At 42.1% G+C, this 1153433-nt stretch overlaps 5 protein-coding genes and 1 long non-coding RNA gene across 12 annotated transcripts; 3 read left to right on the top strand and 3 right to left on the bottom strand.

The window, feature by feature from the left end:
• Positions 1-71375: 71375 nt before the first annotated feature.
• On the bottom strand, positions 71376-895817 carry LOC123354280 (potassium voltage-gated channel subfamily KQT member 1-like). Its single transcript, XM_044996134.1, has 22 exons — positions 895564-895817; positions 894722-894859; positions 892048-892231; positions 858179-858247; positions 850278-850367; positions 846920-847512; positions 794311-794401; positions 772377-772503; positions 752064-752142; positions 747732-747828; positions 741080-741220; positions 734308-734418; positions 732366-732461; positions 731376-731504; positions 728144-728306; positions 682059-682173; positions 566171-566221; positions 374283-374358; positions 370573-370667; positions 369217-369257; positions 360138-360199; positions 71376-72494 (listed from the first exon to the last, which is right to left on the bottom strand). The coding sequence occupies exons 6-22, from the start codon at positions 847321-847323 to the stop codon at positions 72339-72341; spliced, it is 2034 nt and encodes a 677-aa protein (XP_044852069.1). The 5' UTR covers positions 847324-847512; positions 850278-850367; positions 858179-858247; positions 892048-892231; positions 894722-894859; positions 895564-895817; the 3' UTR covers positions 71376-72338.
• Positions 323626-338509, top strand: LOC123354294. Its single transcript, XR_006574722.1, has 3 exons — positions 323626-323774; positions 337515-337684; positions 338305-338509. It is a non-coding gene; the product is annotated as an uncharacterized LOC123354294 (long non-coding RNA).
• Positions 853615-916130, top strand: MRPS35 (mitochondrial ribosomal protein S35). Of its 2 annotated transcripts, XM_044996156.1 has the most exons (9): positions 861014-861203; positions 863522-863574; positions 865981-866148; positions 867545-867605; positions 869560-869699; positions 880617-880726; positions 892417-892486; positions 911365-911431; positions 915687-915811. In XM_044996156.1, exons 1-8 carry the CDS (start codon positions 861053-861055, stop codon positions 911392-911394), a joined length of 783 nt encoding a protein of 260 aa, XP_044852091.1. In that variant the 5' UTR covers positions 861014-861052; the 3' UTR covers positions 911395-911431; positions 915687-915811. The 2 variants fall into 2 exon arrangements, with proteins under 2 accessions (XP_044852081.1, XP_044852091.1); XM_044996146.1 differs by lacking the exons at positions 861014-861203; positions 911365-911431 and adding an exon at positions 853615-853633 and having other exon boundaries at positions 915687-916130.
• Positions 916131-929239: 13109 nt separating this feature from the next.
• MANSC4 (MANSC domain containing 4) lies at positions 929240-948124 on the bottom strand. 3 transcript variants are annotated; one of them, XM_044996237.1, is made up of 5 exons: positions 947879-948124; positions 940285-940340; positions 937188-937853; positions 931658-931792; positions 929240-931323 (listed from the first exon to the last, which is right to left on the bottom strand). In XM_044996237.1, the coding sequence occupies exons 3-5, from the start codon at positions 937414-937416 to the stop codon at positions 930644-930646; spliced, it is 1044 nt and encodes a 347-aa protein (XP_044852172.1). In that variant the 5' UTR covers positions 937417-937853; positions 940285-940340; positions 947879-948124; the 3' UTR covers positions 929240-930643. The 3 variants fall into 3 exon arrangements, with proteins under 3 accessions (XP_044852172.1, XP_044852191.1, XP_044852182.1); XM_044996256.1 differs by lacking the exon at positions 947879-948124 and adding an exon at positions 940844-941217; XM_044996247.1 differs by lacking the exon at positions 947879-948124 and having other exon boundaries at positions 940285-940474.
• A 63-nt stretch (positions 948125-948187) lies between these two features.
• KLHL42 (kelch like family member 42) lies at positions 948188-967431 on the top strand. Its single transcript, XM_044996223.1, has 3 exons — positions 948188-949153; positions 961096-961289; positions 962565-967431. Exons 1-3 carry the CDS (start codon positions 948291-948293, stop codon positions 963014-963016), a joined length of 1509 nt encoding a protein of 502 aa, XP_044852158.1. The 5' UTR covers positions 948188-948290; the 3' UTR covers positions 963017-967431.
• Positions 967432-1043500: 76069 nt separating this feature from the next.
• Positions 1043501-1057780, bottom strand: PTHLH (parathyroid hormone like hormone). 4 transcript variants are annotated; one of them, XM_045014911.1, is made up of 4 exons: positions 1057757-1057780; positions 1054843-1054965; positions 1048322-1048744; positions 1043501-1043930 (listed from the first exon to the last, which is right to left on the bottom strand). In XM_045014911.1, exons 2-4 carry the CDS (start codon positions 1054941-1054943, stop codon positions 1043921-1043923), a joined length of 534 nt encoding a protein of 177 aa, XP_044870846.1. In that variant the 5' UTR covers positions 1054944-1054965; positions 1057757-1057780; the 3' UTR covers positions 1043501-1043920. The 4 variants fall into 4 exon arrangements, with proteins under 4 accessions (XP_044870846.1, XP_044870835.1, XP_044870864.1 ...); XM_045014900.1 differs by lacking the exon at positions 1057757-1057780 and adding an exon at positions 1055448-1057461; XM_045014929.1 differs by lacking the exon at positions 1043501-1043930 and having other exon boundaries at positions 1048318-1048744.
• Between the last annotated feature and the right edge of the window lie 95653 nt (positions 1057781-1153433).

Here is a 1153433-nt window from a genome sequence, read left to right on the forward strand (position 1 = left end):
TGAGACTCAGGAATCCTGGTCCAATTCTAGGTTCTGGAGGGGAATGTGCTCTAGTGTTTATAAACCATGCTACCCTGTCCTCTTCCCTTCCCCCCTTTGCACCTTTCTCCCCCTAAACAGGCTTTCAGCCCCCTCCTCTCTCTTCCTGTCCACCCACCACCAGCTCCTGTTCCCCAACTGTTTCTCACCTTCTGGCTCATGAAACCCCATTCCCTTCTTCCCTTCTGTATCCTTGTCAGACAGTTTCCTCCTTCTCCTCCATGCTGCAGTGGGACTGTTTCACGCACAGGAGAGACAGTCTCCCCGCTCTCCGTTCCTGCGCCTGGCACTACAGTCCTGCAGTAGCCAGAGGAACAAGTGTAGAGAAAGTCCCTGCAGTCCTGTGATGGGATGGCACATCCATAGGCTGTATATAGAATATCTATCTTTCTGTTAATCTGTATATAGAACCTGTGAGGAGATGGAGCATGCCAGCTGTGACGAGTCTTTACTGAGTCTTTTTCAGAGGCTTATAAGTGGGCTATATTTGTGCGAATTTTCACAAGGACAGCAACAGGCACATCTCTATAGCAGGGAGATCCCTTCCTCATCCAAATTCAAGTCCCTGCTCCAAAACATGAAGGCACTAGAAATAGTTTTTCAATGAAATGGTTGTAGCAATTTTTAAAATATGGGCAAAATAACATATTTTCTCCTAATCTTGTTCTTGGAAATAGCTGAACCATTTTAGATGAAACTTAAAAAAATCAACTGGAGGCAGACATTTCAGTGTAGAAACACTTCAGCTCAAACAGTTTAAGTTTGGTAAAGTTATAAGCAACTGAAAACAAAGTTTGATGGTGGGAGGTGTCAGCAGCCTTAAGTACAGGCTTTGCTACCAGCTCTACCTATAATTTCAGCGAATAGGTATGAGTGTGGGTATCTGAAACTGCTACTTGTTTTCTTTACCTTCATGCTTCCTATATTTTCTTTCAGTGGCTTGCTGACTGAGAGAAAATGTACCTCTTGGGCAGGGCCTCGGCCACTGTATCACTCTTTCACTTGCAGGAAATATTATACAACATAATTAGACCTGGTGCAAACGGGTTCAATTCTGCCGAAGTCAATTGTATTTCAATTACTTACACCCATGATCTGAATTTGGGCCTACAAATCTGGGAGGTGCCTGACCCTCTAAGAGAGAAGGAGGAGGGCTCATGGAGGAGCTGCAGAGACAGCTAGGCTTGGGGAATAATTAGAATCCATTTCATATAGGCAAGCAGCCCACTGTGGTTGGGTTTTGTATAGATTCCCCAGGTGAGAAAGTGTATATTAATGAAGTCAGAACCAGTATCAGGCATGGAGAGGGAGTCTCATTCATTAACTAGCATTGGAACAGTCAAAGCATAGGTACATTCTAAACTGGAGTGATTTGACAAGAACAGCCAAAAGTTGTCCCTCTAACAGGGACAGTTTGCATAAGGGCCTCACCTGGGTGACTTAAATTGAGTTGGTCAAAATTTTTCCATCCAAATTATTTTTGACAGAAAATTAGGTTTCTAAGTTAAATTATTTGAAAACTTGTCTGCTGGCTGTAGAAAATTTTAATATTTTAACTGAAAAACAGAATGCCCGAGATCCCTCATGACAACACCAAGAGGGGAGAAAGCAGTGCATGTGGGAGATGTACTCTGGCCACCAAGTCTGGACCACAGATAAAAATGGGAACAAAATATTTTGGTTTATAATATTTCACCAAAAAAATCTAAAATTTTCTGTAGAAAATTTAGACAAATATGAAAAAAATGCTTTGTCTTGAAATTTTCCACAGGTACCTCAACTCCCATTTTCCAATTATCTCTAGGCATGAAAATGAGCTGATTGCAGCCCCATGCATCACAGAGTAGAACCAGAGTGTTATGTCCTAGGGGCAGCCGGTGTAGGAAGCAATCACTTGAGGCCAGAGAGCAGACAGCTAACCAAAACCTCCATTTTATTTACAGAAACAGAGAGCTCACTCAGCCGGTTGAAACCGGCTGAGCTATCCCTTAATAGTCTAACTCAGTTGCCATAGTAACAAAACCCATGACAACCAAATACACAACATATTCCTCCCCCCCTAATAAGAACATCCCCTAAATAAAACACACAATAAACTAGAGAAGGAGGGTAGACTGCCTCCATTCCCGGCTAAACCCTGGGGATTATTTTGCCCCATAACCGTGGGTTCGCCCTAACTAAAGATCCAGCCGATGAGGAGGCCTTCTGTCTCTAGGTGGATTACGGCGAACTTCTGGTGTTGTTGCACCCGAAAGTACTAGGGGCTCAGGGTCCGCAGCACGAATAGGAGAGGAGGTGGTATCAGCTCGTGCTGGGCAAAGGGGTATCTCAGCTGCCAGCAGTAATGGAGGAGAACAGTCAGGAACAGGTGACTCATGATTCGGTGTCTCACCAGGAGGGGTGAAGTCAGACCCCTCAACTGCAGATGGGTCCTGAAGACTGGCATGACCTGGCAACAGCTGATCTACATGTCGCCACCAGGTAAGATTCTCTGCAGTCCGGACTGTATAGGAAACAGGTCCTGTTTGAGTGATGACTGTGGCCGGGACCCATTTAGCTCTGGAAGTATAATTCCGAGCCAAAACTGGCTGCCCTGGGCTAAAGGTTCGGTCTTTTGCTCTGGGTGCCCGTCTGATTACTTGATATTGCTGCTGATGTTGCACAGTTTGTCTGGGTTCAGAAGGTTTTAGCAGACCAAAGCAAGTGCGCAGCTGTCGTCCCATCATTAGAAAGGCTGGGGAAGCCTGGGTCGTAGCATGAGGTGTGTTTCTATAGGAAAGTAAGAAGGTATCCAGACGCTTTTGAATGGAGTGTTGTCCCTTTGCTGATTTCAAAGCATTTTTCATTGTCTGCACAAATCTTTCAGCTAATCCGTTGGTGGACGGATGATATGGTGCTGACGTGATGTGGTGTATCCCATTTGCCTTCATAAAATTTTGAAACTCCTGAGAGACGAACTGCGGTCCGTTGTCGCTCACAAGTTGTTCTGGCAGACCAAAACGACTAAAGAGTCCTCGTAGTTTTTGGATAGTACTCTCTGCAGTAGTGGACTGCATTATAGAGACTTCTGGCCATTTAGAATGGGCATCTACTGCCACCAAGAACATGCTTCCTTCAAGGGGGCCAGCAAAGTCAACGTGAATACGTTGCCACGGGTTTTCAGGCCAGTCCCATGGGTGTAGGGGTGCCCACTGGGGTGCATTTCTTACACTCTGACATGACATACAAGCTTTTGCCTTCTCTTCAATAGCACTGTCCAATCTAGGCCACCAAAAATAGCTTCGTGCAATTTCCTTCATGCGCACTATTCCACAGTGACCGGAATGTAGCTGTTCTAACATCTGTGATCTCACGGGTGGTGGAATAATGACACGCCTCCCCCACAACAAACAACCAGATTGGACCGATAACTCCGTCCGCCTGGACATGTAGGGAACAAGGTCGGGTGAGACCGGAGAGGTTTGTCGAGATTTTCCATGCATCACCAGGTCCATAACTTGGGATAATACTGGGTCAACGCGGGTTGCCTTCTTTATCTGAGTAGCAGTGATGGGTGTATTCTCTACCTGTTCAAAGTAGAAGATTTCCTTTTGGGCACTATCTTGATGTTTGACCGGTAAAGGCAACCTTGAGAGGCCATCTGCATTGCCGTGCAGAGTGGATTTCCGATATTTGATTTCATATGTGTGTGCAGAAAGTATCAATGCCCAACGTTGCATACGACTAGCAGCTAATGGGGGAATGCCTGTGTAGGGTCCAAAAATTGATGTCAGAGGTCGATGGTCTGTAAGAAGAGTAAACTTTCGCCCAAACAGGTACTGATGAAACTTCCGAATTCCAAAAACAATTCCTAATGCCTCACGTTCGATTTGGGCGTAGTTAGTTTCTGCTTTGCTTAGAGTGCGTGAAGCAAAAGCAATAGGTCTTTCTTCTCCCGAAGGCATAATGTGTGACACGACCGCTCCCACTCCATAAGGGGAAGCATTGCAGGCCAATTGCAGGGGTAAGGATGGATGAAAGTGCGTTAGAACTTCAGAATTTAACAATGCATCCTTAGCTTTGTTAAAAGCGGGTATTGCTCTGCACACAACACTGGGTTGACAGTGACTTTAAAATCACCGCAAATCCGGAGAGAGCCATCTTTCTTCACTATTGGAACGATAGGAGTGGCCCATGAGCTATGGGTAACTGGTATTAGGACTCCATTGGTGACCAGGCGCTCCAGGTCTGCTTCAACTTTTGGCCTGATGGCATATGGCACAGTTCGGGCTTTCAGATATTTTGGTGGACTGCCAGGTTTAATGTTCAATGTCACAGTGATTCCCTTCATACTTCCCAAATCATCTCCAAAAACAGCAGCATGTTTCCTTAGTATAGGGGTTAGACTGGTTTCTTCTTTAGTCATCCGGTGCACTTCTGCCCAGTTCAGCTGAATCTTCCCAAGCCAAGACCTACCCATTAAGGCTGGGTAGTCACCTCTCACCACAAACAGTGGCAATTTAGCCGCCTGTCCATTGAGCTCCACCTTAACATCAATAGTGCCCAACATGGGCACAGCTTCACCTGTATACGTCTTCAGAACAGTTTTTGTTGCCTTAAGCGGAAGATGTTGTAGCTTTTCCTTATACACAGTCTCAGGAACCAGCGAGACAGCTGCACCGGTGTCTAGTTCCATGCGTATAGGTTTGCCCTCCAATAAGGGGGTTACCCAGTATTCATGTGAGCCCGCTGCCAAAGACAAAACATGCAGTGGCACTTCCTCTTGTGAGGAGGTGTCACCTTGATCATCCTGGGTCTGCTCTAGGGTATGCAAGGTTCCTCTTTTTGTCGGCCAGACCACAGGCCTCTTTTTCTTTTGTTTACAGGCATACTCAATGTGTCCCTTTTTGCCACAGTGTCGACACACCAGGTCCTTACACCAGCATTCTGATGCCTGGTGACCCAGCTTACCACAGCGGTAACATTCTTGACTCTGCACCGTTTTGTGGGTCAGTTCTTGTGACACTTTTTGGACCCTAGGGGATGCACCGATGTATTGTGCCTCCCTTGTAGCCAGTTCCATGGAGACAGCAATATCAACAGCCTTCTGTAATGTAAGCTGAGCCTCTGTCAGTAGGCGCTTCCGTATAGCTTCACTGCAGAGGCCACACACTAACCTGTCACGCAGGGCATCATTTAACATCTCTTTAAATTCACAGTGTTCTGCTAGCTTTTTTAAAATGGCTACAAATTGTACAACTGTTTCATCTTCCTTTTGGTCTCTTTTGTGGAACCTATATCTTTCAACAATTACCAGTGGTTTTGGGGAGAAATGAGACCCCAGGATTTCCACAATGTCACTGTAAGATTTAGTCTCAGGCTTAACAGGGTGTAGTAAGCTGCGTAGCAGAGAGTAGGTTTTAGCCCCTACAACAGTTAAGAATATTGGCACCTTCTTCGCTTCTGTAATGTCATTTGCAATACCAAAAAGCTCAAAACGCTCAGTATACACATGCCACTGCTCTGTATTCTCATCAAAGGTTGAAACCGGCTGAGCTATCCCTTAATAGTCTAACTCAGTTGCCATAGTAACAAAACCCATGACAACCAAATACACAACACAGAGGTCTCAGCATGCAATTCTCTATACTGAGGCAAGCAGCATGTTAGCACGGTATGATGGAATTTTTATTTTCCTTTGTACGTTAGGTCTTGTAGCCACTGAGGTCTCACTGCTGCTGAATACTTTCTACTAGCTTTGTCTCCACACAATACCAATTTTTTTATGAGCTTGGAGGGACAATTTTCAAGTGGTCTGTACATGTTACAGTAGGTACATCTTCCCTCTTCTCTATCATTTGTTGCAGGACATCTTCCTGGAGGAGTTGGGGCACATTTTCTTATCTATAATTTTTGCAAGTTAAAGTTTAAAAAATAAGCATCCTGGCATGGGGATGTGGCATACTTTGCCCTAAATCTCAGCAGGCCCACTGTAGTCCTGCTATTAAAAAACAGGCCTATGCCAAGGCCTGTCATAAGGAGCTGCAACTGCTCACAGCCTCAAATGTTACTGTATGTTCTCATCTCACTGAGCAGAGGTGGAAAGGTGTAGTTGTGCAACCCAGTTGCAAACAGCTACAGCTTGGTAATCCATCTCTGATGCAGGCTATGACTTGTCTCCTTATATTTACTGATCTGATACCTGTCTGTTTCAGGTGCTGCTAATGAAACAATTTATTTCAGGTGGCTTTGGGTTTTGAAATGAATGCTTTTAACAGGTTTTTACAGCTGCAGCCTTTTCCTGAATTTTATTCTTTTGCCTTCCCTGAAAGGTCTTTAATTTCTCCACAGGAACTAGCTTTTGTGGGGAGCAGGCAATGTTGTGAGTTTGATTGCCTGTCACTACTATGACTAGATTTTTTTTTTCTTTCAAAGGGGTGATGTGTTTCAAAAATCATTTTCTGTCTATCTTAAGTATTTATGCGTCTCACGTTACTGTAGTATCTCAGTAGCTCACAACATTGCTGTGAGCCAGGGTAGCATCTCTATTTCACAGATAGGAAAATGAGGCACAAAGATTAGGGGTATATCTTCACTGCACAGTAATTTAGGTAATTGGCCTCCAGGTTAGCCTAGCCTGCGTGCAGGCATCCCCATGGCACAGCCATACCCGGAATATTGTGTCCTCACTCTTTCTGCACTCATCCATGTGGCAGAGGTCATGGCCCATGGGTTGTGGTGCTGAGATGCTGTAGGATTCTTTCCCAGTCAATTTATATCAATTGCGGGAGAACGTGCCTGTGCTTTGGAGCGAATTGTAGGAAAGGCATTGGAGGACTATCAGCACTTGAGTGATTTTTTGCCTGTGTCATCTCTGGAGGGCGGGTTCCAGCCCAAATTCAAAAAGAGCCCAGATTCTAACCTGTACCCCCAGTCATGTAAAATAACTCAGGCTTAAAGCATCTTCAAATTAAGGTCAGAGGTTTTTGTGTGTGAATGGTACGGGGGTTGGGCTAAAACCTGCTCAGGAGCCTGGGTTAACTGTGCAGTGGAGACATGACTTGTCCAAGCAAGATCTCAAAGGAATTCTGTGGCAGAGCAGAGAATTTAATTTGGGTATCCAGAGTCCCAGGCCCTAACCACCATCCTTTTTTGACAATCATCCTTTACTGTAAATATGAATGATCCTTTACTCTTTTTCTGTAAATAGGAATGATCACTCTGGAATAGACGAATAATCCATGTAGTCTGGTATCACGTGTCTGACAGTGGCCTATGTCAGTTGCGCCAGACAAAGCCTCATCATATACTTTCTTGTGTAATATTGAATCATGGGGAAAATTACTTCCTGACCCCATATGGTAATCTGCCATTATCTCTTCATAGGGTGTGTCTGTGAAGGAGGTAGACTAAATTTTCTTATCTATATAATTTTTGTAAATTAAAGTTTAAAAGATTAATTTCCTGGAGTAGAGTAGGGGCATATGAGAAATGACAGGCTTTGCCATTTTATTTGAACAAGTGTAAATGCAAATACTATTCTCATACATATAAATGTTGACTACTTTTTGGAGACTATGTTATTTACCTTAATAGTATCCAGCAGCAGTGAGTTCTGGAGGTTAATTTTTGTTAAAGTATTTCTTTGGACCTGTTTTAAATTTGTTGCATTGTAAGTTTCATTGAATGCCCTCTTGCTTATGATGGGAGAGGGTAAATAAAAGCACTCAACCAATCTGTATTTTGTATAAATTCTGTTGTTGTGTCTCCTCTTGCTCTTTCCTTTTCCATTAATTAACTCTGGTCTTTTATAACTCTTTGTATGAAAACTGTTCTCTGCTTCTATTATTTCGCATAACTTTCTTTTTCCCCTCCAGACCTTTTTTATTTCAGTTATGTCTCATCTGAGATAAGATGATCCAGATGGAATATTGTAATCCAGAGAAGGAGATAGTGTACCATCCTTTAATGAACGACATACTATGATTTTTTTCCCATACGATTATCTATGCCCTCCTCATTACCGTCTAACATCTTACTCGGTTTCTTCCCATTGATTATAATTACATTTTTAAAAAAGCCCTATATTAAAACAACATTATTAAGGTTGCAAAGTCAAGCACTCAAAAGTTAGAAAATGCCAGAATTATAGTTGCCTGTGCCACCTTAATTTGGCAACCTTGTGTGCATGGATTACAATCTGGTCTTTAATTACATGATTACATACTATTTTTTCCACAGGATCACCACCTCATTCAGTGCACAGGCTGCTGGTGCTCACTTAAGGAGCAGCTATTCAATATATTATTTTCTCCTCATTGTTCATTGTGTGGCCTTAGGCCTTATTTTCTGCACACTATTCAAACCCTGCTCTGAAGACAGAATTATTAATTTTCTCATGGGCTTTTCTATGGTGCTCATCACTGAAGGTATCTGAGTGCTTCATAAACACTAATCAATTTGTCTTCACAACACCCCTGTGAAAGGAGGAGGTGGTATTATCCCTATTTTACAGATGGGCAACTGAAGCACAGAGAGATGAAGGTCAAGCGTGTTCTCTAATTTTGGGTGCCCAATTTGAGATACCTAGGGCACCTACCTGCCTCCCCCCAATCCCACATTCCTCACCCCTATGAATTTGAGTCATGATGCTTCCTCCTCCTCTTCCTCCAAACTGACTAGTCACAGTAAGGGAAGCACTGAGAGCACAGGAGAGACTGTCTTCCTGCTCGCAGTTCCTGTGCCTGGTGTCACAGCAGTCCACATCACCCTGAAGGAGCAGTTGCTGGGAAAGTCCTACTCAGGCTCTGCCACTCTGGGATGAAGCAGACTCAGTTGCTTTGTGGAGATGGCACATATATTGTCCAATTGTCCCATAGGAGCTGTGTGGAGATATAGCATGCTCAGCACACCTGGAATCTTCAGAGAGTTTAGGGGCCAAACTCTACAAGTCTCTACTGAGCATGTGCAAAGTGAGATTTTTTCAGAAGCCTATAACTTGGCAAGATTTGGGTAGATTTTTATGGGCATGACAAAGAGACAAGATCCTAATAATTGGATGACATCCCTGCCAAATTTCAAATCCTTGCTCCACGTAGGAGTGCGTGGCTATTCCTCCCTATCAATCTTGGAGGGAGGCCACACCCCGTTGCTGTCCCACTCCTAGAAAGGCAATCTGAAAAGGGGAAAGATTAGCTGTCTCTGTAGTCTGGGCCGTCAGAATTGGACTGAACAGTGATCAGTCGCTGGGGCTCAAGCCCTCAGGCAGGCTGGAGCCCCAAACAATCTAGGGTTCTGGCCCTCAGGCAGGGTAGGGCATCAAAGAGTCTAGGGGCTGTGGCCCTCATCCAGGGCAGAGCAACAAATGGTCGGGTATCCTGGCTCTGGCAGACAGCTGACAAGCGCAAGCCTCTTGGCCTACAGCAGGAAGGCTGTCACCCCAGGGGTGAGGTTGGCAGTGAGGGGTAGGGGGACCTGGACCCACCCTACTTCACCAGGTCCCAGCCCAGGGCCCTAACAGTGGCAGATGGTTCTGCCACTGGGTCAGCGGGGAATCCAGCCGCAACATGCTGACCTAGATTCAGGTAGCAATACCGCTGGACAATAGTCAGCTGTCTCTGGGCTACTTCCTTCCCTTCCCTCAGGAAGTACCTGGATCTTGGGGTCATCTTTTGTCTCCTCAGGGTTCACCGCCAGTGGCAGTCCCAGGAGCTCCTCAGTGCCTGGGGTATTTGGTGAGTCCTCAGCACAGCAGGGGTCCTCTTTGGATTCCTGCTCCAGCAGTGGGTGGGGAGCATCTGTCTCCCTTGGCGGCTCCAGCCCAACTGCACTGCAGGACCTGCCTTTTGTACTTCTTGTCCAACCCCTCCACTTCCGGCGTGGTGGGCATGGCCTTCCTGGCTCTGCCCAGCACAGGATGGGTGGTGGTTCCTCCCTGCCAATCTCAGAGGGAGGCCATGCCCACTCACTACACTCCAAAGCATGGAACTGCTAGAGCATTACAATGAAACAACTGTATAAAAAAAATGTTACCATGGGAAAAAACAAATGCATTTTTTTGGAAATGGTAAGAACCATTTTTGTTTAAATTAAATTTTGTTTTTCTCATTTCAGCCAGTTCTGGGTGCTACATTTCAAGAAGGATGTCTACAAATTGGAGAATGTCCAGAGAAGAGCAACAAAAATGATTAAATGTCTAGAAAATATGACCTGTGAAAAAAGACTGAAAAAATGGGTTTGTTTAGTCTGGAGAAGAGAAGACTGAGGGAGGGGATGATAATTTTCAACTACTTAAAAGGTTGTTACAAGGAGGGAGAAAAATTGTTCTTAACCTTTGAGGATAGGACAAGAAGCAATGGCCTTAAATTGCAGCAATGGCGGTTTAGGTTGGACATTAGGAAAAACTTCCTAATTGTCAGGGTAGTTAAGCACAGGAATAAGTTTCCTAGGGAGATGGTGGAATCTCCATCATGGGAGATTTTTAAGAGCAGGTTAGACAAACACCTGTCAGGAATGGTCTAGATAACTTAGTCCTTCCTTGAGTGCAGGGGACTAGACTAGAAGACCTCTCGAGTTTCCTTCTATGACTATGTAACTACACCCATGTCAACCGTCTCTCAGCAGAAAGACTGAGTGATCATATAAAATGTACTATGCTAATTATGATGGAGTAATTTTTGCAATGAGATACAAATTCTTTGTCTACACTAGAGGTTTGCATTGGTGCATTGGTGCATCTATATGAATAGCTGATTAATTGCTGAAATCCAGGCAAATTCCTAATAGAGACAAGGCCTTTCATGGTTTTCCTTTTAGCATGCTAAGATTTCCTAATCATTGTTTCAAACAAGCTTTGGGAAGCCTGCTGAGAAAAAGGATGATATTTGAATCTCTGCAGGCACCACGGGCTTAACTTTAGCAGGAATATAATGTGACAAATGATGCCCCTCAAATGAGACCCTTCTCAGTTGTTTCACTCAGGTTAACAATGGGGGAAAGCTGAGAAAGGGGAAGAAATGACAGACCGAATCTTAAAGTAAACTAAAGCATTTCATTGGATAGATTGTTACAGCTAACGATCCATTGTTGATTGTTTGTTGAAAAGCCTTGTTTGTTGAAAAGCCTTGTGCTTTGAATAGCACAAGCCATTGGGTCAGTCACTGGGGAGTGTGAGTCATGTTCCTCCTGACTATGAAAATCATGGTTTCATGGACTTTGTATTGTGCTCACTGCTGAGTCACACTACATAGGGTTTCTGGCCCTTGTCTATGACTTTGGAAGGAAGTAGCATGACAAGGGAAGTAAGCAGGTTCCTTTCTCTGGTGGCTTTTTTCCTCTTTAAAAGCTACTTCTGAAGTGGAGTTTGCTTCTGAAGTGTCCATCCGCTGTTCTAAAGGTAAGATTTGTTTCAATCCAGAGAATCCGACATACTGGAATTCTATGGTAGAACTGTAGAAAAACTATTCTATATTTGTGTGTCTTGCTTACGTATAAGTATCTTGCCTAGGTTTACACTGTGTAATGGAAGGCATTTTTAGTATTGGGTGACGTAGATAGCTAAAAGCATTAACACAGTGGCTTTCATCTCTGTCATCAGTTCAGATCTGACCTCGGCTGGTAGTGACCAAAGCTGAGCAAAAAATGTGTTTAAATATGATCATGCATTAAGCTCTGTACTATTTACTCTTTGACCTAATTTCTGCTACTGGGAAGGAATAACTGATTAAAATGAAAGGAATAGAATAAAAAAGGCTGTGGTATTGCAATAAAAAATGGAATGCTTCAGTATTTTAAAATAATATTTTATTAGATTAATATAATTAATACTTATATTAAAGATAAAGCTGATGTTTTGGCACACAAGCATCTTCCTCAGAGCCAAGAAATTCTATTGCTTTAAGGAGGAAAAACCTCATTTATACAGAAGGTTTCCAGGGCATGAATAGGAAATGAGCTACCATAAAGCCATTATTGCCAACTGATATCAGTCACTAATCGCATGCAAATAATCTTTCTCAACACAGCAATGACAAAATAAGAAACAAATTAGAAGATATGGAGTTTTTATCAGACCACAAAGAGCCTGTGAATAAAAGTACATCATCCGTTTCATCAAGGTTGATTGGATAATCCGTGCGAAGGGGAAAATACTACTTGGGGAGTTATAACTGAGGGACAAAATTAACCAAAGGGGAAGAGGCGCTAAACAGTGAAAAAAGAGTGTTGCTCACATATCTATGCAGTGTTTCTTTTTATGCACCAGTGCCAGCAAATGGAAAGGGTTCCCAAGTCACAGAAGATAGCAGACAACAACATGGCTAAATTAAACAATGACTTTGAAGGAAGAGTTGATGCTGTTCTTGGGGAAGAGGGAGGAATTCTCTTTAAGAAATACAAACTGCACAGTCTTCACCTTCACTAGTTAAATGTACCCTTGGCAGGGCTATTGCCATCTTGTTCCTTTTATATTAACAAATATATTAATCTTTTCCTCAACTCAAATTACCATCTTCGTTGGATCCAGCTGGAGACCAATTCTCTGCTAATGGAACTTCATTCTCTTCAGCACTGCTATGTCTGCTATGTCAGCAGAGGGTTTGGCCTATTGTTTTAAATAAAAAATTCCAGATAGCCTCTCATTTGTTCATCTTCTCTATGAACCTGAAAGTATGTTCAGTAATCATACATTATAGTACATTATCAGAATTATTTTAATTTAGAAAATATCTAGCAACATGCGAGACAGTATCAGATATGTGTTCAGTAATTCATCTGCTGATTGCAGATTTATGGTCAGTAATTCATCATTTCAAAGGCCTAGGGACGCTCTCAGATATGACAATCCTCAAGGACATTAGAGCATATAATTTACATAATCAGGATCATATATACATCTCGCACAAATGGAGATTTCTCTACCAATTAAGGATGATTAAAGTAAGTAGCTTTAATCATATTGTTCCAATCATCATTACACGATTGACAGGGAAAATTCCTAGTAGTCGGATTAGGGAAAATAGTTAGGTTTTTATATCAACAATAAAATGAGAATGTAGCAGAAGCTCATAAATTCTTATTTCTCTTACAAGAAGTTTCTAGCAATTACTTAAAAGTACTTGGCTATACTTGTAGTTTAACCTTAATAAACTCAATAACTGTAATAATCTTTTAGAAAAATGGGACTATATAGTTTCCATAACTGGGGTTCCTAAGCACTATATTAATAAACAATTATTGTTATTAATAATTATTAAAAGGTATTACAGCATTCTTAATTTAGTCTTAATTCATAATAAATTCACTCTAAATCCAGCACACTTTTCTCTAATAACCATTTTCTCATAACCCCTGCGTATAAACCCTTCACCACCTACCTCCTCCATCTTTGCTATGTATTCTGTCTGATTAGAACATGCTTCAGGATTGAGGCTAGAATGATTATCTGTATGAAGTGAGTGACATCAGTTGGTGCAGTAGCTTGTTTCCTGCTCACACCCTGAAGTTTTTGTGTGAATGAGGGATTTCCTTCTCAAGGTAATGGATGTTTTTGGCTGTGAGGAAGATTATTTTGTATAGTATTTTTTCTATTGATCTAAAGATAATATTTACCATGGGCCAGATTGTGCAACCAAATACTTACTCACATGGATAGTCCCATTGAAGTTAATGGGAACACTTGAGCAAATGTAAGTAATGAGTAACCTAGCCCTGTGTGTTTTAAAGCAATATTTGACATACTCTGCTTGTACAGGAGTTCCACTGCCTTCTCTTTTATACTCTGGTGATTTAGGCTAAGCAGCAATTGGTTGTTTGGAGATGTTTGTCTGTCACCCATATTTATGCTATATTTTTCTACACATTTTTTATTGTGCATTAGATTATATTTCACTTTTAGGAGTAACTGAGACAGCAATACTTTTATTACTCTTTAACTGGTATGCATCTCTCTACATATATAGACCACAATAAATAATGTATTATTATGACAGTCTGTATCCCCATGCTCACTCTTTTTACAAAACTATAATGGATTTTATATAAAGTATGCCTTGTGAAGTATCATTTGAAAACTCATAATTTGCTGATCATTATTGTCATAGTAAAATATGTGTGGCAACATTGTATGCAAAGTTATAAGATTTTATTGTATAACATTAATGAGACACTCCAAGTTTAGAAAAGCAGACACAAATGAGACATTTACATCTTGGCACAGAAGTAGCTGGAAGTTCCCATCTCTCTAAACTTTTTGTCTCCTGAACCCCAGCTGGAGATGATTCTCAAAGAAGAGGAAAAGGATAAAAATGAGGAACAGAGTCCCCAAATGATCTCTCCCTTCATCTCTACTTATGGTATCAACAACACCTGAAGGACAAGGAAATTAACACTGAACCGGGGGAGAGATCCTGGGTGAAAGGTATCCAGCCAGTAAGACTGCTAGACCGTGTGATGAGAAAGACCTTTTGCTTTGAATTCACTTAGTTTGTTAAGTTAGGTATTAGTTTGTGTTTTACCTTTTATTTCTTTATATCCAATTCTGATTTTTATGCCTCATTACTTGTAATCACTTCAAAGCTATCTTTCTGTAGTTAATAAACTTGTTTTATTGTTTTATCTAAACCATTGTGTTTGGATTGAAGTGTTTAGGAAACTTCATTTTTTATAACAAGATTTGTGCATATCATTTCTATTAATGAGATAATGGAGGTTATATGAGCTTGTGTTGTCCAGGAGAGGGCTGGGCAGTACAAGACACACCTTTTTTGGGAAAAGTCTGGGACTGGGAGTCCACTGGTGTTACCCTGCAATGTAATTCATGAGTGGCTGGCTATAGTAGTCATACAATATAGCTGGGAGTGATTTACATGCTGAAGGCTGTGTGTAAACAGACCGGGAGTGGTTGCTTTCACAGCTATGCAGTGTAAGAGGCACCCCAGGTTGGTGAACTGAGGGAACACAGCTGTCCATCAGTCCAGATTGTACCTTGGGGAATGTCACAATTCTATTTATAATTATTTATATTATATTACATAAGATAAGTTAAAATAACATTAAGGTAGCAAAATCAAACAACCTTAATTCTGGAATTCCATAACTTTTGAGTGCTTGACATTGCAAACTTAATGTTATTTTAATGTTTTTTAAGGATAATTTCCTAATTAAAATAAACGAACAACAAAGTAACAGGTAACAGAGGCTGTTATTATCCTCTGGGTGGATGACAGGTTACTAGAAGGAGATGAGGTATGCACACTTTGTCAGTGGGTTTCATAGCTAATTGCCCACCACACATGAATGTTCAGACTGAGGATTGCTGGGCTCAGTTCCAGGTTCCAGAGGAGAGTGCGCTCAAATGCTTATAGATCATTCTGCCTTTGCTTTGCTCCCATCTCTCCTGCTATTCCGACCAACACCCTGGCTCCAATGTCCCCCTGCTCTCCAGCTCCTACAACCTCCCCTCTTCCTGTCCTTTGCCGTTTCTCATCCTGCTGCATTCAAATCAGGTGGCTTCCTCCTTGTCTGCCTCACTGCCTGCTCAGTGCAACCAGAATCTTCAGAGAATTTAGCTCCCATTGTCTAGAAAGGCTCTACTGAGCATATGCAAACTGAGATTTTTCAGAAGCCAAATTTGAGAAAATTTTCACATAGACGTCAAAAAGCACATCCCGGATATGAGTCCTGTCAGCAAAATTTTAAGTCCTTGCTCCAAAGCATGGAGGTGCTAGAGTTTCTCAACAAAACAATTGTAAGAATTTTTTAATATGGGAAAAGCATATTTTTCCCTTATCTCCTTCTGAGAAATAGCTGAACTGCTTTTGCTTAAACTTAAAAAAAAAACAACAACCCAAAACACACGAAGAAGAAAAGAAAAAGTCTCGCAGATACCGGCATGGAAAACTTCAGCCCAAATGGTTAAAATTTGGCAAAGTTATAAGCACAGGAAACATGGTCTTGTAATTTTAAGTTTCTGGTGACCTTAACTATAGGTGTTACTACCAGCTCCACCTATTTTACGTGTGTATGCGTGCAAGGTGTATAATTTACAATCAATATATGTATTTAAAAAGTGTGTATATAAATTGCATGTTACATACTTATACTTACGTATAAACCTAATATGCAACTCTCCACACCTGTACTGTGCAAAATCAAGCTCTTTGTCTGACCTTGGATCAATGATATAAATCCTATTGGATAGTTTAGACATGTGCTTCCTTAATATTCTATTCTTCCTTTTCCTTATAGTATCTTCCAATATTTTTTGTAAATTGCTGCCACTGGAGAAAATCAATACAGTCTAGCACATTTGTCTCTGTTTTTAATTGTGTTTAGCTACAGAAGGTAAAATGAAAAGCCTTGGAAGGACTTTCTATAACACAACTGAGGAAGCAGCTGTTTACCATGAAAACAGTCCATACATTTTAGTTTCCTGAGCTGGGAAATAGCTCCAGTTGCCACTGGTATATTTCTTTGTACTTTACTCCTCGCCTGGGACATGACTTGTACTGACAGCCCATGGCGCACAAGGAGAGGGGTGGGGGTGGGAATGGGAGGTAGAATCATATGGCTGTGACTCCCTGACATCTAATTTACAAAACCTAAGACATTAGTAGTGTGCCTGTTGTCCAGTAGCTGCTGCAAACCCTATGCAAATAAATTCACACTGCATCATGATGTCCCTGAAATAAAAAGAGCTAGGAACCACCCAGAGACCCAAAATGCTGTGGGTTACTTGATCTGTAAAGCATATGAAGCCAGTGGCTATGACACGGGGATGGGAAGAGTTTTGCCATTTATAAAAGAAGAGCTAAACCAGTGATTCATTATCTTCACAGGCGCATAAATTGACTCAGACTGCTTTTTAAAAATGTACACATTCAATCTCCAAATCAATGGACCTGTATTCAGCAAATGCCCCAAAGATAACCTAACCTACAGCCAGTGCATGAATTGAACAAGCACTTTCATCGAGGGACCAAGACAGCGAGATTCTGCAGGAGCTTCTGCATTCAGAAGACAGTCATTCTGAGAAATCAGCGTTGCAAACATTTCCTCCTCTTTGCACAAGCAGAAACATAACAACACAGGAAGAGTTACTCAGGTTTCCTAATTTATGTTCACTGGCTTCCTCATCTGGGCATTGGAGCTGGCAGGCTCCCACTCTGCCCTCTGTCCTTTAGCTCAGTGCCCTGAGTGGGCAGTGGCTTTATGTACATAATGCAGTGTTAAACCAAATCACTGCCCATCCATGTACAGAATATTGAAGGATGTGGCTTTTTGTCAGCTGATGGCCAGAGGAATGTGCACCTTCGAATGCTGTTGCCCATAAGTAATAGAAGAGCAGACATCTCTCTCTCTCAGCTATTTGTATGGCTTCCATTACTGTAGTATCTGAGCACCTCACTAGTATTGATGTATTTATCCTCACAACACCCCTGTGAGGTAGGGCAGAATGCTGGTTTTACAGATGGGGAAGTGAGGTGTGGAGAAATTGAGTGACTTGCCCAAGATCACAAAGGACATATGTAGTAGAGCAGGGATTTTCAGCCCAGTCTTCTGAACCCCAGGCTGGTGCCTTAATGACTAGTCCAGCCTATCTCATGCCCTAGGAGTGACTTCCCTCTCCAATGCTCCTGTTTGTGCGTGACAGAACAGCAGACCTAACCACCCACACTGATTCCCCTGGTCACAGATAAATGATTGCTGTAATCTAGTTTAACGCACCCAACGCTATGGTATCTGTGCAACAAGACGAAGAATTCAACCCTTGCTGAATCATGGCCATTGACCACTAGGATGGTTACCCCTCACCAGACCATGTGCACCCAGGCTATTACTTTATTAAAGCCAACCTTTTTTTCTTAAAGGGCTTGAAGGTCCCTTTGTGTATTTGAATTATGAGAAACACGGGGACAGGAGGAGGAGAGCAGCATAGTAAAAACCTGTTGGATGAAAAACCTCTGAAACATCTGAGCAGACAGTAGAGCAGTATAGCTGTCCATTCCGAGCCACCCTGTTTAAACCAGTATGGGTAAGGATTCAGGTGCATTGGCATAGGGTTTTCCAACACCAGAAGGGCAGAGGGTGCAGTTCAGGACTGAGGTGAAGTGACAGGGCTTATTGAGACAAGCTAGAACAGAACTGTTGGTGCTATTCCTGGCTCAAGCCAGCACACTCATTCCCTCACTTTCCGGATAATTAAATGTATTATCAGCACTGGGGTAATGCCTAGGTGCCCTGGCCCTATTGAGCTAGACACTGTGCATATATATATTGCAAAAGACAAGACTGCAGTTAGTGTACATCTGCATAGTGTTGCTGATTTAGGATATGCCTCCATTGCAAACAGGAGGTGTGACAGCAGGACGTGCAGACATACCCGAGCTAGCTATGATCTAGCAAGCTCAAATAGCACTAGCAGTTAAATGGCAGCAACATGGGTGGCAGCACAGGCTGTACCAACCCACCTGGGGCCAGCCTGAGCTGTCGGGGTATCACTGCTGTTGTTAATTGAGCTAGTTAGCTCAAAGCTAGCTCAGGTATGTCTACACATGCTGCAGTCACATCTCCGATCACAGTGTAGACATAACCGTAAGTGGAGCTATAGCCATTTACACCAGCTCATGACCTGGCCATAGGTGCTGGAACTAGGGGTGCTGCAGCACCCTGTGACTTGAAGTGGTTTCCATCATATACAGGGTTACAGTTTGGTTCAATGGCTCTCAGCACCCCCACTATACAAATTGTTCCAGCACCCCTGGACCTGGCCCATTAAAGCATCTTTTCTCTCTCTAGTGTACACTGGCAATATCTTTTTAATGACGGCTCACATGAGCTACAAGGAGATACATTATAAGGTCTGTAAACACCTGTTAGTACCACAGTCAACATGATACATTATTTCAGCTTCCTATTCACCGCTTTCTTATCACTGAAATAATTCTCCCAAAAGTGAAGTTTCACTATGAATGTACATTTACCGAGACGGAGCTTGTACATTTTGTTCTAGTGTTACCTAGCATGCGGGCAGCTCAGCACACTTCAAAGCCATCCTTTCCCCTGGTAAATAACCTAGGGTAATTTAGCTGCTTTGCCCAGAAGACCTCCCAGCAGCAATGGGGTTGAAGGGGTAGGAAATGAGTAGCTGTATGGGTCAGTAACGGGCCCAAAGGAAGCTCACTCTGGGATCCTGTGCCTGAGGCGTGGGTATTCAGAGTGAGGTGGTGTGCGGTGTCGGGGGAGGCATGGCTATTTGGGAAGTAACACCTTAGCAGGACCAGGAGAGTGTCTGTAGAGGGGAGAGTGTTTGGAGAACAAATTAATGGCATGAATTCTAACTTTACAATCTACCTTGAATGGCGAGGGTGGGGCGGGAGGTGGATGGGCTGGGAGGGATGCAGAGCTGCACTGGGCAGGGAACAGACGGTGATTCAGAGTCACACTTCCTCCTTTGCTCGCCCCTAACTCTGAGGGTGTGTAGATGGAAGGGGAACAAGCTACTTCACCCGTTTGCAAGAGATGATTACTCCACCCGCCCCTCTCCCCATGGACGCAGCCAGCTACTCTGGTGAGTGGGGAGCTGTGGAGCTCTGGCTCCTCCCACTCCTTGCTCCTTTGCCCCCTAGTTCACAGGGCAGGAGTAGCTATTTTCCCTTCCAGACTCACTCTCTGAACTGTCCTGAGTCAGTGGAGCAGTGAAGAGGCTTTACCTGTCTGTGTGGCCATGTGAGGGGGGTAGTGACATTCCAGGCCTGCGAGCCCGTTGCTGGAGCATGGGTCACAAGAGGGAAGGTTGTTCAGGAAAGTGGCTGGTCAAGAAAAGCCCTGTGCTTTAGGAATCTCTCCCAGATCATGGGGAGAAGAGGAGGGCGGGTTTGTTCCCAGTGGAGTTGGTTAGCTCCTATCACTAATGCAGCCAGAAGGGGCTGCTAGCATATGGGACCCTTCTTGTGGGCTGATGTCATGGCAGGATGTTTTCACTGCAATGCAAGTACTTGCAGACTGTTTGCGTCAGATTCAGGTTCACCCAGCTTTGTGGCTAGAACTGAAACCAGGACATCTTTACTTTTGCTCCTGGCTACGAACGCTCTTGCTCTCTCCCAAGCACACACCCTTAATCCTGAGGCATGGTTAGGTATTACCACCTGAATAATCAGATTTAAGAGAATTCTTGTATATTTCTAGCGTTATGTGTACTACTGTTATGACAGGCATGCACAAGGTGCTGTTCCCTGCGGCATCTGAGTCCACTTTATGAGGTTTAAATTTCTTAACAAATAACAGATCTCAAAAAAGGCACCAACACAACACTCTGTGACCCTCCTTGCCGCTCCTGCTCACGATCCTCAGGCGCTTTTCATGCATGGCATTTAAGTGTGATCTAAATCTGAAAACATAGGACCTAATCAACATACCTGATGCGGTCAGACCCCACAGTATCATATTTTGAAGCGTGTTAGAGACACTGTGCTATGCCCTGAAAAAAATTAATGTGCCTTTAAAAATATTCAGCCTTCAGGGAAATATGTTCTCCTATCTCCAGAAATGCCAGTGGTCACACTACTGCCAAATAGTTGTAGCTCCATGTTTGTTGTATCTGGAGGACAATGGCATCTGGGATCAATCCTTGGTTACACTGGAGCAGGGCAGAGATGAGAGTAAAGGTGACAACTTTCTGTCTCCTGAAGTCCTGGGGCAGGCCAGGAACTGAGCCAACCCCCAGCGCAAGTGAAAGCGGCAGAGCTCAGAGCAACATTTGGGTGACAAGATGGGGGGAGTCCGCACTCTTAATCTGATGCATTTATTTGCTTTTAAGGCTTTGGATGGGTAGATAGGTTTTACCCTGGATTAAATTTAAATGGCTTTGAAAGAGGCTTCTGCTTGTTGGGATTAATTGATACTAGAGAGAAAATGAAAATAGGAACTTTTTAAAAAAAATACAAGCACCAAATTCTAACTTCCTGGACGTTGTCATATATATCAGTCCAAATGGTTGAAAATAACGGCAGCTGCTTCTGGGAAATGTGACATGCAGTTTTGAACAGGAAATTTACTGCCTTGTTTGACTGGAGTTTCTTTTTTATTACCTGCTTGCAGAGTTAGGGCATAAACATTGAAGTCATCCTGATGTTACCTCTATGTGAATTTGTGGGGTCTTAGTTCAGATAATGGACAATATGGCCTCCAGGTGGTGCTGAGCAGCCCCATAACTCAAAAGCCTGAGCGATGAGCTGATTAAATATTACGGGGTTTAAAATAATTTGAAAAAAAATCTATTTCCTTTGCTCTTCCTGCCTACCAGCTGTAGATCCCACCCCAACCTCATTTTGAAATATGATTAAGTATGTTTAGAATTATAATACTCCCCTGTGTCTCCCCCTCCACCCACCTATTTTGCAGATGCTGGTTCCAACCCCCATCTCTCTCCTCTTTTCCCAGTGCTTCCCAATGACAGCCCTCCTTGGAACCAATCTGAAATCCAGAACAGGATGAGACCAGTTTTCAGGGATAGCTCTGATTCCAGATTCTACAGGGATCAACTATCTCTCTGTTTGACAGCTCCTTGAACCAATCCAGGGGAAAAGAAGCAATGCATGAAGTGTGGCAATCTACTAATAGTATAATAATGTCTTGGATTTTTATAGTGCCTTTCACCCTGAAGTTTCTCAATTTGCTTTACACATGCTCATGTAAGCTGAATCACTTTATCTGCCATTTAAATGCAGCTCTCTCTGGGGTAAAATATAGCAGTGATTTAACATTGCACTGCTACACTACAGACCAGTGTGGCAAAGATGAATAATGTTTGTATTCAGCTGAACCTGCAAGGGGGAATTTAGGTTGGCAGAATGTAATTACTCATATTGGAATCTGGCCAGAATGCCAGAGGCTAACACCTGTACTCTTGTGAAATATGCCATGGGATAATAATAAGCAGAAAATGAAGGGAGAGCCCATGTTCTTCATAATAAAGCAATGAGCTAGGCATTGTGCGAGATCTGCAGTATTAGGCTGAATATTCCAACTCCCCCTAATTTTGAATGGGGGTGGGTCATGCTTCATATATGATAATAATACAAACCAATTTTCTAGCCCACCAGAAAGAGGCAGTGGACAATTCTATTTTGTCAGAGTTGAGGAGTGGGTGTGGAAGTCGTTAATTTAGAATGAAATAACTTTGGTTGCCTGGGTTTTGGTTTCAGATATAATCAGAGACAGGCCAAAACTGGAACCGTAGTTCTGTACCAGTTTAAATGTCATGGGGGCCGGGGGGTTAGGAAGTGACTCTGTGGTTCTGAATTCACCCCTAAGGTTTTGGTTCCAGGGCAAAGCCAAATCTATAAAGGGCCCAGTTTTGATTTTGGATTGGAGGTAGCTGAGAGCTCATGAGATGTTGTTGCAAAGTGGTGGAAATCTTGTGAGAACAGCTGACCTCATGACTATTCTGGGGTGAAATCACATGAGAACAGCTTGTGGGATTTCATTGTTGTTTTATCTAACCCCTAGCTCTAAACCATAGCCTAGCTCAGAATACTGTATTCTTGGCCCATATATGCGTTTAATGTTAATTTTAAAACCCTTTATGGAATAGACTATAAACTGCTTTAGGCAAATGCCTTCTCTTTGATCTGTGTTTGTATAGTGCCTAACACAATTGGGACTTGGTCCACTTATCACCATATAAATAATAAATCATCATAAATTACTCATTTGAAGTTCAGGCCCAGTTGGGCATCTTTTTGATTTGGGGATCAGCTGTGCCTTGCAGTCTTCCCTCCTGAAGCTGGAGCATGAAGCCGTGTTAAAGAATTTCTCCATGAGTAAAACCAGTAAGAAAAAAATCCCATTCTTGTGGGTCTAAAAGCAAAACAGTGTTTTGAGTTGACCTCAGATGTGTTGTGAGAATGAATGGCTGACAGTTTTTACAGACCAGGAAGTGTTACATTGTAAGGAGGATATGGGGATGATGTGAAAAACAGCAACATTTCTTGGCAAAGGCAACACATTTTTCATGCCACGCAAATTCATGAAAATTCAGGGGGTTATCCAGAGAGAATTCTATAGTCATTTTCACTGCAAGGAACTGTGTTTGTCCAAACAAACAAATATATCAGTCTTCACTCACAAATACCCTCAAAGGAAATATTGGTAGTTTCTCCCAGCACTAGAGACACTGTCTAAGTCTGCCAGAGGGAACTGTAGAATGTGGATCATTGGAGATATGCAAACTGGTCTGAATAAAATAAGAAATCCCTATGAACCTTCACCCCAAATATCAAACAAAGGGCTACATTTAGCCCTACCCTATACCCCACTGCCAAAGAGGGGCAAAGACACTACCTATGGGCAGCTGGGGAGTCTCTTGGCATGGAGACATATTGGGCCCTAGGCAGCTCTTACAAGCTGGTGTAAATTACAGTAGCCCTAAAGACTGGTCTAATTTTCACTGAGGGCCAAACCAACTCCTGGGGGAGTTGCAAAAATGGCTTAAAACCACCCTTTGCTCTTAACCCAGATGCCCCATAGCAGAACTCTGGGGTGCACCCAAATATCTGGGAAAAACTGTTCCACAAGTTTTGTTCATTCTGTCCTGCCATTATTTTCCATTTCTGAGTTCCTCTGACCTCCCAGGATGGGGTTGGAACTAAAGGCAGACGTGATTAAAAGACTTCAAGACACTTTTCACCTATGGGACTTGGGCAGCAGCCTTCCCACATTTTGCAAACACATCCTTGCTGTCCCAGCCTGGAGCTATTCATTTTACAGAATCCTCTACTTATGGGAGTTACTTAGGTTTCATACTTTTTGAGCAATCCTATATCCTTACATGGCGTCTCTTTTATGTTGAAACACCCAACATGTGACACAAACTATTACTGTTTAATGATATACAAACTGACCATCCACCACAGAAATGCAGCCACCTCTGGAGGAAAAGGGGAAGGGAAGCAGGTGCCACTTCGTACTCATTGACCTAAAAAGCTCTCAGCAGTGGCAGCTGGGACTGTCAAAATTTCTAGGAAGTAGCTTTCAGTTTCCTGGATTGCCTGTTCTCGGCTACTTATGGTACATCTCAGAAATGCACCTCACTCTCTGTTATATGTAAATCTGTAGTAATACATCCTAGATTCCTGTAAGGCAATATCCCCCATTCGATTAATAGAAACCTCGGGTTCCTCTTTTTTGCTTCCTCTATTGACCACAACTCACGTCATGAGTAAAGTCCCGTCTGCGATGGCTGCTTTCAGCTTGGGTGCATATGGTGTGCAGCATGTGTATGCAGCAAACCACTTCATAGATTTTTTTTTTCCAGTGGAAACTATTAAAAGCTGAAAGTTTTTTCTAATAAAATTCACACAGCTGCTGCTGCTGCTGCTGCAAATGAAATCGCAGCACCACAATAGGGTTCTCCAGAGTGGACAGCCTATGCTCAGTGTGCTGAATCAAAGAATTTCCAAGACAAGAAGCTACAGCAAATAACTTTAGCATGTGTCTCTGACTGTTTGCCTGTAAACAAACTGGCATTTAAGGTTGTTCTCTGGTATTAAAATGCCTTAATTTCCCCTTCTACTTCCTCAACATCACCCCAGCCCTCTAGCGATGCAGGGAGCATAGAGACTGAAGCCAGCTTACCCTGATCCCTCTCTGCCCCAGACAGCTGCTCTTCTGCAGATTGGATTCAGATGCCACTGCTTCCCTTAAGGTGGGAAAATACAGGTCATATGAGGCTTAGGTTTGGCCTATTAAGGTTTGGCCATTTTTTCCTGGGGACCATAGACTGTCAGGTGCATGTATAGCAATATGATAATGCTGTGTCACAATGACAATACTGAGACCTTGGTGTGATTCTGTTGCTATGGAGCCTGATAATGCAAAACAGGAGCCCCTCCCCCCTTTATGTTGTTTAAAATGTAACTATTAAAAACATAAACTAATAACTCTTCTTGCAAAGTGGCCTACAGGCCATGGGATGGGTCCAATAGGGAATGTTCCAGGACTCTTGGGAGGAGTGGTTGGCCACGCTAATGTGAATATACCTTATATTGTAAAGGGCCCAATTGTGTGACCCCCCCCACTGGCTGAACATTCTCTGACTCCTAGGGCTGCAAACCATCCTGAAATATAATTGTTGAAGATAGGACCATGTCCATTTCCAAAGCAGGCTGACACTGCTGGAGTTTCCTTTCACCTCAATATAGGCCAGAGTTTATTTGTGGCTCCTTGGAGGGAAAGTCTTTTAGCATCAGCATCAGCACAACCTTCCCCACTCTACTACACCAATGTGCGTAAGCCAATATACGTGAAGGGCCCCCTCACGGCTCAAAACTCTAGGTCCCGTCAGTTCTTGGTTCCTCTGTTGAGCATGTCAATTTATGCCAAGTATAGTAGCAGCTTTGTTTATACCACCACTTGTCCTGCTTTCAAAGGGCCGAGGCAGAGTCCTCCATGGAGGAGTCAATGAGGAGATGCTGGTTGTAGGATTAACAAATATTAGCAAGTCAAGGTAAACCCTAGGCTTTGCATATTCTTTACCGCAACCTGCTAACATGTGTGAAAGCTACAAGCTGCCTTGTGTTCACTAGCGTTTTTACCTGGTGTTGGCTAACTCAAGTTAAGACCACACCCTTTTTCCTAGTGAAGATGCAGCCTTTGAATAGACTAAAACCATCAGGCCACTGAGTCATGCAAAACCATTTCAAACCTCAGCCCTTTTTGTTCCTACTTTAATAGTAGTGCATGTGGGTTGTGTGTGTCATGTTGTTTAATTTATTGTATTTTTAGGGGAGTTTTCATTCCCACCCCTGGGATTTGTGGTACTTGAGGATGGTTGTTTTGTAATGCATGGCTTTGTACTAGTGTGTAGAGGCCCTCAGCTGGGGTGCCAATCAGCTAAAACAATTATTATGTTAAAATGTATTTTTAACTTTTATGCATGACACCTCTTTTTAGAGCACAGAATGACTAATGGCACATACTGTTGCCATTATGATGGGGGCAGGCAGTATTTAAAGCATGTTTCTCAGCCTGGATATTCCTCTTAAACAATAGTAATAATCTGGAAAAAATTAAAAACAAATAAATCCCCTCGGTGATGCATCATGAATATTTAAAAGCTGATCCCTGCCAGTGTCACTCTGATGGTTAGAAACGACTCCCTCAACGAGACCCTATTACAAGTGCTAAGGCTACTGCTTCTGAATCCCTGACACAGCATGGCTTGGGGAAGCCAGTGAGGCACACTTTATAATCCTTATCCACGGAAGGATTCAGGCCCCAGCCCTGTAAATGACTGCATGCTGCACAAAGGCCCACCGACGCCACACTTGTTGGATTGGGGTCTTATTCGGTATCTGGCCTTTAAGTTGTTTTGTTTGTTTGGGGGAAGGGGACCTTAGTGAAAGAAAGTTGTCACTGACTTCAAAGGGGTTACTTGCCAGAGTGAGGACTACTTGTGCACATAAGGATTACAATTACAGCAGCTGGGAAGGGTGAGATGCTCCATTTCTTGGTCTCAAGTAAGATGCGCACTAAAGGCTCATCAAGTGAGACAGTGATAATATAATGATGGGTACGGAGGCTCAGAGGGAAGCAAAGTTTTTAGGGCTGTCAAGAAATTAAAAAAATTAATTGTGATTAATCGTGCGATTAATCACACTATTAAAAACAACAATCGAATAACATGTATTTAAATATTTTAGATGTTTCCTACATTTTCAAATATATTGATTTCAGTTACAACACAGGATATAGTGTACAGTGCTCACTTTATATTTATTTTTATTACAAATATTTGTAGTGTAAAAACAAAATAGTATTTTTCAATTCACCTAAAACAAGTACTGTAGTGCAATCTCTTTATCATGAAAGATGAACTTACAAAAGTCCCATATAAACGCCTGTTCTCACTTTATGGTGACATTGTAAATAAGAAGTGGGCCAACATTATCTCCTGTAAATGTAAACAAACTTGTTTGTCTTAACGATTGGCTGAACAAGAAGTAGGACTGAGTGGACTTGTAGGCTCTAAAGTTTTACAATGTTTTGTTTTTGAGCGCAGTTATGTAACAAAAAAATCTATATTTGTAAGTTGCACTTTCATGATAAAGAGATTGCACTACAGTACTTGTATAAGAGGTGAATTGAAAAATACTATTTATTTTGTCTATCATTTTTATAGTGTAAATATTTGTAATAAAAATAATAATATCAAATGAGAACTGTACACTTTGTATTCTGTGTTATAACTGAAATAAATATATTTGAAAATGTAGAAAAACATCCAAAATATTTAATAAATTTCAATTGGTATTCTATTGCTTAACAGTCAGATTAAAACTGCAAATAATCACAATTAATTTTTAAAATTGAGATTACTTTTTTTGAGTTAATCATGTGAGTTAACTGTGATTAATCGACAGCCCTAGAAGTTTTTTAAAAAACAACCAGGAAAGGGCACAGAGAAAAACCGAGAGTTTCCTCCACACTCTCACTTTAGCTTTGAATGAGCACATTCATTTCACATAATGTGCCTTACAATATTGCAGAAAAAATATGCCCATCTGTGTTTTGTTCACAGCACACATACAGAAAACTTAGATAAAAACATAAATACTATTGCTGGAGGGTTGCAATGTAACACTACTTTATTTCGCAGAATTCACAATGATAACACACAAGAACTCAAACACAGAGAGAAACAAAGCAGGCTGCTCCCTAAAACAGAGGGGTACAACTGACTGCACCTCACTTGAGGCTGGCTGACTGCAGATTGACTGCTGCTGGCATAGGTGATGACTTTCCCTCTGCCTGGTGGATGCTTGACCTCCCCATCCCACCCATGCCCCACCTCTGCACCGCCCTCACCCCATGCCCATTTCACCTTTTCCCCAAAGTCCCTGCCCCACCCCACCTTTTCCCACCTCATCCCCACCCCCTTCCCATCCCCATCCCCATCCCCATTCCACCCCATTCCCCCAAGTCCCCTCCTCTGCCTCGCCTTTTCTCCGCCTCTTTCCCCAAGCATGACACATCCCCGCTCCTCCCCCTTCCCCCTGAAAAGTCTTAAGTGCTGCCAAACAGCTGTTAGGTGGAGGAAGGGTGGGAAGCGCTGGGAGGGAGTGGGGAGGAGCAGGGATGCAGCGCACTTGGGGGAGGAGAAGGAGGTGAGGAGGGGGGAGATTGGTTGCCAGTGGGTCGGAGCACCCGCTAATTTTTCCCTGTGGGTGCTCCAGCACCGGAGCACCCATGGAGTCGACAACTATGGTTGCTGGGCCCCAAGCACCTGCATGCAGACCAGAACAAACCTTTGAGCATTTAAAGTGACAGCTTACAATTTCAATACATTTTCAATACACCACATTCTGTAAACTGTCAGAGCCGACAACCCAGCCCACTAATCACAATTGCCAACTTTCACGTGGTAAATAAGCACCCCGACTTTCACAATAAGCCAAAAATCAAGCTAATCCCATTGCAAAAGAAGGCCAAAACAAACCAATCCCTAAAAACCCCAACACTCTATGTGACTAGATCCCCCTTGGTGTGCAGTCTGGGACTGTGGTGGGTCCCCTGTGCACCCCTTTGCCCCTGCATGCCCCTTTCCCCCTGCTTGCCTCCCCCCTTGCCCCTGCTTGCTGGGGGCCAATAAAAAAAAAGAAGCAACAAGCTACAGGCCAAACCAGCAATAAGCAACAAGCCAAAAACTAGCCAACAAGCAACTCACAAGCCAATTAAGCCAAAACCAAGCCCGATTTCTGCATTTTTTTCATGGGTTTGGCATGTCTGCCACTAATCCTCAAGATGTGCTCTGATTTCTCCATCCATCTGCTGAGCACTCAGCAGCACCCCAATACAACTTCCACCTGCCAGTATTTCTGCTACCCCAAGGAGTATCTTGACCCACTTTCCAACTGCTCGTCATTCCTGCTACCCCTCCTGCCAGCAGCTGAATCTGCCCAGCTATCCTCTGCTCTGCTGTAAAATCCTCCCATGACACCTTCACTGTTCCTCCACTATAATTATTTGTAGTACAGTAGGACCCAATTGCTGCAATCTGAACCTGGGGCCTGACTGTGCTGGGTGCTTTACAGACTCTGAGTGAGAAACCTCTTCTGCCCCAAAGAGCTCCCAGTCTCCCACTCCTGCACAAATGATTCTAGCTGCCAGCTGCCAAGGCCTCTCTCCAATGACAGCGTCCCATCCCATTCCCCATCAGTTAGCGCTCTGAGGATTTGAACAGGAAAAGGGGGGACCCATTGTGAAATCTGTTTCAGACCATCAGCTGTAAGTGCTATTACTGCTCCAGCTGCTAGCCTTCCCTGCCCCAAGCCTTCATCTTTTATTCCTTCTTCCTGGCATGAGTTTAGGTGGGCATATACAGTACCGTATTCCATGACTTACGAGGTTTAATTTCCTGTGGGCAACATTTCTCACGGCTTACAGGCAGGTGCTTTTTCCCCCTTCTCCTTTCATCAGGCGTTTCTTTAACACACCACTTCTGGAACGCTTCCTTGTATCTAACTACTTCTGGAAATATAGTGATCATGGGCCCCATTCTGATCTCATAGCAGTTTTATACTGATACATCTTCCTCATCTTCAGTGGAGTTAATTGTGATTTACCCCGAGTGACTGAGAACAGAATCAGACGCAGATCTGCTGTGTTTTCCATGCACAGTTCTTACTGTGCAGAACAATTTCTCCTTGTCTACACTTGCAGTTAAACCATATTCAACACCAGCGCATTGTAGAGATGGTGTTTAAGGTGCAATAAACAGAAAACATAGCTACATACATCACAATAGTGTGTTTAACAACCTATCTGCTTTGGGAGGGTATAGACAGACCAGTGCAGGGGCAACAAACTGGTCAGTGAATCCTCCCAAACTGCTAGCCTTGCTTCACTATGCAATTAACTATAATATGTGCCTCTCTTTCTCTCTCTCTCTCACACACACACACACTCATCCACCCACCCACCTATCTCTCTGGTACAGTTGCACTCCCCTAGTACCCTAAGGGAAGGCTTGGGGAGAGAAAGAACCAAGACTGTATTTTGGACCCATAGTTTCTGTGCCTGGATAGAGGCCTAAGTGCGAGAGATTTGACACAAATCAGAAGAGAAAGTTGCATGTAAAAATATTGATTTTGCTTTTTCACAATCTCTGTTTTCACTTCCATGCTTCATTTCTTCCATGTTTTTGTTATATCCTTGGGGGCAGCCGGTTTAGGAAGAAATCACTTGAGGCCAGACAGCAGACAGCTAACAAAACTACCATTTTATTTACAGACACAGAGCTCACCCAACCGGCCGAAACTGGCTGGGCTATCCCCTAATAATCTAACTCAGTTGCCATAGGAACAAAAACCATGACAACCAAATACACAACATATTACTCCCCCCCAATAAGAACATCCCCTAAATAAAACACACACTAGACTAGAGAAGGAGGGTGGACTGCCTCCATTCCGGCTAAACCCTGGGGATTATTTTGCCCCATAACCGTGGGTTCGCCCTAGCTAAAGATCCAGCCGATGAGGAGGCCTTCTGTCTCTAGGTGGATTACAGTGAACTTCTGGTGTTGTTGCACCCGAAAGTACCATGGGCTCAGGGTCCGCAGCACGAACAGCTGAGGAGGTGGTATCAGCTCGTGCTGGGCAAAGGGGTATCTCAGCCGCCGGCAGTAATGGAGGAGAACAGTCAGGAACAGGTGATTCGTGATTCGGTGTCTCACCAGAAGAGGTGAAGTCGGACCACTCAACTGCAGATGTGTCCTGAGGACTGGCATGACCTGGCAACAGCTGATCTACATGTCGCCGCCAGGTAAGATTCTCTGCAGTCCGGACTGTGTAGGAAACAGGTCCTGTTTGAGTGATGATTGTGGCAGGGACCCCTTTAGCTCTGGAAGTATAATTCCGAGCCAAAACTGGCTGTCCCGGGCTAAAGGTTCGGTCTTTTGCTCTGGGTGCCCGTCTGATGACTTGATATTGCTGCTGATGTTGCACAATTTGTCGGGGTTCAGAAGGTTTCAGCAGATCAAAGCAAGTGCGCAGCTGTCGTCCCATCATTAGAAAGGCTGGGGAAGCCTGGGTCGTAGCATGAGGTGTGTTTCTGTAGGAAAGTAAGAAGGTATCCAGACACTTTTGAATGGAGTGTTGTCCCCTTGCTGATTTCAAAGCGTGTTTCATTGTCTGCACAAATCTTTCAACTAATCCGTTGGTGGATGGATGATATGGTGCTGACGTGATGTGGTGTATCCCATTTGCCTTCATAAAATGTTGAGACTCCTGAGAGACGAACTGCGGTCCGTTGTCGCTCACAAGTTGTTCTGGCAGACCAAAACGACTAAAGAGTCCTCATAGTTTTTGGATAGTACTCTCTGCAGTAGTGGACTGCATTATTGAGACTTCTGGCCATTTAGAATGGGCATCTACTGCCACCAAGAACATGCTTCCTTCAAGGGGGCCAGCGAAGTCAACGTGAATACGTTGCCACGGGTTTTCAGGCCAGTCCCATGGGTGTAGGGGTGCCCACTGGGGTGCATTCCTCACACCCTGACATGACATACAAGTTTTTGCCTTCTCTTCAATAGCACTGTCCAATCCAGGCCACCAAAAATAGCTTCGTGCAATTTCCTTCATGCGCACTATTCCACAGTGACCGGAATGTAGCTGTTCTAACATCTGTGATCTCAGTGGTGGTGGAATAATGACACGTCTCCCCCACAACAAACAACCAGATTGGACCGATAACTCCGTCCTCCTGGACATGTAGGTAACAAGGTCGGGTGAGACCGGAGAGGTTTGTCGAGATTTTCCATGCATCACCAGGTCCATAACTTGGGAAAATACTGGGTCAACGTGAGTTGCCTTCTTTATCTGAGTAGCAGTGATGGGTGTGTTCTCTACCTGTTCAAAGTAGAAGATTTCCTTTTGGACACTATCTTGATGTTTGACCGGCAAAGGCAACCTTGAGAGGCCATCTGCACTGCCGTGCAGAGTGGATTTCCGATATTTGATTTCATATGTGTGTGCTGAAAGTAACAATGCCCAACATTGCATACGACTAGCAGCTAATGGGGGAATGCCTGTGTAGGGTCCAAAAATTGACGTCAGAGGTCGATGGTCTGTGAGAAGAGTAAACTTTTGCCCAAACAGGTACTGATGAAACTTCCGAATTCCAAAAACAATTCCTAATGCCTCACATTCGATTTGGGCGTAGTTAGTTTCTGCTTTGCTTAGAGTGCGTGAAGCAAAAGCAATAGGTCCTCTTCTCCTGAAGGCATAATGTGTGACACGACTGCTCCCACTCCATAAGGGGAGCCATCGCAGGCCAATTGTAGGGGTAAGGATGGATCAAAGTACGTTAGAACTTCAGAATTTAGCAATGCATCCTTAGCTTTGTTAAATGCAACATCACAGGTTTCAGTCCACTTCCAGGCCTTGTTCTGCCCAAGGAGCTCATGAAGTGGTTTTAGCAGTGTGGCTAACTGTGAAATGAACTTTCCATAATAGTTCAGTAGTCCTAGAAACGAGCGCAGCTGGCTTACATTTCGAGGTGGGGGAGCCTCCACAATAGCTTTAACTTTTGCAGGGGCCTTATGAAGACCTGCAGAATCAATGATGTGTCCCAAATATTCAACAGAGGGCTTGAAGAATTCACACTTGTCTTTGCGAACTCGTAGGCCATACTCTTCCAGTCTTTGTAGGGTAGCCTCTAAATTCTTTAAGTGATCCTCTTCATTTCTTCCAGTGACCAGGATATCATCCAGATAGCACTGAACTCCTGACAAGCCACACAAGATCTGGTCCATAGCCCTCTGGAACAGGGCGGGAGCAGACGTTATTCCGAAGGGTAGGCGACAGTATCGATAAAGCCCCTTATGAGTCACAATAGTCAACAGCTCTTGGGACTTTTCATCGACGTGCATCTGTAAATATGCTTGACTCAGATCAATCTTACTGAACTTTTGTCCCCCAGCCAAGCCTGGGAAGAGGTCATTGATGTGGGGAAGTGGGTATTGCTCTGCACACAACACTGGGTTGACAGTGATTTTAAAATCACCGCAGATCCGGAGAGAGCCATCTTTCTTCACTATTGGAACGATAGGAGTGGCCCATGAGCTATGGGTAACTGGTATTAGGACTCCATTGGTGACCAGGCGCTCCAGGTCCGCTTCAACTTTCGGCCTGATGGCATATGGCACAGTTCGGGCTTTCAGATATTTTGGTGGACTGTCAGGTTTAATGTTCAATGTCACAGTGATTCCCTTCATACTTCCCAAATCATCTCCAAAAACAGCAGCATGTTTCCTTAATATAGGGGTTACACTGGTTTCTTCTTTAGTCATCCGGTGCATTTCTGCCCAGTTCAGTTGAATCTTCCCAAGCCAAGACCTACTCATTAAGGCTGGGTAGTTACCTCTCACCACAAACAGTGGCAATTTAGCAGCCTGTCCATTGAGCTCCACCTTAACATCAATAGTGCCCAACATGGGCACAGCTTCTCCCGTATACGTCTTCAGAACAGTTTTTGTTGCCTTAAGCGGAAGATGCTGTAGTTTTTCTTTATACACAGTCTCGGAGACCAGCGAGACGGCTGCACTGGTGTCTAGTTCCATGCGTATAGGTTTGCCATCCAACAACGGGGTTACCCAGTATTCATGTGAGCCCACTGCCAAAGACAAAACATGCAGTGGCACTTCCTCTTGCAATGAGGTGTCACTTTGATCATTCTGGGTCTGCTCTAGGGTATGCAGGGTTCCTCTTTTTGTCGGCCAGACCACAGGCCTCTTTTTCTTTTGTTTACAGGTGCACTCAATGTGTCCCTTTTTGCCACAGTGTCGACACACCAGGTCCTTACACCAGCATTCTGATCCTGGTGACCCGGCTTACCACAGCGGTAACATTTTTGACTCTGCACAGTTTTGTGGGTCGGTTCTTGTGACACTTTTTGCACCCTAGGGGATGCACCAATGTATTGCGCCTCCCTTGTAGCCAGTTCTGTGGAGACAGCAATATCAACAGCCTTCTGTAATGTAAGCTGAGCCTCTGTCAGTAGGCGCTTTCGTATAGCTTCACTGTACAGGCCACACACTAACCTGTCATGCAGGGCATCATTTAACATCTCCTTAAATTCACAGTGTTCTGCTAGCTTTTTTAAAATTGCTACAAATTGTACAACTGTTTCATCTTCCTTTTGGTCTCTTTTGTGGAACCTATATCTTTCAGCAATTACCAGTGGTTTTGGGGAATAATGGGACCCCAGGATTTCCACAATGTCACTGTAAGATTTAGTCTCAGGCTTAACAGGGTGTAGTAAGCTGCGTAGCAGGGAGTAGGTTTTAGCCCCTACAACACTTAAGAATATTGGCACCTTTTTCGCTTCTGTAATGTCATTTGCAATAACAAAAAGCTCAAAACGCTCAGTATACACATGCCACTGCTCTATATTCTCATCAAAAGGTTCCAGTGGCCTGGTCAGAGTAGCCATGATTTTTAGTTTCACTTACACAGTCAGTGCAAACAAGCAGGTTTTTTGTTTGTTTGTTCTTTACCTTGACTTCTACTTCCTTCTGTTACTGGAGCAGCACCGGAATCCCATCCATCGTCGCCACTTGTTATATCCTTGGGGGCACTGGTTTAGGAAGTATCAGAGGGGTAGCCGTGTTAGTCTGGTTCTGTAGAACCAGTTTAGGAAGAAATCACTTGAGGCCAGACAGCAGACAGCTAACAAAACTACCATTTTATTTACAGACACAGAGCTCACCTAACCGGCCGAAACTGGCTGGGCTATCCCCTAATAATCTAACTCAGTTGCCATAGGAACAAAAACCATGACAACCAAATACACAACAGTTTTCGTTTCTTTTAATTGGTTTTGACAGCAGATTCCCCAAAGAGGCTAAGCCTTGAGATTCCAGAGGGGTCAGTAGCAAGAAGCTGTGTGTAATGTAATGAGTCATGGGGCTACTTTTACCAAAGGGGCAATGAATGAGCAGATGTAGTTCAGGGATTGAAATCGTCCTCCTCACCCAACAGAATTCTTCCATCCCGGAGCCCAGCAGATCCTCCATTTCCATTGTACTCCCACTCACAAGCTCCCCAGGACCTTTCTGTAGAGACTGTTCTCTAGGCTAAGGAAGAGGCAACCAAGTGGCTCAGTGCAGCATTCTGCAAGTTCACAAGAGTTAGCAGATCTCATTGTCTAGCAGCTGGAGATTATACTGAAAAGAAGGGGTGTTTTTTAGTTATCCTTTGTTTATTTACCATCCAGGATCCCCTCTTATGCTTCCCTTTACTTCCCTCAAAGGCCACGTGATGCAGTGACCCTCCTAGTGGGCCAAGACAGTTCAGATATGGCTCTGTACTGGACTCCATCCGCACTGCTCCAGTTGGCTGGAGGCTATCATTTGACTAGGGGCTATAGAGTATCACATGAAAACAGCATCTCGTCACAAGACTGATGTTGCAGCACTGATATCTCCATGCAGAGAGGAAAGGCCCCTAAAGTCCACAGCTAGCTGCAGAAAGGAAGGAACTGTGTTGGTTGGGTTCCTGCAGGCCTCTTGTTGAAGGAGGCACTTTCATGGCCCCATGGATACTGCTTTCTAGATGGTTCCTGAAGCTCATTGCTCCCAGAACACAAATACCATAGGGATGAATATGCAGCGCAATACTCTGGAAGAAGAACTAAACAACAGACATATCTGGGAATATGCAGAGGCCATTGTGAGCTTTGTTTTTCACCCAGCCTTGCCTTCACTGAGCTCTATTCTGCCCTTCTTAATCTGCTGTGCTGCCTGGGGCCTCTCAGAACCTCCACACCAACTGCTTTGCAGGCCTTCTGCTCTGCCTCTCATTCTGCACTCTCCCTATGCTGCCTCCTCCACTCACAGTCTGACTGCTGCTTTTCGGTACCCTCAGCCAAGCCCTCTTTGAATTACAATTTGCCAGGTGGCTGCACATTTCTGGGTCAGTTTTGTGAGATGTGCAGGCATGCTGTGAACGTAAAGAGGATTTGGCTAAAATACACGGAATGCCAAAAGCACTGGATTCAGGAAACCAGTAAGGGAAAAGCATACCCAACTCCAGTGCTGACAAATATGTGCACAGATCCTTTAATTTGTGACTTGTGAGTTTCACAAAATGGAACACAGCAGTTTTGCACCTTGCTGGGTGCTCACTGGCAGAGACATCTTTGCTGAAGACGCTAGTTGCATGAGAATTGAACGGCAGTGTCTGCAAACCTGTTTACACTCAGCCATCAGCTTCACTTTAGTATTTAGTAACTCCACAAAGGCTAGGAGTTTAAAAAATGGGAGCCTAAAGTTGGACTCCTAAATCCATATGCAGGGATCTAAATAACTGGCCTGGTTTTCAAAAATGCTGAGCTCCCATTGGCTTCACCTTATTTGCATGCAGAACCAACTGAAACCTGTGGGCTGGAGTCATTGACTTCAAAGGAGATATACTGGCTAGCACCAGCTGAAGATCAGATCCTTCTCTCTTCAGACACCCATTCTCTGTTCACCCCCTGCTGCATTTTCATCTGGCCTATTTGTGAGCCTGGCCAACGGGGTGCCAGGAGCTTGAAATTGGCCACTGCCTATGGCAGTGGACCATACCCAGCCTAGGGCTTACATTTTTGTGTGTCACTGTGTAGATTCCATGCACATTTGCACTACAGAGCACTGAACAAGGAGCCTGGAGACTGAAATACCATCTCTGACTTAGATGTGGTCCCTTCTCATGAAGGGTTGGGGCGCACTGACCGAGCATTATAAGTCTGCCTTGCTCCTGCCGGGGTTATACCTATTCCGTGGCAAACAGAGAATTTCTGGTGCTGTGCTTTGAATGACTTTCACCAGCTCAAAACTCAAGGAAAAAAGCAAATAATCGAGGACGTGGTTGCTTCAACACAGATTGTTTTTAAAACTGGATTCAACTGGCTTTAATATAAAATGAAATAAAATGCCTACGTATCACTTCAAGAATAACCCTGTTGTCAGCAGAACGGAGCTGGGAGTAGCAAAGCAGCGTCCGTGTGTGGCGTAACAAGCTGCCTACAGGCTATAAAGGTAACAGCTTGCACAGCTTAGCTTATATAAATTGAACTGCAAATGCCAGCAAACGGCAGCCATCTAAGAGAGTCTAATAGGTTTGAAGTGTCTCAGAATAAAGCTACTTTTATGATTTATACACTTGCCAGACAACCATCAAATCCTTTGCTGAAACTGGAGCTTCACTGGTAGCGCCATAGGGGCTGGCCAGCTAGCAAAGAATTCTTGGCATCGGAACAGCTGTCCCAGAGTGGTACAGAAGGCCTTGCCAATGTGAGGTGGAGCTATCAATAGAATGTCTATCAGTGCAGGGAACAAATGGGACCCTGGTTTTAGCTTCCTCCATCTAACTAACCCCAGTGTATGTGATACACTGATAACACCCCAATGGACAACTGTAATAATATTTACGTGGAAGGTGTGGCGGCCATGATATGACCCTGCTGCTTTTCACTGAGCTGTCGATAATTCACTGCAGAGAGCCAAACGGCCAGAGCAAAATGAGGAAGGACTCAAACGATTACGTTACTGGAAAGTCTGATACCCTGAGACAAATCCTGTTGTCCCTGGTGCAGTCACAAAGGAAAAAAGGAACTAGAGTGGAACATTGATTTGCCCATCTATAGCATGAGGGGAATCTGATTTACTACAGGCAAAATCTAAATATAGAGGCTTTAAGGTGTCTGCAGCCACTGGCTGGTAGGGAAAAGTGAGACACAGAGAGAGTAGGTGATTTGCCTGGATTGCATTATGGTGTAGGGAATTAAGCGTAGTTCTGGGAGTCAGGAGAAATCTATGGCACTACTCACATGTGTAACAGTTTCCAGGATCAGACTTTTAGATTTGTTCTGCCACTGACTTGTTGTGTGTCCTTAGAAAACCACATTACCTTTCTGAGCCTCAGTTTCCCCATCTGTAACATGAAGACAATGGTATTTAGCCACGTGATAGCTAAGCAATGTTAGCAATATGCTAGATAAGTATAAGGCATTGATAAGAGCCGTTATACGCAGAGACAGGTTTAGAACTCAGGAGTTGCTAATTCCTAGCCCTGTACTTAATTCCCATGAAAATGTGATTTCCTCCCATTTTATCAGAGTTCATGAGTGTGAATTTTTGCTTGAACAATGGCTTTTTGCTTGACTCATTGCAAAAAAGATTCAGACTCCTGAAATTTTTGCTTTTTTGTTGTTGCCAATTTCGCCCAACTATATAGAAGTTCTGTGAAATGTCACCAATGCATGATTTAGTGAAACCAAGTCATATTTCAGCACTTTGCAGGGGGTGGGGCAGGGATAATAAATTAAAACACTCTGCCAGACGTTCAAAGATTGCTTGCTAGTACTAACCTCAATTTTCATTGCTGCTTTTTTGTCAGTAGGCACCTGCTTGTTTCTTCTGATTTCCTAAGCCTCAGCACTAGAGATTAATTTTCACATTTCTTTGTGTGTGTGTTGTCCACTTGAACTCTTCAGACTCAAGTCTGGTGGCCATTAAAAGAAGACGCTATGGACAGAAAGCAGAGAGGCAAACACACAGATTCCAGCAGAGACACTAGCACGTGGAATACCCTCCAGGACAGAAATATATAGCTATCATCAGAGGAAAGCCTCGGGGCAGTAGTACGCAGACATCACTGAGGACACACATCCATGCATATTAGAAGAAGGGGACCTCTGGAGTACAACAACACAGCAAGAAACAGTGAAACTCTTTTATTCTAGCTAATGAAAAGCATGAAACAAAGCTTGTGCAGTTGTGGAAAGGATTTATTCCTGGAAAATATTTCCATGAACCCCAAGTGATTTGCTTTCCACTTTTAACTTCCTTGAATTCTCCAAGTATTAGTGGCCAAATCCTGGTCCTAAGGCAGCTGTTGCTATAGCTGAGAGGAGAATTTGGCCCTTTATATTAGGGCCTGATCCTGAAAATGCACATGTAACTTGACGCATGAGTAGTCCCATTGACGTTTGCCTGTGTGTGTTTGCAGGATTAGGCCCTTAGTAAAATCTTTGGGGTAAGGCATGTGTGTTACCTGATGAAGCTGATTCTCAGTCACCTTTTGCTCCCTTCGTGCCTCCCTTGCATACATGGATCTGGGGGAGCCAATTCCTACACCTCTGTCCTTGCTGCACACAGGGGAGGCTGGAAAAGAAGAGGGGCTGTAGCACAAAGCACGCTGGTGATTCCCTGCTGGCAGATCATCCCTTGGGACCCTTGCCAGCTGGTGCATGTTAGAGCAGCCCCAAGCTGCTCCCACCTGTGCTAGGGTCTGGCAGAGTATCAGGGTGCCGTAACCAGCTCCCTGATAGCATCTGCGTCTCTGCTGAACCCATGAATCCATTGCTTGATTTGCAGAGCAGCTTGAAAGTTTACAGGGTTATTTAAATGACTAATAACAATCTGGCCATTGGCCTCAGGGAGGCTAGATTGAATGACTAATACATCTTTTCCATCCCTAATGTCTGTGATGCCCATATAAATCTATGAGCCATTTAAACTGTTCAAATGATTTTTTATGGAGGAGTGAGATGTCAAAAATACTATTCGGGGAACTTAAGAAAAAAACTTGAGGCTATCAGCCTATTGTGCTGCATGCCTCCTGATCTCTGTTATTTGACAGAGACAGTTTTTCTCATAAAGAAAACATCCAGGGCCTTCTCCAAACCTACTGAAGTCAATGAGCTTTGGATCAGGCTTCTAATGCATTGGCTTTCCAGTTACAGGCAGGGAGAGGCAGAACAATCCATCGTATTCAAGAGGAACTCATTCTGCCCCAGTGGGAGCGCTGGGGTTTGCCCTGCTCACTCTGCTTGTTCGCACACTGCCCTCTCGTCCTCTCCCTGGCTATTCAAGGTTGCTTGCAAAACACACCCTGGCCATCTCTTCCATTTAAACAGAATGCAGCAGTATTTGGATGCCAGGGAAAATAAATCAAAATGTTGCTCTCAAGCCACAAAGAGTTCAATTCTTTCACGGAGATGATACGAAACCTATTGAATTGCAGGAGATGGTTATCGGCTCTTACTTGGGGAGGAAAAGGTTGGGAGTGAGCGGAACAGAAATCATTGCTCAGGAAGCTTTTGCTTGTGAAAGTCATCAGTCTCGTTTCAGCTCCATAAAAGGTTGATCTGGGAGCAAAGGGACGAGATCTAAAATTCTTAGCATTTTCTAACTAACAATTCTAATTCTCCTCCTACTCCGCACCACAGCCTGTTCACCAGTGGTCAGTAATGCTTTACAGTGCTGCTTCAGTGTGAATTGGACATGCTCTGAGTAAACGGCAGGAGCAAGGAGGCAGAGGACAGAGTGAAAAGGAGCAGCCTGCTTCTTTTCAGGAAAAGCAGTGAAGAAAGTAACAGCAGAGGAGCTAAGGGAGGGGAAGAATTTTATTTATTGGGGTCCCAAACTATTTAGCCGGTTGGTTGGTTTTATTTGGGAGATGAGAAGTGTGTGTGTGTGTGTGTGTTGGGAGGAGAAATGGGGGCCAGTAATTAATTCTGGGGAGAGAGGAGGTATCTAATTGCCAACTTCAGCCCAACTACTTATTTTCGGTATCAGCTGCTACTGTCTGATGTCAAACAAGAGGCACGTCATAGACATAACTGGGGAGCACGTGTACATAATGCCTGTTATTCTGGTGTGTCTTCTGGGGATGACTCAGACCATTAAAAAAAAATCTAACTGTAACAAAAAAGCTATAGTGCTGGGTATTGGAAGAGTTGAAAGGAAGCACGATTTGCCTGGTTGAGATGGCTTCCTTACCAAGTAATGGAGGTTTGGAGTGGGGGTGGGGAGTTACTTTTTCCCCATGTAAAGCACCTGCACCTTGAATATTCAGTAACAAAATACTTTTTCTTCTAGAGATTCAAGTTTTATATATGGCATTTGAATTGCCAGCCAAAAATAACATTCATTAGGTAGCTCAGTAGTACACCCTGATTACAAAGAGTTCATAGATCTGCTGAAGAGAACTAGATAAGAAACAGCTAATCCCAGCTGCAATGCCCATGGTATGGCTCCTAATCTTGTGAACCTGGCAGCAGGCTCTGCAGGTCTCCCCCAGTTTGCTCGTTACTTAAAAAAAAAAGAGAGAATTTCCAAATTAAACTACTTGCAGAAGATATTCCCTTTATAAAAAAAGTTCCTTTCATAATAAACATAGTCCTGGGACTCTAACTGTAGCTAGCACCTTCATGGAGTAATTCTGATATCCTTGTGGCAGCGGCTGGGGTAAGGGAAAGGAAGGTTCATGCTCCCACAGGTGGCCTTGGCAACACTCCTGGAACTGAAGGATATTTTTCAGAAACAACTACGAAGGAAAGGAAATACCTTTATAAAGATTGCAATGAGGAGGAAGAGTCCAAGAGCAAGAGATGCTGACTTGGCTCAATTCCAAGGGTTCACTATCAGAAAAGCATGTATGCAGGGTCCAAAAATACAGCAGGCCTTAACTCACAGCATGTCTCCAACCAGAGTGGAGTGGCCTAGGAAAGTCAGGGATGGAGGACGAGGTCGTCCAGCTCCAGAACTGATGGTGGAACACAAAAGTTTCACAGATTCAGTCAGATGAGCCACCAAAAGTTTGGATAATTGTCCAAGGATAGATTCTGCAAGTAGTACCTTGGGCCCCACCCATGTGTGCACTACAACGTTTTGCTGATATAGGTTATGTCAGCATACAGCCACTGCAGTTAGTATACCACTTGTATGTGTGAATACTTGGACCCTTGCATTGGCAGTGTGTGTACTCCCCAGGAGTGCTTGTGCTGATGCACAGTGCAGGGCATCATGGGTAGGTGAGCAACCCACCACCATTCACTGCACTGTCTTTTTGGTAGTTTTGGCAATGCGTGGTGGGGCGGAGATGAATTGTTCAGGGGTGACTGGGAGCCAGGGGTCAACTTCCCATAAGGCAATGTTCTCCATCCCATAATATAATCTCTAGCCCATATTTTTCATGCCTATTTTCAATTTCCCACAAACCCACATGGGACTTGTTGCTGTCTGCTATCTCTGACAGAAGCATGTAGACTGCACAGTTTTACATTAGCGTCATGGGCATTTCAAGCACAGGACGCACGATCCTCTGGTATTTGTCGAGCCATAAGCACAACCGTGGGACACATGACGATTTCTTGGAGGATAGATTGCTGTAGGATATAGCATGAACCTATTCGTGGCTGTTGGTGGTGTTGATGGAGCAGCTGCAGAAAGTGGAGCACTGCTTCTTGGCCCAAAAAAATCAGCACTGGCTGGTGGGATCGCATTATAATGCAGGTTTGGGGTGGGGAAGCAGTGGCTGCAGAACTTTTGGCTGCACAAGACCACACTGCTGGATCTGTGTGCCGAGCTAGCCCCAGCCATCCAACACGGGGACACCAAACTGAGAGCTGCCTTGGCAGAGAAGAAGCAAGTGGTGATCACACTGTGGAAACTTGCAACACCAGATTGCTACCAGTCAGTGGAGTGTCATTTTGAAGTGGGAAAATCCACTGTGGTGGCCATAGTCATACAAGCATGCAAGGTCATTAATTGTCTCTTGCTACGGTGACTCTAGGCAATGCACAGGACATAGTGGATGGCTTTGCAGCTGTGCGGTTCCCAAACTGCGGTGGAGCAATAGACAGCAAGCACATCCCGATTTTGGCCACAGAACACCTTGCCACAGAATACATCTACAGAAAGGGTTACTTTTCCATGGTTATGCAAGAGCTGGTGGTTCACCAGGGACACTTCACTGATGTCAGTGTTGGCTGGTCAGGGAAAGTGCATGTTACTTGCATCTTTATGAACACAAGACTGTTTAGAAATCTACAAGCAGGGAACATCTTTCCTGACCAGCAGCTTACCATTAGTGATCTTGAAATGCCAGTTGTGATCTTGGCACATGAAGCCGTACACCAGCCACCTCGACAGCATCAAGGAAAGCTTCAGCTACAGGCTCAGCAGGTGCAGAATGACAATTGAATGTGTGTTTGGTAGCTTGAAAGGGCGCGGGTGCTGTTTACTCACCAGATTGGAGCTCAGCATGAAAAATATCCCAATGGCTATAGCTGCCTGTTGTGTCCTGCCTAATACTTGTGAAGCAAAGGAGGAAAACTTGCCACAGGGGTAGGGAAGGAGGTGGAGTGGCTGTCTACGAGTGTGAACAGCCAGACACAAGGCCCATCAGCCGAGCTCAATGAGGAGCTATGCGGCTTCGGGAGGCTTTGAAAGAGCACTTTAACAGCGAGCCACAGTAATATGCTGTGATCTACTGTGCTGAACTTGGTGCTGCTGTTTGGGGGCTTGTCAGGAACTGTGTGCTGCTTGCTGCACATCTGTGCATACATCACTGCCAGTGCAGCTAATAACATTGTGGTGCTTACTGTATTTTTGTGACAACTACACTGTTTGGCACTGAGCCAGCGGGTTGAGCATGTACAAGACTACTATTTTCACTGCCAGCAGGCACTGTACATCAGGTGTAAACTAATAAAGATGAATCACTTTCAGAATAAAAGAGTTTTATTCAGTCATGAAAACAGCTGCAAGCAAACAATATGAAGCACTTAATAGCAAATACATTTTTTAACTTCAAAAAAATAATTAGGCGCCCTAATAAATAAACAAGGGAAAGGAACATTGATGTCCATTGTAGCTACACATACATCAGCCATGGCTCTCACAGATCAGTATATGTGAAGCTGTGGTTGTCTATGCTTTCCCCTGGTGTGGAGGGGTAGAGGTAGGTATGCTGGCCCTGAGGCCATGTGGAATGCTAGGGTGGGTGGGGTGTAGGGACGTGCTATGCTGCAGTTCTCCACTGACTTCAATGGGAGTCATGCCCCTTATTGTTGAACCTGGAGGTCCACAAGACTCGTTTGCTGATGGAGAAGCTCCATTATGTCCTGGTGCATCTCCCTCTCCTGTTCCTGTGTCTTTCTCCTGGTAGCTCTTTCCTTTTCCATACGGTCTGCAGTATTCACTTGCAGCTTTCTGTTCAAGGTCTGATGCAGCACTGGCTTGCAGGCCCTTGCAGAACATGTCTTTCTGAGGCCTCTTTTTTCTCCTCCTTATCAGGGTCCATTATTCCACTGGTGTGGAGGGGGGACCCCTCAAGTCTGCAACGGTCCCAGCTACAGATAAAACACCCAGAGGTACCATTTTCCATATAGTATGTACAGAAAGCAAATTTTAAGATTGAGAAATTCTCCCCTTCCCTTGTTCCCCTAACATGTTAAGCAAGACATGCTTATTGGTTCTTCTGCTTTAGAGTTCTTGTTCATGGTGCCACTAAAAGCACCAGTCATGGTATTACCTACCCGTGGTCTGGGAAACGAAGAGAGTATTGCTTGGTTGCATGAGACCATGATTACAGATAACGGCACTGAATACTGGCAATATTTGCCACGAGTGATAGTGGTTTTAGCTGATATCTCACTCCTGAGGGTAACAAAGGCAGAGAGAGCACAGCTGCTGCTGATGTCCTGAAGTTGCCTGAGTCCGTATATGGCTAGTCCGTTTAAGGCAATGGTGTCTGCCAAAGTTATCACCGAATGGAGTGGGCAAGTGATGTATTACGGAGGAAGAAGAAAAGCTGCCCTCCCTAGAAGCCTCTGGGAGTGTATTGCAGAGCACCTCCATGGAAGTTTCCTTGAGATCTCTCAGGAGGCTTCAAGGGACATCCCTGTGTACACACAAACTGCTTGCAACACCCCCTCTGCCTAACTCTAGAGAGGAATAAAAAGCAGACAGAACTCTACCTCTCTTTGTTGTACGAGTACGAGTAAATTAATGAAAATTCAGTAGCTGTGTCCTGCTAAGTTGGGAGCACCATTGCTGTAATGGGAAATTTATTTACACACTCACCCTAGTTTCCTTCCTCTGCCTGGGGCTCACCCGTGCTCAACTGCAGGGACTGGCTGGACTAGAGTGGAGTCAAAAACAAGTCCTGGATGATGGCACAGCTAGACTCGTCATCCCATTGTCTGTCTCCTTGTCCTCATCCACTGCTTCCTCCTCCCTATTCATGGCAGGGACTTGGGCTCCTTGGAGGTATCCATCGTAGTGTTTGGGATCATGATGAGTAAAATATGTCAATACGCCAAATATGGCACGCAGTTCTTTGTAAAAGTGGTAGGTCTGCGGCTCAGCTCCTGATGGATTGTTGGGCTCCCTGGCCTTCTGATATGCCTGCCGTCAGGGGTGGCAGGTTTGTAGAAATTTTGGTGGTGCCCAGAACCCGCCCCCCCCCAACTCCGCCTCCCCAAACTCCCCTCCCCCCACCTGCCTAAGGCTCTGGGAAGGAGTTTGGGTGGGGGAGGGGGTCTCTCTGGGATGGAGTTTGAGTGCTGGGTGCAGGCTCTGGGCTGGGGCGGGGGTGGAGGTGCAGGAGGGGGTGAGGGGTGCAGGCTCTGGAAGGGAGTGCAGAGGGCTGAGGTGCAGGGTCTGGGAGGGAGTTTGGGGATAGGATGGGGTGCAGGAGTGAGGGCTGTGGGGTGGGGCTGGGGATGAGGGGGTTCATGATGCAAAAGGGGGTTCAGGGCTGAGGCAGAGGATTAGGGTGTGGGGGGATGAGGGGTTTGGGGTGTTGGAGAGGCTCAGGGCTGGGGCAGAGGGTTGGAGTGTGGGGGGGTGAAGGCTATGGCTGGGGGTGTGGGCTCTGAGGTGGGGCAGGGCTGGGCATGAGGAGTTTGGGGTGTAGGCAGCCTGCCCTGGGTCTGGGTCCAGAGAGGATGACTCCCCCCAGTCCTCTCCCTGCCAGCAGCAGCGAGCTCTGAGGAAGCCTCCCTCACCACTGTCACTGCATGTGCTCCTAGGGCCCCCCTCAGGTCCAGGAAGCCCCCTCGCCTCCCCTGTGGTGGGTGCTGGGGGGTGGGGGGGGGCTTCCATCACATGTGCGCCTCCTCCCCTGCTGCTGCCCCTCACTGTAGCGTCACTGGGGGTGAGGGACGGGGCTGCCCCTTGCCCAGCATGGGGCAGGAGCAGTGACTGCAGGCAGGGGGACCCCCTGTACTGGTGGAGGGTCCCGCTGGAAAAGGGAAGGGTCTGAGGCGGAAGGGCAGGGTAAGGCAGCCTGCCCTGCCACTAGTGGTAGGGGGCACTAGGACCCTGCGGCAGCAGTTGATGCTGGGAGCCGGCAGAGCAGAGTCAGCATGAGCTGCAGGCTCTGGGCCCAGGGGAGGTGAGCAGGAGCAGCAAGTGGGGGCTGGGGGACACTCAAGGGAGGCGCTTGGGGGCAGCAGGCGGGGCCAGAGGAGAGACCCAGCCCCAGACATTGGTGGAGCCGGGCCCCCGGGCCCTGAATATTGCTAAAGCCCGGGCACCACGGGCCCATACAACTCACCACCCCTGCATGACGCAGCTCCTTAGCTTTCATGTGGCACTGCTGCTGGTCCCGGTTGTACCCCTTCTCCTGCAATGCCCAAGCAATTGGCTTGTAGATGTCGATGTTTCTATGGCAGGTTCATAGTTGTGCCTGCACAGCCTCTTCTCCCCAGAGACCCAGAGCGCCGATATCTCCTGTCTTCTCCAGGCATGTGTAGCCAGTGTGGTCAGCTGGGCGGTTGCATACAACAGTGGAGCGCTCCTAGGTGTGCTTGCTCAGCCGGATAACCAGCAAAAAGCATTTCAAAAATTCCCAGGGGTTTCTAAAGGCAGCGCTTTTGATGTGACGCCTGGGCAGCGGCGTTAACAATTGTGACCAGAGCATCAGCATCAGGCATTGTGGGACAGGAGCTGGAGGACTGGTAGAGTTGACATAAGTAACACAATGTCTACACTCGTGGTGCATCAACCTATGTACATCGACCATAGCTCAATGCTGCTGGGGGAGCTGATGTTACTATGTCAGTATAACATAGCACTTACATCGGTGGGAGAAAACTTTCAGGGGAGACCCATTGTGACAACAACTGAAAATTCAGCAACATCTGAAGATTTATCAGTGGTCATCCTTCCCCCTTTCTCTAGTTCTTTGCTTTGAGTTATTTGCTTAAGATTTGTTTTCCCTCTGCCTTATAAGTTTGCCATGCACAGCAAAACCTGCTATTTTCTTCCCTGTGGTATCTGGCAGCCAAACAAAGGAATACAAAGAAGAAAAGGATGATCATTGTTTTTTTCCTGATGATTTAATACACAAGCACTCCTTTTTATTGCTACTGCTGTTGCAGTGTTTAAGCATCTCCCTCTCTCTGACGTGCCACGAACTACTCCAGTGGAGAGAAAACAAGGTCCACATAAATGGTGATCTCAACAATTATTGCTAGGGTCCATCTGTATCTATCAAGACCCCCTTCACAGATTATTTTGGTACAGACACTGGAGTTGTGGCACTCATCATGGGCCACAATGATTTTGTACTGAGTCTCCTGAGGTTCAGCTCTGTAATATACCACCTTAGTTTGAGTTAAATGTGTTGGAGCCTCTATGTTCAAGGTGCTTTTTGTCTTTTATGTTGGGTACTGTAAATTAAAATTGTGTTGCATTTTGTGATGTCTCATTTATTCATCTTTTTCAAATTTAAGCTGACAAGACCAGGACTGCATTGTTTCTTCTGTACAGCACCAATCCCTTTTTTTGCTGGGATATAGATAATAATAGTGAATTCACTTAAATCAAGTAATTTAATCTCTCTGCAGCTCAGTTTTCCCAGCTGTAAACCATAAATTTCATGATGTGAAATGACTTGGTTATCGAGTCCAGTTCCAAGTGGGCATACGCCCATATCACACACAAAACAACCAAGTGGCCAAGTTGAAGGGCCATTATGGAAAAAGGCATGGATGACTCTGGTTCAGAAAGAATTGGAAAAAAAAACCCCAAATTTCTTTGTTTTCTGTAAAAACAGTGATGAAGTTTAAAGGGACCTTCCTCTCCTCAAGAGATGGCAAAATAGGACTGAAAAAAGATTCATAGTGATTTATTTTATATGGTGGGAAAAAAATTCTTAGTAGACCCCATCCTCTTGAAAAATTGAGGCTTAAAACAGCAGAAAATAAGGAGCTTAGTTACAATGTACGCAGCACTTCAAGAAAGAGTCCTATATGATTAACAATTGGTTTGGGAGCATGGTTAATATTTGGTTCAGAAGCTTAGTAACATCTTTGGCCTATAGTTTGAGCTGCATGCTTTCTGGTTTCATCCACCAGAATAGCCTCTCTCTTGATATTTTGTTTTTTCCTCTCCATTACTGGTCTAGAACAGGAAGCACACAGGCACACAAAATGTGGAAACAAACAAGCGAACAGAGTTAGATGAACTCTGCGAACCTCTACACAGGCTTGGATGGGGGAGGGGGAGTTTTTGGCAGAGCACAGGGTGTGTGAATAGCCTCAGCTCTTTCTCTGAATCTCTGAAGCAGCACGCCTTGAATTATTTCCCCTACTTGCTTGTGTGAGTAAAACTGAGAATCCCTTGCCTTCATATTACCGCACAGCAGTATGAATGAGAATAACATGCAGAATGAAAGAAAAGCCAGGAAGGGGAATATAAACAGCTGACTCATTACTGCAAAAGAGATTGGGGTGGGGTGGAGGGACGGGGGAAGCGGGTTGTTGTACAATTTCAAAAGAAACTACAGATATGGAGGTGGAAATTTACAAAGGCAGCCATCCCTCTCCCTCTGCACTGGGAGGGATAAAGCGGCTCCCAGCGAGCAAACTAAGGGTACCAGTCAGTCCTCAGCCAGGGACAGTGGCAGCATTCAGTGGGCTCCAGCTGCCAAGAAATATGTGGAAATTACAAGTTGTAAGTCAGCTAAATAAACAAGAAGGAAAATGGCTGAGTCAGAGAAAGTGGAGTATTCAGGTCCAGTGCATTATTAATTGAAAAACTGCTTAGCACAGTTGGAAATTCTTTGGGCAGGGGTTAAAAAAATATGAATGAGAAAGAACCTTTTGAAGTACTAATTAGTACTGGTGTGGTGATGATATCTGGGTCTATTCATGCCAATACTATCCTATCCTATCTACTTGTTATGCTGTGTGTTTAGCTTGTTTGTAGGGCTGCTGTGATTTTCAGTTTGATGCGCAGGCATTTCTTTTCTAACCATGTACACAAATCAACATGAGAAACTGCAGATTTACCAGCAGCAAGTGCAGGTTAATGCAGAAATAAGGGGCTTGATGTTCCAACGGCCCTTGGTTAGCTCACCAAGGAATTATCTCCTGGGCAACAGTTTATGCAGGTCCAATTTCTGAAAGCAATAGCTGCCAATTCTTTCCCAGATTCCTTCAGCAGCAAAAATAATACTGCAGCACGGAAGGTGAAACTAAATGTAAGAACAAAGATTATTTTAAAAAAACCTATTAAATCACAAGACAGTGTATTCTGAAGATAATACAATATTGAGATGGAAAAGAGCCTGTTAAGATCATCCAGGTCATCTTCCTGCCAGTTCAGAACACATAAAGGACAGGTAAGATATTAAACTGAGAGTACACTTGATCTTAGCCAAACAGCTACAGTCATTATACCTGTGACTTAAGTACTAAAAGCCATTGTGGATTAAGCATGACGGGGCAGAGTACATTTGTATTAGTATGCAAAGAAGAATGCCATCTCCTGGATTTTTGTGTAGGGTTGTGGTTTGGTTTTTTGCCAAAGGGTTCAGAAACAACTTCCAAATGTTCATGTCTTGGACAACAATTGCCTACTTGAACACATTTTTTTCACATTATTATAAGTCCCAGATGCATGCAATGGATACCTTTTACTTCCATTTGGAGGCAATAACGCAGCTGTCTGCAACCAAAATAGACATTATCGAGACACACCCTATTATAAGGTGAATTCCATTTATTTTCATATGCTGAGCGAGCATATCTCAGATTGGGATGTCTGCCTTTTATATTTTTCTTAATCTCAGTCTTCTGAGTTTTCACTGTATCCATCAAACCCCTCTCTCCAGGAACAAATGTACTCTGGGATTTTATTCAAATGACTGGGACAGATTTTCACATGCGTATGCACAAAATTGCATGTGTGCCTTTGTGTGCTCCAAATTTGTGTGTAACTCCAATGCATACAAAGCAAACCCCAATTTGCCCATCCCAAAACCATCTTTGAGCAGGGCTTGTGTGCACACAAGCTGAGCACATGCAGAAGTGCATGTGCCGTTTAGCACACGCCATTTTGGAAATTTGGCACAAAATTTGTCTTTATTCGTTGCCCTCATAACTTTTTCCGTAGTTGCTTTACCCATGACCTGCTAACTCCTCTAGTCTGCTTATTTTTAGCATGGGTCTCCTAGGATTTTTTAAATCTGTTTGATGGGGTGATAAATGTAGCTCTTTCAGGTCCATTGTTCACCCTTTAATACTTTGGAAAACCTCAAATGGCTCACCACAAACTGTGCTCTTTTCCAAGAAGAATAAGTACAACTTCACTATAGGCTTTCCTCATAACTTGAATTTTAGTTTTAGAACTGCTGTCTTCTTTGTTGCCCAATGTTGCACCCTCTGACAATGTCTTTCTCACAATGTCTTTCTCACATCAGGGTGACCATTACTGAGCACAGTAATCCAGATTGGGTCTAACAAGTGCCTTACACTGTAACAATATCATCTCTTTTTGCTTTGTTTTGTATCCTCCTGCCTAGGTGCTTGTCATATTAGAGAATCTTTACAAAGATCAGGTAACAATAGTACACACAACAAACTGATACACAGAGACAAGGCACCCATATATTTGGATCTCATACAGAAATAGACAACTTTTTAAGAATATTGGAAAAACAAGCACACAGGAAGTATCCATACATTATAACAGCAAAAACCACCTTTCAAGCCACCAGTTCACTGAACAATCCATCCTCTTACAGATGCTGTGCTGTGGAGATCTTGCTGTTTGCTTTCCTTTTGAGGTGCAGCTGCAGTAGCAAGGCATACGTGATTTTAATATGGCGCAATAATCTGTCAATTCTAAGGACTATGGAGTGACCCCATAAAAGATAACTGCCACAATGATAAACACGCTGTGAGATAAAAATCCGTTATTCTCTTACAAATGAAATAAAGATGTAATTGGACATGTCATGCTATGGGGCTAAGAGCAACATTACCATAAATAATCATCCAAAATACATTATGTAGTAGCTGCATGAAGACAAAGGAAATGAAAACTTGTGTTTAAACATGCCAAACGTGTTTAGAATACTTGCGACACATGTTGATTGCTATTCTGTATTCAGGGTTATTTAAAGTACGACAATACACTGAGCACAAACTGTAAAACCCTGCAGAGTGGGAGCTTAGAGATGAGCCAATAACTTCTATATAAGGAGTGTACAACTGGAACTACCAAATGAATCCCTTGGGAGGTTCTTGAGAAACCAGATACCTGATTCTGAACCATTGAAGTCAGTGGGAACATTGTCATTAACTTCAGTTGGCACAGGATTGGGACCTAAGTGAACAGGAGATGTCTGGCTACTAATATAACTGTTTGGTAAACTTGCCTGGCATTTTTAGTTTCTAACAACACCTCCAAACTAGAGCTTTGTGAATACATTGCAAAAACTTCCACTAATATTTGCTGGAATAAAAACTGAATTAGCTTCAAGCTGTGTTTGTGACTCCTACCTGACTTTTTAGTGTATTTTTCACTCATATTTGTTCATTCTGACTTTCAACTGCCTGTTCTTCACTTTAGGCACTTTAAAGTGAATGAGCTGACTGGCAGGAATGTTCATGGAAACAATGAATTTTAAGTAAATAATAGAGAACAGTCATGATAAGTGAAATTTGACCTTGTAAATATCGGTATCTGCATTGGAAACCTGATTCGTAGAGTGACACATCCAATCAGGAAACAGAAATGATATCCTGTGACCCAGCTATCCAATCAAAACTATCCAACACTGCATGAATTTGACTGTGAAACATTCTGAACAAACTGCTCACAAACAACCCAGAGACTTGGAATCAGTCCCAAAAATTATTCAGAGAATGACTTCAAATAATTGATACACTGGAGAAAATCATAACTTTTTTTGTGACCTGTTAGCTAGCAGGAGCACAGGCTAAATTAAATTATTAAATTTAAATTAAATAAATTATTCACTCATCTCTACCCAAAACTAAGACATTTGTGATTGTTTTCATTTTTGCTTTATGAATATTTTACTATAGCTTCTGTTCCCATTTGAAATCAATGGCAAAACTCCCATTGTCTTCAGTAGTAGAGGACTACACCAATAATGAAGGCCATTTCTATGAGCATTGTATTGCCCTAACAGTCCCTCAGCTTTTCTCAATGTACTGAGATGTACTGATCTCTTTGAGGGCTGGCCTTTATTTAATAAATTGCTTTATTCCAGAATAATTGCTTTATTCACAACGTGGAGTGTATTAAAAGTGAATTTGATTCCATAATACAGTGTCTACATGGAAAGCTATTCCAGAATAGTTAAAGCAGACTACTGTAGTTTATTTTGCAATACCTATGCTGGTCAATTTTTCTGTATAGACAAAGGCAGAAAGATGACCAAGAGTCCTTCTTCCACACCTCCAGTAGGAAAAATGAAAAGAATTGCTGAGGTATTTTTTTAGTACAATGGAAAAAATCCTGCTGTCATAATCATCATTAAAACACAGAAAAGTTGTCAGTTTCCTCATAAAGCGGCAATAAAATTTGCATGAGGGACTAATTTGTGCCTGTTTCTCCAGTCTTCCTTTACCCTCATCTTAGGGCTAGCACATCTGACATCAGCAGTGGGTTATATATATGGAAATCACAAAGTCTTGGTATCTGCTCTGATTAATGGTACTTATGTGCTAATTTATTTTTACTGCATGACATCTATGGCACATAAACTTAGGCCACTTTAAAAAAAAAACAACAGCTGCCTGAAGTTAGTCTCCCAAGTCCATATTTAGGCCTCAAAATCCATGACTTGATTTTCAAAAGTGTTTTGGCTGGAATTTTCAAAGCACACTAAATGAGCTAGATGGCCAACTCCCAAGCCCCTTTAAAAATCCCACAGCCTTTGTCTTCAATAGGAGCTGTTGGGTGCTTGGAGGATTTCTGAATGAAGCTACTTATTAGATCCCTCGGTGTGGATGTAAGGGTATAATTTTCCAAAGCATATAAGGGTTAGATTCAGAAAAAGACTTGACCACTGCAATGTTGCCCCCTTTCTCCTCTCCCCCCGAGCCATTTTGTGGGGAGGTAGATGTGCTCAGAGCATGCCTACAGGATTGGGTCCTGCCGGCATGATAGGTAGGGTAACTTCTAGTTTTAGAATCCCACTGGGGCTCAGGTGTCCAGGTGCCTGCCTGAGGTAGCAGTCCACATACCCAGTGGCAGAAAAACTTAGGCACGTAGGGGACTTTTACAGGAAAAAATTAGGCACTTAGGGAATTTAGGTGCCTCCACGGTAAGGTGAGCCCAAATGTCTACACAGCAATTTTTAGCCCTGTAGCCCAAGCTGCACAAGCCTGAGTCAGCTGACCTGGCCCTGCCATTGCTGTGTTGAGGCTCTTTTATTCCAGAGTAGATGTACCCTTAGGCGCTTTTGAAAATATTGCCCGTAGGAGCAGAATTTTAGGCACTTACTTTTGAAAATCTTGGCCCAATAAACAATATAAAAAAATTAAATAAACCACAGAACAAAGATTAGCAGTGTATTGTGTGCGTGAACCTTGCCACAATGATTTACATAGTTGTGCATTATCTTGCATTGTTCATTGGTTGTCTCACAACGCGCCCACCACAAATCTTAATTTAGATACAACGCTCAGTGGTTTAAGCATTAGCCTGCTAACACTGGGGTTGTGAGTTCAACCCTTAAGGGGGCAATCTGGGGCAAAGATCTGTCTGGGGATTGGTCCTGGTTTGAGCAGGGGGTTGGACTAGATAACCTCTTGTGATTCCCTTCCAACCATGACATTATATGAACTGGCCAGTCACCTAGCATGTTTACACCATATCTAGCTGGCCCCTTTTACAGAAGAAAATCTGGTACAAGTTAAAACAATAGTTTCTTGGTCTGCCTGTCCACGACACAGAATAAATTAATTAAAAAATTCCTTGCCCAATTCCTAGTACATGAAATGTTCACAGCAGATATCCCAATACTGGAGCAGATGCACTGAGCTATAAATAGTGTCTAATAACAGAGATACTCTAACACACATGAGTAGTAATTAAAGTCACTATTGTAGAGGAACCTGACCCTAACCTTTCATTATAGCCAGCCATTTCTTTTTTCCTTGCATGTTTTTAAGAGTTAAAAGGCCCCGGAGATTCAAAGGAAATTTCACACAAACCCAGACTTTTTTTTTTTTTTTAAACTGGTCTGTGGTTTTCAGATAGCTAGTGAGTAATAAACAAACATTCTAGCATGGCAATGATTAGTAGAATACTAGAGGTCATTCTATGTACATCATGTAAAAACAATAGGCAATGACTAACATCACCAGAGCTATGAAACTGAGTAACAAAAGTATACGCAACTGAACCACAAGGCCAGTCTCAGAGCCTAAACTGTAGTTCCTCCTATAGGTTTGGAGAGTGGATGGTTACATAGCCTGACTTTTTAATAAACAAAATGAAAGCTTTAGGGCTGCACTTCAGTGCCAAGAAAAAAACGCCAACACAAACACATCACGTTGTGTCACATCAGCAGATTGAGATGATATTGAAAATACGGAGGCGAAAGCATTAGCTAGAGGCTCAAAACGCCAGCCATTCACACATGTTAACTAATAATAATGCTTATTTGTATAGAGAGCTTTTCATCGTTAGATCTCAAAGCACTTCAGAATCTTTAATGTATGTATTGTAGAGCCAAATAGCCCAGTGAATTTACTTGACACTGTCTGCTGGTTACTTTTGGCTGTCGGCAGTGCTCCACCCCTACTCCCAATGCACCCACCACAGTGATGAAAACCCGTTATGTTGCCTTGGCAATGACTGTTGAAGGATCACCCCCAAAAGTGGAGGAGAAGAAACCATGTACTCCTCAACACTGGGAGGATTGCAGCCACCACTCCCAGGAAGGAAATGTAGAGTAGTGGTGGTTGGTGACTCACTTCTGAGGGGGACAGAGGCACCCATCTGTCAGCCTGAGAGGTATGCTGCCTGCCAAGGGTCTGTATCTGAGATGTTATGAAGGGACTGTTAAAGATCATCCAACCCTCTGACAACTACCCCAGGTTACTTGTCCATGTTGGCACTAATGATACTGTGAAATATGTCCCTAAGCAGATCAGGAGTGACTACAGGGCTCTGGGAGTAAGGGTGAAGGAGTTGGGAGCGCAGGTGGTGTTCTCTTCAATCCTTCCAGACAAGGGTAGGGCCCAGGCAGAGACAGATGCATCCTGGAGGTGAATGCCTGGCTGCAAGGATGGTGTCACCAGGAAAGCTTCAGCTTTCTTGACCATGGGATGCTGTTCCAAGAAGAAGGACTGCTAAGCAGAGATGGGGTCCACCTATTAAGGAAGGAGAAGAGCATATTTGGATACAGACCGGCTAATTTAGTAAACCTTAAGCTAGGTTCAGTGGGGGCAGGTGACAAAATCCCACAGGTAAATCAAAAACATGGAGACCTGGGAGAAGGGTCAGAATCTGGGGGTGCCTGGGCTGTTATAGCAGGGATAAGGGAGAGACAAGAAAGAACATAGGAGGGAAATAAAATCAGTATCGTAGATGTCTGTATAATAATGCGAGAAATATGGGAATAAGCAGAAAGAACCAGAAATGCTAGTTAATAAACACAGCTATGACATAGTTGGTGTCACAGAGACTTGGTAGGATAATATACGACTTGAATATTGGTATAGAAGGATACAGCTTGCTCAGAAAGGACAGGCAGGGAAAAAGGGAGATGTTGCCTCATATATTAAAATGTATGCACATGTACTGAGGTTGAGCTGGAAATAGGAGACAGACTTTTTGAAAGTTTCTGGGTAAGGATACAAGGGGTAAAAAACAAGGGTGATGTTATGGTAGGGATCTCCTGCAGACCACCTAACCAGGAAGAATAGGTGGATGAGACTTTTTTTAAACAATTAACAAAATCATCCAACGCACTTGGTGGTGATGGGGCACTTCAGCTACTCAGTCATCTGTTGGGAAAACAACACAACAGGGCACAGATTACCCAACAAGCTCCTGGAATGTATTGGCGACAGTTTTTTTATTTCAGAAGGTGGAGAAAGCGACCAGGAAAGAGGCTGTTCTAGATTTGATTTTGACACTAGGGAGGAACTGGTTGAGAATGTGAAAGTGGAAGGCAGCTTGGGTGAAAGTGATCATGAAATGATAGAGTTCATGATTCTAAGGAATGGCAGGAGGGAAAACACCAAAATAAAGACAATGGATTTGAAGAAGGCAGACTTTAGCAAACTCAGGGAGTTGGTAGGTAAGATCCCATGGGAAGCAAGTCTAAGGGGAAAAACAGTTCAAGAGAGTTGGCAGTTTTTCAGAGACATTTTTAAGGGCACAAGAGCAAACTATCCCACCGTGTAGGAAAAATAGGAAGTATGGAAAGAGACCACCCTGGCTTAACCGGGGGATCTTCAATGAATGAAACTCAAAAGAGAGTCCTACAGAAAGTGGAAACTAGATCAAATTACAAAGGATGAATATAAACAAATAACACAAGTATGTAAGGACAAAATTAGAAAGGTCAAGGCACAAAACGAGATTAAACTAGCTAGAGACATAAAGGGTAACAAGAAAACATTCTACAAATACATTAGAAGCAAGAGGAAGAGCAAGGACAGGGTAAAGCTCAATGGGGGGCGGGGGGAACAATAACAGAAAATGTGGAAATGGCAGAAGTGCTAAATTACCTTTTTTGTTTCAGTTTTCATCAAAAAGGTTAGTAGCAATTGGACATCTAACATAGTGAACGCCAATGAAAATGAGGTAGGATTAGAGGCTAAAATAGGGAAAGAATTTAGACAAGTTAGATGTCTTCAAGTCACCAGGGCCAGATGAAATACATCCCAGCATACTCAAGGAGCTGACTGTGGAGATATCTGAGCCATTAGCGATTATCATAAAAAAGTCATGGAAGACGGGAGCGATACCACAGGACTGGAAAAGAGCAAATATAGTGCCAATCTATAAAAAGGGAAATAAGGACAACCCAGGGAACTACAGACCAGTCATCTTAACTTTGGTACCAGAAAGATAATTGAGCAAATAATTATATGAGTAATCAATTTGCAACACCCTAGAAGATAATAAGTAACAGTCAGCATGGATTTGTCAGGAACAAATAATGTCAAACCAACCTAATAGTTTTCCTTGACAGGGTAAAAAACCTTCTGGATTGGGGGAAGCAGTAGATATGGTATATCTTGACTTCAGTAAGGCTTTTGATACTGTCTTGCATGACCTTCTCAGAAATAAGCTAGGGAAATACAACCTAGATGGAGCTTCTATAAGGTGGGTGTATAATTGATTGGAAAACCGTCCCTCAGTGGTTCACATTCAAGCTAGAAGGGCATATCGAGTGGGGTCCTGCAGGGATCAGTGCTGGGTCTGGTTCTGTTCAATATCTTTATCAATGATTTAGATAATGGCATAGAGAGTACACTTATAAAGTTTGTGGACAATACTAAGTTGGGAGGGGTTGCAAGTGCTCTGGAGGATAGCATTAAAATTCAAAATGATCTGGACAAACTGGAGAAATGGTCTGAAGTAAATAGAATGAAATTCAATAAGGACAAATGCAAAGTACTCCACTTAGGACGGAACAATCAGTTGCACACATACAAAATGGGAAATGACTGCCTAGGAAGGAGTACTCTGAAAGAGGGTCTGAGGGGGAGGTCATAGTGGATCACAAGCTAAACATGTGTTGCAAAAAAAACCAAACATCATTCTGAGATGTTAGCAGGAATGTTGTAAGCAAGACACAAGAAGTAATTCTTCCTCTCAATTCCACACTGATTAGGCCTCAACTGGCATACTGTGTCCAGTTCTGGGTGCCACATTTCAGGAAAGATGTGGCCAAATCAGACAAAGTCCAGCGAAGAGCAACAAAAATGATTGAAGGTCTAGAAAACATGACATATATGGGAAGATTGAAAAAACTGGATTTGTTTAGTCTGGAGGAGAGAAGATTGAGGCGGGGACATGATAACAGTTTACAAATACATAAAAGGTTGTTGCAAGGAGGAGGGAGAAAAATTGTTCTTGTTAACCCCTGAGGATAGGACAAGAAGCAATGGGCTTAAATTGCCACAAAGGAAGTTTAGGTTGGACATTAGGGAAAACTTCCCAACTCTCAGGGTGGTTAAGCACTGGAATAAATTGCCTACAGAGATGGTGGAATCTCCATCATTGGAGATTTTTAAGAGCAGCTTAGACAAACACCTGTCAGGGATGGTCTAGATAATACTTAGTTCTGCCATGAGTGCAGGGGACTGGAGTAGAAGACCTCCAGACCTATGATTCTATAACTATCATCCTCTGACTTTCATTAGCCAGCCTTAGTGACATGTACTAAGGACCTGATCCAGCTCCCACTGATGTAAATGGAAAAAAGTCCCACTGATTTTAATGGGAGTTGGATCAGGCCCCAAATGCATGTAAAGAAAAAGAGCTGAGATGTGTTTTTTAGCGCTTTTGTTAAATGGAGTCTCTGAAAGATACTGAGAAGGAACAGTTTAGCAGAGGGCAAAAAGCTGTCATACAGGGAGAAACAACCTTGCAAGCACCTAATGAATATTGAGGGACACGAGGGATTGCTGTGTGCTGTCAGCTGCTGCTCTCCTCTGTTTATTGACTAGTCCCCACCTGTTCACATGCCTCGTTGCAAGTGTGAGGTTTCAGTGAACATTGTCCTGAGGGATGGGGGGGAGGGGGGATGCCGGGAGGGCTGGCCGACACATCCAGGATGAAATGTCCAGGTGCCAGGAGCAGAAACAAAACAAGACACACGCATACACAAAGAAAATCAATAAAAAGTGTAATGCAGCTTTATTTGATTAAATCCCACTCTTGACTTCACTGGCCAGCTCCATCCTGTGGTGACCTCTGACCTCCTTCATTTTGTTGACTGGCACAGCTGTTAGTAAATCACCTGCTGGAGCGGCTCTCTGGAGCTTTAAAGGTCAGCTGTCAGCAACTGCTGGAAAAAGATAAAGAAGAAAAACAGAACCTAAAGTTTGAAAAAAGGCAGTTTGAGCTCTGTGCATCCAACTTTCCCATTCAGCCAACTGTTTACCTTTCCTAGCACCTGTTTTTTTTAGTCTCAAGGTTTGAGCCATCACGTTCCTCCTCAGTTGTGGTATTATTATATTTTCCAAAATCTTCCAATGACTTTCACACATTCTTCTTTCCTACATCATAACAATTACCTTTGTTTCACTGACACAGGACGGGCCAGATTGCATCCTTGAGGTCCACATGGAGAGCCATGCAGAATGGATGCTTGAGTGCCTCTGGTTCACTGTTCCCTTCTCCCTTCCCCAAGACCTTGCACAGGGATCTACATGCAGTCAGAGTTCCGAGCTGGGCAGGGGATGGAGTTCAGGTGCGATCGATGGAGAGGAACACATCTTGCCCCCCAGTCCAGGCTTAAAATGTAATACAGCTTCAGACTACATTAGCTTCTCCACTGAGCTGCAGGAGTCAACACAACTAGAGGGGAGCTCCTATTAGCATGGCTCCAATGGATCCACACTGCCCTGAAGCAGCGATGAGGCTAGGGGTTCCTGCTGGGTGTCCAGAGCTGCTGCAGATGTTTTTGGGTCTCCTCCTTCTTGGTCCCCGGGATCTAGCAGGTGTAGAGGCATCCTTTTACCCCAGGGCACAGATGGCCTTCAGAAAAGTGAATGAGGTAGTTTCTGCAAGGGATTCCTCACTGAGATTTTTGCACAAGTCCCCTTGCTTGTGGCTTTTCACACCAGAGGGAATAAGCTGGTTCTATAGCCACCTGTCCATCCAATCTACCTACCACTTTAGCTTTAGAGCTGTGCAAAATATTCATATGAAATCCAAGTTTTCAGGGCCCACCTGAAACGTGGGCCAGAGTGAGTGCTTTGGGGGAATCGTGGCATATTTGGCATGATTTATGGGTTTACAAGTGTCAAACTTGGCTGATTTGCCAGATTTTGTTATGAAGCTGGGCAAGATGTGCAGGTTCTCATTTTCCTTTGAGTCCATTCAAACGTTAAACTCAAAGGGAAGCTCATGGGTGTGTGAACCCATCTGAAGTAAAGAGAGAATGTTTGCCCAAAGCTATGCAAACCTCAACTACAGAGCTACTCCCTTTATCCCCTCTCACCCTCATCTCTCCGCCTATTTTAGGGCACATGTAGTTTCCATAAAATTAATAAAACCATGGGACACCCTAGTATTTACTTATAACTGGTCATTGTAAAATTCTGGGTCCCATTCAGAGCTGATGTAAGCAACCATTGAAGTCAATGGAGTTGATCTGACTTTGACCCACAATGGCTGTGTACCAAAGGAAGGTAAAAGAACAAGCCAAATTCATCCCTGATGTAATTCCACTGAAGCCATTAGAATTACACCTGAGATTAATTTAACCCAGGTACCTAGTGTCTTGGATGGGGTTGTACTTGGAGTGGCTGGTTCTTCCCACCATTCCTGCTGCCACAGCTATGCTTCTATTTTTAGTGTGCTCACTCAATCAGAGCTAGCACAGATACGTCTTTCCCCGCTGGAAATTACATGTCCACTTCAAAGTGAAGACATGTGACCATAGTTCCTTCAACAAACTAACCTCTGAACCCTTCAACGAAAATTTAATTGTGCACCAAGGACCAGTGGGCTGTTTATCTAAGTAGACTTCCACTCTTCCCTTGACAGTGATTCTCCTTAAATGCTTTTCTTGGATACAGAGGTGGGATTACTGAGTGGGACAGGCTGTAAAGTCTATGGGCCAGCTCTTGGTGCCTGATACAGCCCCTTTGTAATTCTCTGAAAGGAGCTGTAAAGCTGGCCTAACTGGGCAGTTGTTGAGGATTATGTCAGTGTGGGGAAATACTTTAGTAATGCAGCCCCCAGTGTAGAGAGCCTGTCGGGACAGTGGCTAGTAGCTTAGCTAGAGGTCAGAGTTGGAGTGGCTTATGCAATAGATCCTTGAGGGCTGCTATCAGCTGGTGTAATTTAGAGCAGCTCTGAGGCTGCTCTAAGTTGTGGGTGGGGCAAATGACCCCAGCAGTCCCCGCCCCTCCGGGTTTGAGAGAGTACAAAAGTATCATGCAGTTCACAGCTTGGTTAGACCTCAGAATTAGGGGCAAAATGGTCTGTGTCACAGCTGCTATAACCAGCCCTCCTTGACCACGCAGACCAGATCCCAAACAAAGCAAGAAAGTGAAAATAGTCTTTATTGTACCTGCCATCATTGGCAGAGAATGAACAGTACTGCTGCCTGTAATTCATATCAGTGTTTGGTAGACTCACGTTCATTCAGAAATATTTTGTTGTGTAGAGTTTCAAAGAACTCCCCACCTCTCACCCCCCCACGATATGAGATAGATTGAAAATACAAAATAGAACCAGGCAGGGCAATGGAGAGGCGGGATCAATGTTTCACTTAGAAATAATAAGTGAAGGGCAGATTTTTAAAAAATAATTTTCTCTAAAGTTAAGGAAATGGTTCAGACAAATGTCTAGCATACATCATTTAAAAAAAACACGATTGTTTTGTTAAATAAAAAGAAATTCTTGTGAGTCTGTTTAAAGAGGCTATATACAGCATTTACATTAATCACAGAGTTCAAAATCCTCTTTTTTTTTTAACGCTTACATCGAGTCCCTCCCTTCCCAGCCTTATTCTCCCCAAGAGGAGATCAAATAACATCAAGACGATGAGTTAACATTCAGTTCACAAGCCCCACAGGTCAAATCCAAACCCCGAGATGCACTAGTGTAGAGCCATAATCTAAGCAGAGACATTGTACTTTTGCAGAGTCACCCGGGAGCCACTGTAAACCATAATAAGGACTAATGAATCATAATGAGTATTTTGGCAAAAAAGCTCATTTCAGAGAAGATGTTCTTTGCAATTTTGCTCTTTTATGTCTGAGAGACACTGTTTAATGTCTGACAGAGAGCGAGTGAACACCCCCAGCACCAATAACACAAACACAGCCCAGAGCTCGATTGTCTCAGGAGGTTAAAAGCTTGCTCTGTTCAGTGGGAAACAGGGAACAGTGAATTATGGCAAACCATCAAGAGCAGGATGCTGCAAGCAGATCACATTTCCTGGGAGACCATCTAATGTGGTCCATGTCTTTTCATTTACTCAGTGGCTTAGGCTGGGATTTTCAAAGGAGATGACAGCTTTGTCAATGGGAGCTGGATGCTAACTCCCTTTGGCTTTATCTTGACTAGGGAAAGTAATCGAGTTGAGGCTGGGGTTCATTAACATTTGCTAGCTAATCCTGACATCCTTAGTGTAGATGCAGGGTAACACATGGTGGTTTGAATTAGCTGGTTGAGTTTTGTCTAAGCTAGAACATGTGATTTAATGATTTATATATATCACAGCTTTCCACAAAACTCAGCTGCAGTCTTTTACGCAAATCTGAAAAGCACAATTCCCTTCAGGCAGATGAGATGCTATCCGCCAAATACAAAATATTCTCTTAGATATTATAATTTAGGAAGCCTATGAACTACTGGTTAGAAGCATGCAGATGGCTCCTGTCCTGCTATTCTAGTGGTAGGGCTCTGGTTTTCTGTGCAATATACATGGGTGTGATTTTTATATGTTCTGCCTCTTACTTGCTATACCAGTTGGGAGTGGCAATTATTACCAAAGCAGAGCACTCAGCCCTGGGGGTAGTTAGGAAGAGCAGAAAGCACCATGATTCAAAAAAAAATAGGAATGGTGTTGTCTGATACTGAAAGGAATCCTGTTCATTCTTCCTTAGTGTGATAGACCCAGGCCAGTTGGGTACAGCAGAATAGCAGAAGGCAGATATACTGGCCACTGGATTAACAGTTTTCTGTTCCCTGACTGACCAGAGCAGGGGCTGCTCCAGGCTAATGAGAACACCTGACTCTAATTAACCTGCAAAGAGACAGGTGAGGCCATTAAGCTAATGTGACCACCTGACTCTAATTACTATAAAAAAAAGTCTCACTCCAGTCAGGCAGAGGAGAGCCAGGGGAGAGGAAGTGTGGCTGAAGGACTGGTTAATGAAGACACCCTCAAACCATCGGTAAGGGAGCCCTAAGGCAAGGGTGAAGAAGGGAGAAGCAGGAGAGCTGTGGGGAAGTGGCCCAGGGAAATGTAGCAACTCTGGCAGTGAAAGGTTGGCTGCCAACAGCTGCTACCATTAGGGTCCCTGGGCCGGAACCTGGAGTAGAGGGTGGGCCCGGGTTCCCCGCAACCCACCACTACAGGAACATCTCCTGGGAAAGGAAGTCAGGCCTCTGTCAGGACAGGAGGCTAAACTGTTCTGAAATAAGCCCCAGGGACAACAGAGACTGTGGGAGTTTTCTCACCAACCTCCTTGCTGGCCTATGATGAAAAGGGCTCAGTAAACTGTAACCCTGGCCCTAGAGAGAGAAGGGCTACGTGGAGGGTCACAGTGAGCCACTGAGGCTAGCATAAACCGCCTAGAAGCACAGGACCCATGGGGGCAAGGTCAGAGCTCTGCCACATTAGCAAGAAGGCTGGAGGCTGTGACTCATGAAATGAAAGAGTTAAAGCTGGGGAAGACAGGAACTCCATACAGGATGCAGAGCATCCTCTGATGAAAAATGAAGAGCATAGGTGTGTGGAAAATCTACAGTGATAGCAAAATCAAATGGTTTATCTTAAGAACACCCGCTGTGGATGGCAATTCTTTGTCCAGTATGAATTAGCTAACTTGCTATTCCTTTGTACTTGTCAAGGAATGGCTAGAGTGTTTTGACTAGACAGATGATCTCTGACCTATGATCCATCTCATTTATTCCAGAGGGCACAGTAGCATCCTCTTTAAGAATGAGAAGCCTTGAAAATGAGAATGGGAAGAACTCACATTTCACCCATGATGTAGTTTTATCATATGCGGAACTTTAATTCCATTCAGCTCACTGAAAATATAGGAGTTAAACATGTTCGTATACATTTCCAGATAAAATCTGCTCATGAAAATACGACTGACTGTGTATTATGGAAATAGGAACGCAATCCCCCAAGGCTTCTGAACATCTTGCATCATCATAACCTGACAACAGATTGAAAAGTGCCCTAGATTCCCACCTTTCATCCCTTTGTCCTGCAGGTTGCCATGCATGAATGAAAGGAAAGTAGAAAATCTTCTTTTGATTGGTGTAGACTTTTGTAATGTAGGAGTACAACATGAAGCTTCATGTTGCAATTTGAGAGGTGAAGATTCTTGTTACCTTTTTGGTAAGAAACACAATATTGCTTGATTTCTTGTATTCTGATATTCTTTTGACACAGCAGTTTAACAATTTCATTAAATCTATTCCTGGTGTATTCTATGAAACTGTGATCTCAAGGGATCTTAGCTGGTTAGTTCTCATACTGCCAGCTGGACACTGTAGAGGACACTGAATGTGCTATGCCATTTCCATGATGGAAGAGTTGTCTTGAGTCAAATCTGGCATGTTATATGTTGGAATGCCTGTGACTGGTGTCTCTTGATGCCATCCAGCCCTTGTGTTTTAGGTCTTCTGAGGGGTCTTTTCCATCCTGCTTTCACTGGGTCAAAGTCACAGATGATTTCCACAGGGAAGTTGGCAGGCATTCAAAGCAAATGACTATACCACCTTAGAGAGCATTGGGCAATGGTTCAGGAGATTGGGACCTCTTTAGTCAGAAAATGGATCTCCTCATTTGACTTGAATTCATACCACTGGATGTTTTCACTCATTTGGAGATGTTTCATCTTAATGATGTCCAACGTTTTTTTCTATCTTAGCCATGAGAGGCCATATTTCAGCCCCATAGGTCACAATACTGACCACCGAAGTATTATGTATCCTCAGCTTCATTGCTCTACTTATCAGGGTGTTCTTCATTGCAAAATCTAATCCTTTGTTCAGGACTGACAAGACAAGATGAGGCTTTATCAGGTCTGGGTGCAGAATGCAAGGAGTTTAAGTGAATCACATTCACCACGGGTGTATCATTCCTCTGAAGTCAGAGGAGTTACAATGGGGATGAACTTAGCCAAATGCATCCTTTTGGCTACAATAGGTTTTGTAATGTGAGTGCTGAACTCCCTGTATGGAGATGTTAATATGAACAACATGAGATCAGTGCTTAAGGATTGCAACATCCCTGTTCCCCAGATGGCTGGATGAAGAACACTTTCCTATGAAAGTGTTGACAGGAGGAATCCTGGCCAGGCAGAATTCCTCCTAGGAACCACAGCCATGCCTTCATACACTTCATCTTAAAGGCATATTATTGGTGTCATTAAAGAACTTGAAGATTTGGTCAAGACCTCAGCTCATGATCTTTCAACTAGGGTATCAAACAACTCATCAAGACTTACCAACAGCTGTTAGGGGAGATTCTTGGCTTCCTCATGATCTCTCTCTGTCTTGTTCCTTGGAGGCTCCACGGATTAGTATTGATCTCAGGCAGCTTAAAGAGTCAGAACTGAAAGAAGATGACTGGTGAGCCATATAGAGTCTGATCTTCTTCTGTGCAAGCATTCATGCAGGTGCACACAAGTAGTAAGTGATGTTACTTGTTCTGTCATAGACATTGCAAGGAACCAGCCAGCTGTTTTGGGTAATGTGTAGGCTGATCAAACCAGGCTGCCTTCTCCTGTACCTTCAGTGGTTCACCTAACACACGTGCGACATTCTTCACTGACAGGCTAGATCAGCTTATGGCTGGTTCGTTGGGGCCTTGTGACAGCAAGAGTTCTCCATAGACTTCTGAGTTTCCTGAGGCTCATCACCCATGCTTCTTATGCTTTTTTTCATTTTGGTTTGTTTAAAATGATGTAGCTGTGATGCCATAAATGACTGGTTTGTTGATATCTTGCTTAGTAAAAGGAATGGGGAGTGACCATCCTAAAGCAGGGAGGGTTGGTTCAGACCTCAGGAAAGCATACCTTGATGCTAGAATGTTTGATGTTCTAGGTTGCTCAATGAATAGATGAGACCGCTTGGCAAGATCATTTCCTAGACACAAGATAGAATCAATATACTGATGATATGCCACCATATAACTTTTCCCCATGGTCTCTGCATGTTCATTCTCTGCTTCGAGGAGTTCTCGGGTAATATTGCCAACTAGAAGCACTGAAGCTGCCTTTTCCTCAACCCTCAGCTCAATTTTTCTGCTGGATAGAGGCTGTCCTCCTCCAGGTCTCCAGCTGGCTAAACATTACCTTTCCACATGAGTTGCTAAAGTGTTTTTTGCAGTGGTGCAAATTGCACAAGCGATGCTACCTGACCTGGTGTCTTCGAGACTCAGTCAGTTCAGTGCATTCTGCAGCAGTCCAAATGGCAGGGTTTCTCTGTTACTTGTAGCTTATTCAGAATGCAGCAATAAGCACATTTGCTTACTAGTTTAAACATTCTTGAGCACATTATACCCACCCTGCATCCTCCACAGTGGCTGCTGCCAAAGCGGTGGAATGAGTGATGGCTGGTTTTTAACTCCCTTAGTGGCGAACATGCTGGCTACACTTATGACTTCCTCTTTGAGACTTCTCCTGATGAGAGGTGTCTGGGGCCACATCTCCTCCTCCTTTTAGGTATCCTACCACTGCACCTTATATTAGTAAGTGATTGTGCTTTTGCTGTGCTGGGTTTAGGTTGTGGAACATATTACACAGCGAAAACAGTTTCAAAACATTTTGCTTTTAAAAAAAGACACACACACACATCTTTAATGATAATACAATAAAGCTCATTACTATGATATACTGGAACATCATTAAGGAGTTGGATAAGAGTGGAGAGTATGCTTATAAAAATTGCATATGATACCAGGCTGGGAGCGGTTTCAAGCACTTTGGAGGACAGGATTAGAATTCAAAAGGACCATGATCAATTGGAGAATTGGTCTGTAATCAACAAGATGCAATTCAATAAAGAGCAAAGTACTACACTTAGGAAGGAAAAATCAAATGCACAGATACAAAATGGGAAAAACTGACTAGGCAGTAGTACTGCTGAACAGAAGCTGGGACTTATGGTGGACCACAAGTTGAATGAGTCAACAATGTGATTCAATTGCAAAAAAGACTCATCACTCTGGGGTGTACTAACAGGATTGTCATATGTAAGACACAGGAGATAATTGTCCTACTTTTTGGAGTGTCACACTTTAAGAAAGATGTAGACAAGTTGGAGTCCAGAGGAGAGCCACAAATATGATAGAAGTTTTAGACAATCTGCTTTTGAGAAAAGGAGTCTGAGTGGGGAACCTGATAACAGTCTTCACATATGAGAAGGGCTGTTACCAAGAGGACAGTGATCAGTTGTTCTCCACGCCCACTGAGGGAAGGACAAGAAGTAATGGGTTTAATCTGCAGCAAGGGGGATTTAGGATAGCTAGAAAGGTAGTTAAGTACTGGAATAGGTTACCAAAAGGGGTGAGGGAATACCCATCATCAGAGGTTTTTAAGAACAGGTTGGACAAACACCTGTCAGGGATAGTTTAGGTATACTGGGTCCTACATCTGTGCTGGGGAATGGGCTAGATGACCTCCCAAGGTCCCTATAATTCTGTGTGTTCAATTTCTTTTCATCCAATTTTTTTTTCAAATTATCACTCTTGGCCTCACGTTGATGGCTCTTTTCTTTCTCCCTCCCTTCCATCCCTCCTTTTTTACCCCCTGCATATTGGACCAATTACATTTATTTTAAGTTTCATAGGGTAAAAATGTTGTTATAATGGGCATATTTTAGTAAAGAGCTTTCTTGTGTTGTACTTTGCCCTGACCCCCTTTGCAGGTGTCACATTAATAAGTAAAATAGGGTTGTTATTAATTACTAGTAATGGAAACGATAAGGGATGCCAATGACAAACATTTGGTATTTCCCAGGAAGGAAATTTCATCTTGCCTGCCTTTAGATTTGCTGGAGTGGGTGGGTTCAAAAGCAAAATCCATGAGCCCCTCTAGTGATGTCTGCTCTCTTTTCCTTTCTGACTACTGGGGGAAATAGAGTGTGAAAGAGACAGTCTCCTTGTTGGTGGCACAACAGAGCACATTTTGGAAAGTAAAGATCACGTCCAAGTGAATTAGGTTGAAAGCACTAAGGGCTATTACTGATATATCTCTGAAACTCACAATTCTGCCTGATGGCCAGCGGCAGCTCAGCACTACTCTGACAGTGATTAATTCCCATTTTCCCGTGTTGCATGCTGTATTTGGTAATGCTCAGTAATTCTCCACAGTAATCAGCCCAAACGGAATGGTGGCTCATCAGCTGATTTAATTAAAAGCACATTTCTTTTTTCATTGCCTCTCACATGTCATTAGTGCTGTGTGTTAGAAGCATCTCCAGTCTACAGACTGGAATCAGCCTGAGAGTGCTCTTTCCAAGCCTGAATTCCCAGACACATAAATGTGGAAAAGAGTTTCAAAGGGATAGGTGATTAGTGGCTGATTTGACTGCATTAAAATGGTCATTTGTTTATTGATGGCCTAATCTTGCAAGGCACAGAATGCCTCCTGGGAAGTGCTGAGCATCCTCAATGCCCATGGACATCAGTGGGAGTGGAAGGTGCTTAGCACCTGATAGGGATTGATCCTAACTCTGCAGATCTTTGGCCTCAGCAACCTCCATTCATTCAGACCTTTGATTGTGCCAGTGAACTTCGTGGTCCCAGCTACATGTTGATACCCAAGGCTGTATTTTACCTCCGTAGCAGTTTACATGGTCAAAGTACTGTAGACTCTTGATCCTCCACACCTCCTGAGACACCTCATACAGTGAGCTAGGTAAGCGTGTTTGTAAGTGCTTCAGAGCAGGCACGGTATCTTCTGTCTGTTCTGTTAAGTGTCCACCACACTTTAGGGGCCTGCCAAACAAATAATAAATAAAGCGAATCCCCTTTTTCACAGACAAATCTCACAGGTGAAGGCCCAGATCCTCACTGAAAACAACTGTTGTTAGGTGCCTCAATTCCTGTGAAGACCTGGGCCTAAACATCTAGCTCAAGATCACAGAGTGAATCAGTAGCAGAGTCAGTGGGATGCTTTGGGGTTCAACCCAGATCAGTAAGGCGGTGTGTCACCGCCGGCCCTGTAACCCTGGATGCCTCTGCGCTGTGGAGCTGAGACCAGCCGCGTGCTCACAGCACAATAGTCTCACCCCAGCTGGGTTACTCCTTACAGGGTGACACCAACCGCGCTTCCAGCCCCAAGTTTCCCCTGTAGTGTCCAGTCCCTCCCACCGAAACACTCACAAAGCCTTTTGTGTTTGCTGCTCCTTTAAAAAGACAGCCAACAGCCCAGCTTATTAGCTTGGCTGAGGATTTCACTTTTCAGTCTGAAAGACCGCACTGGGAGGGCTATGTAATAAAACAAGCGTATGTTTATTAACATAGAACAGCTATTGCGGTGATACCGAGGAAGGTCCCAAGTGATAGAAGGAGTTGGGATAGAAATGGTTTCAAACAAACCAAAGTAACAAACAAACAAACAATGCTTCTAAGACTAAAACCTAACTTAACAAACTAGAGTCTTTTGTTCAAAGTAATTTTCTCACCACAGTTGTTTTTCCAGCATGGCTGGCCAGTTCTTAGTCAGAATCCCAACACAGAGCTCAAAGTGCTTTGTTTCTTTGGGTCTGCCTCCATTGCAATAAAACATCTTTGGCTGGCCCAGACCAGCTGACTTGGGCTCATGGGGGCTCAGTTCTGTGGGGTATAAAATTGCAGTGCAGATATTTGCGCTCAGGCTGGAGCCCAGGCTCCGAGAGCCTGTGAGAGGGGAGGGTCCCAAACAGGAGTGGTGGAAGTGCCCTAAAGGTGGGGGGGCCACAGGCAGCTAAACTGTGGCCCCATCCCCTGTGCCGCACCATCCCCCCCCCGAGGTCTAACCCCCACACTGCCCCTTCTCCACACGTCCCCGCCCTCACACTGCCCCTTCTCCACACGTCCCCGCCCTCACGCTGCCCATTCTCCACATGCCCCTGCCTTCACGCTGCCCTTTCTCCTAGGCCCCACTCCTGCCCCGCCTCTCCGCCCCAAGACCTGTCCCCTATTCATGCCTCTTCGCCCCTCCCCCTGTCACTCACACTTACGGCCAGTAAAAAGTGGAAGGGAATAGCCTTCCCAGGTTTAAAAGTGGTGGGGCTCTGGCCCCCCTGTTCCAGGGCTCCTGGTTCCAGAGCCTGGGCTCCAGCCAGAACATTTAAAATGCAATTTTATAGCCCCACAGAACCAAGCCCCATGAACCTGAATCAGCCGACTCGTGTCAGCCATGGGTTTTCTATTGCAGTGTAGACATACCCTTTGACTTTTCAGGTGAAGGATGCCAAGACGGCTCTCTCTCGCTCTGCTTATATCTTCCAAAGGTCAATGACCTTGTTTCAGGAGGCAGGAAGGTGTCCTGGAGCTGCAGCTTCCATCCCTCGTTAAGTGACCATCACCCACACTTGTTTGCCCGATGGCTTTGTCTACCTGGCATATAAATGTAATTTCCTTGTCTCTCCTTGCTCAAGTTACACTGGAGACGCATTCAAGCAGGTGGAACCACATTCCTTTGCCTGCCTGTCAAACGCACTTGAAGAACATATTTCCAGCACACATTTATACGTTTTCATACATCACCTGTACGTATACCACACAATCATGTTGACCATCGTGTTGCCAGTTTGCATCTGATATCTTACATGACACCCTTTAGCTACAGATGACAAAAATGAGTTGGGGTACCCTGAGCTGGTCAGGCCAGCTGAAACACACTGCTACATACTGGGGAGCCTGGGCCCTCCGGATGCTCCTACGGATACAGTCAGGATTAGAGCTCAGGAGTTCCTAGCTCCTACTGCCATGCATAGCCCGGTAGACCATCCTACCCCTCACTGCAAGTTGATACAGGGTTCAAAGAACTCGGTTTGGTTTTGGCTTCTTCTGAATAAGGTTGACTGTACTTACCATGAAACTTCAAGGCAAATATAAAAAAGGACTTAGTAAATAGCAATATACCTTTTTATTTACGGTTATTATTTACATATTCAGCAATATTATTGCTTGGCTGATGTGCAAGAGAAGATACATTTTCTTACACGAGTAATTGTACACATCCTTAGCATTTCACAGAAACAGTACTTCAGCCAGCATCTGCACTCAATTTACAATCAAATTACATGAAAATGCAGCATTTTTATATACAGCAATTTATTTCAATAAAGACTAGCTTTCAGCTACAGTGTGTGTGCATTTGTTTTTTCAAAACATTGTCATTCAAAATCACGCCGGCAGCACTGCGGCTGTACAGGGTTAGTTCAGTCATTAAAACTGGGCTTTGCATGTTTTTATGCATCTTGTTGTTATGCAGGTTTCATTTATTAAAAATAAGGCAACTGGAGTCAATAATCGTCACTGAATGAAAGTAAAACAGTGAGAACATTGTGGATAACAGTCATCAGTGCAGCTGATAGCTATTAAAATGTTCTTGTGCTGTTACCCAAAGCAGATTTTATCTCTCGTTTCTGTCTGTTGCAACGTGCATCTCATCTCATTGGCAAACGCTTTGCTTTAATTAGCTGAGGTCTTGCTTCAGTCTTTCGCATGTTGACCAGCCTCTGTACACTTTCATATTTTTGATCAGTAGCCTGTTGTTTTTACTTTGTCATTCACACTAGCAGATAAATCTGCCCCTTTCATGATCTTCACTGCTTGGTTGAAGTCTTTACTTCAAAACATGCTGTTTAATTTTCCTGTTCACTGATTTCCATTTGTTTCATGTTCAAATGATGGCCCCCTCCCCTGCTTGAGCATGCTGCATGCATTAAACTAGCACGAACAGAAGAGTGAATGCCAAAAAGGCAATCCTCTTTCGTTTCACCTATGAATGAGAGTTGTCCTACCTCGTTATGGGATTCTCACTTTAACAGTGTGTGTGTGTGTGTGTGTGTGTGTGTGTGTACACAGTCCACCTAAATACTACGGCACTATCAGCATCCCACAAGCTGACATGGATTCTCCCATAATTGCCAAGATACTGGGTGCAAAAGTTTGTGGGTTTGTACACATCGGGGCTTTTTTTAATTTAACAGACTGCCGCAGAATATTTAACTTCAACCAATGACGAATGCAGAAGTTCCAGACACCAGTAATAAAAGTACCGTAACTATACTTGAGAGAAGGAGTAGGTGACCACGTGGTATCCTGCTGCTTTTACATTTTCCGGTTCATAGGAGGGGAATCCAAGGATGACCGAAAACGTCTACCAGTTGGGGTGGCTGGGGTTGATGTCTGCGCTTGTGGCTGAGTGCCAAATTGAGTTTGGAGACTGCTCAGGATGTCATCAAGCTTTTGGTCCATCTGCGTGACCTGTTAGGAAATCACAAAGCGGATGGTCTATCAGATGGTCACACACCCTCTGCCTGTTCACTCTTATGACTACGTACATGTATTTTAAAAGAGAATGGCGGTGCTGCTGCAAAGGGGCAGCCTGATAATATTGGAAATAGAAATATTGTGTACAGCACTGGCATCTTCACAAACACATGTAAACCAAATACAAAAGAACAAGAGGCTTCTACAAGTCCTCAAACCACCGTGTTGTGCACAGTTCTGTGCTTAGGCTAATGTGAAGATCAAACCTTACGCCGGGGTGGCCAACCTGAGCCTGAGAAGGAGCCAGAATTTACCAGTGTACATTGCCAAAGAGCCACCGTAATACGTTAGCAGCTCCCCATTGGCTCCCCACCTCCTGCTCCCAGCACTTCCTGCTCACTGATCAGCACCTCCTCCTCCCTCCCCGCACCTCCCGATCAGCTGTTTTGTGGTGTGCAGGAGGCTCCGGGGAGGGGAGGGGGAGAAGTGAGGGCACTGCAGGCTCAGGGGAGGGTGTGGGAAGGGATGGAGTGGGGGCAGGTCTTGCGGCAGAGCCAGGGGTTGAGCAGTGAGCACCCCCCAGCACACTGGAAAGTTGGCACCTGTAGCTCCAGCCCCAGAGTCGGTGCCTATACAAGGAGCCGCATATTAACTTCTGAAGAGCCGCATGTGGGTCCAGAGCCACAGGTTGGCCACTCCTGCCTTACGCTGTAATAAAGTCACTGGGAAAGCCACAGAAATAGCAGATTAGTGGTCCTAGAAAGCAGGCCCAGCAAAGGCTGGCTGAGTCATCCCCTCTGACTCTCTGCATTTTGCAGCATTCCCAGAAGTGCCTTATCTAACCTATCTTAGATCATCTGTAGGGAGGGTGCCTCCTTTGAAGTTCTGCGTTGACAATCTATTTCACTGCTCAAATTAGCTTAATTCCTCCCTCTGCCCCCAGGTCTATTTTACACTTTTGCCTTCCTCAGATTTAGGCCATTATTCCCTATTTTACTATCTTGGGCCACTGAATGATCCTCTTCCTGCATTTATGATAGACAACTCTGTGATATGTATTATGATTGGCGATTTAGCTAGTACTATGTACATTTATGTACATCATTCGAAGGCTGGTCTATAAAGAATATCGGAGCTCTAGTTTGCTGGTAAATTATGGATCTATGGTATAAGGATTAACTTTCTATTAGAAGCTTGATTTTGATTGCTCCTTTCACTTCATTAAATCACTGGCTTTCCAGATGAATTTTCTCATGCATGTTCTCTAGCCAGAGAAGAACCTTTTACTTTTTCCGTTGACGGCTGGGTTCTATCCAACAAGGTGCCCTGGAGATGAAAGTTTGAAAAAACAAGAGGGTTATTTTGCTTTTGGAAGAGTCTTCTCATGTGTATGAAATGTCATTTCAAACATGATTTGGGCCAAGATTTTCAAAAATGAGTCATAGTTTTGGGTGCCCAACTGAAGGCTCCTTGAAGGGGCCCGGTTTACAGAGGGTGGATGCGCACTTTCTGAAAATTAGGCCCCTTCAAGGTGTGTCAAGCTGGGCACTAAAGAAAATGGAGGCACCCCAAAATCACTAATCATGTTGAAAAATCTTGGCCTCAGCCCAGAAACCCTACACTGGTATTATTCAGCAAAGAGTCATGTGGCACCTTCTAGACTAACAGACGTATTGGAGCATGAGCTTTCGTGGGTGAATACCCACTTCGTAGGATGCATGAAGAAGTGGGTATTCATCCACAAAAGCTCATGCTCCAATACGTCTGTTAGTTTATAAGGTGCCACAGGACTCTTTGCTGCTTTTACAGATCCAGACTAACATGGCTACCCCTCTGATACCTGGTATTATTCAGTTGTTGCTGAGGGACTGGTCCACACTACAAAATGTTGCCACCTTCAGCATCTTGTGAGCGAATCATGATTAAACCCACAGGATTCCATCACGATTATCTGACACGATGCTGAACATGAATTGTTCTGGGCTCCTGTGACTGGAAAGTCCTGGTCAGTATCACGTCAGCTGCCTTGATCGTTCACAACAGGGCTCGAATGCAGTATATCACCATGGCTGCCGGTATCTTTACATATAGACAACCTTCCACTTGATAGGAAAGGCAGTGGTGGAGATCTGCCCCGCAAAAGAGAGACAGACACACCTACAGTCTTCTTGCTGAAACCCCTGCCCTTTAATTCATCGATTCTCTCAACAGTGCAACCAGGAGAAACTGGCTGTGCTCCTGCCAGTCCCTAAGCAGTGGTGCTTCCTGTCAGCCCTGGGGGAGATAGAATGGGACCGAATCTCTCTTTTAGCAGCAGAAGCTGCATTCCTTCCTTCACCATGCTTAACCCCTAGAGGGGCAATTAGGTAGGAGCAGAATTTCATTTCCACACATTTCCCTGCCTGAAGGCGTGAACAGGGTGGTATCTCCCACTTTCTACCACAGGAGGGTTCAAAAGGGGGAAAACAAAAATCACAGGGCTCCAGGACAATTTGTTATTAACTTATTACCTGTATATGGTACAGAAACAGCACTGTCCACTGCTACCCAGAAAAAAATTATTACTTAATCAACACTCTGTATACCAACCAGACACCTACTGTATCTAAGATCTCCATTCCGCTACACATTCCTATATGGATCTGAAGGCTGCACCCTTCAGAAACAGTCCCGATGTGTGCCTATAATCCAGCCACTCTGCATAAATTGATGAGTGAAGTAAGAGTACCATCATTAGCAAAAGACACTGAGGCATATGGGTAGAATACATTACCTCTGCTTGCGTAATCAAATGTTGCTAAAGCTTCTAAAGTTCCTATAATACTTATAATAGACCCATCTCCCCATAAAGTGGGTTGGATTGAGGGTAGAAGGTCAGAGTTAAGGTGATTATGGAACTTTAACTCCACATGGTTAACTTTCAAACTTTTATTTTTCAGCAGCTATTATGTTCTAGTAATGCTAGCTTAAAATAACTGATTTACAACCTTAGTGAAGTTAACTCTAACAGTTGCCATAGATCTTTTATAGCTGGCTATATAACATTGTCACAACAACCAGGGATGCAGGTACGGCATGAACCTTTTGCTTTGGATTCTAAACTGCTAAAGACAGTCTGGGGTTGGAATTGGTTTGAGTGGATGTGAGTTTTCAGAGACTCGTGTTTCAGGGGTTAGAGGGTTTAGAAACCTTACTAATGATCTAGAGGTTACTCAGGGACATAACCCTTAGACCTGAGTCTGTTATGAAAAAAAGCGGGGGAGGGGTGGTATTTGGTGGTGGTGTCTCTAGTTTTTATTAAAATCTCTAAAAGAAAATCCACCCAATTCCCTTGTTGGTGGCTGACAGGTCTTTATTGGAAGCCAATAAAACCTTGACTCATCTTATCTCAAATTTTTATCTGGCAATTATAGAGTACTGTGAATACAGTGGGGTGGACTTTCTCCCGTGTCTGAGCACCGCTTGGGGCAGGAAGGGGAATGGAATGTCGCATTGCTTGTTACAGCTCCCTGATTCTCTGGGCCAGCCTGTGCCTAGGGTGAGTTAGAGCAGCCTCAGTGTTGCTCTAACTTATACTATCAGCATGTGGTCCTTAAAGGACCAAACACTAACTGAAGATTGTCATGAGAGAGTTCCATCCACCTCCTGGCCCAACATGCCCCCGATACCATCTGTGGCACTCTGACCGTTTACTTGTCTTGTAACTCAAAAATCATCCTGAAAGAGGTTGATGCTGTTACAGCAGCTCTCTCTCGAATTTGGTCAATGGTAGAAACAGACCTGTTCTCATTTCTTAACCCTTTGGAGCAATACATCAATGAAGTGACATGGGGGTGAATTTGGTCCATGCTGTCTGAAGCTCTGTACACTTCTTATGGTTGGGGTAAGAGAATCCTGACTTTCCTCTCCTCTGTGCCCTCTTTTTCCTCCTCTTCTTTCTGGCCTTCTCCACTCCCATCTTCATCATAGCTGTTTACCGAGTGGTGGGACTGTGGGTCAGAGGTGAGCGGATGACAGGGGCTGACAATTGAGTTAAGTCACTTACTGAACAGCTCATTATTGAGGTATTATGATGTCACAGTGGTGGGTGTGTATGGATACATTGTAGCCAGGGGATAAAAATAGCAGTGTGTGTAGATGTACCAGTGCTAGCTGTACTCTGGCTTGCTCCTAAAAATAGAAGATGTGGGCTTCACACGTCTCAAACTGGGGGCCGTGACCCCTCAGGGGGTCACAAGGTTATTACATGGGGGGTTGCGAGCTGTCAGCCGCCACCCCCAAACCCCACTTTGCCTCCAGCATGTATAATAGTGTTAAATATAAAAAAATGTGTTTTTAATTTATAAGGGGGGGTCACACTCAGAGGCGTGCTGCGTGAAAGGGGTCACCAATAAAATTTTTTGAGAACCACTGGTCTGCACGAACTATAAACCAAAACCCCAGCTGCAGTATAGATGTACCCCATGTGTGTAGAGTGTTCCATACACAGAGAAAAATGTATGGAGACAGAAAATCTGCATGTTCTGTTAAGCATGTATTTGGCTGGAAATCTGGAAAACACTAGAGTTGAAAGGGTTAAGCAGCCTGGAATTAATTTAAAACCACAGCCTTGATTTTCTTGCTCCCCAGTTCTTGAAAAGCCTGTTTGGCTGACGCCAGTAGTGACTCAACAGAATCTTTCTTAAGCAGAAATAATGTACAGAGCAGAAGTTAAACCAGAGTTACTGCACACAAAGAAGATGGGGTAGAAGAGCTTTAAGCAGGGAAGTACGACTGGATGGATAAAGGACATTTTAAGGCCTTACGTAGTGAGATTTTGTCAATTTTGCTCTAAAGTATATGCTTGGATCTTATATACATTATGCCAACATGTTTTATAATAATTCAAAAATACCGTGCTTCTCAATGTACCAGTTCAGAGAAAGCGTGTAACTGATAATAGTTTTGTTACAGGATTTATGGATTTTCTCCAGCAGAAAGAAGCGCCGAAGTTTTTGTTTAAAAAGAAAAAAACATAATCCACCATATAAAAAGAATTGCATGTCACTTTACCAACAGAGACAACATTTTGCACTTCCATAGTGTCTTCTATACAAGCAGGGGCGGCTCTAGGATTTGGGGTGCCTCAAGCACGGCGGCACACCGCGGGGGGCGCTGTGGTGGTCGCGGGTCCCGCGGCTCCGGTGGACCTCCCGCAGATGTGCCTGCGGAGGGTCCGCTGCTCCCGCGGCTCCGGTGGACCTCCCGCAGGCATGCCTGCGGATGCTCCACCGGAGCCGCGGGACCAGCGGATCCTCCGCAGGCATGCCTGCGGGAGGTCCACCGGAGCCGCCTGCTGCCCTCCCATGGGATGCTGCCCCAAGCGCGCGCTTGGTGCGCTGGGGTCGGCCCTGTATACAAGGGCCTGAAAAAGCTTCCTAGTCATTAATAAATTGAGACTCACATCATTCCTGTGCATGTTAGATACACACTGTATTTTAATGCCCATTTTACAGATGGGAACTCAGGCACAGAGAGTTTAAGTGACTTGGCCAAACTCAGAGAGGAAATCTGTGGCAGGGCTCTCCTGATTCTCAATCCTGTGCTTTAAGCACACGTCCTCCAGACCCCTGATTTATGACCCCAGTTCAGCTACATACATAAGCATGTGCCAACTAAGCATAGGCATAATCCCACTGAAGTCAGTGGACCCACTCATTTAAAGAGAGATGCATGCTTCAATACTTTGCTGGATCAGGGCCTAGAAACTTTTTAAAATTGATTCAAAATGTTGGGCTAGCCAACCTCGCTGAATAGGCTCAACTCAGGGCCTGTCTAAGGTATGTGGGATTACTCTGAAGAGTCAAGGCTGCCACATGAGTAAAACTTTCAGAATCAGGCCCTAATTTTCCCAAGACACTCAGGCATAATGTAGCTAACCCTGCTAAATCTCCTAACAACTGCCACTTTCCCTCAGCCTGGCTGCAAACAGGACAAGTTGTCAGTTTGGAATAACATATCCAGGCAAATGCAAGGGCAAAGGGTTAAATTTGGGAACACATTTCTCAGCTGAGTAAAGTGAGAAGCCAGCAGGCCTTACCACAGAATTTTCAGAGACGTGATGTGATATGCTCCTCGTAGGCTCCTTGGAGACAGGTGAGTTTGGCAGCTGTCCACTGGCAAATGGCAACAAAACTTCTGCTCCTCCACATTACAAAAGAGCTTCAGAGACAATCTACAAACTTTAATGCTTTTAAATACCCTCAACTGCCCTTTAGAAAGGAGGCTGGCAATGCAGTTTGAAAGATGAAGTTGCTGTTATTGGGGCTTTAGGGTGAGTTGTCGAGATTTATATTTGTGTTAGCATTCCTTCTGAGAAGGAACTATGATTCTATAATGGCATGTGGTAGGGTTAAAAAAAAAAAGGCTTGAAACCAGCTCCAGTGAGTCATAGCAGGGGGCAAAGGGGAATCGGGTCACATTAGCCATTGGGCCTCAGCAAGTCAGAGTTCTTAACCTTGAGCACAGTGTTTGCATTCTGTATCTGACTGTTTGTCATCTGTGGTTGCTTATAAGTCTGCCTTTGTGAAAACCAGGGCCTTTGGCCCCTTTTTAAATACTTCATTTTAGCCCAGTGAGTTCACACTGATTATCTGTAAAGGATTTCTGCAGTGTGAAAACGGGGGCCCTAAGAATGGCAGCAATGTGGAAGACTGAATTGTGCTGTCAAATTTACCACAGGCTGGATACATTCCTAATAATTATAAGTGAGCTTAATTTTTTCTCCATCTGTCTGCCTCTCCTCACACACACACACACACAAAGCAAACTATACAATAAACAAAAGGGGAAAAAAGTGAATTGAAGTAGCCACATAATCAAAAAGTTCACTCAGTTTAAAACAAAAATGTTCCCCTTCATGGGTGTGTCTGCCTTTTAAATATTATTTCTGGAGGTTTGGAAGGCAGAAATCAAGTATGTGAACAACTCACTGACTTGCACTGCTTCCAGATGAGGAGTATAAGGGGAAGATATGCTGCTGGAACACTAAATTATGAACCCACAAACATGCTTATGTTCTGCTAAGTGGATGTTGGCTTGTATTAATTTTTTTTAAAAAGTTTTCACCTTCTGAAAGTTCCTTTTTCCTTGGGCACATAACAGTCCAGACTTCCACAATTCCAGTGACACTGATCAAAATAGCTGAGCTGAATAGCAGAGTCTTTATGAAAATATCCAGAATGTTAATGCCATAGTGCAGAACACAACACTGGGATGGGGGATAGAAGACGGGCTTTTAAAGGACCTTGTTCCAAAACTTCACAGTGTGCTTGGTTTATAGCTCAGCTGGATACTTTTTCATCTCCTCTTTGCCTAATAATTAGAAATGGGCAAACTAGTAGTTGCACCAATGGATCTGATAACTCTAACTCTCTTTTCTTTGCTTGTTCATTACCCGACTCATTTTTACCTATTTATTTGCTATCAGTAGAAGACTTTATGCAAACATCTATCAGTCTAGTAGTGCTGCTGAAACTCTTCATTTTAACTGTGGCCTTGTCTCCATTGGCAAGTTTCTGTGCAGTAAAGGGGCTTTCTATGCTGTAACTCCTGAGGTGTACACACTGCTGAGCCACTCAGTGTGCAGAAACTGTGCAGCTTTCTGCGCTGGGGGTACAGTGCGGTGGTGCCAGTGTAGACACCCTGGTTGATTATAGCACTGCAGTTGGCCTCTGGGAGGTGTCCCACAATGCCTGTTCTCACCTCTCTGGTCATCGGTTTGAACTCTACTGCCCTGCCCTCAGGTGATCAACCGTCAGCCCCACCCCGTACATTCCTTGGGAATTTTGAAAGTCCTCTTCCTGTTTGCTCGCTGACACATGCAGTGGTCTCAGCGCATCTTTCCAGGTGACAATGCCTGCTCCATGCACCAGGCGATCCCCCGCTTGCAGCAATGCCGAGCTGCCGGACCTCATCAGCATTTGGGGAGAGGAGGCTGTCCAGTCCCAGCTGTGCTCCGGCCATAGGAATTATGATACCTACGAACAAATTTCATGATGCATGAGAGAAAGGGGTGATGACTGGGACACATTGCAGTGCAGGGTCAAAGTGAAGGAGCTGCAGAACGCCTACCACAAGGCGCGGGAGGCAAATCACTGCTCTGGTGCTGCGCCCGCGAGCTGCCGGTTCTACAAAGAGCTACAAAGACACAATACTCGGTGGCGATCCCACCTCCAGTGTGAAGGCCACTGTGGATATTTCGGTGGCTTGCATGCCAGTTGAGAGTGGACTAAGCCAGGAGGAGGAAATCTTGGACAAGGATGTGGAGTGGGGGGTGGACCCAGAGGCAGAGGAGGACTTGGAGGTCAGAGATGCATGCAGCCAGGAGCCCTTCTCTACCCTGGAGGAGGCTAGCCAGTCACAGCGGTTGGATCTTGGTGAAGTGCAAACAGGAGAGGAGGCCCCTGGTAAGTGGATTTGATTTTGGGAATCACTGAAGTGAGTTTTGGGAGCAGGACGGTTGCAGAAAGCAGGCTTGTGTCTGTATGATGTGTGTACTGCCACATGCCTAGTCTGAGCAGTGGCACAGGCTGTTGATTGACTCCCTCATTTCACGGGAATCTGCCTCAGAGATCTCTAGGAAACTCTCATGGAGATACTGGGCAATCTGCTGCCGCAGGTTCTTTGGCAGAGCTGCTTTGTTTCGTGCCCTATTAAGGGTAACTTTCCCACTCCACTCTGCTCTTACTTGGGGGAAGCGGGACTATTGCTGCACACAGGAGAGCCGCATAAGGGCCAGGGTAGAAGCTGCAGTTTTGGAGAAGACCCTCCCTTGATTCCCTGCTCACCCTCAGCAGCAAGATATCTTCCATAATGGACACAGCCTGTGGAAAATGTGGGACAGTAATGACTATAAGCCCCCCCTACAGTGCTAGCTCTCCCCAAGAACACATGCCCAGTATACAGTACAGTCCTGGAATACTGATTTCCCCTGCCCTTGCAGTTACTCCCCATTTTGGGGGTCTTGTGGCTCATGTGTGCTTGTCTGCAGGGGCGGCTCCAGGCCCCAGCACGCCAAGCGCGTGCTTGGGGCGGCAAGCCGCAGGGGGCGCTCTGCCAGAGCTGCGGGGGCGGCAGGCAGGGTGCCTTCGGCGGCTTGTCTGCAGGAGGTCCGCTGGTCCCGCGGCTTCGGTGGACCTCCCGCAGGTGTGCCTGCAGAGGGTCCGCTGGTCCGGCGGCTTCTGGACCTCCCGCAGGCAAGCCGCCGAACGCAGCCTGCCTGCCATGCTTGGGGCGGCGAAATGCCTAGAGCCGCCCCTGCTTGTCTGGGATCAGCCAGTTAGTGATAGGTATGTGAATAGTGGATGTGTTTTAAATCACTGGATCAGTGGTCTCTGTGTTGCAAACAATACTACTTCTGTAAAATGTTGCATTTTTGCTTCACAGATATGACCTTGGGAGCTCAACCTCCCTCTTTATTATCACTGGCTGAATGGCTGTGCAGAATTAGAAGTGGCCACGGAAAACTAAGGAGGACTTTCTGTGTGATGTTATGATGCACTCTGCCACTGAGAAACAGAAATCGAAGGAGTGGCAGGACAGCGAGAAGAGGGACCGAAAGGAGAACAATGCATGCCAGAACGAAGCCACAGAGCGGCTCTTAAACATTATGGAGCGCCAAGTGGACACGCTCCAGGTGCTACTAGTACTACAAACCGAGCAGTTCCATGCCCTGCAGCTGCAGTCGCAAAACTCTTTCCCATGCACCCCCCAGACACCGCCAACACACTCTTATCAACCTCCTGGCTCCAGTCTGTACCCATTGCATTCCACTCCTGCCCTGTCACAGTCCAGCCCTGCGGATTCCCAGTACCCACTGCACTCAACACCCGTCCCTCTGCAGTTTAGCCCTGCTGAAGAACAGTATCCACTGCACTGTACTCCAAAGGACAAGGTTGCATAGGATATCTGGACATACACAAATCTTTAATCCTCCCGGGACCCCACCTCCTCCTGGGACCCTCCCTTCCCCCATCCACCACAGTGCTGAGGTGTTTTTTTATTTGTCTCTCTCCTCTGGTGGTTGTTTTTTAATAAAAGAATTGTTTTGGCTTGAAAGCAATCTTTATTCCATTAACTGAAAGCAAACAGAGCCCTGGAAAGCAACAGACAATTTTCTTAAACCTTCACAGTGCATCGTCTGCACCAATCACAATCACATTACAAGCACTGCACTCCCGAGCATAGCAACAAATATTAGTGGCTTTCAGATTCAATATGGTGCCTCAAGGTATCCCTGATCCTTATGGCCCCATGCTGCACCCCTCTAATAGCCCTGGTCTCTGGCTGTTCAAATTCAGCCCTCAGGCAATGAGCCTCAGCAGTCCAGCCCTGAGGGTATGGCTACACTTACAAATCTGCAGCGCTGGTAGTTGCAGCGCTGGTCGTCTAGCTGTGCAGGGCCAGCGCTGGTGTGTGGCCACACTCACAGCTACCAGCGCTGGTGTGTGGCCACATTTGCAGCATTTGCAGCACTGTTGGGAGTGATGCATTATGGGCAGCTATCCCAGCATTCAAGTGGCAGCAACGGTGCTTTTCAAAAGAGGGGGGTGGGGTGGGGCGTAGTGTGACAGGGAGCGGGGGGAGAGAGAGAGAGTGGATTTTTGGAGCCAACACTGTGTGTTTAGCTTCCTGACTTGAAAAATCAGAACATGTTCCCGATTCCTTACCCTTAACTCTTAACTGCAAACAGCCTGCAGCCAACATGACTCCCTTTCTCCCCTCTGCCCCTGCTGTTTCTGTCAAGCAAACACTCACTCCCTGCCTGCCTCATTATCTCATTTGATTGTTCACAGATTGATCACAGCAAACAGGAGCTGTGTTTGTAGATAAGCAGCTCCGGGATCAACGGAGCTACGGAGCTCGGAGTTCACAACAAAACAAAGAGAGTCTGCATAACAAAACAAAGAGAGTAATTTATAAAAGCATTCTGGGATACATCCTTATACCCTGGAGGCCAATCACAGCGCTGGTGTGTGGCCACACTTGATGACCAGCGCTGCAGCACCAGTGCTGGAATCCTTATTCCCCATGCTGAGTGAGGTGTACGGCCAGCGCTGCAGCCAGGGAGTTGCAGTGCTGGAAGTGCCCTGCAGGTGTGGCCACTTACAAGCAGCTGGTGGAGGCTTTCCAGCGCTGCAACTCGCCAGTGTAGCCATACCCTGAGTGAAGTTTTCATCCCTCCCTTCACAAATATTATGGAGTGTACAGCATGTGACTCCAAACATAAGAATATTATCATCAGCCAGGTCCAGCCTCCCATACAGGCAGTGCCAGGGGGCCTTTAAACGGCCAAAAGCACACTCAACAGTCATTCTGCACTTGCTTAGCTGGTTGTTGAACTGCTCCTTGCTGCTGTCAAGGTTCCCCGTGTATGGCTTCATAAGCCACGGCATTAAGGGATAGGCAGGGTCTCCCAGGATCACAGTGGGCATTTCGACTTCCCCTACAGTGATCTGGTCTGGGAAGAAAGTCCCTGCTTGCAGCTACCCAAACAGGCCAGTGTTCCGAAAGATGTTTGTGTCATGCACCTTTCCGGACCAGCCTGCGTTAATGTCCATGAAACACCCACAGTGATCCACAAGCGCCTGGAGAACCATAGAGCGAGATCCCTTCCGATTAATGTATTCAGTGGCTAGGTGGTCTGGTGCCAGAATTAGAATATGTTTCCCATCTATCACCTCTCTGCAGTTAGGGAAGCCCATTTGTGCAAAGCCATCCACAATGTCACACATGTTGCCCAGACTCATGGTCTTTTGGAGTAGGATGCGATTAATGGCCCTGCACACTTCCATCAACATGAGTCCAACGGTCAACTTTCCCACTCCGAACTGGTTAGCTACCAATCAGTAGCAGTCTGGAGTAACCAGCTTCCACAGTGCAATTGCCACACGCTTCTCCAATGACAGGGCAGCTCTCATTCTTGTGTCTTTGTGCCGCAGGGCTGGGGCGAGCTCATCACACAATCCCATGAATGTGGCTTTCCTCATCCGAAAGTTCTGCAATCACTGCTCATCATCCCAGACACGCATGATGATGTGATCCCACCACTCAGTGCTTGTTTCCTGAGCCCAAAAGCGGCATTCCACTGTGGTCAGCACCTCTGTGAATGCCATAACCAATCTTGTGTCATAGCTACTACACGTGGCGAGATCAATGTCGAACTCCTCTTACCTTTGTAGTTTAAGGAATAACTCCACTGCCACTTGTGACGTGTTAGTGAGAGTGAGCAACATATTGGTCAACAGTGCGGGATCCATTCCTGCAGATCGAAGAGGCAGAGCATGCAGTACACAAACCACTGAAAGATGGTGCCAAATGTGGACGGAAGCACAGGAGTTGCTGGAATGCAAAGCAATGCATCACAGGGTACTGGTACAGGACCCAGGATGCCCCGTGACCCCGTCCATCTTCCCAGAACTCTTAGCGGTAGAAGAGGAAAAGATGCTCTATGGGATAGCCGCCCAGAGTGCACCGCTCTGAATACCGCCGCAAGTGTGAACATGCTATTGTGCAGGCAGCTGACAGTGTGAACACACAAAAGTGGTTTCCCTTCAGCACTCTCTGAGTGGCAGTGTAACTGCCGGCGATGTAACTCTGCCAGTGTAGACATACCCTGTGTCTCAGTAGTCACCGCTCATTATTTGTGGAAGATAACTGGTCATCTAAGGCCTTGTCTATTTGAGAAAATGTGTATCCATTTTAACTAAATTAGTTAAGAAACTAATTTAGTTCAGTTGGTGAAACCCCCTTGTATGTACACTTGATTTAGCGCAAGACAATTCCTTAATGATTTAGTTGAACTGGTACAATTTTCTCAAGTAGACAAGCTCTAAGTCACATGGTACTGTTTCCTGTGCCAAACAGTTCAATGGTTTGATAAGGTACAGCAAAGCCAATATTTAGATTTACGGGCACTTCTACCAGCTCTTCTATGCCTACAACTACATCAGATTATTCAAACACAATGTTGCCTGTCGGATAGTTTGAAACCTTGTACATTTTTTAAGAGTGAAAAAAATTGTGCGCGCTTAGTGCTGCCCAAAGACTGACAGCTCTGAAGACTAACGTCCTTTATCCATAAAATGGATCGAGTGCAGGCAACCTCACTGCAACTTTCCGCTCCTTACCTATCCAATTAGTCTCAACCATGAACTAGAAGACCCACCTCTGGGATGAAATATTATGGCCATTTAACTCTTGTGCTCTTTGCTGAGACTGCCAACAAGTATGAATTATGGTGAGCGCTTTTATGATATTGATACCTGTCTACTATCAACTGGATCACCACTTAAGAGAGGCCACCAGAGGCTTATTTTTTTAGGACCTGGTCCTGCAGGGAACTGAGCACCCTGGGTCCAAACCAGAAAAGCAGTCAAACATGTGCTAGCTCAAAGCAGATGAATAGTTGCACTGACTTCACGTTACGCATGTGATTAAATGTTTTGCTGGACTGGGATCAGGATACTAAGAACCTGGAAGACTGTACTTTCAGAATAAGCTTTCTCTGTTTCCTAAAATATACATACCACACACGCACACACTTTTATTTATATACACTACTATTTTATATTCCAATTTAGTGGTAGAAAGTCTTATATCCTCTTTTACATTCCTGGCATTGTAGTTGGAATCAAACCTGATGTCCTTCATTATATGGGTTTGGTGGTATTACTGTTGGATAAATGGCTGCTTCTGTTTTAATACAACATAGTTTTACAAAAGGTAGATCATGCCAGACTAACATGATCTTTTTCTTTGAGAAGATCTCCAATTCAGCAATTTAAAAAATTGGTTAAGATGGGGATTAATATGAGAATTGAAAGGTGGATAAGGAGGTGGTTAAAGGGGAGACTACAATGGGTCATGCTGAAAGGTGAATTGACAGGCTGGAGAGAGAGAGAGGCTACTAGTGGAGTTCCTCAGGGACTGGTTTTGTGACCAGCGTTATTTAACATCTTCATTCATAACCTTGGCACAAAAAGTGGAAGTGTGGGAGGTATTGCCAATATGGAGGAGTACCTCCATACGTACATATATACAATATCATAGAGAAGATCTGGAAGACCTTGAAAACTGGAGTAATAGAAATGGGATGAAATTGAGTAGTGCAAAGTCATGCACTGAGGGACTAACAACAAGAATTTTCACTGTAAGCTGGGGGCTTCCCAGTTGAAAGCGACAGAGGAGAAGAAAGACCTGAGTGTATTGGTTGACCATGAGAAGATTATGAGACGCCAAAGTGATGCATAGAATCATAGAATGTCATGGTTGGAAGGGACCTCAGGAGGTCCTCTAGTCCAACCCCCTGCTCAAAGCAGGACCAATCCCCAACTAAATCATCCCAGCCAGGGCTTTGTCCTGCAGCCATGAAAAAAACTAATGCAATCCTAGGATGCATCAGGTAAGGTATTTCTAGTAGAGAGAAGGAAGTGTAATTGCCATCATACAAGGCACTGGTGAAACCTCATTTGGAATAATGTGTGTAGTTCTGGTCTCCTATGTTTAAGAAAGATGAATTCAAACTGGAACAGAGAAGGGCTACTAGGATGCTCAGAGGAATGGAGAACCAACCTTACAAGAGAAGACTCAAGGAGCTTGGCTTGTTTAATGTAACCAAACGAAGGCTGAGGGGAGATATGATTGCGTGCTATAAACAAATCACAGGGACAAACACCAGGGAGGAAGAGGAGTTATTTAAGTTAAACGTGAATGCTGACACAAGAACAAATGGATATAGCTACCCATTAACGAGAGTAGGCTTGAAATGAGATGAAGATTTCTAATCATCAGAGAAGTGAAGTTCTGGAACAGCCTTCCAAAGGGAGCAGTTGGGGGAAAAAAACTGACTTGTTTTAAGACTTGAGCTTAATAAATTTATGGAGAAGATGGTATGATAAGATTGCCTACAATGGCATATAGCCCATCTGTGATTGCCAATAGCAAGTACCTCCAATGGTCAGAGATAGGGCACTAGATGGGGAGGACTAAGTTATTATAGAGAATTCTTTCTCAGGTGTCTGGCTGCTGGGTCCTGTGCAGGGTCCATCTGATTGCCATATTTGGGGTCAGGAAGGAATTTTGCCCCAGTTCAGATTGGCAGAGACCCTGGGGTTTTTCACCTTCCCCAGCAGCATGGGGTTTGGGTCACTTGAGTAAATGGTGGGTTCCCTGTAACCTAAAGTATTTAAATCATGAGTTGAGGACTTCAGTAATTCAGCCACAGGTTATGGGTCTATTACAGGAGTGGGTGGGTCAGGTTCTGTGGCCTGTGATGTGCAAGAAGTCAGACTAGATGATCACAATGGTCCCTCCTGACCTTTACAGTCTGAGTCTAAAAAGACTTTGTTTAACTTGATCCCATTATCAGGAGGATTTTGCAAATGGATATGGACTGACTTGTAATTTGAGACTTAATCACTGCTCATCACAGACGCCAGCTTCCTCCTTTCCTTGGGGGTGCGCAACCCTGCTCTGTCCCAGATCCCGCCCCCACTCCGCCCCTTCCCTCAAGGCCCCATCCCTACCCTGCCTCTTCCCATCCAGTTTCTCCCCGTCCCCGCAGTGCCTTCTGCAAGCCGCGGAACAGCTGATTGCAGTGGGCGGGAGGCACTGGGAGGGAAGAGAAGGTGTTGATCGGTGGGGCTGCCAGCGGGTGGGAGGCACTGGGGGAGGGCGAGGAGCTGGCTGCCAGTGGCTGCTAAACACCCACTAATTTTTTTGGAGCACTCACAGAGTTGGAGCCTATGCTATTCATCCCTTGCAGAAGATGAGGTTGCCAGATTGGGTAATTGAGGTATCTAGTGAAATATCTAGTGATGCCACCTTCATAGAGATTTCACTGTGTGAATATTTTGACAGATCTGCAAAACAGGGAACTACAACTCCCGTCAGACCCCTGCCCACTGTGCATCCCCTTCCTCCTGGGATTATATTTCCCATCAGCCCACTCCCTATTGCACTCCCCCATGCCATTTAAGAGGAAAGCTACTGACTGGAAAGTGGCAGGACTCTGTTTAGGGGTGGGAGCTGCATGGCAGCAGGCAGCTGCAGAGAAGCCCCAGGACCTGTATGCCGAGTTGCATGAGGAACAGGTTGTGGGTGCCAGACATCACAGCTGGGAGCCACAGTGACTGGGCAGGGAACCAGGACAATAGCAGCCCCAAAGAGAGATGCTATCTGAGCCTGGCCTGGAAATGCACAGATGCTTATTAGCTTGACCAGAGACTAGATTGGAGAGGGCACTGAGCCTGAAGAGTCCTGACTCTTGATTGGACTGTTCCAGGGACCCAAACAGGAACCGCTATTGCTCACTTTGAATTGTAACTGTTTAAGCCGCTGTACCTAGGGCTTTGCAATCTTTCCTCTTTTCTGCTAGCCCTTGGCCATGTGTCTGAGTGGTTATTGGAACCCACTAGGGTTACAAGGCCTAGCTGCCGAAGCACCTATGGTACTGCCCTCTGAGACGGGGTACACCCGGCATGCTAGAGGTTTGGGGGTACAGAGTAACCCCAATAATTACACGACTACACAGATAATCAGTGGCCAACTCTGCAAGCCATTGTGCATCGGCACAATTCCTCATCCCACTCCCTTAAGAGTAAAATATGGAGGATCAGTTCCTGCTCTCAGTGAAGATAATGGGAGTTTTACCACTGATTTCAATGATCAAGTTCTAAAAAAGGAAAAAAAGACAAACAGAGCTAATTTCAGTGAAATTTGTTGTTCTGACAGATACAGCCCCCAGAAACATTAAAATAAATATATAATCCATCTGAATATCTTGTTTGACTTAGTCCCCCTACCTCTTACCAGATATCTCTTGTTTATTTTCATTTCATTAAACTTATCTATATAATTCCTCCATTTTCCAGTCCTCCCTTCCTTTATCCCAAACATACCCACCCATTCTTAGGTCAGGTGTTATGGCCTTTAGTGGCCTAGAATATATTAACCTTTATTTTAAGTATAGTTTCATTTGTTTTGGTTTCCATCTCCCTTTCCTGTTGAAATGAAAACACAAATGTCTATTCCTCTGCAGTTTGTTCCTGGGGTGTTTCCTGTTGCTACTCTTTCAGTGAGCTCTATAGTCTTAAATTCCCTACACCACAGTCATAATGGTTAACCTTCATGCTAAGTCTGCTTGTAATTGCAGCTTCTGCTGTAATACACTGTCCACACTTCATCACCAGGCTGCTCTCAAGACTCACAGCTGTCTGCTTATTTCTAAGTTAGGCTTGGTCGACACACAGATTTTGTATCAGCACAAGTATATTGGTTAAGGGTGTGATTTTTTTTTAACCAGAACAGTTCTAGTGGGATGATCCCTAGTGTGGATTCAGTTGTACCCATGTAAAAGTGTCTTATACCAGTAGAACTTATTCCCCTTCCCATATGGGAACAGCTATACTGGCACCTTTCTAACTGCGTCCATGCAAGGGGGGATTGTGCAGCTTTAACTATACTGAAAAAATTTAAAGTGATACAACTTTTTGTGTGTAGACAAGGTATTATAGAGGATCCCTTGAAACTGCTTTTTCCCCCCACCTCCACCCCTCCGACAGGTACATTGGCAAATGTTTAACTATTTCTCTAATGATGGAAATATGGGTTGGGTTTTTTTGCTGTAAGGTTTTTCATTCTTTTCTCTTTCAGGTCCTGCTCAGATTCTCCTTGTAATCTTGCCGTCTGTATTTGCGACATCACAGTGCAACCACACCCTGTATGATGCACTGCCATTTCTTAGCTAGTCACACGGTTGTGGCTATAAGTTCTGCTGCAAAAGCAGGGTGAAAAAAATCAAAGTTGGCCCAGACTAAAGGGCACATATGCAGTTTTTATGAGTCACACCTTTATTTCACAACATATGCTTCATTATAAGCTGCCAATTTTTTTTCAGCCCCAAACAACATTAGACAGAGAGATGCACTGGAAAAAATACTAAGCACTTTTAATTGTGCCAAGGAAGAACTGACTAAGAAGGTTAGACAGTCTCTCTAGTTAGCTGGATGCGATGGTCTTTTTATTTGTTCGCAGCACAATCCTTGGTGTAAGTAGCGTGGTATCACACCCTCCATTATCTGAATTTTTTTGCTTTTACTTCCTCTTCTTAAAGCTGAGTTAAATCTCTACTACCATAAATTATATCTATCCATTTATTGGTCTGGCTAGGCATTTCTAGTGTCTGTGAGAATAACATTATTTATGGCACACTCAATGCTTTCATTAACTATTGCATAGTGCTTATGTAGCCTGGGAAAAAAATGCCTTACAAACATGACATGTGAACAGATAGGCAGCACCTATTGCATCACTCAATGCAAGCTCCGTGGTCAATAATTCTTTCATTATCAAGCATCTTATTGCCAGCAAATTGCTTGACCTGTCCTACATGACTGGCATGGTAGGACAGGGGTTAGCTCAGCTCATCCCTGCAGGATATTCAGTTTGCCACAGATCTTGCATCAGGGAGGGTAATTCTAGAGAGGGAGAAGCCACTCTATATCCTTCTCAACTCAAATGCAGCAAAAGCTCACCCAGCGTTAAGACATTTGAGTGTCTCTGGTGAAACTGAGTCCAGTGACAAGACTAACTTGCCCATCCTAGTAAACAATAAACCTCTAGGCACCAAAGGTTTCCTAGAGCAGTTGTTAGATGGTGTGTCTAATAGGGCAATGACATTTTCAGGACTCATTATTATTATTCTTGCAACTCATATCTAAGAATAAGCTCTACCATTCATTCACACACAGAAATAAACAGAAAAAAACCCATTGCAGATGATCAGTCTATTTTTCCTATAGGGAGAGTCTGTTATTTATAACACCACTAGGGCAATGCTCAGACATTATAGTTGGGGGAGGGGCTAGATTAACAGAGATGTAAGTACTACTGAGGAAAGATGGGCCAGTGATTGGGGGCTGGCTTTGGACTCTGTAAACCCAGGTTCTATTCCCAACTGTGGTATAAACTTTCCCTCTAACATTCTACAAGCCACTTAGGCTCAGATCCACACAGATATTTAGGCTTCCAACTTCCACTGAAATATGTTTGGGGGTCTGGGCCTTAGTCTCTCTGTGCTTCAGTCCTTCATCTGGAAAATGGGAATAACAGTATTTCCCTACTTCGCAGGGCTGTTGCCAGGATAAATACATTAAACATTGCAAGGTGCTCAGATACTCTGGTAATGCGGGGGCATAGAAATTCTTAAGATAGTCTAATAAATATTGGTAGATAGTCTAATGAATTTCAGTTGACTGCTAATAAATCAATTTTAGTGGCTAATTATGAATTATTATTTTTATGAGGAAAACTATGGAGAGGAGTGCTGCATTTTGTCTTTCTCCTCGTATCAATTTTTATCTTGCTTTCTTTTAGTTCCGCAGCTACTTTTCACCCAAACACTGATCGTACTTATGCTTAGGAGTGCTGGAACAATTTTTATAACAGGGGTGCTGAGAGCCATTGGACAAAACGGTAATCTCTGTATATAATGGAAACCACTTCAAGCCAGGGGGTATGGCAGCACCCCCCATACCCGTCGTTCCAGCACCTATACTTATGCTCTGGGACAGCTGGGAAGTGGTAACATTAGCTTTTGAGGTGAAGGATAAGTAGAGCTGGATGTTACCTGTGCAATGTTGGCATTAGAGACCAACAGTTAGGTAATCAACCTGTACAACTGGCTTCAAATTTTGTTCCAAAACCTGAACAAAAATTGGATCTTTACTGCTTTTGAATGTTATTACAAACTAGAAATTTAGAGAAGGTCATTCAAAGGATTTGTTAGGGCTTGTGAATCATACAAATCTAGGGTGAAATTGTTTCACACTGAGTTATATGAAACCCGCAGTTTCTTGCGCTTTAGGCAAGACAAAGATCATGTGAAACTGAGCAGGTTTGACTGAGTTAGTTAGAGGATAGAAGCAGTGGGTCCACAGAGATTAGAGCCAGCTAAAATGTTGAGTGAAACCCCTGTACGTAAGGACCCTAAGGACACACAACACAATGAACCATTCCTCAAGCAGCAACTAGGAGAACTCCCTGACCAGGAAGTTCCTATGTTTATTAACAAGTGTAGTATGGCTCCAATGGCCAGCAGAAATTGAATTAACCTGTAATGGGGAAGAAAAAGTGAGATGCTCCATTTTGGGAAGAGTATGGGAGACGAAGATAGGACCAGCGACTATTTTGTGACCTAAAGCACCCACAATACTTACCTACTTGTATTTTTCTTGCTGTTCTTTCGCCCTCTTGATATTGGCACTTTTAGGAACGCCATGGCATGGCGGTGCTGGTATGTTGGTTGGTGATGGGGTCGTGATAACGCCAGGGAACAGATTAAACCAGGAAGCAAATGAATGCATGTCTAGTGACTGAAATGGGGCCCAGGGAGGCAACAAACCTGAGCTCTATTTTCAGATACACTGGAGGGTGTACGTCTACACTGCCACTGGGGGAGCGCGTCTCCCAGCCTGGGTAGACAGACGCATGCTAGCTCTGCTTGAACTAGCATGCTAAAAATAGCAGCGTGGCCATGGCAGAATGGGCAGCGACATGGGCTAGCTGGACAAGTACAAGCCCACCCGACACCCTGGATCTGCACTCATGTGGCTAGCCTGTGTTGCTGCCCAGGCTGCAGTGTCCACACTGCAATTTATAGTGCCCTAACTCGAACAGACCTAGCATGTGTGTGCCTACCCATGTGGGGGGGCATGCTCCCAGCTGCTATGTACACATACTCTGGGTGACTTCGGACAAGTCCTTTAACCTGTGGAAGGGCAGGTCCAGGCACAAACTTGCACTGAAATAACTCAATCAGTTGTAATACACACCTTTTGTTATTTCAGGCACGCTATGCATAGATACACCTCTACCCCGATATAACGCTGTCCTCGGGAGCCAAGAAATCTTACCGCGTTATAGGTGAAACCGCATTATATCGAACTTGCTTTGATCCGCCGGAGTGCGCAGCCCCGCCCCCCCGGAGCGCTGCTTTACCGCGTTATATCCGAATTCGTGTTATATCAGGTCGCGTTATATTGGGATAGAGGTGTACTTATTTCAGCATAAAAGTGTCCTATTTCAATGTAACTTAAACATGTAAAAAGATTGTTAGATGGTGAATAGCTAAACTTATCTAGAGCACTTGTAAATCTAAATGAGAGTATCCATGCACAGACTTGCACTGAAACAACAAAAAGTGTGAACGAAAACTGATGTAATTATTTCAGTGCAAGTCTCCATGTAGAGAAGCCTCGAGTCTCCCAGCTCACCCATTTGCCAAATGGATATAACAACACTTATCCTAGCCTCAAACGCGTATTATGAGGCTTAATTCAAAATTGCAAGGCAATTTGAGATCCCTGGATAACAGAAGTGCAATATGTTGTTGTTATTAATAATATTTTTCCCACCCCTCAGGTATTTTAATTGCTTGGATTACAGAACGCCACTGTTTGCTTATTAAAACAGAAGTAAAATATTATCAGTTACACCACCCTAGGGTAGGGCTGCCTTTAGAGATTCAGATCTGCTTTGCTGCACCTGTTTGTTTTTTGCCAAAGCCTCACTTATCACGAAAGTGACTTTCTTCTATTCCAGCAGAAGGCTCATTTATACCAGGTCTGCAGCCAACGTCTTTTAAAGTAAGTATGTTGGTTGGTGATGGGGTCGTGATAACGCCAGGGAACAGATTAAACCAGGAAGCAAATGAATGCATGTCTAGTGACTGAAATGGGGCTCAGGGTGGAATTCCAGTCTGTATGATTTTATCTTGTAAACACCATTATCCTCAGTCATTACATAACATTAAATATGTCCATATATCAATGCAAAGTAAGGCCTTGATCCTACAAGACCCTATGTCTCCCAGGTCCAATCGAGCAAAACATTTAAGGCCATGCTTAATTTTAAGCATCTCCGGAGTCCCACTGACATCAAGTACATTACTGGACTGGGGCCAAAGGGCTCAGCACTTGCAGCAATGATCCCTGAAAGGGCCAGCATCCTCACCCAGCTACTTGGTAAATGTTTGAAAAAGGCATGAGAGACACTTACGCCAAAGACTTGATCATTCATTGCTCGGAGGTAAAGAATACATCAAAAAGTAGAAATTTGGGGTTTAATATGTCAGGGAGTGAGCAGGGAGAGGACTGGACATGTACTTTCCCCATGTCAAGCTGAAAAATTGTGTGTATAGCATATTATATATTTATATGCATGTGTGTGTGTGTGTGTGTGTGCATAAATATATTACTCTCTCTCTCGTTCTCTCTCTCTCTTAAACTACTTTATGCAAAATGCAAGTTTAAAGTAGGAGATACAGTAAGGTAGATTTTTCCAAATCCAGACGCTAAATTGTGGACATTTTACTTTCTGTTCTGGCTTGGAAATAGACGAGAATTTCCAAAACCAGCATGGCTACAACCCCAGGGGAGAGGCTAATAAAGCATCAATTTAAGTACAGAAAGGGAGGAGTCCTGTTTGAACTCTGCTGAGCCAGATGGATTACCTGCAAAAGCTATGAAGATGCTTGCGGCAGAGGCACTGCCCTGTACCTGTAGCTGACAGACAATGGGAAACAGGGTGGAGGATGCAGGGCCCTAATTGCCAGATAGCTTTCTTTCTGGTGAGACACATGTCAAGCCAACAAAACCCTGGCTGAGCATACCATTGCACTGTTCAATAAAAATGTTTGCTATAGTTACTATCCTTCTTGCAGGTCTTTAGAATTACATATCCTGGTGCTCATGAGGGAGTGACTGTGGGGGGAAGTATAATACAGGTCTTGCTTTGAGAGTAGACAATATTTTGTGTCACTTTCTTTTTTGTTGTTCTTCCATATGATTTTATTGCAGAGAAAATGCACACCAATAAGAAAAAAGTGCATGTACTAACATGAATGTCAAGGTGCAAAGATATGGGAAGGACCTGCTGAGATTTCACAATGCTGTCCTTTGGGGAGCTGCTGCAAGTTTCGTTAAAGCCTTGGTTTATCAGCCTTTCTGAGGTTCTGAGGCAGAGCTCAGATCCACAGAGGTCCTCCCTAGATGTTTCTGCAGTAAGGGGAAGATAGAAAATACTGTAATTCAGGCCCAGGTGTTTCCCCAATTGAAAATTCATTAATAAAATAATGTGCTTCTCTAGGCTTTTTCACCTAAAATCCCTCAGACTTAGCCTCCCTGCCGTGACCTTTGAATTGGGACACTATCTTAAAGTAATCTAGAACATGCAAAGTATGTTCGAAGACGAATTCACAAAAAGTAACACTTGGGCTATTTGTTGTGAAAGAAAATATCCACCTGTTTACAGTAGGAATCATCTATTATATTAAGCTTTGTATATCGATGTTTGTCAGAATGAAAAAAATCTTTGTATCTTTTATCTAACAAATACATTTTACAAAAATGATGGGCAAAATTTTGAGTGTTCAGTATTTCAAATCCCAGAAACATCTCATATGCTTGTGTGTCTGCACCAAGTAGTAAATGCATAATGAAAATATTACAAAAATAACAATGCCTATGAATTCATGTCCTGGAAGTTATGACCTATAGCTTAGTTTTAGTCAACACTGTGCTCACTTCCTCCATGCATTCAAACAAGGGATGTCAAACAGCCCAATAATCTGTGTGAAAGAGTCCTCTGAGACGTTTTCTCACTATAGCAACATTTCTCATTTCAGCAACATTCCTGCTGAGAAGGCGGCTTGGGGTATTTCCATTTTCATGCGATCACATGCGTCGCACTCATCAGTAAATAGGAATACAGCTCTCGTGTCGTCTAACTTCTGTATATGGAAGCAGGCTCAGGAGGTAGTTCATTGGGTTTACTAGGAAATTCACTTGAAGCATTTGAGATATCATCTTTTCAGTACACCTCCCAGACATAACCACCAATGATGAAAGTAAGGCCTCCTTTTCAGCTTGAATTCACTAGAACTAATCATTTTTAAGTGCCATCAACAACAACAAAACAGTGGTCTGAACTGCAGCTGCACTGATATTTTTTTTTCAGCCTTGCGTTTAAGGAAGGCACCAAAAAGTGCCTTAATATAACAATAGTTGTGCATCAGCACTTTAGTATTAAAAGAACCATGGGTCAAATCCCACCCCCTCACTGCAAATGTGAAGAAGGACCTGACTGCAGCAGAACTACTTTGGCTCTGCTTTGCAGGGGTTGTGGGGATTCCACTCCAAGGTTTGCAATTCCTGCATGCTGCACAGCAAAGCTCTGTGAGGCCCTCCATTTGCCCCAGGAAGATGATGGGTGTGAGACAGGGCCAGGGCCAAGGGCTCCATGCGTACACTGACGAGCATGTGGTTTTGTAGCTGTAGGGGCTACTGCAGCCCTGAGGAGCCATGGAACAGATCCACTGCCACTCTGAGGCATGGAGCAGAGGCTTCTATCTCCTACTGCACATGAGCTATAGATAGGGAAGAGCATAAAGCAGAGATGGACTGTCTCCAAGAGACAGATTGTGCTCTCATGCTAGGCCTTGTCTACACTAAGAAAAAACTCTAGACTCCCCTCTTAGATTTGCCCTGACCAGCTAAAATTACACCTGCCTTGTTTACACGAAGATTTTAATGTATGTTAGTTAATACATGTTATTTAACACATGTTCAAAACATACCTTTTCCCTTAGAGTGGCCGTGGTCTTAAATGTCTACGCAGTGCAGGAGTGAGGAAGGCACAAGAAGCCTGCCCTCACGTGCACAGCCCTTATGACGGCCCAACACAATGGCAAATAATGTGCTTGGGAAATGCAGGGACTGCCAGCTCCATACTCCCCAGGCATCATGCAGTACTCCAAAGGAGATAGGGCAGAGGTACAGTAGCAAGGAGTACAGTAGCAAGCAAGGAGGTTTTCTGCCTCCTTGAAGCACAATGGTCCCCATTGCTTCCCATGGGGTGGGCAGCTCCTCAGCCAGACAAGTGCAGGGCCATCCTTAGTTGTTTGTGTTACAGTAGTTACAATTACTAGAGGCCCCAGCTGCGATGGAGGCACTGCACAAACACAGTGACATGCAGCCCCTGCCTCAAAGAATGTACATTCTAAACAGACAGGACAGGCACAGGTTGGGGGAAAGGAAGGATTATTATCCCCATTTTACAGATGGAGAAACTGAGGCATTGATTACCGATTTGATCTTGCAAGGTGATGAGCAACCTGGCCCAGATCCAGCGAAGAACTTATGCGCGCGCGCGCACACACACACACACACACACACACACACACGGGGTTCTGTTTGATTGGTTGATTTAACATTTTAAAAACATCTCTCTAGGATAAAGGCCAGACTTTCAGAAATCAGATTGGTGGACACAGCTTATTCTGACATAACAAGAGTTCAGTAACAATGGTTACAACAGAATGATCCACAGGCAATTAAGGCAGCCACATGAACACATGTTCTAAGTGCAGTGCCATATACCAAGGACTTCCTCTTGCTGTGCTTACTCAACCCGATAGCCCTTAGCAGGCTTGGGCAAGTGAGGCAATGAATTACTCGAGTGAAGTCAGTGGTACTTCTATGAGTGAAGCAAGCTGGATTTGATCTCAAGTCACTGGAGTAACCTTAAGAGTATCCTAATTACTCCCTTCTGACTGAATAATTGGGCACTCTAGATAAATGAAGTGATTTAAATATAATTTTAAAAGGCACATAGCACTGAGTGGACAGCTGAGGAAGATGAAGCCTTCTCGTTAGCCACTTTGTAATGAAACTCCAAATGTGGCTCAAATTTCATCTGTCCTGCCCCGCTTCCATCAAATTTGCAGAGGTTAAAGAATTTATCAGCAAACTTAGGCTGAGTTTTGAGTGAGTCTTGGTATATTTATAATTTCCAGTGGGAGCCATTAAAAAAACTCAGTGGTTTTGCATGGTTTCAACGCCAAACCAGACAACACTTAGTAGTTTGGGATGAGTTTTGCTTTGAGTTTTTGCATACAAATCCAAAACACAGTGCAGACTCAGAGGGGAGGAACCCATGCAAACCAAAACTGCTGAGTTTTGCACAGCTGTAATTGTAATCCCTCCACAGTTCTGTTATGATTTATTATTGTTTGTACTGCGGTAGCAGTCAAGGGCTCCAATCAGCATCGGGGCTTCCCTAGCACAGTGAAGACAGGATCCCTGGCCAGAAGAGCTTACAACCTAAACAGACAAGACAGATAAACAATGGAGGAAGGGAATACAACATACAGGCAAAGTTATTAGGGTATTGGTTAGCAAGACAACTGTCATTAGTTTCACAGGCACCCCCTCTTGTCTATTTAGATTGTTCACTCTTTGGGGCAGGGATCACATTTTCCTAAATGTAGACTGAGGGGAGGCTAGCCCCGCAACCCTGCCCCTACCTCCCATCCACCGGCACCCCAAGCTGCTTCACCCCGTGCCCCATGGCTGGAGGAGCCACCAGTCAGTCCCAGCACTGGGTCGCCCACTGGCCCCAGCTGGCTGCTAGCTTCTGGCCAGAGCTGAGCTCCTGCCTGCTTGGCGAAGCATGGGCAGGGACAGGGCTTGGCTTAGGGGAGGCTTAGCCTCCCTGGCCTATTATACTCACCGCCTATGGTGAGAGGAAGAGTTCATGGAAGCAAGGATGGGACAGGGGACACTGAGCGGGGTGGAGAGAAGGGGAGATAGGGAGAAGACAGCCTGGAGTGGAACTCGGAAGGCAGGAGAGCAAGGTGGGCAGTGGAGAGTCACTAAGACAGCAAGGCAGGAGGAGGTTGGAGCAAAGTCGAGAGATCAAACTGAACCTCCACCTGCTCGCCCCCTCCCACAATCTCTACATAATCATCTTCTAGGAAAAGACTTTCTTGTGATACATCCAATACTTCCTGGCTTGAGTCAAGTCAGAAATCCAGTAGGATGAGAGAGGCTGACCTTGGAGAAGTGACTTAACCTCCCCGTGCTACAGCTTCCCTTTACGTTGAGTAGGGATAAAAATACATCCCTACATGGCTTAATTCATGAAAGATGGAAAGTGCTTTGAGATACTTGTGAAAGAGGAGTCTGCCAAGTTGAGGCCTGAAGCCAGGAACTGTAGAGGTGCACATAGTTACAAAAAGGTAGGCCATGATATTTTTTTTAAAATCCAATCCTAAAGTTAGGCTTCTAAATTCAGATTTAGGCACTTAAATAAGAGCCTGATTTAAAATCAGACCATTTATTTCAATGTCTAAATATGGATTTAGGAGTGTAGCTGTGAGCTCCTATTTAGAAAAATGTGGCCACTAGTTAACTGAAACATTTCAGATCTCAAAAGAGGTCTGCGGTCTTTGTTTTATCATGTCCTGTATACAGTGCCACTGTGATTTGGGTGAAAGTTTGGGTCAGTTATTTTATCCAAGATCACCCTTCTGCAGCTGTTAAACTAAACAGTCCTCCTGGGTATTACTCACAATGTGAAGATACATATCTTGAAACCAAAATCCATTTCCTCACTGTATCTTTTCCTGCACTGTGGAAACATATGAGTTTGTTGTTCTAGGATTCAGCATTGCCAACTTTCAGGATTTTAATCACAGTCTTGTGATGTTTATTTCTCTTTAAGCCCGAGCTCCTGGAGTAAAGTGATTACATGACAATCTCCGCTTTCACTTCAGTTTCTAACCCTCCTGGCTGCAGAGGAAATCTTGAAATTGGGACCAGAAGGTCCCCTAAAAGCTCAAAACTCAGATGGCAAATGAAAAAGAACCCCACATTTATTATTTTCTTAAAATCCCATGATTTTAAGCCTACTTAATGATTTTGGGGGTCATAACTTGTGATTTTTGATGTTTGGGATTGGCAGTACTGAGGGTTAGTCATGCTGGTGACTGCATGCTGATTTGTTATTGTAGAGCAGCTCATGAGTACTGGGCTGTTGCCACTTTTTTCTTCTAAAGCAACCCTACCAAGGCATTTGTTTATGAAAATAATCCTACATAAGGAATTACACAGACTTGGCAAATAGAGACACTGGGTCAATTTCTAGTCCTCCCAAATCTGACAGACTCTCGTTGGCTTTCACAAAAGAAGGAAAACAGAGCTATTAAAGCGTTGTAGCTGCCAACTATCTAGTAAGTGTATAGCATAATGTAAAGCAAATGTAAATATAATATGATGAAATGTATATTTTTTAAAAGCAGTTAGCTGGGCCTTGTATACAATAGGAAGTTTCATTCCTGCAGGTAGTTAAAATATATTAAATCCCAACACGTCACAGCCTCAAATAGATATTTTCAATAAGAAACTAACCAATGCATCTGCCTTTAACATGGGAAAAGCTCATTTTGCCTGTTGATTTATTAAGGTTGCACTTTTCAACACTCCATTTCCTATTTCCCCATGCCCACAAGCCCCCACGGGAAAGAAAAAAATATGCAGTGAATGTATTTAATTATTACCAGTGTAACTAAAGGGCCACTAAGGAAAGGAGCAGAGCAGGAAAAGTGATGTGAGGAGCATAACAAAAAATAACCCAGAGGAGAAACTGGGGAATTTGCACAAATGGGGGAGAGACTATAAAAGGTGGTAGGTTAAAACTAGAAGAGTCTTGTGTACCATTCACAAAAGCATCCAAGTGACTTAAGAGCGCGCTGCTCTGCCACTGCAGCAACGGGGAGTCAATGAGCCACATCAATGCATCCCCGGCATGGAAATGTGAATGGGCAGGTGGACCCTGTTCATTCTCCCTCCGTGCAATCATGAGGGAAGGGGAAAAGGTACATTGCCGATGTGTGATTCCACTCACAGCGACCTTGCACCGATTGGCTCTGTTGTTGGTTTTGTACAGGTGAGTCACAGCACTGTACATCACCACACTTCCCCTGCAAAGCAAGGGGAGAGCCACACAAGGCTTCCTTGCTCCCCCAGCCCCAGGTATCAGAAACACACTTTACAGATGCGTGGACTGGGCCTGTAACCCAGCACCGTCTTTGAATGACTCTTCTGTTGAAAATTCTCTCCATTATCCTGACATAGGTTGTGCAGTGCTTATTATGCCCCAAGAACATGAATGGCATGGACGCACTGAAACCCAAACGGTTCCATAGGCAGTGCCATCTTGCCTTCAGTCAGCCAAAAGCACATTCTACCACCATCCTGCGACTGCTCAGTATGTAATTAAACCTTCTTCCAGGTCCTCTCCCATCAGAATAGGGCTTCATGAGATAGAGGATAGGTGGGGTCCCCTAAAATAATAGTGGGCACAGATATGCCATTGATACCCATATTATTGAGAGAGGAATACAGCCCCTCCTTGTCCAAACGGATTAAGACCAGATCTCCTGAGCACCCAGGCACCATGCACAATGCCAGCAAATCTCATATTGGTGTTCATGAATCTCCCTCTGTAGTTGACCAAGGCCTGCAGTATCCCTTCTGGTTGGCATATCCATTGGTACCTTTTGGGTGCCACTGACAGTCCTGATAGCACACTTCAGGAACCTCATTCTCTCAAAGCCAGCAATTATTCAGGGACATTAGCCATCTTCACCACCTCTAGGCAAACCACAGAAATAATTCCCTCACAATCCTCCACCACCACAGCACCAACAGGATTTGCCAACATCACACTGGTCAGCCATCAACCTGTAGCAGTCTGGGGTAGCCAGCTTCCAGATGGCAACAGTGACCCACTTCTGGACTTGTAGGGGCTTTCTAATCGGCATGTCCTGGTGCAAGCACCTCAAAACTTCCATGAAGGTGGCCTTCCCCAGGCAGAAGTTCTGGAGCCACTGCTGGTCATCCCAGGTCTGCATGATGATGTGATCACACCACCACTCTGTGGTCCTGCTCCAGAACTGCTGGTGGGCAAGGTGGGATTCCACAGCTATTAAATCCTGCCTCAGCTGTGTCCACTCCAGAATCATCTGCACAGAGCCTGCGTGATCTTAGTAGAGCATGCCACTGCTTTCTAAGGGCAACAAGCCACTGCCAAAATGCCATCCACCAAGTCTCATACCCGGCATTCACCTCCTGTTGCCAAAATGAGAGTTGCATTAAATGTCAAAAGCCTGACCCTGGTCATGGTCCTGAGCTGGATCCAAGCCCTGCTACCAACAGCAATGGAAGCTATGGACAGAAGTGTGGGGACTGCTGAGCTGGAAGTGCTTTAGTTTACTGAGTTGGCAGTCTAAGAACACGTCTACACAGGGGCCTGGAAAGCTCAGACAAGTTCTCCCACAATACACTGCAAAACAATGTTTAGAGTGGTTCAGTTTAGTGCAGCACTAAGAACCATGGGATATGCCCTCAGAAATCCTAGTGCTTAACCAGGGTTAGTAAAGAGCCAATGTGGATGTGGCTACATAGGTATGACCTAAGTGTCACTTAACATCACACCTGGGCTTGGCTAACCCAGCTTCCCAGACCAGGTGCCTAAACACAAGTAAATTCTGCAGTACAGACATACTCTAAGTGACTTAGGCGCTTCTGAACATTTCACTCTGTCTATCCTGTTATGTTTGTTCACTGCCATTGTGTTCTTTCCTTGATTTTCAAAGAAAACTGGTCTTTTCTGAGCAAATAATGTCCCTATATTCCTCTTGACACCCCTGACTCTAATGCCTAAGCTGTGCTCTACTCATTTGCTAAGCAAAGCTGCTTGTAAGTCATAGGGTCAATTTGTTTTCCTCACCAATGGCAAGGGTTGGGTTTGGTAGGTTAAGTTCAGTAGCCGTTGAGAAGTCTTGGCATCATATCGTTTCTGCCATCCTGCAAAGCAGAAGTAACCATGGACTAATCAAAACATAATGAAAAAACAACAACTTCCTTTTGCAAATTCATCATGGTATTCATTCATTTGCATTTCTGGCCCCTACAAGTAAAAGGAACTCATGCCAGATGTGAGCAGCCATTTAAAGATGTTGGCAGTTAAGGTTCCCATCATCTGAAATCGATTCCACTCACTCAAAGACATGTGGAAAATAAAGTTGTGATGGGAACTCCTTTGGTACGAAAAGCAATGTGGGGCAGAATCTGGGAGATTTCTTTTCTTTTGCAGGTGCTGCCGACTAATGAAATATGAGGTTGCCGGATGGATTTGGGGTGAATTGCCCTCTGGTTCACTTGCAGCTAAGTCGAATTATTCCAGCAAACTTGATCTCATTAATAATGTTGCTGATTCATCTAATGGTTTTAGAGAACATCTGTTTTCCTTTCAAGTAGTTAGATTGTCAGATCTAAAGATAGGATTTGATGTCTGTTGCAATCAGACGACTTGCTTTCAATTCCTGTTCATTTTTGTTTTGAATGGATATTGTGGACTTCATGAAAAAATTTCTAGTGGGAAAATACTCTGAAGTCATGACTCAGATTCTTTTAAACGTCTACAATCAAAAACAAGTCACTTCCCTGAAACAATCATTCATGAGATAATTCTTTAACCATTTGCTACTAACAATGGCCATTGTGAATCAACTGCCTGGCCTCACAGTGGCAACAGCAGAAAAGGGCAGTGTTTTCTGGCAGATCCTGCAAGCTCCTTCAATGCAGGAAGTAATAGATTAAAAAGAAATTTTATTTTAGTCCCGACGGGGCAGATTCCAAAAGTCAAAGCACCAGACCTATTTTTCTCGAAGCCCTCCAGAGAAAGTTCTTGAGATCCCAACACAATAACAAAGAGGTCAGCTAAAAAAGAAAAACTGTCTGTTCCTGGCAACACATCAAAACATTTCCCACAAGTTTATAGTTGTCTGTGTTCAACTGATCATCAAAGAAAAGAGCATGGGAGAGGTTTTTTTTCTTCTTAGTGGCAAGAGGTGTTATTAACTCTGAGAACATTGGTATTTTCCAGCGTGCCAGCCAACATTAATGTTTAGGACACATAAGGCACTCATTTCTTAGAGCATGGACTGTTTAATTTGTGTACAAACAAGTATTTGAGGGTGCAAAACATTCAGTCACATGCACAGCGCAGGCAGGTGATTGTGCATACAGAAGCACCCATTCTGCACACACTCTGCATAGTTTGCACACAAAAATGTCTCTGGGTTTGCCCCAATGTGCATATGTTGTGTGCAAAACACAGGTACCTATTTTTAATGATGCATTTCTCTATCCAGTAAATTACCCTCATCATAGCTGTATCTGAGTCCCTCACAATCACCAATGGATTTCATTCTCACAATAACCCTGTGGGTAGAGAAATATTATCCCTATTTTACAGAGGGGGAATTGAGGGAGAGAGATTGAGTGACTTGCCTAATGTCACACAGTTAGTTTGTGGCTGAGCTGAGAACTGAACCTGAAATCTCATTATTACAGTAAAACCGAAATCTTGTTATTACAGTAAAAGCTGACACTTTACCTACCGGAAAGCTCTAGAAACCAGCATTTCTGATATATCCCAATACAAATCTTAAATAGGGTTGCCAGGTGTCTGGTTTTTGACCAGAGCACCCAGTCGAAAAGGAACCCTAGTGGCTGGGCCATTAAAAGTCCAGTTGGTGTGGGACTGGCAAGCTCCCTACCTGGCTCTGCATGGCTCCCTGGAAGCAGCAACATGTCCCTGCTTCTCCTAGGTGGAGGAACGACCACGGCGGCTCCGTGTGCTGCCCCTACCCCACCCCAAGTGCTGGCTCTGGGGACAGCGCCTGCAGGTGGAGTCAGCGCTCAGAGCCGCCGAGCCGCGCCTCCGCCTAGGAGCAGCAGGGACATGTTGCTGCTTCTGGGGAGCCACCTGAGGAGAGAGCCGCCTGGATCCGGCACCCTGAAACCCCTCCCACGCCACAAATCCCTGCCCCAAGCCCGCTCCTGCACCCAATCTCCCTCCCTCCATTGGTAAATATAACTCTTAGGGCAGGCCCATACTCACCGCGCGGGTCGACGCGGTGAGTTCGACTTCTCGGAGTTCGAACTATCGCGTCTAATCAAGACGCGATAGTTTGAACTCCCCGCGCGCTCCGGTCGACTCCGGAACTCCACCACCGCAGAGTCGACCTTGGAGCCGCGGAGTTCGACCCCGCCACGTCTGGACGGGTAACTCAGTCAAACTAGGGTACTTCGAGTTCAGCTACGCGTAGCTGAACTTGCGTAACCTAGTTCGACCCCCCCCCCGCCGCTTAGTGTAGACCAGGCCTTAGTTAACCATAATTTTTGACTTACGAGTACCACCCCCCATTTCCCCAACATACCAGATAACAAAGCTTTTACTGCTGTATTATTATTAATTTGTACTATGGTAGTGCCTAGGACCAGAACTCCATTGTGCTAGGTGCACGGAACAAAAAGACAGGCCCCGCCACAGACAGTTTGCTGAGTCCCAATGCTTCTTCCATGAGATCATCCTCCCTACTCTCTACGGGTATGTCTATACAGCAAGAGGCAGCCCACGGCAGGAAGTCTCAGAGCCCAGGTCGACAGATTTGGGCTTGCGGGACCCAGACTATTGTGCTAAAAATATCTGTGTAGACATTGCAGCTTGGGCTGGAGCATGGGCTTTGAAACCTCTCCCGCCCTTGGGCTTCAGAGCCTAAGCTCCAGTCTGAGGCACAATGTCTACAAAGCTATTTTTAGTGCAATAGCCCTAGTCCTGTGAGCCCAAGTCTGTCGACCTGGGCTCTGAGACTTGCTGCTGCTCAGTATGTGCATGTACCCGCAGTGTCTCTGCACGACGGCAGTATCCACGGCTTTAACAATGACTAGGGCCAGGTCTGCACCAGACAAGGTTTAGCGGGATAGCTATATCAGCCAACCCTCCTAGTGCAGATGTAGCTTTTGCCTGTAGCTTATACCAGTTTGCCAAGCGTAATAAGCTACAGTGGCAAAAAAAAACAACCCTCAAACCAACAACAAAACATCCACATTGGTGTAACTGCATCAACACTAGGGCTTTTGGCAGTATAGAAATGTTGCTAAAAATCACCCCGCTAACACCCACTGCCTTACTGGCCTATACAAAGAAGTGGCAAGAAGCAGCAGCGTAATCAGGACAAAGAAGAGAAGTAAAAATGTTATATGTTGTTACCTCCTTTCTCCCTGCCCCCACCCCAGCACTGCCGGTGGGCCAATGCCAAAGAACTGATTGACAAGAAGTACCCAAAGGAGAGCTGCATAGGAGTTTCTATGAGGAAACCTCTTTTGCTCCCAGTTTTGGCTGGGGAATCAGCAGGTGGTGACAAATGTAACATCTCTACAACCCTACGAGTGGCTGCCCAGCTCCTTCACCCAGAAATGTGCGAGAGACACACACACACGGGGCTGGACTAAGAGAGCAGGATATGTGCAGCAGATTGAAATACACTAGCCCGGAAGAATAAACCACTGAAGATAAGAAACCAAAAGGAAGGCGCTCCTTGGGCTGAAATTGAAACCTCTGCAGTTTGACGGCAAACTGCACCCCTTTGTGATACCTTAGCTAAAGGGTGTGACTGTGAAGCCACTAGCCAGGTCTGGGGCAATGCAGAAAAGCACCATGCCAGCAAGGACTCCTAGCAGCATTGTCCCTGAGGCAAGCACAATGCTCTGGGAGAAAAACCATAGCTACATGCTTGGGGTATGTCCTCCCTGCAGAATTAGCCCGGACTCTCCCCTGGGTGTGCTCCTAACCCTCTCTCCTCTACTCTCAAAACCCTCTCACACAATTAATGGGTGGTGCTTTCAGTCTGGGCTACCTGCCTGGCTGAGGGTGTGGGTTAGATCCACTTTCACTCAGGCTGGTAACCTATCCACTTTGCAGGCTAAACCACTCGAGAGCTGATAGTCCTCCAGAGCCTTCCACAATTCCCCTGTGCGCCAGGAAGACAGCCACATTCTCCCACAATTCACTGGGAAAAATCATAGAGCAGCTCAGCTCAGAACCATGGGATGTGCCCTCTGAAGTCTGGGTAGCGACGCACATGGGGGAGAGCAGCAGCACCAGTGAGGACACAGTAACTTGGGTCTGGCTTTGAAGTGCAGCTGCTCACATCTGGGCTTGGCTAATTCAGGCTCTCAGACCCCGGGCGAACTCTGTTAAGACATGCCATTTGAAAGGGTATTGCATGCACTCCCCCACACCATTGACACTAGTCCTTGTCCTTCCAGAATTAAAAAAAACCCCAAGGGGCTAGTCTGCATTCCAGATATCTGGACTGATGTAGCTATGCCAGAACAAGCCCCCAGCATAGGGGCATGGCACTGGGGTAAAGCAAAGATTGCACGAGCGATACTTACCCCAGTTTGATAGCGCCTGGCCCTTGGACAGGGATACAAGAGGAAAGGGCTCCTTATGCCTTCTCCTTGCCTTGTACTTCCACATGTGGCCAGATGCTATCTGTCCCCAATACTTATTAAATAAAACAAGGATCAATACCCAGTTTTGCCAACCCCAAGCATTCAAAAATCATGAATCAGGCCCCCGAAATCACGAGATAACTTCAAAAGCTGACATTTAAGGCTCCTTTTATTAATCTTCTGGTCTGAGCCTTTAGGCACTTGGGTCACATTGTTAAGCTTTTCTTCACAACCATGAGGGCTGAAAACTTTTTTTTTTTTTTTTATAAAAGTAAGCTGAGATTCTCACCTAATCACATGGCTCCAGGAGCATGACTCTTCTGGTACAATGGAAGTCTCAACAATAATAATAACGCTTATCTGTACAGGAGACAGAATTTTCTCTGGGGAGGAGAGGGGCGGTCTGAGACTATGGAACAAACACCCCCCAAGAACTGAGGGCCATCATGAACCTCACCACTTTCAGCCAAAGTGCAGAGTGCATCTTTTTTACCTTCCCTTCTCTATTATAAATACATGGCAACAGGTAGATTTATATAACAACAAAACACGCTACCAAAACAACACGCTCCAGTGCACATGCTTCTCTCTCTGGGGAGAGGATGAGAGAACAAACAATGTGTGACAGATACCGGTTAAGTTGCTTACCACACCGCTGGACAGTGCTCAGAACTAAAGTAATGAGCACGGTTCAATGGCCAATATAGTACTGAACCTAGACTAAAAAAGAACAAAGCTGGGGCTTTAAGAAAAACAGCAAATATCATGAAACTCATGATAAAATTGTGAGAGTGGGCAACACTGAATATCTTAACTGAATTTTCAAATTTACATTTTAGAAATGATACCACAGCACCTGCAATATCTCCCCAAGTGCAAGTGGTTCTTTTGTCTCTCACAATCTGATTGCTGCTGTTTTATGGCAGCAGGAGAAAGTCCAGGCTGCTGAGACAGGAGTCACAGTTTGGTAGGCGAGCTGCATGGAGTATGGGGTCAAAGTAGGTGGAAGTGTGCCAGCAGACACAATGTGCTGCAAAGCTGGAATGCACTGACTAAGTAGTGTTCCAAAATTCTGAAAGTGGGAGAATAGCCCATCTTGAAGCGTCTGCCCAGGAAGAAGTATGACAAAGGGATATGATTTGCTGAAATGCTGGCATCCGCCATACGAAATTCAGTACACCACGATTGTTGCTGTCAGACACTGCATAGAGCTTTGTGCACAGCGTGCAGCATATTTCCAGCTCAGAGATGGAATATGTAAGGCACGTGGGTACTAAAAATGTAGACGTTCCAGACCCATTTTAGCTTTAATCCAGCCCTGAATATGATGTGTCAAATATCCCCAGTAGTAAAACTCCACTGAAATCAACAGAGTTACATCATCAGCGATGAATTTATCCCAATGGCTTTCTGTAGAACTGGCTCCGATGTACATTATTATGTCCATCAGAGGGGATTATGGCTTCAGGTGGGGAATATGCAGCTGGAGTAGTTGAACTATGCAAATACTAAGGATCTGCTTTCATATAAATGTCTCTTGTATAATAAAAACTATGAAGGAAGGGGAAAATTCTCTAAAGGTGTAGGACATATGAAACTAAGTGATTTCTAAATACAACAGGTTACAAAGCTTTCTGTAAGACAGAGATGAACGGGGACGGGGTTGAAGTAAATACTCCAACACGCTCAGACCACAGGATGGTGGCAATGCTGACCTGAACTCTTCAATTTGAATCCAGCTGTTCTGTAATGTTTGCCTAAGAATTGTGCACACAGCCTAAGTGAACATTTTCAGCGCTACAGTGGCACTGCTACACGGCTGTAGTGTAGATACCTGCTACAGCAACAGAAGGGTTTTTTTCTATTGCTGTAGTTAATCCACCCCCCGTGAGCAGCAATAATTAGGTCAACGGAATAATTTTGCCATCTATTTGGCATTGTCTACACCAGGGTGAGGCCGGCTTAACTACAGTGCTCAGAGGTGTGATTTTTCCCCCATCCTGCACAACATAGCTAGTTTGATCTAAATTTAAGTGTAGACCAAGTCTAGGAGTCTGATCTAAAGTCCACTGAAGTCTTTCAGGCCATAATTGCTCAGCACCACTGTCACTTAAAGAAAATAATCACATTATTTTTTATTCTGCTGTTGGTTTCTTTTCCTACATACCGAATTCCAGATGCTATGCAACACCATTTCACTTGTCAATTACATAGATTTATGTTTTTAGATCTTTACGTACAAGAAACCAAAAGATTTTACTGAAAACCATGTATAGATTTACCAAAAATAGTATTGTAAAACCACATATTTTTCTGAAAAACATAATTCAAAAATTGTCATGAATTTTAAAAACATTCCCATGAAACACAATTGCCATTTTTGAAGAGCTATACTACATAGACAAATAAAGAACAAAGGACAGGCAGTTGGGCAATAAATCACACCACAACATTGCAAGGTGTGCATTTATCCTTTCCAACACTTCCCAAGTGGTAGAAAACATTTGGACTTTTTTTCATCTGCCTCACAATGCCTCAGAACTGTGTGGTGTGGGCATCCAGCGTAACTGTACCCCTTGACTTTGCTCCCATTGAAGTGAATGCCAAACCTTGCACTGACTTCCGTTGCAGCAGGATCAGTGGCAGCGGGATCAGGCCATTTGCCTTGTGTTTCTGCTGATGCATTTAATGCTTGTGGCATGTATATCATTTGTTCCTTTCCACGGTTTAACAAGGCAATTGGCTGGAGTTTTAATAATTCTGTTCACCATTAAAACCACTTTCTGTTTGCATGACAAAATTTTGATTACAACTTTGGCCATGTCCACCCTATCACTGATGGTGGTAACACTTATGTCGCTCAGGGATGTGAAAAACCACACTCCTGAGCGACATTCGTTTCGCCAGCATAAGTGGCAGTTTGCACAGCCCTATGTTGGTGGGAGAGCTTCTCCCGCTGATACAGCTATGGCTGCTCATTGAGATGGTTTTATTATATCGACAGGCAGGGGCGGCTCTAGACATTTCACCGCCCCAAGCAGGGCGGCATGCTGCTGGGGACACTCTGCTGGTCGCCGGGAGGCGGCAGGCGGCTCCGGGGGTCCGCTGGTCCCGCGGCTTTGGTGGACCACCGGAGCCGTGGGAGCAGCGGACCCTCCGCAGGCATGCTTGCGGGAGGTCCACCGGAGCTGCCTGCCGCCCTCGCAGCGACCGGCAGAGCACCCCCCGTGGCATGCTGCCCCAAGCACGCGCTTGGCGTGCTGGGGCCTGGAGCCGCCCCTGTCGACAGGAGAGCCCTCTCCCTTTGGCATAGAGAGGCTACGCGAGCCATCTTACAGCTGTAAGATCACTGATATATACAAGGTCTTAATCCCTTCCCCTGTCTTACATTCCCCATAACATGGATAATGTTTAGGGTTCAAATCATATTCCATCAGGTGAATATAACTCAGGTCACTTCAGCCTCTGTTGCCATGAGAGAAAAAAATTTAAAAAAACATTTATTGGGGCAGAGCAGAGCATTCAGCATTTCATTCACTCTCTGTTTAGCTTCCCTGCTTGATGGAGTGTCATGTTCAGGTACAGTGGCCTGTTACAGCTGCAAAGAAATCACTGAAGCTTCTGCTTGTCTTAAAGAAAACTTCCATGTGGAATGAGTTAATGACACTCCACCCTCACTCTAATCCACAGAGATGTTTTCTCCTTGCTTGCAAATGTTCTGTGGTGGCATGTTTATATATACAATGTATAAACTATTTTACTATGGAACAATTTAAAAAAATCTTCAGCGACGGCACAGAAAGTGATGCAAAAGTTGCTAAAGCAGTGAACGCATGCTGGACAGGAATCTCTTTCAGTTCCTCGTTTTTCTTCAGCCTTGTTTAAAAAGAGTTTGAAGGCTGGTTTAATTCTGAAAACCAGCTCTCCAGACACCAAACAAAACAGCAGCCTGGCCTAAAATTGGCACAAAGACAGATGCATATTTTGCTCACTTCTCGGTGCCAATCTGCTGTAGCAGTGTGTCAGTCCAAGTTGGCTGTCTGAAATCCAAGTTTAGTGGCCTGAAAATATCCTAGCCCTGCTTTGTTTCATGTGGTAAACAGCTCAGTCAATGTGTTCCCTGAATGCTAAAAAAAATTAAAAACAAAAAAACACACTTGGGAATCATGGTACCCATCCTCCCATTTTACAAACTAGCAATGTTTCACTATTTTCCCGGTAGACACTCAAGGTGAAAAACCTGGCCAAACTTTTTTCTTATTCAGGCCATAATAAGTCTGATCCTGTCAAGCACTGAGCACTCCTGAAAGGCTGAGTCCTGTAGGTTAAGCCAAAAATGAATGAATCCTGGAACAATGTTTGTGGAGCCTCTGCATCAGTCTAGCATTTACAACTCTGTTAGCTAACTGGCAATCAGTTAACTTAAGATAAAACAGGACCATAAACTTTAGTCTACAAAAACCCCACTGGGAGCTGAAGGAACTTAGAAGGATTGGGTCCACTTGTTTTTAACCAGAGCTCACTAGGTTTGAAGTCTGTTTTCTTGTCTTTTTTAAAGGGTTTTTTCAGGGTAGTGCATGTCAAAGGAAGAAAAGCAAGCAGTATTAGCAAGAGTTTATCACGATTTACCATTTATGTAAACTAAATTCCCTCCTGCTATTGAAATAAAAATAAAGGGCCCACAGTATGCCTTCTGCAGACAAATAATTGGGAGTGCAGGTCAGGCACCCCGTAAGGAAAACAAACTAAATACACATAGACTCCAAATGAAGCCCAAGCCCAATCAATATAAAAATACCACGAAAACGCCAATGATGGAACACTGTTTCTCAAATAATTAAATCCAAGCAAGGACTCAGCTACCAGCTATTTCCTCTCAAAGGAAACTGAACTCTGAAAACCTGAAATCTGTTCTCCCCGGGACAGCTTTCTAGGCGAAGCGAAAGAACTCAGCTTTCCGCAGGGTACAGCTAAACCCCACCGACATACAGTAATTAACAACTTAGCAAGCTGTTTTCCCCACCTTTCCAACAGACTACACTGCTCTGAAATGGACTGGATGCTTACTGAAATCTGATGAATGAAAACAAGTACAGATTTTGAGATGAAACACATATTGAAGTCCTAATGCACATTTTGTGTGTGTGTGTGTGTGTGTGTGTATCCCTCTGTGTTAACAAGAAGTCCTCCCCCCCCACACTTCCTAGAGAAAAACTACATATTGGCAATGAAAGTAATACTCCATTAAGCTGTATATTACTAATAATGCTTAGCACTTTACATCTTTGAAGTACTGTACAATATTAGCAAACTGGATTAAAACAAAACAACTTGTGATGTAACGGGAGGTGACAGTTATGGAGGAAGAGGGGAAAATGCTTGTGCAGGAGACAAAACTTGGGTTAAAATATTTGCCGCATCAATAGTCTTATCTAAGAAAAAGAGAAAGCCAGTTGTGCAGTTGAATTCAGTTGAGAGCCTTTGTTTCCTGGTTTTGTTCCAAGTTCATATGTTCTATATTGCCAGGGATTTTTCCTTCCTTCACTCTCTGTATTTTCTCTTAAATCATGTAGGAGGAGAGAGTAGCTAGTCACCCCCCTTCCCCGCCCGACTAGCTGTGTTTTTATGAGACTGTCTCTTCTCCCCTCCGCACCACAAGGAAGGAAGGAAAGCTATGTGGACATTATAGATCAGGGCAATTTCTGTGTACCTGGCAGTTGTGTAGAAAACAATCACTGCCACAAGCGAGCCCTGAAGGGGACTGTATACACTACTCTGAGGAGTATCAGGATGGGTTCTGGCTGCATTTATCTCCCCAGCCCATTGCTTTCGGACTGCTTTCCAGAATCTCAGGTTACACATCCTAGGACCCCCTGCAGACCCCAGCGCTACAGTTAAGGGGGGAAGGGAACAAGAAGGGGAGGTTTAATTTAACTGCCTCTGGTGCCTCTTTGTATGCACAGCTGACGGGACCTGTCGATCCCCCCATTTATCACAGCTCAAACTGGAGCAGGCAGGGTTAATCCTCCCCACTGCAGGAGTGAGAACGCTCTCCCCCGCCCCCATCTTGGTCTGTGCTTCTCCCCTCCCCCACCAAGCACAGAAAACCCTCCAGGGGAATGACTTTTCCGAGCTTGGAGCACTGTGCAAGAGGCAACGGGATTTATAGGCTGGGGTGATCGGGCGCTCACTTTACACATGGTTTTCTTTTGTTAATTCGCATGTTTCTGAGCGAAGCGGCACAGGCAGTTTCGATTGTTCCAATGATGACTTGGGCAAACAAGATGATTGATTAGGCTTGTGTATCCAAGCAGAGCAGCAATCCTAATCCTTAAGGTTAGCTTCCCGACAGGCATTTTGCAGGCTGGGAGATGCATGGTACAGATTTGTAGCTGGTAACAGGAAACATATCACCATTGCACATATAAGAGGGAAATCAGAAAATGCGTAATTGTGGGCTGAAACAACTGCAGCTTTTATCTCCCAGGACCGATGATTCATGATCTATTACGCCGCAAGCAGAAACTCACGTGCTTTTCGTGCTTTTCCAGCTTTCCAGTCAAGAGAGCAGCGGGGGAAGAAAAGAGAAATGGAAGTAATTTTGCTCGCACAGTGTTGCAAGGGGCATTGGAGCGATTTAATAAACGTGCGCTGAGATTATTTTAAAGTGACTAACAATCTTTCCACGCTCACTTTCTGGGCTGGCAGGGGCTCCAGAGAGGAGTAAGCAGCCGGATCAGGCGTCAGCGGAGGTTGCTTTGGGTCACTCCCCAGCAGCTCCAGCTGATTAAGGAGCAGCCCTGATGGATTCCAAAAAGGGGACAGTTTAGGTCTCAGGCTCATAGACTATCAGGGTGAGAAGGGACCTCAGGAGGTCATCTAGTCCAACCCCCTGCTCAAAGCAGGACCAATCCCCAGACAGATTTTTGCCCCAATCCCTAAATGGCCCCCTCAAGGATTAAACTCACAACCCCGGGTTTAGCAGGCCAATGCTCAAACCACTGAGCTGTCCCTAGGTGTCTTCAGCTTATGGGGTGGTGGCTGGGTCGTGCCTCGCTGAGGTGAGTAGAGAGAAGGAAATTGTAGGGCGGCAGAACCCTTCAGGGCTTTAGGGAGGCCAGGGAGCCCTTCCCCCAGACAGAGAGAGAACCATCAAAAATTAAAACGAAGTTATAGCAGTCTGCTGTCCTCTGTGCATGTGACATGCAGCACCCCTCTATTCACAACCCAGACATTACTGGAATAATCTTGCTACAAAGTGTGTCTTGTGAGGTACCTTTGAAAATTCATAACTCACTGATCATTAGTGTTCTTGCTACGTGATGTATATTCAAAGTTCTCAATATAGGCTGGAATTATGATTAAAGTGTGTTTAAACCAGGCATGCCAGAAGGAAACAGGTCTACCCAGGTCTTGAATACAAATGAAGCAGGGTTGACCAGAGACTATGGGATTGGATTGCAATTTACATATGAGATAAACAGAACCATCAAAGCTCACAGGTGGTTGGAGGTCAGCATGTCTGGATCAGATAAAGAAAGCTATCAAGCAAACAAGTGGGGGAAGACCCTGCAGGAGAGAGAAGCTTGGTCTGGGTTTTACTTTTCAGAAGCATCCATTTCTAAGGTTTACTGGTTTATAAAGGGGTGGGGGGACCTCAAGTGATAAGCAACTGAATCAACTGATTTCATATAATATGATTGTATTATAAAAGTAAACAGAGTGAGGTCTTTTTCTGAAAGCTGATGACACACTGGTGATTGATATCATTGTAAAATGTGTGTATTAACACAGTAGGAGGAATTATGAATACTCATTGATATGTTTTAAAGTGTGTGGCCAAACAAAGGAACAATTCCTGCCCAGACCGGAGGTGCCGCCGGGGACAGCTAGTTACTTGTCTTCTATATACAGTAAGCATGGTAGAATCAAAACAATGGAACACCATTTCCATACAGGGGGAAGGGAAGAACAGCAGCGGGTTATCCTGCCTCTTGAAACAAGTTCATTGGACTTTGGAAGATATAAGCAAGGACAGAAGCCACTAGACCAGGGGCCTGAGAAGGAGCCAGAATTTACCAGTGTACATTGCCCAAGAGCCACAGTAATAAGTCAGCAGCCCCTCATCAGCTCCCTCCTGCCCCTGCTCCCAGCACCTCCTGTCCACCGGCAGCCCTGCTGATCAGTGCCTCCACACACCTCCCGATCAGCTGTTTCGTGGCATGCAGGAGGCTTTCGGGGGAGGGGGAAGGAGTGAGGGCACGGCAGGCTCACGGGAGGGGATAGGAAGGGGTGGAGTGGGGGCAGGGCTCAGGGCAGAGTCTGAGGTTGAGCAGTGAGCACCCCCCGGCACATTGGAAAGTTGGTGCCTGTAGCTCCAGCCCTGGAGTCGGTGTCTAAAGGAGGAGACGCATATTAACTTCTGAAGAGCCACATGTGGCTCCGGAGCCACAGATTGGCCACCCCTGATCTAGACGGACACAAGGGACCAGAACCCTTGCAAGCTGATGAAGAGGGGTCCTTCAACCAACGTGGGGTTGAAGGCTCTGGAACTGAATATAGGTGAGAAACCTGCTTAGGCAAAGATCTTTTTCCTAAGACGACCATGGAAGCCAGCACCTTTTACTTTTGTGGAAGGTCCTGACTGAGGGAAAGTCAGCCATGGTTGGAAAGAAGAATGACTGATGAGAAACCATCTTGAACAAAGCCTGGATCTTGCTAGATTAAGTTTTAGATTTTTAGAAGCATATTTTGTTTTGTTTTGTTTTACTTGTAACTCTCTCTATCTTCATTCCTTATACCTGAACTCAGTTAATCCTATGTATGTTTTGTTAATAAATGTATTTCATTTTTACCATAAACAAATTTGATGCTGTGTACAAAAAGATGGATGTATCTATCTTATTAAATTAATAAGCTGGGTTGTGATTTTGTGCTTTTTGAGGAACAAACAAATCTTACTATATCTCCGTGCTGTCCTTGAGCAGGGCCGCCCAGAGGATTCAGGGGGCCTGGGGTCTTCGGCGGCGGGGAGCCCCTGCCACCGAAGACCTGGCACTTTGGCAGCGGGTCCCAGGGTGGAAGGACCCCCTGCCGCCGAATTGCCAACGATGACCTGGAGCGGAAGAAGCTCCGGGGGCCTGGGCCCCATGAGAGTTTTCCGGGGCCGCCGGAGCGAGTGAAGGACCCTGCTCCAGGGGCCCCGAAAAACTCTCGTGGGGGCCCCTGTGGGGCCCGGGGCCTTGGGCAAATTGCCCCTCTTGCCCCCCCCCCCCTCTGGGCGGCCCTGTCCTAGAGAGGGCTGAACACAGTTCTGTGGTAATTCAGGACTGATACTGCATTGGGGTTACCCTGCAAGTAGTAACCAAGGCTGATGGGAGCCTGAGTGGGGCTGTCGACAGGCTGCTGGGCTCTGAGTTGCTGGAGCAGGACTGTCTAGCACACAGATATTCAGGGTGTGACCTGCATGCTGGTAGGCTGGTTGTGAGTGACCCAGCTTGGGAGCTACAGCAGCAAATCATTGTGAGGCGCACAAGGTTACAGGGCAGGTGGTGACACAGCCCCTCAGTGCTCTGGATTTGCACCCCCAAACTGTGACACCCTGGGACCATCCAGGAATGTAACTCTCACTCAAATTAACAGGCATGTGTCAAGGGGACTTTCTAATCTACAGGGAGGTCTGTTGTGAAGCTCAGAGGTATCGTTTCTCAGGGATTCCTGTAAATGTTCCTTTTGGTTTCCTTTGCCCTCGAGTTTCACTTTGAGGTTCCAACTCAAAACCTCAGAGGGTGATTCAGTCACATTCCTCAAGGCGAGGCGCTCCCACCACAAGTGGCATCTTTGCTGGCAGTCTCATCAGAGAGGGGAGACAGTGGGTGGGCATGGAGAGCCAACACCAAATGGTTGTCCTTTCAGGTGGAATTTTAAGGACACTGGTGGGATGGCACCAGTATTGCCAACCCTCCGCATTCAAAAAATCACGAGTTAGGCCCCTAAAACCATGAGATTGGCTTAAAAAATCATGAGTTTTTTTACAACAATAAGAATACATGTTGGGTTTCTTTTTACTTGCCTTCTGGTTTCTGAGCCTTTGGGATGCACTTGGTCACATTTTCAGATTTTTCTCTGCAACCATGGAGGCTAAAAACATACTTGTTATTTAAAATGAAAGCTGAGATTCTTATGTAATCACTTCCCTCCAGGAGCTGGCGCTTTAAAAAAATCCCACCAAATATAAAACATCACTTTTTGGCAACACTGCCTGGAGACTCTTCCATGAGCCCTTGAGAATCCTGTGCATAAAGGAAGGAGTGCATCCTCCAGGGCTATCTTTTACCAGCCTGGCTTTCAAAAGCTGTGTGTTCCATCTTGGTGTATTTATGTCCTGTTTGTATGGTCATTTCAGTTGTACATGGTTTATTTTGCCTGCCCCAAGCTGTGAGCAGCGAAATGTCCTTTGAACTGTGGAGTTACAGAAGAATTCTGAAAATACCAGGGATGGCGTGTGTAACCAATGAAAAAAGATCTCATTGCTGATTGAAACTCAGCAAATGCTAGTCAGGGATCTTATGAAAAGAAAGACTCAATTTGTTGAGCACATTTTAAAGGATTCAGCAGGAAAGCCATGTTTATGGGTACTGGCAGAAGCACAGGAGACAGAAAAGATCTTGGATGGACGATATGGTACCCTGGGTGGATCAAAAAGACTATTCGTCCACAGAGATTAACAGAGGATCATACAGAATGAGCTACTGAGGTTGCAAACCTCTGCTGGATTCCACCCCAAAGGCGGCTGCAATTCAGTGATGGGTGAATTGATTCTCCTACTGTTTCTGGTACTGATCCTGCAGACCAAACTTATGCCCATTTCTCATTAAAGTCAATGGAAGCTTAGCCTTATTTAGGACTGTAGGATGCACCCACAGTTTGTAAAACATTTTAAGAATCATTGAGATGAAGGTGCTTTATGAATGCATAATTTTATTATGGTTTTTGTTTTGTCTTAGAATTTTGTGATTATCTCCTGGGATAACACATAGCTGTCCAACTGTCACTCTTGCACCATATATTCATGCATATTGTTTCCTGTTTAGTAATAATGGCCTAATTTTCAAAATTAGCCGCACACAACTGTACACTTAATTTACATGAACAATTACAGTAACAAAGTGTACCCATTATATATTTGCACATGCAAATCAGTGGTGGTTTGCATTTGCAATCAACAGTAACTTTGCATGCCAGCTAGGTGCACAATTGGTTGCCACTCATTTTAAACATCAGGCCCTAATTATTATTGTGGACTTTAGAGTCTTGCATTTTTCTGAGTTACTTATGTGATTTTTTTTAACACATATCAGATGGAGTTTTTCATAGTCTCTTTTTCAGAGAAAAAAATCTGATTAAAAAGTACATTAATTTATATTTTAAAAGCAAGCAGTAACCCAGCTAGACACGTCTGAGGATTGCAACACACACAGTATGTAGGACCGCACTTTGTTATGAGACCCTTGATGTCCTTTGGCACAACAGAGGAAGATAAAGAAACAGTGGCAGCCGTTCTACTCTGACTCTTGCTTGTATAAGTTAGATCATCAATGTTATTAAGAACAGGTGTTCTTACAGCAGTGGCAAACAGTAATTTCACAGTTGCTGTGTGAGATTTATTGCACGATCTTGCAAGGTCTCATGGGAAAACCATTTAATTTCATTGAGCTGTTACAGTTTATCTTGTCCCTCTTGTTATACAATTCCAATGAGAAATTGGGTTTTCTCTGGTTTAATAATACTAAAAAAATAAACCCAACGGAAATTAAACCACAAACAACTATATTCAAAAAACAAAGGGTCTGGCTGAAACCCAAGAAAGCAAGGAAATTTAAAGATAAAGGAAACTGTCCTTATTTCACCCTCTGGTGCCTGCGGATTGCTGGGATTTCCAAACGGTGCATGTTGCTAAATGCCAAACAGCATTTGGGTGTGGCCAGCCCCTCGGAAAGGGCAGAGTCCTTACAGCAAACAATCTAGACTTTCTCTCCTACCCGTTAATGGTGAAGTCATGTGGCAGACTGGAACCACAGACTTTTTGAAATTTACAAACCCTCACAGCCATGTGTGTAGGGGCGGAGTAGAACTAAGCAGGGCCTGGACTAAACCACAAGGCCAGGGCCCTTCTTGCAGTATCTCCAATGGGGAGGAAAAGACTAAAATGCTGTGTTTTCCTTGAACTCATGAATTTATGCTCAGGTCCCTGGCCCGCTGTCTGGAAGAGGAAGCCAAGCAATGACCATTTAACTGAGAGGTGCAGATCCACAGTTCAAGTTGCTGTTCACACGCTCCGGGTGGCAGAGACTTGGAGCTTTGCTCTATGGTCCGAAATTCAGAGGTCCTTGGGCCCTGATTCTTGTGTGCTATGGATTCAGTCAAACTGCCACACCAAAGAACAAGTCAAGCAAACTTCTTACTTTTGTGGGCTGAAATCCAGCTGCTTAAAGCTCGGTGTCACTGTACTATACATAGTAGCTGTGCAATAGTAAAATGTAATTTAAAGATGATTTGGAGCTTACACATTTCTTTACAGTAAAAGTTACTAAATTAAAAAGGGCCCAGTTTTTAAATATAGGCGCCTAAATTGTGCCTCACATGTGCAAAGATGCAAAGTGCATGTGCAAGATTGATATTTTGCAGGTACAACTGATATGGTTACGTTTGCAAATTTGGTCTTTAAGATACGTCCAGAAAAAAAATCAAATGCCTAACTATAAGGGGACTAGATGGCCCATGTGTTTGGAAATGGGATCTGAATGCTTTCACCTCTAGATTACTGATTCTAATTCAGCCCAGGCTGACTGTGATTGAAAAAGACGGTTACTCACCGTAGTAACTGTTGTTCTTCGAGATGTGTTGCTCCTATCCATTCCAGTTAGGTGTGCGCGCCGCGCGTGCACGGCTTCTCCGGAACATTTTTACCCTAGCAACTCCGGTGGGCCGGCTGGCGCCCCCTGGAGTGGCGCCGCTATGGCGCCTGTTATATACTCCAGCCGGCCCGTCCGCTCCTCAGTTCCTTCTTGCCGGCTACTCCGACAGTGGGGAAGGAGGGCGGGTCTGGAATGGATAGGAGCAACACATCTCGAAGAACAACAGTTACTACGGTGAGTAACCGTCTTTTCTTCTTCGAGTGATTGCTCCTATGCATTCCAGTTAGGTGATTCCCAAGCCTTACCTAGGCGGTGGGGTCGGAGTGAGACGTGGCGGAGTGTAATACCGCAGAGCCGAAGGCTGCGTCGTCTCTTGACTGCTGCACCAACGCGTAGTGGGAGGCGAAGGTGTGGACAGAAGACCAGGTGGCCGCTCTACAGATGTCCTGGATGGGGACATGGGCCAGGAAGGCGGCCGACGAGGCTTGCGCTCTCGTGGAGTGAGCGGTGAGGCGGCATGGTGGCACGCGAGCAAGCTCGTAGCATGTTCGGATGCATTGCATAACCCAGGAGGAAATCCGTTGTGAGGAGACCGGCTCGCCCTTCATGCGGTCGGCGACTGCTACAAAGAGTTGGGGCGAGCGCCGGAAGGGCTTCGTCCGCTCGATGTAGAACGCGAGGGCCCTGCAGACGTCGAGGGTGTGAAGCTGCCGCTCCCGAGGCGAGGCATGCGGCTTCAGGAAGAAGACCGGGAGGAAGATCTCCTGGTTGAGGTGGAAGGCCGACACCACCTTAGGGAGGAAGGCCGGATGTGGTCGAAGCTGCACCTTGTCCCAGTGGAAGACGGTGTACGGTGGACCCACCGTTAGAGCACGGAGCTCAGAGACTCGTCTCGCCGATGTAATGGCGACGAGGAAGGCAGTCTTCCAGGAGAGGTAGAGCAGGGAGCACGTGGCCAAGGGCTCGAAGGGGGGACCCATCAGCTTGGCCAGCACGAGGTTCAAATCCCAGGTCGGGGCAGGACGCCGCACCGGCGGGTACAAGCGGTCGAGGCCTTTAAGGAAGCGGGAAACCATCTGGTTGGAAAAGATGGACCGACCTTCCACGGATGGACGAAAGGCGGACACTGCTGCCAGGTGAACTCTCAAGGAGGAGACCGCAAGACCTTGCTCCTTAAGGTACCAGAGGTAGTCCAGGATGGTAGGGACAGGGACCACGAACGGATTGAGGCCTCGCTGGTCACACCAGAGCACGAACCGCTTCCATTTCGCCAGATAGGTGGAGTGAGTGGAAGGCTTTCTGCTCTCCAGCAGGACTTGCTGCACGGCCGCCGAACAGTCCCTCTCTGCGTGGGTCAACCACGCAGGTACCAGGCTGTAAGATGGAGGGACTGCAGGTTCGGATGGCGGAGTCTGCCGAAGTCCTGGGTGATGAGGTCCGGCCACAACGGAAGGGGAATGGGATCTCGAACGGAGAGCTCGAGCAGCAGGGTGTACCAATGTTGCCTCGGCCAGGCCGGAGCCACCAGTATGACGGTGGCGCGATCCCTCCGAAGCTTCTGGAGCACTCGGTGTACGAGCGGGAACGGAGGGAAGGCGTAGAGGAGGTGAGTCTTCCAGGAATACAGGAAGGCGTCCGACAGGGAGCCCAGCGAGTGAGCCCGGAACGAGCAGAACAGGTGGCACTTCCTGTTCTCCTTGGACGCGAATAGGTCTACTTGGGGAAACCCCCACCTCTGGAAGACTGTGTGCACGACGTCGGGACGGAGAGACCACTCGTGGGAGAGGAACGACCTGCTGAGATGGTCGGCCAGCGTATTCTGCACTCCCGGAAGAAAGGACGCTTCCAGGTGAATGGAGTGGGTCACGCAGAAGTCCCACAGGAGCATCACTTCCTTGCAGAGGGGGGAGGAGCGGGCTCCGCCCTGCTTGTTCACGTAGAACATCGCTGTTGTATTGTCCGTGAACACTGTCACACAGCGGCCTTGCAGGTGGGAGCGGAAGGTGTGACAGGCGAAGCGGATCGCTCGTAGCTTGCGTACATTGATGTGGAGAGCGAGCTCCTGGGGCGACCAGAGGCCTTGGGTGTGAAGGTCGCCCAGGTGAGCTCCCCAACCGAGCGCCGAGGCGTCCGTGGTCAACGTGATGGACGGGCGCGGAGGGTGGAACGGGACTCCGGCACACACGACCTCCGGGTCGAGCCACCAGCGGAGGGACTCGAGGGTCGGCTTGGTGACGGTGACCACCATGTCGATGGGGTCGCGATTCGGGCGGTACACCGACGCAAGCCAAGATTGGAACGGGCGGAGGTGGAGTCGGGCGTACGCGGTAACGTACGTACACGATGCCATGTGGCCCAAGAGGCGGAGGCATGACCGCACCGTCATGGTCGGGAAGTTGCCGAGGTCCCGGATGAGGGAGACCATTGTCAGGTGCCGAGAATGCGGTAGGCAGGCGCGGCCCAACGAGGAGTCGAGAACCGCTCCAATGAACTCCACCCGCTGTGATGGAATCAAGGTGGACTTCTCGGCATTGATAAGCAGGCCGAGGCGTCGAAAGAGGGATAGTATGTCTGCCAACTGACTCATTACCCGCTGTTGGGACTGTCCGCGAATTAGCCAGTCGTCGAGATACGGGTAGACGTGTACCTGACGACGGCGGAGGGCTGCGGCTACCACCGCCATGCATTTGGTAAACACCCTCGGTGCGGTGGAGAGTCCGAATGGTAACACGGCGAACTGGTAGTGTGCGTTGTTGACCACAAACCGGAGGTAACGCCGATGAGGAGGATAGATCGCGACATGGAAGTAGGCGTCTTTTATGTCGAGGGTGGCAAACCAGTCTCCCGGATCCAGAGAGGGAATGATGGTCCCCAGGGTGACCATGCGAAACTTGGGCTTGAGCAGGTATTTGTTCAGCTCGCGAAGGTCCAGGATAGGACGCAGCCCTCCTTTCGCTTTGGGGATGAGAAAATATCGGGAATAGAATCACCTGCCCCGCCTGTCTTGAGGCACTGCCTCTATGGCACCCACGTTCAACAGAGTCTGGACCTCTTGTAAGAGGAATTGCTCGTGAGAGGGGTCCCTGAAGAGGGACAGGGAGGGTGGGTGGGAAGGTGGGGGCGAAACAAATTGAAGGCGGTATCCCGACTGGACTGTTCGAAGCACCCAGTTGTCCGTTGTTATTTGGGACCACGCCGAAAAGAAATGGGAGAGGCGGTTGCAAAACAAATGGGGAGGATCCGATGGGGAGAGTGATGGGCCGTCCTCGGGCGTCCCACCAAAAGGCCTGCTTGGACCCCTGAGGGCCCTTGGAGGAGGCCTGGCCCTGGTTCCGTCAGTTACCAGACGGATGGCGGCGATTTTGGGCCGGACGCCTGGGAGTATACGGACGGTAACGCTGTTGCGGGAAGGACCGGGACGGTTGCTGCCGGAAGGACCTGCGCTGCGGAGCCGGCGTGTGCATGCCAAGGGTGCGGATGGCGATGCACCCGTCTTTTAGGGTCTGAATACGGGAATCGGTCTTTTCCGAAAAGAGACCCTGTGCTTCAAACGGCAGGTCCTGCAGCGTGTACTGCACCTCCGGTGGCAGAGTGGAGGATTGCAGCCAGGAGATGCGCCGCATCGTCACTCCTGAGGCTATTGTTCGAGCACCCGAGTCCGCTGCGTCAAGGGCGGCCGTGATGGAAGACCGAGAAGACTTCTTCCCTTCGTCCAGCATCGCCGAGAACTCCTGGCGGGCGGTTGTCGGCAGGAGCTCTGTAAATTTCGCCAGGGATGTCATGATGTCGTAGACATACCTGGCGAGGAGGACCATTTGGTTGGCGATGCGCATCTGCAGGCCGCCCGCCGAGTAGACCTTGCGGCCTAGCAGGTCCATGCGCCGAGCGTCCTTGGATTTAGGCGTGGGGGCAGGTTGACCATGTCTTTCACAGTCATTGACAGATTGGACGACCAACGAATCCGGGGTCGGGTGAGTGTAAAGGTACTCATAGCCTGTGGGGGGGACTGAGTATTTACGTTCGACCCCTCAGGCCGTGGGAGGGATGGACGCGGGCGTTTGCCATAGTGTGGTGGCGTTCTTTTGGATCGTTTTGACAAACGGCAATGCCACGCGCACGGGAGTGTCTGCGCCAACCACATTGGTAATTGGGTCCTCATCCTCCTGGACCTCCGCGACCGGGAGATCCATGGCCGTCGCCACCCGGCGAAGTAGGTCCTGGTGGGCCTTTAGGTCAATGGCTGAAGCCCCGGCCACCGCCTCGTCCGGAGATGATGATGAGGACAAGGCCTGCACAATAACCTCCGTCGCAGGGGCTGCTGACTGTGCCTCGGTCGGGTCGGGCTGCACGGAGGACTGGCGGTCCTGTGGCACGGAGGACTCGCGTGGAGGTGACGGGGGCGGGCGGCTAACCGTCGCCTCGGGGACTTTGCGCTCGGATCCCGAGTCTTTTGGGGGAAACGGTACGCCCTGCGTTTCGTACTGGGCCCAGGGAACCCAGTAGCCCCACTGTTGAGCCCCCTGAGGTTGGGCGTGCGGGGTCGGTGGCAGTAGCCCGTTGCTGTCAGCGCCGGAAGCTACGGATGCAGGGCGGGATGGCCAAGGAGGTGCTGAGGCGGTGCCGGATTGAACCGCCGACGGCTGTGGCCTATCCTCAGATGGCACCGAGGAACGGTGTCTGTCCGCACGGTGCCGGGACGGTGGCCGGGACCATCGGTCACCGCGGTGCCGGGAGCTCGACCGGTACCGGGAGCTCGACCGGGAGCCGGATCTGCGGTGCCGGGAGCGGCTGCGGGAGTCTCGGTGCCGAGAACGGTGCCGGGACGGAGACCTCCGGCGGTGCCGACGCGACGGCGATCGGGACCTGGATCGGTGCCGGGAGTGCGACCGGTACCGGGACGACGACCGGTACCGGGACTGCGACCGGCGGCGGTATGGCGAATGGTACCGCGACGGCAAGCGGTGCCGAGATCGGGAGCGGCAGGATGGCGACCTGCGTCGGGACCGGGAGCGTGACCGGGACCGGGAGCGTCGTCCGTGCCGTCAGTCCGGGGAGGGCGGCTGGATCATCATCGCTGGCTTCCCTGCCGACGCGACAGCCCGCACCGGCGGTGCCGGGGGCCGGAGGCTCGGTGCCTCTATGAGCTGAATCAGCTCTCGCGCGGAGGAGTATGCCTCCGGCGTCGACGGAAGTCTTGGCTCAACCGCGGACGGTGCCGGGGAGCGTGGCGGTGCCGGACTCGACGGCCCTTGCGGCGCCGGAGTCAACGGCTCGGCATCTGCCTTGCGCACGGCCACCGCGGGAGTCGCGGGTGGCACAATCGTCTTGGCTGAGTCCTCAGCTCGAGACTTAGCGATTGCCTTTGCTAGCTTGCGCTTTCTAGCAGGCGGGAGCGAGCGGTGCCGGGTCTTCGGTGCCGCCGGCTGAGGCTGCGGGGCCGCGGTGCCGGAGCGGCTCGGGGCCGCCGGTGCGCTCTGCACCGATGAGGCTCTCGGTGCCGGCTCGGCTGGTGCCGTGGGCTGGAGCGACGCCTCCATAAGGAGCTGCTTAAGTCTAAAGTCCCACTCCTTACGCGTTCTCGGCTTGAAGGCGGAACAGATCGCACACTTGTCCGTCCAGTGACTTTCGCTGAGGCAACGAAGGCAGGCGTCGTGTGGGTCTCCAACCGGCATAGGCCTCTGGCAAATAGCGCAGGGCTTAAAGCCCGGTGCCTTGGGCATGAGCCCGCACCGGGGGAGGAAAGGGAGGGGAAACCCCCCTAACCTTAACTCTAAAACCTAAGTAACTAACTATAACAACTATAACAACTATCTATACTAACTATAAACGAACTATATATACAAACGAGAGTAGCGAGAGCTAGGGTAGTGGAGGACAAGAGCACTCCACAGTTCCAACTGGCCGTCACGGGCGGTAAGAAGGAACTGAGGAGCGGACGGGCCGGCTGGAGTATATAACAGGCGCCATAGAGGCGCCACTCCAGGGGGCGCCAGCCGGCCCGCCGGAGTTGCTAGGGTAAAAATGTTCCGGAGAAGCCGTGCACGCGCAGCGCGCACACCTAACTGGAATGCATAGGAGCAATCACTCGAAGAAGAAGTTATCTGATTGCAGATCAGTTTCTCATGTGGAAAGCTCACTGGTGCCCACATGACAAAAACCTACACAACTGGTACTGACAACCACTTGTTGATTTTTTTTTTGATTTTTTGGAATTACCATGAAACCAAAAAAATCTTTTTTTTGGTCCAGATCTACAATGGAATCAAATCTGTTTACACCAAGACTGAATTTGGTTCTTGGTGCAAAGAATGGACAAGGGAGCCAGCTAGTAAGTGTTTAAGAAGGGACAAACTCCAAAATAAAGAAACCAGCTTTGCATACTCGTTTGTTAAGCAAATACTTTTCTTGATAAAAGTATTTGCTAGTTTCATTATGACAGCTCTTGGCTGCACGGTCTTTGCTTCCAATCCAGGTTAAATGACCTTGCTCCACCTGGTAATATCTTGGTGGAGCAGGTTTGCCCACACAAACATTTTTTTTATCATCATAGTTTTGTCATTGGCTTCCCAAAGTATAGTGAAAAAGCTGGTCTCTGTCACCCCGCCCTTCCTTTCCAGTTCAAAATTATTATTACAGAGCGATATTTTATGATCCATCTCTTTAATAGTTGGACACTGGAGGATTTGCTGTACCCTCCTTTTGATTCTGTGCTGCCTCACAAAGGTTTTGCCTTGGTGTATACATTTACTGAGAAGTGAAATGAAAAAAAGTAGGCGGTGGCACTGAAATTGCAGATGTGCCAAACTACTGAGAAACAATGTACTATGGACCTTCCACAACTTCTGCATTCCTGATGACCCTTCTTGCAGGTGCATACCTTAGCACAATATATAATAAACATATCTGGTTGGGATGTTCATTCCCCTAACTGAAATCCCATCAAGTAAATAAGCCCCACATCCATTCTAAAAGTTTTGTAAATTCAACGTTTGTTGACTCTACTGCATCATATCAGCATCGTCTACAATACACAGATTAAAAAAATAGATTAAGGAACAGAACTACAAAATTATTAAAAAATTCCACATTTTAAAAACAGAAATCATGTCCAAATGATCAGACACACTATGTACCAAAAATATTTCACTGTTTTTTAATACTTGATACAATATGCCTCTGATGCCTGTACCCCACACTTCCATGGAGATGGACTCACTGAGCTAATGTGTCTTTTTTCCACTTCTAGCAGCTGTGATTCAAATCACTTTCTTTAATGAAACAATAAAGACCTCTTTCCTAGCCTGATGTCCCAGGGCTATAAACCTGAGTCTGCCTCAGATTCTCCTAAATCAAGTGTTGTTCCATTATTCAGGAAGGGGATTTAAACAGGAAAAATATATCAGAAAACAAACAAAAAGGTCTGGGATCGCCATAATCACTGCGTCCCTATTTTCTGTTTTCTAAAATTTTCCATTACTGAGGTCTGTAGGCCCCTGTTATCTCTGCCACACAGTTAAGAGGTACAGTACATGTGCTGTGCTGCTGGCTATGGTGGCACTACTGGGAGTAAAAAGCCATATGACCACACCCCAGCTTCCTCACAGGAGGCGTCGGTGTTACTGAGTATTTACTCAGTAACTTAGTTTTCAATATAATGATATTTCCTCTTCTGCCCCCTGGTTCACCATTTCCTCTCTGCAGTGGCCAGTGATATCCCATCTCCCCATCAGTAGCTGCTTTGATGCCCAGAGGGGAACATGAATCATTTCTGGATCATTTTGTACCTAAGACCATGACTACACTAGAGAATTTTGCCATCACATCCTCCTAGTATGCTTGTAACATAACATGTGTCCACAACCAGAATTGTCCCTAATGGTTCACACCACCATGGGGATTGGACTTTATCTGATTAACCATCATGTCACTACTGTTGCAATGGCAGAGTAGACTGTAAGTCCTGGTGCAATTAGCCCTTTCACTGAAATCCCATAATGCTCCAGCCCATCCTTCAGTCTCTGCTTTGACAGCTCAAGGCCCTGGTTCTATCACCAAAATGCAAACACATGCAAATGGATACTATGGACATTGTAGGCATGATGTACCAATGAGCTGGTGCAGCATTCCACCAGCCCTGTAAACCGTGCGTGTAGTGCTGTGTGTGGAGGTGATGCTTTGTTTGCATCTGAACCAGAATGCCTAGCATGGACACACTGCCCCATTGCAGCTGGCACTGGTTCAGTCACACCCGTGCCAGCTGCATGGTGCAATTCTCTAGTGCAGGTGCAACCTAAACATTAGGAACTTATCCAGGATCCAACAGTATGTAGAAGTAGGAGGTTTTGTGCTTTACATTCCTAGGCAGCCTGGCAAGGGGAAGCACACCGCGAGTGGTTAACGGGGGTAGCCATAGCTGATTATTCAAACAGCATCTGCTCACTAGAGCTGGCCAGGGAACTGACTTCCAGGTGTGTGAAAATTTGAGGTTTTTGAAAGTTTTTCATTCCAAATGAAGATGAACCTCCAAAAATCAACATTTTTCATGCAACTGGAAGCCTGCAGCATTTCACTTCTGAAACACGCTGGCAGTGGAACCATTCAGCGTTTCTGAAACAAAACATGGATCTCAGGTTCCCAGCTCCTTGTGACTCCCTAGTGACTCACCAGGCAAGGAGACAGAGAAGCCCTGGCTCCCAAGCTCCCTGCCAGGTGGGCTGCTGAGGAGGCAGGGAAGGGAGCAGACAGGCAGGAAACCTGTTGGTTGGGAATTCTGTCCAAAATTCATCCTTTGGAACTTTTCAATTTTGATGAATTGGCATTTTCTGATGGAAAATTTCCAAAGAGCTTGATTGCTTACACCAAATTTATTTGGCTGATAAACCATTAAGAGGTCACAAAACCTCCCTATTGCCATTAGTTTAGAGGGGAGCTGAGTAAGAGGAGACATGATAGATGTATCTAAAATAATTGAATCCTCCTGTAATATAAAAATAAGGGGACGCTCAATGAAATTACAGTAACTACTCACTTAAAGTCGTCCCGGTTAATGTTGTTTCATTGTTACGTTGCTGATCAATTAGGGAACATGCTCATTTAAAGTTGTGCAATGCTCCCTTCTAATGTCGTTTAGGAGCCACCTGCTTTGTCCACTGCGTGCAGGAAGAGCAGCCCATTGCAGCTAGCTGGTGGGGGCTTGGACCCAGGGTGGACTGGCAGCCCCCCTATCAGCTCCTCCATCAGCTCCCTGCTCCCCTAAGTTCCCCGTGCGGCAGCCACCCAGCAGGCTATCAAGGCAGTTCAGCTGTACCTCTCCCCACTGCCGTGTGCTGCTCCTGCACTCTGCCTTGGAGCTGCTCCCAGAGACTCCTGCTTGCTGTGCGAGGGGAAGGGGGACCTAATGTCAGGGTGTCCCCCTCCTCCTGCTCCTGCACCCCGCTTACCCCTTCTCCATATAGAGCAGGGAGGGGACACGGAGGGAGAGGGACAGAGAGCTTGGGGCAGCAGCTGCTGTCTAAACTTCATGAGCCACTTAAAAAGACAATGCACTTAAGAGTAGGTCAGCTTACTTAAAGGGGCAGTGTGCATCTCTCTCTCTCTCTCCCATACACAAAGTGTGTGTCTGTCTCTGCTATGCTGTCTCCCCTCCCTCGTGTTTATACTGCCTTGTGTGAGAGGCTACATTAACAATGTGTTAACCCTTGAGGGCTCAGCCGAGTGCTAGTTCATCATTTAGCAGCAAGGCATTCCCTGGGAAATGTCCCTCCTTCTTCCACCCTCTAACTTCACCACCTCAACCAAGCTTCACAATCATCATAGCTATGAACAGTATTACAATGTTTGTTTAAAACATATACTGTGTGTATATCTATATAATATATAGTTTTTTGTCTGATGAAAAAAAATCCCTGGAACCTAACCCGCTCCCCTCCATTTACATTAATTCTTATGGGGAAACTGGATTCACTTAACATCATTTTGCTTAAAGTCGCATTTTTCAGGAACATAACTACAACGTTAAGCGATGAGTTACTGTAAGTCAACTCATTTGAAATTGATAAAACATTGTATTATACAGCATGTAATTAATCTCTGGCACTCACTGCCACAATATATCATAATTGAGGAGGGTTCATAGGATAATTAGAGGTTTATGTGACTAGCAAGAGCTTCATTTGTAGTTACTTGCTAAGATAGACCTTTTATCAAGGGTGTTTTATCAAGAGTTGGGTGTGCACACAGATCATGCTGTTAAAAATGGGCTTCTCCTCCAAATATCCATTCTTAAGTGTTTCCAGTATGTTGGTGCCACTATCTGCTAGAATGTTTGCATTGTGAGCTTTCTCTAATAAAGCCTCCTTCCAAACCTAATCTATGTATGCAAGCTGGCATGTGGCCTTTCCTGAAGATGACTCAGCAGGTGCACATATGGCTGTGTGTATTCCCTCCCTACACAAACAAGCTTCAGATACCTGCTAGCTACCCAGCCAGCCAGCAGGCATCTCAGATGTATTGCCTTAGGAGAGAAGGATAAAAGGCTGAGGCCTTCACAGTTGTTTTTCTCTGTCATTAATAAAAATGTCAGCCTACCACAACTCCATAATAAATTCTGTGCTTGAGCCAGTGCTCCAGCTCTCTCCCCCTGTGGCTCTAAATCACCAGCATTATTTCTGCCCTCCTTGACACTTAGATGGTGGCTGGCTGCGTGGGCTAGAATTAGACAAGCACAGGTGGTAGCACCTGCTGCCAAGTTTGCCAGTCCGTGTTAATTCTGTGAATGCTTCCCAGTCTTTCCAGAGTCTGTTCTGTGAGACAAAAGGAAGCGACCGGTAGGACAATGGACTCCTTGTTATTGTTAACAGTATCTCTGGACTTTCTCTCCTTGGCATTCAGCAGCATGTTGGGCTGGATGCACGTGGTCCAGGCCGAGTGTTGTGCCACTTGTGCAAAGGTGAAAAGAGAGGTTCCAGGTCTTTGGGGTGGTTATTTTTTAGAAGCATATTGCAAATAGTGTGGCTTTCTCTCTGTCACCAGATCCACACATCAGATGGTGACAGGAACTTCCATGGCTTTTGCTACCGCCACTAGTCACCAGAGGCCTATGGTGTGTCAGGCGCAGCTCTTCTCCATCTTCCTTTTAGCAATTGTTTCCCCTTTTAGAGGATGAAACCACATATTTCTGTTTCAACATCTCCCCTCTATGAAGAGTCTGGAAACTAGAGCAATGAGCACCAGGAGGAGCCACCCCCTAGCTGCTACGGAAGCCAAGAGGCTGTACTGGAAGCTGTTGTGCTCCCTTTTGCCCCAACATGGGATTTTGGCCAGTGGATTCACATACTCGGAGACTCACAGGCTATGTCACACCCTTCCCTGCACCCATCCCAACCTTATTACATGTTACTCTGGAGAGAATCACCGTGGAGCACTGCTCTGCAGTGCACATAGTGGGCTGAGTTCCTTCGTGATCCCAGCACAGCCTACAGCTCTGATGTGTTTAGCTTCTACTGCACCTGTCAGTGGAGGGTTTGCAGATTGGGATTTGCTTCTTGAGTGGTGTGAAACATTTACAATAGTTTAGTGTCCCGAGGGCTGTAATACTTTGCTCTAATGCTGGTTGGTGATTTGGTGTGTAGGTGGCTGGGTCTGGTTAGGGGCCTGTGATACACAGGAAGTCAGATTAGGGGCTGTCCATAAATTACGTAACACATTAGGGCATTGGTGGGTCCTTAATTTTGAGTGTGTGTTTCAGTATTATAAAGTGTTACAAGGACATGGGTGGGGCTTCAAAATCACCACAAATGTGATATGTAATTTATGGGCAGTGCATTAGATGATCAGGTGGTCCCTTCTGGCTTTAAATTTTATAGCAGGGAGACACATATTCCATGCAAAACTCAACTAGCTCCAGGTTCCATTACAAAGTTCATATAAATTGCAAAAATCCCATAAAGAGTGGGAGTGAAACTAGAGGCAAAGTGACATGGCTAAAGGTCTCACAGAAGGTTAGTGGTAGCACTGGCATTAGAACCCAAGTATCCTGACTCCTAATTCCAGTGCCCCAGATCCCATTGCATCAGATGCACCACATCCTCTGTGCTAAATGATTTGGCAAGATGAGCCCTCCAGTTTTCATTTCCAATGCTACTTCTTCATTCTTTTAACATATAGCTCAACTGTCTCAGGCAAATTCTAGTAAGTGCTTGCTTGCTGGCATGGTTTGACAGGATGTGTGCTTTGTGTACTGGCAGTTTGATTTTAACACCAAATGAAAAGTGATTTTTTTTTAAAATGTAGTTTTTAAAAACTAAAATAAAATGTTTGAAGGGCTTGAGTTGTTTGTGTGGGAGAGGTTGACTTAAGCAGTGCGAGCAGGTGTAACTGATGTTCAAGGGAGTTGGAGGTATTCAGCACCTCTCAGGATCTGTCCCAAACTGCTAGCTGTGCCAGAGGGAAAGGATGTCTTAGAAAGATCACATCACCTACGGAGCAGCTTTGGAGGCATAGGGAACTACCCAGTTATACCTACTCTATGTACTTGTACTGTGTCCATCACCAGAGTGCCTTGACTGAATCCTCCAGGGCTAATCTCCTCTTTCTTGCTGGGATGGGTCATCTCAACATCCAGATCAGGCAGAGTACAGGGGAAGCACAGATGACAAGTGCTGCAGAGTCTGATCTAATTCCTATTGATGGCTTTTGTTTTTAACTTTTTATGAAGGCAAAGTTACAATAAAATGTTAACATACTATATCATATATTCAGGATCAGGTTAATATTCAAGGAACTTGGATAAAGATTCTGGCTTCCTGCCTGGGAAGTCCTCCTCTTCTAAGTACACTGGAAAGAGTAACCACATTTCTAAATACCTCTCCGGTTTTCAGCACTTCACTTGTGTACGTACTTGATGTGAAAGCTTTTCCATTACAAGAACAGCCCATATTTTACTGGACCACAATTCCAGAAGAGGCAAAGTTACATTTTCTCCGCAATGTGCAATACAGACTCTAGCTGCTAACAATCAAAAATGAAATTAATTTGTCATTCTGTTTAAAATGCTGGAGCATTAAGTAAGCAAGGGATCTCTAGAAAGCTGTCATTTTGTCTTTAATAATCTCTTTAATAATTACCTCCCCAAGCCACCTAATTCCTGTACAGAACCTGATGGCCTTAATCTATCCAGTTTTGAAACATTAAGTTTAACTTTTTCAAAATTCTAGCAACTCTCTTACCTTATTCACCAAGTGAGAAGAAGCCATTATCATCTAGCATACAAGCTATAAGAAGTAGGGAGTACTGAAGATGAATTTTGCTTTTAGTCCAAGGTAAGCAATGGTTTGAAGTTTTTGGAAGGGACTATCTATTCATTTACAAACTCCCAAGGGTTTTTTAAATGCTTAATATTAAGAACTCACTGTGACTCAAAGACCTTGTCAGCATGAATAATCTGGCATCATTCTTCAAAGAGTCTTCTACCTTAGATGCTTTAATTTGAACTACTTTAATTTCAATTAAACCAGTTGAGACCAATTTAATTTCAATAAAATATATCTTATTGCTTTTAGATGAGTATATATCATTTGCAATAAAACTTGCAACTACTGTGTCTCTCACAAGAACCCATTCCTCAACATGACACTTTTTTTTTATTTAGTTGGACATTTAATTATGTGATCCTAGTGAGGTCTTCTTCTTGTGGAAGTATTTTACAGTTCCCCACCATTCGATGAAAACACCTCCTGCAACTGAAGTTAAATAGCTAACATTCCTCTAACGTTAAGCGCCCCCCCTCCCGATTTGTTTGCTAATTTGAATGTCACACAGGGGAAAGATGAGGGAGATTTTCTTGCATTTGAGAGAGTTCATTTCCGTCCTTCCCTGGATCTGATGGGCACTGCTAAAGTATCTTGGCTAGATACAGTTTCTTTCTAACTTATAAAGATACTATTATACAGAGCAAAATTGTTTTGATCAAATGGCAACAAGTTAAAAAAAAAATCCTGGTGGAGCAGACTCTTGGACCTACTGCTCCTCCCTAAAGAAACAATCAACAAACTCGGTGCTGACCTCCAGCCTCCAGCTCACTAGTCAGTAGATCTTTATCGTAAGGTAGAGGACAACCTTCCCCCTTTTGAAGCCACCTTTCCTACATGCAAATGCATTAGTTCATTTGTATGTACAGTAATATGAAATGCTCAGCACACCAGTCTCTTCCCCCACAAGGCCTATATTCTCCCATCCTCCACTTCCTTGCAAATTATTCAGCTCTAATGCTGGACAATACACAAGATCATAGGAAGTGAGACATTACTTTTAGTACCTGGCTGATCATTCACCTACTGAGTTACTTCTGCTAGTGAATAAGTGCAAGGTGTTGCGTATACCATAGGCATATAAAAGGATGTTACTAAGTGGAAGGACAAGTAATCTCAGTCAATGAGGCCAGAGGAATTAAAAATGGTCTTATGCTAAAGAATGGAATACATATATTGAATAATGGAACAAATATTTACTGACGTAGAGTGCTGTCAATCTTAATGCTGCATTGACTCATTAAACATTATCTTTTCTTTAATACAGAAAAGCAACTAACCTCCCCGCCCACACACACACACACACCAGAACAGACCTGAACCCACCAAAAAACCTGTGCAGTTCAAATCACAAAACGTTTGGAAAAGTAAAAGTTGAGCTTCCAATGGCAATGTTAACTTGCTATCTGACACATCCTGTGTATTTAATGAGAAACAAAAATTAAAATGGCATTTAACAAGAAAAGCCGGAATAAAAATACTACATCATCTACATGCATTCAACCAAGTCAAGCTACCACTGCTTTTGTAACATTTACATTTCTTGACTTCTTGTGATTTTAATTCTGCAGTGTTAAAATTGGTTTAACAAAAATGCTTGCACTCAATCTCTAAGTTTTTTTCTTCAGTTCCTTTTGAAAGTGCATAATATGACACCGATGGGTCTGCTGCTATTACTCATGTGAGTATAGTAGTCCCATTCATGTTAGCGGGGCTACTCCTGCTAATGAGGACAGCCGCAGGCCCCAACTGTTACATTCTAGAGAGTTAAGATACATAGAACACTGTGCACTGATCAAAGAATGCATACCTGACAGCGTGCATTACTGTGTATGAATGAACTCTCAAGGTAATTTAGAACTGTCAATACCCAGTACACAACATTCAAATTTCATAACTTTGATAAGTTTCAACCGATTGTTTTCAGGCTTTGTCCTGATGTACTCTTCAGTGAACATTATTGACATGAAAATTGTCAAGTTCAGTCCTTTTTCTATTATCTACTGAAAAAAAAGTAGGGCATTTTAAAATTTCATTTTATTTATTTATTTATTTATTTTTGCTGCACTGAGAAAAGGTTTTGGTTTTGTTTGTTTTGAAATGTACACACTGGCATACAGCTCAGTTATGGTTGAAGGGATTTGATCAAATTGACCTGCAATAAAAATCATCTTTGGATGAACACTAAGCAAGGGAAGATTAATCTGAAATGTTTTTTTTAAAAGTTGTGATCATAGGAAAACAGGAGATAATAGTTAACATTTTGTGTATTTAACTATACAGTTGCTACCTAATGTTTTATACCTAGTCATAGCTTTCCATACGCACATTTTTATAGATATATAGATATGTGTGCACACAAAAATAATGTGTGTATATTAGTGTATATATATATATATATATATACACACACATATATACATACATATACACACACACACAAACATATATAAACATTTTGAAGAAAATTTCCCCAAGTACTTGTGTCCCACTGAAAGTCAATGGGAAGGTATATGGACTTAGGCTCCTAAATCACATAAGCCCTTTAAAAATGTGTACCCTTTGTCCATTATATTAACATATTCACTCCTGGGATCAAAAACTATCAGCTCTCCAACAGTGTACAGCAACACCAAATATTATATTTGTATTATTGTACCCTAGAACCCAAGTCATGGACAACACGGTGCTAGGAACTGTACAAATGACAGTTCAAGGCAGGAAGTAAAGAGTACAGTATCCAAATGAAAGGGCATATGTATATCATCTTGATGTCTCAAGCCAGCCGTACAGGAAAACTGCAGTTTAACTAATGTAAAAGATCTGGTGACTGCTTCTGGATGCTCACATGTTGTGTCTAGCTACTGAGCTTGGGGGAAGTAAGAGGCTAGTAATTAACATCAAATTAGTCCAGAGCGCGTTGAGATTCTTTCATTCACTCTGATCAAGCGTCATGTTGTAAAGCAAACAAAAATGAAGAATGTTGCTATTTTTAGGAATGTTTCTCATCATTTTAATATATTAAACAAACAAGCCAAGCCTGATTTTAATTATTTTTTTTTAAACTCATGGAAAATCTGCACTTACGGCACTGCATAATATCACTGTCAAAAGCCCCAACCCTTTTAATGGCTGCATGTGAATTAAAAAAAAATCTTTAGCTTAGTGACCACAGCAAATCATATTTTTACAGCTGTCAAGGTTCTCATTTAAGATATAAACCAGAATCCAAAAGGGATTTTGTGTGTGTGTTGCATGAAGATAGTCTACTTATAATAGCACTAACATTTCTTATGCTGGGGGCAGGGGAAGAAAGAATAGCTGAATGGGAGAAGAGGAAGGCCAGGGCTTGACAGCAATTTTGTGCTGTCCAGCAATGTATTAATATATCCAAAGACAATAATTTGGAGATTCACGTTTCACATCACCAGATACTGTTCTGTTTATATTTTGAGTGCAAGCAGTTAAAGGCAAAGGGCCAGATATGCTATCAAGATCTGCTTCCTTTACACTCCACTCAGGTGGTGCAAGGGAGCTGGAAATGGGCTTCAAATGGCCAGCCGAGAATTCCCCTGGTGTAGAGGAATTCCCTGCTGGCATAGATGGATCTGGATCCCGCGCCAGTTGTACATCCCCCTTCACAGCATAAGGGGCATGTCAGATGAGGGAGCATGTGGTGTAGCAGTACAATCATCCACTGACATCAGGTCTGTTAAGGACCCTATCCCAGAAATGTATCTTAAAGCAGCCTAGTGACTGCACCAAATACTTCTGGGATCAGGGCCAAGCAGAGCTCAGGCACAAAATAGAATTTGGCCCTATAGCTAGTTTGGTGGAATTTCATTATAGTTTCAGGGGGTAAAGGAAAAGAGAGAGAACTTATAACTAAATTTACTGCAAACAATGTTCTGCTGCTTTTAATGTACTTTGAAACCAAGATACACTGTCCAAAGTTCTTTGATTTTTAAGTGAGTTTAGTGCTGGTGAGAACTTCCAGTTTGGTAACACTAGAAACTGACATCTCTTGCACAGATTCTGCAAACACTTATGCTTGTGAGTAATTTTATGCACATGGGTAGGCCCACCAAGTTCAGTGGCTGTACTCATGTGTGGAAACATTTGCAGGATCAGAGCTTTGGTGCACAGAACAAGAGGAGTACTGTCTTACATCCCCACAGTGCCCCACCAACAGTGTCTTGAACTCTGCCCTGATGAGTTCTTTTAATGGCAACAACCAGAGTTTGTATTTAACAATTACATTCGTTTTGTTCGAGCACTGCCTATCACAGAAACCAGAGCCAGCTGCAGCATACTGGCTGATCTTCCCCTGGCATTCCAGCACCCTGCTTTCCAAAATGGAGAATGGCCTTTGGTCTCTGAAACCACACCCACATCCGTACACAGCTATGATACAGCTGCTTTATACGCCAATGGAGCATCTTTCTGCTATGACTAACAAAGCTGCCAGTTGTGATATCTGCCAAACAAGCATCACGGATGGTCAACATTATATTTCCCGAACAGATGTACAATTTACCCAGCAAAAAAATGCATCCAAAATTAAAAAAAAAAAAGTTTTGCATTGACTAAAAGGGCTTTTTCAATAGGATAATGCACAGAAAATAAAACTGAGTCCAATTGATTCTGGTTACAGATGGGCCCAAACCCTGAGCACCTCCAAACTTCTGGAGAGTTCAGATCCACTTCTGAATTTAGGGCCTTGGGCCCTGTAGCAGGGTGGACCCCTGCTCCGGCCCTGAAGGGGTTAAAAACAGCCCTGGGAAGGGGCCAAGGCTTGAGAAGACAGTCTTTAGGCTGGGCTGATTGAGAAAGTGGCTGCAGGTGAAGCCACGCCCCAAACTGAGCCACAGCTGGCCCCTATAAAAGGCCAGGGAAGCCAGAAACAGACAGTCTTCCTCTGCCTGAAGAGGAAGAAGGGCCTGGCTGCAGAGGCTATAGGCAAGGTACCTAGGGTGAAGCAGGGCTGGGGAAAGGCTGGGGAGCTCCAGCCTAGAAAGCCCCAAGCTGCAGCCTAGCGAAGGGCCAACTGGTACTGGGGGTTGCAGAGGGCAGCCCAGGGGTAGGCCAAGGCAGCAGGTCCAAACCCCTTTGCCAGGGATGAGTAGGCTGATACTGCAATCTGCCCTAGAGTGTGGGGCTAGACAATGACTGGCAGTAGCCAATACTGAGGCAAGGTGGGGATAGAGGGTAGGGGGTTCCCTGGGCAGGGGAAACCCAGAGAGAACGGGGTTACTGCTAGGGGGCAGCACCCCATGTAAGAGGGCACCGGGTCCAGGGAGGGACACGGAGGGGCCTGAAGACAGGTGGATCACCGGCCTGCAGAGGGTGCTCCAGCGCTGCAGAGAGCTAATTCCCGGAGTCACCAGCAGGAGGTGCCGCAGGGGTGAGTCTGACCCTGTTACAGGCCCATTTCTTGTTCTCACCACTTTAGATCCTCAGATGGATGGTTTTATTTAGAAGAGGAGCTAAAAAGCCTAAACAGACTTTTAAGACCCCAATACCTCTAATATTAGCCAATGCAATAAATGTATGGGCAGCAATAGGTGCCCAGTGAATAACCTGATCTCCGTTTTAGGGCTTCTCTTCACTGCAAAGTTAACTCAAGTTGTATCTTGAGTGCTGCCCCTAATCCAAGTCACACAAAATCCCTTGACTTGAGTCCAGTGGTGTTTTTAACTCAACTTGGCTGGTCATCAGGAGGTATACACTAAAGCTCAAGTAAGCACAACTCATCAGCTGCTCACCAGGGCCGGCTCCAGAGCCCAGCGGGGCAAGCACCCGCCTGGGGCGGCCCTTTCCCGGGGGGGCGGCAGGCTGGGCCGGCGGACCTGCCGCAGTCATGCCTGCGGGAGGTCCACCGGAGCCCCGGGAGCAGCGGACCTGCCGCAGGCATGACTGCGGAGGGGACGCTCGGCCGGCGGCTCCAGTGGACCTCCCGCAGGCATGACTGCGGCAGCTCAACCGGAGCCGCCGGACCTGCGAACCGCCCGCAGCTGCGGGAGGTCCAGCCGAGCCGCGCGACCAGTGGACCCTCTGCAGTCATGCCCGCGGGAGGTCCGCTGCTCCCGCGGCTCGGGGGCGCCTCCCGGGCATGACTGCTTGGGGCGGCCAAAAACCTAGAGCCGCCCCTGTTGCTCACCCACCCATTTTGCAGGCTAATGCCACTCAAGCATCGCTAGTCATCCAATGCCTTCCCACAGTTCCCCCCGTGGGCCCAGAAATGACAAGTTCTCCCACAATTCATTGGGAAGGAAAACATCGAGCAGCTCAGTGTACTGCAGTGCTAGGAACCACAGGAAGTGCCCCAAGAACTGTCAAGGCCACACAGTGACTATTGTAGCCGAGCGGCTACAACAACTTGAGTGTTATATTGGAATGGGGCCACTCTCACTAGGGCTAGGCTAACTCAAGTGTAGATAACTCTAGTTAACTCTGCAGTGAAGACATACTCTTAGCTGCACTAGAAGGTGGCTCTGTAGGATGTGAATTCGGTCCTTCCATCACCCTTTGAAAAATAGCACATTAAGTATCTTGAGTTACTTGTTCTGGTAAATGCACCTACCCATACAAAGGCAAAACTATTAAACCTTACTTGCTACATGAAGATTTAATGAATACACTACTTTTTAAACTGCGGATTTATTCATTTAAAGTATATTCATGCTCTGGTCCCTTGTTTCTATTTTACTACTACTTTTTTTTTTTAAGTTGCCTATTGACTTCAGGATTTGTTTTTAACTTTTTTTTATGAACAGCTGGAGCATATTAAGCATGTTTTTTTCACAGTAGTGTTTTATACCAATACTTGATAATGACACACCTGTAAACACTCTGTATAACTAGCACCGTTAGGCCCTCATGGAATGTATCTGCCACAGTCTGCATGGCAGAAATGCTGTCTAACTCCACCCCCACTGCTTAATCCAAAACTTTCTTCCACACATCTTTCCCCTTCTTAATCTCTCATGACACAATGTTGAAAGTTATTACTTAACTGCATAAAGAAAACCATCTGCCAGTTATTTACCTGCTCACATGTGGACCAAGTACCCAAACATCACTACCACCACAAGCCCGGGCAAATGCACAGCTTTGGAAAAAGCAGAAGTCTGGGTGCAGTCATTTGATTCTGCTGCTCCAGCAGGTGAGTCTGTCAAATCCGTTGCCCCTCAGTGAACAACCAAGGCTCCAAATACCATTTCTGACAATCTAGGCCCGTCTGAATAGACATAAAACCTCCTGTGAGAGCGTATACAAATGACATTTTAAGAATTGCAAAATGTATTGTCAATGTTCACATGGCCAAATATTAGCATGCAGACAGTCTACATGCTAGTCTATTAACTCTGTTTCTGATGTCATATATGTCACACAAATTCACATCAGAGTCCAAATTCAGGGGTGCCATGGGGGGGGGCGGCACTGGTTCCCACATAGGTGGAGATTGGTGGTGACTGGATATCTTGCAGAGGTAACAAATGGGGGACACACACAGACTTCTGCCTTCCATTTGGCTCTGCTCCCTCCCCAAGCCCTGCACACAGCCCCTAGCTACCTCTCCCTGCACCCTGAGCTACCCCCTGCCTGAACACAGTGCCTAGCTACCCCTGCCCTGCACCCTGAGCTACCCCCTGCCTGAACACAGTGCCTAGCTACCCCTGCCCTGCACCCTGAGCTACCCCCTGCCTGAACACAGTGCCTAGCTACCCCTGCCCTGCACCCTGAGCTACCCCCTGCCTGAACACAGTGCCTAGCTACCCCTGCCCTGCACCCTGAGCTACCCCCTGCCTGCACACACCCCCAGATCCCCTCTCCCTGCATTGAGCTACCTCCCTGCCTGCACACAGCCCCTAGCTACCCGCTCTCTGCACCCTGAGCTACCCCCTGCCTCCACACAGCCCCTAGCTACCTCGCCTGCACCCTGAGCAGTTTTCAAACTTTTTGAGCTGAGCCCTCTCTTTGAGTTATAATTTTTGGTTGTGTACCCCCCTCCCTCCACCCCTCCAATCCAGACAGACTCAGTGGCCTGCCGAGGTGGTGCTTCATCCCCAGGCCCTGCTGTGTGCCTGAGCCCCACTGGGCCCTGCCCCGCCTCCAAATATAGAAGTCAAATTATGCCTATGAAAAGAGCTAGAGTTTTCAGGTTCCTTAATTAGTCCCTGGAATAACAGTAAAATTCCCCTCCCCCGCACAATCTAAATTGGCACCCCTCCCCAAATTACCATTCAAAATGCTCCTGTCATAAGGCCACATATGTTGCAACATTTATTATTTCCCTAGTTTTCCTTCCGGGAAGGATAGCATCTTCAAAAATGCTCAGTGTCGGCCTAACTCTGCTCCTATTGAGGTCACTGGGCGTTTACTATTGACTTCAATGGGAAAAGAGCTAAGCCAACATCAAGCGCTTTGAAAATCCCACCCAAACTTTCCAAAATAGAATTCAGCCGAGGATGGGAAAAAGGGTAAGGAAAAGGTGATCACAGAATCGCAGAAGTGTAGGACACAAAGGGACTTTGAGAGGTCATCTAGCCCAGTCCCCTGCACTCCAGACACTACTACGTAATAGACAGACCATTCCTGAGAGGTGTGTCAGGTCCAGGTTTTATTGCTAGTGATTACAACTTGATGATAATATGAAAACCAGCCACATAAAACTGAGATAAATTCTATCCACAGGGTAGTGCAATCCCACAGTCAACCTGGAGGCAGAATTATGCCAACATTCTTTAAACCACCTTTATCAAATTTTAATGAAGACTAGGAATGCTACATATTCAACTCTGAAATGGTCTTTGAAAAATCTGGTCCAGGCTTTTGTCTGCTTCACCATTAACTTTTGTATATTTGGGGCATGAAGACCTTTGTAAAAGGAGAGGCAGGCATCTCTTCAGAGATGCTCTGTACAGCGTTGTGTGGCTGGCTCTGTAATGGACCTTTGACTCCAAGCTTTCTGAAACTTGTGAATTTCATGGGGCCACTCTTTGTGGGTCTTCTAAAATATCTTGCTCCCAAGGAGCCAGGGCCGGCTCCAGGCACCAGCCCAGCAAGCAGGTGCTTGGGGCAGCCAACGGTGAGGGCGGCACGTCCGGCTCTTCAGCGGCGGGTCCCTCAGTCCTTTTCAGAGCGAAGGACCAGCTGCCGAATTGCCGCAGAAGACTGAAGCAGCGGCAGTAGAGCTGCAGATCGCAATCGTGGCTATTTTTTTTTTTTTTTTTGCTGCTTGGGGCGGCAAAAACCCTGGAGCCAGCCCTGCAAGAAGCATGTGCTTTCTTAGCATCACCACTGTCATGCTCTGATGGGATTAACGCTTGCTACTATTGGCTAATTCCAGACACACATTGCTTCAACTTCCTTCCCAGTGTGAGGCTTGAAAATATTATGCATGTATTCCTTCTTGTTCTAACCAAATTGGACAACTGATAGTGACTTTAAAACAATAGCTCTCTCTCACGACATGTGGCAGTGACAGCCTTAGCCTTCCAAAAGTAATGTGCTCAAGATTTGGTAGATAATAACTAAAAAAGTACCAACCGAAGTAATAGATTGGCTGGTAGCAGTCAGCATTCACGGAGCATTAAGTTGCCTGCAGGCGTAAGTAAAGTTGTGCTTAATTGCTCACATTTTCTTTGTGAGGATGCTCCATCTCTTTAGGAATAAAAAGAGAAAAACAAAATGGATGGGATTTTCAGAAGCACTCAGTCTTGGCTTAATTTAGGGAGCCAAGTGACTTCAGATCCACCTCTCATATGAGCCAGTTGTCCATTTATATTTTCCCTCTTATAATATCACAGGGCACATTTTACCTGCAGAAATAGCAACTTGGTAGAACAGAGGGCAACTGTCAAGAGCACACATGCTGCAAATGCCATCAAATGCAACTCAGTCGTTTCAAAGACATTTTTAAAATATCATCTCTGCAGCTTGCTTAGACATTTGTTAAAAGCAAATGGCATCTGCGGAGCCTGGAAACCCAGAGCAGCCATTAGGTATGTGTAAAATATGCATCATCTGTTTAGTGCCATATCCCCTTACCGCATTGCCTCTTCTCGGAGGCCAGTCCCTTGAGATTTACAAGAAGACAGATCAGAGAGAAATAGGAGATCCATCTGCAACCTGCTGATTAGCAAGTCATCAACAGATTAACTTGTACAAAGGGATCAGGGCATGAGGCTCAGACTGGCTAAGTACATATATGGTAATGAAAGCACAAGTGACACAAACATGAGAAAAGCCAGATGATGTGACTTCTGGGGAAAGCACCTTTAAAAAAAAAAACGGGGATGGGTGGGTGGGATCCTGGAGTGATTCACTCCAGAAGATTTGGCACTGATCTGAAATCAATGGGCTCAGCCTAATCACGCTGTTTCCTTTCTCTCTGGGCACGGATCTCTGCAAGCCAGAGGAGCTAGTGGGCGTATGGTATTTGAAGTGGTCTTATTTTCTCTGGGCTAAAAATACTTTGAAAACGTTGGTTTTATTTTCCATTCCTAACAGCTGAGCCCTGGTCCTGAGGGAATGTATGTTATCCCACCGTGAAAACATCTAAACAGGTGGAAAAGGACAAGGGAGGGGGAAGAGGGCTAGACAGACAAACAATTCCTGTTTCCTTTGTAAAAAAAAAAAAAAAAAAGGAAAACACAAACAAAAACACACAAAACAAAGCGATGGCTCTGCAGGTTTTAAAACTAAAATAAAAAAAATCCAAATCTCCTTGCTTAAACTGAACAATTCTGTATCATTTTTGGAAGCAAGAGAGAAAAATAAAGCTGGAAGTATTATAAGAGCATATTTTGGACAAACTCTACTGCTGTTCCAGTCCTGGGCCCCTGCACAATTCTGACAGTGCACTTCATTCTTTATCTGTCACTTTTCTATTATGCCAGTTTGAAGCCCCTACACAGCCCTAGCAATGCACCCACCTCAGTCCTAAACTCTACATCCGGGGTCAGCAACCCAGTGGCACTCTGCTGCCGGCTGGGGTACCGGCTGCCTGCCCCCTGCCAACTGGGGTTCTGTCCACCGGCCCCGCTCAGCCCGCTGCTCCAGCCCTTGTTCATCCAGGAACAAGCCTAAGACTAGCTGTAAATAATTCTGTCCAACCAAGCCAAGTCTGGCAACTGCCATCATGTAGCCAGAAGTCCCCACAACTGCTGCGTAAAAAAACAAGCCACCAGAAAGTGGTCCATAGTCTCAAGTGGTGCTGGAGCCTGGCATAGCGCCCATGGACAACCTTTGCTCTGCACTTGCCAGCCGTGCACGTTTGCATGGACCTACAGTTTCCCATGAAGGATGCGCCCTTGTACGTCTTGGTACACCTCTACCCCGCTATAACAGGGTCGTGGGGAGCCAAAAATTCCTACCATGTTATAGCTGAAACCCCGTTATATCGGGGTAGAGGCAGCAGGGCTCTGGCGGTGATTTAAAGAGCTCTGGGCTCCAGCCGCTGCGGGGAGCCCCAGACCCTTTAAATCGCTGGTGGAGCCCCGCTGCCACAGCCCGGGGTAGGGGCGGCAGGGCTCCAGTGGTGATTTAAAGAGCCTGGGGCTCCCCGCAGCAGCCAGAACCCCGGATCCTTTAAAGCGCCGCCGGAGCCCTGCTGCTACCGCATTATACGCGAAGGCGTGTTATATCAGGTCGTGTTATAGCGGGGTAGTGGTGTACTTAAAAGACACCTGTGCCATTTGCAGATACTTTAAGGCTCCCATCAATAAGTTCTGGGGACAGTTGATCACCTTCAGTGGAACCTTTCTAAAATTGGCCTGCATCGCTCTGTGGTACAATGAAGTTTTTCTCAGCAGTTTGGAGGTTTTGTTCAATGATTTGCCAAATAAAGATACAATCGTATCTAGAATAAAGAACTGCCTGTCTCTGACAGAACAGTTGAGAGATGCATAAGCAAAATGGCAGAAAACATTAACGAAAAGCAGATGACTTCATTGAAAGACACAACAGTGTTTAGTGTTGCAGTTGATGAGAGCTTGGATATAAACAACATTCCACGTTTGGCAGTTGTTGCAAGATATTGTGCTTCCGCTGAAATCCAAGAGGAATTTTGTTGCCTAAAACCCCTCCATGGCACAACAAAGGGGGAAGGTATAGTGGAAAGTTTTGTAAACCATTTTGAAGAACGAGGAGTTGATATCAGGAAAATATGCCATGGTCAGAAAACAGAAGGGATTTGTAAAGTTACTTGAAGATCAAATTGGCCGCCCGACAGTCAAATTTCACTGTATCATCCATCAAGAAAACCTGTGTGCTAAAATTTCTAATTCAGAGCATAATAATGTGATGAATACAGTGGTGCGAATTGTGAATTTCCTTGTTGCTTCATCTGCTTTGACTCATAGACAATTTCAAGCACTGTTGGAAGAGATGGACAATGCTTATAACGACATTCCATTTCACAGCAACATTCAGTGGCTAAGTCGTGGCAAGGTTTTGGTGCACTTTGTAAACTGTTTTGATGCAATCAAGTCCTTTTTGTCGGAAAAAGCACAAAACTACCCTGAACTGGATGATGACAAATGGCTGTGTAAACTCATGTTTCTAACTGACATCACTGCTCACCTAAACAAACTCAACCTCTGTGTCCACGGTGCAGGACAAATGGTTCTGGATCTTTATTAAGCCTGGAAGGCATTTGTTGTAAAACTAGCAGTTTTTTCTCAAGATATTCGAACTTCGACTTTCCGCTACTTCCAACACATAAAAGAGCTATCGATACGTTGCACTGTCAGTGTCGATGAGATTGGAATGTACATGCAAGAACTGGAATCAGAATTTTCTGACAGATTTCAAGAATTTCAGTGCTTTCTTTGCTAATTAAACCTAAAAAGTTCAACGAAAGCGACTTGGATTTGTCTGTATTTCAGTGGATGGGTGTTGAAGATTTCGAAATGGAGCTCATTCAGTTAAAAAGCTCAGAATTGTGGGCATCAAAGTTTGGAGATCTGCGGAGCGCACTTGAAGCTACTGAGGGAGATCATGGGGCCTCTGTTCTGACCTGCTGGACATCCCTGCCAGTGAAATGTAACTGTTTGAAGAAAATTGTGTTTGCAATGCTCTCAGCATTTGGATCCACATACCTGTGTAAACAGGAATTTTCACACATGAAATCTGTCCTCTGTCCCTCTCAGAGCCAGTTAACAACTGATCACTCAGAAGCCCGTGTGCAGCTTAAAGTATCCAAATACATGCCAGACATTGGAAAACTCAGCAAGGAAAAGCAAGGGCAAGAATCACACTAAACTGATAAGATCTGCATTTTAATTTAATTTTAAATGAAGCTTCTTAAACATTTTAAAAACCCTATTTACTTTACATACAACAATAGTTTAGTTATATAGTATAGACTTACAGAGAGAGAGCTTCTAAAAACATTAAAATGTATTACTGGCACATGAAACCTTAAATGACAGTGAATAAATTAAGACTTGGCACACCACTTCTGAAAGGTTGCTGACCCCTGCACTACATCCTCCTTTGTTCCAGTTCTGGGCTTTTATAAAGCTTTGCCAAAGCATCTCAGTTCTGACCAGTACCTTTTGTTTGACTACTCCTGTGCCTCTCCAGAGACAGACTGTCAGTCATGCTGAATTGTGCCACATGTTATGTTGTTTTGCAATATGGCCAACTTTCCATTTATAATCAGGATTTTGACAAGTGAAGCTTTTTCACTTGAAATCCAGGATGGGTTTCAAACAAGCTCCCCAAGTGAAAGGCCAATGCAGTAACTATTCTGCTGCTGATCCCCAGCTTATTTTTTGGTAATGACTTTTTACAGGGAAAAAAATTCCAAAGATTTATTCTGTACAAAGTGAAGTCAATAAAGTAATTCCAAGTTTTACTCTAAAACTCTCATAGAGATGATTAGCTCAGAAATTTTAATCCAAAACAATTTTCAGAACTCAGGAATTTCCTAAGCACCACCTGAGATTTTTCTGCTGCTTACAAGGTTTTCGAAGATTGCAAATCCTGCCAAAAGATTTCTTCAAATGAAATCTGAAAAATGTAAAGGCAAGTCCAAATCAGATAAGCAGCCCAATGAATTCAAACACTTCAGGGATCAATAACCTGTGTGTGAGCGTCTCACTTAGGGAATGCAAGTTAGAGAACAATCATGAAGAATAGACCAACAACAAGAAAAGGAAGTCTGGGAACAAGACTGAAAGAATGCAGCTTCCACATCAGTGACTTATAGACTCAAACTTTAAGGCCAGGAGGGACCATCACAATCATCTAGTCTGACCTCCTGCACATTACAGGGCTACAGAACCTCACCCACCCACTCAGGCAGTAGGCCCACAACTTCTGCATTACTGAAGTCCTCAAAACTTGATTTAAAGACTTCAGGTTAAAAAGAATCCATCATTTACTCAAGTTCAAACCAACAAGTGACCCATGCCCCACTCTGCAGAGGAAGGCGAAAACCCAGAGTCTCTGTCAATCTGTCCTGGGGAAAAATTCCTTCCCAACCCCAAATATGGCAATCAGTAAGTTAGACCCTGAACATATGAACAAGACCCACCAGCCAGTTACCTTTAAAAGAATTCTCTGTAGCAACATAGAGCCCTTCCCAACTAGTGTCCCATCTCCGACCACTGGAGATATTTGCTGCTAGCAGATGTGTATGGCATTGTAGGCAACTTCATCATACCATCCCCTCCAAAAACTTATTTAGCTCAGTCTTGAAACAAATTAGGTTTTTTACCTCCACTGCTCTCCTTGGAAGGCTGTTCCAGAACTTCAGTCCTCTGATAGTTATAAACCTTTGTCTAATTTCAAGCCAAAACTTGTTGGTGGCCAGTTTATATCCATTTGTTCTTGTGCCAACATTGGCACTTAACTTAAATAACTCCTGTCCCTCCATGGTGTTTATCCCACTGATGTATTTATAGTGAGCAACCATATCTCCCCTCAGCCTTCGTTTGGTTAGGCTAAACAAGCCAGGTTTCCTAAGTCTCTTCTCATAAGGCAAGTTCTCAATTTCTCTGATTGTCCTGGAACCTTTTTCTGCACCTGTTCTAGTTTGAATTCATCTTTCTTAATCATGTGAGACTAGAATTGCAAACAGTATTCCAGATGAAGTCTCACCAGTGCCTTGTATAATGGCAATAACACATCCCTAGCTCTACTGGAAATACTTTTCCTAATGCAGCCTAGGGTTGCATTGGCCTTTTTTATGGCTGCATCACATTGGTGGCTCATAGCCATCCTATGGTTGACCAATGCACCCAGGTTTTTCTCCTTCTCTGTCACTTCCAACTCGTAAGTCCACAGTTTATAATAAAAACTCTAGTTGTTAGTCCCTAAGTGCATGATCTTGCACTTTGCACTATTAAATTTCATCCCATTTCTATTACTCCAGTTTTCATGGTCGTACAAATCTTTTTGCATGATAATCTGATCCTCCTCTGCATTGGCAATACTTCCCAATTTGTTCTCAATTTTTCTCTGTTGCTCCTGTCCTGCACTTGGCACTGGAACAGGGTGGAGGAGAGAACCACAAAGGTGGCTTGAAGGCTGGGCTAACTTACCCTCAAGTAGCAATAGCCAACTATGGGTGTCCACCTGGCATGAATACCTGGAGTGCAGCAGTGTAAGAGGAGGAGCCAGTGTACAGCCATTCTGGCAGCTCTATGGCCAGGGTACCCCCTTGTATCCAGGTATTCCCGCAGGGCTATTTCTGCTTTCCTTAAATCCTGGGAACGAGAGAATCGGCCCCAAATGCTGTGTGAGCAAAACGAAAATTCAGCTTTACTGTCTACAGTAAGTTGAGAGACTCATATGGCTCATTCAGGTTCCATTATGCAACGGTTTAAGTCAAACATTCACTGAAATGGATTCAGAGTAAAGCTGAATAAAATAATCCTAGAATAATCAATCTGCTATCACCAACTATAGAGGTGTTCCAGACTCAGGGCATGTCTACACTATACTGATGTATGACTATACTGATATAGCTTTACTGGCATAGCCCCCTCATGCAGACACAGCCTATACTGACAGAAGGCATTTTTCTGTATGTGTAGGATCACCACCTCTCCAAATTATGTTAGCGCCATCAGTGGATCCCTCCATTGGCACAGCTGCATTTACACTGGGGGTTTCGTTGGCATAGTTCTGTCAGTTAAAGGTGTGGCTTTTTCAGTGTGCGTCACGCCTTACAACTTTTCCGACCAACAAACCAACCTTAGTCTGTCACAGCTAAACTTTGAACGAATCGCAACATAGGGTTAGGATTCCTATGGGTAGACACAGGCAATGAAGGCCTAGGGGAGGCCAGTGTATAAGGATGAATCTGAAGAAGTGGTTTTTTACCCATGAAAGCTTATACCTAAATAAATCTGTTAGTCTTTAAGGTGTCACGGACTCCTCATTGTTTTAGTGAATAAGGAGTCAGAGTCAATGAAATGTAAAATGACCGAATCATAAATCACAGTGCCTATTCACTCTAACCATTTATTTTAATGTAGACTGTTAAGGTTGCAAAACCTATGGTTCAGTTTTGACTAAAAGGCTAAAACTGAGGAAGTATGATTCGGAGCCTGTTGGAAGAACACAATCTAATGCTGAGATAGCTTGCAAGGCAAGTGTACAAAAAAGCAATTAATGAGGGTGCGTCTTCATGAAAAAGGAGCCTAATTTATCATTAGCATGAGTTTTCAGTACCACTCAGGGCATAATACTGTGACCCAGGAACTTCTTTGTGCCAACTGGCAGTAGGTGCAGGGGGCATAGGATTTTACAGGAGTCCCCTGGGTCAGATATATGCACAATAATTCCCCAAAGGGTGGCATGTAAGGTCTCTACTGACAGGGGAGGCTCTACGAATTCCGCTGCCCCAAGCAGGGCGGCGCGCTGCGCTGCTCGCGCTGCCGGGCGCCGGTCCCGCACCTCCGTGGGACCTCCCGCAGACGTGCCACTGGCCCCCTGCCTACAGTGGAGCTTCCGCAGGCATGACTGCGAGAGGTCCACAGGAGCCGCGGGACCAGCACACCCGCCGCAGTCATGCCTGCGGGAGGTCCGGTCATCCCGTGGCTCCGTTGGACCTCCCGCAGGCATGACTGCGGAAGGTCCGCCGGACCCGTCTGCCGCCCTCCCATTAAAATGCCGCCCCACGTGCGCACTTGGCGCACTGGGGTCTGGAGCCGGCCCTGTCTACTGAGATCCAGTAGCCCACTGGTCATCATAATAATTGGGAAATGTACGTACAGATAGTACTTAAGAAGTTATGTATTTATAGTAGAAATTATGTTCTTAAAGCCTTGAAGTTGAAGACAGTTCACCAGGAGATGACATGCCTCAGACAGGTTCTATTCAGGCAGAGGGCAGTAGATGCTTACCTCTATGTCTGGTAAATGTGTGCCTCACAACGTAAGTGTATTTGCATACTGAGCCACCATCTAATCAAGACTGTGAAATCGACAAGGGATTTGTCAGGCATATCAGAGGAATGCAAGGAGACACATGGCATGCTTCACCTATGGGACAAATTGACAAAATGGCTTGTCTCATGATGAAGGGATCACAGGCTGCCTGGATGAAAAGTGCTGGTGAGCAATACCTGATTAGAGATGAGAATATCTTGTTAATTAAGTCTAGGTTCTAGATGCATGTTAGGATTTTATTTTATATGTTACCATTTGTTCCTAACATTTCTACTTGCTCTCACTTGAATTTTTATACTTTGTTAAATAAACTTTTTCTTGATGTCACTACAAATGTATCTACATGCTGTGTGTTAAGCAGAGCAGTGATGTGGAGTGAAACTCGTAAGCCCGAGCGTACAGTTCCTAGGGGAGCAGCGACTCTGTGAATACTGTGAGTGTCCTGTAGAACAGGGGCTGGGCATTACAGGCAGGTGCACAGAGGGGCTGGGGGTTCGAGTGTGCCTGTCACTAACCTGTAGAGAGACAGAGAAATCTGTGTAGGTTGAGAGGGGAGGGCTTGTGTTGCCTGTGGCTGGTGGAGTTGTGGAGCTGACCCCCAGCAGGCACAGACGAGGCTTCCTCATGCTAAGGGTAGGTAGTGGTGGGGTGCCTCACAACCCTAGGTACCCTTGGGGAATGTCACATATACAAAAGGCATCTGTTCATTAAAGCTTTCAGACAGAGCTGAGAATAAGGCCTGGTCTACACTAGACAAATAGGTGTTGGTATAACTACATTGCTTAAGGGTGTGAAAAATCCACACCCGAGCAACGCAGCTAAACTGGCTCAACCCTTGTGTAACTGAATTGAAATTAATGGATTTACACCAATAATTTGAATGTTACACTTTTGTAAAAAAACCAAAATATATCGCAAAATACATTTACCAGTAAACTATGAAGCACAGTATACAGAATTATACCACTGTTACCTCTATTTTTACTCAAGTGGTTAACCAAAATTTAGAGTCTAGCAGGTCCTGTTGGTTAGGAGAAGAAATTGATGATGGCATCCGATGTTTCTTTGATGCAATTCTATTTATTTACAAATAATGTACAAAATCCTGTGTCTCTGAGCACAGCAGGAATAAAACAGCAAGAGATAATTTCTTTGCTTACAGTTCCAAGCCCCTTTCCAGCCAGCACTTAGCCAAAAAGCTCTCTCTCTAGGCTTTTGTAGGGCCACATTCCAGCTGCATCTTTGGCTTTCTGCTGCTTCTTTCTCAGCTACCCTGTTATTTCTGTTGCTTCTCTCATACAGACATCACACATGTCCTCCAAACAATACCCAACCCAAACCCCTCCATATGTGCCTTGCATGGGCTTTTGTTTTGGGCAGTGAAGTTCTTGTGTATTGGGTGGAGGCTGCTATTGTTTCAGCTGTCTGGTTCCATGTAGGGGCTTAATTGTTTCTTATATTTATAAATAAAGGCAGCTGCTACACCCACTAGTTTTAATGAAGTTTAGCCCAACCATAACACTACATTACATGACAGAGCAAATCAACAAACCACATTTTGGGTTACAGTATTTTTGCTATATTTATCATGCTTGATTGCTTAGGGCCTCCATTGACTTCAATGGGTTTTTGATCAAATCCTTATTAATTCATCTTCAAATAATATTGCAAATTAGGGAGGTTGTTCAACTGTACTTTTGAAGTGACTAATCCCAGAGTAAAATATTACAGTTTACACTGTACACAAAAGACCCAGCATTGAACCCTGAGGCACCTTATATACTCTGTCACTGTTAAGGAGTCATCTTTTGCCTACCATTATCAAGCATCAGAAATGATGCTTTTTTCTGTATTGCAAGTAGGAAGAAAAACTGTGGCATCTCTGACAATGTGAGGTAGCTATTGGCAAACTATGATTTTTAATGTAATAGTCTCTCTCTCTCTCTCTTAGTCAAGGACTAAATTCTGACTGAAAACACCTAAAAGGACATTTAGAAAGATAGACGAAGGGATTATTAAATCATTCAATAATATTCCACTAATACTCATATCAAAGATGCTGTTAATATCTAATATGTAAGAAAGTTCCCTTTACCTAAGCTAGTTAAGACAGCATTGTTATTCATGGTGGATGGGTTTGGAGAGCATGAACTCACAGCAAACTGTCTGAATTTCTCCAGCAAAAGATGTTAGTAAAGAGGATTCAGTGAGGAGTCTCACCACAAAACAGCTTAGTCAACATAAAAATGGGCTGAGAATATGTGTGTTCAGATCCGAATCCAGATCAGGTTTAACACAGAAAGCACATTAGGACAGTCATTCTGGTGAAGGCTTGATGGTGAAGATTTTGGTCCCCAAAATGGTGGAAATCTCACACAATCAGTTGTTCTCACCATATTTTCCCCATCTTGAACTGAAATCTCATATATCTCTGCATATGTTGTCAGCTATGGCTCTCCCATTGGATCACTACCCTACAAAAAAGCAGAAACCTTCTAAACTCACAGTTTCCAGCTTGAATGCAGATTCTCACTGGCCACCTTGGGTAAACCACTAAGACTTCACATGCCAGCCACTGGCAACCTGTCTGAAAACACACAGGGAAGAACAACATGTGCCGCCAGCTGGATTCCATGCCAGGACCTGGATTTGAAAGCTAGCTCAAAAGCCTGCATCAGGGTAAATGGCGGGTGGTGTCATTCACAATAGGCCTAAAGAACTATCAAACCACAACTATTATTTTATAGTGCTAAAATCACTTAAAACTTCAAGGAGTAACACAAATAACAGGGCGGAGAGCCTAATCCTTGACTGAAATCCAGACACTGACTGTATTATCGTTTCAGTCCAGACATGTGTCTGACATAAGAAACAAGGACAAAATAAAATAGGAGCCATCAATGTGAGCCTGCAAAACTGAGACTTAACCCTTTCCCAACCCAACAAACTTCTGCTGAAATGAACAGTGGACATATCTTGGGAGGGAGGTTTTTTGAAAACAGCATTCATATTATCTGAGTTTGAGCCAATAGTGAAAATGGAGATGCCAAATTTATCACTGGCCAGAAGATTTGTATAAGGCCCAAAAGATATTAGTATAGAGAGGTTAGAAACAGGTCAGCAGCAGGGCTTTTAGCTTTCTCTTTTTTAAGAGCCAAATAATCCATCTCACCAAACTTAGTTTTAGGTAAATTTTCAAATTTATAATTATTGATATGAGAAATGTTGCCTGATAAAGAGAAGTTATAGGAGCTATTATTTCTGCTACTGAAATTAATTCCCGGAGGGGTTGCTTTAAATTAGGCTGGCTTCTCTAGCTGTGCTACATTTTTGCAATGAAACCCAGTTTAGAGAAACTCACTTACCTGTGTGTTTCAGACTTACATTGTAACTGGATTCCAAAGACAGCAAAAAGAAACGGCTTTGACATAATGTTCCTCTGAAACTGAGGCCTTGTCGACACTAACATTGTAAGTTGATCTAAGTTATACTAAGGTGAAGTACTGACATTGATGGGAGCATGCTCTCCCATCACCTTAGTGCATCTTCACCAGACCCACTAAATTGATGCCGCTGCATTGATGGCAGTGGCACTGATTTAGCGTGGTAGTGAAGACAAGTCCTGACACATTTAGTTTCTGGAGTTTTGTGGTGAAAGTGACAAAATCTCCGGTTTCATAAGGAAATGGACAGACCCCTAGAGCTTCTTAACCAGATCAACAAAAGGTGTTGATTTCATTCTGAGTGCAAAAAGCCTCTTAACCAAACCCACCAGACTGAGGTGAGTGGGTCTCACCAAAACTCATGCAAACTCAAACTGATGGATTTAATACAGCTTTACTGGAAACCCAGAACTGCTAAGATAATTGACATGTACGTAGGGCTTTATCTCTGGCCAGATATTTAGTGGGTGCAAATCTGTATAGTTCCACTGATGTCAATGCAGTTACATCGATCTACCACCAGCTGAGGATGTGGCCTTAAATACAGGTCAGTGCTGACCCCAGTAAAATGAGGCGAACAGCTTTGTTTTTTCTAGTTTGATTCAGAAACATGCAGGTTCCATTCAGAATGTCCTTGTACAATACAGATTGCTGCCTGTTTCACTCAAACAGCCTTATATAAAATAACATAGTATCCTACAACAACAACTGAGCAGCCATTTTGTGAAAAAGCAAAGGTTTGTTCTTTTTCCCAGTGTAAGGGGGATGTTGGCCTCTTACTGATACTTAGTGGGTTTTTTGGTTGGCCCTCTCCCAATACCAGGAGAAAGCTGAAGAGAAGGTCTCCAGGGCCAATAAGGAGAGGCCAGCTCTCCAAGTCAGCCAGATTGGCCTGCCTGCCATGTCAATCAGCACCTGTCCTCTGTGTGAGCTGGGGCTGCCAGGGCAGAGAAGGTAAAGGCAGGGAGAGCACAGCAGCCCAGAGCTGGGGAGCTTGAGCAGAGGAAACTAGCCATGATGATGGTGAGCTGGGATCAAGCTACAGTGGAGAGGCATGGGACCAGCACCACAATAGCAGAAGGTCTGCCGTGCTGCAAGTAAACTGCAGCTAAGAGAGGTGAGCGGCTGGGGAGAATGAGGTGGGAATCCTGGGCAGAGAGGGCACAGTGGAGGGAGATGCCTGACAAGAGGGCCTTGAAGGTTGGACATGGAGGGGGGTCGTGACCCTGATGGGAGGGCCGACACTGGGGAGAAGGGTCCTTCTTGCCACCTACAACCTGAGGGCATGTAGCCACTGCCAGAGCAGGTGTCTTACCTGTGATATCACCACGATGCATCCAGGTCCTGGGAAGAAGGCCTGGGATGTATAAGGAATAGGTTGTACAATTTCTTGAGTGCCACAGACTATTGTGTACAGCGTCCCTGTGCCCAGAGTGCAGGGTTCCTTCATCCTTTAACCTTTTCCATTTCCCCCTTATTTGTTTACAGTTGCTGTTTAATAAATTGCACATGATTTAAACCCAATGTAGTGATCACTGGGAGAGGGGAATGGCCAGTGAGGAGAGTGTACCCAGAGTGGGGACACACTAGCCCCTTTCTTGAGTGACTCACACTGGGATTGGTGGCAAGCCCCCCCAGGGACCCTGGGCCCAGCTTTATCGGGGTTACAAGGGCTCCACCACATAGGAAAGAGAAAGAGGAGTCTGTGTGGTCAGGCAGGCATCTGGATAAAGGAAGTTGGGCCAGGGTCAGATCCTTTTGCCAGCTGATTCCACCGGGGTAGAGTAGAAGCCAGGAAACTTCCCCATGATAGTGGGATCATTCCCCCACTTACACCAAATTAGACAAAGTAACAAAACTAAAATAGAAATGACAGTTTCCCTATCCAGGTGCAGATATAGCAGATGGTCCCTATGAAGCTAAGCTCTACATTTGTGATGCTCTTGCAATGAAGGCTATGAAGACAAGAAGTGCCTTTTGGCATTTTTATGGGACTTTTTGCCAAACCTGGAAACTCTTCTGTGTGCTGAGCCAAAAAGACTAATCACCTCTTCCCCTCATGGGAATTATTCCACATCATATTAAGATTCCAACGCTAACAATTTTCTTGTGACTCACCACTGTGTCTCTCTTTACAGGGTGAGATTTAATAAACAGTCAAACAAACCATTAAGAGAGAATGCAAGTGAAATATAGTACTATGTTCCATTAACAGCTTTAATAGTAGTGATATATTGGCTAGGTAACAGGCCAATGCGTTAAAACTACAGGCCACAGCAGACATACCCAATACCTTGTACTAGCATATATTCCTCCTCCTCCTCCCAATAAGGCAGACTATCACCTTAAATGCTACTCATGAATGCAGGTGGTGTGCTGGTAGGTGTGGATGTAAGTTGCTGATGCCATTACATTAGTAGCAGAAACTACTAATATTTTCTTTCTAATCATTGATCTAGGACCTGTACTTTGTAACCTATGCTAACACAGGGTGGCTCTTTGTCCCATTCTAGTGGCTACGCCACATACTGAGGTTTATGAGCTGCTACTGTCTCTGAGCTAACATACTTTGTCTTTTAGGTTAACCAGTAAAGGCTCACACTGTTAGATCCAGTCCTGAGTTCAACTACAAAAACCTGTTCAGTGGTGTTATGATACTTAGAAACATTTTCTGGTTATGAAGCATTTAGAAAGATCTGCCAATGTGTTTCACTGCCCTGGCAAGTCACAGTACACTGGACCTTAAAATGTAGGCATCACCTAATTTAATCGATGTTTTCAGTATTGTATGTTACTGTAGTTTCCTCTCTGCAAAGTCTGGGAGGCCATTTGAAGCCATGCTGTTGCTGACATAAGTAAGTCCTATTTCCATATTAAAGAGAAGCTACAACTACCCACTTACCCACCTACCTCACAGGAGTGTTATGAGGATTAGTTGCAGTCCATACAGAGCTTTGAATACAACTTTAGTGGGCCCTTGCCTACAACCCAAAGCACAGCTCAGCAGAGAGGTGTAATATATAGTTTGGGTGACCTTCCTCTCAGTATAAGGGGTACCAGTCTCCTTGGGGACAGGCTGGCTAGAGTAATCAGGAGAGGGTTAAACTAATAGCAAAAGGAGAGAGTAAAAAAGAGGGAAGATATGAGCACTCAGGTAGCACAAAACTGAGAGGTTGAGAACAAAATTAATCAAGAAATCTAAAGGATAAGAAGAAAATAAATTCTTGAATTGCCTACAAAATAATGCTCGGAGCGTGGCTAACAGACAAGAGGAATCGGAATTGCTCATTTATTAGCATAAATTTGATCTATTTGGTATTATTGAAACCTGATGGGATGCTTTGCACGATTGGAATGTTAAAATCAATCGTTATAACCTATTTAGGCAGGACTGAGTGGGCAAAAGGGGAGGGGAAGTACCACACTATGTCATAAATGGCATTACCTGTTTCTGAGTCACTGTTAACTTGAAAAAAAAAAAAAGATCTTGAATGCTTATTGATCAATGTCCTAACAGATAAAGCACAAGATTGGGTACTAGTTGGTGTCTGCTACAGACCATCAAATCACACCAGGAAACAGGATAAACGCCTCCTTACGCTATCTATAATGTGTAGGGAAAACAAGAAACCTGTGTGATCATGGGGGATTTCAATTTGACTGACATATGCTGGAAGTCTCACGCTACTAGTACTAAAACATCCTTGGAATTTCTAAACATTATAGATGACAATTTCCTAAAGTGTTTCAGCCAACAAGGGGGAATTCTATATTACACTTTGTCCTAACAGAAAAAGAAGAACTGATCATAGAATTAAAAGTTCATGGTAGCTTAGGTACAAGCAGGATAAAGTCCAGACTAGTAATATATACTTGGTGCTTTAATAGGACTAATTTCACAAAGCAGAAAACAATTATGAGCTAAAACAGCTGTCAGGAAGAATTTAATGAGAAACATGTGATTGATAATTGAGAATAATTTAAAAACACCTTACTAGATGTCCAAAAAGAAACAATTCCACAATTAAGGAAGAAGGCTGTGCTGGTTAAAAAAAACAACCTGTGAAAAATGAAAAAAGGCAACTGTGAAAAATGAGAAAATAATAAACAACAAATGGAAGAAAGGGGAAGTTGATAATAATGAATAATGAATCCCAGAAGTTAGGAATTGTAGAAAATTGATAAGAGAAGCCAAGTGAGACAAGGCAAAATCTATGGACAGTAGAGTTAAGGACAAGAAGACAGAATTTTTAAAATATATTAGAAATGAAAAGAATCATGACAATGGTATTAGTCTATTATGATACGGAAGTGGCAGGATTATAAATAATAATGAAGAGAAGGCAGAAGTGTTCAATAAATATTTATCTTCTGTATTTCGTGAAAAACAGATATCTCATCATATTGTTAGGATAACATTCTTTCCATTCCATTAATATCTTTGAAGGATGTTAAACAGAAGTTGTTAAAGTCAGACATTTTAAAATCAGCATGTCCAGACAACTTGCATCCTAGATCTGTCTAAGGAGATTGCTGGACCATTAATGTTGATTTTCAATACGTCTCAGAGCACTTGGGAAGTTCCAGAACACTGGAAGAAAGTTAATGTGCTGACTTTTAAAAAGGTTAAATGGGATGACCCAGGTAATTATAGGCCTGTCAGCTTAACATCGATCCCAGGCACGATAATGGAATGGCTGATATGGGACTTGATTAATCAAGAACTAAAGAAGGGTAATGTAATTAATACAAATTAACATAGATTTATGGAAAGTAGATCCTATGAAACTAACTTAATATCTTGTTTATGATGTTGTTTGATAAAGGTAATAGTGTTGACATAATATACCTAGACTTCCATAAGGCTTTTGACTTGGTACCCCATGACATTTTGATGAAAAAACTGAAATGATATAAAATTAACATAGCACATGTTAAACAGATTAAAAGCTGGCTAACTGATAGGTCTCACAATGTAACTAAAAGGGAAATCATCATCAAGCGGGTTTGTTTCCAGTGGGATCCTGCAGGGATTGGTTGTTGGCCCTAGGCTAATTAATATTTTTATCAATGACTTGGAAGAAAACTTAAAATCATTACTGATAAAGTTTGTAGACAACACAAAAATTGGGGTAATGGTAAATAACGAAGAGGACTGGTCACTGGTTCAGCATTCTGAGATCTAGATCACTTGTTAAACTGGATGCAAACAAACAAAATGTGTTTTAATACAGCTATCAGTAAATGTATACATCTCTAAACAAAGCATGTAGGCCGTACTTACAGAATGGCAGACTCTATCCTGCAAAGCAGTGACTCTGAAAAAAGATACGGGGGTCAGAGTGGATAATTAGCTGAACATGAGCTCCCAGTGTGATGATGAGGCCAAAAGAGCTACCGCGATCCTGGGATGCATAAACAGGGGCATCTCGAGTACAGGTAGAGAGGTTATTTTACCTTTGGCACTGCTGCAACCACTGCTGGAGTACCAGTTCTGGTGCCCACAATTCAAGAGGATGTTGATAAAGTGAAAAGGGTTCAGAAAAGAAGCATGAGAATGATTAAAGGATAAGAAACATGGCTTATAGTGATAGCCTCAAGGAGCTCAATCCACGTAGCTTAACAAAGGGAAGGTGAAGGCGTGATTTGATAGTCTATAAGTACTTACGGGGGGAATAAATATTTAACAACAGTCTCTTCAATCTAGCAGAGAAAGTTATAACATGATCCAATGTCTGGAAGGTGAAACTAGACAAATTCAGACTAGAAATAAGGAATAAATTTTTAATGGTGAGAGTAATTAACTATTAGAACAATTTACCAATGTTTGTGGTAGAGTCTCCATCCCTGACAATATTTATATTAAGATTGTCTGTTTTTCTAAAAGATGTGATGTAGGAATTACTTTGGGGAAAGTTCTATGGCCTGTGCTATACAGCAGGTCAGACTAGATGATCACAATGGTCCCTTCTGGCCTTAGAATCTATGAATGGTGGACTTTGTATTCTCTCTGTCCTGGGCCAACAGTGTCCCAGACCCTGCCATCTACCAAGGGCCCCAAGTTCTGCCATCTACCAAGGGCCCCAAGGGGCACATAGTGCAGTTGGAGATCAGCAGGTAAGTGGCCATGTCTCCTCCCCTGACTATGCACCCTTTGAAATCAGGAGAAAGATGAGCAGGGGGACCTCTATACCAGCTAAACTCCACCAGAAGGTCACACTATACTGGGGTGATCCTCCCATGACCAGTTAGTGATTTCAGGACCACAATCTGCTGGTGGCAGGCTGCAGAGGCTGCACCACACCCTAAACACAAAGCGCTATATAAATAGTGAGAATTATTATTACTACTAGAGCTAGTTGGAAGATGATTCCCCACCGTCCTTGTGGAAAATTTCAGAATTTCCAGCAAAAAAAATAATAAAAATCAAAATTCAAAATATTGTGATTCTGAATTGCTGCTGCAAGGCAGTTGTAGCTCAGGTTCCTCATGCCCTCACTCTTCTCTATAGGTTGGCCTCCATGGTCTCACTACATCTCACAGGATGCACCATGATCTCCTGTCTCGGTGAGGGGAAGCAGTGCATCATGGGAGATGAAGTCCAGCGGAGGAGCCCAGCCCATAATGGAGAATGGGCTCATAAGGCATAACTACAACTACTATGAAGCATTGTGGCAATATTTCAGAACCAAAATCTTTCAGGTTTTTGTCATTCAGTTTTTTGATGAAAAATCCAAATTTCTCATGGAAAGCACACACAGTCTTCATGAAAAATATAGTTTAGTTGAAAGCCCAATTTTCTGTGAAAAAACAGTTTTTGTGGAAAATTTTATCCCAGGCCTAATTACTACCCAATGAAGTTGAGAAAATGCATTTTTAAAAACAAGTTTTTAATTCTCACTTAATTTCCTTTTGACTCAAGGAAAACAGTGGAGTTACACAGTTGGGAAGGTGAAATAATACAGCAGCAAATTAGACCAATGTGTACATATAATGCATACATCAGTGGCTCCTCGAGTAACAGAATGATTATGCTGTGAGACCCCCCAGTTATTCCCAGCCTGCCAAGGCAATGACTTCTAAGAATATACAATGCCTATCCGGATGGATGGAACTAACTTTCCTCTGTTGCAGCATCACAAGGAATTTAATGGGTGTCAGTTGCAAAGACAGTCAAAGCTGCTTCCCTGTGTAAAAAAAATACAATAAAAATAAAATTGCACTCTGAGTTATGGTAAAAGTGTTTGCAGTCTGTATCCAGGTGAAAAAAAGTGACATGAATGATGCTAAACACATGAGCTGTTTTAAAAGATTAATGCGTCATTGGCTCATTATCCATCAATGCTTCATCACACTGAGTTTATGATGGGCATTAGAACTGGAGAAAAAAATGTCATGTTTACATGAAACACTGGAGGACACTCCCTCCACCCTTTGATTCCGTCAGAAAGCTGGGAGGAGGTTCGTAAACACATGAGAGAGTGTTCCACACAATGCCAGCCTTTATTCTCCTTTGAATTACTCATACTGAGCAGCATAAAGCAAAAAATAACATTTGGGGGTTATTTTGCTCTTAAGAAATAGCGCAGCAAAACACTGGTGCAAACTAGAATGCTAGCCAATGCAGCGGTTGGTTCTTTATTTTTCTTGAGTTTTTCAGTTCTGGTATCTCTTTTGGAAACTGTACAGAATGTACTTCATACTAAAGTTGTTACTTTTCTACATATGCAGGAGATGCCAAATTCCTCCCCCTGCCCTCAAAGGTATTGCTGCTGTCCCACTACAACAAGGTTTTGCAGGATATAAGGCAGTTTAGATAGAAAGCATAGGCTAAAAAGCAGCTGGCTCTTACCAAGGAACTGATCATCTGGGCCCATAGGAGCATAGAGAATCAGAGTGGGGTAGCTAGCTCTCTGAGCACTGCAGTAGAGACCCAGACAACATGGCTGACTCCATGAAGGGATCTACTCTGTGTAGACTTCCTTAGTAGACTTAGCTGCTCACCCAGCACCTAGACTGATATATGCCTTTCCTGAGATCACCATCTTCCCCCCAAATCAGGTGCAACCCACTCAGTAATCCACAAAACACCTTTCCCTTAGCTATTGTCACTCCCATTACCATCAGATGGGGGTGCGGTCAGTTCCCCTCTCAGGCTTCAGGTGGTGCAGTTGTATGTTGCTGCACTGAGCTGGTGAGGACACCATCTTTGCTAGTCTCAGAGCTATGCTTTGGAAAGCAGAGGCTAAAAAAGAATGCACCTTTGCCCCTCCCTCTCATCACTGTGATCTTTCCCATTCCATTTTTTAAAAACTTCTCATCTGTGCCACATTTTTTGGCTAGTGTTCCTTTAACTACCACATATTTATCCCCACCAGTAGAACACTTCAGATGTTCTCCCCAGGCAGCCCCTATAGCACTGACCTGGGAACAAGAGCCACACATGGACCAGAAACTAACAATTTAGCCATGCCCTCAGCCCATTTAACATTCAGGTGCCTAAATCTGCTAAGGCCACCACTACCACCCCTGAAGAAGAACTGAGGAAAAACTCTGTGCGGCTCGAAAGCTTGTCTCTTTCACCAACAGAAGTTGGTCCAATAAAATATATTACTTCACCCACCTTGTCTCTCTAATATCCTGGGACTGACACAGCAACTGGCCACATGTGATAGAAGTGGAATAGTTCTGGAATAATTTACGAATACTGTATGTTGACCTAGTTATTGGAATGTTTGATGCATAAATATGTTGGTTTAGCTTAGAGGAGGGTTGTCAGGAAGGTGCTGATGGCCTCAAACACTCACAGAAGTCAGTGAGAGTTGAATGCACTCACCACATCACAGTAGTGCTCAGCATCTTGCCCTTAGTCATGACTTCCATGAGGTGAACTTTGCTTATTTTAATTTCCCCTCTTTTAAAAATCATTTCAAACAGAGTTTTCTAAGTGAGGACTGACAGGCTCAGCTTTTGACCCAACTACATTTCTTTCTCACCTGTTCCCTGAATCATGTTTTTTCCCACCCCCCAAAAAGGACAACTGTCTTAAAATCCCAACCAGCAAACGGGTAGCAACACAAACAGGAATGCAGGAGCCTGAGCTCACTGGGCTTGTAACATGAGTATGGTCTTGACACTGCACCAGTACCAAATTCACCAAGCAAGGGATTGACCTCTGTAAGAGGGACAAGACCTTTTGGACTCACCAGAATGAGAAGAAAAATACCGGGATATGTATTTACATCTCACTCTTGCTCAGATCTACAGACAGAGTCCAGGTGGGTTTGTTTTGTCTGATAACCCAGCCATCAGTTAAGATTTTTAAATAATTGTCTCCCTCATTTTGGAGGCTGATTTAAATTTTTTAAAACTCATTCTCTAACATAGACAAAACTACAACATTTTTTAAAGAGGGCAGTGGCAACTTTTACTACTGATTGTATTATCCGTCTGAGCTTCCTAAAAGCCCATACTCAAGTCTGACATAACACAATAGATTGGAATGGCTCCAAAGGAGTTTGTTTAGTCCAGCTTATAGTTATTACCTCGTAAACAGGATGCACCTTTAAGTTATAATTTAAATATGATAAACGGGCCAAACCCCAAAGAGTTTTATTATCCCAGGATACAGTTACTACTGAGTTAACAGGAAACACCTGCAAATTATTGTTATAATTAGAGTTGGTCAAAAATGGGAAAGTGATTTTGTGAAAATTTTTGAAATGTTGAAGTTGTTTCCATTTTCAATATTCAGAATGGAAGAATTCTTGGCAACATTTTCTGTCTTTTTAAGAGAATATTGTTTGAGGGTTTTTGTTTTGAGAAATCCATGATTTCTCAGTGAAAGCCATATTTGATTATTATTTATTATAATTATTATTAAAATTAAATATTTGATAACATTTTAAAAAACAATGTCCATAAGAATTACAATAGTGATTTGAAGTGTTGTGGAAAAAAATAATGAGAAAATATGGAAAATGTTGATACTTTTACAATTTTTTTGTGAACAATTTTATTTTCTGTGACAGACCATGTTTCAGTAAAAAAAAAAAGAAAAAAAATCAACCAGCTCTACTATTATACTGAAATGTCGAGGGGCATGGATCAGCGTTCACGTCACACTTCCCATCAGTACCTGGCCTGGGCCGGGAAAGCTAATGATCCAACCAGCGGACCAAATTCGGTGATAAATCCTGGTCACCTGTGGCACATTGCATAGACGCTAAGAAGAAGACTGAAACATCTTTTCCATTTTCCTCTTAGTCTCCATAAATCTCTCCAATCTGATTGACTGCTGTATATTTCTGTTGGCTTCACTCCTCAGTCCCCATTCATATTCTTACGTCTTCCTCAACTTCTTACTCATGCCACATCCTTTGATCAGTCCCACTCCTGATATTATAAACTAATTAATTATAACAGGAATTACTCCTAGTGGTAGGAAAGAAGACTAAATCTCTGTCAGGAGGAAGGGGTATGAAGGATACATTAAAAATATACCAAGGAGCTATGGTTTGACAGCCTGGGGGAAGAGAGCTTAGAAATTGCTCAGACATGAAGTTGAGGGCAGTAGCCAATCAGGACAGAGGGTTTTTAGAGCAGCCAAGATGAGTGCAGAGGTGAAAGGTCAGAGAGCACACTTCAGTATATAAGAATGATTTTGAGGGTGCTTTCCTATTAACTCAGTAATAACTGCATTCTACACTAAAATTTCTCGGTTTTCAGTCTCGGAATTTTTTTGGCCTAGAATAGGGTTATTACCTTGTAAATAGGAAGTACCCTCAAATTATCATTTCAATATCATGAGACACATCAGACATGTTTTACAAACTGTTTGAATACTAATTTACCCTGCTGGCTATAATTTCTTTGGGTGGAAGTCATTCTCCCTTTTAAAAAATGATCTAAGCATGTATTCACATTCCTCCAAGATGCTGCTAAGATGTAATATTTCAGTTCCTTTATTTATTTATTTTTTAATTAAACTTTATACAAAAATAAAAAATGTAAACCCCACAAAAATGCTGTTTTAAACTAACATCAGTGTTCTGATTTAAACTCCTAGCACAAAATTCTCCTCTCATTTCCACCTGGGTAACCTCACTGATCCTAGGTAATGCAGGAGGACATGATATGCATTCACACAGTATTCTAACTAAATTTTGCTATAGTTTTGTACAGTCTCATTGTCATAGGCTTATGTCAGGTGTACTGACACAGGATATATATTTAAAGGGATACCATCAGGTAGTTTAGTCTAAGAATTTAGGTCTTGAAATAAACAGAACAACAAATATTTTTCCAGTTTTTTTAAATAATGTAAAAACTTTATATAAGGGTACATTTATAAATAGTTAATAAAGGGTTAATAAATCATTAATCGTTGTTTTATCAAATAAATTGTTAGATAGTCCAACAGGTTGCTTACAACCATCAAAACCACTTGCTACTGCTATGCTTATACCTAGAGCTGGTTGAAAAAATTTGAATTTAGAAATTTTTCGATGGAAAAAAGGTACACTTCTTTGTGAACATTTATACCATCTATACTGCATACTACTCACATCTACGGTGTAGTTATTCCACTGAAAATCAATAGGACATAGGCGCCTAAGAGCCTACATCACATTTGAAAATGAGACATGAGCTCCTAAGCCATTAAGGGGCTTTTGAAAATTTCACTCAACATATTTATAGACCAGCTGTAACCATAATATAAATTGCAACAAAATTAATTTAAAACCGCTTTTGGTTGGATTTAAACTTTCCCCCTCCCCTTCCAGTCTGCAATCCTAAAATGAGAACATTGTGTGAATACATAAGAGCCAGAAAGCAAAACTGACTAGACACTGCAGTAAAACAAAAATAAAATTGACTAGTCTACTCCTATCACCCAATATTGAACCTGTCAATGCCCCTGTAAATTCAAATTCTACCTGGAAATAATTGCACCCGGGTGAAACTTATCGCTCCCTCTTGTATTACATTTATCGACATTTTGGTTTCACTACAACTAAACGGTGAAGTGAGGGAAATTACATGATCACATGCTGCTTCTTTTTTCTCTGCTACTATCAGACTTTCCCATTGTATGTGGATAAGTAGGAAAGGACATGACTGAGTAATCAAAATGAGTCATTTTCTATCTTTAGTGAAATAACCCTCTGTTCGGAATTTCCCTCTGCCAAGAAGCAGGCAGCAATTGCAAGTAGGTAATTGCATTGCTAACACACGCCAAGGTTAAGATTAAGAATCAATCTGGGTACATGCAGTGTATTAACAAATTCTCCAAGCATTGACTCTACAGAATAAGATTCAGCATTTTCATCCAAGATAATATGCTCTAATTAACCTAAGCAGGGTACTTTACGTTAAATACAGGGCTTGAATAGAACTTTAGGAATGGGATAATGGAGGCTTATTAGGCTAATAAAGAACCATGTGTTCCAAGGCTGGCTCAAAAACATGATTAGACTTCCCTTAAAAGGGGCCATACTATTTCAGATTTTATCAGTTCTCAAGGGGTTATAGAAATAATGTAATAGACGTGGCAACTGATCAGTGACATAATTTCATTGGACAATAAAATGAAAATGTTCTAAATAATGTCAAGAATTTTGGTAATCAATACCATTAAAAAATATCCTCAGCAACAGGATTTCTCTGCACAGTGATTGGGCAGAAAAAAATTTAATTACAGCACGGAGTCAACCTGATAAACACAAAATGCAGAAAAATGGTTGAGAAATGTGGCTTTACTAAGATTACTTGTTTATATAATGTCCTGGGAAGATTTCTCTGATCATCTCCGGCTAGGACCCTTGAAATCGCCCAAGTTGAGTTAATGCCAGTAAACCCTATTCTAAATGTTACACAAGACCCAGGACATGCTGGAACAGGGCTTTGGTCAGATTAGTGTTGTATAGATGTCCAGGCAGAGGGGATGTTCTCAATAAGGTGCTGATCCTGCAATGAGCTCTGTGCAGGCCTAGCCTTGAACCTGTATGGTTGAGCCCTATTAACATCATTGGGGCTTTATAAGGACATAAAGGTCCACCTGCACAGAGCTCATTGAAGGATCCAGGGCTAAGTCAATAGAACTATCCACGCAAATTAACAGGAGAAAGGCCTTATAGGCTCAAACTCTTAGACCAGTGATACTCAGACCCTTGGCGGTTCAGGAGCCAAATTAGCGATCAACATTATCCAAAAGAGCCAGAGCAATGTGACTCAGAGGGGAAATATTTAATATATATAATTATTCTCACAGCAACTAAGTTGATAACTTAGTGCAAATTGATAACTTAATTGGTTAATAACACAGTAAAAGCAACCTGATTGGTTAATATTAAATCACACAGTGTTTTAATATCTCTAAGGTGCCACAAGTATTCCTGTTCTTTTTGCGGATACAGACTAACACGGCTGCTACTCTGAAACCTGTTTTAATATCATGTGCTGCAAAGAGCAGTAGGAGATCCATTAAAGAGCCATTTGCAGGTTGAGAGCCACAGTCTGAGTATCACTGCCTTAAACTGTTAGTAATTTACCATCTCACCTCTATTAGTAGTTAAGACCTTGAAACAACAGCGTTACCAATATATAAAAATAATATATGGAGATATACCTAGCTCATAGAACTGGAAGGGACCCTGAAGGGTCATTGAGTCCAGCCCTCTGCCTTTACTAGCAGGACCAAGTACTGATTTTGCCCCAGATCCCTAAGTGGTCCCCTCAAGGATTTAACTCATAACCCTGGGTTTAGCAGGCCAATGCACAAACCACTGAGCTATACTTCCCCCAATACCTATACCAATACCAATAATGTGTTGTATATCAAATCTCATTCTATTGCCTAAATTCCACATCGGTCTGCCAGCCTGACTGGATGGTAGAAAAGTTACAGTGGTAGAATCCACAGTATTCACCTTTCTATTTGATTTTCAAGTAGACAGTTCTTTTTACATACACCTGAAATTAACTATGTCAACAATCTGTATTATTACTTAATTCTCTGCTTCTTATCAGTTCAAATGATTGTCTTAACCTATTATAATGCAACAAAGAGATGAGCCAAATACCTCTGAGGCCTGATCATTAGGCAAAAATCCCACTGAAGTTGAAGGGAGTTTTAGATTGGAGGATGGTATCTTGTGTGATTAACAATCTTTTGTGATATATTATTAATTATTATTATTATTGAAAAATGTTATCAAATTTTTAACCGTAGCACTACGGTTAATAATATGGTGATTTAAAAGCACACTGCATTTGCTACTCTAATCATTTTTAGCGAAAATAAACTTTAAAAAGAAAAACAACCAGAGATTTGGGATGTATCAAGAAGGACAGTCTTAAGGCAAAATTCAGTTCACCATACTCATGTGAGTGATCCAGTTCATTCAAATGGGAGTCTTCACATGAATGAAGCTAGCAGAATTTGGTCCTTTTTTTTGTAGATCTTCTCAAACAGATGCAAAAATCTTCCCGTTTCTGTCTATAAAATCTTTTCCCAGCTTTTTTTTCTTTCGTTTTTCCCCATTTCTTCAACACCATGCAAGATTAAGCCCTTCGATAGGCGACTGCATTGGTAAGAATGTATGTTGTTGTTTCATAGCCTGCTCATCTGTTCAATGCTGATGCTTCTGTGCTGTAGGGGACTGACCCAAAGTTTGCTGAAGCCAATGGAAGGACTCCCTTGGGCTTTGGATGGGCCCCAGTTGCACTGTAGGAGTCTAGAGCAATTCTAAGCTTCTCAGGTAATACATGTGCATTAATGATATACAGAATTGACATACATTACCTACAGCATTTGATGATAATTTGTCTGTATGCCCAGTTTTTTCCACCATGGGACATTAGTTTGAACAAAGCTGCCCCTAGTCAGCTTTAACTGGACAAACACCACAGGCTAGAATCCTTATGCCAGTGTATGTATCCTGGGAGGGAATATAATCCCTAAAGAATATATGCAAGCATTTTCTTGTCACTGGAATTATGCAAATTATTTTCAACTCAATAAAAAAAAATCCCTTATATGTGGTGCCATCTTGCTTTACATAAGGCCTTTCAGAAGAAAGAAAATATTAAACGACAGAATCCATGTTTGTGGTATATTTACCAAAATACATCAAAAGGCGAGGAGACAAATAAATAAAACTTACTTTCCAATTCTTCAAAATGCCTGTTTTTTGGGGTTAATTTATATTTTTGCGAGGAAAGTTTAATTTATGAAACTTTAAAGCGTTAGTTTCGATGAATGTATTTTTAGCGTGAGTTTTGACTGAAAGTGAGCTACCCAGCTTGCTTTTGGCATTTTTCACGGCACTGTAATAACCAACTTCAGAAAATGACCAAAAAACAGAGTTAAAGCTGATCTCTCCCTTCTGAGTTTTAGATGACAAATTAAGTCTCTGTTAGTGTGATAAATAAATTGGTGGGGGTAGCTCCCTTTTATGGACACTCAGCCAGCCAGTTAGCTGTAAAATCCCTCTTGGTGTCTGTTCTCTGCTTGCTTTACCTATAAAGGGTTAACAAGCCCATAGGTAAAAGAAAAGAAGTGGGCACCTGACCGAAGGAGCCAATGGGAGAGCTAGAACTTTTTAAGATGGGGAAAAACTTCCCTTTGTCTCTGTGTTGCTGTTCTCTGTAGAAGGAGACACGGAGCAGCAATGCTATAAGCAGGAATGCTGTGTAAGGCTTGAATCAGGTATAAAAATTCATCTTCCATACCTAGAAGAAATTACTGGACAGGGCATGTTTAAATAGATGTGATTAGGTTTATTTTGGCTTGTGGACTCTTCTGTGCTAACCCCAGATGCTTTTGTTTTGCTTGTAACCTTTAAGCCAGTGGTTCTCAAACTTTTGTACTGGTGATCCCTTTCACATAGCAAGCCTCTGAGTGGGACCCCCTTATAAATTAAAAACACTTTTTTATATATTTAACACCATTATAAATGCTGGAGGCAAAGTGGGGTTTGGGGTGGAGGTTGACAGCTTGTGACCCCCCCTTGTAATAACCTCTTGACCCCCTGAGGGGTACCGACCCCCAGTTTGAGAACCCCTGCTTTAAGCCAAACCTCAAGAGAGCTATCTTGATGCTTAATTTTTGTAATTGTTTCTTTTAAGATCTAGATTCATAGATTCATAGATTCTAGGACTGGAAGGGACCTCGAGGGTTAATTGAGTCCAGTCCCCTGCCCTCATGGCAGGACCAAATACTGTCTAGACCATCCCTGATAGACATTTATCTAACCTACTCTTAAATATCTCCAGAGATGGAGATTCCACAACCTCCATAGGCAATTTATTCCAGTGTGTAACCACCCTGACAGTTAGCAAAAAGCCTAAGTTCCAAATGTATTCCCTTTCTTTTTGTTTTTAATAAATTTTACCTTTTTTAAGAACAGGATTGGATTTTTGTGTCCCTAAGAGGTTTGTGCAGATGTTGTTTAATTAGCTGGTGGCAACAGCTAATTTCCTTTGTTTTCTTTCTCAGCTCTTCTCTGGAGGGGGGTGAAAGGGCTTGAGGGTATCCCACAGGGAGGAATTCCGAAGTGCCTTCCTGGGTTCAAGGGTTTTTTTGCATTTGGGTGGTGGTAGCATTTACCAAGCTAAGGTCAGAGAAAAGCTGTAACCTTGGTAGTTTAATACAAGCCTGGAGTGGCCAGTATTAATTTTTAAAATCCTTGCGGGCCCCCACCTTCTGCACTCGAAGTGCCAGAGTGGGGATTCAGCCTTGACAATTAGTAAAGTCACAGATATTAATACTGGTAGCAAATCTCCTGTGGGCAGAGAATGAATAGTTAAAATTCCTTTCCCTGTTTTACAATTGTGAGTGAACATACCTACAAGGTGTTGATGTCCACTTGCAAGGTTACAAGCACTCCCACACCTCCTCACACTTTGCAAGAGGCACTCAACAGCTTGAAGGATTAGGGCCTCTCTACGCTCAGAAAAGTGAAAAGACAATAGTACTGGCCAGTAAGACATGGCATCTCACTCCTGATCTACAGCACAAATACTTCAGCTTTGATTAATGCGTACTAGTCCTGATCTACAGCTATATACTGCATCCACTGCTACAATTGTCCTGGAACCAAATACAGCTATACTGAAATTCAGTAACATTCCTTGTCCCTGGAGTCTCCTCTGGACAGAGAATGACAGTTATGGTAAATTTGTTGCTCATTTTATGATGTGCACAAAGACACAGATGAGATGAAGAAACTCATCTTCTGTGAGTTCAGCAAAATTTAGTTCCCTGGAACTCCAACCATCCAGTTCAAGCTTCTTGTCTTTACCCTTCCAGGCCCTGTATAACTATGCCAGTCCTTGCTTATCTGCCTTTGTCTCCTTTTGCACTGCTCCCCGCTCCCTTCTATGGCAACATGCTGCTATTTCTGAAACTTATAGCAAACTGCCCATACACGTGGAAGAGCACTTGCTAGCTGGTATGAAAGGTCACCAGCTGCTCCACATTCAAATCCCTCGTGAAGAAACATTTCTACCGTGACACTTCTGAGAAGCAAATCCACTGATTAAAACAAGGTTGCGGGTACCTGGTAATAATTTATTTATCTTGCCTCAAAATAATGTTATTAAAACGTTAGATTGCCACAGTGTTAATGGTTATCACCCTGAGTACTTCCCTTATATGTTGTGCCCCTGACCTCTACCCCTTTGGCTGTTTGCTTGCCTTATAGATAGTAAGCTCTTCAGGACAGAGACCTAGCCCCCTTATATAATTTCATCTCTGTGAGTGGAACTCCATTCTACAGAGGAAGACCAATGAACTATCCCAATGTACCCCAAGAAGCATGCCACTCCTCTCCCATCATATCCACACATACACATTCTGTGGGCTTGATTCTGACTGTTGACTTTAATGGGATTAAGCCCCAGAAAAGTTCCCGACATAAAAGACAACATAGTATGCTTCTACCAATGTTCATAGCATAAAAACAACAGGACTGGATCTGAATTGTGGCAGTTTCAGCTCAGAGAGTCCGATCTTAGTAGGTGTAAGGAGAAATGTACTCAAACTTAATCAAGACTTTTCAAGAGGCAAGATTTTACCCTTTTCCTGTCTGTAATTCTTCATCCTGACTCTTTTCAGCCTCAGCCAAGTCAAACATCCCTAAGATCCGAGACGGCTGCATTCAGCAAAGCCACACACAGCAACTTTTTAAGGATGCAACAAGCTTTCTTGCCCTCTCTGTTGTGTGTCTACATTTGGGGCCCCTTTTGTTTTTGAAATGTTTCAGCTCTACACATCTGGAATTCCGCAGTTCCCTGGAGGGAAAGGAATACGCTTACAGCAAGTATAAGAATAAATATTTACGAGAATTCATCTGTAACAACAGAACAGGAAAACTATTTAAAACAACAACAACAACAAACAACAACAGTAAAACACTGGCCAAGAAAAAGAAGTGAATAATCCCAATGGGTTGGAGAGATCTATTTTTATGCTAGAAATAACAAACAGATTTAAAACGGACTTTACTTATTATTACTTGTTGCTTGTATTACAGTAGCATCTAGGGATCACATTTAGGAACTGAGGCCCCATAGAAACTGCTTGACACTGTGTTTAAAATTGAAATATCTAGCTTTTAAAAATTAAATTTGAATACTGTTCACAAAATAACCTCATTATGGGCCCAATGTAGCTCCCATTAAAGTTAATGAAAAGGCTCCCATTGGATTTAGTAGAAGTTGGATCAAGCCCCACAAAAGCCATTTCTAGTTCTCATGATTGTGGGAAATAAACTAAAATATGTGAAACCTAAAGGCTCAAAATTCAGAAGGCAAATAAGGAACCCATATATATAATGAGTTTTAATCCAATGTCAGGATTTTTGAATGTTTGGGGTTGGGTATTAATTCAGTAAAAGGAGAGTTAGAATTAAAGTAATTGGAACAATATTCCTCCCTGTCAGGGAACCAGGTCGTAGGCGGTCAGACCTCATGGTCAGAGCAGGAGTCAGACCTAGTGGATGGAGTCTGAATACCAGAGCCCAAGGGCAAAGCAGAGTCAGAGCTGGGGATCGGAGCCAAAGTTCAGAACCAAAGTCAAAGTCTGAATTCGAGAGCCAAGAATCAAGACGGAGTCAGAATCAGGACCAAGGCTGAAGGTCAGACCTGTAGTCAGAGTCCAAATGCCAGAGTCAGGGGTTAAGAGAAAAAGTGAGGAGTCCTAGTGGCACCTTAGAGACTAACAAAAATTTATTTGGCCATAAGCTTTCATGGGCTATAATCCACTTCATCAGATACATGGAGTAAAAAAAAGTAGGCAGGTATAAATATACAGCACATGAAAAGATGGGAGTTGCCTTACCAAGTGGGGCGGGGGTCAGTGCTAACGAGGCCAATTCAGTTAGGGTGGTTGTGGCCTATTCCCAACAGTTGACAAGAAGGGGTGAGTATCAACAGAGGGAAAAATATTTTTTGTAGTGATTCAGACACTTCTAGTCTTTATTCAGGCGTAATTTGATGGTGTCAAGTTTGCAAATTAATTCTGGTTCTGCAATTTCTCGTTGAAGTATAGTTTTGAAGCTTTTTTGTTGAAGAATGGCCATTTTTAAGTCTGTTATTGAGTGGCCAGGGAGATTGAAGTGCTCTCCTACTGGTTTTTGAATGTTACAATTCTTGAAGTCTGATTTGTTTCCATTTATTCTTTTGCGTAGAGACTGTCCAGTTTGGCCAATGTACATGTCGGAGGGGCATTGCTGGCATATGATGGCATATATCAGATTGGTAGATGTGCAGTTGAACGAGCCCCTGATGGTTTGGCTGATGTGGTTAGGTCCTATGATGGTGTCCCTTGAATAGATATGCAGACAGAGTTGGCAACGGGGTTTGTTGCAGGGATTGGTTCCTGGCTTAGTGTTTCTGTTGTGTGGTGTGTAGTTGCTGGTGAGTATTTGCTTCAGGTTGGGGGGCTGTCTGTAAGCGTGGACTAGCCTGTCTCCCAAAGTCTGTGAGAATGAAGGATCGTCCTTCAGGATAGATTGTAAATCCTTGATGATGCAAAGAAAGTAACAGAACACAATTAGCCATCACCTACAGCCCCCAACAAAAACCTCCCCAGCACATCATCAAGGATTTACAAGCAGGGCTGGTTCCAAGGCAGGAGCAAAGCTGGGGCAGGACTATGACAAGGCTGGGTGCAGGTCAGAGTCTAGGCTGGAGCAGTGGAGAAGCAAAGCAGGAGAAGGGCTTGGAGCGAGGCGAGCACAGGGAGGCAGAGAATCCACAGGTGTGTGTGTTGAGCAGTCAGCAAGTTACTGCTGCTGCTGGATTTAACGAATGGCCTGTTAGCTTCCTCAGGCAGAACCTTTTTCGGTCTATCAGGTAGCCTAATTCAGGAGGCTGAGCAGCTGCAGCTTCAGGACCTTACTCCTGACACTCCCCCAGCCCAATATATTTGATTCACAGTCCCAGCCCTGTTTCCATTCAACTTTTTAAGCTCTAATCTAAACCTTTGACCGAAAATCTGTTCATATATTTTATGAATATATATGATTTTATATCCAAATGGTGTGTGTGTGTGTGTGTGTGTTCTGGAAATAAAATAATTCCTCTTATAAACAAAAGATAAAAAGACAAAAGAAAAACCAACCCAACGTTACATCAATGGTTTGAGGGTAGTGGATGGATGTTGTCAGACATTTGTTCAAGGATTTGCTAAACTTTGGAGATTAATGTGCAAAAGCAAAGCATAGAAACCTGACACCATCCCATCTGATAGTGGCCTAAGAACATAGGATACACTGAGAATAAATAAAAGCTTATTTACCCCAGTGAAGCTAATATCTTTTACTTACCATATTGACATATTAATTTCTGCCGTTCTCCTTTCCTCTCCACTTCCCAATGTTATCCACATCTCAATGAGTTTATCTGTCCTCAGTGGCTAAGATGATATATAATACTTTCTCTGTTTTAACCAGTTTTAATTACATATTTTAATTGAGCATACAGCTGATCTGATGAAGGACACGGCCATATTACAAACTGGTGAATAGTAGATCACTCTGGCTTGGTATTTGTGGTATTCACTTTCAGCGCAAGCAAACCACCCATATTACATTTATATGGACAAACTTGTCCAGCTTAATTTTTTGTAACAACATATTTTAGGCTTCCATAAAAGAAAAAAAGAAATAAGAACAATGGAAACAAATTCTAGTAGTTCATTGCCTGAAGCCAGCACACAACATTTACTGGTAAGATCATTACCTAATAAGATTCAAAATTGATATTCTTGGTATTATATAATAATTTGGGGGTAAATTTTGCCCTCCATGCTATCTATACTATGCAACCAAAGTAAGTAGGAATAGACAAGTGTAATTAAGGACAAAATTTGGCACTTGGAATTTAAAGACATTGCTGATCTTTTTTAAAATAATGGAGCAGATTCTGTCCTCAGACACAGACATGTAATGCCCACTGACTTCTATGGGAGTAGCATGAGTGATCTGCACACAGAAATTAGCTAAATGTTAACAGCAGAGAATGTTGTCCCAGAATTTTATGGGTATGGAATTCTGTTTCAGTGCAGATTGCCAGAAACATGGAGCCAAACAGACAAATTCCTGGGATAATATTCTATTCCACTGCAGATAATTGACTCAGGATTTTTTAAAATTAAATGCTTTAGCATTAATTCAATTGTGCTAATGAGGGGTAACTCCACAGAAGTCAGAGTAATACCTGTGTAAAAGTGAGATCAAAATCAAGTTCTTAATGCTGAGGCAAAGCCAAGATATTTGCTTTCAAACCGAAGCCAATAATACTATGATAATGTTCTCTGACAATTCTAGTATTCTCTGTTACACTAAATGAGTGATGGGCATTTCATCATTTGAGTTGGCAGATCCTGGTGTACTGTTTGCTGCTTCACTGTGCCATCATCAACTCTGCTGTGTTGAAAGCAGAAACCAACTTTTCCATCTGGGGTATACCGAAAGCTGAGTGAACATAAAAGCCATCATATTTCTGAATATCAGAAATATAAAAGAGCCAAACAGACAAAATACTGAGAGAACATTTGCGATAATATGAACACGACAATGGTGAACAGTGAGCTCTGGTTAACGCAGAAAAAAATAAAATAAATATAGTTTAAAATTCAACTATTCCAGGACCAAGTTCTCAAGTCTTCTCAAAATTAGCTCAGCTAAAACTAGTTTTAGGCTCATCGTTAATAATGGTAGTGGCTTAAAATAAAAGATGATTGGAAATAAATTAGAGGAAGGGTCATCATCATTGTTGTTATTTTAAACAACAGCATTCCTGGAGTTCTCAGGATTTTAACTATGTCAGACCTGAAAACCATAAATTTACTTAAATTATATAAAGTTTAAATCATCCTCAAATTATTTTTCTTAGGAGACTAAGCAGTAGCCAAAACAATCATTCTAAGGCATTGTAAATCAGTTGTACTTTGTAGACTGGTACATCAGTGAAATGGTAAGCAACAACATACTGCCTTGAAGGAACGCTTGCAGATTTCAAGGAGAGACATGCTTATGCAGGATATGAGTAACTTCCATTGTCTTCCCATTGACTATGCGTGGCTTCCCATTGACGTTACTGGTATCCTGTGGTTGGAGAAAAGGGCCCATATTTTTAGATCTGCATGTGATAGATATGATGTGGCATAGACACCACAGTTGTATATTTTTAGCAGTCCCTTTTACTGCATAGCATTCTCCATGTTCAGATGTGTCATACTGATGAAGGTTAACATTTCAAGGTTGTCCCCTGCAGCTGACAGCGGGTACCTCGCTTACCTCCTGTGTCATTCTCTAGATGGTTGCAACCCTGTGGTCTGGTTCTGGGGTATGAGGCACAGCCCCCCCATCTGTGCCTTTTAGTGAATCCACCCCCTTTGGGGGGTATAAAGCAGTCCAAACAAAAGGAAAACACTTCCCCGACCCCCTTTCTTGCGTAAAGAGGAGGGAAGCAGTTTCTGAGGCCCCACTTCTCAATGTGAGTAAAGGTCAGGGCTTAATCCTGGGGGATTTCAACCATCTTCTTCCTCAGAGAGCTTGGCAGGTAGCATTTGCTAGCTGCGGGTCAGTTAGTGCCCCAGGGCCCTGATTTTGGGAGCTCTGAGCCGTGGTTGTGCTTGCTTCTCAGTGCCATCCCACCTGCACTGAGTTCCTCCCTTTTAAGGGCCTGCCTTCCGGCCTGACAAACCTCACAAGTGCGGCGGGTTGGGGCTGATTGCGATCCTTGCCTGGCTGGTAAGGGCGGGGGGGGGGGGGGCTGCCCCACCATACCTACTCAATGGTTAATCTGTGAACTTTACTATTTACACATTTCCTCCCAACATTTTGTCTCCCCCCCTCCCCGCCCACTGTAACCAAAATAAAAACAGGAAGAACCCTTACCTACCCATCCATTTTTGGGCACAAATGTTTGTAATTTTTGTCTAGAAACAGAAAGAGTCTCACCCGAGAGTTCCTATGTCCTGCCAGCTGTAATGCTACTTTAGACTTCCTCCCATCCTTCCTCTCCTACCTCCCACATGCCCCTAAGCAGTGCTGGGACTTCCAGGCTGCCTGATGAGCAGCTGCCCCTTTGATCCTACCAGTCACAGAGGAAGCGGTGCTGACTCATAAGTCTCATCTCCTTTTTTTAATTACAGGAGCTCCCTGAGTGCAGGGAGGTTCCCAACCAGCAAAGGGTAACGGATGTATCAGCTCTGAGCCCCACACCAAGAAAGAACCCAAATGACACATGAGGTAGAGCCTGAGTGGGTTCAAGGTTGGATGCAAATATTTCACACATCTTCAGGGAAGGCTATTACCTTGCTGATGCACATGCTTAATTCTCAGCACTGCTGATGCACACTATGGGTATTGTGGGTTAAAAGAAGAGCTATACATCTACAGTACTAAAATGAACACCTCCTCACCTTATGAAATCCAAATGCCTGAAAATAGTGTGAAAGAGTGTTCATGATTTAAAACTAGCTGGCAGCTTTTTCTGGTAACATGATTTGCGTCTTACTATCACTTGCACTGGTAGAATGGTAATCATCAATATGTCTGTGTGTAGGATGCATAACATTGTAGGTAATTTTTGTGCATTGTGGTTCTCTCTCTCTCTAGTAATTTTACTGCCTAAATTCCATGCTGATTATAATTATTTCTGTTTACTATATAGACTATAGGGTTTATTCAGCCTCCTGATCCATGCACCTAACTCTTAATTAAATGTGCCTCAACGAATAACTAAAAACAATACACAGGGTTAATTTCTAGGTTCATTATGATGTATTTTTATATTAGAGTTTCATGGTCAGCTTCCCTGTGGTAAGTTTCCCTTAATCTCCCAGTAGATACCTGGCTAGGCTTGTTATATCACAACAATGAAGCTATGGTTTTCTCCTCAGTTTACTTTTTTCAGGCTGCCTTTCTTTCCCGCAGTGAACTCTAGACTTGTGTTCTCTACAGAGCATGCACACGAGCCATAAAAAAATCCATATAACATTACACAATGCTTCAGGGTTTAGAAAGATACTGTTTTCCCCCTTCACTGCCACACACACAATCCTTGCTGACAGCTGTTTGAAATATATTGTATTGTTTTTACCTACAGTGACTACAGTCCTATGAGAATCATACAGAAAAATAACAGATATTATTTTAAACATTGAAAACATAACTCTAACTGATTTTCTAGCATGCTATAGTTTGTCAGAAAGAAATATGAGTTTCCTACAGATGTATGCATCTCTCTCTCTCTCTGTATATAACTGAGCTTGCAAAATGCATTGTATTCAATGAAATTAAAGATGAAGACAACCATGGAGCATATTTTAAAAACTATCTACAGCTGTCTTGTGACCTCCTTTTTTCTGTTATGGTTTTTAGAGCATGCCCATCATCATGGTGAATCTGAGCACTTCCCAGTAGTGCATGAAGTGACATTACTATCATCTGTCACCGGTGGTTCTTTCTCTCTTTCTTCCTTACCCAAGGGGGAAGATTGCACGTGGACTTTTTAAAAAAAATGTGTGTTGTGCTGTGCATTTATGTTAGTGAAGGCAAGGTTGAAGAAGTGCGCCTTGCACTTTATATAGTTTGTAAGGAGTATTAGCACTTTATGGGTTGAAAGGAAGATATTATTTTTCACCTTATTTCCATGAGAGCAACATCCATTGTGAATAAAGGGTATATCTATACTGTAGCTGGAAGATGTAATTTCCTGCCCAAGCTGATCAAGCTAGCATGCTACTGACAGCAGTGAAGCCACAGCAATATGTGTGATGGGAGGGACTAGCCACCCAAGTATGTACCTAGTGTCTTGGACAGGATCACACTCGAGGTGGCTAGCCCCTGCCACTGCTTGTGCCATGGCAGCTACACTTTGAGCTTGCATGCTAAAAATAAATCAGAGCTAGTGCAGATATGTCACTTCAAGCTCAAAACTACACTTTCCTTCTCCAGCATAGACTTTCCAAAGAGGTAGCTTATTAAATCTCTTGATGGGGCTCCTGGAGAGTCAAGAAGCCACCTACTTCTATTGTGATACATTGGTGGTGCTCTGGATACTTGGGTGGCCACCTAGATTCTTTTAAACTTTAGCTTTCCAAATGGTGGAAAATACAATACCAATGACCTGTTGGCATTGCATTCATGGAGGATACGTCTATCAATGGCTATTAGCCAAGATGGGCAGGGATGCAACCTCATGCTCTGGGTTGCAATGGAACCTCTGACTGCCAGAAGCTGACTGGACAACAGGGAATGGATCACTTGAAAAACTGTCCTGTTCTGGTCACTCCCTCTGAAGCATTTGGCATCAGCTACTGTTGGAAGACAGGATACTGGGCTAGATGGACCATTGGTCTGACCCAATATGACCATTCTTATGTTCTTAAACTGTAGTTATTTGGCTGACAGGGCCAGAGGTGAGCAGCAATCCATCGAATGTCTCGACTAAATCAGGGGCTGCTTTAGGGTGTATAGGGAAGCCAAGTACTTGAGCCAGGGTAGTGTCCATGAAGTTATTGCTTTGCTCAGATTCAATCAGGGTCTTCTGAAGGGGAAAGTACCCGTCTGGAATCCAGAGGCTGGAGTTGTAGGTGTGAGGACAATTTTGAGGTGTTCGGCCAAGCATCAGGAATGAGTTGCTGGAAAGGGCTTTGGAGATTTTCCCCAGTGTTGCCCGGGCTTGACCCCAACCCCGCTTATGGAGACTGAGCACAGTCATTTCCTGGAGTCACATGGTTTTGGGACTTGACAGGACAGATGGGCACCATGTGGCTGGTGCCACCACAGTAAAAGCACAAGTTCTCTTGCCTTCAGCGTTCCTATTCGGAAGGGTCCAGTCAGCTCCATGTAGAGTCCACCAGTATGGGCTCAGGCAAGGGGACCTTGGCAGGGATTGTGGGTTGTGCCTGGACAAGGGGTTGAATCCTTCTCCTCTCAAGTTGCTTATCATTGAGTCTGATGTAGATTTGGATGCAAAGTTCAATAAACGGGTCAAGATCTATGGGAGGCTTGATGCAGGCAAGCTCCTCTTTTATTTCCTTGTTGAGACCAAGATGGACTGGTGTAGCTGGGAAGGCTCATTCCAAATCATGTAGTTGGGAAAGCTCATTCCACCAGGCATCAGAAGTGGGGTGCACACTTTGCAGCTGACATCAAGGCCTGGCAGAGCGTCTATAGGGCTGCCTCCCTTGTGCAAACCCAGTGGGTTCATCAAATTTATGAAAAAGTCAAATTTAGGAAGCTGACCAAACTAGCTAGTATGGGATGATACTGCTCTAGCAGAGGTGAATAGAGAGTTCAAGGCCTCCTCTGATGACCAGTTCCAACTTTGCCTGGTCTGTCTGGAAGGTTTTAATAGGTAATAATTGGAGATATACCAATCTCCTAGAACTGGAAGGGACCTTGAAAGGTCATCAAGTCCAGCCCCCTGCCTTCACTAGCAGGACTAATTTTTGCCCCAGATCCCTAAGTGGCCCCCTCAAGGATTGAGCTCACAACCCTGGGTTTAGCAGGCCAATGCTCAAACCACTGAGCTATCCCTCCCCCAATAGGGATTTTGGGCCATAGCAGGAAATAGCGCCTGCACTGGTTCATGAAACATCAAAACTTGATACAGATCCCGTTGTAGCGCTCTGGTAAAGTTATTGTGCGTTTGGGTCCAGTGGACAACATAGGAGGCAAGGTCAATAAGGATGTTCCTGCTTGCAGGTCTGAGATCTATTCCCAAAAGGTGTGGTTTTCACCCAAAGCTGGTCCATTGTGGCCTGTAAGGCTTGGGTTTCCACCTGTAGATTGGTGATCCACTCCTGGAGGCTCATAGTTCCCTGGGGAGCCTGCGACGCTATACCTGTGGGTTCCATGCCCTTTACTGGCAGAACAGGCCTATGGGGAGACTGAAGGGGTCTGAGCAAACTGTAACGACCAATCGCTGAAGCAGGCTAGAGGCAGTCCAGAGCAGTAGTCAAGTGTGTGCGGATGGTCGAGTAGCTGGGAGGCCAATGGGTATCAGAGGCAGTTTGGGGCAACGATTGAAGTTCTTGAAGGAGCGAGAAGCCAGGAGAGCCAATCCAAGGGGCAGGTCAGTGGGTTAGGGAGGCAAGGGCAGGTGAGGCAGCGAGGCAAGGCAGTCCAGGCAGCAACCTGCAGGCAATGGCCTGTTGCTCATACAGCTTCCTCTTCCTGTTGGGCATCTTTATGTAGTCTAAATATCCACTGAGAATGCTGTCTGTCCAGCCTATCAAGAGCCAGGAGTGTGGCTGCTGTGGGCAGCAGGCCTTGAGCACTAAGGCTGTTGGTCAGGAGCAACAGTTCAGCATATTATAATGACGTGGAGGGTAGCGATGCTGTCTAGGGACTCAGCAGACTGGGGTTCAATACCAGGGACCTGACATGATATAACAGAGGAGACTGGGGCCATGTCTGCACTACAGGTGCTTCAGCTATGGTGTGGTAGCTATGCCGCTATAGTGGAGATGCTTCCTACAGTAATGGGAGAGGGTTTTCCCTTGCTGTAGGAACTCCACCTCCCCAAACAACAGTAGCATTCTTCCATTGTGGATAAGGAAAAGTTATTTACTTATTCCCATAATACAAGAACTAGGGGTCACCAAATGAAATTAATAGGCAGCAGGTTTAAAACAAATAAAAGGAAGTTCTTCACGCAGCGCACAGTCAACTTGTGGAACTCCTTACCTGAGGAGGTTGTGAAGGCTAGGACTATAACAGCGTTTAAAAGAGAACTGGATAAATTCATGGTGGTTAAGTCCATTAATGGCTATTAGCCAGGATGGGTAAGGAATGGTGTCCCTAGCCTCTGTTTGTCAGAGGATGGAGATGGATGGCAGGAGAGAGATCACTTGATCATTACCTGTTAGGTTCACTCCCTCTGGGGCACCTGGCATTGGCCACTGTTGGTAGACAGATACTGGGCTAGATGGACCTTTGGTCTGACCCGGTACAGCCGTTCTTATGTTCTTATATTCATTGACCTAGCTGCATCTCCAGAAGGGGTTAGAGCGGCTTAAATATGGCACTCAGGGGTATGATTTTTTCATATCCCTGAGCACTTGTGGCTATGTTAACCTAACTTTTAATTGTAGATCAGGCCTAGAAATGAACACAGGCACTGGGGTTGCCAACTTTCTAATAGCAGAAAACCAAACACCCTTGCTGTGCCCCTGCCATGCCCCTTCTCTGAGGCCCCACCCCCCACTCACTCTGTCTCCCCTCCCTCTGTTGCTCGCTCTCCCCTACCCTCACTCTTTCACTCATTTTCACCAGGCTTGGGCAGGGGGTTGGGGTGTGGTAGGGGGTGAGGGCTCCAGCTGGGGGTTTGAGCTCTGGGTTGGGGACAGAAATTAGGGGATCAGGGTGTGGGAGGGGGCTCTGCACTGGGGCAGGCGGTTGGGGTTCAGGAAGGGGTTCGGTTTGTGGGCTCCAGGCAGTGCTTATCTCAGGCGGCTTCCGGGACATGGACGGCATATCTCTCTGGCTCCTAGGCGGAGGTGCAGCCATGGGGGCTCTGTGTGCTGTGCCCACTGGCAGGCACCACCCCTGCAGCTCCCACTGCAGTTCCTGGAGCCAATGGGAGCTGTGGAATCGGCACTTGGGGAGGGGGCAGCGTTTGGAAGCCCTGCGGCCGCTCCTGCACCTAGGAGCCAGAGGGACATGCCGGCTGCTTCCTGGGAGCTGCACAAAGCTGGGCAGGGAGCCTGCTTTAGCCCCACTGCGGTGCCATCCAGACTTTTAAAGGCCGCCAGGGGCCCTTTTCAACTGGGTGTTCTGGTCAAAAACCGGACACTTGGCAACCCTAATAGGCACAGGAGACAATTCTGTCACTTTGTGAAATTCAGAACTTAAGTGAATCTCTCTCTTTTCTCTGCTTTGATAGATGGTAACTTCCACAAAAAGAAGAAGAAGAAGAAAAAAAAAGAGTTCTGCACCGGCCAGGCATGGAAATGGAAATGTCTCTCTGTTCCTTCCAAATGCAGTGTCCAGGACAGTCTCCCTTCATGCTTCTCTTTTAGGCAGCGATACGTTGGAAAGCAGTTCACAGCTTCAACTGTTTTTTCTGAGCCCAGGACAGATTCCTGGTCTCAGCTGTGTAAATGTTTTAACTGAGATTCATGCTTGGCTATTCAGGTCATTGGTTTCCCTTCCGGCCCACACAGGCCAAAAAGCATCTCTATAAGCACAAAGTATCCAAAACTAATACAGCATTTTTCACTCGAATACACCCATCACACGTGGCTCACTCAAAGTATGGGGTACAATGCCAGGCAGTAAATTCATATATTTGCCTGATATGAACTTGCCATGATTTATAAAAGAGATGCAATATCCCTGTTGTGCGGCTTAATGTATCTGATTTGGCAGGAGCCCTTTCCATACAAGGAGCCCAAGGAAACCAAACTTGCAATTATGTCTTAGGAAAAACACAGCCTAACACACCATGTGAAGGTATTTTTATTCTTATTCCTGTGTAATTGTTAATAATAAAATTATTTTGAAATTTCACAACTGCATTTGGAAATGATTTTTAAAAAATGACAAGAATATATCGACCTCTATTTGCAATCAAACAGAGAATAAATTTTAAAAAATCTTATTTCGGTCTTATCTAGGTACATTTTTAAAACTACGTGGAGGGTTTCAGCCATATGATTTCCACCTGAAAGACCCCACAAGCTGAGGGGTTGATCGCTCTCTCTGATGTCACAGCTGGCATTTCCCTACCTTTCTTTCACTTGCACCTTTCCTTCTTGAAACCTCCTCTCCAGTTTGAGTGCTTCTGTGGCAGGTGGCAGACACAGCATGACCAGCGGTACTGAAAGACTCCGCACACCACCCCATCAATGTGCCTCACTTCTGAGTTAGTATCTTCATGTCTATTCATCTCTCTGCAGTCCACTAGTTAGTGCCATTTGCATTAGAAGCTTTTAGTGATGCTAACCTCACTAGGAACTAGACCAAAACCACCAAACTCATTTCACATAGGACAACGAAGAGCCATCAAATAGCAACAGCTTTCATTCACTATAGAGCTAGGTCAGATTTGAACTGGCAATTAAGGTTCCCTATTCAGCAAGTAATTCAAGCACATGCTTAAGTCCCCTTGAAGTCAATGTGCATGCTTCAGTGCTTTGCTCAATTGGGGCTTCAAGAGGTGACCAGGGATGGGGGCAAGTGGGGCAATTTGCCCCGGGTCCCGCAGGGGCCCTGCGAGCCCTGGCCTGGCGGCGGTCCGGGTATTTGGCTGGCATTTCGGCGGCGGGGGGCCCTTCAGTGCTGCTGAAGATGCGGAGCGACTGAAGGGCCCCCTGCCGCCCAAATGCTGCCGAAGACCCGGACCGCCGACGGGTCAGTACAAGCACTGCAGCTCCCCCGCTTTGCCCCAGGCCCCCTGAATCCTCTGTGCGGCCCTGGAGGTGACACGTATCATTACTCTCTGCCTGTGAAAACCAGCAAGTCCCTCTCCTGCCTGCTTTCTTTTTGACTTGACTGGTCTCTCCTGGGCATTGCTGAGTGCAAAGGTATGCTAGCCTTTAGCCCAAACTATAATTAATAACAGAATTAAACAAACTATTTCCAAGAAAAACAAAACAAAACAAAACAAAAATAGTTCTAGCTTTGTGGTGACATTTCAGGTCACTTGTCATTTTATCTCAACCACTTTTCTCCTCTCTTGTTATTTAGTTGGATCAAGATTTATTAATGTTGCTTTAAGACTTAAATCAATTCTACACAACATACCATGATGGAAATTGCTAGAATTTTAATAAAAACCAAACCAAAACAAAAATGATTTCCAGCAGAAGAAGGAGATATACAAACAGCCACTTGTAATGAAGACAAACATAGTGCAGCCTCTACTTGTTAAATCAAAGGGAAGTTCTGTTTTGGTTCATCTGGTTGCACTGCTGCCCACAGGCTCCTGGTGCCAGTCTCTGCTCTGGTAATATGTGGCACTAATGCTATATGATGGGGGACACCCCTAAAAAGCAAAATCTTCTCTTATATCTGGCTACCAGTTGGCAAACACAACAAAGCCATCTAAAAATATATATATGAGATTGAATTTTTTGATAGGAAATTAACAGAGAACAGGTTGACAGAGTTGGGTCATTTGTATAAACCGGTTCTTCAAAGGCCTCCTTCCCATGGGTCCATATGATGAAGATGTCATCAACATAGCACAAGTAGAAGAGGGGTGCTAGGGGATGCCCTTGAAGAATCCCACCTGGATTTCAACAATTTCCCCCCCACCATCAACCTCATCCTGGACCAGTCCACACAAGAGATCCACTTCCTGGACACTACAGTGCAAATAAGTGATGGCCACATAAACACCTACTGACTGCTATACTTACCTACATGCCTCCAGCTTCCAGCTAGGACACATCACACTATCCATTGTCTACAGCTAAGCCCTAAGATACAACCGAATTTGCTCCAATCCCTCAGACGAATACCTACAAGATCTTTATCAAGCATTCTTAAAACTACAATATCCACCTGGGAAAGTGAGGAAACAGATTGACAGAGCCAGATGGGTACCCAGAAGTCACCTACTACAGGACAGGCCCAACAAGGAAAATAACAGAACACCACTGGCCAACACGTACAGCCCTCAACTAAAACTTCTCCAGCACATTATCAACGATCTACAACCTATCCTGGAAAACGATCCGTCACTCTCTCAGACCTTGGGAGGCAGGCCAGTCCTCACTTACAGACAGCCCCCAACCTGAAGCAAATACTCACCAGCAACTACAAACCACACCACAGAAACACTAACCCAGGAACAAATCCCTTCCTTTCAGTGATCCATCAAGTTTGGTATCCCCTTCTACAGCACTGATAATTAAGAGCAGAAAGAATCCCTCCAGTCTCAACAATGTACCTTAGCCCTGGTCTACACTGGTGGGGGGGGAAGGAATCAATCTAAGTTATGCAACTTCAGCTACATGAATAACAAAGCTGAAGTTGACGTACTTAGATCGACTTACCATGGTGTCTTCACTGCAGTGAGTCGACTGCTGCCGCTCCCCCATCGACTCTGCCTGCACTTCTCGCCGAGCTGGAGTACAGGAGTCGATGGGAGAGTGCTCAGGGGTCGATTTATCACGTCTACTTTAGACACGATAAATTGACCCCCACTGGATCGATCGCTGCCCACCGTTCCGGCGGGTAGTGTAGACATACCCTAAGCCAAGGTAATCATGCTGTATATCGGGAAGGTATGCAGAACCCTTCCTGACAACCGTCATTTTATACCTCTGAAGCACAAGACTCAACTACCTTCATCTGACTCACCTATAACAAATATTTGATGGCTGAAGAACAAGGGAAGTGGCAGAAAAATCTCTTTAAATGAACGTATAACATCCTGAACAAGGCTCCAAACCAGGGGCAGGGCAGTGTAGCACTAAGACTTCAGTCTCATCTGTATTTTAAAAAATAATCAACAGGTGAAATCTATTCACTTAATGAAACATACAAGCTAAATGGCCCTCAGCCTTCAAGGGGTTTAATCTTAACTTGATGTACATAAATCCTCATGCAACAAAGCAGCTATAAAAGTTCATGCCTGACCTCTTATCCCAGGGTGAAGTGTAATATCCTCCTAATTTGAAGGATGGCAGACAGGTAGAACATATAGCAGAACGTGTCCAAAGGACAGCCAACCAACAACTTCTGTAGGGTGCACCAAGGGGCTAGAACAACCACCCTACATCCTGCCAAAGGATATCATCTAGGCCATGGGTTGCATTTAAGTAAAATGTTCTTGTTCAGTGAACAGAAGTAAAGATATGCCTGAGGGGAGGGAAGGAGGAAAGCACAGTCTGGAAAGTAATGCAGTCAATCAGCAAATAACCACAGAGAGCTTAAGAGACAGCTCCAAAAGTTGCCAACACAAATGCCTGTGAAGCGTGCCAGGGATCTAAGTGCAGCACCAGAACAATACATTACACACACTGGCGTTGGATGACGGATGCAGTCAACTAAAAAGCGAAAGGAAGAATGGTCTGACAAAAAGAAGAAAACACATCCCACCACCTTCATTAAAATGTGCTTAAAGTTTAGGCAAAATATTGTCTTGAAAAACTCTGCCATAGAAATACAGCTAGTGATAGAATTGAGAAAGAAAACAGATTGGCTTTCTCTCTGCTGAACATGTTCCTTTTATATTACTCGTTAGATAGAAACTAGTCTATTTTGTTCATGTTTTGATATAGATTGTTCTCAATCCCCTTAATTATGGATAAAGAAGTTTGTTCTCCTATCTATCCATCATCCTATATTTATATAATGCAGGGAAGGGAACGAGGAAGGGAGTGCGTGAGAGAAAAAAATCTTTATCCATAATACAGTTGTTTAAGAATAACGTCTGAATCCTTGATCCTGTAAAGACTTACAGATGTGCTTAACTTTCTCCGTGTGTGTAGTACCAATGACTTCAGTGGAACTACTCATGTGAGTAAAGTTAAGCACATTCATAACTCTTTGCAGTTATGAGATGTCAGGCAGATTCAGATTGGTCAGGTCCATGGAGGATACAGTGAATTCATGTTCCTACCACAAAATGCAGTGCAGAAATTTTGCCTTGCCTTTATACTGGCTTGTCCATCAGGAAGCTAATTTCTAAAGTAGTGTACCTTAACTTCTTTTTTTTTTGTTCTGTGCCCCACAGAATGGCAGAAAAATCATCTTTCAACCCACAGTCTTTTGGAGCCATAAAGGTAAATGGGCTTGGAGTCATGGGATGATTTTTAGCCATTTGGGGACTGGAGGCCTGGTGCTGCTGGGTGAACAGCTTTCAGGGAAGGAGGAGCTGGTGCTGTTAGGTGGATTCATTTGTGGATGCTTAGCCCTCCCCTCTCTTAGCCCTGTCCACCTGGCACTTAGCTCCTGAGGCAGTTCTGCTCCAAGAAGCTGTAAAGCCAGACAGAAGAGTCACTTACTTCTAGACTATAGTAGGAGAACACACAGAACATTCAGAATCCAGAAGAGCCTGAAGTCTATATTCTTGGCGTCTTTTTGGTCAGTTCAGAAAAAACTGGTGCCCAGACTCAAGCTATTGACAACTAGTCATTACCAAAATATTGATCCTCTGAATTTGTGAGCCTGGTAGACTGTTCATAGGTATTAGACAATGTGTCAGAAGATAAACTTCTGAACATATTGCCTTATGGCAATTCTTCTGTGATTCCATTCAAAAAATATGTGAGTGAAGATTTGTAATGTGGCTGCCTGTGATGTTTTTATGTAGTTAAAATACTGTTGTTTTTATGAGAGATTTAGTCTCATTTGTTTCACTAACTCCCTGTCCTTATGTGCCTGATGATTATTTCTGTTATCTGTCAGCATTCATTTAAGAAGGTAGTAAAAAAAACCCAAAGAACGGTAAGAACAGAGAAATGTACTTTATTAATAGAATGCTGTTGGGCTTGCTTTATAAAAAACATGTTTAAATGAAAATAACAAGAAAAAAAACACTTGACTCTCTCCGCCCCCCCCCCCCCCGTACATGCTGGAAAAAAGCTTGACTCAGTCGAACACCCGTATTGCTTTAAATAGCATTACAGAATGTTGTAATAACTCATTTTAATGTCAGTAAGACAATAAGCTACTCTGCTCAAATGACACAAGGTGTTTTCCCCGGTAACTTCATAGTACGTCTGTTCCTCAAACTTCAGCCACTGATCTAATTTTCAGGGAGGAAACAATGGCTGGATCCAAAGCTCACTGAAGTCAAATGAAAGACTTGCATTCACCAAAATGGGCATTGGACCAGGTCTCAGTAGAGAAAGCAAAGGTGGCGGAAGTTTTACCACATGGGATCTAAGCCCCTCCATCATCCGCAAAGGACCCTATATGCTTGCTGATAACTGAAAATGTCTGTATTTTCATATGTTGTTTTTTGAATATCTGTAAGGTTGTTTGGCAGGCTATTTTTGAAGATTATTTATTTACTATTAAGAAAACAATTAAAGGGAGATTTGTTTCACCATTAAAATAAAAAAAAATCTAATACACAGTGGGAATTTTTTAATTATTATTTTCTTGGTGATTAATTCACTAAAGTTAGTGTCATACAGTAAAAACTTTTATGTAGCCCTCAAATATCATTTCTATGGCCCCAGTCCTGCCAACACGTATGCATATGAATAGTCTGGAACCCCCATAGACTGGTCTGGAACTATTCACGTACATGAAGTTATTCACATGCATAAATGTTTTCAGGAATGAGCCCCTAGAATGTATGCATTCAGGGATGATGGATTTTCCTAATATATTTAGTCCCTGATTCAAAGCCCATTGAAGTCCAATTGATGTCATTCAGCTTTGAATGAGGATCTTAAAAAGCAGAACTCAGATAAGTGTTGTTCAGTTTTGATGGTCACTCATGGAACCCCATAAAGCAGTAAAGGCTGCGAAGGCTTTCTTAAGGGAATTACAGTCTCTCTCTTATTCCTCTATAAAGATCAGGACTTCACATTCTCAAATAGACACACGTTCATTTCTACTAACCTAGGGTGCTTTCCTGTTTTCATAGTGAGCAGTTTTTGAATGCCAAACCCACGCTAAGGAAAACCACCATAACTTCAGGATGGCACAAAAAGTTTATGCCAACAGAATACACATCCTGTCAAACTGAATGGGAGAAACTGCTAAGAATTACCATTGTTCAGTGGGTGTAAAATAATTTTGACCTAAAATCATGAAGAATTACAGAGCAGCACAAAAATTGTAGAGCAGTTCAGCAGGAAAATATTATTAGTTAAATTCAATGCCCCTAGCTATTAAATCACTTCACTTGCCAAAACTTTTTATTTTAATTGACTGTCATGGAGATGTGTTGAACATATACCTGGTTATGCTGGTGCCCGGCTCACACCTGAAGTGTAGATGGAAGTAAAAGGTCTTTTTTTTTTTTTGCTTATACATGTGTGAGTGAATTTATGGTAATTTTCATGAAAGTGACAGACGAATAACAACAGCAATGGCTTGATCCTGGATGTGGTGACAGGCGATATGCAACCTTCTCATACAGAGCTCTGCCAATCCTTCTCTATCCTGACTTCCAGTGCCCCGTGCAACATCAATGGTAGGCCTGCTAGCAAGGAGGCTTTGTGCTGGATGCTCACAAATGGGAACAGACTTTCCAACCCTGTTTCCTTTCTGCTCTGCATATGAACAAAGGTTTCCAGAGTTGAATGAGTGATTTGGCTTCTTGGCTATAGATGAGGATCTGGCTCAAACATAACTAAATTCTAAAAAATTAATGGAAATTCTGAATACTAACAATGCTAGAATAAAATATACGAACAAATAGTCTGCATGTGCGCGCATGCATGTGACTATATACCGATACCAAATCCAAACACGCACCTTTGTAGTTCATTCTGTCTGATGTTTATACCTGGCTCTTAAAGTTTCCTTTGAAGAACAAATATTTTGCCCTTGGAATGCACCTGACTGCACAAAATGACAAATATTTTAAAAGAGTATTTCCTGAGGGAGGAGAGCTTTGGGAATCAATAGAAGGACTCCTCCCTCCACTGCCTCCCAGGTAATTAGTTGGTAGGCCAATAGAGATTGCTGAGGACACTTGCTAGTCTGAACCGTAAGCTCTGTGGGGCAGAGACCATTTCTTCCCACATGTTTATATAACATCTAGTGCCTATCCTGAATTGGGCTGCTGAGTCTACCAGAATGCAAATAAAACTAATAAAAATGGCCATAGTTCTAGGTTAACACCCATTTCTCCTGCCAGTGCTTTCTTCCTTTAACCCTCTAGGCCTTTTCAGCTGTCCAGGACTCAATACTTTTATTACAGCCTTCCAATTTCATTTACTGAGGAGATGTGAAAAGTACAGAATCTGTGGAAATTACCTAGAAACGGTTACACTGGAGAATCTGAATTTTGCCAGCGACCTTGTGATAACTAACACACACATCACATCAGCTGTGCAAAGCTTTCCTGGTGCAGCATGAAGAAACTACAGACTGGATGGAAAATTCAAAGCTTCAGCTAGTATCTGTTCTTTGACCCCATCCGGATAATAGGAAAATGTAGTTTTCCCCAACAAAGGCAAAGAGGACAACAGAATGGATGATTCAAGGCTGGGAATGTGCTATAAGAAAAGAGTCTCTCAAGCAGGTGAGACATAAATATTACAAGTCACAGTTTTAGTACTATATTTCTATAGCTCCAAGAAAGGTAGTTTCTCTCCTCACAGCCCAGTTCAGCTGCTTGAGAGTGAGCAAGCCTACCCATAGAAGTAGGAGGAATCCAGAAAGCTTCACAGTCACATATTGGCAAGTGGGAATTACAGTACAGCAAGGCAACCCTAGGGCACCAGGAGGAAAAGACTGGGAAGTATGGGCATAGTTTGGGGAGGAGTGGGGACATTGGCCCCCTAAACTGCAAGCCTGGCGTAAGCACAGAATTTGCCCCCCCCACACACACACACGTGGCCCCATTGATCTGACTGGAGCTGCCCCCACAAATACAGAAATCAAACTACACCTGTGCTGGGAAGGAATGGATTACGGTAGTTCTGGGTTATGGTACCTACTGAGGCCCAGCCTCCATTAAAAGATATAATAATGGGTTATCTTGGGGCTATGATAGGGTGACCAGATGTCCTGATTTTATAGGGACAGTCCCGATTTTTGGGTCTTTTTCTTATATAGGCTCCTATTACCCCTCATCCCCTGTCCCGATTTTTCACACTTGCTGTCTGGTCACCCTAGGCTATGACTAGATAGCAATTAAAATCTAGCTAGAGTCAAAATATCACTTTGAAAAGGCCGCCAAGTTCCAGGAGCCTTAAAATTCATAGTCAATGAATAGGTAATTGATTGAGGGATTGGAGGAACTGTGACTTTGAGTATCAGAGGGGTAGCCGTGTTAGTCTGGTTCTGTAGAAGCATCAAAGAATCCTGTGGCACCTTATAGACTAACAGACGTTTTGCAGCATGAGCTTTCGTGGGTGAATACCCACTTCTTCAGATGCAACTCTTGCATCTGAAGAAGTGGGTATTCACCCACGAAAGCTCATGCTGCAAAACGTCTGTGACTTTGAGACTCTTTACATGGTGCTGACAGATGAAAATAAAAATATTTCTTATGTAGGTAGTGCATTACAGGTATTAATTAATTCTAAGGACAGAAGCTGGCCTTTTATCACCATTCCTTATGTTGAATAGTACTTTACTCTGTGACTAGTCCCATTTTTTTCAGTTGGGAGCAAGGTTCTACTCACCATGAGCAATTGTGGCAGAATCTAACCCTAAAATTGTGCCGTCTTCAGGGGAGAGAGCTGTGTCTTCTAAGCACAGCTAGCACTTAACAAAAAAACAACCACCCTCACATGACTCCTGTTGAGTGTTTTGCTGTTTTACAGATGGGGAAACTGAAGTGGAAGGCTTACATGAATTCCCAAAGACCATAGCAGAAAGTCATTGTCACAGCCAAGATTAAAATTTAGAAGTTCCTAGCCCCTTGTCCTGTGCTGTAGACCATGGAGGGTCACACTGGAAAGTATGGGTCTGCTTCTTAGACTCATAGACTTTAAGGTCACAAGGGACCATTATGATCATCTAGTCCGACCTCCTGCACAATGCAGGCCACAGAATCTCACCCACCCACTCCTGTAACAAACCCCTAACCTATGTTTGAGTTATTGAAGTCCTCAAATCGTGGTTTAAAGACCTCAAGGTGCAGAGAATCCTCCAGCAAGTGACCCGTGCCCCATGCTTCAGAGGAAGGTGAAAAACCTCCAGGGCCTCTGCCAATCTGCCCTGGAGGAAAATTCCTTCCCAACCCCAAATATGGCGATCAGTTAAACCCTGAGCATTCTTCTCTGACTTACAGCAGTTTTATATTGGTGTAAGTCCATTTACTTCAAGGGATCTATTCCTGATTTACCCACAGTGTCAGAGAGAAAAGAATCAGGACCCAAAGTATGAACATCAAGAACAAACCACTCTCCCATTTAATTTCAACAAAGGGATCCCAAGCCCCTACAATTGTCCACTTGGCTTGTTACAAGTCCCCCCTCCTTTAGCTTGCACAATGCTACAGAAGATTCATCATATTAGAAGGCTACAGGGGTGGTGGTAACAGGCTCTCAGAATCCTCTGAGACCTTGCAGCAAAACATTCTCACTAGAGATTGCCTATAACCACTTGGATCCTTATAAAATGCAAAATTACCAAACCATTTCTGGGTAGCTTCATGAGTCTTGCCAAAGACAGGTATGATTCAGTGAGGAAGCTGAAGGGAACTTATATTTAAGTTTTATGCAAAGCTCTGAACATTAAAGACACCCTAAGAATTTTATGTTTTAAGAAAAGGGTAACCTAAGGCTAAACTAAAAAGCAGACCAGCTTCAGAAAATGGGCCAGATGCTGAATCTCAAGCAGAGTTTAATCCAACCATGATCAACCGCCAAATCCCTGTATTGCTTGTCTGTGTCTGAAGCTTTTGATGCATGCGTAAACAAAAAGAGAATTGGTGGGTGCTGATGTTGGCACATCAGCCAGGATATTAAATAATGATGACGCACATGAGCAGCAAAGGAGCGGTTTCTCTAGAGCGACTTCACTGAACAGCTGGAGAAGGAAACCTGGAGAAGAGGAACTTTATGACTTCAAACTGTCCAGAAACAATCTTACCTCACTTTCTCCTCTCCATGCCCTTCATTGCCCCCCCCAGACACCATAACAATATTTGGAAACCAACCGTGAAACATAAATAGGAACTGGCTTTTTTTTCTGTTTGTTTTTTTGCCGCTTACTATTGCCAAGAATGATCCCTCAGATTTGGACACCTGGTTGAAAGCCATACCCAGAAAAAAAGAAGAAAAAAACCCCACCAACCCAGGCAGCAAACACCACAGAAATAATACTTTGTCTCTAGCTATAATTAACTCGGACTCCCAGAACAAATCAAAATACTTCACTATTATCCAGCTGGTCCAACAACCCAAATACAACACCCAGAGTCTGATTTCCAGCCTGTTATTTCTATCACTTCTCAAAATGTTAAATCTCTTTTGCCTTGATATTAATTTTTTAAAAACCAAAAATTGAGAAAAAAATCTTCTCAAGACTTTGAGCGAGAATGGAGGATGCAAAACTTCTGCCAAAAGGCTCTGAAAATGGCTAAAGCATTAGTGTGTGTGTGTGTGTGTGTGCTTGTGTGTGTGCCTTTAGAAGATGTCAGATAGCATTATTAAAAAATTTAGGGCAGGACTCCCCCACCCCTTCTTTTCAGCCTGAACGCCAAACCTTAATACACAACCAAAATACTGCAGTGGACAGATTTCAGCTGCAAAATTCTAATTCCTTCAGTGCACTTAATTTGCTTAGATTGTAAACTCTTTGGGACAGGGACTGTCTTTCTTTTCTGCATTTGGACAGGGCTTGGCACAATGGGGTCCTGCTCCACAACTGGGAGTCTGATGCACTAAGACAATACAAATAAATAGATACATAAATAATGTAACTGGGAAGGAAGGGAGAAATAGCTTAGTCTTTTTGAGATTATATCATAAAGCCATGATGACTATCTTTGTTGTTTATATATACACCTCTACCCCGATATAATGCGGTAATCGGGAGACAAAATTTTTGACTGCGTTATAGGTGAGACTGCGTTATATCAAACTTGCTTTGCTCCCACCCCGTTCCTGGTCCCCTGACCGCCCCCTCCAGACCCCTGGGGCCGGGCTGCTCCGCTTCCGCTGCTGCCGGTGAGTGCAGGGGGGATCCCCTTCCCCCAAGCCCCCTCCCCCGAGCGACACAGCTGGGGCTGGGGCGAGGGAAGCAGAGCGGGGTGCTCCCGGCCCCCCGCTAATCCCCCAGGCCACTCTGGGACTGTGGGGTCCCCAAAAGTGCCCTCCCACAGCTCCTGCCCCCCAGACCCTGACGGGGAAGCCCCTGACCATCCCCGAGACCCTCTGCCCCTTATCAAACCCCTCAGCCCCATGCTGGTCCAGCACCCTTAACACGCTGCTCAGAGCAGCATGTCAGAGCTTTACCGTGTTGAATGTGAACCCGCGTTATATCGGGTCGCGTTATATCGGAGTAGAGGTGTACTACTCCTTTATGAATGATAAAACAACTGAATCTGTATCACAAGACTATGCCTTCTGCTTTATATTGTATCCTGTAGTACCCTCATACATCTTGCTTACAACAAAAATTCTAAATACCAGCATTTACTCATGAGTAAATCCAGTGAAGTCAGTGGTGTTACACCCATTTAAAAACTAATATGAGAGAAGAATCAGATGCAAGAAACAGAAATGGGCTCAAATCAAAACACAGGATCTGAATACTGGAAGTTTGGAGGGGGAAGGCTCAAAACCAAAATCTGGATGTCGATTTTACAAACTGCTCCTATTTTGATGATGGGGCAAACACACCTGACCTTTGGTGTAGTCAAAATCCAGATCCAAATCTGATTGCTGTGGCTTGAGCATATCTCTGAAGTGGGTTGAGAGGAGATACAACTGTAAGCTGATAGACTCAATCTATGACCTTACTTCCCATAATTTAAGTGAATTAGTTTTTATGTCCATTAATTCTCCTCCATCTTGATTCCGAGTTTCACTCAGCACATTTGCAGCTGGCTGCTTCCCAAGACCCTCTCTCTTGACCTACTGCACTTGCAATTTCAAGGCTAGCCAGTAGGAAATGCTGCTATATGGAAACACCACTTCTCTCACTGTGAGAAAGAATATGCTTCATATACAGAACTGCTCTTCCCTAGTTAGGAGAGCATTGAAAAATCCATTCTTGACCTGGGACTTACTGGTATTTGACACAGCAGTGTCCCACAGGAACAGCAAAACTGGCTATTGTGTGCTGATTTTAACCAGTGCAAAGCATATTTATTTTATTCCACTTGGGCTTTGGCAAGGTTACTAGCAGCCTTAGAGGAAGGCTTCCTAGTTTTCAGTGTCAGCTAAGGAGGCCAAGAGCGCTAAGGCTGTCCCAGGGTTAGATGATACACCAGCCATTTATTTACTGTAGTTTCAAGCATCTGTTCCCAAATGCACATGGGATGTGTTCAAAAGGTCTCTTAGAATGACAGGCCCCACCACCTTGTCATGAAAGAGCAAGGGTATTTTTGTTTCATTCTTCATTTCCCTTGTCAGGCCCAGTGAGGATAACAAAGAGATGTACTTTCAAACGGTGGCAGATATAGAGTTAGTGGGCCACTGTGCACAGCTTCATTTTTGGGACCTTCCACCCTGGGGACCCAGCCAAGAAAAAGAACATTCTCTCTTATTCCCCCCCCCAGTTTTTCATTCTTTTTTTTCTTCATCCTCCTCCTATATTATAAGTAATAGGAAGTAAATGAAAATAAAGTGAGGTACCTTGATTGTTTTTGTAGTCAAACTTTTTTTTCACAGACCACTTGAAAATTGCTGAGGGTCTCGGTGGACCACTTAATGATCTTTCCAAATGTTGTTTGTACCATTAGCCATGCCCCCCCTCACCTTCAGGTGGGTGTTCAGCCCATGCGGGACTCTGCCCGCTTCCCCAGGCCAGCCAGCAGGGAAGCACTAGAGCCTGCAAAGCCCTGGGTACGGGGTGACGGCTGGGACTCCGGGCGCGGGGTGGCAGCAGAGCCTGCAGAGCCCCGGGCAGCCGCCAGGACCCCAGGCACCCTGAAGGCAGCGCAAGAGTGGGGCTGCCATGGGGCTGGAGAAGGAGACACCAAGATCTTCCTGGCTGAGGACAGTTTCAGGTGTCCTGGTGGCCCCGTGCTGGCCGGCTTGGAGAAGCAGGCAGAGACCCACCTGGACTGAACACCCACTTGTCCTGGAGATGAGGGGAGGCACGGCTCCATCGGCAGCCACCTGAGCACCCTACTGCCTCTGTGCACTGATCTCTGCTCGCTTCCCCTGACCGCTGGGTCCTTGCAAAGCAGGTGGTTGTGATCCCCCTTAGCCTCCCTGTCTCCCCAGGAGCCCGGGTGGTTCTGTGCTCCTAACAACATATTTTAACATAAGTGGTGTGAGGCAGCAGCCGGGATCCTGGGCACGGGGCAGCAGTGGAGCCTGCAGAGCCCTGGGTGTGGGGTGGCAGCTGGGACCCCAGGTATGGGGCGGCAGCGGAGCCCCACATAAAACATGGGGGTGCTGCCACCCCCCCACACCCATAGTTCCCATGCCTATGTTTTGGGGCCTCCTGTCACTGGTGACCCTATGCCACGGCACGGTATGTTTTGGGGTAAATCCACTCCTGCTTTCAAATCTTTGCTGCTCTCAAGAGAGGAAGCCTTTTTTGGCAGCCGTCCTTACTTTTTCAATAAACATAAGGTTTTTCTTGGGTTTAATTTATAGCCCTGAAAGTTAGTAGCTTTTCCATTCTGCAGTTAATGATGCTGAAAGCTGGAAGTTAATGGTAACATAAAACAATTAGGGCCCTATTTCTAAACTTTTATGCATTCTTTATCCTTCAAAAAACAGGGAATTCGCTCTTCCTTCTCTAAGGCTACCAAGATCCAAGTGTCATTTTCACGGGTGTGTTTTTAACTTTACACTCAAAACCCGCAGAGCCCATAGGGAAAAGCACAAGTTCCTCCACACTTATGGTGCACCTCAGGGGTACGCAGTGGGAAGTATCTGCCAGAAATGAAGCTTTGGAGGCTCGTTATGCATTTGGGTTGCAGTCCCAAAGCTGTTTAGAAAGAAAGGAGCAGGGCCGCCTACTATGGGTAACCACAACATCAGCAAAAAGGGGAAGAGATTGTCTGAGGGTATGTCTACACTACGAAATTAGGTTGATTTTATAGAAGCCAATTTTTAAAAATCAATTTTAGACAGTCGATTGCGTATGTCCAGACTAAGCGCATTAAGTCGGCGGAGTGTGTCCTCACTACCGTGGCTAGCATCAACTTACAGAGCGTTGCATTGTGGGTAGCTATCCCACAGTTCCCGCAGTCTCCGCCGCTCATTGGAATTCTGGGTTAAGCTCCCAATGCCTGATGGGACAAAAACATTGTTGCGGGTGGTTTTGGGTACATATCATCAGTCGCCCCTCCCTCCATAAAAGCAACAGCAGACAATCATTTTATGCCTTTTTTCCTGGGTTACCCATACAGACATCATGCCACAGCAAGCATGGAGCCCGCTCAGCTCACAGTCACTGCTGCTGTTGCATCAGAGAAGCTTTGAAAACCAGTTTCATGACTGGCCAGGCTTCGGTGTGACAGTTGTGTGTGTTTCTCCTTGATGCAAACCCGTCCCCTTTGTTGATTTTAGTTCCCTGTAAGCCAACCAGCCTTCCCCACCTTCGAAATAAAGTAACTATTGTTTTGAAACCATGCGTTCTTTCTTTATTAATTAAAAAAAAATGAGATAACGGACAAGGTAGCCCAGGTGGGGTTGGGGAGGAGGGAAGGACAAGGCCACATTGCTTATTGTAGCCACACTAAAAATCAAACTGTTTGAATGACAGCCTTCTGTTGATTGGGTCATCCTCTGGAGTGGAGTGGCTGGGTGCCCGGAGCCTCCCCCCTAGCGTTTTTGGGCATCTGGGTGAGGAGGCTAAGGAACATGGGAAGGAGGGTCGGCGGTTATACAGTGGATGCAGTGGGGGTCTGAGCTCTTGTTGGCTTTCCTGCAGTTCCAACAGACGCTTCATCATGTCCGTTTGCTCCCCCATTAGCTTCAGCATTGTGTCCTGCCTCCGCTCTTCACGCTTACTTAATTCTTTCCTGGCCTCTGCCACTGAATTAAGCTGTGCCCTATCAGTGAGGGGGGACTGCATGAGCTTGGAAAACATGTCATTGCGAGTGCGTTTTTTTCGCCTTCTAATCTGCGATAACCTCAGGGACAGAGATGATAGGAGGAGTGTAGAAACATTCTACGCTCTACGATTCTGGGGGGACTGCATGGTCACCTGTGCTGCTGAGTTCGCCATGCTGACCAAACAGGAAATGAAATTCAAAAGTTCGCGGGCCCTTTCATGTCTACCTGGCTAGTGCAAAGTGCTGTCCAGAGTGGTCACAACGGAGCACTCTGGGATAGCTCTCAGAGGCCAATACCATCAATTTGTGTCCGCACTACCCCAAATTCAACCCAGAAAAGTCGATTTTAGCGCTACTCCCCTTCCCGGGGAGGAGTACAGAAGTCGATTTTAAGAGCCCTTTAGGTCGATGGAACAGGATTGGGTTGTGTGGACGCATTCATTTTTAAATCAACCTAACACAGCTAAATTCGAGCTAACCCCGTCGTGTAGACCAGGCCTGACTCACACTCTCAGATCATAAATCTGATGAGCATGAGAGGGATCCTTGTTCTGTCATAGCCAGAGCTGGACAAGGAAGAGTTTTCCTATCCTGAGCAAATGTTCAATATTTCAAATTTTTTCTTGTTCTGCATCAGGACAAACCCAAGATCTTTCAATGTATTTTTGTGAAAAAACAAGAGATAGCAACCCCCCCCCCCGCATTCAATAGTTTGACGGTTAGTAGACTCACTTGGGAGGTGGAAAACCAAGATGCAAGTCCCTACTGCCTGATTCAGACCAGGGACTTAAATATGGTTCTCCCACATCTGCCCTAATCACTGGCCTACTGGCTATTTTGTGGCAGGCCTCTCATCTGCCCTAACCAATGGCCTTAGGCATTGGCTATTTTGTGGCAGATCTCTCTTGTTGGAGATATTCCACTTTGTATCACTAATTTAATATTAATTGGGTCAGAGAGACACTGACTCTATAGCTGATCTGTGACTTCCAGACTTGATTGTTACAGTTCATTTTCTCTAGGAATGAAGCCACAGGCCCCAAAGAAGATCTTGGAATGTGGAAGACCCACCTTCAAATCCCTGACTCCAAATCCATAGAACAGAGACCTGAACCTGGATCTCTCACATCTCAGATGGATGCTCCTATTGGTTTTGAGGGGCTGGAATTCTCCCTATCTCTTTGACCAGAAATTTTATCTAGGACCCAAGAAACTTTGCCCAATAAAAGTGGCGTTGAAAGCAGTACATTCCTGTGAAAAGTTCTGGTTTGGAAAAATTGATATTTTCCAATGAAAAACCATTTAGTTGGAAAATTCCAACCGGATCCAGTACCCTTCACAAACACTAACAAAGGGATCGCTGATCAGATTGACCACATTAAGGGTTATCTTCTGACTCTTAAGTCACAGTCCCCGCTGGTAGAATGCAGGGCCGCCCGGTGGGAAGGGGGGGCAAGTGGGGCAATTTGCCCCAGGCCCCCACAAGGATATAGTATTCTATAGTATTGCAACTTTTTTTTATGGAAGAGGCCCCCGAAATTGCTTTGCTCCAGGCCCCCTGAATCCTCTGGGTGGCCCTGGTGGAATGTTGAGCAGGATCTGAACCCTGGCAGCATTCCATCTGTCTCAGCCAGAATTACTCTGTGAGTGTGAGGGGAGAACGCGCACCACAGCAGCTGTGTGCACTTCACTCAGAGTCTGCTTAGATCTGCTGGGAGGTAAAGAAGTGGGGGTCAGGAAGAAATTTCCCTCAGATAGAACAACATTACATTGCACATTTTGCATATCCTCTCTCTGCTCTGGCTCTCCATTGAATATTGAGTCCAGTTCAAGGCCTCACTTCTGCTTTTCATAGTCCTCCATGCAATTGGCCTTGCCTGAGTGATTGTCTCTCTCCCAGCAGCCACGACCTCCCAAAATGGCTACGTTTCACAGGCACCCAAAAATTGTCACCCAATAAGAGGAGAGCCAGAGTGCAGGAGTCAGAACTTTCACAGGAGCTGAAACTACATGATGGAACTCATGCCTGCAAGAGGGACAGATGGAGAAGGAACCTTCATCAGCTTCAGAACCAAATGCAAAATGCACTTCTTTGAGAGTTGACTTTTCTTCAGTAAGTGACACATGCACACACAAGCAGAAACAATTAAAAAAATATCTAATCAAACTATTTCTCAGTTTGAGGAATTATTTTGACCGCTAATGGAAAATACAAAATAAAGTAACATTGTTTTAAGGGACTGTTTTTTTTCTTTTTCTGGAATTTTGTGCTAGAGTCTGAGATTGAAATATTACTTTTATGAGCATAAACCAGAATTTTTAAAAATGATTCTTCAGGGATCTTTCTGGCTTCCAAGTCAGCATTTAGTGACTTTTAAAATTACAGCAACAGTGCTATGATGAAGAATGTGATCCAAGAAAGATTATGAGCCACAGTTATATACAGCAGATGGCTTTCATGGTTAGCTCTTCCAGGTAATCTACCAGCCAGATTTAAAAAGGGTTAGGGATCAGCTAGAAAAGTTTCATTGCTACCACATGCTGGACTGGTGCAGTTCTTCTATATCATATAATGTTTAAATGTTATTTGGCATCTAATCTGATGAAGGCAAAAAAGTACAGGAAAATGCATAAAATATATCACCTGGCACTAAACATATTTCCCAAACTTTCTCTTACAGTATTATTTTGAGTACATAGTTGCATTATCAATTGTATTTAGAAGCTTTCTGCAATTTTGGTCAAAATTCAACTATATTTCTACTAGTTATGGCCCTTTTTGTGGTTTTATGATTTTTTTCAGATTGGATGCCCGATAACGTTTAAACATTGCATGATATAGAAGACGCCACCACTTCCCACATCTGCATTCACCCTGGAGATGACCACTACATATGTGCCTATCATGTGGAAGCAATGAAAATGTTTTAGTTGATGGATTACCCCTTAGTGCCCAAAATGCATCCAGGCTGGTAGAGTAGGAGTAGGTGCAGCTTCTTCTCAAGCTCCAGAAATGAAGGCATCTAATTTACAGAGGTGTGTGACAGCAAAGCCACTACATTTACCAGGATGCAAGGCTGCTCATCTGCTGTTTCACAAACCCACTAAGCAACAATGCAGTAATTTCACATCTCTGCTGTGAAAGTCGTTAAGTTACACTTGCTATAGCGGATACTTGTATAGAATCCACGGCAGATACATCAGTGTATTCAAAAGCACATATTTTACCCGACAGTTGAAGGCTGTTGGCCAGGAGTGGCTGCCTCTCAAAGGGAAACACCTGAAAAGTTTAGTATTTTTATGCCAGGTGATGAGCCTACCGTATGATCTGCACAAATCCATCAAGGACCATGACCCAGTGCTGTGTGTTCAGTTTCCAACAGTGAGTCTCTCCCTAAATCTTTTTTCTCCTTCCTTCTTTTCTCTGTTTACTTTCTATGAATTGTCTGAAGTGTTTCCAGCCTGAGTTTGCCCAGCTTCACTTCTGATTTGACTTTCCATTCTCCCCCCCACCCCCATGTTTGAACTTCACTGCACCCTAAGGAGTGAATGCAGGCAGGCTACATCTGTGGTTCTCCTCATAGAACAGCTTGGGGCTGAAGCAAAAAGACAGATTGCTCCACTTAAAAAAATAAATTGAACGTACCCAAAGAAAAGCTGATAGGATAGAACAGGGAACCTAGTGGGTGGTAAAGGACAGCTAAGACTTGGATACCTGGGGCGGAGGGTGGGCATTTGAATCAAACAAAATATATACACCTATAATGGAAGCCACATGGTTAGGATAAAGAACTGAGAGCCAATCTGCTCCTGACAAGAAAGATGGGGCTGCAGGTAAGGCACTGCACTGGACCTCAGGAGACCTGTGTTCAGACCACAGGCACTGGCTTTTTACTTTGCCCAGGAGGGCTCAACCCTGGCTCAGCCCCAGGCCCTGCCCCCACTCCACCCCTTCCCCCAAGCTCCAACCCCCGTCCTGCCTCTTCCCGTCCTGCTTCAGGCCCTGCCCCCACTCCACCCAGGCCCTACCCTGCCCCACCTCAACATTTTAGGAGGTTCGAGGAAAATGGAGTTCTCAGAAAGTCTGGAAGGTTCCACGAGATTCTGCAAAGGTCCAGAACATTCTAGGAGGTTGGTGAAAAATGAATCCACATACGGAATACCTGAAACATTTTACTTCAAACATTCTACTTTCCCTTTTGTCGCTAACAACAAAAACAGCAGTCTGAACGTAGTGCTCCCCAAGTCTGGCATCCCAGACTGTCACCCGCCCCTAAATCTGGCTTTGCATATCTGCATCTTTAGGTGCCTACATACTTTTGAAAGTCTGGTCCATAATCTCTGTGTGCCTCAGTTCCCCATCTGTATGATGGAGATAATAGCACTGCCCTAGCTCATGGGAGATGTTGTGAGGGTAAATACATTAAAGTTTGTGTGATGCTCAGCAACTGCAATGATAAGTATAAATTCCTAGATGGATAAATCAAAGATGAACCTTTAGTCTACTATATGGCTTCATGCAAGGCACTTGTCTATCTTGGGCCTTTGTCAACACAACTATTTTTGGGCGTGGTTGGGAGGGGTTGGCACACTCAGGAAATAGTTAATCAGTAGCTTTCAATAGTGGCCTTCTGCTCTTGGGTTATGTTAAGCCCTTGAAAGCATTGTGATGATGTAATGCTTCTCTCTGCACTTCGTTGTCAGCCTTTGTTGTTATTCAATATCCTACAGGGGAGTTGTGTGGCTGGAGATCCTGAACTAGCCAGTGAACTCTAGATCTCATACTCACGATGTTGAATACAGCTATCAGTAAAGAGCAGTTATTGTTCTAATCTGCTTCTTGGCTGTTAATTAGTGTTACTCGATATACAGCAAATTGTCAACACAGCATTTTAAATAAGGAGGATACGATAGAGGGAGCAGTAAACTGTACAAAGCATACTCTATCTTATAATGGACCTTAAACCAGAGATGGGTCAGAACCAAAAAAAAAAAAATGGACCTGAACTTCCATGACATTTGGGTATGACTATATCCAAATGTGAATTTTGAGGCTCAGGCAGATCTCCGCTCTCAACTTTTCCCACCATCCCCTGTCCTAGTTACTGCATTCTTGTGTTACAGCATGACTATAATTAATTAGCCTGCAAGGATACTTGCATTTTTCTTTTTCTAGCCTCCATCTGTACACAATATTTTCTACTTTCTGTCACTATGACTGTAACTATTCCTAACATTATAACAACACATTGCACTTACATGGCAGTTTTCATCCCCAGATTTTTAAAATAGAGGACATAATTGCTTTCATTGTACAGATAAGAAAACTGAGGCACTAAAATTAGAACCATGACAGTCTGGGCAATGGGATGGCTAGCTGCCCCAGATATGATCCTGTCCAAGATCCTAGGTACATACACCCATACACCTAGGTACATACACCCATTCCACAGTTGCACCACCATTGTTGCAATTCTATTTTTAGTACACTAGTTTGATCAGAGCTGGTGCCAGAAATTACACCACCATCTCCAGTGTACAGTATATCTACCCTGAGGCTCCTTTACACTGCCTGGGAGTGTGAAGGGGCCTTAATGTGAGTGTAAACATGACATTTATGCTCACTTTAAGGACCTTTGACATACAGAGTGATGTAAAAGGGCCTTGGTGTCAATAAGAATCAGGCCCTAGAGTTTAAGGACATAATGAAGTTGCATGTAATTAACATACCAAACCTCTGAATCTGAATTACTCTACTTTTGACAGAATGACAACAGATCACAAACTAGCCTCATGCAAAAGTCTCTGGAGGAATCAGTTCTACAGTTCTGTGACTTGTCTTCATTTGCTAATTGCTAGTTAAGTTCTCTTAGTGATTTCTTGTCAAATGGTAAAAACTGAAGTGCTGAAAATTCTTAGTAAATGTATGTGCTGGGACAGGGTGATTTTTATTTTTACACAGTGAGATCTTTTTTTGCTTTAACTTTGAAGATCATCTTCCTAGGGAAATGTGTCTTTCAGACATGCAAAACATTTGCTTTGAGTATGAAACTTTGTGTGCAAACAAATACTGTTTTTCTGCCTATCCAAGACCCTTATTTATTTTCATTGCATCTACTCTCGAAACTACTGTGATAGTTTTTTATCAAATGCCTCTTGCTTTTCCCTTGAGTTTTGGTTTGTTGATTATTCATTGGGTGTATTACAGAACCCTCTAAAGTTCTCAACCAAGACAGGGCTCAGTAGTGTTGTGAGCTGCATAGCCAAAGTAAAAGAAAGTCCCTGCCCTGCCCTGCCCAGCCCCCTACAATCACTCAGGCCGATTGCTGCCCCTGCTTAAAGCCTCACTGGAATCTACCACAAGTCACTGGTTCAAACCTGGCCTACAGGGGTAGTTACTGAAAGTTGCTGCCATTTTATGATGAGTTCTCAGATATGACAATGCTTAGCACGGTACAAAAGCCTGGATGGATAGACTGTCACGTGTCTCACTTGACGTGAACTCAACCAAGTGTATCCATATCACATAAAACCAATATGAAAATTGCCACTAATTGGTATTCTTATTGCAATCTGGCTTGTTCACCTAAGGGACCTTCAAATCTTCCTTTGATGGCTAAAACAAAATTAGGTTATAAATGAAAAGATAAAATTTATTATATAACATCTAAAGGAGAACAATTCTCTCTTCCCCATATACAGCAAGCGTGTGTGCACATAGGGATGCTGAGGAGTTTGAGGAAAGAGCTGATTTATGCAGTACCCTTGTGAATAGTCACAGCAAAGAGGTCATTGGGCGAGTAGTGATGTTAGTGGTGTTGTACCAGTTCTGTGAATAAACAGGGAGCCTAATCTTCAGCTCTGTCAACTTCTTATAAGCCATAAATTCTCACCAAAACACTTCTACACCAACCTATAATATAGAGAACATAATAAAGAAAAGCTTTTCTGCCTTAAGAAAGAAGTGGCCCATACTTTGTTACACATTGCAAAGGAGTTCAAGTACAATAAGAATGCGCAGCCAAGTTTTTTTGTTTAAATCCCTCTTCATTCAAAAGCATCGAATGCATAGGTACAGTCAAATAAAAAACCACTGCCCTCTTTGCAAAAGAGAGGTGCAAGCCCCAAGGTGATTTGTGCATCAACTTGTCACAGTGGGTTTGCAAGTGTGTGCCTGCCTGTTTGTTCTTGGATTTGGTAAGAAACATGTACTTTCCATGGGAGCTTCTATACTGCAGGCAAGAAACATAACTCCAAGATAAGAAGTCCTCCGCTGAGAGAAAACATCCACCAATACACCACAGGAACGTCTGTGTTTTTATAAAACACATATTCTGTGGAGAAAAAACTGTGGAGCAATAAATCATTGTAATGACCGCACCTTCTACAGTACAGTGTTTAATTTTTTCCTAATTCCATTAACATTGTTATTTTTTTATAGAAGAAAGGCCTGGCAGAATTAATTTTGTTTTAATTAGAGGGATGAAGCAATGGATTTGTAGGGCTTACAGGTCCCTCAAGCTGTGTTGTGAGGATTCATAAAACTAGTTTGAGTTTACAAAAGTTTCTTCTTATTATTTACACTGTTTTTTTTAAAGGGGAAAGAATTCAAAACAGGCTCTCTAGCTAAAGGGAGGCTTGTGCTAAGAATTGACAAAAGAGGAACTTTGGGAGTTATATAAATAACAATACATTGTTAAATTAGGCCATAGCAATTCTATGTTCAGGATATGTTTGCTTTTTCCCACAAATTTTTCCAAGGTCCCTGGTGCTCAGTGCAGAACGGAGTCCCAAATCTGGAGGCTCACTACCCTTCTTCCATTGGGTTTGCTAATGAGAAACTGAGAATGAGGCCAACTGTCTGCTACGCCATGCAAAGTAATGCACACTGGAAAAAAAATAATCCCAACCATACATACAAAATGATGGAATCTTAATTTGCTGTTACCACTCTAGAAAGTGATCTTGGAGTCATAGCAGATAGTTCTCTAAAAACATCTGTTCCATGTGCAGTAGCAGTCAAAAAAGCGAACAATGTTAGGAACCATTTTAATGGGACAGATAATAAGACAGAAAATATCATAATGCCACTATATAAATCTTTTGTATGTCCACACCTTGAATATTGCATGCAGTTCTGATTGCCCCATCTCAAAAAACGGTATGTTAGAACTGGAAGTAGTACAGAGGAGGACACTAAAAATGATTGGGGTATGGAACAGTTTCCTTTGGAAGAGAGATTAAAAAGACTAGGACTGTTCTGCTTTGAAAAAAAAAGAGACTAAGTGAAGATATGATAGAGGTCTATAAAATCATGACTGGTGTGGAGAAAATCAATAAGGAGGTGTTATTTACTCCTTCACATAACACAAGAACTTGGGGTCACCCAATGAAATCAATAGGCAGCAGCTTTAAAACAAACATAAGGAAGTACTTCTTCACACAACCTTTGGAACTCATTGCTAAGGCTGCAAGTCTGTCACGGAGGTCACGGAAGTCACCTCTCTCCCCTGAGCACCAGCGAGCACCCTGGAGTCCCCCCCCCAGCACCAGCAGGCGCCCCGGAGCCCCACCTCCAGTGCCAGCGGGTTTCCTGGAACCCCCCCAGCACCAGCGAGTGCCCCAGAACCCCCCCCTTCAGAGCAGCAGCTGCACCCCCAGAGCCCCCCAAACACCAAAGATTTAGTCAGGGGTATTTATAGTACAAGTCATGGACAGGTCATGGGACCATGAATTTTTGCTTATTGCCCATGACTCGTCCATGACTTTTACTAAAAATGCCCATGACTAAATCTTAGCCTTACTCATTGCCAAGGGATGTTGTAAAGGCAAAAGTATAACTGGGTTCAAATAAGAACTAGATAATTTCATGGAGGACAGGTCCATCAATGGCTATGAGCCAAGCTAGTCAGGAACACAACCCCATGGTCTTTGAGTCCCTAAACCTCTGACTGCTAGAAGCTAGGACTAGATGAAGAGACTGAACACTCGATAAAGTGTCGTGTTCTGTCCATTCCCTCTGAAGCATCTGGCACCATCCACTGTCAGAAGACAGGACACTGGGCTAGACAGACCATTGGTCTGACCCAGTATGGTTCTTACCATTATTTTCCTGAAAGTGATTTTCTATAATTTTTTAACTGAGATTTCAGCTTCAGAAAGATAGAGATAGACAAGATTTTGTTTGGTTGTTTAAGATCTACAGTCTGGGTAAAAATGATGGACACTCTTTGATTCTGAGCAAAGATCCCCAAAAGGGCTATAAAGTAACTTTATTAGAGATCAGCTCTTGCTTATTTAGATTCACATTTGTAAATATGTCATTAAACAGTAAGGGGCTTGCAGCGAGTGTTGTGTGTGGAAATATTAAGTGTAACAATGGCACCTGGACTAGTAAAGCAATCACCTACTCAACTGAGATGTGCTGAGAAACACCAACAGTTGCACTGCTGCAGAATCAGGAGAACAGCGTGTCTTGTTCAAGCGCTGCTCATCAGTTGCATGTTCGGAGGGCTTGCTACTTCCAAGAAAGAATCCGCTGAAGAGGATTTATCGCAGAACCACTCTCCCTCCTCCTTCTCTGTACACCATCTGCAACTGATATGCTTCTTTTACCCCCCCACATTCCTATCTCAGAAACAATAGACAGATTTGGCTGCAGCTGACTAGCTAGCTGATACAAAAATCAAACACCTGTGTACCACATATGCACAGCTGCAGCATGCCACGGCTGAGCTATCTTTTACAACCCATATATTCTCCAGTTGCTTTACATAGGGTGTGCCAGTGAGTGCATGTCAGAATGTGCAGAAAGATGGGGAAACCAGTCAGAGAAACAAAGGCCATAGAATAATTTCATGAAACGGTTTTTTTTTCATTGCTCTGCTTTTAATCATTGACCCCTGCAGGGAGTCATTGAGGGGGACATTTCTCAGTGTTGTTCAATGTGTATATATGAAACCAACTGAGGAATTGATTAAATGCAATAATTTGAGCTATCGGCTATCTATGGATGATACCATACCACACATGCTGCATCTGATCCTGATTCCATCTTTGTGTTATCGCCTTGATTCATAAAGATTGAGAATTGGATGCAAGACAGCTAGTTAAGGTTCCACCCAGGTAAAGGGGTACTGTATTATTGGACAGACCTGGAAAATACATAGAGAATCGTATTTGCTCTCTAGCAGCACTGTTTAATTGTCTGTATTGTACCTTGGTGCAAAATGCTATAATCTATTATTATGAATGAGAGGGTTTGACTTAGATGTTTAGACAAGGTATGTACTTTGGGGAGTTACTTTTGACCATGAGCAATCTATCTAGTCCAGGGGTAGGCAACCTATGGCATGGGTGCTGAAGGCGGCACGCAAGCTGATTTTCAGTGGCACTCACACTGCCCGGGTCCTGGCCACTGGTCTGGGGGGCTCTGCATTTTAATTTAATTTTAAATGAAGCTTCTTAAACATTTAAAAAGCCTTATTTACTTTACATACAACAATAGTTTAGTTATATGTTATAGACTTATAGAAAGAGACCTTCTAAAAATGTTAAAATGTATTACTGGCACGCGAAACCTTAAATTAGAGTGAATAAATGAAGATTCGGCACACTACTTCTGAAAGGTTGCCGATCCCTGATCTAGTCCATCCTTCCTACCCTTGGGAACAGAGATGTCAGCAGGAGGCAGAAGTAGCATTCTGCATATCTGAAAAACTGAGCAGCTTTGGTCCTTTCTTGTGGATGCAGGCCTGCCCATAGTGATCTGCAACTTTATGACCTCTCGGTTGGGTGACTTTAATGAAATTACATGGTTTAATGGAACCACTCACAGATTTCAGCCACTGAAGAACATGAGATCACATGAGTTCAAATACTGAGAATCACTGACACACTCTGCTAACTTGAGTGGCTGCATGTCAGTGCTGTAATTTTAGCAAAGTCCTAAATAATAGGGACCAATTCACCAGAGGAACCATCTGCTTCTCCATGTTCCTTTATGGCACCTGAAATCAGTGGGAATGGTCCAACTGCATGTTCTGAGACAGAACACAAAGTGGGCCATTGGCAGTGCCTTTTCCAGGGAGGGCATTTGCTTTTGGGAAAAACAATAGCTGGTTTAGCAGAATATGTGGGAGGATTCCAAAATATATAACGTATTTAGTGTTCCATTTATATGCTGCCTAATGAGTGTTAATTGCTTATAAAGGACATCCAATAAATTGTATATCATTTATTTTATATAACATACCTTGTTGACCAATGACAACTTATAAGTGTACAGAATATGCAAATTTTTTTATTAAAAATATGGTACAATAAAAGTTGAAAGTCTAATCTGGTACTTCATGCTATGATGCTACAAGTGATTTGAAACTACTGGAAAAACTCACTTTTTGCCTCTGTGGACCCGGCTACTGAAAACAGACCCTGATTATTTACCTCACTCATTACTCACAAAAGACGTGGTTTGTGCCTACAGTCATCACTAGAGAAAGATGCACCTGGGCCGCTAAAAGGAAACTGTGAAAAACTGTGCTTGTAGAATAAAACTTTAAAGCTAAAAATAACACATCAGCTCTTTTCAGTGTCTGGCTGAATATTGTCCCTGTTATTCTTATTATTCTAATGATTCTCCCTGTTATTTATACCACTGAGCCAAGGTTTCCAGGCATGTGAGAATGTTATTCGGAAAGCTGAAGTGAGAGATATACTTGGACCTATTTATGCTCGCTTAATAAGGCCTCTTTAAACTGCTAATATGGTGAAAGGGCTTTCATGTAATTGAGAATCAGACCCTTCCTTTAGATCCTGTAGATCCTTATGTGGTTTTACTTGTTTTGTTTTTTTTAAATATAAACTTTCATATTGAAGTTTTAGGGTGCTCCATACAGCAATTTAATTTCTGGTGTAAATTCCCTGAAATCAGTGGGGATTAAACCAAAGATGAATTTGGACCATTTCATTTTAAACTAGTTTAAATATTTTGATAGTATAAAAAGGAACACTGAAAGAGCAAATGACGTCATAACATGAATTAGAATATTTAAAATAGATTCTTTTCAAAATTTATATGCAGGAATGTTATAGATTCTACCAAGTTTCATGGATTTACATCTAATGATTCTCAATGACAGCATGTGGCACATTGGAGTCTGTGAGTTGCAGTCTGCAACCTCAATTTTATTAGTTAATTGCCTTTCTCTCAGTTAAAGATAATATTAACGTAAGCATTTTTTGCATAAAGGCAAGATATTTTCCCTTAGTAGTTACAGGACTTTAAAATAAGTCTTTTAATTGATTTTTCAAGTAAACACTCATACATCAAATGTAAACCAATGAAACAGTCACAGTCCAAACAAATGCAAACACAATTCAATTTAACATGTTGCAACAGTCAGACAAATGTGTCTAAAGCTAGAATAAGGGCCTGTTTCTGCTCCCATTTAAATCAGTACGTGTTTTGCCATTGACTTCAACGGGCAGAGGACTGGGGGCCTATTTAACACCTTAATGAAGAAATGTAACAAATTATGATAATATGTAACATCAATAAGGAAAATAGACATTTCAAACTGATCATTTATAAGGATTTAAAATATTCCTTTCAAAACTGTTGAGTTCAAGGATGTTCCAGTGCAGAGGTTTTGCTAGCATCTGCAGCCAAGCTTATAGTGGACTAGGAAATACTAGAAAATGAAACAATACATCACTGAGTAGGCTTACACAGTTTATTTACCTTGATCTAATTAACAGCCAATTAACCTTTGTAAAGGTTAGTCTGGTCACTCCCCTGCCATTTGAAGTTCACCCTAGAAATCAGCCTAGAGTAAACTACACACTTTTGTAGCCTGAATCCAGTGTTTGAGGACCGTCCAAATTAGCCTTTATAAAGGTGTTAAGTACCTGCAGTTAGGAAACACAAGCCCAGAGAGAGGGATGGAATAGATGGCCTAGAATTTTTTCCACCTGTAAGGCCTGGTCTATGCACAGCATTTGTGTTTAGAAACTGGTATAGCTAAATCAGTGACATCCCCTGGTGTGGACACAGTTATACTGGGACGAAGGTGCTTATACCAGTACAGCTTATTCCCCTACTCCCAGTATAAGCAGCTTTATATCAGTATAACTGCACAGTGTCATCGATTTAACTGTATCTGTTTCCAAACAGGTCTCGTTAAAGCAGTACAAAAACTGTGTTTAGACAAGCCTTTACTTCAGTTGTAAAGTAAATGGTAAAAACAGATATATACAGGGTTCTACCCAATTTATCTAAAATGTTTGAAGGCTATCAAGATCATTTAGCTAAATGGGGTTCTGATAATGGGGTGGGAGAGGGAAATTATCAGGGAAATGATTTGGTGAGAGCAGACTCAGGATAAGAGGACTTTAAAATAAATGGAGTCATATAAGGAAAAGATGCAATCTCTCTTCCACTCCCATTCCTAGCCCCCTTGGTACATTAACACAAAAAAATTGCAAATTTGATCCTGAAATCCTCCATCTACCTACAAGCCTCCCACAGCTGGTTTCAATATGACAGTACACCACAACTTTTCTTTCTTTTTTCCAAATCAAAAGGGAAAAATACTTGAAACAAATTTATAAAATAATGATGTCTGTTCATAATTGAAATCATTTCATGCAGTTTAAGCTATTTTTTAACTTGAATACTGCACTGATATTTTATTTTAAGACATAATTATAGGTGAAAAGGAAGAGCATACATTTAAACAGGGCACTGCTTCTTTTCTGTTCTATTTTCATAAATGCCCCCCTTTCTGTCCCCATACCGTTTAGCTTTTGCAAATGTACATTCCCTTAATATGAGAGTCTCTCTTAATGAAAAGTCGTGTAGGTTTTTTAAATTATTATTTTCATAGGGATATACAAACAGATCTAGGAAACATGATTGCACATGTGGAGATATGAAAGCATTTTTTTTAAAGGCTCTCTGGAGGAGATGGCTTATATTTGTAGATATTCATAGGCTGAGTCAAACTCACACCATATATTTCATTCACATTTTTGCTCTATAGGATGGTATAATTTCACGTGAGGTTTTTGTATTAAATTGTGTGTGAAAATGTAGTGTTAAGGAAATATTTCACGCCTCTATTATTTAGAGGACCTTTACCCGAGTCCATTAAAGTCAATAGGAGTCTTTCTATGAACTTCAGTGGACTTTGGATCAAGCCCTTTATATTCATCCTTCAAGAGACAATGGCAAGGCATTCTTATTGTCTTATAGATTAAGAAATTCACTGGCATGCTGGATGATTTTTAATAAACTTGCATAGATTCGGCAGGTATATACGGGTATCAATCTGGGGCTGTCTCTCCCAGCTGGAGAAGATACCCAGGCTGGCTCTGATCATAGCGTAGCTGTGGCAGGAGGGGCTTGCCACCCCAAACACGTGCTTACAGTCGCAGATGGGTATGTACTCAGATAGCCAGCTCCTCCCGCTGCTTGTGCCATTGTGGCTACAATCTATTTTTAATGCACACTAGCTCAGTGAGAGGTAACATGAGCATGCCTCCTGGAGCTGGCAATCACTCCTCCAGCTTGAAGTGTAGCCACACCGCATATTTAATGTGCTAGAGCTAGCGCAGGTATGTCTCAGCAGCCTGGAAATTACAGCCCCACAGCTGGAAGTGAAGACAATGTTCTCAGTTTACCTGCTCTGTGCATGTTCTAAGGCACTGTAATTTGTGGGAAGTGTTTATTTGTTTCAGAAGTATCAGAATGCTCATTGTACCATCGTGACAGCTGAACTTATAAACCCTATAAAACATTACTGATGTGCCAAGGGTTGATGGACTGAAAAAGCCTTTGCTTCAGTTTGACTTTTTATTCCTACCAATCCCCATTCACATTTCAGCAAAATTAAATACCCTTCTGTTTAGGTGCCAGCATCTGATGGGAGCAGTAAAAGAAGTTAATTGAAAGCTATTGGCTGTAATACCAAGTCAAGATAAAAAAAAAAGGTCATGGTTTCCTAAAAGTTCTGTAGCCGTGATATATGGTAATTTAAGACTATAAAACACAGAGACCTTGCATTCTATTCTTAGGGTTTTCCATTAGCGCTACTCTTTTTTCCATTAAAGTTACTCTTTTGACTTTTAGAGTAATCTGTCTGAATCATGGTTCTACATGAAGTGTTTCCCATCCCCGCAAAACACGCTGATCTTACTTCTCTATTTCTTTTACAGCAGCTAGCATGAGGGCAAATACTGACTGCAGCGTGACACTCCATATTCTTTATGGAAATATGTTTATCATATAGATATGGCATAACAGATATATTTTAGGCAAAATGGGTCTTGTAAGGTATCATTGGAAAGGTTATACGTACTGACTGTGATTATCCAATTTGTATGCATGTATCATTTCTGTATCTAAAGTTAGGAATATTGACTATGTAACAATTACAACTGTGTAATTGGCGACACCCACCAGACAACAGGCCCCATCAGCCTTGATGGGCCATTAGGAAGAAACAGTAAGACTGTAAAGATACTAATCTCTGTCCTTCTGTCCTTCCTGGGACTTAGCAGCGACACTACAGGTCAGGTGGTCCTGTCACTTGGTATTAAACACTATGCTGGAACTTATAGTAATTTTCCACTAACAGCGCAAGCCATACAATAGACCTTTGGGTCTGCACTCCAAGGGAGGTGGGCACCTGAGTGCTGGGTCATGTCCCTTAAGCTGAGTCTTCCCAGAGCTCGTCTCAGTGTCTGTGTCGTTCTGTAGTCGGGTGTGGCCCTGCCTGTGTGCGTGCTGGAGGAGGCTTAACAGCCTGGCTCAGCAAGACAAGGTAAAGGGAGCCCAGGCTGGTGGAATAGGTGGACTCAGTGGTATCCCAGTACATCAGGTGGCACCTTAAAGAGGGGGCAACCTGTCACAGACAGGCTGCTGCACCCTTGTGAAGATCCACTGAAGTTGATTGTGCACTGTCAAGTTCGGGACTGAGATCTGAGGTTCAAATCCAGCAAACACTTTGGTCAATGGGACTAAGTACAGAAGCAAGCACTAAACTCAGTAGTAAGGGTTTGCAGGATCAGCTCCTAAGGAAGCAACTGTACAAGAAACAATTTTAAATGAGGAGAGAATTGCCTTGTTTGGGAGATGGACGGGGCGGAGATTAGTTTGGTGGGTTTTGAGTGGGATGATGGAGAAGATCGGCATAAGTGGGAAAAGCTAGTGGAATCTACGTCCTTACCCAAAGCTGTAAATGTACTTGCACATCTGTGAGTATAGCAGGGGGTGACTCCTTGAAAGTCACCTGCCTTCCCACCCTCCTGGTGTGGCCCTGACTGAGAGCAGCTCACATGTGCAGAGCTGCAGGTGTAAGGCAAGCTTCTCTGCCCTGCTCTTATGGAACTCAGCTCAGCCTTGGATGCCCTCCTCCCCCCAGCAGCACATGGCCTCTGTTGGGAGGGAGAATGAGGAATGTGACTGAAGCTACCAAGGAAGAATGGCGGAGTCAGCAAAGAAAAGAATACACAAGGAAGGAAAAAGGAAAAATACACAAGAGGGGGGGGGGAAACATACAGAGAAGAAGAAACGAGAAAGGAAATGAGCAGAAAAGAGGAGGAAGGGTGGCTACTATGTTAAAACAGTGAGGTGAGTGCAGGGATGCCTATCTGCCAATCCATTCCAAGGCGTGGGAATGAGGACCAAAAATGAACCAAAACTGAATTGAGTTGTTGAGTTTTCCTTTTAAAGTGACAGTAACATGCGCAAAGTGTCTTTCAATAAAATAATGAGTTGTGCTGCTAACGCAAGAGGTTATCAAAACCAAAAGAATTTAAAAATTGAATGTACTTTTAATGATTTGCACTATTTCTTTTCTAGTTGCACTTCGCTCAGCAATGACATTGAAAGTAGGTTGGTCAGTTTCACTTCCTGCTTAAAATTAGAGATGTGTTCTGCTTCTACTGCACTAGCAGAATGCAAATTTGTTTAGATTTTCAACGTAGGAATTGCCATATTGGATGAAATTCATGGTCCAACCAATCCAGTATCCCATCTTTGACTATGGACACCACCAGCTGCTTCAGAGGAAAGTGAAAGAAACCCTACAGATGTGGGAAGAGCTGTTCCTCATCCTTTTAACTTCCTAATCCCTCCACTAGTAACAGTATTTTAAGTCTTGAAAGGAGGTTTTATATCCCTTCCAATACTCTTTTTTTGGCATTAACTATTATAACTCAGGGTATTCTTGCTATCCATATAAATATCCAGTCTTCTCTGTGAATCTTGCTAAATTCTTGATCTTGACTTCCTGTGGCAATGAGCTCTACATTCTAATTATGCATTGTGTGACAAAGTATTTCCTTTTATCAGTTTTGAATTTGCCACCTTTTGGTTTCATTGAATGTCCCCTTGCCTTTATGTTGTGAGGCAGGGAGAACAGCTCTTCCCTTAGAATATACTTTAATGAATAAAGGCTTTCCCCATCTTTCTCTCTGGCTTTTTCATGGCTTCCCCATCTTTTTTTTTAATGAAATAAAATCTAAATTTTGGATCAATGTGACAGTGGCCTTAGCCTACTTGACAGTGCCCCTTGGGCTACATGAGCTGGAACTGCCTGGGCTGCTTGACAGTATCACTTTAATTTAGTACTTTACTAACTTATCAGAATAGAGACCAGGTATTTGGCATATGATGGAACATGAATACATTTCTAATCTCTGATCTGTAATAATCTGGAGCTGCTTTTTGGCTTCCCTACGACTAAAAGTCCCAATTATATCAGTGGTGAATAAACTCATTAAATAAATAAGCACAAGGCACTATTTTAAATGAGACACAACAACATATGATTTCATACACTAGAAATAAAGAAACCCTCTCCTCATAAATGAAAGCTGCAAACACTAAAGTCCAGGTTTAGAGCTTCAAATTACTTGGAGGAGACAGTAGGCCAGATCTTCAGCTGCACAGGAGCAGTGTTCAGGGCTTGGGTGTGCATACATGGCTTTCCTGATGGCAGTGGCTGTTCCTGGTGCTGACCAGGGACCAGATTAGCCTCCAGCTAGGCTGGCTTTCCAGCTGCCTTTCACCAGCACAGCTGCACAAGGGTGCAGCCAAACCATAGCGGAGGAGCCAGCCCATAGACTTAAAAAAAATCCCACCTATAAAACAGGCACTAACTTCAATTAATCCTGCTCTTCTTTTCATTTCTCAGTTTCTATGCAAAATTGATAATAAGACTAAGGGTAACAGACAGTGATAAGCTCGTAACTCACAACAATGGGGCTTTTGCAACGAAGGGGCCAGTATAGTGAAGGCGTGCCTGAGTTACTTGTGGGCTGCCTATTGCGTTATTCAAACTGTGTACTACCAATATCCTCAGGGGCATTATACATACATTAACATCAGCATTAACATACTGTGACTAGCCTGCATTCATTAGTTGAACCAACTATGCTACAATTATACATTCTGCTATTACAACATATGCAGCCAAAACAGCATATTACGATGTATCATCAGATGTTTGTGGGTGGGGTGCTGCTTGTCGCTTCCTTAGGCCTGGTCTACACTACATGGTTAGGTCAATGTAAGCTGCCTTACGTCGACCTAGATGTGGAAGTGTCTTCACTGAAATTTGGTTCCCGCCAACGTAAGCGCCTGTCTATGCTGATTTAGTAACACCACCTCCTCGACTGGCGTAGAATCATGGTTGATGTAATTAGGTCGATGCAGTGTCAGTGGAGATACTGCGGTGCTTACATAGACTATTACTGGCTTTCAGGAGCTGTCCCACAATGCCTCACTCTAGCAATACAATTGATACAAGTGCTCCTGGTGAGGACGTGAACTGCTGACACAAGGAGCCGAGCGTGCACACACACAAGCGATTTAATAACTGCTGTGGCTGTATGCTGACGTAAGTTAGGTCAACTTAATTATGTAGCGCAGACATGGCCTTACAGAGGCAAAACACCTGTATGAAACGTGATGCATGTCTAGGTTACACAAGCAATATGTATTCTCTTTATCCTTCTAGACCATAGTGATAGGCCAAAAAGGAGAGCAGCTATGTAGAAAATACCATATCACCTAGCTGGTGCTGAAATATTAATTCCTGCTCTGACTAGCATTAAATCTTAACTATGGTTTCTCTCAAAATTGCCACGCAATTCTGTGTCCTACAAGGTAGAGGGGTTGTGTGTACAGTGCAGGAACAGGACTCTTGAAAATCTCCAGAAAGGGCCACTGCAAGATTGTAAGGGGAGGATGTAGGGTTGGTTAGAACAGCTTTCATCAGCTTGTCTTCCCACATGAAAAAAACTGCTGAAAGATCTATGGTTACAAATGAATCCCACGGCACACACAGATGTGGCTCATGTCCCAGGGCATGCTTAAGGGGTGGGACAATGAGAGAGTTTTCCAAGCCTACAATAGATACGGGTGTCCCCATGTTATTATTCATTATTGGTGTTCCTGTAGCTCCTAGGAATATGGACCAGGACCCCATTATGCTATGTGCTGTATAAACACAACAAAAATAGAGATATAATTTGCTATAATGAAGTCTTAAAGTACTTAGCACCAGATTTTAATGAGACATTAATACAAATGAGTGCCTACATGCTTTGGAAAATCCCAATAGGTGCCTAACTGCATCTTTAGACACTTAAATCCTTTAAAAATCAGGTCCTTTGATACTACCATGATGGGCACTATAGAAATGCATCTGTTGTAATAGTAAATTATTGACAATCAGTCAAATTCTTCTAATTCACTAAAGAAACTCTTCCCAGACAAAGACCTACTGTATAATGCTGCATAAAGAATCAACAGGCACCGCAGGAAATGTAATGCAATATGGACATTCGATTTACAAACAAACAGTTTATGTCTTAATTCATCTTAACTGCTTTCAAAGGCCTTGTCCAAATGATGAATAACACTTCCTAAAGCGCTCTGCTACCCAGGGCCGGATTATGACATTCTGAGGCCCTAAACTATGTCAAGTGTAAGAGGCCCCATCCCATAAAAAAATGAATTTATTATTTTCACAGAAAGGACATTGAATATATAAATACGAAAGCTTTATATTTGTATATATACAAAGGTGAAGTTGTAAAAATAGAATAATAATCTAACTAAAACATTTCGTGTAATATATCTGTTTGCATTATAAAATAGTTTCAAATTAACATTTTTATCTACGATTTCTTAATTAGTAGATATGAAAACTTTGTATCTACAGCAACACAAAAGCAGTTACAGTTACACAGGCCAGCTTACTTAATGGAAGCAGTACTGCCTGCAGTATGTCTGTTTGCACGTCACATTCATTTTAACACTGAAATATAAAACATTTTCTTTTGTGATTTTTGGAGACCAAAGTCATTGATTGTGTCCTCAAATGATAAGCTATGGAATTTGTCACTTACGATGCACAGAATGGTTAGGGCAGATGGCTTTTCTTGCAGAATTGTTGTCTGCAATTCATTCTTGATATATTTCAGTTTCAAAAATGACTTTTCTCCTGAGCAGTTTGTTACCAGTAGACTCAAACAAAGCTGCAAAATCGCTTTAAAAAAACAGTAAAAATTGTATATTATAAATATTGAGATTTATATATCTATACAACAGCAAATAATATTTTTATTAATATATATGTGCCGAAAACCTGTGTTATTTTACCAAGATCTTTCTGTGAGTTAGTGCTATTTTGTCTATGTTCTCACAGGAAAACAAGAGAGGATATATAATTTTTTTTACACCATGAATAAGGAAAACTATCCTTTTTTCATATGAATAAATGAAAAAAAAGTTTGATTAATTTTGTTAGGGAAATACAAAGTTTATCCAGACTATATATAAAATATATTTACAAATATTTATTCTGATTTAATATTTGCTATGAAACATGAATTGTTGGGATTTGTCTTTTGCTATATTATAAAAATACAATGTATTATGCCTATGATGTGATTTTTAGGTCTATATATGAATTTTTACATAGCATACTACCTATAAAAAATATTATCTTGCGCACTGCAAACCTACCAAGCAGAAAACCCCAGTCTTTTTTCTAGGCAGACATCTCTCTTTGCATTCGCTTCTCTATCCTCTGTCTCCACCAGAATCACTAATTAATCTCAAATAAACACCTTGGACACACAGTGACAATAAACTATATGCACGAAAGAGAAAGAAAGAATTTATCAGAAAAAAGACTGGTGATCTCTAGACAGGCATTGAGAAAGTGAGAAAAACTAGCCTATATTCAAGCAAATATAATGACTGTTATAGACTTTAATAGCCTATAAATCATATATGCACATAGTCTGAAATAACTTGCTCACCAAGTACTCAGAATATTTGGATATATATGTATATCTTCCTTCACTTCTCTCAAAACCCTTTATTTAGCCTTTCGTCAGCGCTCTTGATATTTACTGTGAAGGTTCCCGAAACTGACGGAGGGAAGCCAACACAAATATGTCCTCCTCAAGATCCACTCGACCCAAGTCCATAAGACGATCACCTGCAAACTCAATCATGTGAAGCATGGATAGTGGATGAAGCAGAAAGCGGCGTGCTCATTAAGATACACAACTGTATCTTAGAACACACTAACACTTAATAAAACTAAGAAAAACAGGAGCGAAGGCACTATATGACTGAGCGTGGTGGACTGTAAACAAAAGATGGTGGTCTTCTGGCTATTACCAGCCACTCTTGGACGAGTCCCATACGAGTATGAGTTTGGCAGGACTGCTACACGACACTGCCGTGTCCGAGCTCACATTTTTCCCAGTTTTATCGGCAGTGCGATTACTTATTTATTTATTTAAATGGGTTATGAAGGCATGGTTAGAATTTTACCAGTAGCAGCTGGCCAACAGAAGGCTGCCTTAGGAGACTGATCACAGACTTACTCATAGAAATACTAATTTTACAAGTGCAATTATTATTTTTTCTAAGCTCTGGCGTCCTGCCTGTCAATTATGAACAATTAGTGAAGGGTAAGGGTAGGGCAAGGGTATTTGTGTAGCCAAATGTGTATATTTTTGTGCATATTTGAACAAAAATGTCTATATTTAGAGAGAATCTTCTTTTTTCCCTTATCTCCTTTATTTATCAATCGATTTTGATAAAATTTGAAATGAAGTCAGTTTTTCCTTTTTAGAGGCTCCTCATATTGTGAGGCCTTAAGCTATAGCTTAGTTAGCTTATGTGTTAATCTGGCACTGCTGCTACCCATGTCCCTCACTGACCCACACACAGGTGGGCTCACTTCTGAAGCTCTGCCTGGAATACTTTTGGAAGATGATCATGAAATCCCCTTGTGATTTTCAATGACAGAGTTGTTCCCAGTGGGAAAAATAATACAGGGCTGATTTGTTCTTTAAGAATTTCCTCCCCTCCATTTTCACTTCATTCCAAATCTACCCATAGTTACTTAATAATAGTAATGGCCAACTTTTTCAAGCTGGGACATCCAAAACCATATTTAGGCATCTAAATAAGATGTGTTGAGCTCCCAGCTCACATGGATTTCCACGAGAGCCAGAAGTGCTCTGCTGAAAATCAGGCTCTTTATTTAGCTGCCTAACTTCAGGCACCCAGGGCTAGGTTTCCAAAGGCTGTCAGCAAAGACAATTGTGGTCAGATTTTCAAAAGAATTCAGCTCCTATTTAGGAATGTAGATTTAAAAAACCAAAAACAAACAAACAAAAAAACCCATTCAGCTCCCAGCAATTCCCATTTGTTCTGTGTGGCAGCTGCTACGTACTATGAACTTGTGAAGACCTTGCCATTTCACTTAGTTGCCTAAATGGAAGATGAGCTCTTTGGAAAAAGTGGCCACTTATTTTGGCGCTTACATTGAAACTACCGGATGCTGAGCTCTTTGGGAAATCTGGCCCTCTACCTTGAAATTTTTGACTAACAATAATAATCATACAGTACTTGGCACTTTCATAGTGCCGCTTCTCCAAGAATTTCAAAGTACGTCACAAGCATCAATTAATTAAACATTGTAACCCCCAGGTGAGAGCAACTGCATGAAATCCTGGCTCCGCTGACGTCAATGGCAAAACTCCCAGTGAATTCAATTGGATCAAGAGTTCACCCATGAGATTTATTTTACAGATGAGTAAAATGAGGTACAAAGTGTTTAAGTGACTTGTCCAAGGGCACACAAAAAGTCAGTGGCTGTGTTGTGGCCCCTAGGGTCCAATTCTGATTTCAGTAATAGCAAGGTAACTCAGGAGAAACTCCTTTCACAACATTGGAGTTACACTGATGTATAACTGGGGACATAAGATCATTGCCCCTTCTCTTGGTCTAACCACTAGGGTTGCTCTCTCCTGCCCAAGGCAAAGCAAGAATATGGAGTAATACCGCTTCAAACTGTAAACATTACACTGACTTATACACAATTAACACCAGCAGGAACTGGTTTCCCCTCCTATCCACACAAAGATACACTTCTTTTTCTTCCTAAAGCAAAGCAAGCAATATGGAGCCGTAACAGCTTCAAACTACAATCATCGTTAACATTAATGAGGAACTGGCATAACAATTAGCACGAGGCAAGAACTGGCTTATGTGGTAAAACTGTGAAATCTTCAAAGAGACAAACGTAAAAATTAGTGCCAAGATTTTCAAAAGTAGGTATCTAGTTAGGCCCCTAAATCCGCATTTAGGGCACTTGTCTGATTTCCAAAAGGGGTGAGCACGTAAACAGCTCCCATTCTCTTCAGTGTTGCTGCTGAATAACTGGTGAGATGCGATCTGCACTAGTGGAAGCTTCAGCATGGCTTTTCAAGGCTACCCCACAGGTAATGCAGCGCATTAGTGCATTAGTCAAAACTGCAAGGTAGAGAAGGGCATAGCTAGAAAGTGTGGCAAGGGCTCCAAACCTGCAGATCGACATAGACAAGGGGGGGAAGTGATGGATGCTACAACCTTAAATTTAAAAAATTGTGGGTTTTTTTTCAAACTTTCTCATGGCACATCAGTGATTTCCCTCAAACTATAATGGGTAAAAGCTACAGCCTTAACACTGATTATATAGAAAATATGGGCAAATACTCACCCACTGTATGGATTGAGCCTGTGTTAATTTACTTAACCACATGGCATGTATGACTGAAAAAATTCTCATAAATGAAATATAAGTTTGTAGGGCTGATTTTATCTCATGCTTTGCTATTCTTCATAAATAGAGATTGTTGTACCACGCCAACAAGCTCTGACAAGATGAAACAAGTGTCCATAATAGATACTTGGCTTGGGAAAATTCTGTTTTTTAAATTAAAAGCTACTTATTGTGACAGCATTAGACACAGAATTTTTGAAGCAGTGCAGGCTAGATTTTCAAGACAGCTCAGCACCAACTTAAGCCCCAAAATAAATGCTGAGCACTTTTGAAAACCTGAGCATAAGTGTCACAATGTGAACTGTTGCAGAATGGGCACTTTGGAAAATCCAGCCCTTGTTTAGGTGCCCAAAATGAGAACTGAGCTCCTCTGAAAATCTGGCCTCAATTGTGGGTTCTGAGCCCTTGGAAATCTGGTTGGCCCTGAGCAATTTTAGAAATCTAGCCCTCAGTGTGATCATTTACATGTTATTACCCAGAATGCGAATGCCCTTCCATCTGAGAGAAACATTTCATAGAGATGGTGGGATATAGAGTTCTGAGAACAAACAAAAAACATATGACCTATCTGTGGATGCACTGCAATTCTTTTCTGCTTCCTAACTGTAGCTTTCTAATGTTAGACAGCCCTGAAATGTATATGCTAACACTCAGTAAATTCACCACGCTTTCTTTGACCCATGCCATTTCTTTACCTTAAGTCATTTATTGTAATACTCGACTGAGACATGTACATATCAGCTGCAATCCAAGCTGGCAAAAGCTTCAGGTGCTACAGTATATTGTGACACGAGGGGTTGTCTCTCCACTGATGTAGCTTAGTGCAGTGTTTTTCGATACCACAGAGAGAACTTTGTTTGAGAGAGTTCTAACAGTCACACCCATAGATATAGGCATGGCAGTATAAGCCTGAGACTGAGTTAGAGGACTACTGTATAAACAATAGTAACAGTCATGCTATATGCTGCGTATAACACCTGGTACTGTAATAGGCCTATTTCCATTTTGTACATGCAAACCAAGCAGGCTGTTGTAATCTGAGAAGAAACATCTGGCTCACTTGCTTTTTTTTTTTTTTTTTTAATATGAAAAAACCTTCAAATGGCCACGGAAATGTCTAATAATTAGTTGCCTTTTAAAAATTAGCAGAGTATCACTTGGTTATGATTAAACTCATTTCAAACCTGTTCCTCAGGAAATGCCAGTATTAAATTCCAAGCAATTCTTAAGGCAAACCCACTTAGCATACAATAATAGAAAAATACATTCGTTCCAGGTGCTGACTCGGCAGAACCTGACATTCGAGTCTGTTTATCCTTTCCACCGTCTCCCTAACCCCTTTAGATTTTGTTATTCTATAAGCCTCCAGTGTTGTCCTGTCTCTTTCCCATGTGAGGGATGGTTGGGGAAGGGGGAAGCACTAATGAAAGGAGCATGGAGCAGAGCCACAAGACTAATCCAAATATGGCCTTTGTTTTTCTATTATGCAGCTGGCCCCATGTATCATAAAACAGGTTCTTCCATTACCATTGCCCCATTCAGTGGGAATGCAGAGGCACAGGCATAATTTGTACACTTTTTATTACATTTATTCATTTTTTGTTAAGAATTAACATTGTGTAAGGAGTTGTACAAAATGCAAAAGAAGATGGAGTCTTTCCCACAAAGGTCTTAGAGTCTAAATAGACAGGCAAAGCGCGCGCGCGCACACACACACACACACACACACACACACACACACACACACACACACACATATGCTGCTGCAGATTGGCCAACATTTTCAAAAGTGATTCAGTCTTTGGGTGCCCAACCTAAAAGGAGACTATTTTTTCCAGAGTGTGGGTACTTGACACTTTTTGAAACTCAGGCACATTTGAAGTGTCTCAAGCAGAACACCCCAAAGATGATGCATCCAAAATCACTGGTCACTTCTGAAAAACTCGGCCATAGAGCATTGTTTTTACTTTTAAAATTTTATTTTGAATTTCCATAATAGGTGTTGACAGCACTTTACTGACAATAGGTTTGGAGTAGAGGTTTTTTTGTTTTTTTTTTGTTTTTTTTAAAGGACAAAAACATTCAATGAAATTTTTTCCTATAAATATGAACTGTTTTTTGTTTTTTACTGATTTTGGTTTTGAGAAGGACTTTGAAGGAAGGGAGACAGGCCCTTGGGACTAGAGCTGGATAAATAACTGATTTTTTGGTTTGCTGGCAGTTCCAAAATAACAAAACAAAAAGCAATCAAAACAATTCAGTTCAACCCAAACTGACTCTAAACATTGCGAAAAATTTCAGTGAATTGAAAAAAATTCAACAACCTGTTTTGGGTCAAATGAATGGACTCAAAGTGGATTTTTACAGACAGCAGTGGCAGAGGCCTCCCTTATAACTCAGTAGTTAGAGCACTCCCCTGGGATGTGGGAAACCCAGGTCCAATTCCCCACTCTGCCTGATGTGGAGAAGAGATTTGAACTCAGGTATTCCACACTGCAGGAAATCACCCTACCCATCATGCAATGGGATATTCTAGGCCATGACACTTTGAATCATTCCTTTTGAAGCAGTTCCATTTTGTTTAAATAATTAAATAGTCACTGGCAAAGGAACTTGGGTCTTCCACATCCTAGCGGTGTGACTACAAATTACCATTATGGATGACAATGGGCCAGAGAAAGAGACTGAGATAGCCTAGTAGTTAGGGTACTGAATCTCCCCACATACAATCTCCCTTTCAATTCAAGGGCTTATAATTGTATTGGATTAGAACACCTGCTTTTGATTCGTGGTAGATTTTTATTAATAATAAATTTCACACAACTGAAGTCAAATTAGCAAATGTAATTGTACACCTCTACCCGGATAGAATGCTGTCCTCGGGAGCCAAAAATCTTACCACGTTATAGGTGAAACCATGTTATATCAAACTTGCTTTGATCTGCTGGAGTGCGCAGCGCCCCACCCTCCCACCCCCTGGAGTACTGCTTTACCGCATTATATCTGAATTTGTGTTATATCGAGTCGCATTATATCTTGAAAAAATAGTGCACTGCTATCTTCTTAGTTTCATTTAATTTACCTGAACTATGGGCCAAATCCTGCTTACTTCACACATGCAAAAAATTCTTTTTGGCTTCAGTCAGAGTTTTGTGGGGGATGGGGGAGGGGAAGGGCAGGATCTGTCTGAAACTGGACAGCAACAATACAAAGCACTTACCGTGCTTTAAACCTTCAAAGTGGTGTCCAAATATTTCATATTCACTTTCCCACATTAGAAATTTTGCTCTTGTCTATCCAGGAAGACTTTATGGTAACTGGAAACTACTGAAATTATCACAAGTGAAGGAAAGGGGAGGGATTTTTAGTCAGACTGGCACTCTTATTTTTCCACATCTTTTAAATTCCAGCACCAAATGAACATCTGGGAGAAGAGATGTCTTGGGTAAAGACTCAGCACATCTGTCACTTCAGTTAAGAGAATTCTGAGCTTACATCTCTGACACAGGCTAGTCAGTCCTCCAGCAAAACCAAAGCTCTTCAGAATTGACATCCCAGATATTTCTAAGGTTGCAAAAATATAGAAGGAGAAATAATACATAAAAGAAAACAAACAAGAACTCCCAAACCTTTCAGTCTTTTTTCCCCTATGTAATATAAAGAAGGGCACATGGACAATTTTAAAGGAATCTTTTGCAGATTACCTATAGGTGTTAAATGTTGTGAAAAAATCTTTGAGACCACTGAGCTTGGTGACTTCTTTACTCTTTTCTCCAGAGAGGAGTTCTCCTAATCCTTTTCTTAGGCTATGTCTTCACTAGAAAAGCAGCAATAGCACAGCTGCAGTGTACACCACTACAGCTACATGAGGGGTACTCCGGTCGCTGTAATTAATCCACCACCCTAAAAGGCAGTAGTGTGGTCAATGGAAGAATTCTTTCATTGACATAATGCTGTCTACTCCATGGTTAGGTCAGCTTTTATTGAGGTGTAGACATACCCTGGGAGACCCAAATACAAAATCCCTTCTTCTCATTTGGCAGAAGGGGAATTGGAGCGAGGTCTCCCACATCTCAGGTGAGTGCTCTGGCCACTGGGTTAAAAGACCATCACCTGGATTTTTCATACCCCTGAGCAACGTAACTGGCTTGGCCTAAATTTTTAGCATAGACCTGACCAGGGCTTACACACAGAGCTGTAGTTACCATAGTAATATGAATATGCATTAACAGATCCTGTGTCTGGGAGTCCTTTCAAATGCACCTATTACTTCTCAAGGTAGACAACAGAAAGATTTTCAAACCTGGGTGCCTAACTTAGGCACCTAAGTTCATATTTAGCCCCCTAAATAAACAGCTTGATTTTAAAAAAGTGTTGAGCAACCAGCAGGTCCCACTGACTTCTGAAACTCAGGCCCTCCTTATTTAAGTGCCTGAATAGGAAATTGGAAGGCTAACTTCAGGTCCCTATTTCTGAAAATGTTGGTGCCCAGTGAACCAAGTTCACTAACATGGGAGACACACCGTAATAAAAATCCCAAATAATTTTTTAAAAATACTAGCGTTGTGTTTCCCCACCTGCCATTACCAGAAAATTAATACCTGGCCCATGACAGACATCTGACTTGACTTATATTTTGGCCTATTCTTTCTGAATTAATGTAGCTACCTAAGCCTACTTTTTGCCTATCTAGAAGCCATGTGAATGGAAAATAACTGATCTGTGATGCTATATTGCCCATCCCTGATTACCTCATCAAGAATCTCCCCACCCAACCTGCATCGAGACAGGAAGCACAAATTCATGACCACATAGGGTAAAGAGGGTGCCCCAACAAAGCCACAATGCTAGCAAGGACTCTAAATTTAAGCTTGCCATAAAAGCTTTGAAAATGATGACACACACAGACAGAGAAACTACGGGGAATGAAACACCTTAATTTTCAAAAACCACAATGATCCACCCAGCACTTTTACAGCTTTGAGCTCTGAGGAATGAATTAACCACAGGCAATCTTTTTAACCTACCAAACACAAGCATTCATTCTTTCATACTTGGCAACTGCCTAAAATGGGATGTGTGTCTCAAAAAAACATAAACTGGACCCTGGACGTTTCTATTTCTGTTTTAAAAAAATATTCACAGTCAACTGAGCCATACACCTGCTTTAAATGTAAGTCCAAGATTCTCAAAAGTGGTTTCAATGCCTTTATTTTGGGGTACACAACCTGGGACACCTTAACAGATTTTCAGAAAGTCCTGAGCACCAAATCTTTGAAAATCGGTCTCTTTCAACAAGTCTCTATTTGGACACCCAAAACGGAGGCATCCAAAAACACTATTGTGAATCAAAAATCTTGGCCTAGATCAGCAATTTCAAAATTCTAGCATGTTGGTCAAGTTCCACAGAAAGGTGCTGACATTGTCCCGAACTGTGACCATAATTAAATTAAATTACTACATCATTCATTATTATTGTATATTAATTAGTCAGTTGTTGTTAATTAAGTGTTCTTAAAGCATTCATTTTAGTAATTCATCTTGGAGGATACAAAATGCAGTATTAAATAGCTTCTGAACTGTAATGTTACACAAATAGCCAAAACCAATGCCAAGTGGAAAACTGTTAAATACATCAAATTTAGATCTTTCTTGCATTGCTGAAGCTTTGACAAGTATTTCTTCTGCAGGTCTTATGTTAACTGCATGTGTGTTGGAGAACTTCATGTTTTAGTTAACGTGAAGCGTAAAGGTTTGTTGAAAATAAAACATTAAACCTGTTCCTGCTCTCACTGAAATCAGTTTAATCCTTGCCTTTGTTAGTATCAGCATTGCATTCTTTGTTTGCATCCTTCCCAAAAAGGGGAAGAAGTATATGGAAATTAATATTGGAGAGAGGAAAATCAAAGCAAACGCGAATAAAGTTTTTTGCATGGCCAAATATATTTTTCAATAACTTATAAATAATTTGTACTGTGTATTATGGCCGTGTTTATACACCCACCACTCACTGAAAATCACAGGGAGGGTGTGAAAATTGAGGCTTGAAAGAGAATGTTTTATTTTTTAGCAACACGGTATCCTTCCATCTGTCACATTGACAGCGTAACCAAGAACTCTGCATTTCCAATCCATTCCATCTGAAGATGGCAGCAATTGGTTCAAACTGTGTTAAAATACAAAGCTAAACTCCTTTCTACCTCTCCATTCATCCCATGAATGACCCTCTGGGTTTAGTTTGGGAGAAAGGAGCTGAGGGCCTGTCTATACTTGCAGGAGTGCTTCTGTAGCACGTATTGAAGATGCTACCTACTCTGACAGGAGAGTTTCTCCCATCAGCATAGGTATTCCACCTCCATAAGAGGTGGTAGCTATGTCAATGGGAGAAGCCCTCCAGTCAACCTTTGAGCGATGTAGTTATACCGACATAAGTTCCTTGTGTAGACCAAGCCTGAGCCATTTCAAGAAATTTCTGTTGCCCCCAGTAGCATTTTAGAGGTGAAGCAAAAGCATCTGCTGGTAAATGGTATTGAATACCACAGAGAGGTCCAGCAGGATGAACTGGATGCTTTTTGCTGCCATGGCTGTTTGGCCATAGAGTAACATTGAGGCATTTCTGTCCAATCCTGCAGCATCATGGAGACAGGTCAGAAATATTTGGTGACCAACAGCATCAAATGCTGCAGAGATGTCCAGGATGAGTGTGGATGTACTTCCCTTGTCAGTGGACAGGGAGAGGTCATCCACTAGAACAATCTCTGCTGCTTCAGCATCATGACCTGTCCTGAAGCCCGACAGAGAATCTAGGACACTGGCAGGTGGCCGTGGTGAGGCAGTCTAGGTATAGGAAGAGATTTCCAGTCCAGAGAAGTTCTATGGAGCCTGGCTTTTATTATTTTTCTTTAAAAAAAGGGAGATATACAAATAGATGTACAAACCCATACAAATGTTCTCACTGGAATCTTATACGCAAGTTTTCTTTTTCTAAAAACATCTTTTTATTATTCACCTTTAATTATGGGAAAGTTCTCATTTTTATGACCTCAGTAAGGATGACTATTCCAGGAGCAAAGCACTGGCTCCTCTACAGTGGTAATGGGTGGATGAGTCTTATACGTTATCCTCAAGATGCACTGTTCTTCCCATGTGCAGTTTGTGAGGGCGGGAGCCCCAGTATAGTTATTAAGAGGCTTGTCTGCTGACATAAGGGCAATAATCTGACTGGAGCCAGTCAGTCCGTGACCTTAAGTGCACCATTTCAAAACCAAGCCTTGCCCCCATTCTTACTCCACCCTCTGCAAAACAAATCACACAACTCTAGTTTCACAACTATTTAAGACTACACTACACATTTTTGTAAGAATGCTGTCATCAGCTGTGCAGATACTATTGCCCAGGATGGAATTAGAAACTCTATGGCAGCTTTAAGAGATACAAAATCTCTCTTCTGGGTTTTCTTTTAGTTTTACCTTGAGCACCTCTCATTCCTTTTTAAACTACCACAATCATAGTTTGACGGCACCTCTGAATGATTTTGCACAAAACATCTGATGTATGTGCAGTCAACTCAAACAATTAGCTCTTTTATGTCATGTCTTTTTGCAATTTCATACAATGTTTACTATTGTGTTGTATGTATTGGAATGTGTAACATACAGACACAGATACACCACAAAGAAAGAGATGTTAAAAAAGCAAGCAAACAAGCAAAAAAAACCCCAACACTGATAATTGTTTTCTTTAAAAAGATTCTAAATTACTTTCTCCCACCCCTGAATGTGTTAAAAAATATCATCTTGGAATAGATTAGACAAGATATATTTAGAATCCAACAGATAGGGCGTTTAAAAAGAAAGAGTGAGAGATAGAAAAATACCACAGAAAAGACAGCTAGAAACATACACAGAGAAAGAAAAACTCTGCCCCAAATTTGGCATATATAGTTTGAGAATTTTCACTGTTAGATTTTATGTCATGTTTTGGCTTGGGGGATGGAGGAGGGAAGGGAGCTAATTCTGGGCAGTACAGAGAGGCCATAAACCAGCTTAACTGGCCAGATAATGTTTCTTTCAAGGTGGAAGAAACCTAGATGGCACAGAGCCAGCAACAACCCTGCCCAGGGGATGCGACTGGGCACAAGGGGTTATAAAATGGAGCACTGCCTCTCTCTGTCTATTCCTGGCTGATGGAACAGACCCTTGGGGTTATTGGCAGCTGGGAGCAAATTCAAACACCACATGTGCCAGTCAGAAGCCATAGGCTGAAGAGAAGAGTTGAGTGCATAATTGATTTTTTAGTTTTGCGGCTGAAACAAAAAAATCTGGAAAAAAAAGTTATTTCATTTCAAACCAAAACTGATTTTTGGAAGGTTTCTGCCAAAACAAAAAATTGAATAAAAATGTCATTTGTATTAAGCAAAACATTAGAAAATGTCAATTAGAAATGAAATGCCAAAACACTTGCTTTGAAAATTTCAAAGAGTTGGGGTTTTTTTATACCCAAAACTATTCACCAAATTTGACCTGAATTCACAAATAGTTTCAGTGTCCTGAAAAGTACATTTTTCAGTGAATTTGCTATTTTCCAAAAAAAGTCTCCCGGCTCTACTGAGGAGTCACAAAAATGACTCAAAGCCACCTTTGCTGCTTCCACTCCCTCTGGATGCTGTGCCAAGCGGAGCTCAGCCAGACCAGAAAATCAAGGCCGTTACATCACAGTAAATTGCACAACAAATGTGAGAAGTAACATATGAAACTAAAGCAGTTTCCACCTTTATTGTTTTTGGATGGAATACAAGTGATCGAAATGCTGCCCTCTGAGGGTATACCCCTACACTGTGCCAGCTGACTCAGGCTTGTGGGGCTCGGGTTGTGGGGCTATTTAATTGCAGTGTAGACTTCCAGGTTCAAGCTGCAGCCTAACTCTGGGACCCTCCCAGGTTGCAGGACCCTAGAGCCTGGGCTCCAGCCCAAGCCCGGAAGTCTAAACTGCAATTAAACAGCCCCACAGCCCGAGCTCAGCAAGCCCAAGTCACTTGGTACGGGCCAGCCGCAGGCATCTAATTGCAGTGTAGATATACCCAGAGAGAAGATACCTATGTGCCTCTCCTGCTGCCATTGGCAGACATAGTATGTGAGTATCTCAGAGCTGAATTTGGCCCAAGAAACTTCTGCACATTTTCTCTGTTTATACATCTGATAATCAGACACATGGGGCAGCCCAAGCAATGGTGGAACAAGGAAACTGAATGCAACTTCTGTGTGGTTGGCATTACGGGACAGGAAACAGATTCTTTCCTCTGTCATTTTCTAGATTTAAAATGGGTATTTTTGTTTATAACATTTAAAAAATATTTTAAAAGAATATTCTTAATCTGGAATATTGAAAACCTTCTCTAAATACAATTTCTTTTACAGGCCCAATCTTTTAATCCTACACAGGCAAACTTTTACTAACATCAATGGGGATTTTGCCTGAGTACAAACCAAAGGACTGGCCCTGTATCCAGACTCTGCAAATAGAATCTTCCTATTTTATTCGGCAGCCAGCCTTCAGTTTATCGCAATGGAATTCCCACATGCTTCTCCCAGGTGCTGCTATTGTGGATCCATGCAAGTTCTATTACATTTTAAAGTGCCAATTAATGTAATCCTAAAAAGCCATTTGTTTTCATCTCTCTGCCATCAGGGAAAAAAGCAGCACTCTTCCTTTCAGCAGCTCATTAAATCTTATGAAAATATGTGCCTGCAAAATAGGTAAATTAACCCCAGAAATCCATTTTGACAGTGTCTACCCCTGCCAGATTCACTCTCATTTTTCCATGAAAATAGTAAGCCACTGAAATAGAGAGAGTAGTCAGGAAAAAACCTCACAATTTATTTTAAGACTTCACTAGTTTGTATAAAAGAAGCCTGATTCTCATCCCACTTACATCAGTGTCACTCCATGGACTTTACTGGACTTACTCCTGATTTACACTGATATAAAAGTGAGAGCAGAATAAGGTCCAAGATCTGCCTGATATTCTGGTAATATGTTTGTGTTTGGTCTGCATAAAATGTGACAAACGTTTCCCATGATCCCTCCCTTTCTTATATCTATCTATATAAATACTAGAAAGGTTCATCATAAAAACAACTTGTGCTTCTCTACTGTACAAAAATTGAGTAAGAATAGAAGAAATATTGGCCTCCAAAGCAGTGGTTCTGATAAAAGTTAATTAAAATTCAGATAGACTAGATCAATAGAATACATGGAATCTCCATCCTTAGAGGTTTTTAAGGCCCGGCTTGACAAAGCCCTGGCTGGGAAGATTTAGTTGGGAATTGGCCCTGCTTTGAGCGGGGGGTTGGACTAGATGACCTCCTGAGGTCTCTTCCAACCCTAATCTTCTATGATTCTATGACTGCCATTTTCCTTCCTGTATGATGCTTGCAGCCTGCATTTTCTACTATGAGTACACACATGCACAAAGAGGGTAAGGAAATGGGGATGTGTGGGCATTGTTAATATGATAAACAAAAAGAAAAGAAATGACATTGTGACTTTTCTTAAAGGGATCCCCATCCTTTGTTCAGACTTAAAGCAGAGCTAGTTTAGAGGTAGCCAACCTCATTTTAGCATTACAGATACTAACGTCAAGGCTTTTCAAAGCAACCACAACCTACCTTCCTACAAGATCTCTGCCACAAACAAAAGAACCTTTTGCTTTATTTATTTCCATTTGTGACTACACTTCATAACTAGTTATTTGTTTGGTGGCTTTTCCCCTTCTTCTCCTCCCTGTTTCCCTCATCCTCATTTTCTGCAGATAAATTTGATTGCTGCAGATTGTTGACGTTACAAATGGCATCTCCCTGAACAACAACAAAATAGGTGTCAGAAACTTTAGCCAGTTGAGCCATTGGACAGGCATTTGAAGCCAGCTCAGATTAGTTATGATCAAAATTATGCTGCTGCTATCTGATGCTTGTTCAGTGTTGTGTGCAAAGTGGATTGGTGGCCTCCATCCAGGAACCATTCCAGTTCTCTGAGGATAGCTGTCCACATCACGGAAGCCACCATCCACACTGGACCTGTTACAATGCCAACCTCTCCAATTTTATTCCTTTCACTCCATGCTTTTAAACTGAATTTTCTCCATGAATCTATAAACCAAGATGTTTCCTTTTCATTGCTCAGACATATTCTCATTGTGAATCTTAGCACTTGTATGGTAAAGAAACTCTGACTAGGAAGGTGTTACCCCATGAAAAAAAAATTCTAGTGAAGAACATATTTTTCAGAGAACATGTGTGCCCAATTTCTTTTGGCTTTCAGTGGGACTTAGGAGACTAAGTCACTTAGGTGCATCTAAAAATGTTACCCAGAACCAATAGTCAATATAGATTTTATAACAGAAAGAAAAAGAAATAGTAAATTGCCTATATTTCTACTACTTCAAATAGAAGGGAGGCTGTTTTAGTCAAAATCTAATATATCTTTTGACACAACACTAAGGAATCCTTTGCAAATTGTGTCAACACCCTGCTCAAAGAAGATGAGAGACCATAATTGAGGGAAGTCCTCTGCAAGCTCCTAGGGCAATGCTACACAGGCAGCAGAGTAAGAACTCTGGAGCTGGGTCACATACATGTCACCCTATGGGTAGGCTCCGAGATCAGTGAGAGGGAACAATTTATCCATTCTAAGAGCTGTACAGTCCCATTACTGCTTTTTCCTCTGTTCCCCCAAATATATCTAGGGTTATAGCTCAAATCGCACCATCTTTTCTTATGCAGTTCATATTTCAAGCTGTTCTATCTGCTGCATCTAATTCATAAAGATCTTGCCTTCTGGCTGCTGCTCACGGGCGTAGCATGGTGAAACTAGAGAAAGCGGCTCAGGCTTGCCATGCTGGCTAAACCTCAAGTTTAACTGCATCTGGTTGCTGAGACGCACTTCGCTTTTTAAATTGTAAATAGATATTGACTGCTCAAACAGAAGTTGCAGGGAAGTTCCAGAAGCCCAGTGACAATTTCATTTGATGAGAGACAGCAGCCAGCTGCAAAGGAGATTAGCAAGTTACCACCATTGAGAATTCACCGACCAGCTCTTTCTGGGTGAAGATTACAAAGCTTTACCGACAGTCCCAGTAACCTAAACAAACTATGATCGCTTAGCCATCCAGTTGTAGCTTTCCCAAAGCCTTCTGGAGCCAATTTACAACCAGATTCTTTTAGCTGTAACAAGCTGCAGGGAGGGATAAAAATCATTTAGGGACTGATTTCAGCCAGGAAAACTAAGCTTAGGAGCAGCTAGGTAATACATCAAGTAGGATCTCCACTCAGTTCTAATTAGGCTGAAAGAAAAAAAAAAGTAGTCCACAAATTTGTTTTATTTAAATACAATGAGATACTAGCGCTCTTGTTAGTGAGCCTCCTGTAATTTTTGCTTTCAGAATGTCTAAGTTAAGTTTATGCATTTAGGTGATGAGCCTGGTACTTCAAACGTTTTATGACTCTAACCTCAGCTAGTGATTTCTATTTTGTAAGTACAGTATTTGCACATGAATGCTGATATATATTGGTAATGTGATCCAAGGTGAAATGTCATGTTTCTAACATAAGCATAGTTCTTTTTTCTCCTAAAATGGCAGAATTGCAACTCCAGACTAAATGGTTAATTTTGATATATTTTTCCCAAGTGAAAATCTGAAATTTTTTCATGTCCAAATTACATTTTTTAAATTTATTTGAACTGACATTTTATTTTTGTAAAAAAATTCAAGGCGAGGTATTTCACAAACTTCCACTCCTTCTCACTTGTCTGTTTATTCACTTATCATGTTTTGTCCAAATCTTAGATTGGGTGCTCTCTGCTGCATGGGCTGTCGTTGTTAGTACGGTGCCTAGTCATGGCGTGCACAATTGAAATAACAGATAGAAACAAAATGGCACAAAAGGTATTAACAGTAAAGAGAATCAGTTTATAAAAAAATGAGATATAATAAAAAGCATCCATAAGGTTACTTAAAACTTGCTGGGTGTAAACTCACAAGAAAGGCAAGAGAAGACAGAAAGCCAGTACATATTATTCACAAGGGGGAAAAATTTGTTGTTCAAACAGTACAGTATTTAAATCTTGTCTCTTCCCTCCAAACAATGGGTAAAAGATTAGTCTAAGTTAAATTACTAATAATTTGCCAGTTACTATTGAACTACAATAGCTAGAAAGTAAACATAAAAGAAAAAAATCTAGAAAGCAAGGAAATATTAACGTAGAGCCAACATCACATCCTTGGCCCAGTCCTGCAATCTTCGTTTCAGCACTGGCACAAGAGATTGTCTGAAAAAATCTGATCTAGGGTGACCAGACAGCAAATGTGAAAAATCGGGATGGGGGTCGGGGGTAATAGGAGCCTATATAAGAAAAAGACCCAAAAATCGGAACTGTCCCTATAAAATCGGGACATCTGATTGCAGAGTTGGGCCCCCAGGATGCTGTTACAGTCAGAAAAGTGGGTATGTGACAGAAACCCTTATGTTTCTTTTGATGGTATGAGAGAGGGGCCCATATTAATTCTAAACTCTAAATGTAGCACCTGTTAAGCTCCTCCAATTGTAAACATAAGCTTCAGAATGTGTTCACTTTTTTTTTTTAACGCTGTTGTGCTGATAAATGAGATGGGGCATTGCAGCCCTCATCTAACCCCAATCTTTCCCTACTCTGTAATTAAATCAATTAATCATTTTAAATGGGTACATTTCTGAGACAACATCTGAAGAAAAGAAATCACCATAACCAGATTGACATTTATCTAATAAATTACCAACACTTGCAGAATTCTGGTCTGGGCTTGTCTGGGGATAGCTAGCAGGCAGATGGGCCAGTCTGTCCAAAAGTTAATGTACAGCACTAGACAATTGCATTACAATGTGAACTGCCTTTTATAAGGAATGTATGTATTTTTTTCCTCTCTGAGGGTGAGGAAGAGGGGGCTAAACCAAATTTCTTGATGACCTTGATAGAGTCCTGGAAATTCACCAGGATTTTGGGTTTGTGGATTTATTTTTTTTAACTCTTTCCCTTCTTGGTGCTTTGTGCCAGGGCTACCATCCTACAGGCTGAGAAGACTTTTCTTCTGACTGGAGGGGACTTTCTTCAGAGCCCAGCAACACTTCCCATTAATCAACAGAAGGGATGTGAAGCAAACTTTCTCCACCCCTACTGACTCAGCATACTTTTCCCTGCCAGTCCCTGCCTGACTAATAGCAGGGATCAGCCAGCTAGATCTGCCTCATGTCACTGTCATGTACAAATGTTGTAATAAATCAGACAATACAAATTGAAACCCATTAATCATAGAATCAGAGAAGATTAGGGTTGGAGGAGACCTCAGGAGGTCATCTAGTCCAACCCCCTGCTCAAAGCAGGACCAACCCCAACTAAATCATCCCAGCCAGGGCTTTGTCAAGTCTGACCTTAAAAATCTCTAAGGATGGAGATTCCAACACCTCCCTAGGTAACCCATTCCAGTGCTTCACCACCCTCCTAGTGAAATAGTTTTTCCTAATATCCAACCTAGACCTCACCCCCTGCAACTTAAAAACCATTGCTCCTTGTTCTGTCATCTACCACCACTGAGAACAGCCTAGCTCCGTCCTCTTTGGAACCTCCTTTTGGGTAGTTGATTGGTTGCCATAATCATCAAAGGAAGACATTTCCTTTCAGTCATTTCTTCTTGCCTGGAAAAACACATACAATAATCCTCTCCTATAATTCAATTGCACTAAAGCACTTAACCATTTCATACGAAAGGCACTGAAAGACTCTTTTCATACTTAGCCCACCTAAAACAAATAGCAAAGGATATAATAGTTATCATGGCCTAGGTGACAGACAGGTAAGTACTTAAATATCGTCTTGTTACAAAGTGGTCCTGAAACCACACTAATTTTGGCAGTATTTTTTCTCAATACACATCTTTGGTTCAGTGAAAAGATTGGCTTGATTTACAGTTTCACACCAGATCAGGAAACACTCAGTTCCTCTTAAATTTGAGGGAAAAACAGATAAACTTCATTGGTTTTGACCAGAGCCTGTGAAAATTTTTCCAGTGGAATAGTTTTCCCTTAGTTTCCAATAGTTGGTGGAATTAGATAGATTGCATCTAAATTTTGTATGGAAACCAGGCAGCTGGTAGGCAGGCTGAGTTCCCATCCTCCCCAGGTGCTCCTGGGCAGCTTGCTGGCTGGCTCTGTGCCTGGAATTTTTTTGAAAATTTCCATTCTGCTTCTCCCAAAATGGGATTTTTTGAAAATTTCCATTCCATTTCTAACCTTTTGTTCTGATTTGGAACATACACACAGACTGAGAAACACAAAATTGTCCATTGAACAGAAATTAGTGTGGCAGCACAGCTCTCGTTTGAGGTCAACCAAAGTTCCAAAACTCAAAGTGAAACTCAGGGTGTTGGAACCCCATACAGATTAAAGCAGAAGCAAAGGAACACTCAGCTCTGTCCCCAGTTCCACTGAACCCTGATTATCTAGGGAATGTGTGGATTTTTTGTTGGACAAGAGTGTTAGGGACACTACCTTAGTCTTTAAAGCTCAGAACTTAAATCAGGTTAAAAATGTTAAATAAATACTTAAAAAACTCTGGACCAAATTTATCCCTGTAGCTCCACTGAAGTCAACAGAGTCAAGACCCAGGGTTAGGTTGGCCCTCTATATTTACCAAAACCTGTGTCTTACACAGGTCCAGGCTTTGAGTTATGAATGAGAGACTTAAATGAAATGAATAACTGGAGCTTGTATCTGAATTCTCAGCACTGTGTGACATAGAACTGCAGCTTGCTCCAGCACTGAATAGGCTGAGGAAACCAATGACACAATTTCACCATCAATGTGGGAGTTCATGAACCTTGACAGAAATAAAATATTTTCTTTGGGTGCCAATACTGTTGACTGGGTTTCATTACTGGGGCAGTATCTCAATTTCAAACTGGAGATGCAGTTAACAGTGATGTGCATCCGACGAAGTGGGTATTCACCTACGAAAGCTCATGCTCCAATATGTCTGTTAGTCCTGTGGCACCTTATAGACTCTTTGCTGCTTTTACAGATCCAGACTAACACAGCTACCCTCTGATACAAGGTTCCCAATAGCTACTCCTGTTAACTGGAGCTATAAGCTTCCAGTTATATGAACACATCTTGATTGTCACCAGGAGGATCACAATCTGTGGCAAACTTGTCTCACCACAGATGCCAAGACTGAATGGGCCATGAAAACTGCACTACCCTCTCACCCATGGAGGCAGTCTCTGCTGACGAGGATTTAGAGACATTGATACTATAGTATAATGGGAAACTTGTATCTGCTTTCCTGAACTATACCAAAGGATTTAAAATGTTACGGTTTGCATCATGTCATAAAATTTCCCACATACACAGTGAGCATGTGAGTATAAATATATAAACAGAGCTGTGCAAATAACTGATTTTTTTGGTTCAGTAGCCAAACCAGAAAAAAAAAGAAAAAGTTGTTTCAAGTCGACCAGAAATATTTTGGCTAACTGAAAAACTGAAATAAGTTTGTATAGGATTGAAATAAAATGTTTTGTTTAGTTTTTGTGTTGAAGGAAACATTTAATTTGACCCGAAGCAAAAACATTTTTTTTAAAATGTCGTTTTGTTTTTGAGGTTATTTTACTTTAAAAAAAATTAAATGAACTAAATTTCAAAATGAAAAGTCATTTCAAATTGAAATGTTTCATTTAGAAAATGTCAGAACAAAGTATGTTTTTTCTCCCCTCCCCTCCGAAACAATTCAGCAAATTTGACACAAATTCACAAAATGTTTTGGCCAACTTGCCTCTGCATTTTTTGGTGAAAAAAATTTTGGGCAAAAATTTTTGCCTAGCTATCCATATAAAGAAGTGCATCAGACATTTGAAACCTGAAGACAAGCTTTCACACATACACAATTTTTTCAGGTTCTAAATGTCACACTTTATTGCTGGTTTCTATCACACCCATGTCTTGGCCTCAGAATATACTGCAAAAACAAAATGAAAATGCAATTAAAAATAAAAGTCCTTCAGATATTGTGTTTTTAAAGTTATTACTTTACTGTCACCTTCTGGATCTACTCCCTCCATACAAACTGCAAAAATAAAAAAGTTAGTACTCTTTCATTCGACTGAGTTAATTTAAAACTTGCTGACATTCAGCGTTTAATATCCAGAAATAGTCCTGTGCAAATCAGACCAGCAGAGAAATTGTCTACAATTGATCTTCAGGCCTTTGAAAGCATCATCAAATGTCACTTCTTACAAGAAGCACAGTAACTACAGTGAAATAAGCAATATTTTCCATTAGCTGCAGATAACTGTTGCACCCTCATCTCTCTTATAAAATTCTTCTGCAGTGAAATAAATAATGTTACTTCTGGAATATTTCATTTTAATAATAAGGTTTCACTATGGAGTAAAGCTTTTTTCTTTTCATTTCATTTCTTTCTTTCTCCTCTCTCCCCACCCCCAACGAAAGGATAAAACATCACAGCTATGATTAGTTCCTTTGCCAGCAAGCGAGCCTGACTCTTTAATGTAGCTGCTCTGCTCTTTAGCTTTGTTTTCATTATTATTTGCATTCTGCTGCAGATGACTAAGAGATAGTCAAAAGATCAAAGGTTTCCTTTGATGGTTTATATCAAGGATCCCTGCTGTATTAAAAAGGATCTCAGGTCAGGACATTCTTGTTCACATGCAGATCTGAACAAGGGGCTGAACGCAGTGATCAAACTGGATGAAGGCTGAACACATCCATCAAAGGGATGACCACACTGAACCAAACAGAAGAGGAGGTTCTACTTCCATAACCATGACATTAACTAGCGACAGATGTCTCACTGTGGCTTCTTCTTTGATGTGCCAGGACTAGGAAGAACTAGAGAACCTGGAAATGTTACACATTCTGAATTACTCTAGAACTTTAATATTATATATAAATATATATGAAAAGCAATTTCTAAAATCAAAGGATTTTATTGTTTTCATAGGATCACAGCACAGGCAAGTCTTGTGTTACCAAACCACACATCTGTGTTCATAAATAATATATAGCACTTACCATGTGCATTTCACCTTGAAAACATTTACAAACATCAATAAACTAATCAGCATGAAATAAAGTACTATCAGTCACAGCTTGGAAACGGGAAAACTGTCACAGAGTGCAAGGCCTAGTCTATGCTATGAAAGTTTGCCAGTACAGCTATACTTTTAGTTTACACATAGGCTAGGTCTACACTTTAACTTTTGCTGGCATATTAATGATGGTTAGAGGTATGATTTTTCATCATATTTTTGTACCAGCAAAAGCCCCAGTGTAGATGGCAACTTACAGCAGCAAAAGAATACTTTTGCTGGTACAGCATAAACCAGTTTCCTGAGCAAAATATGTTATACTGGAAAAAGGACTTTTATGCTGGTATAACTACATCTACACAGGGATTTTGCTGGCATAAAAATGCAAAAAAAAAATCACATCTCTCACTGACATTAATGTCCCTGCATAAGTTTTAAGTGGATACATGGTCAAAGTGTAAATTCTTAAAGGTATAGATCACTCACAACTCCCATTACTTTCCTCACCTCAAAGAATCAGGCTTTCAGTAACTTACTCAAGGCCAGTGCCAGAGCCAGGATTAGAACTCAAACCTGGATTCCCTGAACACAAGCCTGGGTTCCTAGCCCCCAGGCCTGTGCTCAAACTACACTTCTGTCTCTTAGGTCATCCTACATAGAACATTAGCTACACAAAGTGCTGTCTGCCTTTGGTCCCATATTGCAACTGGCATCCAACTAGAAACAATATCTCTGAAATGGTTCATTTGATTGTTACATTGTGTTCTCTTTTTTGTTCAAAGGGATAGCTCAGGGGATTGAGCATTGGCCTGCTAAGCCCAGTGTTATGAGTTCAGTCCTTGAAGGTCCATTTGGGGCAAAAATCTGTCTCGGGATTGGTCCTGCTTTGAGCAGGAAGCTGGACTAGATGACCTCCTGAGGTCCCTTCCAGTTCTGATCAATCTCAGTTTTGGTGGTTATATTTTTTTCAGTGGTTATATTTTTTTCAGATCAATGCAATGAGCAGGCCAGTAACTCAAAGAAAAGACAGGCACTATGATTAAAATAAAGAGGAAGGTCAAAGAAATTATTGAGGAAACAGCTTTACTTGAACAACAAAGGGAGGTGTATTTTTATGTTGTCCAAGAAATCCTAGTTATCAGCATGCCATAGAAGAGAATCTGAGCCTACCAAAGCACACAGCCTTGGAACCCCAGATATTATGCATCATTACCTATATTCACCTGTGAAATCATACCCTGGTTCTTCAATTTGGGCCTGATCTAAAGCCCGCTGAAGTAAATGCTGCTTTTCCACTAACTTCAATGGAGCTTGGATCAGCCACATAGTTCCTTGATTCAATTCCAGAAGGTTTGAAAGGCCTCCACTTAAAGTGTTGGCTCTTTTCCTTCCCCTACCTAATTTTAAACCCATCTCCATCACATAGCTCACCTAACATCATTTTGTAATATCACCATCTGGAATACATCATTGCTCTTTGGGGCTAACCTATCCTGAAATAGCATCAAGTGGCTAGCTCTAGTGACAAAATTATTCCCCCTTCCTACACCCTGGTCCCAGCTTTCCCTGTTAATTCCATTGATCAGCAATGGAATGAAACAGAACAAATGCTGTTCTGTTACATATGCAGTTTTGCAGATACAAACACCCAAACTGATCATTTTTCAGTGTGGCTAAGAAGCTGGATTTTGAAAAATATATTTAAAACCGTAAGCACTTTTTAAACAGTCACAGTGAAGTTAATGGGGCTACTTGTGTTAGTAAAAGCTCACCAATATGGGTAAAGGTTGCTCAATCTAGCCTTGAACATTTGCTATTTTTAAAGAATCACTGAAGGACAGTTTTCTGTGTACATGTTAATCACTTACTCATCTAAAATGTAAGCAAATACTCAACAAGTGAGTTGATTTCAAGTCTTTCATGTGAATTGTCTTTATTTTCCGACAACATATCATACAATGTAATGAGGTTGCATATTATGAGCCACACTCTTTGTTACATAACCGTCTACAGAGATGCACTTTCATTGATTTGGGGTGCAAGTGCTGCTCTGGCAAAATAAAGTTGCTCAGTAACAATTTGAGAGCAAACCACTCTTGTTTATGCACCAGGCTATAACCCAGATATTCAACAACTTGAAATAACTTGCAAATAGACTAGTATGTCTATCATTCTGTTTGCTGTCTAGTCACTTCCAGTTTGACTTCTCATACAGTTCTTCCTCTAACCAGCTGATAACCACCACAAGATCCACTGAATTTTGTTTCCCACCAAGACTGCATCTTTATCTATAGGAAAGACTGATGAAATACAGTGTAAGTAAAACTTTACTAGCAAGGGCCTCTGTGCTTTGCTACACCAATACCAATGTACTGTGGTCGCTTTGTATCTGCCTCACGGAGTTTGTATGAGTGACAGGCTGATAAATGGTCTTTTTAGCACTGAAACTTAAACAAGGAGTGGATTGAGTGAAATCACAACCTGGTCTGGCTCAAAATGACATATCGAGACCATTTCTCAGTGATCAGTTTCCTGATGGCTGAATTAACTGCAGTTTTATCTTGCTCTGTATTAGCTGTTTTACCTCACTTTCACCACGTTGCTTTCTTATCACTGTAAACACTGCTGAGTTACTGTAAACTGCCAAAGGGGCAGAACTTTGCTATCCAGTACATAGGTACAAAAATTTGATTTTCTACTTCAGTTGTCCATTGTATTTGAAACCATCCCAAGAGAAACAGATTTGTAAAACCGCATTTTATCTTGATCCGTGGAAAATGTTATACTTAATAATGAATTATTATTTTCATATGATTTGACATGAATTTCAGTGACAGAAGGCCACAGGGCAAATACATGTAAAAACCCCTCTGTTTAGGCTCTGGTTTTATGTGGTACCTTCAGCTGCCAGGATATAAACCCAAAAGAATTTATGGGAGACCCCCTACCCACCATTCATTTTGGAGTTGCCAAGGTCACATCCAGAAGCCTTAGAGATTTTGACATTGATAGGAGGGAGGAATGGAGTGGAAGTCTATTAACAATGCTCATTGCATCTTCTTAGTCCTTCTCCTAGGGTGAGAGGCCCCTTTAATGAAAGATTGGAGCAGCCCAGTAAATACGTGGGAGGGAGGTGTGACGTTCTCTAATTCAAATATAATCATGCAAATCATTGCTGCTACCACTGTTACATAATTGCAATGAATCTTATACAAAGTGCATGGCCAGAAAGGGTTAAGCAGCTTGCAGACTAATTGACCCAGATTCAACCTTTAGAAACATATTGGTAGATAATGTTTGTGTTTTTGTGTGTTTACATATATATGGAACGTCTGTCACTGAGTGATTATAGAGGTTGAAGTGTTCTCCTACTGGTTTTTGAATGTTATGATTCCTGATGTCAGATTTGTGTCCGTTTATTCTTTTGCGTAGAGACTGTCCGGTTTGGCCAATGTACATGGCAAAGGGGCATTACTGGCACATGATGGCATATATCACATTGGTAGATGTGCAGGTGAACCAGCCCCTGATGGTGTGGCTGATATGATTAGATCCTATGATGGTGTCACTTGAATAGATATGTGGACAGAGTTGGCAACAGGCTTTGTTGCAAGGATAGGTTCCTGGGATAGTGTTTTTGTTGTATAGTGTGCGGTTGCTGGTGAGTATTTGCTTCAGGTTGCGGGGCTGTCTGTAAGAGAGGACGGGTCTGTCTCCCAAGATCTGTGAGAGTGAGGGATCATCTTTCAGGATAGGTTGTAAATCTTTGATGATGCACTGGAGAGGTTTTAGTTGGGGGCTGAAGGTGACGGCTAGTGGCATTCTAGTTATTTTCTTTGTTGGGCCTGTCCTGTAGTAGGTGACTTCTGGGTACCCTTCTGGCTCTGTCAATTTGTTTTTTCACTTCAGCAGGAGGGTACTGTAGTTTTAAGAATGCTTGAAAAAGACCTTGTAGGTGTTTGTCTCTGTCTGAGGGATTGGAACAAATGCGGTTGCATCTTAGAGCTTGGCTGGAGACAATGGATCATGTGGTGTGTCCTGGAGGGAATCTGGAGGCATGTATGTAAGTATAGTGGTCAGTAGGTTTCCGGTATAGGGTGGTGTTTATGTGACCATCGCTTATTAGCACAGTAGTGTGCAGGAAATGGACCGCTTATGTGGACTAGTCTAGGCTGAGGTTGATGGTGGGATGGAAATTGTTGAAATCATGGTGGAATTCCTCAAGGGCTTCTTTTCCATGCGTCCAGATGATGAAGATGTCATCAATGTAGTGCAAGTGGAGTAGGGGCATTAGGGGACGAGAGCTAAGGAAGCGTTGTTCTAAGTCAGCCATAAAAATGTTGGCATACTGTGGGTCCATGCGGGTACCCATAGCAGTGCCACTGACTTGATGCTATATATTGTCCCCAAATGTGAAATAGTTGTGGGTGAGGACAAAGTCACAAAGATCAGCCACCAGGTTTGCCGTGACACTATCGGGGATACTGTTCCTGATGTCTTGTAGTCCATCTTTGTGTGGAATGTTACACAAAAGAATAAACAGACACAAATCTGACATCAGGAATCATAACATTCAAAAACCAGTAGGAGAACACTTCAACCTTTATAATCACTCAGTGACAGACGTTAAGGTGGCAATTTTGCATCAGAAAAGCTTCAAAAACAGACTCCAAGGAGAAGCTGCTGAACTTGAATTAATATGCAAACTAGATACCATTAACTTAGTTTTGAATAGAGACTGGGAATGGCTCGGTCATTATACTAATTGAATCTATTTCCCCATGTTAAAGTATCCTCACACCTGCATGTCAACTGTCCGAAATGGGCCATCTTGATTATCACTTCAAAAGTTTTTCTCCCTTGCTGATAATAGCTTCTTTTAATTAATTAGCCTCTTACAGTTGGTATGGGTACTTCCACCTTTTCATGTTCTCTGTATGTATAAATATCTTCTTACTGTATGTTCCACTCTATGCATCCAATGAAGTGGGCTGTAGCCCATGAAAGCTTATGCTCAAATAAATTTGTTAGTCTCTAAGGTGCCACAAGTACTCCTGTTCTTTTTGCTGATACAGACTAACATGGCTGCTACTCTGAAACCTGTTCACCTAAGAACTCCGACCAGTCAAAAAAGGGCCTGGAACTGTATAAAAACCACCTGGGTCCTAATCCTTTTGATCTCAGATCTACATTATGCTTCATGCAGGGGAAGCTTAAGTCATAAGGCTGAGATCTCCGGTCCTAACAGGATCCGCTGAATATGGACATTGGACTACAAACTATGGACTAATTCTGAAAGAACTCTTTGCAACTAAAAGCTCACCATCTCTACTATGAATCTGATCTCAGAACTGTATTCATGTCTGTTTGTATATAAATTTTTTAAACAATACTCTCTGTCTTTTCTTTTTTAATAAATTTTAGTTTAGTTAATAAGAATTGGCTGTAAGCATATATTTGGGAACGATCTGGAATATTCATTAACCTGGGAGGCAATGTGTCCAATCCTTGGGATTAGTAGAACTTTCTTATATGATTATTAGGATTTCCAGTACTCCTCATCGTATTTGACTTGGGTGTCTGGGTGGAGGCCTGAGGCTGGGTTGCTTTAAGGGAACTGTATTGCTGGCTTCTGGGGGACCAGTAAGGTATTATAGAAGCTGTTTTGTGCTGGTTTGGTAAATCTAAGAATTGAAACATCCACCAGCTCTGGGGAGTGTCTGCCCCATTCTTTGCAGTTCACCATAATTGAGTGACCTCTGGTGGCTCCCATGGGTTTCTGGTCACAGGGGGGCTGTCTTAAAGCAACATCAAGGACTCTCAATTTTACAGGTGAAGTCTTTTTCTACCATGGACAAATGTTCATATCTTCTGTTCCAAGGAAGATTCCAGAAGCTTAGCTAAGACTTCATCGAACCTCTTCAAAGGATTTTGTGGTCAGTAAGAGCCTAATTAAAAGCCTTCTGGATTTAAGATTAGGATGAGGTGCATGGGGTCATCCCCACGGCCAGTTAGAAACTGCAAGGATAGTTCTGATTTTCGTAAAGCCTATGATCGAAAGCCTTCATTAGAACTTTATTTTTATTAGGACAAAACTGATGCCTTTCTGTTGGGAGACAAAATGTCAGTGGTCACAGCACAGCTGAAGCTTCTCAAAACTATTCTTCCTTATAGGTACATAGGATTCACAACTGTAAGGAATGCAAATCCTTTTTATCCACTGCTTGTCTGAATAATCATAGAATTCAAGATCTGGATCCATCTTGCACTCACACTATTCCATATGTAGATGAGTGAAGGTGGTTCAAGATACATATTGTGACCTGTTTCAATTATGCATTCCAGAACATATCAATAATCCTCCTAGACTACTCTTTTAAAGCTCTGAATTCTTGAGAATCCTCCCTTTCTTAAGATCCACAAAGTTAGCTTTAAGACACTACTATTCCTGGTGGATAAAACTTGCTTTCCAACTTTAATTTATTCTACCCTGGTTTCAGTTGGGAGACCTACTAGTTGTAACCTGATAGGCCAAACATGGGGTAGGAAGACAGTTCTATGTACATGGGAAAAGATCAACTTCCTGTTGTGAAATATGCCACTGAGATATGGCAAGAATACCTAGCAAAGTACAATATGGGTCTGGTAAATTTGGCTTATAAACCACTTACAAATCATCCTGAAGTTAGTAAAAATAGCAAAGCAGTTACACGATGAGACATCAATGTCAGCAAAGGAATTATATACTAATTCTTTATATTCTAGAACCATGCTATCTAGATTGGCAGATCCCCAAATCTTATGTTTTGCAGTATCGGCAAATCTGCCATATGGTACTCACATTTTATGGGGATCAAAAAAGTAACAGTCACCACAAAATCAGAAACCTCCACTGGGGTAAGCCTGGGACAGAATGTACAACACACACACTATTTCATATTTATCAGTCATCACTGGGACCACAAAGAAGAGGATATTGTGAACTGAGCCTGCCTGCACTGCAGATCTCAATTTGGATTAGGACACTGGAAAAAGGCAAGGTCTGTTTCAACAGGTTTCCAAGGTTTAAACAAACAAAAGATTAAGAATAATATATGCAAGTCTTCAAAGAGCTTATTAACTCCCGAGACAGTAGGCCTATGAGACTACGGATGTTCCACAGATTGCACTTATTGCGAAACCTCAAGAATGGACTCTTCCTGCATATCCTCTGGCAGTGTCCAGCTCTGATGAATGGGAATTGTAAGTGGGGTTGGGGGCGGGGGAAGATTGGTGGTACTTCAGAGGTTAGGAAAGCTGTGCTCTCACTAGACACCAAGATGTGTATTGGGCAAAACATTTTGGTTCAAGTCCTGGGTATTTCCTTGCTTTGCAATTAGCAAAAAGCTGCAACACTGTTTCAAAAATCAGTTAAAGAAACCACATATCAAGAGGGCCTAGACTGGTCTCTATTTATTACTTCTGATTTTGGCAAGGACACACTCTTCGCTCAACTTCTTGGAGTTACCGTATCATCTTTATTTTCCCTTTGGTTTTAATTTTTTCCAATTCTAGCTTTTTAGGTAATATGGTGCTAGAACCACACTTCAGTTGTGGTGCAAAAGGCAGCCCCTACTATGTGAAATGTTATTTCTACTGGTGTTATTCTTATGAACAGTTCAATCAACAATCTCTGAAATACAGCTCTCTCTTTCATAGGACATAGTAACCCTTCTTCTCTAGCAGCACTATAAAACATTTTTCTAAGGTATGGAACTGAAAAATAAATTCAAATTTAAACCACAGGGGGATTATTATTATTATTATTTAAAGCACAAACTAATCATTCGAGTAAGAATTTGGCCAGAATTCTACAGATAACAATCTTACCCTTGAACAAAATTCCATGAAATATTTAGGACCTATTGATTTCAATGGAAGTTAGATCAGCCCCCGAATGACCCTAAGTAATCAGGTGTAATTTTATATCTAATCTGAAATTACTGACACACCACATGCCCCACTCGTAGTAAAGCATAACTGTAGCTGTCAGTAAGCTGAATGGCAGGGGGCAAAAAAAAGATAGTTTTATAAAACTGCCATTTAAAGGAAGTGTTTCATTCTTGGCCTGAGGTGACATCAACATGCAAAACACAAATTAAACAGATGAATGCCATCCCTACACAGGATGGAGGCATTGGCTACAGTGACCCAAGATCCTCTTACTGCCAACAGCCTGCAGAGGAGGAACAGCAGGCTCCTGAGTCTGGTAGGTGCATTCTAGTTCACCAAAGAATGTCATATAGGTCTTAAATGAAAGCCAGTGTCACAGTGATCATCAATATCATTACAAAACACATGGACAGATGTTGCACATTGAGTTATGTATATATATTGAAAATATGTTTTTAAAGTCTGTATCAAGGTACTTGTCACCAGCAAAGATGAAAAACAGGTTTTATGTCAGAGAAGAGACAATTGCCCATCTATCTGTTTACATGTAAATTGAGTATTGTCTTGTTCACATTGAGTCTCCTATAACCAGTCTGAACTGAAAGCAAATGAATAATTGTAACAATTTCAGAAAGAAACTAACAGGAGGAGAAAAACAGCAGGGGAAGAGAACCTTATTTTGAGGTGCATATCAAAGGTTTGCTTGACTGTTTTTGGACACCCAGGCATCCCTCACCTAGGAAATAAATGGACAGCAAATTTGTTTTATGAAAGTGGGATCTCAACTAGGATTGGTTAAAAACACAAGAGAGAATTTTGGGTGAGATAAGCTTCTTTAGACAAGAAAGCAACTTAGTAGTTAAAGTTTATTCTCTAGAAAGCATGTTATGATTTTGTTTTATATGTAACTATTTGTTTCCAATATCCTTACCCCACTATTATTTGATTCGCTATTCTTTGATCATAAACTTATTCTTGTTTTCATTATAAATATATCTAAGAACCGTGAAGTTAAGCAAAGTGATGGTTTAAGGCCCAACTTAAATGTATACCCCAAATTAAAAAAACACAGTAAAAGAACTAAAAAAGAGCCACCGTGGCTTAACAACCATGTAAAAATAGCAGTGAGAGATAAAAAGACATCTTTTTAAAAGTGGAAGTCAAATCCTAGTGAGAATAAAAAGGAGCATATACACTGCCAAATTAAGTGTAAAAATGTACTAAGAAAAGCCAAAAAGGAGTTTGAAGAACAGCTAGACAAAAATTCAAAAGGTAATAACAAAATGTTTTTTAAGTCCATCAAAAACAGGAAGCCTGCTAAACAACCAGTGGTCCCCCTGGACAATCGAGATACAAATTGAGCACTTAAAGACGATAAGTCATTGCGGAGAAACTAAATGGATTCTTTGCTTCAGTTTTCACTCTGAGGATGTTAGGGAGATTCCCAATCCTAAACCGTCCTTTGTAGGTGACAAATCTGAGGAATTGTCACAGATTGAAGTGTCACTAGAGGAAGTTTTGGAATTAAATGATAAACTTAACAGTAACAAGTCACCGGGACCAGATGGCATTCGCCCAAAAGTTCTGAAAGAACTCAAATGTGAAATTGAGGAACTATTAACTATGGTTTGTAACCTGTCCTTTAAATCAGTTTCCGTACCCAATGACTGGAAGATAGCTAATGTAATGCCACTATTTAAAAAGGGCTCTAGAGGTGATCCTGGCAATTACAGACCGGTAAGTTTAACATCAGTACCGGGCAAATTAGTTGAAACAATAGTAAAGAATAAAATTGTCAGACACATAGAAGAACATAAATTGTTGGGCAAAAGTCACCATGGTTTCTGTAAAGGGAAATCATGTCTTACTAATCTATTAGAGTTCTTCGAAAGGGTCAACAAACATGTGGACAAGGGAGATCCAGTGGACACAGTGTACTTAGATTTCCAGAAAGCCTTTGATCAGGTCCCTCACCAAAGGCTCTTACGTAAATTAAGTTGTCATGGGATAAGAGGGAAGATCCTTTCATGGATTGAGAACTGGTTAAAATACAGGGAACAAAGGGTAGGAATAAATGGTACATTTTCAGAATGGAGAGGGGTAACTAGTGGTGTTCCCCAAGGGTCAGTCCTAGGACCAATCCTATTCAACTTATTCATAAATGATCTGGAGAAAGGGGTAAACAGTGAAGTGCCAAGTTTGCAGATGATACTAAACTACTCAAGACAATTAAAACCAAAGTAGACTGTGAAGAACTTCAAAAAGATCTCACAAAACTAAGTTATTGGGCAACAAAATGGCAAATGAAATTTAATGTGGATAAATGTAAAGTAACGCACATTGGAAAAAATAACCCCAACTATACATACAACATGATGGAGGCTAATTTAGCTACAACTAAAGGAAAGAGATCTTGGAGTCATCTTGGATAGTTTTCTGAAGACGTCCACGCAGTGTGCAGCAGCAGTCAAAAAAGCAAACAGGATGTTAGGAATCATTCAAAAAGGGATAGAGAATAAGATGGAGAATATCCTATTGACCTTATATAAATCGATGGAACGCCCACTTCTTGAATATTGCATATAGATGTGGTCTCCTCATCTCAGAAAAGATATACTGGCATTAGAAAAGGTTCAGAGAAGGGGTTTGGAATTGGTCCCATATGAGGAGAAATTAAAGAGGCTAGGACTTTTCAACTTGGAAGAGAGGAGACTAAGGGGGGATATGACAGAGGTATGTAAAATCATGAGTGGTGTGAAGAAAGTGAATAAGGAAAAGTTATGTACTTGTTCCCATAACATAAGAACTAGGGGCCACCAAAGGAAATTAATGGGCAGCAGGTTTAAAACAAATAAAAGGAAATTCTTCTTCACACAGCGCACGGTCAACCTGTGGAACTCCTTGCCTGAGGAGGTTGTGAAGGCTAGGTCTGTAACAGGGTTTAAAAGAGAACTAGATAAATGTATGCAGGTTAAGTCCATTAATGGCTATTAGCCAGGATGGGTAAGGAATAGTGTCCCTAGCCTCTGTTTGTCAGAGGTTGGAGATGGATGGCAGGAGAGAGATCACTTGATCATTACCTGTTCAGTTTACTCCCTCTGGGGCACCTGGCATTGGCCACTGTTGGTAGACAGGATATTGGGCTGGATGGACCTTTGGTCTGACCCAGTATGGCTGTTCTTATGAATCTTACAAGCTGGCATGTAATGTTTCGTTGAGAAGAGCAGGTCTGGTAATTCTGGGAGTAATTCAGAGGACATGTGGCTGGACATTGCAGGGAATGCCCTGAGTATTCGGGGGTTGGTGTGTGTCTGTCCCTTATCTGTACAGAGAGAGCGAGGCCTGGAAGGCAGTGCTTGTGCTACCAGAGGCTGGTGGTTTCAGGGAGGTAATCCACAACAGGAGCAGACAAGACTGCTTCACGCTAAGGGCAGGAGATTATGAGGTGCCTCACAATCCTGTATTAAAACTTCTAATTAACATGACCGCGGAGGGCGGTTACTGAAGAGGCACATATCTAATAGTGCATGATAAGCTAGGGGGAAAACAACCAAAGAACTTGAATGCTGGGTGACCCACTGCTGCTTCGAGTGAGGTGGCCCCAAAATAAGGAGTCTTCTCTAATGTAAGGTCACTCAAGCATTTGCAGTACATGCAAACAGACTTTCTAAAACTTGACAGACTCTCCAAAACTTGCCATTCCCTTTAAAAACCTGTTGAGGTTAAGGAGGAAAGAGGGGAAGGGAATCCTGCAGGAGTAGCACTGAAAGTTATACATCTGGCAGAGTGGCAGTTTCAAGTATCAGAACTGTCTATTCTCACATTCATGTACCTGCTTGGGGCTTCCGTCCTAAAGCTACCTAGCCTGTGAAGTCATACCTCTCTTTCATATAAGGAAGCTGGACCCTGCAGATCACTTTGGTCTATGGATATTATATGTGAATAATTGTCTGTGGGTCGAACGTTACTTTATTTATGTTTCTCTCACATAATTAGTACTTGTCCATCCTAAAGCAAGACCTCCCACAAACCCCCCTCTATTATATCATTCTTCTAAGCAGATTTTTTTTCCATACTGCAAAGAGTACTGCTTCACTATCTTTTTACTGTAAAAGTAACGTGGCCACTTCCATGAAAGTGTCTAATAGCTGGTTTTCTGTGCTAAAGCATCTAAAACTGGCAGCACAACCCAGCCCCAAACCTTAAGTGTATAAGAAGGCCTGCTGAGAAGCATGTGAATCTGACATAAACCTGAACTAATTAAATGGAATCTGTTGGAGCTATCTGGATACTCTGAACACAGTGATTACCTCCTCTAGACAATCTTCTGTCTGCAGCAACGGCTTTAAAATATCCCCTAGGTTTCTAGTACTATACAATTTTGTTTGACCCTTTGTTAAACACTACCTCCATTAGGCAACAAGCTTTCGCTGATGCCCAGGTTGGTCTCATAAGACAAGTTTCATTTGTATTTGTATATACATCTTCCAAAGGATTTATTTGGCTGACAGTGTGGAAAATAACATAGTGTACGGGTCAACTTTTGCCTTCAGTTATGTATATGCAGTTCTTATTGACTGCAATGGATGTTGCGTGCACATAACTGAGGACAAAATTTGTTCCTATGCTTGTCATCTAAATGGGAGCTAGTTCTTCTTTTATGTCACAAAACACAATATTCTCCAAGTCAGCTACACATCTGGGATGGGGAAGGAAGAAATGTTGCAGATGTGAATTGTAGAATGATATACCAATACTCCTCCTCCTAATAAATTCATTCACTTAGCACTTCCCAAGAGATAGGCATAGTGCCTTCAAAATCCCTTTAATTTAAATTCCTGCTGCACCTGCTGCTTCTCTCAATGAAGACAAACCAATATTTAAAGCAGACCAAGACAGGATGACGAGCTAATCAATTCTGGTAACTGTCTTCAAACACCTCATTGTTTTGCGGTGATGCAACACTGGGTCTGCTTTCAGGAAGGAAACGGGAAACAAGAAGTTCATCTGAAAAGAGTTGGTGTTCTTAAGCAGCAGCCCATTTGCATGCCATATATAAATATGTGTGCATGCGCACGTGTGTGTGCTGAGCTAAATAGAGGCACACTCCTTAGCTCTACAGCCTTGCTGGAGAACTAACACTGATGTCAACACAAATAAAAATGAGGAAATCAAGGGGCTCTTCCATAATTCATTTTAAAATATTCTAGGCAATTCCCTGCATTGTTAAAGATTTAAACATGATTCAAAGGAGATTGTATGCAAAATGTATGTATTATTGATCTGCCTCTTTCTCCCTGGGAAGAGGGAGCTAACAGGCGTTTTGGATCACTTTCTCTTCCCAAGTCGTTCAAAGGCAAGGGAGGGGGAGCCCTCTCTCTGCTTTTAGCAGAGGAGAGGGAGCAGTATTCCCCAGTGCTCTCCCTCTACCTTGCATCGAGCACTTTCTTTTCTCCTTGTAGAGGAAGTACACAGTCATTAACTAAGAGGAAAAAATGAAATGGGACACACAAAAAACACCTCATCTGGATCACATGGAATTGGGCCAGTCCAGTCAGGTTTAAAACATTGTGAATTTGAGGGCTGTGAAGGTGGCAATTTACTAATAACTACAAGTTCTTAAAAGGTGTGTAAAACTATCTAATAACAACTTTGGATGCTTAGTGGTTTACCTTTTATTTATAGATAGCGTGACTTTGTTTTCCAGCCTTCTCCAGCTCATACTAGAAGACAATAGGCTTTGAGCTTGAGAAAAAGAAGACATTTTTCTTTGTGTGTTTCTGTCATAAAGAGTCAGACATTATGGGATCAAAGGACTAAAATACTGAAAATTATTTAACCCAACCCTTCCTGCATGCCTCAGGCTACTCTCTGTTTTAACTCTCATCTGAAGGTCAAGAAACTTTTGTTCATCTGACATAAATGGCATATATATGTTGGATGATGTCCTGTAAAATGACACTATAAAGACATCTGAACAGCTTCAAAAGGATAACTTGCTGTATGAACAGAATTAGAAACACCTCCAAAATAAAAGTTGTACTGCTCCTAAAATCCCCAAACAAAACATATCGCCACAAGCCCAACTAGCCTTCTTTATGTTAAATCGGCAAGATGGTCAAGAACACTATGCAGTTATCAAAATGCATTAAAAGAATGTTAAGGTTGCAAACTCCAACACTAAAAAGTTAGGAAATTCCAGAATGAAGGTTGCCTGGGCCACCTTAATTTGGTCCTCTTGCACGTATACACAGGAGCCAGTATTATTATAAGAAGGACTCAACGACTCTGTATTTATTGACCATCTTTTTCTTTTCTTACAGTACCAGTCAGGTTCCCATTCACTCACCAAGAGGACTTTTAACCCTTTGTTTAAATTACGCATTAATATGTTTTAATCCTCTGACTGACGGGTCGGGAAGGTGGCTGGCTTTTGAGGAGAGAGATGGAGAACCAGGTGGCAACTGAATTTGTCACCAAAACAATACAAAAAGGATCTCCGTAATAATAGGCTTTCTGTGGCAGGTGGAATACATGAAAAACTTCTGCAGCACTCTGAATATTTCACCACAGCTTAAGACAATAATGATATCACTTAGTTATACCTAGCCCTTATATGAGGGGTGGACAAACTTTTTGGCCTGAGAGCCACATCTGGGTGGGAAAATTGCATGCAGGGCCATGAATGTAGGGCTGGGACAGGGGATTGGGGTGTTGGAGGGGGTATGGTGTGCAGGAAGGGACTCAGGCCAACGGGTTGGGGTGCAGGAGGGATGTGGGGTATATGAGGGGGCTCAGGGCAGGGGTTTTTAAATGATGACAAAATAGTCAATACCCAAATTTCACATTTCATTCAAAAATCAACACCTCCATTAGGACAGTGCCCTGCTAAATCCATGCTGGGACACTGGTTCAGTAGTGACTCAGAAGGAAGAATGTCACCTACTGAATCACCAACACTACCTTCCTGTGGCACCTATGTGTTCTTTCGAGATCTCCCATCAGGCCCAACCTTGCTTAGACTGTGAGAGCAGATGAGAGTGCAACCCAAGGCAGGACAGTTGCACTGTTATATTATTTCACGTATATGTGTCAGATAAAAGGTACAATTGGAATGGCCTTAAAATATGTTAAGGGCTATTATAAGCAGGATGGTGATCAATTCTTCTCCATGTCCACAGAAGGTAGGACAAGAAGTAATTGGCAATCTGCAGCAAAGGATATTTATGTTAAATATTAGGAAAAAAATTTTACTATAAGATAATTAGGTACTGCAATAGGTTTCTAATCTTTGTCATTGGAGCTTTAGTTTTATAAACAGGTTAGGCAAAAACCTATCAGGGATGATCCAGGTTTACTTGGGTCCTGCCTTAGCATGGGGGAGATGGATTATATGATCTCTCAAAGTCCCTTACAGCCTTACATTTCTATGATCTATGTTACTCTCTCTCCTGGTACCACAACTTCCATTCATGACAGGCCCAGTTAATACTGATAGCAGGTGCCTCTTCAGCAGAAAAAAACTATTGTAAGTCAATATGAAAACCCCAAAGATTCCTGGTAGCCTTGCAATTTTTCCTTGGCTCTCCTGGCTTTATGTAAGAAGAATCACTGCTTTTACCCATAGACAGCACATTCACACTTTTAATTGAAAATCCCAAGTGTTCAGCTGTGGAAGCTGCAAGACATGTCTTTTTTTAAATTTCCATCTGTGTGTACCTGCGCATAAAGACATTTAGTAAGAGAACCCTTGATTCAAGGCCAAATATTATTAAACCAAAAGAGGCAAATGTGCAAAGTTCTCTTTCAGATGATACGAGGACCAAGAAAAAATAACAGTACTTCTCATAAGTGCCGTAAGGAAAAAGGTAAAGATTATAAAGTTATTTTTGTTCTTGGCTGACACTTCTATAAATTCAGGCCAAGTATGATGAGGAAAAGAATAGCTGCCTTCTCTTTTTCACATTAAGGTATTCTGCACAGAGTAGTACTTAAGAAAAATGATCAGATCATGACTATATAACCCTGGTTTGAACTCAGTGACTAGTCATGTCAAATTAGGAAGCATTAATTCAAAATATAGGGAAGTATTGAAGTACTCTATTTGGTCTCAGCTGTACAAAAATCTGTATTTCCTTTTCTTTAACCTGATCTCTTATTTTTATCTTTTCTTTGGTACAGAGGTCACAGGCCACTCTGGTGGGCCAGCCTGCTTATGGTTACTGACTTTCCATACATATAGACAAGGAAAACTAGAGAGTTTATCAATGCTAAACTGATACTGATAGTAACTGAACCAAAAAGGAAAGACATCTACTCATTATTCCTGCCTTCTCCTCCCCTGCCAGGGGTTTTCTATACCTCTCTATTCCTCTCCAGCTCTCTGTGTGGCTTCATTCCCACCTCAAGAGGGGTCCCGTACTCTCCCCTATGCCAGGGTTCTGTGTGCCCTCCGATTCTCCCCTTTTCTCCGCACCACTATCATTTTTTTTCTCTCTGAGAGATAAATCAGAAGGGTGTCAAGATTTTAAACTGAGATGGGGGTGTTATGCTGGAATGTGTTAATGGTTGCCATCCACCAATTCTTTGATCTCTAGACAATTACAGAGCTGGTCGATGGTTGCTGGATCTGCTAACCAGATGTAAAGGGGCCTGTGTTTCACTCATTTCCCCCTTCTAGTTTTCCAAATTTAACCAAAATCAATGGGATTCTGCTTACTGGTGCCTAGAACATTCCCTGAAATTTTGGAATTGATTGGATGCAGTGTTCAAAACCTATCACGTTACAGATGAAGAAATAGAGTGCTGTCAAACTGAGTAAGGCCTTGCAAGCTAGGCCAGAAATGCAGCCATGAACTGACTTAGTTGTTATACACAGTATAATTGCATCCTATTAACACTATAAAACATATATAGATCACAAACATATTCATCTATATCTTCTGGTATTTTATGACTACATAGTTAGGGATGACACACGTAATATTTTTAATTGCTTTATAACTGGCTATTGTTTTTAATTAAAAAGGTTACAAAGAAATGACACCAAATTCAGACCTGGTGCTAGTAAGTGGAACGCCACTGAAGCCAACAGAATTCTATCCACTTACACCACATATGAATTTGTCTCTTAAGTTCAGTCTTTTACTGGCCATTTGGAAATCGTTGTTAAAAGTTCTGAAATCCAGGTAAATATCTTTAACAATGGTTAATTCATTTAGCAACCCAGCACAGTTTTATATGTTCACATGTCCACATGCTGGCCAGAATGAAATGTTTCTAGAGATAACTATCTATCTTGATATTATGCATTGTATCCACACTCACAGTATAAAATTTGTGTTGTGCAAATAACTGATTTTTCACTTCACTGTCAGTTTTGAAAAAATTAAAAAATTACTTTGGGTCTCAATGAAAATTTAATTTTGGGTTAACTGAAAAAGTCAGAAAATTTTCATTTCTGACTGAATGAAACATTTCATTCAATCAAAAAAGGAAATGTTTTATTTGGGGCATTTTTAACCTTTGTCTTGTTTCTGATATTTTATTGAACCTCTCCTTATTGTGTTTTATGTTCCTTGCTAGGTGTAACTCATTTTGTGCCTTAGACTTTCAGATTTTGTCCCCACATGTTTTTCCTTTGCTTTTATTACAAAGGAAAGTGTAGGCCCACTACTTGGAAGGGAAAGAGAGCTAATAATGGATGACATCAAGAAGGCTGAGGTGTTTAATGCTTGTTTTGCTTCAGTCTTGACTCAAAAGGTTAATTGTGACCAGATGCTCAACACAATTAACATTAACAACAAGGGAGAAGGAATACAAGTCAGAATAGGGAAACTACAGGTTAAAGACTAAGTAGATAAGTTAGATGCATTCAAGTTGGCAGGGGCTGATGAAATTCCCCCTAGGATACTTGAGGAACTAGTTGATACAATCCCAGAACCACTATTTTCGAGAATTCATGGAGGATGGTGAGGTTCCAGAGAACTGGAGAAAGGCAAACATAGTATCTATCTTTTAAAAAGGGAACGAAGAGGACCAATCACCCTAACTTCAATAATTGGAAAGATTCTGGAATAAATTATTAAACAATCAAGCTTGGAGCTCCCCCTCAGCGGCACATGGTAGGCCTCCCCAAGCCTATTATACGCACCACCCATAGAGGAATACACAATTAGGCAGCAGTGCTACCAAAAAGGATCTGAGGAAGTAATACCGGATCACAAATTTAATAGTTGCAAAACAGGCTAATATCATTCTGGGGTGTATTAATAGCAGTGTCCTACATAAGATGGTGACATAGGAGGTAATTGTCCCACACTATTTGGCACTGGAGAGGCCTTAGCTAGAGTATTGTGTCCAATTTGGGATGCCACACTTAAAAATGTGGACAAACTGGAGAGAGTGCAGAGGACAGCAACAAAAATAATAAAAGGTTTAGAAAACCTGACCTAAGAGGAAAGATTAAACAAACTGGGTATGTTTATTCTTCAGAAAAGTAGACTGAGGGGAGACCTGATAATATACTAAGGATTTTAGAAAGAGGATGATGATCAATTGCTCTCCATGTCCACTGAAGGTAGCACAAGTAGTAATTGACTTAATCTGCAGCAAGGGAGATTTAGGTTAGATATTAGGAAAAACATTCTAATTATAAAAATAGTTAAGTACTTGAATAGGCTACAAAGGAAGGTTGTGGAATCCCCATCATTTGAGATTTTAAAGAAGAGATTAGCCAAACACCTGTCAGGGAAGATTTAATCCTGCCGCAGCATGGGAGGATGGATTAACTCTCAAGGTCCCTTCTAGCCCTACATTTTTATGATTCTTTGACAATGGAGGAGTAGGTGTCTCTCTCCCTTATCATAGAATCATAGAACTGGAAGGGACCTTGAGAGGTCATCTAATCCAGTCCCCTGCACTCATGGCAGGACTAAGTATTATCTAGACCATCCCTAGTGGGTGTTTGTCTAACCTGCTCTTAAAAATCTCCAGTAATAGAGATTCCACAACCTCCCCTAGGCAATTTATTCCAGTGCTTAAACATCCTGACAGTTAGGAAGTTTTTCCTAATGTCCAACCTAAACCGCCCTTGCTGCAATTTAAGCCCATTGCTGCTTCTCCTACCCTCAGAGGTTAAGAAATTTTTTTTCTTCCTCCTCCTTGTAACAACCTTTTATGTACTTGAAAACTGTTATGTCCTGTCTCAGTCTTCTCTTTTCCAGACTAAACAGTGTTTTCAATCTTCCCTCATAGGTAATGTTTCCTAGACCTTTAATCATTTCTGTTGCTCTCCTCTGTCCACATCCAATTTGTCCACATTTTTCCTGAAATGTGGCACCCAGAACTGGACAGAATATTCCAGTTGAGGTCTAATCAGCACGGAGAAGAGCAGAAAAATTACATCTCGTGTCTTGCTTACAACACTCCTGATAATACATCCCAGAATGATGTTCGCTTCTTCTGCAACCACGTTAAACTGTTTAGCTTGTGGTCCACTATGACACCCCAGATCCCTTTCCGCAGTACTCCTTCCTAGGCAGTCATTTCCCATTTTGTCTGTGTGCAAGTGATTGTTCCTTCCTAAATGGAGCACTTTGCAGTTGTCCTTATTGAATTTCATCCTATTTACTTCAGACTGTTTCTCCAATTTGTCCAGATCATTTTGAATTTTAATCCTATCCTCCAAAGTACTTGCAACCCCTCCCAACTTAGTATTGTCCGCAAACTTTATAGGTGTACTCTCTATGCCATTATCTAAATCATTGATGAGGATATTGAACGGAACTGGACCCAGAACTGACCCCTGCTGGACCCCACCCATTATGCCCTTTTAGCATGACTGTGAACCACTGATGATTACTCTCTGGGAACGGTTTCCAACCAGTTACGCATCTACCTTAGAGTAGCTCCATCTAGGTTGCATTTCCCTAGTTTGTTTATGAGAAAATCATGTGAGACAGTATCAAAAGCTTTACTAAAGTCAAGATATATCACGTCTACCACTTCCCCCCTATCCACAAGGCTTGTTACCCTGTAAAAGAAAGCTATCAGATTAGTTTGACATGATTTGTTCTTGACAAATCCATGCTGACTGTTACTTATCACCTCATTATCTTCTAGATGTTTGCAAATTGATTTGCTCCATTATCTTTCCGGGTACAGAAGTTAAGCTCACTGGTCTGTAATTCCCCAGGTTGTCATTATTTCCCTTTTTATAGATTGGCACTATATTTGCCCTTTTCCAGTCTTCTGGAATCTCTTCTGTCTTCCATGACTTTTGAAAGATAATCGCTAATGGCTCAGATATCTCCTCAGTCAGCTCCTTGAGTATGCTAGGATGCATTTCATCAGGCCCTGGTGATTTAAAGACATCTAACTTGTCTAAGTAATTTTTAACCTGTTCTTTTCCTATTTTAGCCTCTGATCCTACCTCATTTTCATTGACATTCACTATGTTAGACGTCCAATCACCCCAATCTTCTTGGTGAAACCCCAAACAAAGAGGTCATTAAGCACCTCTTCCATTTCCACATTTTCTGTTATTATTCCCCTCCACCTCTCATTGAGTAACAGGCCTACGCTATCCTTGGTCTTCCTCTTGCTTCTAGTGTATTTGTAGAATGATTTCTTGTTACCTTTTATGTCTCTAGCTAGTTTGATCTCGTTTTGTGCCTTGGCCTTTCTAATTTTGTCCCTACATACCTGTGTTATTTGTTTATATTCATCCTTTGTAATTTGACCTAGTTTCCACTTTTTGTAGGACTCTTTTTTGATTTTTAGATCATTGAAGATCTCCTGGTTAGGCCAGGATGGTCTCTTGCCATACCTCCTATCTTTCCTATGCAGTGGGATAGTTTGCTCTTGTGCCCTTAATAACGTCTCTGAAAAACTGCCAACTGTCTTCAGTTGTTTTCCCCCGTAGACTTGCTTCCCATGGGATCTTTACCTACCAACTCCCTGAGTTTGCTAAAGTCTGCCTTCTTGAAATCCATTATCTTTATTGTGCTGTTCTCCCTCCTACCATTCCTTAGAATCGTGAATTCTATCATTTCATGATCACTTTCACCCAAGCTGCCTTCCACTTTCAAATTTGCAACCAGTTGCTCCCTATTTATCAAAATCCAGTCTAGAACAGCCTCTCCCCTAGTAGCTTTCTCCACCTTCTGAAATAAAAAAAGTTGTCTCCAATACATTCCAAGAACTTGTTGGATAATCTGTGCCTTGCTGTGTTATTTTCACAACAGATGTCTGAGTAGTTGAAGTTCCCCATTGCCACCAAGTTCTGTGCTTTCGATGATTTTGTTAGTTGTTTTAAAAAAGCCTCCTCTACCTCTTCTTCCTGGTTTGGTGGTCTTTAGTAGACCCCTACCATGACATCAGCCTTGTTTTTTACCCCTTTTATACTTACCCAGAGACTTTCAACAAGTCTGTCTCCTATTTCCATCTCAACCTCAGTCCAAGTGTATACATTTTGAATATATAAGGCAACACCTCCTCCCTTTTTTCCCTTGCCTGTCCTTCCTGAGCAAGCTGTACCCTTCTATACCAATATTCCAGTCATGCATATTATCTAGGGTGACCAGATGTCCCGATTTTATAGGGACAGTCCCGATTTTTGGGTCTTTTTCTTATATAGGCTCCTATTACCCCCCACCCCCTGTCCCGATTTTTCACACTTGCTGCCTGGTCACCCTAATATTATCCCACCAAGTCTCTGTGATGCCAACTATGTCATAGTTGTGTTTATTTACTAGCATTTCAAGTTCTTCCTCCTTATTCCCCATACTTCTCATATTAGTATACAGATATATAAGATACTGATTTGATTTCCTCCTCCCCCTAGTTCTGTCTTGTCTCTCCTTTATCCCTGCAATAACAGTCCATGCTCCCCCCTAAATTCTGACCCTTCTCCCAGGTCCCCATGTTTTTTACTTACCTGTGGGCTTTGGTCACCTGCCCCCTTCGAACCTAGTTTAAAGTCCTCCTCACTAGGTTAGCCGGTCTGTATCCAAATATGCTCTTCTCCTTCCTCAATAGGTGAACCTCATCTCTTTTTATTAGTCCTTCTTCCGGGTACAGCATCACGTGGTCAAGGAAGCTGAAGCCCCCCTGGCGACACCATCTTCGCTGACAGGCATTCACCTCCAGGATGCATCTGTCTCTGCCTGGGCCCATACCCTTGACCAGAAGGATCGAAGAGAACACCACCTGCGCTCCCAACTCCCTCACCCATATTCCCAGAGCCCTGTAGTCACTTCTGATCTGCTGAGGGTCATACCTCGCAGTATCATTAGTGCCCCCATGGATGAGTAGAATGGGGTAGTACTCAGAGGACTGGATGATCCTTGACAATCCCTCTGTAACATCTCAGTTATGGGCCCCTGGCAGGCAGCATACCTCCTGGGATGCCATGTCAGGGTGACAGATAGGTGTCTCCTTCCCCCTCAGAAGAGAGTCACCAACCACCACTACCCTACGTTTCCTCCTGGGAGTGGTGGCTGCGATCCTCCCAGCCTTGGGGTTACATGACTTCTTCTCCACCTTTGGGGGTAATTCCTCATCGCTTGTTTCCAGGGCAGCATATACGTTTTCCATCACCATGGTGGATGGGTTGGGAGTAGGGGTGGAGCACTGCCTGCTGCCACAAGTAACCAGCAGCCAGTGTGCTCCCTGTGATAGTGTCATATCCTACTCCCCCGGTGGTGTGACGACAGTCCTCTGTAGCTGGATAGCATCTTCAGCCTTGGTTGTCTCCATGTGAATCCTCTCAAGTAATTCCTCATGGGAATAGATGCTCCTCAGCCTAGCCACCTCCTCCTGTAGATCTCCCACCTGTTTCCTGAGAGATTCCACCAGCAGGCACCTTTCACACTGGATGGGACCCCCAGCCTGGCTTTCTGTGAGTGGGAAATGCAGGCCACAGTCTCTGCAAGTCCACATCAGGATCTGGGTAGAGGCATTCATGGTTAGGTTGTCTGTCTGGATACAGGCATAGGTGGAGGAGACAGGAGCAGCATTGATACTGGTGAAGCAGCCCTTCCCAACCATAGTGATTATATTATGACTTCCTCTTACAAACTCCCTTTCAAACTCCCCTGTTTGTGGTCCCCTGTTCACTAGTCTATTCAATTATACATATATATATATATATCTTATATTCAATGGCATTCTTGTGGGAGACCCAGGTTCAAATATCTGCTCTGGAGCAAGACTTAAACCCAGGTGTCTGACTTGAGTTCCCTAACCACTAAGCTACAGGATATTTCACTTTCTTCATCTGAAGCTCTTCTACATTATAATAAAAAAAATAAAAATAATAATTGTATCCATTTTTAAGTATTTACTGGACCCAGTAGGCATTGGAACTCAGGTGTATCTCTCCCTTCTGGTGAGTTCTCTAACCACCAGGATATTGCAGGGTGGGTCACCCTCACTCTCAATCTCTCCTGTTTAAAAAATACTTATAGTCACTGGGCCAGCGAGAGTGAGAATGACTGTACTGCCTAGTGGTTAGGGCACATAGCTAGGAGGGGGTAGACCAAGATTCCAGTCCCTGCTCCAGTGAATATATTGTTATGAGCTGGGTTAAGCCTTGTTAGGGATTGGGTTAAACCCCAGTGAGGTTGATAGATGTGAACTCACCCTTTACAACTCACTGTAAACATAAACCCCGCCTAAGACAAAAGGTGTGTGTGAACCTGCCCCGGAGCTTTCGGGCTAAGTATTGTTTTGGGTAGATGCTTGTGAGAGAACACACTGTACACACAGATACTGAGTGCCCAGACAAGAACTGGGGGAGAGGCAGAGGAAAAGAGGCAAGAAAAGCCAAGCAGGAGCCTATAAGCACAGTATGACCTTGCAAAAAGCTAAAGAGTGCGCTTTTGGGTCTAATGTTGGCTAAATGGGCTTGGGGGGGCTGGTAAGCTAAGCAACTGCTCCTTTTTGTTCTTGGTTCCTTCTGTATTTATTGACACAGGACTTTATACATTCCTTGTAAAGAAACAAGACTGCATCAAATAAATACTTGGCTACCACTAATTTCTAATCCCAACTGAGCCCCGAACTTTGTCAAGCTGCTCAGGGCAAAAATATAATCGCTTGTATAATTATTTACACAAAACTGAAACAGGAGAGATTGCGAGACCCCCACATTCAGAATATCCCAGAGCCTGGTGATTAGCACGTTCACCTGGCAAAAGGGAGCCCTGAGTTCAACAAATTGCTTCTACATTTACATTTTTTTTCATTTAAGACCAAACTAATTTGCCCAAATCAATACTAATTTGCAAAATGTTTCTGTCATCCCAAATCTGCATCTTTCAGGGAAAAAAAAATGTTGGGCCAGAAATTTTCATCCACCTTTCTGTAAAATCTGTATGCATCTGGCCAGTAGCCTGGTCTGTATACTTTTTGGAGCTGCTATAAAGGAAATCTTGATTCAGAAATGAAACTAGGTCCTTGTTCCTTGGGCAGGCATGTTATTGAGGTAATATGCTTGTTTGGTCCCAGAATGAGGGAAGGGCTGTCCATTGCACAAGCATCTTAGGTCAGTCAACTGTAGGAGCAGCAGTGGTATCTGCCTTGGGAATGAGTCCCTCACCTGCCCTCCAGGCGGGAAGTAGTATAATGAGATCACAGCCATCTGGAGAGAATTGCACACATATAAAATGGTGTTTGTTAGAGCGCTGACTGCGTTGACTTTGGTTGAATGATATGTTGATCTAGAACCCCCTACTTACAGAGCAGAGGGTAAGACATGACTTACCATACAAACACACACACTCTCCACAGTACTCTGCACACTAAAGTTCTCTGGAGTGAATTTTTAGGAACAGAGGCCCTGATTCAGCAGGGTATTTAAGCTTGTGACCCGCTTTAAGCACAAGAGAAAGAAGTGAACATGCTTAAATAATATGCTAGTCACATGCTTAAATAACTTGCTGAGTTCAGGCCATAGTTATTACTACCTGTCAGAAGACAAAATCTTTTTTTTTCAAAGTGACACGAGAACTGACTTTTAATATAAAAGAAAAACTGATCCACCTTTCAGAACAATATACACAAAAAAAATAGCAAGTATAACACCCTCTCTCTCTGCCCTCACCACTCTCTCTACAATAAAAATGGGGAAACATGGATATGGGGAGGGAGAAAGGAATACAAGGTATAACGTTACCCTGCATTAGGACACTGTAAGATTATATAGTGGGGAATCAAGGGCAAATACAGTAAATCTGAACACTCATACAAGGATGCCTAAAGTCAAAATTAGGACTCCACATTAACTCTTATTATGGAATAGGCTTTTTGTATTCAACCTGCACCATACCTCAGTATACTATCATCATCCCTTCTTTCTTATTGCATTTTTCTATAATTAGTTGCATTTCACTATTACGTGTTATGTTTATAACAAGTAGTTCCACCCTAAAAGTAAACTCCCACCTCCACCCTTCTTTTCAGCTTTTTTTTTTATTATTATTACCACCAATGGAAATTGGAAATCATTCCGTAACTGAGAAATTACCGGAGTCATCTGTTTGAGCAGTGGAATTTTTCTCTTGAAGATATTTTACTTTCATGCTTCTGATTTTTACTGTGGAATTTATTGTGCAGCCGGCACTATATGGTACACTTAATGCATTTGATCTGCTCAGAGTGAAATCACATCCTATAAGCAGCAGAAGGCAGTGCAATTTCAATGACTGAGACTTACCATTTGAGCTGGAGAGGTAGAGACTTACTGGCTGATCCAAGAGCAGGTCTTACATGCAATCTTTCCTCCCCTTCCCCCCACCCTTTTTGTACTTTTCAATGCTTTTCTTGGCATAGCTGAACATTCCAACAAACTGACAGCTGAGCAGCACCTCACTAATGTATTACCTGATTACATTAAGTACTTTCACATGTGGCATTTTGCACATCTAGTGTTCAGCCAATGACAGTAACAAATAGGGTATTAATTAACAACACAGTGATTAAAGACTTGGAATCCCGACATCTATAATAAATGTTCCGACGATAGCGTCCTGGGTCAGGAATCTGTAAATCAGGGTGATTGCAAAATGAGCTCTGCTCTTTCTCAACTCAATTCTCATTCTTCGATTTCTAATAAGGTTAACAAGGGAAAGCTGAAGTATTTGAATCTAAACCTTACTTTTCTAAGGACCTACTGAATCGTGATCAATTTATATCATGTGTTTTGCAGCAGTAAAGGGCATTTATTAAGATGCTTACCTATTGTGTATTGTATGAAAGTCATGGTACATGGTACAACCCTGGCCATTATCATAGAATCATAGAACTGCAAGGGACCTAAAGAGGTCATCTAGTCCAGTCCCCTGCACTCATGGCAGGACTAATTATCTAGACCATTCCTGACAGGTGTTTGTCTAACCTGCTTTTAAAAATCTCCAATGATAGAGATTCCACAACCTCCCTAGGCAATTTATTTCAGTGTTTAACCACCCTGACAGTTGGAAAGTTTTTCCCAATGTCCAACCTAAACCGCCCCTGCTGCAATTTAAGTGCATTGCTTCTTCTCCTATCCTTAGAGGTTAAGAAAAATCATTTTTCTTCCTCCTCCTTGTAACAACCTTCTACATACTTGAAAACTATTATTATGCCCCCTCTCAGTCTTCTCTTTTCCAAACTAAACAAACCCAGTGTTTTCAATCTTCCCTCATAGGTCATGTTTTCTAGACCTTTAATCATTTTTGTTGCTCTTCTCTGAACTTTCTCCAATTTGTCCACATCTTTCCTGAAATGTGGCATCCAGAACTGGACACAATACTGCAGCTGAGGCCTAATCAGAGTGGAGTAGAGCAGAAGAATTACTTCTCATGTCTTGCTTACAACACTCCTGATAATACATCCCAGAATGATGTTCACTTTTTTTGCAACAGTGTTACACTGTTGACTCATATTTAGCTTGTGGTCCACTATGACACCCCAGATCCCTTTCCGCAGTACTCCTTCCTAGGCAGTCATTTTCCATTTTGTATGTGTGCAACTGACTGTTCCTTCCTAGGTGGAGTACTTTGCATTTGTCATTATTGAATTTCATCTTATTTACTTCAGACCATTTCTCCAGTTTGTCCAGATCATTTTAAATTTTAATCCTATCCTCCAAAGCACTTGCAACCCCTCCCAGCTTGGTATCATCTGTAAACTTTATAAGTGTACTCTCTATGCCATTATCTAAATCATTGATGAAGATATTGAACAGAACCGGACCCAGAACTGATCCCTGCAAGACCCCACTCGTTATGCCCTTCCAGCATGATTGCATTTATGATTATGTTTAAAATGTTTTTATTTCAATCTTCAACATCTAATTTGATTCTCCCCTTAAATTTCAACGCACTTTTTCTAACCTAGAGATTTGTTTCTCAGTTATTTAATTACTGCTTTTTTGTCCCCCATTAAAAAACCATGACAGGTCAAATGGAAGCTCCCTTTCCAAAGAGCTTCAGTTCAAAGATGAAGTTGATTGAAATGTAGTATATAACAAAAGTATTGGCATTCAGTCAAAATCTGACAAATTAGTTATGGCTTGTCTAATCCAGGTTCAACTATAAAACATAATTTAACAGATATGTTCACATAACAAAGGATATTAGATTTCTTACTGAATTCCCTCCATCTGACACTCTCATAATACACAAACATATATGGATTTCATTTTTTCATTTCCTTAGTGATAGATTATTTCAATTTATTAATGAGCACACAAAGCCTGGTAAATCCTGAAAGCCAGTAGGGCTTTATTTTTCTTTCAAATTATATTTTTTGCTGATTTTTCTAGTTTTCTTCATGTTACATACATTGCTGTGCACAGGGATCACAATAGCAAGCACACAATGAAAATGGTACATTGTCTCAAAGAAAATAGTGGAAATAGGCAAAACACCAAGACATGTAACAAGATATTTTTTAAAATCAAAGTTATTACCATCCTAGTGTTTCTCAAAGTTCCCAGGAGAAAGGGCTAAAATGCCTATAAAGGTAAAACTTGGCAGCCTTTAGTGACACTTAGTAGGGATGTATTTCTGAAAAAAAAACAACCCCAAAACAAAACAAATTTTCCAGTTCTTTTGCCATGGGAAGTCTGCATGTGCATTTGAATCGTATCCATGTAGAAACAGAAGTACCTTTCAAAGCCAAAACTTAAGCTAGACTGGATATGCGCCTGGTGCGACTACTTTCAAATTTGTGTCCTAAGCATGAGGGAGACGTGAAACTCGATCTGTGACATTAATGGGATTGGATGAGGAGGTTTAATCCTATGGAACAGGCAGAGACTGTATTCGCCCACGCTTGAACCTGCACTGTTCTTGTTAAGGTCTTGACCTTCCTCTTGTTACAGTAAAGTCCGCTAACCAGAGGCATCTTGTTTCTCTCAGTACATATTGTGTAACACTAAATACATATTAATTTCTCTGTCAAACTGAATCAGAGCCAAGCAAAATACAACTAGCAAGACAAGCGGTATTTTCCAAATTTCTGATCGTATTTTTTTCTCTGTTACTAATTTTCAAAGGAAAAAGAATCATGGGGCGAATTTATTTTTCAGTAGTACACATGGCTGAGTAGAGTTTTTCCTCCTCAGACTTGTGTCTGAGCTTAACACCCCTTATACGCCAGAACAGAAGGGCTCTGTGCAAAAAATACACACACATCTGATTACATGCCGTACTTCAACAAACTTGCTATTAAACAAAGATGAATTTGCTTGCATTGTCTCCCTTGGTTTTGTCCAGCGCATCCTCCCCACACACTCTTTTTATGTCCGTCTGTCTCTTTTCCCTCAGGCTGTCAGTGTTGCCTTCAACTTGCTTCCCCCCACCTTTTACCGCTAAATCTCTCCCTTCAGCGCTTTTGCATCATCTATCTATCCATTCTTCAACCTCCTTGTTCTCACCAGCCCTACCACTTCCTGTGCTACTGGCTCAGCTCAACTCTGGCCCTGCCTTTCCCACAGCTCTCATTCATGGAAACCACTCCCCACCACCATTCTTAAATGTTATGTTCTCTCTTTCCCTCTGGATCTCTGTCTGGCTTCCTGAAACCCCTCCTATTGCTCTACTCTCTTTCCTTTGAGCTTCCAACATCTCCTTCTTGACCTCTTCCTTCATGGAAACTTTTCTATTCTTCTCCCATCTCCAAAATTGTATCCCCGTATCCACCGCCTGCGTCATTTCATCCTTGTCTCCAGAAAGGAACATTTTCTCTCTCCAACCCACCTTTAGAGCGGCTCATCTTTTGCAGGATCTCCTCTGTCTGTTCCATGTCAGTGAGATTTTATTGCTGGTGTGTGTTTGTGTGTGTATAAAGAGATAGGGAACCCCAGTGGATTTCTCAGTGTTGTCAACTCATTATATTTGGTGTTTTACTTAAAGCCCCAGCTCCTGGAGGCACATGGCTGGATGAGAATTTCAGCTTTCATTTTTTTTAAATAGTAAGGTTTGAGCCCTCATGATTATGGAGAAAAGTTTGAAAATGTGACCCATGTGAACCCTAATGGCTCAAAAGCCAGAAAGCAAATAAAAAGAATCCCCCCTGCAGCATTGTGGTGGGAAGGAATTATGCCCTCTGATCAATGCAAAGCCATTTTCACTTACAAAAAAATTCACTTCAAAAAGTCTCATATATTAGCACACACACCTCCCCCGCTCCAGCCATAAGCTCATTTCATGATAAAAAGGATATAAGGAAAAAGCATATGCAGTGTTGATCTGAAAAAGAGCTCTATGTAAGCTTGTCTCTCACCAACAGAAGTTGGTCAAATAAAAGGTATCACCTCACCCACCTTGGCTCTCTAATAAGGAATAAATGATTTTCAAATAGTTTTGGGGTCCAAGTATCTTAGCAGTACAGTAACCTCATAGTCATTGCACTGGGAGCCTCACTGCTTCCTGCAATGGTCACAGAGCTCCTTCCTCCTTCTCCTTGAACTCCACAATGCAAACTTCCCCATACATAGAGTATAATGCATCATAGCTGGCAATCCAGGGCAGCCCTTCCATCTAAGAGGCCACTGCAACCACAGGTTTGGGATCCTCTCTGAATCAGCTTAGGAAAATGGCCCAATTTCCATCTCAGGCTAGTGGGAATTCCACACTTTGAGGAAAGAAACAGTTTTATGCCCAGCATGTGTGTGCACGCACGCATGCACATATGCATTTTAATGGTGCTTGTTTGAAACTGATCAGAAATTTGGAATATTGAAAGTAGTCCCAGGTGAGGTGGATTAGCAGATGAATTGAGAAGAGTCAGTACATGAAAAATGCACTTGACAGAGCATGGGTATCACCAGCACACATGTGGTATCTATTTTATTATAATTATAGAATTAAGGGGGGATTAAACTCATATTTGGGCTCGTGAACGGTGTCAGACTAACAGCTCTAGAAATTGAAATCCTTTATCACAAACATGTAGAGCACATGCCCTGCCAATGGGTCTCAACCCTGATCTGAAGGGATTACCTAAAAGGCTTTGCCTGCACCAGATAGTAAAAATCAGATTTTATAACTAGTCAGTGCATGGTCCCTTCTATGACAGGGATGCCAATTAATAAAAGCAGTATGGCAATTTCTGTCATTGTGGACACCTGTTCTCTACCAGCTAGATGTTAACCACCAGAGCTTCTTCACATACGCCACCCAAGAGCTGCTAGATGGCCACTTTTTTATCTTTGTAAACCTGAGATGGATTGAAAGCCGGTAGCAACCTTGGTTTTAGAGACTCTACACATTACTAATCTGTTAGGACTTTATGGCCTAGATTTTTATGAACAGGCACCTAAAGATGAGCTCCTGAATCCATATTCAATCACTTCCCTGATTTTCAGAAGTACTGAGCACTCAACAGTGTCCTCTTCATAGTTACTGCTTTGACTTTCTTCTTATTCACAATTCCACAAGTCCTAACCTTTTCAGAAACATGGGCCTTGTCTACACAAGGGAACAGATCTATTTTAGTAATTGGTTTAGCTAAACTTGTACTGAATGTGGATTAGCTGTAAATGTATAAGATGCTGTCAACAGTAGCTAACTATGGTCATAATTCCTGTTTGGAATAGGATTTAACTATGGTCAGCCGAAACAGTGTTGATTGTAATTTGTCCTTGACTATCCTTTCAGCTAACCCTTATAGACAAGACCTTGTCTCACCCACAACAGACTGATTTGTTATCTGGGAAAAAATCATTGAATTAATTCACATCAGTGCTCCTACCTCCCACTCAATGCAGAGACAGTATAGGCAAAGGAGTGGCTCCCACGAAAATGTTCCAGAGCTTTTAATATTTTCATAAACAAATACTTGCCATTCCCTACTCAAAAAGCTAGTGATAACAGAAGCCTGCAATTATCTGTGCATAAGAATAAACCATACATAAATGAGAGTGGAAGGATTCTCCCATGACTTCTCCCCAATATGGAGTTTATCTGTTTCTGATCAACATTTTACACCTCTGTTTCTGGGAGGGAAGGTGTGTGAACCTGAAGAGTTCAGAACAAAATTATGTATGTGTTAAGAGGGGTGGGGTGCGAGTGTCTGAAGAGTGGGAACATTCTGATTCTATAGCTATCAGAAATCTTTTCAATGGGAGGATGAAAGCTTGGATACATAGATCTGTTATAGGCTATTGGGCTATTTGGCAAGGTTCCTTTGTGTATGGAAATTACGAAGTATTTCCAAATTGCATCTAAAAGTTTTGTCTGTTGGAGCAAAGACAGTTCTCTTTGTGCTGTTTAAATCAACTGCTATGTTAATGTTTTGTTTATTTTTAAGATACAGTGGCCAATGTTTATGGCATAGGTTCTGGAATTAGAGGTGTGTGGGGTGCTGCTGCATCCCCTGGCTTGAAGTGGTTTCCATCAAATACAGGGTTTACAGTTTGGTTCAATGGCTCTCAGAACCCCAACTATTAAAATTGTTCCAGCACCCCTGGTTTATGGTGTTACTGTTGTAAACTCCAATACTAGATTATTATGCATTTACAGTGTACAGGGCAGGTGATAGCAAGAGATGAAGGATTAAATGGCAATGGGGAAGGGGCTGCATCCTCTAACTCAGGGGTCGGCAACCTTTGAGAATTGGTGTGTCAAGTCTTATTAATATAAGGGCTTGTGTGCCAGTAATAAATTTTACATTTACAGGGGCCAACACACAGAAACCCAGACTGGCAGTGTGGGCTGCAGACAGAACCCCAGGCCGGCAGCAGGCTGAGTGGCTCAGCCTGCTGCTGGTCTGGGGTTCCATCTGCTGGCCCCTGCCAGGAGGGGTCATGGCCGCTGGCTCTGCTCAGCCCACTGCCGGCCCGGGGTTCCGTCCATGCAGGCCGGCAGCGGGCTGAGCGGGGCCAGTAGCCGGGACCCCAGCTGGCAGCAGAATGCCACTAAAATCAGCTTGCATGCCGCCTTTGGCACGCGTGCCGCAGGTTGCCAACCCCTGCTCTAACTGTTCATTTCCAGATGGCTGGATTTTTTTTTAAAGTGTACCAGTTTGTCTGCAGTGTATAACATTGAGTTTTAGTTGTTTAGATGGACCCACCTGAAACAGACTTTCAACTAAGTCATGTTTAATAAAGATTTTTTGTTTGAGAATATATTACTGTATGTTCTTTATCCATATTCAAAACATCTCTTACATAGATGTTGTGACTGTGAAACATATAAAAATTCTTAAGGGGGATAAAAGGATGCTGCCTTTGCAGTAGTATATAATTCATCTATGATCATGTGGGATTTCTCTGTTGTTACTTAGTTGTACAACACAATGGATCAGAAATTCACAGCCACAGCCAAGATAGAACTCGGATCCTTGTGCTCCAAAAGAACAGGATACTCACTACCACTTGAGGTAAAGAAGAATCTCTGTTGTCATGCAGAAGTTTTGAGTGATCACAGCATGCAGCATAGTGACAACTATATGGTCCTAGATGACCATAAATTTGTCACAATATACAATCCCTCTGAATTTTGAGGTGAATCAGTGAGGGTTTCTGCTGGCCCAGGAAACTTGGGGCAAAACTTTGGGCCAGCAGAAGCCCCTTTCTACTACAGGAGAACTGGTGCTCAGCTGCTTAGTTGCCATGATTTTTTTTTTTTAATAAGGATAAGTATCCAGATAAACCTATGGTTTGGTAGGCCTTCATCTACATGAGGCTCTCAGCAGCAACAAGGGCTTGAAACAGTCTTTGGGTGAAATACTGGTCCCACTGAAGTCAATGGCAAACAGGGCCAGGATTTCATCCTCTGTTTAGTAAAAGCTGATATTAGCAAGGAAATTTAGGAACTCAGGAAAATCATGAAATCAGACTCTGTATATCTGTAGAGGAAAATAATAGGGTCTAAATTTATCTACTGTCCTGAAAATGAGGGACATTTAGAAAACCCTGCCAACTTCAACTCTGTAGAGCCAGTGGGCATGCAAATTTAGAGGCCCCACAAATGTGATACCCAAAGCCACATGTTTAAGATGTTTTACAACTCGCAACAAATCCAACTAAATAATTATCTCTGAAGTCAGGCTGCACCATATTAATAAATGTATAATAGTAATATCTTTAATTAAACATCTTTATTCTGTAGTAGAACTCAAGGAAGGAAAAAAAGAGAAATAACATCTGGCTTTCCAGAGGAGAGGTAATTAATGCTTGAAAGATTAACAAGCAAAAGATAAACAGAATGAACTCATTTGGAACTAGTATGAGGCTCTAAACTACAATACAGTCCCTAGACAGAGTGAAAAACAATGACATAACTATGAAGCAGTTCTTGAGAACTTCTTGAGAAGCACAATCATTTGGAATATGGACAAGATAATGCACATTGTACAAACATTCTCAATATATAACTACAAAAAGATTGTTGCCAGGTATGGTGATTTGTTTTAAGGGTTTTAAGTTTCTTCATATCAGATGAACCCCTTCAAAGACAGATATGTATAATGTTGATAGTACGATCTTACCCAATACACTGAACATCCTTGTGCCCCTGTGCTGTAAACAGAGTTATAAAAATGGCACATTCAAATGTAGTGGTTCATCTGAAGCAGCTGGCAGCCAGCACTTACACACATACCAGCGCAGAGCATAGCTCATCTATAATAACTTGCAGCCTTTTCAAGTAGAAAACTATTTACATTTTAGCACACACTACTATTTTAAACCTGAAACCCTATTTGCTAATATTAGTCTTTTCAGTAAGTAGTGGTGATATTTCGTTTACTACATTTAAAGAAGGGCATATGTAAAATGGTGATCACGGTAGCTCAGTAACCAAACAACATTAACTCACTCAAGCAGTAGTTTTGGGCAATACTGTTTCTCTACTTCAGTAATGCATTTATTCCTGGTGAAAAGTGTTCTGCTGACAGACACAGAGACCAATACCTTTACGTATGCACAGAGCAGATATAGAACAGATACAGGCAATGTTCTTCCACATGCTAATCTGTAGGCATCACCTCCAGAGGTGATGTTAGTCTCCATGGTTTGGCCCAATGGGCACTGAAGTCAATGGCAAAGGTGCTGGATCAGTCCTCATGTCACTCAATCTTTGGTCCCTTCCAGTGAGATTGCAAACAAAAATATCAGTTGTGATGCTGTTTTTTATACAATATGCGGACTCTTGTCCAAAATGAACTGGAACTGGGCAGATACTACTAAGGCTAGGTCTATACTACATCTTACGTCGGCATAAATTATGTTGCTCCAGGGTGAATAAACCACCCCCTGAGTGACATGAGGCCATATCTACACTACCACTTTTGTTGGTATAACTTATGTCAGTCAGGACTGTGAAAAAAACACCTCCCTGAGCAACATAAGTTATACAAACAGAAGTGCCAGTGTGAACAGCACTATGTTGATGTGAAGAGAGGTGCTTTTATTATGCCGATGGGAGAGTTCTCTGCCATCGGCGTAGAGTGGCAACATGAGCGATCTTACAATGGCACAGCTGCATCGGCACAACTGTGCCACTGCAAGATCTCTAGTGTAGACATGGCCTAAGTTACACCGACATGAGCGCCGGTGTGGAAAAAACTATGTCGGCGGGAGAGCTTCTCCTGCCAACACAGCTGCTGCTGCTCATGGGGGCTGGAGTAGTTACGCCAACAGGATAGCTCTCTCCAGGCAGCTTAGACAGCAGCGCAGCTGCATCAGTACAGGTCCACTACTGTAAACTCTCTAGTGTAGCTGCGGCCAGTCATTTCACAAGGGCTACCCTGGGCAGAACCTTTTTTCTGGTCTAATCTGAAAATAAAGACTGTTAATTCTTGAAGATTTGCCCATTCTATTTTCAAATAGTCCAAACAAGTACCCCTAATGCCTGCCTCAACCTCCGTTTTCTTATTACAAAATGTAATTATCTTTACGGAGATCATTAAGTTCTTGACTTAGACATGACAAGCCCAAATATCAGAGTCGTGTAACATTCAAATTGGCTCCATGGTGAATGCTAGAAATTGCTAATAAAAAAAATCAAAGCCAAGTAATAAAAAGTTATTTCATCTGAGTAACACAAAACTAAGCTTAAAACATTGAAAAGCGAGATCCGTCTCTTCTCTTTATGAAACTGTCCTACAGCTGCACCGTCAAGACAAATAAAGGAAACATAGTCATTCCCCATGCACCTACTCCAATAGGCATTTTTTTCTGCCAGGAGCAAATACAGAAATTAGTCCTTAATACCACACCAACAGTCAGTTCCAGTCATATTGCCCTCCAGGGGACATTTTTGGTGAATAATGCTTCCTCAAAAAGATTTTACTTTATTTCTTCACTCATTTGTTTAAAAACAAAACCAAAACACCCTCTGAAGTAGAGAAGGTCAGGAAATTATTATTTTTCCTATGATTTTTTTTGACAAAAATAGTATTGTTTGTTTTTCTTCTATTTTTTTTTAGATTTTCTTAAAACAAAAACAAAACAAAAACAAAAAAGAAAGAACCTGAATGTTTTAAGCGACCTAACCACTAATTTTTTCAATTTTTGGTCACCAAAAACTGAAAAAAAATTGTTTTTCATAATACACTGAAATAGTTCACATTTTTTTGTTTGAAAAGTACCATTTTGTCCAAAAAAGGCATTTCCCATTAAAAAATGTACACAAACATTTCAACTAGCTCTACTCTAAAGCTTGTTGTAAAGACTCCTCCACATAAACTTTAAATAAAACTGAATATATGATATGTGAGGTGGGAAAGCATCTTTGTGATATGATCACTACTAAGGTTGTGTGGTGTATTTGCAATTAATGGACAGTCTCAGGTCTGCTCTACACTTAAAACTTAGGTGGACATAGCTATGTTGGTTTGGGATCTCAAAAATCCACATCCCTGAGTACTGTAGCTATGCTGACTTAATCCCAGTGTAGGCTGACTGAAGAGTGATTTAATAGACCTAGCTACTGTCACTTGGGGATTGGAGTTCCTACGGAGATGGAAAAACTCCTTTTGTCACTGCTGGCTGTCTCTCTACTATGGGGTTACAGTATATACCAGAGGTAGGCAACCTATGGCACGCATGCCGAAGGAGGCACGTGAGCTGATTTTCAGTGGCACTCACACTGCCCAGGTCCTGGCCACCGGTCCGGGGGGCTCTGTATTTTAATTTAAATTTAAATGAAGCGTCTTAAACAGTTTTAAAACCTTATTTACTTTACATACAACAATAGTTTAGTTATATATTATAGACTTATAGAAAGAGACCTTCTAAAAAGGTTAAAATGTATTACTGGCACGCGAAACCATAAATTAGAGTGAATAAATGAAGACTCAGCACACCACTTCTGAAAGGTTGCCGACCCCTGGTATATACAATAGCTATGCTGCTGTAGTGCCCATAGTGGAGACATGGCTTAACATGTTTCATTGGGGCTTGAACCAAGGTATCATTAAATGGGAAGCACCTAGGTGTAGTGGACCACGAGAAATTCATAAATTTCCCACAATTTCACAAATTTGTCTGTATTAAGGGCAAGCCTAAAGTTAGAGTAAAGCAGCTTCTTGGGGAAGGATGTCTCAGGCCACCTCAAACTGTATCTACATTATGGAGACTAGATTGGCATAGCTACAGAATACAATGATGGAAGAGGTGTTTTCATCAGTGTAGAAACACCACCACCCTGAGCACCAGTAGCTATGTTGATGGAAGGATTCTTCTACTGACATAGCTCTGTCTACACTGGGGATGAGGTTGGAATAGCTATGGAAGTCATAAGTGTGGTTTTTTCACATCCCAAACCGATGAAGCTACATTGACCTCACTTTTAAGTGTAGACCAAGCCTCAGCCTCATAAGAGAGGTCCTCACATAAGAGCAGAAAGAACAATGCCTTGTGGTTAAGGCTCTGGAGATCTCTACCACACACTTCATGTTGGACAAATCACTTTCCTGTGCATCAGTTTACCATCTGAAAAACGGTGATATTAGCTCTTTCCCCTACCTCACAGGATGCTTTTAAGGGTAAATATACTAAAGTTAGCGAGATGCTATGGAGATGAGGCCATAACAAGATGGTATGAAATAATAAATAGAAGCTCTTACTAGAGCTAGCTTTAGAATGAAGAAAAATGATGCAATTTTCCCTAATACAGAATTTTAATATGCTACAGTACAGGCCTGACCCTTGCCACTCCTGTTGGAGGTCTCACAAAACTGAGCCAATGTTTCTCAGACTTGGCCTCCAGCAACTCCAATCCTGGCCCTCTCCTTTAGTCGTTATTGTTGATAATGCGTATTTTGTCAAAGCATGTGACAGTTTACTGTCCACTAGAGACCAGGGCAGGCAAGAGGGAAGGGCGAGAGGTGAAGATCTTGGGACAGTATTAGTGTGCACATGAACACTGGGGGAAGGAAAGGGGGCCTTCAGAGACTCTCAGCTTTTCAGAGTAACTCCTGGAAAGATTTTCAGGACTTGGAACCTTTTCTGATTAAAAATAGTTTCTTCCTTACTTTATCTTCTGTCAAATTTGAAGAGTTTAATGACAGATTTTAAAGAACATACTCTCAAAAGATCAGAAATTCTCAGCGTGGCAGTGACAGGGTGCTGGGCAAAGGGTTGCTGATTTAGTCCTCTGTCATGCCAGCTCCCATTTACGGGAATAAATTAGAGCTGGCTGGAGATAACCTGGCCCTAATTGGGGAAGCATAGACAGCTGTTGCCTAATTAGCCTGGGGCTGTATAAAAGTCTCAGGGGAAGGAAGCCAAGGGGGAGAGCAGAAAGAAAGGGAAAAGGCAGGGAGTGGAAGCAAGGAGGTAGCTTTTCCCTCCCTCCTGCCTGCAGACAGTGAAATGGTGAAATGGTGGTGGGAATAAGCCTGTGACTAAACTGCACTAGTGGTTGCTAACCCCAGGGTCTCAGAGTGATTTCGTGGACTTAGCAGAGGAGCCCCTGTCATGCCCTGCTACACATAGGGGCTTGTCCAGGATCCAGTGCCAAAGAAAATGTTTAGCAGCCCGGAAATGGAGGAGCCCCTAATGGGGATGACCAAGCAGCAGGAGGAGTTGGAGAAGTAGAGAATCCAGAGGTTATACAGAACCATCAACATGCTCTCTGTGGGGGCAGAGAGCCAGATGTGGAGGGGAGAGCAGAGAAGCCAGATGTTGCACGGAAGAGCCATCAGGCCGCCGTTGAGGTGGGTAGCAATACAGATGTGGAAGAAGAGGAGGCAAAGAATCCAGAACAGAGCCCATTCCTACATGGCATTTTCCTCCCTCTCAGCAACAGTGGTGCTGGAAAGCAATGAAGAAGTTGGCAAGACCCCTGACACACTCTGCCCCTCCCTGCGCCTTTGCTACAGCAGCAAGAGAACCCCTGGCCTGCTGGAGAACAGAGTTGCTGTGGGAGGTCCCGAGCAGTCTGAGGTCACAGGGGTGGCTGGGAGGGACCCGGAGCCTGCACTGGCCACCTGCTGCTTGGCCAGGAGGCCCAGCCACACAGGCATTGCCTCGTCCACAGGGCGAGGACCTGCTGGCCCCCTAGAGGGAGCAGCTGTCAAGGGCCTGGATAACTGTTACCCTGTAGAAGTGGGCAGCGATATAGATTTGGATGCGATGGTCTGGCATCTAGATGTTGTGCAGAAAAACCGTGGAACTGCTCTCCCGGAGGACAGCGATGCAGATGTGGAGGCGGCTGCGGATAATCAGAAAACCCCTAGACAACAGAGCCTGAGAAAGGAGAGGGAAGTTAGAAGTTATGGGTGAGATGTCCACTCCAGGGTCCTTGACCGGAGAGCAAGGCCTGGTGGCGGCCCTTATTAGTGGAGCCCCAGAGGACCCAGGCCCTGTTGGACGAACTTGGTGGATAGGAAGCCCTGAGTGTCCAGGAGAGGGGCCGTAACCAACCCCAAACCCCTGACAGAAAGGAAGGGGGGGAAACAGGGGAACACTCAGGGGGCTGTGAATGGTGCAAGGACCTGTGGGTTACAGTGCAGCTGTGGGGCCATCCACCCACACACAACTTTGTTTCTGTGGGTGGGGGATGAAGGAAATACACACAGAAATCCTGGGATTGCCCCGAAAGAGGGTAAAAGACTCTCCTGTAGAGCTCCCTCCGGTAGAGGAAGGAGCGGACACAGAGGGGTGAACCTGGAAGTTGGAGAAGGTGAGGAAATGTGTGTCAGGGTGCTGGGCAAAGGGTTGCTGATTCAGCCCTCTCTCACGCCAGCTCCCATTTAGGGGTATAACTGGGAGCTGGCTGGAGATAGCCTGGCCCTAATTGGGGAAGCAGAGACAGCTGTCGCCTAATTAGCTTGGGGTTCCATAAAAGTCCCCGGGGAAAGAAGCCAAGGGGAGAGGTGAAAGAAAGGGAAAGACAGGGAGTGGAAGCAAGGAGGTAGCTCTTCCCTCCCTCCCGCCTGCAGACGGTGAAGGGCCAACTGTACATGGCGAAACGGTGGTAGAAACAAGCCTGTGAATAAACTGCACCAGTGGTTGTTAATCCCAGGGTCTCAGAGTGACTTTGTGAACCTAGCAGAGGCAGGAGTCAGCCGGGGGGGGAGGGCCTGCTGCGTCGTGCTACAGTGGCATACGAGGCAGGAGCATAAAAATTCTTAGGGGAGAGTCTTACAGACACTTCGGAATTGCATGCATGCTTTGTTACAATTTTTCAAACATTACTCTAAAAATGCATCACCTTTGAATCTATTTACCATTAAAGAGAAAGCATGAAAAAAGTCAATTAATTTCACTATCCCAGAATTCATGTACTGTGTTACAAATGGAGATTTTTTTTGCTCCTAGAGTGAAATATATTGTGTTGGCCTTAGATTGTTTTATGGGTATATACATAACACATAAAAACAAATCTATTTAGTTACACCCTCAAAACAAGGTCTTTGGAAAGGTTAGTGCCTATGCCATACCTACGACTTTGATTTATAGTTATATTTTTCACAGCATGACACCCATTGTTGGTGAACTGAGATTGTGATAAAATCATGTAGGTGTAAAGTTTCACTGGCTGGATGGCAAAGAGCTGAGTGAGAGAGAGTGTAATGTGAGTTGAGAGCTTCACTCCAAATGAATGAACTTGTATTGTGGATCTGGTTACAGCAGGCACACTGCCTTAATCCATCAACAGCAAGTTCACTTACAAACCAGCCTTTGTTTTTAATCCACAAGCCTTTGGGGATTCGCTATAATCAAATGACCAATCAGAAGAACCCGCCAGAGGAAAAAAATTGTTGCAATAAAGTTTACTCTCAATCACATGCTATTCCTTAAAAAAAAAAAAAGTAATGCAGATAACACTGTAATGTGCTGTATTAAAACATTAAAAACTCCATGGCTTGAAAGTTAAGGGATACAACTGCAGATCTCTTTTACTTTCTTCTGGTGGCCCTGTCAATTCTCTTCAGAACACTTTGATTTCATACCACTTGTGCTCACGGCATGGACTCAGATTAGTGATGGAAGACAGCGACAGGGATTAGTACACTGAGTTGTTTTTGCTTTCGGACAAATAAAAGGAACCACCTGGATTTTGCAATCAAAATAGGTCAAGCTGAAATAACATATGTACTTTGGCAAATGTTGATATCTAGACTGAGTGTGTATGTATATATATACACATGCATATACATATACATACACTTGTACATATACATACACTTGTAAACATCTTAAAAATAAGGCACATTTATTGACTATCAGTAAAGGTTACTTTGCTTTGTTAGAGGAATGGGCCAGGCATCCATCACTCACAACCACCAACAATTTATGCTAAGATGACTCTTACGTCCCTAAAGAAGGGACTCAGGATATGTCGCAGTGTCCATCTGAGTATAATCTTCAGTTTTCTCCCTGAATCCTTAATTCTGGGCTATTCTTGTAACACAAAAAAGTGGGCAGAAGCAGCTGTGAAAGGAAAACTGCCAGAAATGTGGAGCACAACTTATCTGCTGCCATATGGATGAACTACATTTAAACTGGTCTGTGCACAGCCAGTGGAAGAAGGTGACAACTAGTGTGCATTGTAACCATAAAATGGAGTGACAGATTGTGATGAAGGTGCTATAAAACCAGAAGCATTGACAGCTCATGACAAGAATTAAAACAGCTGCTGAGATATCCCTGGTAAACAGCTTGCTTTTGGGTCATCCGATGCACAGTACATATCATAGTAACTGTCATCTCTCTCAAACACAGTGCCTATACTATCATAAATCAAGGCGAATGTGTCTTCTCCCTTAGGCAGTAAGGCTGCGATGAGGTTTTGTATTGAAAGACAAGCAAAGGAGAGGGAATACTGGATGAGTGTTAGGGGAGGGGAGTAGAAAGAGACTGTTATGTAACTTAGACCGTCTATTAAAGGCATACTCAAGCAAGAAGATGCCCAGTAGATGGCTATGAAGCAATGGACAATCCACCAACCAAGGGTGACTAACATTCTTGTGAACCACTGCCTAGTCTCTAAATTCCACTTTCAGGGGAAGTTCATTGATAAAGTAGTGATGGGCTGATTCCAACAGCATGTAATATCCTCAAAATTCTTGGGCTCCCAATCAGTCATGCTTTAGACTTGGGGAAGACACAGGAATAGCACTGATTATAGTGGCTGACAATCTACTGGGGGGAATGGATATAGGCCAGATCATTTGTTACTAATGCTAGTGTGATGGTATCTCAGGGTACCCACAACTGTAAGAGACCTTGTTACTCTCTGCCACCAGCACAAGGGATTCTTGCTTGTGCTTAATTGGGTGTCAGCTCCCAGACACCACCAGCCTGTGAACCACTTAAGCACCCACCTCAGGGCTCTGCCAGTCCTTACTTTGCCTTGCAGATTAACAATAGGTGCACCCCAAATCCCTTTGAAGTGTTCTCCTGAGATATCCAGCCTAACATTGACTACTTTCAGAAATATAAGGTCTGCTGTCCCTGAAGGAACAGTGCAACCACCTTGTGAGATTCAGCTCAGGACCAGCACTTGTTTCATATTACAGCACTGAGACAGATTTATAGTGAGAACAAGAATAAGTTTATCATCAAATGTTCAAGTGACAGTGAGTAAGGATATGGGGAAAAAATTGTTGGATATAAAACAAAATCACAACATGCTTCCTAGGCCTGGTCTACACTAGGACTTTAATTCGAATTTAGCAGCGTTAATTCGAACTAACCGCTCAACCGTCCACACCAGGAAGCCATTTAATTCGAACTAGAGGGCTCTTTAGTTCGAATTTGGTACTCCACCCCGACAGGTGGAGTAACGCTAAATTCGACATGGCTAGCTCGAATTAGGCTAGGTGTGGATGCAAATCGAACTTAGTAGCTCCGGGAGCTATCCCACAGTGCACCACTCTGTTGACGCTCTGGACAGCAGTCCGAGCTTCGATGCTCTGAGCCGCCACACAGGAAACGACCCGGGAAAATTTGAATTCCTTTTCCTTTCTGGACAGTTAGAATCTCATTTCGTGGTTGGACATCGGGGCGAGCTCAGCAGCACCGGCAGCAATGCAGAGCTCTCCAGCAGAGGAGTTCATGTAATCTCTGAATAGAAAGAGGGACCCGGCATAGACTGAACGGGAACTCTTGGATCTGATCGGTGTGTGGGGCGAGGAGTCTGTGCTTTCAGAGCTGCGCTCCAACAAACGGAATGCAAAGACCTACGAGAAGGTCTCCAAAGCCATGATCCAGACAGAGGATACAGCCGTCATGCAACGCATCGCCGCGTGAAAACCAAGGACCCCAGACAAGGCTACCAAAAAATCAAAGCGGCAAACGGACGCTACGGAGCCTGCCACCACTGCCCCACCAGTGACCATGGACTCTGATGATGGGACAGTGTCGACGGACAGTTCCTCGACGATGTTCACGGACGGGGAAGATGAGGAAGTGTTTGTGGAGGACGAGGCAGGCGAGAGCACTTACAACGCTGGTTTCCCCGACAGCCAGGATCTATTAATCACCGTCACGGAGATGCCCTACCAACCCTCCCCGGCCATGAACCCGGATCCTGAATCAGGGGAAGGAGCAGTCGGTAAGTGCTTTAACCATGTTAACTTTTATTCTTAATATAACAGGAATCTGAAGTGTGTGAGAAGGAGGTCTCTCTATATATGATGATAGAACAGAAATCCTCCTGGGAGATCTCCACAAAGCTCTCCTTCCGTTAATCGATAAGCATCAGCAGGAGGTTCCTGGGGAGAGCTGCCTTATTGGGTGCTCCATGATAGCACCCTTTTCCGCGCGAGGCTTTCATGCGGTATTCAGGGAGCATTGCCTCCCTGAGCACGGCTGCATCGGTCCGTGGTTCGTGATAGATTTCACGCAGCATGCGCTCTCTATCTCCTTCAGTGCCCGTCCTCACGGTGATCTCGCTAGGAGACTCATGCATCTAAGTAGTGGAATTACTGTTATGGTGCGCCTGGTCCAAAGTATTTTTAATAAATCCATGGACAGATGGCATAGCACAGACTCAGCACGCAGCTGCATGACGAGCGTAACGGAAAGCCAAAGAATCAAATGGACGTTCATGGAGGGAAGGGGGAATGAGGACGCAAGGTATCCCACAGTTCCTGCTGTCTCCGAAAATCATTTGCATTCTTGGATGAGCTCCAAATGCTTCTATGGTAAAACACCGTGTCCGCGTTGGTTCAGGGCACAGCTCTGCAATTTACGCACCCCCCGCCCTGAACCCGAGAAGTTAAAGGGAAATCAATCCTCTGTTGACTCGTTTACATGTCACCGTATCTTTACTGAATGCTGCAGATAGATACGATGCTGCAGCACTCAACACCAATATCCTTGCTCCCCACCCCCCGCCATGGGTGGCTGACGGTACAATACGATTGATACCCGTCATCATCGTCAGCCTATTGGCACATGGGGCAGTGCAAAAGGGCTGGTAACCATGCCGACTAGCATCAGTAAGGTCAATCAAGGGCGCCTGTCCCTAATTTTTCATGGCAGATGGTGCAATATGGCTGGTAACCGTCCTCATCATTGCAACAGGGGGCTGAGCTCCATCAGCCCCCACCCTTCATTGTAAATAAAAGATTCAATTGCCCCTGGACTAGCAGAGGGATGATGGGCTCCTTCATCCACACTCCTTAATGTCCTGCCTGGACTATCATTGCAGCTGGAGGCTTCCTTCCACTCATTTCTCACAAACAAGTCACTGTGTCTTATTCCTGCATTCTTTATTATTTCATCACACAAGTGGGGGGACAATGGTATGGTAGCCCAGGAAGGCTGTGGGAAGGCAGGAATGAACAGGTGGTGTTGTTGCAGGAGCACCCCCTGTGAATAGTATACAGCTCCAAATTTATGCAGGATCGGACACAGAGCAGCTGTGCTCTCTGGTTCTATGATACAGTGGTTCTCTAGTACACTTGCCCATAATCTAGGCAGGACTGATTCTATTTTTAGATACCAAAAAGGAGGGATTGACTCAGGGAGTCATTCCCAATTTTTGCTTTTGCGCCCCTGGCTGCTCGGCACCAAATGGTGCAGTGCAAAAGGACAGGTAACCATGCCCATCTTATTACCATCTTATTACCAATTTATGGTATGGTAGATGGTACAATATGGCTGGTAACCATCTCTGCTGTCATGCAAAAGCAAAAGCATGCTGCTGTGTAGCGCTGCTGGACCGCCTCTGTCAGCGGCATCTAGTACACATATGGTGACATACACAAAAGGCAAAACAGTGTCCATGGTTGCCACGCTATGGCGTATGCCAGGGCAATTCTGGGAAAACGGGCTTGAAATGATTGTCTGCCGTTGCTTTCCCGGAGGAAGTAATGACTGGCGACATTTACCCAGAATCCACCGCGAAAATGATTTGTGCCCCAGCAGGCACAGGGGTCTCAACCCAGAATTCACAGAGACAGCCTAGACTCAGTTAATTGTTCGCAAAAATGTATCTTTGCAAGGAATTCACTCCCTGTTTCCCATCTCACAGCTTCCACTGTCTCCAGACCTGCCACAGCATCCCCCTCGCAGAGGCTGGCAAAGATTAGGCGGCGAAAGAAAAAGACAAGGGACAAGATGTTCGAGGAACGTATGGGCTGCTACCTAGCAGAGGCGGACCAGCAGAGCCAGTGGAGGGAGACCGTCTCTCTGTGCCAGCGCTCACACAGCGAACGGGAGGAGAGGTGGTGTGAGGAAGACAAGCAGGCGACTGAAACGCTGCTTGGACTAGTGAGGGAGCAAACGGACACGCTCAGGCGCCTTGTGGATGTTCTGCAGGACCGCAGGAGGACAGAGACACCCTGCACTGTATCTGCAACCGCACTCCCCCGCCACAAAGTCCCATACCCCACTCACCGAAAATAATCAGGAGGAGGGGTGGCCAGGGACGTGAATACTGTCACTGCACCACAGCACAGTGCTCAAGTACCCAAAAGCTCTCATACCCTACATTTGCCGAAGTCCTTCACTTCCAGACTCACAGTAGTCCCAATCCCAGTCCCATCCCCTAACTGTCTACTTAATTAATAAAAATGCTTTGCTGTTAATTACTGTTTCCGTTATGTTTTTTCAAAGAAGACTGTGTTTGAATGGGGGGCGTGGGGAAGGGGGTGGTTAATTGCATAGGACAGTCACCTTTCCCAGGGTACAGACACGGGGGCAGGATCAGCAGCGGGTCACACACACGGTGCAGTCAGTAGGCACCCTGGTCGGTATGGGAGGTGGTTTCCAGGATCTGTGTGGGCGGGGGAGATGTGACTTTGCAGTGGGGGAGGGCGGTTACAGATCTTATACAGCGGTCCTTGTCCTGGACCGCTGAGTCACGCAGCTGAGGAATCTGTATCCGTCCTCCTCCACCACAAGGTCACATATCCGCCCACACACAGAATTACATAAAGAGGGATGGCAGGCTCCGTTGAAAGAAGCATTCCGGCACTGCAGACCGCTCTAGGAGCAGGAGCCTGTCATTCTTTGAGTTTAGAGGCGGTCTTTACATCACCGCACACCCTACCCAGCACAGTCTGCCTCCCAGTTTCAACCCTTTAACGCAAAGTCATGAATAAAGAAACCTTTCTTAAGTAACAATGGGACATGTATTTTATTTTTACACGTGTGTTGGAAGTGGGGGAAACGGGCTGAACGGGGTATGTAACCGAAGAGGAGAGTCAACAGTAACTGGGTAAAGAAACAGGGGCAGGTTCAGCTTCTCTGTAAAGAAACTGAACAGTCACAGGTCACGCTGCTCGCTGGTATTTAAAGAGTTCCTTGTCGCTGTCCCAGGCGCCTGTATAGGGCTTCATGAGCAAGTGCATTAGCGGGCAGGCTGGGTCCCCGAGGATGACTATAGGCATCTGCACATCCACAACAGTTATTTCGTGGTCCGGGAAGAAACTACCTTCCTGCAGGCGTCTGAGCAGCCCACAGTTCCTGAAAACACACGCATCATGAACCTTGCCCGGCCACCCGACGTTGATGTTTGTAAAACGTCCCCTATGGTCCCCCAGTGCTTGCAGCACCATTGAAAAGTAGCCCAATTTCTCAGCAGCTGACTGTGGAAGAGGTGGACGATAAAGTGCGAGGAGGAGAAAACGGCGATGATCGCAGCGGGCTCCATGCTTGCAGTGCTGTGGCGTCCGCGCTGTCACTGACCAGAAAAGTGCACGAACAGATTGTCCGCATGCGCTTTCAAGGAGGGAGGGAGGGAGGGCGTGATTGACGGTTCAATGATGACAGTTACCCAAAACCACCCTCGACACATTTCTCCCCCCAGCAGGCATTGGGGGCTCTACCCAGCATTCCAATGGGCAGCGGGGACTGCGGGAACTGTGGGATAGCTTCCCACAGTGCACCGCTTCCAAAGTCGACGCTGGCCCCGTGAATGTGGACTCAGAAATTCGAATTAGTGTATTTACTGTGGATACACAAATTCGACTTCATAAGGTCGAATCCACAAATTCGACTTAAGTAGATTCGAAATAGTCTTGTAGTGTAGACAAGGCCCTAGACACTAAACTTAACTACCAGGTTAACCTTCTGCCCAATGAAGTTGACCTCACCCAAAGCCTTTTGCAACTTTTCAACCAATGTTGGCTGAGATCCCGTTTTCATGAATGTAATTGCACAATTTACTGTTTTAGATCGTCTCTTACATACACATCCAAAATTTATTGTCTATACTCAGAGACAGGATAACCCCCCATGGCTTGTTTTTCTGGTGTGTTGCTTCCCTGTTGATTTAACACCTCTTCTTTAACGTCTGACTTTATATGCAAATGGATATCCAACTGTGTTAGATTACCAGGCTTAATTTACATCCCGACACACAGATCTACATTCCTTACCTCCTATCTGGAGGAAAACCTGTTTTTCAGGCTTTGAAATCATATTTGCAGTATATATACATGACTCCTCCCACAGTATGCATGCATACATTTCATAATTATATTAATAGCCAGCGCAACCCTGGCTTTCATTTAAGACATCACATGACATACTTTGGTGAAGCATAATGTGCATATTCCAATCAGGATAGACTTGACACCCTCTTGCCAGTTGGCATTGAGGGATTCTTGGTCATAGCTAGATCTCAGCATAATCATACCAGCATGGCAAGGATTCTATGCACTCCACTCATTCCTTTTATAGCATTCTAGAGGGCAGTGTTCAGAGAGACAGCGTGACCTGCCAGATAAAGCACTGGACAGGGATTCAGCATATCTGGGTTCTATTTTCGGCTCCACCACTGACCTGCTGGGTGACCTTGCAAGTCACCTCAACTCCCCATGCTTCACTTTCCCCTTCTGTAACATGGAGATAGTGATACTGACATCCTTTGTAAAGGACTTTGAGATATATGGATCCCCCTTTACCGAGCTCCTTTCTATGGCCCCTCTCCCTTCCTTTGTCTTTCCATTAAGTTAATCATCTCCTAACAAATCCCATTCAAATATTTTTTAAAAAGTAACTGACCAGCCTCTTCCCCTTCTCTCCCTGAGGATAAAACCTGTGGAACTAAAATAACAATTGCAAACTATTTTCTTGTATGTTATATCCCTTTCCCCACCCATTGTCTGTCTTGTCTGTTCAGAAGGTAAGCTCTCTGGGGCAGGGACTCTCTATTATCCACTGTTTATCCAGTGCCCGAACACAGTGGGACCCTGTTCCCAGTTAGCCCTTAGGCACTACCATAATGCAAATAAGAATAAGAAAAACACAGATTTTCTGATTTCCAGTCTCTTGCTCTAAGCAACAGTCCATGGTGTTTCCCTCCAGAACCTGCCTCTTCCCATTTTGAGATCATCCTCAAAGTGCTCCTCACTCACAGCTAGAGAGAAAGAAAGGGAGATGAGATCATCTGTAAATCTGAGTCTTCCACATGCTAGTGCACTGTGCTACCAGTCACTATCAGATCCCTTCACCCACTCTGAAATTTACATTCAGTGAACTATGAATTATGTGGTGTTAGAAATTAACTATATTCTTCTGATAAAGCAAAATAAGTATATCCTCCTTTAAAATCAAAGTACTTAATACATAATCACTTTTCTGGGAATTCCCTGAAATTAATTAATCTTTTAGTGTTCAGATACCACAGACAGGGGCGGCTCCAGGCACCAGTGCAGCAAGCGCATGCCTGGGGCGGCAAGCCATGGGGGATGGCCTGCTGGTTGCTGTGAGGGCGGCAGGCAGGCAGCTTTTGGCGGTGTTTCTGTGGGCGGTCCGCTGGTCCTTCAGCTTTGGCAGCAATTTGGCGGCAGGGACGCCAATGGCGCGGCACCAGCAGACCTCCCTCAGGCATGCCGTCAAATCCGTGTGACCAGAGGACTGCCTGCAGGGATGCCGCTGAAAGCTGCCTGCCTGCCATGCTTGGGGTGGCAAAAAACATAGAGCCGCCCCTGAACACAGATGTAAATGTGCAATGTAAGAACCTAGATTAGATATTGTAGATACACAGGTTGTCACACAGTGTTGCCAACTCTCGTGGTTTTTGAAGTTCTTCTTAAAACCCCAGCTGCTGGGATCAGATTATTACATGTGAATCTCATCTTTCATTTGGGAGAAAAAAAACGTTTCTAAGCCTCATGGTCACAGGGAAAAGCTTTAAAATGCAAACCCTAAATGTTTCAACAGCAGAAGGCAAATTAAAAAGAACTGAAAATGTAATCTCATGAAGATTTTGAAATCATCTCATTATTTTGTGCAGCCTGATTCATGATTTTGGAATACTTGGGGTTGGCATTACAGGGACAGAGATGGTAGACAATTTCAGTACTAACATGAGTGTGTTGCAACTGATTTGTCATGTACTCAGTATCTTGAAAAAGAAGGGGGAAGAATACACTGTGGAAAATGAATGTAATGGTAATGGTGGGGGAGGTAATATCTCTTATTGGACCAACTTTTGCTGGGGAACAGACAAGCTTTTCAGCTTGTAATGGTGGTAGTTCACAAGAAAGAAAAGAAAGAAAGAAAGAATCTTCAAATGCTTTAGACCCCAATCCAGTCTCACCCTGCAGGAGAACAGTACAAACTGATCCAGTAACTTGAAAGATATGCCTCAATGTATTACAGGAAGCAGAGAGGGTTACCTTATACAGTTTCAGATGTGTTACTAAGTTTCATGTACAGGTTCCTTTGATATTGGCTGCATTTATTTCTTATTTTATTATGTTCTTTGTTTATACCACACTGCATTATTTTGTACATGTTCATCCATCATCTGAACACCGATAAACGAGATCATTCCAATAAAAGAATGTTGTACTTATGGTCAAATATCACTGAGGCTAATAAAGAGATAGTGATTACCTATATCTCTGCTTGTTTATATCCAGAGAGCGAGAATCAATCTGATTCAGAACAGGTATTTTAAACATGGAAAGATGTTATCAGATAATGTTATGATTAGTGCATTATTATTGCACAAATAAAGGACCACTAAAAAAATCTTTCAAGGGTCTGCTCTGTAATGCTTACTCATACAAAAAACTGTGTGTATGGCTGGGCCTGAAAATGCTTGTATTATTCTTGTCTATATGTGGGGGACTCCCAGGAATGTTAATGGGATTTGTGCAGAATATTACAGGTAAAAGTGCCCTTAAGTGTATTTTGCATAAGAATATTGGATTTCTGGAAAATTACTTTGATGTTATTGACTCCTAACTACTGCCTTCCAATGCAGTGATCATGCTCTACAGTCTCATCACTAAAAGCTAGCACTGAGCTTTTGTAAACTACCGGATGAATGATGGAGACTTAAAACAAAAAGTCTGAGTTAAAATCTTTGGATCAGATTCATTTCTGTGATCTGGCCACTTGCCATCACTTTGGTGTCACAAAAAGGGGTCAAGAAAGCTGGTGGATCTCTCTAACCACCGACTCCACAAGTGTGGATATCTCCATGGCTGGCTCCTAGTCTATATCCTCTGCAAGCGCCATTGCAGGAGGCATATCGGGGCCAGGCCAGAGGGCTAGGTGGGCTCCAGCTATTCTTGGCGGGCATAATGGTTCCTGGGGGCCCCAATGTGAGTCAAAACTACACCAGGGCTGGGGCCGGCAGTACATAGGCCCCAGCATCAGAAATCCTCCCTTTTTCTCAGTAGTTTCCTCTAAGAACCCGGCCCTACCTCTTATTGTTATAATTTCAAAAGTTTAGTTTTCAACTGGAGGAAATGTCGGGGAGGGGAGGAAAAATAACCCCTTGTAGAGGACATTTGAAAAAATCAGCTAGTGTCATTCACAGTTGGAAGTGAAGCCACATGGGACTGATAAGGTGGTGCTACTGTATGCTCGTTTTTATTGCTACGAGTTAGTACTGCTATGAGTACTAACAAAACTGTTCTTTATGCAAGTATTACAGTAGTGAACACAGCACATTCTCTTTAGCATTAATGTAGATAGTTGTGGCTACCATGCTGTACATTCCTATGCCTGTTCTGAACTTGCTTTAAATCCACATAAGGATTGTAATTACTACTGGGTTGGTTTATGCCAGACCTTTCGCAAGCTGCAGACACTCAGCCATTTTGCCACCATTCTGCAGTGGAACACAGCAGCTATCAGAATAGCACCACCCAGCTATGCAACAATTTAGGGCAGTGGTTCTCAACTTATTTACCATTGTGGCCCACAATGTGTTATGTGGGCCACATGCATTACTACCTCTATGGCGCTGAGGATGTCACATGGGCCGCAGCTCTCTGCTGATTGGGCCTGCAGGCCACAGGTTGAGAACCACTGATTTAGGGGCATGATGTGAAAAAGAATTCCTTATCCTCTTAAAGCAAAGGGGGAAATTAGGAAGGTAGAATGTAATCACCCATACTGGAATGTGGTTCAAGCACAGAAGCAAACACGCTTATTCCTGCACAATGTGCTATAGGGTATTACATAATCACAACTCTGGGAATTCTCTGGGAAGAAGGATAAAGGAGTTTGAGGCGCAAGTGGTGTTCTCGTCTATCCTCCCTGTGGCAGGAAAAGGCCAGGGTAGAGACCGTCAAATCGTGGAAATCAACGAATGGTTACGCAGATGGTGTCGGAGAGAAGGGTTTGGATTCTTTGACCATGGGATGGTCTTCCAAGAAGAAGGTTTGCTAGGCAGAGACGGGCTCCACCTCACGAAGAGAGGGAAGAGCATCTTTGCAAGCAGGCTGGCTAACCTAGTGAGGAGGGCTTTAAACTAGGTTCACTGGGGGAAGGAGACCAAAGCCCCGAGGTAAGTGGGGAAGTGGGATATCGGGAGAAAGCACAAGTAGGTGAGTGCAAGAGGGGAGGGCTCCAGCCCCATACTGGGACACTAGGACGATCAGTGAGTTATCTTACATGCCTATGCACAAATGCAAGAAGCCTGGGTAACAAGCAGGGAGAACTAGAAGTCCTGGCACAGTCAAGGAAGTATGATGTAATTGGAATAACAGAGACTTGGTGGGATAACTCACATGATTGGAGTACTGTCATGGATGGATATAAACTGTTCAGGAAGGATAGGCAGGGCAGAAAAGGTGGGGGAGTTGCGTTGTATGTGAGAGAGCAGTATGACTGCTCAGAGCTCCAGTATGAAACTGCAGAAAAACCTGAGAGTCTCTGGATTAAATTTAGATGTATGAACAACAAGGGTGATGTCGTGGTGGGAGTCTGCTACAGACCACCAGACCAGGGGGATGAGGTGGATGAGGCTTTCTTCCAGCAACTAACAGAAGTTGCTAGATCACAGGCCCTGGTTCTCATGGGTGACTTTAATCACCCCGATATCTGCTGGGAGAGCAATACAGCAGTGCACAGACAATCCAGGAAGTTTCTGGAAAGTGTAGGGGACAATTTCCTGGTGCAAGTGCTGGAGGAACCAACTAGGGGAAAAGCTCTTCTTGACCTGCTGCTCACAAACAGGGAAGAAATAGTAGAGGAAGCAATAGTGGATGGGAACCTGGGAGGCAGTGACCATGAGATGGTCGAGTTCAGGATCCTGATACAAGGGAGAAAGGAGAGCAGTAGAACAGAGACCCTGGACTTCAGAAAAGCAGACTTCGACTCCCTCAGGGAACTGATGGGCAAGGACGCCTGGGAGAATAACATGACGGGGAAAGGAGTCGAGGAAAGCTGGCTGTATTTTAAAGAATCCTTATTGAGGTTGCAGGAACAAACCATCCTGATGTGTAGGAAGAAAAGTAAATATGGCAGGCGACCAGCTTGGCTTAACAGTGAAATCCTTGCTTGTCTTAAACACAAAAAAAACAGCTTACAAGAGGTGGAAGATTGGACAAATAACCAGGGAGGAGTATAAAAGTATTGCTCAGGCATGCAGGAGTGAAATTAGGAAGGCCAAATCACACTTGGAGTTGCAGCTAGCCGGAGATGTTAAGAGTAACAAGAAGGGTTTCTTCAGGTATGTTAGCAACAAGAAGAAAGTCAAGGAAAGTGTGGGCCCCTTGCTGAATGAGGGAGGGAACCTAGTGACAGAGGATGTGGAGAAAGCTAGTGTACTCAATGCTTTTTTTGCCTCTGTCTTCACAGACAAGGTCAGCTCCCAGACAGCTGCACTCTGCAGCACGGTATGGGGAGGAGGTGACCAGCTCTCTGTGGAGAAAGAAGTAGTTCGGGACTATTTAGAAAAGCTGGACGAGCACAAGTCCATGGGGCCGGATGCGCTGCACCCGAGGGTGCTAAAGGAGTTGGCCGATGAGATTGCAGAGCCATTGGCCATTATCTTTGAAAAATCATGGCGATCGGGGGAGGTCCCGGATGACTGGAAAAAAGCTAATGTAGTGCCCATCTTTAAAAAAGGGAAGAAGGAAGATCCAGGGAACTACAGACCAGTCAGTCTCACCTCAGTCCCTGGAAAAATCATGGAACAGGTCCTCAAGGAATCAATTCTGAACCACTTAAAGGAGGGGAAAGTGATCAGGAACAGTCAGCATGGATTCACCAAGGGCAAGTCATGCCTGACTAACCTAATTGCCTTCTATGATGAGATAACCGGCTCTGTGGATGAGGGGAAAGCAGTGGATGTGCTATTTCTGGACTTTAGCAAAGCTTTTGATACAGTCTCCCACAGTATTCTTGCCAGCAAGTTAAAGAAGTCTGGGCTGGATGAATGGACGGTAAGGTGGATAGAAAACTGGCTAGATAGTCGGGCTCAACGGGTAGTGATCAATGGTTCCATGTCTAGTTGGCAGCCGGTATCAAGTGGAGTGCCCCAAGGGTCAGTGCTGGGGCCGGTTTTATTCAATATCTTCATTAACGATCTGGAGGATGGTGTGGACTGCACCGTTAGCAAGTTTGCAGATGACACTAAACTGGGAGGAGTGGTTGATACGCTGGAGGGTAGGGATAGGATACAGAGGGACCTAGACAAATTAGAGGATTGGGCCAAAAGAAATATGATGAGGTTCAACAAGGACAAGTGCAGAGTCCTGCATTTAGGACGGAAGAATCCCATGTACTGCTGTAGACTAGGGACCAAATGGCTGGGCAGCAGTTCTGCAGAAAGGGACCTAGGGGTTACAGTGGACGAAAAGCTGAATATGAGTCAACAGTGTGCCCTTGTTGCCAAGAAGGCTAATGGCATTTTGGGTTGTATAAGTAGGGGCATTTCCAGTAGATCGAGGGATGTGATCATTCCCCTCTATTCAGCACTGGTGAGGCCTCATTTGGAGTACTGTGTCCAGTTTTGGGCCCCACACTACAAGAAGGATGTGGATAAATTGGAGAGAGTCCAGCGGAGGGCAACAAAAATGATTAGGGGGCTGGAGCACATGACTTACGAGGAGAGGCTGAGGGAACTGAGATTGTTTAGCCTGCAGAAGAGAAGAATGAGGGGGGATTTGATAGCTGCTTTCAACTACCTGAAAGGGGGTTCCAAAGAGGATGGATCTAGACTGTTCTCAGTGGTAGAAGATGACAGAACAAGGAGTAATAGTTTCAACTTGCAGAGGGGGAGGTTTAGGTTGGACATTAGGAAAAACTTTTTCACTAGTAGAGTGGTGAAGCACTGGAATGGGTTACCTAGGGAGGTGGTGGAATCTCTTTCCTTAGAGGTTTTTATGGTCAGGCTTGACAAAGCCCTTGCTGGGGTGATTTAGTTGGGAATTGGTCCCGCTTTGAGTAGGGGGTTGGACTAGATGACCTCCTGAGGTCCCTTCCAACCCTGAGATTCTATGATTCTATGATTCTAACTGATAAGATTCTGTATTTACAGCTCATCTGAAACGCAGCACACCCAACATTACAGTAACCCCATAACAGGATACTGGTTTAGTATGGACATACAGGGAATAGTGCCACCTACCTAATCAAATCTTTTTAGCACCTAGGTTCTCTCATACAGGTGATAACCCAACCAAAACTGCTTAGATAAAGATCTAATCACATCACAGCAGGCTGTACTATGATCTTCATCATATTTAAGACCTCCTACCTTTCCCTGATTTAATACCTAACAGATTGTTGCAAAAGTTGGATACAACCTGCACTATGTGAAATCTCCCCCACCCCCATTATTAAAATGTTATGATTACTGGAGATGGAACACCCTGAACTTCAGGAAAGTTTGGATCCTAATCCTATTTATGTCAATGACAGAACACACACTGAATTCAGGGGGAGCAGGATTAAATCCTCTGTGACTTTCTTTTCACAATAAACTATTTAGCTTTGTTTCACCAGCCTTGAAGTATGAATTGTGAATGCTTCGATAAATGAATTGGATTAGGCAGCTGAACTGTAACATCTTAAAGTGCCTCTTGTATCTTCTTCCAAAATGCTATTCTGTAATTTTTTACATCTGTACTCAGAACCGCCAACTTTAAGTATTCTAAGAATCATGAGTCAGGCCCCAAAATCATGGAACTTTATATATATATATATAGATAGATAGATAGATATAGATATAGATAGATATAACAAATGTTAGGTTCTTTTTAATTTACTTTCTGGTTTTTGAACCTTTAGAGCAGGGGTGTGCAAACCACAGACTGTGGGGAACCGCGGCCAATGGGAGCTTTGAGGGAGGTACCCACAGGTGAGGGCAGCGCGTGGAACCCTCTGCCTCCCCCCCTCCTCCGGGGCTGCAGGGACGTGATGCTAGCCGCTTCTGGGAGCAGCACGGGGCCAGGGCAGGCAGGCAGGGAGCCTGCCCTGCCCTGGTGCGCGCCGCTGCCACCCCGGAGCCACTCCAGGTAAGTGGCGCTGGGCTGGAGCCCACATCCCGAACCCCTCCTGCACCCCACACCCCAACCCCCTGCCTTGAGCCCCCTGCCACACCCCACACCCCTCCTGCACCCCAACCCTCTGCTGCACCCCAAACCTCTGCCACACTCCTAGCCCCTGCCCTGAGCCCCCTCCCACACTCTTCCCTGCACCCCTGCCCTGAGCCCCTTCCCACACTCTGCACCCCCTCCTGCACCCCAAGCCCCTTCCCTGAGCCCCCTCGTACATCCTGCACACCTCCTTTGCCCCAAGCCCCTGCCCTGAGTCCCTTCCAGCACACCACACCCCCTCCCACACCCCGCACTCCCTCTGGCATCCCAACCCCCTGCCCCAGCCCTACATTCATGGCCCTGCATACAATCTCTCCACCCAGATGTGGCCCTCAAGCCAAAAAGTTTGCCCACCCCTGCTATAGAGTATACTCAGGTTATGTTTTCAAGCTTTTCACAAGAACCATGAGGTGAAAACCTTTTTTTTTTTTTAAATGAAATCTGAGGTTCGCGCATATTCACATGACTTCAGGAGCTGGGGCTTTAAGACAAACATAAAATATCCCAAGACTTGTGATAAAATCACAAGGGCTGGGAACACAGCATACGCAGTGAACAAAAGCTATCTACAAGCTGTGAGAAACCTCACCACTGTAGAAGAGGGCACTTTCCTTCCTTTGCAAGTGGCAGAAATACATCACTGTCAGTATTCCGTATGTCCAGTCCTAAGATATTGAGTAGTGTTGGTATGCAGCAGGGTTAAACAGCTGTGCAGTTTCACTCTGGAGGTAGCCACTTCTCAGCAATGAGTGACGTGATCCTTATGGTATCCCTTAACTACCTCAGAGACTTAATTAGTTAATGTCTGCAAAACATCTTGAGATGGTTGGATTAAGGGTGCTATATAAATACACAATAGTAATCTATTTAATCATATGCTGTATACCAGATTCACCAGTAGGATTATTAATAGCATTAACAATAACCATAAATAGGAATTATAAAAATCACAGTTCAAAAGTCATCTGAAGTGTCTTTCGTAGGCACCTCTGGATAAAATATTTGCTGACCCATCAGTAATTTCATTGCTGTGAAGGCAGTGCTGTGTGCCGTATCATGTTATGTTTGGGTTCTTCTAACATCCAGCTGTTATTTTACTGTTACTGTTGGCTATTGCTCAGGTACTGGAGATACTGCAGGTTCAACATGCAAAGGGCAATGCAGGAATAAGAGTGGGACTGGGTTGTGTGTACATGTGAGGGAATGAGAGCAGATGTTCAGTCAGTAACAGTAAAGACAGAGACAGTCTCCTTTTTGGTCCACTTGAGGACTATGAGGGTCCTGTTTCCAGTCTCAGCTGTCATAACATGCAGAATACCCATAGCCAGAATACTCACCAGATAGGGGTCTCTGTTCATTGGTTAAATCTTTAATTATTTTGGACCCTTAATGTGATCACAAAAGTACTAATTCTTAGCATATAGAGAGAGCCTTTTGATTTGCAAAACACAATAGCTGTGTCAGGTCAGTAAATACGAATCACCCTTCATTTCCAAATGGGGAAACCAAGGCACTAAGAAATTAGTCCATACCTCTCATCAAATCTTGACTGTCAGTACTTTATACTTTGGCTTGACAAAGTTATTTTTTAAAATGAATTACTGCTGATCTCTATGTTTCAAACTTTCCCACTACGCCAGTGATTTTTTATTGGAAACCTCAGAAGGGATATTTTAGGGCCAACATGAAAAAAACCAAGAAGCAGCAAACACGCAGTGTTTGTCCCTGGTGTAACTCGGCTGACCCCAGTGCAGTAGCACCAGGAATACTTTTGGCTCTGTATCTGTACTGAGAGTGAGGCCCTTGTTTTGTTTTTGTTTCAGACCTAATTTTTCAGATTGCAAATAAATTAACAACACAAGCACTCAGTAAGTGTGTGGGTGCATGTACTCAGGTGTTCAGATATTTCAGCTTTTTGGTAGGGATTTGAATAAATAGTGATGTCAGAAATAGCCCCGTGGTAAACACAAATAAAGGCAAAAAAGTCTGGCATTTGCATTTGTGTTTTCATTTTAACTGCATTTTTATAAATTCTCCAGAGAGACATTACAGCATGAGACCTGTCTTTTCACAATATGTCTCAGTATCCAGGAACTGAAATACCAAGAGAAGACCAAATCTCACATTATTTGAGCCCTACAAATGGCTCCCATAAGGCATTAAAAAAAGACCGAGAAAATACCTAAATCCAAATTCTAGTTCTTTTTTCACCTTTTGGAATATGAAAATTTGACAGAACACAGTAGGGTCAGGTTTGAAAAAAAGAGATGATTTTAATAGTATTGAGGAATATTGTTCTGTGATTTCTGGGAATAGTTTGTATTCCTTTAAACTTATCTATACTTGGAGAGTTGGATGACTAAGATGGTTGGCAGTGGGATAAGAAGCCCTTCACTGTGATTCAAGTTGGATTTATCAGTGTGGATTCCTACACCCAGGTTAGGCTAATCTGGGATCCTAGACCCGATGCTTGGGTTAATACTGTCATGGGCTTGGCTACACTTGCAAGTTGCAGTGCTGGTAGTTTGCAGCGCTGGTCGTCCAGCTGTGCAGGGCAAGCGCTGGAGTGTGGCCACACTGACAGCTACCAGCGCTGCAGTGTGGCCACACTTGCAGCATTTGCAGCGCTGTATTGAGAGGTGCACTGTGGGCAGCTATCCCACAGAGCACCTCGTCCCATTTTTGCGCTGTGGGTTGTGGGAAGGGGATGGAAGGGTGCGGGTCATTCCGCTTCCTGTCCCAACGCTCCGTGGTGCATCGCTTCGCATCCCAGCATTCACAGTTTTTCCGGCCACGTTTGGCGCCATTGTGAGTCGCTTGCTGTTTTTTACTCTCTGTCTGTGAATCGCGATTTCTGTGGGAAATGGAGCCCGAGCTGCTGAGGTCTGTGATGATGAGTGTCGTCAGCACAACACGTTTGGCAGTTGAGCTATTCCTTTAGCTCCAAAGTGACAGTGAGGAGTCCGACGATGATATCGATGATATCGAGTCGCCTGCCGCGTGTGACACTACAGTGCTTGTGGCATTCACGGAAATGCTCAGCACCGTTGAATGCCGCTTTTGGGCTCGGGAAACAACCACTGAGTGGTGGGATCACATCGTCGTGGAAGTATGGGATGACGAGCAGTGGCTGCAGAACTTTCGTATGAGAAAAGCCACTTTCATGGGACTGTGTGCTGAGCTCGCCCCCACCCTGCGGTGTAAGGACACAAGATTGAGAGCTGCCCTGACGGTGGAAAAGCGAGTGGCTATTGCAGTCTGGAAGCTGGCAACTCCAGACAGCTACCGGTCGGTCGGGAACCAGTTTGGAGTGGGAAAGTCGACCGTTGGAATCGTGTTGATGCAAGTTTGCAGGGCAATTAATCGCATCCTGCTAAGAAGGACCGTGACTCTGGGGAACGTGCAGGACATTGTGGATGGCTTTGCACAAATGGGTTTCCCTAACTGTGGAGGGGCGATAGATGGGATGCATATTCCTATTCTGGCACCCCCCCACCTAGCATCAGAGTACGTTAATCAGAAGGGGTATTTCTCTATGGTTCTCCAGGCGCTTGTGGATCACCGTGGGCATTTCATTGACATTTACACAGGCTGGCCTGGAAAGGTGCATGATGCACACATCTTTCGGAACAGTGGCCTGTTCAGGAAGATGCAGGCAAGGACTTATTTCCCAGACAGGAAGATCACAGTAGGGGACATCGAAATGCCCATTGTGATCCTTGGAGACCCCGCTTACCCGTTACTGCCTTGCTCATGAAACCCTATATAGGGAAGCTTGACAGGAGCAAGGACCGGTTCAACTACAGGCTGAGCCGGTGCCGAATGACTGTGGAGTGTGCTTTTGGCCGTTTAAAAGCCCACTGGCGGTCCCTGTATGGGAAGCTAGACTTGGGGGAAAGCAGCATCCCCGCGGTTATATCCGCATGCTGTACCCTCCATAATATTTGTGAAGGGAAGGGTGAAACATTCAGTCAGGCATGGACCACTGAGGTTCAAGTCCTGGAGGCTGAATTTGCACAGCCAGAGAGCAGGGCTACTAGAGAGGCCCAGCACAGGGCTACAAGGATTAGGGATGCCTTGAGGGAACAATTTGAGGCTGAAAACCAACAGTAATGTTTGCTGCCTTGCATGGGAGTGAAGTGCAGTGGTTACACTGTTAGGATTCTATTATCCCTAACATGATTTCCAGTGACTGTTTCTTTACTGGGATAAGGTATCTTTCACTATCTGCAATAATAAAGACTGTTTTCAAAGGCAAGATTCATTTTATTGAAAAGAAAAATACTTCATTTCAGGAACCTAGGGCAGGGGGGTGGGTTGGTGAACTGTAAAGTCACAAGTTTGCATATGTCCTGTCTGCAGTGCTGTGCAATGGCTGCTGCACTTCAGGGTGCATATACTGCATGGTGATGGGGGTTGAGTGCAGAGGGTAAGGGTCGTAGTTCTCAGGGCTGGTTGGTGAACGTACAGGTGTTGGAGGCAGCTGGTGGTGGTAAGAACCTGGATGCTGGGGAAGGGGGTTTGGAGCTAACATTGGGGCAGAAGAGAATAAAATTTGGGACGGGGGGGGCTGTGGGGCAGCACGGGACTGCTCTGCCTGCATGGCTACGAGTGCCTGGAGAGAGTCCGCTTGGCGCGCCAGGATGCCTAGCAGCTGGTCTGTGCTTTTCCTCTTTGCCACAGCGTTTCTCCGCCAATGTCTCTGGCGGATCCTGCTTTCCCTCTGGCGGATCCTGCTTTCCCTTTCTCTCCACTCCTGCAGCTGTTTACTCTCTCGAGCAGAGTGATCAATAACTGTTTTCAGCATGTCTTCCTTGGTTTTTCGCGGCTTTTTCCTCAGATTTTGTAGTCTCTGTGCTGTGGTAGTTCTGGGCAGTCCAGCAGTCAAGGTCACTTCTTGAAGGCAAAAATGGCAACATTTAACAGGGTAGCATTGTTAATTATCTCATCCAAGCAGTAATTCCCACACACTGAAGGAGTTTTCAGTGTTCACTTTAGCATTCTTTTCCCATACCAAATAAGACCACACATAATGCAACAGGAGCCACGAAATGGTGAGTAAGGGGGACTGATTGATTCAGGGCTGTGCAGGGGTTTCTGTGCGTTGGGGACAGCAAACAGCTACAGGGGGGATCTGCACTAAACAGTCTCCCAACATTTTCCACAGGAGTTAATCCTGGAAGATCTCGCTGCTGCGGGTCACAAGGGAAGAGCGGGAAGGTCTTCTACAGCAATGCGGATTCCGCCCTGGCCCCTATGCAGCTTGCCTGTGTGCAGCAATGGTTCCTCCACCCCTTGCGGCACAGTGGCGCGGACGTGTTAGCCTGACTGGGACAAGGACCACAGTGGCTCTCCCTATAAACCTGCGCAGGCACATTGCCCACGCTCTGGCTGAAACTTTTGAGGAGATTACTGCAGCCGATTACCGCGACGTGATAGACCACATCAATGGGCTATTCCACATCTAGGCATGTATGTATGCAGCCCTAACCCCCCCTCCTCTCCTGAAACATTTCCACCCTGAAAATAAAAGCCGCTTACCGGTAACTCGCTCCTCTGTTTGTCCTTCAGCAACTGCTGGCTGCTGCGATTGGCTTCCTTCCTCCTGGCTTGAGAAGAGCTCCTGGCTGCATGCCTCCTGGGACTCTGGGGTGTCTTCCCCCATCCCAGTAGCTTCACTCACGGTTTCCACCCCCCCTGCCGCCTCCTCCTCCTCCTGCTGCTCCTGTCCCCCACCCTGCTCAGAAGTGTCCATCGTGGTCCTCGGATTGGCAGTGGGGTCACCCCCAAGTATCGCATCCATCTCCCTGTAAAAACGGCAAGTCGTGGGGGCAGCGCCGGACCGGCGGTTCCCCTCGCGGGCTTTGTAATAGGCACTCCGCAGCTCCTTTACTTTAACCCTGCATTGCAGCGCGTCCCGATCATGGCCCCTATCCAGCATGGACCTTGATACCTGCTCAAAGATATCATAATTCCTACGGCTGGAGCGCAGCTGGGACTGCACAGCTTCCTCCCCCCAAACACTAATGAGGTCCAGCAACTCGCCATTGCTCCATGCTGGGGCTCGTTTGCCACGTGGAGGCATGGTCACCTGGAAAGATTAACTGATTGCACTCCACACCTGGCTGCAGCAAACAGGAAGGGGATTTTTAAAATTCCCGGGGCACTTAAAGGGCGGGTCACCTGAGGCCAGAGCAGTAGAGTGCAAACTGATGAGCAGAGTGGCTGAACAGGAATTATGGGATATCTCCTTATTCCCTGGAGGCCAATTAAAGCGCTGGTGTGTGTCCACACCTGATGAGCAGCGCTGGATCACCAGTGCTGCATTCCTTATACCCCAACCCGAACGGGTGCACAGCCAGCGCTGCAACTTGCAAGTGTAGCCAAGCCCATGAAAACATACCTTCTGATACCACTTCCAATCCAATCCAGGTCAGTAGTGACCAAAAGTTGTTACCTTCTGATGGTAGTTTGGTGGCCCATGTGAAATGAGTTTGCTGGTCTTCCACCATTTGGTTGTAGCTCCACCGGAGTCAAAACTCTCATTCTAATTCTTTTTTCTCTATATTACAGTAGCACTATAAGTCCTAACTAGTTGTGGGTGAAATTCTGCTGAAAAATGCATTTTTGCTTGACATGAAACTATTCATGAATTCACGTTGAATAGTTTTGACTGAACTGAAAAAGTCAAAACATTTCAACGTTCAGGCATTTTGAGAAAAGCAAAGGAGAAGATTCACACAACAGCAGGATAGGGAAGAAGAGGTGGTGCCTATAAATTATTCACACTATCTGTCTAGCCCAACGACTATTCATTGTCTTCCATTGTCTGTTAGTCTATAAGGTGCCACAGGACTCTTTGCTGTCTTTCATAGTGGCAGTCCATGGTCATTCATGATGACAATGGACAATCATTAGGCCAAGGAAAGAGAGCTAGAATGACTCTACAACCTGGGCACTCACTGGGAGAGGGGGAAACCCAGTTTAAAGTCCTTGCTCTGATGACTATTTAATTAGTTATAAAAAGTGGAACAGCTCCAAGAGGAGAGGTTGAGCAAGACTCACACCAGACTCTCTCATAGTCTAGTGCAGGGGTCGGCAACCTTTCAGAAGTGGTGTGCCAGTCTTAATTTATTCACTGTAATTTAAGGTTTCATGTGAACATTTTTAGAAGGTCTTGCTCTATAAGTCTATATTATATAAGTAAACTATTGTTGTATGTAAAGTAAATAAGGTTTTTTAAATGTTTAAGAAGCTTCATTTAAAATTAAATTAAAATGCAGATCTTATCAGTTTAGGGTGATCCTTGCCCTTGCTGAGTTTTCCAATGTCTGGCATGTATTTGGATACTTTAAGCTGCACACAGGCTTCAGAGTGATCAGTTGTTAACCAGCTCCGAGAGGGACAGAGGACAGATTTCATGTGTGAAAATACCTGTTCACACAGGTATGTGGATCCAAATGCTGAAAGCATTGCAAACGCAATTTTCTTCAAACAATTAAATTTCACTGTTCCAGCAGGTCAGAACAGAGGCCCATAATCTCCCTCAGTAGCTTCAAGTGCACTCCGCAGATCCACAAACTTTGATGCTCACAATTCTGAGCTTTTTAACTGAATGAGCTGCATTTTGAAATCTTCAACACCCATCCACTGAAATACAGACAAATCCAAGTCGCTTTCTTTGAACTTTTCAGGTTTAATTAGAAAAGAAAGCACTGGGCCAAATCGCTGGAAATCTTGAAATCTGTCAGAAAATTCTGATTCCAATTCTTGCATGTACATTCCAATCTCATCGACATTGACAGTGGAACGTATCAATAGCTCTTTTATGAGTTGGAAGTAGCGGAAAGTCAAAGTTCGAATATCCCATGTGATGGAGCAAGGCCAGATGGCTACAGGAAAGTACTCAGGAACAGGTATGTTAGCCCCAGGCTAAGCAAATCCCTAGTACCATGGGAACCAAAATGGCAGTTGCTCCAGGGTAATTAAGGCACCTGGGGCCAATTAAGAACTTTCTAGAAGGCACCGAAGAGAGCTACATTGATTGGAGCACCTGCAGCCAATCAGGGCAGGCTAATCAGGGCACCTGGTATAAAAAGGGGAGCTCACTCCAGTCAAGCAGGAGGAGCCAGAGGAGAGAAGTGTGTGTGAGGAGCTGGGAGCAAGAGGCACAAGGAGCTGAGACTGAGAGGGTGTGCTGCTGGAGGACTGAGGAATTATCATACAATCAAGCATTATCAGACACCAGGAGGAAGGACCTGTGGTGAGGATAAAGAAGGTGTTTGGAGGAGGCCATGGGGAAGTAGCCCAGGGAATTGTAGCTGTCATGCAGCTGTTATAAGAGGCACTATAGACAGCTGCATTCCACAGGGCCCTGGGCTGGAACCCGGAGTAGAGGGTGGGCCGGGGTTCCCCCCAAACCTCCCAACTCCTGATCAGACACAGAAGGAGTTGATCCAGACTGTGGGTTCCACCAGAGGGGAAGATCACTGAGGTGAGAAAATCCGCCAAGAAGCGCAGGACCCACCAAGGTAGAAGAGGGACTTTGTCACACCCATGAAAAAACTGCTAGTTTTACAACAAATGCCTTCCAGGCTTCATAAAGATCCAAACCATTTGCCCTGCACCCTGGAGACAGAGGTTGAGTTAGTTTAGGTGAGTGGTGATGTCAATTAGAAACATGAGCTTACACAGCCATTTGTCATCATCCAGTTCGGGGTAGTTTTGTGCTTTTTCTGACAAAAAGGCCTTGATTGCATCAAAACAGTTTACAAAGTGCACCAAAACCTTGCCATGACTTAGCCACCGAATGTTGCTGTGAAGTGGAATGTCATTATAAGCACTGTCCATCTCTTCTAGCAGTGCTTGAAAGTGTCTGTGAGTCAAAGCAGATCGAGCAACAAGGAAATTCACAATTTGCACCACTGTATTCATCACATTCTTAAGCTCTGAATTAGAAATTTTAGCAGACAGGTTTTCTTGATGGATGATACAGTGAAATTTGACTGTTGGACGGCCAATTTGATCTTCAAGTAACTTTACAAATCCCTTCTGTTTTCCGACATGGCAGGAGCACCATCTGTTGTCACACAAAATATTTTTCTGATATCAAGTTCTCATTCTTCAAAATCATTTACAAAACTTTCCACTATACCTTCCCCCTTTGTTGTGCCATGCAGGGGTTTTAGGCAACAAAGTTCCTCTTGGATTTCATCAGAAGCACAATATCTTGCAACAACTGCCAAACGTGGAACATCGTTTATATCCACATGCCCATCAACTGCAACGCTAAATAGTGTTGTCTCTTTTAATGCAGTTGTCTGCTTTTCGGTAATGTTTTCTGCCATTTCACTTATGCATCTCTCAACTGTTCTGGCAGAGACAGGCAGTTCTTTATTCTAGATACGATTGTATCTTTATTTGGCAAATCATTGAACAAGACCTCCAAACTGCTGAGAAAAACTTCATTGTACCACAGAGTGATGCAGGCCAATTTTAGGAAATTTAGGAAACTGAACGTGATCAAATGTCCCCAGAACTTATTGACGGGAGCCTTAAAGTATCTGCAAATGGCACAGGTGTCTTTTAAGTATCAAGATGTATGATGGCGCATCTTTCACAGGAAACTGTATGTCCATGTAAATGTGCACGGCCGGCATGTGCAGAGCAAAGGTTGACCATGGGCAGGCTCTAGCACCACTTGAGACTATGGACCACTTTCTGGTGGCTTGTTTTTTTACGCAACAGCTGTGGGGACTTCTGGCTACATGATGGCGGTTGCCAGACTTAGCTTGGTTGGACAGAATTATTTACAGCTAGTCTTAGGCTTGTTCCTGGATGAACAAGAGCTGGAGCAGCAGGCTGAGTGGGGCTGGTGGACGGAACCCCAGCTGGCAGGGGGCCGGCGGCCGGTACTCCAAGCTGGCAGCAGAGTGCCACTGAAAACCAGCTCGCGTGCTGCCTTTGGCACGCGTGCCATAGGTTGCTGACCCCTGGTTGCTGCTCTTGGTTGGGGCACTCTTCTGCAATGTGGGAGACCCAAGTTCCAATCTCTTCCCCTTAGCAGGCACAGGAGGAATTGAACCTGGGTTTCCCTCCAATGCTCCCACTGAGTGCTCAAATGACTGGGCTAAATTTTATAAGGGAGGCAGCTCCCCCTCCTCCTGCCATCTTTTTTATCTTTTCCATTGCTTTTGTCAAAATGCCTGAAAGTCAAAACATAGTATGTTGGGTTGGAATGAAACGCTCTGTTTCTACTTGATTTTTTTTTTACTTCAATTCACCAAAAAAATTCAGAAAAATGTCATATTTGCTTCAACCCAAAATGAAACTTTTTTAAATGTTTTTTTCAAAACCAACCCCCCCCCCATTATTTGCCCATCCCCTGTCTTAACTCAAGATGGGGGGAGAAAAAAAGGATTCTTTCTCCTTTTCCCTAGGGGAGGGGAGAGGCTGGGAGACAAGTGTGTGAGGATTCTGCCTCAGCAGACCTCTGGGAAAGCTATTGTCAATTTCGCCAGATGAAAGTGAAATTGACAGTTGCCTTCCAGACAGGCAGGCAGGCAGGCAGACAGCAAGGAGCTTTCCCTTTGATTTTCCAAATGGAAAACTGAATTCTTTCAGCAAAACTGAATTTTTTTTTCATGGAATTTTTTTTTAAACAACATTTTTCCTCAGAAAATCATTCCAATCAACTCTAGTCCTAACTGAGATCAAGCCCCACTGTGCTAGGCACTGTATGTTGTAACAGACAGTCCCTGCCCTGAAGAGTTTTCAAATTAAATAGACAAAGCAGACAGAGACACAGAGTTAAAGTGGCTTGTCGAAGGTCAGTGGCTGAAACCCAAATTTCCTGAGTCTCCATCCACTGGCCCACACTGCCTCTCTGATTGCAAGGATCAGGTGCAGGTTCAGGTTCTCATTGCAGTTCCTAGTGGGCAGCTGTCACCATCACTGCTGGTACTAAATGGCATCCTTCTTGGTTGTCTCACCCCCAAAGCCAAGTATTGTGTTGTCCTTTCACCTATGACTAGCCATAGAGGAGAAAGGGTGAGGAAGTTTACATTCTGACACTGCTCAAGCCAAATAAAGACTCATTCTCCAGGGCTGTCAGTCCACTACCTTTACCAAGTACTAAACTTCACATGGTGAAAACAGAGATTAAAAATAAAATAAAATAAAATAAATTCTTCTATTGGTACGAGTAAGAGATTTCAGGTGTAGGGGTTTGTGTCATATATAACAAGCTACTTGACTACAGGCTGGATTTAACAATGGCTTTTTCTTATATGCAAAAAATCCCGAGTTGTGTGCACTGTAGCTGTACAGCCTGCTTCACTACTGGTCTGCTAGAACAATGTTTTAAAGCTATTTCACCTGAGTGCCTGCTGATTAGCCTGCTGAGTTTTTTAAACCAATCCATTGAATTCACTTCCGTTCTGTGTCCCCAGTGATCATTCACCTATAGAAATGCATAGACAAACAAGGCCACAGGTGCAGAAAATTGGGTCCTTCCTGCTGCTTATTACAATGTTGACCTTGGGGATTTGTCAGAAAGAAAGAAAGAAAGAAAGAAAGAAAGAAAGAAAGAAAGAAAGAAAGAAAGAAAGAAAGAAAACATGCTATGCAATAGAATTTTACTAAAATCCTGCCTTCCTTTTCTTCTTAGGCTTAAAAAAAAAGCCTTCATGCCTGGCAACAAACACAGACAGTGAACTGTGTTTTTGTTTGTTTCAGATCCCTTCTGCATCCGGGAGGGGGTTTCGGACTGATTTCTGTCCCGTATATATTTCTCCCCCACCCCACCCTCCTGCACTTTGGTTTCTGGTTACTTTTTTCAGCAAAAGAATGTGCTCTGCCTTGTGGTCACTGAACCTGCAGTCTTGCTGGTTTCAGTCCCATGTGCACAGGAAGACGTGACCACCTGCTTGCCATATCAGCACAGTGTGTTACATTTAAAACCAAATCTGGAGAGTTCTCATCTTGAAACACATGGCTCTGATCCAAAACAAAACTGCCCCGTTAGCCAGAATGCTCTGTGTAATTCTCCTATCTAAGAACAGCCCCAGCTCCCTCCAGACTGTAGCAGTGGTATTCAAAAGAGGCAGCACAGCACCTGCCAGAAGAGTTCAAAGCTTTGTTGACATTGTGAAGTGGGGCACCTCTTGAAGACTTCATCATTTCTGTCCTAACCCCCTTACTACAGATTTTATAATTTACTCTGCTTATCGGGGGGTACAGGGCAATGCTATATTTAACAGTGCTATTTTATACTTCATTGTAATTTTAACTATTATTTGTATCACAGTAGCACTCAGAGAACTCTAGACACTGTTCTAGGCACTGTTCATGCATGTAGTTAGAGACAGTCCCTGTCACAAAGAGCTTACAATCTAAATGGACAAGATTGGATGGATGAAATGATGCACTGTCCTCATTTTACAAGTAAGGAAAGGAGGAACAGGAAGTCTGTGGCACAGCAAGGAACTGATCTCAGATCTCCTAAATCCCAGCCCTTTGTCTGAATGATAAGACCATCCCTCCTAATTATAATATGATTTCTTTTTTGACTTCTATAAATATAATGTCCTGAGGATAAAGGACCAGTCACTGGCTCATAGCTCATGTACAGAAGACAGGTGATCTGCATCCCTCCCAATAAAAACGTCTCTGCAACATACCTGAGTTTCAAACCACAATTCCAGTCCTGGCTCTACAGGAGGCCCTACAAGCCACTTCAATCTTGATCTGAAATAAACACCCTGTGCTGCTCCAGTCTTGTATTTCTCTTCAGCAGAGAGAAAATCTGTGTCAAGGTTTACAGTGGTTTTTATGATGTGACCCAACATCTACTGGATGAGACTACTTTTTAAAGTGTATGACCTGAATTATGCTGCTGTTCTATCTATTTCCTTGTCTTCCACCTTAGGAAGAAGCTACTGAATAACTTTTATGGCTATTATTATTATTAGCTATTATCCACGTTGATATCACCCTTTGAGAAACTGAAGAGTTCTCTCTCTTCCCAGGTGCATTCATTCTTTATAGGAACTTTACTATATTTTGAATGGAGCAGACATGGACCATTTTCAAGTTAATAGGAAATGCAATCTCTATAACATCACGTATCACTACATACCCACAGCTCCCAATGAAGCTAAAAGGATTTGCAGATGCTCATATTTTGGGATTAGGACGCAGAAGGCCCTGCATTAAAACCTCTGGGCACCAGCATCTTGTTGTACTGAGGCTGGCACAGCCCTGGGAATAATGCTTTCTTCTCTTAGCTAACTATTGTAGAGAGTGAAAGCAAAACATTAATTTCTGTGGCACCCAAAGATGATCATTGTAAGATGTCCTAAATGGAAAGTGGCCATTTCAGTATAAAGGACATAGGCCCTGATTCAGAAAAACATTTGTACACCCACTTAACCTTAAACCAATGGAACTTAAGCTAATATTTAGCTGAATTTGGTCAGTAAATGTGTGATTCAAAACTATGACAAAAGAAAGTAAGGAAAATATTTCTGTCCCTAATATTGTTAACTATAAACACACAAGTCATCAATGAACATCCAGTGTGTGTGTGTTGTTTGGGAGAGCCTTGGGTGAGCACCGCAAGAACCTGGGCTTTAGCACGTTTACCGTTTTAATTAAATGGCTTTACCACAAGAGACACAAGTGGAGCAGTATGACTGGCTGTCATTCATGTCATACTCTAGCTGTATCAATTAATAAATGCCATGTGGATGGGCCTTCATTTTCTATTATTTCTATTTCATAGTAAGCAATAAGAAGCTCCAGGCAGGGTATTTCTGGGGCAGCTGTAGTCACTTGACCTTTGGTCTTATGCTGCACAATAGCGCCCCAGGCCTGCAATAAAGTAATTCCTTAGAAATGTACTGCTGGGCCTTATGGCTTCAGTAATTTAGACTAAAAACTCTGAGTAGTAAACACTCTTAAGGTATGTCTACACTACGGGATTATTCCAATTTTACATAAACCAGTTTTGTAAAACAGATTGTATAAAGTCGAGTGCACGCGGCCCCACTAAGCACATTCATTCGGCGGTGTGTGTCCATGGTCCGAGGCTAGCATCGATTTCTGAAGCATTGCACTGTGGGTAGCTATTCCGTAGCTATCCCATAGTTCCCGCCCCCCTTGGAATTCTGGGTTGAGATCCCAGTGCCTGATGGGGCAAAAATCATTGTCACGGGTGGTTCTGGGTAAATGTCGTCAGTCATTCCTTCCTCCGGGAAAGCAATGGCAGACAATCATTTCGCGCCCTTTTCCCCTGGATTGCCCTGGCAGACGCCATAGTATGGCAACTGTGGAGCCTGTTTTGCCTTTTGACACTGTCACCGTATGTGTACTGGATGCCGCTGACAGAGGCGATACAGCAGCGCTACACAGCAGCATTCATTAGCTTTTGCATGATAGCAGAGACGGTTATCAGTCGTTCTGTACCGTCTGCTGCCATTGTAAATTGGCAATGAGATGACGGTTATCTGTCGTTCTGTACTGTCTGCTGCTGTCATGGGTGCCCCTGGCTGAGGTCAGCCGGGGGGGCAAAGACAAAAATGGGAATGACTCCCCGAGTCAATCCCTCCTTTATGCAGGGGCGGCTCTAGGAATTTGGCCGCCCCAAGCAGGGCGGCATGCCGCAGGGGGCGTGCTGCCAGTCCCACGGCTCTGGGGGACCTCTTGCAGACGCGCCTGCGGAGGGTGCGCTGGGAGGGCGGCAGGCGGCTCCGGCGGACCTTCCGCAGTTATGCCTGTGGGAGGTCCACCAGAGCCGCGGGACCAGCGAACCCTCCGCAGTCATGCCTGCGGGAGGTCCGCTGGTCCCGCAGCTCCGGTGGACCTCCCGCAGGCATGACTGCGGAAGGTCCACCGGAGCCGCCTGCCGCCCTGCCGGCAAAATGTCGCCCCAAGCGCGCGCTTGGCGCGCTGGGGTCTGGAGCCGGCCCTGCCTTTATGGTGTCTAAAAATAGAATCAGTCCTGCCTAGAATATGGGGCTAGTGTACTAGAGAACCAGTGTATCAGAGAACCAGAGAGCACAGCTGCTCCGTGTCAGACCCCGCAGAAATGATGAGCTGCATGCCATTCATGGGGGGGGGGTGCCCCTGCAACAACCCCAACCGTTGCTTCCCTCCTTCCCCAACCTTCCTGGGCTACCATGGCAGTGTCCCCCCCATTTGTGTCATGAAGTAATAAAGAATGCAGGAATAAGAAACAGTGACTTGTTAGTGAGATAAAATGAGGGGAAGGCAGCCTCCAGCTGCTATGATAGTCCAGGCAGGACATTAAGTGGTGTGGGGGAGAGGAGCCCAGCATCCCGCTGCTATGATAGTCCAGGCAGTACAGAAGCTTTTCTTTACACATGAAAGGGAGGGGGCTGATGAAGCTCAGCCCCCAGTTGCTATGATGAGGACGGTTACCAGCCGTTCTGTACCATCTACTGGGAATGACCGGGAACCATTCCTATTTTTACCCAGGCGCCCCCGGCCAGCCTCTCCTGAGGTCAGCCAGGAGCACTCACAGGCTGATGATGAGAACGGATACCAGTCCTATTGTACTGTACTGTCTGCCACCAGGGAGAGGAGAGAGGATGCTGCTGTTTAGCTCTCCAGCACCCCGTCTACCAGCAGCATGCAGTAGACATTAGGTGACATTGAAAAAAGGCGAGAAACAATTTTTTTCCCTTTTCTTTTGGGGTGGGTGAAGGGTGTAAATTGACGACATACACCCTGAAACACCTGGGAAAATGTTTTTGACCCTTCAGGCACTTGGAGCCCAGCCAAGAATGCAAATGCTTTTCGGAGACTGCGGGGACTGTGGGATAGCTGGAGTCCTCAGTACCCCCTCCCTCCCTCCATGAGCGTCCATTTGATTCTTTGGCTTTCCGTTACACTTGTCACGCAGCACTGTGCTGAGTCCCTGCTGTGGCCTCTGGAGATTTTTTCAAATGCTTTGTCATTTCGTCTTCTGTAACGGAGCTCTGATAGAACAGATTTGTCTCCCCATACAGCGATCAGATCCACTATCTCCCGTACGGTCCAGGCTGGAGCTCTTTTTGGATTTGGGACTGCATTGCCACCTGTGCTGATCAGAGCTCCACGCTGGGCAAACAGGAAATTAAATTCAAAAGTTCGCGGGGCTTTTCCTGGCTACCTGGCCAGTGCATCCGAGTTCAGATTACTGTCCAGAGCAGTCACAATGATGCACTGTGGGATACCGCCCGGAGGCCAATACCGTCGATTTGCGGCCACACTAACCCTAATCCGATATGGTAATACCGATTTCAGCGCTACTCCTCTTGTCGGGGAGGAGTACAGAAACCGGTTTAAAGAGCCCTTTATATCGATATAAAGGGCCTCGTTGTGTGGACGGGTGCAGCGTTAAATCGATTTAACGCTGCTAAAATCGGTTTAAACGCGTAGTGTAGACTAAGCCTTAATGTACTATTAACCAAGGATAGCGAATACAGTGATGGATGCTTACCAAACAGCAGTTCCCTCAGGGTAATGTAAAGGCAATGCCACTTACCTGAAGTACACTTACATTGAACTGACCTGAAAACTAATGTGTTTAAATTCACAGGTACCAAGGAACTGCAGTCTGCTGTTAATCTTCCTGTGGACACTATTTTCAAGGTGCTGTGTCCAATCATGTTAAATGATTGACCACTTGCCTTTTCACTTCTTATAGGAGGGAAAATAGAAAAAAAACCCAACCCATATCAAAGAACAAAGCAAATGAATTATAGAGACAAATGATTCCTTTCAACTGATTCACTAATGAACGTATTCTCTTAAGCCTTCTGTTCATGAGGAAAAAGAGGTGTGTTGCTAACACATTAGCTAACACGTTTAAATAGTAGGAAAGACAATCCAAGTTATCAAGTGGTAGGCCTCCCCCACTAGGGTTTAGCACAGGGGAGGGCAAACTACGGCCTGCAGGCCGGATCTGGCCCATCAGGACTTTGAATCTGGCTCACGGGATTGCCAGCCCCATGGTGCAGGGGTGCTAAAGCAGGCTCCCTGCCTGCCCTGGCTCCACGCTGCTCCTGGAAGTGGACCCTGTGCCAATGTAGCACTGCTAGTGCAGATGCTCTAAGCTGATGGGAGAGAGCTCTCTTGTAGACTTACGGGGAGAAGCTTTCCCACCAGTATATCGCTGTCCATACCGGTGCTTAGGCTGGTGTAACTTATGTTGTTCAGGGGGTGGCTTATTCCCATTCCTGAGCGACCTAATTTATACCGACTTAAGCTGCAATGTATACATAGCATCAGTGTCATTCTGATTGCCAAGTGAAAGGGAACCTCCAATTTGCATACCTGCATGACCAGTTGGCATTCATGTTTATACTAAGGCAGTCCTTGAGCAAGTCAAAGATCTATATGAATAGAGCCAATATTTGGTGTAGCCCTTCTTTGTGTAAAATCAAAGGTCTTCATTTCTCTTTTGCACAGTCCACTCCATTTGTCCAAATATTGATGGCTTTACTTTGGTTTAAAAATCAGGTTAAAAATGGGATGGCTACAAATACACACCCAGGCACCCCTTAATCTCACCATCTCAGAATGCTCTATGCTGTAATGTTGGAAATTTGGTATTTCCCATAAATCAAAAATGTTATTAAATTGTTATTTTCTTGCATTGTTCATGCCATTCAATATGATTTTATCACATCCTCTTTTTAAAAAATCTACTTAAATAAGACCAAACATTTGATTTTCTGATGCTATTTTTAAAGTACTTTAATTTCAGAAGCAAAGAATTGCGAACAGATGTGTTTCTTTAAATCAGACTCACAGAATTAAATAGGAAAATTCATAAATTCCAAGACCAGAAGACCATTGTGATCATCGTTATGTCAGACCACCTATATAACACAGGCCACAGAACTTTCCCAAAATAATTCCTAGAGTGTAGCTTTTAGAAAAAGGTCCAATCTTGGTTTAAAAATGATCAGTGATGGAGAATCCACTATGACCGTTAGTAAATTGTTCCAGTGGTAACTACCCTCATTGTTAAAAATTAATGCCTTATTTCCAATATGAATTTGTCTAGCTTCAACTTCCAGCCATTGGATTGTGTTATACTTTTCTCTGCTAGATTGAGGAGTCGCGGCCAGCACATTTCTCGGCCTGCGCCACTTCCCACAGCCCCCATTGGCCTGGAATGGCAAACTGCGGCCAGTGGGAGCTACGATCAGCTGAACCTGTGGACATGGCAGGTAAACAAACTGTCCCAGCCCGCCAGGGGGCTTACCCTGGTGAGCCATGTGCCAAAGGTTGCCGATCCCTGGACTAAATTCTAAAAACTCTTTGCAACTACAAAACTCACCATCTCTGCTATGTATCAGAACCTCAAGAACTGAACTCATGTCTGCATGTATACTGATCTTTTAATCATACTCTCTCCCTTTTCTTTTTTAATAAATTTTAGTTTAGTTAATAAGCATTTGGCTGTGAGCATGCATTTGGGTAAGATCTGGAATATTCAGTAACCTGGGAGGTAATGTGTCCAATCCTTTGGGCTTGGTAGAACCTTTTATTTTATATGATGAGATAAGACTTTCAGAAATGTTCATCATATTTGACTTGGGTACCTGGATGGAGGTCTGAGGCTCAGTTACTTCAAGGGAACTGTGGTGTTGGCTTCTGGGCAACCAGTGAGATAATAATGAAACTGTTTTATGATGGTTTGGTATATCTAAGTATTGAAAATATCCACCAGCTTTGGGGATTATCTGCCCCATTCTATGCAATTCACTCTAGTTGAGTGACCTCAGCTGGCTCCCACTGGGACCCCGGTCACAGCAAGTTATCTGGAACTGCTGATTTTAAAGTGTCTAACTTTAGTAGCTTCTGTTTAACATCCTCTATAGATACTAGTGGAATGGAAAGAGTGTTATCACATATGAAGAGAGTATATCATCTGTTTTTCCCCAAATACAGAACAAAAATATTTATTGTGCAATTCTGCCTTTTCTGCATTATCACAGATAATTCTACCATTTTCATCCGGTAATGGACCAACACCATTGTTGGGATTCTTTTTGTTCTTAATATATTTTAAAAGCTCTTTATTGTTCTTAGCTCTGCTAGCCACAGACTTCTCCTTGTGTCCCTTGGCTTCCCTTCTAAATTCCTAATTTCTGATTTATATTGAAATATACATTGATTAGAACTACAGTGTCCACAGAGAGGAATTATAGCTAGAAAAAGAGCACCCTTAATTTATTATATGGCCCAATCTGTCCATTAGATGGCTAAAAGCCATGTTTGAAACCTCTCCACCCCATGGGTTACCCAGCACACTGTATTTAATTGGCCATTAGAATTTTTCTCTTTCCTTCTTTCTGCTTTCCTTTCCCCCCGCCCCCAGTCTCTCTGGTTTTTAATTCTATCCTTGTTTTTCTCCACTTTTCACCCTGTTAATTGTGTTTTTTCTCTCTGTCCCTTCTTCCCAGAAAGTAAATTTAAACACGATTCAAACCTTCAAATCCATGGTGTTTAAAGTGAGTTTAAAATTAAGCAAAACAAATTCATATATCCCTACTAAGAAGTCCCATCCCCCTGCTAGTAAATGAACAGAAATGTCTATTTAAGCTGTTTGTTTCTCCATCAATCTATGAAAAGTTAATGTAATCTTGTGCCATTTTTGTCATGGAATCAGCTTTATAAAAATACCATATGGTCCACTAAGGCCTGCCCTTATAACCCCAATAAATACAAATCACCCTAGAATGCATCATTCTAACCTCAAATATGCAGCTAGTGCTGTAATTTCAAAAATCCTTCAAAAACAAAACAAACGAGTTCCTTTTTAAACTGATGGCTTGGTGCTCTTGACTTCAGCTATTTGTTCTATATTTCAACAACACTAAATAAATATGCTGGAATTGCTTATCAGCTCTGACTCATCCCCTTGCCATCCTCGATCCCAGACTTTTTGAGTTAGTGACTGTCTCAGAAAGATGAATTGAATTCACTCACTTGGTTCCTTTCATTTCAGGATTGTCTTCAGTGTATCCCTGGGGAGTCTCTTTTATTTTCTAAGCTTCCTAAATCTGGCTAATCTTTTTTGATAATTCACGTCCCAGCTCTCTATTAGAGTTCTTTTAAAAATGCTCAGTTCTATCTTTTCTAGCTCTGAAACATCCTCCTAATGACACACAATATTATATATGTAATATCTTTCTTTTGTCTATTGCCAGAATAACCTCCTATAATTTCTATTTCATGTGTCCATACCTATAGATAAGACTCAAATGGTAAACATTATGCAAGGAGAATTATCCTTTCATTCCCCAATAACGTATAGCAATTCTTCTAATTATTTCATCCTTCATTGTTCCTGCATTTCTTTCCCCTAACTTTTGGATAACAAAAATCTCTTTTTCTTTGTGATTTACACCAGTATCCACTAATAAGGTCTGAGTGCTAACCATATCATGCAGGAAAGGGGAATCTATTAGAGTTGTAGATAGCTCCAGAATTTGGTTCAGACATATTGTATCATTTCATTGCTGATCAGCTGTGTCCCACTGAACTTTAATTAGCTGCTGTAGGTGGGTGGGTGGACTCTTGAATAGAGCTGCTTGACTAGCTAATTTTTCAGTTTGATTTAATATTGTTCACTCTTCAGGATAGGTGATTCAGTACAGTGAAGCTTAATTCTGGATGTCACATTAAACTCTGGTTAGAGAAACATGTTTCTCTTTCAGAGATCAGATGTAGTATCATTATAAGCCAATATTTTCAAGAATGATTTGTGAGTTTTGGTGCCTCAGTTTTTGTGTTCTTCACTTGGCATGCCTTTAAAGAAGTCTAACTTTCAGAAAGTATGGCACACCCACTCTGTGAATATAAGGTCCTTTTTAAGGTGACAATTTGGGCATCCAAAAATTGAGGCACCCAAAATCAATAATAATAAAATCTTATATTACTACCTAACTAGTCCTTGGGGGAGGAAGCAGAGAGGAGGGAGAGAAGAAAGAGAACGACTCTTTGCAGGTGGATGAACTCAGTCTTTGAGTAGGTCTTTTCTGTTTTTAACCCTGTGATCATGGTGGACTGGTTGCATTGCAAGCCAGAATACTATGCCACAAACCAAGCCTCCCTATATTAGATTCCTTCCTTCTTTCACATCTTCTGCCAATCTCCTCCACAATGCAAATCTCACGGAGGCTTCTTCACTGGTCAGGTAAATGTTACAGTTAGGCAAATATCTACCAAAATCTGGTCAAAATGTTAAATGAATTTGCTCTGGTCATGTTTGTGCCTCTTTTGTACTCATTTTCAAGGAACATTTTATGGGCACAACTTTTCACAGAAAACCAATGAATTTCAGTATTTGTGCTGGAAGTACTTACATGTCATACTATCAGGAAACAGAAATAATACCATGTTACCTATATGACAATTCCCAACTAACAAAAACCCAAAACAGAATATTCAGGATTTGAGGATCACAGAGCAAACAGTTCTAAGAAATGGTTTGTAGAATAAATCTGAGTAGTGAATATATATATATATATACAAATTGTGATTTCCATATTGATTTATATTATAAATTTATTCCATAAATATGGAAATCACAATTTCTTCACAGATAGTGAGTCAGTAAAGAAAAATCCAGGACCCCACTACAATAGCAGAAAGACACAGTATCCAGCTTCCTGAGGGTTCTCACTCTGTGAGGGAGTCCCCAAGTATGGTAGACCCACTGTAGCATTCCTGTGCCACTCCTCCTGCTGGTCTTTGGCATGTCCAGGAGAAAGACAATAGATGCATAACAGAGCAGGCCCTGAGGCCTCTGGATTGAGAGGGGGAAGAACTGGGAAGGTTGCTTAATACCAGTTTTGCCGTGACTCCTGAAGCTGCCCTGAGCACAACTCTGATGCCATGATGCAGCTCAGACTCCTGGTCTGAATGTGTTGAATAAACTGTCGATTCTGTTCACTTAGCTCTTATGAATGCTCTGTATTTTTTCCTGTGTGAATACAATTACAGGATATTTGCCACACAGTCTAAGATTCTTTCATTACCCTCAGCATCCTTCTACAGTATTAAGAAAGAAGATCAATCAACCAACACATCACTCAACTCTTATTTTATCCCAAAATATACTGTATCTATCCAGTGCCTCTTTGCATCTTCACAGGAAAATGTAAAGGCAGCTTTACTATACAGATAACATACAGTGAAATAGATTGTCAGTTACAATTTCACTTGCCATTAATTCACCATAATTCATCAAAAGAACCTGGGATAGAGGGAGCACAAATAGCAATGGGTTAAATACAGTAAGTGGATGACAGAGAGAATCTATTATAAAAAAGATGCCTACTCAGGAACTAGAAAGAAGTTGTTCCTCATGCCATCCCTATGCCTCTAGAGTCAAGCTCTAATGCCTTTTACAGGTGGCACCTTGAAACATATGCAGGAATGCTATTAAAAACAAAGTATCAGAGGGGTAGACGTGTTAGTCTGGTTCTGTAGAAGCAGCAAAGAATCCTGTGGCACCTTATAGACTAACAGACGTTTTGCAGCATGAGCTTTCGTGGGTGAATACCCACTTCTTCGGATGCAAGTCATGCTGCAAAACGTCTGTTAGTCTATAAGGTGCCACAGGATTCTTTGCTGCTTCTTATTAAAAACAAACAACCTTTTTGTGACCTGAGTGCAAACTTCTCTGATTATTGAGAATTTGAGATAAAGATGATTATGTTCCAGGAAATGTCTTGGCCAGCCACTTAAAAACAGCAGCCTCTCTGCAGCCACTGCATCCATGGGTCCAAGTAAAACAGCTGAGTGTAAACAAACCCGGGGCATAAAAAAAAAAAAGGGAACAAAAGAAACTGATCTGTACAGTGGCCAGAACAGCAATGTGCTGGCTAAGGATGTCAGTTCTGTGAGCACTTAGAGCATTATATTATCCCCTTGAGGTATAGACACAACTCCCCTTAGAACTAGTTAATAATGTATGCGTAAGTTTGTGACCTAGTAGAAATATACTTTAAATACACTGCATGCACATACACAAATATATCTCATCATAAGAAACAGAAGGGAAGGAAGCAAGCACTTTAAATTTTACTAATTAAATCTTGATAGCAAATGACTATCTAATGTTGAGCGCTCCAGATAACACTTCTAAACAGGTGTGATACGAATGTATGATGACTTTTTCATTTGTCACATGTAATTTGTATATTAAGCATTCTTCCTAACACCACACACACACACACACACACGCTGTGAAACATGACAAATTATAAATCATGCTGTGGATTCTTCTTAATGTTTATAAAGCTGTACTCTAGTCTTGAGGCAGAAATTGGAAAGATGCCTCTTTTACTTTCAGATTTTGAGTAAGAATACACCTTGGTGAAAAACTGCCATAAGTCATCTTCAAAGAAAAGTTGAAATGCAAAACTACAATGTAGAAACCCTGTCTGATACCTCTCTCACCTTATTTTTCCAGCTGGCAACATTCTCTTTATTTGTTTACTTACAATATTTTAAGCACATATTGTCAGCACTTTGGGAGAGAAACTAAATCTTCTTCTGTTTCCATAAAGCACTGTGCATGTATATGACAACATATAAATTACTGACACATATGTTGGCAGAAAATGAGTTAAAAAATACTGTACTAATAAATTAATATATATTATTACTATTATTAATAATAATAATAATAATAATAGCAACAGCAGTAGCTGACAGAACAGAAATAGCTATGAATTCTTATTGCATATCTTCTGCAAAGTCCATCAAAAGAATAAATTCAATTGACAATCTGCCAAAAAAACCCAATTATCATGGGAATATCACTGTGTTGGATTTCATTCTGACTAGTCCATTGCATTTATCAACTCTGTATAACTTTATAAATATTAGAGTTGGGCCAGTTCTGCAATATATTTTCTATAGATATTCATTAGAAATTTTAATGAATTCATTTTGGCTATGTTCATGCTACTTTTTGTGTTTTCTTTCTGCAATATCCATGCAATTCATTGTGCTGCCACGAACATCAACAATGAATGCCCAGATATTTTTTGGAAACTGAATTTTACATTTGTGTGTGCAAATATCTGGACCTGGAAGTGCCTGCACACTCCTACAATCCAGGGACAGACAATACCATTTAACCTACCTGACCAAGCATAACTAACCAATACAGCTCAGATACCCAGCACTTAAGAGAGAATTGTTCACAGTGAATCCACAGATTTTAAAGCATTCAACAAATAATAAATGCATCTCAGGAAATCACAAGCTGCTGAGGGCTATTCTGTGACCACAAATAAAAGCTAAAATCATTGGATAATTTTTTTTTTTGCTGTGAATCATCAGTTCGTCTGTAATAAATGATGACTGATAATTCTTTATTGGTGATTAAAAGGATTTGATCCCTTCTGAGAAAAATCCTTATATTGCACATTTCCAACAGAAATTTAAAAGTGCTGACCCAGCAAGCCCTCCATATGTGTAACAGCCCTTGGAATCCATGGGAACTGTGCATGCGGACAGTTTGAGGGAATGGGTGTTTATATGGCAGATCACGGCATTCATGTTGTTACATCTCAACCACCGGCATGCATGTATCAAATGTTTTTTACATGAAGAGCGTTAAAGAGCTGTCATCCTGAGATACTTGGGTTAAAACATCTTCAACATTTATACGTTCTTGGTTGTCCTTAAAGGAGATATACACTTAACAATGCAGTTATATTTCCCGTGTGCTTCCTCATTTCTCTCACTACTGTTAATTAACAGAGATTTTTATTGTTTAGTCATTAGCTGTATTGAGGTAGCACCTGGGAGCCCTGGTTAGGGACCTGTAGGGTTGCTCAGGCTGTGCTAGACGCTGTACAAACTCAGGACAAAATATAACCCCTGCCACACACAGCTCACAAGCTAAGAAAGAGATTAATGCTTGTCTTTCTCATCCTACTTGATCCCACAGTAAAGTCAAGGCTGAATTTGATGACATCACAATGGTTTACAGAGCAACAGACAGTGGAGTTGTAAAACAGGATTATGACTTCACTGCAGGATCAAGCAGAAGGGGTAAGGTAGCCCGGGGGAAGGGGGGAGTTCTAGAGCAGCGCTGACCTTTTGTTACAAAATCCCAAACCTCACTGAAGCTTTGCTATAAACCCAGAATTGGTCCAGGCTCTTCCAAAGGTCGGTGAACACGGCCCGAGTTTCAGGTAAACACCCTCCTCTGTTACTCACTGCAGGGAGGGGGTTTTTTAGAACTGGGTTAAGGACGTAGCGATCTGCAGCTGCACAGCTTATGTGTTATGTTTGAAACAACTGCTATCTTTAACAAAGAAAAAACCCTCCTGTGAATTGCGCTCTTTCTGCCTAGCCAGACCATATACTGTAACTATTTTTTTTACAACTCCCTTTTCTGCTTGTTGCACCATGCAATAAATGCCACCACTAATGAGATAATATCAGTGTGTTTGAGAGCAGACTGACCCTGCTGTTTTCAAGCAGTTTCAACTTCTCGACAGTCAGGAGCCTGCCTAATGTTCTGTGGCTGCCTCTGGTCAATGACATGGTACAAACTGCCTTATCTCCCTGTGGGAGGGAGGTCATTGCCAAAACCACGGCTACTTGACTGGGGAGGAAGGCAGTCTATAATGATACAAGCAAATAGCTTGAGCCAAGTAGAGGGCTTACAACAAATAGCCCTAAATAACTCCAGTCTGAAAGCATTTCAGTTTTCTCTGCATGTCAACAGACGGCACTGTCTGAGCTCTAAGTATGATTCAGGAGACTTTTATTAAACATTTTGCACTAAAAAGCCATCATTTGGGATTTCTGTCTGGGCACGTTCTCAAATATGCGCCTTCACTTTTTACACAGCCCTTTTAATTGAGCCATATCCTGGCAATGGAGAGCGCTGTTAAAACATATATATATATATATATATATAAAATCAGTTGTACATTATGGTTAAATTGTTTTATTTTTATTTCCAATATCACCCTTTCCTCCAGAACACTCGTAGGAAGATGCTGTGTTGTTTTACCATCTCCCCATGTCATGTCCTTCATAACTGTGCTGATTGGATGACTGGGAGCATCTTGGCACACCCTATGCGTGTGGCTCCTCCCAGATGGGAAGAAAACTGGTCTCGGTGTAGGTAACGCTGAGAGGAAGTTTCTGCCTTGGAGAGAAAGTGAAACTGTTTTCAGGGAACTGCCTCTGGTCCCTCTTTCAGTAATAAGTAGCTGGTCTGCCGTTTACTGAGCTCATGCCTGTGTCATCATTCTACAGACTCTGCCCGGCTGTGTTAACCCACTAATATGTAGACTGTGAGGTCCCTTAAAGTAGTCAGGCAGACAGACTGACATAAAAATTCTGCTTTCAGTTACACCAGGGAGATCCCTCTGTGTCGCATAGATGAAACTGAGCAGCAATGGGTCCAGGCCCAGTATAACATTAAAGAAACATAAAGAGATTCCAGTGTGAGTCGACTACCCTTGACTGTGTCCCTGCAGCAACCTATGCTAGTTAAGGAAGAATCTCAATTCATTCCCTTGAAGGTCTATCATTGTTGTGGAGAGGGTACTAAGCTCGGGCAGGGTGTAGCCTCCATACACTTTGTTCTATTTTTACCTCATTCTTTGCCAAGCATGAATTGTTGTTTTGGTTAGTGATGCTTGATCCATTCCTGAATCTGAGCAGTTAGGGGCAGATTCAGAAACAGCTCTGCACCGCTGCAACAGTGTGGAAACCCAGTACAAGCCCTGAAAAATTAAGTGTTGGGTGTGGGGCTTGGGTATGAGTGAAGATTTTATTGAGTCTCTCTCTTACTCTGCAGCCGAAGAGCAGTCACGAAAGGAAGAGAAAAATGCACAAAGCTGGAATAGTAAAATTCACGCTTTTCAGGGAAACAGCTAAACCACACAGAAACACAATCTGTGGGAGGAAGCGAGGCCCTGTGGCCCCAAGAAACATTTTCTCCTCCCTGACTCATCCCCTGTTAGAGATAGGTCAGTAGTTCACCTGTGTGCCACATAGCCAGCTGGCTCACTACATGACAGTTGTGTGGCTCAGATCCCAAGGATTCTGCCATAGGGCCTGACCTAAGAGTCTCTTACATTGGTGGGAGTTTTATCATTGATATCAATGAACTTTGGATCAGGTCCTTAATCCTCTCCTGAAGACACAAATATCTCCAGTCAACAATTGGAATACAGCACATTAAAAGTGAAATAAACTCCTTTTTATTCAAAATGTTTTCTTTTCCATGTGTCCCCCAGTGTGGAAATCTTACTAGAAGAGAGATTGTTTGATTTTTAAAGGTCTGTTTTTCACATCTTTGTCCTGGGAACAGTCTTTTTCTCTGCTTAAATTAAGTCCAAAATGCCAACCAATTTAAAGAAAATATTCCATTTTCCAGAACCCTGTTGCTTACAAAAATAAGTTCTTTTGCTTTACAGCTTCCCTATATGATAGTCGGACAGACAAACAGCAGTCTTTCTGATCTGACAGTGTACAATAATGTCAGCTGATGAAATGATCATTAGCTACCAGAAAAATCACATTTTGGTCAGAAATGTTTTCCCTTGTTTAGAAAACTAGAGCAAACCATTCTGATAAAAGCTCTTAAATCTTGTTTATGTTCAGCAAAATGACAAGTTTATTTCAAATTGAAAGTTGAGTTCATCACAAATAAACACGAAGAATTTTAAAGAATCATATAAGCAGAATCCTCACTCAAAACTGAATTAAAAACAAATTTAGTCTTAAATAAAGGTATTTATTAGCCCTTTATAGCATTCTTCTTTTAAAAAGAGAGAGACAGAACAAACTATGCATTTAATATGTGCTTCAGCAACTGTAAGAGCATAGTAAGAGCTTGTATTTTTTCTGGCACACTCCTGTGTTATAATCCCATTGCATACTTTCAAATGTATTTTTAAATTGCTCAGCTTCTATCAACAAACTCATTCAAGGCTGTGTTATTTAAAAGGTGAATGCAAAATTCACAGAGCTCACAATGTCCACTCTGACATATCTGTTACCAAGCAGCACTAATCATCCCTTTCCGACTGAAAATAAAATGTGGACTAAATGATACCAAAAAAGGAAGACAGTGACCATATTTAGCTCCAGCAAGCTGAGATGATGCCAAATAATATACTTCAAGACTCATTTCCATTAAAAAGAAACTTAACAAAAAAAAAGTGTTTACCTTGCCTGACGTTGCATGGGTAAACATTCTTGCATAAAACGTGAGATGCTGTGTTTAGACATGCATCCTGATCAGGAAATGAACTGGGTTTCAGGGGAAACAAAACCATCCTGGGCCCAATTCTGTCATTAGTGAGATGGTTAAAGTCAGTGGGAGCTGCACTCACCTCACTCAGGGCAAAACCGGACCCCATATCTTCCTCCTCCCTCACCCCCCAGTGTGGGGGTAAATCCTGCTTTATTAGTTGCAGAGATATACAAGAGATTCTAAAACCATGTGAAACCATGCAGATTATTTTAAAAGGAATAACATTATTGAAAAAAATGTTATACAAGCAGTGGTAAACCTCAGTGGTCTGGGTCTCAGACAACAGAAAATCCCTTTGAGGAGTAGTAAACATACTAAAAATAGGAGCTGTTTCTTTTTTTAAACTCAGCTTACAATAATTGCCTTTGCTCCTCTATCCTGATTTGCAGCTCCATTTTGAGGTGTCCAGCAATCTTCCACGGTATATTAATATGACCAGGGGTTAATTCTGCAGCCCACCTTGGGGTTTAACCCCCATTTACTGTCAAGAGAGCAACATCATTATCAACTGAAGTAAGATCCCCAGGGCAAAATTCTGGCCTCAGATGCATGCATGCAACTTTCAATTTAATTTAACATCTAATATCTAAGGGCAGAATTAGACTTTTACACTAGCTAAAAAAATGTTAGCCTCAGTCTGTGCGCATGTTAATATATACTTTTAAAATCCTCACTGCAGTGGGACATATATTAGTATGTTTAATAAAATGCCCTATATGTTTCAAAGGTTTGGCCTAAGTTCTTCTAATTTTCCTTACACTTTGAAGTGTCCCCCCCTCCCCATTCTGTAATTCTGACAAGAGTTTCCTTTTCATTTTGACTTAACAGGCATTCCACCACAACAAGGGATTCTGTGATCCTAATCTTCTAATTTAGTTATTGTGTATCTGTAAAGTAGACTTGTATTTCATTGCTGTATCTCCAATACTGCTACAGCTATAGTTAGTTATTTCATATCTAAAATCTGATTGTGTTCTTTAGTTTTCAGTTCATTAAAGTTCACTTTAGCTTTTCTACTGAAACAAAAGAAACGTTTCCATGGTCATAAAAGTAGTAACTGGAGGTGGGAGGGGCAGGGGAACAGCCTTTGAACATTTGGCACAGTAGTTTGTATTTTAATATTCTCCTTGTGCGTGATTTTAAAATAAAAATATATTGTTTATAGGAGCCTTCAGCTAAGAAAGTAAACAAAGTTTCTTTTAAATATAGCCCCACAAGTAATTATAATGCAGAGTAGGAAAGAAGGATGGGAACACTAACATTATGCTGTGCAATGTGTAATCATACATTTTGAGTAAACAACAGAATTACCATAAAAGCCAAGATCAGTGCCCTTATAGGTCGCTGGGTGTCAGGGTCTATCATTCAGAGTTCCCCTGCACAGTGAAAATGCACTGGAAATAATTTTGACTTCAACTCTTTCCATGCTGTGTCAGTAAAATCTGAAACCTAGAGTGGCCCTTTTATCAGAACATTTCTCTTAGCTTCAGAAAAGCTGCAGACACCAGTGTAGGAACAAGCTAGTTCCATTTGAGGGCAAAATGTTATTGTCAATGTAGCTTGGTCTTCAGCTATGGAAGATGTTTTCCTGCCTCTGTATTTCATTCAAATGTAATTCCCATGTTGTGCCAGCAGGCAAGAGCTTTTTGTTAACTAAAACAGAGCAGGCAGCAAGCGATGATAAAAATGCAAAGAGAGAGGGAAAATAAAAATGATTACAATGGGTTTTATAAAATAAATAATAATAATAAAAATGCATAGTAACTTCCACCTGAGGCTCTCAAAAATGCTTATAAATTAATTGATTCTTTATTAATTATCCACATCTCATAACACTCTGTAAGACAGATAATACTATCTCCATTTTACAGACAACCGTAAACAGAGGCCTCTAGTCGTCATGTGACTTGCCCCAAGTCAAAGTTAGGAAGAATCACCGAGGTGAAAATCCTGGCCCCTATTGAATCAATGCCAAAATGCACAATGCGAGCAGGATTTTGCCCCAGGAGCCTGATTCTGAGTATATTGCTCTTACCACTTAATACACTGCTTTTTTTTTTAACTTCCAGAGTTCCTGTTTATTTAATGTAGTTGATGCACAGACAGCAGTGGGTCTAATAGCTGTGGCGCCATCAGGGGTATTGTCTATAGCTATACCTGAACTGCAACACTCCTCCATGGCTGCAATTATGTTTTGTTGTAGATTTTGCTTTAGTGCCCAGTATAGTATTTGTCCACAATACCATATAGCTCTTGCCATCTTTAAAGTACTGTGCAGATACGAATTTATTCTCTCCATGTGAGGTAGTTACGTATTATTAGATTCATTTCTTCAGTCACAGGGAGGTATGACATATACAAATTACTGCTGCCACCAAATAGTTCCAAATTAAGAGGACAGCTTTATGTTCTGGCCAGGTCTCCATAAAAGCCCTGCTTGCAGAGGTTACCTGAGAGATAGGGCAAATCAGCTCCACACCTCTTAAATGTGCCCCACCACTTGGTAGACCGTTTCAAGTGCTCCATCCTGGCCCCTCACCCAGTGTAATAGGGGTTCCATGCAGCTTGAATCATTATGCCACTTGCTCCTGCAGGAGTTTCCCCCTCCAGAAGCCCAAAGCCTGGGTCAGCAGAAGCCAGCGCTGAATCCAGCCCATTAGCCTTTTTGTGCAGATAAGGAAGTTGAGGAATAGATGTTAAGTGACTTGCCCAAGGCCAGAGAGGCAAGCAAGCATCAGAAGTAGTTGTAGAACTCATGAGTTTTAGCTTCCAGTTTTGTGGTCTAACTACTAAAGCATGGTTCCTTCTCATACAGTCTCCTTTCTCAGAAGGGTCCACCCTGCAAAAATGGATTCAGTACCTTTGCTAGAGCAAGTTACTACACCAAAAGTACTTCTAACTTTCTCCTCATCTAACAGTTACTGAAGCACAAACATATAATAACGTGCAATGCTATAATTAACCATAAATCTCTGCTTTAACCAAAAGAGCTCTGACATAGTATACTGTGTAACTGAAAGGCTGGAACAAGAGCACAACTATCACCGAATCCACCTTTGAATAAGTTTCTGTCCGTATGATGTGCTTGCTTTTTCAGTCTAACCCACAAGTTTGCATTTGTATGGTTAGCTACGAATCATATATTATTTACCAACACCACCATTATAACGCCAGGATCTGGCAATACTCCAACTGAGAACTGAAAAGCAGACACTGTATGTTTAGTTTAAGAAACAGTACAGCTAAGCCTTAAAATACCGATCCTTGAATACTATACATTTAAATCATTCAGTTAAAGAGTTATTTCCCAAGCCTTTTGTTTTCTAGCCACAAAATTATTTGGGGTTAATGAGGAATCAGGAGTGGAATGATACCCAACAAAGGGCCTTATTCTGCAAAGTGCTAAGCACCCTTTATTCCCAGTCTCATATCTATCCAGGTACTTTTATTCACTGCAGTGTCTGAACAACCACTGAGCATTTAAAAGTAGCGATCACAATAGTATGTCTTTCATCCTCCCTGTTTTTTGTTTGCTTGTTTGTTTTTGTCTTCCAACAGCCTGTAGAGAAAATGTTGATGTTTATCGGGGGTTGCTTTGTTTGTGTTCAACTGTGTGTCAGGGAGAAGTTATTAACTGGAAGCTAAGTTGAAGAAATGGGTATTACATTTCAGATTTTAGGTGGTGACATCAGTGGCCATTCTTGTCTCTTGTGGGGGTTAATTCTATAGCCTAGCTCCATCTCCTGTGAAGGTTTGGCTCCTGCACTCAGGGACCTCTCCCAGCTGGTCAGCAACTTCATTGTTTCTGTAGAACATTGTTGTCAGGGAGGTAATGGTTGCAGAAGGAGAGGTGATCTCTTGGATAGTTAGGGCCAATCTCATGGAGAGCTCTGAATATCAGGAAGAAGCCCTGAATTGGATTCTGTATTCAGTGAGTACAGAAGTTGTTCATGTCAATCTGTGTTGCTAAACAGGCAGACTGCTACCTTTTATATCATTTGGAGTTTTTTTCAGGGGGTGCAGCTTTATTTCTATCAATGGGAGCTGAAGATGAAAAACACCTCTGAGGGCTTCCTTCCCGCTCTCTCTGCTTCCCATTCTTCAGGTCACCCCATTTTCACAATCTCCCATCCCCTTCATCCTCACTCAGACTCACTTTTCCATTGACCATTTCACTTTCCCAGTACTCTCAGCAGGCACTGGGGTTCTTGGCTGCTGGGAGAATTCAACAGGGAAAGTGGAACAGGGTCTGAGAGAACACAACCATGTGTCCTCGAGGCTGAATTCCACATGGGAAACAGGAATCTTCAGCACTAAGACTGCCTACTCCTGCCTTCACACCCCAAAACCCTCAAAAGGGAAGGAACCATCATCATCATCTTCAGTTTGGTGACCCATGTTGCCTGCTCCTATTCCTTCCTCCTCCCTTCAGCCAGCATGATTGCCTGGGGGGTGAGGAAAGGTGGAAGACCCAGTTAAGGTACAACCAGATGAACTCTTTCACGTCATTCTATTGAGGAAGTGGGGTATGTCCCCAACAGAAAATGCTATGAGAACCCATTCACAAGCAATGCTGCCTGGAACTCTCTCTGGTTGCAGCAGCCTCCAAAATGCCAGAGGAGATACTATGCAGAAACGATAATATACCTAGAGTTGAGCATGCATGTGCATGTCCCCATCTCATCTGCTCCTCCTTCTGGGGGAGGGGAAATCCTCATATGGAAGAGACCTTCCATGAATGGATCTGAAGGGCATAATCTAGCCCTTAGTTTTCTGAAGAAGAATCTTAGATTCCTACCTGGGCCGGCTCCAGGCACCAGAATTCCAAGCAGGTGCTATTGTATTATGGTCACTATTTTCAAGTGGTCCTGTTATAGTTACCTCTTGGACCAGCTCCTGCGCTCCACTCAGGATTAAATCTAGAGTTGCCTCTCCCCTTGTGGGTTCCCGTACCAGCTGCTCCATGAAGCAATCATTTAAAGTATCGAGAAATTTTATCTCTGCATTTCGTCCTGAAGTGAAATGTTCCCAGTCAATATGGGGTTAATTGAAATCCCCCACTATTATTGAGTTCTTAATTTCGATAGCCTCTCTAATTTTCCTGAGGATTTCATCATCACTATTACTGTCCTGGTCAGGTGGTCGATAATAAATCCCTAATGTTATATTCTTATTAGAGCATGAAATTTCTATCCATAGAGATTCTATGGAACGTGTGGATTCACTTAAGATTTTTACTTCATTTGATTCTACATTTTCTTCCACATATAGTGCCACGCCCGCCCCCCCCCTCCATGCACGACCTGTTCTGTCCTTCTGATATATTTTGTACCCCGGAATGATTGTGTCCCATTGATTGTCCTCAGTCCACCAGGTTTCTGTGATGCCTATTATATCAATATGTTAGGATTGGTTATTTAAATTTCAGTAAAATGATTGGTTAAGGTATAGCTAAGCAAAACTCAAGTTTTATTATATTGTCTGCAGTCAATCAGGAAGTAAGGGAGGAAATGGGAACAGGGACTGGGGATGGGGGTACTGGGATCATGTTTTGCTAAAGGGGGGAATAGGAACAGGGGATGGGAACAGGAACGGGGACACAGGCAAGGCTCTGTGGTGTCAGAGCTGGGAAGGGGGACACTAAGGAAGGAAACTGGAATCATGCTTGCTGGAAGTTCACCCCAATAAAGATTGAACTCTTTGCACCTTTGGACTTCGGGTATTGTTGCTCTCTGTTCATGCGAGAAGGACCAGGGAAGTGAGAGGGTGAAGGAATAAGTCCCCTAACAATGTTAAAAAAAAGTATTTATTTTTGTCACTTTTATATTTGTTGCATTTCACTGAATATCCCATTGGTCTTCATGATTTGTAAATAGAAACACCCATTTAACTGTTTTTTAAAAGCTAGTTTAGTCATGCTCTTGAAAATGGTATACATTTCCCATAATATACATAATCCAGTCCTGCTCCTATTGCAGTTATCAGGCCCATGTTTAGTTTGTCCTAAACCAATAAATCAGAGCATTCAGAGTTATAGCAATAAATTATTTGGCTATACATATATAAATCTTGATAAAGTATTTAAGGTCTCCCCCGGTTTCAAAATTTCTCACAGCTGAATAAATGTTAATAAAAAATAAATCAATAAGTACAGTATAAAATAAATCAGAAGTAGCCACAAAAAGCATACACACTCTGCCTTATTTATATCCATCTATATTTATACACACACACAGAGTATATATTTAGCAAAATTGTGTCTTTCCACAAGAAAGTGCTGACAGTCATCTCAAGATGGCCTATTAAAAGAGCAGAGAGAAAAAGACAGCACTGTTTTGATGAAATAGGTGAACATATGATATCTAAATTGCTTTACCTATGCTGCCCCTCACATTGAATACTGACATTATATATATTTATAGGCTGTGGATTTAGTATTACGAAAAATGTTTTTTCTCTATGTGAAGCAGTTGTTTTTTGGTCCACTTACACTAATCATAAATATCAATATTTAAAAAAAAATGGATTTGGGAGCATTTCCTTCACCTAGTTCCCATCAAAATGCAATGAGTCACAGAAGACTGTCTGATTTTCTTTAAAAAAAAATATGGGGGTTGTTTAGGGCTGCCGGAGAAAGGTGTGCATTCTCCTTTCAATTCTTGTATATAACTTCCATGAACACAAGTTCCAATGTACTCCTCGTCTACACTAGGAAAAAATCCATCAATTTTTTTTTTAGCTCCAGTAGCTCCAGTAGTTGTAGCAATGATGGAACAGGACTATTTCACATAGGCCACCACCTACCACTTTGGGCCACCGTTTGGGCCTCGATTAAGGAAAGCATGGCTATTTGAGGCTTAAGCCCATGCCTAAGTGCTGTTATGTGTAGTAGTATGGCTATTGTACACCCCTAGTAACATCCTGATCACTAATTGACTGGATTTGTACCCAGGGGGTGACCTAGAGATGAAAGACTCCAAATGGAATTGACCCAGCTGGGAGTTAAGATCAGCAGTGTCAATTGAAGATACATTTGAACTGAAGTCTCAAATCTGAAGCCCTTTAAAATTTGTTCTGCGGAAGCAGAAATTTGTGTGTTTGGATTAAAATTTCCAGATCCAAATGCATCCCTAGGTGTCTTGGGTGAGTAACAGATCCTAACCAGACCTGCTGTCTGGATATGGTTTAGGTGTGGCAAAAATTTAGTGAGAAAACTAACCACATGAGACTTACTCCGGTTTGGCTGAAACCTTATAACAGCAGCTCATGAGAATTCACTTTCATCATCTTTGATCAGAGCCTTCACTCTGGTCTGGCCCTGAATCACACTAGCCTAAACCTAATCAGATCCAGGCTCAGACACCTCCTCCTTGGATGTAAATTGGATGTAAATTGTTCTATATTATTGTTTTATTGAAACATTTTTTTTAAATAACAGCAGTGCTTTATATCTGCAGGGAGTACTATAAAATGTTTGAAAACATGTAGTTTATTAGACTGGAAATACTGACCACACACACCGTTTTACATCTACTTGTAAAGAGATTTAATGTTTTTCAGTGTAGCACTGGCTAGAAGGAGTTACATGAATGCATAAGAAAAGGCTAAACATTTATTTTGGAAACATGCCTCATTACCCACTACTGTTTGCAAACCTAAAAGTCTGTTTTCAGAGGCCATTGAAAAGGGCAAAAATTTGCCCTGGATTGAATGAATACTTGTGAAAATCTGGGGTCATGCAGATTTTCACACCATGATCAAAGCTAAAATTGGTAGTTTTGACAGCTTTAGTGAGCAACATGTAGGCTGCTTTTCACAGAGATTTGTGAATGAGATTAAAATCTCATAGAACGTGCCCGTAGTGTATAAAGAAAAGAATCCAAATTAGAATGACTCCATTGATATTAAAACACACCAGGCCTTATGCTGCTCACTGCATAGCATTGAAAATAGAAATAAGGTAAAAATCAGCAGCTGCAAGGCACCCTTCCTTCCTGCAAGTCCCTCTTTGCTAAGGAACAGAAATCTGCAGAATTTGGGGAGAAAAGAGTCAGGGAACAGCTGTGCTGTAGAGCAAACCTGCTAGACAACATGGCAGATACCTGGATGGAAGCTACCAAATGGACATTCTTTGGTGAGAAAGGGGGGCAGAGAGAAAGAGACCTGCATTTTAGCAAAGGAACGGCATGAGGTCACCTTCTTTCCCCACTCCTGTGTCTTCGTTCTCAGCTGGAAATGTTTTTCAAAAAGGGACTGGAGCTATAGAAAGGAGGGCAAAACACCCCAAGACATCCCTTTCTCTCTCCTTCTCCATCTCACCCTTTGCACCTGAGAAGACAAAGGAAGCAGCTGTTGGGTGAGGGATTCTGACCTGAAAGTTTGCTCAGTAATGCTGTTGGAAGCATGTGGTGAGAAACTCTGCCTTCAAACTAATGTAATTTGTTAAGCTAGGGACTAGAAAGCATTTTTATTTTTATTTTCTTGTAACCATTTCTGACTTTTATGTCTCATTGCTTGTACTCACTTGTAATCTCTCTCTTTGTAGTTAACGAATTTGTTTTATTGTTTTGTCTAATCCAGAGTGTTTAAGTTAAAGTGTCTAGGTAACTTCATTTAGGGTGGTAATTTGTGTGTATATTATTCCCTGAAAGGAATATATTCGAAGTGTCCAGAAGAGGGCTGGACATACATTTCTGGAGGAAAATCTGAGAGCATATTGGGGTCACCCTGCAGAAGTAACCCAGGCTGGTGAGAGCCAGAGTGTAACCCAAGTGTGGCTGGCAGGCTGCAGTTACACATAGACACTCAGAGTGTGACTTGCATGCCAGAAGGCTATTTGTGAGAGGGCCAGGTGGGAGCTACTACAGCAAGCCATTGTAAGGCAACCCAAGGTTGCAGTGGTCTGTATTGCACCCTGGTATGTCACACTAGAAAGTTCACAGAGCAACACAGAGGGACTGGTTCTCTGTATAGATCACTGGGATCCACGAGAGTCAGATCCCTAGGATCAATGCTGTATGAAGCCCACATCCATATACAGCAGCAAAATTCTCCCTGAGGGTTGAATGAAGCAAAAAACAACCTAAAGCTAATTGAAACCATTGAAGTTTTGGAGACATTTTCCCCACTGCTGTGGGTTTTTCATGACTGGGGAGAATATAGCCCCTACTTAGCTCTCTATTGATGATTTCAGCCAGGGCAGGTACCTATTTTCATCGGATATGACTCCAGATAAATTTTACTTCCATAGCACCGGCAAATACAGATCATGAAGACTGTGTTTTTTGCAAGATACTCATGCAAATCTATCTGAAATTTAATTGGTTTCTTTCATGTTAGTGAACCTTCCTTTATTGTCTTTTAATTCACACTTACTTGTACCCAGACAAAACAATGAAACTTCCTCCTTCTCAGAGGATGTCATCTCTGCTTGTCAGAAATCAAGATTAGGGTTGTAAAGGGCCCAACAGGCAGATACCACAATTTAAACAAAAAGGGACTTCAGGACAAATACATCTGGGGAGGAAATTAATAAAAGCACAACTTGGAAAATCAACCACTATTTCAAAGGATCTCAGAGAAGAGTAATAGGAAGCTAAATGCTATTCTGAAAAAAGCCACCAACTAAAGGGAAGTCAGTCCATGTGCACAGACTCCATATTTGGGGTCGGGAAGGAATTTTCCTCCAGGGTAGATTGGCAGTGGCCCTGGAGGTTTTTCGCCTTCCTCTGAAGCATGGGGCAGGGGTCGCTTGCTTAAGGAGTGGGTGGATCGGCTTATGTGGCCTGCATCTTGCAGGAGGTCAGACTAGATGATCATAATGGTCCCTTCTGATCTTGAATTCCATGATTCTATGATTCTATAAGTGGGGAAAATGAAGTGACTGTGGCCATCAAATCCTCATTAACTAGTGCTATTCTCTTCCAGCGATATAATCATGTGCACGTCTGAATTATGATCTGGCGCGGAGTATACTTGTACTGTTACAAGCTTGTAGGCATTAAATATTTGGAAACACTTTTTTTTTTACTATCATCATTTATACTGTGGTAATACCTAGAGGCTCCAAACAAAACTAGGGGTTCATTGTGCTCGGTGCTGTACAAATCCCCAGGAATACACAGTTGCCCATCTGGAAGAGTTTAAAATGTCAAGAAAACACCTGGTTAGAGAGTACAACAAACAGTAAGGAGGTCTGGGGGGAGAAAGGCCAAGGTGACAGTAATAATATTCATGTGGTTACACAGGCTAACAAGGCACACGAGTAGCTGACAGTGGGATTCTCTCAATGACCCCAATTGTCTGAAGTCTAAAATGACTAAAGACTCCCGTGTGTGGCCTGCTGAACAGAGCCTCAATGTGCCCCAACGCTCAGTCTCAGCAGCTCCAGCCACTTCCCTTGCCAGGAACCTTCTGGTCGGGAGTGGTGTCGGCTGCAGCTCTACCATGTCCTCTGCAGTGGTGGGCAGGGGAAGAGAAAGGAGACCCTCTGCTCCAGTATGAGGTTTGTAAAGGGATTGGACCCTCAGGGTACATCTACCCTGGGATAAAAGACCCGCAGCACAGCTGCGTAGATTGCTGTGTAGATATTCAGTCTCAGGCTGCAGCCTGGGTTGCTCCAGTTAAACAGCTTCAACTGCTTCCCCTACAGTAGGGATACGTCTACACTACAAGCACTACAGCAGCGCTGCTGTAGCACTGTCATGCAGCAACAGAAGGGGCTTGTCCATCGCTGGAGTAACTCCACCTCTCCGAGAGGCCATGCCTAGGTCGACGGAAGAATGGGCCTTGTTGCTGATTCCGTACAAAGAAAGTTGACAGGTGACACCTTTATTGAACTGAAAAGGCAAACATTTTTTACAAGAAACCATTGTTTCTTGGCCAGGGCATGGTGCTGGCAGTCACATACCCCCTGCAGTACTTTACTGTTTTTTTTCCTCCTTTCTTTTCAAGTAACATGAACTTTGTGTCTTTTTCTTTAGAAATCTTCATAGGAGTCTACAATTTTTCAAAAGATGCTAGAAAATCATCCCTTTCTTTTCTTAAATAAAATAAGATTGTGCTTATTGCCTTAAACCATACCAACCCCCAAAATACCAAACAAAAATAGGAAATTAGTCAAATCTAACCCGCCCTCCCCAATCAAAACCCCCTACCCCAAGCAGAATTTTGACCCCCCCCCAAAGCAGAGATGTGCCAGAGACTTCATGAAGTCTGCTAGGGACTACAATATTGCTATTGTTTTAAAGTGGAAAGTGCTCAGATACTACAGTGATGGGTGCCACTAAAACCCTAAGATAGATAGAAGACAGGCGCTTTAACAAATTCTTTAATCTATCTCCCCCTCCCCTGCCCCACTCCCATTTAAGTCCCATCATGGATTAAATCTTTGGATTTTTCTTAGATTCTATGGCAATTTCCCTATTTTTTTTCCTTTGCAGAAGACATTCATTTAAGACCCAAGATATTCAAAGCAAAATTTCATTCAAGAGGACACAGAAACATTCTTGCAAGCTTATACAAAACAAGTTACTTGAGGCAAACGAAGCACTCCAGAGAGAAGTATTTGTCCTGGCAAGAATATTTATAAATGAACCATTAATATTATGACATTGTACCAACAGCATTGCAGGTTGCCTGTTTTCCTTCCTGGATTCTGCTCGGATGAGCAAGTACACTTGGGGAGGGGATGAATTACCTGCAGGGCCAAATGACGGGGGAGGGAGGTACTCCCAACAATTTTCTTTCACTTTGGTAGGAAATAAATATGGATGTAATGAATAAATAAACCCTTCAGCTCAAAAAAAAATTGCAACCATTTTATATTCCCCATCAGCTGAGTCTCTGCCGCTTTATTGGGAGAGGCTTCAACAGTGGTGGCTGAAAAAGGGTCTTGAGGTCTTTAGACACAAGCCATGAAGGTTGCAAAGCTACCAGTGAGAAAACACAGGTCACTACTGAACATAGGCAAACATAAAGCCACTCTTCAGATTTCTTTTTCTGACTGATGTACCAAAGCAGTAGCAACAAAAACCCAGCAATTAGATACTCCAAACAGGATTGCTATTTTTAGAGTAACAAACTTCAGCAACTTTCTTTTTTTAAGAAGTAAAACATGCACACACACAACACAGCTTATTTAAATGTAAATAAGGCAGTTACTATATTTGAATGTTTCCTGCAAACTACACAGATTTAAAATTGATTTGTGGTAATCTATAAAACTGCTCTAAAAGCTGTACCTCTGTGGAGGGCTGGTATTTTTCCCCTTCACAAGGCTACATACCAGTACAGGAAAGAAATCAACTTCATTCAAAAATCTGAAGCCACATCTTCACATTTTTATTGATTACTACTAATGAGCCCGTGTTCAATGGACGTTTTGCCTGAGTACAGACTGAACCAAAAGTAAGGACTTCAGAATTAGGTCCCTGGAATATTTTAGTCCAACTGTCAGCTGAAACTGCTGCTTATAAATGAATTTGATACAAACACAGCTGAAGACCACAACTTTCTACAACTTCAACTCTGTACAAGTAGAACACAGAATCATCTTAAAATAGCTTTAAAAACCCAAAAGTTTAAAAATATAAGGGAGTAAACTATGTTTCACAGACATAAATATCTCTCAGAGACATGGTGGGAGACACTACCCCTCAATAAATCTATAGATGCCTTGGGGGACATGTACTTAACACATTAATTTATTTGAAATTACAAAGTATTTACAAGCTCATTCAAAATCCTATGCTTCATTTGATTATCCCTACATTTTGTGGTCTACTTGTACATTGCACTACACTATAATCTGTCTCATGTAATTTGTGTTACTTTGTGTGTGTGTGTGTGTGTGTGTGTGTTGTTCCAGCAGCAACTCTATAGTTATGACAAACAGGGCACTCTCTCTAAACATCTATTTTCAGGTATCTACAAATGCTATAATAGTCATCAAAGTTCTGTGTGAAATTTTTTTCAGTCCAAGGTTGTTGTTTTTTCCCATGGGGGAAGAGGTGTAAAATTCTATTAATCCATTTTTGAGATATCAAAGCATAAAAGAACAAACAAATAAGTGAAAGAAAGTTCTTTTCAAGCTTTTATTTTTTTTAAAAGGGCTCTTGGACAAGTTAGAAATATTTTCTTATAACATTTTAAATTTGGTATCTCTAAAGTCCTCAGCGAGGCATGCGTGCTGTGCTATGTTTGAAAAGAGCTGGATGAGAAATAAGCTACACACTATCTAGAGAGTACACATGAAAATACACACACACAGGTCTGTTTCTCTACTTTGTTACACCAGTTTTACTTTGGTCTAACTGCACTGAAATTAATGGAGTTACAATGGCATAAAACTGGTATTAATGGAGTACCAGAGTGAGGTTATAAATTCCACTCTGTGAAATAAACACACATGAATCTGGTACTCCACTCCATTAATACCAATACTCCACTCCAACTGAGATCAGGGTCCCATTGTGCCAGGCACTGATACGCACTGGAGTGGGCAGTGTCTCTTACTAAGAGTTAACAATCTCACTAGACAAGACCAATAAAGGGTGAGAGAGAGTTACAGAGAGTGGAAGTGACTTACCCAAGGTCACACAGTGGCTGAGCTGGGAACAGAACGCAGGTTTCCTGAGTCTCAGAGCTGTGCAGTGCTCCACCTATAGGACATGTTCCATGGAGCACTGAAGCCGTAGACCCCACATAAAATGATATCTGCGGCCCCCCATCAACAGCTACTCCGGGCTTGTCTATGTGGGGCCGATATGGAGACGCTTTCTGAAGTACATAGGGGTTATACAGATACCTCTGCACAGCTACTCCGCCAGTGGTCCTCCAGAGAGTCGTTATCTAGGCTTAAGTGGTGCAAGGACCCTAATGCTAAACTTTTCCATCATAGGTAGATTTCACTCATAGGGTCTATATAGCATTTCCATGCACAATCTCCCTCCCACATCACCCCCCACTCTGAAAAAAAGGGGGGGGGGAGAATCCCCCTCCCCAAGAAAATTAAATACAAAACAATGTCAGTGCAAATGGATGGCTGAGCTTTACAATACAAAAAAATAGGGAAAAAATATCAGAGACACTTTCTACATTGCACATAGAGGGCTAGACTCTTGCTGCTCTTAATGGGATTGGAATGAGTACGCTGTGTGGGGGAAGGTTTTCCCCTTCCTTCCCCCCATTTTGGTCCTTGGACTCCCTTGAGGTGTAAGTTGAGGTGAAAACGCACACTGTAGCAGTATTGCCAGCCCCAAGTATTCAAAAATCATTAGTCAAGCCCCCCCAAAGTAGGGATTCTTTTTATTTGCCTTCAGCCTTAGAATTATAGTACCATAGGATTAGAAAGGACCACAAGGGTGATCCAGTCGAACCCCCTGCCAAGATGCAGGAATTGTTGTGCCTAGCCAGGGGTGGCAGATTCTTCCTTAAAGTGGAAGGGCCACAAGGCTTCACCCACTCCGTAGCCCCATCCCTTCCCCTCCTCTTCCCCTGAGGCCCCACCCTGGAAGTTGGAGCCGGGTCAGAGAGCTCAGGCAGCTGTGGGGAGCTGCAGACCCTCCACGTGCCTGGGGCAGGGGACCCAACAACAGCCCCCATCTCATGTCCCCACCCCCCTGGGTCCTCTGCCCAGGGCAGGTGGAGGGTCTGTGGGTTCCCCATGTGGCTCTTACCCTGACCCGGTTCCAGCTTCTGGCCAGGGCCTCAGGGGCTGAAGAGCTGCAGCCAGGTCATGGTAAGAGTCACCTGGGCAGCTGTGGGGAGCCACGGACCCTCCATCTGCCCTGTGCAGAGGGCCAGGGACACGGGCCTGGGGCTGCTCTCGAGCCCCTCCACTCCAGGCAGCTTCTCACAGTTCCCCAGGCTCTCCGGGTTGCTTTTACCTGGGCCAGGCTCCAGCTGGGCCCATGGCAGAAAGTGGCCCCTTCACCCTGCCCCAGTTCCAGCACCCCTGGTCTAAACCATCCAAGACACATGGCTACCCAGTCTCCTTTTGAAAACCTCCAGTGAAGAAGCTTCCATAACCGCCTGAGACAGCCTTCTGAGACCATAGGCTACACTCGCTTCACTTTTTCAGTTTTCAAACTTTTCTCGGCATGGGGGCCAGAAACTAACTTTTAAAAAAAATGAAAGCTAAGATTTCTTCTGGAGCTGGGGCTTGAAGAAAGGCACCAATACCGTGAGCTGTTTGACAAAATGGCAAAAGTTTGCAGTACTGTAGCAGTGTTCCAGAGGGAGCATGCGTTGCAATATGGGGCAGGTCCACAGACACAACCCACTTCCATACCCACTGCCACCTGGAAGCTGGCTTTAGGAAAAGCACACAATGCACCCTTTCAAATGATGTATTACTCCTGAGCTCACTTCCCCAAAGCCTTAGAAGCATTCTGTCTGACTGCACAGGCAGATTGCCTCAGGCAACTGTCACTCAAGTGCTGCTCCTCTGCACCCATAATGCACTATCAAGTGGAAAAGCCACCACCAAGCTCACTATACATAGAATCATAGAAGATTAGGGTTGGAAGGGACCTCAGGAGATCATCTAGTCCAACCCCCTGCTCAAAGCAGGACCAATCCCCAAATCCCTAAATGGCCCCCTCAAGGATTGAACTCATAACCCTGGGTTTAGCAGGCCAATGCTCAAACCACCGACGGAAGAAAAAAGATCACTATGTACAGAAGCTGTTCTGCAGGGGAGCTGAGACACCTTTGCTGTTAGTAACTTCACTTTAGTTTTTCTTGTTTGCAATTTTCTTGTAGTTGTGTTGGTAGCAGGATATAAAAGGCGGGAGAGGTAATATCTGATAATGGACCAACTTCTACTGGTGAAAGATACAAGTTTTCAAGTGCCACACAGCTCTTTGTCAGGTCTGGCTTTATATTTTTAATATATAAAATCTTAAATATATATCAAGAATCTGATGTTTTTTAAATGTATCATCATCTACGGTCTAATGTCTTCCTGTGAGACTTTGTGAGACTGTGCTGCATAACTCTTATAGGTGGATGCACAGACTTTCTAACATTAAAAATGAACAAATAATCATAAATGTAGTCAGATGTATTAAAAGGTGTAATACAAGATATATTTTGTTAGTTGCTGAATCCAATTTAGTCCACTCTGCTTGCTTATTCTAGTTAAATGCACATGTCAACATATAAAAAGTTATTTCAGACTGTAGCATTTCATTTTCTGAGCCAAGCCAAATGAACACAGGAATAGCAACAGTGCACAAGCCAAGGAAAATGAACCTTTTTCCCTCCTACTGTGACATTTTTGGAGGCAGCCAATTATACATTCACAAATAAATAAATAAATAAATAAAAAGCATGAATGAGTAGTGAATTTTTTGGAGCTATAACTTAAAGTGAACTTTCCCTTTTAATACAAAATTAGTATAACCATGACATTTTTAACTGCTTTTCATGGTACAGCATTCTTGTAAGTAGACTGATTATAAGTGAACTTATATGGTGTATAAAAGGCCCACAACAATCTTTCCCCACTAGTAAAATTGCTACTTGTATGTGTGTTAGATATATAGAACTTTGTACATATATAAACAGAATGTGGTCTTTTGTGGGCTCGATAGATTACACTGGAGGCATATTAAGGGAGTAATGAATGCATCAAATTTGTTGGAGTATTTTACAGAGTCTTGATTTTCCTGTCCTATGTTATTTTGTACATTTCCTGCTCTGACATAAATGACCTCATTACAGAGAAATTCTAATAAGTATATCCAGTTTTCGTTTCTCAAAATATGAAGTTTGCTGGCTTTACTTCTGTTTTGTGACATTTGTGTGTATTTATGGCTTTATGGAAAAAAGAAGAAGAAGAAAAACCCTCTCCACACAAGGGAGTTTTCTGCTAAATGACATAATCAGAACTCCAGTCAGTCTGAGCTATGGTCAGGCTACAAAACCACCTAGTAAAATTAAGTAAACATAGGGAATATATTTTGGGATAGAAAATTACCTTCCAAATACAAGAAGTTTATTTTTACCATCCAAGCCAGGGAAGGAAATCAGACAGCAGTATACGGAATACTATATTCTGTATATGCTATGACTGTATTAGATTAGCAATGATTCCTGTCACCTTACAGTATGTCCAGGAGCGCTGCCAGCTTTTTTGCCACCCTAGGCGGTGGAAGGTCCTGCCCCTGAAATGCCGCCCCCGAGAGAGGCGGCGGAAGGTCTGGCCGCCGCGGTCGCCATCCCCCAAATGTTAGCGCTCTAGGCGACCGTCTAGGTCGCCTAATGGGTTGCGCCAGCCCCAAGTATGTCTCCCACCAGCTGCTTGATATTGCTGCATGTGAGGGGGACACAGGATTGTTAGTGCAATCCAAACTCAGATAAAACTTCAATGGGACTCCAGGAATGATCCCACATTCTATATACCTTGTGTGTCATCCTGTTACCGGGCTTGGAAATAAATGCTGCTCTCAACATCTAAACAATTATTGTTACTGATATTTTACAGTATATAACTATGTCAAAATCAACATGTGTTTACATAACAGTGCTCAGGGTCCCAGAGGGTGCTTAACAACAAATAATAAATAACAAGAACCACTACTACTACTTTGCATTTCTATAGTGTCTTCTATCTCAGGATCTGAGCACTTTATAGACATTAATGAATATACTCTCACAATACCCTGTGTCAGGTTTCAGAGTGCTTGCCATGTTAGTCTGTATCAGCAAAAACAACGAGGAGTCCTTGTGGCACCTTAGAGACTAACAAATTTATTTGGGCATAAGCTTTCGTGGGCTAGAACCCACTTCATCAGATGCATGGAGTGGAATATACAGGAGCAGGTATAAAATACATGAACAAATGTTCCACTATTGTATATTCCACTCCATGCATCTGATGAAGTGGGTTATAGCCCATGAAAAAGATTATGCCCAAATAAATTTGTTAATCTCTAAAGTGCCACAAGGACTCCTCATTGTTTTTGCTAATACCCTGTGTGGTAGGTATAATCTCCAAATTACATATGAGTAAAGAGGCACAGAGACATAAAAAGCAGACAACAGAATCCAGAACCACATGAAAAAATATACACATCATTGCATGCCTAATTCATGTACACAATTACTAAAAATGCATGTGCAAATCGGTAATTAGAGAGACAAGGCAGGAGAAGTAATTACAGAGACAAGGTAGGTGAGGTAATATCTTTTATTGAACCAACTTCTGTTGGAGAGAGACAAGCTTTCAAGCTTAAACAGAAGAGTTCTGTGCAATACTGCTTACAAATCAAGCAATGTCACGCACAAATGGACTGTTAGTCACACATTTTTAAACACAGATATCCAATTTGCACATGTAACCAAGGTAATTATGATCACAAATTAGGTATGCAATTGAGCATACCTTTTGGATAGAGTCCTGGGCTTCTGCCCGTTCAAAATTAGGTCCTTAGTGACTTGCCCAAATTCATACAGAAGGGGAGTGGCCGTGCTGGGAATAGAATCAGGATCTTCTGTATCCCATTTCTAGGCATTAACCAAAAAATGATCCTACTTTTACATTATTTTAAAAGCAATCAAAAGCAACAGACAATAAATATTTTTTTCTCTTTAATTTGAAATGCTGAGGCAGACTGGGGACTACAAAAAGAACAAGGAAGTTAGTGCTACACTCATGGTGCCTACTTAATTCGATAGGCCTCCCTTTTCAAAGACTTTAGTCTTAGTCTTGGACAGACAAAACTGGCTGCCATCTGTGGTACATATGGTGACAAGTTTTGTACAGCATCTATAGGCTGCCACCACTAGGCACCTTGACATTTAGTAATACAACAACATTAATATGCAGCTTTATGCTCAGGGATTTTAAAACAAGGTTGAGTAAGAATATGGGCTGCTGCTTCATTCTATATTGCATATAATCAGGGTGGCCTATGAGCAAGGGATTACACTGGCCCAACCTTGATAAGAAAAGTATTTAAATGTACATCTTTTTAATTAAACAAAAAGCACCAGCTTGAAAATACTCTGGTGATGATAAAATATGTTTCAGTTTAAAAAAATACTAATCCATTGACTAATCTAAAGACACTATAATGCCGAAGCTTTTTACTGGAGAGTTTTAATAAGTTATATAGAGTTATTACATATACTACATATGCAGTATCACCAATCACAAGTCAGGCCCCAAAATATCAAGAGATTTGCTTAAAAAAATCAAGCGTTTTTTTTAACAACAACATTCTGGGTTCATTTTATTTACCTTCTGTTTTTTGAGCCTTTCATGGTCAAGTTTTCTAACTTGTCTGCACAACCAGAAGGATTAGAAACTTACTCTTCATTTATAACAAACAAACAAAAAAAACCAAAAAACAAAAAGAAAGTAAGAGTCCCAAGAATTTACTTGATTCCAGGAGCTGGGTCTTTAAGTAAACAATCAAATGTTGCAAGACTTGTGGTAAAATCATGAGAGTTGGCAACACTTTTATATGTGCAGTCATTCCTTGTATGAAATGTTCAGCATCTCAAATCAATAGTTCATGACAGGGGCAACTACAGAAGAGATGTAGACAAGAATGTAGTCACCCCACACTGGATGTTGCCAGGGCTAACAGCCCTACTCTTGAAAAAGGGGACATGGGCTCTTTAATTACTACACCAGTTGAAGAACTGTGTTCTCTCTCTCTTCAGAAAGATGACACCTCACCCATCGGACCATCTGCTATCTCTGTGCCAGAGGAGCTACCAGAAAAATTATCTTCTCCTTCAGGACTTCTCTTTGGTATAGCATTACAATATCCCTCTGCAATTTATTCTGTTATTTATATGACAACATACAGGAGAGACACAGAAAAAGATCAGGTCCATGCCCATATCATTTGTATTTCAGAGTAGGACGACAGAAATTTTGCTTGATCCTTATCAAAGACCAGAGCATTGTCACCTTGTTATTCCCACTTCTACATATGTACACGCCCCTCTACCCTCACACTGTCTCACTAATCAGGCCATGAGATATAGCTTACTGGTATAGAAGAGGACATGGCATGACTTGCTATAGACCCAATCGGTGTCACTTGTTAAGTAGCCCAGAAGCATGACCAATCTGTAGAAATGATATAGTGTTCTTCCCCCTCCCCCAACACTGGAGATGTATAAAACAGACATTAAAAATGTTAAACCACTATACTTGAAGTTTTTTTCCCATATTTTGTTGCAAATACAAAAATGAGCCCAATTTTGTAGAATGTTTTTGGCAAGATACACAATTTTTTTTCCAAGCAAACCCAGGCCAATGACCAAGTTAAAATGGAAGAAAGCAGGCCCAGTTTTTGAACAGAGATAGCTATGACAATAAACAGAAGTGAACATTTGTGAATGATGGGAAATTTAGGGCATATGAAACTGCACAACTCACAATGACAACTTTTTTCACATCAAATTCCACGGCACAAAAATTGCAGGTTTCTTCTCACAGTTCTACTACCAGCACTGATAACCCCATCTACTACAAATCATGTCAGAGACCAAAAAATAATTAGATGTGTTTTTAAAAATAATGAGATTAAAAAAATACTACATTTTGGGGTTCTTTTTTTTGCTTGCTGGTTTTTGAGACTTTAGGGTTCATGATTTCAAGTATTTTTCCTGCAATGAGGGATGGAAACCTACTATTTTATGGATTCTCACATAATTATATGTCTCCTGGAGCCAGATCTTTGAGAAAAGCACAGACTCTTGTGAGAATTGTGAAAAAGTTGTGAGAATTGATACACTGTACTTTCTACCCCTAAAGAGACGAGCAGACTACTAGTCAGATTCTGACCCAGGAAGGCGCTGGGAATGAGAGATCTGACCAGATATTTATCTTTAAAAAAAGGTAGTAGAGAGCACTGCCCCTGAACCAGCCCATATTTTTCATGCGATCTTTTAGGAAACCTACCTTTTTTGCTTTATGCATTCACTTACAAAGATTTTACAACGCTATCCTCTTCGCTTCCAGTGAAACCATACCATTTTAATGTAATTTCCAATGTCTTATTTTTGTCAATACATTGTCACAAGAGGAAATGCTACAGGACTTGCAGCATTTGCAATTGTAGGTTTTGGAAATGCCAAAGCTCTAACCACTGGTTTGTTCCATTCCATAGGGTGTATTTTAATGATGGGCTACAGGTCTGTTAAGCAAACAGGAGGATGCCAGTTCAGTACTTCGTACTGTATCTTAAACACTAGCCCAACCAGTCAGCACATTTTAAGAGGGGATTACTTCATCTACATGATATAAGGCCATTGTTTGTGAAGTATGCTAGACCCATAGGACAAACAGCAGGGCACGGCAGTTTCCTATTGAACTGTCAGATTGCAGTTACCATTTTGTGGCAAGGCAGCATATTAAAACTTTACAACTTCAAATCCAGCTGCAGAGACTCTGCTCCTCAGATTCAAGAAATCAAAAACTCCAGCTATCAGTTCACAGGTAGAGCTCAGAAAGGTATTTAAAACGAAAACAAAGATTGTGAGAGAGACCATGGGGAGGAGTGAGTCTACAGAGATGCATTGGATACTTAAAAACTTTGTTTTAGTGTCTAAAATATTACATTAAAATGCTTTCACTTCTGTCTAAGGGACTTAAATGGCCCCTTTTACTGGGCTTTAGAATATTTAATGCATCTATCCTCAGCACCTCTGTCCGGGTGAGAAGTGCTATTATCCCTGTTTTACACATGGGGATCTGAGGCACAGACAGACAGGAAGGCTGTGGCAAAGCAAGGAATTTGAATCCAGGTTTCTCAAGTCTGAGGTTAGTGGCCTAACCACTGGGCCAACCTTCCTCACTTTCAGTCCTTACACCAGCATCATTAGTCTATATAAGTGCAATTTAATCTGTGGTAAAATATTAACTGAGCATGACAAAAACCAGCTGAGTATGGGTTAAATCACTCTGTGCAGGATAATACTGACCGATTATGATTTATTGGGTATCGTGGTATTGCCAAGGGGTCCAATCAAGGATCAGGGCCCTATTGTACTAGGCGCTAGGAAACAAATGAAAAGATGCATAATGTATCCTACGCTACCTCATTCCTTAGTCCTCAGGCTGCTGAATGTTTAACAGACGTGGAATAACGCAAGGAAGACTAGTACCTCCCAGGCCACAGTACCTTAAAATTGACTTCTAACAGGAAAAAAAAAACATGATTATATTATTTGCCAGTAGAAACAAAACTACATTATTGAGAATATACTGTAATGATTTACTCTCTGTGTCACCACTTTGTCCCTGTAGTGGCGCCTGCTCCTGGCCCCTCCACAAACGCAGTCAGAACCAACTGAAGTGCAGCACCTGTGTCCTTTTGTTTGTGTCTGTTCCCACCACCTATTATTTACAGGTATTTACAGAAAGCAGCACTCTGGGAGACTACTAACTTCCCAGCCAGCCGGGCTCTAGAGCCCACACTCCTCCCTTTCCTATCTCCCCCTGCTGCCTGTCTCTGAGCCAGCTTTATAGGGCAGGCTGGCTACCCAGGCCTGCAGGTGGATCCACTCTGGTAATTAGGGCACGGCCCCTCAGCCAGCCCAACTAGTACCCTTCTTCCTCTGGAACAGGGCTAACAGGGGCCTGGCTTGTGTCTCCTAGCCAGCACCCTGTTACACCCCCACTTGCATGACTCAAACTAATGTGTCTCAAACAGTATTCCAGTGGAGAATACTGGGGACAGTGCTTCTAGGTTTCTTCACAACACTTTACCTTTTTGCCTCCCTCACCCCAGACACCATAACATGAACATATAAGAACATGGAGATTAACTCTTAAACTAGGTGACCATTTCCCACCCAAGGTACTGTACACACTTAGGAGTGGACCATCACAGAACTCCTGTTCAGAGCTCTTTTCATAAGGTTAAGTAATTTTCTAACATGTACTGCACAACCATATTTCCTGTACTGTTTGTCACAATGTATCTATGCAGTTACAATTAACAATAATAAAATTCATTACACACACTCAGGGACTAATTCCAAAAACTCACACCCTAAAATGTACTTGCAAAAAATGCATGAATTCAACTGCAAGTACAAATAGCTATTAGTTTAATTAAAATGTGGATTTTGCAATTATATTTCTTCCAGCTGGTGCAACGAGAGGTCAATGCTTTACAAATCTGGCCCTCAAATAAATAAGCAAGCGCTGTCATTTTAATTACTGATTCTGAAAGGGCTCTGTGCAGAGGCCATATAATTTTGAAAGGAGTTCTATGGGTGGAGCTAGAGCTGTGCAGGAACCAGACTTTTTTGTTCAGGAAAGAGTTCTGTGATTTCAAAATATCTTCTATTCCACAACAGGGGGGTGGAATCAAAATAGCCTGCAAACCAAAATAAATAAAATAAACAAATAAATTTATTTTGGTTCAATCAAAACATTTCTCCTGGACAAAATCAAAACATTTCATTCTTATTTAGGCTTTCAAAAAGGGTTTCAAAATGGAAAATTGAAAGATGTATATTCAATTTTTGTTTCAAAATGATTTTTCGTAGCAGGTGACATGTTTCTGCTAATCATTTAACTTTTGATGAACTGGCACTTTCTAATGGAAAAACATTCTTTTCAAACTATTTCAACCAGTTTTAGGAGGAGCACTTGCAGGATGCACCCCTAAATAATTACAAATGACTTAAAATTAATGTTTTGGGAAATAATTTTGAGAGTTAAATTACTTAATAATAATACATAATAATTTGAGCTGGTCAAGAATTTGGAGAATTTTTTTTGGAAAATGCCAGTTAAAATTGAAACTGCTCCTGGGACAGGATTAGTTTCAATACATTTCCAATTTTGAATGTAAGTTTCAAAATTGTCAAAAGGGGACATTTTAAATATTTTAGAACAAAAAAGGTTCAATTTTTTGGTCTGAAACAACTTTTCATTTTGAGATGTAAGTTAATTTATAGTCAAAATGTAAAAAAAATATAAAAAATTGAAATCTAAATGAAATGTTAAAAAATTATTTAAACAAAACATTTCAATTGACCTCCTCTGAATTTTCTTTTCTCTTGGGAGATTTTTGTTTTGCAAAAATGTTCAAGATCTTGACTTTTACCCTGATTGGAAATGGGATTTTTTTTTCTCATGAGATAGGAAAATAATTTTCTGCCCATCTCTAGTAATAATAATAGTATTAAATAAAGTAGCAGCAATGGTGGTGTGGAGCTGCACTGCCCCATTCGGAAACCCTGTGTCTGAAGGTATGTCTGCACTGGACCTGGAGGTGCAATTTCCCAATCAAGTAGATACACCTGTGCTAGCCTTGATTGAGCTAGCTTGCTAAAAATAGAGTCAGAGCTTAAGGCCAGAAGGGAGCACCAGTTCAGCTAGTCTGACCTCCTGTATATCACAGGCCACCACCACCACCACCCAGCACCCATACACTAAACCCATGGCAGTGTAGCTGTAGTGGCATAGATGGTGGGAGGGGCTAGTCAACCTGAGTACATGCCTTGGGTTTCAAATAGGAGCACTGGGGTAGCCAGCCAGTCCCTCCCACTGCTCATGCTGCCATGGCTACATAGCTATTTTATGCATGCTAGCAGCAAAGTACACCTCTCCAGGTCACAGAATAGACTTACTGTGATAGGTTCGGTCACAAAGACCCCCTTGGGACTGTCACCTGACATGCTGAAGTTACCTCTGAGGCCAATTTCCCCGCCAGCTTGGGACTCCAGATCCATCTTGTTGAGCCAGACACACTAGCCTGCTGAAACACTGACCCAGGTCTGGCCCATGCCCCCAAAGCTGCAGGCTTTAATCAAAAACTGCTCAGCAGATCTATCTCCACCACTGAGAGGCCCAGTTCCCAATGGGATCCAAACCCCAAAAAGATCTGTTTTACTCTGTACAAAGCTTATACAGGGTAAACTCATAAATTGTCCGTCCTCGATAACATTGATAGAGAGATATGCACAGCTGTTTGCTCCCCCAGGTATTAATCACTTACTCTGGGTTAATTAATAAACAAAAGTGATTTTATTAAGTATAAAAAGTAGAATTTAAGTGGTTTCAAGTAATAACAAACAGAACAAAGTAAACTACCAAGAAAAATAAAGCAAAAACATGCAAGTCTAAGCCTAATACATTAAGAAACTGATTACAGATAATATATCACCCTCAGAGATGTTCCAATAAGCTTCTTTCACAGACTAGACTCCTTCCTAGTCTGGGCCCAATCCTTTCCCCTGGTACAATCCTTGTTAGTTCTAGCTCAGGTGGTAATTAGGGGTTTTCTCGTGACGGGCAGCCTCCTTTGTCCACCCTTCTTTTATAGCTTTGGCACAAGGCGGGAATCTTTTGTCTCTCTGGGTCCCCACCCCTCCCTCTAAATGGAAAAGCACCAGGCTTAAGATGGATTCCAGTCTCAGGTGATATGGTCACATGTGCTGTGAGACCCCAGCCTTCATTCTTCTAGGGCTGGCCTGCACTTACCCAGGAAGGTTTGCAAGTAAACAGACCATTTACAACCAATAATCCTAGTCAATGGGAGCCATCAAGATTCTAAACCACCATCAATGGCCCACACTTTGCATAATTACAATAGGGCCTCAGAGTTATACTTTATATTTCTAGCTTCAGATACAAGTATGATACATACATACAAATAGGATGAACACACTCAGTAGATTATAAGCTTTGTAATGATACCTTACAAGAGACGTTTTGCAAAAAGCATACTCCAGTTACATTATATTCACACTCATAAGCATATTTCCATAAAACATCATGGAGGCAGCGTCACATTTACCCTCTGCTTCTTGGAGTTTTCCAGTTGTGACAGGGAGAGAGCACTCTGCTACAGCTGTAAGCAGTGCAGCATGCTCCCCCCAAGAGCTAAGTCAGCAGAACTGTCAGACAATGGTAGGGAGCTAGCAAAAAGCGACAAAGAGTCCTGTGGCACCTTATAGACTAACAGACGTATTGGAGCATGAGCTTTCTTGGGTGAATACCCACCTCGTCGGATGCATGTCAGAATTGTGGTTCCAACTACTCCTCATGCACTTTGTGCTTGTACATAGGGTTGAAATGCTGGCTGGCTCATATGTGGGCGTCATAAGGGCAGAGTAGGGTCCTTAGTCCCTCTCTGCACTGCATGGCCACATTATGGCTAGTTATGATCTGACCCTTAGCATTTGATTAAAAGTACTTGATTGCCATCACAATCTATTCCTACAGACAGTGTGTAGAATGCTAAACTATTTTCACTACCACCGTAGCTTCATTGGTAATTTTATGTTAACGCTAAGAAATTTGAGCTTTATCTTGGTGCACAGTTGAGCACATTCAGCATAATTGGTAACATGCATCGAAGACCATGGCTGGAATGACAGGGAGTGCTACAAACCAGGATTGGGACAGAGCCAGAGCTGTTGGGGTGGTGGTGGGTGGCTAAGCCTGAATTGTAGTTTGCATTATTATATATTTAAAATCTCACTTTCAGAAGCATCAGATTTGCTCAAAAACTATATTGAAATATGAAGAAATCAGAGTTTGTAACATTTCCCAAGGCTGGTCAGTAGGACAGTAGGCTTTCCCCTAGGTTAATCAGTCCAGACCCTTCAATATGGATTAGAATTAGATATCCTAAATCAACTTTGCACAGGAAAGATTCCATTCCCTCAGGACTCCATTATTTATAAACAGCTGTAAAACCATTTAATTATTTCTATCTTTCACAACGTTTATAGTAATTTTGTGCAATTTTGTCAATGACAGTTAATATGGAACATATCTTCTTCAGGTATCTCTCACTGATTTCCACTAAATTAATGGTACATTTATCTTACTTAGGTAGGCCCAGCCTTTTCAGCTATCAGTTTGATGACCTAAGGAAGTGTATATTGCGTAAGCCCCCATTTTATGCCACAGGACATCATGAGCAAGAGTAATAGGTTTTCTGAGGGAAAAAAAGGTTTCACTGAAATAATTTCAGCCAAGATAGCAGAAAAGCAATTAGATTATACTGTCTGTCTAATCACAGCAATCTTTGAGACTGCTGTAAATGGGATCAAACTAATTATGCCTGGACATTAATCAACAGACAATACAGCCCCAGGGGAACAGATACAATGATTTGCATGCTCATTTACAGGACCCCTAAATTATTTAACATTTGATTTATGGTGCTCTAATGTTGTATTGATAAAAATTCACAAACCCTTCCCTTCACCCTCCCTTAACAAAAAAAAAAAAAAAAAAAATGGGGCCTGAGCCAAATCCCAAGGACAGACTTCCACTGACTTCACTATGCTTTGGATTAGACCCATGATTCTCAAAACTAGCAGTGAAGATTCCATTTCGGTCCAGTTTCCATGATAGAACTCAGAAAGAGCTCATGTGCTTCCCATGTTGATGTTTATTTGAGGGGGGGGGGGGAGAATCTTCATGGAGATGCAAATTACTGCGATGTAGAAAGGATACCTCACAATGATGCATAAAACAAGGCTCCATAACAGGAACCTTAAGGGAAGGATTTAAGTTTGATTAGTTCAGCTGTACACTCTAAAATATTAAGTATCTACATTCCTTCTTTTTGTTTCAAAGTACTTATCAAAGTAAACTCTTACCTTTGTCCCTACTTTCAAACATTCTGGGTCAGAAATGTTTTACAGGCAGCTTGACACTGGTCTCTCTCTAAACTTGTTTACTGGCTAAGCTAGGCCATATTCTTGTTTGTTACCCTGTTATAAATATGAATTATGTCCTCTGAAGACAATACAGAGTTATCCTGGATTTACACTAGTTTAATAAAGTGATATTTATTCCCATAAGTCCTTTGAGAGTATAACAGCAGCAAAACTTCCTCAATCCAAAAGTTTCAAACCAACAAAATTCTCTTAAAGGAACTATACAGTTAGACTTCTTGTCCTACATGGTGTTCAGCAATCTCAGAAATCAAATGAGTTAAAACACTCCGGTGCTTTAATGCTATGCACACCATTTTCAGAATTAATGTTGTAGTGGGTTGTATTTTTGCCATGCCCTACTATTGGGGATGGGCAAGCAAAGTTTATCAGTAAATGTTTCTGAAGCATGGAAATCACCTTTTTGAGTTACCAAAAATAAGGTTAGGCTGCCACAGTGATCTCTGCACTGAGAAGTCTACTAGAAAATCAGAACATTTAAATATTGCTGAGGAGCCAGTTTATCAAATCAGCATGAGTTAGAGCTCAGGTTAAAATAAAACCTGTCCCATGGGGTTTAAGTACTACAGCATATGTGGAAAACCAATTCACACACACCACCAGGATGCCTGCAATACTTTTGTAGAGTGGAGTGAAAACAGAATTCGGTTCAGCCTTAATACTGAACTTTTGGAGCATCATTCTGCGTTTGCTTACATCCTGTGCAAACCCAATTAATTGAGTGGGGTTTGATAGGGAGTGAGGGCAGAACTGGGAACCTTGTCTTCTTAGGTTTAAATTCTTGTGCCAAATTTACTGTCATTTACACCACTGTAAATCCAGAATAACTCCACTGAAGTAAACAAGAGCAAAATTTGGTGGATTTTTTAAAATTTCTTTTTCAAATTAGGCACTAGTTTAAAACAATAGTCAAATTACTTCATGCTATGAGGACAGTCAATGGATCTACTCTGGATTTACACTGGTGTAAATAAGAGTTGAATTTGGCCCACTTTAGTAGTATTCTCTTAATACACAGTCACAAAATCTCTCACACTGTCTCTTTGGACCAAAAGTGGCATATGTTGAAACTATGTATAGACAATATTACTCATTCTCCATTAGAGATCTAACAGCACAATGTGGGTATGTTGAACTGCATTAATTGTGGACACAAACACATCATCATCCGCCTAACTGTTTAAGTTATTAAGTTATGTTTCTTTGAAACACCAAAACCAAATAACTCATATTACAAATCAGTTGTCTAAAAAGTTTCATCATAAAATGTGAATCAATGTTTAAGCAACAAGGGTGCAAAAAAACCAACAACAACAACAAAAAAAACCAACCAAACCACAATCCCCAAAACAACAAACAAAAAAACCCCACCCCAACTTAACTCCACAATGGTCCTTCCCCTCCAAAATCTTAACTTGGCAAACTTATTTGGTGGGTTTATTTTTAATGTATTCTTGAACCCTCACAAACAGATTTTTTAATTAACTCGTACACTAATTTTCAGCCTCAATTTTTTTTTAAACAGCTGAATTATGCGCTTCCTCCCCATCCCACAAATTAAGGGTTTATAATGGAAATGCTGACAGACCTTTAACTATGGTGGTGCTTGCTGACGCCACCATGATAAACAATGTGATGATGACTATTTAATGACTCTTGATGTAATTATAACAGGAGTCAGATTCATTGAACATCAATCTCGCTATTGTTATCCAAAAGAAGGATGCACAGAAACCACTCTTCTCAGAGCCCATCGTTTTACTTCCAAGTTTAGAATGATTGTTTAAATTGGTAAAGAGAGAGTTTACCACCACAATCCAACCCCCTCATTTGTTTATTTTGGACCATGCTTTTGTTCTGGCTCACATTACTTAGATGAATAAAGCTCAGATGGGTTCGGCTTTACTGTCCTGCCTTCTCTGAGCATTTCTGCATTTTTTAAATGCTACCAAATGGTTGTTTTTGGCTCCTACCATTATCACATGTTGTCTGTAAGCATGGAAATAGTTATGGTAATATGGATGTAAATCATAACTGTAAATACCACATAAAGAAGACTGCCATATAATTATAAAAATACCTAATAGATTTCTTTTTCAAAGACAACACAGCTGTCCCTTTTAACCTTCCATTTGTAGATTCTTTTCTCTCCTGTTTTTATTTATAGGTTCCTGGGCAGTTTGACACAGTACATCGAGATTTTTGTTTCTAATTTTTTTGGGGAAAAAAGATATAGTACTCATTTCATCATAAAGAGGAATTAATGTACAATTTTAAAGAGAATCTAATGCCAACTCTAGAACATCATCTTGGAAATGATCTCCCTCCTAATGCATTTCAAAAGAAGCTGTCAATGGCTACATGCCGCAATTTAAAATTAAACCCTGCCATTGAACTAAAGGAAGGGTCGGCCAAATGGCACATATCATTGGCACGTATCATTGGGAAAGCAGCCCCATTCTTGTTCTTGTTCACATCTCTGTGTTATGAAAAAGCACCACAACAGGTTATTATGCTGACCACAACAAAATAAACCTTTTATAACCTACTCTGAGAAGAGCAGGTTGAAAAGTGTTCTGCGTAAACGTACACTACGCAACATGCCATGTTAATGAAGGAGTAAAGCCTTACACAGCATTAGTGTTTTTACATACTGGGGTTTTTACGTAAAAGGGTTTGTACATATTGGCTGGAAACTGCCACCATGTGTTTTATCCTTCTCCCACCAGGCTTTGAGTGTTTTAAACAAAGTTATGCAAGTGTACGTTAACTCTCCTTCACTGTAAACTCACATGCTATTCCATCCTGCACAAACCTGTTCTTATCACACTTTTATTACTGTAAGATTACTTCAGAAGCACTGACAGTGATTAAACCTGAGGTTACAGACAATGTTGTTCATGTTAAAGAAAAAGAACCCATTGTTTTTTGGAGCTTTGAAAGCTTCTTGCACTGCTGTTACTTATTCACCTTTTTGGAATCTTGGGGTCTTTGTCCGAAATTATGTCCTTACTTGGCAGGTTGAGAAGCTTAAACCAAAACAATAAGAAACCTTTAAACGAAAGAGACTAAAGTCTGTCCATACCTCGTTTCTATCTGAAACATTATAAACAGACAATTACTACGGCTCTGTGTAGAACAATGCACACCCCTCTGAATGGGTGAATTATGTGTAATCCCCTTTTGTACATAAAGGTAAAAGCAATCTACTAGAAAATGCTGGTGGGAAAGATCAGTCTGGAGCAGAAACATGTTAACTGCTTACTGAGACAAAATTTTAATTGGATAAAAAATAAAAATCCATAGCTGCATTTTTATCAATCTAAACCAATTAGCCTTTGTCCAAAAGTGTGTCATTTTATCAGATGTGTCACTGGATTGGGAGGCTGCCATGTCTGCCTCGGGTGACTGCATGTTAAAACAATTTCTCTAGGGGGATGGGGTTCATCCCAAAGGTTTCCAAGTTCCAAGGGGCAGGTCATTTTTCATTACCAGCTGGAGCCTCACGTCAGACATGCCCCTACTCCATTTATTCTGCTTAGAGACTGAAGACTGCTTTGCCCTTCCTGACTCCCAATTGTTTCAAATTTGGGTACATAGTACTTACCATAGGGAAAACCATTTAAAACAAGAATTGGTGTGATATGGGAAAACGGTTGAGGGGAAGCAGTTTGACAGCAGGATGTGGTAGTTTCTATTGTCCCATTAAAACAGGGATATCTGGGAAGCCTAACTTTGTTCCTACTATGTAAACATACATCTTTTAGCCTTGTGTGCAAAAAAGATGCAAACATATTCACTCATTTAAAAAAAAACAGCAAACAAGAAAGGTTTGTCTTTTTTTGCATACCACAGTTACATTCTTGAGATAGGACTGATGTCATGAACAACGAATGAAAGTTAAGTTGTACCGAAAAAGCAAACAATTTAGCTTTCATTGTGGGGCAGACTTCACTGCTTGCCTTTATTTTGTATTTGTAGTTTGTTCTGAGCACATAACGGAAGCTGGAAACACTGCATGCATTTTGCAGGTTCACCTAATAAATTATCTTCATACTTTTTTATTCCCTTCATTGTTCTGGAGAATATAAATATAGAGATAGAAATCAGCAGTTCCAATACAACAGGTCGAAAGTTAAAACGCTATACTAGAATCAATCAATCAGAAAAGCAGTTAGGCCTTGCCCAAACCCTAAATGAAATTGAGCTCGCAACAACAATATTTAAATCATATTTATATATGACCAATGTTAATATGGCTTTATCATGGATTTTTGAGCTACTGTAGATGTTGCTCCAAGAACCCTGCAAAATAGGTTCCAAAATAAACCCATTCAATAGATGGGCAACACATGCTTATAATGGACGTTTATAATGATAATGTAAATCCCTCATTATTTTACCGCCTTAAAACGTTTATGTTGATGCAAAGTGGATGAAAATAAAAGCTTTTGGGAAACTACTAGAATTTGATTTGCTTGCACATGTTTAAGCTACAAGAAGAAGGGTTGTAATGATGATTATTCAATATAGCATGTTATTGACCGGGAGAACTTTGCACGGTAGTCCATCTGTTACACCTCTTCTAGCCAGCTACCACTGAGAATCTCAAATTAAAATTTCTGAAGCCATTACCAATAAAGCCTTGAGCCAGGACCAGCGACAGAATCAGTAATGACACACTGATTTCTCTTCTTCATAACATGGAGGAGTCAGATGCATACATACTACTAATTTAGTAAGGCAACAGCTCTTTCAATGTTTGGAATTATTTCTCACAAAAATTGATGGAAGTATTGTCACAGATATCCTTCATATACTATGTTTCCTAATACTGTATATATTGTTTCCTTTGCCTCTGAAGTAGATTATCTCTAGGACACAACCCATTCAGGTCCAAGAAACTAAAAGTCTAGGTAAATCAGTTATCCAAGATCACAGCATTGTATATTTCCATGTTATTATGATAAAGTTCCTTCAACGTTAGGTGATTGGTGGAATTTCACCTTTGTATCATTTCGACATAATTTTTGTGAGGTACACTGTGGTTTCTTAAGAAGAGCCAAAGCTTTTTTCCCCTTCACATAATTAAAAAAAAGAAACAACTAAATGAACAACTTGAGGGAGAGATACACATAACCAATGGATATCCTTGATCACAGACAGACTTTGTCTCAAATGTTAAAATAAGCTGTAGTGGAGAATGTCTGCTATGATAAAACTGAGATATCAACTGTTGCTATTTACAAATAATGCTGATAATGGCCTCTCTAGTATCTTTAATATACTAATTCTGGTATGACAGACACCTTGTCACTATGCAGTATTTGTCTACCAGACTTATGTGACCTACCTTTAACATGAAAGTATTACTACTTGATATCAAGAATCAAGTTTGCATGGCAGTTAAATGGTTAAAAGTGCTAACAACATAAGAATGTAACTTTATCAAATCCCTTACAAAAATTAGGATATTTTTCTTTATTATGGTGCCCCATAGTTCTAAAGTAAATCATGCAAAGATATTATCTTGCAGTCCTGTAGATCAGATATCATTAGCCAGGGGGAAAAAAAAAAGCTTTCATACACTTACCTTATCCTCTAACCGGATCAGTCTGGCTCCTACAGTATAGTATCCTTTGTCTACCCCTTTTTCTAAAAGAAAAAAAATTGTGACAGTCATTAGACAAAGAATAAGCTGAAACTAAGAAGTATATTTAATTGGATTTAAAGCAAAGTAGAAGCTAGTAAAAAGTTAGGGTGATATTGATGACGTGTGCAACAAGTAATTTTTATTTCATAAACTGTATGAAAGAGGGATTGGGTACACATGTAATATGTGTGTGTACATATGTCTGTATGTACCACTTACACAATGTGTGCATATTAACTATACGGTCATGCATACTTTTATATAAGAACACATATTATATCTTCACGTTTATAAATGTGACAGGCAGTATAGTCCAGTTGATAAGACACTGACCTGGGATTTAGGAGTCCTGGGCTCTATTCCCAGCTAAGACACTGGGCAAGTCATTATACCTTTCTTTGTCCCCATTTTTCTTCCTACCCTTTTTCTGTCTTGCCTGTGTTGGCCCTAATCTTGAATTGAAGGATCGGTACTTAAAAGTGGAAACTGTTCAAAGCAGGGCCTGTCTCTTGTGTTTGTACAGTGTCTAGCACAGTGGGGCCACAATTCTTGGTTGGGACCTCTATGCACTACAGTAACAAATCAGAAATAATAATTATATTATGAGCTGCAAAAAATATTCATAATGGGTAAAAATTTCAAAAGCACCTAACACCTATCATGGATTGGCTAGGTATACAGCGGCCACTGGCACATCCCCAGAATACAAGACATCCCCTCCCCCGCCTGTGTGAGCCCATCTCCACCTGCTTCACTTCACATGAAGGCATCTCCCCTGGCTCTATCCCCATCTGCATCCCCACCCATCACCACCCTCCGGCATCCAATCGATTCCTCTTCCTTCTCCTTTTCAGCGGACAAAGGCACATCGGGTGCTAAGTTCAGGGACAGTGCTCCATGAACTAGGACTGTGTGGCTTAAAACCAGACAAATGGCCTCCCTAGCTAGGTATACTTGGTTTTACTTCAGCTCACTGGGCTGAACTAGATGGCCTCTTGTGGTCCTTTCCAGCCCTAAATTTCCATGTGTCAATGAAGTGACTTAGGAGATCTCCACCAAAAGTGGAATTTGCGGATTCGATAGGTACACAGCAGCCTATACATTAAATTGCAAGTATGTAGAATCCTAACATCCCCCAACATGTGTATTAGGACAAATATGCATGTTTTCTACATCTGTGCTTCACAATCCCTTGGGGTGTGGTTGAATAGAAGTGGGGAGATCAGAGCTCTATATCCCAAATCTTAACTTCCTACCCATCTCAAGTAGACAAGGCCCCATTTACATTTTAAACATCTTTACAGAGTAAACACTTTTTGGTAGAATTGCACATGACCATCTTCAAAGGCACAAGTCAACAGGCTATAGGAAACTTTACACAGCTTTCAGATCAGAAGAAATCCAGAGGCAGAGATGCTATGTGCATTTCTAACATTCAGGAGGGAACTCTGGGTTCACAACTTAATCAATGGGTTACACGTAGAACTGGTAGAAAATTTTGCTTCAAAACATGTTTTTGTATGGAAGAGGTTTGGGTTGAAACAGAAATTTTATGTCAACACCATATTTGGGATTTTAATTGAAAAAGTGCAATTTTTGGCAATCAAAATACTGAAATTTTTGTGGGTTTTGAGCCCATATTTTCCAGTTTTCACTTTTGAACCCCCCCACAACAATCATTTTGGGGGGTTTCTGCAAAACTCCCCCAAATCTGAAGAAAATGTTTGATCAAAATTAATAAAAAAAATGTTGAAAATTTTCCTGGGAAAAATAATTTCCTAACCAGCTCTAATTACACAATTCATCTATGTACAAGCTAGCAAAACAAAACCTAAACAAGTTAATAATATTTCTCATTTTAACTACTCCAGTACACTATGTAGGAAAGAAAACAAGAAAACAGGAATTGCTTAGACAAATGGTTGGAAGGAGGCATAGCTATTTTGTGGCATTCCTCTCAAGTGAAGTGAAAAACATGTCATGCAATGCTCAGTCACCTGTGGCATGGCTTTCACTTTTCTGACATGCATGCGCTATATCTCACAGAAGGCTGCAATCTTTTCTGTTTCTAGTTAGCCTCCATTTAGTTAGGTATTTCAGCTGTATTTTGTAAGTATTGCTCTCTAATAAACGCTGCAGTCTTTTCATAAAAGTAAACTGGGTGTATCGTCAATCTGGGAAGCCTTGTGGCAGAAGGATGGGCACTAGCTCAAATAACACTGTTCTAATGTATTTCATTTCTATCTTGTTTTTATAGTATTCTTCTACAGTCTTTTCAAAATATAGTATTTCATCCCCCCATTCCTTCTTCTGCATACTAGATTATTTGCCTTTGTAAATAGTAGGAAAAGGTTGGACAGACAACTGTAAACCTGAAACTTCCTAACTTTTGTGTTTTTTACTTTGTAACTTAAGTAACATTCTTTTAATGTAGGGTTGGTTGCTGGATGGTTTTTTGGTGTGTGTAATATAAGGTAATATATTGGCTAACCCAGATATTAACACTTTACCAATATATATGCGAAGTGCATAAACACACACAAAAAAGGGAGAGGATGTTGAGATCATTCAGAAGAGGGGAGTATAATTAAGTATAATAGGATGAAATGACATAAGGAAAATTTAAGCTAAATATCAGGAAAGACTTCCTGATGCTAGTCAATATCAGACAGTGGAGTAATCTTCCTAGGAACATGATAAATGCCTATCACTTACTCTATTTAAATTTAGACTAGGTAAAACACTTGTAGATGTACAATAGGAAGCATCCTGTACTATCAGATTAATAGAGAATATCTTTTGAGTCATCCAATTCATTTCTAGACTTTATCATTATTATATAAATTGCTGCTCCTTGATGTGTTCTTCCTCTAGGTTTGCCAGGCGTCTGGTTTTTGAATGGAATGCCCAGTTAAAAAGGGACCCTGGAGACTCCGGGCAGCATCGCTGACCTGGCCATTAAAAGTCCAGTTGGTGTGCAGAGGGGCTAAGGCAGGCTCCCTGACTGCCCTGGCTCTGCACAGCTCCCAGAAGCAGCAGCATGTCTCACTTCTAGGCGCAGGGGTAGTCACGGGGGCTCCACACACTGCCTCTGCCCCAAGCACCAGCTCCGCAGCTTCCATTGGCTGGGAACCATGGCCAATGGGAGCTGCAAGGGCAGCACCTGCAGGCAGTGCATGGAGACCTCTGGCCGCCCGTCCCTAAGCCTAGGAGCCAGACATGCCGTCCACTTCCGGGAGCCATGTGGAGCCAGGGTAGGCAGGGAGTCTGCCTTACCCCCACTGCACCGCCGACTGGGAGCCACCCGAGATAGGCAATGTCTGGCCAGAGCCCACATCCCGAACCTCCTCCCACACCGTAGCCTCCTGCCCCAGGTCAAAACTCCCTCTCACACTCTTAACTCCCTCCCAGAGCTTGCATCCCATCCCCCTGTCCCAGCCCAGAGCCCTCTCTTGAACCCCAAACATCTCATCCCGGCCCCACCCCAAAGCCCACGCCCCAGACAAAGCCCGCATCCCCTACTCCAGCCCTGAGCCCCTCCCACACTCTGAACCTCTCGGCCCCAGTCTGCACCTCATTCCCAGCCCCACCCCAGAGCCTGCACCTCCAGCCAGAGCCCTCACCTCCTCCCGCACCCCACCCCCCCGCCCCAGCCCAGTGAAAATGAGTGAGGTTAGGGGAGAGTGAGCGATGGAGGGAGGGGGGATGGAGTGAGCAGGGCCTCGGAGAAGCGCCTCAGAGAAGGAGCAGGGCAAGGGTTTTTGGTTTTGTGTGATTAGAAAGTTGGCAACCCTAAATTCATCTCCCCCCCCACACACACATACAGTGCTTGTTTAAAAAACAAAGTGAGATAACATTTCCAGAAGTGTTCGCTAATCTGGGGTACCACCCGTTTTTAGTGGACAGTTTGAGACGCCTTGGTCTTTATGTTCAGAGGTGCAGACTAGTCACAGCTCCTACTGATGAAAACCAGGAACAAGAAATCTCAAGTTGGTCACTCAAAAAATGAACAGATTAAATCATTGAAACACTTATGAAACATTTTCTGCAAGGGAATAGTGAATGTCACATCTAAAATGAGGAAGAGAAGAAGAAGAAGTGAAGTGGAAGAAAATGACTTTTTCTAGTTTACTATTTACTAAAGTACTATGCCATACCGCATCAGAACATAATGTACAAGAATGTTAAAAATATGTTTGTTTCTTTTATAAGTGAGAAAAAATACTTATGGGTAGTAACTCGGTATGTGAATTCCTGCCAAACTGCCTGAAAATGATTTGAGCTGGAAGGGATCTGTTACATTTTCACAAGGTAAGCGATAGGACTCAATGTTTAGCACATCTCAAACTATTGCTTCATAAATTATGAAGTTGTTAGAGATTTTTTTCATATCTATTTTGCAGTATTTTTCTAAAGAGAGAATTTGAGCTGGGTGACCTGTGGAGTAGCCCAGACTGCAAAATGCACCTCAAAATCACAGGAAAATATATCAAGCCCAGCACACTACTGTGGGTCACTTGGAGTGAAATGGGCTAATAGAAGACACCACACTTTTCTGTCTTCTTTAAAGCAATTAAAAGTCAATGCAGGTAGACTGCTGTACCTGTAAAGAATTGTTCATTTACATCTGGGATCTCTAAAATAATAGATAAGAAAATAATCTAGGGCTTACTGATTAGATCATTTTGGTCATAATTTAAGTAATCTTGATCCCTTCTTCAACTGAGATGAAGAACAGAAGTACATTGGATTTTGTTACATAGCTGTGTTGTATTTCTGCACCTTCTCCAAAATGTGCGGATGCCAGTATTTGGCCATGAAGTCAAAACAATGTTTATAAAATAACTATGGGACTAATTTAATATGAAATACTGTAAGTATTCTTAGTAACTATTTAAAGGGGATGAAATTTGACCGTGTGTAGAGGGCCAAGGTAAATGGTGAATAGACTCCCATCTAGGTTTGAAAATGGGACTTACGTGGTGCGTAGTCGTTTCTACAAGGGAACTAATTTCATTCAGAAGTGAAAAACACGTTCAGAGGCAAGATGGAGAACAGCCTGTATCTATATAAAATGATGTCTGCTGAGAGGACTTTTTTTTCCTCTGCTGGCAGATTTCTTTTTGATCCCACCTTCCTCATCTTTATCTGGGGGAGGAGGGGTAAAACAGTACTTAAAGAAACACTGACTCCCATATCCCATATATTAACCCATTTTTAAAAGCCAAATTGATCTGAACACATTTAAAGAACATAAGACATAAGAATGGCCATACTGGGTCAGACCAAAGGTCCATCCGGACCAGTATCCTGTCTACTGACAGTGGCCTATGCCAGGTGCCACAGAGGGAGTGAACCTAACAGGTAATGATCAAGTGATCTCTCTCCTGCCATCCATCTCCACCCTCTGACAAATAGAGGCTACGGACACCATCCCTTACCCATCCTGGCTAACAGCCATTAATGGACTTAACCTCCATGAATTTATCCAGTTCTCTTTTAAATGCTGTTATAGTCCTAGCCTCCACAACCTCCTCAGGCAAGGAGTTCCACAGGTTGACTGTGCGCTGTGTGAAGAACAACTTCCTTTTATTTGTTTTAAACCTGCTGCCCATTAATTTCATTTGGTGGCCCTTAGTTCTTATATTAGGGGCACAAGTAAATAACTTTTCTTTATTCACTTCCTCCACACCACTCATGATTTTATATACCTCTATCATATTCCCCCCTTAGTCTCCTCTTTTCCAAGCTAAGGGGGGATATGATAGAGGAATATTTATTAAGCTTCTGAAAGATTCTTCTTCCCCACTTCTAGTTACTGGCTGGAAACAGAATGACACAAAATAAGAAACTCCTGCTAAGTACACCCAAAAGCAGGAAAAAGTGCCAAAAATCTCACAAGAAAGCCTGTTTCTGGTGAGATTTCCAGTTGTGTTGCACACACACAGGCGGGTCTGATGAGGCACCAACCTTTGGATACTTATTTGAGCCCAAACACTGAATCTTTTGTGGCATTATTCTTCCCCTGTGCTCCTGAACGGCCATGGGGATTCTCTGAAGTTGCATTCAAAACCACTGAACTTCATTAGGTGCAAAAGGTCGCTTGTTCCTATTTTACATTTTATTATTTGTACCATCTCATAAGTGTTTGTTTTGTTTAGTAAATATTATTGAATCTCCAATTTCACTTTGAAAATGGGACTTAGGCACTTTTCAGAATTTGACTATTCATTATCCAGGTGACTAAGCATTATCTTTGGCTTTTTAAAATTTCCAGTCTTTAAGGAATTTTGAGTGAAAACAGCCAACAATTACTTCTAATTAACATAAACTATTTCTATCATGTATCGGTAATATCTTGTCCATGTTTATGTCATTCACTAGTGAATGCTGATCTAAAACTAGAACTATAGTATCACACCATGTTTAGTGTTGTCAGTAGTGACAACAGAAATTCAAAAGATGTCTGATCTGAAACTCATTGAGGTCCATCGAAACATTTCCATTGACTTCAATGGGCTTTAGATCAGACCTTAAGATTCTTTGAATAAAGCTGGTAATAAACCACAAAGAAGTCATTGGGAAGGCAACATTCTTTCTGTATTGTTCTTTTCAATACTTTGATTTTCCCTGCGTTTTTATTTGTCGTTTCTTTGCCAGCTACGAATGCAAAAAAATCCAGCAGACTAGAGAATACACCCAAATTGCTGATGAAGGAGTTTCTCAGCAATGTCTTTGCTTGTGAAGACTGCACTGTTTAAAAATTCCTTTTTAATGCAACACTGGACAGCTGTGCCTATGAAAATTCAGGGATCTCAGGTGTCCAGGGTGGATGGGAAAGTGTGAGCGTCTGTCACTGTCAGAAAGGGGCCAACCTACAACCATTTTGCTGAATTCACCTGAATGTTGTTGAATAAAATAGGATTGAAATCAAAACCACTCCTGGTTTTAGTTTGCAAAACTAAAGTCACCCAGTACAGAAAATGAGGTGGGTGAAATCTGGAACTATTTATCTGGACCTAGCCATCATTCTTGAACTTAGGGAGAGGGTTAGATAAAATAAGATGTAGATCAGATCATTTCTGCTCTTTGTCTTGCAAACCCATAACTGAGACAATTAGGTTTTGCAACCTTAAGAACCATGTCCAGTTTTCCCCCTCTCCAGTTGATATTTATGATGCTGCCAGCTCCCCTGTGGTGCTGTCATATCTGACTTCAAGTGGCATAACTTTGTAGAGCTGGCAGGCTATTGCGAGTGGCGTCATTCTTGGCAGCATCACCTTTGAAAGATGGTTACTTCTGAAAAAGTTGTCTCAGAGCAGCCGTTCAGCACTAAGGCTGTTCCATGAATGGATTAGCAGAGGAAGCTGTTTAAGTGATGGGGCTGCAATGTTCTTGTCTGGAACAGCAAGCATCACTTGCATAAAATATCTCCAGGAGCCCTGGTGATCCTAAGTCTGCTCTCAAATTAGGCTGGGCATCATAATCAGGTCTGAAGATGGACTTACCAGAATTTTTCTTTGTATTACTGGATGTTTGTGTAAACTAATAAATTCGCCAAAGACAAAAAACAGAATATGAATTCAAAGTGAAGGGCAAGATTTTTCATTACAAAAAATTGTAGCAGACCCTAGTTTGAATTGAAATCCTCCCACCGCTCCTCACTCTCCAGGATGGGGTTTTCAGACCATGTTACTAGCATAGGGTCTCACTGCCAAACATGAGGGCTCCTGGTAGTCCAGTGATACCTTACAGGCCCCACTCTTCCCAAAAAATTCTTTGCTTCTAATGTAGTGCCTGCTTGTGAGCTGCCTGGAATGGAGCTGATTACAGCTCCCAGACAGCCACTGGGGCAGGTTTGGCCCCAAACGGCTTTATTTCAACACTTGTTTAAATCCCTAAAGCTATTTGAGATCATCCAAATAGGCAAAATAGGTTGGAGGAGCTAGGATTTAGGGACTAAACTTTAGTAGCCTCGTCTGTGGGACCTGATGCTTAATGAAGCATGGATGGAGGGTACCCAGCTTCACAAAATCCTTGGAACGTTATCTCCCAGTTATGCTCTTTACAGTCAAATGTCTCTCTCGCTCTCTGCCTTAGATACAAAAAGTTGTCTCATAAAACATATTTCAGTCACCTCCAATGCTATGTTCAAGTAATACAAATTATAGCTCTAATCTGGTAATATTAAACCCAAAGTTAAAAAAACAAAAAACAAAAACCCTGAAGCCTCACAACATTTTCAAAAACTCAGCTTGCACAATGCACTTAAAAAAAAAAACTCATGGTGCAAACGCACATAAATGTGTGCAAGCTAGCTAATTTTTTTCCCTACAGCCCAAACAACAATTTAGCTATGAGGCAGAAGAGCATACTGCGTATTCCACTTTGCTGCAAGTTCTCTGCAGTGGTCAGACTTTAAAAGTTTCTTCCATTTTGAGACATATTCATGTTTCTTGTGTTATTTTTCATTTTAACTATAGGGTAATATGTGTAAAAATTTTCAAAAACACCTAAGTGATTTAGGGGCTTAAATCACATTTTGAAAAGCAACTAGACATTCAGAATCCTAAATACCACTGACTTTCAGTGAGACTGATGCTTCTGAGTGCCTAAAGTCACTTTGTAAAAATAGGACTTAGGTGCTTTTGAAAATGTTGATCCTAAATCCAAACCCATAGAATCTTTCTAAAAGGAAGAGACCTTTTTAAGTGTAAATGATGTATATCCAAGCCCAGCCATAAATGGTTTAGAAAGCAGTTTGGTATGGCAAATCTTATAGTAGGAGAAGTTTTCAGGCATTTTTGCCCTTGTACACATTTTTAACAGCTGTACTCAGTTTCTGTTTAATTCCAGCAGCCCTACATGAATGCCAAGTACCAATCCTTCTGCAGCTATACTGGGCCTATTAACTGCATCCAGCAATTGACTGTATGATTGGTCTACATTAGTCTACCAACAGTTATTTCTACTGAATGATGGAGCCATTCATTTTATACAAAATATATAGTCATCATACCTGGAAGAAAAAGGCCAGGCTTCCCTAAGGAGTGATCCAGTCTGAAAAGAAAACAGACAATCATTTTAGTTTGCAAGCAGCAGAATTATCAAACAACTTATTGTTTGCTGCTTGGAATAGTACACATGCATATTTTACATGCAAGAACAGTAGTTTTAAACCAACAGCAAGGCAAGTGAAAATACTGGTCTTGCATGACTGGATTTACATACAGTCAGCAGTCTCGCCCTTTATACATTGTTATTTGTTGGAATAAAGCTGCATTGTTACTGTGGTTTTCATGAACACTGATATTTTACTTATTTCTTCTGTTTTTGTTTTATAGTTAAAGCAATTTAGACCTGTATTACACTGAATCCAGTAACTACGAATATCCAGATAAAACGGCTTTCTTAATATTCATAACTGTTCCCTGAATCACACAGAGACAGGGTGTGTTTTTTTAAATCATTTTATTTTGAATAAGTGGACCCTATCCTGCTCAATAGGAATTTTGCCTCAGTGGGTGAAAGATCTGGTTCTGGTGTCCTCAGGAATTCATCAATGCACTACAAAGAAAAAAGTCAAACCTATGCTGAAAGCCAGAAGTACATTTTTAAGGCAAAATTTCACGATTGATTCAATAGTTGAGAAAGTATGTGATAGAAAAGTAGGCAAGACAGAGGAGTAATTGTGGGAGAGGAAAGGGGAAGAAGAGAAGATTCAGATAGACAGGCAAGCACGGGTGAAATAATGATTTCTCCCAACCATGGAGAGGCATAGAGAGGGGCTAGAAAGGGAAGTCATTATTGGAAGAGTTTTTCTTTTGTGAGAACTGGTCAGAAATGCTCATAACCCAGGGCTGCCCGGGGGGAGGGGCAAGTGGGGCAATTTGCCCCAGGCCCCGGGCCCCACAGGGGCCCCGCGAGCCCTGGCCCGGCGGCGGTCCAGGTCTTCGGCGGCATTTCAGCAGTGGGGGGCTCTTCAGTGCTGCCAAAGACGCGGAGCAACTGAAGGCCCCCCGCCACCGAAATGCCGCCGAAGACCCGGACTGTCCCTGGGTGAGTACAAGCATCGCAGCTCCCCCGCTTTGTCCCAGGCCCCCCGAATCCTCTGGGCAGCCCTGTCATAACCTGCACTAAATTTCACACTATTTACCTCAATTTCTTTTCTTCCCTTTTGATTCTTTGCTGAGGATGTTGACAAAAATTTTGAACTTTGTTAAGAAAAGGGTTAAAAACTGACTAAGTCAAACCTTGCAGATATCATGCTCCCAGCTTGCAATTTTTGACAATTACTGTTCATTAAGTACACTTCTCTTCTAAAGCCAGCCAGCACCGGAGAAATCAAATATTTGATTAGATAGACAGGGCATACCTTCGTTGAAGTTCTTTTATGCGAACCATCATATTAAGGTGTCCTTGAGAGTACTGTTCAATTACATCGCGTACATCATATGGTTTTCGAGCTTGCTGTGAAAGGAGTAATATGAGAGACTGTGTAATAACCCTTGTTTTACATCACTCATTTATATCAGTTGGACCATCCGTTTTGATCCTCTAGAGCTTTTGTTGTTTTGGAAAGTTATCTGTAATAACTGAAAAATATGATATTCCTGGAAATTATAGGAGTGCATATTCAGCACAGGAACATAGCTGAGCGATACCCATTACTGTCAATAAGAGTTACGCCTTTACACTATCACATGCTGAGAAAAATATCGGTGCATCATAGTCCATTTTAAGCACAGAAAGCCATGGCATATAACTGAATGAAGGTTACATGTGTGACTTTCTTCAGCTTATTACAGAACCATATAGACGTCATTCTGTTATAATCCTCAACAGTAGAGAGAAGCCAAATTCATAAAGCTTGGAGCCAGATTCAAACTCTTCCAAACTTTGGGGATGCTTAGTGACAGGGTTTTGGTCTAGATCATCGGTGAGACAGGAGCTTCCTCAAAGCTTAACTGTATTTGGATCTGGAGTTGGTTTGGGCCCATATCTACCTAACATTTCTAGATGCAAAAAGGAACAACTAAGATTAAAAACAGAAGTGAAGCTACAAAGGCAAAAAGGCTAAAACTCCAGGGTTTCTCTGACTTCTCCCTTTTCTAAGCCTGAGTCCAGCTGCTGCTGCTAACCGCCAATTGATGGCTATGGCTAGTGAGACACCGTTTTAAAAATAAGCTTGGGTAATTTGCATGAAATGCTGTGATTATAAAAGGTGCAGTATGGACAAATTAGGGGAGGAAAAAGCTGATCTGCTTTTGAAAATAGAAGCATTTTCAGAGCCATCGGCCCAGTGGGAAATATGGGGCAAGATGTCTTCCTTTTGGCTTTGGATCAAGAAAAAAAAGGTACACGGCAAATCTAGTAATTGAAAATAACTGAAAACAGCTCATTAGTCATCTTGTTGTCTGTTTCCACTCTGCCACAGCTTCAGCCAGAGCCATTAGCATGCACCATTGCACACATGCACAGAACACCTACAGTATGTGCTGGAGTCATGCTTGGAAGGCAGCCATATAGACATTTCAAATAAAAAGCATGCAACTGGAGTGGAAACAAATCCTGTAAAATGAAGAAGCAAAAACTCTTAATGACAAAATACGCTCCTCGTGCTCTTCAGTCAGTAGTTACCTGTAGCATTGCTTTCAACAGAGCTTAGAGTTTTGTTGTGTGTGTGCGTGTGTGTGTGTTTAAAGCTTTCAATTTACTGCCAGCCCCACACACACACACACACCCCGCTTTCTCAGCTACATTTGTAGTAGACGCTGACACATCACTATTTCTGGCCAGAAAAGCAGGCTATTGTCTTCCCCCAGAGAAACAGTGCCAATATCACTCTTTGGATTGACTGGCAGGGGTGCTTTGAGTGCATTTTCTTCTCTCTTCTTTTGGGCACTCTCTATTTACAGATGATGCACAGCCCAGAGCCTAAATGTACTAGGTTTTTTGTTTTTATTTTTAAATATGTGTTACCATGTGCATAATTAATTCTTCTCATTCCCAATAAAATTTCACTTCCCCTCCCTAAAACCCTCTTTATCCCTGCTACCAAATCATCAGCACTAAAGCCTTGTGTTGTAAAGTACTCTACATTGAATGCTGCCTGAGCCCAGTCTAAAGTTTGGAAAGAATCAAGATTAAAAAAAAAATCCCTCTACTTCTATTCTTTTTCTTCCATTTTCCCAATAGCCCTCCTTAGACCTGAACATCTTATGCCCTTGCCAACTTCTGGCACAGCATCCACAGACGTGCCTCGACTAAACACAATCTCTTCTCAAGTTCTGACTGAAAAATACTACAATATACAGTACAACTAGGGGAAGGATATAATGGAGACCCCCAGGAAAATTTGACAAATTTGGCAAAACTCCCTGAGCCCAAGTAATCAGGGCCAGCCTTACGGATGGGCGACGTGGTCAGGGTGGTGCAGTGGCCAAGAGGTAAGAAGTGGGGCGGGCCTGGGGTGCGAGGCTGCAGAAGGGATTTCGGGGCAATGGGCAGGGGGGAGACAGTGTAGCCCAGGGGTGATGGGGTGGATGGATGGGGAGGCAGTGGGGCCAGGGATGATGGGGGGATGAGGGGAAGGCTGGGGGAAGCAGTGTGGCTCAGGGGCAATGCGGGGCGGGCAGGGAGGCAGCAGGGGAGCCAAAATACAAGTTCACCTAGGGCACCATTTTCCCTAAGGCTGGCCCTGCAAATAATTCTCAGACTCCCTGTTACTGGACTCCTTTCCCCCTTAAGTTATCCTTGGTCCAGGTCATTTGGACTCAACATTCTAAATCCATCTCAAATTCTGTGTCTTTTGAGTATAGACATCCAAGCACATCTGAAACTCAAGTCATCTGTATCTGAATTCCCCAAATCTATCTCACACTCGGGTCTACCTTAGCCTATGTTTTGTGGCCATAAGGTCATGTGAATATTGATTTCCCAAACTCATCTAATACACAAAGACTTCTAGGCTAGGATATCTTTAGAAAAGTTACATACTCAGGTCCTTTGGTTCTGAACATTGGAATCTCATCTCACATTTCTGTCCCTTGTGATTACATATTAGGGCTTAAGTCAAACCTGCTTGAAACCTATTCTCTCCATACTCCATATTCTCTCTTTTTTATATCATCTCAAAATAGTATGAAAACTATGAACTAATGCAATGTGTGGGAAACTTGTAGCCAGATTATCGGAAATAATTAGTCTCCACATATTTTATTGAACTTCGTGGGTGCTGGAGCACTTTTGAAAATCAGGTCACTAGTTACTGCAAGAAGAATATCATAATTAAATTAACAATAAAGTGCTATTGTAATGGGAAATTAGAGAATTAGATCTGAGGCAGGTGAATGAAAAAGATTTCTCAAAGTGACACGTGATTTTGGGTGCTTCAAATTTTGGATGAATAACTTGAGAGTCCGTAAAGAAAGTGAATGTTCAGAAAAATCGATGCTCAGTACTTTCTGAAAATCAGGCCCCCTTTAAGATGTCTCAAGTTGGGCATTCAAAACCATTAGTCATTTTGGAAAAGCTTGATCATGATTTTCAAAGCAACATTGTATTATATACTACTAAAACAATTAAATCTATTTTGTTGCACTCAAACTATTCTCCAGTCTTTTTTTCAGACGTTTACTAGATGATCATCATATATAATACATATACAACTGCATTGTAGCAGGACCCTCTATGTAGTCTTTTCTGTTATTGAACACTACACATGAGCATATTGATTGTTTTATTCAAGAGGAAAAAAAGCTGATATTTTTTCAATTACTCTGGAAATTAAAGGTACAACAAAAAAAGATGAATGAAAAAGAATGATGGGGCTGATTCTAGAAATGCTGAATGCTTGAGTGTTCTGGAACACTACCCTGATGTTAACTAGGAGTTCTATACACATTGTGAAATTTGCCCTTATGTAGAAGGCAAGCATGAGGCCTAGTGTTTAAGTACATAGGCCTTTTCCCAGCCCTGTGCTCAAGGGCAAACTGTACCCACTGAGCATTTTCAAAGTCCAACCCATTGTCCCCCCCTCACTTATCTTTCTTATTTGTCCCTACTGTTAACATTGCTGCTTACCTGAAATTTTCTTCTGGCCACAAAATATTGCATTCTCCTTATGACTTTGACAGCTATTCGGTGTGCTTCAGTTAACCTGCCGAATAAAACAAACAAAAAGAAAAAGAAAAAAAGAAAAATAACAGAAGATGACTGTAAGCAATGAAATACAACGTCTTCTACAATGCAAATTTATAACACAGTACATTTAGCACACGTCTCTTTTGTTCCATTGCCTTGCCTTCTTCTATAGTTCTGGCTCTAAGTATAATAAATTGATAAGAGAGACAGTAGAAGCAGGTGTACAAAGATAAAATGTGTGGGGGATTAGACAGGATTACTGTCATTGCATATAACTGGCATCAGTTCGAAGAATGTGAAATGTTTTTAGAACCATGACCACATTCCTTATTTTGCTTTTATTGAATGGTTGCCCATGAGCTCCAGAGCATGGAAATTAAGTCCTTTGAAAAGTGCTTTGATTCTTCGGAGGAGGGGGGAGGAGAAGGCAAATAACAAACCACAAGATTTGAAACAAGCCTAACACAACACACATACATATATTACGTACTATGTGTGTGTGTACCTGTATGAACAAATACATAGACGGTCACACACACACACACACATATAATAGTTACACACACATAACAATATCATATTGCACACAATATATTTAGCAAATATCATCCTCCCAATCATTCAAAATTGGTGAGATGAGCAAAGTTATATTTATCCTCCCAAGCTAGCGACAGTGCTCAGAGGGCAATACTCTATGTTGACATCATCATTGACATCTGATGACAGCCTCGAAAAGGCCAGCCAGCATGGTGACTGGATCCGCCAAATATCCTGAAAGCAGAGCCAACTGCCTCTCCCCTACTGTCACTCATTGGGGAAAGGAGCCAGCAGGCAGCCCTGGTTTCTCCAGCTCTGAAGTGCTCCTTTACAGAGTGAAGGCCTTAAAGACGTAATGATTTCAGTGCATTACAAAAGAAATAGTGCCCATACCAAAGTAGCACTTTAAAATTGTTCTTTGATTAAATCATTCCTGTTGATTGGGCAATGTACCACAATCTGAGGAATATATTTTTTTAAACCTCATGGAAATATTTTACTGTTATTTCTATCTAAGCAAGTCACTATTTGCAGTTTGAAAATATATATTTATACACAGAGTGTCTGTATGAAATGTGTGTATATACAATATAACCCCCGCTCTCCCTCCCCCAGCACATTGTATATACATAAACACACAGAGAGAACATTGCAGAGTCAAAAAACTAAGCAAGTGAGCTGGATTCCAAAACTTCTTGTGTGTCATCAACAGAATCGTTACGTTCCAATCATTACATTTGTGTAAACCCATTAAACAAGTGCCACTGACAGCTTACTAGTAGTTTGGCCTACAGGACCTTTATTATGACAAAAGGAAAGCACTGAGCTTGGCTCACAGAGCTCCAGCTAAGATTGTATGGCTTGTGATTAAGAGGGAAATGTCTTTTTGTCTGTAAACTGAGTACATTTGATATAGAAATAGTTGACAGTTATTAAACACAATGCAATTTTTAAAAGAGTAGAACCACAGAACCCTAAATATTACCTACAGGTAAAGACAGCCTGAAACAAACATCTAGATCCGAATATCCTGAGATCTGTATGCACCTATAGGGTTCATTTAGCGCAATCCAAGGAAATGGGTTCTGCAGGGTAAAACAGCTCCAAACAGATACAGCCAATAGAAAACAGACATGAGTGAAGTCCTTGAAGTCCAACTGTCCCCATGTCGGCAAAGATCTGTTCCCTACGGTACATTCTCTAGTGCACTGTCCAGTTTTTAAATGTCCCAAGTGATCAAGTTGGCCTTTGGAGGCTATTACACAATTTAACAGACCCCACTATTAGAAAACGGTATTTATTTATGCAATAAAGAGAAACGCCAGATTATAACACAAAGACATTCAGCATGGGGTTTTCAAACGCACTCAGCATTGACCGGAGACTCTGCTCCTAATGATAAAAACTCCTATGGACTTCAGTGGGAGCAAGGAGGGGCTGAGTGCTTTTGAAAATCCCATCTGTGTTTGGAGAGCTAATTATTGTTCATATTAAATGATCCCTAGCTGTAAAACAGAAGCATAAACCTATGAAATTCTATTTTAGTGGGGAAAAACTACAGCATGAAGAGGTGCACCACCTGCAGAGCTGAGCTATGTATGTTATTTGAATTACCCCAATAAATCCACAGACACACACTGTCTCCAGAAGATACACATTTAACTGCTACACCCTAGTGGTGAGTGATATTCTTTTCTTAAAAATCATGTTACCCTTGTATGCTAGGTAACTACACCCAACATTGATTTTGAACAGAGAAACATCTGTTATGGGGTTAGATGATGCAGATGGATCTAAACTGTACTGTAAGTCACATACCTCACAGTTTTGTAAGGAAACAGGCCCGACGGTGCCAGAACCAGGGGAAGGGAAGCAAGGGACCATGCCCTCCCCCACTTTTTAACATGGGCATAGTTTGGGGGACAGGAGGTGGTGTTTCCCACCCAGACTGCAAGCCTCAAGTAAGTGCGGAGCAGCACCAGTAGGGGCTGCACCTTTGCCCACTGGCCCCTAAACTATGCCCATGTTAAAAAGCAGGGAGGCATGGTCCCATGGCCTTCCTAGTTCCGGCACCAGTGGCCCCCCTTTTCTACAAAGGTTCCAGTGCCCTGGAACAGGCTCATCTACTAAGTTAGGAATTCTCCAGCTTTGATCACTTTGAGTCACAGCTTAAAATGTTTTTTGCAGTTAGGACTAAATTGTGGCTATTAAGTACTGCATAAGGGCTGATGCAGAGCCCGGCAGGGCCGGTGCAACCATTTAGGCGACCTAGCCTGGGAGGTGGGAGAAGTGAAGCAGCCACGGTGTGCTTGGGGAAGAGGCGGGGCAGGGGTGAGCTGCTTCACTTCTCCCGCCTCCCAGGGTGCGGTGCCAATCAGCTTAGGTGCCGCAAGCCTGGGAGGCGGGAGAAGTGAAGCAGCCATGGCGTGGCTAAGCTGGGGCGGGGGGGCGGGGTGCCTCAGGGCGGAGGGTGAGGAGCTGCCGCAAGGGAGGCACCTCAGGGCGGAGGAGGGGAGCTGCCACGGGGGGAGGACCTCAGGGCGGGAGTGCGGGGGGGGGAGGGTGCAAGGTGGAAGTTTCACCTAGGGTGCGAAACATCCTTGCTCCGGCCCTGGAGGGCATCTTTTAACTGTTTCTTCTCTGTCCCCCAGTGGTGAACCTGAACTATTTCTTGTACTGTCCCCGCCCTGCACTTGCATATGCACACACACGGGCATACATACATGCATACATACACGGGCAAAGGACAATCTGGTCTTTCACTTAATATTAGATATTTAAATTACTTGGCTTTAATATAGCCTTCTGCACAAATCTGTAATGACAGACTCATTTCTGTAAACATTATGCATGTGTAAAGTACCTTTCACCCAAGGATCTCAGAGGCACTCTACAATACAAAACATTAATTAACCTCGTAACCCCTTTCTCTAAGCATTGTTATTATTATCCCTATTTAGACTGAGACACAGAGCTTAAGTCTGTTATCCAAATGTACACTGTGAGTCAGTGGCAGATCTAAGAACAGAACGTCAGAGTCCTGATTCCCAGTCCTCTGCTTTAAGCTCTAATTCAGGAAATCATTTAAGCAGGTGCTCAAGTCCCCTTGACTTGTTAAGCACATGCTTAAATATTCTCCTGAATAAGGATGCTTTCCTGTAACAAGGCTTTAAATGACTATATGACACACCTTTCATAATCGAGATTTACTTTTAATTAAAATCCTTTATATTTCTTTCTGTTATTTACTCTTGTAATTGTAGCCTTTTTCAGTCAAGGTTTTTTATTTGATATTGTGAATAGTTCTGAAAAAGCAGCTGTGGGTTACTGTCTAAGAAGAGAACTTTAAGATTTTTTATAAAGGAATTTTATATCAGGGATCACTGATGAAACTGGGTCCCAAATGTGTCATATGTAGTCAATTCATGTACTAAAAGTAATTATTTGGGCCAATCAAAACTAGATCTGTCCTGATTTTTTTCAGTACTCATTTTCAATTTTTCTATAAAAACCAATCAGTCCAGAGTAAATACCTTTATGTATATATTCCTTAGGGATGACAAGGAAGCTCTGAGCACTCCCAGAAATCATTTATCCAGCTACTTAACATTAAATGTAAAAAAGAAACAGTCAATAGCCCCATCATTAATGCAAACTTAAGCATCAACAGCAAAATTAACTTTTATACATTGTACATCCTGTAAATTTTATAATATGCAATTTGTGATAAAAATCTGAACCAGTCTAGGACCTTCATGGTTGTTACTATGCTGGACACCTTGGCCCCTCTGAGCTTCTAAGTGACAGCAGGCACAAAATCAATCCAAGACACAGGACATGAGCACTTGAGCTAAATAAGAATAAAAATCTGTGTTAACTGTCAGCATTATAGTGCCTATGAAACTGTTGAAAAGTTTTGATTCTATCCAGTGGAGGGCAATGACATACATATAGATGATACTGAGCATGCTATGAAGTTGTTTTGTAATTTGCTCAGACATTTTTATGTTCAAAACCAAGCAAAAGCAACAGTCCTCATTAAGCACTCAGGTCCAGGCTGAGTCAAGTTTTGAACTAGTTATTTTTTGCAAGAGTCTAATTCAAAAGACTGTGGTTAGAATTTTATCATCAGGCAAAAGTGTATTTTTTCCACTCTCTCAAACTCAGAAACAGCTGAAGGATTTTGTTGAAGCCTTCCCCAAAACATTTGCATTTTGGCATAGAATAACAAAGGAAAATTTCAGTCCAAGTGGTGACAGTATTGGAAAGTTATGAGCACATAAAAACAAGAGCCAATAACGGAAACTTTTTGCATCCTTAACTATAATGGGTACTACCAAGTGTCTACTGCAGTAATATAGACTTGGATCTATAAATAGAACCTGACATCATCTTAAGGTATGTCCTTGAGACAGGCCCAAAGCCTCCGGCTAATTTGCACAACAGTGTCCCTTACCTCTTTGCAAATTGGCTACTTCACAAGCCAACCAGTTTTAAGGACACTCATACCTATTGTGAGGGGGTGGGGAGGAGGGACTCATATAGATCCAAGAACCTCTCTCCCACCAGCAGGGCCGGCTCTAGACCCCAGCGCGCCAAGCAGGCGCGTGGGGCGGCCCTTTCCCTGGGGGGCGGCATTTGGCTCCGGTGGACCTGCCGCAGGCATGCCTGCGGGAGGTCCACCGGAGGCCGGGACGAGCGGACCTGCCGCAGGCATGACTGCGGCGGGTCCCCTCTTCCCGCGGCTCCAGTTGAGCTCCCGCTGCTTGGGGCAGCCTATTTTCTAGAGCCGCCCCTGCCCACCAGGCACTGCCTGTGGTGCTGCTAGCACACAGATGCGGTAGGTTGGGGAAAGAGAGAAGGGGGATAGGGGTGAAACTGAGATCTTTATTTTATGAGCAAACTGTTCTGCAAAACTTCGATGTTGAGTGGCTGTGCCTTTCGCCAACAACTAATCTGGTGGATAAGGGGCAAAGGGCCCCCGCTTTACTGGCTGACATAGTTTTCCCCTCTTTAGGATTTGAGTACATCTGTGTGGCTGCAGAGCCTGGCTGGACCGCACAGCTGTTACAGGCTCCGTGCCAGGGAGGTACCCTGGCCCCAAGTTTGGATCCTTAACATGTGGCACAGAGAGTATTATGAAAAGTTGCTACTTTTAAGTTAGAAAACTTGGACACGATAAACATTTTTAAATAAAGAAAGGAAGTAGGCCAAGTCAAAGAAGCTGAGCATTTTCAATTTAAAAATTTAAGCTGATGGGGGAAGAGGTAGATAATCAAATCCAAAACTCCTTTGGACACTATTCATGAACTTTTTGTTAATACCACTCGGTTAAAAATATAGCGTAGCCAGCTCAAGCCCCCTTTTTTCATAATTTACATCCAGTCTGATGTGCATTGAAACAGTCAAGTAATATTTGTAGGTGAAAAAGAGGGTTTACAGTAGACATGGGAAGGACCCTAAACTAGAGAAGTACTAGAGAATTATTCCATTCTAATGCTGAAGCACAATGTGAGTCTCAAAAGCACTGTTGGTTATTGCTTTCACTGTGTATGCACCTTTCAATCTGGAAGGTTTTTATCCTTAGCATTCACTTAAATGTAGAAATAAAGGAAGGGCTTTATCCAGGATGTACTGTTTTTATGGCCGCAGATAGTGAAATATGCATTCCACAGTGATTTTTCTGCAGTTTATTCAGGTGTCGTGAATTAAAGGAGTTATTTAATGTAACCTACTACTTTGATCAAGTACTGTGGAAAATAAAGGCCACTTCATCTAGGTTAATTATAGCGCTCTGACCCAATTTGCAAAACTGGTTTGAGGATACAGTACCATATTTACTCAGATTACTGCAGCGATTAATTCATTTCTTACGTATGGCTGCTTAACAGCAAATATGAAAAAACATCATGCTAGCGCTGTCTTTATACTGGGTCTTTGAATAATGCTGTAACTCCTGCCTGCAACAGAAATATGATATCTTTTCTGGAGTGTTTCACCTGTTTTTTTAAGCCAACACATAGACTAGGTAAGGGATTGCAACTGAAAAATAAAGGAGTATTTTGAACTGCTCATTCCTATATTTGCCTTTTTGTTCTCCCACCATGTTTTACAAAAAGTATCTACTTTCATTCACTGTAGCTGTGAAAGGGCTTTGAATCGCAGTCATTGCTGTAATTTTTCCTCACATATAAAATTGCCAAATACAGACGAATATTTTATTAGCTAAAACAGAAAGGAGTGGTAGTGACCCAATGAATGGAAGAGACAAGGTAGATGACCATATGTGGAAGCTGCGGGATGTACATGATCCTGGAGCAGGTACCCAAAAAGTACTTTGTTTGTATGGATTGGCTCCAGATAGAGCTGATGGAAGAGAAGATCCAAGGTTTGGAGATGCAGGTGGAAACTATCATTGAGTTTTGAAAGGGATTTAAACAGATGATGGAGGGAAAACAAGAGGTGGCAGAAAGAAAAACTCAAGACTCAAATGCAAGCTGGACTGGAGAACTGTGAGGGGAGACTGCCAGGTGAGGAAAGTGGCCAGTGGAAGCACGTGACTATGAGAACCAAGCAGAGGAAAAGACCAGCTAGCAAAGGAGAAACAGAGTTCAGGTTTTCTGAGTTGGAAAATGAAGAAGGGGTACAGCAGGCAGTAACAGAAGATGGGAGGGCAAGGGAGAAAAGAAACACAGCTAGTGCCCTCAGAAGAGGGGGAGAGTCAATGTAGATACCCAGAATGCAGAGCCCCAGGAGGATACAGGTTGACTCACAGAAGATTGCAATGGAGAACAAAAGACAAGAGGACTTGCAGACAGAAAGAACAGGAGGAAGGCCAGAGAATTGTACCAACACCAGGAAGAGGCCAGTTTATGTGACTGGTGACTCCCTACTAAGAACAGCAGACAGGCCTGTCACCAGAGCTGATCAGGAGAACAGAAGGGTGTGCTGTCTGCCAGGAGCTAAAACACAGGATATGGACCTGAGGCTGAAGAGGATCCTAATGGGAGCAGAAAAAAATACACTGATTCTTCTTCACATGAGAACAAATAATACTGCCAAATTCTTCCTGGAATGCATGAAGGGAGACTATACCAGGTTAGAGAGGTTGCTTAAAGAAACTGAGGCTCAGGTGATCATCAATGGGATTTTACCCTTCCCTAGAGAAGGAGAATGAAGGTGAGACAAGATGATGATGATCAACAGATGGCTCCGGCAGTCATGCTATAATGAGGGCTTTGGGATGTTTGACCACTGGGGAGGCATTCATGGACAGAGGACTGTTCTCATACGATGGACTCCACCTGAGTAGCAGGGAAATAGACTTCTGGGATGGAGGTTGGCACAACTCACTAAAAGAGCTGTAAACTAGGAATTTGGGGAAGACGGCTGGGAGATGCTCATGTAATCTCCATGCTTGATTCTAATATTGACTGGAAAATCAAGTAAGAAAGAATACAGCAGTGGAGAAAGGAAGCACAAGGGGTAGAAAAAAGGAAAGGTAATGCCAGTACCAATTAATCTAACAGTCAGGTAGGCAATAATGGCAGTAGAATGACTGTACCCAGTCAGGTGAGGAATCTTGGCAAAGCCAAGCAGAAACTACTAAGATGTCTCTATCTCAATGCAAGGAGCCTGAGTAATAAACTGGAGGAACTAGAACTGGTGCAGGAAGTGAAGCCAGATATTATTGAGGTAACAGAAACATGGTGGAATAAAAGTCATGACTGGAGTACAGGGATTGAAGGGTATCTGCTGTACAGGAAAGATAGAAATAAAGGAAAAGGTGTGGTGTAGCATTGTATATGAATTATGAGGTAGACTGTGAAAAAATGAAAATGGATGGAACAGATAAAATAGACTGGGTAAAAATCTCTTTGGGGAAGAAAGTTACTAGACCTTCCACTGGGATAGTGTTTGGGATATGCTACAGACTCCAGGACCTGTCGTGGATATGGATGGAAACCTCTTTAATGTTTTTAATGAAATAAATACTACTGGGAATTGTGTGATTATGGGAGACTAACTTCCCAGATGTAGATTGGAGGACAAGTGCTACCAATAATAGTAGGGCCCAGATTTTTCTAGATGTAATAGCTGACAGATTTATTTACCAAATAGTCTCCAAACCAACAAAAGGTGATGCCATTTTAGATTTGATATTGGAGAGTAGTGAGCACTGATTGTTAGGAGACAACCTGGATTCTAGTGATCATGAGCTAATTCAGTTTAAACTAAGTGGAAGGATAAACAAAAATAGATCTGCAACTAGGGTCCCTGATTTCAAAAGGGAAATCTTAAAAAAATTAAAGGGATGGAGTTAGGGAGGTGGACTGGACTGAAGAACTCAAGGATCTTAATGAGTAGGAGGCTTGGAATTATTTAAAATCAAAGTTGCAGAAACTATCTGAAGCCTAAATCCAAGAAAGGGAAAAAAAAATCAGAGAAGGGATGCAGACCAAGCACCTCAAACAGGTGATTAAAAGAAAGCAGAAAGCCTACAAGGAATGAAAGACAGGACAGATCAGCAAGGAAAGCTAGCTCTTGGAGGTCAGAAAGTGTATTGATAAAGTAAAAACTGCCAAAATCCAAGCAGAGTTGGACTTTGCAAAGGGAATGAAAACCAATAGTAATAGATTTTTTATATATAAATAATTAAATAAGAGGTGGGACTGCTAAGAAGTACTGAGGATGGGGTAGAGATTAAGGATAATCTAGGCATGGCCCAACACCTAAACAAATACTTTACCTCAGTTTTTAATAAGGCTAACGAGGAGTTTAGGACAGCGGCAGGGTGGCTAATGGGAATGAGGATATGGAAGTAGAAATTATCACATCTGAGGTGGAGGTCCAACTCAAAGAGCTTAATGGGACTAAATTGGGGCCCCCAGATCATCTTGATCCAAGAATATTAAAGGAACTGACCCTTGAAATTGCAAGATCAATAGCAAGAATTTTCAATGAATCTGTAAACTCGGGGGTGGTACCCTATGCCTGGAGAATTGATAACATACCTGTTTTTAAGAGAAGAAAAAGAAGTGATCCAGGAAACCACAAGCCTGTTAGTTTGACCTCAATTGTATGAAAGATCTCGGAACAACTTTTGAAAGAAAAAGTAGTTAAGGACTAGAGGTAAACGGTAATTGGGATAAAATACAACATGGTTTTACAAAAGACAGATTGCGCCAGACCAACTTGATTGCCTCCTTTTAGAAGATAACTGATTTTTTAGACAAAGGAAATGCAGTAGATCTAATCTACCTGGATTTCAGTAACACATTTGATACGATTCCACAGGGGAAATTATAAATTAAATTGGAGAATATGGGGATTAATATGAGAACTGAAAGGTGGATAAGGAACTAGTTAAAGGGGAGACTACAAAGGATCACACTGAAAGGTGAACTGTCAGGCTGGAGGGAGGTTACTAGTGGAGTTCCTCTGGGATTGGTCTTGGGACCAGTGTTATTTAACATTTTTATTAATGACCTTGACAGAAAAAGTGGGAGTGTGTTAATAAGATCTGCAGATGACACAAAGTTTGCAGGTATTGCCAATACCGAGGAGGACTGGAATACCTTATAAGAAGATCTGGATGACCTTGAAAACTGGAGTAATAGAAATGGGATGAAATTCAATACTTCAAAGTGTAAGTTCATGCACTTAGATCTAACAACAAGAATTTTTGCTATAAGTTGGGGATTTATCAGTTGGAAGCAACAGAAGAAGAGCAACAGAATGACTATGAGCTGCCAATGTGATATGGCTGTTAAAAAGGCTAATGCAGTCGTTGGATGCATCAGGCAAGATATTTCCATTATAAAAAGGGAAGTGTTTGTACCATTGTACAGGACACTGGTGAGACCTCATTTGGAATACTCCATGCAATTCTGGTCTCCCATGTTTAAGAAAGGTGAATTCAAACTGGAACAGGTGCAGAGATGGGCTACAAGGATGATCCAAGGAATAGAAAACCTACCTTATAAGAGGAGAATGGAGAGGGGTAAATAGTGGTGTCCCCCAGGGATCTGTACTCAGGGCCGTCCTTAGGATTTATGGTGCCCTAGGCGGGATTATTAAACTGGTGCCCCTGTGCCTGTCTTGCTCTTAGCAAGACAAACATAAGCTTACACTACTGGAAAACTTGCCACATACATGTTATTAAAACCAGTTTAACTTAATTAAGCACACTGTAATGCTGATGGACTAGCACTAAAGAAGTAGCACTATAGAAAAAATTCTGATTTGACAGAATGATGCAAATAATATATATTTTTTAATTTGTCAACATTTTATTGGAAATTTCTATGAAGAGGTATTGAAACAAGGATTTGTTTTTAATTAAAAGCAATCTTTCTGGCTTTTTTGGCTGCAAAATCAGTAATGTCATCGTATGACAAACACAAAGTGATGTCTTGTTCAATTGCAAGAATAGTGAGACTAGTCAAGTGTTCCTGACTCCTTGTAGAGCGGAGATAGTTTTTAATGAGCTTTAGTTTTGAGAAACTCTGTTCTCCTGATGCTACTGTTACAGGAATTGTCAGTAGAATATGAGTGGCAATGTACACATTAGGATATATGTCAACAAGTTTGCTGGTATGAGTAAACTGTACAATGTCCATCATCCATTTTGCATGTGGCAACACTGATGACAGTGTACTCAATTCTTCGTACAGTTCAAGTCCGTTTAAATCAAAACGATCGCCGTGCTTCAGGAAGCTCTCTAGGTCAGGGGCCCCAACGCGGTGCCCGAGGGTGCCATGGCGCTCACAGGGGCCTCTCAGTGCACCTGCATACTGGCCGGCGGATGAGCATCCGCCGAAATGGCACTGAAATTCGGCGGCATTTCGGCAGCGACGCCTCTGGATGACGCCGCTTGCTGCCAACAAGCATCATCATCCAGAGGCGTCGCTGCTGAAATGCTGCCGTAATTCAGCGGCATTTTGGCGGATGCTCGTCCACCGCCACGGTCCTTCGTCTGGCGGGTAAAGGTTGGGGACCACAGCTCTATGTTCTTGCACTTTGTCATTAGTTGCTCTTGTTTTCCTATTTCGTTGAATTTAGTCCTGCTCAGCCCACCTACCGGCTGAGTGAATGGAATCCGAGGCCGACAGCGGGTTGAGTGGCTCAGCCAGGGTATCAGCCGCCGGCCTGCTCAGCCCGCTGCCAGCCTGGGGTTCCTTGAGCCGCTCAGCCCACCGCTGCATGCCATCAAAAATCAGCTCGCGTGCCACCTTTGGCACATGTGCCGTAGGTTGCCAACCCCTGCTCTATACATTAGTAAGGAGATGACCATATTACAGTTGTTGGAGGGCTCTATTTAGCAGTAACAGGGCTATAGGAAAGTCAGTCAACATTCTTTGTTTCTCTGATGAAAATGGGCCCACTCCCTTCCCCATACCAAACTTGTCACAAATAATTGTCAACAACTTAATTTTCTGTTTTTGGCGAATATATTGATTTTTTTAAAAAAAAATATTGAAATTGAATTCAGGATTGTTAGCAAGCATTTTTGGTGAACAAATTTGTTAAATGACAATCTAAATGGCAATGCAGTACTGCTTTCATGCTTGGCTCACCCCCCAGCCTGCTAGTCCAACAGCTGCACTAAAGGAGGAGATAGGTGGAAAACTGCAGGACCCCAAAATCCACCTCTTGGGGTGCAGAGTGGCAACAGCAGCAGCAAACCCTCAGGTCCGATCACACGCCAATGGGCACCACTGCCAGCCCAACAGACCATGGTGAAGTTAGCATAGCATCTGATCTCAGGGACGGGGCACCCATGGAGCCACAGCAGCTCATCCTGCCCTGTGCAGCTCCCCCTGAATGAGATGGATCACTGCCAGCCTGGGGGAGAGACACGCTCCCCAGCTAGGGTGACCAGATCCAGATGTCCTGATTTTATAGGGCTAGTCCCGATATTTGGGGCTTTGTCTTATATAGGTACCAATTACCCCCACCTAGGGTGAACAGACAGCAAATGTGAAAAATCGGGATGGGGGTTGGGGGGAATAGGAGCCTATATAAGAAAAAGACCCAAAAATCGGGACTGTCCCTATAAAATGGGACATCTGGTCACCCTACAGGTGAGTTCCTTCCCCCACTCCTTCCCAGAGACCCCAGCAGCCAATCCCCTCCCTCAGACTGTGCTGCATTCAGCTCTGCCTAGGACCCAGCAGCCCTGCTCTTACATGCTCCACTGCTTCCCGTCTGTCTGGGCCGGGCAGAGCAGTGCCCCCAGACCTAGTGGTGCCCTAGACGGCTGCCTGTTCTGCCTATGGCTAAGGATGGCCCTGTCTGTACTGGGCCCAGTCCTATTTAACATATTCATAAACAATCTGGAAAAAGGGGTAAACAGTGAGGTGGCAAAATTTGCAGATGATACAAAACTACTCAAGATAGCTAAGTCCCAGGCATACTGTGAAGAGCTACAAAAGGATCTCACAAAACTGGGTGACTGGGCAACAAAATGGCAGATGAAATTTAATGTTGATAAATGCAAAGTAATGCACATTGGAAAACATAATCCTAACTATACATATACAATAATAGGGTCTAAATTCATAGATTCATAGATTCTAGGACTGGAAGGGACCTTGAGAGGTCATCGAGTCCAGTCCCCTGTCCTCATGGCAGGACCAAATACTGTCTAGACCATCCCGGATAGACATTTATCTAACCTACTCTTAAATATCTCCAGAGATGGAGATTACACAATCTCCCTAGGCAATTTATTCCAGTGTTTAACCACCCTGACGGTTAGGAACTTTTTCCTAATGTCCAAGCTAAACCTCCCTTGCTGCAGATTAAGCCCATTGCTTCTTGTTCTATCCTTAGAGGCTAAGGTGAACAAGTTTTCTCCCTCCACCTGATGACACCCTTTTAGATACCTGAAAACTGCTATCATGTCCCATCTAAGTCTTCTCTTTTCCAAACTAAACAAACCCAATTCTTTCAGCCTTCCTTCATAGGTCATGTTCTCAAGACCTTTAATCATTCTTGTTGCTCTTCTCTGGACCCTCTCCAATTTCTCCACATCTTTCTTGAAATGCGGTGCCCAGAACTGGACACAATACTCCAGTTGAGGCCTAACCAGCGCAGAGTAGAGCAGAAGAATGACTTCTCGTGTCTTGCTCACAATACACCTGTTAATGCATCCCAGAATCAGGTTTCTTTTTTTGCAACAGCATCACACTGTTGACTCATATTGAGCTTGTGGTCCACTATAACCCCTAGATCCCTTTCTGCCGTACTCCTTCCTAGATAGTCTCTTCCCATTTTGTATGTGTGAAACTGATTTTTCCTTCCTAAGTGGAGCACTTTGCATTTGTCTTTCTTAAACTTCATCCTGTTTACCTCAGACCATGTATTCAATTTGTGCAGATCATTTTGAATTATGAACCTGTCCTCCAAAGCAGTTGCAATCACTCCCAGTTTGGTATCATTTGCAAACTTAATAAGCGTACTTTCTATGCCAATATCTAAATTAGCTGTTACCACTCAAGAAAGAGATCTTGGAGTCATTGTGAATAGTTCTCTGAAATCATCCACTCAATGTGCAGTGGCAGTCAAAAATGTGAACAGAATGTTGGGAATCATTAAGAAGGGGTAGATAATAAGACAGAAACTATCATATTGCCTCTAAATTAATCAATGGTATGCCCACACCTTGAATACTGCGTGCAGATGTGGTTGTCCCACTCAAAAAAGATATATTGGAATTGGAAAAGGTTCAGAAAAGGGCAACAAAAATGATTAGGGGTATAGAATGGCTTCCATATAAGGAGAGATATGGGACCCTTAGCAAGTTTGCAGATGACACTAAACTGGGAGGAGTTGTTGATACGCTGGAGGGTAGGGATAGGATACAGAGGGACCTAGACAAATTAGAGGATTGGGCCAAAAGAAATATGATGAGGTTCAACAAGGACAAGTGCAGAGTCCTGCACTTAGGACGGAAGAATCCCATGGACTGCTACAGACTAGGGACCGAATGGCTGGGTAGCAGTTCTGCAGAAAAGGACCTAGGGGTTACGGTGGACGAAAAGCTGAATATGAGTGAACAGTGTGCCCTTGTTGCCAAGAAGGCTAATGGCATTTTGGGTTGTATAAGTAGGGGCATTTCCAGCAGATCGAGGGATGTGATCATCCCCCTCTACTCAGCACTGGTGAGGCCTCATTTGGAGTACTGTGTCCAGTTTTGGGCCCCACACTACAAGAAGGATGTGGATAAATTGGAGAGAGTCCAGCGGAGGGCAACAAAAATGATTAGGGGGCTGGAGCACATGACTTATGAGGAGAGGCTGAGGGAACTGGGATTGTTTAGTCTGCAGAAGAGAAGAATGAGGGGGGATTTGATAGCTGCTTTCAACTACCTGAAAGGGGGTTCCAAAGAGGATGGATCTAGACTGTTCTCAGTGGTAGAAGATGATAGAACAAGGAGTAATGGTCTCAAGTTGCAGAGGGGGAGGTTTAGGTTGGATATTAGGAAAAACTTTTTCACTAGTAGGGTGGTGAAGAACTGGAATGGGTTACCTAGGGAGGTAGTGGAATCTCCTTCCTTAGAGGTTTTTAAGGTCAGGCTTGACAAAGCCCTGGCTGGGATGATTTAGTTGGGTTTGGTCCTGCTTTGAGCAGGGGGTTGGACTAGATGACCTCCTGAGGTCCCTTCCAACCCTGAGATTCTATGATTCTATGACTTTTCAGCTTGGAAAAGAGGCAGCTAAGGAGGGATATGATAGAGGTCTATAAAATCATGAGTGGTATAGAGAAAGTAAATAAGAAATGTTATTTACTCCTTCTCATAATACAAGAACAAGGGGCCACCAAATGAAATTAATAGGTAACAGGTTTAAACCTAACACAAGGAAGTATTTTTTCATGCAATGCACTGTCAACCTCTGGAACTCCTTGCCGGGAGGCAGGGAATTAATTGTGAAGAGAGAATCTTTTGGAGGAGGAAGGATGGAGACAATGATTTATGGGAGAAATTGGGCAGAGAGTCCATTGGCAGAGGGAAACAATGATAGGGAACAGAAAGTGAGGCCTTGACTATACTTGCACATTATAGCACAATAAAGCTGCCAAAAGTGCATTACCTCACTCCCCGTCCACACTGGCAAGGCACGTAGAGTGCTCTGACTCCGCGACTGGAGTGCTCCTGGTACTCCACCTCCCTGAGAGGAATAACCTTTGTTGCGCTCTCGCTGGAGCGCTGGCGCGTCAGTGTGGACACCTAATGCGCTCTGATTGGCCTCCGGAAGTGTCCCACAATGCCTGTTCTAGCCACCCTGGTCATCACTTTTGAACTCTGCTGCCCTGTCCTCAGGTGACCAAGTGTCAGACCCACCCTTTAAATTCCCTGGGAATTTTGAAAATCCCCTTCCTGTTTGTTCAGCCAGGCGTGGAGTGCTCTCAGCACATCTTTCCAGGTGGCCATGCCTCCACGCACCAGGCTATCCCCAGCATGGAGCAATGGCGAGGTGCTGGACCTCATCAGTGTTTGACGAAAGGAAGCTGTGCAGTCCCAGCTGCGCTCCAGCCAGAGGAATTACAATACGTTTGGACACATATCAAGGGCCATGATAGACGGGGCCATGCCCGGGATGCGGTGCAGTGTCGGGTTAAAATAAAGGAGCTGAGAAATGCCTACCACAAAGCCTGCGAAGCAAACAGCTGCTCCGGTGCTGCCCCCGTGACCTGCAAATTCTACAAAGAGCTGGACGCGATACTTGGGAGAGATCCCCCCTCCACTGCAACAACCACCATGGACACTTCCCAGCCCAGCACAGCAAGGAGGAGGAGGAGGAGGAAAGCACGAGCGATGGTGCTGAGGCGGGGGGAGACACCCTAGAATCCCTAGCTGCATGCAGCCAGGAGCTGTTCTCGAGCCAGGAGGAAGGCAGTCAGTCACGGCGTCCAGTGCTTGGGGAAGGACAAACAACAGAGGAGGTTCCTGGTAAGCAGCTTTCTTCTCGGGAAGGAAGTTTTTAGGTATGGGCTCTTTGGGCAAGGAGGGGGGGACCATTGCTGCACACAGGCAAGCTGCATATGGGCCAGGGCGGAAGCCGCATTGTAGGAGAAGACCCTCCCTGGCTTCCCTGGTCACCCTCAGCAGTGATATATCTTCCAGGATGAACTCCTCTGGAGAATGTTTGGACAGTGTTCAGTGTAGGTGCCCCCTGCAGCTGCTGGCTCTCCCCAAGGCACAGAAACCCAGAGGACAGTACAGCCGTGAAACAATCAGTCCCCCTGTACCCTGTGCTTATTTACCATTTCTGGGGCTCCCGTGGGTTGTGTGTGCTTGCTTTGGGACAGGCAAAGTATGTTTTTTGTGACTGTCCTCCTTAAGTGCGGGGGAATCATTGCTCTGTCTGGTGTGTACAATGCTGCCTCTGTTAAGTGTTGCATTTTGCCTGTATAGGTGCAACCTTGAGATCTCAGCCGTCATTCTTATCACCGGCTGACAGACTGAGAAGACTCAGGAAGAAACACAGAAATACCAAAAGGGCAAGGGGGGGGGGGACCGGTTCACTCATAGGCTTGAGTATGTCTTGATTTTTGCCCCATCAGTTAAGACTGACATTGATCCTCTCTGGGGAAATTTATTATTTGATTCACTTATCCTTGGGATTTTGTCCCAGATATTTAAACAACTTGTTATAATGTATACAAAATGAAATGAATACATTATTAGTAAAAGGTGCCATAGACACAGAACTTGAGACCAATGTGCTCTATTTTTCCAAACTCCAGGTGCAATACATGTATCATCATGCCCATCAATCTGCTGACCTGACAGAATCACTCCTAGTAATAGAAAGATTGTTCCATAACCAGGCTTATTCAGTTCTTGACCTTTCTGATGAGACTAGCAGGAAGGATGACAAGCAATTGTGCCTCTTACAATAGAAGATAAGATGTTGACAACTATCCACTGTGAATTGGATTGAGGCCACGTTATTCATTTTGCTCTGGTTTATTCCTTTAAAAAAAACAAAAAAAAACCCTGTTATTGAGTTCCTATTCTGTGTACTGTAAGAGTTCATTTCCCTCTTCTCTGTATTCAACATTTATGGGAACAACACTGAGTTCTTAATATACATCAGTGATTGAGCACTATATTTACACTTCACTGATTTCTGTCATGAAAATATAATGCCTGGCAAAGACTGAGTCTCTGAAACACTAGTTTGTTTGGGTTCATTAATTTTAATTCCTACCTCGCCTGCACAGAAACTGGATCACAGTCAAGTCAGGGAACATTTCTAAGACTTAAAATTTTAATGGCTTTCAGGCAGCTCAGGCTTTATATTTCTTTTTAAAAATAAATAATTGCTCTCCATTATATACCAGTAGGGACTTAAACTGCAGTACCAAGGGAAAAGAATTTTTATGATGTGTTTTAAAATGCAAAATACTATCTATAAATTATATATATCAAGTATAAAATACAGCTAAGGCTTAGGTGATCCCCATTATTATAGAATCAGAGCAGCTCAGAAACAATAATGGATTTACAGTAGAACCTCAGAGTTATGAACACCAGAGCTATAAACTGACCCATCAACCAAATGCCTCATATGGAACCGGAAGTACACAATCAGTCAGTAGCAAAGGCAAAACAAGAAAAAGCAAATACAGAACTGTACTGTGTTAAACATAAACTACCACAAAAATAAAGGGAAAACAGCATTTTTCTTCTGTGTAGTAAAGTTTCAAAGCTTTATTAAGTCAATGTTCAGTTGCAAACTTTTGAAAGAACAATGATAATGTTTTATTCAGAGTTACGAATAACTCCATTCCCAGGGTGTCCATAATTCTGAGGTTTTACTGTATTCTTATGGCATGAATGTGAGGTAGGAAAGTATTATCCCCATTTTCTTAATGAAAAACCAAGTCAGAGAGAGCAATTGACAGTAGAATATTGGGTACCGAGTTCTTTCAGAAATCTAGCCCTAAGTGTCACAATGGGAGTTGCTACCTGCAGAGCACTTTGAAAATCTGGCCTTCATTTAGGTGCTTAAATGGAAGCATCTAAATAAGCACTGACAGAAAAAGTTTCTTGCCCCATTCAGGAGGGAGGGATAGCTCAGTGGTTTGAGCATTGGCCTGTTAAACCCAGGATTGAGAGTTCAATCCTTGAGGGGGCTGCTTAGGGATCTGGGGCAAAAATTGGTCCTGCTAGTAAAGGCAGGGGGCTGGACTCAATGACCTTTCAAGATCCCTTCCAGTTCTAGGAGATTGGTATATCTCCAATTATTACCTTCCTTTTAAAAAAAAAAGTAACATCCACCCCTCTTTGGGATCTAGAACAAAATTTGTTCAACTCAATATGTAAACATTGGAATTCATTTCCACATTTTCAATCCTTTCAGAAATTAGGATGTGTAAATAGAACCATTGCCTGGATTTAATTTTAGCCTGATTAAGGCCCTGATTCAGCAAAACACTTAACTTTAAGCACATGCTTAGGTGTTCTGCTAATCAGGGCCATTGTAGTCTATTGTGAGCTGTGATTTATACTCAGTAAAGGTAAGATCCTGCAACTGGATCTGAATGGGCACAGGGTTCCCTTAGATATCAGTTGAGTAGTTACTATAACTGTGGTTTAGTAGTTAGAGCAGAGGATACAGAGGTAGGACATCTGGGTTCTATCTCAGTTTGGCCCGTGACTTGCTGTGTGATCTTGGGCATGTCCCTTACCCTCTCTGTGCTTTAGTGATACATTTGTAAAATAGGTACAAAACATACCTCCCTCAGAAGAGTCATGAGGCTTAATTCATTAATAATTCTAAAGCACTTTGAGATCCCAGATGAAGAGCTTTAAACTGGTGAAATGGCTCAACAAGGAAAAAATAACACTGATCACCAATTCCTCAAGGATTAATGGTATATCAAGAAAGTAAGACAAATCAGCAGCCAAAAAATAAACAGAAAAACATCCGAACTTCCAATGAAATGATGGGGTCTAAATTAGCTGTTACCACTCAAAAAAGAGATCTTGGAGTCATTGTGGATAGTTCTCTGAAAACATCCACTCGATGTGCAGCAGCAGTCAAAAAAGCAAACAGAATGTTGGAAATCATTAAGAAAGGGATAGCTAATAAGACAGAAAATATCATCTTGCCTCGATATAAATCAACAGTATGCCCACATCTTGAATACTGTGTGCAGATGTGGTCGCCCCATTGCAAAAAAGGTCTACTGGAATTGGAAAAAGTTCAGAAAGGGCAACAAAAATTATTATGGGTATGGAATGGCTGCCATATGAGAAGAGATTAATGAAACGGGGACTTTTCAACTTGGAAAAGAGACCACTAAGAGGGGATATGATAGAGGTCTATAAAATCATGAGGAAGTGCTATTTACTCCTTCTTATAACACAAGAACTAGGAGTCACCAAATGAAATTAATAGGCAGCAGATTTAAAACAAGCAAAAGGAAGTATTTTTTCACACAATGCACAGTCAACCAATGGAACTCCTTGCCAGAGGATGTTGTGAAGGCCAAGACTAGACAAGGGTTAAAAAAAGAACTAGATAAGTTCACGGAGGATAGGTCCATCAATGGCTATTAGCCAGGATGGACAGAAATGGTGTCTCTAGTCTCTGTTTGCTAGAAGCTGTGTAAAAGTAATAATAATGTTGTGCTTATCTACTCTGAAAGCCTGCTTCAATATTGCTTTCTGATTATTTTGATGAACTTGAACACTACCCTTCTGAAGTCTTGTGCATTCCCTACTAAAACCTTTGAAGTCACTCTCTAATGTATTAGTAGTGTAATTTTTAAACATTTCCTGATTGATTCATGTATTTAATACCGTGATTCATTTAAATACCAAGAACTGAGAAATACTACTTTGCAAACCGATATACATAATATTTAAACAAGTGAATGTATGTTTTCCCCCTAAATGTTGGTGCCCTTTAAAACATATTGCAGACTATACTGATCATGTACATAACAATGGTCTGCCATAGAAAACCGGGAGTAAGAAGGAGACACTATCAACTTCAAGGTTTCGACACCATGTTTGGCGTAAGAGCCTGCAGAGAATACTCAGAGATAGCAGCCACTCTCTTATTTTACTAATACCGAATATATAGAATATTTGTCACTGTGATCCTGTGGTTTCCAAACTGTTGATTATTTCAGCTCCTTTACAGATATTTTAAAACTTAGTGGCTCCCCACAACCAAATACCATTTTTTTATCAACTCAGGACATTAGATGCAAGAGGGACACTATAGTTCAGATGGTTTTGCAACTTTATTCAACTACATATAGTTTGTTTAATTAGGGCTTGTCCTCACTACTGCGTTAAATCCGTGCCGTTGCAATTGATGCGGCAGCGTTGATTTAGGACGTCTGGTGAAGAAGTGATAAGCCGATGGAAGAGTGTAACTAATCCACCTCAATGAGAGGCAGAAGCTACGTCAACGGGAAAGTGTCTTCTGCCAACATAGTGTGGTGTAGACTATAAGTTACATTGGTCAGGGTGGTGGGTTTTTACACCCTTGAGTGACATAACTTACATCCACGTAAGTGGTAGTATAGACAAGGCCTTATATAATCCAATCTAATCCCTGTAATTCACACTTTAAAAACTAATTTGAAAATATGGATTTTTGGCATGTTTGGACACAACCTAAGATTCCAGTGAGAAAAATGGGTCTATTACTAGAATGGGTCTATACAAGTTTTTCAACCATTGTTCCTACCTTGACAAATCTCACATAACACAGAAGCTGAGCCATGTTGGCTAATACTTGTGGATATATCAAGCTGCAGTGCAAGATACTGGCTCTTCGTAATTTGTTCTATCAACTGGTCTTGGATACAAGACACAAAAATCCAAACATAACATAACTATCATCAGATTGTCTACTTTTCTTCCTTTTCTGCTTAACTTTATTAAAATCATCACCCTCTTCAGCCAACCGTTTGCAACATGTCGGCTTAGCAATTGGTCATAATAATCACATTATAAAGACAAGATGCATTTGTCTCCCCCTTAACCCCTTCCCCTATCAACAAGTGCTGGTGCTGCTGCCAGCGGTGGCACTGGGAGTCTCTCTTTGCCCTATCCTCCACCAGGGGGCTTTCAGCAGAGAGATTTCCTGCTCAGTAAAAAGAACGAGGTGTATTTGTGGCACCTTAGAGACTAACACATTTATTTGGGCTTAAGCTTTCATGGGCTAAAACCCACTTCATCGGAAGCAAGAGAACATGAAAAAATGAGGGTTGCCATACCAACTCTAATGAGACTAATCAATTAAGGTGGGCTATTATCAGCAGGAGAAAAAACAAAACTTTTGTAGTGATAATCAGGATGGCCCATTTCAAACAGTTGACAAGAAGGTGTGAGTAATAGTAGGGGAAAAATTAGCATGGGGAAATAGTTTATACTTTGTGTAATAACCCATCCACTCCCGGTCTTTATTCAAGCCTAATTTAATGGTGTCCAGTTTGCAAATTAATTCCAGTTCTTCAGTTGGAGTCTGTTTTTGAAGTTTTTTTTGTTGAAGAATTGCGACTTTTAGGTCTGTAAACGTGACCAGGGAGGTTGAAATGTTCTCCGACTGGTTTTTTAATGTTATAATTCTGACGTCCGATTTGTGTGAAAATCCAGAGGTGGATAAGGAGCTGGTTAAAGGGGAGACTGCAGAGGGTCGTATTGAAGGGGGAACTGTCGGGTTGGAGGGGGGTTACCAGTGGAGTTCCTCAAGGTTCGGTTTTGGGTCCAATTTTATTCAATCTATTTATCGCTGACCTGGGAACCAAGAGTAGGAGTGGGCTGATAAAGTTTGCGGATGACACCAAGTTGGGAGGTATTGCAAATTCGGAAAAGGATCGGGATATCCTCCAGGGAGATTTGGATGACCTTGTAAACTGGAGTATTAGTAACAGGATGAAATTCAATAGTGAGAAGTGTAAGGTTATGCATTTAGGGATGACTAACAAGAACTTTAGTTATAAACTGGGGACGCACCAGTTGGAAGTAACGGAGGAGGAGAAGGACCTAGGAGTCCTGGTTGATCGTAGGATGACTATGAGTAGGCAATGTGATGTGGCCGTTAAAAAAGCTAATGCGGTCTTGGGATGCATTAGGCGAGGTATTTCTAGTAGGGATAAGGAGGTGCTAGTCCCATTATATAAGGCGTTGGTAAGACCTCATTTGGAGTATTGTGTGCAGTTTTGGTCTCCCATGTTTAAGAAGGATGAATTCAAACTGGAACGGGTACAAAGAAGGGCCACTAGAATGATCCAAGGAATGGAAAGCCTGTCGTATGAAAGGAGACTTGAGGAGCTCGGTTTGTTTTCCTTAACCAAAAGAAGGATAAGAGGAGATATGATTGCACTCTTTAAATATATCAGAGGGATAAATACCAGGGAAGGAGAGGAATTATTTCAGCTCAGTGCTAATGTGGACACGAGGACAAACGGATATAAATTGTCAGTCAGGAAATTTAGGCTTGAAATTAGACGAAGGTTTCTAACCATCAGAGGAGTGCAATTCTGGAACAGCCTACCAAAGGAAACAGTGGGGGCGAAGGACCTCCATGACTTTAAGATTAAGCTAGATAAGTTTATGGAGGAGATGGTATGATAGGATAACGGGCTTAGTCAATAGGTCAATTAAGTGCCACACTGGTAATTAGTACAATGGGTCAATGATAGGATATTGTTAGCCTTTTTCCAGAGGGTATGGCTGGAGAGTCTTGCCCACATGCTCGGGATTCAGCTGACCGCCATATTTGGGGTCGGGAAGGAATTTTCCTCCAGGGTAGATTGGCAGTGGCCCTGGAGGTTTTTTGCCTTCCTCCGAAGCATGGGGCAGGGGTCGCTTGCTTAAGAAGTGGGTGGATCGGCTTATGTGGCCTGCATCTTGCAGGAGGTCAGACTAGATGATCATAATGGTCCCTTCTGATCTTGAATTCTATGATTCTATGTGTCCATTTATTCTTTTGCGTAGAGATTGTCCAGTTTGGCCAAAGTACATGGCAGAGGGGCATTGTTGGCACATGATGGCATATATGACATTGGTAGATGTGCAGGAGAACGAGCCTCTGATGGTGTGGCTGATGTGATTAGGTCCTATGATGGTGTCTCTTGAATAGATATGTGAACAGAGTTGGCAACAGATTTTGTTGCAAGGATAAGTTCCTAGGTTAGTGTTTTTGTTGTGTGGTTGCTGGTGAGTATTTGCTTCAGTTTGGAGAGCTGTCTATAAGCAGGACTAGCCTGTCTCCCAAGATCTGTGAGAGTGAGGGATCGTCCTTCAGGATAGGTTGTAGATCCTTGATGATGCATTGGAGAAGTTTTAGTTGGGGGCTGAAGGTGACGGCTAGTGGCGTTCTGTTACTTTCTTTGTTGGGCCTGTCCTGGAGTAGGTGACTTCTGGGTACTCTTCTGACTCTGTCAATCTGTTCACTTCAGCAGGTGAGTATTGTAGTTTTAAGAATGCTTCATAGAGATCTTGTAGGAGTTTGTCTCTGTCTAAGGGATTGGAACAAATGCGGTTGTATCTCAGAGCTTGGCTATAGACAATGGATCGTGTGATGTGGTCTGGATGAAAGCTGGAGGCATGTAGATAAGTATAGAGGTCAGTAGGTTTCTGGTATAGGGTGGTGTTTATGTGACCATGACTTATTAGCACTGTAGTGTCCAGAAAGTGGATCTCTTGTGTGGACTGGTCCAGGCTGAGGTTGATGGTGGGATGGAAATTGTTGAAATCATAGTGGAATTCCTCAAGGGCTTCTTTTCTATGGGTCTGTAAACAGTTCGAACTCACCCCTGCGGCACCTCCTACTGGTCGTCCTCGGGAATTAGCTCAGTCCAGTATCCAGAGCGCCCTCTGCAGGGCGGTGATCCACCTGTCACTACTGGCCCCCGTGTCCCTCCCAGGACCCTGGTGCCCCTTTAACTGGGTCTCCCCCTCCCAGGGGAACCCCCACCCCACTATCGCCACTTTGCCTCAGTATTGGCTACTGCCCAGTCTCCATCTCGCCCCTGTTCACTGGGGCAGACTGCAGTATCCACCACTCATCATAGGCAAAGGGGTTTGGACCTGCTGCCTTTGCCTACCCCTGGGTTGCCCCCTGCAACCCCCAGTACCTTTTGGCCTAAAGCTAGGCTGCAGCCTGGGGCTTTCCAGGCAGGAGTTCCCCAGCTCCTCTGCCTTCCCCCAGCCCTGCTCCACTCTAGGTACCTTGTCTACTCCCTGCAGCCAGGCCCTTCTCCCTCTACAGGCAGAGGGAGATTGCTCCTGGCTCACAGCCTTTTATAGGGGCCAGCTGCGGCCACTTCCCCAATCAGCCCAGCTTTGAGAGCAGCAGCTCTCAAGCCCTGCCAGGCCGCTTTTAAACCCCTCAGGGCAGGAGCAGGTAACCACCCTGCTACAGGGTCCAGATGATGAAGATGTCATCAATGTAGTGCAAGTAGAGTAGGGGCACTAGGGGACGAGAGCTGAGGAAGCGTTGTTCTAAGTCAGCCATACAAATGTTGACATACTGTGAGGCCATGCGGGTACCCATAGCAGTGCCACTGACTTGAAGGTACACATTGTCCCCAAATGTGAAATAGTTGTGAGTGTCAGTGCTTCCCACAGCAGAGAGTCTCTCTGGTGAAGGCTCCCTACAGGAGCATAGGACACAGAGGGGCTCCTAGTGCCAACGGTTGCAGCATCATAAAACACAGACCCACAATTAAGATGCAAGTGATTTTGAAGCCTAATTTAATAATCTGTTAATTAGGAAAATATGGGCATATTGATTAAAGTTTTCCATAAACATTCCTGGCTCCCCTGTGAACTTTTCATGGCTCCCAAAGGGAGCCATGTTCACAGTTTGAGAAAAACTGCTATAATTTATCATTTTAAAAATCCTTTCATCAAATTTTGCAGACCTCACTTGGGCAAATTCCCACTTGGGAGTTTTGCCCAAATTAGGTCTGCAGGATTTAGCCTGTTATTGCATTTATTCTCAAATTGTGCATTTTTCTTTTGTTTTTGGTGAAAGATAAGATCTACTTCAATTATATTGGTTTTGTCTTGCACACCGTTAGCACTGGCATGTGATAAGTAGAAGAAAAGGAACCATGTACCTGAAACGCATTTTTCTAAAATTATACCGGGGGGTGGGGAATATTTATTACAGCTGATTTAAATTTGACTTTCTATCCCACAGGGAGATGTAATCTGGCCAAAGAGCCCACCCCATAAGAAACCATGGGGTCATGAAACACCCAAACTCTGACTCCCATGACACATCACAGCACCTTGGCAGATGCACTTTAATGTCAAACTGACTCAAAATAAAAACAATTGGTTCAGTTTAACAACTGAGGTTTATAGAAGTAAATGATACCCATAAAATATTTTTACCTACTCACATTGGGAATTATCATGATAATAGAAATAGCTATGAATACAAAAGCCTTAAGGCCTTAGGGTTTTTTAAACTAGACTATGATCGTAACTTTTCATCTGCAATCAAATGTGCTTTTAAATAGTTATGCTCACAACTGCACTGATTTAGATGTCTAACTGCCTGATTTGCTGTAGTTAAGCATGTAATCATTTCAGCGATGTTGGAGGCCACTTTTGAAAACCTAGGTACAAAGGTATATGTAAATAATGGGGCACCATTTTATGCTGACATATTTTTACAGTCTGTTATCTGACAATGGAGTTCTTGTAACTTTCATTCTCAATGTTATTAACAAAAAAAATGATGAAAGGTGGCACACTTGGAAACAGAAGTTCTCTGCTTATCCACACAATGCGCATATACCAGTGGTGGGCAATCTGTGGCCCATCAGGGTAATCCACTGGCAGGCCGACAGACCATTTGTTTAGATTTGCACGGCCGCCAGCAGCTCCCAGTGGCTGCGGTTCGCCGTTCCTGATCGATGGGAGCTGTGGGAAAAGGCGGCCAGGCCTGCACTGCTTCCCGCAGTTCCCATTCACCAGGAATGGTGAACCGCGGCCACTGGGTGCTGCGGGTGGACATGCAAGTGTAAACAAACAGTCTGACGGCCCACCAGAGGATTACCTTGATGGGCCGCGTGCAGCCTATGGGCTGTAGGTTGCCCACCACTGGTATAGACTGTTCCCAATAATACCCAAAGTCCCCACAACAGTGACATGGTTTGGGGTTGCTTTACAAATGCAAAACTCTGACAATGTTCATAAACCCATAAGCCTGGGCCCAGTTTCAAACAAGTCTGCGCAGATGCATCTTCTTGCTTAGAAATTATGCAAAATCTGAGGTTTGGCATGGTCTTGATGCAAAACCACTTGAAACACAGCAGTTTCAAATGAGTTTACTTTGAAAATTTGAGTGTGCTCAAACCTGAAACTCAAAGCAAAGCTTGGGGCAGGAGATGTAAACTAAAGCAGGTAGAAATAACAGAAAACATTTACATATCACTCTGTTAATCAATGTTAATTAGCTTCATCTGACTCAAACAGGCCAACAAAATGGGGAATAGATGGTATCTTTTGAGCAATACCTACGTGGCCTGGATTTAAGACACTGACAGAACTGAAAGTTTCTCTCTTCCATTACCAGCCCTCTCAACCATGAAGCCCCGTATTTAAAATTTGTAAGAACCTTATCATTCTAAACTGATGTTATCCTAGCTTTAATATTTCTCTGCTTCTATCAGTCACAACATAAAGAATTTCTCAAGCTTCATACAGCAACTGTAAAGGAGGTCAAGAACATTTTCTTCAACACCAAACTATCTTTGAAGATGGGATCAGCAGAACTGATATATGTGATTAACAATCTGATGGAATCCAGCCTGCCTTTGTGTGGAAATGGAATTGATAACATAATTGATTTGATCCAGATTAGTTTTCTTCATGGAGCAGATCCAGGTCAGCAGCTGACAAATGCAAAGTTTTCTCTGGTTCAATTCAACCAGTCTTGGTCAACGAGGTTTAGAGGTGCAAGGAGAGTTTTGTGCTGTGAATTGGACCTGTATTCTTCTACAGCTGGTAAAATCTAAACAAGGAGGTGTTGGTTCATTATCTGGGGAGATGGTCACAGAATCATAGAAGATTAGGGTTGGAAGAGACCTCAGGAGGTCATCTAGTCCAACCCCCTGCTCAAAGCAGGACCAATCCCAAATAAATCATCCCAGCCAGGGCTTTCTCAAGCCGGGCCTTAAAATCTTCTAAGGATGGAGATTCCACCACCTCCCTAGGTAACCTATTCCAGTGCTTCACCACCTTCCTAGTGAAATAGTTTTTCCTAATATCCAACCTAGACCTCCTCCACTGCCACTTGAGATCATTGGTCCTTGTTCTGTCATCTGCCACCACTGAGAAAAGCCTAGCTTCATCTTTTTTGGAACCCCCCTTCAGGTAGTTGAAGGCTGCTATCAAATCCCGCCTCACTCTTCTCTTCTGCAAACTAAATAAGCCCAGTTGCGTCAGCCTTTCCTCACAAGTCATGTGCTCCAGACCCCTAATCATTTTAATTGCCCTCGGCTGGACCCTTTCCAGTTTGTCCACATCCTTTCTGTAGTGGGGGGCCCAAAAATAGACACACTACTCCAGATGTGGCCTCACCAGTGTCAAATAGAGGAGAATAATCACTTCCCTCGATTTGCTGGCAATGCTTCTACTAATGCAGCCCAATATGCTGTTAGCCTTCTTGGCAACAAGGGCACACAGTTGACTCATATCCAACTTCTTATCCACTGTAATCGCCAGGTCCTTTCCTGTAGAACTGCCGCTTAGCCAGTTGGTCCCCAGCCTGTAGCAGTGCATGGGATTCTTCCATCCTAAGTGCAGGACTCTGCACTTGTCTTTGTTGAACTTCATCCGACTTCTTTTACCTCAATCCTCCAATTTGTCTAGGTCACTCTGGACCCTATCCCTACCCTCCAGCATATCTCTCTCCCCCCAGCTTAGTGTCATCCGTAAACTTGCTGCAGGTGCAATCCATCCCATCATCCAGATTATTAATGAAGATGTTGAACAAAACAGGCTCCAGGACAGACCCTTGGGACACACTGATTGATACTGGCTGTCAACTAGACATTGAGCTGTTGATCACTACCCATTGAGCCCGATGATCTAGCCAGCTTTTTACCCACTTATCCAATCCATACTTTTTAAACTTGCTGGCAAGAATACTGTGGGAGACCGTATCAAAAGCTTTGCTAAAGTCAAGATATATCACGTTCACTGCTTTCCCCATATCCACAGAGCCAGTTTTCTCATCATAGAAGGCAATCAGGTTGGTCAGGCATGACTGACCCTTGGTGAATCCATGTTGACTGTTCCTAATCACCTTCCTCTCCTCCAAGTGCTTCAAAATGGATTCCTTAAGGACCTGCTCCATGATTTTGTTTTCCAGGGACTTAGGTGACGCTGACCAGTCTGTTTCCCTGGATTCTTCTTCTTCCGTTTTTAAAAGATGGGCTCTATATTTGCCTTTTCCAATTGTCTGGGACCTCCCCCAATCACCACGAGTTTTCAAAGATAATGGCCAATGGCTCTGCAATCACATCAGCCAACTCCCTTAGCACTCTCAGATGTATTAGGTCCTGCTCCATAGAATTGTGCATATCCAGCTTTTGTCAACAGTCTTTAACCTGTTCTTTCACCACTGAGGGCTGCTCACCTCCTCCCCATACTGTGCTGCCCAGTGCAGCAGTCTGGGAGCTGACCTTGTCTGTGAAGACCAAGGCAAAAAAAGCATTGAGTACTTCAGCTTTTTCCACATCATCTGTCACTAGGTTGCCTCCCCCATTCAGTAAGGGTCCCACACTTTACCTTACCTTCTTTTTGTTGCTAACATACCTGTAGAAACCCTTCTTGTTACCCTTCACATCCTTGCTAGCTGCAACTCCAGTTGTGCTTTGGCCTTCCTGATTAACCCCTGCATGCTCCAGCAATATTTTTATACTCCTCCCTAGTCATCTGTCCCAGTTTCCACTTCTTGTAGGCTTCCTTTTTGTGTTGAAGCTCACCGAAGATCTCTCTGTTAAGCTGCTCGCTTGCCATATTTGCTATTCTTTCTGCACATTGGGATGGTTTGTTCCTGTGCCCTCAGTAAGGCTTCTTTAAAATACAGCCAGCTCTCCTGGATTCCTTTCTCCCTCATATTAGCCTTCTAGGGGATCCTGCCCACCAGTTCCCTGAGGGAGTCAAAGTCTGCTTTTCTGAAGTCCAGGGTCTGTATTCTGCTGCTCTCCTTTCTTCCTTTTGTCAGGATCCTGAACTTGACCATCTCATGGTCACTGTTGCCCAGGTTGCCATCCACTTCTACTTCCCCTACCAATTCTTCCCTGTTTGTGAGCAGCAGGTCAAGAGGATCATGGCCCCTAGTTGGTTCCTCCAGCACTTGCACCAGGAAGTTTTCCCCAACACTCTCCAAAAACTTCCTGGATTGTTTGTGCACTGCTGTGTTGCTCTCCCAGAAGATGTCAGGGTGATTGAAGTCCCCCATGAGAACCAGGGCCTGCAATCTGGCAACTTCTGTTAGTTGCCCGAAGAAAGCCTTGTCTACCTCATCCTCCTGGTCTGGTGGTCTATAGCAGACACCCAACACAACATCGCCCTTGTTGCTCTCACCTCTAAATTTAACCCAAAGACTCTCTACAGGCTTTTCTCCAGTTTCATACTGGAGCTCTGAGCAATCATATTGATCTCTTACATACAGTGCAACTCCTCCACCTTTTCTCCCCCACCTGTCCTTCCTGAACAGTTTATAGCCATCTAAGACAATGCTCTAGTCACGTGAATTACCCCCACCAAGTCTCTGTTATTCCAGTCATATCATAGATCCTTGACTGTGCCAGGACTTCCAATTCTTCCTGTTTGTTTCCCAGGCGTCTTGCGTTCGTGTACAGGCACCTAAAATAACTAGCCGATTGCTCTACTTTCTCAGTATGAATTGGGAGTCAGTTGCCAGTATCTCTCAAACAAGAAACTGTTTAATTTGACCCACAGTAAAGTACACTGACCCCATCCTTAATTCTCACAATTGTCCATCTGCACTCCTGCACTCCTGTAGTTAATAACATTCACACACTCTTCAAAGACCTTCCCAACTTCTATATACTAGGAAGTGAGCTAAGAACAGAGTGAGGCTACATTCTGGAAATGTGCAAAGTGGCCTTTCAAAGCAGGTGTTTATATATACCTTTAAGGCAGCATTAGCATGTGACCATTTTATGGCTGGCACTACCCTCCTATACCATTCTACTGAAAAGATCATTCTTGGCAGAAGCAATAATAATATGCATAGTATGTATGTATAGGGGCTACTGACACCCAATGGAAAATGGAAATTTTTAACATTGAGGATAAATAAACATTGGAACAGATTGCTCAAGTAATGTGATAAATCCTCCATCATTTGGGGTCATTAAAATCAGGATCAGATGCCTCTCTGAAAGATAGATTCTGTTTAACCCTAAGTTGCTGGGCTAGATGTAGGAATCACTGTGCAGAATTTCATGGCCTGTATTATGTAAGAACCAAGAGGTCAGACTAGATCCCATAACAGTCCTTTCTGGCCTTAAGCTCTATTAAACCACAAAGGGTATGTCTAAACTGGAGGTGGGAAATCGAATTTCCTGCTTAAGGAGAAATACGTGCGCTACTTCTGATTAAGCGAGAATGCTAACAGTAGAAGTGTAAATGTGGCAGCGTGAGCAGTGATAGGGGCTAGCCTCAAGTAGTGCCTCATGTCTTGGATGAGATTGTACTTCAGGCAGCTAGTCCCTCTCGCCACTTGTGCCAGTGCTGCTACTTTTCTGTTTTTATTGTGCTAGAGCAATCACAGCTAGCAGGAATATTGTCTCCTTGAGCTGGAAACTGCACCCAAAGTGTATGCAAAGAAACATGAGGTGCACATCTGACTTATAGGCCTTACTCTGGAACGTCACTCCAAGGCACCTACTATGAAAGGCTTCAGAAAAAATGCAGAGATAGGATGTTGATTTCTGTCCTGTACTGTTCCGGACAGATTTTGGCCCTAGATTGCATATTTAACGTGACTATGGTATAGCACATTAAGTAACCAGATTAAAAATCCTTTCGCATTGTTGAGATATTGAGAATGAACAGTAGCAGTTTTTTTTAAAAGAGTGTTGCATTGTTTTTAAAACGCCTTAGGGCTCAGCTCAGTTTGGAACTGTCAAAGCATTCAAAATCAAATCTGAAACCACATTGTCCCACTCACATCCCGAAAGTTGGCTTTCTAATGTTAATGCTTATAAAGCTTTCCTGTAGCACTACTTTCAGGAACAAACATTTTCTGAATGAGACATAAGAGAGATTTGTACAACCTAAGACCTAATTACAATTAATGAAGGCCCCAGTCCTGAAAACACATAAGTGTGTAACTTTAGGCCCACGAATAGTCTCACTGAATTCAGCTGGGGCTACTCATGTAAAGTTACACATGCTAATAAGAGCTTGGAAGAGTGATTTTTTTTCCACACTCATCGCTGACATTATGCTGGCATTACTTTGTAGTGTAGACTAAGCCATAGTGTTTATAGGATTTGGTCTCAAGCTTGTAATTAAATGATGTATCAGGGAAAGTCCTTCAATCATTCAGCTTCAGTATGGATTGAAAAATGACTGAAGATAGGACCAATGTTGTCAACATGATGCATAAAGTTAGTCTCTCATGTCTGAGCTTTTTTTCCATGGGCCCGGTCTTGTAGTAACTCTTACTCAGGCACAACTTCCATTTTGAACAAGTAAGGATGGCAAAATTGGGCCCTCATGTGATAACAGGCAGCTATCATTAGCCAACAACATTAACAGTATCAAAATGACTTGACTAGGTTCCAGTTAATAGTCACAACTAATTGGTCTGTACTGTATAACATTCTAGTCATGAGAAAGCTGGAAAGATTGAAGATATATATATATATATATATATATATACACACACAAATCTATATATGAGTGTTTCATGTATCTATGAATCAAGATTAATTGGATTTTCTGACTAGGATACAAATTAACCACTTTTAGTAAACAATCGTATATAAATTCTATATGTGTTAATTGTGGGTATCAATATGGAAAAATACAAACTTGCTTTATACAGCCCAAATTATTTCAACAGCAGTTTAGCTACAGTTTGAATACCATGAAAAAGACTAATTTAAGGTCAAGAGTAATTTAGTTTTGACTGACTTGGCAATCCTTTGTTCTCCAGGTCATGTAAGTGTTGAGTAAATTATAAACCTGTAATTCTATCCTGAGGTTAAGGGACTTCAGGATTTATTTGATATATTGGTCTCCTGGAAAGTTCTTCCAAGGCTAATACTCTCTAAACTGTGTTTATGAGTTGACTGCATTAATAACTAATAGAGTTATATGGTATTAGCAACTGTGAGGTTAACTCTTTCAAAGAACAATATACTGAGGAACCTTATTTTTCACGGAAAGAAAAGTAGCTTGCCAAAAGGAAAAATACTTTCCATTTCTATAAGCAGCCAAGTTTCTACAGACTAAGCTAAATAAAAACAACATGAATGAACAAACATCCAGAGACCTGATTTCAGGAATAAAATCAGAACTGAACAAGAAAAACCTTGAAAAGACTGGGGTCATTGCAACAAACATGTTATTTTGATTCTGGAAAGACTAAAAGCATGATCTGACACAAAGTGCCTCATCCTGAAAATATGTATGTTATTTATGGCATTTTGATTCACACCAGGAGATGTTTGCCCTGGACAATGCATTTCTTGGGTATTCCTTGGACTGTCACAGAATTCATACCAAAAATGCTAACTTTGCTGTATGCTTTATGTTTACTCCTGCATGGCTGAAACTTCAGTAGTTGGTTCAATTACTGAATGATCAATAATCACTCTGAGGTTGACAAAATGTCAGTATCAGAATCAAACAAGAACAGCTTTTGCTGCAATGTACTAAAGAGTTTGATTTAGACACAGAGTGGGACCCAAGCTACAGAATAATACCATACTATCTTGGAAAATAACTGAACATAGGAGCAGGTCCAAAGTTAATGGGAATCTTTCCACTGACTTCAGTGGGCTTTCAATCAGGTCCATAATAAGTATTTAAAAAAAAATAAAGGCCAAAACGAAGACAATCTCCTATGAGCTCCACCCCATTGCTATTTGCTATAAAAGGCAACAGAGTGGGATGCATTTGCAGAAGAAATGGTATGCCAAGCTGCAGACTCTACTGTGTAATGCACAGTAAGCCAAATAAATGCAATCATTTTTTGATACTCTATAACCTCCATCTGCAGGTCATTTATTAACTGTCTCCTTGGTTGTATATATGTTTTTGTTTCTGTTTATCAACACCACAAAACAAAATTTCCCTTTGTTAAGATTCATTAGCTCAATTTTGAGTGAAAGATATTTTCATAAAGACATTGTAAAAACATCACCCTGGCCATTTTAAACTATAGTTACTATACCGTGAATGTACGTGGCATTGTATATTTTCTATAAAAACACTACATTTTTAACTTCCCTGGGACCGTGTATATAAATATTTGTACATGAAATTATGAGATAGGCTTTGAAATTTATGCCATACATTTCTGTTAATGTTTTAAAAATATTTTCCCAAGCAAATAAAATTGCAGTAAAATATTTTACTACAGATCAGTCAAAGGTTCTTACAACTTTATCTTCCTAAAAATAATATTCAGGCTATAAAACAGAGTTTCATTTCAGATTTATAAAAGGTAAATTTACCCAGCTTGATTTGATTAATACCAAGTAGCTGAACATTTTTTAAACACTGAGGTTTAAGGTGAAATAAAGTCAAGATGTAGGCATTTTTCTTTTCTTACATGTAAGATTTAGTTTTGTTTTGGAGTAATTTACACTGTTAGGGGTAAATTGTTTAAGCAATACATGGGGAGTTATGTGTGCTGATCCTATTGGCATTAGCAATAATGAGACCAGGGTGTGTTGCCTCACACACAAATCTTTGAATATACAAATTGTTAATAAATTTGCCTCCTCATGAAACAGTGTGAAAATTAATACTTTAGTAAGAAGTGATGTGTGGGCCAAGATATATTTTCAAATGTGCTCCTTTGGGTGTCCCTCCCCTTTAATCACCATAAGCGTTACCCAAGCAGCTCAACAGCCATCTGGCTACTCCCTATGGCTTACCACCCACAGTGGAATCCTCCTGGGTGGCTAATTTAAGAGCACTATTCAGTGCTACCATTCCTAGTTACACAAAAGTCCCTTTGACATCAGTAGTTTTGCCTAGGTAAGGAAGGAGTATGGAGTACTGAATAGCCCCCAGTCACATACACAATATAAAGGGGTTTTCCTAGACAGTGAACCTGGGGCAAACCTTCATGAAAGATTATTTTTTCCTCCCTTTACATTTCTCTGTGCCCCCACCACATGTCCTGTGATTGAATGTACCCAAATCACAGCTTTCTCCTACCCAGCTCGCAGCCAGCGGTAACTCACACCCAACTTACCAAGTCACAACCACTCAATGTATCCCACACCTCATTTCACATCCTTTTATTCCCCCTCCACAAAGCCCAGCCCCAACTTACACAAAGGTATGTTCCCCGCTCTACTTGTCCCATACATGACTCCCACTTCTCATGCCCCATACCAGCTTAGAGATGTTTCACATCACCCAATGTGCCCCTACATAAAATAGACAACGAAAGGAAGAAAGTGAGCCAGAGAGCATCCATTTTTCATGACATATCCCTCTCTTTGTGGCTCTGCTTTTAGCAAAACTGGTCACAATTGTCATCTGTACCTGTAGCCCCCGCCCTGCCCTTGGAAGGTGCAAGGTGCAGGGGCCAACGGGAGACCCAATGCTGAGACAATGGCCTGTTTTCAGTTGCTTCTAACTTTTCCATATTTTAACCATTTGCGCTGAAATTATCCATACTGGGTATCTGCCTCAGGCTGGACTTTTTGAAAAATTTCAGCCAGACTGGTTCAATCATTTCTAAGAATGAGGCTGACCTTTCCTATGAGAAGATTTAGTACCCCCGTGCTTTGGAGCAGGGAAATATGGCCAGGGAGTGGCCCTTGTGTTCGGGTGTGCTTTGTGCCATCCCCAGGGTCGGCTCCAGACCCCAGCGCGCCAAGCGCGCGCTTGGGGCGGCATTTTGCCGGCAGGGCGGCAGGGGGCTCTGGTGGACCTCCCGCAGGCATGACTGCGGAGGGTTCGCTGGTCCCGCGGCTCCGGAGGCACGTCTGCAAGAGGTCCCCCGAAGCCGCGGGACCGGCAGTGCGCCCCCTGCGGCATGCTGCCCTGCTTGGGGTGGCCAAATTCCTAGAGCCGCCCCTGGCCATCCCACTGAAAACCAACCCAAACCAGGTGTGGATTACCAATTTTCTACTCACACAAAACCGAACACCTTTAACCCGCCCCCTGCCCTGTGCCTCCTCCGAGGCCCTGTCTCTGCTCTGCCCCATCTCCAAGGCCCTGTCCCCTGCTCACTCCATCCCCCCTCCTTCCATTGCTCGCTCTCCTGACCCTTGCTCACTCGCTTATTTTCACCAGGCTGGCTCAGGGGGTTGGGGTTTGGGATGGGGATGCAGACTCCAGCTTGGGGCCAGAAATTAGAAGTTCAGGGTGCGGGAGGGAGTTCTGGGCTGAGGCAATGGGTTGGGATGTGGGAGGGGGTAAGGGCTCCGGCTGGGGGTGTGGGGTCTGGGGTGGGGCCAGTTATGAGGGCTTTGGGGCTCAAGAGGGGGCTCTGAGCTGGGGCAGAGGGTTGGGGTGCGGCTGGGGTGAGGGCTCTGGCTGGGGGAGCAGACTCTGGTGTGGGGCTGGGGATGCAGGATTTGGGGTGCAGGAGGGGGCAACAGGCAGGGGCTGAGGGGTTTGGAGTGCAGGAGGGGGCTCCGGGCTGGGGCAGGAGTGTGGGGGCTCCGGGCTGTGTGGGCTCAGTGGTGGGGCTGGGAATGAGGAGTTTGGGGTTCAGAGGGGGCCCTGGTCTGGGGCCGAGGGGTTTGGGGTGCAGGAGGGGGATCAGGGGTGTAGACTCCAGGCAGTGCTTAGCTCAAGCAGCTCCTGGAAGCAGTGGCATGTCCCCTCTTTGGCTCCTATGCGAAGACACGGCCAGGCAGCTCTGTGCACTGCCCTGTCTGCAGGCACCACTCCTGCAAATCCAATTGGCCATGGTTCCCAGCCAATGGGAGCTGCAGAGATGGGGCTTGGGGAAGGGGCAGTGTGCAAAGTCCCCTGCCTGCCCCTATGCGTAGGAGTCGGAGGGGGGACATGCCGCTGCTTCTGGGAACCGCGCAGACCTACAGCAGGCAGGAAGCCTGCCTTAGTCCTGGTGTGTCGCCTACTGGACTTTTAACGGCCTGGTCAGCAGTGCTGACCAGAGCCACCGGGGTCCCTTTTTGACCCAGCATTCCTGTCAAAAACCGGACACCTGGCTACCCTAACTGGGTGGGGTTATGGAACTTTGAAAGAATGTGGTTTGCACACGCCCAGTAAAGACTTGCTAGAATGTAATAGGTAATGACTCCAAACTCACTGAGCATGCTCCAGCCCCTCACAGCTCCTAGGTATGACCAGACTGTCCTTGTGCCATGCCCAATGGAATAACTGAGCATGCTGTAGCAGAGGGCTGCAAGGGTGACATTGAACTCTCCCTGTAATTACTGCTCTCGGCTGCTCCAGTCCAGAACCAGAACTGAAAGTGAGCCTGCCCCTTCTACGCTCTCAGTGATGTCCTCCCCACACGCTGCTGGCACCCAGGCAGCTTGGAGGAGGAATCTGCCTGACTTCAATGCAGAGGGGACAAGAGCCAGATCAGGGAGAGGGAAGGAAGTAGACTGGGACAAGGAATCTGGTGATACTGGGACTGGAAGAGACAAGGACTGGGAGCTGTGGGGAGGGGAGTGACTACGGTTAGACAAGGAGAGTGAGACTAGGAGCCAGCAGGGATGAGGGGAGGCCGGGATTTGCTGGGCAAGAAGATTTGGATTGGGGTCTGGGGAAGGTGGGAAGACTGGGAATGGGAGCCAGCGAGAGAAATGAGGTGGAACTGTGAGCCAGTCAGTGGAAAGCTGAACACTGAGATTGGACGAGGAGCTGGAGGGAAGCGGGGAATCTGCAATGGAGAACCAGTACAGGGAGCAATGCGGGCAAGCATTGGGGGAGACAGATCTTACAAGGAGCCGGTGTGCCAGGGGAGAAATTGACTGGCTGGGCAAAGAATCTGGGACAAGGAGCAAGGGTGGTGGAGATTAGGACAAAGTGTCGGGGAGGGAGTGGGGCTGGGGTGGGGAGACAGAGTGGATGAAGAGCCTGGGGAGGCAGACTGAGGCTGGGAGCTGGCAAGGGAAATAGGAGAGGAGACTGGGAGCCAGTGCAGGTGAACAATGCGGGTGGGAGGGAATGGCGACAAATCAGCTGAGGAGCCAGGAGGGGAAAACTAGGACTAGTTGCACAAACAGGCTAGGACTTGGACTGTGCAGATGATGAGAATGTGATGGGGTGAGGAAGAGACGGGGCAGAAGGGGTCAATCTTGGGAGAAGACAGGCAGAAGGTTCTAGAGCATGGTCCCCTCCAAAGCCTGGACTGAAACCCAATAATCCAGAGTCTCACCATTCCTCTGCTGTCAGCAAATATCTGTAAAACCCATGTGGCAAAGTGTGTCTCATTCTCAGGTACTGGTCCACATAATCAAATAATATTAATAATAACTGTAGTGCAGGCAAACAGGCCAGGCATAGTTGTTGCAGAAAAGAAGGCAAATCAGACCAAGTTAATGGATAATTGCCATAACAGCAGCCAGACACATTAAAAAAAAAAAGAAGAGAAAATGGTGAAGGATGAAGAACTCTGTCACAAAATGGAACAGTTATGGAAAACTAGAACAAAGATGATCCCAGTAATTATTGGAGCACTTGGAGTGATCTCCAAGAGTATGAATGAGCAGCTCAAGGACACGTTAGGAGTGGAAGACATCATCCATCAATAGGGTTGCCAAAGGATGCCCCCTTTTTTCCCCCCATCCTCTGTACAACAAAATCAGGAGTTGCTGAGTGCTGCAAAAAGCAGCAAAAATACCCCACGCGAACGTAGGTGATTGCTACTTATTAATTATTATTATTAATGTTAAGGATGATAATGGCAATAAAATAATAAATATTAGGAGGAGGGCTGAGATGGAGGTGCTAAGACAATCTACTACTCCTATTATTCTGTCAGCTCAAGTTGCAGATGTCTGTGTGGTGGATCTAAAGGTTCTAACCCTGCTGATGAGTTGGGGTGTCAATGTGATGCCACTTGATGGAATTTTAGTTTTTTCAGTTTGCTTTTTTTTATATTTAGGAAATTATACGCAAGAAGGCCAAGTTAAAAGAACATTACTAGAGTTGCAAAGTCAAGCACTGAGAGTCAGGAAATATCAGCATGAATATTGTGTCTACAACCTTAATTTGGCCATATTGTGAGTATGCATTATGACACAGTCTTTAATTACATAATCACATTTCTATTTTTTCCCCAAAGGAACACAGGCTCATTTGATGCACAGGATAAACCATGATGAATCAGGGTTGGGATGAAGGAGGTAATTGCCTGTAGGAACCCAGCCTCATTTGTTGCAAAAGTTGGAAGGTGTGTAGTGAATGAGACAGAGGATGGATTACAGAAACAGAAAGGAGGGTCTCATGGTGAAGGCAGTTGAATGCTTCCCTGGAGAATTGGATTGTATCCCTCTCTCTGCCACAGAGTTTCTGTGTGATGCTGGGCAAGTCACATAAACCAATGTTTTCATTGGTTGTCACTAACTGTGTGTTTGACTCATTTTCTGGGTGCCTGACTTTAGAATCTTGGTCTTTGCAAAAGTGCTGAGCACTCACAGCTCCAGCTAAAGTGAATGGAAGTTGTGGTAATAAAGGTAATAGGTAATAATTGGAGATATACTAATCTCCTAGAACTGGAAGGGACCTTGAAAGGTCATCAAGTCCAGCCCCCTGCCTTCACTATCAGGACCAATTTTTGCCCCAGATCCCTAACTCACAACCCTGGGTTTAGCAGGCCAATGCTCAAACCACTGAGCTATCCCTCCCCCCTATGTGCTCTGAACATAAGCTTTGTAATGCTAAGTACTTTGAAAAATCAGGACCGCACATCTCCAATTTGGCACCCAAGTCAGTAGAAATTTTTGACCTTAATCTCTGTCATCTCCTCTTCTGTAAAATGGGGAGAACAACTCCTCCCTCCAGAGCCAGCTCTAACATTTTTGCCACCCCAAGCGAAAACAAAGAGCGCCGCCCCCCCCGAGCATTGCGCCACCCAAGTCCCCGCCCCCGAGCATCGCGTCGCCCAAGTCCCCGCCCCCGAGCGTCGCGTCGCCCAAGGCCCCACCCCCCAAGTGTCACATCGCGCCGCCCAAGTCCCCGCCCCCCGAGTGTCACACCGCACAAGTCCCCGCCCCTCCCGAGCACCGCACTGCGCCGCCTAAGTCCCCGCCCCTCCCGAGCACCGCACTGCGCCGCCCAAGTCCCCATCCCTCCCGAGTACCGCACTGCGCCGCCCAAGTCCCTGCCCCCCCAGCACAGCGCTATGCCTTCCAAGCCCCGCCTCCCCCCAGCACCGCCCGGCCAAACCAAAAAAAACCAAAAACAAAGCCCGAGTGCCGCCCCATCCCAAGGTGCCGCCCCAAGCACGTGCTTGGTAGGCTGGTGTCTGGAGCCGGCCCTGCCTCCCTCATAGCGGTGTTCTGAAGATAAATTAAGTCTGTAACACACTCAGATACTATGCTGATGAGCATCCTAAGGAAATTTCCAATTCTGTCTTCAGAGCAGGGTTTGAACACTGTGCAAGCAATAAGGCCTGGGGCCACACATTGAACAATGAGGAAAAAATAAAAAACTAAATAGGTGCCCATTTAGCAAGCACTGTCCGTCTTCTGCACTGAATGAGCCAGGGGAGTCTGTGGAAAAAGTAGTATGTTTCAATTGTATTCGATTGAATTCAATTCAGTTCAGATTGTTTCAATGTATAGACACAAAGAGGACAAATTAAAGCTTGCAACGGCATTTCCTATCTTAAGAGTGCTTGATTTTGCAACCTTAATAATGTTCTTTCTTTTAATGTATTTTGGGGGGGGGGGAAGAGACTAAAGGAGTAGTGCAAATACTTAGGTAAAATTGACTGTCCATCTAAGGACAAATCTCTGTGTGTGACAAATCTCTGTTCTCTGATGTGATGCCACTGGGTATGCAGCCCGAAATCACATTAACTATTTTGCTGCTATACCTTATTGCAAGCTCACATCTAATTTGCTTTCACATCAAATCTGCCCACTCTTATATCATCTGTGGTCTTTGCCAGTATTACTGCTTTCCAAATACTTCCATCATGGAGGATTAAATACATCTTCCTTTGGAGCTCATTTATTATGCTCTTCCCTAGACTGACCCACCTGAGATCACTAATGAAATGACACATAGGCTCACCCACTGGAAAACACACCCACCACCCTCTCTGTCCTACGGATAAAGGATTATGTAATAATATGTATTTTTTCAAAGCAATCCCAGAACAACTGCACCTGAAGCATATTGCACATAGATGACTCAGAGCTTGTAGGATCAGATCCCAATAGTAAGTAGAGAGGGGTCTGCCTCCTAGTTTGGAATCCAGATCTAAATTTAAACTTTCCTAAACAGTAGGGGCCAGATCCAGAGTTCTAGTTCGAGACTGAAGACAGACATAAAAGCTAAGTGTCATGAAAAATGCAAAGAGTTATAGTTGCTGTAGAAACCTTACCCCTGAATCTCCTGACTTTTGTGCATTTGGCTTCTTGATGATAACGTTTCACTAAAGTAGTGTTTGTATTGAATATATTTTCTTTTCTCTCTCTCTCTTTTTTGAGACATTTGCATGAAAACAGAATCTTTGTCTCTGAAGATTCCATCTGCTCCTGCTGCCCATTCCCCACCTGAAGCCATAATCCTCTGTTTGTGACAGCACAAATGGCTATTGTGGATACGATTAAGGGCTTCAGGTGGGGAACGGATACCAGGGTAAGATGAACTCTTTAGAAACAAAGATCCTGTTTTCATGCAAAATTCCTTAGTAATATAGAATGAAGGAAGAAAACAGCAAATATGTGACAGAGGCTGAAGTGATTCTAAATAGCATGCTTTTCAAAGATTTCCATGAGGATATCAGCTGTTTATAAACAAGACTCCCTGTCCAATAACATCCCATAAATCAACTAGCAGGGGTGACGGCTATTATTAAGTGATGTTTCCAACACCCACTATGTGTATGTCAGACTTAATGAATTAATACATTGATATAGCACCTGTTGCAAGCCCATTCAAGAAAAACAATACAAAATATTTTTCAAAACCCTAAAGAAAAAAAACAAAACAAACAAAAACAACAACAGGCAAATGCAGTATAGATACCAGAAGAAAGAAGTGCAGAATCAGTAGCTCCTTTAAACTATCAGAGAGTTAAGGATACAATTAAGAAAGATCACAACACTGCAGAGAACCTAAATTGCTTATTTCAACCAGTCTGCATGACAGGGAAGGAGATATCTACTCTTTGCAGGTAATAAGGATGAGGCCCTGTCAAAGATAGAGGTGTTAGAAGATTTGGTGTTGAAAGCAATAGATAATGTACCAGGATTGGCCAAATGTTCATAAGGAATTTAAGAATGAAATGGCTGAGCTGCTAACAGAAATACAGAATCTCTCATTATTAGCTAATTTGCCAGAGGACTGGAGGTAACAAATGTTGTACCTAGCATTAAAAAGGTACTAGTAGTGGGAATTGCAGACCAGTGAGCCTTACTACAGTAATGGGTAAATTAGTTGAAAAAAAACATTAAATGTAGAACAACCTAGATGCATATGGTATGAAAGGAACAACCCAGCATGATCTCAGTAGAGAAAAATCAATTCCTCACCATCCTATTAGGATTCTTTTTGGGGAGAGGGGTCAACAAAATAGTTGATAAAGGAGAATTTTGTATTCATAGATTCATAGAGTCTAGGATTGGACGGGACCTCAAGAGGTCATCGAGTCCAGTCCCCTGCCCTCATGGCAGGACCAAATACTGTCTAGACCATCCCGGATAGACATTTATCTAACCTACTCTTAAATATCTCCAGAGATGGAGATTCCACAACCTCCCTAGGCAATTTATTCCAGTGTATATATGTATATGTACACACACACACACACACACACACACACACACTTTTTAACAGCTCGATAAAGTTCCTCCCAAAGAGTTACATTAGTCATAGGAAGAAAGACAAAGTTTTGTCAAGAATTAGAAGCTGGCTGAGGGAGAAGACAAAGGGGAGGAAGAAATTGACTATTTTCAGCACACAAAGTGGCTAACAGATTACTCCAGTGATACCTGCTAGGGATGGTATTATTTAGTACATTTATTAATGATCCAGAAGAGGAAAGTGAACAGTGAGGTTCTGGATGATCTAACATAATTGAGGCTTGTGAAATCTGGAGAGGATTATAAGGAACTTCAGAAGGACATAAAGTCAGGTAATATACAGCATCATGCATGGCTCTAGTTAGTGCTGTAAGTCTCACACTTTCTGGTGCATCACAATTAGAGGATTCCTCAAAAATAAGATTATTAAAGGTAAAGATAAGATTATTAAAAATAAGATTATTAAAGGTAAAGAGAAAAAATAACCTACCAACAGCATTCTAAGCAATCAAAAATAATGAATATTCATGTATAAACTCTCAATTAATGCAAGGATTTAAGGAATGCAGCAGCACTGCTGTAATACTGACTGGAAATCATGTGACTGATATTGTTAGTATAAAACTATTATGAGTATAAAAACATGGTAACAAAAGCAAAACCTCCACCTGGATGAAGCCTGGAATTTTCCATCTGATTCACAGTCTAATCACTCCTTTTACAGTTTGTAAACACAAATATACAAGAGCAGGAACTGGCTTTATTGCAAGCCACCAGCAATCTAGTGAAAGATTTGAGTAAGCACAACATTAGGGCTTATAAATTAAACATTTAAGGCAGGAATATTTATGAGGACCACAACAGTGTGGCAGTTAGCAAATAAGGCACTGAACTGGGACTCAGAAGACCTGGGTTCTATTCCCAGTTCAGCTGCTGGCCTGCTGGGTGACCTCAGGCAAATAACTTTGCTGCCCAGTGCTTCTGCTTCCCATCTGATCCTTTATCTCATCTTTTTAGACAGTAAACTCATGGGGCAAGGACTGTCTCAGACTATATGTTTATACAATGCCTAGCATAATGCATCCATGATCTTGGTTGAGATCTCTTGGTACTACGGTATTACAAATATTAATATATCCAGATTAGGCAAATAGCGCTGGGATTAGATTTATTCGTGAATACCATTGATGGGCAGTTTATGTTCATTAGAGCAGCTAATTTTAATGCATATTTAAAATAGTAATACACAAGCAACAACAAGAAAATACATGGAGACTATACACGTTTTTTATACTTGCCAACCTTTGAATCCTTTAACCAGGGACAACTTGCCTTTTAAAACCATGAAATCAGACTAGACTACAACAGATTTTTGAAGGGGCAGAACAGGAAAAAATGGTAAATATGTTTCTACAAAACATGGATGGTAGACATGTATGTATAATGACACCCACATCCCCTGCATGAGTCAACAGTGGAGTTTGAACGTTGGAACCTTCATAGACATATAATAGATCTCTACCACTTGAGTTATAGAAATAACTCTACTGGTTGGCTATTAGTGGACCAACCACTACAGGAGGATGCAGCGCACACTGCTATGGGGTTACTTCTTGACAGTGATGACCTTGGGGACCATGGTGATGGGAGAATGTGCTGACTGCTCCTGTAAAGAAGTGATTTTCCTTAGACAATTAGATGTGTGGTGCTGTCCTCCCAGCCAAAGAAAGAGGACTACACATTGACAATCATAAAATAAAAAGAGGCTATAAATTGTTGGGATTCCCAAAGTGAAAGATCGAGATCACTTCTGGCCTCATTATGAGAACCAATAGCTGGCTGATTAAATCAGATTTATGTCAGAAAGAAGAGATACATAATAGATTCATAGATTTTTAAGGCGAGAAGGAACAATTAGATCATCAAGTCTGATCTCTACATCACACGCCATATAATTTCACCCTGTTACTTCTTTATAGAGCCCATAACTTGTGTTTCACTAAACTGTACCTTCTAGTAAGGCATCTAGCTTTGCTTTCAAGAACTGTAGTGATATTTGCTGCTATACAATCATGTGCTGGCAATATTTTAAAAAGGGGTTCCCATTTAAATCTGGAATGGAATCCTGACCTATTGAAGTCAATGGGAGTTTTGCCATTGACTTCAGTAGAGACAGAATTTTACCATTTGCCTTTAGCCCGTTTCAGGAGTACATGTGATTGCAAAGAGGAGAGGAGGCAGGGGCCTGGAGAATCTATTCATTTGTTTTTTCCATTTAAAGAAAAAGTGCTCTCTCTGGAGGAGGCAATATTTTGCAAGCAAACAAATTAAGTGCTTTGCTGGAAATATTTATACTTTCTTCCTAAAAATATATGTAGTATACTGATGGCATGGCACACTGTCTGACACATGTTATTTGAAATGAGAGGGGAGAATGACCTTGTCTGGGGTTTCTTCCCTAGGGAACATTTTCAAAATACCTGATACTTGGGACAATGTAGTCCATTTCAGAGTCAAATATTTGCTCTTTAGAATTAATTTTTGGTAGAGGAGTCAAGTGCAGCACAGGCAGAAAAATCATACCAATCTTCCTTTCAAAGTGATTGTGGAATTTAACTAGGTTTTTAGGTGACAAATGTGAGGAACTGTCCCACACTGAGTGGGTCAATAGAGGAGGTTTTGGAACAAATTGATAAATTAAACAGTAATAAGTCACCAGGATAAGATGATATTCATCCAAGAGTTCTGAAGGAACTCAAATATGAAATATACCTAACTGTGGTATATAATCCATTGCTTAAATCAGCCTCTGTACCAGATAACTGAAGGATAGCTAATGTGATGCCAATTTTTAATAAAGGCACCAGAGGTAATCCTGGCAATTACAGGCTAGTAAGCCTAACTTCAGTATGAGGCAAATTGGTTGAAACTATAGTAAAGAACAGAATTATCAGACACAGATTAACACGATTTGCAGGAGAAGAGTCAACACAGCTTTGTAAAGGGAAATCGTGCCTCATCAATCTATTAGAATTCTTTGAGGAGGTAAACAAACTCGTGAACAAGGGTGATCCAGTGGATATAGTGTACTTGGACTTTCAGAAAGCCTTTGATAAGGTCCCTCACCCAAGGCTCTTAAGCAAATTAAGCAGTCACGGATAAGAGGGAAGGTTCTCTTATGGATCAGTAATTGGTTAAGAGACAGAAAACAAAGGGTAGAATGGTCAGTTTTCACAGTGGAGAGTGGTAAATAACAGGCATCCCCTAGCTATCTCTACTGGGATCAGTGCTGTTCAGCATATTCATAAATGATCTGGAAAAGGGGTAAACAGTGAGGTGACAAAGTTTGCAGATGAGACAAAATGAATCAAGATAGTTAAGTCCAAAAGTAGACTGAGAAGAGTCACAAAGGGATCTTGCAAAACTGGGTGACTGGGCAACAAAATTCTTCTTATTATTATTCACTCCCTGTGGAGCATAAGGCGCCAACCACTCTCCTCCATTCATTTTGTTCTTGAGCGAGACAGCAGAGTTCATCCCACTTCATTCCCATACCTTTCATTTCCTCTTCAATGGTCCTTCGCCACGTCCCCAATGGTCTACCTCTCCTCCTTCTTCCTTGTGGTGTCCATCATAGGGCAATACGAGGGTGTCTATCAGCATCCATTCTCAACACATGCCCCAGCCACCTCCATCTTCGTTGTTTGGCTTCATCCACTATATTGTTGATGCCCATTAATCGGCTCACTTCAACATTGGTGATACGCTGCGGCCAATGTATGTTAAGAATTCGCCTAAGACACCTTCCTTCAAAGCCCCGAAGCCGACTTTCTATCTTCTTGTTGGTCCTCCATGTTTCCGCCGCATAGAGCAACACAGAGCGGACGTTCGACCTATAGATCTCTACCTTGGTTTTCATTTGCAAGATGGTTGACCTCCAAATATTCTGAAGTCTATAGAATGCATTTGCTGCAAGACCGAAAGGGCAACAAAATAGCAGATGAAATTCAATGTTGATAAATGCAAAGTAAAGCACATTGGAAACCATAATCCTAATTATACATACAAAAAGATGAGGTCTAAATTAGCTGTTACCACGCAAGGAAGAGTCATTGTGGATAGTTTTCTGAAGTGGCAGTCAAAAAAGCTAACAGAATGTCAGGAACTGCTAAGAAAGGGATAGGTAACAAAACAGAATATATCATAAGGCCACTACATAAAGCCATGATATGCCCTGTGTGCAGTTTTGTTTGCCCCGTCTCAAAAAAGATTTATTAGAATTGGAAAAGATACAGAGAAGGGCAGCAAAAATGATTAGGGATATGGAACAGCTTCCATATGAGGAGAGATTAAAAAGACAAACAGTTCAGGTTGAAAAAGAGATGACTAAGTGAGGGGGAGGGGAGATTTGACAGAGGTTTATAAAATCATGAATGATATGGAGAAAAAATGTGTTATTTACCCCTTCGCATAAATTGGTGAAACAGGAATCACCCAATGAAATTAATAGGCAGCAGATTAAAAACAAAACTTCTTCACACAAAGCCCAGTCAACCTGTGGAAGTCATTGCCATGGGATGTTGTGAAAGTCAAAAGTATAGCTGGGTTCAAAAAAGAATTAGATAAAATTCATGGAGGATAGGTCCATCAATGGCTATTAGCCAAGATGATCAGGGATACAACCCCATGCTCTGGGTCTCCTTAAGCCTCTGACTGCCAGATGCCGGAACTGGACAACAAGGGATGGATCACTTGATAATTGCCCTGTTCTGCTCATTCCCTGTGAAGCATCTGGAATTGACCACTGTCATGAGACAGGATATTGGGCTAGAGATGGACCATTGGTCTGACCCAGTTTGGCCATTCTTGTGTTCTTATGTTCCCACGTGCATGCACCCGAATCCCTGCTCCAGCTCAGCACTACCAACCAACCCCTCTTTGTTCTGTACCGGTGTCCCTTGACCAACTAAGGCAAATCCCAAACTGTTGCTACAGTCTGAGGCTGTTACTACCTGATATTATTAAAACAGACCCCAATAGGTATTTGCCATTTAAATGTGCATGAAAACCAGGCGGAAAGAGATCTAAATGGAATTACAGGCACAACTGATTTTGCCTATAAAATCAAAGGCTGCTATTCAAAATCAGGCCCTGTTTCTATATCTAAATATAGAGGGATAGATTCTAAGTTAAGCCCAGCAAGAAGAGGGAGGATGCTAAGGAGTTCTCTGCCTGCCCCTTATCCCCCAAGTCCCAGGACTAGTTCTGCACTGATCTGGTCCCTGGTATAATTTAGAACAGATCCCAGCTACTAATGGCTTCCCTGGGGCCTTTCCAGCAGCCAAGGATTGCTGGAGGGCAAGGGCATTCTGGTCAAGTCCCCTTTTCCCCTGGAATACCCCTACAGTAGAGGCCAGGTTAGAGGTGGCACAAAGCTGGATTTATGCTATCTGATAATGCCCTTCTCCTGGAGAAACCTGCTTCACTGGATTTTTGCCTGCTTTGTGCCAGAGACTGGTGCAAAGCATATTTTACAGAGCCAGGATCTGTCCCAAAGACTATATAAAGACAGAGACAGAATTTGTTTTATTAACCACAATACTATTTCCCCTTTTAAAAAGGTTTATGGCACTTTGCAATTATGTTAAAAATCACACATTAATATTTTTTAGACAATAGAAAGGAATGTGAGTGGATGCGTGGAATGTAACATATCTCTGGTTTCTAAGACTGTTAGGTGCTTTATCTATTTACAGAGTTCTGCATAACTTCAGATTAAAATAACTACAATACAGAGGAAGTGTAATTTGGAATTCCATAGAGACTTCTACAACTGCATGAGGAAGTTTACGTCCTTTGCTAGGTTTAAGTCTAAAATCTTTCGGGGGAAAAATGAAAAAAAAAGAATTTGTTTGCTTTGTATTTTATTTCCTTATACTTAGTTATTTGTTTTATGCTGCTATTTTGTCTGTATTTATACAAGCCAGCACCACAAGCCTACATTCAATGCATGTTTTACCACTGAAAGATCCCTTAGTATAAATATTTTTTTCATAGGCTTAGTCTATTATTAATATTTGTTATTTAGGTCTGATTTTTTTTTAGATCAGATTAGAAAACAATCAAGAATAGCACACAACAAAATATAGCAGATGAACATAGACCTCTTGTTTTCTGTTGAATAACACTGAATACCTGCTTGACACTAACAGTTGAAGATGCAACGTTAAAGTCAGTCTCTGCTCCAAGAATTTGCAATCTAAGGCCCTGATCCTGCATTGAGTACCATATGGACAGTCCTCTGTGTTTCTGGACACCATGAAATCCACCCACACTAGGGTTACCAACTTTCTAATCCCACAAAACAGCATCCTAGCCTTGCCTCTTTCCCGAGGCCATGCCCTCTGCAGGCTCCAGGATGGGGCCAGAAATGAGGGCTTCAGAGTGCAGGAGGGGGCTGTCCGGGCTGGGGCAGGGGGTGAGGGCTGGGGTTGTGAGCTTTGGTGTGGGGCTAGGAATGAGGGGTTCAGGGTGCAGGAGGGAACTGTGGGTTGAGGCAGGGGGTGCGAGCTCTGGGGTGGGGCTGGGGATGAGGGGTTTGCGGTGCACCAGGGGGCTCCCAGCTGTGGGGGGCAGAGGGGTTCAGGGTGTGGGAGGGGGCTCTGGGCTAGGGCAGGAGGTTGGAGTGCAGGGGGACGAAGGCTCTGTCTGGAGGGGCAGGCTCTGGGGTGGGGCCAGGGATGAGGGATTTGGGATGCAGGAGGGGGCTCTGGGTTTGGGGGGACTCAGGGATGGAGCAGGGGGTTGGGGCAGCTCCCGGTCAGCGGTGTTGGGGAGTACGGGGGCTAAGGCAGGCTTCCTGCCTGTCCTGGCACTGCAGACCGTGCGGTGCCCCGGAAGTGGCCAGCAATAGGTCCGGCTCTGAGGCGGAGGTGTGGCAGGTGGCTCTGCATGCTGCTTTCACCTGCAGGCACCGCACCCTGCAGCTCCCATTGGCTGTGGTTCCCAGCCAATGGGAGTGCGGAGCTGGTGCTTGCGGCAGGGGAAGTGCACGGAGTCCCGTGGCCCCCCCAAACCCTCCGCCTAGTAGCTGGACCTGCTGCTGGCCACTTCCGGGGCGCAGCGCAGAGCCAAGACAGCTAGGGATTAGCCTACCTGAGCTCCGCAGCAACACTGACTGGACTTTTAACAACCCAGTCAGCACCAGCCGCCAGAGTCCCTTTTCGACCAGGTATTCTCAGGGGGGAGGGATAGCTCAGTGGTTTGAGCATTGGCCTGCTAAACCCAGGGTTGTGAGTTCAATCCTTGAGGGGGCCATTTAAGGATCTGGGGATTGGTCCTGCTTTGAGCAGAGGGTTGGACTAGATGATCTCCTAAGGACCCATCCAACCCTGATATTCTATGAAAACCAGTCACCCTAACCCCCACAGATCTAATTACAAGACTGGGGCCTAAAAGGCAGTCCTAGTAAAATCAGTATTGCATTGGGAAGCTAAGAGGTGGGAATTACCATCACTTACTTTTGATTTTGTTATTGTTATAATTATTGTTACAGACTAACAACTTGTTGGCATCCTGGATGCTCATCCAATAGAGCAGAATGCAGCACAATCATGCTATAAAAAACTCACTTCCCACTTGTACCACAATAACTGGTTTTCTGCATATAAAAGCCAGGGTTGGTGTTAGGGGGCAGCAAGCAGGGCAATTGCCTGGGGCCCCATGCCACAAAGCTACATTGCTCAGGCTTCAGCTCCAGCTCCATGTGACGGGGCTCAGGGACCTGGACTTCAGCCCCATGCAGCGGGGCTCTGGCTTTCTGCCCTGGGCCCCAGCGAGTGTAATGCTGGCCCTGCTTGGAGGCCCCCCTGAAACCTGCTCGAGGCCTCCTACAGGGCCTCAGACCTCTGGTTGAGAACTACTGCAATAAACTATAGTCATTCAACAGAGTGGAATACAATACATTTGAAAAGAAATGGGAATATCTAAATAATATTTCATATATTTTAATACTCGTAAATATAGGCCCAAACCACACAATTTGAATCCAGATGTAGATCTGAATCTTACCCATATTTGGATCTAAAGCTTTGGCTTTTGCATTACACAGCTACAAAGATTGGATCTAGAACTGACTTTCACCAAAGCGTGTGGATGTTCAGGTTTGTGGTTCTGACCCAGGCACATCTCTAAACTTTACATAAGCTAAACTTCTTAGAATTTCCTATGCTAGCTTCAATGCGTGTATATTATGGTGCATTTAAAAATGCACTAATTCTTCACACCAGTCAGGTACAAAATTTAAGCTACTACATCACTTCCATCTTATCTGGGCTGAAAGTAGGTCAGCTATACTTGCTCTCATCCATGCTTTCATGTCACCCAAACACTGAGCCATTTCACCAACACCAATTGGATGAAGTGAAATGGACAACGGCCTAGTTATTAACTGTCAAACCTCTCATTAAATCCAAACATAGGACCTAGACTAGGGCCAGTTGTGTTTGTTGAACCAGTAACAGATGCTAATATGGGACCATAATTTTGACACTAAACACTTCGAACTGCCCATATAAAAATGTGGTCATCATCAATCCCGAGAAAGGCTTTTGCAAGGAAAAAACAACCACCACTGTATGTCCTCATTAATTCCAACACAGTAAAAACAGAGAACCTAGCTGCAGCATGACTATTTTGGGGAGGCAGGGGGTAAGAAAGGTGGAACTGGAAGAGTTTAATGGAGTGAAGCTGATATTCTTTTAGCAGGTGGAGTAAGACTTTTCAAAGTAAAGCTGGCTACCTCATTCAACGCCATTCAGATCAGAAAAGAGGAAGAAATAAAGAAACCCCTCCGCTTCTGCTAAGGTGACACAAAAGCCATTTTGCTACCAAAGCCTCGCATATCTCAAATGGTCTGAAAGCTGTTCTGGAATTAGACTGAAAGGTACTGAATTTACCACTGCATATGTTGTGCTCTGCCGCATTTTTCAATCTGTATGTGAGAGAAGCGTGTTTTAATTACAGACAGAAGCGGCCGCGCAGTGCATGTTCTCTTAGCACTGACACATGTTGACTTGTACTACAGAATGCCCTCTACGAGACACTTGACTTCCTAGTGGGGAAGTGCAGCTTTCTTTCTTAACAATGGGCCAACTGGTTTTCATAATGGAGATAAATACTCCCTGCTGTGAATTGTAATAGAAAAACATGTCAAACAACCAACAATAAAAAGAAGTAGCACAGCCAAAAGACTGGTTTTTCCTGTTTTTGTGTGTAGCATAGTGGAAATGAAGCACATGAACTGCACTTGGATCCTTATAAGTCAAAATATCACCTCTTTCAAATGAGACAAAGCAAGAATGCCCTCCCCACCTATTTCTGGACCCTTTGTTTCCCTCTGAAATGCAGATATGGAAATATGACCTTTTGTTAATATTGATTTGCCAGTGGTTACTGTGGGAACTCTGAATGTGAAAGTCAGAGGTTCTATTTGTAAAATGATATTGTTAGGATGTTGTCAGCTTTTTAAAGCTATTATTGTTATTGTGAGTACTAGGATGCCTAGCTGCACAAACTAGCATTTGAGAAGCCATTTGTTTCCTTAATCCACTGATGATACTAGAGTGCTTTCTACCGTTTGTACATTCTCTTTCCTGTACTGGTGGGCTCTTTGTTCCAACCTTAACCTGGCTCCCACCCACACAGTCTCTTTGCTTAAGCCTCAATCCACCTGCCCTGCCTGTTCCCCTCCTTCCACTTCCCCCCATCCTATCCCCCTCATTTCCCACTCTTCCTTCTATGGCCCCTCCCCCTCCTTTATCTTTCCTTTTAGTTAATCCTCACTATCTCTCTCTCTCCAAGAATTAAAAATAAATAATAATAATCCTGGATCTAACATGTCTGCAAACCATCATTCAGTTCACTCTACTTATAGGGGGTTATATCCCTTCCTCTACCTGATGTGCGTCTTGTCTATTTAGACAATTGAGCCCACAAAAGCTTATGCTCAAATAAATGTGTTAGTCTCTAAGGTGCCACAAGTACTCCTGTTCTTTTTTTTTAGATTGTACTGTCTATCACGCTGTGTTTGACCAGTGCTGGTACAATAGAACACTGTTCTCAGCTGACTGCAAGTGCAACTGTAATACAAATTAATTATCACACTACAAGTAAATATTAGATGGAAAAATTACTCAAACTCATTTCTGAAACCCACATTTCATTTTGCCACTCTTGTATTAGCTTTTTGCAAACCTCGGTGTCCTTTTACATGTAGAGATTGTCAATGCCTCTTTTAGAGAGGGCAGACTGCCTATTGCTAATTAGGAAGCAAGAGCATGGCCTTGCTCAAGGAATGTTTCTTGCTAATTATTGACCAGTATCACATCTTCTCTTTTTGAGTAAGATTATGAAGACGGTTCATAATCTTACCCAGTTTTGGGTAAAGAATGGTGTCCCTAGCCTCTGTTCGGCAGAGGATGGAGATGGATGGCAGGAGAGAAATCACTTGATCATTGCCTGTTAGGTTCACTCCCTCTGGGGCACCTGGCATTGGCCACTGTCGGTAGACAGATACTGGGCTAGATGGACCTTTGGTCTGACCCGGTACGGCTGTTCTTATGTTCTTACAGTTGTGGTGAGACAACTCTCATGATATTTAGATGCTTTTTATCTTCTTGACCCCATGTCAACCTGGGTACAGACTGGGCTATGGCACAGAGACTGTACCAGTTGAATTGTCTGATGATCTCCTCCTGATAACAAATAGTGACCAAGATGGTATTATTAGATCTATCAGCTGGGTTCTATACAGCTGATCCTGAGGAGCTGATGACTCACCTGCCGGCATGGAACAGGCTGCTCTTCAGTGGCTTCATTCTTTTCTCTGAGAGATTTTAATGGGTAGTGGTGGGCAACTGATCCTGAAGAGCTCTCAAGTGTAGGGTGCCATTCTGACATGCTTCTGTTCAACATGCACATGGGTCTGTGGGGGGGACACGGCGTTCAGTGTTTTCCATATGCTAACACCCAGCTGCCTGTCTCTATCAGATCTGATTCAGATAATGCAGTTCAGTGCTAAAGCCCAGTGTCTACTCAAGACTGAGATCTGGATGAGAGTGAGATGACTGAGGCTCAGCTCAGATAAGATTGGGCGATAATGGGAGGATTGGGTGGAAGAAGACTGAGGAGATGGCAGAGGTAATATCAGTACCTTTGATTGATGGACTATGGCGCCCAATAGTTAACAGTGTCAACTTAGGAGAGATTTTAGATCCCCCAGCTGCTCTTTGGCAATCACATTATATCACTGACCTAGTCAGTTTTTTTACTGTCTGCATCTGTCTAGAAGGCTGCAACCTTTCCTTTAGGATGCAGACCTTGCCACTGCTGTCTATGCTTTTGTCACCTCAAGAGTAGACTATTGCAATGCACTCTAAATGGGATTACTCCTTAAAACCATTCAGAGACTGAAGCTGGTGCAGAATGCACCAGCTGGCTTACTGAGTGGAGCTGCTTGTAGGTGTATCCTAAATGATGCCTGTGTTTTTGGACCCTACTTGCCTAATGGCTCCTGTATGCAGTTTAACTGGCAATCATAGCGCCCCTTCTCAGCTGTGGATTTGTTACAACTGGCACATGATTGTTTGATTTTAAGCTCATGTGTCACTCCAGATATATGATAATTAGATTTGCCTAAACGTGGGGGAGCAATTTCTTGATTAGATTTTAAGTTCACCATGGTCTTCCTCTGGATACAGTGTCAGCCCTACTCAAGTGTGTGCCACAACTATCAGCCCTAAGTCTGTTACAGCTAAAGAAGATTCCTCTCTTGCCAAAATTACAGGGGCCTGTGCTTTGGGAAGAGAAAGCCTTGGGCGCTGTGTTTACAACTGACACCGTGGGTACTGTTAGATAAGAAACAAATATAGCTAATAGATTAGAGAATTTTCAGTGTTTGTTACCGTAGTAAGAATGATTACAATAACCCATGCTGTAAGTGCAATGGGAGAGGTCAAGAAAGTAGCAAGGAAGAAGAGTCAGAGTGAGAGGTCTAGAATATGTGGTTATCAGGAGGGCTGTTTCAGCCCTGTTCTGGTAACTGTTAACAAGACTATTCTTTGGAACCCAGCTAAAGTCTCTCAAGTATAAATGCATTATGGTACATTAGCTACTATGCCTATAAAGCATCTTACAGTAGTGTCATTATGAGATATATGGGACAAAGACCAGATTTGCAAAGCTGCCAAAGAAAAGCAAACAATTAATTACAAGAACAGCCTGCCCATGCGTTGATCTTCCCAGACCTGGTCTGATAATTGAAAACCAAAGAAAGGAATTAAATGTTAAGTACTCTGTAATCGAGGAATAGGTTGAAATCTCACTTCTATTTGCTGCAAAGGAAAGTCATCTACCATATGCTTTGGGACTATCAAACAATTTACTTCAAAGCATAACATTGGCCAAGGTCATCTGAGACATGGGAGATGATCTCTGATAGAGAGTGAGAGATGGATACTTGAATGGATATGCAAACGAAGGAAGGAAAATTCATAGTTTTTTCCTAATACAGCACTTGACAAATACTGGACAAAGAATCTAATAATTAATGCAGGTGCAGTTTTAAGATTTGGGGATTATTAGATCAAATGACTACGCACTTAATATTAATGATTGATTCATCTGTGTTCACAAGAATAATTTTATACCTCAATGAGGTAGTGTTAACTGCCTGTCTGTTAATATGCCTCACATCTGACCTTCAGGAAGGAAGAGGAACAGGGTAATTTCATACTTAGAACTTCACTTCATATCACAGTGGCAGAATGAATGGTTATATAGTTTGATTTCTAAAAATGAGCAGAAAGAATAGTTTTGTCTTCTCTTGTATTGAGCTGATAGTAAAGTTACTAGACTCACTAAATGCATGCGGGAGAAGGGAACTTCTTTTCCATTAGTGAAGTAGCCATAAGGGCCCCAATTCAGTAAAGTACTTAGGCATGTGCTCACCATGCTGTGCTGAATCAGGGCCCAAAATTGTGGTTACAAGACACATACAAACTGTCAGCTAACTATAGGACTAAAAATAAGTTAAATGTTATCAAGACTTTTTTTAATTAAGTGAACAAAATATTTTAAAGCATAAATATTCTCCTGCAAAGGAGTGGAAACAAACGAAAAAAAAACGAAACAAACAAACAAAGAAAACCGCTGCACTATGCTACTGCTCGAGAGAGTGAAAGAGAAACTCAGGAGAAAGAAATGTGAAACTGGCCAGGTCTCGGCAGTGAAAATCAAGCTAAAGTAAATAAAGAGTAAAAACGGTTTAAAGTAATTTAGAATTTTATAATAATTCCATATTCCACTAATCTAATTCAATAATCTATTTTGAGGACTAATGCGTTCTATAAATTATAGGCAGGGCTGATATCATCACCTGTTATTAATGTTGTGCAATACTTTGCATTATATCTGTTTTCAGTTGCTTATAACTTTGCCAAACTGAGCATTTGGGATGAAAATTTCCATGCTGGGTGCCTGCCTCAAATTGAATGTTTTTTGATTTTTTTTTTTGGACAAAACTAGAACTGTCAAGTGATTAAAAAAATTAATCACAATTAATCACATGATTAATCGCACTGTTAAACAATAATAGAATACCATTTCTTTTAAAAGCTTTGGATATTTTCTACATTTTCAAATATATTGAGTTCAATTACAACACAGAATAAAAAGTGTACAGTGTTCACTTCACATTATTATTTTTTATTTAAAATATTTGCACTGTAAAAAACAAAAGAAAGAGTATTTTTCAATTACTTAATACCAGTACTGTAGTGCAATCTCTTTATCATGAAAGTTGAATTTACAAATGTAGAATTATATACCAAAAAATAACTGCACTCAAATATAAAACAATGCAAAATGCTAGAGACTACAAGTCCACTCAGTCCTACTTCTTGTTCAGCCAATTGCTCAAACAAGTTTGTTTACATTTGCAGGAGATAATGCTGCCTGCTTCTTGTTACAATGTCACCTGAAAGTAAGAACAGGCATTTACATGGCACTGCTGTAGCCGGCATTGCAAGATATTTATGTGCCAGATGCATTAAAGATTCATATGTCCCTTCATGCTTCAACCACCATTACAGAGTACATGCGTCCATGCTGATGACAAGTTCTGCTTGATAATTATTCAAGGTGGTGCGGACCAATGCACGTTCATTTTCATTATCTGAGTCAGATGCCATTAGCACAGTGTTCCTCAAACTGGGGTCACCACTTGTGTAGGGAAAGCCCCTGGTGGGGCGGGCCGGGTCAGTTTCTTTACTTGCCCTGTCTGCAGGTCCGGCCGATCGTGGCTCCCACTGGCTGCGGTTCACTGCTCCAGGCCAATGGGAGCTGCTGGAAGTGGCGTGGGCCGAGGGACTTATTGGCCGCCGCTTCCAGCAGCCCCCATTGGCCTGCAGAGGCAAACTACAGCCAGTGGGAGCTGCGATTGGTCGGACTGCGAATGGGGCAGGTAAACAAACCGGCCTGGCCCGCCAGGGGCTTTCCCTACACAAGTGGCAACCCCAGTTTGAGAAACACTGCACTAGCAGCAGGTTGATTTTCTTTTTTGGTGGCTCAGGTTCTGTAGTTTCTGCATTGGAGTGTTGGTCTTTTAACTCTTCTGAAAGCATGTTCCACACCTCCTCCCTCTCAGATTTTGGAAGGCACTTCAGATTCTTAAACCTTGGGTTTCATGCTGTAGCTATCTTTAGAAATCTCACATTGGTACCTTATTTGTGTTTTGTCAGATCTGCAGTGAAAGTGTTCTTAAAATGAACAACATGTGCTGGGTCATCATCCGAGACTGCTATAACATGAAATATGTGGCAGAATGAGGGTAAAACAGCAGGAAACATACAATTATCCCCCAAGGAGTTCAGTCACAAATTTAATTAATGCATTTTTTTTAACGAGCATCATCAGCATGGAAGCATGTCCTCTGGAATGATGGTCGAAGCATGAAGCGGCATATGAAAGTTTAGCATATCTGGCACATAACTGCCTTTCAGTACCGGCTACAAAAGGTGTCATGTAAACGCCTGTTCCCACATTCAGGTGACATTGTAAATAACAAGTGGGCAGCATTATCTCCTGTAAATGTAAACAAACTTGTTTGTCTTAGCAACTGGCTGAACAAGAAGTAGGACTGAGTGGACTTGTAGGCTCTAAAGTTTTACATTGTTACATAACTGCACTCAAAACAAAACCAACTGAAAAAAAAACTTTACGTTTGTAAGTTGCACTTTCATGATAAAGAGATTGCACTACAGAACTTGTATAAGGTGAATTGAAAAATACTATTTCATTTGTTTATCATTTTTAAAGTGAAAATATTTGAATAAAAATAATAATATAAAGTGAGCACTGTACACTTTGTATTCTGTGTTGTAACTGAAATCAATATATTTGAAAATGTAGAAAAACATCCACAATCTTTAATAAATTTCAATTGGTATCTTATTAACAGTGCGATTAATCGTGATTAATTTTTTTGAGTTAATTGCGTGAGTTAACTGCAATTAATAGACAGCCCTAGACAAAATAGCTCAAGAAACAGGTCGGGGAAAATACATTGTTTTGCTCATGTTAAAAAATTCAGATGATCTTTTCTTTGAAAAGCTCCCACACCTCCATGCTTTTGAGCAGGAACTTGAAATTGGGCAAGGAGTTGGTCTTTGTGTCAGGGCTGTACCTTTTGTCATCCCTGTGAAAATCCTCCCAGTTTTGGAGATCACAGTTTCCAGATGCTCAGCAAAGACTTGCTAGATCTTTGAAGTTAAATTCCTTGAAGATTACATCTGCACTGGGAATGGTCCAGCCTGGGGATGAGCAGGACTTTCCCTGCACAGCACCGAGATGCTGCTAGCTGTGCTGGGCCAGGCACTGAAGCTGTCTTTCCTGTGTACTAAATGATACCTCTGCTGGACTCGGGTAATACAGAGGAGGAAGCTGCCTGATTTGAATGAGAGGAGATAAGAGGCAGACTGGTAAGGGTGATGAGTAGATTGGGTCAAGGAGCCAGGGGAGGGTGAGATGACAATGGGACTGGAGGCTAGCAGTGAGTGGAAATGAGAGTTGGGGGCAGGGTGGAGACTGGAAACCAGTGGTGGGGGGAGGCACTGAGACAGATCTGATGAAGAGCCAGGGTACAAGAGGAGAATTGGGACTGGCTGGGCCAAGAGATTGGGACAAGAAGCCTGAGGGGTACACAGACTGAATAAGGATTACAGAGAGGAAGATTGGGAATGGGAGCCAGTGGGGAGGGGGAATGTGACTGGGACGGTGGAAGGATAAACAGCCAGGAGGCAAGGAGAACGGAACAGGGATGAGAAGCCTGAGGAATACAAATTAGGATTAGCTAGCTGAGGAGAATGGGACTGCAATGAGGAGCTAGAGGTGGGGAAGAGACAGGACTGGGATAGGTTAAAATGTATGGGGCAGACAGGGTCAAGCTTTGGAGGAATGGGCAGAAAAGCCTGTTCTCACTAGAAGGCATCCTCTCCAGAGCCTGGAATGGAAACCAGAATTCCTTAGTCTCACCATTCCTCTGCTATCAGAAAGACCCATGAGACCTATTGCCAGAATATGTGCCTCATTCTTCCTCTAGTACTGGTCCACATGGAGGCTGACAACCTACAACTGCTATCAGTTACTCCATTAGCTTAAGTAGCAGAAGTCTGTGAGGTAGATCTAAAGTTTCCAATTCTGCAGATGACCCATGTGACTATCAATATGATGCCAAATGAGGAAATTTCTGTTTTTTAAGTTTGTTTTTTTTAAACACCTAGGAAATTGCTAATAAAGAGACCTATGTTAAAAGAACATTCTTAAGGTTGCCAAGTCAAACACTCAAAAGTTAGGAAATGCCAGAATTAAGGCTGCCTATGCAACCTTCATTTGTCCCCGCCTCCCTTTGCATATGCATTATGATGCAGCTTTAATTACATGATCACATACTATGTTTTTCCCCACAAGAAACCTTAATTCTAGAATTTTCTACTTTTGAGCATTTGACCTTGCAATCTTAATTCTATTCATAGTATGTTTGGTGTAATATACATAAGCAGTATGTAATACACATATTGATCATTAGATGTATTCCTTACTTATGCCATTCACATGGGAAAGGATATGCTATGTGAATAGACTTTATGTTGAAAGCAAACATTTAGGAGAATTATCATGCACTTTGACATGGAGCGTATCACGACATGAGCACTAACTTTAATCAGTTTTTCTGCTTATTATTAGCTTGGTTGAAAAATGATCTTAAAGTTTTAAAAGTAAATAAGTTAAATGGGAAACAGCACCAAAAGCCTGAGGTTTGCTGAGATTACTGAGTGACAAATGCTTTAACAGTGGTAAATGTTTCGATTCATATGTTAGATGATTTTTTTCCTCCTGAACCCCTAAGTTTGAAACAGTTTATTGGATTTTTACAGAGCACAAGAAAAAAAAAAGGAGACGAAGAGACCCCAGAGACCAATATACCATATGTAACAGCAGATAACGGGTTAAGGCCCAATCCTGCAAATGCACACATTCCTAACTTTAAGCATATGAGTCATGCCATTGGGTTCAGCGGCTTGAATTACAATACAGACTCATAGTTCTGATATGTATATGGCCGTAATCCGTTTTAGATCAAAAATCCATTAAAAGGACTCCATATATTCATGAATGTTTTCAATCTATTACTTCTTAAAGCAGATCCTTTCCAAATTGGATGTCATATGTATGGAATGCATCTAATGATCAATATTTAGTTGTGAAGCATCCTTCCTATACAATTGTTGTAAGTGGTTTATTAAAAAGCATGTGGATAAATGTCAGCAGAGATATTAAATTTTGGCAAAATGTTAGTAATGTCAGCAAAAAAGATTTTAATAAACGAAACTATGTACAGTATGTGGGCCTCTCTGTGCTGCCCATCAACTTTAAAGAAAATGATTAACCTGACAGAGCCTGGGATCTATATAAGTCTTGACAACAATGCACTGAACACTGTCTGCATTTGGGATTTAGACATCTCTGCAGAACCACAGAGAGAATGTTTACAGTAGATAGGGCAGTGACACACAGTTGCCATGTCTTTGTTTCAATGCGTATGAACTCTCTTACACTACATACTATTTCCTGTTATCTGTATATTTACATTCTACTGTTTTCAACTTAGGACTGCAATGTAAGTGCAGAATCTATCAGTATCAATGCAAAATGGACCGGGCTGTGATACAGCCCCACTTGTAGTCATGTAGGCACTGATTCAACATAGCACTTATGTATGCGAGTTACTTCCTCCCTACTCAGCAAAGCACTTATGCATGTAATAAAGCATTTTTTTTCTGAATAGACATGGAACTACTCACATGCTTAAAGTTAAGCATGTACTTAAGTTCTTTGCTGAGTCGGATGACATATTCTCTGCTTACACACTGAGGGGACCAGAAGAAGGTCAAGCATGTGGTTAACTATTTGTTGTGGCTACAAAAATACAAAATCTTAAAGAAATTAAAATAATTTTTCCAATGCCTTTTGTGGCAAGGTATAATACAGCCAGCATATTGTATCTTTAAAAGCTTGTGCGCTGCCCAGACAAAGAATAACACAACGAGGTGTGAATTCTTCAGGATTAGCACAATAAATCAACGGGGCACAGCAGGCACAAAGAGCTGATGGAAAATGTGTACATAACTATAATGTGGTCCATGGAGTGTTAATTTGCAATGATAAACATGGTTAGCTTTGTCTATCAATTAATGTTTTAAACCATTTATAGTGATCTTGCTAAATATAAAAAAGTTTTTAGTATTTACAGTTTACAACTATTTAAATATTAAATTTAGTATTTACAGTTTACAACTATTTAAATAATTCCTTTGCTAAAACAAATGCTGAAAAAGGTGTCTCCATTTTATATAATTTTTATATTTAATTGCCTGTTTTCATTACAAATTAAATTATAAAGCTATGTATAGTCATTTGTTCCATTTTCTTAAAGGCTCTGTTCCATCTTAGATTGCTCCATTCTTAGACCTCATGCTCCCCTAATACAGATCATTCCCATGGTGGGGGGGGGGTGTTAGAAATTTTGTGGCTTTCAATTTATAGAATTTCCCTGGAATCCTTCCATTATGATCCAGGTTTTGCCCTCCTATGTGATTGCCCAGGGGTTCAGATCCCTAAACTCTCAGAACTCTGGAGACCTGTTAGAAGTAAGAGCCAGGCATAGAGAGGCCCTGATTCTCAGTTAATCCACAAACATTTACACCACTCCAGTGCTCTACAGGTAGGGCAGATACATACTAAAGATGGTCCTGGGGAATATCCCAAGCACAGAAATTCTTCCAAGTTCTACATTGATCCCCCACATTCCTGTACTTAAAATAGTGAATATTGCTAGAATGTTGAACATGTCTAGAAGTAGAAGGAACTTTTTAAATCCCCTCAACGTACCAACCAAACAAACTGTTTGGCTTCTTTCGCTGATATTTTAATTAACTGTATTAACCTAGCACCTTAGGAGCCCTAGTCATGGATCAAGACCCCATTGTGCTAAGTGCAATACAAGCACAGAACGAAAAGATGGTCCCTGCTCCAGAGTTTATAATCTATTAAAAAAAAAAAAGAGGGACCAGATGGATACAGACAGACAAAGAAATGGGGGAATAGATGAAAACAATATTGATTAGTATGACAGGCAGTTGTTTCAGCAGGAGAAATCATGAAGGTGCTTGTTTGAGGGTGACAGAGGCTGGCATCGTGGGCCGATCAGAGGTTGGAGTCAACTTTTTGATTCTGAACGAGAGATGATGGGTAGGGCGGGGCTAGGTCTTGAAAGGCCTTGAAAGTGAATACAAGCAGCTTATGTTTGATGCACTAGAGAAGTGGGACCCCCTGGAGGGATGCAAAGAGAGGGGTAAAATGGTCAAAATGAAAGGCTAGGAAAATGATCTTTGCAGCAGCATTATGAGTGGATATGAGTGGAGCAATATGGCATTTGTCAAGGAAAAATAAAGAGAGGAGGTTATTGCAATAATCAAGATGTCAGATGATGAGATCCTGAACATGAGTTAGGAAGCTGTATCTCAGAGGTTGTCCACACACCAATTTAGAGAGCGGTGAGCTGGGGAGTAAACATGCAGCTCACTCTATCTTGCTGTGCGCTAACTGGCTATTAGGTCAAAGTGCACTACAGAATGCACTACAGAACTTTTAGTGCACAGTAACTGGGTTCACATGATGATTTAATGTGTGGCAGGCTAGAGCGCTGTAGATTTATACCTCAGCATGTCGTGCACTAACTGGCTTTGTGGAAAAGTCCTTAGAGTTATTATACAGAAAGAATCAGTGAGATTTAGACATAGCCTGAATTCTGAGGACCTAGAGAGAGGTCCAAGTCGAAGATGACACTCAGGTTACGGGCCTGAGTGACAGGTAGTTTGACTGTGGTGTCCAAAGCGATTGAGAAAGAAGGTAGTGGGGAGGGTTTCCATTAATCCAGTATTTTACAGAATCTATTCATGGTGGCAACATGCTAAGGATTATCATTGCTAAGAAAAAGCAATTGAATATATTCCATAAAATCTAGTTGAAAAGTATCAAGATTTAAAGACTGCTAAAAGAAAAGAAACCTTCAGGATAAAGATGAATTACAATGTAGAAGGAACATTGCTGGAAATGTCTTCCTTGCACTAACAAACTATTAAATGAACACAGGGTGAATGATATGCAATGAACAATTTATTCATTGAATATAGCTGTTTTATTTCTATATGCAAATAATTTCCAAACATCAACATTTCTAATATGTTCATGGCTCAAAATAATTTGATGACTATATTTCAGCCTATGGACTGAAGGAATCCATAGTCTGAAGTAAATCACACACACACACGCGCGAAATACAGGAAGGATGGTCTTATGGATAAAGTTTCTTGACTGGAAAGGGAGACTGGTTCAATTACTCTCTCTTCCACAGATTTCTTTTGTGACCTTGGGCAAGTCACTTAATATCTCTGTACCATGTCTGCTGATCCATCAAAATAAGTACTTTGTCCCGCTCTTTTGTTTGTCTATTTAGATTTGCTCTTTGGGAAGCAGACTGTGTGTTCCTATGTTTCTACTGTGCCTAGCACAATGGAGCTGATCTCAGTTCTGGCCCCCAGCTGCTACAATAATACAAAAAATAATAAAAGAATTATACTAGATTACTCAGAGCAAACATTTTGTGAGCGCTGCTTCAAGAATTGGATATTGACAAGTTTATATAGGATTGGCTATATAGGTCATGGTATGCTTACAGCCCAGTTGGATGAGCATAACTCTCTGGAATCAGGTTTTCTGTACAATTAAATCCTATCAATTTCCAATTTCCTTTCCTCAAATAGTTCACAGTATTCACTTGACGTTACTTGGTTCAACAAACATTCCTGCAGGTAAACAGATTTGCTAAAATACTAGTGAAAAACAAACACAAATGGTACAATGACACAGTCAATGTGAATTTAAAAAAAATAAATATTCCCAAATAATTGTTTTGGGGGCGGTGGGGTGGCGGTAATATTCATGCAGTTCTAGATCAGACTGTACAACTTCTTAAATTCCTCTTTTATAAACTCTTTCATTCTGCCCTGCAGCATCTTTTGCTAGTACTTCAATGATGAGCTCAGACAAATATTCGTAAGCTCCTCATTGGAATTCTAGGCAAAAATCTGTGTACAGGAAGCATTGAACTTGTACTTTCCAGTAATCCATGTAAGAGAAAGCTCAAACTATACCATTTTAGCACTTGTGGGTCACCTCATAAATATTGTATGTGCATTACTGTAAGAATTAGCAGAGTTTAGTAGGTTACCCAAGACTTCAGTCTATTTATTAGCTATTGCTTCAAGCCCCAAGGGAAGCTAAGTTCAGACTGCTTCTTTTGTTGTGCGTTTGTGGAGTCTAGTTTGCCATGGAGTTTAAGGGTAACCCCAACCCTCCAAAAAGCTTCCAAAAACTAGGGTTACACTTTGCTTTTCAAACCAATAGTCACATGACAGCATAAAAGCTAATCACGACACAATTTGTGGTATCACCTTTTCCCCATATTTCAAACAACGTTAGCAGATCATAGATTTAGGTTTTTTGAAAAATAATATTTTCCCATAGATGAGAGTAAAGTTATTGCTCATTAAAGTGCAGGACTAAAATCATGGACGAAAGCAAGGCAGGCTCTTCTGCGCCAACACCAATTATCTCTACCCCCCCCACAAAATCCTGGGCCTCCACACAGCTCTGCCCAAACACCTCAGTCCTGACCTGTGACAGCCTTTGCTGTTCCACTCCTGGGGCTCCTAAACAGTTTTGCCAATATCTTATTTCTGACCTACAGTGCTCCCTGCTAGTTCATTCCTCGGGCTTTCTCACTGCTTTGTCAGTGCATCACTCCGCTGCCTTACAGCACCCCCCGTTATCATTACAGTCCTGGGCCCCTGCATAGCTCTGCAAATGAACCTCAGTCCTGACCTGCAAAAACTCTTGGTATTAGTTTTAGGGCCTCTTTTGCGCACAGGCTGCCAATCACTCCAAATTATTGCATGTTGGGATTATGAGAGACTTTTTTTTTGTGTTTAAATTTAATAGACTCAAGGAAGAATTTAAAGAATACAATTTAACATGTTATGAAAACAAAGGCTTTTTTTCTGGTTCACTGCAGCAGTGGCACTGAAACGGCACTTTTCTACTGACTGGAACACAGTGCACAGACTAAATAAAAAGAAAAAAAGAAAACATATGACAATGAATCCACAAACACCATGACAGGGAAATAAGAAACAAAGAGTTCTTTTAGTGAAGAATTTCATCTCCATCCTCATTTCAAGGCCCGTGCGCCTCGGTCCTGTCTATATCTTGTACCTAATTGTGTTCTCTATGCTTCCTCCTAGATCCCACACCCCGCTTGTGCTCTGTCAATTCTGTAGGTTTTGCTGCTCATCCGGGCCCCAATCCTGCAAACACCCATACCCAGGCATACCTTTATAATATGAGTAGTCCCACTGAGTTCTAGGGAACTGCTTCACATGTGTAAAATTTCTCATGATTAGAGATGAGTGAAATTTTTCAGCTTATAGATATATTTATATCTTTGGCAAAAAAATGCAGATTTGGGTTGACTGAAACATTTCATGAATTCATGTTGGTTTCCATGAATTGTTTCAGTCAAAACAAAAAAAGGAAACTTCCAGAAATGTCTCAACAAACTGTTTTGACAATTCCAAAACAAATCGTTTCCATTTTTGAAGTGTGATAAACCTTTTATTTATAGATGCAGGAGCCATTTACTAAACCAAGGCAGAGCTCGTGCCATACCCAAATCCAAGTCCCCCAGATATACCAAAGGAATGCTCTAAGCACTGCACTATAGGCTATTCTGGGGTAGGTTTTTCTCAAACTCCCCTATTTGAAGCTATTCCACTTTGTATAAATAATTAAACTACTAATTGGAGCAAGGACTGAAACCCAGATCTCCCCCCTCTCTTGAGTGCCCTAACCACTGAGCTATAGAGTCTCTCTCTCTCTTACACAATGACTGTTCAAGTATTTTATACTAACATTTTGTCAACCTGAAATGAAATTTCCCAAATTTTTTAATTCACTGAAAATTAAAAAAAAAAAATTAGTTTGGGTTAAAATTGAACCAAACAATTTTTTCATTTTTCTGAACTGCCAGTGAACTCAAAACATCATTTATTTGCCCATCTTTATTCATGAGTGGAAGTACTTGCAGGTATAAAGGCCTTAGGCCTGGTCTACACTAGGACTTTAATTCGAATTTAGCAGCGTTAATTCGAACTAACCGCTCAACCGTCCACACCAGGAAGCCATTTAATTCGAACTAGAGGGCTCTTTAGTTCGAATTTGGTACTCCACCCCGACAGGTGGAGTAACGCTAAATTCGACATGGCTAGCTCGAATTAGGCTAGGTGTGGATGCAAATCGAACTTAGTAGCTCCGGGAGCTATCCCACAGTGCACCACTCTGTTGACGCTCTGGACAGCAGTCGGAGCTTGGATTCTCTGACCAGCCACACAGGAAATGACCCAGGAAAATTTGAATTCATTTTCCTGTCTGGGCACTTTGAATCTGACGTCCTGGCTGGACATCAGGGCGAGCTCCGCAGCACCTGCAACGATGCAGAGCTCTCCAGCAGAGGAGTCCGGCCAATCCAAGAATAGAAAGAGGTCCCCAGCATGGACTGACCGGGAAGTCATGGATCTGATTGGTGTGTGGGGCGAGGAGTCTGTGCTGTCGGAGCTGCGCTCCAGCAAGCTGAATGCAAAGACCTTCGAGAAGGTCTCCAACGCAATGATAGAGAAAGGATACAGCCGGGATGCAATGCAGTGCCGCGTGAAAATCAAGGACCTGAGACAAGGCTACCAAAAAGTCAGAGCGGCAAACGGATGCTCCGGAGCCCTGCCCCAGACATGCCGCTTCTACGAGGCACTGCATGCCATTCTAGGTGGGTCTGCCACCACTGCCCCACCAGTGACCGTGGACTCAGTGGATGGCATAGTGAACCTGGACAGTTCCTCCTCGATGTTCGCCGATGTGGAAGATGAGGAAGGGTCTGTGGACGACGGCGCAGGCGACAGCCAACACAATACCGCTTTCCCTGACAGCCAGGATCTCTTCATCACCCTCACAGAGATCCCCTACCAACCCTCCCCGGCCGTTAACCCGGACTCTGAATCAGGGGAAGGATCAGGCGGTAAGTGCTATAAACATGTAAACATTTATTTTTTATAAAACAGGTATAAAAAAATAGAAATACTATATATAAAATTTTCAATGAAAAACTATATGAAAAGTAGGTCCACACATATAGGGATTGAACAATAATCCTCCAGGGACAATTCAAGAAAGGTCTCATTTAGGTCCTCGAAAAGCCTCTGCAGGAGGTTCCTGGGGAGAGGTGCCTTGTTGGGTGCTCCGTGGAAGCACACTCTTCCGCGCCAGGACATCCTTATGTACATGGGAATCATCGCCTCCACAAGCATGTCCGCATATGGTCCTGGTCTCTGCAGGGCTTCCCTTAGCATCCGCTCTTTGTGACTCCGAGGGACCCGCATCAGGGTGATCTCGTTCATGAAATGCTGCATCTAATTAGGGCAATTAGTGTATTGTTACTGTTGTGAATGGTTGACTTTTACTTTGCATAACAATGACCCTCGCTTAACAGCCACGTGTTGTAGGCCACATAGGAAAAGCATACATTGATCTTTCCCGTGCACTGGCGGGAGTGGCTGGAAAAGGGTCAGAGTATATGATTTCCAGATTGCCTTTAGCGGGAGGGCACAGCTATCCATTAACTGATAAGCAGGATGTACTGTAAGGCTTACCAGGACTGTCTGCTAGACGGATTCAGCTGTCTCTCCCCACTTGTCCGCTCTCCTGTGCAATGCCGCAGCCAATGAGAGCGTATTCCGAAATCTCGAACTTGTCCTGAGATCTCGTGAGACTTGTTGCCCTGTATGGTCTTGTTCAGAGAAACTGACTAGACTGTGTTCACTGTTCGCAAACATGTATCTGTTCAAGGAAATCAGTTACTTTTCCCATCACACAGCTTCGGCTCTTTCCTGGACTGCCCCGGCATCTCCCTCGCAGAGGCTGGTGCAGATTAGGCGGCGAAAGAAAAAGACTAGGGACGAGATGTTCGCGGAACTGATGGCCTGCTCCAGAGCCGAGGCGGCAGAGCAGAGACAGTGGAGGGAGACCCTATGTCAACAGCATCGCACACACATTGAACGGGAGGACAGGTGGCGGCAGGAAGACCAGCAGGCGACTCAAACGCTGCTTGGGCTAATGAGGGAGCAAACGGACACGCTCCGGCGCCTTGTTGATGTTATGCAGGACCGCAGGCAGGAGGACAGAGCCCCCCTGCAGTGTATCTGCAACCGCCCTCCCCCGCCAAGAAGTCCTGCCCCCCCCCACCCAAAAGTACAAGACGGCGGGGCGGTAGGGGCCGTGAGAACTGTCACTGCACCACTGCATAGCGCTAATGTACCACACACCTCTCACGCTATAAATTTGTAGAAGTGCTTCCCTTATAGGCTCACCCAGTCCCAAATCCAAGTTTCATCCCCCCACTGTGTATTAGATTATTAAAAGCTGTTTGCTGTTATTCACTGTTTCGGTCACGTCTTTCGTGTCAGAGGATTTTTTTGTGTATGGGGGGGGGAGGGGATTTATAATTGCACGGTATAGCCTACATTACCAGGGTACAGACTTGGGGCCATGATCAACTCCAGGGCACACACACACTGCAGTCAGTAGGCACCAGGGTCACTCTGTGTGGTGTATGCTGCCCCGGGTCGTTCTGTGATGTGTATGCTTGTCCAGGGTCCTAGCGCCTGCCACCCCCTTAATGTTAAGGCACGCTGCCCTTACCATGCACTTCCACCGTAGCAACGAGCCTCTCCGCTGCCCTGAGCCCCAACAAGAGCCCTCATCCACGGACAGATACTCACCCTTCCCCCACACCCCTCACCCCTTCCTACGCCCAAACCCGCAGCCCACTGCCGTCATCCAAACCCCTATCCAAAGAAGGCACCACTCGCCCCTTCCTGCAAACCCACCCCTTCCTGCAAACCCTCCCCTTCATGCACAACCACTTGCAACCGTCCCCCACCCCAGAGACCTATGTAGGAGCAGGAGGATGTCATTCCTCTATGGAACAAGCGGTCTGTACATCAGTGCACACCGTGCCCAGCACAGTATGCGTCCATGTTTCAACACCTGAACAGAAATGCAAAGTAAAACAAAGATTTATTAATAATGAGTGTTACAATTAATTTGCTTTAAAACGTGCTTTGGAAGTGGGGGAAACTTGGAGAACGGGGTATGTAACCGCAGATCAAAATCAACACATACAGACACAGGCCCAGGGTCAGTTTCTCTTGAAAGCAAGTGGAGAGTCATAGGTTACCCTGCTCTCCGAGGAAACTTGCTTTCAAAGCCTCCCAGATACACAGCGCTTCCCGCTGGGATATTCTCTCGGCACGGGTGTGTCTGGCTGAGCGTAAACTGCAGCCAGGCGATTTGCCTCAACCTCCCATCCGGACAAAAAGGTCTCGCCCTTGCTCTCACAGAGATTGTGTAGCACACAGCAAGCAGCAATAACTACGGGGATATTCTTTTCGCTGATGTCCGAGCGAGTCAGTAAGCTCCGCCATCTCCCCTTGAGACGTCCGAAAGCACACTCCACCACCATTCTGCACTTGCTCAGCCGGTAGTTGAAGAGTTCCTTCTCACTGTCCAAGGCGCCTGTATAGGGCTTCATGAGCCAGGGCATTAGCGGGTAGGCTGGGTCCCCGAGGATCACTGTAGGCATCTGCACATCCCCAACCGTTATTTTGTGGTCCGGGAAGAAAGTTCCTGCCTGGAGGCGTCTAAACAGACCAGAGTTCCTGAACACACGCGCGTCATGAACCTTGCCCGCCCACCCGACGAAGATGTTGGTAAAACGTCCCCTATGGTCCACCAGTGCTTGCAGCACCATTGAAAAGTAGCCCTTTCGGTTAATGTACTCGCTGGCCTGGTGGGCTGGTGCCAGGATAGGGATGTGAGTCCCATCTATAGCCCCACCGCAGTTTGGGAATCCCATCGCGGCGAAGCCATCTATGACGACCTGGACGTTTCCCAGAGTCACTACCTTTGAGAGCAGTTGCTTAACGATTGCGTGGGCTACTTGAATCACAGCAACCCCCACGGTAGATTTGCCCACGCCAAAGTGGTTCGCTACTGACCGGTAGCTGTCTGGCGTTGCAAGTTTCCAGAGGGCTATGGCCACTCGCTTCTGCACACTCAGGGCTGCTCGCATCCGTGTGTCCTGGCGCTTCAGGGCAGGGGCCAGCAAGTCACAGAGTTCAAGGAAAGTGTCCTTATGCATCCTGAAGTTTCGCAGCCACTGTGATTCATCCCAGACCTGCAGCACTATGCGGTCCCACCAGTCCGTGCTTGTTTCCCGGGCCCAGAATCGCCGTTCCACACCATGAACTTGACCCATTGCCACCATGATCTCCACTGCGCGGCGTACCCTGCTTTGTGAGAGGTCTGCGCCACTCTCCTCACCGCGCTGCCGGAGCCTCCTCGCCCGATTTCTCAGCAGCTGACTGTGGAAGAGGTGGACGATAAGGTGCGAGGAGTTGACAACGGCCATAAGTGCAGCGATGATCGCAGCGGGCTCCATGCTCGCAGTGCTGTGGCGTCCGAGCTGTAACCGACCAGAGAAGGGCGCGAACAGATTTCCCGCCGGCGCTTTCAAGGAGAGAGGGCGGGAGTGACGGTTCAATAATGACAGTTACCCAAAACCACCCTCGACACATTTTTTCCCCCAGCAGGCATTGGGGGCTCTACCCAGCATTCCAATGGGCAGCGGGGAGTGCGGGAACTGTGGGATAGCTTCCCACAGTGCACCGCTTCCAAAGTCGACGCTGGCCCCGTGAATGTGGACTCAGAAATTCGAATTAGTGTATTTAGTATGGATACACAAATTCGACTTCATAAGGTCGAATCCACAAATTTGAACTAAGTTGATTCGAAATAGTCTTGTAGTGTAGACAAGGCCTTAGACTGTAAATTTTTTTGAATAGGAATCTGTAATTTTTGCCTGTAAAGCACCATGTGCAATATAAATAATAAGCTTTATATACATAATAAAGTAACAACTGAAGAAAATGGCATTCTTGTGAGAGATGGCAAACAGTAAATCAATACATTTACATTTATTTACTTGAGATCCCCATTGTGACTTTATAGTTAAGTTTGTAAAAAAGTTCTGTTATAAGGCTTATATAGATACCTATCTTCTACTCTTAATTTTTTAGCAGAAAGATATACCAGCCTGAATTTTTTTTATCAACATGTATAGCAGATTTTTGTGTGTGTGATGACTTTTCAGAAACTGTTTATATGGATCAGAATTGTTCATGTGGCAAAGAATTGTTTATATGGCAAAGATTTCTTCTAACGAGACATTGGTTTACACACACACACACACACACACACACACACACACACACACACACACACACACACACACACACACACACACACACACACACACACACACCCCTAATGATTTTTGGCCACTTATATACAAACACTGTTTTTTTGTGAAAGTCTGAAAATCCATAATTATGGGCATCCATACACAGTTCTGAAAGCTGTAATTTATTTTCTCTTTATTTCAAAATATTAAATATTTACATTGTCCAGAACTATGCCAAGATTGAATGTTGAGGTTACTATAATATACTTGTTGATCAATCTACTGCTCATCAAACAGCTGTGTTATCTAAATATTTTTATGACAAAATTTCTGACCTACAAAGCTTTAGAGGACAAAATTTTGATCTCTAAAATTTCCAGTGACAGAGAACCTAGAAGGTGTCTCAGGTATATAAGAGTTTTCACAAGGTCAAAGAGATACACAGTGTCCAAAGGTGAATTTTCACAAGATTTTGCCTTGAAACCAGACAGAAGTGAATCAGAACTGAAGCAATGACATTAAATGTGGGTCACTGAGGCTGCTCCATACCCAAACTGTGTGCTCTATAGTGGCTCAGAGTCTCCACAGGTGCCCCAGATCATCTCCCACTCTTCCCAATCTGAGCAAAACTGCAACGATTCTACTGCATCTAGGAACTCCCCACAACAGAGGGCAAGGGAAAGGATTTACCCCAAAGACTGTTTAAATGATCCATTTTAGTGTGGCTTCTATGTTTCTACTACTTGCCGGATTGGCGGGCAGTGATCGATCCATCGCATCTAGTCTAGATGCAAAAAATAGACCCTCGAGCGCTCTCCTGTCAACTCCTGTACTCCAGCTTGGCGAGAGGCGCGGGCAGAGTTGACGGGGGAGCGGCAGCAGTCGACCCCCCGCAGTGAAGACACCACGGTAATTCGATCTAAGTACGTTGACTTCAGCTACGTACTTAGCCCTCCCCGCAAGTGTAGACCAGGGCTCAGTAACATTAACGTGCACTGCATGAAATTGTCTGTCCTGCTACATATGGGGAAAAGAACTTAATTGTATTAGCAAATTATTCTCTGTTACTACAACTTCGGATGTATTTAAATTTATTTATTTATTTTAGAGGGAGGCAGTGCCAAGGGTTCTAGAATAGGGAACCATGATAGAAAAAAGTGGATTTTGGGTTGTAGGTAGAAAATGTTGGAGAACTTTTGAAGCCGACAGTACCAGGCTACTAACTGGTTTGATTTACAATTATGTGATGCACAGAACTTATTTTTCTGAGCAAAATACATGTGCGAGGTTCTTGTATTAGGCTTCGTAGGGAGCACAGAACCAAAACTGAAAGGCTATCTTTAAAAGTATTACATCTGGGGGAAAATGTGCCAATTAAAAGTAATAGAATGCTTTGCTGAATAAACCTTAAAAAAAAACAAACAGACACAGAGCCAGAAACACCAGAAATACTGAGTTGCACCATAAAAATGAAGTTGATAAAGCATGGTTAAATTTACAACAACTTTATTCAACTACTAAATCTTAAATACTAGCAATGGCAAGAAAACAAAACTGATTTCAGACTGGATCGGGAGAGGTTTTAAAATATTTACTGTACACAATCTTTCAAAAACAGGGGTTAGATTATGGCTTTTACAGCCAGAGGCATGACTGGCGGGGGGAGGAGAAAGGAGGGTAAGAGGGGAGAGCAGGAACCAAGCTGCAGCAGCAGAGCCCAGAAGGAATTCTGGCTGACTCAGCTAGAATTCCTCCTGGTGCTTCCGTGAATGCTTTAGCTGTAGCCCTATTGACCTGCCAATGGGTGCTGTGCTTCCACTCCCCCTTCCTATTCTGTCTGGCCAGCTCTGCCCCATTTGATTAGCCTGCTAGCACACTAGCAGGGAGCAGTGCCTGGGATTGCGCCAAGGCCCTATGCAGGGATGCAAGGAAGGGAGACTTCTCACCCTTTCATCCACATTTGCATTCTCCCACAAGGTCTGATCCTAATCTTTGTAAACTCAAGATAGTGAGTCAAATTTATTCCTGGTATAACTCCACTGGTTTTCATAAGGGTTCTGTTTGTTTTTTTAAAAAAACATCTCTTTTGGAACCACACCAATCCTCGCCTCTTCCATTATGTTCTTATAAACATTACACCCGAATTAGCTGAATTACTGTCCCCTTATGGCCTGCAACTGCTGAAGTCATTACGAAGGTGCTGCCTGCACTGACTATTCATGGGTCAATATTGGGATCAGGATGGAGCATTGCATGGCAGAAACTGTAGTCTCTGCCGGCTACACTTCCATGTTATTAATTATAAGGGTTGATACGTAGTCGTCCATAATTTATGCAGATTTGATGCAGCTCTCAAGATCTTGGCCAGCTGCCCAAGCAGGACTTTAATGGAGCAAAATTTGGGCATCTCACATGGGACTTCTCCTTTACAACAAAACAAACAGAACTATAAGGACTATTATCCTTGAGAGTTGCGGTTGGCACCCTTATATCTCAAAGAAGCATTGGTCATGTACCTAGCTCATCTATGTGAGTATAAAGCTAACTTTTTAAGAAATGATCAGAACCTCTTCATTCCCTGGCATGGGAAAACAGTAAAACACTAAATAGTAGTAAGTGTTCCCTTGAAGAATAAATACAACCCAATATACATCCATCATAAAGTTAAGATACCAAGGGCTTAAATCTGTGTTGCATTAACTTCCAATTCACCACAGTGAGAAAGTAAGTGAAAGAACCAGGAGGCTGGTTCTTAAACAGGCTAATGCTGTCTTATTTTCCACACAAGAATTCAGAGTAGTAGTAGAGTAAACCTTATAGAGAACCACCAACATTAAAGGAGGGTGATGGTGGTGGGGGGGGAAAATCGGTCATGCTGGGGATTGTGTGAATAAAATGAGGTATTGAATTTCTGTTTTTCACAATGAAACACTCCAGGACAAATGAGGTGCTGAAGCAGGATTTATAATTCATTGAGTAATAGGATTTTGTACTGTTTAGCAGGATTAGGCATGTTAAAGAAAGACCTATTTATTTCAGTCCGACAATGGATGAAAAATGTGCATAGTGCTCTTTGTTGTTATTTTAAGCAATTTACAGGATTACTTGGCAGTAGAGGCCCTGTGCTCCCCCTATCTGTAATGTGTCACAGTAATGGCGATATTTGTATAATTGCAGTTTTCTCCGTACAGCTTCATAATCCCAGCACATGACCTAGCAAAGGCCCAAGGCTTGCATGGGGGTGATGAGGGAGAAGAACAGAAACCAATTAAAACACTCCCTTATTAGGGGCCTGACCTTGGTAACCTCAACCCTCCAGTCTTTGGGACAGCATACTATGTGGCTTACTGTTTTGTTTCAGTGGTTTTATGCTGAAGTGCTGAGTGTGCTTTCTGCAATGATGTTGGCAATTGACATGGCAATGGGATTGAAACCCCTCTTGCGAAGTGGCAAAGAATGGCTTTCACCACCTAAGAACTCATGCCGAGACTCCTGATTATAGATATTACTTTTTTTCCTTCTTCTTTTTAAAATACTGCTCGACTTTCTTGTCTTTCACTCACGCAAACTGCCTCGGGGTTTCATCCTGAAACTGGCTGTCATGTAGCTATTTGTTTTTACTGGCAAACATGAAAATAAAACTATCAGCATATGCAAGCTGAGATCTCAGACCAAGAAGTACCCACTGAAGAAAAGCTCCCTCCCTAGCATAACATTCAGACAAATGTTTCTCTCAGATGCATTCATGCCACTGCAGCTTGTTTTAATGTGGATATGAATGTGATCGCAGAGCACAATTAGTCTTTGGGGAATTTTAAATGCAGTTTTGTTGAACTGATATACATTTTCATTCTCAGCAATGTTGTTAATTATCAGTGGGGTTTTTTTTAAAATGCATTTAGGTTTATTTTAAATAAACTCCTTCACTCTTCCTAAATCAAAAGGCCAAATTATGCCACTAGTATACTCAAGCAGTCCCTATTGAAGTCTATAGGAGCTATATAATGCATAACCAACAGCAAAATTTGGCCCACAGAACATGCCAGAAGCTGGGGATGGATCACTTAATGATTAGCTGTTCTGTTCATTCCCCCTGAAGCACCTGGCATTGGCCACTGTCCGAAGACAGGATACTGGGCTAGATGGGCCTTTGGTCTGATCCAGTATGGCCGTTCTCATGTTCTTATGCCAGAGTGGTGTACCACTTCTCTTCCCAGAACCCCAGTACTCCATTATGAGCATTCTCATCATGGTTATGGATACAGCCTTTGGACAGTTTGAAAGGTGACAGCTTTTGACCAAAAATAGATGCCTGATCTTCCATTATTTGTTTATATGACTTTGAAAACAAGTAATGCAGGAGCTGCACAGACCTCAGGTCAGCTTTCTACACATTTCTATTGTAGAGCTAACACAAGCTGCTTTGCAGGAGGAGGAAAATTGTGCTGTAAAATAAAATGACAATCTACCTCCTGAACCGTTTTGCACCTCAGAGAATTAAGGAGAGAAGATGTAGGAAAGGAGGAGGAAAAATGGTAGAAGAAAGCAGAAGTGGAAGAACATTAAAAATAAATCTTTAAACTGAATCCTTTATCTAATGGTTTCAAATTAACACATCTTCCTACTGTACCTGGCCAGTAAGATTTATTTTTTGCAGAATAAAATAGCAGCTGAGGAGTACAAAAGCTAATTTATCTCTTTCTTCCTGATACAATTCTGGGAGCAAGTAGTAGTATAGTGAAAGAGATAATGTAATTTTATTTATATATACATATATATATATATATATATATGAATGATTTGTGCAAGTATGAGATTACACTCATGTTCCACATAGGGACAGCTGAATTACCTCCAGGCTGAGAGCTTACTGAATTAAAGGCAATAACAAAATAAATCTGCAGCTTTTATAACGTTCACAGTCTGAATGCAGATATTAAACAGTTGACCATGCAAATCATTGTATGGCAGAATTAATCAAACAATAATCCCTTGGAAATTGATCAGTAGTACAGGCTGAGCCAAAACCAAGGGGGTCAGTAATTAACAAAATGGTCATTAGCAGCAAATACATACTTGAATTTGTATGTATTGCTGTTAAACTACAAAACATATGGTTACCCAGCAATAAGTAATACAAATAGGAAAAGGTCAGAAAAATATAACTACCTGGCGATTCATACCCAATCCAAAAGGTAGGACACATGCCTTTATGCCACTACTTGGATGACCCTAACAATACTTCTTTCTTAGACATCTTCTACCCAGAGATTCAAGACTTTTTTCAAATACTATGCCTCAAAGAATCCCTACAGCTTCTAAAACATTAAAAAACAATTTTTGCATCATACACATACCAAAGAGATGTATCCAAATATCAGAAACCAACTTGGGCCCTGATCCCACAAACACTTATGCACATGAGTAATTTTATGCATGCGAGCAGTCCCACTGAGTTTAGGGGGACTGCTCAGTGTTGCCAGCTCTTGTGATTTTATTGTGAGTCTCATGATATTTAGTGTTTTTCTTAAAGCCTCAGGGCTCTTGGAGTCATGCAATTCAGCTTTCGTAACAAATGCCTTGTCCTCATGACTGCAGAGAAAGGCTTGAAAATCTGACACTCAAGGGCTCAAAAAACAAAAAGCAAATTAAAAGAACTCAATATTTCCTATTTTTAATTATTATGATTGGAAAAAAATAAACCAATCTCATTATTTTTGGGAGGGGGGCATGGCAGGGAGGAAGTGGAATGCTGGCTCATGATTTTGGAATGTTTGGACTTGGCAATAATGGGCACCCAAATTTGAGCTTTTTGACCACACTATCCATATACCACCAAACAGCATATAATATCTGTAGGTAAATTGGAAGAAAGATGACCTAAGGGTTTGTTTACCTACAGGAGATATGCTCTACCCTCTTAATTCTTCTTGTACCTTTACTTCCAACCCTGTGCAATAGGCACCATTTTACATCTAACTTCCCCGTTTCCCTGCTGCCATTCTGAGGGTAGTTATTTATTTTATGTAACACATTTTAATACAATTATCTCTGTTTGCTGCCAGAGAAAAGCAGAGCTCGACAATAATTTTCACTGGCATAGAAAATACTCTAATTATAATACCAACTACATATGTTATGTTACCTTTTCTGCAGCTGGAACTGTGTGTGAAACCCATGCTGAAAAGTGGCCTCACTAAGTCAATTCTCAGTACAGATAATTGGCCAGTGTGAAGGGGATCAAATTTTAGTCAAGTATGGTTTTTTAAACCATTTCAGCCCCACCCACACTGCTTGCCCTCTGGGCTCAAAACCAGATGGAGGAACTGTGTTGGACATGTATTTTAACCCAGTTTTTAGACACTGCACCATTAGTAATGCACATGCATTCTATCACATGAAATATGCTGCAAAGCTGTTAGTAAGGGTATTATAAGGAGAACACAATGGATTTTCACACAACAGATTACCAGGGAGGGCTTTGTAAAATAGCTGTTAGTGCAAAAATGTGCGCTGCTAGCCTGACCCCGTTAATGATCCTCCCACAGGTTCATCCGCAGAAACCTTGTTATGACTTTTACTTCCTCTAGATCAGGAATCGGCAACCTTTGGCATGCGGTCTGTCAGGGAAAACCACTGGTGGGCCGGGACAGTTTGTTTACCTACAGTGTCCACAGGTTCAGCCGATCGCAGCTCCCACTGTCCGCGCAGCTCGCCGTTCCAGGCCAATGGGGGCTGCAGGAACTGGCGTGGGCAGAGGGATGTGCTGGCTGCTGCTTTCCGCAGCCCCCATTGGCCTGGAATGGTGAACCAATGTAATATATGCCATCATATGCCAGCAGTGTCCCTCTGCCATGTACATAGGCCAAACCGGACAGTCTCTACACAAAAGAATAAATGGACACAAATCAGACATCATGAATTATACCATTCAAAAACCAGTCAGAGAACACTTCAACCTCCCTGGACACTCAATTACAGACCTAAAAGTCACAATTCTTCAACAAAAAAACTTCAAAACCAGACTCCAGTGAGAAATTGCAGAACTGGAATTAATTTGCAAACTGGACACCATTAAATTAGGCTTGAATAAAGACTGGGAGTGGATGGGTCATTACACAAACTAAAAACTATTTCCCCGTGCTAATTTTTCCCCTACTGTTACTCACACCTTCTTGTCAACTGTTTGAAATGGGCCATCCTGATTATCAACACAAACATTTTTTTCCTCCTGCTGATAATAGCCCACCTTAATTGATCAGTCTCGTTAGAGTTGGTATGGCAACCCCCATTTTTTCATGTTCTCTATACATAGAATATATATATATCTTCCTACTGTATTTTCCGCTGCATGCATCTGATGAAGTGGGTTTTAGCTCACAAAAGCTTAGGCCCAAATAAATTTGTTAGTCTCTAAGCTGCCACCAGTACTCCTCGTTCATTTTCCAGCTACTTTCTGCAATCATGGGGGCTCAAAACATACTTTTAAAAAAAAAAACAAAATCTGAGATTCTCACCAAAATCATTAGTCTCCAGGAGCAAGGCTTTAAGTAAAACATCAGATATTGCATGACTCGTGAGTAAGCTCTGAATAAACTGCAATAAAGGCTTGCGTGTTGGAGCCTCCTGCATTATAATGCCTCCATATCCAATACGAAACAAGAGAAAAAATATGGCTTTAGTCCTGAGAGCTGAATCTTCACCTTCACATGGGGATCATACTATTATAATTTTACACCAAACTGCTTTTCAAAAATTAAGGGAACTAGGGATTTTATAAACAATGTATTTACTTGTAGAAGTTATATAGCCTGATCCTTCAAACTTTAATCACACGAGTAGTCCCAATTAGCTTTAACAGTCTAGTAATCTGAATAATATTTGTGAGACTAGTCCTATAATCAATAACTCATTTAGAGGGGAAGAGAGATGTTTTTTAGCTTTATCACTCAGTGTGAGCTTGCAAAGATTTTTCTGACATCTTGCTACTTTAGAGACATAAGGTGGGTGAGGTCATCTCTTTTACTCGATCAACTTCTGTTGGTTAGGGAGTGTCACAGTGCCTTTCCCAGACCTAAAGAAGAGCTCTGTGTCTCTTGAAAGCTTATCCCTTCCACCAACAGAAGTTGGTCCAATAAAAGGATTACCTTACCCACCTTGTCTCTCTCATATCCTGGGACCAGCTTGGCTACAACAACAACCCTGCCACTTTGACATTTCTAAGTATTTTTTGAAGCAAATAAACCTTGAACAATTGCTAAGCTCAGTGAAGCAGAATATCAAACGGTATTTTTTTAATGCTAACCCAATCAAGATAAAGGGGTGGGAAACATCTGAAGGATGAAGACAAATATTTCAATTAATTCTTTAGTGAGGCAAAGTGGCCTCTCCTCGAACTGTAGAGTGAGGGACCGCTACACCCCCTTGTGGGTGAAACTAAATCCACCCTGCCCCCCTCACCAGAAGTCCTGGGGCAGGCCAGGAAGTATAGAAGGAGAGCCCTGGAGCTCAGTTGGGACTGCACCACGGGAGGAAGCAGATGTCTCTTCCAGGGAGCTGAGACCTCTACAGGATTCCAGACTAGCCCCCAAGCAGAGCTGTGCTCTGCTTTCAGAGGAGACAGAAGACCCCGAGGAGCGAATGAAGTGGCTGTCGTCCTACTGTGAGGCGATGAGACAGAGCCCCTGCTCAACAGAGCACCAATGACTGGGTAGGAAGTAGCTCAGGGGGACTCAACCATGACCTTGTTGGGCTGCTGGGAAGTGAGAGAGCCTGGTTCAGTGGTTTCCCTGCTGACAACAGTGGCAGGACCACCTGCCACTGATAGTGCCCTGGTCAGGGACCTGATGAAGTAGAATGGTCCAGGGTCCCCCTACTCCCTTCCCCCATCCCCCACTGCCATCCCACACCTGGGGTGGCTGCAAACTCATTCTAGGTCAAGAGGCCTGCACCAAAGACTGTTTGTGCTCTGCCTTCCCAGAGGGCCAGAGATCCCCTATAGCAGTGCTTCTCAAACTTTATTTTTTCACGGATGACTTGAAAATTGCTGAGGGTCTTGGTGGATCACTTAATGATCTTTCCAAATATTGTTTGTACCATTAGCTAACTATTGTAAAGCGCTTTGGATAAAAGCCCTATATAAAAAAAAACCTTAAGTTGGGGCTGCGAAGGGGAGGGGAGGTCTCTCCCTCTCTCCCCCACCGCAGCAGTCCCCGAGCTGGGGCTGGGAAGAAGGGAGGTCTCTCCCTGTCAGCCTCAACCCTGGAGCTGGGGAAAGTCACCTCTTTCTCTGGCTGCCGCAGCCCTGCACTCCCCAATTCCCTCCACCCCCTCTTCTCACCCCACTGCTTATTCCCACCTACCTCCTATTCCCCCCCAAGGCCACCACCTCACCTTACATAGGCATCTTCTCCAGGGTCCAGGCACCTAATTAGTGGAGCCACACCAGCGCAGCTCCACTAATTAGGTGGGTGGCCCTTCATTCTCTCGTGTGTGGCTGCCCAGGCGTGCACCTTAGAGGGAACTATCCACGGACCACCTGAATGGAGCTCCTGGACTACAGTTTGAGAACCTCTGCCCTATAGACTGTTAATCACTATCTGCCCCAGACAGGAGGCAGTGGGCTAAAGACTGTTTGTGCCCTGCCCTGCCCAGAGAGCCAGAGCTTCCCCCAGAGACTACTGATTACTGGCTGCCTGTACTGAGGCAGAGTAGCCTCCTTACCACTCAGGAGCAAGGGACTGCTACAGTTCTGCTTAGATAATGTAACATTCATTTTTATTTGAGCCACTCATCTCCAAGGATCAGCTCTGATAGGTACAAGTTGAAAGACTTGTTCAAAATAATTGCTGAAAGAGCGTTTCGATTCCATAAATTCAAAACACTTGTCTATACAGTCAAAATGAATTCATTTCAAGCTAATCTCCACTGCAGAGAGACACTGGTTAAAAGTGCTGTACATCAGTCCTTTTTAATTCTAGGATGGAAAAATGAAGAGAAATCTAAAAAAAATAATAATAAAAGCACGGAGCATAGCTAAGAAAAAAGCAAAGTACAATTTAAACATAAAAGCATTAGTAGATAGTTGAGATTGAATAGCTGTTGTTTTCTAATTATATAAAATGTTGAGCTTTCTACCATGATTTTAAGTAACTAAAAGCATAACTTTTTATGGCTGTGACAGCAGGCAATCAAAATAATTAATCCCATAGCTAACAAAAGCAATTTAACCAATCACAAAACCATGATAAATGTGGCATGATCAAGTGAGCTGATGATGTTGCAACAAAGGGCCCAATTCTGATAGGTTCTGAGCACCTTCACCCTCATTTGGAGAGCAGCTCAGCACTCACAGGGTTGGGCTCTATACGCACGGCACTTCAGAAGAACAGGCATCTCAGCAACAGCAATATCTACTCCACGTTCCAAGATTGCTTCAGCTTGTTCCTTAAGTACCGTAGGGTGAATTTCATCAGGTCTTAGCCACTTGAATACATCTAACTTATCTAAATCTTCTTTAACTTGTTCTTTCCTTATTTTGCCTTGTGTACTGTTGTGTATTTGGTTGTCATGGGTTTTGTTACTATGGCAACTGAGTTAGACTATTAAGGGATAGCTCAGCCGGTTTCAACCGGCTGAGTGAGCTCTCTGTTTCTGTAAATAAAATGGAGGTTTTGGTTAGCTGTCTGCTCTCTGGCCTCAAGTGATTTGCTTCCTACACCGGCTGCCCCTAGGACATAACATGTACCTTTCCCTTTGATGCTAATATTATTATATATACCAGAAAACACAATCACTCCCTCAAGGAGTATACAAAGCTAACATAAAAACAACCTACTTGAATACAATTGAAATGTTCCAAGTTCCTGTTTCAACCCCCCCAAACTATTGACATAACTTTTTTCTCTATGACAGAACCTATTTGTTGTGACAGAACTGTTGGATGACAAACAACACTATTAATTATAGAAAGACAGAGAGATGTTGCCATGGTGTTTTTGCAAATATAATCTCTGCTGGGTTTGGGAGGATATCAGGAAATTCATATAAAAATAAAAATATTAAAAAGGAGGGTCTAGTTAAATATTTTCTTTCTTGTTTAATAATTTTGATTGGATTTTTTGAGAGGATAAAATTTTTTTTATGCTTTATGGCTGTTACTTATTTCTATTTGAGGGAAGGTATTACTTAAACTTGGTCTATGCTTAAAAGTTTTACCAATATAACTATGTCGATTAGGACTGTGATTTTTTTTTTTTTACTGAAAGTTATATTACAGCAAACCTTGCTATGGACACAGTTAAATCTGTATAAAGGTGCCTTTTCCAGTGTAGTTATTTTCTTTCTCTAGAGCATCTTCTTACTGTTAACTGTATCACATTCTGTGTTGGTTGGGTGTGTAAGAGAGATACTTAGCTATAGCAGTGTAGACAATCCCTTAGTGTCAAAGTGCAAAGGCTTGAGTGTTTTATTTTCTTATTTCATATGAAATTGCCTACTGGGTTTTGCTTTTGCTCAATCTACAGAGCCCTCTGGCTGTGCAAATTTGCAAGTCTTCTGCATGAAGCACATTTCCACTAATATTTAAAGTAACAGACAGATATTATATAGCAGCACAATACAAGCTACCATGAATTGGGACTATTGTTTCCTCAGATTTCAAGGTATTGAATAAAATAATCACAAGATTGACAGAAAGAATTCATAAATAGCCTTTTAATGGCCACTTTTTTGTGCAACTTTTTAATAAGCACTTTTTTTTTTGTTGGCAAAGAATATCTGCACATATGGTACATTGTGGAGGGTACCAATCCGCCCTCCTGATACTGGGTTGCTTTTCACTTTAGACATTAAGTGCTAATGTTATAGTCCTAAAATCAGTGTATAGAACTATGAATGTTAACACAGCCCTGGCTTCAACTTCCTAGCTATCTATTTTCCATTTTGCAGCCGCAGCAGAATTCATTTCAAGGGAAAGCTACCAGGAGAACAAACTTAGGATGTGAAATACTTGATTTTATTTCTTCACAGGCAACTCTGGAGCATTTTACTGTACTCGTGGTCCAATAATTTTTTTAATGTTACATTTATTAGAGAAGAAAATTAGGGTATTATTTTTTTATGTTGTTCACACACAGTTACTAGCCAAGAGAGTGCTTGCTTTCCTAAAATGCAGTAACTGATCATTCCCTGAATACCTGCTGCTGAATTGATGTTTCCATTTGAAAATACAGCAATTTATTCTTTATACAAATACAGAGGCAAATCCTTCTTCCACCACAATTGTGGCATTAGACAGTCCCAAACACAGTAGAACTGGTGCTGCTGTGATGGACTGAGGGAGACAGAGAGGAGTTAGGAGCCAGATTTCAGAAGCCTGAATAAGTGAGGTAAATTCCTTTTACAGCACAGAGTCCTGCTCCATGGAGGTACATAGTATGCTCCTTTGGCAGGATGGGGGTGGAGGGAAAGGGGGTTAGAGTGATAAGGGACCAATGGATCTGCTGCTGTGCAGATACGCCAGCTATTGCCTGCAGGATGTGGCCTTTAATGAATTATGAATGTCTACAGAGCTATCAATTCTACACCTGTACTGGTGCCTTAGTTGGTTCTGCAGTACTAGGAATTTTTCAGCATTCTGCAATGCACTTTAAATAGCACAGTTCTCTGCATAATCTTGTCTCAGTCTGTAAGCTTAGGTGCTGACAGGCGTAACAAGTTACAGTTTGCCCAGCTTGCTGATGCAGCAGGGAACTGCTTTCACACACTTAGCTGTGCTATTCTGGAGATATGGTAACGTTTAGTGTTACTCTCTGTGAATGTATGAAAATAATTTGTCCTCATCTAGTACCATTTAAAGCACTGAAGTGACATTGTCTGCAAATTTCCTTGCAGTCTCTTGGGTTTAAATCATTCCCCCACTGTCATGTATATTTACAAAATAAAACCAGATGATCTATCCCCTCCATACCTGTGTTCATATATAAAAGATGTTTTTCTGATAAATGATAAAATAAAGGGAAATATACCATTTCACCACCCAAAACAAATTAAATGTGGCTGGAGAAAATTAATGTTTGAATTAAGATTGTCTGCATTCACAAAAATTTATCCTTCCTTGTCTGGCTACATTTTTTTCCCCCAAGAAAAGTTAGTAATTATCTTCTGAGTAGTCTTGCAGTTGTCAATAGAGCATCTGAGTGCAATGCTGTTTCTGCAGTGTTTATAAGCGGCTATTTGTGATACAATGTAGCATAGCCAGGAAGCTGACCAAGCCATGGAAAAAAATCGGAATGCTCTCGCAGAGCTGTGGGGGCTGATATTATAGCATAATTACAGACGTCATAAGGCCTGATAAAATCTTTGGAATAAAGGACCTCCTAATGAGCATGATAAAATTTAAAGCAAATGTCAAATAAATAGTCTGAATGTTGCATAATTATAACAATACTCTGGCCTAACCAAACCCCAACCAAAGTGCACAGATTTCAAAAGCGATAGGATTCTGTACTTCCTTACCACCCAAGTTGCACCATTGTAACAGCAGCCATAAAGCAGATCTGTAAATAACAGTTTGTGACAGAGTTGCAGTTAATATTTCATGTGTCTCTGAGAGTCAGAATTTAGCGCTAGTAAAAGGTACTGGATTGACAGCCTTGGAGAGTGGAGTTTCTCCCATCTACCTGAAGAGGCCACATTTAGAAGGTAAAAGGATACATCAGTCTCCATGCACATTCAATCCTTCACCTCTCCGTTGAGATTCCCAGGTGGTGGTAGGTTTAGCTATAGGGAAACACTTGAAAATGAAGACCAGGACTGTGACCAAAATATTGATTCAATTAAGCTATTGAACAAGTGTAAGGTGGTAACATAGGCTACATCTGAACCAGAGGGCTTAGGGGTAAAAGGCTCTATAACTCATTAATGTCTTGGCCATACAGTCCTCTTCCACTGTTTTTATCCCAGAAGCCCCCTGATATACTCCTAATCATATGTTTAAAAACATGTGTCAAATTAACTATTACATTAAATTATTTTGGAAGCAAGAGAAATAGAAAATTATCTATCATCAATAAACTTGTGTTGGGAACTGCAGCAGCACTACCCCTATAATAGTAATGCTCCTCATCTGGAAACAGAGCCAGTGATTTTTGTAAACTCCAACAGCCTAGGAAAGTCTATTTCTGAAATCAGGGCTCCTGTTTGACAGGGCATGCTCTCTTACCTGACTACAAAGTCAGAATACATTTCCTTAGTTCCAGTCTGTGGCATGGTGGTCTAGTTCTATTCACTCACTTGGCTATAATAAAAAAGAATGTAGAAATACCAGATCGCTCAATAACGGCTAGTGGTTTTATCTTGCGTTCTCTATGCTTCTTTGTTTTTACATTTATAACTGCAACATATAAAGGAGCAAAACAGATTGAAGAAGGGTAAAACTTCAACCTACAAGTTTCCTACATTTGATCTTAGTTCACTGTAGCACACCATACAGGCAGGTTTAAAATATGTGATTGAGAGAAAGATTATAATGGTTCTATGTGTACTATCTAGCCATCAGGAAGTGCTCCATAATCAATCTCTTGAGGTATTTGCATGTGGTTTTTGAAATATTTAATGGGATGATCATTTCCCCTCCCAAAGGCTATGAAAGGAATGGGGGGAGGGGATCAGTGAATTTGATGGAGTTTAAGGTTTTTTTAAACCCTTTACCCTATTTTGGGGGATTGCAAAACTACTAATAGATTAGGAAGCTATTTCCCACTGTATTTTCAACCCACGCTCCCTTGCCCCAGGGGTGAAATGATGAAAAAAATGTTTTACCAGGTACAGAGGCGGCTATGATATATACTGTATAATAGACTTAGACTCATCCCGCCCCCCTTCACAGATCAGAAGGTCCAAGTGATTGCACTGTATGTAATATCTATACTGTATTTATTTTTATATTGCAAACTTTATCTCTCCTTCCTCTTCTACTCTTTTTTTCCTGATCCATAGATATTAAAGCATTTTACAAAAGTGACTGAACATTATCATCCAAATTTTATATGTGGGGAAACAGACACAGAGGTTACAAGACATTCCCTAATAGGTCATGTGGTGAGCCAAGGACAGGAATAAGAAGCCTAACTTTGATGCAACTTCTGTGTCATGGTAAATTTAATTTCTAGGGAGCTCTAGGCATAAATGCTACAAAACCAGAAATAGTAGCTGGTGTACTGCAAACCAACAGGATTTTGCTATCATAGCTCTTGTCTACATTATACATTTTCCTCTAAACTTTTCCACCATTGCAGCTCCACCAGTGGTGGCAGTGCCAGCGCAGACACGATGCTAGCAGTCACTGCTGTTTGTACTATAGACCTTATGACATCATGGATTAAAGTATTTTGAATTTAGATGCAAGTTCACAAAAGCAGAGTTTAAGGCAAGAAGGAACCACAACATCAACTAATCTGACCTCCTGTATGTCACAGGTCATCACCACCACTCAGACACCTGCACACTAAATGAGTTAAATGGTGCTAGTTGTAAATAGCAAGCCAACAAGTGGAGTCAGAGACTAAATATGCTACAACTGGGTAGAACTAGAGTGTAGAGAGCAGACATTCGGGCCACACAAAACAACAGCCAACAACACAATTTATAAGATTTTGAGAAATGCTTGAAGTAAGGTGCTCAGAAAAACAGTGGTGTGAGATAGGAAGAGGACTGAAACTTCAGTGCGGAGTTGTAAATACTTTTAATGAAGGAGTAGATAAGAAACCGAAGGACAAAACAACTTGGGGATGTGGTGAAAGAGGGGAGGATAGTAACAAATAAGTAATCACAGAACAACAAGAATGGAATAGCTACAGTGCAATTTGTGAGATATCTAAAAGGCATTAGAGAAACTGGGAAGTGTCATTGTCATACATTCAACATGTCATTGTATAAATCCAATGAAGCTTAGGAAGTACCATAATTTTACATTCATATAACACTTGCCATTTTGATAGAACCCCAAGTGCTTTGTAAATGACATGCAGTAAACAAAAATCACTTTGCCCACCACCAAAATGCCTACAGCTCTGGAGTGGAATATGGCGTAAAGAGAATAGGCAAGAAGAAGTGTATCTAGTGGCATTGCATAGAGAATTTAGGTAGGCTATTCAAACAGGAATTGGGTTAGGACACTCAGGCATAATTCCTCCAATTTATGAGGAGTGGCATAGACTCTGTCATTATTAAATGGGGCCAAGAACTCTGTTTACATCTTATACAATAGATGTCCCTCAAGCAGCTTAGGACCCCCAGCACTATACTGGGATATTGGTTAACTACTTCATAGATCTTCATAGAATGTCAGGGTTGGAAGGGACTTCAGGAGGTCATCTAGTTCAACCCTCTGCTCAAAGCAGGACCAATCCACAGACAGATTTTTGCCCCAGATCCCTATATGGCCCCCTCAAGGGCTGAACTCACAAGCCTGGGTCTAGCAGGCCAATGCTCAAACCACTGAGCTATCCCTCTCCCAACTTTGAAAGGTCATTGAGTCCAGCCCCCTGCCTTCACTAGCAGGACCAAGTACTGATTTTTTGCACCAGATCCCTAAGGGGCCCTTTCAAGGATTGAACTCACAACCTTGGGTTTAAACTACTGACTTAGAGGAAAGCATACCACTTACTACATCCCAATTCAGCTTCCTGAAGCACTTTTTTCCTTCTGAACCAAATATGACCAGGAGCAACCTTGTTTAAAATTATAAAAAATGATTACATTTACAGCCTGCTGAGCTGGGACACTAAATGAGGAGGGCTCTGAGTTGCTACAGAATTCTTTCCCAGGTGTCTGGCTGCTGGGTCTTGCCAGCAGGCTCAGGATCTAACTGATCACCATATTTGGATTCAGGAAGAAATTTTCCCCCAGGTCAGATTGGCAGAAATCATGAACATTTTTTTTGCCTTCCTATGCAGCGTGGGGCACAGGCCACGTGCTGGTTTAAACTAGAGCAAATGGTGGATTCTCTGTAACTTGAAGTCTCGAAATCATGATTTGAGGACTTCAGTAACTCAGCCAGAGGTTATGGGTCTATTACAGGACTGGGTGGATGAGGTTCTGTGACCTGCAATGTGCAGGAGGTTAGACTAGATGATCACAATGATCCCTTCTGTCCTTAAAATCTATGAGTCTATGGCTGGATTCTGAATGCTTTTGTTTCAATTTCCAAGCCATTCTGATCGGACGTGTTGGGGAAACAATTTCTCTCTTTATAAAGGAATGTATCAAAAATGAAGAAGTTGAAGACAATGATGGTAACCAATAGCAAACCTAAATATAATTCTGTCTCTGTATCCCACAGCGTTATGAACTAAATGATGACATGACAAGCAATCTTAGTGACGTCTTTCGGGGTTAATTTGTAATATATAATATCTGTAGTTAGTGGCTGTCTTACTTGTTATATCCTTGGGGCAGCCGGTGTAGGAAGCAATCACTTGAGGCCAGAGAGCAGACAGCTAACCAAAACCTCCATTTTATTTACAGACACAGAGAGCTCACTCAGCCGGTTGAAACCGGCTGAGCTATCCCTTAATAGTCTAACTCAGTTGCCATAGTAACAAAACCCATGACAACCAAATACACAACATTACTTAACCTAATTTTACTCAAGAGTTCTAAAGGAACTAAAATATAAAGTTGGAGAACTACTAATTGTGGTATGCAATCTATCACTCCCTCTGTACCAGATGACTGGAGGGTAGCTAAAGTAGTGCCAGTTTGTTAAACAGACTCCAGAGGCAATTCCAGGCCTGTTAGCCTAACTCCAGTATCAGGCAAATTGGGTGACACTATAGTATGAAGAACAGAATGATCAGATACACAGATAAACATGAAATGTTGGGGAAGAGAAATCATTCCTCATCAATCTATTAGAATTCTTTGAGAGGGAGAACAAGCATATGGACAAGGGTGATCCAGTCGATATAGCGTATTTCAACTTTTAGAAAGCCTATGACAAAGTTCCACATCAAAGGCTCTTAAGCAGTGGTCTCCAACCTTTTTATTCACAAGATCACTTTTTGAATTTAAGATCAACCTAGGAACTACCCCAACCCTTCCCCAAGGCCCTGCCCTGCTCGCTCCATTCCCTTTCCCTCCATCGCTCACTCTCTCCTCCTCACTCATTTTCACCGGGCAGGGGTTTGGGGTGCGGGAGGGGGTGCAGGCTCTGGGTTGGGGCTGAGGGATTTGGAGTATGGGAGGGGGCTCTGGGCTGAGTCTGGGGTGCAAGCTCTGGGAGGGACTTTGGGTGCAGGGGTCAGATGGTCACACTGCACCTAATCTCATAGAATCCACTGGACATTTCATGAGTTTTACTTTTTATTAGTGTCATTTGTAGTGTATAGATCCAAAATCCTTCAGGGATTGTCACAAATCAGTTAACATTCTACACTGTGGGGTGTGCATTGGCTGAACCTGGGGCAAGGGATTGGGGTTTAGGAGGGGGGAGGAGTGCTGGCTCTGGGAGGGAGTTTGCGTGCAGGAGGGGGTGCAGGCTCAGGGCAGGGGTTGGGGTGCAGGAGGGAGTACGAAGTGCAGGCTCTGGCCAGAAGGTGCTTACCACATGCAGCTCCCGGCTGGTGGCACAGCGGGGCTCAGGCAGGCTGCCTGCCTGCCCTGGCCCAACATCGCTCTCGAAAACGACTGGCTGCTGGCATGTCTCTGCAGCACCTGGAGGTAGGGGGCAGCAGGTCTCAGTGCGCTGCCCATACTCGCAAGCACTGCAGGGACAGTGCTGGGGGCAGCTCACGGAGCTGCCTCATTCCCCCCTCAGGGGCCACAGAGACGTGCCAGCAGCCAGCTGCTTACAGAAGTGGTGCAGGGGCGAAGGCAGGCACGCAGCCTGCATGAGCCCCACTGTGCTGCCAGGTTTTAGCTGCCAGAGATTGCGATCGACTGGCAGAGGCTCCAGGATCACCCTTAAGCAAACTAAGCAGTAATAGGATAAGAGGGAAGGTCCTCTCATGGAACAGTGGAGAAAGATAAATAACAGGGTCCGCAAAGATCTATACTGGGACCAGTGCTATTCAACATATTCATAAATCATCCTGAACAGTTAGGTGGCAATTTTTTTCACACAATACAAAATTACTGAAGTTAAATCCAAAACTGACCGCAATGAGTTACAAAGGGTTCTCATTAAACTGGGTGACTGGGCAACAAAATGTCAGATGACATTCAGTGTTGATAAATGCAAAGTAATGCACATCAGAAACCATCACGGCAACTATACATACAACATGATGGGATCTAAATTGGCTGTTTCCACTCAGGAAAGATTTGGAGTCATAGAATCATAGAACTGGAAGGGACTTCAAGAGGTCATCTAATCCAGTCCCCTGCACTCATGGCAGGACTAAGTATTATCTAGACCATCCCTGGTGGGTGTTTGTCTAACCTGCTCTTAAAAATCTCCAGTGATGGAGATTCCACAAGCTCCCTAGGCAATTTATTCCAGTGCTTAACCACCTTGAGAGTTAGGAAGTTTTTCCTAATGTCCAACCTAACTCTCCCTTGCTGCAATTTAAGACCACTGCTTCTTCTCCTATTCTCAGAGGTTAAGAAGAACAATTTTTCTCCCTCTCCTTGTAACAACTGTAACCCCCAAGGAGATGACCTAGATTCCTGGGGCTCTGTCTGCTGGCAGCCCAGGGAGAGGCACATTGTCCCTGGTAGGGAGGGGAGGCCAAGGCAGACTCAGAGTCTGACCGGCAACCAATAGGGAGTGAGATGCGCTTCCCAGGGAGTTCAGGAAAGGGGAGAGCCATTTTTGAGGCAGTTTGGAGCCAGCCAGGGCAAGGGCAGGACTGGCTGTGTGGGGAGCTGGTGAGTGCCAGGCCTGCATGCAGGGTTCTCCCTGAAACCAAGATCCCCCAGCTGGGCTTTTCCCACTCCACTGATGACTCCAAGTTTGTAGAGTTTTGCTGGGAAACTTCCCCAGCCAGGCTGAGTTAGCCCTGCAGCTCCCTAGGTGAGACCAGTCACCACATGGGCAGCTCTGCTCTGGCTGCTAGTCCAGGGCTGCTGCCTGCTGTGTGTGTGTCTGGATGCTGGGCTAGGAGACTAAGTTTGGATTTTTGTGTAAACTGCACCTTGAGCCCTGCACCCCTTTGTGGTGAGGGGAAATCCTGGGACCAGAAGCAGCCTGACTCCTGCCTGAAGAGGATCCCTGCCAGCAGAGATCAGCCCCCTGCAGTGACTGAGGAGTCCAGAGTCATCTCTGAACCTGAGGATCATTCATGGAGGTTGAGAATGCACCATCTGTTAGTTAGTCAGGGAACTTGTTTTGGGAACTCCCTACTCCCTGAACTGTGTCCTCAAGCCAGGGAGTAAAGGTTTGAGGATTTTATAACTTGCTGCGTATTAAACCTGTGGAGGGATTTACCACCTTCGCCCACTTGTGAGTCCTTTGGGCTGTACTGAACCCAGTCAGCCACACTGCTAGACCACTGCAGATTAGAATTTTGTGGTCACAGATCATTAGGGGCCCCATCAAAGTACACCTACCAATGTGATCCTAATCTTACATTTGCTACATCAGGTCACGTGACTGGGGAAAGTCACGGGTATTATCAGCCTGGGCACCGGTGACCCTAAGAATAGCGTTTTACCCTGTTATGTTATATTTGTCTCCTGTGTAATATAATTATTGTGTTGAATATATTGTATGTATTTGTGTTATTTCTTGGAAGTCTCCAACTATCTGGCACGTAAGTGGGGATTACCCCGTGGGTAGAGTTTTCCTCCCAAGCTGCCCTGGTGACCCTGCCAAAAAGGAGCAAGGGGGGTGGAGGCACCGCCAAATAAATTCATAGAAAAAAGTAAAGAAGATACACCCTGCTGAGCAGGGGGCGGGATCCAGAGGAACCCTGACCTGTCCATCAAAACCTCTAAGCAGATTGGCATTAAAGAAGGTAACCGGGTGGAGAGGGGGTGCTACACAACCTTTTATGTACTTGAAAACTGTTATGTCCCCTCTCAGTCTTCTCTTTTCCAGATTAAACAAACCCATTTTTTTTCAATCTTCTCTCATAGGTCATGTTTTCAAGACCTTTAATCATTTTTGTTGCTCTTTTCTGGACTTTCACCAATTTGTCCATGTCTTTCCTGAAATGTGGCACCCAGAACTGGACACTATACTCCAGTTGAGGCCTAAATAGGAGTAGAGCGGAAGAATTACTTTTTGTGTCTTGCTTACAACACTCCTGCTAATACATCCCAGAATAATGTTTACTTTTTTTGCAACAGAGTTACACTGTTGACTCATATTTAGTTTGTGGTCCACTTTCTAGCCTTTCATTTCCTATTTTGTATGTGTGATTGTTCCTTCCTAAGTGGAATACTTTGCATTTGTCCTTATTGAATTACATCCTATTTACTTCAGACCATTTCTCCAGTTTGTCCAGATCATTTTGAATTTTAATCCTATCCTCCAAAGTACTTGCAACCCCTCCCAACTTAGTCTTGTCAGCAAACTTTATAGGTGTACTCTCTATGCCATTATCTAAATCATTGATGAAGATATTGAACCCAGAACTGATCCCTGTAGGACTCCACTCATTATGCCCTTCCAGCATGACTGTGAACCACTGATGATTACTCTCTGGGAACGGTTTTCTAACCAGTTATGCACCCACCTTATAGTAGCTCCATCTAGCTTGCATTTCCTTAGTTTGTTTATGAGAAGGTCATGCAAGACAGTATCAAAAGCTTTACTAAAGTCAAGATATACCATGTCTACTGCTTCCCCATATCCACAAGGCTTGTTACCCTGTCAAAGAAAGCTATCAGGTTGGTTTGACACGATTTGTTTTTGATGAATCCATGCTGACTGTTACTTCTAGATGTTTGCAAACTGATTGCTTTATTATTTGCTCCATTATCTTTCCGGGTACAGACGTTAAGCTGACTGGTCTGTAATTCCCCAGGTTGTCCTTATTTCCCTTTTTGTAGATTGGAACTATATTTGCCCTTTTCCCATCTTCTGGAATCTCTCCCATCTTCATGGCTTAAGATAATCACTAATGGCTCAGATATCTCCTCAGTCAGCCCCTTGAGTATTCTAGGATGCATTTCATTGGGCCCTGGTGACTTGAAGACATCTAACTTGTCTCAGTAATTTTTAACGTATTCTGTCCCTATTTTATCCTCTGATCCTACCTCTTTTTCACTGGCATTCAGTATGTTAGACATCCAATCACCACCAACTTTCTTGGTGAAAACCGAAACAAAGAAGTCATTAAGCACCTCTACCATTTCCACATTTTCTGTTATTGTTTTCTCCCCCTCATTGAGTAACGGGCCTACCCTGGCCTTGGTCTTACTCTTCTAATGTATTTTTAGAACGTTTTCTTGTTACCCTTTATGCCTCTAGATAGTTTGATCCCGTTTTGTGCCTTGGCCTTTCTAATTTTGTCCCTACATCCCCTCATCATGGATAGCTGTCTGAAAATATCATCTCAAAGTGCAGTGGCAGTTAAAAAAGCTAACTACGTTAACCACCATTAGAAAAGGGATAGATAATACAGAAAACTTGGTATGCCCACACCTTAAATACAGCATGCAGTTCTGATCATCCCATCTCAAAAAACATATTAGAATTGGAAAAGGCACAGAGAAAGGCAACAAAAATAACTATGAGTATGGAACAACTTCCATATGAGAAGAGATTCAAAAGACTGGGACAGTTGAGTTTAGAAAAGAGACGACTAAGGAGAGATTTGATAGAGGTCTATAAAATCATGAATGGCGCGGAGAAAAAGTATTATTTACACCTCCACATAACATATAAACTAGGGGTCACCCAATGTTAAGAGGCGGCACGTTTAAAACAAACAAAAGGAAGTACTACTTCTCACAATGCACAGTTGAACCTGTGGAACTCTTTGCAATGGGATGTTGTGAAGTATAACTGGGTTCAAAAAAGAATTAGATAATATGATGGGAGGATAGGTCCATCAATCACTATTAGCCAAGATGGTCAGGGATGCAACCACATGCTCTGGTTGCCCCTTAACCTCCAATTGCCAGAAGCCAGGACTGGACAACAGGGGATGGATCACTTCATAATTGCTCTGTTTATTCCCTCTGAAGCATCTGGCACTGTCCACTGTCATCAGATCATTGGTTTGACCCAGTCTGGCCATTATTATGTTGTGATGTTCTTGCTTGTTTATGGGTCATTAACTTTGGCACTGACCTTTCAGAGTTCCCAACCATAGATCTTCCCTTGACAGTTCTATTTAATCTGGCTGCTCTGGTCTCAGGTTAGTCCAGAACTTGGAGGTCAAGACCTCACTTGGGTTTTCACAATGCATTGGTTTGTTAAATGAAAGTCTGTCCTGATTCCCATTGCATGCTTTACACAAGTGCTGAAGGGAAAAAAAAAAAACCCCGAGTCCTAGCAAAAATACACTGATATCAGAAACTAATCCAATCAAGGGGCATCCTTGGTGGCCCAATTTATTTCTGATCATATCACCTTAAAAACAAACAAACCAACAATGTTCACAGGCATTCAGAGAGGTCATAAACAAAACAAAAGCTCTCCCATGCTCTACCTACTACAGGCATAGAAATAAAAAATGGGCAGCAAAAAGTCCAATAGTGTTATCAGCTTTCTAAAAGAAGAAGTGGCTAAAGAAGCTGAGCCATCTCCATGGCCCAATGTAACATTGTATGATTAATTCCCTTGGGCCCCGGCAATGCAGTTTCATCAAATGATACAGTTTGTTTTCATGACAGATCCCTCTTATTAATCATTCCACCCTCCATTTATTAGCATGATGGATGGTCATTTGGCTGTTCTAGCCCTACTAATTTTTTTTTAATATCTTAAGAGGAGCACCAGTGGTGTTTGTAAACTAACTTTAATTATATTTAACCACTTGATAAACCTCTGTGTCAACTCAGGAAATTTAATCAACTATTAAGCTTTGAAGACAAGATATTAAACAATCATAGCAAAATTATAAGAACTCTCCTTCCACCCCATGAAATTACAATAGCACTAACAAAATCTGAAAGGATTATTTTACTTAATGAAAATATTCATGCTAAGCCTTTAGCAGTTTTCATCACATAATATTGAATTGTTCAATAAAATAATGAGATGCTTAGAAATGCTGAGTTGAAATGGAATAACACCCTGCCCAAAGGTAGGAGCCTAGCTAGGCCAAAGGAGAACAAATGATCGGGGAGCTTCCTCTTGCAGCAGATGCTATGCCCCCTTTCATTCCTGCTCAGGTTCTCACAAGGGACAGTTAGCAGGGCAAAGGAGAAGGGCCAATCAGGAGACTGCTTTCAGTAGGACTGAATGCCCAATGAGGGCCCTGAGTGGATTCCGTGAGATCTATGCAAGTTTCAGGAACCCCTGCATGCAGGAGGTCAGTTGCTTACTTTGGTCTGTGGCTCATTGAGAGAGGATTGTGGCATTGCAGAGAAAAGCAGCAATAGTAAAGGCAGACACTGCTGTCTGAGCCAACTACCAAAAGGAAAAGCAACAGTGTTCACTTAGCAAAAAATAATAAAGTAACATTTTTGCCATAAATACCAGTCCATTTATCATTAAACTGCTTTAATTATGTCCCCAGAACAACTATATTCTGTAATAGATATGAACATGCTTCCACAAATGTCGTAGAATACAATTTAAACATTTTTATAATGATGAATTATAACAAGACACAGCTGCTTTCTTTGTGAAATCAAATTAGAGGAACCTCTGTGTTCCTCTATCTGTGTGCTGGTGTAACTCCACTGGTATCAGTGGAGTCTCCTTAGTGTCTGAAGTAATGCAATGCTGAATCAGGCCAATAATTACAGTCTATGCAAAGGATAGTCTTTTCTTTTATGTGTGGGGATTTATACAACCTCTGCATCAAAATAAGAATATACATCTAGGGCATCAAATTCCACATGGTGAGGAACTACACTAAAGTAGGTGGCAAACTCACTGTGATTGCAGGTAGACCTACAAAAATCAATTTATACACCACTGAAACGCAGGTACCCGGGTCTTAGAATACAGCAACCTCTGGAGTGAAGCAAGGCAGCTATTTAACAGCACTCAGCAACATTGCACAAGTATTTAGGGCAGGAAGTGAATCCATTAGCCAATTAAGAGTGCACTGGAGGCTAAAATAAATCCATAATGTAATCACTCCGGCTGCAGTTTGGCTAGGACAGTGGGATTAACACCTCTAACTCCTGCAAAAATGTCATAGGATTTATAATGAGCAGAAGTGGTCAGGGCCTTGGTGTTATGTTAGCCAAAAGATGAGTTAAGGGCAGAATATTGAATGAGTGAAAGTTTACTCTGTCTTCCAGAAGACCAATAAACAAGGAGTTGCAATAGTTAATCCTAGATGCTATCAAAGAAATTTCAGTTCAGTTCAATCCTTTTAATTTCCAACCTTTGGAATTCAGCCAAATAGTTGTGACTTAATAGGATCTGCAAGTTAAAATTAAAATCCTGCATGCCTGTCCGTTTTAGTTCTTATCCCTCACTTCCTCTTAGAGAAAAACACTCCATTATTACTGCTGTACCCAGGGCCTGTCTTTTGTCTCTGGTCTCCTTTAACTTGTAGCAACCCCTTATTTAAAAAAAAAAAAAAAAGACTGTAGAATCCCACATCAATAGTCAAACGAGTAAGGTTCACAATACTGATGCAGCAGTATTTGGGGCAATTACTTTAAAATAATGCAGTATGTTTTTTTAGGGCTCCAATGGGCTTTGGATCAGGAAAAATAGAAGAAACTATGAGGTACATGAAGGCTCAGCTGCCATAGCATGGCCTCAGAGGTGCATGGAGCCTCAAATACTGTATGACTATAGTTTTGAATATCATGCAGAGACAAATCAAAACGCATTGCAGAGTAGCATGTGGCTCATAGATACAGGTTAGTTACTCTATGGCATAAGAGTTTGTCACTTCCAACTCAAAACAACAATGCTATGAGATCCTGACACCTGTTCCATTAAGAGATTTGAATAATAAGCAACTGCCAAGTTTTTATTTTCTCAAAAGAAAAGGAAGAGCACAGGTTACGACTTACAAAAAGTGAGGACCGATCTGAAAGGCATTTGAGGTCTTAATTTCAAGCACATGACAATGGTTAATTCTTGTCTACATTTTAGCATTGACATTCCTTTCCTCTTTCTCCCTTATCTTTTATCTTCATCTTTTCTTATCCCCACATTTATGTACAGACACGACAGAGTGCTTTAATTACCAGATAGTGCTACACATTTAGTCAATTCCTGTTGTTGTTTTTTTGTATAATAAATGTATGCTGTATTTTATGCTTCAAGCACAGCCTTGGTAGACTAGAGATCTCTAAAGTTGGAAACAAAATCAATATTTATTTTTAAAAATAAGTGTCCAATTGCCCTCAAAAGCGCCTAGAACCAAAGTTCTTTCAAGGCTTCTGGCGCAAACAACAAAGACTACAGTTGTCAACAACTGAGAATTGCTAAGGGTAGCATCTCCAAAAAGTTGCTGTTGAGACAAGGGATAATCATTAAGCATTTATCTAATAAAATAAGTAACATTTATTATTCACTACTAATTGTGCTTAGGAAAAATTTTTGGAAATCTGATGCACGTTCTTCTTTCAAACTTTACATATCTCTGCCAATAACAGAATGATAAGGAAAAATACGTTTCCATCCTTTATTACTTTTCTGCCTTACAGGAGTGCTCCTACTGTGCGCTGCACAAGACATTTCACAAGACATTTATCTCCAAGAGAAAGGAACAGAAAGAAATTCAGGCAGAGTGATTAAACCTGATGTCTCCTTTCTGCAGACACGTGCACAGGCTTAATCAATCTGACGCCAGCAGTCTCCACTTTCACATTGCCTGCTGGCTTCATGCCTGACAGATTCCACCTACTGTACATCTTTGTAGGCAGAATAAAGATGTGAGATAAAGAAAGTGAAGTGAGCCAGCAGAGCAGACTGCAATAAATTGCATGCCACCAGTATAAGCTGCATGGGGTCCTGATCCCTGGGACTATTGCTGTCTCAGCTACCCTGCTGTGCAAATAGAGTGTTTATGAAGAGTAGATGCTTATTCTTGAAAGCTAAATTTGCAAAAAGTTAGACTTACTATGAATTTTCCAATCTGTGAATGTAATGCTTTCAACATTAAAGAGACTTGATTGTTTATATGCTAAGTCATCCATCTACACATAATATATTAGTCAAATATAAAGCATACCATAGTAACATAGGCTCTTATGACAATTTACCACTTGATTTTAGACACACTCACTTAAGAGGAATTTTTTTAAAAGCCACACACATATTAGGCTGACGGCACAGTAAAGTAATGGTTGGCTGTTCACAAAAGTAATGGCTGTTCCAGCCTAGACTTTTCCCTAGAGGAGAAAAAACAAAATTAAAATTAAACAAGAAAAATAGTTTCTGTAATAATTGGCACTAGGGGCTTATGATCTCTGAACAGAATGGAAGACTGATTAAATGTTACAAACAACAGTGCCTGCTGGTCATCGCTGCTTAAGATTCTTCCCTAAGTAAAAACATCCCTTGTGGCTGGAAATGCTAGGGCAGTAGTCAGCCCATTTTAAAATAGGATTAAAAGCAGACTTGGCAAGGTCACTCACAAAGAAATCCATGAAATATTCCTCATGTCTTTCTCCTGATCATTCTCACCTCAGCCTTTTGACGGCCAAATGTGGGAGAAGGTATGAAATCAAGACTCAAAATGCCCGGGAAAATTAATAGTGCATGAAGCTGTAAATGACCTGGAGTAAGCATTTTAGCATAAACAGCATCTAGCATTTTAGCTTTATGATCACACATTTCTGGTATAAACAATTCACAACAATAATAGTGAGAGAATTCCAGACTTGTATCTAAAATAAGGAACATTCCTCCTAATAAGCAGCAGTTGAGAGGTATGTTCCCATTAATTTCAATAAGTCTCCTTGTGATCACCACATTTCCAGTCTGCTGGGAAACAAAAATATAAGCATTCACAGATCACCTGCCAAGCTATTATGGGTCAAGCTACAGTTCCAACTGTACACAAACCTCACTGGAGAAAGCCCTGATTCACCAACATTCCATGAAAAAGCCTTATAAAATCTGATACAAGAAAAGTTCCTTTCATATAGAAATGTAATAAATTGTAAATAATTTTTGAATGGTTGGAAATTGCCCTTTCAGTTCATGGGAGGAAACGGTCAAGTGAAGGAGACCTATTCTTAATGATAAAACATACGGGGAGTCCTTAATTCACAAAAAACAAGACAAAGAACAGGCTCCTGAGAATTATAGACCTTTACAAACTATATTGGTATAAAAGAGATCATTCACTCAAACGCAGGAGAAGAAAGCTGAGAACGATGGGGTATCTTGACCCCACCGTTTTAATAGTGGTCATACGGAAAGAGCCAGATGGACATCTTATCTTAACAAAAGGTTCATGTGAATCCTCTCTGTAAAGATTTCACAAAAAATTTAAAAGGATAATGTCAATGCTGGTACTGTGGATCTGAAAATTAGACATGTCATCCACACCCTTCTGCTCTGCGCTAGTGAGTCGGCAGCATATAAGATTTTTGTAAATATCGGTATTCTTCCTGTACTGAGAACAGAGAGAGCATAAACATCATAGGGAGAGTACGGCATGCAGATGTCCTTCCACTATCAAAGACAATCCAGCATCCTAAATTAGTGGCTGAAACAACAGAGCATTAGGCACTAAACCTATATGGCAATTCCTCACCACCACCTTTTTTTTTTTCAAGGGGATGATGCATTTTTCAGGATTTGGAGGAACGTGTTTTTACAATTCTTTTATTTATTTTTTAAGGCAGATTCAAATCTGAGTGATCAATATGAAGAGTCCTTTTATGGGAAAAACTGAGGGGCCACCGTAAAGCAGGAGACAGAGCATTTCATCTTCATTCTTCATCTAGCAATATTTTAAAAACCAAAGGACACTAAATGTAAAAGGTCTGAAGTAGACTACAATATACCGTAACAGTCTAAACACAGAGCACAGAGATTGAAGATGACAAAAGCCTTCCAGAAGTCTCTGGAAGAATCACTTTTGCACTGAAGAAAACTTGAAGCAAGAAAATGGAAGATTGCTCTATTATTTCTATTCCTTCACTGGCTGGGAAAAAGTAGCCCTGATTAGCCAAGGTGCAAGCCAAATTATGAAAAACAAGAAAAAGAATCTATAATTAAAGGGTGATAACCTCACCCTCCTGACAGAGCTCAAGCGAACTGGCTGTGTATAAGGATAAGAGGGAAAGAAGAATTTCCCTTCCAGCCTGGAATCAAATCAGAGCAGAACACCTATGCAGCCAGTCCGCTGCTGCTACCTCAGCCCACATGCCTAAGGAGTGAGTAACTATTACCCACTATGTTCCCCATCAGAAGTTTGTGTATAAGGACTAGTTAGGTCCTTGGCTCCCCTCTTAGCCCTCTCGAGTTCCTGTGGAATGAGTCACAGCCAGGGTCAGGAACTGTGGTGTCCCTGGACCGGCCACTTCCAGTCCCTGCACAGCTTAATCATGGTACTTTCCCTGAGTTTGGGGGCTCTGTAGTCCCTCAACAGTGAGCAGGATTTAAGTCTGGCATGTCTGAAAGCTTTTCCCAGTCTGAAAGTCCTTCTTTAAAAAAAAAATGAACAAAAGAAAGAAAGCCCTGAGCAGCAGAAACAACTACCTAAGCAAAACACAGGCTCATGGCTGAGGCATGTGATTTAATTGGGGATGTATTTAGGCCAACAGGAAATGCCACTGATAAGTTAAGGGCTAAATGGACAACGTCATCTGAGGGATTTCAAATTCTTTAATGGGCCCATAAGGCGAAAGTCCACTAATAGTCTGTGGTGTACACAGAATTAATTATGGATTTGTAGATTTGAAGGAAAGGTTAGGCAGTTATCTATAATAAACCTAAATTGGAGAGGAACAACTTGAGGTCAAAGAAGTGATTAGTCTATCACACAGGATTTCTAGCAAATCAAAAAAGCCAGATGATATTTCCTTTATCATCCACTCTGAACAGCTGAGAAGTAAAATCAAGCAGTACAATTTACCTAATCTTTTCTGCATAGGAAACACATGTTACAGAGATAACCACTCTATTACAATGTCACTGTGAGGCATAAGCTGAACATTTAGCTGGAAAACAAAGCAGGTTTCAAGAACCAGGGAACTTTTCAGAAAATTATCTTACTCTGAGCTGGAGGCTGTCTCTCTTATACACCAAACGTAAAATAACTATTGCTTTTGGGTCAGACATTTCTTCAGGTGGGTGAAGACCAAAAACAATTCTTCTCACCCATGAAAGCTGCAAATATGCTGTCTGAGAGGGTAACTCAAGTTCAAGCAGATATTTGATTCCATGAATCAAGAGATATGTGCCGGGACATGAAATTGATGAAGACTTTCTAGTGGAAGAATGGGTTAATGCCAATTTCCCTGCCTTATGTCATCATAAAAGTGACATCTCTGCCAATGAACAAATTACTGGCCCCCAAGCACTGTAACTTTATTTGTTATAAGTACATTAAATTGAATTTAAAACCCCATCCACCCTTATGTGTCCAAGAAATAACTTGATGGCACTTCCAAGGAAGTATTTTGATCAGCTGACTTAGGTTTCATGAGAGGCCTACACACAAAACGTATCAGGCCAAAGCATCAAGAAAAACTGATTTAACTTGAGTTCTTGCCCCAGAAGAAAAAAGCAAGTTCAACCTTCTTGGCCTCAAATATTTGATAATTTCCACATTCTGAAACATTATTCACTTAGAGAAGCGCACTGATAGATTTTAAATGCAAGCAAATACATGACATTAACATTAAATACTCAGAATACATCATAAAACAGATCTGTAATCACACTACTTTAATTCTGTCACTGATCTCCAAGAGGCTATCACAGTTACTGAACCTTTTCATACCTGTCATTTCTCTGGCAAGTAATCTTTTCTGATTTTCCCAAATCAGTGAGACGTGGATACTTTTTATTTATACCCAGTTTTTAACCAATTATCCACTTAGTAATTATATTAACATATTGTGATCTTTATTCACTGCTGAGCTATCCCTAGTATATATATTTTAAATCTAATGGAAAACATATAGATAGTATTGGTTGAGATGTTTTCATTTAGCCTCACTAAACTAAAGCATTAGTCCTTTGGTTCACTTCCACAATTCCAGCACATACACATTGAAATTATGCATCCCACCAGGGCTCCAGTACAGTAGAGTAAGCAAAACTTTCTGTCAGCAATAAGGCCTACAATCCAAGAGACCACTTCTTTTCCCTTGGCATACTGCTGCAGTGAATGGAGGTGCCGGAGCTGAAACCCCTTTGTTATTAGAGAGAGGGGGTGGTAGCAGGGCATTCTCCAGGAGGGTTCTGAGCATTTAGAACCAACACACCTGGTCCATAAAAATCTGAACTTGCTAAACCTTCAAGACATGCTAGATAGCAATGATTTCCGTCTTTGGCTGTGCCGGTGTTGGGTGGGGTTGTTTAGCTGTGGTACAGGGAGGTTAACCCCAAAAACTTAATTATATTCATGCAGCCATTTGGTTATTTGATTTGATCTGATTTGTTTATTTATATGTGTATGTTTAACAGGTGCAACCAGAGTGTTCAATGGAGCATCTGTTATTGTCCAATAGTAACAATCCACATACAAAAATTCCATAATTACTTGATCAGTTCTAAACAACTAGCACAGGGGTGGCCAACCTGAGCCTGAGAAGAAGCCAGAATTTACCAATGTACATTGCTAAAGAGCCACCGTAATATGTCAGCAGCCTCCGCATCAGCTCCCCCACTCCCGCCTCCAGTGCCTCCCGCCTGCCGGCAGCCCCACCGATCAGCGCCTCCCTCTCCCGCCCTATTCCTCCCACCCGCCACAATCAGCTGTTTCACAGTGTGCAGGAGGCTCGGGGGGGGGGGAAGAGGGAGGAGCGAGGGTACAGCGGGCTCTGGGGAAGGGGCAGGAGCCTTGGAGGAAGGGGTGGAGTGGGGTCAGGACCTGGGGCAGAGCCGGGGATTGAGAAGTGAGCACTACTGGCACATTGGAAAGTTAGTGCCTGTAGCTCCAGCCCCAGAGTTGGCACCTATGCAAGGAGCTGCATATTAACTTCTGAAGAGCCGCACGCAGCTCCAGAGCCACAGGTTGGCCACCCGTGGACTAGCATTATTTCAGTGTTTCCAGTTCATATGATTTTATCATGTCTTGTGATATTTTGAGTTTTTCTTGAAGTTCCAGTTCCTGGAAGCATGTGATTAGGTGAGAATACCACCTTTCATTAAAAAAAAAACGTTTCTAGCCTTTTAATCTACATTTTGCCTCAGTAAAAATTATTCTAGAGTCCTTCTGCAGTTCTGTGAAATGCTATCACTTTTGAAGTTCAAATAATCAGCACTCCAGCAAAAACAGATCATGGAGAGTGACACCTGGAGCAAAACTACTTACTGGGCAATACACTGAATTAGAGATACACTACATCCTAGATCAGAGTTGGGCAAACTACGCCCCATGGGCCACATCCAGCCCACGGGACCGTTCTGCCCGTCCCCTGAGCTCCTGGCCCAGGAGGCTCGCCCCTGGCCCGTCCCCTGCTGTTCCCCCTCCCCCGCAGCCTCAGCTCACTGCATCGCCGCCACAATGTTCTGGACAGCAGGGCTGCAAGCTCCTAGGGTAGCGCATCTGCAAAGCCCGGCCTGACCCAGTGCTCTGAGCTGCGCCGTGCGTGGCTGGCTCCAGCCAAGCGGTGCGGCTGCCTCTCCTGGTGCAGCCACGCTGCCAGCCACCGGTGCTCCAGGCAGCATGGTAAGGGGGCAGGGAATGGTGGAGAGGGGTTGGATAGAGGGCAGGGGAGTTGGCAGGGGGATGGTCAGGGCCAGGGGTGTGGATAGGGGTGCGAGTGGTCAGAGGGCAGGGAACAGGGGGGTTGAATGGGGGTGGGGGTTCCGGGGATAGTCAGGGAGAAGGTTGGATGGGGCAGGGGTCCTGGCGGGCGGGAGGCAGTCAGGAAGGAGAGGGGGGGTTGGATGGGGTGGCAGGAGGCAGTTAGGGTTGGGGGTCTGGGGGCGGTCAGAGGACAGACAGCAGGGGGGTGGATGGGGCAGGGGTCCTGGGAGGGGCGTCAAAGGGGGAGAAGCTGGGGGGGTCAGATAGGGGGCGGGGGCCAGGCCACATACAATTTCTGAAACCCAATGCGGCCCTCAGGCCAAAAAAAAAGTTTGCCCGCCGCTGTCCTAGACCAATATATTTTTTGTAGATTAATTGAAAGAGTGAAACTCAGCAATGGTGTACTTAAGACATGGGCTGAAACTTCTGAAGATGCAGGAAATACTAGAGCTAAATCTTGAAGTCTTTACCCATCCTCAGACTATTTCCTTTCCACACATCAAAACCCACATAGAGGCCTGGAAACTCACTGAGGTTCTGCCTCACAGAGTTTCCACCAGATGGTTCCATTTGAGGAGTTTGCCCCGCCCCAAACAAGCAAGGGTTCAAACCACTAAACCTTGTGAACTGAGTGATTACTGGAGCCCGAAGCAGTGCCTCTGTACTCCCTGTCACCTTCCTCCAGCTCTTAAGCACAGTACCTGAATGCCTGCTGGTTGGGGCAGGATCAAAAGTACAGATGGGCACAGTAACCAATAACGTCTTGCCCACTGGTTTCTGGGCAGAGAAAGGAAGATGATGAACACAGATCACCTGTTTGTTCAGCCCCCATCATAGATCCTTGTCACAGGGTGGCTGGCTCTTTAAAGGGCAATGGGCCTAGCCTCATCTGTGATGAATCAGCTACCTCCAGGCCAAGACTAATCAGCTAGGGATCAGGCAATTATAAAGGCCTGTGGCTCCGTTTGGGTAGAGAGCTGCCAAGAGCTACAGGAAGCAGGTTGTCCCTGGAGCAAGGAATGACTCAGGCAAGTGGCCTGGAGAGTGGAAAACTGAAAGGAACAGATAGGCCCCTGCAGAAGACCCAGGGTTCAGGGGAAGGGATGATGGATGGGCTGAGGAAGAAGTTTAGCTGAGCCCTGAGAAAGGAGCCTGCACCAGCAAGTGGTATCACTCCTTCCTGGGTTGAGGCAACAGGCCAGCAGCATACAAACTTCAACTCTGCAAGGAGAGGAAGATATAATGCAGTGCATGGGAGGTCCAAGGTGAGAGTGGGGCCTGTGTTTTAATTTAGTCCATGCTCAAGCAAAAAATCATTGAAATGAAAGGGATTTTTGCCTTAATGACTGACTAAAAGCAGCTCAGAATTTGGGTCCTAATTAATATTTAGAGCAGTTTAAACTTTCTAGGCCATGCAAAGCAATGATTTATTAGTGGAAGCAGGCTTCCGTTTCCACTTTACTGTTCCTGTTTCCAGATAAATCACGCTAAGCACAGCAGCAGCACCACCTGCCCCATCAGAGTGACTGAACTCTCACCTTAATGTCCATCACTATGAAGAAGAGAGCAGTGCACTCTCCATGACTCATGGTGGTCCTTTGCCTCTCTGCCTCACATACTCACTAGGGCACCAATTATTGCCAGCAGGGATAGGATGGTTCAGTTAGAAATTCTAGATTTTGCTTTTCATTAGAGGCCAAACAGCATAAAATCTCCCTTTGTGAATGCTTTTCACTCTTTAGAGTCTCTGATGCCAAAAACCACTTCTGAGGCAGACACTGTTATCCTCTTCCATGTTTAACGAAGGCTATCTCACTCTCCATTGCGACTGAGGCTAAAATCCACCTTTAAATGCATGTGACTGAGTGAGGAGTACATCAAGGCAGCCAAATGCACTGAAGCATATATATGCAATTCGATTATAAAAAACTGCACTCATTTTTTTTGCACACCGAATATTAGGCAAACACCTGAGGTTTCACTACTGCTGCCTAGAATGAGCTCTTCGTTTTTGACCAATTATATATTAAGCATCCAAATTTATGTTCATGGTTTTATTAGCGTACAAGACCGTTGCTCCTTGCCAGAAGGAGCTTACAATGTACTCGTCTAATTTTTCACTCTCTTGCACCTACAGGAGTCGTTTACCCCTTTGCAAAGTAAATGAAGAGTGGGCGTAAAACGCTATCGCCAGTGTCAGTGAGAGGAGAATTCTGATTAAGTAGCATTTTATGCCCAGTTGGCCAGACAAGGGGCCAAGGCAATAGAAAATCAGCCCTATGTATATTAAAAAGAAAACAGATAAGGAGTGGGGCAGGGGAAAGGAGGAAAACATACATACCGAGTGCTTGGCCTGATGTTTGGTGTGACTCTTGTTAGATCTACAAGCTCTGTAATTTTTTCTCTTTGTCCACACTCCCCCCTCCCTCCATGCTTTAGTGCCCTGACTTTAAAAAGATAAAGGTTGTGTGGTGGGCTTAAGGGAAGTGGCCTCCCATATGGCTTCACCTACTCATTAATACTAATGAAAATTGAGCATCCAAATCCCTTAGGTGGCTTTGGAAATCTCAATCTTATCACATACTATTAAATTATCAATTTCAAAAGTCTACCTCGTAATATTGTATCCCCTAGTCCAACGGCATTAGAGCATTTGACAATCTTGAATATATTTACCCTAACTCTCTCGTGATGCAGGGAAGTATCTCCATTTTACAACTGGAGCACAGAGAGACTAAGGAGCGAGTTAGCGCACAGCAAGCTGGGGTGTCAATCTACAGCGCATTAGCCTGCCGTGCAGTAACCGGCTATGGGGACCCTGCTCCTGCGCACTAACAGTTCCCTAGTACACTGACCTATGTAGGTCAAAGCAAAACTAAGGAACTTGTGGTATATGGCAGCAGGACCCCACAGCCAGTTAGTGCACTATAGAATTACATCCCAGCTTGCCATGCACTAACCGGGTCCCAAACAAGCCCTAAGTGGCTTGCCCCCTCCCACACAGGAAGTCTGGTCGCTCAAGTCCCAGCTAACTATTCACATGCTAGTGTATACAAACACGTGTGTGTGTTTGTTTCAGAGATGGTTTTCGCTCTCTGGTGTTTCTTTTGTTATGCTGTATGGGTATCCATTTATATAGCGAGAGGAAGGATTTTTACCCAAATCCCATACTTAAATACTTACTATATTTTCTACTAAGGTTGATACAAATCAGTATATAAACCTATCTACCAAGACCGCTCTCATGTATAAAACATAAGTCAAACTATAGAGCAGTGCGCAGCATTTCTCATGAAATCTGTACTAGCTGCAGTAGTAAAATACATGCATGTACTAGCTTATTTGTTTGAATAGTCAGTTAAGGTCCTGTAAGGATGAATGACAGAAAGTAAATATATGTCTTAACCTTTAATCTTCTTGAAGAATTAAGGTCAAGCTGCGGATAATGCTGTTGTATTTTGGACCATGACACTTCCCTTTTGGATGAAAGTGGTGCAATAGTGAGTTGTAATGCAAAGGAATGTAAAATGTTTGAAAATGTATCTGCATAGGTTATTGAAATTATACCAGAAGTTATTAAAATCATACACTGGTTAGTTCTTCCTGGGTACATCGGATACCGGGGATCATCACCAAGACTGTACTGCCTCTGATTGGCTGTTCATCAGTAGAAAACCAGTACTGCTCAGGCACTCAAGATAAGTGAACAGTTTCCTCGAACCCTTCTCAGACCCTTCTTAGTGCACCTGAATCACCATGTTTGGTACAATTTCACTATATTGCTCTTTTAATGTGAAAGCATTAAAGCAGCATGGAAACTGGTTTGTAACCTCAGCATTTAGGCCAAGATTTTCAAAAGTGACTAATCATTTTAAGAGCCCAATTTGAGACACTTCAAAGGGGTCTGATTTTCAGAGTGTACTGAGCAAGCTGCCCCTTTAAAGTGTCTCACGTTGGGTACCCCAAGATCTTGAGTCACATTTTTCACAGTGCCAAAACGGGTGATACCAAGAGGAGGCTGTGAAATATCAACGTTAACTAAAACTATTATTTGAAAACACAATTTTACATACAAGAAAGCTGCTTCTCACCATGCAGACTCCCAGAACACTGCACGAAGTACAAAAGCTATTTTGTGGCCGATCCAAAGTCAGGAAGTATTAAACATTTTACAAGAAAACCCTTGTCAGGTTTCCGGAGAGATTTGGGTAAATTTGCCAAATTTTTGGAAGTCTTTTCATGATGAACCACTGGACTTTTTGAGATCTGCCTGGTGTTAGAGGGTACAAGATTAGCACAAATATGTACAGTAAGGAAATGAGCACATCTCACCTGAAAGATAGCATCTTCAACACCACAGCACACCTTAACACCATACTGTAGTATTGATTCAAGTTCTGATTTGGAGAGAAAAAGTGCCACCTACTGAACAATCAGCACCATTTCTTGAAGCAGTTTGTTTTCTTTGGAGGTCTCTTATCTGAATAAGAATCAGGCCCAGGCCTGTTTAGCTTGTGAGATCTAATGAGACCACAAGCTATGACAGTAAGGGTATAATAAGCGAGCTTGCCTTTTGTGTGTCCATGAGGGGTGGTTTGCGCTCCTATAATTTACAAATGGCTATATAAAAATAATGCATTCCCAAGATGAGTGAGCATGACAGCTCCTAGCCCATAGCATACAATTATAGAAAATTTATATAATATTAAAAACTGAGGTTTGTAATAGACACGCTAATGAACCCTTAGCAATAGCAAATGATAGTGACTATACTGCTATGGTAAACCAGGAATCCTAAAAATGCATTTAAAAAGAATGGAATCAAAAATTATGGGATGATCTTACAAAAATGATTCACCCCATCACTACTTTATCCAATTCTCCCATTTAACCCAGGAAAAATTCAGAGCAGAGCCAGTGAGTCAAATCTCTGACCTCATTTAAATCTTGAGGCTAACCTTGTAATTATGGAATTTCCTCATGCCCTTTTTGATTGATGACTTACAATATTATGACTGTTTTTTTAAGCTGTCCTTTCAAAACATGTACTTGGATTAACTGTCATACATAAACAACTCTTCTTACTTAGAAAACTTCCTTGTAATTACAGTCATTTAGAGTATGTCTTTCAAGAATATATTTTAATTAAAAAGAAAATTATCCATACTCCCTAAGCCAATCCAATATAAGAAAGAGGAGAATCTATCTGATCTGAAACACTCCTATGCCCTGACAGTACAGTTTATGTATAGAAGCAAGTTGGATGTGAATTTGCATTCTTTACGTTTAATAGAGGTGATGTTGGTAGCATCTCCAACTATTAATGTTGCCCGACTCTCCCCATTATAAAACCCTATTTTCAGCTGCTTATAACTTTGCCAAACTTTAATCATTTGAACTGAAATTTCCCATGCCAGGTGTCTGCCTCAGGAGGATATGTTTTTTGGTTTAGTGATTTTATTTTTTTTTTGCTCAGGAATGGGGGGAATTTTTAACAAAAATGCTTCAACTGTTTCCAAGGAGGTAGGGAAAAAAATTGTTTTGCCTGCGTTTTAAAAAAAATCTTATAAGTTTTGTTGTGAAGTTCTAGCACCTCCATGGTTTAAAACAGGGATTTGAAGTTTGGCAGGGGAGTTGCCCTAGGGCAGAGGTTCTTGCCAGTGGTCCATGAGCTCCATTCAGGTGGTCTGCAGATAGTTCCCTTTAAGGTTCACACCTGGGTGGCCACACATGAGAGAATGAAGGGCCACCCACCTAATCAGTGGAGCTGTGCAGGCATGGATCCACTAATTAGGTGCCTGGATCCTGGAGAAGACGCACATGTAAGGTGAGGTGGTAGCCTTGGGGGGAATAGGGCATAGTTGGTAGGGGGCAGTGAGGTGAGAAGAGGGAGTAGGGAGAATTTAGGATGTCCAGGGCTGCGGCAGCCAGAGAAAGAGGCGACTTTCCCCAGTTCCAGGGCTGCAGCAGCCGGGAGAGACAGCCCTCCTTCCCAGACTCAGCTCTGAGGCTGCTGTGGCAGGGGAGAGACCCCCATCCTTCCCAGCCCCAACTCGGGGGCTGCCGCCGTGTGGGAGAAAGGGAGAGACCCTCTCCTTCTGAGCCCTAGCTTGGGGGCTGCCACGGCAGGGGACATAGGGCACATCCATCACATCAGAAAGGTAAGACTACTCATATTAAAATATGAGTTGTGCGCTTTTATTTGTAGAACCAAAAGAGTTAATTATCATTTTTTTTTATATAGCGCTTTTATCCAAAGCGCTTTACAATAGTTAGCTAATGGTACAAGCAACCTTTGGAAAGATCATTAAGTGGTCCGCCGAGACCCTCGGCAATTTTCAAGTGGTCTGCGGAAAAAAGGTTTGAGAACCACTGCCCTAGTGTCAGGTAGGTGCCTTTTGCCATGCAAGAAATCTGTTCAAATATGGCCAAGTAATAAGCTTCTGAAAAATCTCAGTCTGCACATAGTTAGTAGAGAACTTGTAAGAGTTTGGCAGCTAAATTCTGTGACAATTCCATATGCACTGAGCATGCTATATCCCTATACTGCTTGTATCTGACAACTGAACAGCATGTGCACCATCTCCACAGAACAACTGAGCTTGCTTTCTTCTAGGGCCACAGGAGCTGAGCGCAACCATCCCTGCAATTACACCTCCTGGCTACCAGCTATTGTGACACTGACCAGCAGAAATGAGAGTAGGGATACTGTCTCACATGTACTCTCAGTGTTTACCCTGCTGGTGCCCAGACAGTGTGAAGGAGAAGGAGGAATCTGCCTGACCAGAATACATAGGGATAAGACACAAGAGGGGAGGAAAGAGATACAGGCAGGGCTGGCTACAGGGGTTTTGCTGCCCCAAGCAGCCCAAAAAAAAAAAAAAGCCGCGATTGCGATCTGCGGCAATTCAGCGGGAGTTCCTTCGCTCCGACCAGGAGTGAGGGACTCTCCGCCGAATAGCTGGACCTGCCGCCCCTCTCCGGAGGGACCGCCCAAGCACCTGCTTGCTAAGCTGGTGCCTGGAGCCAGCCCTGGATACAGGGTGAGGAACAAAGGCAGGAAATCGAGGGGGAATAGGAGCTGGGAAGCAGGGGGCTGTGCAGGAGCAGAATGGGGCAGAAGACAGAGGAGTAGGAACAATGGAGAAGGAAGAGGGGCAGGATCTCAGAGATGGATGAAAAGAGAAGAAGGGGGGGGGACATGAATAGGAAATCAGGAACAGGGTCAGGAGCTGGGGCTGGGATGGGAATCAAGGCAGAAGGGTCTGTAAGCAGTAAATCACATTCCCATACAACACTTGGAATTGAACCCATTATTCCTAAAACTCAACATTCCTTTGTTATCTAGCAAATAGCTGTGAAACTCACTGGCAAAGAATGTTTCTAAATCCCCTTCTAGTGGCAAGTTAACACAGACGATAACAGACTTCTGTTGCTACTAGTTACTCTGTTCATTAAACTGGTACAGTAGTCTGCTGTGGATATAAAGAACACGACCCTGAAGATGACCCATGTGTCTGGGCAGAGTCAATAAGGTTCCACATAACATTTTTCTTTTTTTCAATTTAAGTTTTAGAAGACTTTGGAAATTACATCCTAAAAACTATGTTAAAAGAAAGCTAAAGTTGCAAAGTCATGCATTCAAAGGTTAAGAAATATCAGACTGAAGGTCACCACTGCAATCTTAATTTAGCTGTCTTGTGCGTATACAGTACGATACAGTATGTGATTTTCTAATTAAAGATTGTATTTTCTATAAAACCATTACCACATTCAGACTTTGCAACATTATTTTAATATACTTTTATAATGGAAGTGTATGTGAGTGTGTGTGTGTGAGAAAGAGAGAGAGACTCTTCCCTCTCAGTAACTAGTGAATCAATGCTGTAGCATCATGTCAAGGTGCACTTTGATTAAATATAAAATCATACATTAAAATGTAACAGATATAATATTTACATAGTATCAGTCATCCTGAAAGAACCCAAATTTATATTTGTAAAGAACTTGACATGCAAGCAACAGAATATACAAGGTGGAAAAATACCACATTCAGTAGAACCTAGAGAGTGACTTTCAGGAAATCAAAATGTAAGTAACCCCGACTATAACCTAGCTAGGTTACTGGGACTAACCTTTCTATTGGGCAAAGTGTCATGTTTGAAATGTGGTCCCTCCATAGAAGACAATGCTTGATGACACTTTTAATGTTAATATTGAGATTTTGTATGTTTTCTGTACATGTGATATATGGCCCCATATTCCTGTATTTTTAAATCTATTTTATTTGAGACCAGCATAGGACACTGGATGATTTTCATGATTCTCTTTCTCTCAGAATAGTGCACTAATGTTCTGCAAACCTGAATGGATGAGCTGAAATGTTTTTAGAAAATATTTAGTCATTATTTAAGATCGCAAATCATTTAACTACCCTTACAGTAGAACATGGGTATAATGAAACTAATACTATGCATGTGGGTGTAATGAAAGAGACAGAGAGATACTGGCTAACCAGTTCCAAAGGCCAAATGCTTATGCTATGACTTTTTAGAATGGTCCGATTTTGTAGCTTTTCTGAACTTGCAAAGTGCTCCTGAGAAGAAACTACTGCTATTGTGAACCCATAGCGTTTATGCAAGGTACAAATATTTCCCAGATGCTTATTTACATGTTCACTGACTGGTCCTATGCTAGCAGACTAGCTACATCCCCTGAGAGAACATTTAATGAGGTGTTGTGACATACTAGGCTAGGCATAGCCAAACTGCCCCAATATAAAGACAAGTCAGTAAAGCAGCCTGTCAGATACTTATTAAAATATCTATTCTTTAAATTTCTGTACAGAAAAGTTTACAAAGTGAAAGTATCAGAGGGGTAGCCGTGTTAGTCTGAGAAAAGAACCCAAGAAAGAAACCAACAGGACTCCACTGGCCATCACATACAGTCCCCAGCTAAAACCCCTACAACGCATCATCAGGGATCTACAACCCATCCTGGACAATGATCCCACACTTTCACAGGCCTTGGGTGGCAGACCAGTTCTCGCCCACAGACAACCTGCCAACCTGAAGCATATTCTCACCAGCAACTGCACACCGCACCATAGTAACTCTAGCTCAGGAACCAATCCATGCAACAAACCTCGATGCCAACTCTGCCCACATATCTACACCAGCAACACCATCACAGGACCAAACCAGATCAGCCACAACATCACCGGTTCATTCACCTGCACTTCCACCAATGTAATATATGCCATCATATGCCAGCAATGCCCCTCTGCTATGTACATCGGCCAAACTGGACAGTCTCTAAGGAAAAGGATAAATGGACACAAATCAGACATTAGGAATGGCAATATACAAAAACCTGTAGGAGAACACTTCAACCTCCCTGGCCACACAATAGCAGATCTTAAGGTGGCCATCCTACAGCAAAAAAACTTTAGGACCAGACTTCAAAGAGAAACTGCTGAGCTCCAGTTCATCTGCAAATTTGACACCATCAGCTCAGGACTAAACAAAGACTGTGAATGGCTTGCCAATTACAGAACCAGTTTCTCCTCCCTTGGTTTTCACACCTCAACTGCTAGAACAGGGCCTCATCCACCCTGATTGATCTAACCTCGTTATCTCTAGCTTGCTTCTTGCTTGCTTATATATACCTGCCCCAGGAAATTTCCACCACTTGCATCCGAAGAAGTGGGTATTCACCCACGAAAGCTCATGCTGCAAAACGTCTGTTAGTCTATAAGGTGCCACAGGATTCTTTGCTGCTTCTACAAAGTGAAAGTTTACAAAACTCTATGCTCTTCTTATCAGTTATGATAGCCAAATGCAAATCGCCTGCTGCTTAAATGTTATGAGTTACATATTGCCAAATGAAGCACCAGCTGACAATTATTACAAAATCATCTTCTGATACACATTAGATGTAAGTTAAGGCTCAGCCAACTTTGAATGACTCTCCATAGGTCATTTTCTGATACCCTTACTTGTGTAAAATAGCCCCTTACTCTACAAATATTTCCACCAAAGTCAACAGGACTCCTTGCGAGTAAGGGTATCAGAATTTGACTGAGTATAAGATATACAAAACCTCATTTTATGGAAGGAAAAGGTACTTCTATCCCTACACCCCAAACTTCTCATAAAATGGCCTATGTACCACAATACAAGTATATCAGAAGCATATCTGCAATATTAGCTGCAGAGAGACATTGCAAAAATCACTATTACTACTATTACACAGTAGTATTTAGAGACACTAATCAGATGTGTGTGTGTGGTGGGGGGCTCATTGTGCTAGGTACTGTACCAAGAAGACAAAACTGGCATTTGAACATACAGTTTAGGTACTAAGGTGTGCAGATGCTGCAGCTGAATGAAAATCTAATAAAATATGAGGTACTTGGATATAGTATACATGTTTTATTCAGCATGAGACTAAAACCACACTGGTCACAAATGGAGATCCTGCACCAGCACCAATGAATCCTTTATAATACTCTACACCATTCTGTATATGTCATGTTTTAAACACAAACTATTTTAAAGGTGTGTAGAAAGTGGATACAGATGCTAGTCTCCCTCCACCTACAAACCCAAGTGCCATAGTATGATCCCAACTCTCCAGCACACAGAAGGAGAAAAAAAGTATTAAAACACATCCATTAAAATCCAAAGAAAAATGTGAGAAAACTCTCTATGAAGTTGAAAACTGCATATTGTTCTTTATTATTTGTGTTGCTGTAGCACCGAGGAGCCCCAGGCATGGAGGTGTGTTGAGGTACAGTACCAACATAGCACAAAAAGATGGTCACACTTTTACTCCCATGTAAAATCACACTTTGGAAATATAAGGTGGATTATCTTAGTTTTGGAGAAGTCAGCAGAGGGGTCAAAATGATGCTGATAATGGAAAGCTAGCTTTATCCTTAGCTATAGAAACACTAGCATCTCTCTGGAATATAGATAATAAAATACTAAGCCAGCTCTAACAGATTTGGATTTTTTCCCTAGTGTTTTGCACTTGGACAAAGCCTGAAAAATTCTCCAGATGTATAAATGTATTGTTATTGTATCTTCTTCTTCTCTTCCCAATTCAGTACAGGGACTGTAAGTATGTCATCAGACAAAGATTACACTATTCATTATGACAGGTTTCAGAGTAGCAGCCGTGTTAGTCTGTATCCGCAAAAAGAACAGGAGTACTTGTGGCACCTTAGAGACTAACAAATTTATTTCAGCATAAGCTTTCGTGGGCTACAGCTCACTTCTTCGGATGCATAGAAGTGAACACACAGACAGGAGATATTTATACATACAGAGAACATGAAAAGGTGGATTGGCCTCTTCCTGTTGTTATGCATACTTCCACCTTTTCATGTTCTCTGTATGTATAAATAGCTCCTGTCTGTGTGTTCCATTCTATGCATCCGAAGAAGTGAGCTGTAGCCCACGAAAGCTTATGCTGAAATAAATTTGTTAGTCTCTAAGGTGCCACAAATACGCCTATACTATTCATTATATAGTTCCAGATTAACAGATGTGGAGTTAAAGGGTTACTGTGCTTTATCAGTGTAATTATTATTTTTTAAATGGTATGTTGAAACTTTTAAGACCAATTCCAGCCAATATGAAGGAGCTTGATAGAGCTTTTCGTAGTCAGGTCAGCTTTAAATACAGGACTTATTTGTATCCAAGTTTGATGGAAAAATCTCACATGCACACAGAGTTTTGTTCACAACTCAAACCTGGTTGTTTGTTTATTACTAAAGATTATTATTCAGAAGATATCCTTAAATTGTCATGGTCAAAGTATTGCTTCCTATAGACACTCAAACAGCCTTTTCACTGTTCAACGGCACATGATCCAAACCCAAATTACTGCCAGCAACTGAATTTATGTGAATGGTTCTGCCAATACATTTCACTGACCTTATCTGGGCCATTAGCAGGTAGTTCATATTTCTGTTAATCTCCGAGCCATAGTATGGAGAAATGTTATGTATTTAAGAGGCTTAAAAGTTTAGTAGCTCAAACCCTCACAATTCAGTATTTTGTTAATTGCCACACACAATTTTAGTATGTTTAACAGTCCTGTCCTTTTAAAGAGAAATTGTTTAATTCAGTTCAACTGCAAATTCAGTTTTCCATAGCATGACCATAATTCAATCCTTTTCTTACGTTTTGTTTCTTCAAACAGTCCAGCAGCACAGTCCCATTGAATTTAATTTTTCATGAAATGCAAGTTTCCCAAGATAATGTAATAAATAGATCATTCACATTCAGTAAAATAGAAATAAGCTCTCTCTATGCAGTGGTATCAGATTATATTTAATGCCATAGGTGGCCCTTTCTAGGCATGGCTTTTTCATAGATCATCTCTGGCTGACCTAGTCTTTTTTTTTAACATGGCTTTATAAACCTGTGAAATGTTTTTGGATCATTATTTCCCATTAGGAATATGATAATCTAGAGCTGCACTGATGGAAAAAAAAGTTAATTAAAAATACAAACGTTACAGGATTTGTCCTCACGTGGGCATCTCCTGCTGAAATCAAAGGGAATTACATCAACCTAATAGCAAAAGTAGTGCTCATTGGGCTAGATCTTCTGGATCAAGTTAGCTGTGCTTGACACAATCCCAGTGGGTGGAGGGTGTGTGCACACTAGGGGAAATCAACAGATGCCAGAAGTACAGAATTTTCAAGTAGTGAAAAGTGGCAGTGGTGCCATTTGACAGCTGTGCCGGCAGTTTGGAGTCTCTACTGCCTCCTCCGAAAACCAAGTGCACTGTACTCTGTGGAGATATGCTCCATGGTGCCCATGAACCTCTCCTCTTCTACATTGGCTCCATAAATACTGAATTATCACATGCAGCAGAACCACAGCTCCCATAGTTCTGTGTCCAAATCTCAGAGTCAGTTTTGAACATCTCAAACTTCAATCTCCACTATTTCCAAGGCTGTGACAGGAGTTCTCACCCAGCTTGGTCTTGAATAGACCACAACAAACACTAATAGTGCTCCATGTCTAACTCTTTATGTAATTACTGAGATTATTAATGCATATGTATGTATACAATGTGATGTTCACCAATATGCATATGTCTGCCATGAAAACAAGATACTGCGACTCACAAGATTATCCTGGTGTGTCTAATGTAAATGAATTCCTACACAAGCATGGATTAGATTAAAAGTTTGTCCCACTGAAATTAAATTGACTCAAAAAGGCTATTTTTTTTAAAATTAGCTCTGTGAAGTCAGACTGGTTAACAGGTAGGTCTGGGGAAATATGATTTTCTTTTATATGGATGTACACAGATTTTCATTTTTGCTGGTTTGCAAAACACGTCCGTTTCCATAGTGACTGAAGATTAACAGTTATTTACTACAGGCATTAGCCAGACATCATAATACATATACAGAACAATACAGCTTTTGCATGAGAAAGGAACCTCACCATACACCAATCTGAATATAAAACAATCCACTGCAGTCACAGTAAGGAACATTTGTCCTTTATTGTAGCTGACCTTCAATCCTTGTTATTAATGTTTATTTATTTTTAGGAGATATAAATTGTCAATAATAAAAGCCCTTAGTGGTTATGTTTTTCCCTCAGCACACGTATTTCTATCATTCCATTCCATGAACTGTTTTGTATATTTAATAAAGAGAGGTCACAAGTGCAGTTTAAAACAGAACCCTGAGGTCATATGGCCTGGAACAAATGCAAATATTGCTACAGGCAACACATCCTAAGTGAGGAGACCTAGAAAAAACAGCGATTTCCACATTGCTCTAATCAGAATTTTTCTCTCTTAACAGCTGGAACTTTTCACTTAGACTACTACTAGAAGAAAGTGTTATTGTAATATGCTGGATCAGTTTTAATGGCCATATACCATTACAAGCCAAGAATAAAAGGCTCCAATTTAAGTGTGCTGGAGATGTGATTAGTGGAATTGGATGGTATCAGGCAGGTATCTGGACAAATTAGGCATTTCAATCTCTTTAGCTAGTTCTGTGCTGGATTTGTTTCATTTGTTTTATTTAAAAGTAAAAAATGAACACTGTAACTATGAAAAACTGAAATAGTTTTTCTGGTTTTTCAGAACCAAAAATGTCAAAGGTTAATGATTACAGCAGAGAATCCTATCCACAAAGATGTTTCGTAATGAAGTCTATCATAGAACAGATAACAAGAACATTATTCTCTCTATTTTATCCAAATTCAAACTTTTTGTAGCATTAAGCCACCATCCTTTCCCCATTGCAATAGCAATCCCACCAGGAATTTTGCCTTTTGAGCACCCAGTATTTTTCAGGGGAATCCTAAACCATGCTTATACTGAATTGAAGCAGGATTAAAGAAAGGTTACTTAACCACAGTAACTGTGTTCTTTGAGATGGTGTCATCAATATGGATCCTGCTGTAGTTATATACATGCCTCATGCACGTGAGATTATAGCCATTTGAACAGCAGTGTCTGTTGGGGCCACACATGGTCCCTGTGCCTCCTGGTGCTCCCGTGTAAAGGCTCAAGTGGTCAAGCAACCACTATCCTCCCTCAGTTTCCTAGCAATTCAAAGGTTGTGATGTGGAGGACTCTGAAAGCGGGGGTGAACAGCATTTCATGGGATCTATGCTGACTGCACCAACTAGAAGAACTACAGTTACTGTAGGTTAAGTAACTGTTGTTGTTGGAGTTGTGTCAGTGTGGGTCCCACTATAGGTGATCATTAATCAGCATCCCCGCTGGAGGGTGGGAATGAGAAGTTTCAGTTGAATTAGTCAAATAGTGACTGCCCTCCCAAACCTGCATCAGATCTAGGCAATATGTCAAGGACAAAGTTTGACAAAGGTCAACAGGTTGTCCCACATGGCTGGAAACTTGTAGTCTCTTGACACATGCTGAACTTCTGTGCTTAAATAAAGAATATCAATACATGGGGCTGTCAATTTGTTACTTTTCACCAATATTAAGTTCACACAAACATTTGAAAAAATGTAGGCCCATGCTACTATTCAACTCCCATCCTTATTATGGTGTGTATAGTTGATTACACATGAAGAACTTGCAGAAGTACAGTCAGAGCTCTGACATCTGGAGACCAACCACTTCTGCAATGCTCCCTTCTTAGGATCAGAGGTGTTCAGGTCACTCCTGAATCTGCAGTGACATCTTTATGTGTGGGTAATGAATCTGCGCCCTGGGTGTGTACTTCTTTAAGGAAGAGGTATGAATGTATACTACCATGCTTGCTCGTTACTGTATTGAACTTTGCCTTCTGAAATTCTAGAAAGTACTAAAAGCCAGTAGTCTGCTGCAGAAATATGTGCATAGGAACCCTCCCTTAAATTCACACCTTATAAAGCCTGCAGAGCCACTTTCCACCCCCTTCACACATTATAGTGTCGGCAGGAGCCCTTCTCCCAGCTCCAAGAGTAGAAAGAAAAATATATGACTAGATATTTCATTATGCAGCTACAGCAAAATACAATAGTCTCACGCTGCCATTTCCCACTAAAATAAGGAAAGGCACTAGCCTTTAAAATGTTTGCCAAATTTTACCACTTGACTTTCAGCTGTAGGGTAGTCAAAAAGGTTGCAAGATTCTTTATTAACAATAAGGAAAATTATTTTTCCCTTTCTTCATGCTCAGAAGTGGCTGAACCATTTTTCTTTTTAAAAAATGTATCAGTTAAAGACTAGCATAGAAAATTTCACCCTGAAAGATTTAGTTTAAGAAAGTTATGTCTGAGTGAAAACAAGGGGTTGAAATGGAAACCATTATGCATCCTGGACTATAGTGGGTCATGAACCCCGCTCTATTATAAATAATAATGCTTAGCACTTGTACGAGTTTTACATCTTCAAAGCACTGGAGTTTTAAGATTTAGCTTCCTCTCATGTATAATCTGACATTACTAATACAGTATGCTTACTCTATATTTCTTATATATCCTACTTCAAATTTAGGATCATGTGATATTGCTACCAACACTTATAAATAGGCTTGGAAGCATTTGATTTTTGATTGGTAAATGTCAGTAAATGTTGATTTCAACACACACACACGAAAAAAACTGAATAACTGAAATTTACAGACAGGAAAAGTAAGAAAAATGTTGCTTGAGAAGTTGTTAGACATTAAGGATATTAACTTTGTATATTTTGATATGTGATTTTGACCACTTGTGTTTTAATGGTTATAAAGCTTTAATTTTTTTAATCTCAATGTCTACTATCATTAAATAATTATTGTTTGACTCCCTCCATGATTTTTCTAACAAGCCTATTTATAAGGATTCTTTAGCTTCAAAGTGTCCATACCACTCTCTTATTCAGATTGTAGGATGAAGTTGTAAGAGCTTTTGTGTGGCATATGATGCACTTGTGCAATAGTACATTTACTACTAAACTGTAATAATGGAAATGCTATCTCAGTCAATGTAGCCCGTTTTCAGGGTTTATACAGTTCTAATTTGCATATGTAAAGTCTCATATTTGCAAGAGTAGCACTATAAAACAAAATTTGTGTTCTCAGGTGAAAAACTTCATACAGATACAGTAGAAGGGGTAAATGCACATCAGTTTATTTAAAATATAAATTACTAAGATGTTTTTCGTACCTAAAAATATTGAAAGCCAGTAAATGTGGAGATAAGTTCCCTTGCATTAAAAAAGTAGTCACATTTAATTAATGGACAGTTTGAGGAGGGAGTATTGTTTAGTAGCTGGAGTTTGGAATTATAATCAGAACTTTTAGGTTCTAAACTCAACTTTGCCACAGACTTTGTGACATTCAGCAAATCATTTAACATCACTATGCATCAGTTTGCCCATCTTTAAATAAGGTACAACCCTTCCCTCTCTCACCTAGGTGTTATGATGCCTAATTAATGTTTATAAATCTGAGATCCTTGGCTGAAAGGCACTCCAAAAAAAGTAAAAAGATATTATTCCACTTTATACAACTAACGGGTAAGTTTGTTATAGTTCTGTGATTTCCCAGAGAAGAACCTTCTCTGAAGAAACTTCTAAAATGTGTTCCCAAGCAATTGTACTGAAGAAGTGTCTCAACACATACAAACACAGCTTAGGAGAGCTGCTCCAACCTTCCCATGGGAAAGTTTGAAATCATGAAAAAAAAATGTTTTCATTGGCTGTGCTAAATTGCAGTTTAAATTGTTTTAACCAAGTGCAATTTACAACTCATATTATTATTACTATTTTTGTTAAAATATGTGGGTTCAACACACTAAAACTGGAATTAGTCCTAGGGGTTTATAGTTAATGGCTTCAGAGCAGCATTGTTATTTGTTCATAGAAGGATGGCTAGAGCATTTACTTTAAATGTTAGCAGCAGCTAAATGCTTAAACAAACAACTTCTCGAAGTAATTGAGTGTTCAATCACTTTTACTTCTGGGTAATATTGACTTGTTCCTCTTTAGTAATTCTGACGGTCTTCTCAGATTCTGCTGACATTGGACTCAGACTATCCTTTTCAAATAATAAAGTACTTACTTGTAACTATTAGCTTTATTGCCAGCCTAATCTTTGGCTACGGATTTGATTGTTAGCAGCTGGTATAATTAATATTAATACATTGTTTTAATTTTATACAACATACTGCAAATAAGACCACTTGTCCACATTCTACTACTGGAAGAAACTGAAAGGATAATGGCTAACCACATTTTCCAGAAAGTTGTGACTGTGTACTACTTCTCTTTCGCATAGTATTTTTTTAAGTGTAATCAGTGTTCCAACAATTTGCAAGAAGTGTTGTCTAGTGGTTAGAGCACAGGACTACAAATTAAGAGCCCTCAGGTCTATTCCTGACTTTGCCACTGACGCTCACTATGTGACCTCGAGGCAAGTCAAACAGCCTGGATCAGGCTTCCCTTCCACAAAATGTGAGTTTTATTATGGCACTTTCTGATCCCCAGATGAAAGGTACAATATGAACCCAGATTATTAGGAGTATGTGAACTTTAAGTTTAAAAGAGTCAGCACTCTAGGTCTGAAATGGCCAATATCAAGCTTAGAAAACACATTCATGAGGGGAAATTTACTACACAAAACAAAGTAATCAAGGTTGGGAAAAAAGGATTCTACAGATGTGGTGGCAGGACCAGCTGCCAGTATTTTAACCACTATGTTGCTGATATGGTGGTTTAAATGATGGCAGGCACTGGTGCCCAGTTTACACTAGGCTTTTACCTTTGCTCCCACTGGTGGGAAATCTTAAGAAAAGGCTAGTGTAGACAAGGTCATATTGAGTATAAACAGCTGAGCCTCTGGTACTTTCCTTGCCAATAGGAATGGAGCAGCGTCACTGCTGCTGAAATACAAGGAAAGTTTCTAAAAACACATGCCCTATTGTTTAAAAATAAAGGAAGACATATCAATTTGTTCCTTCTCTCACACTCCCAAGGTGCACACTACCAATAAATCCATGTGATCAATCTACAGGGCTGTATGTCAGTAACTAATGGTCAACGAATAGTTAACCCCCACCTACACCGAAGCATGACTCATCAATTTGTGGGGCTTTCATATGCTCTTTATATCATCATACCTGAAAGTGCACTCTGTTATTCCCAGCTAGGACATTTTTGTATCTGTGCTGGAATAACAAGGTCACAACAGATAATCCAAAAGATTATTTCATGAAGGATAATATTTGGATGATATTATAGGCCATAGATCATGCAACTCCTCTGCTGCCTAGCCCATCAAATCATAATTAAAGTTACCCAGAGGTCAGGTTCCAAAATAACTCTGGTGGTGTTTTTGGCATTTTGATTTAAACCAATCCTGTTCTTCAACTGTGCCATGTCAGCTTACACAACTAGACTGAGTCACACATGTTGCCACTGCTACTTTGAACAAGAAAACTCTGATCCAAAGGTTGACAGAGTGAACTAAAAGATTAAAGGTCAATAAGATAAGAAGGAAGCACGAGCAGTTAATCTGCTAGTCAAACTAGTCCTGTCTGTGCAGCTTCTACTTCAGTGTAAAGTATATGTCCTGAATCCAGAGCTGTGCCTCTCCCCCGATTCATGCTGCTGCAGCTACACTACCCTTATGAGCATGCTAGTTTGAGAAAAGGTAGCGTGGGTATATCTAATAGAGCTGGAAATTACACCACCAGCTCCAATATAGACATTTTCTTAGATTATGTGAAATTCCTCTCTGTGAAAGAAGTACTCAAACGTTTGATGTCAATTTTTTGTTTTTCAAAATAGATGATAAAATTCATTTAATAAAATGCTGAACCAAGAATAAAACTTTATTTTCTACAAAGGGACATTGTCCAAGTTGCAAGATCAACATTTGGAATTGTGCCTTTTCTCTTGTATTTGGTTACAGATTTCATACAATTATTCATTTTTGGTGCAACAAATAACTCCTTTTACTAAATAAAAAAAAAATCAAAAAGTGAAGTCTGCATCTTATAACTCATGTGAGCCACACTACAACAAATTAAGGTCAAAGTGTGGAAAAAAAACAATATCTGGTAAAGAAATAAACATTTTCAGTTGCCCAAAGGGCAAGGAGAAATAAAATTACTTAAAAATGTATTTTAAAATACAAATCACAGTATTCTTTTTAACCAGTTTGGCTAGTGGAAAAACTAAGATAAAGTTAGTTGAAAACAGTGGTTTATTTTTTTCATGTTTTTAGTTGAAACAGTCAAAATTCTTCCCTGGAGTAACTTCAGCTAAGTCAGTGGAGTTATGCCAGGGATAAATTTGGTACAGTCCGTTTTCAGCAAGTGAATCTTTCAAAAACCTTCATGTGAGAACAGTGGCCTACTAAATTCTAAATCATGGTATTTACAGAATTCTTCACCAATCCCTCCAATCTGACTAAGGAGCTGCACACATAGCTAAAATACAATACAATTTAACACACTATAAAAATGTAAGGCTAACAGACTAGCATTATCATAAAGGGTAGAGGATAAGGTAGGGAATTACTCATGAGTCAGCTGCAATACCTTTGAAACAAGTAGTATTTTCAAACATTTTTCAAAGGAAAGAGATGTGCCAGGGCAGCTGTCCATGAAGAATAAATTCCACATCTCAAGAATCACGAGAGAAAAAGCTCTAACACCTGTCATTTCAAGTTGTGATTATGTGAACCCCTTAAAGTGAATGGCATCTTCAAGGCTCCTGGAAAGCATCTTCAGTTTATTTAAAAAGTTATTTTTAAACCAAACCACAATGTTTTTTTAAGGCAGCCAACATAAAGAAGGCCGGCAGGGGTAATTAGATATCAGCTGCTCAATCCAGTGAGATAGGCATGCTGCTGCATTTTGAGGTCATTGCAGAGAGGCAGTGGAGCCACCCTGGAGGCCCAGCTAAGAAAGAATTACAGTAGTGGAGTCTTGTGGTCACCAGGCCATAGATATTGCCATTGTGAGGTCATCTCAGGATACATAAGGGTGAAGCCTGTGCAAATTGCACAGCTGAAAGAAGGATTTTTGCAGCACTCTGACACACGGTTTTCCATAGGAAGGGTGGGGTCAAAAATAACACCAAGTTTCTTAACTTAGCTCATTGCTTCTCAGCATCGCCCTTCAAAAAGTGGGAAGAAGTAGGGAGAGAGAAACTCCACAGAACAGTGGCCCCCACCCTCCAGCCATATATTTCTCTTCCTTTGGTTAAGAACAGGGCAGCTCTGACCCATTCAGCCATCAATGTAACACTAACTTCTAATTAAACAAGGAGCCAGGAAATGGGCTTAACACTGTATCCTCTTTGTCTGTCTATTCCACAGTCACTGTAGATTCAAGTTTATAATTAGCAGGAAGTGTTTCAGTGTTATGACTAAGTCAGAAAAAACAGGGATTTACCTAAAGTAACACTGGCAAAGCCACTATTAATCCAGTGCATAGTCGTTTAATGAGGTAATGACTCTGCCCCATCGCTATGCTTTTTTATTTGCCCTGGGACTGACATCTGACCTCAGCAATCATGAGAGGGGAAAACAAAAAGTCCACGACAACATAGCTAATAACATACAAAACCCAACTGTTTTTCCTGGTCTTTTATTGACAAAGGTTATGCTGCAGCCGACTTCCACTACAGTAGTTACAATAACAAACTAAACATAACCTAGACGCAGCCTGAATGGATGTTATGACAGAGTAATGGCACTGAATAATGACTTTAACAGTTCATCAAAATTATACTTTCTGGCAGCAGTAATTTATCTGCCCAATTCCAGGGTAATGTTATGATTTTGTATTGTTGACTATTCACAAATTGCCTATCATTACCGTGTGAACAAAAGCAATAGTATTTTCAGCGTCATGGGTAAGCACCCTGGCCACTGATAGCCTTTTGTATAAAACTGATAATTGATGTGCTGAAACTTTCCCAAAGCCCTTTATTATATTTCACTGTACAGGGCCAACAGATAATCAGAGGAGAATTTTGGCAAAACCCACACAAGTCTGCTGGAGGACCAAGTACTAATGTAAATTTTATCACAAAATATAAACAAATCCCCAATTCTTTTTGTAACCATATACAGTAAAAGGAGCACACAGAGGATGGTGGAGGACTCTTCTATTGCTTTAGTATAACTCATCAAAAAGAAAGGCTACGGAGCTTCTAGTTTGCAAAAATCTGCATCCTAGATTTGCTTTGGCATCCGAACTTCAGTATTATGCTATTGAAGTAAAAGTGCCTTGATAGGGAACTGGCAAATAGAGGGGACCAATTTGAAAGCTTAAAGATGAGAGGAACATGAGGGTGGCTTTTACCTCTGCAATATGATTATAATAAAAAACAGATGTTTGTTTTGTCTTTCCTACCAGTAAGAGTTAATAAGGTTATTTTTGACACCAAACCTACAACATTTTCTATCTCAATATGGGTCAGTCTTTGTAGTAATCAAAGTGGTGAAGAGGTTCCTACAGATTAATGTTTTGTTGCTATATTGTCTAGCTATCCATTGTCATGTCCTCCTTTGCGAAAATGACTCCTTTGATGTAGCCAGGTTCACCTTACTGTTGTTCAGTGTGACAATTTATCAGTTGCTGTTTTCTGCCCACATTCGGGCTTACCAAATTTGTTCTCCTAGATGTCATCTGAAATTCTGACATTTCAACATTTTTTATCCAAAATTGGAGTGGGAAGTTGACATTTCAAAAAAAAAATTGTAGAAAGGAAATTCCAAAAAATTTCATTTTGGAAATGGTGAAACAATTTTGTTTTAATATTTTCAATTGGAACAAAACATTTCAACATTCACAAAATTGAGTTACTTCAACATTTTCAGAGGGAAATTCTCATTTTGTTATGGGAGATGTAGTCTTCTGGGGAACCAAATTACAGCTCTCCTAAAACAACAAACTGATAGGGAAATACAGTTTAATATTTTATTGAGCGGATTTTAAATGAAATGTTTCAAGATAGTTGTACGAAGCAAAGTAGTCTAACTTGAATCTACCCAACAAACAATATTTTATTTTTATTTTCCATTAGGAAAATCAAAAAAGTTTGGCAAAAATCAAAATTTTCATTAAAAAAAATCAATTTTACACAATCCGCATTTCTCTTCAGAAAAAAACATTCTGATAGAAAATTTCTGTCCAGGTACTAAATAGGTTTTCCTAGGTCACTAAAAAAGAACAGTGAATCAAGTTCATGTGGATGGATATGCATGTGGTGGATAATCAGCTGAACATGAGCTCCCATTGTTGTGGCTAAACGGGCTAATGTGATCCTTGGTTGCATAAACAGGAATCTTGAGAAAGAGTAGAGAGGTTAATTTACCTCTGTATTTGGCACTGGTGCTACCGCTGCTGGAACACTGTATCTAGTTCTGGTGTTCACAATTCAAGAAGGATGTTGATAAATTGGACAGGGTTCAGAAAACAACCACAAGAATGATTAAAGGATTAGGAAACATGCCTTACAGCGATAGACTCAAGGAGCTCAATTTACTTACTTTAATAAAGACAAGGTTAAGGGGTGACGTGATCACAGTTTATTAGTACCAACATGGAGAACAAATATTTGATAATGGGCTCTTCAACCTAGTAGACAAAAGTATAAAATGATCCAGAATCTGGAAGTTGAAGCTAGACAAATCGAGACTGAAAATCAAGTGTAATTTTTTTTTAATGGGGTAATTAATTACTGGAACATTTTAGCAAAAGGTCATGATGGATTTCCCATTATGGGCAATTTTAAAATCAATATTGGATTTTTTTCTAAAAGACATGCTCTAGGTATTATTTTGGGGAAATTCTATGGCCTGTGTTATACAGGAGGTCCAGCTAGATGATCACAGTGGTCCCTTCAGACCTTGGAATCTAAGAATGTGTGTCAGGAAATGAAATATGTGATCGCAATCTATTCTCAGGCTACATAGTTTTGTTACCAGATGGACTAGGGACCAGGGAATGATTACAAAATCCTTTTACTTCTGTATATGATAGTATAAAGTAAGTAGTAAGAGAAACAGCTCATCAAAGCACCAGCCACCATGTGGGTGTCCCTAATTTCTCAATTATTTTAAACATTTTTGAAGATTTCCCCCCCCCAATTTCTTTTTTTTTTTTTTGATGAGCCAATACTTTCTTCCACTAGTTACAGTCAACAACTGGCCCAAGACAGTGATTCATTGTATCAGCCCACATTCAGAAGGAGTTACATTTTCATGAGCATGTCCATGCAGAATCTACATTTTTTCATTCTCCTTCATTGAAGTGTTTGTCTTGTCTGACTGGGTAGATCACAAGCCCCTTAACAGGAATAGTCCAATACCACAGACAGACTGGCCTGTCCCAGAGGAGCACTGCTGTCCATGAAGAAACATCCCTAAAGAGCTTATCTGTGTCAACTAGTATTAGCCTTTGTTTGCTGATTAAGAGTGTTGAGAAGTTCTGGCCTTGTCCAGGTTGAATGACCATTCCAGAGAGTGAATGTCCCATTTCATTAGTGAACTGTGGATCCTCATTTAATAGTTAGTCAAAAACATGGAGACCTGGGAGAAGGGTCAGAATCTGTGACGAGCATGGGCTGTTATAGCAGGGATAAGGGAGAGACAAGAGAGAACACAGGAGGGAAATCAAATCAGTATCTTAGATGTCTTTATATTGATGCGAGAAGTGTGGGGAATAAGCAGAAAGAACCAGAAATGCTAGTTAATAAACACAATTATGACAATCACAGAGACTTGGTGGGATAATACACATGACTGGAATATTGGTATAAAAGGGTATAGCTTGCTCAGGAAGGACAGGCAGGGAAAAAAGGGAGGAGGTGTTGCCTTATATATTCAAAATGTATACACCTGGACTGAGATTGAGATGGAAATAGGAGACAGACTTGTTAAAAATCTCTGGGTAAAAATAAAAGGGGTAACAAATAAGGATGATGTCATGGTAGGGATCTACTACAGACCACCTAACCAGGAACAAGAGATGGATGAGGATCTTTATAAACAACTAACAAAATCATCCAAAGCACAGAACTTGGTGATGATCCAACTACCCAGACATCTGTTGGGAAAATAATATAGCAGGGCACAGATTATCCAACAAGTTCTTGAAATGTATTGGAAAAGTTCTTGAAATGTATTGGAGACAAGTTTTTATTTCAGAAGGAGGGAAAAGCTACTAGGGGAGAGGCTGTTCTAGATTGGATTTTGATAAATAGGGAGGAATTGGTTGAGAATTTGGAAGCGGAAGGCAGCATGGGTGAAAGTGATCATGAAATGATAGAGTTCATAATTCTAAGGAATGGTAGGAGGGAAAACTGCACAATAAAGATTTAAAGAAGGCAGACTTTAGCAAACTCAGGGAGTTGGTAGGTAAGATCCCCTGGGAAACAAATCTAAGGAGGAAAACAGTTCAAGAGAGTTGGCAGTTTTTCAAAGAGACATTACTAAGAGAACAAGAGCAAACTATCCTACTGCATAAGAAAGATAGGAAGTATGGAAAGAGACCACCAGGAGATCTTCACTTATCTGAAATTTTTTTTAAAAGTCCTACGAAGTGTGGAAACTAGGGTCAAATTACAAAGGATGAATATAACAAATAACACAAGTATGTAGGGACAAAATTTGGAAGGCCAAGGCACAAAACAAGATTAAACTAGTCAAAGACATAAAGGGTAACAAGAAAACAATCTATAAATACATTAGAAGCAAGAGGAAGACCAAGAATGGGGTAGGCCCATTAGAGAATGAGGGGAGAAAACAATAACAGAAAATGTGGAATTGGAGAAGTGTTAAATGATGTTTTTGTTTCAGTTTTCACCAAAATGTTTAGTTGCGATTGGACATCTAACAATGAATGCCAGTGAAAATGAGGTAGAATCAGAGGCTAAAATAGGGAAAGAACAAGTTAAAAATTACTTAGACAAGTTAGATGTCTTCAAGTCACCAGGGTCTGATGAAATGCACCCTAGAGTACTCAAGGAGCTGACTGAGGAGATATCTGAGCCATTAGCGATTATCTTCAAAAAGTCATGGCAGACGGGAGAGATTCCAGAGGACTTGAAAATAACAAATATAGTGTCCATCTATAAAAAAGGAGAATAATGATAACCTGGGGAACTACAGAGCAGTCAGCTTAAAGTCAGTATCCAGAAAGATACTGGAGCAAACAATTAAGCAATCAATTTGTAACCACCTAGAGGATAATAAAGTGATAAGTAAGACTCAGCATGGATTTGTCAAGAACAAATCATGTCAAATCAACCTAATAGCTTTCTTTGACAGGGTAGCAAGACTTATGGATGGGGGAAAGCGGTAAATGTGGTACATTTTGACTTTAATAAGACTGTTCATACTTTCTTGTAGGACCTTCTCATAAACTAGGGAAAGCCAACCTAAAAGGAGCTACTATAAGGTGGGTGCATAACTGGTTGGAAAACCATTTCCAGAGAGAAATTATGAGTGGTTTACAGTCAAGCTGAAAGGGCATATCGAGTGGGGTCCCATAGGGATCAGTTCAATATCTGCATCAGTGATTGAGGGCTAGTCTACACTTACCGTCTGGGTCGACGCAGTGAGTTCGACTTCTCGGAGTTCGAACTATCGCGTCTGATCTAGACGCGATAGTTTGAACTCCGGAAGCGCCGCGGTCGACTCCGGTACTCCACCACTGCAAACGGCGGTGGCGGAGTCGACCTTGGAGCCGTGGAGTTCGACCCCGCCGCGTCTGGACGGGTGAGTAGTTCGAATTAGGGTACTTCGAATTCAGCTACGCTATTCACGTAGCTGAATTTGCGTACCCTAATTCGAACCCCCTTTTTAGTGTAGACCAGGCCTGAGATAATGGCATAGAGAATACACACAAAGTTTGCAGATGATACCAAGCTGGGAGGGGTTGCAAGTGCTCTGGAGGATAGGATTAAAATTCAAAATGATCTGGACAAACTGGAAAAATGGTCTGAAGTAAATAGGATGAAATTCAATAAGGACAAATGCAAAGTACTTCACTTAGGAAAGTACCATCAACTGCACACAGACAAAATGGGAAATGACTGCCTAGGAAGGAGTACTGCAGAAAGGGATCTTGGAGTCACAGTGAATCACAAGCTAAATATGAGTGAACTGTGTAACACTGTTGCAAAAAAAAAAAAAAAAAGCAGAAATCATTCTGGGATGTATTAACAGGAATGTTGTAAGACAGACATGAGAAGTAATTCTTCTGCTCTACTTCCTGCTCATTAGGCCTCAACTGAAGTATTGTGTCTAGTTCTAGGCGCCACATTTCAGGAAAGTTTTGGTTGAATTGGAGAGCATCCAGAGAAGAGCAACAAAAATGGTCTAGAAAGGTCTAGAAAACAATACTTATGAGGGAAGATTGAAACAATTGGGTTTGTTTAGTCTGGAGAAGAGAAGACTGGGGGGGACATGATAACAGTTTTCAAGTACATAAAAGGTTGTTGCAAGGAGGAGGGAGAAAAAATATTCTCTAACTTCTGAGGATAGGACAAGAAGCAATGGGCTTAAATTGCAGCATGGGAGGTTTATTCTGGACGTTAGGAAAAATCTTCCTGTCAGGGTGGTTAAGCACTGGAATAAATTGCCAAGGGAGGTTGTGGAATCTCCATCATTGAAGATTTTTAAGAGCAGATTGGACAACACCTTAAGGATAGTCTAGATAATACTTGGTCCTGCCTTGAGTGCACGGACTGGACTAGAAGACCTGTAGAGGTCCCTTGCAGTCCTATGATTCTGTGTTTGAGGCCCCATAGATAACGTGTATAAGACTACACATCCGACCATGTAATGGCAGATTTTTCTAAAATGCATCAGAATTTGTCAAGGTAACCTTCAAAATATGAACCAAATGTATAAGTCAATTCAGTGTTCTGTGCCTGAGCCTGCAGATAACATGAAACAGAGAACAACTGAGAAACACGAACTCCAAATACATCTCCTGGTGTATTGAGTCTGAAGCCCAAAGACCATTTCAAGTAGAAGTATTAACTATTTCACTGCTGATCATTTTAGCAAAAGCATTATGGCTAATGGATTTGCCTATCTCTAATTCTAGTTTGCAGACGTTAGGGTGGAATTCAATAGGGCAGGTGGTTGATGAGGTATGGAACAGTGAATTCAAACCTCACTCCCCTCAAATTTAAAGTCATTTTTACAAGAGCAAGAAAAAGGCATGCATCCACTCCCCAGTAACAAGATTTGCAAATGCCTCATGGATAAGAGAACCCCAGACTGCCTCTAATACCTTCTAGGGCACTAAAAAGCCTGGTTCTCTCTCCCAGAGGTAAAACTTTCCAACTTTATCTAGACACCTTCTACAATGTCACTGACTGTTTTCAGACACAAAAGTCTTCAGCAATAATTGAATAATTGAAAATGTGGGGTGGGAAACATAAATCAAATGACATTAAATATCAAAATTAATAAGTAGCATATGGGTTACTGGTTGTTTTTGACTTCACTCTGGTGACAGTGCCACAAAAATTTAGGATCCCTTCCACAAAATTCAGGGCTATTGCATCAGACAGTTGCTTTGTGTATACAGGGGCAGCTCTAGGCACCAGCAAAGCAAGCAGCTGCTTAGGGCAGCCCATTTGCAGGAGCGGCAGCCGGCAGGGATCCAGCCTGGGAGCTGAGAACCAACAGGGGGCCCTGGGAGCTGTAGTTCCTTGGTTAGCTCCCTGCCTATAGAGCCAGCCCTGGAGCAGGGAAATAACTACATTTCCCAGCATTCCCTTGGCCGCTATCAACAGGAAAGGGAGGGGGAGGGAGTACGGTAGCTGAAACCTCATGCTGCAGCTTGCTGTGAATGGAGAGCTCACTGCTAGAGCTGGGTGGCATTGTGAATGGGGAACAAGTGTGCCCAAGGAGTAGAAGGCTTTGCCCCAGATATCCCCTTCAGAAGACATCCCCAGACTGGATTACAGATACTGGTGTGACCTCACCTTGCAGCCCCCAAAGAAGGAATTGGGTGGACTAAATGGACAGTGCCCCTCTCTATCTGAAGCCTAGCAAGGGATGTATGTGGATCCCACTAGAATTTAAAATGAAAAATAAGGGAGGGGAGGCTCTACTGGACCTGGGCAGTTTTAGATACAGTACCAGGCACATTGGAGGATTTCCACTTCTGAGCCATGGAAAGAGAAATTGACTTTTCCTTTCCAGATTTAGCTAATATTCAGAAAGGGAATCTAGCACCGGCCTTCCAGATTTGAACACCCTCAAAATTCAGGAGTGCTCAAGCTCAATTTGGGCTGCTGTTACTTCATTTCTCCCAAATCAAATATACTGATCCACTGTAATTTGCTGTAGAAAAAGTAGGATAAAATTGAGCAAGAAATGCTTCCCAGTGGCTATTAGGACTGGAATTGCTATTTTCAACAGCCATTACCTTTTTTTTTTTTTTTAGTTTTGTTTGTTTAAACTTTAAAAGGAAGAAAGTGATATTGCATTGGCAAATTCCCCATAGAAACAAAGAGTGGAACAAAAGAATAATAAAGGCACCTCAACTTTTCCTCATTTATGGAGGACAGTCTTATAATATGCATCCAGATATCCTCCAATTGCACAAGCTGAAAATTGTTCCACTTCATTGCAGTTCTGTAACCATATGGGAACCAGTCCTGTCTGTGTTCTGTGCACATCCAAAATTCCTGCTGAATGACCCGCCCTTACCAGTGACCCAGGGCTGGGGCGGAAGAAGGGTGCAGGTGGGGCGGAGGGAAAGAGAGCCCAGGGCTGGGGCGGCAGGGGGTGTGGATGGAGGGGGCAGAGCCCAGGGCTGGGGCGGCAGGGGAGGCCCAGAGCTGGGGTGGGGGCAGCCAAAATTTTTTGGCTTGGGGCGGCAAAAAACCTAGACCCGGCCCTGTATGTATATACAGCACCACCAATGAGCCATTATGCTGATAAAAAGTAATCCAAGTTGGAAGAGCTGGTATTTAAAAGAAACCAACCAAACAAACAAAAAACCGCAACACTATCACTACCAAAAAACCCTCAGAACCTATGGAACTATTATTTTGCCATCGAAAAGTTATTCTGATATTTGAATGCATAACACTGCCATTCTCCAAGGCACAGTAAAAATTTTAATCCACCCCCACCCCAATCTGAGTTTCAGGCTACATCACAAATTAATTTTAAACTTCCTTCTAAGCTTTTTCTTAAATACATTTAACTAGGCTTTCTATCCAGCTTGCCTGACCCAAGGGAGAGCTGTCCGAAGCCAATACATTTACGCAAACATATTATGGTTGAGTAGCCCATTTTCTCAATGATATAAATTGGCAGTAGTAATTGTGATTTTTGGAAATTTAAATAAAAATCTACGTTTTAGTAGGCCAAAGAAAGCTGGATATAGGATATGTTTACTTGTCAGAGAGCCGATCATTTAAGTAAAAACAACACCTGACACTGGTAGGGTTTGCAAACAAGCCCAGTTTATGGGGGAACTTCAGTATGAACGAGATGGCACACATTTCAATGGTGAACACATAAGGTTAGCTTTGGTCTTGAGGCTGCGTAGCATAGAGTAAAGAGCTTGAATAGATTTCAAAGCCATTCAGATACTTATTTGTGTGCATCTGGCCTTCTGTGTTCCATTTCAGAACAAATAGTAGAATTATTCTTAATTCTCCAAAGGGGAAAAACCAAACCAAAACAACATTGTTTTGAAATAATAGATATGTTTTGTTTCAAAAATTTCAAATGAAATTGAGCCTGAGAGTCCAAGCTCTAAAGCTTCCAGCTCAGCAATAGCTTCCAGGGCTTCTAGGCTCTGGTTCTCCATCAGCCCTGGCAGGCATCAGGGAGCCTAGAAACCCTGGGATCCATGGCCATACCAGGAGCAGGAAATCTGAAAGTCCTTGCTAGTACTAGCCCTTCCACGGCAGTCAGGTTCCCAGTGCCACAGCAGGGATCCTGGAAGCACTGAGAGCCCAGATCAAGCCAGGGTTCTCCAGGCTTCCAGATTCCCTGCCATAGAGCCTAGAGACGGATCTCCTAGGCTCTCTGCCATGGAGCTGACTCAACACTAGCCAGGATGCTCAGGGGCTAGGTTCCTACCGAGCCAGAAGCAAAGTGACGTCTCTCAGAGCGGTCAGGTTCTTTGCTCTGTGACTGGGAATGTGAAAGCTGTGGCATTCCTGATCCTCGGACTGTCCACACAGCCTGGGTATCCCAGATACCTGGACATTGGAAGCCTTGGTGTGCCCAACTCGGAGGCAGTCTGCATGGAGGGGGTGCCTTGGAGCTATAGACCACAGAATCACTGGGGTCCTTGACTTCAAGGCAGTCCACATGGCAGAGTTGCTCTGGAGCTGTAGACCCTGGGAGACCAAGCTCCCCCACAGCCTACCAGGAGAAGTGGCAGGAAACCAGGTAAGGTTTCAAACCCTGCCTGTATTTCATTTGAAGTTTGTCAAAACTGATATTTCCGCGAAACACTTTTGATTTTGATGAACTGGCATTTTCTGATGAAAAACTGTTTAATCAGAAAAGCCCTGCTTAGCTCTACTCATAACAACACTAATACATGTACATGCAGAAATAAACCAGTCACAGTATGCTCAAGATGTTAAGAAGCAACAGTGATTCTGTGTGCCCAACTTGGGACACTTTAAAGGGGCCTGATTTTCAGAGGTTGAGTATTCAGCACCTTGTGAAAATCATGCCCCAAGTTGAGGCAGCCAAAAATCACTAGTCACTTCTGAAACCCTTGGCCTGTATCTTTGTATGTACATTACAAAAGGTTACGAGGCACCACTGCTGATGAGTAGGTCAGATACTTAGAACTAGACGTGTGCCAGCTATGCCTGGCAGTCACTACATGACAACAGACTAGAAAAGGGAAAGGGAGGGATAGCTCAGTGGTTTGAGCATTGGCCTGCTAAACCCAGGGTTGTGAGTTCAATCTTTGAGGGGGGGCCACTTAGAGATCTGGGGCAAAAATTGGTCCTGCTAGTAAAGGCAGGGGGCTGGACTTGATAACCTTTCAAGGTCCCTTCCATTTCTAGGAGATTGGTATATCTCCAATCATTACCTTTAAAGGGAAAGATCTTCTTGGCATTTCTCTTTTGAGAACTTGTGGACACAGTACTGCTGCCCCATAAAACAGATTAAGAAAATGTTACCGCAGAAGTAAACTATGTCCTGTCCCTCCCCACCACATTCTCCAAAGCACAACAGAGGGTTGAAGTGACCCAGGGTTGTTGTGCTGCAGTGGTACAAGGGAATAATACCCTACCAACCCATGCCCCACTTGTGGGCCCTGAAGTCTTGGCAGGGGTGTTACCTCTGCTCTTGGAAACAGTAACTTCACTCTTACAGTCCTTTTTTCTGATCCTGCCTCCCTCAGCTGCATGGAGCAAAAGCTTCAACAGTCACAGAGTCTTCAACTCCCTTTTATTCAATGGAATTCACCTTCAAGGGCAAGTAAAACTTACAGGCTCCAGGACTGTAGTGGCCAGAACAGGGAGGCAGACAGCTGTGGAGTACAGAAATGCTACTGTGTAAATACCTCACTCCAAGTGTACTTCCCCCATCCATACCTCAGCAAACTGTGAAATTAGGATCTTATCTCTTCCCCTTGGGCCAAATAGACAAAAGGGAGCATATGGTTCTCTGCCTGTATCCTGTTCCATTTGAACTGCTGTCCAACACACTGCATATAATAGACTGTAAAGTGCCCAGAATAGGACTTCTTGTCTCCTCTGTGTTTGTAAAAGTGCTGTGTCCAGTTACAGTGCTATCATTGAGCCTGATGCTGCAGCATTCATGTCAGTGGAAATTTCACTGGGGCTATGATTATTTAAAATTACTTAAAAAAACCCAGACATTAAAAGAATGTTAAGGTATCAAAGTCAAGCACTCAGATTAGAAAATGCCAGAATTAAGATTATGCCCCTTTGTCCATGTGCATTACGATACAGTTTTAAACAGGGGGATTGTGGAAAAAATAGTGTGTGATCATGTATTTAAAGAGTATATCATAATGCATATGTGCAAGGGGGCTGAATTAAGGTAGCAGAGGGAACCTTAATTCAGGCATTTCCTAACTTAAGTGCTTGACTTTGCAATCTTAACATTCTTTTAATGTAATTTTTTGTATGCAATGAGTGTATTTCATATATGTATATATATTATGTGCATGTGTGTACATCCACATATTAACGTAATTGATAAAATACACACACTAACAATGCGATTAATAGGGTGGGTGTGGTACAGCTGTCCAGCTATATACTCCCAATAGCAGACTTAAGTTAATGAAGAGAAGAGCTGTACGGCACAGCTACAAGGGAAATCCTAAATAATCTAGACATGCTGTGCAAGTGGACTGATATCTGAAAAGCTTTGAGGGAGCAGGGATCATATTTTTGTTCTATGTTTGTACAGCTCTTCGCATAGTGGGGCCCGGATCCATGATTGGGGCCCATAGGCACTTCCATAATAAAGTTCATAAAGAACAAAACAAAATTGCAGATAGCTTTTGAGTGTCATGTATTAGGCAAAATACAATAAAGAGATATAATTGTTTATATATATATATCATTCTGGGCACTTTGTTGAAAATGAAATGCACAACACCTCTGAGGATATAAATATGTAAAAAAAAAAAAAAAGATCTGAGATTTGTGGATGAACAGAGCCCAGAATGCATTTCATCACCACATATAACAATCAAGTTAAGATTGTGCTCCTTTGCAAACATGCTTCCTCATCTTAGAAACTTTTCAAGCAGAAACAATTAGTTCACAACTTGTGCCAGGAAATACACTTCTTCAAATCATCTCTAATGTGTGGAACTTAGTAAAGATGATCAAATTAAAAACCCTGGGGAAATTAAGGAAATTACTGTGTGGCATGTTGGGAGCATGGGTAGAGTATTAAAATAGGCTTTACACTCAAATTCTTAGCTCTGAAGTATTGTTTAGTTGTCACACAGCTCATAGTCCATATGTCTAAGAGTACGATTCTCAAGGATTTGGACAAAGGGCCATGATACAGACTGCAGATGTGAAAGATGTCAAGGCTTTGTGACAGGGCTGTGTTGTTTCAACATGCATCAAAAGAGACTTCTGTTCAGCAATAGTAGCTGCAACCCTGCCATTAGTTAATATCTGGCACTGAACCACCCTCTGACTATTATACAAAACTTGTACAACAAAGGGTCAATCACCATTTTAAAAAATTCATAATGAAGTGTTAGATAATGGCTATATATCTAGCTGAATCTGACTGGACTACACAATTTGAATTTGAGATTATATAAAAACTACAAGTATACAGGATGGCAAAATGAGCAGTTATGACTTAGGAGTATTGTCAGAGGGTTCACTACCAAGTAGAGGCAAGAGCATTTAATTCAACAGTCATACCTCTGAAATGTATTATTGGATTTATAAATTTGTCATTATTAAATTAATGAATTTACTCATCAGAAGAAAAATATACTTTGTTTTGTACAGATATAGTGTAGGGAGGGAGTATGTATCACTATAATGTCCAAGTTGGGTAGATGTACACACACTTGTTTTACTCATGTTAGCACACTAAAAATAGCAGAGTAGCCACAGCAGCAGGGTGGACTACCCAATGGAGTAAGTACCAAGGGTCCCAGGTGGGATTGTACTCAATGTGGCTAGCTCATCCTGCCACTCACACCACCACAGCTACACTTCTGGTTTTAGATCGATCAAAGTTAGCATGGTACATCTACCCAACCTGGAAATGACACCTCCAGCTCCAGTCGAGACATATTCTTAGTGGCTGGGGGGAAGAGAGAGTCAGGGCTCCTGGGTTTTATTCTTGGCTCTATCATTGACTTGCTGTGTGACATTGACCAGATAACTTATCTGCCTCAGTTTAACCATCAATCAAATGGGCAAAGTTCCACGGGGTGGGGGGGAAGGGTCTTATTCATTATTCAGAGCCTCAAGTGGAAGGTCCTACCCTATGTTGTATTAAAATGCAAATGTCAACTTAACAATTAAATTTAAATTTCCTTTCTCAAAAAAATCTGGTTAATTTCTGCTTAATATTGAAAAACACAGCCCTGTAAACTACAAAATTTAGCCTTTCGCTTCAGCAAAATAAGTAACTTGAAAAATTTCTGTTTACAAAATGGAACCTGAATTTCTAGAGAAACAAAATGTTATGCTTTCCTCATTCTGCACCAGCCATCTCTAGAGGATTTAGTGAGGAGTCCTTACTCAAACTGGTGAGCAGTTATTTACACAAGTAGCCCCGCTGAAGTCAGAGATGCTATTCGTGGGAGTAATTGCTCAGCAATGTGAATAATGGATTTACGAGTTCCTTAGCGGAATGGGTTGACCTGCCTGGAATACACACTCCCCCTCTTTTCCTCTAACGTGCAATCTGTTATTCTTCTATAACTTCTTTCTGAACTACGCACATTTTTCAAGTTAGTCACCAAAAATGACATTTAAAAAAAAAAACCAAACAAACATTGGAAAGCCCCACGCTTAGAGCCCCAAATCTTCAAACACCTAAACAACATGAAGGATTTTTAGAAAGCTGCTGAAGAAAGGAGTTATGTCGAAATGCTGGAGGCCTTTAACTTGCTATTCCCTTTTGGTTTGGTTGTGTTCTGCCTGGGTAGTTTTTTTGTTTTCAATTGAGTTTTGTTCTAATTTTCAGTTTAGCTTGTGGTCCATGGCTTGAAATCCATCTCAGACAGAGGAATCTATTTTGCAGATCTATATATTACTTTTCTTTTGCTTTAGAGTGTTAGGGAATTCATTTGTTTCTGTATGCAATGCAGCTTTGCCCACTGACTACATTTGGTCATTACTATGACACATGTGTGTACTGACTTCACATACTAAAATAAACTGGATTTCTTTAGCCATTTTTTTCTGAAAAATAAAATAGTTGTGAAGTCTTAGTAAAATGTGGGATTTTGGGAAGCAGTTGATTGTTTTCAAAACAATTTTTAATAAAGTTTGTTTTCATCAAGTGATATATAAAAAATCTAAAGTTGTTTGTTTTGGTGCCCTGAGAACCCAAAAACTTCCCTAAGCCAAACTTTCCTCAGATTCAAAACAAATAAATAAAATTGATGTTTGTTACTCAAATATCTTCTAATGAATGTTCTGTCCTAGAAGCTTATATCCGCTTAAGTTAAGGTTTTCAATGGGAAAGCAGGCACATCATTAATTATAGTTGTTACCATAATACTATATCTTTAATTGGTAATATTGCTTCTAGGAGGCATAAGTGAAGGAAGACATTGATGTTGTATATCAAATAAAACCACAACTAGCTAAAAACAGTTTTTTGGCTCTGATCCCAGGTCCCCCCTCAACACACACCCTTTATATTGTGTTCAGTACAACTCTGTTTGAAACATTTTGGCAATATTAAAAAACATTTGGATGAACAGGGGCTGGAATAATTAGTAAGCAATTCACGCCACGAGACATAACTGAGATTTGAATAAGATGGAATTTTGGTTAAACAGGGGTATTAGCTAAATGGGATTGGATAATACTAGATGTTGATTTGCACATCTGTTTGTACTACCATTGCTGTTTATTCCTGACTAAACATGTGGATCCTGAAATGTCGATCTTTATTCTTCAGTGGTTAACATTAAATCCCCCATCAATAAAACTGGTAAGTAAACACAGTGAAAATAAAGTAATGCACACATATGCAAATGTCACAATCTCCATCTGTTTACAAGTATTTGCTACTGCTAATTCAAGCAGGAGTTACAAAAAAAACCAACTATAAAACAAACATATTGAATCAATAAAGGGAGTTAAGAATGGTTTTAACCACTGGTGCGAACATTAATAACTCTTTTCACTTTCTTTGTGAGTTCATTATTCACAGTAGTATTAAAATGATAACAATTACTCCCAGAGCAGCACTTCCACCCATCTTTCTGTTATGCTTTGAATTTAAATTTGGTCTCTTTGTAAATAAGAGTAAAAAATATGAGGCTAGGTATTATTACTATAAATTTTCTTAAAGATGACTTTAAAAGGATTTTTAATTGTTCGTGCTTTTTCTTGGCTTGTTTATGACATATAAAGTTTGCTGTTATGTTAAATGATGTTTGTTATTTTACCTTGACATTATCAGAAATGTTATGCCTACTTTCCCCTGGTTTTTGTAGTGGACTTCTTGAGGATCTCAGTGATGTGCATTATGAACTCTCACACCTCAAATTAAGGAGGGTGAGGTTTCTGAATCTTTAACAAGATTTCCTTTCTCTTGAGAGCTGGCATGAAAGAAGGAGTAAAAAAAACAAAAATCAGAGTTTTAAGATGTTTGACTTAAAAGTCCCTTTGCCTCTGAAGCACTCAGTTTACAATCTTTTGTTATGTCAATTTCATTTGTCTGCATAGATTTCCAGGGTAGACAAGACCCTATGTAAAACAAATAAAAAGAAACAAAAACCTTTTTTTTAATTATATCCTATATCGTAAGAAACTAAAAAGAGCACAAGATCCATTTTTTCCCTTTATGGGTCACCCTCAAAACAGCTACCTAATGCTATTATGAGACACATAAATATTTAGCAGTGTTCTTCAAACTGTGGTCCCATGGGCCATTTCCAGGTGGTCAGCATAGCTATTTCAGCCTCTGTACTGGAACATCTTTCAGTCTCCAAGAAATGAAGCTCACTGCTACATGAAGCCCAACAGAGACTCTTTCAGGATGTACAGGTGTATGTAAAATTGTAAGACTTTTTTTTTTAGAAATGGATGCCTTAAATCAGACTCCTCAATTCATATTTAGGCACCAATATAAGTGACCTGATTTCAGATGTCCTGAGCATCCAGGAATTTAGAAGCACTCTTTTAAGGTACCTTTGTCATTAGAGGATTTTCTATTTTATCTCATCAACTAAATAAAAAACAAGCCTTTCTCTGCACCATTCATAGCTGGCTTTATATATTTAAAAAGAGGTAAAATTTAAAAATGATAAAAGGAGGTATTTTTCACACAATGCACATTCAGACTGTGGAACTCACTGCTACAAGATATTACTGCAGACTAGAACTTAGCTAGATTCAAGAGGTTCAAACACTTAGATGAATATCTAAAATATCCAGAGTGACAATTGCAACTACTAGGCATTAGAAGGAAGTTTTCCCTAAGTGTTGATTTATCCCATAACTGTCAGGGTTTCTTCTTCAGAAATAACTGGTATTGGTCACTATTGGAAACAGGATACTGGACTATATGGACCACTGGTCTGATCCAATATGGCTATACCTGAGTTACTATTTGCTAGGAGTTTTTAGTGTAAATTCAACCATGATTAAATTTACAAGTACCACCAAATCGTTGCATAGAGAGGAAGACAACCAAAGTGACAGACAGATTAGAGCAGTGGGCACCATTGAGAACAAGGGAAAATTGAGTTAGAAAAAATTGAAAGCTCAGGGAGAGGAAATCACAAATAAAACACATGGGAAGAATTATAACCAAACAGCAGCACCTATACAATTAAAGTGGGCATATTTTCATCTTTTATACTTAGTACTGTCCTGATATTTCTCCATATAACTGAATACTATTGTTGCCACAGAGATGGTATTGAATGAGGAGGTGGGGAGGCAGCCATCTCTTCCTTAAGAACAGGTCTGCAGTATGACAAGTTTGAGAAACATGATCATGTACTCTCAGAGAGATAATGTTTCACCAGCCCAGACAAAAGGGTCTATTTCTTTGTTCACCTGTTATTGTGTAGCTCTTTTCAAGACCAGAATTGCATATTGCGCACACATGTCAGGAAGAGGTGGCATGTCTACCAGATGTTTAGGGTCCATCTTAGTAATCAGACACCCATGCAAGCTTGAACAATAGGTGAAGAACCCCCAGCCCCACAACGACACAAGCTTCCCTGAAAGACGACAGATCAGTTCAAAGGTGGTGAAAGTGATTCATTACTTCGTAACAATAAAGTAGAAGTCACATGAGATGAATACATAGTTTGCCCTTTTCTTTATTTTTTCCACAGGTAAAGAATAAAGGGGCATCAATTAATTATTAATTACACAGAACTTTTTACATGCAAGCTGGTAATATATTGTGCTTTGCGAACAATAGCTAATTTGTTTCTGAGCAAGGCTCCTGCAATATTTGAGGAATTTTCTCCATGTTATATACAAAGATTTGAGAGATTAATTGTCCAGATGTTTCCTTGGGTTTTGTTCTCTCTTTCTCACATAATAAAAATCTTTCAGCACATTCCCCCCTTACCCCCCACCCCAATAAACCCACAGCCAATCTGTTATACTTTGCTGGAGACATAAAACAGTACTACATGTGTGATATAATCATTCTCAAAGTAAATCTAACATTTTTCTTTTACAAATAAGGTGAAAGATTGCATTTTTATTTGTTGGTTAATGTCTTGATATGTTGCCCTTTGCCCTAGAACACTGGTTCAGTTCACTAATACCTTCACCTTCACTTCCAGATTGACTGCAATTTCAAAATCCCAAATCAGATTGTAAAATCAGCATGTCAAATCTTTTAGTTTCTTACATTGCAGAAACACAATAAAATAATAATAATAGTTACTAATAAAAGTAGGTGATTAATAATTATCTAATGCTTACTAAAGGTATAACCCCCTCTCAAAATTACTATATAATGTATTTAGTTCTGGATGTCATTTGAGTAACATGTATATACGTTGAACATTTTTGTTCGGTACATATCACGAGTACAATTTGTCCGGTCAGCTGAGCAATGCTGAAACAGCAGTTAAAACACAAACAGCAACAAAATGCACTTCCTAAATCACCGCAACAACTTTTTATCCCTGAAATACAGAACTGATAAGGAATTTGTTAGCAAGGCTTATAGGAAAAACTGCAGATTTTAAACTTTTAGGACATTTTTAATGGATGGGACATTTAAACTGAAAATCATTTTTGTTCTGGAAGACAGCACTCAAAAAAAGGAAGAATATGCAATAAAGAGAAACAATATGACAATAAGACCCTGGTCCTTCAAGCAGATCTGTGGGCAGACTCTTGCTCCAGTGAGGAGTTCCACTGATTTCAACAAGGCTCTGCATGGTCAGATCAGATGGAGCCATTTGCAAAATCGGGGCCTAGGCATTCAGTAGATTTCTCTTGGTGCCTTAGATAAGTTTACTAAGTACTTTACTTCAAACAGGTTGTATTTAGAGCTGAGTAAAAACTGCTTCGGGGTTAGTCACATACTTTCTCAACTCTCATTGGAACTCAAGATCTCATTTTGAACAACTGGGCCACTAGTGCTGGTAAGCCCTTTACAGAGCTTTGACATTTTGCCTAGTTGAACAGCCCTCACCAAGGGTGTGATGCAAAGCTGACTGAAGTTAATAGGAAGACTCTCTCTGACTTCAGTGGGCTTTGGATCAGGCCCTAAGCTAATAGCAGCCAGCTGTAGCCTTCATCTCTTCTCCAGCAGGAAGCTCACCCTAAATCTTCCTGACTCCCCGCTCAGCTCCAGGTCAGGGGATTCAGTCAGTGGAAGGGAGAGATGAAAATCTTTAAGGAAGATCTAGCTGGGTGGCATTTTTTTTCTGTAGGAAAGTTGTGGAAGCAAAAATAGAATTACCAGGTGAAGCGTTTTGGGGGGATGGGCAGGGTATTGTTGGAATTATATAGTATTATTTTTGTGGTAAAGAAAGTGACTCAATGCTTATGCTAAAGAGCGAGGACAACAGATACCTTTAGATATTTTGCCTGCTTTAGCATTTCCTTAGGATAGTTTCGCACATCTCTATTTATGATGCTAAATACGATAGCACAATCAAATCCCTCTTAGCCTGTGTCCATTTTGGTGCACAGTTTTCACTTATGCTGTGCCAGGACAACTTTGATGGTGTCAGTCCTTTCTGACTCAATGCCCCTCCTCCATTAGACCAGCAATACTCAAACACAACAATTTGATTCAATCTCATAGAACATATATTTATTTTAAGATCTAACAAGGAACGGTATACAGAAAAAGGATGATTTGTTTAAATATTCTGTGTAACTGGTATGGAAAGTTTAACACATGCTACCAAAATATAGTTAGTGTTTATAAAGTATGAAAAATAAACGATGGTTATTTTTACTCCTTTTTGTAAAAAGACTAAAAGGTTATCCATGTTGGCTCATGTTCGCTTATCTCCTTCCAGGACTGTAAGCTTCATTCCAATTCTTAAACTACTTAGACCACTCAAAGAATGGAGCACTTTTCTCTGTCTACAGCCTGAGTCAATTATAATCCAACTCTGCCTTGTAGATTCTAAGAATACACAGTAGGCAATTTGTCTCAGTCCTTGAGTAATATACTTTTTTCTTAAAATGCCTCCCTTCCTTGATAACATTGTTCAGCCCCCCAAAAATGGGTTTCAATTTCTGCTTTTAAAGGGAGGAGGGGTGACATTCTGGCCCCACTGAAGTAAACAAACAAGACTCTCATTGACTTCAGTGGAGACAGGATTTCAGCCAAGATCCTCACTGAATGTATGATTTGAACCTCTATTTTTCTTTCAGAGTCATTAAACAGCCATGGTGGTTGCTCCATGCAGTATACCACAGGATGTTTCTTCCTTTCCATTAGTGGTCACTTCTCAATTAGCCTTCCAATAGACCAGTGCTGCTTATAATTTAATAGCAGATAGATTAGCTCCCTTTCATTTTATGAAAGACAATTCATTTTAATTGAATAAAATGATTAAACATCATACCTGCCCTTCCACCAATTAAAACCTAGATGGTAACACATTGTATTTAAAACATATAGGACCATTTTTCTGAACACGTGGAAACCAACATGGTTTTAATTTTTTTTTGGAAGGCAGATTTGCAGCATTATTTTTTAATTATTTTAAAGAGAGAGAGAGGAAGGACACACCTCATTCTCTCCTAGCCAGCATGGAACCAAATCCTCACTGCCTAGGATTCAGAAGTGAAGAAGAGGTGCAGAAGGTGAAACACAAGAAAAATAGAATAGGAATGAATCTGAGCCATGAAGTTCAAATCCCAGATTTCTGGGTTACTTTGATCTTAAGTCTCATTCACCCCACGCCCCCTTCCGAGAAGAGGAGTAACTCCTATGAATTCACCCTGACTTTGTGTTTTGAACAGCACATTACATCATGTCATTTCAAGACAATGCCACAATGCAAACTTTGCAACACAATATCGGATCATCACATTGTGATTAATTTGTGGTTCTCTGCATGTTTATTCAAGAAAGAAGCCTCACAGCTCCTCAAGGCTGAGTATTGCTGCACAGACAGCTGAACAGTTTAAAAGTGAATAACAATTTTACCATACAAAAGAATATCATTAATGTGCTCTTTCTTATAATTTAAAGTGAGTTAATATCCTGAACAGCTTGTGCTGAAGTCAAACAATTTTCTTTCCTTTCTTCATTCACAAAGGTAAGAAAAAAAGAGTCTATTTTTGATAAAGGGGCTCAGAATGACAAATGTCAGCTTTCTGGTAATGGCCCTACAGTTTCCAGAATTTCTATGCTGGTGTGAAATTCCTTTCTGTGTATATCGACACAATCCTGCTCATTCTCTCTTTACTACCAGGGCATACAACAAATTCTATTTAAAATGCTTAAAACTACCAAGACAGCAGCTGAAAGCTAGATGCTACGGTCTATGTAACCGAACCCTGATTTGGTGGCTGTGAAGGGATGCTGTGACATTAGCCTTTTAATAAAACTTAATAAACATGTAGCAGCCTCTATTTTAAATGGTGGGTGCCATATGCAGGACTAGGTGGAGCCTTTCGATAAGGCAGCTTACCATATGGTGTCCCAGTGAATGTGGCACTGATAGATATAACCTGCTGAAACCTCAATGAACTTATTACTCTGCTGCTGGAGTTTTAAATTACACATTTTGCCCCATTCACTTGCTCTAGAAGTTAACTCTAATCACCTGCCCACCTCTTCTTAAAGCTATCATGTTTTCAAGTTGTTTGTATCTCCAAGCCGGTATTTGTTTTCTCCGGTTGGACTGTTTGATAGTCTTTGATACATCATTGCACTAGCATTTGGCATCCGTGTGTGGTACTTAGCGGTACAGAAAGGCAGTTTCTTTTATGTTCAGATTTATGTTTAGAAGAACCTAATCAAGATTATAGGTCACATCCTACAGTCCTCGCTCAGACTCAGCTCCCATTGGAGGCTATACAAATTTTGCCAGAGTGTATAAAAACAAATGGACCAGACGTTAATAGTTAAAGGGCCCAATTCATCGCTGCATTACTCCTTCTTCCCCACTGTATAACTCCATTGATTTAAGAGACGTTCCACCCACATAAAACTGGAGTAATACACTGATGAATGAGGCTCAATACCACTAAAAAAATAGACCACTTCAATAAAGTGCATGCTTGTAGATCAGACACCTTGTTCATATTTAATGTGTGTTTATAACTAAATTAAAATAATTACATTTAATACTGTCCAAGGATATTTTCTCTCTTGGTGTATGTATTCTCCTCCCATTCCTTCCTCTCCTAATCCAGTTTTCATTATGAAATTCACAACAAAGACAGATAAATTACAAGCTATTTTGATAAATGTACCCCCCTCCAAATAAATCTCTCTCTTACTAATAGGTTTGTTAAACCATCAAAGACCCTCGATAAACCAACGGGCAGTGGGAAAATCAACCAAGATTAAAGCCTTGTCTAAACCATATGAAAAGGTGAAAATGCTCAGGTATTTCATTCCATGTCTTAATAAAATTAATAAAAATAATAGCTACATAAAATTGTTGCTTTTCCCATTGTTTGTCCCTCCCACAACTTAGTTGTGTCATGTAGAGTCTAAGGACTGATCTTGCAAATACTTTACTTGCATGAGACCATCCATTGAAGTAAATGAGACTACATACAAGAGTAAATTTATGCATGAGCTTAAGTGTCTAAGATCTAGTCCTTAGTGAGCTTTTTATGGCACCAACATTGTGCTACTGATATGGACTGTGAGGTGGCTAGCATACTTTTGGGTGCTGCAAAATAATAATTTGGATACATGCTAGAAGATACTAGGAAACATGTTTTGGATGACAGAAAATTTCAGATGCCAAAGGTTCAAATAATACATGATGTTTACAATAGATAGCACTGATCAGTCTACTTCTACGTTATATATGCCTTTCCCCTAACCTTTGTCTGTGTTGTCTAATTAGACTGTAAACTCTTTGAGGTAGGGAATATCTCTACTATTGTGTATTTGTAGGATGCCTTGCACAATGGGACCCCAATCTTGATCAGTCCTTAACCACAACTGTAATGAACTTAGTTAAATCAAAACAAATAATAGGTTGCTCTTTGCATACAGTACTCCTGGGAATTAGCTATATAACTAGGGCCCTACCAAAATCACGATCCATTTTGGTCAATTTCATGGTCATAGGGTTTTAAAAATCACACATTTCATGATTTCAGATATTTAAATCTGAAATTTCACACTGTTGTAATTGTAAGGGTCTGACCCAAAAAGGAGTTGTGTGTGTGTGGTGGGGGGTTGCAAGGTTATTATAGGGAGGATTCTGGTACTGCTAATCTTACTTCCTTGCTGCTGGTGATGACGATGCTGCCTTCAGAGCTGGGCAGCTGGAAAGTGGCAGCTGCTGGCCAAGAGTCCAGCTCTAAAGGCAGAACCACCTCCAGCAGCAATGCAGAAGTAAGGATGGCATGGTATGGTATTGCCATCCTTACTTCTGTGCTGCTGCCTGCAGAGCTGGGCCCTGCAGAGCAAAGCTGTCTGCAGCCGCTACTCTCCGGCCACCCTGCTCTGAAGGGAGCAGCATAGAAATAAGGGTGGCATGGTATGGTATTGCCACCCTTACTGCTATGCTGCTGCTTGCAGGGAGTAGGGTGACCAGATAGCAAGTGTGAAAAATCAGGACGGGGGTGGGGGATAATAGAAGCCTATATAGGAAAAAGCCCCAAATATCGGGACTGTCCCTATAAAATCAGGACATCTGGTCACCCTAGCGGGGCATCGCCTTCGGAAATGGGCGCCGGCCACCAGCCCCCACTATCTGGCCACCCAGCACCGAAGGCAGCTCAGAAGTAAGGGCGGCACTACTGAAGCCCCCCTAAAATGACCTTGTGACCCCCCCCTTCAACTCCCTTTTGAGTCAGGACACCCAATGTGAGAAACACTGGTCTTCCCCATGAAATCTGTATTGTATAGGGAAAAAGCAGACAAGAGACCAGATCTCATGGTGGGAGACCAGATTTTACGGTCCGTGACACATTTTTCATAGCTGTGAATTTGATAGGGCCCTATATATAAACAATGCACAAATATATTAATTTTTAACTTCATCACTACCATAATTCCTATGTTTTTCAGACTAAACTCTTTGAGGCAGGGAATGTCTTTACGTATATATTTGCGCAAGACAATGGGCTCCCCTCTGTTCTTCTGGGACCTTAGGACATCACTGAGAGATAAAGAATATTAGTAAGGGCAATTTATTAGATACAATATTGTAGAACAGTTTTCCCAATTAAAGTGTACAAAGTACTAGAGGCCTCTTAACTGCAGAATTTTACAACCTTGATTTCATGAGCTATACCAAGGTACTGTGATGTTATTTTTATAGGTTTGCTTTGATTATAAAGTGGGTGCCAGGGCACCTTGATGCTGAGGCAAATTTGGAAACGGTTAATTCAGCAAGTGGCTTATCTTGCACCAAACCCCACCCACAAAATAACTAGTTAAACAATGAACTCTCCACCAGCTTTGCCACCTGGGATGTGAGGAAGATAGGGAAGACATACACTTCTAAATCAATACTCGATATGAGATTCTCGATAAAAGGGTTAAACATAAAGGGTGAAGTGCTGACCCCACTGAAGTCAAGGGCAAAACTCCCATTGACTTCAATGGGTATGTCTACACTGCAGCAGGGAGGTGATATTCCCCAGCATGGGTAGACAGACTCACGCTAGCTCAGCTTGAGCTAGTATGCTAAAATGGCAGCGCTGACATTGGAGCATGGCTGACAGCTCAGGTTAGCCACCTGAGCTCAGGCAGCTAGCCCAAGCCACCACCCATAGTGCAGCATCAACACTGCTATTCTAGAGCATAATCTCAAGGGAAGCTAGTGCAAGTCTTTGTTCGCACCCTGGGAATCACACCTCCCAGCTGCTCTGTAGACATGCTCACTGGGGCCAGGATTTCACCCAAAAGCTTTGACAGAAGAACCTCGCAATGTCAGAATGGTGGGGTAGCCTATACTGTGCGTCAAAAAGCAGAAGCGCCATCAGAGTCTAATGGGCTGAAATGGCTCCTCCTTTCTTAGCAAGACAACCACAGAGAAGAATGGGAACAAGCTGAGTGAGTGGGCGCAAGCTAAATTGCACAGTACCTGAAAACAGGTGTCTGAGACAACTGCGAGTAATAACTCCTGAGCGACAGTCCCCAAACCAAAGGATTTTGTTGTGTGTGTTTGGGGTGGGGTTAAGACACACAACACAAGGACAGCGGCAGAAATGCTGGAAGCAACTAAAGCCCTGTTTATAGCATGGATCCCACTCATTGAAACAGTGGTAGCAATGGTGGGAATTTTTTCCCTTCCTTTAGACATAGCCAGAGACACACACTAGAAATGAAGACAGGGCATGCATGGGAAACAGACAGAGAAGCTGCTGCTGGGGCTGCTGCTGTCGGGAAGAGTGCTGACACATAGCTGTTTTAACTGGAGCTCTGAAAGCAGAATTGTGTCTGTGAAGCTTGGCTGCTGTTTTTGCTATCTTTGTTCAGGGAGAGTAGGAACTGTGTATATTGTACCACATTCAAGGTAACAACTGCATGATCCATATTGGCTAGATGGTGCAATAAAGACACCACACTGATTCCTCCACACAGATGAGTAAAAGGAATAATGACAAAAATACTGCATGTGCATTCACAGATAGTTACCTACTTCATCCTTTGGTGGCAGCACATTAGACAGCAGGGCTGCCCATCTTATGACAATGCTTATGGATGAAGTAAAATGATATTGAAAGTCTTGCCTGCTGTGGATTGCATGTGCAGCATGTCATCATCACTACAAAACTATGCACTTTGTTTGTATAGCTAGAAATTGGTGAGAAAAAAACAATACGAGCTCACTGAGAGCAAATTAGCAATGATGAGGGTTTTCTACACAGAGTATTAATTTACATTATTTATTAATTTTTTTGCCAATCTCTCCTCTGTGTTATTCATAAGCTTTTTTTACCCCTCCTTATGGCACTCACCCTATTGCACAGCTAAAGTTAAAGGAGCCTTTCCTGCTTGTTGTAGCCAAGAATATATTGCTTTTATTTAATGGTCCCTGGCAATGTGGTTGGTGCTGGACAAAACAAAAACAAGGGAAGAAATGGTCTTTGCCCTAAAGAACTTACAACTCAGGGCCCAATTATAGGAATTACTCACATGCACAAAGTTAGGCACATGCATAATTGTTTTCAGGACACGTGACATTGTTACACGTGACACCAGAGGTTAGGGGTCTATTTTAGTAGTGGGTAGGTTTTGTGGCCTGCAGTGTGAAGGAGGTCAGGCTAAATGATCACGAAGGTTTTGGCCTTAAAGTCTATTAGTCTATGAGATGGAGGAAGAGAAGAAGGGATATTCCCAAAAGGTCTCAGATACTGTTTTTATGTGATAAATCAGAATGGGCTGTAACATTGTTTTTGCCTTCACTACTTTTCTTAGCGAAAATATAAAGCCACCCACAGTTGAGGTGTTGATCTATCCCTATAGCCAACAGCTTACATTACTGCCTGTCCTGGAAAATCAGCTACCTTCCTTGCCTACAACCCAAGAAAGTCACTGATTTCCTTTCCCCCACCCTCCTGCTCCCAAGATACATCACAAAAATGTGCCACATATCAAAGGAAAATATTGATCTGACTAACTGAACATTAGAAATTTGTCATGAAAACCACTATTTGTCATACCTCCTTCATTAGACTCATTGGCCCAAGTCGTCAAAGCTTGTTACAACCCCTTTGCACCACTCAGTTGGCATAAAAGTGGCTGTTATCCAGCCACAAATGCACAAAGAATTCCCATTACATAGAGGAACTTCCTACTAGTGCATCTATACTACTGTTTGACCCTCCACTTCTGCCCTTCTAGGTACGTTTGAGGGAAAAGGAGGAGTGGCAGCGGTGTGGTTATCCTCCACTGTCATAGCCAGCAGCAGAATTGAGACCTTCCTGTCAGCAGCTTGTAGTGGTGTTAGGGCTAGGGTTGGTATTGGCCCCAAGAATAAAGGAGCAGTATTTGGATCCATGATTTCCCACCCAATCCACTTCTGCATTAAGCAGAGTTCTGGCACAAGACAGAATCTACCTTTTCATTTAGGGGAATCTGAACAAACCACGAGTTTAATGTTGAAATGTTTATATTTGTATTTCAGACCCCCATGCCTGAATTGATAGTAAATGTGATAGTGCATTCTAACATAGCAGAATGCCTCCTGTTACAAGCGTGCTCACAATACAAGCACAGCTACCAGCACTAGCTTTAATCTAGCTAGCTTGGATATTAGACTGCAGTGACACCAGTGTAACAAGCCCACCCAGAATCCTGGGTCATTATTTGTGGGTTTAGCCCATGCTGAAACGCGTGCTGCCATGGCTTCACTGCTCCACTGCCAGAGCTAGCTAGATTAAAGATAGCTCAGGTATTTGTACATGAGCTGCAATCATACCCCAGGTGTCATGTCAGTATACCGTAAGTGGGTGTGAGAACATTTCTCATCAAATACTGAGAGAGCGGCAAGGCTATCTAGCCAGTGAAATGTGATGAAGCAGCCACAAAAGGCAGTGCTGAAAATTAAAGAATAAAAATTCTTCTTCGGCAGAATGATAATTCAGTGATGTATAAAATGAATAATACCTACGCAAGAGACAACAGCAGTAAATAGAAAAAAATAAAACATATGCTTCTGGTAAGAGCCAGCCAGGCAGAGGCAACAAAGGCTTCAGGCTACAAGCCCTGGGAAAAGCCATCATCCCCTTTTTGGCACTTTTTGTTGTTGCTTTTTAATAGGAAGAGGGTGCTTTATCAATTCTTTGTTTCAGAAACAAATTACAAGTTTACAAGATTATTCTGGTATCAGAGGGGTAGCCGTGTTAATCTGGATCTGTAAAAGCAGCAAAGAGTCCTGTGGCACCTTATAGACTAACAGACGTATTGGAGCATGAGCTTTCATGGGTGAATACCCACTTCGTTGGATGTCCGTGATGTGTTAGTCCATAAGGTGCCACAGGACTCTCTGCTGCTTTTACAGATTATTCTGAAGGCTCATCATTGCTTGAGTCTTTATGCAAAGAGCTTAGAAAATCCTCACATTCAGCTGTAGCTGATGAATCTTGCCTGTCTTACTCACAAAATGAAGTGAGTGGGACTGCTCACTGGATCGGTTCCTCAGGGTATGTGTACACTGCCAAATAAAGCCTGCGGCACCAAGTCTCAGAGGCTGGGTCAACTGACTTAGGCGCATGAGATGAGGGCTGTGTGGCTAAAAACAGCAGCCTAGACATTTCTGCTTGGGCTAGAGCCTGGGCTCCGAAACCTGCTCGAGGGAGAGGGGGGGTGTCTTGGACCCCAGGCTCCTGCCCCAGAGGGAACATCTACACTGCTATTTTTAGCCCCAGAGCCCAAGCCCCATGGGCCCAACTCAATTGACCTGGGCTCTAAGACTCAGTGCCGTGGGTTTTACTTTGCAGCATAGACATATCCTTAGTTAATTTACTACAGTCTTTCCATTGGTTTCAATTAATTGGATCCAGCCCTGATTCCTGTTACTTTTCAGTACAAACTGCTTCTAATTGCTGCCTTTAATAAGGGTTTTTTATTTGGCTTTGGTATTTAAAATATTGTTTTCATGTTGATCATTGTTTGCGTTTCTCTCTTAAAAGGGATGAAATATACTCCACATTCAGTATGGTTTGATCTCATCATGAAAGGAAGAAACAAACTGAAAAGAAAACCCTGAATCTGACATGCTCGTCACCCATCACTCTGATCACTTTGCTTGGGGTACGTCTACACTGCATTCAGAGGTGAGACTGCAGCACATGTAGACATACCCGAGCTACCGTTGCTCTAGCTAGCTGGAGTTAGCTCTCAAGTACACACCCAGGGTCCTGGCTTGTACAGCTCATGCTGCTGTGGCTCCACTGCTATTGTTATTAGCAAACTTTTAATACATAAATTTAATACATAAATTTTCATCACCATACCACCCAAAGCCAGAAAACCATTTAAAAAAAACATTAGTTATAAAGGTAAATTGGTGCAAAAATACATAATATACATTAAATGACACTTTCCAATAATCTTACTAGACTATCTTAATAGTCTGAAGAAATGAAGAAGGGACAGAGAAAGTTAAAACACGGTGGAACTACACTAGGAATTAACTGTGTATCAATAATAAAATAAAATTAATAATAATAAAGATGTCCAAAAAGCGACTTAATATCTATAACATTAAAATATACTCAGTGATTCCATTTCTAACTACATCAGCTAGTTGGCCAAAACAAACTCCTATTTCATATGCCTATAGAACAAGCTAACTGTCAGGCAAACATTAATCTGTTACTAATTCATATTTGATACAAAGGAGAATAAAGTTAGGAATTAGAAGAAAATATAAGTTGTATTTTTTTCTGCTCCTAAAGAGAGACATTCTGCTCAACTTCTCCAGACACAGACAATGGAAAAATCAAACCAAGCTCCACCCACCTTGAGTCTTAAACTGACTTACCAGGAAGGCAAGATCAAAGGGGCATTTGAAATGTTAGTCTTAGGGAAAGGAAACTCTGGAAATGCCGCTAAAGCTGGCCAGAGGAATGTCAGAAGAGTTAGGGGACCACAGCTATTCTACGGAGGATGGAGACTATGCCACTCCCCTCTTACAAGAGATGCAACTGATCAAACATTACTTTTTTGAAATGTGGATGTAATCTAGATCTTCCAACCTGGTATGCTAATAGATGCTGCCACACCTCTAACATCAAAAAGGGAGCAAGGAGAAAGGATGATAGAGGACAGCGGAGGCTGGAGGCCATGCTTCTGGCATACTGCCTGTCAAAAGTTTAGAACCGGTTGAAAAGCGTGAAAAGAATTTCATGGAGAATTTAAAATGGATTTTTTTTCTTATTTCTTGTTTGCAAATTTTCACTACATTCACTATTGATTTTTTTTAAACATTCATTTTTCCCTTTTCTCCCTTTTTCCCATTGAGTACAATGAAACGAATGAGATCCAGGTTGAGTTTTCTTCCCCTATTTTTCCATTCTAACATTTCAAAGCTTCCTCAACTAATGAGTCCTCTCACATGAAGATTAATGCAGGGCTATGCTCCTCCATATGACCAGGAAATATCTAATGACCACGGATAAGAACCACATTTAAGGGTCAAAGGTGATACAAATGAAAATCAAAATACAGTGTTAAAAGTAGCCAGAAGCTAGGAGTGGATGACAAGGGATGGATCACTCGATGATTGCCTGTTCTGTTCATTCTCTCTGAAGCACCTGGCATTGGCCACTGTTGAAAGACAGGATACTGGGCTAGATGGACTATTGGTCTGACCCAGTATGGCCATTCTTTTGTTCTTAAGTAACAATTCAGTTTAGATTTATGTGAGTAGATGAGTAGAAAACAGTGTTTAGTCCTGAGGAGTCCTTTTTGAAACTTCAGAGAAGTAATCTCAGTCAAGAGCTTTATCTCCAAGATTCATACTTAAGTTCACATAAATCAACAGTCATGTTTCAAACAAATCTACAGAGCCACAATGAGAGAGTTCTGAACACCAGCCTACTTCTTACTGTCCTTCAGAAATATTAGGGAGGAAGGATTTTGTGGTTAGGAACAGGACTGGGAATAAATTGACCTGGGCTATATTTCCACCTCCACAACCAACTTCATGTATGACCTTCAGCAAGTCACCTAATCTGTATATGCTTCACCTTCCCCATATGTAATACCACTTAACTATGATAACTTACAGGGGTACGATGAGTCTTCATTAATGGTGTATTCAAAGTGCTCTAAGATCTCTGGATAGAATGTGCTACTGAAATGCAAAGTATTATTATGCTTTGGAAATGTAATATAATACCTGACACTAACTGTATTGTATCATTGTAATAAGTTCAGAGCTAATATAGTTTGATCCCAAACACAGTATAAAGTGTCCAACATAAAATCAGTTATATATAAACATATATATATGATTTAAACAAGTGGTCATTATTCTTTTAGATATATAGTGATGGTATTCAAAAGTAATTTACTAACATTAGTGGTATGCAAGATACCACACTATTTCCTTATAAGCAGAATAGGCAGCATTAAAGAGTCTGTGATTTGGTAACCAAGGGAAAATGCAAATATTTAATGGAAACTATTCTTTGCAATTCTAAGTTTTTCACAAATAGGTGGTGACAGGAGTTTCTAAATGTAGTCACATTATACATCTAAGTTTTAAGCACTACTGTGTCTCTGTGTTAAAGAGGGAAAGGGCATTTTACTACATTTCAATACTTGATCTACTCACTCCACAGTGTGAAGAAAGAAAAAGTCATAAAGCCTGTAGCGAGTATGAGCCAAGTCCCAAAACATCTACAGAATCAGACTGAGTTGAAAGAAATAGTTTTAAATGTGTAATTAGTGATCTTCAAGGAAAACAAGCTGATGATGTTTCAAAGTCTGATCTTTCACATTACCATGCCTCCTCTTCACTTCACTCAAGTTCACTTCTATCACTTTCATTGAACATTTATGGAAAGAAATTAAGCAAAGATAATAAAATTGATAACATTATGTAGTGAGCTATAGTGTACAGCTCACTATAGTGTACAGTGCAGTATACTCAGTAGCTAAGCACAATCAAGTCTAGCTAATTTGCTTGTTTTTACCTAACTATGAATGATACAATTGGAAATCTTTCCAGGTAAAGAAAACTATACAGATTTTTTAAAATGTGCATGTTTTAAGTGAGAATATGCTTCCTTTGCTGCATTTTCCAAAACTCCTTTTGATAGTCACTGTATAATTCAATAATAATTGAGAATAGGGTATCGGTGATTTCCTGTCATATTGGAATTTATATTTGTTTCATCTATGGGTATCTTTTTCCCTTTTTTTCCCAAGCAAAACAAACTTATTTACATTAGCAGTAAGAAAAGTGAAACAATTTTAATTTAGAGCTTGTAGTATTTTCTTTCTGTGATGAAATATGAGCCGAAAGGCAGCTTCCAGGTGCTGCAGCTTCCTCTGAATACCATGCTGAAACTCATCTCCTGGTAGCAGAAGCCCCATCTAAACACTACGCTGGAAATCAGCACCTGTTCATTTTGCCCATTACCAGCTATATCATCTCCATGCTGCTCTTCTGTAGTAGTTTAATTTTTCTTGTTACTTAGGTCAACCTATATTTCTACACTACAATTCGAGATTGAGCTTCTAAATTGCATCAATGAAAGAAGAATAGACTGAGCAGAGGCTAAAATAGAAGTTATTTTTTGGCTACATGAGAAAAAGTTGTAGCATATTGATTGGGTGCCCATTCATAGCCTGTCAAGACTGATGAGATTTATTTCTAATCACTTGGTTGCTAGGCATCTCTTGTCATGTGAAGGGGCTTTCATTTTTGTTTTTCACTGAAAGGGTCAGTGACAATTCATGAAGAACTCACAGCAAAGGAAAAAATGTGTGTTGAGACAAAAAGTATTATTCCAAGCTGATCCAAGAGAATAATTGCTCTTTAGTTTTTATTATATTTACATATAAATGGTTTTGGTGAAGTTGTTAGATAAGGCAAAGAATGTCCCATCATTCACCTTGGACATTCAAAATTCAGTGCTACGAGTTGCCAAAGTTAAAGATAAAGAGCGCCCTTCTCTCAGGTACTGTGAAATGTTCTCTTCATGCATTTTTGAGGTAGACTGAAACCCTAACCTGTTGAGAGCCCATTTTGAATTCTGTTGACTCCCAAAGGTCTGGTGGCTTCACATATACTTTTGTAGAAGCAAGCCACTTCATGTTCTTTCCCGAGAGTTGGGCCTAGCTTAGAGGTGGGCAAACTTTTTGGCCCGAGGGCCACATCTAGGTATGGAAATTGTATGGTGGGCCATGAATGCTCATGGAATTGGGGGTTGGGGTGTGGGAGGGGGTGAGGGCTCCGGCTCGGGGTGCGTGGTCTTGGGAGGGACAAGAAATTAGGAGTTCAGGAGGGGGCAATGGGAGCTGCGGGGACAGTGCTTGGGGCAGGGGCAGCCTGTGGTGCCCCCTGGCTGCCCCTACGCATAGGAGCCAGAGTGGGAACATGCTGCTGCTTCTGGGAGCCACGTGGAGTGTGGCAAGCCCTCTACCCCGCTCCCCAGCTGGAGCACCAGAGCGGGGCAAGTCCCAGACCCCGCTCCCTGGCTAGAGCTCAAGGGCTGAATTAAAACATCTGGAGGGCTGGATGAGTCCCCTGGGCTGTAGTTTGTCCACCTCTGGCTTAACTAAAAAAAAAACAAAACCTTACAGTCTGTGTCAGAAGTGGCTTCTTGAAGCCTTCAAAATAAAACTATTTTAAATGAAATTATAGTACTGGAGGTCTTTCTTTCTCCATTTAAAATGAGACATGAACTACAGGATCAGAGTAACATTAAATGTGATAATGAATAACTTTACTTTGCTATAGAAGTCATGATAGCACAAGCTGGTCATTGCCAAAGATGGATATTACCATGAAAAGAATTTCTAATTCAAAATAGTGAACTTTAGTTCAGTTAGCTGTAGATGTGCCAATTTACCTTGTTTATATTCTCATGGCAAAAGAATGAAACTGAGGTGTTGGGGGACTGTTTCCCTTTACCTCTCTATGCCTCAATTACCCCATTTGTAGAAAAGGATACAAATAGATTCCCATTACACACGAGTGAGAACACATGGACATTTTCAGATGAAAGAAGTTCTACAATTCCAAAGAATTCTTTATATACATTTAACTGTTTCCCAAACTTTGTCATGTATTTTGAATTTTCCACAGCTACTCTGTAAACTTAGCAAAGCTGAAAAGTCCACTTTTTTGAAGTTCTCTGTTAACTTCCTATCAATCTCTCTAGACCCACAAGTAAAGACAGGCATTTTATCATGACTTTTCCCTACTCTCTAAAGAAATCACTTACAGAAAAAAAAATCTTACCCACAAGGTCAAAATAAAATGTAATGGGAAACAAGCATACTCAATGGAACAGTCTTTCATTAATGATGGCATTTTTTCCCTATAACTTCCCCTCCCCTTCTGCTCTGCTTTCCATTAACTCAATATCAAATAATGATTAGCAGGCAACAGCTTTATTTACACAACAGTGCTTATGATAAAACCTCAGTCTTTTAAGGAGTCCTGTGGGAACCCTAGATCCAAGAACAACATATTTCTCTCACTGAGAAATACTAGGGTTTGAATTTGTTGTTTGCCCTGTCCAATAATGTGAGAATTAGGGGGTCTCCTGAAGAAACTAATGACGGATAAAATTAGAAAAAAAGAGAAGGGAATAAAACTGTCCACCAAAGTATATAGCCAAATCTGTAAAATCCAAAGAATGCCAGACACTCAGTTATGGAAAAGATCTAGGAAGTTACACCATCTCATTTTTGGCCAATGCAGGATGGTTCCCTACAGCATATTTCTTGTGTTTTGTATAGTCTAGTTTTAAATGTTAAAAAAATAATGGAAGCTCCACATTCTTCTCTGAGAGACTGTTCCACAGTCTAAACGGAAGTTACTCCAAATATTCACCATACATCTTCCTTCTAATTTGAATCCCATTTCTCTTAATAGTATTGAATTACCTTAAATAATTGCTTTCTATCCTTGGTGCTTACACACTTCAAACATATGTAGATCTATGCCTTTTAATCTTTCCTCATAATACTCTTAATGCATACCTCCAATCTCCTGATCTTTTTTGTTGCTCTTTTCTGAACTGCTCAATATACTTCCACTAACATGGTGACAGAAATGGACATGATATTCCATGTGAAGTTGCCCTAGAGAAGGATTATTATACCACTGCTTTGTGACAAGCTGCCTCTGCATGGGCAGCATGCATTGATCTTTTATACTGCCATATTGCATCACACACAGATGTCTACATTTGCTATCTATCACTTCAAAGTATTACTACTACCCCATGTTTCTCCCTCTTATTAAAATCTGTATTTGGATTATTTTACCTCAGCTGACTAGCTTGCAGTTCCTGCTTCAGGAAACACTTTAATCAAAAACTATAGCAAATAGGAACATTTTGCATTAAACACACACTAAAAGAAGATCCCATCTACACTATGAATACAGACATGATTTTCTAAACAGGTTATGACACTTATCAACCCACTTACAGCAAACACAGTTTAGCTGTAACCACAAAGCAGCTTTTTTCACAATACAATGACAAGTCAGTCATGTTGTGTGCCTTCATCTACCACACCACCGACTCTGAGGTGCCCTATCACACAGACAGCTGTGAGAAAGGAGTTCCTACCAGAGTAGTCACACAGGCATGATTAAGGGATCCTGTCTACACAGAAAAGTAGCCCCTAGTTACAGGAAGACACTATGTACCATTGTAGGCCACTGTATAGATAGCATGATAACTACCTACTGTGGTCACTAAGGCCTTACCTACATGGCAGAATATTTTGATATAACTGAAGGGGTTAATTGAAACAGATGTAGTTATATTGGCATAACCCCATGTGGATACTTATTTTCAGTTTAGCTTATATGGCTTTGGAAAGGGTTGAAGCTAATCTGAAAAAGTCACTCTTATAAAGGAATAAGTGGGGGAGGGGAGAGAAGGGCTATATCAGTATAACCACACCAGTATAATTTGTAAAACTTTCCCATGCAGACAGAACCTAACAAAGTATTAACCAGTTGTCACCAAAACCTCCTCTAAAGCCAATGATTTTAACTGGCCATAAACTTGGTTAAAAGTTATAGTACAAATAGGGCCTAGAATATATAAGCCAATCACTGTAAGCAGCTGAAAACTCCATGAGGTTTGACTCATGAGGTTTCCAACTGATGGCTTAGAAGGGTGGGGCTTTTCACCACAGATCTCAGTGAACAGATCCATTCGAGACCAGAGCAATCTGTGAAGAATGACTGTGCTGCTCCACGTTTACTGCCTCACAACCTTTCAGGTTAAAATGTGCCACTACCCTCGCCCCTCCTCAAAGAACATGTGGAAAAGGAATAAAAAAATGTTTATTGCATCAACAATATTTATAGTTATACATACTTATTCCCTAGAAAAGGGATGGGGGTAAAGGGAAATTATCACATTTGGAAAACGCCAGAAAGAAATGATCCCTTCCCTGCCAGATCACTACAGAGCAACTGTGGGAAGGGATGTCCATGTGGTCAGTGATAGGAGGGAACAGGCCAAGGAGACATTACTTTTCCTTTCTACACTCCTGCCCCAGACCTGGTACCTTTGCTCCCTTCCACTCACAGAAAGGTAGGGAAGTTTTTGTCCCCAGGAAAAGCTGCTAGGGGAATATGATCAAAGCAGCAGCAGACTTGAAGAACTTTTGTTCTCATATTAATAACTAAAAGGGACAATAGCCTGAAATTAATTTCTTCTGTCAGTAACATGTTACATTTGCCTTCATATTAGATACCATTCAAGGACTAAAGAAATGACTTTAAAGATACAGTTATGAGGTCACTTAAAATATGCCGTAAGATAACAGAAGCACATAATTAGAAAAGACTAAACCTGTAATTTTAGATACCAATGTCCATTCTGTCTCCTTTAAATTAAGTTTTAGACCTTAAAATAACTTTCCAGAGTGACTTACACAGTCTGAACTTACGATTACCATGAGTTAAAGATACTTAAATATCTTGTTACATGCCTGGGTCAAAATGGAAGCTGCCCCTCCATCTTATTTTGTTTTAAAATGCCAGCCACATTCCACCCTGTATAGGGCTAATGTTCAAAACATATTGGTTTCATATTTTGTTTACTGGAATATCTCTGAAAGTGTGGTGTATGGATTTGCAAACCATACTGGATCTGTATAATGCCCTAATGCTAGATGGTTTGTTACAAGGTTTAAAAGATCTCAGTGATATTAACATGCATCATTATAAACCAGACACAGCTCTTTTTCCTAAACAAATGGTAGTTTTATTCCTGAGGGAAAAGAGAACTACCATCTGGGTCAGACTTGAGTTCCTCTGGCTCAAAGCCTCAAAGTGATTGGTGTGCAGGCATTAAATTGGCAACCTCAATCTCAGACAGCTCCAACAGTAAGAGCTCAGAGAATAAAAATGTATGCCCTGAAACAGTGCCAGGTCAGGCTAGGTCTAAGCTGGCATGGCAACAGCATGAGAAGTTTTGCAATGTCTAAAGGTGCTTTACTTAATAATACAAAAAAACCCCACCCCGTCCATTTACCACGTTGTGAAATAATTTTATATGAACAATGAGAAATGTCCTGGGTGTGTAATGTGTGTAAGAAACTTAATTCTTCCTCCTATGGTCTGTAGACGTCAAATTGCATTTTAGGTTTCACAGCTTATAAAATGACAAAAATAAAACAGCAGCAGCAGACAAAGCAGTCCCAATATTCTGATGTGTGCATCCACTTACAGTATTGCAAATTCCTCATTGGCCTAATGTCTTGAGTATACTTATGCCTTGGTTCTATCAACAGTTCTTTTAGTACTTTCTGCCTTGCTAATGTAATTGTTTAAGAAATTCTGGCAACAAGTACTTCATTTTGTCAATGACTTCACTTTCAAAAGCAAAGAATAAATGTTTAACTCTTGGAGCACAGCTCTCTTTCATGGGGCACAGAAATTAAATTAACAAAGATAACTTGTATAAATACTTGTATCTGTTATGAAAAAGTGTTTGGACCAAACCGTTGCACTATTTCTGTGTCTCCGGTTTGGCTCCAGAATTTGTGGTTTGCGTACTTGGATTAGGAATAGTTTTACTGAACTTTTCTTTGTCATTGCCAACGATACACTCTTTTCTTTGGTCAGTTTGGGTACTGTGACCAACAAAACTTCCTTGTCTCCTTACCAACGAGATAGCTGTCAATTAGAGGTTTGAGACATTTAAAACTCTGCTTGACTGCCTGAGATCCCAGAAAAATAAAAGATGCAAATACAGGCCAATAAACCATAGAAGAAAGAAAAATTCTGTATTGTACTGGCAGTGCAATAGCATCACTAAAACTTAAGACTCTGGCAGCATTTATCTTATAATTGAATATCCAAAGACCATAACATTCACATTTGACTGAAATTTGGCATGAAATGCTGCCATTTGACTGATTCACATTTGATTCTAAAGTTAGTTTCTCACTTTACGCCAATGATGGGCCACAGCACTCCCAGCTCATAACAATTCAGGAGCTTTGTGCCACTCCTATAGCATACTCTGGTAGCCAGTTAAAGTAGAGATCTTGGGAAAGGAGTTCTGAAGTAAGTCTTGTGTTTTTGCAAGGAATAATGCCATGGTATTCTACAAGTGCTCCCCCCTGGTTGACAAATTAACCTACTAGTGTAGGAGACTCATAGATGTCAATTTGTACTTGTCCTCCTCTGAGGATCTTCAGTTATGTTTTACAAAGGTCCTCCTCCATACCAGTGAATTGCTGACTGCTGAAGATGCACCTCCTCCTCTGATGGATGGGGCACCACGCTGCATTACTCTCATGGAATATAATCCGGGCCTTTATTCTACATCAGAAGATGTCTGCAGTAAACTTTCAGTGTATATCATGACCCAGGGATGTGGGCTCCAGAATCTTAAAAATTCATCTGTAATGGCGGTTTGGGGAGCCTGTATGAATAATTTATGAATTCTGTTTGATACTGGGGGCTCTTTATATGCATCTGTGTCAGACTGAAGACTCCATTTTGGATGTGGTGGGGTTTTTTATCTTCTCTGTTGTCCTCTTTCCTCCACGTTGGATGGGAATCCCAAGGGCTGTTGGCAAAGGGATAAGTATAGGAATTCACCGATTTAAACATTTCATGTCAGTGAAATGGAATCACTCTAAAACAATAGGCTGGCTCCTACCCCAGAAAATTGGTTTATCAGAGGAGAGTTGTCAACCATAAGAACTGTACTCTCACTACAGAGTAGTTATGCTAAGGAGGAGAGCTGAGTTGGGAATCTAATTCTTTTCAACTTCCCCCAGAATGGACTGAGGTTTGGAAAGTAGAAAGTTACCAAGCAGACAAAGACACCAAGGTGTTGATGCTAGCCTTAAAAAAAATTACAGAGGCTGGGTGGGTCGGGGAAGACTCATGGAGACACAAAGGCAGTTTTTGCAGGAGAGGGGAAGGGGACAGACCAGCCAAGGTCAGAGAAGGAAAGCTGAAGAGAGGAAACTCTGTTTCAGAACACAAGCCATGAACAGGAGCAGGACGATTCTCAAGAGCCCCAAAGGATTCTGCCCCCCTCCCAAAGAATGCCCTGGAGTAGTGGGGAAATTGAGGCAGGAAAATGCATGTTGGGTTTATTATTTTTGTACAGATGTGTGTATTTTTCATGTGATTAAGAAAAGAACAACGGTGTGTTCGAGTCCTGTGTAAAGTCTGTATGTGTTATGTGGTACATGATCACATGGCCCCAGAAAGCATGAAACTAATCCAGAAGACACACTAGTGCCAGATTAAAGAATTTTGTGCCCTGTGTAATATGGCAACTCCAGGCTGCCCCACCTAACCAGGCCCTGGGGTGGAGAAGGCCCTAAGAGTGGTCAGGTCATGTGGTCCTATTGCCAGGGTGAAAGGCCTTGGCGGATAGGGGTTTGGAGGCCCTGCACTCATCCCACAGTGAATCCTGATCACCAGTGCTGACCTGGCCCCTCAGTTCAGTACTCCAGTCTATTGGCTTTTGCCACAGCATACAGATGGGGCCCTCCTCCTGTGATGTGATTCCCTACCCCTTTCCTGGTCCCGGGTTGGTTGTGTGTGTGTGTGTGTGTGTGTGTGTGTGTGTGCACGCACGCGCACACACATGCACACACGCTGTCCTCCCATCCCCCCCCAGCCCAATGTTGGAACCTGTGCAAGTGCACGGAGTACACATCAGTTAATCCCGGCCTGAGGCTCACACCTTCAGTGGGATTCTGGAAAAGGATGAGTATAAGCTACAGAGGAGTCTGAGGGCTCTGCACTGCTTCTAGGGGCTAGGCAGGTGATTACATGGTCCAAACTCTGAGGTCGGGGTGCTAGAGAGAGGATATCTGAGAGTATGCTTAGGGACCCTAAGACAGGGACAGTGTCAGTGCCCTGTTCATGTTCCAGAGGCTTAAAACACTTGGGAATCCAGCATCTGGATCTTTTCACAGCAAACTGGTGAATGGCCAAGACCAGACCTGTGACATCATCACAAAATAAAGCAAATAGAGTTACATGCTAACCAAGGATTGTTCTCTTGCCAGGAAGAATTTATGTCCTTTCAGATTTTTCTTCATCAACGATTCAGTTGGTTTCTAGGATAGTCTGTTCAGACAACTTTGTGGAACAACACAGAGTTAAGAAACAGACATACCAGATACAACACAGTTGATTTAATTGATTTATTTTTATACCAGGTCTGAAAGTTGACCCACTGTGTACAGACTAGATACGCTCAAAGTGAGTAGCCTGTCCATTATTAAAGAGCATGCTGTCCTCAAAGGGATCTCATATTGGTTCCACTGTTTCTGATTTTGGAGGACTTCACATCAGAGTGATTTACTTCAGACGTTAGAAAGTACCTACTGGTATTATTTTTAGAGGGCTACGTCTTTGATAGTTAGGATTTATCCCAAGTTGAAAAGCATTGACTAATTTGCAGAAAATAACTGACAGCTATTTTTTTCCTTTCCCTTGTGAGATTGCTAGAGAACAGCTTGGTAATGGCAGGCTAGGAACCTCTGATAATGTCTGAAGAGGGGAAAGCTTTGAAGCGGCTTTCAGGGTTTCTCTCTTTCAGTTTATAATCCAGTTAGAGAGAACTCCTTACATCTATCAACACTGGGTGGTGGTTGGCCCTCATTCCTCAAGATGTAGCAAGTATTTGGAGCCAAGGGACTGTACCTTTCATCATCTTTAGGGCTAGGTTTGGGTGGGGACTTCACTACCATTGATTCTGAGATACCACTTTCTACTTTTTTGTTTTGTTTAAGCTATCTTAATAAAACATTGAACAGGAAAGTCAGTTGACCAAGCAGAAGAAGTCTATGAGCTTGATGAGAGTTGCATCACCCTCGACAGTTAGAAGCACCCTTGTACTACTACATAGATCAACATTCTTGCACATTTTGCCAAAAATAGCATTCTTCCCCTGAGATGGGATTCGGGAAAATAATCCACTTGTTTTTTTGAGTTTCAAGCAATCTAGTGTTCTCAGAAGAGGTCCCAGGCTTTCTGACACCTTCCACTAGACTGTGAATGATACACAATTCTGTTTCCTCAGCTTGAAGCCTCTCTATGATATTTCTTTTCTGGACATTAAAACAACACTAGTGTCTCTTCTACTCAGCATAAATCCAAGCAATTCAAATTCAGAGTCCCCACTCTGCTGGCCTCTGGTTCTCTCTCATGATGATCCAGCACTGGATCATGAAACAAGATGGTGAGCAAAGGTTACCCCTCATATTGTGTGTGCACCCAGCATATGCAGTGAAGAAGAGGCCTGGCTCCTCACCATAGTGGCCCTGAGCACAAATGCCCACTCATTAGCCAGCTTTACAATGAGAGAGATTGCAATAGTAAAAGAGGTGAAGATCACCTTCAGCATGTTGTGGGGAATCTCAGTGTTGATCTGTGGCCTGGGCTATTAAGGCATTAGAGTAGAAATCTGATGGCCTGGGAAGGTGGAACAGCATCAAGTTGGATTTCAGGCTTTATTGGACTTGTGGAAGTATTGAGAAGAAAGGGGGGAGTCCAAGAAGTGCATGGCTATATGTGGGCCTATTGTAATCCAGAACTGGAGGATGCTGCCTGGGATGCAGACAGGTCTGATCATCCTGAGGCAGAGTTTGGTTCAATCGCGTCCCCAGAGTCTTCCATGAGTTACTATGTCAGGTCAGCAGGCAAAACTGATTGGGGTTAAATGTCCCCAAGACAGACTTTTCCCATCACTTTCAGAAAGTCTGATAGGTGGGTTTTGCTTTCAGGAACAACCCTCAGTAGACTTCTTCTGAAGAGAGAAAGGATCCTTCTTGCAGATGTAATCAACCGGTATTGAATGAAAAATTATCTGTGACTGGATGATAAGATCATTTTACAGTGGAGTGAAATTCTTGGCACTAGAAACATTTAGCTTTCACTGCACATCAGTAATAGAAAACTAATGTGGTGTTATTCCCAAATGCATAAATTAAGCTTGAACAGGGACTCATAATACAGAATAAAAATGTACACATCCCATTAAACCTTATTCAGCTCCCACATGCTATAGCCCTTCTGTGACAGGGCAGCCCCGCCCCGCACTAGCCCCAGCAGCGTTGGACCAGTAGCTCTGACAGCGGAAGTCCCGCCCCGGCCGTACTGGGCATGTTCCAAGTGCTCTGAGAGTATAAAAGGAGGGAACTCAGCTCAGTCTGGGGTGGCAACCGCAGGGGAAGGACCTAACCGGGAAGCTCCTGTGAAGGACCAGCCACCACCCTGGAAGTTGGCAGGAACTGAAGCTTCTCCTGAACAGCACAAAGCCCTACTACGGGAGGAGCCCGAGGAGGCGACGGACCCGGAGACCCGTGGAGAACCTAGGGACTCGTAGGAGACCCCAACTCTCAAGCTGGTAGGAAGCGACCTGGGGGGCGGGGATGACGGACTGGTATCTTGCCCCCATAAGCCTCAATGTGTTTTGGTAGGACCCTTCCAGTTCAGCCAGTGGCAAGGTCCTACGTCAGTGTTAGGGCCATGGGCCGGGGCCCGGTGGAGTGGGAGAGACTCTGGACACTAGGCCACACCACCCTGCAACCAGGGGTGATTCTATAGACTTTGGCCACTAGGCCACACCGCCCTGCAATCAGGGGCGATTTTATGGACTTGGGCCACTAGGCCGTGCTGCCCTGCTACCAGGGGCGTAAACCCTCACACCTTCCTTGCTTTCAAATACAAGGCACAAATCCTTCGATGGTGATATGAAGTTTGGAGGCTTTTTTTCAGACAAACATCTAAATAGCTAGGTGCTTCCCTGGACCTATCCAAAACTCTACAGTCTAGAAACTTCATAGTAAGAGATTCTCTTGTTAAATACCTGATCCTTCCTTTACAGGCCATAACAGAAATGGCTCCAGAACAGACTTTCTTGGGGTTGTTTGGCACTACCATTGGCAGTGGGAAGAGGGAAGTGCTAACAAATTAAAGAAAGGTAAATTAAACCATCCAAGCTGTTTTTTAACCTATAAAAGTTTTGATTTAGGCTCTGCTCAAGTTTTAGGGAAAAGGTTAGGGATGAGAAAACTAATTTTTAAACAAGCATGTCCATCATTAAAAAAACCAACAAACCATAAAACTTTGCATATAGTACCTGTAGGCTCATCAAGGGATGAATAAGTGATAAGTGAGGGTAAATACAAACACGTGTGTTTCTTCAAACAGAGCATATCACTGTGTTCCAATATTAAGGAACTTTGCAATGCGCTAGTGATGGGGTTTCAAACTTAACTTTCAATTTCCTTCCTTTCATGGGTTTAAACTTGACATTTGGAGTGCAGTAATGTTAACGGTTTGACTAGCATTGAACTACTTGCTAATGTCAATTTGCATGTCAGAGTTTTACAAATGGTTAAATCCCGCTATTGGTAAAAACATCCTTTTGATCACTGTACCATAACTGTGTTTGCTAATATTGGATTCAAACATCTTTTGATGTGGAATATGATTTAATTGGATTTTTTTAAAAAAAAACAAAGCTTTGGTTTGGGGTCAAGGAACAAAGATTTCCTTTCATAAAGTATACAGAATAATAATCTTGTCACTGAAGTCTTGGTGTAGGTTTTATATTGCCAGTATCCATAATACATAATGTCATCACACTACAGATAAAATGTAATGCTTCCTGATTGTATCTGTAGGATTTAAATTGGGTAATTGCCTATTATATATTATTTTTGCTTCATATTAAAAAGTTTAGGCCCCTGTCCGGAAAGACCCAAACATAACTCAGACACACTTATTGAGAGACATTAAGTTGAACTAAACACTAACAGCTTACAGAGGTGGTTATATTACTTAAGCACTCATGTTTTGAAAGAGGAAAAAACATTAACATAAGCCTAAATACAACATTAAAAGTTTTAAAACTTCAGATAACCCCAAGTTAATTTTTCTGCACAGGTAAAGTTTGAGGTAATGCCACAAAGTAACCGGACCATGCAGAAAATTAAAAGAATAAGGGACATATGAGATTTTGTATATAAACACACACCCTTGCTGGTCATGTGATCAAATTCAGTGCTGGCAGGCTAAAGGAAAATAAGCTTAGATTACAGTAGACCAAAGACATTTTCTACCATGCTGTAAGTCAGCGGCTCTCAACCTTTCCAGACTACTGTACCCCTTTCAGAAGTCTGATTTTGTTTTGTGTATCCCCAGTTTACTTCACTTAAAAGCTTATTAAAATCAGACATAAAATACAAAAAAGTGTCACAGCACTGAAAAAATGCTTACTTTCTCATTTTTACCATACAATTATAAAATAAATCAATTGGGATATAAATATTGTACTTACATTTCAGTGTATAGTATATAGAGCAATATAAACAAGTCATTGGATGAAATTTTAGTTTGTACTGACTTTGCTAGTGCTTTTCATGTAGCTTGTTGTAAAACTAGGCGAATATCTAGATGAATTGATGTACCCACTAGAAGACCTCTGCGTACCCCCAGGGCTATATGTATCCCTGGTTGAGAACCACTGCTGTAAATAATACTTAAGCTTGAACTCACCTAATTCTGATTTCCATAGGATGGGCTTATTTCCCCTGAAATTCTGTTTCATGATTTTTCTCTCTATTTCCATTATGTGACAGTAACAATCTACTTTTATTTTTCAACAACTGTATTTGGGTACTGTTAGTTAGTTGGAGTCACTCATTAGCTGGCATTTCGGAGAGCAACTGACTGAGCTTGGGAAAGAGTAAAAAAGTGACTGATCTGAGCACAAGATCACAGGCAAAGGAGTTTGTGAACCACATCCCCACACACTATCTCATGGTGGCTGAGCTAAGAATATTGCATTCACTTGGCGGGTCAAATAATCTGAAGTGTGTAAAGTCTGACTACAATCTTACACATACAGCAGATATTTCACTTTATACATCACTAATAAATAAGTTACTGTATAGTAAATATTTAAAAGAAACCATATTTAAGTCAGTAAAATAAGGATTTATAAAATGTAATACAAATAGCAATGTTTTCATGACAGTGAAAACTATCTTAAATGGCAATAGATGTTGTATATAATCCCTTGCTGCACTGGAACCAAAACACAATGCTTTTGGGCTTCTGTATGAGTACCAAAAAGATGAAACTAACAATTAAGTGAAACTGACTGGGCTACTTTCATTTTCTAAGCAGTGTGAATTGCCAAAAATGAAACAAAAGAGCATAAATGATGCAAAGGATATTGGTCGAGATTTTCAAAAGTGACTAGTGATTTTGGGTTCCTAACAAAGGGTCCAGATTATCGGGGGGGGGAGGGAGGGGCTCTGCACTTTGAGATCAAGAACCTTTAAGGTGTCCCAAAGCTGGGCATCCAAAAACGCTAGTTATTTTTTAAAATCTTGGTCATTAAATTTTTGGAACAAACAAGGTATTAGTAGCCCAGGCATGGAAATGACATTACTATATTACTGTTCTACAAATAAAATTATCTAATGAATCTCTTCCTTTTACAAGTTAGAAAGGAAGGCTAAGTATATACACAATACTGGACTATAACACACCATCCAAACCTGACCGTTTCCACTTTGAAGAGCTCTTTGTAGCTCTTCTGAAAGGAATAATAGCATGAAACTAAACCTCCCAAATTACCAAGAGAAATATTGGATAACACAGGTAGATGATAACTTTTTCCTTCTGTATACCATGAAAATCAATAACAGAAAACAAAAGCATCTTGCAATGTAACTTGATAGGATTGTTTAATTCAAACCTAAAAATGGGCCATCAGCAGTCTGCCATGGCAGGAATCTGCTATAACAGAAACAGCTAGAAATGTCTTTTTTTCCCCACTAGATGTAGTATGCAGAGCTACTATTAGGGTGAGTGAGAAAACAGAAGGATAAAGGAGCCCACCATCAACCACCCCATTAGTGTGAGGAAGTGAGACTATATAGACTATGTGTTTTCTTCCTCAGAAAGGGGGAAGAAATGACTTCCTTCTATAAAGAAAAGAGTAATGCATATAGGAATGCAAAATGTGCAGGTAGTGAAGTGTATTCCCACACACTTCAAGATACTTAGAGTCTGACCTTGAACTGTTCAAGTTTGCCCCTGCTTTGCCATAAGTGGCAGACAATCTTCTGGCACGGACATTTACACTGTGGTAGTTTTTGTGTGTTTATTTCAGGAAGAAACAATACTGTGCAAACAAGTTCACCACTGCAGAAAATTGGTCTACAGCTCTTCAGCCATTCTACGGGTAAGCAGCAATTTGTCATGTAGTGTGTATTACATCATTGAGTGAGTGGTGTAATGAAGTCTGACAACATGACAAACCCAAAGGATTAGCAGCTGGTTGAAGATTTAAATCAATACACACCTATTTGTGAAAAGTAAAGCTACTGTTGAGTTGGCTTGTACTGCATTTTTTTTCAGCTGCAATGAACATAAAAACCAGTTTGGGTGTTATTTAAAAACAGGTCAGGTTTGCAGCGGTCTGATTGTTACAAAATCTGCACATCAAAACTACTGAAATTCAACAAATATCTGTCACTGAATATTTGCTATTCAACCAGATAACAGACATCTAATTAAACCATTGCTGCTATACTTTACTTTTCAATTTGATTAAGCATGTCAATTCCCGTTCTTCACCCACTCTGTTGCATGACATTGCATACCAACATGACATAATGCAACTTAGCATAGAGGAGTCAACAGGTAACTAGGGATAATTTGTCCGCTCTAAGACAACACATGAAAAAAAAAAAGAGAGAGAGAGAGAAAGAACACAGCATAGAAATAGTAGCAGCATGATGCAAAGATGTGATTCAGCTTTCATTTATACAGGCTTCATACCACTGGACTTCACTGGACTTACTTCTGATACACAATGGTAAGAGAGAGAACAGAATCAGGCCCTTAATGTATAGCAACTACTATGGATTCTCAGTAGTTTATTTTTTACTCTGATTAAAGTTTGTTTTTTAAGGAGTATGAGGAAATCTTGGACAATGGAGCAAAGGCTGAGTAAAAGCCTGTGCTAGGAACTAAAACACAATGGGGCTGAAATAAGGAATCCTGATCCGGTACATGTGCTTCAAGGGATCCTCATCTTCATAGATCGCCTATGCAGGATGCAGCCTACTACTCCCTACTCTGGGTTTGGCTGTTATGGATTTCCTCATGAACGTGACTTCAACTTGCCCCATCCTCTGTGCACTGCGAAGATCTGCCATGGATAACTACACTCAACAGAATGCAGGGTATGTGGAGTCCCACTGGGTAGGTTCTCTGTGGATTGGATCACAAGCTTTTAGCCATAATGCATCCTCAGGTATTAAGCCTTTAAGACTAGTTCTGGGTGAATTTCAGATTCAGTTAAGCACTAGTATGTTGGGTGCTAATCTGTACTATACCTTTATTCAGTTTCTAAGCTATTACAAAAGTCCAGTGACCTCCCCACTCACTGAGCCTCTGCTAATCTCCCTCTCCCTATTAGGGCCCTATCATTGTTACTTCTTTTGCCCCCACTTACAAATGGGAGCTCAGAAGCACTGACAGATTTCCTGTGGGGCCAGCTCCGTACTGTGCTGCATCTATAGTTTCCTGTTAATTATGCTCCAGAATATACTGTGTATCTGACAGGACATTCCAGAGCAGAAATTCACACATGCTTTGGGATGCAGCTAACAGGAGTCTCAGAGTTCAACATGAAGAACATTAGGGCACAGCAAAGAGATCAATGGGGATTAGACACAAGAAGGGGCAGGTGACCCTTTCTGACACCCTAAAAAAGTTTGACTGCAGATTGGCCAACAGGGTGGCTGAAGAAAGTTCAAGTTGGTTTATATTTAGCCTGAACTGTTTCACCCACCCTGTTAGACCCACCCTGATGTGGCTTTGAAATTGGAGCATTTGCCCTTTTCTGACCAGATTCTCCTCACAAGTTATTTGGTAGCAATTTAAAAATTAAGCTTCAAGAGAAAGAAGCAGTGTCAGAGTGGCCCACCCAGAAAGGCAGATACTGCTGGGTGGTCTCTACCTACCATTCAGGCACTGCTGTATTATGTTAATATAACACTGGTGTGCTACTGTGTGTGAGTCAACATAGGACTCCCAGTATCCAGAATACAAATACACTGCAGTCCAGCACTAGAGAGAACTGTATGTATAATACTTAGTCACCAAATTTAGTGACTAACTCACCCAAGAAAGTTGCAAGTGTCCAAAACTAAATTTTGCTTTTGCACCTTCAGAAAAAAAGGTTCTCAATACCAGAAAGCAAAAAACAGAAACTGATAAGAATAATTTTTAAATACATGACCGGCAAGTACCTGTTGCAAGGTAAGCTGTGTTCAAAGGGGCAAGAATGAAGGTCCCCTTAGCAATAAACACATATTGTTTAAAGAGCTCAAAAAATAGTATCTTTCTGACTTCCTCTTTTAAGTCGAGTCATAACATAAATGCATATTATTTAGTTTCACATCACTGAGGGGTATAATGTGGCTGGACCTGTGCTGGAGTGGTGATAAGAGAGGGGTGAAAGCTCCTTGCACTCTTAAACCTCTACATAGAGCCAGCCACAATGCCTGTTGTGTGGCACTATATTCAGTGAGGGCCAGTGGTCTCATGCAAGAGAGTGGAGAGGGTGAGGTTATGTTCCTTTGGCTGACATGTAGCGTGCAGACAGGATTCACATCGCACCCTTTTCAATGCTATGGCACAGCTGTTACTCCTCCAGAGTGGCTGAAAGAATTCTGTCTCAAATAGCCCACTGCACCCACCGCACCCACCAATAAATAGGTGTGCCTCACTGCTATAATCTGGAGCTTTATATTTGAGTCATTCCATGTTAGAATTTCCAGGGAAACTACAATTCTAAGCAAGTCCAATCAAGGCATTTGCTGTTTTGGTGTAACTTGTCACTCTTGCTTTTCAAAAGTTGTATTGCAGGCCTGGAAGCAAGGACAGTTTTCATTCTGTTGTAATCATTTAGCTTTGATATTGCTGAGCAATGGTGATATTATTGGCAAAAATTTCCAAACCTGGGTTCCCAGAATTAAACTCCTAATCCTATTTATAAGACAAACAAAAACAAACAAACAAAAGGACTGATTTTCACAGATCTGAAAGACTTTACCATCTCATTTCAGCATGATGGGATGGAAGGGGGGAAATAAAACAGCATGGAATGGTAAGCAAGAGTTGGACAGAACTTTAATCAATGATACTATGACCATTCAGCAAAAGCTTGTGTACAACATGGATAAACTGAGGACATATTTATTTATTATTAAGTAAAACAGGAAATGTATAATCGTAGTACTAATATTAGCAGTTAATGTGGGCCACAACTATACACTCTGGAGAAAAGTGTTTTCTTAAAAAATATACACCAAAGCAAGAGACCCTGCTGCCTACAAAGGAATGACAGGTCTTTCAGGGTATGTCTACACTGCAATTAAACCCTCCATGGCTGGCCCATGTCAGCTGACTCAGGCTTGAGAGGCTATACAACTGCAGTGTAGATGTTCAGGCTCAGGCTGGAGCGTACGCTATGGAACCCCATGAAGTGGGAAAGCCCGAGCCTGGGCCCCAGCCAGAGCCTGAACACCTATACTGCCTAATCCCTGAGGGTCCAACTCAGGTGACACAGGCCAGTTGGGGGTGTTTAATTCCAGTGTAGTCGTACCCTGAAAAGCCTTCGCACGCAAAGAACGCAAACTAGAGCCAAGCAAATTTTTTTTAGATGAATAGTTTATTCACTGAAAAGTGCAGTTTCAGGTCATCTGAAACTATTCGTGAATTTGGGTCAAAATAGGCAAATAATTTTGGCCAAATTATATATATCTACAGGGGTTTTTTTTAAGTTGAAATGTTTCATTTTGACATTGCTGATACAAAATGTTTGGAAATGTCGACCTTTTGTTTTGAAATATAGCTAGATTTGTCTATTTTTTAAAAAGGGTAAAACACCTAAAACAAAAGAAATATTTTGTTTTATTTAACCTGAAATGACTTTTATGGGTTTGGTAATATCTTTTATTGGACCAACTTCAGCTCTGTGTAAGCCCAAAAGCTTGTCTCTCTCACCAACAGTAGCTGGTCCAATAAAAGATATTACCTCACCCACCTTCTCTCTCTAATATCCTGAAACTAACGTGACTGCAACAACACGTTATACATTTTTTTTTTTGGTTTGCCATGTCAGTGACAAACACACAAAATTTCACTTCAGGTCAACCCAACATGATTTTTTTTCCCCTCTTCAGCCACAGAACCAGAAAATTCAATTATTTGCTTAGCTCTAGAAAAAACCTGGAAGGCTAAAAAAGAAAAGGATCTAAACCATTAACTGTTGTGGCAGACAAAGAAAGCCTATGCCAATGTGAGAATTTAAGTTCTGTGCAATGCTTTACTTTTTTGAGCAGGGTCAGAACCTTTTCAGATGAATAATTTACAAGGTTTAAAGTATTCACTTCTCTGAGAAGGCAGGATGTATTACTCTATAATTAACTGCCATTGTGGGAATATGGTTTTTTGCACAATCAATGAGAACAAAATATTCACTACCCTATGAACACTGCCACTTTCTTCATTATATAAAGAAGCATGAATGATTAAGGGAAACACTCTATTCACCAGCGCCATGTGACCATGCTTGGAGCAGTTTTATACTGTAGCATAAAAGCTATAATCAAAACTGCCACATTTCGTGACAAAACCTGAACCCTAACAGCCAACTCAATTTCTAAACACAGAAGCTCGTGTATTTCCAAATGTAGTATGGAGAATCCCTAGACAGAGTGTCTTCAAGTGGTATTTGACCACAAAACCTCAGTGCTCAAGTTTTTTTTTTTTCTTCACTGCCTGTCCCAGAGTCATTACATTTCATCAGTGGAGCTGACATGTGTATACAACTGGTCACAAATTCCTTTTATTTTGGTGAAAATGAAAAAGAAGAATATTTTAGGGCTCATACATACAAACACATAATTTTCTTTTGTAAATGAGACTCAGTATTTTCTCAAGACAACAGTCTTTCACCTGTCAATGTCAAAATGTAGAAGAGGACTTTACAATGTATGGCCAGGAGTTACATGGGGGACACAATGAAGATGGCAAACAAAAAAGATTAGAAAGGTGAGTGTGGTACTCTGTACCTCAAAGAAGCACCCTGGAACCCCCATATTCACCACCATCATAAAATTAGGGTATGTTTTGTATAAAGTATGCCTTGTGAGGAATCATTCTAAAAGTCTTGATCTGCAGAACATTAATATCCTGTTGGACTGTACCTGCTATCATTGTATGTGAAGTTATGAGGTATTGCTGTATATGTTACTGAAATATGTTGTGAGGTTGGGAACACCCACAACCAGCCTTTCAGGTACAAAGGAGTAGCCAGACGTGCTGATGGCCCATTAAAGGGAATCCATACTTCCAATGACCATCCCAGAAGATTTCGCAGAGAAAGCAAGTAGACAATGGAGGCTGCTTGACCAATGAAGTCGGACCCTCACTTCACAAGCAAAGATCTTTCCAGCAAGCTGGAAGAAACTATAAAAGAGGGGAAGTTATATTATCACTTGGTTTCATTCCCCCCACAACTCAACACAAGGAAGAAAAGTCTTGCAGAAAAAGACTTTGAACTGGGGAGGTGGCCCTGGGCTGGAGGAGAGTTCAAGCCTATGTACTGAAGATCTGTGACCTGTTTGTACCATCTGCCAGGTTGAGAAACTGCTTGATTCAAATCCTTTTTAGTTTATAGAACTTAGACTGCAAATTTATTTTATTTCTTAGGTAACCAGCTTTGATCTCTACACTTACTACTTATAATCACTTAAAATCTATCTTTCTGTAGTTAATAAATCTATTTTATATTTGACTTAAAACAGCATGTTTTGGTTGAAGTGCTTGGTAAATCTCAGTTCAGTTTACAAAGGCGAGTAGTGTATGTCGTCTCCACATCGAGGGAGGGCAGACTTGGTAATGAACTTACATCGGTCAGGCTTCTGACCAAGGCAAGATGGTACAGTTGTGGGGTGCAAGGCTCGGGAGCTGGTGGGAATTGGCTGGAGCTTCTCTATTGTTGATTCATGAGTGGCTGGGAGAAGCATCCATGTAACTAAGTTGGGGGTGTCTGTTTGGGTCTGTTTAAGTGCAGTACCTGCCAGAGGTTTGTAGCTTGCCAACAGCATCACAGTGTAAGGTGGGAATACCCCAGGTTGGTGCGAAAGAGGGCTCAGCAGTCCCACAGTCCAGGTTGCACCCCAGCAACCCCATCACAGTGAGGAATGTAAGTGTTATCACAAAGTTTTCCTATAACTCCAGTTTTATGATTCAGCATTTCCTGAAATATCAGAAATAAATGTAGGTCTAAATTAGATGCATTTCTCAGAATAAGTTCACTTAAAAGTCATGACATGATCACATGACCAGGAAGAATTTTACATCACAATATGTCCTAGTCTAAAAAATACGTATTATATGGAAATAAAGAAATGACATTGACAGCATAAAGGTTGTATATTTAAGCACTCAAAAGACAGAAAATGCCAATGTTAAGGTTTTATGTGTCATTTCAAATCTGCCACTTTGCATGTAATAATTATGGTACAGTTTTTAGTTACATGACGACATACTAGTTCTCAAATCATGTACTTCAGCATACAATTTTTTCAACAACTTTGATACACATTTGTAGCACTTTTTAATTTTGAAAGGGCAGCAGAAAAGCACAAACATCTGTTTGCTTCTCCAACTACAGCCCACTCTTATTCTCACTTGGCATGCATGTTATGCCCGCATACTGATGTTTGACTTAAATCACATCATCTCTGAATTTAGCTGCGAGCTCCAATACAGAGCTGATCCAAGTCACAGTTGGAAATCTGACAAATTTAGCTTCCTTTTTTGTACCTGGACGTAGGAACCTAGAACATGGGACTGGAAGTGACCTCCAGGGTCATCAAGTCCACTCCTCTGCTACTGCAAGATGACCACAATTTCCTTAAATTTATTCATTCAAAATGATTCAATAAATAGAAAAAATCTCTGGTTTTTAATGGCAGCTTTGTCATGCATTCACCTTTTGGCTGACATTTTCCAGCTTGTTCCATAATCAAAAGGGAATGTTTTTTGAAAGTTTGGGAAAATATGGTTCAGTCATTTTGAAAGAGTGAAAAAATGCCCTCTTCCCATTTTAAAAAAAATTCTTGCAATTTATTTTTTTAAACCACATATAACCTAACCAGCAGAAGTTTGAAATTTGTAATTCATTATGAAAATAGCCCTAAGAAGCAGTACACAGCCCTGATCTACAGGGGAAAGGTTTTTATTTGCATGCTCTATTCTTAGGCTTGGAAGGATTAGATTTTTATGTTGATTCCACCATATACACACACAAAACAACAAATTGAGACTATTTATTGTATTAGTTGATAATAATTGAAATTTACAGATAGGCAAAATAAGAAAAATGCTGCCTGAGAACTTAGAGTTTCATTTAAGAATTTTTATTTTGTATATTCTGACATGTGATGTTGACAGTTATAAAGTTTAACTTTTTGAATCTCAGCGTCTACTGTCATTAAATAATTGTCTGACCCCATAATTTCCCACAAGTGTGAACAGTTAAATTGATAAAAATTGAAAAAAATGCTTTAAAATATACATTGATATCTGTCAACATCATTTAAAATAAAAATTGAATTCTGTCAAGCATCAGATTTCCAAAAGCCAGCAGAGCTTTGAAACAGAGACTGAAGCTCCTTCTTTGGAGTCCCACTTTTCCCCTTCCTTAAACAAGGAAAAATAAAATTCAAAAAGAGAAAATTGAGACTATTTATTGTATTAGTTTACACTCAAACCTTGGGAAATGCCAAAGTTAAGATTGAACTCTCAACCTTAATTCTATCCCATTTTGCATATGCATTATGACACAGTCTTTAATTACTTGTGCACATAACATTCCTCCAATACACTGTATCAGCTTACTTTTCTACAGCCATAGCTACACATTTTTAAGACTGTGTACTAACTTGTGTATGCCAGACATTTATAAGAAAAATATAGAGTATGTTGTACCTAGCAACATCAGAGTAATCGTGAAAATACATGTCTGAGAGGGAAAACCATGTACAGCCACTATGGGCAAAAATGTTTCTAGTGCAGCTCACTAGTTAGGTACATCCATCTGCATTGTTAATATGCAACTAATACCTGCTAAAAGTGCTTATGGACTGAATTTGTGCAATAACTATAATATAAATATAAAATTGCCTTATGTTTATGACTTCAGTACCATATTTGCAGATGACAGATTACTGTGCATGGAATATCCGTTTAGTATTGTTTTTTCCCCACTCACATGTAAATGCACTGATTTCTTCATTTCTTTCCGTTTAAAATGGATTTGCTGCATTTAGGAGAGAATCTAAATTACAGATTCGTGCCAGAGAGGAGAATGGAAATGCCATGAGAGTAAAGAGAAAAAGCAAACAAGTGTTGCGTGCCTGATGTCACGACACTGATACACCAGATGCAGGAACAGGAAACAATGCATCTTACTCAGTTATTTCAAACAAATTAAAACAGTGGCATTTAAGTACAGCAGTCCTCATTTATAACAAAACCTACATCCCAAATTCCAGTTGCATGGAAATTTCCTCCACATAATTATACAATTTGTGAGAATTGTTTCTTATAGTTACAATTGGCTGATGGCAATTCATCATTGGAAGTAAACATATCTTCTACCACAGCATACAGCATCACATACCATAACTACATCAGTTTTCACTGAATTTTAAGATTATTTCCCTGTTTAAATATTAGGCTTCCTTGGTCTTGGTGTCTTACTTGAAGAGATTCAGTCCACAAGTGAATGAAAGACAGACACTGCACTGGATTTTAAGCAGTAGATGACAGCTATATTAATTCAACATTGGGAAAAGGAAGTACACACCCACCCAACTCACATATCAGGCATTTAATTGGGTCCACAGGGCTCCCGCCATATAATCAATAACCTGGATTAGATCCCTCTGCTTACACCCAGGACTCAGCTCACTTCTGAATCATCTAACGTTCCCCACACTAAGGGGATGGAGGAGAGTGTCCTAATGTTCTGTTCTCCAATTGTGCCACCACAAGGAAGATAAAAAAGCCAACAGACCTCCAGCAATTAAGTCCAATGGGAAACAATTCCTTCCTGATCCCCAAAAGCAGGCAATTGCTCAGAGTTATAGGATTCTGGAAACACAGCTCAGTCTCTATAACTACAGAGAGGGACAGCAGGGCATCTGAAGAGGTTAGAGACTAGCAGCATGGGAAAAAGTTTAAATTGTTGGGATGAGAGTGTGAGACCCAATCAGCTATTGCTCAGTGCTCCTGGCCAACCAATAGGATTCTGCAAATCTAACGACACAGAGGGGCCTTGCTCCAGCACATGCTTGCACTTTCTTTTTTGGTTCAACCAACAACATCACCCCAACCTGTTAAGACACAGGGGAGGCGTTTTAAAGCATGAGCTGTATAAATTAAACCAATTCATAGGTGAAACAGTTACATTTGACTGCCTGTAAATTGTATTTTTCCATTTTAAATTAAAATTCTGGTTGATTCTATGGTCTCTCTCATCAAAAACACCACCCTTTCTTCCCTATTGAACAATGTCGCCTTCCTCCCCCAAAACCCTCTACATCTCAGCATGCCCCAGGCTCGTTTCATACCTACTTCCTCAGTCCTGCTCCCATGCTGCCACGTGCCCCTGAAAAAAATCTGGGAATTACTGGGGCCTCCCTCCACCACACATTCATCTTCTCCTTCAGGTCTGGCTTCTTCCTTGCCAAACAGTTTTACTTCACATCCAAGAGTGAATCCTCTTGCTACAACCAAATTGCCTCTTCTCTACTTCTGACTCCTTCCTTAAAGCCTCGTCCCCTGCTTCTTCTCCTCTGTCCCTGATTTATTTAAAGAAAAAAAAAGCTATACCTTCCACCCTATCCTTTTTCATCTCCTTCCCACTTACTTTCTTCCTTCTTCCTAGTCACTGTTGTCAAAGTTTTCCTCCGCCTCTCACTTGCCAATTGCTCAGCCTCTGGTGCAAAGCCAGGACAGAACTACCAGAGGCAGAAAACCAATGCAAAGGCCCTGGCCTCCACAGTTCCCTTAAGACCCATTTAGATGTCTAGGGAGAATCCACTCATTTTGGATAATAAATTCCTTGCCTGTTCTACATAAGAGGAAACCTCGCACCCAAGAGAACAATGCCCAGGGAATTTTGCAGATTTCAGTATCTCCTACATAAATTACTCCTGTGTAAAGTTAGGCTGCAAGTAAAAGAATTTATGAGTCAGTAGAACAAAGCTATGAAGGTCAACTCACGTTTTGGAAGGATTATCTATCTCTACTCAAAGGTTGGCCCTGTGACTGTATGATGATAGAGGTCTGAATAGAAATCCAGTGGCAGACCTGTGCAAAAGACTTACACGCCTTCTAGCTTGCAGTATGTTTGACCCAACACCCTAATACCTTTGCTTTTCTGAGCACACTTACTTCTTTTAATTGCTGGGGGAAGGAAGAGAGGAAGAACTGAAAAAGAAGCCAAAAAAATATTAGTATAACTACTGTGAGAGTGTGCTCTGTCCTTAGCAATCAAAGGAAAAACTAGAGGGTCTGGGGGAAATGTAGCCTGTATTTACCAGCTGAAAGAGAGAAATATTCAGCCAACACAGCACTGCCAGTTGCTAAATGGCTACCTTAAGGTCACAGCTACTTGGCTGCACCAAATTTTAAAGGCTGACCCCAGAAAGACATGCTGAGAAAAAAGATTTTATAAGAGGGCAACCTGGTATCTGAAGAATTAGTGGAGACCAGCAAGTCTGGTGTTAGTGGCCTATAATACACAGGAGGTTAGACTAGATGATCTGATGGTGTCTTCTGGCCTTAAATTCATGAGTCTAAATCACCAAGGAAGGTGTCCCTAGGGAAAAGTCTGCTTTAATGCCACGCCTAACCCCACGACATCTTAAACAGATTCGATCAGGTCACAAATATTTATGAGAAGTGGGGCAAATGAATAATTACAGAAAGTGTCACATGCTGCTTGTGGGATTACCACTATGAACAGAACATAATCTAATTTCACTCCTACTGTTTTCTAATACACCCATAAGCCTGATCAGTGCCCTGTGAATGACCTGACATGCTTTAGCATTCATGTGTTCTCAAGCTGGCATGATGCATGCATTTCTGACTCTTTCTGCATTAGTTTTAGCACTCACTTCACTTTGAAAATACATTTACCAACTGAAGCCAGTCTTTTGAATAGTTTGCTCTCTATATTTACAGACCCAAATGTTTAATGATTGAATATAAGCATTAGTTACCATTTCACAAATAACGTGTACCACTGCAAACTCAAGTATGGAAAAGATGAAGGAAGTAATTAAAACTTACATATTGAGAACTTTCAGCAAATACAGAGATTTAGAGAGTATTTTCTGATTTGTATTTATGATTCAGGAAAACAGGGCAGCTGTTTTTAACTAATCACACAATATTTACTTTAACATAAAAAGCATGTAAATAATATAAAATCATTTATACATAATAGACTAGGGCAGGGGTAGGCAACCTATGGCATGCAAGATGATTTTCAGTGGCACTCACACTGCCCAGGTCCTGGCCACCGGTCCCGGGGTCTCTGCGTTTTAATTTAATTTTAAATGAAGCTTCTTAAACATTTTTAAAACCTTATTTACTTTACATATAACTAAAATATTGTTGTATATTATAGACTTAGAGAAAGAGACCTTCTAAAAACATTAAAATGTATTAGTGGCACACAAAAACTTAAATTAGAGTGAATAAATGAAGACTCGGCACACCACTTCTGAAAGGTTGCCGACCCCTGGACTAGGGTGAGGCTGTGGTATTTACTGGAATGTAAAAGCTGCATCTATCTGAACCATGTTACTAAATGTTATTTAAAATAACAACAAAAATATAGGATGCACAAAGACAGTGAAATCCATCTGCCTAAATTTTCAAAAGTGACCAGTGCTGTTTGGGTGCCCGATTTGCTTAATGTGCTGAACAGCTGTCCTCTAAAATTCAGGTTCTTTTAAGGTGTCTCCAGTTCAGCCCCCAAAATCATTAGTCACTTTTGAAAATTTAGGACACATATCTTAAATTAATTAATTTTAAAACAAATTAATTAATTACAAAAGACCTCCTGCTTGCTATCTTTTACTAACCTCAAATGCTACTTACATAACCTGACCATCTACCCAGTCCATCCATTAATTGCATTACTGCACCCTAGAAAAAGCCTGGGAAAACAATTAGTTTGTGACAAGCTGGGGTGTGTATCTAACATGAGGACCTTGCTGATGTACAACAACATCTTGTTAAGGCACTTTAAGCTACTCCATTTTGAAATGGGAGTAGATAACGGCATACTAACCAACAGTGTCACCAGCTCTGAAGATCTCAAAATCTACCTCTGGCAGAACAAAGGAGGGTGGCAGTGAGTTAAATTAATACAACCAGATGGGCTTAAAAGGTCCATGAACCTATAGATAGACCTGATTTGACTTTTGAATTTGTAACAAAAATGAAGCCCGCTGAATTTCAGTTTGCCCTGAGATTATTTTGCAACTGCAGTTAAACCCAATTCAGGTCTTCTCAGTGCATCTGAAACACATCACCATTATAACTTGGCATGAAAAAAGGGTGGACTGCAGCAGAGACAGCTAAAGAATCAAGAACTTCAGACCCCTAGAAAACAATTGCATGCTAGAAGACTGTGTAAGCTCAAAACCTTGTCTCTCCCACCAACAGAAGTTGCTCCAATAAATGATATTACCTCACCCACCTTGTCTCACTAATATCCTTGGCCTGACACAGCTACAACAACACTGCCTAGAAGGACAATATGGGATTAATAAAATAAATTAAAACAAGAGTGATAACGGACCCTGTACTTCTGGAGTTCTCAGAATCTCTGTTCGGTGAAAAACAGTTATAAAAACATATATTTGTATGACATCAGAAAAGTTGATGACAATGGCTGTGTTTTCATTAGATGTAGCAGTTGCAGAAGTACATTAAAGCAGCTGCATGGCCTGTGTGGTAATACTGTTACAAGGTTCTTTCATTCCATTAAACTAAAGTGAAGGTGATCTGAAACACAGATGTGCAAGGTGCCTTGCTATTACCCTCCCAAGTTACAAACTAGATCTGCTTTAGCAAATTGCTCAGTTTGTAAAATTCCCAGTACCTTCCTTGTGTATTTATTTATTTATATTGAAAGTGGTATTTAAGAGCCCCAGATATGGACCACTGAGCTATTCACTGTACAAAGAAGAACAGAAAGATGATTATCACAGCAAATCAATGCCCTGATCCTGAGATCACTCTCTAACAAATGGGTGGATGCAAAAATGGATGGTTACCCAGCTGCAAGATCAGGACCCAAAGATTTTGATTGGTACCTTGGGTACATGAGAATATGGAGATGTTGGTAGAGAGCAAAACAGGAAAGAAGTGGCTGCCTTAAAACCAAAGCCCTAGTGACAAGAGAGATACAGTACCTGTGTCAATATGCTTCAAACAGTCTAACAGAGGACAGTCTTAAAAAAATTACAGCTACACAATGTTAACATATCTCAAGAGGTTACAAGTTAAGGAATTATTTTAAGAGTTGCAGCTGCTGTTGAATTTAACACCCCTTCCTGCCAAAACAAAAGCAAGTCTTTCCCCTCCTGCATTCCTATGCATTACCCTTCACATTTGTTCTGAATTTAAGACATAATGATCTATTCTGGAGGTTGACATGCATGGTTGATGTTTGCTCTCCTTCCTGCCCATCCAAACTGCACCTTGGGTGAACGGTGGCCAGCAACAAATCAAAGCAGCTGCAAAAGAAGATTGGCCATAGGCTTGATCCTACCATTGACTTAAATGGAAGTTCAGGACACTCAATAAAAAACAAACAACTTTTAACAAATATAATCCTCCTGTGCTATATTTGCAGCTGATATCATCAACAAGGGAGCCCCAGTTGGGGCCCTATTCTGAAACAGTGGAACCTGAGCCAGGGCAAAGGACCTCTACTAGATCTACTTACGTGGCCCCTGTTACCACAGTGTCTAAGCGGCTCACACGTTAAATGTAGTTATCCTCTCAAAACTCCTGTAAGGTAGGAAAGTGCTATTATTCCCCCCGCTGCTTTTTACAGCACAGAGACACTAAGTGACTTGCCCAAAGTCACTCATGAAGTCTGTGGCAGAGCAGGGAATTGCATTTGGGTCTCCAGAATTCCAGACTAGGTCCCCTAACCATCCTTCCTTCCCCACTGTACCTGCAGAGCTGTTCTGACAAAGCCCACATCCTTAGTGGCAGTACTAAATATCTCTTCATACTGCTTGAATAGGCTAGGGGGATAAACGGGGGGGGGGGGGTTATGTTTATACACTAATTTTCCTTGGGGGGGGGGAAGAAATGGGAAAAGGAAAGTTCACAGAAACATACCAATCACTATTTTTCAAACCACCAGTTCCATCCCCACACCTCCACCCCTGCAAACAAGTTAGCAATAGAACAAGTTGACCAGGTAGGTTATGAAATTGCCATCAATGAAGATATTCAACACTGAAAATTGTGTGAGAATCACCATGAAACATATTCTGCTCTCAGATGTGTGTCTGTGCAGCTCCCACTTAGTTCAATGGGAGCTGCGTATATATCCATAGACAAAATGACTACGTAGGAATGTCTTGACAGTTCTGCTCTCTGTGTACCACTGCATTGTTACGGTCCTGACTTTGCTATATTTTAAGTTTAAAGTTTAAAAATTATTTAAAAAATAAAATCTGTTCTAATTTTGATTTCATTCTTCATTTCCCCTTGTATCTGAGTCTACTTAAAAGTATGCAACTTAAAGTTCTAGGCTTTAGTGACTCATCTCTCAAAGCCTAAAAAAAAGGAATGTGTTTAAACTGACCAAAACATCAAATATTAATGTTCCTTCACGCTGCATATATGGAAATCTCTTCACATTACAAGAGCTTCCTTTCATTATACAGATGAAAATGTAGGGAGAAGAAAATGGAAACTCATAGGGAAAAATAAGTGACCATTGCAGAGATTTGTAAAATTAATCATTTCAAGCTGCTTACCTAACTAAGAACACCCCATCTTGGAGTAAAGTTCTTAGAAGTGAGGCATCTGCTACAAACTAAAGTTTTTGCTGCATTTCAAAGAGAAAAATTAGAAACTGATTAGTAAGTGGAGCCTTCTCCTTCCCACATTTATAGGTTTGAAGGTGGGTCACATTTCAAACGTACATTCCCATGTATCATCCAGAGACGACCACCCAAAATTAGTACAGTTTAAACAAACTTTAAACAGTAGTCTTTTGCACTTACTCCCTGAGCTGAGCTCTTCAGCTCTCACATACAAGTGGTGATCAGGATATAAACAGCAACACAACCAGCTTCTTTAAAAAAAAAATCCCTATGATCTTGAGATGCATTTTTTTCCTTGATGATTTGGAACAAAGATTAGAGTTTCCCTCCATTCCATGAAAAAACAATCATCATCATAAGCCCTTCCACAATGGCACAAGTCAAAGGCATCAACTTTAACTCATCTCAACAGATGGTATAACTTTGATATTGTTACGCAGCATGGCTTTAAAAAGCTCAGCAAGAGACACGAATTAAATCTTAACTCTTAAACTTATGAAAAAGTAAACATAAGTGTTTTCCATGGACCTTTACTCTATAAGAAATATATATGTATCATAAACAGGCAACTAGCCACGGTTGAACTTTGAAAAGCATAGTTAAGGTAGAAACGTTCATCATATGATTTTATCTTTCAGTTCAGATCTTTCAGTCAGATTAGCATTTTCAGAGCATTCCCAAAACTGTGCATGCCCAATAAAAGAAAGGAAGATTACCTTTTACATTTTTGGCTGGTATGGGCCCACTAGGAGAAGTTAGACCACAAAAGGACTAGACAGAAATTTGTTGACATATTCAGTCAAATACCATTCTCCTTTACTCTTTGTTTTAGTTCTCCCACTTGTACCCAGCAAGAGCACTTTCAAGTAGGTTGGGCACCTACCAGCACACAGTGTGGGTTATTTGGTGGCAACCACTGAAATGGAAACTAAGGGGGCTACATGGTGTCACTAGCCTCAGTTTTGCCATAAGATGGGAATGGGCAACAGGGGATGGATCACTTGAGGATTACCTGTTCTGTTCATTCCCTCTGAAGCACCTGGCATTGTCTACTGTCAGAAGACAGGACACTGGGCTAGATGGACCACTGGTTTGACCCAGTATGGCCATTCTTATGTTCTTATGCATAATTTGGTCCTATTGAGAAAACTCCTCTAATCATCTACTATATTTATGCTGCCTTTACTCAACAGCTTCCAAGCTCCTCCCATGTTTTTCTTAGTTGCCTTTTACTTTCAACTATTATTTGTAAATAAGGAAGCAAACGTGTGTCCTGTTTACTACATTAGGGCAAGTGCCAGTGAATGACATTTGTAAAGATTTCCATTCTGAGGAACTTGAAATGGAAGGTATGAAGTCAGACTTTTGATGACACTTTGCTTTGGTTGTTTAGTCATACACAACATGAGTGCTGGCTCCTCAGCATGCTCCTCAGACCTACAGCCCCCACACAGGAATGACCGTGAAGCTTGTCAGTACCAACCAAAGGAACAAGTGATTCCTTGAGCTGAGTCAGTGGCACAAGATTACGCCAATATCATCTACTGTGTTCTCTCTCTTCCCAACAGACAACTGTTCACTACCCTCTTTCCCTCACAACTATGGCCTGAAACAGTTCAATATTTGCCACAGTTGATATAGTCTTCAGGGATCTTCTTTTGAGAAAGACAAAACCATAGAAATAAAAATCAAAAGAGAGCTATTGGCCAATTCCCCTGAAAATGAAGCATCGCTCACATTAGAATGTATTGTCCTGCAATTACATGAAAGCTACAGAATTGTGGGTAGAGAAAGGTTCATGTGGGCTTTTTTACTGTTTTGGCTTCACATGGATTCTCACTTTGAGTTCTTCTCTGAGTTTCAAGTTATAAGGAACACAATAACAATGTGAAATTCACCTAAAATGCAGTGTTCCATATGGAGTCAACAAGAAGTAGAATATCTTGAAACTTAGTTCACTCAAAGGGCCACACTCTACACATCATCTTACATCAAGATGGTTTGATTCCTCCCCCTCCCCCACTCCTCAGTCACATAAAATACAACGTATGGTACAATAACTAAGCAATATATCGTCTATTTAATGTTATCCCACAAGTCACCGTGATATCCACCTCTTTCACAACCATCTGATTTATGTCGGCTACGCAGTACTGATATTGACAGCTGCAGGCTTTATATCATCTCCCAAGGAGATATTGGATTATGGCCGAACTACTAAATATATATGGCCATGAGCTAGCATGGCACAGCATGCTGCAAATCACCTCTCAATTGCAGCTGAAACTTCCTAAACTGATAGTATATCACATGGGAATACTTCTTAGACTATACAAGCTAGAGAATACTATTGGTCACTAATGTTTATTTTACTATAATTTGGATAATCTATAAATACTCTCTGAACAGAAAAGCCTGTAATCATCCCTCTCTCCTCATCTAATATCCCTACGCATTAATGAGACTGGGGTCTCTCTGATTTTATACAGTTGACATCATTTCATATATTAAAATGGCTATTGCCCAAAATCTTTTTCCATTTAGGACAATCCCAGGACATACAAAGATGGTTCCCTGAATCCAATTAATATTTCAGTACTAGGTTGCTAAAAAAAAAATCCCACAATTACAGATATGTTGTTAACCAAAATTAAGAGAAATCAAGTTATTTACTTTGTATATTAGATTAACAGAACTATTTGAAGGGATGGATGAAAGATTTTTTAAAAAATCATAATAGATACACTTACTGGAGCTCTGCTGTATTCCCTTATCCTTTATATCCAAAATCCCTTATTTTAATACTTACAGAAAAAATAACTTCTGTTAACATTCTGTTTATCTTTAATAAAAAACAGTACTGAAGATTTATTATAGTTCCTGTTTCAAACCACTCCTAATAATATATAGTGCTGATCATCCATATATCTCAAAGTACTTTACAAAGGAGGTCAGTATCATCATCTCCATATTACAGATAGGGACACTGATGCACAGAGGGAAAAATTATTTGCCCCAGGTCTCTAGCAGAGCCAAGAACTGACACCGGGATTCCTCTGCCCCAGTCCAGTGCTCTAACCACTAGACAACACTGCTTCCTTACTGTTTGGGCTAAAGAGAGGGCTTCCAACTAAGGTCAAATTGGTTCTTGTTGGTTTGCTTTTATAAGGGACATTAAATTTTACTTTTTTTTTCCCAACACTGGGAGATTGACATAACCACGATTTTTCAATTATCTTTTTATACAGAGGTCCTCATTTGTCAAGTGTGATCCACCATGAAATTCTTCCTTTTAAACTCAGAGAAGAAGTACCTTCTTCTCCAATCCATGTATCAGCAATCATATTATCAAACACACATGCTCAACAGGGAGAGCCCTGAAGTATTGGTGGCAAGAAAATGCAAGAAGAAGAACAACAACATATGACAGCGGAGTCTTCTGGAGCGTATTTACATTTCACCTTTTGGTCTTTAAATATATAAGAATTAAAAAAATATATAAAGCGAAAGTCATAGAAGGATTATTCAAACCGAGCAATGCTAAGTAAAGATCAGTCAATGTAAATATTTCACTAGAATTAAATATGAAAAAACATCAATTTTAGAATCATCTGTTTATTCATACATTATAGTAACAGATGGATGGATAGACTCTCTACTGGGTCTCCTGGTCTATCCCCATATAACATAACTAGGCAAGACTGATTTCAATATCCATAAACCACCTTTGCTTAATAAGTGTCTTGTGCTGCTTTCTAGCTCCAGTTTTTAGGACTCCACAGCCTCCCTGGGCAGCTTGTTCTACTGCTCAACTATTCTTAGTTTTTCCTCAGTGTTTACCCTAATATTTTCCTTCTGTTGAACAAAACCAAAACCAGAAGAGCCTATTTTAGGTTCTATCCCATATGTATTTGTTAACTAATTCAGTTGATGAGATTCTACAATATAATTTCAAACTTAAAGGGGGGCGGGATATTGAATTTACAGCCTATTATGTCACCATAAATCATGGAATTAAACTGATTATTGCGCATTGCTCAAAAAGATGAAGAAAATAACATTTTTGTTCACTGTGTCAAAACACATAGATTAGGGTTTAGCTGGACCAACCTGAAAATAGTTTAGTGCAAGCATCACTAGAATTAATAATTCATGGCAAAAAAAAATCTATCCTTATCAATGTCTGCCTATTTCCTGTATTCGCCAAAATGTTTTTTCACTAAATTCCTGCAAAGAGTCCAATTGTAGGATTCATATCCAATATCATTAATTCTCCAACAGGTTTTGGTAGGCATATGCAATAAAACTATCAGTGACACCTCTCTGAAAAGTTATTAAGGGCATACTTCTTAAACCCACTTGTCTTTCAAAGAGAACGTATGTACCCACTTTATGCTTGTCTTCTCAACTGCCTCATGTAGACTTGAAGAAATGTTCCAATTATTTGTCAGCTTACTCAGTATAATGATCCTTCTGTGTCATGGTAACAGTCCTGTATTTATTGGACAAGCTGCCACTCTGCCTGCGGGAGAAATACCCTTTGACCTTTGGGGATAGAGGGCAGATCTGTGGGTCTCAGTTTTAGTGTAGGAATTTGAAACCCGCTTCTGCAGCTGGTTTACTACAGAACTGAATGCACTTGCAAAAATCTTCCCTTGAGCCCAATGCTTTAGTTTTACTTTAGGTTTTGCTTCTATCACTTGTTTTGAGTCAGTTTTAAAACTGTGTCATTCATAAAAGCTTCCTTCCCCCAGTGGATTACACCACAGTAAATATTGAACTACAGTGTCCTATGTTAATGACAGCTCTAACAGAATCAGGTCAATCATTTTCTTACCTTGCACTCATTGTTTTATTCTCTGATTTGCTATCACTCCTGATCGAAATGCTACAAAGAGTAGGAAAAAGAATGAGCTGAGAATTAATAAAACCATCACAGCATTGACTTCTTAGAAAAGGACAATGTTCAAGGTAGTTTTCAACATTCTAAAAAATCATTTTTACTCCATATTACTATTAACCCCTTTTGAAAAAAATATCGGGAATTATATGGAGTTGGCAAATGGATAAAAGACAAGGAACAGTAGGTCAAATTTTGAGGATCACAAATGTGATAACTGTTCCTTTAAATTGAAAGTACTGTAGTTTTGTAAGGATGGCTTAAACCTACTGAAAATACAGTCCAAGTCTACTGCTGGTCCTTAAAATAAACAACATTTTCTACACTTGTTTATCCCAAATCACTTATACTCTGTCAAAGAAGCTTTCATATAATCATGACCTCAGGGCTACAGTGTATGACTGACATTTTATCTATGCCCTGAATGAGGCAAGTTAACTATAAATGAAACATAATGGCTTCAAAGTACTGCAGAAAGTACAATGCTAGAATTGTTTAACCACTTATCTGTCAATGCTTTAACCTTTCATTAAGGCTACTGTAGATATATGGGTGATCTACTAATACTAACTAGTAGTATTTCTTTCTAACAGACATTTTCCTCTGTCAAATTGTCAAAAATATAATAATGATGCATATTTGGCAACTTATTCATGGATGCTAAACTTAAGCTTGATAATAAAGGTCATGAACTACTTTTGCTGAGAGAAACTGAAACCTGAAATTGAGCTCTTAAAATACTAGTTAAGTTCAAAGTGAAAGAGATAAAGAGGGGAAAAAAAGTGAGAGAGATAAAGAGGGGGAATAAAGACATGTTTAACATCAGCTACATGTAATTGTAGTTGATGTTAATGGATTTTAACTTTTTTCCAAAACTCTAAACAAAACTTTGTTTCAGGAATGGGGAGTGTATTCTTCTTCTTCTTCTTCTGAACCAGTTGAAGAATCCAATCAATGACATGGTATAGCCAGGGGTGTAAAAACACATCTAATTGTGTTACCCTAATAAAACTACAATAGAAATAAATTGGATTTTTTAAAGAAATGCCAGTTATCACCAAAAAAAATGTGAACTTTCAAAATATTGCACACTTTAATGTGAACATTCATTTTCATAGGAAGAAGCATTTGAATATCAAAGTATTGGCTCAAAAATTACTAATTACTCTTGTGCTTTATATAATGTACTTATAGGCATATATCTTGAAGGGTAGTTTTTAAAGAAACTGTACATACACTTTTAGTAACTAATTTAATTAGATACTGAAAGTACAGACCTGAAAAAAGTTTGGAAATCTAACACCTATAATGAATATCAAGAAAAATTTAAACTAAAATAAGGAAGAACAGAGTAAAAAACTGAAGAGACATAAGCCTGAAAGAATATACATTTTACGAACACATAACAGGAATGGAATTACACTCCCTCTTCTCCTCTGCTCTATCAAACTGTTTCACTAAAATCTAATTTTCAAGCAAAATCTTATGATGTTTCATACATGTTATGTGTGAAATTAAAAGAAAACTCAAGAACTAAAAACACAGGTTTCTATTTCACTGTTAAAGTTTTATACAGGCCTAGTAGTGAGAATGGCCAAATTATCATGACACTGAAATCATAGCTCAAATCTGAAACTTCATTTCAAATCTAAAGGAAATTAACATTTGAATGATGTATTATCTTTAACTCCTGTTAGCTTAGAAGTAGTTTAAGTCCTGCTAGTTAGACAAAATATCCATTTTGTATACATATGGTAATACCTTGTGACATCAAACTTTTTGCCAATCTAGGGGAAATTATCTTTCAAATAATATATGCCATGACCCTCAACTCCTAATAAGTCTAGGACGAGTTCTTATCTTGCCATTCATATAACCATATGTTCAGAATGTTCCAGATTATAAATATGGCACCAATCAAACTAAAGCTTAATTATTATATTCCTTATCTGTGTAAAAGCAAAAGTACTGGCTGCTATACCTCATTCTGCTTAATAAAGCGAAGAGGAATAAGTAAAACTAACATAATGATATGGTTGGCAGGTGTTACTGAGCCGTGAGAGAGGTAGTCTGAAAGTCTTTTGGAAGCCTCAAACTCCAAGTTTTCTGTAGCTTAGCACAAAACAGATGGGACAGTCTCTGTTCCTGAGCAGAGAGGGGGTCTGGCATAGCCTGTCAGCTGCCAGCCATGTTATTGTAAAGAGGTACCTACCATTTTGCACCCCCCTGGACTAGAAGAAATTTCCTGGATATCATGTCTGATAGTCAAAACAGGCATTTAAAATGTTGATCATTTTATCATGGAAGTTCACATCTGGCTGAGTACATCCAGGTAATGACAGGAATGTGGAAACCTTCAAATAAATTACATTGCAGTTTTGAAAACATCTCATACGCTTTACAGCACTAAGGCAAAGATTTTCAAAGTGGACTAGTTATTTTTGTGGACTCAATCTGAAACACCTTAAAGGTGACTAATTTTCAGAGTGTAGGTACTCAACACTCACTCTCTCTCAAAAAAGGCCCCTTTAAAAGGTTCCTCTTTAAAAGGTCACCTCATAATTCAGACATCCAAAATCACTACTCACTTGTGAAGATCTTGGCCTGAATATACAGGCAAAGAAAGTCAACACTATTGTATTTTTAAAATTTGCTTTACTTGGTTATTGTGAAATAGTATAAGTTGAACCCCTCCCTTCCTTCCGTACAACATGTGAACACAACACAAGAGAAAAAACTAACTGTCGGTCTAAGCACAAAAGAAAATGAATGGAAAATTCCAGCTAATTTACTTTACCAAGTATGGCCAATAGCTTTTAAGCATTTGCATAGATATAATTAAAGTGTGATGTCCATCTTTCTAGTTCTTAATACCCAGTCTTACTTGTTAAAATGGGATTACAAAATTCAGTTATAGCGTGTTTTTAGAGACACATATGTTTATGAAAAGCATACAAAATGTTTTATTATTGATCATTAGTCCCAGGTCTGCCTCATCTTTCAATATTGCATTGGACCAGACTCTCTTATAAACTTCTGATGTAGCTCCACTGCCAGAAGAGAACTTGGCTCAATCATTGTAACTGTTAGCACAGCAAGTGAAAACAAGGCCAACTTAGTTTTGCCTGCACATAATGTAAACACGAGTGAAAAGCACAGTTGATTAAGATGCCTGGTTAAAAATACCTGCTTCCGGGCCTCTCTCTTTTACCTTTACATTAACTGAAATGAACACTAATGAACTGTTCATTAAAATGAAGAAAAGAAAGTCAACCATGTTGACATAACATGTTACTTGATGGAACCATCGCTTTTCATTTTATGGAAAGGAGTTTTTAAAAAGGAAGCCTTGTTTGAAACAAAACAAAAACACATCCCCTCACCACCACCTCCATAAACAAAAGAAGAAGAAGAAGAAACTTTGGTGGTTTGCTCTTCCCTTACACAAAGCATTTACTCATTACGAGCTTTCTACAGTCTTTTTGTCTCCTTTTTTAAACTGGAGACTCTTCATGCTGACACTATGCATACAGACAGATGATATAAATTAACCTGATCTGCCTCTTGTTTTACTCGAAAACAAGGAGAGAAACCGTCACATAAAATTACAAAACTCCTGCAAGTTTACAAAAAAACTGACCTCAAGTGATTTGCAACATTAATACTTTCCAGATTAAAAAAATAAATAATTAATTAAATAAAACTACTTATTTAAATTTCTCTCTCTCACGCACACAGACACGGAAAAATATATATTTCAGCCTTGCAAAATCACAGTAAGAACATTTACCAGTTCACCCACAAATCAACATGATCACCAGCTCATACTGCCTACCCACCTCTACTTCTCGTACAACAGATAAGTACATTTTTAGTCCTTGCATGCACATACTTGTCTATGGACAGAGTCACACAAACACGACTACACACCAACACACATGCACACACAAAACCCTCAACACAACCTTCCCTTCCCTTTACACAACCTCTCACACACACACCTATTCATAAATCCCATACCTCAGCGCACAAGCACATACACTCTTTCTCTCGCTCACATATGCATATAATTTTCATATAGATCAGGCAAACACACAACCCCACAATTAACCCTCAACTCAGTAATAAACTCCAGTTAAGTGCCATTCAACCCCACCCACTCAGTCTGTCTCATTAAGGTACCATTCACCAGTTCTCTTTTCTTCTTCAAGCCACCAAATTCATCTATTCACTTCCCCAGTGATGATTATGAAGTCCTACTGGCACTGGCATTGTTTCAAGTCCATTATAAACCATGATGAAGTGCAGTGAGATGTTCACTACCCATTGAGTGCTATTCTACCACTTCATATGCAGTGGTGTTGTAGAAGAGTGAGACCCAGGATATGAGATAGACAAGGTGAATGAGGTAATATCATTTATTGGATCAACTTCAGTTTCTGAGAGAGACAAGTGTTCAAGCTTACACAGAGCTCTTCATCAGGTCTGGGAAAGTTACTCATAGTGTCATAGTTAAAAAACAAGGTATTGTTTAGCAGAAGTAGTCCCTGCAGTCAAGTACATACAAGAAATCCATGGATCATCACACCTACCTTCACAGATCCACCAACCACCCCAAACACACTAAGTAATCTATTTGTTATCTATAGTCAGGCACTCAGATACCACAGAATATGCACCAAGGAGAAAGCCTGTATGCTAAACAGTCTGTTCCACCTTGTATATAGCTGTGACACCTTGAGCACATTTCCCAGACATGAAGAAGAGTTCTGAGAAGAGTTCGGTGTGAGCTCAAAAGCTTGTCTCTCACCAACAGAACTTTGTCCAACAAGAAATATTATCTTACCCATCTTGTCATTCTACCATTTTCTTTATTTTATATAAATTACAGACTCGCGTTGCAAGCTCATAACTGCTACACCTGGAAACAAGAGTGAAACTTATAAAGATGCCCTTGCCCTGGGCCAATACACTTGAGTGCTCCACAATAATTTCTTAATTATGAAAATATTAATATTAATAATGAAAATACCAATACAAATTTAAATATATAAATAGATTGAGGAACCTACATATGAGGAAAAGGAAAAGATTTAAAATATGGAACAGTAACAGTGGTTAGAATTATCATTCCTTGGAGGAAAAAAATAAAGGACCATACAATGCCCTCTCTTTCCTTAAATGGAGAATATGGAGACCCAGTGCACTGTAGCCCTAAGGTTAAAAAGGAGAAGTGGTTTCTATGTGGCCATATTACTCCTGCAATAACAGCAAGCTATCATGGCAGAAATCAGGGGCATTTGCTTCACTGGAGGTCACTTTCACTCAGCTGTGATAATGAGGAATAATTTTCCATCATAAACTAAATTAAATGAAAAACCCGTAAAACTATAATCTCTTTTCAGAGGATATACAAGCTTCATCTTTAAAATACACTGAGAGCATTATTATTGTGTGGATACACACACACATACATACCTCTCTCTAATACACTATAGTGTATTAGACATATAATACAAGCTTCATCTTTAAAATAAATATATACATAATGCAATAATTCAGTCATATACATCTCTCTAATATACTATTTAAAGCATAAATTTAGTATATTAGAGAGAATAACGATATATGTAGGCTTGGCAGAGTTTGATTATTATTTGTATAATTTTGATGGATAAAATCAATGTTATTTTTAAGCATTTTAAAAAGCATTTATTTAAATTTTCATAATTATGGCAAATTATTGGGGGGGTCATACAATTATTTAATGACAGAAGACGTTGAGATTCAATAAGTAAAAGTTTTATTTAAAAAACACAAATTGTCAATAGCACATGTCAAAATATAGAAAGTAAATATCCTTAAATCAAGCTCTAATAAGTTCTCAAATCATTTTTCGTACTTTGTCTACCTTTAAATGTAAATTATCATAGATGGAAATATATTTTGGTTGGTTTGTGCATGCACATGCAGTGAAATCAATGTTTAACAACATTTACCAACAGAAAACTAATCCTTCCAGGCCTAAATATACGATAGCATGACACACACAGACCACTGTTACACTCCTGAGTCTCAGTTCTCAAACTGTCAGAGGGAAAGGAAGTCTTCAGTCCAGCTCAGTTCATTGCTATGAATCAAAAATGTTGTCAGAGTCCTTAGGTGCTATAGCTGCCAAAAGGCTTTTAGGTACAATAGTGATTAATGTGGCATAAATACGACTACATTATTAGAGACAGAGAAAATGAACTAGGATGGGAAGAAACAAGCCTTCCTCTTATACAACAATGGTCTTCAGATTGTAGGCTACGACCTAACAATAGAACAATTTGACCAGTTGAGGACAGGCCAGTGTTAGTATAGTGTACTGCAGATATACGATATTGAAGAGAACAGGGATGAGGGAATTTGAAAACAGGAGTGTCTATTTTTAAATTTACTAATTTTTTTACATGGAATTAAGAGGAGATTGTGGTGGTATAAATTCCAGCAGGTTGCAAGCTACTCTAACAGTGCAAATAAGCTTTCATAGAATCATAGGACTAGAAAGGACCTTGAGAGGTCATCTAGTCCAGTCCCCTGCACTCATGGCTGGACTAAGTATTACGTAGACCATCCCTGATAGGTATTTGTCCAACCTGCTCTTAAAAATCTCCAGTGATTGAGATTCCACAGCCTCCTTAGGCAATTTATTCTAGTGCTTCACCACCCTGATAGTTGGGAAGTTTTTCCTAATGTCCAACCTAAACCACCGTTGCTGCAATTTAAGCCCATTGATTCTTATCCTATCCTCTGAGGTTCAAAAGAACAATTTTTCTCCCTCCAGCTTGTAACAACCTTTATGTACTTGAAAACTGTTATGTCCCCTCTCAGTCTTCTCTTTTCCAGACTAAACAAATCCATTATTTTTCAATCTTCCTTCATTGTCATGTTTTCTAGCCCTTTAATCATTTTTGTTGCTCTTCTCTGGACTTTCTCCAATTTGTCCACATATTTCCTGAAATGTGGTGCCCAGAACTATACTCCAGTTGAGGCCTAATCAGCATGGAGTAGAGCGGAAGAATTGCTAATTGTGTATTTCTTACAACACTCCTGCTAATACATCCTAGAATGATGTTTGGTTTTTTTGCAACAGTGTTATACACTGTTGACTCATATTTAGCTTGTGGTACACTATGACCTCCAGATCTCTTTCCGCAATACTCCTTCCTAGACAGTCATTTCCCATTTTGTATGTGTGCAACTGATTGTTCCTTCTTAAGTGGAAGTACTTTACATTTCTCCTTATTGATTTCATCCTATTTACTTCAGACCCTTTCTCCAGTTTGTCCAGATCATTTTGAATTTTAATCCTATCCTTGAAAGCACTTACAACCCCTTCCAGCTTGATATCATCCACAAACTTTATAAGTGTACTCTCTATGCTGTTATCTAAATCATTGATGAAGATATTGAAAAGATATCTATACCACCTTGTCACATCACCCCTGATTTGTTCTGTGTCAAGTCTGGGCCACAGTTGAGAGCTTGCCCCCAGTGTCTCCTAGCAATGCAATGCATTTTTAATACCCTTTCTTAGCATATCAGTGGAACAACAGGCCTTTTCTGGGTTTAATTAACCCTTAAAAAGAAATATAATATGCTGGCTAGACAGCAGTACTGCAGAAAAGGATCTGGGAATCCTTATGGGGGATCTGGGGATTATAATGGATCACAAATTGAATGCGAATTAATAGTGTGATGGTGTTGCAAACAAGGCAAACCTCATTCTGACGTGTAATAAGAAGAGCGTTGTATGTAAGACACAGGAGGTAATTGTTCTGCTCTACTCAGTACTGGTGAGGCCTCAGCTGGAGTGCTGTCTCCAGTTTTGGGGGCTACACTTTAAGATAGATATGAACTGTCCAGGGAAAGAGTCCAGAGGAGAGCAAAAAAAGGATAAAAGGTTTAGAAAATATGACATAAGTAAGTATTGAAAGAATTGGGCATGTTTACTGTAGAAAAGAGGGGGGACAGGAGGATAATAGTAAATATGTAAATGGTTGATATAAAGGGGACCGTGATCAACTGTTCTCTGTTCCCACAGATGGTAGGGCAAAAAGTAATCTGCTTAGTTTGCAGTAAGCGAGATTTATGTTGGATAGTAGGACAAACTTGCTAACTATATGGATAGTTAAGCACTGGAACTGGTTCCCTGGGAGGCTGTGGTGGTTCTTGAAAAACAGGGACACACGCCTGCCACAGAAGGCCTAGCTGTACTTAATCCCACCCCAGCGCAGGGGGATGGACTAGACCTGGAGGTCCCTTCCAGCCCTGTATTTCTAGGATTCTGTGCTTCAAGAACAGTTTCTAAATAAAGTTAAAGACATGAACTCACAGACAAGTGTTTTGGATTTGCCCAAAGGTCTCATTCCACCTCCAAAGTACCATTCGTTCGTTTAGGGGCATTTAGCTAAAATTTCTGAAGGATGAGGCTAAAGGTCCCCTTTGGGATTTAGAACATGAAACTAAACTTGGGCTAAAAAAGGTCTGTCCTTAGGCTTTAACTCATTCTGATACGGATTCACAGTTGAGTCCCCCTTAAGTGATGGGTGAAGTTATAGTACTGTATACTCTTCTACAAAAATCACAATTTGTCACTGGTATTAGCGGCTCAGAAGAGGCCCAGTACTCCAGTAAAAGGAAAGATACAGAAGGGAATGAGAAGCTGTGGCACCACTCCATGGGATAACATGCACAGGGCACATCCAAACACGGGAGCCCTTTTTTTCTCCTAAGAATTTACATGATTAACTTGTTGATAATGAGTTACCTCGTAGCTATGGTTACAGACAGAGCACTCATGCGTAATAGCTAGATTCCTGTGATAATACTTGTAGGAAACTGCAGCTAAGTTGGATGCCAGTGAGCTTTTAAACTCACTGGAATTATGCTGTAAGAACAAAAGGACTGTAAAAAATGAAAAAAAATATAGACAATTATAATTACACACCTGTCATAAACAGATAGTTAAGGGTTAATGCCTCTTTTACCTGTAAAGGGTTAAAAAGTTCACCTAACCTAGCTGACACCTGACCAGAGGAACCAATGGGGGAACAAGATGTTTCAAAAGGAAGGAGGGAAGTTTTCCTTTGTTTAAAGTTCAGTTTCAGCTGGAGTGAAAAAGGTCAAGGAACCACCAGCCTCTTATCAGAGTAGTAAGTTTTAGAAAGGAATAAATAAGTTTATGTTTATTTTCTTTGTAACTTGTCTTGGTATCATTAAGGGAATTATCAAAATTGGGTATTTGGGGTATTTTTTTGTGTAACTAAATTTGTGCCCAGGGGAACATCCTCTGTGTTTTGAATCTGTTGTCTGTGAGAGTAGTTGGTATGCTAATCTCTCCCAGAGGGTTTTCTTTTACCTTTCTTTTCTTTAATTAAAAGCCTTTTTCTTAATACCTGATTGATTTTTCCTTGTTTTTAGATCCAAGGGGGTTGAATCTGGATCCACGAGGAGTTGGTGGGAGAAAGGAGGGGGGATGGTTAATTTCTCCTTGTTTTAAGATCCAAGGGGTTTGGATCTGTGTTCACCAGGAAATTGGTGAAGTCTCTCAAGACTACCCAAGGAAAAAAAGGTAGTACTTGGGGGATGGTGGCAGCGATACCAGATCTAAGCTGGTAATTAAGCTTAGACGTGTCCATGCAGGTCCCCACATCTGTACCCTAAAGTTCAGAGTGGGGAAGGAACCTTGACAACACCACTCCCATTTTCCCTTTCCCTTTAATGCCTTTCCTTATCTGAGTTGCAGTGATGGAGTGCTATGGACATTCTGGGAACACAGTCTGGTGGGGGATGGAAGCTGCTAGCTTCGACCAACGGCAACCCCCCAGACCAATTATGGAGTAGCACTGTTGGGGTCCAGAGACAGCCCAATCCAGTTACCAGGTGGATAGATGGTGGCTACAATGTGGGTCCTTGAATGCAAAGGGAACCAAAGCAGTGTAACTTAGGGGTTATGACAGGGCCATGGAGCATTAGTTTAGGACTAGGGTATGAGGAGAAATATTGTACATTCATTTTTTATCCTTAACTAATATAATCTAATAGCAATGTGCCTGTAAGCAAACAGAAACTCTTTGGGAAAAAATCTAATACAAGTCCAAGAAACAGCCATATGTGTAAAAGACTGTCTGAAGTTTCACAAACAAGGGGCACCGAGCACGGAGTCAGGCTACGAAAATATTTGAAGCATCTGCTGAACTGAGACCAAAATGTGAGTTGTTCATGAAGTTGGTATGGCTCTTGTAATTCTACACAAAACACACCTTTCAAACTTCAAATATATTAAAAAAAAAACCAGTTGCCCTAGTCTAGCTCTTTGTTCACAAATTAATATCAGCTTGAAATATCAAGATGGACCTACCAGCTGAGTTTTGTATATTTATCACACAAACAGGCAAGGATAGAAAGAAAAAACCCTCATCATCATAATCCTGTCTTTATTGAAACAGCCAGTCACAGCATGTCATTATTCCCAGTCCCATGACACTTGTTTCCAACAAAAGGACCATGAAATTACAGAAAAAAGTATATAGCTCTTTGGGACTAGGTAGCAGAGAGGATAAACCTTCAAGCCTTTCATCTGTAAAGACTTCTGTTTTAATCTGTTTCAGGTCACAAGTGATATGAGCTTGGTGGTTTCAATCAAATGTTCGTATCAATAAGCCACCATGCAATTCAATATAACAGGCAGAGTTCAAGGATTGAAACATGAAATATTAGCAGCACAAGATGCAAGGACCAAAGTGCACTGGCAGAACTATATGGTGAAGCTCACACAATATCTGTTTACCCTACACGATGGATTTGCTTCTTATCTCAAATACAAACATGTTTACACAGTAACTGATTTTTGAGAGACCTGAACACAATGCTAGGCATTAGCCAGCTCCATTGTTTTTTTCGTTATTATGAATGAAATTCACCCAATAGCCCCCTGAATACACACCAAAAGAACTCTAGTATTTATGCTGCAGTCAGGATCCGGACCCCATTGTGCTAGCGCTGCTCAAGTGCACAATATAACATGGTCCCTACCCCCATGAACTTACACTGTAAATTACTATTTATTACAGATAGGTCTTAAACCAATAGTATAATATTTACAGTTAGCTGTATTCTAGCTACTTTCTCTATAATGTTCACATAACTTCCAATATCACACATAAAGAACACACACATTTTTATGAGGGTATATTATAACTAATCCTCTTCTATTTATCTTGTTCCCAATTACAATGAGTCCTATAAAACGTGATATACTGTTAACTCTCCAAAGAACTATTCACAAAACCTGCCTCTTGTAAGCAGTGTACTAAAGTGAGTGCATCTTGTAATGGTAACAGGATACAATAGACAAAAAATTATGATCATCGCCTCAACATTGTCAACGCTTGTTCAAAAATCATGTCAGGCCAAGCCTTTCTCCACAAGCACAAGGACTAGAAACTTACTTAAAAACACCCAGAAAATGTGATTCTGACATACTTCCAGGAACTGGGGCTTTTAGAAAAAAATAGCAAATATCAGAAGACTTGTGATAAAATCGTGAATGTTGGCAACACATCTAACCCATCCCTTTAAGAATGCAGTATTTTTCCCAGAAGTATTTTTTTCTAGCACTTTGTTCACTTTGCTTTTAATGTCATGTACCAAATATGAGCCTGGTGATGGAAGGTGCTGAGTGCCCTCAACATCCACTGATCTAAAGTTGAGAGGGCACAGCACGACTCTGGAAGCACTCTGCACTTCAAAGGGCTGGGTCTTACATTCATTCTTCACTACATGAATTTATGATGTCATATGTCACAGCATGCTAGTTCTCAATTTAGGCATCAGTCCTGCAATGATCTATGCACAAGACCCCTGCACCCATGCAAAGCCCCACTGACTTCAGTAGTGATCCGTGCAAGAATAGGGGGTCCATCCACAAAGATCTCATTGCAGGATCAGGGTCTTAAAGAGCAATATTGCTGCAATGTGAGGAGCACATCCTTGATCTTTAAATTTCAAAGGCTTCTTCCAAATTTTGAGTCTTTAGAGTCTGAGTTAATTTCATTGATGACACTTCACCTGTTTGTCATCATCTAAGGAAAACTAGACATGGGAGTGGAAACATCGCTGAACTTTTTTTTTTTTTTACAGCAACTTTTAAGAAGGTGGAGAGGAGTTGCCAAAAGATTCCTTTTTCTATTCCACAAAATTCTGTCCAAATTATATTGCCTTTGATACAATTATTCATTTCACACAAATGCAATGAAACAGGAACAGAAGCCCACCAATTTTTATCCATGTCCTGACTTTGAAATAAAAGGAAAACCGATGCAATAAAGCTACTTCAAACACCCATGATAAATTTACACTGGCAAAGACTCAGCTGTATTATGATGACAGCACTCCCCCAGTGAATAAGTGCACAGTGCATTGTCCCTTCTAGAGCTCAACTTCAAAGACCCTGAAAATCTCCTTTGAGTTCGAACCCTCAACATCAAAGCCTTGGAGTTCATTTATAGTTTCAGGATCAGATGAAGGCAGCCAGTGAAACAGCCATGATTTAAAGGATAATCACTTCAGAACAATAAGTCTATGAACATTTTCCATGGCATTACACTTAAAATTAAGTTTGGAAAAGTAATTCCGCACACACTTCTTTTCTGTTCAGGAAAAGACAGGTGAAATAAATATTTAAAACTTCTTGGTCTTCTCATCACTTTCCCTTCTATCTTGCAGATTTGGTTGTGAGTAACCCCCTACCCTCCCCGAAAAAAGTCCTGCCTAAAATATTGATGGTTTAAACATTATTTTGCTTATTTATACATTTGACAAGATGAATGCAATCTGTTTCGCCTGTTTTCTGCGCAAATGATCTAGATTTGGCACTACAGAAATTAACAGACTGACCCTGCATTCTGATACAAAGGCAAGAAAGATCTCTGTGTGATTTGTAAAATTGGGGCTGTGCTCTGGCATATGCATTACCAAAGGGCAAAAAAAGAAGCCCAGCATTATTCAAATGTAGGAACATAATACAGTGAACACACAATACATTTTGGGGGCATGGCTTGGTTTAACTATGATGAGCAGTTGAGACTGAGGGCTGTAACAGGCTAGAATTCAGTGGGACATTCTGAATCACATGCTCTGCTTAGAGTTAATGATACCAGGGGGACCAGGTGTTTAAGCTGAGAGCGGCTTATTTCTTACTCGGCAAACCCAACAGAGATCTGATGCTCTGCATAACATTTACTGGGCAGATTTACACAAACCTGCAGATTTACACAGGCTTGTGAGGTGTGTTTCAGGGTCCATGCAGTTTGCAAATGGTATAGGTTTCAAGGAAGGCCCCCAATATTATAGAAAACTGGGGGGTAAATTCACCACCCCCACCCCACCTGTTTGCCCCATGGTACAGGAACAGGGGGCAAAGAGCAGGGAATTGTCCATCTCCTGCTCAGAATCTAAACAATTCAATACACCGCTGGAATGGGCAGCAGCCCAGGAGTCTGGTCTGCACCATCCGGCACGCTATTTGGATGATGACTTGTTTGCAGGCAGGGCAGATTCTGAGGAGCACTCCAGCCTGCTAGCCATATTCAAGGCACTGGTTGGTAGGTTGGGGGTACCTTTGGCTGATGAAAAAGCAGAGGGGGTCCTCTATGAAGCTGACCTATTTGGAGATTTAGTTAAATATGTGGGCTTATATATCTAGACTCTCCCAGATATATTAGAATTGGAAAAGGAACAGAGAAGGACAACAAAAATGATTAAGGGTATAGAACTGCTTCCATATGAGGAAATATTTAAAAAGAGTGGGATTTTTCAACTTGGAAAAAGGGATGACTAAGGGAGATATGACAGAGGTCTATACAATCATGAATGGCATGGAGAAAATGAATAAGGAAGTGTTATTTACTCCTCCACATAACACAAGAATCAGGGGTCATCCAATGATATTAATAGACAGCAGGTTTAAAACAACGACAAGGAAGTACTTCTTCACACAACGCAGAGTCAATCTGTAGAACTCATTGCCAGGGGATGTTGTGAAAGCCAAAAGTACAGATGGGTTAAAAAAAATTATATAAGTTCATGGAGGATAGGACCATCAGTGGCTATTAGCCAAGATGATCAGGAATGCAACCTCCTGCTCTGAGGGCCCCTAGCCTCTGACTGCCAGAACCTGAGAGTGGACAACAGGGGATGGATCACTTGTTAATTACCCTGTTCTGTTCATTCCCTCTGAGGCATCTGGCCTGGGTGACTGTCAGAAGACAGGATACTGGGCTAGATGGACCATTGTTCTGACCCAGTATGGCCGTTCTTATGCTCTAGAAAAGGATGTGGGAACTTCTGGGAGTGATTATGAAAACTAGAGTAGCTAACAACGTTACACTGCAGGAGCTGCAATCTATTATTGGGCATCTTAACTTTGCATGCTGAGTGATGGCCCTAGGGCAGGCATTTTGCACCGGACTTTTAAGTGCTAGCATACAATTTAATAGAATGTCCTTTTGGAGGAAGGAATGGGTGGTAGAGGCAGATTTAGAGGTTCATTCAGATGCATTCAGGTTTTGGACTGTTTTACCCAAGCAGGTTGTGTACCCAGAAATGGCCTTCAGATTGGATACAAAAAGGGATAATAAAGGTTACAACATTCCGGGAATTTTTTCCCATTTCGGAGCAGTAACTGATTTTGAAAACAAAAGCACATATTTGGAGTTGTCTTCTTCACATGGCTGATATAAAAGTAGATAAACAACTGTAATTTTACATTTAGATGGTGTGACAAAACTCCAAGTCTGTATTGGTGGGTCCTCCGCTTCCTGGCGGATTCAGTGGCCTCAGAAGCTCACTAAGGCCCTCAATATGACCTCCTTTTCCCAGTATGGTGGCAAAGGTTACAGCTTATTGAACTATTTTCATCACAGGCCGGTATGGGAGGTGGGAAGGTGGCATATCCACAGTCCGTGTTGCTCCTTAGAGCTCCATAGGCACCATTTGGTCTCCTGCCTGGACCAAAGTCTGTTTCCCCTCTCAAAGGAATCTCTGTAGATCGTGCGGGGCGGAGAGGGGAAGCCGGGCCTGCCCTGTACTCTGGGTTCCAGCCCAGGGACCCTAATGATAGCAGCTGTTAGCGGCTTCCCTCCTCCACTGATGCTGCTTTGATTCCCTGGGCCACTTCCCCATGGTCCCCTTTTCCAAGCTTCACCCTTACCTCAGGGCTCAGTAATGCCTCCTCTCCTCCAGCTCCTTTCACCTGGGCTCCTCTCGAGAGAACTGGAAAGGAGAGCTTTTAAAGCAGTATAAGTGGGACCTTAACTGGTTCCAGCTGTCTCCATTAGCCTAACAGCCTTAACTGACCCTTTGTCAGTTAACTGAGGTCAGGTGCCAGCATTAGCCTAATGACCTTAACTGGTTAAGTTGGCCTCAGGTGTCTTGACTGGTCAGGAGTAACCCTTGTTTGGCTATCCAGGGAACAGGGACCTGCTCATTCTGAGGCTGATATACCTGCCTTCCACTACCCTCTTATATCCTTCTGGCCCGAGTCTGTCACAATGGCTAACCCAGATAATTATGTCTGGAGTAGCAGAGCGTATTGCTGTGAGGCCTCCTTCGTATTTGTGAATCGGGCATTGAGTTGTTGTATGTTCCATGGTCTGTTCTGGTGACCACAGTCGCATACTGGAGAGTCTTTAATTTCCCATTTGTGCAGCAAGTATCTGCATCTGCCATGGTTTGTGTGGATATGGTTTAGAGTTGCCCAAGAACTTCGTGGGCGATCAAAGCCAGGGATCTTCTTTACAAGGTTGTTTATCCATGACTTCTTGTGAACTCTCTTCAGTTTTCCAAGCTTCATCACAGTTGAAGTTGCATTTTTGGAGTGACAACATGGTGATGGTATATGTTATCAATTGCCAGTCCTCTAGATCACCCAGAGTTATGAGGATGGTAATTTGTATTTCAGTGTTTAAATCTTATCATATGTTTCACTGCCAAACGTGCTCAGGATTGATATTGGCAAAGATGATGCATTGTCTCAATTTCAGATGGACATATTTTAGAAGCTGACACTGGGGGGCAATGAGGAATGGAACATTGGCATATGTTGCCTCATGCATAGTATGGAGATCAGTAGTGCCACAAATGTTTAGGGCCTATAACAGGAGTTTTAACAATTGTGTACAATTTCAGAGGAGGGAGGGAAGATTGGATACTGCAATACATGGTGTCTCTGTGAATCCATGGGCTGGCATCACCTATGATCTCCACTCACCTATTGAACTTTATGTTTGCCAGTAGGATGAGGGGTTATCCAAATGCTTGTATCAGGGTCTTTGTCTGGAGGTTTTTAATGGGGTGGTCTTGGGCCCTGGGCCCTAGACAGGATCCACATGGTCCCATCACTGCTAAAATGCTTAAAGGGACTTTGCACCCAACCCCTAGGGAGCTGATGAAAGAAGTTTGGGGCACCTACATCTGGAAAAGAAGAGAGACAACCCTCATCCTTTTATTGCTCCCCACTTTCACTTCATATGAGGGGAGCAGGGCCAGCTCTACCATTTTTGCCGCCCCAAGCGCAAAAAAAAAGTCTCAGACTGCTGCCCGAACTGCTGAAGCAAAAAAACAAAACAAAAAAGCCACACGGACTGTGGCACCCCAAGAATGGACGGAATGCCGCCCCTTAGCATGTACCACCCCAGGCATGTGCTTCTTCTGCTGGTGCCTGGAGCCAACCCTGGAGGGGAGGGCAGTAGGATAGCTGAAACCTAATTGGGGTTAGGTAGAAATGACTAAAGAAAGGATGATGACCCATACTGTACAATTTGTTTCCACGTACTCCCAGATATTTTAAGTGAATAAAGTTCTGGCCTAATGAACAAAATTAATGGCTTCCTGTCTTCCTTCTGGTGTGGCCAGACAGCAGTTCTATTTACACTTGATGAGGCCACATCATGAGATTACCATATACAACATGCCCTCATATTTGATTTTTTATAGATAGGGGTTTGTTTGGGTTTTTTTTGACTTTATAGCTTACTGCTCTGGGGTAAAGTTCTCTCTCAGGATGAACTGTAGTGATTGATAAAATAGTCTAGAGAAATTCATCTACAGGGTTTTCTATGAGCCTACGATTGCAATATCTGAGCACATCACTTGTGTTAATGAGTTTATCCTCTCAAGGTCTCTGTAAGGTATAGGAAAGTATTATAATCCCCATTTTACTCATGGAGAATTGAGTACATAGCAAATAAGTAACCTTAAATGAGTTTCTTTAAATGAGGCATACAACCCAGATCTCCCAAATTCAGGGTCCTAACAACAAGACCATCCTTCCTCACCATCCTTTCATCCTTTCCTAGTGAAATACAGTCTGTGGCTGCCTACAGACTTGCTCATAACAGACCAGAGCTGCCTCTCCGTTTGCTCTTGCAATGTATAAATACATTTACAACTCCAGAAAAGAATGCAAATAACACAAGGGTGATTTTACCTAGCTCCAGATACACCTATTTCACTTGATGTGTGTTTTGCCTCTTGCAGATTTCTTCTTTTATAAAATGCATTGAAAATTGTTCAAATGGGGCTTTACTTGTAATATTAAGAACTTCCATTAAAAATCTTGTAGTAGGACTTTGCTTTGTTATTTAACATGTATGTTATGATCATGCCTAGAGGCCTACCAAATCGGGGCCTCATTTGAGTCTAACTGTACATAGGGTTAGCAAAAAATCAATATAGTATAATTTGTAAAGAGATTTCTTTGATTTTTCATAAAAACCACTAAGAAGCCAACCCTCCTCAATTTTACTATATACATTAGAGAAACTGTGAGGGCTTTCTCAGTCTTTCATCTGCTCCCCACCACTGATGTATCTTTGCTTCTCTATTTATTCTGTCTATATTATTCTTTTCCTACCACACTTTTCATTTCCAGTAGAGCTTTTATAATATAGAAGACGATCATTTAATATTCCTGCCATCCAATCTTCACTAGCCAACCATTGCTGAAGACTTAGTGAAGAGCTTCTAAACCAAACACATATTTGAGGAGTATTTTACTGAATAAAATTTCTAGATTATGAAATGTATCATACTATGCAACAACGAACAACTATTGGATGCACTTCCACTTTTTTCCACCTTTTCTTATTGTAATTAAGAACTAAAATACAAAAAATGAAGTAAATGTTTAGCTGAGAGCAATTAGAGTGACGTGTATCAAACGTGTTTCAAAAACTAGGTGCAATAAAAGATGATTCCTCAATAGAAAGGAGCACCCCATCTTAACTAGAAAAATTAAAAATGGACTGACTAATCTTTCTGATTTCTTTGGTGTTAGAAGAAACCACTTTTAAAGGAAACTTTGGGGAGTAAATTTCCTTTCCTTGCTTTTTCCACAGATAAATATGGCACACTAGAGAAGAATCTGGAGTGTGAGCTAGTATGCATAGTGCATGTCCACACGAATAGGTGTAAGAACATAAGAACGGCCATACTGGGTCAGACCAAAGGTCCATCTAGCCCAGCATCCTGTCTTCTGACAGTGGCCAATGCCAGGTGCTTCAGAGGGATTGAACAGAACAGGGCTATTATCAAGTGATCCCATCACCCATTTCCTGCTTCTGGCAAACACTCCCCTCTCAATACAGTCCCACACACATTGAGTTAGGTTAGGATTTTTTAAAGCACTCAGCACGCTTACTTCAATGCGAGTAGAGCAAAGCGTGCCTTTGAAAATCTCATCCTAACTCAGATGTTTAAATCTAGGTTCTGTTAACACCTGATCTCAGATGTCAGGGTAGGTGGTAGATCCCTAGCAGAAAGCAAGTAGTACATCATAGGTATTTATGGAGCAACAATCACTGTAGTAGCTAGTCAGTAGATAAGCATAAATCAGAATGTACTCTGCACTTAACGTTTATTTACTTCAGCTGCTCATACTTAATCTCTCTTTCTTTTGAAGGTGGTCTTCTCAGATAGCTAGGAAACAAGCCACACAAAGCCTTATAAATCATAATCAACACCTTGAATGGCACCCATAAGTAAATAGAAAACTCAAAAACAAATTTCCAGGGACTATATATGTTCCCTGTGACTCTCACTGCTTAACGGGGCTGCTGCATTCTGAACTAGCTGAAGCTCAAAATGTCCTATTGTCTTACAAAAACATAATTGATGAGGTCCAGATTGGAGAGAGACATTTTAAAAATATTTAAATCATTTAGACTGTAAACTCCTTGAGGCGGAGACTGTATTTGCTTCTTGCACACCACCAAGTACATCACTGTTTTTTAACTAGTTGTGATGATTTATTGTTGTTTAGCTCAATGTAGATAACAAATTGCTACTAAACATACAAGACTCAAAAAAACCAAGTAAGAATCTGGGAATATCCCAGAATATCAAAACTTCCTTGACAAAAGGCAGATACTACCCCTGCTAGTTTCCACTGCCTCCCACCACTTCTTCTGTCTTGCGTGGATTGAGCCTCAACCTCTGATAGCCATAATAAAAGCAAAGACTGAATCTTCCAGTCATCACCTTAAATTGTCTCATCTTCCCCATCTGAAAAAAAGCTGGGCAACAAAACGATTTCAGATCACACTACTACACAGAAGGGTGGAAGGACTGTGATCAATGACATATAAAGGGGGAAAGTGAATGGGAATTGACAGAGCTACACCACAGTAAGCTACCAGTGGTCACCACAATGAGAAAAAAGAATCCACACGTTGAAGTACCTGGAAATCAATATATCTATAACAGAAGAATTATGGGCTGAGTAAACTATGACAGGACATGAACTGAAATGTTACACAATCAGCTGAAGCACAGAACACTAAAAAAAAATAAAGTGAAAGTGGGGGGAAACACTTGTCCTTTTTTACTTTCACAAAGTGAGACGAAGTGGAATTTTCCCACATACGTGTATATATTTTAAAAATCTATGATGAAAAGTGTTCATTTTTTTTCCACTGCAAAAATGTCATTCATCATCAAACCCCATTTTTTAACCAAAACGTTTTGACCAGCTATATTCTCCAATCATGGAGAAAAAATTATTATGTAACCAATGTGCACAACCTACAGTATGAAGACAGTCAACAAAACAGTCATAAAGCCTAGTTCGTGAGACATTCACAGACTGAAATATTTCATATAAGTCATTCAATGAATAACTTCAAATGAGGGACAATATATATAAAAAGCAGGCTGTTACTTGATAATCTGTCAACAGGAAGAGCTAAATTCATTAAATAAATTGTTTGCTGCACCTGGTAACAACCCTATGCATTTGAAAGGTGTACTTGCCCAAAATATCCTATTTCCTTCTCTGTGGTCTAGTGAATTGTGCATTGGTTGTCTGCTGCCCACTCTCCCCTCCCACCCCCCAAAATTGCTGCATTTTAGTAGTGCTGTGATCCTTTGAGGGTAAAAAGTCACTGCATAAAAATAATAAAATGAGGTACGTTATCAGAAAAAAGTATGCCAATGGATGAGATAAACATGAAATCCATTATATTTTATTAGGAGAAATAAGTAAACCATTGTAACTTCATATTGATCATGGACAATGTCAGTTTTAAAAGAATTGAGCCAACATATATACACATATCAAAATGTTGCATTAGAATAAAGCAGCATCTTGAAGCATGACATTCAATCATGTTATGCCTTTGTTAATTTATTTCAAAAAGGAGTCTAACAACAATCCAAACCAAGACAAAAATTTATGGAGTACGTGTTTCACATGAAGTCACTACGTGCTCTAAAAAGCACCCTGGGCCATTAAATTTGATTTTACTCAGAATAAAAACTGGTACAATGCTACTTATGAAAGGGCCACTATTGTTCCAAATGTCAAGGGAAGGAAATAATAGGGCTAAAGCTTTTGTACTCACTATAATGCAGGAGCAACTTTTAACTCTGGTAATCATATTGTGGCAGTTGTCCAAAAGATTACTAAAAACTGAGTATGCTTTGTCAGTATTACATACAAAATAGTGTTTTAAAATAAATAAGTGATAAAACACAGCTCTTCCGGGAGAAAGAAGAAGAATGGTTTCTACAAGCAGAAAAAATATTCAATGTAAAATCAACTGCTGTGGGGAACATAAGAAGAGTTCCCCTATCTTTCCCTTCTCCTGGATTTGGGGAGCTGAACTTCCCCAGACCTCTGCCACCTCCTCCTGCATCTTGAATGGATGGTTAAAAATGGACTCATCAGATAGGAGACTTTGAAGTGAAAACATCAGAAGGAGCCAATAGTTCAAGTCTTTCTGCCAGCAGATGGAGCAGCACCAGTAGCTGAATGACCCAAGCTGGAAGTCCTTTATCTACCTCTTTTCTTCCACAGGAGGATCTGACCTCTGCTGGTTTCACCCCCAGCACAAATGGGAAAAGCATGCCTCCTCCAGGTCTACTTCCCCTACAGCAGAAAATTAAAACTACCACCCCTTTCCCCACTGCTAGACAGAATCCAGGGGAAACAGAATGACTATGAATTCTCTCTGCACTCCTGGCATACCACAGTGGTATGTATGTGTAGTGGAGAGGATGATTAGGAACACAAGGGTTTTCCCCCACTACACCATTTCACTCTGTGCACGCATGTGCCTAACTGGGGACATAAACTCCTTTCAGACAAGGTTATGCAATGCCAGAGAGACAGAGACTATGATTTAGAGGGCAGTCAAAAATGTCACATTTACAATTGTCCATGCAACCTTAATTTAGTCCCCTTATGTATCCAACCTATGTGCTAAACAAAGCAGGGGACATGTAGAAAAAAAAGAGAGAGCATGTGATCATGTAAATACAGACTGCATCATAACTAGAGCTGATCAGGAAGTGGAATTCTGTTCTGTGGGCAATTCCAACATTTTGAAAACAACATTTGTTCCAAATTGTAATGAAAAGCCAAATTTTGAAATTTCCTGTAAAATGAAAGTTTTGAATAATTTCGATATGGGACTATTGAAAAGACCAAGTCTGCAAAGATCATTTTAAAACTGGTACATCCTAACTTTCAACTTTGCAACTGCAATAACATTATTTTAATTTACTTTTTCGTATGCAAGTAATATTTATTTGGATAGCATCAGCATCATGCTAGCCACTTTAAGGAGAAGTTAACCATGACCCTTGCCCAGTACAGGCTGTCAGAAGAGAACAAAACTGGAATATTAAGTATCAAAAGGAACAGACCTCTACCACTAGACATAAAGGAAAATTCCTTCACCCTATGAGATCTGTAGCAGACAGCATAATTCCTGGGATCAGCCACTAGAGAGTCATGACTACTGTGATAGACCCAGGCCAGTTGGGAAAAGCAGAGTAGTAGAAGGGAGATATACTGGCCACTGGATAAGCAGTTTTCTGTTCCCTGAGTGACCAGAGCAGGGGCTGCTCCAGGCTAATGAGAACACCTGACTCCAATTAACCTGCTAAGAGTCAGGTGAGGCAGTTAAGCACCTAACTCTAATTAAGGTCCCTCTGATGCTATAAAAGCTTGTCCACTTGCTGCCAACAAGCGACGTCATCAAGAGGCATTGCCGCTGAAATGCCGCTGAAATTTGGCGGCATTTCGGCGGATGCTCGACCACCGCCATGGTCCTTCGTCTGGCACCCACCAGACGAAAAGGTTGGGGACCACTGCTTTAGACAACTGCAGTCCACAGGGCCCTGGGCTGGAACCCAGAGTAGAGGGCGGGCCCAGGTTCCCCCCAAACCTCCCAACTCCTGATCAAACACAGGAGGAAATGACCTTGACTGGTGCTTCTACCAGAGGGGAAAGTCTCTGGGCTGTTTTCTGTTTTCAGGGTAAATCTGTGAGTCGAGCAAATCTGCCAATAAGCACAGGACCCACCAAGGTAGAGGAGGAACTTTGTCACACTACACACTCAGGCTATTTTATTACATTTGCACACTGCTCAGATAATGTAAAAATGCAGGAGACAAAATGAGGAAGGACAAAACATTATAGCTGAAGTATGCAGTTGGAAATCCCTCAGAGTTCAAGGATGATTGTCTTCCATAAAATGATAGCCAGTTATTGCTAGTGGATCTGCAGGTGGCTAATGAGACTAATCCAGGATCCACAGAACTTGTCACAGTTGGGGCAGACATTTCCTGGTGGAAGGGAAGGATCTAGATTGTTGAGTCGGGCTGCAATGTGTTCTTTCCTCCTTTCCCATTTCTCCACTTCCTGTTGTCTTCATTGGATCTTGAAATACTGGATCCTTGCCAGAAGATCCTTTTCCATTTTGGTCGGTCGAGGGCTTGAGTTTCCCATGAGTTTATGTCAATATTGCATTTCTTCATGTGGGCGTTGAAGGTGTTTTTGAAACACTTCCCCACCCCCAATCTATTGGCCATGACTCAGTTGTGAGAACATGGCCTGTTTTGGGAATCGATTGTCTGGAATTTGAAGAACATTACCAGCCCAAAAGAGTTGGTGGCGGTTGATCCTAACCTCAATGCTGGAGGTTTTGGACAGAGTCAGGAGTGCAGCTTTGCAGCTGCAACCATGACTGAGCAGCCCTTTTTAGGACTCACTCTGCTCATCCTGCATCGGGAGGGAGCTAGAAAAGGTGCCCTAAACATAGTCTGTCTGGAAAATTGCATCATCTCACTGTGGTCAAAATCAAACAATGAAATTTGGTACCTGGAACATCTGAACCCTGATGGATAACCTGAAAAGTAACCAGCCAGAGCAAAGAATAGTGATCATGGCCAGAGAACTCGAGACATAACATTGACATTGCTGCACTGAGTGAAGCCCGATGTACAGGAGAAAGACAGCTCAAGGAACAAGGTGATGACTTGTTTCTGGAAAGTAGCAGGCGACAATGGAGTGATGAATCCATGGTGTTGGTTTCACCATCAAAAATGAAATCGCCAACCAATTACCAGTTAGCATTAGTGAACAACTCATGCCCCTCTGTCTTACACTTGACAAGATCCAGCATGCAACACTTATCAGTGTATATGCTCCAGCCAAATGATGAAAGCAAGGAAAGATTCTACACCAACCTTGACCAAATTCTCTCCACCATCCCTAATGAAGAGAAGCTCATCCTTCTTGGTGATTTTAAGATGAGAGTTGGATGTGACTCGGAACTTTGGAATGGCATGATTGGAAAGGGAGGAGTGGGCAAGACCAATTTCAATGGCATTCTACTCCTGACCAAATGCACGGAACACGACCTACTTATGAACACCATGTTCCTCCAAAAGAACAAGTACAAGACGTGGGAATACCCGCAATCTAAGCTTTGGCATATGATCAACTATGCCATTGTTCATGACTGTGAAGGTATTTACATCTCCAAAGATATGACCGGTGCAGACGATTGTTAGATGGACCATTGCCTCATCACTTTCCTCAAACTTACATCAAAACAACAAATGCAGAAGAAATCAACCAGACAGAAGATCAACATCAAGAGTCTCAAGGCCCAACAAAATGTGACCTTTTCTGGCAGTGCATCACTGAGAAACTGATAGTTATCAAAATGAGATGGAGAGCCCTGAAGATCCCTGGAAAGCACTCAAATCAGTAGTCCATGCTGCGTATGAGTGAACACTGGGCTTCTCAACCAAGAAGGACCAAGACTGATTTGACAGAATGATCAGGAAATCCAATACTTGATCGACCGCAAGTACATGCCTTCTGTGCTTGGCAGAACAACATCAACTCCAAGCAGAAACAATATATCCACCATCAACTCAAAGCTGAGGTTCAAAGGAAAACCCACAAAATGAAGAACAAGTGGTGGGAGAATGAAGAGAACGATATCCAACAACTCGCCTGACACTCATAACATAAATGGATTCTTCAACACCATCAAATACCTCTCTGGCCTCAGCACCCAAGGACTAATTCCCCTTAGATCCAAGGAAGGCACCAATCTCTTCAGGGACAATGAATCAATCAATATATGATGGAAAGAATACTTTGAAGACCTCCTGAATCATGACTCCAACATTGATGAAAGCATCTTCAACTTAATCCATCACCGTCATATTAAAGATGACAGACATCTGGACCTTATGGAATCCTCACCAAAATTTCCAAAGAAAGTCGAGAAGAACTGGCTCAAAATCTTCACACCCTAAACTTCAAGATTTAGAATTCAGAAGAAATCCCAGATGATTTTAGGGATGCCATGATTGTGACCATCTTCCAAAAAGGAGACAAACTGGATTGTGGAAACTATTGAGAAATCACTCTGTTGTCCAGAATTTTCCTCAACCAGCTGCTCCACCTTGCCGAGGAAATCCTCCCAGAATCAGAAAGTGAATTCAGACCATCTTGAGATATTGCTGCAATGATCTTCGCTGCCCACCAACTTCAGCAAAAGTGCCATAAACAATATCTACCTCTGTACATGGCCTTCATCAACCTCACAAAAGCATTTGACTCCATCAATTGTGAGGCTCTGTTGAGAATTCTCCTTAAATTTGGATGCCTGCCAAAATTTGTTGCAGTCCTCTGACTCCTCCACAATGACATTTCTGTGATGGTCGTCAGCAATGGATCTGTGTAGTGAGGCCGAGTGGCCTCCCTCCGAGCAGGAGAGCGAGAGACCATTACAGTCCCCTGGGAGGATGGAGCCTAGATCGCTCTGCCCCCCTCGCTGGAAGTACCGGGGCCTGGCCAGAAGCATAAAAGGCAGGCCCTGCCGCACAGTGGGGGCAGAGCCTGTGGAGGAGAAGAATGCTCCGCCGGTTCTGTAGCGTCCCAGAGGGAACCTACACTTGGCTGTTCCTGATCCCCAGATGCCAATGAGGACTGGCCCAGAGTGCCTGCCGCTGTGTACCCTGAGGAGCCAGAAGAGGCCTGGAGGCCTCCCACAGGTACCAAACCCCAGAGAGGCAGGAAGCAGCCCAGGGGCAGACATGGAGCAGCCGGCTGCAAAGCCAGGTGTGGCTCAGTTGGTGTGTTGTGGCTGGATCCCCGCCGATGCAGGGGCAGCTGATCCTGCCCCTGCCAGGGCCCTAGGCTGGGACATGGTGGAGTAGGGTGGGTCTGCGTCCCCCTGCAACCACACCACAGGGAGGCTAACTCCCTACACTGAGCAGGGAAGCTCCAGCTCTGAAGAAGGACCCTCCCTTATCAGCTCCCTTACAGACTGTTGCTTCTCTGGCTGCATGAGTCAAAGCCTGAGCCTGCCTTAAGACTATTTGCTTGCTGGCAGCCTGAGCCTCCTCAAGCCCAGACCCCAGCTCACCTGTAGACTACTGCTTGCTGGCTGCCTGAGCTCCACCCAGGCTAAAGCCAGCCCTAAGACTGTTTTGTTGCTGGCTGGCTGACCCTCCTCAAGCCCAGGCCCCCAGCTCAGGTATAGACTCTGTTTAAAGGCTGTCAGCTTGAGCCGCCCAAACCCAGGCTGAAGTCTGACTGTGACTACTGGATGCCTAGCCCTATTGTGGGCTCTTGACTGTCTTGCGGACTCTGTTCCTGGCCAGACAGGACTGGACTGAGTGGCTTCCCTCTGAACGGGAGAGCGAGGGACCATTACAATCTGAAATGGACCCCTTCCTAGGGAAAACAGGAGTCAAGCAAGGCTGTGTCATCACTCTAACCCTTTTCTCCATCCTCCTTGCTGTCATCCTCTTTCTCATTGCTAACAAGCTCCCATGAAGACTTGACATCCAATACAAAATGGACAGCAAGCTCTTCAACCTCAATTGTCTCCAATCCAAGACAGACTATCACTAAATCAGCCATTTAATTCCAATATGCGGATGACTGTGCCCTGTGCCTCCACTTGGAAAAAGATCTTCAAAAAATAGTTGACATTTTCTTCGATGTCTACAACCAACTAGGACTCACACTGAACACCAAGAAAACTAAAGTACTCAACCAACAGGCTCCAAATCATCCCGAATCCTGCTCCTATAATTCAGATCAATAAAGAGACCCTGGAGAATGTTAAGCATTTATTTTACCTTGGCAGCTATCCGTCACAGAAAGCTGACAGTGATAAGGAAATTCAACACCACCTCCAATGCACAACTGCAGTTTTCAGATGCTTGAGAAAACGTGTCTTCGAAGATCATGACATCAAGAATCAAATCAAGCTTCTCATGTACCAGGCCATTGTTATCTTTGCTCTCGTGTATGGTGCCGAAACCTGGGTCACATATCAAAGACACCTCAAGGTTCTTCAATGATACCACCAATGGTGCCTCCACAAAATCTTCTGAATCAAGTGGGATGACTGTTCCCATAAAGTTTCCGTATAATAACCCCTCCATGATTAATCCTACTTCTAAGCATAATGTATACTGTATTATAAAATTATTCTTCATATAGCTCAATGTTTAACATCAGAGATGGAGAGTAATACCTTATCTTAGTTCTTACACATGAACTTTGGAGAGCAACATCACCACCTTCCCAATGAAACATTTATTAAACCCCTATGTTAAATTCTCCCTAGTGCTTTTGGAAATGTTTGAAAAAAATATGAATATACAAAAACATATCAGTATGAGGTCCAGAGTACTGCCACATTCCACTCTTGCCTCACAGATCATATCCTTCAGAACTATGCAGGGAAATGAAAATCAGCTTAGCTCACACATGTACGCTCAGGTTTAATAGAATATTGAGAGATCTTTGCATACAAAAAGTATAAGAAAAAACAATGTGCATGCACACAAAGTACTTTAATTAAATTCTTATAAAGCAATCATATCAAAACAGATTTTCTTCTGGCTGTGTAACTTTGGGTTATACCCCTTCCAAAATTCCAAGTTTCTACCATTTCCTGAGAGTTGATAGAGATATTAAAGAAAAGAGTTGCAACATGACACATTTTAAAGATTATATATATATATATATATATACACACACACACACACACACACACACACAATGACAAAAGCATATCTCCCCATTATGTGTTTGGTTTTGATTTATAAAGTCAATTGAACTGGCTTCACTTAAACTTAAAAAAAATAAAACAAAAAAACCCATTGTTTTCCATCTAGGAATATATGTGGAAAAATTCAGCCAAAAAAGAAAATTGGCAAAGTTATAAGCATTTGGGGAAAAAAAGTGTTTTAGAATAAAATTTTGGCAGCCTTTACTCTTTATGTTGCTACATGCTTCACCTATAATTACACACATGCATGTATGAGCATATTGGACTAGATTTTCAAAAATGCTCAGCACCCACAATTAGGGCCAGATTTTCCATAAAGACTTCAGCTCCCACTTAGCAGCACTTAGTGAAAACAATAGCTTGCGAACCATGAAAGATGTTGTATTCTGAGCACTTTTGAAAATCTGGCCTAAATAAATATACTAGAGACAGATGAGGAGTCCAGATCAGGTTTGGTTTTGAGGCTGAAATAGAAAGTAGTTTGGATTCACAGGTGATGTCCAAGTACTCAAACTGTTCTCATGAGATTTTTAGATGCATCTGAACTAGATATTAGGAGTAGAGCTTTGCAGGAAATTGATTTTCCATTTCACAGGAAATTTCAAAAGTTTGATTTTTTTTCCCATTCTGAAATGGAACAAAATTTCAAAGTTTCCTGCGAAGCAATTTCCAAAATAGTAGCAATAAAATAATAATAATCTTGTATTGACATTTCAAAAAAATGTTTTGTTTTTTTTAAACAACATATGCAAATGTAGTCATTTCAAAATGAAAATCAAAATGTTCCATTACAAAAACGACAAAATGGAGTATTTTAGCATTATTGAAACACTTTGTGTCAAGTTTTTTTCAAATGAAGTTTCCACAAAATGTTTAACTTTTGGTGAATGAACATTTTCAGATGGAAACATCCATTGCAACATTTAAAATCAGTTCTAATTATGATTTTTCTAGTTGCTGTAAAGTTGGATTCGGAAATAGGGATTCAAATCCAATATTGCAATAACCCACAATATTCAAATTAGAAGGAGTTCTGACATTGGAATATCTATATTCACAAACACATACGATTTGAAATAATTACAGAAAAAATTATGAAATTGTGGATGAAACATTTTACAATGCAGTAACTTTAGATATTGTATAAATAAGATAATGTGATATTAAGAAATTTACATATTCATGGCTTGCATGCCTAAAATCAGACTCAAAATATTATTACCATTTCTAAAATTCCAGAAGCCAGATTTGCTTTCATACATTAATTTGCATATTTAGTTGGTTAGGAAAAGCACAGTAAAGCAACATTGTATGATGTTTTGGGTTTATGTAACATTAGGAAAAAAGAAGGATTTTCACTTAATGGAATATTTTCATTTGATAAAAACAGGATAGCTTTTAACACTATGATACAGAGTAGAGAAGTGGTAGCCAATACATTATATTTTCTTTGGTATCTGAGCGCCCTCTGTATTTCTTGCATGGCACATTCGTTTTAATATATGCTTTAAAAACAACAAAAGCCCTTCTCTTTTCTTCCCCTCAAGTTTTTATATCAAATTTTCTTTGTCTGTCTTTTGCTGAGACAGAATGGAATGTATGGAACTCATCCATTAAGTTCCCAGGTAGCAAACCAATAAGGTAATTATAGTCACCATTTAAATAATCCAAACTGTCAGTAGCCTTCTGAGTGTTTGCCTCTTTACTTAGCACTTCTCCAGAGAGCAAAGTTCTGTAATCTGAACTGATGCTAACTCAAGACAGTATTATATTGTAGTGATCCTGACAGCTCCATGCTCATACATACACTGAGCAATCAGTAGAGATAGACCTGGATTTCCCAAGAGGACAGGACAGCATATCAGTCACTACTTACAGTGACACCAACAGAGGCTTCCTCAGAGATTAGCATGTTTTCTGGTCAACCTGGTCCTGCCCCGCTTTCGGGGTTCTGTCATGAAGCTGAGCAAGTAACTGATTTTTCAGTGCACTACTGGCAGTTCCAAGAAATTGGGGATTTTTTTTTAAATGCAGCAAATTGAAAGACATTTTTAAAGGGGTAGATTTACTAAAAGGCTGGAGGAGGAGTTGGTGGTATCCTTGTAACTTTTAGCCCATTGGTTAGGGAACTCACCTGGGATGTGAGAGACCTGCGTTACATTCCTGCCTCTGCCTACGCACAAATATGTATTTGGGTCTCCCACCTCACAGGAGAGTGCCCTAACTGCTGGGCTATGAGGTATTCAGGGATAGGTTTTTCTCAATCTCGTTTCACCCAGGAGAGGGCGAGACCCAAGTTCAAATCTCTTCTCCACATCTTGCTGAGGGAGAAATTGAACATAGGCCTCCCAAATCCCACGCAAGTGCCCTAACCACTGAGCTAAACAGTAGAGGGAGGCCACCACTAAGTCCCTTTGTGAATCTAGCCTAAAAATGTTTTTGGCGGAAACTGTTTGGCAAGTTTGTATCTAATTTGTGACTAGCTTTGTGTTGACTGAAACTGCATTTTGTGGTGAATAAGTGATTCGTCCAAAAATAAATAAATAAATAAATTCCTCCCAGTTCTACTCCAGCAACCAGCTCTAGGCCTCTTCAGGTGCAGCAAAGTGTTATCACTTGTTTGCCCCCAATCCATCTCTGGGTGGAACCTAAACCTAGGTTATGGCAGTGAGCAACTATTCAGTACAAGTGTTTGGCATTTTTAATAGAATAATTATTCAGAGGTTTTCTATGGTTCATCCACTTCCAGAAATAGCAGAATAATATTCATAATCAAAATTATTTACTAAGAGTTTAATTAATCTGTGAGCAATCAATTCAAGAGTAATTTTTTCTACTATTTATGCAGCTGTATTCCAGAATTTATCTTCAAGAGGCAATACATTAGCATTATTGCAGCCATGGCTGTGTATGCACTGACAGCTAGGTTAGGGGAACTTTCAGCAGGTGAAGCAGCACAATAGGTCAACCCCAACAGCCTTGGCCAGTCTTAAAGAGGCCTTAGTCAGTCAGAAAGGACCACTGACCTAAGAGGCTAATCTGCTTTTAAGCACACAGGGCTCACCTGAGAGACGATTTCAGCTTAGTAGTTCCCACAGCTAGAGGAGCAGGTAATGTAAAAAGGGGGTTAGGGTCACAGAGCAACAAGTTTGCTGGAAGAGCCATCCACAGCACACTATGAAAGGTGGATTAAAATGGGGGATTTTGATCTGTCTGAGCAGGAGTAATTTTAGCCTTAAATCAATTTCTACCCAAATTATATATTTTAGGATCTGCAACCTCATTGACTTTAAACACTCTTGAAAAGAAGCCATGTCATCCAGTTGCCTAAAGACTTTTACAGATTCTACCTACTCTGATAAATAGATATATAGTAGATATGTAATGACTTTCCATTGTCCCCAGCAGAACTAGATTCCCCAAACCAAGCAACATGATAGATATGCACTGAAAATGCATCCAGTGCAACATCAACTTTTTCCAGTCATAAATCTGAGTAACTGCAAAAATCAGTTCCTTCCCCCCCCTCCCACCCCCCACACATTTAACCTGTAACATTTTATTTTAAGACAAGTGGAACTTTTCACTCCAGAATAGCTACATTTTTCTTACATTTTAAAAAGAAAATTTTAAAAGTATCTGACCTTCACGATTCAGAAATAGATTTTTGAACCTCCTACACTTCAAAGATCTGAAGTTCAGTTCCGATCCATATTTACATTTTGTCCAATTTTTAATCCAATTAAAACAATTTCAGCATCCCATAAAAATTTTCATTTCCAAAAAAATTCCCATTCTGCATCAATACAAATCTGATTCCTTTTGACTGAGTGAGTACCATAACCACTGGATTACTAGGGTGGAATCTCTCAATTCAACCCTGGACCAGAGAAACCTTCTTAACAAAAGTTTCAATGAATAATCCCTTCACAAAACAATTTAGGATTTGACAAACTGGCATTTTCTGATGAAAAACTGTTTCATCAAAAAATTCCTGACCACTTCTACACTATTATAATACAGATAAACAATAAGTTCTGCAACTGTTCTAAAGAGCTACTCAAAGACTTTAACACATAAAAGTTTTCCACATAAATGCTAGCAATGTAAAATATGAGAGAGAGCCAGGGATGTTTCCAATAACAATTCAGTCACTTAGCCAATATGCTTCAAAAATGACTTGCAGACTCGTACCAACCATGTGTTCAACAATACAATCTGTACCAGTAAACAAGAAACCCAGAGGTTGTATGAATTGGGTAAATAAGTTGCTGAGAAAGCCCACAACAATTAAATCTGGTTTGTCTGTTCCAGAAAGGCAAAGACCTGACATCTGCACTACTAATATTGAAAAAGGCAGCCCCTGTTTTATCTTTGATTGCGTTATGTTGCCATACATCGAATGGGCAATAAACAGCAAGGCTTAGCAATTTTACTACTGCAATATGTTTTGGTGGGAGCTAACAAATAGGTAATAAGATAGGTTTCCCGTTGTAGTTTTTAGGGTACTGTTACACACCACTCAGAGCAATGGTGACCCAAGAAACACATTTGCACTTTTTATTGTCGTGCTTACATGGAGATTTATGTAGGGCTTTTACAAACCTAAAATGACTGCAATAATTTATGACCACAAGATGTTGCTTATAGAACAATTTTCAAACTTCTAGGTACACACTGCCAAAAGCTATAAAATCTGGTTCTGAAACCTTGAAATAAAGAGTAAGAGGCTATTCAGTTTATGTGTAAAGCCACATCTGTGTACAACATACAGTAGAGTACTTTGATGCATAAATGATTCCAAGATGAGCAACCTGTACAAAAATACTTTCCAAACTTCCACGCCTCATGCTTCAGACAACATTACTTGAGGTCTGTTCCAGAGCTATAAACTTATTGTTTTAATTTACCCAAGAACATTTCTCTTAAAAAAAAAAACTTCTTTATTGGACACCCACATCCAAACTCAGAAATCAGAGCAGCAGACTTGCCCGGACTGTCAGTAAGTATTCTGACCCAGAAGCCTTTCCATATTTAAGATACCAACACAGTTTTCATCATAAACCTGATTATGCCCCACAGCCAAAATCCACAAACATCTGAATATCAGCCTCAAAACTGGTACTTTAGGTCTGGGGTCCAGGTCAAATATTTCTACCAAATCTGAAGTGAATCAGATTGGATAAGTGGCTTTCAGATGACACACCCCTTAAAATACAGCTATTCACCAGGTCCAAAAGATCTAGCTTTTTTGCTACAGAGCAGCAAAAAAGCAGAAATAGTAATATAAAACTTAGTTTAGTGGACTCAGCTTGTCGAGATCTAATGCACAGGAGCAGAGATTAGTTTATTCAGCTCTAATTTTAAAAGTTAGTTAAGATTTTATCTAGGAACATCAGAATGGCAGACAAATTAGGGTCACAGAACTAAGCTTTCATTAAAAGAGGATGCAAGTCATCTTGCCCTTTTCCTTACAGAGACAAACCCGAAAGTTTAAATTTGCTAGGGAAGCATGTCAATGGAAGGCTATTTCTTTCTCTCTCACACACACATACGTGCACATCAATTGAAGTTAATCAGACCAACTATGTATAAATTATGACATTTAACAAAGGGAGACAGTCACTACAATAAGAAAATTCTTTTTTTTTTAAACCATTAGAGTAAGCAGGGTGGGGACAGCAAAAGTTCATCAGGACACGCAGGTGAATGAAGATAGATGCAGGATGGAGGTAGAGTGGCAGGCTGCAACTTTATTAACTTAACACTAGGGGAGGATGCTTTCACTGTGATGTCCCTGACTCTTACACACCAGGCATTAAAAGTGGTCCAGTGAGGAGGTTTATAGCAAGGTTTCTCAAACAGGAGTCGCCAGTGGGAGCCGCAATTGGCCGGACCTGCGGACGGGGCATGTAAACACACCGGCCTGGGCCACCAGGGGCTTTCCCTTCACAAGCGGCGTCCCCTGTTTGAGAAACCCTGGTTTATAGGCCTCTGTAGCGGGGTAGTTACCCACTCTGGCACTGACAGGGTTAAGGCCAGCCCGGGAGAGGGCTGGGGCTGTAAGGAAAAGCCCAGGCTGATTAGGAAAGCAGGCACAGCTGGGCCATGCCCCAAACAGAGCACAGCAGGTCCTTATAAAAGGGCTGCTGGCATGGAACTAGACAGTCTCTCAGTCTTGGAGGGAGCAGGGCTTGGCTGTCTATAGAAAGGGTACTGGAAGTGAAGCAGGGCTGGGGCAAGGCCAGAGGAGCAGGGGAGCTCCAGGCTGGCGACTCCCCAGGCTGCAGGGCCTGGTCCTAGGCCCGCCCCTGAGGTATTGGGAGGCAGAGGAAGGCAGCAGGTCTGAACCCCCTTGCCCATGATGAGTGGCTTTTACACTGCAGTCTGCCCCAGGGAGTGGGGGCTTGGTGATGACTGGCAGTAGCCCAGACTGAGGCAAGGTGGGGGATTAGAGGGTTGGGGATTTCCTGGAGAGGGGAGACCCATAGAGACTGGTGGGGGTATTGCCAGGGGGCAGCCCCAGGGTAAAGGGGCACTGGGGTCTGGGAGGGACATGGAGCCAGCTATAAGTGGGACACCAGCCTGCAGAGGGCACCCAGACCAGAAAATAGCTAATTCTCTGGGATGACCAGCAAGAGGTGCCACAGGGGTGAGTCCCGTACCTTTACAGCCTGCCACAATATTACCCATTACTTGGGATAGATCCTCCTTGGCCTACTTCTGGGATCTGTTCACTCATCTGAATCCTCTCACTCTCGCCCATGCTAAGGGAAAGAGTGTACCAAAGAGGAGAGCTCAAGCATCCCCTTCTACCCTAGATAAAAACTCTCAGGTCTCTCCTCTCTGGGAGCTGGCCCTTTGGCCTTTATCCACACTGACCACAAGCTGTGATGAGCTAAAGGGTCCTACACATTACTCCTACTTCTACTGACTGAACTGTCCCTCCTAGATACTGCAAGAGAGGCCAAAAATCCATTAGTCCTCTCCCAATTTGATATCAAAGGGAAAAATACCTCCCTTTAATGAGGGGGAAGCGAGGGGACAATTGGATCCCGCCTCCTATCTTCCTCTATATGACCAGAGGGAGGCTGAGACCCTCTGGAGAAGGAGGAGGCACAGTCCCTGTATTCCCAGTCATGTGCTTTGCCCCTTCCTCTGGATCTGTCCTCCACACTGACACCTGATTAAATCTCTCAGCCTGTGTGACAGGTGAGTGGCAAAAGAGGGCAGCATTCCGCCTCTAATCCCAAACTTGATAGAGCCCATTTGCAATTGGCGAGACTCCAAAACATCCCCCACCATAGAAGTTTTAGTAGGATTAGTGGGAAACTTGACAAACTACCCTCACACACCAGAAGCCTTATTTGTTTCAGCTGATCCTAATGAAGCTAAAGAGTTGTTGGAGCCATGATAGATTCAGCATATGACCCAGTGGTCTGACCATAGCAGCCTGCTATCCACTAGTTCAAATGGAAAAAAAGTAACCACATGGATACCCTCTTCCCTTTATTATGTCAGAAACTCAGACATTCCCAATGGGGAGAGGTAAAAACCCTGACAGAAAAGGGAAATATTACTTTTCCTTTCTTTCCCAACTGCCCAGTCCTCTGGTTTTCCCTTTTTCTTTTTAGTTGCCTAGTTATAGATTAACTCTTATCACAGCCATGACCCATAGACCCTAAATGAAAGTGTCATTCACCTCTGGTCTTGCTACAGACCAGAAGCTGGGCACTTCCCTTCTAATACCTCTGTGAGTAAACAAAAATACATCCAAAAGGAAGGCACTCCTCGGGATTCCTAATCAAAACTTTGGGGTTTGGTTATATACATTTACAGGAACCAATCATTTAATTACTTTGCTATTTTATTATGGTGCAAAAGAGAATGGTCACTTTTCACAATGCATTTCAGTAGTTTTCAATACTTTAATCACACCACCTCTAACTCTTGAATTAACATGACATTGAACATAAGGATATCTTTTCCCGGCAAAATAGTCCTAGCGTTCAGCTTCCTAATCCCACCATAAAGAAGTCTTCATTGTTCTCTGTAGAGCTTTACAGTTTCACCATGAGATTGTAGCATCCACAGCTGTTTAACAGTGCTTCATTATTCCTCTCAAACTATTCCATGGGAATAGTTAACAAGATGAGATTTTTTTCAAAATCAAAAGTGTTTTAAAATGCCTTTATTATATATCAAATTTTTACAAAATGTTTTAATGACATCAGAAAATTTATCAGGACGCAAAGGCCACCACTGAACTGACAACAAGATTTCTCCAAAAATGACCCTGAGATTAATGCAAAAGGGGAAGATAAGAAGAGGAATATCTGACTGCTGCCTACAGCTTATAAATATAATTTCATACAAGAAAAATCACAAATTCTCCTAATTTGAAATTTTGATGCATCTATTTATTGCAATTAATTTGTGTCTAGTTGTTTATATTGTGTGGAGGAGCCAAATACTTATAGAAAAACACATTGAATAGAAAGCAGCAGTAGCAGCAGTAGCAAATGTGAAATGCAGCTGAGAGTTACTATACATAATGATTCTTCTAATGGCTAATTATATTCCTAATTGGATTTAGTCATGTAAGAGATTCAATGTTTTAATATGTTAAAATATTGAAATGAAATGAACTCAACTTTACTTCACAGCAGCTGGGATTGTTAAGGAGTCTTTTTTGTATCTTGCACAGAATGGATTTGAAACTGTGTCCTTGCTGAACCAAAAGGAAAATATTTGTGGCTTTGTTTGAAAACCTTCAGAAGCAGCTGAAATTTTATATAACATTTTACATCCTACACATGAGAACTTTGAAATAATCATATTCTACTTAAGATTGTAAGCAGTAACTAGAATGCTGGCTTTGGTTAACTCAGCCAAATTTACCCTTGCAGACAAAATTTATTAGCACTATATTACTTACTATATTGAAATATGAATGAAATTGACAGAAGTTCCTCCCCTCAACCAGAGAAGATTTTATCCATAAGTCAAAACCTTAAATTTTGCAAAGCACCGGCTCCCTGACAATAGTGATTTTAGCACTACTTAGAACTTGTTTGCTTACCTCTACTTGATACTTAGAACTTGTTTGTTCAGTTTTACTTACATTGGTCATACTGATTGGTGTCTCTTCTCCCACTCCTCCTCCCACCCTCCACCCCCCAAAAAAACAAGCATTTTGCATGATTACTACTCTGTAACCATGCAGGATGCATTGTTTAATACATGAGACAAATACAGGAATACAAAAATTTAAAAATCAGACCAGACACACAATTTTTAATGAAAATGTGAATGGCATTATCATAGAAATGTAGGGCTGGAAGGGAACTCAAAACGTCAAGTCTAGCCCCCTGTGCTGTGGCAGGACCAAGGTAAACCAGGCCATTCCTCACAGGTGTTTGTCCAACTTGTTTTTAAATGCTTCCAGAGATGGGGATTCCACGATCTCTCTTGGAAGCCTATTGCAGAACTTAACTACCCATATAGTTAGTAATTTTTCCCTAATATCTAACCTAAATCTCCCTTGCTGCAGAATAAGCCCATTACTTCTTGTCCTACCTTCAGTGGACATGGAGAACAAAGGGTTATATAAAGTTTCCTAAAGTGTGGCATCCAGAATTGGACATAGCACTCCAGCTGAGCCCTCTCCAGTACTGCCTAGAACTGGACAATTACCTCCCATATCTTACATAAAACACTCCTGTTAATACACCCCAATGCATCACATTGTTGACGCTCAATCAATTTGGGATCCACTATAGCACCCACATCCTTTTTCAGCAGTACTCTACCACCTAGCCACTTATTCCCCATTTTGTAGTTGGGCATTTGATTTTTTCCTCCTTAGGTGAAGTATTTTGCACTTGTCTTTATTGAATTTCATCCTGTTGAATTCAGACTAATTCTCCAATTTATCAAGGTCATTTTGAATTTTAAACCTGTCCTCAAGTGCTTGCAACCCCTCCCAGGTTGGTGTCATCTGCAAAAGGTATCAGCATATTTTTTTGCCCCATTATCCGATTAATTAATGAAAATATTGAATAGTACTGGACCCAGAACTGACACCTGCAGGACCCTACTCTTATTTTGGACCCTACTCTTACAGTATGGTCTTTCAACCAGTTGTGCACCCACCTTATAGTAATTTAGTCTAGAACACATTTCCCTAGTTTGCTTATGAGAATGTCATATGAGATTGTGCCAAAAGCTTTACTACAGATCAGGATATCATGTTTACTGATCCACTCCATTCACTAGCTCAGTAATCCTATCAATGAAAGAAATTAAGTTAGTTTGGCATGATTTGTCCATATTCATTGTGTTGAGTATCTGGTAATCATTAACCGTTTTAGTGAAAACTGAAGCAAAATAGGCATGAAGCACCTCAGCTTTCTTGATGTCATCTCTTATTAGTTCTCCTTCCCTGCTAAGTAGAGGACCTACATCTTCCTTCTGCTCCTTATGTATTTAAAGAATTAAGAGACTCATAAGACACCTTCTATTGCCTTCTATTGCTGAGGAAGTGGTCCCAAACTTCCCTTACCAGCATAAGCTCTCAGAATTAGGGCTATCACACAATTAACTCAATTAAACACAATTTAAAAAGTTAATTGTGATTAATCAAAGTTGTAATCGCACTGTTAAACAATAGAATACCAATCAACATTTATTAAGTATTTTTGGATATTTTTCTACATTTTCAAATATGTTGATTTCAATTACAACACAGAATACAAAGTGTACAGTGCTCACTTTATATCATTTATTACAAATATATGCACTGTAAAAATGATAAAAGAAATAGTATTTTTCAGTTCACCTCATGCAACTACCATAGTGCAATCTCTTTATCGTGAAAGTGCAACTTATAAATGTAGATTTTTTTTGTTACATAAGTGCACTCAAAAACAAAACAGTGTAAAACTTCAGAGCCTACAAGTCCATTCAGTCCTACTTTTTGTTCCGCCAATTGATAAGACAAACAAATTTGTTTACATTTATGGGAGATAATGCTGCCTGCTTCTTATTTACAATGTCACCTGAAAGTGAGAACAGGCATTTGCATGGCATTTTTGTAGCCGGCATTACAAGGTATTTACGTGCCAGATATGCTAAACATTCATATGCCCCTTCATGCTTCGGCCACCATTCCAAGGACATGCGTCCATGCTGATGACGCTCATTAAAAAAAGTTAATTAAATATGTGACTGAACTCCTTGGGGGATAACTGTACATCTCCTGCTGTTTTACCCATATTCTGCCATACATTTCATGTTATAGCAGTCTCAGATGCTGACCCAGCATGTTGTTCATTTTAAGAACACTTTCACTACAGATTTGACAAAACGTAAAGAAGATACTAATGTGAGATTTCTAAAGATAGCTACAGTACTCTACCCAAGGTTTAAGAATCTGAAGTGCCTTCCAAAATCTGAGAGGGACGAGGTCGGAAGCATGCTTTCAGAAGTCTTAAAAGAGTAACACTCTGATGCGGAAACTTCAGAACCCAAACCATCAAAAAAGAAAATCAATCTTCTGCTGGGAGACATCTGACTCAGATGATGAAAATGAACATGCGTCGGTCCGCACTGCTTTGGATAGTTATCAAGCAGAACCCATCATCAGCATGGATGCATGTCCTCTAGAATGGTGGTTGAAGATGAAGGGACATATCAATCTTTAGCACATCTGGAACATAAATATCTTGCAACGCTGGCTACAACAGTGCCATATGAACGTCTGTTCTCACTTTAAGGTGACATTGTAAACAAAAAGCGGGCAGCATTATCTCCTGCAAATGTAAATAAACTTGTTTTTCTGAGTGACTGGCTGAACAAGGAGTAGGAATGAGTGGACTTGTAGGCTCTAAAGTTTTACATTGTTTTATTTTTTAATGCAGTTTTCTTTGTACATAATTCTACATTTGTAAGTTCTACTTTCAAGATAAAGAGAGTGCACTATACTACTTGTATGAGATGAATTGAAAAATACTATTTCTTTTTGGGGGGGTTAGTGCAAATACTTGTAATCAAAAATATAAAGTGAGGACTGTACATTTTATATTCTGGTTGTAACTGAAATCAATATATTTGAAAATGTAGAAAATATCCAAAAATATTTAAATAAATGGTATTCTAGTATTAACACAATAATTTTTTTAACTGTGCGATTAATCAAGATTAATTTTTTAATCACTTGACAGCCCTACTCAAAATCATAATTTTCCCCCAGGCTTATTAATGCTTTGGCTGGCACTTAGATTAGGTATAAAATATAGTGCCATATCTTTCAAAAGAGCTTAAAAAAAATCTGGCAGTTAAGTATTTCAGTGCCTAAAGAGGTAGATAGGCATCTGGTGAGATTTTCAGAAGAGCCCAGGAACCTAAATCGTATTGGGAGTTACTGAAATCAGTGGGAGTTAGGGATCTACATACTTCTGAAAAATCCCATCAAGCACCTGCCTGCCTCTTTAGGCACCAAAATACTTTAAAAATCTGGCACTAATCTTTATATCCCCCCTGTGAGGAAAGTAAGTGCTATCATCCCTACTTTTCAGCTGTGCAAAACAAAGGAAAAGGGGGCTAAATGAAAAAAAAATCCCTCCTTTGAACAGAACCTAGAGAGGGTAACTTAACACAGAGAACATACAAAGAGCAGCCCAGGATAGACAGGGTGGCAGAGTCTTGTTTGTGCCCTAAGCAACGTTTGACAGCAGAGGCAGGATACAGATAAAGCACAGAAGAGGATGTCATTTGTTCAAGATCCCACTTGATTGAGAACAGAATCCAGAGTACATAGTATCAAGCCCCTTCTCTAGGAGTTATACCACATGGCATGAACATTTCAAATGCAAGCCTTAAACCACTTTTATAAAGCCACCAATTCCCATCTGACCAACAAAAGGGATCACCCAGTCCCACTAAATAGCACATAAAGACCTGATCCTGCATCTGCACGTGTGTACATTGACCCCTGTGCACCCATGGAGATCTCCACCGATTTTCATGGGGCTCTGTGTAGAGACAGGGGTTTATCCACCAGCATGCAGGTGCAGGATTAGGGTCCAAGACTGAAAGCCAAGAACTTCTTGGGTTGACTGTAAAACAGCTCTCACTGAGTCAATGACTCCTCCTCCCCCCGCCCATGTACAGCTGCCCACTAGTCACCTCTCTCTTTGGCTGTTTGCAACTAAGAAAGCAAATAACTCTTTCCCCACTCCTTCCTGATCTCAGAGAAAGGCCCAAAGTATCCTAAACTCAATTTTAACAAATATCAGGAAATTATTTCTAAAAACGTTAAATATGAAAGTGAAGATGTACAAAGGCACCAGTGCAAAGATCATATTTAACACACTATATTATATCCATCCTCTGCTTTAAAACAAGTGAGATTTCACACAAGCTCCTGCTTGTGAAGTGATATGAGGCACTGCTCTCAGTTTATTAGCCAAGGCAAATAAATATTCAAATGATTTATTAGTAGTGTCAAAACGTTTCAACCAGATTTCATGTTATAACACAATAAATGACCTCTCCTACTGCATGAAATTTATACAAAAATTGTCTAAAGCTGCTGCATACTAGTAGTTCCCCATGGGCTGCATCCTGCAAGGTATTTGGTTCTCCTTTGAGGTGCTGAACATCCTCCGCTCCCACTGAAGTTAGTGGCAATTAAAGATGCTGTGCACTTGGGCCTCTTAAGTTCCTGAGCATTCCTATGATGTGTGAAGCAGGTTTGCCTCCAATCCTGCCATGAAGCAAAGAAACAGCAAATCTTCACCACAGTGTTAAGAAATGTTAAATTGCAAATAGATGTAGAGGGTCATATGTAGGGGAGGGGGATCTTTACACTGTGCCAGTGAATTGATTTGGGATCTCAACTATAAATATGCCCAGTGCAGTCTGCTTTTAAGATAAGTTTAAGATAACCAGAGTCTTTACAAAAGACAGAGGGAACGCCTGAGGAATGAGTTGCTGGGCTGTAGCTGAGCAGCAGGGGGTCCGAATGTGGTCAGATTGTTTAAATCTAGGCAAACAGCTCATAACTTTGAAATTCACAAGATCTCATGGTTTTCCAGGCTAGTGCAGAGGTCCTGTATGCTCAGAAAAAATTGCTTAAGAGAAAAATGTCTCATAATGTATGCAGCAGCTGAGAGAACTCACAGAAGGAAGGACACTTTTTATTACTCACTCACAGTAAGTCAGAATCCTGTTTTCTTGAAGGATCCATGGCATGCTTTGCCAGGATGGATGTGAAAATGTCACACACACACACACACACACCTACCTTTCCTACATTCTATTAACCAAAAAGTATCCAACTACAGGATAAAGATATAAAGAAGTTACAATAAAAATGTCTGTAATCAAGTAGCCCATTTTTTCTTGCGCTTCGGTTCTTCCTCCCTGAAAAAAGGGCTGTTATTGTACTCTGCACAGGTGCATAGAAAGGCTCCTAAAGAGAATTTCCAATGAACACAAGGGCATAAACAAACTCAAGTGTGGTCTTCTCTGCAAGAAAATAATTCAGCCAATGTGAAACTCCCTCCTTATAATAAATTAGCTCCTAAAACGTATTCAAAAGGTAACCTTTGACCCCCATCTATATTATTTTCATGACCACCAGTGGGAGATGAGGTTAAGTTGCTCAGTTCTTCTCACAAATCAGTGATGTCTCTTTAGCAGAAAGGAGGGAGGAGAGGGAGAGAGAAAGAAAAGTGCGGGGGGGTGGAAAAATCAAATTTGCTTCTCCATTGAAACACAGGCTTAGCAAGTAAACCAAGGAGGCCCAAGCCTCCTCCGGCAGGCGTCCAATTTTACAACACATTTGTAAGTGTGCTGCTGTCTAAATATACTCAACGCACAGAGAAATTCCACACCATGGCTACAGCAAACGGGCCAGCACTCTGCAGCCAGCTGCTGCAGGATTTTTCGGTGTTAGGTCTGCAAACTAAAACCATGGAAAGCAAATGAAAAGGCCACAACTGGCAGCTTGTTCTGGCTGTCTCACCTATATGAGACTCGTCTTCTGATTGAAAGCATATGAAGAAGGTTAGGGTGCTAAAAATAGAATAATTTGTTAAGTGGTACATTCCACCTACCCGTGGTTGGCATATGCTATGTTCATTCATACTCAAGACATTTCTCACCCATCTGTTTTGACGTTTTTTCACTTACTGGATAGTATATTTCTTCTAATAATAATAATAATAATAATAAGATAATATATATAGGTCCAAATCATCTTTGTTACTAAAGTCACACATTAATCTGCCTCTGGTATCTCAGACAGTTTCATAAAAAACCTTTTCTTCTAATACTCAACGATTGCTTCAAAAATTGTTGCAAGTAAAGGTCTCTGGAAAGTATTTCAGTAATCTGTAGCTGGCTAGCATTAGATTTTGTTAGGTTATGCATCATGCTGGACCAATAAAAGAACCTACTGTTATTTTTATTTGGAAAACAAAAACTGTCCTGTAGTTTCAGTACCTCCTAACTGCCTGGCTACTACTCAGTCACTTCTGTATTTTGCCCTACTAAGATTAGGGAAGATAAAAAAATCAGGGTTTCCAGCAGAGGTCCAGAACAGACAATTATTTGAAAAATGTTGACTGTGAAAAAAAAGAAAGTCTCTGAAAAATATTCATCCAAAGCACACTGCCAAAAACTTTTAATTAACTTACAATAAAGCTAAGCACTTTCATCCAGGCATTTATACTGCATTATATAGAGTGCTTGGCAAATCATCACTACTATATGCCAGCTCCTCACTGACAGTTTTAAAAATCCTTTTAAGCCCATGTTGAAACTCTTGGAGAAATCATTTTACAATTATTCTACAAAAATGCAAGTTGCTCCTTCATCTCCCCCCAAAATTCCATACTCCAGAGGCATTTACTGTACAAAATTTCTTTTTTTAAAAGAAAGAAATATATAGTTAATTGAAAACAGTTTCAGAAAAAAAAACATATTAGAATAAAAAGGATAAGAAAGAGCTACCAAAACATAGTGCATAAGAAATTAACTTTCATGATCTTCTGTTTTCAACTTGTATATTTCATGAGAAACCATCTCTATACAGAAAAAAAAGTATCCAATCTGTTTCAGAGGGTAGCCGTGTTAGTCTGTATCAGCAAAAACAAGGAGGAGTCCCTTTTCATGTGCTGTATATTTATACCTGCCTGCTGTATTTTTCACTCCATGCATCTGATGAAGTGGGTTATAGCCCACGTAAGCTTATGCCCCAATAAATTTGATCCAATATATTCTACATGACTATTCACCTTTGAATGCTTTGGAAAGAAGTCTAAGAAGTTTCTTAACTAGAACAACTTCCCACATGGCAGTGGATTCACCATTCAAAGACACAGAGAGCATTGGCTACTTTGTCCCCTAAGTGATGGATAACCATTATATTCCATAAAGTTCATTGTCTTTGTCTCAAGAGTCAGGATGATCCCCGGGAGTTCACACTGCATGGTGACCTCAGGTGTGCAGATGCCTTGCTGTTTCCCCATGCTCCTGATAAACTGGTGTTTACCTCAAATGCAAATGAATGGCCCATTGTTTCTGTCTCATCTTGATCAACTTACATTAGAAACGCAGCCAAAGAGGCAAACAAGCATGTCTGTCCTAGACAAAGAAATGCTGATCAACTCTGCCCCCAGGAACATATTTTAGGAACATGTTTTCAGAAAACATATACAACTCTTTATACACCTTCTATCCATACATCATACAATGATATTAATGACTGATGTGTCACCAGCTTTCATTTCATACTTCACATAACACTCATACAGATAAATGCTATGATAGCAATGTATTATATGTAGTGAGCGTATCAGGCCTAATAAGAGATACAGTCCAGTGTGCTGTCCTGTACATTGTACAGATGCCACTGAGGGGCTCACAGTGTCATGCTTATATTCTTGAGTTTATAGATCTTGAGATTCACCATGTCTCCTTCTTGTAAGACTTCCGTTATGTAACATAATAGGAGAAAAATATTTATTTTTTCCTTTTGCCTTATTTCCTGATGCCATGAAGTAGTATTTTCTGGACAGATTTTGTGAATAGGAAGAAAGGAGGGGCAGTTATCAGTGTCACGTCTCAGTTCCCTCTTGACTATTATTGCATGCTGCTCCTAAATGTGTATTTGAAAAGGAGCAGCACAGACCATATGAGTCCGAATTGTTTCTTGGGCTGTGCTTCACAAGCCGTGGCCGACAGGGGAGTCTGCAAGGTGCAAATCATTTGCTCTGCTTCTAGCTATTTACCAAACTCTTGAAAATACTGTTCTAAAGGCTCTGAGCATCAGGGCTGCACGGGGGAGGGGGGGGAACAAATGGGGCAATTTGCCCCAGGCTCCACAGGGGACCCCATGAGAATATAGTATTCTATAATATTGCAATTTTTTTTTATGGAAGGGGCTCCCAAAATTGCTTTGCCCCAGGCCCCCTGAATCCCCTGGGTAGCCCTGCTGAGCATGTGGAAAGGCATGGCAGAAAGGCATTCAGGGATGGGATTTAGTGGTAGAAGGCATGCTCCACACATTCTACAATCCATCCACCCTGAATCAGGTGCACTGTCCTCTCTCAGGCAGATTCCTCGTCCTTGCGGGTAAGAAACTTCTTAGACAATAATTATCGCTTGCTGAGTTAAGTTTTAGTCACCAGAAAGCATTGATACTTTTGTTTTATTTGTAACCATTTTCTGTTATCTCTGCTTAGTATCACTTAAATCTCTGTTCTTTATTAATAAACTTATACTTTTTTGATTATCAATTCATCTCAGTGCTGTTATATTAAAGTGAGATGTGAGTCCTCAGCTGAGCCAACAGGCTGGTGTGTAGACTGTCTCTTTGGAGACAGCAGACTTGGTAATTTCTGGAAGCATCTAGTAGTGACAAGGGCTGGATACTGGAGACCTTGAACAATACTAAACTTCAAAGTGAAAGTCAAAAAATTCTTCAGGACCAGACTTCAAAGAGAAACTGCTGAGCTTCAGTTCATCTGCAAATTTGACACCATCAGCTCAGGATTAAACAAAGACTGTGAATGGCTTGCCAACTACAAAACCAGTTTCTCCCTTGGTTTTCACACCTCAGCTGCTAGAAGAGGGCCTCATCCTCCCTGATTGAACTAACCTCGTTATCTCTAGCCTGCTTCTTGCTTGCATATATATACACCTGCCCCTGGAAATTTCCACTACATGCATCCAACGAAGTGGGTATTCACCCACGAAAGCTCATGCTTCAAAACGTCTGTTAGTCTATAAGGTGCCACAGGACTCTTTACTGCTTTTACAGATCCAGACTAACATGGCTACCCCTCTGATACTTATTCCCAGAAATGTTACCCACTTTTCAACCTGCTTTATTTGTATTACTGTATAACCCAAAAGCCCCAAACAGATTCAGGTTCCCCACTGTGCAAGGTGCTGCACCAAAAGAGTAAGTCTACACTGTAGCTGTGACCGTGCTTCCCAGCTCAGGCAGACAACTCACACAAGCTCTGCTCAAGCTCGTCTACTAAAAATAGCCACATAGCCAAAGCTAGCACAGATAGCAAAGCTATTGCCCATGCTATCTTTGGCCACACTTTTGTTGCTAGGGGGCTAGCCTGAGCAGGGCTAGTGTGTGTCTGTCTACCTGAGATGGGAGGTACGCTCACAGCTGCAGTGTAGACATAGCCACAGTCCCTAGCCTAAAGCATGGTTAGTGCTGTACTAAACAAAAGGAAAAAATAGTCTCTGGCCCAAATAGACTACAATGTAAAGAGTCAAACACCACAATTCAGATACAAAGTCCACAGAAAATCATTTCTTTTTGTTCAGTATGTATATGCATGGGTATAGAACTTGCAGTGATACAAAAAGGCTCACAATTCCTTCCAAATATTTTGATGAACTGGATCTGAATTTTAATCAAAAAAACACAAAATCAGTTCATGTTTTGCATGATTTAGAGATTTTTTTGCAAAAACATTGTACATTTGTGTCATGGTGGCATGATACTAAGACGCTGGATTTCAAAAAGGCAAATTAGATAGTACAATTGGTTCTTTGTAATTCCAATAGGATCCGGAGAGTCTTGTTTTAATCTTTTTTTGACAAATAGGGTAGTTCTAAAAATGTTTAACTCTGTAGTTGACAATGCAGAATAATTGGGGGAAATTATCATTTGATTAAGTCTAAACTGGCCAGCAAACATATCAAAAGGGAATTACAATTTCACACATGGTGAAATTTCAAACACGTTTTAAAATCAGTCTGCTAAATATATTTAAAAGCTTGTTAGATTCATAGTGTATTCCCAGTTTTAAATGTTTTGGGTAACATGGCTGTTTTTTACTTCACTGGTATATTTGAAACTCATTCAATCAAAGTGAGTGAGTCTGCCTTAAACTGGGTCTCCACATCTTGCTCCAATAGTTTTGAAACTAGTTCAAAAATTTCCTGATGAAGACAGGACCATGATGTCAAGTTCCATGATGCTGGTTTTGACCAATAGATAAGATCCCTTTATAATTTGGCTCCCGGATGCCTTAGGGGTCACCTTATCTCTTATTTATCACGGTCAGAGCCTCAAAACAGAAACATCTTCAGGCTGGCAGCAGGGCATCCTGTAAAATGGCTTTCCACACCTGACCTGCCTCCCAACTTTTTCTGACCTTCTGGATATGTTGTAGCTCAATTGCTTAGACAAGTTTTTAACCAGAGGAGGGCTTGGAGAATGTTCTTTTTGGTTTCTTTGCAAGTTCTGTAATTGAGGTGGCTTTTTTTATTTCAAAGAGAATTAACAAATCAAACCAAAGATCTGTTGCTTAGCACCTCATCAGCACATTTTAACAATCCAAAAAGAAAACAAAGCTCATATATGAGTTTTGTAAACTATATTTTGGCTTCTAGATTTGTATTCTAGCTGAAAATGTAAATGGAGAAATAGCTTTGCTTGTTTTAAAACTGTTGTAAACACAAAGGGTAAAGAAAGTGTTTTCCTTAATGTAACCATAAAAGAAATTCAAGCACAGACTAGCCTTTTGCATTGAATTACTGAATACATACACTAAAATGGAAGGCCAATCTGGCGATTAGAGTCATAGACTTTAAGGTCAGAAGGGACCATTATGATCTTCTAGTCTGACCTCCTGCACAACGCAGGCCACAGAATCTCACCCACCCACTCCTGTAATAAACCCCTAACCTATGGTGACCCATGCCCCATGCTAAAGAGGAAGGCGAAAAAACCCCAGGGTCTCTGCCAATCTGCCCTGGAGGAAAATTCCTTCCCGACCCCAAATATGGCGATCAGCTAAACCCTGAGCATGTGGGCAAGACTCACCAGTCAGACACACTGGAAAGAATTCTCTGTAGTAACTCAGATCCCACCCCATCTAACATCCTACCGCAGGCCATTGGGCATATTAGTCAAAGATCAATTAATTGCCAAAATTAGGCTATCCCATCATACCATCCCCTCCATAAACTTATCAGGTTTAGTCTTGAAGCCAGATATGTCTTTTGCCCCCTCTGCTCCCCTTGGAAGGCTGTTCCAGAACTTCACTCCTTTGATGGTTAGAAACCTTCATCTAATTTCAAGTCTAAACTTCCTGATGGCCACTGGATTTGGACTCGGGAGACCTGGATTAACTTCCTAGCTCTGTCACAAACTTCCTTTGTGGCTTTGGGCAAGTGTCTTAATCCCTTTGTCTCAGTACCCTATCTGTAAAATGAGAATACTACTACCTCTCTCCCACCTTTTAGCAACCATGTCTATTTAGATGGTAAAAATTCTGAGGTAGAGGTGATCTCTTACTAAGTTTATAGCACCTAGAACAAAAGAGCACCAATCTTGGTTAGTGCTTCTAGGCACTGCTGTGATGAAACTGCTAACATGAGTTAATAGTTTTGTAATAGTGTCAGACTAAATAAATTGTTTCCTATGTGTCCAAAATACCAGCTTGATTCCTTATTCCTGAGATTTCCTTTATCACGTATTCTTTCCTTGAAGACCAATTGATGTTGAATCATCATTACATACAATTTAACCTGGCTTTTATAAAAATATAAGCACTGTGCTATTAGTTTCTTGCAGTAATTAACTGTAGCAATTCTTTTCTGCTTTGAAACATCAATGAAGCTATGCAGTACTTGACCATAAGTAGAATTTAGAACCCAATGTACTAGAAAACAATTGTGCTGTAACAATTTGAACTGGAAAGGAGACAAACATTTTCTCTACCCTTGGGTGATTGTACTGTCTGTATCCTTTAGCAGTCCTTAATGGCAAAAGTCTTTGCTGCAATTAAGTGTATGGGCTGTTTTATTTTTCATAACTTTATCAGATTTTTATGCACACTTTTTCCACTGCAGAGTTCTTTTCAAAAGTGTTTGTAGGCAAATGGTTTTAAAACAGCTCCAGGGGGTTCCCTACTGTGTTAAGCTGTTTTGATATTCTTTTATAAGCACAGTTTTAAAGTTGTTCTCCCAGATACATTGTCTTGTTATTAATCAGCTTTATGGGGTTCAAGGTTGCCATTCAACATTAATTATGCATTGTACAGTTCACAGCTTGTGGTGATGTTTAAATGGCAAGTACTATTTAATGTTCAAAGACACTTTGATAATGTGTATTCTTCATAACGCTTTAGATCAGAAAGTAAACAACATTCACTAATAAGCAGGACTAGCAGCTTATTTTGGAAGCAATACTTATGGCTATCTTTGAAACACCTACAGATTTCAGTTGGCTCAAAGTTAACTAAACCTGAAAAAAAGCAGGTTGTGGATACTGCTATAAAAACAGTACAGCACATAAAGCAAGACAGCACAATGGAAACAAAGTGATCCAGAGCTTTTTAAAGTGCCTTGTTTAACGGTTTACTAAGTCAAAGTGTTTGAGAAATAGCTAGGCCTGAATGAAAATCCAATACAGAGAAATGAGGTATACATTTTTTTACTTGTATTGTAGTACTTTAGCACGTTTTCAATCTGCATAGTGTCATTTTAAAACTTTTTTGGAGGGAAGAGGGGGAGGGGAGGAAGAGTGAGCCAAGGCTTGTCACATTTTGACAGTGGCAGGAATGATGTCATCAGAAAAAACAGCCCTTAAAAAAAAAGGCTTATTTAGACTTTGGCAAACTGGCCAGGGCAAGCTGCTACAACAGATTTTGCCTGCTCCCTCTTCTGCTGTACTTATTCCTTAACTTATTAAGAATTCAAGAACAGTTGAGGCTTTGAAACAGAGAGGAACCAGAGCCAGAAAGTTCTATTATAAGTCTCATTATACTGAGTTCCTTCCATACACATTCTAACAAACATAGCACTTCTCTTGTCTGTGTACAATATACTTGCTTAACTGAACCTTTTTTTAATGATAGTGCCATATTAAAGACCTTCTGTTTTCTTTTCTGATGTCCTGTTTTGTGGTTTAAATACAAAATACTTGCTGCCTCCACTCAATCACACTTCTGCAATTACTCCTATGTCTCCTGATAGTACTTCAGCAATTATTTTTATCTTCAGCTGGAATGTTTTTCTTTCCTTTGCATGTTAATTTCTTGATTTGTTTAGAGAAAATATGTTAAGCTGATTTCAAAAATATGCTTTACAAAGTGCAGGTCGCTGCCAGATGTTATTTAATACTTTCATGCTGAAGCTATGCCTCTGTATCTAGTAAATTTGATCCTCTGATGAGTTGCTTGTCAATAACTGCTGAGTTGACATTTAACAAATGGACGCGATTCAACACAAAAAGTGAGATTGGTATCTTAATTCTGGCACAAATGTTTGGGTACATTTTAAAAGCAAGAAGTATCTTGGTTAAGATTTTAAAACAATGTCACGCTCAAAAAGCTTGTAAAACACAATTTTTTTCTTCTTTTAGAATCTCATTCAATTATCTGGTACGTTTTCTCCCCATCCCTTCAGTACTAAGTGCCAAAAATAGCTCCAAGAAAAATGAAGATTTTTTTGCTACAATCCTTATGCCTGACTCATTCTGTGATTCTGTTTTGTTTTTTAAGTACAAAACCAAAAATTCTCATTGCCACATAAACAGGCAATAAAATAAAATCACATTTAAGTTAGTTTTCTAAAAAGCAAAACAATTTTTCATTTTTACTTCTGCTTTTTTGGTTACAGAAGCAAAAAAGACAAATTTCTACTTGAGAAAAATTATGAAAATGCCCTTTTCTCTGAGGGCAGAATGTCATTTTTATTTTAAAAAGCCTCATTCATTCATTGAAATGGCTAGGGTTTTTATGGCCACTTTTAAAGCATACCACCTTTTTTGTTTGGCTTTTCATTATTAATTGTTTTTTTTTTAGTTCAAGAGTATTCGTTTATTCAATAGATGAGGCATTTTAGAATCTTATCACAAGTAAAATTGAAGAGCTGATGTGGCTTAATCTAAGCACATTATTGAGAGTGAGAAAGATTAATTTTCAATAATTCTATCTAATAAAGGATATTTGAATGATGTGCTGGAGGACAGCAAGTCAAAAATATCAGCTCAATGATTCATAGCTTTTCTTTTTCCCATGTAAAAAGATACCATGTCATCATGACAAGTTTTTAAAGTCCTGTTACCCTTTTCTGAGGAGTGAGCTGTATCTAAAACTAGATTATGATGACTATTGGCTCTACATGCAATTTGCATACTACATCTACGAAGCAAAGATCTAGAGGAATGATCTGTGGCATGGGTATCAGGAGGGGAGAGGTCTAGCTCCGATTCTGCTACAAACTCTCTTAATGGACTTTGGCAAATTAGCTATAAACACATTCTGCCACTCTTACTCACACTGAGTTGTATGTTACTCCCTGAGTAGTTCCTGACCTTTAAGCTCTGTCTCAGTTTCTCCATCAATAAACTGAAATTTAAAAAGGAAGCACCAAAATGTAGCCCACTCCTATAAAAACCTGTAAGTATACAGTCATCTACAAAAGAGCACTTCACTTGCAACAATATTAAAATATTCTATTCTATTTATCCATCCATCCTATAAAGCACTTCAAAGATTTTAGCAGATAAGTTTATAAAAAAATGTGTAGACTAGGATAATAATTAAGATTAACATGTGGAGTATGCCATACCCAATGTGTGACCTAACCCCTCTAATGTGTTTCTTGAATTCTCCCTCGATTTCTGCAAACATAAAAGGCACTGTGTGTCTGACTTCAAAGAAGAACCGTGTGAGTCCTTGTTGCTCAGCATGGTGGTCCTGGCTCAAGTGGCTGAGTCTTTTTGTTTTACACTTTTTGTGTGTGTGTGTTAAAGCTGACTTACTGTACAAACATTGTGGTCTCGGCCTCCCTCTTTCTACTTATCCCTGCAGGAAAATAGATGGCCTTACATAGATTGTTGTTCTGCAATTTCCAGGAGGAAGTTGAAGTGATCCTATTGAAAACATAAACACACTTATAATTTTTAATTACATATTTATTTAATAACAATACCAATACACTTCAGTACATGGTGTTTTGGGTTATTCCTCTTGGTATGCAATCCCTTGTTTAAGGTTATGTACAGAGATTACAGCTGGACAATTTTTTTCTGCTAGTTTTTCATTTTCACTGAAAAATGCATATTTTGGGGCACCAAAATTACTCATGAATTCGGTAAATAGTTTCATCTGAAAAAAAATGAAAAAACTCTCTAGGAAAAATCAAAAGTATTTGTTTCAACCATGTCGCAACAAAATGTGTCAAATTTTTGTTTCAAAATCATGTTTTGTCTAGAAATGTAGCTATATTTTAGAAAACCAAAAAAGGGTAAAAAAAGAAAAAAACACCCAAAAGCAAAATGAAAAACCGAAATAATTAATTCCAGGTTGAATGAAATTAAATGTTTGATTTTTTTATTTTTATTTTTGGACAAAATCAACTGAAAAAAATCAGTTTTAGTTTTAACCAAGTCACACTTCCCCTCCTCCACCCACTCCCCTCTCCTCCCCCCCGCCCCGAGATAGTTCCTCTTGGTCCCCAAACCAAAAGAAAAAAAATATTCATTCAGCTTGAACAAGGACCACGGTTCAGCAATGTACTTAGCCATATGCTTGATTTCAAACACATGGATAAGCCATTAAAGTTATTTGTACTACCCACTTGCTTCAAGTTCAACACATGCTTAAGTATCTTGCTGAATTGTGGCCACTAAGAATAGTGATGATTCCAAACCAAAATCCAAAATTTTGGAGGAATTCAGATCCAGGTCTAAACTGTATCTGAGTGCATCGCTAATGAAGAGGTAATGTATATAACAGGAACAGGGATATTTCCAGGCTGCACAGTTCCCTGCCTTCACGGTGTTATTCCCAGCACAGACAGGTTGGTTGTCCAAGGACATCTACTTGCGTTCTCTTCAGAGATGGTGAACAGGTGTAATTGTTCCAGTTATAAGGTAACACATAGCTCTTCCTATACTTAAGGTAAAAAGCACTACAGAGAAAACATTAAAACAATAAAAGAAACTACACATGCTAATAAGCTTACTACAATCAACCCAACCCTAACATGGATTTCAGGCCTTCAAACCCCAACCCAAAGAGGACTTCAAACCCCAACCCAAGAGTTAACAAGTTCATCACAGATTCAACTCAGAACAAGCACACAGTGTTATGAGGCCTCAGCAGGCCCAGTACTTCCAACCCTTCCCAAAGGATTGGGTCCCTCTGTGGACCACAGATCATGTCCATTTGCTGGAACTTGAAGAAGGCCATGAGCCAGTTTAAAACCAAGCTATTTATCTAAAAACTCTCTTTGTCTGTGGACCCCTGGAGAATCCAGTTTGAACTAGTATATGCACACCTTTCCGGGGGGTGGCATATCTGGAGATGTCACAACCTGAGTGAATTTGCCTAATCAACTTCTGGCTGCTCTACTATTTACCCTCCCCATGGAAATACATACAATTCCACAATAACAGATCCGCAACTGCCTTTATAATACAATGGACCCCAGAGGTATTAACCTAATTCAGTAAGATTTAACTTAATTCAGTAATGTTCATTCAGTATATGGCAGCAAATTGTCAGTCTATCACAGGCTCTATTTCTATCACTACCATTGCCTCAGAGAAATGGCACTGGGAAATTATTTCACGTCTGCGATTCAGTTTATCCGTTTCTAAAATGCTAGAGGGATTGTGAGGCTTAATTATCTCATGTTTGTAAAAGGTTTTGAAATCTTTGCATAAAAGCTGCTGTGTGAGCATGAAGATTTTTGTTATTACATCAGCACTGGTGTTATATCAGTAAGGCTGTTAGCTGAATTAAATAACTGCCTTTCTTCTGCATATTTTATAATATGCAAGTGACAAGTCAAAAGTACTATCACATTTTGTTATTCTAGCATGTCTCTTTCCTAGTTTTACAGCAGAAACCATAACTCTAGACAAGATGTAAAAAAGAATGAGTGCTTTTTTACATCCGTAGAACTATACATAGCTATTCACACAAGCAGGGGTATTTTCTGACTGCACTACACTAACTTTATTTGCTACCAATAACAATTTTATTTCTTACTTGTCATCATAACTTAGAAATTAGATAATATGTGCAAAGTCTTAATACCAGGAGCAAATGGAGAGAAAAAAGGCTTTGTACACAGGGCAACAGAAAAAGTAGAATCTTACCCTTCCCCAGTCCACCAGTAAGGTCTGAGTTTCTGTCACAAACTGCAAGTATTGCTACTATTGAATAATGTGAAGTGTTTCAGATATGGTCTGCTGTTCATACGGAGATTGAGCCAGCCATTGTAAATCAGTGTAGGTCTGCAGAAGTCGTTGGAGCCATGCTAATTTACATCAGCTGGGGATCTGGCTCAGATTTGGGACCAGGGGATCCTTGCTGGGCAATATGTGGGAAATAACAATAATTCTCTCCACTGCAGTGAACACTATGTGAAATTTCATAGCCTGTGTTGATCCTGGAGGTCAGACTAGATGATCATAAAAGTCCCTTCTGGCCTTAAAATCTACGACTATAGCATTGCCAACTCCAAACATTCAAAAATCATGATTTAAAACAATACATTTGGAATTTTTTCCCTTCTGGATTTTGTACCTTTAGGATTCATGTTGTTCAGCATTTCTCCATCCCATGAGGGTAGAAGCCCCATTTAAAAAAAAAAAAATGAAAGCTGAGATTCTGTACTATTCACATGAATCCAGGAACTAGGCCTTTAAGAAAAGCAATAAATATCATGAGACTTGCAATAAATCATGAGCAACATTATGAGTACATAGACAGCAGCTACAATCTCCCATCTACCAGGAGGACATTAGTAGACAGCACAGCCCAAAATCTAGCCAGGTGTTGGCAATTTACACTTTCAGGGAATCTGGCCCAGTACTTGTAAATAAAGCTGAATTTGTAGTAATTTTAAAACAATCCCCATGAAAGAAAATTTCCATTTTTAACTCTGCATTACCTGTTGTTTTTTTTATGGTCAGATATAAAGGGGAAAAACCTCTCAGAACTGATTATTTTTAAAGCTTTTCAACTGTTCGTTTCCCCTAACTCCAGCTATTTGGAATCTCTTGTGCAGTTAAACTAGTGGAAAATATAACTTGGCATAATATGCAGATGTGGTTATAAGTTGTTTACTTTTTTATTTGATTTCACTAAAAGCATTAGTGAATAGAAACAGAGGAGTGTCAGCCACAGAATACCCAGGCTTCCATTCCGCTCAGAATCTGGTGAAGAAACTTACTGAGCACAGTATCTCCCTCCCACGGGAATGCCATGAGAGGCAGAAGAGCTGGCTGGAAAAAAAATGCTCTTCAGGAGCTGGTATGACCATCTCTGTTAAAAATGTTAGTTGGAAGACGTAGGACAAACGAGGACCAAGATAATATGTAGATCACATTGTATGAGTCTTGATACTTTTATTCCTGGCAGCTTCAGGCTGATTTACAAGCTACAGAAAAAGATTGAAAGCTACTTTTAAAAATTAGAAAGGACTGAAACTCCCTTTATGATTTGTTTCACTGCCCACTTTGCTATTCCCTCTAGACAGAAAAGTCCAAGAAAGGAAAAAATAAAGACTAATATACCCAGAAAGTGGGCATAGAGTGAGCCAATGTGACCTTGTGGATAGAGCATCAGTCTGTAACTCAGGAAACTGCAGTTCTGTTTCCCACTCTGCTGGTGACTTTGGACATGTCACTTTCCCTCTTTGTGCCTTAGTTTTCCCATCTGTAAAATGAGGGTAATGATACGGACCTCCTTTGGAAAGGGCTTTGACATCTACTGACAAAACACTCGTATTATTATAGGTCCAAACTTGATCCAGGGTAAGAGAAGTTAACAGTTTAGAGAAGAAATATTATTGTAATGCTTCACACTTACACAGCACCTCTGATATGAGCTTGTCACTCAGGTTACTCGTAGGTTCTCACTACAACCCTGTGAGGAAGGGCTTTGTTATCCCCTCTCTTAGTCAGGTACACTGAAAAGGGCAAGGTTAAGCAACATTCTCAAGATGACCAGGTGAATCAGGAACAGAACCAAGGAACTGGCTCCCAGTTTTGTGCTTTAACCACTAGAGACATCTTCCCAAATGGAAAATTAGTTTCCCTTTTTTTCCTTTGGGTAAAGCATGTGTTGGGCCCAGATAGGCAAAATAAGCTCCTGGGAATTTTATAACCAGATTTCCACATCAGTTTTACTGCTACACTTGTTAGGTGTGGCCATTTCAAAAAGGGGTCATTTAAAACACTGATTCCCATGTTGGTGTCCTTGTTCTGTCAAGTTTTAATTTGATTTCCATATTTCATATCATACAATATAGAAGAAAGTGAAAAAAACAATTAGATTTAGATGGATGGAAAAGGCGTCATTTAAAATATCATACTAAAATAAAAGACTCTGGGACTTAAAAATTGCCATGAGCAGAATTTCTCTTTAAAACAGTTTAAGATACATTCTTTAAATAAAAGAACATATTCAGCTGGAAATATCTGACTGATTTCAGAGATGGATAAAATTAAACGGGCTCCATCCTGCCCTCAGATTTCCTATCTTCAAACTGTTGAGCTTGAGAACACATTTGCAGTGGCTGCTTTTACAAGATTCATTGGCACAAGATCTGCACGCTCATTTGAGGACAAAAATGATCCCCTGCATCAAGTATCAACCATATATACACATTTTAGGTGAGGCAGTGTTACCTAAATATCACTATTAGGGCAACCAGACAGCAAGTGTGAAAAATCTAGACAAGGGGTAATAGGAGCTTATATAAGAAAAAGCCCCAAATATCAAGACTGTCCCTATAAAATCGGGACATCTGGTCACCCTAATCAGTATCCGGGCTCATGGATGGCCTTGCTCTTTTATGAAAGATTTAAATTATAACAGCATGCCCCATCATTCTTGTGCATTTGAGAACATACAAAAATGGGTTCAAATACCAATCGGGGGTGGGGGGAGAGGGAAGAAAGGCATCTTGAATGCTACCAGTGGTTTTTTATTGGCCTGAAAAATTAATACAAATGTCTCAATCATCACAGAGCAAAAGACCCAATCAGACTGAAGATGAACTTTCTCTCAAGTGAAGAAAAAAGCATGTCATATTGAGCCCTATATCTTAGCCACATGTGTTCATAAGATTTGCCAGTGGTTCTAGAAACATTGATTGAGATTTAGCTACAAAACTCTAATTTTGATCGGAGTTGTGTGGTTAAATCCTATAATCATCTTTGAAAACCTCAGACATAATTGTGTCTGTTTTCACAGACATACACAGAGGTACATATTTACCACTTATGTAGCTGCTCCCAGAGTGGTCTATGCACTGTTATTATTTGTATTACCACAGCACCTGGGAGCTCCAGTCATGGACCAGGTCCACATGGGACATCCTGGCCCTGTCATTCTCAATGGCCCACCTCCTATCCCATCCTTCTCCGGTCCAAGGGACACAGGAAGATCCACCACCTCCCTCTCATGTGCTTCTTTCCTGACTGTAATCTCTATCCCTAACTGCCCTGGGAGTAATTTTGTATAATAATTTGAAAGCATGTGAATCCCACACCCTGTACCATGTGCAACAATAACAGCACTAACAGGTGGCATCACAGCTTTTGCTGCTCAACCTGACCCATCATAAACAGAAAGAATCACGCAAGCAGGTGGTAGCTGCTCCAATGCTAGGCCCACAGCGGACTTTGGTGCATATGTGGACTACCATGTTCACTGTCTATTATAATAGTCATTTCCAATATAAACAGTCTTTCAAGAGGCTTAATCACCCAAGCTGCACCAACCCTACTGCATAACACCTTGAACATTCCCGGTTGCTCTCAAATTTCTATGGACAGAAGAAACTATTTTGCACAAAAACCTCAAACATCTTTGTGCATTTCTGTCAAACAAGGTGGTTACAAATCATGACATATGTTCTATGCCTATAAAGTAGAGAGACACCCTTAAAACAGAAAGGTGGAAGCTCAGAGAATTTTGACGTAGTACCAGACTATCTGAAGAGAACTTACTGTTAGCCAGACCAAAAAAAAAAAAAAAGCATCTAAAGATGAATATGTATTTTGGGAAGCTTATCCCCATTTTGATAAGTGAAAAAGGAGACTCCCCTGAGAAATGTGTCCTTAAGAGGGGAAGGACATACTTCAGTGGGAGCATGTGTAGGAGACTAGCTCTCTTTTGAAACACGATCTATGAGACATGCCAGAGCAAACTATCGATTCCAAGAGTAATTTCATAGTTGCCTGATAGCCACTAATAATAGTACTTTCCCCCTTTTTAGAACTAGTATAAAATAGATTAACCACATCTTTCTAAGAGTCTGAGCAATGCAGTTCAACATTCAACAATTTTTGAGGCAATTTTATCTTTTACAGTTAATGAATGGCAGTGAAATGTATTGAAATTCCTAGACAGAAAGTGCTAGGTGAGTGATATTACTGTTATTACTACATTCTACTTGCTTTAAAAACCTAATTTAAGGAAACCATGAGAAGCTAATACAGAAGGTTTGGCACTGATGCTATTATTATATATTACCTTGTTTTCTTATCCATGGCAGGTACAGTAAAACTGGCGAGAGTGATGGACAATTACTGAGTATGGGTTAGGAGATAGAATGTACCTCCTGCTCAAAATAGGTGCCATAGAGAGAATGAAGAGCAAAATGACAAAGATAACAGGTGTCATCATATTCATGGTAAGGGGGTTAGGGCTAAAACCTAGGTAAGAGCACAGGTTAATTGCAGTGAACTATACCTATGCAGAGTGTTGGAATAAAGCCATGCACCATCACTTAAGCTCTCCAAACAGAGTATAGGAAGGACTCAAATGGTATAAAGGGGTTATTACTGATCCTCTGCATAGCAGTGATTTTTTTCTCCCTATTAATAATTACATGGGCTTTGTAAAGAAAAATAAGGAAGTAAAAATTAAGGTGAAATCAAGTTTTTTCTGCTTGCTAGGCATGTTGATACTGTCATTTTATCGTCGCTCCCAAGAAAAACTACAGATGAAAACTGTACCAATCTGTCATTGTGTCATTTAAGCGTTTGCACTTATTTTTTGAAAGTGGCTTTGTTTGTATAGACTTTTATCCTACAAATTAAGTTAGTTTATTCATTTTTGAACTGTAATATTATAACCCTTCTAATTACTAAAGGAAGTGAAAATCCACCAAAATAAACACATTCAATCTGCTAATTTTACTTGCATTTTCTGGTGACATAATGCAGCTTCTTTTTAGAGCTTTCTTGAAAAAACAGCAATTTCCTGTGTTTATTTTGTCTTCTCTTATTTCAGAAAAGCCTTTCTGATTTGTGGCAGCAGACATGATCTTCTGCAAGATAAAAAGATTTTGCCAAGCAAATGAGCTTTTAGCTTGTCTGCTTCTCTCTGAAGAAATAAAGTGCCTCTTGATTTTTACTGTCTTCATACATTTTCAGACAAGCATTACCTTTAAGAAAACTGGCTTTTGGGAGCCTCATTTACTTGCATGGAATAAGAACAATCTGAACATCTAAATTTCTAACAATATGTTTATAACGCTAGAAAATGACTGCTGATTTAGTTTATTTATTACTGAAAGAACAATTGAACCCATTTTGCTCAGCTGAAAATGTTGGAAGCTCATATGGTGAGAAGTATTTGTTATGCATGCAAGAACTGTGACAACTGTGGTGATTTTTTTTTTAATGTTTTTAAATTACAACAGGCACTGAGTCCGGAACCTTATGTGATTATCTTACTGAAAAGGGATTTCATGGACTGCAGGAGATTCAGCTTGAATATAATATTAAGCAGCTATAAAGGGTTGACTTCCAAAAGAAATATGCATATTTTTAAACAAATTGCCTAATTATTTTAATGGAGCTCCATACAAGAGCAGCAGTCCAACAGAAAACAAGAAGTTGCAGGATTGGGGCCCAAATTTAAAATAAGATGCAACAAGGGATAATACAATAATGGGAGGGAAGAGTGGATGGAAACTGATGCTAGCAATAGTAAAAATTGCCAATTACATAAGTTGACTATGTAAATAACTTGATAACACATGGTGTTTATGCAATTTCCTTCTTTTGTAAGGCTGGTCTTAGAAGTAGATCCAATGTACTATAAATGAAAATGTCAAAGCTCTACACAGGGAAAGCTGGTCCCACTGTACTTCAGAAATGAATGAGTCTCTGTGTGAGAGATCACAGATAGCTGGTACAGACTAAAGCAGGGGTCGGCAACCTTTCAGAAGTGGTGTGCCGAGTCTTCATTTATTCACTTTAATTTAAGGTTTTGCGTGCCAGTCATACATTTTAATGTTTTTAGAAGGTCTCTTTCTATAAGTCTATAATAAATAACTAAACTATTGTTGTATGTAAAGTAAATAAGGTTTTTAAAATGTTTAAGAAGCTTCATTTAAAATTAAATTAAAATGCAGAGCCCCCTGGACTGGTGGCCAGGACCTGGGCAGTGTGAGTGCCACTGAAAATCAGCTCGCGTGCCGCCTTCAGCACCTGTGCCATCGGTTGCCTACCCCTGGACTAAAACGTAGTTTTACTATCTTGTGCATATCATAGGAAATCTGAAAATCTATGCATACAGTTACAGCTGTCTTCCACATCGAGAACATCTGTAAAGTACGTTTTGTACTGTATTTGTTCCCCGTCATCTGCAAAGGGTGTAACAAGATTTGCAACAAAGCTTCAAATGGAAAATTGCTCTTTTTCATAACAAAGTTAATATAAATACGATTGAGGCAAACTGTGCACAGAACATGATTTGAATATGACAAAACGCTTTTCATATTCAAACTATTACAAAACATTTTTTAAAATGCATTATGATAACTTTACTGTGAAGACTATGTAAACAAATAAGTAGCAATTACATGAACAACAAACAGCCATGTACAGCACTGAACATGATTTGACCCATTTTCTCAAGAAAATGTTGTCCAAGGAACTAAGGTTATCCTCAATTCACCAAAAAGTGCCATAGGGTCTTTAACATACTCCTGCAAACAGAGAGGACAGAAAGGGTCTCAGTTTAAAGCTGTTCTCACATAATGGCCTTTTTTAGACTGCAGCACTCCTCCATAGTACTGAATTACTATCACAGCCCTAGGTATCAGTCCAAGCCTCACCAAGCATCTTGTAATAGGTCTAATTAAATATAGTGTGACACAAAAGGCATTTATGATCTAAAATCACATTAACACTTTCTATATATCCAGTAGATATAGTATAACGTCCTCTCATATCTTTACAAAGCGCCAAATAAAGTTATACTCATCATCCAGATATCATTAGTGATGCTGCACTATTTCCAACCATCTAAAAATAAGATCACTGTTATTGACTAACTAGGAAAATTAGATTTCGGATAACAAATAATAAAAACTAGATTGTGAAAAAACAAACTCGCAGGAACAAATCATATATTTTCAATTACGATAGCCCATCTTCTGCATAATTGTGTTGTTGCTCTGTCAGTCATTTCTTCACCAGCCATGCCTGTGTTTTGCTTATTCCAGCATCACCCATCCTAGATTGGGAAAGTATTACTAGAATAAATACAGAGAGCATATAAAATCTATAGATGAATTGTATGTGCTATTTTAGACTTATACCCTGGCCAGTATGCAAACACATTCTTCTTGAGGCAGGCCTGTGATTGTTTCTTCTTCTCACTTACTTGTGACTAAATGTAAAAGGTTCCTTATGAGAACCCACACGTTTCCAATAGCGTATTTTTTCCCAAAAATTCACAGGAAATTAAACTTACGAGAGAGAACCTCAAGACCATCTAAATGGAAAAGGCTAGGCAGGTCCATAAAATACCCATCCCTTGCTTATTTACCAGGCGTGAGACATGAAAAAGGGGTGCTCTTTTAACACAACTTTCATGTCATGTTTTACTCCACCACCAAAGCCCACCCCCACTTCTTGTTTATAAAGTCACAAATCAACTCCTGGTGTCACCTACACTAGGGAAAACAAGCTGTTCACTTATCTCAGAGCTCAACAAACATAAATCCACACACACTGCACATACCACACACAGACTCATGTAATATGTATGCAGGCGAACACCCATTAAAACAGGTTATAGAATTTAGAAAGCACAGCAGCATGAGTAGTTCACATAGAATAACAGGTATCCAAAATATCATTAAAAATTCAGTTTAGCATGAAAGTCTGTCATGCTCTTAATACCACAATAGGGAGGTGAGGAGGAGGGACAAAAGGGAGGAAAATTCTCACTTGATGCTAAGCTCTTTCCTTTCTTTCAACTTTCACTGTTTCTGTGGTTTCTATGATCATTTACCAAATATATTACAATGCATGATTTGCTGAAGACTATTGTTTGGCTTTCCATACTTTTTGAATTTCTCAGATAAGTTACTGGCTATATTCACTGACAGTCCATTCCTGTATAAAAGCCAAAGAGGTCTTTCCTAAACAATACCTGTGACTTCAGTGTACTGATGTGCCTTTTGCTTCACACAAGGTGCTCAAAGTCTCTCTGTACTGGGCCCAGACATTTTTTCCCTCTCTGGCTTAGAGTCCTTAAACTGCAGCAACCTCTCAAGACACTCAGCATGGGTTCCTGACCACATAGGGTAGGCTCATTCAAACAGGGCATCAGAACCAATTCTCAGTTACTACTAACAACCTACAAACTCAGATTAATACACAAAAACTGAAATTCATCTGCTAAAAAAAGTGTCACAGTCACTCAGATAACAGAAAAATGTAATGGCCCACTTTATCAAAACATGACATGAGAAACTTTCATGGGAATACTATATTTTCACACACATAGTGAAGTCAGAACTAAGCAAATTTAATCAAATACAGTCTTGCTATGAAAATTTCACAACGCTCTAGAAATCACCAAGTGTTATAAAGTTTCCCTCCAAACCCATAAATCTGTCTAGGCTCACTTGAAACACATGACAGCTTGGAACAAGAAATTTTCAACCACAGAAAAACTGGTCTATGTAAAAAATATTTTGCACACACTTCAATAAAAATTATAGTAATCTGAAATCAGTAACATTATTATTTTCTTAGTTGAGTGCAGAATGGTGGTCGCACCCGAGGGGTATGGGGAAGGGAGATGTACATCAAAAGCAAAACAGCACCATGCATTTATATTTAATAATCCCTGGTTAAAGCCTCATTTTTTTTTAGTTTCATAATGTATACCTGTATCTTTATCAGAGCTACATCTCTAAGAAAATATATATATATATATATGATACTGAAAAATGGAATTTATTGAATTAGTAATTACCAGCCTAATTAACTGTCTGCACTAAAATATGCAGTGTTGTAATCGTGTCAATCCCAGGATATTATAGAGGTGGGTGAGGTAAAATCTTTTATTGGACCAACTTCTGTTAGTGAGAGAGAGAAGACCTGAAGAAGAGCTCTGTGTAAGCTTGAAAGCTCTTCTCTCTCACACACCAACAGAAGTTGGCCCAATAAAAGATATTACCTCATTAAAACAGTCACAAGTCTCTGTCATAGTAAATACTAGTACAGACATTAACTTATTTTTTATTGTCAATGTAAAGAAAACCATTTTCTACAGTCGCATTAGGAAATGGGCAAAAATGGGATTCAGTCAAGAAGATTCTTCTGACAACTGTATGTATGGTGTTTTAGCTAGGGTAATGCACAGTTATGCTAATGTTGAAGGAACTAAAACTGAAATATGAAAGCTTTTGAACTCAATCTGAGAATTTTTTTTCTTTGTTCTGGATTTTATCAGTATCTTGTGTGGTGGTGAATCATGCGTCTGCCTCAGCTAATTCCATTTATCTATCTGGGGAGAAAACAAAAAGTTAAAAATAACTTATTTGGGATTTCTGCTGGTTTTGCGTGAGAAGTGAGTGGTTATATTCATTCCAAACCTGTGTGTCAATGTTTTGGTTTATCTTTGTTATGATTTGATGCAAGTACCACCATGTTAGCAAAAAAAACCAAAAAACAAAAAACCACTTTTGCTGTGCAGAATGAAGAACTTGCCCATACAATTTCAAGTAGGCTACAATTTCGCATCATCTGTAGCAAATGAAATGTTCTTGAAGTACAGAACATGTCAGCACTACTGAGTCTTTTATTTGCAACTGGGTATTCTTTTTTTAAAAATGCCTTGCCATTTCATGTAATAAAGTACGGTTAAAGACACAGGTTCTATCAAAACACATTGGTTGCACTTAAAAGTTTTCTTCCATTTTGAAAGATTCTACCCATTTCAGAAATATTCCCTAAACTTCAAATAGGGAATAAATACTGGAACCAACAATCTCCAAGTGGATGAAGCTTTGACTGGACAAGACTGGAAATCTTGTGGGAACCTTGGTCTTCTAAGACCTCTGATACTTCTTTCTGTCATTTAGACATTTCTGACAAGTTCAGTTTGAAAACAGCCTTACCAGAAGTGTTTTGATGCTTGTGCCTTGAACTGCAAAGTTCAGAGGGGGGTCTGTGTTTGTGGGTGGCAGAAGAGTTGGTTTACATTCACATGAGTTTGGGGTGAAGGTTCGGTATGTTATCTTATTTCACCCATGCATAATTATAACAATAATAATAATGTTAATTGCCAGGGCACTTGACTGTGTACATAGTACAAAAGGCATAGAGGCCATCTCCTTCCCCTCCCCCCCGCCCACCCCCTTAGTACCCACAATCGGTCAGATTTTCAGAAACACTCAGCATGTTGGGTGCAGAGCACTTAAAAATCTGGCCCTTATTTAGGTGCTTAAATAGGAGCTGAACTCTTACAAATCTAGACCACTGTCTGTACCCCAAGGATCTTACAATCTAAATGGACACCACAGGCCACAGTGGGAACTTTAGGCTGTATACTTGCACCGTGTTTAAAAAAGAAATTTCAAGCGAGATGCTGACAGTATCTTTTGATGACTTAGGTTAGTTTCCCTGATAGTACAAGTAACTGATTGTTGAAGTTCATATTCTGATACCCTTGATCATGTTAAGAAGCACCTTACTTCACAGGAGTAAGGGTACCAAAATCTGACCCTGAATGTATTAGGTGACTGATTTCTCCCTCAGACTCTCCAATCTTTCCCATCCATATTAGTTAGTTGCAATACTCTTCTCACACATAACAGCCAGTGACTAACTTGTGTAAAAGGTAAATGATATGTCAACAGTGGGCTGTCCATATACCGAAGGGGACAGATAGCAAACTTTTCTAAAAACAAATAAATATTTTTAACAAATTTGGACCAGGAATGAGAAGGTTACCAGAAAAGTAAATAGCTTTCCATTTACATTGGGTCTTGCTTATCTTCCTAAGCATTCAAAACATAAGGAAATATCACCATTCACACTGACTTGCAGAAAGCATGTAGAAAAGTCCTACTGAAAATAGCCTACGTTAGACATTCTCCCCTTTCCAACAAGCTCCAAGGCTCCTCACTGACCTTCATCAATCTTCTGGGATGGAGGCTTGCAACACCTCTGCTCTAGCCTGCTGTCATTGGTGGCAGTTGCTTGATAGCCTAATTCCCCATCTGCTGTGTGACACTGTATGATTGAAACGTGACCAATCATATCATTAATATTACCACTGTTAGACAGTTGCAACAAATCTTGTACAAAGTATGCTATGTAAGGTGTCAATGGAAAAGTTATGAGTTGCTAAATTGGATACAAAGATGATACATGCATACAAACAGAATAATCTTAAATTATAAATATTGACTATGTACCAGTATTTCAAATGTGTTTGCTCCTAGAGTAGCACCCACAAGGTAATTTACATCCAGTCTGGACAGCACATTGTGAATGGACTATTCAAGATGATGGCCCTTTAAAGGACACTTAGCTCACACAATAGACCACAGAAGAAGCCTGACACCACCCAATGGACCTTCCTATGGACATTTTAGCCAGAATATGGCTGCTCCTATGACTCAAAGCATGCAAGGCCATGTGACTTGCTCATGTGACCCTGGACACAATCTTGTGCCTGTAATTTTCCACAAACTAACACAGAGCAGTCCCTCCACGTGGGAGAAGGTATAAAAAACCCTGGAAGCATCTCCATTTTGCTTCTTTCCTGCTTGATGTCTGAACTATGGACTTAGACTAAAAGAAGCATTACAACCAATGTACAGAGTACTTTCCAATCTTTTGGAAGTTGTCAGAGACTTTACAAGCCAGCCATTGGTAACATCACTGCTTCTAAACCTGATACATACACTCATTGCAAAATTCTTGTATTTCATTTCCTTAACAATTTTAACTCTTCTCTTTTATTCCTCTTATAAATATACATTTAGATATAAGATCAGGGGTAGGTAACCTATGGCATGCGTGCCGAAGGCAGCACACGAGCTGATTTTCAGTGGCACTCACACTGCCCAGGTCCTGGCCACCGGTCCGGGGGGCTCTGCATTTTAACTTAATTTTAAATGAAGTTTCTTAAACATTTTAAAAACCTTATTTACTTTACATACAACAATAATTAGTTAGATATTATAGACTTATAGAAAGAGATCTTCTAAAAACATTAAAATGTATGACTGGCACGTGAAACCTTGAATTAGAGTGAATAAATGAAGACTCGGCACCCCACTTCTGAAAGGTTGCTGACCCCTGTATTAGATACTAAAGGACTGGCAACAGTGTGATTACTGGGTAAGACCTGAGTTATATATTGACCTAGCTATGTAGCTGATCTCTTGGGATTAGAAGAACCCTCTGTTTGATGGAATTGGTTTTAAATAACCACTCACCACTAAATCTAGAGTCTGGGTGGTGGAACAAGGGCTGGGATGCCTAAGGCGTCTGCAGTTTGGACTTCTTGTTATTCATTATGGTGAGACAGAAGTTTACTTTTGTTACTGGCTTGGTATATCTTGTGCAACCACCACCAGTTTGGAGTGGGTCTGCCTCATTTCTAAGCAGTTTGAGCTGAGAATACCAGATTCAGAAGTGACCCACAGAGGCACGGTGACATGCTGTCTTTTGGGAAGCCAGCAAACATCTTTTGGAGGACAGGCAAACTGATGGCCTCACATTCAATAGCAGCATCCTACCTAGGAGATGTTTGTCACAGGGACAAGCTGAGGTAATGTAAACTGGATTCCTTGCTGCCCTCACCACAAATAGTGACACAAGGACAACCAGCTGCCTACCAAAGTGTTTGAGAGAGGAGGAGGAGCAAGGAATGCAAACTGTCAGGCACCAGCCTATCCCCAGAAGATGACTATAAGTAAGTGATATGCCTCTTGGGAGATGGACGAACAAGACAAGGAGATTTTTGAGGACAGTGGTGATACTAGGGTGACCAGACAGCAAGTGTGAAAAATCAGGACAGGGGGTGTGGAGTAATAGGATCCTATACAAGAAAAAGACCCCAAAATCGGGACTGTCCCTATAAAATCGGGACATCTGGTCACCCTAGGTGATAATGAAACTTACCCTTTCCATTATGAACCCAGCAACTTTTGCCAGATTAGCTTGGTTTTTCTCTGAGTTTTTAAGAGTCAGATATCTCCAAAAACCTCGTAAATGGAAATAAAGGGCTAAGGATCAACCTGCAAGCTTGGGTTCAAGAAAACAACATGATCCAAAAAGTGTGTGTGTGTGGGCGGTTCTGCAGAGTCTTTAAATTAAGTCTTGATGGCTCTGCTATATTAAGCATATCAGAGACAACGTGAAGTATGAAAGGATTTTTGAAAACAACAATATTCAAAGACAAGGAAAAGCTACTTTGTAAGTCCCTTGGCATAGTCACCCATGATATCACCACATTCCATGCCTCTTACACTGAGCATGCTGGAAGTATTTAGGTTCATGAACTCCAGCCTCTCACTAGCCACTCCTTGTACAGATATTATAACTGGGGCCACAATGTTCTTTTAAAAAGTGTTCCAAACTTAACCCTGAAAGAGTATGTATTTTTCTCTTTGAGAATGAGTAGCTTACTCTTACTGGAGTTTACAAAATGCTATTATTGCTTTGTTTTGTATTGCATATTGTAATATACTAGCTAGTATATGTCAACATAAATGTAATGGAGAAGCAGTGACTACAATTTTAATTGTTAGTTGCAATTAATATTGCGATAATTTAGCTGCAGGTCACGTATTTCAAAATCAGGACAGAATAGTGGAAGAAGAGGAGGAACAAAATGTAAAACTGTGGAGACCGCATAATAGTAGCTAAACACTCAAGAGGCATGTGATTTTGTTTCAGTACTCCCTGTAGGTATTTATAGTAATAATCATGACTATGTAAAGATGGCATCCTTCTATGTAACTAAGTGTTCCCTTTTGAGATTTTTGGAGCCATTTCTGCTCACTTTAATTACAAAAATAAGATTTTAGTACTGTTTACTCCTTTACTGCTAGTTAGCCTGTACAATTAGAGGAAATTTAGCAGCATGTTATTCTGCCTCATTTATCACCTACAGATTTGGCAGTCAAATTCCCATTGAAAAAATTGTATTTTGTTATCGATGAGCAAATCAGCAAGCATTCACTTTGACTTTCAGATCACAAAGTGAGTGGACAAGGATAATACGCAGGGGGAAAAGTCGTCTTAAATTGAATACATCCAGTATTTGAAAGGCAAAACACAGAATGCTATTTCCGTTCAATTTTCTGCATGTAACCAGACTTTAGCTTAGTATTAATGAAAATCTTTGGGACGTTAAGGGCTTCTACAAAAAGTTGTCTGTGGTGTATTCAACCAATTCACAACATAGAATCTGGAATACAATATGACAACTTATATTGCAAAATACATCACTTAGCCTATGAAGTAGAACTGCTAGACCTCAAAAAACTAGCATCTTTCTTAATTTTCAAAGTGCATTGTGATGTGACAATTTTTCAATAGGCCCACAAGCACATATGCATGAAAACTATAATTAGAAGTAGAAAGACTAAATATGGACCCAAATTGCTGACATGAGTCCAGGTCAATAGCTTTCTGTGTATCAAAGAAAAGAAATGATACCAAAATGTATAACTGCATATTGCAATCAGTAAAGATTTATCATTTCCCCCTGTTGTCATGGAGTTCACAGCAGATATGAAATTATGTTTGCCATGAAAAATGTGAGATTCAAACTTTACCAGTCCCCTGCCCCCACAGAGACAAGCCAGAGGTGTGGGCGTGATCAAGGAATCCATCTTGCCTGAGGTATGGAGGGAGTGCAGGAGGGGTGTGGGGCCTTGGCTGGAGCCAGCTGGACTGCTCTTAGGCTCTCTGGCTGAGCCTGCAGCAAGGGGAGAATGAAAGAAGAGTTTTAGAAAAAGATGACCTGATCCTCAAACAGATGGTGAATGACTAATTGCCCATTAGGGGTCTTGAATGCAACACAGTGCATTCACTCCTTAAAGTGAATGGTTTTGTGTGACACGAGAACCTCTTAATGCCAACAAACAAGAGGGTGCCGAAGGATACAGGTATCTCCCTATTCTGGCTTGTATATTCTAGTTCACCAAAGAATGACATATGAGGTTTCAGATGAAAGCTGGTGTCACACTAGTCATCAATATGATTGTGGCGTGCATGTACAAGTACTATGTAAAGAGTTATGTATCTGTACAAGAAAAATATGTTCTTTTGCATGCAAGTTAAAAGCAAGTCATCAAAAGGTGACATGCCTTAGTCTGTTTTCTCCAGACAGGAGGTACGAGTTATATATCTCTCTGTCCAGATGTAAAGTAAGCATCGTAATCTAACACAATGGATCTACGTTCACATATGAAATCAAATATTAACAAAGATGTGAAACCAAAGGGAAAAGAGCATGCAAGCGACACAAAAACAAAAAACCATCAGGCCAATAGGGGTTATGCTGTCTATGAGTAAAGACAGTGAACACTGGGGGTATTTCTAGAAGGCAGAGACAACATCCTGTCATCCCATGCCTAGGAAGTAAACAGATGGCATGTTTTCATTCATGGAAGGGGGGGCTTGAATCAGCCTTGGTTGAAAACATTGAAGAGAACTTTGTGTTAGATAAGCTTCTTTACACAGGAGATTAATCAGTTAGTCAAGTGTAGTCTCCAGAAAGCATGTTATGAATTTGTTTTATATGTAGCCATTTGTTTCCAATATCCTTACTCACTATCTCCTGAATGTCTAATCTTTGAGGATAAACTCATTCTTGTTTTCATTATAAATGTATCTCAATGCTGTAGCATTAAGTAAAGAGATAGTCCTGACAATATGAGTCTAACAAGCTGGTGTGTACTGTTCGTTTGGGAATAGCAGGACCGGTAATTCTGTGAATGTTCAGTAGATAAATGGCTAGACACTGCAAGAAATGCCTTGAGTATTCAGGGATTGGTGTGTGCCCATCACTACCTGTACAGAGATAGCAAGGCCTACAGAAGCCTGGAAGACAGTGCTTGTGTTGCCGGAGGCTGGTGGTTTCAGGGAGCTGTTCCATGGCAGGCACAGACAAGACTCTTTCACACTAAGGACAGGTGGTAGTTAGGGGCCTCACAACCCTGGGTACTCCTGAGGAGCATCATGGTATGTTCAAGTGGTCTCCTCTGGACCCAACAGCAGGAACATCTGGATACCAAGAAGGGACTAGTGCCCAGGGCCATATGGCAAGCTGAAATGGCCAGTAAAGGAATGTGGACCTAACTGAGTTTTCATAGGTTCATAACATGGTGATGGAAGAAGGCCTTGCAGTAAGCAACAGAGGGAGAAATTGGAAGGATTCTGTGTAGACCCCTGGAGATAAGCAGAGTCAATTCTTAGAATCATAGAATATCAGGGTTGGAAGGGACCTCAGGAGGTCACCTAGTCCAACCCCCTGCTCAAAGCAGGACCAATCCCCAAACTAAATCATACCAGCCAGGGCTTTCTCAAGCCTGATCTTAAAAACCTCTAAGGAAGGAGATTCCACCACCTCCCTAGGTAACCTATTCCAGCGCTTCACCACCCTACTAGTGAAAAAGCTTTTCCTAATATCCAACCTAAACTCCCCCACTGCAACTTGAGACCATTACTCCTTGTTCTGTCATCTGCTACCACTGAGAACAGTCTAGATCCATCCTCTTTGGAACCCCCTTTCAGGTAGTTGAAAGCAGCTATCAAATCCCCCCTCATTCTTCTCTTCTGCAGACTAAACAATCCCAATTCCCTCAGTCTCTCCTCATAAGTCATGTGCTCCAGCCCCCTAATCATTTTGTTGCCCTCTGCTGGACTCTTTCAATTTTTTCCACATCCTTCTTGTAGTGTGGAGCCCAAAACTGGACACAGTACTCCAGATGAGGCCTCACCAATGTTGAATAGAGAGGAACGATCACATCCCTCGATCTGCTGGCAATGCCCCTACTTATACAGCCCAAAATGCTGTTAGCCTTCTTGGCAACAAGGGCACACTGTCGACTCATATTCAGCTTCTCATCTACTGGAACCCCTAGGTCCTTTTCGCAGAACTGCTGCCTAGCCACTCGGTCCCTAGTCTGTAGCAGTGCATGGGATTCTTCTGTACTTCTTCTTGGGGCAGGCTGAAATACTTGATGTTCAGGCTTGATATTCAAATCTCAATCTCCCCTTCATACTCTGAATCTCTCCCCCTGCCTACACCTGGTCCCAATGTCTTTGCCCATTAAGTCCTATTTTCCCCTCTCCCGACTCATCACCTGATCTGTATCTCCGCCCCCACAAACACACCTACCCGCCCTCTCAGTCCCAGTTTTCTGCCAGTGGCTCCTCATCCAATCACTGTCTCTCCAGCCCTTTCCCAGCTCCTTGTCCCATCCTTCCCCCTTCCCCCCGCCTGCCATGATACTTTGGGTAATTTGTTTATGTACAAATTATGAAGTCCAGTTTGATTTTATGAAATTGCTATATCCTTATCCTTTATGGCTGCTTTACAGTGTTCTGACTCATGCTTCTTGTGCTGAGCAGACAGAAGAGTGGCAATAACATATCTATCCAGTAACAGGTTGATCTTTAAAGACTATCAGTACCTGATTAGATTTGACACGGGGAAAACAAAAGAGTAAATGCACCATAAAAAAAGGCAATTTTCTTCCATCTTTTTGCAGAGAGTTGGGGTTTGAAGGAGTGGAATTTCCCGAAGAAGCACAACAAAGATCAGGTGCTAATGCTTTGTACCTCTCTTAAGTATTCATCCAATGATTTCAAAGCCCCTTACCAATATCAATTAAAATTTTAGTAAAAAAAAATGCAGTATGGTACTAATTATCCATATTCATTTTACATATAGTGTAACTGAGACACAGTAATACAGCCAGAAAGAAATAATGTTTGAGGGGTACCAAACTTTGCTTTTTCTTAATGTATTTTTGAATATGCACTTTTAATTTTCCTGTATTCTTCATTTATCTGTTAGAATTCCTCTGTGATTACATTTATAAAATACTCTGGCTGTTATTATAAGCAAATAAATCTGGCTCAGGACAGTGCAGCTCAATGTATTACTTTGTCTCTTCCTCTTTGAGCTCTTTCCCCTCCCTACATATAAAAAAGTTGTTTCCCTTAAAGCACATACTGTACTGAAAGTAGCGGACACTAAGATGTATCAAAACATTTCAATGCTTGCTGTGTTACAACATCCATTGTAGTCAACAGCCTCTTTTCATATGCATTATGCTTAAATACACTGTTTTCAGAGTTATGCAATGGAAAATATAACCAGTTTGGACTTCGCGTATTTTACTGGTCACATCAGTAATGTCCATTAATCAGTGCATTTTTAACTTGACCAGCACAAATTAACAGCAATTCCAATGAATTCATTAGAGTTGCACCCATCTGTAAAATAAGATCACAGTGAGTTTATCTGGAAAATTGAAGATAAAAGAGGAAACTGCTGTAGTTACTGAAAATCTTGCAAGTCTATATGGAAAAGTCTGAGCCTCCATTATATACACAGAGGAATTAAATCAAACCAATGTAGGATTTTTTTCTCACTTCTTCCCTCATGTGACAACTGGGGCTATTCCTTGTACTGTAAACTTCCAACCCAGCAATCAGTTCTATATGAGTGGATTCTTCCTCACAGGTGGAGCCCACTGGCTGCAGGAGGACTGCAGAATGGTCCTGAATGGTGCAGGATCAGAGCTTACATTTGTACTATAGGAAGTCCAGCAGACTTAGGCAGAATCAATAGGTGCCATGGCAATGGCTTTGCCCCCTATCTTTTGGAAGGCCCCTCACTTTGGGGGCTTACACTGTTAATATGCACCCAGGACCAGATGACTCACTCCAACATCCCATCCATGGACTTCTGCAGTGTCTGGAGACATTTCTTTAGCTAGGACAGCTGGCTCCACTTTCAATTTTCACACTGGAGGGAGGCTTTGCGAGTGGTGAAAGTGGCGAGTGATAGGAATGTTCTTTACAAGTACAAGTAGCAGGCTGGAGAAGGCTCAGAAGAGAAAAGAAGTCTGAAGAGGGCATGTATTACTTCGCGCACCAGGGGGGCATGGAGGGTGTGCGCAAAACCTATGGCCCATTCGAGAAAAAGGCGCATTGAAAGAACTACTGTCGCGGAGCTGCAGCTTCCACAAGAGTAGACCCAGATCACAGAGTTTCCTGGTGAGGACTCACACATCTGGTTATTTTGGAGTAAGCATTGCTTCTGCTTTCATGCTTCTTAGAGGAGTTAAATAAGCAACTTGACTGAGTTCACAAGTCAACCATTACCACACTTGAGGGATTGGGATTATTTCCCTATCCAGTGTGTATTACCGTACATTTATCCATGAGACATCATGCTACCTAATCCCTTTATTTGCTGAGATTGGCTGGAAGTCTCTCAAAACCACTTTAGGTGTTATTAATCTAAAACAGTTGATCAATGACTGCTGTATTTAGCTCATTTTATTCCCTCTTCGACATCTGTGCCATTTTAAATTTAAAGAGAAGGTAGCAACATTATGACAGCCCTAGACCACATACTAACCCACATTTTGTGTTAATGGCCATCACTTAATTGGAAAATTCAAAAAAAGAAAAACTAACAATGTATCTATTCTGGAGGACATGGAAGATTCCCACCCCCACCCCCATCCCAGCCAAACTTAGTTAAAAATGAAGAAATGTTAACCTGCATACAAATAGAGAAACCGACCATTACTTTCATGATAGTAAAGAAGCACCTAGTTATACTTTCTTTAACTGTTAACTACTAATGCAATTGTGACAGTTTTAATCCAAAGAACTCAAACCATCATGCAGCCATGAGAGGTAAGTATTCCTATCCCCATTTTATAGAGGAGTAAATTGAGGCAGGCAGAGAGTGTGAAACAGTGAATTTTCCAAGCAGGACTGGGAGCCAAGACAAAAATCTAGGCTAGTGGTACTTCACATGCAGTACTCATTGGTGAATCTCTAATGCTCGTCTCTCTCAAGTCTTGAGAGATTTTTTTTTTTATAAATCTGCATTGTTTCAAGCTTCAAAATACTGGACCTGATCATGTAATGGGAGGTGTGTGTAAGGACTGCAGGATTGGACACATTAAAATACAGAGGAAAAACTAACACCTATAACAGAGTTATTATAGCTGAGTATACAATCTCACTGTTAGCTTTACTTTGTTTTGTTTTTTATAAATTCTACAGTCATAGCTTTTTTTGTGGTAACTTATGAAACTAAACTTTCTGTGTATGTATCCACGACATCGAATGCCTACGTGGCATTTAGACTGGTGCAGAATAAGAAAGAAGAGGAAGTAAAAACAAAAACAGACTTCACACTCAAGTCAAGTGGCCATATGTTCCTCTAGTTCACAGAATTCAGATCTCATTTTTACTGGCAAACCAGCAACAAACTTGTTCCCTTCTTACCATCATTTGCTTGGATTTTTGCCAACATTTTAAAACATTTTCTTCCCAAAAGAAAACATCACCAGCATCATTTACTACGAACTCCTGAAAATGCTTATAATGCAATATTACAGGCAGACGTTCAACAGTTCTGCCTTTTGAAAACACCATTGCCTCCAGATTTAAACACTAAAAGCTTTTTCATGCCAGAGAGATACTGTGTTCAATAAGTGCTGCTGACTGAGAAAGAAAGATATAAACAAGGACCTTTCTTGAGATGAGGTTCATTTCTTGTCTTTATAATTACAAAATATTTTACTGTATACAGGTATAAATCTGAGTAACCTCACAATCATGTAATCTCACAAGCCCACGGGGAACTTCTGAATATAGATGTGAGCTGGAAAGTACAAATACTTATATTATAGCTAATTCTTATAGAAACATCCAATGTTTTTCCTGCTGGTGTCACAAACTAAACTAATGATAAACCACTGGCTCCCTTCCAGCTAATCAGAATTCATCCCAACTATGCAAGTCTGGCATTGTTTTTGCCAACAATCCACTCCCCAGAACCTAAAAAGCAGTGAGATTTTGGCTAGCCGGGAGGAAAAAAGGGGGTTCTAGTTCATTTAAGATTCCCCCCCACTGCCTCTGAGTTTTGACTGAAGGGCAATAACCACAACAGCAGCTGCAGCAGCAACAACAACAACAAAAAGTGAACCAAAGGGTGAAAGAGGCTGGCTGATGGGGGTGAGGAAATGAAATGTGTACTAGGGGGTGGGAGGTTATTTACACCCACCCACCCTCCCTCCACCCGTAACATTCTCTCACCACAGACAAGCACCACCCATCCATAGGATCAGAATAGAACCAGGTTTCATGATCTGCTGTGGGTGTTGTGCTGTCTGTTTTTTGGGGGGGGTGGGGGGACTCGGAAGGAATTTTTCCCTTACAGCCAGATTGGCCAGGGCATGGTGAGGTTCCCCCCCACACACACCTTCCCCACTGTAGGTCAGGGATCCCATGGCACAGGTAATGTGTTAAGAAATTGCGAGTTAGCAATGTGACAGGTGTCCGTCCAGGGCAGATACTTGTTCTAGAGGGCATCTGGTTCCCCTGATAAACTGGAGCTGCAAGTGGACTTTGAGGGAGGCATTCTTTACAGTTGCGGTTCCCAATCATTTTACTAAGATGACTTACCAACTGCATTTTGTCTTTTTTTTTTTGTGACCCACTATTACACACAATGCTCCATTCACCCCAGTACTGCACATCTAATCCCAATCCAATGTGGAAGGGAAGGGGTTAGAAGAGCAAGCCCACCTTACATTCACCCCACAGCAGTAGCTCGTGTCCCATGGGGTGGGCCCAGCTCCCCACTGCAGGCATTGCAACTTGGCATATGAGGTCACAGTGCCACTCGGGTTTGGCTTGGCTGTCCCTGTCATGATGGACAGGCAGCTAGACCAAATTTGAGTGAGCGGCTCAGAGGTATGGATTGGACTCTGTGACCCCATGCACCAAGTCACAATGCCAGAGGTAGAATAAGGTTTCCCTGGGCCACAGCAAGTGAGGAACCCCTCCCTGCTCTTTCTACCTGTGGTCCCACCCCCGTTCCGCCCCTTCCGCCTGCGGCCCTGCCCACAGCCCCAACCCTTTCTGCCTGTTCTCCCAGGACCCTGCCCTTGTTCCACCCAGGGTCCCCCCCCCATTTCGCCTGCCCCACAACCTGTTTGTTCCTTTCTGCCCACCTCCCTGGCAGCCCCAAATATCAGAGAAGCTCTGTCCCCGTGCTGGAGAGCGGGGTCAGGCTTGGGGGCTTCCTCTGTTGCTCCGTGGCTCCTGCCGGGGATGGGGTTGGGACACTGGAGGCTTCCTCTGCTGGGGGCCACTAGGGAGGCTTCTCCCGCCTGGGGGCTTCTGCCCAGGAGGCTGCTGGGGGTGGGGGCTATTCAAGAACCTCTGCTTCATGGGTCTCATGCTAGATGACAAATGTGTGATGTCTGAAGAGCATTGGACAGACTGACAAAGATTTAAAAAAATTAAGCATAATTAGCATTCGTGGTGTGTGTGGGGTCATAACAATCTACAAGTATTTTAAGGAGACGGAGGTAAGGTATTTGAGAATGGTATACAGGGTACAACTTGGAGTAACGGAGGATAATAAGAAGATTTAAGCTGAATATCAGGATATCTTCCAGATAGTGAAACCTGTCTCACCCTAGGAGTGGAAGCAACATCACCAAGTATATTTAGCTATACTGACCAAAACACTAGAAAAATGTACAAATGGTGTACTTTCTCAGGAAGGCCAGAACTAGTTATTCCCTGCCCTTGCCTCAGCAAGAGAGAGATTTGCTGGTGCTAACCTGGGTCACAACTTCCCGACACCCCAGTCTGTTAGCCATTAGCAAATCTCTCTTTCACTGAAGCAAGAGGGTAACAAGATGATCCATAGTTTTGGCTTCCCCAAGAAAGTGTCACAGTGGTATAGTTGGCAGGATTTACGCAGAGTTTGCTGGCTGGCTGATCTTTGCCACTTCAAGCACTGATAAATTAGAGTCTACAAGATTCAGAGTGAGAAATCTGGAAACAAATGAAAGGTTATGTTTGTTACTTGCTGGTTGTTTATTTCGGGTAAAGGAAATAGAACAAAAGAGTATAAAGATGAGTAAGGAGCAGAAGAGGCAGGATGAGCAAAGAAACACATGCTGAACTCAGCATGAAGCAGTTAGCTGTGTGCACAGTGAAATCTGCCAGCTGCTAATCAGAACAAATTGGAGCTATTGGCCCCACTGCACTCATATGTCATGCGGCAAGACGGGGCACCTGCTCCACACAGGGGATCTAGAAGGGGCCCCCTTTTCTCCTACAAGGCATGCAGGAGACCAAGCAGACAGTTCCTCAGGCACTCCAGCAGAGATGGTGAGAGGCGCCTGGAGTTGGAACGGCTGCTTGTGGAGGAGAGACACATGGAACTGGCGGCCAGTTGTCAGAGCAAGGAAGCAGAGCTGGAGCGACAGAAGCTTTACTGACCAGGACAAACACAGGCAGCTCAAACAGAAGAGGGTCAATTCATGCCCATGGGACCCGGATGGAAGGACATAAGGATGTGCCTGATCAGGGGCCAGCAGGCAATCAGATGTGGATATAATGAATCCTACTGCTCTGCCTATAGGTTGAATCATGGACACAAGCGGCCAGTCTGAGATTCTGAGTGGGAATGTGGAAAGTTTTTCTTGATGTGTTATTTTCCATAATGATGTAACAGGGTTGAGCCCAAGGGCTCAAGCACCAGCCCACCATAATCTTACTCAGTGGTCAAGGGGGAGAAACTGCATCAGTGCTGAGTGTGTCTGTGGTACAGACAAAAGCTGTTGTGGCCCAGGATCTGCTAGGAGTGATGAGTCACCGGTACACTGAGGTAACAGCTGTGGGCCAATACTCTACAGAGAATAGAAAAGATTGCTGGAAGTGGCAAGAGTTAGATACAGCTAGGAGATGCTCAAGGCCAGAACTCCACTCAGATCAAAGAAACTGAGGCTCAGCTAGAAGGTGCTGTGGCCCACAATTTGCTAGGAGCAGTGAGTTATCGGTAAAGCTAGGAAATAGCTGTAGGCCAGTATTCAGCTGGAGCAGGGAAAAACTTCTAGGTGCATGAGACACTGGCATAGCTAAGAACCACAGTGGGCCAGAACTCTGCTGGTAGCAGGGAAGACTGTGTGGTAAAAAGATCTGGTTTCATGCCTTCGGGCAGGACAGAACTCTTTACTGGTCAGGGTGACCTAGATGGGCATGAAGCAACCACAGGGGAAGTATGGATGTTAAGAAAAGGGACAAGTAGCCTTAAGGATTCCACTCTTAACTAGACATAATAATTATATTCCATACACAAAACTGAAAATCACAGGCATGGATGGGTTCAGGGGGGCTTTGAACTGATACCTGCAGAGTAGCCAGTGGCTAAATCTACTGTGTCAATGTTGGGAGGAAGATGTGACACAGAGGCCCATTGGTGGTTCACTACTCTGTGTCAGCAGCTCCTGTCAGGCCTGACAAACTCACTACATCTAACACATTGCGCTCATAATATTTATCTATAAAGAGTGTCTGTAAGGTATCAGTGAAAGGCAGTAACACATTGGTCATTAATATCACTGTGAAGTATATGTGAACACTATAAAAGGAATTACGGATACTTACTGGGGACTTGAAATGAGCATGGGGATACATAGGAGTCTGAACCCCAGGGCTTTATCCTGATTCTGTAAGCAAAAACAATCAGCTGGGGAAACATAAGGTGAAGCAAAAAGATGTTTGGGTTATCCATTTCACTGACAAACACTCCTGGTGGAGGGAAGTGACTCATAAAAAATCTGGATCCTGATTTGACTGAAATCAGCAAACTCTGCAAAAGGGTGAGGGTGGCAGAACTGTGTGTTAGTTAGTACCTTAGAAGTAGGCTATATTTTTGTTCCATTTATAACCAATTCTGTTTCTACTATCTTTACTTAATATCATTTTTATATCTTTATTAATAAACTTCTCTTTGTTTTATCATAAGTAGATCTTTGTGCTCTAATATTAAACAGTGTGTGAATTCTTGGCTGAATCAAATAAGCTGGTGTGTACACTGTCTTTCTGGAGATAGCTAACTTGGTGATTTCACTGTAAGTGTCTAGGGACAGGGCTGAATGTTCCCAGGGACGGCTCTTCCAGGGGCCTTGGGAACTGAAGTGCACCAAGTGTTACCTGCAAGGCAAAATCAGGGCTGGCACAGCCCTGAGAAGTTTGTCGGGGTGGCTAACAGACTGGGGTAACAGGGAACTGTCAATCTGTTGAGCACCAGCAAAGCTCTCTTGCTAAGGCAAGGGGGCATGGGGGCAACAAGGTGACCAGTAGTGCTAGGCTTCCAGAGAAAGTGTCACAGATGGGAATAATCCTGCTGCAGCAGGGGAGAAACTAGATGACCTAAATAGTTGCTTTCCATCTTTAGTTTTGACTTCACATACTGCATGGGCTGCATTTCTACAGCAGAGGCCTGCTCACACCGTTATTCTGTAGTAGTAGTTAAAGACAATGCATATGCTGGGGCAAGCAGGTGAGTCTTGGAAAGTGTCTGATGGTAATTTGAATCAACTAACTAAATGGATTGTGATTCATCCCTCTAATTATTCCAGGGCAAATCTATGTGTAGATATTCTGAAAAGTGGGAATTAAAACCCATTTATTTATTTTGGTTCTATATAGTGCAGAGACAAGTCCTTGCATTACACCCTAAAAGAAGCCAGATTCAGGATACCATCCTGACCTCTTGTGGCAAGGAGTTCCATAGTACTCCCCCAGCTCCCTGGATTTTCACATTTGTCTCTTGTCAACTTCAGCATCTCTACTGATTGCAGCTGTTGGGAGTGGGAGCAGGAGGGAGGTCTGAGAAGCAAGAAGCCTGAGAGATAGCTGAGTCTTAATTCAGTCAGAACTTTAAAGATCAGAACCAAGACCATAACAACACAGAAACCGCTTTTAGAAGTGTCATCCTTGCTAGAAGTCTCAAAAGAGAGGCCATGGATGGAAAGGGTATGGAGAATGAAGTACCTCCTCACCCCATGATATTGTTCCCACTGGATAGGTTGAGGCACATAGGCAGGGCACCATGGAGAAGCAATGACTCACCATTTTCTGGGATATTTCTGCATTGTGGATAGAGGATGTAAGTCACTTGAACTAACAAACACCTTTCAATGGCACTATATTTGCTAAAAAATAAAAATAGAACTTAAAATTCACAGGAGGGAGTACAATTGTTGTCATAAAATAAGTTTATCTTGCCCAAGCAGTCAGAATAAGAAAAGCCACATCAGAGTATCAAAGAAGAGAAAGTGAGAGAAATGCTGTCTTGAATAGCAAACTCTATAATGAGCTCATGCTTCTTCTATTTGTAAATGAGATAAGAGCCTCTGTGAATGAGCAACAGCCAAGGATAAGATTAAATAAACTTGGTTGCAGATCCAACCCTACATAAGGGTATGTATCAAAATGCCTCAATTCATCTGCTTGAGTTGATACAAAGCTTAGAAATGTATGCCATCAAAGCTCAGACAAATATGATCCAATAAGAAGAGTATTTCCCTTTGAGGACTGCTGCCTTCTGTGTACTTTCTTAAGCCTCTGTGAGTCTTTTTTTATTGTACATGTACTACTTCTCCTGAACTAAAGGCTGCATGGATGAGAAAGGGAGTAGGTTTTTTGAGGTTTAGTTCCATGAGTTCTGGGTCACAGAATGTAGCAAAATCTTCAATACTGGACTGTGCAAAAGTAAATTTCTGCTGAGACCCCCATTCGGAACAATTGAGCATTCACAAATCTGTCAAATAATTTCCACTAAAGTACCAGGGGAAAAAACATTTATGTTTAACCATTGGGATATTTGTTGTTCATGTTAAATAAACCAACTTGTAAAATCTATTAAACCATAGCTAGCTGTTTATCTACTGGCAGCGAAGAAAGCTGCCCTCATGAACAGGCACTTAAACTTTATTTTATCCTAGACCACCCACAGTCTGCTTACTCATCACACACAGGCTTGTTGTAAAACCAGGAGTGGGATAATTCTAACTTAATTTTAAGGTTTGAGTGCTATGCAAAGTACAGTAGAATTAATTTTAGATTCAAACTAAATATGCAAAAGAGTTCAAGCTACCTTACAGCTTTGACTACTGGGCAACAAACAATACAGAAACCCAAAAGGGATCATGTAACACTGCAGAGATATAAGACTTCAGTGAGAAAGAAAAATCACATTAAAATAAGAATGAGAGGCTAAGGATGAATTTTAGCTTTTGTGCTAAATGAGTGAATTTCAAGTGGAATGATGCTGTCAATTTTCTCCCGACTGACTTCATCTGTATACCTAGGTGACCTATAGGGATGATGCTTAAAGGAGGGTACCACTTAAGATAATTGTATCCATATTGATAATGGATCATAGAAGTGTAGGACTGGAAGAGACCTCGAGAGGTCATCTAGTCCAGTCACCTGCACTCAAGAGAGGACTACGTAATAACTAGACCTTCCTGACATGTGTTTGTCTAACCTGCTCTTAAAAACCTCCAATTATGGAGATTCCACAACCTCCCTAGGGAAGTTGTTGCAGTATTTAACAATCCTGACAGTTAGGAAGTTTTTCCTAATATCCAACCTAAACCCCCCTTGCTGCAATTAAGCCCATTGCTTCATGACCTATCCTCAAAGATTAAAGAGAACATTTTTTCTCCCTCCTCCTTGTAACAACCTCTTATATTCTTGAAAACTGTTATGTTCCCCTTCAGTCTTCTGTTCTGCAGACTAAACAAACCCACTTTTTTCTATCTTCCCTCATAGGTCATATTTTCTAGACCTTTAATCATTTTTTGTTGCTCTTCGCTGGACTTTCTCCAATTGGTCCACATCTTTCCAGAAATGTGGCGCCCAAAACTGGATACGATACTCCAGCTGAGGCTTTATCAGAGCAGAGAAGAATTACTTCTCGTGTTTTGCTTACAACACTCCTGATAATACATCCCAGAATGCCTTTTTTTTTTGCAACAGTGTTAACACTATTGACTCATATTTATCTTGCAATCCACTATAAGGATGAAGGACAAAAGAATCTGTTTCCTGCCAGGTTATCAACAGAGTGGTCTATCAGCTACACTGTATTCTCTCTCAGAAACCTTCAACATCCTATTGGATGCATTAGTCTCACAGGTCTCACATCCTTGAAGAGACGCAAAGGAGGACCTTGAGCTCAAACTGCACAAGGTAATACAGAGTCACTTGGCTGCTGACAATATGACTATGTTTTCCATGAGCAATAATTATGTACATTTACGTCATCCCCCTCCTTCCACCTTTTCTCTTGGAGCACCTATTTTTATATTACTAGTCAATTAGGCCAGCTAGCTTGACAGCCACGTGTGCTACATGTATGTATGTATTCCACTCCAAACTAGACATCATAATTCTATCCTATACACAATACTGAAAACCATAGGCCCAGATAAATCAGTGTTGTGTGGTCTCTGAAGTTAAATAATCTTCATTTTCTGGTTTCCTTATGGAGAAATGTGGCAAAAGTAGAAAATATCATGAGTTCCCACTGTCCAATCAGGAGTGACATGAACTTGATTCCACAACTGTGTTAGCAAATTCACTGCCTCTCAAGGCCTAGAAAGAAAGAGCAAAATTAATATGGGAGGTTTGCACACTGCACATTTAAATATAAGACCTCTGCACTCGTGCTACTAGCCCTTGCTTTTATGAGCACTAAATATATGGGTAAAAGTTTAAAAACAGGGGAAAAAAATCAAAGCAAGCACAGGAACATGTGAAAACCTATAGTGAAAGTGTCCACTAAAGTAAGTAAAAATCATTAAATTAAATTAGTGATCTAACATTCGCATTGGTAAAAGTTACAGAACTCATTGAAAAAGATTCTGCAGTAAAACTGCTGAAGTAACTAACCACTATAAAAGTGGCTTTATTAGCTCTGTGTGTTTAGCTAGCTAACATCAGTTTTAGCCAATAATATTTTAATAGTAATGGGCACCATATACATTGTAGACAGCTGATTAAATATAAAAAACACCATCAAGATGATCTGTTCTTGCTATTCTTGGGGTGTAAGCACACCTACGAACGTAAGCCAGAGGAGATAACTATCAGTAGCTTATGAAAAATGCCATTACAGCAAAGTAAAACAGTCATGTGAAATAAGAGGCACAGAACTCAATATAGCGTGCAATGACTATAAGCTTCAGTGCCCACATACTAAGCATTTTGTACTGTAATGGTCTGATACATTCATTTTGACCCAGAGACCAGAGATAAACTGTCTTAGCAATACAAACAAACAGCTAAGCAATCAGGGCAGGGTTTTTGGAGAATATACTGATAACATCTAAAAGCGTTGTTGGGGGTGGGGGGGAAGACAGCCCTGGAGATAGCAGTTTTAATCTAAAGTAAAGGAAAGCATGTAATTACTGTTCCAAGGGCCAATGTAATAAAAAAGAAAGAAACACAAGAGCAAAAGGGCACGGTCTGACCTATTTTTCTATCTAACCTGAAAAGTAACTTTTAGTGTCCCCAGACTCAACACAGCAAATTTAGTCTATACAAAAAAAAAATCTAACATTTTAAATTGCACAGTTGTATAACTGTAGGAACCAAGAAATCTAGGAGGAACGGTTGGGTTTTGAAAAAATCACTAATCAATTACTTTGATTTCCTCAACAAAATGATTTAATAAAATAAGATTTGAGGACTGATCTTAAAACAGGTAAAACCATCTTTGAAGCCAGCACACTTATCTGTCAGCTCTCTTTACCTATCAAAACTGTCCCCAGATTTAAATATACAGATGTAAACTAGAACATTAGTTTACAATTTGTTAGCACCAGAAATAGAAGAGTTACCTGGTATTTTATTTAAACTAAAAAAAATAATTCTGAGATAATTCTTTAGTTGTTGGGTTAAAATATGGCTCAAAGCACATACCTATCAGAAATATTTTTAGGTATGAAACATATAAACACAATAAGGTACTAGGGTTAAAATAGCAATATAGGTTGGTCCAAAACTAGTTACTCTTGGTAGGGTAACCCAACAAATAAGTTAGCCACAAGAGGTAAGGAAGAAGAGTTCAGTATCCTAGGCTAACGCACATTCCTTTTAATCATGGGGCACACACATACTTGTCTTTGAACTACTCAAAGACAACTACCCATACTTTTTGTGTTTCTTGGGGTGAAGATGATGGCTTGTTGAAACAAGCCAACATATACATGGTATACAATTCATAGTGCCCAAGGAGATGACTGTATCTCATACCAATTATGGAACCTTTTTCCTATCTTTTTTCTAGGGAATTCCACTGAAGATAAATTAAAAAACTAAGATTTAGTCAAACAAAAATACTTTTAGAACTCAGGAAAGGATGCATGACCTTAACTCTGCCTCATGTGACTATAGAGATTACAATAATTCAGTCACATACTATCTGAACCACAGCACAATGGACTACATCCTTAGATGAAACATCCTATACTACTATATACTATTTTGTGCATGTCAAACACAGTCCAGAAGAGTCACTTGCCTGAAATGAACAGTTATTTATACTTATATAACATTAGAACGGCTCCAGTAGCAACTCTGTAGTTGTGGTTATGTTGAGATTTACAGTTCTAGAAGGACTAATATCTTATTAATCAAATGATCTTGTTTGAAAAGACAGATTTGGCTTATTTAAAAGCTGGGTGGGAAAGATTCCCCATCCCATAAATTTTTTTAAAATTTAAAAATAAAATAATAATAATAATAATCCCATTCTGCCTCAGAACAAAACAGGGACTTTCTGAAATGTTTTATGGAAGGGTGAAATATACATTTCCGAGAGACACTCTGCCCTGAATAGCCAACAGTCTGATGGGTGGTCAGGACTGTTGTGTATTTGGTTGTCATGGGTTTTGTTACTATGTCAACTGAGTTAGACTATTAAGGGATAGCTCAGCCGGTTTCAACCGGCTGAGTGAGCTCTCTGTTTCTGTAAATAAAATGGAGGTTTTGGTTAGCTGTCTGCTCTCTGGCCTCAAGTGATTGCTTCCTACACCGGCTGCCCCTAGGACATAACAAGGACCTTCACCTGTGATGTGGGTACTCAGGTTCAAGTCCCTCCTCTGAATCAGGCAGAACAGGGATGAACGTGGGTCTCCCACATCTCAGATGAGGGCCTTAACCACTGGGCTACTGGAAGGTGGGTCTCCCTCTATCCCTCTGACCAGAAGTTCTATCCTGGACCTGAGAAACCTTCCTGCCACAGGTTTAGCTGAAACAGTCATTCCCACAAAAAGTTTCAATGAGTCATAATTTTCCAAAGAAACAGTTTTGTTGAAAAAATCCTGACCGGTTCTACTTATTTATACATCTTTGGTGAAGTGAATTTTCTAGCTAATTTTCCAGAGAACAAACACACACACACACACACACACACACACACACACACTCACTCTTCTGGAGAGGAAGTGTTTAAAAAAAATTTAGACGCTTTCACCTTTTGGTTCAAATGATAATAGAATAGTGTTCAGATTATGGATTTTAGTTTATGCATAGTAAGCTTGCTGCAAAGCCTTTTTATATAAATTGTTTTTATTTTTTAAAAACCGATTGTTTTTCATAACATTTTAATTCATTGTAAGATGCAGATGAAGATCATGTTATTTATAAATAATTTCCGTTATTCAACAACTTGCCCCATCTGTGACAAATTTATCACACTTTTCCATCCTTTCCTATAATCCATCCTATGTAAACCCCTCAGCCTTCCCACTCAGTCAACCCTCTGCTCCAAAACCCACTACTTATTCATACCTTCCAACTGTCCCCAATCCCAACTAATCCACCTCTTCCTCCAGACCCTAAGTGACATAGCTACCATTGTTATATAAGAACATGGGTGTGGCTGCAGAGACAGAAGCTCATCCTTCATTCCGGAAGGCAGAGCTCTGGACCACAGGGAGCTGCAGTCACCACACATCTCTGGCTGCTGTTGTGTTATACTTGTGTAAGGCTTAAATACAAATGATCTAAGTGTTAAATGTATGCTTTCCTACCGGGGGAAAAAAAAAAGAAAAGAACATGCCCCCAATATGATCTTCCTGCCCTCACCTTCACACCCCCAACTTGATCCACCAGAAGACAGATTCTCTCCCCAGCCCTTCAACTTATCCGCACACATCTTTCCCTTTGTTTGCCTGGGTAGGGAGAAGGGGAGGAAGCATTTCTGCAAGGCAGTTGCTCTATAGAATTCAGTCTCTCTGAGCGACACACTCCATTAGCAAAGGCTCAGTCAAAGAACAATGGGACGGCCTGTCCTGCTTTCTGAAGATCTCTCTGCCAGGCACAGGGAGCAGCCCTCTCTGTCACCATGTGGGACAGCAGTAGGCAACAAGCAGGATGCTCTTGAGCAACTGCAGCAGGGAAAAGAGTGCAGCAGGTCAGTACACTCCCTTCTCACAGAGTGTGCTGCAGAAGACACACTTTCCCCATAGCTACAGGCCTGGACACACAGCACTTCTTTCTAGCACTGGAAAGTCCTGAGACACTGGACTTGAAAACCACTAATATTATTTAAGGGAGGTTTTAGAAGTTTCTCATATCACTATAGTATTTAAGTGCTCCCCAGTAAATTAAATCTGTAGTGAAGATCCTAGTGGACTTTATGAGTTTCCTGTTCATATTCCCTTCCTTGATTATAGGAGCATCTGATTAGGGACTATTTTTTTTTAAATCACACTAGTGATTCAGGCTTTGCAGACATAAGGATTAGTCCGGGCAAATAATTGACTTTTCCATTTGGTAGCCAAACCAAAAAATCTGAAAAAAATTCAATTCAGGTCAACTGAAAATTTTTTTTTTCATGCTGGAGCAAACAAAACAAAAAACAAACATTTTGGGTTGAACTGAACATTTCATTCAACCCAAAACAGGGTGTGTTTTTTTGTTTTTGGTTTGGGGTGATTACACTTCTTTTAAAAAAATTTTTAGCTAAATTTAAAAAAAAAACCATTTTTAAAAGAAAATTCAAACTTTCATTTTGAAAGTTTTAAAACATTTTGAGCTTTGTCTTTTTTCCCCCGCCAAAACTGTTTGCTAAATTTTACCCAAATTTAAAAATAATGTTTAGCTTAAACTATTTGTCTGAAAAATTTCACCCAGCTCTAGTAAGGATAGCCTAAATTCTCAAAATCGGATTCCAAACCTTTTCAGTATTATGGTTACTTCATGGACATTTTAAAACATGGTGGCTTCCCACAACCAAACATAGTAAAAAAAAAACAACAAAAAAAGCAAAAATACAACAAAGAAAAACTGACTCCAAACACTTGATTCAAGAGGGACACTAAAGGTTGGATGATTTTTCAATTGTATTAATCTATGTACAGTTTAATTATATGATCTGATCTAATCTTGATTTTAAAAACTATAATTTGAAAATATGGATTTTGTGGCATATTTGGACAGGCTAAGGTGTTTTTTTTAGAAGAATAGGCCTGTTTCAAACTGAATAGTTGCACGTTTGTTTGAATCTCATAGTGCAGGATGTAATTGTTTTTCAAATTTAAATGATTTCTATGTTTAGTTTTTACAGAAATCATTGCTGAAAACCCAGACAGAGACAGATAACAGGAAGTGAATGGAAGCAGCACTTTCAAAGCTTCATCACTGAGTTATTTGTACTCTCCATTAACAGAAATCTGGAATTCCTGGTTTGTTAGATTTGAAATGTGATCATATGCTGAAGAACAAGTTGACAATATAAAGTGATTTTCCTGAGCCAACATACTTAAGCTTAGAATGGAGTCAACTGTTACCAAGAACGGGTTTCAAATCCAATCAGTATATAGTGATTTATGTTCAGCTGCATGAAAATATTAATCAAAATGGGAATACAATCCAGACAAATGAATTAATATTTTGTCTTTATAGTATTTTGATCACTTTCACCCTGATCTTTTAAAACTTCTGGTAACACCGGAACACATCTCAGTAACTCTCTTTAAATATGTTATTTCCAACAACAAACCTTATTCATGAATCCCCCTATTTTCTCTTTTACATCTAGTATATTTGTATTCCTAACGTGAAATGCTAGGTTCAGTGCTTTCCCACATAAGTTATTGTAGTCAGAAAGTTCACATTACACGTGTAGTCTGCAAGATCTGTTTTACCAAGGAGAAAAATTTTGATATCATGCAGTTTAAAGATGCATCATAACACTTTTCCATGTGACAACTACCTGACTTCTCTGAGATACAGACGCTGCGTGTGGTCAGAATCTCTATCTCCATGAAGCATACCAAACAACGTGCGTTCACTGCCTGGGATTTTATACAATTAACCTTCATATACTACAAATGTATTGAAGATCTTAATTATTTCCTCACTTGTGAGATGGGCTGGATTTATTTGCAGAATAAAACTGCTTTCTCTCCCTCAGCTCCCTTCCCCAATCTGCTAGCGCTTCTGCTGCTAACGTCAGCCATGAAGGGCCTTGTTTTGCCCTCTGCTCCAGCAGGGGTGTTTCGGCTGAGAGACTTCCTGCTGAATGCTTTCCCCACCCCCACCCCCGGGAGTCTCTCAGCTGAAGGTGCCATGCGATAAGGGAGGGCAAGAGAGACTCCCAGAGCTGACAGCTGAGCTGCAGCATCATAAGACAGAGACCCACAGATAAAAGACAGGTGATTTTTAATCCTACTTTAGTAGTCTCTTAATTAGGAAGAAAACAAAAATGGGCATGTTGATTAAATTTTTTCCTCTAACACCCATTGCTTCCCCATGAAAAACTTTTATGGCTCCCCAAGAAAGCCCTGGCTCACAGTTTGGGAAGCACTGCTCTAAACCATTTCTAAAGTGTTTTCTCTGTCAAATGTAGCATATGGTGGAAAGTGGTATAAAGGTTTTATCAGCATTGGTTTGGAATGACATGCATGACTCATTTGCCCAGACAAGCCTTTCTAACCCATCACCAGGTATTTTCTCTCTCAAATAGATATACACGTCTCTGTAATATTTCATATATACACACAGAGATAATTTTATGTAACGTGTATATATTACTAGAATATATATTCTCTCATAAAAAAAATGTTAAAAAACTAAAGTTGATCCCTGACACAAAATCAAGGGAAAAACACACACTTAAATTCATATATCTTGCCAACACACACGGACACAGTCATATTTATCCATATGCAATACATAAGAGCCGTCACATGTTCCCCACCACTCTCACTGACATACATCTAGCCCTAATTGTGATTGGCCTCTCATCTGTGGGACATTGGAAATGTGTCTCTTGCTTTAATTCAGGCTTCACAAAGAGAAATACATGCCTGATTGGTGTTTGAAATGTAGCCACAACATGACTGGTAGATTTGTTTCATTGTGTAAAGATAGATTGAAATAGATGAGAGGATTGTAATGTGTGTTACCAATGTTATTCTGTGTGGTTCAATCTTAGTTGTAATTGTAGCGAAAGATGTGTGCGTGTTGCTGAGTGTGATGGAGCAGGGTGGAGACTGCTGTGCATGAGTATACATGAATGTCCTGCTTTAACTGACATTCTCAGTACAACCTGAATTATGGAGTCCCTACTAATGCCTCTATAATCTGTATACACACATCACTGCAAGTCTACAAAACACAAACTATTTAGATTATTGCCCAATGCCCATATATCATAGGACCTTCGCATAAAATAAAATAAGACAGCAGGAACATGATCTCTCTTCCATCATCCAGCTCAGTGTTTGTTCAGATAATAGGTTTTGGTGTTGGGTGAGAGGTTTGGGTGTTGTTGGGTTTTTTTGGGGAGGGAGGGAGAAGGGGAGGGGAAGTGAAGTCAAATAAATGAATATTATATTTTGTTCTGAAAGTGGTAAGGTTATTAATCACTTATTTCTTGCAAGAACGAGTGCCACAATCTAGAATTCTAGAGGATGATTAGAAAAACAAATTAAAAAAGCTTCTATTCTAACAAAATATTATATTCTTATAATAATTTCTATAGGACTTTTCCATTAGGAATGATTTATTTGCTACATACATGTTTGTAGCGTATATACAAAGCTATATGCTGACAAAAATCAAGCTGTTAGTCTACAATATGTTGTCTGGTGGACAAAGTACAAATACTAAGTTACGTCTTTGAGAAAATATCCTTAACGTACTTGATCAGTTTAATGAAATACTTAACCAACCCCCATGTGGCAGCCTGTCAGTTTAACATTTAGGAAATTCAGGTGCTTAATGTACGTTTATAAGTTTGTTGAAAATAAATGACAAATCAGATTTCCAAAACAGAAACATTGTTTAGTTTTTGTCATTCCATTATAATATAGTGCCCTCTACTGTCCAAATCACATCACTTTTTTTCTCTGCATTTAAAATTCTTGCTGAATTATAAACTACACAAAATTAAAAATGGAACAGAAGTATGCCAGATTCTTTGAAAAACGTATTATATTAACATTTTTATATTAATGCCAATATTTTATCATATTTTTACCAAACTTTGCTACTTTAAAAGAAAGTATGTCTCCTTCCTTGTTCATATTATTTGGATGTAATTTCATATGTTGTAAAACTGAGTTTAAAGACACGTACTGGCCAAGAACAATTCACCCCCCCCAATAATTCTAAAACTGAATAAACTAGGAGAAATGTATGAATGAGTCCCACATTCACAGATTTGGAAATCTAAGTGAACTGCACCTCAGTGGTAAGAAATTCAGATGCAAGGAAACCATTAAATTTAAAATTAAGGGGGGCATTTCTGACTCAGTTACATTTCTCTCATTGTCATCGGAAATGAGTCAGCTACTTCCCAAAGATACACACTCTTCAGATACTTGCTCTTTAGATGCATGCTGCATATTTTCTACCTTTAACATATGAAAAAGAAATTACCAATCTCTACCAATTCATTCCATGCAAGGTCAGAAATATAAAAATAGGTTTTCTTCAGAACAGCCACAGATACCTGTATTTTTAATAAGTCTGAGCTTTTAAGAGATTGAAGTTGAAATAAAATTTGAAAGCTTGAATTATTGTTTTTTTTTAAGGAAGTCTATTGTACTGTTGACTATGGTGATAATACAAAAAAACCCCACAGAAGTATTTTTTGGGCAAGGTTAAGATGAAACATAACTTTAAGATAAATCCAGCTTTCATAATTATAGGAAGCATATGCCTGTGACACAAACTAACTTAGTTCAATTTGCAAACACCCAACACCCATCCAAATTGCTTTTTTACAATAACTGAAACCTGTATTGAATATAGTGTACAGAACTAGCTATGCTACCCTGACTGCAAATCTTCCTGTAGTACTCCATATTAGGTTCACCCAAGGATGAGGATGACAAACAAATGTAATAAAAGTAGGCAAACCATAATATATTAAAGAGGTATGTCTGCCCCCACTTACAACTAAGAATTCCCCCTGCTGCTGTTGTCCCTCTGCTTGCCAGCCTACAGTCTCTCAGCCCCTTTCGCATGATGATAACCACCATCCTTACTACCCACCAGTGATGAGCTGCCAAATTTTTAACAACGGGTTCCCTCCTCCCTCCAAAATTTTAACAACGGGTTCCCTCCTTCCCCCCCCTCCGTGGGGGGGGTGTCGTGCCCCATCCAACCCCTCATGTTCCTTGACACAGACACTCCGAGACCCCTGACCCATCCCCCCCTTCCCTGTCCCCTGACTGCCCCTTGCCGCCCCACCCAACCCCTCCTCTCATTCTCAATGGCCCCCCAGAACCCCTACCCCATACAACTACCCCTTCTCTCTGTCCCTGAGTGCCCCCACCACCTCATCCAACCCTGCTCTATCCTGACTGCTCCCCGGGACCCTTGCCCCCATTCAATCCCCCTGTTCCCTGCCCTCTGACTGCCCTGACCCCTATCCACCCCCCCACAACCTACCCCCTCCCTGCCCCCTTACCACACTGCCTGGGGACCGGGTCCACTCTGCCAGGACCACGACCGGCGCCGCGGGGCCCGACTCCCCGGGCCGGCCCGGCACCGGGGCCCGACTCCCCGGGCCGGCCCGGCACTGGGGCCCGACTCCCCGGGCTGGCCCGACTCCCCAGGCCGGGCCGGGCCGGCACCGGGGCCCGGCCGCTCAGCCCGACTCCCCGGGCTGGGCCGGCTCCGGGGCCCGGCCGCTCGGCCCGACTCCCCGGGCCGGCACCGGGGCTTGGCGGCAGCCGCGGGGCCCGACTCCCCGGGCCGGTGCTGGGCTGGAGGGAGCCGCGGTCTGGGACCGGGAGCTGCTGAGCCAGCCGCACCTCCCCTCCCCCTCCGCGCCCCAGCTTACCTGCTGGCTGCCTCCATGCTGCTTGTTCAGGCTTCCCGCGAACATCTGATTCGCGGGAAGCAGGGGAGCGGGAGGAGAAGGGGGCGGAGCAGGAGAGGAGTGGGCGGGAACTTTTGTTAAATTTAGCAGCCCTTAACAAGCGGTTCTAAAATGGCTGCTAAATTTAACAACGGGTTCCCGCGAACCCGTGCGAACCCGCTGCAGCTCACCCCTGCTACCCACCCACTGGTGGCATTGCCCCCCCCACACACACACCTTTTCTCTCCCTTTTCTCCTCTAACAGTATTTGTCCACGACCACCAGTGGTGTCCTCACTGCCAAAAAACACCCTGGAGAGAAGGAATAACAAACATTCAAAATTTGCACTAAATGCCTGATTTTTGGAGGTGCTGCACCCTTGCAGTTAAAGTCAGAACCTCTGAAAATTGAGCCCAAAAGCATCATGTAGGCCATTCCAATGTTCAAGCATGACAAAAGCCAACTTGGTTTTCACTTTATTGTTGCCTACAAGCACATGAGTCCTAACAGTTTTCTGTGGATTCAGGTTATACCATAATATAGATTATCTGATTTACACATAATATGATTGTGATGTTACACCCCATATTCTTTATAGAAATATGGTTATGATATGAATATGGCATAACTCAAGATATACTTCATGCAAGATGGCTCATGTACGATATTATTGGAAAGGTTATGATTTACTGAATGTGATTATCCAGTTTGTATGCATGTATCATTTCTGTATCTAAAGTTAGAAATATTGACTATATAACAATTACAGCTGTGTGTGTACTTGGGAGAAACACCCACCAGACAGCAGGCAATCCTCCTGAATGACCTATATAAGAATAAAACTCTGAAGATGTTAATCTCCTACCTTCCTGAGGTGCTTCCTGGGATGCTGCATTGACACCACAAGGTCAGGTGATAATGTCACCTAATGAAAAATACCCCTTTGGACATTGATCTCCATCAAAGCACCAGCAAACAAAGGATTCCCGCCTTAGGTAAATCCTTTTTCAGGCTTGGGAAGGGGGTTGATCTGGACTCCTATCCAGCAACAAGGACTGCTGAAAGAACCTGAAGGGACAAAGGAACTAACTTGAAAGGAAAGGCAGGGGTGAGTCCAGACTGAGAAAGGGATCCAGTTTGTAAGAAGAAATAATTGGAACTCTGATTTACAGAAACTCTGCAACTTACCTAAAACAACATTTAGGGTGAGAAATTGCTTCTTGAAACCAGTCTCTTTAAGATCTTAAGCTTAGTGTGCATATTTTGTTTTATTTGCTCAGTAATCTGCTTTGTTCTGTTTGCTATCCCTTATAATCTCTTTAAATCTGCCTTTTATAGTTAATAAATTTGTTTTGTTCATTATTAAACCCAGTTTGTGCAATTTCTAACTGGGGAGCAAGAAGTTGTACATATCTCTCTTCACATTGAGGGAGAGAGTGAGTTTTTATGAGAGCTTGCACTGTACCTATCTTTCTATACAGTGAAAAACAGTAGTATTTTGGGTTTATTCCCCAAAAGGGGTGGGCACGTGAGTGCTGGGTGAATCCTCTCACACAGAGCGGACTTCAGTTTGTGTCTACAGCTAGGTGTGGGTGCAAGAGGCCAGAGAGCCTAATTCAGCAAAACAGGGGGCGGGAATCCAGGCTGATGGAGCAGAGGGGCTCAGTGAAACCCCAGTACATCAGTGAAACCCCAGAAGGGGGGGGGGTCCAGCCCGTCACAATGATCATTTCATTGACATATCCAGCATCTGTCCCTAATTTAACAAAACTAAAAATAAACTGGATGGGGGGGCAGGGAGGCATTTGTACAGATACAACTTAGATAATGTTTTCAGCCTCATAGAAAAGATTTGCAATGTACTCATGTTGTATCTCAGAGCTGTGTACTCTGACTGGGATTTTCAAACTGGGCTAAGGGACATGGACAACAAACTCACTTATACCCTGTGAATATCCCAGCCTGAATCTGAAGATTGAAAGGACAGTTGAAATTTCTTTTGGTGTTTCAGTTGGTGTTCTTCTGGTTTGTTCACTTATAACCTAAAATGGACACTCAAGTTAAAGTCATTTTGTCTGAACATACTGAAAGAACATTAAAATACAACCTTGTTTTCACTATTTATACTATTAACTTTGGGAAATTCTCTCTCAGCAGACAATGAATGGAGAAAATAGTCAGCTTTGGACTGCTCAGCTTCGGACTAGTTCGCTTCGGACTAGTCCATTTCATTTTTGGTTTACAGTTAGTTTTCAGCTAACTTTGCTCTCAGATTTTTATGCTCAAGGCTGCAAAGACTGTGTCACAAACACTACAGGGAAATTATTTGTCAAAAATATGTTTCAAGTGGAATTAAAAACAATAACTGTGTTCAATCTTGTTCTAACAAAACAAATTTTATATCAAACATGACCTGAACATGTATCCCTTTTACTAGAGCAGTGCAAACTACTACCTATCATTGAGGGTGTATTCTAGGTGTGTTAGCTCTTATTTCTCCATAATAGGTGTGTGTTAGGCCTCAGTATTTCCTCATGTCTGCAGTCTCTCTTATGGTTTGGTAGTTCAGCATGGTTTTAGCACTATGTCCGTCTGGGCAAAGCAAAAAGTGTTCTCATTCCAGGATAAACAGAAGTGCAAACAAAAAGCAAACATGTCCTTGGCCCTTCTCGGGCCTCTGCCACCTGTTTGTATAGGGACTCAGTGGTCCTCTTTTTTGTGTCGGATTTCACCCCCTTGACACAGAACTGATACCAGTAGACTGCCCCAGATTAAACAGTTCAGTCATCCTTCGCCAGGGTCCATTTGGCCCTCCCCCAGTTGATGGAGCATGTGAGGGGGGAGCTTGTCTTAGGAAAGCTCAAAGCTGAAGTTCAAAGGAGGATTGATTGTCTTGGGAAAGGCTGTTGGCTTTATTATAGGATTCTGTCTCACTCCGCTACTAAGTTGTCCTTGGATTTTCCCTTCAGTTACTTTTCACCGTTTTTATATCTTGATTGTAGATCTCCTCAAACTCTCTTAATGGAGATCCCCATTCCAGATTTTACCGTGTCCAAACCTCTCAATTGTGAGCAAAAGTCAGGTCTTATATTCCTGCCACTTTTCCCAGCAGACCCTGTTACTGGCTATCATCGGCAGTGGTGGCGATCCCTCGAATTCAAGGATGATCTCTTTCAAAGGTTTTATTTTTCCATGGGTCCTTTGGTGACTGAGGAGTCTGATTCTTGAGCCACAGGTTCGTTGGCAGATGTTGCAGGTGGTGTTGGAAGACAGGGTTGGGCCGTGATTGCTGTGTGACTGTTCTCTTTCCTTTCTGGCATTTTTCTGCAACCAGAGCAAGGCGATTTTCCTGAAAAAGTGGACATTCCCTCTCTGACAAGTCTTCGCCAGTTATCCTTATCCTGGGCTGCTGTCTCCCAGTGTGTGGTGTTGATGCCACGTCTCTTGATGTTTATCTTGAGAGTGTCTTTAAAGTGTTTCTTTTGGCCTCCCCGTTTCCTTTCTCTTTTGGTGAATTGGAGATATAGCAGTTTTGGTAAGTGTACATCAGGTATGTGTATACACTACCCACTTCACCTCAGCTGATGCTGGATAATCAGGGCCTCAACACTGAAGATGTTGGCCTCTGTGAGGACACTGACATTCGTGCAATGCCCCTCCCACTCTGCGTTCAGGATCTACTGAAGAAAGTGCTGGTGTTCCAGGTTTTTCAGGTGTTTTCTGTAGGTCATCCAGGTCATACAAGTCTCACAGCCGTAGAGGAGAGTTGGGATTACCACCGCGTTATAAACTAAAAGTGTAGTATGTGATCTGATGTTGTGATTGTTGAACACCCAGTGATTGTTGAACACAGTCTGCCAAAGGCAAGGCTGGCACAGTGAATTCTGTGCTGAATCTCAACATCTATGTCTGCCCTCTGTGAGAGACGACTGCCAAAATAGGCAAAGTATTCTACATTTTCCAGTTCTTCTTTGTCGATATAGATCTTCCTTGCTGAGTGTGATGATTGACTGGGATCTGGCTGGTGGAGAACTTTAGTTTTGCCAATGTTCAGAGTTGGCCCTAGACCTTTGTAAGCTTCAGAGAAGCAATTAAGGGCTGTTTGAAGATCCTCCTTTGAATGTGCAAATACAGCACAATCATCTGCGTACTGGAGTTTGGGTTATTGTTGCCGATATTACTTTAGTTCTGGCATAGAGACGAGAAAGGTTGAAGAGGTTGCATCAATCTGATATTGGATGCCAATGCCCTGTGGTAGACGGTCTTGGGTTAATGTTTTCATAGCTGCTAAGAATTTGGAGAAAAAAAGTGGGTGCCAGTACAAAACCTTGTTTTACATCAATTCGGATGACAAAGGGCTCAGAGGCAGAGCCACTGCACAGGATGGAGGGGGTCATCTGGTCATGCAGGAGTCTTACAATGGTGATAAATTTGCTTGGGCAGCCAAACTTTGACATGATTTTCCATAGAGCCGCATGGTTGACAGAGTCCAAGGATTTGGTCAGATCGATAAAGGCCATATACAGTTCCTGGTGTTGTTCTTGACATTTTTCCTGGATCTTCCTGGCTGCGAAAATCATGTCAGTGGTGCCTCGTGGTGGTCTGAAGCCACACTGGGACTCTGGAAATACTTCCTCTGCAAGAGGGAGTAGGTGATTCAATAAGATTCTAACAAGAATCTTCCGAGTGGTGGAGAGGAGAGCAATACTTCGATAGTTGCCACAGTCGGCCCTGTCCCCCTTTTTGAAAAGGGTGATGATCTTAACATTACGTAAGTCACCAAGGATTTCTTTGAGCAGCAAGTGAAGCTTGTCAGTGTTTCTCCCCCCACTTTCAGTACTTCAGCTGGTATGCTATCAGGACCTGGAGTTTTATTGTTCTTTAAATTGTTTAATTACTTTGCAGACCTCCTCAGGTGGTGGGTTGGCAAGAGTTTCCCAGATTGGGTGCTGATGGATGGAGTTGATGATGTCATCAGTCACAGTCGATGCTCGATTTAGCAGTGTGAAGGTAGTGTTCCTTCCAGCGCTCTTTGATGGATTCGTTATCTTTAAGAAGGGTACTACCATCTTCGGACCTCAGCAGTGTGAAGCCACATGAACTTGGTCCATATAGGGTCTTTGTCTCACAAAAAAAAGTTCTGCATATCACGTCTGTTAGTGAATGTTTGGATTTCTTTTGCTTTGTCCTCCCACCATTTGCTTTTGATTTCTCGGATCCTCCTTTGAACTTCAGCTTTGAGCTGATGGAAAGAGCTCTGCTTCTGACTGGATAGTGGTTGGTTTTGCCAGTCGCAGAAAGCTTTTCTCTTCTGGTCCAAAAGGGCTGTAATCTCAGTGTTCTTGTCAAACCAGTCCTGATGGTGGCAGGTAGCAAGGTCAATGGATTCCTCACAAATCTCTGGATGGTCTGTTTTAGGGCTTCCCAGTCTTCTTCGACACTTGTGTTGTCATTTCCAGGTGTGCATATGGACAGCTTTTCACTGAGGAGTGCTTGTAAGTTCTCTTGGTGCACTGAGGATTGAAGTCTTTGGATGTTGTATTGCTGTCTGTGTGATTTGGATTGCTTTTTATGTTTTGGTGCAATCCTGAAGGACATGACTGACCTCAGTAGACAGTGGTCAGTCCAGCAATCGTTGGTTCCTCTCATGACATGGATGATTTGGATCTCTCTTAGATGTCTTACAATGACATAATCTAGGAGGTGCCATTGTTTTGAGCGGGGGTGTTGCCAAGTTGTTTTGTACTTGTTGCTTTGTCTGAAGATTGTGTTTGTGAACACAAGGTCGTGCTCTGCGCATTTGCCGAGTAGAAGGATGCCATTGGAATTGGTCTTGCCCACTCCTTCCTTCCCAATGATGCTACTCCATACTTAGAATCTCGGCCAATTCTTGCATTAAAATCCCCTAAAAGGATTGTTTTTTGAATGGATGACAAAATTTTATCCCGGTCAGTGTAGGAGGATTCTTTCTGGCCTTCAATGTCAAGAGTTGATACATATAGACTGATGACAGTGGCAAATGACTTATTGGCCAATTGGATGTGGAGGGTCATAAGGCGCTTGTTGATGCTGACGGGGAGCTCAGTCAGGTGGTTGACTAGAAAGTTTTTTTCTTGCAAAGCCAACACCATGTATTCACCTGTTGCTTGCTGAAGAAAGTGTAACTGCCACCCTCTTCCCTCAAGTGGCCTTCCTCTGCATGTCTTGTTTCGCTGAGAGCAGCAATGTTGATGTTGTACTTCAGGAGTTCTCGGGCAACAATTGCTATTCAGTGTTTGGGTCTTTCACTTTTTGATTCGTCTAGTAGGGTATGCACATTCCAAGTTGCAAGAAACATTTTTGTTTTTCGACTGCACTGGGAGTGATCCTTCTGGACATAGTTAGCCAGTCAGGTATGGTGGGATAGCCTATATTTAGCACATCTTTTCTAGCCCCGTCCCCAAATGGGGTGAGCAGAGGGGTTCCTAAAAAGGCCTGCTCAGTCATGACCACTGCTGCTGAAAATGCCCCCCTATCCCAGTCCAGGGGCACATGATGACCATCTTGCAGTCATCGCCTGCATGTGGGTGTGTGACTAGGGACTCCTGGTGATCACTTCACCTATCCCCCCATCACTACTCAACCATCACCGCAGGACTTTTATGGGTAGGGCTGGGGGAAAAGTTCTTCCTGTGAAATAAGCCTGCGAGTGAGTACCATCACAGAATCATAGAAATGTAGGGTAGGAAGGGATCTTGAGAGGTCATCAAGTCCAGCCTCCTGCGCTGAGGCAGGACCACGTAAACCTAGACCAACTCTGACAGGGTTGGTCTAACTTGTTCTTAAAAACCTCCAGTGATGGAGATTCCACAGCTTCCCTTGGAAGCCTGTTCTAGAGCTTAACTACCCTTATAAGGTAGATTTCACTTAATAGCAATCCTAGTATTAGCAACTTATGATTAATGACAACATATTACAGAAACCAGTCCAGAGTCAACCTGTGCCTGCCGACAGTGGAGGGGCAGAGTGAGGGAAGCCAGCTTCAGCAGTGTTACTGAGCATGCTCAGACTGTGTGAGAGCATGTTCATTGCAAGCCAAGCAGAAAATATAGGAGGGTACCTGACCTGCCCCCCACACGTCATCTCTGAACCAATCCCATCCCATTAACATCAGTGTAAATGGGATTCAGATATTTGCAATGTCATGCCTCTTATTAGCAATTTTTTGGAAGAACGGCCCCACCTTCAGGCATGTTTGTGAGGCTGCAGCCGGAGAAGGAAGTGCTAGGCCATGCCTCCCTTGGCTGCAGCCCTGCAAACCTGCGTGCGACCGGTGCTTAGCCCGTCACAGTTCTTCTTTCTGGGGCTGCAGCCCGGCAAACCTGCCTATGTGCAGGGACCACACAGAAAGTAAGAGGCTACAGTTTAGGAGGACAGGCTGGGGGCAGGGCAGTAGTAGGGAGAGGGGCTTTTGCCCAGATGTCAGAACTGCACAGCACCTCTCTCTGCACTCTCCAGGCTGCGCCCCACTGGAATACTGCATGCAAGGAAGGAAGTGCTGGGATGTACTAAGCTCCACCCCCTAGAAAGCATCAGGGAGAGGTAGGGTGCAGCCTCACAGGCCTCTGTACCTCCACTCTCTGTAGAAAGCCCTGGCATCTGGACTGCATCCACTCTCCCTGCTGCTGCCCTCCCCACAGGCAGGTTTGTGGGGCTGCAGCCAGGGAAGGCACCTCCCAGCACTTCGTTCCCTGGCTACTGCCTCACAAACCTGTGTTCCACTTATTAGCAACTGCTGGAAAATAGAAACTTTTTGCTGACAGCCAAAGGATTGCTAATAAGAGGAATCTATTGTATTTTGAAAGCTTTTCCTAATATCTAACCTAAAGATAGGTGCTATGTTTGCCCTTCTCCAGTCTTCTGGGACCTCACCCAAGCTCCATGAGTTCTTGAAGATAATTGCTAATGGTTCCAGATTGCTTCAGCTAGTTCCTTAGGTAACCTAGTATGAATTTCACCAGGCCCTGCCAACTTGAATACATCTAACTTATCTAAATATTCTTTAACCTGTTCTTCCCCTATTTTGGCTGGTGTTCCTTCCCTGTTGTTAATATTAATTGTGTTGAGTATCTGGTCATTATTAATCTTTTTAGTAAAGAGGGAAGCAAAATAGGCATTAATCAACTCGGCCTTCTTGATGTCATCAGTTATTAGCTTTCCTTCCCTGGTAAGCAGAGGACCTACACTTCCCTTCATCAGTCTCTTGTTCCTAATGTATTTAAAGAACCTCTTTTTATTGCCTTTTATGTCTCTTGCTAAATGTAACTCATTTTGTGCCTTAGCCTTTCTGATTTTGTCCCCACATGCTTGTGCTATTCTTTTGTACTCTTCCCTGGCAAAATTCATCCATGTTTCCACTTTTTGCAGGATTACCTTTTGATTTTCAGGTCATGAAAGAGCTTCTGATGAAGCCATCTTTGCCTTTAACTATTCTTCCTATCTTTCCCTCACATTGGAATAGTTTGTACATGAACCTTCCTGGGAAAGGTGATTCTCAGAATGCCTAGTTCAAAGGGGCTGAGTCAAAGGAACAGGAGTGCTGGGTCATGGCAACCCTGTTACAGGGTGTAAGAATGTTGATTTGTAAGTGGTGTGGGTGCAACAGTCACATAGCAAAACGTAGTCGTTCTGAACACGATTTCACAAATCAGACCACTTTTTCATACCGTAAGAGCTACTTCTGATTCTAAGTATGAATTGAATGCAAACATCCTTTTTGGGGGGGGGGGGAGGGGCAATGCGGTTGCTTTCATATTCAGATCTTGGTTTGCTTCTAACTTTAAGGCCTCAGACTGAATTAAGGAAGCATGTTTACATTTCTTTGAAGCATTGTTCCTAATATGATATGGTCAGCTACCATAAGGGCAGCTAAGCCACATAAAACTTAGAACCATATTTAAAAATTGTGTGTAGAATTTGTTTTAGCTGGATCATACACTGTTCCTTAACTTGATTTGATCCCCACTGTGCATAGGGCCCTTAGAAAGAAGAGCAACTGTTAGTCTTGCTCTGAACCCATGAAAATTAATTAAGATCCCATTTTCCAATGGGGGAACAGGTGTACTATCACTTCACTGGCAGTCCATTTCACTAAAAAGAGTTATTACTACAGCTGTTCAGCTGAATGCAGTTACCACTGATGATGTTCATTGTATGCAGCGCTCACCTTCTAAAGAATTCCTCCCAAGAGAACCTAAGTGATGATTGCTAAACCACAGCATTACACTGCTTTACATTAAGAAAGACCAGCTGACATTTACCTTTACATGACCTTATTGAGCTATAACATGCATACTCAGCCACAGTTGCCTAGCCATGCTGACTTACAGTATACCTCATTATTACTTTAAAAGATTAAAAATTATACAGCAAATTTTTAAACTCGCACAGGACAACTCTGAAAAACAACAAATGGACATACATTTTTAAAGCTGATGTTTTAGATATTTTCACAAAAGACATGATATTCTGTAATGAGTTTGGTGTAATCTTTCGGTACAAACCATGGGCCAAACTCTGCATTTGCTTACCAGAGTTAAACTCTCGCACATGTCAAAGAGTGTTGGCTTAACCAAACAGTAGTGTCATTGCAATAGGATTGTGGGCACTTACAGCATCTTTTGCTTACAATTTTCAACTATAAAGCTAGTGGAGGTGAACAATCTGTTTCACCAAAATCCTGCACCTAGATCCGTGTGGGCAGACCCTTTTGCGTGTGCACCGCTCCTCTAACTTTGATGGAACTTTGCACAGTGGTCCCGTACACCCATGCAGAGTTCCACTGAAGTCACTGTCTCTCTGCACAGGCCTAAGTATCTGCCTGTGCAGATCCAGTTGCATGACCTCTGTGTAAGAACACTGTTATCCAAAATGCATAGCACAGAAAGGCCATTGAAAAAAGAAGTGCCAATTCTTCTTCCACAATGTATTGAGCAGTAGCCTGCACCTGGGACACCTCAATCCCCAAGAGTTGTAGATCTCCTCATTCCTCCCTCTTTTTCAGGGGCTCAGTGACACACTGTAGGTCCAATGGGCACAGGTCTCTTTGCATGCGGTGCCTCCACCTAGCCACCAGGGACATAAACTAATAATCCCCAAGACCTCTAGGATATTACAGTTTATAATGACATGGAATCAGTGACCAACGGATAAGGATAAACATTTTTCTCCTGAAAGGGTAAGGGTACATCAAAAAAAAGGGGAAAGAACAGACAAAGGAATCAAGGATGTTAAATAAAAGAGGACCCAACCCACTACACAAGAAGAAACACTGACAGCCTAAAACTAAGTCAATACAATGAACAGCCCCCTTGCCCCAAGTATCCCCTGCAGGTTTTATTAGGTAGTGGAGTTGGAGCTTGCTGCAAAGGGCTAATCTCCCATTCAGCTGCAATGAGTCCCTATTGGCCACAAGCCTTTGCTGTCCTATCTCCAGGTGCAGGGGTGGTCTGGTGTGCTCAGTAGACAGCTAATGCTCTAAGGTCAAGACACAAAATGGAGTCTTCAGTACTCTGTGGCCAAGTGACATGTATGCATGCCACCTCTGGTCGAACTAGTCTGCTAAAAATAGCCATGTAGCCATGCTGGCATGGGCAGTGGGATAAGCTAGATGCCCAAGTACCTAGAGTCCCAGATGGGATTGCATATGGAGGGGCTAGCCCCTCCTACCCACCCAAGCTGCCATGGATAAGCTAGCGCATGTACGTCTAACTCAGGCTGTAAATTACAACTCCAGCCCCAATGAAGACATAACTCAGTGAACCCTCTTCATCTAAGGGTGTGGTAACATGGTAAAGAAATAAAACACTATGCATTGTCTTGAGGTACCAATGTGATTGAGATCTGATGGAGAAGTTCCCCTAAAATCTGTTACTGTACATTTTCAGAATAAGGAAATTAATTTCAAGAAAGTACCTACATTTCTATAACTGACAATGGAACAAGTACCTATTTCACAAAGAAACTAGAGTGAAAGTTTTGAATACTAGAAATAAGAACGGCAAGATCTAGAGTTTCATTCAGCAAACACAAAATCTGCAGTATTGTGTAATTTGATATGGATAATCTTCTACATAGCAACCAAGACAATATACAGTAGTAACGTGTAATTCTCAAAAACTAAGTGTACATGATAGGTCGTTATAAATGCATCCTGCACCTGCTTTACAATAGCTCTTTATAGGTTTCCAACAGATGAAAAAATGTACTCTATGTACTAACTAATGGAGTCACACTTTGTTTACTCCACAGTGGCTTCCCTGAATGCCTGGCTATCTGAAAAATGGGATGAGTACATAGCATTACAGCTCATGGCATTTGACATGCCAATCTCAATACTTACTGTTCTTTAAAATACACACTCCAAATGCTAGAGCTTAGTAACTTGCTCAAGTTAACCAAATCTGACAATATTTGACTTCTAACAAAAAATAACCTCATTCTTATTTATGAAAGCTATTATAACTTTAATAGGCCAGAACTTCAGCTGGTTAGTGTAGCTCCACTGAGGTCAGCTAGGGTGATTAACATCAGCTGAGGACCGAGAGCTGATATATATCTAGAAAATTTCAGTCAGCCACATAATACATTTTCTTTTTTTAAATATGCTGCCTCTGATCCCTGTATGTTTGAAACACTGCACTCAGCTACATTTTACCTGGACCACAGGCAATTGTGGTGTCGTGGCAGGCTCCTTGGCAGCTGCATTTGCACTCTGAAAGTGATTAACTTACGGCAGTGTTGAAAGCTTGCTCCACATTTTCATTTTAAATGGACTCTTCCTTCACACTATTTTTCCAGTATAAAAGCAGGCATTCTCTTAGCATTATGCCAGCATGCAGTGCCCACATCACACACATCCACTCTCACCAATATTGGAAATGACATTCAAAAGTCATCTTAAAGCAGCAACCTGGAGAGAGCTGCAAGCCACTGTGTTGGCCTTCCTAATGATATTAATGACGCATTCTGTAAGAGGCACATCCTATTTGCCCCCCAGCACCTTCATATTTGAAGAGTATCCTGATCACAGCACAACCAAAAGGAAGGTGACCAGGATGCCAAGATCCCATACAATCTGCCCCACTTGCAGATCATAAAACTGTTCTGTGGGGGCACATTGAACCTCAACATGCATTGGGTTGGAATGGGGATGAAGTGGCATGGTCAATGGATGCACGAGAACACAGATACACAAACTATTCTAACACACACACAAACACAAAGCATGCAAGGATTACTGGAATTATTGAACACAGCTCTCCTATCACTCAACACCCCAGCAGGGAGGATTTCTGACCCCAATGGACCTAGTTGACTATCCCCTGTGCATACCCAGTTACTACCCAACCTGTGCACAGACAAAAGGATTTGCTCCTACATGGTTCCCAGATTTCAGAAGTGTGCTTTGCTCAGACTTTTTTTTTTAAAAAAAGCTACTGATTTGAAGTATCAAGTTTAATGGATGCATCAACAGCTAATTGTAAAAAAATATATAAGTTAAAGGCTTTGAAATAAAGAATTACTAGGAGCATGATCCTGCAGCCCTGTTGAAATCAATGAGAGTTTTGCCACATAGGGATCTCTCTATATAGTTTTATTTTCAAGAGATCATACTAAGTCTGCAGGGATTATAGCGGTCATGAGAAACCCTTAGTGTTTTTTATTTATTTATTTATTGAATGTAAGACTTAGGAAGCTTAATTGCATTTAGGTATTAGGCTGAATTCTATTATCTGCTTTACCTTCGTAAAACTCATTGACTTCATTGTGTTACTTAGATCAGAATTTGTCCCATTAGTGGTAAAATGCATCTCTCTCTTAAATGCAATAGAGTGGAACTATTCACACTGCGTAGTCCATCTCATATAAAAAATAAAGCTATATTTTAATTCCAGGTGACCTACTGTAAGGGAGATTTACATTGTGTTGGCATACAACATAAGTTAATGTTTACACTAAATATTTTATTTACAACAAGCAGAACTCAGAGTGAAAATGTAGCTTTCAAGAAGAACAAAAGAAAAGAAATGATGCAGCCCCATTACAAATTTTAAAACACAGTAGTGTAGGGTATGTATTTATACAATACATATACAAAATGAAGGGGTTTCAAGAAGGGTCACGCCAAGAAATAAGTATATCACAAAGGAACACTTACCTGCTTATACTTCTGCTAAAAGACAGAACAAATAATGTGTGTTAAGGATATCCATTATTTGGGTATGTTGGTCAAAACAGGAGCTCCATAATTAGGATTTGCACAAATGCAGAATACTTAAATTTGCAATCTGCATAAGGACATGCTACAGTTGTCAGACAAGCTGAATACATTAATGTGTATTTGCTATAATGGTATATTACAAGGGTAGGCAACCTGCGGCATGCGAGCTGATTTTCAGTGGCATTCACGCTGCCCGGGTCCTAGCCACCGGTCCGGGGGGCTCTGCATTTTAATTTAAATTTTAAATGAAGCTTCTTAAACATTTTAAAAACCTTATTTACTTTACATACAACAATAGTTTAGTTATATATTGTAGACTTATAGAAAAAGACCTTCTAAAAAACGTTAAAATGTATTACTGGCATGCGAAACCTTAAATTAGAGTGAATAAACGAAGACTCGGCACACCACTTCTGAAAGGTTGCTGACCCCTGGTATATTAAGTAGAATTGTGTTTACCTAAAAGTGAAATTAACACTCAGAATGATGAAAACTCATGTTCTTGACACTGAAGATGAAAAACACTACTCAGAACAATGATATTGCATTGTTTTAACAGACAACTTTAAAATGTTGCATTTCTATTCCCTACTTGTGTTGAGCATATTCTCTGTATGTTCCCATTACAGATGTACTTTAGCGAAACATATTATTGACAAGCCAATTCAACTTAACATGCATAAACCTAACGTTCTTTAAGTGAAATGCCATGCTGCGCCCTCAGTTCACACATGCATCTGACATTGACATTGAGGGGCATGCATGGACTCATAACGGATTTTTCAGTTTGCTGGCAATTCTAAGAAATCAGAAAAATATGTTTCAGGGGCCGAGCAGAAAACAGAATTATAAAAAAAGTTTAGTAAATCAAAATGGTAGGGGAAAAACTTTTCTTTTTGAACTAAACATTTCATTTAAAAACCCTAAACATTTAATTTTAATTTAACTCATTTTAAGCAATTTAAAAATAAAATAAAAGTGAAGATCTTTTTAAACAGTCATTTTGTACTAAAAAAATGGAAATATTTTGTTTAAAAAGTGTCAAAATAAAGCATTTTAATTTTTAAAATTGTTATTTTAAAAAACTGAAACAATTCAGTGAAACTGACAACATATCAGTGTAGCCAAATCTGTACAATTTGCCAAAAAAAAAATGGCCAAAAACTTTTGCCCAGATTTAAGAATTTTACCCATCTCTAAACATCATGCAGAATTTAAAATGTATCTTATATTTATTTAGTATCAGTTTTCTACAATTATTTCCCAGAATTTCTACCAAAACAGAAATACATATATGTTTTAATATGATCTGGAAATGCAAGTACGAAGTTTGAAAAGTATAATATACCAAATGAACTTAAAATCACAGTTCTTCATATACTAAACAGAAGATGTAAGGAAAATATTTGTTTCTTACACAAATGCACAATAGAACCAATCAGTGTAATCAAATTCTATACGGTACTGTATAATTTACTATGTTCAAACTAATTTCTTGTTCTGAAAAAAAGGAATCAAACATTGCTGAGGATTCAGACACATTAACTTTGCTTGCTACTTTGTGGAAAAATCACTATAGACATAATATACTGTGAGTAAAATTCTCTGATACACAATGCAGATTTCTATTGCACATTCTACATGGAGTACAGAATGTTCAAGACAGGCGTATATGGTGGATCAGAAAATAATTTTGCTCTTAATCTCATACTGACTGGTACAGTCACGGCTGGCAGTCGCCTCAGGTCCCAGACTCTGAGGAGAGGGTGCCACTAGGACCCAAAGTGTAGAAAATTGTGTCTGCTGCTGGTGCATATGTATTCTCTCGGCTCTAGATGCACAGAGATGGTGGAGTGCTGTGCTGAAGGAAGGAGGGCACAAGAAACATAACAGGCAGGCAGGAGAAAAGGTGAGAGGGAATAACAGAAAGCAGCAGGAGCTGCAGGGAGAGAGAGGAGGAGAAGCCTCTTATGTACCCCTCTAGCACTCCCAAGAGCCTGGGCTGATTAACACCAGCTTCTCAGGGAGCTTCCTGCTGCTTCCCTGAACCCACTTGAGGAGAACAGGCAGTCAACTGAAATAGTAGGAGCCAGTTAGGGCCTTAAAACACTGATATCTTCCTTCACACAGGCCCTGCTACCAGCCTGCTTATTTGTCCCCTTCAGTTGAGTGTTGAGAGCCACTATAGCTGACACAGAACAGCAGTCATGAGTGAAAGAAGAAAACGCCCCCCTGAGACAGCATTCAGAAAAAGCAAGCAAGCAAAGGAAGCTTTTCTATCTAAGCAGGAAGGAGCTCTCCTGAAATACATAGGCACAAATGTTCACGTTGAGCCTTCCGGCCCCAGTGAGGATGAGAGTGGTGAGGAGATGCCTGATCTTCCAGTTAGTCAGAGTGCAAGTGACCTGGCAACTACTGCAGCATCCATATCTCCATCTCAAATGGATGTAACCAGGCACGTTCCTGAAGAAAAGTGTAGATCAGAGAAGAGTGTGGTGGAGGCGCAAGAAACAGCTGCTGCTGAGTTTAGTCCCGTAAGTCTAAATGATCCAGGACTGTGGACCCACTTGACCAGTAGCCTGAGGGACTTCCTTGTACCTCATGGGCCACAGCAAGTGAAAAACTTCATGTTCCCCAAAGACAATGAAAATAGAAGTGGACTTCACACCTGACATCAGCCATACGGAACAAATGACTTTAATGGTGAGTTTTGCAACAACAGAACCTAGTGAAAATGTCCCTGCAATAGTGACTGTCACAGAGCATTTTCTAGAATTTATTGACATTGATGATACTACAGGAGCTGGTATGACAAATGTACTTCTTAAAGAGCTGGAAGATACAGGAATTGTGATAGCTGACATGAGAAGTCAGGGCTACGATAATGGTGCCAACATGAGAGGAAAGAACAGAGGAGTGCAGACACGGATCAGAGAGTTAAACCCTCGAGCTTTTTTTGTCCCATGCAGTTTTCATTCATTGAACGTGGTGGTCAGTAATGCAGCATCAGCTTCTTGTGGGGCTGCTGAATTTTTTAATGTAATTCAAAGCATCTATGTATTTTTCTCTGCATCAATTCATTGATAGCAAATTTTGAAGCAACATCTGGGAACATCCTCTCTGACACTGAAACCACTGAGTGCTACACGATGGGAAAGTCGAGTGGAGGCGATAAAGCCTATCAAACACCAAATTGGGAAGTTAGATGATACCACAGTTGCCATGATGGAGGATAATGCTATGACAGGAACTGTTTGTGAGAGAACAGTGGCAGAGGGAAATGGAATCACCAGAAACATACATAACCTCACATTTCTGTGTGGCGTAGTGTTGTGGCAAGACATATTGTTTGAAATAAATGTTGTAAGCAAGAGACTCCAAGGTGTTGACCTTGATATATCTGGAGCAATGGAACAACTGGACAAAGCAAAGTCACACCTAGTCTTACCGGTCAGATGAGGGATTTCAAAACGTTCTGAATAGTGCACAGAAGTTTGCAGAGGAACTTCAGACTGAAGTTATTTTCCCACCCATTCAAGAATACAAGAGAACACTGAAGAAGAAGACATTTTGATTATGAGGCATGGGATAATCCCATAAGAGACCCCCAAACAACAATTCAAAGTTGAATTCTTTAACCAGGTGCTAGATTGTGCAATACAGTCAGCTGAAGAACGTTTCATGCAGCTCACGGAACGCAGCAATATATTTGATATGTTGTATGATATTCCAAAACTCCTCACTGTACTTGAAGAAGACCTACACCAGCAATGCAGAGCACTAGAGACAGTGTTGACACATTACTACATGCGGGACATTGATGCAAGTGATTTAGGTGATGAACTGAAAGCCCTTTCAAGATACATTTCAGCAGGATCAACTCCAAAGGCTGTTCTGGAATATATGTGCACAAATAAGATGACCACCCTCTTTCCAAATGCTTTTGTTGCTCTGTGCATACTTCTAACACTTCCTGTAACAGTTGCCAGTGGAGAACGCAGCCTCTCCAAGCTGAAGTTAATAAAAACACACACACGCTCCACAATGACATAGGAAAGGCTGGTCGGCCTTGCAACCATCTCAATAGAGCATGAGCTGGCCCAGACTGTGGACCTTCAGAAAGCAGTTCAAATCTTTGCAAACAAGAAGGCATGAAAAGCACCACTTTGATTATTCAAACAGATAAAAATGCCAGTGTTTACTATGCAGACAAGAAAAGTTAACTTTCAAACGCCTGAACAGCAAATGTAAGTGTTACTTAAAATTTTTAAGGCTTTTTAAGTTGTTAGTTCTCCTTTATTGGGGTAGGTAGCAGAGCAGTACAATGAGAGGAGTAGAACAGGAAGAAGGCAGAATTGAGACCTTTCAAAGTTTTGGCCCAAGCGAGGGGACATGGGGGCATCATTTGAGCTTCCCGCCTCAGGTGCCAAAATGTTGTGGGCCGGCCCTGGGTACAGTCTGTGTTTATATTAGGCTGCTATTTTTTAAATAAATCCTCACTAAACATAAACTGGACATATTCAATATATTTTGCTTCTATTTTAGTTATCAAAGGCCCATGGTTTAAAATTACCCAGGAACAGAGATAATTCATCAGAGTTTGGTATTATACAGCTGAATAAATTTGTATGAGTACAATTTTAACATGAGAAGATTGCAAAGGATAATTTAAAAAAAAACAAAAAAAACCCTAAGTGACACACGAACTTAAGTTCCATTTTCAGAACAGTCTTAAGCGCTTATTAGCTTAAGTCTGATTGGAAGTCAGTGGGATTTAGGCTTCTAAGTGCCTATATCACTTTTGAAAATGGAACATAGGCACCTTTCAAAATGTTACCCCAAACCTTTTAATGGCATATGTGGATGTCCAAAAAAATCCCAGATGAACAAAACTAATGGGATACTGAAGTGTCTCCCAGACTTTAGAAAGAGAAGCCCATGCACTCTTGCTACACAGGTCCATTCTGGGATCATGACATTACACCTACATCTAATGTTTAGGTCAGAACATGCAAAAAATAGTCAACATATACATATGAAAATATAAAGGTTGGAAACAAGCCCATCAAAGCAGGACAAACCAAGTTAGTGGCATGGTGGCTAGTAAGCTCTTAAAAATTCTATAAAAGCTTGGCACCATATCGTGATTTTTAGAGCCTTCCATGTCTGAACACAGTTGTTGCTAATAATTCCTGTACAATTTCCCTGACCAGTATAGATAAGAATTTATTTCAACTGAGTACAGAGTTAAAACTATAGAACTGTGCTACCGACTACTAGGGAATCTCATAGCCTGAAGCAGTGCTTCTCAACCTTTTCCATATTGGGACACTCCCCCACCCCAGGAATCCTTTCCCATCGAGCAAGGATCTAACTGGGTGCCTCCTCCTATTTTGGTTATCAAGAAAAAGAAAGGCTGTCAAACCCCTGACACCTGTTCATAACCCCAGTGGTCTTTAGCATGTTTTGGTTTCCCGAGAAAAAGAAAAATCTACATTAATGAATGGCTGTGGCTGTCGTGGTTTTGACCATATTAAGGACAAAAACCTTATAGAAGGTTGGAACATGATTATGATTTCATTTACCCACCATGATCTCTACTGTAAAGCTATACTAAGGGTTATGACATGTAAATGCATGTTTTGGTACTTTTTAAAATGTTTTGTTCACCCAGCGAATCACACTTTTCAGTATGGATATTATCTACCTGAATGATTCCTTTAGATGCGTCTCTGGCTTCTCCAGTAAATGCAAGTCAAGTTTTACTTGCCCCATTCATGCATATAAGTCCACTTAAACAGTGGGACCACTCACATGGGTAGAGCCAACAGGATGAGGGCCTTATATATGTTGATACATTTACTAGTTTAAAGTAAACACATTTTACTTACTTTGAAAAACACACCTTATTAGCTTACGTAAACAATTATTTTGCAGATGTAACAGTGTTGGCTAAATACCAAATATGCTATAGTGCACGCATGAATTTCAAAGTCAAAGCTTCATGTAAACACAGAAGAGCCTCTTGATTAAATTTGTATTTAGATGCTGTAGGGAAGCTTCATTGTCATATAGTATAACCTCACAATGTACGCCCGCCCCAGTCATTGTACAAATCCAGCTAAACTCATCAACTGGCATGGTTGTTTAAAACTGGTGATTATGTTAGTACAAGTGTTGCATTTGCTAAACAACCTTTCTTGTTGATTTTTAAATGTTAATATCACTAAAATCTTTCTAAACCAAACAACACAACCATCCTAAAGTTGCTACTCAAGTACTAATGACTCTCATGCTGCTCTTGTATCAGCAGTAGTTTCACCATAGTTAAAGTTGTTAAAACCGAACTCTGTATCACAGGTACTTTAAACCTTTATTTTATCCAAATCTTACTGAACCAGCAGAAACTAAAAACACAGAATAGAAACTGAGCAATTTTGATTTGATGAAAAATGAATTGCTTTGGTGATGTCCTACCCTTCCTCCTCCCCACTGGATTGTCTCTGTTTGCATCCATTTGCAAGCAATATAAAACCCTCTGGAACCTGTTCTTTGGCACATGGTTGCTTTTCCTGTGCTGTTTCATAGAATATCAGTTGCACATTGAGAGTATAACTTTTTAGTCACAAAAGGTAAACCCATTCCATTTTAATCTAACAAATCTGCTGCAGGGCGAATGCCATTCACTTCCAGTGGGCAAAGCGTGGAGATTTTCACCATATACCTCTAAAGCTTAGAAAAATTCCCTGAACTGGGAAAGAGGGGACCAGGAATTCAAATCTTACCTCTTAACTGTAAGTTACCATGCAATTCACCATCTTTATTATTGACTAAATCCACAAAACTTTTGTTTGCTGTGGAGCTCCATATGGCTATTTAAAAAAACCGACTTAAACAACGAGTGCCTCTTTAAAATTTAGAACATCCCCAGTTAAACTGTAAGGGCTTCATTAAATGTGTGCTAAATTCAAGAGTTAGCTGCTAGAGCTGGGAGTACACAAATAAGGCATGGAAAGCAGGTAATAGCAGCAACTAGCAGCATTCTTACAGCCCTGTCTCTCTTTAAAACAGTTTTTACTGTGATGTTGTTGTTCATTATCTGTGGGATGGAAAAAAGCTAATGTACCAAACTTTTTTGATATCTTTATTCCATCTGATTTACAACAGATACGCAATGGATTTATCTAACTGCCAAATTTCAGCTAACTAATGCTGTTTTTCACTTAAATATTTGTAAAAAATATGAAAACATTCAATCCCAGCATTAAACCTGTGTACAACATAAAACGCTAACAGGTTCTCCCCCCGAAAAAAACCATAACATTTCATTTCATTTCAAGGCCATCTACTCCAACATCTGTCTCGCATGCTCATAGATCAAGCTTTACACTCCTACAATTAGTGATTTGAAAGCAATACGCGCAACTCATACTGAAGATTTAAAGGTGGTTGCTGGGAAAGGATTTCTCCTCTTGAAGGAGCCAAATCTAATTGTAGTGTCACACCAAGTGTTTTAGTAAGAGGCAAATCCCAGCCTTGCAATAGAAGTCCTTTAACAGCTCTGCCTTACCCAGAAAAATATTTTCAACTGGAATTCCATCTTTTCTGTGAACCGATGTGTCATGTACATCTTCTGCAGTATATATATATATCAGCTATGGAATGCAATGGAGCAACAATACAGCAAATCTTATTAGCTCATTGTATCATTCTTTTATCAGTACTTCACCATTCTTTAGAATTTTACTAGGCAATACATGACATTAGACTGACAAATATGTACAGCATTGTGCTGGGAATAACAACATTGTTCTGCACCCAATGGCAGCTGGAATGTAATCTCACTGTATCTAACTCACAAAATAGGGCTTTTAGCCCTTTGCACCCCACCCCCCGTACTTTGAAGAAGAAAACTCAAATGCAAGAGTCATTTGCACATGGAGTACCAGAGTTTATATTTTTTGCAGTGAAGTTGTAATTTGTCAATGTAACCTTATTTTCCAGTCATCTACTTGTCATACTCTGAAGGTTCAATCATCAAACTTCCTCACTAAGCCACTTTCATACTTTCCTTTCCAAATGTGAAGACAGGGTAGTTTTCACATTTGACATTAAAACCAGCCATCATTTTTTAGTTTAACACACTCACATACTAAGAAGCAAGATTTATTCTTCATGTATTTCTCAGATGAAAAACCAACACATCCTTATCCCTGAGAGGAACATACAAGTAAAAGCACTACACACTGCCAGACAAAATTTGAGGTTCCTTCTGCTCTGTCTACACTAGAGAAAAAGTAATTAAAAAAAGACATTGCTTAGAATGCCTTGAGAGTGCACCTCTTGTGATGTGCCTTTTGGCCCCACACCACTGCCATCAGAAGAGTTTTTAATCATAGTATTGGTTGCAGCACCTAGGATGAGGCCTTTTGCTGAGGTCTGGCTAAATAAGTATAGATTACATTAGTTTCGCTTCAGCTTAACACAAAGCTACAAACATCACAGCTTCACTGGTTCAGTCAGTGCCAGCTACAACTGCCAATGTGCTGCCCCAAGTTTGAAAGTTATCCCCAAACTCGCTACACTCAGCAAGAGACTTGAGCATTATAGGACAGATGTTTCAGAGTCCCTGAATTCACTGCTACAGAGTTGCCAACGTGCGGTATGGTTCTATCGAACAGTATTGATGCATGTACTTGTGAAACCAAAAAGGTAAGCGATATGACAAACAATTTCACTAAATCAACACCCCTGCAATGGACGCTGAGTGTAGACATGCTCTTCAAGTCCTACCCAGTGACAATCAGAACTGCATTAATTATTCTACCCTCTAATTCTTGAAAGCACTGTTTCCCTGTTAAGTATATCCACATAATTCCTTTATGAACATAGCTGTAAGTGTCTACACTACCTTTGGGGTAACATCTCACAAGTGCATTTACTCTTGGAGGCAAACATTTCACTTCAATTGTCCTTTCAACAATAGTTTCCTTCCTTTCAGGTTACGTCCACACACAAGTGTTTCATTATCACCTACAATGAAGTTTAAATGCATTCAGGAGATTTTGGAGAGCAGACCCATTCAGAAGTCTGCGGAGGCTTAACCTGTCTTTGAGAATCAGTCTCAGGAAACGTTTTTAATGGACGCAAAAGATGAAGTCACAAACCAAAAACACCAAGTCTCCAAACCATGGCTTAAAGAGCAGCCTTTCTGTCCCAATACATTATACTGAGTAACAGCTCTTAGCTTAAAGCTAACTACAAGTGCATTTTTTTAAAAAATCAAAAACTTCTATTCAGTATATAGCATTTTCCCTCACCATTAGCTGATGTTTATATTATCCAGTAAAAGCCATTATTCCACTTACTGTGCCACATCAGATACAGCAGGCAGTGGTGACTCCTCTGATATGAGGTCTATGTCATCGATGAAGCTGTTGTCCTGTGACATTTCATTGCTGTTCCCTTCTAAGCGCCTTCTCACTAGACAAATAATTTAGAAAGAGCACAGTATGTTAGGGAGGCAGCATCTTCAATTTTTTTCCTCCACCCATGAATTTCCATAGTCGATTTAAAAAAAAAAAGTCCCATCGTAAGACACTACATTTTTAGAGCAGACACAATGAATTGTTTTGATAATTATTACACACATATAAGCCACATGCAAAAATACAAATGTACATATATGATGTGGTACATACACAGAGAGAACAAACACACAGGGACACTCTTACAGTTAAGCGTGTTTTTTTCCTGAAGACCAACTTTTGTTCTAAGTGGAAGTTCACTATATGAAGAACTGCAATTTGGACACTGCAATGAATGAAAACAATTGGGGACTTTGATTTATTTCACAATAAATAGTATTCCACTACATCCAGGTTCTCTATGAGCCAAGAACTGGGCCCAGGAGGCTCCCAAGTGCCAGGCTTCACAGCCACTGAATATTACGAAAACCTTGAAGAGGGAATCATCACTCAGTGGCAAACGCATACTGCTTACACAGCCACTCAACTCTGTAAGCATTGGATGCTGTGAAGACCATGAGCATGCACTGTGCTTCCCTGAGCTATGGGTGGGGAGTGGTGACAGGTTGCCAGAAAAAGTTGCAGCCGGTCAGAAAGGAACCTTAAAAGTCCTTGATCCTCTGTGCTCCCAGCTGACAGCTCACAAAGGGAACTTGGAACCAGGAAATAGAACAAAGATATTGGGCCAAAGACAAAATCTTCCCACCAGGATTAGGAGGAAAGAAACACTATCCACAAAGAAAAAACTTGCAAGATGGCTTCTCTCTCCTACATCCCCAGTTCAGAATCTGTCTCTGCCCTCCACTTCCTATAACCACTTCCCATGGTCCCTCACTCAACCCCATATTAAATCAATGGTGCTAGAGTAGCAGTACAGTCTCCAGGTCTAAGAGTGGAGAACTGCAAAATTCCTTGCTGGGATAGGTAAAGGTATGAAGCCTGGCACTGGAGGGAGTGCACTCAGAGAGACCTCAAAGGGGACGGAGGTGCAGCTAACCTTGTAACTGCAAAATAATATATATTAAGAATTTAGACTAGTTAACACTTTAAAAAGCACTACTACCCAATGTTCATTTCAATCAAACATAGGGCCTGACTTTCACCTGCAATTCAAATAAATGGGAGTTGCAAGAGCTCAGCACCTCTGAAAAAATCAGGCGTACAATTCTTTGGATATTCATCAACGGTTTGTCTTTAAAACAATACAGTAGACATTGCTTCATTTATTTCATGCAAAAAACATTGAAAATATCTATGGACATATATAAGTTTACTTAAATCATTTTGATCTGAAACAACAAAATTTGTCAAAGCTGCTAGTGATCCAATCAGGTTCTATGAAAGTTCTCTTCTGCATATTTTAATGTTGATGCTTCTAGAAAACTTGATACAAACAACCGAGAGCAGATCTAAATACAAGGGACTAACTTGGAAAACATTGCCATGAAGAAACAATTTGATTCAACCAAGAACCACCATATGCATACCACCAAAGAAAAATAAGTGACTGTCCAGAAGAAAGCAAAGTGAAACATTAATTCATCACTGCTTATGAATGTAATTGATTTAAAGTGACAAGAAATGAGAAAGGAAGGTCCACTTAGAAAATTAAAGTTGTCAGAGTCTCAGGTTCATCCTATGGCACCAGTTGGTTGGCCTATCTTCAAGCTAAACACTAATGTATTTCACATCAACGCTGAGGAATGGAAAATCCATAGTACATATACAAGGAGTGAAAATGAAGGCCTGGACAATAGAGTTCTAAAATGGCATAACTGAACATTGCTAGCAGGACAGAAAACTGGAAAATAATTTGACTTACATCTGACTCAGACCTGCAGTTAACCAGAGCTACTTTAAACTATGTTTTTAGGGAAAAACAAAAGATTTCTGACACTGGAAATAGAACTCCTGTTCCCTTCTAGCATTACTGCTGTGGCTGTTCCACAGGAGCTCTATAGAATGTGACCTGTCAATTTTGCACTTGTTCTGACGAGCCACATTTCTATAAGCAAAGATTCCATTCACTGATCACGGTCTTAAGAAAAAGCAACTGACAGATGCTGCAATGTATGAAATATCTTAAGGAATCACACAAGTATTTAGGATTAGACGTTTTCAGACCCCCACAGAAGCAGCATCACCTGTGGCCACAGACAGAGGGTGAGGTTTGGCCTTGATATAAGGAAGGGTTTCTCCTCACAAAAAGCTATTAGAATTTGAAATAGTCTATCAAAGGGAGGGTAAGTCATGGCCTAAGTGTATTCAAGGGAAGAACTGTTCTGTTAGCACCCCACCCCACACCCTTGGGTATTCCTACTGAAATGCCAAAGAAGGGACGACAGTTCAACCAGAGATTTAAGAGATGGCTGGATATACAGGTAGTAACTGTGGCCAGAAATGCTTTCTTCCTTCTGCATTGAATAAGAAGTGTCCAACGTTTTATTTTCAATGCAGACTTTTCTTTGATTATTCACAATCTTCTCAGCTCAAAATTAAACTAACTTTGCGTACTATCTGTTAGGACCACTTGGAAGCTGAAGTTAGTGCAGAATACTGGTGCCTGTTTATTAAACTGTGCTTTGATGCAGGGAGCACGTTGCACTCTGCTCTGTAATCTGAACAGCTTCTAATAAGTTTTTTTTTGGTTGAGTTCAAGGTGTTCATCTTCATATATAAAACCATAGGCATCTGGGGCATATCTATGTTACAGATTGCCTTTCTCCCTGTATGCTTCTAGATTTCAGTCAGAAAAAGCACTCAAGCTGTAGCTCCCTCAGGTTAAAAGAAAAGTTCTTGCTCAGGGAGTATAATACAGTAACCTGCTCTCTGCCTTCTGACTCTCTTTAGGGTGCCACAACTTATATAATTACTAGCTGCATCATATCACCAGATGATATTTTAACATGAATTCCATTTCTGAGCAATAGCTCTTCACCCCATAACGGCAAAGTGCAAATCGTTTCCAAGCATAATTTATTCCCACTGCCTATACCCACCAGATGCCAAGGGGGAAGCAATTTCTCCAGGTGCTGGTAGGGCCTAGTGTTGTATCCAAGAACAGTTCTCTCATCAACAAGAATCAGTGTGAATTTGGTTCAAGCCTCTCACTGGGAGAAACTAGACCCTCCCTGTTCTGAGTGGGTCAGTGGGAAGCATTATTATGAGGCTCATGACATTTAGCAGTTATATTATATGGTTTCCTAATGCTCTCAGACAAAACAGCACTCTTTTCTATCAGAGGCATTCAATTCATTCAGAGTCAGGCAGTGCAGGTTAGCATTCTGTAAAATATTAAGCCACTGCTAGACAATTCCGTTTTTTATCCTTGTAACCCTAACATTTTCCCTGGGGGTCTGGGGACAGAATAGGACCACTACTCCTCCTGCATGTTGTAAGAGGCAACTAAAAGGGGGCTGGGCTCCGCCAGATTAGAAATTTGCCCAAGACACACCATATGATGAGCAAGTCAACCATGTCCATACCGGATTGGTCGCAGCTCAGGTTAATAATGACCGCCCTATCCATCTCCCACCAGGGCGGACACGACAAGTATGCTACTGCTGTAACCCCAACAAAGAGGACCTGTGGAATAGATATCACCATAGCCACATGGAATGTAAGGACATTGAGACAAATAGGGAGGTTGAAAGAACTCACGTATGAAATGGAACAATACACCTGGCACCTCCTAGGAATCTCTGAGGTCAGATGGAAGAACTTTGGAGAGGCACTAACGGAAGAAGGCCATGCACTCTATTACAGTGGAGAGGACAAACATGTCAATGGCATAGGATTTCTTGTGCATAAAGATATCAAGAATTCAGTATTAGGATGCTGCCCAATATCCAGCAGGCTTATTTCCATCCATCTAAAGGCAGCACCGTTTAATATCACAATGGTACAAGTCTACATCCCTACAATAGACTACGATGATGAGCAAATTGAAGATTTTTACAATCAACTCCAAGATATCATTGATAAGGTACACAAGAAAGATATTCTGATTGTACAGGGAGATTGGAATGCTAAAGTGAACACAGGCAGATTGGCGAGATTATTGTGGCCCTTTCTGTAATGCGGTAACCAATGAGAAAGGATTGAGACTTTTGGAGTTTGCCAGCTATAACAATCTGGTTCTTGCAGACACATTAGGAGCACATTAAGCATCCAGACAATCAACGTGGCACGCACCTCATAGTCTACATCACAGCCAGATTGACTACATCATGGTGAAAAACTGATTTCGTTCTGGGATTAACAGAGTTAAAACAAGCTTCCCCAATGCTGACATTGGAAGTGATCATGACCTTGTGATGCTAAACTTTTGGCTGCAGCTAAGGAAAATCGTCAGGCCAAAGTTCACCAGAACCAAGTTTGACTTAGAAAGAATCAGATACCGAAACATTGCAAAGTCATTCCAAGCAATGATCAGCAGAAAATTTGCCCCGCTGCTTGCTCTAGAGGAAGTCATAGAAGCAATGATCAACAATTTCAATGCTGTAATGAATGAGGCAGCAATGGCCATCCTTGGGAAACACCGTAAGAAGACAAAACCATGGGTCACAAATTAAATACTACAAATGTGTGACATTAGAAGAGAACTCAAGAGAGACAAGAACAGCACTGAGGGAGCTGATAAATACAGAGCAATTGGCAGAAAGATCAAGAAAGGAATGAAGGTGGCCAAGGAAATATGGATTGAAAAACAACGTTCTAAAATTGAAGAGTATCAATAATAAAAATAGCAAATGAGCTTTCCAGGTTGTAAAAGGTCTGACAAAGAAAAGATGGACCAAAGCTAATGCAATTCAAGACAAAGAAGGGAACAGTCTTACAGAAAAAAGGGACATCATCAACAGGTGGACAAACTACTGCTCTCACTGATCTCACTAGGCAAATAGAGATCCTAGTGTCCTAGACAGCCCAGATTCAGAAGATGACAACTTTCCAATGCTGTGCAAAGAAGTGGAGACAGCTGTGAAATCACTCAAGAACGGAAAGGCTACAGGTATTGACAACATCCCACCCAAACTGATGAAATTCGGAGGAGAAATAGTAATAGATGTATTCACCAAGATCTGCAACAAGATCTGGCAGACCGGTGAGTGGCCCTCCACGTGGACACAGTCACCAATCATCACTCTGCCAAGGAAAGGTAACCTGCAATTGTGTCAAAATTACCTAACCATAAGCCTAATTAGCCATCAAAGCACAGTGATGTTGAAAGTCATATTGAAAAGACTGAAGCCACAAGTGGAGAATATCATCGCTGAAGAACAGGCTGGCTTTAGTGCTGGAAGAAGTACCACAGAACAGATTTTCAACCTTCGTGTTCTATGTGAGAAGTACTTACAACACCAGTAGGACATCTACCACGTCTTTGTTGACTTCAAGAAAGTGTTTGACAGAGTATGGCACGAAGCTCTCTGGGCAACCATTAAGTAGTACAGTGTTGGTCATAAGCTTATTCTTACCATTAAACAACTGTATGTCAAGGCCAGCAGTGGAGTTCTCATCAATGGCACAATAGGAGAGTGGTTTTGCACCACTGATGGAGTCCAGCAAGGCTGCCTTCTTTCACCCACACTGTTCAACATCTACTTGGAGTGCATAATGACTGATGCCCTAGACGATCACATATGCACATTCAGCATTGGGGGGCAAACACTCTCAAGTCTTTGGTTCGCTGATTACATTGATGGCCTGCCAGGCAGTGAAGATGAACTTGCCAACCTTGTGAAATGATTGGATGAAACCTCTGCAAAATATGGCATGGAAATCAGTGCAGAGAAAACCAAACTGATGACAAACAAACATGATGGGATCACCTCGCATATCACTGTCAGCGGACAAGAGCTGGAGACAGTGAAACAGTTCAAGTATTTGGGGGCAATCATCACTGATGAAGGATCAAAGGCAGAAATTCTGGCAGGAACTGTGCAAACAACAGCAGCAGTGGCAAAGCTAAAGCCAATTTGGAGGAATTAGAACATCTCCCTAGAATCCAAACTGAAACTGTTGCACGCATTGGTCATCTCCATTTTTCTGTATGTGTGCAAGACATGGACCCTTACAGCAGAATTTGAACTTCCATAAAATCCTGGGCATCTCCTATTTCCACCATGTCATTAAGGAAGAAGTCCACATCATCACCCAGTGTACTGGGTCATATGAAGATCTCCCGACAACCGTGAGGAAGTGCAAGCTGAAGTAGTACAGACATGTAACAAGATCATCTGGCCTATCCAAGATCATCTTCCAAGGGAGAGTACAGGGGAAGAGAAGAAGAGATAGACTGATAACATAAAAGAGTGGACAGGAATGGATTTTGCAGAGACTCAAGCACTGACACAATTTGATTGATTGATTATGATCCACCCTAACATTAAAAGCAATTTTACACTGTTGCCACGTTAAGTCCTAAGTGACCCAATTCGCTGATATATTAGCCCTCTAATCCTTAGGTTTTTCCATTCTATACAATCAAAACTTTATCAGTGATAAATTCAAACTTCATATCACCTGCATTAAAAATTTTACATCGTAAAGATGATTGTAATAGTTGTGAACAGTGATCTTTTTGCCCAGAAATGCTCTTTTCAGAAATTATTAATTTGCTATATTGCAAGATGACTTTTTTATTGTGTGGATTTCCAAAATTCACTTCAAAGTAAGTGTTCACTCAAAGAAAAATATCAAAAGTCAGAATAGAAAAGGATAAAAATATTTTCTGTCAAGAAGTATGAGCTTCTAAGCAACTAAATAGCTCATCAGAATCACTCATGATAATTCTTCAATTTTGAAGAAATATAAAACATTAAAATACCTTCAACATGTGATAGTGATGCTACCCAGGAATAAGATCCGAAGTTGTAAACTCTAGCTACCAAATATAGATAGCTCATAACAGCTGTAACTCAATCTTGAGGAATTGTATCCTCTATTTCATTTTACTTTAACCAGTTTTGCTCCTCAAGAGTGGTCTTACAAGCACAAACTACTGTATGTGGGATTTTTTATTTGGGGGGGGGTTATTTTGATGTGTTTTTTTTTTTAGTTCCATTCCAAATGCTATCAAAAGTATAAAGGAACCATGGCAGAAGTAGCATCTTAGTTTAAGAATTCAAGGTATTCCTCTGAGCATGACTTTAGGAAGAATAATGATTTGAAAACATACAATATCCAGTGCAGCAAGCATACTATGAGAAATGTCAGTGTATAGTCTGAACTGTGGGCCTTAATTACTGCTGCTACATTCTATGAAAAACTTTATTTAAAAAAAATGGAAAAAGAAAGAAATCTAAGCTTTTTACTGTACATCTTTTCCCATCACTGCTGATCACTAAACAATGAATTTGTGTATTATATATGTTGGACAAGCCTCTCTCAGGTCTCATGCTTTATATATATATCAAAGTCAGTCACCCATTGCTTAAGAATCCAGGTGCATTTACAAAAATTAATCTATTAATCATACTTTAAACATTAACTTCCAAATTTCTAGGCTAGAAAAAAAGACATATCCCAAATTTACAATTAACACAATAAAAAAGTATGAATACAGCAGAGACAACATCTCCATTCAACAGCCAGAGTCATTCTTAAATACATCATCCCTCCCCAAAAAACCCCTCTCTCAGGAAAAGGTAAACAAGGGTGGGCTTTTTCCATAGCTTCTAAGGCCAGGAGGGGCCACATTGATCACCTAGTCTATCCTCCTGTATAGCACAGCTCATACAAGTCCAAAAAATTATTCCTAGAGCATATATTTTAGAAAAACACCCAATCTTGATTTTAAAATGGTCAGTGATGGAGAATCCACCATGACCTTTGGTAAATTGTTCTATATGGTTCTATGACGCTTGGTAATTGCACCATTCCCTTTCAGAGACAACAGGGAAGAAAATTTCACAATCCTCCCCTGTCGTTCGGAAGAGACCTTCCATTGTGATGTCCCAATCCAGTGTCTATGACATCACACACTTTGCTATACTGAAGACAATCTGATGTCTCCCACACTGGATTGGGGCACCACTGAACAAATCAGGGAGGAATAAGAGGCTGATGATAAAGAGAACTTCTATTTACACACAAAGAGAAATGAGGGAAGAAGGAAAGAAAGGGAAAAGGAGAAAGAAAATATCTACTTATTAGGTTTAGGTAGAATTATGTATTCTTTGGTATTAAATATTCTGTTTAGATTCTGTTAATATATGAATCCAGCTCCAGACAAAATATTCACAATGGCCAATATATATCCAGTCCTGCTCACTGGCTGCTACTTTTTTCTACTTGCTGTGCCAGCTCCAAAGAAAAAGTCAGATTCACCAAAAACCAGAGGAAAGCTGAAAGGTAATTTGAACCATCGTCAGGTAGATTATTAAATTTGTTAAAAGTCTGCTGTCATTTTGTAATGGCTGCTTAAGTTTTATAAAAGACCATCTGTACCAAGTATAGCCAAGACCTGGACACCAAAGAACTTAAGTGAAGGTAGACATTTGGAGAAACGAACAGGGAAAACGGAGGCACATGAATGGTAATGGGCTGAGCCAGCTGAATTACACACAAAACATGTACTGTCACATCAATAAACAGTCCCTCAAGACATATATGATGATATGTGTAGACACTATGCCTTGTACCTGGTGATGGGGGACAGCTTGCAGCACAGATGGATAAAGATGACCAGGAAAGCTGTCGACCTGCATGCAAAAAACAGGGCCAGAAAAAGCCAGACAGGAAGCAGAGAATAAGCTAAACCAATGCTCAGCCAAAGCACAAAGACGATTAACATTCAGAGAGAAGTAGTGAGGATAAGGTCTCTTTCTCTATTAGGAGGTAAGCTGAAAACAGGTATTTTATTACAGAACACTATGAAAAAGGGACTTAGAAGACCAATAGTAAACTCCAATCCACACTTTCAATGCTGCTTTTGTTTTCATGTCACTCTTACCTACTTGATTTTTACTTATTTTCCCCCTATGGGAAAAGGGCTTTATATCGCTGCTAGAAAAAAATATTGCACATAAAAAAATTGTTCTGAAACAAAATAACCCGTGAAAGAAAAGTAACAAGATACTATTTTATAATGTGTGATGTATTTTTACCAGCATGAATACTTAGCAAGAATTGACCTGATATAAACAGCAGGTTTTTGACCCAAAGCACAATTGGCTTTCTGATACATACACAGTTGTAATGGCAACAAAATGCAGTTTCTTTACATCTGTCCTGGAAATATTATGGCTTTATATTCTAAAATAGTAGCATCTTTACCTTTTACTGGACTCAGTCAAGGTTAGTATGGTAGATCATAACATTAGCTTACTGTGACAATTGTCCCATTTCATAAACCTTAATGTAAGGATTCTAACCCCTTTTTCAGACTGTTTCCTCACATTATTTAAATGTATTAAGATTAAGAACAAACTTTCATGGTTTATAACCTACTACACATATATAGTGATAGGAGATGAAATGAGTTTACCAATTTGTTTACAATGAGTAAGATTTTCAAAAGCACCTAAAACTGACTTAGGAGCCTAAGACCAATTTTCAAACATGACTTAGGCTCCTTAGTCCCACAGACGTTCAATGAGATTTAGAAGCAGTCACTTAGGCATGATTGAACATGTTACCCAATATGTACATTTTGGTTTTATCAATATTATTATTTAGTGCTGCTGGAATTTACAGTTTAAAAGAATATGTATCTGGGATCCTAGAAGAGCTTCTATACAGGAGAAAACCGTCAAGGCAGCTTGTGTGTAAGGTCTAACACTGCCCGCCATCGCACCCATCTAATTTAAGGATGTATCTCATGAAGGTAGTACAAATTGTGGTAAACAATACTAAAGCAAAAGCCCTTGTTTGTTACTAAATGCTAATGTTATATGCTGCCTGCTAATATTTAGCTCAAAAGTTAGTCTGTCTAAAAACTTTTTATACTATTTCACCTACTGCTCATTGTAGCTAGTATCTATAAAATAGGACTATAAAAAATTTCCATGTGTGGGGCTGGACCCCGCCAGCACATAGAATCATAGGACTGGGAGGGACCTTGAGAGATCATCTAGTCCAGTCCCCTGCACTCATGGCAGGGCTAAGTATTATCTCGATAGAAGATCCCTGACAGGTGTTTGTCTAACCTGCTCTTAAAATCTCCAATGATGGAGATTCCACAACCTCCCTAGGCAATTTATTCCAGTGCTTACCCACCCTGAAGGTTAGAAAGTTTTTCCTAATGTCCAACCTAACCTTGCCTTGCTGCAATTTAAGCCCATTTGCTTCTTGTCATATCCTCAGAGGTTATAAAAAACAATGTTCCCCCCCCTCCTCCTAGTAACAACCTTTTATGTACTTGAAAACTGTTCCATTATCATGTCCCCCCTCAGTCTTCTCTTTTCCAGACTAAACAAACCCAATTTTTTCAATCTTCTCTCATAGGTCATGTTTTCTAGACCTTTAATCATTTTTGTTGCTCTTCTCTGGACTTTCTCCAATTTGTCCACGTTTTCTGAAATGTGGTGTCCAGAACTAGACACAATACTCCAGCTGAGGCCTAATCAGTGCAAAGTAGAATGGAAGAATTACTTCTTGTGTCTGGCTTACAACACTCCTGCTAATATATCCCAGAATGATGTTCTTTTTTTGCAACAGCTTTACACTTTTGACTCAAATTTAGCTTGTGGTCCACTATGACACCACAGATCCCTTTCCGCAGTACTCCTTCCTAGGTAGTGTGGCAAAGTACCTGCTTCTCCCCAGCTGGCTCAGTCCTTTTTTGCCTTGGGGACACAGGCTTGGGCAAAGTAAAAACCTTCCCAGTCACGCAGGGTCTGGCTGATCCTCCTCTCAGTCAGCCCCTTGCTGTTTTTCTCCCCTTCTGGGGACAGAGTGCAGTCTTCCTTGCTGGAAGAGGGCAGAGCCTTGCTGCACCTATTTGCTGGCAGCTTCTCTGCTTCTCTCACTCCCCCCGTTTCCCTGCCAGGGAGGGTTTAAAAAGGTCACCAGCAATTGGGGCCAGCTGAACCAAATTAGTTCCCTGGTAACCCTTGTTCCAGCTGAACCTAATGTCTCACAGCTGCCTCTCCTCAATGGATAGGGAGAAGCCTTTTAACCCCCCTGGGACTAATTCCTACCCCCCCCCCCCATTTGTAGCCATTTGGCCTGGGTTTGCCACAGTAGTCATTTCCCATTTTGTATGCATGCAACTTATTGTTCCTTCCTAAATGGAGTACTTTGCATTTGTCCTTATTGAATTTCATCCTGTTTTCTTCAGACCCATTTCTCCAGTATGTCCAGATCATTTTGAATTTTAATCCTATCTTCCAAGCACTTGCAACGCCTCCCAGCTTGGTATCATCCGCAAAAAATTATAAGTGTACCCTCTATGCCACTATCTAAATCACTGATGAAGATATTGAACAGAACCAGACCCAGAACTGATCCCTGTGGGACCCCACTTGTTATGCCGTTTCAGCTTGACTGTGAACCACTGATAACTACTCTCTGGGAATGGTTTTCGAACCAGTTTTGCACCCACCTTTATAGTAGCTCCATCTAGCTTGCATTTCCCTAGTTTGTTTATGAGAAGGTCATGTGAGACAGTATCAAAAGCTTTCGAAAAGTCAAAATATACCATGTCTACTGCTTCCCCACCCATCCACAAGACTTGTTACCCTGTCAAAGAAAGCTGTCAGGTTGGTTTGACATGATTTTTTTCTTGACAAATCCATGCTGACTGTTATTTATCACCTTATCATCTTCTAGATGTTTGCAAACTGATTGCTTAATTATTTGCTCCATTATCTTTCCGGGCACAGAAGTTAAGCTGACTGGTCTGCAATTCCCCGGGTTGTCCTTATTTCCCTTTTTATAGATTGGCACTATATTTGCCCTTTTCCAGTCTTCTAGAATCTCTCCCATCTTCCATGATTTTTCAGAGATAATTGCTAATAGCTCAGATATCTCCTCAGTCAGCCTCTTGAGTTTCTAGAATGCATTCCATCAGGCCCTGGCGACATGAAGACATCTAACGTGTCTAAGTAATTTTTAACCTGTTCTTTACCTATTTTAGCCTCTTCTGATTCTACCTCATTTTCACTGGTATTCACTATGTTAGACATCCAACCTCCAACAACTTTTTTGGTAAAAACCGAAACAAAGGTCATTAAGCACCTCTGCCGTTTCCACATTTTCTGTTATTGTTTCCCCACCCCTCATTGAGTAAGGGGCCTACCCTGTCTTGATCTTCCACTTGCTTCTAATGTATCTGTAGAATGTTTTCTTGTTATCCTTTATGTCTCTAGTTAGTTTGATCTTGTTTTGTGCCTTGGCCTAATTTTGTCCCTACATATTTGTGTTACGTGCACGACTACATCTCAGTCACTGCCTACTGGTTCTGCTACAGCACTCAACGAGTTACATAAAACTCTAGTACCCAATAACCAGGCAATTTTAGAAAAGTATTTGTTAAAGAATGAAATGGGACAGTCCTGATGATCTCCTCAAGTGAAATTCCCATTGAATTCAATGGAAATTTTGCCTGAGTAAGGCCTGTAAGACTAGGCCCTAAAACACAACTCTCTTATTTCATCAAGTCACATGATCTTCATCTGATGGACGACAGAAATGAGGCAACAGTTCTCAAGCTAGGAATTCCACTCACTAAACAGTGATGTCACAAAGTTTTGCTTTATTTCCTGTCTCCATCTTGTGGTAGGAGATTATATTAACCCACTGCTTTGACTAGTGTTTTGCACATCATCTTTGGAGTGATGAAAACAATTTCGAAAGACATGTATTTTATTTTATTTATTTATTTAATACCAGGAATGAAATTATTCCAAGTCTTCTCTTTTTGGAGAACACAGAAAGTGCCATATGAAAATCAGACCAATGACCTACCTAGCTCGGGGTTCTCAGATGTGCTTCTAATGAGAACAATATCTTAATAGAAAGATAGTCTCATGAATCTACTTATGCCATGAGATTGTCTCTCTTCCTGTTTATAACATGACCCACCTGCTGTCCCATTGGCACCTAAAGCACCACGCAGTGAAGCAATTAGGAAAGCCTTTAGTGTGTTACTTTTAAAATATTTTAGCAGCTGGAAGGAGAGCAAGCACAAGTGACAAGCCAGCTCTTTTCAGTCCACCAGCAAGTGCTGCATGGATTGTTAGTTGTTCACAGACCACAGATTGAGAACCAGTGATCTAAGCTAACAATATATAACCCATAATGGCTAGTACAAAGTATCAGGGAAAGTGCAAGAAGTAACATAATAGACAATTATGGAATAACTTGCCTGTAAGAAGTTTTAATTAAAGTTGTTGGACTTGTGCCCTAAAACTATAAGAGTTTATATCCCTAATGTTCATGTTATGTGGTTTTGGGTATTTTGATTATCCATCTAATCCTTTTTGAAGCACTCTAAGCTCTTATCCTCAATTATATGTTGTGACCTTGAGTTCCACAGAGTAAGTATGTGGCATAAAAAGCAGTTTCTTCTTTTTTGCTTTTCAATTTCACTGGCAACCAAGAGGGCTGATTACAGTGGGCTGGAGGGAGGAATGTCCACTTTTCCCCTCCACCCCAACAAATGTTCTTTTTTTCACTTATTCAAAGTTCCACAGGTCATGGCCTGGCCACTTTTAAGCAGAGGTCCTGTACTAAATCAATACGGATGCTGCCAAAATCACCTGGAGCATCACTCTGGCTGCATGGTCAGAATGCCACTTATATTTGGCTTGAGTGTCTCTTCCTACAGACAGAAGGGGGCAGCCAGGCCAAATGATGTTGCAGCTTGGCACATGGGAAGTCAGAGCACAGGAGAGTTGCCAAGAACTCAATTCCTAGCAGCACTGGCTCACGCACTGCGTGCGTGAGGGTAGACTCAGTAGAGCTAAGACAGACCTGACTTCCCTGAGGTAGGGAGAAGCAGGGACTGGATTAGACAGGGTACCTGCCAGAAGGGGCAGGGATTGCAACTTCCCTCATGTCTCTGCCCAGTTATCTGAATTCCCACCACTATTTGCAACCCCTTGTTCTAGTATTACAAGCTCAATATTAATCTCAAGTAGGCAGTGGCATATTCACTCTAAGTATAATATTAGACATATGCAAAGAGTATGCTTTTAAAGAGAGAAATTCATGGTACTTTGTACCACATTCTGCTGTGAACATTTTAAGGATTGCCTACCTCAGGGGTGGCCAACTTGTGGCTCCAGAGCCACATGCGGCTCTTCAGAAGTTAATATGTGGCTCCTTGTATAGGCACTGACTCCGGGGCTGGAGCTACAGGCACCAACTTTCCAATGTGCCAGGAGGTGCTCACTGCTCAATCTCAGACTTTGCCACAGGCCCTGCCCCCACTCCACCCCTTCTTCCCCCAACCCCAAGCCTCCTGCACACCACAAAACAAGTGATAGGGAGGTGTGGGGAGAGAGGGGGAGGCACTGATTGGCAGGCTGCCGGTGGGCAGGAGGCACTGGGAGGGAAGCTGATGGGGGGTGGGGGCTGCTGATGTATTACTGTGGCTCTTTGGCAATGTACACTGGTAAATTCTGGCTCCTCCTCAGGCTCAGGTTGGCCAGCCCGGCCTACATGGTGCCTTAATCCACACCAGCTGAGATGTAAATTCTATTGCACACCAGTTGTTGTACAGTAACTAGCCTTTGTGGACCTTGCTAGAAAACATTAAAAGTTCCCTACTGCATGCTAATGTAGTCCCATTTCAAACAGCACTACTTTAATGGACACTAGAGAAATTTTACTCCACACCAGCAGGGTGCACATGGGCCAGTTAGTGTGCAACATACTAGTGCATGTTAGAATTTACACCTGAGCCTGCACGGACTAAGGCACCATCTAGACATGCCCTTAGATAAACTTCAACAGGATATAACATCTGGTATCACAGGTAGCCAATTTAAATCACACACTCAAAAAAGCATGTTACACAGGAAATTAGACACTACTATTCACTTTATTCTTTCTACAATCTTTTGTCCATATAAATCTACAGACAAAGTTACACGCTGCCTTGCATACCACAGAATCATAATTCCTAACATATGTAGTGGGATGGCATAGTGTGTAAATGATTTAGAGTTACATTCTGTGCTCATTAAGGCACGCTGCATCTGAACACTGGCAGAGAGCAAATAATAAAATACACCCTTGAATTAGTATGAAGAGGCTTTGAACCTACCTGATTGCTTGAACATCCTTGTAAGACCTAGTGGGCAAGAAGGGTGCAATGTATATATAAAGTCATTTTCTGTAGTATAATGAAATTTAAGATAACTGTAAAAAAGGTATTCAAATACAAAATCAGCCTCAGATTTTTACAACACGAGCACAGAAAAAATTATAATCCATATGAAATTATTTATGTTGTCTCTTTCTAGTTCCCAATGAACATTAAATGCTCATATCACTGAAACTGCATTTGAATTGGAAGTGGCTGACAGGCAGGCTTGTTTGTAGAATCAGAAGAGAGGTCAAGGACTGATTGGACATGGAGACTTAAGTATCTGCTCTCGCTCACATATGATCCTCCATAAGAGGATGGGGGAACATTAATGAAGCATGCACTGCTGGTGTCCAAGCTCTATCTACACAGAAAGAAGACTTAAATTTCCAATGCTATTCTTTCAAAAAGATTTTCCATTTAATTTTTTCCTGCCCATATTAACCTTCTGATTTAAATTTTATATATGTGTGTGACAATAATGCATATTGATTATACAATGGTATGACAACTGCAAAGACAAGAGCATGGACTATAGCAACAAGCTAACTCTATTCCAGTAGCTTTACCTTCTAGATTTCTGATTATGCTATGCCCAGACCCAAATTTATCCCTTCTCATACCAAAGGCCAGAAATGCATGGATGCAGCAGCATGTTGAAAAACATCAAAGGATTGGTTTACAATATTAAAAACTACACGTCTGGCAAAAGATGTCAGCTACGTATAGTTTAACTGCATGCATAGGCCAGGATAAGTGGTGTTCATCCATGCCAATGTCAGAGAGGTATGTTTAGGACTTGCTCCCATGAGGCATGTTTTTCTGAAATTGTGCTAAACGTGGCCTGTTGTAGTTGTGATGGAATTGGAGCTGTTCTGTAATAATTTGTTAATACTACATGTTGGCCTGGTTATTGGAATTTCTACTGTAGGGGTTAAATCAACAGGACTGTAAGGAAAAAACAAACAAGAAAGGAAAAAAATAACTCAAGGTAAACCTCCCCTCAGCATACACCTGAGGGTTGTTATGAGACAGTGGCTCTGAGGACTCTGGCTTGACCTCCTGCTGATCCTACCAGAAGGGCCCAATGTCTGAGAACACAGAAGAACAAAACGATTATGGCAGATTCAAACGTGTGTGTGTAATGTTCTAGACCTTGAGGGACCGTGCTGTAACCCCCATATTCCTCATTTTTATATTATCGGGATCTTACGTCTAAAGCATGCCTTGTAAGGTATCAGGGGAAAGGTTATGATCTGCTGAAAATCATTTCTTTATCTATATATGTATATCATTAATACATATGAAGTTGTGAGAATTGTGTTGTATGGTTGTCACTAAGACATGCTGTAAGCTGGGGAGTCAGCCAGATATTAGCTCCCCAGAGGCAACAGCAAGGAAAGTAACCAACACCTGGGTGGAGTATCAATCAACCCATCAATAACCATTGTCCAGCAAGGGAGCTTCAATGAAATGATTCACCTGCATGAGGCCACACCAGGGGAATTGCTCAGCCTTGCCTGGAGACTCAGCATGCCTGGACTTGTGTTTTCCAAGCACATGGACTGAGGGTATGAAACAGACACGGCAGCTACATGTGGAGCTCTTCTCCTGCCCCCACCTATGATGAAAGCAACTAAGACACTGAGAAGAAAAGACTCCAACAAAGGAAATTGGCCCAAGTTTAAGGAACAAACCTGTATATTAAGGACTGCAGTACCCAGTGGGGTGAGAAAAATTGCTTAATTGAGATGTTGCCCAGTCTAATAGGGTTGAGAGTTTAGACTGTGTGCTTATATTTTATTTCTTTTGGTAACTACCGGTAACTCTGACTTTTTGCCTATCACTTAATAGCACTTAAAATCTAACTTTTATAGTCAATAAATTTGTTTTACTGTTTATTTTTACCAGTGAGTTTGTATGACGTGTGTGGCAAATCTGCTCACGTTTTGCAAAGCCTGGTGTATGTCCACTTTCCATTGCTGAAGTGGTGAACCAATTAATAAAATCTGCACTGCTCATCTTGAGCAGTGCAAGATGGTATATTCCTGTAGTATAGTCCTGGGGGGATTTGGCTCTGATGCCTTTCTCTGTGTGATTCATGAGTGACTCTGGGGAGTATTCATGCAATCTAGCAGAGTGTGGGGCTCCGCATGCTGTTGTGCTGAGTGATCACAGCACCTGGAGGGGCTTGCTTCTTGTCACTAGCAAAGCACTGTGAGAGACAGCCCAGGCTGGAGAGAGTTAAGGGGGCACAGTGGTCCCACAGTCCCAGGCTGCAACCTAAGGATCCCGTCACAGTGTCTCTCTCTAAAGAGGGGAGAGTTGTTTGGGGGAACCAGACTAAGACATAGGTACCTGCTGTGGTGTCTGAAGAAGTTAGCTCTGTCCAGGTTACCATCAGAAAATGGTAAGACTTCAGGTAAAATAGACATGTATAGACTTCATGTTTTAGAATCTTTTCTCTTATGCGTTGTTCCTATAAATAAATAATTCCTTATGGTTTTAAGAAGGTCCTTTTTTCATTGTATATCACTGACCACAGACTCCTCAAACGGGAAAAAAACAAAACAAAAAAACAAAAACAAAATAGGTTCAGACATGCTGGGCAAGAATGGTGGATACACAGGGTATGCCTACACTGCAATTAAATACCCACAGCTGGCACATGTCAGCTGACTCAGACTCACAGGGTTCAGGCTTCAGGGTTATAAAATTGCAGTGTAGACATTCAGGCTCAGGCTGGAGTCTGAGCTCTGGGACCCTGCAATGGAGGAGAATCTGAGATCCTGGGTCCCAGCCCTGGCCTGAGAGCCTACACCATAATTTTACAGTCCCACAGCCTGAGCTGGAGTCAGCTGACATGGGCCAGCCACGGGTGTTTAATTGCAGTGTAGGTGTAGTCCAGGGCCCAGTCTAAGAGTGGGAGAACTGCATGATTCCACCATGGGATAGGTAAAGGCACAAGACCTAATATCAGCAGATGTACACTCAGAGGGACAGAAGTGGAGCTAGCCCTGTAACCGTGACATACTGGTGGTAATGGGATCGTGGCAGTGAGGAAGTCGCAGTAAATGACATCAATAAAAAGAAAAGGAATTGCTTATTCTTAGAGCTTCAAATTTTCAGTTGTAACCAACAAACACCATCAATACAAAAGACAAATGTTTATCCAACAAAACACCAGAATGAAGACACCAGCAATGGTTAGTTGAATCCAAGGGTTTGTCTACACAGAGCAGTTGTGCATTTATGGGTCAGTTTAAGATCCTGCTGGTGCACACTAAAGTTTCTATAGTGCTTTTTAACCTAGTGCTGTTTCAAACAGCACTACATTAAAGAGCACTTGGGAACATTACAAAGAGATTATTCATTACGGTATATACAAAGAAAGCCCCTGGAAAACCCGATTTTTGGACAGCTACATAAAAAAACCCTCAAAAAGTGTTAAGAATAAACCCTGCAATGTGAAATAATAAGCCCTGAGAAACAGAAGAAGTAAAAACAAAGCATGAGATAAAAGGATGTATCTCCTATCTTTAGGTAACCTAGGCAGGCTTAACATCCTCAGAGGCGTCTGAAGACCTGTTGATGTAACCCGATATAATTATATCATCACAATAACCAGGCCAATGTGCAGTATTCACAGAGCAACTCCAATTCCATCACAGTAGTCTATGATTGCGTTTCAACCTTGTGCAGCTAAAACTGCACAGAATCAATTGCTGACACTGCTTGTTAGCAATGAGTTCGTTTTCTGGCATAGATCTTTTTCCAGCCCTGAGCAGTTCAAGAGGAATTTGAACAGGACTTCTCCAGAAGCAGAAAACCCAACATGACTACTGCATTCACACTGTGTCCAAAGTAACCATTTTGTTAGTATTCCATAGCACAGTACAGTTTTCATTCATTTCAACTTCATCCCTTGTGGCATTTAAATGCCACTCAACAATCATTCAGCAATTTGAACTATTTTTCTCACTCATTTTGTATCACATTATTCAAGGACATTTTGAATCCATTTGGAAATGAATTTCCAGGGTTGGAGATGCCATCTCCAACTTCTGAATACATTCAGAGGATCAGCTGTCCAAGTTCAAAACACTGATGCTAATATAGCTGACTTTTTTAGGCTAGCAAAGAATGGGCATTGATTGTGTTAATTCAGCATTTCTGGAGAGAAGATGTATAGTGAGCACATTCAGGGAAAATACCAGCCTATATTAGCTTTGAAACTGATCCTTCTTCATTGATTTTTTGAAAAAGAGGAGAAGAACTTGACCCTCAAATGAAACAATTAACAGTCAGTGAAAAGTTACTCAGCAGCTTCCTGGTTCTGCAGGGAGAGCTTAACACATACTAACTCTTAAAGTTACACACGGGGAACATGTAATAAAAATATAGAGAGAGTTACTTCACATTATGAGATTCAGAACTGTCATTTTAGTAAAAATGTTCATTTTGAAAGGAAGGACAGTTTTATTGTATCTGTTAAAGAAAATAAATCCCAATTTTTCTTCATTTTTCACTACTGTTATTTTTCAAAGCATACAAATTGCTATGACATTAAAACAGGAAACATCATCTGAATTTTTGTTAATGCGGCTCAGAAGAACACAGATTATTACAGTGAAATGTATCATTATTTGTGCGTCTAATGCAATCTTTTGCATCTCACAGTCGAAGTCTTCTAGAACAATTTAGCATTCACTAGCAGTTAATTATGAATTCAAGAAAAAAGAGCATTGTTACTATTAAGTCACAAATCTGCTTATCCTCTAGTGATTGGAAAAAGACTGGAAATTAAAATAAATCTCTTTAGCTGACAGAATAATTATAGTATTTGTCTCAAAACCTGAAGCAAGTCAAGACAAAAATTTTCTTAAGAATGGATTGAATTAAACCTAAAAGTCCCAATTATCCCTATAGTTATTATCAATTGAGTTCCAGGGAAAAAAAAAAGAAAGAATTTTTGTGGAAAAGTACTCTTTCAAACTACATATATGACTTAATATTTAGCCATTAAAAGTTTAATTTGGAGATATTTTAAATGGCATAGCAATTTATCTTCAAGTCTAAATAATAGTTAAGCACATTATGGCAAGGTAAAAAGTTAATTGTTCTCTGAGCTTCAAATGATGCAGATATCCAGCTTACTTACAGAGTCTGGAACCTAGCAGATCCTTATAATATTCAAGTATCAGAGGGGTAGCCGTGTTAGTCTGGTTCTACAGAAGCAGCAAAGAATCCTGTGGCACCTTACAGACTAACAGACGTTTTGCAGCATGAGCTTTCGTGGGTGGATACCCACTTCTTCGGATGCAAGTAGTGGAAATTTCCAGGGACAGGTCTATATAAGCAAGCAAGAAGCAAGCTAGAGATAACGAGGTTAGATCAATCAGGGAGGATGAGGCCCTGTTCTAGCAGTTGAGGTGTGAAAACCAAGGGAGGAGAAACTGGTTCTGTAATTGGCAAGCCATTCACAGTCTTTATTTAATCCTGAGCTGATGGTGTCAAATTTGCAGATGAACTGGAGCTCAGCAGTTTCTCTTTGAAGTCTGGTCCTAAAGTTTTTTTGCTGCAGGATGGCCACCTTAAGACCTGCTATTGTGTGGCCAGGGAGATTGAAGTGTTCTCCTACAGGTTTTTGTATATTGCCATTCCTAATGTCTGATTTGTGTCCATTTATCCTTTTCCTTAGAGACTGTCCAGTTTGGCCGATGTACATAGCAGAGGGGCATTGCTGGCATATGATGGCATATATTACATTGGTGGATGTGCAGGTGAATGAACCAGTGATGGTGTGGCTGATCTGGTTAGGTCCTGTGATGGTGTTGCTGGTGTACATATGTGGGCAGAGTTGCCATCGAGGTTTGTTGCATGGATTGGTTCCTGAGCTAGAGTTACTATGGTGTGGTGTGCAGTTGCTGGTGAGACTATGCTTCAGGTTGGCAGGTTGTCTGTGGGCGAGGACTGGCCTGCCACCCAAGGCCTGTGAAAGTGAAGGATCATTGTCCAGGATGGGTTGTAGATCCCTGATGATGCGTTGGAGGGGTTTTAGCTGGGGACTGTATGTGATGGCCAGTGGAGTCCTGTTGGTTTCTTTCTTGGGTTTGTCTTGCAGTAGGAGGCTTCTGGGTACACGTCTGGCTCTGCTGATCTGTTTCCTTATTTCCTCGTGTGGGTACTGTAGTCTTGAGAATGCTTGGTGGAGATTTTCTAAGTGTTGGTCTCTGTCTGCGGGGTTAGAGCAGATACAGTTGTACCTCAGTGCTTGGCTGTAGACAATGGATCTTGTGGTGTGTCCGGGATGGAAGCTGGAGGCATGAAGGTAGGCATAGCGGTCGGTAGGTTTTCGGTATAGCCAAAGTATAGGTATAGCAATTGATTCTGTGCAGTTTTAGCTGTATAGGACTCCACTGGCCATCACATACAGTCCCCAGCTAAAACCCCTCCAACGCATCATCAGGGAAGCAGCATAAACCAAAATGTCAGTGACCAAATGATAACATGCAGCTCAAATCATTGTCACATGAGACACACAGCACCATATCCCAGGTATCCAATGGCTTTGTGGAGATCAGCAACTGGATGAAGAATAGGATAAATTTTGCTGATTCCGATGGGGATAAGGGAGCACTTTAAAGCCGGGGAGTTCTTGTAGTAACACGGTTTACTGAGGACAGTTGCTCTCAGATAAAGTCAGTTGACAGACTCAGAATTCACCTGAATTTCTTATTCCTTCATGGCAGTGAAAAATACCCATTCCATCTGCAGCTAGCATTTCACTGAGAAATTGAAGAAAATGTGGGAGAACATAGATCCCCAGGGCACTGTTTAGGTTTTCAGCCAAGAAGTAGAAATAAAAGCAATTTTCTGGCCAGCTCTAACATTTATGGATTTTAGTCCCACTTAGGGTGACCAGACAGCAAATGTGAAAAATCAGGACAGGGATTGGGGGGAGGGAATAGGAGCCCATATAAAAAAAAGGCCCAAAAATTGGGACTGTCCCTATAAAGTTGGGACATCTGGTCACCCTAGTCCCACTCGTGCAATCTTTTTCATGTCCTGAGATGAAGCCTGACTGGTAGGGCCCTAACAACTTCACAGTCCATTTTGGTCAATTTCATGGTCATAGGATTTTAAAAATCTGAAATTTCATGATTTCACAATGCTGTAATTGTAACGGGCCTGACCCAAAAAGGAGCTGTGGGAAGGTAACAAGGTTATTACAGGGGGGGCAGGGATGTGAAGTACCGCTACCCTTACTTCTGCACTGCTGCAGTTGGAGAGTGGTGGCTGCTGACAGGGAGCCCAGCTCTGAAGGCAGAGCTGCTGCCAGATCAGTGCAGAAGTAAGAATGGCATGGTATGGTATTGCCACCCTTACTTCTGTGCTGCTGCCTGCAGAGCTGGGCCCTCAGTCAGAAGCTGCCACTCTCCGGCTGCCTGGCTCTGAAGGCAATGGCACAGAAGAAAGGATGGCATGGTACGGTATTGCCACCCTTCTGTACTGCTGCTGGTGGGGCGTCGCCTTCAGAGCCGGGCTCCCGTCCAACAGCCACTGCTCTCCGGCCACCCAGCTCTGAAGGGAGCAGTGCAGAAGTAAGGCGGTCAATACCACAATATTCCCCCCCCAAATAACCCTGTGACCTTCCCTGCAGCTCCCTTTTGGGTCAGGACCCCCAATTTGATAAACTCTAGTATCCCCCATGAAATAGGCATAGTATAGGGTAAAAGACCACATTTCATGGTCCGGGACTCATTTTTCATGGCCATGAATTTGGTAGGGCCCTACTGACTGGGAAAGCTCCAGGATACTGGATGTACTTGGGTGAAACTGGATACACTGCTCTTCAAGAATTAGCTTGCTCAGGAATGGAAATTAGTTCATTTGGGTGTTTCTGAAACACTGGCTGGACTATGGTATGATTTAGGGATAGGTGATACTTAGAGGTGGCTGGGGAAAAAAGGTTTTCCCCATGAGAAATTCTGAATGAAAAATTATTAGTTAAAAATTTTTGGTCACAAAATTTCAGTTCCCTCCTAGAAAATTTTGAATGGATTGAAAATAAAAAATAAAAAAATAAAGTGATATTTCAAGCTGAAACAAAAAATTGCCAGTGTCGAAATTTTCCTATGAAAAATTTCAATTTTGACAAAACCGTATTTTCAGCACGAAAAGTTTCTGCATGGAAAAAAAATTAGCCAGTTCTAATAGTACATTTTCTTCTCCAGAGGAGGAGTTGACAGTCTCTTTTAACTGGGGTCTCCTAAGATGCTAGGTTGTTACTAGCCCTGAAGAAATGCATCAGAATCACAGGTGGCAGCTCTAATTTTTCACAGACAGCTTCTAATTCTTCCTGTTGAGAGAATGGCTGCAATTTTAAGAAGAGAAGTATGTTATTGGGTCTACATCCAATGTATGGATCCAAAAGACAATCTCAGATTCAGGTGGTATTCTAGTAGAAAACAGCAGATAGTTCTTCACAACAGGAAGTGCTGGTTTCTGGAGTGGAGTGGAAAGATTTTATGTTAAGACAATTTATGGTCAATAGTAAGAGGTCAGTGAAGTTTGATTTATTGGCTGCTATGGGAAAGGAGAGGTGGGGTTTCTTTGTCTCTTTCATGGCTAGATCAAAGGTTCACAAGAATTTCAACATTTCTGTGTCTGCAAATATTTTTTGCAAGTAACATTTGTTTCTTTCTTTCTGCTCTCAGACTTCAGGAGTGGTAATGAGTCCAGAATGCAGGGAGGTGGTAGGTAGGGCATGTTCCTTGCAATCCCTTCATCCATACCCAGTCTGAAAATAAGATTCAGTGTGTTTGTAGGTCCAGAGATTACCTGTCAGATACAGGAAATGTGCAGATGAGGTTTGGGTTATTGTATCAGAGGCACTGTCAACATGGATGTAGGAATCTGCTGGTACACCAATTCTTGAGAATTTCACAGCCATGTCAGAGAGCAAGTCACTCAGTTCTCTTATAAAACCTTGGGGGTTTTGTTTTCTGAGTACTGTAGATTAGCATGACATACATGTAGTACTCAAATCTGAATTTGCAGGCTAGCTACATCTCACAGCATTTTGTCCCATGGCAGAATTTCTTGCATTTCAGACTGAACTGGAACAGGATGGCTACTCTCTCTCCATCCTTGTTTTATACAGGTCTAAATGCAATGAGTACCCTCTGTGAGGCTACAGCACCATCCAACCAGAAATTATTATACAGACCAGGTTAGGAAACATTTGTGAGCAAAAGACTTCCATTCACCTGCAGTTTCTGGAGGCCCTGGTGTCATTGATTTTATCTGTCAAGCTTATGTGAAATGAGTGTTGACCCCCCAATATTTTAGGAACAGACCTTAGGCAGTTTCAGAATGATGGAAGATATAAGCCTGTGGCCTGACCTTTTGCTGTTCCCCATGTCAGGACAGGCTCTTCTTCCTGCTGCAGGGGAACGTGTGCGTGTGCGCACACGCGCACGCACACACTTCCTGGGTTAAGATTTCAAAACTTTGAGACCCAGAAAGTCTAGCTGTTTTCAGTAAAAAGCAACAAAGAGTCCTGGGGCACCTTATAGACTAACAAATGTATCGGAGCATGAGCTTTTGTGGGTGAATACCCACTTCGTCAGATGTACGTGGTGGAAATTTCCACCACATGCGTCTGACAAAGTGGGTATTCACCCACGAAAGCTCATGCTCCAATACATCTGTTAGTCTATAAGGTGCCCCAGGACTCGTTGTTGCTTTTTACAGACCGAGACTAACACAGCTGCCCCTCTGACAGCTATTTTCTGAATTCCTGGCTACAGCTATGGGGCCCTAATCTGCTTCCTGTTTGCAGGACAGGCAGTGTTGCTGTTTCTGTTGGGTGCTTCTCATTGGTGGAAAGAGATTAATAATACTTTTTGGCATTGAAGCAATTGTATGGTTATTTGCTTGTGCTGGTAACTCCTTTCCTTTTCTGTTGCTGATGGAAGGAAGGAAGAAGAAAAATGAAACTGCAAAGACTGATGAGCAGACAAATGCCTGCTTATGATCAGTTCCCTGTTTGGAATGTATCCTCTCTTTTCTTGAGGCGTAAGCTCTAGTTTGGCTGACGTCACAGATTAAATGCATGTATAGATCTAGATGCCCCACTCACAATACTGCATGATTGACAGAATCTTTTTAGGAAAGGCTGAGACTGGAATAATGTACGGTTTTGAGAGGTCCATGAGCAGAGCTGTGGGGAGAAACTTGCAAAGCACCTGTTTCCTCTAGACCCAGGTCTAACTAGCGCTCTCAGTATGCTATTCTGAGGGATAAAACATTCCAATAGAAAACCTTCACAACTGGAATCTTAGCAATAAAAGTAAAGCCACCATTCATCATAGTTGCTTATTATAGGCTATACACACGCTCAGTAACGTACTTGTGCTGCCTTTATTCTAAAATGTTAAACTAGTTAACAATGTAGAAACAAATTCAATAGTTTTATGTAACACTGACTATTATTGCAACATGTCTATTAACTACAGTATTTAATTTAAAAACAATATTTTTCCATTGCAGTATATGCACTTTACATGCCTATGTTCCTAATTTCCTTTGGAGACAAATACACAAATAATCAAAATGCAATAAGCATCTGAAATTATGTCCATTTAAAAAGTTGAAAATGTTGGTGTGCACATCATAAAAATACCAATACTGTATCTCAAACTGAAACTTTAAATCTAACCCTCTCCTACCTGGACAAGAATTACTTTGCACACTAATGGAGCTGATGGGAAGAGACAGACTTGTTTTTTTAAAGCCTACTACTCTCTTCCTTACACATGCTTATTGAAGTATATAGGTAGGGTCCTTCATTTTTGGTTTTTATTTAATTTTTCCCAGGAATTCATCAGTGTTTATTACAACAAAAACAGGTGAAAATCAGTGCAAAAAAATTAATTTTTCTGGCTAAATATCGAGGTTTATTTTGGTGGATGAAAAGACAGGGGATAAAAGTATTCAGTAGATTAATGCTTTGATGAATGGAATTCAATGTAGTTTGCTGCAGAACTAAAACAGAAATCAAAATACAATGGCACCTCTGAGTTTAAGAAAACAATACATCTCTAATCCCCAAATAAAACTTTTCATTTGACTAAGCAGTTTATTGTTGTAGACTTAGAACTAGTAGCCTATAAATATTTACATTTAATAAATTGAGACACACCATTTGCAGCGCATACACTCAACTTCATCCTTTTCTCATTTTTTTTTAAAAACCACTTTTGAATGCTTCCTTTTGCTCTGAAATGTATTCTGATACAGATTTTCCCTTTCCTGCCATTTTAGTGTGTCAAACCTTTAAACCGTTATCTGCTAAAAGCTTAAAATGTGTACATGGTGGGCATGAGCTTCATCAGTATGTTCCAATGTGCATGCCTGCCTGTTTTGTTTTTTGTTATTGTATGTATCTTCTAGACTAATACACAGCCTTACTTCAACAGGCATCTTTGCATACACGCATAGATTAATGTATTATCATAATACATGTCTCTCATACAATATTGTATTTTCCTACTAAAACAAGTTATTTTTATACATTCGAATGATACAAAAGTAGGGTGAAAAATGAGGGAAAAAACCAAACAATACTTTGTAAAACCCAGGAAATTCTCAATAAAAATTGATTTAAACTGAAAACAACAAAGGGGTTTAACTATACTCAGAACAAACCAGAGAATAGTGGAGAAGTTTATATAAAATGTTTCAAAAAATAGAAAACTTTACTTTCTCAAATCTACCGTTTGGAAGCTACTACTGACATTTGAACTGTATGGTCTGATATAACAGCCCACCTCTCTTTCTTTGTAACAAATGCCCAATAAAGCTGTTTACCTTTCAGTATGTCACAGCTTGGAAAAAGTGGATCTTAAAACTTTTACAATACAGATTTTGAACATTTTTCTTCTGCAGAAATGTAAGCATGACTCAGACATGTTATACAAGGCACACTGGGATTCTACACAAGACAAAATTATTCCAGTGTAAGAGCTCTCACTGACCTACTGAGTTTAGCCTATAGAAATTAACTAAGTATCATCCACAGAGTATGTATGAATGAACTAATCTTTTGTTTTATGAAAGCATTTCTGCCTTATTGGAAATATTGTACAACTTTCTGAGTCTCCTAAGATTCAATTTCTCCACAAAGAATGGGAAATGTCCTATTTAGGTGAGCATACTAGTTCTGATTCCAAGCAAGATCTCCCCCACCTTCCGCCTTTGCAACATTATGAAAAGTACACACAATCTGACCCTTTCCGCTAAAGAGCAATAGGAACTGGAAGACAGCTAGGGCTGCAGGCCCTCTCATTCTGGCTCACTCAGTACACGCCAGTTTAGGATAGAGTTAGGTCAGCATGACCTGAAATGGAACTTATTTGAGGTAGTGCAATCAGGTCTGTGACCATGATTTCCTCATTGAAAAGAGAAAGGGAAAAGCCACTAGCAACTCTGCAGTTCAGTGTTTTTGAAAACTGGAATTAAGCTCTGAGAAGGCAGCATGATGATAATATATGAAAGAACACAACCTGATCCAAAGGGTTAGAATTGGATCATAGCTGATGCACCAATGATGCAGAATCAGAACCAGGTTGGCTGCACTTCAGCAATCCTGGAGTTAGCACAGTATTAGAATTGGGTCATGGATGATCTGCCCATAATTAACTTACTCAGGCCTGCAAATCATTCCCCTCCTTTTACAAAAAGTTTAGAAAATCCATGGTAATTGCCTATAAAAACTTTCATATTTTTAAGACCACATGCTAGAGACCACAGCAAGAACCAAGAAAGCATGGAAGCCAGACAGCTTTATTACCTATGCTAGAAGATGAATAAGATTGATTTCACGGATAATACAGAGAACATAAAGACATCCATATTACCTATACTTTTAAGCTCCAGGTTCTACCAGAATCTAATTAATTCCCGTGAAGTGTGGGGCCCTTTCATGTATGCTTAGTGGTGTTATAAAATAGAAGATACTATATTTTAACTTTCAGTTCCAATGGTCCCAGAGTGCTTCAACAAATCATACAAATGCAGCCATCTCTGGGCTGGGGTCCCAAAATGACTGCCAGCACATAGCATTATGCACAAGACTAGTGCAGCAAATCCAGACCCCTTCAAAACATAACAGTATCTTTAATTACTCAAGCAGAACATATAGTTTTCATGTTCTGCTCAAAGAGATACACACACAAGACACAGCACCACATTCAATTCATCTATCCTGAAAAAAACCCAAAGGGTTGGAGTTGACTCTGCTTGGAACCTGAACACATGGTTTGAGGGAACATAGCTACCCTAGGCATGACGTTTAGGCTACTAAGACATCCTCCTCTGGTTAAAACCAAATTGCAATCTAGTAAAATAATAATAATAATAATTCAATTTACAAAATACCAATTAGTGCCCTTTCAAGAATCATAGGACTGGAAGGGACCTCAAGAGGTCATCTAGTCCAGTCCCTGGCACTCATGGCAGGACTTATTTAGACCATTCCTGGCAGGTGTTTGTCTAACCTGCTCTTAAAAATCTCCAATGATGGAGAGTCCACAACGTCCCTAGGCAATTTATTTCAATTCTTAGCCACTAGGACAGTTAGGAAGTTTTTCCTAATGTCCAACCTAAACCTCCCTTTCTGCATTTTAAGCCCACAGTTTCTTGTCCTATCCTCAGATGTTAAGAACAATTCTCACTCCTTCTTGTAACAAACCTTTTTATCTACTTGAAAAGTGTTATGTCCCCTCTCAGTCTTCTCTTTTCCAGACTAAACAAATCCATTTTTTCCAATCTTCCTTCATTGTCATGTTTTCTAGACCTTTAATCATTTTTGTTGCTCTTCTCTGGAGTTTCTTCAATTTGTGCACATCTTTCCTGAAACATTTCAGAGTGGTAGCTGTGTTATTCTGCATGAGCAAAAACAACGAGGAGCCCTTGTGGCACCTTAAAGGCTAAAAAATGTATTTAGGGCATAAGTTTTGCGGGCTAAAACCCACTTCATCAGATGCATGGAGCGGAAAATACAGTAGGCAGGTATAAATACACAGCATATGAAAAGTAGGGTGACCAGACGTCCTGATATTATCAGGACAGTCCTGATTTTAGGGGACTTGTCCTGCGTCCTGACCTTACATCAGTTGAGACATCCTTTGTCCTGATATGGGGGACCATCCAGACCGCAGCTGCGGCACTGCAGTGCCACCACTCACCGCTTCCTGGGGCAGCTCCTGGCACCCACCCATCAGCAGGAGCGCAGTGTGCTGCAGGGGCGGGGCTTGTAGGCACCGGGAGTGGACAGAGAGCCTTCCTCCCCCACCTGCGACCCTAGGAGCCAGAGGGACCGGCCTGCCAGATGCTTCCCAGGACAGGAGCCACCCCAGGTGAGCACCTCCGGGACTCCCCACCTTGCCCCCTGGCAGATCCCTCTGGCTTGTAGGGTGGGGGGCTCTGCATGCTGCCGGTGCCTCCAAGCCCCACTCCATGGCTCCAGCAGCTCCCATTGGCACTTTTCCCGGCCAATGGGAGCCACGGAGCTCGTGCTTGTGGTGGGCACAGAACGTGGAGAGTCTGGAGACTCCCCTCACCACTCTCACCCTAGGAGCCAGAGACCTCCCACAGCAGGGCTGGTGAGTGCGGCCAGGGAAGGGGGCAGGGTGTTATGGAGTGAGTGTCTGGGAGGTGTGTGGGGGGTGCTGGGCTGTGAGGCTGTGGAGGGCGCTGGGCAGTGGGGGAGGTTTGTGTGTTTTGGGGTGCTAGACAGTGGGGGCTTGTTGGGAGGTGCTCAGCAGTGGGGGAGATCTGTGTGTGTCAGGGTACTGGGCAGTGCGGGTCTGTGTGGGGAATTGTGTAGTTGTGGTGGTGGGGCTGTGGGGAAGGAAGGAAGGAAGGAGGGGAAATCTGTGTGTATTGGGAAACTAGTGAGTGGGGGAGTTCTGTGTGGGTGCTGGGCAGCTGTGGTGGGACTGTGGGCAGGGGGGCGCTGGGCAGGATGTGTGCACAGCACTGTACATTTGTGGTGGAAGGGTTGTAGGGGGGCTCTGGGCATAGTGGATCCAGGGGGCGCTGGGCAGGGGAGCTGTGTGGCGCAGCATGGGCCCGCCCCCAAACAAGAAGGGGCACGCTGGTAGCACAGGGCCAGGCAGACGAGTGTGCCTCTGGCTCCGGTCAGGGCTGTGCACCTGTGTCTCCTTCCCCCTCCCACCCCCCGCTCACCTAATGTGTCCTGATATTTCAATATTGTGATCTGGTCACCTTAATGAAAAGATGGGCATTGCCTTACCAAGTGGGGGGTCAGTGCTAACAAGCCAATTCAATTAAGGTGGCAGTGGCCTATTCTCAACAGCTGACAAGAAGGGGTGAATACCAAAGGAGGAAAAATCACTTTTGTAGTTCTAATGAGGCCAATGCAATCACTGTGGCCCATAAATGGGCCCGCACCGCTTCCCACAGCTCCTATTAGCCAGTATTTTTTTCTTTGAGAGAGCAAATCAATTCTGAAAGGGGGATGTTTGTAATGTAATGGTATACATTAAAGAAGAAATTTAATTTTCCAGTGACCATTCTGAAACAGACATTTCCATTGTAAGGAACTATTAACTATTTTGATCTTGTTTTATATATAATATAGATTTTAGAAGTTTGCATAAAGCAATTACATAATTGCCGCTTAAAAAGTGAGGGTAACTTCTCAAATTATTAAGAAATGTGAGTATACTGGTATTGTTATTCTAGTCAAGTTTTTATATGTCCCAATCATTGCAATATGAGAACACCTTCTAGAAGTGCATAAAATAACAATTATCGTCTGTCAATGGGAGTCTCTTGCTCCCCTACCCTCACTGAGGGGAAACTATGTGAGAATTTAATATTTGTACACATTTATTTTACATTTTTTTTGTGATATGTGCATTGAAAACAAGGTGAAAGAAGCATGCTTTGCTTTTGGAACTGAGAGCAGGAAGGGTTTGAGGTTATTCTTAGATTGTACAGGAGTATACTACAACCAGGGAGCAGCCCTTGAGAAAGCTAATTCCTGGCCAGATTCACCTTAATCTTTGTGGTGAATAATTCCATTGCGCCTGAGGAACAGAGCTGTCAACCACAGGCCTCATCTCAAAGCTGTGGGCAACCATTTCAGTAACCTGGGCCCAGATCATTGAGGAAAGATAAGATGAGCCACAGAAAGTCAATGTGGCTGCACAAGGAGCTTTTTTAACTATCTAAAAACCAAAAGCAATACATACAGGGAATGGAAGGAAGGGCATGTAGCCAAGAAAGTATACATGGAAATAGCACAAGCATGAAGGGAGAAAATCAAGAAAGCCAAGGCAAAGAATGAGTTACAGTTGGCGAGAGATGTTAGAGAAAACAAGAAGGGATTCTTCAAATGTGTCATACGAAAAAGAAAGCTCAGAGATTGTGTGGTCCACTGCTCAATGGCAAAGGTGAGCTGGGAACTGAAGATGATAGGAAGGCAGAGCTACTCAATGCCTACTTTGCTTCAGTCTTCTCACAAAAAATAACATGTGACCAGACAACTAGCAAAGTTGGAAAGGATGCAGATGGGGATAAGTAAAGAAACATCAGATCTTCTGACCAATTTGAATGAATTCAAATCAGCAGGGCCTGATGCTATTCACTCGGAGTATTGAAAGAATTAGATATTTACAAACTCAGGAATGACATGAGAGGTCCTGGAGAAGGGATAACGTAGTGCCCATTTTTAAAAAGGGGGAAAGGGTGGAGCTGGGGAACTATAGACCAGTCAGGCTGACTTCAATATCTGGGAAGCTACTAGAGCAATGTATAAAACATCCCATTTGCGCATACCTGGAGAATGAAAGGGTGATTGCTAGCAGCCAGCATGGATTTAACTAAAAACAAATCATGCCAAACCAGTTTGATTTCCTTCTTTGACAGGGTAACTGGTTTGGTGGATGGGGTGGAATGCAGTGGACAAAATATACCTGGATTTCAGCAAGACGTTTGAAAGTCCCACATGGCATTCTGATAAATAAGCTGGAGAAATGTGGGTTCAGCTGAACTACCATTAAGTGGATACATTATTAGTTTAACAACTGCAAACAAAAGAGTAACTATTAATAGAATTATATCAGATTGGAGAGAAGTCAAGTTGGGTTCTACAAGGATCCGGTCTGGTGTTATTTAACATCTTTATTAATGACATGGATGTAGGAATAGAGAGCCTACTGATCAAATTTGCAGATGACACAAAGCTGGTGCTGGGGTAGGGGTGGGGGCTTGTCAACACTTCAGAAATTAGAGCTAACATTCAGAGGGATTCTGATAAATTGGAGAACTAGGCTATAGACAAAATGAAATTCAACAAAGACAAATGTCAGGCGCTACACTTAGGGAAGAAAAACCAAATGCACAAATACAGAATGGGAGGATAACTGGCTTGGCAGCAGCACTGCTGAGAAGGATCTGGGAGTTGGGGGGATCACAGCCTCAACATGAGTCAGCAATGTGATGCTGTTGCAAAAAAAGCAAATGCAATTTTAGGTTGCATTAACAGAGGTATACCATGGAAGTCACAGGAGATGACAGTACCCTCTACTCAGTGCTGGTTAGACCTCAGCTGCAGCATCCAGCTTTGGTCACCAATGTATAGAAAGGACTTGGAGAAACTGGACAGGAACCAGAGGTGAGCAACAAAGATAATCAAAGGAATGGAATTGAAACCATATGAGCAAAGGCTGAAAAAAACTGGGTATGTTTAGTTTGGAAGAGAGGAGTTTTATGGGGAGACATGATAGTCTGGAAACACTTGAAAGTCTACAAATATTGTTGTAACGGTGCGGGACTCACCCCTGTGGCACCTCCTGCTGGTTGTCTCTGGGAATTAGCTCGTCCAGCTTCCAGAGCGCCTTCTGTAGGCCAGTGTCCCACTGCCGCTTGGCCCCCTGTGTCCCTCCTGGACCCAATGCCCCGTTATCTGGGGTGCTGCCCCTTGGCAGTAACTCCTTTGTCTCAGGATCTCCCCTCCCCAGGGAGCCCCCACCCACCTTGCCTCAGTATATAGCTACTGCCAGTAATCGTCTAGCCCCCGCGCCCTGGGGGAGACAACAGTATCAGCCTACTCATCACCAGCAAGGTTGGGTTTGGACCTGCTGCCTTTGCCTACCCCTAGGCTGCCCTCTGCAACCCCCAGTACCTGTTGGCCTTCAGCTAGGCCGCAGCCTGGGGCTTTCCAGGCTGGAGCCTCCCCAGCTCCTCTGCCTTTCCCCAGCCCTGCTCCACTCAGGTACTCTGCTCAGGTCACTGCAGCCAGGTCCATCTCCCTCTACAGCTAGAGAGAGACTGCCAGCTCCTGGCTCAGCTCACTGGCCTTTTATAGGGCCAGCTGTGGCCTGATTGGGGCGTGGACCAGCTGCAGCTGCTTCCCCAATCAGCCTAGTAGTTGCTTTCTCCCAGCCACAGCCCTCTCCCAGGGCTGGTTTAAGCCCTTCAGGGCAGGAGCAAGGTAACCACCCCGCTCCAATTGTCCATAGATTACTTTTGGCCTACATTTTACATTTTTTTCTTACTGTATCTCACAGTTGTTCTCTCTTGCCACAGAGGGCAGGACAAGAGGCAATGGGTTCAAACTCTAGCAAATTTAGATTAAATCTCAGGAAAAGCTTCCTAGCTGTAAGAACAGTAGGACAATGGAACAGACTGCCTAGGGAAGTTGTGCAGGCTCCTTCACTGGAGGTTTTCAAAAGGAGGCTGGATAGCCATCTGTCTTGGATGGCTTAGACACAACAAATCTTGCATCTGGACAGGAGATTAGACTTGGTGGTCCCCTTCTAACCCTATGATTCTATCACCAGTTCCACAATGCCACTTTGGCAGTGTGATGCTGAGCTTCACAAGGCCTAATTTTTCGGTGCCTAGAAAAACCACAGGAACAATACTGCAATCCACAAAGCCTGTTAGGCACCTCAGCTCCCCTACACAATGAATGGGGAGAGATAGGCACCTTAGTATGCGAGTCATAAAGCCAACACACTGGGGGAGGAGCCACCTAAATTAGCAAATGGGAGATGGCGAAGAAAGGGGTGTTTGAGAAGCTCCACCCCTCTCAGAGTTTGACAGAGAAATCCAGGCTTCAGGGAGACACCCAGCTCTGTTTGCAACCCATGAACCACGCACCTAACTTGTGTGTGGATCCGGATGTGGTAGGCATGCTCAGAGGCTGCTTAACTTGGAACAAAACAGCTGGAGAGTGCGAATGGAGCCCCTCACTTATAACCTTTAGCCTGGTGGATAGGGAACCCACCCAGAATATGGAAGACCCTGGTTCAAGTCCTACTCCACCTGATAAGAAGGCATTTCCTACCCTTCAAGTGAGTACCCTTGCCATGGGACTAACAAACCATTCTCACTCTCTCTTTAGTCCAATTACTATTTAAATATTCAGTTATTTAATTAAAGTGGAATAATTAAAATAGGAGTAATTGAGGGAAGCCAACATCAGAATATCCTCTAGCCCAGTTAGGGCACACACCTGAGAGGGGCAGATCCCTATTCAAATCCCTTCTCCTTATCAAGCAGAGGGACACAACCCAAGTTGGTACCCTAACCATGGGACTAAAAGTCATAAGGAAAGTCTTCCTCCATCTCCACCAGTTGTTTTGTGCAGAGTTAAGCCACCTCTGAGCACAGTACCTTGTTTGGGCCGCACACACTTGTTAAGCTGGCAAACATCTATCTTCCCTCTGTTTGTGCACTGCTCAGGGGCTTAGGCATCCAGGCACCTACAGCAAGGCATCCCTGTGCATGCCCCAAAGCAGATATTTAGGCACCTAGGGAACTTTTATTGCAAACACTTCAGTGCCAAGTGATTTTAAGCACCTTCAGGGTTAGGCAGCAGATGAGCAGGGCTTCTGTGGATCATAAAGGAGCCTAAAAACAGGATTTAAGCACTTAAGTCTAAGACTCAGGCATCTAAGTACTTCTATGAATCCACACCTGAGTGCCTTAAAGGTAAAATCCAAGATTTTGAATTTGACTCAATAGTCCAGTGAGAGCCTGTGTAACTAGCAGAGGGAACATTTGATGGGTCCACAGCAGCAAGTGTTGGTGAGGAGATGCACTACACATATTGTCAAGTTTAGTTAGCAAGTCACTATAAATCTTCAAAAACAAATACAAAGAAGGGCTTGTCACTACACTGTTTGTTCAGGTTGTCACTCAAGTTTTTCCCCTACCCCAACTCCTGTCTACATACAAAAGTCTGCAGCTCAGGGTAAGCGGTGCTTTAAGCTCAAGTTAGCTAGCCTGGAGGAGGGAAGAGGGGATTGAAGCTCAAGTGCTGCTGTTACTAGAGCTACTAATGCAGCAGGGATACAGCAGCTCAAGTGACAACAACTCAAACTGCTAATGAAGTCATTCTGCATAGCTCTAGTGGGTTTTTTTTGCAACCTGGTAACTCTTGAGTGGGGTAACTCAAGTGTATTAATTCGAGCAAACTGTTGCAGTGAAGACATGCCCTAAAAGAGCGAGTTTTCCCCGCCAATATCCATGCACTTCACTTCTTAGAAGCTCAGAACATATTCCCCCCTTATTTCTTTTGCATTTCAGTAGACAAATATTAATTCTCCCCACATCCCCATTGTTTTTAAAGGAGCAGAAGTCCATATGGGTGCCTGTTTATTTATCCAGCATCATGGACATCAGCAGGAATACGAAGAATCTCTAGAAATGAATCAGGCCTGGTCTACACTTAAATTTTAAATTGAATTGGGTAATCACTCCAGGGTGTGAAAAATCCACTCCCCTGATCAATGAAGTTATGCCGACCTGCCCCATGTGTAGATGCATCCAAGCTGATGGAAGAATGCTCCCATTGACCTAGCTACCATTGCTCAGGCAGGTGGTGTTCCTACACTGAAGGATAGGCTGCACCCACACCATGTAGTTATGCTGGTATAACCCCACTGTAGCTATAGTATTACAGTCCCTGTAGTGCACACATGGCCTCAGTCGACATACCTTGCTCAAGGAAAACTTCCTATTGATTTCTTCCTATAGAGAGTTTTATTGAATTTACCAGGAGCCTTATGCAAGGGGAAAGAATTTAGCCTACCTGCTTTTGGTGTGTTACCTAAAGTGTATTATACCAAAAATAGGGGACATAAATTCTCGTGGCTAATACTTGCATAAGGCTCTCAGTGTGTTGCACCAAAAGTGGAAGATGTGTGGGGAAAGCCCCTGGCGGGCCGGGCTGGTTTGTTTACCTGCCGCATCCGCAGGTCCGGCCAATCGCAGCTCCCACTGGCCGTGGCTCGCTGCTCCAGGCCAGTGGGAGCCACGATCGTCCGGACCTGTGGACAGGGCAGGTAAACAAACCGGCCAGGCCCACCAGGGGCTTTCCCTACACAAGTGGTGTCCCAAGTTTGGGAAACACTGTACTAGTAAAAACATTTGTCCTTTTAAAAGAGCCTCATCTTCTTAAGCTACAGGTTATTAGGTAACAAATTGGCTCATGAATATAATTTATACACATATTGCAGGATTTCAACAACTATCTGAGATACATACTTTTGGCAGCAAAAGGAAAATGTCCTCATTCTGGGACTTGCACTCCTTTCCAATTCTGTGTTTTTAACTAATATTTCTTTTGCATCGCAAAGCACTGATGGCTTCAGTTTTTAACATTAAATGGGATACTCCATTTTAAACTTTACAAAACCAAGCTTGCCAAAACAATACCAATACTACAATACCATAATGAATTTCTAAACAATAATTCTACAGTAGTCTACACAATTGTGTTATTTACTGTATAGGTGTCACGTATCAATTTGGTGATGAAGGCTGGAAGAGGGGCATAGTGATAGTATAAGAACACTGGCTTTCCATTTCTGAGGATCTAGATTCATGTCCTAAAGTCACAAGTAAAGCTAGTTGAAACATTTTTGACTAAATGAAATTTCATCAAAGCTAAATTGTTTTGCAGAGATATATGTTTCATCAAACTTTTTCTCTGAAAGATTTAAAGAAAGACACACTCACATACTAGCCCAGGATCCAGGAGACGCAGGTTCAAGTCCCCACTCTACCTGATTCTGTGTGGAATATGATGAAAAACTCTGCTTTGAGTCAGACAGACAACTTGAAGCAATGAAAAAAAATGTCAAACACTTCATAAGTTGAAGTGCAATGGAATTATCATCATCTAGCAGCTCTAGTCACAAACAAGAGTGTATTTGGCAGTCAGAGCTTTTCTCTTTCCACCCCTCCCCACACAAACCCTTTTGCACATCACAGGATTGGCCACAGAATTCAACTAACTGGCATATTCTGTTCAAGGTGACTAGATCTGAAATGGTAAAGATATTGCAGGACTAAAATGCACTCGTGGAAATGTAAAAATATGTCTGTATAGTACCTGCCAGCAAAAATGCTTAGCTCAAGCAAATGCCAATAGTGTCTAACTATGTGCATGATAGTCACCAACAAATTTAAAAACAAAAAAGTAAGCAGCCCTATCTTGAATATAGCATCTAGCATCTGGCATCTGGCCACTTTCTCTGAGTAACTTGGAGCATATATTCGTATTTACCCTGTTCCCATCTATTTCCCATTAGTGACAGCAGTGCAGACCCTCACTAACTTGAGCATTTGCTTGGTTGAGTTAATATTAGCCACATGCTTTTTCTTACTTTTCACTCAACTTATCAGCACTGGCATCTTTATGAATCCACTTCATTTAAAATGTTTGCTTCTTTATATATATATTGCAGATTGTAATCCCTCCACCCCATAGGATGAAGGCAGACCTCACTCTATGCCAATTCAAATAGTCTCTAAGAACAACCTATACACTAACAGATAATGGAAGCCATCATCAGTGTAAAAATTACATTATGTACAGTATATATTGACATTAGCAACATTTATATAGGAGGGCTTTTGAAGTTGGGTTTTTTTACCCAAAAATGTCTCGTGTCATTTTGATTTATACACAAGGGGAAATTACTATGCAAGAAATCCCAAAAAGCAAATTAAAAAAGCATAACAATGGATAGAAAGCTCATTTTTATCCCAGTGCCGATTTATCATTCTGAGGTTCTTGTGACTTTGATAAATTTTACAATAATGAGTTGTGTACATGACCTATAATAACCGACAGCTTGTAATATGTTCCATCTGCTAGACAAGTCCCAAGAGGCACTAGCCTTCTACGTACAAAATTGTTTCTAATTTTTTTTTCTAATTGAAGAAAAAAGTTATGAAACAGCTATTCAGTTCAGCTCGGCTCTGGAAAGCTTATACTAGACTGGATAGTTGATATTTGAAAATGAAACTTCACAAATGCATAGAAAAGGATGCCAATCTCATTAATTAAAGTGATCCTTTTATCTCCTGCTTGCCTTGCTTCTTTATATCCATCATTTGTTCTAGTTATCTCAAGCGTCTCATCTAAGCCCTATAGGTATACTAGCAGATGTCCAGGTGAGAGCTCCCTGCTCCCTTGTCACTCTGACACACTCTCCGGGTAGGGGTTGGTGGCCTGTAATATATACAGAAGGTCAGACTAGGTGATCCGTTGGTCCTTTCTGGCTTTAAACTACAATGCTATGATACTAGACCTCTTTGCAGCAGAAGATATAGACCACAGCAATGGTGGCAGAGAAAGATAAAATCTGATTTCTGGGCTGTAAAGCAATGTCAGGATTTCTGTCCTAACAACCTGAAATGAGGAGGAAGCTGGACTCAGTAGTGAGAAAGAAAATTGTATAGTAATGCTGAGAAGAGTAAATCAGTATGTAAGAGCTCTTGATTAAGAACACTAGAAATCCAGGGTAAGAAAATAATGCAGCAAGAAGTACCTTTTAGGTCTTTTCACAAAGTCATAGTCTGAAGACTTCTTGTTAGTTCATCACTTGGAAAATCCATGCTGCCTCTATTTTTCCATTGTGATGAATTTTTCTTTAAACTTTCCAGATATGGTCTGTACGGATTGTGTTTGGTGCCACTGTTTGGTGCCACAGCAGATCCGAGTTTGTATGGGATAAATGCAATGTCTTCAGAATGACTCCAAAAACAATTGCTCACCAAGAATCTGGAAGCACTTGAGGAGTTTGGGTGAGCAAAGCGGTTCTTTATCCCTTGTGGTTAGTAAAGAAAAAGCAGAGAAATATGCTGAGATTGCCAGCAATCTCTTTGGAAAGGTAGGGTACTGGCAACTCCCTTATTCATGTCTCTGCTTTGTGCTAAATGAACTCAGCAATTATTGCCCTAAGCTTCGCTTTTTGAAGAGAAAGTAATTGAGAAAGAGCTGTCCTGTCATGACTGGTTCCTGTCTGGAGCCCTCAGACTTCCCTGATCCTTCCATTTGACTTTAAGCCTGGATGGACACAAAAGCTGGCATTTGTCTCACTGGTTGAAGATCTCATACTAATGGGCAATTGTCAGGTGTCCAGGCTTTTTTAATATATTACACCAGTGGTTCCCAAACTGGCCACCCTCCACAAACAAGCAATTTCCTCCCCACACTTTTGCTACTCCCTTCTGACATGAATGCCAGGGAGGAGAGGAGATGGACCTTATGCCTGTGACCAATGGTGTAATACAGTGGTTCCCAAACTTGTTCCGCCACTTGTGTAGGGAAAGCTCCTGGCGGGCCGGGCCAGTTTGTTTACCTGCTGAGTCCTCAGGTTCGGCCAATCGCAGCTCCCAGTGGCCGTGGTTCGCTGCTAAAGGCCAATGGGTTCTGCGGGAAGGGGCGGCCAGTATGTGCCTCGGCCCGCGCCACTTCCAGCAGCTCCCATTGGCCTGGAGCAGCGAACCACGACCACTGGAAGCTGCGATCGGCCAAACCTGTGGACACAGCAGGTAAACAAACCAGCCCGGCCTGCCAGGGGCTTTCACTGCACAAGTGGCGGAACAAGTTTGGGAACCACTGTATTACACCATTGGTCACAAGCATAAGGCCCATCTCCTCTCCTCCCAAGCATTCCTGTCAGAAGGGAGGAGCAGAAGTGTGGGGAGGAATTGCTTGTTTGTGGAGGATGGCCAGTTTTGCCCACCTGTGGAAGATGTGGAATTATATAGATTTATGTCTACTAATTAAGCCTGAGCATTCTGGAAGGGCACAGTCTTTAAATCCAAGAACAAAAATAAACATTTGTGGCAGAGCTCTGACCTTGCCCCCATGGGTCCTGCGCTTCTAGGCGGTTTATGCTAGCCTCAGTGGCTCACTGTGACCCTCCACGTACCCCTTCTCTCTCTAGGGCCAGGGTTACAGTCTACTGAGCCCTTTTCATCATAGGCCAGCAAGGAGGTTGGTGAGAGACCTCCCACAGTCTCTGTTGTCCCTGGGGGCTTATTTCAGAAGCCTCCTGTCCTGACTTCCCCTCCCAGGAGATGTTCCTGTAGTGGTGGGTTGGGGGGAACCCGGGCCCACCCTCTACTCCGGGTTCCAGCCCAGGGACCCTAATGGTAGCAGCTGTTGGCAGCCAACCTTTCACTGCCAGAGTTGCTACATTTCCCTGGGCCACTTCCCCACAGCTCTCCTGCTTCTCCCTTCTTCACCCTTACCTTAGGGCTCCCTTACCGATGGTTTGAGGGTGTCTTCATTAACCAGCCCTTCAGCCGCACTTCCTCTCCTCTGGCTCCCTGGCTCTCTTCTGCCTGACTGGAGTGAGCCTTTTTTATTGTAATTAGAGTCAGGTGGTCACATTAGCTTAATGGCCTCACCTGACTCTTTGCAGGTTAATTAGGGTCAGGTGTTCTCATTAGCCTGGAGCAGCCCCTGCTCTGGTCAGTCAGGGAACAGAAAACTGTTAATCCAGTGGCCAGTATATCTGCCTTCTGCTATTCTGCTGTATCCAACTGGCCTGAGTCTATCACACATTATAGACAAAAACTAATATTCCAAAATGCAACCGAGTGAAGCAAATGTGGTCCACACAATGTACTCACATACTGTACTCTAGGTGTTGGGCCGAGAATAAAAATGCAAGGTTTTAAAAGTATATGAAGCATAATCTTGCTAGGAACATTTAAAAGCTGATGAAAGGCTAATAACAATGAATGAAGACTAAAGGGAGTAATTACAGTGAAATAAAGGAAAGAGAAACATCCCACTGGAAAACTGAATGGCCATTAAATCCAGGGCAATTCTTCCAGGATTAAGACTGCTTCTCCATCATCATAAGTCATGTACTGCATGTTCTTTAACAGAGGTAAAGAAACAGTTTATATTACACCTGCCAAAACAGTGCAATTAAAAGTAGTTATTTCACAACACCACGTTTTATACATCATATTTCATTTAAGATCATCACAAACTGACTCCACAAGTCAGTATTTAGGAAAGTAACATTTTCTAACGTTGTTTTTCACATATGGATAGTCCAAAAATTACCGATCTACCATATTTTTACAGATACTTTTTTTTGGAAGCATCACAGTTCATAAGTTCTCATTCCTCCCCATCCTACTCACAAGCACCTGCTGTGACATTCTACATTCACATCTGAATTAAACAGCTGGCAGGCACTTTTTAAAAACAAAAAAACAAAAAACAACAGATTTGATGTTGCAAGGAGAGATCAGTAGAGATGATGCAGCCTGACCCCACCTACGTTTGTCATAGTCTCTGTAAAACCCTCAGCTTCCACACACCTATGGACAAGCTACTCCAGTCTGTGGAACACTGACAGCAGACAGTATCATCTCTGTCATTTACCATTCCTTTATGCCTTCCTAAACTCCTCCAATACACTTCCATTTTCATTTCAGGTTTTGGGGGGGGGGGCGGGGGGGAGGAATTCCCCCCCTTTTGAAGCACCAGGCTGAAAGCCTTTAACTGCTCGCAAGGGATCTTTGAGGAAAATCAGGTTAAAATTGTTAAGAAGGTCAAGCATATTTAAGCAATCTAGTTGGCCCAACACATTCTTGGAAGCTTGGTTACAAAAGAAATAAATCAGAACAGGAAACACTGTGTAACTTAGCACTGTACGTTGGCTAAAGGAGATAAATAAGATAGAAATACAGTTGGCCCTAGAATAGCATTCATTCTAGCCTCTACAGCAGGGGTCGGCAACCTTTGGCACATGGCCCATCACGGTAATCCGCTGGCGAGCCGTGAGACAGTTTGTTTACGTTGACTATCCACAGGCACAGCTGCCCACAGCTCCCAGTGGCCGTGGTTCACCATTCCCGGCCAATGGAAGCTGCAGGAAGTGGCGCAGGCCGCAGGGACATGCTGGCCGCTGCTTCCTGTAGCTCCCATTGGCTGGGAACGGCAAACCACAGCCACTGGGAGCTGCGAGGAGCCATACCTGTGGATAGTCAATGTAAACAAAATGTCTCACAGCCCACCAGCGGATTACCTTGATGGGCTGCGTGCCGAAGGTTGCCGAACACTGCTCTACAAATTGGAAAAAACAATAACTCAATTTTCTCTTCACCCATCTGAAGGGAGGGAAAAAACACTTAGTTTTCCTTTGTTACCAGCTGGTAGGGGCAGAAAGCACTAAAAATATAAGTTAGCCTTTTTAACATAATATTTCCTGCTACACACAGCACTTCGAACACAGGAACAGCTATAGCGGGTCAGACCAATGGTCGATTTAGCCCCGTATCCTGTCTTCTGAGAGCGGCCAATGCCAGATGATTTAGAGGGAATGAACACAACAGGGCAATTAGGAAGTGATCTGTCTTCCAGTCCCAGCTTCTGGCAGTCAGAGTTTTAGGGATACGCAGAGCATGGGGTGGGGTCCCTGAACAACTTGGCTAATAGCCACTAATGGACCTATCCTCCATGAACTTTTCTAATTCTTTTTTTTTTAAACAGTTATACTTTGGGCCTTCACAACATTCCCTGGCAATGAGTTCCACAGGTTGACTGTGCATTGTGTCAGGAAGTGCTTCCTTATATTTGTTTAACAGTTGCTGCCTATTAATTTCATAGTGTAACTCCTGGTTCTTATGTTATGTGAAGAGGTAAATAATACTCCACTATTCACTTTCTCCACACCATTCATGATTTTATAGACTTCTATCAAATCCCCCCCTTAGTCATCTCTTTTCCAAGCTGAACAGACACAAATGTATGAAAACTGTTCCATATCCCTTAATCATTTGTATTGCCCTTTCCTGTACTTTTTCCAATTCTAATGAATTTTTTATTATGGGGTGACCAGACCTGCATGCAGTATTCTAGGTGTGGGTGTACCATGGACTTATATAATGGCATTACATTTTCTGTCTTATTATCTATCCCTTTCCTGATGGTTGCTAACATTCTCTTAGCTTTTTTGATTGCTGCTACACATTGAGCGGATCTTTTCAGAGAAATATCCACAGTAACCCCAAGATCTCTTTCTTGAGTGGTAACATCTCATTTAGACCCCATCATTTTCTATGTGTAGTTTGGAATATGTTTTCAAATGTGCATTACCTTGCATTTATCAACATTGAATTTCATCTGCCATTTTGTTGCCCAGTCACCAAGTTTTGTGAGATCCCTTCATAACTTGGCAGTCAACTTTGGACTTACCTCTCTTGAGTAATTTTGTATCATCTGCAAACTTTGCCACCTCACCGTTTACCTCCTTTTCCAGATCATTTATGAATATGAACAGCACAGTCCCAGTACAGATTCTTGGGGGACCCCACAAATTACCTCTCCATTGTGAAAACTGACCAGTTTGCTTGTTCAAACGGTGAACATTTAAGGAATATTCTTTAAATGAACAAAGCAGAGGAATGGACAAGGACTTAATGTTCTTTTCTTTCTCTAACTTCTATGATACTAAGGAACAAATAAAACTTTATTACCAATCACACTTTTTTCCTCTTTTGCCTGTCACTGTCTGACTATTACTGCAATAGCTATATATCTAAGATGAAGCAAAATCTTCAAGTGAGAATACATGCAAGGCAAGTTTTATAGCCATTAAGAACAAATGAGAATGTCATGAGTAAATTGTAAAAATAATACTCTAAGTTACAACTAATAGAAGAATGTAGTAGAGAGGTCAATCAATGTATGAATAATTGATGTTTCTTTACATTAGGAGTCAATTCAAAACAATAAGAAAAATCAAAATATACATGAATGCAACCTTTAACCAATACATTAGTTTTAATCTGCTTTTGGATGCACCCCATGGATAGGAATATCAACTAATTTTAAATGTAATTGCTTAATTAGTATATTTTTAGAAGTAGCCAAAGATAGAGATTTTAACCATATTCATTTACAGCAACCTCTAAGTAGCTGCCTCTCACTCTAGGTATACTGTATAAATAACCCATCAAGAGGGTCCTCAGAGAAAGAAACCAGAATATTATGTGCTTACACTTTTCTTAACTGATTTATTTTTGCTACTCAACAGCCTAGCAGATTATACGACCTACCATACCACTTGACCTTCATTCCTGTGGTCTATGAAGTCAAAACTATTAAAAAAAAGTCACCACCTTATTACACTGTGTTCAGCAGCAATAGGTACACAGCATGTACTCTGAGAAAAAATACATTTAAAAGGCAAACCATCACACCACAAAATCAAATGCCACATAAGAAAATCCATTTAGTACAGAGATGCTAGGCAAGTTTATTGGAGACTTCTTGTATCCCATGTCAAATGGCAGAAGCCATGAGGTTCTTCAAAGTTACCCAAAACAAATATTTTATTTACTGTACTTGGCCAGATTATTTTTAGATCCTTCATTTAGCCTGGCAGGTATTTGCAGGCTTCCAAAAGGGCAAGATAGGACCATGAGGTCTACTTCCTCCAGTGAAGTCTACTTCCTCAGTTAGAGGCTTTGCTGCTCCACAATTTGTACCGAGAGGGAGGTTTTTCCCATAAGACAAAGGGAGGTAGTTTACAGATAGAAAAATCGGTTTTAAGAGGCGCCCCGGAAATTTTTACACCGATACTATTTTATATGCACATTTATGTGGTGACATCCATCATTAAAAGTCTCAAAGGACTGTACAAACACAAGAATCTCTTCACTTAAGACTGAAATCCAGCCATTTCCAGGGTGAAATGCAGCAACTGTTTACAACACAGTACTTCAATGCAGGAAGTGATGAAAAATACTGTCTCCAATTCAAACTATCGTATCCACCTAGATATAAAATATGTATATGCCACCCCATCATTGTCATATCTGCATGTCATGCTAGCATATAAGATAAGAAAAACAAGTATCACTTTCTCCCTTCCCAGTTGATAGGAACTTGATTAAGTTGACAGGGTATATGTGTGTGTTGATAACATACTGAGGGAAAGCGAGGCTCATAGGATGAACTTTGCATTTAGTTCTCATTGTGGAGTGAGGTCTGTGCCAGAAATTTTAAAAGGCAGAACTAAACTGGCATTTTGGATTTTATGTACAGTTTATTAAACAAAAAGGCAACTCCTTTGGGTCTTTGATAGTCACAATATATGTTAATTTATCTCTAATTTTATTATGTTGTGCCCACATTTCTTTGTCATTTAATGGTCCCTGTTTTCAGATAACTTGCTTCATAAACTATTTTAAAATTGCGTACACAAGGAATGTACCCCTTTGCCAGTTCAGTTCTTTTAACAGTGTCTGTTTAAAAGATTTGCAGCCCTAAACGTAAATAAAATTAAATTACCTCCAGGTTCATCAAGGTAAAAAGCCATGTCTTTTTTGTCTTCTCTTTCATCAATGTGATCGTAAGTAATTTGTGGAATGGATAAGGCAGTCTCTCCAGGATTTATTATTGGTGTCGCGCCATTATCACGCCCAGGTTTTCCTTTTCTTTTGTATCTTCTAGACTGTAGCAATGGAAGTCGGATAATAGCAAAGAGATTAATGGCACACAGAGAAAAGAGCAACACACTTGATATTTACTGTATAGTAAATTGGAATTTGATACTACAACCATTAAGTTAAGTAAAAAGTAAGGATGAAATTCAGAGCCATGGCCAACAGCAAATTCAAAGCCATGGCCAAAGCCCTTGGCCAAGGTTGTCAAAACCGACACATTCTGGATGCCCAACTTTAAAACACCTTAAAGAGACCAAACTTCTAGTGAGCAGGCAGTCAATACTCTCTGAAAAGAAGGTCTCTAATTTTTCTCAAATCGGATGCCCCAAACTTGAGTATAAAACTAAGGCCCCAAAATTATGTGTTGTGACTATTTAACAGTTGCACAGGCATCAAGGCCTTTTAGAAAGATAGAACAGAGGGCTAAGAGTAGAAAAATGCAAGATCTAATGGCTAGATTTCTTCAATAGTCTGAGAAAATTCAGAATTGCTGTATTTTCTCCCCAGAGCATACTGGTGCAGCTAGAGATTTCCCCATTTTCCCTGTCTGTGAATAAGTAAATTAATTAAAAATTAAATTAATATCAAACCTTGATACTATATGATGTGCCAGGCACAGTACTCAAATGGAATCTAATATTGTAATTCAAAATGTGTAAAAATGGAAGTCAATTATTAGAGATAAAGCTTTGGGCAAAACATTGTAAACTTTAATAACAGGCTTCACCTTGTGGGCAATCCTGTTAGGAAAGAAAGGGGTTGTGTTCCTATTGATTTCTTTTAGTTTAAGTGCTAAAGCGAAGTAGCAAGGTTAATGTGTGCAATTAAGCATGCTTATTCTATCAAGTTAGTGAAATACACCTATGCTGAAAGAGGCCATAAATAAAAGGAATGAAACCAAACAGTGTGTTTATAAGAACACTTTACCAGAGTGGAATAATCAGAAATAAAACTGATTAATAAAGCACAGACTCAGCTCAGTCATATGTACAGAGGCCCCGTCATTGTTTTTAAAACAAGGAGAACAGAAATGGAAAATTTACACAGTTTGTTCTAGTTTGAGAACAACAGTTACTGAAGTGACTTTGTACTGTGTAATGTACTGTTAAAACAAGTTTAAACAACATCAAAGACTTTGGAGTGACTTTTTACAAATTATGTGACCTCTAAACTGGATGTTTCAGCAGCTAGAAGAGAATTTGATAGAGAAATTACAACTTGAGCAACCATAACTGCAAAACTGGCCATGAGACGTGACACAGATTGGCCCCCGGAAAGCTACTCATGGAGACAAGCTGCTGACCAGAGCAAACAGCTGGAGTTCAATGCAGGTCTTAAAATGGTTGTACCAACAGCTATGGCCTAGCCTGTCTTTACACAAGCTGGTGTGACAAGCTGTAAGGCAAAAGGAGACTGGAAAATTCCAGGCCCAATTGCAAGATCTCAAAAGCTGATGTCTCGTTCCCTGACTAATTTACGTTGGACATTTCAATTCTTCGGTAAAAGTATGGATCACTATTTGGTTGGTCCATGCCAGCACCTCTAAGAAGAGGCACTAAATTGAACCACCCAGCAGAAATGAAACAGTCTGTCTCCTTCAGTACATTGCTTCCCGAAAGCCAAAGGACCCCTAAAGGGAGAAGACGGACATCATGGACTGGACACCTGGCATCACCTGGTGATATCAAGTGCCTATATTGGATAGGCACCTCTAACTGTCTCTTTCTATTTTCCAGCAATTTGGTTTGCTAGGGAACTGAGAAAAGACTATAGTTGTTTCTGTCCTCCTTTCCACCTTTGTATGCAGTGTCAGCTTCTGCTGCGACCAATAACTGAGCGGAAAGCTGATGGCTGGGCAAAGATCTGGTGATAGGTAACACACATACTGTATCCTGACTGACAACCCAAATCAGTCAGTTGACCACTTCCCAAAACAGTGTACCTAATTAGTAAGGATGTGTACATGCTTGTGTATGTGCTTTAAAGATTGTCATGAAGTGACAGCATGTGTTCTGAGAAGAGCCAGCTCTTCTTATCATGATCAAATTCACCCCCTGCCAAGGGCCTGTACAAAGCCAATAACCACTCTAACCCTCAGCATAAGGGCCAGGGTAGGTTTAAGTGGTACAGAGACATCTTTGCTGGCCCTCTTCACAAGGGTGAGTTTCACCCATTAATGAACAATGCCAGAATCTGTAATTATGGGATTAAATTATAGCAAGGGAAATCCAGGTCTAATAGTGCACTAGAAAAAAATAGAAAAATAAAAGAGGCAGTGTGATCCAGAGAGAAAGGCACTGGCCTGGGAGTCAAAGGACCTGAGTTATTTTTCTTAGCCCTGCCACTAGCTTGTTGTATGAGTTTACACAGGCACAGAGCAATGTCATGCCTTGTGCTACTCCTGCCCACTTCTGTCTGAATTGTCTGTTCAGATTGTATGCTCCTCAAGGCAGGGCCTGTCTCTTACTATGCATTTGCACAGCGCCTCTATCTGCTACTGTAATGAAAATAATAAAATACACTTGGAAACAACAGAGGCATGAACTGAAATTCGGCCTTATTTCAGCCAAACTGGGATATTTGCCTAACTCGCTTTTCAAAGGTCCTCTATAGAGATAAGCACTTTAAAGCAATTAATTTAGATATTACAAGCCAAATTGAGAGCACAGGCCCTGCTGCTCCACTGCCTTTCCCTTTTCCAGTCATATATAACAGTTCAGTTGAGTGTAAAATGGATATAAGATGCTACCAGCTCATATAAGATAGCAATGTATGCTTAGTTGAACAGTTATAAATGTCTACATAAGGGACAAGATAATGGAGAATCAGGCCCATAGAAACCAATGGATACATTCAAAACAGAGACATATCTGTCCATCAAGTTTGCCTTAAGGATGATTAAGTTGATCTTGACACAATGTAAGGAAATAGATTCTATATCCCATTACAGGTCTCTTCCAACCCAAATGTTTCTACAAATTCCCTGCAACCTCTATACCTCTTTTACTTATATTCTGGTTGTTAACCCAACTAAATTAAAACCAAGATGAAAATAAGTATGGCAAGTTCCTTTTAACCTGTTTTCTCAGACTAGGGCTAGATGGCGCTGGTGTTTTTTTTGTACTTTGAGCAGGCGATGTAACATAGATCTTCCATGTTGCTGTAGAACTGTATGATTTCTCCGCTGCATAGCACCGCCATAGAGTCTGTAAAGTAAAAACCAAACAATTCTTTCTGTGAACAAATGGGCATTGTGTTCTGAAGGAAAGGTAACTATCACCCTGCCAAAAATAAACCTACAGTGTGTTCTTTGATTTATACAAATGTGCTGCAATCGGTTTTAATTGAACCATTATGTGCTGTACAGTATAGTTACACATCAAATAAAATGCAGTCGCTCCCACGAGTAACTGTGCTAACAGGTAACCATCACCAAGAGTCATATGTTCCCTTCAGCATGTGGTGTTTTTAAATATGCCGCTCTTAGTATTATCAGTAGACGTTGTGGCCTAATCTACTACATATGCAGATGAAAATCTGCCCCATAAGAAGAAATACTCTTAGAACATTAAGAAACGCTCCAGCTTTACTTTTTTATGCACTGTGCCACATTTTAGTAATTTTGTTCTCAGTTGACAGTCTCTTTACACTATATGAAATGTAATATCGGAGCATTTTCCAAAGTTGGGTGTATGTATCCATACATACATACCCAATTATTTAAGACATACACAGTACCAATGGGAATACTACAAGGTAGATAATAATTACATGAAAATTAAAAATAAATAACAAAGTTGCTTCTTTAATTCAACAAGTGTCTGCACCTGACCAGTGTCTTTCACCTGAGAATCTCAAAGCCCTTTAAAACATTAAACTTCACAACAAGCCTGTAGGATAGGTAATTATTCTCATGTCACAGATCAGTAAACTGAGGCAAAATGATTTAGGGTTTAAAAGACAATCATCAGCAGAGATGGATTAGACCCTAGAAGTCATAGCTCCTAGTCCTGTGTCCACTAAACTATACTCCTCCATCTACTCTGTTTTATTATTCAAGCATTTACCTGAATTAGAGAAGCTGCAGCTGGGATTTGCCTGTTGAAATGCTTCTGACGTTGTTTCTGTTGTACCTTCAAGGCAAAACCAGAACCCAGAATCCCCTAAAAATAAACCAAATACTGGTAAGTCTCTGGTGAAACTTTTTTAAACCAAAATTTAAAGCATGAAATAAAAAAACAACTCCTCCTTTTATATTATTAATATAAAATATTATAATGAGAGAATTTCACCTAAGCTCAGTTACGGTCATGGAGTATCTTAACTCTTAACATTTCCATGAGGACGAAATGTATTTATCCAGTGATGAAATACAGTGTATTTGAGGTATTCTGGGCATCACATGAGTTCACTAACTCTTTTACACAAATCAGGAAATATTCTGTCCCCAAAAAGACTTACAACAACCATACATTCACAGCTAGAATTTATGGGGAACATTATTCAACACAGTAGCTGTAGCCACTTTCACTACATTCTAAAAGCAATTGGCACATGATAGTGAGAGAAAAACAACAGAACTCCAGATGTATTTTACACTTACTATTTCCTTCCCCCACAAATAAACAACTCTTTTCACTTTTCACCTGTGGAAGAACTCAAGGAAACATACATACAATTTTATAGAGTGCAACATTTCTTTTATAATGGGTCTATATTAGGGCAATAAATTATTACAGAGCTATAGCTGTATCCAGTTTCAATTTCTCAGAGGTTACATTAGTTTTTAGTAATGTGGGTTCATACCCTCTGAGTTCTGCTTTGAACAAATCTGCACTGAAGCTCAGTCAGAACAGTCAAGTATCACAAAGCTGTAGCCCAGTTTTGCTCAAACTATTAACAAACCTTTAGTAAATACAATGGAATTGGGCTGAGTTGAGTTTCCATCTAGACAAGAAACAGCGTGTGTCTTCAGGCTTCAGACAGAAAGCTGCACACCATTCTTGTTGCCGGACATTCCTTCTACCTGTTGCTATGTTATGTGTAATGCTAAGTCATTCTAAGGATTTTATTTTCAAAACTTCAGCAAAAAAGTCTTCTAGCTTAATTTTTTTTTAGTTAGTTTGTCCTTACATTCATTCGTATTCAATTTGGGGAGCCCAGAAAAAAAAAAAAAAAAAAGCCTAGCAATGGTGCTTTGCAGCAGACCTGACTGAGATTCCCAGGTTGCCGAGGTTGTCTCCTCTCAATCTCTCAGTTTTTTAAATCATAAAAGACATGAAGTTAAGGAGATCTGGGCTCTATTCCCAGTTTTGCCACTGGCCTGCCGGTTGGTCTTGGGCAAGTCAATTCACCTAACTGTACCTTAGTATCCTCATGAGGATAATGAATCTTATCTCCTTTATAAAGGGCTTTGAGATCTATGGATGAAAAGGGCTATAGAAAAGCAAGGTATGGTTATATATTTCATTCCCAATATCCAAGGAATGTAAATGGCCATCATCATCACATTATCCGAGCAAGAGTTGATAATTTTGGTTGGACATATTCCTGGAGGTTCCAGCACAAGACATAATCTTTAATTAAAACATAAATCTTTAATTCCTGGAGACTCCAAAACAATCCTGGTGGGTTAGCAACCTTAATCTGAGTGCCTGACAATTTTTAATGTATTTATCCTTGTGACACTCCCATGAGGTAGCAATTATTACACCCATTTTACAGAGTGGGAACTGAGGCACAGAAAAGTGACTTGCCCACGGTCACACAGGAAGTCTATGGCAGAGCAGGAAACTGAACCTGCGTTTCCCAAGACCTAGGCTAAAGCCCACAACAATTGGATCATCCTTCCTTTCATGATGAATATTACAAGTTAAAAAGTACAATAAACTAATTGGTATATTCTGAGACAAAATTAAAAAAAAACATTTTCTTAACAATGGCATCAATTAACAAGTATTTGTATTATTTACACACAGGATTAAATAAGTACTTTGAATTCCCACTCACCGCTGGAAGAGCAAAGAAAGATATAGCAAATACTGAGAAACAGGAGGCTATTGTCTTCCCAATCCATGTCTGTGGTACTTTGTCTCCATAACCAATTGTTGTGACCGTTACCTGCACCATAAACAAAGAAAATATTCACGGCAAAGTTATAAAGTTATTTCAGAAAGTGATGTGAAAGCAGCACAACATATGACAATCCATTTGGCATAAACACTATACGCCCGTGCCTAAAGCTCCAGCTCCTGAAATCATTTGCTTATGTTAGAATCTCGATCTGAATAGCCAGGAGGACTCATAGCAGGAAGCGAGGAGTACAATGATTTCAGCACACCCATCCAAATAGATACACCAGCAGACAGAATATAAGTACAAGGGGACCCCATCCTGTTGCATCTGGCTGGTCTGGGAGAGGAGGCCCTTGCTGTCACCACTCAGAGTGGGATGCAGGGCCAGGAGGGGAGGGACACGGCACTCATATCAAGGCATGCCTAACACACCATATGTCAGGGCTGGGTTTTGGACAGGCGGCCTAGTGGCTAGAGCCAGTCAGACACTAGGAAGTGGAGTTGTGGGTTGATCCAGGGTTGGGAACCAGGGGCCAGAGGCAGGAGTCAGTGCTGGGACCTAAAAGCCAGGGGTCAGGAACTGGAAGCCAGAATCAAGAGACAAAGCCAAGTCAAGAACTGGGTATCAGAGCCAGGAGGTAAAGCTCAGGTCAGGAATAGCATGAAAAAGCAGAGTCTGTAACAGCAGCTAGCTAGGATTCTACCTAGTTGTAGAGACAAACTTCTTCCCGAGGCTAAAATAGTGTGTCTGCACCCATCAGGAATGTCTTGTCAATTTGGCTCTCCCTGGGCAGCACACCCATGTTTGGGCTGCTGAGACTCATACTCTGGTAAGCGTTTCCACGGTCAGGGGTGTTAGGTGGTGGTGTGGAGGCAGCCACTTCCCAGGGAATCTGCAGATCCAGGTTGTATACGTGCTGAATCTCTCATCATATTGCCATAATTGGCCCTGCCCACTGCCCTGTTTCGACATTGCAAAGATGGTTTACTTCTTCTCAAAATTAAAAGCTCTAGCCATTGACTACCCAGTATTTTTCATTCTGTCCGATATAAATAATTTTAACAGCTACGTCTATAAAGAGTTATTAGGTTTCAGGACATAGCCCCAAACCTATCCTCCACTCCTTCCATTTTGCCACCAATAATACCAGAAATATGACCAAAATAGGTTGATGAATTCACATTCACCTAACCATTCACAATGGGAACAAAGGAGGCTATGGGAATGAGGGTTGACCAGAGGATGACAATTCCATTTTGCGGCAACTTTCAAGATTTCAGAATTTGTTTCTCCTTGGACAAAATCTTTCAAAAAAAAAATTCTGAAAAGAAGAGAGAGAGGGTGTTTAGCCTCATGGTTAGCGTGTTGGCCTAGGACATGGAAGAACCAGGCTCTACTCCTGCCTCTGCTCCAAATCAGAGCAGAATTTTTCATCCCATATCACACTAAAACAGGCAGAGCAGGGACTTGAACCTGACTCTCCCACTGAGCTACAGAGTCAGTCTTTGCTCTCTGTGCTCACTCCGACTGAAAAAAACCTTCCTACCAAAAGTTTCATGGAAACAAATACATCTCCGCAAAACCTTTTGGCTTCAACAAAATAACATATTTCACTAAAATTTCATTTTGGCAAACATTTTTTTAATGACTCTAGTGAGAATACGGCCATTTAGGGCACAGTCGCTGCTATCTGCAGTTATTGTATCCAGTTGGATACTATAAATAATAATAATAATGCATATTTCTTATAAAGTGCTGTTCTTCAGAATCTCAAAGCACTTCACAATCATTAATCTATAGTTTTTAAGGTTTTCCTGAAGAGCCTTATAAACAGTTGGAGAGAATATGCTTCCTTTAGAGCAGTAAGAAGAACAGGAGTACTTGTGGCACCAGGTTCGGCCGATCGCGGCTCCCACTGGCCGCGGTTCGCTGCTCCAGGCCAATGGGAGCTGCTGGAAGCAGCAACCAGTATGTCCCTCGGCCCGCACCACTTCCAGCAGCCCCCATTGGCCTGGAGCAGCGAACTGCAGCCACTGGGAGCCGCGATCAGCCGAACATGTGGACGCGGCAGGTAAACCAACTGGCCCGGCCCGCCAGGGGCTTTCCTTGCACAAGTGACGGAACATGTTTGGGAACCACTGCTTTAGAGTAATCTCTCAGGGAAGCACTGTAATGAGCTAGGAAGGAGGATTTTTTTTTAAAAAAGGGCTGAAAATACTATTGAACTAAGACTTTCAAGCCTGAAAACTAGACTCACATTTACTTTATAGACTCTTGGCTCCTCATTCCGAACAAAATGCCAGTTGTTTAGCAAACTCAATACTTTAGCATCTTTATTTTCCGGCAACTTTCAACTGTATGCTCACCTCAGCCAGGACCACATCTTCCCATGAGTCAGTACAGCCCCTAGCATAACGGGGCCCTAATAATGATTAGGGCTATTGCTTACTACCCCAAAACAAAGAAATAATAATGATAATCACCAACACCACATGTTAACTTCCAAAACGATCAGACCTGGGGAGCGGAGGAAATTAAAGCAATGATTCCTTAATGACCATTCAGCTTCTCAGTGCACCCAGATAATCCTTTAATGTCTTGCTTTTTCTTCTCCCCTTCATTTTCCTATGAAAGGCTCCTTGTTTTGCTGAGTTCTCCAGCACTCAGGAATTAAAAACCAACTGCCATAAGGCTGAACTACTCTAACATTACTGTGGGAGACAGCATGAAAAGCCATAACCACAGAAAAAGGAAGAGATGCTTTTCCATCCCTGCAGCAGACATTTGGCGGACAGTTTTCTGCAGGTGTCTGGACACATCTCAGGAAGTTTCTCTATTGCCACTTTAAGAGAATTCTTTCTTGCTAATCTAATTAATACTTGTAAGTATGCAGAATGGATTATAGATAATGTAAATTCTCCAGCTTTCTTAATCCTGTCCAGAATTATTTTGAATGTATTTCTAGTAGATGCCAGTGAACCGCTCAGCATATATTTAATAATTAGCTATTGAAAAAATAAGCTTGTTGCCTAAACCAGATTCACTACATCACACGTCCACTCATATCTTCTGCACATGCTCTAGCTAACTTAGCCTCTGATCCTACAAACACATACACATGCATACTTCAAGAGTAGTTTCACTGACAGCAGTAGGACTATTCACATGCTTAAAGCTCTTTCAAGATCAGGGCTTTATGACCAAACATTAAAAATAAAGGGACATTGCTCTGGCTGGGACATGGGTACTTGATATTGGAGATTTGGTGAAATAGCTCAGAAATTGGTATTACAAGCAGAGTATCCTGATGTAAACAATCAATTATTTGACTCAAATTCTACAAGACATAAATTAGCCCTGTTCTCATCAAAGGACACTAAGGTGGGGTCTCAAGAGATAGGAATGGAAATGAGATGTCAACAACTTCTGCCCCCAAAAGAGGATTCAAAAATAACTTAAAACAAGCAGGATTAATAATTTTGCCAGACTGATAATCCCTTAGGAAACGTCTTTCCATATATGTTAACAAGGTAATAGTGCTGAAAATGGTTCACATAAGAAGCTACAAGTCTTCGATAGAACTCTGCAATTAAATCTGCCATGCCTGTCAAAAGTAGATGAAACAGCCTTGCATTCAGCTAGAGCGAGTGAACCTGGTTAACATTTAATTCCAAATTCCTTTTATTTTTGTTTTATTTTCCTTTTTCCTCATGTTTAAACCCTTTAGGACTTTTGTATCAAATTCAGCAAGCTTGCACTTTCTACAGTAAGCAAAATATCACACATAATAGACTCTGCGGTTTTAGCAGATACACAAAAAAACTTTCAAACGCTGCTACCAAGATTTTTTAAATCTTGGATTAGTTTTGAAAAGCAAAAGTGAAATCAAATTTCACTCCCTAATAACTCCACATCTGTGTTTTTGTGTTATAGGAGGTTCTAAAAGAAAAAGAAACTAAGTGATTCACTTTGCCCTGTGTCACTGGTCCCAGCTGTGAACTGCACCTGCACCGTGACTCACTAATGCTGCAGAGGCCTACACGTCTGGAAAGTTTAAACAATTTAAACAGTGTTCTTCCTTCATGTGCCTCACACAGATAAAGACAAAGCTGATTTTATCTACCCATTACACAACTCAAGTAGAATTTTACAGAAAAATCCCTGAGCACTTTGTGCAATACATAAACACTTTAAAATTAGGTTGAATTCTAAATGTTCCTATCTTAAACAATGGAAAGTGTTTAAAGCAAGCACCAATTAGCCTACATTTTGAACTTATTCATTTCTGTTGAAAATTCTCCCAGTTTTCTTTTATTAACTTATAATCAAGAATATTTGCAAAAATGCTCATCTGAAGAGATCTTAACTGTTTTAAGCCCTGATTCTGCACCTTTACTGTGTCAGGCCTGCAGCATCTAGCCCTTAGATTCCAAAATAGTTTCTCGTGTTAGAAAATTGGATTTAATTCTTTAAGCATGTTCCTGCCAGCAGCTAAAAGAGAGGGATGTTTTTGTGTTTACTTCTCACGGAAGGTGTTTATATACCACAGTGACAGGAAACCTGATTAAACCATAGCTAAATACTACAAAATTCACAAGAACACAGATCGACATCCTTTAACAATTACATTGAACAGTCATCCCAATTTATTAAAGAGAGAGATACACACACATACACACATTGCCACTAACCTCTTTTGACCACTGGGGGAATTTACAAGCTTCCCAGGAGATCAGAGGAACTATGCTAGCTCTGGTGAGAGCCCTAATGTTGAGACTCCGACAGCTAGACCCTCTTCTAATACCATTTTGATTACATTTACTTTTCATCATATTTAGATGAAATGGTGGTAAAAACTAGCTGAGCAGCCATGTCCCCACTGTTTTGAAAACTAGTTCAACTGAACTGGTGGTAGAACAAGTAGGAATTGATTACTGTTAAAGTTTCCTCAGCATAGGCATGGCTTTTTGTGATGTAAGTCTAAAAAGGCACAGATTTGTTTAGCCTTTACTCTTTTGGTTTTTATTCCATATTTTTTCAGCAATCTGTTCTTGTGGAAAGTTTCTTCCTAAGCTTAGAGCTTGTTTTATGCCCAGATGCACAAAGGTTAAGTTCCTGCTAAACTTTTTATCATGTATGTCTAACGTGATAAAAGGGATTCAACAAATGATTGATTTTGTGGGCCACTGGTTTCCCTGCCAGACTATTTAGTTCTGTCCGGTCATTTCAGGGTGGGGCTTTTTTTGGTCAGGCTTTTTCATTTTTTTGGATCAATTTATTGGATGCTTTGTGTACCCTATAAATTAGTTTAATACATGATAACCAAATCACTGGAATTAAAGATTTACAACATTTTTTAACTGAGCCATTTAAAAAAGTGTATGCCAAACTTTTATAAAAAATAATTTTAGTAAAGGTTTATACGTCACCCTTCTAACATAAATATTATAAATGTTTATGTATTAGGACTTTCAAGGCCCTTTTTTTTTCCATCCCACAAACTCTTACCAGTCTTTATTTAAAGGATTATTTAGATGCAGGTAAAATATTACTTTGTCACTTAAGGAAGTTTTCCATCTTTTCTTTACAAAGACTTGAACTGCTTATCCCTTTGGTCTTGGATTAAACCAGACTACATTTTTTCTCTCTCTCTCTCACACTCACATTCTCACACACACACTCTCACACACACACACGTCAAAGCCAGCAAAAGGTTTCGTAAGTGCAAAACCCACCCACATAAGCAAGAGAGAACCTTCTGTAGCATACCTTAGCACTCACCAATCATATTTGGTAGTCTTACAGACATGCTGCACACCTCTGCTATGAACTCGCTTGCACATATGAAGAAACAGTACGAAATACACAACATTCCCTTATTAGCACTACAACAAATACAGCAAATGTAACATCTGTTAAATATATGCACTGTATACTTGTCAATGGGTAGTATGAGGTAGGAATTAAGGTTTTGCTTTACACCCCGGTTTGGGACGAAGGGAGAATAGGCAGTTAAGGGATGTGTAAGGGTTGAATGGGCAAGTGGGGCAGTACTGTGGATATTTGGGAGCTAGTGGCTTTAAGTCTGCCCCCACTAATATCTCCTCATCATAAATATCCTCCAGGTATGTCATTCCCCTCCCTATCACCAGACCTGATTTGTCAACCTCCTCTGGTTTGTCACACTGACACTCCCAGGTCATGAGCCACATGAGATTTGCCAGTGGGGAAAGCGGCCTCAGGAGCACAGGTGGTGTATCAGAGGGTATGTCTTCACTACCAGCCGGATCGGCAGGCAGCGATCGATCCAGCGGGGATCGATTTATCACGTCTAGTCTTTTTAGAAAAATCACTGAAAATTAAATTGGGCTCAAAAGAGCATGTAAAATTTCAAGATTAATTTCTCACTCTTTAAAATAAGGATTTAATTCCTACTTTAAGTACAAAATGCAATGCAAACTTTACCAATGGAGTCACTACTTTGCCTTCATAATATACTTTAGTACTGACATATTTTAGTTCTATTAAATCTACTTTAAAAAAAAAAAAGTAAAATTTTCCTTTTAGATTGCCATTTACAAATCGAAGGCCTGATTTTGAAAATCAATAAATCCTTACTCCGGAAAAAAAAAAACCCTATTAACGTCAATGGTGTATCTTGCATGACGGTGGACAAAGACTAGGCACTTTGCTATAGATGACTTACCACACCCCACCACAGGGCATCAGCATAGCTGGAGAAACCTGTTCTTCCATCTTCATCCACTGCATCCTTCTCAGCAAGATAGACAAAATAGGATGAGAAGATCAGTCCCAAGAATCCAATGTACAGAGTGGTTATGAGTTCCTATCACAAAAGAAAGGAAATAGTATGTAAGGCTTAAGTTACGTACTTTCCAGTTTGAAACCAATAACTTTGTTTGGTTTTACATACTAGCATATTTTTCTGAAAGGCACTATCATGGCAGTGCTGTGCAATGGCAATGTTAAAAAGACACAATCAGCATGTTTAGAATGCAAAATGTGCTTCCATAAAAAAATAGATGAATCAGTGAATAGCTTTTTATTTGCGTCAAGACTAAGTCATTGAAGGCCAAATGGTCCCTGACAGTAGATTTGGACAGGTAAAAATAGACGTAAGACTTTGCAATGTCATTGGCCAACTTTGATGATATGCCTTTTAAAACTGAAGGTAAATCCTACCATACACTCTTAGAGTATGTGATTTATTTACAGTAAATTTGTTTCTTCTTCACATCCCTCAGCATATTAACAGATATGGGGAGCACAGCATCACCATTCATTTCTGTGCATGGCCTGTTCATCCATTCATGTCCCTGCATACTATGTTCCACCATTTACTCTGTAGTCGGCGTCTAGGCCTGACTTACCTTGGTTGCATTTGTGTTAGTCTCTTTGACATCCTATCATGTCTATGTTCTACAGTGTCCCCACCATTGTAATCTTTTTCCTATTGCAGCCAATCCTGTACCCTGATTTCTTGTCCTACTCTCCTTCTAACTTGATTTATCTTAAGTCATGACTCTTTACATCTGCCATCTTCCAAAGAACCCATCACTACTGCCTCCTGCCTTCTGGTGTCTGTTTCATTTAATGCACCTGCTTCCAGACCATAGAGTAGAACAATTATTTGATACATTTTCACTTTGGTACCAAATGTAATGTTTTTATTAGTCCATAATTTCATCAACTGTGCAGCACCTGTTGCTAAAGCACTTCTCCTTTAAACCTCATCTTTGACACAACCTTCAGCATTGATCAAGCTTCCTACATAAACATAATATTTGACTTGTTCTACAGTTTGGATTTACAACTATATCATCATCTTGGTATTTATTGTATCTTGGAAAAGAGACGATGGCTAAATGGACATCCACAAATAGATGTTAGTAGTCTAATGAAATCTACATTATAAAATACCTAAAACTTTCCTTGAATACTCTGTTTATAACTGCAATGTCATATCATTATAGACTTAGACATACACGAATCACTTAGGAGTAACCAACTTGAAAGAAATTAAACTAATTTAAGTTACCCACAAGCACATATATAATGCTTAGCTCTAAATATATTTTTCAGACTATTTATTCACCCACACAAGGATTTTCCAAGGATGCACATAATTGCCTTCCACCTAAAAAATTTTTTAGTTAACGTTTTAAAAGAGATCTGAGACTTTATCCACATTTACTTTGTGTTGCCTGAGAGACTGGGGGTTAATTCCTGTTTTGTTTTTTGTAATACTTTTTATTTAAGCTTTGCCACCTGCAGGAAGACTGAATAGTAACATTTACTACATGCCTCATCTGTATCTTTCCCCGATTCTTTATTGTTTTCTTCTAGTCACCATTCTGAGCTCCAGAGAATTCTTCTCCTTTATTTTGTGTCCCAAATATTGCAAGAATGTTTTTTTAAAAATAAAACACCAGTCTAACAAAGAACCCCTCTATTTAAAATAGATGTTTCTCTCCCACCATTCTTCTGTCACATCTTACACTAGCATCCAAAGCTAAATGTCCTGGGAGAAGAGTTCCTGGAATATCTGGGTTTTATTACCCTACCCTGTAATTTCTTTCAGCTCTCTTCATTTTTTCATTACAGCATCTCTCTGGTGGAAATGGTGAAGCCAGGAACGCTCCCTGAGACAACTGCTACTTGTAGCATCAGGAGTCAAGACTCTACATACCTGTCCACTGAAACTTCACTGAGATAATCCAGATTCAGTGTACTTAATCAACCTTTGCACAAAACAAAGCGGGTTCCCTTCTCAATAAATTTTCAAGTAATCCATTAGTTCTGATTGTTCCCTCTCTAGTTTCAGTTTTTAGTAGCATCCAGTTTCACCTCTAGGTCCTTTTCTCAGCTCTAGTTGCCTGATGCATTGGTTGAGCGAGGAAGTCAGAGCTGAATCTTCACTAGTTCGTTGTTCCATTGTGGTCAACCTCTCCTCCACCAACTCTGCTGCCTCTTTTTGTACAACAGTTAATACACTTGGTATGTCTGATCTTATTGCTTTGAACTCTGTTAAGAGTTCCTTTTATATTTGCAGCTCGCATTGTTTTCTCTTGGTTTTGGCAGCTTTCTGTGGTATCTTGTCCAAGTCCTTCCTCTTTCAGCAGCGATCATCCATTGATTATGCTAAGATATTGTTTAGTTTGTAGGCATGGGTTACTCTAGCTATGGACAAACTAGGCAGCTTCCCAGGACAGCAGATTTGGCCCAGCTGCCCCTCTATCATGATGGAGGGGTGTTCTGGCCAAATCTGAGTGGCACTGTGACCCCATGCACCAGGTTGCAATTCCAGTCACACAAATTTGACATCTGGGTCAAATCTGCCATTCTAGGCTTATAAAGAGAGGGGTGGCACACTGACATTTTGCCTAGGGCAGCAGATAGTCTTGAGCTGCCTCTATTTGTGGATGTCCATTTAACACTTGGAAAGCCTGAATTCAGTAGGCTATAAAGGTCAAGAAAGCCAATGGAGACGGATGTTCTAGACACCAACTAAGCGTGAAGTTCCTATGCTTTCATCCCCAGGAGATGATATCACTTCCCACTTAATGAAGGTACCGTATTAGTGCCACTAAAGCTGTCTGGGTCTTGCTTCGAACCAAAGCCCAACTACAAAACATCCAAGCTATTGGTAGATGTCACAAGTCACTGGAACACAGAATCTACTACTTTCTCACTGATTTTGCCTTAGAATGGAGGTCAGAGACCAGACAATAGTCGGAGAGATTTTCTTTGTGAAGTATTGGCTTTAAAAATCAGGCAGACCAATATGATCTTTAGTGGAGTTGGGCAAGATCTCAGACTCTCACTGCCACAGAAATGTTACCAGAACTTCTGAGGATATTTCAGCATCAGCATCTCTAAACCGTTGCCCTATTCATCAAAGCCTGAACCCTTGTCAAAACTCAGTCTGGATGCAAACATCACTTCCTCTGATCATCTCTACTGGCCACTCTGAATACATACATACATGTTTAAAAACAAATATTGCAATAGCAAGTGTGTATATATAAATATTAAAAAATAATTGTTCCAGCAGTGCTATACTAAGAAGTTATGTGTAAAATAGGCATGAGCGCCAGGTTTGTATAATTTTTGGTGGTGCCCAAAACAGGTCCAAGCTGAGCCATCCCATACATGGGACAGACTGGGGCAAGTGCTCCGGACCCCAGGCTTTGGGGGGCCCCGTGCTTCAGGGGCACACGGGGTCCTGGGCAGCCTGCAGGGTTAGCGGGGGGCCTGGTGCAAGCAGCAGGGGGGAACCCAGCCCTAGCCCACCCTGCTCTGCTGGCTCCCAGCATCGCTTGGGGAAGGGGGTGGAAGCTCAAAAGAGCTGGTGGGGGAGGCTTGGGGGAAGGTGCGGGAAGAGTCAGGGTTGGGGCAGAGCAGGGGCGGAAAGGGGCAAGGAGGGCTGGGGCCGGGTCACTTGCTGCTGCTGGTGCCAGGCCCCCCGCTAACCTTCCAGGTCCTCCTGGACCCCGCATCCCCCTGGATGGGATGGCTCTGAAAATATAAGCCCAAACATTGCTGGAGTCGGGCACCATCACATTCCTGAATATTGGTGGGGAACAGGCACCACGGGCCCATATAACTCGCCACCTATGAAGATAGGATATAAAGATGTCAACAAAAGTGAACTAAAGTAGATATAAAGAAACAGGATTTGATGGCTTGCATTAATATAGCATCTAACATCTGAAGTTCCCTGAATGTTTTGCAGAAATCAAGGCTCAGATTATTATCTTTATTTTATAGCTGAAGTAACAGACAGATCCAGACTAACACGGCTACCCCTCTGACACTTAACAGACAGAAGTTAAATAACTTGCCCAATATAAGAAAGTCAAAAAAAGAGCCAGATACACAACTCAAGAGTCCAGGTCTTGCAGTCCTTGCACTTACCACACAGCAAAGCTTACTCTCATGCTTTTGATTAGGACAGATAACATACTGAGATGCTATTCATCAGGGTCACAAACAAAATTTCTTTTCCTTTTCTCCCCCACAGAAGTCCAACATTCTATACTTTGCAGTTATGACTTACATATTTTTTAGTGGGGGGTGGTGTGCAAAGAAAGCCAAAATCACACTTGCATATAGGGTAACATGATAGATCCATATTGAGGAGCTTAAGTCAATACGTTATTTTAAACCTGGACACATTTTTAATTATGACAAATTATTCCAAATAATAATACTCAGAATCATCAATTAACCTTCTATTAGAAACATTATGGCAGCTCACAAACCAAGATGAGGGATAAGTGAACCTCTGAGATTAGAGACTCATAAACTGGAGCTTGATAAGTTAACTCAATAGTTTTTCAGTGAGCTGCATGATTTTTTCCAAGTTTTTCCATCACCATATGTGATATTGACTCATGTTCTGTTGCCTTTGGCAAGAAACACTAGTATAAGCTCAACCTGCTGAAAATAGCTGAGTGCCCTGGCCAAATCGGGTTTCAGTGAGCTAATACAGCTATATGTAAAACTAAGACACACATGGTTCAATCTTTAGTAAGCTTTTCTGGGCACAGACAGATCCAAGCGAATCTATTTTCCATGGGACCCAAATAATGTACTTTTTTGCACTTTTCAGGGATTTAGGATCCTATTTTATATTGAAAAAAGTACCCAATTCATCAACAACAAGAACAAATAAAAGTCTGCTTTGTACGCTGGCTTCAAAAAAAAAAAAAGAAACTGAGACCCTTTTTTCTTTAAAACGCAAATTTCTATTGCAAACTGGAGGGGAATAAAAGTTCTGTTTTCCCTTCTGTTCACTGCAGTTTCAGCTACATTTATCCAATGTCAATAAAGAATAGTTTTGATTTTGAACTGCTCATGTGTCAGTGGATGATCTCCTTGGTCAAGCACCACAGATATGAAGACTGTTTATAGATCATTATAATCACTTCTCTGGAGTAATAGAACTTCAAATTCATTTGGTTCACAGGCTTATCTTCTCCATGGTATTTTTTTATTTGCCCCCAGAAAACCCCCACAGTAAGCCTCATGAATGCGAAGAAAATACTTTAGTACTCTAGTCCAGTATTATATGGATAGCCATGCAGTGTAGAGATAAACAATGAAGCTTACACTGACATGGGCCATTAAAATTACGCCTGTCATATAGGAATGAAGTGGATTTGTGTTGAGGGATTTTTGCTGTTTGTTTTGGGATTTTTTTTAAACAGGAATTCAATGTTTTTCAATGGAGTTCGGCCTGTTGGAGCTGAAGTTACCTGCGGTACAGGAGAAATGTTAATAGCACAAGAATATCTATATGATAGATTTTCAGTGTTTTGCTTTAAGCAGCACCCAGTCATCTGTAACATAACAATGATCTGCTGAAGTAAATGCAGGTGGCACCTGTGATGGAAGTTCATAATTGTTTACACTAATTGGAGAACAGATTTATATGAAGGAGTGTGAAGGAAGGACTGTCATAGGAGGAGAAATAACTGGCTATAAAGGTGAAGAAATCTGTAGTGTGGAACAAGTCATTATAATATGACAGGATGAGTAAGAAAGGATGACAATAATATTATGTTGATATGGTTAACCTCAAGCACCCGTTTTCACCAAAAACTATTCAAAAGTGACCCTTAAAAAAGGGCCCTTCAATCATTCATTTGTCAAAGTCTGTGCAAAAGTCTATGTGAAAAGTGATTATTTAAGCTTAAGTACTTCTGAACAGGAGAGGTAATGGTAAAATGTAAAAGCTTTAACAAAAACAGGCTGCTATTTATAGAAATATTTACCTCTATTTCACAGCCTATATCCTTAAATAAAATAGTGTTTCCTGCATGTTATAATACTATATTTAATATTTTTATTTATAGCACAAATTAGAAACCCCAATATTTAAGTAGCTAAATAAAAAGGAATGGTTAAAATGGTTGATGTGTTTACTTAAAATGTTTCCACTGGTTTTTCTTTTTTTGCCAAAATAACCTGGATTAGAAGACATTTCCTGCAAATACAGCTGACAGCATTTTTATATGCAAGACAAACCATGTAACTGTGTTTAATAAATTATGCTTGAATAGTTCCATCAAACTTCACAGAGAAACATTATTCACAGCTATAATGCTAATTTCCAGAAAATACCACTGCTGGTGCCTACTAGCCAATTGAAAGAAACATTCAGCCTAATTGTGTTCCTATTTTAAAAATAAAAAGAAACGTGATTGTCTTTGAAAGTGATTCATTCTATCTTGCAACAATCATTGTTCATTTTAAACCAGATCATGATTTGAAGTCCAAGAGATTAATAAGTTTCATAGGCCATGTGTTAAGAATTTTAATATATCCAGTACCTGACGATGTATGAAAACAACTGATCCTAAGAGTCTCCAAGTGCCACCCTGCCGATCTACATGAAGCATGCGAAGTATCTGGAGAAACCGGATTCCCCTGAAAGAAAAATGTGAAATAAAATCAAAAACTTAAATATCTGTACAAACTATTTTTAATCTGCACACAACCTTCAGGATGCATTTATATACTGTAATTTAAAAACCCACAAAAACAGGTGCATGATCATCCTTCAGGATGCTGAGCAACTTCTCTTCCCAGAGATGTGCCTGGGAATTAAAGCTATTCGGTACCTTGTGTGTGTGGACCCATAAAATTTCAATACTGTATACTACTCTGTATTTAACCGTATAGTATATCAATATATCAAATAGTTAAATAAATTGTACAAGTATTTGTTCATACTCTTAAGCACATTACATTTTTACTTATTTGTGACTCTCAAATGTTTGTTTTCTGAGAACATTCAGTACCAAAAAACTTTACTAGCATGAACACTTGCAAAAAGTAAACTTTTAACCCCTATATTTTCCAAAAGCAAAACCTGAATTGAACATTCAACTGTAAAAGTCACAATTCTCACTTTTTTGCATGTTTTTAGTTACATAAATCATCCAATCAGCAAGTAGAGACAATACTATGCAACTTAAATAACCAACCAGAACATGAATTTTGAACTGGGAACTTTTGCAACTCAAGGAGGGTTGCCAGGTGTCTGGTTTTCAACTGGAGCACCTGGTCGAAAAGGAATCCTCCCCAGCTCGGTGCAAATGTGTGAGCGATGGAGTGAGCGGGATGGGGCCTCAGAGAAGGGGAGGTGCAAGAGTGTTCGGTTTTGTGTGATTAGAAAGTTGGCAACCCTATGTTGAAGAAATGTATGAATAATTTTAAATAAATAATTCAAATTAAAATATTTCTCATTAGTTTGGTTTGGTTTGTTTTTATCATGATCTCTTTATTTCTCTTCTACACACACTCTTAGCCATTGCTTATAGCAACTACTGTGTTGAAATCCTATCACTGAATCTAAGTAGCCAGAGAAGGAAAGGAATCATCTGGTCTATCCATCTGCTACTGCAAGATTGTCCTTCAAGTTTACTTTCTAGTGACCTGTCCAAATCCACAGTCTAATAGGTCTCACCACTAGGGTATTTTTTTTTAAATTCAGCCATTTTTTTTCTTTTTATCATCCCCTTAGAGTTATGCTCGCTTGTGCCACATTAATAGGCAGGAACCTCAACAGGTTTCTCCACCATGATGTCCGGCAATCCCTATTACTCCTCAAAGACAGGTACTGCATTTGCCTTTAGAAAATCTAATCTCTCTGTAGAGGGGTGGTCACCCCGCTCCTGCCTGGAAGGGCTTGAAATCAGCCCTGGGAGAGGGCTGAGACTGTGAGAGGGATGCTGCTAGGAAAGCAGCAAGCCTCGGCTGATTGCGGAAACAGCCACAGCTGCAGCCACACCCCAATCAGGCCACACCTGGCCCTATAAAAGGCCAGTGAGCCAGAAGCTAGCAAAGACTCTCTCTAATTTGAGAGGGAGGAACCTGGCTGCAGGGAGATGAGAGAAGGTCCCTGGAGTGGGGCAGGGCTGGGGGAAGGCCAAGGGAGCTGGGGCACTCCAGCCTGGAAACCCCCCAGGCTGCGGCCTAGTGGAAGGCCAATTAGGTACTCCTGTGGCAGAGGCAGCAGGTCCAACCCCCCCTTGCCTATGATGAGTGGCTTTTACACTTCAGTCTGCTCCAGTGAGCGGGGGCTAGATGGTGACTGGCAGTACCCCATGACTGAGGCAAGGTGGGGATAGAGGGATAGACAAGGGCACTGGGTCCTGGGAGGGACATGGGAGCCAGCGGCAGCAGGACGTCGGCCTGCAGATGGCGCTCAAGAGGCTAGAAATGCTAATTCCCTGAGATGACCAGCAGAAGGGATGAGTCCCCCCCCGCCCCGTTACACTCTCCTTCATTTAAAGTTTGCTTTTTTCTAAGCTTCCCCAGAAGAAAAAAAAATAAAAATTACTAGAGCCTTGTACTTTTTGATCCCACATGCAATACTAAGCACTGTACCATGACACTGTGAAGCCTGAATGGCAGCATATATAAATGGTATTTCATTATTCTTTGATAGGTATTGATTCTACACAGTTATATTACATTTTAGAAATTTAACTGCCAACATGTAATTATTTGAAATAAGGCCTGAAAGAGGAGAATTCTCATAATATGTGGTATGCCAACACTGGCTGGTTCACACAGTTCCCCCATGCGGGGGGAAGGAAAGGACAAACACAATTTTTAGATGTTCCCCTAGGTTTCTTTAATTTAACAGTTGACAGCAAGTAGACATTATGACATTTCTTGGTTTAGCTGTCTTTAATATATCTAAGTTGCTTACCACCATGGCATCCAACTGCTGATATGGACATTATGGGCACTTGATCAATGGCATATTACCAAAATTGATGTTTGTGGAGTATCAGAGACAGGCATAGCTGAGGCATAGCTTCTCTGCAAATGCACAAGCTCTCCACAAAGGTAGAAGTGATGTTGGTAGCAAAGGTGACTGTTTTGATGATCTATACAAAAGTCTGAAGACATCAGACTGCAGACTATCAAAGTGTTACAAACTTTGTGGTTGTAGTGGATTCTGCATTGGTTCCAGACTTGCCAATTTCCACCGGGGCAGAAGCGGCCTTTCATCTTTGATAGGTCAGGAACTTGCACCCTTTTGTGTCAGACAACAGCCTAACCAGGGTGATCCATGTTTCTGTATCTTCCATCTTAGACTATTGCAATTCACTCTACTCGGGGCTGAATGAAAACGCCTAAGTTGATGCAGCATGCTGCAAAAGCAACAAAGCCCAAGGCAAACATGACAGCTGTGCTTTGTGAAATCCAACACTATCATTCACTTCGGAACAGACTGCAACATCCTATCCCTAATCTAAAATGCCCTTAACAGATTAGGACCTGCATAATTTAGACTGTTTTTCCACAAAGGGACAATGCCATTGAAAGTTTAGACTCTCTTGCAACGCTGGCTACAAAAGTGCCATGCGAACGCTTGTTCTCACTTTCAGGTGATATTGTAAATAAGAAGTAGGCAGCAGTATCGCCCCTAAATGTAAACAAACTTATTTGTCTTAGTGACTGCTGAACAAGAAGTAGGACTGAGTGGACTTGTAGGCTCTAAAGTGTTACACTGCTTTGTTTTTGAGTAACAAAAAAATTCTACATTTGTAAATTGCACTTACACAATAAAGAGATTACACTACAGTACTTGTAGGAGGTGAATTGAAAAATACTATTTCTTTTTAGAATTTTTACAGTGCAAATTTTGTAATAAAAAATAATATAAAGTGAACACTGTACACTGTATTCCGTGTTGTAATAGAAATCAATATATTTGAAAATGTAGAAAAACAATTAAATTTCAGCTGGTATTCCATTATTTAGCATGATTAATTTTTTTTAGTTAAGCACGTGAGTTAACTGTGATTAATTGACAGCCCTAAATTAAACAAATCTTAACATACACATTCACCTGTGGGAACAGAAAGTACATATTTGTTCTGGACACTTGTGTCTTCATAATCTTGTCAGTTCTTATATGCCAAAAGTCAGTGCCCTATAAATACCTTAGACAGACACTAAAGGGAGTTGTATATCTGTTGGGCCCAATCCGGCAAAGTGCTGACTCCCTCACTTCCCAATGACTCAAGTGGGAGGGAGGGCACTTAGCACATTATAGGGAGGTGCAGCACCCCTTTGCTGGATTAAGCACAGTGGGAATGTACCTCTACCACTCCTTATCGCTCCTTTCCAGTATTTACTCAGTTTACCATCCAAAACAAGATTGTGCTACTTGGGGCAAGCTGAACAAACACTTCATAAATCAAATGTGTCTGGTTCCTGCATGGTATGTGTTACCTGTGCCAGATAAAATGCAATTGTGCTTTGATGGATTTAAGTGAAGTAATTACAGATTCTCCAAAAAAGTACCAAGTGAATTAAGTGGTGTCTGGATTATTTCTTAAATAAACCAAACATGCTGTAATATTATTTTTTTCCCTCAGAAAGAGTGTTAGATGTTTTGTATGGGACATAATGTTTCTTTAGTTGTGTCCTCTTTGCTTCCACACTCACACCCACGCAGTATGCATTGCCTCGATACTGCCTTTCCCAATCAGTGACTGAGGCACAATGCTACACTGAGTTCTTTATAGTCCATTGACCTTGACATTTTGATAATCATCTTTGGCAATAACAATTGATGGGTTAATAGATGCATGCTCTTGTATTTATTTAGTTACGTTACAGTCACTAGAAGAACGTACCTTATGGCAGATGTGGCGAACACCTGCCCATTTGATCCTACACTCAGAACAATAATTGAGGCTATCACAACAATAAGATCTGTTTAAAAAAAACACATAGAACATTAGACTTATGCACTTAAACAGTCATTGAACACCAGATGAAAAAAGCAAACAAAAACCAAATGATTTTAGTTGAGTTTTGTCAGAACTGTGAGTTAACATAGTGGAGTTTCACATCTGGAAAACTAAGATGAAAATCTGGTTTAGGCCAAATGAAAACATGTTTGGTAATCACATCAAAATTCCCTATTTCCACTTCAGAAAATGAGCATCCCCATCCCATTCCCTTTCCCCATACATATACTAAAATAACATTATTAAGGGTGGAAACTCAAGCACTCAGAAGTTATGAAATGCCAGAATTCAGGTTGCCTGTGATACCTTAATTTGACTCCATTGTGCTGTATGCATTATGATGCAGTCTTTAATTACATGTTTACATTCTGTTTTTCCCCTGAACTCCTACCTCATTCAGTGCACAGGATGGATGGTGTTCAATGTATTTTGTTTCCTCATCATTATTCAATGTGTGGCCCATGCCTTATTCACTGCACACTATTTAAACCCTCCTCTTAGGCGCAATTATTATTTCCTCCTCGTGGTCCTTACTATGGCACTGACCATTATAGTTTTGGAATGCTTCATAATTATTAAATTTATTTCCACAACATCCCTGTGAGGGGTGTTATCCCCATTTTACAGATAGGGAACTAAGGCACAAAGAGATTAAGGTCAAAAGTATCTACCTATTTGGGTGCCCAATTTGGTACACCTAGGACCTGATGTTTCATTAGCATTATATCACATGTGATAGACCCAGGCCAGTTGGGTACAGCAGAATAGCAGAAGGCAGATATACTGGCCACTGGATTAACAGTTTTCTGTTCCCTGACTGACCAGAGCAGGGGCTGCTCCAGGCTAATGAGAACACCTGACTAATTAACCTGCAAAGAGTCAGGTGAGGCCATTAAGGTAATGTGAACACCTGACTCTAATTAAGGCCCTTTTGATACTATAACAGGGCTCACTCCAGTCAGGCTGGGAAGAGCCAGGGGGCCAGAGGAGAGGAAGTGTGGCTGAAGGGCTGGTTAATGAAGACACCCTCAAACCACAATTAAGGGAGCCCTAAGGTAAGGGTGAAGAAGGGAGAAGCAGGAGAGCTGTGGGGAAGTGGCCCAGGGAACTGTAGCAACTCTGGCAGTGAAAGGTTGGCTGACAACAGCTGCTACCATTAGGGTCCCAGGGCTGGAACCCGGAGTAGAGGGTGGGCCCAGGTTCCCCCCAACCCACCACTACAGGAACAGCTCCTGGGACGGGAAGTCAGGACAGGAAGCTAAACTGTTCTGAAATAAGCCCCCAGGGACAACAGAGACTGTGGGAGTTCTCTCACCAACCTCTTTGCTGGCCTATGATGAAAAGGGCTCAGTAGACTGTAACCCTGGCCCTAGAGAGAGAAGGGCTACGTGGAGGGTCACAGTGAGCCACTGAGGCTAGCATAAACCGCCTAGAAGCGCAGGGCCCACTGGGGCAAGGTCAGAGCTCTGCCACACACACTTAATATGTTCAAAGAATAGCTCTCCCATTGACTTCATTTGCACTTCTGAGTCCTCAGCACTTCTGCACATAAGACCCATCAATCTCAAAGCAGGCACCCAGAAACTGAGAAATGCTCAATTAATGAACACACATGAAAAAGTTTGCTTCAAGCGACTTGCCCAGCATCACATAGGATGTACGTGGCACAGTCAAGGGTATAAATCAATTCTCCATGGCAGAATTCAACTGCCTTTATGATGGCAGATCCCTGCCTCATTCACTACTCATCTTCCAACTTTTGCCACAAATAAGGAAAGGGTCCTACAGTCTCCTTTACTACACAGCCCTGCTTCATCCCTAGAGCAGGTCCCTCCTGTGCACTTCCTGTCCTTTTGGGGAGGACACTACTTGTCAACTTGTCTGGTCTATGCTCTGGCACCAGTTCAGCACATTGAGCCCACCCCACAGGAACCCCAGCCAGCCTCCAGAAGAAGTTCCTGGAGTTTTTTCTGGCCAGTCTCACTGGGTATCTGTGGGTGTCCTGAGCCTCCCCTTATGGGAGGGCAGAGCAGGCCTGCTCTGTATCCACAGGCAGGCCCACAGCTTCTGCATTCAGGCCCTGCAGTGAGAGTGCAGGTAGTCATGCATGGTGCATTTTGGTGCACACCTTCCTCCATCATCTCCAATATGCCAGGTAGCTCTTATCTCCCAAGACCTTGCTGAGCTACCCATCTTTAACTGGGACCTCCTCAGGATCTGGAAGCATCTAGGGTCAGTGGCCAGGTCTGTAGCAGCCACTGTGGAGGAGGCCCTCCTTGCAGAACCCCTGCTACACAACCCCATCTCCATGTGCAGGTGAGGGAATCCCCCTTGATACACTGGAAGTTAGGGATTACAGTGCTCAGCCATTGCATGGAGCTGCCCACCGCACGTACCCTGTTGTGTGCTCCAAGAGGTGAGGGCAGCCTTGTCTCCTGCTTCTCTCGTTTTCCTCAAGTTTATCCTGAGGAAGGGTGCTCCCCACCCACTGCTGACCCTCTGGAACTTATCAACCCCTCCGCCCCATAAACCTCCTTGGCCACACCCAACATGCCAACCGTCTGCACATCTAGCCGGTCTATCTTATACCATGCCTCATGAACATCTCTCTATGCTCATCCTCCTCAACATCCATTTCCTCACCCCATACTACCAGCGGGGGACAAGTGGCAGGACCTCCTATGAATAGGCCCATGAGCTGAATAAGGCAGAGGTGCTGTGGAAAAAACAGTACGCAATCATCTAATTAAAGACTATCATGATGCATATCCACAAGAGGGACAAATTAAGGTTGCACAACCAACCTCTATTCTGGCATTTCCCAACTTTTGAATGATTGACTTTGGAACCTTAGTGCTCTTTGAAGATGTGGTTTGTGTGCAGATAGTTCCTTTGGTTTTTAAAAAAGCAAACTGAAAACACAAATTCCATCAAGTGGCATCATATTGATACCCATATGGGACATCGGTAGCACTAAAACGTTTAGCTCCACCACACAGACCTCTGCAACTTGAGCTAGTAAGGTAACTGATAGTGGTAGTAAGTAGTAATCCTTTATGTGGACTGACACAGAAGAGAGATGAGACACTTTGCCATAGATATTTGCTGACAGTAGAGGAATGTTGAGACTCAGGAATCTTGGGTTCAACTCCAGGGTCTGGAGAGGAGTGTGTGTAGTGGGTACAGACCTTTCTATCTGTTCCCCACAATCTTGACTCCTCCTTCCCCATCCCCAGCAACCTGTTCCTGTCTCAATCCTTTCTCTTCTTCAGCCATGGTTCCATCTCAGTCCCTGTCTCCTTTCCCACCTCTCATCCTGGCTGTTCAGGGATGTCTCCCCTCTTCCCACTTTTTTTCCTGCCCCACCGATTCCCTGTCAGTCCCAATCTGCCAACCCCAGTCTCCCTACCTGACCAGTCTAAGCCCCTTCTGCTCCCTACAGCTGCCAGTTCCAGTCTTTGCTCACCCTAAATCCCAGTCTCTCTCTCAGCCAGCCTCCAGTCCCCATTCCCACCACCATCTCCCAATCTATTCCCTTCCCCCTTGCCCAGATCTTGTCCTCTCAGTATTTGAATATTGCAACTTCCTCCCCCATGCTGCCTGGGCACCAGCATGGGGTGAGCTGAGAGCACTGGGGAGATGGGCTCCCTGCTTTCAGTTCTGAGGCACAGGCAGAGGCTTAGGGTCAGGCCCAGACCCAGACCCAGCTTGCACCAGCCCACAGCTGCAAATGTAGGCAAAGTTTTGCTTAGTCTCCTGCAGCCCTAGGCTTGAACATGCCCAGTGAGGACTGAAACTTGGGGAATTTAACTGCAAAGCTTTAGCAAATCTCTACTGAGCGTGTGCAAAATGCTCTTTTTCAAAGATTCATAAGGTGGAACCAAATTTGCATGGATTTTCAATAGAATGGCAAAAGGCCTATCTATCACACAAAGATCAATATCATATCAAATTTCAAGTCGTTGCTCCAAACTATGGTGGTGCTAAAGCTCAAAGGAAAGATTTGCATATGTTAAAATTCTGGTACACAATCTTTTCTCTTCAACCTCATTTTTGGAAAAGGCTCAAAGCATTTGAAGTGAAATTTTATACAGAAAAAAAAAGTATTAGCCTGAGGCAGACACCTAGCATGTAAAATTTCAACCCAAATAGTTAATATTTAGCTAAGTTTTCAGCAACTGCAAGCAGGGTGTTATAATGGGAAGTACTGGGCAACTGTGCCTTTGATATCGGACCAAAAGTCACCCAACTATTTTTTTACTGGGATCTTGAAGACCTCTAGTATGTCAAAAATCAGAAAAAAAACACCCACATGGAATGCATGTAAAACTGCCTTTACTAATAAGGTATACAACTAAACAAGCTAAAGCTTTCCTAGATTTGAAAGTACACTAAGTATTACTTGTGTTGGGGTCTAACTAATCCCATGATCAAACATATTTTTAAGAAGTTACATGCTATGCTGGTGTCAGGGTCTAACTGACCCCATGTTTAGACCAAAAAAAGATAGCAACGGCAACAATATAAGAGGCCAGGGACAGGCACGGGGGGTGGGGGGAGGGCAATCAGGGGCATGCATCCCCCTTAATCACTAGGGGACACAGAACTCCTCCAGCCTTAGGGCTGGGAGAAGGGAAAGCAAGCTCCTGCTGGAGCCAGGGGCAGGGGAGGGAGGGAAGGAAAAGTGATCTCTGCCGGGGGGGCACAGAACATGGCCCCCTAAAGGGATCAAAGTTAAATGTCTGTGCATGCCCCTGTAAGAGGCACAAACACAGCAAAATGGCAGTAAATAGCCTACTACTTTGAACAAATGGGGCAAATAAGTGACATATGTTCTGAATGTACAATTTCACATTTTGCACATTTTAGAGGTGTTTTTCTGTCTCATTTTCTCAAACAAATGTAACATCTTGTTTGTTTCTTAGGCTTTGGACCAGTACCTAGCACACTAATCACCGTTCCCCTAGAAGCCTGAGGCAGGCTGCAATGTTGCTTCCATGCACCAGTGGTTTCTTCATTTCTATACCCAGGTCCCTGAAAAACATCCATCTCTTACTTAAGGATTTATTAAGCCAGAGGCAATTCAACAAAATCCAAACAATATATGCATTCAGACATGCAATGTCCAAAATGGTCGCAAAAACTACCATCAGCCTGTGTTTGCCTATCCATTTTGCGATGGATGAGGATACCATCACATGTGTCCTTTTGTTTTGTTATAAAAATAAATGATATCTGGTTTTGCTTCAGCCCCAGAGGTAGAAGCATCTGAGTGCATAGATGACAACAGTAATACCGCTTTCCTCTTTTTGGGTACATAACTCACAAGGGTCATATTTTCCTGGAAACCAGACTGGAGTGGTCAGGTTTTGCCAATTGGGAAGGAACTGAGCAGGAATTTCAGGCTTGTTCCTTCTCGTTGTGCCAGCCAAAGTTAGGTTTTTTGGGGGGCAGCAAGTCCCTTGCAAGTCCAACACTGGTGAAAAAATTGTCCCTTGTTACCTCTAACCATGTTTCTTGCCAGATTTCTTGCTGCTGCTGCATTCTCCTCTCTGCCGGCATATATGCCAGCATTTAAAACATACAAAGCTGTGAAGTCACAGCATAGCCAGAATTTAATGCCAGACCTGGCTGATTTTGAAGGCATATAATGCCTGGAAGGACAGCAACCATGTTTAGCCACCAGCTGTTTGTCAATGGTGACACTCTCATAGGGAACAAAACACCTGGGCAGAATACCAACAAACAAATCCCATAGCTCTGAATGGTTGGAAATTGATGGAGTAACAGTAACACTGAATACCAGTCTTCCATGGTCATTTGACCACCACTCCTCTCATGTTTCTCTGCTAGATCTATAAACACCTGCTAATATATGCAGTCCCAAGTAGGCACAAAGTTTGTCTTGAGTATTGGCTGCCAAGTACTCCCAAACAACTCAGCCCCATACTTGTTAAAATACTGGAGAATAAGTTCTAGCATAGCTTGAATCAATAGGAAGTTGCAAGCAGGGGAATAGAATATCCTTGGATGCACAATATGGAATGCATGATCAATCCTGGAGCACGAGCAGGATGTTTCTGGAGGGAGGATTTGCTGGCATCTGTGCTATCTTTCCCCATTTTTCAGCTTTGTTCTTGGAGAGGTAAAAGTCTGCAGGCAGATCCTGATTTTTACTGCCCAGCAGTATAGCTGGAGTCGCTTTCCTAAGTGATTTCATCTTCCAGTGCTTCCATGCCACCACCCCGTACTGCAACAGCAAGCTCCCGGTCAGCATCATTGCCACTGGACTGCCTGGTGTCAGAATCATCCATTTCCACTGCGAGCCCTCCACAAGACCTGGCTCCTCTTGTCTCACTCCCAGGAGAAACACACAGCCAATGAAGCTTTCAAACGCAGCCACTGCCATTGATGGTAACAGGGCATCTGGAACTGCTTCTGTCAACAGCGAGTCTTTGCCAACAGTAGCAAGCCTTTTCCCCATCTACAGCATCTGTCAAGTGAGGGCTTGCCAGGAAATGTATCTGACAATTGTGGCTTCCCCAGAAACTCTTCCTAGCATGTCAGTTTGACAGCATCATCTTCAAAGAAACTCAGTTTGCTGGACCTTTGTGATGATACATGAGACAAATGTTACCTGGGGTCAGACCCTGCACCAAGGTCTTTTGGGGGCATTTTTTTTGAAAAACAAAAACCACTGAAACGATGATAAAAACAATGCTGAAAGATTCATATAATCACATCATAACTGCTGCCTCAAAGTATAAAAAGAACAGTCTGATGCTAGAACACCTGCATAAATAATTTGTGGTCTAATTAACACTAAAACTTTGAGTGACTTGTTTCTACATTAATACCTCAACAGGCATGCAGACAAAATCCATGCTAACAGGTTGTCCTCATTATAGTTTGAGAATATTTGAAGAATGAGGTGGCAATGGTTTGACTACCATGTAAAAAAAAATTGTATGTGTTTGGAGATCCCCCAAAGACCTTGGAAGTGTAGTACTTTCATTTTCCCCATTGACTAACACAGAGAGGTCGAACTGATCCCATTACCTTTTTTTACACACTTTTTTCCTACTAAAACCCATGATGGATAGGATAATAAAACCAGTGCAGAAAGATTGACTTCAGCCTAGTTTGAGAATACTTAATGTATGAACAGGAACAGGTTTGGCACAAAAAAATTATTTATATTTTTGTGCATGTTGGGGTCAGATAGATCCCAAAACAGCGGGACGACAGCTGGTGCTACCAAACCTGACTATAATGTATATGCCTTTACTACTATTATACTGTCAGGAGTCTACCCTCACTTGAAACTGGGCGGTTTCAAAGTGAGGACCCGCATGTCTTCCCCCCACCCCAAAATCCTAGGGTAGGTCTCCCCTTCGGCTGCCACCACCCGGTCAATTCCGTGGGCCGGGACACCCCTGTTTCCCCCCTTGGGAACACAGATCAATTCACAGAGGAGGAACCTCCCCCCTCCTCCCTCTCTCCAGCCTGCTCTGGAGACAGAGTTGCCTGGATTCAAACGCCTTGAATCTCTACACACAGGGAAGCAGCCCACTTCCCCCTCCCCTTCCCCTGAATTTCCCCAAGGGAAGGAATTAACCAAGTCCAAAGAAAAGAAAGAATTTATTAAGAGAACAAAAGAAAATACAGAATCTCTATGAATCCAAGCTGGGCACTCATAGGGTATAACCTTGCTAAGTTCTGGAGAGAATCCTCTCTCTTTCTCAGTACAACCAGTACAAGCAGAATTAAGAATAATCAATAACAAACACACAGAATTGCAAATATAGGATTATCAGATAAGGACACAAAGTATCTTTCTAATACTCACTATCTTGACTAGAAGAAATTAGTTCAGAAAGGTGGAACTTGTAGGGACTTGATTAACTCGTCTGGTCTCTTGAACTCCAAACGGCCAAAGACCAAGACCCCCCCAAACAGAGGGAAAAGTTCCCTCCTCGGAGTTTCAAATTCTCTTCCCTGATTGGTCCTCAGGTCAGATGCCCACCAGGTACTATGCTTTAACCCTTTACTAACTATTCATGACACGCCCCCCAAATCGTCACAGTGGGATCCACTGGCGGCGATTTCCTCCTAGAACTGTAAAACAACCAGAGTAATAAAACACATGCACTATTACATCGACTACTAAGCATGAAAACATATTAAGAACAGTTTTTAGCCACTTGATTCTGGGAAACTTTCACGAGAGAGTGCATCAGCAACTTTGTTGGAAGCTCCTGAAATGTGTTGAATGTCAAAGTCAAAGTCTTGGAGAGCTAAGCTCCAGCGGAGAAGTTTCTTGTTGTTTCCCTTGTTGGTGTGAAGCCACTGTAGCGCAGCATGGTCAGTTTGTAGCTGGAACTGCCGGCCCCAAACGTATGGGCGTAGCTTTTCCAAGGCATACACAATGGCGTAACATTCTTTTTCACTGATGGACCAGTGGCTTTCCCTCTCAGACAGTTTCTTGCTGAGAAACACGACAGGATGGAAGTTGTGATCCGGTCCTTCCTGCATTAGTACCGCTCCTACCCCACGTTCAGATGCATCGGTGGTAACTAGGAAGGGTTTGTCAAAGTCTGGGGCCCTTAATACAGGGTCCGACATGAGCATCGCCTTAAGCTGGGTAAAGGCTTTCTGACACTCATCAGTCCACTTAACTGCATTTGGCTGGGTTTTCCTGGTCAGATCAGTTAGTGGGGCAGCGATTTGGCTGTAGTGTGGTACAAATCGCCTGTAATATCCGGCCAAACCTAAGAAGGATTGGACCTGTTTCTTTGACCTTGGGACAGGCCACTGTTGGATAGCCTCCACCTTGGCCTGTAGGGGGTTGATGGTTCCTTGACCCACCTGGTGTCCTAGGTAAGTCACTCTGTTTTGGCCTATTTGACACTTTTTGGCCTTAACAGTTAGTCCTGCCTGCCTGATGCGCTCTAAAACCATTTTCAAATGTTCTAGGTGTTCGGGCCATGAATCAGAAAAAATGGCCACATCATCGAGGTATGCAACTGCACAGTCTTCCAATCCTGCTAGTAGACCATCCACCAGCCTTTGGAAGGTGGCAGGTGCATTCCGCAGTCCGAACGGAAGCACAGTAAACTCATACACCCCTGCATGGGTGATGAAGGCAGATTTTTCCCTGGCGGGTTCATCTAGTGGTACCTGCCAGTATCCCTTGGTTAAATCAATGGTAGAGATGAACTGGGCACGTCCCAACTTTTCCAATAGCTCATCAGTGCGTGGCATCGGATAGTTGTCTGGACGAGTTACAGCATTTAGCTTACGGTAGTCCACACAAAAGCGTATTTCCCCATCTGGTTTGGGAACCAGAACCACTGGAGATGCCCATGCACTGGTAGAAGGGCGGATGATACCCATCTCCAACATGTTGTCAATCTCCTGTTTAATAGCAACTTTGGCATGAGGTGACACCCGGTAGGGTGGTGTTCTAATCGGGTGAGCATTACCTGTGTCAATGGAGTGGTAGGTTTGCTCAGTCCGTCCTGGGATGGCTGAGAACAAGGGGTCGAAGTCAGTGCACAGTCCCTTGATCTGTTGCCGCTGTAGACGTTGTAGGGTTGTGGAGAGGGTCACCTCTTCCACACCACCATTTCTTTTACCTTCGTAGTAGACACCTTCAGGCCACTCGGTGTCATCTCCTTCCTGAACTGTAAAGTGACAGACCTGTAATTCTCTGGGATAAAAGGGCTTTAGAGAGTTAACATGAAACACTTTAGGCTTTAAAGAGGAATCAGGGAATGTTATGAGGTAGTTAACAGCTCCCAGGCGCTCCTGGACCATGTATGGTCCTTCCCAGGACGCCTCCATCTTATGGGCCTGTTGCGCCTTCAAGACCATGACCTGGTCTCCTACCTTGAAGGACCGCTCCTTGGCATGTCGATCATACCAGACCTTTTGCTCCGCTTGAGCATCTCTTAAGTTCTCTCGAGCAAGGGCCCAAGAGTCTCGGAGGGTGTTTTGAAGGTTGCTTACAAAGTCCAGAATGTTAGTCCCTGGAGGAGGTGTAAACCCCTCCCATTGCTGCTTTACCAGCTGTAATGGCCCCTTAACCTCATGGCCATACACCAGCTCGAATGGTGAGAATCCTAAACTCGGATGTGGAACAGCCCTGTAGGCAAACAGCAACTGTTGTAACACTAGATCCCAATTATTGGAGTGTTCATTGACGAATTTGCGGATCATGGCCCCCAAAGTTCCATTGAACCTTTCCACTAGGCCATTAGTTTGGTGATGGTACGGGGTGGCAACCAAGTGATGCACCCCATGAGTTTCCCACAGGTCTTTCATGGTCCCTGATAGGAAATTTGTTCCCGAATCTGTAAGAATTTCAGAGGGCCAACCCACCCTGGTAAAAATGTCAGTTAAGGCCTGGCACACAGTGTTAGCCCTGGTGTTGCCTAGAGCTACTGCTTCCGGCCATCTGGTAGCAAAGTCCACAAAAGTCAGTATGTACTGTTTTCCTCTGGGGGTCTTTTTTGGGAAAGGACCCATAATATCCACAGCTACTCGCTGAAATGGGACCTCCATTATGGGAAGTGGTTGGAGAGGGGCCTTGACCTGGTCTTGGGGTTTTCCTACCGTTTGGCATACCTTACAAGACCGGACGTAAGTGGCTACCGCCTTGCCCATCCCCTCCCAGTCAAAGGACCTTCCCAACCTGTCTTTGCTTCGTTTCACCCCAGAATGGCCACTAGGGTGATCATGGGCTAAGCTTAAGAGCTTTTCCCGGTACTTGGTCGGAACGAGCAACCGTTTTTGAGGATGCCAGCCCTCCTGGTGTCCACCAGAAAGAAATTCCTTGTATAACAGTCCTTTCTCCACAACGAACCGGGATCGGGTAGTAGAGCTGAGAGGCGGTGGGTTGCTGCGTGCCGCCGCCCATGCTTTCTTGAGGCTGTCATCGGCTTCCTGCTCTGCTTGGAACTGTTCCCTTGAGGCGGGAGACACCAGTTCCTCTGGGAGCGATGTAGGTGATGAGGTTGTTTCCGTTGACTGTGAACCGCTCTCCGCTGGTGCACAAGGCGTCATTTCAGGCTCCGGCTGAGCCTCTTGGGTAGGGTTGTCTGCTGGTTTTTCCAGTTCAGGCCCGTTGTCGCCCTCTGGCGGTGGAGTTGTAATAGCTGGCGCCGGTGCTGGCGCTGGGTGCCCTTCCGGTTCTGGGACTGGATGAACTATGGCTGCTGTCGGTGTTGGCCTGGGATCCGGTTCCACCACCTCTGTCTGGGTCTCTGGTAACACAGACGGGGTCCCGGTGGATGGCTCAGGAACAGGGATGGGTCCGGCAGCTCGTCTGGCTTGGCTGCGTGTAACCACTCCCTCTGGTTTTTGCTGTTCAATGTGTCGGGCCAAGTCGTTCCCCAGTAGCATGGGAATCGGATGGTTGTCATAGACAGCAAAAGTCCACTTCCCTGACCAGCCCTTGTACTGGACAGGTAAACGCACTGTAGGTAATGTTACAGGTTTTGACATGAAGGGTCGAATTGTCACTTTGGTTTTCTGGTTGATGAATTTGGGGTCCACGAAGGTTCAGTGGATAGCTGACACATGTGCTGCAGTGTCTCTCCATGCGATGATCTCCTTTTCGTCCACTCTCAAAGTTTCCCTATGTTCTAAGGGTATTTGAGATACATCTATGTCCGGCTTTCCTTGGTGTGAAGGTGCAAGGAGTTGCACTCGGTTTAGGTTCTTTGGGCATTTGGCTCTGATATGCCCCAATTCATTGCATTGAAAACATCGCCCACTTGATGGGTCACCGGTTTGTGTTGGTCTACTGGAGACTGGTGAGGTAGAAGAAGAGGTAGAGTGTGACTGTCCGTGGGTTGTAGGTGTGGGTTTGATTGGTCCGCGACGGTAGGGTTTAGTGTCGCTGTGTACCCTGTTGGATTCGCTCCCCTTGGCAGTAGCTTTCGTGTTGTCTACCGATGCCATCCATCTGGCTCCAATCTCTCCTGCCTCAGTGAGAGTTTTTGGTTTACCATCTTGGATGTAGCGTCTAATGTTCTCAGGAACACCATCTAGGAACTGTTCCATCAATATCAGGAGGTGTAGGTCGTCTAGCTCCTTAACCTTGGATCCTGATATCCAGGAGAAATAGTGTTTTTCCAGGTAAGCAGCGTGCTCTGGAAATGACATCTCTGGTTTCCATTTCTGGGCTCTGAAACGCTGACGGGCGTGATCAGGGGTGATGCCCATTCTGAGTCTGGCCTTGGTTAGAAATAGTTGAAAGTCGTTCATTTGGCCCTTAGGCATTTCAGCTGCCACCAGGGCTAATTGTCCGCAGAGCTGTGGCCTCAGCTCTATCATGTATTCTGTTTCAGGAAGATGGTATCCCAGACAGGCCCTTTCAAAGTTTTCTAAGAAGGCCTCAACATCCTCACCTGCCCTGTAGGCGGGAAATTTTCTCCGAGAAGGTTGATCATTAGGTTGAAGAGGGGTTGGATTGGGTGGAGTTTGCTGTTTAGTTTTTTCTAATTCCAGAGCCTGTCTCTGGATTTCCAGTTCTTTGTCTTTTAACTCTAATTGTCTTCTGTGCTCAGCCTCTTTGGCTTGTATTATCTCCATTTCTCTCTTGTGATCAGCCTGTTTGGCTTTTTCTTTCATTTCAATCTCCTTGAGTTTTAATTGTAATTCCATGTCTTGTAATTGCAGTTCTTTGTGTCTTGTTTCCAGTTTAGATGCGGCCTTGGCACTCATTGTGTCTGTGTCCTGGCGCTGGCCACACCCCTCTGCAGTCCGTGAACTGTTTGTGGTGTTTGACAGTCCCTAACCCTGGCTATGATAACTTGAGTACAGAAAGATAAAGCAATCCTCTGTATAGCAAACTGTGGTTTGTGTAATGTTACTGCTTTGTACTGAGAAAGAGGGAAAGAGTAAAAAAAAATTCCTCTGTCTCCCTCTGCTCTGAGTTGCTGTACTCAGCAGCCCAGCTGAAAGGCTGCTGCTAACAATACCCCTGAGAAAAATCTGGTCTATTCCTCAGGGATTTGTGTTCTCCTGTCTTCTGATCCTTTCAAAAGACACAGGGAGAGAAAAAAAAAAAACCTGGCTGGAGGGTTTGTCTCTTCCCCCCCCAAACCTGTTTTTCCTGTTGGATGGGAATGTACTTTGTCGAGCACTTCCCCCCACCTTAGGAATCCTGAGTGATACCTGATATCACAAAGGAAGGACACACCTCTAGGGAAGAGTTTTTCCTCAGCATAGCCAGCAGAGAAAAAAAAACTCCTCCCTGAAAACTGCTTCAAGAAAGAAAATCTGTTTCCCAACAAAGCCTGCTGGAAACTTAATTTCCTCCAGCCAACCTGGCTGAAACTGTAAACTCCCTCTTCTGTCAGGTTGCTTTCCTTCTATAGAAGAAGAGAATAGCTCCCTTCAGCGTAGCCTAGCTGAAAAAAACTCCTTGTAACAATGGGTTCGAAACTCCGCTGCCACCATGTCAGAAGTCTACCCTCACTTGAAACTGGGCGGTTTCAAAGTGAGGACCCGCATGTCTTCCCCCCACCCCAAAATCCTAGGGTAGGTCTCCCCTTCGGCTGCCACCACCCGGTCAATTCCGTGGGCCGGGACACCCCTGTTTCCCCCCTTGGGAACACAGATCAATTCACAGAGGAGGAACCTCCCCCCTCCTCCCTCTCTCCAGCCTGCTCTGGAGACAGAGTTGCCTGGATTCAAACGCCTTGAATCTCTACACACAGGGAAGCAGCCCACTTCCCCCTCCCCTTCCCCTGAATTTCCCCAAGGGAAGGAATTAACCAAGTCCAAAGAAAAGAAAGAATTTATTAAGAGAACAAAAGAAAATACAGAATCTCTATGAATCCAAGCTGGGCACTCATAGGGTATAACCTTGCTAAGTTCTGGAGAGAATCCTCTCTCTTTCTCAGTACAACCAGTACAAGCAGAATTAAGAATAATCAATAACAAACACACAGAATTGCAAATATAGGATTATCAGATAAGGACACAAAGTATCTTTCTAATACTCACTATCTTGACTAGAAGAAATTAGTTCAGAAAGGTGGAACTTGTAGGGACTTGATTAACTCGTCTGGTCTCTTGAACTCCAAACGGCCAAAGACCAAGACCCCCCCAAACAGAGGGAAAAGTTCCCTCCTCGGAGTTTCAAATTCTCTTCCCTGATTGGTCCTCAGGTCAGATGCCCACCAGGTACTATGCTTTAACCCTTTACTAACTATTCATGACATATACATATATAAACACACACACACATATATGCACATAGTGTGGTGCATTATAAATGATTCATCAGCATTTATATCAATATATATACTACATAAGTATAGAGATGATAGCCCTGTGATAAACTGCAGAGCTATATCATCAACTTATTTATCTCACAGCTTTGAAAACCCTGCCTTTTAGTCCATCCTCCTTGGGGCTTATTGTACTATTTCAAATCCTTCAGCAGCTTCAAACAGCTACCATTTATATCTAAAAATCAGCTTTGTAAGCAATTATTTCTTATTTATACATATAGGCAGAGAACATAGTAATACCTACAGTCAAGATTGCTTAAGTATTTCCATTCTTGACTCAACAATTTGATTTCTAATTTTCTAATATCTTTACATTTGGTCTACAACTTTCAATACCTGGTGATTTTGAGCAAATACAATTCACCCATTTTTCAAGTACAAAAAGCAACAAAAATTCCACTTTAATAAAAACTTTGAATTGTCTTTAGCAGCTCTAGTAGTTTATGGTATGAAGTTTATGGCCTGGAGATAGCTCTTAGGCTGGATATATGTTTTTTAGTGATCCAGTGAAAAATCTGTCTGTAAGGACTTAAAATAAACAGCCTGTATGCACATACTTTGAGTTCTGACTTACAATAATGTGGTTTTTGCTAATATTCGCTCAGTGTTTTATTGGCACAGCACTGGTAGGTTTATATAAGTTGACTGTAATTTCACATTCAATGTGCAAGTGCTCCTTCAGAGCCCTGTCTCATTCCATAACAAACTTTGAAGGTGCATATGAATATATTCCATACAGGCCTATTGCTAAAGGCAGACAATATGGGATAATAATGCACACACAACACCCTTGAACATATACCTGCCTAATATTTATTTCAAAGCATAAATTCCCAAGCCCCCAGGGAATGAACATTAATTACAAAAATGTATCTGTAGTGACATTTTTGTAATGCAGCAAAAGGATAGCATGTGTCAGCAAAAGGACAGTGTGTGACCTTGCAATCCCTCATGTTATCTTCGCCTGTGCCCACTATTTATCTTTTACAAAAAGCCTAATTATAAACATTCAGAGTGGGAATTTTCAAAAGCATTGAGTGTTGACCCAACACTGCTCCTGCTGAAGCCAATGATAAACCCATATCCATTTCTCTTAGGCATGTCTAAGGCTCCTATCACGGTAGTATCTGAGCACCTTATAATTTTGAATGTATTTATCTTTAGTGAGGCAGGGAACTCCTATTTTCCCCATTTTGGGGATGGGAAATTAAGGCACAAAGAGATTAATGATTTGCCCAAGGTCATGCAGGGTGTCAATGGTGGAGCAAAGACCTGAATCTGTACCTCTAAGTCCCAAGATGCTCCCTAACAACTAGGCCATCCTTGCTCTCACCTCCCACTGATTTCTACATAGGCAGAGTTAGACCAGCACTAGTTGCTTTGGAAAATTCCACCTCAACAATGAAAACTTCAGGTCTTCCAATACAAGTTTGAAACTATTGTACTTTTAAGTTTTATCAAAAATAAAAATAAAAAAATTGTCTCCTCCAGTCCTAACATTTTTCTCCCTGTAGTTTTCCTTCCTTCCCCCACCACCTCTCACTTCAGTATTATATTCATCTTACCCCTTTCATGTTGTTCACTCTCCCCCTCTTTCCCCTTTGGCACCCCCAGCTTCTTCTCCCCAACTCCCCCAGGCTTTTGTTCTTTTGAAAATGCTTGCTCATTAACATATTCTATCCAGCATCTCCAAAAAAACCAAACCAAAGAAAAGCTTTGGCAAAACTAAAGTAAAGGAGAGAAAAAGAGGAAAACAAAGGAGGGGGAAGAGTAGCAACTGAGGGTATCTGCCAATTTTAACTCCTTTCTATAAACAGCACTGAATTCAGAAGCAGTGAGCAGATTTAGAATATAAAGTTATTAGTGGCCCTGGCAATGAAAGTCCCTTCTCTTTCATAAGCATCTAAATCCTCACACCTATAACAAAACAACAAAAAAGGAAAAATGAAAAAAATTAAGGGTGCATCTGCAAAGCAATTAAACACCTGTGCCTGGCCCAGGTCAGCTGACTTGGGCTCACAGGGCTAAAAATTGCTGTGTACATGGTTTGGGTTCCAGCTGGAGCCAAGGCTCTGGGAACCCCCTGGCCTTGCGGGGTCCCAGAGCCCTGACTCCAGCCTGAGCCTGAACATCTACAACACAAATGTATAGCCACACAGGCAAGTCTAGCAATAGGGCTAGTACACAGTTTCTTCTACAACATAACAGCAACAGCCGTGCTTCCAAATGTATTTTCCCAATAAGCCTTCATTCCCACAAGAATAAAACAGTATTTACGCCTCTTTTTACATGACCTCCCACATTCTCTATACTTAGACATTCTGAAGTGTCCTAACAAAAATGTTGCAACCCTGTGCTCACGATTTACACATAACATTTCAAGTGCACTGTATGATCTCTGTTATACAAACACTAATTGCTACTGTAGTATGCATAGGCGCCAACTTCTGCTCGCGCTGGTGGGTGCTTGACCCCCGTCTGCGCCCAGCCCTGCCCCGACTTCACCCTTTCCCCACCCCTGCCCTGCCCCCGTTCCAACCCCTTCACCAACTCTGCCCCCTTCCTCCCCTAGTCCAACTCCTTCCCTAATCCCCACCCCGGCCCGGCCTCTTCCCCACCTCCTCCCTTGAGCGTGCCACATTCCTGCTCTTCCCCCTCCCTCCCGGAGCTTGCTATGCCACCAAACGGCTGTTTGGCTGTAGCAAGCACTGGGAGTAGACGGAGGAGACGAGATGCAGCATGCTCAGGGGAGGAGGTGGAGGTGAGGTCGGGAGTGGGGGCAGGGAGAGGAGCTTGGCCGTGGGTGCTCTAGCCCCAGAGCACCCACGGAGTCAGCGCCTATGGTAGTATGCAATGTGACAGCATACTGAATATAGATCAAGTTGAAAACACAGTCTAAAAAGGATTTCTATAGCTTATTCTACATTCAAATGAATATTCTGTCAGATATTTACTTATGGAAGCTTCTTAATTTAAATATAATCCTGGGAAAGTGATGGGGAGGAAAAGTTGCTGCATACATAGATTGTTTCAAGTTCTGGCTCATGATATGCTCTATAAGACTAGGTCAGTTATAGAATTGGCTGTATAATTATTTTCTGCAAAAAAAATTAAAGTTTTCAAAAAAAATTCACATCATTTTGGTCTTTTAGTCAAAAATAAAAATAAATAAATACACAACTTCCTTACAAGGCCAAATTTACCAGACCGCTTTAACTGTGTCTACATCAGAGTCATTATGACTGCAAACAATGAAGTGGCATGCACTAAATCGGTTCCCACATCCCTCAAAAGGTGATGGCACATGCAATCGCCCATATATAAACACAGCTATTAGGACTGTCGATTAATCACAGTTAACTCTCACGATTAACTCAAAAAATTAATTGCAATTAAAAAAATCAGTCCTACTTCTTGTTCAGCCAATCGCTAAGACAAACAAGTTTGTTTACATTTATGGGATATAATGCTGCCCGCTTCTTATTTACAATGTCACCTGAAAGTGAGAACCAGCATTCGCTGGCACTTTTGTAGCCAGCATAGCAAGCTATTTACGTGCCAGATATGCAGAACATTTGTATGCCCCTTCATGCTTCAGCCACCATTCCAGAAAACATGTTTCCATGCTGATGACGCTTGTTAAAAAAAATAATGTATTAATAAAATTTTGACTGAACTCCTTGCAGGAGAATACTATGTCTCCTGCTCTGTTTTACCTGCATTCTGTCATGTATTTCATAATATAGCAGTCTCGGATGATGACCCAGCACATGTTGTTTGTTTTAAGAACACTTTCACTGCAGATTGGACAAAACTCAAAGAAGGTACCAGTAGATAGATACATCACTCGACCCAAGGTTTAAGAATCTGAAGTGCCTTCCAAAATCTGAGAGGGATGACGTGTAGAGCATGCTTTCAGATTTTTAAAAGAGCAACACTCCGATGCAGAATCTACAGAACCCGAACCATCAAAAAAGAAAATCAACCTTCTGCTTGTGGCATCTGACTCAGATGATGAAAGTGAACATGTGTCAGTTTGCACTGCTTTGAATCGTTATTGAGCAGAACCCGTCATCAGCATGGACATATGTCCTCTGGAATGGTGGTTGAAGATGAAGGGACATATCAATCTTTAGCACATCTGGCACGTAAATATCTTGCAACAACGGCTACAACAGTGCCATGCAAACATCTGTTCTCACTTTCAGGTGACATTGTAAACAAGAAACAGACAGCATTATCTCTTGCAAATGTAAACAAACTTATTTGTCTTAGTGACTGGCTGAACAAGAAGTAGAATTGAGCAGACTTGTAGGCTCTAAAGTTTTACATTGTTTTGTTTTTGAATGCAGTTTTTTTGTACATAATTCTACATTTGTAAGTTCAACTTTCATGATAACGAGATTGCACTACAGTACTTGTATGAGGTGAATTGAAAAATATTTCTTTTGTTTTTTTACAGTGCAAATACTTGTAATCAAAAATATAAAGTGAGCACTGTACATTTTATTCTGTGTTGTAACTGAAATCAATATTTGAAAATGTAGAAAACACCCAAAAATATAAATAAATGGTATTCTATTATTAACAGTGTGATTAAGCATGTGATTAATGGCAATTAATTTTTAACACAATTAATGTTTTTAATCACTTGAGATCCCTAACAGCTATACATTTTGTGCATTTGTGCTTCTGTTTGTTTTGCATGCAATGAAACTTCCCCCAGGATTTGAAAGTTGTACATTATTTCCCCCTATTGTTAATTAAGCATATTAAGTTCCTCAGCAGACTACTTGGTTTGCTAAGTTTTCACCTGAAATTTCATGCAAATCATAGGTGGTGAGTGAGGGAATTAGCTGTGGGCTCTGCAGATGAGGTTAAACTCACACACTGCTCCCCACCTACCCATACCCTGGCAGAAGCATGACTACAAAACCCAGTGAGCTGAAACTCAGTTTCCAATACCCCTGTATAAAAATAACCTATGAAAGGGAACACAGGCCCCTTAATGATTAAAAAGTGTACTGTAGATGGTACTAATAGACATTTTATACACATTCATATCATTGTAGCACCTAAAATGGTCAAAGTGGTGTACAAAAACCACAGGAAGATAAAGCCTTTCCCAAAGGGTTTATAAATGAAATAAGAAAAACACACTCAAGACAAAACAGAATGTTATGGTAATGTTCTGTACAAATCCAGTTACTTTTTCCCGTTGCCCCTTTTCCCCAACACCCCTCTCACTCTCCTCCAACTAGCTCTCTAGTCCCTCTTCCTCTCCATCCAGCAGCTCCTTTGTGTCCTTCCTTGCACCCTGTCCACCCTACAGTACATATTCAAGCACAATTTGAGAACCTGGGGCTGGGAAAAGAAGGGAGAAAACAGCCAGTGAGAGGGTGACCAAGTTATTGAAAGTATCTGAAAATATGGCCACCCTCCTCAGGCCCAGTGTCTCACATAGCCTCACCCACCCCTGTTATCCCCAGTAGATGCTGCTGCTCTCTGTCTTCTCTACCCTCCAGAGAGGGATTGTGTCTTTCAGATTTTCCTTCTTCAGCTAGGATTTCCTGTAGGCAAGGGCCTGCTACATACCATTATTTCATGACATGCAATATTACTGCTTATTAGTTGTACCATGGTAGTGCCTAGAGACCCCATTGTACTAGGCACATTTCTAAAACATAATAAGACTGTAAACTTTTCAAGGCAAGGACAATTTAAATAACAAAGACAGACACCAGGAAGCACAGACAGCTTGCCCAAGGTCACACACAGGTCAGTGCTAAGAATCAAGGATACAACTCAGGTCTCTTTGGTAATAACTTTATATTTGCACTTTAAAAAGGATACTAACAGAACAGTCTGAAAACAATATAAATCTTACCAATAATTGATATAGGCTTTCTGGCAAAACGTAGTCTTCCCTTAAAGCCAACATATTTACTTCTGCAACCAGCAGACCATAGCCGCACCAAATATTCAGCACCAAAAAACACCACCAGAACAATTTCCTGTTGGAATTAAAAGGAAAAAGATGTGATTAACATTAAAAATTAACCCACAATTTGCATTTTCCATTTCTCTCCTGTGACTTGTCAAGCCACCTCCTGAAAACCAAAAAGCCAACAGTAACAGGGTTGTGTTTTATTTCTTTTTCAGAGGGCAAATTTTAAAAAATGGAGTATACTGCCAGCAAACTATTTGTGGAGCAAGGTACTAGTCAGCATAAATAAGTTATTTAATAGAATACTCAGAGCTAAGAGTTATTCTCCTAATCCCTCTAGGCAACACCATAGCAGTGGACTCGGAGGGAAGTCACAGTAAATTTCTTCTTCTGTTTAGTTACTGTTTCTAAAAGTTGAAAATAGAAGGATGAAAAATGGAAAACAGATTTATTCATAAGATTAGCAAAAATATGAGCTAAGAAACATAAGGATTTTGAAGACAAGGGGTGGACTACATGAACATAACAGAAGTCCAGACATTAACTTTGGTATACACAGGAAAATATAGTACATCAAAAATGTATTAGTAATCTAAGCTTATTATCAGGGGCGGCTCTAGGTTTTTGGCCGCCCCAAGCAGTCATGCTCGGGAGGCGCCCCTGAGCCGCGGGAGCAGCGGACCTCCCGCGGGCATGACTGCAGAGGGTCCGCTGGTCGCGCAGCTCGGCTGGACGTCCCGCAGCTGCGGGCGGTTCGCAGGTCCGGCGGCTCCGGTTGAGCAGCCGCAGTCATGCCTGCGGGAGGTCCAGCCGAGCCGCGGGACCAGCGAACCGTCCGCAGTCATGCCTGCAGGAGGTCCACTGGAGCCGCCGGCCGAGCGTCCCCTCCGCAGTCATGCCTGCGGCAGGTCCGCTGCTCCCAGGGCTCCGGTGGACCTCCCGCAGGCATGACTGCGGCAGGTCCGCCAGCCCAGCCTGCCGCCCCCCCCGGGAAAGGGCCGCCCCAGGCAGGTGCTTGCCCCGCTGGGCTCTGGAGCCAGCCCTGCTTATTATTGTTTATCTACATTTACTCTGTTTAATGAAAATTCTGACACTAGCTTGTAATAAAAAATTAGTTCACCCAGGAAAGAGCCCTGGGAAATTATTTCTGTGCTTTGGGACAAAAGCAGATTTGGTGAGGACTACAATTTGAATTATTTCTGTGCTTTAGGACAAAAGCAGATTTGGTGAGGACTACAATTTGAATTTAGGTTACTGAAGAGTTCTCTGCTTCTTTCTTGCTTTCCTTTACCATGTCAGTGCATTAGAACTATAAGACAAATTGCCAGGATGCCTTCCAACTGAAACTGTACCCAGTTGACTCAGACATACATTTACTATACAACTTCCTGTTCCACAATGAGCTTTGGAAAATATTTACATTTTCACTAAAATATGTCTGCAATCCATTTTAGGAATTGCAAGGTACCAATATACTTACATCACATCACAATTTTCATTAAATACTGATAGCTATCTGTCCTGGTACTTGGTGCTCTGAATGGCACAGCAGAGATCAAAGCATTTTGAGACTAGGCATAAAACAATTACTTCGGATAAAGTATTAACTGAACTAATACTCAAACTCCAACCCAACTTTTGGTGTTTGACACAGCTAGGTTACCAAGCCTCCTTCACTTCCTGGCTTTGGCTGGAATGAAAAGCAAAAGGAGCAAACACAAGAAATCTTTCTGCTATTCTTGTGTTATTTCTATCCTAACAAACAAGGATTAGTAGAAATCTGACAATGTGCAGTAAAATTTGCTGACAAAGAAGGCTGGGAGATAACATTCAAAATTATGATGCTGACCTGTTTTATTCAAGACAATGTTTTCCAAAATATTATATGAAATGTTCTCCTGGGCTTCCATAGAGAATCAATTACTCCTTTTAAGTTTGGTACTCTTGGTTCTAATCACACAGGTCAATAAAAGCAAAGAATCTCCAGTTCTTTAAGGAATGTGATTCTGAAATGTAAGGGAACTTGCAAAATTCTGCTTATGAGTCAAGTTTTCATTTTTTTAATAAACTTAACAACTAATGTTCACACACAAAGAGAGAGCTCTATATGCATACAAAGCTATGCAAAAATTCAAAATCAGAGTTTACAAACTTGAACCTCTTTTCTAATCCAAAATTGTACAATTCTCCCATCAACTCACTTGCATCTAATTACACATTCACTGAAAGGAATGTGGTCTGTTTTGTTAACAGATTCATGGATTGCAAGGTTAGAAGGAACAATACTGATCATCTAGTCTGATCCTGTAGAACACAAGTCATAGAACTTCCCCAAAATAATTCCTTGGGCAGATCTTTTAGAAAAACAGCCAATCTTGATTTAAAAATCATCAGTGATGGAGAATCCACCGTGACCTTTCGTAAATTGCTCCGGTGATTAGTTACTCTCTTTAAAATTGATGCCATATTTCCAGTCTGGCTTTGTCTAGCTTCAGCTTGCATTCACTGGATCATGTTATACCTTTCTTTGCTGGATTGAAGAGTGCATCATCAAATATTTGTTCCCCACAAAGGTACTTAGAGATTAATCAAGTCCCCCCTAATCTTCTCTTTGTTAAACTAAATAGACCCATGGAACTCAAATCTATCACTATGAAGCATGTTTTCTAATCCTTCAGTCAATCTCATAGTTCTTCACTGAACTATCTCCAATTCATCACACCATTATGGACACCATTACTGGACACAGTATTCCCCCAATGGTCACACCAGACCAAATACATGAGTAAAATAAACTCTCTACTCCTACTCAAGATTCCCCCAATCCATCCAAGGACTGCTCCATTCCTTTTGGCCACAGTGTTGCATTGGCAGCTCACGTTCAGCTGATTATGCACCACAACCCCCAAATCTTTTACAGAGAGTCACGGCTTTCCATCATAGAGTCCCCTATCCTGTATGTATGGTCTACATTCTTTGTTCCTAGAAGTACATATTTACATTTAGCCATATTAAAAACATATATTGTTTGCTACCACCAGTTTACCAAGGCATCTACACCGTTTTGTATTTGTCACCTGTTCTCTTCATTATTTACCACTCCTCCAATTTTTGTGTCATTTACAAACTTTCAGGGATGATTTTATGTTTTCTTCCAAGTATTTAATAAAAAAAAAAGTTAAATAGTGTAGGGCCAAGAACCCGTCCCTGTGGGACCCCACTAGAATCAGGAATTTCCTAATTCCTCAACTACATGTTGAGACCTATTAGTTAGCCAGCTTTTAATCCATTGACTGTGTGCCATGTTAATTTTATAACTTTTCATCAAAATATCATGGAGTACTAACTCAAGTTTTGCGTATGATGTGTTACATTTACATTACATGTCAGCTAACATCACATACTAGAATGCCCACTATTACTAAATAATTAAGAGCAATAGCAGCAAAGAATCCAGTGGCACCTTATAGACTAACAGACGTTTTGCAACATGAGCTTTCGTGGGTGAATGCCCACTTCGTCGGATGCAAGAGTCTTGCATCCGACGAAGTGGGCATTCACCCACGAAAGCTCATGTTGCAAAATGTCTGTTAGTCTATAAGGTGCCACAGGATTCTTTGCTGCTTTTACAGAACCAGACTAACACGGCTACCTCTCTGATACTTAAGAGCAATAGGATAACCACTGTGTTAAAGCAAGTGCATCTTGGCAACCTTTCTTCAAGCGAAGCGGTCTGAATACAGATTCTTGCAGAAACCACTAATGCTATCCCTACTACGAGTCAGACGTGTTCTCTTGAGTATAATGGGAACACATCCTACTTCTCTAACCCCACAGGCTGAGCTGGTGGGGTAGCAGGAGCAGTCTCAACTGGGAGAGCATTTGGGAACAGCCGCATTCCCCATCTTCACACCTGGAATGGGATTCATTTCTCTGAACAATGCCTATTCATCCTTAGAATTCCACATAATCAAAGTATTTTAGAGGATGAAAGGTGAGTAAAAGAGGGATTACGCAAGCCTACTAATTATGATTGAGTTGTTAACTTTGGAATCAGACCCCCAGGATAAGGATTGTCATAGCAATTTATAACAAGAATAGATGTGCCATATAATTGCAACATAAAAGTATGTCTCTTCCCTCCCAACCCCCACGAAGTTGTAGGCTTTTCTGACTCACACTTAAAGGATATCATTAACACCTGTGCAAGAATTATTGACAGGAACAGTGAGGTAGAATTGCTATGTTCAGTTACACTAAGTATTTGCTAGCAGAGAAAACACTATGTACAAGAGAAATGCTGAGGAAACAAAGGATTTATAGTTTTGAGATATTTCCCCGATAGGAAAAATGTGGCAATTTGACCATGCAGGCCTTTCTCTGGCAAACAGGACAGATCCCTCAAACTAATCAATTAATCTCTGTCCTCTTCTTTACCTTACTACTTCATTGTTTGTATACGATATATTTGCTAAATCAAACAGAACAGGGTTCTCAAATTTGCTAGAACAGATTTCAGAAGTTTGACAGCTCTTTACTCACTTTCAAGAACTGACAGAATTATCAGAATTTACATTAGCTTTGTACTGTCTGCTTGCTTACTGCTCTCTGCTGAAGTCAGTATCAACACTTACAATAACTACAAGTCTGTCTCATTTTGTTTTGGAAACCAAAATTATAGCATGTCCTAGACACTTTCTCAAGACAAAGGATGTTCTAATTAATTGTATGTAAAAGATACAGTTTTCTCAATTCCTAAATAATTCTCTAACCTATTTGTGTCAAGCACACCCAGAAAAATCAAAATACATTAAAACATTCATGCTCTAGCACTATGAAACTGTATACAATATATTTAAAAGATTGTGAACATGCTGATATGAGGATAGAATGAAAGGGAAAGAAAAGCAAATAGCTTCCAACAGTTTACAGTCCAAAACTCAGTCAAATTAGAAACTTTTGAGGCAAGGTCACCAACTTTTATGATATACTAGGTTTGATATACTTTATAGGTTTGAGATATATATATATATATATATATATATATATATATATATATAAAAGACTCCTTGCAGCAGTAAGATGTACATCATGTAAAGGAAATTTATAGCTCAGAATTCACAATACCTCCCAATATGGTTAAAGATACACTGCACCAGAGAAGCAGCTGAACGGAATGCATGCAGCTGGAGTGATTAAAGTGCACACATGAAAAAGGCAAGTATTTTCTCAGCTGCAGCTGCGTTTTAGGTGGAGAGTATATACAAGGCTCTCTTCACTCTTTTTACTGGCATATTTAGGTGCTCGGGTAAAAGGAGGAAGCAGGACAGCTAAATGAATAGCGTGCTCATGAAGATTCAATCAAGGAATGTCAGCTCAAAACAATGAAGCCTCAGAAGCAAGCATAGTGGTTTAATAGTCCCAATGTTTGCACACGTGTGCTTATGTCCGAAATTTAATCTGATAACCTGTCTTCAAGGTTTTCTTGTCCTTAGAGTTGAAAATGTCAAGTTAACAACCTCCTTAATTTAAATGACTACTCAAAGGCAATGAAAGTCAACCAGCACTGAGCATGTGCACTTCTCATCCTAAATCTCACTGTTATAAGCAATAGAGATTAAATCTGAAACTAGCTGGCTGAAAATATGTATCACATGAAGAAAGAGCCATGCAGATTTTCTGTATCTCCTACGCTTATCAGCTCATTTTGCTTTGAACAACATGGATTTGTTTTACATATAATTCATACGTTTAATAGAAAAGATTGACAATCTACATTTGAGAGATCCATTGCAAAGAAACGGCACTGACTACATATTTTAGAGCACTTGTGACATATCCAGAATTTGCTGATGTCACACCAGGAGTAATTGTCTAGTCCTCTATTTATCAACACATTCTATTTACTATAGAAGATGGAATTTTAATCATCTGGCTAATGAGGGAAGTGACAACTCTATACTCTGCTCCACTGTCCTGACATGTTGCCATTGAGTCTGGAATTCATCTGTGGGGGTGTTGCATAGAAAGTTTTAGCTCCTTAAATACACTTAGGTGGATGAGACACTGTCTAGAGTACAGTTGAATACATTCTGACCTACTGTGAATATAGCAGTACTTAAAACAAGGACTGTAAGATACTCTGAAGAGCAACCTTAAAATCCAACTTGAAAGAAACCATTAATTTGGTCAAGATAGTATTGCCCGGAGATAGAAGTCCTTTATTTATTCATAGACCCAGGCAGCAGTGCAAAATTCCTCAAGTTAATCCACCTACCGGTACATGCCTCAATCCTGACCTGGAGGGACTACCTCTAGCTGGTAGGGAAAGGGTATAGTCTTGCTTTTCAGTGGCATCTATCCAAAGTGAATACCCCCTTCTAAATTATAAATAATCATATACTGTTTCTTAATCTCTCAATTTGGGAGGCTCAGAGCAGTGTGGGTTTCAGCTTTTTCTGCTCTTTTTCCCCACTTCTCATTCCCAACTAAATTAAAAAAAAACAAAAAAAAACAACAGTCTCCTGGGCCAAATCTTGTGGTCTTAAAGCAAGCAAACTCCCTCTGATCTGAATGGTAGTTAACTAGAGTAGGAATCTGACTAAGAACGTCAAAATTTGGTCCTTTGTTAATAACTCTCCCAGTAACGTTTTCTATTTCAAAGCGGTTGTTTTCTGTTTGAGCAAACTGTAGTACACATTGCAATCAGCCTATAGAGTAAATTCATGGACACTCTGGCTCGGGACTTTTTACCTCCCAAAAGCAACAGAGCCAGAATGTCCATGAAATCCACTAGGGACATTGCTATAGCTAAGCAAGTTTATGTGGATGATGCTCAAATACAACAGAGATGGGCAGGAGTACAAAACTCTAAGACAGACAAAAATGGTTCAATATTAAAAAAAAAATCCTAAAAATAGACGTTAACCTTTAGGATGAAAACAAACAGTAAATTTAAGTTCAAAAAGAGTTATTACAGAGTAAGATAGGAGTAAAATATGGAGGTCTCTTAACCATGAATAGAGAGGTCCCCCCACTCCAAAGCACCCAATAAAAGTTGTTTACAAACATTTGGAAGTGAGGTCATAGGGCCCAGCTTAGCATATGAAAATAGCAATGACTTCGAAGTCGAGCTGCCCTTTTCAAACTAGAATGTATGCTATCAGTGAAGAAAAAAATTATTTCCTATCCCCATTTTAATTCAAACCACTATAGCATTAAACAGATGATAGCATATTACTAAAATTCATTTTTAAAAACATTGAACAAATATGCTTGTGGATGCAAATATTTATCTATCTCCTCTGAGCCAACAATTGTTTGTTTGTTTATTCAAAGATTTCAATGTCAACACAAAATGAAACTAGATATTCCTTTATTACATCAGGGGTTTTTAAAATGATGATGTATGTCATTGTAAATAACAATGGTGACCTCTTCTGGTAGAAATATATATGAAAATAGACACTTAGTTCCCAGCAGCCAAAGCAGTCAAGAGATTAACACTCAGAGGGAGACTGTTTGGAAATTAAACTGGGTCCATTTAACATCTTATAGTTGTATAATATCACGTCCATAAGGATCTCAATGCAATTTACAGTTTACACAAACTATTAGAATACAGAGATCTCTCTACTCCCCTCTTCTTTCTCTGCCCTTCAAATGAAATACAGAGTAGTTTATTACTTAACACCCCTACACAGAGGAAATGAATGAAGATGAAAATGAAGGGGGTCAGCAGAACTTAGAATATGGATGGTATTATGCTTCCCATACTCAAAAAGAATAAAATATGTATTCTAATTGTATCATTAAAAGCAAAGTGAAACAGCTCAGCAAGCAACATTTCAGTAGGGGAAGAAACTATAGTCAAACTTTCACAATGAAATCTGATTAAACAGTAGAAAAGTTTAGCAGAATTTTTTTATCTTTACAGGAGAAACTGGATGGAACTTTGGGAAACATTGGATAATGAAAACTTAGAGCTGACCCACGGTAGAAATCAAGTGCAATGGCAGACAGAGTATACAAAATTGGATATACATTTTTAAAAACAGCAAATGTAGTGAGACTTCCTAATTATTTACTGAAGGAAAGTTTACTACAAGAGTAAAAACCATGATAATTTTTTGAAGAGGAAATTATCTGTATTTTTAATTATCTATCACCAAGCCAGATATATAAGAAAAGCATGAAGACATTATTGGAGCACTAAAATGGGAAATTATTTTAAATACATGGAGTCTCCATGTTAAAAACAAATTATGAACTCTAAAAAACAAAAACTTTATAATAAAAACTTTGTAGAAAGCATGTTCATGCTGGAAGTAACTAGGTTTCGGCTAGAATTAGGTGGCAATAAGGAAAATGGACAACACCAAATTGCACTAAAACATAGCAGTGATGCTCTATGATTGAAGATGACCATTTATATCATTGATATTACCACTGTTATATAATTGCAACAAATCTTGCATAAAGTTTATCATGTAAGGTGTTAATGGAAAAGTTACAATCTGTCAAGTATGATTAACCTGGTTTAAATCCATATATCATCTTTGTATCTAAAGTTATGAATATTGGCTATGATTTGTCTCTCAAACATGTATTGTGTTCCTGGGTGACACTCCCCAGATAGATTTACATCAGGGTTAGACAGCTATGTGTTGATGGCTCATTAAGGACACAACTCTCACAATGGGCCATTGAAGACACTCATTCCATCCAGACAGCTCTTCCAGAGGATGCCTCAGACAGTGAAGGGCCAATGACCACCCCTGTGATTCAGCAAAACAAGTAAGGGCATGTGATGTGGACATATGAACTTTGACTTCATCTTGGGTCAGTAACTTTCCATACACAGGGTCTGTGGGCTTTGTTTGGGACAGTTGCTTTCCATGCACATGGCATATGATATAAAACACCCGCTGAGACATCTTCATTTTGTCTTACTCCTGCTCCACTTCTCTGGCCTGTAGATTTACAACTAAAAGGAGTATCTTTAACTATGGACTGAGAATCTTCCAATCTTTTGGAAGTTACCAGAGAGACTTTTCCAAGCCAGCAGTCTATTCCATCACTGCTAGGATCCTGATCTATGAACACTGAAAAACACTTGTATGTATATGAATCTTTTAACCACTTATAACACTATTCTTTTCTTTTATTAATAAATTCTTAGTTAGTTTACTAAGGATTGGCTGACAACGTAATATTTGGGTAAGATCTGAGATACATCTACGTCTTGACCTGGGGATAAGTGTCTGATCCTTTGAGATTAGTACAACTCCACTGAAAACCCCATTCACCATATGTAACCTCTCACTATCTTAGACCTGTTTGTCTGGATGGGAACCAAGGGCTGAGATGCCTAAAGGGGATTGTGTTTGGCTTCTGGTTAACCAGTGTGATGCTGTGGAAGCCCTTTGATACTGGTTTGGTGAAGCTAATTACAGAATAAACCAGTTTTGGGGGATTGTCTGCCCTGTTTCTTGCAGTCTGAGCATAGGTGCCGACTCTGTGGGTGCTCTGGGGCTGGAGCACCCATAGAAAAAAATTATGGGTGGTCAGCACCCACCAGCCACCTGCTGATCAGCTGTTTGGCATGCCCTGCTGATCAGCTGTTTGGCAATGGGTGGGAGGCACTGGAGGGAGGGGGTGGAGCAGGGGCAGGAAGAGATGGAGTGGTGGCAGAGCAAGGGTGGGAAGAGGCTGAGTGGGGACAGGGCCTCAGGAAAGGGGTAGAGTGGGGCAGAGCCTCAGAGGCAGTGCACCCACCCAGAAAGAAGAAAGTCGGTGCCTATGGCTCTGAGCGTGGCATTCTCAGTGTGGTCCATCCCAGACACCCATCACAATAAATGGCAGATTGCATTGTGTCTTTGTTGATAAAAAGCAGATTTCTGCTTCACTGGGTAAGTGGATGGGTGGGAGAAGGAGAAGAGACAGACAGATTGACCAGCCCACTCTACCCATCCCTGCTTGTGTAACCCACTCACCTTCTGGGTGTGGTGTTCTGTCCCATCTAGTGGCACCAAGATCACTTAAAGAGAGAGAGATAAAATGAGTCTGCTAAGAGCCAGTTGGGTTTTAGCTCATGCTGTAGAGGCTCATGCACTAAGCTCCAGAGATCCCAGGTTCAATCCCGCCCACCAACAACAGGGGTCTGTCAGCATTACACTTGTAGACCAGGTGAGAAGCAAAAGCTCCTTCTAATCTCATTCACGTGAGATTTAAAAGAGCATCTGTAATAAATATTTGGAAAGAGTGCAAATAAACAGTAGTAATAAGAAGGAGGTCTAGTATCAACTATGGGAAATTTCATAATAGCCTTTCTCCCACATGCATTTGGTGAGGGTTATAAGAAAGGGGAAAGCAGGTGAACCCTGTGATATAACTATTTTTATATGGCAAGTGCCAGTAGAACCACTAATCAAAAAAATAAAAATACTTAAAGTGGGAGAAAAACGTCTACGTGTTTATTAAAATGTTAAGTAAAATTAATATGGACATTAGAGCAGCTCCAAAATTCAGACGTGTATTCCAGCCTGGAGTATGTTTTTGTGGCATTTCTCTCTCCACAATAAAGGGGTTTTTTTTCAAAAAAGTGAAGAGAATTTGTTGGTCTTCATCCAAAGCCCAATGGACTAGTATCCATATCAAAGAATTACCTCTATAGATACTTAGGGTGTGTGTACACTGCAGATGTAAGTGTGATGTGCAGCTCATATAAACATATCTAAACTAGCTTTAATTTAGCAATCTCACTAAAAATAGCAGTTATGAAGAAGTGTTGTAGACTAGGAACACACATATGTACACACACCATTCTGGGCAGGCTTGTACAGCCAACACTTAAGCCCTTACTGCTGAATCCTCATTATACTTTTAGTGAGCTACCTAGATTAAAGCTAGTGTGGATATGCCTACCTGAGCTGCAGTCACACCTTTGATTGCAGTATAGACATACCCTTACATATGCTTTCATCCCTATAGGTTGTCTGTCCAGAACAGTACTGACACATGCTTGCTAGGCAGTATACAGAAGGTCACACTGCCAATGTCTGACTAGCAGTCAACAATTTCTTTTGTTATAGGCATCCTAGCTTGAGATAAGTCATAAAACCTTTCCACCACACTTTCTTCTCTGTGTTTGTTTTAATAATTCAAGTTATTGTAAACATCGTCTGGAGCCAAACTACCGTTTCTACTCTAACAGACTTACCTTGTGAGATGCTCAGTGTTCTCACCTCCAGCTCAATTCCTCTGTCCACATTTAACCCTCACATACTCATTCATTATCATCCTCCCCTAGCATTCATGTCGTTCTTCCCTACCCCAGCATTTACCCAGACATTCCTAATGCTTCCCTCTTATTTTTTGTTAGGTGCCAAACAGCATGCTTGGAGAATAAGATAAGTCAAAGAACAAGCCCTGAAGAGTTTTTAATTTAAAAGAAACGTGCACATGCACGCAGTGAATGAGTGAAATTAAAATAATAGTAATCATTTAGAACATTTTTCTCACCGGGATGGCATAATGCTGTCAAGGGTTAGTATTCATGAACCTCATGCAAGAAGTGGAAGAGATCTGAATTAACAGAAGGAAATGGACAAAGAGATTATCCCAGCCATAGGAGGCATCATGAAGGGATGAAGAGAAGAGCAGGAAAAGGACTAATAAGACTAGCATCACTGGCTGTTGTAATTCATTTGGGGTAAGGTGGGGTATGATGATACAAGTGCAAGAAGAGACAGAGCCTTGAATCTGAGGCCAGGGACCTTACACATGGTTCTGTAGGCAAGAGGAAGCTTTCCCTTTACTTTTGCGTCAATCCATCATCAGTTTTCCCACACCCCTTTTTGGTTAGAGGTGAGGTTCTCCTTCTGGCTTTTGCAGAGTAGGCTTTTCCCAGTGCTCCCCATCCCCTCTTGGCAGCAGCACTAAAGAGACAGTGGTAGCCATCTTGCATAGCTGCCAGGAGAGGAAGAGGGAGGAGGCACTGGGAGCCCTTGCAGGAAGAGGTCTAGCCTACAAAGTCCAAGAGCAGAGGACAGGGCAAAGACTAGAGAACCAAGGTCCATACAGGGAAGAGTGTGTCTGATTTGAGACTATGAATTATTGTCCTTATTCTCTGTGTTTCATTAGCTGGGCTCAAATTTTCATAAGACTTTATTTCAAGTTTTCTCCAGCCAGGTGATTAACTAAAGAGATGAACAGAAGCAAAGCAGGAAACCCCATCACTTACCATTTTCCAGCATGGAACTATTAAACATTTGAGATCTATGTTACTCTCAGATTTCTTATGAGACAGTTCTGCTAATATAAGAATGACTCAGTGGCCATTCCTAGCAGCACTTGAGGTCAGTCTCAACTACAAAGTTTGGATTCAGAGATGAACTTTCCCAAAGCCTGAGGTCTGAGGGGATATGAGGTGTTTGGTTCAGACCCATCTCTAACTATAAATACTTGTAAGGGCTGAGGACATGCAGGGCAAAGTGTAGCCAAATGTTCTGAGACGTTACCATATTGCATTACATTTGCAATCTTGCACTTTTTACATTGCTGTACGTGTCATCATCGTGTTGTGGTGCACTGTAACTGTCATAATGAAGACAGAAGTTGATTTATCATGCAAAATATCATCAACTCAGGGACACAACAAAAGCACAACAAACCAACCAGAAATAGGAACTACTGCGCTTATTTCTAGAGACCTGTTCTTCTCTCATCTTCCCAACTCACCCTGATTGTCCATTCTCTTATATATTCCTATATATCCTATATTCCAGAGTGGGATTTTCAAAAGCATTCACCTGTTGGCTCATCTCTGCTGTTAGTGACGTCTATGGTAAAACTCCTATTGATCTCAACAGGAACATTATTGGACCAAAGCAGGTTGCTTTTGAAAGTCAGCAAGTGGTTTAGTTGTATACTTTCAGGTCTATAGACCTGTAAGTATAATAGAATATTTGGAATCCTTGGTACAGCAATATCTCAAGTGAAAAGTATTCATTAAAGAAGTGACTCTACCCAGAAAAGTCACAATGTAAAAATGACGCCTTCTTACTTAACATATCTGATCCCTACGAACATAAGAATGGCCATACTGGGACAGACGAAAGGTCCATCTAGCCCAGTATCCTGTCTTCCAACAGTGGCCAATGCCAGGTGCCCCAGAGGGAATGAACAGAACAGGTAATCATCAAGTGATCCATCCCCTGTCGCCCATTCCCAACTTCAGGCAAACAGAAGCTAGGGACACCTTTACCTGTAAAGGGTTAACAAGTCCACAAGTTAAGGAAAAGGAGTGGGCACTTGACCAAAAGAGCCAATGGGAGGGCTAGAACTTTTTAAAATGGGAAAAAAAACCTTTCCCTTTGTCTGTTGTTCTCTGGAGAATGAGACACGGAGCAGCAATGCTATAAGCAGGAATGCTGTGTCAGGCTTAAACTAGGTATAAAAATTCATCTTCCAGACCTAGAAAAAAATCATTGAACAGGGCATGTTTAGGAAGATGCAATTAGGTTTATTTCTGTTTCTTTTTTAAGGCTTGTGGATCTCCTCTGTGCTAACCCCCAGATGCTTTTGTTTGCTTGTCACTTTTTAAGATGAACCCCCAAGAAAGCTATTTTGGGTGCTTAATTTTTGGAATTGCTCTTTTAAAATCTAGCAAAAGCCCCTAAGTTCCAAATGTATTTTCTTCCCTTTTTTTTCTAGTAAAATTTAACTTTTTTAAGAACAGGATTGGATTTTTGGTGTCCGCCATTACATTACATTATGTAAATGAAATGGGACTTCATTTCATTTGACAGTTTCTCATCAAATACTACCTGTATTTTATCATCTTCATCCTCTCCTCCTTACTAGGACACAGAGAATCTCCATTAATAGAGCCTTCCCTAACAGATGTCTCTGTCCGAACCACATGCTCCTCTGCACCTGTCGGCTTTCCCCCAACCCTTAGTTTAAAAACTGATCTATGACCTTTTTAATTGTAAGTGCCAGCAATCTGCTTCCATTTTGGTTTAGGTGGAGCCCATCCTTCCTGTATGGGCTCTTCCTTTCCCAAAGGTTTCCCCAATTCCTAATAAATCTAAACCCCTCATCTCTACAGTTCTGCCTTTCTAACTGGCCCTGCACGTGGAGCTGGAGGCATTTCAGAGAATGCTACCATAGAGGTCCTGGACTTCAATCTCTTACCTAGCAGCCTAAATACCCTGTGGGCATAAGTCATCTGGTGAATCAAATAAATTTAATAGATAAATATGGAACTGTACTATTTCAGTTTTACAGGTGCTTCTGTACAAATCAAATTGAAGCCAGCCATTTTGTGACTAGTCTCCTTGATAGACAAAGGTGAATAAGAACATAAGAATGGCCGTACCGGGTCAGACCAAAGGTCCATCTAGCCCAGTATCTGTCTACCGACAGTGGCCAATGCCAGGTGCCCCAGAGGGAGTGAACCTAACAGGCAATGATCAAGTGATCTTTCTCCTGCCATCCATCTCCATCCTCTGACGAACAGAGGGACACCATTCTTACCCATCCTAGCTAATAGCCATTTATGGACTTAGCCACCATGAATTTATACAGTCCCCTTTTAAACATTGTTATAGTCCTAGCCTTCACAACCTCCTCAGGTAAGGAGTTCCACAAGTTGACTGTGCGCTGCGTGAAGAACTTCCTTTTATTTGTTTTAAACCTGCTGCCTATTAATTTCATTTGGTGACCCCTAGTTCTTGTATTATAGGAATAAGTAAATAATTTTTCCTTATCCACTTTCTCGACATCACTCATGATTTTATATACCTCTATCATATCCCCCCTTAGTCTTCTCTTTTCCAAGCTGAAGAGTCCTAGCCTCTTTAATCTTTCCTCGTATGGGACCCTCTCCAAACCCCTCATCATTTTAGTTGCCCTTTTCTGAACCTTTTCTAGTGCTAGAATATCTTTTTTGAGGTGAGGAGACCACATCTGTACACAGTATTCGAGATGTGGGCGTACCATGGATTTATATAAGGGCAATAATATATTCTCAGTCTTATTTTCTATCCCCTTTTTAATGATTCCTAACATCCTGTTTGCTTTTTTGACCGCCTCTGCACACTGCGTGGACATCTTCAGAGAACTATCCACGATGACTCCAAGATCTTTTTCCTGACTCGTTGTAGCTAAATTAGCCCCCATCATGTTGTATGTATAGTTGGGGTTATTTTTTCCAATGTGCATTACTTGAAATTTAATGTGGATAAATGTAATTTGCCATTTTGTTGCCCAATCACTTAGTTTTGTGAGATCTTTTTGAAGTTCTTCACAATCTGCTTTGGTCTTAACTATCTTGAGTAGTTTAGTATCATCTGCAAACTTTGCCATCTCACTGTTTACCCCTTTCTCCAGATCATTTATGAATAAATTGAATAGGATTGGTCCTAGGACTGACCCCTGGGGAACACCACTAGTTACCTCTCTCCATTCTGAGAATTTACCATTAATTCCTACCCTTTGTTCCCTGTCCTTTAACCAGTTCTCAATCCATGAAAGGACCTTCCCTTTTATCCCATGACAGCTTAATTTACGTAAGAGCCTTTGGTGAGGGACCTTGTCAAAGGCTTTCTGGAAATCTAAGTACACTATGTCCACCGGATCCCCCTTGTCCACATGTTTGTTGACCCCTTCAAAGAACTCTAATAGATTAGTAAGACACGATTTCCCTTTACAGAAACCATGTTGACTATTGCTCAACAGTTTATGCTTTTCTATGTGTCTGACAATTTTATTCTTAACTATTGTTTCGACTAATTTGCCCGGTACCGACGTTAGACTTACCGGTCTGTAATTGCCGGGATCACCCCTAGAGCCCTTTTTAAATATTGGCGTTACATTAGCTAACTTCCAGTCATTGGGTACCGAAGATGATTTAAAGGACAGGTTACAAACCTTAGTTAATAGTTCCGCAACTTCACATTTGAGTTCTTTCAGAACTCTTGGGTGAATGCCATCTGGTCCCGGTGACTTGTTAATGTTGAGTTAATCAATTAATTCCAAAACCTCCTCTAGTGACACTTCAATCTGTAACAGTTCCTCAGATTTGTCACCTACAAAAGCCAGCTCAGGTTTGGGAATCTCCCTAACATCCTCAGCCGTGAAGACTGAAGCAAAGAATCCATTTAGTTTCTCCGCAATGACTTTATCATCTTTAAGCGCTCCTTTTGTATTTTGATCGTCAAGGGGCCCCACTGGTTGTTTAGCAGGCTTCCTGCTTCTGATGTACTTAAAAAACATTTTGTTATTACCTTTAGAGTTTTTGGCTAGTCGTTCTTCAAACTCCTCTTTGGCTTTTCTTATTACACTCTTGCACTTAAGTTGGCAGTGTTTGTGTTCCTTTCTATTTGCCTCACTAGGATTTGACTTCCACCTTTTAAAGGAAGTCTTTTTATCTCTCACTGCTTCTTTTACATGGTTGTTAAGCCACGGTGGCTCTTTTTTAGTTCTTTTACTGTTTTTCTTAATTTGGGGTATACATTGAAGTTGGGCCTCTATTATGGTGTCTTTAAAAAGGACCCACGCAACTTGCAGGGATTTCACTTTAGTCACTGTACCTTTTAACTTTTGTCTAACTAACCCCCTCATTTTTGTATAGTTCCCCCTTTTGAAATTAAATGCCACAGTGTTGGGCAGTTGAGGTGTTCTTCCCACCACAGGGATGTTGAATGTTATTGTATTATGGTCACTATTTCCAAGCGGTCCTGCTATAGTTACCTCTTGGACCAGCTCCTGCGCTCCACTCAGGATTAAATCTAGAGTTGCCTCTCCCCTTGTGGGTTCCCGTACCAGCTGCTCCATGAAGCAGTCATTTAAAGTATCGAGAAATTTTATCTCTGCATTTCGTCCTGAAGTGAAATGTTCCCAGTCAATATGGGGATAATTGAAATCCCCCACTATTATTGGGTTCTTAATTTTGATAGCCTCTCTAATTTCCCTTAGCATTTCATCATCACTATTACTGTCCTGGTCAGGTGGTCGATAATAGATCCCTAATGTTCGATTTTTACTAGAGCATGAAATTTCTATCCATAGAGATTCTATGGAACATGTGGATTCGCTTAAGATTTTTACTTCATTTGAATCTACACTTTCTTTCACATATAGTGCCACTCCTCCCCCTGCACGACCTGTTCTGTCCTTCCGATATATTTTGTACCCCGGAATTATTGTGTCCCATTGATTGCTCTCAGTCCACCAGGTTTCTGTGATGCCTATTATATCAATATCCTCCTTTATCACAAGGCACTCTAGTTCACCCATCTTATTATTTAGACTTCTGGCATTTGTGTACAAGCACTTTAAAAACTTGTCCCTGTTTATTAGCCTGCCTTTTTCTGATGTGCCAGATTCTTTTTTATGTGACTGTTTATCATCTGATCCGGCCCTTACATTATACTCTTCAGTCCTCTGCTCCTGACTATAACCTGGAGATTCTCTATCATCAGACTCTCCCCTAAGAAAAGTCTGTGTCCGATCCACACGCTCCTCTGCAGCGGTCGGCTTTCCCCCATCTCCTAGTTTAAAAACTGCTCTACAACCTTTTTAATGTTTAGTGCCAGCAGTCTGGTTCCACTTTGGTTTAGGTGGAGCCCATCTCTCTTGTATAGGCTCCTCCCATCCCAGAAGTTTCCCCAGTTCCTAATGAACGTGAACCCCTCCTCTCTACACCATCATCTCATCCACGCATTGAGACTCTGAAGCTCTGCCTGCCTACCTGGCCCTGCGCGTGGAACTGGGAGCATTTCTGAGAATGCCACCATAGAGGTCCTGGATTTCAGTCTCTTCCCTAGCAGCCTAAATTTGGCTTCCAGGACATCTCTCCTACCCTTCCCTATGTCATTGGTACCTACATGTACCACGACCACCGGCTCCTCCCCAGCACTACACATAAGTCTGTCTAGATGCCTCGAGAGATCCGCAACCTTCGCACCAGGCAGGCAAGTCACCATACGGTTCTCCCGGTCATCACAAACCCAGCTATCTATGTTTCTAATAATCGAATCTCCCATTACTAACACCTGCCTTTTCCTAGAAACTGGAGTTCCCTCCCCCGGAGAGGCAACCTCAGTGCGAGAGGCAACCCCAGCACCATCTGGAAGGAGGGTCCCAACTACGGGAAGGTTTCCCTCTGCTCCCATTGACTGCTCTGCTTCCCTGGGCCTTTCATCCTCCTCAACAGCGCAGGGGCTGTCTGACTGGAGGTGGGACAATTCTACAGTGTCCCGGAAAGCCTCATCAACATACCTCTCTGCCTCTCTTAGCTCCTCCAGTTCCGCCACCCTGGCCTCCAAAGTCCGTACATGGTCTCTGAGGGCCAGGAGCTCCTTGCACCAACTGCACACATACGCCACCTGCCCACAGGGCAGGTAATCATACATGCAACACTCAGCGCAATAAACTGGATAGCCCCCACTCTGCTGTTGGGCTTCTGCCTGCATTGTCTCCTAGTTAACGGAAGGGTGGTTTACAGAAAGGGGTTTTGAAATGTGGTTCGGTTTATAGGTTTTATAACATCATATTTGTTGTTTGGAAAAGAGCTCCTTTTAAAAGAGAGGGCACATCTCCCTCAGCTGGCAGCAAATGGAAGCTCAAGACAAGCAATCTCACCAGTCCCAAAACCACAGAAGTGAAGTTAATACATTGTTAATCAGATAGGAAATCATGGCATGTGCCTGTCTTTTCCTGACTGCCAGAGAGCAGAAATCCACTCCAAGCCCAAGCAAACACCACAAGTAGAGCTATTACTACAGTCTGTGAGCTGTGCCAATCAACTTGAGTGATGAAATGATTTAAACCTCAGCAATAGGTTTTTTCTGATATATCCCCGTCATCTTTGAGGATATAATTTTACATTCAACTTTGAAGACTTGCTTTAAGAGCAATTTGACACAAGTGTCATAAGCACAGGAACATTATTTCCCCCCAGAATCAGAATTGTTTCAGCTGCTTTTATTTGAAACCTCTGACAATTTTAGTGGCTCTCAGATGCCTCTTTAGCCCCCTCTTCACAAAAACTTTCCTTTTAAAAGTTGTAGTAGTATTGTATTCTCCCCTTGACACATGCACATAATTTGCTTCAATGCCAATGGATTTCACACATCAAGAGAATAGAATGATGAGTTTTATAGCCTAATGGGTTTTTACTATTCTTTTTATAAGCTTCAAAAAGGCAGGGATAATGTTAAAATATCCTCTAAGTGCTACGCATAATGGGCCAAATTTGTCCCTGGTAAAATTCCATTAAGAATAATGATGTTGAATTTCGGCCATCATCTTAACCCCTCAAAAGGAAGCCACATTCAGGTCTGAATGTGTGTTGTATAGAATTCCCATTGTCAGGTGTCACCAACTTGGAAATGGTGAGAGTTACAACTTTGAAGTTAGATTACAACTTAGTAAGGGCTATATCAGTAGAACTAAATGCAGACCTTGAACAGGAAGACACCAAAAGCATGCTCTATCATCATTTAGCTCACTGTCAATGTAGAGCACAACACAACCTTCCACAAGTTACAGTTAAATGAATCTTCTCCAGTGTTAGCTACAATATGTGGTCTCATCTTTAGAAAGACAGCAATCTGCTACCCTTCTGCACAAGTAGCCATATAAATAGCCAATACCACAACTAGCCTTTTTGTCAGGTGAATTAAGCAGGGAAGCTAAGGATTCAACTCATGTCCCGAAAGATGGACCTTTCAGCTCAGGGTTGCAACACTTTGACAGACTGACATAGAGACTGTCTTAGTACTGTCACTGCCCAGGCTGTACCCATTTTTGGGGGGGGAGGGAACCCACAGGACTTGAAGTCACTAGGAATGTTAATCTGGCAGTTTTTCAACAACCACTAGATTCACTAAAAATATTATATATACACACATACACACACATGTAACCAGTATAAGAACAGAGGTCAACACTGACTATCACTCAGTATCACTATGTCAGGTTCTGACTCAATATAACTTACCATTACAGTATCTATTTATAAGGGTTTTAGAGGCTTGCACATGACCAACAAAACTGCACTTTGTTTGACTCTGAGTAAAGCCAAGCAACATTTGCTACAGCATTATCATTAGACAAATGCTTAAAAATAACCCTGCAAACCTAATGATGGTTTTAGTCAATCACATGTGAAGGCTGCATGCACTAATGAAGTTTAAGCTCCAGTGAAGTAAATGAGTACCTAGCTTTGATTCTCAAGCCAGCTGTAAAGCAAAAATCCATCACATTAGGAAATGACCATTAAAAAAAAAATCAAAATAGCTGTTGTGTTGTTACACACTGAGCTCAGCAGATCTAGGTTGGATATTAGGAAAAACTATTTCACTAGGAGGGTGGTGACGCACTGGAATGGGTTACCTAGGGAGGTGGTGGAATCTCCATCCTTAGGGGGTTTTTAAGGCCAGGCTTGACAAAGCCCTGGTTGGGATGATTTAGTTGGTGATTGGTCCTGCTTTGAGCAGGGATTGGACTAGTTGACCTCCTGAGGTCCCTTCCAGCCCTGATATTCTATGATTCTATGATCTGAGTTGCTATAAATTTACACCAGTGATTTTCAACCTTTTTTTCATTTGCAGACCCCTAAACATTTTCAAATGAAGATACAGATCCCTTTGGAAATCTTAGGCATAGTCTGCAGACCCCCAGGGACCTGTGGACCACAGGCTGAAAATCACTGATTTAGATGTTATGTATTATCATGGTGCAATTCACATCACTTCAGTAAAGGCTGCTTCATCAAACATTCCCATTATTAAATTTTCTTTAGGTGATGTGATAAGGGGCATTCTCTGGAATGCCCATACACACATTTTCCCCCATTTTACTTCCCACCAGCTTCAAAAATAACATTGTTCAAAATCATACATATTGTAACAACTTTTTGCGGTAATTGCTGTGCACATGCTAGTCACCTTGTGTTTATGAAACTAAGGGGTGCTGTATAGTTTGGTGTTCGGTAACCTCTCATCTGAATATCAGTAATTCAAAGCTAGCCTAGGACTGGTAGTAACTGAACACTATTACCATCTGAGTGTCGTTCAGTGGCCATTGTGAAATGAGTTAGTGACTTCAGTCCAATTCGAAATGGAGAGATGTTCCTCACCACCGCAAGATTGTCATCCCCTATTGACAGTGACAACAGTGAGACCAAGGACTCTGTAGATAAGTAATGTATATAACAATGTCCTTTTGCAAAATACTAAGTATGCTGCTTGATAAGTTCCCCAAGAAAAGCCTGAGACATTAGTAGATTAGTAACAGTTATAAATCCTGGCACAAAATTTATTTGGCCTAAAATCTGAAAAGGACAGCTTACCACTGAGACTCAAATATTTCTGAAGATCATAATCATTTAGCAATTTGCACTAACAGGTGCAAAAAAGTATTTAATAAGTAGTATTTTTCTGGAGGTAGGACACCCCATTAAACATTGCATACCTTGATATGTTTTAGCTCAAAAGTCATGGGCTTAAAAGAGGAATCACTAGGTGAAATTTTGTGCTTGAGGTTATGCAATTCAGACTAGATGATCATCCTTGTTTTTTCTGGACTTAAAAATATTTTAAAAATGAACACTGCTACACTATGAATACTCAGTTTCTGTAGATTTATAGAATAATTTCTAAATAACTTTATTTCTTCCTTAGGTTCTATATTACTTTTCCATAAGAAGCAGCAGCAAGTATTTTAAATTCCCTTGTCTTGCTAATGGACTGCCAATAGATTTCTCTATTTCCTTTCCTTGTTTTTCAGCTTACAAAAAGAACAACAATCGTTTTGTCACCAAAATAAACAATTATATTTTACAAAAAAGGAGTACACTTACCATCCAGAAAAGGGTCCCCGTGGCAAATTCTGAATAATGTTCTATAGTAGAGAGTACACTGAAAATTAAACAAATCAGCACCAGTAGAAATCTGTAACAAAAAACGGAAGTGTTTAATAACATGTCAAAGAGATGCTACACTGCAAATACTGATTTATCTAATGTTAGCCATCAAAAAAATGCTTCTGTATCATGTAATTTAATCATCCTTTTCTTCTGCTTTAGCTGAATTCAGTATTCTGGACATCCAGAAGTTCCACTTAAGTCCAAGGGAGTTTCAGATTTTTTTTTTAAAAAGCGAACTTTCATTACTTGTGGCTATAACAAAACAAAAACAAACAAACAAACAAAAACCTGATACAGACTTCAGTTAAATACCTAAAATTCACATCAACAACTCCTTCCAAAATAGACTTTTCACACAGTTACAATGGTTTTAAGTGAAATAACGCTATTACTTTTAGTCTGCAATGCGAATCTTTCAAATGGACATGTTAATTCTAATGGGCTCAGACACTCTACTAGAGTTAAGGGTTAAATTAATGTGACTGTAAGTAATTATTGAAGTAATGAAGTTAACCACTACAAAATACATACAAACCAGCAGAGATGTTTCTATAGCCATTGTTCAAGCACGAGAAAAAATGTCTCTAGAAAGTATACGCACCATTCCAAAAACTTGTTAGAGAATCAAAATATAAAATGGGGAAAGAATGCAAAAGAATGTTGTGCGCTTAAATGCTTAAGAATCAATGAAATACTCGTTACTTCAATAAATGCAGTATCTTATCACCCATCTCTGCACAAACGGTAACATGCAGAACAGTTGGTAGAAGTGTAACTTAATGTTTCACAGAGAACTCATGCCTTTACCACAGGTATCACAGGATGAATTCTTACTACACTTCTTACCACCCCTCAGGAAATGCAGGACTGAACTATACATCTGGTCCTACATACATCAGATAAGCCAAGAGGTTCTGCTCCTTTCATTTGGGTGGCCCAGAAACATTCATCCACACCTACTGACTCCTTCAACTGTCAAATCCTTTCATTCTAGGACAACAGTCCTGATCCAAACTCTCACCACAGCTGCCAAAGCCATCCACAAAACCTCAACCCCACATATAACTACCTGCCAAACTCTGCCCCCATCCCTCAACCTCTGTGGGTTATGGAACAAATTAGTTCAAAGAGCTTACAAGCGCCATCATGAACCTGGCACAGCTAGCCCAGTAACTCCAGACCAAAAAAAGCTTGCAAGCTCTGTTGGCTGCACTGCTTAAAATTCACAAAAATCAGCAAATGAAGATAGAAAGATTCTAACAATGTGAACTCATCTGAGTTGTAACAGTGTGTTATACTCCTGGTTTTCTTGTCAAAATGAGTATCTAAGTTAGTTATTGTTTATGTCATTAAATATATATGATAAATATAGGAAGAGGAACATAGCAGAATTAATATTGCTCTAGTACCTTTAATGTTTGCATTTCCTACATTTTAGTGATCTTGACTGAGCCTTGTTTTTTTTTTACTAAGCCATTTTTGCATTGAGTTGTTCACAAGTGCATAATCAAGTTTCCTGGATTGTGACAGGCTAAATATGTTTTGCCTTATAAAAGCAAAACAATACACTCTCCTTCCTTTTAATAGTTTCTAGAAGGCTTCTCAAGACAAGAAGTACTAGGCTTATTTTTTCCCTACCATAGCCAAGTCCACGCTATGGCTCAAGCTGCTCAGCAGGTGGTGCTGCTAACAGTTGTGCCCAGCATCTTATAACTTGGGAGAAGATTACAGGAAGAATACCATATTAACCAGAATCTGTAAAGTGAAAATCATCATTTAACTGAGATGTAGGAGATTACAGCTTTAAAAACCCCAACAGCTTCAAATCTCTGTTTCATGTATGGTCTAATTACTAATGTGCATGTGTTAATCATATTAATTCTTGGTCATATGCTACAGTGACCTTCAAAACTGGTTGCAAGTGTCCCTTTTAATAACATTGTGGGGCTTTAAACAAAATGAAATAAACTGGGAGGGACTTTAGGATTGCCTATTCTCCAATATTGATTCAGAATTTCAGAGGGGAGGGAAACAGAGCTGTGATTTGTGTTCCAGCAGGACAGATTAATATTCTAGTACAGTTGGTTCTCTCATCCACAGCATCCCAATTCAATTGCCACCAGGTCAAGTTCTCATGTGAATTCTTTGTCCTGACATTTCTTACTTTGAACAAGGAAGAGAGATAAGGAAATACTGCTCTGCAAGTTCCTTAAAAGTTTTAAACGCCATAAATACCTGTTGTCACAGAGGGCTTTTTGGCTAAGTTCAACTGCAGATACTTTCAAGTTGATCAGCTGTGCTCCTACTAAGCTCACCAACTGTCACAGCAATCTAAATGAATTACTGAAATGCTTTTCAGTGGACACAAGATGAACTGCCGCCCGCATGCCTCCCCAAAATATAAATACAGAGCCTAAGAGATGGAATGATTGACACAACATACCAATGAAACAAACATTTAGGCCCAAATTAGCTGTTCACTTAACCCAGTAGAACCCTATTTTCCTCGGATGTACACTGGACTGGTGTAGAATTTGGCCCTTAAATTTAATGGTTTTCAAAAAAGTTGTCCTTAATGTTTTACACTTCAAAGGAGGCTCACTTTAAAATATACTAGATAAAATTTACTATAGTTAGTACATGGGCTACCCAATATTTATGCTTCCTAACAAATTGAGATTTTGGTCACCCTGTGCTAGACTTTTCTCAGGAGTTCAGAATATCATGTAGCACTTTCACTGCTCTTAGAGCTCCTAATGCTAAATGGATCTCAATATCCTTTTCCAATGCTGAAGCTCTTCAACCAACAGAACCTTTCAAAAACTATCAAAATCAAAAGTTCTGAATGAGGAGATGTGCACTCTCTCTCTTTTCTGCATCAGAGGTTTTTGAAAAGAATACAGTAGTTGCTGTAATGGATCAGAGACGAGTTTCATCTAATTCAGTATTCACTTCCCCTACAGTGGACAGTATCAGATGCTTAGAGGAAGGCATAAGAAACCCAATAATGGAATAAACCAGAATCTAGAATTCAAATGTAAAATTGCCTTTCCTGTGCTTAAAAATGAACCACATGTAGAATCAATGTGGAATTTCAGAATAAATTTGAAAACATGATACTGTACAACCTGCCATGGAGAAAAAAATTTCACATGGTACATCAAATCATCAAATAAGTTCACCTAAATAAGTAATTTAATTCTGGCAGAATTTAATTCATTGACCAGCATTTCCAAGTATCATGATAGGATTTATGTTTCTATTTCCACGTACTGGTCCAAGAAAGTCTTATGCATATGCTCAACTTTACATCTGTGAGTAATCCATTTGAAGTCAATGAGACTACTCACATGCATATAATTATGTCTGTACGCAAGTCTGTGCAGGATCAAGGCTTCAGTGACCAGTTTTCACTTTCTCCAACATATATTGAGTAGTTTACTTTACAGAATCTTAATGTATCTCAAAAAATAAATCTTTCCTAGGAGTAGCTGTATACTTTAGAAGCACCAATTCTGTCTTGATATACTCATTTCTTATTCTGTCACGCAGCAGCATCCAAACCTGATGTAAATAATGCATTAAATTTGTTGGTAATACTCAAAAAATATCTTAAATGCTATATGGGTGTTTAGAAAACCAATTAGTGTTGCTTTTATTATCATCTCACTATTATCCTGTGAATTCTAAGAAGTAAACTTCCTAACACTGTCTTTGGGCTCCACAAAGCCCTCAATCACAGGTCCTTATTTTTGGGGACCAAGAATATAAAGGAAAATCTATCATTAAAAAAAAATAAAACTAAGAAATGTTTAGCCCTCTTCCTCTTGCAAAGACAGGCTTAAAAATATAAATCAATATAAACTAGTTGCTTGCTGTGAAAGCTGGTCGCCAATTTTTCCTAAAGATCAGTGATGGCCTTTGTGGATCATGAAAACCCTAGTTCAAAAAAGAACTAGATAAATTCATGGAGGATAGGTCCATCAAAGGCTATTAGCCAGGATGGGCTGGGATGGTGTCCCTAGCTTCTGTTTGCCTGATTAGCTGTTCTGTTCATTCCCTCTGGGGCACCTGGCACTGACCACAGTCCAAAGGCAGGATACTGGGCTAGATGGACCTTTGGTCTGACCCAGTATTGCCGTTCTTATGGCCAATGATTCCAAGGTTTTTAAGAGGACCCCAAATCAGTCTGCGTCACCCAGGCTGGTGCTAGCACTAAATTCATTGCAATCTCCCTCTCTGCCAGCTGCTGTTAGCTGACCCTAATTCTCTATCATACAGCCAACATGATATATATGAAACTCATCCACCGCACATAGAAGTGCAATGATTACTTATTTAATGCTGGCAAAGAACTATACATATACTGAAATAACCAGAATGCACACAGCCTAGCACCTATCGATGACAATTGCAGAGTAGACTGAGACTATATTATTTAAGATCTTATATACCAATAGTGAGAGTAGGACATTCATGTACTGCATAACCATAAGCAAGTGCAATGTAGAGAGCGCTAACATCCACTCACTTACAAGCAAAGGCCCTTGATCACTCATGCTGCTCTGTTCCACAATTGCTACAATCTAGGAGTAGTTTTTAAAGGCAGTACTAAATGAGACAGAGTTGGTGTTGCCCTCAGGTCACAGATTCGTGGTTCTTCCTGGCCCATTCAGCATCCTGAAGGGAATGTTACATTTCTGAACTGTGAGGATATTGAAACACACTTTTGGCCCATGCTGAAACTTGCTCTTCCACATTCACCTCATAGTCAAAGTATCCCCCAAAGTTGTAAATGATGTCCAACTGCCTGAGAAATTACCCATAAACAGACCCTACAAACAGGCCAGATCTTCTAGGCTTTTCCCCATCTCACAAGAAATAGTTCCGTCTCAGATATTAATACTGGAATTAGAGGCTCGCAACAAGACAATGCAGTCACCATGCTCAGATTCCTCATGACAAGTGTAGAGGGCTAGTTCAAACCATGCCATTACCAATTCTCCAATTATTTCTCCAATTATTTCATGTGCATATTGAAGAGTGCCACAAAGTGATCCTTACTGGACTCTGAACAGGAATATCCTTGGGTTCAGGCATAGGTCCTCAACAGCCACTGAAAATTAGACTCCCAAAATAATGAATGAATCCTAAAAAGCATCAGTCCATCCACTTGGCTGGATCATTAATATCCTCTGCATCATAAGCAGCTGATTATTTGATAGTGCTATCTCAGACCACAGCTAGCTTAATGCTTTGTGTGAGCCTGAAAATGGATCTGAAGACATAAAGACACTGCTTTTTAGATTATCCTGGAGAAGCTCAACCACCATCATCCACAAGTAAAGATTTGAGAGGGTGATAATTAGATTCATCCCCAACAGTAAGTGAGTTTCTGAGCAATAGTCAGACCCTGGCATATTTCAGCTATGCGGGCATTGTGTGTGCTGTAATAAGTGCCACTTACGATACATAGATGCTTTTCACACAGCTTCTGCCCACAGGCCTGGGCCTAAGCCCATCCTAACACTGCTTGAACAGCGAAAGGTGTAGACCCTATCAATCCCCCCAAAAAAGAGTTTAAGTATTCTGGCCTTCTTGCTCTAAAACTGTCAGTATAATAAAAGTGAATGTGATTTTGACAAAGCGGCTGGAGATTCTAGGCCCTAATTAAGAGCTAGAAGAGACTAATTCTAGAGTAGAGTTTGGATGAACAAGACTTTCCACTACTCAACACCTTCACTGAGAGAATATCACCACAACTACAGTGAAAGCCATTTGGGGTTTTTGGGGTTTTTTTTGTCTCCATGAGTTTCAATATAAAATATATATTAATCTTCTATTACAAATTCAGCCATTCATCATTTCATCTGAGGGACAGCATTTCCTTTGTCACAAACTATGGATCACATCACTCCCTTCCAGGGATATGCCCCCAGAAGGTGGGGAAGTATGTAGGAAGTCCCATGAGAGTCATCACATGGCATTTCGTATTAATACTAGCCTCAAAGGATGTGATTTAGGACTCATGCAGGTGGTGAAACCTTAAATCCCCTGGAACCACCCTTGCACATCCTAACCCCTGGTGATGCACATAGCCTCTCTCTCATCTATCCCAGAAACACACCACCCAAGGAATACTTGTTGCCATTGGGCATGCCTGCACACCTACAAAAATGGAGAAGTTAATGCTGGGCAGAGGATCATTAATAGAGGTACTTGGAAAATGCAATTTCCATCCCATGGGAACGTCCAACATTTCAAAATTTGTTTTTGACCTGAACTGGGAAGAAGAGTCAAAAAATTTTGTGGAAAGGAAATGGCAAAACAAAAACACACACACATACCCCCCCCCACACACACACACAATTCTGAAACACTGAAAATGAGTTCGTTGGAACATTTCATTTTTGACAGATGTCAACATGTCATTGTCAAATGTCAAAATAAAGTAAAATATATATATTAAAGCTAATATATATTAATACTAGATTAAAATTGTAATACAAAATACATCAAAACAGAGAAAGTCAAAACAACCATTTTGATTTAGATGGAGAAATTTCTAAACAATCTAAAAGTTTGTTGAAATTGACCCGTTCCTGCAAAATAATTCCATCAAAAAATAATTTAACCAGCTCTAAATCACAGAATGTAAGGCTGGAAGGGACTTCAAGAGGTCATTAGTCCTCTCCCCCCACCCCAGCTGAGGCAGGACCAAGGATACCTTGACCATCCCTGACATCCATTTGTTCTAATCTGATAAAGGATTTTACAGAGGGCAAAACTGAAACAGAGAAGTAAACTTATCCAAGGTCATTCAGCAAAATAATATCAAAGCCAGGAATTGAACAAATTCCATACCAGTGTCCTATCCACTAGGCCACATTGCCAGCCCTAAATTACTGAACATATTACTGCTCAGGAATCCACTAACAGTTGTGGGGCATATACCATATACAGGGGCGGCTCTAGGAATTTCACCGCCCCAAGCAGGGCGGCACGCCGTGGGGGGCGCTCTGGCGGTCGCCGGTCCCGCGGCTCTGGTGGACCTCCTGCAGACGTGCCTGCGGAGGGTCCGCTGGTCCCGTGGCTCCAGTGGACCTCCCGCAGGCGTGCCTGCGGATGCTCCACCGGAGCCGCGGGACCAGCGGACCGTCCGCAGGCACGTCTGCGGGAGGTCCACCGGAGCCGCCTGCCGCCCTCCCGCGGCACGCCGCCCCAAGCACGCGCTTCGCGCACTGGGGTCTGGAGCCGGCCCTGACCATATAGACCAGTGGTTCTCAGACTATGTACTAGTGACCCCTTTCACATAGCAAGCCTCTGAGTGTGACCCTCCCCCCATATAAATTAAAAACACTTGTTTATATATTTAACACCATTATACATGCTGGAGGCAAAGTGTGGCTTGGGTTGGAGGCTGACAGCTTATGCCTCCCCTCCATGTAATGGCCTTGTGACTCCCTGAGGGGTCTTGAACCCCATTTGGAGAACCCCTGATGCAGAGCAATAGCTAATTGGCTCCATCACTCCCCTGTCCCAATAAACACCTGAAGCCAGGGCTCTTTGATCTTGTGAGCTACAGGCAGTAAGGCTTCTACATACTTCTGGGGAAGTACTCAGCATGCTACAGATAGAATATCAGGGGTAGAAGGGACCTCAGGAGATCATCTAGTCCAACCTGCTGCTCAAAGCAGGACTAATCCCTAGACAGATTTTTGCCCCAGATCCCTAAATGGCCCCTCAAGGATTGAACTCACAACTGTGGGTTTAGCAGGCCAATGCTCAAACCACTGAGCTATTCCTCCCCCCATTCTGTTTTTTTTCTCAGTAATCTGTTCTCACTGACAGATGAAGCAATGCAACTGTAGAAAGGGGAGCTTGAATTTAAGCCTGTCAACATTTATTTAACATAAACACAAGCAACACCCCCACCCTCAAAACCTAAGCAAACAGGAAGAGCTCTCTGAGTTAACTCCCTGTTCTCCAATTCTTCACTACACATGCTCAGAAACAAGTTCTGAAGAGCTCCCTTGGTACCCATAAAAGGACAGATTCATCACACAGCCATGAAATTTGGGACCTTTACTATCCTTTGCTACACCCCCTTGCTTTATTCCGTGATGCAGAACAGAACTTGTTACTTCTGGCCAGAATGTTTCAGTAAAATTGCAATGTTTATTAAGAGATATACAGAAATATTTCTCAAGGCTGGAAGTATTACAACAGTATCAGCTATTTCACTTTCAAAAACTGAGGTTTTCATTTATTGTTTATTAAATGTTTATCCATATTGATCCGTGCTATTAAAATCAATCATCTCAGTTTCTCTTTAATATGGATTACAGGAGTTCCCAATCATTGGCTGGTGATTGAGCAGCATGCCATAGGTAGTAGGTATTTCTCCTCCCTTTTGATCTAGAGGCAGGGAGAAAAGGTATCCACTAACTGGTTATATAACAGCTCCACACGGCATCTGGTGCTGTTCTGTCTCTCACTTAAAGGGATAATCCGATGAATATGGATAATGCCAAACATTTTGCTGAAAAAGAAATATGCTTTATTTGTGCATTTCAGGGGGTCTCCCCAGGTTTAATTTGGGGGTGCATGTAATCTTGATTCAGAAAGATGACAACAGAAATCTATATGAGATGAATGAAAACACTGGTGAAATAATGAATACCAGTACATTATAAACATGCTTGTCCTCAGTGTAAAGCAACAGAACATTAATTGCAAGCTTATCAGCTTAAGATTTGATTACTTGACCTCCATTCATACAGCTACAGTACAAAGTTGGAACAATACCATACACTCTAAAAAATATGCTGGTAAAAGTCATTGATTTCTTTCTATACAGGGCCCTACAATTTTTCACTTTTCCTTTCCTCTCACCTTATTTGCCCTTTGATGTCACAAATTGTAACTGGTTATTGAAATACAGTATACTCCTGTTCATCCAAATAGCATGGAAGATAGAATTTTTTTTTCAGATAATCGGGAGTTTGTATAATTGAGAGGACATTGAATAAGCAGCCCGGGGAAACAGAAGAAAAAGACTATCACTTACTGTATTTTATTAAAAGAATGTAGGTTTATTTTAAAGTAGGCAAACATGAACAAATCAAGGTACTAGGGAATGCTAGCTCACACAAAGCACACCAAATACAGAATCATAGGTAGTCACAGTGTTCAGCGACAATACTGCAAAGAACTCTGTTATAGCAGCCTGCTTTTTAGTGCTATTTAATTTTTCCACTGCCTGCATGCATCACTTTTGGAGGAGCAAGATGCACAGGTAGTCAGTCTCCTAACTCTCCATCCAGAGTAAACAATTGTTAAATGCAGCAGCTGCTTCAGGAGCTGTCAGTACATGGTCCAAAGTCCCTTTTACCTTTGACTCATCCTCTTCAGGGCAATGTTAATCTTTGTTGCCTTTATCCAACAGCTCACCATAACCCTCATCTTGAGCACCACAGTCCACCCATCAGAGACCACATTTTCCATACCTTAAGTATGGATAAAGAGAGAAAAACATATGTAGTATTCTCAATCATATGAAGATGTGACCATTCCACGGCTGCTATGCATAAAATAAATGCTACAAGTAACCTTAACTGCATTCTTAGCTGAAGTGATCCTTTTATCATTTCAGATGGCAATTGCTTCTAACTTGTACATTTTCTGTCAAAGACATAAGTGGGGAAGGTGTTTATTATACGACTCCCAGATATAATACCGTCTAAGTTGGATATACATTTCTTTTTTCCCCTGCTTATTACATAACCAAGAATGAAGGAAGCAAAAAAGATTGTTTCTCTGATTAGAATGATGTCAAATACAGAGCAGAAAGTATATTCTGCTTAATCAGAACACTGCAATCTGTACTACAAAGAATTTCCAGGGCTTTTGCCAAACCAAAGTGGTAGAATTTTGCTCTGGCTGTGTTTTTCATTGTATACAAACCTCAGGAGCAGTCTGTATCAGTGTCTTATTGGCTAGAATCGCTGATGTTGCAGATGGTACAGAGGGATAGAAGGTTTGCTTTTAGCACATACAGATCACATGAGATGGCATTATTCCTCTGACATTCCATGCACAGCTTGATTAAAAAAATAAGGGAGAAACAAAAACCATACACATCTCAAGCAGGTTGTAGGAATTGTTCCATTCATTTTAATGAAGAACTCATTTAAATGATTGAGGAACCTTACACCATGAACCTCACAGGTTGAGCCCCCACAGTGATGGTCTTTGGCTGTGCGGTAGTGCTTCCCATGGGAGCCCACAAGATATAGACCATAGCCTTTGTATTGCTTGTCTTTGGGACTCTTTGCAGCCGTCTTGTGAAGTTAGACGAGACTGCACTGTGAAAAGCTGACTGAAGGGGAATATCAGGAGCAAAAAAAAAAATCCCAGTCGAACTCCTCTTCCTTCAGTTTTTAGAACATTTAATGCAATATATTTTGAAAGATACAAACATTTATGTGAGCATTAAAAGCACTGTTTATAAAGAGGAGCTTTCACTACTTATTTTTGCAGCTTTGTTTATATTAAAAGAAGTTCTTAAATTCTTGGATCCAAAAGATCCATTGACGTAAGAAAATCTCTTTGGAATATTAATGCCAGAATAGATTTCAGTGCTCCCATATGAAATATGCATTTCTTTGAGCATTTGTTGGTACATTTTAAGGCTAGTATTGCTGATATTCCCTCACTACTTCCAACAATTTAGATAAAACAGATGGTCTTAAAATTGTCACTTAAAGTCTCATGTTCTCCTTCAGCAACTTTAGTTTTTCAGCCTGCCAGCTCTCCAAGTAAGAAATCGCTAACAAAATGACTGGATCTCTGGACCCAAAAGTGAATGCTCTATAGATTTTAGGTGGTAAAGTGACACAATCCAGATTGCTGTATATATTATTTGCTCAGGTTTTCAACTTTTACTTTGCAGTTTTCAGTCAGCCTTGATAAATTCTTCCAATACCACAGGCAATAGGATAAATGGTACCTTTCAGATGGTGGAGGAAAATGTTTACCAGAATTCTTCCATTCCAACTCCTATTCCACTTTGAGCACTAAAGTTTAATTTCCTGGGATTTTTTTTGTTTTGTTTTACTAAACTATCATAGTCATGAAATGGCCTGAATCTGAGCCCTGTGATCCTGAATCTGAATGTCTGCCTGTCTCTTTAATGTATGCGACATCCTAGATTGGTTTATGATGAGATTCTCTTTTTTGCTAGACTGGGTTTTCTGTGGTAATGCAATCTTAGGACATAAAAACAAATAATTAATACTATGCTGCATTTACAGGGCCTTTATCCAATGATCTCAAAGCAGTATGCAAACAAATTCACTCTCACAACCATTTGTGAGGGAGGTATGAATTACCCCCATTTTACAGAAGAAAACAGATAGATATTAAAGAAGAAATCCTGCCTTATTTTGCATGAGGGCTAGAGAGAAAAGGAAGTGTGTAAGAAGCCTCTGCTCTCCCTCTACTTCTCAGCACACACCTGAGCAGAACAAAAAAAAAAGCATGGATGTGTCACACCTCTCAGTGTCACTGGGGCATTGCTAATGCACCTGCCAGAGGCACTGCACAACTACAGGGGAAGCTAGCCAGTCATCCAACCTGTTGGCAGCCAGCAATGGGTAAGAACATGCTTCTCATTCTTCAAGCAGCATTCCGTTTTCAAAGCCCTTCTGTCATGTTCAGCAGCCATAATCTTTCCAAGACTTCCACTTGACCAGTGCCACTTCACTCCACATCTGCTTCATATAAGCAAGGTCAAGATTTGACTTTAGATGACCTAGCCAAAGTCACACAGTAACTCAGCAGTAAAGCTGGAAACAGAACCCAAGAGTTTTGAAAACAAATGGCTGTAATCCTTAAAGAGACAGGTGCCAAATGTGAGCGCTCTCAGGGTAGGCTAGCCTTGTCTTAAGCACCTGATAGTTAGGCTTTCAAAATTAAGCTAAAAGGCTGCATCCTGGAACATATTTTTTGATAGAGAGAGAGAGAGAAAGAGAGAGAATCTGTGTTTTGCTAATGAAGCCTCTTCACAACATATTAATACCTTCCATTTTTAAATTGAATTTATTTGTTAACTTCAGTTTTTATTCCACAGGTCTAATATTTTGATAGCTTAAGTTGCATTGCCTTTTAAAGAAATCCCTGAATCCCTGAACCACATATTAAACTAGCATGTTTTTTAAAAGATTAATCCTATTTAAGGTCTGAAAAGAATTAAAACAGGTTCATATCTAATCTCTTATCATTGAGTAAGTCAAAAAACATATTAGGCCTAACAAAGGAATGTCAAAGGACAATTCAGTTGCAGCTGAATGACCTTAGCACCTCAAATTTTTGGCATTACCAACTACTAGAAGGAATTAAATGTGTGCACTGGGCATCAAGAATACACACTAAAACACATTTTTTTCAACCTTTGCATTTTTTGCAATGACAGGCAGCAGTAGAGTGAAATTAATGAGAGGTTTTTTTGCTCTTCCTATGCAGGCCCATCGAACCATAGAAATCTTATATATCTATATACTAATGCAAGAAGTATGGGGAATAAACAGGAAGAACTAGAAAATTGGTGAATAATCACAATTAGCATCACAGACTTCATGGGATAATTCACGACTGAAATACTGGCATAGAAGGGTACAGCTTGCTCAGGAAGGAGAGGTGGGGAAAAAGGGAGGTGATGCCTTGTATATCAAAGATATACACACTTGCACTGAGTATAGATAGAAATGGGAGGCAGAACTATTGAATGTCTCTTGGTAAATTAACAGGGCTAAAAACCATGGGTGATGTCATGGTACAGGTTACTAAAGACCACCCCACCTGGGTGCCAAGGTACAGAAAATGGTCCACGTTTTCTGTGGGTTCTCCACTGATGATGATTTGTGGAGTACAAAGAGTAGTTTGTGCAGGTGAAGGCTGGTAGAGTACCTTGGTTTTCCCAACGTTGAGAGAGAGAGAGAGAGAGAGAGAGAGAGAGAGAGAGAGAGAGAGAGAGAGAGACACACCCAGGCTGTGATAGGCATCTGCAAAAAGATTTAGGGTGCTTTGCAGGTCGGCCTCTGTGTGTGCAAGAATGACACAATCATCTGCATACTGAAGGTCAGTGATGCCAATTCTCATTATCTTAGATTTTGTTTGGAGATGTCGAAGATTGAGGAGTTGGCCATCCATACAATACTCAATCCCGATTCTATCAGGAAGGCAGTCATGAATGAGAATCAGGATCATGACAAGGTAAATGAAGAAGAGTGTTGGAGCAATGACACAGCCCTGCTCGACACCAGTGCGAAGAGTGAACAGTTCGGTCTCTGAGCTATTGCACAAAATGGTGGCAGTCATCCCATCATGGAGTAGTCTGATGATGGAAATGAATTTCTGTGGACAGACAAACCTACACAGCACCTTCCAAAGGGCATCAAGATTGATAGAGTCAAAGGCCTTGGTTAGGTCGATGAATGCCATGAACAGTTCCTGGTGTTGCTGTCTGCACTTCTGGATCTGCCATGCCACGAAGATCATGTCAGTTGTGCCTCAGGATGGCCTGAAGCCACACTGTGATTTGGGAAGGAGTTCCTTGGCAAGGGGGAGGAGGCGGTTTAGTAGAATCCAGGCAAGAATCTTCCCTGCAATGGAGAGGAGAGTTGGCCTCTGTAGTTCCCGCACAAAGATTTGTCCCCTTTCTTTAATATTGTAACAACGTTGGTGTTCTTAAAAAGTCAGGTAGAATTTCTTCGCAGGTCCAGATTTTGTCAAAGGGTTGGCAAAGTTTGTGCTGCAGCATTGTTTCACCAGCTTTAAAAACCTCAGCAGGGAATCCGTTTGGGTCTGGTGCCTTGTGATTTTTATGTCTGGGTGATGGTCCTCAGAAGATGAGGGATCAGCAAGATGTTCTATTACTGAATGTTGTGGAATAAACTCGATGGTGTCTTCAGAGACCGTGGATTCATGATTTAGTAGGCTCTCAAAGTGCTCCTTCCAGTTTTGTTTAATTGCTGCATTATACTTGAGGAGGGTGGAGCCATCCTGAGAACCTAAGGAGTTTGGGCCTTTGGATCCTGGCCCATAGATAGCTTTTGTTGCTTGAAAGAAGTTTCTCATGTCATCCTGGTCTACGAAACCCTGGATCTCAGAGGCCTTCTCTTGCCACCACTTGTTTTTGTTGTCATGTAGCCTCCTTTGGACTTTGGCTTCAAGCAGGTGATAGGCCTCATGTTTTCATTTGTTAGAGGAATCATTTTGCCAATTACATTTGTTAGAGGAATCATTTTGCCAATTACAAAATGCAGTTCTTTTCTGTTGAATTAATGCTAGGATTTCCTCATTGTTTTCGTCAAAGCAGTCCTGGTGCCATTAGTGGAATATCCTATGGTTTCAGCTTATGCATTATGAATGGTGTTTTTAAGTTGATCCCAGTGCTTTTTAATGTCAATGATGTTGTCAAGCAGGTTAGAGACTGTCTCAGACAGATGTTGCTGGAATATCTCGCAGCTGGCTTGGTCCTGAAGTGCTTTGATGTTGTACAGCTTTCGCTTAGTCTTTGGGTGTTTGTGATGTGGTGGAGCAAGCTGCAAGTACATGACTGATCTTATTAATCGATGGTCTGTCCAACAGTGATCAGTACCTCTCATAGCTCATGTCATATAGGTGTGGGTATAGTCTCAGGCTCTGACTATAACATAGTCAAGGAGGTGCAAGTGTTTGGACCGAGGATGTTTCCAGGTGGTCTTAAATTTGTTACTCTGCCTGAAGATCGTATTTGTGATGAGCAGGTCATGGTCCACACATTTGCTGAGCAGGAGAATAACATTGGGGTTTACATTTCCTACCCCTTCTTTGCCTATTGTGCCTCTCCAGAGTTGGGAGTAACTGTCCAACTCCCGCATTGAAATCTCCCAAGAGGATGTTTGTCTGACTTAGGCGTGGCTGTGAGGACTGCATCAAGAGTGCTATAAAACTGCTCCTTGTCGTCTTTCTCATCGAGTGTTGGGGCATATGCACTGATAACTGTGGCATACTGGTTCTTACTGAGCTTGAGCCAAAGAGCCATGAGATGTTCGTTGATCCCCACAGGAAGCTCCAAAAGCTGACTGGTGATCTTATTTTGATGGCAAAGCCAATCCCATGAATGCGTCTCTCTTCAGGTGGCTTTTCTTTACAAAAAAAAAAAAAAAAAGGTGTTGCCACCTCCATTCTCTTTTAATTGGCTCTCATCAGCCTGGCGGGTCTCACTAAGAGCAGCAATGTCAATGCTGAGTCTTGCCAGTTCTCTAGCAATTATGGTACACCTCTACCCCGATTTAACGTGACCCGATATAACATGAATTCAGATATAACACGGTAAAGAAGTGCTCCAGGGGGGCAGGGCTGCGCACTCCGGCAGATCAAAGCAAGTTCGATATAAGGAGGTTTCACCTATAACGCAGTAAGATTTTTTTGGCTCCCAAGGACAGCGTTATATCAGGGTAGAGGCGTAGTTCTTCTTTCTGGGCATTCATTGTGCTGAGAGTCCATAAGCGTGCAGACATTCCAGGTGGTGAAATTTATTGTCCTATGTCTCTTCTTTCAGCAGTGGAGTTGAATGATCCCACTGGATATGGCCATCCAGTTGGAAGAGTGAGAGACAGCCTATGTTTGGGGCATCTTTTCTAGCCCCCTCCCCATTTGGTGTGAGCAGAGGGGATCCTGAAAAGGCCTGCTCAGTCACAGCCACTGCTGCCAAAATGCACTTCTGTCTCAACCAAGAACAAGACAACCATCACACGGCTGCTGCCTGCATGCAGACTTGTGACTAAAGACTCCCAGAGATCACTGCTCCTGTCTTCCCTGCCACTTGTCCATTGCCGCAGGACTTTGTGTGGGTGTGAACCCTTTGGCAGAGGCTTGTTTGTGAAATCTTTTAATGTGGGGAAACTGGTGCAAAGGCAGTAACCACACGAAACATCAGAGATGTTTGAAATATATATCCCAAAGGGAGGGAACACTAATCTTCTGTTGTTCTCCATTTCTTCCTCCTTATTTCTCTGTTGCTCCAGTCATTTGCTATTCCCCTTTCACACAGATGAAACTAAACTCTAAGGATGAACACAGAAGACCAGAGGCCAGAGGCCCAGCTGCTATCAACTGATGAAGTTCCATTGAAGTTAATGGTGCTCCATCAATTTACACTGGCTGAGAATCTGTCAACTAGCTCCCACCTAATCAACTGCTCTAGTCAACCCAACCTGCTTTGTCTCATTGTCATCAAAGCAGAATTTGCATTAGGAAATTGAGGAGGATCTGGCCCATTTAGGGAGCAGACCGATAGGTTGGGTTGACTAGAGACATGCCCGTTTTTGTCAAAAAAAAGTTAGGATGGCCAGGACAGAGCTTAAAAAGGGAACTGTCCTGGCCAAAAGGGGATATATGGTCATCCTATCTCCAGGCAAGTGGGTCCTGAGGAAGTTCGGCCAGGGCGGGGGCAGACCCTGGCCTGGCTAATCATGCCTCTCCCAAGAGGCCGGAGTAATTCCCCGCCCTGGCACTGGACCGGCCCCAGCCATACTGCCAGCTCAGCCTTGCAGACACTGTCATCTTCCAGCAAGGCCAATGAGTGTGGCCAAGGGGCAGGGTGTGAGGAAGTGGGTCTCTGGAGATGAGTCGGGGGCTGCTGGCTAACAGGGGGTCTGTTGCAGGGTGTGCGGGGGAGGTCTGTGTGTTGGGATGCTGGGCAGTGGGGGGTCTGAGTGGGGTGCTGTGTAGTTGTGGTGGTGGGCTGTGGGGAAGTGCATTGGGTAGTAGTGGTGCGGCTGTGTGTGGGGGGGGGTGCTAGGCAGGGGTGGTGGTGTGCAGGCTGCTGTGCATTTGTGGTGGAGGGTGTGGGTGGGTGGCTGCTGGGCATAGGGAGTCAGGGGCTGTGTGGCACGGCATAGGCCCATCCCCGAGGGGAAGGGGCACACTGGCAGCACAGGGCTGGGTGGGCCAGGGTGCATCTGGCAACTGCTCGTTTGTATACAGTGCCCTTGCACTGGGCTGGGTGGAGTGGGGCCGGCCCCACCATGCTATGCCCCAATGCCCCTGGCTGGCCCCTTGCTCTGGGAACCAACCTCCCCACGCCCCCATGGAGGCCCACAAATATGTTTGGCACCGGGCCCATAAAAAGTTAATCTGTCCCTGAGCAACCTTATAACTTTTAGCCCAGTGGATGGAGCATTCATCTGGTATGTGGGAGTCCCAGATTCAATTCCCCCACTTTGCCTGAGGGGAAGAGAAGGTTTAAATAGTCTCCCACATCTCACAAGAATGCTTTAACCACTAGGCTACGGGATATTCTGATGTGGGGCTCACTCAGTCTCTCCTACTGTAGCTGTTCCACTGTGGATAAATAACGAAAGATTCACTGTGTGGGGGGGGAGATGCGGGGTGGCAGAGAAACTGACTGACTCCATATGGGGTTGGCAACACTTCAGTATCTTCCATTTGCAGAAGGCCATAAGATCCACATTATGAAACTCACAGACCCCACTAGTATACAAATGGCCCTTCTTGATGGTTTATATTTATTGGACTTTAAGGCTCTCACTTAAATAAATGTCCCAAGAAAAAGAGTTTTGGTGTCCTCATACAGCATGGCAGCATATAACAAAAATCAAAAAAAGGCTAAACAGTTTACACCAGAACAAAACTCTCCTGTGTCTTTATAGGCCGCTCCTTGCAGAGGCAGTCACTATTCCTCATGAGTCTCTCCCAAAAGGATCTTCCCTTTCTAAAATGGGTTCAGCCCATTCAGAAGCAGGGTAAAAAGGTCCACTAGATGGACAAATTCAGTCAGACAAAATTCTTTGGTTCTGTTCCATAATTAACTCCAAAATGTTTAATATTTTTACTCTTATTTATATATGCCTAATATGAAATAGCAGCAATAGGTACAGTGTATTTTTGTCCTGTTAGCCCTCTGACTTTACTACTGGCTAACTTATATTATAAATATGCTCCCACTTGAGCATGGTTGCTCATTTAACATGTATGTAGCTCTTCTTGCTGGAGTACCACAAACTAAACCAGAGAAGAGTCTACTTTCCTGCTCATGGTAGTTGTTATATCCTTGGGGCAGCCGGTGTAGGAAGCAATCACTTGAGGCCAGAGAGCAGACAGCTAACAAAAACCTCCATTTTATTTACAGGAACAGAGAGCTCACTCAGCCGGTTGAAACCGGCTGAGCTATCCCTTAATAGTCTAACTCAGTTGCCATAGTAACAAAACCCATGACAACCAAATACACAACATATTCCTCCCCCCCTAATAAGAACATCCCCAAAATAAAACACACACTAAACTAGAGAAGGAGGGTAGACTGCCTCCATTCCCGGCTAAACCCTGGGGATTATTTTGCCCCATAACCGTGGGTTCGCCCTAACTAAAGATCCAGCCGATGAGGAGGCCTTCTGTCTCTAGGTGGATTACGGCGAACTTCTGGTGTTGTTGCACCCGAAAGTACTAGGGGCTCAGGGTCCGCAGCACGAATAGGTGAGGAGGTGGTATCAGCTCGTGCTGGGCAAAGGGGTATCTCAGCTGCCGGCGGTAATGGAGGAGAACAGTCAGGAACAGGTGACTCATGATTCGGTGTCTCACCAGGAGGGGTGAAGTCAGACCCCTCAACTGCAGATGCGTCCTGAAGACTGGCATGACCTGGCAACAGCTGATCTACATGTCGCCGCCAGGTAAGATTCTCTGCAGTCCGGACTGTATAGGAAACAGGTCCTGTTTGAGTGATGACTGTGGCCGGGACCCATTTAGCTCTGGAAGTATAATTCCGAGCCAAAACTGGCTGTCCTGGGCTAAAGGTTCGGTCTTTTGCTCTGGGTGCCCGTCTGATGACTTGATATTGCTGCTGATGTTGCACAGTTTGTCTGGGTTCAGAAGGTTTCAGCAGATCAAAGCAAGTGCGCAGCTGTCGTCCCATCATTAGAAAGGCTGGGGAAGCCTGGGTCGTAGCATGAGGTGTGTTTCTATAGGAAAGTAAGAAGGTATCCAGACGCTTTTGAATGGAGTGTTGTCCCTTTGCTGATTTCAAAGCGTTTTTCATTGTCTGCACAAATCTTTCAGCTAATCCGTTGGTGGACGGATGATATGGTGCTGACGTGATGTGGTGTATCCCATTTGCCTTCATAAAATTTTGAAACTCCTGAGAGACGAACTGTGGTCCGTTGTCGCTCACAAGTTGTTCTGGCAGACCAAAACGACTAAAGAGTCCTCGTAGTTTTTGAATAGTACTCTCTGCAGTAGTGAACTGCATTATAGAGACTTCTGGCCATTTAGAATGGGCATCTACTGCCACCAAGAACATGCTTCCTTCAAGGGGGCCAGCAAAGTCAACGTGAATACGTTGCCACGGGTTTTCAGGCCAGTCCCATGGGTGTAGGGGTGCCAACTGGGGCGCATTTCTTACACCCTGACATGACATACAAGCTTTTGCCTTCTCTTCAATAGCACTGTCCAATCTAGGCCACCAAAAATAGCTTCGTGCAATTTCCTTCATGCGCACTATTCCACAGTGACCGGAATGTAGCTGTTCTAACATCTGTGATCTCAGGGGTGGTGGAATAATGACACGCCTCCCCCACAACAACCAACCAGATTGGACCGATAACTCCGTCCGCCTGGACATGTAGGGAACAAGGTCGGGTGAGACCGGAGAGGTTTGTCGAGATTTTCCATGCATCACCAGGTCCATAACTTGGGATAATACTGGGTCAACGCGGGTTGCCTTCTTTATCTGAGTAGCAGTGATGGGTGTATTCTCTACCTGTTCAAAGTAGAAGATTTCCTTTTGGGCACTATCTTGATGTTTGACCAGTAAAGGCAACCTTGAGAGGCCATCTGCATTGCCGTGCAGAGTGGATTTCCGATATTTGATTTCATATGTGTGTGCAGAAAGTATCAATGCCCAACGTTGCATACGACTAGCAGCTAATGGGGGAATGCCTGTGTAGGGTCCAAAAATTGATGTCAGAGGTCGATGGTCTGTAAGAAGAGTAAACTTTCGCCCAAACAGGTACTGATGAAACTTCCTAATTCCAAAAACAATTCCTAATGCCTCACATTCGATTTGGGCGTAGTTAGTTTCTGCTTTGCTTAGAGTGCATGAAGCAAAAGCAATAGGTCTTTCTTCTCCCGAAGGCATAATGTGTGACACGACCGCTCCCACTCCATAAGGGGAAGCATCGCAGGCCAATTGCAGGGGTAAGGATGGATCAAAGTGCGTTAGAACTTCAGAATTTAACAATGCATCCTTAGCTTTGTTAAATGCAACATCACAGGCTTCAGTCCACTTCCAGGCCTTGTTCTGCCCAAGGAGCTCATGAAGTGGTTTTAGCAGTGTGGCTAACTGTGAGATGAACTTTCCATAATAGTTCAGTAGTCCTAGAAATGAGCGCAGCTGGCTTACATTTCGAGGTGGGGGAGCCTCCACAATAGCTTTAACTTTTGCAGGGGCCTTATGAAGACCTGCAGAATCAATGATGTGTCCCAAATATTCAACAGAGGGCTTGAAGAATTCACACTTGTCTTTGCGAACTCGTAGGCCATACTCTTCCAGTCTTTGTAGGGTAGCCTCTAAATTCTTTAAGTGATCTTCTTCATTTCTTCCAGTGACCAGGATATCATCCAGATAGCACTGAACTCCTGACAAGCCACACAAGATCTGGTCCATAGCCCTCTGGAACAGGGCGGGAGCCGATGTGATTCCGAAGGGTAGGCGACAGTATCGATAAAGCCCCTTATGAGTCACAATAGTCAACAGCTCTTGGGACTTTTCATCGACGTGCATCTGTAAATATGCTTGACTCAGATCAATCTTACTGAACTTTTGTCCCCCAGCCAGGCCTGCGAAGAGGTCATCGATGCGGGGAAGCGGGTATTGCTCTGCACACAACACTGGGTTGACAGTGACTTTAAAATCACCGCAAATCCGGAGAGAGCCATCTTTCTTCACTATTGGAACGATAGGAGTGGCCCATGAGCTATGGGTAACTGGTATTAGGACTCCATTGGTGACCAGGCGCTCCAGGTCTGCTTCAACTTTTGGCCTGATGGCATATGGCACAGTTCGGGCTTTCAGATATTTTGGTGGACTGCCAGGTTTAATGTTCAATGTCACAGTGATTCCCTTCATACTTCCCAAATCATCTCCAAAAACAGCAGCATGTTTCCTTAGTATAGGGGTTAGACTGGTTTCTTCTTTAGTCATCCGGTGCACTTCTGCCCAGTTCAGCTGAACCTTCCCAAGCCAAGACCTACCCATTAAGGCTGGGTAGCTACCTCTCACCACAAACAGTGGCAATTTAGCCGCCCGTCCATTGAGCTCCACCTTAACATCAATAGTGCCCAACATGGGCACAGCTTCACCTGTATACGTCTTCAGAACAGTTTTTGTTGCCTTAAGCGGAAGATGCTGTAGCTTTTCCTTATACACAGTCTCAGGAATCAGCGAGACAGCTGCACCGGTGTCTAGTTCCATGCGTATAGGTTTGCCCTCCAATAAGGGGGTTACCCAGTATTCATGTGAGCCCGCTGCCAAAGACAAAACATGCAGTGGCACTTCCTCTTGTGAGGCGGTGTCACCTTGATCATCCTGGGTCTGCTCTAGGGTATGCAAGGTTCCTCTTTTTGTCGGCCAGACCACAGGCCTCTTTTTCTTTTGTTTACAGGCACACTCAATGTGTCCCTTTTTGCCACAGTGTCGACACACCAGGTCCTTACACCAGCATTCTGATGCCTGGTGTCCTGGCTTACCACAGCGGTAACATTCTTGACTCTGCACCGTTTTATGGGTCGGTTCTTGTGACACTTTTTGCACCCTAGGGGGTGCACTGATGTATTGTGCCTCCCTTGTAGCCAGTTCCATGGAGACAGCAATATCAACAGCCTTCTGTAATGTAAGCTGAGCCTCTGTCAGTAGGCGCTTCCGTATAGCTTCACTGCAGAGGCCACACACTAACCTGTCACGCAGGGCATCATTTAACATCTCTTTAAATTCACAGTGTTCTGCTAGCTTTTTTAAAATGGCTACAAATTGTACAACTGTTTCATCTTCCTTTTGGTCTCTTTTGTGGAACCTATATCTTTCAGCAATTACCAGTGGTTTTGGGGAGAAATGAGACCCCAGGATTTCCACAATGTCACTGTAAGATTTAGTCTCAGGCTTAACAGGGTGTAGTAAGCTGCGTAGCAGAGAGTAGGTTTTAGCCCCTACAACAGTTAAGAATATTGGCACCTTCTTCGCTTCTGTAATGTCATTTGCAATACCAAAAAGCTCAAAACGCTCAGTATACACCTGCCATTGCTCTGTATTCTCATCAAAAGGCTCCAGGGGCCTGGTCAGAGTAGCCATGATTTTTAGTTTCACTTTCACAGTCAGTGCAAACAAGCAGCTTTTTTTCTTTGTTTGGTCTTTACCTTGACTTCTACTTCCTTCTGTTACTGGAGCAGCACCAGGATCCCATCCTCATCGCCAGTGTTATATCCTTGGGGCAGCCGGTGTAGGAAGCAATCACTTGAGGCCAGAGAGCAGACAGCTAACAAAAACCTCCAGTTTATTTACAGGAACAGAGAGCTCACTCAGCCGGTTGAAACCGGCTGAGCTATCCCTTAATAGATGCCATAGTAACAAAACCCATGACAACCAAATACACAACAGTAGTAACAAGTGAGCAATCTTGGCTGACATAGTGCTTGTATGTTCCCTATTTTGACTGTTGTATTTTATTTGTTTATTTTATTTTCATCAAGATTTTTAGAAGTGAGATTAGGATCCTTAGTTCTGGGGATTCCAACTTGGGACACTTGAAATGAGCCTAATTTTCAGATGACGGGTTAACACTTTCTAAAAATCAAGCCCCTTTAAAGGAGTCTCAAGTTGGATCACCAAAGATTTGGCATGAAAACTCATTTATCAAAGTCTTGGTCATATGGACTGGGGAAAAACAACTCCTCCTCCTCCTCCAAATGTTCATTAAGGTAAACCTTAAAAAGGTTGCTTTGGGCGGGGGGGGGGGGGGAAGAAGGGGATTGGAGGGGGGAGGAAATAGGGCCATTCCTCCCAATAACTGTTTGAAAAGTGACAGTTTACAAGGTAAGTACCTTTCTGAATTTTACACCTCTTATTACAACCTTGAGCCCTAAGATTGTCTTTCTCTACTATTGTTAGAGGAAGACTGGGGAGGAACTAGTCCAGTACTTCCTTGAATGGCTCATAGGCAGCTACCTCTATCGACTAGCCATAGAATTAATGCAGGGTGATGAGCACAGATGATAAACTAGCTCAATGTTAATTCCTTTAAATTCGCTAAAGAAGCTATTAAGCAATACTTGACTGACGTTGATTTATTTTTAGAAGAAACTAATCAAAAATATCCATCATAAATAATGCCACTCATATGTCAATTGTACCCTGACACTATTCCACTCAAAATGAAGCAGCTTATTACTCTTATCTGGGGAGGGGTTTTGTTATTAAAAACAAACAAAAAAAACCACACAACTCTGGCGCTATTCCTTTTCTCTTTTTTTCTTCCTTTCCATATTTTTCTGTCTGAATGTGAAGAATTTTAAACAGGCTTCCAGATGTTTTCAATCAGACATTATGCCACAGGTTAAGACATATGATTTGAAACTACTGTGTTGCAACATAGTTATAGGAATATGGATGTAGAGCTGATGCTTATCATAGATGCTTTCAAGGCTTCTAAGAAAATGGAAAGTGACTAAGACTAATTGATTCCATTGGTTAGGCCTAATGACAACAGATTCAGCCACTGAACCCTTAAAACCAGACATACATCTCTTACATACTATACAATGTACTATACTGTACAAGCAAATTATAATTGCCTTAATTTTCAGTTTTATACATTGTAACTCACTGAGAATCAGATGGAATACTGTAGTTCATTTTTAATATTTAACTTATTTATTCTTGTACAATGCTTTGTTTCTCACTTTCATAACTATACTCATTTAAAAACTGTGTTCACATCCCTGTGCAGCCAATTTATCCCTTTACCTGTTGTATGAACAACAAAATAAGATGCTAAAACATTATCCAGACATTTAACACGAAGGAGGATTTATCTCTGCTTTCTTTAAAATATTATGTAAAGGAATAACACTGATGCAAAGACAGATTTTATTGTGCCATTTAACGCAAGAATCATTTTTAAAACACTGAGTTATTCTACACTCTAAAACTGGTGTTCTCCAGGGGTGTCCTGGCATGTGGATCTCAAACATTTTTGAGCCTAAGCATTAGCATCTAGTGCAGAGGTGGGTAAACTACAGCCCACGGGCCACATCTGGCCCACGGGACCATCCTGCCTGGCCCCAGAGCTCCCGGCTGGGGATGCTAGTCCCCGACCCCTCCCCTGCTGTACCCTCTCCCCTGCAGCCACGCCACCATGCAGGCAGTGCTATGGGTGGCGGGGCTGCGCACTCATGCAGGGCAGCACGGCAGCGTGTCTGGCTCCATCTGGGAGGCTGGGCTCCAGACATGCTGCTCTGAGCGGCATGGTAAGGGGCCGGGGGATTGGATATGGGGCAGGGAGTCCTGGGGGGGCAGTCAGGGGGCAGTTGAATGGGGCAGAGGTTTGGGGGGGCAGGGGACAGGGGGATTGGATAGAGGTGGGGTCCCAGGGGGCCTGTCAGGGGGCAGGGGTGTGGATAGGGGTCAGGGCAGTCAGGGGACAGGGAGCAGGGGGGGGTTGGATAGGGGGTAGGGTCCTGGGGGGTGGTTACGGGCAGGGGTCCCGGGAGGGGGCGGTCAGGGAACGGTCGGGAGTTCTGAGGAGGACAGTCAGGGGGTGGGAAGTGGGAGGGGTCGGATAAGGGGCAGGGACCAGGCTCTTTTGGGAGGCACAGCCTTCCCTACCCAGCCCTCCATACAGTTTTACACCCCGATGTGGCTCTTGGGCCAAAAAGTTTGCCCATCTCTGGTCTAGTGGAAATCACAGTTTGAGAACATGATCAGAAACCTGGTTGAAGAGATGCCGAATACATTTTGATCCATTTAAAAATGCTATATTAATTTTAAAAGGGACCCTGACAAGTAGTTCCAGGCTGCTTCTTGAAAGTTGATAAGAGAACTATGGGGAGTCAAAGGCCTCAGTATCTGTGCAGACACATACGTGCAGTCCCCAGTAATGTGAACAAAACCTTTTTACCTGTACGAAGCAAGTACTGCCAAATAAAGGAAAGCAGACATGGCGAGGATACAGATGCTTTAGCTCAATCCAGTTATGGCAAGTTACAAACAAGATTCTGCAACTCCTACACTCACAAAAGCAGTACCTTACTCTAAACCCACTGGCTTTAAATGGTGTTATTCAAGAACTATAGTACTATTCTATCTGAGTAAGGATGGCAAAATCTGCCCTACATTACACTAGCTAAGAAGTGACGATATTTATACTGTGCTCATTTGTTGAAGAGACAGCCAACAGAGGGTACAAAAATCATTGGTTTCCCCCCTAAAGCTATGCAGATATATTTAATGATGGTGATATACACTTAAGAAAATGGAGCAGAACCATTTGGGCTTATGCTTCACAAGGAACAAAGGACAGAACTAAAATAAGTCAGTGATTATGGAATGAAAAAGGATAAACTAATAAAAAGAAGTCTGAAGGACTATACCGGGGTAGGCAACCTATGGTACGCGTGCTGAAGGCGGCACGCGAGCTGATTTTCAGTGACACTCACACCAATCCAGGGGACTCTGCATTTTAATTTAATTTTAAATGAAGCTTCTTAAACATTTTAAAAACCTTATTTACTTTACATACAACAATAGTTTAGTTATATATTATAGACTTATAGAAAGAGACCTTCCAAAAACATTAAAATGTATGACTGGCACGCGAAACCTTAAATTAGAGTGAATAAATGAAGACTCGACACACCACTTCTGAAAGGTTGCCGACCCCTGGCCTATACACAATTAAATTCTGTATGTTCAACACTGAAATACTGAAGGTGTATACACACAACATTAGCCCTTCCCCCAACACAATAGGAATAGGAAAATAAAATTGCCAGTGTTCTAATTAGCACCAGGGCGGCTCTAGGTTTTTTGCCGCCCCAAGCCAAAAAAATTTTGGCCGCCCCCCCTTTAATTTTTTTTCTTCATACTGGATGGCATAAATGAAGATTTGACTCATTAAATGGATATTCAAATGTAGGCTCTAGTTTTGAAGGACCTTTTTTTCACAATAATCATTAGCATCGCGTCAGTAATTATTGTCGGCCATGTACTTGGATCCAATCCTATGTCAGTCTCTCCACCTTCCAATAATTGTTCTTCAGTTTTAGATTTGGATAACAGTCCTTCGTTTTTGAGGACTTATTGGATTTCCTCCCCCACCTCCCTCCAAGTCTTCTTTTCTAAAGAAAACCCATGCCCAAATTTTTATTAACCTTTCCTCATAGGTCTTGTTTTCTAAATCATTTTGGTTGCTCTCCTCCAGACTCTCTCCAATTCGTTGACATCTTTCTTAAAGTGTGGTACCCAGAACTGGATACAGTACTTCAGCTAAGCCTTCACCAGTGCTGAGTAAAGCAGGAGAATTACCTTCTACACTTTAAATATGACATTCGAGTTAATATACCCCAGAATTATATATATTTTTGCAACTGCATCACATTTGACTCATTCAATTCTATAACCCCCAGATCCTTTTCAGCAGTACTCCCACTAGCCAGTTATTCCCCATTTTGTAGTTGTGCATTTGATTGTTCCTTCCTAATGGTAGTACTTTGTACTTGTCTTTTTTGAATTTAATCTTGTTAAATTCAGATCCATTCTTCAATTTATCAAGGTTGTTTTGAATTCTAATCCTGTCCACCAAAGTGCTTTCAACTCCTCCCAACTTAGTGTCAGCTTCAAATTTGATAAGCATACCACTCCGTTATCCACATCATTAATGAATATAGTGACTAGTACCTGACCCAGGACAGACCCTTACTGGACTCCACTTGAGACATCTCCCCAATTTGACAATGAACCATTGATAACTACTGTTTGTGTAGAGTCTTTCAACCACTTGTCCACTCACCTTAGTAATTTCAACTAGACCACATTTTGCTAGTTTGCTTATGAGAATGTCATGTGGGAAATGTCATCAAAGGCCTTATTAAAAAAATAAATATCCCATCTACAGCTTCCTCTTCATGAACTAGGCCAGTAACCCTGTCAAAGATGGTTTGGTTTGGCATGATTTGTTCTTGACAAATCTATGTTGACTATTTATATTATCCTCTAGATGCCTACAAATTGATTGTTTAATGATTTGTTCCAGTATCTTTCCAGGTATTGAAGTTAGGCTGACTGGATTATAATTCCCACATCATCTTTGTTCCCCTTTTTAAAGATAGATACTATGTTTGCCCTTCTCAAGTTGTCTGGGACCTCATCCATTTTCCATGAGTTCTCAAAGATAATCACCAACAGTTCCAAGTTTGCTTAGCTAGTTCCTTAAGTACCCTAGGATGAATTTCATCAGCCTCTGCCAACTTGACTACATCTAATTTATCTAAATATTCTTTAACCTATTATTTCCCTATTGTGGCTTGTGTTCCTTCCCCTTTGTTGTTAATATTAATTGTGTTAAGTGTCTGGTCACAATTTAGCTTTTTAAGGAAGACTGACGCAAAATAGGCATTAAATAATTTAGCCTTCTTGATGTCATTCATTATTAGCTCTCCTTCCCCACTAAACAAAGAACTTACACTTTCCTTAATCCTTCTCTTGCTTCTAATGTATTTAAAGGACCTCTTCTTGACTTTTATGGCCCTTGCTAAATGTAATTCATTATGTGCTTAGCCTTTCTGATTTTTTCTTATATGCTTCTGCTATTCTTTTGGACTCACTTAGCAATTTGCCCATGGTTCCATTTTTTTGTAGGATTCCTTTTTTATTTTTAGGTCATTGAAGAGCTCCTGATGGAGCCATATTGGATTCTTACTGTTCTTCCCATCTTTCCTTTACCTCAAGATAGTTTGCCATTGTGCCTTTAATATGATTTCTGATCAACTGCCAGCTCTCCTGAATTCCTTTTTCCCTTAGATTTTCTTCCCTGGGACCTTTCCTACCAGTTCTCTGTGTTTGTTATAGTCTGCTCTTTTTAAATCCATTGTCCTGTTTCTGTTGTTCTCACTTCTTCCTTTCCTTAGAATCATGACATTTCACCCAAATTGCCTTCCACCTTCAGATTCATAACCAATTCCTCCCTGTTGGTTGGAATCAAGTCTCAAATGGCTGCCCCCCTAATTACTTGCTCCGCCTTCTGAAACAAAAAGTCATCTCCACTACATTCCACCAACTTATTGGGCATTTTGTGTTTTGCTGTATTGCTTATCTAACAGGGATATGGAACACCCAGGTTAAGTTTCCCTCCTCTTCCTAGGGGATGGGGGGCAGAATTACTATTTGTTAACCTCAGAGTACCTGGCCAGATTCTAACTTGAGTAATTATTTCCTCTAATTGAAATCCCTCCCTGTAATTTCAAGACAGGGTATTATTCTTCACTCTCTAGCCTACATTACAGAGCACTGTTAAATACTTCAGTCTCCAGGTAGCTACATTTAAGCAGTGTTCTGTTCAATGTGTACTCCGTGAGAGGTAGGAGACCCCTCTTCAAATTCCTCCTCAAGAAGAGAAGTGAATTGAACTGGGGTATCCCACATCCCGGGTGAGTTCCATAACTACATTCCTCTTCATCCCAGTCCTGCTGTTTAGTGTGGAGTTAGGCAGGTGCCGAAGCTATTCTGGCAATAAAGCATCCCCCCCACACAAGAGAAGTTTTGAGGCTCTGGATTGCAAACAGAGACAGGCCTCTCCACTTAGCCCAGACTTAGGCATTAAACTCTGTGAGAGCTGCAGAGTTTAGAGCACACCTCTCTCATTGGCATCTCCCCTTGGCTAGCTTTGGAGGCTTCCTACCTCTCTGTTTTTTGCGGATCTCATTCTTAGGCACCTATTTTTCCCCATGCTTTGTATAGGTAGCGTAGGTGTCTAACCCAGGGTTTATGAATTCCAGTTATTTTCACGACACCTAAAAGTTAGGCTTGATTTACTTAACAGTGCTGCAGCAGCATAGTGGCACCAGTTGACCTGCACCGCTGTAGTCCTTAATGAAGACACTATTTTCAGCATACGTACTCCACCTCCCCAAGAGGCAGTAGCTACATTGACAGCTGAAACCCTCCCATCAGCATAGTGCTGTCTACAGAGGGGGTTAGGTCAGGTATAACTACATGCTCAGGGAGGTGGAAAATCCACACCCTGAGTGAGTGTTATACTAACATATGTTGGACCAAGTGTAGACCAAGCCTTAGGCATTGCAATGCCTTAGTCCCTTTGTTGAACAGTTGGCTAGACACTAGAACAGATAACCAATTAGCAGAATCTTTCCATCAGCTAGCTGAACTAACTGTTCAGCTGGACCTACTTCCTGCATATTATAGCAATATTGTACATTTAAATAGTTTCCTATTTCCATTGAAATAGTCACCCCCATAAAACAGCGTCAAGAAACTTTGAATCTGTTGTCTTAAAAGGTTTATCACTGAGAACTGAAATTGTACCTGCTGAATGCTCATCCGCTATTTTAGCATGACCTGTATTACACAGTTTATATTGAACTGAAGTAAGATAAATCATATTTGCTGTAGATCTAGGACTTCCACAAAAAGAACACATGTATCTCAAGATTACCCCAATGAACAATTTTTTTTTAATAAATTACCACAATCAAGGATCCTCATGGTCCAAAAGTAGCAAAACTAATCATATGAGAAACTAAAAGAAACTTCTCCCCTGCTCAGCCTGTACTAAAATGTATCTTCAGCTAAAAGTCAATCATATCATACAACTCTGCAGTTTATTCTAGTTCCCGGATTATTGAACAATCATAATACTTTATATATCACACCAACTGCATTGACACATACTGATAAAACAAACTATAAAAAAATGTAACAATGCATTGAAAGTCTAAAATAATAAAAGCCATTTGGCAGCTTCATGTAAGCTTGCAAATATACTGTTTCTTTAGCTACTGCTGGATTAAGACAGATAACAAAATAGAGTGTAACCCCTTCAGAAGTAGTGCTTTTTTCAGGTAATGCAATACCCAATGAAGTTACCACAGCAGATCTGTCTCTTGATCTGAATTAAAGGGCGTATTACCAGCAAATCATCCCAACTGCTAAAGATCATTTTGCTTCCTGATTTATTAGTGAGAGACAGCTGAAATCCCATCATTTGACCTAATTTTGCCTTCTGCTGAATGACTTCTCATGTGATTACTCATTCAAAATGAGAATATTTTGCAGTGTGAGCCATTAGCTAGACAAACCTGTCACAAATCAAGTCCAGCTTTTAGATTCTTAGGGAATCAGCCCTGGATATCTGATTAAAGAAAGCAGCTGGGGTCTCTGGTTAGACTTCAATTCACTGATTAAATCAAAGATGAACAAAGTTAAAAAAAGAAAGGGAAAAAATTGTCATTTACTGACAATGTAAAACACTTCTTTATATCCTTAAGATGCATCTCTCTTGGACTCCTGCTACACAATTTAAAGGTTCTCTCCAGCATGAAATTTCACTCAGGAATAAAATATGTTGCTTATTACATTATTTTAATATTCAGCTAATTATGTGTTATGACAAGGGGCAGGAGAAATACTTTGTCCCCAGTATGAAAGATTAACCCCAGGTGTCATTTTCCCATCTCTTTGCACCAAAACTCAGGCAAAGGGCCTGTGGAGAAGGGCTACTGGGGAGACCAGCCATGGGAAAAGGCAGTTCTGAAGACCAGATTGGTCCCCATGCTGAAATTATTTTTTACTTGTTACTCTTTAAGCTTCTGTTGGCTTGTTTACACTATAAAAATTCTTGCCTGTCAAACAGACATCACCTGTTGCCGTGTTTTGTACCTGATGAGTCATCCCACTGGCTTCCATGTGTACATAAGAACACAAAAGGTCAATGTTTCCTAGAGTGATAACTAAATTGGGGTGCCTCCTTTTTTAGGTGCACAGCATGACACCCTGAACCTGATAATCAGAAGGTGCTGAGCACTTGCAGCTCCCATTAGTTTCAGCTACATTCGTAGGTGCTCATCACCTCTGAAAATTAAAGCCCCTAGACATCAAGTACTGCTAACATCAAGTGTTCAAGACCTCTGAAATCATGTTATCAGAACTTAAAATGATGGTTTAAAAATAATATATTTGAAGTTATTTGCCTTCTGGTTTTTTTAGCCTTTAAGGTTCATGTTTTCAAGGTTTTCTCTGCAACCATGAAGCTTTTTCTATTATTACATGAAAGCAGATCTGCAGGCATATTACTATGTGCATAACATTAGCACATCATGTTTATGTTACAGGACATGCAACAAAGTAACATTAACAGGACTCTAGCTTTGGGTTAACTTTGAGAAGTTCAACTTTAAAGAAGGAGTTTAATTACTGCAAAACCCAAAAAGATTTAGTTTTATTTGCATCTTAAATATCTAGCGATATGTCTGTGGTTTATGCTATCCAATGAACCCTCTGAATACTGGGATGCAAACAAGTTTTGAGCACTCAGCAGGGCCTGTGGGGAATGAATGCCCTGTGGTTAGCAAAAATGCCTCATGAACACATGTATAGCTGAATTTACAGTACCACACTGACAGAATGCACCTCTTTATTCACATTCTGCACACTATTGTAATAATCTTTGTACAAAACGTGTCTTGTAAGGTATCATTTGATAACTAATAAATCACTGGTGAATAACATGGTGAAATGTGTGTATAACATTACATGTAAAGTTGTGAACGTAGGCTAAAATCATGACTGAAGTGTGTTTACTAGAAAGTCTGGGGAGTGGGTAGGCCTGTTCCTCAAAAATAAAGGACAGGATGGTATCTCTAGCCAGGTTGCCCATCAGCTTTGATGACGGGCAATCACCTATCAAGTGGCAATTCTTTGGCAAGGAAGGAGGGCAGGAACAAACAGATCTGCATCTTAGCAAACGACTGCATGAAACTTCTTTCACAATAAGACTCCCTGACTCCAGTCTCACAGCAGGAACAAACTTTATCTAGGAATTACCCTCAGGAAAATGCATTTCAAAGGATGACTGAACTATAAAAGTGAGGGGGAAAACAGTAACCAAGGCTGATGGGAGCCAAACTGTGGCTGGCATTTGCTAACAGGCTGCTGGAGTCTGAGTTATTGGACAGGGCTGTGACTCTACACAGCTACACTTACGAGTTGCAGCGCTGGTGTGTGGCCACACTCACAGCTACCAGCGCTGGTGTGTGGCCACATTTGCAGCACTGTTGAGAGTGATGCATTATGGGCAGCTATCCCAGCATTCAAGTGGCAGCAACGTGCTTTTCAAAAGAGGGGGGGTGGAGTGGAGTGGGGTGGGGAGAGAGAGTGAGTGAATTTTTGGAGCCAACACTGTGTGTTAGCTTCCTGCCTTGAAAAAATCAGAAAATGTTTCCGACCCCTTAGTCTTAACTCTTAATTGCAAACAGCCTGCATCTTCTCTGTCAAGCAAACACTCACTCCCTGCCTGCCTCATTCACAGGGGTTATCTCATTTGATTGATCACAGCAAACAGGAGCTGTGTTGGTTTTTTAGATAAGCAGCTCCGGTAGCAACGAGCCAGAGCTCCGAGTTCACAACAAAACAAAGAGAGTAATTTAGTTAAAAGCATTCTGGGATATCTGCTAATACCCTGGAGGCCAATAACAGCGCTGGTGTGTGTCCACACTTGATGAGCAGCGCTGGATCACCAGCGCTGCAATGCTTATTCCCCATGCAGACCCAGGTGTATGGCCAGTGCTGCAGCCAGGGAGTTGCAGCGCTGGATGTGCCCTGCAGGTGTAGACACTTACTAATTGCAGCACTGGAAAGCCTCCACCAGCACTGCAAATCTCAAGTGTAGCCATACCCTCAGGGCGTGACTGCATGCTGTTTGTGAGTGCCCCAGGGTGGGAGCTATAGCAGCAAAGCATCCTTCTAGTTCAGACAGAGCATCAGCGTGGTGTTACAGAGCACTGTGATGCTACACGCCTCCTTTCAGTACCCTGGCTCAAGCTCCTGAATCTTTGCTTTAGAAGACATTTTCCCTCTTATCTTCTACACTACTGACCTCTCACGAATGAGACCAAGGTTAAAGAATGGGAGAGCAAATAATGAAGTTCCTCCTTCCCCATCATAACCTTCACTTTCCTGAAAGCTGCAACAGCAGCTCTTCCCAGATATGGAAAACAAATTTTTTTTCTCCTATTTCAATTTACCTGGGGTAGACGTCTCTCCAGTAGGTACATAAAGAACTACGTTGCTTGACTTTAATTTGTGTTTCGTTATGGAATCACAGACAACAAAGATGCTGCAGGTGGAGGATGGAAATTCCATTCCTCCCCCTCTTTCAGACTCTGATTACGTGACTCTAATGTTTACTGCTGTTGTAGCTACCTTTGTCCCAAGATATTAGCGACACAACATGGGTGAGGTAATGTTTGTTTGTTTGGACCAACTTCTGTTGTTGAAAGACAAGCTTTAGAGCTTACACAGAGCTCTTCTTCAGGTTAAGAACTCACCTACCTTGTCTCTTTACATTTATTTATTTCTCTGCACTATGTAATTCTGTGTGCATAGATGAGTTTAATATAGGCAATAGATGAAAGCTCTCCTTTTTTCTTCTATTTTTCCCATAAAGCTGCAGCTTTCTGATTTAGGGAAAACTTGAAAGTCAAGCAAGTCATTTTTTTCTTTTCCATGTGACATCTTATCTAGTTAACTGAGTAGTGTGGGGGGTGACATATTAACTAAAGTTAAAAATAAATACTAGTGTCTCCTACTAGACTGGTCTCCACTAGACGTTACCTCACGTCAGAACACGGCCTTGAGGTTTTATGTTAGCAAACAGTATTAAACACCACTGTCAAGGACAATCATGTCAAATGGCTATGAGTAAATCCTATTGGAAGCTAGGATCACTGTCACCAGCTGGTATAATGTTAAACAACATAGAGAACAAAATTATATTCAATATCATCTTAATGAATGTGTTTCATCCTCATTTAAAAAAAACAAGTTTTCTAATAAAGAAACACAATGAAGGTAGAAGCTCTTAAAAGAAATATGACTTATTCCTTCCTTCCTTCCAGTTTTATATAAATAACATGCTGTTTGTAGTAAGGACTGTCTCTTCATCTACTGTAGTGAAAGTGCTAGCACTATCTCTTCAGAAACAAGGAAAAACATAAACATATTTACAAATTAGAAAACAAAGACAGTCCACAACAGATAGATCCAAAATGGGCAGTTTAAGGCTGCAGCTGTTTCGGTTTGCCAAATTTAATGGGTTAGCCCTAAAAACAAATGCTAGGAAAAGTTCCTATAAAAAAGGCAAGTCCTGCAATAGAGGAAATTTAATGAAAACCTAGAAATCATGAGGGGAGGGTGCTTTTCTTTGGTGTTAAGAGCAACTTACATATTACTAGTAGTATTACAATAATAGCATAAATAATCCAGTTTAATGAACTAAATCTGTTCTCAATGTCTTGGCAATAAATAATTTATATTGTGTTTAGGCATTCCAAGTGTGATCATAGAATCACAGAATATCAGGATTGGAAGGGACCTCAGGAGATCATCTAGTCAAACCCCCTGCTCAAAGCAGGACCAATCTCCAACTAAATCATCCTAGCCAGGGCTTTGTCAAGTCTGACCTTAAAAATCTCTAAGGAAGGAGATCCCACCACCTCCTTAGATAATCCATTCCAGTGCTTCACCACCCTCCTAGTGAAAAAGTTTTTCCTAATATCCAACCTAAACCTCCCACACTGCAACTTGAGACCATTACTCCTTGTTCTGCCATTGATTCAAAGAAGTCACACATGGTAATTTTCAGTCCCCAAGAAAGAACCAAGTTGCTGTAGGCTATCTGCTACATCAAAAACAATCTAGCAGATAACTTTAGAAGACTAAAGCTCTATCTTCAATGTGAAACTATAACCATATTTATTTTTGGAAACCTTCATTTTTGATTTTGTGCCTTTTCCTTCCCTTTGCTTTAGTGACATAAATGTAATGAGTTACTCCAGTACACTGGAATAGAAGTCTAATATCTTAGCTGCTTTTCAGTAACCAAGACAAAGAGAGGACACCAAGGGTAACGTCCAACTATGTATGTGCAATTATAGCTGTGACGTTATTGATATAATCTGGGACCATATAGAACATGGTTGCAACCAAGGTCCTGTAGTGGCACCAAATCGTATGTAAAGGGGATCATATAAGGTGTCTAAGACCAGGTTATGCGTTGCTGGTTATGATTATGCTGTCTATATGTATGTATCATTTTTTGTAGTTGAAGTTATGAGTATTGGTTCTATACTGTCTGAATTTCAAATTTGTGCTGTGCTTCTGGGAAACATCCCAGACAAGTTGGTGTTAGCTCTGCCTAGCCTCCTTGATGGTCCATTAAGGACCATCAGCTACACAATTGACCCATTGAGAGAAGGCAGATACGCCTTGTAACTCAGCGAAGTATGCAGGGACTGGCCCATGTGACTCCAGACTCCATTTTGCTGTAATTTTCCACAGTAAAGACAAAGAGATTCTTACACCTGGAAAAGCCTATAAAAGGCTGATGCCTCATCTCCATCTGGTCTCCATCTGGCTTCTTACCTCTGGAGGGACTTTGCTACAAACTGAAGCTCTGAACAAAGGACTGTTGACCCATCCCAGCTGTGGATGTACTCCAGAGACTTGATTTGAACTTGCAGTTTATTCCATCACTGCTACAAGCCTGAACTAAGAACTTTGCCATTACTGTATGTAATTGATTCCATTTAACCAATTCTAGCTCTCATCTCTATCTTTTTCCTTTTATGAATAAACCTTTAGATTTTAATTTCTAAAGGATTGGCAACAGCATGATTTGTGGGTAAGATCTGATGTGTATATTGACCTGGGTCTGGGGCTTGATTCTTTGGAATGGAGAGAACCGTTTTCTTTTATTGGGGTGTTAGTTTTCATAACCATTCATCCCCAGGATGAGCGGAACTGGTGGTAATACTGGGAGACTGGAGTGTCTAAGGAAATTGCTTGTGTGACTTGTGGTTAGCCAGTGGGGTGAGACCCAAGTCCTCTTTGCCTGGCTGGTTTGGTTTGCCTTAGAGGTGGAAAAACCCCAGCCTTGGGTTGTAACTGCCCTGTTTAAGCAATTGGTCCTGAATTGGCACTCTCAATGGGGTCCCGCCAGAACCGCATCATCACAATAACTGACCAAGAATTGGTTTGTTTTTGGTGGCGAACAGCCTAGTTGCCCAATGGAGACTTCCACAGCATGCCATCTAACAAACCATGTGTTCCTGTAAAACATACTTACCTTTCAGCAGTTTTTAATCCAAAAACCACTCTTGTTCCTATGGACGTTAGACAGCTAAAGGTGAAATTAACAGAAGGCTGGCTGAATGCTTCAGAGACCACTGTCAAATTCTCTTAATTTTATTACAAGTCTCACGATATTTGATGGTTTTATTTAAAGCCCCAGCTCTTGGATACAACTAACTGTGAGAATTAGCACTGGTCAGAAGTTTTCTGATTGGAAAAATGTTCTATCAGAAAACGCTGCTTTGTCAAAAATGAAGTGTTCTGGCAGAATGTGTTTATTTTCACAAAAACTTTTGACTAAAACCACACACGTTTCTGACAGAAGTCTGGCTGGTTTTCTGACTGCCTCCTCAGCTGCCTGACTAGTGGGACATCTCTGGTTCCACCATTCTGTTCCAAAAAGTTTTTCCAAATTGTGAAATTTTCCACTGGAAGGAAATTCTGATTTCCACACAGCTCCAGCAAGAATTTCTGCTTTCATTTTTTTCTAAAAAAAAAAAAAAAAAAAAAAAAAAAAGAACAGGAGTACTTGTGGCACCTTAGACTAACAAATTTATTTCAGCATAAGCTTTCGTGGGCTACAGCTCACTTCTTCGGATGCATAGAATGGAACACACAGACAGGAGATATTTATACATACAGAGAACATGAAAACAAATTGGAAGAGTCCAATCAATTGAGATGAGCTATCATCAGCAGGAGGAAAAAAAACCTACTCCTCAAGGTTGCATAGAGCAGCCAGAAACTGTGACTGCTTTTTTAAGTGTTGGAGTTTGGCAATAGTATGTTCTCCCACCTTACAAAAATCCTACTCTACAAGCTGTCCCTCTCTTACATCCACAGCATGATTCAAGCAAAGGACTGTTCTGCAAGAAATATACCTTCAGCTAGCTAAAATGCATTGCTATCTTCTTTAGGAAGCCACTGATCCAGTCTGGGCCAGCAGCTCCACTATTCTTCACCTCCCAAGCACCAGAGATCAGTAATTGATGACAATAGGGAAGAATGGGTGAAAATGAATCATGAGTCTCAAGTGGCAGGGAAGATAGAGAGTGTGGCCACAGGAAAAGAAAATATGAAGAGTGGTAGAGAAAGTTAGAATGGGGAGACAAAAAGCAGCATATAGTAGTAAACCAAAGAGAGGAATGTAGATATTCTTATAGGAGACTTCCCCTCTGCCCCTAATTGACGTGTATTGCTGTAATAGGGAGGCCACCTCTGAGTACCCCTTTGTGTGTAGGGTGACACTACAACACCATACCTCAGTTTCCCCTTCTGTAGTCCATTAACTTCACATCAAGCTTCTCTTTCTCAATAACACCCCTTCTTGAGACTGGTTTATTATTAACAATATTGCACAAACAGGCCAAAATATATGTCCCAACACATAAGCCGTGCACAAACCCACTGGAAGTCATTATGAAAATTTCAAGACATCTCATCTCTCAACACCCCACATACAAGCACTTATGACCATACCCAGTCTCTGTCAGTCCTCTTCTGGCCCTGGACAAGCACCTTAGCCCTTCCAGCTGGAGTACAGCCCTGCTCTTCTCAGCAGGAACTGCCCCCATCCTCTGCTGGGAGCACCCCTAACTCCCCAGATCCTCTCACTGTTTCCACGAGTCCTGGTCTCCAGGCCTGAAAGTGTCAGCTCCACCTCTCCAGCTTAGGGCCAGCAGGTATGTTCCTCTGCTGTTCCCTGACCTTCAGCCCTGGTTCTCTAGGTTGGATGTGCCGGCCAGCAAACCTCTCTTGCTAATCTCCTGACTTCAACCTTCCCTCAAGAACCACATACAGTCTGCCAGGTCTAGTCACCCCCATCTCCTGACAAACTGAGGCTACTCTAACTCAGCAAATCTTTCCTCCTGTAGGTCCCAGGTGCCCTCTTTTAAGCCTAATTGGGAGGCAGCAGATAAGACACAGGGGCACTACCTCTGCTCCTTCTTAAAGGGCTAGTGTCACCTTGTGACATTTTTTCTCTGAAAAGAGGGCAGGCTAGTGGAGGAGGAGTGGGTAAAACCTTCTTATACACACAGCCTTAATCACACCAAAACTGTCTCCTGTGCTGCCCCAGCAACAGGTATCTTGGATTTCACTCTGAAAACCTAGCCACCCTACACCTACATTAACTTGTCCTTTACATCTTGGTTGTCAGAATAGGTAAGTTTTAGAATCAATGAGTTATTTAAAAGATTAAGCAATCGTTCACTGAGACTGAATGGCTCACTTTTCAAATTGTATTTTGAGCTATTTAATTACAATTATACTGTTCCATTAAACATTGTACTAACATTTCAAGGGCAAACTGCTTAGGTTAACACATGCATAATTATCTTTAGCAGGGTAATAAACAACCACCTAGCAAAGAGATGACAGCCCACTAACTTATAAATATGCATCCAGGTCATATAAACTCCTACACTTCTCTTGCCATGTGGTTTAGTCTAGCTTATTGAAACCAAGTCAAACATTTCAACAGTTTCAAATATATTTCCAGTGCTACTTCAAATTTGCGCAAGTACGTAGCACTATTTGACATTCTGCAAATAAACTTCTAACATTCCTGCTTTGAAAAGATGAGCTAAATGCCTGCCAAGGCTAATTTTGAATACTTTCCATCTAGCTGAACATTATCAGGAATACTACTCAGGAACTGATCTATCCAATCTATTTGTCTCTGTTCAAGTAAATTCATTGCTGACTCGGTTTTGCCATTTGTAAAATGGGGGTGGGGATTTATTTCATGCGTGTGTTGTGAGGAATAACTAACACTTGTAATGCACCTTGTATTAAAAAGCAGTTTATAAATAATAAAAAGCACTCTTATTATGGCAACTTCAAACTATATCTGTATAACTGGTCATGGATGAGTTCTGAGTGAAGGAGACCAATGGTCCTTCACAATAACTTTGAGTTGCAAGCAGAAAAACATAAAATTTCTTCAGACTTTTTATGAAACTGGCACAAATACGAGTTATTTCTCAAGCTTTTATACTCCATATTAATATTTAGCTATTCACAGCTTCAAAGTACTTTACAAGTTAACATAATTCCCTTTTGAAGGGTCTTACGCTTTTAATATAGACTCCCCTCCCCCGGCCCCTACTCTGTTTGCACCAATCCAGGACTGATAGACTGTGTTCTCACATGCTCTGGGTTTGATAGTAATACTTAATGGAGATCCACTTAACTTCTTAGAGAATCTGTTTTTCTACACCTTGTTTTCCCTATGGTTAAAACTATCTAACTCAATTCTGTAACCTTAGTAATTCTTTTGAGTACCTAACATTTGATATCTTCCACTATTTTTTGTGCCTTCTTGCATGTTGTTTTCTTTTATTCCCAGTGTATCTTGTTAGATGGCATATGTGCACTTGGATGTGTTTTCCTCTTTATCTCTTTTCCACAGCAATCAAAACACCATCCTCTTTCTACGCTATGTAAAGCACACCAACACCTTCTCTTGCAGGCCTGGTAATTCCTCTAAATATCCATGCAGCTTTCACTTGTGTGGCAAACCTGACTTCAAGGATCAGTTTTCAGGATTTTAATATCTTTATCATTGTGCTCAGGTGTGGAGAGCTGCTCTGTAAACTGAAAGAAAGAGCAAGCCTGCTCCACACAGCTTTATTCTGCTAAGTGATTCCTTCAGCAAATACCACAGCCTTCACCATTTGTTGTACCCTTCACTTTGAGTCTCCAAGGGTAGCAGTTGTGAAGGGACTTAGCCATTGTAACACTGAGCATCGTGGCACCTATCTTTTGGGAGCCTAGAAAAATTATAGGAACAACATTATGATCCACAAAGCAGAGTTAGGAACGCATGTTCTCTATACAAGGAATGGGGGAGAAATAGGCACTTAAGAATGTGATCCACAAAAGGTAACAGACTGGGGGGAAGCCATCTAAACTAGTCAATAGAAGATGCCAACCAGAGGGGTGTGATGCCCTCCCCTTCTGCAGAGTTGGGCTGGTCTGGTCTGCAGGGAAACACCTATTGCTGCTAGTGATCCCTAAACAGGAACCAGTGGCCTGAAATCAAGCAGTTTAGGTGCCTAAGGGGTTTCTTGCAGGAATGATTTTAGCACCTGCATTGCTCCCCACAAAATGGCTAGGGGCAGGGGGTGAGAGAGACTCTGTAGCCTAATGGTTAGGATACCTACCTTGTAAGTGGGAGACCCAGGGTCCAGACCCTTTGTTCCATTCAGTCTTCCATTATTTATCCACTACTTCAACATGAGAGACTGAGGGAGCCCCCACCTGAGAATATCCCATACCTCAGTGGTTAGAGCATACTCCTGAGTGGTAGGAAACTGCTGTTCAACCCCTCTCTGATGGGACAGGGTAGGGTGGGGGAATGAACCTAGGTCTACATCCCAGGTGAGTGCTCTAAACACTGGGTGGCAGCATGAGTCCCCCCCACCCCCTTCTTCCAGATGGATTTTGAATAGGACCCTATTCAGTAAGCATGCTCAGAGGCCACCTACTGCATCAGGCCCAGCATGCAACAGAGGCAGCATGCAACAGAGGCATGAGAACCTATCTTCCCCTGGTTTGTGAATTGCTCTAGATCAGAGGTCCCCAAACTGTGGGGCACACACCCCAAGGGGGGCATGGAGGAATCTCCAGGGAAGTGTGGCAAAAAGTTTGGGGACTGCTGCTCTAGATTTTAGGTGGGAGATGGGCATCTGGATGCCTGGAGGGAGGCAGCACTGTGCATGCCTCATGACCTAAAACTTGAACCCAGAGAACTTTTACAGAGGAAAGTGAGGTGACAAATGAGTTTAAGCAGCAGCCAAGCAGAAATTTCATGGATCACAATGGTGTTATGCACAAGAACTTAGGCACTTACCTTTGGGGTTTAGGCACCTACATTACTTTGTGGATTGCACCTTTAGGGGCTCAGTCCTGCAATATGATAAGCATCTCACAGAATCAAACCTTTAAAGCTCATTCCTGGAAGATATGGAATGCCCTCCATTCCCATTGTGGGCACTGCACAAGTCACAGGATTGGGCCCTAAATCCCTTAAATTTGCAGCAATAGCAGATTAGTGTGTAAAGTTCTAAGGGAGACCAAATGGCCAATGACTTTCAAAAATGTTTTCTTCCGTATGTCTTTTTTTGGCAACAGGGAATGAAATACCACAGTAACTCAAATACTGTGGTGCAGTAAATATTTTTAATGGTATCTACTTTACAGTCTTTCCCATGAAACCAAAAATCATGTTTTTAAAAATGTGCAGTAAATGGCATACAAAAAAATTCCACCACAATCATCAATAACTCTAGCAAAACAAACTATGTGTCCCCATGGATTTAAAGAAGAATACAACATAAGACTTGAGAAAATCACAAAGAGAGTGTATTTTGTGCTAAAGCATATGCATCCAGTAGCAACCTCCTCCGAATCCGTGACAATCATCCAATCAAACACGCCAACTTAAATAGTTAAAGGAGCATCCCCTTTAAGAAATAAATGAAACTTCATTTAGCTTTTTTCCTAATCTTTTATAACTTTCCATAATAGATTTCACTTCTGCTGCAGCTCACGAAAGCTCATGCTAAAATAAATTTGTTAGTCTTTAAGGTGCCACAAGTACTCCTGTTCTTTTTTTAGAAATAGAGCAGTATGCTTACACTTTGCTCAACCCTCTAGCATCTAAAGTCTGCTGTATCAGGGAGAAAAATCTATCAACAGACAGGTCTGCAACTAGCGTGTATGCCAAGTATAACTAGTATATTTCTAATTCAGAACACTTGGCAGCCCAACTTCTGTGTAAAAATTCTAAATAGTGTTTCTTACCAGCACAAGCAATTACTGAATTAAATCCTCTCTATGCAATACCTTAATGAAACGATTGCCACATTCAAATCTGAATTTTGATTTTGAAGTCATGAGACTCTCACATGCAGTCATATGCTCCTTATTGCTTTGAACTTTAGGTGTTATTTATGGTGTGCATATTACAATCACATCATTTGGGGACTCTTGTTAAGGGGAAATATCTGTCTGCACTCTAGAGATACTTGTTCCAAGGATCCAAAAGGGAATTAGAGGGTGCCCTAAAGATAAAAAATTACAAATAATGGGCTGCAACTTCCATTTACTGATAACAGTAAGAGAAACACTATGCTAATTTACTTGCTGAATGCTTTTAGCGGTGGTTTTCAACCTGTGCTCTGTGGACCTATGGGAGTCTACAAACTATGTCTAAGATTTCCAAAGGGGTCTGCGCTTCCATTTGAAAATGTTTAGGGGTCTGCAAATGAAAAAACTGTTGAAAACCACTGCTAAAAGTATCACTAAATGAGAGTTGTTACATTAGAGGTAGTCTACAGAAAGTCCACAAGGTAAGCCTTCTATCATTTTCCATTTAAGAACTATTTACTGCTAATGATTGGGGTCTACCAAATTTGCGTCCATTAAAATCACGTCATGGACCATGAAATCTGGTCTCCTCCATGAAATCAGGTCTCCTCTGTGAAATCTGAAGGCAGAGTGGCAGCTGCTGGCTGGGCACCCAGCTCTGAAGGCAGTGCCACAGCCTGCAGCAGCACAAAAGTAAGGGTGAAAATACCACGCTGCCCTTACTTCTCTCCTGCTGCTGGTGGCTGCGCTGCCTTTAGAGCTGGGTGCCGAGCCAGCAGCCACTGCTCACCTGTCACCCTGTTTCAGACAGTGCCGCCGCCAGCAGCAGCAGCAGAGAAGTAAGGGTGGCAAAAGCACAACCCCCTAATAGGCTTGCAACCCCCTTTTGGGTTAGGGAATACATTAACATGAGAAAAGTAAGGATGAATAGTTAAATACTCAGATCAGGAAAAGGCAATATTTAGGGTGCCCTAGCAACCTTAACTCTGTTTCATATTTGTATACATTATGATACAGCCTTCAACTACTGGATCACATTATTTCACAGAATTTTTACAAAGGACTTAGATTTACATCCATGCCTTTTTCCTGATACACTTTCATTCTTGTGTACTTATTTTCAGTGTTATAATAATTCAGTATCTTTACTGACACACCTTTTAATCTTTTCTCTAAGGCATGTATTTAGGTGCCTAACTCCCATAGAAATCAATGGGAACTAGCCACGTACTATTCAATTTCTTCTCAAGCAGCAGCTCGGCATTTATGGATATAGTCTGAAAGAGACAGTTAACTAAGCTAACTTAGTGGCAATCTAGGGCCTAAAATGCCATGCTACATGCCAACAACCGTTCATTATTATTCTTTGTAGTTATACTTGCACCATTTTACACACATGCAACTGATTATTCCATACTTCTCAAATGACTATAAGGGTTTGTCTGACATACATGAAGTATTACTTCAGATGCTACACAGCTTGGTTGTGTCTAAGGTTGTGGAAAATCCTATCCCAAGCAGAGTTTCTAATACCCTGAAAAGAGAGAACAGCTGGAGATTCCATTAATTCCAACAGAGGTCTTGCTATGGCTGATCAATTTTACAACTCAGATTCAAAAGTAGATAAAAGTAGATAGAAAAAAGCTGATGATAAATTAGATGAGAAACAATATGTGATCATATAAAGTGAAGTACTGAAGGATAATGAAGATGCGCCGGGGTCAGTTAAATTTGTGCATACAGTCTTGGTCACTTTCTGACTTGACTGCTTCAACATGGGATCTTAAAGTTCTCTTAATATGGGTATGTCTACACTATCCGCCGGATCGGCGGGTAGTGATCAATCTATCGGGGATCGATTTATCCACGTCTACACTAGATGAGATAAATCGATCCCCGATCGCTCTGCCGTCAACTCCAGAACTCCACCATGGCGAGAGGCAGAAGCAGAGTCAACAAGGGAGCGGCGGCCATCGATCCCGCGCCGCGAGGACTCGAAGTAAGTGATTCTGAGTCAATCTAAGATACATCGACTTCAGCTATGCCATTCTCGTAGCTGAAGTTGCATATCTTACATCGATTCCCCCCGCCCTCCCCCAGTGTAGACCATAAAAATATATACAGTCTGAGCTGGGGAGGGGGTTGAAAGGGAAAAAAAACCCTCCATAATGTGATCCTGTATGGCTTGATAATCCTAGAATGTCCCATCCCTATACCACATGAGGTCTGCAGTACAAAATCCCTCTGTTGTGCTCCTTATGAGCTGTGTAGCTCTTACCTGACACGATACTAAAGGAATGAGGAAGGCCGGTGTTCATTTTTTTAATACACCTAGGTGAAGTAATCTGGGACGTTTGCTCTAAGAATAATCTTTTTATTATTTAGAATTTATACAGTATTTTTCACTCAAAACCCTTTTTGATTACTGCTTAGACTCAGCATATCCCTGTGATGAAGGTATTGCAGTCATCATGCTGTAGTTTAACCATTTGTATAAAGTAACCTTTAATGTTCACAAGGTCACATAACAAGAAAATAGCATAGGTGGGAACAGAACCCAGGAATCTGTCACCTAGTCCTCTGCGCTAAACCCTAGGCCAAGCTGGGGTGTGAAGCTACCTTGTACTAGTCTGGTATGGACCAGCTATCCATGGGGACCCTGCTGATGCCTGTTAACCGTTTGTAAATATGCTTTGATCTAGTCCCCTTTCAAATAGGACTAGATCAAAGTTCATTAATGAACTCTTAATGCATGTCAGCAGGGTTCACATGGGCAGATGGTTTAGGGCAGGCTAGTGCAGGGAAGATTCACACCCCCACTTGCCAAGAACAGACAAGAATTTCGTCTCCCTTTTCATACAAACAGTCCTTGTTCTCTCTGCTGAGTGCCAATGTGGGTTCCAACCTGTGCTCACTGTACCAGTGATTATAATGTGAACATCTGTTCACTGAGAACTCGACTGAGGCCAAAAACTTCTTTCATATCTCCCCCAACAGACATTAAGTCGTCTTCACTACTGACTTGGCCCAGACTCAAACCAGTTGCCTACAGGTGAAAGGTTCACTCTCTCACGATAAATCCCTGAGCCATCCTGATGTCCCTTCCCTGACACCTCCATCTAAATTATTTTCAGTGACTAAGCTGACTGTACTAAACATTAACTTATCCATGTTGGAAAGTAACAGTGTCTGTGATAAGTTCATAGTACCATCAATTTCACATTTTTACATTGCTCCATAATACAAATAAATACAAATGTAAAAGGTTTCTGATGCAAATATAAACCTAGACTAAGAGTCAAAAAGGACCAGATTCTCACCCTTATATAAAAAAGGAACACTTCCCATGGAAATCTGCACATTACCCCACAGCAAGTTGTTGGGAAAGTGGTGTTTACATCCATGCAGGAAAGGCTACAGGGCCCTTGCTAAGCTCTCCTCCTCTCCTCTCCTCTCCCTGGGAGGCTAGAGTAGTTAACGTCAGTCCTGCGCTCCTCACATCAGCTCCAGCCTGTGGCAGCTCCACCTGGGCGTCTTGTAGTATGGTTAACGAGCTGTACTGAGCATATATGCAACATTTGATGGGGAAAGAGAGGAGAACAGTAGGCATCCCCACAGCCCTCCCTGAGTCTGCCTGCTCCCTTCATGTGGACATAAAATAGTGCAGAGAGAGACCTCTGCAGTATGCAGTGGTGGGAAGGACATGGCACCTTGAAAGTACCTGAGTTTCTCCTCTATGCAAAAGTGTGTAGATACACACATGGAGGACCTCTTTATGTGCAGATCAGAGGAGTTGTCATCTGCCCATAGAAACAAGCTTAACTGTAAGTGAAGGATCTTTCCAATTTTCAAAAAGCACTGTTAGATACACAGACCACTGTGCATCACACTTATCTTCACACTTGTACTCAACTTCTAACTTCTGTGTCTGAAACTAATGGGCCAAGCCCTGCTCTGATTTACACTAGTGTCAATTCCATTGACTTAAATAACCTGAGTGGAGTTACACCTGATTGACACTAGTGTGAGGGCAGAACTTGGTTATATATATGGTATATGATTACAACGTAGTGATTCTCTTGGTTTAACTTTCCTTTAAGCTGGAGATGATCACTTTTCCACCATCAAAGTCTCTTATCTTCAAGAGACTATCTGTGGTGTACTAATTGCCACGTGTAAACTGTGAAGTTATTCAAATATTTAAAAAATAAATTTAATATTTGCACTTCTATATTGATGGCTGGCAATGTCCATTTTACTTTGAAAATCTCTGGTTCACGGGTAACAGACTATAGCAGTTCCAAAACGGCCATAATACTGGTTTAATAGCAGAAGGAGATCGTGTGTATAAGAAACATTTTAGTATTGAATATGCAAGTTCTCTTTTCAATAGCAAACCGTTCTAAAGCAGAATACGTACGGGTTTCCTTTTGGTCAACTCTTATCTTAAGTTTCAATGACAGAAAAATTTTAATGAGACAACACAAGTGAATAAAGATAACAGGGTTTGACCCTCAACTCTATGTTAGGTTTCTGTAGTGTTGTTGCTATAAATGTCCTTGTTTTCCAACAGGGTGGCCACCATTTAGTAGTAGCTACAAAATTCCAGTTAATGAAAATAATTTTATATCTTACTTGTTGTTAAGTGCAGCTCAGCTCACTGTATCTGACACAGGGTGGCCTCTCTATCACTTGCAGTCAGAACAGAACAGAATCCTTATCTCCTTGCCACGATATGAACAAGCAACTAAATCAAAGTCATTTCCTTTTCTAGGGTGCACATATAACAAAAACCACTTCCCCACCACCAGCCACAACTTTCCTGACTTCATATTTGCCACCTGGGACTTCATTTTAGTGAGCCTCAGCTGCATCTATTTTCTGACCACTTACCCCTTCCCAGTCTGTTTCTCTGCCCCTGAGACCTGCCATGAAAACTGAACTGTGCATTTGAATCCTAATGAAATGTCTCTCACCAAATTCTTGGGAGGTCCCCAAAGACCTGGACACATAGCATACCCTGTCACATAGTCTAGAACATTAGTCAGATAAAATGTATTGCACTATGCTTTGTGTTCATTGTTATCTGATTCCTAAATTGGGGTGGAATAATTTTGTCATTGTGGAAAATTGCCTGCCCTTATTTCTTTCCAGCCAATGGGCATGCCTATGCTAAATGAGATGTTTAAGAAACCTAACAGTATTTTAAATTATAATCCAGCCACTTGTTATTCAATCTGCAAACTAACAAAATGTTTCACCAGGATACAAAACATATAAGATGTCCCAATCATAGTTACAGGATCTAGCTGTCTGGATTTGCATAGTAACTTTAATTAAATATAATCTTCTTTCATTTTTTTTATGCACATAGTAGAAAGTAATCGGAGAGATAAAAAGGAAAACTTTGGTGCAGAAAGGGGGAAACACAATACCCATGTCTTATTAAAAGTGAACTTGTCTGCCATGCTACAATACCCCAGGGCAGGGCCGGCTCCAGACCCCAGCGCGTCAAGCACGCGCGTGGGGCGGCCCTTTCCCGGGGGGGCGGCAGACTGGGCCGGCGGACCTGCCGCAATCATGCCTGTGGGAGGTCCACCGGAGCCCCGGGTCGACCGGACCTGCCGCAGGCATGACTGCGGAGGGGGCGCTCCTCCCGTGGCTCCAGTGGACCTCCCGCAGGCATGACTGCGGACAGTTCGCTGGTCCCGCGGCTCGGCTGGACCTCCCGCAGGCATGCCTGCGGCAGCTCAAGCGGAGCCGCCGGACCTGCGAACCGTCCGCAGCCGCGGGAGGTCCAGCCGAGCCGCGCTACCAGCGGACCCTCCGCAGTCATGCCCGCGGGAGGTCCGCTGCTCCCGCGGCTCCGGGGCGCCTCCCGCGCATGACTGCTTGGGGCAGCCAAAAAGGTAGAGCCGCCCCTGCCCCAGGGTCAAAATTATATGTCACACAACTACTTCAAAAACAAACTCTGAGGGTTATACAGTGCTATCTTGGCATGTGAGTGGGATTTAAGCAAATGCATACAATAGTTGAGAACTCAAATTCAAGCAAGGCACTCCTGTGTCTGGACTAAAGACCATATGGTCAGCAGCTGGACTCGAAGATATATTAATACCCAGTACTTTAAGGAGCTTCAGTGGGAGCAGAAAAATGGTTGGCACAAAAGAGAATCAAGACACCACATACTGTGCACCACTGCTATCTCTGCTGCCCTCTATTCTCCTTCTGCCCACAAATGTAATCTTTCACTCTGTTCATGAGAGTGCTTTCAGGGTTCACTTGCCCAAACAGTCCTAACAAATGTGAGAACTACTTGGGTAACTAAGGATTTGCAGGATTGGGATCTTAATTTGTAAGTACATATGTAAGACATAGGGGACAGAGATGGGAAAATTCATAAGCAAACCCATCCTTCAAAACTGTTGATCAATTAAGTTTCGGGTGTAATCATGAAGTTAGTTACACCAGTGTAATACTGGAATAATTCCACTGAGAAAAACAGCTAACATGGATTTAATTAAGAAAAAAAATCTGTTCCCTTTTCTGGTTTTCTAACACATAGATTACAACAGTTTAAGGAGTAATTAGTAAATTTTGAATCATATCAAGTTTATTGCTTTAAAAAAAAGTTTGAGATACCAGGGGAATTATAAATACTACGTGAGACAGAAGGTTGTCATAGTAATTTCAGAATACAAGAGGGTTGCCAAGTTCCACAGAACTTGTGGTCACCCTGCTTTGTCTTTTTTCATAGTACACCTCTATCTTGATTATAACGCTGTCCTTGGGAGCCAAAAAATCTTACCGCGTTATAGGTGAAACCACATTATATTGAACTTGCTTTGATCCACCGGAGTGTGCAGCCCCGCCCCCCCGGAGCGCTGCTTTAACGCGTTATATCCAAATTCGTGTTATATCGGGTCACGTTATATCGAGGTAGAGGTGTATGTGCACTTTTCATAGCTGAACTGGAAGTACCTGCCTTTTTTTATCTGACTCCAGTCCCATTTGGATATAAGTTCCCCACAGGTTTGTAAATGACTAATGTTGTCACTGTAGTATGTGGAGAATTTGAGGAGTTAATGAAAGCTGTGCATCCAATTCCCCACATTCTACACCAGGGGTCCCCAACACTTTGCCCGTGGGCAGGGGCATCTAAAATTGGGCGGCATTTCGGCGGCGACGCCTCTCTATGATGTCGCTTGCTGCCGACAAGCGACGTCATGGAGAGACGTTGCCGCCGAAATGCCGCCAAAATTCGGCGGCATTTCGGCGGATGCTCGACCACCGCCATGGTCCTTCGTCTGGCACCCACCAGACAAAAAGTTTGGGGACCACTGTTCTACACGGATAGATTTAGTCATAAAACTTCAGTTACATACAAGGAAGAAGAAAGTTAAGATCCTAATGATCCATGTAACATGTGGATCACTTACAAATTAATTATGCCTATAATACATAAATGAAATGGGCAACATTTTAAAAATTTTGATACTCAGTTTTTATTCATGTCATTATATCCTTTAATCATATTTACTATTGTATGGTATATCTACACTTTGTAAAAATCCTTGTACTGTAAATGTATATATACTATATGATCATGAGGGAGCTAAAGCACTTAGGTGGACACTTAGATACAACTAATGTCTAAAGAATCGTATACAAGTTTTCTTTTAATCAAAATAAGTACTTCTTAGTGAAAAGTTTTTAAAAGTGGGGTGAATGGGGGAATTAAGTGGTTTTTTGTTTTACTAAAATCATTATGCCACTAAAAAAAAAATTTCTATTAACTCCAGTGGTTTCCCCCAACTGCGGTCTAGTTTTTTTAAAAAATCACTGCCACAAGCACAAATTAAAGGTCAACCTTAGTTTGCCCTCATCATCAGTATTTCATATCTCAAACACATTTTTTGTGAGACAAATAAATCCCAACCTCAAATAGGCTTAAACCATGACCATTCACATATTTAAATCTACACAAATGAAATCTGTTTAAGCCTTAGGCATGATTATATACTATAAGTATAGTCCTTGAAAGAGGCCCTATCCGTTTAGTTGGCAAAATTTCATGAATCAAAACATCATTTGATAAAAGCCAAGATAATCTTGAGGCAGAAAGGAAATAAATAGTAATAAGACTATCTACTTTATGACTAACAGAGGCATCATGGTTTACCCTCATTTTAAAACATTGCTGTATCTTTCTAAGTCTTTTTTCCAAAAAGTAGGCATTTGACACTCTCTTGCTTACTTGAAATGAGTGATGGTTTTCTTAGGCTAAGGAATGCATGATCAGGTCCTAAGAAAGCACTTGAGATAAACACAAGAGCTATATGCTCCACTTTTCTTCATAACAAAGACTTTTTTTTTTTTGCTCAATCTTAATCTCATTCCAGTCAATAGTGAAACTCCCACTTGATTCAATAGGGGCACGAACAGGCCCTTTACTGTAGCAAAAAGCAAATAATAGTTACTGTTAAGGTATGTCCCATGGCAGCCCCTGGCAGAGATCCTCCCAGCCTGGGTCGACAGATAAGGACTCGCCAGGGCCAGCCTTAGGGAAAATGGCATCCCGGGTGAACTTGTATTTTGGTTCCCCTGCCCCCATGGGTGCCCTCCATTTCCCTTGGCCCCCATGGGTTCCTCAGGCTCCCCACCCCTCTCCTGTGCCCCTAACCCCTGCATTCTGCCCGCTTCACCCCAACCCCTGCACTCCCCTCCTGCATCTCCAAATCCCTGCACTCCCCTTCTGTGCCCACGTGGGGAAACTGACCTGGATGCATGGAGCAGCTGGCATTGCTGCTCACTCCCCCACTCCAATGCTGCCCATCCACGTGCCCCTAGGGGACTGTGAGCAGAGGAGCAACATCAGGGCTCCCTGCATCCAGGTCACTTTCCCCACCTGGGCTGTGACCTGGATGCACGGAGTGCTTGGTGTTGCTCCTCACTTCCCCACTTACAGCCCCCTAGGGGGCACAGAGGAACATTGGGGAGGCAAACAGTATCTGTGCATCATCACTGTCCCCCTCCCCCGTGTTCCTCCGTCGGGAGGAAGCAGGGAGAAATCTGGGTATCCCCCCACGCAGCACTCCCCTGCCAGCCAAGAGCAGTATTGATACTACATTGGCAGCACGCATTCTGCGCTGCTGCACAGAGCCCCCCTGACCATGGCACCCTGGGCAGTCGCCTGGGTGGCCCACCCCTAAGGGCGGCCTTGGGGCTCGCAGGACTTGCGCTACCACGCTAAAAATAGCCTTGTGGGCAGCATTTTTAAGTTTCAGCTCGGGCTGGAGCTTGGCCTCTGAAGCCCACCCCTCTCCCTCGGCTTCAAAGCCCAAGCTCCAGCCTGAGCTGCAATGTCTACACAGCTATTTTTAGCATGGTAGCATGATGAGCCCCACAAGCACGAGTCTGTTAATCTGGGCAGGGGGGCGGGGAGGCTCGCTGCTGCCCTTAAGCAGCATGTGAAGTGATAACTAAACTGTACTGTCCTGGTGGATGCTATAAGCAGCTCAGAGAAAATATTAACAGCTGTATTAATTTGCTACTACACGGATAAATCAAAGCCTTCATTTCCTCTCACTGTGTACTGCACATGTGGTAAAATGACTAACTTGTTGCAAAGTTCGTATCTAATACTGATAACTTCAAGTTGTGTAAATTAATCCAAACTGAAATAAGAAATATAGTGTTCAGGTGTTTGTACGACAAGTTGACTTAAAAAATGGCTTGAAGTCAGTTGTGCAACTGCAGGATGAACAGTGCGCATCTACAGTTATAGGATGTATCTGACCAGAACTAAGTCTTACACATCTCCTTGTCTACTGGAACAATGTAAATAAATTAAGACAGAGATAAAAAAAAAGTGTGGTTATAGTACTGGACCTTTTTTGTCTTGTATATAGCAAGGATGAAGCACAGTAGTTGAAAGAGAAGCCACAAGTAAAAATAAAAACACTGGAGGACTCCAGTGAACTGCACTAGAAAAGTTAACAGGTATAGGGCCTGATCCTTTCTGGAACAAGTAGTTCCATCCATTTCAATGGGATTACTCATGTGAGCATAGACTATCCCTGTGAGTAAGGGTGCCAGACTCTGACTCATAATACCCTGGTTTCCGGTAGACCATGAGTGCACAATTTCATATAGCTCTTGCATCAGAAATTATGTGAAAGTATAGGTACTTACACAGTAAAATGGTAAATAAAACACTTCCATCCACTAGGCCTCTCCAGGAAGTTGTAGACATCTCCCTGCATGCTAGTTTTGGTTAAATAAGGGCCATAGAAACACTTGGTAGTGTAGGTCCTACGGATTTCACTTCCTGTCATAGGTTGGTTGCTGAGCTGGAATGCTGAATCCTTTGTGTCTTCCTCAGAGTTAGGGGGAATTCCTGATCCATTATTCACCATGGTATCTGGAGCTAGTGCCACTGAAGAATATTGCTTATTGTTTAAGTTCCCTGTGACTTCCAACAATCCTGAAGACTTCCTATGACCATTCAGACTAGCTAACTGGGAGCTGGAGCTTTGACCCTGACCACAGAGGTTATACATAGAGTGCCCACCAGTTTCACCATTACCACAGGACATTCTGTAATGAAGCACAGGTATTGCTAACCCTGATCAATATTTAAAATCATAAAAGAAGGTATTGTATGTCCTTTCTGTCCTGGGTGTTCTCCAATAACTGATAAGATGTCTTTCTGCCGTTATCCTGGAACTCCTCTGTGACACAACAGTGTGAGCCGCCAGCCTGTCACCTGTTGTCACTCAGAGGCTCTGAAATTAAATCAGAAGAACATATTAGACAATGGAAACACAAGAAGTAACTAGACGGTAAGACTTTAGGAGGGGGGTGGAAAATTTAGATTCAATGTAATGGCAATTAAACAAAAACAGGCTTAAAAGTTACTAAAATAGCACAACACAAGTAACAGAAGCACCTTACCTTCCTCTTAGGTGATTCTATCAAATCATTTTAGATTCAGTGAATACAGAAGTGTCCTTTACTGCAGATAGAACTGCTACAGCTGCAAATTTATCAGTGCTTCTGTTTTCTGAGAGTCTATACATTGACTATAAGCTCACTGTGGGCTAAAGCATAGTATACATAGGTTTAAAATATGGAGCTTTATTATTATGCTGCATTCTGAAAGACTTGGCTATGATGTCTACATTGTAGAACAATTTTAAGATTCAGAATGAGCAATTTCAGACATAAGAGGCCTGATCCTGCAATTGTAACTCCTGATGTACTCAGAGTTTTGCCCAAGCAACAACAACAACAACAAAAAGCAGGACTGGGACTTTATTATGCTCCTTTAACTCACAATTCTGGTAGATCTGTGTTGTTGCCATGTGTTAAATGAAAGAGCTCGGGCCTGATTCTGTTTTGCTACAACAGCTTTATATTAGTGGTAATGACATTGACCTAAGTGAAGTCCTGCTGGTGGAATAGTGTGGAAAATTTGGCTAATAAAGCTTAGCATGTATTTCATAAGACAGACTTGAATAGCTATAGTCTAATACGTACTAACACGTATCTACATTTATTTTTATATCAGAATATAACAGTTTTGCAGGTGTTAGAAGTCTGTTTTCTGAAGGGACATTTTTAAAATTGCCTCAGTTCTTACACATGTCCATAAAAATATAAATATAACATTACAGGTTTTGTTTACCCTCACAAAAGCAAGGCAATACTCGAATTAATGCTGAAATGATGGTTAGAACTCAAGTCAGGATGCCTGTTATTTGCAGTTGATTTGCTCCTCTGGCAGAGGGGCCTCAAACATACCATCTGATCTGCTATTACCTCAGCATAACACAATAATTTAAAATGGAATTTCAGCCTTAATCTCCTGGCTTTTGTCAAATTAAATTTATTTGTTTTGTTGCTAAGATCTCAGTGCATGAGTGAACAAATTGTCATTTTAATACTTCTAAGTAGAGCCTCTCTTCCAAGGTTTTCATGAAATGTTTCCATGGGGTAGTGGACTTGTTACCAAGTGAACAATTTTTTTTCTTGATGCATTTTGCCAATGAGAAAAATATCCTTGTTAATCACACTGCTGATGGGTAAATACTTCTAATCTTAATTTTCTCTAGCCACTTCCCTCAGTGCTAAAAAGCAAGAAGCCTTTCACTCCACCCAATTCACAAGATGAACCTATGTTAAACAAATATCAGAACTATTCTCACTCAGTCCAATTCAGTTTACAGGGCTTAAGGGTAGCCAGACAAGTGCTACTAACAAAGGTCTGTTAACCAGCATTTGCAACCAAAGCTACATAAAAAAACATTTACTAGCGTGCTTAATCAAAAAAAGGGAGATTCCACACACAGACAGAAATAAAATGAAGAAAAACCTGAAACCATCTGGCAAGCAGCGCATACTCTCTCCCGTTGTACGTCCCTTTTCTCCTCTTCTCTGCTCTTCAGCTACATATGGCAGATTTCATAGGTGCAGAGAGAACTGTTGTCTGACTCTGCCCCCTAGCTTATCAAGCCCCACCCTTACCCATCCAGGGTAACCTCCCTTATATCTCCCTTGTCTGTTTTCCCTTGAAAGTAGGTGTGAGGCAAAAAAGGAATTAGGGACTCTAGTTCTGATGGTTTTATCATGTCAGAGAGGAGCATTTGTGCTTCTCTGCTATAATGTCACTAGCAGCAGACATAAGCAATAGTTTAGATGTTCACTTCTTCCCCTGCCCCCACCACAACCACCCATCTTTTCCTACCTGTATATAACTAATTAAAAGGTTTAATAATGGTATTTCCTTCACAACCTTTTGAATTAAATTCTGCACTGGTACAAGCTGGCTCTGCACCTTTGCAGCAGTCTCTTATATTCAAGAGTCTAAGTAGGCTGCGTATTTTTTTTCACTGAAGATTTGGTGAAGCCAATAGCAGAGAATCATTATGTGTGCTATATCTAGCCCATGTCAGGATGGACTTATCTTTTTCTTCGTGCCTTTTCTAAACTAACACTAATTTTTCTTATTCCAATGGAAGGAAGAGAGCACCCAAAATGTAGACTCCTCAGCATTATGTTTCTCAGCTTGTTGCTGAGACTTGTGATCATGCCAGAAAAGTTGTAAATTCTGATTTTTTTTTATTGTCTCATTTCTTTGAATGCGAAATCAGTTTCCTGTGGGGAGTGCCAGGAATTTGACCCAGAGGTTTTGCCCAGTATGTGCAAGATCACTTATCTAAAGGTGAATCAAAGAAACTAGAGTGGGAAAGGCCCATTACATCCACCCTCCCAGCAATGCAGGACTGTTGCCATTTTCCTTTGTTCTGTACCCCAGTTCTAAATGTTCCAAACAAGGAGGCTTATATCGTTTCCCTTAGAAGAATATTCCAGTCAAACACTTTCAGGAAGTTCTTATTTTCTTATTTTCATCTGACTGCTCCTAGTTACACCTGTATGTATAACCCGAAAGAATCCTTCTTGTTCTTAGGTGTGTACCATTTCAAATATTTGTACATGTATCATGTTAACTCGCCCTTAGCTATCTATAAGATAATCTATACACACTTACCTCTTTTCACAAGTCAATCCCTCCAGAACACTGAATTTGTGTTGCTCTCTTTCATTTGCTTCTTTTTGGTTATATAGTGTCCAGGTAGTGCTGAATGTGAACCATAGAAAAGGATTGTCACCTGCCTGAAACCATACATGCTTTTCCCAGAAAGGTGGCCCAGTTTCAATGAAAAGTTTGAGAGTCTGTTGGAAAACCTTGCCCATGGCTTGGGTCTCTTACAACAGTTTTGCACCACACTGGCTTTCACTCACCCCTTCCACCTTAAACTCGCTTTTGCCTTTATTAACATCCTCTATGATTTCTTCCTTATCCTTTCCTATGGTAGTTTTCCAACTGCAACAATTATTATTGGTTGCACTCATCTCCAAACCCTCTCAAAAGTACTTGTATTTCTATTCCCACTTGCAGATTGTCCAGCAAAGTTATTCAGGAATAACATGTCTCCAAGGCTATGGAAATAATTACTTTTGAATACCTCTGAGCATTTCAAAGCATTTTATAAACAAACTACACAACATTCCTGTGAGAAAATATCCTCATCATTCTATAGAAGAAGAAACCAAGACACCAAATAATGACAGATCTCACAGTGAATATGTAGCAGCAATAGAACCCAGATTGTCTTGGACTGGGAGAGGAAGGATTGTCCAGTGGCAAGAGTGCTAACTTGGGCTGTTGGGAAATATGGGTTCAATTGCAGTTCCACTGGACAAGTCACTTATCTCTGTGCCTCAGATCCCCATCTGTAAAATGGGGTTGGGAACTATCTTTCTCAAAGGGGTTTTGTATAGTTTCGTAGTCTATAAAATGCTTTGAAACCCTGAGAGTATGAAGCACCTAACAATGCTTCCCTACCTCACAGGGTGTTAAGAGGATAAATACATTAGATTATGAGCAGAGATGGGGTCTACCTATTGAGGAAGGGGAAGAGCATCTTTGGATACAGACTGGCTAACCTAGCAAGGAGGTCTTTAAACTAGGTTCAGTGGGGGCAGGAGACTAAAGCCCACAGGCAAGTCAAAAACATAGAGATGTGGGAAAAGGGTTAGAATCTTGGGGGAGCATAGGCCATTATAGCCATCTTCAAAAAGTCATGGCAGGTGGGAGAGATCCCAGTGGACTGGAAAAGGAAAATATAGTGCCCATCTATAAAAATAACAGACTAGTCAGCTTAATTTCAGCACCTGGAAAGATAACCAAGCAAATAATTAAACAATCAGTTTGCAAACACCTAGAAGATAATAAGGTGATAAGTAACAGCATGGTTTTGTCAAGAACAAATTGTGTCAAACCAACCTAATAGCTTTCTTTAATAGGATAACAAAGCTTCTGGGTAGGGGGGAAGTGGTAGATGTGGTATATCTTGACTTTAATAAGGCTTTTGATACTGTCTCGCATGACCTTCTCATAAACACTAGGAAATACAACTTAGATGGAGCTACTATAAGGTGGGTGCATAACTGGTTTGGAAGCCATTCGCAGAGAGTAGTTATCAGTGGTTCACAGTCAAGCTGGAAGGGTATATCAAATGGGGTCCCGCAGGGATCGGTCTTAGGTCCAGTTTTGTTCAATATCTTTATAAATGATTTAGATAATGGCATAGAGAGTATACTTATAAAGTTTGTGGATGATACCAAGCTGGGAAGGATTGCAAGTGCTTTGCAAGATTAAAATTCAAAATGATCTGGACAAACTGGAGAAATGGTCTAAGAAAATAGGATGAAATTCAATAAGGATAAATGCAAAGTACTCAACTTAGGAAGGAACAATCATTTGAACACATAAAAAATTGGAAATGCCTGCCTATGAAGGAGTACTCCAGAAAGGGATCTGGGAGTCATAGTGGACTACAAGCTAAATATGAGTCGACAGTGTAATGCTGTTGCAAAAAAAGCAAACATCATCCTGGGATGTATTAGCAGGAGTGTTGTAAACAATACACGAGAAGTAATTCTTCCACTCTCCTCCACGCTGATATAGCCTCAACTGAAATACTGTGTCCAGTTGTGGTGCCACATTTCAGGAAAGATGTGGACAAATTGGAGAAAGTCCAGAGGAAAGCAACAAAACTGATTACAGGTCTAGAAAACATGACCTGTGAGGAAAGATTGAAAAAACTGGGTTTGTTTAGTCTGGAGAAGAGAAGACTGAGAGGGGACATGATAACAGTTTTCAAGTGCAGAAAAGGTTGATACAAGCAGGAGGGAGAAAAAATGTTCTTGATAACCTCTGAGGATAGGACAAGTAGCAATGGGCTTAAATTGCAGCAAGGGAGGTTTAGGTCGAACATTAGGAAAAACTTCCTATCAGGGTAGTTAAAAACTGGAATAAATTGACTAGGAAGGTTATGGAATCTCCATCATTAGAGGCTTTTAAGAGCAGGTTAGATAGTCAGAGATGGTCTAGATTAGTGGTGGGCAACCTGCGACCCGCAGGCCACATGTGGCTCATCAGGGTGATATGATTGTGGGCTGCGAGACATTTTTCTGACATTGACCGTCCATAGGCACGGCCACCCGCAGCTCGCAGTGGCCGCGGTTCACCATTCCTAGCCAATGGGAGCTGCGGGAAATGGTGGGCCACAGGAACATGCAAAGAATTTGACTAGTATAAGGACTGTAAGATCTAAACAGCACCGGAGTCAGTACTAGTTTCTTCCTTTTCTAGAGGTTATTTTAGCTAGCCTGAGTAAAAGGAGGAAATTCCAATCCCCTCTTTCAAAATCAGGATAGATTAACCTATTATGACTCTATTCCTGCATCAGGATCTACCAATATGGATCTGTGCTAGTGGGTCCTGATGCAGAATCTGGGCCTAAATGCTTATTATTCCTGAACCCAGGAACATGATAGTTAGGAACTAGAAGAAAACTCAGCCTTTTTACTCTCCATGATTATAGACAGAATGCCGAAACAGTCTACCTGTCTCCTTTGAGGCTTGTAACAGAGATGGTGGCTCTTAAAGCCTAGAAGGGGCCAGAAGACCCCACTCCAGGAACACTAGAATGAACACAGATACAGGAAATGGCCAAAGCCAGAAGACAGGAAGCGGTCCTGGGGAATTAGTAGTTGGATGGGAAAAAAGACATGTTCCTTTAAGGGCCCAGGTTTAAGAGCCCTGTAGTGTAGGGTGGGCAGAGATCCTCTCTCTGCCAACCAACTGGGAGCAGCCCTTTGAAGAAGGGCAGTGTATATGCTGCCTTCTCCCTCATAACAGGCAAGATGCTGGCAGGAGAAGGAAGCCAGAGCCCAGAAGGCTGAGATCCAGCTAGGAAGGGCTAGGAGAGTTGGCTTTGTGAAGAGCAGACCAGGACAGAGGAAGAGCTCAGTGTGTGGTAGAAGAGCCAGAGATGAGTATAAACTTTTGTGTTGCTGTAATAGGCTGTATTGTAGGACTTTGTGGATTATTTTTAACTGTTTCAGTTATTTAAAAAACCCCAGGCAGGGGATGGTGTTAGCCTCAAGAAAGACTGGGGAGCTCATAAGGGGCCCTGAAGAGGGGAAAGAGAGAAAGGGCTCTGTGGAGCCACTTCTGGCCAAGAGGGGGTGCTCAGGAGGCAGCTGCCCTGATACAAGGATCACTTTAATGAACACAATTTATTCCAAGGGGAACATTCCAAAGCATGGTACAGAGTTCTAGCTGTAAGGCTCTCACTGATTTAAACATCAGATAAAACCCTAGACAACTCAAGGGGGGGGAGAAATCTATCCCTTCAAGTTTTAACTTTTGCCTACTACTTTTTGCCTTGTGTTGCGTTCCCTTGTAATTTCTGAATTGTTCTAGTGGGGGTGAGAGGAGGAGGAGTAACCAGGAAAAGACAAACATTTGTGATGGGTCACATACTCAACAAAACCTGCAGCTCCAGGTCCATAACAGTTCCAAGAACTGTGTCTGCTGTTTCTGTCTGTTGCACCATTTCACTTAGTGTTTCATTACTTGTCTAATGTAGTTCTTCTACTATTTCCCATAATATCAATGATGGCTTGTTAGGACAAACCTAAATTAGGTGTATGCACTTCTTGCTTCTTTATGATGTATACAGACATTTTAAAAAGTCTTATAAAAATCTGTTAAATTAGAAATGAGGGTCTTCTCTAGGCAGGAATAATATGGTGATGTCAGAAGAGTCAATAAAGTGAAAGCTGAGTAATTAAAGGGAAGGTATTTTTAGTCACTGTTGAAACCTTTGCTTTTTTGTTTACACCTATTAAATTTAAATTATTACATATTTTGGATAAAGGAAGCTTAAACACAGATTAAACACTCTCATTAATACAAGTAATAAATAATAATAATAATAAATTTCAGTAACAATTAATTTAAATAATTCTCAGAGCTCATAGGAAACATCCTTAAGTCTTCACAGTTTCTTCAGCAAAATCAGGAAAGATTTAACTTGACATTCCTGACTTTTCTAAAGTAAAGAACATGCAGGAAAAAAATTAACCTTTCAGGCCTGTCTTAAAGGGCACAAGCTCAAATTCTTAAAAATCCTTCGTAAATCACCTATAAGGGGGGAAATACACTGTTTCTGCTTTATGATTAAATAAACTTATGCCAGTTTTCCAATAAGTACAGACATTTTCCGTTTCCTCCACAATACTTTTACCAAGTACTTCAAGATCTGGTCATATGTTGATCTGACTTGACTATCTCATATACTCAGGTCACACATATGGTTTGACTTGACTTGTGTATTACAGGGTGAAATTCACCTTTCTGAAGAGGACTTGCACAAGACCTATGCACTACCCCTAATTTGTGGTCTTTTTTAGATTCCAAGGCCAGAAGGGACCATTGTGGTCATCTCATCTGACCTCCAGTATAACACAGGCCATAAAATTGTCCCCAAATAAAGAGGATAGTACTGGTGTATATGTCTAGTGTTAGCCCCATGTACTGGGTGGATTGCATCCAAAGAAAACAAATCTGAATAAGATGCTGGCAATTCTTATAGTTTTTTTTCTAGAGTAAAACTACACTTCAGATAAATTATTTGCTAACAAGTGAATGCTATATTAAGGTCTTTGTGAGTGATCTGTAATATAACTATATATGCTTCTCTGTCCACTCTTAAGTAGTGTCATTCAATACACAATAGTTGTATTGTGATGACAATATTTAAATTTGTCATTTCAACAGGCCGTTGACTTTTTGAGGAAGTGACTTGTATTAAAGTTATACAAAATTAAGAAAATTTCATAACAGTACATTTTTCTAACTTTGTATTTACATGCTAATTATGGGTATTTTGCTGTTCAGAGCCAAGCACAATGAAGCCCTGATCTTGATTGGTACTTTAATTACTCTTAGTGTAACAGTAGTTCCTAAAGTACCATATGCCGAAGTTTCTCATTGCACTCTTAAGGCCAAATCCTGCTTGCCTTACATCAATCCAACAGGACCCAAATGTCCCTTAATTAAAAGCTTGGGATTTGGCCCTTAATTTTTATTTTTAAATACTCTTTGGCAGCTTAATAGATTTTTTTAAGTAATTAGTATGATATTTCATAAAAATCTATAATCTTAATATCCATTTAAGAGAAATTATGAAGAAATGGTATGTATTAACAAAGAAATTATTCGCATAAAGTGTGGGGAAAAGTCTCTGTTGATATCACTGTGTTATAGAAAGGGAAGGCAAGAATTACTGCTTGAAATATTGGATCTATTCTAATTGATGAAGAGATATCAGATGGCAGCAGTAGAGAGCTTTCAAATAATAAGGGACAACTTAAATTCTTGCACAGTGAACCTCAACTGTAATTTGATTCCTTACTCCAATTATATTAAGTGTTCTAGCATTGTTTTTTTGCGTTTGTTTAAATCATTAGTGATGCCATGGAAGAGAAGTATATTATCGTTGATACCATGGTGTTAACAAAATATCATTATTAAAATTGGACACATTACAAGTATATTTGAAGTAATTGAACAAAATATAATTACTGCTTCAGCACATTTTTTTATGAGAATTACATGTTTTTAACTGAGGAGAGACTTTGGCCTTTAAAAGTAAAGGCAATAAGAATTTCTGCATTTGATTTAAGGTTCCCATAAGGCTCTTTTCTGCATTCAGTTCCCACATGCAGTGCAACAAAGTCAAAATAACTCTTCTTAAAGAAACTGCAGTATAAATTAATATTTTAATCAGCACAGCTAATTATAAAAAGGGTAAACTACTTCTTAAATAACTTAACTCCTGCAATACCAGAGGCCATATTCCATGCTTGCACCACTGGTACTACTCAAAGTCTGAAGCTGTAGTTTCCTCCACAGTGACTAGTCAAAATGCCTCAATTCTAACCCTAAAGGGGCCAATTGCAGGGATAGGATGACTTAGTCTTAATGAATCCATTTCTGCCCTCTCTGTTTAGACTAACAAAGCCAGTTCTGATGATGCTTTTTGTGATATGGACTGTATCCACTAGGAGGTGGATCTAAATCTGAGTGTTCAGTTAATCTGGATGGGAGCCAAAGGGGACTGTGTTTGACTTCTGGTTAACCAGTGTGATATTGCAGAAGCTCTTTTGTTACTGGCTTGGTAAATCTAATTATAGAATAAACCATCAGTTTTGGACAATTGCCTGCCCTAATTCTTGCAGTCTGCCCTCAGTGTGGCATTCTCAGTGTGGTCAATCCCCGGGACCCAGTTACACCAAGTATTTTGATTTATTTTACAAAAAAAAAAGTGCATGATTTAAAGTAATTTTAAAAGAAAATGAACACTGTAGGTCCTGCCATTCAGCATGAATCTTCTCAATACTACATATAAAGTAACACACACTAAACACATGAAACAGGAACTGCAACGTAACATTTAACACCTGCAGTTAGGAACTTGTTACATTACTGGCAGTGCAAACAATCAACAACAAAGAACCTCTTCTTGTGTTACCCTACAGAGGAAAGGAGAAATAAAATTGACAGTGACCTCTAATTAGGATTGCTTCCATCAGTTATTGAATATATAGCAGGATTTGAGAATTTCTGATGACCCTGAATAAAGCTATCTTAAGTTACTAGCAAGCTGGTGAAGTTGATATCTTGTAAAGGCCAACTTGATTGACTGGTTAATATTTGTAAATTACAATGAATATCTATTAAGTATTATAAGTGTCAATAATTAACCTATGACTCAAACTTTTACACTCTAATGGCCCACTTGTTTTTCTCTTCGTTTGCACAAACTGGTTGGAAAGAAATTTGGTCACAGTTAAGGCTAAACTTAAAATAAATTCAAACATGACAAGGCATAGAAATGTACTTCTAGGGCACCCAAACAACCTTAACTGATCTGTAGTGACCACCTGTGAGAGATAGGGGCAAAAGGGGAAAGAATCTAATGTGTCTTTAAAAATCAATTAAATCTAAATTTCAAAGAATAATGGGTGAAGGAGGAAATGACCATTTATCCTAAATAAGTAAAAACCAAAAATCTTCAGATGGAGTTTCTGCACAAGACTTCCATGAGCTATAACTACATGGGAAATCTGAAGAATATGTGGCTGGGCAGAGTTAAGGTTGTTTGGGTGCATTAACTGTCCATCTGCTTTGTTTTGGGATAGTCACAGCACCCTGTAATGTATTTTACCTTAAATTATTGATATGCAGTCTCAAACTTAATGTAATTTTTTGTCTGATGATGTAAAGAAAGTGCTAGCCATGAAGTCTAGATTTTGGAATTTGTTTATTATTAACCTCGGGATGGGGGGGCGAAACAGAAGTGGAAGCCTGAATGTAGAGAGGAATCTACATTCAGGGAAGATTAGCAGAAATGCTATGAAGATGACAAACACATCTGATGTTCATATGTAAATATCACAAACTGAATCTAAGCATTAAAAATCTAGAGCAGAATAAAACAAAGAAATTAAAGATAAAAGGAAAATACTTACCAGTCTCCATTTGTTGTTGACAGCTTCTGTAACAAGCAAAGAGATTCATCCCCAGGATTACTCTGAGACCTGAAAAATGAATGGGTTTTCAAACAATGAGAAATAAGAGATGGCTGAAACATGTTGAAGATTTTCAGTAGAAAAAATTGACACTTTTGGGGACTATCTTTGATAGAAACATGTTGAAAAACATCCAGCCATCCTTCTCTTTGTTGTCCCATGTGGCTCTGATTAATTTAGGGTGAAACTCTAGTTCTGTTTTGAACACCCACCTGGTGCACAGACCTTCTGCACAGGTGTGAATTTCATTCTTAGCCTACAATTTTCTGATTAGCAGTAGATAATATATTCAGGGTTAATTTTTTGGTTTGGTACCTTTTGATTTCTTTAGGGATAGCACAACTCTTTCTAGAGTTAGATGACCCAACTTAGAGTTATGATGACCCAACTCTCTGAGGTGTTTCACATAATTAATAATCTATTCTCCATTACAATTTCCAGACTTCTTGCATCTAGTCATGTGCACATCCTTCTTGGGTTCCAGTGAAGAGTCAGGAGTTTTAAGAAGAAAGCTGGGGCTTACTACCAGTTTATGTCTTACGTTTCTAAAGCTCATGCTTTAGGGTTTCAGCCAGTCACTGGCAGCGGTCAGGAAGGGATCTCCCCCCCGAAGAATTCTGGGAGTTTTATCTCCTTCTAAAGCTAGGGGATGGCCATGGCTGGACATGGGGCAGGGTGGGTGAGGACTCTGAGGTGTACCAAGTATTCTTTCTCTCAGGGGTTTGGCTGGCTGGTTCTTGCTTACATGCTCAGGGTCTAACTGATCATCATATGTGGGGTAGGAAGGAATTTCCCCAGGTCACATTAGCAGTGATGTTGTGGAGAAGGGTTCACCTTACTCTGCAGAGTTTGTGAGTGTGGGTCATTTGCCAGAATCATCTGAGAAATCCCACTCATCATTTCCTTGCCATTGTGGGGGCCTCGAGGACTGGTGCACTTTGATCCCTCCTAATCTCTGCCTGTGGCACAGAACGGTCTAGTCTCCTCTGGGACGTAATACGTTGGTCTCATTTTGGTTGTTGGGTTAAGTGTGTAGATGCTGGGGTGTTGGTGGCCTGTGATATACAGGAGGTCAGATTAGATGATCTAGTGGTCCTTTTGGCCTTAAACTCTATAATTCTATGATGACCTGTGTCAGGCTTTCATTAGTGACATTTTTACATGATTTTTTTTGGCAAATTAATATGTAGATCCTGGACCAGGGGATCTCTGTGCCCCATGGTTTCTATGAGGTCTTTTGCTCAGCAAGTCTTTAATATACTAGCTACAGGAACTGAGCTACTAAGCCAATAATTTCAGTAACCACCTGTGCCTTGAGATTAGCTCAGTGAGCTAAAAATAGTAGTGAGTGCTTTCACAGAGCTCATGCCTTGCCATCACAACCAGAGACCTCAGAAAACCGTGCCTTGAAATGAGCCCCAGTTAGCTAGTTGTAATAAACCACAACTATCAAGTGCCTGTGCCTTGATATCTGCAATATTGCTAACTCTCATAATCAGTGGTGTTCTCAAGCTCCAGATTTCTGAGTTATGAAAATATGTGAGAACCCCATCTTTCACTCAGGAGAAACCCCACCCCAACACACACATAAGTTTATAATCTTTATGATTGTTGAGAAAAGCTTGAAAACATGACCCAACATAAGACCCAGAAACCAAAAGGCAAGGAAAGGATGTGAAATTTAGTTTTTAAAAAACCTCATAAAAGCCAATCTCATGATTTGCATATGTGAGACTATCTGTAGGAGTACAGATGAACACAAGTATAATTAGAGCCATACCCTGTAGGCAGCTGGCAGCCAAGCCTTCTATTCCTTGTGTACCTACTGATGTTCCTAGTTCAAGACCCCCCAAAACATGAGTTATTTTAAGAAATACATTGAGGGAACTTTTTATTTGTCATCTGGATTGTGAATCTCTTAGAGCAGGGGTTCTCAAACTGGGAGTCGAGACTTCTCAGGGGATCACGAGGTTATTACACGGGGGGGAGGGTCACGAGCTGTCAACCTCCACCCCAAACCACACTTTGTCTCCAGCATTTATAATGGTGTTAAATATATTAAAACGTGTTTTTAATTTATATGCGGGGGGGGGGGAGGTTGCACTCAGAGGCTTGCTATGTGAAAGGGGTCACCAGTATAAAAGTTTGAGAGCCACTGTCTTAGAATACTCTTGGGCTATGTTTTCAAGCTTTCTCACACAACCGTGACACCTAAAAAGTTACTTAAAAAAACAGAACCATAAAAGTGGAGATTCTCCCGCAATCACATAAATGCATGAGTTGGGGTTTTAAGGAAAAACAATTATCGCAAGTGTCGTGATAAGAGCAGACTGGCAAAGGTGGGGTGCAGCTACGTACATTTAATGATGTATGGCAAGAGCAGCAGTTTGCCACTTACTGAATAAGGCACCACTTTGCTCCTCTGCCTCCCTTTCTTTTCATCCTCCTTTTAAGATAATCCTTTGCTACCATTTGTTTGGTTTCTGCTCTACAGGGGTTAGTATTAAAAATTCATTATTGCTGCTGGAATTTATCACTCCTCCCTCCCTCTCAAAACACCCACATGCATTTTCCCTCGCATACTTCCACGACAGAAGCAGCCACAGTCTCAGCGGCCTGCTCTGCAAGCTCCCCAGCCACTAAAGCAAGAGCAGCGCGCGCCCCTCCTGCCAAACGGGCGGGCACATGCGAGAAGCCCCGCCCCCCTCCCCAGACCGAACGCGCGCGGGGAAGCGCATGCTTCGCCTAATCGGTTTGGCCTAAAGCGGCTTCCGTGAGCCGCCTGGAGTGCGCGTGCGTGAGCCGCCAAGTAACATGGCGGCCGCCAGCGGCTGCCTCTTCTGCGCCCGCCCGATGCTGCCCCGGCTTTGCGCGGGCCTGGCCGCGGGGCCCAGGTCGCTCCTCCGGGTATCGGCTTATTCCACCGCCCTGGTTGTGGGGAGCGCGGGGCCCAGCCCGGGCCAAGGTGAGACCCGCCCCGCCCGCCTGCCCGCCCCATTGTTGGGGCTCCGCGTAGCGCGTCTCCGCTGGGGCCGGGCGGGCGGGCGGGGGGTTGTTTTGTTCTTTGGCAGGAAAAATAAATGCAACACGCGGCATCAATACAGGAAACGCGGATGGAGTTAAGCTTGGGCGGAACAGCCTTGACTCTCTTTGCTTTCCAGTGTGGCGTTGCCTCGGAATCCCCTGGCGCTGCCGTGCTGGGTTGGGGGCTCATCATCCCTGTGACGCTTCTGCCTCAGTGTCCCTGTGCCTGTGCTCAACGCCATCCTCACGCAGCTCTTTATCCGTAAATAGGATTGGCAAGTTGTTAACACTTCGATACTTCTGTGTGGTTTAGACAAATAAACCTTAAACACTTGCTATTGATGTTACCTGGCAGGTGCTCAAATACTACAGGGAAGATCTTTTTGCAATTTGTCCAAAGCTATGGAAGTAGATTTTGTTATAGTCGTCCTATCTTTGGTCTGATGTTGACTACTTTGGCTGTGAGCGTTCCATATATTTTGTCACTGTTGCTTCACAAATTGTCATCAGGATATACCGATTGTTAATAAGGTCAGACTTCCTACTCATGAATCAAACTTTGTATGTGTTAGCTTCTGTGCATGTAAATATCTACTCTTGGGAGAGCAGGATCTTAGTGGGCAGTACAGAAGACTAGTTTATCAGATACATATTGTAAGGATTGATGCAGGTCACAAGATCTAATTCAGTCTTGCCATGAGTGGATTGAAATTAATTGACTTGAGTGGAATTGGGGAAACACCAGAGCTGAATTTGTCCTAACATCATTAGAGTGCTTAAAGATCTGCTAAATTACTACTAGTGTATGATTTTATTTGCTATATTGATTTTATCTCATTAAAAATTGTATTCTTGAAATACAAGCTTAAGAACATGAGGTTGGTGTTCCTTTTTGCCATTTTTTAAATTTAAATGTCCAGACAAGACTCTGAAAATGTACCAATATGAAAGATGGTTGGGCTGGGGAGGAAGTTAGCAAGTGAGGTCCATGGTCAGTTTCCTGTTGAGAAGTCATCCTCTAGATGGTAGGTGTCTGGTAAATTTGAAACTCCTTCCTCATTCTGGCAGCTCAAAGTGAAAACTCCACTCTTTCCCCACTTTCCTTGCCAGTCCCCATTGCAGTGTTGTGGGACTGGGTGTATTTGTGTAAAACTGACATTCTTTAGATTGTTGTATGCAGTGTTGTTGAAGCTATGTTGGTCTCAGGATATTAGATACACAGGGTGGGTGAAATAATATCTCTCACTTGAGCAGCTGCTGTTCATGAGAGAGATGAGTTTACACCAGACCTGATGAAGAGACCCGTGTCAGCTTGTCTCTCACCAGCAGAAGTTGGTCAAGTGAAAGATATTACCTCACCCATCTTGTCTCTCTCATTCTTCAGAGTTTCACAATTGCCAACCCAGAGGTGAAACTCAAGTGTCTTGTTCATTTTACTATATTGCTCATAGCTTTCCTGAACAGCAACAGCAAAAGCACTAGAGCTGTGTTCAGACTCTGGAAGACAGCACTGTATTAATTTACATTTGAAAGGTTATCTCTGCAAATGCATGGGTTCTGCGTAAAGGCTAGCAATTTAACTCTTTAAAGGAGAGCTTCAGTTCTGCAGAAACTGATGGCTGAGGTAGCAGATCTTAAGGTGGCCATCCTACAGCAAAAAAACTTTAGGACCAGACTTCAAAGAGAAACTGCTGAGCTCCAGTTCATCTGCAAATTTAACACCATCAGCTCAGGACTAAACAAAGACGGTGAATGGCTTGCCAATTACAGAACCAGTTTCTCCTCCCTTGGTTTTCACACATCAGCTACTGGAACAGGGCCTCATCCTCCCTGATTGATCTAACCTCGTTATCTCTAGCTTGCTTCTTGCTTGCTTATATATACACCTGCCCCTGGAAATTTCCACTACTTGCATCCGAAGAAGTGGGTATTCACCCACGAAAGCTCATGCTGCAAAACGTCTGTTAGTCTATAAGGTGCCACAGGATTCTTTGCTGCTTCTTTTCCACAGATCACTTGTCAGCAGTGGGAAGGAAGATATGTGTGATTTTTTTTTTAATAGTCCTGATCTGAAAGCCAGTTCTTGTCATTGTTTCTTAATCTAACTGTAACAATTAATTCTGCAGGTTGAATTTACCATTTAGTTTTATTGTTGTCTTGAGACGCCATGGAATGATGAGGCAAAGTAAAAATTCTTGAATGTGCAAGTTTTTAGCAATGCTGTTTAAGTCTTACTGAAGATACTGCTTTATCTTGCAGTTGCAGCATCGAGAAGAAGCAGGACATCACAAATTGCAAGAAATAGAAGATTGGTAAGAAATAAAAATGTTTGCAACTACCTTATCTGCAAGACTTTGAAGAGTGTTTACTGCATATTTTAGTAATTTGTCCATTAACCCTCCCTGTCCCAAGAAGTTTACAGTCCAACCATAAGACAACAGATGGATCCAGACAGTCATGGGAATACAAAGAAATGATGAGATGCTGTTGGTCAGCATGATAGGCAGCAGTTTCAGCACACCAGCAACCTACCCGTTGTCAAGGCTTTTGTAGGCATTGTGGCAAAGAGTTTTAAGGAAGGATTTGAAGGAGAAAAATGAAATGGCTTTGTGTATGTTAGGGCAGGGTGGATTGATTTAAATCAGTGACTTAAATTACCAGCTTTAATTGTGATTTAAATCAACAAACAGGAAACTGATATTTAAATTGTTTTTTTAGTCTTGTCTTGCATCTGTACTTTTAGTTATTTCCTAAAGAAAGATTGATTCTCATTGGTTGGTAATCATTAAAACATGTTGACTTGGAACTAAATATAGCCTTGAAACTAAATTTGGTGTTTCTTTTTGTTAACCAGGAGGATATGCCATATCAATACACACTTATTTAAGTCGTAGCTTACATCTATTCAGAATTTTAATTTTTATTCAGTAGATGAATGTTTTACTTATGATTTGTGTCAAGCTTCTTTTGAAAAATCAACTAAAATTGCATAAAACAGCATTTTAAAATTGTTTTTAGTTAAATAAAACTACCTGAAATGTGCAGGATACATAAGAAAAAAGTTTATCAAAACATGATTTTTTTGCATTTAAAACTAACTGATTTATTAAACAACATGTGAATTGAATGATTGTTTCTGGTCACCATTTTCCTTCAGAATTTTAGAAATAGTGGACCTCATACTTGCACACTTAGTTTTTATGCATAGATTGGAAAAGGAAGACACGTTTTCCTACATTTTGAACTCCCAGTTGGTTTCTTAACTTTGAATGCACTAGTAATTGAACAGAACTAGTTAAATAAACTAAAACGAAGAAAATATATATATTTTTTGCATCTGCAAAAGAGGCTACTTTTCTCAAAAACTGGTTTAACATTTCAACTAACTCTTGGTTACTTTTTAGTCCATGACTTCCACCAGTGCAGTGGTTTAACTTTCTTTAAGACTTTGGCAGAAAACATGTACTGCCTCATAATATTGTTTAGTTTAGTTAAATGATTTCAATAGGTTGTAATAAACTTAGGCCTTAACACAGATTTTTATAATTTCAAATGTAATTTTAAATAAGCTGATTTTAAAAAAAATAAACCTGTGTTTAATTTTAAAAATCTTATTGATTTATTTACATATTACACATACACACATTTTTATCCATCCTGTATTATAGAAAGTTCCTCTCAAGCATGAAAGGCAGCATGAGAGAAAAATTTTGGGTGCTTGCTTTGAAAATTTAGCAAGCAGGCAATGGAGGCTGGCATCATGGACCATTATAAGATAAGAGTTGCTCTTTAGACACCGAGGGCAGGTCTGCACTATGGAGGAAAGTCTGTCTAAGCTACATAAGTTCAGTTACGTTAGTAGGGTAACTCAAGTCGACATAGCTTAGCGTGGGGTCCACACTATGCTATGTTGACGGGAGAGCGATCTGTGGTCGATTTAGCAGGTCTTCACCGGTGGATTGATCGCCACAGCATCGATCCACTGGCAAGTGGAGACAAGCCCTGAATGTGCGATAATAGGTAGTGGGGATAAGCCATGAAGGGCTTTGAAAGTGTTTGTCAAAGTCTGTCTCTAAGAGCTCACATTAAACATTATTTGGTCATCTCTATGAATTTATAACAAAACCATGGAAGACCAGACTTAACTTTCCTGATACTTCTAGAATACAAGTGGAGGTGGGGGTGGCGGACCCTTTCTTTATGCAGCATAAAGAAACCACAAAAGGGCACAAGTCGCTCTTTTAAATTCCTTTGCATGTCCCCTTTGAACTTTTCTCAGAATGAAATAATAATAGTGATATAGAATAGTGGTCTAAAATTTGGGTTTTACTTCACTTTTTACGGTTGCAGATTTGAAACGTGGGCGCGCGCACACACACAAAATACCTCAGGGTAAAGAGAGAGACTTTCTTGTTGTGAACATAGTTTTTTCTAGAACATTATGAGTGTAGTTGTTTGGTTGAAATAAGATGCTTATATGGTAGAATAAATGTTCTACAGTTGAAAATGAATTTATTAAACACTTAATACAAAAGTATCTTTTCTTAAAACTCAATAATGAACTTAGCAAAAAGCATTCCTTGAAGTTACTGGCCTTAAGATCCACTATAGCCAGCCAGTCAGTTGTTCCTGAGAACACCCTTCACTTTGACTGTTATTGGTCTATCTCTCACAATAACTGACCCCCACCTATTTTGTATCATTTCTAATTTCTTTAGCCTGGAGCTCCTAGAACTGAAAAGATGGCTGTTGATCAGTACTGGGGCAATGTTTATCCAACTGCTGCAGCATTTAATCCTTCTTCGGTGCCTCTTCCCATCCGAATGGGCTATCCTGTGAAGAGAGGAGTACCTCCACCAAAAGAAGGCAATTTGGAGCTTATAAAGGTAGGTGCATCACAGTAGTCTTTATATAACTTAGTTTTATTCCAACTCTCAAAGTCCAATGATTTACAATATGGCTTGATCAAAATATTTTCTCCAGATAGCACTTCATACTTGATAGATTTATATATACTTCATACATTTATCACACAATATACCGGTACTTAACATAATACAACTGTGTGCCCAAGTAGCGAATGAAGATGAGAATCAGTTCAGCTTTAATATCAGTTTACTGTGATCCCTTAAACTTTCATGTGTACAGGGTCTGGTCCTGGTGACTTGCTCTCATAACTTATTAATGAGACTTGTGCTGGGTCAGAGATGAGAATCATAGAATCTCAGGGTTGGAAGGGACCTCAGGAGGTCATCTAGTCCAACCCCCTGCTCAAAGCAGGACCAAACCCAATTAAATCATCCCAGCCAGGGCTTTGTCAAGCCTGACCTTAAAAACGTCTAAGGAAGGAGATTCCACCACTTCCCTAGGTAACCCGTTCCAGTTCTTCACCACCCTACTAGTGAAAAAGTTTTTCCTAATATCCAACCTAAACCTCCCCCTCTGCAACTTGAGACCATTACTCCTTGTTCTGTCATCTTCTACCACTGAGAACAGTCTAGATCCATCCTCTTTGGAACCCCCTTTCAGGTAGTTGAAAGCAACTATCAAATCCCCCCTCATTCTTCTCTTCTGCAGGCTAAACAATCCCAGTTCCCTCAGCCTCTCCTCATAAGTCATGTGCTCCAGCCCCCTAATCATTTTTGTTGCCCTCCGCTGGACTCTCTCCAATTTATCCACATCCTTCTTGTAGTGTGGGGCCCAAAACTGGACACAGTACTCCAAATGAGGCCTCACCAGTGCTGAATAGAGGGGAATGATCACATCCCTCGATCTGCTGGCAATGCCCCTACTTATACAACCCAAAATGCCATTAGCCTTCTTGGCAACAAGGGCACACTGTTGACTCATATTCAGCTTTTCGTCCACCGTAACCCCTAGGTCCTTTTCTGCAGAACTGCTGCCCAGCCATTCGGTCCCTAGTCTGTAGCAGTGCATGGGATTCTTCCGTCCTAAGTGCAGGACTCTGCACTTGTCCTTGTTGAACCTCATCATATTTCTTTTGGCCCAATCCTCTAATTTGTCTAGGTCCCTCTGTATCCTAGCCCTACCCTCCAGCGTATCAACCACTCCTCCCAGAGAAGAGAGACTTGTTTAATCCTCTCTTTTGAATCTCCTATCACACACTTGGTCTAAAGAGAATTAAGTAGAATAAGTAGTGAGACTTTGTTTATTGAGCAAGTTATTGTCTGATCAAGGGAGTGCCTTCAATTTTAAGTTCTCACAGCAGTTTGTTTATAAGCAAACTAAGTTACTGAAAAATAATCAAATATTTTATTTCAGATCCCCAACTTTTTGCATCTGACTCCCCCAGCAATTAAGAAACATTGTACAGCTCTTAAAGGTGAGTTTTTGCCTTTTCTTTAAAAGAGTCTCCTTGAAATTCTTAAGACACTTTAATAAGTAATTTAATTACACCACTATGTGGTAGGATAAGAAGACCCACATACAAAGCTTGCTGCTTGTCAGATTTCTTTCTCAATATTGTCCAGTACCATTTTTCTTTTCCCATTGATTGGTATGGAATCATATTTCACAAGTCTATATATATTCATGTTTCTTCAGCTCTCAGGGAGTTGTGTTTTCCCAGAAAACAGGCCACTGGGAGGTGTAATGTGTTACTCTGGGTTGCGATGTATTCAATGTGCTGGTGAGATTGCTTTTCTCTTCTGCTAGGCTCAGCTAGTGTAGGGAAATGGATAACCTGATGTCTTGATGAGTATGGGGCTTGGATATGACTCAGTCCAGAGAAAACTACAGCCTGGTTTATGCACAGTGCTTTGTACCAGTAAAACTGTTTTCTGGGAAAACACATAACTCCCTGAGAGCTGAATATATATATAGACTTGTGAAATATGATTCCATACCAATCAATGGGAAAAGAAAAATGACTGCATTTTTTTTTTTAAACTGATATAGGTTTTCTGGTACAACCCCCCAATCTGGATGTAGTTATATCCATATAAATGTGCTTCTACCCCATTCAGAAGAGGAAGCTATACTGCTATACATTTATACTTGTGTAATTTCATCCACCCTGGGGTTGTACTGCTTTAACTGTAGCATTTTAGCTAAACCCAGTATAAGGCCTGAGGAAAGCAGCTGGAAGGGTTGAGAAAGATTGTATAAATTCTCCAGCTGAGATTGCGCAGCAAAAACAATTTGTTGTATTAGATGTTTGGTTGCTCTTGGATGCTGAGGTAGTCACTGAGGCCAAGAGTTTTTTTTCATCTGTGTCTTTTGAGAAGTTCAACCTATCTTCTTCCAGTGAAGATCTTGCCATTGTTATCCGTGCCAATGTCCTCTCAAAATAAATTACTGTAATGTGTTCTGCTTGGTTCTACAACTTGAAATGGCTTGGAAATTAAAACTAATGATGAATGTAGCAGTCCCCTTCTTAGGTGGAGTTTCATGCCAGGGCACATTCTACTGGTGCTATAGAATCTCTACTGTATGTCAGTAAGTTTCCAGATAGAATTCAAAATGTTGGTTTTAATTTATAGATCCCCTAAATAGCTTGAAACCTGGTTACTTGAGAGATCCACCTGTGTCTTCCCTTCCTCTGAGATCAGTAAAGACATTTCAAGCAGGAGCCTCCTCCATACAGAATAGGGATCTACTGGCAGTGTGTTCCCTGGGAGGAATTCTCTACTTTGAAAATCAGCGGTCTTCTATCTTGAAATTTGTTTTTCACCCTCTGCCCAGACGCAACAGATCCGCGAACTGTTAACTAGAGCTGGTCAGGAATTTTTTAGAAAAATGTCCATGTGCCAAAATAGACTTCAAAACAGAGTCAGGTTTGATAAATCTTCCGACACCCTCCCCCCCCCCCCCCAAAAAGTTGAAGAAAAGCATCAAAATTATTGAAACAAAACAATTTGGCTGACCCAAAAGAGAAAAAATAGCTTTTTGGTTTTCAAATGTTTTCATAATTTTGACCTTTTTTTCTTGATTTGAGATGGGAGGGGAAAAGACTTCTCAAATATAAGATATATAAATATAATAAAATTCTCAAATATTTGTGAGTATCCCACCCAGCTCTGCTATTAGCCTTTAGAATATTCTCCAAAGCCCATCTTTTCTTCTGGACATCTGGAAAGGGTTCTTCCAGCATGAAGTTGATGAGCTGATTTCAAAAGTGAAGAAATATTGTTGTGATGCTTGTAAACCAATAACAGCTTTATGTTTTCATTACGTAAGGGAATATGGTTTCCCTATAAATATACAAAAAAATTCTTTAAAACTATAAATACAGGTAAGCAACAATTTTTTTTAAACGTTACTTTTGTATCCCTCAGATTTCTGCACCGAGTGGCCAACTGTATTGGACAGTGATGAGAAATGTGAGCAGCATTTTCCTATTGAAATTGAGACAGTAGATTATGTTTCAGCAGGGCCATCTGTTCGTAATCCCAAAGCAAGAGTGGTGACTTTAAGAGTAAGTACTATATTTTAGTAAACAACAAAGGCATTTTTCAAGCTCTCTCAAGAAGTGTTGCAATTGAGCCTCAAATGAAAGGCAGTAGATTACTTTACTTTAAATATAGAGCAACATGTGGAAACTCATTCATATTAGTATGACCTGTATCAGATATAAGTGAGGAGCAGTTTAAAGTAAAGCCAAAGTGACATACTTCCTGCCCATTCAAACCTTCCATAAGGCAGACAGAGATACAGTTATCAGCCACATGAATTTATTTTAGAAACAGAAATGCCATCAAGCTTGATAAAGTCAAAGTCTTTGTTATTCCTTGGGTTAAGGAATCTTATTTAAGTAATATCTAACCAATGACTGGCATTTTGTGGGCCTGATATCTTTTAGCATTCGTTATTGCTTTTGCATTTTTTCATTTGTTTGCTATAACTGTAAGACTTATTACAATGAGAAACTTTTTATTATAATGAGTTAACTTGTGTTGTGGCCATAGGGATCTGTTTAACAGCTTTCTAATTAATCTCTCATGCTTTCTAATCTAATGTCATCAGGTTAATGTGCTCTGACTCGTGATGCTCATTATTAATTTGCTAGAATGTGATAGTAACAAAAGCTTGGATTGGAACTGTTCCCAAAAACAGAAATCTAGTCCTAGGAGTGCAGTCATTTCAGGTATTTTATTCTTTGTCTTCACGGTGACTTACAAAGGGGAAAGGAGTTATAGTAAAACAGAAGACATTTCATAATATAATTTTTAATTCTGCTTGATATTTACCCCAGAAATGGCAGAATATAAACTCATACCTGGTTTTGCTGGAGGACTAGAGCATTTGAGTGATAGCTTACTCAGCTAGAACAGAAAGGGCAAAGTGAGTCATTATCAAAGAGCTTTAATTCACCTCTCTGAGAGTTTGCTATTCAGGAGTTCACAGACAAAACTCTTCTGTTTTATGAGTTAAAACATGGAAAGCAGGTATCCTGTCCTAGAGATGTGAAAACAGTGTAATCCTTCTTGGGGCCAGGATGGCAGAAATAGTGTTACTTTTTCCTCTACTATTTTATTTTGGGTAAAAGTAGTGTTTAAAAAACTGTTTTCTCTATTCTCATTAAATATAAGTGCTGTAACTATTCAACTATTATCTCGGTGGTCCTAATATAGTTATGACTTTGTTAATATTCCAGGACCTACAACTATATTAAAATGGAATTAAGGTTGTGAATAATGGGGTGGGGGTGGGATTAAAAATATTCCAGAGGTGTTGTAATTATCCCAAAAATAAAGCATTACAAACTAAGGTAACTGAATTAGTTAACACTTCTGAATTTTTTTCATATGTAAGATAGAGATACACAGTTAAGGCATGCATATAACCTTAGCTCTACCTTGTAGTGACATCCTGCAATAACCATATGATTATGGTTAAGGCATTTCAGTGTTTGTGGTCCCAGATCAGATTAAATTGATTTTTTTAAAATGTATTATACTTTTTTGTATTTTTTCCCTTGTGTTGCCAATGCAAGGGAGAGTTAAGTTTTTATTGGATGCCTTAAGTGTGCATTTCTTACACTAATATCTTTGGATTTCTGCAGTACAACTGTTAACTCTCAATTTCCTGGGTTTGTAATGGTTTTAAGATAATTAAAGCATTGTTGTGATAGTTTATTCCCCCCACCCCCATCCCTCTCCAGTTACTGAAATCTACTTTTAAGCTTAACTGCATTTTAACTTAATTTTTTGTCTTAGAATCTTTATAATTGAAAATGTCATACACTAAACAAGGAACACTACTTTGTGATGTCGTGTTGACATTAAATAATTTTTAAAACTTTAGTTTGAGGGCAGATTCCAATACACCAAAGCTGTCCAAAGCAGATAGCTGAGGGTACTGGTGAACTTGGCTCTTAATTTGCAGTTAATTTGACCTACTTGTGTAGAGGGCTGAGTTAATCAGACAATGGTATGTGAGGCAGTGGGGGAGAGGAGAACAGGGAGAACCTAATCCCAGTGTCTTTTGGCTTTAAGGGTTACCCTATATGGCTGTGCTGTCTCAGCATGCAGTGGAGTTCAGTAGCACTGATGCCCAAGCTATTATGTGGAAATGGAATCTTCTAGAGAGCAGCAACAGACTGGCTAAGTAATCAACCAGTGAGAACTCTTGACGCGTGTCCAGTCCCCCTCATATGACTGACTCTTTACAACAAGTAGAATTGTTGTATGCAAATTAGCAATACAGGAACAGTGGTGACTGGTGGTTACGACCCTATCTGTGGCCTATTATAATTACAAAAATATTAGATACAATTATTAATAACCTTGGTTATAGTTATGGGCAAGATAAGATTTCAGATAAGTTTAACTGTATCATAGAATCATAGAATCTCAGGGTTGGAAGGGACCTCAGGAGGTCATCTAGTCCAACCCCCTGCTCAAAGCAGGACCAAACCCAACTAAATCATCCCAGCCAGGGCTTTGTCAAGCCTGACCTTAAAAACCTCTAAGGAAGGAGATTCCACTACCTCCCTAGGTAACCCATTCCAGTTCTTCACCACCCTACTAGTGAAAAAGTTTTTCCTAATATCCAACCTAAACCTCCCCCTCTGCAACTTGAGACCATTACTCCTTGTTCTATCATCTTCTACCACTGAGAACAGTCTAGATCCATCCTCTTTGGAACCCCCTTTCAGGTAGTTGAAAGCAGCTATCAAATCCCCCCTCATTCTTCTCTTCTGCAGACTAAACAATCCCAGTTCCCTCAGCCTCTCCTCATAAGTCATGTGCTCCAGCCCCCTAATCATTTTTGTTGCCCTCCGCTGGACTCTCTCCAATTTATCCACATCCTTCTTGTAGTGTGGGGCCCAAAACTGGACACAGTACTCCAAATGAGGCCTCACCAGTGCTGAGTAGAGGGGGATGATCACATCCCTTGATCTGCTGGAAATGCCCCTACTTATACAACCCAAAATGCCATTAGCCTTCTTGGCAACAAGGGCACACTGTTGACTCATATTCAGCTTTTCGTCCACCGTAACCCCTAGGTCCTTTTCTGCAGAACTGCTACCCAGCCATTCGGTCCCTAGTCTGTAGCAGTGCATGGGATTCTTCCGTCCTAAGTGCAGGACTCTGCACTTGTCCTTGTTGAACCTCATCATATTTCTTTTGGCCCAATCCTCTAATTTGTCTAGGTCCCTCTGTATCCTATCCCTACCCTCCAGTGTATCAACAACTCCTCCCAGTTTAGTGTCATCTGCAAACTTGCTAAGGGTGCAGTCCACACCATCCTCCAGATCGTTAATGAAGATATTGAACAAAACCGGCCCCAGCACCGACCCTTGGGGCACTCCACTTGATACCGGCTGCCATCTAGACATGGAACCATTGATCACTACCCGTTGAGCCCGACCATCTAGCCAGTTTTCTATCCACCTTACCGTCCATTCATCCAGCCCAGACTTCTTTAACTTGCTGGCAAGAATACTGTGGGAGACTGTATCAAAAGCTTTGCTAAAATCCAGAAATAGTACATCCACTGCTTTCCCCTCATCCACAGAGCCGGTTATCTCGTCATAGAAGGCAATTAGGTTAGTCAGGCATGACTTGCCCTTGGTGAATCCATGCTGACTGTTCCTGATCACTTTCCCCTCCTTTAAGTGGTTCAGGATTGATTCCTTGGGGACCTGTTCCATGATTTTTCCAGGGACTGAGGTGAGACTGACTGGCCTGTAGTTCCCTGGATCTTCCTTCTTCCCTTTTTTAAAGATGGGCACTACATTAGCTTTTTTCCAGTCATCCGGGACCTCCCCCGATCGCCATGATTTTTCAAAGATAATGGCCAATGGCTCTGCAATCTCATGGATGTCTTATTCCACAAAGATCATTTGGGACAAAGAAAAGACTGAGAGGGATGCTAAATTTCTTGAATGACCCTATTTTTAAACTATAAACAGACTTGATTATTCATTTTGCACTCTAAGTGCTGTAATGTTGGGAAGGATACACTGTTTTTCATACATAATAAGGAAGTTGTGTAAAATGGAGCTTAATCCTAAGTATGGAGAATCAAGACCAGTGCCTCTAGTATAAACTAACTTCCCTCGGGGTGGCAGGTCTTTGGGATGCATGAGATGGGGTATATTTGGTTTTGAAATCGTAAAGGCTTGTGTGTACTTTTTGGGTTTGGGGTGGGGAAAGCGGTAGTAAGGGCATGCTACCTCAACCAGGGTATCTCCATTTCCTGTGGTTGGGGTGATGAGGATTGGCTGAATGAGAGATGTGTGGGCTGTAATGGAGGGAAATTCTCAATGGTAAGGAAGTACCTGTAGAAGTGTTGTCCTGTTCATCTGACTTCTCCCTCTGTGTGTGTGTGTGTGTGTGTGTGTGGTGGGGGGGGGTGGTATTACATCATTTGTTAGATGGCTTTTTGCAGCTTGCCCTGCAGACTGATACTTGGGCATCTGGCTCTGGTGATTGCTTACTTTGGAGTGCTGATACATGGCGGCTGAGAAGTTGGAGTGTAGCTCTTGGGTGAAAGGGATGTGGAGGCCGGGGAGTGGTTGTAAGGATGAAGGGGATCTCTTAATCCCGGTGGTGATGGAAGCTTGTTTTTTGTTGTTGTTTTTTTCTTTTGACAGAAACCTAAATTAAGATGTTTTATCTGAATACCATTAGTTCTGCCTTGAGAGGCTAGAGTGTTGTAGGACTTTGTGTGTCAAAATAGTTATAGATTTTAATGGGCTTTGAATCAGGTCTGTAACAATCAACGCAAGAGCATAAAGACAGCAGGGCTCAATATTTCAGTTCAGAAGCTAATGTGAAAATTGCTCACCACAGTTTAAGAGATCCAGATGTCTATGTGCAGCTTAAAACTAGTGGTTTCATAGGCAATGTAAATGAACTGAGGTGGTAAATTTGTAGTACTCAAGCCTATGTAACATTGCACGTCTAATAACCCCATTTGCCAATGTGATGTGGTAGTGCTAGTCTCAGCAGAAGCAGTCTCCCTTTATAAGTGGGAGGAACAGTCTTCCTGACAGTGGTGGGAAGAAGGCTGGGGACTGCCTTATCTTCATGCGTTTGTCTAGACCAGATGGTGGATGCCTGGTAACAAAACAAAAAAAACAAAAAACACTTCTTTGGGACAGGCAGGGGTGTGGTAGCAGCTGTCATTCCTACAGGAATAGATGCTCAGTATTCTTGCTGTGGATCCAAGCTTCTCCATAAGTCTGTCAAAACCTGTTTTCTTTTTTTTTTTTTCTTTCTTTCTTTTAGTTGACCAGTGGCTAGCTGGCAATATGAAACTTCAGACCCCGAGAAAACTGCATTATTTAGTACTCTGATCTTATTCTTAAAATCTTAGCCTCAGTGTTCGTGTTCATGTCTTTGTGTGGGGAGGGGTGATTGTTTTTATTCTTGCATTTTAAACAAGGTACTTGTGAAATTGAAACACTCTAGTCCAAAAATCTTAAAAATGAATTATTTTTTTTATGAATAGGTTTAGCATTTTGCTACACTTTAGATTTTTGGAAATGTAAATGTCCTTAAATCTCAGTTCTTTCTGGTGATTATTCTTCTTGATGTCAGAATCCAAATACTGAGTAATGATGCAGATCTGACAGAATGCTGCCAGTGACCATCTATTATAAGACATGGGTTCTGGGGTTGTGAAGTATAATGCAGAAAATGGCTTTTGATTATCTCTCTCTGTTTTTGTGGAATGAACTTAGTGCTGTTGAAAAGCACTGTATTAACAGACCTACAGAGATAGTCATTTTTCAGCCTGATCTTTAGAATTGCCTTTGTGGCTGAGATATTAGCCCAGGGGTAGGCAACCTATGGTACATGCGCCGAAGGCGGCACGCGAGCTGATTTTCAGTGGCACTCACGCTGCCTGGGTCCTGGCCACCGGTCCAAGGGGCTCTGCATTTTAATTTAATTTTAAATGAAGTTTCTTAAACATTTTAAAAACCTTATTTACTTTACTTACAATAGTTTAATTATATATTACAGACTTATCGAAAGAGATCTTCTAAAAACATTAAAATGTATTACTGGCACGTGAAACCTTAAATTAGAGTGAATAAATGAAGATTTGGCACACCACTTCTGAAAGATTGCCGACCCTTGTATTAGCCCTTTGTCTGAGCCCCCCAACAGTGGGCTCTGTTGTAGTGGCTGTTGTATAATAAGGATGGGTCCCGTTTAAAAACTTCAGAAGACCACCGAGTTCTATAATTCTATAGAAGAGCCATCAGATTATGCTAACTTTGAATAATGGTTCACTTTACTTCTGAGCTATCTAGTTCCCTGAGCTATCCTGTTTTTTCCCCCCTCACCTGCCCATTAGATACAAGTTGCTACATTTGTGAATTGGAACTGAATTTGACTTGTCAGTAACTAATAATTTTGTACTTTACAATTAAGTCCTGTCTAGCTGAAATGTGTGTCCTCTGATATTAGCATGTGATATGCTGTTTATAGGGCAGTGTGTGGCTATTTATTAGCATTCAACTAAAAAAAGAGAATAAAAATGAATCAGCCAGCCATATGGGCTTAACAAGCATTAATGATCATGCCTGAGACCTCATTATTTAATTCTCTTTAGTGTTCTCTGATTAATCTTCTGACAACATAATCTGCCTGGTATGTGGGAGTGGGGGTGGGGGTGTTACGGTGGAAAGCAGATGACATTAGGTCAAACAGTGACTGAGATTCTATCATGAGTTTGCAGGTATTTGCTGCAACAGTTTCCATTGTGCCATGGAATAAAGAAACCTCTGTTGATGATGTGCACATTTATATAAAACAAAAGTGCAGAACTGTATTGTTTTTGAAGAAAAAATTTGAGGTTCTTTATCTTAATTTGTCCCCACAATTTTTTATTCCCTCCTCCTTCAATGCACTTGCTTGAGTCTAATCTCAAATAGGAATCTTGTCAGATGTTAGTTTAACCTAGTGTTATAAGATTGAAAATATAATCCGGTCATTTTACATAATCCACTATTTGATACTATGGTTTATAAATATTAACTATCATAAAACAGCATGGAGCAGTCTAGTTGATAGATGGAAACAGTAACATTAATATTCTGCTTGAACTAGCTAACTGCCTAAAATGTCTGTTATAGTAACACGTCCCTGGATGAGCAGAAATAAAAATGAAATCTTTTTTTAACTTCCTGTAACATAAACTGAGCAGACAGTTAAATATTGCTTATGGAACACAGTAATATGAGAATGCTATAAAGGTGTTTATTGTCATGAGTTTGGGATAATTACACTATGCACATGCGAGTAGAACAGATACTGATACCCCACAACTAATGTAGTATGAAAAGTACTGCTATGTTACAATGGAAGTGTTTTGCATTGTTGGTAAATAAGAGCTAATGCCTGAGATCTGGGTTGATGGTGTTCACTAACTTGCTTTAACAGAACCTCCTGGTATATAAATAGCATACATAGACATTGTAAAATCATGACTAACATGTTGTGTGTTTGCCACCCAGTCGCTGAAACCCTTCAGAGCTCATAGCATAATCTATTCAGATAGCTTTCTGGAGCACTGACCCATTCTTAAAAGAAGTATTTGACAAAGAATGTTTGCCAAAATTTTAGTCACAAAATACTTAATTGAAGACGGTCATTCAAAAATACGTGTTAAAACTGGCAGTAGAAATGTCCTCTCTACTAATGGTGGCTTAGGGAAGGGTTTTTATTGTTGAAGCTTTAATGAAAAGTTAAACTACTTAGAACTTTGGTTTCTAAGATCTCATTCAGTCTGCTCTTTGTAGACCCTAAGGATCCAGTAGAAAATCTCATGAGAGCAGAAGTATTTACTCATTACCTTTTTTTAATGTGTTCTGTGATGGTATAGCCATTCCCCCGGAAGAGATTCCATTTTTAAATAGTGTTGAACATACATGAGACCCACTCTTGCAGACGCTGATGTCTGTCTTGCATGGAGCCATACCTCTCAAGTGTACTGGATCATGTGCAATATTCTGATTTTAGGGTGAATCAGGCTGCCTCTTAAACAATAGGAGGAAATTCTCATCCCCTCCCCCTATACTGTAAGCAAGAGACAGAATTCACATTTTACATCTGACTGCTTTTTATATTTCCATACACTTACACAGCCCTTATTACTAAAACCTCATATCCTGATACTAAAAAGTAGTCAAGATCCCCTTCTTACAAATAACTTTACAGAGAGTGCATAAGGAAATTGCAGGCAGTACTGAGATTAGAGCTCTCTTACACTCAAATTACCCTTTAGACTGAACGTGCTAGATATCTGCTTTGGTTATCCAATCTCCAGTCACTGCACCACATTCCTCTCCTAAAGCAAGGGCGAGAACTCAATGTTTCTGATGTCCAAAATTCTAATGCTTGCCTAGTAAGTAGTTGTGTAACCCAAGACTGTGTGTGGTGAGTCCCCATCTAGTGGCTAGTGCAAATAGAGGTCAGCATTTGTTAAAGGTTTGTAGTGGGATCTGAAGGTCCAGGTTTCAAATTCATGTGGAGGGAATTTATAGTTGCATGTGACAATGTGTTTTTTAGTTTTCTTTCTAGAAACCATTTAACGTAGTTATAGACAGGACCTTGTTTAAAACGGATTGTACAGTTTAAAATAAAATGTATAAATTGTGGTGTGTCATGCAACAAAATACAGGTAATCCACATTTAGGTCATTTGTCAAACATTTTGATTGTGATGTCACATGCTGTCAGACTTCCATTTTCTCTGTAAGCCTGTCTTCTCTACACATTGCTAAAATTATAGAAATTGTTCTTACATAGTCTGGACATAGAGGAAAACAGACTTCTGCAGTAGCATTGTCATTTTTGCTTAAATCATATGACCTCCAGAACAGGTAACATAGCTTTTGTGTATTTGTAAAAAGTTATGTGAAGTTAGTGCTGTGACATTTTTAGTGCTAAACTTCCTTGTCCCTTTTTTTCCCTTGTTGGTTAAAGACATATATTCCAAGTTGTGTGCCTCAGCCATTCTTGAGTCATTAATTTAATCCTACTCCTTATTAATCTAGTACATTTTTCCTGAAGTTTGTTAAAGTCTCCTAATTCTTTTAACCCTTTAGCTAGCATTGACTCAGGGCTAGTCTACACTAGAATCGCTACAGTGACGCAGCTGTAGTGCTGCTAGTGCAGACATCCTATGCCGACGGGAGAGAGCTCTCCTGTCGGCATAATTACTCAGCCACCACCGCTTGGGGAGGTGATGTCAGTGGGAGAGCTTCTCCCCCCAACATAGCACTGTCCACACTGGCACTTAGGTCGGTGTAATTTATGTTGCTCAGGGGGATGGCTTTTTCACACCCCAGAGCAACTTGAGTTATACCAAAGTAAGCATGAGTGTGTACAAGCCTTCAATCTGAGGGTTTTGTCTGCCTTTTCTTGACAAACCCTTCCCTTCCCTTCCTCCCTTTGGCTGGAGGGGTGTCAACAGGCCACTTCACCTTGAATGGTCCCTTGAAATGTGTGTCATCTACTTATACTAAACAATCTGTCCCATCTTGTATTTATCTGTGACACTGAGGCTATGTCTACATTACAGCGGCACAGCTGCACCAATGCTGCTGTGCCACTGTAGCGCTTCTGGTGAAGGTGCTTTAAGAGGATACGAGAGAGCTCTCTTCTCGGCTTAATAACTCCTGCCTCTGAGAGAGGTGGTAGCTATGTTGGCTGGAGAAGCTCTCCCACCGACAGCGCTGGCCACACCTGTGTTTAGGTTGGCATAACTTTGTTGCTTTGGGGTGTGGATTATTCACAGAAGTAATTTGTAGTGTAGACATAGCCTCTGTAAATTTCCCAGACCTGAAAAAGAGCTCTGTGTGAACTTGAAAGCTTCAGTCTCTCTCCAACAGAAGTTGGTGCAATAAAAGATATTACCTCATCCACCTTGTCTCTCTCTAATATCCTGGGACCAACACGACTACAACAGCGCTGCATCTTCTTTAATTGTCAGCACATTCTGGTACTCTTAGTGCACAGAAGCAGGGTCCACATGGCCAGTTAATGCACAGCAGGTTAGAGCACCATAGATTTATAATCCAGCTTGCTGCACACAGTCACCTCATGGACAAGCCCTGATTCTGACCTTTGAGCAGTCCCTCAAAGAGCTACAATGTCTGCTGCTTGTTTCTTGCATTGTTCCTTTTCAGAGGAATTAGTCCATTGCTGATTAGCAGTAATGCCTTCTCGAATTCCTCAACTGCCTTTCACACTGGTGGATTCTAATGTTTTCCCATGACTCCTCAACAAAATTTTGTCATCCTGAAATCTGGTATCCTTGTACAGGTGCATTCTGTGAATCCATTATTTGCCAAAGTGAATTCAAGTACTTTATAGCCACTAGTACCAGCTTATCATTTTCTTAGGTTCTGTATATAATAAGTAGATTCAGGTTGATTTCCTCTTAGCTGGATTCTTCAGCTTATGCATTGTAAAGCTATTTTCTATGCATCTAAGGACTATAGGCTTGATGCAGGAACTACTGGGGAAAACTCTGTGGCCTGTGTTACAGCTGCTTGCATTTGTCAGTGCATCTGTTTTAGTGTCGTCCTGTGTTTTAGACACTTAGGACAAGCATCTTTGAAATATCTGAGTAGTAATCCTAGTGATCTGCAAAACATACCCATTTTTTATTTTCTCTGCATCTGGATAAAAGGAGAGACAGACAAATTCACCCCAAAACTTTTTGTTCTCAAATGGTCCCTTGTCTATATTTTAAATATTTTTGACAAGTAATGCTTTTAAGGAGAATTCTATGAATGCACATATCTCAATTCCTGGCCCTTAATTCCTCAGTAAAAGATGCTGTCTAACTAATTCTAAAAACATCTTGTGTGTGTATGTGGATTGGATCTGCAAAAGAACTAAAGATGTTTTCTCTTGTACTCCAAGGTTAAGCTTTCCAAGTTGAACTTGGATGACCATGCAAAGAAGAAGCTCATTAAACTTGTAGGAGAGCGGTACTGCAAGGACACAGATATACTTACCATTACAACAGACAGGTATGGTAACACAAGAAAAATGTCTGTAGCATTGGCCCTTTTGGAAAGTAGTGAGGGTCTGTTGCACTAATATGTCAATTTGTCTTAATAAATTCATGTCCCTTTCTGAACTAAAATCTACTGATTAAATGCAGTTACAAGTATTCAGTTTGCAACTATGTTTGTAATGGCAAATCTTATAAGTGTCTAAAGTATCACCAGGTGCTGGAGAAATGCATATTTGTAAATCATTATCTTAAAATTATGTTTAGAAATATGTGACAATTGGATGATATGAATTTTACCAACACTAGAAAGAGCATCAGGCAGAAAACTAAAAGGGCTTTGTTCCAATCCAAACATCTCTTCAAAACTCTCATCTATTTATAGGTCACTAATCATTGTAGTTATTTATAGTTACATTTCAGCAGGTTGCTCTGGAGGAGCTTGTTTTCTGTCTCTCACTGTGGCATTTAAGAGGATAATCCAAATATGAAGTTGTTTATAAACCGAAATATCCTACAAATTCAGAATTTAATTCAGTAATGGGGTAACATCTGTTGATGTATATATGTTAGTGTTTGTAAAGCACTACCAATATAAAAGTACTAACTAGGTAATCAGAACACTTATGCACATCAGCAGTATTATCTTCATTTTACAGCTGGAGAAATTAAGACACTCAGTGTTGCTCAGGCTTCCATAGCAAGTTACTAGAGCCAAGTTCAGAGCTTCAGAGTTCTGGCTTCCAATCCCATGTTCAGTCCACTTGATCATGTTAACTTTTTTTTTAAAGTGTTTATATAGTGTGTATCTTTCAGTGGAAAACTACATAACTGAAGTTTAAAATAAACATAAGGTGTAACTTTTTGGTCACAGGCCTTTGCGTTCCAAGTTGTTCACCAATGACTATCACAACTATCATTTATTTAATACAATTTTGTAAACTTCTTTACTGAAACTGACTTTGTATTTTATTTGATATTGGTAGCAAAATGTTAACTTGAGGTCTCTTCTGCCAGTCTGCAATGGCTTCTGTAATGGAAATTAACAATCTCGTACTAGATTTTGAAAGAATAAGACTATAACCTTTATCTTAGGCCAGTGGTTCTCAAACTTTTGTACTGGTGACCCCTTTCACATAGCAAGCCTCTGAGTGTGGACCCCCCCCCCCATATAAATTAAAAACACATTTTTATATATTTAACACCATTATAAATGCTGGAGGCAAAGTGGGGTTTGGGGTGGAGCTTGACAGCTTGCAACCCCCCATGTAATAACCTCACGACCCCCTGAGAGGTCCCAACCCCCAGTTTGAGAACCTCTGTCGTAGGCAATGTTAACTTTTAACCTCTTAATAAAATAGATTCTAATGTCAAAGGCTTTGAAAGAAAGCTATTGCTCCATCTACAAGGCCTTCTACATTGACCTAAGGTACACTATTTAAACTGCTGTTTGTCAAGTGCTGTGAAGTATCTTGAACATGAAATGTACTACAGCAAGTTACACTCAGTTCACTTAAGGGCTCTCCCTTTGTGGAAAGAGGATGGGCAAAAAGTCTTGGGGCTCTTTTTTCCCTTCTCCTTTTTGTGACTGTTGGTTCCATCATGATCCTTAATCATTTAGATGGATGCTGAAAGTGGTTCCGTTGAGAGCAATCTCTCCTACTTTCTACGGTTAGACAACTTAGTTAATGGTAAAGGGTTGTGTTTGAGTGAAATTGAAACAGCAAAGTAAAGACTCGTCTTGATAAGAATTTTGCCTTTGAGTTCAAGCAGCAGTTCTTTGAGTGATTGTAGGTATGTATTCCATTAAGATGTGCACACGCCCCTTGCACCAAAGCCAGAGAACTTGGCCTAGCAGTGCCTGTAGGAGTGGTACTCATGTCTTCTTACCCTTTAGCTATTTAAGGTCCTCTCACCTCCCTAGACTATTTAAGGGCTGTGCCACCCTGACCCCTTCAGTTCAGGCTTTCTGGTATTTTATTGTATATAGTTAATAGTTGGTCAGTATTGTTTAGCAATACCCCTAGGTTTAATTTGTAGTAGTTATTTAGGATAGATCGTTACCCTGGGTAATGCCCTCATTTGGGGTTTAAACATTCTGTTGTGTGAGGTGGATATCCCCAATAGCGACCCCCCACATGTGCTGTTTGTTATGCCTGGGAGATGAGCATGTTATAGGAAGGTTCTCCATCTGCAGAGTGTTTCAAAAGGGAATGCAGGTGGAGTAGTCCGTGAGGCCTACTTTGGCACTGGGGATGTCCACAGATCATCCAGCTCCATGCTCTTCTTCGGAGCTGACACGAGATACTTCTCTGGGTTCGAAGTCCAGTGCTTCCCTTAGTCCTCTGAGAAAGAATCATAGAATCTCAGGGTTGGAAGGGACCTCAGGAGGTCATCTAGTCCAACCCCCTGCTCAAAGCAGGACCAATTCCCAACTAAATTATCCCAGCCAGGGCTTCGTCAAGCCTGACCTTAAAAACCTCTAAGGAAGGAGATGCCACCACCTCCCTAGGTAACCCATTCCAGTGCTTCACCACCCTCCTAGTGAAAAAGTTTTTCCTAATATCCAGCCTAAACCTCACCCACTGCAACTTGAGACCATTACTCCTTTTTCTGTCATCTGGTACCACTGAGAAGTCTCCTCTTTGGAACCCCCTTTCAGGTAGTTGAAAGCAGCTATCAAATCCCCCCTCATTCTTCTCTTCTGCAGACTAAACAATCCCAGTTCCCTCAGGGTCCCACAAGACTGACTGAGACCATTCCAGAGGTCAGAGAGATTTTTCTTTATCTTCCAAGAGAGGGACTGACCAGCACCATGATTTCTCCAGTATGCCAGATGGAGTTGGGTTGCCCAACTGCTCACTGGTTCTGTGCCAAGTTCAGTTGGACGCTGTACTGTTGAGATCAGCACCAACAATCTCTGTGCCATTTGGCCTAGCAGACAGCATCAGATGTACTCTGCCTCTCTGTTCCTGATTCCCCAATAAGTAAGGAGCATTCAGCGGCCATGGCAGCTTCTGCTGTACTCTTGGCATCATCTGGTCCCAGAGTTATCTCATTCGTCAGTATCCTATACTGCACTGCCTGACACAGTAGGAATGGGGCCTCTGGCCTAGTACGTACTAGCCACCCTGACCCTTATTCCCAATGGCCCACTTTAAATTCTTGAGATGTTCCTTGGCGTATAAGATCCTGTTCTTCAAAGTAATCCAGACGATTCTGCCTAAAATTTATCTTCCTGAGCCATTTCTACTACAAGTACAATCTGAGGTAATTCCTCCTTAACTGGTTCAGCCTGATGCTCTCATGCAGGAGCCTCCGGTGGCCCCAGCCCCTTCTACTTCCTGCTCACCTGATGACCCTAGGATACTGGACTGTTCTTCACCTTTGCCTGAGGATTTTAAGTTATACCAGGGCCTCCTGAGGCACATGGCTTCCACCTTGGGCATTCAAGCTGAGTTTGTGCAGAATACATGTAAATTGCTGGATATTCTCAAGTTGTTAGCTCCAGGGAGGGTAGCTTTCCTGATAAATGAAGGTCTCTTGGATCCTGCCAAGTCCTTGTGGAATATCCCTGCTTCATTACCACCTACAGCAAAGCTCTCTAGGAAACAGTGTTATGTTCCTTTGCAGGGCTTTGAGTGCTTCTGTTCCCATCCAGTTCATAACTCACTCATTGTAACAGCATTAATGACAGATCATGACAGGGGAGATGTAAGTCCACCACCAGGGGGCAAAGAATCTAAGAAGATGGACTTGATGGGGAGAAAAATGTACACAACTTCATGATTACTACTGCACATTGCAAATCATCAATTGTAACTGTTCAAACTCACAGATAAGTTGCCAGAAATGCCCACTTAAGAGTTTACAGCTTTCATTGCAGGTCATCTGATGGTCAAAGCTTTGCTGCAGTCAGCCCTGGGTGTGTCGTACACTTCTTCCAGAGCAATGGGATCATCTGTGACTATGAGAAGGGCCTCATGGTTGTGAATCCCAGAAGATCTCCTGATGTTCAGCAGAGCACAGTAGACTTAGCTTTTGATGATTGGCTTTTGCTTCAGTAGAAAACTGATGAGACTTTACATTCTTCACAGGACTCTTGGGCTACTTTCTTGAGAGTTTATACCCGTGACAAAGTAGGGAATTTTCTTAATGGTTTGCATGAATACTGTGTGTGTCTCAGTTTCCCTGTGTGCTGCATGTTTAATGAGGTGGTGGGAGAGGGTGTTTGTTGTTGCAGAGGAGGTGTGACCTCGCTTAGCAGTCAGGGTCCCAGATAACGACCTGGAGATTGGGTGCCCTAGCAACTGGTGACCAGAAGGCCCAACCCATCTTGGACGTCAACCAGTTCTGACCAGTGGAGGAACAAAGGACAAGAGAGAGGGCCCAGGTGGCCTCTTTCCCTGGGACTGAAAGGGCGGCAGAGGGGCTGTTGGAGAAGGTGATACAGGATGATGGGCTGGAAGGAGGGGGCGGCTGGACTGGGGACTGAGAGAGCAGCATGAGCCCATCAGGACTGGGGCAGACCCAGATAGACTGTGGACCCGTGGGCCCTGAGAATTTCCTGTGCTGGGTTCAGACATTCAATACACCCTTCTGTTTTAAGCTGGCTGAGAGTCACTGCTGTCTAGAGATCAGGGTTGCGTTGCTGCTTTTGGGTGTGGAGAGTGGACTCCCTGAGAGGGCCCATGGCGAGAGAGACCGGTGTGCAGGAGGCTGAGGTACAGCTCCAGGGGGTGGCAGGGCCAGAGAGAAAGTGCAGCTTCATGGAAAGCTGTCACACTGAAGAGGGTTACTCTGAGGGACCTTATGGAGCTGAGAGAGCACTGAGCCTGTGAGTCCTTGACAATACTTCAGCCACAAGGAGGTGGCATTATAGAGGTCAGCAGTAACAGCGTCAATATCACTCTCAGCTATTTTTCTGGCAGTTCTTCTTCCCTGTTATGCAGCAGGACTTATCTAGTAGAGGACATGGATTGTGGAGAAGAAATGGGCCTTCTGGGTCTAATTTCAGCCAGCTAGCTGGTCATCCTTCAGTGAGCAAACAGCCATTTTGACTTTTAGATCCATGGCAGCATTCCAGTTGTGAATTCCATGCCTCTGTCTGCTCAGGTTGGGAACTTTATCCATGCTTGGGATACAGTAATAGACAAATAGGTCCTAAGCACCATGAGATCGGGTTGTGCCATTCAGTCTCTGTGCATCCCTCTTCCCTACATTCCTACCCCTTCCCTCTTCAGAACCCCTCTCACAAGCCACTGCTCTTCCAGCAGGTCCACACTCTGCGTCCTTCAGAAGCTATAGAAGAGGTCCCTCTGCAGCACTGGGGAAAGGAATTCTATTCCTGGTATTTCCTGGTCCCCAAATTCAAAGGAGGTATGAGACCTATTCTCAATCTCTCCTCTCAACAAATACATCAAATATGGGAGACTCCGTATGGTCACTCTGAGCAGCTATTCTTCTGTGTTAAATCACAACTGGCTTGCTGGCCTGGATCTTCAGGATACTTACTTCCATGTGGTGACTTTTTTTCCCAAGCCACAGGAGGTTTGAGATTTGTTGTGGCAGGTGAATATGATCAGTACACAGTGCTACCCTTTGACCTGTCCTCTCTTTGCATTTTTACCAATGCATGTCAGTAGTGACAACATACCTCAGAAAAAGAGGAATTCACGTCTTCCCGTATTTGAACAATTGCATAGTGAGGGGCAAGTCCTATCATGTGTCCAGTTCACACTAAGCCTTTTTCGATAGTCTGGGTTTGATCTTGAACAAGAGAATGTTGACATTAATACCACCTCAAAAAATGAAGCTCATTGGGGTCCTCTTTGATTCTACAAACTTGAGCGCATTTTTGCCAAATAAGTGATTCCAGGCAATTAGTCACCTGTCTGTGTATCTGCTCTCACGCTTCTGTTCCAATCTGAGTGCTTCTGAAGCTGTTTGGTCATATAGCCAAACCCTTATTTGGACCTGCATGCAAGATTGCACCTTTGTCGTCATCAGGTGTGGTTGAAGTTGATCTATCACCCAAATTGTCAAGCATTGGACTGTCAAGTTTGAGTGCCTCCAGAAGGTCTGGATTCTTTCCAGTGATGGTTCGTTCAGAGCAGTGGATGCCAGGGTGTTGCCTTCGCTCGCCCCCACTGTCCCGGACAGGACCATAATTACTAGTGCTTCCACAATAGATTGGGGAACACATCAGGGGGAATTGGAGGTACAAGGTTTGAGGATGGAGCAGGAAGCATCTCTTCATATCAGCATCCTGGTGCTTTGAGTCATTTACAATGCCTGCAAGGTATTTTGAGCACAGCTCAAGGCTGTAGCAGTTCATGTACCCACCACCACAATGTATTATGTGAAGAAGCAAGGGGGAGCTTACTCCAGTCAGCTTCATCGTCTCTTGACAAAGCTCTGGCAGCTCTGCACCGAAGATAACATCACTCCTGCAGTTGCTCATTTACCAGGGGCCCAGAATTACTTGGCCAATTGTCTTGGCAGGAATTTCTCCTAGAATCATGAGTGTTCTCTGAAGAACAATGTGCTGAGGTCCATCTTTGCATCTGTTTGCAATGAAGGACAACAAGCAGTGCGGGTCCTGAGCAGGTATCAGTCAATGTTCCCTGAGTGATTCATTTAATCTAAATAGTGGATCAGTCCTGATGTATGCTTTCCCCCAATCCCAGTCATTCCTGAGATGAAGATGGATCATCAGATTGATTCTCATCACACCAGCTTGGCCAAAATTGCATTTCTTAGTGATGTTTCTTTATTAATGTTTGCAGAATTGCTACTTGGTCTTCCATACCTACTTCTACCAAACATTATGCTATGACATCTGTGTCCAAATCAGATTTGAGTTTTGGGAAGGCATTCTTGCAGTTGCTCTTTAAAGTAGACTCCAAGCCCCATCTCCTCTTGATACTGCTTTTTAAGTCACCTGAGTAGAGTGCATGTCTGCAATCACTTGAAGAAAAGATGGTTATTTACCTGTCCTGTCACGTTATTCGTCAAGATGTGGATGCAGATGTTTATTTCACAACCAACCCTTCATCCCCTCTCCATTGAAGTCTCAATTATTGATGTTTGGTATGAAGGAGAACTGAGAGGTCAGGGTTGTGTTGCCCTTAAATAGCTTGGGGAGGGCCTAAAAGGCCAGTGGTTATGAGCACCACCTGTACGGGTACTGCTACACAGTGTTCTCTGACTTCGGTGCACTGGGCCGTGTGCGCACCTGAATGGAATACATGTCTGCACCCACATCTTGAAGAACAGTTACAGTCCAGATACGTAACTGTCTTTTTCGCTGATGAAGAATGATGCAACTTGTTCAGTATTCAGTTATAACATACATAGCGTTTCAATGTGTCATCAACAGCTTACTAGCTTGGATGCTGACACTAAGCTCTCTAATCATGGTTATCAATTATGAATTTTAGATACTAGCCTTTGGGAAGTTCTCATCAGAGTTGTAAATAATAGTAAATAATGATACATCTCATTTCATCTGCAGAAGTAATTTATTTTTCCAATCTGGCAGCTTCAAATTAAAAATTAAATATACTTTCCAAATGGCTTGCAGTGTTCAGAAAAGCTTCAGACAAATGTCATGGCCTCAGCAAAGTACATAGCACAAGTATTTACTTTTGCTTGAGGAATAAAAGAGCTTTTAATATTTCTTGAGCCTTTCTGCTGCAACCTGTAATGAAACTGAATTTCAAAGCCCTTCTTTGTCAGTCTCAAGTTAACTGAAAATAAAAGTACAACTTAGCTGTGTTCAGAAATATGAAGCAAATTATGATAAATTTAGAATTAATCATGACCAGCTGCATTTTGTGTATTTCGTTTGGAACACTAGTTATATACACTACTTCAGTAACTGGTTTATGTATATATCCCAGACTTTGTCCAAACATTTTGAGGGTTGTCATCCAAATATTTCTATATGGTGACAACACTGATTCCTAATTTTATTTCCCATTTCATTCTCAGTACTGTTGTTAGTACATTCTTTGGCTCATGCTTTCTAGGTTATTTTGTGTAACTATTATGTCCTTTAAGTTTTAGTGGTTGTAGTCAGTTGATAGAAATGCTTCAATCAAGGTTATTTGTTTTTAGGAAAACGTCTTCCACCAGGGGGCTGTAAAGAACCTCCAGGTGCAGGAATGGAAAACAATACTCAGTGCTGATTATGTTCTTGAGGAGGGAGAGAAATCTGTTATGTTGGTATATCACAAGACTTACATTTGTTTAATATTGCTTTTTTAAAAGTTTAGGTTGCTTTCCTGATGCTTAGTTTTGCCTTCAGTGCGGTTCTCTTTGTGCTCAATCTTATTTTTAAGAAATAACTAAGAGTCAAACTGTTACCTCAAAAATCCCCAGTTAAAGATCCTGTGAAGCAAGATTTTATACGTTCTCAAAGCTGCTTAGGTGGTGATAGAGGCAGGCTTCATTTGGTGACAGAGTGGTTTGGCCCAACTCCCATTTGGAGGCTGGATATTTTTTAATTACACTAAACTAAAAGCAAGCCCTGGGCACAAATAAAGGGAATGAAGGCTTCTGCAACTATTACAAAAGTAATGATGTAAACAAGGTTTATGTTCTTTGAAGAAATATGCACTCTTTAAATAGTGAGAAGTTAGATTCAGTGTTGCAGAGTAGGGACAATGCTTGGCAAGTGTTTAAGTCCAATTTAAGCTAGTTTAAACTGTAGATTGTAGACTTTACCTTTGTGACCATTGCTAACATGCTGTGATTATGAAGTTTTTCATGCTTTGGCTGTCCAAGTATCTGGTTCTGTAAATCAAAAGGAGTTGTCCCTATGTTGAGCATCACCAATAATAAGTTTCTGTGGGACATATGAGTCAATTATACCTGTGTAACCCCATGGCTTTTAATGAATTTGCACAGGTCTTGCTGCTTTAACTTGATGAACTGTTCTGTTAATGTAGAAGGCATAGAAACCAACACCCTCAATCTTAATTCTGTCTGCTCTACAAGGTTACTGGAAATTAAAAGCAGCAACAATTAGCAGACATGACTCCAGATGCACAAAAAGAACAGATTGTGTTCCACAACCATCCTGACAGAAGAAATCCTGCCCTGGTTTTAAAAACCTCTGACTGGCTTTGCAGGTACTTTAAGCCCAGGCTAGCTTAACCCATTGTGGGTAAAGGTTAGAGCCCAGGCTCCAGTTTAACGCAGGTCATTGTCACCTGTCTGTTTTGAAGTGAGAATACAGGTAGTCAGTCGAGTGCTGATAGTCCTCGGTGTGTGTCCCGCAATTCCCCCAAAGAACAGACAAGTTCTTCTGCAGTTGACAGGGAAAGAATCCTAGGTTGGCTTAGCACACAGAATCGTGGGTGACTGCAGAAACAGAAAACACAGTAATGCAAGTAGGACTTTCACTGTAGGGATCCTTATACCCAGGCAAGGCTACCAGGTGCCCAGATCCAGTTGCCAATCACCTGCATTAACTGTGAAGACATACTCCACACTTAGTCTCTGACAAAGCCTCATCTTTGTTACCTGAAAAGAACAAGTTGACCACAATATCCTTGGTAATGAAGAAATTTTCGTTTCTCTGAAATCCCGTTGTCATCAGTTAGCCCCCTTGCTCCCTGGTATCCCCACGATTCTGTTGTAGGCATCCTGTTTCTAATACTTACAAAACTTCTTGGCTCTTTTTTTTCCCTTTAGTTATTTTCTTCCAAAATTCCCACTTGCCCATCTTACATTTTTTTCCTACCATAGCTGGTTCCTTTTTACTGGCTTCACTTTAGCTGGATTTCAGTTTTTGAAGGATACCTGTTTGGCTCAAATACTCTCTTGTCCTTTGCCATTTAATCGTACTGTGATTTTTCTTTCTTTCCTGCTTCTTTTTTTTAGGGGACTTAGGGGGGCATGCCCCCCTTTACATACCTGCTGTGATTCTTATAGGGAATGCTTAAGTAATTCCCTTGCTGAGTGAAAGGATTTTAACTTCCTCACTTTTTAATGTAGGGGGGCCTCCTATTTTAAATCTACTCCCACTGTTACTTAGTGCGTCGACTATAATTACTTACTGACTCAGCTCCTGTGTTTTACTTCGGACTAAATCTGGCATAGCTACTCCTCTTGTATGCCATAGACGTAGCTTTTCCAAAAAAGCAGTCATTTGAAGACATTGAGGCTTTGGCTACACTTGCATTTCAAAGCGCTGCCGCGGCAGCGCTTTGAAGCGCTAAGTGTAATCAAAGCGCCAGCGCTGGGAGAAAACTCTCCCAGCGCTGTCCGTACTCCACTTCCCTGTGGGGAATAACGGACAGCGCTGGGAGCGCGGCTCCCAGCGCTGGGGCTTTGACTACACTGGCGCTTTGTAGCGCCGCAATTTGCAGCGCTGCAGAGGGTGTGTTTTCACACCCTGCTGCAGCGCTGCAAATTTGTAAGTGTAGCCAAGCCCTGAGAAATAGCTTCTCTAAACCTTGTCTTGATATGACACCGGTACACTTTCTGTAAGTGGGTACTTGAAACAAGCATTATTACTAGTTTATTAAATTTTAGTTGTCTCTAGGATCTCTCTCAATATTGCACATGCAATATCTTTCCTGATCCAGAGGCTGGTAGTATAAACTTATTAGTACATTTTACATTTTTAGGCTTGGGAATTAAGATTTTTATGGATACTATTTGTATTTCCCTTTCCATTCAAACTTTTATAGAGGTTGGCAGTAACTTCTAGGTATAGTTAGGGTCCAACACTGGAAAAATAGAGTAGGAGGGGTACTACCTCCCCTGCTGACACCACCTCCTGCCTTATGGAGGGAGAAGGAAAGTCACTGGCTGCTGCATTGCCCACTTTGCTAGACTGTGGGACTACCTGAGAGCTTGGAGCAGAAGAGGTGCTGTACTGGTCCTACCTGAGCCCAGGAAATCACTTAATACAGTGTGTTTAACACCAGATTCCTCAATTAAAGGATTGTGACAGCCTGTCCTAGTGTCCTTATGTTATTTCTGGAAGTAATTCAGTCTCCCTCTGGACCTTCAGATCAGCACCTCAGGTTTCAAGGTGCATTACTTGTGTTCTGAGATCCACAACCTGTTTGTGCCTGAAGTATACATAAAGCACTTGGCCATGAGGCAAAAAAATGCACACCATAGTCTGTGCAGTATCCTTCCCTTTCTGGCGACTTACACTTGGGAGCGTCTTTCTCTAACTTTTTGGTATTAGGTTGATCTAAGTTTTCTTACATTAGAAGCTAATGTTTTATTTAAAGCTTTATTAGTTTTTTCTTCACTCGCTAACTGAACAATATACTTTTCTCAGTACCAGAATCTCATGCTGTCTACACTTACCTGTGCTCGCTGAAAGCAGAATTTCATTGAAGACTGGCTCTGGCCAAGAGTGTGCAGAGACTTGAATGGTTGCTGAATATGTGCCCCATTGGTTCTAGTTTGTCATAATTTTCTCCCAATGAGCAGATGCAGATCAGTCACTGAGTGAACTATTTCCTTGACATCACGCTAAAAGCCTGAAAATCTGTATAAATCAAATTTAATTCAGAAATGTACAATGGGCAATTGACTAGGAACTGAAGTGATACAAAATCTTCCCAGAGTCTGGGGACACAGATTAAACAAACAAAAATCTTAGCTATGTATTCTTAATTTCCAAAAACAGAATAACAACTATTTCAAAATGCACCCTTTGTTTTTAAATTTCAGGTGTCCATTAAGGAGACAGAACTATGACTATGGAGTCTACCTCCTCACAGTTTTGTACCATGAATCGTGGGTAAGCAAATGAATGTATCTAACAAAATAGTGCTTTTAATTCAGAAAAGATAACACTTCACCTAGGACCACATTTAGTTAAAAATCCTGATTTATGTGGTGGGTGGAATCGTTCTGCAGCTTCAGCATGCTTGGAAGATTTATAAAAAGCATAACAGCCCTGTTTTGTCCAACGTGAACGACAGAAAGCACTTCTAATACCTTTCCAGGATGCCACTATTTTATTGTTTACTTGACTTCATATGCCCACAATAAATACCACCCCACAGGAGGTCTTAGAAATAAATTCCTTTCTTCTGACAAAAAATAGGAATAATTTTGATTGCATTTATCTTGATGCAGTATTAAAAAGCTAAACGGAAATCAAACAGCTTTCCAAAAGATTTCAACTGGCTATTAAATGCATACACTGAAAATTAGATAAGAAATCAGTTTAAAATGTTGTTTTTTTTAAATGTGGTTTTATAATACCTGATTATCTTAACCCAAAGCAAAATACAGAGAAGCTGGGAACAAAATGATTTGACAGACTTGTATTTAAAAACTACAAGTTAATTAGTTAAGTATTCAAGGGATAAAATCAAATTTGTTTTTAAGCAATGAATGAAGTTATTTTAAAGAGTCACAGATTATTTGAATCTTACACTTGTCTTAAAATGTGCTTTTTTTTCCCTTTGGGGAATATTTTATATTCAAAACACATTTTTTTAATGTGTACAACTTAATTAAAAATATGTCTGTGCCTAGTAAGTTTCACAAAAGTAGTGACCTTGTGGTGAGTGAAATATTCTCCTATGGTGGGTAGAGGGACAATAATTTTGCATTTATTCCAGTTCGGGGTCTCTTTTTTTTGGTTGGCCCCACCCACCCCACTGCCCGATTGCTGAGGCTGTCAATAGGAGCATCAGTTGTGGTGTGTTATCAAGAACACTTGTACATTAGGAATTAGCAATATAACATACCTCCCATAAAAAGGAACGTTGAAAACCAATTCTTGCATTTTGGATAGCTTCTATTTGTTTCAGGGAAGTAACTGACAAATGTGACATTTAGCCGCCGCTGCCACAACATTTGGCATTTGTGCAGCATTCATGTTTTCACACAATATTTGAGCTGGTGTGTTTTACAAGTATAGTATTTTTTCAGAGTCTGTAAAATGTAGCAGACTAGTAGTTCTCAAAATATTGATTTAAAAAATAGTACATTCGGTTAACATTAACCATCTGACTAATTATATTAGGCTGAAAATAAGTTGGGTACTTCCTTCCCACTCTTTCAATCGTCTTAGTTGTGCCTTGGTGTCACTGCATTTGTTACCCAGCTTTTATATACTTCTCTGTGAACCTTGCAGTACTTAGCCCTGGTCTACACTGCAGGGTGGGGTCAACCTAAGATACGCAACTTCAGTTATGCGAATAGCGTAGCTGAAGTCAGCATATCTTAGGTTGACTTACCTGGCCGTGAGGACGGCGGCGAGTCAACCGCTGCCGCTCCCCCGTCGACTCTGCTTCCGGCTCTCGTGAGCTGGAGTTCCAGAGTCGACGGGGAGCGTGTTCGGGGATTGATTTTATCCATGTCTAGACGAGACACAATAAATCGATCCCCAATAGATCGATCTCTGCCCGCCAATCCAGCGGATAGTGAAGACCTGCCCTTAGTCAGAGTGGAATTAAATTGGATTGTATTTTTAGTCTTGCCTTTGTATGAGAAGACCCTTAGTTTCCCTTCATAATACTATTTTTAGTTGACTTTCCAGTAGTATTAAAGAATGTTGATTATGGGGACTTAAAAAGTCTAATATTTCTGCCTTCAGTCATTATAGTTACTTAAATATGTAATAACTCATTCAATGAGGTATTTTCATTTGATCAGAGACTGCCTTGAAGGATGCGTATGATGTAATTATAGACAACATGCTATTAAATTTGGTTTATGAATTTATATTTTAAAGAATAAGTTTTATAAGCTTTTACTGTTCAGTGGTATGCTACCAACATAGGTATTTTCTTTTTACCAGTAACACAAATCTTGAACTCGGATGACAGATCAAAGTTTCCAGTAGTAGAACAGTGACAACAGAGGCTAAACACTGTTCCTTTTTTATGAATTCCAGGCAAACAACACATCTGTCCTTTGCTCTAGCATTACTTAGTGATAGAAGTCCAGGCCATACGATATTGCCATGTGAGTGCTTGCTGTGTATTGAATACGCACAAGTCTCTTGCCCTTTTATTACCTTTCAACTTCCATGTTAATATTTGATGAACTCATCAATCAGTTGTAATTGTCTTTGATTTCCATGAAAAATTGATGGTCTGCTGTGACATATTTGATTTTTTTCCATGATCAGTGGTAATCCCTTTTAATAGACTTGCTGAAAGATAGTTTTGATGCATTTTGTTAACCACAAGCAAACAAGCTGTGATCTGTTTTAATCTGTGTGAACTTTAAATATTGGGGGGGATTAGTCCTAACTATAGACAGTAACATTAGACAAAAGTAATCTCGAGATTTGGTCACCTTGCCAACAGTGGTGGCACATTGCATGCTTGCATGAGTGTGCTTGGTGGAATGCAATAAGAAAATGAGGCCAGTCTTTCCTTTCCGTGTTGATTGTTACTGCTTTTGTTGCAGGTTGTGATGCGAGACCTAAAGACCCAGTGCAGTACTTGCTGTTTTAGTTATTGTAGATCCTCTCTAATTTGTACTAATGACTGGAAGAACTGTTGTGAAGTACTGAAACTTGCAAATTAGCACATATGGGAACAAACAGAATGTGAAAACCAAGGGCTGTATATAGGTCAGAAAGTGTAGTTATGATTTAAGTGTAACTTGGTTTTAATTGTTTGACGCACCACAGCATATGTACTAGTATTAGGAAATTTGTCAAAATAATTACATATTAGTAATATGAGGTCTCACTATAGTAGCTCCTAATTAAACCTTTTTTCAGAGTTGGGAATTGCCAATTTCTGTGTGGATTGTCCAATGCTTGGTAAATTGCATGCTATTGATCTGTATAAAGTGATGCAGGAGTAGTAAAGTGCTGATATAACTTTGTTCCCAAGTAACACATACATAGTTAATTCTGGGTTGGTTGGTTTTTGGAAAAAATCCCCTGTGGATCACTCTTTGCAGAAAACTCATGTACTTTTTTCCCCAAAGATTGTCTTCCAGGTCCAAGTTTGGTCTCGAGGAGCATTTCTTCCTTTCTAACTGAGGCTTCAGTCCAAGGACCAGGTTCTCTAGTAGTGGAACTCTGATTTTATAGATATCGATATTGCAGTAGCACTTGAAGGGTCCGATCAGAACTGGGTCTCCATTGTGCTGGATATTGTAAAAATAACCAGTGACAGTTGCTACTCTGGTGTGTTCAGTCTATATGTGCAAAAAGTCAGTGACAAACTAAATGGGAAGGAAAGGAGAGGGCAGGAGTAACCAATAAAATAACAATTTCATAGATAAGATATTGTTTAATATGAAGTTTCTTTGTGTGTCTGTTTACAGGGCTCATTTTTGTCTAATTAGAAACAAATATCAGCTATCCCTGATTGACTGGTTTGGTGTCAATCTTTGGAGGTAGGAATGTTCATGTGGATTAAGTCAGTGAGTGTGTTCTGTGTATAACAGGCAGCATTGAAGGCACGGAATAAATTGTGGGAGCAGCTGATAAATACTCAGATGAGACCAGCATTAGTGGAGTGGAGTGGGGTTGATCTATTGAGATGAACAGACAGGAAGAGTCAGAATTGGGAAGTGCTTGAAGAGTGAGCACAAGAAGACTCTGCTTGATGCAGTGAAGCCAGTGGAGAAATTCAGAGTATTATTGATGTGGTCAAAATAATGTGAAAGGAAAATGATCTTAGTAGGTACTTTTTTGAATTGACAGTAGATAGGCAATGTGAGGCTGCAGTACTCCAGATGAGAAATAAAGCAATAGGTAGGTAGTCTTTTAATACTGGAGAGTGTGCGAAGGTCAGATTTTGGAAATGCTATGGAGGAAAAAACTATGGCGGGACGTGAGGGGCAAGGGAGAGGAAGAAGTCTGACTACCACCTAAATTATGAGCCTGAATGAATGACAAGATTGTTGTGGTTTCAACAGTGATTGAGAATGGGATGAAGATGAGACCTTGAGAGGAAAGATCAGGAATTCATTCTGCCGTGTTAAGTTTTTGTCAATGAAATATTTAGAAAGAGGGGCTGGAGAGACAGGCTGACATGAGGAATTATACACATGGAAACAAGTCAGGTGTGGAAGAAGTAGATTTGTGAGTCACTGGTGTAAAGGTGGGTAGTTGGAGCCATGTGGATGGGTGAGGTCACCCAAAGAAGATGTAGAAACACTTCTAACACATTTTATGATTTTACTTGAAGCCACTACGCAGGCATAGTTGAAAGTGACTTCCCACATGCTGATCCCAGAAATAGTTTGATCATGCAACTCCTATGGAAGTTGAGGACACTCAACACTTTTTCCAGGATTGGGTCCCAAGTTTACCAAAATGTATGTTTCCCTTGGAGAATCTGTAAGTATGGGGTATATGTGGCAAAGTGTGAAGTTTAAGTTTTCACTCCCATTTTGAAGGGAGAACTAGGATGATTTCCCTGTGTCTGGCATTCATTCCAACACAGTATAATGCTAACCCATCCATGGCATAAGAAGACTTCTTAATCAGAGGGGTTCTGGTTCTCTTTGGAATGTACCTGATTGCCCTACATGTTAGATATTTGTCAGGGGCAGCGTGAAACCCCTGGAGGAAGATATGCCTGGACTCCCTAAAGTCTTTGGGTACATTTTTCAAAAGCACAGTTTTCAAAAGAGAATTATGTACGTACGTACCTATCTCATTGAAAGTCTATGGGATTTAAGCTCCTAAGTCCCTTCGGTACTTTTGAAAATGATATCCTATTGAAAAATATCATCCCCACCCCTTTTCAAATTACTGAAGATAAACACTTCTTACTCTCTTAATAACAATAAATAATAATAATAATTGGAGATATGCCTATCTCCTAGAACTGGAAGGGCCCTCGAAAGGTCGAGTCCAGCCCCCTGCCTTCACTAGCAGGACCAAGTGCTGATTTTTGCCCCAGATCCGTAAGTGGCCCCCTCAAGGATTGAACTCACAACTTTGGGTTTAGCAAGCCAATGCTCAAACCACTGCTCAAATCTATACATTTGATAGATTTCTCTTTAATAAAGTATAAGCATTTCCATCATATTTCATTTATGTTCATTTTCCAGCTGTGTTGCTTCCTTCCTTCCTTGGTTACGGTTTTTTTTAAATCCATTTGTTTAAATGGGAAAACAAAGTAATAAATCCTCTAATCCTTCATCCATCCTCTAATCACAGGCTAAGTAAAAAAAAAAATTTCGGTGGGAACCTGTTTAAAATATTGGCAGCACATCAGTGGGCTGATAATAAATGTGATTAATTTGCAAGGCAGTATGGTGTTGGGGACAGAACTAGGGGGTGGGAGGGAAATAGCCACACAAGGAAGAGAAGAGCAAACTTCACTAGATCATGTCACTGTGCAATTTTATAGTTTTTTAATTAAGGTGCAGTTAATTCATATTTGTAGCACTATTTAATATGGTTATACCCAATAAAGTGATTGTCTGTCACAGAGGATTTTTGAAAGACAAGGTAGGTGAGGTTGGACCAACTTGTGATGGTGAGAGACGCAAGCTTTCATACCACACAACTCTTCTTCAGGTCACGGGACTTGGGACCAACATGGCTACATCTACACTGCATACAACATAGAGGAGTTTGACATCCACTATGTCAAACTTTCTCAATTCACAAATCAAACTGCCAGCCCGGCATACTCAACCTGCAATCTTAAAACCAAGTTGGATTTTTTTTCCCCTCATGCAGCTTCACCAGTAATTCTCTATAAGTTATATTATGTTCTTGGTCACACCTGTGCAAATTGTAGGCTGGCTAGTGGGTTGCATAGCTCTAATACAGAACTTAATTTGTCTACAGCCTCTCTAGTGCTAATGAAGATGCATAAGAAGGCAGATGCCCATATTAACTTTTAGATTCCAGGTTGTTTGCAATCCTGACCAAAAAAAAAAAATTATCCAATTTGATATGGAGACATTGAGACAACATTGGAGTCTCACAGTGAGTTGTTTTTTGTTTTGCTTTTTTTCTGTACAGTCCCTCTTCAGGTGAAAACTGCTTTTCTCAGAGGCCTAGATGTTAGCCAGGAAACTGAAAGCTAAGTGTGCATTTAAAAAATAAAACATGATGAAATTTGAAAATGCACAAGTAAGATCCCCCGACAAACAGCCTTGACGGGCTCTGCAGTGCTGCTCACAGAACAAACAAAAACCAGGAGACAATACTCCCAAACAGTGAACTTCTTCATTACATCAATGACCTTGGAAAATCTGAGGTTATCTCAATTGGTTAGCTTTGATATTGTTGTTATGCTGATGGTCATACATTGTGGTGAGATTTAAAGGTAGATGCGCTACACTTTACCTTTCCATAGCAAACTTTCTGCCATATAAGCCTATGCACAGGAGTTTGAGGAAGGCAGGCTTTCATGTTTTGTCACCAAAAGTGATGACATTTTGGTGACAATTTCCAACATACATACTTTAAAACATTGATTACAATATTTTGAAAATGTATAGTAATACTTAACATTTTATATTTTGCAGCTTTCATCTTAATCGGTAATTAAGTCAACGCTTGTACATTATTAGTTTTTACACACCATGTAGTAGCTGTCTGAATAGCCAGTTTGCTGTTGATATGAACTGTAATTTTCTAACCAATGCCTGAATGACCCTATGCTTTGTTCTACTGTACTCTCTATTTGATGCTGTAATGTTTGGGTTGATGGGGAGATAGTTTACTAAAGTCTTGTTCTGTTCCCAGTTTGGATGGTCTAGACTCCATTCCTTGTGTCTTGGCTTTGCAGATTGTTCCCAGGAAAGGGCCTGTGGTGGACATGGTCTACGTTGCCAAACAAAAAGGGCAGCATTGCGAGAACTTTAATGAAGTGACTCTGTCTTACTGTTGATAGTAGTATACAAAGCAGTAATTATAATAGGCATGTAGTGGTCCTTGTATTTTTGGATGGATGCAAGTATAATAGCACGAAGAAAAAAATTTTTAGTGTCAAAAGAATGGTAGTTTGCTGCCATCAAGTGGTTAAAGGAGGCATAAACCGATCTTTCTCATTTACATAGGAATAATCAGTGAGATTTAAACTTATATTGTGGGTTGGAAACGGAGAGGAAACAAAGTAGAAATAAAAAATCAATTTTCAAGATGAAATGAGGTTAATGAGTAATGTTATAAGGATCTCTTAATATTAATGATCTGGAAAAGAGGAGGAACAGTGAACTGGAAAAATTAGTTGACTTGTTTAGTATGCAGCAGTGGTATAGCCCTGTTGGTCCTAGGATATTAGAGAGACAAGGTGGGTGAGATAATATTTTATTGAACTGACTGCTGTTGATGAGAGAGACAAGCTTTCAAGTTATACAGAGGACTTTGTCAGGTCTGGAAAAGGTACTAAATGTCACAGCTAAAAATTGAATAGATAGTTTGGCATAAGTAGTTAGCACATACTCTGAGGAATCATTCAAGGTAAAGTGGCCTAGTAACACCCTGTAGTCATAGGACAAAGGTGGGGGGGAGGGTTAGTGGTTTACAGATTATTGTAATAAGGCATAAATCCACTGTCTTTTTTAAGACCATGATTTTTAGTGTGTAACAAAGTTATGAATTTAAGCTTCCAGGCTCAAATTCCAGGTTATTGTCCTTTGAGGTTGGGAACTGATAGATCAGATATGAAGTGAAAAGTGTTCAGCCACTGGTGATGTGCTGTCTTCTATCTTTTTCCTGTGTGAGTTCATTCTAATCTAGAGAATAGTGATTGTCTAGTTCAGGGGTCGGCAACCTTTCAGAAGTGGTGTGCCAAGTCTTCATTCATACACTCTATTTTAAGGCTTTGCGTGCCAGTAATACATTTTAACGATTTTTAGGACTCTCTATAAGTCTATAATATATAACCAAACTACTGTTATATGTAAAGTAAACAAGGTTTTCAAAATGTTTCAGAAGCTTTATTTAAAATTAATGCAGATCTTATGTGATCCTTGTCCTTGCTTTTCCTTGCTGAGTTTTCCAATGTCTGGCATGTATTTGGATACTTTAAGCTGCACACAGGCTTCTGAGTGATCAGTTGTTAACGGGCTCCAAGAGGGACAGAGGACAGATTTCATGTTTGATAATACCTGTTCACACAGGTATGTGGATCCAAATGCTGAAAGCATTGCAAACGCAGTTTTCTTCAAACAGTTAAATTTCACTGGCAGGGATGTCCAGCAGGTCAGAATAGAGGCCCCATGATCTCTCTCGGTAGCTTCAAGTATGCTCCGCGGATCCACAAAAGATGTCCACAGTTCTGAGCTTTTTAACTGAATGAGTTGCATTTCGAAATCATCAACACCCATCCACTGAAATACAGACAAATCCAAGTTGCTTTTGTTGAACTTTTCAGGTTTAATTAGGAAAGAAAGCATTGGGCCAAATCGCTGGAAATCTTGAAATCGGTCAAAAAATTCTGATTGCAGTTCTTGCATGTACTTTCCAATCTCATCGACATTGATAGTGCAATGTGTCGATAGCTCTTTTATGAGTTGGAAGTAGCAGAAAGTAGAAGTTTGAATATCCGTGGAAAAAACTGCTAGTTTCACAACAAATGCTTTCCAGGCTTTATAAAGAACCAGAACCGTTTGCCCTGCACCCTGGAGACAAAGGTTGGGTTCGTTTCGGTGAGCGGTGATGTCAGTTAGAAACATGAACTTACACAGCCATTTGTCATCATCCAGTTTGGGGTAGTTTTGTTCTTTTTCCAACAAAAAAGACCAAAAAAACCCCAAACACTTTACAAAACGCACCAAAACCTTGCCACGATTTAGACGCTGAATGTTGCTGTGAAGTGGGATGTCGTTCTAAGCACTGTCCATCTCTTCTAGCAGTGCTTGAAATTGTCTGCGAGTCAAAGCAGATCGAGCAACAAGGAAATTCACAATTTGCACCACTATATTCATCACATTATTAAGCTCTGAATTAGAAATTTTTAGCACACAGGTTTTCTTGGTGGATGATAGTGAAATTTGATCTTCAAGTAACTTTACAAATCCCTTCTGTTTTCCGACCATGGCAGGAGCACCATCTGTTGTCTCACAAAATATTTTGTCAACTCCTCATTCTTCATAATGGCATACAAAACTTTCCAGTATATCTTCCCTCTTTGTTGCCCCATGCAGGGGTTTTAGGCAACAAAGTTCCTCTTGGATTTCATCAGAAGCACGATATCTTGCAACAACTGCCAAAAGTGGAATGTCGTTTATATCCAGGCTCTCATCAACTGCAACGCTAAACACTGTTGTGTCTTTTAATTCAGTCATCTGCTTTTCCTTAATGTTTTATGCCATTTCATGTATGCGTCTCTCATGTACTGTTCTGGCAGAGATGGGCAGTTCATGTATGCGTCTCTCATGTACTGTTCTGGCAGAGATGGGCAGTTCTTTTATTCTAGATATGATTGTATCTTTATTTGGCAAATCATTGAACAAAATCTCCAAACTGCTGAGAAAAACTTCTTATATATAGTCCCCATCTGTAAACAGCTTTCCATTTTTTGCAATGCACTGTGCAATCTTGTAACTTCCTTCTGTAGCTTGATTTTTACTTACACTTAGGCTTTAAAAAACACTGCTTTGCTTCTCATAGGCTGCTACTGCCTTTTTGATTGATTCAGTCTTGTCTGCTTCATCAAGAAAGGTTTTCTTGTGCTTTGTTTCAAAATGTCGTCCAACACTTGATGTGTGACAAACAACGCTTTCATAACAGAAAGCACAAATAGCACGGTCCTTCTTTTCAATATATCCAAATGCATGTGTCCAAGCAGGCTGAAATGATCAGACATCTAGCTTCGCTTTCTTAGGAGCTGCCATATTGTCAAATGTTCCTGTCAACTCTCAGTGGGGGGAAAAAAAATGGCGATAGAAGGCAGGCACAAGGTCAAACGCAGTGTGGTCTGATATAAGCAATTTTAAGATGGGGGTGCTGAGCTGCACCCCCTCTTGCCTCGTGTGCAACCCTCAGTGTCCCAGGCTGGGGACAGTGGGCCACAGTGGGGAGGCTGCAGAGCAGTGATCCAAGGCCAAGAGCAGAGCCTGGGGTGGCCTGCTGGGACTCCAGGCCAGAAAGCAGGCTGAGCAAGGCTGGAGATCCAGACCCCGGCTGGCTGGAGGTCAGCGGCTGGAACCCCAGATCGGCAGCTGAGGTGAGTGGAGCTGGTGCCTGGTAGGGCTGAGGAGGGCCAGAGGCCTGGATCCTGTCTGGCAGGAGGCCTGCGCTGGCCACCCAGGAGCAAGGTGAATGGGGCTGTGGCAGCAACCCCGGCTGGCAAGGGGCCAGCAGCCGGAACCCAAGAGCGGTGGCAGGCTAAGCGGCTCAGCCTGTGCCGCATGTCTTCAAAAATCAGCGTGCGTGCCACCTTTGGCACACATACTGTAGGTTGCCGACCCGGTCTAGTTTAACCCACGTAGTCTAGTGCCCCCAATATAAGCGTGTCTCTCACCAGCAGAAGTTGGTCCAATAAAAGATATTTCCTCACATACCTTGTCTCTTAAAATATTGTGCTTATTTCTGAGCTCCTCCCTGCCTCTTCTATGTAGCAGAATTTTAAAAAAAGTCAGTAAAAGGCAACAAAAAGGATTGGAAGCTTAGAATCATAGAAATGTCCAGTCTCCTGCACTGAGGCAGGACTAAATTTATCTAGACCATCCATGACAGGTGTTTGGCTAACCTGTTCTTAAAAACCGTCAGGAACTGAGATTGCACAATCTCACTAAGTAATTTAAGTGCTTACCTAACCTTACAGTTTGGACATATAAAAAACGTCCTGTGTTCCCTCTAAGGTAGGGGGGTGTGTGTGTGTGTGTGTGTGCGCTTGCATCGGCAAAGCTAAAAACACTTTTAAATTATATATGTCCGTGTTAGGAGATTGGATTGATTTACCTAAATTGGTTCTTAAACCAATCTAGTTGAATTGGTCCAAAAACTGTTTGTAGTTCAATCCCTAGTTAAACTTTAAAGTGAAAATTATTGGAGACCAAGTGAATACCAGTTGCTGGAGCTTTTCCTCGCAATTCCTCGATTGTAGCAGTAATTGAAAGGTTTGGAAGTTAAACCTGCATGTGTGCAACATTTTTCCTGAACAATATGTATTGTGCACCTACTCCTTACTTTCTTGGGAGTTTGTAAGAATACAATAGAAAATTGCTAATGTAGTCCGTGCTTTATAATCAGTGTAATAAAGGCTCCCTCCCTGTACTACTCAAACACATTGGTATATAGTAATTTATACTTTCTAAGATATTACTTTTACAAAATCCTACAGCATATTTACTGGTGCACTGTATACATTACAACTAAAATATTTAATTTTGACTGCTGAATGTCTTATGATTAAGGCTAATATTTTGTTATGGTTATTTTTAGTAAAAGTTAGTCAGGTCACAGCTTCCGTGAATTTTTGTTTGTCTGTGACTTTTGCTGCTGCAGCTACATGGTTTCCCCCGCCACTGGGGTGGCGGGGAGCTATGGGGTTCCCCCTTCGCCCATGGCAGCTGCAGGGTGACCATATTTCCCAGAGAGAAAATGGGACACCCCTGTGGGATTGTTGTGCATGAGAGTGTGAGAAACTGACATGCAAGTTCCAAGGTTGAGGCTACTTCTTATCTGCTGGTAGGCAATAAACAGGATAATAAATTAGAAGGTTAGACAGAATGGCAATTACCCAATGAAGTTACAGCTGTGCTTGTGTGTACCTTATTAACCAATTAGCAACTGCTTGATTGCCTGGCCTTAATTGTATATAAGAGCATGCTGGAGAGAAATAAATGACTCTGCTTCCAATCAAACTGACTGTTGAGCTTTGTCCACGCACGCCTGCGCTGCAACAAATGGTGACCCCGACGTGATTCGTATCGAATGAAAGTGTCGGTGGCCTGACCCAGGCGGAGAAGCCCTGAGCCCAGAGGCGAACGGCCAGGAGCCTGAGCCCAGAGGCGGGGAGTGCTTATCCGACGTGATTCGTATCGAGTGATGATAGTGTCGGGAGCCTGAGCCCAGAGGCGAACGGCCAGGAGCCTGAGCCCAGAGGCGGGCGGCTGGGAGCCGCGACGGGGAGTGCTGGAGAAGCCCCCGGGCGTCCGAAAAGAGAGGCGCACCTGAGCCCTGAGGAGAGCGGCTATAAGCCGCGGTGGAGAAGGGCAGAGCAGCTAACGTGAGTGCCGCTGTATCAGCTGAAGAAAAGATAACACAGAAGCCTTTATTGCACATTATGAAGCGGCAGGGAGAAAGGCTCCCCTTTGATATGTTATCCCGCCTGCTGCGGTGGGGACAGAGAAGGGAACCTTTTGTTAAGCCAAGTACAATTTTTAATAAAACTGTGTGGGAGCGGCTAGGCTCCAAGCTTTGGAAGTCGGTGGCTCAGGGCGATAAGGAAGCCTTTTCCCTGAGTCCAGTATGGAATAAGACAAAGAAGATAGTAAAAACTCTCGTGGCCGAGGCAGGAGTGCAGGCGGCCCTTTTTAAGCTTTTCCGCCCAACGCCCGAAATGCCTTCTGTGTTGTCGGTTGGAGCCAGGGAGTTTTTCGGTGGCAAGGACACGGTGATACCTTTGGCTTCCGACCTGGATAATGTTGCCCCTGTTATGGTTCCACTACCCTCCAATACGCCCAAGCCTATGAAAACAGCTTTGCCGTATGCACCCCCTCCCAAGCCATGCCGTGTCCACGGGACCTGGGGGTGTCACGAATGCGGGGAAATAAAGGAGGCTCGGGTGAGACACGTGCCATCACAGGTCTATCCCAATTTGACTACGCCTATTCAGTTTACCCAGTTTAATGTCTTTTATAAGAAAATGGAGCGCCAGGGTCAACAGCTGCAGGCCATTTATAATAAGTTAAATCAAATGCAAGGTCTTCCAGCTGGATCATTGTGGAAAGAGGGGGAGCAGGCAGAGGCTCGTGAGGAGGTGCTCCGCTGGAAGCGAGCCCTGGACGAGAAAGCTTTGGAGTGCATGGCACAGGCAGAGGCTCGTGAGCAGGCAGAGGCACGTGAGGAGGTGCTCCGCTGCAAGCGAGCCCTGGACGGGAAAACTTTGGAGTGCATGGCGCAGGCAGAGGCTCGTGCCGTGGCCCCGGAGGTCGTTCGGACCTACAGGAGCCCGGAGAAGGCGTCCTACGCTGGCTGGTTTGAGCCTGGGACAATGCCGGGAAAATCGTTATGCTTCTCCGGTATGAGCAGCAACAGCTGGGTGTTCTGACACAGGATTTACAGATTAAAAGAAGCCAAGCAGGGAAGGAGAGAGAACAAAATGATTTAACCGAAGAAAAGCTCATTCTTTTCTCGCCCCAGTCAAGGACAGCTAAGACTTGGCGAACAGCCCAGACTAAAGAGAGCTTGACTGGGCCCAAAAAAGCTAATGAGAGCTGCAAAATCCTGCCAGGCACTAACGGGATGTGTTAGCTGTCTCCTTTCACAGGTATGGAAGAGCTGCCCAAAGATTCTAGCAGCCCTGCCATTTTTGCAACCAGGAGACTGACTGCCTGGACCCATGATTTTTATTGCAAAAGACCCCTTCACATCAGGAGAATTTTCCTACTGATGATTGGCCTAATTATTTTTTAGTTTTATTGTGCTTTTAAATAGCAGGACAAAAGGACAAGGTAATGTGCTGGCTAATTTCTCCCTCGTCCGCTGCAGCCCCCACGTCCTGATTATTTCCCCCGTAGAAGCTGAACCACGACGGTGGTGGAAAAGAAGAAAAAACACTCATGTTGTTGATATTGCCAAAGTCCAGAAATTCCTGACTAAAAAGACATTGAGAACTGACCCTGGTGAAGAAACAAAGAATTGTACACTGGCAGGAAGAAATTTGGGACTCCTGCTGAGATATGTGATGTTAATTGGATTTTGGGATTTATTCTACAGGCTGCGCCCTGTGTTTTGGATAAAAATTTTAGCATGTATTGCCCCCCCCAATTGGATTGTAAATGATATTACCCCCCCTCCCCCCATTACTAACCCCAGCATGTGGACCGGTTGGGTTGGGGGATGAGGGCTCTCACATACCGAACCCCTGCCGGGTTCATGGGGAGGATGATTGTGGAATTAATTACCCCAGCTTTTTAGAGTTTAATTGTTTGTTGTTTTTTAAGTTTGAGAAAACTCAGCCAAAGGGTTTGTTGAGTATTCTCAAGGGGGGAATTGTGGGTTATTTAGGCATAAATTTAGGTAATTTGGGAGAATGGCTTTGAATTTATGTGATCCAAAGTACCTTTATGTAAAGTGCTTTTGTTAGCCTTATTAGATTTTTGTTAATTTTGTGTTATGTGCTGATTATTGGTTGTTGTAGATTGTTTGATATTTGCTGTAGCCTATATTAAAATAGATAGGTTGAAAGCAGATGTTGTATGCATGAGAATGTAGCCCCCACGGTGGGAAAGTACAGATAATTGTTCACAGAAGATACCAGAAGGGTAGGGGCTAGTTAAGAGGTACACCCTCCTAGCTAAATTGATGGTGGGATAAGCTAGTGTCCATGGACGGAATGTTTCTGCAAAGAAAAAAGGATCGGGCCCAGGCAGGCAGGCAATAGGCAGAGAATCTGAAGAGGAAAAAAGGATCGGGCCCAGGCGGCCAGGCTACAGACAAAAGCTTGGGAATTTCAAATATTCAGGGGGATACTTGGAATGGTGATTTAAGTTGAGAAAGGTTGTTGTTGGAAGACAAGCTAGTAATTTTTAAGGAGAGTACAAAGTTAATTTTGTGGTTGCTAAAGGGAATAATAGCTGAATTTTGTAAAAATGCTGAGAGAGAAAAGTTTTTGGTGTTTTGAAATTTTTGTAAATAAATTTAGGCAAAGAAATTAGTTTGTAATTGTTTGGCTATGAATAATTTTGTTGTATTAGCTGAAGAATGTATATAGTGCTATGTAATTGTAATTGTATTAGGCTTAAGGGCATATAAGTGGTGATGTTTTTTTTTTTTTTTAGTGTTAAAAAGTAGAAGTTAATAGTAAGAACCCTTAAGCTGTGATTAGCTTTGGATTTTAGAGGTAAGCTAGGAAGTAATTGTATTATTGTAAATGATTTATTGATGCAGTGATTCCCCTGTTTTGCCCAGTAGGGGTATATTTGTTTTTGCTTTTTAGATATTTAAGAGAATTGATGTTAGCTGTATAGTATTTAATGTACCATGCATTTATTATGGAGTTTAAATTTATGTTTTATGTTTGTTTGTGGTGTGTGTTTTCTGGCCAGAATTGTTGTTTTCTGCTGTGAATCCCCCCCCCCCCCCCCCCAGTGTCAGTTTGATCGCCTGACACATGAGGGATGGATTGGTAATAGAAATTTTGTCACAATTTGGTGTGCAATAGAGAATGGGGGAACCCTGCAGACTTTACACCATTTTTTTTTGTTTTACCCTTGTTACTTTATGTTTGTTGTGTTTGATGTTGTTGGTGTTGTATGTTATGAATTGCATGGTTACAGATGAGCCCTGTTATTGATGTATTTTTTTTGTTGTTTGTTTGTTTTGCACGCCTTTTGCTATGAAGTTTGGTGTAGTTTATTGGATGTTTTTAAAATTTTTTGTGTTTAAGAATAGGGGGGAGATGTCCGGTTGCATCTTCCCTATGCTGCCTTGGTGGAAAATTACAGCAGCGTGGTCACAAGAACAGAGGGATGAGATAAAGTTGTTATGAGAAAGTAGGGAACTGCCAGAGCGAGGCAAATGCCAGGTGGCCTAACTGGGATCAGATAAGTTGCATGGGAAATGGGAATTCAGTAAGCAAGGTGGATTCCGGCGAAGTGGGTCCGGCCTTGGCTGATTTTGGCACAGAGTGCCATAAATACTACAGCCTTTTGCTTGCCCCACGTTGCTGCAGTGGAAGCCCTTATTGGAAATCTGCTTTGTGGCTGTTTGCACATTGGCAGAACCCTCCTGGCCCCTTGGGCCACTTGCGTTACCTGGAGGAGGGATGTATAGGTAAAAGTAGGGCATTGCGGAAGATATTGTTATGGTTTAGTTAGGCAGCTGGTGTTTAGATTTGCTTTTAGTTTTGCTGTGTAATAGATTGTAGTAATGTGATGCTATGAGCTGGGAATGTTTTGCTGTGCCTTCCCTTTTTTTATTATGAGAAAATGGGGGAGGTGTGGGATTGTTGTGCATGAGAGTGTGAGAAACTGACATGCAAGTTCCAAGGTTGAGGCTACTTATCTGCTGGTAGGCAGTAAACAGGATAATAAATTAGAAGGTTAGACAGAATGGCAATTACCCAATGAAGTTACAGCTGTGCTTGTGTGTACCTTATTAACCAATTAGCAACTGCTTGATTGCCTGGCCTTAATTGTATATAAGAGCATGCTGGAGAGAAATAAACGACTCTGCTTCCAATCAAACTGACTGTTGAGCTTTGTCCACGCACGCCTGCGCTGCAACACACCCCCAGCCACTCACCTGAGGCTTCCTACTTCTTCCCTACCCCCACCCCTCCCCGGCATGAGGCTGTCGCCCGTTGCTGGAACCCTGCTGGAACCTCAAGAATCTGTCACCTGTCGCTGCTACCTTGCAGGGGTACCTTGCTGGAACTCACAGATTCCATGACCTCCGTGACATAAACATAGCCTTAATTATGATGCATTATACTTGGTTTTTATTGTCCACCTGTTAATTAATAATTTAATTTGCAAAGGGTATTCCTGTCATTAAAATAAATTTTAAAAGGTAGTTCTGTATGTATGTAAAGCAAGGGACTAAGTAGTATACAGGGATCTGGAATTAGTAATCCATCCATCCTGGAAACCTGGATTCAAACACTTAAAATCAAAAGTGAAGAGAATGTGGTGATCTCAGTCTAGATCAGTGGTGGGCAACCTGCAGCCTGTCAGAGCAATTCGCTGGCGGGCCGCGAGACAGTTTGTTTACATTGACCGTCCGCAGGCCTGGTGGCCTGCCCACAGCTCCCAGTGGCCGAAGTTTCCATTCCCGCCAATGGGATAGATTGGATAGATATCCCATTCTGGGATAACTATAAAAATTAGACTTTTACTTTGTTTGGAATAGTGAGAGAATAAGGTAGATAAGAGTAACTAAACTTAATCACACGTGCAGATTCTGATGCATTTCCCCTTTAGTCCAGAGCTGCTCTTTACAGGCTTTCATTAAGTGCTTTTCAAATATTACAATTTTATTCCTGGTGTTACTGATGCAAGTGAGAATAGTGATTCCAATGAATGGAAAGTTCCAAATGGTCTATGTTTAAATGGGAAATAATATGGCATTGTTCTGGAGTGACTCAGGACCGTGAGTGCCAGCCTCAGGGCAGACTGTCAAAAAGCAGGGTAGAAACCCCAAACTAGTTGTATGTTAGATTTCCCCAACCCAGTAACAAGCATGAACTCCTAAAGCACTGTAACAGTCTTACCATGGAGTCACAGTCCCCTGAGATATTCCAGTCTGTCTTGCCAGCCAGACAAGCTGGACTATGTGATGATGAGGGTCACTTTACCCCAAAAATCACAATATTCAGGTTACTCACAGTCCCAAAAGACCAGTCACTTACCCCAGGTCAGTTGTATTCAGATCTCAAACAAAAGACAACACCTGTAGCCAATCCTGTAATAAACTAACAATTTTTTTTAACTGAGAAGAAAATCAGTTATTTACAATGTTAAAACAGAAAACATATACACACAAATGCGTTAGTCGTAGATTTATAAAGGTAATGTAAGCTTCTATAATCAGCTTTGTACTTTAGGGCTGACCCATGCCAAGCAGCACAGGGGTCTCTTGCTTATGTTTAGGAAACTTTACCCCTCAGAGTCCAGAGACCAAGTTTCTCCTTGTCAGGGATTTTTTTTATTCCCGTCACCCCGGATTCCAAGGCAATGGGATGAGTTCATATACAGGTTTTCCTTTTCCTTGACAGAGTTAGGAATGCCATTAACAAGGTCTCTGTCCTTTGATGCTGCACAATGCCTCATTTGCTTTCAGTGGGCCATCCTGTGTGCAGGATGAGCACTTTATCCTAATTAAAGCTTATTTTCCTCTTTGGTGAGTTACACAATTACAGAGGTTGACAATGCAAACACTCAATATAACTATATACCATTGGATACATATATTATAAGTAGGATTAATACATGCACATCCTACAAGCATTCCATAAAGTCTAAACACTAAGCACGTTCTTATAACACTAGTATATATTTTAACAATACTGACCCACAGATAAGCAAGATCAGTTTCCAACTCTGCATTTGTCAGCGTTCGGAGAGGCCTTGGGCCTTGGCATGAACTGGCACCTGATCTGCCAGCGTCACACAATAGAGTTCTATTTAGTAGTTGCCCTGGAGGGGGTGGGTGGGGGAGAAGGGATTTGAAATAACCTAAGCAAGCCTACATACAACAAATCACTTGACTGGGTGTCTTTGTGGGACTGTGCTGTGAAACTGTGCAGGCTGGGGTTCAAGCACTTATCTCAAAGGCTGTACTAGGAGGAAAGGTGTGTTCTTATCTTGAGTTCAGTAACTTGTAAAATCATAGTGAAGACAAGGGAATTTGTAGTTTTCATATAAATTAGCTGGTTGAGTTAGACTAGCTGACAAATTAATTTGCTTGAAAATTGCATGCTGCCTTGTCTTAACACAAGGTAAAATACTAGTGAACTCAAGGACACACCTTTTACTGATGAACACACAGCTTCTTTTGGGGTGAATCTCTGTACATGCCAAATCATGCATTGTTTCCATGTGTTTCAGTGGAATACCATGTCAGCATCTCTCTTCTAAAAGAGAACTTCAAGCAAAAACAGAAACTAAGTTAAAGGTGGTTTAAAATATTTTAAATTTAAAAAAAAATGCTCCATTTGCCTTACCATTCCCTTAGAAATATCTTCAATGTCAAATCTTATCTTTTCTGGATTTGCTGGAGAATTTTGGGGAGGGAAAGGCTCTCAAATATATGGTGCAGAGTCTTGCATTAGATGAAAGACTGGGGAGGTTGATCTTCAGAGACATCCTTTCTCCCAAGTGTTTATCAGGTATAGATGTTGAGCAAAAAATCCAAAGTTTTAAAGCCTCCTTAAAATATTCCTTTTCCCCTCATATTTGCTTTCAGTTTTTTTGATGTCCTTATTTCACTCGTTCTCTAGTCTCCATAAGATCTTTGCTTTCTGAAAACCTTTGTTTGGACTTAAACCTTTCAGATCTTTATACAACCAAAAGATGCAAAGTAGTACAGGTACTTCCATCCCAAGATCAATATTATCTCCATTGTACAGATGGCCAAATTGAGGGATAGAGGTAATAGTGTCGCTTAGTAAGTCAGTAGCAGCACTGGGCATGGAACCCAGGAGTTGTCATTAGTTATAAGATCATCCTTCCTCCTTTACAACCTACATTGTTGTTCTGAGACAGAGATACCTGTTTTTTATTCATCCTTGTCTCTTTGGTACCACTTGGCTCATTCTCTTTTTCTGCTTTTAATTTGCCCTCTTCCTGCAGTGATCCTGTCTCCCTCTCCACACTTCCCCATTGAATTTCTTTATTAACTCCTATGGTGCTCTCTCCCTCATACCATGACTACTTCCTGGGGGCTGGAAAATGTGTTAACAGTTCAGAACCAGGACACAGCAATCCTATCCACCTATTCATTCCCACTGTTCTTCAGAGAAGCACAAAGAGAGTGATGGGTGGAAGCCTCTTGTTCAGAATCTCTTGAGTGATCTCTAGCATCTGGGCGGAGAGGGAGCTGAAGGGGAAACTTCACTCATTGTTTGTATCTCTGATTCCATGTAGTGACATTTCAGTTGACACGGGTAAAAGTGACATTGGGGGCAAATGTGCTTCGGGTGTGACATTTGACAGGTGTGCTTTGATTTTAAAACTTACAGCAAGATTTCTGTTATAAATATATTTTGCTTTGAAGCTCACCTTCAAGGCTACATAAGAGTAAGTTCCCTATAGCAGCATTTACAGTTAACGTAGTGAATTCTAAGTATATTTTGCCTATTAAGTGTCTTTACATGTATACTTATCTTTCAAGTTGCTAGCTAAGAACTTGTAAGTGCAGTTCAAGGATATAGTATATGCACAGTGATGGGTAGGTAAATAGGTTTGACAGTTTTTAGAGGTGCTTAACTGAGTTAGTATGTTCCAAATCATTGCTCTTTATTTCTACTTGTAAATTTGTGAGGCAGGTCCATGAAGTAGCTAAAATGCATTCTATTTCAACATAGTAGAAAAAGACATACCCTAGACTATCTTCAGGTTAAACTTCCATTTTCAGGTTTGTAAAAAAAGCTGCTAAAAATACTTGCATTTTTGTTGAACAGCATTAAATCTCTGATTAATGTGTTAACTATTCAGGCTGTTGACAGGAAAATTGACTAACATGAGTTCTTAAGTATTTCTAATTGCCTTTAATTTTTCTGTGTGCCACTTAGAATGAGTTTTAAAATATTTTAACTATTTAACTTTTCTAAAAAGGCACATCAGAAGATTTGGCAACCTTAATCCTGGGTATGACTGCAGCTGCCAACTTGCTAAACTGAAAGAAAAGCCAAGAAAAATGTGATTTAAATGTCTTCTTGACTGATTAAAAATCACTCTTTTTATTTTTATAGCGTCATTTTATGAGGCTTTTTGATATTGTCTTGAATCTAGTTTTTAATATTAAGGCTTTGTTAGCAATTCAGTTATAAGCCTCTATTTTGGAAGGTTCACAATTGATATAAAAGATTTGCACAGTAACACACCTTTATTCTCATGGCATTTAAAAAAAGTCTCATCTGTTCTGGGGAGTGCAAAAATCCCCCAAATCTCATTTGTAGTATCTATTTCAGACACTTTCTGAACTTAGATTAAAAAAAAAGTTCTATAGCTTTCATTGGAAGTGTTTACTGGAGAACCAGTTGCACTATCAGGTGAATGCACCTTTTGGTGGGTCTGGCTAATGCTTCTTGGAAACTGTATGTGTTTGAAAGAGCAGCCATTTCAGTTCAGCTTATTGAGTAAGGATATATTTAAGGTTTTTAACCTAATACAGCAGTGAGTCCAGAAAAATGGTAAACACACACAGTTTGAATATTCCAACTGTCACAACTTTATTCAAAGTTAAAGTTCTCACTGAATCTTTCACTCAGATACTGAATTTTGGAGGAGACAAAATGGGCAGCTACCACTCTGAATTAAGACTTCATATTGATGTACTTGGTTTTTGCATCACGGTCTCATTGGCACACTTTATAACCCTTTAAACTGAGACATTGTTTTGTTGTAGTATTCCTATTAGTGAGTTCACATATGGGTTTGATTACCCTACTGTGTTATCAGATGGAAGTGTAATTCCAAATTCATTTATTTTTACTCTTGCAGTAAATCTTCTGGTTGAAAGGTCTTTAAATTTACTTAATACAATCAGCCTGCAAAAATCTAGTTTCTGTTCAGTTTCCTGTTTATGATACACTTCTGGATCTATGTATGCTAGGATAACATTTCATTTTGAAGGATGGCCACCAACATTTCAGCAAATGATTCTGGCTTCTTGTAACAGAGCAAAGGAACATATTTTGAAATCACACCCATACCCCATCCTTAGAAGCAGTCTGTTTTATTTTAAGAATTACTTTTTGACACTCCAACCTGTTTGCAAAGCTTACAAACTAGTAATACTTTACAATTTCATTGGTCTAATTTAAAATCCCTTTGCATTGCACTGTTCAAGAGAGATGGGAAGCTGTGTTAATCTATTTATCAACATTCATCTTTGAAATCCCATCAGTTAATGTGCACAGAGAAGGATTTTCCTGAAGAGATAAATGTAATGACCATAATTAGTTTTTATTACCTCTGCTGGAACTTAAAGGTGTTCAAAGGCCTCACAATGATCTTTTGTTGAACCTAGGACATGATTCTGGCCAAGAACGAGAGTTTAGTCCAGGACTGACCAGGTGCAACACTCATTCCTTTACTGTTGAGAAACCCTATACCTGTGAGAGGTGGTTGTGGTTTTTGTTTTTTTTTAAATTCTTTCTGAACTGGACAAACTGCCCTGGAGAGCCAGTGTGCAATAAGTGACTGGTATGAAAAGCCGGATAACTTTGCTAACTTTTTAAGAATGTATATGATTTCATGTTTCACCAGTATGATCGTCATTCAAATCAAGGAATTTGATCGTAAAAGGAAAAGATGAAATATAGTGTATCAGGAGTTTAGAGCGACAAGCTGCATGTCACCACTACTTCTTTCAAAACACAATCTAAAACCACTTGGCCATTCTATGGATGGGCGCTGTGTCATTTTCTGATGATTAACCAAGTTCTTTAGTCTAAATACATAAGAGAATTGAATTGTGATCCTTTGCATGACGATATGTCCTGAAGGTGTTGAGGGTAGATCCAGTTTGGTGTGGAATGATTAAAAAAAAAAAATCTGGTGACTTGACTTAGTCTGACTACACAAACTGGGACCACCAAAAGTAAGCCCTATTGATCCAGATAGTCTAATGGCTGGTGTACCAACTTCCAAACTAATGAAGGGAAAACTTCCTTTCATTTCACAAACTTTGGGTCAGAGTCCAATGTTGGCAATAATGGTGTAAATACAGAGCTACTCCAGTGTTGACAGTGGAATTTGGACCATTATTTTAAAATAACATTTTGGAGTATTTGGGCTTTTTTTTTCCTCTTGGAGTTTGAGCTGTAATCAGTAACATTACATAACTGAAAAACTAATTATTGCTTTTGCCAGCTCTTTTTCTCTCCAGATTACTGTAATCGTGCCAAATGATAGATTTGAAATGGATTTCCAGTCTTATATTTACAATAACATTTGAACTTTAATCGCAGAGTTAAATTCACCTTGTGCAGAGGTCAAACACAAAGCCTGTTCACCTCTTAAATTTCACTTAAGCTCTGTTGAGGGTTTTTTGCATAGACTCTACACTGGAGTGAACTTCATCCAAGACAAAAATCTTAAAACAATTTTTTGTGGGAGAGGGATGAGAGTTTAGATTTTTCCTGTTGGTTGTTACTTCAGCATTCAGTAGTGACATTTTTAAGGTGATGTCTATTTTCTTTCAGAAAACCGAAATGTGGGAAAACGAGAAGACTGAAGCCGACATGGAGGAGTATATCTGGGATAATAGCCCCTCTCAGAAGAATGCTTTGGACACGCTTGTTCGAATAAGAGCTGCAGAGAAAACCACTGAAGTAACTAAGGAAGAGCTGCTTGCCTCTGAGATAGTTGAGAATTACAAAACCACTGTAGTTGCACTTAAAAATGAAGGGGAAACAGAAAACAACATTTTGCAATACAAGGAATCCGTGACGAAACTACTGAATTTACAAGCATTACAGTGAAAATTGACATTCCATGCACATCTCTGATCTTATGTCAATATACAAAGATAATGTATGATAATATTACTTTGTAGGAAATTGTGAATGCAGTTATCCATGATATTCTGGACCTTCAACAAAACAAGTTTTCCTTAGAATATTAATAAAATTTTAAAATTTCAAAAACCTTGAATGGAATTTCCAGTGAATAGAGATTTCAAAAAGGGTCAGCAACAAACAGGTTGTTTCCCCTTATGCCAATATCTTTCTTTTCCCTCTATAAATACAATTTGTATCAAGTTTTTTCTGGGAAGCCGCCTGAGTATTTATGGGCTTAGTCATTCTGTTCTGCTGTTCTAGCCTGGGATTTAGGAGGCCCCGAACGAATTCCTTGCTCTATCACAGACTTCTATGTATCCTTGGGTAAATCATATAGGGTACGATATTCAAAAGCACCCATTTGACTTAGCCTCCTAAGTTCCACTGAATTTCAATGAGATTTGGGATCCTGTGTGCCTAAGGGTACGTCTAAACTTACCTGCCAGTTCGACGCGGAGAGTTCGACTTTTCGGAGTTCGAACTATCGCGTCTGATCTAGACGCGATAGTTCGAACTCCGGAAGCGCCGCGGTCGACTCCGGTACTCCACCTCGGCAAAAGGAGTTGGCGGAGTTGATGGGGGAGCCGCGGAGTTCGACCCCGCCGCGTCTGGACGGGTGAGTTGTTCGAATTAGGGTACTTCGAATTCAGCTACGCTATTCACGTAGCTGAATTTGCGTACCCTAATTCGACCCCCGCCCTTAGTGTAGACCTGCCCTAAGTCATTTCTGCAAATGGGGCACACAGGGTATGTCTACACAGCAAAGAAAAGCCGAAGCCCAGCAGTCTACACAGACATCAAAGAGCCCCGCAGCAGGAGCCCTGCAAAATTGAGTCAACTGGCATGGGCTAGCTGTGGGTGTCTAGTGTGCATTTGAAAATTTTACTCTTAGTGTCTCTCTGCCTCCATTACCTTCATTTTTCCAGATGAAGGTAACATTACCTCCTACCTTGGTGGGCAGTTGGCAGGATAACTGCATTGGAGGATGTGATGCACATAACTAATGAAGGTCACATAAGTACCTTAGATAGACATGTATATCTCTGAAGGAAGGGGAACAGGATAAAGTTAAGACCCCAGAATAGAAAATGGATGGAGTAGTGTACCATAAAGAAGGGAGGGAAAGGTTAAAGAGTGGCTGAAAGGATGCAAAATAAAAGGTATACACATACAGCTTTACAATAAATATGTGGCATAAGTAAGAACTGCATGTCTTATTAGAGGAACAAAAACAGTTTGGGTGACAGATGATGGGAAGTTAAAATTAAATATTTTAAAAGGATATGACTTGCTCTTAATACAAAAAGGAAAAAATTATATGGATGGTTGTTACCTTTGGTAATTGCTCTTTGAGCAGAACTGGTCTGAAAACCTGAAAGTAGTTGGTAATTTTAGCACTCACCAATTATCAAATGGTTCTTAATGCTAAAAATTGTGAAAAGAGAACTTATTTTTAAAAGGAAGAAAAGAGAAGTGAGCTTCAAAAACTAAGGAGGTTAAGATCCTATGACAGTAAAAATACAACTACTAGCACCAGCAAAATTAGGCATTCATGTTACAAAAATGTTTCCCTTTCACGTGGGTGGCTTTTCATCCGAATTAAAGATTCTACAAAAGGTTAAATAAGCTTAACATCAGTCACAATGTTCTGCTCCCCAGCCACAGCTGGTTAAGAAGAAAAGATGCAACGTAAGAGCATAGGCACGAGAACTGGGGGAGTGGAGGGAAGTGACTCTTGTGCATCTGTTTAGGACTCTGTTGGAGCCGTTCTGCATGGCTTATGGGTACTCCAGCTGCTGCAGCTTCTGTCATCTACATAAAGCAACAAAGAGTCCTGTGGCACATTATAGACTAACAATAGATCTGTTAGACTATAAGGTGCCACAAGACTCTTAGTCTGGATCTGTAAAAAGCAACAAACATGGCTACCCCTCTGATACTTGTCATCCACATGTAGCCTTTGAAATTGGAATGTATACTCCCCTTCTAAAAGGAGTGGCATTGTCAAATGGGTTCTGTCTAGTAGATCAGTTTTCAACCGCTATAGTTAAGATTGAAAATGTTTGCTTAGTAAACTCGTATTTCAGACTGTCAAAACTTTGCTATCCTTCACCTTTTTGGCATTAAACATTCCCTCCTTCCAGCTCTGCACCAAGGTGAATTTTATTTGAAAGTGTCAAGGTGGGGGAAATGGTTCAGCTGTTTTTTAATGTTTGGTTTTGAGTGGGAATAAAAGTGTGGGTTTTTATATATATATATATATATACTCACTCTCTCTCTCTCTCTCTCTCTCTCTCTGTTAACTTTTTTTGAAAAGCTATGGGACAGAAATCACTGGAGAATTGAAAACTGCAATTAGACTTGGAAAATGCTATGAATTCTAGATCAGTGGCTAGCCTTACACCAAAGGAAATTTGTTTTCAATATGTATGGGAGGGATTTTTAGATCTAGGGACTGATACCCAGCTAATTTAGTTCAAAATGGAGTGGCTAGTCTGCAGAATCACTGTAGACTAATTTGAGTAACTTTCTCATATTTTGAGATGCTTAGACTGATACGGTTCTTATTCTTGCTTCTGTTGCTTTTTCTCATCAAAATGTCCTTCTGCGCACACGAGTGGGCAACAGGAAGTCCTGAGTTCTATTCCGCTGTACAAATGAATGCAATTAATCTCCTACCTGCCATAAACTTTACTAATTATGACCTGAACAGAGCATGTTCAGATGAAACTGCTGAAATTTGAAAGCAACAACTTTGGCATGTAAATAGTCATCACAGATGCAACGAAGTGCATAGGAAATTAATTTTCATTTTACTACATTAGTATTTTAAAATCTGAAGTAGTTTTTGTATCTAACTCCATATCTAATGGGATGTGCTACAAAATGTATAGGAAATGCAAAATCCATTAAACTTGAGTCTATGTGAAGTACTTATATCTAGCTTGGAGTCACTTATCAAATGTTTCTAGTAATCCAAAGCAGGGTGAAAATTGATCCTCCTCTAGCGAGGGCACCTGGATTTAGGTGTCCTTAATCAGAGATAATTGTTTCCTATGGCCGCTGAATGGTTCTAGTTACAACAATTGGGCTTTTGACTTCGTAACTTTTTTTGCAAGTTAGAGCTCTAAGGAGCTGACAATCAAAACTTGCTATTCTTTTTTTTTAAAAAGAAAACAGAATTTAAATGTAAAAGTGTTAATGCACCATTAAGCTCTTACATCAAAGCAATAGCAAATCCAAAGTTGCATAAGCAATGTTAACTGCTGCTACTTGCGATTATGCATTACAGTACAGAGCTTTTGTGACTCAGGGGGGTGAGGCATTAGATTAGGTCCCGGAAGCCATGGGGTATATCTCTGGCTCTGTCACTGACTTGCTGTTTAAGCTTGAGCAAGCCTCTCTACCTCTCTGTGTCTCCCCTCTCATTCTGTCTTCTCTAATTTAGCTTATAAGATTTTGTGAGGCAGGAGCAGTCCATTACTATCAGGGCCGGCTCCAGGCACCTGCTCAGCAAGCAGGTGCTTGGGGCGGCCAACGGTGAGGGGCAGCACGTCCGGCTCTTTGGCGGCCTTCGGCTGCGGGTCCCTCACTCCCTCTCGGAGCAAAGGACCTGCCACCGAATTGCGGCCAAAGAGTGCAGTGGTGCGATTGCACTGCTGTGGGTTTTTTTTTTTTTTGCGCTGCTTGGGGTGGCAAAAACCCTGGAGCCGGCCCTGATTACTATGTGTTAATACCGTATGTAGCACAATGGATCCTTGACCTCAGCTGGTGCTCCCAGGTGGCTGCTGTAATATAATTTATTATACATTAGACAACTTATACACTTTTATAACCTTACTTAAGATTGATTTATCTTCTACTACATATTATTCTTGTAGGGCTCAGTCCAAGAAAGACAGGGCCCTGTACCACATCTTGCTCATGAAGTATAACAGTAGTAATAAATGTGCAGATCCATAGAGTAGCTTTCTGCATCCCTGTCAGGGGTGCTTTATTAATGTATCCTACTGCAAGTATACTATTACTCTGAACTTTACATCTGTACATTTTTATGTTACTTATGACTAGACACGTAGGTCACATAACATAAGAACGGCCATACTGGGTCAAACCAAAGGTCCATCTAGTCCAGTATCCTGTCTACCAACAGTGGCCAATGTCAGGTGCCAGAGAAGGAATGAACAGAACAGGTATTCATCAAGTGATCTATCCCCTGTCACCCATTCCCAGCTTCTAGCAAACAGAGACTAGGGACACCATCCCTGCCCATCCTGGCTAATAGCCATTGATGGACCTATTCTCCATAAATGTATCTAGTTCTTTTTTGAAGCCTGTTATAGTCTTGGCCTTCACAACATCCTCTGGCAAGGAGGTTCCACAGGTTGACTGTGCATTGTGTGAAAAAAATACTTCCTTTTGTTTGTTTTAAACCTGCTGCCTATTAATTTCATTTTGTGCCCCCTAATTCTTGTGTTATGAGAAAAGAGTAAATAACACTTCCTTGTTTACTTTCTCTATACCATGATATTATAGACCAGTGGTTCTCAAACTTCTGTACTGGTGACCCCTTTCACATAGCAAGCCTCTGAGTTGCAACCCCCCCTCCCTTATAAATGAAAAACACTTTTTAATATATTTAACACCATTGTAATGCTGGAGTCAACGTGGGGTTTAGGGTGGAGGCTGACAGCTCATGACCCCCCCCCCCCGCAATAACCTTGTGACCCCCTGAGGGGTCTCAACCCCCAGTTTGAGAACCCCTGTTATAGACCTCTATCATATCTCCCCTTAGTCGTCTCTTTTCCAAGCTGAAAAGTCCCAGTCTTATTAATCTCTCCTCATATGGCAGCCATTCCTTACCCCTAATCATTTTTGTTGCCCTTTTCTGAACCTTTTCCAAGTCCAATATATCTTTTTTGACATTTTGAGGCAACCACATCTGCACGCAGAATTCAAGATGTGAGTGTACCATGGATTTATATAGAGGCAATATGATATTATCTATCCCTTTCTTAATGATTCCTAACACTCTGTTCACTTTTTTGACTGCCACTGCACATTGAGTGGATGATTTCAGAGAACTATCCACAATGACTCCAAGATCTCTTTCTTGAGTGGTCACAACTAATTTAGACCCCATCATTTTATGTGTACAGTTGGGACTATGTTTTCCAGTGTGCATTGCTTTGCATTTTTCAACATTGAATTTCATCTGCCATTTTGTTGCCTAGTCACCCAGTTTTGTGAGATCCTTTCGTAACTCTTCACAGTCTGCCGTGGACTTAACTATCTTCAGTAGTTTTGTATCATCTGCAAATTTTGCCACCTCACTGTTTCCCCCCTTTTTACAGATCATTTATGACTATGGGGGACACCACTATTTACCTCTCTCCATTCTGAAAACTGACCATTTATTGCTATCCTTTGTTTCCTATCTTTTAACCAGTTAACAATCTATGAGAGAACCTTCCCTCTTATCCCATGACAGCTTACTTTGCTTAAAAGCCTTTGGTGAGGGACCTTGTCAAAGGCTTTCTGAAAATCTAAATACACTATATCACTGGAGCCCCCTTGTCCACATGCTTGTTGACCCCCTCAAAGAATTCTAGTAGATTGGTGAGGCATGATTTCCCTTTACAAAAACCATGTTGACAATTCCCCAACAAATTATGTTTATCTACGTGTCTGACAATTTTGTTCTTTTCAACTGTTTCAACCAGTTTACCCGGTTGAACAGGCTTACCGGCCTGTAATTGCCGAGGTCTTCTCTGGAGCTCTTTTTAAAAATTGGTGTCACATTAGCTATCCTCCAGTCATTTGGTACAGAAGCTGATTTAATGATAGGTTACAAACAACAGTTAGTAGTCCTGCAATTTCACATTTGAGTTCCTTCAGAACTCTTGGGTGAATACTATCTGGTCCTGGTGACTTATTACTGTTTAGTTTATCAGTTTGTTCCCAAACCTCCTCTACTGACACTTCAATCTGGGACAGTTCCTCAGATCTGTCACCCAAAAATAATTGCTCAGATTTGGGAATCTCCCTCACATCCTTAACCATGAAGACCGATGCATTTACTTTCTCCGCAGTGGCCTTATCATCCTTGAGTGCTCCTTTAGCATCTCCATCATCCAGTGGCCCCAATAGTTGTTTAGCAGACTTCCTGCTTCTGATGTACTTAAAAATATATATATTGTTATTACTTTTTGAGTCTTTGGCTAGCTGTTCTTCAAATTCTTTTTTGACCTTCTTAATCATATTTTTACACTTAATTTGCCAGAGTTTTTGCTCCTTTCTATTTAACTCATTAGGATTTAACTTCCACTTTTTAAAGGATGCCTTTTTGCCTCACTGTTTCTTTTACTTTGTTAAAAGAATATGGTAGCTCTTTTTTGGTTCTCTTACTTTGTTTTTTTAATTTGGGGTATACATTTAAGTTGAGCCTCTATTATGGTGTCTCTTAAAAGTTTCCATGCAGCTTGCAGGGATTTTACTTTTGGTGCTGTACCTTTTAATTTTTGTTTAACTAACCTCATTTTTGTGTTGTCCCCTTTTCTGAAATGAAATGCTACCATGTGGGGTCACTGTGGTGTTTTCCCCGTCACAGGGATATTAAATTTAATTATATTATGGTCACTATTACCAAGCGGTCCGGCTATATTCACCTGGTAACTGTTTGTTGATTTAAATGTTAATATTCTAACTTGCATCTAGTATGTGGGGTGGTGGCAGAAGTAATATCTGAACTTTAATAAGGCATGAAAAGTACTCCTGGCATCCTGCAGGCAGACAAAGAGGCATTGACTATCTTCACCAACAATGGGCCTGTTATCTCAGTGCTGGCCTTTACCAGCCAACAGAAATATAGGGCTAGTGTGCAGGTCATGGTCCAAAGCACTCCGAACACTTCCGCTTCAGCTTGTCATCAGCTGAAACTTGAGCGAAAAAAGCCCATTGTATTTGTCCCGTCGAGACATTGTGTCGGTGGGACAGGACAGATGGTTTCTTCCAGATCCATGCAGTGTTCACAAACAAACTGAAAATTCCTTGCAGTGAGAGAAACTCAGCTCTGTATCTAGTAGAGGCAACTCAGATTAGCCAAGCCAGAGCTTTGGTGGAAGCTAAGCTTATCTGTGTCTCGCACAGAGCTGCTTTAAAAAATGTCTAGATGTTGCAATCAGACTCTGATAAGAACTTTATGCATCAATGTACTAGCTATTTCCTTGTTTCATTTATTGCAACACATTGTGATCTTTTTTTGTGAAGCTAAGGAACAGCTCAGTTCAGAGCTATTGTATTAAGAGTCATGGACTAAAGATTTTTGTATTATGGCAGACCATTGACTGTGGTATTTCCTCATAGTCGTCAGTAGCCTATGCAGTATCACCACTCTTCTCACACAGACTATTAAATTAAGTCTCATGCCCTGACTGGATCAGTGCATCATAACTTAAGACCACATGAGGTGATGATGTGATCTTCAGCAAGGGGAGTAACATCTCCATATGTGAGATCCAGAGTGTGGCCAGCTATACACACACAGCCAGAAAGCACTGATGGTAGCCTCATGGTTGTCACAGTAGCAATGAACTCCTGAGTTAATCTAGAATAGCTGTCTGACTCCCACTCCCCCTCTTGCCACATCTCTGAGCATGATGTTACAAAGTTGGCCGTTAAGGACACAACTTCCTCAGCTAGGTTTCCAAATAGGAACCTGAGAAACTCTTGTTGTTCCTTCATGTGGCTGCCATTCATTTTGATAATCCCCCACCCCGTGTAATTAAAAACCACTAAACAAATCCTCCAGACCAGTATGAAAGTAGTGCCAAAAATGTTTTCCTTTTTTAGTGGTCGTACATTCTATATATTCCTTTCCCCTACACCAAACTTCTATGTCTGCCACTTAGGCACAAAAGACCCTACTGAAATATGAATCCCAGGGAAACGCCAGGATCTTCAATCCCAAAATAATACTTTCTTCCTACTTTCTATACATTAATTCATAACATATATAGTGCTTTTTGACTGTATGTAATAAATCACTTTGCAAGGAGGTTAAGGATCACTATCACCAGTTTAAAAATGAGGAAACTATTGTACAGAGAGGTTTTTGAGATCACACAGCTGATCAGGGGCCAGATATAAATGTCTGTCTGCAAAGGGGAGCGGGGGAAACAAACTAACCATCCTTTAAAATATATAGTACAGTGGCAGCAATATTAAAATGCATGTCTCAGGCCAAAGGTTCATACAACTAACTACACAATTCTGTAAATCATATTTTAATAGAGAGAGGCTCTTGAGTAGCCATTGTATTCTTATTCGTACGTCATCCCTGTTCCAATTACAGCAACTTCTTACTTTTTCAGTATCACTTTTCCATGTGTTTGATTTTTATTTATTCCACTAGTGGAGTTACTCCACACAACAACAACGTTACAGTGGTTCCAGTCACTGACGGCGGCTCTTCTAAGTAGCAGGAGCTACTAGTGGAAGCAACTATGTTGGCTCCTCTTCCTTGATTGCAGCTGCTTTTATAGGCTATTTCCAATTAAGAGAGTACCGTAAAGCAGCTGAAAGTCAGCACCATGTGGCCTCCCAGTTCTGGAAACTACCAGCAAGTGTTCTGTGGATCTCTGTATGAGAACCCCTGCCTTACTGAGAAGAGAACTTAGTATCTAAAAAGTCATTAAATATATCCTGACAATTAAAAATTAGTGTAAATATACAAGAACAAAAGCATTACAGTATGCTAAAATGTGGCTGTTTTACATAAAAATGTATGATGTATTTGAGATGCAATTCAAACTGTATTATGATACATCTGATGAATGGGCAGATTTAAGTATCCACGTTAAATTTAACCTTTGACACTTCCTGTCTTTTGCATGCTTAACCATGCAATAGTAATTGTTGCATTAACTATTTACTTCATTGACTATGAGAAGGGATTACTCAGGGCAGCCCCAATTCAGGAAGGTTCTTAAGAATGTGCCTAATTTTAAGAGGCTACACGTGCTCAAATTTATCCAAGTGGTTAAGTACCCTGCTGAACTGGAGCCTATCTCTGCAAATAAATATACATTCTATTCAGTATTGTTAACTATTATATCTGGAGCATTCCGATGCAAACAAAGTAAATTAGGATATCGTGTTTACAACATTGTGGCATTTGTGCAAAGCTTATGTTAATTACTTCTTATTGCAAATTTTTACATAGATAAATCTAATCTCTCATAATGCATAGAAATTAGAGAAGTCCTTTTTCTATAAAACCTGGGGAAGAAACAATGACTTATGGTCATGCAAAGGCTCGCAAAGTACTTTACAAACTGAATATAGGGATTGTTAACACTAAAATGCATCTGTTTCTGTGGTTAAACATGACAACTGTTTAACAGTCCTCAGCAAAACTATAACCTAAGAAATCAGTAATACTTTAGCCAATTGAAACTATAGTGGAATTTTAAGGTAGGCAGAAGATGACATTACCAAGTACAATTGGGCCAAGATAGCAGAACGAATGTTCTATATCTGCAAAAAGAGGGACGATTCCTAACACTCATTCAAAAGACGCCACCTTCTGCAATATAGTTCTGCCCCGCCCCCAATCACCATGCTGGAGCACTGGGCAAAACTGACTTGGAGAGAAGAGTGTCACCTACTGCATGACCTGCCTATTTCTGGTCAAGCCAGTTCTTTCTTAGGTGGAGAGATCATAGCATGAGATGGTATGGCTGCCATGCCTGTAAGAAAAGGGACAGGGACTAATTTGAGGGTGAATGTATATTCATAAATCTGTGCTTCAAAATCCTGGAAAATAAAATCTGTGCTATTTGGAACGTCCAATTTCTCAAGTAACACAACACCTACTTTCTGGCTGAGGGCTATGGAGGCTAGACTATGAACACAAACAGAGCTTTAAGAAAGAAAGGTTGCATTCAGCCTGAAGAAAGGCATCCCAAAGGTGCAGATCTGGTTCTCTCAGAAGTATTTATCTGGGTTTAGGTTTAGGCTACCTTAAAACTTAATCCCACAAAAGTACAATGTTCTTTAAGGTACAGTTCTTGCTGAGCCACCTTTTGGCAGCAAAAGGTGCATTTTGCTGTTGTCTAATCATATGGTCAGGATAAACCATTTCTGTATTATTACACTGAATCAAATGTTTATTCATGTGGTAATGGATGGCCAAAGAGAAAGCTAACAATGGTGTTCCTTTTTTTTTTTTTTAAACATGTTACTGATATTTCCTTTTCATCTTGCATACAAAAGAGGGCTTTTAATGCTGCTTTTGTGTGATTAAATTTAGGAGTTTTTCCCTTATTTTTTTAAGTTTGTTCTTTATATAAACAGACATCAGAATCTGGCTTACTAATGTGTTTAGTAAAGAGCTCAGAGGATGAAAAGTCCTAGTTAATGGTTTTGGTGGTTAAAAAAAAAACCCAACCGACAACTGTTTGATTTGTGGGGATGTGGCTGATCAGTTCATTCATTTAATGTATGTAGTTATAGTTATGCTGTTATGTGTAATGTAATAGCATATGAAGTCAGAGCATCTAAATGTTGCCCATCAGAGAGGAATCACCATAACTTGCCAGAAACCTATCTTTTGTTAAATGAAACTGATTACCTGCGCCTTCATCTTTAATTCAAAAGTACATCGTGCAGAACCAGGATTTGTTGTTCCATTTTTATCTTAGAGGTAGCTGGAGGAGGGGCAGTGAGGGTGCAATTATTGATGTCATTTTGTTTAAGGTAGGCATGGACGTTGATATTTTAACTCCTTTGGAGATTTTACCAATTTATCAGTAAAACCAGAACAAGCCTCAAAACTTTATTCTAAAAATATAAATAGGTTAGGGTTAGCAGAATAAAAAAAAAAAGATGAAATTTCTGTTGCATTATTTCATCTGATTTAATCTCTTCTCCCTCCAAAATAGTACTTCTAGATATCTTTATCCTAATGTTAATCTGTTTTGTAGTATATGTGCACATAGGCTTATATACATAACCAGAGGCCTTTACACGCTTGTTATAGCCCAGTTTCCTAAATTCTAGTAGTAATTCATATTCAGCTAAAATATAGTTTTAAAGTCTTTCACGCTGACCTTTTCTCCTGTAATGACATAGGCACTTGGCATTGAACCCTCATCAGCTCATTAAACTTTAGTCAGTGTATCTTACCCATTTTAAGATAGTTTTACACAAATATAGTGAACAGAAACTTTACTTTAAGAAAATGATTTTAATACAACACCACAAATTCAACCAATGTGTCTTTTTACACCTCTTTGTTCAAGAGAGCCGGTCAAGTTACTTCTGACAGAAAGTAAAGACATTGATGAACTCTGAATCATCAACCAGTTTAAAAGATGAACAATCCAGGTTACTGTTGAAAATGTATTTGCTTTGCCTAAGTTCATTAACCAAACTTCTTGGGTAAGGTAAGGTGGCAGCTTACTACCCTGCTGATCTAGTAACTTGGTTTAAAAAATACATTAGGAATTGAAGGGCCATTCCAATGAATAGAGCAGTGGTTTTAAACCTGTTGTCAGCAGACCCCGGGGGATCTGAAAACTATGTCTAAGATTCCAAAGGGGTCCGCACCTCCATTTGAAATGTTTTAGGGATCCACAAATGAAAAAAGGTTGAAAACCACAGGAATAGAGAGTATAGTGCAGAACAGGAAGTGTTCTTTTTATTTGTAATTTGTATCATGGAAGTTTCTAAAGGCCTACAATTTCAGAGCCCCATTGTGCTATATGCTATCCAAACATAGTAACTGTCTCTTCTTCAAACAGCTCACAGTCCAAAAGATGTGACATAAACAGGGTAGATGAGCGGAACAAGTGGGCCAGGGTGGATGACATGGAGTAACACAAATAATCTTAGCCAATCATGAGCAGTAATTACAGTTTGCCATCTGCCTAGCCATTATAAGATTGTATTTCTCAGCATTCATACAGAGCATGTGAGTTTGAGGATAGACTTGAAGGAGGGGAAAGACTTGAAGGAGGCAGCCTGGGAGAAAGCACAAGGGTACTTGTGAAAGAAGCGGGAAGAGAATTGAGGATGGCCTCACTGGCAAAGTGAAGCAGGGGGTAATAGCTTGAGGAGGGAGGGTGGGAGTGGGGCTAAATTGTGAAGGGCTTTGCAGATTATGACGCATGGCTAGAAAGAGTTAAATAAATCAATCCTGCAAAATAAATAACCCTCAAAAGACATGTGAGGAGATAATGTTTGTGTTTTTGTGTATTTACATATGTATGAGTAGTGTCACAAGGTAATCAACAGTCCTTGTCTATGGTGTGTTCTGATAATTTAGAGAACATCCTAGCATTTAAATGAATTGTAAACACAGGATATCTCTGTATTCATCTCTCTTTGAAATTATAGCAAATAATCTGTGACTGGTGGAAGAACAAGCAAATTGCCTTATGTTAATTTGTATAGCTAAGTACCAGTGATGACCTCCTTCCAAGTCATCCTAATTACCTTTTGTTCCCAGAGGAACTCCCAACTTGTCAAAGAGGACATGAAATTGTATAAAAGATCTTTGGGTCCTGATTCTGTCATTTTAGCTCTGCTTAAGCTTGATCGGGGGAAGTTTGAGTCGTAAGACTAAGGTCCCAGTTATGCTGGTACGCCCTGAATATATTTGGACATTGGACTATAACCTATATCTGAAAAAACTCTTTGCAACTACAAAGCTCACCATCTCTGCTATGAATCTGAACCTCAATGAACTGAACTCGGTCTGTATATTGATCTTTTAACCCTACTCTCTCTTTTGTTTTGTAATAAATTTTAGTTTATTTAATAAGAATTGGATGTAGCGTGCATTTGGGTAAGATCTGAAACATTCATTAACCTGGGAGGTAATGTGTCCAATCCTTTGGGATTGGTAGAACCTTTTCTTTTATTTCTGAACATCTTATTTCATCATATATTTGATTTGGGTATCTGGATGGAGGCCTGAGGCTGGATCACTTTAAGGCAGGGGTTCCCAAACTTGGTTCGTGGCTTGTTCAGGGTAAGCCCCTGGCAGGCCATGAGATGCTTTGTTTACCTGAGTGTCCACAGGTACGTCTGCCCGCAGCTCCCATTGGCTGGGAACGGTGAACCGCAGCCACTGGGAGCTGCGAGCGGCCGTATCTGCAGATGCTCAGGTAAACAAAGCATCTCATGGCCTGCCAGGGACTTACCCTAAACAAGCTGTGGACCAAGTTTTGGAACCCCTGCTTAAGGGAACTGTGTTTTTTGGACTTCTGAGTAACCAGTGAGGTAATAAAGAAGCTGTTTTATGCTGGCTTGGTAAACCTAAGTACTGGAATATCCACCAGCTTTGGGGGGATTGTCTGCCCCATTCTGTGCAGTTCACCCTATTTGAGTGATCACAACTGGCCCGCACTGGGACCCCGATCACACAGATAAGGACAAGAAACATGTGTATGAGGTGGTGCAAGAGGGCAGTGTTTCATGGAAAATGACAAATGTCTGGCTAAAACATCTCATCCTCATTTTGCCAGAGGAAAGGCAAAAGATCCAACCTCTGGGATTTACTCTGAGAACAGAAGTAGAGGCCCTTTTAATGGAAACAGTAGCCCAGAGACGATTAAGAGTTAAATGTGTGTTTTACTATTCAAGAGACTCAGTCAATTTTCTTGTGGGGAAGGAGGGACTTTGGGGTGTTTGACATTTGTAGGATATAGGAGAGCATTACCAACTTGGAGGGCTATTGGCTTGGGAGGAGGTGAAAGAAGGGTTGGCATCTAGGATGGGAGTGGGGGCCAGAGAGCATGGTGCTAGAGATGCCTAGAAGAGAATTGGCAATTGAGAATGCTGCAACAGGCAAAGGAAAATATAGGCTAAATATTAAAGTATATTTCCTAATAATAAGACCTAAAAGATTGGGGAAGTCCCATCACCAGAATAATTTAAAAAAACACAGTAGGAACAATCCTGTCCTGGGTGGTTAAGCAGATAACTGCGTGTTTTCAAACTCTAAATTTCCACTGTTTTAAACGTATGGATGTTGTTCAGGATATTAATGATCTAAAAGTAACTAGGTCTGTTTCTCCATAACCTTGCACCTTTTGTTTCCATAAAAACTTAGGCAAAGTAAGTGTACAATGCTGCTTTTCTGATATGGTTGCATTTTACATTTGCTTTACGTTATACAAAGTAAGACAGGGAAAAGAGTACAGACAGAGGAAGCGGAGAATCAAGCCCATTGTCTCTACAGAGAGGTTAGGAAAGGATTCTAGCTTTACTCTTGATCAAATGATAAACAAAGGTATGTAGAAATACCTCTGAGTTCAGTGGAAGTTGTGAGCATGTAGCTGTGACTAGAATTTGGCCCTATATCTCTTTGGATCAGTGGGTAGTAAAAAGAGAATTATAACAGGATGTTTAGTTGACACTGTTATCAAAAGCTGCTGAGACATCTGCCAAAAAATAGTTCAAAATCTCCAAAGGGAAACCCCCAAGAAATAAGCTGAGAGAGGTATTTCACTAAATACGGCTGCTGCCTCTTTCTCCACCAACATGAGTGATGAAGGTTATTTAGCTCCTTATTACTTTTTCAGTATCTGCTATTACAAACTCTCCTTTACAAGAGTATATTTTATGTACTGCCTGGACCCTCCCTCTCCTCTCTGCACTGGCTTATAGTGACCTCTCCTCTTTCTGCAGCGCCCAGCTGCCAGAAGAACAGTACAACAGCAAAGGAAGATGAAAGAAGAGCAAAGCACCAAAGGGACAAACCAGGCACCTGTGTCCACTGCCACCCAAGCTGGTCTTTGACCCTCGTTATCTGAAGTGTAGTTCCTGCCACTGTATCCTTTGGTTTCATTGAAGTGCTGCTGACTGATGTTTAGGCGAGCAGGACTGGGCACATGAGATAACATCTTAGTGGATACAGACACCTTTTTGTCTGTATTAGATGTCAAACCTGTACTTTCTGAAGTCAAATCCGTCTCCTTAGCAAAATGGTCATCCAAGGGTAGAGACCTTGCCCATGAACGTGTGGTTGGTTTGGTATTTGGGATCAAGCCACTTGCATTGTGGCTATGGCTATCATTTGCTACCAAGCCCTGGCTAGTGGTAGAAGGTGGATACTGGAGTAGAAGAGACCTCAGTGTGACATTATTGTGTCGGCATTTTTCTGAATCAGCGGTCCTGGAGTTGTTTTGCCTTTCCCATTTGTTAAAAGAGGAACGGGTATTTGGATCCTTATAAGACAATTTTTCAAAAACAAGAAGATCCGGATCAATCCCTGTTAAAGAAGGGGAAAAAAAGACATTAAATACACATCTGAAAATGTAAAGCATAGCAACACTGGTGCATTTTCAGTTCATCTTTCAAATGTTGAATGAAAGGGAGGAAATAAAATATATACATACATGTAAGTAAATGCAATTTACAAGTTAGTTTATAACTGCTGTAGACAAAGAAAAAGCCCCCAAGACACTTTTACCGTGTGTACCTGTGCTTCAAATGAAATAAGGTGATGTCCACCCCTCATCTTAACATAATGACTGAACCGACATGATAGTCAATTACCCCAACTCTGGCCTGCTTTAGCCTGTGTGTGCATAATACATTGTTACCTGTTGTGATGTTGTACAAAAGGACATTGGTTCTAGCCCTCAATATGCAGCTTTCCAAGGCTGGACAATAAATGTGCAGGCAATTCATATTCTCATGGATAGTTTCAAAGTAGAAAACTGCCAGGTTACAGGAAACTATAATGAGAAAAGAGTAAAACAGAGTTTGTGTGGACATGATGACCCAGGCACATTGCCTTTCATTTCTATTGCTTAACATCAAACGAGTTCTAATAATGGTCAGTTACACAGCACTTTTAAACCAGAACATTTTACAAACTTTCATTAAGCCTCACAGCACCCTGTGTGGTAAGTACTATAAGAATTTTTAATTCTCATTTTACAACTGGGCAAGCGGGCAGAGAAAAAACTAAGTTATTTGCATTGCAGATCATTCTCTTGGTTCACAGAACAATAGGTATGCCACAGTCCAGTGGTATTACAAGCTTCTCCACACAGCTCCTTCCATTGCGGTCTCAACCTTGTTCTGGACTGTCCACCTCTACGGATGAGATGGTTCTGGACCTCTAAAGCTGCCAGCAGGGGTGACTTTGAGATGGTAGCTGTTGTTACATGGATGACTGTCCATTAGGAACTGGTCTGAGACCACCTACTCATTTCACACAGGTTATTAAAAAGCTGTCAGATAGCAATTCCTTCTGGTCACTCCTGAGGTGGACTGCATTCAAGCACGAGGCCTACCCCCTTAACAATGCCCTAAACCAGCCATCATCTTTTGGTTTTTTGACAGTGCAATGAGACTTGGGCTTCTAAGTACCAAAGCCACTTTTGAAAATGAAACTTAGGCTTTTAAGTCATTTAGGCACTTCTGAAAATTTTGCCCCATGTGCTTGTCTAATACTAATGCTAAAATACTTTCCATTAAATTAGTCAGGTGCAGTTCAGAACACTGGCAGGATTTCCTGTGAGACTATCTTATAGTTCAAAAGCAAAACATCTTGTCCAAAGCTAATTCTCCTTCACTGCATTGATTTACTCTTTGGGTACCATCAGTAAGATTACTGTTATCTTTTGTTATCATCATCATAGTTTCTTTACCTCATCTCCTCTTCCCCTGCCACAAACTAAACTAAACTGAGCTAAACAGGGCTACTTGCATTCAGGGCCCAGGAACGGGGCCAGAGTCTATAGCAAAGAAGCTATGACTGAAATTAAAAATTAAAAGGGGTCTCTTTTCCTACTAATTCTGGCTGTTAGCAGAGCATATGAGAAAATGCTGACCATATTTTTGAATTTGAATTGGACCATTTGTTTTTGTAGTGTGCTTTCCAGATTACATGCTTATGGTATGTGTCAGCATAGCTCTGCTTGGAACATGTGCAGCAATAGAGCTGAGCACTTGATACAAAAACATTTCTGGAATGATTCTGTAGTTTTTGATGTAAAAGAATTTGATTTTAATTACAGTGCAGGTATATCCTTTACAGCAAGAACAAAAATCTTTAACATTATACTGAATCCATACAGAATAATTCAGAAACAAACAGCATGTAATACATGTATTACATTATTGTGATGTTTATATCAACAATCACCCCAGTGCTTTGTCCAACAGGGAACTAGCTTTTGGAATAATTTTGTTAATACCATTTCCATGGATAATCATGGAAAAATCACAGCTCCTCTCCTCCCCATGTATTTACACTCTCACAAAGCATTTTCAGTTATCAACAGTGGAAAAAGAGGAAGATATTTGTTGTTGAAATATACCAAAACCAGCCTTTTAATCTTTTCTCTGGTTATTTTATAATTTTTTTCATTTAGTAGCTTACATACTACATCAGAATAACACAATCAAAATACTACTTGGAAATAGGCTCATCAATATAGACAAGCAAAGTTAGTGCAGTAAAAGAGGTGATATTTTTTAAAAAATAAGTATTTCTGAGTTTCAGGATATGTACTTGATTTGTCTATGATAAACCTAAAAACACCAGCTTTCTGAATGAAGTAATTAATTACAAACAACATGGTACAGCAAAAATAGACCAGACTTTGGGTTTTAAACCAAAACTTTCTTTGCCCAGTTGGAACCAACACAGAAAAATCAATAAACAGATGAGTATCTTTAAAATGCTAATGAAAATTCTGTCAAAGGGAGGTATGATCAGGTCTCAAAAACAGAAAATAATTAGCAAGTTTTCCTTGTCTGAGGTCATTCTTCATAGTCTATATCTAATTCTAGTCAACTGTCATCAGCCTCCAATGAGTTATCAGACTGATGAAAGCTTGTGGTTAGCATACATTTGTTCTTTAATAAAAGACAGGTGCAAGGAAGTATAAACACTGTCATTCTGAAAATAACAGAAAACATTCTGTGTGAAGGACAGGATAATCCTACAGGCTTCATAGAAAATTCTGACTCTGTTTTGTCCCAGTCTTTAAATAAGACTCAAACACATACCAGACCTGGTGCATAAATACCACAGTGTTACATAGCCATCTTCAGTCACTCTATAAATATTTTCATCCATTCCCTGAGTGCTCTAGGCATCATTTTGGGTCATGTATAGAAAACGGTTTTCTCCATGTGTAAAACAACAAGATTCACTGACCATTTGTAAAACTGACTACACAGAAAACTGCTCTCAGCACTAATAAGCATTTCCATTTTCTCTTTCAGTTTTAATAAATAGTAAGCAAACATCATGAAAATGGCTTTTCAAATATTTGTTGTAGAATAATGGCTAATACAATATTTGATCACTAGTGGACATTAGTAATCCACATCACAGGAGTTAATGTACAATATGCTTGGCAGTTTATGCTCAGTAGAAGTTCAAGACTGAAAGATCAGGTATATAGAGGTAAAGTGAATTGCCAGGGGTATTTTGGGAAGCTGGAACCAATGCACGCTTGAAAACATATTTGCAGTTACACGGTATCTTTCATTCAGGGATCCTAAAGTACTTTACAAATTCTAATAATCTAGGAGTACAAACTTTTGTATAGAGTCATTGTTTGAAAACTAGAAGCTTTATATTTTTGTTCATGTTGATAATTTTACCTCAGATACAACTGTACTCCTCAGTTTTCACTAATTACAGAAGCAATATGTATCCTTACCCTCAGAGGCAGGTGTACATTATTAAGAGCACTAATATGGCCTGTGATGATAGCATGTCTTGTTTCTTTTAGCACTATTATGCATCAAATACTCTGCAGTTTTCCTGGTTAAAGTATGTCTTATTTAAGAACACAAAATACCTGCAAATAGGAGTGCTAAATGGACATTTTATTTCAAAGCAAGGACCTAGTCCCCAAAATCTTACTTTCACACTTCTTATGTATCGAAGATTTTCAGGACCCAATGTAGACATCTGTTTTTATCTCAAAATTTTCTTTTAAAAGCACCATTGTTTTTACGCATTACTCAGCATGTGCAAATTTCACTACATTCTTTCATTGAAGGTCACAAAAAGTCTATGTTCATTTGAAAAGAATGAATATTAGAGTCTAGATACCCTTTAATATGTTTGTTTGTTTTATGCTTAAAGTAAGTGAAGCTGGTTTGAATGGGCTTACTAATTAATTTGCCCCAATCATAATTCTTGGTAAGGATGAGGATTCTTTGGTAGGGAAACAACAAATATTGCAAGACCATGCTATAGTAATGTTTTTCCTTACCTCAGAGTTAGCTTGTTCTATTTATTTTAATTTTTTCATCTTGTAATTTTAATGCTTGTTAAACCTACTGTTTTTGAGAGTCCTGGAAACAAAAGCAAGTTCATACAGCATGGCAATGAGGGAGTACATTTCCCTGTGCCACTTTTGCCAATGTCCATAAAACTCTGTTTTGAATGGACCAAAGGTATTTTTGTTTTTGAACCTCCATTTCCATTCAGTCCTTGCCTGTTTGATGAGATTGCCAATTGTAATGGTTGTTCGTAATGGTCGTTTTGGTGGTGGATCTGTCTACTGGGAACTAGAGTGTTTTTTAATCTTATTTCAGACAGTTAATTGAAATGCCATCAATAGATAAACTTTTGTTTATAACATAACAGAACCATATTTGAACCTGTGACTGTGTTGTAATGTTCCATGTGCCATTGCCAATCTTCCTCAGAAATCTAGTTCAAATTTTATATCTTTTAGTGGAAATTTCTTGGGTAAGACATACAAAATGCAAGCAAAGTATATAGAATGTTTTTTTAATCTGGGATAAAATCTTCCTACATTTATATCAAACTATTTAGTCATTGTATTGTAAGCAAATCAACTCCTCCCAAAATGCCCCTTGTTGATATCCAAACCCTCCCAATTTATGATGCAGGCTCTTAATTTTCCTCACAGGTGCCTACCCCAGTAAGTCATCCAAAATATCCTCAAAAGTTAAACTAGAAGGCTTTGCTTTTACTATTGCTATGCAATTTTTCCAGTATCTGCTTTGATCCTGTTCAAGGCTAATATCCTAACAAAGCATCTTGCCCTATTAATGCCAAATGCAGAAACCCTAACCGAATCTTTAGCTTTCTGCAATTGTACAGAGAAGCAGTGCAGTCATCATGTGGTTTGAGGCTAAGAATCAGAAGCTTCTGAGTTCTAATTCCACCTCTAATATTGTCTTTTTATATATCTTTGGCAAGTCAAATAACAGCTCTGAGTCTGTTTCATAATTTGTAAAATGTCAGGACCAGGTCCCCATTGTTCTAGAATCACAGAACAAAAAAGATGGTCCCGGCCCCAAGGAGTTTACAGTCTTGTTAACTTACTTCAAATGAAGGCCTGATTCTGCCATCCCTACTTAGGTTTAGTAGTAACTTACTTTGGAGTATCAGAGGGGTAGCCGTGTTAGTCTGGATCTGTAAAAGCAGCAAAGAATCCTGTGGCACCTTATAGACTAACAGACGTTTTGGAGCATGAGCTTTCGTGGGTGAATACCCACTTTGCATCCGACGAAGTGGGTATTCACCCACGAAAGCTCATGCTCCAAAACGTCTGTTAGTCTATAAGGTGCCACAGGATTCTTTGCTGCTTTTACTTTGGAGTGTAGTCCTATTGAAATCAGTAGTACTACTTAGGGAGTAATGGTCTTGTCAGCCTGATTCCTGGTGACAGAATCACTCCCAAGGACGTTGTGGGTCTCCTTTACTTAAACAGTAGTGTTGTTGGCACGTTGTTCCCAAGAAACTAGTGTTGTAGTGGAAATCTAGAGTTCCTCCATTTCATTAACCTTTAAATAAATACATATCATTCCTCCATTGTTCAGGAGAGACAGATCCTACTCTTAGTCTTATCTAAGAATGTCAGCATTCTAGTTTGCTCTTCCAAAGAGTTCAAGTAGCCAAGTTCACTTCTATAAGGATAAAGGTGGGAGATAGGAAGGAAATAGTTTAGATGCGTCCTTGCTTTCTATCCTGAAAATATAGCCAAATTTTTGCATTCTTACTGTTTGGAATAATGATTAAATGATGTATAAACAGCCTAAAATTAACTTCCTTCATGTGTGGTAATACATATTTTTAATATAGACTGTATAGGCTATACACAGAAGCAGATAATAAACACTTACCATTCTTCAGAAGGCAGCAGGTCCGGCTGCACTGCTCGGCTGTGACTTCTGTGTAAATCTTCAGCACCTGGGCTCCCCTCTTCTGAGATTCCTCCAGATCAATCAGAAGACCCGGGAAGCGTCGGATCCAGCAGTTTTTGTAAAAAGTAGTGGGTGAACAAAGAGAATCTGACTTCCACACCAAACCCAGAACAAACAGCACTTCTGCTACTGCCACCATCAGAAACATCTCCTCAATGTGATCGGCTTAGTAAGCGCCTGTTCTCCAGCCTGAAGCACTGGGGACTAGCCAACATTTTGAGAGAGAATCTCTTGAGAAGTGGCAACACTGCCAGGAAAAGGAACTAGTTTCTTTTAAGCTGTTCCCATGATCCTGCTTGACTAAGCCATTTTCTGACTTACATGTTGTAGGATTTTTTTGTTGTTTTTTTTCTTTTCTCTCAAGATGAGTCCCTGGGAGACTGTTGACATTCTTAATGTCTCTTTCATGAATTTCTGTTCTTCTGCACCCCAGATACACTCTGCCTTTAATCATTCAGAAAGTTGGACCATGTGATCCTGAGTCAGCCTTGCTTGTCCTGTTAAACCAAACTACTGCAGACAGCTTTAATGTGTGAATAAATACAGAATAATGGTGATCCTAGCAGAATCACTCCAGTTCTCTCTCTGGAAAAAGCAAATATTTCAGTCATTTGAGAGCAGAGAGGTCTCCCACCTGGTTCAGGTTCATTGTTACACTTAGCATAGAAGAAAGGGATTGGTTTAGTCTCCTGATACTTTTTGAATGAATTGGTGGCCACACATATATTTCCTTTCCTTATTAGCTACAGATTACGTATCTAAGTTACTTTTGCTGCATAGCAACCAAATATGGGAAGTTCTCACCCCCTTCATTTCTTCAAAAAGCATTTTATTTTATTTGTTTAGATCCAGTAACAATTGGCAATGACTGGAGGAGAGTGCATCCTGCACGTATCATCAGATGGACTGAATAGTTAATTGGTCTTTTCCATCTCTAAGTTCCACAAGACTAAGAATTCAGTTTGTAAGGATTTTTTTGCTTATGCTTGATCTTGTAGAAAGTCTGACATTATACATGCTCACATTGTAACAGGGAGCAGCTGGAGTCGGTGCAGTTCTTCATGTACCTGCCCTGCAAACATTAACCCCTGCTTTTTAAACATCTGCTCTGCTCCATGATTTCCTCCTTTGTGTGTGTGTATGTGTGTGTGTGAGAGAGAGAGAGACAGAGACAGCCCTGTTAAAAAGCTTAAAGATGTTACAGTACACCAGTTAGTTTATAATCAGTGGACTGTATGTGCAGATTTGCAGGATATCAGTAGAAAAGAAATAATTTTCTATTAATATGTATATTATAAGAGGATGCAATTTTTCAGCAAAGATAGCACCAAGAAAATTCCTCTGGTTGCACCTAAAAACATCAAAGTTATATGCACATAATTGAATTTTTCTTGTGAACTACATATTGATGTTGGGTATTCTTTGCAACATCAGGCCTTGATCTTGCAAGTAGGTCAGTGCAGGTGCACTCTTATGTCTGTACAGAGCTCCTTTAAAGTTAACGGGGCTTAGCACAGGTCTACTCACATGAATCCAATGGCAGGACGGGAGCCATAATTACTGAATACCTTTATTAGCTACAGTCACAAGGATTCCAAACAGATATCTGTGTGTGCTCAATTTTTTGTACATTCTAACCTAATCATTTACCTAACCCCATGTAACACTCATTATTGGGAGTATATACTCTGAAATAACACTTGCAACAATTTTCCAGTTTTAGCCAGAAGTCTCTTGATTTTGGACAATCCCAGAAGTGGAGAATGTCCCGCTACCATGGCATTCCCTCCAGCATTTTATTGTGAATTTTGAGCCTGTTTTGTTTTATAGGACTGGCATGTACAATTATTGAGTCCTATTTTTTTCCCCACTGCTGTTTTCTCCATGAAGGGAAATGAACCATTTGAGGAAGAATGCAGCAAGTGGGATGAACTGGGTTCAAAACAAATTATTCATATTCTTCCCTCATTACAATGAATAGAACCTTATTCTCAACTGAAATAAATAGGGTTATTTGTAGAATAAGGTACTTCTCCACATCAGGAAGGGAGTCAGAATTAGGCCCATCACAGTTATAGTAACAGTAAATAGACTTGCAGAAACCCTTGTTCTACTACTTCAACTCTGCTGTACTTTCTTCTCTTATACATTTGCTGCGCTGCACAGCAGTTGATGTACAATCAACCATTTTTTACACTTTTCATAAAAGGAATTAGTAGCTAAGGCCCCAATCCTATAACTCCTTCTGTGTGGACGGAGTCCAGTAACCAATCAGAGCCTCTTTGGCTTCACTGTGGCTCTGTACATCACAGGGTTCAAGGTTGGGGTCGAAACATGTCTGGAGGTTGAAGTGTCACTCAGACCTGGCAATGACTAATTTTCATGCATCGCATTTTCAATAAGGTGACAAATGCTAAAGTACTATCACTTTTGTTCAGCCTGTAACTAAATGCTATACAGAGCACAGTTCCAAAGCAGACTACTCATGAGAATAATAAGTGTTTGCCGCATTGCGCCCCACGTGTGTAACAACAAGTAGCTTTCTGCATATAAATATTCAATTTCAATGTGCACTTTCAATACCTTTTCAGCCTGCTAAAGTATGGGTGTTGCCAGTCTTTTCATCTCATTACTTTTGTATACTTTTTCTGCATTTCTGTAGTATGCTCCTTTCAGGCTACTGTAATAGCATCCATTTTCCTTTGCATTAATTTTAATTCCACTCTCCTCCCCCAATCTGGATAAATAAAGCAAGAATAGCCGCAAGGAATCCTCACCTTTTTTTTTTCTTTAAAGAAATGTAAATGGATTTTACCATCCAAAGTATCTAAAGCTACTCTGGACAATTCCCAACAAATCAAACACTTTACTTGCCTATTAAATTGCAGTTTTGTTACCACTTTTTGCATCATTTAATAATGACTCTGCTATGGGGAAATGCATGAATAGATTTTTAAATGATAAATGAATATGGATATCCCCAAAATCTCACAAGAAGCAGATATCAGTGTCTTACCTGCAGAAAGTCTGGTTGTTCCATGTGCTCTAGGGGGAGGGATGTAGGGCTGTTTTCTGTGAGCAGAGAGAGCCTGGTCAGTGTCAGATCCGATCCTCCTGTCTTCAACAGTATTTCATAGATCTTTCTTCTAAGATTTACTCTTAGGAAACAAATTGGCAATTGTTTATTTTCTTTGAGATTATGGTCCTCTATAATCCTGCTATGCAGAGAGATTTGTAAACATAGCAACAACAAAGGGGGAGAATGTTCTTTGTAGCAATACCTGTTATAAATGGAAATCGCTACCTGAATTTTCTACCTGCATGCAGGGATAATGGCACAACCCAAGAGCTTCCTAGAGAAGATGGCTCTCATGCATTAACTCTTTTTATGCCAAACCCAAGCAAAAAAGGAAAATAAACTTCTTTGCTACTATAAGAGTTCAACATGCTGATGTAGCTGTTTGTTTGAATCTAAAGTGTGGTGTTCTGGCATCAATTGTACGTAAGTATTGGAGAGGGGATTGAAATGTGTGAAATAAGAATGCATTTGCAGATGAGAATAAAAAAGTAATTACCTCAATCCTACAATCAGGTCTGTGCGGATAGACCCTTATAGCCATCTGGAGCCCTGGGGAAGACAATGGCCCAGTGGTCTGCTTGCAGGATCTGTGTTAAAAGTTTTTGCATATCTCATTGTTCTGGAATGTGTTTGTCTTTGCTTTTCCTTAGTGCAACAGTGACATTGACACTTAATTTGTTGCTAGGTCTTCTGTAAGTTTATGGAACTGAAATATATATTAGCGTTGAAGTGAGTTAACTATGTCCTTAAATAGTAGGGAGGAGCCCAAGTTGTAAAGCTCAGAACTAAACTTCCTCAAAGTTTGGAGGAAGAGCTGGTCAAAAACTGGAATTTCAATTTCACAGCAAAATCTACCTTTGCTGATTTTTAGTGGGTTTGAGTTTTTGTTTGTTTTGTTGTTGTTCTGAATTGGAATAAAAAGCTAACATTTCAAAGCTTCCAGTGAAACAAAAGTTCCAAAATAATTTAAATTCAGGACAGCTGAATCGTTTTTTTCAATAATTTTTAATTGTATAAATAAAATTTAATTGACAATGTGTGAAATGTATTTTTTCAATAATGTTGAAATGCATTGTTCTATATTTAATGTATTATAAAAGTCAAAACTTAATGAATCAAAACCAGAAGGTTGAAACAAAACATTTTACCTTATCTAATGAACCATTTAGACTTTTTTCCCATTAAAAATGTAATTGAAATCGACACATTCCTGTGAAACATTTTGATTTTGATTAAACTCCATCTATCGATGGAAAACTCTTCAGCTGAAAATGTTTTAACCTAGCTTTCTGTGAAGGTGTTAGTACACACAGGTTTGGGTTCGGCCCAGCATACAGAGACTATTCAGTCACAAATCTTGGAACTGGATTCAAACTTCCTCAAGTTTTGGGGTGATCAGACTCTAGCAGCAAAGAGTCCTGTGGCACCTTATAGACTAACAGACGAAAGCTCAAGCTCCAATACATCTGTTAGTCTATAAGGTGCCACAGGACTCTTTGCTGCTTTTACAGATCCAGACTAACACGGCTACTTCTATGTATTTTGCCACCACAAACATGGCAGGTAGGCAGGTGACTTTCGGCGGCATGCCTGTGGGAGGTCCGCTGGTAATGCGGATTCGGCGGCATGCCTGCGGGAGGTCCACTGGTAATGCGGATTCGGCGGCATGCCTGCGGGAGGTCCACTGGTCCTGCACCTTCGGCGTCCCCACCGCCAAAGCCGTGGGACTGGCGGACCTCCCACAGACATGCCACTGAAGGCAGCTTGACTGCCACCCTCACGGCGACCGTCAGGCCGCTCCCCGTGGCTTGCCGCCCCAGGCGTGGGCTTGGCGCGCTGGTGCCTGGAGCCGCCCCTGGACTCCAGGGTTTTTGTTCAGACACATCTCAGCTAAATAGTAGAATTAGGTGAAATGCTGAAGTTTCTGTTTATGGGGTTTCCTGTGAACCTTTCCTTCAGCATTGTTCCAACTGTGGGAGGGAGGAGGGGAGGTTTGCACACCCTGAGAGTCTCTCTGAGTTTGAGAGTCAAATGAACCCTGACAAACCTTGAAGTCAAAGCCCATCGAGTCTTAACTGGTTTTGTGTTAAAACGACGCATAGCCAGCTTCACATGTGAAATCGTAAATCTGTCTAGATTCACTTTAAACTGAGCCTAAATTCACTGTATGGGGGCACAAACTTTAGCAAATCTACTAATTAATGCACTGGAGTTTGTAGCAGAACCTAGAACTTTCATCACAAAACCTGCAACCACATTCCTCAGAAAGTTGCACACAGTACAGATGGTTTACTGAATGTCCCCCTTCTCCAGTTATCATGTGCTGAAACACAACTTGCCCTGTCTGCACTAAGACTTTAAAATGCATTAACCATCCTGTTTTTAAACCACACCATTTATCCTAGTCTAGACAGACATATAGACCAAGCAAGAGAACTCCTGCCCAGCCTGGGATGTATCTGTGACTGCCACTAAACCAAAGTGCCTACTAACCTGTGATTCCCTATGCAGGAGCAGACAGAGACAGTACTCTACCTACCTGATCCCAATTCAGGATTTGTTAGGAAACACTTTTCACCTGAATCTGTCACAAACTGGAGTCTTTTGCATAGTATATACAACAGATTGAGAGGCCGTGATTCAAGCACACATGCTTCCTTTCTACTCTCCAGTGACTGAACGTTCTCATGATCCATGGAGAATACCTACCAAGACAAGAACAGTTGGCATGGTTTTGCCTTCAGAAACAGCCACCTGAGAACACTAATAAGTACAAATAAAGAATGAAGCAAAGACAGGGTCAAGTGCTTGGTAACAAATAAGAAAGTCAATGTGTTTGTCTTCCCTGTCGCATTCTTTTCAAGCGTGTGCTAGACAACAAATTTCATTGCAGGTCAAAGAACATATTAAATGGCCTATCAAAAGGCAGATAAAATAAGCTGAAAATAATGGGAATGAAATGTAACTGACTGCTTAAAAATGTGTTTTTTGAATAACATAATGTTTAGAGAACTCTGTAAGAAGCGCTTTGTTTGGCTGGGAATTTGAGGAGGGGATTATCCTTGTTTAGCAGCCCATCCTTCAAGAACCATAAAGCCTGTAGTTGAAATAAAATCTGCTCCACTCAGCTTCTCTCAGAAAAGACATGGCCTTGTGCAATTCTGATCTTTTTAAGGCTGAAATACTGAAGTGTGCATCCTGTGTTCCAGAAATACCTGTTTTGTATCATATGACAAGCAAAATGCTAAGCAGGGGCAGCATTTGACTCATCATTTCCAACAGACTTTAAATCACTGGGTCTAATTCCTCCCTAGGAATTACTGGCAGTAGAATTATACTAGGGAAGAATGTAGCTCTAACTTTTTATGGTGGAGACACTATGAAAATTGTATGTATTTAAAATTCTCTCTCACCTAGTTCTGCTCACATCTTAGATTATTAACATCAAAAGAACTTTTAAAATCTAATTTACTTTTACCCGTGTGTGTTGCTTGTTTATTTGTTACATTGCCTTTACCTTAGGCAGTGATATTAGACTGGCAAGATTTACGTTCTGTTTATAGTAATTCACTTTCTGGTTCACACATAGTAGCACAGTGCTGTTGTGTTCAGATTGCCAAGATCCAAGGTTTATTTAAATAAATTTAAAAAATGTCAATTTTCCCTTGTGGTTAGGGCGCTGGATTGCTACCCAGGAGATCTGGGTTCATTTTCCTCCCACAGATTCAATGCATGATCTTGGGTAAATTGCTTAGTCTCTTTTGTGCCTCAGCTCCTCATCTGAAAAATGGGAATAATTATACTTTTCCTTCACACCCTTTGTATGTCATGTCTGTTTAGATGTTAAACCCTTTAGACCATCTCTTACTATGTGCTTGTCCAGCATCTAGCACAGTAGAGCCTTGATCTCACGTGAGTCCTCAAGCTGCCACTTGTAACCCGCTCATCAGTGGGTGTGGTGTGTCCCCCTCTGTGCTCATTCCAAAGAGGAGGTGTGAGTTTGTTACAGCCCCCAGCTACAGAGACTGACTCTTCAACTCACGCTGTAGAGGCTTATGTTTTCAGCGCCGGAGAGCCCTGGTTCAGGGCCTGCTGTTAGCCAAGGTGATAGCTGACCTGGCCCCTGAGTGAGGGCTTGTCTGGGATTCAAAGCAGCATGGGCCTCAGATGCTTGGGACAAACTTCCTCGGCCTTTGGGTTCCCAGATGAAGTATGTAATCCACTCATCACAGTATGTGTTACATGTCCCCCTCTGTACCCAGTCCACAGAGGTTGTCAATATGTTACTGTTCTCAGCTATATAGTCTGTCTCTTTAGCTTAAGCTGTAGAGACTGATGTTTTTAGCTCTAGAGGTCCCTGATTCAGTCCTCGGCATGTTGGCCAAGGCAGCAGCTGTCAAACAGCTGCATACTACTATTAAAATACAGTTGTGATGCAGATACCCCTTGGGAAAGGGTCCCCTGTTCTTTGCAAACAATTCTTACCTCAGACCTGACAAACTCACTACACCAAGCACATGTCATACAGGGTATTTAGCCATAAATAGTAACGTGTAAGTAACTACAGAAAGCCTGAAACTTGTCAAGATTCATAATCATTGTGAGAGGTATAATATTTAAGGAAAAATGTATTTATATTCAAAGCATACTTTAAGGGCATAGGGTAAAAATTAGTCACCAGAGGATCATGTCTCTCTGTGATGGCCCATTTGGGCAGGGGGCAGTTGTCACTCTACCCTTTTTAGCTGGTGATGCAGTGCAAGGCTTAATTGTTTAGCCTTGCACAATACTAAACCAGGGAATTTCATGCTGGGGGCAGTAGGTAGCAAGGTGACTCTTAGTACTGGGTACCCCAAGAACCAGCACGCCAATGAACTCCTATTTCCTTGGGGCATGATTTCTCTGAAGTGCTGAGCACCTGCAGCTCCCATTGACTTCAAGAGGTGTTTTGGAGGGTTAGTAATTAGCTAGCACTGTTGCAAGGCCCTCCACATTGTAATTTGCCATGTTCTGAAATGGTTTAGGCTAATGTTTGGTTGCCATTGTGTATGGGACTATTCAATTACTTGAGAGAGCCTGGGGCGGGGGAGGGGGGAGTTTTCCTTCACCAGCAGAACTGACACAATTGATTTACCCAATATGGCTTTGAAAACTGACTCTTGTAAACCTGTTAAGTACACAGAAATTTTCCCTATGTAAACAGAGCATGCATGGGAAAGGAAAGGAAAGGAAAGGAAAGTTGGTGGGAGAAATGTTAGCAATTTTAGAACCCCCATGTAAGCAAAATCAAAGTGAAAGCACATGTTGCAGATTCCCTCCCACTTCACCTGGTAAAGTACCTTCTGGTGCAACAGAACACGAAAATCAAAATGCAAATGCTACTATGAATATTTTTGTTTAAGCTTTATGTTCAGATTTTGAGCATTTGCTATAGGTGATTTAAATTTAATTTAAATTTAAATTTTAAGTCTGTTGATTTAAATTTAATTTAAATTTAAATTTTAAGTCTGTTGAAGTATTAGAAGAGGGAAAGAGGAGAGAATTTTGCTGAGCTCACAATGTATTTTCTATTCCAAGCAAAATCTTGTGACTTTTATTCTAAATGTGTGATTTTAGTCTATTCTTGCAGCTAGCTCCTACTCACTTGTAGCTTTGAGCAAGGACAATGACTGATGATATAAGATGGAGACAAACAAGCACCTCTGCTACTATGTTCTATTGAAACCCTGGGGTAATTTACAACATTGGATTGTTTGTCTGTGGATTTTTTTTAAAGGCAATAACAAACCAAACAAGAACCATCCTTCCTTGCAGCAGTGAATGTGACCTGTTTGTTTGTTTTTTAACTGATGACTCAATTAGCAAGAGTAGGTGGGAACTGTGAGGCATTCAGTGCTCAAGAGATTTTAAATAGACTTTGGGGTTGTTTTACTTTGTCAGGTCCCCTGAAGTCAAAGATCACCAGTTCCTGGTCTCTGGTAAGTCTCGCTGTGCACTTTGCTGGTGATATCATAGCCACCATGGTATATGACTGGAGCAAAGAGCCACTTTGCAGATTACCTGACAATACATAAATACTACTACTGAGACATTCCCATACGTGGGCAGCACCAACAGCCAGGATGGTGGAACAAACCAGGATATCCAGAACAGACGTAATAAAGCCAGGAACACCTTCAAGAGCTTAAATACCGTCTGGAAATCATCAAAATACAACACCAAAACCAAACTCAGGATCTAGCAGAGCTGCGTACTTCCAACACTACTTTATAGTGCAGAATGCCAGGGAATGACAAAATATGACATGTCTAAATTGTATTCATTCCATACTACCTGCCTCAGAAAAATTCTCTGTAACTTTTCGCCCAGAACAATATCAAACCAAGACCTATTCACACTGTGCAGCCAAGAAGATATGAGCACCATCATTACCAGGAGGTGCTGGAGATGGATTGGCCACCTGCTTCAGATGGAAACTGATTCCATCACCAGAATAGCAATAAGATGAGACAAGCAAAAACAAAGTCATCTGAAAACAACATGAAGAACTGTGGAGGCCAAGCTGAAAAACCTGGGGAACAGCTAAGAAACCATTGAAAGAAACAGGCAGGAGTGGAGGAGCTTGTCACTGCCTTAAATGCCAGAGGCATAATGGGTACTGACTGACTGACTAATGAGACATTTGGGGAGGAAAAATAGGGGCATGCCTTTAATTCTATTGCAATACTTTGGATTAGGAAAGTTTTTGGAAGGGACAAAGTGGAGTAGTGGGGGGCTCCAGGGCTATTTAAAGGACCAGGCTCCCCTGTTTCTACTGGGGAAGAAGCAGCAGCAGGTCTCTGGCAGCTATTTAAAGGACCAGGACAGCAGAGGCAGCTGGAGCCCCAGCCCTTTAAATAACCCTGGATCCGCCCCCCTCCCGGCTCTGGGGGCTATTTAAAGGGCCCATGGCTCCCCTGCTTCTACCACCCCAGTCTTTTAAATAGTTGCTGGAGCCTTGGGGAAGCAGCAGGGCTCTGGCAGCTATTTAAAGGGCCAAGGCAGTAGAAGCAGCAGGAGCCCCAGACTTTTTAAACAGCCCCCAGAGCCCTGCAGCCCTACCCCAGGGTTCCAGCAGTGGGGCTCCCAGCAGGGCCTGGAGCCCCAGGCCCTTTAAATTGCCCCCTTGGGAAGCTGGGCCATCCCTTTAGCAACCGGTTCTACACTGGCTTCTAAATTTAACAACGGGTTCTTGTGAATGGGCTCCAGCTCTCCACCCTGGGATGAAAGAGGACGGCTGGGGCACTGCTGTGAATTCCAGCCAGCTGGCCCAAGTGGCAGTATGGTGCCTTAACTACAAGCCCACCCTTCCTCTTCCACCAGCTCAGTCAATCAGTTTGTATAGGAGCCATATAGCCTCAGAGCAGCCAGGTCCCCTGTTCACAGCGAGAAAGAGCAGAGGGTGTTGGACCAGAAACTCCCTCGTTTCAAATTGCTCTTAAGGCCGGTTTAAACGCCTCTCAGACCCACTCTGCGCTGCTGAGTTACTTACACCCGGGACGGGCACGGCCAGCCCAGGGGAAGGCAGCTCAGGGCTGACCTTGGCCCCCTGCGGCCTGTGCTGCAGAGGCCGGCGCTGGGGGTGGGGGTGGGGGCGCTCCAGCCAGGCGCCCAAAATGGAGAGTGTTTCAAATCCCTCCCCGGCCGGGAGGCTGCGGCAGCTGCTGCCTAGAGACGCTGGTTCCCACCCGGCTGCGCGGCGGGCCCGGGCTGCGCGCTCCGATGTTGCCTTTTTAGGCCTGCGCGCTGCAGGGCGCGGCCGGGCCAGGGGCTGAGGCCGCCGCCCGAGGAACCATCCCCCCGCCCCTGCAGCGGCTGCGTCTCCCGGCGTGCGCTCCCCTCCCACCCCGGCAGCGGGCAAGGCCGGGCCAGGCCGGAGGTGGAGCCCGGGGCCGGAGCGGGCCATGTCCCGCGCGGAGCCGCCGGCGGGGGAGGCCGGGGCGGGCGGGGAGGAGGTGGTGCGGATCCGGCTGGGGGACAGGTGCTACCCGGTCTGCAAGAGGAAACTGATCGAGCAGAGCGACTATTTCCGCGCCCTGTTCCGCTCGGGCATGCGGGAGGCGGGGCAGGGGCAGGAGGAGCAGCAGCTGCGCGGGGGGCTCAGCGCCCTGGGGCTGGAGCTGGTGCTGGACTTTATCAACACCTCGGGCCTGGCCCGGCTGGAGCAGGAGGAGGGCGGGGAGCAGGAGCCCCCTCTGCTGGAGGAGCTGATCGAGGCCGCCTCCTACCTGCAGGTCACCCCCCTGCTGCGCCTGCTCCTCTCCCAGGTGAGGCTGGGCAACTGCCTGGAGCTGCACCGCCTAGCCCAGGTCTATGGCCTCCAGGACCTGCAGGATGCCTGCCTGGACTTCATGGCTGCCCATTACCATCAGGTGCTGCGGAGACCTGAGGCCCGTCCCCATCTCCTCCTGCCCGGCGCCCTCCGGCAGCAGCTGATGGAGAGGCGGATGAAGGGCACCGCCACCCTCCTGGCTATTGGAGACTTCATGGGTGCCTCCTCTCTGGGCCTGGCCCCGCGCCGCCATCTGCAGGAGGAAGCCCCTTGGTCCATGCTGAGGTACGATGAGGTGGCCCAGAGGTGGCTGCCCTTGGCCAACAACCTGCCCCTGGATCTCATGAACGTCCGAGGCTACGGGTCGGCGATGCTGGACAACTACCTGTTTGTCATCGGGGGCTATAGGATCACCAGTCAAGAGATATCGGCTGCCCACTGCTATAACCCCTGCATAAATGAATGGAGTCAGATGGCTTCAATGAACCAAAAGAGGTAAACCCCCACATGGTGAATTAACAAGATATATCCTATTGAGTCTGGGTTTAGTCAATACCTATACAAGATGCAGGGCCTGATTCACCACTGCCCTGCGTCTTGTGGAGTCAACTCCATCAGCTCAAGCAGTGCTTGACTCTCCCCTTCTCTTCCTTTTTGCTGGTGTTAATGATAGTATCCAAGGAGCAGGGAGGTGATGAATCAGGCCTCTAGGGTCCAGTAGGCTTTGTAGTCTCTAAATGTCTGTCTTCATTTAAAACAGAAATTCTTGGTAAAATAATGAAGACAAAAGTCTCCTCCCAGTCTCTGTATGGTGCATTTTGGCTCAGTAATGTGGTCTTATACGCATAGAATCCTGTTGGCATCAATGGCATGCATGTATGGAGTGCAGAACGTCTGAGTCCAGATCCACCAAACAGATTACTATTTGTATCGTGGCAGTTAGACATTGTGCTAGGCACTGTACACACGTGCTATAAAACCACAGTCCCTGCCCCAGAGAGCTTATCGTTTAGTATACCTGAGGAAAATGTTTGCCCTGAAATTGGTTCCTTCCATCATCAACCCCCTCTTCCTGCTTCTTACATTGTTTTTAAAAGCTGATGAAGTAGACCATAATTGTATTATAATTGTCAGTGGAAGTGGCCCATGTAACTCAGTATTTTTTGTGATTAGTTTTTTATTGATTTTTCATAAAGTAATTGATAATAACAATTAGAAAAAAGGTAAATGTTGCACAGCTTGTATTATGTTTCCAGCTAGTGCATGCTTCATAGGCTCACCAATAGAATTATGCAATTACACTATTTTACAAGTTGTTAAAGCTGCAAGACTAGACAAAACTAAGGGAAAGTTTGGGTTTTCTTTTTTAAATTCTTATTATAAAATGGAATATATTTAATGAATACATGCATTCTCTACATTCTCAACATTCTTTTTTAAAAAAAAATAAAGTTTACAGCAAAAACAGCTGAACTCTAAAATTTGGCATGTAAATAGTTCTCATTGAGTATTTGAAAACTAGAAGATTTTAATAGGCCCTGATTCTGCATTCTCATCTTTGCAGTTAGACTTCTGTGTAGGTGCAGAACACTTGACTTCAGTGGAATTCTGCGTAGGCATAGGGGTCAACCCATGCAGTGTCCTATTGAAGTCAATACCTGAGCATGGATCCTACATTGATCAAATTGCAGGATTGGAGCCTTTAGTTGTAAGATGAGCATGACAGGAGAGATTTACTATATCCCATGCTTCTGCTGCACTACAAGTGTGTGCTTTTCAAAACAAGATCTTTTAGTGTTTTTTTTCACCTGTACCTTCCCACTCCTGACCAGCTCTCCTCCCACCACCCTTTTTTAATTAATTGTATCTGAAATGATTTAATGTATTTATTGTCCTCATATTGCTATTGGATATAACATTCATGCTTATGTGGATCCAGGGGTGCTGGGACAATTTTTATAGTGGGGGTGCTGATCATAGAAACCATGTATTTGGTGTTTAAGTGCATCAAGCCAGCCAGTGCGTTAGCACCCCTAATTTCCACCACCACTGCCTGGATCAGGTCCTGCAGGCATCCCTTTTTCTCTTTCCTCTGCCTGTTTGAGTGGGAAACTAATCCCAAGACTAACCCCTTATCCTCTTGACCTAGAGAGAAGTTGATCCCTAGTCTTCTAAGTATTTACAAGTAACAAGTTTGCCTCTGAGAAGCATGCATTGGTGCTATATCTTTCTTTCTTTTTCCTATTTAAAACACCTAAGTGCAGAAACATTAAGCCTGTGCAAATTAAAATGTTTAAAAAGTCAGGAAATACAAAATTAAAGGTTCGTGCAGCAGCAGCAAGTTGGACATGTTGCATATATGTAGCGTATTTTCTCTTCCCATTTTCCTTGTTTGTTGTATTAGATAATACAGGTAAACTTGACAATCTGATTATCTAAAATTTGAGTTATCGCAAATTACTTTGTGAAATTGATATTATGATAAAATTTCAGATGTTCCCTGAGTTATGTGCATAGTCAGAGTTTACCTGTAATTTACTCTCGTGTTTAATGTATATCACAAACTATAAAGGATGTGCAACATGCCTGAGTTAATATTGCCATAGGGACTCTAAAGTATGCATTTCCTGAGACTTTAAAAGAAATGGTGATATCTTAATATTAACCTTTTTTTTTTTTTTTTTTTTTTTTGCTCCATGAGAGAAATGACACTAGATAAAAATGTAGGCCAAGATTTTTTTTTTTTTTAAAGGGTGCTTGAAGTTAGGATCCTAAACCCATCTTTAGGCTCCTAAATAAGTGCCCTTACTTTCAAAAGTGCCCAGCACCCTGTGACTTTAGGCCACTTATTTAGGTGCCTAAGAATGGATTTAAGCATCTAACTTTAGGCACCTTTTAAAAAAAAAATCTTAGCTCTATTCTCTTATCAAGTTCTGCAGGAGCAATCCTACTCTAATCTGAATGCATTGATTGATTGCTTATATTTTATGATGACAAAGGCCAAACACTTGAACATTTTATATCAATAAAACAAACAAGAAAGTATAGGTATTACAGCATAAAAGGACCAACAGTGAATCCACTGTCCCACCTCAGAAGCTCCCATCCTAGTTATGAATCAAGCCAACCAGCTTTTGAAAGCCTGACTCTTCTCTCTTTTTAGCTTGCTTGCTTGGGTTTTTTATGGGATTTAGTGCCATAGTATTTTAGCATTTTATAAGCATTAATCAATGAAGCATCAGAGACATTATCCTTACAATAACCCTGTGAGTAATGGGGAGTTATTTTACAAATGTGGAACTGGAGTACATAGATTTAAGTGACTTGATCAAGATTACAAAAGAAATCAGTGGCAGAATCAGGAATAAATCCCAGATCTCCAAGGTCTCATCAGGTTCTTAACCACAAGACCATTCTTCCTATTCCAGAGGGCCCGGTCTCATTCGCTATACACCATCCAACTTTTGCATTGAAATCTGGCAAGGGCCTTGCTGAAAATACAATGTGTTTGGCATGCAAACTAAGACCACATCTTAGGACTGTCAACATGTGGGCCCTTCCCTGAGGATGCCTTGCCGCTAGCTGTGGAGAATTGAAGACAAGAGTAATCCAGCAGATCATAATCCCTGCAGTAGTCTCTCTTCTCTTGAGATCCTGGATTCTCGTCAACCTGAGACAATTCTACAGAAGTGCTTCTGCCTCTTGGGTATATAGTGGCAGCCAATGAACACGCAACACTCAGACCAAACAGTCGGGGGGAATTTTTGCCAAAGGGACTCTTTCAAAGGTCTGTTTTTACGAAACATGCTTGGGGTCTTTAATGCCTGCATAGAGTAGATCGGGCTTGTGGTTTTAAAGTCTCGTGTACTTTACAACATCCCCCGTACGCTTGTCTTTTTAATCACATGTCTGAAGATGTATGCCATGCGTCAGAATGGAATAGCAGGTGAACAGTCCCACCTCTAAACAGAGGGCTGTATAACAAAGGTGAAGACGCTGCCTCAGCCAAAGCTGTCCTAGAACTTCATGGCATTTATGCTACACAGAGGGATGCTGCAATAAGAGCATGGTTCATTGTACATTATATTTTTAGTGTGTTACTCCTGGGGGAATTCTGTGCCAAAAAAAGTAAAAATTCTGCACAGTCTTTTAAAATTCTGCATATTTTATTTGTCAAAATAATAGAGTATAATCACTCTGGTTTCAATTATTTCGGTAATCTTATACAATGGGTGAAGAATGGGAGTGGGGAGCATTGCAGAAAATCCCCAAACCCCCTTGCTTAATAGCAGGGCTTTGGAGCTGTGCTCCGGCTCCGCTCCAGCTCCAGGCAAAAACCTGAAGCTCCACTGCTCTGGAGCTGCTCCAGCTCCGGGCTCTGCTCCAAAGCCCTGCTTAATAGTAACGTAGCTAGGTTTGACCCTTTATTTCTAGTTATTAGTCAACAAATATATGCAGCCATGTGCTCAGTGTTGCATCATAGGCAACTGAAGAGAAAGTGAGGGCTGGGGAATCAAACTCACAATTTGTAATGGCTACTGACCATCTCCAGAAATGTCAGTAACAAACAGTTCATGGACACATTTTGATAGGAAATGTTTTCAGTCCAAAAATTTAGATCAATTCTAATCACAAAAGCACCATAAACATTTATAAGGCCATACTGTCCTTTACACCGCTCTGGCAATGTGAAGGAGCCTTAAAATTGTACACCTGTTTTATACCTCTGGAGGAATTCATAAAGACAATAGGAACAATTCACTAAGCAGGCAGGCTGCTACATTCTGCTCTGCCTGAGGGGACAGAGCCTGCCCCATGCCTGCCTCCTCAGAAACACCCTGAAGCTCTGCCCCTCTACGCTGAGCGTGCTGCAATTGCGAGCGAGAGGGACAGAGTGTCTCTCTCTCCCTCTTTCTCTCTTGCATGACTGCCTAGCCCCACCCTCCCGGTGGTGATTTACATCTCTACCGGCTGCTCCGAGCCAACCAGCCTGTGCTGCCTGGGAGGGGCGCATGACTGCTCTTGCAGTTGCTGAGCTTTCCTGTCAGAAGTAATTTTTCTGTGGGGAAGCAAAGAAATCTGAGGGGGGACATGAATTCTGCACATGTGCAGTGATGCAGAATCCCCCCCAGGAGTAGTGTGTGGAGTCTTAGTCAAATAAACAGGCCATTTGCTCAGCATGCTTCCAAGGAAGGACAGTCACATGTTCCTCTGTTGAAGGGAGCTTGGCTCAATTGGTACTATAATATTCCATGGATCAATATTGCATACGCTGAGGCAGGGTTCCTGGACCCACTGAAGTTGGTGGTTTGACTCTGGTTGACTTTTTGATGGGCCCTGCATTTGGTCCCAAGTGAACTGAAATACTTCATGGCCAAAAGAAGTAAGTTTAGGAGTAAGGTAATTCATTGTGCTGAGTGGCTACTAATAAAAAGATTTCCCTACCCTTAAAAATGTCCTGGATTTTATAATCAGGTCCTAAAGATTATTTACTAGTAATTCCAATCCAGTTTATAGCCATGATCTAGCCAGCTACTTATGCATCTCATCCCCATAGTAACAAAGTGCCTCGCAATCAGTAATAAGTGTTGTTGAGAAGAGAAAAACCCGTGTCTGGTAGACCAGTGTTATCCCCATTTTACAGATGGGGAACTGACGCACAAGGCAGATTAAGGGCTTGCTAAGTGTCATGCAGGAAGTTTGTGGCTGAGTTTAACCCAGGTCTCTTGAGAGCTCGTCCGGGGCCGGGCCCTGTCCACTAGATCATACCTACTACCTCTGTGGTTACGTTGTTCAACAAGCACTGTTGTACTGAAACATAATCTTTATAAAACTGGTTTGAGTGTTATGAGCAGGGATCCTAGTAATCCATTTGCCACAGAAAAACTCAGAATTGCCTTTTTTCAGACAATTTTTAGTTTTTATATTTATTGAAACAATAAAGACATACATGAATTACATTTTACTGAAAGTATCAGTGTCACTTATTCAGTGTGCACAACCTCCCCCTCTTGTGGTTAGTTTTTGAATGTGCTTTAAATTTCCAGTGGAACCCCGTTTATCTGATCTAATTGGGACCAGGGCCAGATCGGATAATCAAAAAGTCAGATCATCAGGAGAACTGGCAAAGAGCTTTCTATCCCTTATTTTAAGATGGGGAGGAGGGTCTCCAGCTGACTGCCAAAGCTCCGTTCCTGTCAGCCCCGAGCAGCTAGTGGTTCGGTTAATACAGAGAGCTGGACAACAGAGGCTCGGATAAATGAGGTTCTACTGTGTATCAGCAAAACATTAAAAAAAACAAGGAGTCCTTGTGGCACCTCAGAGACTAACAAATTTATTTGGGCATAAGCTTTCATGGGCTAGAACCCACTTCATCAGATGTATGAAGTAAAAGATACAGGAGCAGGTATAAATACATGAAAGGATGTGGGTTGCTTTACCAAGTGTTAAGTCAGTTGAACAAGATAAATCAATTAACAGCAGGATACCAAGGGAAGAGAAATAACTTTTGAAGTGGTAAGAGTGACCGATTAGACAGTTGACAAGAAGGTGTAACTTTTGCATAGAGACTGTCCGGTTTGGCCAATGTACATGGCAGAGGGGCATTGCTGGCACATGATGGCATATATCACATTGGTAGATGTGGAAGTGAACAAGCCCTGGATGGTGTGGCTGATGTGGTTAGGTGTGTAGGCACCGGGGTTTGTAGCAGGGTTTGGTTCCTGGGTTCGTGTTTTTGTTGTGTGGTGTGTAGTTGCCTACAGACAGCCTTCCAACCTGAAGCAAATACTCACCAGCAACTACACACCACACAACAAAAACACCAGCGCAGGAACCCCAGTGCCAACTCTGTCCACTTATCTATTCAAGGGACACCATCATAGGACCTAACCACATCAGCCACACCATCCGGGGCTCCTTCACCTGCACATCTAATGTGATATATGCCATCATGTGCCAGCAATGCCCCTCTGCCATGTACATTGGCCAAACCGGACAGTCTCCATGCAAAAGAATAAATGGAAACAAATCTGACATCAGGAATCATAACATTCAAAAACCAGTAGGAGAACACTTCAGTCTCTCTGGTCACTCAATAACAGACCTCAAAGTGGCAATTCTTCAACAAAAAAATTTCAAAAACAGACTCCAATGTGAAGCTGCAGAACTGGAATTAATTTGCAAAGTAGATGCCATCAGATTAGGCCTGAATAAAGACTGGGAGTGGTTGGGTCATTACAAAACCTAAACTTAATTTCCCCAATACTAATTTCTCCCTACTATTACTCACACCTTCTTGTCAACTGTCTGTAATCGGCCACTCTCTTACCGCTTCAAAAGTTATTTCTCTTCCCTTGGTATCCTGCTGTTAATTGATTCATCTCGTTAGACTGATTTAACACTTGGTAAAGCAACCCACATCCTTTCATGTATTTATACCTGCTCCTGTATCTTTTACTTCATACGTCTGATGAAGTGGGTTCTAGTCCACAAAAGCTTATGCCCAAATAAATTTGTTAGTCTCTAAGGTGCCACAAGGACTCCTCAGTTTTTTTGCTGATACAGATTAACACGGCTACCACAGAAAAACATTGTCTTCAACTGATAACTGTATATATTGTGTCTGGGGAAACTGAAATTCAGAGTTTCTTTTTAATCACGGAAAAAGGTGGAATTGGGGGGCGGGGTAGTTTTGGTTTTTTGTTTTTTTTAAATCAGAATTTTGGCTTTTTTATGATGGAAAACGAGGATCCCTGGTTACGAGGAAATAACTTCACATGGAAAGTCATGCTCTTGGGGCCCAGTGGAGTTAGAAAGAAAAAAACACTATCTCTGAAAGAGAGAGGGAGATAACAGCAAGGAGCTTTAGGGATTGTGTAGTGATAAACAGAGTCCTTTTCGTTTTACTTTGTGACGCTGCCAAATGAAATTTACTAAATATTTTGCCTTTAGAATCCCTGCCTTTTGAGCCAACCTTGGCTGTATTTTTAATTGTTGTTTTGCTCCAAAATGAGTGATGTGTGTCGTTTTTGTTTGTTTGTTTGTTTTTTCCTGGTAGATAATATCCCAGGTTTGAAAGGCCCTTGTAAACACCAGCCTGAGAGCATGCAGATGCATATGGAACAGTGCTTACGGGAGCAGTCTGTACCTGAGCTGCTGCCACCTGCAGGGCTTCCATAGGGAGACAAGAGGAGCTGCTCCTGGTGAAATCCATAGAGGACTAGGAGATATTCAGGCTGCCTCCTGAAGAGATCTTCTTCTCTTCCCCACTTCTGTCCCTTCACTCCCAGTTCCTGGGTATCAGGAATTACTGCAAACACTTCTACTCTAATAGCCTTAAGGCCAGATTCATCCCAGACATACCTCTTGCTCTGCCAAGGCCCCAATGTGGGATGCAATACATGAGAACGATCCAAAATAAAGGGTACAAACAAACTACAGTATACTTTCAGTCATCCGAATGGCATGGGGGACACGGATTTTATGTGGATAATCAGGAGTTTGGATAATCAAGAGGATAGGAGCTATTCAGTAGCAGGGTGGCCTCCCCTGCAGCTGGGGGCTCGTCCTATTCCTCCTCACAGTTCTGGCTGGGGATTTCTGCTCTGCCTCATTAACTCACTTCCATGACAGGGGGGGCCGCACTGGGCTTCCTGTGCTGCTGGAGGGCCAGTGACACCTGATTCCTGCAGGTGCAAGGTGTGGGGAAGAGCAGAGACCCTCGCCAGGATTCTGCTCTGCCCACTCGGATCACAGCCTTCCTTGTTCCTGCAGAGATTGGGTGTCACCAGCCCTGTGGCAGTGTAGGGAGCCCTCTGCAGCGCCACTATTATGGCCCTGCTCAATCACTCCCATCACAGCAGGACCACAGAGGGCCATTCAGCAGCAGGGTGGCCTTCCCCAGAGTTGAGGGCTCATCTTCCTCCTTGCAGTCCTATCTGGGGGGGTCTCTGCTCTATTACTCAAACCTCTGTATTAGCCAAATCCTTTCCTTGTCCCCCAGCATGAGAGACATGGGGGGCAAGGAAGGGATTGGATAAGAGGATTTCGGGCATAAATGGGGATATACTGTACTCACGCAGGAAACCTAAAATGCAGTGGGATTTATTCCTGTAAACACCTCTTCTGGTAATCACACTTTCATGAGTCTCTATCGCTGATGTAAATAGTTTTCAGCTATAAAAATAAGGGGGCAACAAATCTGTGTGTAACCTTGGCATTAAAATGAGTGACATCCAAATGAGGGGCATTTGAGAGGTATGATTCCTGGCGTAACTCCGTTGAAGTCAGTGGAGTTACATCAGGAATGGATTTGTCCCAATATTGAGATCAGTGGTTCCCAAACTGTGGTCCATGGAACACTGGCTAACGGTTCTGGGAAGGTGGTTTGTTGTATGGTGCTTGCTTTCCTTGTTTCTAGCTGCTGAAGCACATTTAAAAAAAAAAAAGGTTAAAAAGGCATTAAATACTTTCCTAATGTTAGTTTTCCATAAAAGCAATTGCTGTAATTGGCACACAAAGGCAAGTGGTTGTTCAAAGCAATCTCTCTATTAAGTTAGGATCCAAGCGTTGACAAAGTATGATCAGTGCCTGTGAGTAAAATAAATATTTTAGTTAGTGTTGTAGGTAAATTTTCCGTATGAGAGGGGTATGCTCTGAACATCGTGGTAACCAATGCTGAAATCAGATATGTAATCTGTACACTTACATGAATATCTGACAGAAACCCCTTCTAGGCTAATAGGAGTTGAAGATTGTGCCATACATCATTCACAAAGTAATCTTCCCTAGATTTGCAACAAGGCCTCCAGTTATACAAACGCCATCAGACAAATGTGATATTAATGATCTCCCTACAACTAAAGCAGCAAGGGGCCACATTTTCTAGTGATTAGAGCTGCTAAATCTGACTAAGACCTGAGTTCTATTCCATTATGACACTGTGACCTTGGATTATTCATTTGTCTTCTCTATATGTTAGCTTTCTTCATTTGCAAAGTGTCTTGTGGCCATCAGATGAAAGACATTGTATATGCCCAAGTGAATTAATTTTATAAGACCAGAGCTCTGCTCCTGACTCTCCATAACACACAAACACACTGTAGACTTGCTAACATTTTACTAATTTTAAAGGATATGCTTAATTTCTAAAATGTATTTATAGTCAACCTACAGTTCTTCAGTTATGGACCTCCAGTAGTGTATATGTGTATATTTGTTTTTCTTCCTGCTATAGCATTTAAAATAGGTACTCCTCTTTGAAACTCAAATGTTTTTGCAAGTAATTGCTCTAATTTCATTCTCATTATTGCCACTTAAGTCCAGATTCTTTAAGATGGAAAACATAATCACTGTAGACTTGAGATGTGCAGAGTAACTTAATAGTAAACGACAGCACAAACAGAATCAAAAGCAAATAATTCTTTCAGAGAAGCATTTTAGTTTCCAGAGCCATCTCAGGATTACAAGAACAAAATGATTCCACCTGGAAGGAGACTTCCCTCCTCTCTCCCTTACACTTCTCCAAATATATTTAATACAAAAAAATTGCAGGGCAATCTGCTGCCAGACAACATTCATTTTGTTCAGACAAAACCATGCATATCTACTTAGGCGGTATTCTTACTGACTTGTAACCTCATGCTTGCACTGAGTGGAACTCACCTTTTGGTGCACAGGGCAGCACGTAGCTAACGTACCACTAAAGCCTTTATGGGCTTGAATGGGGTATTGCATTGGCCTTATGCTGGTCCAGTGCACAGGGATAAATTTCACTCATTGAATTTATTAGGAGTATTGCCTGAGTAAAATTTGCTGGATCTGGCTTGGAACAAGTTGTGCTGAAGGAGCAATTTTATTATCCATTGATCCCGTTCTGGATCTCTTTCCCATCTTGCTCCTTTGCTTCAGTTTTTATGTGTCTTCCTATCTCCCCTTTTTTTCCAACTTTGGAATGTTTCTCCTTTTTTTTTTTTTTAGAGGCACAAGTTGCAAAGTGATACCCTAATCATCGGCAAGTTACTCTTTGCAGCCTGTGAAATATACAGGACACAGTGGATTAAATTGGAAGGGGAAAACATAGAACTTTGATACTGTTACACCAAAAACAGATTATTGGTATATTGAGCTCAGCATCCTGTATTAATGTGTGGTTTCAGAAGAAGGTGTCAAAATATCTAGCCCTGGACCAGGGCCGCCCAGAGGATTCCGGGGGCCTGGGGTCTTTGGCGGCGGGGGGCCCTTCCGTTCCGGGACCCGCCACCGAAGTGCCCCGAAGACCCGCGGCGGGAGCCCCCCCGCCTCCGAATTACCGCCGAAGCGGGACCCGCCGCTGAAGTGCAGCCCGGTGTTCAGCGGTAATTCGGCGGCGGGGGGCCCCCGCCGCGGGTCTTCGGGGAACTTCGGCGGCGGGTCCCGGAACGGAAGGGCCCCCCACCGCCGAATTACCGCCGAAGACCGAGCTGAACTTCGGCGGCGGGTCCTGCTCCGTCTTCGGCGGTAATTCGCCAGCGGGGGGTCCTTCTGCCCCGGAGCGGAAGGACCCCCCCACCGGCGAAGACCGGGAGCAAAGAAGCTCCTGCGGCCGGCCCCGCAAGAGTTTTCCGGCCCCCCCCCGGAGCGAGTGAGGGACCCCGCTCCAGGGGCCCCGAAAAACTCTCGTGGGGGCCCCTGTGGGGCTCGGGGCCTGGGGCAAATTGCCCCTCTTGCCCCCCCCTCTGGGCGGCCCTGCCCTGGACTGAAGGGAAGAATACCAAAATGTGTTACTTTCAGGGTGATTGTGGTGGTGAAAATAAAGAGAGAAATATAGAGAGGAGATATTCCTCTTTGTCTTCTGCAGGGTGTCATTCACCCTGTAGTAAAATAAATGTCTATTTATTATGGGTTATTGAGACACTATCACAGACCAGGGACAGTGCTCAATTTCAGGCATTAATCTACTTTTGCATGAAACTCCAGGAACTCTAACTGGAATAAGATTTTGTGTGTGTGTGTGTGTGTGCGTGTGCGTGCATGCGTGTAAGTGAGCGTCTATGCCTGTGCCTGTGTGTGAATGCACACGTGCTTCACAACAGAATACACACACAAAAAACATAACACAGCTAGAACAGATTACTCTGCTGAACAGCTACATTTACACTGTATTGATCTGAAATATAAGTATAAAATGTTAAAAAGGCTCATCATTATTATTTTTTCCTGAATGCCCTCAGTGTTCTCAACCCTCTACAAACATAAAGGATACAGTTCCTGTCCCAAGGAGCTTACAATCTATTTTGGACACAGACAGAACAGTTCAGACTATAATATACTGGCTGATGGTACAAGTTTGAAGTGTTGATGGGATCTTGGAACCTTCGTAAAAATAATGTCCTTTCCTTTCTTTGTTTTTTCTTTCACATGCTAGCTATTTCATTACTCCAATTTGTGTCTTCTAGGTCCAATTTTAAGCTTTTGGCTGTAAACGGAAAGCTCTATGCCATTGGCGGTCAATCCCTTTCCAATGTGGAGTGTTACAGCCCAGAGCACGACTGGTGGAATTTTGTGGCATCTATGCCAAACCCTCTTGCAGAATTTTCAGCTTGTGAATGCAAGGGCAAAATTTATGTTCTTGGAGGATATACTACAAGAGGTAAGATACAGTTCTTTTAAACCCTATTGTTTTTAAAGACCACAACCAATTTGTTCAAGACCAAAATGTAATCTGCCTTTAAAGATGAAGTGAAAAGGTCTAAAAATAAATACAGAAAATAACCTAAGATAAAACACATGGGAAGAAAATAATTGACAGCCAAAAATTAAAACCAGGGTGCCTGTCGTTAAAGTGGCCTGGCTTCTAAAGGAATTGCTTATGTTCGGCACCTCTGCAAATCCTAAAACACTTCAAGGCATGCAGATCAGTCTTCTCCTTTTTAGGGGTTTGGTGGTTGCAGATGAAACAAAGGTCTCAGCAGCTAAAACCTTTTTGTTTCCTTTTAAAATAGCTTTCTTATTGTAATATATTCTCTTAGCAATCTAAGATCACAAACACGCTTTTTCATTTAAAAAATAAAATAAAAACACTTCCGTTCACCTTTTAACTGTTACAAGCTGGTGTTCCCATTGCTCTGCCAAGAAAATAAACAGAAATAGCCATCAATTTTATGTGATACAGTTAAATAGAAACCTGCTTCCTTCCATCACTGCTCTAGCCTCCCATTGCTGTGCAGCTTTCCTGTACCTTGTAATGGCAAAAGCAGAGCTGTGTGCATTCCTGCTGACGTGATCAGTGATTGTGGTGCATGGATGAGGAAAGAAATAAAAAGGAAACACTGTTTGCATCTACTGTATTAGAACTGTGGAGGAAAACAAATATACTTAGCTCTGCTCTATTTATCCACACTATAGTTTTCCACAGCACCATTCACTGTAATGTCTCGGTGCTTCACAAATTAAACTGCATGGTAAGGTCTAGGGGACTTCATGGATTTTTCTGCTTTCCCTCCCTTTCCCCCAGTTAAAGAATGCATTGGCTGAGACCTGAGAATATCTTCTGCAAGGGGAAGTGGAGCAATTTTCAAGTATCAGTCAATGACCAAAGATTAAAAAGAAACACACAAGCTAACACACAGGAATTATTCAGCTTCATACAACTTGGATCATGTAATCAGTGTGCCAAAAGTGGTTTAAATCTTACCCTCTACAAAAGAAAAAAAGTGATCAGAGACTCCAGTCTCAAAAAGGAAAAGACTGTCAATCCAACACTTCCTTGTAAATAAGTTAACACATGACAAGCAGGTTGGAAGACGCATTGATTATTTAGAACCAGTGTGAAGAACAGATAGACAATCTGTAATACTGATTGACATACCATAGACCTCTACTGATGTGTTTGGGTTTTTGCATAAACATCTCTCCTTTGTTTCAGACAGGAATATGAACATCTTGCAGTACTGTCCCATCTCTGACTGTTGGACCAACTTTGAGCTGTGTGATGTCCACATTCGCAAACAGCAGATGCTCTCTGTCGAGGAAACCATCTACCTGGTAGGGGGTTGTATTCATGAACTGGGACCTAACCAAAAATCCAGCCAAAGTGAGGACATGTTAACAGTACAGTCTTACAACACTGTTACCAGAGAATGGCTCTACCTCAAGGAGAACACGTCCAAATCAGGTCTCAACTTGACTTGTACTCTCCATAATGATGGGATCTATATAATGAGCAGAGATATTACACCATCTACAAGTTTGGAACACCGGATTTTTCTTAAGTATAATATATTTTCAGACAGTTGGGAGTCACTTAGACGCTTTCCGGCCTTTGGACAAAACATGTTGGTCTGCTCTGTATATTTGCCCAATATGATAGAAGTGTAATTACACCATTTTTTTCCTTTCACTTCATCAGCCATTTTTGGAAGAAATAAATTATTTTCATTTCTGAATGGGACATGGTCACATAGCCTATGCATAAAATACTGGTTCTGTTTAAAAAAAAAAAGTTGCAAAACTCAATATTAATAGAGATGTTTCCAGGATTTTTGAAAATTTCAATTAAACTTACTTTTTGTTGTTGTCTTCAGTTTAAATGATGCCAAGCAGTGTGTGCAATCCAGATACAACAGCACTGTGTTGGTATCTCCCTATAGTTTCTTATGAAACACCCATGTAGGCACTGGGCACATTTGCACAAAGATTTAAAAGAGCTCCCCTGGGTATTGGATGTTCTTTTAATGTAAGTTGGTGACAGGCATTGAACTACTCCCTACATTTAAAAAAAAGCACAGGTCAGGGGGCACTAAACTCAAAATGGGGAACGTCTGCTCAGCTGGAGAAGTGATTTTTAAATTTATTTTTGATGTGTTCAGTAAGCTTCTCCAAATACGCAGCTGTTAAGATCAAATTGTAGAAACAAGGGAACAAATTGTGGGGGCAGGTTACGTGGCAGTAGAACGCGCATGAGCCCCAGAAGCCTAAGCAGGCTAGCTCCACCCTGGGGTTGGTCAGCCGCCTGTACAAAAGGAGTGCGGAGCAGCTCAGAGGTGTGGTGAGGAGAGGTGAACTCATGTAACTGAACTGTCACTTGAGCATCTCTGTGTGAATCCTTGTCCACCTTCCCAGCAGATGGTGTTATATGGGTTACTCTAGCCTGTGGTCTATGGAAATCCCTTTTCTGCCTCATAGGGAAGGGACAGACAGAGATGAACCTCTGACTTTTCATAGGTGCTAATTTGGGGGGATTTGGGAAGAGTCACTTTTGGGGAAGAGGGTTGCTGTCCTCTCCTCACAGCCCCTCTCAAATTGCCTGGGGGGATCTTTAGTCCAGTTGGATCCTCTTCTCTCGCTAGTTGACAGTTCTGAAGAGCCTGTTCACTCTATGTGCTTGGGTGGCATTTACAACTCCTCCCCAGGCAAAGGGGAGAAATAGGACAGTCATGAAAGTCTTACATGCGCAGAGCCCACGCCACAGCTTTCTCACATAGCACGGATACTGCTGGTTCCAGGACTGGGCCACTTATCCTTGTGTGTTCAGTGACAGGGGATGATGGAAAATTCAAGCTTATCCCTTGCAGTGGTTCAGTCAGCATAGAAGTCAAGCTTCTTTTTTGGCTGGAGAGAATATGTGCCTGCAGGTTTTGTGCCCGCAACATGAACTGCCAGTGCAAGTCCGACTACAGCAATCAGGAGGCCTAGGCACTCAGGTTTGTGCTTGCAGTCCAACTGGGCGCACAAACATGTGAGTGGCCGTGGTTTTGAAAATGTGTCACACAAGGAGCAGCTGCCTCTGTTACACCAGTAGAAGCAGGCTAAGCAATCTCCAGTGTAGAAATAAGGTGACTAGAATGGAATAGCTGAATAAAATCCCTATTTTATATTTTCAGAACACGTCGTTTCAGTGTCTTAGGATAGATGTGAGCAGGAGGCCATTAACCCACGACAGCTTTCCCTTACACACATTATTTGATGATTTGTTTTCCTTCAGTTCTCTTCAGTACTAGATATTTTTCCCTAGCATCTCCCAAAGGCACCCCAGATCACAATCAGAACAATATACATTGGAGATCTCTTCACAGCGGAGTCAGTCAGTCTGCATTCTGTGGCTTAGTGACTTATGTGCTGAATTGTTTGTGAAGAGCTATCGCTTCCAGATTCACCCCCTGCCCAGAGTAATATCTCCGAATGACAACTTTCAAATCTGGTGTCCATTAATCCAATGACTTCCAACCCAAGCTGGGGTTTTAAGAGCTTTGTTTTGTTTCTTGGGAGTGATTGTTCCTTTCACGGTGGCCGCCTACTATATTAGGTTAATGTACAGTCAACTTTATCATTCTCTAATACCAAATGAAGAAAATCTCTCTCTGCAGGTCCTACTTTCTGCACTCTGTGATCAGATGACTATTTTTAAGGTCTGATGAGCCAGCAGTGGTGAGTCACATGGGAGTGGTAGCTGAGACAGTAGATGACATGCATTTTGGGGAGTATTCAGACATTGGTATCGCTACTTCAAATACAACCAAATTGGCATAGCTTTAATGCAGTGGTGGGAAGCCTGGGGCCCATCAAGGTAATCTGATTGCAGGCCGTGAGGCATTTTGCTGACGTTGACCATCCACAAGCACCGCCCCCCGCAGCTCCCAGTTCTCGTCAAATGAAACATCTGGACAGTGTGACAATGCTGTGGGACCGTATTGAACCAGGCTGAAATAACCATTGCACAAAACATTTTTTCTTTCGGGGAGAAACTCATGGTGTGTGGCCCTCCACACCTCAGAGAAGAAATCCTAATGACTGTCCCATTCCAGTCTCCTTTTCTTTCCATCACTTTAATATTCCACATACGGTATCGTTTAGCAGCTACAGCCCTTCTAGGCAAGGCAAACTGGCAGAGGGGCTCTTTTCATAGCTCATCAGCAAACTGCTTCTCAGTCAGCCAATGGAAATGTTGTTGAGGGATGCAAGACAATCTGTTACCTCCCTTGGTGGGTAAAATGGTCTTAATGTAAGGGACAATTAAACTTCCATTGAATGGCAGCTATGTAAATATACTAAAATGAGAGGCCATGTGGTCTACTTAATTGAGCACAGGACTGGGAATTCCTGAGTCTTAATCCCAGCTCTGCCCCTCACTTACTGTGCGGCCTTGGATAGGTCACTTAGCTCCTTTGTGTCTGTTTTCCCCAATTGCAGACTATGGATAGTAACACTGGATTGTTGAAGTTTAATTGATTAAACACTTCGAACATGTAAAGAACTACATACATGCTTAGCATTGTTATTTATTTCATTATTGAAACTGTCTTGTGGGAGGTGTTAGGACAGAAAGCAGCAAGGAATCCCACCTTGCTCTAGATTAGTTATCTTCAGAAGTGTTTACAATCTTCTCTGTATCTCTTAACAAATTTGTCTTTCCATTTGTCAGGTTTTTTTGTTGTTTACATAGTGGTTCTTTTTCTTTTCTTCACATTATCAGCTCTAGCTTACCTCAGTTCCCCTGCCCCCACCTGCCTTTTGTGTTTTAGCCATCCATCCTCAGTATCTCTTCTTGTCCTTCATGTCTAGGCTGTGTACCCAGGCATCAAGCTTTCATATTTCCTCATGGGCACTGACTTTGCTTCATGGGCCAGTTCTACTAGATAGTGAAAACCGGAAAGAGTAAAAACTGACTGTACAACAGAGGACAATTCTAAGGGCTTGTAAAGATCACTGAGACGAAGGCAAGGAGAGATCATCAGACCTATAGTTTCTGCCTTTCCAGGTATGGTCTGTGGTTTCAGTATGAAATAAGATTTGGATGATATTTAAGCTTGTTTTCCACATAATTTCCCTGGCCAATTTCCATAGCTTTCCCTCCCTGCCCTGCTAGTTGACCTTCCATGTCTGTATTTTCCCTTCTTTGAAGTTTTTGCTTTGCCACATCCATTGTCCAGTCTGTTTTGCTAAAGTTTCATGATACCAGTTTGTCAGCCTTTAGAACTTGGCCATCTGCCTTTCACACTGTGCTGTTCTTACCAATAACCAGGATGAAACAATGGAGCCATCAATACGTAGCTCCCGTAGAGCATTTTTATTTCTCTAACTTTGGACTCCTAGCAGAGGAGAGGGCTGCAGAGCAACAAATGTTGCTTTTATCGAATCCTCATTTTAGTGAGAAATGACACTACAGTTATTCAGAGGCTGTGAGAAGACTGTTCTGTGTCAGAGGCATAAAGCGAATGGAAGGCAGAGCATGTAATGACACTCAGCTCTTTACATGTTCGGATGCGTCACAAACAGTGATGAATCCTCCCCACCTTCCCTGCTAGGCAGGTACACGCAGTAGGTGGTGTTATGATCTGGGGCAGGTCTTTAAGGGTAAAGATTGGAGTGGTGAGTTCATAAGCAGCTCTCAAGAATTCCTTTCTGAAGGCAGTAACCTTGAGTGTCTGTAGTAGATTTGATTGATTTTGCACTTACAAGGATGACCAAAGGGTGGCTCCCAACACCCACAGTAAGTTTTAGAAACAAAACACAAACCTTAAGGTAGGGAGAGTTGAAACATTTCCCCCTGATATTCTAATTAATGTTGACATTCTGTACAGATTGTATGTTTTCTCTCTGATACGCTCGGTGCCTGTTTCAGCGTAAAGTATGTTTCTTATCCAAAAGGGGGAGAAGATGCTGGAAAAGGAGTCTGGCCTTTGTGAGATTGTTCTTTCACCACCTTTAAAATTGGTATTGTAATGCATCATGGGGTGTATGTTTTGTTTTTTCCTGATGGTGTTGATGTTACCAATAAACAAGTACTTATTAAGTAAGCCATAAGAATCTCAGCATTTTTTAATATGCTTTGATTTTTTACTGCAGCTAGAACTATTACACACACACACACACAATTTCTTAAATGTTAACTCTGCCTGTCAAAAAAAGCACAACTCAACTGAAGCTACTCTGTTCCGTTTGCAGAATAGGCACTGTGGCCTTTTGGAAGGTCCAGTTCTGCAGGATGCTGAGTGCCCTCAAGTCCCATGCTCTCCAGTGGCAGATAAAAGCACTCAGCTCCTTGTAGTTTGTCAGCGCTCACAGACTTCTCCGAGGTTCACTAGTTTAAGGACATGTGAGCTCTTCTAACCCCTCACTCCTTTTTTTTAAATTGTAACTTGTGACTATTTCAATGTGTGTGAAAAATTTGTCACTGTGTCTAGAGGTGACAGATGGGCTGTAATAAAGTAATATTTTTCAATTAATAAAATGGACCCTTCACTTCCAACAGTGCTAGAATGTGAATAGAGCCCAACCAGTCATTCTGGGTCCAGTGATCCTATATTGTTCATACACACACACAAACCCATCTCTCTCTGTCTCCTCTGATGGATCTCCCACCTTCCTCAGCTACGCTGACTATTCTAGTGTTCTCATTTAGAACAACAGACCATGTACCATCTTAGCTGACACAAAACTGGAGGAAGAGGTGTTTCTATTGTAATGCAGTTGCTCCCTTCCTTCCTCCCTCTGAAGCCCAAATGCCTCACTTCCACTGCATGCCAGGGCTCAGAGCTGAGCTCTTTCCTGTCCTCATTGCCAAATCATTGCCAAGGTCAGATTTCTGATGCAGGACTCGTCCTTCTGTGGACCCAGAACTGCCTGCCCCCTTCTGTGCAGCATGTATTTGATGCTTATCAACTCTTCTTGCTGAAGCTGATCTGTGCACCCTCCTCTCTCTTGTTCAAGCTCTTTGTAAAGAAGAGCTAGACATATTAGGGAGTGTTGATAGGTGCTCCAGGGTTAAAGTTGAAATTAGCTTCCCATTATAAAACTGATCTTTACATTTCCTCTTCCTTTCCCTTTTCCCCCTCCACTTTTCCCCTAATAACTTCTCCAAAAAGTAACCGGTGCCCATAACTCTGCATGTCGTGGCTGATCCCCAGATAGGGATTTATGGATTTGGGTAAAATTCAGAGAAAATGGGTTTAATTTTTTTTTCCTGTTCACTCTATACAAACTTTCCTAACTTTTTTGACTAGTCACATTTTGAAAATGTCCTAGTCTACCAATTCCACATTGCTTTTGTTGGTCTTGTCATGGAGAACTGTCTTTTAGAGCCAGATTTTGCCACCTTGACCCACGTTGAGTAGGACCTCAGTTCACAAATAGCCCTATTGAACTCAGCAGGGCTATTTACAAATTGCGGTATTACTCAATGTAAAGGTAGTAGAATCCTTGGTATTTTGAAGGGGTGGAGAGTTTAGTGGGGAGACTAGTGAGATATAGAATGGCATTACTTAATATGCCTGGGGATTACTGTCATTTCAAAATGTTCACATTTTAAATTGTAGAATTTTTATAATTTAACTAATTTTGGGGGTTGTTTAAATGTACCTTACTTTCAGTGCTGGCTGCTCTTTAAAGAAGTCCCCAGTTTAGGAATGTTAGATACATGTGATACAGTGTGATACTGTATTGCAGTTCCCTGGGAGCCTCAGATGTGAAGAAAGTGCTGCCATCTACAGGCAGAGCTTTGATCTACTGTATTCAAGTGCAGACCAGAGCTATGTGGTGGATAAGAACCTGTATTTATGGTTTTCTAAATTTCAGTGGCTGATCGCCACAGCAAAGTCCACAAAAACTAGGTTTTAGGAGGGGAGGCAAGGAGGTAGTTGAAAAACACATGCTCGGCAACAGCAGCTGTCCATCCTTCAGGCATAAACTGTTCTCAAATGTAGCAACAGAGCTTTCCATACATGTCTCAGTCAGTTTAAAACAAACAAACAACACATGTTTGTGGGAAAGAATCTGTACATATGGAAGAAACTGTCAGAAGTGTGACAGGAACATGATGTTCTCAAGCAGGGGGTTCCCTCTCAGAGCTAATCTCTGGCAATCCAAGGAACCTGCCTTCAACTTTTCCCAGCAGTTCAATGACTGACATGGATGTCTCTGTAATGAGATATGTGTTGGCTTCTAATGGTGCATGTATAGGTGACAGGTGAGGTGAAGAGTCACAAACTTCCACTTGTATAAATAACAGGAAAGACATGGCAAATGTACAGTTACGCATGTGGAGAGACATTTTTTTTTAGCAGATTCATAATCTAAGAGTGCTGGTATTTATAGGGCTTGATCCAATGCCCTTTAAAGTTAATGGAAAGATTCCCATTGTCTACAGGGAGTTTTGGATTAGGCCCGTGGTGCAGTGAATTTACTCCCATTGAATCTAAAGAGATGCTTATGTTGGCACTCTAACCTTACATTGATTATGTTGGGACAAGGGAGGTATTCACCCTAAAGTCTTCAGGAGAACTTGCCACATGATACTTCTAGTTTCCCTGTGTGCGTTGCATGTGTTGATACTTGAAGCAAAGCTGATAGCCCTCATAATGCAGGTTTCCGAATGTAAATGAATAATGCCTCTCAAAGGATCAGGACAATGTTTTTTTTGGTAAGAGTATCCCGTGAAAAAGGTGAAGACCGCTCACACATTTTACTGGAACAACTTTTGAGAGAGTGGTGCTGATCCATGACTCTGAAAAAGCAAAGCACTGACCTGTATACTCTGCTGTGGCTTCTCATTCCAGCTGCCAGTGAAGATAATGAGAGTTGCAGGTGTGTAGCACCTCTCGGGATCGAACCCATAACCTGCTCTCACAAGAAAGAGCATTCCTGTTGAATTGGAAAAATGGACAAGAAACAACTTGGCAGGAAGGCGGTACCATGTCTCTAAACAATGGATATAGGGAATACTAAGTTCTGGTGTACACTAGAAAACTAAGTCATCATAACTACGTTACTCATTGGTGTGAAAAATCCATACCCCTCAGTGGTGTAGTTAAGCCAATCTAAGTCCCCATGTAGACAGCACTAGAATTCTTCCGTTGACTTAGCTACCACCTCTTGGGGAGGTGGATTACCTATGCTGACAGGAAAACCCCTCCCGTTGGTGAAGTAGTGTCGACACTGAAGCGCTACAGCAGCAGAATTGCAGCTGCACTGCTGTGGTGTTTTAAGTGTAGACAAGCCCTAAAATCTTGCTTGTGTCCTAACAGCTGTGAATTAGGGTTTTCTAGTTTATGTTTCCTGTGTCTTATTTCCTTCAAGTTCTTCCATTAATCTGTTGTTGTCTTTGAAACCATGCAAATATAACCATTGTGAATGCTTTGTTCTCTTTGCCTGTTGTTAAAGAAGTTCATGAAACAAAAGTGAATCTCTCTCTCAGCCTAGTATATTCCTCTGAACGTGTGAGAAATAGGAGCATGGCTTCATTGGCATCGTGATTTTATTAAGCCAACCAATCAGTTTCTGTTGAGCAGAGTATTCAGAGCTTGTTGTAAAGTATGGATGGGATTTTCAAAAGCACTCAGTGTTGATCTAATTCGGCTCCTATGGAAGACAATAGGAGTTTTAACATTGACTTCAGTGGAAGCAAAATAAATAGCTGGGGCACAGATCCTCAAGATATGTAGGCACCTAACTCCCTTGGATTTCACCAAAATATCTGAGAGAATTTAGGCCTGAGTGCTTTTGAAAATTCTACCCTATATATTCTCAATTAGCACATGATAATAGCATTAGAGTTTAGCTAGCTTTGCTTATAGGAGAATCAATTGTACAGGTCTATCTTAAAAATAATAGGAGCAAAATAAAAAATAATGTTCAGGTGGAAAAAGAAATATGAACAGGGATAAAGGGTATAATGTCAAGCACACTGTGTATAGATTTATGCATGGAAAAATGTGCAATGAAATAAACATACACAGACATATAAATAAAGGCCAAGATTTCCAGAAGTGACTAGTGAGTTGGAATGCCCCAGTTTTTTGGTTCTCAATCTCAGACACTTGAAAAGGACCCGAGTTTTCAGATGGGATAGTGATCAACACTTTCTGAAATTAGGCCCTTTGAAGGTGTTTTGAGCTGGGCACCTAAGGGATTGAGGCTCCAAAATGAGTCACTTTTGTAAACAGGCATAACTAAATATTAAGTGCTGAAAGAAATATATATATTCACTGTCACAGGCTCACTGGCCCTTTAAGAGGAGCAGGGCTCAGTCTTGCCTATGAGCTAGCAGTTACCCCTCAGCTGATGTGATCTGGTGGCTTAATTACCATTAGTGACCCAAGCTGTGAAAGGGTCAAGGAAGGCTACACAAAGGAGCACTCAGTCAGAAAGGGGGAGATTCTAGAGAGAGGAGGTAGGAAGTTCTACTCTTTGGGAAAGGCCTGGTGAAGGGAGGTAGAAGAGGGGCTGTGGGGTTGGAGTTAGCTCCTGTGGTGAGCCCAGGAACAGGTACAAGAGAGGCAGCCTTGTAGGTTGGTGTACCAGGAGAGAACTGAGGATCTAGGGAGAAGCTTGGGAACAAGAGGAGAGGCTATATTAACCACAGGTTTCTGGAAAACAGTTGAGGGGCTTGGAGGTAGGAAGGGGCCTATGTACGTGAGCAGCAGCAGCACATCTAAAAGACCAGAACTGCTTGCTCACCATGAGGTCCCTGGCCTGGAACCCAGAACAGAGGGGGGATCTGGGTTCCTGTAAGTTCAATAGACACCACTGACTATTGAGCCCAGGGTGGGGCTGAAGACTGAACCCAGAGGAAAGGTGGAGGCATCAGCTGAGAGGGGTGAAAGGCTGTCCTCTTGGGACATTTAGATTTTTTGCTACCCTGAGAGGGAGCTGGACAAGACATGACTTAGAGAGCTTAGCTGGGGACAGAAGTGGGCCAAAGAGGTGATCAGCAGGAGCACTAGAGGCAAATACCCCCTGAGTGAGATGACAGTGAGTGGAACCACTTACATTTACTGGTGGGAGGAGCTATGGGGCTATTTTCAAAGGTATTTAAATGCCTAGAGATGCAGATAGTGCCTAGTAGACTTTTTAAAAAGAAAGAGGAGGGGGCTAGGTGCTCCTGAAAATCCCCCTAGGTGCCTATCTGCATCCTTAGGGCTAGATTTTCAAAAGGTATTTAAGCACCTAAGTCACTTAAGCATGCTTGAAAATTTTACCCTGGTCTTATCAAAAGCTCATTGCAAAGTGATGCTCTCTTGTTCAGAGGGGTATATAAAATTTGGGGAAGTTAGCTAGTACACAAGCAACTTATTTGAAGAAATATTGAGGCAGAAACCTATTAGTCTGTAAAGGTGCAATTCTACCACCTATGGCTCCACAGTTAATGCATTATAGATTCTAGATAAGGGTTTTAAAAATACCTTGTATAATGCTCATTAGGTGCTATTGAATGGTAAACAGTAAATATACATCATCTGGCTGGAAAAGCTCCCCAAAATCAATTTGGTTAAGTATAAGGCTGAGCAATAAACAGGGGCAGTGACTGCAACTGGGAGAGGTGAACAGAGAAATAGCAGTAGCTGCAAATGGAGAGGCCTTGACTGTAAAAAATCTCTTGGTTTCTGATATTGGCTACTTTTACCCATGTGTCTGTCTATTCTGCTACTGCCCTCTGTAATGGGGTCTACAAACCCCCTAATGAACCTAGACAGAGCGGGTAGGATAGTAGCTTGATCACAACCCCACACAGCTGCCAGTCATGGAGGCAGGCACCTGCAGCTGCAATCAATAAAGAAATAAAGGCCTGCTGTGTAGGGGAGAGTGCAGTGAAGGAAAGGGAGGCAGAAAGATCAGGGATAGCAAGGCGGTGACAACCCTGCACCAGGCTGCCTCCAAGAAAACAGCTGGGCACCTGGAAGAGATGATAGGCTTAAATGAATATGAGGGTCCAAATGCTGATTTCACTGAGAGCAAACTAAGGCGGGTCAGTCAGGTGAAGCGGAGGCTGCTCAAGAGCCCACCCCACAAGGCGGTGACACCCTCTGAGAAAGTTAGTATTTGTTTTAATAAATGTTGAAGATTTTTCCTCTGCCACTCCTGAACTCCATGAGCTTACTGAGGCAGGGGAGACGCTAGCATCCTTCCTTCGGTTAGCGGTAGTTTTTTGGAATGGAGGAGGCAGGCTCAGAGCCCCGTGTGCTTTCCCTTCCCCACCTCTCCCTCTAGCTGGAGGAGTGTATGGACTCTTTATCTCACTCCCAGGCATCACCACCTTGAATTGCCAAAAAAGTGAAAGCTGTGCCCCCTGCCTCTCCCCTTGGTGGGAGTGACTCTTCCACATGTGACTCAGGCTTGCAATCTTTATTGACCATTCACATGTTTCTGATAGTGCCTGTCCAGAGTCCTTCTGCATCCACACTTGCATGTTTAGAAGGGAAATATTGTTACATGACACAGTATTTAACCACTGAGACAGCAAGGAAAAAAACCTTAAAAGGTGGTTGCATTTTGTTTTGCCTTCGATAACAAAAACTAGCATTAAGGCAATATTAAGACTAGCACTTCAGACACCTGCTTGGTGACTTAAGGTGCATTTTCTATGTAGGACTGATCATGATAGACTCAAGGAGTTCAATCTATTTAGCTTAATAAAGGGAAAGTTAATGGGGAACTTAATCACAGTCTCCAAGTACCTCATAGGCAATGTTCTCTCTAATATTTTACATCTGTGTGTGGAATGAATTTTGTTATGTGCACCGATATGGAGGGGATGTGACATATCACCTTCATATTGGTGCACATAACAAATAATGTTGTGGGGGTAGGGCTGAGGGGTTCGGAGTGTGGGAGGGGGCTCAGGCTTGGGGCAGAGGATTGCAATTTGTGGGGGATGAGGGCTCTAGGTGGGGGTGTGGGATTTGAGGTGGGGCTGGGGATGAGGGGTTTGGGAGGGGGGCTCAGGGCTGAGGTCTGGGGGGTTGTGGGCTCTGGGCTGGGGCCAGGGATGAGGGGTTTGGGATGCAGGCTGCCCAAGGCATGCGGTGGGGAGAGAGGACTCCCCCCAGTCCTCTCTTGCCGCAGCAGCTTGGGGCCTGGGGAGAGGCGCCTCTGCTTGGCTGTGGCAGCTCTGCCAGGGTGGGGCGGGGCTGGGCTGGGCCCGGCCAAGGGAGGGGCTCTTCTCCCCAGCAGCTCCAGTGGGCCTGGGCCGGGTCGAGGGAGGGGCTCCTCTTCTGTGGCAAATCTGGGGCAGGTCTGTTTTGGGGATGAGGGAGGGGCTTCTCTCCCTCAGCCATGACAGGTCCGTGTTGGGGTGGAGGGAGGGTCGCCTCTCCCCCAGCCGCAGCAAGTCTGGGGCAAGTCCATGTTGGTGTTGACAGGGAGGGGCGCCAAAGGTTGCAGAGGATTCTCATCACTGGCAATTTTACAATCAAGATTAGATTTCGCCCCCCCCATATGCTTTTGTTCGAACAGGAATCATTTTGGGGAAGTTCTATGGTCTGTATTACACAGGAGGTCAGACTAGATGATCACAGTGGTCCCTTCTGGCCTTGTAGTCTCTGAAGAGTGATTCTTTTGGATCAGTTCATAGTTGCCATGACAAACAGGATGGTTCCAGGTGGATTTTATCTCAGCCACACTCTGGATCTAGTATTCAGGATAGGATTTGGGGTAGGGGAATGTAAATTAGTCCCTGTCACAGTCCAGTCAGCGCCCCCTGTGATTTGAGACCAGATTGCCTACCTCTCTCTCTCTCTGTTTTGATGATTCCTCCTTGGAGGCTGATGAGTTCCCAGACAACTCTGCAGAAGACTATTCAGATTACAGATTGCTGTCCAGGGTCTGATAGGACTGTACAAAACTGTGTCCTTCACCATCTCTACAGAGACTTCCAGCTCTTTAGCTTTGGATGGGCTTAGACCTGCTGTCTCCCAGCAACCACAATAGGCATAGAGACTTCTAAACACCCTCTCCACTGGCTTTGCCTCCACAGGTTACCATGGTTTAAGATTCAGTGCAATAAATGAAGTGATCAAGATGGTGTCTGGGAGTACCTGTGGCAGAAATCTCAGGCTGAATCTTATTGTTTTGCAGCATGTTGTATTTTTAAAGCTAACTGTACATTAGATGAAGAAACATTTCCGGTCCTCCAACCTATTTCAGTATTACATGTGGCTGACAGCTTAATGAAGCCTTACTGTCTCCAGTGGATTACGTAAAGGTGCATTTCTGGGTAAAGAATTTTCCTGTTACTCTGTAGGCTCAGATTAGGATTTACCTTTCTGCTTTAATGGAAGCAGTACAGTGACATGAGGAACGTTAGTTCGCTTTCTACTTGAATGTCAAGGTGTCCCTGCTGCCCCACAGTTTGGATTAGGGATGTATGAATAACAGTGTGGACCAATGTGCTGTAACTCCCCCATGGGGACTGTCTAGATGTGAACTTAAAGCCCCTGAGTTCACACTAATGTAGTCCTCTTCAAAGCCCTCAGTCAGCTTTGCCTGCTGAGGTGATAAGGGTGTTTTGTGCCATAATCTGAACTAGATCCTTGTCACCTCTGAATAGTGAAGTGCAGGAGAGAAGTACTGGTTCTCTGGTTAAAATAGTCAATGCCTGTGAGTGCATGAGAGATTCTACAAAGATATTTCCCCTTGCCCCTTTTCAAACCTTCACCTTTAAAGAGCCCTAGGTATTAGTCTAAAAGTGAACTGTTAAAGTATAACAGCCAGTTCCCACTGCTACATAATCACTGTTCATGCACTATCGCCCTGGCTGACTCAGAGTGCCTGCTGGCTAATTCAACCTTTTGCCTTTTCAATACAGAAAACTATACACCAGCAAAATAAACCACCAGTTCAAATATAGAAAGACATCTTATCTCAAATTTCTAACAGAATAAAACACTACATTGGACAGAATTAGCTGTTACCCAGCAATACATACATTTTAGACATCCTACACAAAAATACTTACAATTCCAAACTTAAACTTTTGACACAGTGTCTCATACATAGTGAATACCATACAAACACCATATTTCAGGTCGTCTAGTAACACATCAATAATGCTGGTTCTATTCACATAATAGTGGCATTACATTCCAGTAATGCATCCATAATTAAACTCGCACAAATATTCCATAGGTTCAGTATAGTGCTTTTGAAATGCATAATATGCATTTTAGAAACCCCCAATATAGCATATATTTCCCCTAGTAAATACTTAAATATTTATCTAAGGTGTTCCAGCACAGCTGTGGTCTTCCTTTTAAAAGTCCAGAAGTTGCTACAGTGACTGCCCAGCCTGCTTTCACAATAGTGGTGGCTCAAAGTGGAAAGAACTATTATCTCGGCTAAATGTGTAGCTATTTTGTGCCTCTGTTTAGTTGTACAGAATATAAAGTGTAAATGAACAAAGACAGAAGCAATTTTTTTTAAAACTCTGTGTACATGCTGCCCCTTAGCACGACTGAGCCATCTAGGTACTTCAGTAATACACATAGTAACTATCCCTTCCCAGCTAGAGAGCATTGGTCAAATTCTGTATTGGCATGCACCTGTGCCTTTTCATTTGCATCAGCAGAATTGCACATGAGCAGAATTAGGCCTGTTGTTTCTGGTTCTTGATTGAAATACTGTGAAGAGCTACTTCTGCTACCCATGTTGTGACTGTATCTGGGATAAACTGAGGACTTTTTTTTAAAGTGAATTCTGACTTGCTTTATGTAAGATTTCATTTGATACTGCTGCCTACCTTAAGAAAGGATTTGGACACTTCTGTCTTTACAGTTTTTGTCTCTCTTGCTGGATTGTACAATCTTAGGGGGAAGGGTTTAACTTCAAAAAAGGTCATCCTCATTAACAAGCACTGATCAACACTGCACTCTCCTCCAGTCAAAATATCCCACCGAGACTAGAGTGCTGATAAGAATATGCTGTATTTCTCTGTGGCTTTATCGTGGAACCATTATGTTCTTGTGATTAAAAGCAATCTAGTAAGACACAATAATGACACAACTGTTATGCATGGTTACACATAGCTTAATTTTAAAGTTTATTCCCACTCCTGTCTTTGCCCACCACACCTCTCCCCTCTCATACCACCTGATTGGAAAGCGACCCCAGCGCAGAGCACTAGCCTCTGGAATGCTTGGCGCCCCGCATTCATTCACTTGCATGTTGGTGGAGTCTCTTAAAGTCAAGTTAATCAAACTCACACAGGATGTTTATGCCAAAAAGCAAATGTGAAGTACTAAACATTAGCAGTTCCTTTTCAGTACTAAAGCTATCCCAGAACTGAGACTCTGTTGCAAGAGTTTCTTTAAGAAAAGTTTAATATATACAATCTTAAAGCAGTTTTCCTACCTATGTACATAAACATTCAGAAACTCCCCTTACCTCTTCAGGTGCTGTCTGAGTCTTTGGTTTGGGGTAGGGGGGATGAGAAGAAGGGGTTTGTGACTTTTAATTCTGTTTTTAAAATATCTCAGACTAATTAGAAGTTTCTCATAGATTTGGTCAAGCATGTATTAGAAGATGAGTGAGATGGAAATACCACAGCTTAGATCAGAGTGAATCACAATTATTTGGTGCCCCCAAAATTAGGGGATGGGGGTTCAGTATTAATGGAATCTGTACTCCTGCAGTAACACAAACAGACCTAACAGCCGTTCAGATGCCACAGGGTGGGGTGCCATATAAGATCCTTAATAGATGTAAAACAAAAATACTTATTTTGATTTCTGCTGTGCAGTTTAAACATTTCTAAGGGCTTGTTCTCGTTAAAAACTGTATCAAACATGAACGGAAGAACCAAGTTAGCTGACACAGTGCAGAACTGACTGACTGGTCAGTGTAGACCAGTGCAAGTCCTGTTCTTCATGGCACCTGATTGTGAAGAATTGAATCAGATTCAAACAAGATAGTCTCTAAAATTAATCACTTTGGGCCAGTTCTGTCCAGAGTCCAACCCTATTGACACCATTCCTTCCCAGTGAAGTTGCAGGGATATTGGGCAGAATTTGGTTTTCAGTCCAGAAGCAAAGCTCCAATAGCACATTCATCAAAATAAGAATTACGAAAAGGGAAATAATATCTTGCTGAGGGATTGTTAATTTTTCTAAAGATTGGATTAAATAGTAGTTCAGCAACTCACCCAATATACTGATGTTCTCCCCTACTGCTTGCGGGGAGGGGAATTGTAGATTAGGTTTTTTTGCATTCCTACTCACTAAAGTCTTTAATGTCTTTGAAGTTATTTCAAAATCCATGATGTGTTATAAATAATGATAAACATACAAACATTACACACCCTGCTGTCATATTTGGAACTCCACTCTTGAGGCATGCAAGTGTTTTAGGAGGGTTCTGTTAAGCTGTGGACCTGAGGCTTCACTTTAATTTTTTGGCAACACAGGATCCTTTTGGTTTTGCTATTCCTATATCGTTTGGACAGTAACACATACAGCACTGGGTTGATGCATGGGTGAAGATACTGAAGAATATTACAGATGAAATAGAAAGTGTCCCAAGCATAGCTATGGTGGTAGACTCTCAAGTAGATGCATAACTCCAAAATGTACACTGGAAGCCAACATGCTGAGAAGGCAGCAGTTGTACAAAAAATCATTACTGAGGCTCTTCTGGTATTTCTAGAACTCACCAAAGACATCATGGGACTCTTGTGCAGGAAAAGAGCAAGTCGGATATAGTTGAATGCAATCACCAAGACTGGGATCAAATAATATAGAATAAACTGGCTAAGGACAATCTTATAGTGCTCCGGGTAGAGAGCTGGTAGGCAAAATGTCATGTTTGTCGCAAGGCTTGTTTCCATTGTGGCATGGATGCGCAGTGATAAGCTGATGATAAAACTCAATGCCCAAACCACAATCAGCATCACGATCATGGTAGTCTTCTCTGGAGCTCTGTAAGGTCTCATGATGATTCGAGCCCTAGTGATGGAGACAGCACACAAGGAATAGATGCTAGCAGCCCAGGAGAAAGCCAGGCCAAACTGGAAAACCTTGCAGAATATATCTCCCAAAACCCAGGTGTTCTGGACAGCAGAAGCAAGAACGAAGGGCATCAGGGTAAGTGTAAGCAGGTCTGCCACAGCCATGCTCAGGAGAAGAATATCTAGCTGGCTTTTCTGTACGGAACTGTATGTAGCAAAGAGTGTGAAAACCAAAGCATTGGCACAAAATCCAATGACCAAGATCAGCCCGAATGAACTAGAAAATATTTGAATGTAATCTAGGTACATTTTATAATGGCAATTGGCTTTTTGTCTTTTAAGAAAGCAGGATTCAAAGTCCGGAATGTCTCCTGCTCCTATTTCTTTCTCAAGTCTTTGTTCTTGACAACCTCCGTCTTCTCTCTGTGTCTCCAATAAGCCTCTGCAAACAGTTTGTTCTTAGAAACCCAGTCACACTGACTTCAGCTGCTGATCAAAGCAAAGTTGCCTGCGTTAGGTTTTAAAACTTCTTTTAGTGCAATTTCCCTTCTTCAGAAACCAGATATCAATATTGCTAGTTGCTTCTGTCCATTCTGTTCAATATTTTTATACAGTATTCAGTCTTGTTTAACAAAGGGAGAAAATAAACCTTTCTCCCAGAAAATTGCTCCCCAAATAAACAGGAAAAGAAAAGGACCAAAGTCCAGTCTCTGGTAACAGGAGGACTATATGACCCATGAGCTATATGCAATCGTTATGCATTCTATGCATGAATGCTTCCTTCAACTCAACAGGCCATAATGGGCTTTTAAGCAGATCCTTTCCAGCAGGGTGCCTTTGGGCCAGATTCTTTCTGCCAATATGTAAGACCAAATGTACACACAAAACATTATCAACTCAAAGGTTAGGTCTGGAGGAAGAAAGGTGGGTGTAGTTCATCAAAGGCAAGTTAGTCAGGAATGGGCAAGGGTTACATGAGTGAACCCTCAGGCACCTCTAGAAAGTACTTATAGATGCACAATGATGGAGAAGAGGGGATCTATTTCACATCTCTGGTTGAGAAGCACTGCTTAATAAAGTGTATTACTTATTGGTTGTATCACAACAGTGCCTAGAGGCCCCATACAGATTACAAGCTTTAGCTAGGTACTGTACAGGCAGCTAAATAGCCTGAAAAGTTGATGATCTAGATTAAGGCAAAATGTGAGAGAGGGCAGGCTAGCAGTAGTAAGATCTTATTTATCTTTATCAGCTTATTTCCAGCCTTGGTAGGTTGTGAGACCAGATAAAAAACATATTCTAATCTTCCTTTCCGCACCACCCATTCAGTTCAGATACGATTTTTAGCTGCTATCTCCAGAGTTAGAAATTAATACTTAATTATATTTGAAAGCCATGGGGTAGGTTTTTGTAACACTGCTGTCTAGCTGTAACAAGACAGTGGCTGCGAAAATCAAGTGTAGAATTGAAATGGGAGTGAGAGAGGAAATGATAGTAATCAGAGAGAGATGACATAAAAGTCAAATAGCAGGTGACCTGTAATGTCACAAATGCTCTTTCCTCTGGGGCACCTGGCATTCGCCACTGTGGGAAGACAGGATACTGGGCTAGATGGACCTTTGGTCTGACCCAGTGTGGTCATTCTTATGTTCTCTTATTGCAGAAAACTTGAGAGTCTCGATTTTTCTAGTGACATGGCATTTGTTTCTAGCGCTGGTGGTTTGTGAGATGCTGTAGAGCAGTTAATACTGTCCATGGTCCTTCAGGATAGCCATGCTTTTTAGGCATTGTTCCAGGACTGAAGCAAATCCCAGATGTTGGACCAGGCTAACTTTCATTCCCTGATGGCCAAGGGGCATAGAACCTTACTGAAAAGGAGAAATTCCTGGAGGAAGAAAGGGTCAACTAGAGGGTTCTCCTTCCAGTCTGTATCTTGTCTGCTTCTATTGAATAGGATCCTCTGCTGCTCCCCAGGGAGTTCCAGGATGGTGGGAATGGCTTCATCTTAATGCTTGAATTATACAGAAATCAATAATAAAAGTAGAGTTGTCATCTGTTACTGAGCACAGTTCAGAGCAAGGCCGCCACTTAGTCCCTCTCATCAAGCCACAAAACTGTTGCTCCAGGCTGCTGGGAGGGTTGTACGTTGTTCCCTCCTCCTGACTGAATGTTAGCTTCCCCCCTATTTGGTAGTGGATGTAGGAATCACAGCAAGTCCTTCCCTTTCCCACCCCATTATGGGCAAGGAGAGAGCATATAGGCCTCTCAGGACGGACTGCTCAGATCCCTGCTCTGTCTGTGATACGTGTGGGAGAGGCCAGCATTTAGCATGGAGACCCTGGTGCTCGGATTCCTGCCTGCAGAACTAGAATAGAGAGGGGGTCGGTGTGCTTCATTCAGTAGACCCTTATTTTTGAATCAGGAACTGAACTCGTCATTGGTCTCCATAGATACAACTGGGATATTTATCAAGGCTCTATTCTTGTTCCCATTGATTGAAATGGTACGGGTGAGAGGCCTAACTTACTGTGCCACCCACCGTTTGGTTTACTTTAAATGAGAATATCCAAATTGCCCAGCTAAATGTGTTCCCCCCCCTGCCTCCAGTTTTATGCTTTTTCTTAAGGCAATACTGCAATCCACCCCTCACATTTCCCGATTTATTCCTGGTTGTAGTTGGTCTCACCAAGTAGGAAAGTATGAATTTGCAACTTGGTGGTTATTTTTATATAAGTATGTCACTTGGTGGATGTTTGAGTCTAGCTTTCTATGTTTTTGAAATGGTGTCTGTATTTTGATTTTTAATTTGCTTCTGAAGAAGGCTGTCTACAAGCACTCGCCAAATCTGGCTATAAAGGCCTCTAGATCCTGGAAGGGGTCCCTTGAGAAAGCAGTTCAAGTCATTTAGTCAGCGCTGGCTGGTTTCATATTTGGCTTGAAGTCTGACAACTTTCCACCAGACCTGCAGCATAGAAAAGCACATCCTCTCTATGACAGCAGCAGAGCCAGGGAAATAGCAGGTTGCAGGAGTGGCTGCTATAAAGCAGATGTTATTAGTAGGCTTCACCAAGGGTGGGAGGCAAAGCGCAGCAGCTTTATTACAGCTTTAGAGGTGGGCCACGAGACTGCAGTCTTATGACCAAGCTGTGCTTACAGTATTTGGCTCAGCACAGCATCCTGAAAATGTCAGTGCTGAGAAGCACTTTTGTACTATGTGTAAACTCTAAGCTAGATTTAAAGGAAAGATTTTGATTAAAATCAGCCTTTTTGTAGAGCCTTTTGCTGGCAGCCATTGTGGTGTAAAAGTGGACAGTGCTGGAGACTTCTGTGGAGAGAGGCCCAATATCCAAGTATGTCAATCAGCTTCCATCTTCTTGTGGTGGTGGTGGTGGTGGTTTTTAACCATCAAGAAAAAATATACTACTGTACAGGGTTAGATTCTGCTCCCATTGATGTCCATGGGTACAGGAACTGGCCTCACAATCTTTGAACAGGAAAGCTCTTCTGAGTAGGAAATTAGGTTAGATATCTTTCTGACAGTCTAGGCAGAGCTCACAGTCTCTGACAGCCTGCTCCTGGTGTGGCAAATGTCAAGATTTTATAGCAGCTAGGCCCAGAAATGCCAAATATAGTATAGTTTTTCAACCCCTTTTTAATGTCCAACACTATACATTGCACACTTCCCAACCGTCACTCAGCAAAAGTGGACAACATTCTCCTTATTCTCAACTTATTTAAGGCCCAGTTTTACCTCTATGGAGCTGTCTCATTTTTAATGTTAATTATATCAGAGATGTTGAGAATTGTGCTTGTATATATTAGTACTTGCTCCTAATGGAGCATTTAACAAAGCATCCAAGACCTGTGTGCTTTAGTTTAAGGGACACTAGATGAGTTGCTGTTTGAGGGCTAAGTTGCATGTCACAGGTGCTGATCAGTGGCTAAACTTTCAAAGCCAAATAGAAAGGTTGTACTTTCAAGGGTGATCTTGTCCTCAGGTGGGATGATATTTGACCCAGGCTATTTGAACACTATTAGTAACTGTATTTACTGTCAGTAAAAATAGTAAGATAATTAATCAAAGAGGAAGAAATCCATAATTTCCTTTCTCTAGTGCAAATTACTGGGTAGTTAGAAAATTGAGTTTGCTCATCTTTCCGAGGTAAATAAATCGAGTTTTGTGCATCTTCATGTATATGAGTCTTTCATATAACACCTTAAAACTGATATCTTTTCTGCATTGTGCGGATAGCAGGTCCATCAGACTGGGAATCAGTAGATTTGTGTTCTAATCTGGGTTCTGTCACTCATTTGCTATGTAGCTTTTGGATAGTCACTTCACCTCAATTTCTTTATCTATGACAGGGAGAATGAGTTGCTCTATTGTAAAGTGCTTTTGGATTGACAGATGAAAAGCACCATTTACAGTAAGTGCTATATATTGGTGTTATCCCACATCATGATATGTAAAGCCAGGGGTTGGCACCAGTACTTTTTAGCCAAAATCTCCTCAGCCTAGGCTGGTTTGTAATGTTTGCTGCTATCAACTGCAGAGTATTTATAAATGGTGTCTAGTCTGTAAAGTGCTTTGGGATCCTCTGGAATGAAAGACGCTATATTCATGTGACGTATGTTGCTGTTGCTTTCTTAAGCTTTTAATACATTAAGTAGTTTTACAGGCTTTTTCATTTTGATGGTTGAAAAGGTAGATATTGTAACAAGACTTATTTAGAGTTATATAAATAGGAGCTGTATGAATTTTGCAGACTTAGATTGCCTTTTATTGTGTAAACAAGATTCATCATCTTGTGCTTGCAAATTTATCAGTAAAAATACTGGTGAAAGTTGCTAATCATTTTTAATTGTGGTGGTGGCAGCAGGTTATGGTATTTGGCAGTTGTGTTGACATCCTGATATACAGTCTCTATGCTTCTGCATGACCCTTTGCATGTGTGTGAGGGTTTGGGATTTACATCACACAGACTTTGATTGCTGCTGCCCTGTACTCTCTCAAATGTGTATCTTTCTTGACGGTGTCCACAAAATGGTAACTATGCTCTGAGGTCACCAGGGAACAGTAAAGAACATTCTGGGTAAATGCAATTGGATTAATGCTTTGGCTTATAATATATTTGTGCTTGACTGACTTTCCAATACCTTTATTAACACTGGTGTTGATAACATGGCTTTTAGTGGCTTTTATAACCACAAATGCAGCATGGAACACGGCAAATAGGTCATTAATCCCTTAAAAGGAGAATTTAATGCAATGCTTCATGACAGGAAGTGAGCAGGATAATAAAACCTTTACTGTTTGAAACCGCGCTTAATATTTTTATGGCACAGTTGGCTTGACAAAATATTCTTTGTGAATCATCACTTCAAAGCAGGGTCCTGGGGACCATTAAAATTGTAGCTACAACCCTCGTGCTTAACTGCATATAGGCTTGAGGTATTTTTAAATATCTCTTTCAACTAAGAGGAGTTGCATCAAGACTAATTAGAAAGGGCCATTCACTCCAAGATTTTCAGTCTAACATGCCCATATGCAGAGACACCCTGGGGGAGTCTAGATGTTACAGAAATTTGTGCTATATAAACAGTTCATGCATTTCTCTATATATTAACCATCTTCCAGAAATAATATTCTAGGCACACAACTGTAGGGGAGGGTCCTTTCTGTACCTTGACAATTCTGAGTTTAACCCTGAGTTTTAAAAATAAAGTCCCACTGGCAGTTTAGAAATTTTCTTTTTCTTAATGCTATTAAAATATCTTCCATGCACCCCAGCTTCCTACTAATACGGTAGCATAGTTTAGTAGACTGGGAATCAGGAACACCTGAGTTCAAATTTCATCTCTACCACTAGCTTATTTTGGGTGAGGCATTGAACTTTTCTTTGTGGTTGTTTCCCATTTTGCAACTGGGGATAATATGACCTATCTCACAGACGTGTTCTGATTAATGTCTGCAGAGCTCTTGGAGATCCTCAAATGAAAGATGCTCTATATGTGCTCCTAATGTTAGCACTTACCCTGCACCTCTGTAGGCTGTCAGAGAATCAATTTTGACAGCATCTCCCTAGAAAGCAACACACTGGGTTTGCATCAAAACAAATTACCTCCAGATTTCACATTGTTTTTGAAGATAAGCTGCATGCAAGTAGTTACACTGCCAACATTGTGCATGTAACACAGATGATAAAAATGGAGCTTTGAATGAGAAAATTAGCCTGTTCTCTAGTAAGATGGAGAATAAACTGGCAAGCAGAGAATAAACTGTTAGACTAAACCCATTTTAGGAAGGGGTTCAGCTAACATTGCTGCTCTAAACAAGGTGTCTGTGGTACAAGGGTTCCCTATCATTACAGTAGCATCTAGAGCCCCCCATTGTGCTAACAACTGTACAAAAGACCTAGTAACAGACAGTCCCTATCCTGACAAGTTTACATCTAAATAGACAAGACACACGAAGAGTGGGAGGGTGAACTCACTTGTACAAAGTCACATGTCAAAGCTAGGAAAGCATGCTGGGAATAGAACCAAAAAAGGCTCACGGTTGTAAGTACTGTATGTTTCACTGGTGTCCAGCTGAAATTCCAAAACCATATTATTCCCTTTACCCAAATGGTTCAATGTCCAGAAACCCCCTCACCCACCAACTGTTAAATGTCTTGAAATGAACAGCTGAAGGATCCAGCCATAGAATCCTTCCTCACTCACTATCACCCCTCAACTTTCTTCAGGGATTTCCTTGTGTTTCAAATGAACACCAAAAGTTTAAATCATGTTGGCATGTCAGACTTGCAGAAGGGGAGCACTGCTCGAACAGATCTTATAAGGTCCATAAAAAGCAAAATTTCCATCCTGTAGACTCCAGAAAGTCTATAAGAAGTGCGCATGGGGTTGAAAAGGTGAGTGAGATTGCGGCAAAACCAGGATTCTATCCACATGTAAATCCTTAAACATTTTTTTTTCATCTTTTCATCTGTTTAATTTTTTTAAATGTGAGCAAAAGGCTTCACCATTCTTTCTATCTTCTCTGACCATATATTTCCCCTCCATATCTTTTTTTTGCCCATTTTGGGGTCTGAATCTAGCTAGATTTAATGAGAAATGTGGCCAGACTTCTAGATCCATATATATTAAATGTTTGAAGTTCGCATCCAGATCCAAAACCTGGGGCTCACCCCATACCTGGTGGTGATAAATGTCTTGGAGTAGAAATAGTGGGTAAAGGATAAATGCGTGGAGAAAGCCAAACCAGATCTTTATTATCTCCCACTTATCTTCCCCAAGGTTGTTATATCATTGAGAGTTTGTTCTCTCCCCTGACCCTGTACTACAATAAGTGTGAAAGAGGATCTCTTAAAAACTAATAGAAATGAAAAAAAGAGTCTTGATCTTCAGACTCTGAGTTTGACGGAGAGCCAAGAATTTCAAACAGCAGGCCTTTCATAACAGGGAATGCTAGTGCTAGAGACGTTGGGTGTGCAGTGCAACCACATAACGCTCAGCACATGTCAGCATCTCTGATAACCAGATTGTACCTCTCAACCTCCCATACGGCATAACATTGGCAGGCCGCCAGCTTCTAAAACCCAATTAACATGCTGCCACGCTATGACTGGAAGGGTAAAGCCACAGGTTTATTTACTGCATAATGAACGGGTAAACATGACTTAATCATAACTTAAACATTCAGCATTTACGAGAAAATTTCAAAATCCTTTTAGCAGCCCTTTGAACCCTTCAAAAAACAGACCCATTGCAATGTGGAATAAACCACCTGTTCCACCAAGGGACACCCCTGCTTTTGGCTGCATAAGGACAGCACTGCTATTTACTTCCATTGCTGCAAAATTGAAAAGAAAGTAATCTTATTAGGCATTCTCTTGTGTACATGATGGTTAGAGAAGTCAGTCAGATCCCTCTGCTAGACCAGATCCTCAACTGTGTGAAATGGTGATGGTCCACTAAAGGCAGTGAGGATCTGGACCTCTGTCTCCAAATAGAAATAATTCTCTCTGAAGCCCAAAGTATAGTAAATCCTCTGTTCCTGGCTAGGTCACCCACCAATTGCTCTGTAACAGATAGTCTCACAGAGACTTGTGCATATACTTAATTTGATGTACTGGGAGCAGTCCCAGTGATTTTAACAGGATTACTACAGTGCAAAAAACTTAAACACACGTGTAAGTCTTTGCAGGTAGGGGGCCTTAAATGGTATCTTGTGTCTTGAATTCTTTTTTTTTTGCAAGTACAGTGAACACCAGGTGAAATCAATTACTTTCAGTCAGGGCAGAATTTGTTTTTCTTAAGAGAATTTGGTGGTTATCTGCCATATTTGTCTCCTCCAACCAGAACATAAAGCTAAACATTTGAAACGTGCATTTGTACTGGCATATCTCTTGTCTGCTTGGAGGTACAGAAGTCACTAAATGTACACGCAATCACCTACATACAAATATCTAGGAGAGGAGGAAAAACACCTTCCCTAATCCAAAATTAAAGAATGAATTACAACCAATGTTGTCTGCTATGGTTTTATACTATTTGTAGAAAACTGGGCATATTACAGAGAAAAATGTAAGGCAATTAACAAAACCTGCCCATGATGAGTGAGCCATACTAACCCTTTTGCCAGGTACCTACTCATCAACCAGGAAAGAAATCAGAAAAGAAAAGGACAGTCTCATTTTGCCTGTTGTCTCTGTTATAATGGCATCTCTGTTACCAGTTCTCTGCGTGTGCCAATGCACTGCAGTAGGAGTTGGGTCGGTGACAGTAACACCATCATTGATCCAGGTTGTCAGGAGGAGGCTGCTCTTGAATGTGAAACAAGTTATTTAATACCTGAGCGTATCTCTCAGGTTTTCTTTTAAAGATAAATTCATCTGACTCTAGAACTGAACAAACAATGGGGAAGGAGAGGGGGAGAAAATTGTCTTTTTTCTTTTAAAATGTACTTATTTAACCAGCTGTAGTGGGTGAATGAAGATTAACATCGCTGCCTATGGTAGCCGGCTTTCACAAATTGCCTTTTGTATTTCTCTATGTAAGCCAAGATGCCACAAGGTACATAATCTTACAACCTGTATGATTTTCAGATTAAAATATGTGAGAAGTCAAGCAGATAACTTAACCTGCCGCTTCAGGTTCATGGCGAAGGATGTGGGGAGAGTATATTTCATTGTGCAACAGCATGAAATCCTCAATATGCTCTCTGGTCAGGCATTTAGCTAGTCACAAGGGAGTGTGGTGTGGTGATGAGACTCGGAGTTAAAGGGGGAGTCTTAGATTCTATTACCAGCTCTGCCATTGGCATACTTGTAACCTTGGGCTTATTGTAATAGCTGTGAGCCTCAGTTTCCCCATCTGTAATGGGGCTAATACTACTTACCAACAGCACACAGGTCTTGTGATGCTTACTTAACTTTAGAAAAAGTTTTAGGCTCCATTAGAAGTGCCAAGTATTATTACTGTTATGGGAAAGTGTTGAGTGTTTTCTTTGTAGCACTCCTGTTAACTTCTTGGCTTCAGAAGTAACATGCATGTGCTTGTGTCTGCCTGTGCCACTTCACAATATTGTGTGTGCCAGTATGTGTATAGTGTTCGGATACACAATATACAGTCTGTATACACTTGTTTGTGACTCTGGGGGGCGGTAGGGATACTATCTGTGTGTCTGTATGTGACGGCATATGTTTGTACAGTGTGTGTGTGTCTGTGGGCTTCAGAGACTGAGGGGAGTCTGTGGTTCAGACTGTCTGTCTATTTTCTTAAAGCAGCAAAATCTGTTGATATAGATTTCTTACAGGAGCTTTTTGTATTTCATGTTAATAAATTTCCCTCAGAGCAACCTTGCCACACATCACTTACTTATAAGTACCATAAAAACAGGTTGCACAGAAACCGCTCCACTCTCCTCTCCGTTGAGCACTTTGGAAGAACAGCAAAGACTCCAAAACTAGCAGAGAGGCGGCGTGGTCTGGAGCTCTGAACACAGGAGCCCTGATTCAGCAAGATACTGGGGCACATTCTGAACCTCACACACTTGAGTAGTCCCACTGAAGTCAATGGGGTTGCCCATGTGCTTAAACCTAAGCATGTGTTTAAGTACCTTGCTGAACTGGGTCAAGTTTGAGAGTCAACTCACCATAGTTCTGATCCCAGCTTTGCCACTGACTTGCCGGTCACTTTATTTCTCAGTTATCCCCATCTGTAAAATAAGGCTTATAATGATAATCCATATCAGGGATGTGCTCCATCCAAAACTACTCTATACCCAAGTATGTAATTATCAGTTACAAGAATACTATAATGGGGTAGGGTTTTTTCTTCAGAAATAAAACATCTTCTGTAGAAAATATTAGGCAAAGGTAGTTAATCCCCTTCCACCCTGAGGCTGTCATCAGTTTTTGAACCTGGGACTCTCAGTGCTGATCTCTACCACCTGAGATAAAGGAGTTAGCTGGCAGCAGTAATAATCTGTTACAGTTGTGTGGGCTAGTCAGCTACAAAGGATTTTCTGCCTTGCCTAAAGGGCACTGATAGAGCTCTGTTGGCTTGGATATCTCTCTAAACTAAGAAGTGCTGCACTTCATGGAGGCCCCATAGCTGCCTTGCCAAAATCTCTGCTAGATTCTATCTTAATATCTTCTCCTAGACCCTGATTTAGCAACGTAAGCACACACTTAACTCTAATCATGTGAGCAGTCCCACAGAAGTCAATGGAAGTATAGCCAATGAGAAAATTAGTCATGTGCTTAAAGTAAGGCATGTGCTTAACTACCTTGCTGAATTACGGGCCCTACTTTGCCTCTCCTCCCCTTAATTTTTTCCCCAAGCATCTCTTCACCTTCACACCTTTCTACTTTTGTTCCACATCACAAAGGCTTCCAAGTTAATCTGAGCACAGCTCCTTCTTTGCCTTTCAAAAAATTCTGAAACTCCCTTGGTTTTTCAGATGTTTCCAGCTATAAGGACAGCACTGAACTGTATGCACACTGATACTGTATCCATTTTTCTGGGACAGGCTCTTTCAACTGCATTTGTGAAGGCCTTGTTTGTTTTCAGGGTGGGCCTTTAAAAAAGGGTTTTGCCCTGTATCTGCTTTCATTGAAGTCAATGAGTTCAATGAGAAAAGAATTTGTCTAAGGCTGAGTACTGTCGAAAATCACATGCTAAATGTTCACAGTTTTTTAAAACTGGATCCTGAAAATAATAGTCCTTACCAAAAAATTACATCCTGAAAATGTTTTTTAAAAAAGTTTTAAAACCTTTAAAATTCCTAATCATGAGTTGACTTGATATTTCTTTAAGATGTCAATGAAACATATGAAGTAAAATTTCTCAGTTTGGCAGGTTTTGAGTTCACTGAGCACAAAACATCTGATTAGAACATATAGAGGAAATTTTTTATATGGCTTTTTTTCTCCTCAGGGCTAAAATAAATAAATGATTCAACTGATTTTCATTTGAACTTTCAAACAAACAAACAAACAAAACCTGTCAAGCAGAAAATTTCAGCCCAAAATGGAATTTGAGAAAATTACACACCACAGAAAAAGTAGGTTAGAATGGAAATTCGTGCTCCTCACTAACTAGTTAAGCACCAACTTAAATGCCAGGCTTTTAAATGCTAATATTAAATGCCAATATTTGGTTTAAAGTTACACACAGGTTTGGAAGCACTTAGCTCTTTTTTTAATCCATTTTATCATTGTCACTGGCTTAGTTTTGTTTCCCCATCTTAAGATAAAAGTGGCTTGTAATGTTTTGGACATACATAAATCTCTTCATCTAGAAATCTAAAACTGTGGGTAAGTAAGTGGGTAAACTTTATTACAATGATTTTACTCTTAACCTAATTCAATACAGAGATTTGAAACTTTGTATGAGATTTGATAAACCTGCATCTAGCATCTTAGTGAACAAGATTCTGTTTCTGGCTCTGCTACAAACTTCCCATGTAACCTTTGGCACATCATTTAAACTTTCCCTTCCTCAGTGTCTTCATCTGGAAAAGGAACCAATAAACATTCCTCCAAATTAGGGTGACCAGATCACAACAGTGAAATATTGGGACACATTGGGGTGCCGTCAGCACCCCCGCTCCTCCCAGGCTCCGTCCCCACTCTACCCCAGGTCCCGACACTTGGCCCCCCTGCCACGTGCCCTTCCTCATCCCCCCAACCCACCGCTGGCTTGCTGTGTCCCTCCTCAATCCCCCACTCAACACTCGCCTCTTCACCCTCCCGCCCACCACTCACCTCTTTGTCCACCTACCACTCGCTATGGCGCAAACTTCCCCTCTTCCAGGTGGGTGCTTGCCCGCCCCTGCACCGCCCCATCCTGCCTCTTCTTTGCCTCCTCGCCTGAGCACGCCACGTCCCCGCTCCTCCCACTCCATCCCGGAAAGTTGTCTGGCTTTCAAATAATGTACATTTCTTATACATCTTATAATTTCCTGCCCTTGAAAACTTCCTCCTGCATGAGCCAGTGTCTAAATCTACCTATCCTTAACTTTTGTAGCCTAATGTGTCTTCACTGGGTGGAAAGAGGGTCCAAATACTTTTTTTTTAAAAGCCATTATAAAGTCTTTTATGTTCAAAAACCTCTCACCCAATGGATTGTAAATGTTCAGATTGTATTCTAGTTGTTGTTGAAACTCAACTGTAAAAATATGAAAACATAAGGTCTTTTTCCTTTTTGAAGTAACAAAGGGGACAAAATTGGCCATATTTGCAACTGTAATTATGAAGAAGCTACCACTTCATAATAAGCCACACAGACCTGTGGAGTTTGGATCAGAACCTGGTCCCACAGCTTCAAAACTGCAGGCCTTTGTCACTTGGGCTATAATGTATGAAAGAAATGCCCCTCCCATCAACTGTTTTTTTCTAGTCTAACCCCCTCCCCCCAAAAAGACAAATGCAAAATTCCCATCCTGCTTCCACTGAAGTAACTGTAAAAGAATCTCCCATTGACGTTGATGGAAGCAAAATTGGACCTTAAGCTGTTCGCAGTCAAAGTAATTAACTTATCTTAATTACAAACTTGGTTGAAATTTCTGAAAAGTTTAGGGGATTTAGACACACATCTGTTATGTTCCTCTGTATCAGCTAGGGACTGGTCACAGAGGTTGTTACACACGCCAAACGTGTTCATCCTAAGATATTTTGTTGCTCTGCTAAGTAGGGCTGAGGGTCGTTTAAATAATAAATAATGTATCTTACACACAGTGCCATCTAGTGGACTAATAGTATAATACAGTTTAGCTTTCCATTACATCTTCCCCTTTAAGTTCCACATTCCTACTATTACAGTATTTACGCTATCATACTGTCTTTGAAGTTCAGTACCTACCAGTGTGTTAAATGTCTCTGGCTCATACCGTTTTTCTAATTACACAGATTGGTCATCTGGCTGCCCATTAGTTGCCATGATCGGCTGTGGTTGGTTTGGAATTGTTGAGTTGTCGTTGTCTTGTTCTGCCATCTGAAGATTTAGCTCTGTTGATTGCTCTTTCAGAGGAGCAGACTGTAGAAGTTAGTCAACAATTTCTGTTGAACTCTCTGCTGTCAGTTCAGTCACATATGATTTGGTGGCTGAATTCTTTTTCTTTACGACAGCTGGAGTTGTCCATCCCTTCTCTAACTGAGTGATGTTTGCTGTAAACGTGTTCATGAGCTCTTTAGCCTGTGTATCCGATTTGGCTGCTCTCTTAATTTCTGGCCACTTTGGAGTTGAAATAACTCGGGGCGGGCAAACTTTTTGGCTTGAGGGTCGCATCAGGTTTCATAAATTGTATGGAGGGCCAGTTGGTGGGGGAGTCATGGCCTGGCCCCCACCTACTATCTGCCCCGCCCGGGACTCCTGTCCGATCCAACACCCCTGTTCCCTGACAGTCCCCCCGGGGACCCTTGCCCCATTCACCCCCCCGCTCCCTGTCCCCTGACCAGCCCCCCCTGGGACCCTTGCCCCATTCACCCCCCCGCTCCCTGTCCCCTGACCACCCCCAGACTCCCACCACCCCATTCAACCCCTCCTCTCATTCCTGACAGCCCCTCTGGGACCCCTGCCCCTCCAACCCTCCCTTCTCCCTGTCCCCTGACTGCCACCGGCAGGGGCGGCTCCAGGCCCCAGCACGCCAAGCGCGTGCTTGGGGCGGCGTGCCGCGGGGGGCGCTCTGCCGGTCGCCGGTACGGTGGCAAGCAGCTCCGGTGGACCTCCCACAGGCATCCCTGCGGAGGGTCCGCTGGTCCCGCAGCTCCAGTGGTCCACCGGAGCCGCGGGACCAGTGGACCCTCCACAGGCACGCCTGCGGGAGGTCTACCGGAGCCACCTGCTGCCCTCTCGGTGACCGGCAGAGCGCCCCCCGCGGCACGCCGCCCAGCTTGGGGCGGCGAAATGTCTAGAGCCGCCCCTGGCCGCTGGAACCCCTGCCCCTGATTGCCTCCTGCCACCCCATGCAATCAGGGCCGGCTCCAGACCCCAGCGCGCCAAGCACGCGCGTGGGGCGGCATTTTACCTGGAGGGCGGCAGGCGGGTCCGGCGGACCTTCCGCAGTCATGCCTGCGGGAGGTGCACCGGAGCCGCGGGACAGCAGAGCTCCCGCAGGCATGACTGCAGAGGGTGCGCTGGTCCCGCGGCTCGGGTGGACCTCTCGCAGACATGCCTGCGGATGCTCCACTGGAGCCGCGGGACCACGGGATCGTCCGCAGCTGCGGGAGGTCCACTGGAGCCGCGGGACCAGCGGATCCTCCGCAGTCATGCCTGCGGGAGGTCCGCTGGTCCCCCGGCTCCGGTGCACCTCCCACACGCATGACTGCTTGGAGTGGCCAAATTGCTAGAGCTGCCCCTGCATGCAACCCCCCCTTCCTGACTGCCCCCCTATGACCTCTGCCCCCATTCAACCCCCTGTATCCACACCCCCGCCCCCTCACCACCACCTCGAACTCCCCTGCCGTCTATCCAACCCCCCCACCCACCGTGTCCCCTTACTGCACTGCCTGGAGCACTGGTGGCTGGCGGCACTACGGCTGTACTGCCCGGCTGGAGCCAGGCCACGCCACCACTGCTGCCACCGTGCAGCACAGAGCACTGGGTCAGGCCGGGCTCTGCAGCTGCGCTGCCCCTGGAGCTCACAGCCCCGCCGCCCAGAGCCTTGCGCTGGCAGCAGAGCGAGCAAGCTGAGGCTGCGGGGAAGGGAGGACAGCAGGGGAGGGGCCAGGGGCTAGCCTTTCAGGCCAGGAGCTTGGGGGCCGGGCAGGACGGTCCCGCGGGCCATAGTTTGCCCACCTCTGAAATAACCGTTCCAACTTTGGAACAGAACCTGAGTTGCCTTCCCATCAGGAGTTGTGCTGGACTATACCAAATAGCCACTACTGGTGTTGATCTAGAACTCAGAAGAGCAAGGAATGGATCTTCCTGCTGTAGGATTTTCTTGAATGTCTGTACGTCTCTCTCAGCTTCTCTGTTCACTTGTGGGTAATGTGAGCCGCTACTATTTTGTTTGGAATTACTTAAATTCTGCTGCAATGAATTGTGGTCCATTGTCCATCCCTAGTTGTTCTGGAATACAGAAGTGAGAAGTGCACTTCAGTTTCTCAGTAACATCGAGACATGTCTTTCAAGTACATTATTATACCTGGAAATAGTCCACTATGACCAGGTAATGATGTCCTCTCAATTTGTGTAAACCTGCAGCTAGTCTCTTCCAAGGTTTCTCTGGTAGGGGTGTTATCCACACTGCATGATCCAGCATCGTCTCTTAAGTTGTTTGGTCCTGGATCTCCTTTCAAAAGTCCAGTATCATGAAACCCTTCATGAAGTTTCTTTCTGTTTCATTAGGCCCATTATGGTTACCACACTGCAGCTGAGAAGGTTGTTGGTCTTTGAGCCTTTGATCACATATGCTCTAAAGCATAGCTTTTGTCTTTGTAAGTTGTTTCTGTGGTGAACTGGCCCATGCAGTTCAAAATTCCTCTGACTAGTCAGAGCTGTGACTTCAGCTTTAGGAGGGGTTGAAGATGAGATGACTGTGATGTCAGCTCCTGAGTCAATTTTAAAGTCAATAGTCTTGCCATGAATATTCAGTTTCCCTCTCCAGCAGGCTGTATGTCATCATAAGTGATAGATCCCGGTAACAATGGGTTTTGATTGTCTGTAATATGAGTCAATTCCCTGACTGCTGTGATCTGGAAAACAGCTGCAAAATATCTGTATTTTGTGCATGTATTACTCCATGCGCCTCTGACTGGACATGCATCATCTCTTGCGATATGACTTTTTCCACACCTTGAGTGTGTAGGCTGGAATTAGTCACTCTTAACTGGGAAGTTTTTTCTCCTTACCTGAGGGGTCGATGATACTGACCTTTTTAGCACTTCAGAGTCTGTTTACTATTTCTAAGTGAGCTTCAGGTTTTCCAGGTTGTTCCTGCCTTTTGTTCTATTGTTTGACTGAGACTTGGTCTGCAATTTATGTCAGTATAATTACGTCACTCAGGGGTGTGGAAAATCCACACCCCTAAGTGATGCAGTTACACTGACTGAACTCCCAGTGTAGACAGTACTATGTTAATGGGTGAAGCTTGGGACATAGCTACCAACTCACAGGGAGGTGGAGTAGCTACACCAACAGGAGAAGCTCTCCCGTCTATGTAGATAGCGTCTTTGCTAAGCACTACACAGTGGCGCAGCTGTACCACTGCAGCATTGTAAGTGTAGACAAGCCCTAATCCTGACTGCTTCACTATCTATATAACTGTGGCTGGGATTAAATCTCTTCAATTGTTAACCCAACAACCATCCTGTTTCTGATATTTTCATGTTTTGCTTTCCCACACTCACAGTTTTCAGCCAATGTATGCAGAACTCTAATAAAACATTCAACATTTCCCCCTGGTTCTTGAATTCTCTGGTGGAAAAAATGCTTTTTCATAAACCACATAAAGAATGCATCAAGCACAGCCAGAACTGTTTCATAGTCATTTTTGTGACTGTCTTCAGTAAAGTCAAAGGATTTTAAATGACACTCTGCTTGCTTCCCAATAGCATAAATTAAAAAAGACACTTGCATATCTCTAGTTTCTTTGTGCAGCTTGGTAGCAATGCAGAATCCTGCAAACTGCTGTTTCCAGTCTGTCCATTCTGACAGTTTTCAAGGCTGAAGTTCTCTGGGACACCAAAGAGTGGCATGTTACTGAGATCCTGTGACTTTTGTTGCTTTATTCCTTCTGTTTGCAACCTTTGTTGCTATTTTCTTTCTGTTCCTGTTCTTAATTTACTCCTGACACCATGTTATGTTCTTCTGTACCAAATATGAACTGGTCACATAGCTTGCTTATACGTACCTGATGTGTTCATCATAAGATCCTTTAATGTTCTGCCAGGTGGTCGAACGGTGTAATAGTTTTGCATTGCATTTTGTCTCCCACTGAAATTAATTAATTTCAAATTAAGTTACATTGCTAGATCTCAGAACACTTTAAAAATTGCAACATTTTCTTCAATATAGCTGCCACATGCATTTTCAAGAAGATCTAACTGTATAGAAAGTTAGAGGGGTACCAATAAGCATTATTTTATTTTGCAGGGTTTTTTTTTTCAATAAAATGTCACAAAAATACAGTCCAGCTAGCAAGATATTTTAATTGGTACAAGAATCATTTTCTTTATTGCTTTCCTGCTTATGCTTGTCTACTGCTTTTTTTCTTTATGTACATATATTTCACACAGGGTCCCAGAGCAGGGTCATAAGACGAGCACATGTTTAGTACAAAACACAGAGGTAACAAATACTTTATCGGGACAACAATTATGATATTCTGAGGTGGAGTAACATCTGTACTTGATTTACCTTAAGGGAAACAAAATTAATCTTGCTGTTTCTGAAATAGCAATAGCAATGATTTTAAATAAGATGATATAAATATTCAGTTCATATAATGAAATGACTTCCCCTCCCGCTCCCAGATTACAGCCATTTTTGTGGAATGGAGGGAAACAAATGCATTACTAGACTAATTTGTTGACATTTTTAAATGACCAGTAATCTGCAGTTGAGAATATGTAATCCTGGCAGCACTGATGCCACATACTCTAGTATATGGGTATAATATAAGCTCTTAGATGGGTATAATATAAATACCTACACAGGCAGAATCAGGACATCTTCATGCATCCTTTGTGAACTGCACTGAGTAAGGTGAATACACTTTTTAAAAAATATAATCTTGGTCCTATCAGTCCCTAGATACTGCTGTTGTGTGACCTCCCCGCAGAGGGTTAGAATAGCCATGCAAAGGGCCTGGACGCAGGCACAAACTCAGTTTAACAACAGAACATCTATTTGTGACTGAAAGAGGGAACAGGGGCTCTCCCCTCTCTCCGAGGCCGGAAGCTCACATCTCCACTTCTGAGTTACTTCTTGAGACAGGGGTCCTTCCCATCTGGGAGGAGCCACTCCCTTTAGGTGCTGTATGTGGACATGGCAAGAAATACCATCTCCCACCATGAGTGCAGCATTGGCACTGTACAAATACTTAAATTAAACATTCCCCCAAATCCCCTCCCTTCACTCATAATCTCCATGACATTGACCACACTCCTCCTCCCCACCCCCAATAATGTTATCATGAGCCCCTCCCTGGGTTTACTCACTCACCCTGCTGGATTTACTCCAGCTGGTTCCCTCCAGTGGTTAAAATTGGAGGGAAAGCTCTCTACTTTAGTGGTAAGGTCTCTCGTTTCCTCAGTAGGTGAGGGAGAACAGGTGCTGTAGCCATCCACTAGCAAGAAGAATCAGAACCCCATAAACTCTTCCAGCCAGGCACCAGCTCACCCTGCCACCATCTCAGAGTCACCTGCCTGATGAGTCCTCATTTCACCAGCCACAGGAGAGGCAGAAGGAGAGGAGAGTCATTTGTGTGTGTGTGTGTGGGGGGGCGTCACTGGGAATGTAGTTGTGGTACGGGGGTTGGTGGGACTGTAGGGCTGGTGGTGTGCTTGCTGTTAGTTACGGAGCTGGTACTGGCTTGGAGTGCCTCCCTTTTCTTCCCTCTCCCCTCACAACCCCACCCTCAAGCACTCTGCTCCAGAGCAGCGTGGCTTCCCTTGTCCGGAGTGGGGCATAGTGTAGGAGTATTGGAGGGAAAGGACTACACTATTTGGATTTGGAAATGGAAGGGAGTAGAACAGGGGTGAAGGAACAGTAGGGAGGGAGGGAGGGACTTGCTCCTCCCTTGACTCCCATTGTGTGCAGCTACCACAAGGTTTTGCTTTCCCTCCATCCCCAACTGTGGGATCATGGTCCATGGGAGGAGAGGCACAGGGACAGACTATTTGCAGAAAGTGAACTGAATGCAATTCTGGGATGAGGGGCAGGGTTTGGAATGAAGAGTCTCAGAAAATAACACAGGTGTAGTATTGGTTGTGGCTTCTTTAAAAGTATCTTCATGTATTTATATAGGGCCAAATTTGTAAAGAGATGTAGGTGCCTAAAGATGCAGATAGGTGCCTAGTGGGATTTTCAAAGTGGTTGGGGGCTGTGGTCACAAAAGAACTTAGGCGTTGCAATATTGACCATTGTTGCACCTATGTTTTAGGAACCCTGCAACCTCCTGAAATCCACAGTTGCAGGTTAGACACCTAGGCTCTGAATATGATGCACGGGGAGAGTTGGGTGCCTAAGAATGGGATATGCAAAAGCCATCACACTGAGCAGGGAAGCTGTTTAAGGGAGCCCATGGGAGGTGTCACAGAGATGGGAGGGTCCTAAATTCTGCTCCTCAATGGGATTTGGGCATCTGTCTCCATTTGGAACTCTCAGTTGTGCATGATCTCCCAGAGTTAAGCACCTAAGAAGTTTTTGCAAAAAGTGCCTGGATGGAAAGGATTCCCTTAGGGCACTCACCCACGATGTGGCAGGTTCACTTCCTCCCTTTGCCTGATGTGGAGAAGGGATTTTAACTTGGGCTTACCACTTTTCAAATGAGTGCCCTAGCTACTGGTTTATAATCATTCTCTTTCTCTCTGTTTCTGGCTCAATGAATATTTAATTATCTATACACAGTGGAACAGCTTCAGCAAGATAGTCTGAGAGACCTATATCAGAATATCCCATAGTCCACTGGTTAATATAAGAAATCCAAACTCAAATTCCTCCCTCACATCAGGCAGAGGGAGAAATTGAATCTGGGTCTCCCACATTCTATGGGAGTGCCCTAACTATGGAATGGCAACCATCTGTCTCAAAAGATGACGGTGTAAGTGTCAAAGCAGTTCAGGCGCCATGTGTTGTGCCGGAACATCGCAAGTGGCTAAAAAGTCCAGTTCTTGAGTGAAAGTCCTTGCCACAGATAATGCACTGTAAAGTACAGGGTAGTACTAATAGCATTTGAAGCCTAATGCGCTTTCCTCTTTGCTCTCTTTCCTTTCCTCTCGCTCAGTGCCCTCTCTTCACCCCCTTTGACTCACTGGTGCAGCACAGCCCTTCAATGTAGCCTGTTGCTAGCTGTATCATCTTAGCTTCTGATGTCAGTGCTGAAAGCTTTCAAGTCCCTCCTACAAACGTCCCTGAACCTGAGCCTACGTCAACCCAATGGTCTTGGTGCATCCTCAAGTTCTCCGTACAGGATATTCTTTGGAATGAGTCCATAGTCCATTTGCTACAGATGACCAAGCTGACAGAGATGTTTGTGTTTGAGAATAGTGGTTAGAGTTGGTAATTTTGCTTTCTCAACTACTCTGGGGTCCGAAACTGTCGTTTCCCACCTGATGATATTTAGAATATGGTGGAAACAGTAGATGTGGAAGGTGTTTAGCCTTCTCTCATGCCTGCTGTAGGTAGTTCAGATCTCACTGCTGTACTGCAGGATGCTCAGAATGTGAATCTTGTACCCCCATATCTTGGTGTTCAGTGTGTTTGCTGTTATCCCATATGTGCTTGGTCAGTTGGCTGAATGTGAGGCTGCCTTTCCAATGCAAGAATTAACCTAATCATCTAGAGATAAGTTACCTGATACAATTAATCCTAGATGCAAAACTTGTAGGATGGCACTAACTAGTAAAATTTCGGATGCAGTCAACACAGCTTGTGCCATAATCATTGTCATCTTTAGACAGGTGGTCAATCCAAATTCATCACAAGCTAGCACAAAGCTAATACAAAGTTGCTGGAGCTCCTCTTCATTGTGTACAACAAACACTGCAACATCAGAAAAAAGAAGTTCTGTTATCAGCTGGAGTTTGACTTTGCATGTCTATGAGGAAAAAGCAATGTTGAAGAGTTTTCTCTTCAACTTTTGTGCTAGATGAGAAAGCATGATGAAACAGCAGAGAGAAGAATATACTGAAGAGTGTTGGTGCCAAAACACACTTGTTTGACACCACTGTGCTTTTCAAAATTGTCAGATTCATCACCATTATATTGGCTGTAGCCTTTGTGCCATCATGGAAGGACTGAATCAGAGGATTGGTGGTGGTGGGGGGAATAAATGTCTCTAAACAATTGGAAAGGGCCCTTCCTTCTGATCAGGTCAAAAGTCTCTGTAAGATCCACAAGGCCATTTAGAGAGATTTTCCTTGTTCTTGACACTTTTCTTGCAGTTACCTTCATGTGAAGACTATGTCGATAATTGATCTACCACTGAGGAAGCTACACTGAGGAAGCTACACTGACTCTCTGGATATACATATATACAGCAAAATATGTAGTCTTTTCAGATGATTCATGTGAATTCCTTGTCCTCAACAAGGAGAGAGATTCCTCTGTAGTTTTTGCAATCACTCTTATCTCCTTTGTTTTTATACAACATTACAATTTTAGCATCTTTCCTGTCTTGTGGTATCCTTCCCTCCAATCAAGACATTGTGCAGATCTTTAAGCACAATCTGTCCTCTTTAAGTGTTTCTACTGGAATTTCATCTTTTCCTGGTGCTAGGGAGGTGATTTCCCTTTCAAACTCATTTATAGATGGTTCTAAATCAAGCTCTTTCATTGTGTGGAGCTGGCGATTGCATTCAGCACTGCTTCAGGAACAGTGGTTTCATGTGAATAGAGTTGGTGATAGTCCTCCATCTAGCACTGTATCTGTTTGCTTCTGTCTATGATTATGTCTCTGTTAGGAGATTTAAGTGGGGCAGTGTTCTTGGCTGAAGAACCTGTTGCTTTTTTGGATTCCATCGTACATACCTCTTAGACCTCTAGTCTCAAAGAATGTTTGTATCTTCATGCACAGAACGAGCCAGTATGACTGAGCGCATTGCTTTGCTGTTTGTTCCAATGCACTCTTGGCCAATCTGAGGTTAGTACGTGTCTCAAGAGAGGGGTTCATGTTGTTACAGGGAGCTGCTGTGCATTTTGCTTCCCAAGCTGGAAGCATTTCTTCAGAGTATGCTGCAAACCAGTCTTGTACACTCTGTTTACCATAAGCTAAGGTTGCAGCTACATGGATATTCATTTTGAGTGTGTCCCATGCCGCACCAACATTTAGGGGAGATGCAGTCAATGACATAACTTCCCTGAAGTTTGTAGCAAATTGGAGACACCTTCTTTGGTCTTCTGTGTTTTTGTTAATGCAAGGGCAATAGCTTTGTGTGACATGATGGAATTTCCTGAGTGAAAGTCTTATTTTGCAGCATACAAATGCATGTTCCGTGTCACAGTCTGTACTCTGAAAACATGGAGAATATCCTGTGGGTGTTGTATGTGGGTACAATTAAATCCAGTCGGTGCCAGTGTCCAGATCTGGGGTGTCTTCATATGAGCTTCTGATAGTGACTGTCTTCTGAAGTAGGTGTTAGTGGTGCACAGTCCTCAGTGGGTGCAGAGCTCTAGTAGTTTTGCCCATTGTTTTTTATTTTTTTCCACCCTATGGTGTCAAATGCATAGCAGCCACATCTTGTAATCTGGGCCAACTCTAGCATTGAGGTCTCCCAATAGATAGTCACTCACCCAGTGGTAGCTTATTAATGACTCTGAGAGAACAAGTCTGTCTCTTCACTGATGGAGGAAAGTGTTGGGGCGAATCCACCTGTGGTAGATATTCTTAGTGTTATATGTTCAGGTGTTACCATGGGACATTTGACCTTGGGTGTTAATGGGTTTTTTTTAACTGCAAACCCTCCCTGTGGGTTGAAGATGATAAGAAAGGCCTTCTCCTCCTCTGGGTTTTTTGTGTTGGGTTAAGCATGCTCTGAGCATGTCTACTAGGTTGGGCCTGGCAGGGGAACACCTGGTTTGAGGATCTTGCTGAGATTTAGGCACTGAGCTGCTGGGTGGTGTCAGGCCTTAGGCAGCTGTGCGCATACCCAGCTCATGAAATTTAGATCTTTAGGAACTTTAGACACCTCTAGGGTTAGGTAGCAGCTGAGGGGGGTACTTGTGAATGCCAATGATGATTCGTACCCAACTATAACAGTTAAAGTTCCTCTGTGAATCCAACCTTACATACCTAACTCTCCCAGATGCTGTTGAAAATCCCTCCAGGCACTCATATGCTTCTTTAGGTGCCCAACTGCCTTCAAAAATCTGGCCCATGCTGCTTTTCTTTCCATAAAGATTCTGAGGCACTTTTACATATACAAGATTTTCTTCACCAACCACTGAGATGCTGTCACCTTTGCGATGGGATATGGCAGCTGCACATCAGGGCCCAGCAATCCTACACAAAATATACCGAGAGACAAGAAAGAAAAATAATACAGCTGAAATGAAGGGGGAATTTAGAGATGTAATTACCCAAATTGAAACATGGCCAGGATACCAGTGTTAACTAGGGTAACTAGATGCCTGAAGCCAAAATATAAGATGCCTATTTTTGCTTAACGAGAGTTCGAATCTGACATCAGTGTAGGAGTGAAGCCAAGTAATATGACAAGTAAAGTTCTGCAGTTTGGGGAATTTCGAATACACTTGTGTCTCTCATGTGAAAGCATGTCATGTACCTGTCCTGGCCTATCCAGTTCTTGAGCAAGATTATGTTGAAGGGGAACAGAAGACACACTGAGAGTGGTGTTGTTCTTCTGTTACTTTTAATAGACTCTGGGAGCCTTTTTTGTGACTACTGTGTTGTGTGTGTGTGTGTGTGTGGGGGAAGGTTGGGAGGGGAGGGTGGTCTCCAAAATGTACTATTATCTTCCCATATCATTACTTTCTTCCTCAGTCATTAAAGTTTAAGAAGTGAGTCAATTAAAACCACAGACACAAACAGCTTCCATTTATTTGCCTGTCTTTCTTTTTCTTTCTTCCTTTTTTTTTTTTTTGCATCTTCATTCCATGATGAGACCTGTAGAAACATGGGAGAAATGTGTAATAAGTTGCCAGATAATCTTTCAACTCGTCCTGCTTGGACCTGTTGTGCTAATTTAGATGGAATAAATGTGCCGAAATTGTCAAAAGTATTAACATAAACCAGTCACTGTCCAACATTAAACAATTCTAAACAAGGTTCAGGGTTTGGCATATAGAGACCTCAGCCTGCTTAGTACCATGGCAAACACATCATTAAACATCCTTGTAACCTTTCACCAAACATACAGAAAAGAAAGAAAACCAGTTAAAGCATTGAAATATTAAGTGTGGCTTTCATTTTAACAACATCCTCGTTCCCTTTCCCCTTAGCTGGAGAGAGTTTTTAGAAGAACCCCTCTCCCTTTTGTCTGACAGTCTTTTAGATGGTATCAAAGATAGTAATACCTCTGTCCTTTTAAAGAAAAGAGAAGAAGGGCTGGGGCTGTTGTTGCATCTGTTAAAAGTTTGATCCTGTTTCCTAAGAAGACAAAACAAGACAGACACGCACACGGAGAGAGGAAAGAACAGTAAAGATAGAAAATGCAGCTTCTGTCTGTCGTTTTAACTTTCACTTGCAACCTCACTACTGGAAAAACACAAGCCCAGCACCCAGAGGCTTATCAGCCACTCCAAGACCTGGCAAACTTGTACCAACATCAGATCTTGGCATTGCATGTAGTTGCCTCTCTGGTCACAGGCTCATAGCAGTGTTGCAAAATATGTGGTCGTGGCTGGCTAAGCCAGACTTTTACACAACAGAAGGCAAAAAGGGAGATAGGAAAGAAAAGGAATAAGGTGGGGAAGGAAAAGGATGTGGGGGTGAGGTAGGGGACAAAGTCTCACATCCTAGGTGGTGTTTTGGATTTAGCTGGTGGAGATGGTGGTGGTGTCATCTGGGACCCTCTCTCTGGCCCGTTTTGGTCAGGACATTTCTCAGGATTAGAACAAAGAAGGTGTGGGGTCATTAGCCAGTGTTGGGGTAGCTGCCTCCTTCACTTTCTCTCCAGCAAAATTCCTCTCAGTCTCTTGTATTTTAAGGACCCCAAAAAGGGAATGATCAGTGGAACTGTCCATCCTCTCATTATTTTGTCCACCTACGGACCCAGTTTCTAACACACCAAATTTGGTTCCATGATTTCTGGTCTCATACTGTTCTAGTTTACCAGGCATGATTTTAGTACAATCCTTGGATTATATCAGTAGACCTTTTTGTTTGGATGAACGCAGTCTGCCTGCCTCGCAATGAAAGTTATACTTTGAGCTTCCAGCAGAATGCTCACCTTCAAGGAGATGGTCATAAATGATATAGAAATACTGTACAAAAGAGGGATTATTGTACCAGAAGTTACCAGGAGTTCCTTTTATGACCACCTCTATGAGGGGTGTTCTTGTGAAGAATCTCTTGTCCCCCGAAAAGCTTCTTACCTGATGATGGTTTTGTATATAGTATTAATTGACTATGGAAGGATCAAGCAAATGCCATACCTATGTGAGTACACTAGGGGAGGCTTGAGGGGGGAGACAGGAGTAAAGGCTGGAAAAGAACAAAATACTGGGAGCGGTTAAATTTTGATGAGTTTCTTTAAATAATAATAATTTAATCCCATTGATCCCTTGCTCATTTCAATTTTTTTTAAAAAGGCTTCTTCTTAACCAAGTGACTTTCCAGGGGTCCCTTTCTTATTTTAAGTTCTTCTTTGGCCTTTTTACCTGTAAGAGATGCCCATTTCTGAATGTATCTTTAAGCATGGAATTAATGCTAATACTTCTCAATTTTTTTTAAGTGTCATGACATGAGGTCTCTCCCTGCCTTGAAATTCTGATGATACCGAGTATATACTCTCTGAAATCATTTCCATACATGGTGTGTGAATGATTTCTTAACCTTTTGATGAAATGGTTCCAGGTTCTATCTTTGAGGGGTTCCCATAATTTTTTTTTTAATTACTCCCTGGGTATTCCCCAGGAAAACCATTCCCTCTCATTTTGCGGCAGGAGTGAATAAGGGGTTCCCTTGGTGAACATAAATGTTGTGACATCCTATGTATTTTTAGAAGATTTAAATCACTAAAGAGGGGGGAAACATTTCTTTCCAAGACTATAATTTTCCAGATGACACCATTTTGTTGCACAGTGCCATACCATGAGAAAGAGCATTCTTGTGGCTTTTGAACTGGAAATCCTGTCGGAATGCTATTTCTGGCATTTATTTGCTGTGAAGCAAGGCACACATGGAGAGCAGACAGACTGACCAGATACAGTTTGTGGTATTGAGGTATTCAGAAATGTCGTCCCTGCTGCACAGCCCTTTTGCTCAATATGAGGTGTTGAGTGAAGTTGAAAAAGCATCAGTGGAGATCAGATCCGAAAGCCGTGATCTGATCAGACAGCCAGACCTTTATGCTTTGACAGTACTCCTTCCTCCTGCAAAAAACACACTTTGAAAATTCAGCTTTGCTGTCTTAGTACATTGGTGTTCATAAAACTGAGCTCAGAAACTAACTAGATTTTGATAGCCTTCACTCACACTTGCTAAATTCCCACTTTTAATTCAAACACAACTAACCCCCACCCTTTAACTGGACAGATTTTTAATTTTATTTGAGCATTTATGTACTAATATGAATCAGAACTGGGTCAGCATGTGGACAAGGTGTTGACAGAAAAACTAACCCAGAACATATATTTTAGGGCCTGATCCTGCATGCGCTTACACATGGGAGTAATTTTTTTCACATGATTAGTCCCACTCATTTAAAAAAAAATTCATGTAAAGTAAAGTTACTTGCATGTGTAATTACTTGTAGGGGATCTGCCCCTTGATGACTTTAATCTTTGGATAGACCCTTTAGTTAGTTAAACATGATAGTCTCAGCCGTTTCTTTGATTTTTTTTTTAACTGAAATACTCTTATGAAGTCCTTCTTGGATTGTGTTTTGTCTCCACACAGCCTCTCACAAGAACTGCTCTAAAATGATAGTCTGCCTAGACTGAGCAAAAATGCCAGTAAATAAGGTGCATTCCTCTTTAAGAAAATATATTTATTCAGTAAGTTTAGAAACCACTCTGAGGTTAGGTTACAGCTATTGGGATTAGAGGGCGTCTCGTGGGCAGTTCAGACATCAGGATATAGGTCCGCGGAGTGAAGCTAAGCTGTTTCTAGCCTGATGTCTGAATTATGAATTAGATTCATTTCTAATTCCAATGGGGTAAACCTCAGAACAGTTTATATACTTATTGCTAAGTGCTCCTAAAATACAGGGTATTTATTTAAAACATATATAAAAAATGTAATATCTAAAAATGTAAAATCTAGCAGTCTAGTGGAAGAGCAATGCAGGGTATATAAATCTGAATGCTTAGCTTGGCCCTCACAGAAAGGGAGGCACAGCTGGCTTTAAGCCACCCCCTCACATTCTCCATTAGCCAAAGGCCCTGCCTGACTCTCACTACAAACTAGAGCACCCTCCGGACTAAATTAATTTACCTGAAGGGGCTATTGCAGCAGAGCTCCAGCCATTCCCCTCTCCCTCAGCCATGCCCTTTATCCACAGACTTAAAAAGACTGGCATAAAGTCATTGTACCCTCCTGCCATCTAGGGAACTCTCTGATACCAGGAGTGTTCCACAGGGGCTGGTTTCTCTCACTTAACAACCCCTTTATATCACTGGAGTGGTGTAAAGGGGCCAGAGTAGAATTCAGAATCAGGCCTGTAATATTTGTGAGAGTAATTAGGATTCAGTGGGTTGGAGAGAGAGCACAGCACTTATTAATTACCCCAGCACCCAGACCAGTCGGAGTGCTCTGGCTTCTAGAAACATTTAGTTCATGCAAGCAGAATTGCCAGCTCAGTTGCAATAAAATCACTAAACACTCTTTTGGCTGCTGCTGCAGGCAGATGGGTGGGTGACGATGCAAGAAGCTGCAGTCTACATGGGATTTTCAGATGGCCCTTCTGATGGCCTGCCTGCTGGGGAACAGCAGCCAGTCAGGGCTGTGCTGGGAAGGTGGACAAAGCTCCCTCCAGCCTTCGGGAGCCAAGAGAAGCTTTTCGGGTTAGGGGAGCAGGGAGAAGGAGCAGGTGATGCCATTTTCACAAAAGGAAAATGGAGAAGATGAAGCAGAATGAGTCCAGCAGCTCAAGGTGGCTCTGCTCAGTCCTGTTCCCTCCCTTCCTGTAAAAAATGGGTCAGTCTACACACCAGGGTTGGCCTGGATGGGCCATGTCCCACTCACCCCCGCCCTCAGCCCCAGCACTGCTCCGACCCCAGTGCTTGCCCCGCTACACCCGCCCACCTGCCCCGCGCTCCAGCCGGGGAGCGGGGTCGAGGGCTTGCTCCTCCCACCCAGCGCTCCAGCTGGGGAGTGGGATCAAGAAGAGGACCCCTGCTGAAGCAGCCCCCTGTCCCAGGCCTGAATGGGATGAAATGAAGAGCCCTGGGAGCTGTCCGTTACAAGCCTGATGGGAAGGTGAAAAACAGCTGTGAGGCTGGAGGGGATACAGAATTGATTGTGTTGAGGTGGTGGAGAATTAATTGATATGGGAGCATGGGGACCAAAACTGCTTTCCTGGCTATAAATTTGCAAGAGTTGGCAAACTAATTTTCACTTGCACATAGAAGATGAGCAGCTGGAGTACAGAAATCAGAAGATTTGGGGTTTGATCTAACACAGTCTTTTTGAGAAATCTCATGCCTTTGATTCAATCTCACAATTTGTGGGGAGGGAGGAATAACTCATGTTTTTTGAATGTTTGGAGCTAGCAATATTGTGCTAGTTGAGCTCAAGCGTAACCGGGCTATTGGAATAACCACTCCCATGTTAGCAGCCTCATGATTCGTCTATTATGACTCCAATCCTTAGCTGGTTGGGCCTGAGAAGAGTGTAGACAGGGAGTCAAATCTTTAGCTGATGTAATTAGTTGGGACTTCATTGAAATCAGTGGAGCAATACCTACCGATTGAGGATCTGCCTAGTATACATAGCCACAAAGAGGGTGTGATGCAGGCCCTTGGTGGTTCACTGCTGTGTCAGCAATTCTTGTCCGGCCTTACATGCTCACTGCACCTAACACACTTTTGTCCTGATATATACCCAAATGGTGACTTGTAATATATCATTGGAAAACTAATAATTCGCTGATCATTAATATTCTTCTGTGATGTATGTATGGTGTGTGCACAAAGAGTTATGGATATGTGCTAGAATTATGTTTGTTTGGCAAGCAATGCATAAGAACGGTCTGCCCTAGACAAAGGAGTGTGTGTTTGTTTGTCTGGCCAGCCTGGTCATCAAGCAGAGACAAAGGTAAACAAAGCCCATTAACCTACTGAGTGGGGAAGATAGTTTCTTCTGGGGTCTGAGCCTCAAATGCTAAGTAATAGAATTCACTGATTTTATAATACAGTAATACTGTATGCAAGTGTATCAAGTAAGGTCTTTTCTGAAATGACACACTTGTGATGAAATTGTGAAATGTATTAACACTACATGTGGAAATATGATACTTAATGATATTATGCTTTAAAGTCTGTGACCAAACATAAGGAGAAACAGGTTGTCTCCCAGACAGGAGGGAGGGCAGCTATCTACTGTCTCCAGTGAAATTAAGCAAGGTGTGACCAAAAACAATGGAAGCCCTATTAACATAGGAATCCACAGAGGGATGGGAAGTCCACAAGAAGGGAAGAACAGCAGGATATCACACTGAATCTGGGGATAAAACAGTGAGTTTGGCAATATGTAAGGAAAAAGAAGTCATCTTGGTATCCATCGCTGGACAGAAACAAGGAGCCCAAGCTCTTACAAGCTGCGAAAGATCAATCCTTCAATCAAGGGAGTTGAAGTCTCTGGGAACAGAATATAGGTGAGAAACCTGCTTAGGTAAAGATATTTCACCAAGGAAGATAAGGGAATCCAGGAACTTGTACTTCTGGGGAGGGTCCTAACTGAGAGAGAGTCAGCCATGCCTGGAAAGGAAAAAGATTGGTAAGATATTTACCTTGATCTAAGGCTGTAGCTTGTTAAGTTAGGTCTGAGCCACTAGAAAGTGTTTTTGACTTTTATTTGCTTGTAACTATTTTATTTGTATCCCTTGTACTTGAATTCACTTAAAACCTCTCTTTTTGTTTGTTTTACTTTTAGTCTAAACCAACCTAGTGTTTGAATTGAAGAGATTGTTAACTCCAGTTACAATAATAAACTGAGCTTTTGTCTTGTTAAAAGAGCAATGACCTTATTAACTCTCTGCATGTTCCAAAAGAGGGCTGGATGCTTCCAGGCAGATGGTTTGGGGAAAATTCAGAACTGGGGTGTAGCAGCCAGTTGGGTGGGAGTAACCAAGGCTGGTGGAGATCAAAGTGTGGATGTGGAGTAACAAGCAGGCTGCTGGAATCAGTGTTGCTCAGCATACAGACATTCAGTGCATGCTGATATTCTAGCTGAGGGTGTCCAGATAGGGAGCTACAGCACTGGGGCATTTTAAGGCACTCCGTGTTACAGGACAAACCGTGACAGAACCTCTCATTGGTCTGGATTGCACCCCAAACCATGACAGAGGGAGGGAGACTTCAGTGTCAGAGTACAGACAAAATTTCAGTTTCAATAGCTAGGACTGAGGGGTACTGCAATGCAGAGCCTTTGAGAGTAAAAGCAGCATGAGTTTTTGTATGCTCAAGGAGGAAAGAGTCTGAAATGGGGAAATCCATCTTACACCCCTCTTTCTCCTCCTCTCCATTGCCTCAAAGGAAGACAATAATGCCTGCCTCTGCTCCAGTCCCTCTGGAAAAGTATTCTAATACACTAGGAACTCTCTAACGTAAATTAGATACTAGGCATTAGAGATGGGCTCCAAACTTCCCCTGAATTTAGAATAAGCTTAGATCTGGAATCAAACTTTACAGCTTTGCTTGGCCTTGTCTCTACTAAGAATATTCAGCCAATAAAACAATTTGGTTGACTGAATGTGCCGTTGTGCTTTAAAATGAGCTGTATTGAAAGATGACCTTTCCCTAGGCTAAACAACATGCTCACCTGGGATTATTTAAAAGAGAGTAACATGAACAGTGCCATAAAATTTTTTGTAATGGCTTTATGGATTGAGGATATCATGGCATGGTGGGGAATCAAAATGTTTTGCCTTCAGTGTATTTGAGCCAATTGCCCTTTTATAATGCTGCTTTCTTCACTTGCAACCACTGTAGATAGCTAGAGGTGAGGAAAAACTGCAAATTTTTGTAGAAAAATATGCATCAGTCAGTGGAAACAGAATGACAGAAAAAGTGATCCTGTTGTAAAGAGCAATTAAGTCCTGTCAAATGAGTACAGCAATTTATTTTCCTTGAGCAAAACCAGTGGATATAGTTAGGCCTAATCCTACCCTTGAGTGCCTTATTTTTGAGAGCACTCCTCATTAAAGAGAGGCAACACAATTAAAAATGTCTGCTTTTTATGGAAACACTGTCATAAAGTTGACAGGTTTTCTGCCCAATAAGTTGACATGCAAATTAACAGTAGAAAATATTGAAAAGCAAGAAAGGAAAGAAAATGAAAATCTGCTTCAGAAAAAAATATTTGCAAGTAAAGATTTTTTAATATTTGAATTGTAGTGAAGACATAAGTGTTGCACTTTGCATTAAACATTGGTTTGATGCTATTGGCAGAACAATTGGCACAATTAATTCAGCCAGTGGAAAGTTGCAGAACAAAATTATGAAGAACATGTCCCATTCTCTTCTTTTTCCTTGAATTTGCAGCCAAGTAAATTAAACAATCCCTATCTCTTACTGTAGCCTGCAATCTGTGTCTTCATAGCCAGATGAGAAGCGGCATGTAATAGACTCAAGCAGATGTCATCTTTGAACCAATTTAGATATCTTCTTTTTTCTGCCTTCCTGGCCTCTTGACTAGCTAATCACGAAAGCACGAAGGTCCAGATGCCAAAAGATGCTTTGCTTGTGTATTCTGTACACATGCATCATCTTCCCTGCCTTGAAAGGCTGCCTGAGGAATATATTTTGTAAATCAATTACTCTCCCCCCTCAAGAAGAAAACATTTAAATGCAATGGATTCCAGTTTCCATACTCCAGTGCACCCCGAGGTGTTGATATGGGAGGCTTACTGGATATCTACATGACACAGACAATATACCAATGAACACCTCTTATTTATTCCATTCAAAATGACCAAGGTAATATCAATATTGCTAAATGGAATGCAGATGTGACTAGACTTGCTTGTCTCTGTTAGGAGTGGGGTATTTGCTTTTTAATTCTTTCAATATATTAAAATAGTCTGACAGTAAAACCTAAGGGCTAGATTGTGTTTGTACATGGTTCCTCTTAAATATTTTCTTATACCAGACAGGTTGTAGGTGTATTGCTCCAGGAGCACCTTAAGGAAAAGAAATATGCCTCAGAGAAGCAAAATTCTTTTTCCTGGTCCCTCCTTGCTCCTGTTGGAGGATATCATGCTCTTCCAGCCTTTGGAATCTAGTCGTAGATTACTTCCCACACCTGTGTGTAGAATCTGACTTTGAAAATGGCATGTGCTCAGATGTTGAATTCTGAAAATGGGAACAATATTTCTTAACCTTAACTTCCCTCCCCCAATTCTCCCCCAGTTTTGCACTCTGCTGTATCCTTTTTCCTGGTCCCTCCTTGCTCCTGTTGGAGGATATCATGCTCTTCCAGCCTTTGGAATCTAGTCGTAGATTACTTCCCACACCTGTGTGTAGAATCTGACTTTGAAAATGGCATGTGCTCAGATGTTGAATTCTGAAAATGGGAACAATATTTCTTAACCTTAACTTCCCTCCCCCAATTCTCCCCCAGTTTTGCACTCTGCTGTAGCACTGGGAGATCTTTGTAGTGCATGTTTCCCTGTCTACTGAGATTGCAAATTCTTTGAGTCAGGGACTCTCCCTTTTTTTTTAAATATGTACAGGGCCTAGCACAATATGTTCCCAGTCTCAGCTGGCTTTGATACAGACTCTCTCCCTGGCTAAGAGTAAGTGGCTTAACCTGCCTGTGCTTGTTTTCCTCATCAGTAAAAATGGAGGGAATATATACATTTCCTTCCTCAAAGATGGAACTTGTATTCACTAGGATTTTATAACACAATAACTATTGTGCAAGTGAAGATATAGCCTAAGATAAATAAAAGCAAGCAGGAGGAAAAAAATCGGTGAAGACAAAAAATTTTCAATCTTCTTTACTTTTTTTTTTATGACAGATACAAGTCCAATTTAATAAAAAAAAAGTCAGTCACCTTTAAAGCTGAATTAAAATACCTTATAACTGAGTATTTAGTATTGTATTCCTTGAGATATTGTTTCCCAAACTTTTGAAAGGTGAACCCTATTTCAGGGAAACAAAATCAGTCAAACCTCTTCCCATCCCACCATGTGTTGTACAGTTATTATATATAATCAAACAGTTATAATAAAAACCCTACAATTTTTAACTATATCTTCCTTTAAGGGCAGAGGCACCTGCCTGAAGAATTAGTCATGCCCCTGCCATGTCTAGAGCAGCCACTCCTCCTGTATGGGGCATAGGAGCGTTGTGAGGGCTTCTGAAAGTTCAGAACAAACATTCAAACCCTTTTATCACACCTCATTCTCTTTTGCCTCCATCTGAGCACTTAGGGTATGTCTACACTGCAATTAGATGCCCATAGCTGGCCTGTGCCAGCTGACTTGGGCTAAGGGGCTGTTTAATTGTGGTGCAGACTTCTGGACTTGAGCTGGAGCCCAGGCTCCAGCTCCTTTTGAGATGAGAGGTCTCACTACATCTACACTGCAGTAAAACAGCCCCACAAATTGAGCCCTGCGAGCCCCAGTCAGCTGGCATGGGCCAGCCACAGGCTTCCAATTGCCATGTAGACATACCTGCAGGGACTACTGCTAGCCAAAGTCCACTGAGGCAGCTTGGGGCAGAGCTGGGCATTGAAGCCAGACCTCTGGAGTCCTAGTCCAGTGCCCTAACCCATAAACCACTCTTCTTCCCTGGAGTTCCTGGCTCTTAGTCTTGGCCTTGTTCCATTAGCTGGACTCTGATTAATTGGACACTTCCTTTTGCCTTCTTCGGTTGGTCACATTTCTCCTAGATCTTGCAGTCTGCATGTTGAAAACAAAAGGCAATATGCCTCAAAATGGCATATAATCCACTTGTGGAATTCAGTGCCGTGGGATAGGGAGACAAGCAGATTAGTAAATGTTAGAGTAGGATTACACACTTGAGTAGGAATAATATCTGCAGTTAGACTGAACTAGCTAGGTTAAAACATTACAGGCCTATCAGTTCTTCTGCTTCAAGGCATAACTGCCAGAAAGAATTTCCCCCCGTCTCCCACTTAATGCTCGTGGCCAACTATGGAATGCTTTTATGAGGTGGGAGGGGTATCTTACTCTGAAACATCCAGTATAGGCCCCTGCTAGTCAGGATAACTAATTGGAATAGTCTGTTCCTCTGTGAAGCCCATGCCGGTTTCAAATAAAATATTTTTATTCATTTAGCAGTTTTATTTCCTGGTTTTAAAAGATATTGCTGTACATGTCAGAGTCAGACAAATCAGTACATGCCAATAGGCTTACCTGTGTTGAACTTTATTTGCAGCAAGGTGTTAACACGGGCAAACACTACAACAGCCAGGCACCACTTTGCAGTCCTGGCTACATTTCCATGTAAAGAGAAATGCTAAGTTACATGGGTTTGTGCTTTTGTTTTATTATAATTTTAATATGAAATGAACTCTACTGCCATTTTCTCTGATGTCAGGTTCTTCTGCAAATTCTCTTTTCATGTTCTTGGTAAGTATAAAGTAGGAAAAGGCGGGTCAAGCATTCCTGAGTTTTGTTGTTTTCCATTAATGTCTTTTTTTTACAAAGAGATTATTCATCTGTACATGTTATGGCTAGAAGTAAATGCACAGACATTAACTTCAGCAGCAGGTGTTTAAGGGATCGTTCACCTTCATAATATTTGCACAGCAGCACTTAAACAATTAGCTGTTTGCCTCCAAGGACTGGAGTTTATAAAATGGAATACATTGCAGCAAGGGTAGTTCTGATTGGAGTTGGCACCAATTAAAAGTGAGGTTCTTGTTTTCAGACCTGAAGGTTGAGGTTAAGGGAAGAACTTTCTTTTAAAGCTGTTTGCCTCAACACTTTAAATATCTGATCCTACTAAAGTAGGGCTTTGGTTTCTTTAAACTACAGCCCCACACCCAGGAATGCATTGTCTCCATAACCTCTACTACCTCAAAAGATGTTACATTAGGGGGCAGAATTATGTGCAGCTCCCCATGGTCAGAGGAAAAGAAGTATCTTTAAGTAGAGATGTCTAGGAGCACTCACCTCTTCGAGTACTGAAGGACAGCACTACTGACTTCCGAGATGATCAAATTAGACTGATACCTGCTATGCTTATTGTTTACAAGGGCTTCCAAAAAGAACTGAACAGCTCATGTTTAACCCAAACACATTCATGCTTCCAGAGATGTTGACAAAATTCATGTCTGAGCATATGGACTAAACATCGCTCTCCAAAATTCCTAGTCAGCGACTTTAATAGGAACCTGTGACTCCATGTTAACATTAAACCTATAATTGATATTACATAGGAGGAGAAAATAGTAATCATCAATCTCCATCCAGCCACACTTGGCATCAGTCAACATCTTGGATGCCTCAATCAGGGTTCAGACCAGGGCACAGCACAGATTGCTCTAGTGGTACTAAGAGATGATCTTCTCAGGGCCAGGGACACAGGTAAGATCTCCATGCTCATGCTGCTGGACCTCTCTGGAGCCTCTGACACAGTGGACCAGGAGGTACTACTAACATGCCATAGCAGGACTAGATGTCCCAGTTGATCCTCTCCATCAGAATTCAGAGAATGGTGATGGGTAACTGCTCCTCCCTGCCAAAGGCCCCTCACCTGAAGGGTCCTACAGAGATCTATACTATACCCACTTCTCTTCAATAGCTCCATAAGACACCTGGGAGAGACCTGGGTTTAGCTGTTAATAACTCTCAACTATGTATCTCATTCTCAACTGAAGCAACCTATAGAATAATAGAATATCAGGGTTGAAAGGGACCTCAGGAAGTCATCTAGTCCAACCCCCTGCTCAAAGCAGGACCAGATTTTTGCCCCAGATCCCTAAATGGCCCCCTCAAGGATTGAACTCACAACCCTGGGTTTAACAGGCCAATGCTCAAACCATTGAGCTATCCCTCCCCGATTTCCTGCCAACAGGAAATCAGCTCTCTGATGAAGAACAACTGCCTTAAGCTGAGTCCTGGTAAGACTGAAGTAATGCTGGTTGGGAAGGGGAAATGCTTCAAAGAGCTAGCTAAGACGTTGTCTTCAATGTCTATTCAAGGCAGAAAGCCCCCATTCATCAAAAGTGATGTAAAGCCTCAGGGTGCTGGTAGACTCCTCAATAAGCTTGGCTGACCACGTAGCATCATTTTCCAAAAATGTATTCTTCCACTTCCATCTTGCTAGACAACTTTGTCCCATCCTCCAAGATGAGGACCTGCCCACAGTAATCCATGCATTTGTCACCGCCAGGCTGGATCACTGTAACTCATTATGTCTGAAGCAGAATGTGAAGATAATCCACGGTCTCCAACTGGTACAGTGTGCGGCTGCTCGCCTTCTCCATGGCTCAGGCTGCCGTGAGCACTTCAGGCCTGTGCACAAGTCCCTCCACTGGCTCCCAGTCAACTTCCAATACCAGTTTAAGGCCTTGGTCCTAATTTTCAAAGCAGTTAATGGATCAAGCCCCAGCTACATCAAAGATCACATTTTGTTCTGTCAGCTCTGAGACAATGCGGATCCCAAGAGGTGGGGGATCTGGCTATGTAACAATCTTCCAAAGGAGATCACGTTGAAGGAGAATCTGTTGGGGGAAATCCATCACCAGCGTTATAATGGTATGGAGGAGAAAGGAAGTTGATAGTGAGTGATGAAGGATTATATGGTAGTGAGGAACTGGCTGGATCCCTTTAGATGTTCATTTCCAGACATTCTGGGCCAGAATCTGTTTCCCTGATCAGCCCCTTTGATGTGCCTGCTCACCTAAGGCAAAGCGGGTGGATATTGACCACATCTGGCCAGCTGAAAAGTTCCCTGGAAGAAGGGAGCTGTTGGTTGGTGTAAAGAGCACATAGCTAACTCCTGTGTTGCCCCCTTCCTGGCCCTGTGCAGGGGACATGCTGGAGGTGGGAGAGGTGTGACTGAAGGGCAGCTGTGCTCTGGCAGTTCTCAGCTGGTGGAGGGATGCATGGGGATCATTGCCAGGTGGCGTAGCTGAGAGCAGCATTAAGGATTTGGGTTGAGGCTGGAGCTGTAACTAGCTATTGTGAGCCACTGCATTGCACCTATATGGGAGCTGGGATTCACCTGAGTGGATCCTGGTGTGGGAGAGACCTGGCCTAACATTTGGGGAGGTGTTTGGTTTTTTTATGGCATAGAATTTTTTTTTAGAAAATTCTAAGATTGCCTTTGAGTGTTCTCCGGGGCACACTTTAAAAAGCTCTCTGTTTGCGACCTGTGCTTGTTTTTTATTTTATTTATTTTGTTTTTGTTTTTTTGAATGAATGAATGAACACTAAAAGTTTAAATTGTGTGGGTTTGCAAAGTCTGGAGGAAGGATCTTACAAGGTGACAAATCTTATGAGGTCCAGCAAAGAGGGACTTCCCTCTTGCCCACTTTTAGCAAGCCCATATGAGGGTCTCCTCTCCCTTGGGGAAGGAGAACTTTTTCTCTTGCCCCTCAGGGCTCTTTTCTTGGCCGCATTTTGCCTTCTATTTATATCCTTGCTCCACTTTATTTTTGTTGGCAATCAAACAAATGAGGCTTTTTGCTGTTTATCTCAATATGCAGCCTGTATCTCTGTAATTCTCTTCACAACCCCTTCCAATATCTGTAAGGTCAACCGAACAAATTTGGGCTTTCTAGACAAAGCCATTTTGGAGAGATAACTAAGAAAAAAAAGAGTTATGAAATCTCACAGTAAAGGACAGATTAAGTTTCAAAACATAATCTTAAAACTTCTTTTCACATTTCTAGTAAACTTTCTAGAAAATATCTATCCTGGGAGTAGATGTAGCATATGAATTTTCAGGGGATTTTTTTTCTTTTAGGGTAGTAGGTGATTTTAAAAAGTTAGATTTACGATGAGACTATTATAATGAGAATCTAACTTCAATCCTAAATATGTTTATGCTTTTTCCCACTCTATAATGTGTGTGTGCATGTGTGTGTAAGTGTTTGCGTGTAAGTGTGTGTGTGTGATCCATTTCAATTTCAGTCAGGACTTAGATATTATAATGGAATTGATTTTAACTGACCACTTTGGATGTGGATCAGTTCTTATTCTTCAAAAGCCAGTTCCCATTGGGGCCTGTGGATTTGCCCTTCGCCTATGCAGCTCAAGTGGGTTTCGGTTGTGAGGATCAGTTTGGAAGTGATTTCTTTGACTTTCTTTGGTGTTTTCAAAGGCAGAAAAGAATTTTGCACCTTTTTGAGTACCGCTCTGCTGCAGGTAAAGAATTTAACAGCTTGTGAGAGTGCAGTTAGAGCCAATAATAATTTGACGGACATGCTTTGGCATTAAAATACCTATTAAAACTCACTCTGTCCTTGCGAGATGGAGGTTTTACTTCTAGGCACTTGTCTGATTTTGAAAATTCACTCTTTCCTAGATTCAAATGTGGGGTGCTGATGTAGCAAGCCAAAGAGGGGGCTGCCTAAATGAATGTTTATGGCAGGATTCTGGCTAGAGTTGGAATCTGTAAAAAGTAGAATTATTCTAGCGGCAATAAGTACCTAACCTTCACTGTGATGACGAAGTCCACAAAAGTGTTTCTGTAGCCCAGTACATACTATCAATGCATTCTTATCAGATAAAGCATTTGATTCTGTATGTAACACCCAGTTCTTTTTCATTTAGAATTTACTGGGGTCAGGGAATGTGAAACAAATCAAATATCTCTAAGGGGGGAAATAGTTCTTTTCACAGTGGATCGTGCTGCTTTCTCATGTCTCCTGTTTTGTACAGCTGGCTGAGCCCTTTCAGTGTTCCTTGGAAGAACACAGGGGACTGTGGATTCTGATAACCTGGTAACAGTTTGAATAAGAAAACACTTAGTTTTGAGAGTTTTACAGGTAATTCAGCAAGTAGATTCTATTGTTTGTACTAGCTGATAAGCATAACCGAGTTCGGATTGGAAACATTATTGTTATTAAGTCAGTCATCCTTACCTCTCCTTGGGACAGGATTTCTGTTACAAATAAGTTGGCCCTAGTCGTAAAATCTCCATAATATGCACTCCAGCTTCACAGAATACACAACAAACCATTATGATGTGGTTCATTACAATGCCTTTGACTCTAAATACAATATCACCTTCAGTTTATACCTTTAGGGCCAGATCCAAAGTTCGTTGAAATCAATGGGAGTCTTTCAGTTGATTCCAGTAGGCTTGGGATCTGGCCCCCATCCCACTTACTTAGACCTCCAGCAACCAGAGGAATTCTTTCTTCTGTTTAAATAGCTGTTTCTTAGATGGCATGATAGACCTAAATTCTGTAGTAAAGTCCCTTGATTTCTGCAGCTTGTGGCACTAACACAGAGTTATGGTGCCTACTGAAAGCTATGCAGCCACGTAACATTTTATCTCAGTAGTGTGTGCTATTAATTTTCATCTTTCATGTAATGCATTAAAATCAATAGCAATGAAGTCCCAAAGTCCCAAGTCTCGCATTTTAGAATATTTTGAATGCCTCTGATAATATTGTGAACATTCTTATTTGCCACGGAGTCTTGTGCTGGTTTGTCATAGAAGCAAGGGGGCTTTTGCTACAGAACTTCGGTCCTGGGTGTTTCAAACTCCATAAGGCTCTAATTAAGCTATTTTCTTTCCTGGATAATCTGCACCACAATTATTGTATAGCCTGTATGTGGAAGTCATTGTCCCAAGAGTTCATCTAAGAATTCTTCAAGGCCTTTCCAATCAGATTTCCAAAGTAAATCATAAAGCTCTTTTCTTCTACTATCCAAACTACTGATGTGCTGCCTCTTCAGAGTCCTATTACAGTGGCTTGGGGAAGTTTGAGGTTGAGCCCAGGCCTTTCTAAGGCTTTCTCTAGCCAACAAGTGTACAGTTGCAGAAGAAAAGAGCCAGTGCTGCTGACAAAAGCTAGCAAGAGGGACAATGACTCCTTTAGAACTGTGCAAAATGTTTTTTTCGGTTGGGGTGATATTCAGTTCTCTGCATACACGGAGAGCCAGAGACCGGCTGAGGAAGCCTCACGTGTATTTGGGACTTCATTGCTATTGATTTTACAAGGAAAGTGCTCAGGTGATGAGTGGTGATATAAAACCTTAACATAATCAGGCGTGAAAGAAAGCACAGACATCAGGTGAGGAGAAGGTTTGCTGGATTTGTCCCTAAATGCATCCAGTTGCTGGGAACCCCTGCTTGTGTGGCACTGAGATGTAATAGCTTTTCCACTTCTGCCCAATATGCTGGAGCAGCAGCCACACAGAGGCTGCTTTGCAGCTCTGTGGTCTATAGCTGGATCCTCCCCCACGCCATTCCTCTCTCAGAACATCTGTATAAAGAGCAAAAGAACAGGCTTTATACAACCTCTTTGCCTTTCATCCATAATTAATTCTCATTTAGTTTTAGTCTTGTAAAAGATGCAGAAAAGCACATTTTACCATTGTAGTTCAGCATGTTTTTGTCATGAGCAAACATCAGCTTTCTCTAATGGCATAAAGATTTCTAGAATTAACAAAATAGAAGATAACTTATAAAAATTCCATGAAACTAAGCACAGTGTCTCCAGGCAGACATTACTGCCCCTAAAATTTTACAAATAAATATATACCCAGCATGTTTTTGTGGGTCTAGAAACTCAGGATAATATTTTCCCTTTTTTTCCTCACCCATATTACGATGTGGGTGAGGAAAATCTATTGTAGGAGTCGCTTTTTAAAAATACTTTCTTGTATGAGCAAAAAGCAATTTTGACTAGGAAAAAAATGAGGAAAAATGTCTTGGTATAGACTCTTTTTATGCGTGCGCGCAACAATGAGCTGACATCTCAGGTCACGCCATCACCCCACTCCCTAACTCCCCAAACCTTCAAATGTGGTCTTTCCACATTATGATTATAACTGTTCCATTAACAATTTTTTGATCATCAAGTGGAAAAAGAAAAATCCCAGGGTGCATTTGTGAGTGAAACAGCCTACAAACCTGCTGAGAGAAACAATGTCTAACACAGTTTTGGCTAACACAATTGCAAGCATGGGGCCAAGTCTGCTCCCTTTTTATGCTGGTAGAAGTCCACTCACATTATTGGAAGTACTCTAGACTTACGTTGGTGTAAATGAGAACAGGATTTGGGCCATAGCATGGGTGAGATTAATGAAAAATCCAAATATTCTACTTGGCTATCAATATATTACTTCACTGAACAAGTAGGAGAATTGACTTTTGCAAGTTTGCCTTAGCTAGTGGTAGTGAGAATAGCTTGAAGGTATGAAAGTCTCTGAGAATTAATTTGATAACAGGAATAACCACTTAGAACATGAATAATAAAAGAAGTCTTATGCTTACATCTCATTTAGCGTGTTTATATATAAATTATAGAAATATACCAGATTACCAGAAGCATTTGTGAGGCCAGATGGTTTGGGGGATTTGCTGCCTTTTACCTACCTTGTTTTAAATTTTCTAAATTATGTGTATTTGTCCCTCGTCTTTGGTCTTTCAGCCCATGATGAGTTCTAGCTGTCTTGGGTACTTATATGGCCCTCGTCTCTATAGTATCTGAGTGCCTCACAATCTTTAATGTATTTATCCTTACAACATTCCCATGAGGGAGGGCAGTGCTATTATCCCCATTTTACGGAGCGGGAATCGAGGAACAGAGAAGCTAAGTGACTTGCCCAAGGTCACACAAGAAATCTGTGGTAGTTCACAGAATTGAAGCTGGGTCTCCCAAGAAACATGAAGAAAATAAAATGTCTGAAGGACTGAGGGTTACATGCTCTAACATGCCATCTCTCATCTTGTCTTCAAACAAAAATATTAGCTGGACAGTGGGTTCCTTTAACCTCAGGGATCCATTTTCAAAAGCAACAATAGGGATACTCAGATTGCAGGGCTACTGCTGAAATAAAGGCAGCTACAGGGAGGGCCTGCTGGGATTACACTGACTTCCTGGGAAAGAATCTCTGGTAATAGAGTTGAAGGGGGAAGGAGAAGTAGGAGGGAAGAATGATGTACTGTTCTGGCAGGGCCACAATGCAGAGGATCCGTAATTCAGAGTTATATAATATTTCTGTACCTTTATATATAAATATGCTGTATTAGATGTAAGCTTAAGGCAACTGCCCTTCAGAGTTAGGTAGTACATAAAGAAACTAAGCAATTTAAGGTCCAGCATTCTAATCCCTGCCTGTGGATAAACAACACCTGTTGATTAATTGGACACATGCCATGTCCTGGGTGCTTGGCTGTCCCTAGCATTTTATCTGGTTGAAAGTCTCCAAGTTTTCCTATGTTGTTTCTCTTGGTGTTGTACACTGGAGGCCAGAGCACATCTCTCTACTGTCTCTCCAGAGACGCACCTCTCTTCAGGGTGGTGGTGGGGGGGAACACTGAACCTTCTTTCTTTCATACTAAAAGGCCTTTGTCCCAAACCACACATGTAGATTTTAAACAGAAAATAATATTAAAGCACAGTGCTTCCTTTATAGTAGACCTTATGTGCCTTATGCAGCTTTCTGAGTTCCTGTGTCCATGGATTTATGATGTGCTCTACACTTTCCACATTCTCAGTGCTGTTTTCCCACATTTGAAGGAGAAATGATCAAGAGATTTGTGCTGAAGTAAAATTTATTCTGTCTTAAGCTGTGTAAAGGTTCCAAATTCACCACAGCATGGAAAATATAAATGCTGTAAGCATCTTGGGCCCTTCCCAGACATGCAGACACCGTGCCTTGTGCAGAAATGAACATTACATTCTTGTAATTACTGCCCTTGTCAGAACTGCTTTGCTTCGAACGAATCAGGTAACTGTAAATTGACCAGATTTCATGGCCCCGACACCAAGGGGACAGTTCCTGCATGGGAAAGGAGCCCCCAATCCTCTGAAAAGTTATACTGTTCTGTTGAGTGTGGGGGAGAGTGGGCCTTTCAGTCAACTAGAGCAAGCTATGGAGCTGCACCATGAATTCCACAAGGGGACTTCAAAAATCCTGTTTGATGAGAATCATAAAGTAATTATTAATTATATTTTACTTGAACCCCTTTTAGAAGCCTTTTAACACGGTGGTACTAGTATAAGGTATGTCATGTTTGGTCATTTTGGTGCATGTGGGATGTAGGGCAAACTCTGCCTAGAGTTTTTTCTATTCCGTTTAGTATTTTTTATACCACACCCATAACCAAGGTATTGGAACATCTCCTGACTGATAACTCTGGTTGTACTGTGGGAAGATACTACGTAAGCTTCACACAGCCTGATCAATGCACCTCAGCGCTGCCTTACCCCATGATCCTGCTATTCCAGAGCTGGGTCATCTCTTGATCTGAGGTCACCAGTCTACTCACTTTGTGTGTGGGGGGAGGGGAGGGGTGGACAAACTTCCACGTGGCATAGGGATGAAACCATCAAACTTACCTTCATTTGGGAATCATGCAGAGTGTAATAGTAGCTTCAAGGCACTGGGGTTTGATGTCTCTTGTTCACTTTCTGCTAGCATATTATTTTTATACGAGCCGATGCTAACATATAAAAGTTAACTGGGTGCTGAGATACCGAAGATGGATCTATTGTGATGCCAAAATTGGTTTAAATTACTAGATTTCTGCTAAGTAATAGAACTAGTATTTCTTTCTGCGCACCTATGCATCCTTTGACTGACAATGATAAAGCTGCACCAAACTAAAAATTAAAGGTTAAAATTCACACCTGGGCCTCTGGCCCATTCCTGTGCCATTCCAAGGACTATGCCCCACTTAAGCCCTTGTGCTACCCTTCTGAATTTCACCCTAAAAGAACAGCTCACGACGTAGGAAGAAACAAGACACACATTCCTGTGATCTTTGGCTACTTTGGTCCTTGCTAAATATTTAGCTGCGCCAGGTCATGCTGGAATGTCAGTTGGTTTAGGCTCTGCTCTAATGCTTTTAGTATGATTCCCCATCTTGGTCTCTTACATCCAAGGACAGCAAGAGCTGCAGAAAGCATATCTGGGCTCTACCACGGAGGATATTAGTGCCCTGTGTGATCTGAGTTTCTCTCCCGACTCTCTAGCCAATGAATGACCAACCTGGGCAGTTTCTGTGATCGGGCAATGGGGATACTTGTGTCTCAAAAACCAACATGGGCCTATGACATTCCCCCCCCCCAAAAGAAAAAAATAGAATGGTAGCACTGGGGTTGGAAATATTCAGTATAATGAAGTTAACAGAGGAACTGTAGGACCATATCTATAGCCCAAAAGAAACCTGGAGAAATTGCTTGGAATGGCAGGAGCACGAGCAAAAGAATCAGGACAAGCTGGAGCATTTAGTCATCTTAATTGGAAGCTGAAGAAAGATGTTAGCATCAGCGATGACAGGTCTTCACAGCAGATGGCACTGTGGAATTCCCAGGGACAGTTGGGTTCTGTCTGGGTGTTGTTGGTGGGGAGTCAGAGAAAATAATTTTAAACCTATATATAGTTCTCTGTAAGGGACATCGTCAACAATATTAGGATTAAAAAATAACCCAGTTCAACAGGGCTCCTACTTGGAATGGAAGTCATTTACCTCTGCAGATTCTTCTCCTTTATTTTCTTTTAAATGCCTGACAGTTTGGCGATATGATTTCTAGTCCCAGCTCAGATGCTGACTTCAGACAAATTACTTCACAGCTCTGGGCCTCAGTTTCCTCATCTATAAAATGGGGATTATAATACCTATCTACTTCACATGTGCTGGTGTGAAGCTTAATCAGCTGTTTGTGCAGCACTTTGAGATCCCCGAAAGTAAAGTGCTATGGGAGACGACTTCGCTTTTATAATTATTCTCCTTTTGGTTCTGCTCTATAAAAGCACAAGAGACTCCTTTGTTCTGCTGTCATCACTACAGCTTAAATACACTGCACCTAGACAAAGGAGTGTTTTCATATCCCATACCCTTCAAGTTCTTGGACTGAAAAAAAGGAGGCTCACCAAAGAGCGAGAAATGAAATTGTGGGTGGGTGTGCGCAGTTAAAATAGGAATTAATAGAGAAGAAGGCTTATTCATGTTTTAAATGCTGAAACAGAATAAGGAACAGGTTTTCCTGTTAATCACATCGGATATGGGAGATTGCAGGTCCATTCAAAACAGGGCTCCCAGTTCCAAGATGTCTGTCTGCTGTCGCAAAGGGCAGAAGGATTGGTAGGAGGGTGGGGTAGATGCAGGGGCTGTGGAATGCCATTTGAAATGGAGGAGGGACATGGAACAAGGACGTCCCAAATGGGGACCATAGATGAAAATATTTGTGTTGATCCGGCACAGGGTAGATATTTATTGATTTTCATCAAAAAATAACCTTGTTCTTGAAACCAAGCCCAGAATAAGCCTAACAGAAAAGAAGGCTGTAAAGGGCTTGCACATGGGGTCGCCACCTCTGAGGTGCAGAAAAACCAGCCACTTTCCCATTCCCACCATCCCCAGCTGCCTGACCCCCGCCCCCTCTCCACACACAGCTAGTCATGCAGGCGGGGTCTGAGGGCGGTTAAAAATCCCTTTGCTTCTTACCTTCGCTGGAATCTCTATGCCCACCCCCTCCGAGGTGCCCCTCTCAGCCCTCCAGGGATCCTCTCTGAGGTCAACTAGACACGGGATCTTCTGCCTTGCCCCCTTGCCATGAGCACCTACACCCACTCTCTCCCAGGAGCCTCAGCTATCTAGGAAACACCCCTACTATCTCCTCCCAGGAATCCCTGCCTCCCCACCCTAGTTCCTGCTCCTCGCCCCTTCCTGCTGGCGAGCCTCAGGTCCATCCATCCCATCCACTTCTCTGACCCCGGCACCAAGATGAGCAGCAGGCTCAGCTGCCATGTTGGCATGTTGAGGGCCCAGCACGCAGAGCAGGACTCAGGTGCTATGCTAGCAGCGCTCCCAGCAGCCAGGTGACCTGGGCACCATACAGGGGCCACTTGAACTGTAGGCAAACTAGGCAGCTGCCTTCAGTGGCATGGTAAAGTTTTTGCCTAGGGCAGCAAATTGTCTTGAGCAGCCTCTGTCCCTGCCACTGCCCACCTGCTGCTCCTCCAGGTAGCTGTCCAGTGGCTTGGTCCAGCACAACCATAGGTGCTTGGCATGGTGCTGCGGTGGGTGATGTGCTGATGGGGTGAGGAGGCATGGCTGCCCCAGAGCAGTGGAGCCAGGGATCTGCACCAGACCGGCTCCTGCTCCTTCTCTGAGGGATCCCCGGCTGTGAGTCCCCCGCTCTTGGGGCGAAGGAACCATCCACCCTGTTGCTTGGGGCAGCAGGGATCCACAGTGCCTCAGACTGCTCCAGCAGGAGCGGCTCTAGTCCTAAGGTCACAGATTGTCTTGAGTGGACTCTGGCACTGCAGTGGATTGCTGCACAGCTGTGCGTGTGTGCTAAGGTGACCATATGTCCCGCTCAGGGCCGCCCTGAGGATTCCGGGGGCCTGGGGTCTTCGGCGGCGGGGGGCCCTTCCGTTCCGGGACCCGCCGCCGAAGTGCCCCAAAGACCCGCGGCAGGGACCCCCCCCCGCCGCCGAATTACCGCCGAAGTGGGACCCGCCGCCGAAGTGCAGCCCGGTGTTCGGCGGTAATTCGGCGGCGGGGGTTCCCGCCGCGGGTCTTTGGGGCACTTCGGCGGCGGGTCCCGGAACGGAAGGGCCCCCCCGCCGCCGAATTACCGCCGAAGACTGAGCTGAACTTCGGCGGCGGGTCCCGCTCTGTCTTCGGCGGTAATTCGCCAGCAGGGGGTCCTTCTGCCCCGGAGCGGAAGGACCCCCCGCTGGCGAAGACCAGGAGCAGAAGAAGCTCCTGCGCCTGGCCCCGCAAGAGTTTTCCGGGCCCCCCGGAGCGAGTGAGGGACCCCGCTCCAGGGGCCCCGAAAAACTCTCGTGGGGGTCCCTGTGGGGCTCGAGGCCTGGGGCAAATTGCCCCTCTTGCCCCCCCCTCTGGGCGGCCCTGGTCCCGCTTTGGCTGGGACAATCCCCTTTTTAAGCCCTGCTCCACACGGCCCAATTATTTTTTGCAAGACCGGGCATTTGTCCCCTTTGCTATTGCCAAATAAAATACACAAATATATTTTGCTGTTTTTTAAATCTCACGAGTTTTTTGGGGGGGGATCCTGACCCACGATTTTTGAACATTTGGAGTTGGCAATACTCCTAATATCTTAGTATAAGATGTCTTACGGCTATGTGATTATTTCATTAGAAAACTACATCTCTGCTTGTGCTGGCTCTAGAGATAAAAGGAAGTTGGTCACCAGACTTCTACTGCAGTAAAACATGTTGGAACACACCACTTCACCTTTATCTTTATGTATTACAGGCAGCCATGCCAGCACTTTTTATTATAAGACCCTGTTTTCAGTTGCTTATAACTTTGCCAGTCTTTAACCATTTTACACTCTGGGAATCTGCCTCAGGCTGAATTGTTTCTCAAAGGTTTATTATATATGAGTAGTAGACATGAGAAATGAAAAAAGCCCTATTGGGCTTGATTTTCATAATGCTTTTGGTACCTACTTTGCTTATGCCATTAATGTGCTTGTCCATAGAAATGTCCATTTGCACACATGATTGCTGTACCTGTGCATGCAGATCGAGGACACATAACTACTCCTCCACTTAACCAAAGCTTGGTCCCAATGGAGGATATTTTTCAACAGCACTTTTTCTAGCAGAGTCAGTCTGATTCTAAAACCCGCAAGCAATAAGATTATTCCAGTCCCTAATAGAGTTCACTGTTGGGACTTTTCCCCCTGTGTTATAACAAATGTTCTCTCCTTAAAATGTTCTCCTTATAATTCTAATTGTTTCTTGAGCAGAGAGGATGTGGTCAGCTTTGTACAAACACAAAGGAAGATGTGGTCTGTGTCCCAAGGAACTCAGTCTAAGTTAGACACAGCCAATATGGACCATTTGTACGCGGTGATGCATAAATAGAAGGTTCCCATTCTGAAGGAGAGGTTTGATGGAGGAAAGGAGGCATTTTTGTTTGAGTTTGTTAAGGTGAATGTGTACTTGGTTGCCTAAATTGAAACACAGAAGGCTATTTTTCCATGATGTTGAGGACCTGGAGGTCCCATTAGCTTCAGCTGGAGACATAGGGTACTGGGGGAATTAAACTGTGCACCTAAGAATGGAGGCAAGAAAAATCAGTGTCCTTCTTGAAAACTTGGCTGTAAGTGAATTAAGTACATTTTAAGGAAGGATTCAGATAAGGAAGATGTTTGATCACTGCCCATTAGTCTAGGCTCTTAAAAGGAAAAAATCTTAAAAATCCATGCTTCTGTCTAAAAGCTTTTTCCCTACTGTTGCTGCAAGAAACACCTAAGCTCATTGAAACTAATACTTTTTTTCTACTTTTTCAATTTGTTTACTTTGTACCTATAGCAGCATTTTGTGTAAAGTTAGCTTCACTGTTTCCTCTCTGTGGTCAGCCACTTTTCCCCGGTTGAATGTGTGAATGACCCACAGAGTCAATGGGGAGAGAGAAACACTTTTAAAAAAATGGGATAAAGTTGTTAAACCACATGAATTGGCAGGATGACTCAGGAGCAGGTGTTATACCTGAAACTACCTGCAGTTCTCTTACAAAAATGAACTAGAGTTCATATTGATGGTATCTCTCCCATAATAGTGCTTGCTGTTCTTTTTACTCCTATATTTGTCAGTAATTTTCTGGTAATGAGGTCTCTCAGAAACGAGCCTGGTATTGCAATCTCATACATAGAGTGATGTGCAATGGCATCAATGCCACCTAAAACAGCATTAGTTTCTTGCTACCATGTCAGATATCTAACTTAGATCTAATTTTGTCTGCTGTCATTCCCAGGTCTCCTCTGGCATCACTGCTGTCTGGGTAGTCAGCTTGCACTGAATATCTGTATTTCCAGATTTTTTCTCCAGATGTATCAGAATCTCATTTTTGTTGTTTTCCATCCATCTTTCTGACTTCTTTAGAACCCTTTATGCCTGTGTCTTCATCGGTACTTCCATGCCTTCCCAGTGCAATATCAGCTGTACATCTCACTTGGATGTTGTTCTTCCTTTTCTGTATCATTGATGAATGTTTAAATAACATAAGACCTAAGAGCAACCCCTAGTGGGCTCCCCATTGTTTTCTGTATTCCCATTTATCATTACTAGTAGTTTTGGTTAAATCTGGCAATGTTTAGGAAATATCATGAGATGATGATGGCAAATTCAGTTGGCACAGGTGCTGTTCTGCACCCCAGATAATCTTTTATTTGTCCTTTTAAAAATATATCTCTAGAGAGGGGGGAGAGTGGTACTTTTTCTGTCAGAACAGTGCAACGTTAGTAGTTGCTGTAGCAGAGCTCTCCAGTGTAAACCCACACTAACGGCAAATGTTGTGGGGAGGGAGGATTTAAAGCTCTCAGTGATAATTCATTGGTTTGATCCTTTGTTAACCACAGTGTTGTTGCTGAGCTCCTGCTCTCTATTAGCCTCCCGTGCAGTCTCAGGTTTAACTTGGCAGCAGTTGAGGTGCTCAGTGAAATTGGTTCAGCCCTTTAACCATCATGTCTACCAGCCCACATGCAAAATCCCCAAATATCAAAAGTCATGGATACTGTAAAAAACACATGAAAACCCTCGACTCACATGTCAGCTGTGACAAAAACACAGCCTTTATCATTGCCCTTTTGTTTGGTGTTCTTCAGCCAGTTTCCAGTCTGTGAAAGTACTCATACCCAAGTCAATTATAAAATAATGTTGTGAGGGAGGTTTTATAACACTGTATCAAATGCTTTACTAGACTTCAGATCCACTGCATCTACTGGGTTCCCTTAATCCACTGCTTTCTTTAAATATGAAATTAAAAATTAGTCAAGTTTGTCTGGCAATACTTGGTCTTTATTATTTATTTATTTGTATTTAAAAATGTGTACCCATCACACAAGTCTCTGGGTACATTCACAAGACTTAATAAAAATTACAGACTGCCAATAACTGTCAGCAAATCAAGACTCCCCTGATTAATTGCAGCTACCATACATTAAAGAAACTTGCAAATGCCATTTCCAATCTGGTAAAGGTCAGAGTGTACAGATGGGCCATCCTCTGCATCCTAAAGATCCTAAAACATGGGTTTAGGTGGGCCCACCTAGTGAGGAGTTTTCAGTCAAATACCCTCTACCGCACATAACATACCACCAGTCCCTGAGTGTTCCAATCTCTGAAGTGTTAACCAAAGCCCCTCAACTGAGCTCAACTACCAGTGTGTGAGTTGGTCTGATATAGGAAAGGAGATAGTCTTTAATACATAGATAGGAATTGACCTGTAGGGTTTTCAATTAAAGCTAATGTCTGCAGTTTCCCTCCAGAAGCAAGCAAGTAGCTAGTGCAGCGTATGGAGCACAAGTGTACTGTTCTCAATATGGCTACCATCACCAGACAAACAAGCTGCTGCATTCTACATTTAATGAAACCCCAAAGTGGTCTCCAAAGATACCCCCAAGAAGAATTAATTAGAATAGTGCAAGCTAGAAAAGGCAAAGGGGTGGACAACTCTAGTGAGGTCTATCTCCAAGACAAAAAGGCCACCATATTCATGACAATCACACATGGAAAAAATATTCTCAAGCACTACTCCTACTTGAGAACTCAGGAGCAAGTGCGGGAATAAAATAACCCCTTGCGGACTTCTTTACAAAGGATGGGCATGCTCTAGCTCAACAGAAGGTTAAGACGCTGCTCCCACCATTTCCTTTAGAGGCTATGGACTAGTGGTTAAAACACTAGACTAGAAATCTGGATTCTAGTCCCAGCTCTGCCATTAACCTGCAGGATGATCTTGAGCAAGTCACTTCACCTCTGCCTCTGTTTCCCCAGCAGTAAAATGGGGATAACAATACTGACCTCATGGGTAAAGCACTTTGAGATCTACTGATCAAAAGTGCTGTGTAAGAGCTAGATGATATTATAATTATTGTGTCCATCTTGTCCAGCACTCTTAGGCCATCAATAGGAAAGCACATAGACAACACCAACCATATCTGATATACCAAAAAAAAAAAGAGAGAGAGAGAGAGAAATGTCATCAGCATATCAATGACATTGCAGCTCAGTATATATTGCAAGCATCCTCAGCTGCCTCACATGCATATTGACCGAGATACATGATGAAATGGAACCCTGTGGAATCTCATATGGCAGGGCTGTTAGGCAGGGTGAGCAATTGTTCAATATAATTCTCTCTGGAACCCCTTGGAGAGGGAAGAATGAGTCCACCTTGAGAGGAGTCTCATAATAATAATTAATTAATTAATCATATAATTAATAATCCGCCTCTGCCAGGGACCACAGGCGAGTCAACAACACCTCATGGATAGTGGTATAAAAGGCAAATGATGGATTTAAAAGTATCCATCTGGACAGTGACCATTGTCCATGACAAGGAGTAGATTATTGATAAAGGAAAATAATGGAAACCTTGTATTAATCTTAAACTCTGACTGACTGGGTTGATTAAAATCAGAAGATTCTAGAATTCACAAAAGTTGTTTCACTTCAAGAGAAGATTTTGAAATCAGGTGATATTTAGCCAGAACCCATTTATTAAACCTAGGCTTTTTATTTCTCATGCTCCCATTATTTTCCTCCAAATGCTTAGACTGTTTTCTCTGAGTATTTGTACCATTGTTTTATTCAGGACTGAAGTTAGATTTACTGGGTGTGAATTGCTAGGATTGTGTTGCTTTTCTTGTTTTTTATTTTTTCTTTTCTTTCCTTCTTTTGGAAGATCATTACTAAATTTGCCTTTTCCCCAGCCATCTGGCACCATCCTAGCGATTTAAAAATATAATTGTTAATGATTCAGCCTGTTCATTAGCTAACTTACTCTACTCCCTTCTGACATAGACATAGAACAGTTGGTCTATGTCTCTGTTTTTCCCCAAAATTCCTAAATTTGGACTTTCAGTAGCTTGGTTTGCATTCTTATTAAAGAGAGATTTAAACTATATTAGTGATTTTTAGACTAATTAATTTAACCTTCTACCTGATTTATTACTTAGTCTCCTTAACTCCTTTGGCTGTAGAATCCACTCACTTCCTCCCCTCCACCCCGCCCCGACCTTATTTTTTGTCTGCAGACAAAAGACTGACTATTCTGGTTTGCGTATGAAGTGGGGGAGGCATGCATGCTTTTCCATTTCCAGTACAATGTATTTTACCATTGGGTCTTTGAGAAATCCCTCTTGAAGCCATATTGGCTGCTCTGTGTTCCTGCATTCTTCTTTTTCAGAGGGATTGTAACCTGTTGGACCTTAATTATAGTGACTCCAAGATTCTCCAGCTGTCTTGGATTTTAATATTTCCTCTCCCTATATTTCTTCCAGTACTCCACCTCTTCTTCCTTCCAATCCTTCTGCTCTTCTTCTGATGGACTAAATTAAAACTTTCACTTGCAAAAATTATGGTGTGCAGCTGTGGACCGTTTGCTGATTCCAGAGTCTTCCCCTCTGTATTTTCCACACAGATTGTTGCTGCCACTGGAAAAACAAATTAAATTAAACTGGCACTCGGCATACTGGTGAGACTTGCAGTAAACAAGCTGGGGAATGTTAGAGCTGCTTGATAGCATAGAGAGAATGAAATGAAATAAAAAGTCCAGCTGCAATGAGCTGTTTAACACAAATGCCTAGAACGTATCCTGAAGGTGAGACCTCCCGCAGGGGGGTTGCTGTGCAGTGATTTTATTAAGCCTAATCAGCTTTGCCGTCTTCCTTCAGGTTACAGAACTATCAGATTATGGGATGATTGAGGCCCTGGGAAGGATAACTTGCTTTTTAGTAAAAGGTCAGGATTTCTGGTAAGGGAGTCGATCTCCTTGCTCCCTTCCTCTCCCCTCATCCCCCTCAAGTAATTTTGGTTGGTTTTAGTTAATTAGTTTGGAGAATAAGGAGAGACGTTCCCTAGTCAGTTTAAGATGCATGTGTCGGTCTGCTGGGATATGTAAAATCTGCAGCCTAACTGGCAATAGATAAACAGCTTTCCAAAGTGTGGAGCCAGCTGCATGTGAATTTGCATCCCTGAAATGCTAGCAGTTGGCAACCCCCGAGATCTGCAAATATTAAAGTATTCATTCTTGGATCTACCTATATGTTTATAACTTACCTCCCTCAACTGTGCACCAGTGTCCAAAACCAAAGAATCCCTAAATATCCCTCCCTTCTCTCCCTCCCTCCCCCATATATGTGTGTGCATGCACGCTTACCGGTATATATTATATAAAACCATACATGCTTCCTTAGCCACCCACCCCCATTAATACAGTGAATATGATTTTTAAACTGTGAAACTTTAAGGGTAGTAAGTCAACAGCACGGCGACCAATTTTTTATTAATCTTTGAGTAAAGAATTCCATTTGCTGCGTACAGCACTGGGGCATAAAAACTCCCTGACAGCTAAGGCAGAGATGAAGCATGTGCAGCCTTCATTTGAGTTTAGCTTTCCCTCCCTGTGTTGTAAAAGGCAGTATTTTTAAAGGAAGATGATATTATATATGTAATGCATAATATAATTTTGTGGTGTGGGTTTAAAAAAAAAAAGCTCTATTCAGTGTGAAATAGAATCAGACAGTTCTGAGCAGGCCAGGACACTTCACAGTTAGATTGAAGACTGTAAACACACCAGTATATACAGTAGATAAAAGTATGAGATTCTTTGGAGGGAAACCTGGTTGGGATTCAAGCTTTTGATGTGGACAGAGCTTCGTCCCAAGCCTTGGTTCTGCAGCCAGTTCTTTTAAGTTCCAGTAAAGTCTGAATGGAGATGTAGTCTCTTCTCTCTCCCTTTTCCATGCCACCTCAAACGGGTGACTACTGCATAGGAGGTCTTGCTTTAATCTGACTCATTCTCCTTTACTGTCACAGTGACCTCCAGTGGCTCACTTCAAGTCATACTCAGTCCTTTGAAAGAAATTGGGTTGTACTTTTTTTAATAATCAAGAAACAAAAGTGGTTGAAGGAAAGAAATGAGAACATATTCAGGTGTTTTTTTTCTTCTTCCCTGTGTGGGCACTGGACCTTCCCTAGCTGAATGTGCAGAGAAGGCATGCATCTGTGAACTGGTGAAATAATTAACTGGTGAAATGGAACCATTATTTGTGACTCCGAAATGAATGAGTAAAACTGTTCTGAGATCTGTCAAAATATTCCTTAGAAAAATCAGTATACTCAAGGGAAGCGGGGTGAGACTCTTGGAAAAACTGATTTGCTGAAGTTTGGAGCAGGTCGGGGAGGGAATAACTTCATCTCTGAGGTGGTCCCATTTTCAAGAATTTTGTGAGTCCTCTTTCTGGAAGGGGTTCTCTTTATACATTCATACCTGGTTGGCAGGGGTCTCCTGCTCTGCCTTCCACCATTTAAAGAAACAGCTGCATGTCAGTGTTTTTGTTGCAATTGCTTTGTACCCTGTGCCAGAATCTCTGAAGCTGTAAGGCTGCTCACCTTATGTATGTAAACAGTATATAAATCTGTATTTCAAGGAAGCTGAGGGGAAGAGACCTGGAGGAAGGCAACAAAGAGAAAGGGAAGAAACAGATAAAACTGGGACCTTTTTATATTCTACGGAAAGATCACTATAGGTGAAAGTGAAATTGCGTTAGGAGTATAAGTCACAAACACCATGAAACTCTTAGGCTGCTATTGAGCACACCTTATTCAGACAAAGGTACCACTGAAGTCAATGGAATTTTGCCTGGTTAAGGATGGCTAAATAGGGCTCTTAAAAGAAAACCAAAAGGCCTAAAACTGTTTGGAGAAAAGATTTACTACACCCAATAGACTTTGCTGTGTATGTGCACCAAATGAGGACGGCTTTAACTTATCTGGTCCCTTAGTATGCTTATTTTTATTGAATCCTATAAATATAAGCCTGATATTTGAAGAAAATGATTGTGAAAGAATTTCCTAGCATGTCATCAAACAATGCATCAAGGATAACTTGTACACTTCTTACACTTCTTGAAAATACCAGCAGTCCTAATGAATGTATTATGTATCTAATTCATTCAGGAGTCTTGCTGAATGCTATTTTGGGGTAGAAAAGAGAACAGAATGGTGAAATGGAGAGAGAGACTCCGTCATCTGCTCTGAGAATTAGCTAATGGATTATTTCCAGTTGAATTAAGAGACTGAAGGAGTATTCAACTTTTCTGAGGCCAGTGTACTAGTATGTACAATAGGTGAGTTCTTTGCACCAGTGGTTCTCAATCTTTTTTCATTTGTGAACCCCTAAAAAAATTTGAATTTCAGGTGCGGAGCTCTTTGGAAATCTTAGACATAGACTGCAGACTCCTGGGGTCTGTGGGCCACAGGTTGAGAACTATTGTTTTACACTCATCCCAGTGTCTTCACTGCAAGGTCTGGTGTGTCTACATTGGTCTTGATGTTTGATGGTAATTGCTGTTAACATTAGTGAGAGTTCTGCTAATTATTTACAGTGCACCAAGAGAAGTGTTCCTTTTAGAATGACCTGAGCACTTCCCAACAGACCTAGTAAACAGCACAAAACAAACTTCCAATGCTATCTTATATAGCGTGCTGACAAACCCAACAACAGACCATTGGAGTGCTTATTTACAGCCTCATGCTGCCCACCGACTATTTTTCAAGTAAAATCACATAGGATGATTCACACATATTCCTGAGATATTGTTCAGAGAACACTCTTTAGGTCTTCTTAGAGCTGTTTCTCATTATGGGTGAATATGGACTTACAATAATAGTGGTTAAGTAATATGTGGACAACTGGTTGTTACTGGCTATCAGTATATGTTCCAAGGTCATTAGTGAATTTGGATTGCAAAATTGACTCCTGCATTGTCTGTCTGTCTCTGTGTGCTTCTCTCTTTTTCCGGCTGCTTATCCTTTTCAGGAGAAAATGTAGCTATTGAGGACTCCAACGAGTTGATCTTGCCTGCTAAATACATCTAATTAAGGGATTAAATATGAATGCACATTCACCTACTGTTAGAGCAGCTCTTAACCTAATTTCTTTATCTGTTGTCACCCTAGCACTGTTGGAATAATCCAAATAAAACAGCAATGGTTCTACCGTATTTATTTATTTATGTATTTATTTTTCATTTACTTTCTCAATCAAGTGCTTATAGTAAGAGCCCTGAAACTGGGCAGGGCTGGGCTCTCTATCTGCTGAGGCCCAACTGTGGAACAGAAGTACAAACTAAGAGTAATCACAATGGAAGAGGTTTTAACCAATGTAGGTTACAGTCCATTAATACAAATAACCAGTTTTGTGATTCAGTGTTTGATGTAAATAATCTACAATTGGTGGTAGGGAGCTCCATCCGGTCATTGTGTACTAGCTGAGTTAATTGAGAATAGACTTTTTATAGGGCAATCTTGCTCCATCAGTCCAAACTTCGGACAAACTTCCTATTCAGATTTTCGCACTGGTGCCCATCATCACAGTAAGTGACTGCTTGCCTGTGCTGCTTCTGAGTAGAGGCTCTGTCGTCCAACTAGCAGTTAGTAGTGCTGCCTTCTGTTTCCCAAGTGACATACCCTCAACCCAGACCTGCTTGTAGACAGCCCTCAGGTATGGCTGGCATTGACTCTGCACCTGTTACAAATGCTGTAGAAAACTGTCATTGCACAGAACCTGCAGAATTCCATTGCCAAAGCATTAACTATCACATAAGGCCTGACTGGCCTTACTCACAATAATGAACACTTACTTACATGAGTAGTTCAACTAATGTCAAAGAGACTGACTTTACAACCCTTGTTCACTGGCATTTTCATGAACAGTCCGGTCCTTATACCTGTGTCACTCACGGTGGTGGGTTAAAACTCAAATTGGGTTTCTTTGCCCTAAAATGAGCATATCTAACTAAAACGCACTTGAGCTGCTATAGCTCTTCTCAGTGTATTCAGTCAAAGGAGGACTGGTTGTCCAAGCTCTTATATCAGAGGGGTAGCCGTGTTACTCTGTATCCACAAAAACAACAAGGAGTCTGGTGGCACCTTAAAGACTAACAGATTTATTTGGGCATAAGCTTTCATGGGTAAAAACACACTTCTTCAGATGCATCTATAAAATGCAAGCTCTTATAGTTTCTTATGAGTGAACTGATTGTCATCACTTCTCAATGAGAAGACTCATCATTTTCTGTGAAACCACTCTAAGCCCCCCATTTTGTTTTTTGAAAAAATATGTTCAGAAGGCTGTGTTCTTTTCTGGACAGTCTTTTTTCAGTTACCATTGAAACTCTTTAATAAGTAGACAGGAAATGAAGGAAAGCTGGTACTTCAGGAGGAGAGAACCGTCCATTTATGCTCCGGGAACTCATTCACCTGTCAGTATGAATAGCTAAAGCTCCTTTTATTTGACTAGTTCCTGGTCACCACTAAGTCTTCTTTGCTCCGCTTCAGCATTGTCAAGAAGACTTATAGCTAACCTGATCAGCTGAGGAGTGGCCTAGTGCTTTAAGACTCTTCAACTAGTGCAGAGCCATTGTGGATGACCCTGCCCCCTATGGACCCAGCATAGAAAGTGTGTCACATGTGAAGGGCTATTGAAGCTGGTCACAGGTAAAAGGAGCCCGGAGGTAGCTCTAATTTACACTGGAAGCTGACCCGGCCCATGCCTCGCCCCAGGATTGGGCAAGCACAGAGGTGATATAGCGCCACGTATGCTCCCCCTCAGTTGGGTCTTCCACTGAGCAGTTTTTGGCCCATAGGGTTTAGTGTAAGTCCAGGCCCCCACAGCTACAAAAGAAAGGGTGAGGAAGGCGTTCGTATGAACAGAAGAATGCCTGCCTGGGAGCACATGGCTATAAAAACTGGCAATGGTGAAACTGGCCTGGAATATATGAAAGTAGTTCCTCTTCATTCCGGTGAAGTGACATAAAGGAGATTCTGATGAATTCTTGAAAACTCAGGTTATTGGGTTGTTTTCATCCTCCTATATCTCTGTGTTCTTAGCCTTTCTGAGGCTCCTTTAATACTGGGGTCTGATCCTCTTAATACATTATAGCACCACAAGTATGCAGAAAACACATGGACAGTGGGTCTTTGTCCCTGGGAGCTTACAGTTAAAATGATAGACTGAGGTCAGACTAGATCATCATAATGGTCCTTTCTGGCCTTAAAATCTATAAAACTTTTTCATTAAACTTTATTCTCTGTTTTAGATGTGGAATTTACAAAATGTCTGATTCTCAGTAGCCGCAATCCACATAAATCCATCCCTCCACCCTCTTGTACATGTTGCGGGTAAAATAGCCACTAGCAGCTTTATGTGGCTGACCAAGGATTTCCGTTCATATGTACACAAGGCATGTCCCGTATTCCTCACTGGGCAAAATTCCCTTTAATGTCTAAGGAGTTTTGAATCAGGCCCATCATCCACAATGAGGGCTTAAGCCTATGTTTCTCTGAAACACAAACATGCATCTTAGCAGAGCAGTTAATTTAATAAGATACATAGGGATGCTCACCTACCTGTCAGAGAACAAGATCAAGCCCTTGGAAACTGACAATCTATGGCACAAGTATTGGAAATCACTATGGTGGAGGACTAACTTTTCTTGGAAGGAGGAGCATGGAGAGGGTTAGCTCATAGATACTTTCCACAGTAAATTAGTTAACATTAACTGTAGGAAAAAATTAGTTTAGTTGTGAGAAGAGTCCAGGAAACTGATCAAAAGGAGGACTCTAGGGGGTGTATTTTCAAAGCATTGTGTGGGATGTTCACTGCATAACTTCCACTAAAGTCAGTGTTTAGAGTGGTGTGGTGATGGTTTAGAGGGGAGTGGTGATGAGGTAGTCATTTTATCTCTGTCACCTTTGCCTGGATAGGTAGAGACCAAAAGCCATTATTATCTGATGGCTGTATCTGTGGCCTAAGCGAAATAACTTGGATAACCCACAGGGCAAATAAATAAATAAATAAGTGTTATAATAATACTTTGCACTTACATAGCATTTTTTCCTTGGTAGAGCTCAAAGCACTTTACACACATGATGGGTAAGTCATACTCCAGTTATAGATGTGGTATCTGTAGTGTAAACAAATTAGTGACTTGCCCAAAATGTCACAGGGCATTGGTGTTAAAGCTGAGAGTTGAACAATGGTCCTCTAACTAGAACTGGTCAAGCAGTAAATACTGGACAATTTTAATTTGTCAAAATGGACACATACCAGTTTTAACAAAACTTTTGGAGGAAAATGTTTTTCAGGTCGAGGATGTAATTTCTAGTCAAAACCAGTAAGTGGGAGGAGGGGATGGGAGAGAGGGAGAGAGAGACTCACCCCAGAGCAACCAATAGTTAAAGTACCCACCTAGGATGTGGGAGATCCAGGTCTGAATCAGGTAGAGCAGGGACTCAAACCTGGGTCTCCTGCATCCTAGATAAGTGCCCTAAATACTGGTCTATGGGTTAATCTGGGGTGGTGTTATTCTCTATGGTTTTTTCATTGAAAATCTTTGAATGCTCTCAATTTTGTCCCAGTGCAGAATGGGAAAAAATTGAAATCTGAAATTTTCATAAAACAGGGAAAACCATTTACTGACCATCTCAGCGCCCAACCACCAGCCCCATGCCTGATTCACTAGGTGCTGAGTCCACTGACAATCATTGTATGGACAAGCATTCTATCTGTTCTGGAGGATGAACTACTTGAATCGTAGAGCTCTGGTGGTCCCCAGTTTGCCACTGAGGCACATTGGCATGGCACTGTAAGAGAAGCTTGCACTGTTTCTGCTTGTGCTGTATCTAGCCTGTAGTTAAATAAAGACCTTCAGAGTCCAGAGGTGCTGTTCCAGCACCTTTCACCAGCACCAAATTATGTTTAAATAACAAAATGGTTTAAACATTAAAATACTGTAACTACATATAGTCAATATTCCCCTACTTATTGGATTACTGCAAGACAGCCAAATTCCCTGTGGTAGTTCTGGAGCACAAGGCCACTTACTCATAAATGAATGTACAGGATTGCTACACTGTAGGTACATTGTGTCAGAGGGTAGCATTATCCACATTTCGGGATGTCAGATACTTAAAACTAAACTGAACAGTTCTGGCCCTTGAAATGCCAACAAGACTGATCTCTTAGCTGATAGGGTCCAGCTTCAATCATTATATATTTTACTTGTAAACTATCCTGGGTTTGTATGTGATTTGGAGAAAAAAATAATTTCTTTATTTACAAAGAACCATTAAACAGAAATTCTGAAAGTGCAGTGTATAGTGCTAAGAGGTTGACAGAGTTGATTATAGAGGGTTTAACTGTTGACGGTATGAAGATTTTTCTCCATTTGATATTTCTCAGCAATTTAGTTGTGAAAAAGTGTTGTTTTGTGCTTAAAAAATTAAATGGTTGATAATTAGGACAGTAGTGTTGCAGAATTTTTTGGCCTTTCATGTTCCCTTCCCTGTCTTGAAATGGACTTTAACAATGTATTAGATATGGGCTGGTACCTCTGCCTACTATTAAGGTTGTCCAACAGTGCCCATTATAAGATCCTGTTTTCAGTTGCTTATAATTTTGCCAAACTTTAACCATTTGGGCTGAAATTTTCCATGCCAGGTATGTATCTCAGAATGACTTTTTTCTGTCTTTTCTTTTTTGGGGGGAAATGGGGAACAAAGGGGGTAAAACTTCAGCCAAAATGGTTGGTTGTTTCCAAGATTGGCGTTAGGGGGAAACACATTGTTTTGTCCATGTTAACAATTTTAATGGCTTTGAAATAAAAAGTTCTAGCACTCACTTGCTCTGGCACAGGGACTTGAACTATGGCAGGGGTGGTGGTCTTTGTATCAGGGATATGCCTTTTGTCATCCCCATGAAAATCTGCCCAAATTTGTCAAGTTAAAAGCCTTTGAAAAATTGTAGTGTGCACATGCTCAGTTGAGACTTCTTTGATTTTTAGCAATTTACTTGGGTTCTCAGGGCTTGCATCCTAGGGCTAAAAATAGCAATGTAGAAATTCAGGTTTTGGTTGGAGTCTGGGTTCTGAAACCCAGCATGGAGGTAAGGGTCTCAGAGCCCAGGTACCAGCCCAAGCCCAAATATCTACACTACTATTTTTATCTCCATAAACCCGGGTCAGTTGACCAGGCTCTAAGACTCACTGCTGCAGGGTTGTTTTTTGTTGTTGTTTTTGGATGATTTATTTGCTGCATAGAGCGGAAGTACCCTGAGGCCTCTGAAGATTCCATTGTCTCTGAACATGCTCAAGTTTCTCACAGCTCCTAGTGCTGACCAGAGTGTGTGTCATCCCCACAGAGTGACTGAGAATGCTCCCTCCAGCCCTGAGGTACAAGTGTGAAGCTGGACTTTCTGCTGGTTGTCATGGGTCAGGGTGAGGCTGGACACCAGAGCTGAGAGCCGGGAGTGTGTCTCTCCTGTGTTCTCAGTGACCCCCGCCCCCCCCACTGGCACCCAAGCAGTGTAATGGAGGAAGCAGTCTCATTCAAATGCAGAAGGGACAAAGGCTGGACCAGGTGGAAGGGAGAGGATTAGACTGGGACAAATTGCCTGATGAGTCTGGGAGGAGCCAGGATGGGAGAGGGAGGCTGGGATTGGGATCCATTAAGGAGATGAGGACTGGCTGGCAAGGAGACTGAGACTAGGAACCAGTGGGAGTGTGTCAGCGGGTGGGGAAGATACATATCTGACAAGGAGCGGGGGTGAGGGGAGAGGACTGGCACTGGCTGGGCAAAGAGACTGGGACAAGGAGGAAGGTCTGAAGGCTTTTTGCTGTGCATAGAAGTGTCCATGAAACAATTCCCCTTATGCAAGTTGCCCCAGCAGCAGCTCTAGTAACTGTCAGTTCAGTCATGGCCAGGGAGAATATGTCATGATGTCACAAAGTGAGTGAGGCTTCATTAAGACTTTGCTTGAAACAGGAACATTTTAACAGATGCCTGGACGATGCATGGTGACTTGTATATTGTTTGTCACTTTATTCAACCAATGGGCATCCAGTTGTGAAGATCTGCCATTATTTTCTGTTATCTGTGCATGTGTGGAAAAATAATACAAGATTTTTTTTTCAGAATAGGAGAAATGTGAGGTGTCTTTTGAGGGGCTAGGTGGTTTCCTTGGTTTGCAATTTCACAGAACTAGAAAAATAGTTTATTCTCTGTTCTATTCAATATAATTTTTATACCACACTCGTCACTGTAGTATCTGAGCACCTTCCAATAGAGCATCAAGCCATGTTGCACATCTGCCATATGTTGTTTGTTCTCTCATCCTCTCCCCAGCTGGAGAAGCCTGTGCGGTGGAGGGTCCTGTTTTGGTAGGGTGTGTCTTTTTTATTTTTTTTAATATAAACATACCTGTTACTGTGTGTGTGTTATGTTTATGCTGAAATAGCCATTTTGGATGGAGATCAAACACAGAGACATTCAGCCCCACAATTTTGAATGTTTTTGACAATTATGAGCAAGTGGACATGGTGGTTTGATTGGAATTGTTTGCCAACCTTGGCTCTAGCAGTCACATAGGAGCTGTAACACAGGGAAACAGCATTAAGCACCTGCAGCAGGTAGACACCCACCCTCTCCTTAAGTAAACAATTTGAAGTAACCCTAGGGTTTCCTGTAAAATTCTATTTGGCCTTGCAAGTCCCATCTCTATTAGATTACTAACATTTCTTGGTCCTTTAGGTGGTTATTTTACCACGAATGGAAACACAGGCAGTAACCTAGAGGACACAAATTCCTGTTTTTCACTTTGAAAAGCATTTTTTTTCAGTTGTAGGGCATCCCAGATTTCACTGCAGAACATCTTGAGACTATCCCCAAAGAACAATTATAGCAAAGTAACTGCTACACACTGTCAGGGAATGGCAAGCTCTCGGAGGTTAGTGAAACAACAACAATTTATAATGCTAATAATATTTAATCATGGATCTCATTTTTTCCTATACAAGGAGCAGCCCACTGTTCTCATTTATCCCCTTCCCAGCCTCCCTGGTTCCGCTCCACGGAGATCATCATGGTAGCTCAAAGACTATTGGGCTAATGAGTCTGACACAAACTAGCGCAAAAACTTGCAGTAATAGCCATCAGCTTGTTGTTGCCCTGACTCTTTGGTTCTTTATCCTTAATCCCCTCATCCACTACAGGAGTCTCTCTCTTTGTATGGTAGATGGATCAGTCATTAGGCTGCTAATCTGGATTGGCCCAACCCTGCAAGGTTCTGGATATCTCCTGCGATATGCTGAGTAATCTGATCTGCTAGTAAAGTCAATGGGAGCTGACTCTGTGCCCTCAGGTTGTTCAGCCACTTAGCTGATTTGAAACAGAGCACTGGAACAAAATATGTTCTAAGTGATTTTTAACTAAAAGCTAATGTGAAAATGTTGGAGCTTGAACCAATGTAAACATATTAAATGTAAGACCATTTTCAAATGTAGTAAAGAAAAAAATCACACTGTGTTCCTTCTCCTGAAATTCCTAAAGGATACATTTCTCCTTCCGAGTCATGGTTTCATAAGATTATATTTTATTAAACATTCTTTACAAATTTTAAAATATTGCTATTTTACATGCACAGAGGAAAATCAGTTGAACAATTGTTCATAGGCATCCATTTAAAATCAACCACAAAAGAGGAACACTTTCTTATTATGTCAGTTATTAATGTACTTGATATGTATATCTAAAGTGCATTATGTTACAATATATATATATGTATAGAAAGTCAGCAGCACCAAGATACTTTAACAAAATAAATACACCATTCAACAAAATAAATTATGGTAAATGTGACAATAATAATTGACTTAGCCTTAGCCAAAAAAAAAAAAAAAAATTCACAATAGCCAAATGTGCAGTTTCAGAGAGCAATGGGGGAGGCGGTTTTATTTCAATGCATTTACAATATTTACAGATAATAAATATTTCTAATACTTTCCATATGTTCACTATTACAGAATACTGCAATATGTTTTCCAAAGATCTCAACTGAAAATTCAACGCCTCCTGCAAAGAAAGAGGAGGGAGGGGAGACACAAAGGGGGGAAAAAATTAAATTTCCTTGAAAATAAATGGACACAAGATTTATATAATAATCAAGTAATATAAGCTGTGCCTTTCCATTAAATAGCCCCTCTAGGGAGAGCAGATTAATAACATTGAGCTATTAGGTGTCTTTTTTTTAAGTCTTTACAGTTCTTTCAATGCAATTAAACTAGCGATGCAAGGAACTGCACATTGCTTTCACGCAGCTGAGTCTGTATCATCTGCAGCTGTCTACTCAGAAGTAGGAAGAAGCTTCTGCTTCATTTAGGCCCTGATTCAGCACATGCATAAATACCACTCAAGTCAGTCAGGCTACTTATGAGCTGAAAGTTAGGCATAGTTTTAAGTAGCCTGCTGAATTGGGGCTATAAAGATCAGTTCAGATAAGAGATTTAAAAAACCCATGTAAAACCATCTGGAGAAATGGGAAAAATGGAATTAAGGGCAAGGCTTAAAAGAACCATCAAGCCCATCTATAACTAACATGCCCATTATATTGCTTGAGCTTTGTTTCCTATGCTGCCTTTGTGATACCCTGTTTTCTATTGTCAGATACGTTCTACTGTTGTCATTTGGTCTGTCTTTACCACTGCTGGTGGGCTATGAGCAACCATTGGACAAGGAATTATTTAATTGTGAGGTAGGTATTTCTATGACATGAATTTTACTTTAGTACAATGTGTTCAGGCCCTGATTCTGAAGAGACACTAGCTCCATTCACGGCACAAATCAATTGAATGGTTATTGAATTAAAGCTTTGGGAAAACTGAAACTCCACCTTTGTGAGTCCAGGAGGAGTCTAAAGGCCTGACCTTGAAAATGTTGAGCATTTCCTGTGGGGCTCTGAGCACCTTCAGCTTGTACCAAATTCAAAGGGAATTCAAGGCATTCAGCACCTTGCAGGATCAAGTCTTAAGGTTAGGAATTGCTCTTCTGTACTTAATAGGTGCCACTGACAGACTGGTTTTAATTCTATAATCCTCCCCCTCCACAGTGAATTCAAGAGGCTATAAGCAGTATCCCCTGCCACCCATTCTGTATCTTATTTATATTTTGCTTTGTTTTTTCCAATATTGATATTTTTCTAACAGTGGAACTGCTGCAGGGTTTTTCCTCTCTCACTGTGTGCAGTCCGTTTCTGTAATTGTATGTTGGTTCCCTGGGAAACAACTATAGGATGGAATTTGATTGGCTGTGTTGTCAGACTGATTGCCAAAGTTGTGGGTAGAGTTTCACATGGCAGACTTGTGTGGGTGTGAGACACAGAAAAAAAGAGGAAATTCTTGACAATTTAAGTGGGTTTTATGTGCGTAATGAAAGCAAGACTACATCTAATGTTAGGAGGTTACACTTTTGAAAGGTTTCTTAGGAAATTAGGTACTAATAATTTAATTTAATTGGAATGGGAATATAGTTGGGAGTGCTGTAAGAACAAATTTTTTTAAGTAACTGGAGTGGAAGTGTTAGCATGCATACATTTGTACTATATGTAAACTGATAATATTGATGTACATTGAATATTAATCACACAATTAATTATATATGTGTCTATACTACATATGTGTACTTTAAAAATGGATTATGCTTTGGTTCTGGATTTAGCTTTTAGCCTTGAATTTAGAGTTCAAGTTGAACCATGAGTTAGGTATGGGTTTCATGGTACCAAAATCTTACAACTGCTCTCTGTGGTTTCTGATCTCAAATGTCAGAAATATTGCAAAATCAACTAATTTCTTATATCGGGCTACCCTCCTACCAGAACTAGAAAGCAAGTCTCTTCCAGTTTTTGTTCTGACTTGGCCCCAAAATTGTGGGGTCAGGACTGGCTAGGGAGAATCAGGACCAGATCTGCGAGTTCAGCCAAACTACAGTCATGCCTTCTTTCCCCACCAGCAGGGAGCGTTTGTGGCATATGAACCCTCAAATCAGCTCTGTGCAACTGGAGGATTACCCATATTCAGGGATGATTGTCCCTGAGCCAGCTAAACTGAGTTTACAGATATGTTATGCCAGCACTGCCGTGCAAAGTGACTCTGGTGCCCTGGAGGCTCTGGCCCTCCTATCTAAAATGTGTAGGGAGAGGCAGGGGTTGGATTTGAGATGCCAATTCAAACACAGGGCTTGCATATGTTTGTAAAGAATGACTTGTGTTATTGAGTAAAAATGATGATGAATTATGTCATTTCCTGAATTAAAAATGATTAAACAAAAGGTTTCAGATTTCAAGTTGACAGCTGTTTTGATTTAAGGTGTAGAAATGATAACATCTGCCAGCTCACTTGGATAATTACAGATAAACAGCATATACTCGATTCTCAGAAACCAGAACTGCTGTGTGTTCTGTAAGGGAGGAATTGCAAACTCCTGTTTTATAACTTTCTTTAAAAAAAAAAAAAGCTAGCTTTTATAATTAAGTATTGCAAGTATACAGTCCCTTCAAGACTCTATTCCCCTGCTGGACTAACATTGCAATAAGGGTCATCATGCCAAGAGGCTAGGCCAAATCTGCAATGTACTGTAAAGCTGAGCTTCCTTTAGGCATATAAGGACATTAGCCATTTAAAACTTAAACCAATAAAGTCTATAGTGTCGTCTTTGTTGGATTTTATTTTAATACTACCCTTATCTCTGATGGGATCTGTAAATGAAATACAACCAAATGCATTGGGAGTTTTAGCCCCATTGCTTTAGTTTCTGTATAAGTGCACATTTGAAGATAGGAGCTGGTTTTCAGCTATCCTAGCTCTGTAACATTTATTGCAACTTCTAGATGTAGCAAATATCTGATGGCATATGCCCTGGAACAGGCCTTTGAAGGGTATTTCTAAACTGCAGCAGGAAGGGGCGATTCCCAGTATGGGTAGGCAGACTCAGGCTAGCTCAGCTTGAGCTAGTGCGCTAAAAATAGTACTGTAGACATGGCAGTACTGGCAGAGACTCAGACTAGCTACCCAAGCTTGGAGAAGGGATTGGGCAGGCTTAGACTCCAGCAGCTAGCCTTAGCCGCTGCTACTCTCGCTGCAGCCATGCTGCTATTTTTAGCAGGCTAGCTCAAACAGAGCTAGCGCAGTGCCAGTTACGCCACTTCTTCTTACTAAAGTTCTGTTAACTACCGATTCGTCATTAAGTCTAAGGCCCAATCCCAAATTTCTTACTCTGGCCTAGATAAGGCCTGGTGCTGAATGCTAGGAACTCCCCTGACTTCGATTGGGAGTTGAGGACATGAGGCACCTAGCAGGACTGGTCCCATAAAGACTAAATCAAAGTGCAGCATTTTAATAAAACCTATGGTTCTTGGCATCTCTCTTCAAATAATTTACTGTGAAGCAAATTGCTCTTTCGTGTCCATTGAGCCAAAAGTGAAGGGGAAGAGGTGAAGGGAGAAGAGTGTTATGTGTTTTCTTTTTAAATTCTTTTTGGAATTGAATGTTTCTGTTTGCCTTCTGTACACAAAGCTGTTCAAGCTCAAATCCAAACATGAGATGTGTGCAAGCGGGCTAGCAGCTCAGGACACTTAGTAGAGAGACTCCAACTCACCATCGCCCTTAAAAACCTTCATTGTCATACATGGGGAAAGTATGTCTCTCTCCAAGGGTAATGCTCAACATTTTTCAGCAGCAACGTTATTGTTTCTCAAGCTGGCAGAAAGATGGAGCTGAATTAAAAAGTCCTAATGGCAGGGAAAATTTTATGGCAAAAGGCTGGTCTGCACTGTTTGCAGATATTACTAAAAGAGAAACTTTCCGTGTTCTCCCCTAAGGTTAAACAGTAAAATGAAAAACTGTAAAGTAAGGGTAGGAAAATTGCCAAGGAGCAAGGGGAAAAAAGAAAAGCTTTCCATTTTATAGCTGCAGAGCTTTAAGTAGAGCTCAAAGCTGTCAGTCTGCTGAGGCCCAAATGTGAGACAAAGATCTGAACCAGGGATACCAAAGTAAGAGCAGCGCAGGAAATTTTAATAGATGTGAGGTTCATTCCTTTGGCATAAATAGTAACCCCAGTTTCACAAATCTCTGTGATAAGTAATTTACCATAATTATTACTGACAGCGTTGTCCAGAGTCTAAAGTAGTCATGAGACCTGAGTTCTAGTCCCTGCCTTGCTGGTGAATCACTGTGTGAGTCATGGGCAAGTTGCTTAACTTCTGTACCTCAGTTTCCTCAGCTGTAAAATGGGAATAACGCTTACCTTTGTAAAGTGCATTGTGGTTGCACAACATTTTGATATGTCCTAAAAAAATTATTTTATTTATTATAAAATTCCAGATTTGTGTGAGGCAGAGGTAAAATGTAACAATTCCAATAAATAAACAAAATATATGGCATGTCTCCCTGGTAAGCATAAAGCATGATTACCTTAAATTGTGATCATGTGTAGTACCAGAGATGTCCAAGAGGGGGACCCCTTCATTTCCATTACCAGACCCTCTAGAATTTGGCCATGCTGAGCGGGTTCGCCTCTTTTTCTTTTCTTGTTCCTTGCGTTTTCCAGGCTTTGGTTTCTTCTTCTTTCCCGATGTCTTCAGGGGCTGCTCTTTGTATGTCTGAGCTTTGTTTGTCTCCTGAGTTAGGTATTTACCCTCATCTTCACTGCCACATCGGACAGGGTAGTTCTTTGTGTTAGTTGGAGGCTTAGGGTTTGGAGAAACTTCTGAAGTAGCCCGGATCTCCGCTGTGTTAACACCTTCAATGAGATTTTGAAGGAAGATCCTCCTTCGTAGATCTTGGATAGACTTCCCTTTGTCATGCAGTAGCTGATGCTCTGATACAGCTCTTTTGCTAAAAGAAAAAGAGAGCAGGGAGAAAAAAAGATTTTATAATTTCATTATCAGCCAAAACTTGGCAAAACTCATCTCTCCTCTGGCAGCTGTAGCCACACTGAGCAGTGAACCAACTTTCCAGCTCTTAGTGTACCTTGCTAATTCAGTGCTGGAGCAATTTCTTGTCAGAGTAGCTGTTCCCTGCAGAGAGGAAAAGGACCTAAGCCAGTAATAATTCTCTGTGGACCCATCACACAGCACTGGACCTGTGGGTGGATTAGTCAATGCTCTGTTCTAGGAAAGCATTTTTAATGGTACAAGGCATTCTATCTAGGCACTAAAACAAGGAAGGCAGTTGCCAAAGTTAGGAAAAGAGAATCAGATAATGGAGTACTGCAGTCACATAAGAAAGGGAATAATAAACACCTGCAGTGAAACCTGAACCTCTTTTTATGCAACATTGTTTTAATAACTTTTTTCTGCCCCATCATATACTTTAAAAAATATGCACCTTACTTTTAAGTTACAATAAGTGTAACTGCTGGTATTTTCTTTATGGCAAAATTTTCAAACTTGAGTGCCTAAAATTTAGGCAACCTATAACCATATTTAGACACCTAAACAAGCAGCTTGACGTTCAGAAATTGTGAGCACCTAGCAGCTCCCATTGACTTCAGCCAATACTAAATATGGTTTTAAGTGGATTTAGGAACCCAAGTTTGAAAATTTTGACCTGAATTTCTGGTGTTCTCTATTTTCTCTTGTGCATTGTGCCAGTTCGTTTCTGTGGTTCCCCTCACCCTTTTCTCGGCATCTCTGTTCCTTATGATTCTTCCCTGACATTCTTCTAAAGTTCCTATATTTGTCCCTTTTATTGCTCATTGCAGCTGACATTTTGATTCATTGGAACTCTTAACCTATATCTGTTTTTGAGGAGTTGGGAGATGATTTAACTGAAGCCCTGCCAATGGTTCATACTTGGCTAACAAGGAATGGTCCTCAGAAACCTTTGAGAAAGGATGGCCCAAAAGCTGTCTGGCCAATGAATAACCATGAAAAAATATACATTTTTTCCCCTTAATGTAGGGTGGATGCACACTTGCACTGTGAACCACAAAAGCATATGAGGTGGGCTTATAGTTATGTTCCCATGACTGCTAAAACCCATAGTCCTTCCAGCTTGCTTTACTTCAGTGTGCTGAGATGGGCTATGCATCCTCTTTTATTGTATTAGGGTGCTACCTGTGATCGGACCCACTCTAACCAAAGAAAATGAATTAATTGCCTTGCTTGTTGTACAGTAATTTCATCTGTAGCTGATACAGTTTCTGAATACGGATGAGCAGGGAGAAGACTGATAACTGTCTGACAGAATATTCACCCCAACTATCCTACTATATGGTGGAGTTTCAAAATGTGGTGTGGTATAACTCTACGCCAAATGATTGAGTGAGGTCTGTAATTTGTTACCTTCAGTTCCCTCTGAGCTGGCTGCCATATGTTGTGGACTTCCAATGTAGTCAATACTAGACTACAAACTTCCGTTTGGAAGTTAGCAGCTTCATGTAGTATAAGTTTATGAGAGCATCTCCTTTGCTTCCATAGATCATGACACCCTGAGTTTTTGGTTCAAATGATCCCAAATCTCGAAGTGAAATTCAGTTCAAAATGCCAACTTTTCCCTGTCTCCACAATAACATTATGAATTGATCATGAGTTTGCCGCAAAGCTATATATTGGGTATATTTGCTCAACACTGGTCCTAGATTTGCTCAAAAGAGTCTAGTAAGTCTTTTGCTAAACATTCTCTGAGTTTCAAGAAACCTGTAGCCAGGTGAGTTTCAGGGGACTTGTGATTTTTGTGCAAGTAGATAATACTCTTCTGTTGAACACTGCTAAGCAAAAATAACATGGCCTGATACTGAGCTGGTATAAAGGGACACAGCTTCACTCACTTCTGAGGAGCTGCAATCATTTACACTGGCTCAGGATCTGGCCTATCAGAAAAAATATGTAATCAGTAATCATCCATTCTGCAAAACTTTTCCTGTGATGCTACTCCAATCCCTCTAATGGCCTATATCAGGTACATACCCACAGTCACTCTGATGCTCTGTCTTGTACTCCTTGCTTCATAGCCATAACCAGCAAAGGTTGGCTACTAAATACCTCCTTGCTTAGATCAACCTGACTTGCAAATGTCAAATGTTAAAACCAGCACCTTGCACTCGTCTGACTGTGGCAAACTTCTGTCATGTTTCTCAATCTGTCCACTGTGACTCACATTACTTTCCTAATTAAAGAACTGTATTTTCCCAGGATGCTTTCATGGGAAATGTAGTTATCATTCCACCCTCCTACTTTACAAAAGCATACAAAATCTTAGTGCTTTACTGAGTTTAAAATAGTATGCCTCATGTGAAAAGCTTTACTACTGCCTCTTATAAACTACCAGGGATAATTGCTTTTATCACAGAGAACACAAAGCTGCCTTAATCCTCTACTGTGTATTTAGTCAATTCACTCACTGTTACAAAATCTTGAATCTTAAAATCTTGTTATTAAGAACTCTTGCTTGAAAAGTAATTCCATTTAACATAGATAGTCTAAACCTAGAGTACACACAACACAATCAAACAGCATTACAAGACCCACTTCTTACTTGAGTGTAGATTTCCATTATAATCCATGAATTGACATGCGAAGGATGCAGTGCCAGGAGGGGGTGGGTTTCAATTTTAAATGTCTGTCTGATATTTAGCATGCAAATCTGGCCCCAAACAACATTCTGCTGTTCCACGCTACTGTATAATATTACACAGAGTTATATTTCACATGACTTTTATTACCCAGCCAGACTTGAAGATTACATTTTGTCTCCCAGTTTCCTTTGGGAAATTTCTGTTTCACAATATACAAAGTGAAAAATATGTAGCAAATATAAATCTCCTTCCCCTATTACCAACCCCAACCTAGCTGCTCAAGTAACTCCTTTGTTTGTAAACCCAAGGAAAACAACTTGCTGAAGAAGGTTCATGTACAGAAGTCCTTTAGAGAAGTGTCCCATAACACAGGTATCAACAATGTGATGAAAAGTCCCCATCTTCCCCTTTCCCGCTCCTCATCATTCACAGTAAGGAAAGTGGTGGCATCTTTAATATGAGTATTCAGTTACTGGGATGTTATATATGACAAATAATATATTTACAAGAAAACATTTGTAATACTGTACTTGCAAGCAACACAGTTAGGAAATATTAGGATGTTAGGGTTAGGATGACCCACTAGAGGTCCCTTCCATCCTTCTATAAAATATGCTTCTCACTGAAAGGAAAACAGTCTGACCCCAAACCAAATGCAGTAAATGTTAAGCTAACATGTGGGTAAGCACTTTTGAGAGGAAGATGTAGATCATGGTTTCTGTTTGCCCAAAGTGCCCAGACGAATTATTATATACAAGAACGTTCTATATACATATGTAGCTAACTAGTCTTATGTCTCATTATGGGGGAAAAAGTACTTAGGTTTGAATACTATGAATCCAGGACTTGTGAACATTCTAATTTTCAAAATGTTACTTTTGGGTCACTATTTTTTCCCCCCAGTTCATTCTTCTTAGAAAGTTTTGTTCACTTTTTTTTAATCTTGTGTCAGTAGCAAATAGTCAATTTTCTGTCAAGTTTTTTAATTGAAATCATTAATTATTGAATCATTATTGTACTTCAGTGTTCATTTGGGGCCAGATCCAAAGCTCATCTAAATCAGTGGAAAGATTTCAATTGGCTCTGGATCTAGCCCTTAGGGAGGTATCCTGCCAAGGGCTGAGTGCCCTCAGTTCTCATTGACTCCGCTGGGAGTTGAGGGTGCTCAGTCCATCTCACAAGTGAGCGCACAATTTATGCTAAGAGAAAAATATTTGAAACTAGGGTGACCAGATGTCCCGATTTTTATAGGGACAGTCCTGATATTTGAAACTTTTTCTTATATAGGCTCCTATTTACACACACACACACCCCATCCCCTGTACTGATTTTTCACACTTGCTATTTGGTCACCCTATTTGAAGCAGACTTGGAGATGTGGTGATGCAATGTCTAGGCATGCTGATAAAAATATCTAATTTCTCTTTGAGTCATCGCTTGTTTTCCAGAAACTTCTTTAGCAGCTAAAACATTTTGTATAACATTGAATGGGCCCTGCAATCTGTACTCAGGCAGACTTCCCATTGATTTCAATGGAAGGTTTGCCTGCATAAGGACTGCAGAATGGGGCCTATGATTTAGTTCTGTTTCGCTATAATTATGTGTCTAATTTCATCTACTACTGATTTAAGCCCTCACTGGAAACCTATGTCTATACTTGAGGCAAGTTATTAACCATTAGCTCTAGGAATGGTTTGTGGTGATATTAAAACAGGGTGTATGTTTGCATGTGGTGTTGGTGTTTGTGCTGTACCCACAAACAAAACTACATGAATGCCACTGGCTGACCGCTAAATGGTTTCCCAAGTGCGTTTTACATATTATACAAAAAGGGAATCAAGAAAAGCTTTAGGACAACTTGGCACCTATTTTTCCATCCCATGATTTGGAGGGTGGAGGGGATGTATTTAGTCTTGGCATATATAAGTACTGTACTAAAAAAGATAACAGGTATTTCTTATCAAATCTTAATTTAAGCAAAAGTTGGCTCAGTTCCAATTCAAAGATTCTTAGCCAAGGAAATAGAGTATTGTGCTTTACTTTTTATTTACATGAATCTACACATGGATTCTCTGTGCAGCTGATAAGAATAAAATGGTTTAAAAACAAAACACAAAATAGTTCAAGGGTAGTTTGCAGCAGTGCAAACTAGCAAATGTTAATAGGAAGAGTACACTATAGCTTTATCATCAGTACAATGAACACAATTTGCCCTAGGAGGTTTATAATAGACTTCCATATGGTGCCAAAGTTCAGACATGTCTCAAGTCATTTCACTTAGGGGATTTATTTGCTTTTCAAATGATAATAGAGGAAATGATATATGAAACACTTATCCTGAAATACATACATGAGCACTTATAAGGAAACACTTTTGAAGTTGATTACGTGTACAGTATGTGACACTTTCCTCTAAACATTCTTGACAGGGTTTTCTAATTCTCTCTCTCTCTCGCTCTCTCTCTCTCTCGTCTGACTCTTGCTTCTGAACGGGATAGAAACGTCAAGTCTTGTCAGCTGCCTTTTAAGCCTTTGACACCCCAAGTGTACAGCTTGAAGTGTTCCCTCCCTAAAATATCTGATATAGATCAGTTAACTAAATGTCTACAGAGAGTAAGTAACATAGCTACATGTGTAGGCTATTGAGCTAGATCACTTCTGTGGTTTCTTTTCTAGACTTAGATATCACTACTGTAAGCTATGTTGATGATTACTGGAGGGATAAGGGGGTCATTTCCTGAGCAAAATATCTCAAATCAGATTGTCATCTATCTACAAAATGCTTCTGTCTCCAGGTCAGTTATTTGGCTCCAACTGATGAAATTATTACAAAGTGGCACAAGTCCAAAGAAAATATTTCTATATTTAATTTTTATTATATTCCCAGCTAGCCTATCTGTTTCTTGAGCTATATCAATACCTCTACTGGATCTACACCAATACAGACATATTGACATTCCAGTATATAATCTACACTTATTAGGTAAAGTATAGCTCCAAACCTCTCTCATTTGTCTGTCGTGGTGCGTGAATAGATACAGATCTACATATGTTTGGCTGTCTTGTATACACTTCGGCTCCTCAGGTTAAAGCACACATTCTTACCTGAGTGTCTTATAAAGTCAGGGAGAATTGAAAAGTGCTGTAAATCCCTTGTAATTCATTAAAATGGGGGAGCATATAAACTGTTCTTTATCTATTGCTTAATCAAAACTGATTGTAAAATACCTGGTGCAGGTAATTCTGAAGCCACTTCGGTAAAGAACTCCACCAGGTAACAGAAAAATGCAATTGCTGGAGCGCTTAGAACATACAGGGAGCCCCGTTGCAAATTGTAACATTACGGTAGCTGTATACACAGACAGATTTTTCACACCTCCCCATCTCCCCAGTAATCAGTCCGAAAGAAACTTACAGTCTGCGGCTGGTCCCCTCTAGTGATCTCCCATAACAGGGGACAGAATAACTCAGCAGGAAGACTGCGAAACTCCAATGCTGGAACAGTTTAGTGAACATTGTATCCTCTCGGTCTTGGAACCTGCAACGAAAGGAAAATGAGTCCAGTGATACATACTCCGGCTTCTTTCTAAAATAGCAGCTGCTGAGGACTACACCATCTCCTCCGAAGTTGCAAAAGAAAAATAAACTTTCTTGACTCTCGGCAGCTCTCACTTCTTAGAGATCAGCTGCTCCAAACTTTGCGAGCGCGCTCTCTCTCCCTCTCTCCAAAAATAATCCGAGGCAATTCCTCTCTTAAATACTAATAAAAATGAACTGGTTTGTATATGAATCAGGCTAAGGAGTGTGTTTACATGTCTCCCATAGCAATGTTTAATTAATCTGGCAAGCTGCTATCTCAGGGGTTTGTGTTACAGGGCAAACCCTCTTTTCAGAGCGGGGGAAAAAAATTCCTCAACTCATTATTATTATTATTTTCTTCAGACCAAGAGTATTTTCTTCTCTGTACAGATGGGGAGAGCGAGAGAGAAACCGACTTGTATATACATCCAGCCATTATACCTCTTCTAAAGCCAGGTTCAGGTCTTGCTGCTTCCGGAAAGTTTGGGTCCACACTGAGAAAAGGAACCTGAACTCAGGCAAAGTGTGTGTTTGTCTTATCTGGGAAGCCCGAGAGGTCTAATAGGAGCAGAAGCAGCAGGGAAGGCTCAGCGGCTGGAAAGCATGCTTGGCTGTGCAGGTTGGAGCAGAGCTGGAGCCGAGCTGGGCTTGGAATGTTCACACGCTCTGGAGGAGCCGCCGGGAGGGGAACCTGCCGGAGGAGTCGGTGACTGCACAGAGATGGCGCCCTAGGAACATGTGCGGAGGGCGCCCAGGACGGGATACCAACAGCCAACCAAAAAAAAAAAAAGAGAGGGAGAGATTTCAACCCTCCCCGGGATCGGGATCCAGAGAAGAAAACACCCGCCCATACAGCGCACACGCCAACCCAGTCCAGTCACATCCCCTGAAGCAGGGTTGGTCTCTCTCCCTTTTTCACCGCTGGACCAGCAGCGGGTCTCCCCTACTGCAGCACGCTGCAAAGGAGGTGTCTCCCCCCCCCAGTGGGGCACTTCCAGATCAAAACCAGCCGCCTCGCTTGAGATGAACGGCGCCTTTCCTTTCACATCACCTACCGTCGTTTACTGCCGTCCACCTATTCCCTGGGGGGCTGGTTCCTAACGATTGGAAGTGTAGGCTAGCAAAGGGGTCACACACACACACCCACCGTGGCCTCGGAAGCTGCTGGCCAGGGGAAAAAAGGACCGTGGCGCGTTTCTCCTCTCCTTTCTCAGCGAATAGCCCAACTTGGGCGTTGAAGGGATCTGAGTCACTGTGCCCAGAAGTGAGAGGCTAAAAGCACCGCGGGGCGACCGTCATTTGTGAGACACAGCTTTGGTTTGGAGCAGTAGCTGTTGCTTCCCTTGCTCCTCAGCACAGCTGTGAACAGCTGGCGCCCGTCCAGAACCCCTCGCACATACTTTCTAACCCGTTGCCCGCTGAAGGGTTTGTACCCTTGGTGGCCTAGCTGCTCTTTCTTCCAGCCAGGGAGTTCCAAAAACGGGTTAGAAATAAGTCACCTGGGAGAACTGGCTCACGCGCTCTCACTTCAATCAGACATCACCCCAGCTGAGTGAACAACAGAATTTTCCATCACAAGGAAACACTTATGTAAAACCAAAGGTAACACAATCCATCCCTTTATTCAGCCGCGTTGCGCAAGAAACTGCCCCGGGCTATTATGAAGTAATCGATACTACAGAGACTATATATAGAAAAATCTGTTTTTCTTAGTGCTGAAAATAAAATCATTTTGTATCTGACACAGTTATCTTCTGAGGAACTTAATAGCATGGCAGGATTATCTCTCGCTGTCTTACTCCGCCTTTTAACATAATGGGGGCGTTGTGCTGGAGAAATAAACGTTTGGGGTCTATGATCCGAATTTAAGTTGCACTCTGATAGCGTAATGTTCTCAGATCCCCAAACCACTGCAGCATGCAACTTTGTATACAGCATCCAACAGCCCCCCGCCCCCCCAGGATGGCTTCAAATTTGCATCACTTCTCAGGGTTTGTTTTTCAATGCTTCTTTAAACTTCTTCCTTGTTTAGTTTACCTTTTTACTAAAGCCCTCGAGGTTGGAGTTTAAGGATTTCCACAAACGCATAGAACGGGCAAGCCAAACCTGCTTGCATGGTACAAGAGATACTGTCGTCCCCACCACTAGGAGTCGATCCACAGAAGTGTCATTTGTTCAGTTCACTGATTTAGTATTATACATTCTTTCCAAGCTGCTTCACAAGCCTTAACGTAATATTTAGATATTTTTAAAACGTAAAAATACATTTTCTATAGCAAGTTAAATTACAAATAGACCATTTTATACCTGCAGGTTGTTTTACATTTGAAACGATATTTGCTTCCATAATAAAACAGCTAACCTACTTAGCCAAGTTTCATACCACACGAGCAAATAAAACCGAATATGAAAAGGGCTGAAATTGAAATCACGCTGGAAACATTAAATGGCTTATGCTGTAAAGTCACTATATACTTGGTAGGCTATAAATTAAAATGTAAAATTAATAGGCTACTTTGATTTACATTGCCCTTTCCACTAATTAAACAATAATTGTGACCCACCTCAAATCTCCCCCCCCCCAAACACACACAAGTCTACTGCTGGTGTTAATGGCAAAACATCTATCAAATATTTTTAGAATTTCCTCTCCCCCACAAATTAAAAAAAATCCTCGTACAGACTCAGGAAAAATAAATAGCCTTTATAAACTTGGAATACTGAAGTTTCCTCACAATTTATTACTTCACCTTTTCCTTGAGTTACAGTCTTCTGTGCCTGTAGACTGTAGAGATCACCCTGGCCAAAAAGAGGTTGATCTTCTTAGCAATCGCTTCCACGACTAGTTTCTATCTCTCTTTTTTTTTAAAGTGAAATAAATCAAAATGCAAATGACTTTAAAAATCCAGCCCTAGGAGCTTTTATTCTGCACCTAGCATACTAAAGTAAAACGAAGGATTTTAAAAGCAGGTGCTTCCTTCCCTTGTTGCTCTTGTTATTATCAAGGAACAGGAGCTTCTCCTCTTAATATATATAGAGAGAGACCCTTTTCCCGGTACTGAAAATAATAACTCGTGACATCATAGCCTACCTTCCCATTTACTGAGTAATCATCCCTGCTTCAATAGGGCTGGAAATACGTGACTTAAATCCTAGGGCTCCTAAAGTTTTGTTAATGCTCAAAGAAGGGAGAAGTGCCAAGAAGGCTTGGTCTTTAGCAAGGCATAGGCAGGCACGCACTCAGCATCTTTTAGCCCATAGCAGGACTGGGAGTCGATGGTATCTGTTCTGCAGCACCTGGCATGGTTCTGGCTGAGTTATGTGCCACCTACACGAATGCCTAGCCCGTGAGCAAATTCTAACCTCCCCCAGTATCGTCCCATCCCAAGTCTCAGCCCTGTCTTGCAACAACGCTGAGAGGAAATTTTGTGAGTGTATATGTCTGGCTTCTGCCTCCTTCCTCTCTTAAACTTATGCTGAGCGTCTGTTCCTGCCTTCTGTGAGGAGCCATCTATTAAAATGTCTATGGGACTGAATGATTTTCGATCTCAGGAATGTTCTTTATCTCACTGGCATTTTGTGTTGAAATCCGTCCCTTCCGAGAATGTGGCTTCGCAATATGCAGTGGACGCACTTTTATGGCTTTCCTCGTTGCCTTAGCACAGCGGCGGACCCAGGTTTATTCAGAACAATAACCACCAAGATCTAAATGATAGAGCATAGACGTAGGCAGGAATGAAAGAAGCTGTTAGAAGCACCCCACCAAAGACCCAGTGAAAATGACCAAAGGATATCATCTGAGTAACCCTTGCCTGTGCTCCAGGAGGAAATACCAGAGGAGGGGAGAGCACACGTTTACCTTTCATTTGTTTGACTCTTACTAGGGAAAAGGTGTGCTGCAGGGCTAAGCAGCAATTCAGTTTCCGTCAACGAGGATAGATAAAACGATAATTTCAGGCAGAGCATTCAAGCCATCCTGAACAAGTGTCTTTAGCAAACCAGCTAAAGCCCCAGAGACAGACAAATCCTTTTGTGTGTGTGTGTGTGTGCACAAATCTTATTACATTAAAACAATATTTCCCCTTACAATGTCAAAGACAAACGTTTGGAAAGATGCTCTTGAATAATTCTGCTTGCCTATGTCTCGATTTGCCATACACATAGACATAAATAAAATTTCCTAAAAAGAAGGTGACCTGCGAATATTGCTAAGAAAACTGGTATCCTGGAAGAAAATTAACTGTTCCAGTTCAGTCACTTAATTACTGGTGTGAGAAAGGTCCATATCCTGGAAAAGGGTGGGTGATGGAACCCACTTACTGGGGGTGGGAGTGTCTCTGCCCTTCTTTTTCTTATTTTAAATGCGGTGGGGGGATATAGAACCATCTCCCCAGCATGAAGGAGGACAGTCGCTTCGAGTAAGTTTTTTTTACCTAATATAGCTCAGGAATGAACTTCAGTCAGACTCATAGAACCTAAGAAAACAGGAGGGACAGGTTCAGTTAATATGACTTGAGTTATAATTATACCCTTGGAGAAAGAAAGGGAAGAAAAAGCGTTGATACTAGTCTTTAAATGCATGGTAAATTAGGAGCATTACAAACTTAACAGCTTCACCTTTTGGGTTTGAAGTTCAGCACATTTCCTCTCATTTTATTCGCAGCTTTGTCAATTTTCCCTGCCAGGAATCTATAACCTCAGTTGCACTCAGACAGGGCTTCAGCTTGGATGAGGAGTTAAACCTTCCTATTCTTTCCCGGGTGGAAAAATTTGTGAAGATCAGCAAAATCTATTCATTCTGATAGTTTGACAGACGCTTCTTTTGGGGTGAGGGGTGAATCGAGCGTTAGACAAAGGATTTGCTGGTTCCATTCCGCAAGAGAGAAATTCTCCAAGATTTACAAAAATATATATATAATGTGCCGCAAAGTTTGTGGCTAAAGCTCTGTGGAATCAAAATGTAAGGTCCTGGAGTGCTTTTAAAAACCGTGTTGTGACAGAATGGTATTTAGTGCAGCTCTGACACGCACCCGCTAGCAAACACGATTGTTTGCAGATTGAAAGTAGTATTTCTTTATACATACTCGGTTTTACATTGAATACACGCCTGTGTTGTTTACGAGGCAGAAACTGTAGTAATGTGCTTAAACACCCCTGGCAATTCCTCACAGGAATTGGCTCCTCCCACTCCCAATGCTAATAGGGTCTCAGATTAGAGACACACTTTAGCCAGTGTCTAATTTCATGTTTTCCTCTAATGAGGTAAAGAGATCACTGGGGGTGGGAGGGGAGGGAGGACAAAAACCAAAACCCTCCTCCCTATCAGCAGGACTCAGACGTTTCCTTGCATACTATTTGTGCACAAGAACCGTATTATTAAACAATGAACAAACGGGACTGCCTCTCTCACTTTAAAATACAGTGGAAGCTCCCACAGTTTAGCTATTGAAATAATGCACGGGTTAGTTAGACAATGTGTATTTCATTTAGTGCATTCAAGCAAAAAAAAAGTTGTGTGGAAATGAATTATGCTTTGCCAAATCTGCTGTCTGGTTCTTAGAACGTAGCAGACACTGAAACGACTAATTTTTAAGTTTGAGGGCAAGGAGTCAGTTAGTATTAATTCATAAAGCCTGTTCTTACTATATATAGTTCCATGGTGAATGTAATTGGCATTCTGTGTTGGTGTAGCCTGTGGAATATGGCAAAACTCCAGAGGATAAAAAGCAAATCAGATTGTGGCTCCGGTGGAGTTTGAGAATGCGTTGGATTGGCTGATTAAAACCAGTGAGCTGTCCATGGTGGTTAAGGACTTCTTGATGTAAGTTTTCCTCTTGTCATAGCAAGTCACAGACCACCACCCCATAGGTGCCTTTTCTGCTATCATCATCATCATGGTGCCTCCCCACTGGTTTTGGATACAAAAGGCATTGAAAAGTGTACCCACAGGACCTTTTAAAGGTATATCCATATCCTGTATTAATAGCTCTGTAATCCCATCTTTGGTAGCGGTGATGGACTTGGAGGTCTAATATGTCCTGTGCCCCTACTTTCTGGTTAATTGCCTGCAATGTTTGATGTAACAAAGAAATTCAGTTTAGGTCCCTGTTCTAACCAGACTTACAAACATATACACACACACAATTGTCATGATAATTGAAGTGCTAGCAGCAATTATATTTAGGTTATCTAAGTATTCCCTTAATGACACCTTACTATCTCATATTAATAACTTCTCATACTTTTACCTTTAGCTGTAATTATCTAGGCCTAGTCATTACCTGACCTTTAAATATTCTCTTAACATAGGCATTTATTGTTGTTGCTGGTTTTGTTTGGATTCAGTTGAACATAATTTAGACCCGGGAAATGAATGCGGCTCTTCCATTTAACTTATACAAAACTGATAATGAGCAGGGCTGGCTGGAAAACGAGAATTCTGGTTTTCAAAAAATCGTGAGGTTTCACTTTTTTTTCATTCCACTGTGGAACCAAAACTAGCCTTTTTGACATTTTTAAGCAAGCAAGCATGACCAACCCATGAATAGCCCAGTGGTAGGGCAATCATCAGGCATGTGGGAGACCAAGGATCATGTCCTTGTTCTGCATGATTCAGAGCAGTGGGTTGATACTGAGTCTCCCTAGTCCCAGGAAACTGTAGTGGCTTCCAAGGTCGGTCTGGGAAACTTCCAGCAGAAATTTTTGTCAAAATGGGTACATTTCCACACGCAAACAGGAAAAAAAAAGAGTTACATTTGTCAAAAAATTCCCAACCACTCCTAATACTGAGCAGCTTGCCATTTTGGCTACACACGTAGAAATCTACAGCTCTAGTGTGTGGTAATGGAGCGGAAGCCCAAAATGAGGAAAGAAAGCATTCTTGTTAGGGAAGAAGAACCCTGTCTGAACAAAAACATTTCACCACTGTAAAAATCAGAAATATTTCCAAAATGCTGAACCACAAATTTAAGTTGCCTATGAACAAGAATGCCCTGGCATTGCAACAAAGTGTTCAAAGCTGAAGAAGTCTCATGACGGGTCTTGGGCTCCTTGTGCTGTCACAGGTTTAATTACACCTATGGTAGGTGTAGAATGGTGGTTGAATGTGCGTTGGGCAGATTGAAATCCTCCTGGTGCTGTTTACAGAACCATTTGGATACCAGTGTCAGCAATGCTGTCCACATTACTGTGGCTTGCTGTGCTCTTCACAATCTTTGTGAATCCAAAGGTGAGCCATTTGCCCCGAGTGGACCTATGACAGTAATGGATTGCTGAATCGGTATACTGAGCCAGAAAGCTCACCTGTCATAGCTGGAGCAGGATGTACACAGGCACCAGAAATCAAGGCTGCTTTGTGCACCACACTATGGACTTTCATGGGCCAAGAAAAGCAGGAGAATACTGTGTTTATGGATGTATTTGCATAGCACTTTTTACAGTAAATGAAGTACTTTCACTGTACATTGAGAGTGAGGGGAGTTATTGTCATGAATTGTTAATTGTGGATGAGGTGACTGCTTATACACAGAGTGGGGAGGAGACAGTGGCTTGTGTGACACGATTTGTAGATTCCCATTATTGATCATTGATCTGAATGCTGTATTGAGAAACTGTGTTTTGGATACAATTTACCAGTTGTGCCTTATGTCTTTATCTTTATTCTTTGAGATACGTATTATCGGATGTGATGTAGAGATGGTAATACACTTTTAAAATAAAATACAAGCCTTTATTTGTAAACATGGCTGTATTATAACAACAACCGTACTGTATTATAACAACAACCGCACTGTCAGGCAGGCCAAAACACCAGTAATAAATCAACACCAAACCTAGTAATAAACTAAAGTGCATAACACAAACATCGAACAGTGAAAAACAATGAAACCAGTGCAATCAAATTCCCTACTTTTGCATGTCCCTTGAGCCCCCCATTCTCCTTTCCCTTTCTAGCACACAACTGTCAAAGCTGCAGGGACATGGAGGATTGCTTGTGGGCATGCGTGCCCTGTCCAACTAGCATTCAGTCCCAGTTGCATGGGTCACCCAACCATGGATTGTCAATTTCATTTCTGGTCTCCAGGACATGGTACTGCAGAGGGGACTCGAGACATGGTATGGGTGGAACAGGAGCCTGAAGTCTTGCGGCCATTAGTGCAAGCAGTGTCTCAAACGAGTCTTTCTGCTGTGCTCTATCTTCATCCCTCAAGTGACATTCCTGCTCCAGAAACCACTGCAAGTCTCTCCTCATGCACTGCAATTCTTTTCTCATTCCGTGCTGCCTGTCTGTGCCTTTCCACTTGCCCTGAATCCTTTTCCCTTTGGTATTGTACCTTGTAAGGAGTTCACTCACCACAGGAGCACTTCTTTGTGGCCAAGCATGGCATAGCAGAAGTATATGGCAATCCCTGCCTACAGGCACTCCATTGCTGCTGTGGTCTCTCTTCCCACACCTTGGCCATCTGGCCAGGTTACACGTTAGTCCACCCCTTCTGGGGTAACAGAGAGTCCAAGCCAGCCAGAGTGAACATCCTTACAGCAGGTCTTCCATCTGTCTCTGACTTAAATAGTCCTTACACCCCTTACACTCAAGAGGTTTCACCCCACCTTCCTTGATGGTTGGAAGGGGAGCTGAAGTCTACCCTCTACTCTGGGTTCCAGCTCAGAGACCCTATAGGTGGTAGCCAAGGTCTACTCCCTCAGACTCCTTGCTGTCTCTCTGGACCACTTCCTACATCTTCTGTGCCCTGGACAGTTACTACAGACTCTCTCCCTGAAGCCCCCTTTTGCTTTCAACCTCTTGGCTTTATAGTGGTGGCCCAGCTTTCCCCAGCTGGGTTTTACTCTAAATTAATCCTGGCCTTCCCTCTCTCAGGCAATGCAAGGTAACCTAATTGGCTTCTTAGGCCCTCGTTAACCCTTTCATGGCTGGTGTGAGGTGTACACCCCATCACATACCTGCTTGTCCACCATCATTTCATCACATAAATGCTTCCTCTTTGACTGGTCTGTGACAGTTCAAAATCCCAGGCTCCTGCTGCAGTGTGGCTAGGCAGCTGAGGTGGAAGGGTCTGAACTCAGACAACAAACTGCACATTATTGTCTCAGTACTTCAAAAAAGGTTCAGTGCATCCTCAGAGAAGAGGGCCTATAGAATCTCAAGGCCAAAAACTGATACCTTATAAAACTCAGCTTCAGTATAGTCTTAGAGGAATGTTTCGATGCCCAGAAGGTGCATGGACACAGCTAAGTTAAGCAGAGTGAAAAGAGTGCATGCACAATGGAAAGTTGAAATTTACAAACACTATACAGTAACTCCTCGCTTAACGTTGTAGTTAAGTCCCTGAAAAATAAGACTTTAAGCAAAACAATGTTAAGCAAATCCAATCCCCGCATAAGAATTAATGTAAATGGAGGGGGGAACGGGAGTTAGGTTCCATGGAAATTTTTTTAACCAGACAAAAGACTATGTACACACACACATATACACAGTATAAGTTTTAAACGAACAATTTAATACTGTACACAGGAATGATGATTGTGAAGCTTGATTGAGATGGTGAAGTCAGAGGGTGGAAGAGGGTGGGATATTTCCCAGGGAATGCCTTGCTGCTAAATGATGAACTAGCTTTTGGCTGAGCCCTCAAGAGTTAATACATGTTGTTAATGTAGCCTCACACTCTACAAGGCTGCACGAATGGAGGGAGGGGAGACAGCATGGCAGACAGAGACACACACACTGTGTGAGAGAGAGAGATGTGCATTGCCCCTTTAAGTATGCTGACCCCACTCTAAGTAAACTGCCTTGTTAAGTAGATCAGCAAGTTGAGACAGCAGCTACAGTCAGCAAGCTACCTCTGTCCTGAGTCTTATCCTGTTTACAGATGGCTTGTAACACTGTGGCATGGCTGATTTATCCAGTGCAGCATGCTAAAAAAAGAAGGCAATATGTTAACACTCCAGCATATCTTTGTAAAAATGTGCAGGTATCTAGTAAAAATGTAATGTTAAATGATTGTTTAACTGTTCTTTGTGCTTCCTGGTCTTCATTTTGAATTCCACATGGTGGGGTGGCATTGGTGTGAATTCTGCCTATAGTGGATGCACACTCTTACCCCATGGCCTGTAATAAAAATTGCATTGGGTTATAAACCAGAAATCCCTCCTGTTCATATATTAACAACAACAAACACTGAATCAAACAATTACCAGGCTCTGGGGCTACTTTTGCCTCTTCCGTTTCTAATGCCAGTTCTGCAGCAGGCTGCTTCTTTATCAAACAGCTCCTCCAAATATGAATCCAGAATGTGTTGCAGCTGCTCTGGTGGCAAAGCTTCCTTGGGGTCTGGTGTGAGCACCAGACTCACTTCACTAGCCTGATCTGGTGCCTTCTGGCTCCCCTCCAGTCCTAGACTAGATTCAGGGGTCAGAAGGTCGCCATCCCAGATTACCTGGTTAGAGTGAACCCCTAGGGGCTCAGTGCTCGGCGCAGCACCCAGCACCCAGTCACAATCCTTGTAAAAGAGGCCAAATGATGGGGCGTTCCCAGAGGTGCAGTTCTCATCCATGCCTTTTCAGTGGTCACTCTGAAGCTGATTAATTGGCTCCCTTCATCATTCAGCAGTACATTGAATCCCGTATGCTGCCAGCTTATCTGCTATTTCTGGTACTCTTACTGTAAGTCAAATACCTTGCTTGCCTTGTGTCTGTTACAGCTGTCCCCCTGCTGCATTCCTTTTTTTCCTCTCCTTTCTGTTTGTTCTGTGTGGCCGCCCCTCCCGGCCTTGGGCTAACAAAAGTCACAGCCTGGCCCTGCTCATGGAAATGGCTTGTGCAGACTAACTGGAGCCATTGCTCTGCTCAGAGACGGGGGGCTTTTTGCTTCTTTGTCTAGCTTCTTTGTTCGGACCCGGCTCGGTGTAGGGGGCGCTGCCCAAAAAATGCAAGACCTAAAGTGGCCCAAATAGCTGAGCATATGAGTCATGCCTGTGGCTCAGAAACTTGTCCAGGCATGTCTGTGCTCACCTGAAGTCTCCTCTCCTCCCCTCTAACAAGGGGAACCAATCAAAGTTACTGGCGGGAAGCTGCCTGAGTTTGCCTTTATAACCAGACATTTTCTGATCAGACCTCGGAGAGGTTCCTGCATTGCCACCTGGTCTGATCAGCTAGGGGTCTTTGGGGGGCCCTCTCCCCGCTCTCGTTTGTTTTTGAGCGTACCCCCGTTTTTAAACTCCCCTCCCACGAACAACGAATTTGTGCCTGGAGATCTCCTGATTATTGTGAGCGAATCGAGTCCTCTCTGCGTCCTCTGATGCTGAAACTGCAGTTCCTGCTGCTGCTTTGGTAAGAACTCCCTCTTGCAAACTCCCCCTGTCCTAGCTGCTGGCTTTCTTTCCCCAGCAGGCAGACCCAAGCTAACTCCTTGGTCTGTATCTGTAATCTGCTTCTAGCTCTGCAGCGCCTTTGCTGCTCGAAATAAGCCTGCTTGCAGCTGCCCCACTGCTGCAGCCACCACTAGTTAAACCCTTCCGCCCCTTGGAGCACACACCACTCTGCCCTCTGGAACTACCCCCAGTATAAGGTGTACCCATTAGGTTAGGTTTAGTCTTTAGTCTAGATAAATTGTAATTTCATTTTGCATAGCTGTGGTTAAGTTAGGTTTAGAAAATTGTTTGCATTGTACTCTGTAAGTTAGGCTTAGAGAATTGTTGCATTGTGTTTTGTTACTTGCTAATTTGTGCAGTCTTGGTTAAGTTAGATCATAGATAAGATTTTGCTGTGTTCTGTATAATTGTGATTAAGTCTGTCTTCTCACTGTCAGCCCCCCTCCCATCCCCCCACCCCCAGGCTTCCTCTGTGTCTCCCTGAGTTGTTGCAGTCTTTGCTGCTTAAACTTACAGTCTGTTTGTTCTCTGTGTCTCTCTGAGTTTAAATCTCCCTCCACAGAGCCTCTGCCTTTGCTCTCTGCTCCACCTCATGCTCTCTCTCTTTTAATTCCTTCCCTCACGTGTTCACCCTGCTCTTACTGCTGCCAAACCTCAATTGTATTGCTAAAGTCTAGCATAAAACCCCATTAGTTACTTTTTCTCTCTGATACACCTCACATTCTACATTTACACCACTGTGACACATTTTTACCTAGGATTGTTGCTACTTAACATATTTTATCCATAACTGTTAGTTGGTTATATGCTGCTGTAACACACCCTTTACATAGAAATTGTTAGCTACCTGTTACATTTATATTTCTGTGTTAATTGGCTACCCACTGTATTGTATCCTACTGTATTGTACCCCACTATTGAAACCCCCTATACTGTTCACCAAAAGAAACCCCTCCCCAATTGTCGACCTTAACAAGCCCCATACCCCTCACTATTGAATTTTCCCTGTTTTTGCATTTTCTTAATAAAGTTTATTTTGCACCCCACCAGTGCAGTAATTGTCCCCCAAGATCCCCTACCTGCTGGCAGGGTCACCTTGCACCACAGATTTACCAGAATCTGAGTGCGGAGTGGTGACCAGATTGCAGCACACTTGGCAATGGATGTCTTGTCAGTGGCCATAGCTAATGCAGTAGAAGGTTCACTCTGTTTGCAGCTCAACACTCAGAATAAAACGAAAGGGTTAAATGCTGCGCAGCTACACTTGAACCAGGTGGTTGCTTCCATTTCCTCGGAGTTTTGTATAGAAAGGATAGGAACACTGACCCATGGGACTGTGGGATAACACTGGTGGACTCTCAGGACATGAGTCTGAGGGACCTGGGCCCAAGCTGCATCCACACTGCAAAATGATGCACTGTGGACCCGAGTTCCACTGGGACTCAGACTTGGACCCACTCCTCTTGCTGGGTCTCGTGGGTCATTGGTCCAGAGGGATTGCTGGCCCAAGGCAGATAGATTTGTGTGTAGACAGAAGAGAGGGTTGCGCTCAAGATCAAGCCTGACTCTGAGCTGGGCTTACACTGCAGTGTAGACATATCCCCTGAGGCCTAAGCAGCACCAAGTAAAATGGAGTAACTACTTTACTTGCTTTACACAGGTCACCTGTAATGTAATGTAGTGTATAGAGTTCCCACGGTTCACTGCATAGTCTACTTCAGCAACAGAAGTAGTGCACAGGCAAGCTGGTATAGCAGATATGCCTGAGGGAGCCATGATTAACCTTTGAAGGATAGGACTCTGTTTGCTAGCAGACCAAAGGCAGAAATTAAATTCACTTGGGAAAAAAATTAAAAGGTCTCATCCTGTTATCTACTCATTTTCACCTGTTTTTTTTCTCTAGGCGATTAAAAATGGTTACTTAAATTGTTCCAACACTTTACCAGCCATTGAAGATAAGTATATTGCTCTGTCTGTCTCTGGGTTTCCCTTTTTAATAAGAATAGGTATTATAATATTTGTCCATCTCTGTCCCTCTGAGACCCAACTATCCTTCATGTTTTCTCATAATTAACTGGAATTATCGCTACCCTTCTAGTTCAAGATTTAAATCCTGTAGGAACCTGAAACTTGCTTGTCACACACTAAAGCAGTTAGTGTCAGTGGGGCTAGTGTCAGTGGGGGGTTATGCTCAGCATTTGGAACAATTTACCAAGGGTCATTATGATGGATGCTCCATCACTGACAATAGTTAAATCAAGATGGGCTGTTTTCCTAAAAAAATCTGCTCTAGGAATTATTTTGGGGAAGATCTATGGCCTGTATTATAGAAGAAGTTAGACTAGATGATCACAGTGGTCCCTTCTGGCCTTGGAATCTAGGATTGGGCCTTTAATGAACAAGAAACTGAAACGGTTTCCTCAGATGAATCTTACAGTGGCTTCTGACAGTTTCTCCTGTATCAAAGTGATGTGTGGGTTTTTTTTTAAAGAGAATATCTCATCTCTTAATCCAAATAACAAAGTAGTTAGTTCAGAGTCAACTGGCTTGGCTCAGAGTCAGCTGGTCTCAGTGTACAACTGTTAAATAGCCTGTGATTCTCTGTATGGAACTTGTTAGAAGAGTAAGGCAGTCTCTAAAGCTGTATTTGGTTTTACTCAAGTCATGGTAGCATTGTCTTAAAATATGAAAGTGGGGAGAATTGGGATAGTGGTCAGCACAGGGCACTGCTAGTCAGACCTCCTGGGTTCTCCTAGCTGTAGGCAAATCATTTCAGGTGAAATTCACTGTGGTCTGGAAGGCTAGTGCAAGCCCTCTAGACCTCTTCTGGGAGCTTGGGGGAAGAAGGAGTTAATGAGAGCAGTCTGTGCACTCCTTGCATGCCACAGAAATGGTCTCTGCACTAGCCCCACATATGATGTACTGAAGGCCACACTTAGGGCAGGATGGGGCTGACTCCAAGGAGAGGCTAGAGATCTGTGCCAATTGGCACCAAAGCCCCACACAACTGACAGGGGAGGCCATAGCTGCCATTCCATCTCTGAGGCTTAAATATAGCCACAGGCTGGGCCCTGTGTTGTGGGGTAGCTTTCACTTCATTTGCTCTGCACTCCACCTGCACACAGCCAAAATACTCTGATGGAGTGGATTTCACCCTAGCTCTTGATCCTGCAAGTCGTTGAGCTGGATGTGCAGCTAGCCACACCCTGCTCAGCAAGACTTGCTGTTGATTATTTCTGCAGGGTTGCTCTGGATCTAAAGTGGGCATTCTTTTGGGTGGAGCTGGGCACAAAGTGTGACAAAGCTCCCACTTGTTGTAATGGGTGCAAGATCAGTCTCAAAGTTATAGCATGTCCCAACCTGCAGAAACTCCTCAGACGCGTGTTTCATAGGAGGATTTAGCCATTCTGGGGAGTCAAACCCACACAAGCAAAGTACTAAAGAGGGCCCATTCCAGACCCTAGCCATTGCAGTAATTTCCAGAATGAGACCACCCCCAGCACTGAGACTGGAAATATTGAAGTCCAAACTCCAGGAATCCCATGTGCCATAGAAAGTACATCCAAATATCAGACTAGATTTCAACTGTGTGCTTTCTGATTAGCTGTTCCTGGAGACCTACAGTCAGTCATAAATATGGAAAAATTGTGTAATAGACAAAGTGGCAGTACATGGCACTCTCCATTCATTCACCAGACACCACTATACATATTGCATAAAGCCATGAGATTAGCAGGAATAACAAACCCTATTACAAAATGTCCTATTACAAAACCAGTGTGTGTTAGGTTAGTCCTGACAATTTAAACATCCTACAGATCATTTTAAGTGCACATCATCCCACATGTGTCTCTTAGAGAAAAGCCATAAATTCTGCTTAAGAAACCAGCCGCTATATAAAACCAGCACGAGGGGGAGGAGGGAAGCAAATTTCACTTCAGCATCTACAGATGTGAGGAATTGCAGCAAACTGTGCTATAAAAGACAGCTGTGTACCATGGAATCTGTTGTATAAAATTCAGAACAGGATTTGTAATCAAGGGTTCCACTTGCTTGTTTATGAAATACTTTGTTTGGATGTACTGATAAGCATTCTGAAAACAATTGTGATAGTTGTACAATCCTCAGGAAACCTGGACTCATTAAGAAATAGTGATGATATAGTTGTCTGCACCTGTGGGGAGCCAGTTTGCACAAATCTGTTTAAGCCCCATTCACACAATGTCAATCTTACCTTAGTTGCAGATGCTCAACTTCAGGTCCAGGCTCGTCCTTATGGCTGTTTACTTGTTATGTTGCAAAACGAATTTACTAAAAAAATAGAAAATAAAACAAAAGCTACCCTGTGTATTAGGCTCTACTGAATGGTGTCATTGTGAAATTAATGTGCCTGTTTTGGTAGACATACAAATGTTGCATAAGGCATTCTCTAGAAGATCTCTAAATGTTAAAATGTGACATATGTTTCATCAAAAAATCCTAGCTCCATCTGCACCTCAGAGCATTCGTGTACATTTTAAATATTATTTCATACTATAGTACTATCTAAACACTGCCAGGAAGTATCATGGCCTCATTGTAGTGGGTGCCATACCACCACTTAATAAAAGAAACCTTTCTTGCCCCAAAAACTTACAACCAAGGTTAATCACAAGATGCAGTAGATGGATGTCATGGCACATGGTCCTCTTCCACTGACAGTAAGCCTAACAAGCATCCCTGCACTCAGGCAGTGCCTTTATCAGGTGCACCTGCAGAATAAGCTCTACCTGGAGAAGGAGAGCTTAAAAAGGTGAAGCTGGCCACAGGATGGGGAGGGGGTATTTTGCCTAAGAAGAGAAGCTGTTAAAGACTGTGTGGGAGCTTAGTAGCCAACAGAGCTCAGCCCAAGGCAGCGACTAGCCTTCCCTTTCCCTCTCCCTTGTTTAGGGTGTACAGACACTGCAGCCCTGAGATGGCTCTGGACATCTGCTCTCCATCAGTGCCCTGTAGTTGGACTTGAGAAGTAGTGCCAATGACTGGACCCAGAAAGTGAGCTCAACTCCTGTAGGGAAGAGTGAGCTTGCCCAGGAGTGGGGGCTCTCATGAGGGAACCAGTGGCAAGAGCCTAGATGAGAATATGTCCAAATCCAGACTGAGGATTGGCTGCAACAATGTATTAAACAAACAGGTAGGGAGAGAGAGGATGAGGTAATAGTAATACCAACATGCTTTTGCATAAACTAGCTTTGGGTCACTTTGGCTAGCCATCTTCCCTAACCATTATTACCAGGCACTGTTTTGTAGGCATCAAGGCAGAAGCGAATCTCAAGGAGGGATTTAAAGGAGTATAAAGTAGTGGCTCTATGGTCTTTTTTGTGGTGTTTCATACATAAAAAACAGAATGGGAGAAAGCACAGACGTGCTTGATGGAAAAGTGGATGACAGGCAATAAAAGCTGGCACCATTGGTGAAGGGAAAGTGTTGGTCAAAAATGCAGTAAAATAATGTCTGCCAGGTATGATGGGCAAAATCATGAAAAGCCTTAAAGGTAAGGGTGAGAAGCTGTTATTTTATTCACTGGAGATGGGGAAGATAGTGGGACTTGGAGGGTGTGTGTGACATGAATAAAGCAACCAACAAGGAAGATGGTTTTGGCAGGAACCATTTGAATGGACTTGGTGGAGGCAAGGTTGCTGTGGCTGAGGCCAGGGAAGAGGAGATAAGAGCCTGAATAAAAACTTTCAACTTCAAAACAGGGAGAACTGGATGAATCTTGGAGATCTTACAAAGGGAAAAACAGCAAGATTTGATTATAGCCCAAGTGGGGAGAGGAGTGGTGGTGAATGGGGGGGAATCCAAAGAGAGGACAGTCAAAAATGATGCCCAGAGTATGGACTTGAATGACTGATTGTAGTGTTATCAAAAGCGACCAAAAATGGGGGTGAAGGAAGGTTATGAGAGAGGTGATGAGATCTTAGTTGTGTTTAGCTTAAGATACTAGCAAAATATCTTTGAGGAGAAGTCAAAAAGACAAACTGAGATGTGCGATGGGATGGAAGAAGAGTCTTCAGTGAAAGGTTGTGATAGTGAATAAGGCAAGGGTTAAGGACAGAGCCCTGCGAGAAACCCACCTAAGGGTGGAGAAGGGAAGAAGAGGAAGATCCACCCAATCAGATGCTGAAGATATGATCAAAGAGATGGGAGCAAAATCCTGAGAGGAAGGAGTTACAAAACCCAGCAGAACACAAGATTTCAAAAGTCAGGAGTAGCTGAAGCGGTGTGGAAAGGTATTGAGCGGCCAAAGAGGATGTGGATAGAGTAGAAGCCCTGGGATTTAGCCACGAGGAAGTTGTTGGGGACTAAACTGAGAGCAGTTGGAGTTGAGTGGAAAGGTCAAGTATGGAGTTATTTTTAAGATAGGGGAAATTATATCTCTTTGTCTCAGATAGCATGAAAAACAAACAAAAGATTAACTGATAGTCCAGTTGTGTTTTATTTCACCATGCGTCTGTAATGTTAACAAAATGTATTGTTTTGTTTGAATAATAAGGTTCTCATAAGAGCTAATTTATGTGTTAAGCTGCCACTAACTTCACTGGGAGTGAGGCTCACATAACTGAGGGCAGAACTGTACTTATTTTATTCTGCTTATTACCAATACTTTTCACATTAGTTTGAACACATTTTCTGTGCCTTTTTGCCCATTCAAATTTTCATATATCCCTTGTGGTATTTCCTAGCTGTACAAAGACTTTGCTTCCTACATCCATTTTGGTGCTAGACACACACATACTTTGCTGTGACTTTCCCTGGCACATTTTATCTTTTTGCCCCCATTTTACTTGACCTCCCAATCCCATTTTATGCCTAGTTTAGAGCTCTCCTAATTTATTACACTAGTTCCTTTGCAATTCAAATGGAAGCTATCCAATCTGAAAGGTGCACAGAGGGAAAGCCCCTTTTTCTATGAACCTGAACCCATGCACTCAGGTATCTGTTTACCTCCATAGTCCTACTGCTGCTTTCTTCATCTGTGCCAGGGACTGGCAGATTCTCAAAGAACATCGAAGAACTTCAGCAGGCACCTCCTCAAGCACTGGTCTCTGAGTGAGTCTTCACTACCGGGGTAAGTCAACCTCAGTTCCGCTACTCCAGCTACGTGAATAATGTAGCTGGAGTCGACAAAGCCCTAGGTCAACTTATCCCAGTGTCTTCACTGCGCTGCGTCAATCGGAGATGCTCGCTGGTCAACTTCCCTTACTCTTCTCAGGGAGGAGGAGGAGTACAAGGGTTGACTGGAGAGTGCTCTGCCATTGATTTAGCGGGTCTTCACTAGACCCATTACATTGATCCCTACTTCAATCCCTTCACTACGATCTCCCCGTAGTGAAAACCACCCATAAGCTTCTCTATCTGCCTATTATGGCCATAGCTATCCTCAAAACTTTATAAATAAGGTGCTATCGCCTTTATAGTGGGTACTGTCATTACTCAGAAATCACTTCTGGGGCCCATGACACCCACAGTGACAACAAATGGCTGATTTCTTTGTCAGTCTGTTTTACAGCATTATCATCATGTGGCAACGTGGCATGTTGATGCAATGTGCTGACATACATGTAATGATCAAGTTGGCATCAAAATGTCCTCACTTTGATCTGTTCAATAACTTCTGATTTATTTTGCTCTGCCCCATCATACTGCCATTCACTTTGTCTTCATTTCATGCCATCAGGGAACAGGATGGCTGTGCTTTTCAATGCCATGAAAAAGGGAATAGGTAAATGACTGTTTAGTGAAATAGAACAGGCTATTAGCACCTCCTGGAATAAAACTCTGCTTCATATCACATTTTTTTATATTCAGGATGAACAAAAGCTGCCTTAATACACTGCTACCTCTCACTTGCAACTTCTCCTTCTTTAACTATGGGCTCTAACTTAAAACACGGAGTGTGTTCTCTCCCTGGCCAGTTGGAAACATTTTTTCCCCGCCAGAGATGGCTTTTTTTGCTTTTAAATTCTGATAACTACATAAAAGTTCATTTCTTAGGTAAGACTGTTCTTAGAAGGTGAAAATGTGGACATGTATATCAAGAAAAATCGTATTAATTATTACCTTAACTAGGGTAAGGAGCTCACGTATAGTAAATCTGTAACTAAAAAGAAAGCAGCCTATTGAGAGAGCTTTCTTATGAATGAAAAGTGTGGTATATTTTTCTTGTCCAAAAGTGTGGTATATTTCTTGGTTGCAGCAATGCTGCTCTGTATAGACAGATTAATTCAGCCTGCTTTTTCTACTTAAACACCAGTAGAGTTCTCTGCCATGACGAGACTGAGGAAGAGGTTGGGAGGAAGTGGCAATCTCTGAAACTGGAAAGCTATTTATGGTTAGGAGAGGTCCATTTAAGAAGACCTTTTCTAAGATTTCTAAGTGACTGAGAAGCCTGCTGGTTTGCTAAGTAGTGCAAAGTGTTCAGAGATCTATCGCTTCAGCTGCTGACATAATTAATGATTTCATTAAGATCATGAAAGGAGGCACTTGTATTCCTTCTGGCATTGGTAAGCCAAGTTCATGTCCTAACTCTAATAACCAAAGTTGCTTTTGCCGATCAAGACTGTTGGTTCTCTTGTTGCAAAACAAAAATTTGAAAGCCAAATATTATACTGGGCTGTGATACTTCCCAACATGTCAGGAGTGTGACATGTTTTAATATAAGCAGCTACTATGGATTACAAACTGGCAGGTAATTTACCAAAGCTTTCAAACAACAATGCAAATGGGAAGAATGTAAACAGAAAAATGTTGTCTGAAAATTCAAAGGAAAACACAGTAAAAATGACTTCATATTTATCACTCATGGTTTACACATAAGATTTGCCTAGTCTGCCTGTATTCGAAGGGTAATGTTGATCCTTGAAAATTTATAGCAATTCAAAGAACACAGCACTAAGATTTATATTAAAAATAAATTGTGAAGTTGAGACAGTGCTCTTGGATTTAAGCCCTCACTTTTCAATTTTGGAGACCTGGGCTAAAAACCTGGAGAAGTTGACATGAGTTCGGTTGTTTCACCCTGAAACCTAGTGAATAAACACACAACCACTGTAGAGTGCAAGCCTTGAAGTAGGCCAGCAGAATGGAACAGAAAGTGTGCTGCATCAAATATTCACCCGGTTTTCTTTAAATTTAGACTGTTTTTTCCTCTTCAGTGTGGACTGTTAAGGCCAAATCTTGCTTGCCTTACTCACATGAGCTGTCTCATTTAAATCAGGGTCATCACTCATGTCAGTAGGAGAAGCAGGATTTGGACCTACTTTTCAGCAGTGATGTTTTTAGTTAGGTAAGTGCCAAATTTTAGTTGGAACATATAGAAAGTGTGTGTTTGATGTGAGGGTGAGATTCCATGTTTAAGTAACTCAGAGAACTAAGCTAATTTGTTCAAACTTTAACCCCCCCCCCCCCCCGCAAAAAAAAAACCAAACACCTTTGGGCAGAAACCAAGCAAGGAAAGTTTTATCCTCAAAAGAATTTGTTTTAGAATATTATAAGCAACTGAAAAATGAAGGTTGGAAAACCACATATGAATCTTAGCATTCACCACCACAAATGCTAAACTGCACATCTGTTTCTAGACAGCTTACATCCTGAGGTTTTTCAAATTTGTCTCAGCCTCCACACCCCTAGCATTGTATATCAGTGAATTAGAAGATAACAAGCATGACTAAAATGTCTGATTAAACAATAAGACCTTTTTTGAAAATAAATCACAAATAATGGGTTTGTAGACTCACCCAGGAATAAATTATTTTTTCCATATTCATCAAGTTCTAACTACATGCCTGTATCCATTTATTTTGGATTCAAACTTGTACAGTAATTAGAAGTGACTCCATTTTCACTTGACACAACCAAAGCAGAGCACTTTGTTTTACCACACCCTAAATACATATTTGCATTAATGGGAAAGTAGTGGCTGTCGCCCTTCAGGTGTTAAAACCATTGCTGAAGCATTAATCATCAAGATGTACGTACAGTTGAACAAAGTGTTTTTTCTAAAATTAAGATTAAAATATTTTTATTGAGCATTAAGAATTCAATGGTTCCATGTCATACCTGACTCAGTTTTCCTCTAATCCTCTGGTTGCCAAAATGAATTTTCAATAATAAAGGGCTTTGTTTTGTCCTGCTATGGAAACATGATTAAGTGGTTATTCTTTGACGTGGATCCATCAGTGTAATTTCCCGCACCCCATGTTATAATGTTTTTGGTTTACCTTTTCTAGCATCCTTCTTTCAGGAGGTTTCCCCAAATGCCTTGCAGACTTAAAAAAATGAATTACAAATTTCCCTATGGACCTGATCCAAAGTTCCTGGAAAGACTCTCAGTGACTTTGATGGGCTTTGCCTTGGGTACTATGACCATTTCACCCATCACTGAAATGCAGTTGCTTCTAGGGTAGAATGCAACAGTGGTTTAATACTGCTCAGAAGCACTGTACACATCTCAGGACAATATATGAAGAAGAATATAGATTAGAAAATGCAAAGTAATTGGAATGTAATTATCCACATTGAAATTTGGGTGAAACACTGGTGTTAACCTCCCTTCCTCCCCAGGTTTATGCAAAATGCAATGGGATTTTAAGTGGCCACAGGTAGTCAAGACCTTCCCTCTAGATTTAATCTGAAAGACTTAATGCACCTAACTGCAGGGGAGAAATGTAAAGAGCTTGTGCAACCTTTGGATCAGTATACAATAACATAAAGAGTAGTTCAGCAAGGATATATTATCACAAGCCCTCAGGAAAAAAAAGTCCCTTGAAATCTTGAGATAATTTTTGTATAAACATTGCTTGGAAACAAGCAAACACATATTTCATTAGTCTCTGCTGGAGATGAACCTGAATTTGCTAGAAACTGTGGAAACTGCTTTTCTCACAATATTCTTCTCATCTATTAGACAGGTTATACATAGGAAAGTACTAAAGACTTGCTTGAATCTGTTATCAAAAACCACAGTAAACCAACCAGGGGCTGAGATTTTAAAAAAGGCAGGAGGCTAAAGTTAAGCTTCTAAATCCATAATTTAACAGCGGGAATTGCTAGCTGCTCAGAAAATCAGGCCACTGGTCTTTTTCAAATTGTTTAGATAGCTTTATATAAGTCCTCTGGTCCTTTACCTTTGCTGCTACCTGCAAAGTCTTACTGCAGGGTCTCAGCAAGTCTGGAAATCTAACCTAGGTCAGAAATCTCATAACTTCTGGGGTAACTGTGGTCAGAGGCACACAATGAGTTCTTGTTCCTAGGATGAGACTGGAGTGTCCAAGATTTGAAGACAACAGCTGGCAAGCAGAGTGTACCAGACTGCCAGGACTGGGTGGGATCTAAACTGATAAAGGTATCTTGTTGGGGAAATGCAGGTTAGAAATCTGGAGAACATGTGGGAAGGGGGGATGGGGTGTCATTGGGTCCAAGTTAGGAGGAACAGATAAAAGGGAGCAGAATTAGCAATAAGGTTTGAGGAGTTGGGGGGGAAAAGGTAGGATAAGTACTAGTGAGATGGGAGGGAGAATATTCGGAGAGGTTCATATAGCAAAACATCTGCATTTTGGTGGGGCTTAGTTGAACTGGGGCTCAACCTTTAAAAATTCATCTGTAACTATTGGGTGGGGTTTCTAGAGGAGCAACACCAACTGCATCAATCTTCACATCGGTCATTATTTCCCTAATGAACCCTGCCTTTCAGAGACATGTCTGCCAGCCACTGGGGTCTGTCTTCATGTGAGATCAACACATAGGGCTACTAACTAAGTTCATCAAGGAGTTCTAAGTTCAGCTGCCTCATTTGCCCCTAAAAGGTTCTACACAGCAACATCCAGACAACACCTCAACCCTTCTTTCCACCTCCTCCCAACAGAGCACAGTGCTCTGCCAACTCCTCCTTGTCATTTTCCTTGTGATTCCATGCTAACCCCACACCCTCCTTTTAGTCACAAAACCTCCTTCAAACTCACTACTCTTGGGTAGCCTTCCACTGCTATCTTCCTTTCCACTGCTGTATATACCTGCTCTTGGACCTTCCTCCAACCCTTAAAACTTAACTTAAAACCAGTCAAATGAAGAGAATGAAAAAGGTGCGTGTAACCTGTCACATTATATCCCTCCCCTTTCTCCTTTGTCTGCTTTCCTCATTTGTTGTATTCTGTCTCATTTAAAACTCCTCAGGGGAGCTGTAGTATGTAAAGAACATACAGAAACCCGGGTAAAAGAATGAGGCAGGATTCCTGTAGGAGGAAAATAGTATGTGATCACTTATACATACACACAAGGGGGCAGAACTGATATTGAACAGGCAGCTGAAAAGCTGGCATTTCCTTACTTTTGAATGCTTGAGTTGGCAATTTGAATGATCATTTTTATTGTAATTTTGTGTAGTTTCCAAAGGCAGAACCAAACTCTACTTTATGCAACTCTATCTTGCATCAGCTGCAGCATTTGAACCCTCAGCGCTCCAGCACAGACTGCTACCACTTGAACAACAGGCCTAACTGCAGCAGCTGGCAGACCTGGCTATCAGCTCCAGGAAGAAAACCTGTTGTCTGCAAACCAGCCATTGGAGGGAATGTAACAAACCTTCCTCATCAGCATTCTGTGTCCATATGTTACACACTCTCTCTCTCTCTGTCTCTGTGTCCCACTCCCATGCTCTGTATCCCTCAGAAGTCTCTCAACCCAGTGCTGCAACCATGCTTTCTATGAATGATGTCCTCCAATATAACCCCCCACTATGCTCTGTGCCCCGCTGTGTTCTGTGTGCCCCTATCTCTCCCACATTTGGTCTCCTGGATCTGCTGGTGGATCTTTTTTGTCTTTGTCCTATCCAAAGTATAAACTCTCTGTGGAGCTGCTGTAGTGCGGCACTGGGGCAGGGTGCCTATGCAGGTCTTTAGCATATAGCATCTATAGGGGTTTTGGCATGCTGCCAAAAAGACAAAACAGAAAAACACAGCTGCGTTCTGTGAGAACACAATCAAGAAATCGGTGATTTTCAACACATTTATAACTTGGCCAAATCTGAACAGATATACATGGAACCAGAAAAAGGCATGTTCCTTCCCTCAAGGCAACCCCCCTCTGCCAAATTTCAGAGTCCTGATGCAAACAATGGAGGGGTGTGTTGTTTGAAAATAGGTTGCAATAATCTTATAATGGAAAGTGTTAGGCAACTTAAGTGTAAGGCTTGCTGCCAGCTCCCACTGCAATATCGTTGTCATGCCATGCCCAGTCACACAGGATCAAATTCAGGTCGGAGCGTCAGCTTTATGTCTTTTTTAAAATTTCTCGTTTAGCTTTTGTCACAACCTTAATGTTATTAACCAGCTGGCCTGATTTTCAGAGGAGCACAGCATTTGCATGTCAGCACCTCTGCAGATCATGCCACTAGTGTGGCATATGGAATAAGATGCATCTTCATGCAAAGTATCCAAAGTATCCTTATTGGCCTCTGTGACAAGACACCTCCTCCACTTCACCAGGATTTGTGTTTCCATGTAGGCCTTGAGGCAGGCCCAAAGAGTACTCCTCCACCAAACAAATTCACAACACAAAACAAAAGGGAATACCTTTCCCTATCCCCTGTCTAGGGCTAGGAGGAAGGGTGGCATTGTTTTTGGCCCAAGGATGCTAGTCCTTCCCCTGTAGGGAGAAGAACTGCCTCCCACTTTGAAGAAACCTTTCTCCCTGCTTCCACTTGCCCTCTGCAGCAGCTTGTCTTTCCTCCTTCTCCTTTCACCGAGGAGTGGGAAGGGGTGAGGTGTTAAAGGTCTCAGGCGATCCTTAATTGGACTCATGTGTCCCTAGCTGACCTGAGGTAACTCCTTTTCAGCTTATAGGGAAAAGGGGCTTTTTCATTCTATGGCTAATATGCCTGCCTTCCACCATCATCTTGCAGCTGTCCAGCCTAATTTTGTCACACCTCTCTGACCTCCACAATATAGGATTAATTCTGCGTTTCATGAAAATGCCTTTAACTTTGCATTCACCTTGAGACTGGATGCAGATTCAGTCCTCTTTCCGAGTTTGGCTGCTGTCTGGGAGTGTTTCCTACCAGCTGTAAAACCAGGGCAGGAGTCGGAGAGGCATGGGGTTAAGAAAGAGAGGTTGGAAGAGAGAATTCCACAATATCTGAGTAGCTCCACAATGCCCTGGCATGAATGTTGATGTACCAAATTCTCTTCTCGATTACACTCATGGAGGAGTTCCACGTGAGAGCGTGATTTGGCTGGCTATCTGTTCTCCAGCTTTGTAATTTTACTTCCAGACTATCAATTGTCATCTTACTTCACGCTGGGAAAGGAATAAGTAAAGTTTAGTAGTGACAGGTTGTTTGTTTGGGTTGAGTGGTTTACATCTGAAAAAGGAAAATATCCCAATTCAATACTTTGCCAAAGGATTTGTTTCAGCAAATGCTGACATACATCCAAAAAGATATAGAAGTAAGTAAACTCAAATGGCCTTTTCAACAGCTCTGAGGGGAAATTCTGAAGAGGCAATAGCGCAAGGGTTTAGCTCACCCCAGATCCTTCAGTGAGCGCTACCAGGTGGACCCTCATGGCCCTGCATAGCCCCATCAAAGTGGTTCGGGCTCTCTGCAGGGGTCCACCCTCTTTGCAAGATGAATAGCTTAGTTTGCCATATTTACTGCTTTTTAATAACTTATAGTTAAAACATGAACACTTGCTGGTAACTTCTACCCCAGCGATTTTAAGTTTGTTTCCATACTCATTCAGCCGTTGTATGTAATTTCCGGGTTACAATGGTGGGAAAGGAAGAACAGACGGGGCACAGATGAAGTGAGACATTTTTAGCTTAAATGCAAAGGTATTGCCTGGAGGTATTTTCAGCCATAACATGGGGTTTTGGAATGGAAGTTTAACTGATGTGATGTCATAAAATAAATAGAATAAATTTATGAATTGATGGCTTCTCAGTCTGGTTCTCAGTGGGTGGCAGATAGCTATGCTACAAAGATCATCACAACTGGAACATTCCTTGGCAGTTTTAGCAGGGAGTCTGAGTACTAACTGGGCATGGAGATCACACTGTCTTTAGAAGTGATATCTCCAAGCCAGTGCTGGAGCACATTGACCTAGTGATATGTATGGGGGGGGGGGGGAGTGGGAGGCACCTTTCCCTGCCAGTTCCCAGTCAGTACTAGTTCTATGAATAAGTAGAAGATTTCTTTGTTCAGGGCTGTCAATCTGACATCTTTCACCACCACTACACTTGCTATTAAAGTCTAATAGAGGGTAGAGGGGTGTGTGTGTGTGTGTGTGTGTGTGTGTGTGTGTGTGTGTGTGTGTGTGTGTGTGCACGCGTTGGGGGAGGGCTGAGAAGAAATGCAACCAAGAAAAGGAGTAGGCTCGAGAAGGAGAAATGAGCTGGCCAACCCAGGAGAGCTAGGGAGCTGGTTGGAGGGCTGACAAGGTTATCTAGTAGAGAAGGGGCATAGACTTATATGGGTATTGCACAGACATAGGCTGGACTGGAAATGGATTTAGTCTAATGATAGCTGGTAAAAAAGGAAGAAATTCAAGTCTGAGTATGCACATTATTTAGATAATTGTTTTCAGCACCCCCCTCTCCTTGGTAAGACATAGGTGTTTGTGTTTGGGGTCAAATATTGTGAAGGATGAAACAATGGGGCTGTTTCCCATAATAAGCAAAACAATCTTTTAGTATTTCCCTGTGTAGGTATATATTATTCTAAATGCAGCCATCATGAATGTACTGGCAAGTTACTAGTGTTGTGTAATTCAATGATGTACCAGCCAAGACTCCCAATCCATATGTACAGGGTGAAGTGCTGTGCTGCTGCTTGTAGTGTTTTGTTTTTTGTTTTTAATTTTTTGGGAAGTAGGGAAATCCCCATTTCTATTAGGGGTGGGGAGAACGGGAATTTTCCAACAGAATTCCTTAGGTGAATAGAAATATTACCGTAATAGATGGCAAGGAAGGGGGAAACCACTTGAAAACTAGCACTTTTAGTATCCTAATGATGGAATGCTTGAAAATATTTATATGATAGGCGTGCCATCGCCTCTTCACATTATATAAGAGCATATGCTGAAAAAACAGACCCGACACAGAGTATGTAATAAAAATGTCATGCAAATGATGTTGCATGCAGGTATTTTTCCCCAGGTGAGTGTGACTGTAGGTGAAAGTTTTGACTCCCTGTACTCATTCATGGACATCTGTAACTATAGCCATCATTCCTGCTAAATATAACATATAGCCTAACAAAATCTTGATTTATAGGCATAATATAGCCAGAGGAGTTCTCACCCCTGACAGATATTTAAAAAAAAACAGTTGAAGTCCTCAGAATAAGTACTTGACTGACAGAACATCTCTGTGTGAGCCATGACAGAGTGGCTTTGCTACGTCACAGGGTTGCAGTAAAGGGTTAATTCCAATGACCAAGTTGTGAAGCAGCAACAACATTCTCCCAGTACAGGCTAGCCTCAGTTTTGGTTTGGAGACCTTGCCCCACAACACACTGCTGGAGGATCACCCTATGTAGTTTGAACAACAGAAACATTTTGTGGGAGCAGGGAGTTGGGAATCTTTACATCTAATTGCACAGTTCTTCTCTTCGTTCTTTTGCCCTCTTTATCTATAGATGGTTAACATAGTATTCACTTACAAGAAACTTTCCAGAAATTTCACCAAATATTTATTCCAACATTAGCACATTTTAACCAAGTCTATCAGGCTTTGGTAAATGGAAAAAAGATATGCAATATACTTAGTTGAAAACCACATTATTGCAAAAGTCTTCATGTCTGGGTCAGTGTATACATGCCTGTGCTTGATTTATGCCAAGGCATTAATTTGCTTTCAGGAGAGATTATTTCCCTTTCAAGGGAGGCGGAAATGGGGTGCCTCTGGCCATGGTCCACCCACATGACAGTCTAGGAGCATAATTTTTCCAAATTTATTTTTCCCACACCTTTTTAATTCTGCATTTGTCCTCTCATGTCTTAATCTTTGTATCAATTAATTGTTTTTGAAACTTGATTTGTTGCCACCGACTAAAGGAAATCTGCATTGATTCATTCTGACGGTGGGTATTTAGTAACTAAGGTTGTGTCTACGTTGGCGTGCATATTTGAGCACTGGATCATGTACATGCTTGTACATGCTCTCCATAGTTATGCTGAGTGTCCATGCTACGCTGTGCTGGACACACGTATAACGATGTGTACACATGTATACCCACATCCGGACTATCAGGAACTCAGCCGCCTCTGGGCTTGGTTGCCTAGCAACTCAATGAGCTTATCTGGACCCCCAAAAGCCAAAAGATCACCATTTAAGCCATGTAGAAACAGCAGCACAGGGGCTAGTGAATGCATTCCACACCAGCAGCCGTGCCAGACCCGCTCCCTATACAGACCTTGGTCCAACCTGTGCCTGGTCCCACTCCAGCCCGAGTCCCTGCCTACATCTGAATTCCTGACTCCTGGCTCTAACCATTGCCTTGTCTCCTGACCACACCTCCAAGTCTATCCTCCGATTCAGCTCAGACCAGTAGGCCAGACTCCTGCTCTGTCCACTAGGTTGCACCAGCTACACCTCAGTATGTGACAGTTTGAACAGCTGGTAGGAGATAAGTAGGGGTTTTGCCACACAATGCCATCTCCAATTATTTTGCCACCACAGTCGTAACTGTGTGGGATTAGTACAGGGGTCGGCAACCTTTCAGAAGTGCTGTGCCGAGTCTTCATTTATTCACTCTAATTTAAGGTTTCACGTGCCAGTAATACATTTTAACGTTTTTAGAAGGTCTCTTTCTATAAGTCTATAATATATAAGTAAACTATTGTTGTATGTAAAGTAAATAACGTTTTTAAAATGTAGAAGAAGCTTCATTTAAAATTAAATTAAAATGCAGAGCCCCCCGGACCAGTGGCCAGGGCCCAGGCAGTGTGAGTGCCACTGAAAATCAGCTCGCATGCCGCCTTCGGCACACGTGCCATAGGTTGCCTACCCCTGGATTAGTACTTAGCCCGCTCAGCAGAGAGGCCCTGAAGTGGGTGTCCCTGCTCCTGGAAGAGTCCAGTCCTCTTCTTGAACTCTTAAAGAGCTTAGTTCAGGCAATGGTGGGCATCTTCGATGACCCTAAGCAAGAACATACAGCAGAAGCTGCTCTCCACACCCTCCAGAAGGGTCTGTTGCCAAATATGCAGCAGAATTCCCATGTTGGGCTGCAGACTATTCCACTGGAATTAGGCCATGCAGAGACACCACTTTAGGCAGTGGCTCAACAACTCTATCAATGGCAAACTAGCACAGGTGGAACCTCTGTCTAAGCTGAAAGCTTTAATCAATCTGTGCATCTGAATTAATGATTGGCTAATGGAGCAAGCCCAAGGAAAATGGCACAGTACCCAACCCCTGCCAGCTAGAACTCTCCCAACTTCCACGGTCCCAGTTGCCCTACCAGACCCTGAACTGATGCAAATTGACTGAGTCCAGTCCCACCTCTCCACTGGCAAAGAGAACCATCATCAGGCATGACGGTTGTATGTGTATTGTGGGAGGCCTAGGCATGTTACAGCAGGGTGCCTGGCCAAGGTCCCTGGGTCGGGAAATGCCAAAGCCAATCCCTACTAGAGAGGCTAGTGTTGGGTTGGTGCTCCACTCCTCCCCCACAATGAATGACACTACCGCCTATTTGCCGGAATCTTGGCAATCCCTAACTAAAACACTACCCCATTCCATCTCCCACTTTGACTCTGGCATTCTGCCATGCCATCTCTGGCAACTTCATCAACCAAAAATTTAAGGTGCATCAAATTCCCATCCTCATCATGGATTTCCCTGAGCTTGTCGAGGCTATTGATGGATCACTCCTCTCTTCAGGCCCCATCACACATCAGACAGCCCCCTAGAAGTCATTACCATTGGTGGTTACTGAGAGATCATCTTTGCTCCACATTCACCGGTCATCCTTGGTGTCCCTTGGCTTGTCACTCATGATTTCTGAATCAGCAGGTGCTCACGATCTATTCTCTTCTGTACACTGAGGTGCCAATGAGAATGCTTTCCCATTTCCAGTAAATAGCCAGTTGCATTGTGTGATGTGCTCCAAAGTCGCAAACCGAAGATTCCTGGAAGTGCCTGGAAATCTTGCCAAGTACCTAGAATACACCGAGGTATTTCACAAAACAGAACCCAGACACTCTGCCACCTTGCCGCAGTTATGATTGCCCAATCAATCCTCACTCAGAAATGGAGGTTCCTTTTGAATATAGCTATGCCTTATCTGAACATGAGCTTCAGGCCCTCTGGGAGTACCTTGAGGAAAATCTGTGGAAAAGGTTCATCCAGCTCTCCGACTGCCCAGCAAGAGCAGCTAACTTATTGTGGCTTCGTCCAACCTTGTGTTGATTGATGAGCTCTCAACAAGATTACTATCTGCAATTGATACCCCCTTCCTCTCATAAATGAACTCCTGGAAAGCCTCTGTTAGGAGCTTCATGAAGACCTGAGCCAATGTGAAGCATAAAACCTGATCAGAATACAGCAAGGGGATGAATGGAAGATGACATTTTGAACCTGATATGGCCATTTTGAATACTTGGTCAGCATTGGGCCTATGTAACAGCCCCGCTATATTTTATCTTCAGAGGCATCCTCAACCAATTTGTGATCATTTACTTAGATAGTCTCATTTTTTCAAAGAAGCGAAGTGGAGCTGGAAGTTCTCACCACTGTCCTTAAACCTTCCCACTTTGTCTGTGGGACCATCACTGGTCACTTGACAATCATTATCTATTCCTTATTTCCAAGCGACCCATTTATGGCACTAGTCTCCCAAACACAAAGTAGCACTGGTGTTTCCCTAGATTCGAGGTTTCATCTACAAGACCACCTCCTTTATTGCCGGGAGCATCTCTACCTTCCCAGGGGCAACTCCCAGCTTCAGATGCCATGACTTGTCCATGGTGGGACATTTTGGCCTATTTAAAACCTGGAACCTGATCACTAGGTACTTTTTGTGGCCAACCCTATGAACTGATGTTTAAAATCGGTTAAGTCATGCAACCTCTGTGCATGAATGGAGAAACTGAGCCTGTATGGTGTGTCTGTGCCAATTGTTGTCTTGGAGACTTTGCATACTCACTACTAACTTGGCTCATAAAACTGTACCTTAACATCAATGACCCTGGAAAAAGGGAATTCAGTTACAAACTCAGTGGCTGCAGAATGGTCATGGGATGCACATTTGATAGACTGAAATCTTGTTGGTGCTGCCTATCACCCTGCTAGATGCCAACGTGGCAAACATAATTTGTATAATCACTGCCGACTGTGCACTCCACAACTTTTGGGACAGTAAAAAGGAGTGCCTCCATCCGAAGTGGGCTCAGGGCAAGTCTGGTTTACATGTGCACACCGGTTGTTGTCTCTAGCAGAAAAGGGATATACAGCATGCCATATGTCCACACATCTTGGCACAGCAGGGAGGCAGAGGGTGACATCTGCCTGTGCTGATGGACACCTTCACACGCTGTACAGCTGCTGGAAATGCACAAGAGGGAACATTGGTTCATACGTGGACTTGTGAGGGTTTTGTTCCCTTGCAGCCAAAAGTCATTAGACAGTCGCTCTTGTGACATTGCGCACATTAAAGACAATTATAACAGGGCATCTTCACTGGGTTATCACCTTAGGGTTGGGCTTGTGCAGTGGAGGGTGATGGCTGAGTTGTATTGCAGTCATTGGACAATGTTTGGTCTTCACTATTCCTACTTGCTTACAAACCTCTGTTAATGGAAGCACTCAATCTTTTAAGGACTTTATGAAGATTTTGTGTGGGGTGGGGTGTGTAAACATTCTTATTCTTTAACCGTTGGTTCATTATCAGCAGTGCTAATTGCACTTAGCAGCCATTACAGAGCACTAATCCCTAGGAGGGTTGAAATTGTTAAGTGTTTGGGGGGCGGGGGGAGGGAGGACAAGCCATTATGCACAGGGTAGCAGCAAATGCTGCCATCACCTGTGTTTAATTGTGTTTAGATTTGAACTAAGCCATAAAGATGTTCACCTACGCCTTTTCTGTGTTTTAGACTAAGTTCTGTCTCGTTGAAAAGTAGTAGTGTTGTCCGTAAGCACGTACACTAACTGCTCTTTCCCCATCCCTCCCCTGGATCCTTTGGACTTTGGATCTTTCTGAATCCATGAGAGGATGGTGGGGTAGAGACAGAAAAGTGTTAGCAGTATCATGGCACCAAACAGTTATACACCATTCAGTTTTATGTACTGTAAATCATCAGGCCCAATCCAGAACCTGAAAACATCTTCAGTTCATCATACTTAGGAAAGAGAGGCCTCACCCAAGTCAAAGAAAGCATAACCATTATGAAAACTACCAGATGGAAAGAGTGATTGAAATATTTTTAAAAAGAAAGTTCCGCAACAAATACTAAAATTAAGGAAATGCTACTGCGAACACTGGCCAAATGTTACTGTCTCTGCTCCTGTCTCCTTGCCCATCTCTTGACAAGGGGGGAAATGATAAGGGAAAATCACTCCATGGGGAAAGGGGACTGGGTACATCTCCTGCTAGGAGTTTGAGGGACAGGCACTTGGTGTGGCCCGGGACTCCTGCAGGCTTATTGGTTCCCTTACTGGGGTCACCCTGTGAGGGGTTTTTGGGTGCTAGTGGAGGGTGAGGTCCCGGGGTCCTGTAGGCTCCATGTTCTTCTCCTGGTCATGTGGGGTGAAGGGCACTCCTTCAAACAGGATCCTCTGGCTAAGCAGCACCTTGGGCAGCAGCTGGAGGAGGAGGTGGCAGTTGCAGATTGACTGGTTCTGTGGGTAATTGCTGGCGCTTAGGCAGCCAGCACAGTAGCATCTGTTGGGCCAGGGTTGAAGGCAGGAGTTGGGACTAGTTACCAAGCTGAGCCAGGAGACAGGTTCCAAGGGCAAGCTAGGCCAGGAGCAAGATGGGATGAAAGACAAGCTCTGCAGCAGTAGCAAGTCAGAGGCTGCGTTGTTACTCAGACAGGTCCTTGGGGCAACTTTCTGGTTTAAATTATTGGTGTGGACCAATCAGGTAGCTGCATGGTTTGGTCGCTCCGATTTCTTCAGGCAGTACTTCCTGAGATGCCTTGCCTTCCAGTAATTGTTGGATGCTACCACATCAGAATCTTCTCCCACCCCCATTTTACCTGGCTTGTTCAGCATGACTCTGTTCAAGGAGAGGCCAGACACCAAGGACAGGGATGGTTAAATAAAAACATCTACTCCTGCAAGGCAGAAAGGACTTCTGAGACTAACTCTTCCTGAGACACCAAAAGTATTCTACAACTGTGTTCTGTTCCCTTCCCCGTCCCACTCCAATCACCACCACCCCTTTGTTCTGCACAGCTCCCCTTTGTAAGAGGATGATAAGATCAGAGGTGTGGGAGAAGCATTGAAACTGAGTAATTTTCTTTTCAAGGGACAAAAGATAGCTGTTGTTAATTTATAGTTGGTTGTCTAAAGTTTTCTTCAACTGTCCCATCCCCAGCCAGGACCTTTCTAACCCACCCCCATCTTTCCCTCAGTCTGCACGGCCCCAGGACCCTTGCTTCCTGACTGCTGGCTGAGAAGTGCACCGACACAGGGGCACAGTCATTTTTCATTAATAATCTGGTTTTAAGACGTAGCTTAGCCCAGTGCATAATAGTGGTTCATCGTAAATCAATACAATCCTTCATTTATAGCCATATATGCTTGGGGACCATTTTGGGCTAGAGCAGAGTGTGGTCTGGATGGAGGAGGGAAAGTCTGAGTTCAGTAAGGGGAATGGGACGGTGTGATAATGCAGGGGCTTCAGCACTGCAAGTTCAAACTCTGAAACATAGCAATGCAAGGCATATTATCCAGGGAGGAAAAGTCAGCACACACTACTTCAAACGCCCTTGACCTTAGAATCAGGAACTTCACACCAGAGCAAGAAGCAATATTGGTGGTGGCGGGGAGGTGGGGCCCATTGTAACTTACTAGCCTCTGGTTTTGATTCCTGCCGCAGCTCGGGGTCCTCCTCAGATTTGTCGGGTGGGGAAGGAGAGGTTTCCTCTACCACTTCCTCCCAGTAGTGGTGCTGAATTACATGCTCCTCATTCTCTAGGTGTTCTGGGTCATCCTCCACAGTCTCACTGTTGCCTCCTCATACTGGGCCTTATCAGCATCCCATTGGACAATGAAGCTGGCAGGGCTGAGGAGGGGGTTGTGAGCCACCTCAGGGTCTGTACCAGCAGCCCTTGACAGCACCTGGTAAGCTCCTCATAGAAGGGGCATGTACAACAATCCCTCCTGGAATCTTTTGCTGTGATGTACAGGAGCCTCCAGTGATGGATGTGTTCCCTGCACTGGGCTGGGTCTGCTCAGGGAAGTATGAGAGTTACACCCAGAATGAAGCAGTGAAGGGTGTGAAGTAAAACCTGACCGTGCTGTGATCCTCCCCTGGTCAAGGAACAGCATAGGTGGCATCCTGGCTCCAAGGCTGGAGACTCTTATTGGGGTGGAACAGAGGAGTCAAGGAAGGAAGAGGCTACAGCAAGATTAGCCTTGCAAAAGGGGATGGAGTAATAAAAGAGGGATATGAGAGGGAGGAGTTAGGCTCACATTAGGATGTGCAGTGCTTTCCAAACCCAGTCCTCCTAGCTTCAAAGTCAGTAGCAAGATGCAGAAGGGGCGCTGATAAACTTGAAGTTGAACATCTTTGAAGGAAGCACCTGTTTTTGTTTTCTTTACATCCAATAGCTGCAAATATAACATCCGCTCATCATTGCACTTAGTTGTACCAGGGTAATTAAAACCCTTTCTATATTTCATTGCAGATTTTCCTATTACGTGGAGAGACTTCACATTCAAGACAACCCTTTCCCTATTCGCAGACAAACAACAGAAAAGAAGTCCATTGTCTTGCACCACTGAAGCTGAGACAAATGGCATAGGAGTTTGGACAGTCTAATTGTCCTGGGTAGTCCGATTCACTGGTGGGGGACAAGGGATGCTTTTATTAAGTTTTACTAATAATTTTATTCCAGGCCCAAGCACTGCTAGAAAAACTCTCCTATCTATACAGTGGAAAGAAACCCATTTGCTCATTCACAGGTAACCGGCTCCGTTCTCTATCTGTGCTGTGTATGGATCTAAATAAATGACGAGGTGGGATGTGAAGGAAAAGAGAATCTGCTGCTGATCAGGAAAATGCTAAGCAGAGCTGGGGGTGTTAAAAGATGTGGCCTGAAGCTATGCCAATTTACACCAACTGAGGATTTGACCCATCATCACAGTTTTGTTACTGAACTCTGTTGCTTTTCCCCCACTTTCTTTCCTTTTCTCCCCTTCCTTAACAAAATTGATGAAGGTGTGCTTGCGTGCCCTCTGTGTCCTTGTAAAGAAAATCTCCTGATAAGTGTCTTCCACAGCCAGCCTGCTTCTTCCTCTTACTGGCCATGGTTGCCCCTAGACAGCTGAAGATCTTGTGAATGCATGGGCCCTTAGTTAACCAGAATACTTTGTAAAGTGTGAATACTTGTGATAGATGCAAGGGCTTCTTTTTCAGGTTGCAAAGAGCCTTATATGACCTCAGTCCAGCCTTTGGCTCTGAAGTCTGATGCAAACTGGCTGGGCCTGATTCCCCACTCTGCTACCACATTTTGTCACTAGAATGGTGCACAGTGGATCTGGCCAGCTAGGAATTTCCCCAGCCTTGGGGGAATCCTGGTGTCGTACTGCTGGTATAGCAGCTCTACCCAACCCCACAAGGCACCATCCCTACCTTAATTGCCCCTTGTGGGTATGGAATGGCATGACTCCTACTTGGGTCGGAGATTAAATGCCATAATTTGGCCTTTTGTTGGCAGGATTTTAGGATGCACTGAAGGTATGATGCACAGCTTTCACAGTGGCAGGAAATGTCTAGCATCGCTCAACTGCAACCCCTTTGGCTGATTAAGAGTGGTATCAGGGGAGCATGGAAGAGAACTACATTCAGGCTTCCTCCTTGAGAAAGATGGTGTCTATCTTCAGTACAGAAAGTGAAGCAAGGGAGTGACACTGTTAGAGAAAAGTGTGTGCAGAGGGTATGTTTGTGTATGTGCAATATGGTAACCTCACTTAAAAAATCAACAGTAAAGTTACCACACTGCGGTATCCATGGAAAAGGATGTAACTTTAGTGGTGTGGTGGTTGGTGGTCACTGTTGACTTTTAATAGAAAAGGGGGGCAGGGGGTGAGAGAGAAAAGATTTGCAATTTTATTTGAAAGTGTTAGAATGTCTTACTGTTCTATAGTTAACCACACTAAAACTTTCTGGGAAAGGCTGAAGACTACTTAGACCTGGCTTTCATTTTGTGATTTTTTTTAAAAGAAGACTTTAGAAACTTCAATATGTTTGCTACTGTTAATGGTAATTAACTCCTAATGGATAGTTTTTCCATTGTTAAAATGTTTTATTAGGTACCAAGTACAGTTTTTCTGGTTTTAGTTCATTGAGCCTTTAATTTTTTTTTATTTTTTTTTTTGTTCATGTACCTCTTCTTTAGATGCCTGAGACACATGTTGGAGCAATTTGAATTCCTCTGAGCAAAAAGCAGGGAGAGTGGCCCATTCTTATTACCTCCTACCTCAGCATAACAAATGAGACAAGAATAATTACCATAACACTTACATCCTTCCCATTCTATGAAAGCAGTCTGCCGGGGTGGGAATTGACTCCTGTGTTAGTTCCGTTTTATCTGGCTTCATGAAATGTAGCATGGAATATTAGTCACCGAAGCCAGAGACTATAGGAAAAAGGACCAGGGCATACCTGGCTACACAGTCCAGTGCTAATGATCTCCCACTCCTCCCAATCACAATGAAAAACAAATTTCAAACAAGGCAAGAAGTAGAAAATGCCCCAGGGAAAAGGTATCTGATTATAAAAGTCAACCTTAGCCTCTCTCTCTGTCATTCTTGATCATTTTTAGATAACTTTGGAAGGGTTCAACTCACTTCTCCACAGATGGCAAATATAAGGCCTATGCACCTTTTAAAGTTCTGGTTTAGCCGTTTTGAGGGCTTAAGTAGGACTTACATGATACATAGACCTTGTGCAGAAGAATGCATTTCACCCAGATTGTATTGGGAATGTTCTGCTTATTTTGAAATTCTCTGCTGAAATGGAAATTTATTTAACATAAAAATTCTCCAGGTTACTTGATTGCTGGCTACTCTGGTATTCTGTGATCACTCAGACCTAGATCCTTAAAAGGATTTAAGTGCCTAATTCCCACTGAAATCAGTCAGAGTTACACACCTAAGTCCCTTTGAGGATCTGAACCTTGGTGCTTAAGGTGCTTGCAGGAGCTTTGCTTTATTCGGTGTCCTGTTCCAAAAGACTGAGCAGAACAACAGCTTCATAGCACCCCATGCAGACTCTGTCTAGGAAGCTCAGCCCTTAAAGGCACAGTTCCCACTACCATAGCTACAATGTTGTTGGAGTTTTTTTAGATCAATATAAAAAATATATTGAATTATGGACACTTGGCCAACGTTTGTCTCTCAGTCACATAGGTGTAAGTCCAGATTAATTTAAAAAAGTAGCTCCATTGGGAGTTACTCAGTGTAGCAGAGAGCAGAGTTTGGCTTGCCAAGCATTAAAACTGTACATAAATCTCCATTCACTGAAGATATTAACATGGTCATCCTAGATTCCAACACCTGGGCCCAAGAGAGACTCATTTAACAGGTGAATGACTGGAATCTCCCCTCACGTTGCAAAGAGGGAATTGTCAGTGTTCATTCCACGTGAAGGGCTCAAATCATGTTTCCCCTATAGTTTCCTCACCTGAGATGTACCGTATATTTGTAGTATGCACTTTTCCAGTGATTAATTTTTATTTACATTTGTGGTTGCTTTGAAAGCACTATCAAGACTTTTTTATTAACATTTAATCTCTTTAGTGAAACATAATGTGCATTCTCCCATTTTATTCACTCCTTCACCGTAGGCGATTTGAATTATATTGCTAGGTACTTAGAAAAGATTAGGTTCACCTTGGATTGTGCTTGCTTTGCGAAATGTATTCTTTCATATCTTTTCAACTCTGACATTGTTTGGTATGGAATGAATAAAACAGATCATCCTGAAGGCTAGCAAAGGTGTAATTACCAGCTATCATATTTCAAGGTAGCTCTATCAAATACGTTATTTCCTTACGCATTAAACATGCTATTTAATCTTTTAAACTCTCAAAATACAAAATGTTTTAATTATACATCAGGGCAGAGATTAAATGATATATAAATACTGTTTGGGTTTGATTCTCCCACCATCTAACTTTTCTCCTATGAGAACACATTCATGAAATAACAGTAAACATTTAGCCTTCATTGCTCTCAATAGATTGGAAAAAATCAAAAGGTTCAATGGAAAAATGGTGCCAGTGAGTTGAGTTTTGTAACAGTCTTGATGTATAACAGGTACGCTTTGATTTTGTGCTAGTTCATATCTACCGCATAATAATAATGTTACAGCATCCTAAGCCTGTTTTTGTTAAGTTTCTATTTCATTTGACTACAGTTGGATGGGACTGTCATCCATGTTCTTGAAGTGTGTGTATGTGGGGAGGAGGGTCACCCTGATCCTGGCACTAGCATGGGCTGAAGCTGTGATGCAGCAGCATAGAATGCTGTCCTGGGGCGCGGGGCAGCCCAGGAGAGAGCAGCTCGGAATCTGCCTGGAGGGGGTGGCTGGAGAAAGCTGCTAGAGAAGAAGGAGGGAAGGAGAAGAAGCTAGACACTGAGCTAGCGGATGAACTGGAGCTAGGGTAGGAGATGGGTGATAGAATAAAAGAACGTAGAATAGGAGTAGGAGACTGGGAAGTGAAAAGATGGAAAATATGGAATGTTTCAGGTCAGGAGAGGCAGAAATGTAGGTATGTGAGGAGACGCTGTTAGAAAAGGGAAGTAGAGGGAAATAATATCTACAGATGTACCACAGAGAGAGTATCAAGGGAAAAAATTGAAAGGAAATATAATTGGTGGAAAAGGGAATTGATCAAAAAGCTGTGTTAGATGAAAATGGATCCTGAAAACAGTGAGAAGCCCACCCACAAAGGTCCTAAAGTGTATGAACAGAGAGTCTGAGTGTTTGAACATCTGTTGAGGGAGTACAGTTCAAAGGTGGCTAATGGACAAGTGTGGGCCCACTAGGTGAAGAAACCACCCTTGTGCATAAACTTGGTGAAAAGAGGTACAGCCATAGGAACATCGAATCTAAGAACCACTTCAAACTGAAGAGAAGCAAAGAACAGGACAGCATGAGTGGATCTGGACTTAGAGCCAAGAAGAGGACTCTGAAGTGACACAGGATACTGTTGAGTAATCTCTGTAGTTCTTGTTATTAACTGCACAGCATAAGGAAGAGTAGTGTGTACAAGCTCACAAAGGTTAATGTGCTGGAAACCTATCGTTTATTATTATAAGTAGTAAGTACTTGATAATATTTGGTATTATTTATCCTCCTGATACAATTTTTGGATTTTCCCTTATAAAGTTCTAAAAATTTAAATGTATCCCTTTTGCCTTGGTTTGCCTCTGCCTCTCCTCACAGTTAGCATAGCCTAGCCTCACTGGATCACTGCATATAGAGATAAAGTGATTCATGTTTACTCTATCCAGTGTCAAGTGAGCAACTAATTATATGAGATGAGCCTCTGAGTAGTTTCTTTTACTAGTAAATTGCTAAGCAAACTAAATATGTAGAATAGTGATAACTAAGTAATTATGTTTCAAGCTCTTGACATTTCTTGAGGCTTGATAACTGTGTGTATGCAGCTAATGCCCTGACATGAGGACCAAAATTTTCAAAAATGATTTTCAAAAAATTTTTGGTGCTTCAACTTTTGTGGCGCCTAGTGAGAGGCACTTTAAGAGGACTTATTTATCAGGAGATGGATGTTCAGTTTTTTCTAAAAATCAGTCAGTCCTCTTTAAGGTGTCTCCATTTGGGCATCCCAAAAGTTGAGGTGCCAAAAATCACTAATCATTCTAGAAAAGCTTAGCCTTATTCCCTAAGAAATGCTTTGTGGTGAAGTCATCATTAGCCTTTGATAAACAGAAAATGACGAGAAAGAAAAGAACAAAATATTGGGCACAGGGGATTTTGATAGCTGATGCAATTTCAGTCTGTTTTATGTATGTAACAGGGCCCAGCCTCACAGAGTATCCTCAAGCCACCAACTGGCATGACAGGCAAGTCCTGCCTCAGTTTCCCTTTTGCTGTCCCTAGGGATAACCAAGTTCCCTACCCTTTTCCCTGTTGACCTGACCAGCAGCCATCTCACATGCCCAGGAAAGAAATGTTGTCCCTCAAGTCCAATTCATGGCCCACCTGTGGACATAAATTTATTAATACTGTTCTGAAGTGAGACAAGTCATAAACCCCAAAACAAAACCAGTTAAAAGTCAGCAGTTCTCCAGTTCTGTTGCACTCAGGGCCTGTTCTCCAGGCCATCTTCCTGAGAGTGAACAAATGATTTTCTGTGCTTCCTATACCCCCTATTCCAGGGCCTCTGCACCACTGGCCATTCCCCACACTTTTATGGCTGGCCTGCCATAACCCTCACTTCAGGAGTCCTGCGAGCAGGCTCTTCTCAGCGTTCCACTTCCCAGTTGCTCTTCCTGTGAGCTCTATCCCTGCTGAGCTCCTCCTCTTGCTTTTGGGTTTGGCCTGTTCCTGCCTGAGCCAGTTCTTCCCCTTTATCCGCAGGCCTTCACACAAGCCTTCTACGCAGCAGGGCTCCCTTATTTGGGCCAGTTCTGTCACACCTTCTCTGTATGAGCTCTTCTCCTCACACAGCAGCTTCCACTTCTGTTCTCATGCGGTTCCTGAAGCTTTTCCCCAGGGAACTCCCACCAGTACCCTGCTGCTCCTTCTTGCTGCCCTCCTCTTCTTAACTACTTTCAGGCCTCATTGGGAGGCAGCTAATGAGTCATAGGTGAACTGGACCTGTTCCCCCTTAAAAAGATTAGTCAACCTGTGACAGTGTAATAAAGGGAATTTATAGAGAATTTATTTCAGGTACATTAGGCAATCCAGGCCTGGCCCTAGATACATGGGCTTCCTAGGATTTGGTACCCTTTCCATTGTTCTCTATTCCTCTCCTCAAACTCAGTCAGTCTCTTGTCATTTTTTCCTTCAAGGGAATAGTGCTATTTCTCCTCAGTAGTGTGATGGTCATCTTTTAGCACCCCGGAGTCGTATGCAATGATGCTTCATAGACAATACAAAGATTACAAACTGCACCTCCGATCAAAAGTGCCTTCCATACATGACTGAGCAGATGCCCTTCTGGTGAGGTCAAGCAGGTGGACAGGCATCTTGAGGACAGTGAAGAGATGTTTTTAACCAACAGGCCAAACCTAATCAGATCAATACTATATGAATGATGCCTTGTAGATGTATTGTCCTAAACAGTCACCTACTCAGCTAAAAAATATTTCTTGAATTCTTTCCATTCAACTTCAAAGGCCAAATTTTGCTACCACACTGAAATGACCAAAACGCAGATGCACATACTATACATGAATCCTGGCTGTAAGTCGCTCCTTGGACATTGCAGGTATAATATACGCGGGGGATCTGTGCATAGTGGTGAGCCACCAGGAAACAGTGCACGTGAAAAGCATGAGCCAAACATCTGACCCATAGCGCACCCATCCGAAATTGCTTTTCTGACTCCTGTTCTGCAGGATCTATGAATCAATGCTGCCATTGCAATATTTTTAGGACAACTAGAAATAATGTTGAAAAAATTTTCTCTGAGCTTCCCCACTGCCCATGAGTTTTTTGACTGGTGCCTCTGTGTAGCTCCTTGCCAGAAGTGGACCTAAAGTGATTAACATCTCACTTTACTAGCTTCAAAATACTGCCGTTGTGTACTGAAGAGCACACTATTTTAGAATTCATTTAACTGCTGAATTCAAAGAATAATTTTCAAAGACAAAAAGCTGACCTGAGCCACTCGCATATGGTGAGGTTCAGATAGCTGTCCTCACAAAGTTTTCTGTTTACACCTTTCAGGCTGTTGTTGTCTTATCTAAAGCATTTGACCCTGTGGAGTGAATGCAATTTCGGTGATAGTTTTGAAGCTGACCCTCCAAACCCAGAACATGGAGCCAGCACAGTTTAGAGAACATTTGCTAATCTCTCCCTTTGTTAGGTTTTGTCACTGAAAGTTGGAAACAATTTAGTAAATTTTCCTCATGGGGAAGGTCTGATCTCTTTGGACATCACACTCTTGCCTCTCCTTTACTCCTCCAACCCCTCCATGTCTGAAGTAAATAGTCATGTATTATAGCATGAAAACATATTTTTATTAATGTGAAATATGTTAATTTTCATACTCAAATCTGTGGGCAGAATCTGCAGGCAAGGTGACCTTACAGTATAAAAGCATTTTCATATAGTCTTTGCTGCCCAAAGGTGGAGTCAGAGGAGTTACTCCAGCAGTAAATTTTGTCCATAGCAGCACAATTCTGCAAAGTCCTATGATGCTTGTAAAAAAGAACTCTTTACATATAAGTCAATAACTTACACTAACAACATGCAGCTGGAAATCTGTGATTTAACCATGTTAGTTGCTGAAATGCTTTGAAAAGAAGCAGAAAGAAAAGCTCTTTAAAAGACTCAGAAGGCAAGCACATATTTGAAGCAAATTGGAAAACAGTTATGAAACCTTTCTGTGTCTTGCTGATTAGGAATTGCAGTTACAGGTATGTCACGGGGGCCATATAGGATTGAAGTAAGCAGGTTTCGGATGTCAGATGTGCAGGACCCATACTTTACCTATACTGCCAAAAATAACATTATATTTACACATTCTGGTGAGAGGCAGATTAATAGTTTAGGTATACTATTCCAAGGAGAATCAGTTACCACATGAGTTGCTCTTTTGGTTTACATATGTAGTAAGACATTGGGGTAAAGTTTTCAAAAGCATCTGAAAGGGTATTTAGGCACATAACTCCCATTGCTTTCAAAGTTACAATAAGTCCATGCACAGTCAGAAGGAGGGTAAACTATCACAACTTTAATGCACAGAAAAGCTATATTATAGGTTGTTTTGGAAGGGTTTTACATGTATTCATTTTAGTTTTTAAGTCTAATATCTTGGGCCTTTCCAGGGCTCAAAGCAACTGTTGTGTGTCTTATTGGGCAACTGGGAATTTCCCCTTTCAAAAGACATAAAGCTCCCATTTCTAGCCCTGCAGGGCTCTGATATATCAGACTTTAAGATAATGAAATATTTGTTTGTAGAAAAGCTGTCACTGATCCAGGACTGAATCATGCCCAGACTGTACCTCCCTGCAAGTGTGCTGGAAGTTGTTCAGGGTTTTGAATCTTGCAGTAAGTCCCAGGGAGATGGAGTTGGGCAAGTGATGTGGTTAAAGAGGAGTAATACATGTATGTTACATGGATATCACATCTCTGTGTGTGTGTGTGTGTATCAGCCTCCTAATAGTAAATGTGTCAGGATATGATGAGATGAATTGTCTTTTTTCTGAAAAATGAAATTATATGATTTCAAATGTCCTGTTTTGGGAATTTGAGGAATAATCCCATTTTCTAGCTTCCAGGGTGTTTTTGAACATGCCAAACTTGTTTGGGACTTCAGCCAGATGTTTCTTTAATTTGATCATACTTTACATATGCGCTGATTGTTGCTTCATAATATTTGCTGTGCAAAGTACATCAATAAAACACTACAGAAAGGGATTTAATAGATAGGTTAATTACCTCTATATGTGCAGCACAAAAGTAGGAGCTGAAAGGAAGATCCTTAGCTAAGGTCCTATCTTCATTACAACATTTAATTGAGTATACAACCAGTTAGGCTAAGACCTACAAAGGCACTTACATGGGTCTAATTTTAAGCATGTGAGTAGACCAACTGAAGTCAACAGGACTGCTCATGTGCCGAAAATTAGACACGTGCTAAGTATCTTATTGAATCAGAGCCTAATGCCATGAATGGCTCTAAACATAGCTCCATGCACCACTTGATTAATACTCAGTAATTTCTACAAGTAAGTGTTTCTCTCTTGCCAGTGGCTTAAGCTGGCACATGCTTGCTTGTCTGTAATCAGTTAGATACACCTAGAGCCCCGTGAGGCTTATGCTCCTGGGAATGTCCTGAATTTTGGTGGCCTTGGAATGTGAATGAGCATGTCAACTTTCATTTAAAAAAAATGAAAGTATCTCATGCCATTCCTTGTAGAGCGAGCTTTAAACGTGTGAATAATTGTTAACTGGCTGTTGAGGTTGAAAGGAACAGGCAGCTGAGTTCCACTTCTGCAGCACAAAGCTGAGGGGAAATTTGAAGTGTGCTCTCGCTCTCAAAATTGTTATGTAAAATTAATTAGCTAAGTTTAGCATCTATCCCAGATAATTCTCTGCCTGAACCTCTTCCCCCGCCCCCAGGTCTTTAGGCCAGTCTTGTGCACAAGTGAAGAGACACTGGTGAATGGAAACTGGTTATGTTTGGCAAGGGCCATGGCAAAAAGCAGTTTCACAGACCTGCACCAAAATGCTAAGGCTGGCTTTGCACATTCCACCTCCTACTACCTGCTTGCTTATGTTTTTGCAGATTAGACGGGGCCTTCTAAACGTGCCCATTTAACAGGTTTGGGCCATCTAACTTCCTTCCAGCTGTCTGTACAGTAAAACATCCAGGGTGCTGGTGTACAGTACATCATGTACTGCCGGTGTTGTTCTGTGTGCCTATGCTGCAGGCATGCTGGTAGCTGCTGAGGCCCAGATTTCCACAAAGGCATTGTACAGACACAAAGAGACAACTTGGAAGGTGTGGACAAGTAAACATGGTTGACCCATATTTGTCTTGTGAAAAAAAAAAGTTACTGTGTGGATACAATTCAACCATATTTATAACTGGGTCAGATGAGTGTTACAAATTACAATCTGATTTCAAAAACATAACATAAATATACTGAAGTGTTGACAGTGCCTAAAAATGCTTGAAGGAGTTAATTTAATACAGTCAGTAGGAACAAAAAAAAGCATGATTAATGAGGTAATTTATTGTTCTAACAGCCAGATCTTCTTCATTCACATCACATTAGCTAAATTCTTCAAAGATACAGGACTCTTTTCGTCTCCCACAGTTGCATGTTCAATGCATACACTCATACGTCAATGATTTTCCTGTCTTCTTTTGAAGCTATGGTCCATACTGTGTCATTAAAAAGTAACAGAAGCGAATGATTGCTCAGTGGTTAAAACAAATGAGCCAACTTGTGTAATGCCTCTTGTTGAAGGCAGGGGGTAGTGGAAATGTTTGTACTCATGAGTAATAATTTATATAGGTCTACTTGGAAAAGCAGGCCCTATTGATGTAAACTTACCATTAGACTTCCTGCACTTTCAGCTGAGAATTTCTCCAAGAAGGAAGAGATCTCGGTTCTATACAATAATATTTTGTTCACTTCATTATGTGGTTTCTCTATTGTCTCTTGGTATGAAGTAGTGCCAACCTTCTCTGGTCATGTGAGTAACCTTCCACCAATCAGGAAGAATTTCCATAACCACTAGGTGTAATAGATATCTTTGTGTGAAATCCAGTTTTAATCTGTCTTTATACACATACTAATAGGGCTCTGGCTAGCTCTCAGGGCATTAGTGCCTGAGGTAATGTCTGGACTTGATACCTCTGCTCTGTATTACTCCCTGCTTCCTTCTTCCCACAAAGGCTCTCGGCTCAGCAACTTGCTTTGTTCCTTGTCTTTGTAAGATTCTTTTTCAAGTGCTGCCACCCATTTCTACTTACTTGTGTGAAATGAACATCTTTAGTTTCCAAACAGTGTCCAAAGGAAAGAGCTGAAACTTTTCTGAGGTGGATATGAGGCCCAGTAACATCTGTCACATGAAAGTGAGTGAAGGAAGGTTCCCTTTTTGGCATTAAATTGGAAGACAAGTGGGCAAAAACTGCAGTGGAAGAGGGACCTGTTGATGAATATTGCATACAATTCCAGTACACTGCATAATGACCCTCTAGGCAGCATTGTTGCTTAGCCTGCTGACTGTCTAAGGCTGCTCTTAAGAAGCATGTTGTATTTAACATCCATAAACGGGATAATCAGCTCTCGGGAAAGGCTAGATATACAGTGATTGTTGCTAAGCAGTCAACGTTTTGCAACACTTACCATGCTGTGGTATCTGAGAGAATCACTGATGACCTATGCTTAAAATATCAAATAGTTCTGATGCTGCCAAAGTGGTGCCTGTTGTAAATGTTGACTTTTTAATGGTGACCTCAGAATATGTCCTGTCCTCAGTATTGCTGATCAATCAATACATTTGTACTGATGATATGACTTGGCTATCTTTTGTTTAAATGGTTATGTTACCAGGTAGGGGAGCTTTGAAGTGAGAAGATGCTGAATCATACTCACCAAACTGGTTCCCTTAAGTGTAAAGAACCAGTGCCTGTTCATGGTTGATTTAAGCTTCCTTTTTTATATACTGCTACTCTCCTAGTTCACTTTTCATTTCTAATTCATTCCAGAACAAAGAGGTAGGATTGGAAAAAGTTTACCACCTGATGATGAAAAATCTGAAATATATTATAATCCCCTGGTCATATTACTGTGACATTGCTCGGGATACCTAGGACTGTATGTCCCTTTGTTACCCGCTCCCCTACCCCACCTCCAGCAAGAGGGGGAATTGTTATGCTTAGGCAGGATGTCAGCTCCCTGCCACCACCAGCCTGTTAGCCACTCAAACAATCTCCCCTGGGCTCTGCCAGCTCTTACTTGGCCTTACAGGTTAACTATAAGTGTACCCCAGCCCTCAGATCCCCCCCAGCTGTACCATTCAGCCCCTTTATCCACTGAACACTCCCAAAATTACCAGACCAGCTGTCCCCAAAAGGGACGGTGTGCACACCAGCATGGATGATTCAACTCAGGATCAACTCCTTGCATCATATCACAGCACTGAGGTATAGTTATCACAAAAACAGTCCTAAGTTTATCAAAGATTAAGATTTAATAGCTAGTGAGTAAGGATAATGTAAACAGCAGGGTTACAAATAAAACAAAATAAGAACATTATTTCTAGAGACTAAACTTACCTTTAACAGGCTGACCATCTTTCTAAAGAAAGACGGTATTCTCTACGCCAGAGGGTCTGTTTCAATATACTGTTCTTCCTTTTGGACTGCATGGGGCACCTGCCACCTTCCAGGGTCTAATGGACAAGCTCCTACGGCCCCATACCAGTTATGCAGCAGCGTACCTGGATGGTGTGATTATTCACACCCCTGACTGGGAAACCCACTTGGAAAAGGTGGAAGCGGTTCTGGACACACAGCCAACCCAGCCAAGTGTGCTATAGGGCTAGCTGAGGCTAAATACCTTGGCTACATTGTAGGAAGGGGCATGGTCAAGCCCCAACTAAACAAACTAGAGGCTATCCAAAACTGGCCCCGGCCAAATCGGAAAAAGCAAGTCCGTGCATTCCTGGGGGTGGTGGGGTACTTCCGGCGATTTATTCCCCATTTTGCTACCAGAGCAAACACCTTACAGACCTGATAAAAGTCCGGGGTCCGGATATGGTGAAGTGAACAGACGCTGCAGAGAATGCATTCATGGATCTACGAACAGCCCTCTGCAGTAACCCCGTGCTTATAGCCCCAGACTTCAACAAAGAGTTCATTTTACAAACAGATGCATCTGAAGTAGGATTGGGAGCTGTCCTATCGCAGATGGTCGGAGATGAAGAATACCCAATCCTCTACCTCAGCAGGAAACTCCTCCCGAGAGAGCAGAAGTATGCTGTGGTTGAGAGTGCCTAGCTGTGAAATGGGCCATGGAAACACTACATTATTACCTTTTGGGATGACGGTTTACCCTTGTAACCGACCAGGCACCCCTCCAGTGGATGCAGCGAAATAAAGAGAAGAACGCAAGGGTGACCAAATGGTTCCTGTCCCTACAACCTTTCCAATCCACTATACAACACCGGGCTGGATGCCACCATGGCAATGCAAATGGCCTGTCACGAGTACACTGCCTGATGTCCCAAGTTGCCCAACCCCATGATGTTGAGCGGAGGAGGGTGGGGGATATGTGACAGGGTCAGGCCAGATGGCTACAGGAGAGTGATAGAAGGCAGATATATTAGCCCCAGGTTAAGTAGGTCCCCTTTCCCTGGGTAAGGTAACAGGGAAGGTTCCAGAACAATCAGGAGCTTTCTGGAAACAATTAAGGCAGACAGGCTGATTAGAACACCTGCAGCCAATCAAGAAACTGCTAGAATCAATTCAGGCAGGCTAATCAGGGCACCTGGGTTTAAAAGGGAGTTCACTTCAATTTGTGGTGCGCGTGTGAGGAGCTGGGAGCAAGAGGCGCAAGGAGCTGAGAGGGAGAGGGTGTGCTGCTAGAGGACTGAGGAGTTCAAGCGTTATCAGAAACCAGGAGGAAGGTCCTGTGGTGGGGATAAAGAAGGTGTTTGGAGGAGGCCATGGGGAAGTAGCCCAGGGAGTTGTAGCTGTCATGCAGCCGTTACAGGAGGCACAGCTGCAATCCATAGGGCCCTGGGCTGGAACCCGGAGTAGAGGGCGGGACTGGGTTCCCCCCAAACCTCCCAACTCCTGATCAGACACAGGAGGAGTTGACCCAGACTGTGGGTTCCACCAGAGGGGAAGATCTCTGAGGCGAGCAAGTCCGCCAACAAGCGCAGGACCCACCAAGGTAGAGGAGGAACTTTGTCACAAATGCTTAATCTACATGGCGGACAGAGGGACAGGTGAATCAAACCTTTTGTCTGATGCAAAACCTGTTTGTCCGCTCTGCTTTGAACACAGAATTTAAAACATATTTCCAGTACATTTATCCAAGTCCTTAAATATCATCCATACCTACATCTCTCAACAATTACGAGGATCCATCTGATATAAGCTTTTATTAGAGGCCTCATATGACATCAATGATGGATAAATGCAATGAAGGTGATGTGCTAGGAGTAGTTAGTTTGTCAGGCCTGTTAGGAGTTGCTGTTATAGAACAGCAAACCCTTTGTCAGCTGGTACCAATGAGCCTCTGTGCCACACTTACATGTTCCTTTCTGTGCCCAGCCCACAGGAGATATGCATTGTTACAGCTCTCATCCTGTAAGCTTGGCCCTTCAGTTCAAGCTGCAGAAGCTCATGCTTTTAGCACTGGAAATTCATCCCCTGGTGTTCGGTCAAGATGGTAGATATTGCATGTGGTCAGTGAGATTTGTTGTAAGTATTAACTCAAAAAATAACTAACTTCTGGGTTCACGTTGGGATGATCTGAATTGTTCCCTCGTTCAGATCCCCAAACCTGACCCCTCCATTTGGATAAATTGGATAAATAAATTGGATAAATTGTATTGACTCGGTGAGTCATTCATTCTACCTTAACACACAGTGAGTGCCCTATTTTCCACACTCACCTCGTAATAACTTATCATCACCCTCCCATTATATTATGAAAAACACAGAACCTTAAAAGGGTTATCAAGCATCTCTCATGTAACCTAAAACCTGTAGTGTAGAAGTGCATCTCATCACCATTCTTCAGGAAGGGCAGCAGAGAAGGAATGCTACTTAGATTACTGAACTTGGGCCATCTCTCAGGCATAAAGGTTTTTCTGTTTTGCATGAGGTAGACCTGAGATCTGTAACCTCTCTTTGCTGCATAATAAATATTAGGCATGCAACTGACAAACATGTAAGAACCAATGGCTGTATATCGCCGCATACCACTGAAATCAAAGGGATCGTGTGGCACCTAGAATGCATTAATGAGTCACTGAAGGGGTTAAAATATGAAACTGCACTAGCAGTAAAAATACATGGCAGCTGATGACTATATGTCTTTAAGTCCTTTTAGGTAATGATTCCTGCTTGACTAAAGTTAGGAAAGCTATATTTGGTTAAGGTGTAGTTAAATATATATAATTAAAGAGAGAGTGGTAGAGTACACAAACAAATAAATGGCTTTTGCACATGATGAAGGGCCTAATCTTGTTCCCACCGAAGATGGTAGAAGAACTCCACATAAACTTCAGTGGGAATAGAAGTTGGCCCAGACTACTGAAGCAAAGCTGAGAACCACAAGATAATGTACTGTAATTTTTGTTTTGCTTAATCTCAGCCGATATTATTGCCACTTAGAAAATGTCTTTTCTTTTGAAATATTCAGTTACCAATCCTGAAAGGTGTTGAGCACCTGCAGCTAGGGTAGGCGCACAAATAATAAAGGTGTTCAGACTTATGGTGCTTCATTATACAACTCAACATAAATGTATGCTCTATACAAATTTATATACATCAATTATATATCTAATTGTACAACTGAAAAATACACGTAAAATATTCACTTTCACACCCCAGTCTACCAACTAAGGAAGATAACATCCAATAAATATAAATAGCTAAGTCAAGTTAGCAATACAAGTGGTGCTGCTTGTAAATAAACCACAAACATGCACAGCCAGAGAAATACCAGTGTGGGTAGCTAATTTATAGACCTTATCACATTGAAATGTCTGTCAAATGCATTTGGTTAGAGCATGGTAAAATATTCATAGGTATCATTACATGTTTGATAATCAGAAAGGGAGACTAAATTTAAAGATACAGTGCTAGATTTTTCTGATTTGAATGAACTGAGGTCAGCACAGAACCAAAGGTTTGGGGGCTGAGCACAACGGTAGCTATGTGCCAGATGTGCACCTTCCAGATACAGAAACCTGCTGGAGACCAACCTGATCCTAAAGACTGCTCTAACTTCTCCTCAGTTGTCCATAGACTAAAGAAGGCACCCTGGTCACACTGACAATCCCGCTTGCAACAGGAGCTAAGAGCAAAGGTGGCATAGAGCTCCATGTCACCAAGGATTTCCCTTATTGTGTGTTAAGTGAGAATGGAAAGTAATACAATTTTTCTCACTTGCAACTTGTCAAGGAAATCATCCTCAATGAGGAGTGTTGTCTTTGTTAATTTTGAAAGACTGGCTTTGATAGAGCTAGGAATCCTTAAATATTGCAAACTGAACCAGTGTATTATTTTTCATTAAGATGACAGGTATGCACTTGGGGAAAAAGACATGCAATGAAATTCAATTCTGTGAGAAAGCCCAGCAGAAGGCCGGTGCCCCACTTAAGCCCTGTACAAAGGGTTTAATTAGTACGTAAGTGGTGCATAGCCTGTGTGTAGACATTCTGCATGAGGGTGAATTTCACTCACTGAGTGCAAGAACAGTTTTAAGAACAGGTTAAGAAATAAAGCCCAGCTGCTGTCTTATCTTGGATGTTTTCAAGCTCTGGTTAGCCCTCCAGGCTCCTTATCTTTTGCACACGGTAAGGTGAAATAAGCAATTATGTTGTCTTTAATCTGGAATGCATTTTAAACATTTATGCCATCATAAAATGTTACAGCAGTTTATGCTGCTTTCAGAAGTAAAGGCAGCTAAGGTACTTATGCTGCCTTTAGGAATTTAGATGGCTTTAAAGCTTATGCCAGCTTTAAAGATGTAAGTTGGCTTAATTTTTATGTAGCTTCGAGTCCCCTTTTTCTCTAATTGTCCCTTACTCTTCACAAAAATGTAGGGAAATTAAATTCTAAAAACAGCAACACAATGAGTTGCTGTAATACTCCCTCCCTCACCCCGGAGGAGGGAGGTCACTGAAGGGCTGGTGGTAGCCCGCCGCCAAGCTTGTCACAGCTTAACTAGGGCCGGAGCCCATCTGGGTTCCGGCAGCCGGCGAATAGCAGTCTCACGGGGCTGGCTATAGCCTGGGCGGGGCTCAGGCAGCCAGCAAACACTACAGTTTGAAGGTAGGCTGGGGCCTGGGCTTGCAGGGCTCAGGCAGCCAGCAAACAACAGTCTCGAGGGGGCTGGGGCCACTCATCTTCAGAGCGAGAGCCTCTTGCAGAGGCATGAGGGTCAGCCACCCAGGCTGGGCAGGGGGATGCGGGCCCTCCCTACTCCACTGCATCCCAGCCCAGGGCCTTGGCAGGGGCGGAATCAGATGCCCCGGGGTCGGCGGGGATCCAACTGCAACACACCGACGTGGGGGCTCGGGGCTTTGCAGCCAGTGCTCCGGGGGCTGCCCCTGGGCCACTTCCTGCCTCCCCTGGGGTGGGTACCTCTGACATCCAGTTGTCATCTGACTCCTCCAGGTAAGCAGCGGCAGGCACTCCGGGCCAGTTGTCGTCCGTGTCCGGGGCTTGGGCCAAGCCAGGCGAGGGGTTTGCTCCGTGCTACTCTGGAACCAGTGGGACGTCATTCCCCTCTGCAGGCTTCCCCCTCAATGGAGTGTGGGTGTGGTCTTTTATACTGTTGGCCACGCCCCTGTCCTTCCGGGGAAGGGGGCAGAGTGGCCTAGGCTCCACCTTCCAAGGGGTATGTAATACTCCCTCACTCACCTCGGAGGAGGGAGGTCTGTCCGCCTCACTACAGTTGCATATTTTAAAACCAAAATAAGTCAGGATTCACAAAAATTGAGGTTCCTACAGCACATTTAACTGGGCTATGTTGCACATCCATAGTACTTTTCCCACTTTTGCTTGCTAAAGGCATACATTGATATAGTATACTGTCATATACATTTAACATAAAAAAATAGATTGCAAGATGATCATGTTAATGTTGTTGTAGCAACCATAATGTTTGCACTGAATATAATATAGTGTTTTGTAATAATATCACATTCACGCACACATGTACCATTAATACTAGCCATCTCAGAAATGCAATCAGCAGTATCTTCACCCTCACATACAGTTGAACAAGGTTAGCTATAATTTGGCCCTGAAGGTGAAATTAACCCCTGAGCAGAGAGTCAGCAGCATAAAGCCTGTATGTCACTGAAATCCCACTGAATGCCCCAAAATAGGAAGCTAATTTCATCTACAGTAAGACAACATTATTGATTTCATAGACTTTTATTGTCAACTTTTGCTTTCACCGGCTTTTACAACCTCACTGTATTGGACCTTATCTGCACCCATCAATGGGTTTACAGAAAAAGTAAATAACATAAGAGAGATGGGTATTGCTGTCTCATTTCAAGTTAATATTTAAAATAAGATATTTGAGTGTTGATTCTCACTAGCCTCTGAGGTACGACATAAAGGATTGGAATCTATTAACTCAAACTATCTCAATTAATTAATTAAAATAAATATTGTCTTGAAAGCGAGGAGAATACTTTTACCAGGTCTGTAGCTCTATCATGAATGCCCATTGTAGGATGCCAAAGTCCCTACCCAAGAGCGTACAATTTATAGGAAGGATCGGTTTGACAGGTTGCTCTGAAGTATGAGATTTAATGCTACAACTCATTAAAACTTTGGAAGAGAATTTGTTTGCCCGGTTTGAGAAAGGAAGATACAGCATACTTTTAATTTAAAAATCCTAAGTAGCATTAGTCTGCTTTAACAGCACTAAAATTCTACAGTGTTCACCATGCCGCAGTTAACAGTTGCCAGCATTTACAACACAAAGATATCTAAGAAGCTACTGTTAAACCCTAATCTTAGTCAACTGACAATGTTGGTTGATCTAAATAGTTTTAAACGATTAGTTCCTGTAACAGTGATAAATGACACCTTTATAGCCTGCAAGATAGATTTTTCTATTGGGTTAACAAGCAGGGATGAAGAAGAACATTCTAAGTGTGATCGAGAGAGAGATTTGTGTACTGTCAACTTATGTACAAAACAATGAGGGTTAAAAATAAAATCAGTGCCAGAAAAGCTAGCCAGTGCTGCAGAGGAAGAATAGTTCTCTCTGGCCTGCTCTTACAACTGGATCCTTTAGTGTGGGCCACACATACTGCTGCATTGGCTTAAATGGTGGAGTCCAATTTACTTAAATAGGGCTTAGCAAGGACTTGTGTGGATTTGGATTGCAGAATTGGGGTGATTTGGTGGTTAATATTTACATATCTCTATAGCATTGAGTATAAAAGAGATTTAGTGGATTTACCATTCTCTAATTTACACAGAACTGTTAGTTTAACACACACACACACACACTCTTTTTAAAAAAAAATTGGTGGAGTTAACATGGGAGCCATAATCAGAAAAAAAAGTGAATCAGCTATGATACCAACACCTATTGTTTATATAATACTATATGGAAACAATTTAGCAAATGTTATGGCTGCCCCAGGAGCAACTGAATTGAAAGACTTGCCCAACTCACAACCTTTGTAGCTGGTTAATCTGTGCCGCTAGCAAGTGAGACACGGTAAGACCACAACCCGTGCTTTGGTTCTTTTCAAAAATAAAAGTATTATACTAATTTTAATAGGATTATTTGACCCAAGTATATTCTGTATAATAGCCTTAAGCATAATTATTGTATTGCACTGTGGCTTATATCAACTGCAATATTACACAATGAATTTAGTGTAAAGGGAAAACATACATATGGGGGAGTAATTTTAAATTTAGTCAGCCTAAGAAATATATAGGTAAATATAACACAATCTCTTCTCTCTTACCCAGGCATCACTCAGATTGCCTTCCAAAGCGAGACCGTACTTGTCCCAAATAAACAAAAACTCTTGCCACAAGCAGTAAACATGTGAAAAAATGCTAATTCAATTGACGGGAACTGAAAGTATGTTGAAAGCTACTTCACTGTATAAATTGTCTCAATTATGCCTATTATCATCAAAGGAGAAAACAAATTGCTGGGCAATTTTAAAAACAATCTTAACATTTCATAATATTTTGTTGTGCTTTAGCAAGGAAATTGAAATAAAGTGGTAAATGGCACCTTTATTATACAGAGGAAGAAGTTTAATGCAGTAGACGTTTCATGCAGCAGCTGAATATTGGGTGCAGGTTTTTAGGTAGGTTTTTATGATGGATGATACTGTATTTTATAAAATGTTTTGCTCTATTGCAATGTCAGGCCAAATTCAACAAGTATAGCAGTATCAATCTTGCACAATGAGATCTTGATCTATGACTAGGGTTCTGTGATGGGGTGGGTAACTCCATTTTAATTCTTCCAATTTAATAATTATAGGGGGAGTGACATTATATTTAGGTTACCTAACACATTCCACTATAAAATAAAAAAATCTTGCAACCTGGTGTTTGTTTTTTATTTTGGTTGATTGTTTTGTTTTCAAATAGCTATAACGCCTCCACAGTTTGTAGCATAACATGGAAGTTTGGCAGGAGGATAATCCTGGGGTCAGTGAGGTGCCTGTTGCTGGTTCCAAGAAAAAAATCGGTTCAAATTTGGCTGAATTATGAGCTGTGGCAAATGACACTCTTCAATCTGTGATTTGTGCAGCATGGCTTATTTTTGGCAGCAAGCCAAAACCCTCAACATTCTACATCAGTGCCTGCAAAGCAATGCCCTGGTGTCACAGCGAATATCACACAGAGCTCAGACTCTGGATGGGACACAGGCAGAATGGATCTTCTACCTCCTCTATGTAGTGTGTGTTTGTATGTATATGGATAATGGAATGATGGCTGTCACTCCATAGGTGGAGCTGACACTGCGTTTACAGCAGGAGGTGTGAGTTTTGTTAAGAATTAAAAAATAAAAATAAAAAAAGTGTTTCGGTAGTTCTGCTTGTTTCATGCTAAAGAGCTGAGGCCCAAGAGTGAGAATTCTGTAGAGTTGTATCTTCATAGAAATATATCTTTTTTTTCCTGTTAGGTTGCTTAAAAAGAAAAGGACAGCAGTTTGATGCTGCTGAGATGTCTGGAATGTTGGAAGTAGCCCTGGAGGAGGAAGATTAGTGGGCAGAAGCCAGGTGAGCTGGTAATAAGCACATATAAATTGCAGAGCTATTGATAAATACTATTTATTTCATGGTTCTACTGTTATTTTGCAATGTATTACATGAATAATACCACCCACATATTTGTGTGTACATTCTGTATAATAATTTCACACACCTACTTCTATTTAGACTACTAATTTATAAATATCTTGCTATGTATTGCCTGGAATACTCTTAATTTTTGTATTATTACTAAAAGAACTTTGACATAAATAAATAAATGTTCCTGAGAGTTGGAATGGCTTCACCTTTGGCTGTTTACAATTTCTGCACACATGTGTAAACCAAGTTTAAACAGAAATTAGATCAACAGATGGAAGAATCAAAACAGATGCTCATTACATTTGTCTAAGATAAAACTAATTCAACCTGTCATATTTTGTGGGAGTTTCTTTTAACATCTGCAGAATAAAGCCAATGGATTTAATTCCCCACAGCCTTTAGTTTATAGATCAAATATGGCCTCTCTGAGCTGCTATTGTGTTTGTGTTTAAAAAGCTTTAAGAGTAATTATGAAAACAAAAAGGCTGGAAATGTTTATTTTTCTGGCCCAAGGTTATCATCCTTCCTGAACTTCAGTTATTCTAATTTAAGGTTTACACTTGGATGAAATAACCAGACTTGGAGCAAGTAATTCATCTGCAGCTATTGGGGTGGGAAGGGGAGGAGAAATAGAGGTGGGACAGGGAGAGATACATGAAGTAGGCTAATGTGTTTCACCTCTACCTCCTGAGACCAGGGTTTAAATGGATCTCTCTCAAGATGTGTTTATGAATATTAACCAAATCCACAGGAGGCATTTGATTTGGCTTAATAGGTGAGATCCAGGCCAGGTATACCAGGAGTGTTACAATTCAGGATGAAAGTACATTGGCAGAGCTGTAATAAGAGCTGAAACCACTGTGCCTAGTTCTAGTTTATTCATTTCTTATTTTCCTAGGCAATAAAATAGCTCAAATGTTTGTGTGCTATATGTTGGCATGTGTGATTATACCACTCACTCCACTAATACCATGGTGATATTCCTGAGATACATCACAGAGGCATATGATAAATTGCATGCATCTTGCATTTCTGACTTTCTTACCTGCACTCTGCCCACTAATCCATCTCCCATAGGACTATACCTCACATTCCAAATAGATTGAAACACCTACCATTTAAAATAGCAACAAGTCCAAATCTTGCCACGGGTGTTTTTTCTTCCTCTTCTCCCTCTCCAATTTAGGAATTTCTTTCTCAAAATCACAATGACCCAAGGTCTGGAGTAGGCAATAATCAGCTGTGGATCAGTGACAGGTTTGGGATCAGGGCCAGAAATAGCAATTTTATACCATTAAATAGCCAGGAACCCAAATATTTATAGTCTGTTATCATGTAGTTTCTTAGCCCATCTAAACATCTATACTCTATATAGCTTGTTTAATCTTTTATCATATAATTCCTCCAGATCTGTGATCAATTTGGGATAGATTTAGCCCTTGTGGGGGTGGGGCGGGGGATATAAGGAGTACAGCCACAACATCCTCCCTGTCACAAACACAGAGCTCCCCTGGAGAGGTGGAAGAGGTACAGCTGTGACTCTGCTCCTCCTTTATATCAGCCTGCAGTAAGTTTCATACCAAGAACAGGCACGGCAGCAAGTGTGCATGTTCTGTTTGCTAGGCAACTTGAAGAAGAATCCTCCTCACGGGTGGTGGAACCATGCCTAGAAGGCACAACTGAACTCTCTTGTTGCTTTTTGTCTGAACTCCCTCCAGTATCTGTGGCAAATTGGAGGGATTTCAAGTGTGCGTGTGTGTGTGTGTGTGTGTATTTATTTTTACAGATTAAGAGCTAGATTGTGCACATGGATCTGCATGAGTGAACCCCATTGACTTCAGTGGGGCTTCATACGATGGGGGTGCAATGAGGCACCCTGGCACAGGGAATTGCAGGTGCAGGGTCTAAACTACAAGCAAGTCAGAAAGCTTTGACACAGATGAGATTGAATGAACTTGTTGAGAACATCTACTCCAAAAGAAATATCAAATATGCATTTTTAATTACTTTGCATATGGCTGATGTCCTAATGTGAAAGTTCTTTCATTCTTTCAATTTAATTAACACTGGGTATTGGGTAGCATTCTGTTTTTATGTTACTCTTAATTCAGAAAAAGAATGCTAAGGGATTATTAAACATATAACCCTGCAGGGGCCTTCTCTGTTAATTAGGCACGTAAGTTAAATCCATAAAAACCTCTTTCTTGAAAACAACTGCTGCTGGAGGGGTAACACAAGTTCCTTTTGTGCTTGGCATGAGTCCTTGCAGCACAGCACACCGTTTTACTCCAGGATGTGTACACTGTAAGTTATTGTCAACAGTAGAAACAATTACAACCAGACCTGCTTATTTGCATTAACCCATGATATCACTTTAGCACCATCTCAGATTAAAGCTAAAAATAATAAAAAACAATGTTTTATTTCTATATACTATCCTTGTAAATACCATCATAAAATTCTTCAAAGTGAGTTGATCATAAGCTAAAGAGAAGGACTGGTGATGCGGGAATAAGCTTTTACGGCTGTTCTTGGTGTTGTGCCTCTTCTGTGGATAAACAGAGGACTTCCGTGTCAGGGTTTAGCAATGTGGCACCTTTCACCAGCATTAGCTTAACTTGATTATTTAATTTTTAAAAAACTTCTTTGCAACTTAAATGCTTAGTTTGTCAAACTTTGTTCACTAGTGAAGTTACTGCTGCTGAATGGAACACCTGAATCATCCAGGGACAGAAGTTCATTGTTTCCTTTATAAAATTGTTCTACAACATGCAGCAACAGTGCCAGCTTCCCCCCATTGCTGTCACACCAAAGTGCTCCAACAGTGATGTGGTGGGACTACTTCTGTCACTGAAAAGGAAGCTCTCTTTCTATACTTCAGAACTATACCTAGGAATTGGACTGACACATTGAAGTCATGACATATAGGCCATAAAACAAGGGCCTAATCCAATTGGAATGAATGGAAAGACTATTACTGATTTCTCTCGGCATTGGGTAAGGCTTACAGCGATGATGAGTTACTGGCACTGCCATCCTGGCCCAGATGTGAAATTCTCTCAGCAGTTAATGGCTCGGTATCCCATGAATATTTCCTTACACCATTCAATCCACATTTGCCAAATTTTAAATTGAAATTATTTGTGCCTTGCTTGGGCTTTAAATGATTCAGCTAGCTGGGTGATTAAGAATCCTAGCTCGTGCTGTACACTGGCTATGGTGAGTTTAGAAAGAAAAGTGGAATCAAATGACACTTGATGGATCTAGGGGGAAATAATTCTTCTCTTTACCCAATATGCATGCCCTCTACTTTGGCACCCTAAGTGCTGGTGTCTTCCAGTGATGTTGGGAACTGTTGGGGTTTTTTTTAAGTCAGTAAACATTAGACATGGTAACTTTCTTGTACTGAATTAGGTTTGTGCCTTCATTCATTCTTCTGAGCAACTTTTGGTCTGCTTGTGTGTCTCGGCTGCCTTGGATGGGGAACAAGCAGAGCAGCTGCACCTTACCAAGCAGTCCTGAGTAGAATAATACTTGTACCCAAAGTTACTTAGTTACCTCTAGTAGATTGGGTGATCATTCATCTTCCTGAGTCCCATAGGATCTTCTGTTACACATGCTGTGAGGGGAAACAAGGAAGTGGGGGGGGGAACAGATCAGCCACATTAGGTTGAGTTATAATTTGGACCACAGCTGCTGCAGTTACAGCTAAATTCTTCCAGATGACACGTGCACAATGAATCACAATATGCCTGAGTTTGCACATGCTCTGTGACTGTGATGAGCTCAGGACAGGAAGGGGCGCTGGGTTCTAGTGCTCCATTGACTGATGTTCAAGCCAAATCTAAGACCTGCCTGCTATTTTTCAGGTCTTTGCTATTAGTAGTTTAAAAAGGGGTAGCTTATTCCCATTGGAAAACTTGGTCTCAGTTATTAAACAATATACCTCAACTTCCAAGACATGAAACATTGCACATATGTGGCAGGGCATGCGTGACTGCTGTCATGTGGAATGCTTCCACAACGCTGAAGGGGAATGAGTGCCCATTGCGTCATATGAGCAGGTGATGAAATCAAAGCCTATCTTTGCCTCCACCCTTCCCATCAGCACCAGCAGCTTACAGTCTGTTAGGAAAAGACATCACTCCCCTTTTGTTGACCTCCCAAGTGTGTTGAGTGACTGGCAGTGCTAAGCCACTAAAAAACAGGGTGTGCACGTAGTACCCCAAAAAAACTTTCATAAATACCTGTCAAGAATATGTTTGTCTGGGATTCCCAGGACACAGACATACATTTGCCTCCACTCCTGACATATTGGAACAGCAATATGCACTCTTAGTTCTTCTGACTTCCTCTGGTTAGCCTTGCTGCATTCAGGATTTTAATAACAAATCAACCTGTTTCAGTCTTCTGCTTTGGCCATGCTCTCTTTTTCCTTGGTGAATCATTATTGGCAGTGTTGTTCCCAGGAATCAATGTTCTCTGCAGCCCTAGTGTCTAGGTCAGATTTTTCTTATAAATCCTGTTGAGAGGAGATGGAGAAGTTAAACAAGCTTCTGGTAGGTGAATGGAATTGGTAGGGGGATGTGCAGAACCTTTTTCTTCTAACTTCTTGCTTTAAATCCTAGTTTGGATTCATAGTGGCGTAGACTGTTGAAGGTTGTTCTGTAATCTGTGTAAGTTGAGTTGGTGATCTCATTGTTTCCTAGCACACAAGTGTTTACAATACCAGATCTGGCAGCCTTGTTGGAATTTCGCAGCACAGAAGTCAAGGACTGAAACAGCATGAGAAGAGAAGTACCCTAAAAACCATTACAGCTGATTTCACTCCCCTCCCCCCCCCCCCACACCTCAAGACTGAGGATTGTTGGCTGGGTTGATTTGCGGATGGATGGATTGCTGTTATCTATGTGTTACTCAGGTTGTAGCTAAACAGAGGACTTTTATCTCCAGGACTCAATTCAGCACCTCTCAAAAACACTAAATACACTTTAAAGTATTCTTTACAAAAATGAGAACTTCAGTCTTAGGGCAACTCCATCCATCTACACTGCCCTTCTGTTTGGACTAAATTTGAAGAGGACTATACTTGTGTGAACTCAGGACCTTTACATGCACGCCCACAGCACCTACATGAGGGAGTGCAGCACTATGGTGCACATTGCTATTCACACCCCCTCAAGCTGAACTTCTGGGCAGTGTAGACATGCCCTTAGAGCCTATAGCATTGAGTGGGAGTTTGGGAACAATTTGATTCACCCTCATTAACTGGAAGAAGAGCTGAGGGTCAAGGCAAGAAGAGCAGGGGTGTCTGGGTAAAATCATGCATTGTAGAAGCTACTTTCTGTTTCCCTGTCCCACCCCAGCCTGCTCCAGTTCCCTGTCCAGTCACCACAGAAGACTAGAGGGGCCACCTCATAAAGGAGAAGGGAAGGGCAATTCAGTGACACTAGTGAGCTTTACCCATGTCCTGATAATCCCTATAATGGCCTGCTTGGGGTCCATGTCCAAGGGTGGAGGTTTCCTTTTTTTCTAACTCCAGTCCAGTCCCAGCTACAGCTGTTTCTTTCACTGTTTTCCTTCCCTACAAGGCATCACATGTTATCTGGTATAATTAACTCCTTCCTTCAGGGCTTGCTCTTGCTTCCTCTTAAGTTTGGCACTAATATTCTCAGTTTCCAAAGAACCACATTGAAAGGGAGAACTGCAGATGAGCACATAAGCCTAAAGGTGGATTTTGGTTTGGTTTTAACTAACACTATGAATGGAGCCGGGCTGATCAACCGGAGGTAACAACCATCACCGGAATGAGTCATCTGGCTCTCCACCTTCCCCTGTTACAACAAGGTGGAAAACTTGAGGTAAGTCCCTGGCAATAGTTGCAAAGCTGGGCAGGGATTCCCTTTTGCAGCAGAGAGGGCAATTATTAGCTGTCATTACTTGCTCCTTTTTAATTAGCCTTTGGATGTGCATTACATAATTCAGTCTCCTTCCCTGTCTCCGATGGCTCAGTGCTCAAGGTAGCACCAGGGTCACATGCATGGTCTCTCTCATTTTATTGACTCATTGAGTCACTCTCCCCCACACAAATGATTGTGATTTGGGTGGGTTAATTCTCCACACAAAAAAATCCAAATATTCTACTCTAGATTATAACCTAAACATATTATATTAAAATTGAAAGTCATTGTTTGGGTGGATAAGGTCAAGATGCAAGTCTATCTAACAGTTAAAATATGGTACCTGTTCTTGCTCATCTGTTGGTGCAGAAAGGGTGAGACAGAAACAGAAGATCAGAAGAACTTCTCTGGACACAAGTCAATAGAGGCCCAAAGTGGCAATGAGGTGTGAGGAATTTAGGACAAATTTTTGTTAGGATTAGTTTATGTGGGTTAGCTCTATATATGCAAATACATGTATGGTAATACACCTCTACCCCAATATAATGCGACCCGATATAACACAAATTCGGATATAACGTGGTAAAGCAGCACTCTGGGTGGGCGGGGCTGCGCACTCCAGTGGATCAAAGCAAGTTTGATATAACGTGGTTTCACCTATAACGTGGTAAAAAAATTTTGCTCCTAAGGACAGTGTTATATCGGGGTAGAGGTGTACTAATAATGCTTACCACGTATACACAGTGTAACATTTTCAAAGGTCTGTGATCACACTAATCAGCTACATATATTTCATAATACAAAGCTTTTCTACAGCACCATTCACAAAAAGTCCCAGTGAAATTCACATTTCTGTCATAATTAAAAGCAGCATCAGACACATGCCTCTTCAGTTTTGATTAAAAAACTAAACCAGATTCTGATTTCCGAATACATGTAAGAAGCTGATTCCATAATCGTGGGGCATAAATACCGAAGGCTCCAGCCACCAAACGTTTCCAATTTATATTTAGGACAAGCCAATAAATCAGAATCTGACCTCAAAGTATGACTGGGAACGTAATATTAAAGTAAATTGTAAAGATATTCTTGACCAATGTGAAGAATCTTATAGGTTAGCAGAAGTACTTTGCAATCATCAGGACAAAAATGTAACTTCTAACCAATGAAAAGATTTCAGCTCCAGGACATTTTATTCCAAGTCCCTGGCTGAATCTTTTTCCTTTTCCAGTGAGACGGCTTCACTTACTTATGTAATGTAGCAGACTACAGTACATATGTTCCGTATCAGTAAATTAATTGAATTTGTTCACAAGTTCCAGTTACTGGGATCTCCTTAAACCAACTCAATGAGACTAGAGATTGAACTCTGAGTTTTATTGATCATGTCTGCACTGAGTGGTCACAAACCTCACCTTAATTCCTGCCCCAAATTTGGCCTGGATTCTCTGGAGTTGGCAACTTATTTAATTGTCCCAAAGCCCTTATCAAGAATGGACATTATATTTACCAGCCTTTAGCTGGGACTAGAACTGTACTTTAACCTAGAACTCATTTATTATTTCCTTACATTGCTCCATCTCCTCCTGTACTTTAGAAACAGGCTTCATTTCTTTGTGTCTCCATTGTCTTCATATAATGGAAAATAGGCCTCGAATTTGCTGCTTTTTCATTTAACAGTTGTCAAGAGGGAAGAGTTGCCTGCCAAATGCTCCTGCCATTCTGATGTAACAGCGTGCTTGATCTCAACAAAACAAAGTGTCTCACTTTTGATTGACCAAATGATTTAATACAGATTGCTTTAATAAAGTAGTCAGCATAATTTATCCTTAAACCCTGTCTGGCGGAGCTTGCTCACCAGACTTTAAATTGCTGACAAACAGCTTATGGTTTGTCACATTTGGCAAACTCTGTTTAGACAAAGCCCACTCTAGGGTTGGAATAGAAATAGGTGTTTTAACTAGAGCTGGGAAACGCTGGTGGAAAAAAGGCATGAAAAATATGTAAAAAATGTTCCCCAACTCATTTTGGTTGGTTTCATGTGTATAGTCCCCTTTCCCCCATGTGAATGTGTATATCAGTGTACGTGAAGTTGGGAAAATTGATTATTTGCAGTGAGTCATGTAAAATTTCCAAAAGCTACTTTTCATGTGTATATTCATACTTGTCAATTCTGGAGAAGCTCCTGGTAGAGGGAGAAGGTAATGGCAGCACCCACCCACAAAAATGTGGTCGATTGTATTACACAAAAAGCGGGAGGGGGTTATATTCAATTTTTAACTCTGACTAGCCTTAATAATACTTCTAACTTTAAACATATTAGCTATGAAGTAGATAAATACATTCCCGTTTTTCCAGAAGGTGAAACTGAGCGACTAAGTGACTTGCTCAAGGTCACACAGCAAGTCAGCATCAACTAGGATAAAAAACAGGTTTCCTGCTTATTAGGCATGTGCCTAATCTATCAGAATACAATGTCTTCCAAACAAGTCACTTAACCTTTTTGAGTTTCAGTTTTCCATTCGTAAAATGGGGCTGTGATGTTTACCTGCTTCACAACCCAAATATATGTATAATATGCTCATTGAATGCAGGGTATTAGTAAAACCAGTCAGTGGCAAAAGGAGCTGGTGGGGGGGATAGTAATAGAACTTGTGACAGCCTTGCTCCTAACTCAATCCCCTACCATGTAGCTTTCGCATGACATAAAACACAACAACCTCTGTTTCCTCCTTCAGTTCTCCAGCAGTTTTTTAAAATTCACAAATGTAATTTTTCAAGCAAAAATGGGTTTTTCCCCAAACATTTGGATTTTGAAGAATATTTCATATGCAATTAATCTAAAATGTTCAAGCATACGTGTGACCCAATTTCTACCATTGTTTTTAGTACTGTGGTAGCACCCAGAGACTCCAATTAGGAGCAGGCATTGTACAAACAGTTAATAAAAGAAGGTCACTAGCCCAAAGTGCTTGTATAATCTTCAGTCCTGTAAAATGCTCCAGGCAGGCAGACCTCTGTGCCCATGCAGAACTTTGCTGAGGTTAGTGGAGCTCCATTAAGATGCATAGTTCCACCTGCATGGAGCAGCTTACAGGATCGAGGTCTAGATAAGGGTGAGAAGCAATAGGGATTGCACTGCTCCAGGGGGGAGGAGGAAGACAAGGTTAGCAGCAATAGAAACACAGATTACATGTGTGTACAATTGGCATGTGGCTTTAAAAAAAAATAGAAAGAAAAATTGATGCATCTGACACACCACATATCATAACTATTGGCAAATTCTGACTCTTCAATGGAGAAGCCAATATATAATGTGGGTCAGAACTGTGATGCTCTAGCCAAGCAAATTGAGGACCCAGAATTAGAATGGCAGAGGTGTCACAGGTCAGGATTAAGATTCTTTTTTATAAACCAGACATAGATGGAGAAGCCAAAATGTTCTTAGCCCGATACAAGTCTGATCTGTAAATAGGCACTGACAGTCCACACTGGTGAATGACAGAGCAAAGAGATGCACATGAGTATAATGTTTTAGGAAAGCTTTGACTCTGCTCTGTTAAATTGTAGATTCAGAGCAGGATTACTGGTAATATTTTTGCTTAGTTGATTTAAAGCAACTATTGCAGAGGTTATAACAGACAATGCCTTTCAGTTTCTGTAACAAATGACCAGGATTAAGAAGCATTATCTTCTCCAGAATACAGGCTGGCCTTATCATGGATCTGGGATTTGCAATAGCTGACAAAAAGAGCAGACCGAGTATATGGAGGTTTCACTGTCTGCTGACACACATTTAATAGAGCACTGGCGATGCGGTGAAAGCAGTTTACCATGGAAAACTTTACCAGGGGAAAGATCTTCAATATATTTTTCTAACCTTTCCTCTCCCATTAAACCCAGAAAAAGCTTTCTTATAGACTCAGCCTCACAGACTTTGAAGTCAGAAGACACTATCGTGATCATCCGGTCTGACCTCCTGCACATGGCAGGCCACAGAACCTCATCCACCCGCTCCTGTAATAGACCCATAACCTCTGTCACAAACAGCCACCACACACCCGACACACCCCTGTCAAGTGCTCCAAATTACAAAGCACCCTGAGCCAGATTCTGCCACCATTTCTCACAATGAATAGTACCATACTACTTGATTAGTCCCATTCAGTTCAATGGGCCTCAGTCATGGAGCAAAATGCTATTCATGGTAAGGGTTTCAGATTCGGGCCCTATTATTCATTACTGCATTCACTGGCTACAGAACAGTAAAAATTATTTTGCTTATAACAGACTGTCTCCTCCTTCCACTTCCTCCCCACTCTAAAAAATTCAATCTGTTTACAAAACCATTCTTGACATAGGAAATTGCCTTTTCACATATCAGTCTTTCTGGGATTGTGGGAAAGTTCTGTATAATCTACTATTAAATTCTAACCTTTTTATAGAATTTTGTAACACTTTATAGAGAGTTTAATAGAGCATTATGGGCCTCATCCAACGTCTACTGATTCAAGTGAAAAGACTCTCTTTGACTACAGCGCATTTTAGATCAGTTCCTTATGCAGAATTTTACAGGGTGATTCTAAAAATTAATAAAAAGGTATAATTCTCAATTAAGTTATATAGATTTTAAATAATCTCTATAGAACTGTATTATTTTTTATAATACCCTATTAGTTTTGTCCCTTCTAGAGTACATGGGAATTTGCCAGAAGAGAGGATAAAGAAAACAACTGCAGTGTATGGTTAGTCATGGATCTGGAGAAATAATTCATACTGTAACTAACAATTGATTAATGTTCCACAAATTTTACCTTTTCCTGTATACAAATTCTTCAAAACATTTTGCAAGAATGCTTGTGTTTATTCAGTGTTCAAAATATTTCATAATTTCTTTACAGCGAATAACTTGGTCTATGGGTCATTCACAAAAAGTTCATTCCCTCTACCGAAAAATTTGCATTTTGTTGATTAGTTACAAAAATGAGGGTGGCACTGCTTCTGTTGCCTGATTGAAAGTCACCATATTATTGGTAAATTGCATATGCTATCTAAACTGGAAAATCAAGAATAAAACTCACGGTTCATTAGTGTTGGCTAGTTATGGAGTTCAAATTTGCTTCTGGTGAAGGTGAAAGTGTTCAGTCTTAAAAATTCACTTTTCATGAGTAAAATTTGTGCACACAGCTGGTAGGAGAATGGTAATTCCATTTCACAGAGGATTTTTAGATCTTTTTATTCTGATCTGGAAAGAAAACAAAAGTATTCAAAATTCTGTGGGAAGCAGAAATCAGAAAAGAATCTTTTGAAAAATCAAAATGTTTTGTTCTGATAACTCTGAAACAAAACTCTAGTGAGCTGAAGGGGAGCTGGGAGCTTGGGCACCAGGGCTCCACAACCTCCCAGGATAGCTGGCTTGCTGAGATCCCTGACTCCCAGGAGTCAGGCAGCCTCAGAACTACAGCTGACCGGGGCTCTCTGACTCTGATGCAGTCTGGCCGGTGAGCTGACTTTAGAAGGTTGGGCTCTGATTGAAAGACTTCAGAATTGCCAGATGAGATGGAGATTCAAAAGGGAACGGATTTCATACCAAAGAATGCTGCATAAAAATGTCAGGTTCCTCTTCTCAGCAACAGATTCTGAGTTTAAAAAAAAACTACTCACACACTGCATCTTCCCTTCTTCATATAATGCAATTGGCACACAGCAGATGAAATCTGGGAACATGGATGCGTCTGCTTCATTTGGAATGCACTGCATATGAATGGCGCTTACAAAGAACTAGTAAGGATTAAGGTCTTTGCAGAAGAGAGATGCAGGGGACTGTTTAGTTATGTCTCATTTTTAAGAAAGAGGCTATTCTTTATTTCTGTGATAATTGCAGCATATAAGCCTTAAAGAGGAGAGCATCATTGCGTGCGTACTCTTTGCCATCCTGATACTTCACATTTCCTCTTTCTACCTCATACTGTCCAGGATCCTAAAAGGACTGCATTAGCTTTTATATGCTTGGGCTGGTTTTGTTTAGCTAAACTATTAGTCAGAGCAGTGCAATAAGCTGCCAGCTATTATGGGCGCTTTTATGAGGAGCCATGCTTTATTTATCAAGGTTAGCTATTATTAGAGAGGGAGGGAGGTAAAGGAAACCAGATGAAGAATGAAGTGACAAAATAAACATGTCTAATAGACATGACAAGTCTCAATTATTAAGAAAATATGAACTGCCTCACTGAGGCCTAGATTATCCTCCTTGAGTTTTGTGCATGGAAAGTCTGCTCCTTGTGGGGATCTCCTGTCTGCGTGGGAGGGCACAGTCACTATCAAGGTTCCATTCCTGTCTTCTCTACACCCTGCTGAGATTGCTTCAGGTGCATTCACATGGGGAGCGAGTCATGACAGGGTAGGCCTAGGTGGAGCTTTATGGGGGAAAGGGAGAGGGATGTCACACAGATTAGCCCCACTCTTTTAGGCACCACGTTTGAACATTCTGGCCAAAATTGTTATTTACTGTTCATAAGTATTCACAAAAGTCAGAAATTGGATTGGAAATGCATACCAGTCCCGAGCACTTTTGTTGGGGAGGGAGAGTGTTGTCTGGAGCATGGAGTCAGGCCCATTTGGGTTTTTTTGCCTCTCAACTTAGTTTAGTGCCTATTGCTAAAATAAAAAAGAAATGTGAATAACACACTGGGTGTTTTTGATGACCCTCAATGTCTAGTTAGGGAGAAACAACAATAACAAACCATACGTAATAAGGATGTGACATACAGCACTGCTTGTAAAAGATGGATCTTTATTTTCTGGCCCCAATCATGTAATCCAGGTCAGATTTATCTAAAGTTATAGACTCCTGTCACGTGATTAGAGTCACTAGCCATTTGATTTCAATAGCTATTAGTGTGTGTGTGTGTGTGAGAGAGAGAGAGAGAGAGAGAGCGTCGGTTTTCATTACCTGCTTATCAGAAACAAGCCATTATTCAATCATCATCTGTGTATAAACTCCTGGTAAATCAGGTTAAATGCAGTAGCACTAATTCTGATCTTGTTTACACCAATTTTACACAGATGTAATTCCACTGACTTCAGAGCAGTTTACTTGGGGGTAAATGCAAACGGAGTCAGCAAATTTACATTAATACCACTTACATTCACAGAAATGTGAAAATGCACTGTCATCTTAAATTAGCTGCAGTGGGCCTGATTCAGCACTGTGATTCTCCAGTTTTACACCTGCATAACTCCATTGTAAACAATGGTGTTACACTGGCATAAAACTGGTCTAATCTGTGGAGAATTAATCCCTCTGTTTTTGTTGCTGTTAAGAATGTTTTGAGCCTGTCTGATATGGCATAAGTCAAAAATATTTTGTATTCACTGCTTTTTCTAATTATCAGATTTGTCTCCAGTCCATTTTGTGGTGTTGGCCAGGCGCTTGATCTGAGGCAAATTTTCCATACTACTTTATGTCTTTCTTTTTTCTAGTGTTCCTTGAGACCAGAATAGAAGAGCTTGGTAAACTTATAATAACCCTTCTGATGAGCAGAGTTGCTTCCTTTAAAAAAAACAAAACAAAACATTCATGTGAATATGGAGCACAGATAAAGTAAGAATGGGAGAAAAGTGCTATCTGTTAGTCAATCTGTTCACTTTGTAATGGGCCATCCATCCAATTCATCCTAATTAATCCAGCCATCTTGTTGCAGGTTGTGTTCATTGGCATACATATAGCTGCAAGCATCTGACAAGTAGGTGTTTCAGCTTGCACTTGCTAGTATAGCCAACAAGTCAACAGAGATCATGTTGAAGAGCTTTGCCAGAGAAGATAAATAAAGAGAGCAAAGGGTGAGGGAGCGGGAAAAGTGTAGTCAACTGCATTAATTAATTAATTAACACATCCTCCAATCCTTCCAAGCTTAATGGGCTCACAGTTTGGCCAAAGCTACTACTTTTATTCTCCCTGCCACTCATTCTTAGTTGTCATTAGATTTGCTACCCTTGTATCTGAGAGGAAGAGTGTTTTAAATAGCATTATATTTGTATAGGTATAACCTCTTGCTTCCAGTTCCTTAGTAATAGGTATCTTCACAGCAGCCCTCAACTATCTAACAGATAATTCAGCGGAAGAAATAGGATTACTGGCCCTTGGTAACATTAATAGCATCACTGGATTTTTGAGTGCCTGGCCTAGAATGCACTGGTTGAAAGTAGTGACTGAGAGGTATTCAGGACATGGGACTGGAAAGGATCTCCTGGGTCACTGAGTCCAGTCCCCTGCTATTGTAGGCAACCATGTCAATTGTCCCAAAAGATAGAAATGCTACTCAAATGAATCTCACTCATCCAAGAAAAGAAAGTAACCTAAATTATATAGTTGACACCATTGGTTCTCAGACTTGTCATTTTTTTCTTTTTTAATGCTGATTCAGATAGCCTTGGTTCTAGCTGCAAGATGTGATTGAAAAAGTTTCATTGATCAAATTGTAGTACTGGTTTTAAAAAAAATCACCACCCCACACCTTTCTTCTTACATCTGTCACATTATGAGATTGGTAGCTTTGGCTGCCAGATACAAGTGCCTGTTGACAGGCCTATTCTCCAGTGGCATTGAACATCACAGATTAGCTGCATATCCTACTGCTTTAAATCGATTTTGATTGAAATTTGAAAGCCACTGAGAATGGAAAAACCTATATTAGTGGCTATGGTTCATAAATACCTTTAATTTTTTGGCTATGGTAAATACCTTTATTTTTTTACCCTCTGTCTCTTTCATTTTCTTTATGCAGTGTCAGATGTACCAAAACGACTCAAAATTTCCCAGAGTCAAAAAGACCCTTAAGGTCCTGATCTTGCAGTGTGATCTGCGTGGGTGGATCCTTGAGCCTCCCCAGTTCCTCTTGGGACCAGAGTGCAGGATCCGGGCCTATATGCTTTGTTTTAGGCTTTTGAACCAAAATTTTTCAAGCACTCTGACTGATGTCAGATAAAATCAAGCTCCAAGAAAAACGCCCTTTACAGTGCTGTTTTAGGGATGAAGCCATTTTCTCTCTCTCTCATCTTTCCATCTCCCTGATGCAATCAGCCGTCTGCCCTTGGGCTCACCTCATTGAAACTTAAAAAAAACCCAAAACATAAAACATAACCCCCCAAACCCCTAACTCTCAGAATGAGCTCAGGACCTAGGGACTGCCTTAATCTGAAGCAGCTTTCTTGATTCCCAAGCTTAGAAAAAATGGAATCACCACAAGGTTTGTGTTTGTGGCAGATTTGTTTTTTCATTATACATATTATTATTATTATTATTGTATTTATTATTCACGCTGGCAATGGAGAAGAAACCTACCCGGGAAATACTGCACTAAGAAGCAATAAAGAAGCTCAGTAAAATTTGGCAAACAGCTTCAAAGACTAACAGTTCCAGCAAGTTTGATCACCACAGACACAATCAAACACATAGCCGAATATTTTTTGGGATGGTGGAGGGTGTAACTTTTTATTTACCTAAAATGACTCAACTTCGATGCAGCACCTGGTTTTCAGGGAGATGCTTTTAGACTGTTTTACAGTTGGGCTGATTCAAGTACAAGGAGGTCAAGTGACTTGTTCAAGGTCATTCAATGAGTCAGGAGCTGAATTCACATCTGAACTCAGAGGACCACCCTGATTCCTAGCTAATTAGACCACACTGCATCTCTGTGATTTTGCACACTCCTTAAAGATGTCTGTCTGTCTGTTGGCATAAATATATATATCTTTTATTCTAAATAGCGATGCTGTGTCTTTAAGTATGCACAATAATATATGACTTTGAACTGGTGGACAAATATTTTTGGAGAGCATGCTTTAGTTCTTATGTCATAAAAAATATCCTTTTCTCTAAGGTTTTGGCCTGATGGCTCACAAACTAAGAGACTAGGAGAATATGATCTGTGGCATTTTATGTATCCATTATGATGAATCTTTCATCTTGTTTTACTCTTGTGCTAACCACACATATTCAAAATTCTTGTATTTATTTGTCCAGTTTCCATTTTTTCCTGATGCTTAAACATGAAATTAGTATCTTGAATGGCATAGATGCTGTCTTCCTGATGAGTGTCTTCTCAATGTAGAATTTCAAGATCACTCACAAAATTATAAATTTTTTTATTTACTTCCAGTTGAGAAAACTTAGAACCAAAAATAGCAAGCACAATGCCAACAGCATTCCCCATCAATTATAAACACCACAATACAATTCCAAAAGACGACTTATGAAGAAAACCCAAAGCACCCACAATTTTGGCTAAAGTGTTGTAAAGAATCTATCTATCTATCTATCTATAGATACATATATAGCTAGATAGATGTTGTTGACAAATTCAATGCACTCTACCATACAGTAATGTAATAAATTAAATTAGTGCATTTCATTTGGATCAAGCACAGTTCTTTTCTTGAACTGCACTTTAACCAGAATTGGCACTTTCATGGCTGACATTTTTTATCCCTGATCCTGGCAACAGATTTGCATTGGTGAACCCTTGTGACCTTGTGCAGCCCTGTTGACTTCAGACAAATTTTCCATAACTTGCAGAATTCTAAGGGGGTGAGGGTTTTTTTGGTAGACGAGCAGGTCAGACACACTTATCACTGCTTTGCGGGGTCGGGGGGTGGATAAAAGGCTTTCATCAGCTTAAAGGAAGTGGCACGTTATAATGCTATGTCAGGCCGTCCCTTGCCCAGTGGCTCCCAAGACTAACTGGGGAGGAAGGGTCTTAACCTCCTTCTAGGTGCACAAACTCTCCTCATCCCTCCCTTCTATATGACAAAACCCTTTTGAACACGTCCCAACAAAGTGTTAAGTGTTCCTGACTCAACCATTTGCCAAAAAGCCTGCTCCCACGCAGTGAATTGTGTGGGTTATGGAAATCTGCCTGCTGTCTGGTGTTCTGTATGTTTTTACTTTACACATGGCTCTGCAAAACCAAGTACCAGCCCCATTGTTAATTCCTAGGTTTGGTTTGGTTTGGATCAATTCAAATCAGCATCCACAGCTTCACAAACTTACCCCAACATGTGTAAGCCTCTTCATTGTGGAAACCTCAGGAAAAAACTCACAGAATTGGGCTTTCTCCTGAGATTTCCAGTGTTTTGAGCTTTCAGTGTAGTTGGAAGTGCCACAAGAATAGCCTCTTTCAAGGTGTTCTGGTATATCTGCTTCCAGCTTAAACTAGGGAGTGCAAAGGTGCATGAAAGTTGACCGAGTATTTTAGTTTTCAAACTTCAAAATAAGTTTGTTTTGGGTTCTGCGTGAGTTCTTGGTAGATGTTCAAGACAGTTCTTATTTCTCCTGAGCCAGTTTGCTCATCTCTTCCCTTTATTAAGAAATCATCACATCAGCCAATGATGGTATTCAACTTTTGAAAATCTGTTTGCTGAATTTTCTGTGTTGACTTAGGCCTAGATCAGGGGTTCTCAAACTTTTTTTGTTGGGACCCCCTTTGAAAATATTTCAGGTAGTAATGACTGCTTCCCCTCTCCCCACAAAAAAGTGACAACTCTCTCCCTACCATGCCACCCTTACCTCAGAAGCCCAGCTTCCTTCAGAGCTGGGGGCCTGACCAGCAGCTGCTGCTCTCCAGCTGCCTAGCTCTGAAGGCAGTGCAGAAGTAAGGTTGGCAATACCATGACCCCCCTATAATAGGCTTGCGACCCCTTTTTGGGTCAGGACCCCCAGTTTGAGAAATGCTGGGCTAGATGATCTCTTCCTGTGTGTAGATTAGAGGGGAGTAAAACAGTGCAAGTATCACTAAAACTGAGGGGGAGGGAGAGGAACGTAGCAGGGGTGTTGGTGGTTGGAAAAGATCTATTGTGTTCTGTGTTGTGTGCTTTTATATTGGTGTATATAAAATGCCAATAGAGGGTGCTCAAGAGTATGCAGCGTAGTTCCAGTACCAGTAAAACGTGTGCAGCGCAAATGGTTTCTTCAGGCTGCTCTTTACATCAGATCTTAACATGTTGTCCTCTACTCGCCACCCTCGCCATTCTCTCTTCAGAGGAGCCGCCCTTTTTCTCTCCACAGGAAATCTGAGCTCCCAATAGGTCATGTATGGGATAAAGGAGCATGGCTAGAGGACTGGGCAGAACAGCTGCTCTAAGTGGCATGTTCCCCTTCCGCTGCAGATCAAAGATAATATGCAGAAGGGTTATGCAAGCCCACGGCACTATGTAAGCTCAGCTTTATACCGGGCTCAAGTTTGGATTCCTGTATGTGGCACACAGAGCCTTGTGCAGGCCCTCTGCACTGGGAGTAATTTCATCTGGGGGCTCCCTTTGGAGAGTCACAGAGTACAACCCATGGCACAGTAGCCAGTTGCAAAGAGCTAATTTGGTTACTGTTGCTGGGGTGAGGCGCTGGCTAGGGATCCACAAGGTAGATGGGCAGAATTTGGATCCTGAGCTTCTGCTCTGCTCTCTGATTCTGCCCCGTCTCGTCTGTATCTCTACCAGTCCAGAGCGACTTGGGGAGTGAATGCAGCCCAACAATTACATTGGGCTTGATACTAATTTGTGTACCTCTGTTTATTTTTATGTGAGTGGGGCAGGGGTGAGGGGGATATAAGGTCCTCAGTGAAACCACAATCACTGATTTAAGACAGTGAAATGGACTCTCCTTGGTTTCAGTGTGTCGTTCCAGGGGCAGGGCAGTTAGTTGCTAGGCCATTAGAAATATGATGTGATCTACAGTAACTGCAACAGAGGAGCTGGACTCAACTAGAATTGGAAGCTACTGGGTATATCATGAGGAAGACAGCATCACACAGTTCTTCTCAGGTCATCTTTTTATTAGACATTTTCTTCTTTAGTTTTTTCTTCTTGGTGTTTCTGGAAAAATGCTCCAGCAGCCAAAAATCTGTACTTAATTAGACACACGCAAAACCAGCATACAAAAAGGCTATTTGCTCATGGAGAGATACTGTGGTTTATGGACTCTGCTCTAACACTCAGCAAAGCCCAGGATGTTATTTCTATTGTCCCCTTGTTTCAGATGTTCTGAATAACATGAAAACTCTTTGTGTACCAGCCAAGAAGGGGTACTTGGCAAGAAACAGTCATGCTAGTTTTTCAATATTTGGATAGTTCCTAACTTCACATTTTTTGGTTCAGGCATTTTTCTAGACAGTAGTGCACAAACCATCACATTTAAAAAATATATCTGTACATACACATGGGAAAAGGATCTGATAATCACCCCATCCCAGTGTGCCCTCCTTCCACCCTGAATTTCAGAAGCTGAATTGATGAGAAGTCTAAATGAAAACTGTATTTTCTAGTCACTTGGATTTAACCCAAAAATCTGCCCCCCCCCCATTTTATTGGAAGTTGCTTGGATCAAGGACTATATATGTTTGGACAATGCTTCACAGAAAGGGACCTATCCTGACTGAGTCCTCTGGCAGCTACTGTAATAGAAATATTCAAAAATAATAATAAATAATGCCCATTCCCCTATCTTTCAACTTCTTGCAAACAAAATTTGAGTGACCTTTAGCCCCAGAGGGTCTGGAAGGAGGTATCATCCTATCTCAGTCCTGTTCAAAGGCAGTTGGGAAATCAAAAACAAAGCTCCTATCCTGAGTAGAGTTTTGACTCTGAAAAGAGAGAAGTGCAAGAGACTCCATGAAGTCTACTAGGGACTTTGTTAACAGTACTGATTTTTCTTGGAAAGCACTCAGGCACTACAGAGCTGGGTGGCAGTGTAAAACCCTAAGATTGATAGACAGGGAATTATTATGGGCTAGACACAGCCAAGATTACCTTTTAAATCCTAAATTCAAAATAAGGTCTGCAGCATGCCTTCTTTAACTAACTTACTATGTCCACTTTGGTTTTGGTCCTCTTTCCCTTACCACTTCCTATATTTTTACTTTTTTTTCATTATGATTGTTTTCTTTCAAACTAATTTTTCAATCAGATTACATCATTTTTTAAAATGTTCCCATGTAGTTTATTTTAAAGTCCTCCTCTTTATTTTAGATATTTTTCTGTTCCAATACAGCTTTTCTCCCTGTGATATAGCACGGCCAGACGGCAGCAGGAGAATGATAGACAGGAAATATGTTAGCCCCAGGATGATGAGAGCCTTATTTCCTGTAGAGGGAAGAGAGGCTGCTACAGATTAATTAGAGCACCTGAAACCAATTAAGCCAATTAAAGCACCTGAAGTCAGTCATCTGATACCCCCCCCCCACTTCAATCAGACATCTGGAGCAGAGTGGGTTTGGTGTTGGAGTGAAGAACAGTTTGGAGGTGAGCAGTTTGAAGGAGCTGAAGCAGAGTGGTTTGGTGTTGGAGCAGAGAGCCATTTGGAGAAGTGCTGTGGCGGACCAGAAGACCAAGACCCTAGGTAAAGGGAAACCTGGCTTGTGCAGAGCAGAGGGACTCCGCTCCCTCTCCACTCCCCTTTTCTGGGACACTAGTGAGACAGTTGATATCCCAGTTCAGGGGTGAGAAATGACACCCTGAACCCCCACAAGAGGAGAAAGTGCGGGACCCATCATAATAGGGCCAGCAATTTGCCACGCTCCCCCATCTGTTTTAACCTCCAATGTTCACGCTCCTTTTTTTTTTTTTTTTTAAACTACTGTGGAAGTAGAGAAAGAACTGACAGGGATTTGTAGGGGATCTTAATGCATGACAGTCTCTGTTAGCAAGAGCCAGGCTAGCTGTAACCCTAATAATGCGAGATTTGTAGAAGTGAGAATTGTGTGAGGCGAGTAGGAAAAGAACTGTGTGAGAAGTTGTTGCAACCTTGTGTTGATACAAGGAATGTAGACTGGTGTCTAAATAGACATGAGAAAAATGAGATATCAGGATGGTCTATGTATAAACAAAATGCAGCTGTTGCTTATTATTGTAGGTAACAAAGTATAAATGCTTGCTCTAATTCTTTACTTAAAGAGAGACCTGCCTAGGATGGGGAAACCCTGTGTCCTAGGGCACTCCCTCCCTCTATACAATTGTAGAGAGAAAATAAAATATTTGATTTTACTGCAGCCAACCAAAAAGTGAGAACTGAGTTTTTCTCTGACACTACTTTGTCAGAGCTTTTCTCCTCCATTATTTCTCTCCCCCCATCATCTCTGGAACTTAATCATTTCTCCCCACCACCTAGGTCTTTTTGGGTTAGGGTCCAAGGGGCATTTCCTGCCTGCTTGCTAACTGCAGGTGGTGATGAACATCATAGAGGGAGAACAGCTACCACGTGAAATTGAAGGTGCCATCTGTAACAATAGATACTGTCCCCTGTTGTGGCAGGGGTGGTTGGTAGGGTCAGGTGAGGGTTGGGTCAGGAAATAAAGCTGAGTTTCCCACCAGCAGGCCTGTGCATCACACCATTATTACAGAAAAGTCTACAACATAGTTCTTGGGCAGAAACTGAGCCTATAAAACCCCTAGAATCACTGGGTCTGGAAGGGACCTAGTAAAATTTTGGAGGAGGTGGGTACAGCTCCACTTTTGTTTGGATCCCACCTGTGCCTAGGGAGAAACCATGACCTAGGGAGGCAGGGGAGATCTCTGGTAGTTTGATTTAATTGGAGCCATGCTGATGTAGAGCAGGGAGAGGCAGAGGGCTGCTCAGGACTGGAGCTGAAGCAGGGCCATGGCTAATGCACATGAATGGCTTTATCTAACTTGGTTTTCCACTGGGTGGCATTTCTCTCTCCCCTGAAAGGGTGATGTGGTGTGAACTGCACAAGGAAATCCTCACAGAGACTTCCTCCCAAAAAGCCCACTCACACAGCTGTTCATGTGGCAGAGAATAATCTGGTCCATTATGCTACGTTGCTTTCATGAGCATATGTAGTGTCAAATGGTGATTTCATCTGGAATGTGCCTTTATACCTCCCCCTTTGTGATGATGAGTCAGCCCTCTACAGGGAGGCAGACTGTCTGCTGTTTTTTCCTCACATAGGGAAACGACTGAATCTAAAGCTTCTTAAAATGTGGAGTGGGCTGAGTGTTTTTTTTTCCCCCTTTCTTCCTAATGTGTTTAAAAAAAAAAAAAAGCGAGAGTCGGGATAAGTTTTTAGCTCAATATGGATTTTTGGTTTTATTATTATTATTTATTTATTTAAAATGTATTTTAGAATGTATGGTAGGCCAGCCAACCTCCTGTCTCTCCTTCCTAGTTGTAGGAATAAGCCCCACAGTTTTTGGTAGCATGTGAAAAAATGCACTCCCTCCCAGCCTGCATAGAAAAGGCAGTGGGTGACACCCTGTCATTTATGTGGTTGTAGAGGAAGAGAGAAGTAATAAGTGGCTATCAAGTGACATACTAATGGAGTCCAGAGCTAATAAAACCTGATGGCAACAGTGAGTTGATCCCAGACTCCAAACACATAAGAATCCTATAATGGACACCTGACTTGGATTATTGTGTAAATCTCTGATAGAAATTTTTCTAAACACATTAACCTATGTATTAACCTACTCTGAGCGACTTACTTCTGTGATGTATGCAACCCTAATCTGTACTGTGCTATTGAGGGGATGTATGAACAAAACACACCAAATGGTAACATTCCTGGAAAACAGACTTACTGTTCAAAATATCCCATCCTCAAGAAATGGATAATGCAGATTTGTAGTGGCTGGACTCCTGATATATGGCTTCCTTTGGAGTAAAACAAGGTGCACATGCTCTGGTAGTGGAAAACCTGGCAAAGGTAGAGGTTCCTATGGACCAAAGCCGCCACTGTCCCTTATGATGAAGGGGCCTGCTAGAAGTTTTCAAGCCTGAAGACTGCTGGGTGATGCTGGAGAGATTGGCCAAGGCAATTGACACAGTTTATCCCCTCTGTAGCCTCCATTGTGAGAGCTTCTATAGATTCCCCAACAGAAACTAAAGGTACTCTCCCCAACATCATGTCCTGAAGGAAGTAGGCAGTGGAAGTACCATCTGCTCTTCTCTAGGGTAAATCCCTTGAAAATGCAGCTATCCTTTCTGATAGTGAGGTGCCATTTGTATTCCTCTCAGCTAGGTAGGGTGAATGTAGCCTATTGATTAACTTGTTGCAAAGCAAAAGATGTAACTTCATGGTTATTCAAATTTGTTAAAGTTTTTGCTGACAATTTCCATGTTACTTGATAGTACTTTTGGCAAGTCTAAAATACCTTTTCTTTGAAAGTGTCAGTTTTTCTTTACAAACTAATTAGGAAAAAATAATTACAACTTTCCTGTAACTGTTTCAGAATAATCTGACAAAGTGTAGTATGTATATTTTGGATGATCAATGGACTATTTCTTCCCAAATAAATATAATGTACAATAATTATAGATAATGCCACACCATTCTCATTCATGAGGATAATTTCAGGTACAAAGTTAAGTGCTAAAGATGTGATATGCCAGTTTTCTATAGTCTGAGGACAAATTCTTGTGCAGTATTTTACAGCTATGAGGAAAAGAGAAGTAATAAGTGGCTATCAAGTGACATACTAATGGATTTTCTGTAGAAAACAAAATGTACGCATTTATCAGAAAAGGAGGCAGAAATGCAGAATAAGATGAAGATCTGGCAACTCTGAATCCAATTTCAATGGGAAAAATGTCATGTGCTTGGAACATCTTGACTTGATTTATAAATGCCATATTAGGTAATTAGCTTGTCATCTTTTGATAGACATTTGTAATGAGGAAGGAGGGGATATATCTCTAACCAAGCCAGTTACATGAGTATCTGAATAGTCTTGTACTGGAGCGGAGCCTGATTCAGCACTAATAGGAATAGAAATGATATTCCTTCCTTACAATGTAGAAGCTACTATTTATGCTAAAATAGCAAGCTTATTAAGTGATAGAATTAATTTCATTACATTCAATTACTAAAACAGATAAATCTCTTCTGGGCCACTCAGATTACTGAAAGTACATTGCTTTTTTAATGTTACCCTATTTGTTTGTCAGGGGAGAGGGTTACTACCACACACTGGCTAGTTTTCTGAGAAATTGCATATATTTTATATGCTTCATGGTGATATTTTGTTAAATGACCTCTTTATAAATCAAATACAGCATAATTACATAAAGTTAAGCAAAGAATGGGATAACAATAGTGTCTACCTTTTGTTAAATCCGTAATATCCTATTAAGGCCTTGTCTACACTACAAGACTATTTCGAATCTACTTAAGTCGAATTTGTGGATTCGACCTTATGAAGTCGAATTTATGTATCCACAGTAACGGGGCTGGCGTCGACTTTGGAAGCGGTGCACTGTGGGAAGCTATCCCACAGTTCCCGCAGTCCCCGCTGCCCATTGGAATGCTGGGTAGAGCTCCCAATGCCTCCTGGGGGAAAAATGTGTCGAGGGTGCTTTTGGGTAACTGTTGTCATTGAACCGTCAATCACGCCCTCCCTCCCTGAAAGCTCCGGCGGGAAATCTGTTCGCGCCCTTCTCTTGTCAGTTACAGCGCGTACGCCACAGCACTGCGAGCATGGAGCCCGCTGCGATCATCGCTGCACTTATGGCCGTTGTCAACTCCTCGCACCTTATCGTCCACCTCTTCCACAGTCAGCTGCTGAGAAATCGGGCGAGGAGGCTCCGGCAGCACGGTGAGGAGAGTGGCGCAGACCTCTCACAAAGCAGGGTACGCCGCGCCATGGAGATCATGGTGGCAATGGGTCAAGTTCATGGTGTGGAACGGCGATTCTGGGCCCGGGAAACAAGCACGGACTGGTGGGACCGCATAGTGCTGCAGGTCTGGGATGAATCACAGTGGCTGCGAAACTTCAGGATGCGTAAGGGCACTTTCCTTGAACTCTGTGACTTGCTGTCCCCTGCCCTGAAGCGCCGGGACACCCAGATGCGAGCAGCCGAGTGTGCAGAAGCGAGTGGCCATAGCCCTCTGGAAACTTGCAACGCCAGACAGCTACCGGTCAGTAGCGAACCACTATGGCGTGGGCAAATCTACCGTGGGGGTTGCTGTGATTGAAGTAGCCCACACAATCGTTGAGCAACTGCTCTCAAAGGTAGTGACTCTCGGAAACGTCCAGGACATCATAGATGGCTTCGCCGCGATGGGATTCCCAAACTGCGGTGGGGCTATAGATGGGACTCACATCCCTATCCTGGCACCAGCCCACCAGGCCAGCGAGTACATTAACCGAAAGGGCTACTTTTCAATGGTGCTGCAAGCACTGGTAGACCATAGGGGACGGTTTACCAACATCTTCGTTGGGTGGGCGGGCAAGGTTCATGACGCGCGTGTGTTCAGGAACTCTGGTCTGTTTAAATGCCTCCAGGCAGGTACTTTCTTCCCGGACCACAAAATAACGGTTGGGGATGTGCAGATGCCTACAGTGATCCTCGGGGACCCAGCCTACCCGCTAATGCCCTGGCTCATGAAGCCCAATACAGGCGCCTTGGACAGTGAGAAGGAACTCTTCAACTACCGGCTGAGCAAGTGCAGAATGATGGTGGAGTGTGCTTTCGGACGTCTCAAGGGGAGATGGCGGAGCTTACTGACTCGCTCGGACATCAGCGAAAAGAATATCCCCGTAGTTATTGCTGCTTGCTGTGTGCTACACAATCTCTGTGAGAGCAAGGGCGAGACCTTTTTGTCCGGATGGGAGGTTGAGGCAAATCGCCTGGCTGCAGTTTACGCTCAGCCAGACACCCGTGCCGAGAGAATATCCCAGCGGGAAGCGCTGTGTATCCGGGAGGCTTTGAAAGCAAGTTTCCTCGGAGAGCAGGGTAACCTATGACTCTCCACTTGCTTTCAAGAGAAACTGACCCTGGGCCTGTGTCTCTATGTGTTGAGTGAGATCTGCGGTTACATACCCCGTTCTCCAAGTTTCCCCCACTTCCAAAGCACGTTTTAAAGCAAATTAATTGTTACACTCATTATTAATAAATCTTTGTTTTACTTTGCATTTCTGTTCAGGTGTTGAAACATGGATGCATACTGTGCTGGGCACGGTGTGCACTGATGTACAGACCGCTTGTTCCATAGAGGAGTGACATCCTCCTGCTCCTACATAGGTCTCTGGAGTGGGGGACAGTTGCAAGTGGTTGTGCATGGAGGGGAGGGATTGCAGGAAGGGGTGGGTTTGCAGGAAGGGGCGAGTGGTGCCTTCTTTGGATAGGGGTTTGGATGACGGCAGTGGGCTGCGGGTTTGGGCGTAGGAAGGGGTGAGGGGTGTGGGGGAAGGGTGAGTATCTGTCCGTGGATGAGGGTTCTTGTTGGGGCTCAGGGCAGCGGAGCGGCTCGTTGCTACGGTGGAAGTGCATGGTAAGGGCAGCGTGCCTTAACATTAAGGGGGTGGCAGGCGCTAGGACCCTGGACAAGCATACACATCACAGAATGACCCGGGGCAGCACACACCACACAGAGTGACCCTGGTGCCTACTGACTGCAGTGTGTGTGTGCCCTGCAGTTGATCATGCCCCCAAGTCTGTACCCTGGTAAAGTAGGCTATACCGTGCAATTATAAATCCCCTCCCCCCCCATACACAAAAAAATCCTCTGACACGAAAGACGTGACCGAAACAGTGAATAACAGCAAACAGCTTTTAATAATCTAATACACACTGGGGGGATGAAACTTGGATTTGGGACTGGGTGAGCCTGTAAGGGAAGCACTTCTACAAATTTATAGCGTGAGAGGTGTGTGGTACATTAGCGCTATGCAGTGGTGCAGTGACAGTTTTCACAGCCCCTACCGCCCCTCCGTCTTGTACTTTTGGGTGGGGGGGGCAGGACTTCTTGGCGGGGGAGGGCGGTTGCAGATACACTGCAGGGGGGCTCTGTCCTCCTGCCTGCGGTCCTGCAGAACATCAACAAGGCGCCGGAGCGTGTCCGTTTGCTCCCTCATTAGCCCAAGCAGCGTTTGAGTCGCCTGCTGGTCTTCCTGCCGCCACCTGTCCTCCCGTTCGCTGTGTGTGCGATGCTGTTGACATAGGGTCTCCCTCCACTGTCTCTGCTCTGCCGCCTCGGCTCTGGAGCAGGCCATCAGTTCCGCGAACATCTCGTCCCTAGTCTTTTTCTTTCGCCGCCTAATCTGCGCCAGCCTCTGCGAGGGGGATGCCGGGGCAGTCCGGGAAAGAGCCGAAGCTGTGTGATGGGAAAAGTAACTGATTTCCTTGAACAGATACATGTTTGCGAACAGTGAACACAGTCTAGTCAGTTTCTCTGAACAAGACCATACAGGGCAACAAGATTCACGAGATCTCAGGCCAAGTTCGAGATTTCGGAATACGCTCTCATTGGCTGCGGCATTGCACAGGAGAGCGGACAAGTGGGGAGAGACAGCTGAATCCGTCTAGCAGACAGTCCTGGTAAGCCTTACAGTACATTCTGCTTATCAGTTAATGGATAGCTATGCCCTCCCGCTAAAGGCAATCTGGAAATCATATACTCTGACCCTTTTCCAGCCACTCCCGCCAGTGCACGGGAAAGATCAATGTATGCTTTTCCTATGTGGCCTACAACACGTGGCTGTTAAGCGAGGGTCATTGTTATGCAAAGTAAAAGTCAACCATTCACAACAGTAACAATACACTAATTGCCCTAATTAGATGCAGCATTTCATGAACGAGATCACCCTGATGCGGGTCCCTCGGAGTCACAAAGAGCGGATGCTAAGGGAAGCCCTGCAGAGACCAGGACCATATGCGGCCATGCTTGTCGAGGCGATGATTCCCATCTACATAAGGATGTCCTGGCGCGGAAGAGTGTGCTTCCACGGAGCACCCAACAAGGCACCTCTCCCCAGGAACCTCCTGCGGAGGCTTTTCGAGGACCTAAATGAGACCTTTCTTGAATTGTCCCTGGAGGATTATTGTTCAATCCCTATATGTGTGGACCTACTTTTCATATAGTTTTTCATTGAAAATTTTATATATAGTATTTCTATTTTTTTATACCTGTTTTATAAAAAATAAATGTTTACATGTTTAGAGCACTTACCGCCTGATCCTTCCCCTGATTCAGAGTCCGGGTTAACGGCCAGGGAGGGTTGGTAGGGGATCTCTGTGAGGGTGATGAAGAGATCCTGGCTGTCAGGGAAAGCGGTTTTGTGTTCGCTGTCGCCTGCGCCGTCCTCCACAGACCCTTCCTCATCTTCCCCATCGGCGAACATCGAGGAGGAACTGTCCAGGTTCACTATGCCATCCACTGAGTCCACGGTCACTGGTGGGGCAGTGGTGGCAGACCCACCTAGAATGGCATGCAGTGCCTCGTAGAAGCGGCATGTCTGGGGTTGGGCTCCGGAGCGTCCGTTTGCCGCTCTGACTTTTTGGTAGCCTTGTCTCAGGTCCTTGATTTTCACGCGGCACTGCATTGCATCCCGGCTGTATCCTTTCTCTATCATTGCTTTGGAGACCTTCTCGAAGGTCTTTGCATTCCGCTTGCTGGAGCGCAGCTCCGACAGCACAGACTCCTCGCCCCACACACCGATCAGATCCAGGACTTCCCGGTCTGTCCATGCTGGGGACCTCTTTCTATTCTTGGATTGGCTGGACTCCTCTGCTGGAGAGCTCTGCATCGTTGCAGGTGCTGCGGAGCTCGCCCCGATGTCCAGCCAGGATGTCAGATTCAAAGTGCCCAGACAGGAAAATGAATTCAAATTTTCCCGGGTCATTTCCTGTGTGGCTGGTCAGAGAATCCAAGCTCGGACTGCTGTCCAGAGCGTCAACAGAGTGGTGCACTGTGGGATAGCTCCCGGAGCTACTAAGTTCGATTTGCATCCACACCTAGCCTAATTCGAGCTAGCCATGTCAAATTTAGCGTTACTCCACCTGTCGGGGTGGAGTATCAGATTCGAACTAAAGAGCCCTCTAGTTCGAATTAAATGGCTTCCTGGTGTGGACGGTTGAGCGGTTAGTTCGAATTAACGCTGCTAAATTCGAATTAAAGTCCTAGTGTAGACCAGGCCTAAGTCTCTACAATTCTGCAAATCCATAAAAGCTATAACATAAATAATACTTCTGTAACCTCTTCTATGTGAGGATCCCAAAATGCTTTAAAAGACTGACAAATTAAGCCTTATAAAACTACTGTAAGGTGGGTATTACCCCCTTTTTCATCAATGGAGAAACTGTACTGCAAACACCTATATATGTGCTTAATTTTAAGCCTATGAATAGCTCCATTGACCTGAATAAATCAACCCATGTGCTTAAAGTTAAGCACATGCATAAGTGCTTGCAGGATCATGGCCTAAAAAGCGAAGGGCTAGATTTTTACAGGGATTTACCTAAGAGTATAAATAAGCATCTAGTGGGATTTGAAAAGCATCTAGGTGCCTAACTCCTTCTGAAATTGAGTCCATAAATACCTTTAGAAAGCTGACCCTAAGAGACAGCTTCTGAATTCTTATTCACATGAAGTAGTACCTTAGTCTGCAAGTAGCTGTCCTGACTATGCAACATAAGGGTTTTAGAATCTGGCCCAGAGAGGTTATATGAGCTGCCCAATATCATAGGAAGAGTCAGGAATAGAATCCAGATCTCCTGATCCCAGTCCTGTGCCTTAGCCACAAAACTTCATATCCTGTAGCTGAATTTCTGTCCTACATTATGATAGATAAATATCAAGTCTGGACACTTAGGTCAGATCCACAAAGGTAGTGAGGTGCCTAAACTCCAGACAACGGTGCTAAGTCCCCACTTTAGGTTCCATTGCAATCCACAAGACTCCAGCTCAGCTGCTGTCTAATACTGTAGGCACCTAAACTCACTCAGTGCTTATGTTTTCAGGGTAAATGTTCCCTCAGCACCTAAATTTCTAGGCATATGCATGGCTGCTTCCCTCTAGGTATCCGAACATTTATCTCCCAAGCGATAAGCCCCCAAGCGATCCATGAACTGAGAGAGGATGGACAGAAGACTGCCTATATTGTAGGCATACTCTGAGGCCAATTACTGGATCAGGCTCCATTAAAAATCTAGCTGAAGATGGAGGTGGCACCTGCCTTATAACTAGGGCCCTACCAAATTCATGGTCCATTTTGATAAATTTCATGGTCATAAGATTAAGTATCTTAAATTTAATGGTTTCAGATATGTAAATCTGAAATTTCTTGGTGTAACCATGAGGAGGTTGTGGTGGTGGGGGGATCTCAAGACTATTTGGTAGCAGTATTGCCACCCTTACTTCTGCAGGCAGCAGTGCTGCCTTCAGAGCTGGGTGGCCAAAGAATGGCAGCTGCTGGCTGGAAGCCCAGCTCTGAAGGCAGTGCCACTGTCAGCAGCAGCGCAGACATGAGGTGGCATGGTATGGGCACAGTGCTCGGGAGTTAAAGGGGCCATGGACTGGGTATGTATGTGTAAGAGGAGGGGGTGACCACAGCGCCTCCCAACCACAGCGCCGCCCTGGGCAGTCGCCCACATCGCCCTACCCTCCCAAAACGTGGTGATGCCCCCACATACTATGCCATCATCACTTCTGCATTGCAACTGGCAGCAGTGCTCCCTTCAGAGCTGGGCACCCAGCCAGCAACCACAGCTCTGATGCTGCAGAGCCTTTTCTCAGTATCCCAATTTCCCCTTCCTTAGCAGACATACTTATATCTGGAGTGCATGCCCTTGGTTCCACCCCTTGTAATTTATGATCATGTTCCATTTTGGAGGGTCTTTGGGCTGGGGGCTTCGGTACCACCTCTTTTGTATCCCATGGGAGGGGTAAGGAGTGAAGTTGTTCTTCAGTCAGGGACAGGCATTTCTTTGACCTTTTAGTGTTTCTTATACCTTCCCCACCCCAACCCCTCCCGACTGATTGCTTGACCTTATCTTGGGAGAGGAATTGAAGCAGGACTGTCCTTCAAGTGTATGCTCCTATATTACACTCCCACTCTGCCCAGCAACACTTTAGCTTTATCTCTCATCTTTCTCCTACCCCCATCTGCTTGTGGGCAGATGTAACATGATGTCTGTTCTTTGTTCACCCATATTAGTAAGAATATACAAATATCAAATCAAATGGGCAAACAAGACCAAAATTCTATCTCAGGCAAATATACAGTCCTGAACACTACATTCTCGTCACTAATGCTTAGAGTCATGGGGCTAGAGAGAACATGTGAGAATGGCTCTGCAGCCTCATGTGTAGGGCACCCACCTTGGAGATGGGAGATCCAGTCCCCCGGCTTCAATAACTCTTTATTTATCCAAATTGGAAATAGCTTCCTCAGGAGTGATTGAGGCCAAAGCGCATTAGAATATCCCATAACTTAGTGATTAGAAACTCTTCTGTGAGGTGTAGGAAACTTCTGTTCAAATCCTTTCTCTCCCTTAGGCACAGGGATAATTGAATCTGAGGCTCTCACATCCCAGGTGAGTTTTCTAATGACTGGACTAACAAATTACAGGGTGGGCACCAGCACCTCCCCCTGCTCCAACTGGATTGGCAAGCACCTAACACCGTCTCATAAGAAATGATTCACATGTCTAAGCCACCTGATTCCAGGAGAGGGGCTCCTAGTTGTGGATTGCTTCCCTGCAGCCTGGACTTATGCACCTATCCATAGGCACCAGCTTTCTCTGAGGCCCAGGGGTGCTCAACCCCCTACTCTGCCCCAGGCCCCACCCCCACTGCACCCCTTTCCCAAGCCCCCACCTTGCTCTGCCCATTCCCACCCTCACTCTTCCCCAGGCCCTGCCCCACCCCACCATTCTCCCAAGGCCCCACCCCATCTCTTCCCACCCAGTTCCACCTCATCCCCGAGCGTGCCCCATCCTCACTCTTCCCCTCCCTCCAGTGCCTCCTGCACACTGCGGAACAGCTGATAGCAGTGGCTGGGAGGCACTGGGATGGAGGGTGGGGGGAGTTGATCAGCAAAGCCACTGGTGGATAGGAGGCACTGTGGGGGAGGGGGAGAACTGGCTGCCGGTGGGTGCTAAGCATCCACTAATTTTTTTCCATGGGTGCTTCAGCCCTGGAGCACCCATGAATTTGGCTCCTATATGCCTATCTCTGTGAGAGGGGTGGGGCTTAGGATAGCCCCTTCTTGTTGGCAGCTCCCCACCTAGTGTTGGTTTTTGTGGATAGGGTGACCAGACATCCCGATTTTTATCGGGACTGTCCCGATATTTACTAGCTTGTCCCAACTGCTGTTCGGTCGGGACGCGAATTGTCCCGATATTTTGCCCTCTGGTGCACAGGCGGAGGGGACTTGCACCCCCTCGCACCAACTCCACCCCAGCCCTGCCCTTCCCTCCTCTATTGGATCCCTCCCCAAATCCCCGCCCTGGCCCCGCCTCTTCCCCAAGCATGCCGCATTCATCCTCCTCACCCCTCCCTCCCAGGCTTGTGCTAATCAGCTGTATGGCAGTGCAAGCGCTGGAGGGAGGGGAGAGAAGCAGGATGCGGCAGCCAGCTCAGGGGAGGTGGAAGCAGAGTGAAGGCAAATTGGTGGTGGGGGCGGGGCATGGAGCTGCCAGTGGGTGCTCAGCAATTTTTTCCTATGCTCCGGTGGCTCTTGGTTTTGTTTTTGTTTTTGTTTTTTCCTCTGCCACCGGCTCTTGAGGTTTTTTTGGTTGTTGTTGTTTGTTGCTCCGCCAGCACCCCCCACCCCATCCCACAAATAGGGTGACCCGTTGAGATATGTGAAATATTGGATCACATTCTAAGGTGCCTATCTCTCCCCATTCATTGTACAGGCTTGGCGGCTAACTCAGGCTTTTGTGGATCCCAGTGTTAGTCCTGTGATGTTCTAGGTTCTTAAAAGTTAGGCATTGCAATGCTCAGTGTCACAATGCCTAAGTCCCTTTGTGAATTTAGGTCTGAGTTCTGATAAGTACCTGAGCAATTAAATGTTTTCCAAATCTCTTTGGTCTCCAAAGGCAGGCTCGATATTTCATGAGAAAATGTTCTAGCAATATTTTCATACAGGCCTGAAAATGGCTTTCTTTGCTAAGTTTTTCATTTCTGCTTCTGGTATTGGGCAGAACCAGGAAGTGTAAAGGTTTGCAAAAATGGAAAGCAATAAGAAAAATGTTTAATTGAGCTCTTTGATGGTTGGAGCATTTTTGGTATAAATTGCAAGCCAGGGTTTAGGCTGGTATTTTACCCATTCTCAAGTCAATAAATTACTTTCTCTACCTGCAGTCTGACGTGATGTCCTTGTGTATGTGGTGATGTCCTTCAGTGGCTGTTCCATGCACTACATCAGGGACTTTTTACTAATAGCTAAGAGATTTTATTTATTTTTTTCCCCCATTCAAGTGGTAAAGGCTTGTGAATTGGAGCTGAAGTGAAGACCTGGCTCCTCAGGTGTGTGTAGTGGGTATCTGCAGCATATAGACTTGCAGCATGTAGTCTACATATAGACTTGTTCAAGGTGGCACCCACCTGTTTGATTTGAACTCCTGTGAGCCTCAGGATGTTCTTTGGTCCAAGTTGGGGAGGGAGTAGGCATGTACTGAATTTTGAATGGGTGACGTCACCTTCTAGTGGTTGACCCACAAATTAGATGAGGAAAGGACGGTTACTCACCGTAGTAACTGTTGTTCTTCGAGATGTGTTGCTCCTATCCATTCCAGTTAGGTGTGTGCGCCGCGCGTGCACGGCTCTTCGGAAGATTTTTACCCTAGCAACTCCGGCGGGCCGGCTGGGCGCCCCCTGGAGTGGCGCCGCTATAGCGCAGGATATATACCCCAGCCGGCCCGTCCGCTCCTCAGTTCCTTCTTGCCGGCTACTCCGACAGTGGGGAAGGAGGGCAGGTCTGGAATGGATAGGAGCAACACATCTCGAAGAACAACAGTTACTACGGTGAGTAACCGTCCTTTCTTCTTCGAGTGATTGCTCCTATGCATTCCAGTTAGGTGATTCCCAAGCCTTAGCTAGGCGGTGGGGTCGGAGTTAGATGTTGCAGAACGCAACCGCTAAGCCAGAGGCTGCAACAGCTCTGGACTCCCGGACCAATGAGGCAAAGGTGTGGACCGAGGACCAGGTAGGTGTACAACACATCCCCCGAAAGGGAATGCGAGCCAGGAAGGCAGCTGAGAAGCGTGAGCCCTGGCGGAATGTGCAGCAAGGTGGCTCTATGGCACATGGGCCGAAACAGAAGAGGTGCAGATGCACAACGTCATTGAAGATGAAATCCTCTAGGAGGAGACAGGTATGCCCTTCGTCCGGTATGCCGGTACGATGAAGGTTGTGGGGGCGTTACGAGAGGGCTCTGTCCGCTAGATATAGATTGCGGACGCCCTGCAGATGTCGAAGGAGGGCAACCGTTGCTCTCCTTGCACAGAGAGTGGCTTCGGAAATAAGACCGGAAGGAAGATATCCTGGTGGATATAAAAGGCCGACACCTCCTTGGGGAGGCAGGTCGGACGTGGTAATAACTGCCCTTGTCCTTGAGGAACACAGTATCCCTTGGGCCTATTGTGAGAGTCTGAAGCTCGGAGACTCGTGTGGCCGCAGGAAAGACTACAGGAAACTGCCTTGCAGGACAGTTATATCAATGAGCATGTTGACATTGGCTCGAGTAGGGCAGTCATAAAACTGGGTGGAACCAGATTGAAGAGCCAGGTTTATGGCGGGGCCCCACTTGGGGGGGGGGGGTGCATAAACGCTCCAAGCCCTGAGGAACCAGATGGAATGGAGCGGGATCTCGGCGGGAGAAACATTGCGCGTTTCGGAGCAGCATGAGAAACGCTTCCACTCGGCCAGATACTTTAATCGAATGGACGAATTTTCTACCACCCCGGAGAATCCCGTAGAACCGAGGCCGAACAACGTAACTCGGATCGATTTAGCCACGCAGGAGTCCTGCTGTGAGGTGCAGGGATTACAAGACCGGGTGGTGAAGGTTGTCGTGATTCTGCGTCATGGGGTCTGTGCCAAGAGGGTTGCTACCGAGAGGTGTAGCAACATGGTGTGCCAGTGCTGCCCAGGTTACACTAGAGCAAACCCGATCAGGGGTGCTCTGTCCCTGCGGAGTTTGAGCAGGACCTTGTGAACCAGCGGGGACAGTGGACAGCGTACGGCAGATGGCTGATCCATGGCCTCAGGAAAGTCCTCCAAGACTGAGCCTGGGGAGAGGCCTTGGAACGAGGAGAATTTCTCTCCCTCTTTCCGTTCTCGCGAAAGCGAGGAGGGCTATGCGGGGGAAGACCCACTTCTGGAAAACGGAATAGATAAAGACGGGAGGAAACCACCACTTGTGAGACAGGAAGGATCTGCTGAGACGATCTGCCAGCTGAATCGCCTGGTACACAAGGCAGACTGCTCTCAGCTCTCGGACATCGATGTGTAAGGCCAGCTCTTGCGCTGACCGAAGGCCATGAGTGCGAAACTACACCAGGTGCGCACCCAGCCGAGAGATGGGCTGTCTGTCACGAGGGACCCCGAGGGATGAGTGAAACAGCATCCCCGGATACACCGGGGAGGACGCCGACTCCTGGTCGAGGGAGCCTAGGCTGCTCGGTGGAAACGAGACGACCACGAGTATGCCATCTCTACCCGGGTGGCACCCCCAGGTGAGCCACGATTGAAGTGAACAGAGGCAAAGCCTGGTATGTTTAGTTGCAAACGTGTAGACAGCCATGTGACTCAGGAAACCGAGGCAAGAGCGAGCCCAAGTTGGCGGGAAGGTCCGTAGACCTTGTACAATTGTTACCCTCGCCTGAAACCAAGGCTGAGGAAAGCAGGCTCTGGCAAGTCTGGAGTCCAGGACGGTCCCAATGAATTCCCTTCCCTATATGGGAATCAGAGTGGATTTTACTATTGATCATCAGGCCTAGACACAGGAAAAGGTTCGTGTCGATGCCCACATGACTGGTACTTTGGGCCCGGGGGTTCTTCGAATGAGCCACTCGTCTAGACACGGAGAACGTGTATCAGACGGTGGCGAAGAAAGGCGGCGATTACAGCCATGCACCTTGAATACCCCTGGGCTGTATAGAGGCCAACTGGGAGGGCCGTATACTGGGAATAACGATGGTAGGCCCCAAACCGAGGGTACCTTCTGTGTGGAAGAGAAATGGCAACGTGAAAAACACGCGCCCTTCATATCGAGGGCGGCGTACCAGTCTCCGGGATCCCAGGATGGGATGACGGTCGCCCTGGGTACCATGCGGAACTCATCTGCATCGTGACTTGTTGAGTTCCTGCAGGCCTAGGATAGGTCTGAGACCTCCCTTCGCTTAGGGGAATAGGTTTCGCCCTTAGGTACCTCCTGTATAGCTCCGATGAGGAGGAGCGTCCGCACCTCTTGCCAGAGGAATCGCTCGTGAGAGGGGTCCTTAGGAGGGGCGAGGATGGGTAAGCTTTTGCCCCATTGGTGGTCAGAAGGACCCTAATTCTGGCTCCTTTGGGGTGCGGATTGATGGCCACGACCGTGTAAGCCACGCCCGTTGGCCATGTCCTGACCTTGTCAAGGCGCAGGGTAAGAGCGGAGGTTGGGGACGGAAGCGTCGGCGCTGAATTACCGGCGTGTGCATGCCGAGAGAGAGAGAGAGCAAAATGACCCTGCTGCCCTTTAGGTTCTGCAGCCTAGGGCCAGTGTTGTCAGAGAACAGGCCTGTGCCACTGAAGGGCAAGATCTGTATAGCGTGCCGCAGCTGCGAGGGAAGGCTCGATAACTGGAGTCCTGAAACGCGCCGCGTGGCAACACCCGAGGCCAGAGTCATGGCAGCAGAGTCAGCTGCGTCCAACGAGGCCTGGAGGAAAGCTCTCTCCAGCTCCGTCCTTTGCTGCAGGAGGGCATCGAACTCTTGACGGGAGTTCCGAAGAACCGACTCTGTAAATTTGCCCACCGCCACCCACAGTAGCGGATAAGCAGGGCTTGCTGGTTCGCTACACGAAGTTGCAGGGCCCCCTCCGGGTACATCTTATGGCCCAGTAAGACCACACGCCCAGCCTCTTTGGATTTAGGGGCTGGTCGCATTTCGATTAGAGGAGGGCCGGAGGGGTATGTTCCTGCCCCCGCCTCATCTGGGGAGGAGGAAGAAGAAAGGCCCGGGACAAGCGGGTCCTGTGTGGGCTCGAGCTCCTGGACGACCTCCTGATCCGGTGGGATCTGGGAGCCCGGTGCCGAACCGGGGGTTGCTCTGTACCGGTCGGACGGGGACGACTAATTGTCACCTCTGGCACCCAGAGCTCGGAGGGAACGGAGCGAGATGGGATCACCGGTACGCCTCTGGCGTGGTAGTACACCCACGGCGTCCAGAATGACCACTGATAGGTCTCCTCGAAGACTCTGGAGGGCACATCGGAAAACAGAGTGCTACGCATATGAAGTGTCCGCACGGGACGACACTGATGCGTGGCTGGATGGCCCTGGAGGAGCTGAAAGCTCTTGGTAGAGTCTCCGTCTGTAACTGACGTCGCTCGATGCGGCACCGGGGATCGGTACCGGTAGACAGACCGGTACCGAGAACGGGACCTGCCACCGAAGCTGTGCCGGGCGGTCGACCGAGGGCGGTGCCTGAGGCTTGATCGGAGCTGAGTGTCCCGGACCGGCGAACGGGATGCTGACCGGTGCCGCGAGCACTACTGGTACCAACAGGGAGAAGGGCGCCGAGACCTAGATCGGTGACGGGACCGAGAACATCTGCGGAACCGCGACCCTGAACGGTGCCGCTGTGCGGTGCCGAGGTAGGGTGGTCTGATCAAGGCAGGCTTGCCCATCGACTATGTAACCCCCACCGGCGGTGCCGGGGGTTGAGGCAGCGTAGATGCTGTCGTTGCAATCAGCCCCCTCGCCGTGGACACTGTCTCCGGCGTGGAGGGAATAGTGAGCTCGACCATAGCTGGCACCCCGGATGCAGCTTCATAGTGAGCTCGACCACGGTCCATACCGGGGAGTGTTCCAGCACCGGACTCGACGGCTTTTGCCTGGCCGGAGTTAATGGTGCGGGCATTGTCGGTGCCGTGGCAGACATCGGTGCCAGGCGATCCGACTGAACATCGCGCTCGACTGCGGAGCAGGCGGCTCGGACGCAGCTTCCGGGTGAGCTCGACCACGGTGCGTACCGGGGAGCTTTCCGGCACCTGACTCGACGGCTCTTGCCTGGCCGGAGTTAACGGTGCGGATATTGTCGGTGCCGCGGCCGACATCGGTTCCGGGCGATCCGACGGAGCATAGCGCTCGGCTGCGGAGCAGGCGGCTCGGACGCAGCTTCATAGCGAGCTCGACCACGGTCCATACCAGGAAGCTTTCCAGCACCGGACTCGACGGCTCTTGCCTGGCTGGAGTGAAAGGTGCGGATATTGTCAGTGCCGCGGCAGACATCGGTGCCGGGCGATCCGACTGAGCATAGCGCTCGGCTGCAGAGCAGGCAGCTTGGACACAGCTTCCGGGCGAGCTCGACCACAGTGCGTACCGGGGAGCTTTCCAGCACTGGACTCGACGGCTCTTGCCTGGCCGGAGTAACTCTTCATCCTCCAGGAGAGAGGTCCATGCCGAGGGTACGTCGGAGTCAGCGACGGTGGTGCCAGGAGGCCTTGGCGGCACCGGCGGTCCGGTGCCGAGGGAGCGCGCCGTGAAAACTAACTAGCGCTCGGTGCCGAGAGCGGAGGAGCAAGAGCTGCCTCCCTCAGGAGCTGTTTAAAACGAAAGCCCCGCTCCCCTTTGTTCACTGATTAAGGGCCTCACAAATGCGGCACTTATCTGTGAGGTAAGATCCCTCGAGGCACTTAGGAGAAGATCTCTTGTCGGCAGCGGCTTGTGGCCGGCCGAGCATTAGAAAACCCTGTGGACCGGGCATCGGACCTGGCCCCGGGTGAGGGGAAGGGGATAAACCCCAACCCCTGTAAAATAAATACACTATACTATTCTACAAACAAACAGAGTTAACTACAACTATAAACAGAACGAGAGAAAACTACGAGTAGCTAGGGAAGTGGAGGTCAGCTGAGCTGTGCTCCACTGTTCCAACGGCCGTCATGGGCGGAAAGTAGGAACTGAGGAGCGGACGGGCCGGCTGGGGTATATATCCTGCGCTATAGCGGCGCCACTCCAGGGGGCGCCCAGCTGGCCCGCCGGAGTTGCTAGGGTAAAAATCTTCCGAAGAGCCATGCACGCGCGGCGCGCACACCTAACTGGAATGCATAGGAGCAATCACTCAAAGAAGAACCTGTAACTGTATGTGTTTCCTGCAGCACACAAGTTTGGTACAATATTATTTATTGTGCTTTTTATCTGAAATCCATCTGTGGAAAGCTATGGATTCAATAAATATTGGTTCTGCAACTTATCTATTCTCAATCATTTTTAAAAACACACTAATCATTTAAAAAACAGTGAGTCTATAGCAGTAGGTAACTTCAGTTTCACTGTACAATATATATTTTTAATTTATCTGCTGTTTTATTAAAATGAGCCCAGAGGTTTGAGTACAGTGCATTTCCAATTAGAATGCAATATCCCCATCTATACATTGACACTAACAATATATTAATGTTTTCATTTGCAGTGTCTTCCTTATGTATATATGTATACTAAGTTATAACTGTAATTTGGTACATACTGCAAATATTATTTGGCTACAAGTATTAGGGAAAGAAGTATTCAAATACATCTCTCATTTGTGACACGAAACTGAATGAAGAGGGTGCAGATCTATGCATCCTACCATAATACAAGTACATTTAGAGAATGTACATGGCTTTCAGCAGGAAAATAGATTTTTTTTTTTTTGGAAATTTAGTATATGTGAAAGGTGCTGGATTTATAGCTCTAAAGAATGAAGCCTTCAGTCTTTCCATAGAACAGACAGCCTCGACAGCAACAGTGAAAACTTCCCTACCTTGTACTCCTGTCTCTTCCAATGCACTTCATGTCTGCCTTAGATAATCCCCCGGGAGGAATAGTTCATTCTTTTTGTTCATACAGTCCTGGGGCTCTCTGCTGAGACTGCCATCAAGAAAAAAACATTTAATGGGAGGGTATATACAGTTGTGAGGGTAGCAGCCTGTGTTCTGAGCACTAATCCACTTCTCAGGGACTGATATCACTAGCTCATTTCACATAGAGTCATTGAATTCTATAAACTTCATTTAAGAGTGAAGCCTTTTTGGTTTTCTTACACTGAATGAGAATAATTCTATGAAGTGGAGTAGCAGGAGTCTTGCATTATCAGTAAACATGCATTATCAGCCTCTTTATTTTTATTTATTTTTATTACAGAAGAGTTCAGAGGCGCCAGTCAAACCTGCAGCTCCACTGAGCTAGGCACTATACAATCAGATAACTTCAGACAGTCCCTGCCTCAAAGAGCTTACAACCTAAAGAGATAAGACCTCCAAACAGAAAGAGAATTAGGCTCAGGTGGTTAAATGACATGGCAAATGTCGTCAACAGGTTAATAGCAGAACCAGAATAAATCTAATCCCATTCTGAAGTCACAATACTTACATTAGTTTGAATTACAAGATACTTGTGAGTTATAGTGCTTTTCTTTCCCTTTAGACTCTAAATTCAGACATATTCTGAGACATTTGCAAACCTGGTGCCATATTTCTGAACAGATTTCAACCTAAATACATTTAAATTTTATTTTTGCATAAATGGTACTCAAAAATCATGCAACTTGTCCCTTCTGTGTAATTTACATAAAATTTACATTCATCACCATGGCTTTCTTCACAGACATGCATCTAATGTTTAGTCAGTTATGGTTATGCCCATGTAGGAGAGGCATTGGTGAGCAGAGGCTGACATGGCGTGCAGAATGAAGGGAAAAAGACAATGCATGTCATAAGGGGGGAAAAAGTTATGTGGAAATTTTATTAGAAACATATTGAAGGGTGTGCAAGTTACAACAGACAGATCTAAGCAGATCTAACTTGCATGATTGACTCTTCCATGACAGATAACCCAAACAGACACTTAGCTTGCCATTTTTATTATAAGGATATTATTTTCATTAGAACCACGCTTGACTGCTTCTCTAATTTATTTGGTGCAAACATTCTTTCTTTCTACATCAGACACCTCTTACAGCCATCCATTTACTATTATAAAAACAAATGTTATGGCCAATGCAAACAATCCTATTCTCCACTTGAGACTGAGCCCTTGTGATGGGGTAAGATCCCCATACTATCCCTGCACAGAGCAGAACTGGGCCCTGTGGTCCCAATCAACTAATTAGACTGCAAACAGAGGAGCTTGTGGTTGGAGGCAGCTAAGTAGAGATGCTCACCTGTGCAGGAAAAGGCAGGACCTATAAAGCCAGAAAGCTGGCTGCAGACTGGGGCTGCTTAAAAAGGGCAGTCACTGCCTGGGAAGACAGAGGAGGGTTCTTGGCGTTGGTATACCGAGAGAGGAGGGAAAGCAGAGTGTAGGAAGCAGTCCAGGGAAGGAGCAATGCACCTAGAGAGAGGATCCCAGAACTGCTTAGCTGAAGGTCCCTGGACTGGAACCCAGAGTAGCGTGCAGGCCTGGGTTCCCTTACCAGCAACGGAGGGAGTGGTGCCAGGGGAGTGAACGTGAAGACTGCCTACGACTGTTCATGGACTGAACCCCAGAAGGGGTAGCATTTAGTGACCTAGTCAGAGGCTAAGTCACAAAGAGGACGTTGTGGGTCCTGGAGTGAGAGGAGCTGCAGATCAGAGTGATGGTGTGGAAACCACGGATGGGGTCATCAGCCTTGAGAGCTAATCACCAGAGTGACCAGGAGGAGGTGCCTGATTGGCAGTGAGTGGTGCACCCCATGACAGCCCCCCTATGCCCCTCAGACAGCACATGAGAGCATTAATGATGAAGTGCATGATCTAGTTCCAAACCTATGTCTTATGTTGGTTTTGGATCTTCCTTCAAAACTAACTTGCCAAAGAGCAACTGCTAATGTTCAGCAACTTCCTGCCACAATAGCTCATCTTCTGGGTTTTATAAAAGAAAAATCAATTTAAACATAAGAAGCCTGAGTGTGCAGGCTCCACCTCCTGTATCATTGTTTGACTGTATTAATATCTGAATCCTGTTTGTTGTATTCCGTGAATAAGTTGAGTAGTCTCAGTTCCATTCCTAAAAGCCAAGTGTCCACATCACAGTTTGGTTTTCTATCAGCCATGTTGGTATTGTCAGTAGAAAGAGCAAATACTGAGCTGTGAACTGAACTACCTTTCATCACTGGAGAGAGTCATCCCTCCCCCAAACCCCTACCCTGAGCAGGTGGAGGTGCATTACAAATGGCAGGGAGCAATAAGGACAGATGCAGACATCTGGATTTTTGGCCTCATGGCAGCAA

This window comes from Mauremys mutica, chromosome 1 (genome assembly GCF_020497125.1).
Source record: "Mauremys mutica isolate MM-2020 ecotype Southern chromosome 1, ASM2049712v1, whole genome shotgun sequence".
NCBI lineage: Eukaryota > Metazoa > Chordata > Testudines > Geoemydidae > Mauremys > Mauremys mutica.

Coding starts and splice junctions, on each gene's coding strand:
- LOC123354280 (XM_044996134.1), bottom strand. CDS start 847,323: ATGTCCTGTGGTAATGGTGAAACTGGTGGGCACTCTATGTATAACCTC. Junction 728,307..731,375: donor GCCCTAGTCTGAGAAAACAG/GTTAAAAGGAAC, acceptor CCATTGCTACAG/TCTAGAAGATACAAAAGAAA. Junction 566,222..682,058: donor GCTGTATCTGATGTGGCACA/GTAAGTGGAATA, acceptor TACTCTTTGTAG/CATTTCGATCAGGAGTGATA.
- KLHL42 (XM_044996223.1), top strand. CDS start 948,291: ATGTCCCGCGCGGAGCCGCCGGCGGGGGAGGCCGGGGCGGGCGGGGAG. Junction 949,154..961,095: donor GCTTCAATGAACCAAAAGAG/GTAAACCCCCAC, acceptor TGTGTCTTCTAG/GTCCAATTTTAAGCTTTTGG. Junction 961,290..962,564: donor TGGAGGATATACTACAAGAG/GTAAGATACAGT, acceptor CCTTTGTTTCAG/ACAGGAATATGAACATCTTG.
- MRPS35 (XM_044996146.1), top strand. Junction 880,727..892,416: donor CTTACCATTACAACAGACAG/GTATGGTAACAC, acceptor TTTAAATTTCAG/GTGTCCATTAAGGAGACAGA. Junction 892,487..915,686: donor TTTTGTACCATGAATCGTGG/GTAAGCAAATGA, acceptor ATTTTCTTTCAG/AAAACCGAAATGTGGGAAAA.
- PTHLH (XM_045014911.1), bottom strand. CDS start 1,054,943: ATGTTCACTAAACTGTTCCAGCATTGGAGTTTCGCAGTCTTCCTGCTG. Junction 1,048,745..1,054,842: donor GAGGGGACCAGCCGCAGACT/GTAAGTTTCTTT, acceptor TTTTTCTTTTAG/CAAAAGAGCTGTATCAGAGC.
- MANSC4 (XM_044996237.1), bottom strand. CDS start 937,416: ATGTTTCTGATGGTGGCAGTAGCAGAAGTGCTGTTTGTTCTGGGTTTG. Junction 931,793..937,187: donor CTGCTGCCTTCTGAAGAATG/GTAAGTGTTTAT, acceptor TTCTCATTATAG/TTTCCTGTAACCTGGCAGTT. Junction 931,324..931,657: donor TTTGTACAACATCACAACAG/GTAACAATGTAT, acceptor CTTCTTTAACAG/GGATTGATCCGGATCTTCTT.